Source organism: Rhipicephalus sanguineus, chromosome 3, assembly GCF_013339695.2.
Source record: "Rhipicephalus sanguineus isolate Rsan-2018 chromosome 3, BIME_Rsan_1.4, whole genome shotgun sequence".
Lineage (NCBI taxonomy): Eukaryota > Metazoa > Arthropoda > Arachnida > Ixodida > Ixodidae > Rhipicephalus > Rhipicephalus sanguineus.
The window spans coordinates 216,621,711-217,592,119 of record NC_051178.1 but is presented as its reverse complement, the minus strand read 5'-3'; the positions used below and the strand labels follow the sequence as shown (position 1 = coordinate 217,592,119).

Below are 970,409 nucleotides of genomic sequence, written 5' to 3'. Positions count from 1 at the left end.
TATATACAAGAACAACAGAAGACGGCTTTTAAGGGCTCGTGTTTCTTTGTTAGATACAATATTAATGAGAAAGACAGTAATGCCAAGGCAAGTGTAGGAGATGTTATTTGTAATAATTGGGATATAAATGTGAGGAAAGTGGACGAAAAAGATATATACCCCATAAAGTCGACGTGGGGATGACCGCCGCCTTAGCTCAGTGGTAGAGCATCGGACGCGTTATTCGAAGGTCGCAGGTTCGGTCCCTGCCGGCGGCAAGTTATCTTTTTGTCCACTTTACTTTCTTCACATTTATATCCCAATTACTAGAAATAACACCCCCTATACTTTGCTTGGCATTATTGTCCGTTTTTTCTCATTAATACAGTACATACAAGCAACAGTATTTATACATTAACTAAACAACTTTATGCATGCATACAATCATGTCAATAGTGGCCTTCGCAGTAACGTAGTTATGTGTCATTGAATGCAATTTTGTTAATGAGGTGACTCCACGCAAGGTCGAAAAAACGATGGCTGGTCAACCTCTTAAATTTATTTCAAAATTTTTTACCTTATTGCCTGATGAGTGGAAAGAAGAGATCCGCAATTTTTTTTAACTAAATATATGCATGTTTTTGCTTCTGCTCAGGTATTTTTAGTTCTGTGTTTTGTAGATGTTTTTTTTTTTTAAAAACCTCAATATTGTTCCAGGAAACGTTCCTTACTTTGAAGGTCTTTATCTCAAAGAAGCTTATAACTTTGTCCACTTATTCTCCTCCACCTTTCACAATTGCATAATTTTGTTGCACTTATGGTTCTGCAATGAAGCCCTCCCGCAAGGCTCAGCGCACCATGCAAGTCTCAAGATCCGACGCTTCCATGCTTAAGAGTCCCCGAAACAGTTTTTTTTTTTTTTTTTTGACATTTCGTTTTTTGCTAAGACCATTACTGGAACAAATAATTGGCACCATAATTCAGTCGAGACGCCCTTTATTAAGGGAGCTACGTATAATAAATAGCTTCCCTCCTCCTCCACTCCGCATTTCACCCTCAACTTTTCCTTCGAGCGCTCGGGGCCTTCAAGAGGCTCTGCGTCGTGCGAGAACGCTTGCGTGCCGTCGCGTCGTCTACTTCCGGTAAGTCGAAGCTAGCGCAGTAGCCACCGGTGGGTCAGGCGCAGGGCCGCTGGCTCGGCTGATCGTCCGTCTCCTGCGAGCGTTATTCCAGCAGCGTGTTTCTCTTTTTCTTTTCTTTTTTCACGGCAGTTCAGACAGTGTCTCATAATGGACCCCGGCCTCGAAGAGCGGTTGCGCCGAATGAGTCGAGAAATGGGTTTCGACGCATACAAGGACACGCCATTTCGCGATCCGGCGCTTCGTGCTGAGGGTGGCAGCAGTGATCCGCCACCACCAGTCTCGCCGGGGCGTATTATATCAACGTCGTCGCACACGAGTTGCACTATTGCGGGGTTTGATTTGAGCTCATTACATACGACACCGCACACTTGAACAGGGGACTTCCAGCTGGCCCGACGACGAAGACACTTGCGCAGAGCTTTGAAATGCATTGTTTTTAATTCACATGCAGCCTGTCATTTTTTAATCATTGCTGGAAATCGCAAAGCGGCGAGGGGCATTCTGTGTATACGTAATTATTGCGAAACTGGCCACATCGTTATAGTTCCACGAGATTACGTGGAAGTTTCTGAGTGCCCACGTGCGAACCATGCACTGTGCACACACAGCACACGATCTGGATCGATTGTGAACTTTCCACCGGGAAGGAACAAAGACTGCAGTGCGGCGTCGGCTTCGAGGGGATACTTCTTCAGACCGAGGCCGAATCGCTGCATAAACACGGAACTGAGTCTTCCGGCTTAAAGTGGCGACCGCAAACGCGTATATCGTGTCGTCGATCCGATACAGAGAGTCTGATGCGCTGCAGCAACTCGGCGCGCCTGCTGCCTTCCAAAGGCACACGGTGTCGTATTTTCACTTGTCGACAATCGCTGGACTTGCAGCCCACAACGCAGCAAGGGCGATTCATGTCAGACAAAAACCTCGCGATACACACTGGTCGCGCAGCTCACGTCAACATGGAGCGCGTGGTACTACATGCAGTCGACGTTCGCTGTGCGCCGGAAGTCCTCAAGTCTAGTTGTAAATTGCGATTGTGTTCGCTTTATTAGTGACTGGTTTTTAACCAAAGCAAATTATAAAGAGTTTCAAACATCACGAACAACATTTGTTCGCAGTTATGTCGAAAAAAGATGCCTGTGACGTGTACTGTGATCCAACGAGATCAGCCGCCTGCGTGACGTCGCGCTTCGAATACGACGCGCACTGGAAGTCGGCGGTTTGACAACGCGTTTGGTTGAACCGCTGTGATCGGTGGTGATTCGCAGCTTTAAAACCTTGTAATAAATTGCACAGTTAACGCAGAGAGCTTTAATCGGTCTGTAAATGGTCCTTGGGACTCGCTCTACCGGCCCAATGTGTTTGTACAAAATCGTCAAAACCGTTTCAGGGTCAGCACTTTGTGTCCGCAGAAAACCACAAGTGGGTATGCGCCACAAGAGGTGGGCAAGCCCCGCTCCCGACTACAGATGGTGCGAGCGTTAAACGAAGACTGCTCGGCGAAGTGGAGCAGCAGACGAAAGAAATTGGGGGACCCGTAAGCTTCGCCTTTAGGTGAACACGCAGGGTGTCTACCAACCGGGAATTCTCAGGGATTTTGGGTAGTCTGGAAATTCTCAGGGAAAACTCAGGGAAATTGTGCTCCCATCAGGGAAAATCCACAGTAGCTTTATTGAAAGGCAACGAGAGTCGCGGTAGCGCTGGCTCGATATTTTGTGAACGCATTTTTCAAATCAAACAGCCGCTGCAGCTGCGGGGAAGTGGAGAACCTCGATGCTGTCAACGCCTTCGGACCTTTGAGGTGGGAGAGAATCAGGCTAATGCGTGGCATGCGGGAACCATGAACCACGACACATCGTATCGCGCAATGTTGTCAGGGTGTTCTGTGACTACGCGGTGTAGTTCTGTATTTTTTCTCGCGCGCGCTGTGCGTTAGCGCCCGATATGGTGTTTTTGTTATCGCCGCGTGTCAAGTAACAAGCATGATTAGTTGTAGAAGCGGTAGCAGCAGATGTAACGAGCTTGAGTTATCTTGCAAGCGATCGCGATCGTTCAGGAAGCGGATGTCTTCGACAAGGCTGGTATCTGGCAAGCCATCGCGATCGGCGAGAAAAAAAGACTACGCTTGTTGGCTGTTATCGGAGAGCTCACTCGCTCTGATCCCGAGCTTCAAAGATGCTATTGAGGACTCCGTGAAGAATAGAATAAATTTCCAGGTGAGAGCCAGCGTAACTAACGGGCCCATTCACAGCAAGTGAAAGCTTTTTTCTTTCTTTTTTTTCCCGATGAGGGCACTGCTGAAACAAGTTTTAGGCAGTCGACCGATATTTTTGTGGGCTGCAGCTCGCAATTACCAGCCACACCACGTGCATGTTTGCTACAAAGCCGAATTACAAAAGTTTTCAGAGCCAAGGCATAGCAGCGACCGAAATTCGCGACACCAGCACGGGTCCCATTTGCTCGATTCGGCGCGCGATGTCGGAAAACAGTAACGTTTCCACCATAATCGGATGTGCCGTAATTCAGGCTGTTGCCGTGCTTTCATGCGATCTTAGCCCGCAGCTATATTGCTTTTTTTTGCGATAGCAATTATACAGACACTCCGTCGCGAATTTTTTGCCTTCGCCATGATCTTCCTTATCAAGTCCAAATCGCGATTACATCCCTGTGCGTCGTATGCTCCATGCGCAAGTGAAAGCGCGCGAGCGCTGCCGACAAACGGGGCTTAACGTTCGCGCGATGGGCACATACAGATAGGAGCCGGCGGATTGGGGAGGTGGGGGGGAGGGGGCTGCGTGAGTCCGACAGGAAGTGCGTACTTTGTACCAGCGGGCGTGGTCGCGTGCGCCGCGGTATCTTTAGTGGGGATCAGCAGACGGCACATACCTTTGTAGGTGTTGTGCTCTAATTGCAAAACTTCCGTTGAAGCCATAGCAGTGGCGGATCCAAAGGGTGTGGGGGCGTATCGGCGATACCCCCCCCCCCTTAAGCCAGTCCCCGCCCCCTCCCTTCAGTGCCTGTCGCCCACCTCCTTTGTCAGGCTGCCTGTTGAGTTTGCCCCCTTTTTCAGGTTGCTTCGCCTGCCACTGCCCGAAAGGGGTAAAGAGAATCTTGTCCCTGCTCTCTACCTCTCTCATCGCTCTAACTTTTCCTGCTTCCCTATGCACATTTACAACGAGGGCTCCTTAGGCACCGCCATAATTCCCTCCAGGCTGTTGTAAATATGCGTGACCCACCAAAATGCACTGCTGAGCGGGGGCTTCAGCCATTGTACCCCCCCCCCCCCTCCCTCCATTAGGTACCTGAATCCGCCCCTGAACCATAGATAGGGCACTTCTCTTAGTGCAGCGGCTGCGTTTCCTAAAGGAGCGAGCTCCTAGCCTATATTCATATAAAATTCCTCTTTGTTGCTATCGGATTTACTATTTTGCTCTCGCGGTGAAACTGTGACTCTCTTTTTCTAACGTGGGATGGTTTTCGATGTTTTGCGTTCGTGGAGAGCAAATGGTTCGACTGGGCAACATGGTAGCAAAGGCGTTGCATTGCTCTGGGCAACGCGCGAGGATTTAACAACCCGCAGCAGCAGAACAAGCGCAATTCCACAGAGCATTTAACCCGCATTTGTTTCGTTCTAACATGTGACACTCTGGCAAGGCATACTGTGATTGCTGCACCGCAGGCTCAACAAAATTGATTTTTTTTTCACGCAAAAAATAAAAAGAAACGTTTTTTCATGTAGCCATATTAGTCGAACATTCTTGTGGCATCTTCAGTTTAAGATTAATCCTTCAGTAACTATGCCTTGCATGAAAGGTCGAATTTCAGTTTAACGAAGTTTCGATATAACGAAGTGAGTCGCCGCTTTTACCAACTTCGCTATATTGAGGTTTAACTGTTCTATGTACTATTCAAATGGGATTAAGTCGTTTTTATTTTCTAACGTGCGTATTAGAGAGTGACATCACCGAGCGACATGGTCTCTACCCATCTTGACATAAAACAAAGTTCTGCTTCACTCGGGGAATTTTCGCAAAAACACTCAGGGAAAACCTGGAAAACTCAGGGAATTTAGAAAAGTCAACTCGGTAGACACCCTGACACGATATCCGCACACTCACGACATACCTGCAGTAAAGGTTTCCGCCCTCTTCAACAGCATGTGTCCAAAGTACGGGCGTCTATAGACAGGGCCCTGTGCCCTCTGTGTTCGTGCGCGTGAGTCCACTGCAGTCTGCGCATGCGTGTCCGGTGGCGTGAGGGAACGGCCACGCGCGTGACATGTTAACAGCGAAGCTGTTAGTCTATAATCATGCAAACGGCTGTCGTCCGTAGAAAACCTCGACGCGCCGTTGCCATAGCAACCGCCACAGCTGCGCACTACCTGGCCTCGCTACGGCTCTGCGTGACGTCACGCCAAGCTGCGCATGCGCTGAAGCCACGCCGGCGGAGGAGCCGTCGCGCTTGGCTACCGCGACAGCTAGGTTGACGTCACGCAGAGCCACGTAACAGCTGTGTAGAGACCGCGCCAAGTTTAAAATTGGTGTCACCTAGCAACCGTGTACGTCATAAAATACGCCAGAGTTACTGCGCATGTGCGTGTCTTCGGAATCGCTATAGGGAACCAGCGCTGGAGTTCACGTAAGGTCCCTCTATTTTTTAAAGGTATGTATGTATGCTATAGATTAAGCGTTAAGAGAGGTGTTTACGATGATCATAGTGCAGTGAAGAACTGTCTCTAGAACTGAACAAATAGCTTATGAAGGCTATACAAGTACATATATATTATTCAGAATGTATTTGGGGCATTCAACGTGTCAATCCAAACAAGCATTAAATGAAATTGTTTTGGGAACGATTTTTCAAAAATTACTGGGGATGTAAAGGCTTAAAGATATGTGAGCTCAAAGTAAGTAACATTAGTTCACTCACTGGATCCAGAACCTCAGGTACAACAATGCTATATATTATTTTCACTACCACTTGCCTAATAAAGTAGGCAAAATACAAGCGTCTTTGCAGTTACAGCAGACTTGTCATGCACAACTAAAAGAATGAAAATTGAGTGGCAAATTAAACGGACTAAGGTGAACCGTTACTGATTCACGAGTAGCTAGCTTCACACTCAGGCGCCTCGTGAAAGAGTATACTGTGCCAAGACGCTCTGTCGAACAGGGTGGGGACCCATGGTTTCAGGAGGAGTTGCGCGTGGTGTTCAGTGTCTCAGTGAATTGCATTCAGCAGTACGACGATACCGCCCGTATTTTCGTCGAGCCTTGCTTATTTCTTCTCTCTCTCCGTAGTCGTTATCTCGCCCATTCGAGCTCCTGCGTCCCGCGCCGGAGAAATCAGCGAAGCAGAAGACGCACCGTTCATGCCGAGCGTAAAAGCTGTGCTGTTAAATCACAGCATATCCACGGGGTGGATGATGATGAGTCGGGCGAAGCTCCGGAGGGAATCATCGGTAAACCGTGAAACTCTTCCGTGAAATTCGCCCAGTACATCGTATAAAGAGTGTGAAACACCGCGGTGAGGTTATTATCGAACCAAAGTCCATCACACACGTCGCAACTGTGGCCAAACGAATGAGCCAGAAATTCCCGCTCGAACCGCGCGTCGGCTCCTTGAATGTGAGACCGCTGGCGCCGCTTCCCGCGCACAAGCACCATCAAGGTCTGCCAGGCGCCGCGCTCGCTTCGCCGCCGCTTCTCGGGCTCGCACCGCGGGATCCTGGCGACGAGCACGAGCCGCCGCGGCCCTCCGCTTCGTCCATGCCCCACCAACGATCCGACACGTGCGGCGACGGCCCAGGAGACTGGTGGTGGTAGTGGTTTGAAGAGGAAAAGGCGCCTAATTTCTGCAGCCCGGTGGGAGTAAAGCCTTAGGCGCAGCGCCTCCAGGAGACTGAGCGAGGCACTCGTTCCCCGCAACCCAGGCACAGCCCGCGCAGCAACCGATCGGAGAGTAGCGTAAGAGTAGCGTAGGGCGAGTAGCGCGAGTAGCGTAGTGTGCCTAGGGTGCCTTGATGCCCGCGCGCTCCGCTGAGGGTGAGGACAGGCGCGTCGTCTGCTACGACGGCCGCCATTGCGAATCCCGCCGCAGCTCGGCAGCATGCGAAACGCGCTACACAAAGCGCTTGCGGTGCGCGGATACGTTCGGAAATAAGTGCACGCTAGTGAGCTTTCTCTTTTTCTTTTCTTTTTTGAAGCTTGGGGAGCTTTTATTGCTGTTGTTGCCTAAATGTTTATTAAGGAGGCATGTAATTCATGTAAGCTGACGGCATGTGCATTATGTTATGCGCTAGAGGTAGACGTACACTCTGTTATGTTGAAAACGAATCATCTTCCTTACGCCGGAAACGACAAAGTCTAAAGCCTTACTTAATTTTCTCGTAAGCTCTGCATTCCATATACACAAATAATCGTTTAAAGCATTTGTATACATGTCAGCACACAATTTAGTGTTGCGAAGCTACCTAAGCGCGATTAAGCTGCCTCATTTTGCTAATTTTAAGATTGCCATCTTTTGGGCTTGTTGGTATACTGAATTAGAAACCATCTTCAGCGCTAGCAGACAAGGACGAAGGAGAGACGACACCACAATGCGCTAACTTCAACACTTTTATTTCCAGGAAACAGCAATCTATTTATCCATACACAGTGCGCCACCTCATTCTACACTCTAGCCAACCAGGAAGGCCCTCTCCCTATCCAAAAGATCAATTGACGGTGCGCTCACACACGTGTCGCTATTGCGAGAGATAGCTTGGGCTTCAATAATCTCCCGCACGTCTTTATCTTTGTGCTTCGCCAGAACAGTGCATGAAGCATACAATGGTGCGCAACCGCACTCCAAACAATGCACAGACAAATGACCGTAATTATTCTTGTTAGTAACGTTTAACCTATGCTCGCGAAGTCGGTCGTTAAGGCATCTCCCCGTCTGACCTATGTACTTATTTCCACAGGTCAACGGGAGCTCGTATACTACCTCTTGTACACAGTCCACGAGGGGGTCGCGATGGTTTTTGAACAACCTACAGCGGGCTTACGATGCGGGTCTGTTAGTCGACATATCCTGCCCAGTTTTTCGGGCGCAGAAAACACTACTTTAATGTCCACACGATTAGCCATTTTCTTCAGGTTGTGCGCCGTTCTGTGCAGATAGGGCACTACTGCCACTCTGCTGTTACTCTTCGCCTGTGCGTCCGGGCGGTTAACGTCCAAGCGGCATCTCTTAAGAAGACTCTCGGCAACAGACACCTGCACCGACTCCGGAAAACCTGCTGCCGATAACCTCACCGACTGATTCATTAGACTCTCATGAATCTTATGGTGGCAGGACTTTTTCAGCGCATTTCCAAAACACAGATCACTCGAGGTCCGCTCACTCGAAGCTCGTTAAGAGGAGTATTGCTAATCTGTGTTTTGGAAATGCGCTGAAAAAGTCCTAAGTGTGCCTCGATGTGTGCGCCCCCCTTAGGGTGTTGCCATTCTTTGAAGGGGCTGATGCCGCCACGACGCCATTTTTTGCCCCGCGTCTCGTGCCTCTCAGCGCAGCTGCCGTAGAGGGGTGAGACGCCGGTAAGAAGCCGTGGGCTAAAATATGGCAGCCGCGCCGCAGTAGACGCCGCAGATGTCCTCACCCTGGACAAAACGCGCATCAAGGCACCCTCGAGTAGCGGCACTTCCACCGCCATCTAGTGGCGATTCACACAAGCGCACTATTGCACACACTTCTATTGGACCAAGGATGGATGGATGGATGCTATGAGCGTCCCCTTTGTAACGGGGCGGTGACATGTCTGCCACCAGGCTCGAAGAAAAAAAAAAAAAGCTTCCTTGTTTTATGTTGGCCTAATACCTTATTTACATTGATTAAATCTATGTTATTATACCAAAAAAAATATAAATTCACGGTCTATCTCTCTGCCTCTTAAGGCAGAATGACCCTATTTTTCCCCCCATTATTTATTTTTGTTCTTTATCTCTACTTTTCTGCCACCAATACTCTAACCGTCTCTTACTTATTTCTATCGCGGACGTGTTCAGCTTTCCATTGTTGTCCCTAAAACCCAAGGCTTCATGTAGACTCGTGCCCACACGTATACCTGGGTGAATATCTCCACATTCAATCAGTACATGTTCCATCGTTTCCTTAGTTTCCCCGCAGCATGTACATTGTTCTTCTTCGTTACTGAATCTCGCTTTATAACTACGCGTTCTAAGGCAGCCCGACCTTGCTTCAAACAGTAAAGCGCTTCCCCTTGAATTATCATAAAACCTTTCCCTCCTTATTTCGTTTTTTCCCTTTCGGTAGTTACTCAGAGCCGGCTTCTTTTCCATCGCTGCCATCCAATAAGTCCTCTCCGCCTCTCTGACCTTCCGCTTAATGCTACTTGTTGCCACATCGCCCGCACTGCTAGCCGTATATTTACTGGTGAGCCTCCTAGTTCTTTTTCTCCACTGCGTGTCAACGCTTTTTCTATACAAATACCTGAAAACCTTCTCTGCCCATCTACTCTTCTTCATTTTCCTCAGCCTCTCTTCGAATCTCATTTTGCTCTGAGCTTCCCTCACTTCAAAGCCTGTCCATCCCATATCACCCTTTACAGCCTCATTTGTCGTCTTCCCGTGAGCGCCCAACGCGAGGCGGCCCACCGTCCTTTGATTTACATCCATTCCTGATTGTACCTCTGACTTCATGCACACCACTGAGTTCCCAAATGTAAGCCCCGGGACCATCACACCCTTCCACAGCCCTCGAAGCACCTCGTACCTATTGTACCCCCATAAAGCTCTGTGCTTCATAATTGCAGCATTCCTCTTTCCCTTTGCTACCGATGCTTTCTCTTGTACCTCCATATATCTATCCCCCTCATTTACCCATACTCCGAGGTACTTGTACTCGCTTACCCTCGGTATTTTTTGGCCCTGTATAAAGACCGCATGGTCTTCGTGATCATTGAATACCATCAATCCACATTTTGTTGCACTAAATCCTAGTCCTAAAGCCTCACATTCCCTTCCGCATATATCTGCCAGTCGCTGTATATCATCTTGACTGTCCGCAAATAAGACAATATCATCAGCATAAAATAGACCTGGAAGCTTCTGCTCAACCATCGTGCCGACCTGTTTGTGTGACAAATTAAATCCAATGTTGCTACCTTCTAGCGCTTTTTCCATCCTCACCATGTACAGCATGAATAACAGCGGGGACAAAGGACGTCCCTGTCTCAGCCCCTTGCTGATTTCAACGCTGTCCTTGCTACTTATTCCTTCCCATTCTAAACAAACTGTATTTTCTCGGTATATTTCCCTCAAAAGCTGTATACAGTCGTCACCTATGCCCACTTCTTTCAGTATATCCCACAAAATTTCCTGATTAACGTTGTCATACGCCCCGGTAATATCTAGATAAGCTACGTATAAGGGCCTGTTTTCTATTTTCGATATTTCTATACACTGGGTAAGAACAAACAGATTATCGTCTAACCGCCTGTCGATTCGAAATCCATTCTGAAGTTCTCCCAAAATATCATTTTGTTCTACCCACGCTTCTATTTTTAATTTTACTGCCGGCACAGATTGTGTACAGCGCCATTTTACTGCCAACACAGATTGTGTACAGCGCCATCTAGAATATCATCAGTCAAATGCAGTTTGTATGTAGGGTGGATGGATGCTATGAGCGTCCCCTTTATAACGGGGCGGTGACATGTCTGCCACCGTGCTCGAAGAAAAAAGGAAAAAAAGCTTCCTTGTTTCATGCTGGCCTAATACCTTACCTACATTGATTAAATCTATGTTATTATACCAAAAAAAAAATATAAATTCACGGTCTATCTCTCTGCCTATTATGTAATCCGCAACTTTACGCGTCCATTTATCGAACGTCTAGCATCCAGTGCATTACTGTTGAAGAAGTGACCTTGTAGCATTTAGTATTACTGTATGGTCGCATATTTAGGGAGAAATACAGCTTTCAGCTAGAGGCCCCCGTCTTCTGCTGTGACAAGAAAGGACAGTCGCGAAATTTATGTTGTAATGTCTGATACACTAGATAGCGCTCACAGTTAAGGCTGTACGTATACGATTGAAAAGGTGCGAGTGGCGCCGCCTTAAGGCAACGATCGGATGAAACCTGCGGAGTATACTGGCGCAGCTGCTGTTTATTCTAGCCGGGAGGCAGAAACTCATGTCACTCCCGCAGTTGCCTGTACCGATGTTCTCTTTGAGGCCAGTATGTTTCTGTGTAATCTCTGCATGGGTGACCTCAAGGAAAAGATCGCGTCAGTCCGCAATTATGGTATTATGTAGGGCTTCCACAATATCTAACCGACACACCGAGAAAAGATGCCGTGCTTACGAGAGCAAGCGTCTTATTTAATTCCTCTTCCTCCTCGTCTCTCTTTTACCTTTCTCGGGATTTCCTCACCCTCCGCCACACTGCATGTTTCAGCTGCGACTTTCCAACCAATGTGGTCCCCTAACGCGCCTCCGGTTTCGATGAGCTCGAGTAGGCAGGCTTCGAGAAAATACGACCTGCTGCCGAATAGTCCAGGGATATGATGGCCACAGATGCTTGAATCCACGACATCAACCGACGACGACAGGCCCCTTGTGTCCAGTGTGCGAAAGTGGCAATTTTCGCACATTGGACACAAGATGGCCGTCGTCGACACTTGAAAAGTGGGAATTTTCTCTCGTCAGCGCGTCTGATAAAAAGATTTGGGTCCATATCAAACACGAACGATGGCTCTCAAACAAAGAGATGTAGGTTTTAAAGCATCCACAAAAAATGTCGATTAATCAATTAATTGATTAAAACATTCCGTTGAAAGCAATTAATCGATTAAATGCTAAATCGATTAACGATTAATCGATTAAAAATTTTAATCGACCATCCCTAACGCGGCAGTACGCGCTACCGAAACTACCACTGAGACGCGACCGCGTGAGCGAAGCAGGGCGCCGGGCGAAGTGCATTTCGGCGAAAACGGAACCTTTGAACCACGCGCGCCGTTCCCCATGGCAACGCCAAAGAGGTTCTTTTAGGGGCGAAGCTCCTTAGGGTGTGGGTCGTTCCCTCCTCTGTAGTAGTAGTAGTAGTAGTAGTAGTAGTAGTAGTAGTAGTAGTAGTAGTAGTAGTAGCAGTAGTATGTAGCCACCTCTAGTTTATGAATTGCTCAATAGATGACGCTGTGGGTATACTAGTTTATGAATATTACAAAGATGGCGCTGTGAGTTGTGTGGTGCTATATCACCCCGTAAAGGCGACTGCCGTAGCTTGGGCGCGGCCGCTGTGTTTGGAACGCACGTGCCTTGGCGTAAGCGGAGACGTTCGTCCAAGGTCAGGGATGCGCTGGCTGAAACCCGAGTTTAGCGCGGTGGCGCCGGCATCGCCGCCGCGAATTTAGGCCGGCGCATAGACACAGGAGTGACTCTCTTTTGGGGTGTGGCAGCGCGCGCGGATGGACGTCTCCTCGCGGTGGGTCCGGGGGGGGGGGGGGGGGGGGACGGTACCGCGGCTCGCTTCCCTCGGGCCCTCGTGGTGAGTCGTGCATCTGCGGCGCCGCATTTGTATTGTATTATGTTTTCTTATTGTATGTCTTATGTTGTCTTATGTTACATTGTATATCTTATATTGTCTTGAGTGTGTGATATGTTTTCCCAGTATTCATTGTTACGTGTTACTAATTCGGCCGGTGAGCTCGCTATATTATGTAAAGAAGTGTTTAATAAACTTCCGTGTTTGTTGCACGACCGCGTGAACTGTCTCCGTGTGTTGCGAGGGCGGCGGCGTTTATCGCTCAGACCCCACAGAGTATACGAGTAAAATTGCATATAACAACACTAGATGGCGGTATGGTTTTCTTGTAGTTGATGATGAAAGATGCGAGATGGCGCTGTCAGAAGCGCGTCGTGAACTCGTGAAGCTGCGCGGCGGCGCCGCCAAGATCCTGCCATACGAGAGCGGGAGGCCGAAGCGTGTCGTCTGGCTGCGCGACGACGCCGCCAAGATCCCAGCGTTCGAGAACGAGAGGCCCAAGCGGCACGGCAACGGCGCGAGGACCCTGCCGTACGAGAGCGCGAGGCCGAGGCGGCGCGAGAACGGCGGCAAGAGGAATATGTACACGCTTTATGTGCAGTAAACGCCGTGCATTGTTCGCGAAGCCGGAGCGCTTGCACGATCGCGTTCCGTTGGCTTTCGTTGGGCATGCTACCGCATAGTCTCCCGGATTACCCGGGAGACTCCCGGATTTCGAACGTTTCTCCCGGTTGTACGGGTCACAATCTCCCGGAAATCCAGTTTGCCCCGCGCGTCCAGTGCTTTTTCTGGCCACGTGAGCAAAGTTGTCTGGCCACGTAGTAGAAAGGATTCCTCTTCTTTTTTTTTTTTTAACGATGGTAGAAAGGTTCAACTCAGTTTCATTGCGCATGAAGTAGCTGTGCACTTTGCGCCGCAGTGCTGCCAAAGCAAACGTGGCGCTGCAGCCGCGTCTTGCCGGTGATGCGCTTCTCAGTTTGGCCCGAGGAATTCAATTTCTTGCGCTTCGGGAAGGCAAGTGGGGCCCGCAGAGCTTCAGCCTTGATACGCTTAACTGTTCGCTCGCTCACTCCGGTGAGCTCGGCGACAGTCCGGCGCACTGCATTTGAAGACTAGTCACGCTGACGGCGCCTGACTCCAGCGTAGACGTTGCAGATACTCGCTTGGTTTGTTTTGATAGCCACTTTCTGTCACATTTAGTGTACAGCTTCTTCGGAGAACGAGGCGGCGAGTTTGCGGCCGCACACGGTTCAATCGGCATCGCGGACGCCATGTTTACTGAGAGAGAGCAGGCGTGAGGAAAACGTGGTGCTGTTATCTCGCCTTCAAAACTTTGTGTCACTACTGCTTTAAGTGGAGAGCTCAGCACTTAAAAGGGTAGCCGTTACCGATGTCTGTCGAGATAGCGCGTTCGCCAGCGCTCGCGACCGTCCCCGTCTCAACGGCATCCCTTACGGTCCCAATTGCCCGACGAAATAACTGGTAAGCAAGCGACGACAGGCCTCGCACGCGGAGCGATGTTATCGCAAGTGCCCTTCGCACGACGGTGACGGCCGGGTCGTTTCATCTCTGCTTCGACCGCGTTCGTCCCTAGCGCTAGCGCGCTTTCACTCGCACGTGAAACAGACGATGCGTAAGCGATGTTATCGGTTTGGACTTTGTACAGATCAGCCGCGAGCACAAAATCCCGCTGACAATGTCCATATAATTGCTATCGCAGTACCCCCCCCCCCCCCCCCCCCGTTGAGTAGATCTCCCGGATTCCGTTTCTCCAAACTTGGCAGGTATGCTACCGACCTCGCGTCGTGGAACGCGAAGAGGAACGCTACGCGCGTCGTGTCTTCCCTTTAGCCTTGCCGTTAATTCTCACAGGGCGAGCGGGGAGCGTGGTCGCTCTTGGCGCGCTTTCTGTTTCGCTCGTTGTCGCGCTCGCTCTTGGCGCGCTTTCTCTTTCGCTCGGGAGCGGACACTTTCCCTGCATTTCACCGATCACAAAGCGGTGATAATGAAGAGACCACGTAAACCAACAATACAATAAAAGTTTGATGTTTATACACGGTGTTTCACACTCCTTATATTATGTACTGGGCGAATTTCACGGAAGAGTTTCACGGTTTACCGATGATTTCCTCCGGAGCTTAGCCCCACTCATCATAATTGACCCCGTGGATATGCTGTGATTTTTTTTCCCCATGAATCAAACAGAAACGAACCAACATCATTTTATTATGTCTCTTGATGCACGGAAGGTTGTTTTTTCATTGCTGCTAGTTTGATTACTAGTGAATAATTGTAGGCAGACTCTCATACGTTGTCGGGATCATTTTGAAAATGTGCCGCTCGTGGCGCTCATCGTGTGATACATTTAGCTTAATTTCTCGGTAAGTAGGGCACTGCTGTTGATAATATTGCCGTTTTAGACGTTGTCATACATTGAGCTTTCACTCTGACATAAATTCTTATTTGTCTTTAGTGTCCCTTTAAGGAGACTCCTTCCACTACATGGCATTTATGTAGTGTTTTTTTCCGAAGCAGCTGCAAGTAACATCGTGGCTTTGTGGATCTGCCTCAACGTTCAGCGCATAGACACAAATGACGCGCCATTCAATTTCGCTGGTCATGAAATCACAAATGACTATTCTGCCTGAGTCACAAGAAAAGTAGTTTTGCACGATCAACCCCGGAACCTTTTTAACAAAAAGTACACAACCAGCGGAAGCTCCCTTTGCGTGACTAACAACGGCATAATATTTCGACGTAAAACGCAGCATCATGCTCCGGGTCTCCTCCTCCCCTTCCACTTTTGTCTCCTGGACGGCTAACACGTCAATATCTTGGTCAATTAACAAGCGGTATACTTGAGCCTGCTTTTTCTTGGATGCTAAACCTCGAACATTTAAAGTAGCGAAGCTCAATGACACGTTGTCAGCCATCATTACAGACTAAATAAAAGGTGGCAGGCCCGGAGCATGGTGCTTACCGTGTACGTCTAGCACAGTGCTAGACGCCTCCGGAGCCATCCGGTGGTGCAGCGTCGTTTTCTTGCAGCTCCACTTGGTTTTCAGTCGTTCGGCCCGCAGGTAGACTGGGCCTGATCCTGAGGCCAGAGCGCCTTGCCTGTGTCGCCTTCGCTGGTGGTCCCTCTACCTTGCTGTCTGCTGTGCCCACTGACTTCTCCAACGGTCGCTTGACCGCCGAGCTAGTGTTAGACGCGCGTGTCATTCCCTGCCCTAGCGACTCGCGTCTTGCCACCGCTTTCGCTGTCATGTCGACTGGCTGGCTCTGGGAGTCTTCTTTGCGATGACTAAGCAACATCTACGTGCACCAAAACAGCTTGTTCTATTGGGTGATTTCAATTGTGTATTGAGCGCGAAGGATAGAATTAATAACCGCCCTGTTCGAGAGAGAAGCGTTGAAATACTCTATGAATTGCTGAATGAATCCAACTTAGATGACGTAGCTGAGTGCCTCGAAGCAGGACGTGAAGTTCGTTTTACGCATTTTCAGGGAACCGGTCATGCACGTCTCGATAGGATATACATGGCAGGGGAGACGATAGCTAAAAGCAATAGTTACGCAGTGGTACCTGTTTCTTTCTCGGATCATTGTCTTGTACAGTGTAACGTTGGACTGAAACAAAAGCACAGCAAATTTAATTGGGAATTATGGAAATTTAACGCTAAATTACTTAGTGATGACACTTTCAATAACTACGTCAGTGAGGGCATTAGGAATATCAAATTGATCAGTGGCTGTAATATTGGCGAGCAATGGGAACTGTTTAAGCAATACGTTAAAATGAAAGCCATTTCGAGATCTAGTGCTTTAAAACATGAAGAAAAATGAAAGAAAGTGAACTTAAAGCGACGCTTCAGAACTTGATAGCACTAGAAAGTAAAGAGCCCGGTGCATTTAAAGAAGATATACGAGCGATAAAACGGAAAATTGAGCTATTTGAACAGGAACGCTACAGAGGAGCCCTTCTTCGTGCAAGAGCAGAGGCGTGGGCGATGGGGGAGACACCCACAAAGCGCGCGCTTGGAATCGAGAAATCACATGCGCGTCGTAACCAGATAGAAGTAATAGAGGAAAATGACATCCAACTAAATACTAACAGTACTATTGCAGATGCATTCTTCCGGTACTACAAGGGTCTCTTTGCCGCTGCATTAGTTAACGTAGAAGAGTTCAAGAACACTTTCCTAAGTCGGATGCCGCAGTTATCTCATGAAACAAAGGAGGCCTTAGAGGCGCCTATAACAGTTTCCGAAATTGAAAAGGCAATAGACAATCTCGCTCCTGGAAAGTCACCTGGGCCAGATGGTCTTTAAAGCGTTCAAAACAGAACTGTCGTCAGTCTTACAAGCTGTCTTCAAGGAAGCTTATACAACCAAAGCTTTGCCTCCGTCATTCGCCGAGACGCACACTATCCTAATACCAAAGACCGACGAAAAAGCAAAATTAAAATTAGTTACTTCATATAGGCCCATTTCGCTAACCAACACTGACTATAAAATACTAATGAAAGTATTGGCAGGCAGATTACAGTCAGTCATTACAGAATTAGTTGGTGAGCACCAAACATGTGGCATCAAGGGGCGCTCAATATTAACGAACACACACACGATGCGCTGTGTCCTTGAGTGTTGTGATGCTTTTCGTTCTGTTGTTGCAATCCTCCAGCTTGATTTAGAGAAGGCTTTTGACTGTGTACCGCACGATGTGTTATTCGCCATACTCGAACATGTTAATGTTGGATCGGTGATTACCGAAGGAGTAGTCCTGGCGTATAAGAACTGTACTACGCGGTTAATTATTAACAAGATCCCGGGGTCTCCGATTAAGCTGGAACGTTCTGTACGCCAGGGCTGCCCAGCAAGCCCACTCTTGTTTGCACTGTACATTGAGAGCTTATGCTTGGCCATAATACATAACAAAGCCATTCGCGGTTTTAGACTGCTTGATACAGAAGTAAAAGTTTTGGCATATGCTGACGATGTAGCAGTGTGTTGTACTACCAGAGATAGTGTACAAGAGACAGTTGCCGTTGTTAAAAAGTTTGGAGAAATTACAGGAAGTCGGGTGAATTGGGGAAAGTGTCTCGGACTATGGCACGGAGAATGGTCATCAACCCCAGATATTTATGCTAACGTTCGGTGGTTTAGACATCCAGTAAAGTACCTAGGTGTGCCTTTCGAACACTACAAAGACACCAATGAATACTGGACTGAACAAATAAAACAAACGCGTGAAAGAACAGCGCAGTGGAACGGCACCTGTCTCTCAATGTTTGCTAGAGCCACTGTGTGCAACATATTTTTCATGAGCAAATTATGGTATGTGATGCAGGTGTTGTATTGTACACGAGTGAATGTGCAAAAGCTTCATAGGATATTCGCTGTGTTTGTATGGGGCTCCCCTTGGGAAAGATGTAGTAGGACGAATCTGTTCAGAAGAGTAAAAGAGGGTGGACTCAGCCTGTCGCATCTATTTGTGCGGCAACTTGTTAATCGCTTTATTTTCTTTCGAGATGTTCGAGACCCCTTCTTGAGAACAGTATGCCAGTTGCGCCTTTGTCGTGTGTTGCCTAACTTTGTTGTTAGCACCGCAAGCATGCCCGGAGTCACGCGAGGTTTCTTTAAGGAAGTTGTGGACAGTGTCCGCTTTTTGTCAGTTAGGTTTTCAAGTGAATACCTGTTTTCAGTCGGTCGAAAGAAACTGCATAAAGACATATGCGACATGATTTTACCGGTACCTATGTATAGGGTAATAAATAGTGGGGGCAAGGGTAACGATGTTCTCAAACGTGTTAAGAAAATGCAAATTCAGGCGAGCGCAAAAACCTTTTTCTTTAAGTTACATTCGGGCACCCTGCCGGTTCGGACCTTCTTAGAAGAGCGAGGTGTTTATATGCCGTGGGGTTCCGATTGTTTTATCTGCAGAAAGCCAGAAACAATAGATCATGTATTTTTGCATTGTTGGGAAGGGGTTTATTTCTGGGATGTTTTACAGAGAACGCTCAAAAAAGTACTTCCCTTGCATTCACTTGGAATAAGATTTTTACCAATAGAAAATGAGGATGGACTGCCTTTCGATCTAATAATGCTTCTTGGCCTCCATTGTCTATGGCGGGCTAGGATGGCCGGTTTCCACTGCGACCCTGACAGGAGACCTGCACGCGTGCTTTTTCGTGAAAGCATTTGTCAATATGTTGATGTACTCAAACAACAAGACTTTGTCCCTGACTGGCTTTCCAGGGTTGAGCCCCTGGCTTACCTAAAGGAATTTTAGGCATGTAACTAATCATAGGTGTGCACTGCTTTGACATTGCTTCAGCTGTGTCTATTGTTGTATTTTCTGCTGTTATTCCTTTGCCGTGTTATGAAACCGGTAATAAAGAAAAAAAAAACATCGTGGCTTTGTGGTAGGACACCTGCTTGCCACGCGAACGGCCCGGGTTCGATCCTCAATGGGACCGAAGATTTTATTCTTTTATTTTACTTGCTTCTTTCTCAATTTTTCGGTCACGGACGATTTTGTAGCTCACAACCAACGGTGCCGACACCGTGGCCCGACGCCGACACCAGAATTTCTGCGACACGAGCTCTCTAACGCTATCGCGTTAAAACTGACCGTCGGTGTCAGCAAGGGGTATTAGGTGACTGCAGATGCCGTCATCATATGACATAATCGCCTGGTCAAAGGTGGGCCGATCCATATAGGTAGTGCAACCCATAGGCGGAGAGAGAGAGAGAGAAAATACATTTATTTGGTCCGAAGGGAAGAGCGTGACATGTTTACACATCCAACTCATGGCTAGTACCATGTCGGGACGGGGAGGCCGAGCCTCTCCGCCCTCTCAGGGGCCTTCCGGACAGCCATGAGCTGGACGTCGTAGCTGGGGTCGTTAATAGCAGCGGTCCACCAGGCTTCTTGACTGTAGTCCTGCAACGTAGGGCATCGCCAGAGCATGTGTTTCAACGAGCTAACGTCACCGCAGTCTGGGCATGTTGAATCTATCTCCGCATGTATCCTACTCATGAAGCTCCTTGAAGGATACGAATCCGTTTGGAGCATTCTCAGTGTGACAGATTGTGCTCTACCGAGTTTGTGGTGAGGGGATGAAAACACCCGTCTAATCCCCCTGTAGTGCGAGGTAAGCTCGTGAAAGGTGACTAGTGGATCGCCGAACTCGAGCTGTTGCGAACCATTAAAGGGCCCCACATCGCCGCGGCATACGAATCCTCGCGCACGATTATGAGCGATCTCGTTGGGGTTCGGTTGGCCCGGTATTACGTCCGGACCCATGTGAGCCGGGAACCAGACAATGTGGTGAATTACGTCCTGCAAGGGCCTGCCGTTAAGGACCCTCGCGGCCTCTCTTGAGATTAGACCCGACTGAAAAGCCCTGACGGCAGCTCGTGAGTCAGTGTAAACGGTGGTGCGTTTCGGATCCAGTAGTGCCATAGCCACAGCTACTTGTTCAGCTACTTCTGCCATTGATGTGCGAAGTGAGGCTGACGAGAGAAGGTCTCCTTCGTGGTCGACTATAGCGACTGAAAATCTGCAAGCGTTATCGTGACGGGCTGCGTCTACGAAGGCTTCTGTACCTACTGGGTTCTTCAGGAGTGCTTTGGCCCTCGCAAGCCTTCGACCCTTATTGAATTGTGGATGGACGTTTCTTGGGAATGGGTCAACAATGAAGGATTCCCTGACTTGACTGTCTAGTTGAATAGCCTCGCCTTTGTTAATGCCGGGTTGCAGGCCTGCGGCAAGTAGCAGGTCCCTTCCTGTTTTAGTTCCAGATAATCTGATAATTTGGGCCATCCTTTGTGCTTCTGCTAGCTCCTCCATGGTATTATGGACCCCTAACTTCATAAGAACTTCCGTACTGGTTGTAATTGGTATACCGAGGACTTTCTTGATACTTTTGCGCATGAGTGTGTCTATCTTACTCTTTTCTGATTTTGTCCAATTAAGAGCCGATACTATGTAGTTGACGTGGCTCATAAGGAAGGCATGATGAACCCTAAGCAGCATGTCCTCCCCTATTCCACCTTTCCTACCGGAAACTCTGATGATTAGCCTAATGACGTTTTCCGTCTTAGTGGTTAGATGAGCTATGGCTCTGGCATTACATCCTTTTGCATCTGTCACGAGACCCAAGATCTTAATAGAATCAACTCGTGGGATGTCGTATCCGTCTTTGTTGTGGATAGTGATGGGTATTTGATTAAGGGGGGTTAAACCCCTAGCTCCCCGTCGTGCTTGTCTATACAGCAGGAGCTCTGATTTCTCCGGAGAGAGTGCAAGTCCTGTGTCAGCCAGGAAAGACTCAGTCGCATCCAGAGCTTCTTGGAGGGCTTGCTCCACAGTAGCCTCTGAACCCCCTGGACACCATATTGTTATATCGTCCGCGTATAATGCGTGGCCGATGTGGGGTACTGCTGCAAGCTTGCTCGATAGTTTGCTCATGGCGATGTTAAATAGAAGAGGGGAAATGACCGCCCCTTGTGGAGTACCTCTGCTCCCGAGCGCATATACTCCTGAAGTCAAATGCCTTATGGTCGCCGTTCTGCTTTCCAGGAAAGATTGTACAAAAGAAAAAAATCTGTTTCCCAAGTTCCAAGCAGATATTTCTTTAAGGATGCATTCATGCGTGATCTTATCGAAGGCTTTAGTTAAGTCTAGGGCGAGGATTCCCTTGACATCTTTGTTCTGTGAGTCAAAGATTTGCGTCTTGAGCAGCAGCATAACATCCTGGGTAGAAAGAGCCGGTCGGAAACCTACTATGTTGTATGGGAAGAGCCCCTTGCGCTCGATGTATCTAGATATTCTGTTATGTATTGCATGTTCCATAACTACCGATGCATGAGGTTAGGGATATGGGCCGGAGATTCTCGAGGCCGGGAGACCTGCCTGGTTTTGGTATTAGTAATACCGTGGCCATCTTCCATTCTGAGGGGACCAATCCGTTCTTCCAAACATTGTTAATCTCCTTAACCATGGTTTGAATGGCTTTATCATCCAGGTTCCTGAGGAGTCTGTTACTGACCCCATCAGGTCCTGGAGCAGACCTACTGTTCAGATTGTGAAGTACACACTAAACATTTTTACACCCTTAAGGGTGTAAATCGGTTTGTCGCCAGACGAACACCCTTAGGGTGTTATTGGCTACACCCTTCAATTAGGGTGTTAATTTAACACCCTAAAGAAAGGGTGTTCAGCAAAAATTTTATGGGATGTTAGGGTGTTAGCTTGCATTAACACCCTTTTGTAAGGGTGTTGGAAGGGTGTACACCATTCATTTCGCGTCATGTGTAATGGCCGAAACAGAAGCTTTAGGTGGTCACAAAGGGCGTCATGCATGTGTTCCTGCAGATGTCATTAATTCGGGGTGTACTACCGAATTTGCACAAACGCGTCTTCATATTGGTTTGGCAAAGGTCGTGTTCGCATAAGGAGGGCTTGGTTGGAAAGACACCCCGAATTAGTGAAATCTGCAGTGATCCATGCGTAAGCCTCGTGTGTTCATCTGAAGCTTCAAATTCGATCATCACCCACTTGTGCTGCATATTAAGGATCATGAAATGAAATCAGAAGTAGTGCACACATATAAACATGCATATACAACATCATGTACGAGCATATGTACAAAGCAATGCTTAATATGGCTTCCACATCCAGTCAAACTGGTCTGCAAAACAGAACACTTGATTTTCAAAAAAATCTTAAATATTTATTGTACGCTGTGATACAGAAAGATATGAAAAATTGGGAAAAACAGGCATGGGTAATGATCACACTTTTTTTTACGTACAACAAAATTTGCGTGTTATGTGCACTTTGACAACAAACATAAGCTGATCGAACCTGCCAGTGAGGGTGCCTGATACTTGAAAATGATTTGTTAAATTAAAATAATGAATTCCTTATTAAGATGTCCTGAATAGTAAAAAAATCTAAAACGTTCTTACTGCGCTCGAAAACTAACAACAGACCTTTGCATTATATCAACACTAAAAATATAATTCAAGCAAACAGATGCCGAAAATCGCCCGTTGTACTAAAAATTGCAAAACTGAAACGGACGCTTTCATACAGCAAGCCGTTTCATTGTCCTTAACAGAAAATGTTCATGTTTGACCTCGAGGTAGGGGAAATCCGCAAAACCATAAGTAGGTGCACTTGGAACCACTGGAACACCACTGTCTAGTTGATGCAACATATGGCACCTCTGAAATACCGCTGTCAGTTGATGAAGCACAAGGGATTGCAAGAATGTCACCCTGCATTGAAAAATAAAATGCATTGTGAGTGTGTACTGCATATGCACCTTGTACTACAGCGCAAACACAATCGTAAACACGTTCCCGCTATTTATTGTGTCCTTGTGTGTTCGAGCACTAATACAACGTGAATACACACCTACTTCCCCAGACCCTTTCGCTACAGTATATTGTTCATTAATGTCCTGTACACTGCAGAAAATTTAGTGCCAGTGTAATGGCATGCATAATTAGTTGCGCAGGGAACAAACGGCAAAGGGAACAAAGCTGATGCTATGGGCGCTACTGGTCTCCCTGTGCATTAAAAAAAGAAGGCGCACACAGTGGCGAACCTTTTCTACAGCTGCTTCTGTTTTACGGGCTGGAAAAAAATTGTTAATATATGGAGCACCTACTACCTCTGTGATCAACCTAGGCGAAATATTGTGCTGTAATAACTGTCATATACGCAACAAATGAAACCAACAGACAATAATAGGCTCTGTCTAACAAAGAAACTAGCCCTCGAACAACTACTTTCCTTTAATAACAATTATAGTTGTGTATTTGATCGGTAGTACATAGGTGTGTGCATGTATTCAGAATTTCGAATACAAATCGAGTATTTCGATAATATATAAATTATTAGCATATTGGGCTAAAAAACGTGAAATCACGCTTTTTGGAATATTCGGACAAATTCGAACAAATGAAGACTTGAGTGCTATGCATTCATGTCTTTCAAGTAAGATATCACTAACACGTAATCGTTCTAAGCCTGCTAAGGTTAAAACGGAATTGCGACGAATCGCCCCTGTCTTAGTGGCTGGCCATATGCCTACCGGTTGGCGCATGCCGCGATCACGATTTCTCGCGTAAAGATTAACCGCGTCCCTCAACTCGTGATATGGCCGACGCCACGCAAAAGGTCTTTCGTCCTTTGGGAAAGCGAAAGGCCTATCAATAAGTCTGACTTCAGCGCGAATGCATGCGGCAACGCCGTTACAGATAAACACCGGAAAGCACAAAAAACGCGGTTACGACCATCTATGAACTTGCCAGTACGGCACAGCCCTATAACCACAAAAAAGTGAAGCCATCGCCACAGCGCTGTTGTGTGCGTGCTGCGCGGCTTAAATAGGTGACGAGCCAAACGCGCCTGGCCGCCATTGGCTGCCACCTTCGTTCCTTGTGATGAAGCGCGAAGTGCGAGTCCGTCGCGGAAACTAATACCGCTAATACAGCTGGCCCTCGCAAGGCCTTTCGCTTTCCCAAAGGACGACAGACCTTTTACGTGGCGTCGGCCATATCACGACTTGAGGTACGCGGTTAATCTTTCCGCGACAAATCGTGATCGCGGCATGCGCCAACCGGTAGGCATATGGCCAGCCACTACGACAGGGGCGATTCGTCGCAATTCCGTTTTAACCTTAGCAGGCTTAGAACGATTACGTGTTAGTGATATCTTACTTAAACGCGGCACCTGCGCTCTGATAGGAGAGGAGTGGGTACGAAGAATATTCTACAACAGGGGGTCGGCAAACTGAAGCCCGCGGGGCAGTATTATGTGGCCCCCCACACAACGTCAGGACCTCTCCCCCCCCTCCTCTTTTCACTACCTATCTGAAGGCCGACATGGCAGTTCTGACCTCAAATGAGGTTAGACAAGAACAAAAATTGCTTGCGGTTGGCATTACAACGATTGTTTGTAAATTGCAGCCTTAGGAGATGCGTGCTAAACACAAACGTGATTTCTATTCCAGTTTTGCACGTCATTGTTCGTTCCACGAATTCGTTTGCTTTGACTGCAAACTGTCCATTACGCTGAGTCCATGGGCCGTCAAAATAAGTTGGGAGGATCAACCGGTTGTAAAACGTGAAACTGCACGTGTCAAAGATCATGATGTGTGTGTGTGTGGAGGGGGGGGGGGGAAGCGACACCTGAAACAGCACAATGCAGGGAAAACACGAACAAGCAGCGGCAGCGAGTGTTTCGTTTACTTAAGTTTTGTTCATATTTTTCTTGTTTCATGTGCTGCTTAACACGGGCGTTATGAGTCCCCAAGTAGCCCAACTGTCGACCCTGTTGCATTATATAACCTAGGTAGGTGTCCCGCCGCATTGTACGAGCTCAGGCAGACATTCACTTACATCCGAGTATTACACACGCGCTTTGAGGTATGGGCACCGTGCATACGTTAGGAGCCGCCACAGTCGCGCGCTGCCTCCAGCGCCAAAGCGGCCACGGCAGCAGATTTGGCGGGATGGGGAGGGGGGGGGGAGGCAGACGACACAGGCGGCGGCAAGCCACTGCGCCGTGTTTTGGTGCTTCGCTTTTCTCTTTCCCGTTTGCTTCCAAAAGACGTCAAATTGTTATGAGCTGTCAGAGAACGTAGCGTTAGCGCATGTGCTTCTTTTCGCCAGACCTCGTGTATCCTCAGGCGAACGCGGCAACATAAAATGCATTAACTGGGGGAAGACAACGGAGGTGACGAGCCCGCTGAGCGAAACTGCGCACGTGTAACGCGGGCCGGCTCACTCACTAGACAATCACAGCTTATCACCCTCGAGCTAACGCGGCAGCGAACTCAGCGGCAGCTTGAAACCGGCAATACCAGCAATTGCACTGTCACGGCCGCTGAATGAAAAAACAAAAAACGCTTTCCATCGAACGGCCATGGCACTGCATTCGCTGCGCCGACTTATTCAGTGCAGCCGAGTTCGTCGTCGCGGCTTGTGTTTTGCTGTCATGGCACTGCAAAGCGTGCCAATTATTATTACGTTTGGATTCAGAGAGCTACGTGATATAGATAGTTTCTTCCGATGACCTAACCTGAACAAGGGCAGGGAACTCCTCTAAGCGGGTCACGTTCACGGCGTCGTGGAAGAGGTGTTGCTCGGCAGATCAACAATCACGGGCAAATGCAACCCCAGAAAAAAAACCCATCTATTTACAAAACTCACTTTTGTCGTCGAACGAGTGCGATCCACCGTTCACGCCGATTCCGTTCATATTCTCTAAATGGAAACCGGTAAAAACGCGTGCCCAGAGAATTCCTGTAGGGGTTATTGCACCCAACAACGCAGCAATTATTCCTGGAGTTCGGCATTTCTACGAACAGCGGAACCGGCACAAAACGAACTGCCCGCGAAAATACCTCGCGCTGTCACAGCGGGAGCGTGGAGCGAGCAGGGGTGGAATCGCGGAGCGATGTTGTATGGTTGTATGCTATATTATTCTTATCGTCCACCACATGCGGCTGACTGATCGCGTTGATAACGCGGACGTACCGTCGCTCTGGTCACTAGCCAAGCGCGAGAAGCACGGAAAGTGTAGTCATCGTAAAAGGCATAGTTCCTCGACTTCACGAAGACCGAGAACAAGGCGCGGATTCGAAGCGTGGCGGGCGCGACAGCAAACAACGAAAGGACGAGAGTTCAGAACAACGGGTGCTGCGCCTGCGCGAAATTCGTCGCAGGCGGCAGCGGCCGCCAAGCTTCCCTGTTCCATTTAGCAGTGAACCGCTCCGTTCATACAATGACATCTCACACAAGACACAAACGCCTACCACAACAACATAATAGAGAAAACACGTACTCGCCTGGAACATTCGTGATGATAAGATCCCCTACCGCCAACAATGGCGTCACAATGGCACGGCTGAATCTCGACGTATCCATTTTCGAGAGCGTACAGCCACTTTCCCTGAGAAGACGCATGGCTAACGCACAACGTAGGGGCGACATCTTAGATCACACCACGCGCATATCAATCACAGCTGCACAACATATAAGTTACATCGCTGTACGCGAACAAAAACCAAACTATACCGCACGACGACGCACAACCACAGCCAAGCGAGAACGAAGCACAGCGCGGCCGGCGCGGCTTCCTCTGGCTACTCTGGCTTCCAGGCTAAGAGCACCCCACGTGATTCTACGCGCTATCACGTGACTGCCGACTGTTTTCATCGCCAGGAGCGCTAGGAGCAAATGAGGGAGCGCACAGCCTTGGCTTCCGAGATGGAAGGTGCGCCATCTCGGAGGCGATGGCATAGTTTGTAAGAATGGCAGACTGGGCGTGTTGGTTTAGCATATTTGAAGTGTAAGGTGCGGTAACGACGACGGACAGTACGCACACGCTTGTGACAGCGCTTGATGGGCATATAAACTGTGCTGTTTTCGAAGTAAACATTGTTGAAAGTGGCGCTCTGTGTGTGTACTTTACACTTCAAATACGATGTCATAGCTTGCGTAGTTCTCGCTCATCGTCTTTTCTCACCCTTGAGCAGTGGGATGGGAGTTGGCAGCAGTTGGCAGTGCGTGCGCCGTGCCGTGCATTGAGCCATCATTGGGTTTACAGCATATGACTTGCACTTATTGTCAAGCCGTAAGTTTTACGAGCATGCGCGGTCATGCATGCGCTGCGCTAAATCGGCGCAGCATGTGAGGCGACATGTATACATGCATGGAGTTCGTGGTGTCCTAGCACTCTCTCATGCAAAGGTGAGCGCAGGGAGGGGGGGGGGGGGGAGGGGCGCTTTCTCAAGTAATCTGTAAGGGGGCGTCAATTCTGCCCCATACATTAAGTCCGTCGAACCTCTCGCGTCATCTTTATTGCGCAGGGTTATGGCTGCGCATGCTCTTCGACAATAATGTCAACCGAGGACCTTCGATGGTGAATACGAAGCGCAATTTACCTCCTACCTTTACCCCCAGTGGCCGTCGGGAGAAGCACGCCATCGCTTCATTTTCATTTTTGCATCCATGGTTCATCCATGGTTGAGCTTGTTTTGTTCCTTTCGGACTCGACAAAGTGCAAGGGGGGGGGGGTTGCTGCAGTGAGACTTGCCCCTCCCCCCCTGATGGAGAAATCTGAGCACGCCTATGTTCTCATTTTCCTCGTTCGGTAGCGAGGTGCTAACATTATTGTTACTCATGTGTGTCCCCTTAAGGTGACATTGATTTCCTTCCGAGTCTTTGCTTACCTTTTTCAAGTGCTTCTGTGCGGAAATCATTAACGTGGAGAAATTGTGCGGCCAGTTTTTGGCATGGTATATGGAACCGATAATGATTTCCCTGCAGGTTTCCCTTGCATAGATGAGTGGTACGAATTCGGGTGTCGAAGTGTTAGCTTCCGTAATGTCTACATTAGCTGGCTAATTAGTACCACAAGGCAAGTGTCATTGTGTCCCATCTTGTTTAATGAACCTCAGTGAGGCCTCGGCTTACTCTAATATTTGTGGACGAAACGTTCATATCACAGATACATTTTCCACTGCTCGCGCGTAAACAAGTGGGTCGTGAAACTTTATGCATCAGTGTGTAATTATGCATATTTATGTATGTCAGAATTGCGTGCTCTATGTTGTATACATTCCACATGTACAATTGTATTATATTAGCCTATATCTTGGTCTCTTCAAAGTAATTCTTTTTTTGTCTGTCTTATTGGCTAAGTGAACAATTAAAAGTGTTCATACCGAAACTTGTAAAGTGTTCATGCCGGCGGGATGTTTTCTGTCCCACTTACAGCTTTATACCCAGAAAGGTTTTGTAATGATTTTAACTTTTGTTCTAAATTGCTTCTACATTTGTATATGTGCCCTCGTATAAATGTTCATGCGGTTGATATGTATAGTGGAAAATATGAAACGGTAGGGCACACCTCGAGCTAGTGCAAAAAAAAGTGTTTTCTGATTTTCTTGTACATTTTCTCGAGTCTTGTAGTATTTTGTGAAGCAACGATACTTCGTCATTTGTCTATGGTATGGTATGGTAAACTTTATTGAGGTACTGCAGGGCGTGTCTCAACACGCAGCGGGCCGCTCCCACGTAGGGACCGTATGTGAAAATAAAATATCACGAGAATTAACACTGTGCCAATGGCTCCACCATTTCCTTGTTTCCGTAATGTCACTGACATCGTAACCTTAAAAAAGGCAGTACAACAACAGACGCATTGCGCAATGCACGCGATTTTAATATGCATGCACGGATGCAGCTTACTGCTTCAGTGTGCACCCTTCACTTCTTCCATTAACACCCTTATGAAAGACATTAACACCCTTTTCCCGCGCACACCCTTCTCTTAGGGTGTATATAAAGAAAAAAGGGTGTTGTGCAATGGAAAAGAGGGTGTTAATGTCATTAACACCCTTTTTACACCCTTAAGGGTGTAAGAATGTTTAGTGTGTACCTCTCGAATTTCTGCCTCCGAGAAAGGGGCATCCAGTTCTGGGGCGGGTATGCCACCATAGCGGAGCGGGGAGCGGGAATTCGAATTTTGATCCAGCTGAAGATACTTATTGGCTAGGGTCTGGAGGAGGACTGATTCAGAAGTACCCTCTGCTTTGGCTTTGTTAATTAGGCGGTTGATCACAAGTCTTTGATTGCCCTTGTCTTGCCCGTCATCTAGTAAATGCCTAAGGAGTGTCCATTTACCTCCCCTACGCATCGTACCGTCGGCTGCCAGACATGCATCTCTCCATTGTTGTTTATTTAACTCATTACAATGTTCTTCAGTAAGTTTGTTGATTTCCGAAACTTTCTTCCTTAGCCTACGGTTTAACCTCTGCGCTTTCCACCTCTCAAGTAAAGAGCGTTTGGCCTCCAATAGGTGTGCAAGCCGGGCATCCATGCTAGGGACTTCTCGATCCGTTGTGATTATTTTAGTGGCTTTCTCGATATCCTTCCGGATCCGAACGAACAGGTCACTAAGACTGTCGCATACGGTTTCATCCTTACCTCTAATTTCTCTAAAGAGGTCCCAGTCTATAAAATTGTAATGTTTAGGAGGTGGACGCTGTATTTTTAGCGTGATTTCTATTATATAATGGTCACTTCCCAGGTTTTCTTGCAGATTAGACCACCTGGCTGATGCGTTTTTTGTAAAGCAGAGATCCGGCATAGTGTCCCTGGACACCGAGTTTCCCAGTCTAGTCGGGAAACGCGGGTCTGAGATAAGTGTCAGATCTAAATCTGAGCTTGCTGCAACCAGATTGTCTCCTTTCTTTGACCTAATCGTATATCCCCAGGCTGAGTGGGGTGCATTAAAATCACCGGCTACCACCCAGGGGTTAGCCCTAACCACGGATGAATTTTTATTCAGAATCACCCGGAGGTTGTGTTTTTCAGCTGAAGGGGGGCTGTACAAGTTTAGGACGAAGATATTTTGGCGAATTTTCCCATTGGGAATAATCTCCACCATTTGCGCTTCAAGGCCAGTCTTCCGTTCCGCCTCACAAATTTTAACTTCATGCTCCGTGAAGGAGGTGTCCTTTCTTATTAGGGTGGCTATGCCTCGGCCCTTATCTATTCTTTGACAAATTGATCGGTACCCTGGAAGGTGTATATGCTCACTGAGAGTTTCCTGAAAGAGCAGAATGTGCGGCCTAATCTCTTGTGCCTTGATCATCTGCAGCAGTGCAGCCTTACGTTTTGGGAAGCTTGCGCAGTTCCACTGCCAGATAATAATGTTACCAGTTTGACCCGCCATTTTGGAAACTACTGAGTTAGCATGGCCAGCGGCGAATCCGCGGGCTCGTTGCAATCTTCACTATCAGGCTCCTGCTGTATCTTTCTTCCCTTGATAGTTTTGCTCAAGTCTATTATTTTCATTTTAGATTCCAATATTCCTACTCTGCGTGTTAAGTGTGTGAGGTTTCCATCCATGTGCTCAATCGCGTTGGATTGTATGGCTAGTGCTTCCCTAATTTGGTTGAGAGTTTCATTAATCATGGCGAGTGATGTTTGCGGGTTGGAATCCGATTTTGAAGGCTGATTAGGAGGAATGTCCGACCTCGCAGTCTCCCTTTCTGAAGGCGCCGGTGGGGATACAGCCTTACGCTTATTTGGTCCACCCACTAGGACCGGAATGGGAGACTGAGCCACACGTGGTTCGCGCGAGTTACGGAAGCGCTCGAATTCCGACCTCAGCGCCTGTAAAGCCTCTTTAAGCTCTGCGTTTTCCTTTCTTAAGGCTAAAATTTCAGACTGCTCTTTTCCATACTCTGGCGAGTTACCCTGCGTTACCTGTGCACCACGTTGAGCACCCATCTTGGCTTTTTCCGCCCACGTTCTTGATTCATGAAACCGGACTGTGGAGTCCGAGCGCTCTCTTGGGCGAGAGCGTCTGGCATTGTCGTCGCACCCCCCGGAGCCGGACCGGGGTTTGTTACCTGGGCGTCCTCTGGACCGGGAATGGGAGCGGGAACAGGAACGGGAACGGGAGCGTTCCGTTGGCGTCCTTGATGTCGATCTGGTCCCGCGTTGGGAGGAGAAGGGTTTGTTCCCCTCCGGGCCTCCAGCTGCTTCGGAGTCGGTTGAGCCTTCTGCCAGTTGCGCTTGACGGGAACGCCTGCGCCGCCGGCGCCTTTGACGCACGATGAAGGGCACCTGGAACCTCTTCTTGCATTGGCGGTCCCCTGTTAGGTGTGGCCCTTCACAGATGGCGCACTTGGGGTCGCAGTGATGATCTTCAGGTGGCGTTAAGATACCGCAGCCTCGGCACCTTCTCTGATCTTCACCTTTCGGGCAAACTTCTGCCCTGTGGCCCAAATCTCCGCACGCGTAGCAGATGTCCACTTGTCTACGGTACAGAGAGCAGGGGTAGCGAACACCATCGCACAGTACATATTGCGGGACCTTTAGTCCGTCGAACAGCACAATCACTGTCGGTGTTTTCTTAATTCTCCGGACCCCTAAGGCTCCCGGGTTCCTTCTGTTGACAATCATATCTGTCAGTTCTGCTTCACTGATGTCCGGGTTGATGCCGCGGACAGGGGCGTAGCCAAGGGGGGGGGGTTGGGGGGGTTCAACCCCCCCCCCCCGAAATTTTTCAGTTTTGCTTGCGTATATAGGCACGCACACATACAAACGCACGCACGAACGTACATGAAGTATGGTTGAACCCCCCCCGAAAAAAATTTCTGGCTACGCCCCTGACCGCGGATCACCCCCTTGCAGGTGTCGTCAGACGCAGCCACATAAGCCGCTATCTCGGTGATGGCATTTCCCATACAAATCTGCTGAACCTTGGCGTAGGCCCGCGCATTATTTTCCAGCGGCGTGGCCACGATCAAGATGTTTTGGAAAGGATTTGCGCACAATGTATCTTCACAGGTTTGCTCTGTCGTCAAGGAAGCCGCCCTGGCGAGTGCTCGCTTGAAGGCGATGAGGTCCGCCTTCCTGACATCCAGTCCACCTCGTGGCCGGACGATGGTCTTGAAATGATCCCTGGGTAAATTAGGGATCCTAGAGGCTTTCACGACGCGTCTCATAACGCCTCGTGATGGGGCGGCAGTGCGGAGGCCACCATAGCCGTTTCCTTTCTCCGGCGCAGGGTCAGGAAGATTTGCCTTTTCGGATAGTTTTTTCTTCCTGCTCAAAACCTCTATCCAGCCTGAGCATTCCGCTTCTTCTGGATTGATATCCATGCCTTCTACCATCGAGACGCTGTAGTTGGTAGCCATCTTCAAGCTTCACGACGCGTAAGGCTAGGCCTGCCGCCCGCCTAGGCGCGCCAACGGGTTGGGTCGGCAATGAGACGCGGTAGACAAAGTCTCATAAAAGTTTAAAAAATCCAGCCACCGGGGAAAGCTTGCTATCCGTTTGTTCCTGGTAACAAACAGCGTCGCTTGGTGCACACAAAAAACAAGCTGAGGCAAAAAATCCGCTCGGAAAAGTTCCAAGAAGAGGGAGCCGATGTGGACGCACATCCGCACTAAGCGAGCGCCCTCCGCGTTCCTCGGGTCCAGAGAGAAACGGCTGTAATTAAAACGCGATACGTGGCGCGCGCTCTAGACGATGCCTGCGTTCAGCCATCCGACGTCTCTCCGATTTCGCACCGAGCGTAGGCCGAGCTGAACGAATGAAATACAAAGACCCATAGGCGGAGGGTTTTCATTTTGCCGGAGGGGGCGGGGGCCCGACTTGCTCTTCCACATTTCTCTCTCACTCTCCCTACACACACACACACACACACACACACATATATATATATAGAGAGAGAGAGAGAGTGAGAGAGAGAGAGAGTGAGAGAGGCGTCCAACTTCCAAACTAAAGAATTTAATGTAACTTCAGTCTATTAGGTGCCCACGATATCATAATGAAGATCTGTAAGTGGAAGACCCTAGGTTTATTTTTCAATTTACACAAAGACATCGATCCACCTCGTAACGCTTGGCTCGAAGCGAAAAAGGTCGCCTTCGTTGACTGCGTCGCGTAAAATCGATTCACGCAATGCGTGGGGTTAGGCTTTACTTCGTTAAAACATGCGCCACACAGGAGACAGTAGGCTAACGCTATCACGGGAAGCTTTAATTATATGCCAGTGAGTTCAATTCAAGATGGCCGAAAGTAATTCTGAGATGGTAGCAAATACCATTTGCTACCACTACGCCTTGTGCGAAGCTGCGGTTATGAATCTGGACGAGTAGTGGAGTTGCTCATTGGTGGCCGAACATTTAGTAAAACCCTTTACTGATAAATCAAAAGTGCGTACAATGGGAGGCCAAGATCTCCGCACGGGACCTAGACGACCAACGTGGACTCGTCGCCAGGGCCCGGGAGGCGATCGCGGCCAGAGGATTCCTGGACTACGGGACCCTCCCACCTAGAGTGACCCCAAGCTTAAGAGCTCGGGGACACTGTTTTGGCAAATTAAAAGTTTATTTCATCATCATCATCATCTTTTCTCGGCACTTTTATAAGCAGGCATGTCGAAGAGTACCAATATGTAGGCAACCAAGAAATTACCCGTTTTTTTTTTTTTTTATTGGCGAGTAAGCTTGTGCCAAAGCGTTCACTGACTGGCTGTGTCGTGATTGCTTTGTATTCTCAGTATCATTTTTGTGTTCTCAGAACCATTTACTACGGGGTTCAAGACAATTAGAGCGCAGATCTTAGGCGTCCGTTCCTGCGTTGAGCGTCATCGCCGTTGGCGTCGGCGGCGTAACCGATAGCGCGAACGACGACGAAAGAGAGCGAACGCGGAGTTTGTCGATATCACGGCATACTGGCCTCTAACCTTGCTTTCTTCCTCTGTCGCGCGCGCTGGCCCCTCCGTCGGAGCTCGTGCACATGCAGGGCTGACACGTGCACTGCGGCTGGCTTCGCTTGTCGTAACGAGGCTGTGGGCGTTTCACTTGTTTCGCGACAGCTGCAATGCACAGAGTATATAGTGTGCATAGCACTCGAGCGCTGGCAGTTTCAGTGGCAATATGTAACGAATGTTGTAACGAACTGCGGACAGTCAAAACTTCAAACAAATCTGGTGTTGCCCGAACACGAGGCTGCGCTCAGCGAATTAGGCAGTATCGTAATCGCCGGTGAATTTTAGATGCGAAGTATCTTAAGGTCGAGCTCAATCCGGCGGTGGTGGTGGTGTGCGGCGTGACCACCCTTACTGCGCATGCGCATACCCTCTCCACACACCTCCTCTCCACTTTCCCTCTCCCCTTCCCCTCTCCACTTTCCCTCTCCCCTCCCCCTTTCCACTCTTCCTCTGAAACGCGGGCTAGACATGCCGAAATTCTCTCCTGCGCAACGCCGCGATGAGCTCGAGCGCATGCGCGTCCCCTCCCCTTCTCTCTCTCCTCTCCTACGCTGCCCCCCTCTCGCCCGCCTGTCGACCGCGTTCCCCGCTCGCCCTGTGAGAATTAACGGCCAGGCTAGATGGAAGATACGACGCGCGTAGCGTCCCTCTTCGCGTTCCACGACGCGAGGTCGGTAGCATGCCCAACGAACGCCAACGGAACGCGATCGTGCAAGTGCTCCGGCTTCGCATCGCCTCATGGTCCCCTTTAGCGGGAGATGGTGTAATTTTTTTTTAATTTGTCGTAGGTTAAATCGTCGCTTCAGTTGTTCATTAGCACGACATATTCTGCACGTAAAAATCCGTTTGAGGGCCATTTTTCCACTCAGTGTTTGACTTGTCACTGGCCCATGTGCCGAATTTTAAATGGCTGAAATGAAAAAGAAGCGGGCATAAACAGCCTCCTGTGAAATAGCTGCCAGACAGGACGACCCGGGGACCTAAGCCAAGCTCTTAAAGAATACCCTGGGCCGGCGCCAGGGGGGGGCTCAGCCCCCCCATGAGGCAGTCCGGGGGGGGGGCAAGCCCCCCAGCCCCCCGTACTCTCCGCCTATGGTGCAACCTAAAGCCCCTTGAACTTGGGTAAGTACCGCCATTCATTGTACCCGCCGCCGCGCGTGCGTCCTCCTCTCTCCCTCCTCGCCCCTTTCGCGTCCCTTTCGCGTCTTGGAGACGCGTGGATCATGCGTTTTGCTAATATTTTTCTTTTTCGCTCGCGCCATTTTACGCCGGGGCTCCGCGTAGCGAACGTTGCACGCGCTTTGTTTTATGTGCTCTGTGTGGGCGCTATGCCGCGCTGTTGCGCCTATAACTGCAACAACGAGAGCGCAAACGGTTGTGCACGTTTTACGATTCCCCAAGGTCAGCATGGTGGCTTCCGCAAGAAGCAGTGGCTGCAAAACATCGGCCAAAGAAACTTCGTTCCGACAAAGAACAGCGTTCTTTGAGAGGTAGGGCGCCTGTCCTATTGCTCGTATCAAAGCATCGCCGAATGCTACATTGTAAATATCGTTCCGGCCTGCTCATCGACGTCTTTTTTTTTTCCTAGGCTATTTGCACGTTGCTTAAAAATGGGGTTGTCCTCAATATGCTGAATATTCAGCTGAGAGTCCATCACCTCGCACGTCGGCAACTCTTATTCAGTCTAAAGTGACAACTATAGGATCTGCTTTCCGCTGCGAACAATTACGCGCGATGATACAACTTCTCGATCACGCTTGTCGTGATTGTTAGATTCCGTTTATTGTGAATGTTTGGTGTAAAAAACAAACGAATGGACGAATAGAGATGACACTTACTGGCGCTGGTTCCCGAATTAGGGTATTTTTTTGGGGGGGGGGGGGGGGGAGGAGAATTCACACATAAAAATCGTGACACAAATGCGATCAGTCGCAAGAACAAAATAAACACACAAGCACAACACAGAAAAACACATAACATTCTGATAGCGAAAGTAAGCCGTGATCTAGCAGGCCGCGACCGAAATGGCTCGTCTTGGTCAAGCCTGCATTAACCTTTCTTCCGTTCACTAATGAAAAACTAGATTATCTCTTATACCGGTGTCACACGGGTAGTTTTGATCGCGATCAAAATCAGTCCGGATCGGATTTCTTTATCGCGATCAACAATCATCGCTGCTATTCGGTCCAAACTAATCCGGATCGAGTTTGGCGCAAACGTCAGTCAAATCGCAATGAGGGAGCCAGATATCGATAAACAGATCGCAATGATCTTGATCCCGATCGGGCCGGATCGCAATTATAAGTGACAGCGTAGCAACACCTGATCTGGAACGGCCCTGATCGCGATCAAAAGGGCCTCTGTGACACCGGTATTGCTTACGGCGTTGTCGTCTACATGACGACTCACTTTAGTAATCAGTTTTTTTTTCTTTGTGCTTTCCTATTTTCCTTGCTCAGATTTACATTTGTGACTCTACTAATATGCGTGCTTTCCCAAATAAACCTCAGGTACAATTCAGCGCTTATCCGTGTGGCCTCTACTCGCCCGTTCGTTTCTTTTTCCGCGCTGTAACATTCTTGCAGGATAAGTTGTCTGTTTTACTGAAAATTGGAACAGTAAAGGCGTTATTCTTCCAGCTTACTTTGATATGCACTTCGGCCACCAAAATGCAACGAATGCAGGCCCTGAAAGAATGAAATGAATGAAAGAATGAGTGAAAGATTGAAATGAAAGAATGCAGTCCCACGGTGTTGTAGGTGAGCAGCGCCAGCTAGCTAACAATACTTTTTCTTTTCAGTTCGTCAGTTTGCTTTTGAATTTCGATTCCACGCACGCATAACTGAGAGACGATTATAATCTGGTTTTCTCGCGGAGACGACGTACAGGGGGTGTTCTACTGATTGCGCTCGTTTGCTGTCGTTATCGGCTTCGAGGCAGAGGCCGAGAATTCTCGCTCTGATAGCAAATGCTTTAAAATCACCCTTCTGCGTTTTTTTTTTTTTTTTTGGAGAGTTTCTTTCTGTTCATGTAACACGAGCCAAAGTCATCGCATCGATGTGTTTTGACATTCGTACGGAATGTCTCCTCTCAACGGTAAACCGAGTGCTAGTTTCTTTGACACGAACGGCAAAATACTATTCTGAAAAATCTTTCTCCTGCGCTTCTGTTATTGCGGTAGATGAGTTGCTGTTGGCGCCGCTTGATCGTACTGACACTAAGAAAGCGTCTTGTTCAGTTTGGAGACCACCGCGTAAGTCTACTTTCACGTCAGATAACACATGGATGGACAAGGTATTATCCACGAAGTCATTTCAAGATGCGACGCTGTAAGTACCTGAGTTGCACATGCGCGCACAGGAAAGAGACAAATAATCCAGACACAGGCGTACATGACGCAAGCTAAACTATATCAGATGTAAATGTAAAGCATGTTATCATGTGGCAGAAAAAACGTCTGCATCATGGAACGCTGCATAAAGCTCCTTTTAAATTAGCATGCCCCATTTACACGGCTTTCGAAAGAAACTAATATTTTAATAAACGTTCATTTCAGTGTTCTCGATCATTTTATCACCATTCTTCAAAGTTTTCTACAGCACCGGGGCGCGAATGCGGCCCGACATCACGCGCCTCCATTGATTTCTACGGCGCGCCCGCGGGAGCACCGGCGAAAAATGGTGCCGTGAGCAGAGCGCGCCGGTGGCGGGCGAGGAGAATCGAGGAGGAAACGCGCGCGCGGAGGAGAGTGTCGCTACTTTCCTAGATCAAGGTGCTTTAGTTGAACCCTATGTGAGGCGCTTCAAAATGTCGGGGGTGAAGAGTGGCTGAGAACGCCAGGGTGATTGATGCATTGCGCTTTCGCCTTCAAGTGTTACGGGTTTTGTTTATACCTTGGTTGGGCGTGCGTGGCTGTGGCGAAGAAAGAGCAATTGAGGCCAATTGCGTGGCCAATAATCGCTCAAAAGTCGTCGAGCAACGTTTATTACTGTTATGGTCGCTGTTGGGTGCATGGAAAGCGCCGCCGACAGTCCGAGGAGCGCGCCTGGTGGGCGGCCGAGCGCAGCCGCTGCTTGAAGCGTTCCGGGATGAATTGATTCCTCAGCAGGGTGTAGATGACCCTGCGTACAGCGCCGCTCAAGCACCAGCAGTGCAGCCGAAGGGAGCCAGTAACACTCACAAGGAGGCGACGTCCTTGTGCAACGGTCCGCGCAGGGCGTCTGCCGAGAACTGGCACGCGAGCCGCTCGAGGCAGTGGTTGTCGGCGGCCAACATGCCGCTACACTGCAGGTATCCCGCCAGCACCTCGTCTTGCTGCTGCTCCTCCTGCGATATGTACAAAATAGAGTTGCGCGCCGTCATGCTGTCCGATCGCACGTTTTTTCCGATGAAGGTTGCGAGTAGGTCCCTCCTCCTCCTCCGTCCAAGCACCGTGCTCATTGCGGGCGCCAGCAGTGGCGCCATGCTCAGGGGCAGCGCTGTGCCGGCGATCAGCGGAAGCGCGGCCAGTGGCGCCAGCAGTGCCAGCAGACCCGTCAGATTGCCGCCCCGCCGTAGTAGCACCCTCTCGAGGCCTGCGAGCGTCACACAGAAAAAAGAGCATCACGAGGATTGCAGCGAAGGTCCGTGAACAGGAAAAGCGTTGCGTGAAAACCTTTAAATATAAGGGAGGCCCTGCTCACGGGAAAGGCAGGCGCTGCTATTGGTTCTTACCCCCAGGCGTGCCTAAGTGTGCAATTCCAAGTTTGCACGGGAATGAATGAAAAACTTTATTGGCTGAGCTTTGTGGCGCTTTCTCCGGAATCCATATGCGTCTCTCGCCGCCTGTAACAAGCCGCAGCTGGTCTTCCAGGGCGGGGCTAGACAGCGAGATCTCTCTCTGGTTGAAATTACATTCTCCTATTCTTGGCACACGGGGCATTCCTGCCCTCGGGGAATGTTTCTGCCTGTAAGTTGTCTGTTGCTCCTTCGTGAACTTTGGATGTGACTCGGGGAAGCATTCGTTGCGGTGAAACTCCACTAAGTCTTTGTATGTGACAAGTGGCTGGCTCTTTTCATTCGCGGCCCCACATTCCGCAAGTGTGGCCCGGTGTAACAGCGCTCGGGCCTGTTGGTGAGCAAACTCGTTGCCCTCTATTGCGGAGTGTTCCGGCACCCAGAATAAAGGGGCACTGACACAAAAATTTTGGACTCGCGTTTTTTTTTTTTTTTTTTTTTTTTTGCTGCAATGTGTTGCTGGGGGCCTGTTAGTCATGACACGGCACATCGTTTGCTGCAGCGCGCGACAGATAATTAATTACAGGCTCCTCATTACCGACCAGTGTGAGTTTCGGTTTCAAAAACGACGCGATAGTTGCACCCAGCAGCGCTCGATCACGTCAGCACACAGAACCGTGACGCACTTCCGCGCGGTTCGCGAGCAGCCGCCGAGAAGTAGGCTTACGGTAGGGTGGCTCCTACTAGAAGTGTGATCACCGCCAAGCGGCTGCAATGGGAGGTAGTGACGCCGCCTTGCGATGTTTCCACTAGGTGGCGCGCGCTGTCGTATACACGTCAGGCTCTCAGGCTGCGCACGTTGTTCAATGCTGGAACTCGCCGGTTAGACGTGATTCTTTTGCCTGTTTACGCTGTTCTTTCGTGCTACATTTGCTGGTCGGACAGCCTTGTCGTGTTTACGTTATGTCTTTTGCGGAGTGTGTGCCATGAGCAGACGTCAGAGCCACTGTTTTGTGCCCAGATGCTCAACTGGGTACAAAACGTGCAAGCAGAAGCTTTCATTGTTTGGAGTCCCGAAGACGACCATTTGTTCCAGCAGTGGCAGCGTAATATACCAAGAGCAGACGAGCCTTTGGAAAAGAATGCTGCCGTTCCAATCCCCAAGATCCAATCGAAAAGCTATTCGGGATGATTCGTCAGTTATCCGGGTGCAATGATCATCCCACATCGACCCAGTTCCTTACTGCCGTGAATTCCCTTAGCTTTTGCAATTTTGTAAAAGCACCAGACACGGGCAACTGTGCAGGTGACACACTTACGTCATTAGTTGGAACTGATGAAGTGGCCATCCATGTTGACAATTTACTGGACACTGGAAACCTGGACGAAGATTCAAGTGTACTACAGGCATCGGCTCTCCTTTCTGACCATGTGTATCCTGTGCAAGTCAGTGACGGAAGATTGGTGTACTATTTGGCCGGCTATGTGGCACGGAGGAAACTTATGGCAACGAAATACCAGGACTGTTTTGAGCAGGTGCTCAAATCCCTCGAGAACGCCGATAAGGATCTTGCGTCATTCACAGCATTCTGTGATGTTGGAGGGCTTTTGTACCTGTCACCTGAACTATTTTCATTTGTGGAGGCACTGGAGGACACATTCACATCGTGGTTCAGTTATAATAAGCTCTAAAGGGACCAGGGGCGTAGCCAGAAATCTTTTCGGGGCGGGGGGGTTCAACCATACTTTATGTATGTTCGTGCGTGCGTTTGTATGTGTGCGTGCCTATATACGCAAGCAAAACTGAAAAATTTCGGGGGGGGGGGGTTGAACCCCCCCCCCTTGGCTACGCCCCTGAAAGGGATTGAACTTCTTAACTCAATGCAGACCGTACCATCCGTATAGTGTGCGACGCACACAAGCAAGATCTGACGAGCAACATAATCAAGTTTTTTGTTCTCACACGGCTTCACTTCTTCACGAAATCTCTAAACAAACAGAGAAGTTCTGCAAGAGAAAGATCAAAGCACTTCAAGTTTCGAAGGGCGATGTTATGTGCATCACCCTGTAATGTGCTAGCTTTCTTCCCTACTTTGATTCCCCCAACTTTAAATAAAATGTGTAAGAAGACTAAAATGCTCTCCGATTTTCTGTGCAGTTGTTAATTGAAAAATATTTCCACTGTGAATACGCAAGAATACTTAAGTTCTTGAAAACTATCTTATGCAAAATGTTAGGTATACTGTAACATGACGAAAATTGATATCAATGTCATAGTAGCATTTTTTTTTCGTGCTTCTTGAGGTTGCTTATAACCTTGTGATATGGCAATCCCCCCAAAATGCTAATCAGTTACATTTCTCAGCATCAAGGAACGATCGCAAGCAGTGGCAAGCTTAGCTGGCCGCGATGTTTGCGAACGATGTAAAGCTTCACTTATGATACTGTGCGTACGGTCATACCATACGGTGATAATGTTTGATAATATCTGCCGCAAATTTCATTTCTTTATGAGGCACTTACGCCCTGCATTATAATAGAGACAGTAATAAAAATTTACGGCGCAAACAACACCATATGAGCCACAAATCAGCCTTGACATGGCAGCTTCGCTGCAGCGAGCCGAGCGAGCGACGTGTAAGCTACAACCAGCGCCACCTAGACAGCGCCGGTCGAGGCATCGGAGGAGAGCGTCAGCGCAGGCGGCGCGGTCTTCACACTTCCCTATTCTAGCCACTGTACTTACGGTCCCTGTAGGCTGCTGGAGCGAATGCGGCAAAAAACATGGCAGCTATGACGTCATCATAACTTGTTGCAGCGTGGTCACGTGAGGGGGGGTCGCCGAAGGGAGAGGGTCTTTGCAGTACGTTCCACATGGGTCTCCTTTGCGCATGCGTGTCCACGAATCCTTTTGTGTTCGACGGCTAGGTACCTGGGGACAGAATCTCTAGGGATTTTCGATTGTGGCGCCGGCACTTTAAAGGGCCATTTTCCTGTTGCTCAGTGAAGGCCCTCTGCGCCCTTCGGGCGCGGAAAACTATTCATGGCTTCGCCCTCGCTTCGCGAGTGCGGCCATTTCGCTAACGCTCAATGGCCGGTTGGCAGGGTCTCCGTCACGCGCTACTGGCCGCTGTCGCGGCCACGCGCTGTTTAGCCGGCAGCCCGTCCGTGCCAGCGTCCGTGGTGTGCCCGTGTCACTGGGGCGCACGTAACCCACGAGCCGCTTCGTGCTTCTCAGTCTGGTAACAGACTAATGCAACACCAAACAATACCCTGCCGGAAAAAAAAGAAAAAAAAGGAAAAAAAAGACACGCGCCAGCAGCGAGGTTCGAACCGACGTCCTCGCAGTTTCGAGCACGACACGTACGTTAACCGCTGCGCCACTAGGGCCGATCGGTTTGATAGGTTTAACGGGCTGCATTTGTATTGTCACGACTCGCGGTCATCGTCGTCGGTACAGAGACAAACCACGGTGCCAGAAAAATACTTCCTTACACCGTGAAATAAACGCTGGGACTCGTTCGAGCGCAGCAGATCCGTCAACACCAGCCGGCCAGAGAACACCCATGAGTCGGCGAAGCGGCGTTCCAAAGAGCTCCGCTACGAAGTGACGGCGCCACGATCGAAATCATGTGGAACGTACTGCAAAGAACCTCTCCCGTCGCCGAAGGCGAAGCGGTAACTCCAGGAGGGTGATCCTTGCTCTCATTGGCTAGTTCGATGCAGACGTCACCGCTCCGTATAACATCGCTTTCTGGGGAATCCTAGGGACGGTGCGGCGTCAACCACAAAGAGCTCGATTATTCCCTATGAGGCGATGCCAAGTTTTCCCAGTTTACAGTTCCTGCCGATCCCGCAACAAGTGAGCCTCGCGTTCCCGTCTCCCGAGTTAGCGGAGAGCGATCCTTTTCTCCTGTCGGACGCTCTCGATGGACGGCAGCGAAAGCGCCGGGGCGCGCGCCAGCACCTCCACGAGACTTGACAAGATCTGCACTTTCTGTGACAAGGCTTTTTCAAATGCGAGCAATTTAAAAAGGCACATAAAAAATGTCCATGGAAAAGAGGCCTTGGCAACAGCAAAAACAAAGGAGTAAACAACCGGAGTAAACAACCGGTTAAACTGTGTCGGGAGCAAGGCGTAACGTATGAAGTCCTTCAAAGTAAACTGGTCATGAAGCACTTGTTATGTCTGTGCATCATCAGATGCACAACCAGTAGCGCACCCAGGATTTCTGTCAGGGGGGGGGGGGGTCAAATTTTGACGAAAGTCATGTTTGCATATTTGGTGTGTATGTGGAGGGGGGGGGGGGGGACCTTGCGTAACATGCCGTTTCCTTGCTTCCGCTGGAAAAATCGTAGAGCAAATAAAATGCCAAGTAATAATAACAACATCAATGATGATGATAATTATTATTATTACTTCTTCGGCGTTTTCCAGAGACATCCTAACTGTTAACTTGCAAGAGCTTGACAGGGCCATGAATCCATTAAGCGAAGCAGTTCACGTAGAAAAAAAAAACGGCAAATTTATTAAACCAACGCATAACAGTTCCCAACAACCCTGTCTATCCCATAATTAGTTTTGCCGCTCCGTGCAGTGAGACGGGTGACGATATGCCGGCCGGTTGGCGGTCGCGCAATGCTGTTAAGAAAAACTCTGCAGGTCAGCATGTTCTAAATTATGAGAGCCGAACATCATATATTATGTTTCCTTTGAGCCTCGTGAAACTATATCTCAAAGTGAATTGTCAGCCTTAACTAGCTGCCTTTGTACGAAAGGCATAGTCTGAATAAATACACTGACCCCATGACAGCAGTTCATAAAGAGCTAATATAATATCAAGGGAATAAATCATTGCATAGAAACAATGTGACTGGGGTTAAAAAAGTAGAGAAATGACGCCACACAGATTCAGACACCGAGAAACTTTTTATTCGGGTCTACAAAAGGTCTGTAAATTTAATTCTTTCAAGGTCGTCTCGTATGTTTGAAGTGTGAAAGATTAACCTGACATCATGAAAAATACTTCAGAAATTCGCTCTCCTAGTCCCTTCTTGTTCCTAGCCTTGTCCCCCCTTTTTCTTTCATCATGGCTACTCCTTCTTCAACTATAGCTACTTTCAATTGTCGTGGGATTTCCCGAGCAGCTAAACAGGCTGAGGTTATTCACTTAGCTCGGTCTCGAAAAATAGACATCCTCGTTTTACAGGAAACATTCGTGTCTAGACTTGGTCAGATTTACAACTTTGACAGACAGTTTGGCACCAAATCCTACTGGAGTTATGGCGCGGCGCATTGTCGGGGGGTCGCCATCATTTTGATGCCACGATTCACCGGCTCTGTGCTGCGTCACGCCAGGGATTCGGAGGGCCGCGTTCTGTCAGTGGATCTTGACTCTGGTATTCGGATTGTGAACATTTATGCTCCCACTCGAGGGAAGGAACAAAAGGATTTCTTTCCCTCGTTAGATCCATATTTGGTTGGCCCTTCTCGAATTATTTTAGTCGGCGATTTTAACTGTAGCAAGAGGGTGCCTGCCCATAACATTCAGGCCCTTCACGAAAATCCCTACCAGAGGAAAGTGTCCGTTTTGTGGCAGTAGGGAGGACTTGGTTCACATCTTCTCTCAGTGTGCACTCCCAGCAGCCCTCCTTCAAAGGATAGCTAGCTTGTATGGCCACCCCGGAGTTCCATTCGAAACCGTTCGGTTTTTGCATCCCCTGCCTGCGCAGGCGGTTAACCAGTACGTTCTTCTTCTCGTCGAGTGCTCTTACCAAGTTTGGGTGGCACGGTGCGCTGCCGTTTTCGATGGGAGGCAGCCTAGTCTTCGTGAAGTACTTGCAAAAATGCGGAAGGAGATCTGGTTTGTTCTCCACCGGGAATGGCAGCGTTTGGGCGTTAAGAAGTTTCTCGAAACCTGGCACCGTCCAGCAGTCATCTTTAGTGAGTCAGGAGGGCAGATCACCATTAACTTTTAAAGATGGCTCTCTCTAAGGTACACCGATCTGGCCTAGCGTGCCAGTCACTTGTGTCTGCGGAACCAACAGCCCGAGCCGGTCTGGGTGCATGCGACTTCTGTTGCTACACCGCGGTGATGACGGTCGAGGTTTCCGCTGTTGCTTACCCGGGCTGAACCATATTGAGCGTTTTTGCCGGCGTTTCCTGGCGTTGCGTCCCTCGGCGTCGTCACATCAACGCCGTCAGAGAGGGCGGCAAACCATATGAAGAGCGTTAGCTCAGCGTCCCACAGTGTGACCAGAGGGAATGAACCTGACACCTCGTAAAGCAGTGTACAGTTTCCGTCAATGGACCAACGAGATATATTCCTGATTATAGCTTTTATGTCTCATTAGCAGTTCTGTGGTGCAGAAAACGAGTCACAGTGACACAACGCCACCGAAAAGTCTATTTTTTTTTTATTTGACTTGTAGCGCCAGCTATTGGCATTAAGAAGAAGCACAAACTTGTAATATACGGCCTCTGAGCTTGAAGCTGCCGTACATCTTTGAGGCCACGTATTCGGCCAATACACTCATTCCTGCTAAGCCTACCGATGAACTTGAGTATGGCTCTCGGAAAGAGTTCAAAGATATCACGAGCACTTTGCTGTCGAAGCTTCTAGGGAACAAGCTAAGTCAAATACAAGCATCAATTGAGAACTTAAGGGCCACACAGTGCACGGCGACGACTTATTAGATCCGAGGCGGGCGGCAACCATTTTGGCAGCATCGACGACGCCGTTACGTAGCGGAAATCGCTGCCAGCCGCACGCTGATTGGTCCTGCGTCCATCGAACTGCTTCCGGCGTCGACGCTGCCGCCCGTGATGTCTGGACCGTCCAGAGGTGGACGTTTCGGCCACCGTCACCGGTAGCGTCGACGTCGAGGGACGCCGGCGTACGAAACGCCGGGAAAACGCCGGCAAAAACGCTCTATATGGTTCGGCCTTAAGGTTGCCGCGCCAAACGGTAGCCCCTATGCGGTCGCAGTTCAGTGCGCGACGATTGGACTCGTCGAGCCGAACTGTGGCCCCCCCGTCCGGGTAGGCCCCCGCCGGCTTCCGGCCGTGCGGTATTTCTCGGGTACGTCTGTTTTGTGTGCGGCGACTGAAGTTGCAGCACCAAACTGTAGCCCCATGGCCGAGTCTCTCTGGCGTGGGGCCGTGAGACTGGCTACGTCTGTTTGGCGCTTCGCGCCGAGCGGTGGCCCCCTTGTCCGGGCAGGGACCGTCTTTCCGAAACAAATCTTCCCCTCCTCAACCCGGGGGGGAGGCGGTACCGGGATAGACGTACGGATGATGATGGGTTGATGAGTGTCGTAGAACTCTGGAACAAAGCGCCTCCGGGTGCCGCGTCTCCTCCCATCTGACAACGGTACCTGCTATACCTGCTATAAACGTTGTTAAGTTTTGGAAACGTTTTGCCTCCTTGATCAGCTCATAAGCGATAGTCCGATCTCCGGCATCATCGGCTCGCCAGCCTCCCGGCTTTTCATCGTCGCGAAAACCTACTTCGTAACAGTGAATAGATGGGGTATTTTTTTTTTTCTAAGGGGTGCATTTGCCCATGATCGTTGATCTGCCGAGCAACACCTCTTCCACGTCCGCCGCGGTGGTATAGCGGTTACGGTGCTCGGCTGCTGACCCGAAGGTCGCGGGTTCGATCCCGGCCGCGGCGGTCGCATTTCGATGGAGGCGAAATGGTAGAGGCCCGTGTACTTAGATTTAGGTGCACGTTGAAGAACACCAGATGGTCTAAATTTCCGGAGCCCTCCACTACGGCGTCTCTCATAATCATATCGTGGTTTTGGGACGTAAAACCCCAGATATTATTATTATTACACCTCTTCCACGACGCCGTGAACGTGCCCCGCTTCGAGGAGGTCCCTGCCCTTCTTCAGGTTAGCTCCTCGGAGGAAACTATATCACGTAGCTCTCTGAATCCCAACGTAATAATAATTGGCACGCTTTGCAGTGCCATGGCAGCAAAACACGAGCCACGACGACGAACTCGGCTGCACTACATGGTTAAGTCGGCGCAGTGAATGCAGCGCCATGGCCGTTCGATGGAAAGCCTTTTTTCATTCAGTGGCCGTGACAGTGCAATTGCTGGTATCGCCAGTTTCAAGCTGCCGCTGAGTTCGCTGCCGCGTTAGCCCGAGGGTGATAAGCTGTGATTGTTTAGTGAGCGATGCGGCCCGCGTTATACGTGCGCAGTTTCGCTCAACGGGCTCGTCACCTCCGTTGTCTTCCGCCAGCTCATGCATTTAATGTTGCCGCGTTCGCCTGAGGATACACGAGGTTTGGCGAAAAGAAGCACCCGCGCTAACGCTACGTTCTCGGACAGCTGCTAACAATTTGACGTCTTTTGGAAGCAAACGGGAAAGGAAACGCCTCAAGCGAAGCACCAAAGCACGGCGCAGTGGCTTGCCGCCGCCTGCGTTGTCTGCTCCCTTATCCCGCCAGATCTGCTGCCGTGGCCGCTTTGGCGCTGGAGGCAGCGCGCGACTGTGGCGGCTCCTAACGTATGCACGGTGCCCATACCTTCCATACAAACGCGGAGCTTCGCACATGCCAGTAGGTTGCCAGACCAGAGACGGCGCCGCCCGCTAGGCAATATGGAGGCGCCCACGAAAAAAAGGTCTGTAGACCTCGTGAGCTGGTATGGTGGCGCTACTGCTCTCGCCCTCTATCGGGCTAGCGGCGCACTGTTAGGATTGTCGCCTACGGGCCCGTCTGCATGTTTCAAGGCGGCGGCTACGGTTGCGGCGGCCGCTGTTCTCCAAGAACGTCCACCGTAGCGCTTTTTTTTCTGTCTGCGTGTGTAAATACGCTGTGCTAACTTATGTTTATTTATGTTTTTCTTCCTGTCTGAAAAACCTCTCAAACTACAGCCGTTTAAAGCTGTAGCTGGAAAACCAGCTTGCAGCGACTCTTGTTAACGTAAGCATTCAACAAAACTTCGTCCCCTTTTTGCCTCAAGCTATTCGAGAGAGACAGGCCCCCCTCAGTCCGTCTTTTTGCTGAAAACCGAACTGCGAGCCCTACCAACAAAAAAAAAAGAAAAGAAAAAGCCGACAAAACACAGCTGCTTGCGCCGGAAACAAGTTCTTTTCCGTCACTTGGTCACTACGCGGGGAACAGTAGATTACCGCCCCCCCCCCCACACACACACAAACACGCTCACAACGCACACGCACACAGACACAGGCGAGCGAGCGCACACAGTGAGACTGCAAGCGCCCATCAGTGCGTCGCTGGTTGTCGTCTGCTAGGAAAGCGCATCGCCAGCCAAGGCCGCCAGCCCGCGCGTGAACGTAAGGACAAGAAGCGACGATCGTGTGTTGTTCTGCGGTTTACGTAGGATTGAAATTGCAATAACGTGTGTTTCAAAAGGAGTTCTTGGTCGCTTGGTACGAAGTTGCACGCGAGTGGTCGGTGTGTGGTCTGAAAGAAGAATTGATGTGCGCGATGGAATCTTCCGACATTGGGAAATGCAGAGTGCAATCGAAAACCGTGGACTACGACGTACGAGTGGAGGTGAGCTTTTGATTTTTCAGTGCTCTACGTGTGCTGAGCCATACCGAACTGTTTTCGTTCCCAACGAAGAGGACGCGGCAAATTTGTGTCTGATTCCGCACCGGCTACCCCTGCTCGCCGCTCTGGCTGGCAAGAAATCACGCGTGAGAGCAGAAGACGCAGACAAGCACATTGCCCTTCTAGGTGGCCGTTGTCAGCCTGCTATCTTCCCAGTGTTGGCGGTAACGCGTTACAAGTAACGGCGTTACCGGTAACGCGTTACTTTTTTCGGTAACTTAGTAACGTACTCGTTACAATTTAGAAACTGTAACGGGTAACGTACTTACGTTAACATTTTTCGGTAACGTGTGGTGTCACGTTACTCGTTACTTTTTCATCCAAGAAAGCGCGGGCGGAATCGCTTTTCTTTTTTGTGGAAATTGTTGGGACCAATTTCTTAAGACGCGCCGACTCCTTGTGTAGAGGTTTTGGCCATCGCCACACAAAGCTTGATGAAAGCCGCATATTTCGCCATGAGAAACTGTACGGACATGCTTCTCGTGGAATGTAGCAGGTGGATTGCTGGCACCTGCGCCTTTTCGTGCCCAAATGACAGGCTGGCCGAAGAGAAAGCGCAGGGGCTGGTTTACTCCATACCACGTGCTGGTCGTGAAATTTTGTACGTGGGGGAAACAAAGAACTCCCCCGAAAGGCTGCGACAACATAAAAACGATGCCCGCAAGTTCGCGTGACAAAGGAGTACACTCGCTGAGCATAGCATGGTAAACGACCACCGCATCGAATTCGACAACTCCCACGTCGTCGACTTAAGCGGCTTTCTGTGGAAGTCTGGCCGATCCAGGCGACAGCCGGTAACGTCAACCGGTCTACAGGTGCGCTGCCGATCAAGAGTCTGCCTTATTGTGGAGAATTGGCGTGACCCCCGGCTGGAAGAAAACCCTGAAAAAGAGTGCGAGCGGGACGCGAAACGTAGAACTTTTTCTTGTAACGCAAAAAAATCTTTTTTACTCACTACCTTAATACCACTGTCACACGCGGTTAAGCTAACTACGGTTACGGCTAACCACGGTTACAGGTAGCTACACGGCAGACATTACCGCAGTTAGTGTATTAATCGTGGTTATTGCAAACGGGTGATTCTACGAGAGATCGACACGGATCCGAAAACAAACATTTTAAGTTTAATTGAGTATTTTATATTTTATGCATGTCCCATGCCAGTAGCCCGAAAAGGATCTTAATTTCCTTATTAACTGCATAATTTACGAGGGAAAAATGTCAAAGACATTCAATCTGGAGGGACCAATTTCATTACCTGTCGTTCTCGAAAGTTCACGACGTTGTAAACAGAAATATTATCGTTACAAAGAAGATATTTTGTGTATGAAATGTATGCGCAACAAAGAGTAAAGTAACATTGTTTGAAACTTGTAGAGCTAAGGAAACTGTTTTTGAAAAATGTCTAAATATGCGACGTTTTATAGTAGCTACAAAGTTGATAAGGCCTATCAACTTTGTTTTAAAAAATAAATTTTGCTTTTTCTAACTGCAACGAATTTTCTGGTTATTGAACTCCTGAGCGAGTGAGGCTGATCTTGAACACCCTCACATAAACGCTCGCAATTTTTGCGGTAAATATACAGGTTAAAGTGAACAAAAAATGTTTATGCACAGATATTTTTTTAAGTAACTAGCCCGTTTAAGCATTTCTTTATTACTACAAAATTCGCGCATTTATTTTGCTAGCAGAAGCACACCATCAGAATTATTGTAAATTTCTTGAGATTTCATTGATGCTTTCTTTGCGAATAGCGTTGACGATTGACTCTCATATTCTGTATACTGTCACATTGACAAAAACGGCTTCACCATGTGTCAGAGTCAGAAGCCATCACACGTAACTCTAAAGGCAACTTTAAGCCCATATACCATTGCTGAGGTCCGGTACATTTGTGCAAGTAATACTCATTAGATCAGAATTTTGGGTATATTCGTTGATTGGGTTAGAAGTTTTATGTGAAACAAATTTCAGATTTAAATTATTGCTATTGTGGGTTCGTGCAGCAAAGACACATCGATTACAATTTATGATTGCGGGGTAACGGCAGAGGTAACGTCCGTTACTTTTTTTCGTTAACGGTAACGGTAACGCGTTACATTTTTTTGTAGGTAACGTAGGGCGGTAACGCGTTCCTTTTTTATAGTGTAACGGGTAACGTATTTAGTTACTTTTTTTCAGTAACGCCTACAACACTGTATCTTCCTATTTCTTTGTGACCTTGTAAGCTTGTGTATACATTTAAAATAAATAACAAAAGGCAAAAAAAAACGCACGAGAGTGGGGACACTTATGGACGGAATTCGAGGCGTTGCTTACGCAGCCCCGCACAGCTGCGGTAAGAGTTGTCTTTCATTTTCGTCCGACTTCTGAAGTAACCCGCAGAATTTTGAAGCTAGTTGCTTCCGAACCGTGTTCCTACAGCTTTTGTGCCAGCCATGCACGCAGAAGTACGGAAAATTACCGGAGTTCTGCGACGTTTTTACGTCCTTTCGGCGAGGAGCCATGCGTTTCTACCGTGACTGCGGGCACGGGAGCAACAAACGACAATCCCAAGTTTTCCACCGCGGCCGTCCGGTGGCGCTGCCTGTTCGGTTCAAAGCTGCAGCGCACTAGGCCTATAGGGAACCCAAGCTCAAGTTTGCGGCGCGACGACAGCGCCGCGCTGGCCCCGCTGCGGCTCTGTCGGAAAGCTCTGGAGCTTATGCGCGGCCGACTCAGCCCCTTTCACGGTAGCGGTAGCGCACGTGCGCACGCGTTCTTCTGTCGGTGCGGGTAACGGGGGGGGGGGGGGGGGGGGGGCGTCAGCTCGGCACGTTGTACCGAGAGGCTTGCTGTGCGAAGCTGCGCATTTCCGCGATGGCAGAAGCGACCCCACGGAAGTGGATGTGAGGTCGGAAGTATTGCTGTGTCGTGGGCACGGTGTAAGAATGAGTTAGGTGCTGACACTCGTCGCTCCGCTTGAGGAGAGGGCGCGGGCAGATTGTGTTCGCCGATGACCTCGAGCCACGAGTACCTTTCGCGGCGCGCGTTGAGATGGCGCTACAGAATGGAGTCTCATCTAGGGTCTCAGGGGCTCGCGCGGCGCTCATTCTGAAATTCGCGCACAAAGAAAGATCTTCCTGAAAGCTTTGTGTGCATGGCATTCTGTGATTTATAAGCAGAAGGAGCTTGATGTGGGCGAGTTGGTGTAGCATATTGGAAAGTTTAACGCTGCGCGAAACAGACGAGGACTAGAAAGGAACACTTAAAACAGACAAGCGCGAACTGTTGCGCTTGTCTGTTTTAAGTGTTCCTTTCTAGTCCTCGTGTGTTTTTGCGCAGCAATAAATTTTCCAATATGTGATTTATAAACGCGTTGCACTGTGCCTGTGAGCCCTGTCAGTGCATTTGTTTTGCTGATTCGTGTATTGTGATTGAGTGCACGTATACCTCGACACTGTGTATGATGCCGAGTACCCTTTAGCGGCCTTGTCGCTGGCTACGCCTCGAAATGGGCAAAAAAATGTTTCGTCCCGAATTGCAAGTAGGGGTATAGGACTTGTACAGAACGTGTGTCGCCTTTCAGGGCTCTGAGTGAACCAGAGCGCTTAGATAAGTGGCGACGGGCGATTCCGACAGCAGAGTTTTGGAGCCTACTGACCTTGTGTGCGCGAAGCATTTCCCGGAAGAAGAGATCTCTGCAACATATCATGCAGAGTACAAGGGAAACGTCCCGTTCCATGCCCGAAAGAAACCTACGCTCTCTTCGGATGTTGTGCCTAGCATTTTCCACGGCTGCCCAAAACACCTGACCGTGCAGCAAAGAACCAGGAAACCTCCGCCAAAACGGCAGGCTCTACTGCCGACTTCTCGGAAGCAACATGGCCCGGCCGAAAGGTTCAACTGCTTCGGAAGCGCCTTACCCGACCGCTGAATGTACGCCAAATTTATTGCACGTAGAGACAGCGACTCCACGGCATGGCGATGTTGAATCAACGGGCACGCAACGCAAGAGACCGCGCTTCGACTTCTGCGGCGACGAGCCTCCTGCAAAAAACTGATAGTGCGAGTGGCATATGCGCTACCGACTCACGTCGTCATCAAGCCGGAAATTTCTTGTTTTAAATTCAGATGCCCCTTTCTGAGCTGCCTCATCTATCCCTATTAGGACTAAGAAACATGAAATGTTGTAGAATAATCAGTGAGCAGATAGTTTCGTGATACATTGGTTGAAACTTGCCTGACGAAGTTTTTTTTTTCGTTCAGTTTGCTAAGCAGCGCAATAGCGATATCCGCACACACACACACACACAAACACACACACAAACACATACACAAACACACACGTGCACGCACATCCCCTCACACACACGCATGCACACACACACAGACACACGCGCGCACGCACACAATGCACACACGCGCACGCACATGCCCCTACACGCGCGCGGGCACACACGCGCGCACACACACGAGCACGCACGCAATACATACACATGCACGCGCACGTACACAAATGCATACACACGCACGCACACAAATGCACACACACTCGCACACATACGCACGCACGCAAGAGCACACACACGCGCGCGCACACAAATGAATCACGCGCCCGCACATGTCCTTACACGCGCGCGCGCACACATGCACTCACACACGCGCAGGTACACATGCACTCACACACACACACACATACACACGCTCACACACACGCGCGCGCGCACATGCACGTGCACGTACACAAAATGCATACACACACACGCACACAAATGCACACAGACTCGCACACATACGCACGCACGCAAGTGCACACACACGCGCACGCACATGCCCTAACACACACACGCACGCAATGCACACGCGCGCACGCACATGCCCTGTGGGGTTGCACACGCAACCCATTGTCTTCAACGCGGCGGCACCTCGGCTTCGCGCTACGTTTGTACGCGCAGTGGCGAGGGGGGTTGCGTGGGAGAAGGCGCTGGCCGCTCCCGCATCCCTTCGCGCCCTGCTCCCTGGCCGAAGTCGAGATGCCCCGTTTTCCCTCCTTGCCCTTTTCTGGAGAGACTCCTCTCCAGACCCCAAGGAACGCGCACCGCTTTCTTGGGGACCGCCTCGTATTTCAACTCGAGCAGCGGTCACGACCACGGCTTGATCGAGTCGGGAGCCACACAGCCGCCATCACCCAGTCTTGGGCATTAACTAGTTACTAGTAACGCGTTACCGGTAACTAGTTACTTTTTTCAGTAACTTGTAACTGTAACTAGTTACTTTTAAGTTAGAGGAACTTGTAACTGTAACACTGTTACTTTTTTCGCAGTAACTGTAACGGAAAATACCGTTACAGTTACTTCTGTCTTTATGAAAAATTATCCAACAGCAACACTTTTTCGAACTTTCTTCTTTACCATATATCCTCTCCGCCCCTCAACTTTCCAGAATAGGGCTCCCCTCGCAGTTTAGGAGAGGAGGTGACTGAGCGTATTATCTTCTCTGCAGAAGACCGAGGTTGGAGGTCTGTCATTAACGCAACATGTAAATCAATCGTGGTTCAACTGAACAGCCTGCTATGTTCGCGTTCGTTTTTTTTTTCCAGCATATATATCCTTTTCGTCACTTGAGCATCTAGCTATGTTCTTGGTGTACAGGTGGAGGAGCATTAGGATGCCATGTTTATAGTCTCCCTCGTCTGAGGGAGACTACAAATCGTGTTTGACAGGTGGCTAGAAAACAGCAGAACGCGAAACGGCTAAGGGCAGAAATTCCGTGAACTAGCGAAGCGATATTTTAAAACTTCTTTGTAACTGGTTGTAAAATGTTTACTCCGACTTAATGCAACAATTATTAACAAAATGACAGACGTTTCACCCCCAATGCAGGTGGCATCCTAAAAAAAGAAAAAAAATGACCTCGAGTCACAGATATCCTTGTAAATGTCCAGTGGGGGGCCGCGGCTGTTTTTGCAAGCCGCGGCGAATGAACCACGATTACAGGAGTTGCTTTTCCCCCACCTTCGTTCACAAACCGGCGTCGTCGCATTGTTTAGGTCAAAGATATGACCTGTCATCCAGCAGTGCTCAACAAGCTCGGTCTTAGAACGCGTTGCATGGGTTGCTTTAGCGACATTCCGCTTGAGTTATTTAGGCCTCGTTGATCATTTCCTGCCCGTTTTGCCGATCCCCGCATCGCACTCTTAGATACCGCCATGATCATCCGCAGGTGTGCAGTCTTAGGAATTCGTGAACACACGTTGTCATGTTCCAAGGTATAATAACGGGACTTAAAAACGGTTTGTATGCCCAGCGGACCGGAAGCTCTCCGAACAGAATCTGACACACCTTAAACATATGGAGCAGACACAATGGACGTCGTAACCACTCGTGATGCACTCCCCGCTGCTCTTCGCATGCGCTTCTGGGTATAGTTAATAAACGTCTTAGGATATACTGCCGTCGTTCCAGTACATATACCACGTTTTCCACTTCAAGTAAGAGGCGTTCAAAGTGATTGCTGGTGTTGGGCTCCCTTTTATGTTTCCTTCGTCTAGGGTTTTACGACGTGCAACCCTTATTAAATAAATTCTATAATTTGATTTGTGATCTATTATTTTATACAGTAACGGAAAAGTAACGACGTTACTTTTGCACAGTAACTGTAACTGTAACAAGTTACTTTCGGAAACTCTGTAACTGTAACTCTAACAGAGTTACTTTTTTGGCTTAGGTAACTGTAACTGTAACACTGTTACTTTTTACTGGTAACGTGCCCATGACTGCCATCACCCCCTGCGCAACGGCTGGTCTATTGTGAGGTGACTTACTGCCTCAGGGCCGGATGCGAAGCCACGAGAGGTGAGTCGAGCCTTATCGCTCTAAATCTCGTGTGCTTCCCATTTTGTTGTTGTTTGCACGTCGTCGTGCGGAACTTCTCCGCCGCTTCGTTTTATCTGTATTTTTGTTGCGTTGGTGATGCTTTTGGCACAATAAACTGTGTCAGACAAAGAACTCGTCTCTTTTACCACTGGCCTGATACCCGCCGTGGTCGCAACTCAACGCGAACCGCGGGATAGGGGGTCACAGCTCTGACTGTTAGGGCTGCTGCGTAGCGCTAGTAGCGAGTAACTACACTCCTCTAGTGCGCGGTGTGATCCAAAGACGGGACAGTTTCGCACGCGCGGATCTGTTCGTTACAAAGTAAAGTAACCCCTATAGGCTTCCCAAGCAACGCTTAGCGGCGCTGCTGCTCTTGACAGGCAGCGCCATCTCTGGCAGAAAAAGAGAAACTGGGGTGTTAGCACACGGCCGGGCTAGACCGCACGCGCGCTCCTTAAGAGAGCGCGCGCGCGCGGTCTAGCCCGGCCGTGGTTAGCAGCGCGCGTTTTCCCTTCTCTCCATCGCGTTGCCGCTCGCTTTGCACGTGCAGAGCTCTCGCGGTGCACTTGCGCCGCCTCAAAATGTACCGCTTGCAGTGCGGCTTCAAATGGATTTTCAAGCTTGACTGGCACTTCCGAAAAGCGAACTTGATAAAATGAGAAAGGCTCGTCAATCACGTTAACGGTGAAGAGCAGACGATCGACAACAACGACGCCCAACTCAAAGCGAAATGCATTTCCCAAGTCGCGATTACACCGTGTAGGACGTATACCTAAGTCTCATTCTGTCATGTTAAAGATGAATAATGGTCCACATGCACTCCGAAATGAAGCCGTACACGCTATCGATGTTCTGCGGCGTGGACTACGAATCATATGATTGTTGTTTTGATATGGCATGCTTACAGTAGCAGCCGTGTACTTTCGTGAACAAACGTTTGCGGCGTGCGAAAAAAAGATTATACGGCCATGGCACTGCTTCCTGAGAAGGTTAGAGTCAAGTCCTCCGTGCCGCTGGAGAATCACCCGCCGATTAAGACGCGAGGCAGCTAGCTGAGCTTCAACCACTGTGAAGCAAGATGAACTGCTCGCCTCGTTTTTTCGGCTCTCGCGTCGTGCTTGCAGTCTCTTTTTATGATATCGACTTGACAGGCGTATAGAACCTGCTGCGCGAACGCGGCTAGAAAATCGCACAGTCAGACGGTGGTTACTTCAAGGTTGCAATTGCAAAGCATGTATTAAGTGCCAGTTATATTTAGTGGCTTAAATATATATCACCCTAATAAAGTGACAAAAACAAAGCAAACCTGCAGAACGATGTCAAAGCTGGCTGCAAATGCACAGACGTCCGTTCCGGCGTGATAAAGCAGCCTTCCCGACGCGTGAAATGCAGGCGCCGAACTTCTGACAATGTGCCGAGTTCAGCTGAATTCAACCAACCGCGCAATGCTAACGGTATAACGCGAATGTGAACGTTCAACAACGACGGGTAGGTCTCACGAACACGGGGAATCAAAACACAAAGTTGCTTCACTTACAACCGTAACTGGACTTTAACAATACGAGAAGACTAATCATTAATGTAGTCGCTGCGTGCATGCGGCGCGTTACTTACCGATTCAGGTAGTCGGAACGAACGAAAGCGATGAACTCAGACAGCCAAAATAGAAGGCGAGACAGCGCTGCCAGCTATCCACGCTTGCCGCCTTTATTTCTCGTACGACACGCCCGGGAACCGATACAGTTTAACACGTGAATCGCGTGCCTTGGTGTTGTCTGCACTGTTGTGGCTGGCCACTAAACCGCAATACTTCGGACCACGCTTGCGCTTCCGCGGGGTCGCTTCTGCCATCGCGGAAATGCGCAGCTTCGCACAGCAAGCCTCTCGGTTCAACGTACCTAGAGTTACTGTATATGCTACCTTTAGGTAGCAGAGTTGCGCCACTGTTTTCCGGACGCCGCTCGCTCTGCCTTCGACGATTCCAGCATGGATGGATGGATGCTATGAGCGTCCCCTTTAAAACGGGGCGGTGACATGTCTGCCACCAGGCTCGAAAAAAAAAAAAAAAGAAAAAAAAGAAAAAAAAAAGCTTCCTTGTTTCATGTTGGCCTAATACCTTATCTACATTGATTAAATCTATGTTATTATACCAAAAAATATAAATTCACGGTCCATCTCTCTGCCTCTTAAGGCAGAATGACCTTATTTTTCCGCCATTATTTATTTTTGTTCTTTATCTCTACTTTTCTGCCACCAATACTCTAACCGTCTCTTACTTATTTCTATCGCGGACGTGTTCAGCTTTCCATTGTTGTCCCTAAAACCCAAGGCTTCATGTAGACTCGTGCCCACACGTATACCTGGGTGAATATCGCCACATTCAATCAGTACATGTTCCATCGTTTCCTTAGTTCCCCCGCAGCATGTACATTGTTCTTCTTCGTTACTAAATCTCGCTTTATAACTACGCGTTCTAAGGCAGCCCGACCTTGCTTCAAACAGTAAAGCGCTTCCTATCGGCGAATAGCAACGCTATTCGCCGAGCGCCGTCACGTGGTCATAGGTGGCTCATTTGCGCTGCGGAGAAGCCAACACTGCCAACACTTCGCAGGCGACGCCGACGACTCCGTAGATTCCGGCGGCTCAACGGCGGTTGACATCGACGCTGTTGTTATTAGACAGTTATTAGTTTAGCGTTAGCGTGATAGCGGGGGTTAAGGGAATATCGTTACCGTGCCGCAAACGTTCGTTGTGGACAGCGTGTTTTAGTTTAACGGAATAGCGCTTACGTGCCCAAGCTGGGACGGTGGCGCCACCTAGAGGAGGGTGAATGCGTTAAAAAAAGTGAACAGAAAAGACTGAGAATCCTTGCATGTATACCCGCACGACGCAATACTACTACTTTTTTTGTGTATTTGCTTGCGTTCACTGTTTTAGAATGTGACGAGTGCAATAAAAGCCCCATGAAGATCTGTTTAAATCAACACTGTTACTCTGTCGCGCGAGCGCGGCTCCTACGCGGGTGGTGAGTGGCTTTCCCGCAAGACTTCGGAGCCCAAGATGGCGTACCTTGGCGCAACTCTGCTACCTAAAGGTAGCATATACAGTAACTCTAAACGTACCCAGCTGACGGCCCCCCAGTTACCCGCACCGAGAGAAGAACGCGTGCGCACGTGCGCTACCGCTACCGTGAAAGGGGCTGAGTCGGCCGCGCAGAAGGTTCAGAGCTTTCCGACAGAGCCGACAGAGCTGGCGCGGCGCTATCGTCGCGCCACAAACTTCTTGTGTTGTTCTTGGGGAAAGGAAAAGGGCGCTAATTTCTGTCTGCTTCTGCGACACGGCTAAGCGCCCTGTAGGGGTGGGGGTAAGGAGGGAATAAAAGAATAGTAGGAAAATAGAGAGAAAAGTGAGAGAGCCATCCATCCAACGAAGAGAAAAGAGGACAGGAAAGATGTGGAAACGGTCACGGGAGTTCAGGGACGGGTCCGCGAAACACAGCTAGAGGCTCGATGCACAACATCGGCGAAGCGGCAAGGGCCCCGACGATGAGCGGCGCACGGCATAGCGGGCGAGGAGTCCGTCACGGGGCACCGGTCAGCGAGAGGTACGAGGAGTAATCCAGGACATCGCGGTAGGCACGTCCGTCTTGCTTGAAATCCAGCGAGCGACCACAAACTTGAGCTTGGGTTCCCTATAGCCCTTACACACGCGCACGCACACATGCACTCTCACACACACGCAGGCACACATGCACGCGCACACATACACGAGCACGCACGCAATACACACACACGCACGCACATGCACGCGAACGTACACAAATGCATTCCTTCCTCCATGCCTTTGGGGGTGTCAGTAGCGCGAGGGTGTCGATCGCTCACGCAAACTTCAAAATTCATTTAAAATACCTTCCAAGCTATATATTCGCTGTTGATATTTTGCAGATGATATATGCATGTTCACGGGAATCGATCCCGTAGGCTATCTCGGCCGCGAAATTTTGTGTCGTACCCCTTTAATTCTATTGTTTCCCCTTTTGAGGGTTGCTTGTCCGCACCACCAGCTGAGACACTCATACCGACTGGAAGCTTCTGTACGCCTGTTGCGAGTTTGTGACTACTCTTGTCTTGCCAGGAATTCTTAGAGGCAGGGCGATTGCCAGCTCTTCGGCTTAGTCAATGTCACAAGTTTTCGCTGTCGCGCAAGTGAGCAGTTTATCTTTGGTCAGCCTTTTTTTTTTTTTCGTGCTTTGGAGGCGTCCGTGAAGGTTATCCACAGCAGCATATCCTGTTGTAGGCCTTTGCTCTGGCCTCCCGTCTGCCGTTATGTGCATGATTCATGTTTTGTCTTGATTGTTTCAAGCCAGTCGTCTGTCAGTGGTCCTCCGTGGAGGCACTCGTCGGAATAGCGTGCTTTGCGGATTGTCACGTCGACATGTTTCTTCTCGACTGCGTTCAGAAGGAGACACCGCCTGCACGAGGGCTCCTGTATTCCTCCACATTCTGAGCATGCGAATGGCACTGCGCCTGGGCTCATCGCTGGAGACGTGGGTTCACTCGGTTTGTGGTAGAAGAGCTTGGCCACGCCAGTCAGTTTCTGTGTCCCCCTTTTCACTGGACTTTTGTGCTCTCTTCTCTTGAGTCAGCGTTATTCTTTGACGACGAACCTGTTTCGGCTCGCACAGGAAGGACAGGGTGACAGCGCCGCGTACATCCCCGAAGCGCAGGCCGTATTTGCCCTTGCGTCGTGTCTCCCAAACGTTGGTGTCTCCCCTGTGGTCCAGTCATGGTGATAACGATGCGACGATCCTACCCTGTCCCGACGGATGCTCATCTTGCGATTGTTGCCTACGTGGTCGAGCAATGCACACCATTGCAAGCCAGCTTTACTTGCATGGTCATTGCCAACTCGGCGACATGTGCTATCCTAGGGAGCGTCCCACTTTGTAGGCTTCACCGGCCATCACCGCAGAAGACGCCGTAGTCATGATGATTGGACGGTGAAGCGGGTATGATGGAATTAAAACGAGGATTAACGTCGAAGGAACCGGTATGGTCGGATTAGGGCGGCATCGCGACCAGAGGCACGTGGCCAAGCTAGCTAACGATACTACATGGCGATGAGAGATATATATAGCGAAAAGTGGAGTAACGAACCTATAGCGTACCACGGAATACGGAATACTATTCCATTTGCTCCGCGTCGTCACACGGAGGGGGCCCTTACGTACTTCGATATGGCCAGTCGGGGAGGACCAACAGCACGCCCCCAAGTACCTTCGCAATGTTAAGCGCATTAAAATGGAAGTTTGGCATTTCTTCGATATCCCAAAGGAGTGGCGTTGTATTCCCCACTTGACCGATGGGAGTCAACTATAACTGTGCATTGAAAGTTTGTTCACTGCAGCACCCGATATAAATGCCCTGACAAAGCGTTGCCTCCGACGGCAGTCCACGCTGAACGATTTTTCATCGCACCAACCTTCGTCTGTCTTGTTTGGAACCAGATGGCTCCTTCGAGGGGCATTCCTCCGAAGTTTCATGGAAAGTACCAGTAGTGAACAAAAATATTTATACTGCACGAACGGTGGATTCGTAATATAAAAACGATGGCCGAACATACGCACCGGATAATCGAGGCTGCAGTCCTTCGGTTGCAGGGCAAACGAGCAGCGGCAGCAGCCCGAGCGCCGACCAGTTCGTGTGGCCGAGCATCTCTGAGCAGGTTGGCCTCCAGCGGGGACACATAAGCGTCACGGCCCGCCTGTCTTCCATTGTGGGTGACGGCCACTGGGTCACTACTGTCCGCCGGAACGAATTCCGTCCGGTCACGCTCTTACCAGAGCAGCTTTTGAATGAAGGCTGCGCATTTTGACGGTAAGAACTTACGAACACGTCACGAGCGCTGACTCTTCGTTTGCCACGATAAATACGTTCACGAAATATCAGCACGAAACATAAAAGGAGGCGCTATCCATGGAAAAACTAAGCCTTATGCTGATGGCCAACGATGTGAAGACGCAGCTCTTTGCTTGATAGTGCCAGCGATGCCACGCTCACAGATTTGTTCCCTCAATAGCAATGCTCACAGCCTCGATAATTTCCCTAACGTGCTTGTCTTGTGACGATTGGTAATTTCAGAACGTTTGAATTTGAATTTATTGACATTCACATAAAACAATTTACAAAATACATTATTGGAAGAAACGCATCTGAATCCCTAGCCTAAGGCTAGTTGGGATTCATTAAAAACTAACCATGAAGAAAGGCGTGTCTCTTATCAATAAAGAAGTGTACAAGCACAGATATTTATACTAACATTATAAGACTTGTAAAAGTAATTATAACATTATGCATCTACAGAGGTTAGCGACTGATCATACGTATGGGCAGAAGGAGAAGAAAAAGAACAGCAATATGTAAGGAAGCGTGTAAGATAGCGTATCGAACAGTAAAGCAATAAATGAACATACGAAAATAATTTACTAACATTATGACACTTTGAAAACTAATTACGACATATGTATCTGGAGAGCATAACAATAACACATAAGGACAAAAAGTAAAGAAAATGTATTGATATTCACACACACACACACACACACACACACACACACACAAAACACAAACACACACACACACACACATATATATATATATATATATATATATATATATATATATATATATATATATATATATATATATATATATATAATTGTAAGGGAGCGTATACATAAGTAATTGTAATAGCATGCAACATGATTATACATGGTAGTGAATTCAAAATGGCTGTTTCTAGCATTGCTACGTTGAGTGTCTATATGTTAGTTGAAAGTATTTTTTCAGTGCAAAAGAGAAATTCTTATTCTGTTTTAGTTCCTGTGGAAGCTTATTCCACACGGCGACTCCATTAGCTGTAAGTTTTCTATTACCGTATACGTTTTTTGTTTGCTGAGTGAGATAGTTTCCTTTTACTTTGTTGCGGCTTTCGTAACTAGAACATACAAAATGTGATGAGCAAACTGTATAGTTGGCGTTAATACTAGAATGGACCATAAGTGCCGTTTTATAATTAATTAGCGTGCTGAACGGCATGATATTTAGGCTTCGGAGAGTGGCAGCGTATGTGCCGTCTAGTCTGAATTGGTTATTAAGCGGATCGCTCTTTTATGAAGTTTTATTACTGGTTCTAGGTATGTGCGGTATGTGTGACCCCAGGTAACCACACAGTAGTTTAAGTGGCTATGAAATACGCTAAAGTAAATTATTCGTAATGTCGGTAAGTCAAATATCCCTCGGCATTTGTACAGAAGAAAACAAGCTTTGCTGAGTTTTTTTACAAACTGCGTCGATGTGAGGTTTCCATAGAATAACAGAGAGCTGAGCTAGTTGGTAAGTATTCATTCTAAAAACACAGGGCGTGCAAACACAAGAAAGAATTCAGGACACCAAAACGTCGACTAACAACTGAAGAAACGCACAACGGCGGAAAAGAAAGAAGGCACGAAAACTTATCTGCGCATGCCCATGCAACAGGCGAACATATTGTAACGCGGCGCTGGAAGAGTGCGAAAGAGAACGAAGAAGTAGAATGGGCGCGAGGGATTTGGTGATCGGCATCATCTGACCGTCCCTTGTCTTTTGCCTGCCGCTTCATTGAGCTCATTGTAAATAAACCCATATCATCCGTAACAATTTTGGTGGAGGTGCTGGGTAACCGACGCCCTGGACAACGCTGTCGCAGACGACCTTCGAAGAAGCCGACGCCTAGCCGGACTACCTCCGGAACACACAGACATGACCGACGCCCGCGAAGGCACGTCGGCCGGCAACGCCACCGAGCAAAGCAACCACCGACCAAGACAACCTAGCTACTGGGCACCTGAGCCACGCATATTCTCAGGTAGGACCGATGAAGACGTGGACGATTGGTTAAAGCACTACGAAAGAGTGAGCCGCTATCATGAGTGGAGTACGTCGGCGAAGCTCGTGAACGTGGCATTCTTTCTCGCCGGGACCGCCCTGCTTTGGTTCGAGAACCATGAGCACGTGCTGACCACTTGGCCGACCTTTGTTGAGGAACTGAAGGCCTGCTTTGGGGACACAAGTTCCAAGAAAAAGAAGGCTGAGCAGACACTCGCACGTAGAGCACAATTGCCCGGCGAAACGTGTACGACGTACATTGAGGAAGTACTGAAGCTTTGTGGCATTGTGAACACGAACATGTCCGACGAAGACAAGGTCGGACATCTGTTAAAGGGCATCGTTGAAGATGTTTATAGCTTTCTAATTACAAAGGAAAACCTAAACACACCTTCCGAGGTTAGGCAGCAATGTCGGGCATTCGAGGCGCTGAAGACCCGACGAATTTTGCCGAAGTTCGGGCGCTTGGACAACGTCCCTACGGTTGCAAGTATGGACGTCGCCGCCTGCGAAGACCTCCCTCTGCTCGTGCGTCGAGTAGTTCAAGAAGAGCTAGCACGGCTTCAGGGAGCAGATGCTGGCTATCAGTGCGCATTCGACGAGTTTCTCGAACCACCATCCTTCTGGAAGCGAGAGCGTCGCATCGAGTATCGACCACAATCTGAAGAGGCGCACTCCAGCACGAACTTCCGAACGCTCCCGACAAGTCACGGTCGCCGCCGGATGTCACCACCCCGTCGTGTTGCTGCAGAATATCCCCCGACACCACAACGTCATCCTGCAGACTACTACGAGACGTCACGACGTGCGCCTGCGGAGTACCACCCAACTCCGCGCACCTCTGCTACCACTAATTTGAACCGTGACGTGCCAATATGCTACACGTGCGGCCTCCGAGGGCATATCTCACGCTTCTGTCGCCGCCAGCCGCGAGCGCCACGTTTCTCGGCATACCCGGCTCGTGTACACTAAACCTCGACCTCTCTATCTATCATTAGCCCTCTACGACAGCAGTGGCCTAACAGATTGCGCGACGAGTCCCCAGCATCCGAGCGAAGCCTTACGCCGCCTTCGAGACGACCACGCCGTTCGCCGTCCCCGCGTCGTCGGTCGCCTTCTCCTCCCCAGCTGGGAAACTAGCTGGTGCGACCGATGGAGGTGCGGTCGCGGGACGCGGTCAGATTCGCCAATTCCTCCTTCTGCTGTGATGTTGAAGAACAAAGTGCGTGTGTGTATAGACGGTGTAAACACTATAGCTCTCGTCGATACTGGTGCGACTATTTCGGTTATGAGCCTTCATTTTAAAAATCACTTTTTAGGACATAAGGTTATGTTTGCGTGGGATCGCAATGAAGCCTTTCGTGGAGTTGGAGGATAAATGTTGCGCCCCGTTGGTGTTTGTTCGGCTTTAGTAACGATTGGAGGACAAAGCTTTAGAGCAGAATTCATTGTATTGGCGCAAGCAACTCATAGTGTTATCTTAGGGATAGACCTCCTGCGTGAATGCGGCGCTACGCTTGACTGTGGGACTGGGGAAATTATTCTCCAAAGCACGTTGCCAACTATGTACTTGACGATTTTCGAGCTCAACCAGCCGACGTTCTTTCGTTGTCTGAAGATGCGTTGATTCCTGGTTATTCAGCCATGTTTATTCCCGTGTGCTCTTCTCGTGTCCTGTTGGGATCCTGCAGCGGCCTAGTGGAACCAGACCATACCAACGCACTTAAGAAGAACGTGTTGGTCCCTCGGTCGTTTATTCAAGTCATCGACGGACGTGCTCTCTTGTGGACAGTCAACGCTTCTGCAGAGTCTGTCTGTCTGTCTGCCAGCCGGATTCAAATTGGGAACGTTTGAGGAGAAGTCCACAATTAACGACCGGACGGTTGAAGTGTCCCCAGACATCCGTCCACCATCTCCTGACTACTCAGCCGACTTGCGGCGCCAGTCTTTGATTTTGCTCAAAGCGATCATTGTTTTACGCTGCCAAAATCCCGTATGCACCACCGTATCAACACGGGAGATGCTATACCGATACGCCAGAAGCCTTACCGCGTATCCCCTTCAGAAAGGAAAGTGATCGCCGAACAGGTCAACGACATGCTGCAGAAGGGCGTTATTCAGGAGTCATGCAGCCCCTGGGCAGCTCCGGTTATACTCGTCAAAAAGAAAGACAACTTATGGAGATTTTGTGTCGACTACCGCCGCCTTAACGCCGTCACGAAGAAAGACGTGTATCCTTTACCACGCATCGACGATGCTGTTGATTGCCTTCACTCCGCCTCGTACTTTTCATCCGTCGACCTCAGGTCTGGCTACTGGCAGATACCAATGCATCCGTCTGACAGAGAAAAACTGCTTTCGTTACGCCCGACGGCTTATTTGAGTTTAACGTTATGCCGTTTGGCTTATGTAACGCTCCAGCAACCTTCGAGCGATTCATGGACTCCATCCTTCGCGGTCTCAAATGGGAGATTTGTATGTGTTATCTCGATGACGTCATTATTTTCGGCAGGACTTTCCACGAGCATAACCAGCGGCTCAGCGTTGTTCTCAATTGTATCAAACAAGCTGGTCTTGTTTTAAACTCCAAGAAGTGCCACTTCGGTGAGCGCCAAGCCGTTGTTCTTGGATATCTAGTCGACCAGGACGGCATACGACCAGATCCCAACAAGATCACTGCAGTCCGCAACTTCAAGCCACCAAAGACGGTGAAGGACCTTCGTAGCTTCCTGGGCCTTTGTTCTTATTTTCGCCGGTTTATTAAAAACTTCGCTCAGCTAGCTCATCCACTGACAGACTTGCTTCGAAAGGACACCCCCTACCGGTGGACCGCTGAGCATGAGGATGCTTTCGAACAGTTGAAGTTCTTGCTCACTTCTGGGCCCCTTTTGCATCATTTCGACCCAGAGGCACTCACAGAACTGCATACCGATGCAAGTGGCGTGGGCGTTGGTGCCGTCCTTGTCCAGTTTCATGACGGACGCCAACACGTCGTTGCGTATGCAAGTCGTGCTCTGACAAAGGCTGAAAGCAATTATACTGTAACAGAACTGGAATGCCTCGCAGTTGTTTTCGCCATACACAAGTTCAGACCTTATTTGTACGGCCGACATTTCAAGATCGTAACCGACCATCATTCCCTATGTTGGCTTGTTGGACTACGTGACCCAGCTGGCCGGTTGGCTCGTTGGTCCTTGCGGCTTCAGGAATATAACTTTTCTGTTGCCTACAAGACTGGGCGATGCCACGCTGACGCCGATTGCTTATCTCGTCTACCATCTCCAACTACAAGCACCGATGACGACGATTTCGACAATTACCTTGCGACGGTCTCCTTGGACTTTCCGAGTCTGGACATCTTCAGTCAGGAGCAGCTGCGCGACCCATCACTGAGACCAATTATTGATGCGACCAACAGATCTCGACACGCAACGCAATTCGTGATTCGTGACGGTGTTTTGTACCGCAAGAATTACTCAAGCAATGGTGCCCCACTGCTTCTCGTCGTCCCAGAACGCTTGCGCCTTGCGGTGTTCCGAGCAACGCACGACGATATTACGTCTGGGCACCTTGGATTTGCACGGACGCTTCATCGCATCCGACAGCGGTTCTACTGGCCTCGGCTGCGGAAGACGACGAAGCACTACGTCGCCAGTTGTGATGTATGCCAACGCCACAAGCAACCGACTGCTCTTCCTGCAGGTACACTGCAACAAGTTACGCCACCGACTTCGCCTTTCGAAAAAGTCGGCATAGATTAGCTCGGCCCTTTCCCCAAGTCTTCCACCGGACGCCGCTGGATTATCGTCTGCGTGGATTATCTAACACGTTACACCGAGACGATGGCACTTGCTTCAGCCACCTCATCAGATGTGTCCTGGTTCCTACTGCATTCGATTATCCTCCGTCACGGAGCTCCCCGTGTGGTAATAAGTGATCGTGGCCGGCAGTTCACCGCTGACGTTGTCGAAGAACTACTACGGCTCTGTGGGTGCCACTATCGGCATTCCACGCCTTACCACCCGCAAACCAACGGGCTGACTGAGCGCACCAATCGTACCATCATTAATATGCTTTCAATGTATGTCTCAGCGGACCATAAGAACTGGGATGCCGTACTACCTTTCATAACGTATGCCTTTAACACCGCCAAACACGAAGTAACAGGTTATACACCTTTCTTTCTGCTCTACGCTCGCCATCCTCAAAGTTTCCTCGACACCGTGCTTCCTTTCTCGTCTAACGAAAACGCAAGTGTCGCGCAGACCTTGTGTCGCGCTGAAGAAGCACGTCGACTGGCCCGGCTCAGAACTCTCTCGTCCCATTCCCGTGCTAAGGCCCGTTACGACGCAAGACATTTGCCAGTCACCTTTGAAACAGGTGATCTCGTGTGGCTGTGGACACCAGTAAGAAAGCAGGGACTTTGACAAAAGCTTCTTTGTAAGTACACCGGCCCATTCGTCGTCGTCAAAGGTTTGAGCGACGTCACCTACGTCATCGCAAAAGTGACAGCTGGCAACCGCCGTTCACGCAAGACGCAACTTGTGCATGTTGCACGACTGAAGCCCTGCACTCAGCGAGCCCTCTGACTTGCTCGGTGAGCTTCGTCTGGCCCCGAGGAAAATGTAACGCGGCGCTGGAAGAGCGCGAAAGAGAACGAAGAAGTAGGATGGGCGCGAGGGATTTGGTGATCGGCATCATCTGACCGTCCCTTGTCTTTTAGATGCGAAGTATCTTAAGGCCGAGCTCAATCCGGTGGTGGTGGTGTGCGGCGTGACCACCCTTACTGCGCATGCGCATACCCTCTCCACACACCTCCTCTCCACTCACCCTCTCCCATTCCACTCTCAACTTTCCCTCTCCACTTTCACTCTTTCCACTTTCCCTCTCCCCCTTTCCACTCTTCCTCTGAAACGCGGGCTAGACATGTCGAAATTCTCTCCTGCGCAACGCCGCGATGAGCTCGAGCGCATGTGCGTCCCCTCCCCTTCTCTCTCTCCTCTCCTACGCTGCCCCCCTCTCGCCCGCCTGTCGACCGCGTTCCCCGCTCGCCCTGTGAGAATTAACGGCCAGGCTAGATGAAAGATACGACGCGCGTAGCGTCCCTCTTCGCGTTCCACGACGCGAGGTCGGTAGCATGCCCAACGAACGCCAACGGAACGCGATCGTGCAAGTGCTCCGGCTTCGCGTCGCCTCATAGTCCCCTTTAGCGGGAGATGGTGTAATTTTTTTTGCCTGCCGCTTCATTGAGCTCATTGTAAATAAACCCATATCATCCGTAACAATATCAATCCGGCACGCGTGGGGGTCTACGTGGAAGATAACTGTTAAGGCATTTGATTTCATATTTGTGCAAGTTAATCGACGGTTGGCTCACGCATGCGCTACCTTCTCTGTGAGTGCACCCGCTTCAGCTCCGAAAGAACGGCCCTCTCAGCCGCATTAGGCCAGCTGGACAACCGCCCTCTCACGGAGAACAAAATCCTAGGGCCCTGGCCTACCCGGTCTTCAGCGCAAGCCGCTCTGAGGGCGTTGTTGAGGTTTCTCCACGCAACCGGACTCAACATCAAACTGTGACTGCTGGAAGAAAATGGTGCTGTGTAGTACTTGGACTGCGGTTATGACTTCGTTTTGTTTTGTTTCGTTTTGTTGTTGTTGTATTTTGTCGCGTGCTGTCGTCACAAACTCTTCTTCTCTTTCATTCTTTTACATCCCCTTACCCCTTCCCACGTGCAGGGTAGCAAACCGGAGACTGCTTCTGGTTAACCTCCCTGTCTTTCCTTTCTCCCTCTTCTCTCTCTCTCTCAATCATCAGGCGCGTTTCTTCATTTCTATGCCGGTACAACACTGCGCATTAATCGAATTTAGGCGTGCACTTACAATCTCGACAATATAAAGATAGATTAGAAGGTGAGCCTCCGGTGAGCGATCTCTTATGTTCCAATAATATCTGGTTAATGCAGCGGCCCGTCTGTCCTATACGTAGAAGCGGCCGCAGCTGAAATTGACCTTATACACCACACTTGTACGGGATCGAATCAGTGAATTTGTTGGTCTGTTTAACGAAACAAATATCGGTCCGCTTCTTGTCTTTTACTCGCTCATTCTTCCTCTGCACAGCGGCACAAATCTTACCTATATAGCTTATTGGCAGCCGTGAAAATAACATTAACGCCGTATCTACTTCCTACTTTCTTTAGCCTGTGAGATACGCATTGAATGTACGGTGTACCTACTCAACATGTTCAGCGCAAAAAAGAACACGAAAACACAAGGAAGGGCACGACACAAGCGACACGTTTGTGTCGTGTCGTATACCTACGACACGTTTCTTCCATATCGCTTTCTGCAACCATGCTCGGTCTTAACATGATGAACTTCTTTAAACGTTCAGCGACAGTGGCCACTGCATCACGAGGATACCCTACATCTAAAAGACACGTAACCTGTGCGTTAAAGCTATCACTCATTTTATGCTCACACGACTTTTCAGACCATTTTCGTATGCGTAATTCTCAGGTGCTAGTTCAATTCCTCTCAGAGGAGAACCACGGCTGTTGTAAAGCTTTTAGTATGGATATTGAAGGCCTTTATTACTCTTTGCCGCATGAGGACTTGTTAAAATGTGTTGATGAATGTATTAACGAACGAGGGCACGAGACGGCTTTCGCCGATAAATGTGGTGTTTCTTTCGGGGCTTTTCTAGAAATTTTGCCATGTATTTAAAGTCGGCGTAGGTAGGTTGGAAGGCGTTTATATGCAGAAATCAGGGATATGTATTGGTTCTAAGGTTGTTCCGGTTCTTAGTTATTTATAACTTAGCAAGATTGTCAAACTTTTGGAAGACGACTTAGGTAGTTCGGTTATTAATGTTTTTCGTTATGTGGACGATTACTTGATTTTTTGTAGTGGTGAGGACTTTGAAACTGTGGTAACCTCAGTGAGCGAAAAATTTGAATTAAATGGAGGAGGGCTGAGCTTTACTAAAGAGGTGCCTCAGAATAATGGAATACAATTTCTAGACATTTCCTTAACGTTTCAGAAGAACCGCGGGTGCTGGCACTATTCTCCTAGATCTTCGAAACCGCTGTTAAATTTCTCGTCGAAGCACTCGAAGGTTGTAAAAAAAACATGGCTGATCCCTCCGTCATAGGAATCGGTATAACACGAAAGTGAAACGTGTCTTCACAGAAGTAGTGCTAATTGTGTAGCGATATATGAAAGCTTGTACAATGTCTATTCGTGTTTGGCAGCTATAGCACCGTTTGACGTGGATGCACCCATGTTGACAGCATGTCTCTATCGCGACTACTAACGCCCATGATCATGATTAAACCGTCGTGGTAGCTGACGGTGTGAACATATATTTGGACACAGCGAATCGTGAATCCCGCCTAAGGATGATATCAGCAAGCTCATAATCAACACTGGTACCCGGTATGCACTTCTTCAAAGCGTCGTCAATTAAGGAGAGAAACGGCACGGTGTGCGCTTTCTAGTAATGGGTAGCCGACGCCTGTGCTCATGCATAGATAATACACACTGCGCTTCAGCAACACGGGAGGTAGAGGTTCGTAGCCTGAGCCGCAAACGCGTGCGTCCCGCTGGCCTCTGTCTCGCAAGCGCTGCTCTCGCTCCACCAAGGCACGACATTCGCCCGTCGAAATCACGTTCTGCAACGCATTTTGCAGCAGTTTTGTTAGTCGGTGCTCTCGCAATTGAAGCAGTCGGCGGCGGAGAAATCCCGTTGGTGCACGTGGAAGCTGCACCTGCACTACTCCGATGATCCGACGCATGCTAACACGAAGCCAAAGGCAAACAACGTAACTGCGTCAAGGGTGCCTCGGCGACGCCAGCGCGGCCAGTCCACCTCTCTGGTATCGAGACGCTTTAACCATGACCTCCGATATCGCGTGCAATCTCGGAGTAAGCGCGAGTAAGTGTCGATCGTGAAGCATTACTTCTTTTCACATCTCACAGACGGCGGCACCGCCCCGCTCCGCCCGCCGCGAAAGAGAATGTGTGAAAGATATAAGGCGCGTTCGCGCCGTGTCTAGTATTTCCCGAGTTAGCTTAGTCGCTAAGGCGTCGGGCGCTTGCCGTCGCGGCCGCAACGTCGTGGGTTCGATTCCCAGCGGGGTATCTTTTTCTTGGTTTTTTTCTTTCTCACCCGTTGGCGTCCATTTTATCAACGTCATATCCGTGACGGATGTACTTGGTGGACCCCGGCATAAAACACTTTCGTGTTAAAAACGGCATCGCTCTTGCCTTAAGTTAGCGCTCACCAAGTCGTGTGAGCGTAAAATGAGTGATAGCCTTAACGCACAGGTTACGCGTCTTTTAGATGTAGGGTATCCCCGTGATGCAGTGGCCACTGTCGCTGAACGTTTAAAGAAGTCCATCATGTTAAGTCCGAGCATGGTTGCAGAAAGCGATAGGAAGAAACGTGTCGCAGGTATACACCGTACCACGGCCGCTACATAAAAAAAAACAGCGGCCGTGACCGTACATTCATTGCGTATCTCACAGGCTAAAGAAAGTATACATACGGCGTTAATGTTGTTTTCACGGCTGCCGATAAGCTATATAGGTAAGATTTGTACCGCTGTGCAGAGGAAGAATGAGCGAATAAAACACAAGAAGCGGACCGATATTTGTTTCGTTAAACAGACCAACAAATTCACTGATTGCCGTACAAGTGTGGTGTATAAGGTCCCTTTCAGCTGCGGCCGCTTCTACGTAGGACAGACGGGCCGCTGCATTCCCCAGAGATTATTGGAACATAAGAGATCGCTAACCGGAGGCTCACCTTCTAATCTATCTTTACATTGTCGAGATTGTAAGTGCACGCCTAAATTCAATGAATGCGCAGTGTTGTACCGCATAGAAATGAGGAAACGCGCCTGATGATTGAAGCATGGCATATCGAGAATAGTGGCAGCGCATGCGTGAGCCAACCGTCGATTAACTTGCATAAAGATGAAATCAAATGCCTTAACAGTTATCTTCCACGTAGACCCCCACGCGTGCCGGATTGATAGGTTCGCCTGTTGCATGGGCATGCGCAGATAAGTTTTCGTGCCGCCTTTCTTTTCCGCCGTTGTGCGTCTCTTCAATTGTTAGTCGGTGTTTGTGGTGTCCTGACTTCTTGTGTCCGTGTTGGCACGCCCTGTCTTTTTAGAATGAGGTTTCCAGTTAAAATTTTCATCAAGGAGAACGCCTAGGTATTTTGTCGAGTGTACTCGTTCTGGCGCTGAATTGTTTAGTGTAAGTGTGCATGAGTGTCCATCGAGTGTTTTGCGCGGTGAAGTTGGTTTTCTGTGTATTTAAACTTAGTTTATTTGAAGAGAACTACTTATGTATATCGACAAGCTCTGAGTTCGCACACACAAAGGTATGGTCCAAGGAATCTTGAGCGCATATGATAGCTGCATCGTCAGCGTACATAAATGCTGAAAAGTTTTGTACCACGCAAGGTAGGTCGTCGATGTCCAAGGACTGAGCCTTGGGGTATTGTTGTTTCAAGAAACTCGGATTGGGTATCAGCTAGCTGCACTGTCTGTCTGCGATTTTCGTTCAAACGAGGGCTGGCTCGCGTGGGACGTGGCCCAGATGGAGGTCCGCATTGTCGACACATGTCCGCGCAATATACTCATGGTCACCAGGTACTCCCGTGAGCAAAAGTGACCACAGGAGCGCGTGCCGAAGTTGCGCTCTGCGCCATCTAGTGGCCAACCGTCTGCAGTCGAGAGCATATACAAATTTGTGAAAATGTGTACCTTTAGTAAACGTTATACCGTGCTTAGAGTGTAGGTCTGGCTGCGCAGTCGCCAGGAGCAATGCTCTCGAGAACAGACAGCTTGCCACTGGCGCAGAGCGCAACTTCGGCACGCGCTCCCGTGGTCCGTATGCTCACGGCAGCACATGACCCAAATTTCATCACAAGTGACAAATTGATCGATATCTTGCAATGTTTTCTTTCTTGCAGTGTGGCACTTTGGGCACTCAAGGCGGTGATTCGGACTAGTTGGTTTGGGTCACTTGTAATCATATTCGTAGCGCAAAAAGTCAGACGCAAACACTAGTAAGGAACACATACGCAGTTGATGTCTAGCGCCCGTCCTGTGTATGTGTTCCTTACTTGTGTCTGCGTTTGGCTTTTTTGCGCTACGAATATGATTACAAGCGACTCTGGGCACGTACTTGGTAATAAATTCTGAAGAGAAGCGCACGGAGACCAGCTTTTGGTTTTAGTTCTCTTGTTTCTTGGCCTGGGCACGGATATTTGTCTTTTGACACAGCGCCAAAAACTCTCGTTTCCCAAGTGCGAGGTGAGGGATTAGCAGCGATCGCACTCTTTCATATTGTCTTTCTGATCGCCGTTACTTTTTCAACCTCCGGAGCATGCCTTCAGCCACGAAAACCAGAAGCGAGCCCGGATACCCGGAATCTGACAGACTTGTTATTTGTGAAGCCGGGCATCCTTTTATCATGTGCTCGTATGAGCTTTTTAGCGCATTTAATAAAAGCTGTACGTACTTGATAATATTTCTCGAGTGCGCCGATACGGCCTGTAGTAGAGCTTTTTTTTTTCGAGGTTCATAATCCCAACAAGTTCAGCTAAAATGGAACTGTTATGAAACATTGCTCGAATATCTAGGAGCTCAAGTCCTTGTTAGAAAACTTATGTGTGAATTGTTTGACATCTTGACCGCACAAAAAAGACGAGGACAGAAGGAGGTACGACGACACGGGCGGTGAGCTTTCAACTCATTTATTCACTGAAAGACGTAGCAATATATAGCGACTTATGACATGCGCAGGAACAGCTACGTCCGCTCATCAGTCTAGCGGGGCAGCCACTTATCGAAGAAAGACATTTCTGATTGAAAGAGTTTGAAAGAATTGTGTCGCTGACACAATCATCACTTTTATTTCTAATAAAATAAGCTTCTAATAGCTCTCGAGCTGTTTGGTCTTGGCTTCTGCCCAGTATCTTTATCGCCTGAAACCGTGGTTCACACGCGCAGCCTTTACAGTGCGCAGGCAGGTGCGCCAAAACGTCTTTTTTCCCCGTCTGCCCTATGTAGGACTTGCCGCACGTCAGGAGGATTTCGTACACGACTCCTGTAGAGCACTTTGCGTACGGCTTTGCATGGTTTTCAGTGCTTTTCACCACAGCCGATTCTTCTTTTAGGTTCTCTGGAGGTACGGGGGCAGAGCCGCGCCAGCTTGAAAGGCGCCGAAAAAACAAGGGGGACACCATACCTGCCTGCTACCTTCCTTAGGTTGTGGCTGACCTTGTGTGTATAAGGCACCACTTCAGGTCTTACGGGAAAAGTGGCCGTCCTCGTCCTTGCCTCCCTCCTCGAACCTTTCACCTTCTGCAGGAGAGTTTCCACCACTGGCGTCACCATCGAGTCAGGGAACCCAGCCGTCTTGAGACGGGAAATCTGACTGTCAAATGCATCCTGCATTTTGTGAACGCACGACTTCCTGAGAGCCGACTCTAAACAGAGCATGGCAACTCTCCTCTTCACAATCTTTGACTGGGAAGAGTCATACGGGACCAAACCCTTCTGTGCCCGAGGAAAATACTGCCAGCAGGCATGACCTTTGGCAAAAGAAATACTTAAGTCCAAAAAACGCAGGGTATTCTCAAGTGGAAGCTCATGAGTAAAAGAGAGACATTTGCCAAGACGTTTAACCATCTCCAGAATGGCATCACAGGTGGTTAAATTTCTTTGCTCGTTAAAAACAATTGAAAATTCGTCCATATATCTAAAAACGTTTAGAATGTTTAAACACGCATTGCTTCTAAATGCTTCCTCAAGCGCCTTGTCAATGTAACCTAGAAATATATTACACAGTAGCGGCGCAATACACGGCCAGATGCAGATGCCACGCTTCTGCAAAAAAAAAAAAAAAAAAGCTGTTCTTCAAAGCTGATAAAAGTGCTATTAAGATAAGTCTCTAAGGGCGTTAAAAAATGCTCCACCGAGATACCAACTGCGTTCTGGAAAGGAATCGAGCCATTTTCGTCAACGCACATCCCAACCGCCCTAAAGAGGTCGCTATGTGGGATGGAATAAAAAACATGGTTGATCCCTCCGTCATAGGAATCGGGATAACACGAAAGTAAAGCGTGCCCTAACAGAAGTAACTGAATGTTTACTGTACATTGATATAAGAGAGTTGACACAATGCATATTGATGTCTGGCAGCTAATGGCACCGTTTAACTTGTATGCAGCCACTTTGATGATTGGTGGTACATCTCCATCCCGACGACTAACGTCCATGTTAAATGATTAAACAAATCCTTGTGGTAGCTGTAGTAGTCAGCGGTGAAAGCGTAATCAAAGAACAAGGTGTGATAGCCAGAAGAGCGTCGCATATTAGACGCAGAACTTGGTCGCCATCCCGCGACATGTTAAATTGTGATTGAACACCACGGCCGTACTAAAGGGAAATGCAAAGCGCATCGTGCCGCCCCGGTAGCCCTGGCCGCGACTTTTCTCTGGGCGAGCGCGTGAGCGGGAAACGCGCTGTTACAGCCAGGTGACGCAGGCGCGCGTCGCAGCGCTATTTTTGGTTTGCATTAGCGTGATGCTATCATTGGATGCTATGAGCCAGGCAAACACTTTTACCACGCTTGGGCCAATGTCGCCACCTCGCGGTGTGTTAAGGCATTGACAAAATTGAACGTTTATGAAAACGCGCCGAATGGGACGGATGTGTAACGCGTTGCAGGTGCTAATCTCGGAGGCCATAGTAATGACGAATTACTTTACTTACCGCTCCCAGAGGGCAACACCACCCCGCCGACCGGGAGAGTTGTAGATATAAAAGGTGCGTTTGTAAAGCCTCTTGAGTCTGTGACCGTGGCGCAGTGGATAGCGTGTCCGGCATCTGTTGTTGCGGATCGAGCGGTCGTGGGTTCCATGCCCGCTGTCGGAACCTTTTTTTCTTAGCCATCTGATCGTGTACCTTTTTTCGACGTCATTTCCGTGACGGAAAATACGTCATTGAAGTCTTGGTGGACCCCGGCATAAAACACTTTCGTGTTAAAAAGATCCTCTACATCTACAGAAAATGCTAGGCCTGGTTATTCCTAAAAAAGGCAACCACATCGTTCGAGCTTCTAGTCAAAAAGGGATCGGTAATAACAAGACTCTTCAAACTCTTAAGAATAAAGTGACTAACATGTAGCTGCCAGGTTCCACACGCGCTAACAATTGTTCTTCGTAAATTATGCTATTGAGCTCGTATTCCAGACTGCCGTATTAACCTGATCGGAACCATTTTGATGAGATTAGTAAGATTTTACCGCATTTTAATAACGAGCATTTTTGAAGGCAAGATTAAAATTGTACACGTTTAGTGGTTTGCATGAAATTACACACGGCATCGAAGACATCCCTATGGCAGTATCCCAACCGTGAGGCTCCGAAGCTTAGTACAATTTCTTCAGTTAAGTTTAAGCCTATTTTTAAAAGCGGAGTAATGAGCAGTCGTGATCTAATAAGTGAATATCTGTTCTATTGTCTGCCATTCGCCTTCCTCCTCCGTCCGTTAGCCCCGGTGTCATTCTTCGTCATCAAATCTTTACGGTGAGCTTAAAAAAAACGAATATATCTAACTCAAATGCCAAGGCGGTTCCATATTAGACAATCACAGCGAATAATGTGAGGTCTATGCGATATAACCGCCGCCGCCCTCGGAACACACGGAGACAGTTCACGCGGTCGGGCAACAAACGTGTAGGTTTATTAAAACACTTCTTTACATATATGGCGAGCTCGACGGCCGAATTAGTAAACACGTAACACGCTGAACTTATGCGCTGACAATGAATACTGGAAAACAACACGCACTCTCAAGACAGTATAGGACATACAGTACAATATAACAAAAGACATACAATAAGACATACAATAAGACAACATAATACAATACAAATGCGAAGGCGGCGCCGCAGATGCACGACTCACCACGAGGGTCCGAGGGCAGCGAGCCGCGGTACCGTCCCCGGACCCATCGCGAAGAGACGCCCATCCGCGCGCGCTGCCACCCCGAAAAGAGAGTCACTCCTGTTTCTATGCGCCGGCCTAAAATCGCGGCGGCGATGCCGGCGCCACCGCGCTAAACTCGGGTTACAGACAGCGCATCACTGACTTTGGACGAACGCCTCGGCTTACGCCAAGCACGTGCGTTCCAAACACAGCGGCCGCGCCCAAATTGCGGCAGTCGCCAATACAGGGGTGATCATAGCACCCCCACATCCCCCCAACCTTAAATCAAACACATATCCCGAAGAAAACTTAAAACAAACAGCTACACAAGCTCTACGAAAGAACAAGTGGCGTAAATGTTGCTACAGAATGTCTGTGCACCGCGACACAGCCGCTGGTCGACACCGCTGCACTGGCTTGACCTCAGTCCCGGAACCGCTAAGGCAACGTGGTCGTCGGCGCGAGAGAGCGTCGCTCGCCGACACGTCTTCTGGTTGCGGGCAGCACTCTAACGAGGGCGCCGATTTGGAGGCAGAGGTCACGGGCATGTCGGCCATCGGTGAAGACGATGTGCAGCAGACATCCAGCCGCAGGTTACACCTCCCACTGCGTACACTCTCGAAAGAATGGTGCAGTCCGGCTGGCAATGACATCGGCGGTGACTGAGACGACAAATGTAAGTGAACGGTTGCTTTTTTTATTTAGTTCAATCGTGCACGCAAGCTAAAATGAGGGAAGCAGAGTGCAACAACTCGACGCCACGATCCAACGGGTTGTGTCTCACGTGCAACAGGCAGCTACGCAGAGCCTTAGGCCTGACGACTCGCTCGACACCAACCGGCATCCAAAACAAGCACTCGCACAGGCGCAGAAGAGGCAGCCGCGAGGATACATCAGCTCTGTGAGGTGGCCCTAAGCGCTCGCTGCACACAGCAGCTTACCGAGCGATCGGCGCCCACCGTCCCGGACGGTGTCACGACGCCCCGGCGTCGAGCCGCAATACCAGCAGCAACGACACCCGTGGCCCCTGGCCACCCGGCTACACAAGCCGCGACTCCCAGAGTCAAAGAGACAGAAGAAAACTATTTACAGAAAAAACTCGGACCACCCACGAGGCTCCCGTACTCACTCGCTTCGGGCTTGCCTACAATCCACGTTCTCTATGCTTCGCTCTCCCAGGATGCGGACCATGTGACTCTCGTACCGACACTCAACGACCTTCTTAAAAATAAAAATGAACCGCCTGCGAACAGATAAAAACTTAGCGTGCCGACAAGTTCGAACACGCCACAGCAACCGATCTCATCGCTCTCGAAAAAGCACGCCGCCGACGCTAGCGATGAAAATCCCCCACTAGACTTACTCTAACCTGGGTCACAAATGTTGCCCCGAACCGCGAAAACCGTCGTCCGATGCCCCAAGAGCGCCACGTTGGGCAGCCAGTGTGGGGTCTGATCGATATAACCGCCGCCGAACACACGGACACAGTTCACGCGGTCGGGCAACAAAACATGGAGGTTTATTAAAACACTTCTTTACATATATGGCGAGCTCGACGGCCGAATTAGTAAACACGTAACACGTTGAACTTATGCGCTGACAACGAATACTGGAAAACAACACGCACTCTCAAGACAGTATAGGACATACAGTACAATATAACATAAGACATACAATAAGACAACATAATACAATACAAATGCGAAGGCGGCGCCGCAGATGCACGACTCACCACGAGGGTCCGAGGGCAGCGAGCCGCGGTACCGTCCCCGGACCCATCGCGAAGAGACGCCCATCCGCGCGCGCTGCCACCCCCAAAAGAGAGTCACTCCTGTTTCTATGCGCCGGCCTAAAATCGCGGCGGCGATGCCGGCGCCACCTGTCTAAACTCGGGTTACAGACAGCGCATCACTGACCTTCGACGAACGCCTCGGCTTACGCCAAGCACGTGCGTTCCAAACACAGCGGCCGCGCCCAAGTTGCGGCAGTCGCCAATACAGGGGTGATATAGCACCCCCACAATAAGTATACAGGGTGTTTCACGTAAGTAGAACCACATATTAAAAAAAACACAAGTGTCTAACCGTGGCTGAATGAAACAAACAACATTTAGTTTACGGTCATGTGGCGCTCGTTATGGTATTTATTTTATTGCGCTTAAGTGGTTAATTAACTAAGGTGAATTATGCAACATTTTTACTATTCACTTTAGAGCCAAGCCAGCTTCGTCGCATATTAGAATGCACTTAAAAGCGGCCGATATATACATACAGTACGCGGATGTCGTAGTCTTGCAGGCGAAGTGCCCAATGGGCGAGACGGCCTGAGGGATCTTTCAATGACGACAACCAGCACAGCGCATGATGGTCGGTGACGACATCAAATGGGCGACCATACAAATAAGGTCGGAACTTCGTAAGGGCCCAGATGATTGCCAGGCATTCTTTCTCCGTGACGGTGTAATTGGTCTCGGCTTCAGTAAGCGTGCGACTTGCATATGCCACGACATATTCCGGGAACCCAGGTTTGCGCTGTGCAAGAGCATCGCCGAGGCCAACACCTCTGGCGTCCGTGTGTATACCTCTCTAGGGGTCGTAGAGGCGTAGTATCGGAGGAGACGTCAGCAAACGACGGAGCTTTGCGAAAGCATCGTCGCACTCTGACTGCTCTGACGACCACGTATTGAGGGGCCCGTTGCTGCCAAGGAGCTTCGTCAGCGGCGATATGATAGTCGCGAAGTTTCGTATGAAGCGCCGAGGAGCATAGTCCTACGAAACTGCGCAGTTCTTTGACGGACGTAGGTTTGGGGTAGAGTTACTGTATATGCTACCTTTAGGTAGCAGAGTTGCGCATCTGTCTTCCAACGCCGCTAGCAACCATGCATTGCGGAGAAGCTGCCACTTGGGCCAATTTTTTTATTTCTCGACGCCGCCGCTGCAGCGAACTGAATTAACACTAGCCATCGACAGCCAATATTTATCGCCGGTCTTCGACACGCCAGACAGGTGAATCGGCGACACAGTAGGCATGTCGCTTACAAAAACGAAGTGCGACTTCACCGCATAGCTGTGGTTGCTAGCCGGACCTATGCGCTACTCTGCTACCTAAAGAGTCACTGTATATGCTACCTAAAGGTAGCATATACAGTGACTCTAGTCCGTCGTAAAGGGACTTTAGTCGCTTTAGTCCGTCGTCGCTCTCCGGCGTGACACTATGACGGCGCGAAAAGCAGCCAAGTTCCCCCTCCTGTCTATTCTTTCTTCGTGGTTCCGCCTCAAGGAGGCAAATGAACTTAATGTTTGCGTTTGCTGAGGATGTGGATGAGTTTTCATCTCTGGGTCAATTTGAGCTCTGGTGGACGAAGTGGGAGGAAACAGCACCAAGCCTACGCCCTAGCACCGGGCTTGATTCCCTTCTTCACTGCGACAGCACTTTTAAATGCGAAGCATTTCTTAGCGAACTTCTGCGACTTTGAGCGTATCTATCTATCTAGCCACCTACGACATTGTGCTCTCCTGGCCGTTTCGTTAATCGGATGTATTCGCAATGCCCATAGACTGTCGCGCCGCCAAGCGGAATTCAGGAGCGTCCTCTCGAGGAGGGTTATAGTAGACGACAAAATGGCAGCACTACGCAGTCGCTCCCTTGTTCAGCTGTGCTAGCCTCAGTGTTAACGCGTTGGCAAGAAAAGAACACTACGACTTTGCATGTTCCCTGCATCAGTGAACAAACCGGGCCCTCCGTGACACAGTAAATCTGATTCGTTCTTGCGAGACGCGAAGTTTTCGTGAAAATACGTGGCAACTCGCACTTCCAATGCTATAGCTCACAGCGTACACATACTATCAGCTTCGCGAGGCTTTCTGTAGCCACGTAGGTTAGTTAAATGTTATCGTCTGACATAATCAGTTGAAGCTCACCCTGTTTTACTTGCATATAGCATTGGTCAGTGTTTCTTGTAGTGCATGAATCCCATAACACTGCACACAGGAGGTCCCGGGCACGCGATGTGCTTTTGTATAACTGAGCGATCTCAAGCTGGCGATACCTCTATCCTTTGTCAGCAAAGCGCTGTTACGAATCGTGCGAGCGACGTTTCGATCATTCGAGAACGCGTCTGCTCGACGCCTTTCGTGGAGCGAACGCTTTCCACGCCGTCCTTCGCCAGTGTGTTGGTTTCATATTTCATAGCCAGCGCTGCGCCGCTTGTTTTTGTACGTTTGTTGGTAGGTGGCAGCACACTGCAAGCGATTTGCTTGTTGACCGGTCTGAGAGCAGAGTGTTCTTCGCGCCCAGACGCCTCTCTAATTGTAAACGTGGTGACGCGGAGTGGTCGAGGTCGTTCGGCGGAGGAAATTCTTCAGATTGCTTTCAGCAGTGATGTTGAAAGAAACCATCTTGAGGACTAGGATTTTTCACTGGACGTTGAAGACTGTGCAAGCACCGAGAGTGACAGCGACGAACGATCAGCTGCTAACTCACGAGGAGCGAGTTGCACTTCACGTCCCCTCGTGCGTTAATTTCTTTCACGCTCGTAAGTCACTTTGATTGTATTTAATGTATAATGTCCTAGAGCGAGATCAAAATAAAAGCATAGTTCCTCTTGTGCATTGCATGTATCAATTATTGTGGATATTATGGAGCGCCGCATGCCGCCAACACGCTCGAGCTCGACCAGCGAAGCGAAATGGTTATAACGATAGAACGTGCAGTCACGGCCGCAATGCACGCCTCTCGGCTAACTTCTTCGCCGTTGCGAAAGCATACGTGTGCATTCTTTTCGATATTCATGTTTCGATCGTGCTGATCGAACCTGCAACATGCGAGTGAAGTGAATTGCATGCACACGGCTAGAGTCTCAGCATGGCGGTGACACAAGCGCTACTGAATGGGACGTGAAATGCTTGTGTTCCGTTGAAGACGTAACTCCGCGTTCCCGACTGCGCAAGTAATGACGACGGCGTATGATGTTTGCAAACCATCGCCACGTTAAACGTGCGGTCCCGTGCAGCAGCGATGGCGCTACTCGCTGGCGGCCTACTACTGCGGCAAATCCGTCAGGCAGGCTCAGCACGTACTACCTCGGAGTGCCGTTCAGCTCATACGTCAGTTCTAGTTCATGCAGTTTTATGTAGCACGCACAGGATTTCGCAAAGCATCGTTATGCACGCCGCAGCAAATAATTAGGTGGCGAGTACTTAGCACTTTCCATGGTTTGGGAAAGCGTTTTAGTCTCATATCCATTTCAGCGCAGCTCATGACTTCATCCGGCGAAAGCAGCACGGGTCGTACGTCCGCACGTCCTATCTGTTCCTATGCTAACAAACGGGTTGACCATACTCCTGGCGCCATCTTGAAAAGCACGGCGCGCCACCTATAGTTCGTGGGCATTGCGAATACCAAAATTGGTGTGGCACAACATGACCTCATTGCGAACATAAATGTCAGGTCATAACATGAAAATCATGACATGCATGTCATGAACAGCAATGGACGCTGGGCGGTGCCGGTGCGGCTGATGACATTCGGCTACAAATGGACCACGGCGGCACATCTTCGACGGGGCATGGGACCGGCGACATGGCAGTGGCCCTTATCTCTCTCTTACTGCTTACGCAGGTTGGTTTTTCAAACCATATTTCTAGTTGGTGTCACTCTGCTGTGCCGGTTCCGCCCCACTGTTCTGTTTTTTCGCCTTTGAAGTGCTCACGTCGCGAGGTGTGCAGAGTGATTCGCAGACGGCAGTTCATGATGTTCCGTAGCGCTGCCTTTTATTTGTTAATTTTATTGCTGTGTGGGGGCGACGTTGAGCGAAACCCGGGGCCGTCACAGATGGAACGGCTCCTTGAAGGACAGGCTACGATTCTTTCTAAATTGTCGGCAATCGAGGATAACCAAAGACAGGCTAATACTGATATAGCTGAACTGAAAACACGCCTAACTTCGCTAGAAAAAAATGTTCCAAACATAGCGGAATTGCGACTAGCAATAGATAACATCAAGGACAAACAGAAAGAAGACCGAGATGCTATGTCCCTTGTTCTCGGGAAATTAGATGACTTTGAAAATCGGGAAAGGCGTGTGAATTTGGTCTTCTACGGATTAGAGGACTCAGCGGCAAGCGAGACTAGCGCTCAGGCTGAGGAAGTGATTCTTAATTTGTGCCGCACTCAACTTGAACTCACTTCCGTGAATATAGAGCGTGCCCATAGAATAGGGTCATATCATGCAAAAAAAAAAACACGGCCAGTAATCGTCAGATTTGCTTCTTTTAAGATGCGTCAGCAAGTGTTGACGAAAGCATATAAACTAAAAGGTACTGTGTACAGCATATCTAAGGATTTTTCACGTACAATCAGAGAAAAAAGAAAGAAGCTTTGGGCATTTGCAAAAGATAATAGAAAAGAGGGAGTGAAACCTGTCTTAAGATTTGATACTTTATACCTTGGTGATAAGCGATATCGAATCGAAAGTTCTACGGGTGACGTAATTCAAACGTGACCGTTGTCGAAATCAGTGGTGACGCATCAATTAAGATTACTGATCGTCAACTGTAGAAGCCTTAGAAATAAGGTTGATGACTTCCATTTGCTATTAAGTTCTGTTGAACCTGCAGTGGTGTTAGGCACTGAGTCTTGGCTCGATGCTACAGTGCACGATAGAGAGTTGTTTCCTATTGGTTATCACTGTTTTAGGCTGGACCGTGAATCTAGGGGAGGAGGCGTATTTCTTCTTGTAAGATCAGACTTACCTTGTGTCCAAGTTGATCCTGGTTTGGAATGTGAATCGGTATTTTGCAAGTTGCGTGCTGATAATGGGGAATGTTTTCTCATTGGATCTTTCTATCGACCACCTGGCGCCTCCTGTCAGCCGTTTACTCAAATGACTGCTTTTCTTGAGACTGTTAAAAGCGAACACATTATATTGGGAGGTGATTTCAACCTTCCCGGTATAAACTGGGGGTCGAGTAGTTTGCTGGCAGGCAGTCCAACAGGTGGTCTATACACAGCGTTTTTTGAGTTTATGCAAGAAAACAGCTTGCATCAGTTGGTAAGAGACCCCTCTCGTAATGACGACACTGGCAACGTTCTTGACTTGTTGTTATGTGATGCACCGGACATAATATCAAACATACGTTCTTTGCCTGGCATAAGCGATCATAACGTTATAGTTGCGGACGCTGCCTTTCGGAATGTAAAGGTAACGAAAAAGGCTCCTAGAACTCTGTATGCATATAACAGGGCCAACTATGCTGCACTAAATTTAGCACTTGAATCCTACTTTCCCACTTTTGACACATTGGCGGACGAATTAAACGCGGAGGAGTTGTGGGGTTACTTAAAAACAAACTTTTTGAACTGCGAGATCGATTTGTTCCCCTTTTAACACTCTCTTCCAAAAGTGCGAAAGATAAACCATGGTTTAACAGACAACTACGTTCGTTGTTGCGGAAAATCAGAAGAATCTATAGGCTCAGCAGAACTAAAAAATCGGGCAGTCACTGCATACAGCTAGTTGAGTTAAAACGTAGCTTTAGGGAGCTCGCCAAATCATCCAAGCGCACCTACTTCGCTAACTTGGTCCAGAAGTTGGTGAATGATCCTAAAGAATTTTGGAAATACGTTAAAAAAACGGTAAAAATGACACTTCCGTCCCACCCTTGCACTGGGCCGACAGGATTTTTAATGATGATCCAAGTAAGGTTGAAATTTTTGTTAATTATTTTTCTTCGGTATTCCAGTCTAATCTTACAAATACTAGTGGAGTTAGTGCTGTAAATTCTGTCCAGGTCGACGAAATGTGTCAGGTTGTATTTAGTGCGACGGGAGTCAAGAAACTATTGCAAGTCCTGAAACCCACAAAAGCGAGTGGTCCAGATGATATCCCCGCATCGCTTCTTATAAACTGCTCAGGTGTCTTATGTTCTTATTTAAGTCGTTTGTTTCAGATTTCTTTAAATGATAGCACTGTTCCTAATGAGTGGAAACTAGCGCGTGTGGTGCCAATTCATAAAAGTGGACAGAGGGGTAGAGTTGAGGATTATAGGCCAGTATCTCTAACTAGCATTGTGTGTAAAGTTATGGAACACGTGATTTATAGCAGCATCATGGCTCACCTTGTTAGCAATAACCTTCTTCATCCTAGTCAGCATGGGTTCCGGCAGGGCAGGGGCGTAGCCAGAAATTTTTTTCGGGGGGGGTTCAACCATACTTTATGTATGTTCGTGCGTGCGTTTGTATGTGTGCGTGTATATATACGCAAGCAAAACTGAAAAATTTCGGGGGGGGTTTGAACCCCCCAACCCCCCCCTTGGCTACGCCCCTGCGGCAGGGTTTTCCTTGTACGACACAACTGGTGGAATTCACTCATGAGCTTGCTTTAGCTGTCGACAAGAGCCAAATTGTTGACTGTATATTTCTGGATTTTAGAAAAGCCTTTGACGTTGTTACGCATAGTCTCCTGGTTGCTAAACTGCGACACTACAAGTTAGATACCAAGGTTATTGAGTGGATATCTGAGTATCTTCGATCAAGACAGATGTGTGTGGCTCTGAACGGTTGTTCCTCTAAATATGTTTCTGTAACCTCTGGTGTACCACAGGGGTCAGTTTTAGGACCCCTTTTGTTTTTGTTATTCATTAACGACATCACTTCGGGTATCACATCATCATTTAGAATGTTTGCAGACGATTGTGTGGTATATAGGGTCATCAGTAGCGATTCGGACAAACAAGCACTGCAAAACGATTTGAATTTGATTGCCACATGGTGTGAAAGATGGAAAATGTCATTGAATGTGAAAAAAAGTGTCCACGTCACCTTTTCTAGGAAGCCCTCACATTGCAGCAATCGCTACACAGTTAATAATGCCACTCTTCAAGAAGTCATGGAATATAAATATTTAGGTGTATTTTTCACTGCTGATCTGAGGTGGAACAGACACTGCACTCATGTCAGGAACAATGCTATAGGAGCACTGAACTTTCTGAAACGTAACTTCAGTTGCTTGCCACAGAAACTCAGAGAGCAGTTGTATTTTACACATGTCCGCAGTATACTCGACTATGCGTGCGTCTGCTGGGACCCCTATACAAAGGAACTCATTACTAAACTTGAAAAAGTGCAGAATAGAGCAGTCCGTTTTGTCATTGGCAATTATGAAAAAATGCTTAGTATGACGGAAAGCAAAAAAATATTGAATTGGCCTCTTCTGGAACATCGTCGTCGTAACTTCAGATTAAAATTTTTCCATACCATTCTAAAACAGGGATAAACAGGCAATTGTATTTTCAGCCACCCAGCTATGTTTCTCAACGAAGAGACCATCAGCTTAAGATACGTGAGATACCTTTTAAGGGTGACGCTTTTTGCTACTCTTTCTTTGTTCGTACGATACGAGACTGGAACACCCTGCCAACTGAAACTGTCTGTATTTATTCAAATGACGTTTTTTTCCATGCTTTATGAATGTATTGTTATGTGCTTATTTATATGTAATGTACCCTCCCTGCTGTAATGCCTCTTGGCGAAGCAGGTACTTAATAAATAAATAAATAAATTTACATTGTGCGGCCTTGGGGCTCTGGCGGCCGTTCCGTTAATTATATATATACCAAAATTGGTATGGCGTGACAAGAGTTCATGACGAACATAATGACAGGTCCTAACGTGCAAATCATGAGAGGCATGTCATGTGCAGCATGATTTACATGACATGGTCTCAGGGCGCTCGCGGCCGTTTAAATGAATGGATATATACGAAAACTGGTATGACGACACATGTCTGTATGACGAACATAACTGACACGTGATGACATGAAAATCATGACATGCATGTCATGTGCGACATGATTTACATGTCATGCTCATTGCGCACTCGCCGCCGTTTCGCTAGAATGATGTACACCAAAATTGGTATTGGATGATGTGGCTGTATCAATAACATGAATAACAGTTGGTAACATGAAAACCATGACGTGCATGTCATGTATGTCATGATTTACATGCCACGCTCATGATGCATTCGCGGCCGCTTCGCTAGCTTGATATACGCAAAAATTGGTATTGCGCGACGCGACTGTATGACGAACGTAAATGAGAGGTGGTAACATAAAAATCATGGCATTCATGACATGTCCGACATGATTTACATGCCATGCTCATGGCGCACTCGTGGCCGTTTCGCTTGCTTGATATACATCAAAATTGGTATTATGCGATGTGACTGTATGAAGAACATGAATAACAGTTGGTGACATGAAAACCATGACGTGCATGTCATGGATGTCATGATTTACATGCCACGCTCATGTTGCATTCGCGGCCGTTTCGCTAGATTGATGTACACGAAAATTGATATTGCGCGACGCGACTGTATGACGAACGTAAATGAGCGGTGTTAACATGAAAATCATGACATGCAAGTCATGTACGACATGATTGACATGTCACGCTCATGATGCATTCGCGGCCGTTTCGCTTGCTTGATATACACCAAAATTGGTATTGCGCGACGCGACTGTGTGACGAACATGAATAACAGGTGGTAACGTGAAAATCATGACATGCAAGTCATATACGACATGATTTACATGCCACGCTAATGGTGCACTCGCGGCCGTTTCGCTGGCTTGATATACACCGCAATTGTAATTGCGCGACGCGACTGCTTGACGAACATGAATAACAGGTGGGAATATGATAACCATGGCATGGATGTCATGTATGTCATGATTTACATGCCACGCTTATGGTGCATTCGCGGCCGTTTCGCTAGCTTGATATACACCAAAATTGGTATTTCGCGGCGCATGACGAAGGTAAATTAGAGGTGGTAACATGAAAATTATGGCATGCAAGTCATGTACGACATGATTTACATGCCACGCTCACGGTGCGCTCGCGGCCGTTTCGCACGCCTGATATACACCAAAATTGGTATTGCGCGACGTGACTGTATGACAAACATAAATGACAGGTGGTATCTTGAATATCATGATATGCATAACATTTACGGCATGATTTCATGCCACACTCATGTCCGATCGCGGCCATTTCGCTCTCTTGATGTACACCAAAATTGGTATTGCGCGATGTGACTGTATGCTGAACATAAGTGACAGGTGATAACATGAAAACCATGATATGCATGTCATTTATGGCATGATTTACATGACATTCTCATGGTGCACTCGCGGCCATTTCGCTCGTTTGATATACACCAAAATTGGTACTGCGCGATGTGACTGTATCACGAACATAAATGACAGGTCTTATAACATGCTAATCATGTTGTGCATGTCATTTACGGTATGATTTACATGACACTGTCATGGTGCACTTCCGGCCGTTTTGTTAACTGGATAAACACCATATTGGTATGGCATGACACGAGTGCGTGATGAACATAAATGACAGGTCAGGCATTGTATATACCAGAATATGCGTTTCGTTGACATGGTATATACCAGATTGTGTATGCATGCGTGCATGGCAAACGTGCGATATAGGGAACCCAAGCTCAAGTTTGCGGCGTGACGACAGCGCCGCGCCAGCCGCGTCGCGGCTCTGTCGGAAAGCTCTGGAGCTTGGCGTGCTTGGCGCGGCCGACTCAGCCCCTTTCACGGTAGCGGTAGCGCACGTGTGCACGCGTTCTTCTGTCGGTGCGGATAACTGGGGGGCCGTCAGCTCGGCACGTTGAACCTAAAGAAAGAACAGGGAAAAATCTAGGGACTTTAGTTGAACTGAGAGGCTTGCTGTGCGAAGCTGCGCATTTCCGCGATGGCAGAAGCGATCCCACGGAAGTGGACGCGAGGTCCAAGTATTGCTCCGTCGTGCGCTGCCACAACAGTGCAGGCACCAAGGCACGTGATTCATGTGTGAAACTGTATCAATTCCCGGGCGTGTCGCGCGTGAAATAAAGGCGGCAAGCGTGGATAGTTGACAGCGCTGTCCCGCCTTCTATTTTGGCTGTCTGAGTTCATCGCTTTCGTTCGTTTCGACTACCTGAATCGGTAAGTAACGCGGCGCATGCACGCAGCGACTACAGCAATGATTACTCGCTGTCTTCTCGCATTGTGAAAGTTCAGTTGCGTTTGTAGGTGAAACCACTTTGTGTTTTGATTCCCCGTGTTCGTGAGACCTACCCGTCGTTGTTGAACGTTCACACTCACATTATACCGTTAGCGTTCCGCGGTTGGTTGAATTCAACTGAACTCGGCACATTGTCAGAAGTTCGGCGCCTGCAATTCACGCGTAGAGAAGGCTGCTTTATCACGCCGGAACGGACGTCTGTGCATTTTCAGCAAGCTTTGACATCGTTCTGCAGCTTTGCTTTGTTTTTGTCACTTTATTAGGATGATATATATTTAAGCCGCTAAATATAACTGGCACTTAATACATGCTTTGCAATTGCAACCTTGAAGTAACCACCTTCTGACTTTGTGCGATTTTCTAGCCGCGTTCACGCAGCAGGTTCTATACGCCTGTCAAGTCGATATCATAAAAAGAGACTGCAAGCATGACGCGAGAGTCGAAAAGACGAGACGATCGAGCAGTTCATCTTGCTTCACAGTGGTTAAAGGCATAGGCGTGCGCAGGGGGGGGGGCAATGGGGGCGAGAAGGGGGGGCGCAAAGTCAGCCCTATACATTGTAGGGGGGGCGAGAAGAGGGGCGCAAAGGCAGCCGCATACATTGACATAATAGGGAGGGGGGCGCTGCGACGAACCTTCGCCCCCCCTGAAGGGGAACCCTGCGCACGCTTATGGTTAAAGGGGTACTGACACAAAATTTCGCGGCAAAGATAGCCTGCTGGATCGATTCCCGTGTACGTGCGTGTACCATCTGCAAAATATCGACAGCGAATAAAGCTTGGAAGGTATTTTATATGAGTTTTGAAGTTCGCGAACGCGATCCAGCATTATAGGCCGCACCTAGCGCGTTGACACCCTCGGAGGTGACCCGAGGTGACCCCCCTACTATGGTCCCTTGAATACTGGCTAGTCTACCGTCCGCATGGCGCACCGTATGGAGAGGGGTTGACGCTTTCTAAATGACTCCGCAGGGGGCGCTGCGCGCTTTCTGAATGTCACCCTCTGCTCTCGCCTGCTTGTTCGTTGTGTTGTGTCGCGGTGCTGTGGATCGTCCGTTGTGTTACTATGACCACAACTGCGACGGTGTGTTTGCTGGACTACGTGGACCTCACCTCATCAGTCTGCGGGAACGAATGACCATCCAACTGCAGCACAATTTTTAATGATTGTTCACCAGCATTTTATAACATTGCAAAACCACATAAATCAGGAAATTGTGCCCCAGAAGTTATCACTGCTCTGGCTTCTCTTCCTGAGGTACAAATGGAAAGCAAGATTGCTGTACTGGATAATTTGATTGATGGAGGAATGTTTGGTGGTGCTGAAAATGCACTGCAAGGTTACGCCTTGCGCAATATCAGTTGGTCGGACCACGCGTCTTCTGTGACGGCAAAAAGCCATGAAATGCTTATTTATGATGTGGCAGGATACACAGTAAGATCCCGAGGGATACTTCCTGTAATGAGTGTACATTGCTGCTCTCTGTGGAAAAGCGTGGTGCTGTGTATGATGCTTCTTAATCCACATCAAATTTCGACAATGGAGGTTTGATATACTCTTCGGGCCCTCTTAAGGATATTATAACCATCCTTGAGAACAGCTTAACGACATTTTTCAGCGTAAATAAGCTACACGAGCAAAGAAGATGACTCTTAAGGGCCCCTGTTTTTTGTTTGTGAAACACACTATTTAATGAGAACTAACAGACAATAATGCCAGGAGAAGCATACGGGATGTTATTTGTAGTAATTAGGATATAAATGTGAAGAAAGTAAAGTGGATGAAAAGATAACTTGCCGCCGGCAAGGACTTCACTATTTCACATTTATATCCTAATTACTACAGATAACATCCCGTTTCCCTGGCATTATTGCCTGTTAATTCTCATTAAATAGTGTGCTACACGAGCAAAGCATTCTGGACTTTGCCAATTTCATTACGTGGGTACAGCGGCCTGCACTAACATGCACTGAGCGTGCACAGCAAATTACTTGCCAAACATTCTTCTACGGCTGCGCTTTTTTGTGAAGGCCCATTAACAATGAGAGAACAGCAAAAAAAGAGCAGTGAAGCATTTGAAAATGAGAAGATGTACATAATTTTCCTACCTGTGCAATTTTTCATATTTATTTGCTTTCATAACCCAGGTGAAAATGTGTTACTGGGAATCCAACTGGTTTCGACTGGTGTTAACTGGGATCAAATGGTCCCAGTTGCGGGCCAGCTGGCCCCAGTTGGAAACCAACTGGTCCCAGTTGATTCCAGTTGCAACAGGTTCCAGTTAGCAGCTGGTCCCAGTTACAACTCAACTGGTTCCAGTTGATTCCAACTGCAACTGGTTCCAGTTAGCAGCTGGTCCCAGTTACAACTCAACTGGCCATCAACGGGAACCATGACCAGCTAACTGGAGGCAGCTAGTCCCAGTTGCAAACCATATCCAGTTATATTGGAAGCAAATGGTCCCAATTGTACGCTAACTCGAAGTGCGACCAGTTACTCTGGTTGTACGATTCTTCACAGTGAACGAAAAAAAAAATTGAACTCGAATGTATACGACGTAGCATTGCTGGACTTGAGCGAATGGGTTTTATCCAAGCGTTTTTTGTGTCATACTCACAGAAGGGTACCTGATCACTGGCCTAGTATTGTAAGGGGCCGTTATGAACACAGATGATAGGACGATGAGAGAATAAGAAAATAGCGTCTCATGGTTTGTGACTGAATTATCTCTTTTTTTTTTGTTTAGACGCCATCCTCCTCTTCGCGTTGTTTTAACCCCATTACAATAATATAAAGTCTTACCTGACCTGATATGTTTTTTTTTTAAATCGTGTGTAGCGAAGCTACACACGATTTAAATAAAGATGTTTTAAATAAAGATGTTTAAATAAAGATTTAAATAAAGAAATAAATATTTAAATAATGATGTTAAATAAAGATTTAAATAAAGATGTAAATAAAGATAAATAAAGAATTTAAATAAAGATGTTTATTGGCGGACACTCGGCGAAGATGAGCGACAGCGACAGTCAAGGCGGGGCCGACTCTGCGCGAGCTGCGCTCTGTCCGAAGAGGGCAACCCACTAGAAGGGGCCGGAGAGGACGACCCACTTCAGGGTTCCAATAAGCTTCGCTACACGTGTATTATCGTCGATTATTCCGTTGCGCGAATGCGCAACACAGTGCACTCAAACGTCGGCTTGTTTTAGCATCAGTACTGCTGTCCTGTTGTCAATCTTTTTACGTCCATCGCGGATACCCGCAGGCGAAGCGGGCCCGATTGACGTCGGGGTGTTAATATTGCCGTTGTCTCACTGCTCGATTGGCTTGTGTGCAGCACAGCGATTACTTCCGTTCGTACGACAAAGAAAAATCGAGCAGAGCCGAGAGCTACCACTTCCGAGACTGCCGCCGACATGCTGCTACCATGCTGTCAACACAAATGACACAAACGCACGCCACACTCTCTCTGCTCTCTTTGATTGTGTGATTAGAGGAAGAATAAGACGCCTAATTTCTGCAGCCCTATAGGGAGCACGGCGCAGCGTCTGACTGCTCTCTCCCCAACTACCTCGACAGCCGTCACATCAGTTTCGTATCTCATACACTCAAACAAATGAAGCAGTAAAGTAATGAAACATAAAGATTACACATAAAATAAACTGAAAAGAATTATTTCCTGCCAATTCCGCACTGTTTAATGGAAGAAAGAAGCTCGATAATAAAGGCAGAAAATTTAGAAACACAGCCATGCTAGTTTCGTACACCACATGTGTACGAGGGCTAGCTGCCGAGTGGTGGAAGTGGTCTGTGGTGGTGGTCCGAGGAAGCGGTGTTTAGTTGTGCTGTTTTTCAAAAGGAACGTGCAGTCATGGCGTGCGTAATTTAGATTTTGTCGATTTAGTGTTCGACAGTTTCATCTCTGGAAGTCTTTATGGGTGAACGCCGCACAAGTGTTTTTTCCTGTGACAACACATATGTGGATCCATTGTGTGCGGGATGCTGTGCAAGCCTGCGCCTTGTCGGCGATGCAGCCGTTTGAAGGTATAACTATATATCACTTATGCTTCGAGTGCTAGTTGTTCAATATCCTAGAGAATATCTAGATATGATGCAATGCAAAGTGTTTTGAGTGTTCAGACGATGGAACGCCGCATTGTAAACAACGTTCTTTCGGCACTGCTCTGTAATATGTTTGTTTAGGGGTTTGTGCGGACTGCTTGCTAATTTTCTGCCTTTTGTTTTGGAGCATCACAGAAAACGAGTGCCGTGCAATACTTGTATTTTGAACGGCATGCTAAATAACTATAAAGTATACTCGTGCAAATTTGTAGCTCCGTCCGCGACTTTTAAAGAAAGCGCAAAGGAGCCCGTGTTTTGCACTGCAAAGGGATATTCCCGAACCTGTTGCACCTGTAGGTACATACATTCGAGTGGAAACAAAGATGCTTTCGATCGCCTTACTGCCCGTAGTTATGTTTTTGCCGCTGAGGTAAGCGACTTAAATAAATCGGATTACATCCGGCATGATCTCTGGAATAGTGTTCGTAGTGTGAATTTTTAGAAGGCTGGTCTGCTGTGTATATTAAATTGATATGGCTATTCTGATACATGCATGTAACATATGTTACCTCTTATTTTGCAGCAACGCTCTCCCATTGGTCACGGGAACGCGAATCTCACGGAAAAAATTCAGGATTGCCGCCAAACACTAAAATATTTGAGTGCTGTGTAATGTTTGTAAAATAAACATTTGATGGAGTATCCAAGGTTGGTTTTTTTTATCTTGCACAGGAGCCCCAGGAATTAAATAGCCTCATCAGGTTTAATTTTTAATGGGGCCAGCTTCAGACAGTAGTTCCTAAAGGGACACCATTTGCAACGGGAAACTGGCTCTTATTAGATCTCAGTAAGAGCCACTGGCCCCCGCTGGGACCCACTGCCAACTGGTCCCAATTGCAACTGGAAATAACTGGGACCAGATCAAGTGGTTTATGGCAGGATTCCCAGTGGGGACCAGTTGTCAGTGGGTGCCAACTGGGACCAGGTCAAGTGGTTTATGGTCAAATTCCCAGTTGGGACCAGTTGCCAGTGGGTCCCAGTTGGGAATTCGGTCCCAGTGGGTCCCAACTGGGAATTTGACCATAAACCAGTTGAACTGGTCCCAGTTGGGGCCAGTCGTTTCCAGTTGCAATATTTTCACCTGGGAACCACTTTCGTTTCCCCGTTTTAGTTTTTTTTTATGTTCATGCCAATAAAATTTTTGAAAAAAAAAAGTAAACAGGTTCTTTCAATGTCAGTTGGTGCCGTGCCACCTGAGAAACAACCTACTCACAGTACTACCATGCATTCTTTTGATATATGTGCCTCGGCAAAGCAAGCCTTTGCGAACGAAAGCACGTGAGAACGTGTTAATCGATCCGGTTAGTATTTGCCATGGGCGCAATTACGCTGCAGCAAAAAATATTGTAAGAAATTGTCAAGCTGAACGTGCGCCCGCGCTTCGGCGACACGCAGCGGGTCGGCGGAGCGCCGCTCCCCAGCATGAGGACTGCTCGAAGCGCCACCACCCGCATCATTCGGTAAGCGTGCTCGCTCCCCTCGGCGGACGGCAGACTAGCCAATATTCTAGGGACCCTACCCCTACTTCCCCTGCGTAACCGTTGCAGCCGGTACAAGTTATAATGACGTCGTAGCCGCCATTTCTGTTTTGACACGCTTCCCGACGAATCGCTCCTCGCCAGCGGGTCAAACCTGAAGTGATTCGCCACGTCGAAAATTCCTTCGATCCTCGCTGCAAGAAAATCGTCGCCATCAGACGACGACGAGCCCGATGACGACAGACCACGCGGAAATGCGTCACTGTTCTGTGTGCTCACGTGACCTAGCGTTTCACTCGCTAGGTGATAGTTGCACCCGGCAGCTTGTCGTTTTTGGAGCTCTGTCAAACCGAAACTGAGGCTGTGTCGGTAATGAGGAGCTTGTAATTAATTATCTGTCGCGCGCTGCAGCAAACGATGTGCCGTGTTATGACTAACAGGCCCCCATCAACACATTGCAGCAAAAAAACGCGGGTCGAAAATTTTTGTGTCAGGGCTCCTTTAAAGCTCAGCTAGCTGCCTCGCGTCTTAATCGGCGCGCGTGATTCTCCAGCGGCACGGAGGACTTGACTCTAACCTTCTCAGGAAACAGTGCCATGGCCGTATAATTTGTTTTTCGCACGCCGCAAACGTTTGTTCACGATAGTACATGGCTGCTACTGTAAGCATGCCATATCAAAACAACACTCATATGATTTGTAGTCCACAACGCCGAGTATCGATAGCGTGTACGGCTTCATTTCGGAGTGCATGTGGACCATTATTCAATTATTCATATTTAACATGACAGAATGAGACTTACCTGGAGGTATAGTCCTACACGGTGTAATCGCGACTTGGGAAATGCATTTTGCTTTGAGTCGGGCGTCGTTGTCGTCGGTCGACTGCTCTTCACCGTTAAAGGGGCCCTGCAACACCTTTCTTAGTTATATTGGAATAGTCTCATTATTGACGTATGACTCTTCACGAGTCATATGCCGCAAAAATTTTTCGAATCCGTCAAGTCTAAGTGGTGTTAAAAAATTATAGAGATCACGTTCCGCAGCTTTCTCCCTCAACTCAACGCCGCGAGCGCGCGGAGAGCTAGGCAGCGAGTTGAGGGAGGGAGCGCAGACGAGCGAGGCTCCGCCCAAGAGCGCCGGCGGAAATTTTTTCTTCATTTTTTTCTCTCTGACGTCTGGGCGCAACCACGTGGTCTGTGCCGCCACTTCCGGTCGGCTTGCGTCGTTCTCGTCGAGCGGAGCCGTATCGCGCGTGCTTGAAAACTGCGCGTCAATGTTGGGTGTGCACCTCGAACGCCGTAGTGTTTTCATCGCTTTGCCAACCATGGAAGCAAACCTGCGCGCTCGTTTGGAATGAATGACAGCTGAGATCGGTTTCGGCCCATACTCCGATACACCGCCTCGTAAGACGGCACTGGCAGACGACCCCGAAGCGCCGCCATTACCGGACGCCAGCATTGTTATCGGAGACATGCTGCACGGCTGCCTCGGTCGGTCGTGAGAACGTGCCGACGATGCAGTTCCCAGCTGACGAGGCAACACTCGAACGGCTGCCACTCTCAACGGCAACCGGCGATGGTCAAAAGCACAGAAATATTCACGCATTAGCGCACTCAGGATTTCTCTCAGGGGGGGGGGGGGGGGGGGCAAGCACATTGCATAATATGACATTTCCTTGCTTCAGCTGGAGTAATGCGACAACAAATAAAATACCAAATAATAATAATAATAATAATAATAAAATAATAACATGAATTATGATGATGATTATTCAGCGTTTTACAGAAAGGTCTTGAAATAACTTGACAAGGCCAAAAAACCGTTCAGTGGAGCAGTGCACGTAGAAAATAAACTACAAATTGAACCGACATGTCGGCTGGCTGGCGGTCGCGCAATGATGTTAAAACTTTATTACTATGGTAGGTAGCGCATACAAACAGGACGCAAGAAAGGCACATGAAGACACCCAGCGCCGTGTGTGTGTTTTCGTGTGCGTTTCTTTTGTCCCGTGTATTTGCACTACCAGTGTAATAAGAAAATGCCATACGAACAAGCCCGCATGTATGGCAACTTTAACTCTTAAAAAACGCTGCAGCTGATAATTTCCTACGCTTCCTTGGAGTCTCGCCAAACAATAAATTTCAAAGCGCACAATAAATATTACTTATAAACTACATAGTATTGATTATAAATAGCATGTACAGTTCAATGCAGCACACGTACAGTACAATTCTCAGCTCACGGATAAACTGCATTAGAGCCGCACTTACTGACTTTCCAGCGTAGATTCCCAGGTCACTCCGGCGCACAGGGGCGTAGCCAGAAATTTTTTTCGAAGGGGGTTCAACCATACTTTATGTATGTTCGTGCGTGCGTTTGTATGTGTGCATGCCTATATACGCAAGCAAAATTGAAAAATTTCGGGGGGGGGGGGGGGGGGGGTTGAACCCCCCCCCCTTGGCTACGCCCCTGCCGGCGCATATAGGTTTGGCGGCTGAACCATCCTTAGTAAAAATTGACTGGTTAATGGACGCATGAGACGACGATATCTGCTGAGTTATCGGTTCCTCTATGGACGTAATCGGGCATTCCGGTGTTGTTGCTGCGTCGCTTGAATATGAACACGAAATCCTTTTTGGGTAGTAGGTGAGGATGTGTTCGACCATAGCCTCTTTCGACTGGCGCTTCGAGAGAGGGCTTCAGATTCACGCAGCAAACACAGCAACAAGTTCTAGCAAGCAAACTGAACGTGCACGCATGTGTGCACATCAAACTTTGTAGTTTCCGTCCGATGTACATGCAAAAAAGAAGTGGTAAAAAGAATGGGCGAGAGACGTTTACTGAGAAAAAGAAAAGGAAACGTGCCGCCCCAACAGACCTTCCGCACTTTCCCAAGGTTCTTTTTTTCTTAGCAGACGTCGTTAAAAACATTTACTTCTTCTGCCACGGCTTCTTGCTCCTCCCATCTTTGTGACGGCCAGACTCCGCATGGCATGCCACGGCCGGCGCGCGCCTCCAGACCGGCCGTGGGCATGCTTAGAGTCACTGTGTGCGTGCGATGCTGCGACAATGGCTGGCGACGCACACACTAGTTGCTCCAAGGCTTGCTCAGAAACAGCCTCCGTGGGTTCGCGGTCGCTTTGATGAACAAGCCGCTTGCGAGGTGGCCTTTCTTCTCGCCGCACTAACACGTCTCGTTCGTCCGCTGTCAACGAGGTTCAGAAAAAAAAATGCGCGACTACTCCGTTGCAGCCATTAAGCGACAGACGGTACCATTCACCAGCAGCCCCAAAGAAAATAGAAAACACGTGCGTCGAAGCTTGGCGGATGGATCAGATGCCGCCGACGCCTTCTTATCTTTAAAATTTGATTGAGCATTGTCCCGAAACCATACGGTTCCCTCTTCGGAGTTTGAGGAAGGGAAACACATGAATAGGGCTTCTTTTCTTGTTCGGCGGGTATGGAAGGGTGCTTCAGGCGGCGGCGGTGCTTGTCGGCAAAAGAATAGAGCAGTGCAAGGGCTTGACCGGAAGGCATGAGTTGAACAGTGGAGGGGGTGGGGAGCTTTTTAGACGGACGCGTCGAAGTGGGTACGCAGATGCCTCTCTCTCTCTTTTTTTCTTTCTTTTTTTGTGTGCTGTACACAAGGGGTAGGTTGCATTGAGCGCGGTTCACGTTGTTTGGGTCGTTAACATATGTCAGGATTCATTTCCGGTAGTTGGTTTCAACTGCGAAAACTGTTGTTTCAGGAAAATTGATTCGGCGGTCCGCGTCCTCGGAATCTTCGGCTGTGAGTTGCGATCTCTTGCAAAATTGGTTCCCGCCTTTCTTTAAGGTTCTCGGTTCAGCTGGTGTCTTGAATTTTCTCTTTCGGCGGCCGGTCATTGGGAGCGATGGTTTCGATCACTACTCGGATAGTAGAGACTGGTGCATTTCTGTGGTGGTGTTGATTGGAAAAGGGGGGGGGGGGTGTTGCTGGATTTATCAGCTTGCGTCGTGTTTTTGGAAGTGAACTGCTTTCTGAATAAATGACTTTCCGTAGCTGTTCTTGGTGAATTTCTTGAATATATCATCTGTTTTTCTTTTGTTTTTTCACGTTGTGCGCTGCAGTATGTTCCGGCTCTTCGTATTAATGTCTAAGACTAATATATTCCGCTTTTTGGGGGGGTCTGAAGAAAACCGAAGATATCGACTTGTGTAGGTGTTTTTGCAAAGTTTTATTTTCAGGCTACGGGAACATCCAAACACGGCCGAGAGTCTTATGTTTTAAGGGCGAATTGAATTCTCGTTCAATGAAATTTATATGAGAGAGAAAAATTATGACGTAGGATCTCTTGACGATCCAAAAACAGTCGTTTAGACGTATCTGAGAAATATTTTTGGTTGCGGCTGGAGTGAAATGAGAGCTCGTCCCTCGATGTGTTCCATTCTTATATTTGCCGTGGCATATGCTCTATTGTAGTAATCAAAGGGGCAAGAAAATAAAAAAGGGGCCAGACTGACAACCCGTGAAAGCATATTTTTTCTTGGAAAGCTGCGCCCCGCTACGGTGGTCTAGTGATAAGTTATGGCGCTCGACTGCTGACCCGAAGGTCGCGGGATCGAATCCCGGCCGCGGCAGCTGCATTTTCGATGGAGGCGAAAATATGATTGAGGCCCGTGTATTTAGATTTAGGTGCACGTTAAAGAACCCCAGGGGTTCAAAATTTCAGGAGCCCTTCACTACGGCGTCTCTCATAATCATATCGTGGTTTTGGGACGTTAAACCCCAGATATTATTATTGGAAAGCTGCTTCCCTGGAAATTTAGGAACGCAGAGCCATAGAGCACGCCATAGAGCACTCCTCAATTTAGGAGTAGATGAGTGATTACAACACATTTCTGGAGCCAGTCAGGAAAAGTCGACCTCAGGACACCTCTGGATATGAACCTTGGACTACCGGTGAGAAGGACAGCGGGGCAGTTACGGGGGGGGGGGGGGTTGGTTGGTCGGCCTCAGGGGGGGGTTACAACCCCCGAAACCCCCCCCCCCCGTCGGTGCGCCACTGTATTCACGTTTTCGGCACTGCGCATGGCGAAGAAAACGGAACCACGCAACTACGAGCAGACGAGCTGTCGGTGAGACCGGAAGTGCTAATATTAATGTTTGTTCGGTGTTTTTAACGCGATAACAGAATATAAACATACATATTATCTACTTATTGAACTCAAAATTAACAACGAAAGTAATAATGAGGGTGTTATCGTGATTATAACATCAGCCAATGGTGGAACTGCCGACAATCGCGTCATATTTTGCGGACTAATACACCATTTGTCGAGAGAAGAGGGAGCGATTTTCAGCTGACGTTGAGAATTTATTGTAAATTCCAGGCCGTGCGCATCGCTATAATATTTGGCTCGCGTGTTCTCGGGAGCCTCAACTACCGATCGGCAGCGCTTTTTGAGCATGCTCGAAAAGTGTTGCAGGGCCCCTTTAACGTGATTGACCAGCCTTTCTCCTTTTATCAAGTTCGCTTTTCGGAAGTGCTTGTCCAGCTGTGAGATCTTTTTGAAACCGCGCTGCAGGCGATACATTTTGAGGCGCCGCGAGAGCTCTGCACGTGCACAGAAGCGAGCGGCAACGCGGTGGAGAGAAGGGAAAACGCGCGCTGCTGACACCCCAGTTTCTATCTTTCTGCCAGAGATGGCGCTGCCTGTCAAGAGCAGCAGCGCCGCTTAGCGTTGCTTGGGAAGCCTATATGGTGAACTAGGTGCCATGGCATGAATGATTTCGTTTGGCTCAAAGACAAACAAGGCGGCGTATGCAGTTCTTTGCTGGCTGCTTCGCATTACATCGATTCCCACAGTGCGTGGGACCTGCCGAATTTTTAATCCTAGCATTCATAAGTTGCTGCAAATACTGGTAACACTCCCTCTAACCACCGCCACAGCAGAAAGGTCGTTCTCCAGTTTCAGGAGGCTAAAAATCTATCAGCGCTCTACATTGTCCGAAGAGCGCCTGGTCGGCCTAGCACTCCTCTACTCTCACAGCGATGTAAACATTAGCCACAGTGATGTTACCGATTGCTTCGCGAAGACTCCCCGTCGTTTGGGCTTTGTTCTTTAAGTTCTCATTGGAGATAGCACGCGTACTCTGCAAATACTTTAATAAAAAGAACTGTCAGACTTATTGCAATTTTTAAATGTAGAATCTTTGTGCTGATATATGTTGTGCTGACTGCTGGTTGTAAATCTTTGTGCTACCATCTTTTGTGAGCTATTTTAGATGATGTACTGTTATACAAGTGTCTGTTTATCAAATATTGTCATTACCTCTAAGGGCCCGCTCACGCTAGCGGCAAGCCCGCCGCAACGGCGCGGTGCCGCAGAACGTCCGCCGTCGCCGCACGCGCGAGAGCTGTCCTACTTGCACGGCAAGCTTCGCCGGCGAGCCTCCGAAAAACATGGCCGCACTGCTAAAAGCGGTTGTCGTCCGCCTCGAATCTATCAAGTGGCCACCGTGCGCTCTGTAGCGCGTAAGCTCCAAACTGATGCTTCCATTTGCTTTAGATTCATGTCCTTAAGCTTCGACAGCAAAGTATTCGTACCGATTCGGCCTCGTTTTGGAGAGCCGTACTCAAATAATCGTTGCTGTAGGCTTAGCGAGTCGAGATGGGCGCTTCCGAATGCTCGGAGGACATAGATTCCGCGTTTGTTAGTTGTTTCTAATCTTCCATAGCTGGCGTCACTTGACCGGACGCCTGCTTGGGGACACTTTATTTGGTTTTACGCGACGCTTTCTTTAATGCCGGGCAGATTAAAACGCTCTATTGACTGCTGAAAGCATGCCTGGCAACGACACGGACGACATACGCACTTCTAGCGTGAAAAGCGCAGAAAAAAAAAGCAAGCAGCTCGAAGCGTCCCGCGGCAGACGCAGACGACGCGGAAAGCCAAAAGCAGACGACGCGGTGCGCCGTAGTCATGGCAACCGCTCCTCCGTCGCCGATTGGCCACGTCGCTCTGCGGCAGACGGAGGACGGCGATAAAATGGGCCTCGGACCTATTCTGCGGACGGCAAAGAACGGCAGACGTGCGCGAACGAAATCGCTTGCGCACGGCAGGCTGAGAACGTCAAACGGCAAACGGCGAGCTGCCGTGCCGCTAGCGTGAGCGGGCCCTAAGAAAAACCATCGCATTTGCTAACGCAAGACCTTTCACTAACATCTTTTGCTATTAGTTTCTTCTACACATATTTTGTATTTTTTCGTCAGTAACATATATTCCAGATTATAGATTTTTCTCGAGTTTATGCTTTACTAGTTTGAATTGTCAAGTGTTATGTTGTTTTTTTCTCTCTCAGTTGTCTGTCTTAATGGACAGCTTTATTCCCAGTTTCTGTACGTGTATATCGCATCTTTTCGTGGCACATAACTATTTGTATTTCCGCTTTGTATATTGTATTGTATTTCCGCTTTCATTCATTTTCCCAAGCTTAATTTGTTATCATTACCGCCTCCCCTCACCAACTTGGCTGTAAAGCCCTTAAAAACGTTATGAATGCTTGAAATATGACTTTCCAGTTATTTTATGAGCATGGTCTTCTCCTTTACAACGTCTAGATTTAAATTCTGATTGCACTGCTTAACTGACATCTGATGTAAGGTGTGAGAAAAAAGAAAATGTTTCAGTTATTGTTTTAAAATATGCAGAAAATAACCGTGCTCTCAATCCCCCTCTCTTGCATAATTATGATGTTCGTGAGAGTGTTTTACATTGGCAGTCGCGCGAGATTATTGTTTGTATGATAGAATTGCTTGTACGCATCTTCCCTCGTATGCATTTTTAAAGGTGAAACCGGTGCTACGCATCAGGTACCTGCAGGTTCATGTTCACAGTGCCCAATAAGCCCAATTCATCTTACGTTCGATGCTCATGTACGGACCCACACAGGGCTTAAAGTCAGGGGGTGCCCGGGGGCGCCCGGCCCCCTCTCCATTTCTCAAGGAGGGGCCCGGCCCCCCCTCGGCAGTACGACGGTGGCACTGCGGCACCCATTTGTCAAGGGCTGGAGTGGAACTTTTTGGCAGTAGTGCTTTGTGCGAGGAAATTATACTGTGCAATTTTCCGAATAATGATTTAATCGCGAATGTTTGGTTCACGGGGTGTCAGAAAAACAGAAGAAAACAGGTATCGTCGTACTGCTGGATGCAATTCACTGAGACACTGAACAGCACAGGCAACGCATCCTGGAACCTGCCTCGCCCTCGATCGCCTGATGTTCCAGAACCCAATCCGGCTACCTCTTACAGAGAAATCACCGCTATGTACAAATCGAACAATCTCCGCTTCCCACCCCCCGCATCGGGCCTGCCCTATAAGGACGAGCGCTGGCTCCTCCGTCTCTACACCAGTACAGTATTGTGCCCGGCGATACTCAAACATTTCAATTCGGCATTCTCTGGGGAGTGCCCGCACTGTGACCATCCGTTCACGGATCCTTTCAACATGGTGTGGGCATGCCCGTCAAACCCAGTGGTCCCGCCACTTCCCTCCCCTTCCTCCCGTACTCGAGAGAGCTGGGAGGCTGCCCTGCTCGGTTGCTCGACCCTAGAGGACCAGCGTGCCCTAGTGACCCGAGCGCGTGCTGCAGCAGAAGCCACAGGGGTCCCGGACTAGAGTCTTCTCCTAGATTTTGTAAGGGGCCGGCCCTTAAAGCCGTCCCCAACCCTCTCCTGACAACCGAGTGAATAAAGTTTACCACCACCACCACGGGTCACCACCCTGCTCAGTGAACAGGCGGCGCCACGGAGCAGTACTACTAGCGCCAATATGTGGCGGGAGCTCGAAACGGCGGGTCTGCCACGGAGTGGCGCGGCGTTTTGAGGCGGCGTATTTGAATGCAGCTGCCTGCATAGTTTCGGATGCCGCGAAATGTCAAAAATAGTTCTTTGCGGCTTCAAACCTGTGCAGCGCTTGGAGGAGTACTTCCGTCGGTCTGTGCTACTCAAAGGCGAGAAGTTGTACGATGCCGGACACGTTTATGACGTGAAGGAGACGGACGGCGTTGTTGTAAGCGCGCGATGCCATTCTCAACAAGGGAAACAACTATACGTCGTCTCTTTGCGGGTTAGTACAGCACGCTTCCATTTCACTCCAAAAGCAAACATTTGCCGTTTCTTCGCGCCTTGGTGAAATGACTTCGCTTCCATTTGTTAGACAGCGCCGTTGCACAAGATGAGCGGTCGCAGCCGTTAAGGCGACTGCGCCGCGCCGGCGTCCTCGCGGGCTGGCAAAGGAATCAAGTAGGACGGTGTTCTGTGGTTCAAACGAAATCCCCCGAACTCGCCCAAAATCGCGCATTTATCACGCTGCATTCGAGCCCTAGCTTGCTGTTCGCTCAATGCAAAAAAAAAGTCATGCATGCGCGGCTGCTGGCAAATGACCCGCGGGTGCAAATTGCCGCGTATGAGTCGATCAGTACTGTACAGAAAGTACTTAAATCTCAGCGGCTGTGACGTTTAATACCCCGTGCTGCACTGTATGCCCTACGGGGTATTTTGCATGTCGTAAAAATGGATTAAGTCTTTGGTGCAAAATATATGGGCGGTCGCTCTGTATGCGTACTTGGGTAATTCGTCTGATTTCGCGATCAGCAGTGAAACTGTTTTGCGTTATTGTGATTACAGCTGCACGAGGCCGACCGCTATGTCCTCGAAGGCTCATGCGACTGCAGGTACGGCGCAGCTGGCAACTGCAAGCATTGCGCTGCCGTTGCCGTTTATATGAACAGAAAAGAGGAGGCGTCATGCACCTCCCAACCGCAGACGTGGAGAATGCCGTCAAAAAAGGCGCGTTCGAGTGACAGGGCACCCATTCACGAACTTTTCGGCGGTAAGTTGGCGCACGAGGAAAGTGCATATGGTTGCATGCAGACGACAGATGCTATCTGCGCGTTGCAGAAAAGTAATAGCGACATCAAGGCAAATTTCCCCGCGCACGCGTATGTGTATACATCTCCAGGCACGCTGCGAATGCAGTATTGCGTCTGAATAGCACTTATATCAGCTGATAACTTTTAGTAGCAACCAGGAATTTTTTTCGGCGTGGGGGTGTTCAACCATACTTTAGGTATGTTCGTGCGTGCGTTTGTATGTGTGTGTGTATGTATGTTCAATCTACACACGCGAAACTGAAAAATTTCGGGGGGGGGGGGTACTCTACCCCCTCCCCCCACCCCCTGGTTACGCCACTGTGGCCCACCAGTCAGTGCTTGTGCACCTTAATTTTCGAAAAAGACCGGGCTGGCAATTCGGCTGCTTGATCAGACGGTAATGCACGTGCGCGGGGCGCGCACGTTTAAGCAAGCGCGGTGAGCCACAAAACAAGCATGTGAACGCCTACCCTCCGAGGCGGCACGCCGGCGGGCACTGCTTCATTCAACTTGGCTCCCCACGGCCGGACTGAAGAAGCGCGAGGGCGTTCCTCGTCCGCGCGCCTGTCCTTTCTTATCTCGATAAACACCTCCCCCCCCCCCCCCCCCTCTCCCACTGCTGGCCGCACCTCAGACGCGGCCAACGGGTCGTTACTCCTTTTGAAATTAACCACATCCTCCTCTCCCACCTTGATTAAAAGTTCATTGAATTTTGCTTTGCTCTTAAGCCAATTTAGAGATCACTTTTTTTCAGCAACATGTCTTTTAGCACAGGTTCTTGATTTCGTTTTCAGAAAACACACACCCATATGTCACTGGCAGAGAGCCAGTGGTACATGAACCAGAATTCCTGCTTAAATACTTCCCGGACCTTCAATGTGCTGCAAACGCAATCTTGAAAAAAATTCATGAAGCTGGAAAAGATGCCTCCGCTGCGACACAGGATAACAATGCTGACATTGAAGACGACATTTCCACGCTTAAGAGCCTTTTAAGAGAACCACCACAGAGGCTTCACGCCTTAGCTGTTGTGCAGACGCAGCCGAGCTTGATAATGAGAAGAAAGTACGATGATCATCATCTCAGCCCTGAGGAATCCTTATACTACAATGAAAATGTTGTGTGTGCCGACACTTTTCGTCTGTGTGCATTGACGAAAGGTCAGTCAAGTAACTTAAGGTGAGTGCTATGAATCCAAAATAATTATTCATGGTTTAGCTGTTGGTACAACATGCACCTTTTCCTATTGTGCGAGTGTCAACAGGTGGCATCAGGAAAGGCGCTTCCGCATTAACTGCTCCACTGCACACACAATTCTCAGAAGTAGGAAGAGCCCCCAGGAATTGGTTCGCACTCTCCTCTATGGACCTAAATTTTTTTCGACAGCCATGGCACATGGTATGTGCTTATCACGTTACAATATTTTGTTTATAGATGCACAACAGCCTTTTTTTTTAGGTACAAAAATGGAACCAATAGCGAGGAAAGCGTTTGAAAACAAGCTCAGCACAAAAGTCTATGAGGTAATGATAATTTGAAAAACCACAGGCTGCTGTCACCTGTGCACATGGGCAATTCTTTTCATGTGAAGAAAATATGCTGCAAATCTTATGCTAAAAAAGAATGTTACATTTCAGGCAGGACTTCTGGTTCATCCTAGTCAGCCCTGGCTGTCAGGAAGTCCAGACGGTCTCTTCTCAACAGGTGAAGACACTTGTCTTCTTGAGATAAAGTGCCCTTATGCGAGGAGGGACGAAGAGATCATCAACCACCAAGAAGAAAAGTGTTTTGTGCCTTACCTGAAGTACATAAATGGAAGGCTTACCTTGTCAAAAACACACAGATACTACACACAGGTGCAGCTACTAATGTTCATATGTAATGTCCAAGAGTGTTTTTTTTTTGTGTACACACAGAAGCAGAACATCATTGTGTGCGTGCAGAGGGATGACGGCTTTCTCTCCGAGGCAGTTGGCGCCCTTGAAGATTTCTATTTTGCCTACTTACTGCCAGAATTGTCCAAATGGCAAGGACATTGACATTGCTTGTATGTATGAAAGTAGGGGTTGGTGCACCTTCCCATTTTCTTTGTGATATTTTTATAATGTGCCATCAGCTCTTGTTTCAAGAGGTTTAGTATGAACCATGCAGCATGTTGTGAGTCACGAAAGCTTACTGCGTGAACTCATTGTCGTTCCCAAAGTAGTTTGAGCAAGTACAGCATTTGATGCTTTAAAGTCTGCTTCTAGCGTTTTGATTGTGTACATATGCGCGGTGCCATTTTTCACCAGTCCTTGAGTTAAGATGATAGTCAATTGCAGTGTGTTTGCCACTGATGTAAACCCTATGGGAAGTGAGGGCTAGTCAAGCTTTTTTCCTTACGTTTTTATCCTTACTCCTTGCAAGGTTGTATGAATATGCTTCTTTCAGTAATAAAGAAAACAGTCAAGCAATAACAGCCTGAGAGAGAGTTGAGTCTAATTAATCACGATGATTGTCAGTGCACGAAGTGAACAAAGGATGGGAGAAGTACGACAAGCGACACATCTTTTTCACTCAGTGTTCTGGCCATTTCCATGCCTATCAGTCAACATAATTACTGTACGTTGCACCTTGTTTTCTTTTTGGCATCCTGCAAACTGAGCATAGTACTCAAAGGCATGCCACAAGTTGCTTGCTCCACGTGTCATGATCAGTTTCTTGAAAGGTATTTATTTGTGGCTATAAAACACTTCAAATCGTGACAGAACAATTTACACAGAATAACACAGAGATGCTCATTTACTTCAAAAACACTTCACGAGCGAATTTCATAATTGTAAGCACATCTAGACCAAACAGCAATACACTTCGTAGCAACAGGAAGAATGTTTCTCTCGAGCTTACTACCACTCACAGTTAAAAACTATATCTTAATCATAAACAAGCGTCAACGATGTGACTAACTCGTACAATAACTCCAACATCACTATAAAAAAAAACAAGAGGCAGAAAATAATTTCTCAACTTACACCATCTTCACAGCTTGATTTGTCCCTGGTTAAAAGATAATACTAGTACAAGAACTTGACCTACTATTCAAAAGGTTTTAATGAGGTTGCGCAGTGCACGCATCCATAACAGCTAAAGTGGGTAGTGCATCAAAGATAGAACATACTTTTGAAATGTGAAAAGGCAAACATTATTGTATTCTATAGCCTCCTTTTCTTGTCAAGGAAAGATTTTTAGCAGTACAGATATACGCAATACAGCCCCATGTCCATAGGCGGAGAGTACGGGGGGGCTGGGGGGCTTGGGCCCCCCCCCGGACTGCCTCATGGGGGGGCTAAGCCCCCCCTGGCGCCGGCCCAGGGTATTTTTTTAAGAGCTTGGCTTAGGTCCCCGGGTCGTCCTGTCTGGTAGCTATTTCATAGGAGGCCCTTTATGCCCACTTCTTTTTCATTTCAGCCATTTAAAGTTCGGCACATGGGCCAGTGACAAGTCAAACATTCAATGGAAAAAAATCACAGCATATCCACGTGGTGAATGATGATGACTGGGGCGAAGCGAACTCGCGCTGCAGCACGGCGATGGCATTGGCGCGAGCGTGGTCTTCTTGATGGAAGATATTGTGACTAGATTGTTTGAGAACCACAATCTGTTGCACACACCGCAACTATGGCCGAAACTGTTATCAAGGAAGTCCCGCTGGAAGCGCGCGTCGGCGCCTTCGGGCAGAGCCTGCGTGATGCGTTTTGCAGCCACTTGACGTGCTCGCACAGCCTCGGGCTCTGCCTGCCGGTACGCGCGCTTTCTCGCCGCTTCACGGTCCTTCACATTTTGAAGATCCGATTCGCGCCGCAGCCGTGCAGCTTCGGCCTCGCGGGCTCTAACGGCGGGGTCTTCGCGCCGCAGCCGTGCAGCTTGTCGAGCAGCTTCGGCCTCGCGGGCTCGAACGGCGGGGTCTTCGCGCCGCAGCCGTGCAGCTTGTCGAGCAGCTTCGGCCTCGCGGGCTCGAACGGCGGGGTCTTCTCGCCGCAGCCGTTCAGCTTGTCGAGCAGCTTCGGCTTCGCGGGCTCGAACGGCGGAATCTGCTTCGAGGCGTCGACGTGCAGCTTCGGCCTCGCGGGCTCTCACCTCAGGATTCTGTCTGCGAGCGCGCGCTGCCGCCGCCTTCCGTGCCCTCCGTTCCGCAGCCTTGTCTTCCATCTGGCGACTCCGAGCTAAAGAGAAAGCGTGCCAAGAGGGAGCCTCATGGCGCGCGTTACTTCTGAAATGTTGTCTACGGGTGTCGTTGAAAACACGAGACGTAGTAAAGAAGAAAGAACGCCACACAGGCGAACACGCAAAAAACGAGTCTCACTCGCCAACGTCGTCGTCTTCTTCTACTACATACCAGAACGCGCGCTTCTCACGAGCTAGAGGTGGCTACTACAACGCTACATACAAACGGAGGATGGACAGACCCATGGCATAAGGAGCTTCGTCCCTAAAATGCCCCTCAAACGGATTTTTACGTGCAGAATAGGTTCTGCTGATGAACAACTGAAGCGACGACTTAAGCTACTACAAATTAAAAAATTCACCGGCGATTACGATACTGCCTAATTCGCTGAGCGCAGCCTTGTGTTCGGGCAACGCCAGCGGTGTTTGAAGTTTTGACTATCCGCAGTTGTAGCAATGTAACATTCGTTACATATTGCCACAGAAACTGCCAGCGCTCGAGTGCTACGCAGTGCATCGCAGCTGTCGCGAACCAACTGAAACGCCCACAGCCCCGTTACGACAAGCGAAGCCAGCCGCAATGCACGTGCCAGCCCTGCATGCGCACAAGCTCCGACGGAGGGGCCAGCGCGCGCGACAGAGGTGGAAAGCGAGGTTAGAGGCCACTATCCCGTGATATCGCCAAACTCCGCGTTCGCTCTCTTTCGTCGTCGTTCGCGCTATCGGTTACGCCGCCGACGCCAACGGCGATGCCGCTCAACGCAAGAACGGACGCCTAAGAGCTGCGCTCTAATTGTCTTGAACCCCGTAGTGAATGGTTTTGAGAACGCAAAAATGATACTGAGAATACAAAGCAATCCCGACACAGTCAGTCAGGGAACGCTTTCGCACAAGCTTACTCGCCAATAACAAAAAAAAAAAACGGGTAATTTCTTGGTTGCCTACTTATTGGTAAGCTTCGACATGCCTGCTTATAAAAGTGCCGAGAAAAGATTGTACGCATTTTTGATTTATCAGTAAAGGGTTTTACTAAAAGTTCGGCCACCAATGAGCAACTCCAGATTCATAACCGCAGCTTCGCACAAGGTGGTAGCAAATGGTATTTACTACCATCTCAGAATTACTTTCGGCCATCTTGAATTGAACTCACTGGCATATAATTAAAGCTTCCCGTGATAGCATTAGCCTACTGTCTCCTGTGTGGCGCATGTTTTAACAAAGTAAAGTAACCCCACGCATTGCGTGAATCGATTTTACGCGACGCAGTCAACGAAGGCGACCTTTTTGCTTCGAGCCAAGAGTTACAAGGTGGATTGATGTCTATGTGTAAACTGAAAATTAAATCTGGGGTCTTCCACTTGCAGATCTTCATTGTGGTATTGCGGGCACCTAAGAGACTAAAGTTACATTAAATTCTTTAATTTGGAAGTTGGACTCCTCTATCTCTCTCTCTCTCTCTCTCTCTCTATATATATATATATATATATATATATATATAGAGAGAGAGAGAGAGAGAAATGTGGAAGAAGAGCAGTCGGGCCCCCGCCCCCTCCGGTAAAATGAAAACTCTCCGCCTATGCCCATGTCTGACAGTGAACAACAGAGCTGAGAGTTTATATTTAACACTTGAAATGAAGCTGACTGAAATACCCAAATTCGGCTGACTTAAGATTCTGCAGTCGTTGGCTCCTTTATTATTGGAGGCTGCATATTAGCCAGTACACAACACACATGGAAAACGTCGGACATGGCAGGAATCAATTCAATGGGCACACGTGTATTTAAAACATTGTACATCTTGATCCGCTGGATCATACGTTCCACATGAATTCGCACTCTTGCAATGTTATAAGTCTGCTGTACATCGGCCTCCGAGAACTGACCCTGGCCTCTGAGAAAAGGAGGCATAACAAGTACAGCCCCTGCCTTCCCGAGATCCGTGGTAATGCCAGGAAACCCCTTATCAGCCATGATCATGTCGCCTGGTTCTACTTCTTTGAGGAAGTCGGAATGCACTGTGATGAAAGCATCAGAACACCTTCCACCATATGCCTTAGAATGAAAACAGACAGCTCCATTGGGTGTGATTGCTACAAGAAACTTCAGCGTGTAGCCACCCTTGTAGTTTGAATAGAGTGCCCTCTGCTGTGCTACAGAAGCTGGCTGCTCTGTGGGAACCTCCGTGCAATCTATAATCATGGTGCAATTTGGGTAGTGTACTTTGAAGCAATTGGGCATTAGAGACCTGATGATGTGTCTGGGTGGAACGAATATCCATTTCTGAGTTGCGGCAGCCAATGTGCGAAGCACGCTATTAAAATGCCTTGCAGCAGTCATTCTGCTTACAGAAAACAAAATGGCAAGTGATGAGTACGTAATGCCCAACTTTAGCTTCATTAAAAAAAGCAGGAGTCTGTCATGCATGGAAACATCACATGAGCGGTCAGCAGCGACAGGCAGCAGCGCAAATAAAACTGCATACATTTCCAATGTGACACCACAGAGATCTCTCATGGCAGAAGAGCATGATTTTACGCTTTCATAGCCACTGAAACAAGAAGTTCTCTGGTTTGGCCCACTGTGGCGTGAAGTGGTTGAAGGGCTGCACTGAACTTCTGCATCACGAACAGTTCTGTGTGACACCTGTGTGCTTGTGTTATGCCCATCTAATGAGCACAAAAACAAAACCAAACCTCCACAGGTGTCATTATCATCAGTCTGGCAGGCCTGCATAAAAACAAGATAAAAGACTAATCAAGCAATGAGTGAAATTTATCCATGCAGTAGAAAATATAAATAGCAGGATTCTACAATGCATACAGGAAATCCCAAATTTCAACCCTCTTTCCCAATTATTTTCCTTGACCTAGTGACACAGTGAAAACATACTTACTGCAGTAGTAGCTTAATTACAATAAAAAGGTTGAAACACTGCTTATTGCATTTCGGCTATAAAGGTTTGAGCAAGTGATGACTGATTAAATGTGACAGAACAATATGCAGCCTCAAAATAAAGCCTGAAAATTGAGCTACTATTTGGGTAAGCATTGAATTTCAGAAAGTTGATCATCTTGCACTTTAAAAGTAGTAGTACTCCAAATACATGTTGATCACCAAAGTAATGGCGTTCCTGAATGTCCGTAGTCTCTTAGTGGAACCTTTTCCGCTGTGCATGAATCACAAGTTGCATGTGATATAAGATGCATTATTTTCACTGCCAGGTCATGCACCAAGTGCTTAATAGGAAAACTCATAGGAACAGGTGCAATTCCTTTTTCTTTCCCACCTGAAGCGTTAGCACCCTGCTCGTGCCTTGGTAACCAGCTCATGATGTGATGCGACTGCGATTCTTGGGGGTATTTATGGCAGATGCAGTGCTATGCCTTCAGCTGAAGAGCATCTACTCATTCTGTTATTCGCAGTGAAGCGAGATGGAACAGTGGTGCCCAAGCAGTCCAAGAAACACATCATTGTGCGATTCAAAAATAAATGTCAGGTTAATGTATTTGATAAATCTCATAGCCACTTTTTGCCTTGATGCAAAGATATAATCTACCATGGTACTGTGGCTGAAGTAATTTTTTGCTGAGCTTTTGTAATACGGGTATTTGTTGACTCCTTCATTAGTGAACATGCCAGAGGCAGTGCTGCTGCTACCACTGCACAAGAAAATCTCATTGGTGGGTAGAAAGATCTGCCTCATGTCACATACCCATTTCTGCATGCAATTCAAGGTGAAAACTTGGCTATCTGCCATGATCCATACATTTCAGCAACAATGAATGGTATGGTAATTCCAGCGTATGATACTGCTACAACCTTGCACACAATGAAGACTACTACCAAAATAAAAGAACAATGTTATGTTAGCTGCTGTTGTAATATATTTATTAACAAGTATATCGACTGAAATTAGCCCATAAAGTGCACAGCTGTCACTTTGTGTAAATACAAAAAGCAAATTCACAAGGCCCTACCTGGTCTGCAGTTCGTTCTTGTACCAATGCAGCGGCAGTGCAGAGAAGCTCCAAGCCATTTGCACAAGCACTGGAGGTAGCAGTGTCCTCACTGTCACCAAGATCTGCTTCAGTCGTGCTGAGGGAACTTGTGTGTTGAGGATTTGCCGGCCTTGCAGCAGATGCCCTTCTGTTCCATCTAAAAATAAATTACAGTAGCAGTAAAGCATATGATGTGCAATTTTACATGGCCTTTGTCAGGCCATCTCGTCTTGTATACCATGTACATCATTATAAGGGAAATTGCACACCAACACCCCTTGGTTAGAACTTACCGTTCATATCTTGACAGTGCTCTTTCTGCGTCCACAGGACGGGACTTGTATGCATCTGGAAAAATGGTAGGGTAGTAGCCTGGATGTGCAGCAATGTTGCTCTTTTCGCCGTTGACGAAGTGCTTTGAGCACACCCTTGCTGCATCACTTGGGATCCAAGCAGAGCCGTCACACTCACTGAAAACACGGTGTAAAGGTTACAACCCTTACAAAAATGGCTAGTAACATTGAGTACACCACCTAGTAACCATCTATTGACATTGGTGACCGTCTAGTAACATTTGCGATCTAGTAACATTTGTCAATAGACCGTCTAAAGACCTGCTTCTTACTTTTGTATAAAGACTATTTTATGTAGACCGTCTAAAGACCTCCTTCTTACTTTTGTATAAAGACTATTTTATGTAGACCGTCTGAAGGCCTGCTTCTTACTTTTGTATAAAGACTATTTTATGTAGACCGTCTAAAGACCTCATTCTTGCTTTTGTATAAAGACTATTTTATGTAGACCGTCTGAAGGCCTGCTTCTTACTTTTGTATAAAGACTATTTTATGTAGACCGTCTAAAGACCTCCTTCTTACTTTTGTATAAAGACGATTCTAAATACACCCCCTGGAGGCCTCATTTATAAGTACTATTTTAAATGTACCTTCAGAAGATGATTTAGCTTTAGCTAGGGATGCAAAGTCATCGAACATTAAACCTCTCCGCACTTTCCCATCCCCAAAACGCGTATGTCTTCACATATAATTGTGCACGTGCTGACGAGGACCTGCATGTACGCATGCAGCGGCTTTATATGAGAAAGGCTCCCGCAAAATTCGCTAATTAAAAAAAGTCGTTGAATGTTAGGCGGATTTTTAGTAAAAGATAGGTGTGCCTCAGTGGTATCTATAAGCCCACCGCAAATTCACACGTACGCCATGAATGTTTGTTGCTTAATTATACGGAAAAGAAGTGCCCATCTGAGCTACATTGGAGGTCAAAATGTGGTGCCTATATATACTCGGTGACCAAAGTTTGGTTGTGAAGAGCGGGTGGCGAGCGGTTGTCAGTGTGAGTATTGTATTACTTTGCGAATGTTGTGTGCATGTTTGTGTACATGTGATCGAGTTTGCGAGTTTCGATGCTAATTTAATTAAAGATTCTCTGGCGCATGGTGCGACAGCGAAAAGCTCCCCTATGGATGCATAGAAATACTCCCCTCAGTCCATCCAAAATCTCCGTCCTTAAAGGGGGTAATTTTTTTACTCACCTTGGACGGAGTATATAAAACCCCCATAGGGGCGTGCGCTAGAGGACGAGTTCATTTAATCCCATCTCGGCTTTTTTTTTTTTTTTTGCTCACAGTGATAGGGTGTCTGTTGAACATTGTTGATAGGGCGTTACTACGAGGTCACCAGACAACCTATGAACATGAGTCTGTTCAAAGTTGGTGGCCAATTGCAGCCAGAGCGTTGATTGATTGTTGGTACAGACGTCTAAAGACAGTCTGTAGACACTCTTTTGATTGTTGGTAGGTTCTAGTAACAATTGTCTTTAGACCGTCAACTTAATGTTACCAAATATTTTTGTAAGGGAAGGCATTAAGAAATAAGGTGCCACTGAGAACAACAAAAAAAGATGCAGCCGAAAAACATTGAAAATTTTTAACACTAAGCAAAACATAGCTTATTAAAGCAAAGAAAAGGGAAAGGGAGGGGGAGAGGCTAGTCAGTGCAAAATCGTGGTTGTATGCGCTTAGTTTTACACAGAGGGAAAGAGCAACAAGCTGATGGACAAAAAAAAAAAGAAGTACTTGCGTAGCTTTATTAACAGGGCATTTGTTAGAGCGTTTGCAAACATACAGGCATGCTTCAAAAACCATACCTATATTTTTTCCAAAACGCGGCTTCTTGTAATTATTACGGAGTGGTGAAATTCCAGGAATTTAACCGGCGAAACAGAAGCGCTGACGAGTGGAATTAGCAGACGACCAGAATGACGTCACTATTTGCTAGACGTACGCTATGCGTGCAATTATCGCAAGCGCAGCACGCACACCCACGAAGCAAAGTAGATACGCTAGCTCATTTTTCTCGTCTCTGGAGAGCATGGCAGTTGCGCTATCTTGGAATTTGGTTTTGCCGCCGCAACTGCTCAGATTTATTTAGTAAAAATTGCCAGCTTTCACTTTTAGGATATGTCAAAGTTGCAATGGTATTTTCGCAGGAAATGCTCCAATTATCCTATCTGACCCGACCGCCTGTCTCCACTCATTAATAATTTAATTTCATTGATTACTACCGTAATTGACGTCTCTAGTAATCCTAAGATGTCTGTCGGTACAGAAAAAGTAATTATAAAGGCAACAAGCAAATATCACATTTCTCTTATTTTTCACGATTTTCACACACTTCTTAAAACAGTTCGCACGCTCACGAGGACGCGCGTTCAATGCACGTGTGCGTCCAGTGCGCTTTTGTGTTCGATGATTAAAGGCAGTAGAGGTAGTCGAAGCACAGTTTGGTACTAATTACACAGATGCGACAGGTACTTACTTCACTCGCCGAACGGCAACAATCCATTTTCTCCGCCGTTCTTTCTCCCACGGCTGGCCGGGAAAACGGAACAATCGGATGCCAGGCTGTCCTTCACGGCTGTGGCAATCTTTGACGCAGCAGTAGCGGCGCTTGTTGGCTTTTGTCCCACTCGAGGTACCGGCGGTACCGGTGCCACCATCACTTGCCATGTGAGCACGGAATTGAGGCACTAACACGAGGCCGCAGGCACTGCTCTCGCTGAATGAAGCTAATTAAACCGCCGCCGCCGCCGTGCGCCACGCCGCTAAGGCCGACCCGCGGGTTTCACGAGGTGGCGACAGATGGCGCAAGCGCGTTCGCAAACTCCACTGAACGGAGCCTATTAGTATGAAGCTACCTGCTCGTGAATCAATAATTGTTCACCTTGATATGTTTAGTTTGCCACTCAACTTTCATTCTTTTAGTTGTGCATGACACGTCTGCAGTAACTGCAAAGATGCGTGTATTTTGCATACTTTAATAGGCAAGTGGTCATGAAAATAAAATGTAGCATTGTCGTGCCTGAGGTTCTGAATCCCGTGAGTCAAGTAATGTTACTTTGAGCTCACATATAATAATTTCATTTATTGCTTGATTGAATTGACACGTTGAATAAATGACAGAAATAGATTCGGAATAATATATGTATTTGTATAGCATTAATTAGCATTTGTTCAGTTCTAGAGACAGTTGGCTTCTCTGCATTGTGATCATCGCAAACACCTCTCTTAACGCTTAATCTATAGCATATATATATATATATATATATATATATATATATATATATATATATATATATATATATATATATATATATATATATATATATATATATTATAATAAAAACACTGGGCTGGGAGCGTCCGAGCAGGGCAGGCAGCGTTTCAGCAAGACCACAGGCTGGGCAGCTCCAGCTCGTGCCTCGAGCAGAGCTGGCGATGTGGCTGCAGCGCTGGGCATTCCTCTTCGCTACAATATACATATACAGTCAAATCTCGTTGATACGATTCTGCATAATACGTTTCTCAGCCTAATACGTTTTTATTTTTATTCCCGGCCGACATCCCTTGGAAATAATGCATTTGCATGCGTTTAATACGATCACATATTTGCCCAAAATTGGATAATACGACCGCGAAAGTAGATCTTGACCGATATGGCTAGAAATCCTGCGTTTATTCTTCAGTATGCCAGCTCACAACGTGTTCCCACAACCCACGACGTGCGCATCGGTTTTGCGGCGAAAAGATCGCTGCTGGGTAACCTTTTCTTCGATATATATATATATTGCCGCCTTATGAGGGCCCCCCATTCAATGAAGGGAGACTTTAAGCCCTGGACCCACAGAACAATTGCATGCACGAAATGTATATTTTATTTATTGCGTTTCAAATAAAAAGAACGAAACAAAATCTTTATTGCAGTCTGTCATTTTCTCGTTGGTAGCATACACCCTCATATTAAGGTACACGTTGTCATGAAGCAAGCAACTGCACTGAAATGTAGTCGCGTAACGTATTGCTTGAATAAGGTGTCTGTGCATGCATCATGTGCGCGGATTTGCACGATGCGGAATGGCAATTTTAGTTTAGTTTAACACTATTCGCCGGAAGCTATGTAACCATAATATTAGACGCCGAAACAGAGAACTGAAAAGTTCTTGAAAGCCACCTGGTAGGCGTATTGAACTTCAACCCCTCCCCCACCCTCCCCCGAAAAAAAATCCTGGCTACACGCCTGGCCTCACCATCACTAGTTCGTCTTGGGTGATCGGCAAATCAAGCAACCGTTGTTTTGCCCGTGTGGAGTCGGCGCAGCAGACTGACCCGTGTCCTTGGCATTCCAATATGCGTCATACATTGAAACAAAGGGTCATGCGGTACGCTATTTTAGGCCTTGGCGACGTCGCGCCTATCTCGATAGCCTGCGTGAGCACAAATATATTGTCCTCGAGGCGCCGTTTGCTGCGCGGAAACCATTTTGTAGCTTCGTCAGTTTGTCGATCGTGTTTTGCCCAGCCACTCATGCATCCATGTCTTCCTAGGTTTGTGCGAAAGTTCGGTCGTTCGGTATTGCACACTTGTTACTGTGAGTACTACACTACAGCTAAGTACTACAAACAACGCCACCTACACAATCCTGCGCTTTAGGTTGTGCCCAACAAGAACAAACCGAGAAACGGGCCCCACGAACCGTTTCCCTTCTTTCGTCCATGTTTACCGTGTATCTGCCCCAGTGGCGTAGCCGGGGGAGGGGGGGCACACCGGGCCCGTGCCCGTGCCCCCCCCCCCCCCCCCCACCTGAAATTTTTTTTCGCCATGGCATACACAGCAGACAATGACACTCGACCGCATCTGCCTGCCCTGCCCCCACTTCAGATCAAAAAGGTGCCCCCCCCCCCCAAAAAAAAAAAAGAATTTCTGGCTACGCACCTGACCTGCCCCAAATGTATTTTTATGGGGAATACGTTACGTGTTAGCCACGAAAATGGCGTGGAAATTTCCAAAGAATGCTTCGCATTAAAGGGCCGTTATCGATCGCAGCGAATAGAAACACTGACGACGTTCACATGAACATGCATTCGCTACGAATGCGCGCGATCCCGGCAACGGTCGCCATTGGCGATTACACCTTTAGTGCGAAAAGCCACTTCGAGAGGGAGTACTACTGAGGAGCAACACCACGTCAACGGGGCACGCCCCAGCTGAGACTGGTGGCGCGGCCTGGTGACTGTCCCTCGCAGTACACCGCGGGATCTGAGGGAAGAGTCACGTGAGAGGACTCCCGATGACGGTGATCGATCTCGGGTGGGGGAGCGCGGTCTCATGGTGGCGCACATCGTCGCACGGCCGCCGCAGCTCGCTTGAGCTCACGGCTGCTCCGAAGCGGCCGCCATTTTGATCGTCCGTCCCATGGCGGCGCGGCAGCGTGATGAGGAGCGCACCTAGGCGCCGGCCATGCAGCCACCCGTCGGCGAGTTGCTCCTCGTGCTGCTGCTCTGCCACGCGGCTCCCTCGCCGCTGCTCGCCGCCCGACGACACACCAGGGGTGAGCACATCGCTCATGGCACGATGGGCCTTAATTGTGAACCTCATTCGACGCTTTCATTTCCTGCAGAGGCAGATTCGGCCTTTGATGAGCTTCCAGACAACAGCCGGTTACTAGGTGAGCATTCACTTATGACCCCTGTTTGATCGCAGTATCTTTAACCCCGATATATCGCGGTATAATTCCTTTTGCGCAAAGTTATTCCGTTCAATTGTACAGCTTCATTTTAAGTTATTCTGCGAACATACCTTTTCTGTGCGAACAGAGAGTCTGCGAGATGCATTGTGCGCTTCACTTGCGCGGCATAGTTCTGTATTCCGAGCGCGAAAGTACTGGAGGCCGCCTCGTGAGCCGTTCTTGTAGATATGTACACACTGGAATAATCTCATTTTTCTTGTGTAACCACAACTGAGTATATGCAGACCAGAACAGCGACGTGCGCGCGGCCCGCCGTACTGGTTTCATCGTCGAGTGTGCACCTCGAGCGCACGCATGCGCTGAGAGCAGGCCACGCGCCTCTCTTTTATCTTCTTGCCTTTGTTCGCTCGGCGAAAATAAGTTGATAAGATTACAAAGCTATATATTTTTTGAGCAGCTGCAGAGTACTACAGCTGTATGAATGATAGCTAGCTAGGACGGAAAAGTCTCAGATCATTTCGACAATCCCCGTGGCGAGAGGAGAACTGCAATAGATGTAGTACATTAACAATCAAAGGGGCAAAAAAGAACCCATTTAACTGAAATGTAAAGCGCAGGTGCGGCGCCAGCAGAGGGCACGGGGGCCTCCTCCCTTTCGCCTACATGTATACTACATACATACATGCGTAGGGTGGTTAATTGGACCCCTCCCAAAAGAAAATCCTTACTATCACCTTGCTATCATGCGTGAGTGGTTAATGCTATTGACATTTGTGCCAGTGGTTGAAGGGTGCACGAAAAGGATGAATACAGAATGGCCTGTTACAAAATACAGCCATTGTGTGTTTTGCGTCCTGCTCAGGATTATTATTCTAAGCGCACTTTAGAAAACGGCAGTCTAGCTTGAGCAATGACATTGTTTTTTTTTTTCATATAGTACTTGTAAACATCCTTAGAAAAGCCCAGGAAAAAGTGCCTTTATAGTAACTTTATCAAAATAACTGATTTTGGGTGTTGTGAGATGAACCATACAGCTTCTTTTAAGTAGCATTAGTTCTCAAAATGTCATTGTTTAAAATGTTGCATTAGTTTAATCCCAGACAACGCAAAGGCATCCTAGGGACATCCAAATGACATCCCTTTTGGGAGTTCGGGACATCCAAAAGACGTCCCACACAAGGTGGAAAAACATCCCAAGTGATACAAAAAAAGACCTTTTTGGGATGTCCCAAAACTGCATGCGTGTGGGATGTTATTGGGACATGTGGCCACTTTTTACTGCAGGATTATTTCAAAAGGGTGGGACATCTGCTCCCATAACATGTTAACTTGCTTCATCGCGCTCGACCACCCCCTACCTGAGAGAGCCAGTTGCCTCTCCAGGAAAGCATATTCCTCGTCCAACCAACCCACTTTTTTTTCACATAGATAACTAGATAACTTAAAACCAAGTCATGTGTTCAGAAACCAAGCAACATGCATGGAACATCAAGTGACCAGCAAAAATGATTTATTGCCTCACTATTATATGGCACTATAATCATGCCGAGAAGGACAGAGAACTTGGTATTGATGAGCGTGTAGTCTAAGGTGCACACTTTCGAGTGGAGGGCCTTCCATGGCGTCCAGCAAAAGGGCTTGCAGAGGCAGCTGAGGACAACAAAAACAAAGCCTGCATGTATGTATACGCACTGCACACAACATGCATGAAAATGGTGAACAACAGGAACATAGCATGACTATATTGTCTTATGTCTCCTGAGACAGGGTTAAACCTCATTCCAGATGCACAAGTGCCTGCTTTTACTTATTGCTTTGTCAACACTAGAATCATGAGAACTCTGTATTTATGAGCATGACATCTGGGGTGCACGCTTTCAAACGCAGAGCATTCCAGCTGGCGTCCAACAGCAGGGCTCGCAGAGGCAGCTGAGAACAAAAACAAAGCCTTAATGTACATGTCCATACTGCACACACAAACGCACAAAGATGGTGCACAACGTGGATATAGCATGCCTATTTTGTCCTGTGTGTGTGTTAAGAGGTTAAAGGGACCGACAACCAACTTTTATGGTACCTATTTTCTTTAACGCGACAGAAAGCTTACCAGTCAGAGTGTATAATCAAGGAATGGTGATGTGGAAAATGCCGTGAAACATTTGTAATTCGAATTTTTCTATCTGCGACGGACATGAAGTCGTATACACACGTGACAAGACATGTTGCAAACAGTGAGCGTGACAGCGGTTCGTGTTCGAGCGCGGCGGTTTACTGCGTGTGTGTGTACTCGCGCGCATGCGCTGCGGCTCGACATGGTCCACTGGCTACCGCGAAGGCAGCGCCGTTACTTGTCACCATGCAACTCCTTTTACCTCATAAGCAGCACAGAATAGAGCGGGGATGGATAGTAATATATATACTAATATTTTTAGGACCAATAATGGCACACATGATGGTATCAGACTACGTGACTTTGTACAGCAAAGTGATCAACTCAGCAATCTAGCTTCAAGGCTCTTGCGATAGGTTGCGCAACATGCCTTTTTTTTTGTTACTTTTAAACACAATTTAGATATATAAATCCTACTCACAGCGCGAAAAGGATGCTGGAATATGTCAGTATATAGCACGGTCTTTTCATTTCTGACAGGATCTAATCACAAGTTCTGGCCAGTTGTCGGTCCCTTCTCCTTTAAGCCTGGTTCATACTGAAGTGCTTGTAAACAACAATGCACAATTTTACTTATTGCTTTACCAACGAAATTCATGCCACGAATGACAAAGGAATTGGTATTTACGAGCATGACGTCCAAGGTGCACGCGTTTAAACACAGAGCCTCCCAGCTGTTGTCCAGGAGCGGGGTTCGCAGAGGCAGCTGAGGAAAGCAAAAACAAATCCTTCATGTATATGCATATCCACTTCAAGCACAAATATGCATGAAAGTGGCACACAAAACAAACATAGCACAACTGTGTTGTTGCATGTCTGCTAGTTTAAGAGGAGTAAAACCTGCTTCATAATTACTTGCTCATAAGCAGAAATTTCTCCTTTTAGCTTACTCTAATTATGTCGGTTACGACTTTCGCATTTACAAGCATGAAGTCTAAGCTGCACGTTTTCCGTCTCGTAACCTGCATGCCTATGTCCAGGAAGCTGAGCACATTCTATGTCATTACCGGTAGGCAAAGGTGCAGACATTTGGGGTAAAGGTGCACACCAGGGGCACCACTACTAGAAGCAGCTGAAAAAAAAGAAAAATGTTCATGTAATATGTGTACACAGCTAGCACATGCAAAAAGAATATCATTGAGCAACAGTGCATATCACAAATGTGCTACATTTGTTTGGAAGTAAAACCTACTTGACAAACAGAGTGGACTAGCTGGTCATTTCGGTTGTGTGAAACTACTTGACTGCTGGTAAAGGATGAAAACAACATGCACTGAAAAAAGGCGGAGGTATCGGGAAGCCAGACAAGGTGCCAGTTGCTAATATGCACCAAGTGACTGAGCAACAGGTTCTGCTGCTTCATAGAGATGTAGCAGAAACACCAACATACACTTTTCAGTTTCTTGTTTCAGTAAGACAAAAATCATGATCATAATCACAAACGATACGGTATATACCAGCACAAAACTGGGCTGTGCCCTTTTCTTCTGATAACCGGCTAACTGATGGCCAGCAGCAGGACTCACACGTGCAACTGAATAAAAGAATAGCAAGAATATGCGCTGTTTTGAACATAAGTTCTGGCTTTTCTTACAAATGGTGTCATAATGAGAGCAAAAAATTTGGTACTGGGCATAAACTGAGGGCAAGCCAGTCTTGTGTGCAGCAATGCTTAATTCATGTCCACAGCCCACTACAAATGGTTAAACTTGACACATGCATTTGACCATTCCAATTTTTTTTACGTTTATGTCAGTTGCCGTGGAAAACATGTAAAACAAACCTTTGAAGTTTTTTTCTTTGTCGTCCAGGACTTCTGATCGTTCTCCACAGCACTACGCACGCACCGGCTTGCAGTTATTCGAGGCAGATCAGCCATGTGTTCCACGATCGCGGTGTCAATCTACACACGTGGCCGACAATAACAACATATCAGCATTGTGAGCTTAACAGTTTCTGCGGAAGATAAACCAAATCGCGTCACAAATAAAACTTACTCCCGCGTGCCATTCTTGCTGCGAGGGTCCAGTTCAGCGTACGCCAACCTGCACGCGGTGGGGAGCCAAAGAAGAAAGTGCTAAGAACGTGCTGATTGCAGTAATCCAGGCATGTCAAGTACTTACCGAAGAGGTGGAAAAACGTTGAAATCGGCAAGATCTTGCAACCAGGCAAACACCTACGGCATGCGCGCTTGTGATTTTTCGACGAAACGTCACGGATCAAACACCTAAAAACGAGGCCAACCCAAACACGCCGGGCGCCATGATGGCGATGGCAATGTCTGCGCAGTGCTCGCAGCAAATCGTCCACTATTTGAGCAGGTGTTGGCTCGCAGTAAGCGCAATTAAAGAACAACTGCGTATTAAACCTAAGAAAGAAAACAATAAAATAACAATATTTCATTCAATTCTTCTAAAGTTAATATGTCGGTGTTTTTATAAATACGACACCACCACACCACCGCTCGTGCGGTGCGGCCGCCGTTCTCTGATCTTTCACGAAAAGCACGGCGTGCGTGGCGCGAGTACGTGCGCCGTACCGCTGTACCGCCTTTACCAAGTGCAACACTTGCTCACGCAGACAGCAATCGATCCCTCGTCCTCATAACGGCGCGACATTTAGAAAGAAACAAAAAAAAAAAAACAAACGAACATGTGCATGTAGATATGCAATTGTGCACGCGCGCCAACCATGCTATCCGGCGGAGTTGCTGTTTCCGATTGTTTAGGATCGCCAATTTTCAACACGGTAGCTTATTTCACCGCTAACTTGAAGTCCCAATCAGATCCTACAAGGGATGTTTTAGGAATGATCCCTATGCACATGTCTAAAGGACATCCTAAAAACCACCTTGTGGGACGTTTGGACTTTTTTGGGAAGTCCCTGGGATGTAGTGTGTTGTCTGGGATGACTGGACATTTGGAAAATATTATGAGAGACGCATATTCTGCATGCACCAATCATGCGAGATTAAGCAAATTTTTGCTACTTGAACTGTTACAGGGTGCGCACAGGTCCTTGAAATCCTTGAAAACCCTTGAAATTGAAAATTTCGTTTTCAAGACCTTGAAAGTCCTGGAATTTCGTTCCGGTCCTTGAAAACTCTTGATAATTGGGGATTTTCTGAGGGTCGGATTGCACGACTTGCAATTCACGGCAGTTGAGCGTGGTGCCGGGCAAACTTCATTGCTTATCGCGTTCCGCGACACCGCGATTTAGAAGTCGAAGTCAGACACGGTCAAACCGCCTGTATATTGGCGAGATCGAGGCATGAGCGCACCCGCAGCGCCATTTTTTTTTATCTGGCTTGCTTTGGCTTCGGTTGGCCAGAAGCCATAAGCTGGTGGCCACAGCGAGGCAGGTTCTGATCCAGCTGATGGGGTTCTGCCAGCGCCCCAGTGACACGGGCACACCACGGACGCTGGCAAACTGAGGAGGGCGAAGCGGCTCGTGGGTTACGTGCGCCCCAATGACACGGGCACACCACGGACGCTGGCAAAATACTGAGAAGGGCGAAGCGTCTCGTGGGTTACGTGCGCCCCAGTGACACGGGCACACCACGGACTTCTGCGACACCAAACAGAACCCTGCCTTGCCATGTTTTCTTTTGGCTTCGATTTTAGTGGTATCCCTCAGCAACCCACTAAAAAAAAACAAACAAAAAAAAAACAGCACACTCTCACTAGCTTGAGCCACCTCAGCAGCATCTGTTGGCCACATTGTGCGCTTGCTCGTGCTCCGGTGGTGTTTTGTTTTGAACGTGTCGGTTGCGACGCGCGTTGAATTTCGCATGATCGTGCATGCAGGTGGCATAATTTGGAGTCATGCCTGGGAAATGTAACTTCCAGAGCGCTTGGCTCAGCAACCATGATTATACGCGTTGGATTGCGCCGGATACATCTGACCCCCACCGTGCAAAATGCACATTGTGCATGAAGACCTTCGACATCGCTTCTATAGGCGAATCTGCTCTCAAGAGCCACGCAAAAAGTACAAAGCACTGTGAAATCATGAAAATGGCAGCTGGAAACTCGATGCAGACCTACCTGACAGCAAGCACAAGTGAGCGGCCCACTAGGTCGGCTTCATCCCAAGCGACCGATCTAAGCAGCGCCTGCAAGTCGCACGAGGTGGTTACCGATGCGGAAATTCTGTGGACAATGAAAGTGATTACCTCCAACTACTCGTACAGATCGTCGGCACAAACCGGCGACTTGTTCAAGCGGATCTTTCCTGACAGCGAGGTGGTCAAATCATTTTCTTGCGGCGAGAAAAAATGCTCGAATGTTTCGTGCCATGAACTTAGGCCATTTTTCTTGGCGTGCTTGCAAGAAGAAGTACAGAAGTCCGAATATTACGTCGTGCTTTTTGACGAGTCAATGAACGACTTCCTGCAAGAAAATCAAATGGACGTGCATGTGCGGTATTGGGACTCCTCACGCACGGTGGTCACTAGGTACTACGCCTCCGCTTTCATGGGGCACTCCACGGAAGACGATATGCAGGAGGTACTTCTGAAGGCTTTGGAGCCTTTGCCACTTGGCAAGATTCTTCAGATCTCTATGGACGGGCCGAATGTGAACCTAAAGTTTTTCAGGAACATGCAAGCTCATTTTCAGGAAAACCATCAGGTCCAATGTGTCGACTTGGGGACGTGTGGCCTCCATACTGTCCATAATGCCTACAAAGCAGGCGTTGCAGCCTCTAAGTGGGGCATCGACATTCTGCTGTCAAGCATGAGTGCACTCTTCCATGACTCGCCTGCACGAAGGGACGATCTTTCAACCGTGACCAACCGGAACAAATTTCCTCTGCCGTTTGTGTCCCATCGATGGGTGGAAAACACAATTGTGATTGAGAGAGCTTTGCTTCTTTGGAATGATATGAAGAAATATGTGGAGTCCGCAAGAAGCAAGCAGGTGAGCTTAGCGAAGTGTGCATCCTTTGAAAATGTGAATAGCTTTTGTCGCGACTCCTTGACACTGGCAAAACTGAACTTCGCCCTCTGTGTTGCATTGATTATTCAGCCATTCTTGAAAGACTTTCAATCAGACAAACCTATCATCTTCTTTCTTGGGAGATACCTTGAAAGTGTTGTGCGGAAGCTCCTTTCAAAATTCATGAAAGCCTCAGTGTTGTCGTCATTGGGAGGAGTTAATGGTCTGCTGAGGGTGGAGGTTGATTCATATCACCTCCACCCTCACCATTAACCACGATATCACCATAAACCACGCTCCACTTGAAAAAGTGGATATTGGTCCCAAGTGTGAACAAGCACTGAAAGATTCAAAAGCTAGTGCAAAAGATGCATTTCAATTCAGAATGGAGTGCAAACAATTTTGGCAGCTGTGACCTAGAAAATACTGGAACGAAGTCTCCTGAAGTCATCTTTGGTTAGAAACCTGTCCTCTCTAGACCCATGGCTCATGTGCTCAAAGCTGGATCAGTGCCTGGTGGGCTTAAGGAAGGTGCTAGACACCTTGACCATGGCAGGAAGACTGAGCGACAGCCGGCGGGAATGTGTGCTTGCCGAGTACACCGAAATGCTGGAAGAGTTCAAGCATGAGCTTTGCCTCTTTGAGAGGAGCATCAGCAGGATGGATGAGTTCTTTCGCGAACTCTTGAGCTTCCATCCCTCCTACAAAGAGCTATGGAAAACAGTCAAGCTCCTTCTTGTTCTTAGCCATGGACAAGCAAGTGTTGAACGGGGGTTTAGTGTCAACCGCCAAATCACCGTAGAGAACTTGAAGGGCTTGTCGTATATTTCACAGCGTGTCATATCTGACTCAGTGGAGAGGGCAGGTGGCATTTTAAATGTCGCCATAACAAAAGATCTCAGGTTGACTGTGTCCGCAGCGAGGCAGCACTGTGGTGCACACTTAGAATCAGAAAAGAAAAAGGGCCAAGAAAATGCTGATCAAACAAAAAGACGCTTGATTATGGAGGAACTTGAATGTATGCAGCTGAAGAGGAAGAAACTGGAAGCAGTTGTTGCTGATTTGATAACCTCTGCTGATGGCTTTGCCGAAAAGGCAGAAGCGACCGGGGACATCAGACATGTAGGGAAATCCAACAGCCTGCAAAAGACTGCAAAAGTTAAGACCGATAAACTTGACGGCATTAAGACACAAATAGAAAAAAAACTGAAAGACCTGCCCTCAGCCTCAGAGCTTCTAATGTAGTGAAACTGCAATAAGTGAAGTGAGCATCCTTTGTGTTGTGCAATAAAAGTTACCGTTAACTACAATCGTGTACCTTAAATTTTTTAGAAGGTCCTTGAAAAGTCCTTTAATTTTTCTCTTGGAAACCTGTACGAACCCTGTTCAGAACATCATCTATGGATTTCCTCGTCACAAGATATTAATTGCACAACTGAGTGTATTGACATTGTATGTAATAATGTTTGAAGCAGACTTGTAACATGCATTATCATTGAGCCAGTCAAAGTAAATGCCTCTTGAGAACTGTCCTTGAAAGTACTTTTCATGCCTTGAGCACAAATGCTTTAGCCACAAACATACATTCTCGCAGTCTCTTGGAAAACAATGTATTCTATTGTTAAACTTGACTGGACTGTTGTGGAGCTTTGCAGAATTTCATCCAATATGCACTTGGAAATAAAGTGGGCAGATTGGCTTTCTTTCAACTTTTAAGAGCGCATAGCATGTGTTAATTTATTGCTTATATGGGAAATATGAGCAATAATATAAGCAGTAAACTAATGAAGGATCTGCTGTAGAATCAGTGTGTACTTTGTTTTTGAGTTTTATTATTCAACTAAATTACAATATTATGGCTGGGAAGTAGTATGACAGTATCACCTCTGCACGTGGATTACAAATGAGCTATAGTCCGCTGACAGGAAGCTTTCAAGAAATGTAGATTTGTGTCTATCTAGGCTCCATTGTGAAAGATTTGCTAATTTTTTATAGCAGTAACTAGTGCATAGAATTTCCTTTGTAAAAAATTTACAGTTGTCAATGTGTCTTTTCACTCAGTGGTGGACCGGCTGAAGCGGTACCCGGAGAACGAGCGACTTATTGCTAGCATTCCGAGCCGCATCTATGAGGTGATCTACCCAGTTCAGGTGCGCCACCACCAGAAGCTGGGCATTTCCACCAGAGACACCACAGCCAACAAGGCAAGCAAACGTTCATATACTATTCATCATCAAATGAATAAATGTAATGAGGGCTAAATGAAATCATGCCGAGCATTGCTCTTATTTATTACTATATAGTTTCATATATGGCAAGGCATGTCTACTTGAAGTTTATCATCTCGGACAGTGGTCGAGATCAGCTGGAAGGCCTTGCTTATTCATGCACACCTCTTTGCTGGATGTCATGAAATTGGGTGGCTGTTTCTGTTCTTCAAACGGCATGCTGGTTCTTTTTCTAACAGCTATGGAACGCACTTGGTAGTATGTTGCACTGCACAGCAGTTAGTTCTCACTATTATTGGTTTGCGTAAGACGACCATGTCGCTCTTAGTCTTGTTAAAGGAGCACTGACATCAAATTTACGCATGTCAAGATTTTTGCATCCGCGAGTAGTTATCTACCCCCTAGTAGCGATTCACGACCGAAAATGCAACTGAGGGACGAATAACTATCTGTTTTATTGATTTATATCACCGGTATCTAGCACGATTCAAAACGGCCGGCGAACCCGCCATTTCTTAGCGCTGGCGGCGCTCCCTCGCGGTCAATTCCAGACCGCGCCCAGTTTACCACTTGTCCACAGAAAGGAGTGACGTGAGGATCAGCTGCTCAGCTAACATTTTGTCTGCTAGGCGCACGCGTTAAGTCATGCCTTGTCACCAGCATCGCCGTCGTCGCCGTCAAAAGTGTCGACTAGTGTTGAAGACGGCATTCTGGAACTTAGAATCACCGCGATACGCGACGTCGCGAATCATTTTCGCTTCGACACTTTGCAAAACAGCGATTCAAAAATGGACGCTGTTCCAAGCAGCAACGAGGAGGTGCCCGGGGACGCACGCTTGGGCCATACTCGCTGGTGTGTCTCAATTAGATATATTAGAGAATTTTAGCGTGCACAACATTCCGGTATACGCAAAGGGGTCTATGGAATATCGGCATAGCGAATGCACACCAGCGGACAAATAGAATACGATAGGTTTATACAATAACAATTGTGCGCCGCCAGATGGCCCCACCTATCCAGCCTCTCACGGTTACGGTTGCAGTAACCCAGTATTACGCTAGCGCAAGGAAGTCCACGGACGAACTAACATTCACTAATAACGCTGCATACGTGTTACTTGTTAGCGATGATATTTATCTATAAGCTGCTCCACTTCGATAACTTGTGGTCGTGTTGGCGTGTACCGTACGTGTAAGGAAACGCCACGCACTTTCCGATTTTTCTGCGCCTCGACGAGCAGGTCTGTACTACGCAGCGGTTCCCCAACATGCTGGCACGTAGTCGCTCCGATTGATCACACTCACGCTGAGTATCACACGACAAATCAGTCGATACGACACGATGAATCGCAGGCACACATAGGGACAGCGAGGAGAGCCACTGGCTGGGAGTGAGAGCCGGTGAGAGCGTCGCTTGGCGTCGGCGGCAGTCGGTGGCACAATAAATACACTCAGATCGTCGACGTCATTGTTACTAGCGTATCGTCACTCAGGATGGTATGGTCGGAATGTATCACACTTGTTACGTAGCACTAGTGTCGATGTCGCAGCATGATCAATCTTCCGTTGAGCTTTCGTACGCTGCTTGCCCTCGAAATAAAATTACTTCCACGCGACGGATGCCATTCAAATTTGGCCAAGGAGACCTATGCATACCGAGCAATCGAATGAAGGGCATATCTCGACTTTGAAATTTGATGTCAGTGCTCCTTTAAGGCAACTACATCGACGGAGTCGAGTGAAATCTCTGCTGCATGAGCCACCCATATTTTTGTGATGCGCATCTTGCTGACTTTTCTCCGTGGCTTCTTTCAGAAGTCCTGGTTGACAGCGTTTGCCAAAGCAGTGTCATTTCTTGGCATGAATGTTCAATACAGTAGCAGTGGCATAGTTCAGTATGTTGAATGTGTGGCTGAGTGGGTTCCATATGTACGTGCTTTGCATGGAATTTTCAGTGGGACATTCAGTTACCCAGGTGTGGTTGTAATATTGGTAGTAGTATAACAGCCAGGAGAAGATGCACAACAGTTAGTTGGTTTATGAAGGAACACGATCTCAGCTTCTAAGCTGAGCCACAACAAATTAAAGGGACACTAAAGGCAGATATTAAGTCGACGTCGATTGTTGACATAACGGTCCAGAAACCTCTTAGTGCTACTTTTGTGCCAAGGAAGTGCTTATTTTGAAATAAAATCATGTTTTAGTGGTCCGCATCGCGTTAGCGCACTTCAAATCACCCGCCTGAAAAGCGGTCTTTCTCACGTCACTGTTGCCGTGCCCAACATTGCCCGCCTTTACTGCGCGACGGCATGCACTGGCGGCGTGCACCATTCGGGCATCCGGCAACATCACATGCATGCGGCATTTTGTCGAACTTTCTGTCAGAGCGACTTTCACGAGTGCGCAAAACACACGAGGCAGTACGCGATACCGAAACTACCACTAAGATGCGACCGCATGAGCGAAGCAGGGCGCCGGGCGAAGCGCAGTTTGGCGAAAACGGACGGAACCTTTGAACCACCCGCGCCGTGCCCCATGCCAACGCCAAAGAGGTTCTTTTTTCCATGAATCAAACAGAAACAAACAAGTAGCATTTTATTACGCCTCTTGATGCATGGAAGGTTCTTTTTTTATTGCAGCTAGTTCGATTACGAGTGATGAATTGTAGTCGGACTCTCTCACATCATCGGGATCATTTCCAAAATGTCCCGCTCGTGGCACTCATCGCGTGATACATATATCTTAATTTCTCGGTAAGTAAGGCACTGCTGTTGATAATACTGCCGTTTTAGACGTTGTCATACATTGAGCTTTCACTCTGACATAAATTGTTATTTGCCTTTAGTGTCCCTTTAAAATTTGCGATTGACACAACACAGTTGTGGTGTCAACTTTTACCTTCGCCATATTGCAGTTTATCTAAGTTAAAACTACATTTAACCAAGTGATGACCATGCATAAATTATTTCGTTAAATCGGAGAGTTGGTCAAATCAAGGAAGTGACTTTTCAGTCCTTCAGTATCTGAAATTGTAAAGTAGCGACACTGAAAAGCTACCACGGCATTGTTTTTGCCGCCAAACCACACCTGCGCATGCGAAAAACCCACAAGGGCAAGCTGGATGTAGAGCCTCCCACGTCCAGGCCGTGTAGATCTGGCAAGCGGATGTAGTTCTTGTGATCAGTGCTGTGTGTCACATGAACCTTGAAATAACAAAAGCAACCGCCACTGCCACCCCTGGTGTCATTTGGTAAGCAGGAGCGTTGCTGAGTCCAGAAGCACATGTTGTTGGGCTAGTCCGTTCATGTTCATTCGGAAGCCACGGTTGTGGCTATTTCGCGCAAAGAAACAACAAGGGAAGGGTTAAGGGGAGTGCAAGCTTTTGACTGTTTATTCCAAATTTACTGCAGGGCTATATATATGCAAAGGCATGCGTGGAAAGCAAGGCATACATCGAACAGGTAACGTTTTGTGCCATGCAATACATAGGTGTAGAGATGCGCAAAAGGGCAGGCTCACAGCGATCGGAAAACATCTTAATCACAACCTGCGATGCAAGAACGTGCTGTCTGCCTGCGAAAGGAACAATGAAGTGTCACTAATGCATAATAAACCTCGTGCTTTTATATGAAAAGCTTCCAACAGTTCTCGAGCAGTGGTGTTCCTGCTTCTCCCCAGAATCTGAATTTTATGCAGATACGGTTCACACTTGGGGGAATTGCAGTGGGCCGGCAAATGTGCCCCATCTTTACCTTTTAGTGACAGCTCGTGTTCCCACGCACGCTCATTCATGCACCTTCCCGTCTGGCCTACATAAGTCTTGCCGCAGGACAGCGGGAATTCGTAAACAACACCGGTGGCACATTTTGTGTATGAGGGACACCACTGCTCGAGAACTGTTGGAAGCTTTTCATATAAAAGCACAAGGTTTATTATGCATTAGTGACACTTCATTGTTCCTTTCGCAGGCAGACAGCACGTTCTTGCATCGCAGGTTGTGATTAAGATGTTATCCGATCGCTGTGAGCCTGCCCTTTTGCGCATGTCTATACCTATGTATTGCATTGCACAAAACGTTATCTGTTCGATGTATGCCTTGCTTTCCGCGCATGCCTTTGCATATATATATAGCACTGCAGTAAATTTGGAATAAACAGTCGAAAGTTTGCGCTCCTCTTAACCCTTCCCTTGTTGTTTCTTTGCGCGAAATAGCCACAACCGTGGCTTCCGAATGAATGTTGCTGAGTCCATTGTACCGTGCATGGGCTTGGCATGCAGCCCAGTCAAATTGAAGCTAGGGTCGTGACTACAGGGCGCCCAGGTGTTTTAACGTGATAGCATTAGGACAAACGCTCAAGGAAAAGCCTGTCTGTGCCAAAATTAGAAGGAAATAACAATTTTTTAAATCACTTAGTCCAGAAAAGATTGCATAAAATCAGAGTTGGTGGCCAAGTTAGTTTTTTAATTTGGGTCAGTGACAACATTGAACCCTATGGGTAGTGCCGGGGAATGGAGATTTCTTTTTTAGATTGGGAACTTCGTAAAGTCTGGTTTCGTTAGGAGTGAGTGCTTGGTGCATATTTAGTTCGTTCCACACGGTTCTAAAAAAGAAAAAAAAAGCATAATTTTTTGCGTATTATTGTGTTGTAAAAGCAGTGCGTAGTGCTTGTCTCGTCGTTAAACATGGCAGGTACTATAGTTGTGGTTGGCAGCAAGCTTGTTAGTCAGAATGGAATCTGTTGGGATTTTCCGCATAAGTGGCTTGATAACATTATAGGGAAAGGAAATTTCTTTTCAAGGGCTCGTTTTTCTTTGTTAGACACAATATTAATGAGAACTTATGGAACATTATAATATTTCATCAGTTGGGAGGGGATTTCGTATAACTGTAGATGGAGAATAGCCAGTTGTAACAAATGCATTTAGTTCTTGTCACCATGTCTGGGCGGTCGTGGTAGCAATGTACATTCTCAGGTGAGCTTACATTTAGAGGTGAGCCTTGAGATGCTCCTATTTCTGCATGTCAACTAACAGCTTTTCTTTTCCTTCTCCCAGACAAACAAGCATTTTCATCAAACATCATTGCTCATCAAGGCATTTCACTACAAATTTCGCTTGGAACTTGAGCTCAATGAGTAAGTACGGCCACACTTTTTTAAGCAGTTTTTTTTTACTATGACTTTGTTGTTGTTTAGTTTGACTAGGTATGTAGACCAACTGGGCACACAAATTCTCCTAAAGCATAGGACTCTTCTCTTAATATGCAGTTGTCTGCAACATGGAAGCTTCAAAGTGCTTTGAATTATACTCTGACGGTAAAGTTGCTGTTGACACTTAATTAGCACTCATCAGCTTTATGGTAGTGCAGTTCTTAAAAATCAGAATCAAATGAGGCGTAACCTTCATCAATGGACTCTTTGGAAGCACACACAGTCTTATGAGGGGTGCCTCTCTGGTTGTTCTGGTTATGCGCTACATTTAACATGGTTACATTGACGTTACGCAGTTGCTGCTTTGCTGATATCTTTGTTTTGGGTCGAACAATGCACTTGTATGCAAATCTGTTTCTTTTCACTTATCAAGTATGCATGATAACTTATAATGTATATAGATGTCACATGACTGTGACGGTGAAGAAGATGGTAGTCACTCAATTCTAGGCGAAACTTTAGTAAGCAAACTGGTGCCCAGGAAATGAAGTAGACTTGTTGTATAAGCCAGTCACACTCACACTACGACGATAGTGGTGAGCATGGCCGGCAGAGGCTTTTATACATGAGCGATAGAAAATTGCAGCATTATCGCTGGTGCTCATTTTAGCTCCAGAATAAACTCGACTGCTTATTTTTGGGCATGCAATCTTATCAGAACACTCTAAAGCTATTGCGAAATTTCCCAAACATCGCAATACGGCCTGCACCGAGTGGGGGTAACAGTTCTTAATGGGTGAAGCCCATTAAGAATCCACTGAGGGCTTTTGCTGTACATGTACGGCAGAAGCTTCCTGGTACCAAAGGGTTTTTGTTGTACATATACGGCATAGCGTTTATTTTTAAAACGCACGCCTTTTTCGATCAATTCTCTTGCTTGGCCTGTGCTGCCACACTTCGGGAATACGTGGAATTTATTTTATGCGTCGATGTCTCTTCCTTGTACTTTTTTTTTGCTTCCCAAAACGGTGCGCCGGCTATCGCCTGCCCATCCGAGCGCGTTCGCGGTACAACTGGTTTAAAGTGCGCACCTTTTTTGATCATTTCTCTTGCTTTGCATGTGCTGCCATGCTCCGGGAATACGTGGAATTTTTTTCATGTGCCGATGTCTCTCCGTTGTTGCTTTTTTTATGCTTCAAGAAACGGCGCGCCGGCTATCGCTTGTGCAACCGAACGCGCCCGTGCCGCGGTTGGTTTCAAACGCGCGTTTCCTTTGATCATTTCTCTTGCTTGGAATGTGCTGCCGCGCTTCGGGAATACGTGGAATTTTTTTAATGCGCCGATGTCTCTCAGTCTTTCTTTTTTTTTGCTTTCCAAAGCGGCGCAGCGGTTTTCAGTTGTGCATCAGAACGCACGCACGCGGTCCGGCTGGTTTCGGTTTCATCCTTCGGGTGGTTTTTGCTTCATGTGCCCGCAAAGGTGATGGCTGTTTGGTTTCTAATCTCTCAAAGGGTGACTGCTTTTTACTCTGTCGTTTATTGCTCCCTGGGGCGCGATTACACCTGTTTTTGTGAGGCGCTAAATTACACAAACGACGCCGTCGTGATTGCGTTTCCTGTTTTGGGTCTCGGAAAAAGTAACTACGTCTTGTTGGCAATAAGACGAAGGATTACTGTAGCTTTTTCATTCGTTTTGCTTTCCGGACGGGCGCACAACCATAGTTTTTTTTTCGTGCGCTCACTGACGCAGTTCGCTTACGCTATGGAAGCGCGCACTGGTCGCGCTGCTGCCGGTGAGTCGAGCAGCGATTCTTCCGATGCGGACTATTCCCCAAGTGCGGAATCAGAATCTGATTCATTGGATTTCAGTTTGTCAAGCGAGGATTTTCTGACGAGTTCAGACTCCGATGACGATCAAGGAGCGACATCTGAAAAGCGTGCACGGCGAGACAATGCGGACTACGAATAAACCATGTGTATGTAACAATAGAAATGATTTTTTTTGTCACTTTACGGTCACGAAAAAAAATTTTAGACAACTTTTTCTTAAATAGAATCGTTGGAAGAATTTATTTCAGCAATAAAAAAATTACACATTTTTGGACTGGATTTCGTGAAAAAATTCGACCCTCAATGGGTTAAGAAATGGGCATTCTTGGCAATGCCGCCCCTGTTAAGAAAGTATCGTTCTGATGCTGGAAACAGAACACGCAAGTAAAAATACATGCAAATGGAATTAACAAAGTGCTTGAAATAAAGTTACACAGTTTGTGAGTGTGCACAGCAAGGCATGAGGTGCACTATGTGGATGATTTCTGGTCGTGTGTGGTCATGATGCCATTGTTATCGGTGTATTGATGCCTAGGGAAACTATTTTGAAGAATTTAAATAATATCAACCGATCAGATCAATAAATTCTTTTACCAGACCAAGTCTCATTACTTTACGGACAGCAACAATACCTTGGTTTGGGCGAGTTGGTCCATCATTGGAGAAAACTTGAAAAGCGCAAACAACGAAGACGAAACACATACGACAGGACTGGTGCTTAACTTGCAACTGGCGTTTATTGGAAACAAACAACGTGATATACCCGTGCATCAAGCTCACGCATATGCGCGCATCATCCCACAAGAGGTAGCGTGGGTCTATCTTGAAACATGAAATTTGAAAACAAATCTATGGCGTATCAATGTACGTCGAGAGAAAAGCTACTTCATTTTCTTTTAACAGCAAAGATGGGCAGCTGACACACTTATCACCTGCTTTCTTTATCGGGTAAGCCTTGACGATTTCGCGTTCTGTTTTTGAACTACCTTTTTTTTGGAAAAGTGGTGCTGCGAAATAAAGGAGTACAAGCACATTGTTTGCAATGTTCTGCCAAGTGGCTACCGAATCCCTTTCTGACATCGTTATTGTGCTGTCTCGCCCTGTCATTGAAGCACTGACTAGTCTGTCCAATATAGACACGTTCACAGCTCAGAGGAATATGGTACAGTACGTTTGCAGTACACACAGTGTAGACGGTCCTATGATTGGTGTGACATTGCATGCATTTCTTGGTCCTTTGAAGGTTGCAGACAGCTGATAGTCTGCAAGGCACTGAAAAAACTAGATTGATATTATGTCGGTTAGCTATCTTCTTCAAGTTATGAGACACTTTGTGAAGGTATGGAATTGCATGCACCGGTATTTTGTCAAGATGTTTTGTTGCCCGTTCCTTTGGCTCTTTTGGTTTCTTGAGCAATGTCTCGCATACAGATGATACAACGTACACTGTGAAACCTGCCTTCCTTAATCTGTTAACTTGCTTGGACACGCTTGGCTCCATCTGTTGAACGCATGATTTGCGCAAAGCATTAGTAAGATAAGTAGAGGCTATGCCCCTTTTTATTAGCTTGGAGTGGGCACTGTCGAAGGGTAAAACACTTTTCTTTGACCTAGGGTTATAACTACAACAGGCATGACCAGATGATGAAAAAATAATCTGAAGGTCCAGAAACTGGATGGAATTTCCATTGGGCAATTCAAACGTGAACCTCAGCCCTTCAGAAAGGTTGGTGAACAATGGAGACATTTTGTTACCGCATCGTCAAGGCAAAGGCCAGGTGATCTTTTTAGGACTATTAAATAGTCATCGACATACCTAAATATACTGTAGCGAAGCCTTTGAGATGAGTAATGGGTTGCGCTCTCTATAGCCTTCTAGTGGGTCGTCCTCTTTGGCTCTTCCCACTCGCGCTTAGTGGTGTGCGCCGCCGCCGCCGCCTGTTTTTGGTCACGCCGCTCGCGCCGCTGCCGAAGTCGCAAGAGAGATCACGCCGCCGCCGCGCAATAATTGCGGCGTGCCGCCGTTAGTCTTTTCTGTTAATTCAAATGGGGAATCTGGAAATAAAATACAGGACTTCGCCGGAGGAGCTCTTCTCGATGTGTCCATGTAATGAAGAGTCACTTTCAGCGGCCGCTGAATAGCGGGAGCTCGGCGAGAAGTGCGCCTCCTGTTTCCGGTCCGGCAGCGCCATCATGACATCACAAAGCTTTCAAACACTCTCGACACAAATGATAGGGACGGAATGCGCTTCAATGCAACGAACGCAAGCCTCAGAGATCCGATTTTCGGTGCACATGTCTTTGATCGTGTTAGCCATCGATTTAGGTTTAATGCGGCCGCTCGTCTAACGCAGCTGTAAGGTCGGTAGGCATTCCTTGCATCGTTTTCAAACATCTGGGACACATTCATATGCAAATTCAGACTTGAAAAGTTCCTGTTTCTGTGCATTTCGTCCACTCTCTTCTTACGCTAGGAATGTGCTGGGGGGTTCGGTGCGGCGACGTTGTCAAGAGCGAGGTGACATCACGGCTTGCCGCTTTTTCGAATCACTGAATGCGCTCTGCCGAAACGGACTGTGGACATCTACTTTGGATGAACGCATCGAGAATAGCTCCCCAGAAGTTGTGGTATCTTTTTCTTCTCCAGAAATATCACGAGTATTGCCTGACCTTAACGCTGCCGCGTCCTCCAGGCGACGACCCAACTCACTGATTAGCCTATTCTTGGAGTCTTGGACCTAGTACACTGTGCATACATAAATAAAATAGGTAAGTAATATATATATCTCGGTGCGTTAGTACACATTTTCCTTTCATTCTTACTCGAGTAAATCGTTAAATAAATGCAGAAGAGAATGGCAAACTTAGTATATAGGTGAGCTAGTTGGTAGGCATTCATGTTAATAAGACATGACGTGGAAACGCGGACATAAGAAAATGTCGAGAGAGTGAACAGCTATCTCTTACGTAGACCACTACTCGCACTTGGTTGATAGGTATGGCCTCTTACGTGGGAATGCGAAGATAAATATTTGTGTCTACCTTCGATTCCGCTGCTATGTGATTTTTCAGTTGTTAGCGGCGTTTCTGGTGTCTTGACTACTTTCCTGTGTCCGTGTTTGTACGCCCTGTTTTTATAAAGACCCCTAACAGCCTCTGAAAATACAACGAAAAACAAAAACAACGAGCGTGTTATTCTCTCTTGGCGTTTCTTGTGTTTTGGTGCACTTCTACGGACAAACTACGGCAAGTTCTCAACCTTATTTACTAGCATAGCCATTTGGAATTCATTGCCTTTCGAATTGAAATCATCGCATAACATTCATATTTTCACCTCGCGCAGCAAGAAATATTTCGTTCAGGAATTAATCAACTCATCCGAATTGTGTAATTAACTGTTAATAGCTCTCAACATTTCTGTGCTATTTTACTACTTCAATTTGTCTTTGTATAACTGATAACACTGATAATGAAACGTGTTGCATTTGTCACGTAGAGTTGTTCATTAATATTGTTTTTTGTCTTTCCTGTTTCACCACTTGCTTTTGATTATTTTCATGTTATTTTTCAATAGTGAGTATTACCATTATGTTATGTATTGATCGTATTTTTATTGTTAATCAAGCTTATTCATTATTACTCACATGTCCGTATACTATTGCTGTATTTTTTTGTAATTACCCCCTCCATGTAGCCATAGGAGGTCCCCCTGTCAGTTTCTCTGAAACTTTGGGACCTCCTGCTGTAAAACGCTAACCATGTAACTCAACTGAACTATTTAATAAACTTGACTTGACTTGACTTCGTGATGCCAGAACAGTGATTCACGTGACGTCATCAGGGTCCGTACACGAGAAATAACAATTGTGAATTGTCTCCCATACTGTTTTGCTATGCAGCCGCCCACCCGCTCTTGCTTCTCTTGCACGACTATCGTGCGCGATGAACGGATTTCGCTCCATTTTGTGCGTTTGCGACCGCGCAAGCAGAGATAACACACTGTAGCCGGCAAGTGCGAAATCATGATAGGTTCAACACTTAGTGCTGACATTGTACGCGTGCTTTATGAATAAGTGGCGAGGAGATGTCCCCTGTAAGAAGGGTATTGAAGGCGAGAACGAAACCAATAGAAAAGGACCGGATTATATGATTCTTCCAACGGACGCACTCTTTAGAGCGGAGACGATGCAGCTTTCCAGGAAAAAAGGCGAGGCCGCTTCGTCGGTTTTTTGTATATTTTTTTATTGCGCTAGCAATTGTATGGGCACTCAGGACAGGTTTTCACCGTCGCCGTCATGTTCTGTATAATCTCTAAATTGATAACGTCGCTCCGCGCATTTTATGTTCTACCCGCTAGTAAAAGCTCGCGAGCGCTGGCAAGGAACATGGCTAAAGCAGAGATGAAACAAGCTGGCCGTCTCCGTCACACGGAATAACATCAACCCGCGTGCGAGGCCTGCCGTCGATTGCTCCTCAAGCAGAAGGAAACGCCCCGTCCGTCATTTGCTGGCCGAAGGAGTAGGAAGGGATGTCTGGGGAGAGGGACTGCGTAACTTGAGCAGCAACTGCGAACATTCACTATAAGGGCGCGGTCGAGAGTGCTGGCACGCGCGCTGTTTCGGCAGACATCCCCCAGCGAACGGCTCGCAAACCTTCTACGCGCTGTGAGCGCTGTGATCTCACTGCTTCGCGCTCGGACCGCTGATATGACAAACTGATCGAAAACCGCTTCTCTCCCGGGAGCGGCCCTATTGCCATACACCAGCGTTTTGTAGAGTTAAGAGGAACGACGACAAAGTGTGCCTCTTGCACAGCGCTTTGTTTACCGGGTGACAGTTTTTGGTGATTTTTCATGTTCCTCGCGTAGCCATCGGTATTTTATTTGGCTACACTGGAAGTAGACTGGCCTTCAGACCCCCCAGGCATGCCTCCGCCGTCGGCGGGCCCCTCGAGGAAACGGAACAGCGAACTCAGCGAATCCGACAGCGAGTCCACCGAACTGTATTCGGTGAGCAGTGACGATTCTGACGATGAATTCACCGCTGTTTACAGTCGTAAACCAAAACGAAGATCTATGGGTGGTTCACTAGCTTCAACCGCATCTACTGTGAAGCCGAAGGTGGCTTCAACGAACTACACCGTCTTATTTGTGCCTGTTACGCCATCGGACAATCTGAGACACCTGAATCGGCAGACCATCTCGAGGAAACTCGAGTCTCTGGCTCCAAACGAAATCAATGATGTTCGAGTCAACCTCCGCAAGAATGTCTTGGCCATCGACGTTATACTACTAACGGTTGACGTGTTTTTAATAGATATATTGCAAATCCACAGTGATCGAGCTTTTCAATTATATATAAATCAACTATATAAAACAATGAGAACAGCCGCCACGTCAGTTGGAAAAGTGGCAAAAATGATGTGTTCATGCCGCCGGAGTGAGACCGCCGCCTAAGGGCTATTCTATTCACACGAGGGAGAAATCCGCGGAGGACACGGGGGGATTGCGGATCATCACGTGACCGCGACGTTACGACCGCGACGCTACTCCGACAGACTGTCCGACTTCTCTGAAGCGGCAGCTACCACCACTGCCGCCACCACCACCGCCCACTGCATCACAATCGGAGAGCCGGAAAGACGCAGAGGCTTTAGAAAGCGGCGGCGGATGTCGCGTGGCCCTCACTGCCACCACTGCGCACTCCTAAAGAGCCGATGCAGAATGGCCCACAATGTACACCATCGTCCACAGATGATTGCCACGACAAAAACCTACAAGTCCTCGCTGTGGTAAGATCTCTCATGACCACGATGCGCACTCTCCTCAAGGGATTGACAACTCCGTCAGCTCAAAGTTCTGGATTCCTTGGAGCCAGTCCTCGCAAGCCTTTTTTAACGCATATACTTTTAGACAACCGCAGAGGAACCGATGTCAAATATTTCTCTGTTGTGACTGTCTCTGTGTGTGTGCGCGTATTACTTGACCTCTCTTTCCTCCTTGCTCTCTCTATCCTTTTTTTCTCCCCTTCCCCCTCCCCCCGTGTAGGGTAGCAAACCGGGTGCAACCTGGTTAACCTCCCTGCCTTTCCTTTGCTTTTATCTCTCTCTCTTTGTAGAGTTAAGTGAGATCGGAGCAAAAAGAGTTCGCTGCTAGCCCTCGTTCATGTAACATTACGGCGTGTACTTATTGCATTCACTGCTTCGCCCCCCCCCCCCCCGCGCGCCGCGCCGCCGCCGGTCCGATGAACCCCGCGCTGTTCACGTGCCGCCGCCGAAGGTGGAAACACCGGTGCGCCGCCGCCGGGGATTTTGGGTCCGGCGCACATGTCTACTCGCGTTCTGAGCCCGTGTTCTTCCTTGACTGTCGCCATTGAGCATCGTCGCCGACTGCCATCTAATAAACACCTCAACAAATTGGTGGAGAGTGCTGTGCTCCCATTCGATGCCCCGGAAATTAGATCTCGTACCCTACCAACTACTATGCCTCAAGACGCTGCTCAGCAAACGCCTCCTCCAACAACGACCTCCTGCGCCGTGTCCCCCGCATCTGCGACTCTCCTATCTTCACCGGCGCGGATGGGACCGACGTTGAGGACTGGCTTGCGATGTACAAGTGTGTGAGTGTACCCAATAAATGGGACGAGGCAGGCAAACTCAGCAACCTGGTTTTCTACCTCGCGGGTGCGGCGGGCCTGTGGTACAACAACCACGCTACCGATTTCCCCACGTGGTCTGCTTTCAAGACCGCCATCATCGACGTGTTTGGCTGCCCTGCCCTTCGTAAACTGCAAGCCGAACAACGTTTACGTGAACGAGCTCAGCAGACCGGTGAGTCTTTTACGAGCTACATAGAAGACGTCCTGGACTTGTACAAGAAAGCCGACGCAGCCATGCCAGAGTCTGACAAGATCCGCAACGTTATGAAAGGCATCGCCGACGATGCCTTCACTATGCTGCTCGCTAAGAACCCTCGTACTGTGGCCGAGGGGATCACGCTCTGCCAAAGCTACGAGGAGCTGCGCCGGCAGCAGTTCCTGACCCGTCGACCTGCATCACGCGACGCCGATCTCGCTGGCTTGTCGGCAATTTCGGATCAGTCCGCCTTGCTCGCCGAGATCAAGTCATTCGTGCGCGAGGAAATTGCCCGCCAGTTCTCCCTACTGGCCTTCCCTTACCCGCAGCATGTTGAACAGCCATCGACCACGCTGCTGCCTCCCTTACGCCACGCTATTCAGCAGGAAATCGCGGAGGTCATGCCGGAATACCACCAGCCCCCTCCAGCGCCTGCTCCGCTCATTTACGCGCAAGTTGTAGCCAGGTCACCCCCAGCGATCCCTCTGTCTGCCCCACTTACGCCGAAGCCGTCGCCAGACCTCAGGCCTTGGAAGCGAGTGTGCCAGCTGCATTTGCCGACATCATACCTAGGCCACCGATACAGCCCATCATGCAGTCGTATCAGCAGACGCCTCGTCCACCGCGTCCTGCGTCATGGATGGGACCTACCCCGGCGAACCGATGGCGCACTTCTGACAACCGCCTGATCTGCTTCGCGTGCGGTTGTGCCGCTCATGTTGCCCGCTATTGCAATCGCGTGCAGCCGCCTCGTGTCACCTCAACCATCACCAGCCAGTCAAGCCGCCCGTGTTACGATTCACCGTCGCCTATGTCACCGTTGTCTCGCCCAGCTCCATCTACACGCCGTTCGCCATCACCACGATGCCGATCACTGTCACCGATGCGGCCACGTCCGGTCCCACGTGGCCAGGAAAACTAGTCGTCACAGTCCACAAGGCAAGGGCTGCGACGCTATCGAACTGCGAAAGCCCTCAGCGAAGCCCATCGAATGTGTTAGACGTGTTTGGGGATGGTGTTCGCGCATCTGCCCTTATCGACACTGGAGCCGCCGTATCCGTTATTGACGCCAAACTTAGCCGATTACTGCGAAAAGTGACGACACCACTTCCCGGGTTCTCCCTCCGTACAGCCAGCGCCCAAAGTATTCACCCTACAGCGGTCTGCACAGCCCGCGTCATGATTAATGATGCTCTGTACGCCGTCGAATTGATAATAATTCCAGCATGCTCTCACGTCGTCATCCTAGGATGGGATTTTCTCTCCCACCATGACGCTGTGGTTCATTGCGCACCAGCCAGAATAGAGCTCTCACCATTCTCTGATCTGACGCCGGCTGACAGTCCATCGTCTGTGAGCAAGGTACTCGTCAAAGACAACACCAAAGTGCCCGCAAACTCGTCAACGGTGGTGTCCGTCTACTGCGCTAGTATCTCCGACACCGTTGCACTCCTCTCGCCATCTGACTGTGTTTGCACGAGGAAAGGCTTGCTGGTGCCTTTCGCGACCGTGCAAGTCTCTCAGGGCAGTGCGTCAATTTTTGTTATCAACCCATCTCCATACAGTGTTACGTTGGTGCAAGGAGAATGTCTCGGCAGCGTGGAACCCCTCGAAGACGCACAAGTTATGGACGAACCAGATGACACGCACTGCCCCAGTTCCAGTACGCTCAGTGCTGTTACCACGTCTGGTTCATCGCCCGATGACGTATTTGCTTCTTCCATTGCTGACAACCTTACACTGGTCCAGCGTTCCCAGCTTCTAGGCCTCTTGGAAGAATTTCGCGCTTCTTTCGATGTCACTCAAACTTCTCTCTCGGCCGCATGTCAGCCGTTACGCATCGCATCCACACTGGCGCCCAACCGCCACTGCGGCAACGTCCATATCGCGTATCTCCCACAGAACGCCGCGTAATCAACGAGCAAGTTGACGACATGCTTCGACGCAATGTTATTTGACCATCTAACAGCCCCTGGGCGTCTCCTGTCGTTCTTGTTGTGAAGAAGGACGGTTCTGTGCGGTTCTGTGTGGACTACCGACGACTCAACAAGATCACTCGTAAGGACGTGTATCCACTACCGCGAATAGACGACGCAATTGACAGCCTACAAGGAGCAGAATTCTTTTCATCCATCGATTTGCGATCAGGGTACTGGCAGGTACCTATGGCTGATGACGCTCGACCGAAGACCGCCTTTGTCACGCCCGACGGCTTGTACGAATTCAACGTCATGCCGTTTGGGCTGTGTAATGCGCCCGCCACCTTCGAGCGCGTGATGGATACTATTCTGCGCAACCTGAAATGGCACACGTGCTTGTGCTAGCTCGACGACGTCGTCGTTTTTGCTCCAGACTTCTCCACACATCTTCAACGCCTTCGGCATGTGTTGACGCGTTTGAGCAATGCTGGTCTGCAACTGAATCTAAAGAAGTGCCGATTTGCAGCACGGCAGCTGACAATACTCGGCTACGTCGTGTCCAAGGACGGAATTCTCCCCGATCCAGTCAAGCTTCGGGCCGTGACCGAGTTCCTAAAACCTACGTCCGTCAAAGACCTGCACAGTTTTGTAGGACTGTGTTCCTACTTTCGGCGCTTCATTCGAAACTTCGCGACTATCATATCGCCGCTGAGGAAGCTGCTTGGAAGTAACGGGCCCCTCCATTCGTGGTCGTCAGAGTGTGACGACGCTTTCGCAAAGCTCCGTCGTTTGTTGACGTCGCCTCCCATACTACGCCACTACGACCCTACGGCCCCTACAGAGGTACACACAGACGCCAGCGGTGTTGGCCTTGGCCACGGAGAAAGAAGTATTTGAGGAGGAGAATCTCTAGGCCGCAGCAGCGCGCGAGGGCTGCGTGATAGCGTCGCGGTGGAATGCGGCTTACGCCGAAGCACGACAGATGACGCTTTCGGCCTGTTGCCATCTTTTACATGCTCTTCTGTGGACGCGACGCATAAAAATCGTGATGGCGCCTCGTGCAATCTAAAATTTCTAAGATTTCTCTCTGTAACATCAATCGGTAGATATGACAGATATTTTAGCTGCAGTTCCTAATCGATACTGCCAGAATTATAGGCCGTACAGCGCTTGAAACGAACTGCTAGTAGTGGCCCCTGAGCAGACGACGTCTGCCGCCGCATGCACGCGCCCCTCGCTCCTCGCTCGCATGTAGTGCGCGCACATGTGTAGGTGGCCTTGGGAAGGAAAGTTCCCTCCGCGATTTGCTGTTTTTTTTTATCTTTAGCGCTCTCAGTGGCTTGCGCGCGCTGCGCCGGCTCCTCGATGTTTGCGCGCGCTTTTCACGCCACGACAAAGGAGAGTGCTTTGCAGATTTCGACCAGTGCTTCTTCAAGCTGGGGCGGAAATGTTTCGTGCCGAACTGCAGCAGTGGGTACGCGTCCTGGAAGGAGAAGGTAATTACCTTCAAAGTTCCTAGTGACCCAGTGAGGCTTGAAGCGCGGGCTCGCGCCATACCAAGAAAAGACCGACAACTGACGCCTCGTGACTATGTTTGTGAGAAGCACCTCTCGCACAGTGACATAGACGTGCGGCGCTATTATGGCGAGCTTGGTGCCGAAGTTCTCCCTGACAAACCGAAATGGCCAGTGTTGTTACGAGACGCCATGCCTTCAATCTTTCCGCGTTGTCCCAGCTACTTGTCTGCTGTTCTGAAAAAAAGACGTGAAATTTCTACTACCTGGGGTTTTGCAACGTGCACCTAAATGTAAGCACACGGGTCTAGCATTTCGCCTCCATCTAAATGCAGCCGCCGCAGCAACCTAAATCTGAATTGATGGCATATAGGGTAAGTCCCATCATTCGTTGAAATAAATTATACCTAACTCATTGAGTTCACGTTATAAAAAGTTATATATTTCGTGTTGCACAAAATATATCACGCTGGTAATTTTCCTGTATGTGACGCCATTTTCTCGTTAATTTACTGAAAAAACTTGGAGTGCAACTTGGAGTGCAAACTTGGAGTGCAAAAACTTGGAGAACGCAATAGCGTAATCGGGCTCCGTGCGCATCGCCTTCTCAATTGCTAGCCTCACCGACGCCGACACCGGTATTTCTGCGAAATGAGGTCTTTAACGCAGTCCCGTTATAATTTGGAGCCGGCGAGGACGCACAAAAGCACATCCATTCGGGCGTGAAGCGCGAACGGCGAATCGGCGACAAATGGCCTTGAACCGACGAGCTTCATCGGAGAGCTCGGTGAGAGGGACGCACGCATTTTTCCTTCTCCGCTAGCGGACTCTCACGACAGAGGGCACGTGAGCGCTGTGCCCGATGCCGTGACTTTATTAGGACGCCTGAGCAAGCGCAGTTTCGCCTCCTCAAGAATTCTTGCTCCGTGGCCTTGGCGCGGTTCTTGCGCAGTGCAAACCAGGGTTCCCTGAATATGTCGTGGCATATGCAAGTACATGCACAAAGTCTCGCACCGTCTCAAAAAGGCAGCACTGAAGTGTGGCGTTTCAGTAGTTTTTACTGCGCCTAAAAAACTCTCCAGGATGTGCCGCATCGTGAATGCTGCGGAGGGTGTTCGCGCCTGTGCAGAAAAGCATGCCATGCTGTTCGTAGAATGCTCTGTTGCAGTGGTTTACATGATTCCACTGTCATGCGGTAAGGTCTACATTGGTCAGACGGGTTGTTGCTTAAACGACCGTTTGAGGGAACACCGTGCAGCTGTCAGTGCAGTAGCTGCTGCCGGACATCTCGCGGACCATTGCCGAAGATGTATGTGCACAGCACAGTTTAACTGCACCCGTGTGCTCAGGCGGTTGAGAGGGCAAGCAGACAGAGAAATTTTCGAGGCCTTTTGCATAAGAAAAGCAGGTGATTGGTGTGTGAGTGCACTGTCGCTGGCTCTCAGCAATAAAGAATGAATATTCTTAGAAAGAAATCTGCGCATGGAACCGTTTGGCTAGGTGTGGAACGTGTGGGTTGTGTAGGCATGGGACGTGTTAAAATTAGTGACGTTTTTTTGGGGGCGTGCTTGAGTGATTTCTTGCGTGTTGCGCATGCTCCTGCGCAGCTTGTGGTTTCCTGTTTTTTCTGTCAATAAACGCTCAGTTGAAGTTTGCGCTCCGTCCTGTCTGTCGTCTCTACCTTGTCTGTGGTTTTTATTGCGCTATTCAGTCATGTCTGCAGTTAATATGCAAGTCGTATGCTTACGAAAGCCGAGACCAATTACACCGTCACCGAAAAGGAATGCCTGGCGATCATATGGGCCCTTACGAAGTGTCGACCCTATTTGTATGGTCGCCCATTTGATGTCATCACCGACCATCATGCACTATGCTGGTTGTCGTCATTGAAGGATCCCTCAGGCCACCTCGCCTGCTGGGCACTTCGCCTACAGGACTATGGTATCCGCGGGCTGTACCGCAACGGACGCCAGCATACTGACGCCGACGCCCTGTCGCGCTCCCCCTTGCCTGACGACAATGCCCCCTGCTTGTCACGTAACATTGTTGTTTCGTCCATCGACGTTCACACCATCACTACCGAACCGCGCAAGGATAAATGGATCGCCTCGCTGATAGACTTGCTCACTGATCCGTTGGCAACACCAACCACTCACGCGTTGCGTCGTCAATTCCACCATTTCGCCATTCGTGACGACCTACTGCACCGACGCAATTACAACGCCGATAGCCGCCAGTGGCTACTTGTGATACCCCGCAGTCTGCATTCTGAAATATGCGAGTCCTTCCACTCTGACCCGCAATGCGCGCACTCTGGGGTATCTAAAACTTACCACCGCATTCGACAACGGTACTTCTGGCGAGGGATGTACCGCTACGTGCAGAAGTTCGTTCGCTCCTGCCTCGATTGCCACCGCCGAAAACCTTCAACGCACGTGTCACCTGCCGGTCTACAACCATTACCTTGCCCTAACCGTCCGTTCGGGTGCATGGGCATCGACTTGTACGGACTACTTCCTCTGACATCGGCTGGTAACCACTAGGCCGTCGTCGCTGTTGACCATCTAACGCGATACGCCGAAACCGCCGCCCTCCCAGCGGCTACAGCACGCGATGTTGCCTCCTTCCTGCTACACCGATTCATGCTGCGTCACGGTCCACCCCAGGATCTTCTCAATGATCGAGGCCGTGTCTTGTTGGAAGTCGTCGAAGCCATTCTCAAAGAGTGCCATGCTGTTCACCGCAAAACTACTGCTTACCACCCGCAGACGAATGGCCTAACCGAACGCTTTAACCGCATGCTCAGCGACATGCTCTCAATGTACGTCGCTGCCAATCACACAAATTGGGATGCCATTCTGCCCTTCGTCACATACGCCTATAATACCGCCCCTCAAAGCACAACTGGTTTTTCACCCTTCTTCTTATTCTACGGAAGGCACCCGTCGCACGCCATCGATACGATGCTCCCATACAAGCCGGATTCAACTGAGTGTGCGCCGATTTCTGACACAGCCAGGCTTGCGGAAGAGTGTCGCGAGCTTGCCAAGACTTTTACAACGCAGGAACAAGAGCAGCAGAAGAGCATTCGCGGTGGCACCGCCACTTCTGAGTCCACGTTCCTCCCTGGAGCGCTCGTATGGCTCTCGGTCCCTACCATTGCAACTGGCCTCTCTTCAAAACTACTGCCGAAATACGAAGGCCCCTATCGGGTCGTCGAGCGCACATCCCCGGTCAACTACGTGATCGAACCCATCGAACCATCTTCGGACATGTGCCGTCGAGGGCGCAGCATAGTCAACGTAGAGCGCCTCCAGGCCTACTATGACCCACTCATAGTGACGAGCTGTTGAGTCGCCGGACGGCTCCCTTTTCGTACCCGGGGTAATTGTAGCGAAGCCTTTGAGATGAGTAATAGGTTGCGCTCTCTATTGCCTTCTAGTGGGTCGTCCTCTTTGGCTCTTCCCGCTCGCGCTCTGAGCCCGTGTTCTTCCTTGACTGTCGCCATTGTGCATCGTCGCCGACTGCCGTCTAATAAACACCTCAACAATACGAATGATTGGCATTCCGGTTAGTTTCGCATTTATACGTTTGTCAAGGGATGCCAAAAAAATGTCGCATAATATGGGGGCTATTGATCAGCCAATACAGATGCCTGGGCTTTGAATAAAGTAAGAGCCACTATGAATGATGGCTGTCGAATGTAGGTAGAATTCTAGCAAAGTTAAAAAATTGTCAGAGTGCATGCACACGGAATTCTGGAAGGCAAGTTCACCTATTTCATTGATTTTTTTCACGAACTGCACGCAAGATACCTTCTTGCGTCACATAATAGTACAAGTCCTCAATGTCTAGAGAGAAACCGATTGCAGCAGCTCCAAGCTCTACGACAATGTCATCTGAGCACCTCACAAAGAAGGGATCGTCGATTGGAAGCCGCTTTAAGTCTCCTTGCAGGAGCTTCCCCAGTTGGAGCTGCCATGAATTTTTTTCGGACACGATTATACGAAGGGGATAGTGAGGCTTGTGCGTCTTGCACGTGAAGAAGACTTCCAGGAAATCGTTTTCAGCAGATTTCACCCGTTTTCATGGAGAATCTAGTTGTAATTTTTCGTCTTTTTCCTCTGAGTTGTGGACGTGTCTATATTGGGGAGACTAGTCAGTGCTTCAATGACAGAGCGAGACAGAACAATAACGATGTCAGAAAGGGATTTGGTAGCCACTTGGCAGAACATTGCAAACAATGTGCTTGTACTCCTTTATTTCGCAACACCACTTTCCTAAAAAAAAGGCAGTTCAAAAACAGAACGCGAAATCGTCGAGGCTTACTTGATAAAGAAAGCAGGTGATAAGTGTGTCAGCTGCCCATCTTTGCTGTTAAAAGAAAATGAAGTAGCTTTGCTCTTGACGTACATTGATACGCCATAAATTTGTTTTCAAATTTCATGTTTCAAGATAGACCCACGCTATCTCTTGTGGGATGATGTGCGCATATGCGTGTGTTTGATGCACGGGCACATCACGTTGTTCGTTTACAATAAACGCCAGTTGCAAGTTAAGCGCCAGTCCTGTTGTATGTGTTTCGTCTTCGTCGTTTGCGCTTTTCAATTCTTCTCTAATTTACGGACAGACTTCGTAGAATTGCTTGAGAAAGTTCTGCTATAAACGCTGGCCCTCTGTTGGTCATGAGGACCTCTGGTGCACCATGTTGTAGCAGGATGCTCTCGATGAAGAACTTCGCCACTTTGACTGCACTGCCACGGGGTAGGTGACATACTGGGTGAGGCAGTCCATGGCTACGATGATCCATCTTTTGCCACATGTTAATAATAATAATATCTGGGGTTTTACATCCCAAAACCAAGATATGATTATGAGAGACGCCGTAGTGGAGGGCTCCGGAAATTTCGACCATCTGGTGTTCTTTAACGTGCACCTAAATCTAAGTACACGGGCCTCTACCATTTCGCCTCCATCGAAATGCGACCGCTGCGGCCGGGATCGAACCCGCGACCTTCGGGTCAGCAGCCGAGCACCGTAACCGCTATACCACCGCGGCGGACTTTTGCCACATGTTAATGTTGGGAGCAGCCCCAATAAATCCATCCTGATTTCCTATAATGGCTGGCACGGTGATTCCGCTGGCTGTAGCAATCCCGCTGGCCTTATTGGTGATGTCTTGTGTTGCTGGCAATCTCGGCATGTCTTGATGTACCTAATAAGTGACTTTGGTGGTCAGGCGTGGTCAGTAATACTTCTGTTACAAGCTGCCACTCTAGCGTTGCCAGCGCGAAGTCGGTGACGGGAATGACAGCAGATTAGGTCATTCCGTATGCAAGCAGACACAGCGAAGAGATCAGAGGTGTAGAAAACAAAGCAGCAGCTTTTATTCTAGTGGTATGGCAGCACAAGGAATCTAGTACAACACTTGAAACAAACAAACACATGTAAAATTGATCGAGCAACTAACATGGGAGAACTATACAAACTTAGCGCCGTGGTCCCGGACGTATGAAGCTTGACAAATTTTCTTGGCTGTGCATGCACCTGAAACTGGGTAAAAGCTGCTGCTACGGGCTCTTCTTTTACCTCTTCCATCGGGACAGGTTTTTCGGGATCATCAGGAGGTCTTGCACCATCGACATTGCCCAGAATTAGGTCATACAGTGGATCTTGCAGGCGTAGTGCTTTAAGGTGACCAGTAAAGTACGGGGTGTCAACCTCAATCCATGCTTCAGGCAGCATGCTCGCTGTTCCGTCGACTAAGTAGACGAGTTTGCTCTTACCCGTCAGCTTGTCTTCCTTCACCAACTTCCTCGGCACGATTACTGTGTTGCACCTTGCTCCCGCAAAATTGAGACATCTGTGCCTTGGAGGGTCCCTGTGACAACTGGTAGGTTCTCAGCCAGAGCTTTTGGCTGTACCACCTTTATGGCGTTGACAATGGGGACTTTCTCACCATTCCGAAGCTCGATATATCTGTCGCGTATGGAATCCTCATGGGCTTCCCTTAGGGTGTAGATGCAAGACACCTGGAGTGCGTTGTTAAATGCTGACTGGCGAGCATATGCCCTGTGTCGGCCACGAGCGCGGAGCTACCAAGCAGGCGCGCGCGCACCCGAGAAGCTCGTTGTAAGAGGCAGCGCAATGAGAGCTCGTTTTCGCGTCCTCAGACCGATTGCATTCGAAATAGCAACACCTCTCGGGTGACTTGAACGCACGTGCACTGGAGCTTCGCTATTCTGTCCGCTCTGTGTTCGCATCGCAGCTAGGCGCTGATAACACAACGGAGACGAAAGCAAGATGAAAACTATGAGGGAGCTATGAGCACTCGCTACACGCACGCTGCTGCCAGAGAAACTGCGCTGCGCCAGTTGCGATCAGTGGAAAGCATGAACGTAGCGCTCCAGTGGCAAAGCAAAATATGGACTGTCAAAGGAAAGAAAAGCAACACTATCGGTAACCGGATGCGCTTGCCTATCTTAGATGTCGGCAGCAGATGGCCTCAACTGGCCACGCGTTCGGTCCGCCGTTCACACTTCATTCAACGCCAATAGTGCTTGTGCTTTGCTCTTACTCTACTCCTCATGGCGAGAAAGTATAGCTCTGAATGAGTGTATTGTGGAGACTACCTTTCGAAGCACAAGAAGCTTAATTATTGCAAAAAAGCCAAAATTTCGCAGAGTTACCGACCTAAACATCAATGCTTTGAAGGAACGTTTAACACCCGAAAGATCAGTGACTGTCAGTGTGACGGACTAAGTGTGCTACACGTGCTTTTGCTACGACTGCAATGAAAGATCTTGACGGAACGCGCAGTTGAACGATGACATTCTTATGCCCCCTGAAAAAGAAATCGACGTCATTAACCAGATCACTGCGGCTACCGGCGTGTCCTCTTTGAAACCTCCTTGCACAGTTAGAAGTCGGTTCAGGCAAGCCTGCATCAAGAGAAAACAAACTGAGGTGCAGAAGGTGGCAGCCGAAAATGTTCGCTGCAAGATACGGCGGGCGTAAAGTTAAGGTGATGCATCGGAAAATTCAGCTGAAGGAAAGTGCTGGTTCTGAGCGCTTTGGACCGAGAGCTTTCGGCAAGTTCATGCAGCAGTGACGGGACCCCGGGAATGCTCTCAACTCCTCACTCTCTTGCCATCCACACTAGCGAAAAATAAGATTAAGAAGCTTATTTCTTAAGCATGGAAGCATCGGATCTTCAGACCTGCATGGTGCGCTGAGCCTTGCCTAAGGGTCTCATTGGAGGGGCCGTAACTATTAGTGCAACGAAGTTATGCAATATGTTTTCAATGATTGTGAAAGCTGATGTGGAAGAGGATAAATAGACATAGTTTAAGAAATATAAAATAAAAAATGGTTTCTTTTTTTAATTGTCGTCAGAAGTTTGCATTGTTCGATGTTTCCTTGAACTTAGCCCGATCGTATCTCCTTACTGAAAAGTTATATAAATATAAGATTCAGCAGTTTGGTAGATAAGTATGCGAAGAACGTAATGCGGAATTTTTGTCACTCTGCTACAACGATTTTTTGAGATAAAGACCTTCAAAGTAAAGAAAATCATATTTCCTGGGCCAATTTTGAAGTTTTTTATAAAAACACCTACACTACACATGAAAACTAAAAATACCGGAGCAGAAGCAAGAACATGCATATGTTTAGTTAAAGAAATTTGAGCTACCTAACTTTAATAGATTTTGTGCAATTCATAATGAAAGTTGGCCAAAACAGCAGAGCGGATGAGCGCCCCACTCCACCTCTTCGTCATTATTGATTTTCTGTGCTTCGAAAAAATTTTTGGCGGCAGAACAAATTGCGGATCTCTTCTTTCCACTCATAAAGCAATAATATATAAAATTTTGAAATAAATTTAAGAGGTCGACCAGCCATCGTTTGTTCGATCTTACATAGAATCACCCAGGCATATAAATGCATCTAAGTCGTCCCTTCCTTCATCATGGATGACGAGCAACCTACCTGTGTAGATTCTCAAACTCTGCTCCTCCCAGACATCGAGGTGCTCACTGCTAGATCGGCTCACACTGCTACTCTCATTGAGAGGAATCTTTAATTGCAGTAACTCCACTTCCCATTCTCCGGGTTCCCTTGCTGCTACCCTTCTTTCTCTTTTTCTTCCCGCTCTCTCTTCTTTTCTTCCTGGGCCAGTGCCCGCTCTTCTCCAACCTGTTCCTGCGGCTCTTTAACACATTCTCTCAGTTCGGTGTTCTCGAGGCCTTTTCAAAATTCATTCCCTCAGTACTGCAAACTGGCGCCTGGTTGAACTGTCATTCAACCAGGCGCCACAGCTTCGACTGCACTGATCTATCGCCACGCTGTCCGCACAGTTCTCATTCACCCTTCACTGTTTTACTTTTGTACAGAACGTCCTGTCACGGATACCAGTTTTGTTACAAGCTGTCACTCTAGCGTTGCCAGCGTGAAGTTGGCGATGGGAATGATAGCAGGTTAGGTCATTGTGTAAGCAAGCAGACATAGCGAAGAGATTAGAGAAATGTGTGGAAAAACAAGACAACAGCTTTTAATCTGGTGGTATGGCAGCACAAGGAATCTAGTACAACACTTAAAACAAACTAACAAACACATATAAAATCGATCGAGCAGCTAACAAGAGAGAAGTGTATAAACTTGACAAACAATAAAGGAACTTAACATAGGCAGTACATCTAGGTCAGTAGTTCTCCAATGGGGTTCCGCAGAAACCAAGGTAGTCCGTAGAGACCCCCCCAACCTTTCTGTCTCTCACTGCAAGGGGTCCCTCACCTACTCCAACCGTGCACAAGGGTCCCCGAAAATTGATGGCTGAGAAACACTGATCTAGGTTAACAGCGGATAATAGCTACAGATAGAAAGTTCGAAGGTATAAACAGATGAAGGCATACATGAGATGACCGGACGCGTTGAGTCCCTGACAATCGGATGTGAGAAGTCACAGAGTTTCGGCACGACTACTATGTTGGTGGAGTTGCAGTGCTGGTGTTTCTGGGAGGCTAGTGCTTGAAGGTGATCTCAGGCAGGTTGAGTGTCATGAGTAAGAGCCCTTCAGAAGAAGAAAAACGACGACAAAACTTTCGAAATGTTCGAAACGGCCAGAGCACGCGCACCATACCGTAAAGAAGCCAGAGGCAAGTGATTCCAGCCGTGATCAGGATGCAAGCAACGACGCACTGGCATTGTCTGCGTGGGCTGAGCAGGAGAAGGTTGTCTTGCCAGCAAGCGCACTGGCGACGGGAGCGGCAGGAGTTCGACTCAGCAGCCTGTGACGCGGGCGTCCCGAGAGGTGGCCGGAGACCTCGACCTGGTTCGAGTGAGGCTGCTCGGGATGCAGCAATCGCGCACAGCCATCACCGACGTTCCTGGTGCAAGCCGCCAAATACAGTCCCCAGCACGCGGATGTCGTAGTATTGCAGGCGAAGTGCCCAGAGGGCGAGACGGCTTCAATGATGACAGCAGTATAGTGCATGATGGTCGGTGATGACATCAAATGGGCGACCATACACTTTGTATTTCTTGAGTGCCGTGCGTGTATTGATAAACGTTCCGATGCCTACGTTGCAGACGTTAATTACACGTCTCAACTAGACGAACGGCTAAGTTTAGGTGGCCAGCCGATACAGAGCCACACTAAAATCTTCCAGAAGGGATACTTGTTGATCTGCTTCTACACCATGTTGGACAAGCAACTAGACTGCTTAGCAGGGTGATATCCTGCACTAGGCAGGCACCACTGTGGCACCCGCGTCCACTGCATTTCATTCTTCTTCCCTACCATCCACGCAACCGGGCGTCAAAAGACACACTTCTTGATAGCTGCCGGTGGCATGCATGAGATACTAAAGGGACGATCTAGCCAGCCGCTAAAGACCATGCGACGAGAAAAACACTCCCAGGAACTGGGCCGAAGCTTCGTAGTCGGTGAGCATGCGAACATAAAACCAATCAAATGTTGGAAGCGTACGCTGAACGCAGCAAGGCGCTAACTCCCAAGGCGTAGAACCAAAGTGTAACTTCGCAACCGTTACGTTGGTGCCCACGACCATTCATGCGCAGCAGGAGTCCACTGCGCGGGATTTCGGTGGTTCTTCACTTTATTTCTGCGGCCTCTAGCACTGTGACTGATTCCTCTGTCCCATACACGTCGAACACTAGGTTCACAACGATGATTCGTGCCGTTAGAAGACTCCGCGGAACCACGCCCAGGCGCTTCGACTACGGTAAGTCGGCTCCTCCACTTTTCCCTATGCCAACAAGTTCACAGCAACGCGTAGTAGAACCGCCTGAATACGCAGCCACACACGCATACAAAAAAAGCTACTTTCGAGTTGGCCAAACAAAAATGTCAACGAGGTGAAAAAATAGCATACCCTTTACTGGCAGCGGTCTTCAATAGGGTTCAGTGATCCCCGAATGTCAATTAAAAGTTATCCAAGGTGTGTACACTCCAGAATGGCCCTTGATTGCTATCAGACTGGCTCAGACAAAAAGAGAAATCTGCCGTTCTTTCCGGACGTGGTTGTTTTCGGCATCACGCGCTTCCCTGTGCCCCCGGTGGGCGCCTTAAAGTGAGAACCACGATGCAGTATAGTCAAGTGACAGGAGAGTATTAGATTCTTGCGTCTCGCGTGGTCACCAATGCGCCTGTTCTGCATGATGTGCTGCGTGTGTGCGCTTGTTCGATGCTGAGGAATGTTTACAGAAGGAATGCCGTTCCCTCTGCTGTTCTTATGTAAACGTAACGAGTTACTGTCAGTTCCACCAATCCTCAATGGAACACTGGCGTTCCAAATGCGTTCCAAAAAGGAACTAGTTCCTGGAACGTCATTCCTTGGAATGCCGTTCCATACAACACTGGCGTCCGTTAATCAGTGTGACACCGGGTTGCAAAAATGGCACTCCGTGACAACTTCTCTTCCATTCTTGCAAGTGTACGCAAAAGCCTGACGGGCCAGTAGTAGGATCGTCATGCAATGCTTACAGCACTTCTGGTCATAAAGATAAAGGCACAACTACTAGGTACTGGTGCAGAGTGGCGAGTTCTTTTTTACGAGGATACAGCCTTGCAAGGAATATGAAGAAAGTCCCCGATAAAATACCTTCGGAACAAAGTCAGTCTTGCCCTCCAGGTGTTCTGCAAGACTGCTCAGCTCAGGATCTGCTCGTTATGCGGTGAAGTCATCAGCCCTTATCATTCCCAAAGAAGTGTCATCGTTGAGGTCGTCATGCAGCGGTGGTTCCATGGGGGCATGGGACAAGCAGTCCGCATTGGATTGCTTTTGTCCGGACTTGTACACCATAGAGACGTCCAAGTCTTGAAGTCGGTGACTCCACCTTCAAGTTTCTAGCCAAAACAAGGTGCGGTCGCTCAGAACATTGAGAGGCCTGCCGTATAGGTAGGGGTAAAATTTTGACGTTATCCAAATATTTACAGGGCATTTTTTTTCCGGTAGGGAAATTTTCCGGCAGGGCATTTTTTTCCCGGTAGCTTTCCATAGCAACCGGCTAGCGTAAGCCACAATCCTTTCTTGTTTGTGTTCTCTTTACAAGCACAGCACCGAGACCTATGCTGCTTGCATCGATATGCATTTCCATGTTGATGTCTTCGTCTATGTGTGCAAGAATCGGCGGTGATTGCATGTGTCAGTTCAGTTCTTGAAAAGCTTCATGCTGCGGCGTTTCCCACTTCAAGTAGACGTCTGATTTAGGAAGATAGTTTTGAGACTCGGCGATGGGGGAAAAGTTCTTTACAAAGTGCTTGTAATAATATTGCATCCCTATTTGTGTCTAGCTCTGAGCTGGTGATGACAACAAAAAAGACTGATCCACTTGACAGGTGCAGCACGAAAACAGAGGTAGAAGACATTTTTGATGCCCTCGGTTTGAGTGCGACACATTGTATTTCTTCTTGCAATAAAGCTCCTGTTCTTCGTAAACCATCGCAGTATGCACACAAACAGAGAAATCTGCATACTGCCTTCTTGTTGGCAGGATGGGAGCCATCTTCTGTGGGTCAGGGTGAATTCCAGACCTGCTGATGACATGCCACAGGAACAGCAGCTCGCCGTAAACAAAACTTTTCTGGCTTCAGTGTAAGTCCACATGACATGATTGCTGGAAGTACAGTTCTAAGGCATATGAGGTGTCCCTCAGAGCTTGAGGTGAAGACGATGACTTCAGGCAAGTAAACAAGACAAGTTAGCCACTTCAAGCCAGCCAGCACAGTGTCCATCATGCATTGGAGCATCCCTAGTGCTGAGCAAAGACCAAATAACATGACCTTGAGCTCGAACAAACCGTCCGGTGCTATAGGCCTAGTGCGCTGCAGCTTTGAATCGAACAGGTAGCGCCACCAGACGCCCGCGGCGGAAAAGTTGGGATTGTCGTTTGTTGCTCCTGGGTGCGCAGTCACGGTAGAAACGCATGTCTCCTCGCCGATAGGACGGAAAGACGTCGCAGTAGTACGGTACTTTTTTGTACTTCTGCGTGCATGGCTGTCACAGCAGCTGTAGGAACACCATTCGGAAGCAACTAGCTTTAAAATTCTGCCAGTTACCACAGAAGTCGGACGAAAATGAAAGACAACTCTGGACCGCAGCTATGCAATGCGTAAGCAACACCTCGAATTCCACCCAAAAGTGTCCTCACTCTCTTGCGCTTTCTCTTATGCCTTTTGTTATTTATTTTAAATGTATACACAAACTTAAACGTCACAACAAAGTAGGAAGATAGCAGGCTGGCGATGGCCCCCTTCGGGCAATGTGCCTGCCTGCGTCTTCTCACATGCGATTTCTTGCCAGCCAGAACGGCGAGCAGGGGTAGCCGGTGCGGAATCAGACACGCATTTGCAGCATCCTCTTCGTTGGGAACGAAAAGAGTTCGATATGGCTCAGCAAATGTCGAGCATTTAAAAATCAAAAGCTCACCACCACTCGTACGTCGTAGTCCATGGTTTTCAAATGCACTGTGCATTTCCCAATAATTTCGGAAGATTCCATTGCACACACCAATTCTTCTTTCAGACCAAACACTGACCACTCGCATGCAACTTCGTTCCAAGCTACGAGCAACTCCTTTTGAGGCACATGTTACTGCAATTTCAGTCCCGCGGAAACCGCAGAACAACACACGATCTTCGCTTCTTGTCTTCACGTTCACACGCGGGCTGGCAGCCTTGGCCGGCAATGTGCTTTCCTAGCAGACGACAGCGAGTGACGAACTGATGGGCGCTTGCAGTCTGACTGTCTGGAAAGTGTGTGTGTGCGCGCCTGCGTGTGTTGTGAGTGTGTTTGTGTGTAGGAGGTGTGGGGGGGGGGGGGGGGGGGGGGGGAGTGCTACTGTTCCCCGCGTGGTGTCCAAGGGACGGAACGGAACTTGTTTTCGGCGCAAGCAGCTGTATTTTCTCTGCTTTTTTTTTTCTGTTTTCAGTGAAAAGGACTGAAGGGGTTCTGTCTTTCTAAATGGCTTGAGGCGAAAAGAGGACGAAGTTTTGTTGAATGCTTAGGTTACCAAGAGTCGCTGCATCCTGGTTTTTTGGCCACAGCTTTAAACAGCTGTTGTTTGAGAGCTTTTTCAGACAGGAAGAAAAACATAAATAAATATAAGTTAGCACAGCGTATTTATGCACGCAGACAAAAAAAACTACAGTTGCCGTTCTTGGAGAACTGCCGCCGCTGCCTTGAAACAAGCAGACGGGCCCATAGGCGACAATCCTAACAGTGCGCTGCTGGCCCGACAGAGGGGGAGAGCAGCAACGCCACCATACCAGCTCACGAGGTCTATAAAGGCCATTGTTCAGGGGACCAAATGACCACACGCTGTGGGGGTCTCGAAATGAGCCGCTCTCGGAATACACGGACACAGTCACGCCGTCGAGCAAATGAACACGTGGATGTTTATTAAGAACTTTTATTACGACAAGCTCGCCAGCTGCATCTAATAAAAATATTCAAGCAGCTCCGCTTCGTGGACACCAATGAAACAGCGAAGTTGGTGGCACTCCCTTCGTAATGCATTTCTACGTGTTGCAACTGCTCTTTCTATGTGTTATATCACTGCTCTTTATTAAACACTCTTTGTTAAGCCTTGATGTGGTAGTATAGTTTTATTGCATCTTGACCACACCACTCTTATACACAGGCTTACAAAGAAGCTTTTTGCTTAAGATGCTCTGATATGTTGTATTACTGCTCTTTATTAAAGGGACTGTCTACCCGTCCTTCATCGCTTTCCTGTTCTGTACCGCAATAGGAAGCCTACCGTTTGAAGTGTCTAACTTTGCAGCGGTTTCTCTGGAAAGTGAGTAGAAATTTTTAAAATAGAATTTTTCGATCTGCGTTCGGTCTTCTTCCATTGGCGTGAAACATGCCCACAACACTGGTTGGTGGACGCGATGATGATTGTAGTGCCGGTAAAAATTAAAACCAAAAGCACATGTGATTTCTGTAGGATTACTTTATTTTCGCTGAACACTATTGTAATGAATGTAACAGTCGTTTTCAGCGCACTAGAGGTTAAATAAGTTTTATTGTACGATTACAGAACACTTGTTTTGCTGTAATCGCAGTCTATGCGTTTATTTTAGCACTGCTGCCGCAATCCAAGCCAAGTCGATTCATCACAAAGAGACAATAAATGCGTGCCTTCACAGCGCAGCACATGTGAGACATCCTAATAACAATACAGTGGCACAGTACAACCAGCGCGGAGAGCCGCATGGCATAGCGCATGAGTTGAAGCAGACGAAATCGAAGATGACGCCGCAAGCAGCGCCACCGGGCGCCTTTTTGGATGCGTGAGAAAAAAAAAGCAAAAAATTACACTGACGCAATCGAAAGGTGCCTCAAGTGCGTAAAATACAATTTCAAGTTATACATGTTTGTTTTTAAGCAAAATGAGTCTACCTGCGAGGATTTCTTGTCCTACCAGTAGATTGAACCACATCGCCGTTGGGTGACACTAGCGGTCATTCTTTCACGATTTTCAACGTCAAATTAAAGATATAATTTCTTTTTTCTGGTGCAAAAGCATGCTCGTTGCCGCCGATGTGAAGAACAATCTTCTCATTTTCACCACAATCAGAAAAATTTTTCCGAGCGGTAGACAGTCCCTTTAAACACTTCTTGTTAAGCTTTGAGGTGGTAGTATAGCCACCATCCTTTATAACCACAAAGTATCTCGTGACTACGGTAACGCGCACGCCATTTGTTGGGCCCACTGATTCCTTTTCAGTGGAAGTTGTGTGTGGTGGGAATAACTCATTTCTGTGGCACATACCCGTTCGTTGGCCTAACTTCATTTTTAGTGGACCAGTGGTGGGATTGGCCCAATGTCTGTGGCGCATACTCGTTTATGATGGCCGCAAGCGTTACCACGGATCCCGGGCATGAAAGGCTCGAGCAAGAACAGCTTCGCTGTTAAAATAACTAGTTGTTAGACAGCTGAACCAGAATCACAGTATATATGTTACACCGTGACCAGAATCCTGAGGTTAAAATTACAGTGCAAACGCATAAGGCACCCACGAAGGAAAGAAACATACGCTAACAACTGCTTTATTCTTTTATACGCCAATGTATATATAAGCCCAAGGAAAACTTACCGCACATGCACACACAACAATAGCTCTAAACCAAAACGTGTAACAAGGATGATAGTGTATTAGATACGCAAAGACATGAAATCATATTCAGATGGGTGCAGGGACAAAGTAAAGAAGTAAGAAGGACAAAGAAGTGCATTTGCGCTGTAATTTTAGCCTCGGGAATATGTACCAACTAGAGCCAAATGAAGTTTTATCTTAGTGACCAGAATCGATGCCCGCAGGAAATGCGAGTCGTGGCTTCACGGGCCACTGCCAAGTGCCGTCTTTATTTTCTTCTCTTGAGGTCTCGCGCTCTGCGATTTTGTTTGCCTCCTTAAGGAAGGCGCTGCAGGATCTTAGGACAACGCGAGCGCAAGAGTCCGAGAGTGGCTTGCATTCTATGTATGCGTCCTTGCGGCTCGCAAGTTTCTTGAGTCCCCAGTTCTAAAACTTTCAGTGTTTCGCCCGAGTTGGGATGTGCGCCTTCGACTTGTACTTTGACATACAGGGCATGGTTGACCGTGTTCACGCGATTATCTCTTGACGGGGAGTTTTGCCCGTCTTGTGCTTTCACCGCAAGAAGTAGTAGAGGAGGAAAGGCAGGGAGGTTAACCAATTTAGAAAACCGGTTTGCTACCCTAGTTTGCGTTGAAGCTATAGACCACACGAAGGTCACTTTTCTTGCTGCAGCAGCTGCGTTTGCGAAAGGAGTGTTCTACTAGCTAGAAGAGCCAACGTAGGGGTTAGTTGAAGTAGCAACTGTGACAGTTTGCACTCGTCCTATGTATACCTGTGCGCTCTTTTCGTTTGTTCTTCTTTGTGTTTGAGCAGCGCACTGCAAGTGTCGAGCTGTGACAGTTGTTAGTTCGCACTCACCTTGTGTTTTCTCTTTTCCTGCGTCCTTTGTGCTTGAGCAGTGCACAGAAAGTTTCTAGCTGCTTGCCGTTTTTCCTGCGACATTCCAATTTCTTGCTATCACATTCATTGCTTTGTCCTTGAGGTGGAACTGTGACTTTTCTAATTATCAGCAACAACGAAAAATGCCCACAGAAATGAGACATTGGCACAGCGAAGGGTAACTTTTCTTGTTTTCATCATTGAATTACCCACATGCTACATTGATCACAGTATGAATGCGCTTCTGCTCAAAACTCCAGTGTTGCCAAAGCGACAATGTCACCAATCCACTATCTTCACCATGACATTCATGATGATGTTAGGTCAAGAAAATTGCTTAATATTTATTATATCAGTTTTAGCTATAAGCTGTTGACAAAGCATCACATTGAATACTGTAGCCACTGCCATATTTCAGCCTGTAGTTACACAAAACATTTGTAAGGCTGTAATTGCAGCTGTACAAGAGCTTGCCGCAGTTTTATCGTCGTGGTATTTTTTGTCGGTTAAAAGTAGTCCTCAGAGGCTCCGGAAGTCTTTCGCGGCAGGGGGGGCTCGAGCTAAGCCACGATTTCCGGCTGGTCCCAGGATAAAGTTTGGAACCGTATTTTGATGTGCACGCACACAAACAAGGGCACACGCGCACAAAGCACACACGTGCAAGCACGTTTCTGATTTGTTTATACTTGGCGTACGTGTGACTTTACAGAGAAGGTTTGTCAGCGTTAGGATGGGCATCTCAACAATGACAATTGTTATCCTTTTTACTCTGCTAACTTTTTCTATTAAATTGGGAGCAAATGTCTCGTAGTAATTTGCATTTTCTGAATAAGTAAAACATCCTTCTCTATAGGCATATCCATAGCGATAAAATAACTCAAAACAATCCTGTTGTTTGTGTATACGGTTTAGGTCACGATGTGAAAGGTAGCACGTACCCCCCGGTTGTCTCTATAATTTGACTAAGGCTGCCCATTCAAATATATGCATACTTGCAACTCAGCTGCTTTGAAATGGCTGTTTGCTGTTGCTTATGACTGATTTTTTAAATATTACCTTAATTGAGCAAAAGGCTTGTATTTCTAGTGTATATCTAGTGTCACATCAATGAAGACGTCATTTCCCGTCTTCAAACAAAATCACACATAAATTAGAACGATTTACACTAGCAATGTTTATTATATAAAGTGAGCCTTCGCAATTACAAACACCATCTATTTAATCAGGTGACGCACATTATGAACAACGGAAAGATGCACCTCATTAAAAAAAATCACAGCATATCCACGGGGTGAATGATGATTAGTGGGGCGAAGCTACGGAGGGAATCATCTGTAAACCGTGAAACTCTTCCGTGAAATGCGCCCAGTACATAATATAAAGAGTGTGAAACATCGTGTATATATTAAACATCAAACTTTTATTGTACTGTTGGTTTACGTGGTGCCTTGATTATCACTTGTGATCGGTGAAATGCAAGGAAGAAGTCCGCTCCCGAGCGAAAGAGCGCCAAGAGCGACCGCATTCCCCGCTCGCCCTGTGCGAATTAAAGGCAAGGCTAGAGGGAAGACAGGACGCGCGTTCCACGACGCGAGGTCGGTAGCATGCCCAACGAAAGCCAACGGAACGCGATCGTGCAAGTGCTCCGGCTTCGCATCGCCTCATGGTTCCATTTAGCGTCCCAAAACCAAACATATTGCTCAAGGTGTGCCTTGCGTTTTTCGTAGAAATAATTTCTTTATCATGTACATTAAGACGAAAAGTTGAAAGCTCACTAGAGTGTATCGCCCGCAAAGTATGTCTTTTAGTGTGATTTAACTCTCGTACGGCAGGGTCCTCGCGCCGTTGCCGGTCCACCTCGCCCGTTGACGATCGGGCGAGGTGGCTACATGCAACTACTACTACTACACTTTAAGAAAAACATCTGGCGTTCTTTCGTTCTGCTTTTACAAAACATCTGGCGTCTTTCGTTGGTTTATTTCATCAATCAACGGCGTTTTGAACAAAATTTTTATTGTGTAATCACGCACAGGAGAAATCTCACCAGGCACTACCTTGGAGGTAAACAATGGCTGCTAATGGCAATGAGAGACAGAAGAAGTCGGCTTTTAGCTAACACTTACACTTCTACTTCTACTAACGTTTCCTACTGGAACATGCCAATGGCTGCTAATGGGGAATGAGAGACAGAAGAATTCGGCTTTTAGTTAACGCGCACGCTGCGAATTTTTTATTGTTCAACAACGCACAGGAGAAATCTCCCACCGGCACCACCTTGGAGGTCAAAGCGTAAGACTTGTTACTCACTACTACGGCCACGACGACTACGAGGGACGAACGGGTGCCGCCTTAAGGAGCTTCGCCCCTAAAAATTTCACTAAGGCAAGCGTCCCCCTTCCACATACATAGACGCATGCATTTAGTCCACCACTTCCGCACGCAAGAAAAATTTAATTGCCGATATGTATGTCAACTGAAGTTATACAATGTAGACGAATGCAGATTTAATCATGCAGATAAGCACAAAGGGTATAAGTGCGAACAAAAAAGATAATGTATGATGGACTCACAAATAGGTGCTACACATTAGTAAAATTCTGTACGATCACAGAGTGCATTATGGAAAAAATGACAACAGCTAGAAATATGCGGAATAAGGAAGGAAACAAAAATGCGTCTATATTGCACTGATAATCAAATGCGCCGGCACGTCGATTACAAACATAGGACACTCAGTACTCGACCATAACTGGGTTGCCAAAAAAAATTAAGAAAACACAGCTAAAACACAACCAAACGTTGCTGAGCGTTCGGTCGTTTTCTTTATAAATTCGTTCATGACTTTATCCAGAGATAACTTTCCCGTTCTTTCCCGGTGGGTGTGCAGGAGGTGAAGATGAGTGAGATGGGTCTGCGTCATGTGACTCCGAAGATGTGTCTTCACTCGCCGGAGTGCACTAAAAGAGCGCTCTCCTGATGCCGCTGATGCCGGCACTGTCAACAAAAACTGCATAAGTTTGGCAACCTGGTCCAATAGATCCCGAACTGTTTGCACCTCGGTCTTCAGTTGTTCAGCCACATCTTGAACAGCGTTCACACCTGCCCTAGAAATAACTGCTGGAAGGAGTACAAGCTGTGCCACAAGCCTATCTAAATCAAAATCTGTGCTATGGACTCCAAGCGCTTCGTTCAGTTCCTCTTCATTTAATCGCTGTCCACGTGCACTGCTGACAATCGCACATTCAAGCTTTGCTAGACAGTCCATGCCAGATTGGTCGAACCGATTCTTTATTTCGGATGTCACGCACTCAACTGCCGCAAAGAACTATTTTGGGAGCTTTGTCTTTGCATCCAATGCCACTGGAGGAGCAGGCTTATTTGACTGCTCAAATCGCATGGGCGGTTTTACGCATCTGACGACCGTGGCTTCACTCTGATCAAGGCCCAACCTCATGGCGGCAATTTGTGTTTCTTCAAAAACTCGATCAAAGCTGTCCTCTGTTCTGAGGTTCGCCATGGTCTGTCACAGTGCTTTTTTAGCTCCTGTTTGGTTCCTTCTTTGTGTCCCGTCTGTTGCCCAGTTTGCTAGAAGATCAAACCTTACCAACTCGCCCAGCTTTGAACGCTTGCTAGACTTACAGATGGTGGCGCATGGTTTGAAGTCAGAAAAGACATTCTTCCCTCAGGTCAAATGTTTTCGCACGCCACAGTCGGAGAGACGAGGAGCTTTCAAATTCAGCGCTTTGGTTTTTTCCGTCTAGGTGGTGCTAGAGGAAGATTTTCATTGTAGTGATAGAAATAATGTAGATTGCTCAGTATTCCTGCAGTATTTGTGTGTGATTTGTGTGCATAATTATATCAGGAGACCACGACTGCTATATTTCAGGCTACGCATGCTCAAAATTCAGCGCTATTTGAAGATTACAGAGGTTTTGTTGACGTTTGCGGCATGATAAATTAAGACAAATAACGAGCTTCGTTTGGCATTTCTGCTTGCTCTATTGAAACACTCTACGTTGAATAAATATATAGTGGGCTCTAGTTTCTCTACATGCAAATTCAGCCACAGAACTTCAGTAGCTTTCCACAAAAATGGGCATGGTAGGCCCATGTATTTAAAATATCGCCCAGTTTAGATCAACATAATTAAAAAGAGAGCGCTCGTACGTTAATGAAATTGAGCATTCAGACGGAACATCTTGCATATACGAACCGAAAGTGAAATTCCTCTGGCGAATAATTACCGGAGAGTCTGTAGCGAATATGACTAAATCTGGCTGTTTTCAAAAGCTAAGCAGCAATAAAGTAGAAGTCCGACATTAATTTGCTACGTTGAAGAAATGGATAGATGGGCCTTGAAAGTGCTGTGCAAGAAATAGTGCTGTAACTGTAGCAGATTTTTCTAAAAATGGTCACTTCTGAGCCATAGTCAGCCCAAACCGTGTAACTAGCGCTTATTCTTGGCTATCTGGCTATCCATCCCCAAATACAGTCAACTGCCGATTTTTCGGACTTCCTAGGGACCGCGAAATCGGCCGAAAAATCGGGCAGTCCGAAAAAATAAATTCATGCTTTTTTATTCTGCTCAAGTGGTCAAATCGCCACAGCCACGTCCGAAATAGCTTTAATGCCTAGTACAATTATCAGGCATTTTGGTGCGCGTCCAGCTCGCAAATACATTCGGTACCTGCGCGGAATATATTGCGGCTATCTCGCATGAAGCGTTTGTAAACGATGACGCGGAACACAAAGACTGTGGCGGAAGAGCGGACGACTCGACCGGCTTTCCCTGATGCGTGTGCGCATACACATCGCCGAATCGCCGCCGATACGTAGCATTCACTGCCGTGTCAAGCTGATCGTTTCTAGTTGTGTGCAGCACATCGCCAACTAAGCTGACGCCGTCACTTTACTGTTGCTGTATCGTACGCACGCATTTATCATGAAAGGGTTCGTGATGCGCACTTAGTTCCTGACCGCACACGGGCGCGGCAATGGCGAGCTGGTTTCGTCCGCGAAGGTAACGCGTCTACGCGGCGCACTTAGCGGTCTCGCAGAAAGAGGCAGCAAGAATGGCGGCGCGGCGCATGCGGGTTCTCTCCTAATAAATGCGTGCAGTACGCATGCAACTGCGCTAGGCCACGTGCACTACCGAACTGTAGATGCTTATCGTAAGGGTTATCAGCGATGAAGCCGTACTGGCGCGTTTGCCAGCTGCTGCCATCACGCCTCCGTGCATTTCCGCTGCTTATTCGTAACATCGCCGCACGGCGCCGCGATAGCGGCCCCTTTGAATTTCTGGTCTGCTTCACCCCATAACGCGTCGGCATTGCGGCAAAGCTGACTTTCGGACTCTGCTACAGTCTCAAACAGATCGACTCGCGAAAGCGCTGGTTCGAACCTACGAGATGATAGACGCGGAAGAGGTGGGGGCTTCAAATAATGCCTTTCGGACCTGCAATTTGGGCAGAAAGTACGAAAAATCGGACGCGCAATAGCTTCAGCGTCCGAAATTTTGGACGTTCTAATACATTGAAGTCTATGGGGCTGGCGACGGTGCCGCGAGAGCGTCCGAATTTTCGAGCATGTCCAAAAAATCGGGCGTCCGAAAAATCGGCAGTTGACTGTACTAACGGTTGACGTGTTTTTAATAGATATATTGCAAATCCACAGTGATCGAGCTTTTCAATTATATATAAATCAACTATATAAAACAATGAGAACAGCCGCCGCGTCAGTTGGAAAAGTGGCAAAAATGATGTGTTCATGCCGCCGGAGTGAGACCGCCGCCTAAGGGCTCTTCTATTCACACGAGGGAGAAATCCGCGGAGGACACGGGGGGGATTGCGGATGATCATGTGACCGCGACGTTACGAATTAGTGAGTGGGCCCCACCTCCCCCTCCGCACGCCTCCTCGGAGGCTCGGAGGACACGCAGACCTTTGCCTCGACAGGACAAACGATCCCCTGGCGGTGGGAGATATAGCGGAATTTCGGGCTCTTGTTTGGCCACATTGTTGCACTTGCTCCTGCAGAAAGCGGCAGTGGGTGTCCAGTGTGCAGCTGGTCGTCTGCAGCTCGTCGTCAGCAACTGGTGAAACGGGCAGTACAAGTCACCAAAGTAGTCTGGTAACACTGGTCTCCCTCTTCGTTCGCTTCGTCCGTGTGATTGGGGGATATTTGTGCGGAATTGTCCTCGCGAGCTGACAACATCACTAGGCTCCGCCTTTATCCCCCGAGGATTACTCCCTCGTGGGAATACCGCACTTCCATTCCACTAACTCTGTAGCACTGGCGGCTAGGTGCATAATGAAGAGCACACCCGCACTTCAATAGTCAACGTTTGCTTGACGACGTAGGGCTTAGAGGTTGAAGATTGACACTTCAAATGACCCTTTTTGGGAAATTGACGGCTCGTTGACCCCACTTAGTCGCACCTGGGCGGGATAAGGCCAGACTGGTGAGGAGACTTGCATGGTGTCGTAGAGGAGATGGCGCAGGTGCACGGAGCGCTAAGGTAGCCCCATCCATTCCGGAATGTTCTCAGTCATTAAATACATTCCAAAATGCCGCGACAAAAAAAAAAAAACGTGCCGCTCAAGAACAAAAATAAAATTTGTGATAGGATTTCACTGGGGAAGGGGGGGGGGGTGAGCTCCTTGCTTCTGCTGACAGGGGAGGCTCTAGCCCCCCCCCCCCCCGCTTTCGGAACCCTTGGTAATCCTAATATTTCCTTGTTAAAGCTTGTGAATTTGTTTCAAATAAAATGAGGTAGAATTTCTAGGCTGTTTTGAAAATTGCTACCTTACCACTTTAGGGCTGCTTTGAAAATGGTTGCTTTATTATTTGAAAACTATTCAAACAGCATTCAATTTGTATTCGTATTCGATTCGGTGTTATCACTATTTGATTTATAAACAACCAAGAGACGCGTGATTTTTATGTCTACACACAGACACACACACACACACACATATGTCGACAGATAGTGAAGGGCCAATGGGCCAGTTCTGTTTTGCTGAGGAGTGATGGCACTGCGGAGGTGTTGTGTTAAAGGGACACTAAAGAGAAACAACGAATCGGTTCAGATCGATAAATTGTGCTGTGAGAGCTCTAATGTCGTTAATTTTGCCATCGTAGGTTTATTAGTAGAGGAGAAAATCAAGTTCAAAGTTTCATTTTTAAATTTCATGCCGAAATCTCCCCACGTGATGGCACGGATTTCAAGGTATATTTATCGCATTTTGGCACCATTGGCTCAACAAAATTTCTTCAAACTTGGTATGTTAACTCTGTGGCCCCCTCAGAGGACAGTGTACTTCATTTTTACTGTTTAGGAACTACGTAGGCCCTAGTGGGCACCGTCAAAATATGTGACATCATGGCGAATGGTGCGGAAACTTCAAGGTGGTGTCGCCATCCACATTTTCTTTTTGCGCGATTTCTCGCTTACCAAGCATCTTCTCGCAGCAAGCGTGGTGTTTTTGGTATTGGGAAAGAACAGTTTACTACAGTCGTACACGGATATATCGAACTTGAAGGGGATCGGAAATTAGTTTGATATATGAAAAATTCGATATAAAAAAATACAGGCCCCGAGACCTTACCAGTGGCGGACGATCGCATACAATCGGCGCATTCAAGAATGACAACTCATTCCGCACACACGATGCGACAGAATGTTTTAGTAAAGTAAAAATTTGGGCGAGTTGGTGTTGGTCCATGATAAACAGAGGGGCGTGATACTACGGCACACAAAGCGAAAGGACACGGGATGACGCACTACTAGCAACTGAACTATTTTTATTCAGGAAAGACATATTTATACCACCATGCAATCATATCAAACCCAACAGTCCCCACAAAACTAAAACCTTGCGCTCAGCATGCCTGCGTCAAGTGATGTTCTAGAAAGGCTATCTCCCCCTCTTGCAAACTGATAGAGGGGTGACTGATGCAATCCTGCAGAGGGAGATTGTAGAGGCCTTCGTTATCCAGAGGGAGGGGCAGGATTGCTGGCAAGTCATTAGGGTTTCTACGGCGTAATGCAAAATGTTTTAGTATGGCTACTAAAGAACTGCTTTTCAAGACGTTTGTCAGATCGATTTTAGAATATGCATGTGAGGTGTGGGACCCACCGATGGTAGGTGACAGGGAACGTATAGAAAAAGTGCAAAATTTAGCTGCAAGGTTTGTGACTGGAAATTATACATTTACCTTTAGCGCTACCCAAGCGAAGGTGGGTCTTAAATGGGAGTTGCTAGAAAATCGCAGAAAAAAACTTCGTCTAAAGCTTTTTCATAAGATTTTTCACTCAAAAATTGGCATTGAACAGCAACAATATATACTAGAACCTCATTATGTATCTACACGGAGCGATCATCCCCATAAAGTGCGTGAAATGTTTTGCCATACTGAATCCTTCAGAATGTCGTTTTTCCCAAAAACAATATGGGAGTGGAATAGATTACCTGCTGCTGTAGTTAATGAAATATCAAATGATACGTTTTGTTCCTTGTTGACTTTGTGTTTTTATTAGTTCCCATTTTGCCTTTCTCTACATACTAGCTGTGTATGTAATTTATTTATTATTGTGGCTAGTGTTTGTTTTCTAGTGTTTACATGTGATGTTGTATGAAACCGCTTATAATGTGTGCACCCCCTCACTGTAATGCCTCTGATGGCGCTGTGAGTATTGCGTAAATAAATAAATAAAAATCAAGAATGTTTTATTTGCCTGCTTCTTCGTCTTCCAAATGAAGTTGAAGATGCTGGCCTCGATCTTATCGAGGCTATCCAGGTGTGACAGCCCGGTTCCCTCCATGTCGCCGCAAAAACGGCGAATCAAGCCGAACGCTGCTGCCACTTCAGTGGCGGAGTACGTGCGTGTAGCCACCTCCTCGTCCGGGCGATCTTCGTCTCCACTTGAGCTGTCGGCCTGGGCATCCTGGGTCCCTGCGACCGCAGCTACAGTGTCCTCATCAGCAAGGCTCGCAACAGCCTGAACATTGCAGTCCGCTTCCACGAAATCGTCCGCAGACATTTCGGGTGGAACGGCAGCCGGGAAGAGGGACGACAGCTCGCGAAATGCGTCGCCGTTTTCACTGGTTTCCGCAAGTTCCACCATCACCGAGCCTGCCTTCCGGAAGCAGTTGGCCACTGTGTCCGTCTTCACATCTCGCCAGGTGCCCGTCACCATTTGAATGGCACCAAGCAGGTCAATCTTCAGCTCAGTGCCCATGCGGAGGTTGACCAGCAGCCTATCATGGAGTTGCCTCCTGTAGCCCACCTTGAAGGACTTGATGATGCCCTGGTCGAGCGGTTGCAGCTCCGCTGTCGTGTTGGCCAGCGGAAACTTCAGCTCGATGTTTTTGAGCTTGCAGGTGAGCATGCACGCAAAAGAGGAATGCGATGGTATGCGACAACTCACAGAAGTGAACTCGGCCAACAAAGCGCTCGCAATCAGTCGCGATGGCGGCGATGGCTGTCTGGGCTACCTGCGAGGGCAGCAGCGCTGTACGAAAGGCGTGAGCTGTGGTTGGCTGAGCAAATACAAAAGGTGCGGGCTGTGGTTGGCTGATCAAAACTCAGAAAACAGCAAAAAAAAAAAAGTCGAAAGGAGGAGGCTGCCGGTACCTTCGTTCCTGCTCTCCGAGCCGATGGTAACGCGGAGAAAGCATGAGAAAGAGAGTGATCGAGGAAGAAAAGGAAAAAAAGCCGTTCCGCAAGTTGGAGAATGCGCCCAATAGGAGTACAGTCCAAGCCCTCTCGCCCTCACGTTTTTTGAGTGTTTCGGATGTCGGCTGAGGCACGGTGCCACAAAGGTCGCGGTGTGTAGCGAGTGCCGAAGCACACCTTGCAGCTCGCGCAGCGTTCGACATATCCGATGGCGGGTAAAAATACCGTTCAATATAAACGTGTGAATTTCTATACTTTTACAAAGGATTTTCAAAGGGATAATTTACCAGTTTGATATAGCCGGAAATTCGATATGTGGGTTCGATATATCCCTGTTCGACTGTAATACGAGATAAATCGTTTTGCTCTTTTGTGTCCCTTTAAGGAGTAAAAGCTTATTTAATTACCAATAGTTTTGAGAGAAGGCCTCTGAAGGTTCAAAGGTCATCTCGCTGTTTCTTGGTCACTTGTAAGAACTGGCGGGTTGCATGCACATATGGGGAGCCTGAAGGGCCTAAGATGCACCTTCAATGTGCAGGATATGAATAACAGCTGTGAATAACTTTTGCAGCTACCTTCTTGCCCCCAAGATGCTCCAGAAGCACCTCCACATTGATGGCATCTGGCAGCTGTCAAGTCAGGTAAGGAATGCAAACCTCTATGCTACTTGATGAAAGTCACAGGCGTGCATTCTTTCAATATGCTAGCATCTCATGTTTGGATCTAAGCACCAGCTTGGGTATTTTGAGTGACGCTACGTGCATATTTCGTTCAAAGACTTTTGGACATCAATTAAACCTCATTTGGGCCTAGTTGGTACATAATACTGAGATTAAAGTTACAGTGCAAACACACAAGATGCTCCACATGGTAAACACACAGCGTTGTGTGTCGTGGCTGTGACATTAATCTCAGGCTTTTGGACAGCCCTGCTGCACATGGGCAAACTTTGCCTAATTTGTGTCAAGCATGTTGGTTTTTTTCTCTGACCGCTTATTTTATATTCGGTGAAATGAAAGATGGCATGCACTAGAAATTGGTCATTCAGTTGAAAGACCACAGTTACCATTTGAGGGATGCGGTGTGCCATGGTCATATTCCTAATTATCATCCATGTTACGATAATAGCTTGGCCATGAATTCTTCACGAACTGCATTCTGTAGTTCTTCATGATAAATCTCTCATCACACAGGGAGCATTCGTGATAGTAGTGTTGGTTGGGGTGTTGCTGGACAAGCGATTGTATTGTTTGCACCGTTGGTGAAGTGCTTGCTAAAGAGCCGTTCCAGCTTCCCTGATTACTTGCAGATAGCGGCTTTTTTTATGCCATGCGTGAGGTAACTCCGTTTGTTGGCAGGATTGAAAGTTGGGTGAGTTGGTTCGGATTCATTGCTTGAGAATGCACAGAAAGACAGACACAAGAGAAGCAGATGGTCCTGTGTTTATCGCCTTTCTCTTGTGTCCGTCTTACTGTGCATTTTCAAGCAGTGACTCCATTTGCCGGTTATCTTTGGTTCAACTGTGCGATTCAGATTGGCCGTGCCTTCCGGGACCATTGCAAGTTTTTCATTCGGTTTATGAAACCAAAACTTCACTGGCTGCTAGCCACACTGCCATCAATCAGTATGTTTGCCAAGGGGTCGATGAGCTGCTGGCAGAAGTCGCTTTGTGTGCCAGTGGACTAGCCATTGAGTTCTCATACCGCATGTAAGCCCTATAACCAAAAACAAAGTACTCATGGAAGAATATTCATTAAGCAGTTCGCTCATTCATCTTGATGATGCTGGTCAAGCCATTTTACAGCGAAAGCTGTTGTGAGATCACAACAAGGGCCGTTTTTGGTGCCGTAGTTGTCAGCCCCGCCGCTGCTGCCGTCGCCAGTGTCCGTAACCAATATTGCTCGAAAAAAAAACACGAAATAAGAAAGAATTTTTAGGATGGAACGAGGTTTCAACCTGGGCCCTCTGCGTGGGAGCTCAGTATTCTGCCTCAGAGCCATGGCAGTGCTTGAAACTGCTTTGCCCTGTACAGGCTTCATGTTGGGAAGGAACCACATTAACGTGTGTAATGTAGCGTGGTAGAAGAATAAAATAACAACCACGCCTCACATAACGTGAATTGTGTAACCAGGCGTCACACAATGCGAATTGCGCAACGAATGGGTTGTTGAATGCTTCCAACCCATTACAAAGGGCTCTGCCATAATTTTTCATCGTCATCAGCCACAGCATCAACAAAGTTCACATAATGCCTTACAGGTGTTTAGCGGGTACCATGGTTCTCTGCAGAATGACGAAAAATTGCATAGTGGCTGCTTCCCTACTTCACAAAAATTATGATGATTTATAGCGTAGTGGGTTCCTCGCAAGTGCACTTCCATTGGTTGCCAAGGGAGCCCATAAGGTTCCCATGATCCATTTCCTCAGGGTCTCAATAAAGTTAATTCCCTCTCTCTCTTTCTCACATTAACGTATGTTATAACGCATGGTGGGAGAGTTAAATAACGACTGGGCGTCACACAATGCGAATTATGTAACTAGTGGGTCGTTTAAAGCTTCCAACCCATTACAAAGGGCTCAGCCATAATTCTTCATGATCATCAGCTGGCGCATCAACAAAATGCGCATAATGCCTTACAGATGGCACCTCGCTTCTCCGCAGAATGATGAATAATGTCGTGGTGGGTGCTTCCCAACTTCACAAAAATTATGATTTGTGGCATAGTGGGTACGTTGCTAGTGTACTTGTATTAGTAGCCACAAGAGAGTTTATAACGGGCTCTAGAAAAGCCACTCTTCCAGCTGTTGCTGCTACTGTGCTACGCTTTCTGCACAGGCCTGGCGTTTTTTCAGTGTCTTCAAAGGCACCAGTTGATACTAGTATTACTAGAAACAATTCAGTTTTCCAGCTCTACATATTGGCCAGCACAAGCATGTGGCTCATGCGGTCGTTGCGAGTAGTAGTGGCATTGTGCTTGACTAGGGCTTCCGATTGGCCCCATTGGCTGCTGCTGTGGTGGTGCTATAGCAGCGTGGCAACTTGGTATTGCTTGCACATTTGCTCGTCTGCATCAATTTAGTGAAAAACTTACACTTCCTTTGCAATTAGAGTTCATGGTTTTCTCTGTAATTGATGGCTTCACAAGCACAGTAGGAATCGAGTGGAATACGATGGCGCAATTTAGACCCATTCACATTGCGTTCTTATTCGCTTCTCATGCCATGACCTTAACCGTGCCGCTAGAAAAGGAACGTCTGTGTTAGTGATGCAGAACTATTGATGGTACTACCGACACTATCGATAGCTGAGTCACTATAGAACTATCGATGGTAAAAAATGCTATCAATAGCGCTATCGATAGTAAAAAATTCGATGGTACTATTGATAGTATAAAATCAACAGCAACAAACTCATTGCAGAATAAGCTTGGTTTCCCGGCCCGCGTGGTGTGTAGTAGAGCCGGAGGAGCAGGCTGAAGGGCAAGAATGTTGACATTCTTGTGTTATTCACCTCAGTGCTTTGCTAGCACATGACCATAAAGTCAAACTGTACAGCTGTAGCAGAAAGGAAACATGTAGTGGAACTGTGCGGCTTCAAATTTATATTGCAATTTATGATTTCAAACTAAAAAAAAAAATATGAACTAAGCTTGTTAATTGGTTAATTGTCAGGTGTAACTGGTTGCTTTTGGATGTGAATTTATTGATGGACATATTCAACCATTTTCCCTGCGGAAATAATTTATTTCTTTTGCCAAGAATTGCTCATAAATTAAGCGAAGCTGATCGTAGGACATCTCAAGTATTTTGGCAATATGGGCGGCCAGCAATAGCATCATTATTCACACCACTATCGATAGTATTGTCACGTGGTCATGATGGTGAAGAACGCTGCAACAAGAGTGAGAAATACGGAGCTCTTTATTTGCGCGAACTTATGCCCAGAAAATCAATACTCAAAATACAAGTGATGCACGCTGCTCATTGATAGCGGCGACAACAGTTGTCGGTCGTCGGGTAATCTGATCATCGGTGGAACGCGTCATCTTTTATAGATCAGTCATCGAACCTTTCAGCGTTATCACTGGTGCTCGCGTAAGCTGTCGAATAAACTTGACTATTCGCGTCCGGCGCGTAATCTTAACAGAATGATCTGAAACAATCGTGAAGCTTCTTAAACACTACGGCGCGGTTTGCGTCAAACGTTGCGAACAGTCTTTGTGGGTAAAACCCGAATGCATCAAAACAAAGCAATAAACATGCGTGGCAGTAATATCGCTAGTAATATTAAGCATGGTACTACCAACTGCACTATCGATAGTTTGGCAATAGTAGTACTATCGATAGTTTAAAAAACTATCGATGCTATCGATAGTCAAATTACCGATAGTTGTGCATCGCTAGTCTGTGTGCGTAACATAGGCCCTTCTACACTCTTATAGAATGTCCGAGGCATTGCACACTTTGGTAATGAGGCGGTCCCACTCCGGTGGCGTATGCTCCGCATATTAGTCATCCTTTGCTGATGCGCTGGGCTTGCTATGGTCATTGAAGTATATTGCATTAGAAAGCTTATGTTCGGGACTTTCCAACGACACCTAGCAATATTGCCGAGCCTAAACAGTACCTGATGGCAATGAAAACAGTCTGAGCATTTTTGCTCTAATAGCCTCCATTGTATTTTTTTTCCGGCAAAACTGTTCAACATAACTATACATGATGTTTGCTGTGCCTCTGAATGAAATGCTATGTGATGAGATATTGTTTGTAAAGCGATTAGAAATTTGTATAGACTTCAATAAAAATGGGCAAAACGAAACTTTATCAGTGAATATCTTGTCTTCAATTCAATGCAGAACAATAATATTTTGTACATTTTTTGGCTACAGCGTACTTATTGTGTACGCAAAGTTGTTTTATGTTCTGATGAACAGGTCACGAGTTATGGTTACTTCAATTTGGCAAGTCATGGCTATACTTGGTCACACATTACCAACAAATGGACGAAACTGTTCAACCTGAAACTCTAAAATCTTCAATAATCAAGCAGTAAGCCCTTGTCTAGGATTCGATGAAGAGAAAATTGTCTTATGTTTATTAGGGAGCCTACGGTAGAGCTGTGCACTTAACCACATTTTTGGTTGGCCAGGTTCGTGGAAACTGGCATTCGTTTTCTTGTACACACTTATTCACAAATGAGTGTTGCACATTAGTATTCATTTATTTATTTTATTTATTTCTTTGCAAATACTGCTATCTTGATAGAACGAGACATAGCAGGAGTGGGTACATGAGTTAGTAAAACGAGACATAGCAGGAGTGGGTACATGAGTTAGTAAATCAAACTACAAGCATACAAAACACTGAATCATACAGAGCAGAAGAGGGGACATGAGTTACAATGCATGATACACGACATACAAGGCATGATAAAAGCATCACAAAATGTGGTTCGGCAATTCTTCCACAAACTGTTCATTTGGCCTTTCCCGCAAGGAGCCGTCTAAGCTGTTCCAAATTTCAACAACGCTTGGAAAAAAAGAGTACTTAAAGCAATTCACAAATGGCTGAAAAGGAATAATATTAAGTGGGTGGGATCGGCGCGTGGCACGCCTAGTGGAATGACTGAAAAATATCGGCACTTGGATGCGACTGTGGCCGTGTACAATCTGATGAAGTAGTGTGATACGCTCAAGTGTGCGTCGATGAGCCAAAGGTTCTAATGACAAAGCGCATATGTGAGCAAAAGGAGCAAAATCTGTGAAAAATGAACCGTATTACTACTGTCTTTTGTATGGCCTCCAGCTTATTTATGTCAACTGCAGTGTAGGGCAACCATACCACTGAGGCGTACTCTAGTAACGGCCTGACGAGGGATTTGTAAGCAGTTAATCTGCAGTCCCTGGTAGAGTGCTTGAGGGTTCGTTTCAGGTATCACAGTTTCCTAAGTGCCCTAGCACAAATGGTTTCAATGTGCAGGTGCCACTTTAGATTTTCGGTAAAGGTAATTCGAAGATATTTGAAGGTTTTCACAGTGTTAAGGTAGTGCCCATGGTAACTGTAGCGGAAAACTAGCGGCTGCTTTTTGTTAGTAAAAGTCATTTGTCAAGTCTTTTGGTAATTAATAGTCATTAGCCACGCGGTGCTCCATGCACAAAAAGATGAAAATACATTGTTGAGACCCTCTTGATCACGTATGTTAGTTACACAGGTATGAAGCACGCAGTCGTCAGCGTACAACCGCAGTCTCATCGGTGTGTCCCTAATGACTGGTGCCACATCATTATTGTAAATAATGAATAGCAGGGGCCCAAGAACCGAGCCCTGCAGTACACCGGAAGTAACCGTGGCCGACGGTGACTGTGCGTGATCGAAAGTGACAAATTATGTCCTTAAATGTAACCAATCAGCTATCCAACTTAGTATTTTCTCGTCACTAATAATTTTGCTGAGCCTAAAAACAAGTTTTCTGTGACACACCATATCGAATGCTTTTTTGTAATCTATAAATATGGCATCCGCTTGACCTCGATTATTCAGGGCTGAAGCGATGTCGTGGGTGAATTCAATGAGTTGTGGAAAGGTCAGGGCGCAGTAGAGTCATATAGTGGCGTGTACTCACTAATTTTACTAAGGGATGCTTTAAACAAAAGATGTCCAATAAGTGATAAATCCGACAGGTGTATTTTTGGTGGTGGCACTACCACCTACAGCATTGCTAGCAGTTTGTCATGGTCACTCTTCTTCGACCGAACCTTCAATGTTAAGTGCGAGCATGGTTGCAGGAGGCAATAGTAACAAGCGTGTCGTAGGCATGCCTTACATTCACTGCGTATCTACAGGTTAAATAAAGTGGGAAGTTCATCCGGTGTTAATGTTATTTTTAGGGCTGCGAATAAGCTAGGTAAGATACGCACCACTGTGCAGAGAAAGAGTGAGCGGGTAATAGACAAGAAGTGGGTTGACATTTGTTTCGTAAAACGTACCAGCAAAAAAATTACTGATTGCTGTGCGGTTGTGGTGCATAAGATTCCGTTTAGCTGCGGCCACTTCTACGTACGTAGGACAGGCGGGTCGCTACGTTAACCAAAGATCGCTAACCGGAGGCTCACCATCTGGTCTATCTTTACATTGTCGTGAGTGTTAGCACGTGCCAAAATTTGATTCCGTTTAGCTGCGGCCACTTCTACGTACGTAGGACAGGCGGGTCGCTACGTTAACCAAAGATCGCTAACCGGAGGCTCACCATCTGGTCTATCTTTACATTGTCGTGAGTGTTAGCACCACGACCTCCTCTATAAACTTCCGACCTGCTCATGCCGCCGCTCCCCGTGTCGCCAGTTTTTTTTAGTTCCCCAAACTGCCACCGCACGCCGCGGCGCCACAACTGACCCCCATCTATGCCCTATGGCATCGCCAGCTTGCGACTTTGCGGGCTTCGCTATCGGTTGCTGCCTCTGCAGGGTCTGCCTGTTCGGCGCGTATAGTAGGCGCTCGCCTTTGCGACATTCGGAAGTTATTGCATGACATCAGTGACGCGTGATAACCTCGCAGTGACTGCGCAATCAGAAGCAACGTTATAGGCAACGATAGCAGTACATTCCCCAAATGGTGCGCTGCTGCGTTTTCAAAGGTTTATGGGTTTTTTTTAACTCGTACCAGCTATGTACGCAGAGTTCCCGACGCATCATTAGGCGACATCCCGATTTTCCTATGTATACATTTGTACGAGTTACTACGAAAGCCGTCATTTCTGAAGAACGGGGTGTCGAGCGCTCTTTCAGCAATGATAACGACGAATTGCAAAAGAAATATATCGCAGACCTAAACTGAGAGCGCGTTAAAGTAGCGTCGAAGATGAATATGCAGAAGACAAAATAATATTCAGCGAAAGAGTGTTCGCGACAGACAACTCGATACGAGAATCTGTAGAAGAGCACTAGATATACCGGAGAGCATGTCTAGCAGATTTACCAAAGAATTAGAATGGGTGCATTCTTAACCCATGGCTGACAATACCACTGTCACAGAATGGGAAAGTGTACATTAACTATTCCAGTTTGCCAGTTCTAACATACAATGAAGAAACTTGGAGAGTGACAATGAAACTACAGAAGTTAAGAACCACGCATGCAATGGAAGGAAAAATGATAGGAGCAAAACCAAAGCTAGGCAGCAAGTGTATTTCAATAGTATTTTAGAGATACTTTTGAGTATCTGTATCTCTGTATCGAGATGGATTTGCAAAATGGTATTTGTATCTCAGTAGTGAAATATACTTGTACGATGTACGTATCGATCATATCGCGATACAGATAGTGCACGACACGGGTATCATACATCGTGACTTTTTTTTTTGTCGGAACTGAACTCAATGTGTTCAAAAGGGGAAAGGAAGACTTTTTTTGTCCTAATCCAAGCAAAGGCACGCCGGCAGTCTGTGACACTGTGCGGGCGGCGAAGGGATCCTCACGCGTGCAGAATGGCCCATCCCATAAAGTATATATTTTTCGTCTTTTTGCGAAAGCATTTCGGAAATATCCCGTTATGTCAAAAACACATATGTATCTCAGAACCTGTGCTTGAGGCTCCCAGCACATGTATTTTGATATCTGTATTTGGGAATACTTTTCTGTGTATCTCTGCCCAGCCCTGGGTAAAACTAAAATATAGGAAGACAGGAGAGTAGATAAAAAAATATGTGCAACTGATATACTAGTTGATATTCGGGTGACCGCTAGCGTCGAATAGTGTTTCGTAGTCCTGCAGAAACTCGGCTTTAGGATGAACCCACCATCAGCCCTTGGACGAATTATTTTTGCACATACAGCTATAAAGACCGATAAGGTAGGGCACCATTGCAAGAAATAACGCCAGGAATATAAGGACTGCATTCTGCAGGCCATTCTTTGTATATTATGTTTGATTTTTTTGTTGCCTATACGTTCCCGCTGCTCGCACGTAGACGGATACATAATGCAAAGGCCTTCGCGCGCTTAGATTTTGGGTCAGGTGGTCAACATTAGTAAGGAGCCCTCCACTTACGGTGCTTCGCATAGGCAGAGTGTTGCTTTCGGACGGTAAAAGTCTGTGAATCAGTCAGTCTAGACGCTAGAAACTCGAAAAAATGCGACAATTACGCGCTCACTAGTGCGCCAGGAACCCAAGACCAGCGTGCGCTCAATGTAAACGAAGCCGCCGCATCGTCTGCTATGGGGGTAAGTGCTGGCGGCACCTGACGGCACTTTCGGTCCCTATCCGCAACTTTTCAGGACCGCGCGCCGCCGTAGGGGGAGCGCCGATGAGCAGGTCGTAAGTTTATAGAGGAGGTCGTGGTTAGCACGTGCCAAAATTTGATTCCGTTTAGCTGCGGCCACTTCTACGTACGTAGGACAGGCGGGTCGCTACGTTAACCAAAGATCGCTAACCGGAGGCTCACCATCTGGTCTATCTTTACATTGTCGTGAGTGTTAGCACGTGCCAAAATTTGATTCCGTTTAGCTGCGGCCACTTCTACGTACGTAGGACAGGCGGGTCGCTACGTTAACCAAAGATCGCTAACTGGGTCTATCTTTACATTGTCGTGAGTGTTAGCACGTGCCAAAATTTGATTCCGTTTAGCTGCGGCCACTTCTACGTACGTAGGACAGGCGGGTCGCTACGTTAACCAAAGATCGCTAACCGGAGGCTCACTATCTGGTCTATCTTTACATTGTCGTGAGTGTTAGCACGTGCCAAAATTTGATTCCGTTTAGCTGCGGCCACTTCTACGTACGTAGGACAGGCGGGTCGCTACGTTAACCAAAGATCGCTAACCGGAGGCTCACCATCTGGTCTATCTTTACATTGTCGTGAGTGTTAGCACGTGCCAAAATTTGATTCCGTTTAGCTGCGGCCACTTCTACGTACGTAGGACAGGCGGGTCGCTACGTTAACCAAAGATCGCTAACCGGAGGCTCACCATCTGGTCTATCTTTACATTGTCGTGAGTGTTAGCACGTGCCAAAATTTGATTCCGTTTAGCTGCGGCCACTTCTACGTACGTAGGACAGGCGGGTCGCTACGTTAACCAAAGATCGCTAACCGGAGGCTCACCATCTGGTCTATCTTTACATTGTCGTGAGTGTTAGCACGTGCCAAAATTTGATTCCGTTTAGCTGCGGCCACTTCTACGTACGTAGGACAGGCGGGTCGCTACGTTAACCAAAGATCGCTAACTGGGTCTATCTTTACATTGTCGTGAGTGTTAGCACGTGCCAAAATTTGATTCCGTTTAGCTGCGGCCACTTCTACGTACGTAGGACAGGCGGGTCGCTACGTTAACCAAAGATCGCTAACCGGAGGCTCACTATCTGGTCTATCTTTACATTGTCGTGAGTGTTAGCACGTGCCAAAATTTGATTCCGTTTAGCTGCGGCCACTTCTACGTACGTAGGACAGGCGGGTCGCTACGTTAACCAAAGATCGCTAACTGGGTCTATCTTTACATTGTCGTGAGTGTTAGCACGTGCCAAAATTTGATTCCGTTTAGCTGCGGCCACTTCTACGTACGTAGGACAGGCGGGTCGCTACGTTAACCAAAGATCGCTAACCGGAGGCTCACCATCTGGTCTATCTTTACATTGTCGTGAGTGTTAGCACGTGCCAAAATTTGATTCCGTTTAGCTGCGGCCACTTCTACGTACGTAGGACAGGTGGGTCGCTACGTTAACCAAAGATCGCTAACCGGAGGCTCACCATCTGGTCTATCTTTACATTGTCATGAGTGTTAGCACGTGCCAAAATTTGATGAATGCACAGCTTTGTACAGGCACAGGAGTGAAGAAACGCGTCTGATTGTTGAGGCCTGGCATATTGACAATAGTGTGAGTGCATGTGGGAGCCAACTGTCGATTAAGCTGCAGAAAGAAGAAATTGAGTGCCTGAACAGTTAGTTATCTCTCATATAGACCACCATGCGTGCCAGATTGATAAGTATCGCCTCTTGCCTGGGCATGCACAGACAAGTTTTGTGTCTGCCTTCTTTTTCCACCGCTGTGCACCTTTTTCAGTTGTTAGTCGGCATTTGTAGTGTCTTCTCTCTTGTTTCCGTGTTTGCATGCCCTGTCTCTTTAACATGACTTGTTCTGTATTTCTATCAGAGAGAGGAGGCGCCTCTGAAGTCGCCACCTCGACTGTGCATTTCTTGGGGGATCACACATATTTATAACATCCCAAAGTGGAATATGGCGACACTCCTAAACCTTTTGTTGAAAGATGCTGCTACTACCCAGTTACCCAGAATAAATAGATATTTAATTACAAAGTAATTAGGAATGAGTACTATGACACACATAAATGAACGTATTACGGCATTATTTTTGTTGCAATATAATATCAAGCTCCTTAAAATAACATTGTATCGATATGACGCATTTACAGTTCTTCATAGGTGGTGTCGGAACGGGTTAACTCATGTACTTACGTTAAAATTCTTTCAGCATCACCTGCACATTTAATGCTGTATGACAGCTGCTTGTTTACTTTGTTGCAGCTATTCATTATGCAGCTGAAACCTTCCGTAACAACAACTGCCTTCAGTAAGAGCAAATAGCTTTCTGCGATGTGTGTCAAATACTGCCTGTATTTTTTTTTCCAGTCATCAAGAAATTCAGACTCACTGCTCCGCTGGCAACCTTGCAGTAGCTATGGTGAATGCTACATTGGCAACAGGACTGCGAGATGTGTTTTGCCATCCAACTTTGCTTGCTGCTTTGGAAGTTTTTTTTTTCTGGCGTGTTGGTATTGACATCAGGTGTTGCGCGTTTTCTTATTTCTCAGATAGAGCCTCTAGTTTGAAAACACTCACCGACAAATCTAGAGGCGGCCCTAATCCTTGACATAGGTGGTGGCACTCCTGTGCCAAAGTGGATCTCGGAGGCCATGTGCGTGGTTGACATCTGCTCCACCAGGCGCCACAACAATCCCAGCTGCTCACAATCTTTCAAGTTTCATTAATTATTCTGACAGTTTATTGGCACTTAAGTAAAGTTGGAAGAAACACAAGAGTGTCCCACAGTGCTTGTGCCACTCAGAAATGAGGTATGGCATGTTGTATCAGTGGCTCTTCACAGAGGACGATGTGACTTGGTTCTCATAGTGCATACTGCACACACTACTTTTCTCAGTCAGTCTTCTATCTTTTCTGGGACATGTTTGCACCTCTTGAACTCTGTCGGATTATTCAGCAGTGAAAAAAAAAAACAGGGATGACTTGTATAGCGGCGTTTGCAAATGGCAGAGAAGCATATCAGCACATTGCAAGCTCAACACAAGCCTGGCTTCATAGACTTCATAGACCGGTGGACCAGCTCGAGCTCCAATTATTCAAATCTGCGAACGAAATTCTTCACGATGCAACAAAAGCTGAGAAACAAAACAACCAGACAAGATGCAGCTGCAGTGAAAAAGGCACGCAACCAGAAGTGCCGCTCGACTCACATTTTAACAGCGAAGCTTTTCTAGCTCGGCTCAAAATGTGTGGTCGTGCCCGAAATCATGAATGGGTGTGTGCCACAGAATTTGGGCAAATCCCACTACTCACCGCTACAGTGGGGCCTGTAAGATGGGTGAGACAACCTGTACAGAGAGAGTGAGAGGAAGAAAGAAAGAGAAAAACTCTTCACAAGGTGGGATTTGAGCCCGCATACCCTTGATACGAAGACGAACGTCCTAACCACTCAGCTATCCAGGCATGCTAGCAGAGCATAGCAGAGCCTTGTACAATATAGTGTAGCAAGGGGGGGGGGGTAAGGGAAGTAAGCGTGAAGAGGAGAGATGTGAGGGTGGGGAGGAGGGAAAAGGGGGAGGGGAGAGAGTAAAGGTAGCACAGAAAGAATGAGAGAGAGAGAAATAGAGAGAAATGCAGAAAGAAAAAGAAAGCAAAAAGATCAACGAGCGCGAGAGATAGAAAGAAGGAGGAAGCAAGCATTGCGTTATCTAGTGACCAGATACCGCACCACCTGACCAAGCCGCGCATGTACAGTAGCTAAGCCCTGCCCACCGATCGAGACATCATGTGCAACGTCCACTCGCGAAATCGAGCAGAGTTGCCGTCAGGAGCACGTTCAGTGTACATCTACATGTATGGCGTGGACTACTTGTGATGGCTGTTCTATGAGCATGCATGGTGCACTCACAATCACTTGCCAGCCCGTTTTCAATCACGGAGTGCAGCGTCCGGGCTTTGGGCTCCGTGTATGCTTTGTAGCACATTTGTATACAACGTGCTGCACGTGTTCGGTTGCCAAGCCTACTCCTTCAGTTGAATTATGTTGTTTGAAGTTTTAAGGATATGACGTGCGATGTTATTCAAATAAATTAAGTGATTGTTACAGGTGCCAACCTTTCATTAGATCCAAGTTTTCAGCAGCTGCTTGGAAGCACGTCCTAAGTACCTAAAATTTGGACAGACAATGAGGTTGGGAGCATAAAGAAAAAGGGGATGCATGACAGTGATATGAAATACTGACAGGTTGTGTGGCGTTCTGTTATGCAATATATGTTAATCCCTACGTTAATAAATCGACGTGTTCCGACTCATTTATGGTCGTCTGAAGGTATGTTCAACAGAATTAGAGTAATCGTACTAACGTAGATAAATACAAAGCTTTCGCATAGCAAAGTCGTAATAAGATGTAGTTGCAACAAAATTATGTGAATCACTCTCAACGGTCGACTCCTGAGAAGGCGTGCTACGATCATTGTACTAAAAAGACTCACAGGGTCCCATATACATTTGCCTAAGATGACTCTAAGGTGAAAGGCATCTTCTTTTTTTTTCTTAGTCGATGTATTGTCCCTTCCTCACCCCCCTGCGAAAGCTGTCTGGACCTAACATGGTTTTGCACTGCCTCCAGGACTGAAGGCCTTTCAAGCTTTCTACACCTCGCCTTGTTTCGCACTGCCTCCGTGATCGGTGGGCCGGTCACGGACAGGGCAAAAGTGACGATGTCATGTGATGACGTCACAAGTTGTGGCGATCTTTTGTGAATAAGCATTAACTTTTGTGAATAAGCCGTAAAATTGATCGTACTTTGCTTCCAAAGCAGCATAGACTGTCATTAACTTGCTTGGCGAGATGTTCTTGCCTTCTCATATGATATTTCAACGCTACCCAGCCCAGCGAGTTACGCTACTAACTTGGGGGCATGATCCTGTCCACGATGGCTTTGGGTATATAGACATTTTCACAGACGGCTCCCTGGGTGCTGCCATAATCCTCTCTGGGCTGTGCTAAATAGGCGTGACCCCCCAAAAATGCACTGCCGAGGCTGTGACGTCAGCCTTTGTACACTCCTGCGCAGCCCAGCATGGCGGCATTTTTTCTTTCCTGTGAAGAGGTCTATAGAAGATACGTTAAATCTAAACATTTCTTAACTTCCTGTATCCCTCATTTGCGTCACCAGAGCGCCATTCGCAGTGCCGCCTTTGGTGGCGCACGAGGCAAATAGTGCATAGCCTGGCTGTGCCCGATCATGTCCAATAAATCATAGGGTGTCCTAAGAAAGTGCGTACTCCTGAGCAAGAAGCCACACATCTCAAAGCTACCGCAGAGCCGCGCCAGCCCTTGACGCATCTCAAAGCTAGACGTGTTGATAGATGGGGAGTACGAGCGGTGACGGGCCCGTGCTTCGTCATGCCAAGCTTTGCGCGACTTAGTGTGAACTGCCCACATTTTTTAGTGGAATTCAGCAGCGAAACTGAGCTGTTTCTATGCCTTGCGTCAACTTTCTGTGGCAGCGTAGCCAAGGCTATGGAACCGAAGCACACAGTTTTTTACTACGCTGCTGCATGCTGTCCGGGAACGCCAACTTTTGTAGACTAGCATACAAAAAAGCACAAAAAGAAAAGAAATGGGTATTATGTTCCAGACTTCTTGCATCGTAAGTTAGAAAGCTTATCCTGCAAAGGATGTTCGTTTTTTGCTGTTTCTAGTTTCCTGGCGTCGATTTCATGTTTTCCTGTGCCTGTAAACAGTCGCCTGCAAACAGACTACTTGGCGTAGTAACACATTTGCAGAAAGTTGTTGCAGCTAACCAGCATTCCATCTCGTGGAGATTCTCACCTGCAACCATACCACTATCTCCGGAGTGGTGCATGAAAAGGCCCACTGTGCACCTTGAAGTGCCGGGGGTATCAAAAAAGGCAAGCCTGTCATCTGCAGCCCTCAAACAGATCTCACTGGACCTTTTGCATTTGTCGTATGCTAACTGAATTCATGTTTACACGGACGGTTCGGTCTTGGGAAGTTCGACAGGTGCCTTTGTGATACCATCTCGATCAATCACTGTCAAGTTCAAGACATCACACGTCACGACATCTATGGGCTCCGAGCTCGCTGCTCTTCGAGCCGCTATGAAGTTTGTTATGCAAGAATCCCCTAGTAGATGGGCCATATTCTGCGACTCCAAGGCAGCCCTTCAATGCGTGCGAAGTCTACGACGTGGAAACTACCACCAGTTGGTGTCTGATATCAATGCAATTTGTCATCGCACCGCTGATCAAGGACACGACATTGTTTTACAATGGCTGCCGGGTCACTGTGGCATCAGTGGTAACAACCTCGCTGACGACGCTGCCCGATGTGCCCACGATGGAGCGCCCACACTGTTCATACCCTTGTCAAGAGTAGATGCATCTAGAGAACTTCGTCGCATCGCGCATAATGCCACGCTTGCGCACTGGAATTCTCCGCTTAACTCCAATCCTCGCCCTAAGAACCTTGAATCATTACTCCAGCTACAACTGCCATCCAAGATTTCTCGACGTGACGCTACAATGCTGTGCCAGTTGTGGATCGGTGTAGCATTTACTAACTCATTCAGCCATCGCATTGGCATGGCAGATTCATCCATGTGCGAAAGCTGCAATTGTACAGAGACTATTGAACATCTCTTGTGCCACTGTGCCCAATTTGATGAAGATCGCCGGACTCTCCAGTGTGCCTTGAATAGACTGGATGACCGGCCCTTTAATGAAGCAAAGATCTTAGGAGCCTGGTCGCGTAGCGTATCAGCCCAGAAAGCCACACGAGCCCTCCTGCGGTGCTTGAAAAGAACCTTATTGAGCGACCGCCTGTGAAACTCGGCACTGTGTGTGTGATGTGACATGTGTCTATCCTCCTCCTCCTCTCTCTCTCTCTTTTATTCCTCTTTTTCCCCTCCCAATGTGTAGGGTAGCAAACTGGACGCATAGTCTAGTTAACCTCCCTGCCTTTCCTACATTCCTTCTCTCTCTCTCTCCACCCACATTGCTTTGGCTGTGCTGCCACAGAAAGTAGTCGCCAGGTATAGCAACATTGGTCAACGCTGTGGTGACAGTGAGCGTCCTTGCGACGGCGAACACGATATACGTCGAGATCTCCATTCAGTTGTGGTTAGGTAGTCAGCGATGCCTCGTGGCCGCTGACCATCTCGAGGTGCTGGCAGTGGATGTAGGTGCAGCTGGCTTCTCTGCAGCAGTAGCATTCATTCATTCATTTCATTCATTCAGTTTATTTAGACAAAAGGAAAGTTTGCATAGCAGGTGGTGGTGAGGGGCATGCTACACGTCGGTCATCCTTGGGGTGTGGTGCTGGTTGAGAGGTGGGCAGAATGGCGTCTGGTGGTGACAGTGCTTGTTGACGGAATCGTAGCGCCGTGGGGCCCTGACGCAGGGTGGAGTAGCGAAACCGCAGCATGCGGACGTGGCGTAGCTAATTGCTTCTAGCTGAGGCTGCGGGCAGTTCAGGGATTCCCAGTGACTGCTGAATTTCCTCACAAACGATGTCCACGATCAAGGCCACCTGAAGCTGAGGTGACAGGAGCATTTGGCGCAGTTCTTCACGCAAAATGGCCCTTGTGGTCTTGCACAGGTTGTCAAAACAGAGTTCTTGAATTTCTGCATAGCCTGGTGTGGCGGCGATTGATTGTTGGGTGCTCATTTTCAGCATATTTTCAATTGCCATTGCCTCGCGAGAAATTTTTGGACGGTTTTGGGTGGTTTCCGCTCCAGTCAACGTGGGGAGCTCCTGCTTTTCTCTTGCACGAGAAAATGAATTTTCCTTACCTCAGGCACATCAGGGTTGGCATGTCGAAATATTTTGTCATCTCTTCTGCGAAGAGTGAATCTTTACAATAAAGCTGTTAGGTTTTTCGTTATGCCGTGCAGAGCTGACAGAACACTCGGCTGGTATGAGCCAGGGAAAGCGGGTATGTGCCAAGCAGCTCCTAGCATAGCATTGCCATGCATAACACAGTGTAGGAAGAGGGTGCAAAAGGGAAGTGATGGTGAGGAGGACTGATGTTAAAACCACGTAAAGCTGCTCACGTGACATGTTCCCTATAAAACCAAGTAAACATAGTCATCTGACATGTTCTCGCAGATCAAGTAAACCTAGTCACGTCACATGTTCCCACCAAAACTCTGGGTCTGCGCATTGCTGATCACGTGTACACTTCATGCCCTCTCCAGCCCAGCCAACTTCACTCAGTGCACGTGCGCTGGGCTTTGTGTGTAGGCCCTACACACATGGGCAACACGTGTGTAGTGTGGAGCTCGTGACGAATGTTCACCTTGACTCCTCTCCCCATGGCCTTGATAGAGCAGACGGAGCTTAGCCAATACTACTAACAGCTGCGAACAACACTGCACAAGCCTTAAGGGGCACGACCCAAAATTTCGTGGCCAGCCTGCGGGATCGATTCCCGTGAACATGCGAATATCATCTGCAAAATATCAACATTGTATATAGCTTGGAAGGTATTTTATATGAACTTCAGTGATTCCACTCCTGCGCCAATTGCGCCAAAGTGCGCCAAATGGCATTTACTGCACCATCCTGATAATATCGACGAAAATTGCGCCAAACTGCGCCAAAGTCTGGGGTTTGGGGGCGTCTATCACCGGCAATCGCACCGCCGGCGCGTCAGAACACGTGCAGCTTGATCTTGGGGCTGCAAAAGTCGCAACCATGGAACGAGAATTATTCTGCTGAATAAACAGCGCTCGCGCGTGCGTCCCGAGTAAGCCACGATGCCATGCATAGTGCCGACGCAGCTTCTGTTCTGCAAGTCGGCTCGACAGCAAAACGCGCTCTCCGCAGAGGCTCGTGACGTCTAGGCCTATCGGTATAGCGAGAAAGTGCGACGGTGATTCATCGGTGGACGTCGTCTGTTCAAGAAATGCTGCTGATAGCTCGTTTGAAGCGTCGCATGGCATGCAAGGAAAGCAATGTTCAGTAATACCTACATGCGTGCCGCTAAAATATCTGTCACTTCTGTTTCTGCACATCGCGGAATGAAATCTGGGATCGCTAGCAGTATATATATGGAACAATATCGAATTTTCCTTGCTTCGCGTTTATGGAAGAGCACGCGAACAGTGGGAACGTGTCGGCACTTTTCCTCAGATATACTTTATCCATGGATCTTCATCCAGAAGAGGTTTTTCGTAATTCCTTCCACCAGCACATCCGAGTTCGTAATCACTCTGCGGTAAATACCCCCTAAAAGGCCCTGCCCTTTCAAGCTCACGTGCTAGGGTTCGAATTCGAATTTTTGCTTGCTTTTTTAAAAATGTAATCTCATTATTAAAGCATATCTCCTGGTCGGAGCAGCCGCAAATGCGCAGCTGTCAATAGCGGGCCCGTCGCTGACGGCCCACAATGAAACGGCTGCGCCATGTTACACGTCCGCCCCTCGCTTTCGCGGGTCAATAGCTGACGGTTAAAAAAACTGTTTCGCTTAAGGCCGAAGCAATGAATGCGATACCAACAAATTGTATTGTTCAATGAAGTAAGGCTAGCAGCTAACTCTTTTGGATCCGATCTCGCGTAATTCAACAAAACACTGGTTTAAGGGAATATGGCCGCTCCAGGAACCGAAGCGTTTTCGTGCGCTGAGTTGTCTAAACGCGAAGTAAGCGTTGAGAGCACAGCAAGTTTACGAGCCGTCTCCTGATGCCTCGAGATAGCGCGCGCGCAAGCGACTGCGCCCTTCGAACTACGCGGTTTCCCCCGCTCCCCTGGCGCCCCTTCGTGCTCCTTTCGAAAGACGGGCGGGGCATTTCCTCTCTGTTTGATGAGCAATCGACGGCAGGCCCGCACGCGGGAAGATGTTATCTCATGCGCTTTCGGTGCGACGGAGACAAACGGCTGGCTAGTTTTACCCCTCCGCTTCAGCTGGATTCGTCGCCAGCGCTCGCGAGCTTTTACCCGCTGCTAGAATGCGCGTGGTGATGTTATTAATTTGGACTTTATGCGGAAAATTACGGCAACGGCGACGGCAAAATTCTGCCGAGAGTGTCCGTATAATTGCTATCACAAAAAACAATTAAAAAAAATTGAGCAATTTCACTCTGTGAAGTGGATGATAAGCGAAGCTGTTTCGCGCATGGCACAGATGTGACATGGTGGAGGACAGTTTGGTATGTAAGGCCAGGTTGTTAACGGCCAAGCTGTTAACGTTCAATACGCAATATGAATGCGAAAGCCTTAGATGCTTTATCAAACGCGAAAATTGACCGTCGGCGGCGTCAATCGATTGATTCCAAAAATAATTATGTGATGGCATTACCATCACATCATAGATCGTCAAAACTTGTGACGTCATCATGGTGTCATATGTCGTGATGACGTCGTCACAGGACATCGTCGCTTTACACTGCTTCCGTGATCGGTGCGTCGATCATGGAGCTAGAGCGAAACCAAGTGAGGTGCACAAAGCTTGCAGAGAGGGAGGAGGAGGATCTACCTGTCGATCGAGAAGAAAAAGAACCTGGCTTTCACCTTGGAGTTTTCTTAGGGGAATGCATTAGGGACAGTGTGGCTCTTTGGAATTGAGGCACTGCTGTACATCACGGCCTTTGTCTACCACGTCTGCTGATAGCCACATAGGTGTATTTAGAGTGTTATTTCATAAAATGGGTGTGTCCAGATAAGATCGAACACGAGGTCCCGGTGACCATTCCCGATTGTGATGAAATTTACTGTAGGTCTAGGCATTACACCCAGAACAATGGTTTCGCAGTTAGTTTTGCGAAAAAAAATTTTGTTCGCCTGAAAAAAAAAATATAAATTTTGGCCGCAGAAAACGGTTTTCCGCCAATTTCGCGATTTCTGAATTTTGAGTGCACCTAGGGAAAAAACGGTGCACTTCGTCACAATATTTATTCCCCTTAAAGAAGAAGTGAAATACAATCTTATGAGTCTATTATTTCCCTTGCTTGTCGAAGCACGTTTGAAGAAAAAAATCACAAACTTGGCAAATCGCACAAAATACCTCTGTTTCATGAATTTATTGCTGCAAGCAGGTTAAAATAACTTTGATACTTTCGCTCTCTATTAAAATAATTTGTGTGGTTTTATCGCGCTCCGTTTTACTCGATAATTGGGCTGAAACGTAAGTGATTTACGAAAAACGCCGAACTTTGAAAATGATTTTCTCAAAAAGGCCACTTTTAATTTTTTTTTAAAATCCCTCTGATTGTCATCTACCATTGTGCAGAAAAAAACGTTGCATTATTTTGGTTGCTAACGAGTTATAGTGCGTCAAATGTGACCATGCCAGCCTAGCGGCCGCGTCGTTCATTATGGGCTGAAACTCGGATAATAGTTGCTAAAAATACTTGTACATGACATAATCACAAATCAGCAGCTCCACACCAACAAATGCGCAGCCCGGTGTCATGGTTCAGCAAGCTTTGTCTTGGGATCAGCCGCTTGACAAACCCGCAGCAGCAGCTGCTCGATGCTGCGGGCGCTGACATTACATGAGTGCCGCTTCGACTGCGGATGAGCTCCGCTTGAGCGCCAAACTACGCTCAGAGGACAAACGAGAGAAGGAATGCATCACTGTGAAAGTTAAAGGCCGTTAAGTGCCAACAAATGTCATAGTATGCAACGAAAACTCTGCCGGCGATTTCCCAGTGAGCGCCTCCAGTAGTGCGCTCATGTGTTGCTTTCTCTCTTCGGATGGCCTAAATAAAATTAGGTTCATTTTATGAGCAACATATGGCACAAAAGAAAGCTATTGACATCTAAAGAAAGCTGTCATACGTGCTTCCGATGGTCGAGCAACTCAAACTGCGGTTGTTCATCTCGTGCCAGAACACTTGTGTCAGCCGGCTGTGAAAAGAAGTGTGTCCAAGTCCTTTACTTCATTAAAGAACCGCTTTTGCAATGCTGTATTATTGGGCGTCCGCAGATAGAATATTCAACGCAAGTCGAGCATTTATCACGATATTATGCGGCTTCGGGCATAACAGCAGGGAAAAAAAATGCATCCATGCTGTATTGAAGGCGCTCACTGGGAAATTGCCGGCAGAGTTTTCGTTGCATATTATGACATTTGTTGGCACTTAACGGCCTTTAACTTTCACAGTGATGCATTCCTTCTCTCGTTTGTCCTCTGAGCGTAGTTTGGCGCGCAAGCGGAGCTCATCCACAGTCGAAGCGGTACTCATGTAATGTGAGTGCCCGCAGCATCGAGCGGCCGCTGCTGCGGGTTTGTCAAGCGGCTGATCCCAAGACAAAGCTTGCTTAACCATGACACCGGGCTGCGCATTTGATGGTGTGGAGCTGCTGATTTGTTATTATGTCACGTACAAGTATTTTTAGCAACTTATATCCGAGTTTCAGCCCATAATGAACGACGCGGCCGTTCAGCTGGCATGGTCACATTTCACGCACTATAACTCGTTAGCAACCAGAATAATGCAAAGTTTTTTTCTGCACAATGGTAGATGACGTCCTTGACTTCAATCAGAGGGATTTAAAAAAAAATTAAAAATGGCCTTTTTGAGAAAATCATTTTCAAAGTTCGGCGTTTTTCGTAAATCACTTAAGTTTCAGCCCAATTATCGAGTAAAACGGAGCGCGATAAAACCACGCAAATTATTTTAAAAGAGAGCGAAGGTATCAAAGTTAATATGTACCGATTTTCATTACCCTCACTTCAACTTGCTTGCAGCAATAAATTCCTGAAATAGAGGTATTTTGTGCGATTTCCCAAGTTTGTGATTTTTTTGTTCAAAAGTGCTTCAAGAAGGAAGGAAAATAATAGGCTCATAAGATTGTATTTCACTTGGTCTTTAAGGGGAATAAATATTGTGACGAAGAAGTGCACCGTTTTTTCCCTAGGTGCGCTCAAAATTCCGAAATCGTGAAATTAGCGGAAAAGCGTTTTTTGCAGCCAAAAGTTGTATTTTTTTTTTTCAGGCGAACAAAATTTTTTTCCGCAAAACTAACTGCGAAACCATTGTTCTGGGTGTAATGCCTAGACCTACAGTAAATTTCATCACAATCGGGAATGGTGACCGGGACCTCGTGTTCGATCTTATCTGGACACACCCAAATCCAATTTTATTGATCCGGACTTCTGTTTGTTAGTGTCGAAAATAATAGCCGAAGTTGTTAATCCAGAACACTCAACTGCATGAGCTCTTATTTTTTCATTAGCGAGTGAAGTACGGAGTTCTCCTGAGATGATTTTTTCCATGAGATTTGCAATGAATCGAAATATTTCTAGCCTTGATAAGAGCCCCATAATAATATTCAGGGGCTTGAATGTTAATGCAATATGCTTCTGTAGTGCACTCCAGGATGTAAAATTTGCTGCTCCAGAGTGCTCCCAGATGCAAAATTATCTGCTCCAAAGTGCTCCAAAACGGAAATTTTGCTGCTCCAAAAATTGCTCCAAATCAGAAGTCCTCGGTAGCATCACTGGAATTTTGAAGTTCGCGTGCACAATCCAGCGCTATTCGCCTCGTGTGCCACCAATGGCAGCGCTGCGAACAGCGCTCTGGTGACGCAAAGATGGGGATTCGGCCTTTGTCATCTGCTAGGCTCTGGCTAAAACAGCAGCATTTTCGTTATAGTTCGCTGATGTCGCACGGCGTTCCTCGACTACTAGCTGTATTTTAGTCGGATGATAGTTCTTTAGATGCCTTCTAGCATTACAGAAGGTTAATAAACGTTAACATTTAACATATCTTCTACATAGTCACTGCCATCGCTGTCACGATCATGCCCCCGAGTTCGTAGCATTACTCACTGGGCTGAATGGCGTTAAAAAAGCTTACGTGAAAGTGCGAAGGTCTAGCCAAGCGAGTTAAAGAGTCTACGCTGCTTTCGAAGCGAAGCATGATAAATTGTATGGCTTATTCGCCAAAGTTAGCGTAGTGTAAACAGACATAAGTTGAACGAAAATTCACACTCCACTCCCAATTGTAGTCATGTGGACCTCTGTACACACAACGTTTGTCAACAAAATAAAATTGATAACTTCATCGACCAGCGGGTTATGAGGACAACTGGCGTAGATTGGGCGAGTTGGATACACATTAAAACTTATTACGTGTGCTATCAACTCCGAATGAAATGCCAGCAGTAGTGCGCATCGTACAGTTTGCACCCTTATGATTAGAGATAGCGGTTTGCCGCTCGTGAGCCTCATTCATGTTTTCAATCGTGCAGTGCTGCCTAATCAGGTGTGTGGGCCTGTCAATGGTGATGACAGGACGGCGCGCACTATACAGTTCCTAATGCTTGGGCAACGCGCTCCGCTGTTCGTGTTTCATTTGACACCGATAGTACATCTTGCTAAACAGTAGAAAAAATCAACGAATGTGTCTAGGAAGGGGAGAAAGAGAGCTCTTTCCCACCATTCTTTTGGCCTCTTTGGCTGGTTATTGCTATTGTAGAGAAGCCTTGGGACATGGTAATGGGTTACCCTCTCCAGCGCCTTCTAGTGGGTCGTCCTCTTTGGTTGCTTGAAAAAGAACGCCGCTCGCGCGCAGGGAGTTCGTGCCTTGCCGTGACTGTCGCCATTACTCATTGTCGTTGAGTGCTGTCTATTAAACACCTTAACAATTTGGTGGAGAGTGCTCTGCTCCCATTCAATGCCCCTGGAGCTCCGATCCCGTACCCTGCCATCTACCATGCCTCAAGACGCCGCCCAGCAAACACCTCCTCTCGCAACGAGCACATGTCCCGGTGTCCCCCGTATACGCGATCCACCTATCTTCACTGGCGCCGATAGCACCGACGTGGAGGACTGGCTCGCAATTTACGAGCGCGTCAGCATCCCCAACAAATGGGACGAAGAAGGCAAGTTAAGCAACTTGGTGTTCTACCTCGCGGGCGTAGCAAGCTTGTGGTACAACAACCACGCGTCCGATTTTGCGACTTGGTCCGATTTCAAGACCGCCGTCATCAGCGTTTTTGGCCGCCCAGCAGTTCGTAAGCTGCAAGCCGAACAGCGCTTACGTGAACGATCTCAGCAGGCCGGGGAATCTTTCACAAGTTATATCGAAGACGTCCTCGACTTGTGTAAGAAGGCCAACGGAACCATGTCTGAGTCTGACAAGATCCGGAACGTAATGAAAGGCATTGACGACGATGCCTTCACCATGCTCCTCGCCAAAAACCCTGGCACAGTGGCCGAGGTCATAACGCTGTGCCAGAGCTACGAGGAGCTCCGCCGGCAGCGTTCGATGGCCCGTCGCTCCCCATCACGCGACGCAGAGCTTGCTGGCTTGGCGGCAATATCTGACCAGGCCGCGTTGCTGGCAGAAGTCAAGTCATTCGTGCGCGAGGAAATTGCACACCAGGTCTCCCTCCTCGCCTTTGCCCACCCGCCGCACGTTCAACAGTCGTCGACCACCCTTCTTCCTCCTCTCCGCCGAGCGATTGAGCAGGAAATTGCGGAGGTCATGCCTGAGTACCACCCGCAACCTCCGGCTCCTGCGCCCCAGAGTTACCCTCCAGTTGTTGCCAGGACGCCTCAAGTAATTCCTGCGGCTGCCCCAATGAGTTACGCCGAAGCCACCGCTAGACCTCCGTTCTTTGAGGCGGGTGTGCCGGCTACATATGCTGCCGCCATCCCTCAGCCCCGACTGCAGCCCACCATGCAGTCATTTCAGCAGCCGACCCGTCAATCACGTACTGCGACATGGGCGGGACCTACCCCGGCGAACCGATGGCGCACCCCCGACAACCGGCCCATCTGCTTTGCTTGCGGTTACGCCGGTCACGTGGCACGTTATTGTCAACGCGTGCAGCCGCCTCGAGTCGCGTCACCTGTCACCAGCCAGTCAAGCCGTGCATTCTACGACCCACCTACACCTATGTCGCCGATGTCACGCCCACCTCCAGCTACTCGCCGCTCTCCGTCTCCACGACGTCGATCACTGTCACCCATGCGGCCACGTTCGGTCGCACGAGAGCAGGAAAACTAGTTGTCGCAGTCCAGGAGGCAAGGGCTGCGACGCTATCGAACTGTGAAAGCCCTCAGCGAAGTCCATCGAATGTAATCGACGTGCTTGTGGACGGTGTTCGCGCATCGGCCCTTATCGATACTGGAGCCGCTGTATCCGTTATGGACGTAAAACTTTGCCGCTTACTTCGAAAAGTGATGATGCCACTTTCTGGGATGTCGCTCCGTACCGCGAGCTCCCAGAGTATTCATCCCACAGCTGTATGCACTGCTCGCGTCGTCATTCAGGACGTTCTGTACGACGTTGAGTTCATCATAATTGCGGCATGCTCTCACGACGTCATCTTGGGATGGGATTTCCTCTCCCGCCACGACGCCGTAATTCGTTGCGCACCAGCCGAAATCGAACTCTCACCGTTCTCACATTTGACGCTGACAGACAGCCCATCGGCCGTGAGCAAGATCCTTGTCAAAGACGATACGAAAGTGCCTCCAAACTCGTCAACGGCTGTGTCGGTCTACTGCGCCGGTCTCTCCGACACCATTGCATTCCTTTCGCCATCTGCCCGCGTCTGCACTAGGAAAGGGTTGCTGGTACCTTTTGCGACCGTGCGAGTCACTCAGGGCAGCACCACTATTTTTGTTACCAACCCATCCCCGTGCATTGTTACGTTGGTTCGAGGGGAATGTCTCGGCAAAGTGGAACCCGTTGAAGACGCACAAGTTCTGGACGCACCCGATGACTCGCACTGTACCAGTTCCCGCACCATCAGTGCTGTTTCCACGTCTGATTCGTCACCTACTGATGTATTTGGTCCCTCCATTGCTGACAACCTTACGTCGGTCCAGCGTTTGCAGCTTCTGTGCTTGTTGGATGAATTTCGTCATTCTTTCGATGTCGGGCAAACATCCCTCGGCTGCACGTCCGCTGTTACGCATCGCATCGACACTGGCGCCCAACCACCACTGCGGCAACGTCCATATCGCGTGTCTCCCACAGAACGCCGGGTAATTAACGAGCAAGTGGACGATATGCTTCGACGCGATGTAATTCGGCCCTCAGACAGCCCATGGGCGTCTCCTGTTGTTCTCGTTGCGAAGAAGGACGGTTCTGTGCGGTTCTGCGTGGACTACCGACGGCTCAACAAGATCACCCGCAAGGATGTTTATCCACTGCCGCGAATCGACGACGCGATTGACAGCCTCCAAGGAGCAGAATTCTTTTCATCTCTCGATTTGCGCTCGGGGTACTGGCAAGTACCCATGGCTGATGACGCTCGACCAAAGACAGCCTTTGTCACGCCCGACGGCTTGTACGAGTTCAACGTCATGCCGTTCGGTCTGTGTAATGCGCCCGCGACCTTCGAGCGCATGATGGACACCGTTCTGCGTAACTTGAAATGGCACACGTGCCTGTGTTACCTGGACGACGTCGTCGTCTTCGCTCCGGACTTCTCCACGCATCTCCAACGTCTGCGGCATGTTTTGACACGTTTGAGCAACGCCGGCCTCCAACTGAATCTGAAGAAGTGCCGATTTGCGGCACGGCAGCTGACAATCCTCGGCTACGTCGTGTCCAAAGACGGAATCCTTCCCGATCCGGCCAAGCTTCGGGCCGTGGCCGAATTTCCCAAACCTACGTCCGTCAAAGAACTGCGCAGTTTCGTCGGACTGTGTTCATACTTTCGACGCTTCATCCGAAACTTTGCCACCATCATATCGCCGCTGACGAAGCTCCTTGGAAGTAACGGACCCCTAAATTCGTGGTCGTCCGAGTGTGACGACGCGTTCGCAAAGCTCCGTCGTTTGTTGACGTCTCCTCCTATACTACGCCACTACGACCCTACGGCCCCAACGGAGGTACACACGGACGCCAGCGGTGTAGGCCTCGGCGCCGTCCTTGCGCAACGCAAACCAGGGTTCCCCGAATATGTCGTGGCATACGCAAGCCGTACGCTTACCAGAGCCGAGACCAATTACTCAGTCACGGAAAAAGAGTGCCTGGCGATCTTATGGGCCCTTACAAAGTTTCGACCTTATTTGTATGGTCGCCCATTTGATGTCGTCACCGACCATCATGCACTATGCTGGCTGTCGTCATTGAAGGATCCCTCAGGCCGTCTCGCCCGCTGGGCACTTCGCCTGCAGGACTACGACATCCGTGTGCTGTACCGCAACGGACGCCAGCATGCTGATGCCGACGCCCTCTCGCGCTCTCCCTTGCCTGACGACAATGCCCCCTGCTCAGTATCTCACATAGCTGTTGCTTCAATCAGCGTTCACACCATCGCTACCGAACAGCGCAAGGATAAATGGATCGCCTCGCTGATCGACTTGCTCACTGATCCGACGGCAACACCATCCACTCGCGCGTTGCGTCGTCAAGCCCACCATTTCGCCGTTCGTGACAACCTCCTGCACCGACGCAATTACAACGCCGACGGCCGCCAGTGGCTACTAGTGATACCCCGCAGTCTGCGTTCTCATATATGCGAGGCCTTCCACTCTGACCCACAATGCGCGCACTCTGGGGTATCCAAAACTTACCACCGCATTCGACAACGATACTTCTGGCGTGGGATGTACCGCTACGTGCAGAAGTTCGTTCGCTCCTGCCTCGATTGCCAACGCCGAAAACCTGCAACGCACGTGTCGCCAGCAGGCCTACAACCATTACCTTGCCCTAACCGTCCGTTCGGGCGCGTGGGCATCGATTTGTATGGACCACTTCCTCTGACTTCGGCTGGTAACCGCTGGGCCATCGTCGCTGTTGACCACCTAACGCGATACGCCGAAACCGCCGCCCTCCCAGCGGCTACAGCGCGCGATGTTGCCTCCTTCCTACTACACCGATTCATACTGCGTCACGGTCCACCCCAAGAGCTTCTCAGCGATCGAGGCCGTGTCTTCTTATCGGAAGTCGTGGAAGCCATTCTGAAAGAGTGCCATGCTGTTCACCGCAAAACTACTGCTTACCACCCGCAGACGAATGGCCTAACCGAACGCTTTAACCGCACGCTCGGTGACATGCTGTCAGTGTACGTCGCCGCCGATCACACAAATTGGGATGCCATTCTGCCCTTCGTCACCTACGCCTATAACACCGCCCCTCAGAGCACTACTGGTTTTTCACCGTTCTTCTTACTGTACGGAAGGCACCCGTCGCACACCATCGACACGATACTTCCATACAAGCCGGATTCATCTGAGTGTGCGCCTATTTCTGACACAGCCAGGCTCGCTGAAGAGTGTCGCGAGCTTGCCAAGACATTTACGACGCAGGAACAAGAGCTGCAGAAAAGCATTCGCGATGGCACCACCACTTCTGAACCCACGTTCCTCCCTGGAGCGCTCGTATGGCTCTCGGTCCCTACCACTGTAAGTGGCCTTTCTTCAAAACTGCTGCCGAAATACGAAGGCCCATACCGGATCGTCGAGCGCACATCCCCGGTCAACTACTTGATCGAACCCACCGAACCAGCTTCGGATATGCGCCGTCGAGGGCGCGACATTGTCAACGTGGAGCGCCTCAAGGCCTACTATGACCCACTCATAGTGACGAGCTGTTAGGTCGCCGGACGGCTCCCTTTTCGTACCCGGGGTAATTGTAGAGAAGCCTTGGGACATGGTAATGGGTTACCCTCTCCAGCGCCTTCTAGTGGGTCGTCCTCTTTGGTTGCTTGAAAAAGAACGCCGCTCGCGCGCATGGAGTTCGTGCCTTGCCGTGACTGTCGCCATTACTCATTGTCGTTGAGTGCTCTCTATTAAACACCTTAACACTATCCTTTACCATGCTGTAACAAGATTGAATATTTTAAGGTGAAAGCGTTACATTCCTCATCAAATGCGAAAATTGACTGTCGGCGTCCCGCATCGGCAGCGTCAACACGAGTGATGCAAAAAGTCATCCCATGATGACGTCACCTTATGAAGTCATATGACATCACAGACCGCCAAAATTTGGGACATCATAACCATAGAGTTTCCTAAAATTAACTAGAGGGGACTGATGGGTAGTACATGGGAATGATGGGTAGTACACGGATTTGCCTAGTCTTCGTACTTGCGGGCTTCGAACGCACTTGTGGCTTTGTTTATTGCTGTGTTTTGGTTTTCTTTCAAATAAAAGAATGGATTGTTGTGAACTTCGTGACCAGATTTGAATTGGTGAGCCTAAAGAAGTTAATGTGGTGAAGTGGAACTTCCGACTCTTGCTGAACTTCATATTGCGATAAAGAAGATGCAGGCGACGCAGAGCCAAACGGAGCCGAAAGAACAAAGTTTAGACAAAACCGTGTACTACCCATCATTCGCATGCTGGCTGAAGTGCCATGCGTTGCAGCTCCCATAGACACTAGCGCCAGAGTTTCCTCTAGTAAGCATTGCAAGGAACTCTATGGTCATAATGTCATGTCACATGATGGCATCATCATGACATCGTCGCTTTGCATTGCCTCCGTGATCGGCCCACCGATTACGGAGGCAATGGAAAATCGGGTGCTCTGTAGAAAGCTTGCATTGCCTCTAGGATCGGAGGCATTGCAAAAGCACGTTACGTTCACAAAGCATTCGGAGGGGGGCAGAGAACAAACAGTACATCGAGTGAAGAAAAATAAGGTGGCTTTCGGCTTCGAGTCATCTTAAAGGGACACTAAAGAGAAACAATCTGAAACGAACACGCCGAGGGCGTGGCTGGGCCAAGACAAAACTTTATTGCGATAGCGCGGTTTAATGTAGCGTTGTGCGAGAGGGGTTAAGGGGAAGGGAAGGAGAAGAAGCAGTGGTGATAACAGCGGCTTCGGCTGTGCAGATGCGCAGATACATGCGCAGATGGCCGGGAGATAGCCGGAGACTAGATAGCAAAAATAAGACATAGCGCTACGAGAGCCCAAAACTAACTGCTCTTTATTTTCCCGCGTCCGGAACAGTTGATTCAAGGAGAGGAGGCTGTTCCCATTGTGGTATGGCCGCAGCACTAGCATGGTGAAGTGCACCCGTTTCAGATGTACCCGGTGGCCCTGTCTGGGCAAGACGCAAGTGGTCACCGTGTCGGTGCCATATAGACCTATCGTCGAGAATGACGCGGGCCGACGGCGGGGTGATGTCGACAACACTGGCCCGCACCCATGGTGCTCCCTGTCGAAAGTTTCGCGCATACACGCTGTCTCCTGGTTGCAATGACGGAGCTGGCCAGGATCCTCTGTCGGCATACAACTTCTGCTTAAGTTGCCTTACAAGTACCGATGTCTGCAGGCTTGGCCGCAAGACATCCAACGGTGTCTTGAAGGCTCTCCCTGTGAGGAGTTCGCACGGTGGCCGACCCGTTACTTCGTGAGGTGTAGTCCTGTAGTGGAATAAGAACCGGGACAGTTGTGTTTGGAAGTTGCCCGACCCAGATTTCTTGACTTTGTTTTTGACAGTCTGTACTGCTCGCTCTGCGGCACCGTTGGACGCAGGGTGATACGGCGGTACCAGCATGCGACGTATTCCATTTCGAGTCAAGAAGTCCAGGTACTGTGCACTGGTAAAAGCAGGACCATTGTCCGAAACTATGATGTCAGGGAGGCCGTGCTGGGCGAATGCCATTCTCAAGGCAGAAATGGTAGCGTCTGCTGATGTGGAAGACACAGGGAAGACTTCTATCCATTTCGAGAAGGCTTCCACTATAACCAAGAAGGTATGCCCTAGAAATGTTCCCCCGAAATCAATGTGAAGCCTAGACCAGGGTCGCTGTGGAAAAGGCCAGGGTGTCTGCTGCACTGGCTGGGCAGCTCTATGTTGAGCCTGGCACGTAGCGCAGCTCTTCACACTGTTTGCGATGTCATTGTCAATGCCTGGCCACCAGACATGGCTCCTGGCGATCATCTTGCTCTTCTCAATACCCGGGTGGCTGGCATGAAGCACACCAAGTACCTGGGCCAGCAATTTTTTCGGAATCACGACTCTTGATCCCCATAGTAGACAGCCTTCATGGAGACTGAGTTCCGCACTTCTGGCACTGAAGGGTTTCCACTCTGGTCCCGCTGGGAGGCTTTCTCCTTTCAACACAGATAGGACAACATGGCTCAATACCGGATCGTCTCTTGTGGCTCGCGCTACAACAGCTGGTGAGAGGAGTTGTGGATATGCCTCCTCCAGCATGAAGATCTCAGCAGGGCGAGGAAATGCAGTGCAATCGTTGGGCAGCGGCAGTCTACTAAGCGCATCGGCATGCCCGAGCTCTTTGCCAGGTTTGTAGACAAGTTTGTAATTGTACGCGGAGAGCTTCAAGGCCCATCTGACCACTCTTGGCGAAGCCTGCACAGGAACAGGCTTGTTGGCACCCAGAAGTCCAAGAAGTGGCTTGTGGTCAGTGTGTGCTTCAAACGGTATGCCCCACAAGTACTGGTGGAACCGATCCACGCCAAACACCAAGGCCAGTGCTTCCTTGTCAAGTTGACTATAGTTTTGCTCTGCTTTTGATAAACTTCTAGAAGCAAAAGCAATTGGACGTTCTCGGCCATCAGCATCTTTGTGCGCCAAAACTGCGCCTATACCGTAAGGTGATGCATCACAGCTGAGACATACAGGCCTGTCTGGGCGGAAATGTACAAGAACTGGAGCTGAAGTCACCAGATGCTTGCAGGCAGTGAAAGCATCTTGCTGGTCCTTTCCCCACTGCCACTTCTTTCCATCACCAAGAAGCAAGTGCAACGGAGGGAGAATATCAGAAAGGTTCGGCAAGAAACGCCGATAGAAGTTGACGAGTCCCAAGAAGCTTTGAAGTTCCTTCACATCTTGTGGCACAGGAGCGTGCAGAATGGCAGACACCTTGTCCATGTTCGGAGAGAGGCCTTCCTTACTGATAATGTGCCCGAGATACTCAACTTGGGGTATGAAGAAGCGGCACTTCTCGAGTTTCAACTTGAGGCCAGATTCTTGAAGTTTGCCTAGTACCGCACGGAGGTTGCGACAGTGCTCGGCATCATTTGCACCAGTTATGAGAATGTCGTCAAAATAGACCACTACATGTGGCAGACCCCTGAGCAAGTTCTCCATCTCGCGTTGAAAAATAGCTGGAGCAGATGAGACCCCAAAAGGTAAGCGGGTGTATTGAAACAACCCCATGTGCGTCGAAATCGTGACGTACTCTCTAGAGGCCTCATCCAGGACGACTTGCTGGTATGCGTCACGGAAGTCCAACTTTGTAAATTTCTCACCTCCGGCCAGCACAGTCCACAAGTCCTCAATTCTTGGAATAGGGTAGCGTTCCACCGTCGCGACTGGGTTAATGGTGACACCAAAGTCCCCACAGATTCTGATGCGCCCATCCCTTTTTGTCACGGGAACAATTGGGGCAGCCCACCTAGCTGTCTTCACTGGAACAATGATGGAATCTCTTATTAATCGCTGAATTTCTTGCGTGACTCCGTCTGTCAAAGCATACGGCAGTGGGCGTGGCTTGAAGAACCGTGGTGGAGCATCTGAAGGTACATGTAGTGAAGCTGTCGCACCCTTGAACGTACCCAAACCTTCTTCAAACACTTCAGTGTAATCTTGCACTACGTGTTTCACATCAGCAAGTGCATGAATGTTCACTTCAACGTCGGAGACGCCGATGCCCAATTCTTGCATCCAGTTGCGTCCGAGCAGAGTGGGTGATTCGTTTCCGGCCAGAAAAATCGGTAGGTGAGCCTCCTTGCCATGAAACTTTACATGGACATCAGCTTTGCCTTGTACCTTCTTTAAATCCCCGGAATAGCTTCGCAGAAATACTTGAGACGGCTGCACCGGAATTGAAGGTAGAAGCTGTAGCAAACGCGACTTGGCAATGACTGAGACGCTCGCCCCCGTGTCCACTTCCATGCGTAGCGGCTTGCCGCAAACTTCAACACTGACGGTAAAAGGTGGAGGCGCCTTGGTGTAGTCAACTAACCACATGTCGAAAACTTCGGCGGGCGAAGCTGTAGCGGAGGCTTCATCCTGGACAGTATTTACGCGATGACGGTTGCTCGCCGACAGTGAACTTCGACCCACGAACGAACGCGGCCTGGGAGACCCGTCACTCTGTGATTGCTCGTCTTTTCGTTTCGTATTGCAAACTTTCGCCAAGTGGCCGCGTTTGTGGCAGTAACTGCAGACGGTCTTCACATGCCGGCAAGCGGACGCCAGGTGTGCATCCCCGCAGCGATAACAGGACACGCCCACCGGCGCTGCCGAGACGCGGAGGGTGGAAAAGAAGGTGCTAGCGTGAGCTTGCGCTATCTCCCCTGCATCCTTCTTTGCTGCTTCCATTGCTGCTAGGGCGGTCTGCACTGCGTCTTCGAAAGTCAGGTCCGCTTTTTCCAGCAATCTTGTTTGGACGTCTGCGTTGTTGATGCCACACACGACGCGGTCGCGGAGCATGTTTTCAAGCTCTTTGCCGAAGTTGCAGTGCTCGGAAAGGCTCTTGAGCGCTGCAATGAAGTTGCTGACGGACTCTCCTTCAGCGCGAACGCGCGAGTTGAAACGGAACCGCTGCACAACAGCAGAAGGCTTCGGGCAGTAGTGGTTTCCTAGCACTAACAGAATCTCGTCCAACGTCTTGTCACTTGGCTGGTCAGGCTTGACCAAATTGCGAAGCAACGCATACGTTTTCTGCCCGCAGCAGCTGATGAAGACGGCTGTTCGCTTGTCTTCAGCGATGTCATTCGCCGTGAAGAATGCCTTCAGCCGGTCCACGTAGCAGGGCCAGTCATCGCCTCCTCCCTCGAAAGGCTCAAGATTGCCGAAATTTGGCATTTGGACGGATGGTGCAGCGGCAGGAACTCACGAGAACATTCTTTTTTATCTTCGTCGCCAGTTGATACATGCGCAGATGGCCGGGAGATAGCCGGAGACTAGATGGCAAAAATAAGAGCGCTACGAGAGCCCAAAACAAACTGCTCTTTATTTTCCCGCGTCCCCATCTTTCACCCTCAGGCGTGACGCCACAACACACAAAGCAACAGAGCCGCGCGAGGGCACTGCATGTTAGCCATTACATTGTGACAGGAGGCAATGCAAAATCGGGTGCTCTGTAGAAAGCTTGCATTGCCTCTAGGATCGGAGGCATTGCAAAAGCACGTTACGTCCACAAAGCATTCGGAGGGGGGCAGAGAACAAACAGTACATCGAGTGAAGAAAAATAAGGTGGCTTTCGGCTTCGAGTCATCTTAAAGGGACACTAAAGAGAAACAATCTGAAACGAACACGCCGGGGCCGTGGCTGGGCCAAGACAAAACTTTATTGCGATAGCGCGGTTTAATGTAGCGTTGTGCGAGAGGGGTTAAGGGGAAGGGAAGGAGAAGAAGCAGTGGTGATAACGGCGGCTTCGGCTGGCGTGACGTCACGGATACATCATTCCGCTTCCCCTACGGTGAGTAACGGTCTAGGGGTTTGCGTTGCCGGCCCGAGCGACGCAATACTGGAGTTGAGGGGTTCCCGGCGATCTCGCTCCTTGTTGGCGCTCGCCTCGGTGTTCCTCCTGCCAGGGCCCCGCCGGCAGTTTCGAGGCACCGAGAGTCACCGGCTTCTCCCTGGTCATGCTCCAACTCCCGTGGCTTCACCTGGTCGCTGTGGCGCCAAATGGTTTCCCCCTCCGGACCATCGGCATTCACCAGGCGGGCTCCGTCTGTCGATGTAATGCTGGCTGGAGTCCACGGCTCGCCTCGCCCAAAGTTCCTCACCCAGACTGGCTCCTCGGGCTGCCACCCATCGAGGGGGGGACGGTCAACTGGTGAGGGCGGAATGGACACTGCGTTGTCCAGCCTGGAGCGAAGATTGTAGCCCATTAGGAGTTGCGCTGGTGTCCGGCCCCCGGCCTGCGGCGTCCTGCGGTACCTGTGCATAATCCTAGCCAGGCGGGTTTTCAGTGACCCTTGTACATTCTTCTTCAATGAATACTTCACAGTCCGAACCGCCCGCTCCGCGAGCCCATTGGACTGGGGGTGATACGGTGCTGTTCGGAGGTGTACTATGTTATTCAGCTTCGTGAAGGTGTTAAATTCCCAACTCGTAAACTGTGGGCCATTATCAGATACCAGTGTCCGGGGCAACCCGAATGTACTGAACAAGGTGCGCAGAGCCTCTATGGTGGCGTGTGTGGTGGAACTCTTCATGGGTATCGCTTCTATCCACTTACTATGTGAATCCACCACAATCAGTAGCATGTGACCATCGATCGGCCCCGCAAAATCGATATGCAGCCTCGACCAATGCTCATCCGTTTCCGGCCACGCAACAGGGGGTTTCTTTGGGGGCATAGGGGCAGCTTGGATGCAACTGGTGCAGGACTTAACCATGTGCTCAATGTCATTATCGATCCGGGGGTACCACATCAAGGAGCGCCCTAGCCGCTTCATTGAGCAAATCCCTTGATGAGTATCATGCAGCAGACGTAACATTACTGCTCGGGCACTCTTAGGGACGATCACTCGATGGCCCCAGTAGAGAAGCCCATAACTCCCCGTTATCTCAGCTTTCCGGTTGAAGTATGGCATCAAGTGCTGGTCCTTAGGCCCCAAATTTCTTGGCCATCCCTCCTGCACCCATTTTTGCACCTTTGCTAAATCGTCATCAAGCTCCGTGAGAGTGCCCAGTTGCTTCGCAGACATGACACCATCATTGAGGGTCTCCATGAGCAGCACATACTCACCGTCCACAGTTTCTTCCTCGTCTCTGGCTGGGAAGTTGCTGACGTGGGGAGTCGGCTGAGGGCATCGGCTGGAATGTTGTTTTTCCCGGGCTGGTGTTTGATGACGTAATCGTATGCGCTCAGCAGCAGGGCCCATCGCTGGATTCACGCCGCGGCCATCACAGGCACTGGCCTGTCTGGGTGAAAAAGTCCAACAAGCGGCTTATGGTCCGTCATCAATGTGAAAGTATTGCCGAGCAAGTATTGTCGGAATTTCGACGCACCAAACACAAGTGCCAAGGCTTCACGCTCCAGCTGCGAGTAATTTTTCTCAGCTCCAGTCAATAATCGAGAGCGGAACCCTATGGGCCGAAGTACCCCGCCCCCGACATCGTGTGAAAGCACTGCGCCGATTCTGTCCGGGGAGGCATCGCATTCCAGGACTAGCGGCTTGTGTGGGTCAAAATGCGCCAGAAAGTCTGCGGATTTCAGAAGGTCTTTCACACTGCTGAATGACTGTTGTTGAGCGGTACCCCACTTCCACTTAGCTTCCTTCCGGGGTAGTTGATATAGGGGTGCCATGGCGGTCGATGCATTGGGAAGAAACTTGTGGTAGTACGTTACCATGCCGAGGTAGGACCTTAATTCTGCGGAATTCCGTGGTGCCTGAACCTTAAGGATGGCGTCTATGTTAGCGTCTTTGGTTGAAGACCTCGAGCGCTGATTCGATGCCCCAAAAAATCCACCTCTGGTTGGCGGAACTTGCACTTGTCTGCGTTCAGGCGCACGCCGTATTCCCGGAAACGCTTGAATACTTCGTGCAGGGTGGTGCAGTCATTGCGTTTCTCTGCCACGATGACGTCGTCTAGGTAGACCTGAACACCCGGAAGTCCCTGCAAAATGGTCTCCATACGCCGTTGGAACACGGCCGGCGCGGACGCCACTCCAAAAGGCAGGCGAGTAAAGCTGAACAGTCCCTTATGCGTGTTTATGGTCGTGAGTTTCATGGCTTCCTCATCCAACGGAAGCTGGTTGTATGCCTCCCGCAAGTCTATCGTGGTAAAAACTTCACCGCCATTTAATGTAGCCAGGATATCCTCCACCCGTGGCAACGGATATTGCTCAGTGCGACAGGCTTTGTTGACCGTTAGCTTAAAATCGCCGCAAAGGCGGATGTAGCCATTCCGTTTTACTACCGGTACCACTGGCGCCGCCCACTCCGCATGAGGCACCGGTACAATAATACCCGCGCCCGAAAGGCGGTCCAGTTCCACGTCCACCTTTGGCCGAAAAGCATACGGAACTTCGCGTGCTTTCCAAAATTTCGGCACCACGTTTTCTCGCGTCTCGAAGTGTACCGGTGGCCCTTTTATGAGCCCTAAACCTGGCGCGAACACATCAGCGAATTCTGCTAGCAACCGGTCCACGTTAACGTCGTCAGCACCGAGTAACGGCAGTTGCTCACCTGACGTGTTCACGTTCATGACCGGTGCCTTGAGCATGTGGAATGCTTGAATCAGGTCGCGTCCGCAGAGGTTTGGGCCAGAGCAACCAAGGACTTGCAAAGATCCAGCCGTCGACCTGTTTCCGCATGAAACCTTGAGCTGAAGTTGTCCCCGCACTGGAAGCCGTCCCAGGAAGCAGGTGAGTTTCAATGGCGAACCACGCAGCTTCGGCCACACTGTTTTGTTCCGCTCATATGTGGGCCACGTGATGACCGAAACCGGCGAGCCTGTGTCGACCTGCATGTTCACTGGAACCCCACCACAATCCAAGGTGCGCACGATGGGTTGCGTAATGCCGACGCGGCCGATGTGACTGTCCGCTGCCTCCATCGCGAACATGCCGTCCGTGCCAGTGTCTTCCTCCCGCGACAAGGCGTGTACTTGACGTTCTGGTGGTACCACCCCGAACCCACTCTCACGGCGGCAACAGGCTCGAGCGATATGACCTCGTTGTTTACACTTGAAGCATGACGCCGAGCGGAAGCGGCAATCCTCGGGTCCGTGCCCTTTTTCTCCGCAGCGGCAGCACGCAACAATCTGTGGCCGGCTTCGTGGGCGATAGGACTGGCCTCCCAGCGCATGCACACTTGCCTCAGCGGTGGGGCTTACTATCTCTTGCGCGTTGGCCTCGGCCATTTCGGTAGACATCGCAATTTCTTCCGCTTCGCTCCTCGTCAGCTGTGGTTTCGCGAGTAGCTGCCGACGCACTCCGACGTTGTGCAGACCACACACGATGCGATCTCTTAGTATTCTGTCCAACGAAGCACCAAAATTGCAGGTGTCCGCTATCTGACGAATCGCCACGATAAAATCCTTGACCGGTTCGCCGGGCAGCTGATTGCGGGTGAAGAACTTATAAGACTGTGCTATCTCGTTCGGTTGCGGCGAGAAGTGCTGCTTAAGCAAGGCTATCAGTTGTGGGTACGACAGTTCATTCACCTTATCCGGAGCACAACGTCCGCTCAGTACGTCGACGGTGTGGGTGGACAGTGCAGTCACCAGCAGGGCCCGCTTCTTGTTGTCTTCCGTGATGCCATTTCCCTCAAAGAAGGCTTCCAGCCGAACCTGGTACGCGGGCCACTTGTCGCTCGTCTCGTCGAACTGCGGCGGGCTGGCGTATCCTCCCGTGGGTACGGCGGCCATGACAGACGGAGTTGACGCCCCGCTTTCGCCCATCCTCGTCGCCATTAAAACGAACACGCCGGGGCCGTGGCTGGGCCAAGACAAAACTTTATTGCGATGGCGTGGTTTAATGTAGCGTTGTGCGAGAGGGGTTAAGGGGAAGGGAAGGAGAAGAAGCAGTGGTGATAACGGCGGCTTCGGCTGGCGTGACGTCACGGATACATCACAATCGTTTTAGATCGATAGATTGTGCTATGAGAATTGTAATGTCGTGAATTTCGCCATCATAGGTTTATCAGTAGAGGAGAAAATCAAGTTCAAAGTTTCATTTTTAAATTTCGCGCCGAAATCTCCCCGCGTGACGGCACGGATTTCAAGGTGTATTTATTGTATTTTGCCGCCATTGGCTCAACAAAATTACCCCAAACTTGGTATGTTAAGTCTGTGGCCCCTTCAGAGGGCAATGTACTTCATTTTTACCGATTAGGAACTACGTAGTCTCTAGTAGGCGCCGTCAAAACATGTGACATGACGGCGGATGGTGTGGAAACTTCAAGGTGGCGTCACCACCCACATTTTGTTTTTGTGCATTTTCTCGCTTACTAAGCGTCTTCTCGCAGCAATAGTGGTGTTTAGAGCACTGCGAGAGCTGCACACTATTGAATGAGCGACCAAACTTTTAAACGTGGCATGGCGCCGTAGTGATAAACTTACGCAAAAGAAAACACAAAACCAGGGAAAAGCCATATAAAGTATTCCTTGGTGCTCCTCAATTGCTAAATTCAAAGCACTGATTCATTCAAACTGACTGTTGGTTCGATAAATACGAGGCTACTTGAAGATATCTTCGTATACAAACACTAGGTGTATAGACTGAAAGATTTGATATGCGCTTGCAAGAGTTGCAGCCACTGTACTTCCGCGACGCATTAAGATCCGCCAGAGCTCTTGAAGAACTCTGGATCATCCGCAGATTTCCAATACATGCTTTAAGAAAACGGAAGAAACATGCTTTTATAGCGGTAGTATATCGCACAGCGGAGGCAGCATGGGTTTGTCGCCGACAAATTTCGTGCTGCAAGGCCTCATGCAACGCTAAATTGCAATGTATAAGAGCTTCCCCGAATGTACCTGAAGGTAATATTGCTCTGAAGATCTAATCAACGTTCACAGGTAGATTTAATCACGTTGTTCGGTTCCGATGCGTGCCGTAGAACTGCAGCGCCGGCTCCGCACCGATGCCCCCGCACGGGCGAGGGCGCTCCTAGCGGCTGCTCCTGTCCCTATATCAAACTTTCACGGAAGCTTCATGACCAGTGAAAGTATTGAAGGACTCTGGTAGTAGTGCCAAGCCTGAAGGAAGTGCGGTGCTGGGTGCCCTGCCTTGTTCCTCTCTTTTGTTCCATTTTTCTCTTTCTTTGTTTTTTCTGTCTCTTCTTTGTCTCTGTTCATTTCTATTTCTTTCTATCCTTTGTTTCTCTATTTCTCGCTTCCTCTTTCTTTCTATCTCCTTTTTGCGTCTGTTTCATTCTACATCTTTCTCTGTCTGCCTTCCCTTTCTTTTTATCTTTCTTTCTCTCTGTACTTGTTCTCTCGCCCATCAGAGTTTATTGCAACCCATGCTGGACAAATCAAAGAGGAAGCAAGATATAGAGGTTGAGAGAAAGAAAGGAGAAAGACAGAAAGAGAAATAAACACAAAAAAGGTGTCCAAAAAAACTGAGAGAAATTCGGCAGATCCCACGTACTGGGCAAATGGATGTTATGCGAATCACGCGGCAGGAAGGTGACTATGGCGCAATTTTTTGCATCGAGCAAAACCTTACAAAATGAGGCTAAAGATATGTGCAAATGGCATGCGCACACACATATCTTGAAGAGTCGCACATGCGTTATATACCCAGTTGTTTATACAGTTCCTTAATGATGCCAACAGCAACATGGGTATTAACAACACCAGACGCGGTAAGCGGATATGTAGTGCTTATACTTGTCCATTATGATGGAGAACACACGCACATTTCACAAACCCCTGTGCATGTGTGGAAGGGTTTCTTGAATGTTCTCAGGTAGATGGCGGCGAGCGGAATGTCTTTGTTATTGCAACTGATGTGCGCAATGTAGACCTCGTCCATTCCGCTGCTTGTCTGTGTGTGTTGTGTGTGGTGGCTGGCGAAGTGGGATGCGGCCTACGTTGAAGTTGCATATCGCCGTGCTCTTGTCTGTGCTAACGCCTCCACACCTGCAATGAAGCCGCTTGCTGTGAACGAAACAGTGGGCTCATTGCTCCAGGTTTCAGAAAGTGCTAACGCGCCAGTTTCTGTGAGCAGAGCGTCTTTTTCGAGGTCGTGCACGTGGGCGTGCAAAGACTACGTTGAGAGCGGCGAGCGTGTAGTGATTGTTGTGGTCGTGGCATCGAATGAAGGTGGTAGCCCGGTCCAAGACAAAGTGTAGCGGCCTGTTTGCTAGCCGGGTCATGTTGTTGACAGACTGTCTGTCGATAAAGCTGGTGACATGTTGGAACCTGAAGTCACCTTTTGCGTTGGTGAGGTATAGGCTGTCAAGGCTGGTAGCCCTGGAAAGTGCTATGTATAGACTAACTTCAGTGGTTGGCGCTTATCGTATCCGTAGACTACCTGGGCATATGTAGCCCTTTGTGACTTATACGTATATAGTTATGGCATTTGCTTGTGCAAGGGGAAACTGTGTCCTCTTACACGAGATATTTTTCTGGCATATATCGTGGTTGTGGTGGTTCACATTACCACGGGCACCTATTTCAATTCTTTTGAGGGGTGTGCAGTAGTGGTGTACTTCGTCCTGGTTGGGACGACGATGCCTACTGTGGGCGCTAAAAATTCAAGCCACAGTCGCACGAGGTTGCCGTGTTCCTCACGCTCGATGCACCACAAGGTGCCCGTGTTTGCATTAACGAGGCCGTTGCTTACGTCGATGTTGGCCTTGATCATGTACGGCTTACTGATGCTCAGGCAAATTGAGGCCAGCAGGCCACCCATGTTGCTTGCGTTCATCTTGGCCACTTTGGTCAGGGCATCTCGGTGTACCTGCTTGTTCTTATAGCCAGTTATGTTATGGCATGTGGGATGACATAACATGTCTGCAGCGTTGAGGCAACGTGCGTTATAGCGGTCGACGTCCGCATTGCTGTAGTAAGCCGCACGCTGTCAGGGAACTTAGTGGTGGCTTTGCGTGTCACAAAGTGGCTCTCAATCAATCTGACGTAATATTCGGTCAGCATGAGGCCATCGCCCAGCCTAGTAAGAAAACAAGAGAACACTGCTATTATTTCTTGTTATTCAGTCAATAATGTACCGTATAAACGCGTGTAAGGGCCGCACTTTTTTTTCAAGAAATGAGGGCCAATTTTCAGGGTGCGGCCCATACACGCGACATTTTTTTTTTTTTAAGTAAAAACGCACCAGTTAGCGAACGAAGAGCGTTTATTGCAGTATACGACATTTCTTGCGACATACGTGCTCAATCGTCGTCACTCGGCGAGTCCTCAGACTTGGAGTCCCACATGCAGTCATCTTCCGTGCCATCCAAGCTGTTAGATATCCCGGCGACTTTAAAACTTCGGGACACAATGTCCGTCGACACCGAGCTCCACGCAAATGGGATCCACCCAAGTACAGTCGCCAAGGCTAGTCCCTTCACACGCAGCATGTCCGTTGTGAGTGCAAGACCATCATTCCGCACTTCAGTCACATAGCGGAGCAAGTCTTCTTCCAAATCGGGAAACTTGCACTGCTCTCCTCGGAAAGCGCGCTTAGTGCTGTTGGTGTTTCGCAAGGCTTCTTTTTGAGCACACCAACGTCGAACACACTTCTCGTCAACGTCGAATTTTCTGCCGGCGGCACGTTTCCCATGCTCGAGAGCATACTCGATCACCTTCAACTTATAGCCAGCCGTGTAGCTATTCAGGTACTTGCCCATCTTGCCAAAACGTGAACGCCGAGTAGAAAACAAGCTAGCACGAAGGTCATCGAACAGTGCAGAAAACTACAGCAAACGGCTGGCTGAACTGCAAAAACCGAACAACGCGAACGCCATGCCAAAGTTGGTGATGCTAATGCCGATATGAATAGCGCCAATAGCGCGTTTGTATAGAGATGTGAGAAGCTAAAGATAAAATCCTGCTTTAACCTTTAGTTGGCGGGTCTATGAATACTAATAAAAAGTTAAAATTTTTAGCCCACTTCACGAACATCTTAACACGAATAAAATCCAAAAATATATATCTATATACTCTAGTGACGATGATGATGGTTGCGTTTCCTTGCGCCATCTATCGACTACGCCTAGAAGCTTACGCGCGCGCGCATTTTGAATACGTATTGGTTGAGGAAAGTGTGGGTGCGGCTCTTACGCGGATTTTTCTTTTTTAGAATATGCACTTCAAAAAAGCGGGGTGCGGCCCTTACACGGGTGCGGCCCTTACACGCGTTTATACGGTATTTGGATCGTGCGCACAAATAATCTCTGCCACTTGGAGTAATCAGCTTAGGGACCACAAGTATGTTGTCTGTCACAGGTGATTTTTTTAATGTTTGAAAACTCACACTGCAGGATTTGTTTCCTACAATGTATTTTATGCTGCCCTAAAATAAATACACGCTGTTCGAATCTTCTGTTGGCAACCAAGGCCGGCACGATGTGTTGCCGACTTGTCACCCTGACAAGCATTTGGCACACTCGATGTTCACTTGTCCACCGACAGTGGCCCCGAATCGAGCAGCCGACCTTTTTTGGATGCCTGGTGGCCAGTGAACTTGGCTGCCGGCTATTTCCCAGCGATCGGCCAATCATCTGCAGTCGGCCAGGATTGCTTGGGATACAAGTTGGGTGATTACGATTATACAGCTAAACCTGATATAACGAAATTGGTGAATTGCCGAAAAAATTTGTTAAAAACAGGTTTTCGATTGTGGGGTCTGAAGAGATAAAGCGCTGCTCTCGGAACACACGCGCACAGTTCACGCTGTCCGGGCAACCAACACGTGTTCATTTATTAAACACTTTTACATACGACGAGCTCGCCTGCCGCGTCTGATACACAACTATTAACACACTCAGTAACCTTATACAATGCCAATACAATGCACATGAAACAACACATACAATGCGTGCGAATGCGGAGTCGCCGACGTTCGACTCACCACGAGGGGCCCGCGGGAAACGAGCCACGGTATCGTCCCCCACGGACCCACCGCAGGAGACGTCCATCCACGCACGCTACCAAACAAGACCCCAAAGAGTCTTGCTGCTGTTTTCTGTACACTGGTCTATCCTCGCCGACAGGGCGGCGCCACCGTGCCACCTTACACCATGCGATCCCAGCGCCACTTCTCGTACGGCAGCGTTAAAGCTGACAGTGGCTGATCCGCAGAACGCGCGTGCGCCATGAGGCGCTAACAACTTTACAGGCGGTGATAGCACCCCCACACGATATTAGCCCCGAGAATGAACACTGGCGTCGCTGCAGTCGTGCCGATGAGACGTCACGGCGCAAGGACTCGCCTGCTCCACCTCTGTGGATCGCCGTTTTCTGCGTCCGCCGTCTACGCGCTCTTTTGCGATACAGTGGCGATTACTTCTCAGTTTTACGATGCACATCTCCAAAGGCAGAACGTGGAAGTTTTCTTTACTAGCGAGAGTGAACGAAATGATGAAGTTTGGATAATATAGCTTAGGATGGGCAAACTTCCCATTCGAACGGAAAAAAAAAAATGAAAAGGGTGATGCAGGATAGCAAGACGTTCGTTGTTTTCACCGCCTACACTCCAAGAAATCGGGGCTAAGAAAACATTTCTGCTGAATGATTCTAACTTCATTAGGACACGAATAGACTCCAATGTTAAAACTTGTGTCCCGAAGTATCACGAATGAAATTAGGGCATTTTCAATTGACTAAATACATTTTGGTTTGTCAGGCAAGTTATGTCTGCCTCTGTAAATAATCTAGATGATTTGACAGAATTTGCACTGCCGCACAAACAACGGTTTTGAGATGTTGGCATATTGGGTGATATGTACAGATTTTTTCTCAACAGTCGTCAGGGATTATGTAGTCGTATACCCTGAGTTGGGTGAACTGCAGATCCGGTCAACCGCCGCGTCACAAACTTTAATGTTAATTTCACGAGGGAGCGCTGCTGATAGCTATCGCTTGCCAAACAAACGCCAGAAATTCAAATCGGGCGTTCAGCAGTGTTTCAATGGCGCACTCGAAGATTGGACCCACGTAATAATTAAACGTCCTTCGCCTCAATGTATTAACGACTGGTCTCTCACGTCATGTCCACATACAGGTTTATGCTGCTCAGGGGTAATGAAATGCATGAAAACTTAATTTACGAGTTGGATATCTAAACTGCGTCATGCACGTGACTGCACCATTGCAACAATGCTGCATGAAGGCACAATCTGACAGCAATAAGAAGCTTCCGCAATTAACCTCAACATGTTTCTCTAGTGAAATGAAGCACCAAAATTATTGCAAGAAAAACGTGAAACTATACAGCGTGATGAGCGAGCAAGTACACAAGAAAAACTAAAACGACACTGCGGCTGTATTCTGGGGCGAGTGCTTTAGAGATTTTGCGAGACTTGATACTGCATGCATTTTTGTAAACGCGTGCGGGGGTTGGCAGACTGGCACAAATACTGCCCCCATAACGCGGATGCGTCCAACGCAAATAACACTTGCGGAGGCGAAACCATCACATGTCCTAGACGAATCTCCCGTGAACAACGCAACCTAATCATGTCAAAACCATGACATGATTGTGAGGCACGCTGCAAATTAATTTTCACCACCTCGAATTCTTGAACATGCTCCTGTATCTAAGCACAGGGATACCCTGTCTTTTCACCGTTGTCAGAATGTGGCTGCTGTGGTTGGGAATCAAACCCATCCTCGAGGTTAGCAGCGTGACACAACAACACAATCTGATCCCCCCTTTTGAAGTGTGCATGCACGATGGAGCGCGGGCACCATTGGTGATTGTACAGAAAAAAGATATAGCTTCTTGTGATTTAACTCGGAACATTATCGATACTGTTTTCGTCATTCGTCTCAAGCTTGAGACAAGCAAAAAGCAAACGCAAACAGTGGAACAGCAATAAGATGGAAAGGCGGGCTAGTTGATTTGGCTGCATTGTGGAAAATTTGCGCGCACCACACGAAGACACAACGAAAAAAGTTAACAAGGACTGTGCTGGTCCTTGTGAACTTTTTTTGTTGTGTCGTCGTGTGGTATGCGCAAATTTTTCACAAAGTGGAACAGTGCCAGGGGCATAGGCAGAAATTTGGGGGGGGGGGGGCGGCACCTCTTTGATCTGAAGTGGGCGACGGGCAGGCAGATGTGGTTGAGTGTCATTTGTTGTTCTGTATGCCATGGCAAAAAAAGAATTCGGGAAGGGAGGGGGGGCACGGGTGTGGTGTGGTACCCTTGGCTACACCACTGAACAGCGCATGAAGCGAGCGCACGTTATGTAGGCACGCAACTGCGGGCGCCGCAGAGTCCATGCTGCGACGTCATCCAGGCCTCCCGCCAGGCGGCGCCACCCCACCTTCTTGGGGACCATGAAAAGTAGGAAAAGAAACACACATATTATACAAAAGGGGAACTGAAGGCAGAGCTGACGCAAAGCATTTATTTAGCGGCAAAAAACTGCGTTATTTTGCTCTATTGCTTGTTCGTGAGGGATGGCAGTACTGAACGTTCGTAGGTCATCAAAACCACACTGCTCCTTCATTGTCTAGCCGTGGCCTCTGAGATTGGCTCCGGCAATGCGCCGTCGCGTTGCCGGAGCTAATCATGGAGACCACGGTCTAGTGAACCTGCGGCGTAGCGCAGGATGGCAAAGTGCATAACGAGTGGACGTCCGAAGATCCATCATTGTCATCACCATGGTCTCGGACAGTTTCCACCAGTGCCTAATCTGACATCTCCTTGGTAGTGACGACACAGTTTGCATTAAAAAAAATTCACAATGCTGTGCGTCATCAGGGGCTGCTCCATGCACACGCACTGAAGCCATGCACGTGTACACGTTGTCGAAAATGAAGAGCGGAGGACACAGATACCACGGAATATCCAAAAAAGCGCTCTCCATGTGCGGCGCGAACTCGAAGCTTGACTGCGTAACGACACGGACACCGTCAACACAGAGCAAGGATATTTTTTTATAGGGACGTGGACCTTCAGAGACTTCTGCAACAACCGAAGGGTGGCTAAATTGGTTGCTTGGGCGAGTTGGTACGACATATTGGAGGGAAACAGTGCGAAAGACGAAAGACCAGGCCGAGGAGGACACAAACAACAGTGCTGACTTACAACAGAAGTTTTATTCGTCAAATCACGCATTGTATACCTGCGCGGTTGAAAACGAAAAGAAGAAACAAAGCATGACAAGTCGAAGATAAAAGCTGAGAGAAACATGACCAAAAAGCAAGCTCATTGCGCGTGCAGTCATTCAGGTAGAAGAACGACCTCCTTTTCTGACTAGGCAACTGAAGGTCTGCTCAGGCATGCGTCACCCAGCCTAGCTATTTCCAAGGCCTCTAGTATTTCCTTTCGGTTAGCTTTGAAGGGAGGTTAGGTTTGAAGGGAGAAGGGCACTTAGGCTTTGCCTCTTGGGAGACAGAGTGCCTTCTTTGCTCCTTAGAATCACTAATATGCCCGCACGCACAAATGAACGCTCATCTCGCAGTCGCCGGGACTTCGAACATGCCATGCCACCACTTCACGCTCCGTCGTCGGTGGGGCAACTGCAGGAGATGCATGCTTCACTTCACTTTCTTTTCCTTAAAGGCCTCACATTGGAGGTGTTACATAAGGGGTGGGGTTTACAAAAAAAAACTTTATTTTTTTTTTTCAGGTTAGTGGCTACATACATTTATTGAAGGGTGTTACATTTTTAGTTTTTCTGTAAATGTTGATGAGCAGGTGATTTCGACAACGTGGCGGCGCAGGCCGTTCCAGTCAGCCGATGATGGTAAAAAACAGGTCACTGACCAATGTCAAAAAACAAAATGACGTTTCGGGGTCCGTGCGGATCCTTTGTTCACAAAACAAAATGACGTTTCGGGGTCCATACGGATCCCTCGTTCACAATCGTGTTCAAATTGTGAACAAGGGATCCGTACGGACCCCGAAACGTCATTTTGTTTTTTGACATTGGTCAGTGACCTGTTTTTTACCATGCCTTTACCTGACCAGACGATATTCCATCGAACTCTCGACTAAGTCAGCCGATGATCGACATAAAAAGGATGCAGAAAAGGTCATAGTGCGGCTGTGTGGATGAGTAACTTGCAAGTGGTGCCCTGTGCGAAGCGATGTATGTGCATGGTGGCGGGGCACCAAAATATATGGTGCATGATGAAGCATGCTGTAGAAGAACTTGTGAAAGAGGATTAGCGAATCAATGCGGCGCCGGGATGATAGCGGCTCCTGCTCCTGCCAAAATGACAATTCGGGGCAAAATCTCTAGGATGTTGGCGGCGAAAATTCGTTATATCAAGGGTGCCTCCCGCTGCCACTTTGCTACATAGAGGTCGGAAATACATGTGTTTCTCTCAGTGGCATAGCCAGGGGGTGAAACACATGGCCCTTGAACCCACCCCCCTTCCCGTAATTTTTATCTCCCATGGGATACAGAGCTGAAAATAACACTCAACTACACTTACCTGCCCGGACCCCACGTCAGAACAAGGACGTGCCCCCCTCCCCCAAAACAAATTTCTGCCTATGCCACTGCCTTTTATGGAGTAAAAGTGGGGCTAAAAGTGGGGAATAGAAAACTTAGTAATATTGAGGTTCGTTATAGGCAAAACTGTTCGTCAATCAGGCACTCGGAAAAATTGTGGCGCTGGTATTTTGGACTGTACAGAGTTCTACACCGCTTCGGTGAAGTCACCTATGAAGTGGTCTGAGCAAAAACCGCTCTTGTAGACCATGTTGTTCCTCTGACATTGTTCACATCATCAGTGTTAAGGCATACCTTTTGTGCTGACTGCAGTTCACAACCTTTGTGTTGTGGCAACTGTCCTCAGGCCTATTGCCTTTCGCGATTCTTTTATTTTCTCCCTGTGCTATTCCACCCATTTCTAATTTATGTGGCTTAACTTTGACGATCCTTTTGCGCTGCGGCATCGAGAGGGTGCTTCCTTTTTTTTTTTTTGTGGGGAGGGGATAATGCCATGCAGAGGCCGTTTATGGCCCTGCAGGGGCGTCTGCGCAAGCAGGCGTTTGATGTGTAGCGACACCACGGACCCGAGCTAACGGGGGGTTTTGACCCCCTCCCATGCCTAGCCGAGCATGGCTTTGCCGTTTCCGGGGAAAAGGGGATCCTGGGGGTTGAGCCGACGCCGGGTGATTGGACTTTTAAGGCCCCCCGGCAGAGGCAACACACCCCTTTTGTCCCGGCTTCACGTAGACGGCACCCTTGGGCTGACCCACCCAGGGAAAATCGGCAGTTGCCTTTTTCTGTCTCTCTCTCCTCTCAGCTTCGTCTTTCTCTCTCACTTTAAATCTTTCTTGTCTTCTCCTCTTTTCAATTCACTTCCGTTTTTTCTAGGCGGCAAGGTTTAAAGGTTTAATCTTGTGTACTATGCCCAGTCTTGGGCATATATATTAGGTTATAGCTGCAGTGTATAGCTGACGTCTGCAGGTCTTTGAAACCTGCAACATCCCCTTGTTGGGCTCGCTGGTGGGTGGCTAGCACCGTTGCCGAATAGGAAGAATATTTGATGGCAAACTCTTTTCCCTCTTTACATGATCGCACTAACAAAAGAGTGCGCACCGAAGTAACCTTGAAGCTCCCAGCTCAAATAAATGATGCCTTTCCCTGATTTCATGTCGCGCATAGTGAGCAGCCAGAAAAAACAGCCAGAAATCTCTCACCCTTTCTTGTGTCAGGAACCCTCACAGATAAGCTTGGACCTGGTTTCAAAGTAACAAAAATGGCAAGTGGAGACCTGCTTCTTGAAGTGTGTAGTAAAACCCGGCATGACAAACTGAATACCATTCAGACATTCGGTGACGTTCCTGTCACAATTACAAAGCACAAATCCATGAACACTGTCCGCGGCACAGTGTCCGACGATGACCCGATTGAACTCAGTGAAACTGAACTGCTCGAGGGCTGGAGTGAGCACAATGTAATCAATGTCCAAAGAATCAAAATCCGACGTGATGATAAAGAAATACCCACCAAGCACTTGATCCTGACATTTGGCAGCAGTACATTGCCAGAGCACATAGAAACAGGCTATATCCGAATGCATGTCAGACCTTACATACCCAATCCCCGACGCTGCTTTAAGTGCCAGAGGTATGGCCACGGATATCAAAGCTATGTGGGCAGCTCACGTGTGCTAAATGCGGCTCTCATGGTCACCCCGCAGATGAATGTAGCAACTCACCCCGCTGTATCAACTGTGATGGAGGGCACCCTTCCTACTCCTGGGCCTGCCCTGCATGGAAACGCGAGAAAGACATCATATCACTCAAAGTCAGAGGAAACATTTCTTTCAAGGAAGCACGGAGACATTTTTCAATCGTAAGTCACAGTACTTACGCTGACGCTGCACTCAAGGGGGCAGTGCGGCAGCAGCTTCTGGTGGCCGTCCGGACCCCAGACAGTGGGGCGACGATGAGGCCACCTGCCCCCACGGCAGGTGTGGCTAGCTCCACCCTGCCACCTAAGGACAGCAGGCCAGTGGCTCAGCGGTCCAAAAGGCCTCCCTTTCCGAGGAGAGGCCTAAACCTAATGCCCAGATGCGCAGCGCACGTTCATCCAGCGTCTCTGACGAGACAATGGATATAACACAAGGCCCTTCGGCACTGCCACCGAAAGGCCGCCAGAACTCTCTTGAGCGCTTGCGAGAGGCAAGTTGAAGAGGTGAGCGGAATACGGAAATGATGACTTGACTTTGGGTCGGGTCTACTGCGATGCAAAAGCATTATTCTATGATTGCATAATGGCAGTTCAGGTACTCCATTGGAATGCTTGCGGACTCTTACGTAACCTTGACATCAAGGAATTGCTGTCCGAATATAAACCCAAGGTCTTTTGCTTCCAGGAAACCCATTTAAAATCGACGAACAATAACTTTTTAAACCAATACGTTATGTACCGAAAGGATCGCGATATAGCGGTCTTTTCGTCGCCGGTGGAGTTGCTATATTAAAGGAAAGCTCGATAGCCAGCCAACATTTGGCGCCCAATACTCCTCTTGAGGCGGTAGCTAGTCGAGCGATACTTCTTAACTCCTTGATAACTGTATGTTCAATATACATCTCACCTGACTATAGACTCTCAAAAACAGAGCTCGAGGACCTACTAGACCAGCTGCCAGAACCTTTTATATTGGTTGGAGATCTAAATGGTCAGAATCAGCTTTGGGGCAATCCGCACTGTGATGCGAGGGGGTTCATAGTAGAACAGTACTTGCTATCGTCCCTTAACAAGGGACAACCTACATTTTATAGCGCGGCACATAAGACATACTCATCAATCGACCTCTCGATCTCCTCTCCTTCGCTCATGCCGTATCTGGAGTGGAAGGTGATCAACAACCCCTATAACAGTGATCACTTCCCAGCGGCCTTGCAAGCTACTGGTAACCAGGAGGGTCCTACATTTCCTAAACGATGGAAGCTGTCTAAAGCGAACTGGGAACTATTCTATGCGCTATCATCGCTACTATATAGCACTATAGAACACCTTGATGTTGAGGGTATGGCAGCGTTCATCACAAAATACATCATATCTGCCGCAAATGAATCAATTCCCAAAGGACCGGGCAGAAGGGCCAATGATATGCCATGGTGGAATGAGGAATGTGAAAAGGCGAAAAAGGATCAGAACAAAGCGTGGGGTATGCTGTCTCGCTATCCTACAGCTGAAAACCTAATAGAATTCAAGCGTTGTAAAGCAAATGGAAGGTGCATTCGACGTATAGCAAAGAGGGAGAGTTAGTTGAAATACCTCTCCTCAATTCCTACGCAGACACTAGAAAAGTCTATCACAGGGTTAGGATACTCAAGGCACAACCCGCTAGCCCTCTTCCATTAGTAAGCAGTCTTCGAACCCCACTTGAAAGCCAAGCTGACCGGCTAGGAGAGCACTTCCAGCACATATTGAGCTCGGAGCACTACTCAAGGGCATTTTTGAGCCATAAGACAACGGTGGAGTCTTGCCACTTCCGCCCACGGAAACCCACTGAGGGAGGGTACAACAGCCCCATCACTATGCACGAGCTTAATGTTGCACTTAAGAGCTCTGGAAACTCGGCACCGGGGCCGGTCAAATCACATACGAGATGATCAGGCGATTACCCAGAGAAACACTGGAATGCTTACTTGGCCTATATAACAAAATCTTGTCCACAGGACAGATGCCGTATTCGTGGAAGGAGGCCATAATAATCCCAATCCTGAAGCAAGGCAAGGATGCATCGGATGTAAGAAATTAGAGGCCTATTGCCCTAACTAGCTGTTTATGCAAGTTATTCGAAAATATCATAAATCGCCGTCTAATGTATTTTCTGGAACTTAATGAAATCCTAGATCCGCACCAAGCCGGCTTTCACGTAAGCAGGTGTACGACAGATAACTTAGTACTGCTAGAATCGTATATTAGGGAAGCATTTGTGCACAAGCAGTATTACCTCTCTGTTTTTTTTGACCTTGAAAAGGCATACAATACAGCCTGGCGCTATGGAATACTAAGGGACTTGGATCGCTACGGTATATGTGGCAACCTATACAACGTCATACACAGCTACCTGACTGACAGGAAATTTCGAATACGGGTCGGTACAGCCCTCTCCAAAACATACATACAAGAAAACGGAGTCCCGCAGGGCGGAGTTCTCAGCTGCACCCTTTTTATAGTAAAGATGAACTCTCTACGCACTGCTCTCCCACCCACAATATCCTACTCTGTTTACGTAGATGATATCCAAGTAAGCTTTCGGTCGTGTAACCTCTCCATTTGCGTTAAGAATATGTTATGTGTGTTAAGAATGAACATAAGTTTCTTGGGCTAATTTTTGATGTTCAAATGCCTTTCATTCCTCACATCAAGGCACTGAAGTTGAAATGCCTGAAAACGATGAACTTGTTCAAAACGCTGTCGCATCCATCATGGGGAACTGACACTAAATGTCTGTTATCGCTGTTTAACAGTCTTGTTAAAAGCCGGCTGAGCTATGGCTGCATAGTATACGACTCAGCCTCAAAAACGACACTTAAGGTGCTGGGTCCGGTGTACCAGTTAGGCATTCGTCTTGCTACTGATGCGTTCCGCACAAGTCCGGTCAGTAGTCTGTACGGTGAGGCAAACGAGTGGCCCATGCAACTCGAGCAGCATGAATACTGCAGCCTCATGTACACCCTTAAGCTATTTTCCATTCCGACACATCCCTGTGCAAAACTCGTGGCGGACACTTCTTCTCTAAGGTTTTTTGAAAAGCGACCGTCTCTTTCAAAGCTATTCAGTCTTACCTGTACCGCGACTGCTGCTCAAGCCGAAATACCGCTACAAGTCACTCAAGCACCTTCCATAGAGTGGCTCCCACCGTGGCAAAAAAACCACATAAAATGTGACATGTCTTTTTGCCACATAGATAAACAGCGCCATTCTCGTGCAGCTATACAACAGCATTTCCTATCACTCCAATACAAATATCGCTGCTGTCAGCAATTTTACACAGATGCTTCAAAGACTAGACAATCTGTATCTGCCGCTGCCATCGTCCCTGAATTCGCCTCTTCACAAAGACTCAACATGCACACTAGTATTTTTACCGCAGAAGCATATGCAATATTAACCGCCATAAAATACATCACTAATCGTAACATTAGGAAATCAGTCATACTATTTACTGATTCATTGAGCGTTGTTCGTGCATTGAACACTGGCAGACCAAACAAAAATCCAGTCCTCAGTGATTTAAAAAAGCAATTAATTACAGCATATTGGAGCACCTCAGAGATTACAGTATGTTGGGTACCAGGCCATGTCGGTATCGATGGAAACGAGAGAGCGGATGCCTGCACAGCTGTAGCCGCGCAAAAAAGCCATCTTGACATGTACACTGTGCCATACAAAGATCTCAAAGCGCTTGTCCACCGCAATCTATGGGAGAGCTGGCAGAAAGAATGGGACCTCGAAATAAACAACAAGCTCCATACAGTGCAACCTCGTATTAAAAACCTCATTTTCCCCTGTCGTGATAGATACAAAGAAGTTGTTCTATGCCGACTCCGTATAGGACACACCTATAGCGCTCATTCCCATCTCGTAAACGGCTCAAACGCACCAAAATGTGAGAGATGTGGAAAGAACCTGTCCGTTTTACACGTCCTTATCGAAAGTACTCAAATGGAGATGCAGCGGACACGCCACTTACCGGAGATTTTTAAAAGACCTATCCCGCTTCATCCATCACTGTTTTTATCAGACAGCCCCATGGTTCCCTTAACAAACTTCTACACTTTTTGAGCGACGTTCATTTTCTGCTACGTATATTCTGGCGACACAGGTAGCAGCCCAGCCTTCAACTCTGAGGGCAGGGCTAGCCTTTATTTTCGGTGATACTATCAGTGGCTTGTCAGACCCTACCACGGTAGGGCCACTTGGTATAAGCCGCCATATACATTTGTAGTCCCTCAGCTACTGTTGTGCTACATGCAACATTTTACCTATTAGTATGCACTGTATCATCACTGCTCTCGATACCAACCTACCATCATCTGACATTCATTGCACATATTCCATGTCATTGTCATAATTTTATTACGTATATATATTTTACGCATATTTAGTGTGCTGCATTTTAGGCCCTTTACAGCCACGTTACACTTAGCCACAGTCATTGATCACACCGATGCATTTACATGTTACATTGCCTTGGCACTCTATGGCCTTTCTAGCCTTTCCGCCATTAAACCCTAATAATAATAATAAGAGGCCGTTTATGGAGCATACACTGTATATGTCTTTATGCCTTGGTTTCAAGCATGTGTTCAACTTTTTTTTTTTTGGTAATAATGGTAACGAGAAGAATCAACATACTTTCATGATGCAAATAATAAGACTTGCTTGTCATACTGATGTCAAAAGTTTCTTCAAGTGAGTGTCTGCAGTGAGTTTCTTTTGAGCACTTCACATGTATCGCAGGGTGAAATACTGCTTACCAATATGCAGTTTACATTTCCTAAAACATTTAATTCAGTCTGCCAATTGTAGCTGCCGTATCTTCATGGCAGTATGTCACTGCCACTTCTACAGTGGCAGAAGTGGCAGAGTTTTCTGACACGAGTGTAATTAATGTCCCTTTGGGCCAAGCACTAGGTGCCTGTCCTCTTAATGTGAAAGAACTTGAGGAGCCGTACAGTTCAACTGATGGAAACTTACTGTTCCTGTCATTGCAGAAAGTAAGTAAGGGTGGCACGCTGGTGGCAGAGAAATTTAGATATTGCTTGTGAGAGCAAAAATTCACGACATGTTAGGGATGGGCGAATAGTGAATTTGAGGTTCGAAGCGAATCCGAAGCGAATAGTGATTTTGTCGAATAATTTCGGATCGAATAGTTCGAATAGTATTTACCGCATATTATTAAGAAAAGTGAGCATTTTTGTCATGACCCTTGCACAATATTTTTAAGGATTGGAACTAGGTATGAGAGAATGTCACTTTTTTGGTTTGAAATGAAGTGGAAGCAGCCTTGAATAGTATCAAGATTTGAATAGCAGTAGGGTGCAAGTTATAAGTGGTGCAATACGTTACAATTTAAAAATTACTATGCTTAGTGCATATAAGCCCGCATAACATGCTTTCAAACTTAAAAAAATATGTACATTTAACCTTGAAGTGTGGCTTCACGGCAGTGCAGATTTCCCCTGGATGAGTTGTTTCACGGCACAGCAACTAGACGCTCCAGTAAAAGCACCTTTGCAGAATGTTATGTGCGGTCAAATATATACATATATTCGTTCATTTTGAATACTTTGAAATTTTGAATAATCTAAATACGTATCGAAGCGAATTTAAATACTGTAATATTCGTTCGAATATTCAAAACGCCTGGATATTCGCCCATCCCTACATGTTATGAAAGTACTCAAGAAAGAGCCAGAACAGTTGCCAGATCATCCAGTTTTTCCTTGCCTTTCCCCTGCAAGTGCTCTTTTATTGTCTAGCACATACGGCTTGGTGGATGATGACAGCCTGTCATCTTTTGAATGTCCAGGAGGTGGAGCACTGTTACTACCATGGCACCATCAAGGACTACCCCGGTGCCGTGGCTGCTTTTCGTACCTGCAGTGGAATCAGGTATGCCAGTCTATTCAAAATCTGCTGAATAGTTGCTGAATAGTTGCACTCCAGGATGAGCAGAAAACGACAAAGAGAGAGAGAAAGCATGCGCGCGCGTGCAGCGAGACACAACGCACGCAGCCGCAGCGTAAACGAACCGGCAGCGGAGCGCCGTGCGCGACTGCATAACGAGATTTCTGAAAAAGGGGGCGCTTTTCAGAAAGGCACAGCAGCGCCCCCTGGGACAGGTTTTCTAGTCTGTGGACGCTCGCGAAGCTGAATGTAAACGGCAACGCCGGCAAGCACTGTAATCCTTCGCAACGGCGCTATCACGCTCGCGAAGCAGAACGTAAACTACAACGCCGGCAAGCGAATCTCGAGGCTGCGAAAGCGCGCGTTTGCTGTGCTTCCGTCATTCTCTCTCTGTGCAACAGTGTGCGAAACGCCATGAACAACATCAACATCGGCGCTAGTTGCAGCGGCAGCGCCACCGCCGCGATGCTGAGGAAGGCTCGGGAAGCCGAAGGTAAACGTCAGCGTCGGCAAGCGGTAATTCATACGCCTTGACAACCACCGTCTCATAAGTCACATAAGAGAAACGGAAACTCGATGCTTTCGCATCCCACCATGGTTGCCCGTAGGGGGAGATGATGTGTAATTTTATTCAGAGAGTGCGCGTAACAATGGTTACAGGAAATGTCCATCGTGCGGCGCTCTGTGGCACACCTTGAGAAACCGAAACTGTCGGGAGGCACAGAGACTCCAGGATTAGCAGCATAAATGCACGACATCACACCACACCTGCGACTGTTGCAAAACCCAGTTTGAAAACCCATGTCAGCAGCAGATCCAAGGGGTGGTAATATCACTAGTGGTGGTGGTGGTCTTCTGTAGAAGCTGCCACCCCCTTCCCCTCTTGAAAACTAGGAGGAAATGACGTTTTGACACCAGTCACTTGCAGAAACTGTATGTGCTATGCTCTCATTGTCACTAATACTTCAGCACAATGCACATCTTGTGTGTTGCGGTTAGCCTGCATATGACATGTTCTCATGTAAACAGCCTAATTAATGGAGGCTCTCTGACTGCTGGCCTTGTCTTGTTGTTTGCATTAGAGCAGCATTTTGTAGTTGCTCATTAATAAAAATATGCACTAGAAAGTTGCAGACTTACTGCTGTACTACTCCAAGTTATCCCAAACTCTATGTCTGCTCCAATTCTGCTCCGAAACACAATTTTTTCAGCTCCAAACCTGCTCCTAAACACAGTTCCTTCTGCTACAAATTTGCTCCAAAGTACCGTATTTACTCGAATCTAGGCCGGCCTCGATTCTAAGCCGACCCCTGAAATTCGCAAGGCCAGAAAAAAAAAACTTAATCATTGTACTCGAATCTAAGCCGACACCTTCCCCCCCCCCACCCACCTTCACACGTTTTTTCGAAAAAAAAAATCATTGGCTTAGATTCGAGTAAATATGGTAGCCTTTTTTTTTCTACACGTAAAATTGCTGAAAATAAAAAAATGGCTGGGTATTTTACTATTCACGTCTTGCATCGTCAGAGATGCCACGAGGCGCCATTCCAGGTCGACAGCTTTTCTCCCCACACGGCCATCAGCAGCTTGAAATTTCATTACTCAGTGTCCGTGCCAGTACATAGCAGTGACTGGTTCAGTGTTGAAAATGCATTGTGAGAAGCTGCTAACTGAAACAACAATTGATATATACTTCACCACGCACTTTCACTCTGTAATTTCAAAAACTTAATCTATGCACAAAGTTTTTAACAAATGGCATGCTTTGACAAGTGATAGACTTCTGGAATTACAGCATATTCTCAAAAAAAGAAGTCAGTTAGCGAAGTTTTCTAGTAGTTATTCAAACTTTAGCTGCTCTCAAACTAAACCTTGTAAATCATGTTACAAAGGAGTTTTACTTTACGCAGAGCTTATGAGCAGCCATAGGATGTACTGAGCAGTCTCCTAGCTGAAGCCTCTGCTACACACACGGTGCTGCTGGCTCTGTTTTGTTTATCTCCGTTAAAAAGCCCAATAAAGTGTTTTTCATTGTCACTTAAAGGACTAGGGGAAAGAGTGGTCTTTTGGGCAGACTGCGGTCATGACAAGGCCACCGAATGTGGACAATTTCATGGTTATTTATCATAATTATAAGCTTATTTTGTGTCCACTGCAGGGCCTCTTCAGTTTATGTGAAGCAGGTTCCAGCTTGAGGACTCCCTTGGTAACAATTGCGTGGCTCTAATTGACCACCAGTCTGATGCCTGCCCAGCTCCATTTCTTTAGCGTAATGGCAGCATGTGCTACCCCTGTTTGTTCTCTGACCCCTATTGCTGTCTTCGGATCTCTTAATGTTGTGCCTATCATCACGAGAACCACAAAATTCGTCTTGTTCTCCCTCATCTTAATAGTACTTTCTCAGTTCTCCCACATAACTAGAAGGAAAAGAAAATTTGCATCCTTTCTTCATACCTAAACAGCAAGGTTACACAAGCAACAGCCAAGGGGACATCCTTATTCAATTAAGTATGTGTTGGGAAGCATATTTTCAAAGAGAGGCGATGGGCAAGAGGGGCAGCACACAGCGAGCCTGGATGACTTGATTGCTTGTAACACTGCGCCTCAAGCCACCTAAGGTAATTGTCAAAATTTGTGGAAAAAACGAGGATGTCATCCAAGTGGACAAAGAAGGACTACCACTTCAGGCCTGCCAGCACTGTCCATCATGTGCTGTAATGTCATAGGTGCTGAGTAAAGCCCGAACGGCATGACCTTGAACTTGAACGGGCTGTCTGCCTGATAAAGGCAGTTTTCTCTCAATCTCTCTTGTCGGCATCAATTTTCCAGTAGAAAAATACTTTTCATTACAGAGCCAATCAATTGCGTCTTCTAAGTGTGGAAGCAGGGGTATGCCCTTCTTTGGGGCACTGTTCAAATGGCGGTAATAATTGGTGCAGACACGCAGGGATTCATCCTTGCTTTTACCCACGGAGGAAAAAACATTCAGGAGGTGCAACTCCGCTACTTGAGGCGACCAGATAACGTCAGATTGACGGAGAGCCACTTCATGCTGGCAGCGTCTAGCGGCACCCAAGGGCAATGCCGCCGTTTCGGTTTTCGAGGGAACCGGCCACGTGTGTTGCTTCCGCTCCGCTAGAGTGTAGTAGAAAAATTCTAGTACGCTCTAGCTTTGACACAGTCACGGAGCACGCACGCGGAGCGCGTTCGGCTACGTTCGTTTCTTGCTCAACTTTTTCCCTGCAAGGCTTAATTGTGCCTGCTTTTGCAGGTTTCAACAAATACCTGCGTCCCATCTTAGGCTCGCAAATGCCGAAGAAGAGCATAATGTGCACACCAGTTTTATTACAGCCACGGCCGCTACATGAAAAGAAAGGTTACTGAGAAGGTAATCCACAAAAAAAAAAAAAATTGCGTGCCTGCTGAAGCTAGCGCCGCTGTCTGCTCACAAACGCTGCTAGAGAAAACGCGTGCGCGTCGGCCGCGTAGCCAGTAGCATTTCTTTTTCTTTTTTTTGGCAGTTCCGGCTTCGCGCCGCAAGGCGCCGCCAATTGAAATGCCGCGGTCGGCGCATGTTATTTTTGTTTTATTGCGATAATAATTATATGGACAGTCTCGGCTGGTTTTTGCCGTCGCCGTCATGCACCGTATACGTATAAGTATGTATATCTATATATATATAAAAGTTCCAAAGAAAAATAATTCAAAAAAATTCTTCCGAAGCGTGGAATCGAACCAGCGACCTCTCCCTCTACAGTGCATGGCGCTAACCACTAGGCCAAAAAGCGCAGATCCTTCAGGACTCAGAGACGGCAGGCGCTAATCAGCGTTTCTTAATTACCAGCGAGATGGCGCAAGGAGCACAACGGGCGCATTTAAAGGTCGTCAGCCAGCTCGCTTGCTTCTTCTAATATTTGCGCAGGGAGAACCTTGCCCTTCCGCTGTCTGCTCGTGCGGTAGTTGCTGCCGGGGGGTAGATGGTTTTGCAGCGTAGCAGCGCGTTCATCACTGGCCGCTTTTCTTGCTATCGCATTCATTGCTTCACCCTTGCGGCGAAACTGTGACTTTTCTTTTTTTTTTGTGACGTTATCTAGACGCTCCCCCGACGCCTTTTCTAACGGAAGTTTCGCCTCCTAAATATTTCTTCCTCCGTTCTTTTACCTAACACCAGGGGAGATGTCCACGGACTCTTGGATGGCTGGATGATATTGTTGTATATAGCATGACTCATTGCTTTATGGCCTCGTGTCAAAACGTAGTACAAGCTCTGGCAGGGTGAATGGGTATAATCTTTGATTATAAATGTGTTGTGGCACCACCGAGTGTGCACCATGGAAAGAGGGCATGTAGCACTCACTGGAGGTGACACAGGACATCAAGCTAGGCTGAAAGCTGAGTGGGGACTGTTCAGAGGGAGTGAGTATAAGAAGGATATGAGAGAATGGCTGTTGGAGGCAGGGTTGCCACCTGTCCGGTTTTAGACTGGCCCGGCCGGTTTTTCAGATGGCAGGCCGGTTGCCGGTCCGCACCGGCCGCCATTGGCCGTTTTTTTTTTTTGTCAGTATCGCGATTATTTATTTTTTGGGCGTTTTATAAGCGTCAGTTCAGCAACTACGATGGTAAATATTTATCGTCAATTACCAAAACTCTTGTGCTATTAGTCGACCACTTTCTAGGATCCCTTAAGTCTCACGATCATTGGAACAGAGCATGTTGCGCGTGTATGGTACATGAATATCCCACATTTTTGTGGCATATGCACTCTATAGACCGTTGTATCGGGCGAGGAGGACTGGTCTCGCAACCGGTGCTTTCCTCCTTTCTGGCTCGTGCGCGACGGCGCGGAGTGTGCGGGCTGGTGCTTGGATGAGTGGCGTTGTCGAACAATTTTTGCGTGTTTTAGGCCGACCGGCGGATTTTGTTCTCTTTTATTGCGATGTCAGCCAGTGAAAGGTCAACGGGAATCCACTGTGCTGTTTTCGGTCGTTCTAACAACTTTAGAAAAAAGGAAACTGCTGTCTGAATAAGTGTGCGACGTGCATCACCAAACGCGGAGTGTGCGGTTGCAGACTCTTCAAGGTACATCGTTTGTGTTACGTTGCAGGTTCTAAATCGGCAAGTGCCGCAATATATCCGGAATTCCCAGTGTTCCACGCAGTCAAATGTCAATCGGATATGGCCAGATTTGCGAACAAACATAAGCGGTCAAATAGGGCCCTGTCCGGTAAAGTGCAAAACATCTAAGTAGCACTCGAACAGCCTGAGTTGTTATTGCTTCGTTTTATTATTATATTTTGATATGATGTGTTTGGTCTAACAGTTAGTTTCGTAGCTGGGCTCAACACATGTTGATCACTGCAGTTGATATATACGAGTATTAGCACGGACGAGAAATCCTTCACTTCGCAGCGGGGCAACCGGCATCATACATGTCATTTGTGCTCCATACCAGCCTTGTAAAACCCAAACATTCACTGAATACTACATGAAAAGGATGTGGGGAGATCTTTGTCGTGAGGTTACAACTTTCGTAAGACAGCTGGGTGTATCGTATACGATGAGCCATATGAAAATTAGTAAAAAAAAAAAAAAAGAGTTCAGTCACTTCGTGTATAGAACAACTACCTCAGGAAGACAAATTTTTACGTGGTCAAGAATTGTGTCCGACAAGTCGCGCAATGATATACAACATAGTTAATTCTCTTCTAAGCGTGATGCAAAAGCCACGTTGTTACGCTTGTCTAGTGTTTCTTGAACTGCCAATATCACTACTTAGCTTTGCAAACGACAGCAAGAATTTTGCAGAAACAGTACATCTGGTAGATGAAGTTAAAAAAAAAACGCGAATCACCTCCGATGCTGATCAAAGGCCCGACGCGCTTCGTGCCTCACCGGCAGAAGAAACTCTCCAACCATCTTCATCTTATCGCCGCCAAAATCTAATCAAATATCACCACTCTTCAAAGAAAGAAAAAGAAGCACGCCGACATGTCAACATCGGCATCATTTTTATATGCACCAGCACCTCCCTGTAAACAGCTCTAACTTTGTCCACACCGGTGGGCCATAAACGAGCGAGTAATAAGCGGTCACTTAAAAGTTCAGAAACAAGATAGGCAACTGTTTGCGAGCAAGAAACAGATGCCGTCCTCGCCACGAAATCGAGACTGCGTGCTCATGCACGACCGCATGTAATAACAGTAGTCGGTGCGACAGCATGAACACACCGTGAATTAGAAAAAAAAAAAAACTAAAAGATTACAGTTCAAGAAAAAAATTCATAGTATCCCCTCAGAGTGGCGGCACTTGCTTGCCCTGCTAGAACGAGTCGAAATAATTGTGCGGTTTTCCAACAGACAGTGCCGAAATACTATATGATTACGCTGAGTGACGCAGAATTTTCGTACCTTTGCAGCACCTGCAGAGTATGATACCTGCTTTTTTGCTTTTACTTGCCTGAGACTTGTTTGGGTCTTTTTCGCTTTTGGTGTTTTTAGTTGTTGTTTTGTTGTTGCACATCACCTATATATATGCGTGTCTTTCCTAATAAACTTTAGTTGCGAGTCAGCGCCTGTCCTGTGCCTTTTTTTACTTCGTCGTCGTCTCGTGAGCGCTGTTTCAACAAAGATATATGACATCGATCACCTGCGACGCATTCACGCTGCCGTATATTGACATCATTGACCCTGAACGGATCAAATCTTTTCAGGACGTCTCACAGATTCATTTCCTACGTAGACCGCATCACTTGATATGAAATTCAGCGCGTCAGAACAACAAAAACTGACTGCAACTGCAGCCGTGCGTGTGGCTTCCATTAACGTTTTTAGATTACTTTTTAAATAATCTAAATAATCATCAACGTTTTAGATTACTTTTTAAATAATCTAAAAATGTTGCCTTGCATACAAACGCGGAGTGTCGCACATGCCCAGTGGGTTGCCATAGCAGAGACGGCACCGCCCGCTAGGCAATATGGTGGCACCCACGAAAAAAATGTCTTATCGCACCGACGGAAGCGCCGTAGGCGGCAAACTCGGTCTTCACTCTCGGGAAAGTACAGTGAACTCCCGTTAAGACGAACTCGGTTAAGACGAATTCTCGCTTATACCGAACAACACTGGACCATTTGTTTGGTTTCCCATAGACTTGGGAACCATCGTTAAAGGCGCAATACCACACAACACAAGAGAAGACCAGACGAGCACAGGCGCAAACTAACAACTGATTTATTGAAGGTAGATCTCCAGGCATATATACCAACAGGCTGCGCAGGCGCAACGCCACAACAATCCTCGGAAAACATCAAAAATATCGCGAAAGAAAATCAAATTCAGCTTTGTAAAGCGCAATGGAAGTGTCGCTGACACACGCCTCACCTGCTTTCCTGATTAGAAACGCTTCTAACGTTTCACGAGCCGTTTTTTGTCTGCTTCTACCTACAATTTTTGCGCATCGGAAACGTGGTTCACAATTCGGGCATGTCATGCAATGGTCGACAAGATGGCTTCGCTCTTTGTTAATTAAATTTCTTGCGTGTTCCCTGAGCCGGTCATTGAGGCAGCGCCCCGTCTGGCCGATATATACTTTGCCGCAGGTCAGGGGAATCTCGTACACGACGTTGCTGGCACACTGAACGAAACGTCGTTCATGGTTCTTTTTGCAGCCTCCCTTTTCCTCCGCACAGGTGGTGCGACGGCTCAGCTGAGCGAGCTTCTGGGGGGCCGAGAAAGCCAACGGCACGTTGAACCGGCTAGCCACTTTTTTCAGGCTATGTGTGACCTTATGCATGTACGGCACCACTTCTGGCCTCTGGGCGCCCACCAGGGGCTTCGCGGCATCTGAGTAGCAACGGTGCTTCAACTTCTTAAGCAGCGTCTCAGCAACAGACAAGACGACCGACCCAGGGAAGCCGGCTGAAGAGAGCCTCCCCAATTGAAGGTTAAAACTATCCTGCACCTTGTGAATGCACGACTTCCGAAGTGCTGAATCTAAACAGAGAGTAGCGATGCCTCTCTTTACCGTTTTTGAGTGAGCTGAGTTGTACGGAAGGAGCTCTTTTTGTGCACGCGGAGAGTACGCCCAGCAAACATGACTTTCGTTGAACGTCAATTGCAAATCTAAAAACCGAAGCCTACTTTCTTCCGGACGTTCAAAAGTGAAGGTTAGCCCTTTCCCATGATGTTTAAAATCTTCTAGCACACACTTCTGCGCATGCTCATATGAGGATGAGCACTTGTTAAAAAGAACTAAGAAGTCGTCCACATAACGAAAAACTTTAAGGACCTTGTCATTGTAAGAAGAATTAAAACGATCGTGTAAAGAGCGATCGATGGATGATAAAAAGATATGACACAACACAGGCGCGATGCATGAACCAATACAGATGCCTTTCTTTTGAAGGTAAATCTGGTCGTCAAATTTGATAAAAGTGGTCTGGAGGTAAAATTCTAAAAGGGCTAAAAGGTTTCCTACTGACATGCCTGCGGCATTTTGGAAAGCAACCGCACCATTTTCATCAATGCAGTCTTTAACTGCGAGAAACAGTTCATCATGGGGCACCGCGTAAAAGAGCTCTTCCACGTCGACAGAAAACGCAAAACCAATGTCATTGTTGCCTTCAAGAAAGTTCACTACATCAACGGGACTTTTTGTGAGGAACGGATCAGTTATATCGAGGTAATTCAGGGTTTTAAGCAGATACTGACGCAATGCTGCCACGTGCCCCGTTCGTTCACAATGGTACGAAATGGGGCATCGGGTTTATGCGTCTTAACGCTAAAGAAAACGCTCAGCGCAGCACTATCACTGTTTGTGATATCTCGGGCGAGCTTAAGAAGATCTAAGCGCTCAGTTGTTAGTTGATCAAATCAGTTGTTAGTTTGCGCCTGTGCTCGTCTGGTCTTCTCTTGTGTTGTGTGGTATTGCGCCTTTAACGATGGTTCCCATGTCTGAACACCAACTAGCCCAACAGTCAACTCTCTTAAAGTAAATTCCCATAGACTCAATGCAAAAAAAAATTCGCTTAAGACGAGCCGCCCAACTGTACTCTTCTGTTAAGACGAACTTTAGCGGTGATCAACAACGCTAGCGATTCTGCGAAACGAACACTGCAGTCTTGGTGGGGCATTCAGGTGACCGAGAAAAAGCAAAAAAGATGAAGAAAAGCGCTTCCTGGAGCAAAGACGCGAAACAAATCGCGACGCGGAGGGCGCGAGATAAACGAAGAAGACCGGCCAGCGGATAAAGCCGGTATCCCCTCTCACCCCCAGCCTGTGGGTGGGGGAGGTGTGGGCTTTATCAGCAAAGAAAGCAACAAAAAGAGTGGGGGATTTACAACTTGGACCCCCAAGCCATTGCGTCCTTTGTATTCCCCCCCCCGTTCTTCGGTTTCCCAGCTGGAGTACAAAGGAGAACAGAAGAACACAAGAGAAGAACACAAGAAGAACACAAGAAGAACACAAGAAGAACACAAGAAGAACACCGTGGTCAGAGGGGCAAACGCAAGGGGAGTGGGAAAAAAGAAAGCGACAACGGGAACAAAAATGGTCTGTGCATTACAATCGAGTACGAAACCGAAACCACGATCGCCGCGGCGCACTCCCGTCAGAGGGGTCAAGTGCATTGTCATCGCCATCACACAATGGCGGCCGAGCACATGTATTTTGTTACGGTCCCTAGTAGGGTGGCTAGAAGGGGAGGTGTGATGACTGGGCGGCAAAAGTTGGCCGCCATTCGCGTGAATGCCGTGGGGCGGCGCTGTCGTCGGGGCACGGCATTCGGCTGTCGTCGTCAGCGAACGTGGCCGATCTCCGTTCTCGGCAGGGAGAACGCTTCAGTGGAAATTCGTTACCAAATTATATAAAACTTTACCTGAGTTCCTTAGTCAGCGCACAGCTTGTATTGCGCTGCTGGTATCATGCGGTTTTGAAATACGGGGTACAGAGCCGAGTTTTGTTCCGACGGAAAGCAAGCAGGCCTCTTGGAAAGCCATATTGAAGCATTACTACTGGGAGGGCGGGGCATAATTATGCTCCAATGCGCTCTGATCATTTTATTCGTGCGCCTCATTACGTGCGAAAGCAGATAACTTGATTTACGCCAACCAAATCAGGAATAAACCCTGGCATACATGGTAATACAAGGTTCGGTAGTCTTTTCAGGCTCAATTCAGAAACCAAATAAATAAATGCAACATGTTACTAGGTAAAGAAACTTTATTGTGTACAACAGAATGCACTTGATCGTTTCCGCGGCTTGTCCCACATCACGCAAGGCTTTATGAAATGCGAAGCATTTCTTAGCGAACCTTTGGCACTTTGAGCTTTTCTATCTATCTATCTATCCATCCATCCATCCATCCATCCATCCATCCATCCATCCATCCATCCATCCATCCATCCGTCCGTCCGTCCGCCCGCCCGGTATGTCTGGGTGCTCTCATGATCGCCTCATTAACTTGGTGTAGACCAAAATTGGCATGGGAGGGTAAGAGGATTTGACGAATATGACTATCGGGCCATGATATGAATAACGTGGACATCCCGTCGAGTGTGTCGTCAAACCCTTTCCTCCAGACACGTGTGGCACCATACCCGTTTACCACGGCCCGCGGTGTACGGGTATGCGCCACAGGTGATTGACAGTTTATATCTACCCAGCGGCGGCGAGAACAGACATTGGTAATTTAAATGCAATCGCGAGCGTTAAAGGGACCGACAACCAATCTTCATGGTACCTATTTTCTTCCGCACAACGGAAAGCTCACCGGTCAGAGTGTCTATTCAAGGTAACGTGGAAAACGCCGCGAAACATTTGCAATCGGAATTCGCCAGCGTTGACCCGACGAATGGAAAGAATCAAACCCAAGTATTTTGCGTGGCAATCAGGTATTCATCTGCAACAGCACCTACAGTGAATTCATAGTGTGCTCCACATGCAAGGACGCGTTAACATCGGGCAAGATGCCCGTGATGAACGGAACTTTAGGTCTACCATGCGCTCCTTCGCATCCCCACATATGGTTCCCTTCAGTGGGGGATGGTGATTTTTTTTTTCTTTTGACTTTTTTGTCATTCATTTCTTTGTTTGTCAGCCCTCGGAATGGTGCGTGCCAACTTCAAGAACTGTTCTTGGCAAGTCGGTGAACGGAAAAGGGACACTTTTTCCGAACAAAATCTGTAACCGGAATCGCACCCTGGCACGAAGCACCAACGCTGAATTTTTTTCTTTGAGGTAGACGGCATCTTTGAAATCGAGAATTGGACGAAATCTCGTCTGGTCGGGATGTAATGGCATTGTAGAAAGAAAAAAAACAGGACGCCGATCAAGAAGGTGTCAAAAATATAATAAAAGACGTTTCGGCTTTCACACAGGAACAAGGCTTCCGCGTGGAAGCCGAAACGTCTTTTATTATATTTTTAACACCTTCTTGGTCGGCGTCCTGTTTTTTTCTTTCTACAGAAGGCATCTCTGCCAGCACACAGCACTCATGAATCAACAGCACACGCCAACAGTTTGCAGCAAACTATACACAACTACAAACCACCGGCCAGGCACGCGGAAATGCTGACGGTGCCCCAGACGGTAGCGCTATGTTGTGCCCTAGCGGCGATCACGCGAAAGAGGACCATCCTCTCCTATGGCTGGCCGCCGCGCTCAGCACACTTCCCCTTCTAGCCACCCTAGTCCCTAGAATATACTGGCTAGTCTGCCGTCTCCGCTCTCCGCCGCGGCCTCTCGGGGATGCCTGCGGCGGTGGCGCTGCGCGCAATCGGAGTTCCTTGAGCAGACGCCCCGCCCGCGACTCTCGCTTACGGGTGGGCTGGCGGAGCCGTTTACAACCGCGCTCTCGCGTTTGCTTACCTTTTCACATCGAAGGCCTGCGGTGTTTTCTTTTATTACAGAACGTGACATTGAGTACAAATAAGTAAGGAATACCTTAGCGCTAGTTAATGTTGCAGAAGAGCACGAAGTCTGGCGTCACACAAGTTTCCCAGTGATGACCACTATCCCTTACATCCGTCGTGCTTATCACTTCACGAGACAGAATTAAAAGCATCAGAATTTTTAATCTTTATTGGTTCCTTGACATGGGTTTCGTCAGCGTCATTTAATTGCATCTTCTCAACTTTAGCTGCTTCATTCTTTGCCGCTTTACTTCTCTTTCGCTGTTCAGTGATTTCGTGAAGAAGCGGAATCTAAGTAAAATGTAGAACTTCATGAGGCTTTTTGTGATGAAATTTGAATGTTGTTCACAACCCAGATGAGGCAAATCTGTTTGTTTCAAGAAAGCTCTGAAATCCACAATGCTCTTTTCATGCAGCTTACATCACGCTGAAACAAGTGGTAGAACTATTTTCAAGTTTTGCAATAGCTGCTTTGAATAGTCCGGAGGGGTATATCAGGCCTCCGTTATCAAAGTGCGCTGTGAATAGGGAGGCCTGATCACTCCCCGTAGCTGTGTTTCTGTCTGATGTGAGACATGTTGCGCAAGTCTCGCACTGTGTCTTCTTTAGTCTTACGCGCCACATAACCAGCAATGTAGTTAGTCAGCATATCGTGGCTTTTTTTTTCCACGTATGCACTGTGGTCTGTGCCTGACGCTAGCGCAGTCTCCGCGCCACTGAAGTCTCCACCATCAATGAGGCTGTCAACGACGACAATTGTGGCAGGCGTGTGTGACTTTGTCATTCCCAGATAAAAGAGAGCTGATTACTTGCGGCAAACAGTTCCCCGACTTCGGTGGTCTTGCGAGGTTATAAAATGCAAGGGCATTTATAGTAATCAAAAACTGAGCAGCAGTGGGATGATCATTTGTGCCAGAAGACTGCCGAACAATTCCAAATATATTTTCCAGCTTGTCCTTAAATTTGAGGTCATCAAATATCTAAAACCAGCAGACCTAAGGACCTGAGCAGACCTGAGTGCAGCTGCTGTGCACAGTGCACAGCAGCTGCACTGTGCTCTGTGACATGGAGCCCTTCTGCTGTGCTCGATGAAAGGAAACTGCCAATTGTGTTATTGGCATGTGTCTCCCATTCTTTTAAATAACCCAGAAATTCTTTCAGAAATGCACAGTTAGGCGAATTTGGGTAGAGGGCTTTTTTTGGCGTTCGGGAGGTCATTATTCTAATTAACCTGTTCATATTTTTAATAAAGCTTTGAGTTGGCTCCACGGGGCCACAAGCTTTCTCGACCTTGTCGGAATACAAAAATAACCCCCTAATGACCCCCTAACAACCACCTAATGACATTGTACAGGGACGAATCCTCGTCGCTTGTTAGAGGGATACTTTAGGCTCTTTTTCGGTGGTCTAAAGCGTATGAAAAATAGTATTTCTCTTTTTATACTTTCATGAGGACGTACATGTGTGCTCGCTACCCGCTTGCGAAAGGGAGACCTATACCAAAGAACAACCTAAACGTGAATAGCCGAAAGGCGAAAAGCAGCGCGCCTCTGTCATGTGTGTTCTCTGTTTTGGAAATGTAACCGATTTTGAATGCCTTGTATTACAATGCAAGAGAACGGTCAGTTATCCGTATACCTAAAAAAAAAGCAAAAAGAAATAAGCAGTGCGAAACATGTGCGGTGGGCGAGCAGTCGACGAACTGGCATTGAACGACACATCTGGTTGAGTATTTCTTGTGCCGAGAATGTGTTATTCCGGCATGCAACAGTGTCATTAAAGAACGAAGCTATATATTTTCAGTGGAGGAGCCAAAAACCAAATACATCGCACATTATGAAAGCCAACACCTCTTTCATTTTATAATTTTGAACCTTGTGGCAAGATACTCGTGGAAAAGATCCCATATGTCTGTTCTTCGGCTGATACACATGGTTCTGATGTGCCAAGCTGCTGCTGTAAATGTTTCAGCCCGTTGGAGGCGCAATTTATTTGTGGCCGTCATAGCTATATAGTCTCCTGGCTGCCGCCAACCTGGACCGCAGCAAGGACAATAAAGTTTTGTCTCTCCCTCTCTCTCTCTCTCTCTCTCTCTATATATATATATATAATTCAAAAGAAAGTTCTGAAGGTCCGGTGCACATGTAGTTGAAGAAATGAAGGAGCACACTTACGAAAATTGCATATTTTTACTCATTTACGTTTCGGCCGTGGCACGGCCTTCGTCAGAATGCGACTATATATATATATATATATATATATATATATATATATATATATATATATATATATATATATATATATATATATATATATATATATATATTGTAGGACGGTAAAGATCTAATAATACTTTGAGCGAAATCGTATGAACCTTGCTTATCGTTGAAAAAAAATCTTCTCCAACATTACAATGTCTGTAATTAATATACTCACCCATTCTGAGAACTGCATTGCGTTTATTGTCTCCGTAACACATCCAGAACCAACCTTTATGATTACGAGACTTAGCACACTAAATATATCTGAAGTAACGTTTTTACTCTCAGAATTGTTTGCTTAATAAAAACTGATCTTAGAAATGTTTGGTACCTCCGTAAGGACAATTTAACAGCATATATATTATGATGGCAGTCTTGTGATAACAGTAACTCCTTAAGAAAAAAAATTAAGGTCAATTTTTCGCCCTTTGGTTTTGCTTCGAGTAACTGCGCGCTCCTAAATGAGTGTCTGGATCCACCACTGATCTTAGTGTGATCACGGCAGTGTCCAGACAAGAGACGACGTTGAATGCAATGTTTGGTCGGTTCAAGAGGTTCCAGTCTCTGCCCACACAAACAGAACGAAAACGTGGAGTTCATGCGGGAGCGCAAAATAAACGGCAAGGCGCGATAGTCCACCAATTCCTCCTGCGCGACATGCACCGTGCAGGCGCTCCGATGGATCGCAGCGCCCCCTACGCAAGCATCCGCGGCGCGGACGCGGCCTTGCATGGGGACGGCGCGGAGACGGCAGACTAGCCAGTATATTCTAGGGACCGTAATTTTGTGGTCAATAATTCGCATTGGTTCGCGTAGGACCTGTGCGCGTTGTATCTGTTCCCAGTGAAGTGCAAATTGTGATGAGCCATTTTTATTATGGAAGCGCATGACAAAGGAAGGCTATTTTCAACAGCGAATATATCTGCCTCGAGTCTTTTTCGTGGCGAGGCTTGTGACCGTGAGTAGCCCGATGGGATGTCTTCAGCTGCACGTCGATCAGGAAAAGTTACTGCGGGCCGAAAACGGGAAAATATCCGGAAATCGAAGAAAACCTTGCAGACTTTCTTAAGCAACTCAGCGTATAATGACTTTGTCAAGGCAACAGCACGCGACCGAGGCGTATCCAGAAGTGATCTTAGAGTCAGCAAAACAGGCTCACAGGAGAAAACGAACTGCCAGGACAATAAATTTTACATTCCTTGAAGGAAAATTGTGCTTGTCTCAATTTTTTTAATCGTCAACATAGGAGCGTGTTACAGTTTTATCATTAAAATGTGGTAGCAAATATCTTCATGATCATTTTTATTTTTGAACACGCGAAATCGGGTGCTCGTAAGATTCGTGTAAACACTCTGCTTGAAGGCATAGTTTTTATCTAGATGAGCTAAATAAATACTTTTTCTTGTCTTTTTGCCCCCATTGTGTGTCTACTCCATTCAGTGTTTTCAAGTAACATATTTGGATGCACTTGGCATGTTAGCATCTCTCTTTTTGGGGGCACTTGTGATAAGCCGAACTCCTGATAAGACGAACAGATGACCGCGGTCCCTTCGAGTTCGTCTTAACGGGAGTCTACTGTAATGGCACGTTCATAGAGTTTTTCACAATAATACCTAGAGGGAAATCTGGCGCCACCGTCTATGTGAATTTCTTAAGGGGCGCCGTTGCCACGATGGGAATGACGGTATATGTGTCTGTGAGGCTTGTGTTGGCTGGTGTTGATTGAGGCTTCAGCTGAAAAGCGGATGCGGCTGTGCAAATAAAGCCTCTCTAAAACAAAACGTTTATAAATGGATCTCATTCACATATTCTAGAATAAAAGTCTACCCACATGTACGGCATAGCCAAACAACGAAAGAAAGAAACAGACGACGGGCAGTCACAGACAGAATGCTGGCTTTGTCGTCTGCCTTCCATTTTAGCAGGTGTTCGTTACTTTTTATGCTTTGTAAAATTGTACATCAACGCATAAGTTTCCAAAGCTAAATAAAACTCGTTTCTGTGCAGTGATAAAAAAGAAGTAGCTTACGACGTGCTCCTTTAGTACGAAATCAACCATTTTGACGCAAGGAGCGCGTTGAAGCCAGATGCGTCTTCGAGGTGTCGGGGCTCTTCGTAAACGATACCAATCTGAGCTAAGTTCGAAGCTCACATATACCGTCATTCCCATGCATACAACAGCTCACTAGCACCAGATTTCCCTCTAGGTAATTGTGAGAAACTGTATGAGTACATTCGACTGGGCGCTGCCACGCTCTGACTCAGGTTGCAACGACACCTGGGAAGCTCAAGATTGGAAACGGAGAAAGCTTGTCCGAGCCGAACGTACAGCGTCTCGCTGGAGCAACCAGAAACCAAAAGCGGATGTACATTATTCGAGACGTAAAAGCAGGTCGCCCGTGGCAGTCGGTAATTCCTGCGAAACTAAAGTGGAAAGAAACATTACATTTTGTGGTATTTACTTCATTTCATGGCTTACCTCCTTCTCGGTATATGTCGGGACTGTGCTTCCAACATAATGACTTTATAGGTATCCTTTTCGGGGGGCCGAACAGTTTATCAAACTTGTCTTCGCAAACGCTACGGATGTCATCAGAGCTGCTGCTACTGCTACCGTCGTCGTCGCCTTCCATGACAGAAAGAAGCAACGATGGCATGGCTAAAGCCTTCGTGTACTATTTCTTCGGCATGCTTTGTGCATAGCATGCGTCCTTGAGGTTGTGAAGTAGCGTACTGCAGAACACGGACGGCGCTGGCACAGAGCTTCTGCTACAAACGTCACAGCGGATCACGCACTGACGGAAATTGTGATACTCACGTGACTGGAGTTGTGCCAGATCTCTGTCGCGCATATGGTCCTATCTACTCATCTTCAGCATTACTATCAACCTTATATTGGCTTACGTTTATACTAAAGTCTATTCACACATATCTCAGCACACTAACATTCATGCGCCACCTCAATATTTATTGATCAGAGGCGCCAGTTAGGGGAAGGGGTGGCATGACCTCCCCCCGCACATGACGGTAGCACAACGCGCATGGGGGAGGTGTTTTCATTCTGATTCACGATACTATATCTAGCTCCCTCGTTGATGTTGAAGCTGGCTCAACCGAAGTTGTTTGCTGCAAAGTACTCTTGAGCAACGGCTCGTCTGTGGCATTCGTTTCTTTCTACAGGCCTCCTGGCTCGAGAGCCCCTCAGCCCCTTTTCAATTTAAGCAATGTGCTCCTGTCACTACAGACTACATATATTGTTTTGGCAGGTGATTTTAATTTGCCAGACGTGATATGGCAGCAGCTTACACCAGTGTTAGTCAATTCATCCCTCCTGTACACGACCTTCCGCGAAATGATAAATGCCCATTCGTTACTACAGTTTGTACAAAAACCAATGCGAATTATGGCTAGTAGTGCAAATGTACTTGATTTATTTTTTTGCAATGTACCTGATCTCGTGTCTTCTGTTACCTTGATTCCTGGTACAGTAAAATCTCGTTAATTCGACCCCCGTTAATTCGGAATTTCGGTTAATTCGGACGCGGCGTCTGGTCCCGTCCAAAATGTGCATTGTTCTATGGCTGAGAACTCTCATTAATTCGGACCGATTCGACCGCGCTTCGGTTAATTCGAACTCCCGACCGAGGTCGGGTCGAGACGGGGAAGCAGCAGCGGATACCGCCACGGCCGCGGTTCGGATATAATTCGGATTCGCAGCCGAAATCGACGGCGCATCTGAACTTCGAGATCGGATCATGGCCTCCGAGATTTAAAACGAGGTAACGAGATCGGATTATGGCCTCCGAGATTTAAAGCGCGGTAACAAGATTGAATTATGGCCTCCGAGATTTAAAACGAGCTTTGAATCTCGGAGGCACATACACAATGAAAGGCAGTGCATCGCTACTGTCATCAGCAACAGGCAACATGGCGACGGTCCGTCCGCATTATCAACGCGATCCATAAACTCTATGACGCGATCAGCCAGCCACGAGTGGTGGATGATAAGAATAGCATAGAATATGGCATAAGGCATCATTCCGCGATAGCACCCCTGGTGTTCCGCAACGTGCGCGGTGAAGCGTTGTGCTGGCCTGGCGTTCCGGACTTTCCGCACGCCTTTCTACGTACGAGCCGTGAAACATTTTCAACACTGAGGAGACAGCGCTGTTCTTTAAGGCTCTGCCTGACAAGACGATCGTGTTTAAGGGGGACCCGTGCGTCGGCGGGAAACGGAGTAAAGAGACGGTTCTTCTGGCTACGAACATGACCGGCACAGAGTAGCTGCCGCTGCTGGTGATAGGAAAGGCTGTGAAGCCAAGATGTTTTAAGAACATTAAAGGCCAACTCCGGCGATTTTTTGGCCATGTCAAAGTAATGGTGCTTTTATGTTCCTGAGACGCTCCTGTTACGGGCCCGATAGCAGAAATACTCGGCAAATTGGAGAATAATTTTAAATAAGCAAAAAAGCGCAACACCGAAACTGAAACCCAACCGAGTGTACTGTCTACGTATGACGTAGACGTTGTTACGAACGAACCGGAAGTCGTGCAAGGCATGCCGGTCACGCCGGCGCGGAGTATGAAAACTGTGACAGCCGGGACGACCAGCGAAGCGCCGGCCAAACCAATGCTGTCTGTCGCCTTGTGCACAGCAGACGCTCGCTGTAGCGGCCTAAGCGCCGAGGTTAGCGGTGCCCTCGGCTGCGTCACTTCCGCCGCCTTGCCAACACTGACGTCACAGACGTAATGTTGCCGATAATTATGGGAAGCCAGGAGGGCGTTTGCAGACAATCTTTAAAATTCATTTGCAAACAATCTGCGCATGTCTCAAGCCTGTAATTTGGCATAAATGACGGAAACGTGCAAAGGAACGTACCCAGCGAATTTCACTGAGATCCATCGACCTCGAAAAATCGCCGGAGTTGGCCTTTAAGCAGCTTGTCGACTACCGCTTTAATAGAAAGGCTTGGATGACGGCCGAAATATTTCAAGCCTGGCTGCGTCAGCTAGACCGCCGCTTTGCGGCACAGTGTGCGCGGACAGCCACCTTCAGGAACTTAGCAAAATTGTGATTTCCTTGCACGTTGCCTCCGCGAAGCAAACCACGATCACCGACTTCTTTAAGAAATAAAAGTCTGGTGGTGGCGGAAACATTTTTCTAGTGTTTTGATCGTACTCGCGATAATTCGAACCCTCGGTTAATTCGGACATTCTCTCTGGTCCCGTGAAGTCCGAATTAACGGGGTTTTACTGTATTAGTGATCATGATGTTGTCGTCGCTAAGATGTCCTGTGCCACCAGGAATTGTCGTTCTGCGCAGCCTCGCAAGGTCTTTTTTTATGAACGAGGCGATTACGCAACCATATCATGTGAACTAGACAATTTTCTCCCAGAGTTTAGGGCTCAATGTTCGTGCCTAGACATAAATGCATTGTGGGATCTTTTTAAAACTAAAATATTGTCCTTGACACAAACCTTCATTCCCTCGTGTGTCATTACTTCCCAGCGCTGAAACGATAAACCATGGATTACTAAAGAGATTCGTACGTTGATAAACAGAAAAAATAGAGCCTTTCGTAAGCACTGCCACTCGCCGAATCCTACATTGTTCGCAAAGATGAAGGTATTGAGCAAAACAATAGCGAGATTGATGCGCAATGCTCATAAAAAGTTTCTTTGCACTCTAGGACACAAAGTGAGAACTAATCCAAAGGAAATGTGGAAATATGTCAAGAGCAAAAAGAACTCTGGTGACGCAATCCCTGACGTCATAGAAGAAAAAGCCTACGGCGCAGATATTTTTGCAAAAGCAGAGGCCTTCAATGCTTATTTTCACTCTGTGTTTTCATGCACAAAAGCCGCAGTTTCCAAATCATATGACGTCAGTGAGCTTGCTCAGATGAGGGAAATTGTGCTGTCTGAAAATGGTATCGCATTATTGCTACGGAAGATAAACATCCACTCGGCTACCGGTCCTGACTTTATTTCAAATTTCGTTCTAAAAAACTGTGCATTGTCTGTCGCCCCTTTCTTAACACTGTTATTTAAGATATCTCTTCAAGTTGGTGCTCTACCTTCAGACTGGAAAACTGCAAATGTTATTCCAATTCACAAAAGTGGTTCAAAAACGAGAACATGCAACTACAGGCCAATTTCACTCACAAGCGTTGCTTGCAAAACATTAGAACATCTTGTTTATACGAATTTAATGACACACCTTCAAGAAAATAGCTTCTTTATTCCAACGCAACATGGCTTCAGGGCTGGCTTTTCTTGTGACACTCAGCTGATAGAATTTTGCCATGACATTACAGCTTTTATTAACTCGGGTTTGCAAGTTGACTGCATCTTTTTAGACTTTCGGAAAGCTTTCGATACCGTATCTCATACCCTATTACTACTAAAGTTGTCCTACCTCAAATTGCCAAATACCCTCTGGAAGTGATTGGAAGCGTACCTGTTAGATAGAGATCAACGCGTGATACTTGGTGGTGTCCGCTCTTCTGATGTCTCTGTATTATCTGGAGTGCCACAGGGGTCCGTCTTAGGGCCCCTGCTTTTTCTAATTTTTGTCAATGACCTTACAGAACATTTGTCTTGCCGGGTGAGGTTGTACGCAGATGATTGCTGCATTTACTGTGAAATTTCAAGTGAATCAGATAGTGAACTGCTACAAAATGATCTGAACAAAATCATGTCTTGGTGTTCGACTTGGAACATGACACTCAACCTGTCCAAATGCAACCTTGTAAGATTCACAAACAAAAAACGCCCGCTGATGGCAAGCTATGTCATGAATACAACACAGCTGTCCCTTGTAACGGAATATAAGTACCTAGGAGTAATTTTTTCCAGCAATTTTACTTGGAATGCCCACATAGATTACATCGTAAAAAGGGCCAGCAACACACTAAACTTCTTGAGACGGAACTTTAAACAAGCACTGGCCAGCCTGAAAGAAACCCTGTATATGTCGAATGTACGCCCACTTTTGGAGTATGCGTGCAGCACTTGGGACCCTTTTACTAAGGTGAACATCGACGCTCTAGAACGCGTGCAGCTGAGAGCGGCCCGTTTCGTCGCGGGTGATTACGACTTTTCTAAGAGATCTTTCGAAATCAGGAATACTTTGCGATGGCCTCTTCTTGAAGACAGGCGCAAATTCTTACGTTTATCTCTGTTTCACAAAATATTCCATGGTTTAACGGGTATTCACAAAGAAAACTACATATCGGAGCCTACGTATACATCTGCTCATATTGATCACCCACTTGTGCGCGAGTTCGCTTCCAGAATTAACCTTTGTAAATATTCATTTTTCCCGCGATCAATTAGGCAATGGAACAAACTACCTCAAGAAATCGTAGCCGCGTCCAGGGAAACATTCGCCACTGCGCTTGAATATCATATTTTATCGTAGCCTGCGCACAATTTAAAGTTGCCTACACTTTCGTTTGATCTTTCTAGCGATCTAAGCTCGAGTTCTCTCTTTTTTTTTTCCCCCTCTCCGCCTGCATTTATCTGTCTGTGTGTATATATGTGTGTATATATGTATGTATATGTGTATATATATATATGGATATATGTATATATGTATGTGCGCGTATGTATTTATTATATATAATGTTTTCCTTGCTGCTGTATCTCCACACACGTTAGTGTTTATTTATTACGTGTCACCCTTGGATGCTTCATTATGTATCTGTATTTCTTTTATGTACACCTCAGTGTTAATGGATTGTCGCCCTTCTGCATTTCGAAATTGTTATCTCCCCCTACACTAATGCCCCACGCGGGCGCTGTAGGTACTGTAAATAAATAAATAAAATAAAGTAAATAAATGGCAGTGATTCCCGCGATGCATGGGATCTGCTGGATTTTTTTTATCTATGTCGGTGACACATGCCTTTGTTGACGTGTCTGTATTCATGGCTGAAATTTGTCAGCGTCACAGCAGGAGAATCACACATGGGAGACTAGTATGCTGTATGTGCTGCAAGGTGAAAAACCAATAATCCTGACTTCATTGCACACCAAAAAAACTCCCGCTTCCTGCTTGTCGTTCACTCAGCTCGACTAGTATTTCCTACAGCATACCCTGCACATATTTGCGCAATAATTATAAATTGATGCATAAAAGAGTATTAAAAAAATGTATTTGTTAAAATACAAGCATCTTTAATACTGCCCTGCCCTGACTGCTGCTTGCCAGAGTGAATGAAGTTTTGTCACACATCGCTGATTCAAGCGCAGTCAATTTCAGCTGTTTTCATGGACACTACAAGGGCAATATATCTATGTGTAATTTTTTAATCTAGTCTTGGTAAACGAAGCAAGTAACTGTGTGTGCAATCATCCAACGTTAATCATCTAATCTTGATTAATATTTTAGCGCGACTACGTGCAGGAACCATGAAAACATTTCTTCTTCTAAAGGGTTACACCTAGTTAAAAACTGATAACACACAGTGCGTGAATGTGCATGGTGACACAAAATTTTTTCTTGAAGCTTGTGATTACTTGTTTTTCTCTCATGCCCATGTCATTCTGATATATTTTCTGTTTGCTAATGAACCTGAAAAGTTGAATTAGACAAAGGCAATGTTTTAATTAAATGCTTATTCAATGTTTCAGTGGCATCATCCACATTCGGAATGAGACCTTTGTCATCCATCCATTCTATGGAGGAGATCTGTCGGTGAGAGAGGCACAGTCTCTTCTGTTGTATTCTATTACCAACTGTGACATTGCATTCCATGCAGCGGGTCCACCCCCATGTCATCTACAAGTACTTCAACGTCAACAAGAACCCCTACATCTGCGGTAAGCATGTTTGCTCAACAACCGAGCAACCCGATAGCAGCCTCATATTAAACTGACATGGATGCCAGGCATGCGTGTCGTGATACGTGCATACAGTGCATTTTTCAAGTTGTAAAATAGCTGCCTTTTGTAGTTCAGTGGAATGAGCCATGGAAGGACCTCATGTGCCTGATTGAGACACGTGCACTCCAGCAGCCTTGGAAGCATTCTGTAAGCCAGTTAATCAACGCTCAGCCGGTGGTATGCATAAAATAAATAGCAGGCTGCTTGGAACCCAACCAGAGCAGAATGATAAATGAAATGACCATTAATGGCGAAGCACCATCCTGAGCATCTTTATCAGAACAAATTATGCATCACGATCGGAACAGCACATCCCTTGCAGCACTTTGTCTTACGTTTATTTTAATAATTACATTGCAGACGGAGCGCTCCTCGAGCCAACGCTGATGTATGTTTATCTCTATGAAAAGGGCATGCCCATCCAATTCTCTTGCATTCACATTGAACAGCGCAAAAAACGAGACACAAAGAAGAGACTGCACAACACGAGCGCTGGCCGACAACTTAATGCTTTATTCGAGCACAAAGAAAAGAAAAACAAAGGAAAGAACAGGAATGCGCGCGCACCCTAAGCACATGACAAGAGAGTGCAGGCATCCAGCAAATTTAAGTATTGTCCAAGGAAGCCATCTCGCAATCGAGCAACACAATCGATGGAGTGCTGACACATGTGTCACCATTTTTGCTGATAGCAAAGGCTTCAGCTATCTCTCTGATTCGCGCCTCATTGTATCCAAAAACAGTGGTCGTGCGGCAGAACTCCGGTGAGCAGCCATTAGCGGCACAGTGGGCAGACAAATGCGAATACGGCGTACCCCTGAGCGAGCTATGATGCTCGCTCAAGGGTGCGCCGTATTCCCCCAGACATTTGCCCCAGCCAACACATTGGGCCAGCGAAGTGGCCATGGCCGTACCACACAAGCTGGTTGCAGCAGAGTGTAACAAGTCACAGGCTTGCACAACGAAACATAGTTCTACATGGAATCGCCTCAAAGTTAACAGTGTTGAGACATTTGCATTTGTTTGTTACATACTACTCCACAGTGATAAGTGATATGTTTTTTTTTGCATTTATGTCTTATGCCTTTAATTGTTGTATTAACTACTGCCAGTAGCTGGGGTTACAAGCCAACATGGCAGCACCAATGCAGACGCGAGCACCCGCTTCGATCCGAATTCACGCTTGCTACTCGCCCTTCATGCTTGTACGTAGTGCGCTGCCAGTGGACACGGACGAGAAAAAAGAAACGAGGAAAACACAGGGTGATGCGCAAACTCACAACTACTTTATTTCGATCATATGATCAGCCTTATGTACATACAAGAAAGAAGGAACACGAAATGATGGGGGGGGGGAAGGGTTCAGTGATAGGATGTAGAACACAAAAAATAAGAGAAATAAACATATCAGGGCTTCAAACAATGTCACCGAAAACGTGTCAAGAAATTACGTATGCGGTGATACGGTTTCGTTCAGAAATTTAAATTTCTTTTTGAGAAAGGGCGATCGAGGGTGTGCTAACGCACCCTTCGCTGATATGCGTGTAAAATGCTTCCGTATTTTCCCTCTCTGTCTGACCTAATGATAGTGTCAAAACTTTTATGTCGGGGAACATCGCCGTGCACTTACATTCTGCGCAGTGGGAAGCCAAATGACCAGGGTGTGTTAGCAGCGATGCAGCGTAATTATGCTCTTTTAGTCTCTCATTAGTGCACCTCCCCGTTTGGCCTATGTACTTCCTATTGCAGGAGAGGGGGACGCCGTAAACGACACCTTCTTAGCATTCCACAAATTTGTTTCTGTGCCTAACACTACAGCTAGTTTCCTTCCTCCCGCTTTCACCACTGTTGACCCTTTTGCAAAGCCCAAAGAGCAGTGGCTTTGTTTTGTGTGCAGCAAGCTATCAAGAAGTCATGCTTCCACACGGTACTAGCCAGCTTTGAAGCACAGACTTCCAGGTTAAAAAAGGCTTTGTACCCAGATAACGTTATCTGCTCGGTTGCTGAAAAGGCCCTTGCAATCCTCACTACTGGGAAGATAGAGCAACCCTCAAGGTCGAGTGGGAGCTTGGATAGACCGGCTGTCATTCCATACATCCATAATCTCTTCCATAAGATTAAGAAAGTCATGTCAAAGTTTGACGTACAAGTTGTTTTTTCAGCGCCAAACAAACTAAAAGGGCTTTGCAAAAGGGTCAACAGTGGCGAAACCGGGAGGAAGGAAACTAGCTGTAGTGTTAGGCACAGAAACTAATTTGTGGAATGCTCAGAAGGCGTCGTTTACAGCATCCCCCTCTCCTGCAATAGGAAGTACATAGGCCAAACGGGGAGGTGCATTAATGAGAGACTAAAAGAGCATAATTACGCTGCATCGCTGCTAACACACCCTGGTCATTTGGCTTCCCACTGCACAGAATGTAAGTGCACGGCAATGTTCCCCGACACAAAAGTTTTGGCACGATCCTTAGGTCAGACAGAGAAGGAAATTACCGAAGCATTTTACACGCATATCAGCGAAGGGTGCATCACCACACCCTCGATCGCCCTTTCTCAAAAAGAAATTTAACTTTTTGAAGGAAACCGTATCACCGCATACGTAATTTCTTGACACGTTTTCGGTGACATTGTTTGAAGCCCTGATATGTTTATTTCTGTTATTTTTTGTGTTCTACATCCTATCACTGAACCCCCCCCCCCTCAATCATTTCGTGTTCCTTCTTTCTTGTATGTACATAAGGCTGATCATATGATCGAAATAAAGTAGTTGTGAGTTTGCGCATCACCCTGTGTTGTTTTTCTCGTTTATTTTTTCTCATCCGTGTCTACTGGCAGCGCACTACAAGCATGAAGACGTCCCAACTAGCCCCTGTTGCCGCCTTATTAGCTACTCGCCCACTCTCCTCACAGCGATAAATAAATGGTGAAATCAACTATGGCTTTGTGTCAGCTCACGCTGGGGAAAGAACGGGAGGTATGCTTTGTCTTTATTATTGAAATCAGCTGTGTTTATTTAGCCATGCCTGCTAAGCCTTGTCTCCAAGAATATGAGTATGAATCTTGGAAACACTGCAAAATGCCGACGAATATATTGCTCTCGAAGCTTCAGGACGCAAATATAAAGCAAATAAGTGCATAGGTTTTGAACTTACGGGCCACACAACACAGGATGACGATGTGATAAATTCGAGGTGGAAGGAAACTACATCCACAGGTGCCGCGATGTTGGGTTTTCTGATGCTGCCGTCTGCTCTCTTTAACTCACGTGCCTGCAGACGCTATGGAGATGCAGAGCAGATGACACAATGCGGATGGAGACATATTGAGCAGCGCTGCCAAAGGCTACGGCAAGGGGATGGCTGCGGTGTGGTGGCGCCATCTAGTTTTGATTGACCAAACCAGCTGTGAAAAATCGTCTATACTGCACAGTGATGCACAACATAATACAAACAATGACAAAAGAAAAACATGTAGTTAAGATTGGCCAGTGGCTTCAGTATAATACGAGTAGAGAGAAATTAACAATGAATTCAGAAATTACATTCCAAAAACATAATCTTAACAGCGGCATAATCAAAAGCCTCCAACACAATCTGTTTGCGCCGGGGGCAGAGTGTCAGCACCTGAATCATTTTTCTTACACTGTGGCCCAGACATTGCAAGTGTTCAGAGAATGTTGACAAGGAAACAACAATACCGTCCAGATAGCACAAGCAAGTCTTCGACTTCAGGACGGTGTCAGTCATGTGCTCGAATGTTGCGGGAACATTGCATGGCATTACATCCAACTCGCATCTGGTATTGCAAATGCTGTTTTTCCTGTATCGTCCTCGTGTATAGGTTTGCTGGCCAGTAGCCCCAATGCAGATCGAGACTCGAGAAGCACCGTATTTTCCAGTGTATAAGACACACCGTTGTATAAGACGCACCCCCAAATTTTCGCAAGTTTCCGAGTAAAAATTATTATATAAGACGCACCTGCATTTACTCACTTCCCGCAAAGAAACTTCATTACGTACGGCCGAGCGAACATAGTGAAATTCCGTACTTACGCTTCTGGGCGCTAGTCTGTAAGAAAACTTATAAAGCACGAAATTTGCGAGCAAGAATATTGCACACCCACTGAAACATCCTGCATGAATGCAGGAAAGACATTTTATTCTTTGAAGCCGTGAAAGTCTTCGTCTTCGGAGGCACTTTGAAACTGTTCAGCGAGCTCTGGCGGCAGCGACGCTGGGGCTTCTTCGTCGGGAGTCGCTGCTGCTTTCGTCGTCGTGGTCAGGCGCTGCAGAAGCTAGCAGGCCTGCCTTTCGGAACCCCGCAGTCTCGGTGGCTTCCGACACCGCACGCCAGGCATCGCGCATCCACTTTGTAACTTCACTGAACGTAGCATGCCTCATGTGTCTGGTCGCAGTGTCGCTGTGGTTGCCTTCCGTCATCCACGACTCCCACGTGCGCCGCAGAATAGCTTTATAACTGCGGTTCACCGCGACGTCCAAGGGCTGAAGCATTTTGGTCATCCCAGTTTTTGCAGTTTTTGCCTTTGCGGTGCAGTTTTTGCCTTTGATGCGTTTCAGCGTCAGCCCGGTTATGTGCGCCCGCACGCTGTCCATAACCAGAAGGCCCTTCTTGGAATGAAAAAAACCATCTGGTTGCGTTGAGAAGCACTTCTCCAGCTACCTGCCGATCACGTCCATCCAGCCCTGGACATTTGTCTCCTTGGGCATCGTCTTTTTTTTTAAATATGATCATGGGCGGAAGCTTTTGCCCGTCAGCGCAGCATGCGAGCACAACAGTCAAGTGCTCCTTTTCGTGGCCGGTGGATTTAATGGTGGTGGTCTACTCACCTTTCGATGCCACACTCCTTTCCCTAGGAATGTCAAAAGTGAGTACCACCTCATCCACATTTATAATGTGGCTGTTGCAGACACTGTCATTTTCAATTGCTTTCTTGGTGAAAGCTTGAAATCTGTCCGGCTTCTCTTCGAAGAAGTCTGCTGGCAGATTCTGACACATACTTGTGCAGTCTGTCATCGCCAATGCTTTGATGGCCCACCAACAAAACCAACGGCGCCCCTTTATTTAGCCAGCGTCTGCACTTTGAGGTGCAGCTGGCACGCTGCTCCAATACCCATGTGTGCAGTCATCCTTGGAGGTCTCGCCATTGTGCTTTCTTGCCGCGGCCAGCTTTTTTTATCGCTTTTCATGGCCTGGAGCTTGCCTGCTGACTGCCGCCATGAGCGAATCTTCTTCTCGGTGACGTCGAAATGACGGCCTGTTACCCGGTTTCCATGCTTCTCCATATACTTCACAGCAGTGAGCTTAACCTTCGTTGTGTAGCTCTTCAGTTTAGGCAGCATACTGCAGGTGAACGCTGAACGACAAAGAAGCAGACGAGCCGAACGAACCAAGTTGCAAATGCGACACTGCCCGCTGGCCTAACTTGCTGAACGATTGGCTGAACCGCCAAACCGGCACTCGTGAAACTATCGCCATCTCACGCCATTTTCGCTAACCGAGTGTAGCCTCTGAAACTCGCACGGTCTCCGTGAGCTCAAAACTCATGTGGCGACGTATTTTTTTGTCTTTCCGTTTTATTTACTTTTGCTATGTAACTCTAGTTTCTGAATGTTGACTCTTCATTATTACATTTATTACGTATCATTCACATCCAGCTGCTCTAGTACGTATAAGACGCACCTCCGAAAATTTTGGATAAAGACGTGTCTCATACACTGGAAAATCCGGTACTCGGCACCTTGCACAGTACATATCCTTGTGTGTGATCTTGTTGAGTGCTTGGTAATCTATGCTAAACAGCACGGAGCCATTTTTTTTTTTTTAACTAGAACGGCGGGGGATGACCAAGGACTAAATGAAGGGGTGCATTATCTTCTATGTCAACATGTCGTCGACATTTTCTTCCGTGAGGCTAGAGATATGTGATGTGGTCGACAGCGAACGGTGGACTTGTCTCTATCCAACGCATGGTAACTGTCCCAACGAAGTGGAATGGGTGTCAAAGAAAGCTTTTTCAGCCAAGCCAGCGACGGCTGTGGCTATGAAGGGGCGGATGGCAGGGCAGAGGGGGCTTCAGAGAAAGCCACTTCAACAGAGAGAGGCAAGCCAACTTGGTGCCTTTGGAACCAGAATTGTTTCAGATGTCGGAATTCATAGCCATTTTCAATCCAGGTCAGCCCTGATGATGCAAAGGTGGGACAGTGTGCAGATGGTTGTACAAGCACGTCACCACGGTCAATGGCATCAGACGGGATTTTAACAATTCACTGATGGCAGCAAGCTAGCAAAGTGGTACATCATCTGCATGAAGCGAATAGGTAGTCTTGGTCATGTGGAGGACACATTGCCATCAGAAGATGGATAGGGACGTCATAGAAAGAAAACCCCACCTTAATATCAGCTGCTGGACACATGAACTTGCGTAGAAATGTGTGTGTGCATGCGGTATGAATTACTCTTCTAATAGAGCTTTTCTGGCTGTCACTGTCGCTGTCCTCCAAGGGACCATTCAACTTGATTAGAAACATTTGTGTGCTTTTGGTGCTTGGTAAAAGGCGTGCACTGTCTTATGGGTCAGTTTTGCTGATGGGAGCGCATTTCACATAGAGCGGCTTAGCTCAAGACCTGCTTAAGAGTTGGGCAATCCTGCATTCATAGTTAATCAACTATCTGCTGCTGACTTGCATGATGGTTTAGCAGTGAGCTTTTCTTCAAGTGAGCAGTGTACTTGTGCTACCTTGTAGTGTGTTAAATGTAGGGCAACCTTGCAAACTGTGCACGCAGGTAACTCGCGCATGCACGAGTGGGGCTTCAAGCACTTCCGCAAGACTCTCCCACCTCTGCCCAGATACAAGGCAAGTCACACCAGCGTGTATTTGTTACTTTTTCATTATGACACACCTTAAAGGACCCCTGACAGCCATTTTTTTTTACATTCATGTTTTAAAAGTCTGTGTCTGATAGTAATTGATTCGTAAATGATCTGACGTAACATATAATTAATGCTGTAATTAATGCTAGAAATTGGGGCACCGCATGTGGTAAAGAATGAAACATCGTGGGCACCGATTATCAGTCCAGGTTTGACACACCAGACGCATTCTCGTTGCTGAAATTTCTGTGTACCACAGAACACATACCATAAAACGACATGTGACAGAGCCCCCACATAAAAAAAATATTCTTCACTGGCCTAAAGAACCAACGAGAGAGCAGCCTGACAGCAAATCAAGGGAAAAGGGAGAGATGAAGGACCCCATTGGTGGTGGTGGGTGGTGGTGTGTGCACGTGCAAGCTTGTCTTTGATGTCTACAATACTTGAAGTATGGCCAAAACAGCCAGCCTGAGTCACAACTTATTGCATCATATTGATCATGATGTCATGAGATGCTGCCAACTCAGATGAGCACTCGTACGTACTTTAAAACCGTATTAAAATACCTGGGTCATTCCATGTCAAACATCCCAGACATTGTGCTTGGCCCTCTCAGATTCTGCCCTACAATCATTTTAGGGCACTATTTGCACCTTTCCCACTTTCCCACCTCGCTACCTTACGACTGTTGACAGCGAAGCTGTTTAGGCAAGCCGTAATTTGTGCGTGTGGCCCATACGAAAACTATCATCATCGTGAACGGATATGTGCTGTTGCCGAAAAAGAATTCTTGACGAGGCGGGATTCGAGCCCACGTACCCTGAATCCGAAGGCGAGCGTCTTCATCACTCTGCTATCCAGGCATGCTAGGAGAGCATAGCATAGCCTTGTGTAGTATAGTGTAGCAAGGGCAGTGATGCCAGTGCTGCTCCAATTGCTCCAAACTGTTCCAAAAGAGAAATGCTGCTCCATGCTGCTCCAAACTGTAATTTTCGTTAGTAATTGCTCCGGACCTGCTCCGAAATGGCGCTGGTAAACTGAAAACAATGAACTTTAAGCACATGATCAAAACAAAAACAAAACAAAAAACAAGCTGTCTACTATCATTATATACTCGCAGACAACCTTTTTTGGCAATAAAAAGAAGGCTGCAGAGCCAAACTACGCGTATGCTACCATTGAAGAATATAGTCCCACAATTGCGTCCGTGTTTTCTGCGTGAGGATTAAAAACAACAACACTATTCGATTTTCTATGGGACACTGTTTGAAAAGAGGCACAGCACGCACCAAGGAGATATAAAATTTATATTTGTTTTACTTTACGCAGTGTCATTTCATGTTTTTGTACGTGTGAAAACGTCGTACCTTTTATGTGCACCTCACAGTCAAAATAGTGTCTTCGTCTTCAGGTGAGCACTTGTCACACTCTAGCTTTTCCAATTACTCACCAAGGGAGCTTGTGACGAATTTCACTAACAAATGGCTGTCTAAGCAGACAAAGCAAATAGTATGCAATGTCATTATTCACCATGGCCGCTCGAATAATCGAACAGCCGTCACAGAAGATATGGAAGGTTCGCAAACTGAAACTAAATTCGAAACGCATGCCAAACCGGACTATTTCGCAGACCAGTACATGTGCAGTAGCTCTGCCCCCGTAGCCTTCATTGCCAAAAAAAGTTCGACTACAGTTGAACCCCTTTATAAGAGGCACGCATGGGGGAGGAATTCTTGCCTGTTATATGAGGTGTCTCTTATAAGCAGGGTACTAAGTTATGCATTTTCCTATCAACCCTTACTTTTATGTAGCACACTGGTGTCTCTTATACCCCACGTGTCTCTTATATCAGTGTCTCTTATAAAGGGGTTCAACTGTATAGCATACTAGTATGGAGTTTCTATACTAGCTCCATACTAGCACATCGACAATGCCACAAGTAGTGGCATTGTTGATATACCCATATTCGATTTAGCTGTATATTTTAACCTGACAGGCATACTATTTTGGTAAAATATGTATGAGATTAGTTCGATATCTTACTGATTACTAACTGCTGGTGGGACGACTGTGATGTGTGACTGATCACATTTATCACTTTGTCAGCTCCAGCCTCATTTTTGCTACAAAAAATGGCAAGGGTTTTTTTTAACCTATCCACTCTTAGTTTCTTTTTTTTTCTTCTTTTTTTTTCAATGCAGGCTATCCCGGTGAAATACGAAAATAACAGATTACTTTGCTCTATTACTGATTATAAACTGCTGTACGTGTGTCATGTATCTCGGGAGCGCTTGCAATGCAGAACGGAATTGGGAGAGAGAGAGAGTCGGGAGACCGTGGTGTCACAGCAAACCAAACTTTATCTCACACACCATGACAAACCAAAAAAATAAACACGCACTCAAAATTTACGACAAAAAGTAACAAGTGCAAACATGCTAAGTTAGTGCGCACTCGCTAACTAAAATACAAGGGATTCGAGCTATGTCTAACTCCTCTCAACTCGAAAGTCTGGCCACTATGGCCTCTCAGTCAGTCGCGATACTAATGGAACGTTCTTACGGATCGTGGTGTCCGATGGCTTGATCCAGTTCCAAAGTCGACGCGCTGTCCCGTCGTCGAAGCTCCTGTCGACGTCTCAGGGCCGTCGTCGGTGATCAGGTGCCTCGCTGATCATCTTCATTGCCGACGCCTCGTTCTCCGTCGAGAACACCGGTCCCTCCCAGCTAGGCCTAACTGTCGGCCTCTCCTCAGTACCACGGGGTCCAAACAGGGGAGTGAAACTTCCTATATCTTCCATGGAACGCGATATTCGCTCGCAGCGCCAGACGAACGCCTAGTGTTTGGGGGCGGTACTAAAACATATCGGCGCATTGCAGACACGCACTGGGGGACGCCATCTTGATGAGGACTAAGGATGCAAGTGGCGAGGGGCGGGGGGGGGGGGGGCGATTTAGCGCCAAATTGAGCGAGTGAAAGGTATTCAAATGGCGAGCGCGCGACCTTCTTCCTGTAGTGCAATTCGCCACATGATCAAAGCGGCAATCGTTGCGTTCTGATTGATGAAGGTTTGCCCATCCACCTATTTTTGCAGCACTTATTCTAAGTAAGACTTTGTTTTTGTTTATGTGTGCACATAAATTAAACAAGAATAAAGAGCAGAGTTTGAATGTTTTATTGCCTAAACATACCATTTATACAGTAAAAACACAACTTGAATATGCTACGTCTTTAGTCGCATCCCGATATGCCGTGCAAGCGCAGAAAAACAAAACCAGCAGCATGCAGATCGTACTTTTCATCCGTCGGGATCCGAAAGAATTTTATGCCGGGTGGCGTGAAAAATTTCGACACCACTCTGCACAGCACGATTTGTGATGACGGCGCGAATCCATTCATGCGTCTGTTTCGCTGAAGCTTGCAAGGGTTTCGCTGAAACGAACTTTACGGTGGTAAAAGCCGCCTTTGGGACACCGTAGGCCGTAGCATACATGGGCGCGCGACAAGAAACGCCCCCTTTTCGCCGTGAGAGATAGGACGGCGCAGTTCCCGCTTTCCACTCCGGGTGGCGCTCGCATTTTCGCAATCTCGAACTGCAAATTTTAGGTTTACTTGCGTATTAAAAACTCCGTAGTTAATAAGTAACCTGGTAATAAATATAAAATGGAACAACAACGTCCATTTACGCTCATAGGTAGTACAGCCCCTGAACATTAGGAACGCTGCGGTCACGGGACAGAAAAACCGCGAAGTTTCATCCCCCTGGTCCAACTACCGAAGTGGCTCCGTGATTGTCGGTGGGTTGCAGTCTCGTCGAGCTGGGGTAGTGCCGCAGGTGCCACGAGAACTGCGTGATGAGGCTGCCGCAAGCCCGGGAAGCCTCGCTCGGTAGACACCAAGGTCGACGGCCACCCTCCCGGGACATACACAACGCTGCCTCCAGAACTCGGCCCTGCTGTTCCCGTCGCGGACGCGATGCTGGCTGGCACCACCTTCCTCTTGGCCAACTCCACCGAACAGTGACTGCTTGTTCTTCCGGGGTCTCTCACCTCAGCTCGAGTCGCGTGGCACGCGCCTTTCTCCGACCAATGGCGTGCGTGGACGTGGCGGGGGTGCACACCATCGGGTACTTTTCCATTCCCCGCACACCATCGACGCATTCCGCTGTCCGGCACACGCCCCGTGCCCCCTTTACTCATGACAACGTGGTAGTGGTTTCTTTTGTGATTTGGGACTTGGCTTTATCGTTTTATATCATCTCTGCCACAAGTACCGAAAAATTTAAGTATATAGCTCATCTTACTTAGTATTCAGTGACCACCCATCTGCTTAATTATTTGTTTGTTGTAATTTGCAGTGATAATTGTATGTGCAATATGTTTAATAATAAGTATTAATACTTATGAGATGCCTAAATAGTGCTTTAAACTGCAGGAGTCGTTCGGAATATTTTGCCATCTGCTCCAAAAATGCCGATAGCTTCTCCAAACTAGTATTTTTATTGCGATAGAAATTATATGGACACTCTTGGTTGATTTTTGCTGTCGCCGTCATGTCCCGGATATGTATATGTATGTATATATATAAAAAAGGCACAAAGAAAAATAAAGGATAAGAAAAAATTATGAAGTACCTGACCCCGGATTTGAACCAGCAACCCCTCGCTCCTCAGCGCGCTGCGTTAGACAACTCAGCCACACGCCATGTATGCGCCGACGAAATAACGGCAAGCTATTTATATACACCATGTAGCCCTGGTGGTAAGCAAATCTCAGAGGAGCGTGAGCGTGTTTTCTGTCACGCAACGCTCCTAATTTTCTTTGAATTTGAAAACTGCCCTTGAGTCGCGCACAACAAAGTAGCCATTTTCTGTACCCACTCATGATGAGGAAAGAAAAAAAAGAAAGAACACCGGGGACACCTTGCATCAGACACCCCCGTGTGGCTGAAGATGCAGGGGGTAACTCCACGTGCCACAGTTTAAAAGAAATATCTAAGAGCGTCTGATTCTCCATTGTCGACACTTGCAGACGCAGCATTCGTAATGTTCTTTCATTTCAAATACTGCCCTTGAGACGCGCACGACAAAGTGGCCATTTTCTGTACCCACTCGGGATGTGGAAGGAAAAAAAAAAGACAAAGAACACCGGGCACACCTTGCATCAGACGCCCCCTGTGGTAGGAGACACAGAGGGTCACTCCACACGCCGCAGTTTAAAAGAAGGAATATCTAAGAGCGCCTAAATTCTAAATGTCCCCACTCATATAACCGCCGGTTTCATCGCCAATCCCCTGTAGCGGGTAAGAGCCAAGAATTAAGGGTCAAGCAAGGAAGCAAGCAAGCGTCTGATTCTCCATTGTCGACACTTGCAGCGTGCTGCTCAAGCACATAGGCGTAACAACTGTGACAGTTGTTAGTTCACGCTTGCCCTGTGCATGCCTGTGCGTTCATTTAGGGCGTCCTTCTTTGTGCTTCAGCGGCAAATATCGCTGCAAGTATCCAGCTGCTTCTGGTTCTTCATGTGACATTTCGATTTCTTGCTATCGCATACATTGCTTCGCCCTTGCGGCGAAACTGTGACTTTTTCTGCTCCAGAATGTGCTCCAAAAAGCAAAATGTCGCTTCCATCACTGCAAGGGGGTGGGAAAGGTAAGTGAACGTGAGGAGGAGAGATGTGGTGGTGAGGAGGAGGAAATCCCACTACTCACCACTGGTTCACTGAAAGAGAGATCGAAAGAAAGCTATAGAAAGAAAGCTATAGAAAGAGAGAGAAATAGAAATGATGGGAATAAAGACATAAAAAATGTTGCAGTGGCTTAGCTCGGCTATGCCAGGATAACGTAGCGTTAGCAAAGGTTCAGCTGATTGTTTTTAGCTTTCCTGATTGTCCAGGATTAGCTTGATTATCATGCTTACTGCTGCTCCAATGACACACACACGGTGTACGTATTTTGTGGCACATGTATATTTATTTTGCTAGGCAACTACTTCGGGATCCGATGAGTTACGCGTCTCCGCTCTTCTGCGCCGTTGAGCAGCATTCGCGCTCTCCTTCTCCATGGCTAAACCACACTGGCAAACTCCATTCAGAAGCGCTATCAAGCAGCTCCAGCGCAGTGTCAGACGGCGACTGCACAGCAAAGGCGAATAGGTGTGCGCGCGCTGGCGCCACTATGTCTGCCATGGCTACGACATCACTCCTCTGGGAAGCGCAGACCAGCGGCGGCGGAGTGCGCGGGAGGTGCCGGCTCCGGTGCGTCAGCTGTGTGAAATCTCTTATTTTTGCGCATGCGCAGCACGGCTCTTGAGGAGGCACATGAAACTGGCTCGGCTAGGCCATTGTAGCTAACGCTACAAAAGATAGAAAGATTTGGCACGACTAGTGCGAAGCTGCCGTACTAGGGAACGGGAAAGGCAATGGCGGCTGCGAGAGGAGCCGGAAGCGATGGAAGCCCTACGCCAACGGTGTCATGCTCACAGATCTATGAGAGGTGCGAACGCTCGGTTCTGGAGTTTGGACATCCTTGTCGTGACCACGGTGTAAGAAATACTTTAGGTGTTGACACTCCACGCACGACGCGTCCAGATTGTGTTCGGCGCTTTCGGTCCTTCTTTACCTGGTGACAGCTTTCTGTGATAGCACAGCCAAAGCTATGTGGGCGGAGCTTCTGCATGTGTTACTACGCCAAGTAGTCCGTTTGCAGGCGATTTTGGATTTGGTTTCGCAAGCGCATCCAACATGCGCGTTTTCATACAAATATTCATGGCTTATGATGTTATTTGGGAATTTATGCAGATAGTTTATACACAGACGTAATCGAAATTACAACAAGACTTGATATGCCTAGGGATGCAGCACAAATACCTGGAATCATTGCTGAGTTCTTCTGCAAATGAAATTATACAACGTTAATGTGCTAGCGGTTCAAGTCCGTGTGCAAAGCGAGCACCATTTAGTATTGTTTACATTTCTTTTTTTGGGAAAGCGATAGAATATTTTGTATTGCAAAGGAATGCAGGAATCGGCTTTATTGAAGCGGTTGGTTTTACTTTTCAAAAAAAAAAAAAGGGCATGGCCCAGCAATAATTGCACAATTGGAAATTTTACGCAAAGGTAACAAGCCATTTTCTGAATTTCAGTGCATACAGGGTCGACATCGTCGTTTTCCTACATTTGGAGATGCAATAACTTTCTGGGGGCACTCACATTAGTATTTTGTCAGGGGACGCGAAGGCATCGAAAGGCAGCAGATATCTCGGCCACGACCGGTCGGGAGCGGGCGTCTCATGTTTGCAATTACAATTGGGTGAAACGTGCTCCTTACTCATGTGGTCAAGAATGCTTTTTTTGCACATTGAAAATCACGCTGTCAATCTCCTAATAGACATGAACGCATCTGTTGCCGAGGCGAAGCTGTGCATGGGTGATTTTATCACAATAAATCACTCTCATTGCAAAGCGCCAAAACGCCTCCTGCCGTAGATGCCGACAGGCACGGTGTTACAGTACACAATCTACAGTGTTATTGTATCAGCAATAAGTGGAAACCGAAATACCGACCATGTATGCAACGCAATTTATGAAATAGGCCACTTATTTTACGTACCGTTTTCAATTGCAGTATTGCTTTCAAGCGGCTCTTCTTGCTGAAGACTTGCTGGTTGCCGTCGCTTATGCTGACTCACAAGCTTCGATGTGCACCTGTTGCAACCGAGCGACACCATCATTGTTTAGTGGAGTCAGAAAACGTGAAATGGACACCAGAAAACCTGAAAACTCGAAAGAGCAAAAATCGCGAATCCTTTACAAGATAATCATTCTTACTTTCAGTGCAAGCATTCTTGAACGTAATGTAGCTATTTCTTTTCTTTTTATGTTCTCTTTTATGCTACGTGCACAATCCCAGTGGGTATTGTATGGTATGATGCTGTCGAAACAACCAAAGCGACATTCGAATCGGCGAACACGGTGTGTAATCAGGCGTCGATATTATCCTAAATGAAACATGCATCTGCAAGAAACATGCATGATCGAAGTGGGCATGAAGTTTTTTTTTCTTTGCGTGTATCATTATGCTATCAAAGGAAGCTCTAAAAAAATCCAAGGTGACATTAAACTTGCGATTTGACATTCATTCGATTTGTATGATTCGATACAAACCTCGGCAAAAGGGAAACTCCCATGAAACTGAACACTGCGCATTGCAATGTGGCCAGGGACTCAACAGGGCAGATGTAAATTTATGCTCTTCACATTGAGCTCATAATCAATTTAAAGTCGCACGACAAACTTCATCCAAGCAATCGAAAGTTATCAATCGAAAACGCACGCGTAAGCGTGATGGATGTTTGCTGACAGCTCCGAGCAGACACGACCGCTGCAACGAAGGTGCATTTTACTGGTAACATAATTACACAACTCGCGCGTCACCTCCCTATTCATGTCATGGAAATGTGGCCGTTCACCATTGGCACGCACGTAGTGCTCGCACAAACAGCATCGCCCTTGATGACCTGCTTGGTCCCGCAAAGGTGGTCGATCAACCGCCCTCCTGTGGTGACGACATTCACACCGTGAAAATGCTTTTTCCATCTCTGCTATCTTTCTAAGCCTTCAGAGCAAGCGACACGTGAAGCTGCACGTGCACGGCGAGCAGACAACAGCGCGTGCAAGGTGTGTGAACTAGAGCACTGCACAGGCCGTGATTCTCGGCCCGGGCCCAGCCTTGGCCCGGAACTCATTCAAGTTTACCCGCCCAAACCCGGCCCGTTGACTCAAAGTGAGACCCGGGCCCGGCCCGAACCCGAGAAAAAGTTTCGCCTACCTGGCCCGGCCTGGCCCAACCGCAGATCGGGCCCGACAGGGGTCCGAGCCACTAATCTAGGTGGTATTGACCGAACGTGGAATCGACAACAAGGTTTTTTTAAGTGGTAATATCTACGCTTTGTTGGCGCATGTTTCGTCAACAATTATACTTTAACCTACGGTAATTTCTCGTAAAGAGGGGCTCACGGTGGAAACAGTTGAGTGGACATACTGGGTACAATGAATGTTTGTTCAGCAGTGGTATACTGAACCTATTTTTTCTGCAAGTACAATGGGGATCATCAAGGAAGTTTTGTAGCAGATAATATTGTAGCAAGGAAAGTGATTTGCAACATAAGTTCAGTTTTGATAGGGAGCGCAATAAAAACAGAGGAGACAGAACGCCCTCTTCACTTTGTTTTTATTACACTCTCTGTTGAAGTTTGAAGCATGTTCTAACGACAAAGCCGATCGTGCATTCTTCTGGATATGTAGCACCTCGCCACAGGAAGAGAAATAGAGGAAGAAACCAAATTTATTACGTTGTTGTAAATACACAAACCTATATATAAAAAGTATAATGAACAGCATGCACACCGTGTACTTTTAGAAATACGTATAAGCAGCCAAAAGGAAGAAAAAAAAAACAATTTGTCATAGCATTATTTTCATATATCACACCACTGCTGGTATATGCCGTCTATAAGATTTTTGTGGCATATTTTGTAGTTTATTTGTTCACATGTTATTGTGCAAAAAATTAAATTGTCAAGAGATTGCGGCTTTAAACACACCATACGCTATTGCATCAGATATCCTGCCGCGCTAAAGTTTCTTGCACTGCTTGCGCTAGCCGCAGGGGTGCAGATCTGCCTTGCAAATTGTGAAGGCGTTGGCAGTAATTGTTCTTAACTTTCACCACTCGAGCAAATTTAGAATATCTTTGTGGACCTCTGCAGAATGAACATAGCTGTCCAGCTCATCCCTTCACTTCTCTCATTCTCGAATGTCGTGCCACTTTCATCTACAAAACTCCTCTTTGAGCGCTTCGTCTTGCAGTCTTCAGCAGTGTATGTTATGCACGGTTTGCACTGTGCTCTTTTTTTACATACTATAATGGTTTATGCCTTCCTAATGATGTTGTATGTTGTACTGGTAGAAAGTGCTCATTGGATTATGCGGGCAAAACTGGCAGAAAGTAGACGAAGCGATTTCTACCTATTTTCGGGGTTTGTTCCAGTTTGGTATTAAAGGCGCGAATAAGCTTCTCGACTCTTACTCATTGGACGCATGTGGTTCGAAGTAAAGGGACATCAGCCGGCGCGGAATTCGTAATTGACTTTTTCAAGCCAGATATTTCGTCAAGCGAATATACCTTGCCCTATGGCTTGTTTAATGAACCTATGCTATTCCTGCGCATTCCAACAGTGTTGATACATGCGCAGATGGCCGGGAAATAGCCGGGGACTAGATAGCAAAAATAAGACATAACGCTATGAGAGCCCAAAACAAACTAACTCTTTATTTTCCGCGTCCCCATCTTTCAGTCCTCAGGCGTGACGCCACAACACACAAGGCAATAGAGCCGCGCGAGGGCACTGCATGTTAGCCATTACATTGTGACACTCCTCCCCTCTTAAGAAGAATAACTACGGGGAGTACCTACGCACTGGTTTCCTCGACCTGTTGCTGCGTCGCAACACTGGTGTGCAAGGCGCAGCCACGGAAGAGTCACTCCCCACATGAACACCACTGTTGCTTGCAGTAATGTCAGTGTTTATGGCACAGCCCCTCTCAGGCGAACTTGTAGACGGCTCGACAGCCTCTTGCTCCGGCATGTCCGGAACAGTTGATTCACGGAGAGGAGGCTGTTCCCATTGTGGTATGGCCGCAGCACTAGCATGGTGAAGCGCATCCGTTTCAGATGTACCCGGTGGCCCTGTCTGGGCAAGACGCAAGTGGTCACCGTGTCGGTGCCATATAAACCTATCGTCGAGAATGACGCGGGCCGACGGCGGGGTGACATCGACAACACTGGCCCGCACCCATGGTGCTCCCTGTCGAAAGTTTCGCGCATACACGCTGTCTCCTGGTTGCAATGACGGAGCTGGCCGGGATCCTCTGTCGGCATACAACTTCTGCTTAAGTTGCCTTACAAGTACCGACATCTGCAGGCTTGGTCGCAAGACATCCAACGTTGTCTTGAAGGCTCTCCCTGTGAGGAGTTCGCACGGTGGCCGAACCGTTACTTCGTGAGGTGTAGTCCTGTAGTGGAATAAGAACCGGGACAGTTGTGTTTGGAAGTTGCCCGACCCAGATTTCTTGAGTTTGTTTTTGACAGTCTGTACTGCTCGCTCTGCGGCATCGTTGGACGCAGGGTGATACGGCGGTACCAGCATGCGACGTATTCCATTTCGAGTCAAGAAGTCCAGGTACTGTGCACTGGTAAAAGCAGGACCATTGTCCGAAACTATGATGTCAGGGAGGCCGTGCTGGGCGAATGCCATTCTCAAGGCGGAAATGGTAGCGTCTGCTGATGTGGAAGACACAGGGAAGACTTCTATCCATTTCGAGAAGGTGTCCACTATAACCAAGAAGGTATGCCCTAGAAATGGTCCCCCGAAATCAATGTGAAGCCTAGACCAGGGTCGCTGTGGAAAAGGCCAGGGTGTCTGCTGCACTGGCTGGGCAGCTCTATGTTGAGCCTGGCATGTAGCGCAGCTCTTCACACTGTTTGCGATGTCATTGTCAATGCCTGGCCACCAGACATGGCTCCTGGCGATCATCTTGCTCTTCTCAATACCCGGGTGGCTGGCATGGAGCACACCAAGTACCTGGGCCAGCAATTTTTTCGGAATCACGACTCTTGATCCCCATAGTAGACAGCCTTCATGGAGACTGAGTTCTGCACTTCTGGCACTGAAGGGTTCCCACTCTGGTCCCGCTGGGAGGCTTTCTCCTTTCAACACAGATAGGACAACATGGCTCAATACCGGATTGTCCCTTGTGGCTCGTGCTACAACAGCTGGTGAGAGGAGTTGTGGATATGCCTCCTCCAGCATGAAGATCTCAGCAGGGCGAGGAAATGCAGTGCAATCGCTGGGCAGCGGCAGTCTACTAAGCGCATCGGCATGCCCGAGCTCTTTGCCAGGTTTGTAGACAAGTTTGTAATTGTACGCGGAGAGCTTCAGGGCCCATCTGACCACTCTTGGCGAAGCTTGCACAGGAACAGGCTTGTTGGCACCCAGAAGTCCAAGAAGTGGCTTGTGGTCAGTGTGTGCTTCAAACAGTATGCCCCTAAGTACTGGTGGAACCGATCCACGCCAAACACTAAGGCCAATGCTTCCTTGTCAAGTTGACTATAGTTTTGCTCTACTTTTGATAAACTTCTAGAAGCAAAAGCAATTGGACGTTCTCGGCCATCAGCATCTTTGTGCGCCAAAACTGCGCCTATACCATAAAGTGATGCATCACAGCTGAGACATACAGGTCTGTCTGGGTGGAAATGTACAAGAACTGGAGCAGAAGTCACCAGATGCTTGCAGGCAGTGAAAGCATCTTGCTGGTCCTTTCCCCACTGCCACTTCTTTCCATCACCAAGAAGCAAGTGCAACGGACGGAGAATTGCAGAAAGGTTGGGCAAGAAACGCCGATAGAAGTTGACGAGTCCCAAGAAGCTTTGAAGTTCCTTGACATCTTGTGGCACAGGAGTGTGCAGAATGACAGACACCTTGTCCATGTTCGGAGAGAGGCCTTCCTTACTGATAATGTGCCCGAGATACTCAACTTGGGGTATGAAGAAGTGGCACTTCTCGAGTTTCAACTTGAGGCCAGATTCTTGAAGTTTGCCTAGTACCGCACGGAGGTTGCGACAGTGCTCGGCATCATTTGCACCAGTTATGAGAATGTCGTCAAAATAGACCACTACATGTGGCAGACCCCTGAGCAAGTTCTCCATCTCGCGTTGAAAAATAGCTGGAGCAGATGAGACCCCAAAAGGTAAGCGGGTGTATTGAAACAACCCCATGTGCGTTGAAATCATGACGTACTCTCTAGAGGCCTCATCCAGGACGACTTGCTGGTATGCATCACGCAAGTCCAACTTTGTAAATTTCTCACCTCCAGCCAGCACAGTCCACAAGTCCTCAATCCTTGGAATAGGGTAGCGTTCCACCGTCGCGACTCCAAAGTCCCCACAGATTCTGATGCGCCCATCCCTTTTTGTCACGGGAACAATTGGGGCAGCCCACCTAGCTGTCTTCACCGGAACAATGATGGAATCTCTTATTAATCGCTGAATTTCTTGCGTGACTCCGTCTGTCAAAGCATACGGCAGTGGGCGTGGCTTGAAGAACCGTGGTGGAGCATCTGAAGGTACATGTAGTGAAGCTGTCGCACCCTTGAACGTACCCAAACCTTCTTCAAACACTTCAGTGTAATCTTGCACTACGTGTTTCACATCAGCAAGTGCATGAATGTTCACTTCAACGTCGGAGACGCCGATGCCCAATTCTTGCATCCAGTTGCGTCCGAGCAGAGTGGGTGATTCGTTTCCGGCCAGAAAAATCGGTAGGTGAGCCTCCTTGCCATGAAACTTTACATGGACATCAGCTTTGCCTTGTACCTTCTTTAAATCCCCGGAATAGCTTCGCAGAAATACTTGAGACGGCTGCACCGGAATTGAAGGTAGAAGCTGTAGCAAACGCGACTTGGCAATGACTGAGACGCTCGCCTCCGTGTCCACTTCCATGCGTAGCGGCTTGCCGCAAACTTCAACACTGACGGTAAAAGGTGGAGGCGCCTTGGTGTAGTCAACTAACCACATGTTGAAAACTTCGGCGGGCGAAGCTGTAGTGGAGGCTTCATCCTGGACAGTATTTACGCGATGACGGTTGCTCGCCGACAGTGAACTTCGACCCGCGAACGAACGCGGCCTGGGAGACCCGTCACTCTGTGATTGCTCGTCTTTTCGTTTCGTATTGCAAACTTTCGCCAAGTGGCCGCGTTTGTGGCAGTAACTGCAGACGGTCTTCACATGCCGGCAAGCGGACGCCAGGTGTGCATCCCCGCAGCGATAACAGGACACGCCCACCGGCGCTGCCGAGACGCGGAGGGTGGAAAAGAAGGTGCTAGCGTGAGCTTGCGCTATCTCCCCTGCATCCTTCTTTGCTGCTTCCATTGCTGCTAGGGCGGTCTGCACTGCGTCTTCGAAAGTCAGGTCCGCTTTTTCCAGCAATCTTGTTTGGACGTCTGCGTTGTTGATGCCACACACGACGCGGTCGCGGAGCATGTTTTCAAGCTCTTTGCCGAAGTTGCAGTGCTCGGAAAGGCTCTTGAGCGCTGCAATGAAGTTGCTGACGGACTCTCCTTCAGCGCGAACGCGCGAGTTGAAACGGAACCGCTGCACAACAGCAGAAGGCTTCGGGCAGTAGTGGTTTCCTAGCACCAACAGAATCTCGTCCAACGTCTTGTCACTTGGCTAGTCAGGCTTGACCAAATTGCGAAGCAACGCATACGTTTTCTGCCCGCAGCAGCTGATGAAGACGGCTGTTCGCTTGTCTTCAGCAATGTCATTCGCCGTGAAGAATGCCTTCAACCGGTCCACGTAGCAGGGCCAGTCATCGCCTCCTCCCTCGAAAGGCTCAAGATTGCCGAAATTTGGCATTTGGACGGATGGTGGAGCGACAGGAACTCACGAGAACATTCTTTTTTATCTTCGTCGCCAGTTGATACATGCGCAGATGGCCGGGAGATAGCCGGGGACTAGATAGCAAAAATAAGACATAGTGCTACGAGAGCCCAAAACAAACTACTAACTCTTTATTTTCCGCGTCCCCATCTTTCAGTCCTCAGGCGTGACGCCACAACACACAAGGCAATAGAGCCGCGCGAGGGCACTGCATGTTAGCCATTACATTGTGACAGGTGTTGCGGGAGTATCATGTAGCTCTCGTACTATATAGCACAGGGGTCTCAAACACGCGGCCCGCGGACCTCCTGCTACGGCCCATGGCCCGCACATGACTGTCTTCGTCCCATTTTGTTTCTTTATAAGTACGTTCTTAAGCTACACAGGCGTGAGTTAACTACTCAACTTCAGCATTAATACTATAGCTTATAATGGCTCACGTTGATACTCACTTCTGCTCACAGATACTTCAACGCACTATAGCATTCACACGCCAGCTCAATATTTAGTGATCAGAGGCGTGCCTTGACCCTCACCCCCACCCCGCAAAATTTTTCAAAGCAAGTTTTTATCTCGTGTGAGTCATATCTTTCAATAAAAATGTCCTTACTGTATTGCAATCACTGATAGCTCGTATGTGAAGGTAGATCAAAATGCGCATTGTACAGCACAGATTATGCGAGATATTGGCGTTTAAGTGCATTGACATCCTGATCGCAAAAGCTAATTATACGCTAACGGACTCATGAGTCAACTAATTCAGACTCAAATCGATCCGTGAGTCGGAGTCTGAGTGAGTCCGAGTGAGTAATATTTAGGTGAGTCTGAGCCCGAGTGAGTCCGGTTGAGAAAAAATTGAGTGAGTCTGAGTCCGAGTGAGTCCGGTTGAGGAAAGTTTTGGTGAGTCTAAGTACAAGTGAGCCCTAAGGACAAAATATATTCCATGAATGAGTCTGAGTGAGGTCCGCATTTCCTGCTGACCTATGTGCATGACTGGGCTAAATCATTTTTTTTTCGTGAGGCTACCCCTGATACATAACCGTGAAACAAAACTCTACATTTCAGAATCGGCGTCAGTCATTTTAGAGATAGGTATCCATATGTTGGATTTCTGCTGCCAAATACCCTTGAGAAATGACCCATATATGAGATATGGAAAAGTTATTCCAAGTGGCAGCGTTAGCTGAGAACCTGTTCCCTCCTCCCCCCTTCTGAGTAAATTTTAGGGAATGCGGCCCGTTAGCTGGGGTGAGCTTGAGACCCCTGATATAGCGGAACAAGACGAAAGCTCAGAAGTTAGCAATGTGGGCAGAAAAAGTAGGCTGTGCATGTCCATCTCGCGTCACACAAACACTGGAAGCCGTGACGGAACCATGGAAAGAGAAGGTGTCTTTATAGGAATTCTATGCAACCAGACTTCATTCGTGCACTCCTTTTGTTTAACTCCTTTTGCCTAAGGCTGAAACTTTCAACTACGTTTCCCTGCTTTGGAGCTCTGTGATCGCTCTTGCGATGACAAGTTAGAGGTATAAATTTATTATATTACATTTATTTCTGAAATTATAGAATAACATTTGGGATATAAAATTATAACGAATGCAAATAAAGCACAGAATAGCAATATGTTAACTATATAAGCGCCTGGTCTATTTACTATTAGCTCACCTGATTCAGATAAATCAAGTAGCCCCATATGCAAGAAGCAAAAAAAGTTCATTACTTGTCCCTCATAAAGCTTCCCCAAATCGATTGCCCCACATAAAGAAAAGCGTCTTTTTTAATAAAATATGAAATGTATATGTATGCACAACGTATGTGGAACTAACTTAAAATGGCACTGAAGAGAAAAACAATTTTTCTATCATCAGTAAATTACTCTTTTATAATTCCAAAATCACGACGCTCGCTGCGACAAGGCTATTGGCAAGTGATACAACGCACAAAAAGAAAATGCGGGTGGCGACGCCACCTTGAAATTTGCACAGCAGACACCGTGACGTCATAGATCCTGACAGTATCTACTAGGGCCTACGTCGTTCCTAATCAGTAAAAATGAAGTACACTGACCTGTGAGGGGGCCATGGACTTAACATACCAAGTTTGAGGAAATTTCGTTGAGCGAAAGTCCCCGAAATACGACAAATACGGTTTCAAATTCGTGACGTCACGCGCTGAGTTTTCAGGGCGAAACTTAAAAATTGAACTTTGGCCTTGATTTTCTCCTCAATTAATAAACTCATAATGGTAAGATGAATGACATTCGAGTTGTCAGAGTACACTTTATCAGTCTAAAGCAGTTCAGTGTTTCCCGAAAAGAATACCTATAAAGTCATTATGTTGGAAGCGCAGTCCCGACATATACCAAGAAGGAGGTAAGCAATGGAATGAAATAAATACCACAAAATGTAATGTTTCTTTCCACTTTAGTTCCACAGGAATTACCGACTGACACGGGAGACCTGCTTTTACGTCTCGAATTACGTACTTCCGCTTTCGGTTTCTGGTTGCTCCAGCGAGAGGCTGTACGTTCGGCTCAGACAAGTTTTCTCCGTTTCCGATCTTGAGCTTCCCAGGTGTCGTAGCAATATGAGTCAGAGCGTGGCAGCGCCCAGTCGAATGTACCATAAGAACGTTGCACTTTGGCTATGACCCGACTGCAAGGTGAAAGTGGCCAGACGGCATTTAGTGACTGTGGTTAGGCATAGCGAGAACTGATTATTCTATTGTTAGTTTACTTTTGGAGATTTGTTTTTAGTGTTTATAAGGTTTTCACTGTTAGTTGAGTGTTTGAGTGTTGAGTTTTCGTCTAGTTTTCCTGTGTGTAATTAAACTATGTTTGCTGTGCCTACCTGCGCCCTCACAATCTATCTTCAAAGCACACGCCCCCGAGATCGGTGACGTGCCAACTGCACCAAAGTGCGCAAATTTCATTTACTGCGTCATCTTGATAATATCGATGGATATTGCACCAAACTATGCCACGCTCTCTGTTTTAAAGGTGTCTATCACTGCAATTGCACTGCCAGCATGTCAAAACAGTGCAGCTTGATCTTGGGGATGTTTAATTCACAACCATGGACCAAGAATTATTCTGCTGAATAAACAGCGCTCACGCATGTGTCCTGAGTAAGCCACAATACCATGCACGGTGCCGATGCAGCTTCTGTTGTTGAAACTGGATCGACGGCATCTTGCAGAGGCTCGTGACGTCTAGGCCTATCGGTAAAGAGAAAGTGTGGTGGCGATCTTAGGCAAACCTCATCTGTTCAAGAAATGCTGCTAATAGCTCATTTCAAGTATCGCACGGCACGTAATTAAAGCAGTGTTCAGTAATAATTACATGCGTGCCGGCAAAATTTTTGTCACTTCTCTTTCTGGACATCACGGAATGAAATCGGAGAACGGTAGCAATAGATATACGTAACAGTAGTGGCTACACCATGTGGTGGCTATGCCAATAGATATGTGGTGGCTACGCCAATAGTGGCTACACCAGTAGATATATGGCACGAAGTGGCTACGCCATGTTACATGTCCGCCCCTCGCTTGCCAAGGTCACTAGCTGATGGTTAAAAAAAAAGGGTCACTGTTTTGCTTAAGGGCGACACTATGAATGCGATACCAGCAAATTGTATTGTTATACGAAGTAAGGCTAGCAGCTAACTCTTTTGGATTCGATCTCGCGTGACTCAACAACACGCTGATTTAAGGGAATATGGCCACTCCAAGGACTGAAGCGATTTTCGTGCTGTTAGTTTTCTAAACGCAAAGTAAGCATTGAGAGCACAGCAAGTTTAGAGCCATCTCCTAACGCCTCAAGATAGCATGTGCACCAGCGACTGCACCCTTCGAGCAGCGCATCTAAAAAATATTGAGAAGCCATTCCACTCTGTCAGGGGGACGATCGGCGAAGCTGTTTAGCACACGGGACAAAGGTGGCATGGTGGAGGCCAGTTTGGTATGTAAGGCCAGGTTGTTAACGCTCAACGTGCAATATTGATATGAAAGCCTTAGATGCATCGTCAAACACAAAAATTGACCATCGGCGTCAAGATGAGTGATGCAAAAAATCATCTCATGATAACGTCATACACCATGACGTCAAGATGATGTCACAAGTTGCACTGCCTCAGTGATCGGTGCGCCGATCACGGAGGCAGTGCAAAACCTGGTGAGGTGCAGAAAGGTTGCATCAATGCTTTTGATCGTGGTGGCAGTGCAAAACCACGTCAGGTGCAGAAAGCTTTTGGAGGAGGGTGGGGGAGGATCAGTACATTGAGTGAGAAGAGAACGAAAAAGAAGATGGCTTTCGCCTTCGGGCCGTCTTAGGCAAATGCATACGAGACTGGTCTGAGCAGCGAAACTTAATATGAGGGTCAAAAAGAAGACAGACAGCAACGTCCTTGTCTGTCTTCTTTTTGCCCCTCATTTTAAGTTCCACTGCTCAAACCAGGGTTAGCTGTGAACCAGCTAGTTCCAGCGAATACCGTATTGTCATAAAGGGCCCTGCGAGTTTTTTTCACTGCTCCCTAGAGGGTTTTCGGTAAACTTGTACATGTTACAGAAAATAAGTAACCAGTTGCAATTACTTGCTTTAAAATTTCATCAATTGCTGTGATGAATTACAGCACCAGAAGAGTAACTGAGCAATTACAGACATGTAGTCGATTGCTTTTACCTTACTTTCGTTCAAAATTGTATTGCCGTAACACAATAACACAAGTTTACTCAAACTGGAACGAACTGCCGAGGCTTGCATGGTAGAGTAAGGCTCGAGGAGGCTTGTGTGAAGGCTGAGAGGCTTACTGTGTCTTCTGTGATATATTGTTACGCGGTAACTTTCAACAGGAGTTGTTTTTCAAGGTTGTCGTTGCTGTTTCTTTCACATTTGCTCTCTAAGAGGTCAGCTGCTACACTGAGCACTCTCTCAGTGCATACACTGCAGGGAAGGGCGGTATTAGAACGTACGAACATTTTGCGCACCAGCTAGCAGTTGCACAGTCCTTCAGTGCTAGTGTCCATGTCCTCTGAAGTGCCGTGCTTCGCTCTCGCTGGCGCTAGGGTAAGGCGTCGCCAGTAAGGCCAAGGAAAAGGTGAAAAAATAGTCTCTGTAGGGACCGACAGGACAGACGCAGGAGGGGGAGGTTCCTACAGAGTGGTCACATATTTTTCGGGATGAGAACTGCCGTAAAGACTGGTTACAGCTTGATTTTGGAAAAAGAAAGTAATTGATTACCAATAATCAATTACAAGAAAATGTAATTGAATTACCCCTAACATTTCAGATTTGAAATGTAATCGCTTATATTACAAAATTACACTACAAGATAGAATTGATTTACAAGTAATATGCACGTCTCTGGTTTTCGGCATACAAATGGAACGTCCTAGCCATACACAGCTTTGCTGTAAAAGGACAACGAAGTTTGTTAAATGATGTAGTTCCCCGTTGAACGCACTTTCGGACACCCTCTCAGAAGCTCGACTTGAAGCAGATATCTATTGTTCAGGCAACCTGGCACATGTACAAACAAGAGCCTGGAAGCACTGTGGGCATGCTCTTGCTGCAGCACAGAGAGGCCTCAGAGAGAGGGAAGGGAGTGTCTGAGGCTAGCTGAGTGACGTCAAGTTGCATCCAGCAATAGAATCGATCGAGAGGAAAAAGTGCCTGGCCATTGCCTTGGAGTCGTCTTAGGAGAATGCATTAGGGACAGTGTGACTCTAGCATTGAGGCACTGTTGTACATCGAAGCGTTTGTCTACCACGTCTGCGGATAAATAGAGACCGGATTTTAGGCAAATGCCTATTTTGTTCCTTGCGCTCGTATCGCGCCATTTTGATATATGAGCATGAATTGGAGGTTAAGGAGGGCTGTTTAGTGTTTTTATAGTGCCTATAAATGCCTATTTTTGGCATTCGTACCTAAATGCGTACAAATGCTTATAAATGGCTATTTTCAAAATTGGCGCTTATAGGAACGCTATTTAGCCTCAAGGTTGGCTCCCACATGCTGTTTGAGACGGTTATTCGTGTTACCGCGTAACATCGACTGTTGGGAACTATGGGGTTCAAGCTAGTCTTCTAGTTCAACCAACTCCCAGAAACGACGACTAGCAGCAGGGAAGTGGGACACGCCACTGAGCATTCACCGCCGCACTGACATGGCGCGAGCGGTTGGCAAATGCGAAACCACGGAAAGGAGAGTGAAGAGCAGCAAAAAAAAAGAAAGAAAAATGTGATGTGCACGCAGCTTTTGTTTTGTTTGTAATTTACTTTTTAAAGTGTTCACTGCAGTGGCATAGCCAGGAAATTTTTTCAGGGGAGGGGGGGGTTCAGCCATACTTTATGTATGTATGTTTCTGCATGCATTTGTATGTGTGGGTGTGTAATAAACAAATGCAAAACTGAAAAGTTTTGGGGAGCGGGAGGGGTTGAACCCCTCTGCCTGGCTACGCCCATTGTTCACTGCCAGGGGAGAAATTGGTTCTACGCGATTCGACTTGGCCAATAGGAGGAATCCCGAATCCCTCCGGTCGTTTAGCAACCTGATTGTCTGCTCCTGCTCCGCCCTTCTCAGTCATGACGCGCAGAAGTGTGTTGATTCGACAGTGGACACTTGACTCACCCTGCAGAACACGGCCTCGGAACACACAGTCTGCAGAACACAAAGCACAATTTCACAGCTATGTTCAGCTGTTGGCGCCTTTGTGCCATCTTAAGCAATAACATTTTTGTTTTCCTGTCGTAGATGGAGGTCGCGTACATCTTCATTTGAAATTATTTGCATTTATGTGAAAGTTTATTGTGCCTATGTTTACGATGGTGGATGCATCAAGCGTTGTTTTGCCTACCTCATTTTGGCACCTAAAACGAGCTTTCTTAACGCCTAAAAATATGGCCTCTACTGATAACCATAAATATATTTAGAGTGTTATTTCATAAGTACAATTTTATTGATGCAGTATTCTGTTGGTTAGCTAGTGTCGAAAATAATCGCTGAAGAGGTTTATTCTGAACACTCAACTGCATGACGCCCTTATTTCTTAATTATCGAGTGAAATGTGTGGTGCTTCTGAGATGATTTTCTCTGTGGGATTTGCTACAAATCAAAATATTTCCATCTCTTCATAAGATTATTCAGGTGCTTGAATGTAAATGCAACTTGCTTCTCCAGTATACTGATGTGAAGTTAGCTGCTCCAGAGTGCTCCAGATGCAAAATTACCTGCTCCAAAGTGCTCCAAGATGGAAATTTTGCTGCTCCAAAAATTGCTCCAAATGAGAAGTCCTCATTAACACCATTGCATTAGCTTTTACCTGTGCAGGTAAGCATCAGTAATTTTAAACTGCTTTCATTTGTTCATGTACAAATTGACCAGAAAGTTATGTCTCGTGCCTTCTTTTTTGGGAGGTGCACTTGTTTTTGCATCAGAAACATAATCGAAAACAGCATTATTTTGCTTGACAGTTCGAAATAGTCATAAAAGGAACAAGTGCATCCCTTGAAAAAGGAGGCATGAGACTTTCCTATTAATTCGTAAACAAACAAATGAAAATTATTGATGCTTACCTTCGCAGGTGTATAAACACGGGCACACCCACTGGAACTTGTTCACGTTGGCCACCGTCAGATAAGCAATACTGTCATTGTCTTGCCTCCATTTCAAGCCTACCTAAAATGTACGCAGTCAAAGAGTTATCCCCACATGCTCTCTGTTGTCATCCACGTTGGATGCCATGCCTTCAGCGCCGTAAATTTAAGGCAATGCCGTTCAGTTTCTGTTGTACAGGCTCTTCATGTGAGGCATGACGAAGAAGCAGTGTAGCTTAGGTTACGCGCCTCCAAGGGATGTGGCCGACCCACGAATGCTGCATGCAATCCCCGGAACAAAGTTCACCTCTGCCGAAGAGTCAAGCATAAGATACAGGATTTCCTCTGACTACCCTTCCAAATTAGTGCAAGCATCTATTTTTCCTTGGTCCACATCACCCGTCTGCATGTGCGGGAACATGACACATTTTTCTACGTTTGCACCTACTCGGTCATCGAGCTCCAAACTTTCTTGACACGTTTACTGGCAACCATACAGCTGTGTGATGCAGTTATACTGTGCTTATAGGCTCCATAAAGTTTTGAAATAATTGCCAAAGTGTGTGCAGAATTGCCGTGTTGCTTTACTACAGAGCATTTTGCGAGTCGAGCTAACGGACGCTAATGGGTGCGAATAAAAAACCGCTGTTGCTTTTCTAGCAACCAGCAGAATTTGAGGCTTTATGTTTAGCAGTGTATTTTTAAGAAATCTTTCAGCAACCTGCGCTTCGCCCAGCTTGGCAATATTCAAATCGCCCATAAGGACAGAAAAAAAAGTTTCATCGCAAAAATACTGTTGGAGGTCAAGTAGTGCACTGAAATGGTTGCCCACAATTTTTTAGAACAGAATTTAAGAGGGTCGAGCACAATGTCCAGGATGTTTGGCATGTAATGCGCCACCTTTAATGCTATGTTTCCTTCTAAAACCTGTTCAAACGTGCCTATGTGAGCAGAACATCTCAAGCTTAAGTATTTTGGTGTCGGGAGTCCTTTAATGCTTGTTTGTATAAAATGTGTGCTTCGAGGCCTGTCTTCTGCACAGCTTGAAGCAGCGTCTTCTTATTTGCACTATGCACAGCATTGTCTTTTTACTGGTATGTACATCATTGTGGCATTTCAGTGCTTTCTCATATTTGGCCCATATTGGTTTAGGTGGACTTCTTTTCTGGCTTGCCTCCTGTCACATGTGGCCATTTTCTCTATTGCTATTGCAGCTTATCTTTCAGATTTGACAGCCCTTGAAAAGTTCTTGTGTCTTCAGGTAAAATACCACAGGCCCTGTTGTGAAGACATTTTTTAGAGCAGCTATTTGAACCTAAACTTATATATGACCAACACTTTTAGCATATGGAGCTTTGTGGAGAGCTATTACTACCAGTGCATGGCAATTCTCCACATTGGTCCAAAGGATTTAGTGGGCAATGCTGCATATATCCCCAAGTGTTCTGCCTTTGAGAGGTGTTCAGGGTCTGTTTATTTATGAAATACCGTAATGCTTGACTGCTTGCATTGCAGACTAGAATCCAGCCTCGGGCTGACAAGGTAAGTGTTCTTACAATATTTTAATGATATTGGTGCATGTTGAAAATGTGCTTAATAAACGTCTCAACTGCCATGGACAAAACATTTTTACCAGATAGCTTTTTATGGGACTAGCATGCATGCAGCTCATAAATTATGTATGAATGCATACATACAAACCACACATATGGATACTTATAATGTGAGATGTGCTCAATGTTTTTCAGTGTAGCCCAAGCAAAAAGAAGAAGAAAATGCAGGCACTTAAGCGTAGCATTCAAGAGTGGAACACAATAGCATTTCAGGCCCCGTTCGCATCACCTGCTCATTCATTCACTTGTCATGCTTCGCTTCTCGGTGGACACCTCAACCGTGCAGTGTCTGTGTACATAACATTGGTCGTTGTAAACACACCTACTGCAAGTTTCATGTTTCACACCTACTGCATGTTTCACACTGTTTCACACCTACATGTTTCACACCTACTGCAAGCATTGTGAGGCACCCACTATGCCATAATTTACCATTTTGCGTATGCTCACTACACACCTGTAAGGCAATAGTACCCGCATTTGCGTAGCTTCACGCTTTGTTGATGCTGTGGCTGTGGATGATGATGACGAATGAAGGCTGAATTCTTTCTAATGTTGTATATAGGCAGCTTTAAAGTCATTGCGCAATTGACAGAGTGTTCGTGTTAAACCTGCCCACTAGCTCAGCTTTCTGTTATTCACATGGTGTGATGCCTGGTGCGATTCTACGCTTCTGCCACGTCTGTTAATGTGATTCCTCACCCAACATGATGACCGCATACACTCATTTTTTGAAGCAGTTTCAAGCACTGGAGACACCGAGAGTGGCAAAGTGGGCGTGTAGTGGCAAAGTGGGCTTGTGGGCAAATCATCAGAAGCAAATGGTTGCAGTGCAAATTCGACACAAGGACAAGCAAAGGCACGAAGAAGACACACACACACGCAGCACTACTAGGAGCAACAATCTTTAGACCCGACCACCCTATATACACCACAAACGCAACAACAGTGAACACAGATTACGTGGTGGTAACAAGAGACATGCGCGAGGGAGTCACCTATAAAACAGCATCATAACACGCGATAGCCACGCATACGGAGGAAAACTCCATCTTTAGTTGACACTGATATGAATGGCTAGCTAACGCAGATATCACCAAGAGCATTGATAGGCTCAGCTTCTACAATGAGGAGGGTAATCTTGTCCTTATGACGACCCAGAATGATAATTCTGTTAAAGTTTGGCTGACGATCACACGACTGAGTGGGGAGGGCGACGAGACTGTCAGGTGGCAGCTCCTTAGTCTTGTTATCATGCTTACCTGCTCCGACTACCATTTATGGTGGTGTTATGCACTTCTTCCCTTTGTGAGATTGAGGCTTACCCATTGCCATTGCGCGGGTTTTCGCCTAGTTCTGCTGTCCACATGCCTGGTCACGACTCTCCCGTCTCCCACTGTCCCACGGTGCTTGGCGAGCAGGGGGGAAGCCTCCCTTGCCTGGCACTAGGGTTGCCACCTTTCCCTGAAAAAAAAAACCAACCCGTCAGCGGGGGGTCACGAAGTTGAGGTTGCATGGAAAACAAACAAACTCCATGTTAAATCTTAGACATGGGATGACATTTATTGTACCCACCTTCAACGTCAACATAATATGTCCACGTACATACAAACACAGCACTGAGCGAATCAATTAGTCTCTGGTGGCAAGCGCACAAATACCATGAGTCTTATAATGTTTGCACTCAAAGTCAAACGAGCGTTAAAGGGATTATGTATGCTGAACAAAATATTTGCCGCCGAGGTTTTCAGCCAAACTAAAAAATTGGGTGCTGAAATCCGTAGACATAACCTTCATTTCAGACAGAAACTTGCAGAAAATGATGAATTTAATGTGTTTTTCACAAACCGCCACGCCTTGAACTAGCGTGCCTTGAACTTCCTCGAACGGCCGTGCCTGGAACTGGCGTGCCAACAATGCCATTTTGTCGCCCGTGTCTCTCAACCCGCTCAGCCGCCACTACGGTTCCTAAAACCACTACGAGCGGCACCTGCAGCGAACAATGTTTCCAGGTGGGATAAAGCCCCTAAAGAAGGGGTAACATCTCAGCGTCTTTGTGGAAGAGGGAGAGTGGGATATAAAGGAGAGGTAGAGAAAGGGAGGTAACGGACACGAACACGTGCACCTTTCTTCATCTGCCGCGGTGACAAGTGACATCGTGGCTCGCGCTGGCATACAGCCACCGCACACAAACAAAAATACGGCCAACTGTTCAAAAATGTGCGTAATGAAGTCTGTTTATCGGAATAGCGGTGTCTTCCGAGTAGAATTTCGATGTTTTCGTCATCTTTTCTGAGCTGTTCAGTGCTCCTTTAAAAAGTATACAATGCATGTATACCTACACGCGCAATAATGTGCAGTACACTCACAACGCATAAAAACAAATCCTATGTGCTTGCCTTCTCCTATTCGCGGAACTCGAATATGTACTTAGAATTCGACTTAGCGGCTCGGATGAGCTTCTTGTTTTCTCTCGCCATCTTTATAAATTCTTCACAGCTGTACACCACATTATACCGCACACAAAGTTCCGCTTTAACCATTGGGATGCTTAGCTGGTTTTTTTCATCCGTCCACAAGTTTCCCATAACGCTGAAGACGCGTTCCACGAACGCATTGCTGCAGGGAATCGAGTAGACATGCTCCATTAGGTTCTGCAAGAGGGGGCACTTTACCTCTTTTAAGAACTTCAGCCACATCGAGCTTGATTTCTCGTCACATTTTAGAAGTCCAGGCAGAGCATCCTTCAAAAGACAAAGCTCTGAGTAGAGTTCGTCCCCTTCCTCTTGAGAGTCAATGCCAAAAAGGTTGCCCGCATTTATTACCACCAATATAGTGGTTGCACCTTTGCGCAAATCCAATTCGGCGAGCATCTTAAACAGGGAGTTCTCGAAGTCAAACCACTTTTTGAGGTACGCAAGGGCCCTGTCATAGACATTCACAAGGTCCAGCTTTGCAACTTCTCCACCAGGAAGGATTTCAAGTCCCAGATTAGCCTTGGCACCGAAGAACATATCATCCCTTCGATTAATCAGCTGTTTCCTGAGCTTAGTCATTACAGCGTAAAGTTCTGTCGGCTCAAGGTGACTCTTTTCGAGGGTGAGGATTGCTGAATGGAACATTGAGAGGAACGAGTGCATGGAGCACTCCGGACACTCTCTGAAAGTCCATCGGCTTGGTTGCCTATAAATCTCCAGATTATTTTTTCGTACTCCTCCTCTCCTTGACTCAGAATGTATGACCTGATGGGTGTCCAGTTCTTAATTAATCTGTCTAAGGCTGTAAACAAGCTTAACCAGCGGACCGAAATATGACACAATACTTTGCTATATTCCTGATCACAAAATTCAAAGAACGTTTTCAATTCCTCTACACATTTCAAGCTAGAAAAAATTTATTTGAATACCTTTAGTACAAGAGTTTCGACATCAAACTTTAAAGACTTGACTGCGTGCTTGACAGTGTTATGCACAACATGGCAATTGCAATTGGCCTTCAACAACGTCGGCTGATCTTTCTGCATCCTCTGGAAAACTGAGTTATGTTTCCCATAATTCACAGAAGCATTATCTGCGCTATACGCTACAGCTCGCTCCAAAGAAAGGCCTACCTTCTCCAAACTTGTTGCCAAAAGTTCGCAGATGCTGCCGGAAGTCTCGTCCGCCTGCTCACAAAAGTCGACGAGAGCATCAGTTATTCTGGCACCACTCACATCGTAGAAACGCACTGCAATGGGGAAAAGTTTTCTGTTTCCCTTGTTGGAAGCGTCAGTGGAGAGAGCGAACGGAAGGTTGCGGCCTGCTGGACGAAGTTTTTCGACTATGCACTCCACTGCGTAAGGCGCCAGTACATCTTTCACGCGGTGTTCCATCTTTGTTCTTCTGAGTCACATTCTGGAAGCAACGTCTGAATCTGAGAAGACTTTCGGTGCCAACTTGCTGCCGCAGTCCATTGACAGGTAACTGTAGTTGTGCGTGATTTCATGGAATATGGTGCCCAGTTCCGCAGCAGTCACGTGATCTTCTGCGCTAGAAATGGCTGGAACAAAGAACTTTTTGACTGTACCCGACTGTTTCAAGGCGAGGCTTTTCTGTTTATGTTTCTGCATTGATGAATGATGCTTCACAGCGCTGACGCCATCAAATTTAACCGTAAACGTGCTTGCACATATGGTGCACCTTGCGGCTGTGGCATCGTCGTCCACGGGCAGGAGCCAGCTCTCGTACTCGGGTTGAGATCTCCACTCTTTCCAGAACGTGCATTGACGTATTTTTCGCTTTTTCAAAGGCGGAGAATCTATGCTCATGATGCAAGTAAAGGAAGCACGTAACTACTGATACTGATTTTCGCTCTGTTCCAACGATCGGTGGGCTTGAAAGGTTCTTGATTCGAACTTTTATGGGTACATGATAGAAAGTGGTTGACCATGTTTTGCCAGAGGTCCTGCCCCTCATGCAACGCTCGTCCCACGTGAGGACCGGCCAGGTGCAGGTATTTCTACTTATTCCCGGTCTTCCCCACCATCACCATTTAGTCGGTGGAACAGGTCCACCTTCGACAAGTCGGCGCCGGCCTACAACGAACTGTGGAGAAATGAGGAAACTCCAGCCAAAAATTGATTTTAAGAAAAACCCGCGATGTTTCGAAGCCTGACCGGCTTCTTCGTCAAGGGTGAGAAGGCCCTAGATGTGCCGCATGTGCGGCGCTTAAATATAGTTGTTGTTGCTGTTTGTGGTTCTGTGGAGGAAAAGATGCTTATTTCTGCAGTCCTATCAGGAGCAAAGCGCAGAGTCTTGGGGAGGGGGAAGGAGGATTGATAGAGGATGCATGCATGGCTTGCCGTGACTCTTCACAAGCCCTGGCAGGAGAGGGAGGGCAATGTCCCCGTAGAGCGGTTGGTGTTTCCTGTTGTCTACTGAATGTGCCAGGATTCGAGGAGGAGCCGCCAGCGAGGGTTCCTTTCTTTTGCCAGAATCACCGCGTCAACTTTGAATCGCCACGATTCGCGATGTCGCGAATCATTTTTGCTTCGACGCTTTGCAAAACAGCGATTCAAAAATGGACGCCGTTCCAAGCAGCAATGAGGAGGTGCCTGGGGACGCATGCTTGGGCCATGCTCGCTGGTGTATCTCAATTAGCTATATTAGAGAATTCTAGCGTGCACGGCATTCCAGTATACGCAAAGGGGTCTATGGAATATCGGTATAGAGAATGCACACCAGCGGAAAAATAGAATACGTTAGGTTTCTACAATAAGAATTCTGTGCTTGCAAGGTTCTTCTTTGCACCGCCAGATGGCCCCACCTATCCGGCCTCTTACGGTGACAGCTGCAGTAACCCAGCATTACGCTAGTGCAACGAAGTCTACGGACGAACTAAAATTCACTATTAACTAGAGCTGTGCGAATAGCAAAATTTTGGGTGCGAAGTGAATTCGAATATTGAGGTGGGAGTGCGAATCGAATCGAATATTTTTCGAATATTTCTCGAATATTTCTAGAATATTTTTCGAATACTTCGAAGCGAAATTGCAGAAAAAAAAGTTGGAGAGGATTGCTAAGCATATTCTTATGAGATAGCAACACGAAAGTGTTTCTTTTCACTAGGTTGTTGAAGCACTGGCAGGGTGGTGTTTCATAGTTGTCTTATCAAGAATGAGACAATGTAGAGGTCGAATTCTATTTATGTACGTGATTTGGTGCGACCAAAGTGTTGCCGACAACACTTTACACGTGATAGGCGAAGATGCCATTTCCTCAGCCTCTCCTCCTCTTTCAACTTCTCTGGAAGCCTAACTGATGTGGCGGATAAGGGTATGCTCCCTTCAATTCCGGAATTCCAAATCTGCCTCGTAGACGTCGATATATAAGAACATCTGAAATTTTGGATGCTAAAAAGCTTCGGCTTCCGATTTTTCGGACTTCCTGCCCAAATTTCAGGTCCAAAACAGCCCCCACCTCTGCCACATCTTTCATCTCCATGTTGGAACCAGCGTTTCTTGAGTTAGTACATTTGCGACCGTAGCAGAGCGTGAAAGGCAGCTTTGCCGCAATACCGGGATGTGATGAGGTGAAGGATATCGAAAATCTAGGGACCACTTCCAATCGGACGTTGACTGTCTCTTGGCAAAGTTCGGCCGTAACGGAGCTTGAAAGGCAGCTTTGACGCAATACCGGGGTGTGATGAGGTGAAGCATAATGAAAATCTAGGGACCACTTCCATTCGGACGTTGATTGTCTCTTGACAAAGTTCGACCGTAATGGAGCTTAAAAGGCAGCTTTGCCGCAATACGAGAGTGTAATGAGGTGAAGCATATTAAAAATCTGAAGGGTTCACTTTTGATCGGACGTTGACTGTATTTGTTTTTGGGAAGTTCGAATAGTTCGAATAGTAAAACTTCAGTGCGAATCGAATCGAATAGCAAACACTATTCGAAAAATATTCGAAATTTCGAATATTCGCACACCCCTACTATTAACGCTACCTGCATGTTACTTGTTAGCGATGATATTTATCTATTACACTACTCCACTTTGATAGCTTGTCGTCGTGTCGGCGTGTACCTCACGTGTAATGACACGACACACTCATTCCGCATTTTCAGCGCTTTCAACAACACAATTCCCCGACATACTGACTGACGAACACACGTCGAATCATGCTATTTCCTTTTGCCTGTCTTTTCTTGGTGGTTTGCGTCTTGCAATTTCATGAAATCATTCAAAGCGGCCCGACGAAGATCAGGCATGAGTGAGAGCGTTTCCAGGCGTCGGCGCCACGATAAAAACACTCGAATTGTCGACATCATTGCTGCTAGTGCATCGTCACTCAGGATGGTATGCGCCACACCGAACACGTCACAGTAGTGTCGATGTCGCAGGATGATGAAAGCCCTTTGAGCTTTTGTACAATCTTTGCCCTCGAAATAGAATAACTTCCAGGTGACAGACGCCATTCAAACTTGGTCAAAAATACTTATGCATACCGAACAATCAAATGAAGGACACATCTCGAGCTTGAAATTTCATGTCAGTGCCCCTTTAAGGAAGGATGCAGGGCTAAAAACCCGATTTTCAAAAAAAAATATGCGTTTTTGAATTTGAGTTGTTTCGGATGGATGGTTCATTAAAGAACGTGCTCGCCATGTTTGGTTGTCATCCCTACAGCAGAAAAGTCAGTCAGTCAGTCAAGAACTTTTATTGAGCAGAAAAGAACTTAAAAAATTCTTCTTATGAGAGGGTCGCGCGAATATGCTGGGGAGATCATCTCTGAAACGCCCATTTCAAGACGCGGCTTCAAAGCAGGCAAGAAGCTGAACGTGAAGTGAATGCCCATGTTAGATTGTTTGTTTTTCACGCTTTTTTGTCACGGAAAAACTTCTTCCAAGAGTACATCAGAGGACAAACAAATAAATTAAAAAGGCAAATTTTGAGCCGCGCGCCGACAGCAGAGTTGCTGAAATTGGCGGAAAAGTATCACATGACCATCCGCCACTGATTTCATGCCAATTCTGAGTTACTGCTGCTGTGTTTGTGTGCCACTTGGCTTATATGTTTGTTTTCCTGGGAGTTCATTGTGATCAGCACGTGGTCCGTTTTGTAGCCAACACATGTTTGAGGAACATTCACAGCTCGAAAAATGTGAAAAATTGAAGACAATTGCATGAAATTCTCAAAGAACAGTGTCATATAGATGAGGAAGGGCCTTATTTATGCAGGAAGTCACTTTGATAAGTTTGTTTTCTTTTTTTGACCATCGAAATAAATAGCAGGTTGTGAAATATTTAAACTCATTTGTCTCAGTTTGCAATTTTTGGGGGAACGAGCCTCTTAGAATAACCATAATTTCTTAACTTCCTCGCCAAAAGCTGCTTACAAGGTTGTTTCTTGACTGAGACTTTGTCAGGAACAAGATAAGGTACTTTTCTAATGCCTAAGTAGTTTCTAGCACACAAAGAATTCACTAGTCTGATATGCAGTGACAAGAAAAAAACTAATTTTCGCTTAGAGCGATAGAATTTTTACAAAATTTCATAATAAATATGTGACTGGCCTTATCCTGCACTACAAACCTTCTAGAAGACTGAAAATTATGAATAACTTGCACATTTTTATTATTTTTGAAATGATATTTTCCTAAGTTAGCATACATGATTGATCGTTATGACAGCTATAGATCTTTTTGTATTCACACTAGGGTGCTGAACATTGAAATATGTCCTAACATTAAGAAGATGAGCAATCCCTGAAACTTTCATCAGAATTAGTGCAGCAGTTCAAAAGTTGCCATTTAGCCCCGCTTCCCTCCTTAAAGATCATATGGGAGATCCCTGCGGTGTTTTCTTGTTACCTAACGATGTTCGCCTAAGGTTCTCTAGTCCTTTCCACCAAGTTTGCTCTCTTCCACTCCCCCGGAATCTTCCCCCGCTCCCAGCACGGAGTGACAAATCCCTCCCATCTGTTCTAAGCTGTTGACCTCATCAGCCTATGAGCTTGTTTAAGGCAGCTTCCCGAATGGTTACCAGGCCGCCGCAGGAAGCTCCAGCCAACGTCAAAGGGGGAAGCAGAGGGGTCACCCACACTCTCTGAGGGCTGCAAATAAAGTGCTTTCTTTCCATCTCAAGAGAGAGCAGTACTGCGTACGTGCTGCGCTGCGCTCGGCGGATCTGACCCTCAAGACCACGCTACTTCAGATTAGAGAAACACAGCCGTAATCTCTCATATCCATAAACTGTCTCATAACATGTGTGACTGTGTGTTGTGCTTGTCTTTTCAGCCAGTATTGCGAAATGGCCGACTAAATGTGTTGTGGACGAGCACTTTTTAGTGTACGCTGTACTGTAGTGTGTAGCGAACGCTGCAGTTGCGGACACTTTACTAAAATATTTGAATGCGGACACGGTGCTGTCATGCGTTTCCTTGCCTCTTTTATCCTTACCCTCTCTCTCTTTCTGTATTACTAAGTGCCTGCTGGATGTTTGTTCTTGTCCTTCTACTTCCAAGTATGCATAACATACTAGGCCAACAACCAGCTCTACTTCGAATTCTTGCGCAAGGTTTGCACACAGAATGGCAGAGGGCCAGTAAACAAACCTGCGGTCCAAAATTTGTGAAGAAGATATAACTGGGCAGTTCTGCGATGTGAATATGCTGCTGCAAGATATTTGTGTATGAGTGCAATAATATGGAAGTTACAATTATTTTTGGCTGGTTTCGGTTTCTCGCTTGGCCTCACCACCCTTCGTCGCTCAGAGGAAGAGGTGTAGTGCATCGTGGTGAGTCAGCAGCGCAACTCGATGTCAGTGATTGCATCATAGACGCACAGCCAACGACCGAGCAAGGCTGCCTGCACGTGTTGACCGTGGCAGTTGCTCACAGGTGATGCGGTGAGGAAGTGCGGTGCGCGGCACTGACAATGTAACCAAACACGCAACAGATGCAATGACTGAAAGGGCCAAAGCACAGTTTTGTAGTGCAGTGGACCAATCGGCAAGGTCAGTGCTACGTAAAGTTTTCCCGTGGGCAAGATTAAATCACCTTGTGGGAAAGAGTCGGGCGCAGGATAGGGGCGCATGAATTGTTTTTCAAAATGGGATCGCCCGCGGCCTTCTCGGCGAATGAGCGAGCTTGTTTTGGAGGTGTAAAAAAAAAGGTTTGCGCCTGTTTACTGGCCCTCGAAGCATTGTCTGCAGGCATATGAAAAATGTGAAATTTGCTGCAACATGTTTCACACTGTTTTTCTCTAGCAATAATACATATTCACGGGCTTATCTGTTGGCGGCAGATGATGCATAGTAGGTATTTATGCTGGATGAAACACGATGCATCCATGGAACCTATGTGGTTCCAAGCGACATATTGTGTGGTTCATTGATGGCCCACTTTTCTTTCACCCTCGTTGCAGAGAGACGTACGAGAAGTGTACAAATTTATTGAGCTGGCCCTTGTACTTGACCAAGCTATGGTGAGTTCCTACCAGGGTTTTTCTTTTTTTGCTTATGTTCCTTTGACTGTACAGGATTGAGCAAGGCACTGAAGTAATCTATAACGAGATGGCTGACAACACATGCTTTTGCATCTGGAGGTAATATGTGCACCACTATTTCTCTTGATCTGTGTTGATAGGAGATCAGTGTTACATTCAGAGGCTAACAGATTGTAGTTAGCTGTCTGTATTGCAAAAATTTGTATTAAGCCAATCAGGCCAGGAATTGAGTTCGGGCAACGCAAGCCGGCTTTATTCAACAGAAATCACTTGTCAAGCTTTATTGAGAAAGGACCCGTAACATGTTCCCACTTCTGTAAAGGTTCGGAGGAAGCACTTGTGCATTGTATCTGAATATCTATTCAAAAGAGATTTAGAAATACCATAGTTTTTCTCCACAAAAAGACTACTTTTGCATTTAACTCATACAGTGAACTGTCGCACACATATTTCAAGGTGGCCTTATGGCTCTTTTGGATGTACATACTGGAGAGATGAGGAGTATTGGGCAATTTTTAGCAGATGCTGCTGCGACAAGATTTCATGTTTGTGAGGAAGGAAAGCTTTTTACAGCTTTGTGTTTACTGTTTTTTTTGCTTTCTCCATAAAAGATATTGATGTGACATTTTATTACATTACAATTTTGCAACTGTGAGCAATAGATTGGCAAACTATGCATCAAATCAATCACCTTTTCTTGAAGTTAAAGGCGCACTGACCCAAAAAATTTTGGCGTGGCTTTTTGTCTTGCAATGTGATGTTGGGGGCCTCTTAGTCATAACCTGGCACATCGCCTGCTGTAGTGCGCGACAGGTAATTAATTACAGTCTGTTTATTACTGACCAGTATCAGTTTTGCTTTGGGAGACCTCCAAGAATGACAAGCCGTCGGGTGCAGCTAACACCATCTAGCATGCGAAATGGCACACAGCTGCGACACTTCCACGCTGCCTGCCTGTCGTTCTTTCACCTGCCGCACGTGCTGCGCCAGCCTTATTGCTGTCGGCACTGACTTTCTTGAAGCTTCCACACATCGGGCACGGAATCCTGAGCTGCTGCCGTATGTTAGCCTGCGGGCACAAACGCGACGAAAGCACAATGGTGACTATGACATCATCATACTAGCTGCACCAGCTTGGAGCTTGGGCACAGTGGTGACGTCTCGGAAGTTGGGGATCGCTTTCAAGCCACTTTAGATGATGTCAATGTCCAGAGGTGCAGCGTATAGTGCTGGATCATGCACACGAACTTCAAAATTAATATAAATTATCTCCTGAGCTATTTTCGTTGTTGAGATTTGGTAGGTGATATATGCATGTTCACTGGAATCAGTCCCGCACTCTATCTCGGCCGTGAAACTTCATGTCAGTACCTCTCTAGGGAAACTAACTAAAGACCACCCTGCCCCCAATTACTGAACAGCATATAATTATTCCTTCGTAACTGAACACAGTATTCTTCTTTTAACGGCTCAATTTCAGTAAATTGGAATGGTATCAATATCCTGCAAATAAGTTTAAATTACTGTATATTGCCAATTATAAGTCGACCCCCCAACTTGCAACCCCTTCTAGGGGAAAAAAAAAAGTTGACTCCGAACTCAGCCTCATGCAGCGGCCATAGCTCACCAATAAGTTTTTCAGAAGAGGGAGTGATGCAAAGAAACATTTATTTGCCCGTGAAACATTGCTTACGACTCGTCATCGCTTGAGAGAAGGACGCAGTCACGGTCATTGCCATCGTGTGAGCCACTGCTGCTGCTCACCGTCGGAACGGGTGCCGGTGGTCGTGAACCCAATCTCGAACCGCCTCCTCAACGGCAGGGTATCGTCCAGACTTTGGCCCTGAAAGGAAGCGCGTGTAGCAGCGCACGCGAAGATCTTGGTCCTTTGTTTTCTCCATTCCCTCACACACTTTTCCGACACATCAAACTTGCGCCCTGCTTCAAGGTTGCTTTCCGACTCTGCGTAGAGGATCGCTTGCCTCTTGAAAGCAGCGCTATACTGTTGCCGGTGTAGCGGTGGCATCTTGGCGTCCCGTTTGGCAGCGTCACAAATCGCGCACACCACTGCTAGCAAGCGAAGCGAAATGCAGAAATGGCAAACAGGTGTGAGTGCAAAAAGACGTGAAGACGCCTTGTGGGCGCATGTGACTGGTCATGTGGTTTAGTTCCCCGCAAAGTGTTGCCAGCCCACACGGACGCCGATGGTTTGTCAACGAATAGTTTCTATCCTCTATATTCATAGAGCATCGTTCGCCCTCTATCAAAGGTTTGAAATGCTGCTTTCGAGACCATGTTTCCCAAGCAGTTCGCATTAATGCCGCGCGGCGGTGATTTTTAAACGTGCTCCGTAGTTTCGCCTCGCGTGGTTTTGCTATAGTTTCGCAATCGTTGTGGCAGATCGCAAAAAGGTCCGGCTCCGGAAGTGGCGCGCGCGCGCGTTGGGAGATAGCTGTTGCTGCGACTCCGCTGCCTCTGTGGCTGATGTTGTCGATGTGTCGAATAGCAGGAAATCCGAGGACGACGGCCTTTCGTCGGACCCCACAGATAAGTCCACTTTACGATTCCATGTATAGGTCGACCCCCGAACTTTGGAAGGTCATTTTACGAAAAAAACGTCGACTTATAATCGGCAATATACGGTAACTCATATAAGTGTCTTGGAGTTCACATAACGACTAATCTAAACTGGTCACAACATATTGAATACATTATTAACAACGCTAACTGCATGCTTGGCTATTTACGACGTAACTTTTTTAATGCTCCATCTGGCTTAAAACTTCAACTTTATAAGACACTAATACGTTCTTAACTAGAATATGCTACAGCCGTATGGGACCCCAGCTATGATAATCTAGTAATTTCCTTCCCTTGAACTTGTTCAGAGTAACTCCGTTCGTTTTATATTGTCTAATTATAACATAACCACAAGCATCTAAACCATGAAAACTTCCCTTGCACTCCCTCCTTTAACATGTCATAGAAAAGTTTTCCGTTTAACGCTATTTCACAAGATGTATCACCATTCCTTCCTGCATGACCAACTACTTCTTCGCCGACAGCACATATCCCACTGCATTGATGACTTTCACTAAGTAGGCATCCCTCCATGCAACACAAAAGCTTTCTTCAATTAATTTTTGCCTCGTACATCAAAGGAGTGGAACAGACTTCCCGGTGACATTGTTAGTACTAATAATAACCACTTGTTTCGTGATGCATTAGCTAACATTGTATAATTAGGTTTTGGGTGTGTCCATATAAGATCGAACACAAGGACTCGGTCACCATCCCGATTTCGATGAAATTTACTGTAGGCCTATGCATTAGACCCATAACAATGGTATCGAACTTAAAGGTAAGCATTCGGCAGAAGTCTGCCTGGTTGGGTAATAGAAAACGGGAGAAAAAGAGAAAACTCGAACCATAAACTTATTTTAAATACCCGACGTTTCGAAGCCTGACCGGTTTCTTCTTCAGGGGTGAGACGGCCCGAGACGCACGGCGCTTATATACGCCTTCTTGCCGACACTTGTCGCAAGCCTTGACAATAGAGGGAGGGCAATGTCTCCGTGGTGCGGTTGATGTTTCCCGCTGTATGTTGTATATGCCACGACTCAAGGAGGAGCCACCGGCACAAGCTGCTTTCTTGTTCCAGGATCACCGCATCGTCAGGACTAATGCAGTGGTCAAACTTCTCGCAGTGCTCCGCCACTGCTCTCCGTTCGCTGTTCAATTGACGGAGATCGTTCTTGTGCTGCCGCATTCTTTCTCGAAAGTTCTTTGTTTCCCCAACGTACGAGGCGGGGCAGTCGGAGCACGCGATCCTGTGCACGACGCCCTGCGCTTTTTCCGCAGGCGCGCTGTCTTTGAGTCGAGGGATGAAGCTGCCGATGGTGGTGGACGGCTTGTGGGCTACGTCGACCTCTGCCTTTCTGAGTATGCGCGCTATTGTTTCGCTGGCGCACGCTATGTAGGGAATCGACACGGGGCGTCGCTGCAGCGTCGCCACTGGTGTCCTGCTTCCCCAGTCTTTCTTCATGCACAGGGCCTTGCGGATAAACGCCTTTGTATAGCCGTTGGTGCCGAGGTCACGGATTTTCAAGAAATAGAGAAAAAGAGCGAACCTAGAGATAAAACGGTGCACTTATTGGTCACAATATTTATTCCTGTCAAAGAAGAATTGAGATAAAATCTTACGAGCCTGAAAGGTGGGAACTAAAAAAAACGAGAGATAAGAGAAAACGGGAAGGTGGTGTCATGGCCGCTGGATGCAACAACGTTTGCAACCAGCCACTGTTTGCAGCCAGCAGGGATGAGCCCTGAATTCATGATAAATAAAATAACTTCTCACATTATGTCCAGATTTTATGTTCACTGTTGAATTCGTTACACGATCATGAAAACGGCGTAACGGGAAGAGACAGAAATACTGAAAAGCGCAGGAATGCAAGCAGTTGTGTTCGTGTGTTTTTCAATCTTTTCATCACTCTTTCCGTCTCACCGTTTTCATATTAATTAATCCGTAACAGCTCGCCCAATTGTCAGTATTGAAGCTATAGTCACTGAAATTTCAAAATGGCTCGAATCTCCTCATATGGGATGGTCGCACACATGCTAAGCATTATTCCATGGCATTTGCATGCGATACCATATTGTATGTGTACTGTAAACATGTTTGGAGGAAGAAAAAGGTTTATCTTATTTTGTGTAAAATAAACAGTGGTGGCTTCAATTTTTGAGATCAGTTTTTCGAAATGAAATGACTAAATCTGAAGCAACGCACTCAGAGCCAAAATAAAGAATTTCGATGCATTAAGAAAAGTGCAGCGCCTCCAGGTTGGTTAGTTGTGGTCTTTAGGATACCAGAAAAATATGTCCATGATTACTTCTTCCGCAAAAAGCGATCGGTGCGCAAAGTTGCATCTTGGGCAAGGCCAATTCCCAAGAGCTGCAAGTATATGTACAAGAAAGGTCGGTAATTGACTTATATGTACATGCTAAATTGATTTTAAAGAAGATTTCGTGCGTCGTCACATGAAGACGCACGTGCTCAAGCATAACCTGCTGTAAGCGTGCTACGCATGTGATCCAGCGGGCGTGTGCAAAACTCGTTCCCCCCCCCCCCGTGGTGCCGTGGCGGTGGTCCGGGAAAGTAGCCCAGTCACGCCGGTTTCGGAGCACGCGGCAGGCCGTGCCCGTGCGCTTTTTCATCCAGCGGCCGTGGTACTGGTAAGATGCAGCTGTGACAGTAGACCATATTCACACAATCATTCAGGGGAAAGAGAAATGTGCGGAATATAACCAACCCCTATACGTATATAGCCTTCATAGATTGGTCGAGATATCAGCAGTCATGCCGGCACTGTGGAATCACAGTGTTGACAAACCATATGTAGAAACACTGGAAGAAATCTACAATGGCTCCACAGACACCGTAGTCCTATAGGTCAGCAAAAAAATTGGAGCTCAGTCAGACTCATTCAAGAAAGATATTTTGCTTTGAGTGCTCACTCGGACTCACACTCACCAAAAGTTTCCTCAACCGGACTCACTCGGACTCACACTCACTAAACTTTTTCTTAGCCGGCCTCACTCAAACTCACCAACATATTACTCAGCTGGACTCACGTAGACTCAGACTCGTGGCTTCACCTGAGTCTGAGTAAGCTTCAGTGAGTCGACACATGAGTGTTGGCATAAAAATAGCTTTTTTAATTATGGTGTCAATCCTCTTTAATGCCAATATCTCACACAATCGGTTCTCTACGATACGTCTTTGGATCTTGCATCTTCAGATATGAGTTATCGTCATGTATCATCATTATCATACATCAATCCAGTAAGTACAGCTTTATAAAATATGCGACTCACACGAGATATTTTTCCTAAGAGCTACCCATGAAAGAGTTTGGGGGGGGAGGTCATGGCACCCCTTCCCCTAACTCACGCCTCTGATCAATAAATATTGAGGCAACGCATGAATGCTAGTGTGCTGAGATATAAGTGAATAGACTTAAGTATAAACGTAAGCCGATATAAGGCTGACAGTAATGCTGAAAATGAGTATACAGGACCATACTTCGGCAACAAAAGGTAGAGCTCACTCGCACTCACTCAAGAAAAAAATTTGCGCTTAGAGCTCACTCGGACTCAGACTCGCCAAACTGGGCTCCCTAACTGGGCTCACTCTCAGACTCAATAAAATTTTCTTCCGCACTCACTCGGACTCAAATTCGCCAAAATATTACTCACCTGGACTCCAACTGGACTCACTCTCAGTCTCAATAAAATTTTCTTCAACCGCACTCACTCGGACTCAAACTCGCCAAAATATTACTCACCCAGACTCACTCAGACTCATGGCCCGGTCTGAGTGAGTCGACTCATGAGTGAGTTTGCCGACCTATGGTCCTCCATTAATAAAGTGACAAAATTCCAATAAAGAAAGGTGTAAGACAGGGAGACACAATCTCCCCAATGCTATTCACCACGTGCTAACAGAAGGTTTTCACGGATTGGGAAGAGTTAGGGATAAGAGTTAATGGAGAGTGCCTTGGTAGCCGGTGATTTTCTGATCACATTGTATTGGTGTGTAACTCGGGAGACGAATTGCAACTCATGTTTACTGAATTTAAGGAAAGCAGAGTGGTGGGTCTGAAAATTAATATGCAGAAAACTAAAGCAATGTGCTACAGTCTTGGAAGAGCACAGCACTTTGCGATAGGTAGTGAGGCACTGGAAGTGGTACAGGAATATGTCTACTTAGGACAGGTAGTGACCGCAGAGTCGAACCATGGGACTGAAGGAACCAGAAGAATAAGAGTGGGATGGAGCACATTTGGCAGGCATTCTCAAGTCATGAGTGGTAGTTTACCACTGTTGCTCAAAAGAAAGGTATATAACAACTGCACCTTACCGGTACTTGCCTATGAAGCAGGAACCTGGAGGCTTACAAAGAGGGCTTCACTTACATTGAGGATGGCACAGCAAGCAATGGAAAGGATAATGATCACCCACCAACTAGCCCAGATTCCGATGCTAACCTGAAGGGACAAAAGAGAGCAGAGTGGGTCAAGGATATCTTGGTCAAAATCAAGAAGAAATGGCCATGGGCAGGGCATGTAGCGCATAGGCAAGATGACCGCTGGTCATTCCAAGGGAAGGCAAACGTGCGAGAGAAAGTGAGGTGGGCAGATGAGATTAGGAAGTTTGTGGGTACACTGGGGTTGCAGCAAGCACAGAACCGGCTTGATTGGTGGAACATGGGACAGGCCCTGCAGTGGGCACAGTCAGGCTGATGATGATGATGATGGCAGAGTTGTGTTGATGTGGCGTCCCATTAGAAGTCCTGCTGGCCTGCCACTGCCAGTGTGCCATGCCATGTTTATGCTGTGAGATTTCTTCAGGAGCTGATGGGCTGTTTGCACTGTGCATTCGGCATGCTGTTACTTTGGGCATAAATCTGAGCCCCATGATTTCATCAGCGACCTGTACTCCCATGAGGCAAACTGTGGACCATTGTCCATGCAAAAATTTCTTGGCACTCCAAATCGTACTATGATTGGTTCCAGAACATTGATCACATGTTTAGGGGTTGTGCCACGTAGTTGTTCCAGCTCAAAGGATGTAGATGTGTAGTTGATGACCACGATGTATTCTTTCCCTTCCAATGAGAAAATATCAATGCCAGAGGTGTCTTGTGGATACCAGGATACTCAGGAAGTGGTGTCTGGAGAAGTGGTAGGCTTGCTGTGTTCTTGCATACCTACACTTATGCACGTAGTCTTTTACCTCCTTCCCATTGCCAGGCCACCAGACGGGTTGTCTTGCTCATGCATGACACCTTGTTGCACCTTTGTGAAGTCTTTCGAGCACTTCCAGCCTGAGACTGGGTGGAATAACGAGCCTGTTGCCCTTGAAGAGCAAGCCTTTGACTAGCAACAGTTCACCTGCTACTCGCGGTATGTCTCGGCTGTGTAGCGGTTGAGTTCCGGTACTAGACCGTGTACAAGTGGCCATGGCATAGGATCACCACTATACTTAGCACAGTGTCCTCCTGAATCCTGAGCCTTATTCTTCCTAGCATATGGCATGATGCTGGCAGTTGCTCTAGAGTTAGCACTTCAAAGTGCTAACTCTAGTGCTACAGTGCTTTTGAGGTCTCTGCTGGCATCTGTAGCAGGGCTCTGCTGTGGCTTTCTAGATAGCAGGTCAGCTGTGAACACTTTGTCTCCTGGCGTGTGAGAGATTGTACAATCATAAGGTGCTTAGGATGTGTTTCGATGTGAAACGGTGATCCCAGATGGTACTTGCAGTATTCTTCACATGTCCAACTGATGGCTAGGGCTTCCTTTCTCGATTTGTGCAAATCTCTGTCCTGTTTCCGACCGTGAATGTGATGCATATGCAGCAGCAGTGCTGGGCGGTATCTCAGATACTTGTATCTCAGATACTATCTTAGACACTCATTAAATATCTTGTATCTGCATCGCGGTACATCTCGCAAGGCGTGTATCAGTATCTGTATTCCCGGTACATTTAATAATGTATCGTGTACCTTGAGATACAAAATACTGCAATCGCAACAACACCAAGTGAAACAATAAATGTTGGCTGAACTTGGCTTCTCAAGTTTGATAATGCTGCCACTAAACCACCGGAATAAAGGTAAAGGCAGTGACATTCGTTTATCTTTTTGCCAGAGTACTCCAGCAAGGGCTAGTGATAAGGCTGAGAGCAAAGTCTCGTGGTGGCACTCGCGCCGTGTCGACAGAAACAAGCGCACGAACGTCTACGCCCAACCCAACTTTTGTTTTCTCCATTTTTTTTTCCTTTTTAGTTGTGGCAGTGCCATGACACTTGCCCTTAGCCACTGTCCTGTGCCGTGTACTCTGATGCATCCGCCGTCTATCGCAGAAATTTCGATACTACCATGGTGTCGTTATCGAAGTTTCTCTTGCCTGGCGCCTCGTTACGATGTCTGAATGATGCAAGAATGGGGTTGCTTTGCAGCTTGTGGCTCATGAGCGATTTCAAGGATCTCATGGATGAACATACAAATAAGACTCTTAACACCACCGGTACTGATGCTACATCTAATAGAACAGTCATTTACCTAACGGAAGATGTCTTTGCGTACTGTACCTTTTCCAAAGAGTTTTTCAAATCACAAGTTGAGCACAAGCACTTTCTTAGCTGTTCTTCTTTTGTATCCCACCCATCATCTATGTCTCTGTATTGTTTTTCTGGTCTTTTGTAACGTGCGGCCAAGATGCGCTGTCTGCTTTATTTTTACTTTTAATTGCCTGCGTCATTTGAACTACAGCTTACATATTTACATTCCTCTTGAGTTTACAGTTATGTCAAGGCAATGTTGAGGACAAATACATAATAATCTGTGCGTGCCTGGAGTATACAGTTACAAAACAATAAGCTTACTATGAGCAAAACAGCGAAATTGACTTTGCATGATAATAGCGGAAATTATTAGAAGTTATCTCAAAGATGTAAGAAACGTGATTCGAGAAACATTGTTATACCAAATGCTCCGTTTTTTTCATGAGCATCGCAACAAAATGTTCTAGGCTATTTTCCATAAACACTGAATTTTCTATTGTCTTAGCTTAACAGGTTAGTTGACGATACATCATGCTTAATTATCCTAACTATTAGGGGTGCCGCCTGTATCATGTTTCTGTACTTATTCACTGTGATTGTTCGATATCGAACCGTCTATATTACTTAGATATGTTTCTTTTCCTTTTTCAGGCCTCCCTAAATTTTTTGTTGTTAATAATCATTAGGTAATCGGAGCTATAACTTGCAATAAGTGTGAATAGCGGAGGTGTCCTGCGATGCTTTGTGGAACTATACAATACGTCTGTGACGTTTCTGGGGTGCGCATGTCCTCTCGTAGAATTGTTAAAAGGTAGCATGTTAGTGAGTACGTCCCTAACGAACTCTTTACGCCAGCAGATAAGTAGAATATGAAAAGTCATTGCACATTTATCTCATTTATGTATACATGATGTGTCAGAAGAAATAAAATGTCGCTACCGGCGTTGTTGCTGTTGTACACCAGTCCGATCATCCGGTATTGCGTAAACGGTAATACCTTTATGGACAAGTTAAAACTCCACACTGGTATTGTTTACTCAGTCTTTTGTGTGGTTTTCTTTCCACTTTGTCATACCAATACGCCCAAGCATTCACTTTAGCTTCTCATTGAAGTTCTTGTAATTAGATGGCAACCCGCTAGATGCAGAGCAGTGGCTCCCATCAACTACAACAGCGACAAGCAAAAACCATAGTGTATAAAGAGCTGTAATGTGAGCTAAAGCAACTGCAATAAGTTGTTTCGCGAAAAGAAACTAATATACTTTCAGGAAGAAGGAGGAAACTTTTGAGATGCTAACAGACATTTCATTCAAACTAAAATATTTGGTTGAAGCTAAGAAATTTATAAGCAAAAATTTTTGTGCATGGGCGTTGGCTTAATTTAGATCTATAATTTGCGAATGTATCGAAGTATCTTATGATACAATTGAAAAGTATCGTATCGTATACAATTATTGCGGTAGCATCTTGTATCTGTATCTCAAATACTTCTTGGTTGAGTATCTTGTATCGTATCGCGATACAATTCCAAAGTATCTTTGCCCAGCCCTGTGCGACAAGCAGCAGCTTTTCTCTGCGACTGCTGTTGGAGAACTGCTTCTAATCCGTAACACGATGCATCTACTGACAGCATGTGTGGCCTTCTTCTCTTGTAATGCATGAGAACTGGTGCTGTACTTAGCACCTGCTTCACGCTTTCAAAGCTTCGGTGTTGTGCTGGGCCACTCTGCATCTGCATGCATGAGGTCTCTCGGTGGCTTAGTCATGTCAGCAAGACATGGGAGGAACTTTGCTTGATGGTTTGCTGATCCAAGGAATGACCTGACTTCAGACGTGTCCTTTGGTGTGTCTGTCATTGTAGTGGCCTCCACTTTGTCTGAGTCTGCCTGGACACCTTATGCGGAAACTATATGCCCCAGGAACTTGACTACACTCTGTCGAAATGTGCATTTGTTGACGAAGAGTGTGATGCCTACCTTTGAAAGTCGGCTCAGCACTTTGTGTGCCGCAGAACCCTCCCATGTGCTTTTCCTTCTTATAATGGGCCTGACCAAACTATGCACGTGTTATTGATGGTTCGGCACTTCGTCCATACCCTGGAAACTAGTCACTCTTATTGGATAACTGTTCATAATATGTAGACAAGTGATTCTGTCTGTAGGGCTGATCACCCCTTTCCCCTCTCAAAAGCTAGAAGGGAATGATGTTTTGACAGCTGTCATGCACAGAAATCATGCTATGCTCGCCTTGTCACTAATGCTTCACCACAATGCGCATTCAAGTCTGCATGTGACATTATTTCATGCTAACAGCCTATTTAGTGGCTGCTGTCTGACTCTTGGTATTGTCTTCTTGTTTACGTTAGATCAGCATTTCGTGGTTGCTCAATATGCACATATGCACAAAAAGTTGCAGTCTTACTGCAGGACTACTTCAAGTAATCCTGAACTCCATTTTGTCTGCTACAAATCTGCTCCAAAACAGCATCTTTGCTGATAAAATTCCGGTGCCATAGAAATGCCAAAGGGAAGCATGAGGAACTGGAACTGCCTGAATGGTGTAATGAATGTTGTCAACTCATGTGACTTCAGAGAGAGGAACTTGCCAGTAGCCTGCACACACGTCTGAGCGGATGAAGACTTTTGCACGTAGCTAGTCTGGCAAGGCATTCATCGACTGTTGGCACCAGCATGTGTTAACAAATGATCTGTTGGTTCAGCTGGTCATAGTCTACACATATTCTCAGTTCATCATTCTGTTTGCTAGCCACCACCATCAGGAAGCACCACTCAGTTGCTTGTTCCACCTTTTGTATGACACCAAGGTCTTCCATCCTTTTGAGTTCCATCTTGACGAGAGGAAGAAGAGGAACAGGCATTCGCCTTTGGTACTTGACTGTGTAGGGTTTAGCATTTCTGATCACCTTGATGCAGTACGTGGTCTCCATCTGTCCAAGTCCTGACGTCAGCTTGGGGTACTGGGCTAGGATGTCAGAGATGTCACTCTCTTGTGTTTCTGCTAGCTCCAATGGCCTCTGAAAGATTCCCAATGACGCTATTGCGGGACGACTAAGAGGAGATTCTCTCAGCCTTTTGATCACGAAGAGCTTCTCTTAAACTTTTTTGCATTGCCATTCTATAGTGGCTGTGAAGTAGCCTGCTGTGGCTATTGGAACTTGAACTGGGCCAGTCAGTGCTTGCTTTCTTGTCTTCAAGCGTCCCATGATGTCCTTGCTGTAGTCTTTAAGTGAACTGCCGTGACGTCAGTGCCTCTGTCGACTTTGAAAATGAGAGCTGTGTGGTTCAGCTTTGCTTTCACTTTCCAAGGCTACTCAGTCATCGTGCTTTGAACATCACCGAGATGCACTTCCATACACTGCATTCGACCAGTCAAAGGGTTCGGCATGTCACCCAAGCCTGTGCTTGAGAGGCAGTCTACCACGTAGTGACCTTTCTTCACGCAGCTGTGGCATATCTTGCCCATGGCTGGGCACTGCGCTTTCGTGTGGTGGCGGTCTCGTCCACACCACTGGCAGTATCCTCGCCTTTCGTTGCGCTTTGAGTTGACTCCGAGGCGTTCGAGGAGACTTCTTTTTTCTTTATAGCTGCTCTTTCAGTTGTCTGACTTCCTGGCCTTGTCGATTGCAACTGCCGAGTGCTCCTTGCGACGAATCTCCATTTGCTGTTGCTTCACTACTTACGAGTTCCATGCCATTTTCGTGGCTGACTGCAGGGCCAGCTTAGGATTCAGCTGCATCTTTTCGTTGAGCCCGACATCCAACAGTCCTACCGCGAGACTTTTGCGGATGAGCTCATCCTTGATTTCGCCATGTTCACTGGTCTTGGCCAGTTTGTGCAAGTTTGTTATAAATGCTTCGATCAGCTCACTGGGTTGTTGAACATGACTGTTAAATCTTGCCCCCTCATAGATTACGTTCATGCACGGTATGAAATGCTCCACATTCTTGCATTTAACTGTAGCGTAGTCTGCCATTTCAGCACCTGTCAACTTCAGTGATGTAAAAATGTCTTCCGCCTCTTTCCCTATGGCATAGAGAAATGTGTTCAGTTGCATTGTTTCATCGCGTAGATGCAATGAAGACACAAATCAGTAACTTTCCCATCGAGCTCTCCAGTGTTTCCAATCTGTTGGGTCCCAGAAATCGAGCTTCTCGGGCAGCTCAACAGCGAAGGGATTGAAGAAGTTCTTGCCGTTTTGCTGGTGCACTGTGGTGGCCCTTTGTGTGGTGTCTCCTTCCCCTCCATCAGCCATGCTGAGAGTTGATAAATACATAGATTCTCTGTCACGTTATCTCGGGAGTGCTTGTGAGGGATGGAATTGAGAGAGAGACTGGAGTGTGAGGTGGCGCGGCAAACACTCAGTATCTTAAGCAACACGGTCAATCCTCACACAAAATTCATGCACTAAAAAATACATATAAATAAAGTTCATCCCAAGAATTCTTTAGCTAAGCACAATCCCTAGCTTCAAAAATAGTCTGGCCACACTGGCCTCTCGGTCGCGTCCATACAGAAGTGTGCTTACTTGTACGACGGTCGGCGCGGCTTCAAAGTCGATCGCTCGTCATCCATGTTGTGTCGCGCTCGCCGTCGATGCTTTCGATGAGGTCCCACGGTCGCCGTTGCTCCGCAGCAGTGCTGGGCAGTATCGAAGATACATGTATCTTCGATACTATTTTAGATACTTTTTGGGTATCTTGTATCTGTATCACGATACGTCTCGCAAAACAAGTATCTGTATCTGTATTTCCGATACATTGAAGAATGTATCGTGTATCTTAAGATACAAGATACTGCGATCGCACCGCCACCATGCGAAGCAATAAACGTTGGCTGAGCTCGAGCTTCTCAAGCTGATGCTGCTGCCACTAAGTCACCGGAATAAAACTAAAGGCAGTGACATTATTTTATCTTTCCGCAAGAGTTTTCCAGCGAGGATAGGCGATTAGCTCTGAGCGTCCCAATATATTGGTTGAGCAGAGTTACGAGGCGGCGCTCGCGTCGTCTCGACAGACAAGCGCGCGAACGTGTGTGCCTAGCCGAATTTTGGTTTAATCGATTTTTTTTTTAGTTTTGTCAGTGCCATGACACTTGGCACTTAGCCACTATCCTGTGCCGCGTACTACAATGTGTGCAGCGTCTTTCGCACACATGCTGATGCCGCTGTAAAGTCATTATCGAAGTTCCTCTTGTGTGGTGCTTCGTTACGAAGTCTGAAGAATGCAAGAATGGCGTGTTGCTTTGCCTCTCGTGGCTTTCACACTTCAGCCATTTGAAGGATCTCGTGAATGTAAGTTTGCATTACATGCAATGAGATTGACTTATATGCAAATAAGATTCTAGCAGCTGTAGCACCAACAGTACTGATGCTGGATTTAAAAGAACAGGCATTCACCTAACAGACGCTATCTTGGCGTACGTCTGTTTTTCTTTTATTCAAAGAGTTTTTAAAACCATAATTTGATTGTTAGCAGAAGTTATTTCTTAGCTGTCTTTCTTTTCCATCCCGTACATTACCTATGTCTCTAGATTGTTTTTTTTTTCTGCCGGCCTGCTTACTGCAATATGCCTTTAACGTGCAGCCAATGTAAGTTCTCTGCTGTATTCCTAGTTTTAACTGTCCGCGTCATTTCTGCTGCTTTTCTTCTTCAAGTGGAATATAAGTTTATATACTTACATTCCACTTGAATTTACTGTTATGTAAAGGTGATGTTGAGAACAAATATATAATAATTCGGGCGCGCCTGGAGTATACAGTAATGATAATTCTGCTCACTGCTAAGTAAATTAGCAAATTTGAGCTTGCATTATAATAACGTAAATTATTAGGCACCATCTTAAATACGTTGGCAAAGATATTCGAGAAACACTGTTATACCACATGCTCCGTTTTTCTCATCAGCGTCCCAAAGAGTCGTTTTACGCCATTGTCTATAGGCAGTGAATTTTATTGTCGTAGCTATTAGGGGTTACCCGCCGCGGTGGTCCAGTGCTTATGGCGCTTGACTGCTGGCCAGAAGGTCGCGGTAGCCGGATTTCGATGGAGGGAAAATAGTGGAGGCTCGTGTGCTTATATGCAGGTTTTAGAACCCCAGGTGGTCAAAATTTCCGGAGTCCTCCATATACCACCTTTCATAATCATATCGTGGTTTTTCGATGTAAAACGCAACAATTATTATTAGCTCTTACGGGTGCCTCCTATATCGTATTTCTATACTTATTCGCTGTGTTTGATACGGAACTGCTTTTCTATTTTACTTAGATATATTTGTTTTCGGTGTTTAGGCTTCCCTGAATCCTTTTACTGTTGCTAATCAGTGATCACCAGGTAATCGGATCTATAAATGTCAATAACGTGAACAGCGCTTTGCGCAACTGTACAATACGTCTGAAACGTTTCTGGGCTGCACATGTTCTTGGTGACGTACACCTGTCCGGTGATCCGTTATTGCGAAAACCGTAATATGTTTACCGGCAAGGTAGAACTCCACAGCGGTATTTGCACCATCGTGCGGAGGCTTCTTATTGAAGTTCATGTGGTTACTTGGCCACCCGCTTGCTGGTCAGCAAGCAGAGCAGCGACTAGCTCCCATCAGTTACAAAAGCTACAAGCAAGAACCGCTATCAGCGAAATATATAAAGAGCTGTCATGTTAAGCAGCTAAAACAGCGCCAATAAGTTGTTTTGGAATGAAACTGATATACCTTGAACAAGAAGTACAAAACATTTGAGAAACTAACAGAGTTTTCATTCAAATGGAACACAATTGGTCGCAGTTAATAAATTTTCAAGTGAACATTTATGTGCATAGGTGTTTAATGCTGCATTATATAGATATATATATATTAACAAATTTCAGAATGTATCGAAGTATCTTAAGATACAATTGGAATGTATCGTAACGGCTACAATCAGTGTTCCAGTATCTTGTATCTGTATCTCAAATACTTCCTGCCTGAGTATCTTGTATCGTATCGCGATACAATTTCAAAGTATCTTTGCCCAGCCCTGCTCCGCAGCAACTCGGTGAACCACTTGTTGCCGGTGTGCCGGTTGTCATCAGGGCCATCAGTGGAAGCAGACGGGTTAGGCCTAGCTGCCTCCTTGGTCCCTTGTTCCACGCGAGTCTGAGGCTTAAGTGATGACGTGGCACCCAGGGGACTGTCCTGTTCAGCCAACGTAGGTGGAGCATTGCAGGTGCTCCGGGATCTGCTGTGACGAGGATGCGGCAAGTTCACTTTCTCGGTCATTGCCGAGGTCAACACAGACTCGTGGGGCTGCACCCACGGACCCGGCACCTGCCACTCTCTTCACCCGTGAGGCTCTGGCTTCTTCGTGCTGCTTCAAATGGTGCCCCACAGACAGTGCCCATTCTTTCTTCCTGGGTTCTTCACCACGGCTCGGGTCGCGTGCCTTGAGCGTTCCTCCGACCAATCATGTGCGTGGTTGTGGCAGCGGTGCACGCCATCGAGGAATTTTTTGCTCCTCGCACACCATCGAAACATTCCATCATTGGGCGCATGTGTCGTGCCCCTTTACTCATGATATTCTCATCGCTTGGTCGCCTGTCCTGTGTGATTCGCTACATCGTTGACACTGCCACTGCTGCCATGTTTTAACCGAGCATTGTTACGTAACCAATGGTACTTGACTGAAGTCTTAGTAACAAACCATTTGTTTCGGCGTGGTCAGCCGGCTTGCTTCGGTGCCCCAGTCCAAGTGTGTCCTTCGACCTAACCACACGCACGAACCTTGGTGCCACGACTTCCTACATGGTGTCGTCATGATTGGTGGTCAATAGTCTATGACAGTTTCGTTCTCTCTCAAACACAGGACTCCGATTCAAAAGGCGCACTCTCAACGTCATCAAAACTTGGGTGCACATACTCTTATGCTGCTTCACCACGGTGGGGCTCTGGTTTCTTATGATTAATATCGAAGCACGTTTTGAAAGTCGCCAGTATTGGTCATAACATATGTTACTAGCATTAAACATATTATACGACAGAGCACTTACAATTCAAGTTCGAGATTATTTAGCTGCTAATTGAACCATAAAGGATTCAAACAAAAATTTTGCTCTCAGTGCTCCTTTAGGAAATCGGTTAGTGGCCGGGTGATGTCGTCTAAGTTGCGGACAAAGCGACGCAAGTACAAACATAATCCTACAAAACATTGGACATCCTTTGTTGAGTGTTGCACCGGAGATCCTTGCAATGCTCGCACTGTGTTGGGGTCCATTTTAACAAGTGCAGCACTACCAAGGGTGCCAAGTGAAGTGATTTGGTGCGGTCCAAAAAGACACTTTGTAGAATTCAGCTGGAGAACGGCTCTTTGAAAAACATCCAGAATGGCCAGCAGACATGTGAGATGGATGTCAAGCATATGTGAATAGACAGTGACATCATCTAAGTATCTTAAACAGAGGGAACACTTACATTCTTGGAGCAGGGAGTTCATCCTGCGTTCGAAAGTTGCCAGGGCATCGCAGAGTCTGAATGGCATGACCTTGAACTGGTAGAGACCATCGGTGTGGTGTCGCGCCGCGGTGGGCTGCTAGTCCGATGGCAACAAACTCAGGCATGTCATGAACACCACTGTGAGCTACCGACAACTGACTCTTTTTATTGCACAGTGCACTTATACTATACATGACATCACAGCTACAAATCACAGTGCCTTCTCTGATGGCGTCGCATAACCAATACCATTATACATCATATTCCCTCTATTTTTTTTATTTTCTTTCTTTTTGTGGTTTATAATGGTTAGCACAAGTTAGTGAAGAGTCATTTCATCCATTTCCAATATTTACACATCATTGTGTGCACTCTAAATATACATGTGAATGTTACAGTGCAACAGTTACGCATGACTCTCCTTAAAGGACCCCTGACACCAAAATTGAAACCTCGAGATGTTTGTGTTGTTTGACTTTCCTGTATACGGGGGCACATCTGACCGATTATTAGCGACGAACGTTGCCTTTAAGATATCTTAATTTGGTTTTAAAGTAAGCATGAGTGCTCACTTGAGTTGGCTGCACCTTGCGACATCCTGGTATGACGTAGATAGAGGCCCCGCGTGACGTTCCACGAGTAAAGCGAGTATTGTGGACGTCACAGAAGGTTTGCGGGGCGCACGTGCACAATACGACGACTGGCGAGGCCTATTGTTCCGCACCCCTCTCGCTCTGTTGTCGGGCTGCTCTGGAGGTAGTTTTCGTGAGGGGTCACGCGCTTAACAAGTTTAACCCATACCGAGGCACCCACATACTTTCAATCTCTACCGCACGCGGGGCCCCGATTTGAAAACCGCGCTTTCTACGTCGCCACAGCTTGAGTGCACGTGGTCTTTGACACTCCCCGCATGGGTCGCTAGTTTCTTGTGGTTTTTAGGCAGCCGTTTTGAAGTGACGCTAAAATGGTCACAATTAACTACGCTAGAATTAGTTATACGATATGCTAGAGCATTTACGAATTAACTTAGGGATTACCAGACCCAAAGCTACAAATTACAGTAAAAAAGACACCAACAAAAATTTTGCTGTCAGGGGTCCTTTAAGGTCCACTCTAAACATAATACAGATATCTTTGTGACGGTGTTCTTATCCTCGGTTGTAGTTCCCAACGAGGATAGAAAAGAGACAGCTCTTTGCTGTGGTGTCTCTTGCGATGCTGTACGAGGGCACTGCTCTGTGGGGAGTGGCACTGCCTTTTGCCCACTCTCACCATGCACCGATGATGGGCTGTGCTGGCTCAACCTTAACACCTGGCTCCACAGGCGTGCCTGCGTTTGAATGACTGCATGTGACTTGGTGGTTTGATTGACTGTGTGAGGAATGACTGGGTGAGCTCATGTTCGCGTCACTCCATAACAATATACTACTTCCATTCAGTACACCAGAATGAATTCTTTTTATGTCTAAAATCAAATTACCCAGGGATATTATCTGCTACACTGTCCACGATAGGCACTAAACTTGCGTTTTGAATGGTACGGTTTGTGTGTCTTTTTCATTTGCATCGGAAGTGTTGTAAGGTGTTCCTGAGAAGAAAAGTGATGCTAGGTTGATTGTTTGTGCTTTCAGTTTGATGCCCGTAACAGCACCCGTACGGAGGTGATGAGCGATGCCATACAAATAATCAACTGTGTAGACATGGTGAGTACTGTCATCATTCCACTTAGGCTTAGCAAAGCAATTTCACTGTACCCTTTTATTCTTTTATGTTCATTTCTAATGGCAACATTGAAGCAAGCTTTAAATGCAAAGCATTTCTTAGCGAACATTTGGCACTTTGAGCATTTCTATCTATCTATCTGTCTGTCTGTCTGTCCGTCCGTCCGTCCGTCCGGGCACCCACCTACATCTGGGTGCTCTCATGATCGCCTCCTTAACTTGGTGTTGTGGGGATCGAGAGCGTCCCCCTACCTGGCGCCTCGTTCCCCAGCTGCCGCGCGCGTGCCGGCCGCGTAGCCCGGGCGCACATAGGCACCGGCAATCGCCAAGATGGCAGCCAGGGCGCCTCTTTGGGCGAGCCAAGCATCGGCTCCGTCCCGCGCTGGCATGTCTGGGCACGCTACGCTGGCGCGCTGCGCGGGCCTACGTCACAACGCAGCGCCATTTCCCATTGGGCCGCTGGTGACATCCTCCTCTCCTACGAACTAAGATGCGCCCGACGATTCGCTCGTGGCGGGAGATGCTCTCAGGCCTTGACGAGAGGTTGACGCGCTGCTGAGCAGGCAGCTTCTCGTTCGTGCGTTCGACTTCGGCCCTCGTACGTGAGTCGTCGCGCCGTAGGCAAGCGTACTTGCTCGGTCTTGCGGAGTTCCCTATACGGCCTGCAAGCCCGTGAGTGTCGCACTGTGCTGCATCTTGGGTTAATAAACCCGTTGTTGTTGTTACCCTGCCTCGTGTGTGGTTTCTGCGCCGTGTCGGAGAAAACGACGAACCCGGCCGCAGCGTCGTCGCAGGCCGCGGCAGTGGAGAACGTCGCGTCCCTACACGGTCGCGCTCGTAGGTAAGCCTAGTGCAAACCTATCTCCACAGTGTAGACCAAAATTGGCATGGGAAGATCAGAGGATTTGATGAATATGACTGTCGGGTCATGGCACGAGTAACGTGAAAATACTGCCACGCCCACTTCTTGTTTTATTTTGATGTATTCGGGTTTGACCAGCAAGGACGGTTATCAACGCTCGACACTGTCCGCGAAGCAGTGTTCGAGAAGCTTCGCGATTGTAGTAGATCGTTTTGTTAAGATTGCACGCCGCACGCGAATGTTCCAGCTTTGTCGAGAAATAACGCCGCCACCAGCGATATCACTGGAAAGTTCGATAGCGCCTGTATAAAAGACGACGCACTTGACCGCTTGTGAGTTGTTCGACGGCTGACGCCCAGTTCGCTGCTATCAGTGTGCAGCGTGTATTGCTGTAGTCTGAGTTTTCATTTCCCGGGCACAAGTTCGGCCAAATAAAGAGTTTCATCTTGACTACGCCAACTGTTGTCTTCATCGACGTCACGACCGTCACGACCCCGTGACAATACTGTCACATACGTCATCAAACCCTTTCCTCCAGACACATGTGGCACATACCTGTTTACCACGGGCCGCAGTGTATGGGTATGCGCCACAGGTGATTGACAGTTTATATTTACTTAGGAACAGCGAGAACAGACATTGGAAATTTAAGTGCGAGAGCTTTAGGAAAAACCAACATCAGCAGCGTTGACCCGACGAATGGAAAGAATAAAAATTTGGCAGATCCCACGTACCGTGGGAATCAATGTTATGTGAAGCACGCGTGGGATGGTGACTGTGGCGTAATTTTTCACATTGAGCGAAACGTTATGGAATGACGCTAGAGAACTGTGGAAGTGGTACACGCACTCATATGTTGAAGAGTCACATATGTATGATGATGTAGTGTTGTTGTATTTTGTTATATTAAACCTAGGTGGCGTCACTTACCCTAACACACTAACAGACGGCGCCACTAAGGGGTTACAGGTGTATATATATAGTATCAATAAACATGGCCGGGCAGTTAGTCGCCGGCCCAGCCGAACGTCGCGTCGTCATATCGTTACTCTCGACATGGTGTCAGAAGTGGGGTCTGCATCATAGTAAAAATGCCTCTGGGCGAGAAGAACAAGGACAGCGAGCTACCTGCGGCGACCGGCGGGAAAGCCATGGTGGCCATGGTCGCTGGGCCCAACTTGCAACCGCCACCCCATTTCGACTTCGAGAACCCAGCGGCTTGGCAGAGGTGGCGTCAGCAGTTCGACGACTACAGTTTTGCAACGGGTCTTCATGCAGCGGACAATGAAGTTCGCGTCAGAACGCTGCTATACTGCATGGGCACCAGGTCACGGAACATTTTGTGTTCATTGCAAGTACGGGACGAAGACTATTCAAAGTACAGCGTCATCGTTGGTAAGCTGGACGGATACTTCTTACACCCCGCCAACGAACTGTACGAGAGCGCACGGTTCCACCGACGTGTTCAACAGGCAGGCGAGACAGCTGATGCGTTCTTCACGGCACTGGGAAATATGGTGAAACGATGCAATTACTCTGCACGGGACATAGAGGAGCGACTGGTCCGCGACCGTTTTGTCGTTGGCCTTCGTGACATCAAGTTATCAGATAAGCTCTGCCGCAATCCAAAGCTTACATTAGATGAAGCGCGCATTTGTGTCCATCAAGCAGAAGACGCAGAGAAGGAAAGGGCAAACTTTTCAGCATGTTCGCCAGCAGTGATAACGCATCACGAATCGATAAACGTGGATGCAGCGAAAGTCATGCAGAACCGCCCACAGCAGCGAGAGATGCGCAACGCAGCTGCCCCATGGATGCATGCTTCTTCACCTTGTGGATTTTGTGGCCGGTCCTTACATTTGCGCTCAGAATGTCCCGCACGCCGAGCAACCTGTAACAAATGTGTAAAGAAGGGCCATTTCGTAGTGGTTTGCCGGGCTAGCAAGCAACTTTCCGCTGTGGAATTGGGTGCTGTCGGTTCGAACAGCGAAGAGCGGGCCAAGTTCGTGAATGTAAAAGTGGACGGAATGCCTCTACGCTTCAGTGTTGACAGCGGCACCGAGGTCACAGTCTTCCCCAGTACATTTTCTGGAATTCTGTCATATCTTGAGCCGCCGGATGGGGAACTTTCAGGACCGGCGGGACAACCGCTGGACGTGCTGGGAACGTTTACCGCCACTCTGCAATGGAAGAACAAGTCGGCGACGCAACGACTTTACGTGCTTCGGTCACAGGTCATGCCACTTCTGGGATTTCCTGCTATCCAAGAGCTGGGTGTGGTCAAGTTCATGGATCCGGTGGTCGAGACGCAAGGCAACCAGGCGGCATCAGACAAGCTGTTCTGTGGTTTGGGCGAGCTGCAAGAAGCGTACACTATACGCCTAAAACCAGATGCTGTCCCCTATTCGCTGCTCGTACCAAGACGTGTGCCCATCCCTTTACACGGTGTCGTTAAGGTGGAGCTTGACAGGCTTGAAGCGGAGGGCGTGATCAGACGCGTGACAAAGCCTACTCCGTGGTGCGCCGGTATGGTCGTCATACCGAAGGCATCCGGTTCATGTCGCATTTGCGTCGACCTCACCAAGTTGAACCAGGTAGTGTTGCGTGAGCGCCATATCTTGCCCACCGTAGACCAAGTTTTGGGACTACTGGGTAATGCTCAGGTGTTCTCGAAGCTTGACGCTACGTCAAGTTTTCATCAAGTAAAACTGGCAGAAGAGTCTGAAGAATTAACAACATCCATAACGCTGTTCAGACGTTATTGCTACCGTCGACTGCCGTTCGGGATAACGTCCGCCCCCGAATACTTTCGGCGCCAAATGAGTTACATTCTTGAGGGTCAAGAAGGCGTCGTAAACATGATCGACGACATTTTGGTTTTTGGCCACGACCGTGCAGAACATGACAGCCGGCTCCAATCAGCGCTGGCTTGACTGAGAAACGCCGGGCTGACCCTGAACAAGTGGAAATGTCAATTCATCGTCACAAGCGCAAAGTTCCTCGGTGTAGTTATCTGCGGCAGCGGTATTTCGCAGGACCCAGACAAGCTTGCTGCTGTCAAGAGCATCTTGTTCTGCCGAACTCGCGCCTAATGTCATAAAAGTGTAAACTGATACGCATATGTTTCATCATGTGACCCTTCAATGTGTATATTTATATGTGTGTGGTGAATAAAAATTTCAGTTGATAGTCAGCGCTCGTGTCGTCGTTTCCTTATTCTTCTGTGTTCGTGTGTGTGCGCTGTGTTAAGATGAAGGTCAAGAGCATGGAACCTCCTGTCGACGTCGCAGACTATTGGGCATGGTAAACCACGTGGGACGGTTCTTACCCCATCTGTCAGAGGTGACGGCACCCATTCGAGGACTGCTCAACAAAAGAAGTGACTGGCCGTGGGGACTGGCCCAGCAGGTTGCCTTCCAAAAGTTGAAAGACATGATGTCGTCCAACATCTGCATGGCTAACTACCACCCACTGTACCCGACCATCGTATCCGCAGATTCCAGTTCGTTTGGCTTAGGTGCCGTTTTGCTACAAGACCAACCGAGCGGAGAGCGCAGAGCCGTGGCCTACGCATCACGCTCCCTCACACCAACAGAGCAAAGGTACAGCTAAATGGAAAAGGAGGGCTTGGCAGCTGCATGGGCTGTCAAGCGGTTTGACGAGTATGTCCGGGGCTTAAACTTCAGCATCGAGACCGATCACTCACCGCACACGTGCTTGCTTGGTTCCATGGATGTCGATGCTCTACCACCAAGGATCCAAAGGATTTGACTGAAACTCGTGAGGTACCTGTACACGGTATTGTACGTTCCAGGGAAGCTGCTGGCAACGGTTGATACCCTCTCAAGAGCCCCCGTCACATCAGCGTCTCCAGCAGAAGGAAACCAAGTGGAGTTGTACGTCAGTGAGGTCGTCGGCAACATCGCGGAAGGCGCACCAGTTAGCCTTAAAGCGGTTCGTCAGCACCAGTTGATGGATGGCGAGTGCGTTACCCTCGTGAAGTACTGCAGGCAAGGTTGGCCTCAGGAAAACAAAGTGCCATCAAACCTCTCAAAGTATTGGAGGTACCAAGGGGAGCTGACAGTGTGCAATGGACTGCTCCTTAAAGGAGGACGTCTGTTGATTCCGGAGGCTCTGCAGAAGGATGTCTTGGATTCACTTCACGAGGGTCATCAGGGTGTGAACCGATGCAAGGCACGTGCGCGTGATGCTGTTTGGTGGCCTCATATAGGCAAACATATCGTGTCTATGGTGGAATCATGTGAACGTTGTGCAACTACCAGGGTCCAGCGTGCCGAGCCTCTCCTGCCAACAGCTTCAATGGAGTACCCATGGCAACAAGTGGGTGCAGATTTGTTCCACTTGGAGGGACAAAATTTTCTGCTGCTCGTGAACTACTATTCACGCTATCCAGAGGTTATCACGCTACGCAACACTTCCAGCCAAGCGGTGATATCGGCTATCAAGAGTGTCATGGCTCGATTCGGCATACCGGAAGTGCTTTGAAGTGATAATGGCCCCCAGTTCTCGTCACACGAGTTCTCAAGTTTTGCCCAGAGCTATGGGTTTAGACACATCACTAGCAGTCCTGGTTATCCTCAATCGAATGGTGCGGTGGAACGGGCTGTTAAGACTGTGAAGGATCTTTTCCGCAAGAGCAATGACCGGTTCCTGGCACTGCTGGCGTATTGTGACACGCCAGGGGTCACGGGTACAGCCCCTCCCAACTTCTCATGGGGCGACGGTTACGGACACGCATTCCTAGGGACCCGGCCAAGCTGTCACTGGACCTACCTCGACCAGACGTCGTCTTCCAAAAGGGCGCTGCGGCTAAGGAAAGGCAAACTCGGGACTTAACCGTCGGCATGGGGCGTGAGAGCTCCGGGACCTCTCTTCAGGAGACGAAGTGTGGGTAACTGATGCGGAGTGCCGGGCCCAAGTTCTTAGCCAGGGCCAGCGTCCCCGATCCTACACTGTGGAAACTCCCAGCAGAGTTATACAACGAAACCGACAGCATCTCGTGCCTTATTCCCCAGATCTCATTGCGTCATCCCCAGTCTCCTTTCCGAGCTCGAGCCCAAACCAGGAGCTCAGACTCAGCGAGGAGGAACCATCACATGGCCAGTACGATACGAGTACTGGCGCAGACACTGACAGCATACCGCACAAGGTTACCAGATCCGGGAGGCGTGTGGCCCCACCCAAAAGACTGAATTTGTAGATCTTGGAAAGAGAGATGTAGTGTTGTTGTATTTTGTTATATTAATCCTAGGTGGCGTCACTTACCCTAACACACTAACAGACGGCGCCACTAAGGGGTATCAGTTGTATATATATAGTATCAATAAACATGGCCGGGCAGTTAGTCGCCGGCCCAGCCGAACATCGCGTCGTCATATCGTTACTCTCGACAGTTGTTTACAGTTGCATAACGATGCCAAGAGCAACATGGGCGTTACCGACACCAGACTGATATGTAGTGCTTATATTCTTCAATACTGGATAGCTCGAATCCGAACATGACAAAGAAGGAACACAGATGCACAGGACAGGCATTACTCACAACTAAGCTTCATTTAGGAAAGTTTCCCTAGATATATGGTACGCAGCCGAGTGGAACGCGCAGGCACACTGCACGTACGTTACAGTCAGAGTTGCAGTTGTTACAGTTGTGTTACAGTTGTTATGCTTATACTTGTCCATTATGACGGAGAACGCACGCACGTTTCACGAACCCATGTGTATGTGTAGGATGAGTTCTTGACAGTTCTTGATCAAGGTCATCATCACCCTAATCAGTGAGCACCAGCAGCTGGACCGGACTTATCGGATCCGTTCGTGATCGCGGCTACGAGGGGTCCAAGTGTAGTGAAGTGCGAGGTATAGCGCAGCTGGTAGAAATTCTGGATGCCTCATACGATAAAATGATCTATGATGCCTCCTGTCCTGGGCGTGGCTGCGAGGTCTTTTGATGCCCTGTGCACATCCAAGCCGTCTTCCACGCAGTTTAAGGATCAGGCGTTGTTGGGTCTTGATAAGTCAATGCTGAAGTCACTGGTAATGATGAGAGGCCTGGTTCTCTTGGCAGATTTACTGTAGTGAAGCATTCACCCCGTTTTTTTTTTTTGTGTGTGATCTATGTAGTCCACGTTGCGAACCACGTGGACGAGCGGATGGTAGTTCCAGAATGGGGCATAGCGCTAACACACACAGACGAGGAAGAGACAACAGGACAAGCGCTAACTTTCAACTGATTGTTTATTTTTGAAAGCAACAGTATAAATAGATCCGTACGCAAAAACACCACTCATCGCACATGAAAACCTGCAGCGTCAAGAAAGGCCAATTCATTAGCATTCAGCGCCACCGACTGGCAGCTGACGCAGCTATCACCGGTCGTTGCGATCATGGCGGCTTCCACAATCTCTCTGGTAGTCTTATCTGCATTCCTATATACCACTGTGCACTCTTTGAAGGGACACTAAAGAGAAACAATGAATTGGTTTAGATTGATAAAGTGTGCTCGGAGAGCTCTAGTGTAGTTTATTTCACCACCATAGGTTTATTATTACAGGAGAAAACCAAGTTCAAAGTTTCATTTTTAAATTTCGCGCCGAACTTTGTAATTCGTCACGTAAAAGGTTTCAAAGAGCATTTAACGTATTTTGGCGCCGCTGGCTCGACAAAATTTCCACAAACTCGCTATGTCGAGTCTCTGGCCCCTTCAGAGGACAATGTACTTCGATTTAACGGATTAGGAACTACGTAGGCCCAAGCAGGCGCCGTCAAAAATATGTGACGTCACGGCAAATGGTGCGGGAATTCCAAGATGGCGTCGCCACCTGTATTTTCTTTTTGCGCGTTTGCTCGCTTATTAAGCATCTTCTCGCAGCAAGCGTGGTGTTCTTGGTATAGTGGAAGACTACTTTACTAATGCGAGAAAAATCGTTGTGCTCTTTAGTGTCCCTTTAAACAACGCTTCACACCCACAATCATTACAATGCACAGACACGTGCCCATCACGATAACGGCCCAACTTCTGCTTATGTTCCCTTAGCCTATCATTCAGGCATCTCCCCGACTGCCCAACGTAGACCTTGCCGCAAGAAAACGGGAACCGATACACTACATTATTTACACATGGCACAAATGGATACTGATGTTTCTTCACACATTGTGCACGCCTCTTGGCTAATGGGTCCGTGTCCTCGTCTGTGTGTGTTAGCGCTATGCGCCATTCTGAAGTATATAACCAACGAGCCCAAAAATCCACGCGGATGGTAGTTGAGTGTCTTCCAGGGGTGTTCTGTAGCTCCCTCACTTTCCTTGAGTCAGGCGCGGTGGTGTAGCGGTTACAGTGCTCGGCTGCTGACCCGAAGGTCGCGGGTTCTATCCCGGCCGCGGCGGTCGCATTTCGATGGAGGCAAAATGCTAGATGCCCGTGTACTGTGCAATCTCGGCCAACAATAAATGGGTACTGACACAAAAATTTTGGCCTCGCGTTTTTTTGCTGCAATGTATTGCTGGGGGCCTGTTAGTCATAACATGGCACATCGTTTGCTGCAGTGCGCGACAGATAATTGATTACAGGCTCCTCATTACCGACCAGTGTCAGTTTCAGTTTCAAAAACGACAAGCCTCTGGGTGCAACTATCACCGCCTAGCGGGTGCAGTGCTTGATCACGTCAGCACACAGAACTGTGACGCACTTCCGCACGGTTCCCGAGCAGCCACTGAGAAGTAGGCTGCTGGAGAAAACGAGAAAACGCGGCAAAAAACATGGCGGCTATGACGTCATCATAACTTGTTGCAGCATGGTCACGTGATGGAAGCAACGGGTCCCCTATGAGAGTGCCGATAGAGCGAGGGTGTTGATCGCTCACGCAAACTTCAATATTCATTTAAAATACCTTCCAAGCTATATTCGCTGTTGATATTTTGCAGATGATATACGCATGTTCACGGGAATCGATCCTGCAGGCTATCTCGGCCGCGAAATTTTGTGTCAGTGCCCCTTTAAAGAATACCAGATGGTCAAAATTTTCAGAGCTCTTCGCTATGGCGTCTCTCATAATCATATCGTGGTTTTGGGACATAAAACCCCAACAATTATTATTATTATCACTTTCCTTGCGTGTCAATGTGTGTGTTCACCGTTACTGTGTTGGTTGAGACTCTGTATCACCTGTGGCACATACCCGCATAACATGAACTCTGATATGCGGGTATGTGCCACACGTGACTGAGAGAACGGGTTTCATGACGTACGCGACAGGTATTTTGCATTATTCATGCCATGACCAGTGAATCGTGTTCGTCATACACTGATCCCCTGCTATGCCAATTTTGGTATATTACAAGTTATGGAGACGACCAGGAAAGCACCCAGGTGTAGGCGGCTAGATAGATAGATAGATAGATAGATAGATAGATAGATAGACAGACAGACAGACAGACAGACAGACAGGCAGGCAGGCAGGCAGGCAGGCAGGCAGGCAGGCAGGCAGACAGACAGACAGACAGAAAGAAAGAAAGAAAGAAAGAAAGAAAGAAAGAAAGAAAGAAAGAAAGAAAAGGCCAATGTGCCTGAGGTTCGCTAAGAAATGCTTCGCATTTAGAAATTAGAATCCCAGCAGGAATCGAACCCAACCATTCTGCGTGGCAATCAGGTATTCTACCACAGAGCCACGTCAGGTCTATAAATTGGTTTGGAAAAACAGCCCATGCAGGTGTAATGTCGGTGCAGCGTCAATTGTGGTTGTCGTGCTGGCTAGCTAATTTTAAAGAAAGCAATAAACACTACATATCTACTCCTACAATACAGGCGTCATATCAGATTAACGTCTGTGGTTCCAGTGTTCGCTGCGCTTTTATAACAGTCTAATAAACATTACATTTGTATTCCTATGATTTAGCAAGCTATATTGTAGCATTGCTTAACAAAAGTTACGTATGATATTCACATGATTTCACCATAAAGTGCACTTAGTTTCGATAATACTAACGTATGTACTCTAACGTGATGCCTGATGTTACATTGCACCATAAGTTACCCCTTAAACGCCAATGTTGTCAACGTCCCTGATAAGCCCACGATGTACACACAGCTACTACACTTGCAAAAACATGTCGATCCACCTCGTAACGCTTGGCTCAAAGCTATAAAATACAGCATAGAAGTACTCGCTGACTGCTTCACATGAAACCGATTCCCACAACACGTGGGATCTGCCGAATTTTTCTACTCCTTTTATTGTTATGAGAAAGTCCAAGTTCATTCAAAGCAGCAGTCGCCTCATGGAGCAGGAAACACTACTCACTGAAAATCGACTGAGTGGGCCAGAAATCTGTGTGGTGTGTTTCCCTCAGCCAAGCTCTGGCACTGTGCTTGTGAGTTTTTGTGGTCATAGTGAAGGAGATGAACAACTCAGCATGTGTCATGAGTAAAGGGGCACGGGTCGCGTGCCGGACAGCGTAATGCGTCGATGTTGTGCGGGGAATGGAAAAGTACCCGATGGTGTGCACCCCCGCCACGTCGACGCAAGCCATTGGCCGGAGAAAGGCGCGTGCCACGCGACCCGAACTGAGGTGCGGAACCCCAGAGGAACAAGCAGTCATTGTTCGGTGGAGTCGGCGAAGAGAAAGGTGGTGCAAGCCAGCGTCGCGCCCACGACGGGGACAGCAGGGCTGAGTTCTGGAGGCAGCGTTGTGCATGCCCCGGGAGGGTGGCCGTCGACCTTGGTGTCGACCAAGCGAGGCGTCCCGGGCTTGCGGCAGCCTCATCACGCAGTTCTCATGGCACCTGCGGCACTACCCCAGCTCGACGAGACAGCAACCCACCGACAATCACCGGAGAGCCACGTCGACAGTTTGAGCCAGTGGCACTGAGGAGAGGCCGACAGTTAGGCCTAGCTGGGAGGGACCGGTGTTCTCGTCGGAGAACGAGGCGTCGGCGAGGAAGACGGTCAGTGAGGCGTCTGATCGACGGCGACGGCCCTGAGACGTCGACAGGAGCTGCGACGACGGGACTGGGCGTCGACTTTGGAACTGGATCGAGTCAACGGACTCCATGAACGGAGTAAGAAGCGCGACTGACTGAGAGGCCATAGTGGCCAGGCGCTCGAGTAGAGAGGAGCTAGACATAGCTCGAATGTTTTGCGATTGTCTGTTAGTGATTGCGCAATAGCGTCGCATTTCCTAATGGTACTTCTTGTCGTAAATGTTGAGTGCGTGTTAGTGTTTATTTTGGTTTGCCGTGGTGTGTGAGATAAAGTTTGATTTGCTGTGACACCATGGTCTCCCGACTCTCTCTCTCTCTCCCAACTCCATCACACATTGCAAGCGCTCCCGAGATACGTGACACAATAAGTGGCGAGCCTGTGCCAGGATTTTTCCAGCGTTGGGCCCAGTCAGGTATCGTCGGGGGTTGCAAGGATGGATTGGGGGAAGGTATCAAGAGTCATTCGGGAGAGAAAGCTCAATAAGGAGCAAGCTCTAAAGTTTATTGAGGACGAGAAGGAACGGGTTCGAAAAGAGTGGGAGAATAAGAGAGAGGAGCATGAAGCCGATCTCGAGGCAAGGCACGCCTCGCAAGATGCGCCGATCTCGAGGCAAAACATGCCGCAGTGTTAGAAGCTTATGCTCGAGAGAAGCAGGAACTCGAGCTTCAACTGCGATTGGCACAAGCCAAACAAGCCAAAGGGTGCATTGGGCCAGATGAGAGAAGGCCGATAGAGATTTCATTGGGAGAAGTCAATGCGCCTGATTTTCAGAGTTTTGTTTCCGATGAGCAAAAGGGCAGTGAGCACACTAGTTGTGCAAATGGGAACAGTTTGGTTAGGAATGATCAGAAGACAAAGGTCCGAGTTGTTGCATATAGGGAGAGTAAAAGGAGTAGTGAGCTGCATGCCAGTGTTGTTGAAGAGGGCACGGAGGTATAGAACTCGACGCCTCCAGACAGCAGGGAAGCAGAGTATAGCTCTTCGTTGATGAGCATGCACACACTCAAAGTAAAAGAGTGTCACAAGCACGAGAGAAAACAGCAGAGAGGACTGGGTTGAATGGAGCGTCTCATACGCAGGGTGGTAAGCGCGTAAAAGTGAAGGGGACACCGACAGCTTCAAGGGTAGTGAAAAGTGGTTTCAAGCATCAGGACGCAAGAAAAGATGCCCGAGCTGTGAACAATAGACGCGTAAGACGAAGGAGAAAGAACACTGCGAAAATGCGTCGAGTGGGTTGTAATTATTTGAATGCAGAGAGGGTCGTGCAAGAAACCAGTGTCGGGCATAAATGTAGGACGCAGCCTGGGAAAGTTAGTTCAAAGAGGCGTCCCGTGACGAGAAACAGAGGAAACAGCCATAGTGAGCACGCTAGGTGGGCAAATAAGAACAGTCCTTTTAAGAATGAGCTGAAGAAAAAGGACCCAAATGTTGCATATAGGGGGAGTAAATCAACGACTAGTGAGTCCTATGCCAGTGTTCCTGAAGGGGGCATAGAAGAAAAGAACGCGATGCATCCAGGCAACGTGGAGATAGGATATAGCTCGTCGCTGATGGGTATGCCCGGTGAAGGAAGAAGCGGTCAGCTTTCGCAAGATGTAATGCCAGCGGGCAGGCAGAGCATTGGAGTGCCTCAGATGCACGAGGGTAAAAGCGTGAAAGTAAAAGAAATGAGGACAGCTCCAAAACTGCTGAAAACTGGTAGCAATTATCAGGACGCAAGGAAAGCTCCCCAAGTTGTCAATGGCAGACGCGTAAAGCGAATGAAGAAGAATGTTGCGAAAATGCGTAAGGCAGGTTGGAATTGTTGGGATGCAGAGAGTGTGGTGCATGTAACCAGGGTCAGATATAGAGGGAGGACGAAGTCAGAGAAAGTTGGTTGGAAGAGGCGTCGGGTTAGAGTCATCAGCTGTAGTGAGCGGGCGAGACAATGGGCGGCGAACAGACGCCGGAAAAAACTGAAGAAGACACGAAATGTGAAAAAGCACAGGTTTAAGCATGGGAAAGTAAACTGGTGGCTGCTATGGTGTTAAGAAGGATTCTGTGAAATATAAATTCTGTGCAGTGAATAGGTTTTGAGAATATTATTGTACGGCTATTTTTGAGTAAAGCTTGGGAGTAATTGAACTTGTGTATTTTTTAGAAGGGTGAGTGTTGCGTATTGTGAGAAGTTATTTCGGCAGGTGTAGAGACTGTAGTCTAGAGTGTTACAAACGATGAACTTGTGGATAGCGTGAACAGTTGAGTGCAGTGTTTGGTGAGGTGTTCGCGGAAGTGCATGGTGATGAGCAGTGTACAGTGAAAGTAAGTGTGAACACAAGACAAGAGGGTGGAAGGCAGAAGTTACCAGATACCAAAAGAAGAGTAGAGGGCCGCAACCCTGAAGAGGAGGACCAAAGCAGTTTTTTAAGAAAAAACTCTTAAAAGGGGGCCCAGTGTCATGAGTAAAGGGGCATGGGGCGCGTGCTGGACAGCGCAATGCGTCGATGTTGTGTGGGGAATGGAAAAGTACCCGATGGTGTGCACCCCCGCCACGTCGACGCAAGCCATTGGCCGAAGAAAGGCGCGTGCCACGCGACCCGAACTGAGGTGCGGAACCCCAGAGGAACAAGCAGTCATTGTTCGGTGGAGTCGGCGAAGAGAAAGGTGGTGCAAGCCAGCATCGCGCCCGCGACGGGGACAGCAGGGCTGAGTTCTGGAGGCAGCGTTGTGCATGTCCCGGGAGGGTGGCCGTCGACCTTGGTGTCTACCGAGCGAGGTGTCCCGGGCTTGCGGCAGCCTCATCACGCAGTTCTCATGGCACCTGCGGCACTACCCCAGCTCGACGAGACGGCAACCCACCGACAATCACCGGAGAGCCACGTCGACAGTTTGAGCCAGTGGCACTGAGGAGAGGCCGACAGTTAGGCCTAGCTGGGAGGGACCGGTGTTCTCGACGGAGAACGAGGCGTCGGCGAGGAAGACGATCAGCGAGGTGTCTGATCGGCGGCGACGGCCCTGAGACGTCGACAGGAGCTGCGACGACGGCACTGGGCGTCGACTTTGGAACTGGATCGAGTCAACGGACTCCACGAACGGAGTAAGAAGCGCGACTGACTGAGAGGCCATAGTGGCCAGGCGCTCGAGTAGAGAGGAGCTAGACATAGCTCGAATGTTTTGCGATTGTCTGTTAGTGATTGCGCAATAGCGTCGCATTTCCTAATGGTACTTCTTGTCGTAAATATTGAGTGCGTGTTAGTGTTTATTTTGGTTTCCCGTGGTGTGTGAGATAAAGTTTGATTTGCTGTGACACCATGGTCTCCCGACTCTCTCTCTCTCTCTCCCAACTCCATCACACATTGCAAGCGCTCCCGAGATGCGTGACAGCATGTCACAGGGCATTGCTTCCGGTTCTAAATAGTCACAGCTTCAATACAACCAATAAATCATGTACAGACAGAAATGCTGAAGCTGCTGATTATAAGCGGAAATTTGACAGGATGTTAAGCCAGCGTCTCGTGGTTAGAATGTATGCTTTGCTTTGGCAGCAAGAGTTGTGTTACAACCGGGGATTAGGGGGCATTGCTCTAGAGGTGAGTGCTTGCTCGCCATTCGGCTGCTCTGAATCTGTCATTGGAATTCAACATTAAACAATTGGAACACTAGAGGTAAATAACAATATATGTTAGAGTGAAAGGTGAATGTTTTTAAATGCCTAAAATGTCAGTATTATCAACAGCAGTGCTCTACTAATCGGGAAATTAAGGTAAATGTAGGACACGACATGCACCACCAGTGGGGCATTTTGGAATGAGTCCGATGACGTCAAGCATAGAGTTTCTTACAATAATGCCTAGAGTGGAATCTGGCGCTAGTGTCTACGCCGGCTCCTTAAGCGGCGCTTCAACCACCATGGGAATGATGGGAAGTACAGGCTTCGGATTTGCTTTGGATGCATTAAGTACTTGAGATTCGCGACGCTTGTTTGCCGAGTCTAAAACAAAGCGATATGAAGTTATTCCCCATTAAAACTTGCTTCGTTCTTTTGTACGTAATACTTATCGCAAAAAGTTTCCGTGACCGTGAGTTGAAAGTGAAACCTGCACGAATTCAACCACCAGGGTATGCATTGCTCTGCAATTGTGTTCCAGATTTGACATCACAATATAATGAATTATTTTGTTTACAACACTTGAAACAAGCGCGCTTGCCTTCCCTCGAAAGTACGCATTATCTATTTACGGAAATAACAGTAGCATATTGAGTGAGAAACACTTAACGTACCATCTGCTGCAATGCCAGATGCGTCTGTCTAAGTTGCCTGCCCCCAACGCATCTCTCGTTTTGTTGTGAAGTCGAGTCATAGGAGCGCAACGGTGCATCTACTTAGCTTCGCCGTCATTTTGCAGTCGATTTGAAAGAGTTTTGACAAGTAATGCTTATCACAAAACGTGAACTCTATGCAAATACCTGCACTGGCATGGGACGCTACATCTGTGCGCAGCGGTGAGGGAACGACGCTTTACTAAAACTGCCATATACAACCTGTAAAGCTGCAACGAAACAGCACATCAAGACATATAGCGGTCTTCAGCCTCTTTGAACAACAAAGGCACTGCTTGAGTGCTTTGTAACGCACCACACTACCCAGGCATCGCGAAGAACGAAACTGAAACTGTAGAAAAAGATCCGTAGACAGTTCGCTAGTTAATGAAATCCATTCCGAAGCCTGTACTTCCCATCATTCCCATGGTGGTTGAACGATCGCAGTGCCAGTTTGCTCTCTAGGTTATTGTAAGAAACTCTATGACGTCAAGTGTCCAGAGTACAATTAATCACTAGCACTCAAGCTACCTATAATAAAAAAGTAACATTCTCTACATTAGATGACGTAATAAAATTCTGCTTGTGCGTTTCTGTTTCATTCATGGAGAAAAGCACGTGGTGTTACCAAGGAGAAGAGCATGGGCGGTTTAAATGTTTTGTTTTTGCCGGGCTGCTCTCCAGTCGCATCTCAGTGGTAGTTTTGTTATCACGTACTTTTGCATGTGTTTTGCGCGCTCATGAAAGTCGCTCTAGCGGGAAGTTCGACAAAATGCCGTGTCGTGGTATGTTGCCGGGTGCCTGAATGGTGTGCGCCGCTTGAACAGCTGCAGCTGCGGCAAAGAAACCGACGTGGCTTTCCAATGGGTGCCACAAATAAACCCCTACACCTAAGTGGCTGAGTGCCGTGCCTATGCGATAGTGTGCTAAACAACCAAGAAATCTGTGTGTGTGCTCGTTGTGCTTTCGTGCTGAGGATTACGAGATCAACCACAATTTGGGCAAGGTTTGTAATGTGCCCTTCAGAGCTGAAATCGCAGCGTCAGCTGCCGGGCAGTAAAGGCAGGCAATGTTGGCCAAGGCAAACTCTACGTCAGGAGGTCTTTTTAGGCGGGCGATTTGAAGTGTGCTAACGCTGTGCGGACCACTAAAACGTGATTTTCTTTCAAAACAAGCATTTCCTTGGCACAAAAAAAAGCACTATGAGGTTTCTGGAATGTTGTTTCAGCAATGGGAACATCGACTTAACCGCCATTAGTGTCCCTTTAAGGAGTTTATCAAGAAGGGCTGCAGTGGTGACACTTTTTTATTCTAGGGTGAGACGATACACAAATACACAAATCACCAAGTGCATAGATAAGTTTCGTTTCAACAATCAGATGTGTGATCTCTTTATATCGACCAACAATGACTGTGTTGTGAAACAAAGGTTGGTAACCGCATGCATGAACATGGAGTTGGAGAAACTGGCGCCTGAAGTGGTTTCTCGGGCAACACAGTCATTGGTCAATATAAAGAAGAGACCATCTGTCTGTATTAGGAAGCCATCGATAGCATTGTCACCTAAGCGGTTGGGTTTCTTGCGTGAGCGGTGATCTACGGTATTGTCCTTGTCGTTATTTCGCTTAGGTAGAGTGACTTTTTTCGTGCATGTCCCTTAGTGATCCCATGTGATCAACTGTCTACCTGGCGATTGTACTTTAAGGGGTATTCACACGAGGGAGAAGCGGGGATTACGGATCATGTGACAATGACATCACGAATTAGCGAGTGGGCACGACCCCCCTGTGCCTCCTCGGGAGGGACGAGGACCTTTTGACTGACAGGACAAGCTATCTCCGTGTGCTGGGGGAATTTTGGGCAGGTGTTTGGTGCAGTTGCTCCTATTGCAGCAACCATTTTGCAATCACTTCGTGGATGCGTTGGCAGCAGCCGTGGTGGCCGCGATGTACGAGGCCACTTTTTTTCTTTTTTTTTTTATTGTCTAAGAGCACGTGTGCTTGTGGGACACCACGTCCGAGACCTGCTGAACTTGAGTGCTGTGGGAAGTGATGTTCAAGCAGATGGCAGAGTGCTACCATCACTATAGCCCATACACACTGATAATAACTGTTTTTTTTAACCTGGTAATTTTGATGTGCATTGTGACGTTGCCCGTTTAACCCAATGTCGCCCGTTTTCCTGAAATAACAACTTAAAAAAAAGCATAACACACGTTTTTCATATATTAACCATGAAAAGCAGTAAACAGTGCGCTCGAACAAATGTTCTACATGTTTGGTGGAGCATCCATTGCCCTCGCCGACTACATGGTTCTCATACAGAAGGCTCCAGCTTAGTATGTTATCTCGGCGCTATGGCGAGGCTATGATGAGCAAAATTATCTGCATTGAACACAAACATCGTGCCTACCTGAGTGTCGACTTATGTAGGCTATAAGCATAGGTCGGCAAAAAATGTGGAGCTCACTCAGACGCACTCATGAAATAAATTTTGCCCTAAGAGCTCACTCGGACTCACACTCACGAAAATTTTGCTCAACCGGACTCACTAGGACTCAGACTCACCAAATTATTACTCACTCGGACTCACTCAGACTCACACTCACGGCTCTTTTTGAGTCTGAGTGAGTTGACTCACGAGTCTGTTAGCGTACAATTGGCTTTATTGACCATGATTTCAATGCTCTTTCACACAAATATCTCGCATAATTGGTGCTCTGCTTGGCGCCTTTTGACCTCGTACCTTCAAATATGAATTATCAGTGGTTGCAATCCAGTAAGGACACTTTTATTGAAAATGATGACTCACACGAGATATTTTTATCAAGAACTTCCTGTGAGAGAGATTTCGGGGGCAGGACATAGCAGCCTGTGACCCACGCCTCTGATCAATAAATACTGAGCTGGCGTATGAACTCTAGGGCTTTGAAGTATGTGTGAGTCGACGGGAGCATAAACACGAGCTGACATAAGGCGGATAGTAATGCTGAAGTGGTGTAGATAGAACGATAGGTCGGCATAAAGGTGTTGAGCTCACTCAGACTCACTCAAGAAATATATTTTGCGCTTACGGCTCACTCGGACTCAAACTCAGCAAAGATTTCCTCGACCGGACTCACTTGGACTCAGACTCACTAAAATTTTTCTCAACCGGACTCACTCGGACTCAAGCTCACCAAAATATTGCTCACCTGGACTCACTCAGACTCACGGCTCAATCTGAGTCTGAATGAGTCTGAGTCAGTCGACTCATGAGTGAGTTTGCCGACCTATGGCTATAAGAGGTTCCCACATTATGCATGTACTTTACTTTTAAAAACATTCTTTAACATGCCGCCGGAAGCTTGACTGAAGCCTAAATTTGTGCTATCGCTCGCAGAATGAGGATTTCATTTTTTCCACTGCATTGATAACTGATTCTGCCGGGTGGAGACAACAGCCATCTATACAGTTTCGTTGCACTCCAAGATTCTGATAAAACGCTCATACAGATCGCTCTCAAGCATCAAGAGGTGACATCTCTTCCAGTCTCGTTTATAAAATAAAAACTGATAACTGCACTTTTTCGTTAATGCAACGCCAACCAACATCGAAAGATACTTCATTTCAGTTCCTGTTGCCAAAGCTTCACTAATTAGAACCAACTTTGACTGATCCGAAAGGCTGTGCACAATTTCTTCAGCAGAGGGAGAAAAAAAAAACTGCCATCAACGACCTTGCGAAGAATGACACTTTTGTTCGGTCCAAATTTGCAACAACAAGGCAGTCATTTCCTCTGTATTGTGTGCATTTAATTTTGATAGTTCAAGTAAGCTTAAAGTAAGAATTTAGATTAGCTTGCCCCCAATGAGTACACCCATATGACATCTTCCTGCACAATAAATCAATGGCATCACATCGAATGTGTGACCCCACTCATAGGGACAATTGTCAACTTCTGCTTACAGCAAGCTAGTGCAGCAACTTAATTCTTTCAGATGCTTTGTACAGATCTTGCCAACACATGATGCCTATCAGTTTCGAAACTCGAGCCTTAAGACTTCAGGTTACTCGCAAACATCAATCATTTCGATTGCTGTGGTCATCATACCAAGTCTGGGTACAAGAAAGAGCCTCTTCAGGCTAGTACAAATCATGAACGCAAAAAATGGCCACCATTCCGTAGAAATGCAGGTTGCCAAACTAGGCACTTCTCTGGAGCAACAGTCGGTCATGTGCAGCACAGGAGGTTTGGGGAGCCTGCACAAAGAGTAATCTGAAGAATTCCTCTGTCATGTAGTACTATCTACGTGGGACAGTCTGGCAGAATTATCAATGACCGCCCTGTGAATAACATCTGCAATGGTAAAGGTGGAGTTCATGCACAGTGTTGCTGCTCATGCAAGTGCACACCTGTTTTTGATAAGCATAATGACAACTGCACCCAAATTATCATTGGAGCAGCTGAAATGGCGTGAACACTTTTTGACTGTTTGCAAACACTGAGTGCCTCATTTTCTGTATCTAACAAATGTGTTCTTACGCCACTTGTGCAATGATAAGCTTGTCTCTAACTGTGCAGTACTTTCGGACGGTGAATACACGGGTCTCGATTGTCTACCTGGAGACGTGGGCAACGGGGGACCAGGTGGAGCACACGACTGACATTCGCCAGGCCCTGCTCAACTTTGTCGACTACTCCGCCAAGAATCTGTACAAGCAGGCTGTTGATGCCACTCACTTGCTCACGTATGAGGCTTCTGTCATTTGGAAAGCTTCTTCAATATGGAACTGCTTTTCATAATTAGGTCTTTGTGCTGAGCTCAAGGACTTTTCCTGGAACATACTAAATCTGCAGATGCTGAAATTTGTTGCTGTTGTGTCGTCGGCCGGATACACGTCCGGTGTAGGCAGATAGCGCCGGAGCGTTAGCAGGCACATCTGACCACGGAGAGGAGGGGACTGTCGTTTGTTCAGAGAGTGGGCAGAACAATTGGTTACAGGTAATGATCGTTGTACGGTGCTCTGTGACCTACCACAAGTTATCGAAACTGGTCGGAAGTGAACAAGATTACTAACATCTCCCCCTAGAAAGGAAAGAAGATATAAACTCTTGTGGATCTGTATAGGATAACGCAATCAAATTATACAGAACTAACGCTACAGTAGGCAGTCGCAGTTGTACTGTGTATAAAACATTATACAATATCAAGGCACTCAAAACTTCGCATGCAGTAGAATGCTTTGGTGCACCTGAAAATTTGGCACACAACCACTGAAAATAACTAGTAGAAAAATTTTCAAAATAAAATTACAACATTATACAATAGTTATCACATGTAGGAATGTGTTTATTCTTTATAGGACGGTTTCATGTGGTTCAAGTAGTTTGACTAAAACATTTTCCATTGCATGTGCCCACGTACGAATAATTAGGAACTTAGTGTGAGTTCCTCGCACTTGGGATTATGCAGTAAAAGAAAGTATGCAAAAATATATTGTAAGTAGTATATATGAAAAATGAGAGTATTACAAGAATAACGTGTATACTTACGAAACATAATCCTTATGATGCGCCGGCTTTTTATGGCGTCGTTTGGGACAAGGGCTGCAGGAGGGTTGGATTCACCGACGGAGCCTTAACCAGCTCAGAAGAGCCTTGGGGCTCACCTACATGCTTACTGTCGGAGAGTTTCCATACATGACATATCTTTGATAGGATGTGCACTGGGGCTGGCACATCAGCCGACTGTTGTGAAGGTAGCTGGGAGGAATTATTCTGGTGCATGGATGATGCGTTAGGTGGAAGACATGAACTCTGCGGGCTGAGTTAATACCCTGTCACACGGCAAATCGTCATTCGTTTGCTGTCACACGGTGAAACTAATGCCATTCGATGAAAAGGACATTTCCTGTCGAATTGGTTCGCGAAACACATTTGCATTCGATTTCGGTCCGAATGCGTAATCTCGACGCCAGGGACTTTTTAGGGAGATGGCTGTTCAATTATGTACAAGTAACTTTTGTAAATTGTATATATCTTACACTTTACTAGATTAACTTATTGCTCATTTGATGACGTAGCAGCATGTGCAAAAGTTCCTAAAAGAAAGCTACTCTCAACTACAGTGGCTGGATGCCGGCCATGTTTCATTTGTGCTCTGTTTTCGTTGTTGCCTGTATCGCGGGTGTTGATTGTCCGATTGCACGTGTTTTGGTGATCGAGGTGGTGACTGCACAAATTAGCTTCCGCCGTCTCATTTCTGCAGCCGGAGTGTCAGTCGTGCTCGCATGCTTCGGTTTACTGTATTCATGCCCGGTCATATCGTCGGCTGTGTTCGGTTTCGATTGGTTCTTAGCTTGACTTCGTTTGTGTCGTGCAGCTGTGGCAAGTTGTGTAACACGGCTGTGTTTATATGCTGGGAGCAGCTTTTTAGTGTTAAAAATTGTTTTCGAGGATACTCGCATGTTACATGCAAGTTTTAATCGATTTTTATTTCTCCCGAAGTCACGGCTCAGGAGGGCTAACGTCATGGTCATCATTTTAAAATGATATTTGTTTTCGTCGTGTGGCACGAGCCAGGTAAAATGACATTAAGTTCACCTAATGTTGTAAATCACGTTAGCTTTGCCGTGTGACAGGGGTATAACAATTAGCTTTGATGCACTCCAGTCATTGCCATTGCTAAGGTGGAAGGAATTGAATCTCATTTGACTAAGGATTGTATAGGGACCCCTGTATTTATTCTGCTTCCCTGGCAGAAAGAACCCCGAGGCCCACTTGTAGCTTGGAAGAAAGTTTTGCTCCACGTTTAGAATCTGTGCGCTCCTTAGTTGGCAGCTGCCTATGGAACACTCGTGTTCTCGCAGGATCAAAATTGGAGAAGGAGCGAGAGACTTTGGGTGTAGCCCTGTAATGTCCATTCCAGAATGCAGTTGGCGATTATGCAGAAGTTGTACAGGCAACAAGCCTGTAGTAGCTTGAGGCATAAAGCAATATGTGCCGAAATACTCGGTTACAGCTTGTTTCAGTGGGCGGCATTCAAGTTGAGTGAACTGAATTTGCTTTTTCAAAACGCGGTTGAATCGTTCAACTTGACCGTTAGCTTGTGGATAGTAGTTCGAGGAGCAGGACTGTTGTCCGTGACAATTGCTTCTGGGAAGCCTTCCCTACTGAAAAGTGCTGACAGAAATGCAACTACTATTTCAGAAGTGGCTGCATGGTTAAAGCAAACCTCCGGCCACTTAGAGTGGTAGTCGAGTAATGTAATTGCAAATCTGCAGTCGAAAGGAGCACGTTCATGTGAACCGGCAATGTCCCAAGGTTCAGTTGGCCATGGAAGGGTGCAAAAACTGGTTTAGCAGATTTGTCTGCTCTTTGACATACAATGCAGTTGTGGACTGCACGTTGTTCAACTTGGTTATCTAAGCAAGGCCACTAGTATCCTTCTATAAGTCACTGCTTAGTCCTGACAATTCAAGGGTGACTTTCATCATGAGCCAGCTGTATGATTGTATCGCACAGTGAAGCAGGAATGCTGACTCTTTCTGCGCAAGAAGACTAAGTTGTCCGCACAGGACGGTTCACTTCTCACCGCGAAGTAGGGCAGTAGCATTGGGGGATGAGATTTTTCTGGCCAGCCATTAGCAATATATGGAAGCACTTGTTGCAAAGTAGTATCTTCAGCAGTTGCTGCTTGTAAGTCGGCCTTACTAATGCATGAAATGACAAGAGAGATTATCTCTTCCTCTAGTTCTGGAGAGATTGGAAGTTTCCAAGGCAATTGAGAAAGTGCATACGCTACAACATTATTTGAACCCCTGCAGTACTGTACAGGGAAGTTGTAGTACAAGAGTCTGGCGCACCAGCATGAAATGCGCAATGAATGTCTGCCCAGCAGAAATTAATGTACCGTATATTGCCGATTATTAGTCGACGTTTTTTTTTCATAAAATGACCTTCCAAAGTTTGGGGGTCGACCTATACATGGAATCGTAAAGTCGACTTATCTGTAGGGTCCGACGAAAGGTCGTCGTCCTCGGATTTCCTGCTATTCGACGCATCGATAACATCAGCCGCAGAGGCAGCGGAGTCGCGGCAACAGCTATCTCCCAAGGCGCGCGTGCTGCTTCCGGAGCCAGACATTTTTGCAATCTGCCACGACGATCGTGAAACTATAGCAAAACCACGCGAGGCGAAACTACGGAGCACATTTAAAAATCACCGCCGCGCGGCATTAATGCGAACTGCTTGGGAAACATGGTCTCGAAAGCAGCATTTCAAACCTTTGATAGAGGGCGAACGATGCTCTATGAATAAAGAGGATAGAAACTATTCGTTGACAAACCACCGGCGTCCGTGTGGGCTGGCAACACTTTGCGGGGAACTAAACCACATGACCAGTCACATGCGCCCACAAGCGTCTTCACGTCTTTTTGCACTCACACCTGTTTGCCATTTCTGCATTTCGCTTCGCTTGCTAGCAGTGGTGTGCACGATTTGCGACGCTGCCAAACGGGACGCCAAGATGCCACCGCTACACCGGCAACAGTATAGCGCTGCTTTCAAGAGGCAAGCGATCCTCTACGCAGAGTCGGAAAGCAACCTTGAAGCAGGGCGCAAGTTTGATGTGTCGGAAAAGTGTGTGAGGGAATGGAGAAAACAAAGGACCAAGATCTTCGCGTGCGCTGCTACACGCGCTTCCTTTCAGGGCCAAAGTCTGGACGATACCCTGCCGTTGAGGAGGCGGTTCGAGATTGGGTTCACGACCACCGGCACCCGTTCCGACGGTGAGCAGCAGCAGTGGCTCACACGATGGCAATGACCATGACTGCATCCTTCTCTCAAGCGATGACGAGTCGTAAGCAATGTTTCACGGGCAAATAAATGTTTCTTTGCATCACTCCCTCTTCTGAAAAACTTATTGGTGAGCTATGGCCGCTGCATGAGGCTGAGTTCGGAGTCAACTTTTTTTTTTCCCCTAGAAGGGGTTGCAAGTTGGGGGATCTACTTATAATTGGAGTCGCCTTATAATCGGCAATATAAGGTAGTAAGTGCTTGATTATCAATGTGTAATCTAAAATGTCTACCCCATAAGTATACATGCCATTTCTCGCGAGCAAGTGTGATAACCGGGTAGTCCTGGGCCATGCCAGTCACCGGACCGAATCACACACACGTACATTGGCGGGTTCCACACATGACTGTCTGGTCATGTGCGCCGTATTTATGTCATTGCAACATCGACACCCCCGGGCGCCGGAGCGGCAAACTAATCTTATCACATCCCTCCCCCCTTTATTAATGGATGCAAACAATTTGTTTAAGGTGAGTAGTGCGATACTGGTCGTCGAATTCTCGTACTTCGACGCAGGACAGGAGTACTGGGTGTTGTGACAGCAAGTTCCGTTTTCCTCGCCACGTCTTCTCTGGGATCTTGCCTAGACTCGGTGTCGTGCAGGCGATCCGGAGTTAGCTGCCTCTGACCCACGTCCAAGCTTGGAGCAAGACCTGTAGCTACTGGGCTGCCTGACTCTTGGTTGTCTGCACTTAGTTCCTCAGGGGGCTGGCGGATGTGATCCAGATGTCGAGTTAAACGCCGTCCGTCCTCCAGTAGAACATCCATGGACGAAGTGCGTTGTTCGGTGACGACTGCAGGGAGCCACGCAGAAGTTCGCGGACCTGGACGGAAGTTTTTTGTGAACACCTGGTCACCAGGGTGACCCAAAACCCTGGGTCTTGTTCCTTGGTCGCATCTGATTTTCTGCTTAGGTATCTTCTGTTGCACCTTAGTCCTGAGGTCTGGGTGTAGCAGGTCCAACGCAGTCCTCAGCTTCCGCCCCAGCAACAGCTCCGACGGACAGCAACCCATGACCTCGTGAGGCGTTGACCTGTAAGTCAGGAGCATGCGGGCAATTTGAGTGCGAATATCTCCAGGGCCAGCCTTCCGCAACTTGTTTTTGACAGTCTGCACTGCCCGCTCTGCAGCACCGTTTGACGCTGGATGATACGGCGCCACCAGCATTCGCCTCACCCCATTTTTCTTGAGGAATGTGGAGTAGAACTCACTGGTAAATGCTGGCCCATTATCCGACACGACCACATCTGGAAGGCCTTGGTTTGCAAACATAATTCTCATGCAGGAAATAGTTGCTTCAGCCGAGGGTGTGGAGAGCGGGAACACTTCAATCCACTTATCGCATCGACTGCGATAAAAAAATAGGTGTTCCTGTGTCATGAGTAAAGGGGCACCGGGCGCGTGCCGGACAGCGCAATGCGTCGATGGTGTGCGGGGAATGGAAAAGTACCCGATGGTGTGCACCCCCGCCACGTCGACGCAAGCCATTGGCCGGAGAAAGGCGCGTGCCACGCGACCCGAACTGAGGTGCGGAACCCCAGAGGAACAAGCAGGCATTGTTCGGTGGAGTCGTCGAGGAGCAAGGTGTTGCAAGCCAGCGTCGCACCCGCGACGAGAGCAGCAGGGCCCCGTTCTGGGGGCAGCGGCACGAGAGGCTCGGGAGGGTGGCCGTCGACCTTGGTGTCATCCAAGTGAGGCTCCCTGAGCTTGCATCAGCCCCATCACAGCAGTTCGCAGGGCACCTACGGCACTCCCACAGCTCGGCAAGACGACGGCGGCCCACTGACAATCACCAGAGAGCCACATCGGCAGTTCGACCCAGTGGCACCAAGGGGAGGCCAGGAGTTGGGCCTAACTGGACGAGACAGATGTTCTCGACAAAGGGCCGGAGGATCGGCGACGAGGACGACTAGCAAGGCGGCGGATCGACGATGACGACCCGAAGACGTCGACAGCAGCTGTGACGACGGGGCCGAACGTCGACTTTGGCACTGGATCGAGGCGACGAACACACACGAAGTAAGAACGTTCGATTTGCATGGCTACAGTGGCTAGAATACTAGAAGTGTCATCACCGTCAAGCGGCTGCAATGGGAGGTAGTGACGCCGCCTTGCGATGTTTCCGCTAGGTGGCGCGCGCTGTCGTATACACGTCAGGCTTTCAGGCTGCGCACGTTGTTCAACGCTGCAACTCGCCAGTTAGACGTGATTATTTTGCCTTTTACGCTGTTCTTTCGTGCTGCATTTGCTGGTCGGACAGCCTTGTCGTGTTTACGTTATGTCTTTTGCGGAGTGTGTGCCATGAGCAGACGTGAGAGCCACTGTTTTGTGCCCAGATGCTCAACTGGGTACAAATCGTGCAAGCAGAAGCTTTCATAGTTTGGAGTCCCGAACGACGACTATTTGTTCCAGCAGTGACAGCGTAATATCCAGCAGTGGCAGCGTAAAGAGCAGACAAGCCTTTGGAAAAGAATGCTGCCGTTCCAATCCCAGGGATCCAATCGAAAAGCTATTCGGGATAATTTGTCAGATATCCGGGTGCAATGATCATCCCACATCGACCAAGCTCCTTACTGCCGTGAATTCCCTTAGCTTTTACAATTTGGTAAAAGCACCAGACACGGGCAACTGTGCAGGTGACACACTTACGTCATTAGTTGGAACTGATGAAGTGGCCATCCATGTCGACGATTTACTGGACACTGGAAACCTGGACGATGCTTCAAGTGTACTACAGGCATCGACTCTCCTTTCCGACCATGCGTATCCTCTGCAAGTCAGTGACGGAAGACTGGTGTACTATTTGGCTGGCTATGAGGCATGGAGGAAAGTTATGGCAACGAAAAGCCGGGACTGTTTTGAGCAGGTGCTCAGATCCCTCGAGAATGCAGATAAGGATCTTGCGTCATTCACAGCATTCTGTGATGTTGGAGGGCTTTTGTACCTGTCACCTGAACTATTTTCATTTGTGGAGGAACTGGAGGACACATTCACATCGTGGTTCAGTTATAATAAGCTCCAAAGGGACACTATAGTTGAACAGTGCAGACCGTACCATCCGTATAGCGTGCGACTCACACAAGCAAGATCTGACGAGCAACATAATCAAGTTTTTTGTTCTCACACGGCTTCACTTCTTCACGAAATCTCTAAACAGAGAAGTTCTGCAAGAGAAAGATAAAAGCACCTCAAGTTTCGAAGAACGGTGTGATGTGCATCACCCTGTAGTGTGCTAGCTTTCTTCCCTACTTTGATGCCCCCAACTTCAAATAAAATGTGTAAGAAGAGTAAAATGCTCTCCGATTTTCTGTGCACTTGTTAAGTGAAAAATATTTCCACTGTGAATACGCAAGAATAATTAAGTTCTTGAAAACTACCTCATGCAAAATGTTAGGTATACTTTATAACAACATGAAGGAAATTGATATCAATGTCATAGTAGCATTTTTTTCGTGCTTCTTGAGGTTGCTTATAACCTTGTGAAATGACAATCCCCCCAAATTGTTAATTGGTTATATTTCTCGGCATCAAGGAACGATCACAAGCAGTCGCAAGCTTAGCTAGCCGCGATGTTTGCGAAAGATGTAAAGCTTCACTTATGATACTGTGCGTACGGTCATACCATACGGTGATAATGCTTGATAATATCTCCCGCAAATTTCATTTCTTTATGAGGCACTTACACCCTGCATTATAGTAGAGACACTAATAAAAATTTACTGCTCAAACAAAACCATATCCGCCACAAATCAGCCTTGACATGACAGCTTCGCTGCAGCGAGCCGAGCGAGAGACGTGTAAGCTACAACCAGCGCCACCTAGACAGCGCCGGTCGAGACATCGGTGGAGAGCGTCAGCGCAGGCGGCGCGGTCTTCACACTTCCCTATTCTAGCCACTGTAGCGTGGCGAGACTGGGACGCCATAGTGGCCAGACTTTCGGGCCAGTAGAGCCGAGCTTAGTTAGAAGTGTTTTTTGTATTCTTTTGTACCGCTTGGCGTTTTTGCACATGTTACTCCTGATTGTAAATTTTTAGTTTGTTAATTTTTTGGTTTACCGTGGTGTGGGATATAAAGTTTGTTTGCCGTGACGCCACGGTCTCCGGCCTCGCTCACTCTCCCAAATCCATCACATATTGCAAGCAATGCCGACGTGCTTGACCGCTTGTCAGTTGATCGACGGTCGATGCTCTGTACGCTGCTATCAGTGCATACAGTGTGTATCGCTGTAAGTTAACTTTCCGTTTCCCGGCCACAAGTTCGGCCAAATAAACAGTTTCATCTTGAAAACGCCGACTGCTGTCTTCGTCGACGTCACGACCATGTGACAATATAGCGATAACCATTCAAAGGTGCCGTATTTGCCAGGAGCATCAAAGAGTGTCACGACCAGTGCCTGTCATGCCCTGGCCGTTCCCGGAGATACCGTGGTCACGGCTGCATGTGGACTATGCCAGCACTTAAAGGATGTCATGTATCTCGGGGGGGGAGGTGATTCTTAAAAGGAAGAAGGAGCTTAAAAGGAAGAAGGATAGCCGGAGCTGATGAAACCCTGAACGGCAGCCTTGTGAATCGGTATAACCCCCTCGGAGTGTTAATGGTGACTAGCTCTTGGCACTCCTCATCGAGTGGGACTTGCTGGTAGGCGTCTTGCAAGTCAAGCTTTGTGAACTTTTGCCCCCTGTAAGCTGCGCAAAAAGTTCCTCAATCCTAGGAATAGGGTAGGACTCGACGACTGTCACCGGGTTTATGGTAGTCTTAAAATCGCCGCAGACCCGAACCCGGCCGTCGCGCGTCAATATAGGAACGATGGGCGCGGCCCACTGAGAAGTTTTCACCGGTTTGATAACGCCTTCCCGTTCCATCCTCTGTAGTTCTTCAAAAACCCGATCACGCAAAGCAAATGGTATCGGACGTGCCTTGACAAAACGTGGCTTCGCGCCCTTTTGTACGGATATAGAAGCTGCAACGCTGTGAAACGTGCCAAGCTGCTCCGAAAAAACTTCGGGGTATTGGCTTACCAGGTCTTCCGTAGACTTCACGATGTTGACTCCCTCCGTCTGAGTGATGCCTAGCTTGAAGGCCTTCATCCAGCTTCGTCCAAACAGCGTAGGACACGCCCCTTTCACGACAAATAGTGGTAGCTGGCGCTCCTTGTCGTCAAGTTTGACCATTGCTTCCAGCTTTCCCTGGACGCGTTTCATGTCGCCAAAAAAACTTCTCAGCTGCACACTCGATGGCTCCAACGGCACCGACAGAAAAAGCTCGGCAAACTTGCCATCATCAATGGTCGACATACTTGCGCCGGTGTCCATCTCCATATCGAGCGTTACGCCGTTAACTTCAACCGCTATGCGCATTGGCTCCGAACTAGCTGTGTGAAGCGTCCAGAAGTCGAAAACTTCAGGCTCTTCAGCAGAGACAGGCAGGTCGCCCAGGTTGTTCACGCGACTAGACCGGCTGCGACTAGACTGGCTCCGGTCAAAATTTCTACTTCCCGGCTGAACTCTGCAAACTCTTGCAAGGTGCCCTTTTTGATGGCAGTTGTGACAGATCGTGTTGCCGTGCCTACACCAACGCATAGCATGACCTCCCCCGCAGCGAAAGTAGCAGCTATCATTTTTCCCCGAGGCAACAACGTTCACTTGCTCCGGAGCTTCGTCAGATAGTAGCTGTGCTTGCTGACAGCTCAATGCGCGTGAATCTTTACGCGCAGCTTCCATAGCTACGACGGTGTCCTTTGCAGTTTCGAAGGTTAAACACGTCGTTTCCAGCAGCCGTGTTTGCATGGTTACGTCATTGATTCCGCTGACTATCTGGTCGCCCAACATGCACTCTCAAAATGTTGCGAAATTGCAGTCTTCGGCTAATTTCTTCAACGAGGCAATGTAGTCACTTACGGTCTCCCCCTCTTTTCGACGCCTCGAGAAAAACTTGGAACTTGCCACTACTTCTGATACGCGAGGGGCGTAGTGCTTGCCAAGTGTGGTAAAAATTTCGGTCAGTCCTGCTTGGGTGGGCCTACTTCATGCTAGGAGGCCTCGTAGCAGAGAATAAGTCTCTGGACTGCAGCATGTCAAAAATACAGCTGTCTGCTTGTCGCTCGGGATGCGGTTCGCGATGAAGTACAGCTCGGCCCGCTCACGTTATTCCGCCCACTCTGATGTACTCGGGTCGAACGAATCCAGCTTCCCAACGACAGGCATGACGACGTGTGATTGTGCTGTGCCGGTCTGGTTCGTCAGTCGACCTCGTCGCCACTTGTGACAACCGGGTAGTCCTGGGCCGTGCCGGTCACCAGACCGAATCACACACACGTACGTTGGCGGTTTCCGTACATGACTGTCTGGTCATGTGCACCGTTTTATTTCATTGCAACATCGACGCCCCCGGGCGCCGGAACGGCAAACTAATCTTATCACAGCAAGGAGGCATGCTAGGGCTTCACGCTCACCAGCAGAATATCTGCATTTAGCAGGAGACAAAGTTCTCAAAACAAAAGCAGTTGTAACTAACTGGTCATCTTTGCATTGTTGAAACATGGCACCCAATTCTATGTTGGAAGCATCAGTCGTTATGACTATTGGAAGCTTCTTGTCAAAGATTTGAATAGGTAGTACTTCTTTGATATTGTTGAATGCCAAATTGACTTCATGCGACCAATTAAATGTTTGGCCTTCATGCAACATGGAATGCAGTGATTGAACAATGTCCGCATAATGTGGAATGAAGTTCAAGTAATGGTCAGTGAGACCAAGAAACCAATGCAGTGCGCAGGCAGATTCTGCTCTTCAGTGATACAGTTGCGTTCACTAGGCTTGTGGGAATAGTAAATTCTAGCTTCGAAGCGAATTCGAAACAAATAGTGATTTGGTTGAACAATTTCAAATCGAATTCGAATAGTATACATACCTGCCAACTCTCCCGAATTGTCCGGGAGACTCCCGAATTTGGACCTAATCTCCCGATTGTATGAATGTCATCTCAAATCTCCCGAAAAGTGGCCACCACAGCAGAGGCGGGTTTTTTTTTTCACTCTTTTTTTAAAATCATGCACGTACGGCAGCCTTTCCTGCTGTGGCACTCGCCACCACACTTCTATTTCATTGCAACCATATCGTAGAGTACCGCTGAATACATTCTGGGCACTGCACATCTCGGCGAAGGCTGGCCGCGTGAAGTGCTCGCCACCGTACCGAAAGAAGGCGAGGTAAGAGGTACAGTCTCAACAGAAAAAGATTGCCAAAAGTGCACGGCGGCCGGAGCCGCGGCACTGCACGGGTGCTCCGATAACGAGACGGCGAGACTGTCGGACTATCGAGCACATTCCATTTTCCAAAGGAGGGGTGGCCGGCAGGCCGGCAGTAAGTAAGCAGCCCCCATTGTGCTTTGCACTCTCGATATCGGCGTGCTTGGGAGAAACAGAGCCGCGTGTTGCAACCTTGCCGCTCCGGTCACTGTTCAGTTCATTTGCGCCATTTGTTTCCATTGAGCCTAGCCAGAACTTTTGCGTCTCCATCTTGGCTCCCGCGTTTTGTACGCTACGCCATCTGCCGTGGGTATTCCGTGTTTCCAGAGTTCAGTTAGAAGGTCGATGACGGCGTCAAAATCAAAGTACTTGCAAGTGTTTCTGGACTCATACGCAGGTGGGTTTCCGTGCTTTGTGACTTCGCGAAAAGGTGACAAGTACGGATTCTGTACCACGTGCACCTGTGAACTGCCTTGGTGCCTTCACAAGTAAAGAAGTTTTGGTTCAAGCAGCTCAAAACAAACATCCTTACCCGTTTCTGATGTCAGTCTCTAGTCTCAGTAATTTCTGCTATGCAAAAAGAAAAAAAAAACCACTCCCCCCCCCGCCTGCCGCTGCGGTCTCCCGAATTTTCATGCTGTGAGGTTGGCAGGTATGAGTATATATAGCATATGCAAATGTCATGTGCAAATGTCATTCTTTTTAGTTCAAAGGAAGTGGAAGCAACTTTCAATAGCAGCAGGATTTCACTTTTGGTAGAATGCAAGTGATAATCTGTAAAATATGTTACGTCTTAAATTTACTACACTTAGAGCATATAAGCTGGTATAACAACCTTTTAAACTTAAAAATGATTTAAAGGTAAACATTCGGCAAAAGTCTGCCTGGTTGGGTAATAGAAAACGGGAGAAAAAGAGAAAACTCGAACCATAAACTTATTTTAAATACCCGACGTTTCGAAGCCTGACCGGCTTCTTCTTCAGGGGTGAGACGGCCCGAGACGCACGGCGCTTATATACGCCTTCTTGCCGACACTTGTCGCAAGCCTTGACAATAGAGGGAGGGCAATGTCTCCGTGGTGCGGTTGATGTTTCCCGCTGTATGTTGTATATGCCACGACTCAAGGAGGAGCCACCGGCACAAGCTGCTTTCTTGTTCCAGGATCACCGCATCGTCAGGACTAATGCAGTGGTCAAACTTCTCGCAGTGCTCCGCCACTGCTCTCCGTTCGCTGTTCAATTGACGGAGATCGTTCTTGTGCTGCCGCATTCTTTCTTGAAAGTTCTTTGTTTCCCCACTGTATGAAGCGGGGAAGTCGGAGCACGCGATCCTGTGCACGACGCCCTGCGCTTTTTCCGCAGGTGCGCGGTCTTTGGGTCGAGGGATGAAGCTGCCGATGGTGGTGGACAGCTTCTGGGCTACGTCGACCCCTGCCTACGTCGACCCGCTCCCCCCTACGGGCTCTGTCAGCCTATCTTCACAAGATAATCCTGCCTCTGACCGGGAAGACAGAAACCTACATCCGCCACTCGGGGCATTTCGTACAACTGGCATCCAACGTTAGGCTTGAGGAAACCGACCGTATGGTGTCTTTCGATGTGGTTTCCCTTTTCACCAACGTGCCCAAACCCCTCGCACTGGCTGTGACGCACGAGGCTCTCGAAGGCGACTTCACCCTGAACGACAGAACGCCACTTTCGGTAGACCAGATATGCCAGCTGTTGGAATTTTGCCTCTCAAGCACTTACTTCTCTTTCAGCAACGTGTTTTACAGACGGACCAGTGGGACAGCCACTGGGGGTCGCTATATCGGCAACAGTGGCAGCGCTCGTGATGGAGGATATCAAAAAGCGAGCGCTTGCCGCGTATGACCCCAAAACCAAGTATGACCCCAAAACCAAAACGCTATGTGGATGATTGCTTCTGTGTGGTAAAGTCCGGCAAGGTCAGCAGCCTGCTCGCCCGCTTGAATTTCATGGATCCCCACATACAATTCACAACGAAAATGGGGATTCATTCAACCCTCCCGTTCCTGGATTTGTTGGTGAGAAGGTAACGACAGAGCCTCTCCTTCTCCGTCTTCAGGAAACCAACACACATGGGGAGCTATCTCCACTTCATCTCGAACCAACCCGCCTGCCATAAGTCCTCCGTTGTGCAAAGCGTCGTCAACAGGGCCGAAAGAATCAGCTCGTCACCACGACGGCAGTAGGAAGAAAGAGCGAAAATAATCCGTGACCTCAGCACCAACAGCTATACAAAGGCGTTTATCCGCAAGGCCCTGTGCATGAAGAAAGACTGGGGAAGCAGGACACCAGTGGCGACGCTGCAGCGACGCCCCGTGTCGATTCCCTACATAGCGTGCGCCAGCGAAACAATAGCGCGCATACTCAGAAAGGCAGAGGTTGACGTAGCCCACAAGCCGTCCACCACCATCGGCAGCTTCATCCCTCGACTCAAAGACCGCACACCTGCGGAAAAAGCGCAGGGCGTCGTGCACAGGATCGCGTGCTCCGACTGCCCCGCCTCGTACGTTGGGGAAACAAAGAACTTTCGAGAAAGAATGCGGCAGCACAAGAACGATCTCCGTCAATTGAACAGCGAACGGAGAGCAGTGGCGGAGCACTGCGAGAAGTTTGACCACTGCATTAGTCCTGACGATGCGGTGATCCTGGAACAAGAAAGCAGCTTGTGCCGGTGGCTCCTCCTTGAGTCGTGGCATAAACAACATACAGCGGGAAACATCAACCGCACCACGGGGACATTGCCCTCCCCACGGCCGCTGGATAAAAAGCGCACGGGTGCGGCCTGCCGCGTGCTCCGAAACCGGCGTGACGGGCCTAGTTTCCCGGACCACCGCCGCGGCGCCACCGGGCGGGGACGGGTTTCGCGGACGCCCGGGGGATCACATGCGCGGCGCGCTTGCGGCAGTTATGCTTGAGCGCGTGCGTCTTCATGTGACTCCCGAAATCTTCTTCTAAAATTTATCTAGCGTGCACACATCAGTTAATTACCAATATTTCTTGTACATTCTTGCAGCGCTTGGGAATTTTCTTGCCTTGCCAAAGATGCAACTTCGCGCACCGATCGCTTTTTGCAGGAGTAATCGCGTGGACATATTTTTCTGGTATCCTAGAAGACCACAACTAACCAACCTGGAGGCGCTGCACCTTTCCTGATGCATCGAAATTCTTTATTTTGGCTCTGAGTATGTTGCTTCAGATTTAATTATTTCATTTCAAAAACGTGATCTCAGAAACTGCAGCGGCCACTGTTTATTTGACACAAAATAATATAAACTTCTTCCTTCCTCCAAACATGTTTATAGTACACATACGGTACGGTATCGCATGCAACTGCCATGAAATAATTCTTATCATATGTGCAACCATCTCATAGAAGGAGATTCGAGTCACTTTGAAATTTCAGTGACTACATCTTCAATACTGACAATTTTGCGAGCTGTTACGGATTAATTAATATGAAAACGGTCAGACAGGAAGAGTGATTAAAAGCCTGAAAAACACACGAACACAAATGCTTGCATTCCTGCGCTTTTCAGTATTTCTGTATCTTCCCGTTACGCCGTTTTCATGATCGTGCAACGAATTCAACGGTGAACATAAAATCTGGACAAAATGTGAGAAGTTATTTTATTTATTATGAATTCAGGGCTCATCCCTGCTAGCTGAAAACGGCGGCTTGTTGCAAACGTTGCTGAAATCCAGCAGCCGTTACACGTACCACCTGCCCGTTTTCTCTTATCTCTTGTTTTTTTTTAGTTCCCACCTTTCAGCCGGCGGCACCTTTGTCATCGGTTCCGGTTGTTTACGAACGCTGTCGCGTTGCGGGGGCGTGCGTTGCCCCGCAATGCCATGTGGTACTGATGTTGGTTGCCGTGAAAAGCACGTGTATCTTTTTTATTCAGACAGTTGGGTTGTCTGTGGTCATTAGCGGTACGGGGCACAGACTTAAACTTACCTCAGCAAAACATGCGATGACAAAAAAAGTGCAGAAAAGCGGCTGGTGGGCGACGACAAGACTTCATTTCAAACAAATATACGTGGCAGCCAACACACACATTGCGAGCGACTCACAGGGACCAAGTTAAGGTGGGTCGCTTTTGACAGCTATACGGTAAACAACAACAAAAAGAAGTGTGTGCAGGGGGGGGGGTGCGTTCCAGACCAAGACATAACTCAAGATACAAAACCACGATATGGTTTTGTATCTTGAGTTAAAGAAAACTTCAGTTGTAGCTTGATTCTTAGAGATATTAGCCACTCCAGTGATCGGCCTTATATATACATCAATTTGATGACATTGCCCTGCTAAGAACTGTCAAGAATATTTGCAAGCCACTTCTAATGAATTCCGCAGCCTTTTCAACAAAGTTACGACGAGTTCGTCACTATATTTGTAGAATCCGCTAGTATCAAGCATCCGAAGCTGAACTACTTTTCGGCACAATATCATGTATAAGACATCATGAAAAAGATTCAACGTATGTTTTTACATGCACTTCCTGTGTATAAAGAACGTGAACGTGTATTGTCAGATGTTTCAAATGAATACTTGTCAAGCATTTTCAGAAAGGTGCTGAAGAAATGTCACGGAAATCAATATGTTAAAATAACAAACGATGCATTCATTACACGCACATAAATATAACAACCACTTTTTCACACATTCAGCGCCATATAATGTTGCTACGCGCATTGCGGAATATTTTTTCAGACACAAAGCAAAAAGTTAGTCCTGGAAAAAAAATGCCAGGAGCTCGGCACGTACACGGAAACTTAAGTGGCTATTTAACCAGATTACGCGAACGGACTCAACTGAATGCATGATATGTCATGACTGCGATAGATCAGATAGAAAAAAAACGCTTAGAACAGCTGAGTGAGATCGCTGTTGTGACCACCACCAACTAATTTGCTGCGGCTGCTGCCCCAACGGAGCCGCTGGCACCCGTTTCCGCTTCCCCGCCCCGTCGCGCCGCAGCGGCCGCAACTGCAACTAGGGCCAACACGCGCTCTCCCATAGAAAACCGCCCGACGCGGCAGGCCGTACCGTGCGCTTTTTATCCAGAGGCCGTGGCCCTCCCTCTATTGTCAAGGCTTGCGACAAGTGTCGGCAAGAAGGCGTATATAAGCGCCGTGCGTCTCGGGCCGTCTCACACCTGAAGAAGAAACCGGTCAGCCTTCGAAACGTCGGGTATCTAAAATAAATTTATGGTTGGAGTTTTCTCTTTTTCTCCGGTTTTTAATAAATGGTGAATCGATGTGGGAGTAACATGTTCATTTAACCTTGAAGTGGGGCTTCGCAGCAGTGCGGATTTTCTCTTTAAAGGTGTGTGCACGGCATGGCACTCGTCCTGTGCAGTGAAGCCACCTTTACAGGAAGGGTACATGCAGGTTAATATACACCTGTTCGTTCATTTTGATTACTTCAAAATTTCCAATTATTTGAATTTGAGTCGAAGCGAATTCGAATACTGTAGTATTCATTCGATGTGCTCGAATATTCACACAAGCCTAGTGTTCACTATAAAATACGAGGAAGCCTTGTAGAAGCAGCCCTTATCAAAGACACACTGCCGAATAGCAATGTGACTGCACAGGAATTCAAACTGAGTGCATTTCATTTAAAAAATAATTTACAGTAAGCGGTCTGACATGGAGGCACAATCTCCTTGTTGTTATCCACTGCATGTTTAGAGGAGGTATTTTAACGACTGCATTGGGAAAAAAAAAAGGGGGAATGCAGATTAAAGGAGAAAGCAATTTATGGTTTGTTGACAACAACAACATCCGCTTCAGCAATGACAGTGACAAATTGCAAAATATGGTTCAAGACCTAATCCCAGAAAGCATCAGAGTAGGGTGAAAAATCAATATGCAAAAACAGAGATAATCCTGGGGAATAAAGCAAGAATTCAAAACAGACAACCAGACCCTAGAATCAGCCGAAGGGTATCTTGTATTTTGCCAATTCTATCAAGTGGGGTACAAGTCTGAAGAATAACAAAGAAACTTGAGAACAACCACACAGTGTGCGGTGGAACAAAAAATGACAGGCACAACTCTAATAGGAAGAGTGGATCACAGAACAAACAGTGGTAGCTGAAAATCCTGAAATTGTACTAGAATCTAGCTGAGCCAGATGGCAGCTGTGAGGCTACAGAAAGTGCATGGTGGGCCAGATGGAGCGGCTTGTCTGGTGTTGACTGATTTCTCGAGTCCCAAGTAATCGTCCAAGTAATCCCACATGCATTAAGTCATGCAGCCAGCCTTGGCATGTGAATATATTTTCTGCTTATTTTTCCTTGTTGTAGATGCCCAAATCATATTAGTAAAAAGTGTTTGTGATAGTTTTCAATAGACGTGGAAAGCTTTGCCCGTGAAGCAGCAGCTTTAAAAGATACCACACGCTCTGATGCGAAGATTGCGTGCTGGTATTTGTGCTTCAGTCATGCAGCACGGTACTCCGATGATTACTTCATGGTTATTGCGCTGGTATGAAGAGTTGGTAAGTGGTAGATGCCTTTGCATGCCAGGCATGCTGTTTTTGAATGTTACGTCCAGCCCAGCCCGCTGGAGACATTCTGGGTTTTAAGAATTTCTTTTATGTTGTAGGGTAGGCGTGTGCACAGTGTCCCACATGGACTACCCATTGGTTACTGCATTTGCACCATTATACAAACAGAAACTGCAGCTCAGTGCTTCACTAAGCTGATACACTATGCAGTTGTATACAGAAGAAAAATAACTTGACAAGAAGTGATCAGCATGCTGGGTTTCCTGCTTGCAGTACAATATGTGCATGCTATTTTTATCCTGTGTAATTTACTTAATAAAAACTTGGAGGACGCTTGAGCTTTGCCTTCAAGAGTAGAACGCAATAGCATAATCGGGCCCCGTGCGCATTGCCTTCTCAACTGCTAGCCTGGCTTCGGTTCTTGATGCACACCACAACCGTGCTGCAAGGAAACGTATGTCTGTGCGCGTAAGATTGGCCGCTTCAAACTATCCGAGAATGCCTACTGCAAGTACAGTTGTTGAGTGCCCACTATGCCATAATTCTTCCTTTTGCGAATCAGCAAAGGGCCCACTGCATGTCCGTAGGGCAACACGCAAACCTACCCAGCTGCTCACTTTGTTGATGCTTTCGCTGATGATGATGATTAAATACTCTGAGCGTTTTGTAATGATGGGCCTTTAAAACACCCACTCATTGTGCAATTCATGTGTTTTGATGCCTGGTACAATTCTACACTTCTGCCACACAATATTACATGTGTTAAGGGAACTCCTCCCACTACAAGACATTCATATAGTGTTTTTTTTTTTTCTCGAAGCTGTTTCAATCAATGTCGTGGCTCTGTAGTAGAACACCTGCTTGCCACGAAGAAGGCCTGGGTTTGATTCTCACTCGAACCAAAGGTTTTTATTATTTACTTTATTTGCATCTTTCTAGATTTTTTGGTTGCGTACAACGCTTATTTTTCGCTCACTACCAATGACGCCAACACCAGAATTTCTGCAGAACGAGCTCTTTAACACTATCGCGCTGAAACTAGTGCAAAATATATAACAGGTTTTGGCGATCAAATTCCTTTGGTGGATTGCTGCTTATCATGGTGCAGGTGAGGCAGGCGTCTGTGCCAAAAAAGTTCTAGTGAAGGGACCGTTTAAAGGGACACTAAAGGCAAATATTAAGTCGACGTTGATTGTTGAAATAGCGGTCCAGAAACCTCGTAGTGCTACTTTTGTGCCAAGGAAGTGCTTACTTTGAAGTAAAATCACGTTTTAATGGTCCGCATCGCGTTAGCGCACTTCAAATCGCCCGCCTGAAAGCTGTCTTTCTCACGTCACTGTTGCGGGTGCCCAACGTTGCCTGCCTTTACTGCGCGGCAGCGTGCACTGGCAGCGTGCACCATTCGGGCATCCGGCAACATCACGTGTATGCGGCATTTTGTCGAACTTTCTGTCAGAGCGACTTTCACGATCGCACAAAACACACGCGGCAGTACGCAATACCGAAACTATCACTGAGAGGCGACCGCGTGAGCGAAGCAGGGCGCCGAGCGAAGTGCAGTTCGGCAAAAATGGAACCTTTGAACCACGCGTGCCGTTCCCCATGGCAACACCAAAGAGGTTCTTTTTTCCATGAATCAAATGGAAACAAACAAACAGTATTTTATTACGTCTTTTGATGCACGGAAGGTTCTTTTTTTATTGCTGCTAGTTTGATTACGAGTGATTAATTGTATTCAGACTCTCCCACGTCATCGGGATCACTTCCAAAATGTTCCGCTCGTGGCGCTTATCGTGTGATACATTTAAGCTTAATTTCTCGGAAAGTAGGGCACTGCTGTTGATAATATTGCCATTTTAGACGTTTTTATACATTGAGCTTTCACTCTGACATAAATTGTTATTTGCCTTCAGTGTCCCTTTAAGGATGGTTTGTAACCTTATCAAGTGATGTATATAAGCTTCCGTGTGCTACTTGCAAAATAATAAAAATTTGAGTTCAAGTGTGAGCAGCCATGTGCATAGCAGTGAAGTTGTCAGTTGCAGCAACATCTGCAGCATCCGAGCAAATATTCTCACTCGCTAATTGTTTGGCCATTCAAGTTGCTTCGTTTGGTCTGTTGTTGTTTGGGCATCTCTTTGAACGGACCATACTGATCAAGTGGCAATGGGAACTGAAGGGGATGAAAGCATTGTTGTAAGACCTAGAGGTACAATCGCAGACCGTTTGTTCGGACTCGGCGGGAACTGCCGAGAAGTCTGAATAATCGGGAGTCCGAAAAAAAGGATTCACCAGAAAAAAGCACTTTTGTTGGCCCAGCAGCTGGAAAAAACTTGTCAGTGCGCGTCTGTACACATGTACGCTTACGCGCGACCAAGTCGGCCTGTATTTCAGCCAATGTTTGGCCACCCCTGTGGGTCGGCAATAGCACTGCAACGGCCTACGCTAAATCCGCATTTGATGGCTGTGGTGTGGGAGGCGCGTCATTTCGGCAGTCACCGTCCACATGTGCTGGTTCGAGTTATCGCTGCTTTTCTCACCAGTCGTCAGGGCCTGGTAGTGCGTTTCTTTAGTTCCGACGGCACACATGGAACAGGTGGCGTCGGAGCAACTTCAGCAGATCAGGCCTCGCACACCAAGCAACAAGCAAGGGAGTGAGACACAAAGCTCGGGATGCGGATCAGGCCTAGCCACAGAAACATCTGACAACGCAAACTCTCAAACGCCTAAAGGGAACGACGTTGGGCTAGTTGACTTTGCAGCGCTCGTGTTGTCATACTCTCTTTGTCCGAGTTAGGATCCGTGTCGTACTCGTACGCATTGTCATTCACCTCAAATGCCGCACCGAGCCGATTCCGATCTTTGCTTGGCTTGCAAAAAGCAAAATATCGTAAACATTGCTGGCAGCTTGTCATGGCGTTCAACGTCATACTGATCAGCCAGCCGGAGTACGAAAAATCGAATGGCACATGGTGGGGTGTCCGAATTTTCCGTCGTGAGTTTACATTTCTTCAATGGGACGAGTGGCAGTGCTGCGAACGTGTCCGAATAAATGAGCATGTCTGAATTTTCAGCGTCCGAATAAACGGTCAGCGACTGTAATTGGTTGTCACCCAAACAGCAATTCTAGCGTTCAAGCACGGTGGTGGTGTATCAAACATCTTAGCCATAGAGTTTCATGCTGTGTGGTCTCAACCAGTTGACATTTATTTGCTCTGTTAGAAATAGCATGGCGTTCGAAAACCCAAAACCTGTAACTTTTTTCTTCTAGTTTTACATATTGTAGTTCCTGGCATATTTTCACTAGAACTCATTTTTCACTAGTTTCGTTTTTTCTTATTTCTTGTTTAGTTCTGTGTTGTTTCACTCAACAAGTGCCACTAACAAGACTGGTGCTACTGCATATCTTGTGGTGTACCAAAAAGGAACGATGCAGGACTATGGAAGACACATGACAAAGTGCTCATGTTTTTTGTTATCCTGCATGGTTTCTTTACGATCAACCTCAACATATGCAACAAGTGCCATTTTATAGTGGCATTTCATGCTATGTTTCATAACGTGCCAGCTGCACTCCTTGTTCAACAGTCATCGCTTAAGGGAGTCGTAACACAAAAATCCAAACACAATTTGACTGTTGCATAGCACTCATGGCCACATAGTGGTGCCATCTGTACAATATCGGCTGCAAATACAGCCGAAACAGTATTTTAATTACGTTTTGAAGTTCGTGCTGAATCAGAAATTGAAGCAAGAAGTGATGAGTTGATCATGCGGGTACCCTTTGTAAATAACATAGTCATGAATTCTGGCTGGATTACCGGAGACATGTACAAGATGGACAATGCTGGTAGGGACACCTGATTATGCAGAACCTAACCAGAGACCCACAAACATAACATTGCAGTGGCTTACTTGCTTACTAACTCAGTGTAAAGCATTGGCAGTGAGATCATTATCGACTCACACTATTCTCATTATCTTTTTTTTTTTGACAAGAATAGGGATGCCACAGAGAAAACAAAACGAAATTCATATTGTAGCTGGACGAAACGCCACAATATGTCGCTACCGGCTCCACTGCTGCTGCTGCAGCCGTTTAGCTCTGGTAACCAGGTGTCCGCAAATGTTAGGAAGTCTACAGGCAGTCTAAAGCTCTCTACTGTCGGGATCGTACTGCGTAATGGACCGACAACTGCTTTGGCTCTCTGACGTACGTGCGTGGAGTTGGTATGCCTTTAGAATGCGCCATTGCCCGATCTAAGAAAAGCGTACATCACACCACTTACATGTTGCACATACACACTGTTGCATAGAACCAAAGTTGTGATTCGTCAATTCTCAACTTGCTACTTGACAAAGGATGAGAACGCAAATGTTTCAGCACGCCTAATACTGCGGCTGCTCCAAGGCTCACGGAAATCGTCACCTCAGATGGACGACGAAAACAATATTGCAGCCACTGGCAGGATTCGTGCAATGAATTGTGGTTTTCTAACTGATCTTTAGACTCCTCTTGGCTCCTTCATCAATTGCCGCACTAGATAAGCAGTGTAGTTAGATGATCGAGGAAACAAGCACTCACAGCACTCAACGCGGCATACAACACAGCAATGCTGACCACGTGGCAGATGATCTCCGCTGATAGAATTTGTTCACACATAGGCCGAGTACGTCACGGGGCTCTTGAGTGCTCTTTGAAATTGAGACAGCCTCCTGTCATAATGTATGAGCATATAACTAAACATTCGTCTCACGCTGGGACAAACGAGTTTCATTGCCACTATTAATGAGTCAGTTGTCACTGATTAAGAGCAAAAAACTCAAGTTTTTGCAAATTTTATGTCAGCACTCCTTTAAAGTGTCCATCAAGCTTCAGGGAGTGAATTATTAGCGACCTTTTTAACGCTCAGCAATAGCAAAGGTGCTTACGTGGGCAATATTAAAATGAAACTTGTTAAATATGTTATTGATATACTAGCACACTGCTTTACCTACATTTTTAACATATGTTTGTCCACAGAACTCTTAAATTGGAAATACGCAAATAGCAAAAGTGACAGTTATTTTTAAAAAGGGTGAACTACCATCCTATACTACCTGTGTTTCTACCTGTTTTTCAAAAGGTTTAGAGAAAATAATTTTGAAACGCCTGACCTCTTTTACTGACCAGTTCAACTTGATAATTTCAGCACAATATGGTTTCCGTAAAAATAAGTCTACAGAGCTCACGCTACTGGCACAAAAAGAATTCATTCTGGAAAATTTCGAATCCAGAAATAGGGTACTTGGTCTTTTTCTGGGCTTTCCAAAGGCCTTCGACCTCATTAACCATAAAAATCTCCTACACAAGCTGGTTGGTGTAAGAGGCACAAATTACTTCCCAATTCGTTGTAATTGAAGGAAAGCTTTACCAAATATTAAATCCATTAAAACAGGCAAGGAAGCTTCCTGGTACCGTTTTTGTTTATACTTTATATTAATGAAATAGTCTGTATTGAATCAGCCCATTATATAATATGCGCTGATAGGATTTTATTTTTTTCAAGCAAAGGTAGCAGCGATTTAGGTAGTCGAGCAAATAACGCACTGTCTGAAGTTATGCATGGGCTCATAATAAACAAATAAAACTGTCTTATTTCAACCCCACCGCACACACAAGTCCAGCTTCCCATCATTTCGTTGAATAACTCGGAAACTGAAGTTATAAAACGCCTTATTTCATTAGGCGTGTATTTTTTCATAAAACATGTCATGGGATGATCACATGAACCATATCAGTAAACTGTCTAAGACAATCGGCATTATGCACCACCATTGCTACTACTTTCCTACTTCTGTTGACGTGCTCATATATAACTCGTTGTTATCCTCTTCATTGTATTATGCCTTTCTTGTGCGGTCAACAACAACTGTAAACATTAGCAAACTTACCGTCTTGCAAAAGAAAGCTTTGCATCTAGCATGTAAAGTGCCATATCGCTGCCACACAGCAAAGCTACTTGAAAGCACCACATCATTCAGATTACATCAATACATGATTACAAACTATGTCGTCTGTATAGGCTCGGTTGCTAGGTTAGCAAGGTTGCAGAAAAGCTTTCCTGCTTATAATGTATGTCATCCTGAAGTGTGGTATATATCAAAATGCAGAACAAATTACGGATATAAAATTTTAAAATTTCAACTTCCTACACTTCTAAACCAGATGATAACGGAAAATAACATTAAAAGAACTACGATTAGTGTCTGTATAATGATGTGACGACTACCTCTTTTCTATGCCTTCATTGTAATCTCCTTTCTTTAGCCTCGTTCTGAGACTTGTATTTTTCTTGGTAGGTTGTACTTAGCCACACTCTTCTTTGCAATCCTGTGCACCAGGGGGTCAGGGCTCCTCAAGCTGTTCTAACAGCTTTCACCTGCCCTTCCCATAGCAGTACTGTTGTTGCAGAATAAAATTTAAATTTCAATGTGTCCCTGGATTTCTGTGTTGTTTGGTTTGGTACCATAGGTTGTTTAGTCTTGCACTAATCATTAGAACCAGTTACGTTCAGTATTCAACAAAACAGATACCATGATTTATCACAGTGTTATGCACTTGTGTTTTTTATCTTTGTTCCTACCATACAAATAAATGAACTTAAGTGAATGAACATGAACTATAAACAGCGTTTCACCATTTTTGAAAGTGTCTGCAAGAAAATGTTGATTAATCAATTAATTGACAAAAAAAAACTCCATCGATTAACGGCACACGCGTTAATTGATTAAAAATCGACCATCCCTAATAAACGGGGCAGCCCTTGCGTAGGGGCTGTGCCAGACTGTTCACTGGGGACGCAATGTGTGCAGTGGTCGCCACTTTCCGAGTCGAGAGGTGGGCATGGCCATACCCGACACCGTGTGCACAGCAAAGGCTGTGGGAATAAGCCAGGTGAGTAGTGTGCCGATGAAGCTCTGTGCACAAGTACTGACTGTTTGCACATGACATGACTGTCTCTGCTTGCATGTGCAGGATACAAACGTGTACGAGCCCCATCTAGTGGCCAGCACTGTGACTCACATGCTCGGCCACAATCTCGGAATGAGCCATGACGATAGTGGTCAGTGTCTTTTGCATTCACCCAAGTGTAAACTTGTAAGGTTTAATGCATGAGTATTACACATTCTTTTTCACAATTTAATTCCTGCTTGAAGTGTTAGGATTCTCGTGTGTAACTTATTGTATAAGATTTCCAACTCATGAGTGCTTGGTATCTGACTTGCACATGCAACCACATTTGGTGGAGCAGTGAATGGAATCACCTGCTTATCAATTTGCACCTGCAGTGAGTATTTTAATAAAGTGCAAGCTTGGGGTAGGACACACTTGATAATTAGAATGGATGGATGGAAGAACTTTATTGATTGTCCTGTAGATTAATGGGCTGGGCTCAGGTCTTCCATGTCGGGATGTCAAAGCCTTGCCTCTCCGCCTCTTCACGGGCCTGCTGGACTGCCCAGAGTTGGTCGGCGAGCTTGGAGCTGCGCAGAGCGGCTTCCCACCTCGCCGAGAGAGCATCGGGATTAATACGTTTGGCTTTAGCCTCGCATTCCCAGAGCATATATATGCTTAAGCGTAGCTGTGTCTGTCTGGCAGACCTTACAGATGCTGGTGTTATAGATCTCGGGGTATATTTGGTGATACAGCAGTGGATTAGGGCAAGTTTTAGTTGCAGCTGTCTCCAGGTAACTGCTTGAGCTCTGCATAGATTGCCACGAGGTGGAGGGTAGAATCGCCGGGCCAAGTAGAACGTCCTGGTCAGTTCGTTGTAATCCCCAGTGATGTGATAGCTGCGCCAATTGCGCCAAACTGCGCCAAGACGTGAAACCTACTACATCCTGCTACATCTCCGCTGTCCTGCGCCAAAACTGCGCCAAACTATAAGCACACAAGCGTAAAAACGTACGCAGCGCGCTGCCGGCGGCAAAACGCGACACTCCAAAGCTGCCGCGCGGCAAAATTTTCGTGCCGCGAGAGGAATGGGTTCTTGCATCATTTTTCGTGGCACGCGGCCTGGCGCTTTCTGGGGGACCTGACCGGACGCAGATTGATGGGAAGGCTCGTTAAGCGCTGGTTTGGCTTGCTCAGGCTTTTGGGGGCCGACATAACCCTCTCCAGGCTGCTGTAAATTGGTGTTACCCCCCAAAAATGCACCTTGGAAGGAGCGGCTCGCCGTGAGCTGGTGTGACCGCACCGCCGTAGAAAATTTCAGTTGTTAGTACAGCGACATCCATGCCTTATTTTTGCCCCCTTTTTTAAGTTCCGCTACTCGAACCAGTGTTATACCACTGTCAATGTAAACGTAACCGGCTGATATGAATTTGTGAAATTCCCCAGCCGAATTCTATTGTGTCGAATGGGCCGAAATTTGGATGTTCCGAACACTTTTCCGCGTCGCGGCGGGTTATACGAACTTTGATACCGAATTCGTCGAGCGACGGCCTAGAGCAGAATGTTGTTAGCTTTGGAAGTACGCGGCCAGCGCAGCACACTGTCAGAACTGTGATTATCGTTTGCCATGCACAACCGTTGTGGGCGAAACCACGGTCGCTCTTGACACTATCATGTAAGGCGACGACGAAACTCCGAAAGTGCACGCGCGTCCAACGTCCACCTAGTCCAAGCGACGCTGCCTCCCGCAAACGCCGCGGACAAAAGTGCATAGATAGCAACAAACGACGTAGATTTGAAGGCACGTGCGCGGCCAGCGCAGGCGGACTGAAAACGGAACTACCGTTTGCTGCAACCGCCGCGCACGAAACCACGGTCGCTATCAGCGCGATCATCGATAGCGACTACGAGCTCCGAAGGTACGCGGCTAACGCAGCGGTAGATTAAAGGCTATATAGTCGTAAAAAAAAAGGCACGAAGCAGTGTCGTAGCCAAGCAGGGGGGGGGGGGGAGGTGCCCCCCCCCCCAAAAAAAAGAAATTTTTTTTTTTCGCTACGGCATACAGAGCCCAAAATGACACTAGACCACTCTGCCTGCCCGGCCCCCACTTCAAATCAAGGAGGTGCCCCCCTCCCCGAAAGAAAAAATCACACCATCTCCCGTTAAAGGGGACCATGAGGCGATGCGAAGCAGTGTTTCAGCATGTAGAGCCCGCGTTTCAAAGGTGGAGTGGTGAGGGGGAAAGGGGAGAGGGGAAAGGGAACGGGGAGAGGTGATGTGGAGAGGGGAAGGGAAAGGGGAGAGGTGATGAGAGGGGAAAGGGGAGGGGAGGGAGAGGCGGAAATGGGAGGGAGGGGAGATGGGGAAAGGGGAGGGGAGAGGAGGAGTGGAGAGGGGTGGGAAAGGGACATGAGAGGGGGAAAGGGAAGGGTTGAAAGGGGAAAGGTGATGTGGAGAGGGAAGGGGAGAGAGGGAGTGGAGAGGGGAAGTGGAGAAGGTTTGCGCATGCGCAGTAAGGGTGGTCACGCCGCACACCACCACCGCCACCGGATTGAACTCCGCCATAAGATGCTTCACATCTAAAATTTCTGCCTATGCCCCTGGCACGAAGCCTTTCGGCGTTCGTGTCGATCTTCGGTTGTCACTATCGTGGAGCGGACTTCACTTAGTTTTCAGTTGGCCTCATGCGAAGCTTTGACGCGCGCTTTCGCGCCGTCCCTTGTTGGTCCGTTCACGTGCGTCCCAGAAAGGCGTACGCGAGTTCTTTTGACGGAAATAAATGTTTTGTGCGTATATCGTGGTTTGAAAACAGGTTTTGTTAGTTTTTTGATGATACGAGATTTTGGGCGATACGAATATTGTCGCTCCCCCTTCAGATTCGTATCACCAAGGTTGTAAGTACAATCTCGGTACAACAATACTGCAGTTGGGAAACCCTACCTGCGTTGTTTGTTTGGCCACCCTAAGCCATTATAAGACCGCAACGCCAATGTTTACTCTTACGGGTCTGTTAGTTGATACAATGGTGTTATGCAAACACCCGTTACTTTACAGAACTTTTTATTTCAAAAGAGTTCCTCCTTATTTAACTGTTTTGCCTCACACGATTCATTTTTCCACTTGGCAGTGAGCTTTTAGCTGCTCCAAAAGCTGTTTTTTCTGCTCCCAAACGCGTTTTTGGCTGCTCCAAAAGCCCTTTTACCTGCTCCAAAACGCACTTTTTGCTGCTCCAAAAACCTGCTCCAAAACAGCTTCAGTCAATCACATCACTGAATCCCGTAAGTTGATCCCGGTCCACGTACTCTTCAACAAGACCATCTCCTCCTGCACGGGTTGTTGCGTCGCGTGCGGTGGTGTGCACTGCCTCGTCAAGGGTGGGGAAGTGCGGGCAGACTTTGCCCGTATGGGCGGGGAATCGGATCAAGGTAGCCCGAGAAACCTGGCTGGCATTCACAAGTATACAAAGGGCTTCAATCGAAATCCTACCCTTAGCGAAATTCCATACAGCTGTGCGCGAGTCACTGAGTACAGTCTGAGTGTCAGCGTCAGTTATGGCCAGAGAAATGGCCATTTCTTCAGCTACCTCCGGGTGTCGGGTCTTGACACTATAGCTGCATGCGTGCGTTGTCGTTTTCTCCATGTTGATCACAACGATAGTAAAACGTCGTACGTCCTGGTAGCATGTGGGTCACTGAAACTGCATTCTTATCGGTGCAGTATGCTTTCAGTAGGAGTGTAGCTCTGGCTTTTCTGCGACCTGGGTTGTAAATCGGGTTCATGTTTCTTGGCACCGGGACGACGTGTATCTTCTCTCTTATCCCCTTAGGGATGTCTGCCTTGTCACCATGCTGTCGGTGATACGCGATGCCCAACTTTTGTAATACAGTAGACTCTCGTTAAACGGAACCTGAAGGGACCAAGAAAATGTGTTCCATTTAAGAGGAGTTCCGTTTACTGAGAGATGAACAGGAGTGCAGAATCCAAGTATGAAACCAATCGTATTAGAGGCAGTTGTTCCATTTAAGCAGCTGTTCCGTTTAACAGATTTCCGTTTACTGAGAGTCTACTGTATATGCCTTCCCATGCTGGTGATGGTGAGCATTTCGAGGTGTGATATTCTTCGTGCTTCCGCTATCTCATCCAAAGTGTTATGGATCCCCAGTTGGAGTAACCTCCCAGTGCTGGTGGATACCGGTAGGCTAAAGGCAACTTTGTATGCCCTGCGGATGATAGTGTCAATCTTATTCTTTTCGCCTTTATACCAATTGTGCATAGACGCTACATATGCAATGTGACAAATGACCAAGGAGTGGGATCAGCCTGATGAGGCTGTCCTCCTTCAGAATCAGTCCACCTCTTCTGTTTGTGATCCTTTTGAGAAGTCTGACGGCGTTGGTGATCTTTTGAGCGAGTCTGTTCATAGTTTCACCATTCATCCCGTTGGATTCGATAATCATTCCGATGACTCGGATGCGATTGACAATAGAGATGGTCTCTTTGGTGAATCTCTTCGCTTTCTCTTGTTTCAACGAAACTCTTGGGAGGCCTGCCCTGGAGGGTAGGCCAGTACAGCAAGAGTTCTGACTTTTTGGGAGCATATCGAAGACCGGTGTCTACCTCAATGGCATCCCGCAGGGTCGTCTCAATCTGTCCGTCGCTACCCCTAAAGTAGTGTAAAACATTTATTGACGATTACATCCAGGTAGTTGATATTTAAAATAGCACGAACTACAGCTCTGTGTCTTTCTTCCTCTGTTTTGATTCCCCGAGTGGGTACTATACGATTTCTCATGGAGGAGCACAAAATTTTTGCAGTTAAGCAGTGGTGGACATTAATATCGTATAAGTGCTGACACATTTCAACTGCAGAAAGTGTAATGAAGGTTGGCAATCTATATGGAGCTTGTTGTGTCGTGTGACCCCTGGAACCAATAATTCGCATGAGGGCATATGGATATAAAAAGATATATCGGAAAGAGAGTTGTGCATGACTATATTCAAAATGGGCATCAACAACACATCCTTCCTGAAGAGTAGTCACATATGCTATGTCCAATGCTCAATGTGTCAATCTTATTGCTACATTCTGTTGTACCACTGTTTAAAATAGCAGCTTTGTCAAGCTATAGCCCAAGCGACAAAACGTGCTCGGCAGAAGGTAGGCTGGTGTCCATGGCCGCTCAAAAATTAGTCAGCTTGAGGCCGGCAAGATAAGTTGGGCCAATGTCGTTTTTTGCAAATGGCCAGCCTGTTTGTTGACCATCAGCAACTGCTCTGTCAATGGCATTGGGCCGACGTCACGGCCAACTTCGGGCCACACGTAGCCCATGCTTGTGCCAACGATGGCAAAAGCATGGCCACCGCTATTTTGCCATTATTCACTACTAAATATTTTAAATTTAATTTATGCCATTATATATAAGTTCGAGTGCTGTGAAGGCCAGATTTTCGGAGATAAGTATTATTCAATTCACTTTGACCACCCATGTCGTCATCTTCGTCTTCTGTGTGCATCTTGTTAACGGCAAGTTTGCCTTGAATAATCCACTTCGACTTTTTCTTATTGCACAACGCTTGAAGCAAACGATAGGAATTAACATTTTCATTAGATAAGGCTCCAAGCTACAAGATGTAAAAGGTGACTGAAATATTTCTGGTGAAACATAACCTTATTTATACTGTCAAATGCAACTAACCCCAATTGCAGGGCTCTGCACACGTCACGCCCCTAAAATTAGTGAATGCTACTGCTGCCGATGCTCCAAGAAATATTGATGCCCACCCAGTCGATCAGGGGCCTCAACCAATACAAAATCAGGTGGATGCAAACATAGTTTTAAACATCATTTTAAACGGCACAATTTATTTTTGAGTGACATCAATCAGAATGAATGACCTTTCTATATTGAAGTGCCACACGTGGTCTCTTCAAGAGGACTCTTCATTGCTGTTACCTCTTATTGCGGCCATCATCCGTATTCGCTTGTGCCAGTGAGCCACCTTTTGATGACCTAGCCTACGGTAGCCAGTTATCCCTTCAGAAAGCTGCCACCAAACAGACACTGCAGCAACAATTCATGTGATGGAACTACCATATTTTTTGGATTATAAGCCGCACCTTTGTACAAGATGCACCCCTGTTAAAGCGCATATTGTGACAAAGAGATTCCTATACAAGTCGCACCTCTTTCTCGTGCACGATTAATCATGATTCGGCGTGCACACTTTACGATTCAATGTGCTGACCCATTACGAATAAATCAAATCCAGCCAATGCTTCAGTATAAGTGCTGCGGGTTGTGACATAAGCAGAAAAAAGTTTACTTATTCTTTCACAGTGCATTATTCAAGCTGATCCTTGTCCTCTGAACAGTGGCCACGTCGGTAGGCAGGGGCATCGTCGCCATCTTCTGAGTCGCTGCTATCATAATTGCTAACAGGCGCAGAAGCAACAAAGCCAACTGTTTGAAATCTGGCAATTCTGGCCCATGCTTCGTCGACCTACCTGGCCACCTCGCCAAACGTAGCATGTCTCGTGCGTTTGGTTGCCATAAAGCTACGGTTGCCGTCTGTCATCCAGCTACTGACAAATGTGACAGTACAGCTTGAAAGCTGCATTTGACAGAGATATCTAAAGGCTGTAAAATCTTCGTCCTACCATCCAGAATGACTACAGGCATGCAGTCGATAGCGCTTACTTTCTTCAATTGTGTCGGTAATATGCGCATGCATACTGTCCATGACAAGCAGACCTTTTTAGATGCGAAGTAATCCGCACGCGGCGTAGTCTGCAGTCACACTACGCATGCGCGACTCTCCTCCTTCCCTCTCTCCAATAGCTGCGCGTTACTCTCTCCACTTCTCTACCAGCACCTGCTTGCGCTTCTCCTGCGTTCTCGCTTCTGCTCTCACGGCGCATACGCTACTCTCCTCCTCTAGTCTCCTCTTCTTCATGTGGTAGAGTGCTGCGCGCGTTCAGTCCAGCGCTTGCCTTGATTGGCTCCTCTGAAATGCAGGCTCGATATGCCGAAATTCTCTCCTGCGCAGTGCCGCGATGAGGGCCAGCGCATGCGTGTCCCCTCCCCCTCTCTCTCCTCTCCTACGCTGCCTCTCTCTCACGCGCCTGTCGACGTTCCCCGCACGCCCTGCGAGAATTAACGTCCAGACTAGAGGAAAGATACAATGCGCGTAGTGTTCCTCTTCGCATTCCACGACGCAAGGTCAGTAGCATGCCCAGCGAACGCCAGCGAAACGCGATCGTGCAAGTGCTCCAGCTTCGCATGGCCTCATGGTCCCCTTTAGCGGGAGATGGTGTAATTTTTCGCTTGGAAGAAGCCATCCAGTTGTTTGGTAGTAGAGGTGTGCACCGCCGCCGCCGCCTGATTTTGGTCACGCCGCTCGCGCCACCGCCGAAGTCCCAAGAGGGATCACGCCGCCGCCGCGCAATAATTGCGGCGCGCCGCCGTTAGTCTTTTCTTTTAATTCGAATGGGGAATCTGGAAATAAAATACAGCACTTCGCCGGAGGAGCTCTCCTCGATGTGTCCATGTAATGAACTGTCCATTTCAGCGGCCGCTGAATAGCGGAAGCTCGGCGAGAAGTGCGCCCCCTGTTTCCGGCTCTTGTTCTGTAGCGCCATCATGACATCACGAAGCCTTTTGAACACTCTCGACACAAATGATAGGGACGAAATGCGCTTCAATGCAACAAACGCAGCCCTCAGAGATCCGATTTTCGGTGCACATGTCTTTTCATCATGTTAGCCATCGGTTTAGGTTTAATGCGGCCACTCGTCTAATGCAGCTGTAAGGTCGGTACGCATTCCCTGCATCATTCTCAAACATCTGGGACACATTCATATGCAAATTCAGACTTGAAAAGTTCCTGTTTCTGTGCATTTCGTCCACTCTTTTCTTACACTAGGAATGTGTTGGCGGGTTCGGTGTGGCGATGTGGTCAAGAGCGAGGTGACATCACGACTTACCGCTTTTTCGAATCACTGTGTAGCGCATCCCCTTACGTCGCGCCCCAAAGCCGGCGCCCGTGGCATCGGCAAAGAAAGAAAACAAAAACTCTCGTGCAATGCCGCCGCCGCCGGTCGGGCAGCGCGGGGAAGACAGGTGTCATGAGTAAAGGGGCACGGGGCGTGTGCCGGACAGCGCAAGGCGTCGATGGTGTGTGGGGAATGGAAAAGTACCCGATGGTGTGCACCCCCGCCACGTCGACGCAAGCCATTGGCCGGAGAAAGGCGCGTGCCACGCGACCCGAGCCGTCGAGAAAGACCACAGGAGAAGAGAAGTCATTGTTCGGTGGAGTTGTCGAGGAGCAAGGTGGTGCAGGCCAGCGTCGCACCCGCGACGAGAGCAGCAGGACTGAGTTCTGGAGGCAGCGTTGTGCATGCCCCGGGAGGGTGGCCGTCAACCTCGGGGTCTACCGAGCGAGGCGTCCCGAGCTTGCGGCAGCCTCATCACGCAGTTCTCGTGGCACCTGCGGCACTACCACACCTCGGCAAGACGGCGGCGACCCACCGACAATCACTGGAGAGCCACGTCGACAGTTCGAGCAAGTGGCACTGAGAGGCCGACAGTAGGCCTAACTGGGAAAGACCGGTGTTCTCGACAAAGGGCCGGAGGATCGGCGATGAGAACGACGAGCGAGGCGGCGGATCGACGACGACGACTCTGACGCGTCGACAGGAGCTGCGACGACAGGGCTGCACGTCGATCTTCGCACCGAATCGAGGCGACGGGCAACACGAACCGTAAGAACATTCGATTCGCGTAGCGAGACTGAGGCGCCATAGTGGCCAGACTTTGGAGTCCGGAGGAGTTAAGCATAGCTTGTAGGCTTTGCGCTTTGTGTTGTTAGTGATTGCGCGCTATAGCGTCACCTTTTCTAATGTTACCTTTTGATGTAAATTTTTTGGTGTGAGAATTTTGTTTGCCGTGCTGTGTGATAAAGATTTGTTTGCATGACGCCACGGTCTCCGGCCTCTCTCTCTCTCTCCCAAATCCATTCCGCTTTGCAAGCGCTCCCAAGATACGTGACAGCAGGGGACAAGTCGAACCGCGCTCCTTCTCTCCTATTCCTCCTCTTTCCCTTTTGCGTCGCCCCGCGAACCGCTCTCGTTTTTGGGAAACGAATAAACAGTTCCTAACCAGATGTTGTAGCTCTCGGTTCCTCCTGCACGCGCTCTACAATTTGGTGACCCTGTTGCATACACGCCCTTAATTCAGGTTAGAGTCATGTCCCTCGCAGAGCCGGATGCACAACTGACACTAGGAACCACCATGCCACAAGATCAGGCAGATCCCTCTAACATCGGCCGGAATTCACACACTGCAGATGCCCCCGGTGACGCAGTCTCTGCGGTATCCCTACGCCTGCCACAATACTGGGAGCGCAACCCAACCGTCTGGCTCCTGCAGGTGGAATCGCAGTTCCACATCAGCCGTATAACATCGCAGTTGCAAAAATTCCACCACGTCGTCAGTGCACTGCCGCCTGCTGCAGCAGAAGAGGTCTCCGACATACTGGTTTCCTTCAGGACGAACCTCCCGGCAGCTCCCTACGACGAACTCAAGGCAGCGCTGCTCGAACAGAACCGCTGCATCGGAACGGACACGAATTCAACAGTTGCTCTCAACTGCGGAGCTCGGCGACTGGAGGCCCATGCAGCTGCTTCGTCAGATGATGCAGCTCCTCGGTTCGCGCGCCCACGCAATGGACAATGCTGTGCTACGCAAGCTGTTCCTCCAACGCTTGCCGTCCAACGTGCAAATGGTGCTGGCCACTGCCGCTTCCACTATGGATTTACCGTCACTCACCGCACTCGCCGACAAAGTCATGGAAGTGGCGACGCAGTACTTGCAAGTCGCTGCCGTCAGCACTCCTTCTACACGACCCCCGTCGTCATGTGCTGCTTCTAATTTGACAACCGCTACCACCTCGCCTTCCCACATCGACCACCCCTGTGACAGGCTCGAAGAAATAATCGTGGCAGCCACGCGACAAGACTATGTTCGCGACAACGTGGCCGATCCTCAACCCCCCACCGTGCCAGGGAACGTGATCGGAGTGAGTCTACAGGCCCAAGCTCGTGCTACTGCCATCGCCGTTTTGGAGCCGAAGCCCGCCACTGCCTGTTGCCATGCGCTTGGACGGGAAACCCGCCGGCCGACCACTAGCGGCGACAAGCGGTCAGGGCCTCGAGGAATGTCGCCTCTTCCACGTCGCCGATCACACCACAGGACAAAAATTTCTCATCGACACCGGAGCTCAGGTCAGCGTCCTTCCTGCAGCAAGGTCAGAACGTACTTTGCCTGCCATTTTATACCTTCAAGCTGTAAATGGCACTCTCATTCCTGTGTACGCACAACGTTCCCTCACGCTGAACCTGGGGCTTCGCAGACTGTTCCGGTGGGTGTTTTTAGTCGCCGACGTCGGGTCCGCAATAATAGGGGCCGATTTTCTTGGACTCAGCCACGAGCCTGTCTGTCCAAGGCATCGCTGCGGGCGCAACTACTGATGTGGCACCTTCCTGCGCTGCAGTAGCCTCAGAACCGTTCGCCGCCTTGAAAAATGAATTCCCATCCCTGAGATCCCCACCAGATTGGACTCAACCTGTTGCTCACGGCATTCAGCACCATATAATAACATCCGGCCCACCTGTTTTCTGCCGTCCACGGCGCCTTGCCCCTGACAAGCTCAGAGTGGCCAGTGCTGAGTTCGAGCACATGTTGGAACTTGGCATAATTCGACCGTCATCCAGCAGTTGGGCATCCCCCCTCCACCTGGTCCCTAAAAAGTCAGGTGACTGGAGACCATGCGGAGACTACCGGCTCCTGAACACCAAGACCGTCCCTGACCGGTACCCACTGCCCAACATCCAAGATTTCACCTCTGCTCTGCACGGTGCCACCATATTTTCCAAAATCGATCTTGTTCGTGCATACCACCAAATCCCCGTGGCTGAAGAAGACATCCCCAAAACAGCCATAACGACACCATTCGGCCTTTTCGAATTTCTGCGTATGCCATTCGGACTCCGAAATGCTGCGCAAACTTCACAGCGCTTCATTGACACAGTGACATGCGGACTACCGTTCGTGTTTGCCTACGTCGACGATTTGCTTGTAGCAAGCTCGTCCTTCGAAGAGCATGTGCAACACCTCCGGCTTCTCTTTGACAGGCTGGCAGCCAACGGAATTGTCATCAACAGCGGGAAGAGTGAATTCGGAGTGCACGCTCTTGCATTCCTCGGCCATTATGTGGACACCAACGGCATCCGCCCACTTCCCGACAAAGTGAATGCAATTGTAGAGTTTCCCAAGCCGACATCGCTTACCAAGCTCCACCAGTTTCTTGGTCTGGTGAATTTTTACCGACGCTTCGTAAGAAACTGCGCCGCCCTACTGGAACCGCTCGATCGTTTGCTTTGCGGCAAACAGCAGCCTGCCACACCACTAGCATGGGACAGTGCCACGGAGGACGCCTTTCTTTCAATTAAGCGTGCCTTGGCCGAAGCCACCCTCCTCGTTCACCCAAATCCGGACTCTCCATTGACGCTCATGACCGACGCATCCAGCTCGGCGGTGGGAGCGGTTCTTCAACAAGAAGTTGATGGAGACTGGCAACCTCTTGCCTTCTTCTCTAGACGCAATGAACCCCGCCCAAACCCGCTACAGTGTGTTCGGCCGCGAACTCCTCGCCATGTACCTGTCCGTGCGCCATTTCCGCCACCTGCTCGAAGGCCGATCGTTCACCATCTACACCGATCACAAGCCCCTGACCTACTCCATCGGTCGTTCCGAGTCCATATACACTCCACGCGAGGTACGCCAGCTTTCCTTCATATCGGAGTTTACGACGGACATTCGACACATCAGCGGCTGTGATAACGCCCCGGCGGACGCACTTAGCCGCGTGGACGCCGTCACGCGCAGTCATTCGAACAGCTCGACAGCCTCGTTTCCGTTCAACCTCCGAGAGCTCGCAACAGCGCAAGAAAGCTGTCCGGATTTGACATATCTGCGCAACGCGACGACCTCTCTGCAACTGGAGCCAGTGACCTTTCAGAGTGTACCCATTGTTTGTGATACCTCTACCTCAGGAGGCACACCACGGCCATTTCTACCCGTCGCCTTTCGCAAGCAAGCCTTCAACTCATTGCACAATCTCGCCCACCCTGGAATTCGAGCAACGCAAAAGCTCATCGCGGCTCGATTCGTCTGGCCTCGCATGAACGCGGACGTTCGCGATTGGGTGCGCGCGTGTGCACCTTGCCAGCGTGCTAAAGTTCACCGCTACCCGGTACCGCCACCCCGCCGTTTTCTGCAACCTGATGAACGGTTCGCGGTGGTGCACGTTGACATTGTCGGGCCGCTTCCACCTTGTCAAGGCCACCGGTATTTGTTGACATGCGTTGACCGCTTCACCTGGTGGCCCGAGGCAACGCCACTTGCTGACATTACAGCAGCCACAGTCGCCGAAGCGTTCGTCTCCACTTGGGTCGCACTGGTTTGGCTGCCCGACAACAATACTCACTGACCGTGGCCGTCAGTTTGAGTCATCGCTCTTCGCAGAACTTCTAAAGCTCCTCGGAACAGGCCCGTTTGAGAACAGCTGCTTACCACCCCCAAACAAACGGCCTCGTCGAACGCTTTCATCGTCACCTCAAAGCGGCATTGACGGCGCACGGGTCCCGAAGCAAATGGGTCGAGACACTTCCCCTCACTCTTCTGGGCATCCGATCCGCATACAAAGAAGAGCTGTCGGGAGCCACAGCAGAGCTTGTTTATGGCACCACACTTCGCCTCCCCGGCGACTTCTTCGACGCCACAGCAACCCCAAGCGCTCCTACAGCCAGCGACTATGTGAGCCTGCTTCGCACAGCTTTCCGGAATCTTCGACCGCAGCCGACGCGTCCAAACTCAGCCCGGGCAGCTTACATCATGCCAGACTTGGAAAGAGCATCGCACGTGTTCGTGTGGTACGGGCCTGTGCGTGGTTCACTGCAGCCTCATTACCTCGGACCCTTCCCTGTGCTGGAGCGTCTCCCCTCGAACTTTGATGTGGACATGAATGGATCGCGTGAGACTATAGCACTCGAGCGGCTGAAGCCAGCGTACAGTGAAAACGCGCTCTCTTCTATTTCGGCATCTTGCCTCACTGTGCCCCTCTCCCCTCTGTCCCTTTGTCACTCATCCCCATCCCGTCCTGCGCTGAGGGTTCACTGGGGCCCACTTTGCCTGCAGCACTGACAATCGTTCGTCGCAGTGGTCGCCTCACTTGGGGGGGAGCTCTGTAGCGCATCCCCTTACGTCGCGCCCCAAAGCCGGCGCCCGCGGCATCGCAAAGAAAGAAAACAAAAACTCTCGTGCAATGCCGCCGCCGCCGGTCGGGCAGCGCGGGGAAGACAGGGGACAAGTCGAACCGCGCTCCTTCTCTCCTATTCCTCCTCTTTCCCTTTTGCGTCGCCCCGCGAGCCGCTCTCGTTTTTGGGAAACGAATAAACAGTTCCTAACCAGATGTTGTAGCTCTCGGTTCCTCCTGCGCGCGCTCTACAACTGAATGCGCTCTGCCGAAATGGACTGTGGGCATCTCCTTTGGATGAACGCATCTAGAATAGCTGCCCAGAAGTTGTAGTATCTTTTTCTTCTCCAGAAATATCACGAGTATTGCCTGACTTTAACATTGCTGCGTCCTCCAGCCTTAAAGGGCGACGACCCAACTCGCTGGATAGCATATTCCTGGAGTCTTGGACCTAGTACACTGTGCATAAATAAGTAAAATAGGTAAGTAATATATATATTTCGGTGCCTTAGTACACTTTTTCCTTTCATTCTTACTCGAGTAAATCGATAAATAAATACAGAAGTAAAAAGAATGGCAAACTTAGAATATTGCTGAGCTAGTTGGTAGGTATTCATGTGAAGAAGACATGACGTGGAAACACAGACATAAGAGAAAAGTCGAGAGAGTGAACAGCTATCTCTCACGTAGACCACTACTCGCACTTGATTGATAGGTGTGGCCTCTTACGTGGGAATGAGCATATAAATATTTGGGTCTACCTTCGGTTCCGCCACTGTGGGATCTTTCAGTTGTTAGCAGCGTTTCTGGTGTCTTGACTACTCTCCTGTGTGTATGTTTGCACGCCCTGTTTTTATAAAGGGCCCCTAACGGCCTCTGAAAATACAACAAAAAACAAAAACAACGAGCACGTTATTCTCTCTAGGCGTTTCTTGTCTTTTGGTGCACTTCGTGATGGCAGAACAGTGATTCACGTGAAATCATCACGGTACATACTCTCCAATAAAATTTGTTGCGGGGCTAGTTGGTGCATAGTTAAAGTATAAGACGGTGGCGCAAAAATGGACAAGGACGAAACAGGAAAAAGAGACGTATACAAGCGCACACTACCAACTGTGGTGCATGTGTGCCCCTGTTCTCATCCAGGAAAATCTTAAAGCGAAGTTGTGACGCAGTCGCAAGAGAACTGGCTGAGGCCTATTTCATTAAATTGTACGGGAGTGGGTGTGTCAGCGTTTCCTCTATCGTCCTGCACAGCAGTGAGTTTGTTTTTTTGCAAGATCGCTTTTGATTTCGGCCGTCTGCGCATGTGTGTAATGGCATATATATTGAGTGTCTTTTCCAGAATAAACCAGTTGGTAGTGTGCGCTTGTATACGTCTCTTCTTCCTGTTTCGTCCTTGTCCATTTTTGCGCCACCGTCTCATACTTTTACATACTCCCGACTGGTCCATATACGAGAAATAACTGTTGTGAATTGCCTCCCATACTGCTTTGCTATGCAGCCGCCCACCCGCTCTTGCTTCTCTCGCACGACTATCGTGCGCGATTAACTGATTTCGCTCCATTTCGTGTGTTTGCGACCGCGCATGCAGAGATAACAGACTGCAGCCGACAAGTGCGAAATCATGATAGGTTCAACACTTCGCTTAGTGGTGACATTTTACGCGTGCTTTATGAAGAAATAAGTGGCGAGGAGATGTCCCCTCTAAGAAATCTATTGAAGGCGAGAACGAAACTAATGGAAAAGGTGCCGGATTATATGATTCTTCCAACGGACGCACTCTTTACAGCGGAGACGATGCAGCTTTCCAGGAAAAAGGCGAGCCCGCTTCGACGGTTGTTCGTATATTTTTTATTGCGTTAGCAATTGTATGGACACTCAGGACAGGTTTTCACCGTCGCCGTCATGTTCCGTATAAACTCTGTAAATCGATAACATTGCTGCGCGCATTGTATGTTCTACCCGCGAGTAAAAGCTCGCGAGCGTTGTCAAGGAACATGGCTAAAGCAGAGATGAAACAAGCTGGCCATCTCTGTCACACGGAATAACATCAACCCGCGTGCGAGGCCTGCCGTGGATTGCTCCTCAAGCAGAAGGAAACGCCCCGCCCGTCATTTGCTGGGCGAAGGAGCAGGAAGGGATGTCTGGGGAGAGGGACTGCGTAACTCGAGCAGCAACTGTGAACTTTGACTATAAGGGTGCGGTCGAGAGCGCTGGGATGCGCGCTTTTTTGGCAGACATCCCCCAGCGAACGGCTCATGTACCTTCTACGTGCTATGAGCGCTGTGATCTCATTGCTTCGGGCTCAGACCACTGATACGACAAACTGACTGAAAACCGCTTCTCCCACGGGAGTGGCTCTACTGCCATACACCAGCGTTTTGTAGAGTTAAGTGAGATCGGAACAAAAAGAGTTAGCTGCTAGCCCTCGTTCATGTAACATTACGGCGTGCACTTATCGCATTCACTGCTTCGCCCCCCCCCCCCCCTCTCCCGGTGCTGCACCGCCGCCGGTGATTTTGGGTCCGGCGCACATGTCTATTTGGTAGAACATCAGTGAAGCCTAGTGATCATCATTTATCTATCTATGATCTATCTATCTATCTATCTATCTATCTATCTAGACAGACAGACAGAGACAGGCAGACAGACAGACAAGAGACCACTGTGTCATTAAATTAAGAGAACACAGTGTCATTCTGGCGGACCACGTGGATGAGTGGTGGTAGTGGAGCGTCTTCCAGGGGTGTTCTGTCTTCAGCTCCCTCACTTGCCTTGTGTTTCAATGTGTATGTTGCAGTTAATTTGTTGATTGCGACTGTGAATCACATGTGGCACGTAACCGCATAACAGGGAAAGAGTTTCATGATGTACATGACAGGCATTTTGTGTTATTCATGTCATAACCAGTGAATGGTGTTCGTCATACACTGATCCCCTGCTATGCCAATTTTGGTGTTTTGCAAGTTATGGAGATGACTACGAAAGCGCCCAGACTAGCTAGTCTGGGTGCTTTCAGTGTTTGTCAGCGCCGTCACACCAGTTCCGCCGAACACACCACCTCTGGAAGGTTATGGGGCGCCCTCTGTAGGATGTAGTACATAAAAGGTGTACTGACAGTAAACTGGGTCACTTCTGTTGGGGACTTGGAGTGTGCATGTTGATTCCGCAGCCCTCGGGCTTAGGCCTGCTTCCTCGGCTCGAACCTGCCCACCACACACGGTAGGCATTGTCGTCCCAGCCGGGACAAAGCACATCACTACCACACACCCCTAAATACAATTGGCATGGGTGCCCGTGGGACTGCGAACCACCACAACCACGATATACGCCAGACAAAACATCTTGCGCAAGAGGACACAGTTTCTTTTCGTGCAAGCAAACGCCATAACTGCTGTAAAATCCCGAGCAAAGTGTTGTGTACGCTCTGATGCAGAAGCAGTTGCACCTCACAAATCTGAAGCACCAGCAAAGGCCCACCAGCAATGCCAACTATTGCCATTTCTTGAACCCACGTGCACGCTTTCAGGCACAGCTGCACTGTAGACAACCTTTAGCACGTTCTGTATTTCCAATCAGCCAACGGACTATTCCTTCCGCCTCCTGGCAAAACTCTCAGTTGTCCCATAAGCTTGGCACAATGCATGGTTTGAAAAGAAAACAAAATAATTGTCTTGGGAAGCATGTGAAATTTTTTTAGCAGTAATGTTTCGAGTATTTCAGCTGGTTAGCATATTTAAGTCAATGTGCAGAAGTTGACTGTGCCGAGCTGGTTGTTGCAAAGAAATTCGCAAGATGTTATCAATTCTGATTTTTCTGAACTGAAAGTGAACTGCAGCAAAATGAAACATGTTGAACCTGAACCCGACATGAACTCATATTTATTGCCGCTCAACACCCTGGCACCGCAGCAGTATGCCGCCAGCGGCGTAAAAATGGACTTTTTGTGTTTTGTAAGTACAGAAAAAAAAAAAGAAGCCTGTACAAAAACTACAACACTTAATTTGGTTTTTCAGAATACTGAGCAAGCCATGTTTACCGTTTGTGCAATGTTTGAAATTTAGCGTGAATGAAAAAAAGTATGGGTACAGCTTTTGCTGCTTTGGAATTCGCTCCTAAGCTAGATCAATATAGAACGGTTACAGAGCCTTTAAATACAGAATATTGAACCAGAAGAAAAATTTGACCTTATTCAGCTGTATATTACTAAAAAGCCACAAAACAAGGCTGAAAAAAAGCAATAGCGCACACTCACTTGCCTGTAGCCGAGGTTTTAAGAGTAATTGTTAACCGTTTTTTTTGCCAATAATGTTTTTTGAGGGGTCTCTCTCATGCCAATGGAACAAACAGGTGCAATACACGCCCTAGTTCGACAAACACGTGAGCATTTATTATTGCAGTAGCAATTATATGGACAGTCTCGACTTTGCCGTCGCTGTCACCGTCATGTCCTTCCAGTATGAAGTCTAAATTGATAAGATCCCCCCACGCATTGTTGTTCTACCGCGGGTAAAAGCTCGCGAGCGGGGGGCGACGAAGCCGAAGCAGAGATCAAACAAGCTGGCCTGTTTCCGTCGCTCGTAGGGTGCATGCGATAACATCACCCTGCTCGGAAGGCCTGCCGTCGAAGCGGACAGGAAACGTACCGCCGCCATCATTAACGACCATGAAAAAAGACGCAAGGTGGGAAACGGGGGGTGGGGTGGGGGGGGGGTTTCGCGCGAGCAGCCGCTACCTTGAACTTTAGATCTAAGGTCGCGATCGCTCGCGCGTGCGCTCTCTCGAAAGCCATCACAGCGGGTGGCTCGTATACCCTTCTACATGCTGCTCTCTCAACATGAAGTGATTATGCAGAGAGCATCTCTCCCTGGAGCGGCCGTATTCTCTTACACCAGCGTTTTGTAGTTACGCGAGATCGGATACAAAACAGTTAGCTGCCAGCCTGACTTTGTGTAACACTACGATTTGTTGCTATCGCATTCATTGCTTTGCCCTTGCGGTGAAACTGTGACTTTTTTACACCTTTTACACAACCCGCCAGCCAAATATTATAAACAACTAAAGTAACACACCAAATAAAACAATAAAACACAAATGTAACACAGAATACAGCACGATGCATGCGTTGCTGAGGTTCGGCTCACCACAGGAAGGATTCACATAATGTGCCTTTTGACAATCATGCACTTGTTTCTTTCCTTTCCTGTGGTGTTGTCATGTAGTTGTGGCAGTGCAGAACCAAGCAGTTGAAGACTGTGCTACAGTGCAGTCCACTTATAATGATACCACATATAACGATATATCGGTTATAATGATGGGTCGAGTTATGTGTGGTCATTTTATGCATTAAGTCTATCAGGAAAAAAACCATATATACCGATATGTTATTGGCTGCATATCGGATATAACGATCAAAATTTGCCGTCTGGGCGGCATTTTCTGTGTATAATAATCGTTACAAGTTCCCCTGAAACGCGCGATGCCGAGACGGGGCGAAAAGCAAGTTGGCGCTCGGCCGCTCCGGCGTCCCAAAGAATTACGTCATGATTACGTCACCGACACCATCTTGAATAATTTGCTAGTTTAGCGGCCGCTTGAAAGGGGCGGTAACTGAAGGCGAAATTGGCGCTAGGGTCGATGGAGATTCAAAGTTAAAGCAGCCAATGGCAGTCTGCCGAGCCCGCCTCCGTGCCGACAAAGCTGTGCGCCCCGCGCCGGCCGCGCGCGCGCCGCGATGCTAGTTTTGAATTTTTCAAAAGTTCCGTTGTAGCACGAAGCAAGTGTTGAGCACAGGCACGCTATGCTTGGCGGACAGCTTCAAGTCTCCCGTTACGGTTGGCGGGTCATTGTTCGCTCTTGAGACTTATCGGAGTGGTCGTTATGTCAGCCATGCTCCGCCGCCGCCGTACAGGAGCCCGTCCTAGTCGCCGGCCTTGATATGAAGTTTCGTGATGTTCCGTTACATGAAGCGAGCTTTGGCCGGCGTGTGCAGTTTTTGTGGTGCTTGCGTGTTGTGCGCTCTTGCTGCCATGGTGGTTAACGGCACGCACCATTCGTACATCATGCAATGACGCACGGATACTTCAAGACTCTTTAGACCATGTTGAGACTATTTAGGTGCACCTAAAGCTTGACACTCTCGTTGGAGCTTCAAATAAAACTTTGTTTTTGACATCCTGCTTTCTAGAACATCTATTCTTTAGTGCAAGTGGTAAATTCGGGATCGGAGCTACAGAGGTACGTCCCGCGTTTTTTTTTTTTTTTTGACGGCAGTCCAGATATAGCGATCACCGGTTATAACGATCATATTTTTCGTTTTTCTCGATATCGTTATAAGTGGACTGCACGTATTTATTGGGTGATACACAATGATAGCAGCGAGCACAGTTGTTGGTAATCTGGTTGTCTGTGAACCCTTTTTACATGCATGGTCAAATATTCCAGCATTGCCACTGGTGCTTACGTTAGCTCCAGAATGAACCCTAGTCGTGCAGTCTTATCAGAACTTTCTGAGACAATTCTAAAGCTTCCCAAACAGAGTGGTGGTCACATGTGTAGCAGTTTTTGTGAGGGAAGCGTGGAAAGAAAGCGCATATGGCACTACAGCGGCGCACTTCCTTGCCTCCTTCTTTTCTCTTGCTGGCAGGCATGAGAGACAATGTCAATTGGTTAATTTCGCACTACAAAAAAAGGAAGCTGGCATTAAGACAGTTGTCTAATTTGCACCATTGCCTTGCCATATAAAAATTTGAGCCATCACTGTTAGTATTGATTTCAACCTCAGATGACCAGCCAAGTTCACCCACAACATTGCCGTCTTCATTGCACAAGGAGTTGTATGTCTCCTCGAGTCGGACAATTCATAGCTGAAATCAGTTTTTTTTTTTTTTTGCAAAGAAGCTGACGAATCACATGCTGTCGGCAGTGTCATTTTGAAATACCCAAGTTTCCAACGAGTATAAATTCAAAATATGCACATTCTTGTTTTTGCTGCCAAATGGAATGCATGCCACCACCTACTGTAAACGTTGCAAAACACCGACATACAGTAAAAGCTCGTTAATTCGGATTTCTAGGGACCGGAAAAAATGTCCGAATTAACCGAATGTCCGAATTATCGAATGGTCGAAATAAACACAATAAATGCACGAGTTTTTTCAACATACCTTTACTTAACAAAGTAATCGCGGATGCTTGTGTTTTCGAGCAGAAATTCGCGCGGACACAATTTTTCTGAGCCCTTCAAGGTGCTCAGCAGCTCGCATGATGTCTGCATACCGCAAAAGTTTCACCCGTCATCCACGCTTTTCGGTTGGCACGGTAATCCACGGGGAGATTGTTGTTCTTAAAGCAGCGTGGCTTTTGAACCTTTCCGATAACGAGAAGCGGCAAGCGCTCTGTTCCCGTCACGTTGGGGGATAAAAGTACGGTTACTCGTTCCTTGCTTCTTGCCGCCGATTGAAGGATCCCCTTTCATCACTCTTCATCACTTCTTGTCGGGAGAGCCCGTTATTCAGAGCACGCAAAATTTCTACTTTGGTGGTGAAGTCGTACTTGGGCCGCTTCGCCGGCGTTGCCATCGGCGGAGAGTGCGGTCGCACGAGAAGTCGGCACAAAAGCACCAGCAACGATCAAGCTAAAGGAGCCGTACTGAAACTTTCCTCGATAAATCGGCGATCAACGATGCAGCACACCAACGGCAACAAAGCAACAAAACCCACACGCAAAAAAAAGGCGTTCAACCAGTCTCAATCCAAGCCAAGTCGATAATTGATGTCCATGGCGATGCTGCGTTTGAGCTTCACTCCTGTTCCGAATTGTTCTTTTTTTCGTTTTCGAGCCTCGCCAGCGGCCCGAAAGTCGCCGAATTATCCGATTTGCGGTCAAATCTGTCCGAAATAACGAGCGCCCAGTCTCATAGAGTGATGCGTATATTTACAGGGACCAGATGACGTGTCCGAATTAACCGATTTTCCGAATTAACGAGAGTCGAATTAACGAGCTTTTACTGTAGCAGCGAGAGAAAAGGACGGTCCTTGAGCTGAACTCATTTATTGCTGTTTTTACAAAAAATATGTGGCACAAAAGAGATTAATTACATGCCCTGGCATAAACTTGGGACTGCACCCGTCATAACACAGGCCAAGCTATGGTTGTGCCATAACCAAGTTGAACTCCGTTCCATAATGTGGCCAGTGGTCAGCCAGAGCCCTCAGAGAGGATACGGAGGCAGCAACAAGAGAAACACCTTTACTGGCTGAACCAGGGCCCGACTGCCTGGCTGTCGAAAGGTAGCGTCCACTATTCACCTTGGTTCTGTTGCCAGCTTGGTGGCAACCAGCGCGCCCATGTCCACTGACATGCATCAAGAATTACTCCTCAAAGTCCAAGAGGACTGCTGGTGGGATGACCAGTTGGGCGGCAGGGGCAACCTCCATGGTCGGTGGGGCATGATTCCGAATTGTGGCAAGGAGAAGTCAACCTCGGTGCCGGGATTCCTTTCGATGGGTTTGCCAGGAAATTTCAGGAACTCCACAATGATGCCAGCCTCCTCGGAAGCGTAAACTGCTGCCAGCTCTGTGGTGGGTGACCTATGAGCGGTCGAGGCTTTCATGGGAGGCGGAATGTCCAAGCGCCTGGGATGTGGTGGCATCGAGAGCCATCAAGGCTGCTCGGTAGGGATGAAGACTGGTGGCACAGGGACGGCCCCAGGTAGACGGGAGTAAGCCAATGAAGACTTCATCCACGGTGCATCTGGATGGCATGCAGTTCATTGCTTGAAAGTGCTGGCATGCAATGCTATTAAAGAAACTGACATCTTTCAGTTTGAATGCCGAATATGCCACCAAAGAGGGTACTCAAGCGTTCTAGCTTCCAAGCTCGGAAACGTGCACTGATCCAACTACGTTACTGGTTGTGGTGTGTTTCAAGCGGTAAGATAAGTTGCCAAATTTATGTGAAACTAGATCCAAATCTTCCTTGAGCACAAGGATGACCTAGCTATAAACTTCAAGAAACAGCTGTTAAAGTGTAAGCTAGCTGTTAAGCTAATCTCAGCAAGAAAGCATTGCTTTCTTGCTGAGATTAGGGCTTTTTTTTTATGTACCTGTCACACATCTGGAACACATTTATCTTGATGGTGATGTAACGGCACAGTAAATTATTTGTTTACAAGTGCAAGGAAGTAAAAGGAAGGGACAAGTACAAGCTTGGCTGGTTACATGTGGCTCACATCCGTAGCTGCTGAAAAATCCACCCTACATGTGGCTCTTTGCTGAATCTCAGCTTAATGTCTCAACTGAAACAGGTGCTGCCAAGCTTGTGGAGCACAAGTGTGGGTGGACTGCTCGTTGTCAACCTAAAAAAAGAGAATAGAGAGAAGTAGGGGTGTGCGAATATTCGAAGTTTCGAATAATTCGACAGGACGAATATCTAAAACGCCACAAAGGCCAATGGTGCAACTTGGTTAGGGTGCGGTGGCTAAAACTAATGTCAACGTCGTTACAGCAGGCCTTTCGTTAAAGCTTTCACCGACACCCGGGTTCATAAGCGAGGGCATGCTGATCCTAAAGGAGATTATGTCATTTTCGCACGTAGAAAAACACATGAGAAAACTGTCAAGCCCTTCACAACTTGGTTCCCGAAACGAAGGCACGGACTACTTGCGTAGTTTGGTCGCGTATTTCGCAAGCGCCTAAAACGTCCTGACTTTGGCCTGCAAAACCCTCGTTCATTGGCTTTGCATGTAAAAATTTGTTCAATCTGGGCAGTCACCACTGCCGCACCGAATCACTGGTTCAGGAACTTCCATCGTTCCGGCACTCAGTTAAAACGCTGCTGTGAACGGGCGTCCGAAGATTTTTTGGCCCGGAGCACCCATTGCGATGAAGCACAACATTACTGTTGTCAGATGAGCCGTATTGCGTTAACATTGGGAAAAAAAACTGGCTACCGTACCCCCCTCTGGTAGTCGTTAGGTTAGGAGTGGCGCTGCTGACTGGAATGGCGCCTCTTCTATCAACATTCTTGCGTGCCCATAAAAACTGAAACAAAAGCCGCTCTCGAACAAGTGCGTAAAAAGACTGTCGGCACGCCGTAGCGTCTCTGATTTTTCCTTTGTCTTGCCGTAACTGGCGATGCACATTTCGTGTAAATATACTATTCGACATTCGATTCGATATTCGATACTTTTGACCACTATTCGGCACTATTCGATTCGAATTCGATTCGAGGTTAAATTTCACTATTCGCACACCCCTAGAGAGAAGGCATTGGCGAATAAGTGCCATGGGCTCACTTGACAGTCGCCGAACATTCATCACGGCAACTGAGAGGTGCTTAGCAGTCTGACCAGATTCACTGATGACATCCACCAGCAAACAGGCCATGTTACTTGAGGGCATTATGTTTTGTGTAGTGCTGCTTTGTTATATGCAGTTGTATATTTGAGCACCTGTGCATGCAACATTTGTCAGATAAATGGGCCTTCTGAAAACATTTGACAAATACAGTCGCACTCAATATGACTTGCAAAACAGGAGTGCATGGCCTCACGAGTTCAAAGACTGCACATGGCTTCCACTAGCGATTATTTTCATAGCTAAATGCTGTTCTCTCACTTCGGGATAATCCCAAATAAGGAAACATTATTTTGGGGGCAAATGAGAACAAGTTGAAGCCATGCGCAATCTCACGAGGCCACACGCTCCCTCGTTGCAAGTCACTTTGAGCACGACTGCACATATTTTTCCTTTATCCCCGTCTCTACCCATACATCGACAGCGAAATATTTTGCCATCATGTGCAGACCTCCAGCTAGAAGACATTTAAGAAGGGGAGGTTCAAAACAAGAAGAGACAAAGCTTTATTGCAGCCAATGTCCCTAAAACTTTCCTGTGAACTCGTGAGTGAGCTGTGCAAATGTTCTCTGCAGGAAGCTGCCAATGCCAGGACTCGTGGGGTTGCATAATGGCACCTGGCATTCTGTGAGTGAGCCTGTGCTGCGAGTGAGCCTGTGCTGCAGTGTGACACACTTGTTGCGCTCACTTTGCAGAGGAACCAACCACATCCAGCCGTACCACTTCTCATCATGCAGCCTGGAAGAGTACATAAACGCACTGCGCATCGGCCATGGCATCTGCCTTTTCAACAAGCCTGGCCAGGTAAGCAGTGGAGCAGGGTGGCAGTGGCTCCCTGACGCTGTGATGTCCACACGATGTGTTCCAGGTTCTTTTGGACTGCGGTGACCTTCAGGGACCTTCGTCAGTGCCCATTCACTGCACACCGCTGGCATCTCATGGAAGTACTGACGAAGGCGTGACAAAGGCACGCACTCCTAGATTTGTCAGCAGTCCAGAGGGCCTGGAAAAGATAGTGTAGTGCGCAGTACAGCAGTGTGTGTGCATGCGCTTGTAGCTTGGCTTCATTCAAACGCTTATGGTAAGGCTTTGCAGGCCGTGCTTATACCGTGTTCAGTGTTACAATATCGTGGAAAATTTGAGCTCCTTTGTTTGTGCTCATCATGTTGTATTGTGCAGGCTAACGACAACACAGGGTGCACAAAGCGCAAACACAGGTTTAATTTCCCAGCACACATTTTTATACACTCATGCAAAACCACAAAACATCTGCAGATAATTCCGTCCTTGAAAAAACTAATTTCTTATCGGAATGGTAGACATATCGGGTGGCATGCTTAGTGTACCTGATTTCAGTATATTTGCAGCCTCATTGAGAGTAATGGTTTGTATCCACTGGACGTGCAGAAGTCTCTTTAGTTAATACTTAGGAGCTCAGCTGAGTGAACGACATGGCCACGACCCACTGAGGCTCTCTGCATTTCACACAGTGTCACTCTGCGGTTGGCACACCTGTGACCAAGGGACGATGTCATCACTTCGTGACCTTTGGTGTCATTCGTGTTCATGATGACACTGGATTATCAGAATATGTTACCGGCTCATTGCACATGTAGCTGCTGCCTTGCACAAACTTTGCCAGAATGGTCTGGGAACATTCGAGATTATTTGAGGATCGTCTGTTAGGTACGGTGCCGACGCATCTTCTTTGTGCAAGTCGGCTTGACGGCAAGACGCGTTCTTTGCAGAGGCTCGTTACGTCTAGGCCGATCGGTAGCGAGCCAGTGTGGCGGTGATTCACTGGCGAGCTGTTGTGCTCCAGAAACACTGCTAATAGCTCGCCTCAAGCATCGCACAGCACAGTAATAACTACACGCATGCCACTGAAATGTCTTCATTCCGTTTCTGGACATCGCAGAATGAAATGTGGCAACGCTTGCAATATATATATAGAACAATATCGAATTTTCCTGGCTTCACGTCCATAGAAGAGCTTTTTCGTAATTCCTTTCAGCAGCACATACCCCCAAAAGGTTCTGCCCTTTCGAGCTCATGAGTACTATCGGCCTAATTTCAATTTTTTCCTTACTTTTTTTGTAATTGTCATCTCATTAATAAAAGCGTGCCTCCTAATTGGAGCAGCCACAATTCGGTTTTAATATGCGCAGCTGTTGGTCGCTGACGGCCCTGGCATCGAAAGGCCCACTGTGAAGGTCCCACTGTGTGGGTCCCCCCCCCCCCGTTGAACGCATTTTCGGACACATTCGCTGAAGTTCGACTTGAAACGGATATCATCTTCCAGGCACCCCGCTGCATGCACGAACGACAGTCTGAAAGCCCTTCGAGAATGCTCTTGCTACAGCTCAGAGAGGCCTCAGAAAGACGGAAGGCAGTGTCGGAGGAGGTTGGCTTTTTGAGGCTAGCTAATCCGGCGGTACAATCGATAGAGAAGAAAAAGAACCGGGCTTTTGCCTTGGTGTCGTTTTAGGGGAAGGTATTACGGTCAGTGTGGCACTGTTGTACGTCGCAGCGTTTGTCTACCAAGTCTGCTGATAACCACAGAGACATGTTTAGAGTGTGATTCATAAAGTACAATTTTATTGATCCAGTATTCTGTTTATTTGCCAGTGTCAAAAATAATCTCTCAAGAGGTTATTCCAGAACACTCAACTGCATGACACCCTTATTTTTGCAATATCAGTGAAATACGGAGTGCTCCTGAAATTTCTCCATGAGATTTGCAATGAATCGAAATAGTTCTAGCTCTTCATAATAGCCCCATAATAATTATTGGGGTGCTTGAATTTAAGTGCGACTTGCTTCTCCAGTGTATTCTAACATGTGAAGTTAGCTGTTCCAGAGTGCTCCCAGATGCAAAATCACCTGCTCCAAAGTGCTCCAAAACAAAAATTTAGCAGCTCCAAAAACTGCTCCAAATCAGAAGTCCTTGGTAGTATCACTGGGCACAGGTTCGCCCAAATAAAAAGTCTAGTCTTCAACAAGCTGACTGCTGCCTTCGTCCACGTCACGACCCCATGACAATATTCATTCAGAGGCTGGCTCTACTTTGCAAAAAATACACAGTCGCAGATGGGTACATGTGACAATCTAGAACTGTCTGACATCTACGAGGTAGTATGCTGCGACTTGTTTGGAGACCAGGTGGGGAAGCAGGCTAGGTGATGGTATTCCATATTTAACACTTTCGTGACCGCCCAAAAATCAGTTGTTTTTGGGCAGTCCAAGAAATGTATTTTTTTTTTTTTTGCTGCCACAGAAAATGATTGATGCTGAAGTGTAGGTTATCAAATGATAGAGGAAAAATTGGCCTTTCCAACAGTATTAACTTCAAACGAGATGTATTTTGAATATTATCAAAAGAGTTATCAAAACAAAAAAATGTAACAAAAATATTCATAAAAACATGAATGCTACTCAGCACAAGGTAAACATAAAAAGATATCGAAATATACACTTTGCATATAAGTCCCTTATAGAATAATACCGCAAATATAGCCTCTGTAAGTACAGAAGTTAATTTACATATATACAAAAATATAACCACTGGTGCCTATCGTGCCACCGCCTGAAGCAGTTTCTCGACGCATTGAAAGAAAGGCTGGCTGCACATGTTTCGCAGAAAACATTTGTTTTCTGCCCAACTTTCCTTTTTTCATAGCGTAGTGTGCAGTTGCGGTATTTTTCATTTGCTGGGGGGGAAGGGGGGGTTGGTGCTGGGGCAGTTTTAGGAGACACAACGGGAGGGAATGTGGAGCTACCCATAATTTTATCCCCATTTGAACGCTTTGTCCCTCAAGTACCGCTGAGTACCAGACCTGCCTTTAGACTTCACCATTCTCTCATCCATGAAAAGGTTCCAACGCGATAGAAAAAATAGCGTGGATGAATTGTTCATGTGTTGCAGTAGAGAAGACATGTGGTGAAGCTTCCCGTGAGATGCGACAATCGTCTTCTCCGGACCAGAGTTACTCAAGAAGGCAAGCAACGCCTTGAACCTTTTCCATGCCATCACTGACGACGAAAGAAGGTTTGGAAATATGTGTTGTCAACTGCAATAACAATGCAGTGATAAGATTCCCATGTACGCCAGAAGCCCGACAAACTCGCGCATATCCTCCTCAGTGACCTCCTTCCAGGACCAGTCCCTCTCACTGTACACTGGCTTTTCGAAAATATGCGCCCACTCATTTACAACTATTTGTATGGTTGCATATCTCTCTGATGACCTCAAGGGTGAAAAACAACATGAAGATATCGACGGCTTTGATGAACCACCGTGCGGCACTCCAGAGTGCTCGGCCGAGATCCACTCTGGGTTGGCTTCACAGAGGGCAGCCGGCGCCAAGTGGTCCCACTGAAACGAACTTGACACCCTGCAGATAAGAGCTGTGATCTTTAGAATACACCAGATATGTTTCCATCAATGCGCAGCAGCAATAAAACAGCCCGAGGAGAAAGTGAAACTTACTAGCGGATGCCTGCTGACGTTCCGAGGTGGTTTGATGCACTTTCGCCATCCCTACTGAAGTTTGACCAATCGAAGTCTGGGCTGCTACCATCACCCAGAGATTCCAGCTCAGGTTCATGGCTATCCATCGAAATTCGCCATTCCTGTGGAGCCATAATCGAGACCACAAGCACTCAGCTCCCCGACTGCGAAGGAGCGTTAAAAGTGCCCCCGCGGTGGAGATAAGAAACTCGTGAGTAAAACTGATAAAATACTTCTATTTTTACCCTTTGGATGGCACTATCTGTCCAGACGTGCTCGGAGAGCACCAAAATTTGAATTTTTATTTATCGATAACATACTGTCGATGGGAATAGGTGCGGTCACAAAAGTGTTAAAAGGCTCAGCAAAAAACATATACAGCAATGGCTGTACACGTTCCGCCCTGAACGTTTTAAATTGTTTGGAAAACTATGAATTGAGTTATGCCTGGATTGATAATTAAGGGAAATAAAAGACATCACACAACAATCTGTCAAGCTCAAATTATGAAGGTAGTGCCATCAGCACATAAAACGCACTGTGCATAATTGAACGAAAGAAGGGAAATTTTGAGGGCTAGACACAACATTAATGAGAACTAACAGACAAGAGAGCCAAGGAAAAGCTCTCTTGTCTGTTAGTTCTAATAAACAGTGCGTAATAGAGATGCATGGGCAATATACATGGAGAATAGGAAGGGTGTTGTGATACACTTTGATTATTCTCCTGAGAAAACTGTTCTATCAAGCAGGTAGAATCCCCAGGGAGATTGATAAATAGGACATTATGTTTAACCGTATCAGTTGTCCTTACCGTGTTGACGATTCAGTGGCATCACCGTTGAAGGTGTGAGATGTTGTGATTGCACAATCATTGGATTTCTTTGAGTCTCTAATCATGCATCCTTCAAATCAACAGAAGTTGTTGCGCGTGGTTTCGCAAGACAGTTTGTTCAGTAAAGAGCATGTCTAAACAGGGATGTTGAAAATAATCCATGAAAATACCTGATCGAGGTACCTAGCACACAGTTTGCAAAATTAATCGAAGGCCAGTCTATCAGGCCATGGCTGCACACTTGCTGGTGCACACTTGCTGGTGCACACTCTGAACTGTACAGTATATCTGTTGCCAGGGAAGCCCATTCTGCCACTTTATCTTTGATGCCTGTCAGACTCTTTTGGTTTAAACATCCACAGAAAGCTCTTGGCTGGAAGAGATGTGCTTTTGAAGCCACTGCATGTATCAGAGCTTGACCTGATATCATCCAAGTTTGCAGCATTGCGAGCAACACCACCATAATTGGAGAGGTTTCCCACAGTCTAGTGGAGCTTCAGCCAAATAAATATCACAATGCCTGTGTAGATTACGGGGCCAGTAAGCCTTTGCATTTCACTTGCATGTCTCGTTGGGGCGAATGTGGGCTGGTTTCCTCTGAATGATAGTTTAGGCATGTCTATTCGCAAACAGCTTCAAACACTTGAGTTAAGAAGAAGGCTAGAGCTGTGGTTTTTGTTCAGCTTCTGAGTGGGCTGCTGTAATGAGAACGTGTGGTTCTTAAAGGGACACTAAAGAGCAAAACTATTTTTCTCGCATAAGTAAAGTAGTCTTCCACGATACCAAAAACGCTACGCTTGCTGCGAGAAGACACTTAATAAGCAAGAAAACGCGCAAAAAGAAAATACAGGTGGCGACGCCACCTTGGAAATCCCGCACCATTTGCCGTGACGTCACATATTTTTGACAGCGCCTTCTTGGGCCTACGTAGTTCCTAATTGGTTAAATCGAAATACATTGTCATCTGAGGCGGCCAGAGACTTGACATAACGAGTTTGTGGAAATTTTGTCGAGCCAGTGGCGCCAAAATACGTTAAATGCTCTTTGAAATCTTTTACGTCACGAATTACAAAGTTCGGCGCGAAATTTAAAAATGAAACTTTGAACTTGGTTTTCTCCTCTAATAATAAACCTGTGGTGGTGAAATAAACTACACAAGAGTTCTCCGAGCACACTTTATCAATCTAAACCAATTCATTGTTTCTCTTTAGTGTCCCTTTAAGGTGTGGATGGTTGGGAGCGCGGGCGTTCCCACCAACCCGACGAGGCTGCTTGTAGGTTTGGAACAACACTTTATGCACACAAGAAACACACACACCAAAACAAACTATACAAACACAGAAGAAGCACGAGCTAGCCAATTGGCGTCCCTAATCTTAAACCAAAGTCATGCTCTCAAGGATGACACAGGCTCAACTCGATGGACTGTCAAGTGGGTGAGTGGGTCAAGTGTCACTTGACAGTCCATCGAGTTGAGCGAGCAGTAGTGCTGTGGCATGGTGGCGAGGTGAGGTACAGAGCAGTGAGAGGGGAGCTTCGGGGAGGTTGGCCCTGGCTCCTAAAGACTGTCGATGGAGCTTAACGCTTGCGCTTGCGAAGCGTTCGGAGACGGAGGAAGTTGGCAGCCACCTGAAGCCCGAAGCCTCAACTCGTGGACCGCGACGCTGTGGTACGACACCCGGGTCCGGCCACCCGACTGTATCGAACGGCTCACTCTGTCTGCCTCTTCCTTTTCTTCTCCTGCACGCGACTCTTCGTGTTTGTGCCCCTTTTGCGTGTGCCTCAGCATCCTCGTCGTCTTCTTCCACCGCCATTCTTCACGCGCAGAAACCACAACTCATTCGCGCGCACGTAACACAGGCCCTCATTTAAGTCTTTTGTTCATGAGGGAACCCGAACAAAAGGCAATACATGCGCGCACCCCTATAACACACAGCTCGTTCCAGGCTGTACAATCCTATTCAGAGTTTTAAGTATTATACAGTCAAACCCGTTTATAACGAATTCGAAAGTGTCGCGAAAAATGGTCGTTATATCAGTAGTTCGTTGTATATGGACTCGGCCGTAAAAACGTGCGCTTAGCGGCCAAGCCGTTTTTTTTTTTTCTTTGTGCACTTTTATTAAAGTGCTAACAACCCCTTCGGTGACAAGCTAAGCCTTTTCGCGTCGTGAAGCGACGCCCGCTGCGTGCTCACGAGTGAATTAACCGCCTTTTCAATGAGCTGACACTGTTTCACCGAAGCGTGGTACCACGACGTGGAGCCGATCATCCCTGGCTAGTTGCGTGCAGCGCGTCGCCTACTCGGGTCGCGGAGTCACTGCCGGGCCGCTTGCTGTATGCCGTATGCGCGCGTTTGTACGTTCTTCGTGCTTGCTTCACTCCGGACCGTGCATGGGTACGGCGACTGCAGCCTCTTCGTTCAACGCGGCGAAAACGCATTTTGCAAGCAACGCGCACTCTACGTCTCCACGATGTTCTCACGGCCCTGCGCGACGATGCGCGGCGCACTTCAGTTGTCACCTACTAGTCAAATACGCAGTATACGCTTGCTGTCAGTGCATTGACGTTTCTCGGTGCCCGCGCTGCTCAACAACAGCGAGCTACTTTCGTTTCTACAAAGTGACACGCACTTTAAAGCGGTCTCGCACGACGCGGTGCCGGCGAACTTGCGAACGGCAGCATGGCTAAGCATGGCGCGCTCGTACCGCTGTCAATCCTCAGTGTACGGCGTACGCCACGCGCGCAGCCGAGCAGATATATCTACAGATGACTGTGATAAGGTTGTCGGCTATAAGGCAGAATGACACGTTCATCGACGGCCGCCACCTCGCCTTCGCTCTTGTCTGATGCTTATCCGCGAAGGCATCGCCGCAATCGCGCGGAAGTCGTAATCACCGATCGACCGGTCTCTGCCGTAACCGAAAAGACGGACGACTTTTCGCGGCACATTGTGGCGTCGACGAGTTTAGGGACGCAGTGAACCTTTTTGCGATGGAAAGTTATCGCGGTTATGCCTTCTTGCGTTCCACGGCATTGTTTGGTTCATCGTAGGCGGGCGTAGCTGCAGAGAACGGCGTCAGGAAAGGTTACTGTGCGAAAGTTGACCGCAAGGCTTCATGCTGCCTACTATTTTTTTTCCTCACTGCCATTCTACCACTGAAGAAACGCCTGGAAAGTGAGCAACGTCGCTCGCAGCGTCCGAAATCTGCGTGCGGTGCTCGCCGATCTGGGTATCTCAGCCGCGAGTAAACTGGAGCGAAGCACGTGCGAGCGCGCGCCGCTGTCACGCTTTAGAAGGCATGTTTTAACTTTTTTTCGCTTTGTATGCACCGTATTTTTACCGCGACCGTGTCTGAAGTGTTCGTTGTAAAAGTAGGAGGCTTTGAAAAATGTTCGCTATATCTGGACGCTACTTCAATGGTTAGCATAGGAAAATCGTAAGTGCACCCAAATATGGTCATTATAACCGATAGATCGTTATAAGTGGGTTCGACTGTACGAATATAACGCTCAACACATCCCCTCATGCATATGCACATCCACAACTAAGACGAATATCGACACGGAAGGGAAAACAAAACAGCGTTCTGTTCCCGGCCAGAATACAAAGACTGCGGTCGTTAAGTTGAACGCGGCGCTTAAAGTTGTCGCGCTGTACGCGAAACGAAGGGCTTCTTTCGCTTGCTTTGATGCAAACCAGATCATGGACGCATGTTTATGCCTCTGCACGAACGTATTTGGGAGCGCAGTCCCTTCGAACACCTTGCATTTGCTGGAAGCAAATGCTTTTCACCTTTCCGTTATTCACTGGACACTAAGGCTTCCCAATCACTCGTGCGTTAACAGACTCCACACAAGAAAACATTTGCAGTGCTCGCACCAAAGCTAACCTTTCTCTCTACACTGTATGAAACTGTCCTGGTTACAGGAGAAGTAGCTTGCTGGGATATGCTGTGGAGTCCATAGGTAACGCGATTTTCTAGCGGGAATGCTGCGCCCTTGTTCATATCAGACCGCAGTACGAACGTCTAAGAATGTCTGGCGCGCTTAATACTGGCTTTGTAGGTGGAGAACTGCGGATCCCTTAAAAAACGAATTCTGTCTCGTGTGTCCATCTTGTCTTAGTTGTTTCTTTGTTGGTCAATGCTCGGACAGTCACCTTTGCTATGCCTACATACGTCAGAATACAGTTTCTGTCGGCGCCAGCCTGCCACGGAAACGGCCTGTCCTTCTTTTTCTCCGGGCGCTTGGACAAAAGCAGTCTGTTTGCTCCTGTCTTCATTTGTTAGAAGTGGCCCTCGCCGAAACGCTGGCAATAAAAGATCACACTGCGTAGATTGATGTTGCCTTTTGGGGTCCTTACATCAAGACCACAGAGAGTGACCACAAAAAGTGATGGTCTTTTACTTAGCTGGTGAACATTTTCTCTTTCTTCTCGGATTTTATGTGGCCTGGCTCTGAAGCTTGGAACTCCATGTTCGCAAGCTTCATCTGGGAGTGCCTAACTCATGCCGCTCTTCTTCTTTGAGGAGCTTCTGCATTTCTTACGCCGGTGCCTATTAGGGGAAACAAACTTCTTGTGCAAAGACCCAGACTTTTCGAGTTGGCCCTGTAGACCTTCTTTGATGGTAGTCAACTCCGTAGACGAAGCCACTGCACGGGAATTATGATTTCTGTTCATGTTGATGGCATAAACATCGTTGTCTTTTGATCCTCTCTCCGCTGAAGTTGCTGACTCTTCGGCCCCGTGCTGCCATTTTGGGTTCGGGTCAATGGCTTCTCGGGCTCCCACGATATTCCTGATAATTACTTGGCACATGGGTCGCTCCATACACCTCATTAGTAGTTTGCCTGTATAATACGGTGATGACAAATAGACTCATGCCTCTGGGAGATCGAGTGATGTCCTGTCCGCCAAGACAACAGTTCCGGTCTTTCCCGTTAGCAAGGTATCAGGTACTTGACTGTGTTCCTACCAGTGTCCCGCAGCACTGTCACCTTACGTCCGAAGACATAACCTTTCGTTGTCGGCATATAACTTTTCTGTGCGCCGTCTCGACGTTGAGGACTTTTGTCTTTTGCTAACACATCGAGAAGTAATGACTCGCCAGTGTTCCGAGACTCCTGTGTATGGGCTCGCTCATTGTCCCACGCATTCCCCTTGTGTTGACCCACCTCCTGGTTCGTCGGCCAACGCGCATGTCACGTTACTCACGGGCCTGCACCGTTTACAGTTAGCAGCAACATGTCCCGTCTTCTGACAAGCGTGGCGAAAAGGTGGTCCAACCTTCCAGTGACACGTGGAAGCGTCATGTCGTACCTAGTTGCAAAGGAAACATTTTGTTGGCAGTGCTTTTTGCAGAACCCTGCCCTATCTGCTTTCGTCGGCATTAATCGGGTCTCTGGGCGTCTCTCCAAATTGACCCAAATTGCATTGTCACTGACCTTCCATGAAATGGTTCCGACATCTCCGCTAAGGTTCTGCAGTTTCTCTCTCTTATGAACACCACCAGCCTGTCATCACAGTTCTTCAGGAACTGCTGTGCTACCAGAAGGTCTCGTATGCTTTCAAACGTCTTATCTATTTCTGACATTTCGATCCATCGATTAAAGTAGCCTTGAAGACGAACAGCGAACTGGCCGCCTGTGTCGAGGTCCTCAGGCTTACACGAACGAAACTTCTCGCGGTACCCATCGGCTGTAAACCGGAATCGTTGTAGTAAAGCTTTCTTGGCCTTCTCGTAGTCCATTGAGTCCGCGGGAGATAGTCGCCCGTACACTTTGAGTGTCTCGCCCACCAGAAGCATGCTCAATGCGGTTGCCCACTTATCTTTAGGCCAATCCTGCCCTGCTGCCACTTCCTGCCCTGCCACAATCCTGCCCTGCCACAATCCTGCCCTGCTTCCAATTTTCGCTGTGACTGTGCTTTCGTGTTGCCCGCAGGCCTGGCGATTTTTTCAGACTGTTTGGTGCTGGTTCTTTCTTCTAACTATCGCTTACACAGCAGCAGAATTCATGTGTCTTTCTGTTGTGCCCTGACATGAGTGCGTCAGCACGTTTCTAGACATTCACTACTGCCTCTGTAGACAATTCTCTCGTATATTGCCATCTGCTAGAAAGGAAACAAACAATGCTGACAGTCTTGTTTCATGGTGCTGAACATTCCAGTACATTTAAATTTCTTCTTCCAAAAGTATGCACGATATTGTCAGTCATATACGATGATTGTGTTTGGGCACCATCCAGGAAGACAAGTGTGTGTGTAGTGACAAGTTGGCACACGTGAGATGTGATGGTTTTTGAGAAAACCTGTTTGCGTTGTCTAATTAAATTATAGATGCAGCTGCACGTCTCATAGCAGCACACTTGCTTTATTTTTTGTCTGTTCTTTATGATAATATCAAAAATTAGTCATCGTTTGAGTGCTGTAAATGTCATATTATATCCCACAGTGCGTGACCCTCTTCTTTGAGAAACTTTTCAAACTACAATATCTCTGCTCGTGCACAGGATAGTATAGGCAATATTGCAGACTACATTGGCTGCAGTGCTGCATATCAGAGAAAAAAACTAGTCTAGTGTAAGTGGTCTACTGGTGATCAGCCTGATGCTTAGAGCTAGTTGGTTCATCACAAAAGAGAGCAAGCGCGAGCACAGCAGAACTGGGTCCATGATGGTCACATCAGGTTTGCAAAGACGTATTTCTGGTGTCATAATGAGACATATCCTCTGCTCATGTCATGGATGCACAATGTCATGCTTTTTATTGGCATTTCAAACATTTGTCAGTAAAGCCCAGAAATCTTGGAATGGCAGTAGGCATGTGTACAAAGCAAGTCTTGCAATCTCTACTGGTGTTATGTGATAAGATGTTTTGTCACTCGGACGTTGCTTGTACGTTGCTAAAAATATGAAATAGAAAATATATAAAAGCAACATTAAGCCAGTGTCTTGCTGCTGTGAAAGCCGCAGTTCATCATTATCATCGCTAAGCCTTTTAAGCAAGCTTAGTGACATTCCTTTTCTCTAGGCCTGTCCTTCTCCCCTGGCCACACACAACATTCCTTGCCACTTGTTCCTCAGTTTGCTTATTGGGATCGCAGGATCCACAATCACGAGCAACTGTCATAATACTGGCACAAACAAAACCAAAATTAAATGCCTTGTTTGGCTTCTTTCCACGGATATGGTGGATGCGCAACCACGTGACTCTGCTCTGCCAAGAGGGATACTCAGGTCGGGCGGTGAGGTAAAAAGACATCTTATTCAACTCACTGAGTGCTGATGTTTCATACTCTGCTCAAGGAGAGTCGCAGCAGCCAGCCAGATGATGAGACATGCTTTGTAGATGAGAGACCAGATGAGCAGCCGCACCTCCTGCCGTGCAAGGGTGCCTTGCCATCCTGTTCTCATTTGCAACAAAGTGACTCGCTCAAACTGAGAGCATTGCTGGCACTGGGCCACAAATGCTTTTGTCTGTCTACACTGACATGTCTGATGTAGAGGCATGTGAAATTGTTTTTGGATGCAGTTCCTGGACACAGGCAAAGAATAGCGATGTGGGCAAGTTCGAGATTTTTAAATCACAATGCACTGCAAAAACACCTTGGACCTTTCCTCCTTTTGCCCTTTGCAGCTTTTACCATCATGGGCAGATAGATTTGTGACCTTATATACTGCTCAACCTTTGGGAACTAACAGACAGCAATGCCAAGGAAAGTATAGGGGGTGTTATTTGTAGTAATTAGAATATAAATGTGAAGAAAGTAAAGTGGACGAAAAGATAACTTGCCGCCGGCAGGGACCGAACCTGCGACCTTCGAATAACTGCGTCCGATGCTCTACCACTGAGCTACGGCGGCGGTCATCTCCCCGTCCACTTTATGGGGTATATCTGTGAATTGAAACTTAGGAGTGTCAGTCAGCGCCAGTCGCAGCCATGGCGGCGAGCGTGGAACACTCTTTTTTCTGCCTTTTTTTTGGAGTAACGTAGCACGTGATCTATTTACGAGCAGGCAGCTGACCAATAATCCCTCGCATACTACCTGAAGGCATCATGTCTGCCAGAACGAGACCCTCGCTATGAAGGAAGGAAAGAAGATTACTTTTAAGGGCTCGTTAGACACAATATTAATGGCAACTAACAGACAGCAATGCCAAGGAAAGTATAGGGGGTGTTATTTGTAGTAATTAGAATATAAATGTGAAGAAAGTAAAGTGGACGAAAAGATAACTTGCCGCCGGCAGGGACCGAACCTGCGACCTTCGAATAACACGTCCGATGCTCTACCACTGAGCTCGGTCCCTGCCGGCGGCAAGTTATCTTTTCGTCCACTTTACTTTCTTCACATTTATATTCTAGTTACTACAAATAACACCCCCTATACTTTCCTTGGCATTGCTGTCTGTTAGTTGCCATTAATATTGTGTCTAACGAGCCCTTAAAAGTAATCTTCTTTCCTTCAACCTTTGGGAGTTTTTCAACGTTGTTTAGATTTGAAAATGAGTCAGCAATGCGTAAAATTCAATATTGCTGGCTCACTTACCGTATTTACTTGAATCTAGGCCGGCCTTGATTCCAAGCGGACTCCCGAAATTCGCAAGGCCAGAAAAAAAAAACTTAATCATTGTACTCCAATCTAAGCCGACCCCCCACCCCCCCCACTTTCACACGTCATTTTTTCGAAAAAGACACCGGCTTAGATTCGAGTAAATACAGTATTTCTTCCTGCAGGTGGAATGAAAAGTGAATGCAAAGCTTTAAGAATAAGTCTCGCATACTGTGCAACAGGTAGTGAACTCATCCACCCAATGCTACAGTAGCAGCATATTTTGGCTCCTAGGAGCCCACTCGGGTGACACTATAAGCCCAGTGAGATGACATCGGCCCATGTTCATCTCAAGAAATAGGTTTGAGCATGACTTGTGCAGCAGCCCCTAGAAAGTCTGGGCAGCACCCTTCTTTTTCCTTTCTGGTTTTCCTGGAACAAAAGCAGGTCTCACAGTTGCACTGATTTGTTTTAAGTTGATCGGCTGGGTTCCTTCTTGAGAGGGCCCCTTGCCAGACCACATAGCAAATTTTAGTTATGCACTGGAAGTTGTTACGTGTGCGATAGAGATTATTCTACTGCAAGAATATTTCAGATTCATTCATTATCAGATAAAAAATATTTTAAAGTGGCGTGCGACCGTGATGTCAGGAGGTGAGCTTCACATCTTTGCCACTTACCCCATCTAGCCAAACTCCTTCAATGTGTTCTTCCATACCGGAGCTGGAGGATCACGTGACGCACCTGTCTCTGGAGTTTATGCTGCGGCGGGCGTGAAGGACATCGAGACTCGTTGCTGCATGGCACAGCACCTTCATCTACGTAGATGCACTCAGTGTTGTACGTCTTTGCTTCATCGTGGAGGACAACGTTCACTCCAAGACTGCAGCTCTTTCGGTGGCACATAGCGCGACTGTTGTCAGAAGACAGTGTGCATTGCAAGCGTTGCACTTTCCAGCTCAAAATGGCCAGCCAGGCCTGGACAGGGAGGACACTAAAGTGAAACGGGAAACCAATTGAGACCGATAAGCTGCTCTTCTCTAACTCCGTCAGTTTATTAATAGAAAAGAAAATGAAAGCTTCCTTGTTATATTTTGCACTCAAATCTCTGCACACAAACGTCAGTGGGATGTCAGAGATTTCAGAGTGTTTTGTCATATTGTGGTCACACTGGCTCAACGAAATTTCCTCAGACTCGGTAGTACGTTAAGCCTCTGGCTCCCTCAGAGTACAATGTACTGCACTTTAACTGATTAAGATCAGTGTAGTCTCTCGTAGACACCGTCATGATATCAGACCAAGTTGTGACGATTTCAATATTGTCCTGAATAAACCAGTGAAGAAAGTTGGTGTGGGACCATCAAGGTGGCATAGCCACCTGCATTTCCTTTTTGCATGTTTTCTGGCTTACCAAGCGTCTTGCCACGACAAGGACTGTGCTTTTGGTATTGGGAAAGGGTAACTCACTGACACTTGAGAAATAATCTTGAGAAATCAATGCTTTGGTGGCTTTTGTAAGCCTTCATGTTTTCGCATGCAGTATGTCCCCTTCAGGTGCGAATGTCTGCAAATGCGACAAATTCACATAGCATAATTCTAAGGCACTCAATATTACATTCCTAGACAGAAAATGAAGGAATGTGTTGTTTTATGAGAGTTTCAGTAATTAATGTTAATTAGCATGCAATTAAATATCTACTTATCCTGAAATTAGTTAGCTTCAATTCTTCCATAAAAAGAAGCAAATATTAGGCCCAAAATGCGTGCCCAGTTTGTTTTTTGGTTGTATTTGTTTCGAGCAAAGAAAAATAATACTCTTGACATTGGTCCTGGAATGTGGTGGGTTGAACGATCGTCGCACATGGTAGTGTCTCCAGCAAAGTTATCCTCTGCAGCAGTAAGCAGCACAATTAATTAAATGACCGCTAATTGTCCACTCAGGAGGCCTGCACAAACACTGTGTTTCAAGCCATTTGAAGAAACATGCCTCCGAAGTTGATGTGCACAACTGCACACACCGCTGCTGAATGGGATATGCAGTTTTTAATGATTAGCATGTTTTCTACCGCAGTCCCCACTAAAAAGTTTCACCCGTGCAATTATGTTTCAAATTGGTATTTTGTTGGTATTGCACAGATGATGTAGCAAACCTTATTGTGCCGTACCGGGACTATGTCCATGGAATCGCTGTGATGAAGGAGCTTCCTTCAGCAATGTCCTCTTGCTCCTTGCACAGCTTGAAGACTTCCGCTCCTGTGGCAATGGCATCAAGGAACAGGACGAAGACTGCGACTGTGGCACTATGGAGGTACGCTCAGTCACACAGAAATTGGCCGCCTTTCTGGGCTGCATTTTCCTGATAACTTTTGGGCCCTGTCTTTTCTATGGAGAGGGGGGGGGGTTCGTCTTGTGTGTTTGCACTGCTACTTTTACCTCAGGAACTTTTTAAGCACCTCTGGGAATGCAGGTCACAACAGCTTCACAACACTTGTAGTGAAATAGGACTTTTCTCATGTAGATCTGAAGAAAGAACTTGATTTCCTTATCTGCAGTCTTTAATGTCTGTGCATTGTTCAAATAACCATCATGCTAGAAATCGGATATTGAGCCAAAATATGGCCATGCAGCCATTCAAATTTTCTGATGCCAAAACAGACAAAAGTAAGGCCGATTTTGCTATCAATAGCCAAATCTGGCAACCCTCTTTCTGACATGCAAGATAAACATAAATGTTGACTTTTACATTATGTATATGCCCAGTTTCACAGGTCCATTCAGAAATCCATTACTACACCACTGGTTTGGGTTCACAGAGCTAAGCTGTCAAGAAATGCAGTTTTGTTTAATTAGAACAAGTTCTTGAAAAGTAAGCCAGTCAACTGTACTCAAGTTTTCTTCTTTGATCAGGGATTCCACTCCTGCGCCAACTGCACCAAATTAGATTTACTGCACCATCCTGATAAAACTGATGTAAATTGAGCCAAACTGCACCAGAGTCTCTGGTTTGATATTGTCCATCACCGACAATCGCATGCCGGAGTGCCAAGACATGTGTGGCTTTATCTTGAGGCCACTGAACTCCACAGCCGTGGGCCCAGGATTATTCTGCAGACGAAAGGTCGCTTACGCACAACGTTTATCGGTCCTATGCTGCTTGGAACCTTACAACAGATGCAACACGTACAGATACTATAAACATTACTTGCGCGTGCATACCAATTTTAGCCATGACGCAGCCTCTCTTGTGCAGTACTTAATGTCAAAGGGGTCACGGGAGTTCTCAGGCCCCACCACCACTATTGACGAGGTATCTGAGACCCTCCTTGCTAGACGTCACATTATCTCAGGAGCGCTTGCGAGAGATGGAAATTGAGAGACAGACTGGAGTCGGAGGTGGCCCGGCAAACACACTTTATCCAACACGATCCGAAAAACAAACTAAACCACACTCAAAATTCGCACAATCAAAAATAATAATAATAATTTTATTTCTGCCTCAAGAAAATACATTGACGAGGGATCTGTAGAAAAAGCTGTAATAGACAGCTTGACCAAGCCACAGCCCTTAAGTACGAGGCAACAGCGAAGGCAGTTGAAAGCAAAAACCATCCCATACATAGAACTTCACATTACAAAAAAAAAAAACAAGAAAAGTGAACAAAAACACTGTATATCAAAGCAGACAAGAAATGAACAGACAGAGTGTTATGTAGACTTTCTACACACAGCATCAATTGTTTCCTCAAAATAATAACAATAATAACACATTCCGAAGACCATCATGCATCAAATAAGAGCACAAATAAAAATACAGATACAGAGGAAGGAGAGACATCCTATTTAAATTTTACGATACCTAAAACACATGTGGGGGTACATCCTTATACGTTTCGATAAAAATTCATTAAAAGAATTCTTAGACCTAAACTATGTCTCTGGCTATCCTAATAGTCCGGCCACACTGACCTCTCGGTCGCGTGTAAAATGAACCCTCCTTACTCGTACGACGGTCGGCGCGGCGTCAAAGTCGATCCCTCGTCATCCATGTTGCGTCGCGCTCGCCGTCAATGCTCTCGATTAGGTCCCCTGGTTGCCGTTGCTCCGCAGCAACTCGGCGAATCACTTTTTGCCAGTTTCCGGTCGTCGTCGTGGCCATCAGTGGAAGTGGACAGGTTAGGCCTAGCTGCCTCCTCGGTCCCTTGTTCCACGTGAGTCTGTGGCTTAAGGAATGACGTGGCACCCTGGGGACTGTCCTGTGGGTCCGAGCCGTTCGGCCAACGTAGGTGGAGCACTGCAGGCGCTCTGGGACCCACTGTGACGAGGATGCAGCAAGTCCGTGGTAGCTTTTCTCGGTCATCGCTGAGGTCGACATAGACTCGTGGGGCTGCACCTCCGGACCCGGCACCCACCGCTCTCTTCACCCGTGAGACGCTGGCTTCTTTGTGCTGCTTCAAACGGTGTCCCGCAGACAATGCCCGTTCTCTCTTCCTGGGTTCTTCACCACGGCTCGGGTCGCATGCTTCGAGCCCTCCTCCGACCAATCTCGTGCGTGGACGTGGCAGCGGTGCATACAATCGAGGAATTTTCCGCTCCTCGCACACCATCAAAACATTCCGTCATTGCGCGCATGCGTCGTGCCCCTTTACTCAGGACACTAGAATGTAGAGTTGTGTGTTTTCAAAACTTGCAGGCTGCCATGTGTGCCATGAACTGATGTTATAAGGTCTGTCCACGCAAAAAAGCGCCCACTGTTTTCTCGCCTTTACTCGTTGTGGATGGCTTTCTGCTCGATGTGGATTGCACTACTGAGATTGGTGCTGAGATTGCCTGCAAAGGCACCATTGGAAAACCTTCCGGGCCCCGCGCACGTGCGCCATCGCGCCTGAATCACCTTGCGCTAGTCTCCGTCACATATGACCATCGAGACTGTTCAGAAAAGCTACTTTTGTCCTTGATGTCATGATTTGTGTAAAAGAGAAGTTTCACGAATACAGTCAAACACGGATATATCAAACTCGAAGGGGATCACGAATTAGTTCGATATAAAAAAATACAGGCCCCCAGACCTTACCAGTGGTGGACGATCACCTACAATCGGCACATTTAAAAATGACAACTAATTCTGCACACACGATGCAACAGAATGTTTTATTTGCGAAAAAAAAAAATCGCTTATCTTCGCCTGCTTCTTCGTCTTCGAAATGAAGTTGAAGACGCTGGCCTCGATCTTATCGCGGCTTTCCAGGTGTGACAGCCCAGTTCCCTCCATGTCGCTGCAACAACGGCGAATCAAGCCGAACGCTGCCGCAACTTCAGCGGCGAAGTACGCGCATGTAGCCACCGCCTCGTCCAGACGATCTTCGTCGCCACTTGAGCTGTCGGCCTGGGCATCCTGGGTCCCTGCGCCCGCAGCTACCATGTTCTCGTCAGTGAGGCTCGCAACAGCTTGAACATTGCAGTCCGCTTCCACGAAATTGTCCGCAGGCACTTCGGGTGGTACGGCAGCCGGGAAGAGGGACGACAACTCGCGAAATGCGTCGTCTATGCGCTTGTCGTCACCGTCTTCACCAGTTTCCGCAAGTTCCGCCGTCACGAAGCCTGCCTTCAGGAAGCGGTTGGCCACTCTGTCCGTCTTCACGTCTCACCAGGCGCCCGTCATCATTTGAATGGCACCAAGCAGGTCAACCTTCAGCTCGGTGCCCATGCAGAGGTTGACCAGCAGCCTATCAAGGAGTTGCCTCCTGTAGCCCACGTTGAAGGACTTGATGATGCCCTGGTCGAGTGGTTGCAGCTTCGCTGTCGTATTGGCCAGCAGAAACTTCAGCTCGATGTTTTTGAGCTTGCAGGTGGTGTGGTGGGCCGAGCAGTTGTCCACAAGAAGGCAAGCGCAGCGCCCTGACTTGCCCAGCTTGACATCTCACGCTTGGAACCATTCTGTGAACAGCTGACGCGTCATCCACGGCTTCTTGTTCGAGGCGTAGCGAACGGGGAGCTGCTTAGAGTTCTTGAAACAGCGCAGTGCCCTTGCTTTCCCGATCGCAAAGGGCTGGAACTTCCGAGACCCATCCATGTTGGCTTCCAGCAGAACGCTCACGCGGACTTTACTCATTTTGCCGCCGCGACACGTGCTACCACAGACGTCGAGTCTTGCTCGGCAGCATTTGCCAAAATAGACCGATCTCGTCGGCGTTGAAGATTTCCATGGGTGAAAACCTTGCGGAGGTTTCCGGCCACTCCTTCGTCATCTACTGCTGGATGTCCTCTCTGCTTACTGCTTCGCTTTCGCCAGAAATGGTTTTGCCGACGATAATGTAACGTTGCTTAAATCGGTGAAGCCACCCGGTGTTGTCTGTGAAATTGTTTTCACCGAGTGCAGCGGCAAACCATTTGGTCTTAGCCATCAGCATTGGGCCATCCACAGGAATGTTCTTTGTGCGCACTTCTAAGAACCAGGCACGGAGTGCCTGTTCCACTTTCCCGTGGGCAGGAGCGTGCACACGACAGGCTTCCGACGTTAGCTGCTCTGCCGCCTTTGCCTTGATATATGCCTTGTTCTTCAACAAGATGCTCCGCATGCTCCGCAGCGTCCTGATGTCGTCCGCCACCATCGAATTTTTTTCGCCTGCCTCAACACGCTGTATGGCTTTCAACTTTGTCGCAAAGTAAAGGTTCTTGCGCTTCTTGACGCTGGCCATTGCTACACAAGAACTCGAAAATTCAAGCAGTCCGCAGCGCCTTTGCACAGCATGCACATAAAAGAGGAATGCGGTGGCATGCGACAACTCACAGAAGTGGACTCCGCCAACAAAGCACTCGCGATCAGTCGCGATGGTGGCGATGGCTACCCGTTCTACCTGCGAGCGCAGCTGCAATGTACGAAAGGCGCGAGCTGTGGTTGGCTGAGCAAAAGGAGGAAGCCGCCGGCTCCTTCATTCCTGCTCTGCGAGCCAACGGTAACGTGGAGAAAGCATGAGAAAGAGAGAGAGAGAGAAAAAAAAGTAACGAAAAAGCCATTCCACAAGTTGGAGAACGCACCCAACAGGAGTACAGTCTGAGCCCTCTCGCCCTCACGTTTTTCAAGCGTATCGGGTGTTGGCGGAGGCGCGGTGCCGCAAAGGTTGCGAGGCGCAGCGAGTACCGAAGCACACCTTCCAGCTCGCGCGGTGTTCGATATATCCGATGGCGGGTAAAAATACCATTCGATATAAACGTGCGAATTTCTATACTTTTACAGAGGACTTTCAAGGGGATAATTTACGAGTTCAATATAGCCGAAAATTTGATATATGTGGGTTCGATATATCCGTGTTCGACTGCACAACTACATACGTTACAAGCGCCAGCGCTCTGTTTCACTTTGAGTTCTTTTACATCGGATACTGCCGAGCACCATGGGAGAGCTTGGGGATTGCTTGTTTCACGTGTACAGCATAGAGCAAAAGAAAAAACATCTTTTAAAATTATTTCGCCCGTTTGTGTAAAACGATGGCTAAAACAATGTACTAGCTGTCCTTTTTTCTCTCTCTCTCTTTTTAGTTCCCCCTCTATCGTTGCTCGAACCTAGAATAACTAGATTCAGATGTTCGAACGTAAAATGCAACTTGCTTCTTCAATGTGCTCCAGATTGTGAAAATAGGCTCTTCGGGGTGCTCCCAGATGCAAAATTACCTGCTCCAAAGTGCTCCAGTATCAAAATTTTGGTGCTCCAGAGTAGTGCACCAAATTGATAATTTTGCTGGTTCAGAAATTGCTCCAAATCAAAAGTCCTTGGTGGCATCACTGTTTGATGGGCTGGCTTGGCCTCAAGATTTCTGCACATACCATTAGGAATTGCAATTGAAGTGAATGTAAAGATTACAGAGTTATAGTTTGCCTGAGAGCTGGTGTTCAGTTCAGTATGTATGTGTGATTAGACCAAGGAGGTTGAAAAAAAAACTTCTGGAGTGGAGGTCTCCTATACGCGCCCACGCGAGCAGGTGAAGCCTGGGAAACCGATTGGCAGCCATCTTGCTCCAGGCAAGAGGGAGCGCAGCTTGAGCGCGGGCAGCACAACTGTGAGCTTCCGTGGGGGCGTTTCAGCATGAGAACGGGACATTTAGTGTCACTTTATTGGCCCAATTTTTTTTTGTCCTTCAAGATTGAAGAAGGCAGTTTCTTACGCCATAATACATGGGCTGAAGCGTGTCTGATAATACGTAGAATTCGCTTGCAGCATTCCCGAAATGAAGCACATGGTAGAGCCAATAAGTGGTACATAAAGTTTTATTCAGCCCCGGCTTTCATACAACCTCAAAAGGAAAAAGAAGCATATACAATGTGGTTTATACGTGAATAGATAAGCAACCAATCCCACGAGAACTTCAAAATGCATCATAATGCAGACAGTCACGAAACTAACCGTATGAAACACGCACCCTTAAAAACTAAACAAAGCAATAGAAAAGACACAAAAGCAGACTAGTTGACCAGTTTGCTGCAGCTCTTGTTTACGCTCTTTTACAAAATTTTAAAAATAACAGTTCTTGTCAGCCGTGTTCTTACTCTGCTCCGGGAGTTTTAAATGTGAAGCATTTCTTAGCGAACCTTTGGCACATTGGGCGTTTCTGTCTACGTATCTATAGATCTATCTATCTAGCCGCCTACGTCTGGGTGCTCTTATGATAGCCTCCTTAACTTGGCGTAGACCAAAATCAGCATGGGAGGGTAAGGGGATTTGACGAATATGACTGTCAGGTCATGACCCGAGTAACGTGAAAATCCTGTCGTGTACGTCGACAAACCCTTTCCTTCAGACATGTGTGGCACATACCCGTTTACCACGGGCTGCGGTGTACGGGTATGCGCCACATGTGATGGACAGTTTATATCTGCCCAGGAACGTCGAGAACAGACATTGGTAATTTAAATGCGAGAGCTTTGAGAGCAACCGACATCGGCAGCGTTGACCCAATGAATTGAAAGAATGAATATTAGGATCACAGCAGGAATCGAAACCAAGCATTCTGCGTGGCAATCAGGTATTCTACCACAGAGCCGCGCCACGTCTATAGACTGGTTTGGAAAAACAGTCTATGTAGGCGTAATGTCAGTGCAATGTCAATTGTGGTTGTGGAGCTGGCTATCTAATTTTGCAAGATAGCAATACACACTACATATGTACTCTTACGATACAGGCGTCATATCAGATTAACGTCTGTGGTTCCAGTGTTGGCTCCGCTTTTTTAGCAGTGTAATAAACATTACATTTGTATTCTTATGATTCAGCAAGCTATATCGAAGCATTGCTCGACCCCAGAGGAATACATTAATGAAAATTACATATGATATTCACATGATTGCGCCATAAAGTGCACTTAGTTTCGATAATACTAACGTATGTACTCTAACGTGACAGCTGACGTTACATTGCACCATAAGTTACCCATTTAAACGCCAATGTTGTCGACGTCCCTGATAGGCCCGCGATGTGCACACAGCTACTATACTTACAAAAACACGTCGATCCACCTCATAACGCTTGGCTCAAAGCTATAAAATACAGCATAGAAGTACTCGCTGACTGCTTCACATGAAACCGATTCCCAGAACGCGTGGGATCTGCCAAATTTTTTCCGGTGGATTTCTTTTATTTTATTTATTTATTTACAAATACTGCCATCTTGCACAGCAAGATATTGCAGGAGTGAGTACAAACACAAGATAAAATACAACACATTAAGTCACACTAAATCACATTAAATACAACACAGATAAAGTATACACATTCAGTATACACACTCAAGTATACACATTGAATGGGCAGAACATCAGGAAAGTATACACAGCTGATCAGTGAAAAAAGTTTGACAATTGCTCAACGAATTCATCATTTGACAGCTCGCACAGGGAGCCCGGAAGACCATTCCAAGTATCAATAGTGTGAGGAAAAAAGGAAAAACTTGAAGCAATCAATGGATGACTTCAAAGGAGCTATGTTAAGGTGGTGACTTCTCCTTGTGATTCGAGAAGAAGGGTTAGTAAAGGCAATGGGTGCATCGATAAATGTTTCCCCATGAGCGATCTTATGCAACAGGACAAGACGGTCACAAGTGCGTCGGAGAGCCAAACTTTTTAGCTGTAATTCATTAGCATATAATGTAGGTGAAAAATGGCGATCATAGCGCTTACATATAAATCTTATGGCTTTTTTCTGAATAGAATCAAGCATAGTTATGTCACTGGCATGATGCGGTGCCCATACGACAGACGCATACTCTAGGAGAGGCCTTATCAGAGATCTGTATGCTACTAGTTTACATTCCCTAGTTGCATCTCGAAGGTTTCTCTTTAGGTAACCCAGCTTTCTTAACGCCTTATTTGATATATTCAGAATGTGAGCATGCCATTTCAAGTCAGGGGTGAAAGTAACACCGAGGTATTTGAAAGTGTCTACACTTTCGAGCTTGTGGTTACAACTAAAATATGAAAACTTTAACGGATGCTTTTTATTTGAGAAAGTCATTGAGACTGTTTTTTTGAAGTTCAGTGACATCTGCCATGTCTTACTCCACTCGCAAAAACGGTCGAAAACTTTATTTAACTGCAACTGATCTTGAGTGCCAGCCACATCAGAATATATGACACAGTCATCGGCATAAAGTCTCAATTTCACAGAAGTCCCAGCAGTTACTTTAACGACGTCGTTTATATAGATGATGAAGAGTAATGGACCCAGTACCGATCCTTGTGGTACACCGGATGTAACACTGACCTGAGATGAGTGAGCACGATTAAGTGCAACAAATTGTGTTCTTGAGCTCAGATAGTCCTGTATCCAGTCTGTAAGTTTAGTGTCATGAATTAGTTCCTTGATTTTAATGAGAAGCTTATTATGACATACTGTATCAAAGGCTTTCCTATAGTCAATGAAGATGGCATCAAGCTGTCCTCGGGCATTGAGTGTGGATGCAATATCGTGGGAGAATTCTAGTAATTGTGTCACCGTCGAAAGACCAGAACGAAAGCCATGTGAGAGAATATTCTGTTCAGACAAGTACTCGACGATATATTTATAGATGATGTGTTCCAGTAGGTTTACAGGACGTTGATATTAATGAAATTGGCCTATAGTTGCACACCACCTGTTTATTGCCATCCTTATGTATGGGAACGACCTTGGCGCACTTCCAGAGTAATGGGACAGTAGATGACTCAACAGACTTTGAAAAAATGACTGATAAATACCGAGAGGTCCATTCAGAATAACGTTTCAAAAACATATTAGGTATACCATCTGGCCCGGCGCTTTTCGTTGTATCAATTTTGAGTACAAGGTTACGAACGCCCGCAGTAGTAATTAGCATGCTTGGGAAAGGTGGTGGAGATGAGCTAGTAAAAAATGTGGGACTACGCCCATCATCACGTGTGAACACTGATTTAAAATAGTCATTAAATGCTTCAGAAATGCTGAGATTATCAGAGCATGGTTTATCGGAAATAATAAATGAGGAAGGACAGCTCTGACTTGGGGGATTGATGGCTTTCCAAAACTTTGACGGCCTGTCTTTCATGAACGACGACAAAGTATTATTAAAATAGAAGCTTTTCGCACTTGACATAGCAGATTTTAAACTACTTTTCAGTTTAGGTAACACAGAGGATTTTATTGGATTGCCAGGTTTGGAATGTTTGCGAAGACGCCTGATACGGCGAATCAGATGTATAATATCGCGAGTGTACCAAGGATGCTTGGGATTGCGTTTTATACACTTTGTTGGAATGTAATTAGCAATACAACTGGCCAACAATTTCATTAAAGCAGTTCACTAGTACATCGACATGGTAATGGACTGGCGCTGTTTAAAAACTCATCAAAAGAGGATGCAAGTATCTCGATTATGGAGTTATCATCAGCATGCTCGTAGTTCACAACAGTCTGGTGTAAAGGAAGGTTAGGTACAGTCGTTAAGTTAAAATCAACTACGACACCCTTGTGATCCGACAGGCCTTCGACAATCTCACAATGATAGCCATATTCTTTGATATGCTCATTAATGAAAACATGCGATATGAAAACATGTGATATGCTCATTAATGAAAACACGCATGAAATGTGGTGAAGCCTGATTTTACAGCGAAAGCTGTTAGCAGATCACAATGGCAGTGGGGTAGTTGTCCACCGCTGCCTGTGTCCATAACCACTATCGCATGAAACAAGAAAAAATGAAATAAATTAAAATGCTTGATTGGGATTTGAACCCGGGTCCTCTGCGTTGCAGCCGAGTATTCTACCACAGAGCCACGCTGGTGACTGGAACTCTTTTGCAAAAATATCCTATACAGGCATCATGTCGGGCAAGGAATCGCGTTAACATGTGTATATAGCATGTCAGAAGAGTAAAATAACAACCAAACGTCACAATCCTAATTGCACAACGAGTGACTGGGTCGTTAATTGCTTCAAACTCATTACAAAAGACTCAGCCATAATTCTTCATCGTCATCAGGCACATGTAGCATCAACAAAGTTCACATAATGCCTTACAGATGTGTACCGGTTACCTCGCTTATCAGCAGAAAGACGAATAATGGCATAGTGAATGCTTCCCTACTTCTCAAAGATTATGATTCGCGGCGTAGTTGGTACCTTGCAAGTGTACATGTATTAGTTTCCCCAAGAGAGTTTAGAACGGGCTCTAGAAAGGCCGCTCTTCCAGTTTTCGCTGTGACTTTCGCAGGCCCAGCATTTTTTATGTACAGCTTGGCAATCTTCGACAAATTGTAAAAGTGGTTATCGAGTGAATCGCAGTCCAACAAATGAGACACCCACAACACTCACTTGTCACCAAAGGAGTGGAGAAATTCACCAGCTTCCGCGTGGGCCCAAGCGACCACCCAATCGTTTTGGGCCTGGAGCAATATGGCGGTCATCGGCTTCAGTGGTGGCGCACCGCCTCCACAGACAGACAGACAATGAACTTTGATGTGGTCCTGAGGGGCGACTGGGAAAGCCCCCTTACGGGGGAGGAGCCGTCGCGGGCCCTCTGGACGGCCCGTAGCTGAACGGCGAGGTCGAGCTCTTGAGTGCCTTCTGCCCCTGTTCTTCCGTGGTGAGACGATCGTGCTGCTGTAACTCCACTCCAGAAGTTTTTTTTAACCTCCTTGGATACGATGGACGGAAAGTGAGATAGGGTCTCTATGGCACATTGCTGTGCTCGAGTGTTATTCAATGTTGGGTACAGTGTTAAACAAGGATTTAGAAACCTGCCATTTCTTCGTATTACTACTGTAGAGTCTTTTCCTCAAAATATCTTTTTGTGTCATCCAAGGAGTGTGCGAAGTCTGACCCCTGCTGTGACCCAATCACATGCAAACTGCGTGTTGAAGCAAACTGTTCTGCAGGGCCATGCTGTGAGAATTGCAAGGTAAGTGCTGCCACTAGTCCTGGGCAAATCATCTTATAGCATTCTGCAGGCCATTTTAATCTGTTACAATGCAAGATCTGCAAAGGGATCTACTAAGCATGTGCTTTCATCGACAATCAGAACGCAGTGTTTTTCATGTCAAATGCTGCAGTACAGTGCAGACAACTTATACATAACCGCTTTTAGCGCGGGACCGGTTATAATGTGGGTTTTTTTGACCACCGATATGGCGCCCATAGAACTCAATGTATAGGCCGACCGTTTAATGCGTGGGCGCGCGAAGGAGAATACTGGTTATAGCGCGGACTTTTTAGGCGCGCGACCATAAAATCGGTGAACGGAGCACGGTTTGCCGGCGGCGTTCCCGGCGCGCCGGCACGTTGGGAGGGGGAGCGGGAGCAGGCGGGAGCGCGCAGGTGCGCACGTGGAGACGGCCGCGAAAAGGCAAGCATTGCGGAGGAGAAGAGAGGGTACAGTAGTGAGGGAGACGGGGAGACCTTGGAAGGAGGGAGCATGTTTTCGTCACCGTGGCAGCGTCCAATCCGGGTGAGCGCTGCGCGGAGTGCGGGACAGAAGCGGTGGCGTACTTTTTTACTTTTTTTTCTTTGACCTCCTTCTTTTGCCTCTTTGCATTTGTTGTGTGTGCTTCGCCGTGTCGTAGTTGGCGTCTGAGAGCCCAGAGCACGTGTGTTGTCAAGCTCCTGTCGCCATGGCGTCGGCGGCGTCTTCAAGCGGCGTGAAAAAACGCCGTGCCTTATCGCTGGAGACTAAGGAATGCATTATTAGGGACATCGAGAGTGGGCTGAAGAAGGCGTCGGTGGCGGCGAAATACGGCATTTCCGACACGATCGTGTCGACCATCTACAAGAACAAGGACAAACTGCGGCAGCAACTGCAGCAAGATTCGTCTTCCCTGTCACGGAAGAGAATACGTACGTCGAAATATGAAGACGTGGACGCAGCGCTGTTCAGGTGGTTCCGCGAAGTTAGGGCTCAGAGCATCCCAGTAAGTGGCCCCATGCTCCAACAAAAGGCCAAGTCTCTTGGAGCTCTCTTCAGGGTGCGCACAAGTCCTTGAAACCCTTGAATACCCTTGAAAGTTGAAAGTCTGTTTTCAAGGCCCTTAAAAACCTTGAATTTCGGAGCAGTCCTTGAAAAACCTTGAATTTGTTGAATGCTAAACTTGAATTGGTATTTGTCATCATGAAAGCGGTTTTCATTGCTGAAATTTTGTCTTTTGTTTGAGTTCTGAAATTCAGCCAAGAAACCGTACCAATTTTTATACCTATTTAGCCAACTCTCGTTAAGGCAGCTGGCAAAATTGGACTTGGTGCGAGTCTCGGAGGCAACGTTCACTGTAGACGTCGTGTCAGTGACTTAAAACGTCACCACCGGCGCTAGCGGAAGTAGTATCGGCTGCGAGCGCAGTTGCCCCATCGCTATCGCATGTCCATTGTCTCTGTCCAACTAGTTCAACATGGCGTCCGCGTTTGTGCGCGGGCTTTAACGTTGTCGTGTCCATGTGCTACCAGCGCTTTTTGGAATGAGCGTGCCGTCTGCGTGTTAGTGCAAGGGGTGCAAGTGATGTGCGGATATGTGAAGCAATGCCTGGAAAAAGCAAATTCCAGACTACGTGGCTCCACCATGACGACTACAAACATGGACTGCACCTGACACGACTGGATTGCACCTGACCGCTGTTTCTGGCCCGGCTTGTCCACGTCGGTAGCCAAATACGTGGGCTCGTGCGCGTCATGTCAGCACCGTAAGCGGTCCACGTCCCCACCCGCCGGTTTCCTGCAGCCTCTTCCCTGTCCGACAACACCTTTTGAATTTGTCGGAATTGACTTGTATGGTCTCTTGCCGTTGACGTCTAACGGTCACCGTTGGATCGTCACTGCAGTCGATCATTTGACAAGATACGCCGAGACTGCGTCTCTTCGGTCCGGTACTGCTACAGAAGTCGCCGACTTTTTCTTGCAGTCCATCGTCTTGCACCATGGAGCTCCTCGCGTTCTTCTGAGTGACCGGGGCAAAGCCTTCATTTCGCACGTCATTGAGGAAGTCCTACGGGCCTGTAGAACGACGCATAAAACCACTTCTACGTACCACCCACAGACGAACGGTCTTACTGAGTGCTTTCACCGAACGCTCTCTGACATGATCTCCATGTACCTACGTCCGGATCACAAAAACTGGGACAATATTTTGCCATTTGTCACCTTCGCATATAATACCGCGACACAAAGATCTACCGGCTACAGCTCTTTCTTCCTTGTGTATGGACGATCTGCATCCCCAGTCTTCGACACGGCATTCTTCTTTGGTCCAGCTCCGTCCAGTACTTCTCTACCACAAGAGTTCGCAGCTCGAGTCGCGCAATGCCGTGAAATTGCTCGGCGCAACACGGAAGCCACTCAAGAAGAACGAAAACGTCGCTGCGATAGCAAAAGACGCGACGTGACATTTCATTCTGGAGATAAGGTTGGACCCCGACTCGAGCGTCAGGGCTCTGCGAGAAATTTCTTCACCGGTACGTTGGCCCATACACCGTTCTACGACGACCTTCCCCAGTGAACTATCTCGTCACCCCGCTTCAGTCCGTCACTGACCATCGTGGTCGCAGCACAGAAATTGTTCACGTGTCACGCATGAAGCCTTTCATTACTCGTTCAGCTGATCTTTGAGTTGCGGCCAGGCTGGCCGCTTCGCAGACGGGGAGAAATTAGTGTAAGCACATTTATCGTACTTCATCGTTCTCACCTGTACATAACCATCATCATCGCCATTGGGTTGGTTGGTTGCTGTTCTGAGCCGAGGCAGACATCGCGGAATAAACGCTGTTGCTGGCCCTGCCTGGTGAAGTCTTCCTGCGTCTTTCAATATCTATTTATTTTTTATTGCGTGCAATACAAGCAGATTTGTATTGTGACAGGTATTTTACTTTGTGCAATAAATGTCAGACCTTTTGAGAGCACTGTTTCAAGATCTTCGACATGGGGAAAAAATTACCTCTCGAAGAGGGCCTTGAAAATCCTCCTTTAGGGCCTTGAAAGTCCTTGAATATCCTTTAATTTTCTCCTTGTGGAACCTGTACGAACCCTGTCTCTTAGGCCACGACGACTTCAATCCACTTAACGGGTGGATCCAGCGTTTCAAAGATCGCCATGGCATCAGCTGCAAAGTGGTGTGAGGAAAAAGCGGCGATGTCGACGACGAGTCTATCGAAGTCTGGCTTCGCTTAAACTTGAAGAGTATGCTGTCCACCTATACTGACAGGGACATTTATAATGCCGATGAAGCTGGCTTATTTTATAACCTTTTGCTCAACCGCACGCTTGCGCTGAAAGGCGAGGCCTGCTCCAGCCGCAAGGTCTCAAAGGAGCGCATAACTGTATTGTTTTGCGCTAATTTGGACGGGAGCGACAAGCGCCGCCTCTTTGTCATAGGTAAATCGGCAAGGCCACGTTGCTTTAAAAAGCGAGAGTGCCTGCCAGTGACCTACAAAGCCAATAAAAATGCGTGGATGATGCAGGATTTGTTCACCAGCTGGCTTTGCAAGTTTGATGAGGATATGGTGGCAGAGAAGCGACGGGTCATACTTATCCGCGACAACTGCACTGTCCACAACGTCAAGCCGAAATTGACCGCCGTCAACCTAAAGTTTTTGCCTGCCAACACGACAGCAAAAAGTCAACCTCTCGACCAGGGTGTCATCGCAACCGTAAAGGCGCTGTACAAAAAGCGCATAGAGTTTGCGAGAGAGTTTTGCTGAGCATGCAGCAGCAGCAGCCTCTTAAAGTGAACTTAAGGGGCGCAATTGACATGGTGGTCGCTTCATGGTGGCAGGTAAAGGCCGATACCATAAGCAAGTGTTTCAAGAGGGCAGGCTTCGTGCGCAATGGCGCAATGCAGAGACTCTGGAAGATGATGAGCAGAGCGACACTTCGCTCGCCGATGAGACCCTCAACACTGACGACGTGTGGTCCGGCCTCGTTGACAGCAACTTTGTAACCGCCACCGACACTTTCCAAGAATTTGTCGATGCCGGGGAGTCTGAGCTTTCTGTCTCCGAGGAAGCGAGCACAGATGACGTGATTGTCGCAGCGGTGCGCGGTAGTGCGGAGGTTGCAACGGACGACGAGTCGGACGGCGAAGACGAGGTTGACCCGACGCCAAAACTAGATTTCTCGTGCAAAGACGCGTTGGAATACCGCGCAAAAGTGAAAACGTACTGCGCGAAGAACAGTTTGAGCAAGAAATCGCTTCAGTGCTTAAGCTTTGTGGAGGACGAAATTGTTCGTAGCGCTGTTCACAAGCATCGCCAGACGAAAATAACGGCGTTCTTCCGTTGATGCCGGACTTGAGAACTTCGTTTCCGTGCTGTGTTGTGATTATGTTGAATGTGTCTACGAGTGAAAAGTGTAGTAAAGTGCTTTTGAAAGGTGGGCTGCTCTTTTGGCATAGGCAAAGGCCGAAAAAAGCATGCTTTGGTTATAACGCAGTACCGCTTATAGCGTGGATTTTTACAACTCCCGTGACTTACGTTATAAGCGGTCTACACTGTATTACTGCTTTAGTTCTATCATTGTTATGTCTCATTTTTGTGGCCTGCGCTTAAAGATAAGCATGGCAAAATTTTCAGCAATTCCAATGGCATACTAAAAATGGCAGAAAACAATTCTGAACTGTGCAGTTCACAGATAAATTATCCTTCCTCTGGTGAAAAGCAATGTAGAACAAGACATTGAAGTTCCAAAGATGGAGGATATATATGGAAGAAATTTTCAGCACTCAATGGCCCAAAGCATCAAAGGTGCCACTGAGCTGGAAAAATGCCAACATTTCATTAGTACACAAAAAGGGAGATGTGAATAACTGTCAACCCATTACTAGCTTACTTTCAGCACTGCACAAAATATTTGCGAAGGGGATTTCGAATAGGACCAAGAGAGCAAGCCAGCTTCAGGAAGGGATACTCTAGAGCGGGTCACGGCCATGTGATTGACAATTCAACAAACCCCATTATATAGCTTCCATGGACTGTGAAGATGCATTTGACTGACTAGAGATATTAGCACTCCTGGGAGCATAGCATCACCATGGGAACAGATATAAATACTTTAGCCAGAATATACAAAGATTCCACAGCTACTTTGCTTCTGCTCAACAAAAGCAGTATAATTGCAATAGAGGAAGGGATTATACAAGGAGTCTCTTCAAGGCCGTTGACTGCAGGCTTATAATGCCAAGAAGAAGTGTTCAGATGACTAGGCTGGGAAGAATAAAGCTTAACGTAGGACGATTTACAGACCACATCAGCAGTGACGGTGACAAGTTACAGAAAAATGACCTCAGATGAAAAAGTAGGGCTAAATGTGAAAAACAAAGGTATGGATGAATAGTCCAGCAAAATAGAGAGAGTTCATGATTGGCAACCAACCTGAAACCCGCAGAAATACGGGAATCACTTTGATACAGTCAGAGCAAACTATTTCAGATTTGGATAATTCAAATTAATCCTTTACATTGAACTAACATGAGCCTTTGGGGGAGTTGGTAATTCATCGTCAATCTAAACATTAAAAGTGCGGTATCGACACCTGCCTCTCTTCGTCCATTTGTGATTTTTTTTTTTTGCACTGTTAAAATTTTTCTTTATATTGAACTGCTCTTGAACAAAAAGATGCTTTAATGTCAATGCATAAGAAAAATCAATGGCTATTTGAACTAAAGTAGGCGGAACACTATATATTGAACATCGGGCAGCATGCAATGCCCCAAAAAGTTGCCTTTTCCTCGCGGGAGGAGTCTTTTTTGCGTAGATTTAGGAGAGCCAGCGGTGGGATATAGGAGGGTGCCACGTGAAGCGAGTAGGAACTACCGCTTGCCATCACGTGCTTTCTCCCATGATCCCGGCGACCCTGCCACGTGCGATCACCAGGTCGGCGTTCGCATCTAGACGATTCTTTGCTCCCTTTGTTGACGCAATCGCTGCCATGAAATGGAAGAGCCCGCCATTCTGCACGAAGCTGGTGTTAATCAACAAAGCTAAAGGCAGAGAACAGTAGTCTGTTGTCACCGCTGTGTCCCGAGAAGCGCACTGAGTACTATATTGAAGAACAATGCCAACGTTAGGGCCCAAGCAAACTTGAGGCTTCCAATGGCACTGCTGCGTTGTACACAGCACATGTTCATGCGCTGTGTACATCGATACTGTATTTTCTGGCGTATAACTCGCCTCTGAATATAACCCTCACCCCTACCTACAAACTGCGGAGAAATGAAAACTAAAGAAAAGATATCCCCACATATTGCCGTGAAGCCGACTTCCTTGTATTATTGTGAAGCAATCCCATCAAGTCAACTTTCGCACCAAAGTTATAGTAATTCCTTTAAAAGTTTTGTATCAAATTTGGGATTTATCGAATTAATTCCCTTTTTTTTTCGAATTCCATTTATGCATGTTTTACTGTATACAGTAAACACTCGTTAACTCGAACTCGCATATCTCGAAATCTCGGTTGAGTCGAAACTTTTTTTCGCTGTGCATTAACCTCCCATAGGTGCTATGTATTTGCCCCCTCTTATCTCGAAACGTTTTCCGGAGAGAACAGCGGATATCTCGAAGTCTTGACCGGGAGGGCAGAAGGCAAAGTCTACTCCCAGCAGCAAACGAGGGCTCCGTGCGAACGCTTAGCTCTTACTATACGTGCCGAACGCGGTCGTGAAGGGCGAATTTGAAATTCGCACGGACGCAGCCGTTTCCTATCAGCCTTGTCAAGCAACTGTGGGGGTGATCACGTGTGCGCACCTGCGCGCGACTTATGCGCACTGGGCAGCGTGTGCAGCGTGCACGGGAGAGTATTTCCACAGTGCGTTGATGAAGTCACGAGGTACACGTTGCTGTGCAGCTGTGCTGCCCTCTGCCTGCACGCGCGGTGTTGGCGGGGTCTGGCCGTTGTCCAGGCGAGCGAGACCAGCGAGACACGTAGACGCGGTGGCTCTGGCCATCGTATCGATAGTATGCGCTCCCCTTCTGCTGTAGTGTTATGTCATTTCGGCAGAGTAAAAAGCTGGGCTTGGTGTTCCCTGACTACAAACACATACAGTGCGATGGAGTTAGGAGAGGCTAGGATAGACGCACATCTTCATGCTTGTTGTTGATATTCGACCGTCAGTTCATGTTGCATATTGTGCTTTAATTGTGGTGTCCTAATGCGGCCGAACTGCTCGCACTGAGCTTACAAGAGTGCCCCCTACCTCTAGGCCGCACACCTTGATTTAGCAGCCCTAACATTGCTTCATTTCGTTGTCGCTGCAAGAATAAATTCTGCGTGAACAAAGCAGTACAAAAGCATGCACTGTCGGCGCAGAGCATTACGACGTTCGGCGACGAGTATGGCGAGTACGAACAAGGTTCTGTCTTCGGGAGAAGAAGCGGCGCGGCGGAAAAGATGATGGGAATTTGCTAGAGCATGGGCCCAACGACGACAGGCCGACCTCGAGTTTCGAGGGAGTGAGGCGTGTCGCGGCAACAGTACGACAAAGCTCATTGGGAAAAGAGACGTTCGGCCACCCAGCAACAAAGGGAATCCGATCCTGGCTTGCAAGTGGCCAAAGCAGGAGCTCACGAACCGTTTAGCGGCGTCATATTATCATCGCTGTATCGACAGCTAAAATAGTACTTAGTAAAAAAGGCACCCCAAAGCCAAGGAAAAGGCACCAGCTCCGCAGCTTTATCAGTCTTCGCGACGCCAAGTCACTGAAGCTGTGCTAAATTTTACCCTTGAATGTTGCATTTGTGCGCTGTGACGTGCAGCTCATGCAGTCATGCAGCTCATGCAGTTACTGCGTCATCGCAATGCCCACTGAATACGTTGTAATAACAAAAGGAAACATGGCACTGCCGCAGAACCCAACGACGGTCGGAGTGCCACCGCGGCCGCGTTTTCGTCGCCTAGGCAACCGCGACCGCCGCGTGCGAAGCAGCTCTGTGTACCAAGTGACTTTTGCAACGCGCTGCCGAAATACTCTCCCAGCGTGCGCCCGTCAGTACGCAACCTAGCCCTTGCATGTACGAGCTGGTATTCTTTGTTTTCCTTACGATCTGCACATGACGCATCTTGAGTTCAGTTTTGCTGAGTAGTGAGTGGTCTGTGCAACGGACGCTTCCGAATATCGACCAAGATGTCCTGCCCAAAGCAGTGCAAATCTCTGACGTTGGAGCGAAAAGTCGCGCTAATCAAAGAAGTCGAAAAAGCAGGTCGAAGCAAGTCGTGCATCGCCAAAGACGTCACAATCCCTTTGTCAACCCTCTCGAGAGTGCTTAAGAACAAACAAAAGGTGTTGGAAGGCTTCGAGCAAGCGGAAGCGCATTCGAGCGTCCAAATTCCCGGACGTCGAAGCAGCACTTCTGTTGTGGCTCCAAAACGTTCGAGCAGCCAATCTTCCCGTGACAACCCAAATGATGATGGAAAAAGCAGACGCTTTGGCACTGCAGATGGGTCACGCGGACTTCAGCTTCAGCAATGGCTGGTTCAAGCGGTTTAAGAAGCGAAATAACGTGTCATCGAAGCCTATCCACGGCGAAGGCGGCATTGTCGACAAACAGGCTGCAAACACATGGCGCAACCTACGCCTCGCCGAGCTTCAAAAGGAGTACGCGGACAAGGACATTTTTAACCTCGACGAAGCCGCTCTCTTTTACAAGATGCTGCCTAACCACACATACACACCAAAAGGCGCAGCGTGCTCAGGCGTTAAGCAACGAAAAGACAGGATAACCATTCTTTTTGGTGCCAACGCTACTGGCAATGAAAAGCTGCCCCTCCCAGTGATTCCACTCCTGCGCCAAAGTCTCGGTTTTGGGGGCGTCTATCACCGGCAATCGCACCGCCGGCGCGTCAGAACATGTGCAGCTTGACATTGGGGCTGCCAAAGTCGCAACCATGGATCAAGAATTATTCCGCTGAAGAAACGGCACTCACGCATGCGTCCCGAGTAAGCCACGACCCCGTGCACGGTACCGACGCAGCTTCTGTTCTGCAAGTCGGCTCGACGGCAAAATGCGCTCTCCGCAGAGGCTCGTGCCGTCTAGGCCTATCGGTAGCGAGAAAGTGCGACGGCGATTCATTGGCGCATGTCGTCTGTTCCAGAAACGCTACTGATAGCTCGTTTCAAGCGTCGCACGGCACGCAAGGAAAGCAATAATCAGTAATAACTACATGCGTGCCGCTAAAATGTCTGTCACTTCTGTTTCTGGACATCGCGGAATGAAATCTGGCATCGCTAGCAACTAGTAGATATATGGAACAATATGGAATTTTCCTTGCTTCGCATTTATGGAAGAGCACGCAAACGGTGGGAACGCGTTGACACTTTTCCTTAGATATACTTTATCCATGGATCTTCATCCAGAAGAGCCTTTTCGTAATTCCATCCACCAGCACATCCTAGTTTGTAATCACTCTGCGGTAAATACCCCCTAAAAGGCCCTGCACTTTCGAGCTCACGTGCTAGGGTTCCAATTCGAATTTTTGCTTGCTTTTTTAAAAATGTAATCTCATTAATAAAAGCATATCTCCTGGTCGGAGCAGCCGCAAATGCGCAGCTGTCAGTAGCGGGCCCGTCGCTGACGGCCCACAGTGAAGCGGCTACGCCATGTTACACGCCCACCCCTCGCTTCCCAGGGTCAATAGCTGACCGTTAAAAAAACTCAGTTTCGCTTAAAGGGGTCATGAACCACTTTTCCAAGTAATGATCTAATAACCTCAGTATCGGAGTTTACTGCCTCCCAAATCGATTGCCGCAAAAATTTCTCGAATCCGTCAAGAATGAGCGGAGTTACGGGGGTTTGGCGCACGCTCTCAGCGCTTTCTCTCTTTTCTCATGCCGACGAGCGCACTTGAAGCTAGACAGGGAGGGATGGCACGGGGGAAAGAAGCTACGTCAGCGCACGTCATGAAACGCGATTGCTCTCCCGCTGTGATTCACGTACGCGCATGCGGCTACCGTGTAAATTTAGCAGACTGAGGAGTGCGGCGCGGGCAAGTGGCAGCACCCCGTGGCAAGAAGCTCATCTCATCCGGCTATCGGCCAATAAGCATACTATATCTCTTGCGACGTAAACTGGCAGATCCACGACGTCAACGTGCAGACGCCCCGCCCACCGACGAGAGTGAGAACCGGCCTCTGTTTGAAAAGAGGGTGCCTGAGGAAACGGCAACTTCGCGCTCCGCTTGTGGCCTTTACGCGGCGTGCACGACTGTAATATTTTGCAGAGCAGTTCATAGCCGTGTCAGTTTTCCGCAGGATGTGTTTTTTCAACAAGCCCAAGGGGTGCTTCATGACTCCTTTAAGGGCAAAGCAATTGTGATGAGTAAAGGAGGGGAACGAGGCGCGTGCCGAACGTGTAAGCGCGGCGACGGTGCGCGAGAAGCAAAGTCACCCTATGGCACGCGCACCAGCCACGTCGACGCAGAGGATTGGCCAGGTAGGGGCTCGTGGCATGCGACCCGAGCCGTGATGGTGAACGAAGTAGGATGATCGTGGGACTGTGCTGTGGAGCGCCGGACGGAGAAAATCAGGAAGGAGCAAGCGTCGCATCCGCGGCGAGAGCGGCTGGTACTCGGTTCTGGAGGTGGCGGAACGCAAGGCCCGGGGAGTGGCCGTCGACCTTGGAAGGCTCCAAGCGAGGCTGCCCGGACACCTCGCCACTCAATACAGCAGTTCCGGGATCGCCAGCAGCCCTTCTCTTCTCGGCAGGACGGCTGCAGACCACAGTGCAGTCAAGGAGATGCCCGTCACCTGTGGAGTCCTGAAGCAAGGGACCAAGGCCCAGTTAGGCCTAACCTCGACGGACCGAGGACGGAGAAGACTACTGGGGACACACGCGACGAGAGCAAGCGGTAGGCTCGACGAAGGCAACCGACGACAAACTCGGAGGCCTACTGAGGACGTCGGTGACGGTCCCGACGAGAGATTGACGCAACGGGAACATCGAGTCGTCGCGACGAGCTGTAAGAACGTTCTCTTACCGCAAGGCCCATAGTGGCCAGACTGAGTTTATGAGACTGGTCTCAGCCTAGCTAGAACGCATTGTTTAGCTAAGGGCAGTTCTAGATACGAACTGAGATTTTTGGAAAAATGTAAATAGGTTTTGGTTTGAATTATTCAGTGTTTTTAACGCTTTTTTATGTCATCTTTTTGCTCATTATAAACTTTGTTTTTGCCGTCCTACCACGGTCTCCTGTGCCCGTCTCACTCTCTCCCGATCCATTATTGCAAGCACCCCCGAGATAACACGTGACAGCAATGAATGCGATACGAACAAATTGTATTGTTAAACGAAGTAAGGCTAGCAGCTAACTCTCTTGGATTCGATCTCGCGTAACTCAACAAAACGCTTGTTGTGCCCTTTTTGCAATACGCGTTGCAAAAAGGACACGATTTCGATGGGTGAATGTTGTGCCTTGGTGGAGTGAGACAGAGGCCAGCGGGACGCACGCGTTTGCGGCTCAAGCGACGAACCTCTGCCTCCAGTGTTGCTGAAGCGCAGTGTGGTAGTGTATGCATGAACACAGGCGTCAGTAACCCATTACTAGTAAGCACACACTGCCGCTTCTCTCCTTAATTGACGACGTTTTGAAGAAGTGCATATCGGGTACCAGTGTTGATTATGAGCTTGTTGATGTCATCTTTACGCGCGATTCACGATTCCGTGATTCCAAATATATGTTCACAACTTCAGCTACCACAACAGTTTTATCATGATCATGGGCGTTAGTCGTCGCGATGGCGACATGCCACTAGGCGCCAACATGGGTGCATCGACATCAAACGGTGTTATAGCTGCCAAACACGAATAGACATTGTACAAGCTCTCATATGTCACTACACTATAAGCACAACTTCTGTGAAGACACGTTTCACTTTCGTGTTATACCGATTCCTATGACGGAGGGATCAGTCACGTTTTTTTCTATGAGATTTGCAATGAATCGAAATATTGCCAGCCTTCATAAGAGCCCCATAATAATATTGAGGTGCTTGAATGTTAATGCAATATGCTTCTGTAGTGCACTCCTGGATGTAAAATTTGCTGCTCCAGAGTGCTCCCAGATGCAAAATTATCTGCTCCAAAGTGCTCCAAGATGAAAATTTTTGCTGCTTCAAAGTGCTCCAAAACGGAAATTTTGCTGCTCCAAAAATTGCTCCAAATCAGAAGTCCTCGGTAGCGTAGCATCACTGCCCTCCTCATCATTGGCAAGTCGCTGAATCCCAGGTGTTTCCGAAATGCACGGCTCCCGTGGGATGTGACCTACCGCGCAAATAAAATGGCCTGGATGACGGCGGCGCTTTTCAAAGAGCATGTCCGTGCGCTTGACCGGAAGATGGCAAAAGACGGTCGGAAAGTGTTGTTTGTTGTGGATAACTGCCCCAGTCACAGAAAAATCGACAACTTGGCGGCTGTTACGCTGGAGTTCCCGCCGGTGAACTTGACGTCCGTTCTCCAGCCAATGGATCAGGGAGTCATTGAGATGGCCCGCAAGTATTATAGGAAAAGCCTGCTGCACCGAATTCTGCTGTCATACGACAATGGGGAAAAGTATGAAATCGATCTGCTGGGTGCAGTCAATCTGATGGCCGAAGCCTGGCGCCAACTACGCCCGCTGGCGATTGCTAACTACTTCGCACATGCAGGGTTTTCTCGCGTCCCGGAATCGATCGAAGAAGACATTGGCGCAGATTTCAGCAGCTGTGATGAGCTTTGCAATGAAGTGCGCAAGGCAACTGGCTGCGTGAGCGATACTGAAGATGGCGAGATCGCCTTTGAGGAGTATGCGCTCTACGAGGCGGACGTCCCCGCTACCGGAATGCTGTGAGACACCGATATCGTTGAGATGGCCGTGAACGATGCAGATGACCATGCAGACGAGGAAGAGCCTCAAGAAGTGCCTATGACGACAGAAACACGTAACATGCTGCGCTTGCTCCGCAACAAGGTCGAATGCAGCGGTGGCAACCAACGGCTCATGCGATGTGTTGAGCAACTGGAGAACGCCTTTCTCGGACTGAACGCGAACGCGAAACAGGCGAGCATCACGCAGTCTTTTGGTCCTTGGTAATAAATCTTTTTTCCCTCCGAATTCTTGTGCCTTTACTACAGTAGCTGTCTCGTGCAGTGGAGCTTTTCCTGCCCCCACTTGCTTTTCTTTTACAGTGACCTGGGCAAAGATTTTCAGCATTTTGCTTAACTCGAAATACCGCTTATCTCGAAATTTCCCCGGATTTGACGGCTTCGAGTTAACGAGGGATTACTGTATTGTAAAATTCAATATAATACTTTTAAGGAATTTATCGCATTTTTGGTGCGAATTTTGGTGCACAAGTTTGCTTCATGGCACTGATTCATAATACTGCAAGGAAGGTGGCTTGACTACAAAAGGTGGGTGTTTCTTTTAACTTTTTATTTTTCCACGGTTTGTAGTTGGTTGTGTGTGTTTTATACAGGGCAGGTTATACACGAGAAAATAGAGTATCTTTGTAAACAGCGTCTTCGAACGCAGCTATCGGTACTCGTAGGGCGTACTCGGTGCACTTCTTTGGATGTTTTGTGCAGTGGCAACATCGGACTTCTTTTCACCACGTTTCACTGCATTGACCATCACCAGCATTCCGGACGACAGCAGATTATTCCATTTCATGGCAGCTGTCATGTTAACAAAGGGAACGAAGAATGGCGGAGAAGTGAATGATGACAGGCACGACAACGAGGAATTATGGGAGAGAAGACATGGCGTCAAGCAGCAGTTTCTACTCGCTCTAATGACACCTGTAAAATAAATGGTGACGGCATACGATGAAACAAAACTGTATTTACATTATGTATTTACATTGACGAGTTCGAAGATAGTCCATGGCAGACGCATTCTCGTTTTCTGCTCTTTTGGTCAATGCTCATCCGTGCTGTCCAATGCTTGTTCTTTTGCTCCGTGAAAAGGAAATACTGATTATCATTACTTCCACCCACCAGAGAGGCGCGCACTTTGAGTCCATTACAGTGAAGAAAGTTCCATCTGGTGTAGAAGCTGGACAGGCTGGCAACCTATGAATCCTTTTACAGAAGCTTCTGGTATTTAGAAGCTTTACAGCAGCTTCTGGTATTTTTATCACGTCCACGATGCACTACTTGGATTTGTCCCATCTTCTAAAGCTGACACAGGGTGTTTTCTTCATAAAGAATCACTATCTTACCAGCTTTTAGATTGTTCAAAGCTTTTGCATAACGCACATTTGCATAGTGCACTGAGCACAGGCTAAGCACATACTCTGTCCTCAATAGGCGGAGAGTTTTCATTTTCCCAGAGGCGAGGGGGGGGGGGGGGGGCTCTCTCACTCTCCCCATGTGTGTGTGTGTATAATATATAATATATATATATATATATATCGGACCGGCGAGCCAACACGATGATGATGATTACGGTGATTTGTATGCACAAGTGAAGATGATGAACGACACAGTCAGCGCTCATACTAATTCCCCCCTTCACGAAAGCAGTCAGCAACACGTCCATTTAGTAAGGGTACGAATGCCGGATATAGGGCTTCAGGCGAGACACATGGGGGATCTCGGTACCGCGACGGCGGTGGTCCGAAGCCGAACTAACACAAGCGACGCGATAATTCACCGCAGAGGTTCGTTCAAGCACGGTGTAAGGGCCCAGGTATCAGTGAACGAACTTTTCACGGAGCCCCGGTGTGCAAACAGGTGTCCAGAGGAGCACTTCGTCGCCTGGGTGGAATGACACAACTCTGCGTGTCTCATCACAATGAACTTTCTTCTTGGCCTGAATGGTAGAGGTGTTGGCGCGGGCAATTTCACGGCAGCGGGCGACGCGGGCAGCGAATTCTTCTGGAAGGGACGCTGATGGAAGAGAGGGCGTGGACAAGAAGCTGGTGTCCAGAACAAAAGACGGTGCACGGCCATACACGAGGAAAAACGGGCTGTAGCTTGTAGTGCGTTGTATGGCAGTATTGTAGGCAGACGTGACGAAAGACAGTATTGTGTCCCAGTTCTTGTGATTGGGCTGAACATACATAGAGATCGTGTCTGACAAAGTTCGGTGAAAACGCTCAATGAGACCATTTGTCTGCGGGTGATGTGCGGAGGTGGTCTTATGGATGGCGTCAGAGGCCTGTAGTACTTCAGCGAGGACATGAGAAAGAAAGGTCTTGCCGCAGTCACTAAGGAGAACTCGAGGGGCACTGTGGCGCAAGATAATGGCACACAGGACAAGTCGGCGACTTCGGAGGCAGCACCAGAAGGAAGAGCTGCCGTTTCAGCATAGCGAGAGTTAAGTGGTCTACGGCAGTAACGATCCAGCGATGACCGGCGGGTGTAAGCGGAAGAGGTCCGTATAAGTCTATGCCTACGAACTCGAAGGGAGCGGACGGGCACGGTAGAGGTTGTAAAGGGCCAGCGGGAAGAAATGTCGAACGTTTTCGGTGCTGGCATGACGAACAGGACTCGACATACTTGAAAACACTAGTGGAAAGGGCAGGCCAGAAGCAGCGAGTCTTGATGCGATCGTAGGTTTTATGAAAACCTTAGTGGCCAGCCGTCGGGTCATCGTGAAAGGCTTCTAAAGCTTGTAGTCGAAGTGAGCGAGGGATGTCTGGGACCCATCGGTTACCGAGAGGATGGTAAATGTGCCAAAGGAGCGCTCCATTGTGAAGTTTGAATGAAACGCACGAGCTGTCGTTGTAAGCGACTTTTGGGAGCATGCGACGAGCCAGTGAGCCAATCAATGATTGTGCGGCAGTATGTATCTGCACGTTGGAGCGCAGCAAGGTCTGCGGACTGAAGCAAGTCATCCAGCGCAGTGGACTTGATCGGACTAAGGCTGGTCATCTGCGTGGTTGCTTCGATGAGAGCTGCCACACAGGAGGTAGGTGCGTCATGGTTATTTTGCGACAGCGGGCAACGCGACAAAGCGTCGGCATCTTAGTGTTTCCTACCCGACCTGTATGTGACAATGTAGTCATACTCCTGGAGTCGGAGCACCAACGGTCGAGGCGTGCTGACAAGTTCTTCAGAGAGGACAACCAACAGAGCGCATGATAGTCTGTCACGATTGTAAAACGGCGGCCATACAAATAAGGGCGAAACTATTGCACGGACCACACGATGGCCAGACATTCTTGTTCAGTGATGGTGTAATTCCATTCAACTGGAGAGAGAGTGCGACTCGCGTAAACCACTACTTGCTCTTGCGAAGTCTGGTCATGCGGCAGCAGGACAGCACCGATTCCATGCCCACTTGCGTCAGTGTGTAAGATAGTAGGTGCTGTGGGATCGAAATGGCGAAGAACTGGCCCGGACGTGCGGCATCACTTGAGGGTCTAGAAAGCAGCTTCACAGTCATCCGTCCAAACAAAGGATGCACTTGTGGTCAGAAGTTTGTGAAGAGGTGCTGTGATAGTGGTGAAATCACGGACAAACCGGCGGAAGTACGATGCTAAGCAAAGGAAGCTGCGAAGGTCCTTTAGCATAGTGGGTTTAGGAAAGTGCAAGACAGCGGCCACCTTGTCAGGATCAGGTTCAGTACCAAGCTTGCTGACGACGTGACCCAACACTTTGATGCTGCGGCTCGCAAAACCGACACTTCGTATTTAGCTAGAGAGACCGGCTTTGGCTAGGCACGTTAGTACCTCGTCTATACGTTATAGGTGTTGTGAGAAGCTAGATGAAAAGATGATGATGTCGTCCAGGTAACAAAGACAGGTCTTTCATTTTAAGTCCCACAGTACCCTATCGATCATTCACTCAAATGTGCTTGGGGCATTGCAGAGCCCAAACGGCATCACATTGAATTTGAAGAGGCCATCAGGTGTAGCAAATGCGGTCTTTTTTTATCAGACTCGTGCATCGGGATCTGCCAATAGACAGATCACAAGTCGAGGCTTGAAAAATAATCGGCACCCTGTAAAATGTCAAGGGCATCGTCAATCCGATGCATAGGATATACATCCTTCCGGGTAATTTTGTTTAAGTGCCCTGTAATCAACACGAAATCGTACTGACCCATCCTCTTTCTTAACTAGGACAACAGGAGAAGACCAAGGGCTTGCTGAAGGCCTGATAACGTTGCGTGCAAGCTTGTCATTGACTTGTTCCTCGATAACCCTGGGTTCTGAAGAAGACACACGGTAAGGGCGACGGCGAATGATACGAGACCCATCTGTGTCAATGCGATGAGAGGCCACCGTAGTTTGACCCAAGCCATCCGAACAAACGTCAAAACAAGCTTGGTGTTTCATTAAAATGGCCAGTAAGTCATGGGTTTGGGTTGGAGTCAGATCGGTACTCAAAGTGGCCTTGAGAGCATTAGATTAACCTCCCGCGGGCGTACACTTTGCGATTGACGAGGGAGGCGATACAGTAACGACACATACCGGTGCTGTGTCGATAAGCCTGGCAACAATGTACACCTCCGACAGGAGTTGCGTCTCTGATGTCGTGTTGTAGGCGGTGAGACTGGCATGACCACGTGAAAACCGCACTAGACAACAGGCGAAGGCGATTCCTCGAAAAATACACCGCTGATCAGGGATAACTACTGTGTCGTCGTCTATAGTATCTCTTGATTTAATTGTGAGAATACGTTGTTGGGCTGGAGGCAGTAAGAAATCCGCAGCTGCGACAAGGTGAGGCGACGAGAAATCGTAAGCACTAGAATGCTCAGTGTCCGTAATGCGAATAATGGGCGGACCACACGAAATGACAGCGGAAGCAGCTGACAGGAAGTCCCAGCCTAATATTGTCACGTGGTCGTGACGTCGACAAAGGCAGCAGTCAGCACGTCAGAGATGAAACTTTATTTGGCCGAACTTGTGGCCGGGAAACTGAATCTCAAACTACAGCTATACACTGATAGCGGCGAACAGAGCGTCGATTGTCGATCAACTGACAAGTGGTGAAGTGCGTCGGCATTTAAACATGTGCCGTCGAATATTCCAGCGTTATCGCTGGCTGTCATGCAAATTCTAGAATAAGCTCGAGTGTGCGCGTCTTGCGCGCAATCTTAACAAAACGATCTACAATGATCGCGAAGCTTCTCGAACAATGAGGCGCAATTCACGCTGGGCCTTGCTGACAGTCTTTGTGCCGAAAACCGAATACAGCAAAACTGATAAAGAAACGAAGTGCCAATGCCCCCCTCTGAAAAAGCATCGTCCCGATGCTTACAACAGAACACGGGGAAGGGGGGGGGTGGCCAATACATGCAACAATAAATAACAAGGATAAAGCAACAAAGTACAATAAATAAGCAAAAGCAAGAAAGTACAGTAATAAAGCAAAACGACAGTCCTCAGATTCGCTAACGCGCGTAATATGGTTTCAGGCGCATGACATGGACGACTTCAGGTCGTGCACGGCGCCGCTGAGAGTTCGTAATGCCGTCAGGGACAACCTCGTAGTCGAGTGCGCCGAGGCGTCGAAGTACCCTGTACGGTCCGAAGTATCGTCGAAGAAGCTTCTCACTAAGTCCCCGTCGGTGTATTGGCGTCCATACCCATACACGGTCACCGGGTTGGTATTCCATGTGGCGTCGTCGAAGGTTGTAGCGGCGGCTGTCAGTCGTCTGCTGGTTCTTGATCCGTAGTCGGGCAAGCTGTCGTGCTTCTTCGGTGCGCTGTTGGTCACGTCGATGTTTTACTCGTCGGTCACGTTTGGTAACATGGCATCGAGCGACGTTGCCGGGCTCCATCCGTAGACCAACTTGTATATCGTCATCTGTGTCGTTTCTTGTATGGCCGTGTTTTACGCGAAGGTCACGTACGGAAGGATGGCGTCCCAGGTCTTGTGTTCGACGTCGACGTACATGGCCAGCATGTTGGCGATGGTCTTATTTAGACGCTCGGTGAGGCCATTGGTCTGCGGGTGGTAGGCGGTGGTGCGACGGTGGCTCGTCTCGCTCTATTTGAAGATCGCCTGAGTTAGGTCCGCAGTAAAGGCGGTACCTCTGTCTGTGATCAGGACCTCTGGGGCGCCATGACGCAAGACGATGTGCTCCACGAAGAACTTGGCTACCTCGGCGGCACTGCCTTTGGGTAAGGCCTTTGTCTCGGCGTAGCGGGTGAGGTAGTCAGTTTCCACGACGATCCACTTGTTTCTGGTATTGGACGTCGGGAACAGCCCCAGTAAGTCCATCCCGATTTGCTGGAACGGCCGTCGAGGTGGCTCGATAGGCTGTAGAAGTCCGGCTGGCCTAGTGGGTGGTGTCTTGCGTCGCTGACAGTCCCGGCAGGTCTTTATGTAACGGGTGACGTCGGCGGAAAGGCGTGGCCAGTAGTACTTCTCCTGTATTCTTGCTAGCATGCGAGAAACACCCAGGTGTCCAGACGTCGGGTCGTCGTGGAGAGCCTGGAGGACCTCTGGCCGCAATGTCGAGGGTACCACGATAAGGCAATCGGCTCGAAGCGGTGAGAAGTTCTTCTTTAGGAGAACACCGTTGCACAAGAAAAACGTCAGTCCCCGCGTGAATACCTTCGGAACAACGGTGGTCCTGCCCTCGAGGTAATCCACGAGGCCCTTCAGTTCCGGGTCGGCTCGCTGTTGTTCGGCGAAGTCGTCGGCGCCTATGGCTCCCAAGAAGCTGTCATCATCCGGGTCATCGGGCGGTGCTGGGTCGACGGGGGCACGAGACAGGCAGTCGGCGTCGGAGTGTTTCCTTCCGGACTTGTACACGACGGTAATGTCAAACTCTTGAAGTCTTAGGCTCCACCGTGCGAGGCGACCTGAAGGGTCCTTCAAGTTAGCTAGCCAACACAAGGCGTGATGGTCGCTCACAACTTTGAAGCGCCTGCTGTAGAGGTAGGGGCGAAACTTTGACGTAGCCCAGATGATGGCGAGGCACTCCTTTTCTTTTGTGGAATAGTTGGCCTCTGCCTTAGACAGCGACCGGCTAGCATAACTGATAACCCTTTCTAGTCCACCCATCGGCTGCACAAGGATGGCGCCGAGTCCTACGCTGCTTGCATCGGTGTGAATCTCCGTATCGGCGTATTCGTCAAAATGCGCAAGTATCGGAGGTGTCTGCAGGCGTCGTTTGAGTTCATGAAATGCTTCGACTTGCGCTGTTTGCCACCTGAATTTGACGTCGGTCTTCGTGAGCTGTGTTAGTGGCTCGGCTATACGTGAAAAATCTTTGACAAAGCGTCTGTAATAGGCGCACAAGCCAAGAAATCTGCGCACGGCCTTCTTGTCGGTGGGTGGCGGGAAAGCGGTGATGGCAGCTGTCTTCTGCGGGTCTGGGAGCACTCCAGTCTTGCTGATCACGTGACCCAAAAACAAGAGCTTCTGGTACGCGAAGCGGCACTTTTCTGGCTTCAGGGTGAGCCCGGAGTTCTTGATTGCTTGAAGTATGGATTGAAGTCTCTGGAGGTGTTCGTCGAAGTTCGAGGAAAACACAACGACGTCGTCCAAGTAAACAAGGCAAGTCTGCCACTTCAAGCCAGCTAATACAGTATCCATGACTCGTTGGAAAGTCGCAGGTGCCGAGCAAAGACCAAAGGGCATGACCTTGAACTCGAACAGGCCGTCCAGTGTTATGAAGGCAGTCTTTTCTTGGTCTCTCTCGTCGACTTCGATTCGCCAGTAGCCGGTCTTGAGGTCCATCGAAGAAAAGTACTTTGCGTTGTGGAGTCGATCTAGGGCGTCGTCTATACGTGGGAGAGGGTACACGTTTTTTTTCGTGATTTTGTTCAGGCGACGATAATCGACGCAGAAACGTAGGGTCCCATCCTTCTTCTTCACTAACACCACCGGTGACGCCCATGGACTCTTTGAAGGCTGGATGATGTCGTCGCGTAGCATTTCATCGACTTCTTTCTTTATGGCCTAACGTTCTCGCGTCGAAACTCTGTACAGGCTCTGACGAAGTGGCCTGGTACTTTCTTCTGTTATGATGCGATGTCTTGCGATCGGTGTCTGCTGAAGTCTGGACGACGATGAAAAGCAGTCCTTGGATTGCAGGAGCAGGGCTTTGAGCTGATCTTGCTTGACCTTCGGAAGGCTCGGGTTGACGTCAAAATCTGGTTCAGGACCTCGACTCGCCGAAGCAGGTTCGGCAGCATCGAAGAGGGCGAAAGCATCGCTGGCGGCTACACATTCTTCGATGTAGGCGACCGTCGTACCAATGTTGAGGTGCCTATATTCGTGGCTGAAGTTTGTCAGCACTACCTTTGCTTTACCGTCACGCAGCTCGGCCATACCTCGTGCGACGCAAATTTGACGGTTCAGGAGTAGGTGCCGATCGCCCTCGATGACGCCTTCAAGATAAACAGGTTTTTCGGTGCCGTCGGAAATAATGACGCTGGAACGCGGCGGAATGGTCACCTGCTCTTCTATCACATTCAATGCATGGTTCCCTGGCGTCGCGCAGGGCGGGAGCGCTTTATCTGAGATTAGTGTTATCGATTCAGACCTCAGGTCGATGAAGGCATCGTGATCACTTAGGAGGTCCATTCCAAGTATTACATCCCTGGAGCAGTTTTGCAGGATTACAAAGCTCGCAGGATAAGTCCGGTTATTGATGGTGACTCTCGCCGTGCAGACACCAATCGCCATTATCAGGTGGCCTCCAGCTGTCCGGATTTCGGGTCCACTCCAAGTGGTCTTTACTTTCTTCAGCTTGGTGGCGAATGCCCCACTGACGACGGAATAGTCGGCCCCTGTGTCGACGAGAGCGGTGACGTTGTGGCTGTCGATGAGAACGTCGAGGTCGCTAGTTCGTCGTCTTGCGTTACGGTTGGGTCGCGGCGTCGGGTCACGGCTGCGTCAGTATGTTCCGCTGCTTTCATGTTGCGTCGTCGGGTCTTCTTCGGTCAGCGAGGTTTCGTCGGCAGGGCTTCGTCTGCTTCACGTCGTGTTCTGCAGGTCTCGTCGCGTTGTCGTTGGCGGCGGCCGCGGAGGATCTTCAGCATTTCGTCGTACGGCAACCGCGCCTCCATCGGTTGCTGCCCTTAGTTTCCCGGATACGGGCTAGGCGACCGGCCTCGAGTTGGGCCAGTGTACTGCCGGCGGTGCGGTGACATGTAGCGGCCGGGCGACGGCAAGCGGGAAGGTCGTCGTTCTTGCCACTGTGTTCCGGTGAGGTAGTCGTCGATGTCGCGAGGCCGTTCGCCTGGCTGCGGGCGCGGCGCGTTGACGGCGAATCCTCGAAGCCCCATCTGTCGGTACTGACAGTGGCGGTACGTGTGGCCGGCCTCCCTGCAGTGGTAACAGAGCGGGCGGTTGTCAGGGGCGCGCCAAACGTCGGTCTTCCTTGGCATGTATCGCGGGCCGGCTGGCGGGCGGTATGACATCGGTGCTGGCGGCGGTAATGCCTGGTGGCGGAACTGCTGTGGCGGTGCAGCGTCTTGATGTGGGCGAGGAGGGGGGGGGGCGTTGCGTCGGGCTGCAGCAGCATAGCTGACTGCTTGGAGCTGCGGCGCTGCCGGCTGAGGAACACCCAATGACTGTTGGATCTCCTCGCGTACAACGTCAGCAATTGATGTTGTTACGAAATGACTGGTTCCCCAGACGTGAAAGAGAGACGTCCGTTTAATGGCAATACTAAAGGCGAACTGCCGCACCGGCCACATGCACGCGCCCTTGATCCCCTTCGGTTTCCTCCTCTTCTATAGAGTCTGGCACGCTCCAAGTTGCTCCGTTCCGCACTATTTTGCAACATCCTCCCAGGGGGGCCAATAGGAATCGCACGCGTCCATGGTGCAGCTTGAACAGTGATAACGTGGCCGCAACATAAATAGGTAGGCTCGCTGGCGTCCTTTCCGCAGTTCAGTTGATAGGCGCTGGCGATGACGAGCCTTGCGTTGCAATGGAAGTGCATTCGCGAGCCCCGAGGCGGAAGCACGTTGTGACACCGAGATGTGTCGACTTCCCAGTACGAATTTGGACGCGATCAATTGCTGGAGCTCGTCGAGCTTGCTCGCTAGACGTATTCGTGGTCGAATGCTCTTCCAACTGAGCCAGCGGTAGGGGGACGATTTAAGCGGTTTGTCCATGATCATGAGGCCTGTGATCTTCAGGTCGTTGATTAAATGCGGCAGTCTGATGTATGAGGAATTCATGGCCTTCTCCGCAACCGCATTCTCCTTGTTCTCGTCAACGTTTACGACGTTCGTGTCCATGCCAATATCGAAGTTCACCTTGGGAAGCATTTGGCAGTTCCACGGTTCTGTCCCTTTGTGCAAGGTGGGGAACGGTTGGTTCACTGAGACGAACATTTCTTCCAGAGATTTCAGTTCCTCTAAGGGCATTCGCTTTCGTTGGCTAATACTTTCCAGCCACAAAAACCGCAGCAGGTCTCGGTCTTCAGGCCGAATAAAAAGCTGCAGTATGCCTTCTTTATGTCGGCGGCGAGAACTACAGAGTGGCAGCGAAAATTCTGTAGAAGCTGGATGACGTCAGAACCAAGTTTCACGCCTTTCGAGAGTACGTCGTTAGGCAAACATGACCGGCTTCGTGCGATGACGTATCAAATACGACACGAAGCTTCATGTAACAGCATCGAGACGAACCACGGCGTGATGGGGCATGTAGTAGACGTTGTCCTTGAGCAGCTGCTCGGCTTGTACTTTCTCCGCATGTCCATCGTTGAAATAAGCTGAAATTGCTTGGTCGTATTTTTCTAGCATTGACGACTGCTCTCGGAACCGGTTGATCTGCATTCGCAGTCGACGTTCGGCTAATCGGCGATTGTTGCTTCCGGATGGTAACCCTGGTGGTTGACCATCAGCGGCACTTCATGACGGCCATCTTGCTTCGAAATTCCTTGATTAAATGCAGACATGTGAGGGTCGCTCTCTAGAGTCCGTGAAGATGCTTGGTCGATCCCGATGGCATCCAAACGCCGCATTGACGACACGTCGATGTTCTCCGATTCAGACTTCTCAAGCGCGACAAATAATGCACTTGTTGGGGAACGAAAGTCGGACGTCATAGGGCCTTGCACCATCCACCCAAAGGTAGTTTCGATTGCTGTTATAGTCGCGCTGATGCGATCGATTTTCCCTGTGGTAACTTGCCAATAGGCGTCAGACCCGATGAGGACACTTATTTCTTCTGGTTGCCATGTGGTTGGTTGAAAGCTGTCGGCCACGTTGTACTCCCGTTCGCCGAGCAGGTGCGAAATGTTGGGGTTGAGCGGTGGGCTTGTTACAGAACAGATTTCAGGAATCGTTAAGGCTTCCAGAGTTACTGATGAGGCGCCGAACTGGCTGCGGAGTCGCACTTTGACACGCTCTGCAGAAATTCGTCTTCGTGACTTGGAGTCACCAAATGTGACGAGGGAGAGCTCTTCATTACCCACGACCGAGCACTTAAGTATTTTTGCCACGTCTGCACGAATGTATGTGCGCTGACTGCCGCTGTCCAGCAGTATCCGCACGAGTAGTCGTCGGTCTCCAGACTCTGCCCAAACTCGGCCTGTCTGCAACAATACAGGCGTAGATTCGACGTGACTACTCTGGGCGGTTGTGACGTTTCGCATTGGTTGGGGCGGTGGTTCATGAAATGCCGGGGATCTACCGCTTGATTGAAGGTCTTCGGCTGGCCTCGATAATTCACAGAGAATCGTCAGGTGGCGTCGCTGGCAGGTACCACACCTGAGGTTGATGGATTTTTTGCACAATCTGGCGATGTGATTGCGTGTCCCGCAGCGGAAGCAGCAATTAGCGTACTGCAGCCTTGCACGCTTCTCCTCAGCCGATAAGTTAGCGTTACAGAAAACGATCATATGATCCTTGCTTTGGCATAGCGGACACGCTGGTCTGACAGGCAAGGTGGGCCCGGTTAGAGCTGACGCTGACGGTATAGGTTCCGCGCCATAAATTTCTTCAGGCATGTGGGTCCTGGGTTCGTCTTGCAGTGCACGCCGCGACAGCTGCCGGCCTTCTTCCCGGATTTCCACTTGGATGCGGAGGAAGGTTAGCATCTCCTTGGCGAGCCTCGTTCTGTCTTCAGGAGTTTCGGCGATACTGGATGCGCAATTTGTTTCCTTGGTCTTCTGCCTGTATATTATGGCGAGATCCTCTGGCAGACATCGCATAAGGACACGGTTTAACACCACGGTGTACTGGTCTGGCGAAACTCCAAGCCCTTCTAAGGCGCTGACGTGAAATTGGACATTGTCGTGCAGCAGACGAAGCTTCTGGACCTCTGATGAGCATTTCACTGGGCTTAGCGTGAGAAGATGATCGATATGTTCGTTCACGAGCAGATCCCGGCGTCCGAAGCGGTCCGTGAGCGTCTTGATCGCAAGGTCATAGTTTTGTTCGGCTAAGCGGATGCCTTCGATAGCCCGCTTCGCGCTGCCGGTTAAGTAGGTGAGGAGGTACTTGAACTTTTCAATCCGCGGTAGCTCAGCGTTCGTGTGGATGGTGGCGTCGAAATGGTCCCAAAAAGACTGCCATCCACGCAGACTACCATCGAAAGTCGGTATCTGTAGCTTCGGTAGTTTAACAGAACGCTGACGGTGCTCTCTCACCTGGCCTGCTGCGTCGCCGGAGTTCGGATATCCGAGGTAGCTAGCCCCGGGTTCAGTTGCTCGAGCCTGCGTTCCGGCATTCCTCTCACGTTCTTGAAGCCAGAACTTGGCGCGTGATACTGCGTACAGAATCTTCTCGTTGTATTCCTGCGCCGTACCTACTTCCTGGTCGAGGTTCTCTTCGTCCGTGGTCGCAAGGATGACGTCGTCGAGCTGTGACAGTGCTGTCTCCTTGTCCTTGAGGTAATCCATGTGTCCGCTAATCTGAGAGGCGTCAGGATCCGGTTGCTGCAGCAGGTCCGTTAAAAGCGTGAGCGCTCTCGTGACGCCAGCCCTTATGGCACCGCGCTTCTTGCGCAGCCGGTCCGAGTTCGCCATGGCCGTGACGTGAAGGCGTCTCTCGAGGGGCAGTCCCGGGTTTCGCAGCACCAAATGATACGAAATGACTGGTTCCCCAGACGTGAAAGAGAGACGTCCGTTTAATGGCAATACTAAAGGCGAACTGCCGCACCGGCCACGTGCACGCGCCCTTGATCCCCTTCGGTTTCCTCCTCTTCTATAGAGTCTGGCACGCTCCAAGTTGCTCCGTTCCGCTCTATTTTGCAACAGATGTCACTTCGGGCGGTGCCAAAGGTGCGAGCTTTCGCAGCTCCTCTCGCACGATGGCTCGGATCGTTTCGCGCAAGTCGTCGGATCCGTGGGCATGAACAGCTGTGCTGTCTTGAAATGCGCGGCCATTGTACTGCCGGGTGCGCATCTCCAGCGTCTTCTTGATGGTCGTGGCTTCTGAGACGAATTCCTGGACGGTATTTGGTGGATTCCTCATAAGTCCAGCGAAGAGCTCTTCCTTTACTCCTCGCATGAGGAAACGAACCTTCTTCTCTTCGGGCATGTCAGGGTCAGCATGGCGGAACAGTCGGTTCATCTCTTCCGCGAAGATTGTCACCTTTTCATTCGGGAGCTGCACCCGAGTTTCCAGTAATGCGGTGGCCCGTTCCTTTCGCACGACGCTTGTGAATGTTTCCAGGAAAGCGCTGCGAAAGATGTCCCAGGTTCGAAGATTGGATCACCGATTCTCGAACCAAGTCCTTGCCGCGTCTTCCAGGTAAAAGTACACGTGGCGCAGCTTGTCCTCGGTGTTCCAGTTGTTGAATGCTGAGACCCTTTCGAACGTCTCCAGCCAGGTTTCGGGGTCATCGCTTGGCGATCCATGGAAGGTAGGCGGCTCTCTGGGCGGCTGCATCACGACAGCTGCAGGGGATACTGCGGCTGTCATCGTGCCTGTTGTCTTCGTCGCGGTGGTTCTTGGCTTGTTCGGTAGGAGTCCAAATTGAGGGGGTAGTCCTTTGAGTCTCCGGCTTGCTCGACTGTCCCTGACGATGTTGGTGTCCTCTTCATGAGCGGGGCTGGGTTCACGGCTTGACGTGGGCGTCCGGAACATGAACGTACCCAGCACCTCCACCAGATGTCACGTGGTCTTGACGTCGACGAAGGCAGCAGTCAGCACGTCAGAGATGAAACTCTTTATTTGGCCGAACTTGTGGCCGGGAAACTGAATCTCAAACTACAGCTATACACTGATAGCGGCGAACAGAGCGTCGACCGTCGATCAACTGACAAGCAGTGAAGCGTGTCGGCATTTAAACATGTGCCGTCGAATATTCCAGCCTTATCGCTGGCTGTCGTGCAAATTCTAGAATAAGCTCGAGTGTGCTCGTCTTGCGCGCAATCTTAACAAAACGATCTACAATCATCGCGAAGCTTCTCGAGTAATGAGGCGCGGTTCGCACTGGGCCTTGCTGACAGTCTTTGTGGCCGAAAACCGAATACAGCAAAAGTGATAAAGAAACGCACGTGGCAATATAATATGGTGAGCACACGAAGAAAGTACAGCAAGCTGAATATGATGGCGAATTTCGTCGATCAGAACACGAACAGTGCACTGTCCAATAGGGTTAATTGGATTGTCATTAGCGCTACAATATATATATGTACCGGCATTCGTTCACTGTACAGAGCTTCATGCTATTTCATGGATGCGCATCAAAACCTGTTGCTGACGTGCCCATCATCGAGCGTGAAGCCCTGTACAATGCAGTGATGAGCGAATGCAGCCGTGTATCAACTAAAGAACGCTTGGAAGCGCTGGAGTAGTGTCGCTCGAGTGTGCGTGTATTTCATATTTGGCGTGTTTCGCGCACTTTTGTTTCGTCTCGGAAAAATCAACCAGTCAGATTTCAGCAAAAAATGAATGCCTGATTCTGGGGTTATTTGAGGTGAGGCACAACGTAAAGTTAATATTTTGCCGAGTAAAAAAGTCGGCTAATTAACCCCCAATTAATTAATTAGTGCTTAGTCATAAAAAAACACAGGTTGTATGTACACATGACTACCGCTAATATACAACAGGTAGAACTTTCCTAGAGCACACTTTTTTTTTTTGTTTTTCTTTAATCTTGGTCAAAGCTAGCTGGGACAGCCGGTATATATAAAGATAGAGACTGACTTTCAAATTAAATAATTTAATATAACTAGTCGCTTAGGTGCCGACACTGAGATGTCCTTATGAAGACCTCTAGTGGAGACCTCAGATTTATTTTTCAATTTACACATAAAACATCGATCGACCTCATAACGCTTGACTCCTAGCGAAGAAGCCGCATAGGCTGCTACTCGCTGACTGCGTCGCATGAAATTGATTCCCACAATGCGTGGGATCTCACAAATTTTTTTATTGACATGCTATACTTTGTTAAAACATGCACCAAACAGGAGAGAGTAGGCTAATGCTGGCACAGGTAGCTTTAACTACGCCGTTGAATTCAATTTAAGACGACCAAAAATAATTCTCAGAAGGTAGCAAATACAATTCGCTACAACTACACCTAGTGCGAAGCTGAGGTTACGACTTCTTCCGCCAAAGGTTGTTTTCTGCACGAATATTTGAGCTGTTCTTTGGTCACCGATCTGGTAGTAAAACCCTCTGCTGATAAATAAAAAATGCGTACCGTCTTTTCTCGGCATTTTTATAGGTAGGCATGTCGAAAGGTACCCATTTGTAAGGACCGAGAAATTACTCTCTTTTTATTGGAGAGCAAGTGTCTCCGAAAGCATTAACTGGCTGACTGTGCCGGATTGCCTTGTATTCTTATTACCATTTTTGTGTTAGGAAAACCGGTCGCTACGTTGTTCAAGACTTTTTAACTTGTCATTGCTTAAATGATCGCTTCAGTTGTTCATCAGCACAACATAGTCTGCACATACAAATTCGTTTGAGGGGCATTTTGTAGTGAATGTTTGTCTTGTCAGTGGACTATGATCAGACTTTTAAAAGCCTGAAATGAAAAAAAAAAAGTGGGCAAAACAGCCCCCTGTGAATTAGCTGTCAGACAGGACAGCCAAAAGTCCCTTGTCAGTGGTTGGGGACCTAAGCCAAGCTCTTAAAAAAATATTCTGGGCCGGCGCCAGGGGGGGCTCTGCCCCCCACAAAGCAGCCCCCCCCCCCCACCCACCCCGTACTCTCTGCCTATGCTGTCCTCCATCTTCTCGGAAAATGCTCCAGTAACTGCTCACGATGAAGCCACTTCCCCCTGAACATGGATCTTTTCGTTCTGGTAGGGAAGGCTTGTGAATCGTTTACCATTCAAGAAATGCGCCAGTGTAACTACTATTTCCATTTCTTCAGGTGACAAGTACTAAGTGAGAGGCCGGCAGTTCACTACAGCACCTCTCACTCTGCCGAATGCGGGAGAGTCTGTGAGGAGAAGCCAAATTCATGAGGCGAAACGTTTTGCGTATCCCGACCTGCAACATATCAACCAGTCTGGCTATTCTGGTTCGATGTAGCCCTAGATTTTCCTATCCATTGTTGTGTTCGAAAATATTTCAATATAAAGGGTAATTAGATTTACCAATTTGGATATAGTTGGATTTGACTGTGTGTGTACCTGGGGCAATTTTGACAGGGAGCCTACTCATAAAAAGGAAATCTAGCGGAAGAATATCTATGGGCTGGAGAGCTTACTGGAGGCATTACCAAATCATGACAGGCTATGTGTCGCTCTCCTTAAAGTGAAAAGTGTGCCACTTGTAAGACAACATAGAAGCTGGAGAAAAAAGATCAGAACAACCGAGCGTGTAGCGGAATTAAAAATGATAGCTGTCACTCCAAGAGAGTGGACGACAGCAGCGTGGATTTGAGAACAAACGGGTGGCCGATATCCTGGATGATCTAAGCCAGCCTTGAGTCTAAGCCGACTTTCTAAAGATCGTTGCCAGAAAAAGATATAATAAGTTTCTTCGAATGTGGGTCAAGCAGAGCAAATAGAAAAGAATGGCTACACATGTTACCAGAGTGGACGACTCGTTCAGCTTTCCTTTGTGCATGTTTATGCATCTGTAATGCGATCGCTACTGAACACAAACTGACGCTGCTTCTCTGTAATTCGGGCCCGTTGTGCCAGAGGTTGCCAGCGATTAGTGTGCACCGTGCTGCCTACTCACCCCATAACTGCGCATGACTGCACTTGCATGCGCGCATTTACAGTGCGAGTGCCTGTGCAATCAAGTTTCCTTGTGTGCAACCCGCTTGCTTCTGAGAGTACACGGGTGGGCTGTGTATCATGTTGGGTCAACGGGACCCCGATGGCTCTGCTTGCTTTTGCGCTTTAGGTGTTCTGCTCGAGGCGAAAATGAACGGCAGTGCACCGCGTGTGTGTTGTCGCCTATTAAAAGCGTGCAGTAGGTTTACAACGTCTCTGTGCCCGACGCACTGCCAACAGGGTGTTGAAGATGGTAAGCACCATGAGATTGTTGCCATAAAGTCACACTGGCACATTCGTCGGTGGCTGCTCTCATCTTTCCAGCCATCGCCACGCTTGTGCTAAAGTCATAATCATTGGCCGGCCTATGTCTGCAACCAGAAATGTGAAATATATTTTGCGGTACAGCGCGGTGTCGGCCACACGTTGAGTTCTTGGGTACACATTGAACCAACAGACTAGCCACAGTGATGTGAGCGACTACATCTCTATGGTCACTAAGCTTGTGGTAACAATAACTGGCGGCGGTGCTCCCTTTGACTGCAGCCACTGTCTTTACTAAGCAGCGTAAGCAGTGCACCTGTGCAAGCGATGTCACGAGAAGGACAGATGGTCAGTTAGAGTGACGGAATGGATATTAAGAGATGGGCCAGATGGAGTGACAAAATTGACCACTGGAGATGCCTTGCACATTTTTCTGTCGTGCAGTTGCGTGCTGCTGGCCAGCTTTGTCGCATCCCCGAGTCTGAATGCGACATTCCCGAGTTCTGTGATGGCCATTCTGGGGAGGTGAGTCCGGTGAGGGCTGCGCAACATTGCTGACAATGAATGAGACACCTTGTGCTGCACAGTGTCCAGCCAACATCTACAAGAAGGCTGGCCAGGAATGCAAGAAAGGCAGTGGTTTCTGCTACCGGGGCAAGTGTCATACATCTGATGAACAGTGCGAGTTTATCTGGGGCTTTGGTAAGTTTAGGTTATTACTACTTTCTGTGCAGTTGCACATACCTTTATTTGTGCAAAATACAATGATAATTTACAGACCAGCTAAAGGTGGAATAGTGTCAGCGGGTCCAGCAGTCGTAACATACAATAAACTAACACCACTTTTTCTGAGCATGCCTGTTGAACATTCTCTGTTCGACGATCCCTCATCTCTTCAAGCGTCCATCTTCCCCTGAACTTTTGTTTTGTTTGGAGCACTTTTACGGAGCATACAAAGTGCTACATAGTTCCCCATGTCTCGAAAGAGCCGGGTTGTAATGCTGCAAGCACTGTTATGCAGGCTATGTCTTAGTGATACAGCTTCAGTGCTTTCAATTCTGTATTTGTTCTAAAAACACTTTCGGAAGAAGGTAAATTAGAAATTAAGTGTAAGCTTACAGATTAGCCTTGCACATTGTGTGATAAATTGGTCTGGCTTTTCAAAAGTGCACAGCTTGTTCTAGTTCCTCGCCTGATGGAACGGGTAAAGAAACAATACCTTATGTAATTGCGATATGGCCCCAAATCCTTACCAGGTTGCCATTCTGGATATTTTCTCGATCCGCCATATTGTCTGTAATGGTGTCATTCTGAACCAATCAGGAATCAGCCCTCTTGGCAAATTGGTGCTGACAGTACTGGGATTTCAACTACCGTATTTACTCGAATCTAGGCTGGCCCCGATTCTAAGCCGACCCCCGAAATTCGCAAGGCCAGAAAAAAAAGCTTAATCATTGTACTCGAATCTAAGCCGACCCCCCCACTTACGCACATCGTTCTTTTGGAAAAAACATGGGCTTAGATTTGAGTAAATACGGTATGTTCTCAATAGCAGCCCAGCAATAATTACATGATTTGCACACATCTTCTACTTGCTATGCTAGAAAAAAACTCGCTTCTGCTGTTAGTGCCAGCCCTCGGTTGTATCTACCGAAGATGCATCAATTAGCCCAGCTTGTCCATGATGCACAATCCACCTATACAGTGCGTTAAGCTTCAGTTGTTCTGTGACAGGGAGTAGTGGAACTTCTATAAGTCTATGAGTTTTTAAAATGCCCAGCTTCAAATCATCACACAAGTTCTTCTATTTCAGCCTACAGTAGAATATCGGTCATACGAACCTAGCTGATATTGCCACGCGCACTTCTTTTATTATTTTTATCTAACTCCATTGCACGCATAGCCGCTGCCTTGCGCAAGCTGCACCCTAATATCTGGGAACCTTCCAGATTATGTTAGCATCTTCTTATAGGCTAGACCGCGCAAACGCAAACAGTTCAGATCATTCTGGAACTAACATGGCCACCAGCGATAAGGCTCGAATGTCTGATGCCGCATCTATAAAATGCCGGCGTGCCTTGCCGTGGTTCAGTTTTGTTGACAGCTGACGTTCTGTTCGCCACTATCAATGTACAGCGTGTATTGCTGTAGTTTTCATTTCCCAGCCACAAGTTCGTCCAAATAAAAGGTTTCATCTGGAACGCACCGACTGCTGCCTTCATCACCGTCACGACTCCGTGAAAATATGAATTTTTAGTTTTGGCACACTCCTGTGTCCACGCATTCAGTCACCAAAGTGACTGAATGCGTGGACACAGGAGGGTGCTTGCATGCATGCACGACGTCGAAAACAAAGAGCAAGCAATTGAGTGGTGTCGTTACAGTTTATTTTAGTTCACTGTAGCGTCATGGCGAAAACAGACAGAGACATGAACAGTTTCAGCCTACGGCCAGCTACAGCGCTGCTACAGTTCCTTTTCTAATAGTGTCACTTGGTGTCGCTTTAACAAAGTCGAGTGCAGAGACTTCTGCAGCAACCAAACAGTGACGCAGCGGCACCTGCACGCGGAGGTTTGAAGGAAGCAGGAAGAAAGGGCGGCGGCAAGGTCGCTAGCTCGAGGTATGCAGGCCCAGCTCTCTTCGTGCGCAATATCCGTGCATGCCGTGCGTATGATGCCACTTTGTGCTCTGTCATCAGCAGGCAACTCCAGAAGACGCATGTGGCTGCTGCTCGTGCTGAAGTGGCAAAATTTGGGGCAAGATCAATAGGTGGGCGAAGGGGAAAATTCATTATATTAAGGGTGTCTGTCTCCTGTCACTTGGTCACATAAAGGGTCACAAATACATGTGCTTCTATGTAATAACCGTAGAGAACATAAAAGTTTCGTAATACCAAGGAATTTACTGTATGGGGGTTCGTTATAAGCAGGTTTAACTGTAGATGTCCAAACGTTCAGGGTAAGATGGAGGCTTGAAGTGAATCCAGGGATGTCACTGGACAAAAACCACAAAGACTTGATGAAGACAAGTCCGTTTGTCGAAATAGTGACTCTAGTGACATTCCCTGTTTGCTCATTACTCATCGCTGACATTAGGTGGACACAGGTGTCTATGTTGGGCCATTGGTGTCTTGCATTTCATTATATTGGCGCCTCTGAGAACCCATTGTATATCATGGCTGCCTCCTCACCAAAAGGTAATGAAAGTGCACGTAACTGAAATTTTGATGACCCTTCATGATGATGACAGCTCCGTGGAGCTCTGTATGAATGCGGAAGGTTAAGGCCCGTATTCTGAAATGCTCCTTACCTCAGTGAGGGGGCCTTAACTGCTTGAGGATGCCTTATCATGTATTCTGGAATGCTTCTTACTAAGGTTCCCTCACTGAGGCCCTCTTTGGTGCTCCCTCAAGTTAAGGTAGCGCTAGGGCTACCTTCAGGCCTCCTTACTTTGCTACTTGCACTGAAAGGACACTTCTCTGCAGTACTTTGTCAGCAACAGTGTGTATTTTCGATCGATGCCTTGCACTTCTGCACAAGCTCGCTCTGATTGTATCCTCGTCATTGTTGGAAAATTGCTTTCCAGGCATGTTTTTGAACATACAGCTGAACGGCTGTCAAAATTTTTCCTGTTAAGATTGCACAGCGCGAAGAGGACAAGGCATTTTACAGGAATGGAGAAAAAAGAATGGACTTGAAGAATGCGAAATGGTAGGCCCCCTCATTGCCCACCGTTCGTGCTGGCGTCTTCCAGGAATGACAGTTCTTGTTTGGCTTAGGCTAACGGTGGCTTCTTATACATGGGCATTCTTCACATGCCATGCGGGCTGCTTCCACAATGGGGCAGGTGTGGTCGTCCGGGTAAGAGAAAATCACATTGGTCTTAGCAAACACAGGGGTGCAGCCGCATGCGCTACAATGTATGCCCAGGAAACCCTCCTTTCCTTTTCTGCGGATTATCTCAGCCACTGAGATTAGTAATCCGTCGTGATACAGGCGAGTGATCTGTGCCTGAAAGCTCGCGCCTACTCTGTGGCAGCATAACCATTTTAATGCATTGGAGAAGCAAGCCCGATCAATAACCCTTTTGACAAGTTTACTTTGCGAAGGTGAGAACAGTAGGATTGCTTGTACGAGCCTGGCTCATATGTCCAGCAAACATTGTCACGGGTGAAATCGAGCTCAAGGTCAAGGAACCCGACGGAATCCTAGAAGGGATTATCACGTGAGTGTGGTGCGATCTTGTACGCATTCCACATAAGCACGGAGGCGTGGCATTACATCCAGCCGCACGCGATTGGTCAATGCAGGGCCGTGACGTCTGTGGCGGTTCACATTGGCCATTCGCGTGCGGCTGGATGTAACGCCACACCTCCGTGCTTATTTGGAATGCGCACAAGATCGCACCACACGTGTTATGACGAGGGGCGATATACATTCTTCAAATATTTCTACCATTTGTGACAACTCAGAATGCAATCCTGAGGCACCACATGTAAGACTACCAGGAAATCGTCCACATATATCTGAATACTTTCAGGACTTAAGTTCCTGGGAACCACTGCTGTAAGACATTCTCGTTTTGCAAAAAAACAGGTATATCCACAAAGGCGCGATGCACGAGATTGACGCACTCTTGTTTTGAATGTAAACATAATAATTTACATGGACATAAGTACATTCATGACAGATTTGCACCAAAGTGAGGAAGTTTCACAACCTTAACAGTGCTCGGTTATGAAAATCAATCTCACCCACATCTTCAATTCTTTAAACAATCTTTATTACTCGCTCCCACATAACAGGCCGTTGAAATGCATCAATGAACGCAATGAGCTCCAAGGTTGCTTGAGCATCCTGTTTTTGTCTGCTGCAACAGGCGAAAGTTAAGTAAACAAAAAAGGCTGTGAACCCATATCGCGAAAAAGCAGTGTACACGTTATTCATTGCTATGCACAAAAATATTCCTTATTCTTGCTTGAAAACGGACGTTTAGTCAGTATTTCACACATACTCTCGATCCCAGACTTGTGAAACACGTGCCTTACCATTCTGAGGTGGCCCTTAGGAAAGAAAGGTTGAAGGAAGTTCTTAGAACATGCTGGCTTCCTCAAGGAGCTCTAGGAGGCATGAAGGGCTCCTCACGTAAGGTAAAGAAATGGTCTGAGTTAAGGAGCGTTTCAGAATATGGGTCTAAATATCCTCACCTGAGGAGCCTGATGACATTTGGCTATGCAGTGAAGCCTTCCTTTTGTGCAATTTGGGAAATCAAGGAACCCTATTGAATTGAAATAATAGCGCCATTTTATTCTGAAAGGAAAAAAAAGCTGTACACACTGGGGGGGGGGGACTCACGTCATCAGGGGTAAGACAACTGTGCGCATTTTTGATATGATTCCGTTTTCCTGCACCAAGCTGCTCCAAGCAAGAATTTTGATGCCCATGTCAGCTTCAGTGGGGAAAAAAGCCATAGTTGACCACATGATTTTTCAAGCAGTGCCAGGAATGCCAGAAAAATAAGACGTTTGCAAAACACAGACTCGCCCGAGCGTGTTTCTTCTATGCATCTTTCTAATGAAGGCTCCCATGGTGCTGCCATAATCTCCTTTGGACTGTTGTAAATATGCGTGACCCTGCAAAAATTTGCTGCCACGCCTCGAGCGTGCTGCTTGTACATGCTAGGCTGTGTGTTCTGGCGCTACTGTCGCTTGGCAAAAACTACCGAGTGGCATGCTTAGCGGGGTTGACTCTCAGGTTCTTTGTTGTGCGTAGCATGTTCCTCCAGTCGCTGCGGTTTTCGTGTCAACGCTGCTGTGTGGTCACCTACGCGTGCATTTGCTGTGGGCGAGTACCTTGTTGCGTCAACGTGGCATCAACTGTCTTCCTGCATGCGACGGGTCTCTGCGCTGCTCTAGCGCGTGGGTTCTCAAACTGGGTTCCATGAAGGACATCTTTGGGTTCCGCGGGCGACCAGAACAAATGCAACCCACTCTCGTTTTACCCCAGTAAACAACCAATTTTTTTATTTAGACAAGCAAGTTTGCATTGCATTTTGCATTTAACGAAGCCATCGCACGCCGCATCCGCACATCGGTTGTCTGTGGGTAGCGAGAGACCCATGTAGTAGCAGCACTAAAGACTCGTCATCTAGTGTGCGCCATGAAACTTGCATGATTTGTGGACCTGTGGTGACAGAAATTCATCCTCGTGAGCGTTCAAACCAGTACAAGCAACCAGTGGCATAGCCAGGGGGCGGCACACCGAGCCCATGCACCCCCCAAATTTTATACAGAGCCCAAAATGACACTCGACCACATCTGCCTGCCCGGCCCCCCACTTCAGATCAAGGTCCTCCCCCCCTCCCCTCCTTCCGCCCGAAAAAATTTTCCACCTGCGCCCCTGCAAGCAACATTAACAGGCACCTCGGCGCTTTATTCATGGCTCATGGCGCGTCGGCGATCACATGGCACAGTTTTCATACACGGATATTTGCCACCGCTCGGTTTTGTAATCAAAATGCACAACAAACGCTTTGATACGCGTAAGAGGTGTCGTTTCGTGCTGGCTGTGGGCTACACGAGCATTCAGGCTTAGCTTTAAGACTGGTGTGTCGATCTATGGCCGTATCACCGTGCAACTGGCATGCCTCCTTTTTCTGTTTTGCAAAAAATAAAACCGGCCTCTGTACATCCGGCGCTTCATTTGCGTCAACACATTGCTTATGCTGCACGGTGCCTGAAGCATGCAGTGTATGGTCGGCGGGTGCTTTACGAGAGTTGCGGAATGGCGCGAAGGGGATCGCACTTCTATGTATTGTCGGGAGTTCTACATCAATGGTGGTTGCCTTCGATAGTAAAGGAAAGAGAACAGGCCAACACAGGCTGCGGTTGCACGCATCAAGAGGCATTACACCCCCCCCCCCCATCTCCTTCTTTTCGATGTTCTTCATGTTCAAGAAAAAGTTCTCAGTTCCATGGCGCTCTGGAAAAGTCGTTGGGATTCCCCAAAGCGAGAACGTTTTAGAACCCCTGTTCTAGTGGTTTTGCACGAGAAGACAGCAGCTAACTGATGCGAAGGGCACTTGTGTCGTCCCCCAATAAAAGCGTACTGTACGCTTACAACGGCACTACTTTTGCAGTACACCATACGCTCACATTTGACGAGATAGTCAGTGCGGCGAGGTTCCTTGGCACCCGAGCCGCACTCTTGAAGGTGGTCCCGCACAAGGTGGCAGTGAACGGCGGTGCAGTGCGCTTTTGTTGTCGTCTGTTAAAAGCGTGCAGTACACTTGACGCTATGCCAACCGCACAGCCAAGCAGGTAGCTGAAGGTGCTTATGGTGATGTTCTCCTGACAAAGATTAACATTGACCTACAGGAAGCTGTTTGGAAGCTTGAAAAGCTAAATAAGCAGGCGAAGCAGACGTACAAAAAGCCAAAGCAGTAATATGCTAAATCATATCACTGATCTTAAGCAAAGGCCTACTGCTATGTAACTACATTTCTTGCGGAATTTCAATTTAATTTTTTTAAGTGTGACGCTTTTCGGTTTTTTTGTTTTTTTTTTCAAATGTTTGAGGTGAACCTAGTTTCCAGAACATTTTTAAAATTATTTCATATGTTTGTTACTCGGGCTAGATAGGTCGCGTAGTATGTAAAATGGTAGTGTAGTTCATACCTGGCGATAATCTGTTCAAAAAACTTTCTCTGAAGGTTCTTTCAGTGTTATGTGTATTCTAAGCCAATTAAAATATGTACGTGTCCCCCAAGTGGCTAAAAATATTTTTTTTCAAGCCCCTAGGATGACATAATAAGTGCCGCTAGCTGCTCCAAATCAAGGTTCTTCTGCTCCATAATCGAAATTTTGCTGCTCCAAAACTGCTCCCAATCCACTTTCAGCCGTCTCACCCCTGCATCATGCATTCGCCCAAATTACTCAAAGGTGACCGCCATTTGGTGTTGCTATTTTGTCATCGTCATCATCATCATCGTCTTCTTCAGAGCTTGAGAGGTTGCATGAGTGACTGCATCCTTTGTTGATAACTGTGGCTGATGAATTATAGCTAAGCTCTTTCTAATGGATCGGCATCTTTCAACCACCCATTCGTTACACAGTTTAGACGGCATGATGCCTGGTTTGATTCTACACTTCTGCCAAGGTTAGATTTAAATTCTTCAGGTGAATCTACTTATTTATTTATTTATTTGTTTATTTATACATATACCTCACGGGTTCCAATACCTGGAACAGTGTGTGAGGGGGGGGTGTGGCAGTATTAAACAAGCACTAAGTAATGGTACAAGACATAGCAAATTTGGTATTACAATATAGAAAAATTGAATTGAAAATAATAATACATCAAAAGACATGGAAAGGTACACAGCAAAGCACACGAGGGTAATGGCAATATTGCCACGCCCACTTCTTGTATTCGGGTGTTGTGCCCGTGTCTCCAACAAGGAGGCAGCCCTCTCTTTTCGGACGACACTCGTGAACGTAGCCAAAAAATTGCCGCGAAAGAGCTCCCAGGTACGGAGTGCGGACTCCCGATTCTCGTACCAGGTCCTTGCTGCGTCTTTCAAGTAAAAGTACACGTGGCGCAGGTTGTCGTCAGAGGTCCAGTTGTTGAATGTCGAGACCCTTTCAAACGTCTCCAGCCAGGTCACGGGGTCTTCACATGGTGAACCATGGAATGTCGGCGGCTGCATCACTATCGCTGCAGGGGACACTGCGGCCGTCATTGTGCTTGTTGTCTTCATCGCCATGGCTCTAGGCTTGTCCGGTAGGGGTCCGTATTGGGGGGGTAGTCCTTTCAGTCTGCGGCTGGCTCGACTGTCGCTGGCGGTGTCTTCTTCGCGACGTGGGCTGGGTTCACGGCTTGACGGGGGCGTCCGGTACATGAACAAGCAGCACATCCACCAGATGTCACGTGGTCGTGACGTCGACGAAGGCAGCAGTCAGCACCTCGGAGATGAAACCCTTTATTTGGCCGAACTTGTGGCCGGGAAACTGAAGGTCAAGCTACAGCAATACACTGATAGCGGCGAGCAGAGCGTCGACCGTCGATCAACTGACAAGCGGTGAAGCGCGTCGGCTTTTATACAGGCGCTATCGAACTTTCCAGCGATATCGCTGCTTGTTGCGTATGTTCTAGAATAAGCTGGAGCGTTCGCGTCTTGCGCGCAATCTTAACAAAACGATCTACTACAATCTCGAAGCTTCTCGAACACTGCAGCGTGGACAGCGTCGAGCGTTGATAACCGTCCTTGCTGGTCAAACCCGAATACAAGAAGTGGGCGTGGCAATATGTGTGTGTGTGTTGTGTGCAAAATAAGCACACTGCAGAAATATATTTTATACAAGAATAAAATGTCGAAAGTATGATACCGTAAGAACTAGAAAAGAATTCAGAAAAGACTTGTAATTTTTTAGGGTGACCATAAAGTGACAAAAATATCGTTTGTGTTGTTACATACACATGGTTTATTCATGATTAACAGCAAGATAAAATCTAAAAAAAAGCTTATATAACTGTTCAAAAATTATCCGTTGCAATAAACGTCTGTGTAGTTCACAGGCGTACAAAAATAAGTACACGAGTGGCTTCAAGTGTAGACACGGAGGAAGAAAAGTCACCTTTTGATCAAGCCAGCATCGTCTCGCTTGCTGCGCATGCTTTTGAGATGTCGTTCACTCATCAACATTTGAGTGTCAACTCGTAAGTAACTCCTCGAGTGATGGGCTGACAGCCAATGATTCAGATTCTGATTTGAATCGTCGCTCAACTCACTTGCAGCAGAGAAACCGGCGTGCACTTCCATAGTGCAAGCGAACTGCACAGGTGAGCGAACTGAAGAAAACTTTTGGGTTGTGCGTGCGTCCAGAAAGCAAAAACAACTCCGAAACAGATACAGTCGAACCCGTTTATAACGAACTCGAAAGTGTCGCGAAAAGTGGTCGTTATATCAGTAGTTCGTTGTATATGGACTCGCCGTTAAAAACGTGCGCTTACCGGCCAAGCCGTTTTTTTTTCTTTGTGCGCTTTTATTAAAGTGCTAACAACCCCTTCGGTGACAAGCTAAGCCTTTTCGCATCGTGAAGCGACGCCCGCTGCGTGCTCACGAGTGAATTAACCGCCTTTGCAATGAGCTGACACCGTTTCACCGAAACGCGGTACAGCGACGTGGAGCCGATCATCCCTGGCTAGTTGCGTGCAGCGCGTCGCCTACTCGGGTCGCGGAGTCACTGCCGGGCCGCTTGCTGTATGCCGTATGCGCGCGTTTGTACGTTCTTCGTGCTTGCTTCACTCCGGACCGTGCACGGGTGTGGCGACTAGCCTCTTCGTTCAACGCGGCGAAAACAAGCATTTTCCAAGCAACGCGCACTCTACGTCTCCGCGATGCTCTCGCGGCCCTGCAGGACGATGCGCGGCGCACTTCAGTTGTCACCTAGTCAAACACGCTGTATACGCTCGCTGTCAGTGCATCGACGTTTCTCGTTGCCCGCGCCGCTCAACAACAGCGAGCTACATTCGTTTCTACAAAGCGACGCGCACTTAAAAAAAAAGCGGTCTCGCACGACGCGGCGGCGGCGAACTTGCAAACGGCAGCATGGCGCGCTCGTACCGCCGTCAAGCCACATGCAAAGCCGAGTATCTACAGATGACTGTGATAAGGTTGTCGGCTATAAGGCATAATTTCACGTTCACCGACGGCCGCCACCTCGCCTTCGTTCTTTTCTGATGCTTATCCCCGAAGGCATCGCCGCAACCGCGCGGAAGTCGTAATCACCGATCGACCGGTCTCTGCCGTTACCAAAAAGACGGACGACTTTTCGCGGCACATTGTGGCGTCGACGAGTTTAGGGACGCAGTGAACCTTTTTGCGATGGAAAGCTATCGCGGTTATCACTTCTTGCATTTATGCCTTCTTGCGTTCCAAGGCATTGTTTGGTTCATCGCAGGCGGTCGTAGCAGCAGAGAACGGCAGCAGGAAAGGTTACCGTGCGAAAGCTGACCGCAAGGCTTCATGCTGCCTACTATTTTTTTTTCCCTCACTGCCATTCTATCACTGAAGAAATGCCTGGAAAGTGAGCGACCTCGCTCGCAGCATCCGAAATCTGCGTGCGGTGCTCGCCGATCTGGGTATCTTAATCGCGAGTAAACTGGAGCGGGGCACGCGCGAGCGCGCGCCCCTGTCACGCTTTAGAAGGCATGTCTTAACTTTTTTTCGCTTCGTATGCGCCATGTTTTTACCGCGACCGTGTCCGAAGTGTTCGTTGTAAAAGTAGGAGGCCTTGAAAAATGTTCGCTATATCTGGACGCAGCTTCAATGGTTAGCATAGGAAAATCGTAAGTGCACCCAAATATGGTCGTTATAACCGATAGATCGTTATATGTGGGATCGTTATAAGTGGGTTCGACTGTAGTAATCCTTCGACTTTTCACCAACGAGACGGAAGCAGCTTTTGCGAGTCCCGTAAACAGGAAATGCAACCAAAGTGGCACCGTTCGTGTAGGTCAGTGCCTGCACGAAAACAGGTCAAATCGTGTCCTGGGGAGCAATAAATGAGAGAGTAACAAAATGGTCACCCTTTGAGAGATTCTAAAACCGGAAAGCCATCAGTTTTGCGGGCACGAGAAGCGGGAACGACCCGAAGGACGAAGCTGAAACTAGCCGGCGCCCCGTTGTACAGTAGACTCTCGTTAAACTGAACCTGAAGGGACCAAGGAAATATGTTCCCTTTAAGAGGAGTTCCATTTACTGAGAGATGAACAGGGTTGCATTGTTCAGGTACAAAACCAATCATAGTACGAGCAGTTGTTCCATTTAAGCAGCAATTCCGTTTAAGAGATTTCCATTTACTGACGGTCTACTGTAGTAAAGCATAAAAAAAAGAAGGGACATCGGCACAAGAAAGAATTCCATGTATCCCCGCCTGGTGGCAGCACATGCCAAGTAAGAGAAATGACAAAAAAAGGCATGCTTTTTAAACATACAAGCAATGACTTGCATGTACGTCAGTGACCATCTTAGAGGTGTTCGCATAGGACGTACATGCACGTCATTAACCCTGAAAGGTACGGTAAAAAGTTGGGCGAGTTGGTATTTGTTCATGATGACTGAGGGGCGCGAGAAAACGGCACACAACGAAAAGAAGTACACGGGATGACACGCTACTAGCAACTGAAATATTTTTATTCAGAAAAGACATATTTATACCGCAGTGGAATCAAATCTAACCCAACGAGTCGACCAAAAAGATATAAAACCATATGCCCGGCATACCTACGTGAAGTAACGTTGTAGATAGGCTATCTCCCCTTCCTGCAGACTGATAGAGGGATGACTGATGCAATCCCGCCCCTCCCTCTGGATAAAGAGGGCTTCTATAATCTCCATGTTTCCCACAAACATCGCAGAATTGCCTTGAAGCTGCGGCTGACAGAAATGTCCAGCAGCTGAAGCATCTTCGTCATGCCGCCGGGTATAATCACTGGCATACAGTTCTTTGAACTGATCTTTCTCTTGACAATGTCGGTGATATGCGCCCGCATACTGTCCATTGCCAGCATTCCTGGCTTCACGTGGAAGAATCCGTCTGGTCGACATGAAGAACAGCGGTCAAGCCACACACTCACCATTCCCTCCTCTATCCAACCCTCTGTGTTCGCCTGAATCACCACTGTAGGAGGGAAAATATCCTTCGGCAAGGGCTTTCGCTTAAAAATAAGCATGGGAGGCAGCTTTGTGCCATCCGCACAGCAGGCGAGCACAACGGTGAAATGGGATTTCTCGTGGCCTTTTGTCCTCACAGTGACAGTTTTCTGGCCTCTCTCGGCGACGCTTCTCCCAAGCGGAATGTCGAATGTCAGCGGCACTTCATCCATGTTGACGATGTGCCTCGCGCTGACATTCTTCTTCGCAACTTCCTCCCTCACGAATGAGCTGAAGTTGTCCAGTTGTGCCTGAAAGTCGTCGGGCAGCTTCTGGCACACTGTCGTCCGAGCTCTCATGACCAGCTGATTTCGTCGCATAAAGCGGAAACACCACGGCAGACCACCATTAAATCCCGTAGCATTGGTCTCCGCTGCCAGAGCCTTCGCCTGCGGGCGTAGCTGCACTGTTGACAGCCCTCTTTCTTCGGCTCGCTGTTCCAGCACCCACGTGTGCAGACTACGCTTGAGGTCTGGCCAGCGTGCCTTCTTGCCGCGGTTGGCTTTCTTTGTTGACTTCATCGTGCGGAGGACACTGCGGGCCTTGCGCCAGTCCCGGATTATTTTTTCACTGACGTCGAATTGCCTCCCTGCTGCTCGGTTTCCATGTTCCTCAGCAAATTCAACTGCGTGCAGTTTGAACTTGGCGCCATAGCTTCGCCGACTTTGCTTTCCATGTGGCGCCATGGTTAGCGAGGCTCTACCGGCTGTACACTACGACGCACAACACACGCAACGCGCGCAGCAGCAGCGACACAGCGAGTGCAGTGAAGGCATTATGGCGGACGGAAGTGACGGCAAAGGAAGCGGCTCTGAAATCCAAACTTGCTTTCCATTATTTATAATTTAAAAAATGCCTCCACGTTGAACCCCTCTTTGATTATTTTTTTTCCTGTGTAAGATTACATCAGCTGCATTATTTCTAGGGTGTTAACTTACCATTAATCTTATTTTCTTTTGAAATGTGGTTTCTGTGCATGGCAGCGTCATTTGATGCCCGCTCGACGCAAAAAAGCGTGGCCGCAGTACTCAAGCCACCCAAGCCGCGGCATCCAACGTGATTTTGACTGTATATAAGTCGCACCGTTGTATACGGCGCACTGGCGAAAAAATTTTTTTAAAAATGCAACTTATACACCAAAAAATATGGTAGACACCTTATTCTTTAGGTGCGGTGTGTGTGGTGTTTCTTAACTGATAAACAGGACTGAAAAATTTTGTCGCCTGTCTGCAAGAGAAAACGCCGCAGTGGCTGCCCCTGAGTCTTATGCTTCACAGAGAAATAAAAGGTTGATGTTGCGGTTTTCTTGCACACAGCTCAAAAGAAACAGATAAGCACCAAACACCACACGTAAAGATAAGGCAATTCGCTGGCACAAGTGAGATGACTTGCCGCTTTTCATGAAAGATACAGCCACGATCATTCGAGTTTCATCACTTCCTTGTCAATGGTAGTTCCAGCCTGACGATACAGAGTGGCTGCGCATCGTGCACACCGGGCACGATCAGTTTTAATATTGCCCTTAAAATTCACTGCTGAATATCTGGAATTGCAGGCAACTTTTGTGATTTATAAAAAATGGGTATGCCATAAATTCTCAAGCACTGCAACTTTCTAATATAAACTAACAACTGCCCTCAAGTCAGTAATTAAAAAGTTAATTGGTTTTGTTGATTAGTCTTGTCAATGTCATTTTAGTTGCGGCAAAGTGTTTCTGCCTCGACGTAAAGTTTGTGTGCAAAACCGACAGGAGTCCTAATGTCATAGGATCTTTGTAAAAAATCTGTGTTGTCTAAAAAAAAATAAGTGCCCTACGTACTATTCCTTAAGGGGTATGTACACTAGAGTGCAACCGTTTACCTAACATGTGGACACCAGAGTAGGATCTAAAATGCTCAAATAAAAATGTTTTGAAATAGCGTGGTTAATGAACAACAAACATTGCAAAATATTAAATTCATCAAGTTCATTGTTATATGTCATTATTTTTTATCTATGCTATGATAGTAAGAACTGCAAAAAACAGTGACCTTGAATTTTGCTAGCTTTAACTACGCAAAAGCTATCATGTTGCTGAAATCAAAGCCGTTTGTGTGACTCAGGATGGTGAGAAAAGTGTGGCACAGCAACACTCAAACGCCGAGAACAGTTTGCAAGCTGGAGTGACCGTGTTTGGTTCTATGCATCTTGGCCTCCAAATCACTGCTGTTCATAGATTTACCATGGCATGCAACTGTTGATCATGTCTTGAGTGCTGACTAATTGGTTTTTTACAAATTTCTTTGTACTATAGCTTTGATTGATACATTGCCTTCACAAATGTGTGAATAATGTCAGGGGAAGAGAGGAATTGCTGTTCTGCAGTCAGCAGAATCAAAGAGTCACTTGTTGGGTGAACCAGGTAAGCGTTGACACAGATGACTGTATTGAGCAGTGCAGTGAAATCATGATTTCTTGTTTCTGATTATGAAACGAGGCAGGCGGTGTCCTGTATTTTCTGTCTCGTCCTCGTTTCGTAATCAGAAGCACAACAAGAAGTCATGAACCACCACCCACTAGCCCACTTCATCGCTCTGCCAAGTGAAATCATGTTGCTAAATTTTTTAAGGTTACTGCATAGTCAGCACATGCGCTTACTGTTGCTTGTAGAACCGTCACATTGGAAACTCAGTTATATGCCCTCGGTCTTACGACAACCCACATTTTAGGACGATGTCACGAGTAAGGAGAGGGCGTATGGACGACGAAAGTAGGAGGAGAAGCACGCGGAACAGGCACGAGCGCGTGCATGGTAGCACACGGCTCGATGCGCGTGACACGAGCCATAAACAAAGGCAGCAGTTCGACGAGCTGCCATTGTTTGCGCGGCTACGGGAGAAGAAGGTCGCATTGGCAGCTACGTTCTGTCGACGGGAGGCAGCGGGTGTTCGTTTCCAGAGGCCGTGACGCTGGCGCTCCGTGGCACGGCCGTTGACCTCGACGACACTTGGGCGAGGCTCCTCAGAGGTGCTGTAGCACTTTGCAGCAGTTCTGGACGCACCCGTAGCAGTCCCCCTTCGAACTTCGGCCAGCAGCAATCCCCGGAATGCCACGTCAGCGACGGCTACCGGGAAAAGGTTTACGGCAGCGTGGCTGACCGTTACGTATCGGAGCGACGATTGAAGAGGATCGTCGGGCTACATCGACTGCGGACCCAATACAACGGAGGCTGGACTTACGGCGATTGACGGAACCAAGTAAGAATGTTCCATTCAGACTACGATTCGACTGCGAGGCCTAAGTGGCCAGACAGACTCTTGTTAAGGACGCTAGTCGGATGTTTGCAAGTATTGAGAATTGTGTTAGTTTATTGTCGTGTATTTCTTTAGTGTGTTTATAAGGTTTCCACTGTAATTTGTTTTTGAGTGTTGAGTTTTCTGTTAATTTTTCCTGTTTATAATTAAACCATGTTTGCTGTGCCTACCTGTGCCCTCACAATCTATCTCCAATGCACACGCCATCGAGATCTGTGACAAAACAATTGGTGAGCCTGCCAGGACCAGACGATTCCAGGGTCATTTCGTTTCCTGCCCAGACACGGATACTCGGAGAGTGTGGAGATGGATTGGGAGCGCTTGACGGCAGTGGCTAAAGATCTCGGAATGACCAAGGAGGAGACCTTGAAGTTTTTTTTAAATGCCCAAATAGAACAGGATAAGCAGATAGCACTGAAAGAGAGGGGACGTGGGTATGAACGACAGAAACAGGAGCGCGAATTTGAACGCGAAAAAGAGCTTCTCGAATTAATGTTGAGACTAGCGCAACTTAATGGTGTTCCGCAAGACGACCGGAGTGTGACATCAGCATCCTCTGGCTCGCAGTCACCCAAAGCTACCTGCATATGTCCGAGAAAGTTAATGGCTCCGTTCGATGAAAGACGTGATGACTTGGATGCCTATTTACATAGATTTGAAGGGATTGCCAGGGGTGAAGGTTGGGGCGGAAGGGAGTGGGCAACAGCACTCAGCCTTTGTCTGGTAGGAGAAGCCTTAAGTGTTTTTGGCCGAATGCCCACCGATGACTCCATGGATTATGATAAAGTCAAGAAAACACTGTTGCAAAGATTTAGGTTGATGGCGGAAGGCTTCCGGGAGCGATTTCGTGGGTGTAAGCCAGAGAATGCAGAGACAGCGAAGCAGTTTGTGTGCCGCTTGCCAAATTATATTGAAAGATGGAGGGAGATGGCGAATGTAGAAAAAAAACATATGAAGGCGTACGTGATTGCATGGTCATGGAGCAATTCTTGAATTGCCGCAGTAACAAGTTAAGTATTTTCCTCAAAGAACGAAAGGTAGCCTGACTTGAGGATGTAGCAGAGCATGCCAATCAGTATTTGGAGGCCCAGGGACTTAGAAACCTAGGGAAGGCAAGTGAGGGCGGTGACAAAGCAAAACCAGATGAGACAAAGGGTAGACCTCAGGGGGCACCGAACACGTCACAGCGACCACTCAGGTGTGTCCTGTGTAACCGCATTGGGCACCGAGCTATGAATTGTCGAGCTGAAGATGGTCGTTCACATCCACAAGTAGTAGTGTGTCAGTTGTGCAATGGAAGGGGACATCGGGCGAATGAGTGTAGGTCAGGGACTACAGACAAAGTAGCTTGTATAGTGGACTCGCAGTGGGATAGCGTGAAAGAAGGGCAACAGGTGCAGAAAGAAGAGTCAGGAAAGAACGAAATGAAGCTTTCCTCACAAGGAAATTGGTTACCGGTCGTAGACGGAGAGGTGCATGGACAAAGGGTGAAAGTTTTGAGAGATACACGCACAAATATTGTTTTGGTGAAAAGGAGCTTAGTAGACGAATCGAATCAAACAGGAGAGTACGCAACAGTCATTTTAGTGGATAGTTCGGTGAGAAGGCTTCCAAAAGCTCGGATAAAAGTTGCAAGTTCATATAACATAGATTGGGTGACAGAAAAGTGCTTGAAGAAGCCCATGTATGACCTGATATCAGGTAATGTGCCAGGAATGAGGAAAGTAGATGAGCCTGATATGAACTGGGAAAACAACAGGGACGTGCTAGGTGAACAGACGGCAACCATTTGTAGAGTAGCGGAACAAAAGGAGAGTAGTAAGAAGGAGTTTACGAGAAGTGCAGCCACCAATAGCAGCAATTGCGAGAGCGGTGGCAAAGAGAGAAGCAGAGGCCACAAACTTGAAGGTGGCGACCATGCAGATATAACCCCTGTGGAGTTCCGAGAAGAACAGAAAATGGATGAATCGTTGAAGGGTTGTTTTCAGAAGGTAGGGGAACCATTCAAGAAGCAGCAAAGCAGGAATGTATTTGGGTTCCAAAGACACGATGGACTATTGTATAGGAGACGCCAGTTTAGTTCAAGAAGGGAAAGAGAGAGAGCACGTGTTCGGAAAGAATTTCAAGGTACAGACGGATCATCAACCGTTAGAGTTCATAAACAAGGCAAAGTTGACAAATGGAAGAGCAATGCGATGGAATCTTGCACTGCAACAATACTCATTTAGTGTGGAATATGTTAAAGAGAGAGAAAATGTGGAGGCCGATTTTATCAGTAGAAGTTGTTGAGGGGCCAAAATAGAAGGTGTAGAGGGTAAAACAGGGAAAAGCAGAACTTCTAGAGCTAAGAGGATGAAATGTGAACAAGAGGTTATAGAACATGCACAGTGGTGTATTGATGTGTGTGGTGCGGTGGATAGAGCGATAGAGACGATTGAACTTATATAGCAGTGTTGGGAAGTGACCAGCGAACTGTGTGTGTGACAAGTATGTGGTGAAGTGTCAAGTGGAAAGGCCTGCGAGTTGACAAGAAGACATCGCAACTGTTCAAGATGCACAGGCATTAAGACGAAAGAAGAGTACTTTTTTAAAAAAAAACTCAAAAAAGGAGGCCTATGTCAAGAGTAAGGAGAGGGCGTATGGACGACGAAGTAGGAGGAGAAGCACGCGGAACAGGCACGAGCGCGTGCATGGTAGCACACGGCTCGATGCGCGTGACAAGCCGTAAACAAAGGCAGCAGTTCGATGAGCTGGCATTGTTTGCACGGCTACGGGAGAAGAAGGTCACATTGGCAGCTACGTTCTGTCGACGGGAGGCAGCGGGTGTTCGATTCCGGAGGCCTGTGACGCTGGCAGTCCGTGGCGTGGCCGTTGACCTCGACGACACTTGGGTGAGGCTGCTGCAGCACTTTGCGCCAGTTCTGGACGCACCCGTAGCAGTCCCCCTTCGAACTGCGGCCAGCAGCAATCCCCGGAATGCCATGTCAGCGACAGCTCCTGAGAAAAGGCTTACGTCAGCGACGGCTACCGGGAAAAAGTTTACGGCATCGTGGCTGACCGTTACGTATCGGAGCGACGATTGAAGAGGATGGTCGGGCTGCATCAACTGCGGACCCAATACAACGGAGGCTGGACTTGCGGCGATTAACGGAACCAAGTAAGAATGTTCCATTGAGATTACAATTTGACTGCGAGGCCTAAGTGGCCAGACAGACTCTAGTTAAGGACTCTAGTCGGATGTGTGCAAGTACTGAGAATTGTGTTAGTTTTTCTTTGAATATTTCTTTATTGTGTTTACAAGGTTTCCACTGTTATTTGTTTTTTGAGTGTTGAGTTTTCTGCTAGTTTTTCCTGTTTATAATTAAACTATGTTTGCTGTGCCTATCTGCGCCCTCGCAATCTTTCTCCAATGCACATGCCCCCGAGATCTGTGACAGACGAATTGGTTTGGTCCCGGCAAAATCTCCATAGAAATAACGTATTAAAAATATGATTATATGACAAATTTTTGGGAGCTGGGATTGCACAACGACTTTCCTATACTGTCTGAGAAAAAAAAGTCACCTTTTTTTTTCGAATCTAACGCTCACCAAATATTTGTGGGTGCAAAATAACCACCTATGAGGCCCTGGGTCATTGGTTAGGAAAAAAAAAAAAAAGAGTGGGACAGCTACAATATGCATTCTTAGAATGTAAAATTTATTCCCTGACAGTTCATTGTCTTTTGTGATCCAGTTTTCGTGGCATTAAGATCACTGCCTCGATCGCATGTGTATTGTAGGGCTGTTACCTAGACAAGATCTATCTACACGAAGTAGCTTCAGCTAGTCAGCAAGCACGTCTTTGAGATATTTTAACATTTTCGGCCCGTGGAAACTTTTCCTGGTCGACATACAGCTGAAGCCCTGTGCTTGCAGTACACAGGCCTGCCAAAGGGATGCATCTTCAGCATGCAAAATAATCTTCCCTTGAGTTGATAACAACAGCAGCAGGTCACCTGTTGCACTTCACAAGAGAATTAGTACCATGTGCACAGCTCAATTGGGCACCAAATCATCCCAAGCAAACTCAGCAAAATCATCTGTCGCCATTATGTCATGGCGTTGACACTGTATCCAACTTTTCTGAGGAGAGGCTGGTGCCAACGCAGTTTCGGTTTTGTTATTACACGCAGGCAATTCTTGGACTTATCGAAAAGAAAATGCGCATTGTATTCAATTTTTTTAAAGTTGAGAATAAATATTTGCTCACACCTCCTTCAAATTAGCTGCCATTTTCAAGAATCATTTAATCTACCTTCATTCAGGCGGTCTGCACCCATTTTTTGGGCAAGACTGAATGTCACCGCCTACATTCTTAGTTTTTCGATTAAACCACGGTTTTGCGTGGTCCCCTCAAGCTCGTATAAATGGGGCTCCACTGCAGCTGGATTGTTGGCAACCTGCAGGAAATGTCATACCTAAGCAAGCAGCTTGGTTCTGATGCCATGTCCTAATTTATTGATCTCACGATGGCAGCGTGTGTTGCAGTCACGTCATGCCACACCGAAGTGGATGCTTTTAAATTTGCAGGAGCACGACGCTCGGATGAGAAATGCTTTGGCGAGTTCAACGTGCAGGGCAGCATGAGTGGCAACTGCGGTCCCGACGGGCGGAACGGCTACATCAAGTGCAGCCGGGAGCACATGATGTGTGGCACACTGCAGTGCCAGCGAGGTGCTCGTGCCCCCATTGTCCTCGGCATGGAGAAGCTCTACACGCGCACCATCATCTCCATTGAGGGCTCCGAGTTTGAGTGCAAGTGCGTGCTGTCTCACTTGTCCTCACCTTGCTTGATTTATGTTGGCCAATAGCGTGCTATCCGACGTCAAACAGCAGGTGCCAGCAGCCCTGGAGAGAGCATTCACGGCACAGGCAACTGCGTGCTCCGCTTCTAAATGCTCCTTGACTGCAAGCTTCGGCTGAGCTATTCATATCACCAAACCCGAGGGGTGGTTCGCCACCTTTTTAAGAAACAACTTGCAGCAGTTGTCATTACGATTTATGGTTTTAGGCATAAAATGATCAAGCATTTCTTTCCTGTCGGACCTTGTTATATCTTTGTATTAAAAGAAACATCCTCTGATTATTTTCACATATGTGCTTGTTCATGCATATCTCGTGGCCACCCTTTACCGATGGTTTGGCAGTCAGTATTGAGGTTTTACTGTTAGAAACTATGCATTGACCTCTTTTTTTTTTATTTAAAGCACAAGCATTCCTTGGCTAGGTCTCCAGGGAAAGTTGTATGCACAAGTGTTGCAGCATGAAAACATAACAAAGAACAGTTTGCACAGAAAGAAAGCTGGTCAGGTATACGTGTATGTCTACTGCTTAGTGCTAAGCATGTGCTATCAGTTTGCACCGAGCGCATATTTCTCAAGTACTCGTTCAAAAATGCCAACCGAACCAAACGAGGTTGTCTGTGCATGTGGACTGCATTTTTGATGACAAACAGTTTTAATGCACAAGCATTCTTAGCTCTCCAGGGATCGGTTGTGTCACAGTGTGCAAGTGTTACCAAAGCTGTCTGCACAGAAAAAAAGCAGACCATTATAGTTGTTGCAACAAGGAACTATATCATACAGTTGGTGCCAAAAAAAAGATGGCCTGAGAAAGTAGCAGTGGCACACAGTCGCCACAAGTAACTGTAGTATGCAGCTGTGTTGTGCTGCCAAGCTTGAGGGCTATGGGGACAAAATGCAAACCATGTGTTTTGACTTGGGTGCGCATTGAAGAGCCCCAGGTGGTCAAAATTATTGCACAGTTTCTCTCTAGAGCATGCCTCATAATTGTATCGTGGTTTTGGACGTGGAACCTTGGAAATAATTAAGTAATATTGTAGTATGTAGTCGGTGCAACAAGTAGTAACCATGACAGCAAAGAAAGAATGCGCAGTTGCCACAGCAAGTAACCGTGACATGCAGGCTCGTGTTGGCTAAATGAAAGTTAGCTGTCCTGTACTTTCGGATGCGCTTGAAAAATGAGAACAGTGGGAAGGTAAAGCACGGGACGAGGAAGGGAGCTCGTCCCATGCCGCACTGTTCTTGTGCATCATGATTGACCAACTATTGAAAAACAAGGACACAAACGACATGTTGCATTGCTTTTGTGCATAACTGATTTGCTTGTGTTAACTATTGCTACACAGGCACATTGAATGTCTGTTTTGTGGTCTTGACAGGGTGTCCACAGGGTCCCTTTCTGGGGACATTCCAGACATCGGCATTGTTTGGGATGGAACAAAATGCGGACCCTCCAAGGTAATCAGCCTCTTCTTTGTAACGAGACGTGTAATCAGGGCTCGTAATGTTGTGGCTGTGGGGTGGTTGCCTTCATTTGTGGAGGATGTCTTGTGCGTGCCACATTACACTGTCTCCTCTGTGTGTGCAGATTTGTGTGAACAAGTCATGCCTTCCAGTTGAGCACTTCCGGGAGCTGGGAGTCTGCCCTAGCAACAACCTGGCACTCGCCTGCTCAGGCCATGGTGTAAGCACTTTTTGCCTGGTTTGTTTCTACCGAGAGTGATTTTGGGGAATGTGGCAATACTCACAGCGCCCAGAAGACAACAACAAAGTATGATACAACTTTTAAAAGTATACAAAGAAAAAATGTAAAAGGTCTGAATGCTGCAGATGAAACTTTGTTTTGCCTAGGAGTGCTATCAAAGTATTGGTGGTGGTCTTATAAGAGATTGTTCATGAGCTTCAACAGCAAGCCTGTATTGGAACTGAGGTTCTGTGAAAATATGTCTTGTCTGACAAAGTTCAAGGAATGGCAAATTATGAATGGACAGTGTAGCTGTAGAGGGCGTGCAGAAAATATTAAGTGACTAGTCGTGCCCTCATGATTATGTAAGGAGTGCTGGGAAATAAAGAGGGGCTTTTGGAGCGCGACTCTCGAGCGTCCCTTGCGAAGTGCTGCGCTAACGGCGCATTCTAGGGCATTGCCCTTACCAGCAGAGTGTGTGGACATGGTGCTAGATCCTGCCACTAAGGTGTCCGATCCTGAGACTTCAAATTCTGCTGCTCCCATTGGCGCCAGTTTTTCCCTTCGCTCTCCGCCGCCATTCAACTTCAACAACACAGGTCAGTGGCCGGCATGGATTCAACAGCTCGAAGACTTCGCATCGGGCCTAGTGTCTGGTACAGAAGAAAAGAAGGTCCGTACCTTGCTCTGCTCCATGGGTCCTCAAGCTCGTGTTATTTTGCACTCTCTCGTGATCATAGGTCGGCAAAAAAAATTGGAGCTCACTCAGACTCACTTAAGAAATATATTTTGTGCTTAGGGCTCACTCGGACTCTGACTCACAAATATTTTCCTCAGGCGGACTCACTCGGACTCACGGCCCGATTTCAGTCTGAGTGAGTCTGATTGAGTCGACTCACGAGTGAGTTCGCTGACCTATGCTCATGACTGACACGGAAGCTTACGCCTCATACGACGCAGTCAAGGAAATGTTCAACTGATATTTTGTTCACCCGTTCAATAAAGTCTACGAGTCCAGCCGGTTCCACAAACTGCAATCAGCTGCCCAGAGAGACTATAGACACATTCTATACCGTGCTCAAGAACATGGTGAAGAAGTGCAACTACCCTCTTATGGTAGAAGATCGTCTCATGCGCGACCGTTTTGTTGTTGGTCTACTAGATTCCAGCCTGTTCGACCAGCTCTGCCGCGTCTTGGAGCTCATTCTTCAAGATGCGCTGACTCAAGCTTGCCGGCACGAAGATGCTGAAAAGGAAAAACAAGCCCGGAGTTTTCAAGCAGATCCTCTCAACATAGACACTTGGAAAGAAGCAAGCCAGTGCCCACAGCTCAGACACGTCTCAACACTGCTCACGTCCAGAGGACAACCAGCATCGCATCTCATCGAACACTTCGTGCAACTACTGTGGTTACTCGGTGCACTCTCGTCAAGATTGCCCAGCAAAGAAGGCTACATGCAACTGATGCCACAAGAGAGGACACTTCGCTGCAGTTTGCCGTTCCAGGAAGAAGCGTCCCAGCCACATTTAGCTGCTCGCAGTAAATGCCTCCCGCGAACTCGGTCGGTTCGTCAACATTGAAGTCAATGGACGCACTCTTCGCTTCAAAGTGGACTCGGGTGCCGATGTGTCTGTAGTCGCTATAACGTGCCCAGCTTCACTTGACCCACCAAGAGGCGAGTGACTGCTTGAGCCGGGACACAACAGACTCAACCTCATCGGGACATGTTCCGTAACTTTGACTTGGCGTACTTGCTCAATACAACAGAAACTCTACGTGGTGCATGGTATCAACTCACCTCTACTTGGTTACGAGGCAATAGTGGGTCTCGGAGTCATCCACCATCGATGTCATCAATGTTGGTCTTGGCGCATTGCCCCAGGCATTTCCTGTTGTAGTCCAGCCGAGCTGCCGAAGACATGCTCCCTCCGGACACGAATCTCGGTTCCGAGAACAAAGCTCAGGCCGGACTGGCCGAGGACTAATGAATTCAAAAACAGGGACAGAAGACAACAACAAGCTCAAGCAAGAAATTTCAATGCACACCACGCTTCGAAGGACCTCCATGCCCTGAAAGAAGGGGAAGAAGTGTGGGTGCAAGACGCTAAAGTGTGGGCTGCAGTTCCAAGTCCTGCTCAAAGGCCACGTTCTTATGTGATCCAGACACCCAATGGCATTGGTGTCGGGAATCGTCGACATCTCGTCCCATGTGTCAATTCCATCTGAGACACCTTAGCCAATGCAACAGTCAACATACTGCACAAATGTTCTTGAACTAATAAGCGAACCTCCTGGCCTGGTGTCGGATACTCCAGTCTGTGGTGACCTCAGTCAAGATGCTTTCACGGACCACTCTGCGATGGACACTGAGCACAATGAAGCTGCGCAAGTTCCTGGGTTTCCTGGTGCTCGACGTTCACGTTTCAGAAAAGCGCATGAAAACACGCAGGCTTTCTTAATGAGATATGCATGTTAGTGCGCTGACTCTGTGGAGTGTTCTCAAACATAATATATTCATGCTTCGGAAGGGGGGATCTAGAGGGCGCGTAGAAAATAATAACCGACTACCCTCGTCGTTATGTAAGGAGTGGTCGTTAATAAAGTGGGGCTTTTGGAATGTGACTCTTGTGTGTACGGGTCTCTTGTGAAGTGCTGTGCTGACGGCCCATATTTTAGGGCATTGCCCTTACCAGCAGACGGTCTCGACAGTAGCTATTATCTTGAGCCTGAGTACTAATGCATGATTAGTTGGGAAACTAACAGTACAAGCGAGAGTGAATGAGGTGCTCTTCGATGCAAGTCAGAGCATAATTATGTCCATAATCCTTGTCACTGTCCAAGAACCTTTGCGAATATATACGGACCACACCATGACAGCAAAATTCTGAAGAGTTAATGGCCCTGTATTCTCTGGTTCTTAGATATTTACTGCTGGGTTCCAGGTATGTTTATTCTTCAGTTTCACTATGAGACATGTCGTTTTGTCAGTATTCAGTAGAACTTAGTACAGTAGATTCGATAATTCAAACTTGAGGGGACCTCAGGATTTTATTTGAATTATCAGAAGTTCTCATAAATATGGCTCAGGGCAACACACCAACTAACACTGCAATGTTTATTGTTTCTCAGTGCCGCAGCAACATCATAGACTGCTCTGCATGATTGCCAGTAAAATTTTTAGACATCAGCGATAATACTGGTACTTGTTATTATACAAGGCACGCACGGGTGTGTAATTAAGGGACAAAATGTGTTGCGTCCCATGACAGTTGCTAGCCCCTCCTAATTCTTAGAACGCTTTCTCGCATGGCATACCGCAGAAAAAATGACTCTAAGAAACGTTTGGCATGCGATAGATCAGGGCCAGACCGTACAGCTTTTTTTCCCTCGGTCAGCACAAGATTATTGGTGCGCGAGGTTCGGCTAGTTTGGCCGTTTTGTAGGCAGGCAGTCAGCTTTATTTGAGCCTGTTAGTAACAGAAAAACGTGAATGTTCAACTAGAAGCAACAAAGGCAGCAGATATTTCCAGACATGGACAAGCAAAAAGTTTGAATTAACCGAATTTGTGCAGTGAGGCAGTTTGAATTAAGCAGCTTTAAAATACATTGGAAACATAGTGGGCAAACCAAAAATTTAAGATTTGTTTGAATGAACCAAAAGTTTGAATTATTGAGAGTCTACTGTATTCTAGCTATTTGTTTGCACACAGGAAAACTTTCGAGATTATGGCTGCAGAAAAACATTGATATGTAACATCATTGTACATAATATAGTGAAAGGCATAGCAACTATGTCATTTATAAAGAGCTGAAATGAGAATGGGCCTCTCATCGATCCTTGAGGAATCGCATATAGCACGAGAGCTTCAGAAAATTAATTTGATTGTTGGAATGAGAGACGAGATGGCTTTCCACTAATATACTATGTGGTAATCCTCACATGCCGTACAAAGGTATTTTACTAAGCCATGTACTGTGATTAATAGAATCAAAGACCTTTCTGAAATCAACGAAAACAGTAGGCATGAAGATTTTTTTTTTTTTCAATACTTGAAAAATGATGATGAGCCCCACGTTTCTTCTTATATATATATATATATATATATATATATATATATATATATATATATATATACACGCACACACAAACACACACACCAGGTGTCCCAGCTATCTTTAGCCAAGGGTTAAAAAATACAATATTAGAGGCAGGCGAATGAAATCAGTTGCACATTTCTGACAGTCACCTTGCGCACTACAGACAGTTCTTTGTTTTGTAATTAATTAATTTTTAATTAGGATTTTTCAACTAAATTGCTAAACATTGACTTCAGGCAAGAAATGCGAATTGCAAAGTTCAAGAGTGTCTTCAGAAACCCCCACTGCATTATTTGTGATAAAGAAAGCCTCACGTATACCATTTTTTCCAAGCTGCAAGGAAAGCCCGCAAAATACAGAACAAAACACGTCACTAGCGCATTCACACGCCGCGAACGTGCTGCAGCCGCAACTCGCCTTCTCCTTTGCAGCCGTAGGCCGATAAGTTGGCGTGGGTTTCATATTTTAGCTGCGAAAGAGCACATGCACAGAGCAAAGAAACACACAACGACAGGACAGGCGCCTTAGTGGCTGTGGTTTCTTGGCCAGCGTCAGCCAGTTGGTGCGCGCGATGGTGCAAGTTGTAACGAGCGTAGGCCAAGAAACCGCCGTTGTTTCTCTTGTTTTTCTTGCCAGTGCCACTGTCCACCGATTCAGCTCGACGTCTTAGCTGATCTAGTTGCCGTCCTTCCACGGTGACCATCCTGGAACCTTGTTGGTCGTTCACTGCTCCTGGAATCCATCTTCGACTTCTTCCAAAAGTGCGCATCCACACCGAGTCACCTGCATTAAATTTTCTCGTAGCGGCTGCTGGTAAACCATCAGCATACTTTTCTTTCTGCTTAATGCTGTCTATCTTCGTCCTAATCTGGTAACCCTGCAAACATTCCGTCAGTGACTTGCCATCCTCTCCGGGTGTTCGGCGGTAGCTGCACAAAAATCGATCCAACCGTGTTATCAAGTCCTTGCCTGGATTTTAACTGCAAAGCTGTTTAGCAAATCGTTCTTTGTACGGTGAACCAAAAAAATTATCATCATCATAAATGGGTATGTGCCACAGAAGTTGGGTAAATCCCACTACTCTCACTGGTCCACTAAAAATGCGAGAAGGCTGCGAGAAGACCCTGAAGCGATGGAAGGCCTACGCCAACGACGTGCCCGTATATCTATGAGAGGTGCGAACGCCGAGTTTCAGTGCGAGGTTCTATCTCTGCAGTTTGGACATCTGTGTCATGTCTGTGACTTTGTGTGGTTTAACTCGAACCTCTCTGCGCTTAGAATCAACGTAGAAACAACATAGCATCACCTAGCAACGACCTAGAGGCAGCCTAGAAACAAGCAGATTAGTCTTCAGAATCGTCCACTTTTCCTGTTTCAAGCCTTGCACGGCTTAGTGCAAGTTTTGCCATTTTTTCTTCGTTAGTCCTTCCTTGAGCGTGTGCACTGCTTTCTCAGCTAACCAATTAGATTGGGGATGATAGGGCACTGTTGTTAGTTGCTGTACCTTGTTACGTACCAAGAACTTACGAAAAAACACGCTCACAAACAGTGGTCCATTGTCAGACATGAACGTTTTTGGAAGCCCAAACCATGAAAATATTGACCTCAACACCATTTCAGACTTGGGTTTTTTTTTCTTCGTTATATCCTGTTACACGAATGTTCTACAGTTTACGCAAATATGTATCAATAACTCTTGTGTACCTTTGCAATCTGTTTCATGTTATTATTTGTCCTGTTCACTGCCTGCTGCTGTCCTATCAAGGAGGGGCTGTCGCCTCATCGAGCTACTCACTGTAGTAGCTTTTTGTGACAGCTCCCATCTTTCCTTTCTTCGAAAGATGAATAAACTTGATTTGATTTGAAAGTTTGAATTACATGCAATGAGATTGACCTATATGGAAACAAGATTCGAACAGCTGTAGCACCACCGGTACCGATGCTGGATTTAACAAAACAAGCATTCACTTAACAGAAGCTATCTTGGCGTACGTCACTTTTTCTTTTATTCAATGAGTTTTCAAAATCATAATTGGATTGTTAGCCCAAAAGTTCTTTCTAAGCTATCCTTTTCTATCCCATACATTACTTATGTCTCTGTATTGCTTTTTTTCGGGTCTGCTTACGGCAATAGGTCTTTAACGTGCTGGCAAAGTAAGCTCTCCGCTTTATTCTCAGATTAGCTGTCTGCATCATTTCTGCTATTGTTTACAGACTTATATTCTACTTAAGTTTACTGTTATGTCAAGGCGACGTTCAGAACAAATATACAATAATCTGCGCATGCTTGCATTATATGCAGTAACAAAAATTCTGCTTACTGCTTAGTAAAATGGCAAAATTGAGCTTTCATGATAATAACGTAAATTATTATGAGCCATCTCAAAGGTGTTAGCAAAGGGATTCGAGAAACATTGTTATACAAAATGCTCCGTTTTTCTAATGAGCGTCTCACCAAGTCGGTTTACGCCATTTGACATAGGCACTGAATTTTCTGTGGTCTTACCTTAAATGCCTAATTTTCATAACTGCTAATTAGGGGTTACCGGCCGCGGTGGTCTCGTGGTTATGGTGCTTGACTGCAAACCCTTAGGTCGCGGCGGCCGCAATTCGATGCCCGTGAGCTTATATTTAAGTTTTATAAGACCACGTGGTCCAAATTTCTGGAGCCCTCCACTAGCATGTTTACGGCGTCTATCTAATATCGTGGTTCTGTGAGACGTTAATCGCCACAATTATTTACAGGCGGCTCTTGGGGTGCCGCCTGTGTCGTGTTCCTATACTTATTCACTGTGTTTGATACAGAACCGCTTTTTTTTTTTAATTTTACTTAGCTATATGTCTTTTTTAAATGCGAAGCATTTCTTAGCGAACCTAAAGTACTTTGAGCGTTTCTTTCTTTGTTTGTTTCTTTCTTTCTTTCCGTCCGTCCGTCCATCCATCCATCCATCGTGATCGCCTCCTTAACTTGGTGTGGACCAAAATTGGTATGAGAGGGTAAGAGGGTTTGACGAATATGATTGTCTAATCATGACATGAATAACGTGAAAATCCTGTCGCGTACGTCGTCAAACCCTTCCCTCAATACACATGTGGCACATACCCGTATACCACGGGCCGCGGTATGCGGGTATGTGCCACAGGTGATTGACACTTTATACCTTAATTTAAATTGAAGAGTGTTAAGAAAAACCGACACCGGCAGCGTTGACCCGACGAATGCACAGGATAAAATAAGGATCGCAGCAGGAATCGAACCAAACGTTCTGCGTGGCAGTCAGGTATTCTTCCACTGAGCCACGCCAGGTCTTGAAAGTACTTTGGAAAATGTAGGCGTAATGCTGGTGCAACGTCAGTTGTGGTGGCGGTGTCGGCTATCTAATTTTACAACAAAGCAATAAACATTACATATCTACTCTTCTGATACAGGCGTCATGCCGGGTTAACGTCAATTGTGGTTACGCTAATGGCTCCGCTTTTCTAGCAGTCTAATAAACATTACATTTGTATACCTATGATTCAGGAAGCTACATTTAAGCGTTGCTCGACGCCGCAGGAATACGCTAACGAAAGTTAGTATGATATTCATATCATCGCACCGTAAAGTGCACTTTGTTTCGATAATACTGACGTCTTTGCTCTGACGTAGGTGCTGACGTTACGTCAGACCATACGTTTTCCTTTAAATGCCAGTGTAGTCGACGTTCCTGGTAAGCCCACGATGTGCACACAACTACTACACTTACAAAAACACGTCGATCCACCTCGCAACGTTTTGCTGAAAGCCGGGAAATGCACCATAGAGAATTACTCGCCGAATGCTTTGCATGAAACCGATTCTCGCAATGCGTAAGATCTGCCGAATTTTATTTCTTAGTCTTCTCTAAATATATTTAACGTTACTAATCACCAGGTAATCGAAGCTTAAGTGGCATATAGTGTGAATAGCGGTGGTGTCATGAGGCACTTTGTGCAACTATAGAACACGCCTGACACGTTTTCTGGGCTGCAGATGTTCGCTCATAAAATAAACATTTTTAAAAGATCGCGCATTACTGAGTACATCGTTCACGGACCCTTTACGCCAGCAGATAAGTAGAATATAAAGGTAATTGCAGTTTTATGTCCTCTACGTAAACAAGATGCGTCGCAAAGAATGTCGCTACCAGCGTTCTCGCTGACGTACACCTGCCCGGTGATCGGGCATTGCGAAAACCGTGATACGTTTAAGGGCAAGGTAGAACTTAACAACGGTATTTGCACCCTCGTGCGGAGGCATCTTATTGAAGATGGCAGCTGGTCGGCAAGCAGAGCATCGACTCTACCCAATTAGAAAAGCCGCAAGCAAGAACCGTTATCAGCAAAGTGTATAAAGAGCTGTCATGATAAGCAGCTGAAGCAAGCCTAATAACTTGTCTTGGAACGAAAGTAATATACCTTGAGCAAGAAATACGAAACTTTTGAGATACTAATAGACATTTTCATTCAAATGAAGCAAAATTGGTCTCAGTTAATAAACTTTCAAGCGAACATTTTTGTGCATCGGCGTTTAGGGCTCCATTACCGTATATGAACATATATAATAACAAATTTCCGAATGTATCGAAGTATCTTAAGATACAATTGGAATGTATCGTATCGGATACAATCGGCGTCGCGGTATCTTGTATCTGTATCTCAAATACTTCTTGTCTGGGTATCTTGTATCGTATCGCGATACAATTTCAAAGTATCTTTGCCCAGCCCTGCCGTGTTTGCTAAAGACGTGATCCGTAAGCCTTCTTCCGCCGTGACATTCCACTCCGTAGCTGCCACATTCATTGCTTCACCCTTGCAGCGAGACTCTTTTGGTTAGAAAACAAACCTTGCAGGGAAGCCGATTTACAAATTTTTTTCTAATCATCTAGTTAGTTGTTATCCCGCAAAAGGCTGGTAGTAAATTTCACATTTATTGTCTTCTATGCCTGTTATAAAACTCAAGTTCGTTGTAACTGTGCTTGCAAAAGCAGTCTTCAGATATAATTTCAGCTTTTTGTCAGTGCTTAGCACCTTTAGTTGTGACTCACAAGCTTGCAGTTGACTGATTTTTACATTTTGGTCGAACTGCACGGTGGGACAGGACATGAAGAAAGAAGTAAAGATTTTTATGTTTTCTTAATTTAGGGCCGCATTTTTCATCTAAACACGTCTGCTGGGCATTCCGGTTTAGAGCTAAAAAGCCGGTTATAATGTTCAGTTTTTTGCATTCTAACCTCACAATTGCAGTATCGGTGTTCACCACATGAAATCATGTGTCCACAAGCTGTGAAGGGTTTTGACGACCAGGCTCATCGCCTGCCTGATGGCACCCACAAAAAATTCTGTCTATAACAGATATAAGATGCTCAAGCTGAAGAAGCCAGGCACCAAGCGTGTGGGAACAAACAAAAGATGAAGCAAAGGTGGTTTCTACCGCAAGTGAAGGGGATAAGAAAACGGTGCGACGGGTTTTTACAGTGCACTGAAAATGGGGTGTGCACAATTCCTTAGACTTGAGGTGCCTCATACATAGTCCAAAGAGCAAGACGCCTAAATGAAGGATTGAAACAACATAGGTACAGCACAACAAGAATAGTATCAGGGCATCTAGGTATTCACTGCATGGACTGGGGACTACCCTCTATTTGAAAACACTAGTATCATGTCCAAATCATCAGACATGGCTAACAAGGGAGGCTGTGGAAGCTTTAGAGATAAAAAAACGCCAGGCTTGTGCTGAAAGCGCAGCACAGTCACAGCGAAAGCTGGAAGAGCGGCGTTTCTAGAGCCCGTTGTAAACTCTCTTGGGGGCTACTAATACAAGTACACTAGCAAGGTACCCACTACGCCATAAATCACAATTTTTGTGAAGTTGGGAAGCACCTACTACGCTATTATTCGTCATTCTGCAGAGAAGCGAGGTGCCAGCTACACATCTGTAAGGCATTATGTGAACTTTGTTGACGCGACGACTGATGACGATGAAGAATTATGGCTCAGCCCTTTGTAATGGGTTGGAAGCTTTAAACAGCCTACTAGTTATGTAATTTGCATTGGGTGACGCCCGGTCGCTGTTTCCCTCTCCCGCCATGCTGTATAACATACGTTGACGTGAGAAAGAGAGAGAGGGGGGGGGGGGAAACTTTATTGAGACTTTGAGGAAATGGACCATGGGCTAATGGGCTTCCTTGGCAACCAATACAAGTGCACTTGCAAGGAACCCACTACGCTTTAAATCGTCGTAATTTTTGTGAAGAAGGAAAGTAGCTACTATGCCATTTTTCGTCATTCTACGGAGCGCCGTGGTACCTGATAAACGCCTGTAAGGCATTATGTGCACTTTGTTGATGCTGTGCCTGATGACGATGAAGAATTATGGCAGAGCCCTCTGTAATGGGTTCGAAGCATTCAACAACCCACTCGTTGCGCAATTCGCATTTTGTGACGCCTCGTTACCGAATTCATGTCGTGTGAAGCCTGCTTGTTATTTTACTCTTCTATCACGCTATGTTACATATAGTAATGTGGTTCCTTCCCGACATGAAGCCTGTATAGTGTCTTTTTGCAAAGCAGTTTGAAGCACCGGCATGGCTCTGAGGTAGAATACTGGGCTCCCACGCAGAGGGCCCAGGTTCGATTACCGTTCCATCCCGGAAATTTTAAATGCCAAGCATTTCTTTGCGAACTTCTGCGACTTTGAGCGTATCTATCTATCTATCTATCTATCTATCTATCTATCTATCTATCTATCTATCTATCTATCTATCTATCTATCTATCTATCTATCTATTTATCTATCTAGCCGCCTACGACTTTGTGCTCTCCTGGCCGTTTCGTTAATCGGATGTATGCCAAAATTCGTGTGTCATAACATGGCCTTATTACGAACATAAATAACAGGTCATATCATGAAAATCATGACACGCATGTCATGAACAGCATGATTTACATTCCACGACCTTAGGCTCTTGCGGCCGTTCCGTTAATTTCATATACACCAAAATTGGTACGGCGTGACAAGAATTCATGACGAACATAATGACTGGTCCTAACATGCAAATCATGATGCGCATGTCATGTGCAGCATGATTTACATGACATGGTCTCTGGGCGCTCGCGGCCGTTTAAATGAATTTTTGTTTATTTTGTTGTTGTTGTTTTTTTCTTATTTCGCACGATAGTGGTTACGGACACCGGCAGTGGCGGACAGCTACGGCGCCAAAAACGGCCACTGAAATGATCTCATAACAGCTTTCGCTGTAAAAACTGGGAGACTCCTGTGTCAGCGTGCTGTCTATTATTGTGTCAGAGAAAGATGACAGATTCCTTGCAGGAATTGTTTTGCATGTGCAGTGAGCTTGACCATGTGATACTCTTTCATATCTTATATTTTCCTCTCTTCTGTTTATTTATGTACAGCCAGCACTTATTCTGTGAATCCATTGAATGAACCTTCAGTTGTTTGTGCACCCTGTCTACGTGTTGTTCCTCTTCATCGGGTCACTTCTGTTCTGCCCAAAAATATGCCTCGATGTCGTGACATCTTATGTACAGGTGTGCTCCAATGTGAACACGTGCTACTGTGACGAGGGCTACCTGGGGCCTGACTGCAGCCAGCGGGCCAATGCCACTGAGGCCCCGCCCTCGCTGGTGCCCCCTCCTGCTACAGATGTCACGCCACCAACGCCTCCTACCTCCACAGATGCATCAAGCCGGTCCAACAAGAGCTCTAGGACAACATCTTACGGTGTGTGTCACCGACACTTGGTGCAGAACTGAGAATGAAAAATATTGTCAGCCATTCCACCCTGGGGAAGTGGATGACCGGGGATGCTGTCTTGCACATGACACAAAGGTGGCACAGAATTTCTAAGCATAGCCGATCGCACACCCCGCAAGTAAGTCTGATGTCTCTCCAGAAAGTCCCTTCTGAATTTATGAAATGCTCCTTCAAAATTTCCCATTCAAGCAGTATAGCACTTGCGTCTTCTTGCCACATTCGCCATTTTAACATGCGTTGTCTTGCCTGGCTTGCCGCATGCACTTGGCATTTCATGGACAATCTTAACTGGTGTGTTCTGCCCGCGTGTTCCCTTCTTCATTTTTAATGGACTGGTGGTGAGTGTTGAAATTTGCCCAATTTGTGTGGCACATACGTCTTTGTTGATGCACAGGAAAAATACACTGAACTCTAGCCATGTGCAACTTTGCTGGAACATGGAAATCTCAGTAAGTTCGTATATTAGGGCATAGAAAATAACTCTGTGCCTTTGCTTATTGTTCTTCATTGCTCTAGGCAGGCTGATAGCATAAGGAATCAATATTGGCCTAGCTTTACTCATTCAGATGTACTGAAAGTCAAGTGCAGACAGCAAATGGATTGTAGGTGCACTAACTGACACAAATTATTTGAATCTTGGCGAAAGTATAAAAATTAAAGCTTGATTAGAAAACATCAATATAAAAAAATTTCATGTGTAACTTAGCATTTCACTTTTTATAGCTTCATTTTCATAAAAAACCGTGCTTTTTTAAAGGGACACTACAATTTTCTGGCATTAGTAAATTACTTTTTCAGAATTCACACGAAGCAGCGCAATCAGACATGTACTGCGAGGAAGAAGACAAATACCTGGCCTTGTCACAACACCAACCTAAGCTAACAACCTAACCTAATTGCTAACCTTTTAACGGGAAAGCTGTTTAAGCTCAAACAGGAATTATCGTCATAAAGGGGCACGCGCTCTCTTCTGCTTCACTCCCAAAGCACATGTGCCGATTAGTTCAGCGTGAGATGCAATGACTCAGATGGGCGAGAGTTCAGAGAGGGAGAGATAGAAAGAAAGAAGAGGGGGCAATTTCTTGGCAAGGCAGCATTGGAACCTGCGTAGCCATGATTCAAAGGCAAGCATCTTAAGCACCCAGGCACGCTAGCAGAGCAGAGCACAGCAGCAAGGGGGTGGGAGAGGGAGCTGAGGAGGCACCCGTCTGTCTGGCTTGAGACGCAGTAGTCGAGCACAGCATAATAGCCACTATGTTAAAGGGTGGGAAAGAGAGGTGAGGGCACACCACCAGTGCGTAGCAGCTCCAATTTTTTTACCATAGCAAAAGCTGTGAGAAGGTGCCTGGCATGCTGGAAAGGCACAAAAAGAACGCCGGGGCCCTGCAACCCTTTTCCAAGTAATCATCGAATGACTTCGTTAAGGGAGATTATCGCTTCATGAATCGACTGCCGCAAAAATTTTTAGGATGCGTAGAGTACGAGCGGAGTTAACACTTTGAGACGCTACAATTGTGTACACCACTTGTTTTTGCTACTTGTATTTGCACTTGTATTTGTATCAACTAGAGGCTAAGAAAGAGCAAGATATATCGAGCTTTGGGTGAAATGAACCTCCTGCATAATAAATTTGTCTTTGGTTAACTTCATTTTGCAGTGTACTGTTGCATATGATCACTCTGCTGAAGGCAGAGTGATCATAGTTACTGAAGGAACGAGTCGTTCGATATGCTGCTTCCTGCGAGCCACGTGAAAAGTGATAATTTTCTTTGTTCAAAATGGACACAATCAAAAATGAATGTGCAATATATTTCTAGCCTGAGATTTCATTCTATTTATGCCAAAACAGGGCATGAATGACCTCAGGATAAATAGATATTTAATTACAACTTAATTAGGATTAGTTACTCTAACACACAGAAATGCACATATTATAATGACATTATTTTTTTGCAATATAATATTGAGTGCCTTGAAATAACGTTGTATCAATTTGATACATTTACAGGCAGTTCTTCATAGGTGGCGTCTGAAAGGGTTAAAGGGATTTGCCACACGCTTTAAGTGCTTCCTTAAAAGGCCAACTCCAATGATTTTTTGAGGTCCATGGATCTCAATAAAATTCACTGGGTACGTTCCTTTTCACGTTCCCGTTATTTATGCCAAATTACAAGCTGGAGACATACGCAGATTCATTGCAAATGAATTTTATTGATTGCCCCGACTCTCCCCGCCTCGCTTCCCAGAATTATTGGCAACATTGTGTGCGTGACGTCATTTTTGTTAAGCGGAAGTGACGGAATCGGGGGGCCCCTATAGCGTCTGCTATCCGCAAGGCAACAATCGCGTGTGTTTGGCGAGCACTTTGTTGGCTGGGCGTGTGAATTTCAGTTCCTTGCGGTAATGCGTGCGATGGATGGCAAGTGGTGTCGCGTTGTGGGCTGCACACGATTCCCCGTTGGCAGTCATGAAACACTCGCACCTAACGATTACCCTACGTCTCTATATTACAGTGTTTTAGCTAGCAATGCCGGTTTACCGCACAGAAAGTACGGTAATACCATGCCGGCTAAAGAATGCACATGTGTGAACACCACGGAAACACTTTCCGTACCATATACAGGGTGCACCGTGACCGGGCCTATCAGTATACGGGGAGCTGCGCATTGTGCGAAACAACGTAAGCTAATGGTGCGAAAGGTGGCTCATACTTGGCTTATATTAAATTCCTTCGGCCGTACCAACGCGATGTTGAACACCGCTATTGCCAAACTTATGCACTCTTCCCACAGCAATATTAGGAAGCTTTAGAATTAGTCGGCAAACTCCTCAGCGATAGCATTTTACCCGATCACGGCCCCACAAACTTGAGCTGCCTGGACAGGTGGTGCCATCTGGCGGTGGAATGCGCAACCAAGCAAGCAAAGAGCTAAACAGGTGTGTTCCACTTCATCGAAGAGGAATGGCCATTATAGTTGGCCTCCAAATGCGTCGGAATCGCACCTGTCATTTTCCGACAGCTCAGCTTGTGCACGTGACACGGTCAGTCACACACAAAATTTCCGACAGAGTCACCTTTCAACTGAGCGTCTGCTCTTCGCAGCTTTCATACTACGCGCTGGTGGGACCGGCATGCCTTGCATGATTTCCGGTTTTGTCCCCACTTATACGTCACGCGAAGACAGTATGCTCGGTTGGGTTTCAGTTTCGGTGTTGCGCTTTTTTGCTTATTTAAAATTATTCTCCAATTTGCCGAGTGTTTCTGCTATCGGGCCCGTGACAGGAGCGTCTCAGGAACATAAAAGCACCATTACTTTGACATGGCCACAAAATCGCCGGAGTTGGCCTTTAAGTGGCAGCCAGTGTGCTGAAAGCTGTGCAGGGGTGAGATGAAAAGGGGGCTCTGTCTGTTCATCAGCACGCGTCATAACCTTGAGCACTTTCTTTTCTTTCTTTTTATTGCGATAGCAATTATATGGACAGTCTCGGCTGGTGTATGCCGCCACCGTCATGCACCGTATATGTATAAGTATGTATATATATATAAAAGTCCCCAAAAAAATTATTCAGAAGAATGCTTCCGAAGCGCGGAATCGAACCAGCGACCTCTCTCTCCGCAGCGCGTGGCTCTAACCACTACGCCACAAAGCGCAGATCCTTCAGGTAGCTAACGGTGAGCGTTATATACACACCCTTTACTGCTGGCAGCACTCGGAGACGGCAGGCACTTATAAGCGTTTCTTCATTACCAGCGGGATGGCACGAGGAGCGCAACGGGTGCATTTAAAAGTCGTCGGCCAGCTCGCTCGCTTCTTCTAATATTTGCGCAGGGAGAACCTTGCCCTTCCGCTGTCTGCTCGCACGGTAGTTGCTGCCGGGCGGCAGATGTTTTTGCAGCGTAGCAGCGCATCCATCACGGGCCGCTTTTCTTGCTATCGCATTCATTGCTTCGCCTTTGTGGCGAAACTGTGACTTTTTTTCATTGAATGCGTGGCTTACTTTCATGTGATCACGAGTGCATGTGCGGGCATGTGGCGGCCACGGTGACTGTGCAGCTCATGATGCTCAAATCAGCCAATGGCCGTGGACTTTGGATTTATGCCATTTGGGTTTATCGCATCGTTTATTGAAAGAAGAGCGAGCGAATTTTAGCTGACTTTAAGAATTAATTGTAAATTCGAGGCCATGTGCTGTGCTATTGGCCACGAGATCGACCTATAGGTGGCAGCAGCGTCGCCGCGTTAGTGTGGAGAGGCGGTCGGAGGCACGTATACAAATGTGCACAGCGGCGCTTCGTTGTGAGCAGTTTGAGCCGATCGTCGGCGAATAAAATGCGTTGATTGCTGCTTACTGGTAATATATACACTCCTCATTGTTGAATTGATGCACAAAGATCATCCAACATTTCTATTACTAGTGAGAGAAGCACAATCTCCGGATGAAAGGGATGCCGGCCCTGGATGACGGTCTGCGCTTACGCACTATACAGTCGATCCCGGATATATCGACCTCGAAGGGGACCGCGAAATAGTTCGATATATCGATAATTCGAAATACGAAATATGCGTATGTAAGGCTTTAATTAAAGCACTGCAGGCCTCGACACAGTTTTCTGAAATCGTAAAAAGCGCAAACATGACGATTTGCTCACATATGCTAAAGAACAAGGCGAGAACTTCTTTTGCAAGTTAGCGCACTTTATTTCACATGAAAAAAGTTCGTCAACTTGTCTTGCTTCTTGCGCGCTGTGAATTCATCAAGTCATCATCAATATTATTGAAGCTTTCCAAATAAGTAAATTCAACACCTTCCGCCACAACAGCGGCGATCGACGCTGAACGCTGATGCGAGCTCTGTAGCGCGGTAAAGGGTTTAGCGGCGGCAACGGCAGCTGGCATCTTCAAACCGCACGGGTCCATTTCCGCAGCACCGGCAACGTCAGCTATGATCTCAGCATTGATGCAGTAAGAAACAGCTGCGTCGTTACCTGCACCGATGAAGTCACTCGCTGTGCTCCCGTCCGATACGGCGCCCGGAAACGCTAAGTCGCAAAATTCATTGACGCACCGTACGCCGTAGTTGGCGGTCATGACGCGCCCGAAGTCGTCACCTGGCACGAAGGCCCGTAAGGAATCAGTGCGCGACAGTGCTTTACTTGACGTCGTTCCAAGCACCGGTCATCATTTTTATCGCTACGAGCGGGAGAATGCTTAGTTCGACTCCTGAATGACGATTTATCAAGAACAAAGCGCGAAGTACACATTCTGCAAGAGACAACACTGCACGAAGAAACATTTCTCCACCGTCGACATGTTGGCGATACCGATGGCACTTGTGGCTTTGCAGACGGCAGCCGCTACTTTGGCGAGAAATGCGAAAAAAAGCATAGCCTTTGAGATCAGCATTTGAAAACCGAAAACACTAAAAATAGATCACGAGGTTGCGGATCTCAAAGGCCATGCTTTGCGGTCCCGCATGCCATCGTGCGCAAAGAGACAAGAGACAACAAGGCTGCCAAGTCACTTTGAATTCTCATTTTGGTGCCCTCGGCAATCAGCCTCTTTGAAAAACACTAGCCCATGCATTAAAACCTGCGGACCGCGCGTCAAATATACCGGTGAACTGACAAGCGCTACGCAATTTCATCACCTGCGCGCGACGAGGGATTGGAACTTACAAGAACGCGGCCGAAAAATGATCAATAGTTGTTAGGAAAAATGCACTTTCTGGGCTTTGGCGCGGGGCAGCGTTCGATATAGCGGATGTTTCGCTGTGCGGGAGTTCGATATACGTGCACACCAACCCCATACTTTTGCATGGGAAATTCAAGAAGATTTCTCAACTGTTAAATATAGCCAATAATTCGATATATCCGAGTTCAATATATCCGGGGTCGACTGTGTATATATATTGTTGTTTTCTCTGTACATCTTTAGCTTGCGTTCTGTGTACTACGCACTGCTGTAGCACGACTGAACCACTTAAGTGTTTACTTCTTGTTCATTTGTATACCAGCCCATATTCCTGTGCAATGAGTTAAATAGCACTGTTCATGCGAATACGCATACGCAGGTAAGAGTTTAGCACAGAGCTTTCATCGATTGATTACGTGCACAACAGTGATGCAACAAAGGTCCGGTTATTTTGTGGAATAAGTGTTTTTTTTTTTTTTCAGAATAATAATGTCCGTTGCCTTCCATCAATTTATAACAACTCCACACAAACGCTCAAGATAATGTGTAAAAAGAAGGATGAGGTTTTGCGTGAAATTATATGACATAAATGTAAGGCACACCGTCGGGCTAAAAACACGGGTGGTTCTGCATAAATTTCGCCGCAAGTTCAAATTGCGCGCGGCAACACCGTTTTATCGCTGCCGTGTCATTCCATTCTCTTTGTTTTTTTTAGGGACAGTTTGAGTACCGAAGTCTCAGACTTCACTCGATAGAAATATTTCACTGTAGCGGGACCACAACCGTAAAATAAAAGGACATCTTAAGTGCTCATGAACTACAGTGGCGCAGTTATACACCAACAACGCGAAAGTGCATGAGCCTCGTTTTTGTTTACCACGGTGTCGCTAAAACGCTGCATTCACACACAATTTAATGTTCCTCATGTTTGGGACTATGCCAAGCGCACTTTACGATATGCTTGAACCAGAAAGCGGCATCAGCACTGTAATGATTCTGGCAAACGAAGGGTACGACACCAATACACAGCCCTCTCGAAAGTCGCACTCACTGATCGTATTACAATGCGCATGCAGCCGAGCAAGCTCATTTGCTTCTGTACACAATCTTAGATTTACGTGCGAGCAGTTAAAATCGCACTCGCATAACAGAACAAACCTACCTTTGAGAATGTGCAGGACGTACGCGCACATGCAAACACGACGTGGCTAGCAGACGACGCAGGGAGCAATCCACACTAGACGCGCTTCAGCCAGTAGCCACCAGGCGGCGACTCCGCTCGATCTCACGGCCAATAATGTTTGGCTCGCGTGTTCTCAGGAGCCTGAACTACCGATCGGCAACGTTTTCGGACCATGCTCAAAAATTGTTGCAGGACCCCTTTAAGTTCCCACACCAACTTGCTGTGACATCGTGGATTTTGGTGATCTTTACTAAGGCCTACATAGTCTTTAATTTGTAAAAATGAAGTACATTGTCCTCTGAAGGGGGCAGAGACATAACATACCAAGCTTCAGGAAATTTTGTTGACACAGTGTGGCTAAAGTATGAAAAAGCACATTGAAATCTTTGATGTCACACTGACGTTCATGTGCAGATCTTGTGGCACAAAATTTAACAGTGAATGAGGCTAAGCTGCGCCAGTCACAATGCGTAGGTAGTAACCAGTAAACATTATCTACTTCGAAAGCTTATGTAAAATATCACTTTGCCTTAAAAAGCTGATCTCATAATTGCAGAATTAAAGGCAGCAAAGTGCTTAAAGAATAAGTTACCTGTCTTAAACGACTCAATTGTCTTCAGTGCCCATTTAACCTCAAGTGCAATTTTAATATAAAGAAGTTTCACTGCTGCCACAAAGGAAGACTGAGGCAACAAATTGAAATTTATGCCGGTGCCAGTGGTAAAATTTTCCAGTTGCACGCTGTTCCATTGAATCCATTTTTCAAATCTTGCACCTGAGAACAGTGGAGAGCATCTTTTCTGGCAGAAGCTCTAGCGCGGGCAAGGATGCACCGCCGGTTCTCCACCTCACCACCAGAATGTTGGATGAGAAGAGCATGGGACACTCTAGTTTGTGGTAGCCTCGATACTCACCGGAGTCGAGACCACCACAGGTTCAGGCTTAGCGAGCTACAGGGCCGCATTTGTGGCTTCAGGCGCACCTTATAGGGGTTCCTATTTGAAACATGAACACAGCAAGCCGCGTGTGTGAACCTGTCCCTCGTTTGGATCGCTCCGCGTGCTATCGGAGTGTCAGTCACTCTCGCTAGTACTGCGTAGCAGCTCTAAAGCCCTAACAGTCAGAGCTGCGAACCCCTATCCCGCGGTTTGCGTTGAGTCGTGACCACGGCGGGTTTCAGGCCAATGGGGACAGAGACAAGCCTTTCAACTGAAGGTGTTTATTCACCTCAGATACATATCTGCCAATTGCAACAAATACAATAGCACATCAAGTTAACAGAACACCTCACCGGCGGAGTGTTCCGCACTACTGGGGGAAACAACCGTTAACAAATAGCAAGCACATGTCGAGGGTATGATAACTGTTCATCTCACCTCGAGTGGCTTTTGCGCTCCAGTCCGCGGCGGTATTTCACACTCCATGGCCGGAGCACTGCAGAGGTTGATGGCAGCGGCGGTGCTCAGTCACACATCCCAAGAATGAAGACCCCAAGGCCCCGAGAAAGCTACGCGCGTTCCTCGGGTGGAAAGGAGGAATCTCCCCAAAAAAGGGGAAGGAGGGAACGGGGCGTCTCAGCTGCAGAATGAGGGCAGTGCACGAAGCACAGCGGGGGTGGCAAAATGCCCCCGTCCAACACAACCCCTCTCGCCGCTGCGCACGTAATGATATCATGAGCTGAGGTGCCACGTTGAAGACACTGGGTTGCGCATGCAACCCCTGGACCTCGAATCCCCACAAGTTAGATTGCACCCTAGGCCATCGCATCATGTATCGCTATGCAGCTGCATAGCTCTATATCCCCTGCACCAGTGCCACATTCAGTGTTTTTCTTCTCACCATGTGACAAGCATGAGTGGTAATATTAAACATAAAGGCCCCTCACTAACCCTGCAGCATTCTCATTCGTTCAGGAAACGGATGTCACCGACAAGGCTAGTATCTTTCTTGTCATCTCGATTGGCGAGGAAAAGAATGTGGCGCTTCCAAAGTCGAGCGAAGCTGATATAGACTCGCTGAAGTAAAGAATTCCTAGCAATAGCAGTCAACGCTACTTTTACTGCAGATAAATGCTTTTTCGGAAAGTGCACTGCTGCAGTTTGTTTTTAAGTAGCCAACCTACCTTTTTTTTCCTGCTGCTCGTAGTTCTCTGCCGCGCCTTTACCAACTCCATAATGTTATGTGGTGGTTCTGTAATAAAACTGACATACAAGACTTCTGCTGCATAAGGCGAAAAATCTCGTAACCTGGGTGTGCACCTCTCCACTCTCCCTTAAACAGCCTTGAGTTCTTAAAAATTGCACAGGCACTCCACGTGTTATCGCGGGTTTCATGCTGCACGCAGCGTTTCAAGAATATCAATGTGACTGAGGACTTTTTTGGTGGCTGCAATGTGGTGAAAGTGCAGCGTCTGATCATCCATGGAGCAGATGCGCAGCAGGTAATAACAGGCGACATCATCGTTGTCAGGGCGGAAGCGCATTTTGTAGTTTTTCATAAAATATGTCTAGTACAAATCCGTGTCACTTCTGTTGTCGATTGCACATTTCCATCAGCACTGTGCAAATATACAAAATGTATCACCACACAGCACAAATACAATATATTTGTACCTGCCTTTCGCTAGTAAGTCCCCTACAATATGGAATAGTGGGAGCATCGTAAATACAGGGTGGTGGGGAGTCAACTAACATTTTTCAGCTAGTCATATATTACATACAAAAGCAGAGGAAAGTAAGTTACTATCTATAAGTGGTCCCTGCCGGCGGCAAGTTATCTTTTCGTCCACTTTACTTTCTTCACATTTATATTCTAATTACTGCAAATAACACCCCTGTAGTGTTTGCGATGGAAAGGCACCAAGCACCTGTGGTGCTCCGAAAAGGAACGACACACACACAGTTCCACACCACGCCCAACTTACCCTCGGCTGTAGCGAGGGTGTTTATATATATCAAATGGTGGCGCCCCCTGACGCCATACAACAGAACAAAGCATATTACAATATACAACATTTCTCCTCCCCTTAACAAAAGAATTACGCTATGTAGTCTTCCAGGTACTGTGGACGCCGGCGCTCTCGCCGAGGCCGTGCCGATCGGTGTAGTGGTTGCTGTCGTCACCAGGTTGAAAGGAATTGTGGTAGGCAGGATGTCTGCGATTAGCATCCTCCTGCATTTTACGCTGATAGCATTCAACACGCTGACGCAGTTCCTGGTACTCGTTATATGGGTTCTCATGAAAACTGTGCGCGGAGAAGCCTACAATGTGCAAACGCGTTCGCGATTGGCGACCACGCAGCAAGTAAAACGGAGACAACTTAGTTGCAGTGTGCGGAATGGTTCGATATATTGTGACGTAGTCGAGAACAGACCTTTTTTGAGGCCTTCGTTCCTGAAGGGCACACTGAATGAATGACTTGAGAATGCGGTTAAACCGTAGATTGAGGGAAATAAAGTGAAGATCTGATGTGCTTGATTCCCTCGGTAGTGAGATAAGTTTCGAATTCCACAGAGGTGAACTGGGGGCCATTATCAGTGACGATTTCCTCGGGCAGTCCCTCTCTGGAAAAAACTGAGGTTAAAAAGCCTATTACAGATTGACTGGTTACACATGATGTGAACATCACCTCGGGCCACTTCGAGTAGTAGTCTACCATGACTATGGCGTACCGACAGTCTCGAGGGGCTGAATGAAATGGACCCATTATGTCTACAGCCACCTTCACCCAGGGTCGGGGAGGGTATTCGGTCGGCTCGGCTCTATGGGCCCCTGTTGACTTTTGGCCGACTCTGTCAGCACTGTTGCAAATTTGACAGTCGCTTACATACTGCTCGACATGTTTGCGAAAAGCTGGCCACCAGTATGTGCAGCGAATCAGGTCTTGCATTCTCACTATGCCGGGGTGTCCTGCATGCGCGAGTGCGAGCGCTTGTTTCTGTAGTTGGCTGGGAAGGACAACTTGGTCCCCTCTCAGTAGGATGCTATCTACCACCGAAAGTTCGCTTCTGACCTCATAGTATGGATGAAGTTCTTTAGGAAGTTGCTTCCTTGCGGGCCAGCTATTTGTCGTATATTCCATGACTTGTCTCAGTGCTGTGTTACAGGTCGTGGCCTGTTGTACTTCAAGCTTGGATATCATGGCCTCAACCTGGGCGACTACTTCCTCCTCAAAAGCAAAGGAGGGTTCAGAAGTGTCAAGGGGGTTGCGAGAGAGGGCATCTGCTACCTTATTCTGCTCGCCTTTGCGGTACTGGACGGTGAATGTGTAGTTGAGAAGACGAGCTGTCCACCTACCTATTCTCAGTGGTTTCCTCCCAGAGCCCTTTTCAGACAAAAGAGTAGCCAGTGCCTGGTGGTCCGTCAAAAGGTGTGAACTTTCTTCCCCAGAGGTAGACATGCCACTTTTCGCAAGCCCATAAACAAGCCAAAGCTTCCTTTTCGCCAGTGGAGTACCTGCGTTCAGCTGGAGAAAGAGAACGAGAAGCAAACTGAATAGTTCGAGTGTTTTCTCCATCGGTCTGTTGCAAAACAGCACCAAGCCCATAATCCGAGGCATCTGTGGACACCACAATAGGAAGAGTTGGGTCAAACAGTGATAAAATGGGCGCATCACGGAGGTACTTTTTTACCTGCTGAAAACTATTTTCAGTAGCCACATCCCAGTTGAATGGGACATCTTTACGCAGCAACTGACGAAGTGGCTCCACTACGTGGGCCATGTGTGGCACAAACTTGGAATAATATTCCGTCAACCCAAGAAAAGAGCGCAGTTGGGTCGGATTGGAAGGGCGGCTAAAGGTCTCAACCTGCTGAACGTTCTTCTCAAGGGGGGATATGCCCTGAGCGGAAATCTTGTGTCCGATGAATGACAGTTCTTGGACATCAAAGACGCACTTGTCATTTAGCTTTAACCCTGAGGAAGCAATCCGAGTGAGAACTTTTCCCAGATTGTCATCATGTTCCTTTTGCGTGCTACCGAAAACGATGATGTCGTCAATGTAAAATTTGACACCAGAACAGCCCGACAGAATTTGGTGCATGAGTTGTTGAAACGCAGAAGGAGCGGAAGCGAGCCCAAAACACACTCGCTTAAAACGGAAAAGGCCCTCATGCGTTACAAAGGTCGTCAAGTCGCGACTGTCTTCATGTAGTGTTACCTGGTGATAGGCCGAGGTGAGATCTAACTTTGAAAACCATTTAGCACCCTGAAGAGACTGCAGCAGGTCTTCTGCATGAGGCAATGGGAAGCTATCAACAATGATGGCCTGGTTAGGTGCGCGCAGATCCACACACATTCGAATGGCTCCGTTCTGTTTGCGAACAACAACAATGGGAGACACCCATTCTGACGCCGAGACGCGCTCTATGACGTCTTGTCGTAATAAGTTCTCTATTTCCTGTTTGACTGGTTCGCGCAATGTGAGAGGCAGCCGCCTGAGCTTTAAGCGTTGTGGTGAGACTTCAGGACGTATCCTGACCTGATGGGTGACACCATGTACGAGGCCAAGGCCGGTAGTAAACAAGTGTTCAAAATGATTGAATCTGTCTGGTAGGTGGCCCACCGTACCTGATGTGATGTTTTGCGATGTGTTAGATGGCACTCGTGGCAACTCACGGGGAGGCGAGGCCGGTGCGCCCGCAGAAAACTCGGGATTCACTGGAATTGGCTGTGTGCTGGTGCCGCAGCATTGAAGGCTGTCGCCTGCAAGAATCATTTTAAGTTTGTGGGTTGCATCAATACCAAGAAGGGATCGTCCATTGCTTACAACGTAGAACAGTATCTCAGTAGTGCGATTTCGGAACGTTACCAGAGCTTGAAAACACCCGAGAAGTGGAACGATAGTCCCTGAATAATCTTTCAGTTTTTTAGGTGGAGCTACCAGTCTGCAATCAGAACCTGACGGTTGGACAAAATAACGCGTAAACAATTCTTTAGACAGAATGGAAACTGACGAGCCAGTGTCTACAAATAAAGATAAAGGCTTTCCGTTCACCTCAACATCGGCGTAAAATCCCGGTGTGCGGAGGTCCGGTTGGGTGTCTGACAGGGCCATAGACTCGGCGTGATCCGAACGCCTAGGCCTGGAGGGACTGGAGGCTTGCTGATGCCATGCTGGTGGCGACCGCGCGAAGGGTCTGCTGCGACACACAGTGGCAAAATGTCCCCTCTTGGAACACTGGTAGCAAACCTTGCCGCGCGCGGGGCAGTTCTGAGTAGGAGCATGCTGATAGCCACAGTTGGGGCAGCCAGTTGCAGACTTGGGTGGCCGGTTGTAATGCTGACACGTCGACGAAGGTGCAGCGAGTTGCCAAGGGCGAGGCTCGGTAGAAGGTGTGACAACCCGCGGCAAAGGACGGCGCTGCGCCGAACTTTGATGTGGCGCTGTGTTTAGCTGTACAAGCACTTCAGGCTCATATTCTTTGAGGCGACGCTGGACGCGGTCGGCTTCGTTGATGATCTTCACGGCCTTCTCAAACGTAAGCGTGGCCTCCTCGACAAGCAACCGTTCCCGTAGTCGCGTAGAGGTCAATCCAATGAGTAATTGTTCGAGCAGCATCTGGTCCTTCAGTTCACCGAAGTCGCACTGGTTAGCTGTATCTTGCAATTCGAAGAGAAAATCCTGGGGTGGAGACTCGCCTTGCGTGAGGTTCCGAAACGAGAGTCTGGCTGTGGCTACTGCCTCTGGAGGGCTGAACTTGGCCGTTAGCGTTTGCACCAATGAGGAGTAGGCGTCTTTGGTTGATCCCGGCGTTTCCGATGCCGCGGCGAGTGCAACCCGTGCCTGCCTCTGACCTTCGGCTCCAAGCAGTGTTTTCAGCAGTGCGGCTTTGCGTTCCGCGGAAAAACTTTCGCCGCCAGCGGCAAGCAAATAAGTTTCAAAATCTTCAAGCCACCGCGTCCACGGTACTGTTGGTGTTCCCGGATGGTTCCAAAACCCGGGCGGCTTTCCTATCAAGTCGGCCATGTCGCAGCTGTGTGGCGTTACGTTATCACCTGGCGTTTCGCTGACCTTCCTGGGGGCGGTGGCTCGCTATCTGCGGCGCGATAAGCGGCAATGCGCTAAGAGCGAGGGCTGCCGAAGAGCGAGGGCGCGATGCAAGCGGACCGAAAGGGTATCGCCGCATCTGGTGTTGCCGATGATTTGCTTCATGGCTGCTGGTTGCCGTTGGCGAGCGGCGGAGGGTGGAAGGCTTTCAAAACGCATGTCGACTGCGCCATTGTAGTGTTTGCGATGGAAAGGCACCGAGCACCTGTGGTGCTCCGAAAAGGAACGCCACACACACAGTTCCACACCACGCCCAACTTACCCTAACCCTCGGCTGTAGCGAGGGTGTTTATATATATCAAATGGCGGCGCCCCCTGGCGCCATACAACAGAACAAAGCATATTACAATATACAACAACCCCCTATACTTTTCTTGGCATTGCTGTCTGTTAGTTCTCATTAATATTGTGTCTAACAATGAAAAAACGAGCCCTTAAAAGTAATCTTTCCTTTATCTATAAGTGGGTCATTCCATGCTAACTGTCCAGCTTTGGCACTCAACCACTGCATCTTGGTTCAAAAAAATTGAGAGCTGTCTGTCTAAAGCAAAAAGTCTTTCGGCAAAATACTTTTGCAAAAAACATTTTTCACTGCCGCAAACCGCATGTGAATTTTTTCGCAGAGCTCGAAAGTATGGCTCTTAAATACATTGTCTAAAAATTCGTTCTTTCTAAATTATGTCAGGACAAAATTTTCTCTACAGAACGATCGTAGGCTTTTCACTTAAAATAAGTTTTACGAACTTTAACACTTCCGTGATTTTTTTGTGCTACCTTAAATATGGACAATATAGCCCCGCATCCAGGATTTTTTCGTAAAAAGATAACATTTAGTGAAATGCAATATTTTGCATTAACTGATTCACAGGAAGTTTTAATGTAGCGAAAAAATAGTGTGAGACGCAGATAGCGTGAAACGGTGCGTACATGTGCTGACAAAGTTGCAAAAAAAGTTCATTTTTGCACATGTTTGGTCTTAAATTTAACATTGAGGTGGTCCTAGCCAAAATATGCTAAATAGCACAATTACTAGCAATAAGAATTTTCTACTGACTGAGGAAGTTTTATCAAATTATTTTTTTTTTGTTTTAAGTGAGAAAAATATTTTTGATGTTGTTTTCTGCCGGTCTCTGTGCTTGCACGTGTTTTGTCTTCACAGGAATGTGTCGTAGCGGTAGAACTAATCTTTGCCTTGACATACCACGACAGCGCACTTCATGAAATGGGGAGAGCTAATCTTTGCCTTGACATACCGCGACAGCGCACGTCATGAAATAGAGAACCCAAGCTCAAGTTTGCGGCGCGACGACAGCGCCGCGCTGCGGCTCTGTCGGATAGCTCTGAACCTTCTGCGCGGCCGAATGACTCAGCCCCTTTCACGGTAGCAGTAGCGCACGTGCGCACGCGTTCTTCTCTCGGTGCGGGTAACTGGGGGTCCGTCAGCTGGGTACGTTGAACCGAGAGGCTTGCTGTGCGAAGCTGCGCATTTCCGCTATGGCAGAAGCGACCCCGCGGAAGCGCAAGCGTGGTCCGAAGTATTGCGGTTTAGCGGCCAGCCACAACAGTGCAGACAACACCAAGGCAAGGCACACGATTCACGTGTTAAACTGTATCGTTTCCCGGGCGTGTCGTACGAGAAATACAGGCGGCAAGCGTGGATAGCTGACAACGCTGTCTCGCCTTCTATTTTGGCTGTCTGAGTTCATCGCTTTCGTTCGTTCCGACTACCTGAATCGGTAAGTAACGCGGCGCATGCACGCAGCAACTACATTAATGATTACTCGCTGTCTTCTCATATTGTTAAAGTCCAGTTACGGTTGTAGGTGAAGCAACTTTGTGTTTTGATTCCCCGTGTTCGTGAGACCTACCCGTCATTGTTGAACATTCACATTCGCGTTATACCGTTAGCATTGCGCGGTTGGTTGAATTCAACTGAACTCGGCACATTGTCAGAAGTTCGGCGCCTGCATTTCACGCGTCGGGAAGGCTGCTTTATCACGCCGGAATGGACGTCTGTGCATTTGCAGCAAGCTTTGACATCGTTCTGCAGGTTTGCTTTGTTTTTGTCACTTTATTAGGGTGATATATATTTAAGCCGCTAAATATAACTGGCACTTAATACATGCTTTGCAATTGCAACCTTGAAGTAACCACCTTCTGACTTTGTGCGATTTTCTAGCCGCGTTCACGCAGCAGGTTTTATTTGGAAAAAATAAAGAATTTGAATTTGAATACGCCTGTCAAGTCTATATCATAAAAAGAGACTGCAAGCACGACGCGAGAGCCGAAAAAACGAGGCGAGCAGTTCATCTTGCTTCACAGTGGTTAAAGCTCAGCTAGCTGCCTCGCGTCTTAATCGGTGGGTGATTCTCCAACGGCACGGAGGACTTGACTCTAACCTTCTCAGGAAGCAGTGCCATGGCTGTATAATCTTTTTTTCGCACGCCGCAAACGTTTGTTCACGAAAGTGCACGGCTGCTACTGTAAGCATGCCATATCAAAAAAACAATCATATTATTCGTAGTCCACGCCGCAGAACATCGATAGCGTGTACGGCTTCATTTCGTAGTGCATGTGGACCATTATTCATCTTTAACATGACAGAATGAGACTTACCTCGAGGTATACGTCCTACACGGTGTAATCGCGGCTTGGGAAATGCATTTCCCTTTGAGTCGGGCGTGGTTGTCGTCGATCGTCTGCTCTTCACCGTTAACGTGATTGACGAGCCTGTCTCATTTTATCAAGTTCGCTTTTCGGAAGTGCCAGTCAAGCTTGAAAATCCTTTTGAAGCCGCACTGCAAGCGGTACTTTGTGAGGCGGGGCAAGTGCACCGCGAGAGCTCTGCACGTGCAAAGCGAGCGGCAACGCGATGGAGAGAAGGGAAAACGCGCACTGCTAACACCCTAGTTTCTCTTTTGCTGCCAGAGATGGCGCTGCCTGTCAAGAGCAGCAGCGCCGCTAAGCGTTGCTTGGGAAGCCTATGGGGAGAGCTAATCTTTGCCTTGACATACTGCAACAGCGCACGTCATGAAATGGAGAGAGCTCATCTTTGCCTTGACATACCGCGACAGCGCATTTCATGAAATGGGGAGAGCTAATCTTTGCCTTGACATACCGCGACAGTGCACGTCATGAAAGGGGGAGAGCTAATCTTTGCCTTGACGTACCGCAACAGCGCACGTCATGAAATGGGGAGAGCTAATCTTTGCCTTGACGTACCGCAACAGCGCACGCCATGAAATGGGGAGAGCTAATCTTTGCCTTGACGTACCGCAACAGTGCACGTCATGAAATGGGGAGAGCTGGTCTTTGCCTTGACGTACCGCAACAGCGCACGTCATGAAATGGGGAGAGCTAATCTTTGCCTTGACATACCGCGACAGCACACTTCATGAAATGGGGAGAGCTAATCTTTGCCTTGACATACCGCGACAGCACACTTCATCGAATAGGGAGAGCTAATCTTTGCCTTGACATACCGCGACAGCACTCTTCATGGAATAGGGAGAGCTAATGTTTGCCTTGACATACCACGACAGCGCACGTCATGAAATGGGGAGAGCTAATCCTTGCCTTGACATACCGCGACAGCGCACGTCATGAAATGGGGAGAGCTAATCTTTGCCTTGACATACCGCAACAGCGCACGTCATGAAATGGGGGGAGCTAATCTTTGCCTTGACATACCGCGACAGCACACTTCATGGAATAGGGAGAGCTAATGTTGCCTTGACATACCGCGACAGCGCACGTCATGAAATGGGGAGAGCTAATCTTTGCCTTGACATACCGCGACAGCACACTTCATGGAATAGGGAGAGCTAATGTTTGCCTTGACATACCGCGACAGCGCACGTTATGAAATGGGGAGAGCTAATCCTTGCCTTGACATACCGCAACAGTGCACGTCATGAAATGGGGAGAGCTAGTCCTTGCCTTGACATACCGCAACAGCACACGTCATGAAATGGGGGGAGCTAATCTCTTGCCTTGACATACCGCGACAGCGCACGTCATGAAATTGGGAGAGCTAACCTTCTCCTTGACATACCGCGACAGCGCACACGTCATGGAATGGGGAGAGCTAATCTTTGCCTTGACATACCGCGACAGCGCACGTCATGAAATGAGGAGAACTCATCTTTGCCTTGACTTACCGCGACAGTGCACGTCATGAAATGGGGAGAGCTAATCTTTGCGTTGACATACCATGACAGTGCACGTCATGAAATGGGGAGAGCTAATCTTTGCCTTGACATACCGCGACAGTGCACGTCACGAAATGGGGAGAGCTAATATTTGCCTTGACATACCGCGACAGTGCACACGTCATGGAATGGGGAGAGCTAATCTTTGCCTGACATACCGCAACAGCGCACGTCATGAAATGGGGAGAGCTAATCTTTGCCTTGACATACCGCGACAGCGCACGTGTAAAATGGGGATAGCTAATCTTTGCCTTGACATACCATGACAGTGCACGTCATGAAATAGCGTCCTCCCCTCTACCATTTCCTCTTCGGCCAACCACTACAAGCTATTGTGGCAGCGCCACTATTTATGTTCGAAATGTGTAAGTTGGCTCCATGCCACACTCTTTATAGCTTTGTAATTTTTTAATACTGATCAAAAGACTGAAGTTGAAGGCATTATAGTAATTCTTGCTTCAATGCCTGCGTGACCAAAACACTGGTGTGTATTTCACAGTAACTCGATTAATCAGTGCAGTATAGTGAAGCATGATTGAACTCTGTTTATGCTCAGTGCTTTATGCAGGTACTCATTTTGTCTGCACTCGTGAACTCTGACCATGCACTGCTAGCGCATGCATCAAAAGTTGTTTACATTGTTCAGTGCACTTGTTTAATTCATGCCTGTCACTTGCTTTTTGGGTGCCATCTATTTGGGAATCAGTAGAATTTTGTGAGTGGGATCAACCCCTTCGTGTTTGCAGTGCTGTTATGGCAGTTAACAACACAACAGTAATTACCAGTCTTCCACAGACGCAGCATTATGAACGAAAGGTGTTTCACGTTCAGCATGAGCTTCACAAGCATGACCTCGAGGAGAGCTCACTTGAATACACACTCACAGTGCCACGTATCTCGGGAGCGCTTGCAACGCGGAATGGAGTTTGGAGAGAGAGAGGAGAGAGTCGGGAGAGACCGTGGTGGCACTGCAAACCAAACTTTATCTGACACACCACGGCAAACAAAACTCACACTCAAAATTTACAACAAAAAATCAACAAGTGTAAAAATCCTGAGTTAGTGCACACTCACTAACCTCACTAACTACCCTCACAAACATTGCAAAGCATTCGATCTACGCTTATCTCCTCACGACTCGAAAGGCTGGCCACTATGGCTTCTCACAGTCTCTATCCGAATCGAACGTTCTTACTTCTTGGTGTTCGCTGCTTCTATTCGTTGCCTAAGTCGACGCCCTGTCCCATCGTCGAATCTCCTGTCGACGCCTCAGAGTCGTCGTCGATGATCAGACGCCTCGCTGACCATCTTCCTCGCCGATGCCTCGTTCTCCGTCGAGAACACCGTCTATCCCAGTTAGGCCTAACTATTGGTCTCTCCTTGGTGCCACTGGGTCAAACTGCCGATGTGGCTCTCTGATGATTGTCGGTGGGTCGCCGTCGTCTTGTCGAGCTGAGGTAGTGACGTAGGTGCCTGCGAACTGCTGTGATGAGGCTGCCGCAAGCCCGGGGAGCCTCACTTGGATGACACCAAGGTCGACGGCCACCCTCCCGAGCCTCTTGTGCCGCCGCCTCCAGAACCGGGCCCTGCTGCTCTCGTCGCGGGTGCGCCGCTAGCTTGCACCACCTTGCTCCTCGACCAGTCCACCGAACAATGACTTTCTCTTCTCCTGTGGTCTTTCTCGACGGCTCGGGTCGCGTGGCACGCGCCTTTCCCCGGCCAATGGCGTGCGTGGACGTGGCGGGAGTGCACACCATCGGGTACTTTTCCATTCCCCGTACACCATCGACGCATTCCGCCGTCCGGCACGCGCCCCGTGCCCCTTTACTCATAACACACAGACATAAAAAAGGAGCCACTGCATGTAATTCGTGTGTGCTACAGCATTTCGGGAAGCGGAGTGGTTGGACCACTTAGATTAAGTTCACTTTCTCCGGTAGGGGAATGGCAAATGCTGGCATCGGTGGAAAAATTTGAGCCGTTGTGTCCTATTGAACCAATGCGCAGGAGCAACCAAACTTTGGAACACCACATCGGATTTTGACTGATTTTTTTTTACCACAATGGACGCACGATGTCTTCAGTTGGCAAATGCGGTCACTCTGAACAACGGAATATAGGTTTTCATACTTTTGAATACTTTTGAACTGAAGATATCTTGCTTTCGTGGCAGGCATGCAATGGGTTTCAACATTTCGTGCTCATCAGACTGTGTGAAGAGCAATGTCGTACCACAATACATAATGCTTTGGTGGCAGGCCGCTGCAGTGGAAACAGCTAACGGTAATCATTTATTTAAAGGCGCTTATTGAAATCTGGCTTCAGAGTTGACCGGCAGCTTGATCAGTGGCTCGATTCACGAACCAAGAGTAAGCAGCACCCACGAGCAATGCGCAGTAGAGACAGGCCCATTAGATGTCAGTGGAGAGGGTGACCCACTATAGTGTTCATTTCACAATTTGTGTGGCTTTGGGTTAATGTATTTACAGAATTGTTTGGGATTTTGTCGCAGCATGTTAGGAAATATCATTGAAAAAAAAATAAAAAAGAGTGTATGGCATTTCTGACTGCCGTAAAATGTCGAACAAGCGCCCCCCTCCCTTTTTTGGGAGATCTGATATAGGCGCCAGTGACCGAGCAAGTGCCCTCACCCCCCCCCCCCACTCATTCCCTGCTGCCACCTTTTTTTCAAGATGAGCATCGCTTGTGTAAAAAGAACCACAAGACTGAGTACACTGAATGCGTATCTAATGTTGTTTATGAAATTCCGTTGTCACGAGGCCGGTCGTGTATTGGTCAAGCCGGTCTCTGCTTCGGTGGTTTGAAAGTGACGAGGGGGAATAAAAACAGTAAGGTAAATAGAACACTTCATTAGAAACAGGGATGGGCATTTTTTTATTTTTAGCCGCTCTCCCGCCGCCATCTTGAATTTCGGTCCAGGACCGAGCAAGCGCCCCCCCTCGAAATCTGGTTGGATTATCCTTCACCGCAAGGAGTGCGCTTGCTCGGCATTTTACGGTAGTTCATAAAACTCTTTTTTCACTGATGTGTTCTTATTTTTTCAATCCTTCAATCCTTTTAGTGTGCTGTTGAGTCATGTAGATAAGGGTCATTCTGTTATATTGATAGTCTGGATGTAAGTTTCAGTGAGTTTGAGCATTTGTTAGTGTCCATTTTGTTTCTTAATCTCATCTACCCACCTAATTTTCTGTCTCCCCCTCACGCGTTTGCCATCTCTCGGAATCCAGTCAGTTACCCTTAATGACCACTCGTTATCCGTGGCAGCAGGTATAACGTGGCAGCAGAAAGCACAGGACCGGGTTGATTGGCGGAACATGGGAGAGGCCTTTGCCCTGCAGTGGGCGTAGACAGGCTGCTGCTGCTGATGATGATGATGATGATTTTGTTTCTACAGTCTGCTTTAGGAATGCTGTAAAAGCCTGTTTGCACAGCACCAGTGATATCATAATCGATTTTATAGCAAAGCATTATATTTTTTGGTGTCTTTGCTGTTAGGTAGCTGAAGATGAAAATCTGCGTACCTTACAGGATGATGATGATGACAAACTTTATTTATGTACAGGCAAAGCTCCTGTGGATTGCCCCGTAGGGGCCTTGCTGATGGTCGAGGCCCTTAGTCCAGGGCTCCGCTGGCTCTTGCCATCCGCTCTGCTCTCTGAACGAGCCTGATCTGGTCGTCGAGGGCCGGGCTGGACAGCAGTACCTCCCATTGCTCACATGAGGTGTTCATGTTGTGGTGTTCGAGGTCGTGTAGTGTGCACTCCCACGTAATGTGGTACAGGGTTGGTGTGGCCCCGCACCATGGGCATTCATCCCTGTAAGATGTGGGGTGCATGCGGTGTAGTGTGTGTAGTTTTTTGTAGGTTCCGGTTTGGAGTCTACGCCATGCAGTGGCCTCCTTCGTCGCAAGCTTTTGATGAGGTGGTGGATACTGTAGGCGTCGCCCTCTGTGGTAATTCAGTATTGTGGCATACTGGAGGTCAACTGGCTCCGGGTCCGCTGCAGTCGACGTAAGGAGTGCTCGGTTGTGTACGAAGCCTCGAGCTGCCCGGTCGGCGTGCAGGTTACCCGTGATGCCAGAGTGGCCTGGTATCCATATGATGGTCTGTATGTAGGAGTCGTCCTTGCCTTCCCTTGGTATTTGTGCAAGGATATGTGCCGCAGGCACGCCAGTTCTGCCCTGCAGGAAGTTCCTGCAGGCCTGCTGGGAGTCTGTGAGTATTGTCAGCGGCTTGTTTGCATGCAGGCCTTCGCGGATGGCAAGTGCGATGGCCAGCTCTTCGGCTTCTGTGATCTTGCAAGGGCGGACAGATGCTCCAGAGGTTATGTGGCCTCGGCAGTCACATACCACTGCCACTGCTCCTTTAGTCGTCGTCCCATACATGGCAGCGTCCGTAAAACGGGCTGTAGTTTGGAATCGATAGGTTTTCTGGAAGTATTGGGCCCTTGCTCTCCTTCTGCCGCTGTGTAGGTTGGGGTCCATGTTGCGTGGAATTGGGGCAACGTGATAGCCCTCCCGGACATGACGAGGTATCTCGCAGGTTTCCTGGGCTCTCGTTGTCGAGGCTTGAAATCCTAGGGTTTTTAGGACCTGTTGGCCCGTGCAAGTACGCTCAAGTCTCTGTTGTTGTGAGACGTGAAGGGCTTCAACAAGTTCGCTGAGGGTGTTATGAAGCCCCAGTGCCATCAATTTCTCAGTAGATGTACTCGTCGGCAGACGGAGAGCAGTCTTGAATGCCATTCTCAAGAGGGTGTCGGCCCGTCTGGTCTCAGATTGTGTGAGATTATAATAAGGTAGGCTATATGTTATGCGGCTTACCACCAGGCTTCGAACAAGTCGAAGGGTGTCTCCTTCCTTCATCCCTCTTTTCTTAGATGTCACCCGAGATATCATGCTTGATATAGCCTTGACGCTGGTTTGGAGGAGCATAAGTGTGTGGGTGGCTCGTTGGTTACTCTGCAGCCACATGCCCAGGATCCTTATCAATGGTTTCTCTGGTATGAGGTTTCCATTGAGGTATACCTCAAGTTTTTGTGATGGGTCTGTGGAGGCTGCGTGGTTACGTCTGCTTCGCCATACACGTAAGATTTCAGATTTCTCTGGGGAGCACTGTAGACCCCGCTGGCTGACATATTCTTAGATGATGTGAGCTGCAGTTTGCAGGCGCTCTTCCTTTTCAGCGAGTGATCCTTTTGTGGTCCAGAGTGTCATGTCATCTGCATAGAAGGCGTGTCGGAGCCCTTCTACCTCCTGCAGTTTTCTGGCAAGGCCGACCATGGCTACGTTGAAGAGCGTGGGTGATATTACTGCTCCTTGCGGCGTGCCCTTGTTGGGAGATTAGTATGCAGGAGTCTGGAGCTCTCCGATCTTCAACTCCGCTGTGCGTTGGCTTAAGAAGCTCTGAATGTACTTGTATGTTCTTTCACCACAGTTGGTGCTTGCGAGCCCCTCCAGTATTCCTTGGTGGCTGATGTTGTCGAAAGCCCCTTTAATGTCGATGGCTAAGAGGACGTGTTCACCGTTGCGGGGAACGTTGCTGAGAACCTCTTCCTTGAGTTGTAGTAGTATGTCCTGCGACGACAGGCCAGCACGGAAACCGAACATGGTGTCGGGCAGGTGCTTATTATCTTCCAAGTGCTTCTGCAGTCTTGTGTTTATGATTCTTTCGTACACCTTGCCGAGGCAGGATGTCAGCGAAATGAGTCTGAGGTTTTCGATTGCCAACTTCTTGCCTGGTTTGGGGATCATCATTATTCTTGCGTGTTTCCACATCGCTGGCACCGTGCCTTGTTCCCAGTGTTGGTTGATGAAGGCCGTGAGTGCAGAGATAGACTTGTCGCTGAGATTTCTTATCATGGCGTTTGTGATGCGGTCTGTGCCCGCCGCCGTGTTACGGGTAGTAGCTGCGATGGCCGCTCTCATTTCATTTTCAGTTATAGGTTCATCCATTGTTGGGTTCGGTTGTCCCACGTATGTTGTGCATGGCTCTGAGGGAGCAGGATCTCCATAGCATTTGGTCTTGATGGCGTCGACGAGGTCTTGTTGGCTGCCTGGGTAGGTGTGTAGTAAGCGCTCCAGGGCCTTGTGTCCCTCTCCTTTGGTCTTGGTGGGGTCGAGGATGGCTTTGAGGATGTGCCATGTCTTGGCTGTACCCAGGGTGCTGTCCAGGGAGTCACAGAATTTATACCAGTTCGCCGACGCGAGTGGCATGGCGTATTCTTCCGCTTCCGCTGTTATTTTCGCTATGCGTGTCCTCAGTTTCCTATTGTTCTTCTGCTTTTTCCAGCGGCAGGTAAGCCCTTGTCTGGCGTCCCACAGATGTAGTAAATGGGAATCCACCTCCGGGATTTCTGTTGTTCTGACTATTTCTTTTGTGTGGTGTTCTTTTTGTCGACAAAGTTTGTTGCACCAGTCTTCCAAGTTTGTGATTGTCTCTTCATCCTGTTCTTGGGCTTCCCTCATTTTTTGCCAGTCAGTTAATTTGGCTGTGCCAATATCCCTGCGTAGGCGTCCGGTCTGTAGTGTTATGTTCAGTATGTAGTGATCACTTCCCAAGTTTTCGAGTTTGTTGTGCCATTCGGCTCGTGTGGTTTGTGTGATGGAAGTGAGGTCGGGTGTTGTGTCACGTGTTACACTGTTTCCCTCCCTTGTCGGTGTGCTTGGGTCTGTGATGAGCATGAGTTGACACAATTCCATCGTTGTCTCTAGCTGGAGGCCTTTCCAGTCACGCCTCTGGTATCCCCATAGCATGTTCTGCGCGTTGAAGTCGCCCATAATGACTAGTGGGTTTTCTTTGGCGAGGCAAAGGGTGTCTCGGAAGAGTTTGGCAATGGTAGCCCGCCTTTGACGTGGGGGGCTATAGATGTTTAAAATGAAAGCACTTTGTTTCTGGTTGCCTTTGTAGACGAGTTCGAGGAGTACATGCAGTACGTCTATGTTGTCGTCCAGTTTATGTTGTATAGTCGTGATGTTTTTATCCACGAGCGTGGCTACCTTCCACTTGTCATCTTGACTCGAGTGATATGCTTCATATCCCTGAAGTGTTGGTCGGGTACCGATCTCTTGTAGGGCGATGACCCCTGGTGGCCTTGAAGATTGAGCGATCAGTTGTGTCAGCAGCCCTTTTTTCCTTCGGTACCAGCGGCAGTTCCATTGCCAGAGTTATCACATAATCCTGGCAGATATCTTAACGTGTTGTTGAGATGGCATGCTAAGAAAAGGTTGATTATGTTCAGTATGTGCTTATTTTTTTTCATGTTTGTTTCAATACAAGTTGTGTCAGTTGAAAAGGGAGGCATGTGTTAATGAAGTTAACTTCAGTATTATGCTTAGACAAAGTGAGGGCCAGTTCAGACCATGTGGGATCAAGAACATTAAGATCACCAAAAAGGAGCAATGACACATGACAGAATGACTTAACCGATTGCAGTGCCTCGTGGAAGTCCACAGACAAGGAAATGTCTGTGTAGGGGGCCGATAGCACACCCCGATAAAAGTTAAAGGGCTATTGCACAAAACAAACAAATAAAAAAAGAGAGAGGATGACGAAGTCTGGCGATCCCATGTCGCCAATTTCCCACAGGGTGGATGCCTTCCCGAGTGACTATGTACTCTGTTTTCCCGAGCACCAGGCCGGAAGCGGGCTTGTTCGTATCTTACCAGTAGGCACCAGGCGTCGGCAGTTCTCTGCCTGCCACGACAGTGACGGGTGCTCGACTGTTTCACCAAGGCTGTGGCGAGTTAAGGTGCCTTTGCAGAAACTTATGGGGCCACTTTTCGAGATGAGTACCCAAGAACAACCAAGCGCCAAGTCGGTGTACTCCTCTACCCCTTAGGAAGAACCAGTAGGTTTCCAGTTGGAATCGAACCCGGTGCCTACCGCATCGCAAGCAGACGCTCAAGCACCTCATGGTCAAGTGCCTCTTGGAAGTCCATAGACAAGAAAGTGTCTGCGTAGGGCGGCTGATAGCACATGCCGATTTGAGCTTAAGGGCTGTTGCACAAAACAAAATTTCAAGAGGCAAGTTAATGCTGACAGTGCAGCAGCACATGCAGTGATGGGAAGCTTTTGCCTTCATGAGTACATCAACTGAAATCAGGAAGGAAAGTATTTAGCTGTGTATTTCGGATGGTTGAATTCGGCTTTGTGTAGCACTGCACACAAGATTTGCACTTGTAATTTTGCAGTCGGTGCTAGAATAGTTGCACAAACACCCAAAAGCAGCAGCAGCATTACCATACAATGTTTGTCTTGCCACCTCGAGCTTCATCAAACTCTTTGGAGACCAGGACATGTGTGAGAGGTTTTAGGAGTTTTTAGTGACGATGTTCTCACAGGAAGATGAGAGGAAATGGGAGCACTGTAAAGCAATTCTTCATGTCGAGTGACTGCAGAGGATGCACAGCTGGGCTCGTTATGGGCAGCAGCAGTAAACATGTGTAGGATACATAATGGATTACTTTTTACCTATAGCTGATTAACGCTCACAGATTGGTAACTGTAAGCAAATACACCTTTAATAAAATTATGGGTTACTTTGTTCTATAACATATCAAAGTCTGCTGTGCTTCTGACATGCCTACAGGTTAGTGCCAAGTCTCTTCAACATGCATGTTGTTTTGCAGCTGCTGGGATGTAAAGCGTACAACATAAATATATGTTATGTGCGGTTATTATGTCCATTTCTCTGCCCCCTCCGAGCCTGCCTGTGTCAGACAGAAGAAATGCATTCCTGTTCCTTACATGCTTGGGATAAGCGAGACCTTGTTGCGCATACTGCGTAGCTGTAATGTGGAAGTTTGCTTTCGTGCCAGTGCGCAAATTAAGGCATGCACTTAGAAGTAGCATGGACAGGCTATCAAGTGAAGCCTTCTGTTGGTGCAGCGTACAAGAGTGCAAGAGTGTTTACATTCGGGAAAGCAGCAACTTTAGATCGCGTCTGCACCATAATGTAGAAAAGAGCAAAGTGGTATCAAATGCACTGGTGGAGCACATGGTTGTGACTAATCACGCCAAGGACTGGATGAATGCTAGTATAATCGGCAAGGAAAGAAACTGGAAATCACTCCTGTCAAGACATAATCTACATCATCATCATCAGCCTGTCTATGCCCACTGCAGGGCAAAGGCCTCTCCCATGTTCCGCCAATCAACCCGGTCCTGTGCTTTCTGCTGCCACGTTATACCTACAAACTTCTTAATCTCATCTACCCACCTAATTTTCTGTCTCCCCCTCACGCGTTTACCATCTCTTGGAATCCAGTCAGTTACCCTTAACGACCACCGGTTAGCCTGCCGACGTGCTACGTGCCCGGCCCATATCCATTTCTTCTTGATTTCAACTATGATATCCGTAACCCCTGTTTGTTCGCTCACCCACTCTGCTCTCTTCCTGTCTCTTAAGGTTACACCTATCATTTTCCTTTCCATCGCTCGCTGCGTCGTCCTCAATTTAAGTTGAACCCTCTTTGTAAGTCTCCAGGTTTCTGCTCCGTAGGTAAGTACCGGTAAGATGCAGCTGTTATATACCTTCCTCTTGAGGGATAGTGGTAGACTACCATTCATGATTTGATAATGCTTGCCGAATGAGCCCCATCCCATCCTTATTCTTCTAGTTATTTCACTCTCATGGTTCGGCTCCGCGGTTACTACCTGTCCTAAGTAGACGTACTCCTTTACAACTTCCACTGTCTCGCCCCCTATCGCAAAGCGCTGTTCTCTGCCAAGATTGTTCCACATTACTTTAGTTTTCTGCATATTAATTTTCAGACCTACTCTTCTACTTTCCGTATCCAGTTCAGTAATCATGTGCTGTAATTCGTCTCCCGCGTTACTCATCAATGCAATGTCATCAGCGAATCGCAGGTTACTGAGATACTCTCCATTAACTCCATAATCTATATGACACAGACTTGATCAAAATTATGAAAACCCACCCTCGTTCTTTGTGTGGTGCTTGCATCATGTGTCTATTTAAGAGACACCTCTAGTTGATTGGCCTCCTTGTGAAGAAGGCTTCTGTATGGAAGCCATCATTTCTTTAAACTTTAGTTAGTCGCTGTGCTTTTTTTGGTCATCCCAAGCAACTCTCAATTTCGTAAATGCTGTGCAGTGGGCAGGAAGGATGCACTGAGCACCCCTTCGCTGGTGATTGTCCTTGTGTCGGTGGTTGGTGGCGTCTTCATCTTCTTTGCCCTCCTGGCCACTTGCTACAGGTAAGTTCACTTTATGTTCAATGGAACTGCGTTCATTCCCTGGCATACTCGGCTCTTTCAGGGCTTTCCAACCCCCATGTGACGGCCAGTGTAGATTTCTACCCAGAAATGGCTTTGGCTAGTCACAGGTAATGAGTAGATAACTCTTGCAGAAGGGTGTTCTGAGGGGCCAGTTGGTAACTCCTATTGAATTTCAATATAATGAATGTAGAAAGCAATGAGTGCAGAAATAAATGTGCATAAAACTTAAAACTGTAGTTAATGTGCAGAGCTGCGTGGTACAGTTTAATAAAATGTGCAAGCTCATAAAGATAATGTACTAACTACATCACAGCATTGATGTGACTGTGTGCTGGCATCATCCACGTCCGTTATGCAGTGAGTACCTGCATCATTCATCATGCACGTGTTTGCCCAAGGCAAGAACAAGCAAGCACTGGACAGATCGCAACAACAAAACGTTACCACGAGTTAGATAAGCATTCAAGTCACCCAAAGCATCGTTAGGCAAGCATTGCAAACAGAGCAATCACTCAGCTGCAATTTTGTCTCTGTCCATGCAGATACATTATAATATGCGCTTCAAGTGATCAGAAAATCAGGAAAACAAGTTGCTTGGATTGAGACACTTACACAAGTTATCTCATTAGGGCTGGCTGAAAAATGATAAAGTTGTAACCTGGCATTGTGCTCAGTGCAGGTTCTGAACAAGTATTTTCTGTGTGCCCGCGCACCTATTCTCGAACAAAGCTGTTGCTCATTACATTTAATGACAAGCAAACACTAGGCTGCTGCATTTTTAGCTGGTAAGCTTGCATGAAAAAGTTACAGAGGCTCCTTGGTAGCACTAAATACAAAAGCAGTGCAGAGCACACAGACACCTGAAGGAGGTTGCACGTCCATGTCATTGTCACGTTACATCATCCCTTGGTCTTGGTGAGGGACTTTGAAACTCTTGGTGCTTACGTGGTCCCATGACTATTTCACATGACATGCTGACTAAGTCATGGGATCAAATTGGGCAAAGTAAATTTTGAAGATGGCCCAAGTTGATTTTTGAAGTGGGCCAGGTGGTTAGCTCAAGTCTCAAATTGTGAAAATTCAATTTTGGTGGTAGGCCATTAGAGCCAGGTCAGTTGAAATCTAGTCGACTGAATTTTCAAATGGTGCAAAGTAAGTTGTGGGGGTGGGCCGAGCCAATTTTGGTAGTGGGCCTGGAAACCTAGGTTGACATGTCGTTAATTGCTGAGTTTACATGCAAGGGTGATTCATGGTGCCTGAGAAAGGAAACCTGGAGATCAACACTGGTGGCAAACGCAGGCAGGCAACACTTGCTGTGCATCAAAATGTAGTAAATTACAATTGTGTATTCTTTTTATACCACTGTTTTCTTAAACACAATAAATGATAAAGTGTTCCAACTATTGCAAAGTTGGAAAAATTACCCGTGATGTCAGTGGGGCAGCCAAGCAGATTAATTGCCTGCATGACATGGCTCACCTATGAAACGTGCCATGGACAGGGACAGCTGATAACTTCATCATTGCCACGATGTGTAGTGATGCGCATGTTTAAGACCTTATAATAAGTTACACAGGAGTCTGCTAATGATCTGAAGGTCTACCTGTTCAGTGTACAAAGTCACCATAAATGTTTCAGGGCCCCATTCGAAAGACTTGCAGAAATTTTCTGCAAATGTCGCTTAAAAGTATTTGTAGCCGTCCCAAATACCTAGTGTTGGACATTTCTAAATGTGTGCAGCATGCTGCAACGTGCACTCACTCCCCACCTGGTGGGCCCTTCTGACGTGGTCATTTTATGGGATGGCGTTCAGGGAGCTGAGTGTTCCTCTAATACTCCATTAAATCTGCGCATTAACAAGCGTGAACACTTGTGGCTCTTTTAGAGAACGTCTTCAACAGTGGATTGTTGTTACAGAAGTCTTGCAAGAAAGGCAGCATGCTGTGGCTGTGGGAGCAGCAGTGACATTAACAGTCAAGGGCATAAGTCGAACCCGTTTATAACGAACTCGAAAGTGTCGCGAAAAGTGGTCGTTATATCAGTAGTTCGTTGTACATGGACTCGCCCTTAAAAACGTGCACTTAGCGGCCAAGCCGTTTTTTTTTTTCTTTGTGCACTTTTATTAAAGTGCTAACAACCCCTTGGGTGACAAGCTAAGCCTTTTCGCGTCATGAAGCGACTCCCGCTGCGTGCTCACGAGTGAATTAACCGCCTTTGCAATGAGCTGACACCGTTTCACCAAAGCACGGTACCGCGATGTGGAGCCGATCATCCCTGGCTAGTTGCGTGAAGCGCGTCGCCTACTCGGGTCACGGAGTCACTGCCGGGCCGCTTGTTGTATGCCGTATGCGCGCAGTGGCGTACCAACTCGTTTGCGAGTGGGGGGCTGGCGTCTCTCACTCTGTCCGCCGTGTGTGTGTGTGTGTGTGTATATATATATATATATATATATATATATATATATATATATATATATATATATATATATATATAATAAAGAGAGAGGGAACTATATTTTCGCTCAATTTGACTTGATTTTTTATATTCATAGGGTTGATTACATGATTTGCTTTTCAAAACTGTTTGTTTTCAATTAAGGAAGAATCTGCACAAACAGATTGTGCAGGTTGGGCCGTCCTATACTGCGAAACACAGCAGTGTTTAATAACATTTTGGAAATATTACCGTGAAGTTTAAGAAGTACAGCCACATTTACCCTGTACTTCATCTGAGCATTCCATCTGCAAACTTCACAGTCAGTTTGGCGTTCTAAATACAATGAGCATGAAGAATCTGCTATGACTGTAGTACCTTAAATTCTCACTTATTAAACAAAATATGTGGCTGACAAAGCAAGGTACTTCGCAGAACTCTTCAGGATAATCCAAGTGCCAATTTCTTTACTCTTAGAGCCCTCTAATATAATGTGTTTCTAAAGAAGAAGACCAAGTTCAGTCGATTAATATTTATGGAAACCACATTGAGCTGGTTGAGCATAGTTAAAAGATTATAAATGACTACAAATTTATATACTAGGTGTCATTCCTTGCCCTCCTACTTTTCCCAGCTTGTGTGGGAGGTGGACGGGAAAGCGGTGAAGTGGCCCCTTTACTCCTCCCCTCCGGCCCCTCCAAGTAGATAGCCTACGCAAACTGTGTAAGCTCAAATTTTCTTTGAAAATATGTGGGTGATTATAACATTAAAACCCCAGGTGGTCGAAATTTTCGGAGCCCTTCACTACGAGGTCTCTCATAATCATATCGCAGTTTTGGGACGTTGAACCCCAGATATAATTAGTATTATTAAAACGTTAAACCATCCCGCATTGTCTCCTTCCATTAAGGTCGTTAGCTTTTAAAGATTGGTCGAAAGTTTCTGAGTCACGCTCACAGCACCTGCTCGTAACACGACGCAAGAAATGACGCGCAAAAGATCCACTGCGTAATTATCGTTTACGCATGACTGTGTAAAGAAAAAAATAATAATAACCTATTTTCAATGCGGTGTATTATTGGTCATTGGTTCTTTGCTATTCGTCAAAAATTTTTGGTGTGCCATGAAATCGCCTCCTTCACAGGCGACGTCACGAGTATGCGAAAACTCGCGGCGTTAAAATGAAGTCTGCACAATAGGCAGCGCATTACTGTGCTGAACAATATTTTTTTTTTTCGGAATAGCCACATAGTGTCTCTTTCTGAACGTAATTCAAGAAGGCTGTCCGCCAATCACATCGGCAGCGGCTACTTATAGCAGCGGGCGAGATGGATTCATATGTGTATAATAGATACTTTCAGTAGTAGTATAACGATGTTGAGCGGCCCATGCGCGTATACAACTTTCTGGGAACTCATCGTTGCTGACAGAGAGGTAGAGAGAGAAATAAACATTATTAGGAACAGACACTATCCTTTGCAGGTAGCAGCCTTCTCAGTCCAGAAAACCGTGGACGCTGATCATCTAACTGGTGAGGTGGATCAAGTTACGGGGCAAACTTGAAAGCTGGGCTTCTCAATGTGCTCGACTCCACAGCCTTGTCAAAAGCCGCCGCCACCGCTGCAGGCTACCATGTGATAAGCACGCTGAAGCAGGTTAATCGGAGACTAAAGTGGGAATCTATTTTAGCTCTCCTGGCTCGGCACAACTAAAATACTCGACATTTCTGCACACTCGTAAACTCACAGCAGCTTGGATATGGAGCAGTGGCGATGCTAATCGTTTTCAAAGAAACTAAATTTCCCGAAAAAAAGAGAGTGTTTCATCGGGCTATAAAATGTTCACTGGTTCCCGCCCATGTTTGCGTCACGGATTACTGTAATTTCAGGCCAGGCCGAACAAACTAAAATCATGACAGATTGGTGTAATGTTATAGAGCCCCAGCTGAGCGATAGCCTCCTCTGCAATGCTCGAACGCAAGACGCGAAAGCGTGGAATAGGCAGCCCGCACCGCAGAGAGCCTATACAGTGCGTGGTCATGACACACGGAGGACAGTCGTCACAGCTGAATCGGCGGACAAATTTTATAACATGTTTACGTTATTGCTGCGTTAGTTCACCTGACTTGTTAGTTTCCCAGTCTGCAGCCCAGAATGACCACTGTCGAAAGTGGGGGGGCTCCGCCCCCCTAGCATTTCTCAGTGGGGGGGCTAGCGCCCCCCTTGCCCCCCCGGTTGGTACGCCTATGTATGCGCGCGTTTGTATGTTCTTCGTGCTTGCTTCACTCCGGACCGTGCACGGGTGCAGCGACTAGCCTCTTCGTTCAACGCGGCGAAAACAAGCATTTTCCAAGCAACGCGCACTCTACGTCTCCGCGATGCTCTCGCGGCCCTGCATGACGATGCGCGGCGCACTTCAGTTGTCACCTAGTCAAACACGCAGTATACGCTCGCTGTCAGTGCATCGACGTTTCTCGGTGCCCGCGCCGCTCAACAACAGCAAGCTATTTTCCTTTCTACAAAACGATGCGCACTTTAAAGCGGTCTCGCACCACGCGGCGGCGGCGAACTTGCGAACGGCAGCATGGCTAAGCATGGCGCGCTCATACCGCCGTCAATCCGCAGTGTACGGCGTACGCCACACACGCAGCCGATCAGGTATCTACAGATTACTGTGATAAGGTTGTCGGCTATAAGTCACAATGACACGTTCCTCGACGGCCGCCACCTCGCCTTCGCTCTTTTCTGATGCTTATCCGCGAAGGCATCGCCGCAATCGCGCGGAAGTCGTAATCACCGATCGACCGGTCTCTGCCGTTACCGAAAAGACGGACGGCTTTTCGCGGCACATTGTGGCGTCGACGAGTTTAGGGATGCAGTGAACCTTTTTGCGATAGAAAGTTATCGCGGTTATCACTTCTTGCATTTATGCCTTCTTGCGTTCCAAGGCATAAATGGTTCATCGCAGGCGGTCGTAGCTGCAGAGAACGGCGTCAGTAAGGGTTAGCTGACCACAAGGCTTCATGCTGCCTACTATTTTTTTTTCCGCACTGCCATTCTAGCACTGAAGAAACGCCTGGAAAGTGAGCGACGTCACTCGCAGCGTCCGAAATCTGCGTGCGGTGCGCTCCGATCACAGTTATCTTAGTCGCGAGTGAACCGGAGCGGGGCACGCGCGAGCGCGCGCCCCTGTCACGCTTTAGAAGGCATGTTTTAACTTTTTTTCGCTTCGTATGCGCCATATTTTTACCGCGACCGTGTCTGAAGGGTTCGTTGTAAAAGTAGGAGGCTTTGAAAAATGTTCGGTATATCTGGACGCAGCTTCAATGGTTAGCATAGGAAAATCGTAAGTGCACCCAAACATGGTCGTTATAACCGATAGATCGTTATATGTGGGATCGTTATAAGTGGGTTCGACTGTAGTAGTTGTTGTAAGGACTTGCTTTCTCTTGTTCGTCTTGGTCTGGCATCGAGATATCTAATCACTGGGAGAATGGGTGTTGCCACTGGACACTGCACAGGCGGAGTACCATGCCCAAGCTAGAGCAGGCCCCAGGGGCGCCCAAGAAAGGCTCAGCCCGACACAAGGCACCACTGACTGCAGCCAAGAAAGAGCATGAGGACGCTCCCGGACACCATGCCTCGACCACCCTGGACAGCCGCATCATCACCTTTGGGAGCATGCCTTCCTACAGGTACTGCTGCTACTCCTCCTCAAAGATTTCTTCTTTTTTCTGAGGAGTGCATTGTTTTTGCACTCTTGAAATCATCAAGGCTGCCTTCGTGGAACATTGTCCCAAAGCTGGTGCATCATTGAGTGCAGTTCTTGTTGTCATTCTAAAAAGACAGGGCGTGCAAACACGGACACAAGAAAGAAGTCAGGACACCACAAACGCCGACTAACAACTGAAGGGACGCACAACGGCTGAAAAGAAAGAAGGCACGAAAACTTATCTGCGCATGCCCATGCAACAGGCGAACCTATCAATCCAGCACGCGTGGCGGTCTACGTGGAAGATAACTGTTAAGGCATTTGATTTCATGTTTATGCAAGTTAATCGACGGTTGGCTCACGCATGCACTACCACTATTCTCGATATGCCAAGCTTCAATTATCAGGCGCGTTTCTTCATTTCTATGCCGGTACAATACTGCGCATTCATCAAATTTTGGCGTGCACTTACAATCTCGACAATGTAAAGATAGATTAGAAGGTGAGCCTCCTGTTAGCGATCTCTTATGTTCCAACAATCTCTGGTTGATGCATCTGCCCGTCTGTCCTACGTAGGGCAGATGCATCAACCAGAGATTGTTGGAACATGAGAGATCGCTAACAGGAGGCTCACCTTCTAATCTATCTTTACATTGTCGAGATTGTAAGTGCACGCCAAAATTTGATGAATGCGCAGTATTGTACCGGCATAGAAATGAAGAAACGCGCCTGATGATTGAAGCTTGGCATATCGAGAATAGTGGTAGTGCATGCGTGAGCCAACCGTCGATCAACTTGCATAAACATGAAATCAAATGCCTTAACAGTTATCTTCCACGTAGACCGCCACGCGTGCCGGATTGATAGGTTCGCCTGTTGCATGGGCATGCGCAGATAAGTTTTCGTGCCTTCTTTCTTTTCAGCCGTTGTGCGTCCCTTCAGTTGTTAGTCGGCGTTTGTGGTGTCCTGACTTCTTTCTTGTGTCCGTGTTTGCACGCCCTGTCTTTTTAGAATGAATACTTACCAACTAGCTCAGCTCTCTGTTATTCTAAGTTCTTGTTGATTGCTTTGCTAGCATGTAGTGTCCACCTGTAGCACAGTCAGCATCCCTTTCTTGGTTTCCCTGTTCACAGGAAAAAGTCAGCCTGCTGGTTCCCAGCATTCTTTTGCACACTTGCTGAAATGTCTCCTTCATTCAGACCTTGATGGTATATACGCTGCCATATGAATTCACTGTCTTTGCATGTGTAACACTTCTCCTTCCATTGTTGCTCAACCACTCAAAAGCAAAGCAGCTGCATTCGGTGCTGTCCTCAAGTGCATTTGGACTGCGTGTTACAGGATTGCTTTCTTGATGCAGAATGGCAAGTTGTGATGACAATAAGCTCGGCACACAGAAGACATATATACTAGAGCTGTGCGAATAGCAAAATTTTGGGTGCGAAGTGAATTCGAATAATGAAGATTGAGTGCGAATCGAATCGAATAATTTCGAATAATTTTCGAATATTTCTCAAACATTTTTCGAATAATTCGAAGTGAAATTACAGAAAACGTTGCAGAGAATCCCTAAGTATGTTCTTGTGAGATAGCAACCTGAAAGTGTTTCTTTTCGCTAGGTTGATGAAGCGCTGGTGGGGTCATATTTCATAGTTGTCTTTCTTATCAAGAATGAGACAATGTAGAGGCCGAATTGTATTTATGTACATGATTTGGTGCAACCAAAGTGTTGCCGACAACACTTTACACGTGATAGGCAGAGATGCCATTTCCTCAGCCTCTCCTCCTCTTTTAACTTCTGTGGAAGGTCAACTGATGTGGCGGACAAGGGTGTGCTCCCTTCAAGTCCGGTGTTCCAAATCTGCCTCGTAGACATCGATATATAAGAACATCTGAAATTTTGGATGCTAAAAAGCTTCGGCGTCTGATTTTTCGGACTTCCTGCCCAAATTTCAGGTCCAAAACAGCATTAATTGAGCCCCCAACTCTGCCACATCTTTCATCTCCATATTGGAACCAGCGTTTTCTTGAGTTAATACATTTGCGACCGTAGCGGAGCTTGAAAGGCAGCTTTGCCGCAATACGGGGTGTGATGAGGTGAAGCATATTGAAAATCTAGGGACCACTTCCAAACGGACGTTGACTGTCTCTTGGCTAAGTTCGACCGTAACGGACCTTGAAAGGCAGCTTTGCCGCGATACGGGGGTGTGAGGAGGTGAAGCATATTGAAAACCTAGGGACCACTTCCAATCAGGACATTGACTGTCTCTTGCCCAAGTTCGACCGTAACGGAGCTTGAAAGGCAGCTTTGCCGCAATACGGGGGTGTGATGAAGTGAAGCATATTGAAAATCTAGGGACCAGCTTTCAATCGGACGTTGACCGTCTCTTGCCTAAGTTCGACCGTAACGGAGCTTGAAAGGCAGCTTTGCCGCAATACGGGGGTGTGATGAGGTGAAGCATATTGAAAATCTAGGGACCACTTCCAATCGGACGTTGACTGTCTCTTGCCTAAGTTCGACCGTAACGGAGCTTGAAAGGCAGCTTTGCCGCAATACGGGGGTGTGATGAGGTGAAGCATATTGAAAACCTAGGGACCACTTCTAATCGGACATTGACCGTCTCTTGCCCAAGTTCGACCGTAACGGAGCTTGAAAGGCAGCTTTGCCGCAATACGGGGGTGTGATGAGGTGAAGCATATTGAAAATCTAGGGACCACTTCCAAACGGACGTTGACTGTCTCTTGGCTAAGTTCGACCGTAACGGACCTTGAAAGGCAGCTTTGCCGCGATACGGGGGTGTGAGGAGGTGAAGCATATTGAAAACCTAGGGACCACTTCCAATCAGACATTGACTGTCTCTTGCCCAAGTTCGACCGTAACGGAGCTTGAAAGGCAGCTTTGCCGCAATACGGGGGTGTGATGAGGTGAAGCATATTGAAAATCTAGGGACCACTTCCAATCGGACGTTGACTGTCTCTTGCCTAAGTTCGACGGTAACGGAGCTTGAAAGGCAGCTTTGCCGCAAGTACGAGAGTGTAATGAGGTGAAGCATATTGAAAACCTGAAGGGGTCACTTTCAATCGGACGTTGACTGCATTTGTTTTTGGGAAGTTCGAATAGTAAAATGTCAGTGCGAATCGAATCGAATAGCAAACACTATTCGAAAAATATTCGAAATTTCGAATATTCGCACACCCCTAATATATACTCTCTTGGTCACACCTCTGCAAAAAAGGTGGTTCCTGATCATTTTATTAAATTTCAATGATTACAGCAACCAATTACAGTCAAATCCTGTTAAAACAAACCTCAGATTAACAATTTTTTTCAAATTAACGAATATTTTTAAGATCCCCTTCTTCGAATGACCATTGGTTTATTGTAAAAATGTTTCATTACCAAGCATTTCAGAGCACCGAGTCTCTCAGAATAATATGTCAAATCTTATTGCCCTTGTGTTTTAACAACACTTCAAAATAATTAATGGCAGACATTAAAAAAATGCCAGGCCTGCGCGGAAAGCGCAGCACAGTCACAGCGAAAGCTGGAAGAGTGGCATTTCGAGAGCCCGTTGTAAACTCTCTTGGGGCTACTAATACAAGTACACTAGCAAGGTACCCACTACGCCATAAATCACAGTACTATTTGTGAAGTTTAGAAGCACCTACAACGCCATTATTCGTCATTCTGCGCAGAAGCGAGGTTCCAGCTACACATCTGTAAGGCATTATGTGCACTTTGTTTACGTGACGACTGTTGACGATGAAGAATTGTGGCTCAGCCCTTTGTAATGGGTTTGAAGCTTTAAACGACTCACCAGTTACGTAATTCGCATTGTGTGACGCCCGGTCGCTATTTCACTTTCCCACCATGCAATATAACATACATTGAAGTGAGAGACGGGGGGGGGGGGGGAGAACTTTATTGAGACCCCTGAGGAAATGGATCATGGGCTTATGGGCTTCCTTGGCAACCAATGCAAGTGCACTTGTGAGGAACCCACTATGCTATAAATCATCATAATTTTTGTGAAGTAGGGAAGCAACCACTATGCCATTTTTCGTCATTCAACGGAGAGCCGTGGTACCCGCTAAAAATATGTAAGGCATTATGTGCACTTTGTTGATGTTGTGGCTGATGACGGTGAAGAATTATTGCAGAGCCCTTTGTAATGGGTTGGAAGCATCCAACAGCCCGCTCGTTGCGCAATTCGCATTGTGTGACGCCTGGTTACAGAATTCGCGTTGTGTGATGCGTGGTTGTTATTTCACTCTTCTACCACACTAAATTACATATGTTAATGTGAAGGAAAGAAGATTACTTTTTAAGGACTCGTTTTTCTTTGTTAGACACAATATTAATGAGAACTAACAGACAGCAATGCCAAGGAAAGTATAGGGGGTGTTACTTGTAGTAATTAGAATATAAATGTGAAGAAAGTAAAGTGGACGAAACGATAACCTGCCGCCGGCAGGGACCGAACCTGCGACCTTCGAATAACGCGTCTGATGCTCTACCGCTGAGCTACGTTAATGTGGTTCCTTCCGGACATGAAGCCTGTATAGCGTCTTTTTGCAAGGCAGTTTCAAGCACCGGCATGGCTCAGAGGTAGAACACTGGGCTCCCACGCAGAGGGCCCAGGTTCGAACCGCGTTCCATCCTGGACATTTTTTCTTATTTCGTTTCTTTTCTTATTTCGAGCGATAGTGGGTACGGACACCGGCGGCGGCGGTGGCGGCGGACAACTACGGCGCCAAAAACTGCCGCTGAAATGATCTCATAACAGCTTTTGCTGTAAAATCGGGAGCCCTCGCCCTGCTTTTCTTTTTCTCCTCTCTCCCAATCCACGTGCTTAGCAAGGCAGCACTTCAATGGCTACGGGCAACGAAGACACTCATGCGTTCATGTTAGTGATGCAGAACTATCGGCAAATCGACTATTGATAGCATGGATAGTTTTGTTTGAACTATCGATAGTATTGCTGACAGTGCAATTGATAGTATTGCCGATAGTGCAATCGACAGTACATTCGGTAGTATTATTACCGACATTACTATTATTACTATACTGTGAATAGTTATGCAGTTGCTGGCCGGCGATATTGCCAAAAAGCATTTGCGATAGCCTACTATCAGCAATACTCAGTTTACCTAATTTACAAGCACTTTTTTCGTGAAATAGAAATTATTTGAACAGTGAAAATACAGGAGTGTATCCATCAATAAATCCATATTGAAATGTAAGCACTTACACCTTATAATTAACAAATCTATTTCTTGATATTTTACAGTGAAAGCAGTTATCAGATCACAACGGCAGCAGGGTAGTTGTCCACCGCCGCTGCCGCCGCCAGTGTCCGTATTCACTATCGCTCGATATAAGAAACAATGAAACAAATGAAAAAGGGCGGGACTTGAACTCGGGCCCTCTGCGTGGCAGTCGAGTATTCTACCACAGAGCCACGCTGGTACTCGGAACTGTTTTGCAAAAATACCCTATACAGGCGTCATGTCGGGCAGGGAATCGCGTTAACGTGTGTAAGATAGCGTGACAGAAGAGTAAAATGACAAGCAGATGTCACACAATGCTAATTGCACAACAAGCATGTGGTTTAAAGCTTCCCACCGACTATAAAGCACTCAACCATAATTCTTCGTCATCAGCCCGATGCAGCATCATCAAAGTGAGCCTTACAGATGCGTAACGGGTACCTCACTTAATCGTAGAAAGATGAATAATAGCATAGTGTGTGCTTCCCTACTTCACAAAAATGATTTGCGGCGTAGTGGATACCTTGCATGAGTACTTGTATTAGTTTCCCCAAGAGAGTTTGGAACAGACTCTAGAAAGGCCACTCTTCCAGCTTTTGCTGCAACTGTGCTGCGCGCTCCGCGCAGGCCTGGCGTTTTTTTATTTTGAAATCACAAGATGCAATATAAATATGAAGCCACACAGTATCGTCAAATGTAATGATCTCATTTCCTGTACACCTGAGCAATTCAGCTTAAAGGGGCCATGCAACACCTTTTCAGCGTGGTCAGAAAATTATGTTGATGGGTAGTTGAGGCTTCGGAGAGCACGCGGCCTTGAAGTTACGATTAATTCTTAAAGTCATCTAGAAATCATTCCCTCTTCTTTCAACAAATGATGCCGTAAACCCTAATGACTGCACCACGTACCCAAAATTACAGCTATCGGCTAATTTGAGCATCACGAGCTGCATAGTTACTGTGGTCACTATGGGATGCCGCCACATGCCCGTGCGCGCACTCGCAATCACACTGAAAGTAAGCCGCGCTTTCGAAGAAAAAAAAATGTGCTTAAGGGGAGATGCGGGTCGAAAAACACGAGTTTTCTAAAAAATTATCGATTTTTTGTTTTCGCCTGTTTTGTTAAGATTAGTACCTCTACTGTTCTGAGAAAAAAAATCAATGTCGAGACTCAACTGGAAATGCTTTAAAATTGCGTCTAAAGAGCACAAGGTGGCTGTCAAAAGGCCGAAAGTGTGTCATCTTCGAGCACCTTGCCGCTGATAATGCGCCGCCGCTCACCATTGTCGACCGCATGAGGCGAAGAGCCGAGCCTCACTCTTCAAATAACAACGGTTTCCCGCGCTGCTGCAGCGCAAGAAATAATAAAGAGAAGCACGCTTTTGCCGCCTTCTTCGAGCGCCGCGACTGGCTTTAAATCACGTGGTACGGATCGGGAGCCGCCATTGGCCGCTGCGCGCCTGTGTGTGCTGTGAAGCCTACTTGCAGGATCCGTGTCTCGTCGAGCAGCGCAGCTGAACAACGCTTTTCTCGAGTGCTTATCCGTTATTGATGAAGAAAGCCGTAGGAAGCGCGGTCACTGGCCTGTGAAGTTTCACGCGACGCACAAATTTCGAGGACGCCGGCGCAAATCAAAGCCGAACACTCAAACCACGAAAAGATCATCTGCTGCCGCAAGGCGTAGTGGCAGTGACGCCGATGCGTCCGACGAGTTTGCCGCGGCATTCGAATATGTGAGTGCCTCCCAGAAAAAGATCGGACTCTTCGAAGACGAAGAAAAATCGCAGGACGACGAGTCTTCGTTGATTGCTGATATGACAGCACTGAACATGTTGGTTTAATCGAGGGCACTCCAGTTTTGAACGTGTTCTGGAAGAGCTTGGCGTGCTCCCGTCTCATGATCTGGTTGCTCTTGGCACATCACGGGACAGCACACGCCAGGAAAAAATGTCTCAAAAACTAACAGGAGAAGCAAGGGCCCGTCGGCGTGCGCTGAAGAAAAAAATCTCTTGTCGAGGAGTCAGCTCGAAAGAGCCGTGAGGGCCAAACCTATGGTGCTGGCGCATTTTAATGGCAGTGGCCACTACAAGGAGGATTGTTCTTTCTTGTGTACAAATTTCATTGCATTCAATGACATCTTTGATAAATAAACATGCAATTTTGACTTTAAAACTCGTTTTTCTCAAAACACAAATTTTGCCATTTTTGTCAATGTGCCCCTCCTTTTTCGGGTACTTCTGGTGCTCAGATCTGCATGAAATTTTTCCCAAAGTTTTTCCAAAGTATGAGAAATGCAATTATCTTGTTTAAGTTTTGATATTCTTATTATAAAATAAAAAAGAGTTATGTAAACTTTTACTAGGGTAGGAGAAATATGAACTTCCAACGTTAAAATTTTTCACGTCTAGTACATATTTTGTATGGACTTCCTAATTAGTTATTTGCATTCCGCACTTTATTTGAAACATTATGAACTATCAATTGTAAAAAATTATTGAAGTTTAGGTCTGAAAAGAGGGGGGGCAAAATGCTTCAGTTTTTCACTTTGTCATGTTGCAGAACTAAAAGTATGCAACTTGCAAGAAAACTAATTATATATTTGAAATCAGCATAAAAAGTTCTATAAGCAGCTCAAGTTTCATTGCTCTAGGGTGAATATTAAAGAAAAAGTGTCTTCGAGTAGCATCTCCCCTTAAGATTGTGATGCACGCGTGACATTAACTTCTTTCCCCCGTGCCATCCCTCCCTGCTCAGCTTCCAGCGCACCTGTTGGCACGAGCAAACAGAGAAAGCAGTTGCAGTGTGCGACAAATCTTGGTACTTCGCTCGTACTTGATGGATTCTAAAAATTTTTGCGGTGGTCGATTTTTGAGGCAATAAACTCCTTTTATGAAGCCACTCGATGGCTACTTGGAAAAGTGTTGCAGGGCCCCTTTAATTGTCCTGTGTCAGCCAAGAATTCTGGTGAAGGAGCGCAAGCGTGTCAATATTCTTGCCATTGAGCCTGTTCCTCCTGCTACCACACTTGGGGGAACCGAGTTTATGCTGCATTGAGTTCGCACGGTTGATTTTATGCTATGGGTAGTACTGTCAAACTTATTATCGATAGCGCTATCAATAGTCTTTTTTTACCATCGATAGTTTGATAGTGACTGAACTATCGATAGTATCAATAGTACCATCAACAGTTCTGCATCACTAGTTCATATCCAGGCAACCAGGAAATGCGCCAACATAAAATGGCAAGTTAAGGATGGTCGAATAAAATTTCTTATTGATTAACCGTTACTCGTTCATCAATTTAGCCTTTGATCGATTAATTGCTTTTGATGTGATGTTTTAATCAATTAATCAACATTTTGGCTGGGTGCTTTAAAAAGGTCATCTCATTGTTTGAGAGGCATTGTTTGCGTTTGATCTTGACTTAAGTCTTTCTGTCAGGCATGCTAGAGATCACATGTGTGCATTTGCAACTGCGTAAAAATTCTCACCTTCGTCCACTGGACACGGGGGGCACGTCATCTGTGGCCATCGTCCATGGACAGTGTGGCAGCATTTCCTCGAAGCCTGCCTACTTGTGTGCCCTGAAATTGCAGGTGCTTTTGGCGACCACACTGGTCAAAAAGTTGCACCGGAAACATGCAGCGTGGCTGAGGGTGAAGAAATCCCGAGAAAGTTTAAAGAGAGACAAGGAGGAAGAGGGAGTAATTAAGACGCTCGCACTCGTAGGGACGGCATCTTCTCTTCGTCTGCCCGTTATATATTGTGAAAGCCCTCGATAATACTATAATTGCGGACTGATGTGATCTCTTCCTTGAGGTCACCCATGCGAGATTGCACAGCAACATACTGGCCTCAAACAGACCATCGGTACAGGCATCTGCAGGAAATAGAGTGACACGAGTTTTTGCCTCCCGGCTAGGATACATGGCAGCTGCGCCAGTGTACTCCACAGGTTTCATCTAGTCGTTGCCTTAACTCGACGCTGCGTGCGCCTCTTCAGTCGCGCATACAGCCGGAACTGTACAAATAACAATAATAATAATAAAAATTGTTGTGGTTTAGCGTCGGAAAACCCAGCACCTCCACCAGATATGTTACGGAAAAAGACACCAACTCAGAGGGATACGTATCCCTGTATTATTTTCACCTTAGGCGAGCAGCACAACCGACGCGAACAGCACGCGCCAGTCTGCCTGTTTCGTCCTTCTCCTCTTCTCCTTGGCCGCGATGCCGCTGGTACGTAGCAATATGATTATGAGGGATGCCATAGTAGAGGGCTCCGGAAATTTCGACCATCTGGGGTTCTTTAACGTGCACCTGAATCTAAGTACCTGGGCCTGATGCATTTTCGCATTCATTGAAAAAGCAGCGGCTGCCGGGATTCGGACCCACGACCTTTGGGTCGGCAGTCGAGCACCGTAACCACTAGCCCACCATGGAGCCCGAACTGAGCACTGTCTAATGTATCCTACATTAGAACATATAGTATTTTGCGACTGCCCTTCCTTCGCGTCACAGCAGAAGACGGGGTCCTCTAGGCTGGCTGTCATGGGAGTGCAAGCATTAGCTGGAAGCTGCATTTCCCCCGAAATATGCGACCATACAGTAATACCATATGCTACAAGGGCATTTTTTCAGTGTTAACGGACTGTATGCTAGACATTTGGTAAACCGATACGTAAACTTGCAGATTAGGAAAAGGGTCTGTTAGACCCTTTTCAGAATCCACGACTGTGCTTCTTTGCGTTGCATATTCACTCAACTAACGGCGGCACTTGTCGTACTTCAAGTGAAGAAGAGGGCCTAGTTGCACATGCTGGGGTTTGTCTATTATGCGCGTTTATGTTAAGAGAGCTGAGTCTACATTTTCCACGGCACAGCACAAGCAAACCGCACTTGAACACGCTCTTTGCAGAAGTGACTGACTGCCATTAATTGGGCTAACTGCATTGCAGGAATGTTAGCTTTACAATCACGAAAAGGGTATATATGCTGAAAGGCGGACAGTTGGGCTAGTTGGTATGTAGCATGATGAAAGATGATTATTAGCGTCCTTGTCCCCTTTATGCTAGTAATCATGTCTGCTTATATATATATATATATATATGTGTGTGTATGTATGTGTGTGTGTGTGTGTGTGTGTGTGTGTGTGTGTGTGTGTGTGTGTGTGTGTGTGTGTGTGTGTATGTGTGTGTGTTTTTCTCCTGTTGCGTTTTCCCTAGTGCAGAGTAGCAGGCCAGGGCGTACTAGCTCAGGCCACCCTCTCTGCCTTCTAATATATTTCCTCTCTGTCTTTTATTGGTAAACATTAATCTTTTATTTGCTAAGGAGTAAATTATAACGGCAATAGGAACTAGTCAAGAAATAAACAACGCATATTAGAATCTGGCACTTCTTGCACCACTGTATAGTGAAGTTACACACGCACACACAAAAAGTAAGAGCTGAGGGTTAAATAAAATACCAAAAAAGTTGCAATAGACTATGCAGGTGACGGAAACCACTGGTTTATCAAAGGCAATGAGAGCTGTGTTTGTGCAGCCACACGATGAAGCAGCGCCGCGCCAGAAATGAACATGAACAGAATAAGCAACAAGACAATGCGCTCGCATGTCTGAAATTTACAGAAAAGAACAAACTTTACTATTGTGTGTTGACACGCAGCCTTGCTGCTTTCATTCAATGAAGCCATAGCCCTGAAAACTCAGGGATGCAAAGTTCCCTCAGTTATGAACCAGTACCAAGTAGCTCAAACCGGGATTCTGCTAGGGACCAAGGACCCTGTGGAGAGAACCCAGCTTTTTGAACGAATATGAATTACCAACAATCCACCCTTTTGAAACATAAGAATGTCTGACATAATTGAAAAGCGACTTGACTTTCAAGATCAGTTACACGAAGATGGACGGCTGTTGGCTAACAGCGAGATAATGATAACTTACCTAAATAGGTGGATTCTCACTTTCAGCATTTTTGTCATGACCACCTTTCTTTGGAGGATGACACTTTGGCACGTTAATAAAGTGGGTGTGCAGCAGGTGATATCTTAAGAGTTTCCGTCGCTGGCTTCGAGTAGTGCTTACCACATTTATCACACTTCGCAGTCTTCGTTTTCGAATCTTCTGCGCTCCTCTTGCAATTGCTCACCATTATGACATGACAAAGGAAGCAGTATACACCCCAAAATGTAATAACGCAGTATGGCATGCAAGCCCTGCGTGTACTTTGCCGACGGTTAACCGGTGCACAATAGAAGAAGGGGGGGGGGGGCGAGAGGAGGTGAATGCAGAGGCAGTAGACTGTGACAGTGCCTCCTCTATGTTTAGATACCTGCTGTGTGAGCGCCGGCGCGCCCGCCAAACCCTCTCTTGTTTTCTCGTTTTCACGTGCTCGGTTCGTGCAAGGTAGCACAGCCTTCTGCCACTACCACCGGCGTTGGTACCTTGCTGCTCTCTCTGCGTGTCAGTCGGTTTCCAAGTGCTGGTGTGCTTCTTTGTGTTTTTACTGCACGCCGCGTGGTTACGGAACATGTGTTATTGCTGCGTGCCCTTTTGCACGTCGAGCCAACGTGTCGTTTCACGAGATCCCCCCGAAGACAACGCTGAGGGAACAATGGCTCAAAGTGATATCGAGGAAAACTGGCAGCCAAATTCAATGTCGGAACTATTCTGCTGTCTGCAGTCTCCACTTTCTCGAAAGCGACTTCCGAGGAGACACCAAGAGGCGCATGTAGAAGCAAGGTAGCGTGCCCAGCGTTTTTCCATCCTATCCGCCGTACCTCCGGCCAACGCCACCCAAGCCGCGGAGTGACACGAGCATCGCTAAACGCAAGCGCGAACTATCGCTGGTAAAGACACCTACGAGCGTCTACTCGCGCTTCTGATGTAAAAGAACCCCGTACAGAACCAAGTGCTCCGGACACTGCGACTGTTGATTGCTCGGGTGTATCTGTACCTAACAGAGCAGCAGCAGAGGCAGTGACTGTGCAATGCGGCATTTCCCGCGTCAGAAATGAGTTCTTGGAAGATCATCAACTGCCTGAAGCCAGCAATGTGCCACTTCTTGCGCATACAGTGCGCTATGAGGTCTACGGGTCAAACTCATCAGCTGCCTACTTGCAAAAAAAGAAGTGGTGTGAGAAAGAGAAAAGTTTGAAGGCACAAAAAAAATTCGGCAGATCCCGCGCACTGTGGGAATCGATGTAATGCGAAGCAGCCAGCAAAGAGCTGCATACATCACCTTGTTTGTCTTTGAGCCAAATGAAATCATTCATGCCATGACATCTAGTCCACCATATATCGCATGTTTGCCATGCACGCATGCATGCACAATCTAGTATACACCATGACAATGAAACGAATATTTTCGTATATACAATGCATGACCTGTCGTTTATGTTCATCACGCACTCGTGTCATGCCATGCCAATTTTGGTATATATCCAGTTAACAAAACGGCCGGAAGTGCACCATGACAGTGGCATGTAAATCATACCGTACATGACATGCATAACATGATTCGCATGTTAAGACCTCTCATTATGTTCGTCATACAGTCACATCGCGCAATACCAGTTTTGGTGTATATCAAGCTAGCGAAACGGCCGCGAATGCACCATGAGCGTGGCATGTAAATTATGACATACATGACATGCATGTCATGGTTTTCATGTTACCACCTGTTATTCATGCTCTTCATACAGTCACATCGCGCAATACCAATTTTGGTGCATATCAACCTAGCGAAACGGCCACAAGTGCGCCATGAGCATGGCATGTAAATCATGTCGTACATGTCATGATTTTCATGTTAACACCTTTCATTTACGTTCGTCATACAGTCGCTTCGAGTAATACCAATTTTGGTGTATATCAAGCTAGCGAAACGGCCGCGAATGCACCATGAGCGCGGCATGTAAAGCATGACATACATGACATCATGTCACGGTTTTCATGTTACCACCTGTTACTCATGTTCGTCATACGGTCGCGTTGCAAAATACCAATTTTGGTATATATCAAGCTAGCGAAACGGCCGCGAATGCACCATGAGCATGGCATGTAAATCATGTCGTACATGACCTGCATGTCATGATTGCCATGTTACCACCTCTCAATTACGTTCGTCATGCAGTCGCGTCGCGCAATACCAATTTTGGTGGATATCAAGAAAGCGAAACGGCCACGAGTGCGCCATGAGCATGGCATGTAAATCATTCTAAAAAGACAGGGCGTGCAAACAAGGACACAAGAAAGAAGTCAGGACACCACAAACGAAAACGATAGGAAGAAACGTGTCGTAGGTATACCGTACATTCATTCCATGTCTCACAGGCTAAAGAAAGTAGGAAGTAGATACGGCGTTAATGTTGTTTTCGCGGCTGCCAATAAGCTAGGTAAGATTTGTGCCGCTGTGCAGAGGAAGAATGAGCGAGTAAAAGACAAGAAGCGGACCGATATCTGTTTCGTAAAACACACCAACAAATTCACTGATTGCCGTACGAGTGTGGTGTATAAAGTCCCTTTCAGCTGCGGTCGCTTCTACGTAGGACAAACGGGCCGATGCATTAACCAGAGATTGTTGGAACATAAGAGATCGCTAACAGGAGGCTCACCTTCTAATCTATCTTTACATTGTCGAGATTGCAAGTGCACGCCAAAATTCGACGAATGCGCAGTGTTGTACCGTCATAGAAATGAAGAAACGCGCCTGATGATTGAAGCATGGCATATCGAGAATAGTGGTAGCGCATGCGTGAGCCAACCGTCAATTAACCTGCATAAAGATGAAATCAAATGCCTTAACAGTTATCTTCAACGTAGAGCGCCACGCGTGCCGGATTGATAGGTTCGCCTGTTGCATGGGCATGCGCAGATAAGTTTTCGTGCCTTCTTTCCTTTTCAGCCGTTGTGCGTCTCTTCAGTTGTTAGTACGGCGTTTGTGGTGTCCTGACTTCTTTCTTGTGTCCTTGTTTGCACGCCCTGTCTTTTTAGAATGAATACTTACCAACTAGCTCAGCTCTCTGTTATTCTAATGTAAATCATGTCATACATGACATGCATGTCATGATTTTCATGTTACCACGTGTCAGTTATGTTCGTCATACAGAAATGTCTCGTCATACCAGTTTTCGTATAAATCCCTTCATATAAACGGCCGCGAGCGCCCAGAGACCATGTCATGTAAATCATGCTGCACATGACATGCGCGTCATGATTTGCATGTTAGGACCTGTCATTATGTTCGTCATGAATTCTTGTCATGCCGTACCAATTTTGGTGTATATGAAATTAACGGAACGGCCGCAAGAGCCTAAGGCCGTGGAATGTAAATCATGCTGTTCATGACATGCGTGTCATGATTTTCATGATACAGTGAAATCTCGGTATAACGAACTTCAGGGGACCGCGGAAAAATGTTCGTTATTCTGAAAGGTCGTTATAGTGAAAGCCCAAAAATTTACCATAACAATAGAATTTCAGTAACGCAAACGTCCTACCTTTGCAACGGTACGTCCTTGAACTCGTTTCTCACAACAATGCACACGTGAACGTCAGACAAGGCACGTTTATTTGAAATAGTCCGTGATCGTTTTTTTGACGGGTACAGCACAAACTCTGCGTCACGAACGATTCTAGACTGTCCGCATTTCTATCCGCCGCTTCGGTCGCTGTTCCGCTTTTTTCTATGAATATGCGGAGTTTCCTCAAGTAGTCCAACGCATCTGTGGCCGACACGGACTCGTCGCGATCTTCGGGTGCTACCGTGACATCGTCGTCCATGTCATCGCTGCAATCCTTTAAGGCCCAACTGCATGCACGCGAGTTTTGAGCGACGGCCGACAGGATTTGCTGTCGCGGAGGGCCATCCATCGCCGTCGCTTGTCGCAGGGGTGCAATCGCGAAACGATGCTATTTCCGATTCCACACGGCTGGCTGATCGCGCTGATAACGCGGACGGACCGTCGTTCTGACCACTGGCCAAGCGCGAAAAGCACGAAAGGCATTGGAATCTGAAATAGAATCATTCCGCGATAGCATCCCAGGTTTCTGGAAAGCCAGAAAACATCGCTTGTCGCCCGGAAGTGAGCATGACGATATCCAACAACATGGCAGCATCTCTGACCCTTGCTTCGGTTGCAATTTGCTCGTGATGCTTCCAATCGGCGCGTACTTCAAGGAATGCAAGTTATAGACTACCTTATTTACAGCCCCATCTCATGCGGAGAGCGAGGCAGCGGCCGTATTTTGTCGTTATTTATGATCGACGGTTCGTTTTGATGTTTCGGTGGTAGCTTGCTGCAGTGGTGGTAGCTTGCTGCAATGTCAACATCGTCGTCGTGTGAGGTAGCCCTTCTCCCTGCGAAGCAACGACGTGAGGCGCTGCGGCTTTTCTTAAACGTTCTATGACAGCAAGAGGAAACGTTGTCGAAATGCGCCTCGTGGACTAACCCCTACATAACGCAGTTTGCAAAGTGCGACGTAGCGTAGGCAGCGTACGCTTCCGGGCGCCCCATGGGATCACAGCAGATACTATGCCGCGGTTAAACATAAGATTGCGAAAAAAGGAAGTCCCGAAACGCTTTTATGGCATCTTTATCTCAAACAAGACAATAATAAATTTGGCATGTTGTCATTCATCTACTCTGTAATTCTTTTTCGTAATTTGCCTGCGTGCGCGCAATAGCTTTCAATCGAGCAGCGCGACGGAGCCCGTTTGTCGCAGTCGCCTTCGCTCGAAAGTCGCGTGCTATGCATGCGGTTGGGCCTTTACAAAACCTGATGTGTTGTCGCCTCCGCAACGAAGGGGAAAAAAAAAAAAGTTCTCCGCCCGCGTCTTTCTCCTCCCGTGCCATCTCAGGTTTTAGCGGGAGGGCGTCCGCTCTTCGCGCTGCGTCGTCTGCTGCCTTACAGCTCCGACTGCCATGACCGATACACTGAAATCTAAGAATCCTCGCATTTCGGGATATAAGTTCGTAGTACTGAGGCGTTGTTAAGATTACACGGGAATTAAATAACGATCGTTATTCTGAAATGTTCGTTAATATGAAGTTCGTAGTAGTGAAATATTTTTACATTGAAACTATAAGCAGTCGGCACGGGATTTCTTAAAAGTTCGTTAATTTGAAATGTTCGTTAATGTGGTGTTCGTTGTAACGAGATTTGACTGTATGACCTGTCATTTATGTTCGTAATAAGGCCATGTTATAACACACCAATTTTGGTGTACATACGATTAACGAAACGGCCAGGAGAGCACAAAGTCGTAGGCGGCTAGATAGATAGATAGATAGATACGCTCAAAGTCGCAGAAGTTCGCTAAGAAATGCTTCGCATTTAAAATGAAATGTTGCGCCTTACTGTAGATAGCTATAAGAAAGAGCTTGATCGCCTAAAAGTGGAGTGCCATGTAAGCCGGTTCCTGCAAGTTGTTGAAGACTCGGAACTGCCAAGCACTAAAGCCAAGCTAATCTTAGATCAAGTGATAAACTACAAGGCAAAAAAGCCGACATGGTCTGAAGCAACAGTCAGACAGTGCACTATATTATGGCACCTATCAGCAAAAGCCTCTGTGCACATTGTGACAGAGAAGCTGCTTGCCCTTCCCTGTCGAGCCACCATGCAGAAATACTTGGGAAATTCAGTAGGCGAGTTCGGGTTCAGTGATTTGGTGAAGCTGAGCGCTGAGCTGGAGTGCCTCACATCTCCGCAGTTAAAGCGCTGCAGCCTCATCGTGGATGAAATGCGTATCCGACAAAAACTTCAATATAATAAGCAGGGGGATGCATTTCTTGGAGATGTTGACTTGGGTGCTGGCCTCAACCACCTTTTGCCTACGTCGGAAAAAAATCAGCTTGCCAACACCCTTTTATGTTTCCTGCTTTGTGGTCTGCATGGCAGGTTTAAAATTCCCGTAGGCTACTTCTTTACTAAAGGATGTTCGGGTGAGCTACTTGCTAAGGCAATGAAGCTCATCGTAAAGAAAACTGAGGAAGTGGGATACCGCATTCTGCGGTTTATCATAAGATAAACGTTGCAGCAATGGAGATGCTGTCACAAGGACAACTGCGAACCCAGATACCCCACCCAGCCTCAGGGCAACTGTTTCTGGCTTTTGATCAAAGCCATATAATCAAGAATGTCCGGTCGCAGTTCCTCTCAAAAGAAATAGGTGGGAATAAAGAAATCTCTTCTGTATATCTCAAGGACTGTGAGGATGGCGTGACACGTTCTGCGCACCAGTGATGCGCGTGGCCCACTCACGGGCTTTAAAAGCGGCAGCCATGGCGTGGCTCAAACAGTCGGTGACAGAACGCTGTGTGCGCGGGAGGGGTGTGCCCACGTTATGGTACCGTGTAGCTTTCGCATAGTTTTGTTATTAAACGTTTATTTTTGAGTTCAACCGGCCAGCATCACTTCCTTGGCAGCACGACGGCGCGAACCCTTCAGGACTTATGCAAGATGCAGCAAGGCTCCACAGTGAAGCCTGTTCGCTTTCTTACCAGGAAGCACATGTTTCCCCCAAACACAGAAAAAGTGGGAGTGAGGACAGCCGTCCAAGTGCTCTCGCCCCCTGTCACAGCCGCCTTGCACTACGTGAAGGATCAGGCAGGTCACACTTGTGATCAAAAGTTCGCAAATGTAGGTCCCACCGTGGAATTTATGTCGAATATGTGCCGGTGGTTTGTGCTGATGGATGTCAGCAATTGCCAACAGCACATTCACCAAAACAGTCCTGATGCAAAAGAATTTTCTGACCCCGAAGACTTAAGGCTGCACTGGCTTGAACTTATTTTTTTGGAGTATGTGGAAGACTTGAAGCAGGCCAGCTCACAGGAGAACTTTTAAGCAAGGAAACATACCATGCACTAGTGTTTACAACAGTCTCGAATGTGCAGTGCATAAGATTTCTTATGAACAAGTGCAACTATCAGTTTGTTCTCACAAGAAAGTTTTCTAGTGATCCAATAGAATCCTTTTTTGGACTTTTGAGACAAATGGCAGGCTGCAATGACATCATGGACGTGCGAAATGCCCTTTGTGGGGTTGAGAAGATGCTGAAGACCGGAATTGTTGCAGCATCACAGAAAAGCAACATGAGCAGTTCTGCATCATTCTGCTCTTCACGGGGCGTAACTGCTGCTCAAGTGGATGGCAGCACAGCCACTGTATCTATGAATGTCAAGATTGCTCAGCAAGCACTTCGAGAACTGTGAATGTCAACAAGCAGCTTCCTACCAGCTCAAGACATGGCTGCTATTGCACTTGTCGCCAGCTACATATCTCGTGTTGTGAGTGAAAAAACTCTGTGTGACAATTGCGTATCTCTTGTCCAAAATCCTAAAGGGAACGTTGGTATGGATGGGCTGATCGCACACCAAGACAGGGGTGGTCTATGTATTCTATTCAACAAAGCAGCTCATCAGAGCTTTGCATGCTCTTAAGTGGTACGTAGACATGCTGTCTGACTGCAAATCTTCGTGAAAGCCTCTTGAGGAGTGTATGAAGCACAGCGTCACTGTTGTGACAAATTTACCTGTCTTGCAATGCTATCAATGTGACGAAAGCCACAGCAGAAATTTTGTGGTATTGGTCTGCAAGAAATTCATGAAGCCATTGCTTTCCAACCATGCATTGGACATCACTGACTGAAATGCCGTGGCCAAATTCTACCAAAGAAAGCCACTGTCGCGCAAAGTGCTTAAACTTTGAATCATTTGTATGAAAGTGATGCGTCTTATTGCTCTCTGCTTTTTTTTATGAATGCATATGTGCTTAATCAACAGTGCCTTCCCCACAAGTCGATACGTCTCTTTTGTGTTCAGTGCTCACGTGTATGAAAGTGATGCTCCTGCTTTTTTGCTTCTTTTATGAATGGTGTTTAAGTTTCTTCCTTACAAGTCCACATGTTTGTTTGTTTTGGGTACAGTGCTCAGTTTTGATTTGTCTAGAATGTGCACAGTTTTGGATGGTAGCCTGCTCTTCATGATTCACTTGAATAAATTCATCATAGTGGTTTCTTACTGCCCTCATTTCAATGTTTTTGTTTACTGCATTCTTGGATCCTTCCGCTTTATGCATTTTTGAGCCAAAAATGTACTCGAGTTATGCAAGCGAGCTCGCAGATACAACAAAAAAAAAAGGAAAGCTGGCAAGTATGGGCTTTCTGTGCTGCCGCGAAAGTGCACCTTGGCTGAACAGATAGTGTCAGAACCTGGCGCCACCATGTGGTCGACCCGAGAAACGGTTGCGGCAAAGGAAGGACAATGGGGGAGCGGTCAACGCAGCAGGCATCTAAATATAGAGGAGGCGCTGGCTGTGAGCAGAGAGAAGCAAGCAAGTGCATTTCTGCCTCTTTGGGGTGGGGCCGCCTCCTCCTTGAAGCCTTGGGGAGGGCTTGGAGGTGGACGCCATAGGCGACGGAGATCACGGCAAGTTCATTTCTGTCTCTCTGGGGTAGGGCCGCCGCTGGCTCCAAGCTCGTTGTACAACTAGTGTACAAATATGCGCTGTAGTGAAAAGGAGGAGATACGCTCGAGTTCTGCATATCAGTATCGCTCACCTCACAATCATGCACTCTGGACAAGGGACGATGTTGGGGGTAGGGGTGGGGAGGCATTGGTGCCGTAATCGATTAATTTGATTAATTGAAAGGCGCACATCAATGACGATTAATTGTTTTGTGGAGTACTTTTAATTGATTTTGCCCTCCCTATGGCAAGTCATCTCAATAAAAGATCAGATTGCCTTATCAGTAGGGGTGTGCGAATATTCGAAAGTTCCGAATATTCGTCGAATATTACATTCGAATATTCGATAACTTCGAATATTCGAAAAATTTGAATATGCGATTCGATTATTGTGCATCAAATAACTCGTCTTCGACATTTCTGCTGCGTTCGTATAGCTAAAAACGTTGCCGACAGGAGCGATACACATCGTAAGTACACGGAGGCACGATATCTGCTTGCGACGAGTGCCCCAATACGTATGATTTATTGCTGGTGCATCTCCGACGTGCAGCGCTGTTGGCGGTCATGTAACCGTACATTTTCAATATTATGCGGCCGTAACGTGCCGCACTACCACTCGTTCACTATGCGGGACCACTTCTGAAGAAAGACAGTGACCCATGTGACTGGTGGCGGACTGTAGGCACCTTCAGATACCCCAGTCTGGCAAAGCTTTGCCCCATGTACCTCCCTATACCAGCCACTTCTGTTCCAAGCGAGCGTGCCTTTTCAGTGGCAGGGGGGGGGGGGGTGTCTCTGTTAGAAGGGAGCGCCTGCTGCCTGATCATGTGGAGCAACTCATATTTCTTCATGATAACATCTAGTCATTACTTTCATTGTGCCGTGATATTTGCTTGCGTTGTGATGTGCATTGTGCTAGCCTGGACATTGTGTTCTGGAGATAGCAGTGTATGTTTTGTTGCCAGTCAGGCTGTTAATGTTTTTTTTTTAAATAGCTACATGTTAAATAAAATATTGTTACTGTGGAGGCATTTTTCCTTTGATATTCGATATTCGATTCGATATTCGAAGGTGGATATTCGTATTCGATGCGTATTTGAAAAATTTGATATTCGCACACCCCTACTTATCAGAAGCGGAGCATCATTTATTGAAAAATGGTGCATACAAATGCGCATGTGCACCTTCGAGTGCTTCATTTCAGGATGCTTGCTGGCACCTGGTTTTTTCGCGTGTGTCGCTGCCACTGAAATACTCGCAGCAGTGTAAACAACGCAAGCTCTATATGTGCCACTGTCATCATCATCAGAACGGCCGCTTATTTCCTATATGCGCTTGCCCTATTCTAAATGCGCAACTGCCCTATCGCCATCGCCATTGCGTGTACTTGTTTTTCTCACCAACATGTTCACCTCGCTGGATTTGTTCTGTCCACGACCTACTGGAACTCCTGACCTGTACAGATGTCCCTACTCCAGCACACCCGTTCTAGTTCATTCCTTCTGCAGCACCTGTTCGCTGTTAGCTTCAGTGCTCATGAAGATGTTTCAGCCAGCACAGAGCACTCACCTTGTGTAATTAATATGCATAAGTACAAGTGAGTGAGTATGAACTTTATTGAGGTCCTGAAGAGAAAGAAAGCGGTGCCAAAGGCCCCGCCAATCAATCCGGCGGCTCCACCCAGATCGGGGCCAGTAGACAGAGTCCTTCGGCGACGGCCCGGGCCCCCTGGACAGCCTTGAGCTGAGCAATGAGCTCTGTGCTTCTAAGCGCCGAGTGTCATCAGGAAAAAAGTCTGTGCCCGCGTTGGCAGGGCACAGCCAGAGCATGTGTTTCGAACACGCCATTCATAATACAATTGCAGAGCACATTGAAGAAAACAGCCTCTTCTGCCACAATCTCATAGGCTTCCGAAAATCACTATCAACGCAAGACGCCATGCCCCTTACCAGGAGCGCCATCATAGACAATAAATCCAGGGACATAAAAGGCATCCTGGCGCTCGACCTAACCAAGGCCTTCAACACGGCCAGGCACGAACACATCCTCAATGAAATCTCCACTTTAGAACTCGGAGTAAATTTCCACAACTGTGTAAGATCGTTTTTGGCTGACCGAACGGCCACCATAAACATCGGACAAATCAAAAGCCGAAAGCACAAGCTAGGCAACATCGGCACCCTGCAAGGGTCAGCGCTTTCTGCTTTCGCTGCTTCTTTTCAACATCGCAATGCACGATCTGTCCAACCAACTCTTGAAAGTCCAGGGGACACACGATTTACACGGACGACATTACCATTTGGTCTGCAATCGGCCCACTAGGCACTCTGGAGCAAAACCTACAGCAAGTGCTGCACACCACAGAAGCTTTCCTTAAAAATACGGGACTGAAGCTGCCTTCCAGCAAATCAGAGCTCTTTCTGTGCAAACACAGCCCCAGGAAGGGACAGCCCCTTAGCTCCCTCCTCGTTCACCTACACACCAAGGACGGAGGCAGTGTCCTCAGGTGCAACACAATCAAGGTCCTAGGTATGGTCATTGGGGCTTACAGCGGTGACAGCGTGGAGGCACTCAGACGCATAGAAAAGAGTGTCCTATACCTCACCAGGGTCGTATCACGGGTCGTCAGCAGAAGGGATGGCCTGAAAGAGGACAACCTCATGAAAGCATTTCACACGTTTCGCATCAGCCACGTAGCATATGCCGCCCCTTTCCTCAACTGGAAGAAGACGTAGCTCAACGAAATCGATACAGTAATTAGTACAGGATTAAAAAGGGTCCTGAGCCTCCCTCGAAACACTAGTACAGAACGACTCCTCCAATTGGACCTGCACAATACAGCTACCGAACTGTTTGAGGCACAGCGGCATGCCCAATTAGTCGGCTCTCGCTCTCAAGGGCGGGCAATGAGATCTTGTTAGAAGCTGACATTCAGCCCCTCTTTATGCCACCAGAGAAGTCACAAATTTGCAAAAACGCCACGAAAGTGATAACAGTTGATCCAATTCCCAGAAACGTACACCCGACCCACAACGAAGGACGGAGAAAAGTGAGAGCCAAGGCCATACCCGCCAAGATAATGCGCAACGAAACACAAGTTCTCTTTGTTGACGCTGCAAGATATTGGAATCGAGGCGCCTATGCTGTCTCCGTGGTGGACGCCCATGGCTCGCTCGTCAGCGCAGCCACGGTAGTTACCAACTTCACCCATGAAGCAGAAGAAATGGCCATTGTGGTGGCCCTTCGAACCTGCATGGTAGCCTCTGTCATTTACTCGGACTCCAGAACAGCTATAAGAACTTTTTCGGCGGCCCTCGTCTCTTCGAAGGCAGCTACGGTTGTCAACAAGCTCTGCTACCAAGAAAGGGGAGAAGATAATTTCCCATCCTCCCACGTCACATGGTTCCCAGCTCACATGGGAAACATTTCTGGATCTCCTGACTGCAACTCAAACGAGCGGGCACACCAACTGGCGCAAGAACTCACTTTCCGCATCTGTGATTCACCCCCTTGCTTCAATGCAGCCTGCAGGAACCTCGACAACAATGACCCGCTCGTGTCATACCACGAACTCACCTCTCATCATAGGTTAGTACGTTGAATCCTCCTCCTCACACAAAGCTTAACAGAGCACAAGCAATCACTTACAGGCAGTTGCACACTCGAACATACATCACACCAACGACACTGAGCAGGATCAATTCTGACTTTCCTACTGTATGCCCACACTGTGGCCACGAATACAACAATTTCGAACACATGCATAAGTGCAAAATAACTCAAAAATAAAGATATGAGAAGTGATTTAGAAATTTTTTGCATTTGAATGGACGCCCAAGTACATTTATTTTATTATTTATTTATTGGATACTATGAGCCTAAACAGGCCCATACAGGAGTGAACAATGAATACATAGGTCAATTTCGCAACAGAATAACAAAAGAACAGTTATCACACTTCAGCACAGTGTTTTATGCGACAACGTCGTCTACATACAGTAAAACCTCGGTGATACGAATCTCGCGGGATCACCAAAAATATTCGTATCACCAGAAAGTATGAAAAATTAGTACGCGACAAAGGAAAGCTGGCGTACATTTTCATTTATTCTTTTTCAGAGCCGCAGCAATGTCACGAACAGCTCTGAATGATTGCCGGTGAAGTTTTTAGACGTCAGCAATCATACCGGCACTCATAAATATTCGGCCTGTGCGCGTGTGTGTAATTATCGAACCAGGTGTGTTGTGACCCGCAAAGGCTAGTAGCCTCTTCCAAATCTTAGTATGCTTTTCCGCATGACACAGGAATACTGCAGCGAATGTGGCTTAAAGAGCGCTTTGACGTGATAGATCGCCAGGAAATTTCACAACCGCTGGTCTTACGTTACTGTTTTCTTATCGCGGTGGTGTTGGGGATGATTTTCAAGAAATTTACGGCCGTGCCCGCACAAGTGCGTCCCCAACAGTCGCGCATGTTGAGAAGGTCCGCTCTATGCACGGCTGGTGCAGGAGCCTAGCTCCGGTCCCAGCCGCAAATAGTCGTACCGTGCACGAGTCAACGTCCCCTTCCCGTAGCGCGAGTCATCGCAGCTACGACGGGTTCGGGCGAATAAGGCAACAGGCTAGCACAACAAACAACACTTTATTGCTACGCTAGCAATAACGCGTAAATGTTGCGTAGAGGGATAGTCCGCTCTCGTAGAAAACAAAGGGTAACGCTTACACCTTCGGTCGATGATCGGCTCGCTGAAACTTGGGGCGGTGAGGTGTTACCTCGCAGGTCAGCAGGGCACGAGAGAGCGTCTGCCTGTCTGCCCGGTTGTTTTATTCACCTCCCGCGTCCCTCCCCACCGCGAGGGTTGTTTCCCTCGCAGGGTAAGTTCCCTTTCCCGCGAGCCGGGATGCGAGGATTGGCGCCAAGAGTGGCAGGAAAGAAGGGGTTGTCCGGAAAGGGTGACGGTGCTCCTCTCCTAGTGGTCCCTCGGCTCCCGCCGTCAGTTCGCGATCGCGCCAGCCTTAAGGAAAGGAAATGGGCGCGCGTGCTCTCGCACAATGTTGACGTTGTGAGGCCTAGCTCCTTCGCCAAGACTGTCGATCCTTGTCTTCTTTCGGTCCTCGTCCACCTTTCATAGGGTGTCTGATGCATGAGGACATCGCTTGCATGGAGGAAATGGCTTGTAATCTAAACGCAAAGGCACACGGAGGCGCATTAGGGCCTCCAAGATTCGCGCACACAATCTCGGAGGCTACGACGTGTCACTGGAGGTTTATACTAATCACTGTGCAAGAAAAGTATTTTTCTTACACCGTGATTCTGACGAATTGGCAGCGTGGTGCGCATGCCCACGCTTGCGTTTCTGCGCCTGCACGTGCTTGGCGCGTCTTCCGCGACAGCGCGGACAGCAGCTCTTCGTACCTGCGCGGTAGCGTACCTTCGTATCAAACGTCGTGGGGTGAAAATCTGTTCGAAACAACCGTACTCCATTACATTGCAGGCCAATGGGCCTTGGCCAGGACCAAAGAAAAATTTGTATCACCCCGAAATTCGTATAAACCGTGATCGTATCACCGAGGTTTCACTGTAGTTTGAAAAGAACAACAGAGATTCATTTTTACATAACTCAGTGTTATGCACACACTAATCTCACAGCGTAGGAGTGAATTTAGAAAGGTAGAAATTTAGCAATTTCAAGGGGTTACACAAAAAGAAATTGCTCAATTTTAGCAGTGAACGCCTCCAAAGATTCAACATTCATGCAAGCACGTGGCAGAGTGTTCTATTTTTTTATGGTAGACGGGAAGAAAGAACTCTTGTAAGTATCACAGCATGTTATATATGGCCTGATACATTTTGTATGATATAGTCTGGAAGAGTGCTGGTAGGGTTCTTTGAGGTAGTCGTTCTTATTACACTCAAACCCCGCTACAACGAAATTGACGGTATGCCCGAAAAAGTTCGTCATGGAATTACATTGCAGCAAAATTTCATGCATAGACCCAGGGGTGCAACAGCTGCGCCATTTGGATACAGTTCCTTATTTTTGTGCCAAGCTGCGCCAGAACCGTGAAATTTGTTGAAATTGCGCCACGCTGCGCCAAAATGCCCTACCAGCTTCAAAATTTTCTCAGTTGCACAAATTTTAGCAAGAAATAGAGGTCACCTTGGTCATCTGCAGTTTGGGCATCATCATCCAATACAGACACACAGACCCTAACCCCCCCCCGCGATAGAAAAGAAAAAAGTCATAGTTTCACCGCAAGGACGAAGCAATGAATGCGATAGCAACAAATTGTAATGTTATAGGAAGCAAGGCTGTCAGCAAACTCTTTGGTATCTGATCTCGCGTAACTCTACAAAACGTTGGTGTGAGAGAACACGGCCGCTCCAGGGAAAGATGCCCTTTCTGCACAATGTCTTCGCATCGAGAGCGCAGCGTGTAGAAGTGTATACGAGCCGCTCATTGATGGCTGCCGAGATAGCACGCGCACCAGAGATCGCAACCGCGCCCTTAGAATCAAAGTTCAAAGTTGCTGCTCGAGCGACACCTCCTCCCCCTCGCGTCTTTTCATGCTCGTTCAAGACGGGCGGTGCATTTCCTCTCTGCTTCAGTGGCAGGGCTCCCGAGCGGAGTGGTGTTATCGCATGTGTGCTCCGAGTGCCAGAGATGGGCCGGCTCGTTTGATCTCTGCTTCAGCCACGTTCGTTTGATCTCTGCTTCAGCCGCGTGGTGGATGACCGCCTGGGCTCATGCAGCCGATCCAAAGCCAAGCACCGTGGCAAATTGTGGCTTGTGACGTCATGGGACCTTACCCAAAAACACTGAGAGGAAACCAATTCCTTCTCGTCGTCACAGATCACTTCACTAAGTGGGTGGAACTGTTCCCCCTACGAAGGCTGACGGCACGCATTATCATGGAAAAGCTCATCAAAGTGTTCACGAGATTCGGCTATCCAAAGCAGTTAATTACGGACAATGCGTCCTATTTCACCGCCAGAATTTTTGTGGACTCGTGTGCAGCCCTGGGCATTAAGCACAAGAGAACAACCACGTATCATGCCCAGGCAAATCCAACCGAACATGTAAACCGCAACATCAAGCACATGCTTGTTGCTTTTGCGGGGATGCACAAGGATTGGGACAATTGTATCCCTGAAATCGGATTTGCTCTGAGGACGACCGTGAACCGCTCGACTGGCTTTACCCCCGCCACTCTCAATTTTGGGAGAGAGTTGCTGAATGCTGTAGAACATACTCTACAGGAACGCAGCACGGAACTGGCTGCTTCGTCAGCACGCACCGATTATGCAGCTGGGCTGCGCGCAAAGGTGACGGAGGCTTTGTGCAAAGCGTGATGGAACCTGAGCGCTGCTCTTGGAGAGCAGAAAGTGCAGTATGACCGCTCTCATCGGGACGTTCAGTACAAAGTGGGCGACCTGGTGTTGAAGCGCAATCATGTCCTAAGCGATGCCAGTAAGAAATTCTCAGCTTCTCTGGCACCGAAGTGGATAGGACCGTACCGGGTAGGAGAGACCATCTCTTCTCTCGTGTACAAGCTGATGGACTTGACGCTAAGACCGATTGGCGGACCGGTGCATGTCTGTGATCTCAAACCCTACTATGACAGAGGGAATGGGGGCCCGAGGGGAACGCTCCCCTGCGCCCGCAGGCAGTGGCATCCGAAGGCACGGCTCGACATCGTACAACTTGCGATCTTGGCAGAACTAACTCTGTCTGGTTCGTAGGGGCTTTATTGTGCATGGTATCGGACGGGAAGCTCCTCTGATATCTAGCATGCAGCCTTCGAGAGCGAGCACGCGCTTGCTCTTTCGGAGTGTAAGAGAGGGGCTAACTTTAGGGATGGGCGAATATTCGGACATTTCGAATATTCGAACGAATATTGAAGTATTCGAAATGAACGAATATATGTATGTTTGACTGCACATAACCCCCTGTAAAGGTGGTTTCACTGCAGCGCCGGGTTGCTGTACCGTGAAACCACCCTGCCAGGGGAAATCTGCACTGCCGCGAAAGCCACACTTCAAGGTTAAGTGTACATATTTTTTTAAAATTTAACAGCGTGTTATATGGGCTTATATGCGCTAAGTATAGTCATTTTTAACTTGTAACGTATTGTACCGCTTATAACTCGCACCCTGCTGCTATTCAAATTTTGATACCATTCAAGGTTTCTTCCACTTCATTTCAAACCAAAAAGTGACATTCACTCATACCTAGTTCCAATTCTTAAAAATATTGTGCAAGGGTCACGAAGGACATGCTCAATTTTTCTTAATAATATGTGGTGAGCACTATTCAAACTATTCGTTCGAAATTATTCGACCAAATCACTATTCGCTTCGGATTCGCTTCGAACCTCAAATTTACTATTCGCCCATCCCTAGCTAACTTATTGTTCGAGTCGCAGATCACCCATCGGCAGCATTTCAACAACAGCCAAGCCGAAACGACCGTTTTCGCCGGCAGTTGTCCCAAAGGCTGGTACTTCAAGCCGTCAATGCACGCATTCCACAGCAGAGAGCGGCGACACCAAAGCCTGCAGCGACACCCAAGGTCGAGGCGGAATGAAAAACAGCAAAACAGCATCCGTTCCAAATGGTCTCGGTAGAGAAGAATTCACGGAACCACCGCACCACCTGACGAAGAGCTGCAGACCCGGTGACTGAACTTCGGAGTGCACCCGCGGTACGAGCATTGTATCCCGCTGCTCAAATGGGGGTTGCAGCCGGCTAGCCGCAGGCGTCGGGGGGAATTTTGACTCCAAACGCCTTAGAAGAAGAAGAGAAAGAAAGAGAACACAGAGCAGGAGGAGCAGCAATGACTAGGAGAAACGAGAAAAGGAGGGGAACCATTCTACCCCACTAGAGGGCAACAACTGATGAACGCCCAAGCCAACTCTCCTGCGTCGACATGACGCTCTCCTGGCGATGCGACTAACGCAAATCAAGGTGGCCTGCAGTCTGGCGCTGAAATCCATCCAGCCAGGTGCCCCCTTTCAACACCATGGGCGGCAAAGTCCAAGCAAGTGAGCATCGCCAGAAGCAAGCCGAGCTGATTCCGACTGAGCTGCCTGGGTTCCTGACAACTGTTCCTGACGACTGTCCCAACAACCGTCCTGACGGCTGTCCTGACAACTGTCTTCAACTGTCAGGCTGCCCTGCATTATCACTCAACGACACCTTTTTCCAGCTCGCCAGGTGACTGCCCTTTCAGCGATAGCGGTGATCTGCGTCTCCATGCGGCTCCCTCGTCAACACGGACTTTGCCGTGTTCCTGGTGGAGCCGCTAGCCCCCTCTTAAGCCCAGGTGATGGTGGTCCTCTTTTTGGCTTAAGGGTTCAATTAAGGAGGGGGGATGTGGGGTTGCACACGCAACCCATTGTCTCCAACGCGGCGGCACCTCGGCTTCGCGCTACGTTTGTATGCGCAGTGGCGAGAGGGGTTGCGTGAGAGAGGGCACTGAGCCGCTCCCGCAGCCTCTCGCGCCCTGCTCCCTGGCCGAAGCCGAGATGCCCCGTTTCCCTCCTTGCCCTTTTCTGGGGAGACTCCTCTCCAGATCCCAGGAACGCGCGTCGCTTTCTTGGGGGCCTCTTGGTCTTTCGACTCGGGGAGCGGTGACGACCACAGCTCGATTGAGTCGGGAGCCACCCAGATGCCATCACCCCCTGCGCAATGCCCGGTCTATTGTGAGGTGACTTACTGCCTCAGGGCCGGACTGCGAAGCCACGAGAGGTGAGTACGAGTGTTATTGCTCTCAATCTCGTGTGCTTCCCATTTTGTTGTTGTTTGCACGTCGTCGTGCGGAACTTCTCCGCCGTTTCGTTCCCACCTTATATTTTGTTGCTTTGGTGGCGCTTTGGCACAATAAACTGTGTCAGGCAAAGAACTTGTCTCTGTTGCCACTGGCCTGAAACCTGCCGTGGTCGCGGCTAAACGCGAAGCACGGGTTAGAGGTCCAGCTCTGACTGTTAGGGCTGGGCTGCTGCGTAGCGCTAGTAGCGAGTAACTACACTCCTCTAGTGCACGGTGTGATCCAAAGACGGGACAGTTTCGCACGCGCGGAACAGTTTGTTGCAAAGTAACCCCTATACCGCAGAGCAACAACAAAATTCGGGCAGCATCGAGAACACAAGCCAAAAAGCACTGAGGACTTGGTAGCACCACTAAACAAGTACAGTCACTTGTAATGCATTTAATGAACAATCATTTCTTACTAACCTGTGCAACAAAGAAGTGGTTACTCATGACGCCTGCGATAGTGCCACCAAGTCCACTAAAGCGAGCTTCCAGTCACTGGGTCCTTTTATAGATTTCCTCTGATGTCACTGCCGTCGGTGGTCGACCGAATTGCGCATGCGCTTTGGCAGTCGCCGTCTTGCTTGATACTTTGTCTTCATCTGCATTGATTTTCGTGGTAGAAGTAAGTGATAACACGGGAATGTCTTGCCTGCTGGCCCATGGTACAACCGATGTCACCCAGGCATGTTGTTGATTAGGTTGATTAGTTGGTGACAGAGCAGAGCCGTCGGCTATTCCTCCCAGTCTCAGCAGGATCTGTACAACAAAGAAGTGGTTACTCATGACGCCCGCGATGGGGCCACCAAGTCCACTAAAGTGAGCTTCCGGTCACTGGGTCCTTTTATAGATTTCCACATGCCATTATATGCACCAACCTATACCACGTCCAATAAAATTTGTTGCGGGGCTAGTTGGTGCATAGTTAAAGTATAAGACGGTGGCGCAAAAAGGGACAAGGACGAAACAGGAAGAAGAGACGTATACAAGCGCACTTGTATACGTCTCTTCTTCCTGTTTCGTCCTTGTCCCTTTTTGCGCCACCGTCTTATACTTTAACTATACCACGTAAGTCTATGGCTATACACTTTAGTCAACCACTACACAATAAATACTTAAACGCACTAAATAGCTTACTTAACACTTTCGTAACTGTGCCTATTTTTATCGTTAGTATGCTAATGATGACTTCAGGCTCAAATTTTGACGCTCTCTGAGCACTTCTGGACAGCTAATGCCATCCAAAGGGTAAAAGAGCATGTTTTTTATTAGTTTCGCTAGTGAGATTCTTTTTTCCGCCATGGGGAGATTTTTAAAGCTCGTTCACAGTTTGGGAGGTTTGCGCTAACGGTTTCGGTTGTGGCGTCGAAGTCGCTCGTGGGTGCTCTACTAAAACGGTGAATTTCGACGCCTTCCGATGAATCTCTGGATGATAGTAGAAGCACAGGCATGGAAGATGACTTGGGTTCATTAGACTTCAGTACAGATGGCAATAGTGCATCAAACCGCCCCTTAGCATCAGCAGGTATCCATTGTTAAGTTTTTCTCTCTCTTCAAACCGTTTTACTGCTGCCGTGCATTGATGTAAACATATTCGGCGCATACTGAAGGTCCACAGCTGATACCTGCAAGGCATCAACTTCATTCGGACGGGAGCTCCACGAAGTCGGTGCCCAGTGGGCCTAGTGCTCCAGAGTGCTGCACGGCTTTTCACCGCAAAGTCATCAGAGAGATATGTAACCACACAAATAACTATGCGTGGACGCATATTTTCGAAAAGCCAATGCACAGTGAGCCAACCTTTGTTTCACTGCACATGATAGCCACTAGTGCTTATATAACCTTTGTAGTTACAGAGCTTATATTTGTACTATTACTCCATGAGGGCTTTGTATTTAAAACGTATATCTCGAACTTTTTTTTAATGTTTGCCTTGTGTAGAGTAGCATTGATGTTTTCATGAATTTTTTTCTTTTTGATGCATTTTCCTTAGATAACATTTTTGGTAATATTCGAAAAAAATCTGTTGTATGAAATTAATATTGTTAGAAAGACCAATTTTTCTTCTATCATTTGATACCCTACACTTGAGCATCAATCAAATACTGTGGCAGGAAAAAAAATTTCCTGGACTACCCAAAAACAACCAATTTTTCAGCAGTCACAAAGGTGTTAAGCCTCTGTCTAAGTTTGCAAAAACAGTCACTTTTAGTATGCTGGCAGTTTGTCCCAGAATGTGGGCATTTTCACTCCAATGCTGTCCCAACGGCTGCAGAGTAGCAGACTAGCAGGTTATAGAAGCACCACCAATGGCCAGTGATTGAACGAGAGATGGGAAACTTGCTTCCATAGAAGCCCGGCTATCTGTGCATTCAGGAGTTCCATATAGGGGTTCTTGTTGAAATTAACACACAGATTTGCGCGTGCAAACTGTCCCTCCACTGAATTGCTCTGCGCGATAGTGGAGTGGCAGGCACTGTCGCTAGAACTTGTGTAGCAGTCCTAATAGCCAGAGCTCTGACTCCCTATCCAGCAGTTCGCATGGAGTCACGACCACGGCGTGTTTCAGGCCAGTGGGGACAGAGACGAGTCTTTCAACTGAAGGTGTTTGTTCACATTAATTACACATCTGCCAATTTCAACAGATACAGTAGCACATTCAGTTAACACAAGACCTCCTCTGTGGTGGAGCCCTGCTGGGGGAAAACAGCAGTTAACAAATAGCAAGCACATGTCAAGGGAGTGCTCAGCTCACCTCGTGCGGCTTTTGCGCTTCAGTCAGAGGTGGTAGCTCCCACTCGATGGCCGGCACACTGCAGGGGTTGATGGCAGCGCTCAAAGCTTGGTTGAGATGTGTCCGGCCACACCTCCCAAGATGGAAGATCCAGAGGCCCCTAAGAAAGCAACGCACATTCTCGGGTTGAGAGAAGGACTGTTCTCACAAAGGAAGAAGGAGAGAACTGGGCGTCTCGGCTGCAGTATCGGTGCAGGGCGTGAAGGGCAGCGGGGGTGGCAAAATGCCCCCTCCAACGCAACCTCTCTCGCCGCTGTACCATAAACATACCATGAGCATTGTAGACACTGAGTTGCGCATGCAACGACACAAAATCTGCACGCTTGTCGCACGGCTGTTTTGCTCACCTTGGTGTTTGTACGTTCGCGATGAGCTGTGGAAGCAGCATGAAAGGTGTCATGGTCTCTCTAGATGGAAAAGCACAACACAGGAACATTGTGGAGCACGAAAAATTTTTATCACTGAAAAAACACATAAATATGAAAAATCCAGTATCAAAAAAGGCATGCAAAACAACTATAAAACTCCTTTAAGCAACCATGTACAAAAAACTAATAGTCATATTTACAGTTCGTCACAAGTGCGTTGCATTGACGTAGCTGCTGCTTCGGGGTCAAGTCGTACGGCTCGTCGCGTCAGCGATGTTCGCAGCGTCGCGGGTGTACGGCCATCAGCTGTACCACCGATGTAGCTCAGGAACGACGTCGAAGTCAGCTCTCCGCAGCGGCTGTACCGCTCGTCCACTCTGGTGCGTGGCCTACGGGGCGTAGCCGTAGGTAGTCTGGCGTGTCCTCACGGGGATGACGTCGTTGTGCCCGAGCTCTACTCCTGGCCGTGCTCCCGCAGCTCACAGGACGTTGCTGGGAAGGCTGGGGTACGTCTTTGCCAGGTGCACTGCTAGCCGTCTCGGGTCGCACGTCATGCCGCCGCTACTGCTCGCCCATGCCTCTTCTCGTCCCTAGCGTTCTCGTGCCTCTTCCTTGCTTCTTCTTCCTCAGGTTCTTTTCTTAATTCCGTCTTCAATATCTATTCTTCTTTTTCTTTCTTTCTCCTATATTTCTTCATTTGGAACACGTTCTTTTATGTTACTTCTTCCTCTTCTTCTCTTTGTTTTCTACCCATGTCAATATAATCATGACAAAAGGAAACTGGCAGCAATTGCCAGAGGTTCAGCAAGAATATGACGTGAGTGATCTATGGGATGAAGTCGCAGAAAGACTCACCGTGGACACTTGAGTAGCGTTTGAACAGCGCAGCGTCAGCTGAATTGGCAACCGATGAGATCAATGTATTGTTTCAGAATGGTGCGACAGAGAAAACGAAAAGGCTTTTGAACCACACGAACACAAGCGTGGTTAAAAAAATCAAGGCAGCTTCGCACTAGGGGTGCCAAGCCTGAAGGAAGTGCGGCCTTCTTTATTTCTCTTTACAGTGGAACTTCGATTATACGTCCCCCGGTCCTGCGACGACCCGCGTTTTACGACGAATTGGCTTGGTCCCGGCAAAACCCCCATAGAAATAATGTATTAAAAACCTCAATTGTACGATGCAATTTTACGCCGGCCCCGCCTCGTACGACGCTTCGCTAGACTGTCCGAGAAAAAAAAAGACCTACGATGACGCGGGCTGGCACGCAAACACACTGCGGCCGGGCGAAAAAAGTCGGGAAACCGAGGAACCGAGTTCGTATCCGCGCTCCCACCACAGGGCCTCTTCAATTTTTCGACACGCGGTTGGCCATAGCTAGCCAGAGCCAACGTTGGCCGGAGCCAGCCGGAGTGCATTCGTTTTGTCGCATTGCACTGCGCACTTCCGTTGTCACCCTTTTTTTTTTCTCTCTCTTCTTTTGGGTGGTTTTGTAGTGACCGTTGTGAGCAGATAACATGGCAGATAATTTCGAGCTCGCTTTCTAGTATGCGATAACTTTCACTAGATTTCGTGTCGTTATACCGGACATGTTGAACGGCGATTGTTGAGCCAACGTTTGCGACAGCCGCGGGAACTGGAACTCGCCGCTGTCTAGCTACCAGAGGGCTGGGGCGTTTTAGCCACTCGCGATTGGTCGAAGCTTGCAAATCGAATAGGCCTCCTGCCGTGCTGCCATTCAGCCATTCCTTCACGTGTTTGCCTCATTGGTTGGTTGTGCTGCGCCGCAGCTGCTGTGTCCACGTGCAAAATTTTCTGTGTTCGGACATTGGTGTGCGAGGAAGCTTTCGAATTCTTGGTTGCGAGTGCTGCGTCTCGCAATGTCGAGGAACCGAAAACCGCTGACGCTCGGAGAAAAGCTTCGCATAATCGAGGAGGCGGAGAAGCGGAACGGAGCAACAAAGGCCAGCATTGCCCGCGACCTGAACATTCCCGAGTCGTCGCTGAAAACGATCCTCGCGAAGAAGGGCAGCATCCTACTAAATGCGGCAAAGTTCGGCCTGAACAGGAAGGCCGCGAAAGATGGCAAATATGCTGCCATGGAGAAGGCCCTCGTTGAGTGGTTGCGTCAGGCCTGCAGTTCAGGAATTGCCGTGGATGGCGCAATTTTGAAGGAGAAGGCTGAGACAGTTGCATTGCGCTGCGGCATTGACGACTTTAAAGCCTCCAATGGCTGGTTGGATCGCTTTAAAAAACGCAGTGGAGTTGTGTACAGCCGCTGCTGTGGAGAGAGCGCGTCAGTCAGCTCCGACACTGTAGAAAAGTGGACTGCATTGCTGCCGGAATTGATATGGGAATACACGCCGTCCGACGTGTTCAACGCGGACGAAACTGGATTATTTTATAAAATGCAGCCAGAACAGACATTGCCATTCAAAGGAGAGAGCTGTCATGGGGGTAAGCGAAGCAAAGAGCGTCTTACCGTATTGCTTTGCGCTAATGAAGACGGCTCTGAAAAGCTTCCTGCCCTCGTGATCGGCAAGTTTGAGAAGCCGCGATGCTTCAGGAATTTGAAAAGGCTGCCGTGCCAGTACACGTTCAACCGGAAAGCCTGGATGACGGCTGCTATGTTTTCTACATATCTGCAGCAGCTGGACTCCAAAATGGGGGCTAAGAACAGAAAGATTCTTCTTCTGCTTGACAATGCGCCATGCCATCCATCAGATATGTCGCATTTGAGAAATGTGAAAGTTGTATTTCTGCCCCCCAATTGCACTAGCCAGCTGCAGCCACTTGACGCTGGCGTCATCAAGTGCATGAAACAGAAATATCGGAAGTTTCTGGTGCAGCGTCGGCTGGCGGGCATGGAATGCAAGCAGTTGGATAAGAAGCTTTCTGTGCTTGATGCAATGCACTACATTGCTAGTGCATGGGACGCAGTCATGCCAGAAACCATCGCCAACTCCTTCAGGCACTGCGGCTTTAATAGAAGTGGTGCGTGTTCTACCAGTGAAGCTGCAGTGCCTGTTGACGACGAACCAGAGTTCGGCAGCCTGGAGCTGCCTGGATCTTTCGCGGACTATGTTGGTGCCGACGACGACGTTGCAGTGTGCAGTAAAGTGTCGCTGGATGACATTATCGAAACTGTGCGTCCCGACACTGCGGGAACTTCCGACGAGGAAGAGATGGACGACGCTGCAGGGGCTAGCGCGTCCGTTTCGACTTACGCGGACGTGTTGTGCTACGTCGACCACATTCGGCGGTTTGCTTGCGCACGCGACGAGATCGGCGACTTGCTGCTAGATGTTGCAGCTATCGAAAGAAAGCTGATGCATCGTGGCTGGGCAAACTCTCAGAAGAAAATCACAGATTTTTTTAAAAGGTGAGAAATAAAGGTTCGTTCACACCTCCGATAAAATGCGCGGTTGTCATTTTTTCAATTAATTTAATCTACGTTCCTCGGAGCAGCGTAGGTTTGTGCCGCGGACTTTCTTAGGCATTATGTGCCCGCTGTTGTGGGGCAACAATGACCGTCACTGCCTATATTCTCGGTTTTTCGATTGTACGACGCCCGGATTATACGACGATTTTGCGCGGTCCCCTGAAAGTCGTATAATCGAAGTTCCACTGTATTCTTTTTCTCTCACCTCTCTATTTTTACTTTGTCTTTTTTGTCTCTATTTGTTGCTCTCTTTTCTTTCGTTCTTTTTTTTTCTCTTTCTTTCCTATCTTTGTCGGACTCTCTATTTCTTGCTTGCTTCCTCTTTCTTTCTATCTTTTTTCTATTTCTTTCTCATTCTTTATATGCTATGCTTTACTCTCTCTCCCTCCCTTCCCTTTTGCTATGGGGAACCAGCGCTGGAGTTTCCGCGGACAGGGTGCGCCGCCCTGCCGGGAACGGCTGGAAACACTCGGGCATACAAACAAATACGAGTGGCTGCTAACTTGAACCAAGCCGCCGTGCGCGATCATTAAACGAGGAAAAAGAAGCGTCGAGACCGGCGGTATTCACAAATGCCACAATCAAAAATGTCTTTAATAACTGAAAAAAAAAATAGTCCAGAGCATAGTTGACTCCCTTCGGCTTTGCTTTCCACCGATGCACATGGGTTGGCGCTCTGGAAAACATCACAAATCTTTTATTTGAAACTGGCCTTGAAAAAGTTAAAGAAAGCACATGACAGCTTAGTTTGCGTAAGCATCGCGCCGTACATTACACATACCGTATTTACTCGATTGTAACGTGACCACGATTGTAACGCCAGGGATGCCATTTCATTACGTCCAGGGAGAAAAAATAAAATTTCGGTGTTCAATTGTAACGCGAGGGTCGACTTTAGGTTGCAAAAATCTAGAAAAAAACTCGCGTTACATTCAAGTAAAACGTCAATGTCACGTGCACAGCTGTACACCGGTTACAAATCCATGACCGCTAGAAAAACCATGTTGTCTACGCATGTTCCATTGCTGATCACACACTGCATGTCAAACTCGGAACCACCACGAAGTCAATTAGCACTAGGTTCCTCAAAGGCATTTTTTTTTAAGTATCAGGCTTAGACGACGGCCGATCGCAAGTTTGCAAACGGTCTGCAGACGATGGCGAGTCGACGTCGTTAAAGCACGAGACCTGCGACATGTTTGTATTTCCACTAACACCACTGATCTCTACTTCACACCGGCCTTTTTACATTTATTTCACGCTTCACCTTCAACTTCAAAAACTTCTTTTTAAAGACTGCGATACGAACATTTAGTGGGCACATGACAGCCGTTAAAAATTTTTAACGGCTTGCATGTGCCCACTAATTGCTCGTATCGCAGTCTTTACACCGTAAAGCAAAGCGTGTAGCGAAACAGTTTCTGTAATATAGTACGAGAGCTGTAACTACAGATTACGTAAATGTGATATGCTCGCTCAAAACGGCTGTCACTCACTGAGCTGAATGTTTTCAATGATGCCTGAGGCACTAATTTTATTTCAAAGTGGGTGCAGAACGAGCACACTGCATACACCGTCAAGCTTGCTAGCGCTATTTGAACACACTTACCTGTAAGTTTACGTCGTGCGGTGCTTGACACTTCGCCGAAAGGTCACAAGCACTGTCTCTTCGAAAACCAGCTTCTTCCACGTCATAGACATACTTCGCATTGGACAGCTTCCATCCTTTCGACAGCACACTCTCGCGGAGGTACCCGTCCGCGCACATAAGCGAAGAATAATCGGTGGCATCGCTGCTCACCGGCTGCGCCACAGTGCAGCGATGTGTCCCGATCTTCGCTAGTCTTGCGCGTTCCAAAGTACCTACAAAACGACGCACATCGAGCAAAAGCCGCGGTAGTATCAAATGACGTTCAGCGTGCGTTTGAACGTGCCACGAAGTATGTGAGGGCACGTTGAAACGTGCCGTCGTACGCCTTGCGGCGGCTCTGTATTACTGGTTGTTTCTCAGCTAGGTCGCCAGGGCGGCGCAGCTTGTACATTTTAGGTGCGCCACCTGGACAGCGCTGGCTACCCATACAAGGCTACGCTATGCTCTGTCGGTGTGCCTGGATAGCCAAGTGGTTAAGACGCTTGCGTTCAGATCGTGGGTACGTGGGTTCAAATCCCGCCGCCTCACGAGGAATTTCGCCACGTTTTTCTGTTTCTTTCTTTCTTTCTCTCCTCTCGCCCATGAGGGTTATTACAGGCCAAGCCAGAGAAATCGGAACACGTGTTTTGGGAGCGAAGCATAAGATGAAGAAAGTGACTGAGAGCAAGAAGAGGACGAAGAGAGCGCGTACTGGTTCATGATGATGATAATTACTGTTCGCACTACTTGGCGCAACGAAAAGCTTAAAAGCTTCCCTCTTAAAAGTCTTCCCTGCCGCGCCATTGTTAAGCAATGCATTCGTACCAACTCGCCTGACTGTCAGTTCTAGTTAACGTGAGATCAGTCTAGTTTGTCGCGATGAAGGAAATGGTGATGAGAGAGATGACGATGCTGAAACAGCACGTGCGAACCAATGTGAGGAATCAGTATCTAATGCCAAAGTTTAGAAGTGCATAAGAAGATGGGCACTTTGAAGAGTTCGTCTTGCAGCAGTTGATCTGCAGCCACCAGGCAAAGATCCTGGTCTTCTTCAAATAAACATGCACTCATTCTGAAATACTCCGTGTTGTGGGTTGTTTTGTTTTTTTGCCCTAATGTGTTTGCGAATGTAAGGTAGGCGACTCCTTTTGTTTCAATTTACAATTTTTTAGCATGAATTTTCAATTTTTTTCACTACAATATTTTAAATTAACGGACAATTTTTAGTGGTCCCTTGAGATTCATTGTATTGAGATCTGACTGTACTGCCCTGTGATTGTAATTGGGCTTTCGGTAAAAAGTAATAAATCATTTTACATTACTTCCCTTCTTGCATTTATTACTGCTGCACAAATAAAGTAAAAAGCTTGCCTTCTGTGTACGCACTCATTGTTTGTCTTCACAAATAATCGCATTTCAAAATTCTCTCCCATTATTTTCTTGTGAGTGTATTACTTCCTCAATGTGCATGGTTGAGGGACAGCCAGGAAAGTCAATGTGGTGACGTACAAGCTGATAAACAAAATTCAACTGTCCACTCACAGTGGGAAAAGCCAAAGCGAAACTGTCATGGTAGCACTTGTTCTAGCTACAACCATCCCACGAGTCAACATACCGTGCTCACTGTGTTAGCATGCTATTGAAGGTGAAGAGATAGTAAATAATTAGTGCCAGGTTTGTTTTGCCCAAACTGTGATTGATCCCAAGTTGTTTAATGTGGTACATGCTTATAAGAATTTCTGATCTGTCAGCAAAGCTTTCAGCCAAGGTATTTACACGACACTTTGAAAAGAGATTTGTGTCATTGCAATGCAGGGAAGACAAGCTACAGGAGCTGAAGCGGAAGGAGCCAGATGAGGCGGACGAGACGTTCATGGAGCTTTCACCTAAGGACTTGGCCAAGGATGGCGGCTGGCCGCCACTGGCCTCTGCTGCAGGGGGTGACACGCTGAGTGAGGTTGAGCGCACGCTCAAGAGCCTCAATGGCTACCACGAGGAGATCCTGGAGGCGCTGCACTCAGCCTCGTCACATGCTAGCCCAGGACAGGATTCGCGGCGGGACCTGCCACGTCCCGAGCCTTGCATGGCCGATCCTGCCGAGCCCATCCGTATCCGTAACCTGGAAGATCTGCTGCGGCAGCTTGAGCCCGGTACTGTCACGACCAAACCTGCTTTGTAGAGCTGTGCGAATAGCAAAATTTTGAGTGCGGAGCGAATTCGAATAATAAAGATTGAATGTGAATCGAATAATTTTTTTAATATTTCTCGAATATTTTTTTAATACTTCGAAGCGAAATTACAGACAAAAAAATTGCAAGGGGTCTTTAAGCATATACTAAAAACATGGTTGATCCCTCCGTCATAGGAATCGGAATTAACACGAAAGTAAAGCGTGCCCTTACAGAAGTAACTAAACGTTTACTGTACATTGATATCAGAAAGCTTGCACAAGGTATGCTGATGTCTGGCAGCTGTAGCACCGTTTAACGTGGATGTACCCACCTTGAGATTAGTGGTACATCTCCATCCCGACGACTAACGTCCATGCTAAATGATTAAACAAACCCTTGTGGTAGCTGTAGTAGTTAGCGGTGAATGCGTATTCAGAGAACGAGGTGTGATAGCCAGAAGAGCGTCACATATTGGACGCAGAACTTGGTCGCCATCCGGCGGCATGTTAAAATGCGATTAAACACCACGGCCGGACTAGAGCGAAACGCAAAACGCGTCGTGCCGCCCCGGTAACCCGGCCGCGATTTTTCTCGGGGCGAGCGCGTGAGCGGAGAACGCAGTGTTACAGCCAGGTGAGGCAGGCGCGCGTCGCAGAGCCATTTTTGGTTTGGGTTAGCATGATGCTATCAGCGAGGCCGACGCATTAGAGAGCCTACATGACCGGCCGTTCATGTAGGCTCCCTACGACGTTTGGTCTAAGATCGCCACCTCGCGTTGTTTTAAGGCATTGACAAAATTGAACTTCTATTGAAAACGCGCCGAATGGGACGGGCGTGTAACGCGTTGCAGGTGCTGATCGCGGAGGCCACAGTAATGACGAATTACTTTACTTTCCCGCTCCGAGAGGGCAACACCACCCCGTCGACCGGGAGGATGGTAGATATAAAAGGCGCGTTTGTAAAGCCTTCAGAGTCTGTAACCGTGGCGCAGTGGGTAGCGTGCCCGGCATCTGTTGTTGTGGACCGAGCGGTCGTGGGTTCGATGCCCGTTGACGGAACTTTTTTCTTTGCCATCTGATCGTGTAAATTTTTGCCACGTCATTTCCGTGACGGAAATACGCCACTGAATTCTTGGTGGACCCCGGCATAAAACACTTTCATGTTAAAAAATTATAGCTCCGCAGTGGTGCAACCGGGCGCCGCCATTTTGGGCTCGTCGGAAAGAGCATTTCTCCGTCTTCAAATTTCCCGCTTCAGCTAGGTCTTCCATTCAGAAACGAGCGTACAAAAAGTAAATGTTTAAAGATCGTTTCGAGGTCTCCCATTGGCTGCGGCCACGATGTTGCTCCGGCACGCCTCGCGATTGGTCCGATGCTCGCTCTGGAAGAGCGTCATCTGCAGCTTGCGCTTCGCGAGGTCACGGTTGTTGACGATCGCGCTACTTAGTGATGTGTTCATTCTGTGTTCACAGGTCGACGATCACTTAGAATATAATTACGCTTTAGCTTAACAACTGCAAGCGGAACCTCAATCATCAGACTACGACAGTGCGCCGCTCGTCGCGAACATCTCAGACGCGCGTGTCGGACCAACTCGTGGAACCCGCCGTTACAGGTTCTACTTGTCAGCACTTCGGACCACGTGATGATCAAAGACCATCGCTGGACGACTTTTGTACTCGCGATTGAGCATGATGTACTTTGGAACATCGGGTACCACAGCAATGCACACTGCGACCGAGCTTACTGCTCAAAGTCAGGGCTAGGCCTAACTCACGCTAGTTGCGGCTTTTTTGTGGAAGCGAAGAAGCTGCAATGTGCTTCGTCGCAAGCAACGAATCGCATCGCCCGCTGGCTGCTCGGCATCGTGGATGGGATGAGCCGTGTTTGGGGAAAAGGGGATCCTGGGGGTTGAGCCGACGCCGGGTGATTGGACCTTTAAGGCCCCCCGGCAGAGGCAACACACCCCTTTGGCCCCAGCTTCACGTAGACGGCACCCCTGGGCTGACCCACCCAGGGGAAATCAGCAGTCGCCTTTTCCTGTCTCTCTTTCTTCTCAGCTTCATCTTTCCCTCTCACTTTTAATCTTTCCTGTCTTCTCCTCTCTTCAATTTACTTCCATTCTCTGGGCGGTGAGGGTTAACCCTGTGTGGTGCTCCAACCTTGGGTTACCATATTCGGTTATGGTAATAATGTACAGCTGGCAGGGCAGGGCATGATACACCACAGCCTCTGTCGTGTCCCCTTGTTGGGCTCGATGGCGGGTGGCTGGCATTGTTACCGAAGACACAACTTATTCATGGGCTCACCTAACCCTTTCTCAACAGATCGTCCCCACAAAAGGGGACGCAACGATGCAACCGTTGATTTCCTTTCGAAGAAAGAAGACTGTTTTCCAAAGTTCCATGTTATACACTATGAAAGCACAGAGAAGAAAGCGCGAAACATTTCACCGTTCTTGGTGTCGAAGTGCCTCACTGAGACCATCGGAAGTGGCTACAAGGCCACTAAGATGGCAAGTGGGGACCTTCTAGTCGAGGTGAAGGACAAGTCGCAATTCCAGAAACTGACAAAACCTTGTAGCGTTTGGGAACAAACCCATCACTGTCACTGCCCATCGAACCATGAGCACTGTGAAAGGTGTCGTCTCGGACGATGACTTAATGGACCTAACCGATAGCGACCTCTTGGCGGGCTGGAAAGACGAGAAAGTCATGCAAGTACAACGTATCAAAATGCGGAGAGACAACAAAGAAATCCCTACCAAGCACATAATACTCACCTTCAGTTCTTGCACACTACCAGAAGAAATAGTAACTGGCTATCTCAAACTCCCTGTCAGACCCTACATTCCAAATCCGCGGCGCTGCTTCAAGTGCCAACGATTTGGCCATGCTTCGCAGAGTTGCCGTGCAGCTTACCTGCGCACGGTGCGGTACCGCGAGACACTCCACAGACGATGACTGCAACGCCAAAGTCCACTGCGCGAACTGCGACCGGGACCACGCGGCGTATTCCAGATCCTGCACAGCGTGGAAAAAAGAAAAAGAAATTATCATGATGAAATTCAAGCACAACATCAGTTTCCGCGAAGCAAGGCAACGTGTTTCTCCATACTTTCCGAGAAAATCATTTACCGAAGTGGTGCAACAGGGGGCAGCACCACGACGGCATCAGGCGGCCGCCCAAACTACACACAGCGTGCTGGAGTGACCGTCACTTGCCCCCAGGGCGGGAGCAGCCAAGGCTGCCTTGCCCCCACCCAACACGGCCACACCGGAGGCCTCGACATGCACTGGCACGAGCCAGGGCAGGGGGCAGACGGTGGTGACCCCATCGACCTCGGGTACAGTTGTGTCGAAGGCTTCGTCCACTGAGACGAAGCCCAGAAGGCGCACAGATCGCTCGTTAGAGCGACTGTCCAACACTTTCCCAGAGGCTACGGACACTACCGCAAGCCAGTCGCTGCAGGCAGCGTCTAAGGAGCGGCGAGCCTCGCTCGACCGCTCCAGAAAAGACAAAACCCTAATTACAGGGCCTCAAAAAGGCCCTGTAAAATAAACAAGCTTGCATTTCCATAACCTCAAAGGTTATGGTTCCTTTTGTTGCAACCACAATATCTCTAGACATGTCACCTCAAGCTTTTGCATCCCTTATTCATTCCTAACTTCCTCTTTGTAAACTTTCATTTTCAAGATGGCTTTTATCCTCCATTGGAATTGTAGAGGACTCCTTCATAACATAGGTGATGTAAAAGATATGCTAAACAGCTTTTCTCCAATGGCCATGTGCTTGCAGGAGACCAATCTAGGAAAAAAAACACACAAACTTTCTTAAAAGTTTCAGTGTAGTGCGGCGCGACCGCGTTCGCGCTAGCCGGTTGTCTGGCGGTGTGGCTATCATCGTCAAAAGCGGCATCGCAGCAAGAGAGATTACGATCAACAGTCACATAGAGGCCGTGGCCACCACTATTTTAGCTCATAAAACTATCACCATATGTTCCGTTTATATTCCTCCGCATATGCATTTTATTGTTAAGGATTTAGAGCATATTGTTGACCAACTGCTTGAACCTTTTGTTATAGCAGGGGGTTTTAACGCGCACGGAACGCTCTGGAGAAGCACTACAACTGACATCAGAGGTCAAATCCTCGAAGATTTTATCCTCGGCAATGACGTATGTCTTTTAAATACTGGTAGCGTCACCTACTGCTCCCCAAGAACAGGAGCTACGAGTGTACTAGATCTAGCACTGTGCTCGCCATCGCTAATTTGTGATTTTAAATGGAGCGTAATAGATAATGTTTTCGGCAGTGACCACATGCCTGCTGTCATAAAACTCACACAAACCCTCCCTACTACTCCATCTAGACCACCTCGTTGGAAACTACATCTGGCAGACTGGGCGCTGTTCACAGAAAAAGCTGCCCTAGAAATAGAGGTGCTTCACGGGTTAAGCATTGATGAGATGAATGAGGCAGTCACTACATGCATACTCGCAGCAGCCGAACAATCTATCCCACAATCATCCGGCGTCTTAAATAACAAACTTGAACGCTGGTGGACAAGGGAGTGCACACAGGCTAAGAAAGTGCAAAACAAGGCCTGGGGCATTTTTCGTAGATACCCCACACAAGACAACCTCGTATCATTTAGAAAGGCAAGGGCAAAGGCAAGATTTATCTGCAGGCAGGCTGAAAAAGTGTCCTGGAAGAAATACGTCTCATCTGTAAACAGCTCCATCACATCTAAAGGAATGTGGGATCAGGTGCACAAGTTTACAGGCAACTACAGTTCGTATACCACCCCCATTCTCTCAACTCCTAGTATCCAGACAACCTTAGACGAACAGGCAGACTTACTAGCACTGCACTTTTGCACTATTTCGAGCTCATCCAACTATTCGACAGCCTTCCTAAAACATAAACAGTCAATGGAAAAACAAAAGCTTCCCACAACAGGTTTTAAGGACAAACCATACAATGCCCCCTTAATCCTTCAGGAAACGAACAGTGTACTTTTGCAAGGCAAGAAAACAGCACCCGGTCCAGACAGAATACATTACCAAATGCTCTCCCATCTGTCCCAGGAAGCGGTGAAGACATTGTTGCACTTCTTTAACGTTATCTGGGAGACTGGAAGAATGCCAAAAAATTGGAAGAAAGCTATCATCATTCCCTTTCTGAAAGCTGGAAAAGATCCTACATTACCAACCAGCTACAGGCCCATAGCACTCACAAGTTGCATAGCAAAATCCTACGAGAGCATCATTAACGTTAGGCTATCATACGTCCTCGAAACCGATAACTTATTAAATGTCCATCAGTGTGGCTATAAGAAAGGATGCTTGACTACCGACCACCTCGTTCGCCTTGAACACATAGTTCGAGAAGCCTTTTTGTACACTGCTTAGTAGCACTGCTTAGCAGTGTTTTTCGATCTTGAAAAGGCATATGACACAACTTGGAAATATGGTATCTTACGAGACCTGGCGGATCTAGGAATCCGCGGAAGGATGCTCAACTGCTTGTCCGACTTTCTATCAAATCGAACGTTTCAAGTTCGTTTAGGCTCAACGCTTTCACGTCCATTTACTCAGGAAAACGGTGTGCCTCAGGGCTGTGTCTTCAGCACAACCCTCTTTGTCATCAAAATGTAAACCAGGTCATACCATCCACTCTTATGCACTCACTTTTTGTTGATGATCTCCAGATAGCATGCCAGTCGGCTAACATGGCGACATTTGAACGGCAGACTCAAATCGCACTAAACAGGCTAATCCAATGGGCTAACAAAAACGGCTTCCGCTTTTCAGAGGAAAAGACTGTTGCCGTGGCATTCTCTCACAAACGAGGCTTGCAACCAGACCCCGTCCTTAAACTAAACGAAACATTATTGCCAGTAAAACAGGAACAAAGGTTTTTGGGTGTAGTATTTGATAAGAAGCTTAACTTTCTTTCACACATTAATCATCTGAAGGTCAAAGCCAATAAAACTCTTAATGTCCTCAAAGTCTTGTCCCGGAAGTGCTGGGGCTCCGACCGTAAATGCCTCCTACACATCTATCGTTCGTTGGTACGTACTAAACTAGACTATGGTAGCATTATCTATGTTCTGCAAGAGACTCGTACCTCAAGCGCCTAGACCCTGTCCATAACAAAGGGATACGCCTAGCAACAGGTGCCTACCGGACCTCGCCCATTCCTAGCTTGTACTCTGAAAGTAACGAACCATCCTTGAAGTACAGGAGAACGCAGCTGATGTGTACATATGTCCTCAGAGTTTGTTCTACACCAGACCATATATGCTAAAACATTATCACATGCTCTGACCAACGACTACACTACACGGATAAGCCAAACGCCATTAGACCATTAATACTGAGATTTGAGGAAAAATTTCACACCCTAAATGTCCCTAATGAAGCACTCTCCATCACCAGAAGACCAGCTAGATTGGCTCCCTGGAATGACTACTCCAAACACCTTGACTTTTCACTAACACATATAAAAAAACAATACACCCCACGTGAACATATACTGCAGGAATTCCGCGCGCTCCAAGAAATGTTATAGGAGGACTACACGAGCAAGTAGCCAGACTGCCGCAGTTTGCCTCTGTCTACACCGCTGAGTGCTATGCCTTGTTGATGGCAGTAAGAAATATTACTAGCTCAAAGTATAAAAAAGCAGTAATTTTTACAGACTCTTTAAGTGCTCTCAGAGCCCTAAATCCTCAATCTCAGTATGAGCCGTTTACAGGTGATATTCTAAATATCCTTTCTCACCTACCTGAAGACCACACCATACGCATCTGCTGGGTCCCGAGCCACGTTGGTATTCCAGGTAATGAAAGAGCGGACCAATTAGCTGCAATGGCAAAACACATGCATCACTCAAAGATCAACATACCTGTTAGGGATGGGATTCATGCAGTTCGCCGCGCCATCACCTCACATTGGCAGCATCAATGGAAATCACAACAAAACAACAAGCTCCATCTAATTAAACCTCTCCTTGGTGAATGGAAGACGTGTTTTCGCCAAGAACGTTTTATTGAAGTGGTCCTGTGCCGACTACGAATAGGCCATACACACGTCACACACAACTATTTGCTGAGAGATGAAGAACCACCAACATGCAGTAAATGTCACGAGGAACTAACAGTAATACACACTTTAAAAATTACCCCATCTCCCGCTAAAGGGGACCGTGAGGCGATGCGAAGCTGGAGCACTTGCACGATCGCGTTCCGTTGGCGTTCGTTGGGCATGCTACCGACCTCGCGTCGTGGAATGCGAAGAGGGACGCTACGCGCGTCGTATCTTCCATCTAGCCTGGCCGTTAATTCTCACAGGGCGAGCGGGGAATGCGGTCGACAGGCAGGCGAGAGGGGGGCAGCGTAGGAGAGGAGAGAGAAGGGGAGGGGACGCGCATGCGCTCGAGCTCATCGCGGCGTTGCGCAGGAGAGAATTTCGGCATGTCTAGCCCACGTTTCAGAGGAAGAGTGGAAAGGGGAGGGGAGAGGGTGAGGGAGAGGAGGTGTGTGGAGAGGGTATGCGCATGCACAGTAAGGGTGGTCACGCCGCACACCACCACCACCACCACCGAATTGAGCTCCGCCTTAAGATACTTCGCATCTAATAGCTTGCCCACAGCTGGAAACGCTCAGACAAAAACATTTTCATACGTTTTATAAGTTAAGCATTCCATTTCACCCGATGCTACTCCTAGATGATGAGCCTTTAATACCCTTGGCTAATGTGATCAGCTTCTTAGAGGAAGCAGAATTATTAAACAAACTGTAATTATGACAGACTGTGCTACCTTCACCATAATAGCAAAGTCTAACTAATGCCACCTGCAGCATGGCCTCGCCAGAGAGACCCTTGCTGCGGCAGGTATTTTTAAACGAGGCACTGGCCTCCCGGCCCTTGGATATAAGGACACGGGCAGAGCAGTAGTGCTACGTGAACGCCTTTACAGTTTTACCATGGTAACCTCGTGCACCATCCATATACATTGACCATCCCACGCATCGCGCCCATAATTTTAGAGTATATATATATTTTACGCGCTTCTGCAGCGAGTAATCTTAGGCCTCTCTACAGCCACGCTACACTATTCATCATATCCCATTTGTCATCTCCGAGCACATAGATCATAGTGTAGTTTCACTATAGCTTTTTTCCTTTCTGCGTTGTCTTTTATTAAAAACAAGGGTTCATTTGAAATGCTGTGCTAAAATGATGGTCACCTCTGACAAAGTGATGGGATAACAGAAACTTTTCAAATAGGCATATCGAGGAATATACCCGTCGTAACTGTATAGTTCCCTGGTTTCAGCCATAGCTTATTATCTGTGGGAGGTAAAGGTGTAACTACATTGCACATTAAAAAAAGATAAATTCGCGTTAACTTAATTGAAAATTTGTTACTACCTAGATGTACACGCGTAAATTTTGACAAACGCAAGTGGTGCTGTTTCGGACATGTGTCCCATTTTCTTGGTGGCAAAAGCACTTCTGGGCACTGACGGTGTGCCTGCAGATGTGCGGCTTCTTCGAAAGAGGGTGCAGCGCTGGCACGCAAAAATTTTCATGCTTCATGTTGTCTGTATACAGACGATGCTTCTTTTAAGTTATACAGAATGGTTTTTAATGGCTGTTTTAGTTCAGAAATGACATAAATGTGTTATGTGAGCTCGGTTTAATGCAAGTGGGTGACATTACTTGCATGAAAAAGCAAAATAAATAATCGCCTATCTAAATAAAGTTCATTTATGACCTTCAAATTACACTGCCTTACCTACTGCAACTGACTAACTGTAACCACTGAGTTTGCAATAATTGGAATGAAATCTTACGATTTAATATTTATGCCATCAAATTTGAGGTAGAAGTTCACTGTTGCTTCAGTCACGTTTATTTTTGTAAGAATCTGTTTTAAGCATCGAACAACGACAAAAGCCTAGTTTAACGCCCATGTATAAATACTGTCGCACACTTGGCGAATGATGGTCTCGAAAAAATCTCTTAAAGTAAATACGCACGCCTGGAGAAACCATGCACGAATGTAATGGCTCCCTATTATTTTTGTTATTTAGTCAATAATGTATTTGGATTGTTCGCACAAATAATCTCTACCACTTGGTGTAATCAGCTCAAGGACCACAAGTATGTTGCGTGTCACAGGTGATTTTTGTAATGTTTAAAAAATCACACTGTAGGAGTTGTTTACACTTCCTGCAGTGTATTTTATGCTGCCCTAAAATAATACACGCTGTTCGAATCCTCTGCCGGCAACCAAGGCCGGCACGACGTGTTGCCGACTTGTTGCCCCGACAAGCGTTTGGCACGCTCGGCGTTCACTTGGCCATCAACGGTGGTGCAAATCGTGCAGCCGATCTAGTGCGACGTAGCTGGCAGCGCACCTCCGGCCGACCCTTTTCAGATGCCTGGTGGCCAGTGAAGTCGGCTGCCGGCTATTTCCCAGTGATCAGCCAATCGTCGGCAGTCGGCCAGCGTTGCTTGGGTGAAGAAGCTGAAATATTATAAGCAACCAACTCGCGAAATAAGCAGGCAAAATGTTAGTTTTTCAAAAGCGTCTACGATTCCTTATGTTCACGGCCTGTCTCATAGGTTAAAAAAGGTGGCTAGTGGTGTTAAAGCAATAGTATTTTCGGTAAAAAACAAAAATTGGCAGTGTGTGCTCTAGAGTGAATCGAAAATATGACTGCGTAAAAATGATGAAGTGTGCGCCATAACGCTCAAGAATAAGTTTGTTGACTGCGCGAACAAGGTCGTATATAGATTACCTATGACGTGTGGGCATGTTTATGTGGGTCAAACTGGCAGATATGTGAACACAAGATTAAGGGAACACATGAATAGCCTAAAAGGACGTCCCCACACACACCTTGCATTGCATTGTAATAAATGTGTGTGCAACACCAGCAATGATAATACCGTCACTCTGTTTACTCATCGGAACCAGACATCTAGAAAAATTGCTGAAGCTTTTTTCATTTCCCAGCACAAGGATAATTGCATTAGTCATCCTTCCATAGCCCTATCAGACAAAGAGATACACCTGCTTTCTGCGTTTTTGTGAATGTCTTTTTTATGTTGTTTTAGCTATGTGCCCTAAGGCATAGCAGATGTGATTTGCACAGTTCCGTATGGATTAAAAGTCTGAGCTGTTTCGATAATACAATCAGTTGTTAGAAAGCGCTTGTCCTGTGCGTGTCCTTGCTTTGTCCCCATGTCTTTTCAGGCTTCTTAAAAAGATGAACCGTTTCACACTAGGCCAAATTGCTGAGTATCAAATCTACTTTGGCGATCGCTACCTCGACATGGGGGAAGCCAGAAACAAAACCAGAAGAGGTGGCACAGGATAGAATGGTTAAATACGCATTCATTCACTTTGCAGTGTCATTTTAGGTCCTAAAATGTGCTCGCAACTATCAGCACGGTTATCTCAGAATGGATCTTTTTTCAGGGGGTGGTGCTAAGGAAGACTATACCTTAAGAATTGCTTTTAAGACTTGTGCACCATTTTTTAAATTCTGTTCCTGAGGGATTTGCTAGAGTGCAACAATCTTTTTTCTTCTTTTCTTCTTTTTTCAAAAGGTTTTGATATTAATTTCCAATACACCCTAAATTTTATAATGGCTACAGTCTTTCCTAGCAGCATGAAGTTCAAAGTTATGTTAAAATTTTTTGAGGGAAAATTAGAAAAGGAAAAAGCTTCATAGCCCTCTAGCGCTAACAAAGAACGACCACAACAAATTTCAGCTTGCTACTACATCCTAGCATTTCTCCAAGCCTTTTCTAGGAACACATGTGAATGAACTCGTTAGACCCCCACAACTCGGGAACTAATGCACTCAGCTTGCAGTTCTTCCCACTTGCACTTCTCACTTTAGTCGTGTGAACATGCCCGAGAGTTTCCAAGTTTGCGCGGTGGGCTAGTTGATGACTGATAGCTCCAAAGGTATTGCACATCCAAGACAGAACAAAGTAAATGACACATATGAAACATTGCACTTCTTATTTTAGTGGCGTGAACATGCCCTGACAGTTTCCAAGTGTGCACGGTGGGCTTGTTGGTGATTGATAGCTCCAAAGGTATTGCGCATCCAAGACAGAACAAAGCAAATGACACATATGAAACATTGCACTTCTTCTTATTTTAGTGGTGTGAACATGCCCTGACAGTTTCCAAGTGTGCACGGTGGGCTTGTTGGTGATTGATAGCTCCAAAGGTATTGCGAATCCAAGACAGAACAAAGCAAATAACACATATGAAACATTGCACTTCTTCTTATTTTAGTGGCGTGAACATGCCCTGACAGTTTCCAAGTGTGCACAGTGGGCTTGTTGGTGATTGATAGCTCCAAAGGTATTGCGAATCCAAGACAGAACAAAGCAAATGACACATATGAAACATTGCACTTCTTCTTATTTTAGTGGCGTGAACATGCCCTGACAGTTTCCAAGTGTACACAGTGGGCTTGTTGGTGATTGATAGCTCCAAACGTATTACGCATCCAAGAGAGAACAAAGCAAATGACACATATGAAACATTGCACTTCTTATTTTAGTGGTGTGAACATGCCCTGACAGTTTCCAAGTGTGCACGGTGGGCTTGTTGGTGATTGATAGCTCCAAAGGTATTGCGAATCCAAGACAGAACAAAGCAAATGTCACATATGAAACATTGCACTTCTTCTTATTTTAGTGGCGTGAACATGCCCTGACAGTTTCCAAGTGTACACAGTGGGCTTGTTGGTGATTGATAGCTCCAAACATATTGCGCATCCAAGACAGAACAAAGCAAATGACACATATGAAACATTGCACTTCTTATTTTAGTAGTGTGAACATGCCCTGACAGTTTCCAAGTGTGCACGGTGGGCTTGTTGGTGATTGATAGCTCCAAAGGTATTGCGAATCCAAGACAGAACAAAGCAAATGACACATATGAAACATTGCACTTCTTCTTATTTTAGTGGCGTGAACATGCCCTGACAGTTTCCAAGTGTGCACAGTGGGCTTGTTGGTGATTGATAGCTCCAAACGTATTGCGCATCAAAGACAGAACAAAGCAAATGACACATATGAAACATTGCACTTCTTATTTTAGTGGCGTGAACATGCCCTGACAGTTTCCAAGTGTGCACAGTGGGCTTGTTGGTTTTTGATAGCTCCAAACGTATTGCGCATCCAAGACAGAACAAAGCAAATGACACATATGAAACATTGCACTTCTTATTTTAGTGGCGTGAACATGCCCTGACAGTTTCCAAGTGTGCACAGTGGGCTTGTTGGTGATTGATAGCTCCAAACGTATTGCGCATCCAAGACAGAACAAAGCAAATGACACATATGAAACATTGCACTTCTTATTTTAGTGGTGTGAACATGCCCTGACAGTTTCCAAGTGTGCACAGTGGGCTTGTTGGTGATTGATAGCTCCAAACGTATTGCGCATCCAAGACAGAACAAAGCAAATGACACATATGAAACATTGCACTTCTTATTTTAGTGGTGTGAACATGCCCTGACAGTTTCCAAGTGTGCACAGTGGGCTTGTTGGTGATTGATAGCTCTAAACGTATTGCGCATCCAAGACAGAACAAAGCAAATGACACATATGAAACATTGCACTTCTTATTTTAGTGGCGTGAACATGCCCTGACAGGTTCCAAGTGTGCACAGTGAGCTTGTTGGTGATTGATAGCTCCAAAGGTATTGCGCATCCAAGACAGAACAAAGCAAATGACACATATGAAACATTGCACTTCTTATTTTAGTGGCGTGAACATGCCCTGACAGTTTCCAAGTGTGCACAGTGGGCTTGTTGGTGATTGATAGCTCCAAACGTATTGCGCATCCAAGACAGAACAAAGCAAATGACACATATGAAACATTGCACTTCTTCTTATTTTAGTGGCGTGAACATGCCCTGACAGTTTCCAAGTGTACACAGTGGGCTTGTTGGTGATTGATAGCTCTAAACGTATTGCGCATCCAAGACAGAACAAAGCAAATGACACATATGAAACATTGCACTTCTTATTTTAGTGGCGTGAACATGCCCTGACAGGTTCCAAGTGTGCACAGTGAGCTTGTTGGTGATTGATAGCTCCAAAGGTATTGCGCATCCAAGACAGAACAAAGCAAATGACACATATGAAACATTGCACTTCTTATTTTAGTGGTGTGAACATGCCCTGACAGTTTCCAAGTGTGCACGGTGGGCTTGTTGGTGATTGATAGCTCCAAAGGTATTGCGAATCCAAGACAGAACAAAGCAAATGTCACATATGAAACATTGCACTTCTTCTATTTTAGTGGCGTGAACATGCCCTGACAGTTTCCAAGTGTACACAGTGGGCTTGTTGGTGATTGATAGCTCCAAACATATTGCGCATCCAAGACAGAACAAAGCAAATGACACATATGAAACATTGCACTTCTTATTTTAGTAGTGTGAACATGCCCTGACAGTTTCCAAGTGTGCACGGTGGGCTTGTTGGTGATTGATAGCTCCAAAGGTATTGCGAATCCAAGACAGAACAAAGCAAATGACACATATGAAACATTGCACTTCTTCTTATTTTAGTGGCGTGAACATGCCCTGACAGTTTCCAAGTGTGCACAGTGGGCTTGTTGGTGATTGATAGCTCCAAACGTATTGCGCATCAAAGACAGAACAAAGCAAATGACACATATGAAACATTGCACTTCTTATTTTAGTGGCGTGAACATGCCCTGACAGTTTCCAAGTGTGCACAGTGGGCTTGTTGGTTTTGATAGCTCCAAACGTATTGCGCATCCAAGACAGAACAAAGCAAATGACACATATGAAACATTGCACTTCTTATTTTAGTGGCGTGAACATGCCCTGACAGTTTCCAAGTGTGCACAGTGGGCTTGTTGGTGATTGATAGCTCCAAACGTATTGCGCATCCAAGACAGAACAAAGCAAATGACACATATGAAACATTGCACTTCTTATTTTAGTGGTGTGAACATGCCCTGACAGTTTCCAAGTGTGCACAGTGGGCTTGTTGGTTATTGATAGCTCCTAAACGTATTGCGCATCCAAGACAGAACAAAGCAAATGACACATATGAAACATTGCACTTCTTATTTTAGTGGCGTGAACATGCCCTGACAGTTTCCAAGTGTGCACAGTGGGCTTGTTGGTGATTGATAGCTCCAAACGTATTGCGCATCCAAGACAGAACAAAGCAAATGACACATATGAAACATTGCACTTCTTATTTTAGTGGTGTGAACATGCCCTGACAGTTTCCAAGTGTGCACAGTGGGCTTGTTGGTGATTGATAGCTCCAAACGTATTGCGCATCCAAGACAGAACAAAGCAAATGACACATATGAAACATTGCACTTCTTATTTTAGTGGCGTGAACATGCCCTGACAGTTTCCAAGTGTGCACAGTGGGCTTGTTGGTTTTTGATAGCTCCAAACGTATTGCGCATCCAAGACAGAACAAAGCAAATGACACATATGAAACATTGCACTTCTTATTTTAGTGGCGTGAACATGCCCTGACAGTTTCCAAGTGTGCACAGTGGGCTTGTTGGTGATTGATAGCTCCAAACGTATTGCGCATCCAAGACAGAACAAAGCAAATGACACATATGAAACATTGCACTTCTTATTTTAGTGGTGTGAACATGCCCTGACAGTTTCCAAGTGTGCACAGTGGGCTTGTTGGTGATTGATAGCTCCAAACGGTATTGCGCATCCAAGACAGAACAAAGCAAATGACACATATGAAACATTGCACTTCTTATTTTAGTGGTGTGAACATGCCCTGACAGTTTCCAAGTGTGCACAGTGGGCTTGTTGGTGATTGATAGCTCCAAACGTATTGCGCATCCAAGACAGAACAAAGCAAATGACACATATGAAACATTGCACTTCTTATTTTAGTGGCGTGAACATGCCCTGACAGTTTCCAAGTGTGCACAGTGAGGCTTGTTGGTGATTGATAGCTCCAAAGGTATTGCGCATCCAAGACAGAACAAAGCAAATGACACATATGAAACATTGCACTTCTTATTTTAGTGGCGTGAACATGCCCTGACAGTTTCCAAGTGTGCACAGTGGGCTTGTTGGTGATTGATAGCTCCAAACGTATTGCGCATCCAAGACAGAACAAAGCAAATGACACATATGAAACATTGCACTTCTTATTTTAGTGGCTGTGAACATGCCCTGACAGTTTCCGAGTGTGCACAGTGAGCTTGTTGGTGATTGATAGCTCCAAACGTATTGCGCATCCAAGACAGAACAAAGCAAATGACATATATGAAACATTGCACTTCTTATTTTAGTGGCATGAACATGCCCTGACAGTTTCCAAGTGTGCACAGTGGGCTTGTTGGTGATTGATAGCTCCAAACGTATTGCGCATCCAAGACAGAACAAAGCAAATGACACATATGAAACATTGCACTTCTTATTTTAGTGGTGTGAACATGCCCTGACAGTTTCCAAGTGTGCACAGTGGGCTTGTTGGTGATTGATAGCTCGAAACGTATTGTGCATCCAAGACAGAACAAAGCAAATGACACATATGAAACATTGCACTTCTTATTTTAGTGGTGTGAACATGCCCTGACAGTTTCCAAGTGTGCACAGTGGGCTTGTTGGTGATTGATAGCTCCAAACGTATTGCGCATCCAAGACAGAACTAAAGCAAATGACACTATATGAAACATTGCACTTCTTATTTTAGTGGTGTGAACATGCCCTGACAGTTTCCAAGTGTGCACAGTGGGCTTGTTGGTGATTGATAGCTCCAAACGTATTGCGCATCCAAGACAGAACAAAGCAAATGACACATATGAAACATTGCACTTCTTATTTTAGTGGCGTGAACATGCCCTGACAGTTTCCAAGTTTGCACAGTGGGCTTGTTGGTGATTGATAGCTCCAAACGTATTGCGCATCCAAGACAGAACAAAGCAAATGACACATATGAAACATTGCACTTCTTATTTTAGTGGTGTGAACATGCCCTGACAGTTTCTAAGTGTGCACGGTGGGCTTGTTGGTGATTGATAGCTCCAAACGTATTGCGCATCCAAGACAGAACAAAGCATATGACACATATGAAACATTGCACTTCTTCTTATTTTAGTGGTGTGAACATGCCCTGACAGTTTCCAAGTGTGCACAGTGGGCTTGTTGTTGATTGATAGCTCCAAACGTATTGCGCATCCAAGACAGAACAAAGCAAATGACACATATGAAACATTGCACTTCTTCTTATTTTAGTGGCGTGAACATGCCCTGACAGTTTCCAAGTTTGCACAGTGGGCTTGTTGGTGATTGATAGCTCCAAATGTATTGCCAATCCAAGACAGAACAAAGCAAATGACACATATGAAACATCGCACTTCTTCCTATTTTAGTGGCGTGAACATGCCCTGACAGTTTCCAAGTGTGCACGGTGAGCTTGTTGGTGATTGATAGCTCCAAAGGTATTGCGCATCCAAGACAGAACAAAGCAAATGACACATATGAAACATTGCACTCTTCTTATTTTAGTGGTGTGAACATGCCCTGACAGTTTCCAAGTGTGCACAGTGGGCTTGTTGGTGATTGATAGCTCCAAAGGTATTGCCAATGCAAGACAGAACAAAGCAAATGACACATATGAAACATTGCACTTCTTCTTATTTTAGTGGTGTGAACATGCCCTGACAGTTTCCAAGTGTGCACGGTGAGCTTGTTGGTGATTGATAGCTCCAAAGGTATTGCGCATCCAAGACAGAACAAAGCAAATGTCACATATGAAACATTGCACTTCTTCTTATTTTAGTAGCGTGAACATGCCCTGACAGTTTCCAAGTGTGCACGGTGGGCTTGTTGGTGATTGATAGCTCCAAAGGTATTGCCAATGCAAGACAGAACAAAGCAAATGACACATATGAAACATTGCACTTCTTCTTATTTTAGTGGTGTGAACATGCCCTGACAGTTTCCAAGTGTGCACAGTGGGCTTGTTGGTGATTGATAGCTCCAAACGTATTGCGCATCCAAGACAGAACAAAGCAACTGACACATATGAAACATTGCACTTCTTCTTATTTTAGTAGCGTGAACATGCCCTGACAGTTTCCAAGTGTGCACGGTGGGCTTGTTGGTGATTGATAGCTCCAAAGGTGTTGTGCAGTCCACGCCGAGTTTGTAATTTGCCTTTAGTGTCCCTTTAGAAGTAAGTAATTACACCTGACGTAGCCACAAAGAAACTGTTAAAAATGAACAAGTGTTCTCAGACTGTTCATAGAAGGACTTGTTCCTGGGCTAGTGGATGCTTGCTAATAGACAACTGTGGTTTGTGGTTCTGTGTGTCCATTTTGTCTTTTCGTGCTACATGATGTATATTAGCACTCAGACTGCAAGGTTCAGCAAGCTTTGTCATGCGATCAGCCACTTGGCAACCTTGAGCAGACAATCCATGGTGGCGGGTGTCCACGATAAAGGGCGCTCACATTACTCCAGTGCCGCTTCAACTGCAGATGAGCTCGGCTTGCACGAGAAAACTACACTGAGAGAGCAAATGAAAGAAGTAATTTTTCACTGTGGAAAGTAAAACGAAATGAGAAACAGCATGAAACACAGGATAGTGAAAGAGACGGAGCAGCGCTTGGTCCGTCTCTTTCACTGTCCTGTGTTTTGCGCTGTTTCTCGTTTCTTTGAACATGTACCAACCGACCCAAATAAGCACTCTAGAGAAAGTAAAAGCTTATGTTAAATGCCAGCAAGGTCCATATTGGTAATTTTGCAGTCCTTCAGTACAGCAGGCATGTATTTCCTCCTCTGCTGTTATGCCTGATGCCAGAAAATATCATTATAAACATTGGACTTGTTTTCAACATCAGGTCTGCAGACACACAAGCATATAAAATTGTTTCAGTGGTATTTTTCATATAGCGAAGGACAAGGACACACTTATGTTCACCCCTGCATAAAACCAGTGTTCCAGCACGTGAAGCAGAAGTGGAGTTTGAGTTTTTTGACCAGTGTGAGCATGTGTGAAGTGCTTTTTTTTAGTGTTATCGGCTTGTTTTCAGTGTTGTCTGCTGCTTATAGAGTGGACTTGATTATTTTTGCACCATCAGAAGAGAGGAAGCAGCACATGATGTGCACAGCACTGGAGGCGCTCACTGCAAACTACTGGCACGGTTCTCGTTGCACGATATGGACCTTGTTGATGATTAACAGCTTTCACTTTTCACAGTGCTACATTGCTTAGCTCATTCGCCCTCTGAAATATGTTTTCACGTGAAGCAGAATTTGCGCACAATTAAAGTGGCTCTGATGTAATGTGAGCACCTCACCACTGATCGTCTGCTCAAGTTTGCTAAGTGGCTAATTGCAAGACAAAGCTTTTGCCCTTTTACCAGCGGTGCTTTTTAAAGTCGACGTTGAACCATTCCGTTTGTACGCAAGAACTGGGCGCAGCTGAGTGAGGGCTAAGCAAACAGAGAAAGGAGGCATGCCATAGCATAGGGAGGGATTAGCTAGGAGAGCAAGGGGAGAGAGAAGGCATAGTGGAGAGGGAGTGAGATGGGGGCGGAGCCAAAAAGGAGTGCGCCAGGCTCAAGTGTTCAAAGAGCAGCAAGGATGAGAAAAGGAGAATGCACGACAGGTGGGCCGAGCCAAGGAGATCTGGGCAGAGCTAGCGGGGGGGAGTCTCCGATGCATTCCGGTGTTCGGTTGCGAGTATGGCGAGGCTGAAGAAGCGGTGCGGCTAGAGAAATGGCAGAAAGCTGCTCGAGCATGGGCCCAACAACGTGCCGATCCCAAGTTTCGAGCAGAGGAAGCCGAGGCTAAGCGACAGCGAAGAGTAGAAGACCCTGCGTCTCAATCTAGGGGTGCCAGGGAGGCGACGTCATGTCTACACTACGGCAAGGCATATTGGGAGGAAAATTGCTTGGCCACCGAGCACTGAAAAGAATCTGACCTTGGCTTGCGAGTCCTGGAAAACTTCCATCACCGAGAAAGAGTGGCTACAGCTGGAGCTGACACACGCTTTAGTGACATCACATCGTCATCACTATACCACAGCTAAAATAGTACTTAGTAAGAGACCTTAAAGCCAAGCAAGAGGTACCAGCTCCGCAATGTTAAGTCAGTGAAGCTGTGCTAAATATTTTTTTAGCAGCTTCTTTATCACTATGGCAAGTACAATTACAGTTAAAGCTCAGTGTAATGAAACCCAATTTACAAAGTTCCCGATCTATCAAAGAAGTTTCCATTTCCCAGCAGGTATCCACGGGGTTCAGTGTTGTCATCAACCCAAATTAATGAAGCTGACTTGACCCCAAACCTGATTTAGCCAAGTTTTTCCAGAAATAAATTATTAAAAGAGGCAGTGATTTTTTTTTTCTAAATTTGGACACAGCCATGGGGGTATTTCTTACTGCGTATGCTCGAATACTATCACGATGAGTTATAGGCACCGTAGTCACGACCGTAGCTTTATTTTGATGAAGCTGCATGCCACGCAAATGCATGAAACAATGGACTCAACAGTCTGTGGCACTCTTATGTACAAGATGGTGCTAGGGGAGGCAATGGTTTAGTGTCGCTGTAAGTGCTCCCGCAGGAACACTACGGTGGTTGCTTTCATTAGTTTCTTGCTCAGCCTTCTCACTGCATTCGTTCTCCCGCCTGTGCACGTCGGTAGCCTGTCATAGCTTCACGTGACCGTCTACCTAGCCTGCATTGCCAGAACAGGAGCAGCTCCATGTCTGGGTTAGTGGCAAATACAATGCCGGCATAACTTATAGGTTTTGAAAGACTGAAAAATCCCTTGCTCAATTTTTCGAGCTTCCCAATTTAATTAAATAATTGTAGTGTGGTTGTCACTTTGTTAAAGGGCCCCTCACCAGGCCACATAGCAAATTTTAGTTAGACGCTGGAAGTTGTGTGCCGAATGAAGAGCATTATGCCACAAGAATTTTTCAAATAGGTTCATTACGAGCTGAGAAAAACAATAATTTGTAGCGGCGCGAAACCATGATGTGAGGAGGCGAGCTTCAAACCCTTGCCACCCGCCCCGTATAGCCTTCACAAGCCAAATCCCTTCCCTGCCCTCTTCGGAGGCTGAGCCGGAGCATCACATGACGCATACACATGAACACGTCATGCGCATGCATGATCACGTGCACATGACGTGCCCAAGCCAGCCCGAGCATGCGAGCGGCATTGCACGACCGCTATCTTTTCTTTACGTAGCGGCTGTGGGCATTGTGTCGGTGTTCTCTGTTTCTGCGGGACTGGCATGAAAGTTGTGACATTCGTACGGGCACGAGACTAGCGGTATCAAGAGCCAGTGCCGCATGAACATTTAGGTAGATGCGGGAAAATAAATGTGCCTCATGAGTGCTCGAACACACCAGAACATTACTTTCGTTTCCAGGGCTGGCATCTGCTCGATGCACTAACTGCGGGCACACGTAGAAAACGTGGAAATTAAAGGTGTTCCTGTCATGGAAGGTGAAAATTGCCTGGCTGTAATACAAGCTATTGGTAAAAAAATTGGCTGTCCTGTTGTACCCTCTGATATTAACATCGCTCATCATGTTCCCACGAAAAAAGACAAGAACATCATCGCGTGCTTCTGCTCAAGATCGAAGCGAATGGAATTCATTAGTAAAGCTAGGAAAGCTAAGCTCACAACCTCGGCAATTGGTTTTTCGCGAAGCAGTGACTCACCTTTTTTTGTGAATGATCATCTCATGCCAGAGAACAAGTGTCTTTTCACACAAGCTCTCGAACTGAAGAAGACTAAAGGGTGGCGATTCCTCTGGACTGAAAATAGTTGTATTTATCGCATATCCAGCGCAAATGATCTGGCCATGCTTGCATAATCAGTGCGCCTGCACATCCTTTTCTTCGAGTTTCTGTCATGAACAGAAGCATGTTCTCGTGTGACAAAACGAAAGCATTGCTACATGATGAACCGCCTAAATTTTCATTCGTTCACTGCAATATTTGCAGTCTTCGTAAGCATCACAATGATCTGTTCAACTTTCTTTCTATACTTGACCATACGTTTTCTATAATCTGTCTGTCTGAAACGTGGCTGTGCAATATTTGCAATCTTCGCAAGCATCGCAATGATCTGTTCAACTTTCTTTCTATACTTGACCATACGTTTTCTATAATCTGTCTGTCTGAAACGTGGCTGTGCAATATTCACAATCTTCGTAAGCATCGCAATGATCCGTTCAACTTTCTTTCTATACTTGACCATACGTTTTCTATAATCTGTCTGTCTGAAACGTGGCTGTGCAATATTCACAATCATCGTAAGCATCGCAATGATCCGTTCAACTTTCTTTCTATACTTGACCATACCTTTTCTATCATCTGTCTGTCTGAAACGTGGCTGTGCAATATTCGCAATCTTCGTAAGCATCGCAATGATCCGTTCAACTTTCTTTCTATACTTGACCATACGTTTTCTATCATCTGTCTGTCTGAAACGTGGCTGTGCAATATTCGCAATCTTCGTAAGCATCGCAATGATCCGTTCAACTTTCTTTCTATACTTGACCATACGTTTTCTATAATCTGTCTGTCTGAAACGTGGCTGTGCAATATTCACAATCTTCGTAAGCATCGCAATGATCCGTTCAACTTTCTTTCTATACTTGACCATACCTTTTCTATCATCTGTCTGTCTGAAACGTGGCTGTGCAATATTCGCAATCTTCGTAAGCATCGCAATGATCCGTTCAACTTTCTTTCTATACTTGACCATACGTTTTCTATAATCTGTCTGTCTGAAACGTGGCTGTGCAATATTCACAATCCTCGTAAGCATCGCAATGATCCGTTCAACTTTCTTTCTATACTTGACCATACCTTTTCTATCATCTGTCTGTCTGAAACGTGGCTGTGCAATATTCGCAATCTTCGTAAGCATCGCAATGATCCGTTCAACTTTCTTTCTATACTTGACCATACGTTTTCTATAATCTGTCTGTCTGAAACGTGGCTGTGCAATATTCACAATCTTCGTAAGCATCGCAATGATCCGTTCAACTTTCTTTCTATACTTGACCATACGTTTTCTATACTCTGTCTCTCTGAAACGTGGTTGACACAAGTAGATGGCAATCTATTTTATCTACCAGGGTACATCAGTGAACATAGTTACCGTGGAATTCAGAGAAGTGGTGGATCTGCTATTTTTGTGAATTCGTCGATTCAATTCAATTCAATTCAGCTGTCAATCATCTCTGATTATATCAACTGCTTCTTTAGCTATGGTTTCTCTTCTTTAATTGATGTTCCAACAAAGTATGACACTGCCAGTTCTTGCTCGTTAATAGACCATATATTTTCATCCTCATTCTCTGATTACACCACCGGAGTGATAGATTATTCCATTACAGATCATTATCCCCTGTTCTTCACTCTTGGTACCAGAAAACGTGTGCAGCACCGTCAATATACGAATAGTTCCTTCACTGAAGCTTTATTTGCACGAAAAGTGCATGACACATGCTGAAATCACGTTTTTTGAGAAGATTGTCCTGAGAAGGCATATTCGATACACATTTCTATCAACGAATTACATTAATGACTGCACAACCCATGTATCCCGTAAGCACACATTCTCGTCTCCTAGGAATCCATGGATTGCAAATGTGCTCGATAATAAAGAAAAACAATCTTCACAAAAATTGCAGCCTTTGAACGCATCTTTGCGAGCTAAATTTAAAAATTATAGCATCATTCTTTCTGGCGCCCTAAACGTGCAAAACAGGAATATTATGAACGACGTATAATTGAAAACGGAACAAATACCAGGCGTAATTGGGAGCTAATTAAACAATTTCATAATGTTACAGAGTCCGATGCGGGTATTAAAAAAATAATTTACAAAGACAAGCAATACACTACCGAGGCTGATATCTCAAATGTTTTTAGTGATCATTTTGCCGCGTGCCAAAATATGCTCTCACCTAGTGTTCCAGCCCATCTTCCATGTAGCCCTCAGTCTTTCTTTCTTCGTCGAGTTTCTTCTTCAGAAGTTTTTAACGTAATTTCTTCCCTCAAAGTTCGGGGACCATGGCCTGGATTCTATCCTGCCTTCTAGAATAAAACTGGTTACTGTGGACATATCATTAGTTTTTGCAGGTATTGCTAACAAAATCTTCAGAACAGGCATATCTTCTGAGTTGTTGAAATGTGGTAAAATAATTCCTGTCTTCAAAAAAGGTTATCGTGATAACGTTAACTACCGCCCAACTTGCATTTTGCCATTTTTTGGCAAAGTCATTGAAAAGCTTCTCTACAGTCATCTAATGCACTATCTAAACAAATTTGATCTTCTCTCTCCACTCCACTTTGGCTTTAGGAATGGTTATTCAACGGAACAGGCATTACTTAACTTCACGGATAACATTAAACAATTTATTGACGAAGGGTTTGTTGTAGGAGCCATATTCATTGATCTAACAAAGGCATTTGACACACTAGAACATTCTATTCTTCTGGATAAGCTCGAGTCTTTTGGCCCAATTCTCAATCTTATTCGCAGTTACTTGTCTAACAGGCTGCAAGTAGTATATCTTAATGTTCAATTTTCATTGACTAACTGTGGTGCTCCCCAAGGTTCTATATTAGGTCCGTTTCTACTATTCATAAATGACTTACCCAGTAGGCTTACCTCTTCCAACTGTTTGCTGTACGCTGATGACACGACTATTTACTCACCACATAAATCACTCACCGCACTTCAGGACACACTTAATGCAGATCTTAACAACGTGTATTCATGGTCTACAAATAACAAACTTCAGATTAATCCTACTAAAACAATTTTTGTACTCTTTCGTAGCCCACGAACTGTGGTTTCTTCTTCTATAACTGTCTTGTTGGATAATTATGTTATACTGGCATCTGATAATGTTAAATTCCTTTGTGTTACTCTCGATAAAAATCTTAAATACAATAGTCACGCGTACTCACTAATAAAAAGGGTTTCATTTGGTATCCGCATTATCATTAAAACATGTGCATTTTTTCAACCTCATGTTCTCATCTCACTTTATCATGCTTATATTAATAGCCATTTATCATACTGCTTATCATCATGGGGTAACACATACGCCATTAATTTCAAACGCTTCAACGTCTTCAAAACCAGGCGATCAAATTAATGACTTTTAGCCCATTCCGTTGCCATTCTCTACCTGTCTATCAACATCTTCACGTCCTACCCATTCAACAATTGTTTTATCATAGATTGTCACTCATCACATACCGTCTCATTTATCGTGAAATATCATCAGATAGTATTCCCTTCCATATCCTCGTCAACAACAATAATACCAGGTTTTCAGAGCATAATAACATCCTTTTACCTAAAATCAGGTCAAAATGTGGCAGATTTACAGCACGCTTCTTTAGTGTTCATCTTTGCAATCATATCCCTCTTCATGTTAAGTCGTCTCGTTCATTGCAGTCTTTTAAACATAACATTAAAAACATACTGTTAAACGAGCCTTTTGTTCATTTGTAATAAATTTATTTTCACCGTCACTTCTTCGTTTTGCATTCCTACTTACCTATGTGTATTTTTTAGTTTTGTATATTGTTGTTCTGGTAAATTAACTTTTTCTATTTCACTATTCATTGTTCTTTATTGGATGCATTTTTTATTTTTGTTACACGCACTTTTAGCTTTTGCTGCAGCTACTTATCTTTTATGTACCATACTAATGATAGGAGGTTCCCCTGACAGTATCTCACTTTGGGACCTCCTGATGCTGTATGTATTATGTGAGCTCGTTTTTGTACTCAATAACAATGAATAAACTTGAACGAACGCATGTGAAACGAAGGCACACTAGGCCAGCATCTCGCTGCAATTCATGAAAAAGACGCACACGTTCCCTTTGTGTGTCTCATTATTTCTGTCAAGTTTTACTCATCTATTCAAGCAACAAATTACACAAACTATACAAGCCGTGTCAAATAATTATCGCAGTGGCATGTGCTACTGTTGGCTATGTCAGAGCACAGTCTACGTAAAGGGTCGACGTCACAGCACTACTGTCTACGTAGGACCATTCCATCGTGTGCATCATCCCCTCATTCTCTGGGCATGCGCTCGTGAGAAGAAGGGCAAGCAGCGTTCAGCTTGAAATTTGACCCATTTCCGCGGCGCATAGGGTTGCAAATCTTGGCAGACGTGATCATTAATGCCCAATGTATGCATTGCGCTCGTCAGCTCAAAATTCTGAAACCTACTGAGGGGCCCTTTAAATCCAGTTTCAACTGTACTTTTAAACAACTGGTATCTGATTTGCAGCACATAATTAATGGTGCAACCACTCGGCTGAGTTGGCCACATTTGATGCATTATAACTTGTTAGCAACCCAAATAATGCAATGTTTTTTTACGCAGCATGGTGGACTACGTAGTCGACTTCAATCCAACGGTCTTAAAAAAAATAAAAAACAGCCTTTTTGAGAAAGCTACTTTGAAACTTGAGCATTTTTGGTAATCCACTAATGTTTCAGCATAATTCTGAAGTGTAATGATGCACGTGAAAAAAATGAAACTTACCTCAAAAGAAAGAGCTACTATCAAAGGCAATATTTATTGAGCTTTATTATTCTCAGTTTAAGTTGTCTGTAGCAATAAATTCCTGAAATACAGGTATTTTGTGCCGTTTACCACTTTAGTGATTTTTTTCCTCGGAAGTCCTTCGACACCAAAGCGAAACAAAATACTCATAAGATTGCATTTCACTTGTTCTTTGATTGGAATAAATATTGTGACCAAGAAGTGCATCATTTTTTTTTACTAAGTGTGCTTCAAGTTGGGAAATTGCTAAATTAATGGAAAAGTGTATATTTTTATTAGGTGAACAAAGCCCTTTTTTTTTGCGGAACTGAGTTTAAGATTATTGTTCGGGGTCAAAAACCATCGCCTAGAGTAAATTTCATCAAAATGAAGACCTCGTGTTTGTTCTTATCTGGACGCATCCAGATACACCATCATCAGCAGCCTGAGGGCAACCCAGCCATGTAATCTGATCTGCCTCCTACTATCCAGCCTGTTACTCTTAATGACCCAGTGCTTCTCAGTGACTTCAGCTCAGACACCTGCCCTCTTGTTGTCCCTTAAGGTTACACCTGTCATTTTTCTTTCCATGGCTCGCTGCGTCGTCCTCAGTTTAAGTTGAACCTTTTTCGAAAGCTTCCTTGTTTCTGCCCTGTGCATCAATGAGTAAAACAGATGGCTTGCTGATGCAGCTGTGTCCTGCTTCCCTGGCAAAATAAGCTTTAACAATTTCACATTCTGTCTTGCCTTTTGAAAAACTGGGTGTTCTCAAATATGGGCACATACCTTCACTGTTTGCAATGTTCAGCCATGTATGGCCAAACATAGGGGGTTTGCCAAGCCAAATTAGGTGTTTGCCAAGTCAATGCTGATCCATCATAAAAAGCAGATAGTTTTGAAACCAGCTGTATGAAATTCAAGTGCTTTCACAGAGGTAATAAGAATTCCAGGACTTTCGGGGGCCTTGAAACACATACTTATCAATTTCAGTGATTTTCAAGCATAGTTCTTTAATCATACCAGTTGCAAAAGTCCATTCCAAGACCCAGACATGCCCATGACAAGATTGCGGAAGATAGCGAATTGACGCACCATCTGGGACAGGACATGTAATGCATTGCTGCAGTCTTTGTCACTGTCAAAGTTACCATGGTAAAAATTAGGCCAAGTACTTTCAAGAAGTTCTGTGGCTGTGATATCATCCGCATAAAGTAAACTGCAAAGTACTGCCCTCTTGTGCAGCACAGGCCACTGGCATGTCCAGTGGATACCAGGATTGAACAAGTGCATTCTGCTGTGCAGGTCCCTTGGAGCCGAGTGGGTCGGAACGGCTGAGTGAGCCTGAGGCAGACCGGCACTACCTGGATGGGGGCTCGCCTTACGGCCTGCGCTACCTGCTGGAAGATGCATACGCGCAGCCGGACGAGGAGGACGAAGACGACGAGGAGAGTGAGGACACTGGACGGGGCACAGAGCAGCGGCAGCAGACTGGCCCCACGCGGCGCCAGCGGTCGGCAAGTGAAGAGGCCCTGCCACTGGCATTTCCAGCCGGTGCACTGCCCAGCCCACCATCGGAGGAGTCCGGCTCCTTGGAGGAGAACTTTCGACCACCACCGATGCTGCTGCCCGGACCACCGCCACGCCGCACTCGGCCCAAGAAGAAGTTTCCCGAGTACAAGGTGTAGCACACTCCTCCCTTGACGGCACGACAGCATTTGGAGTGTGTTGGAGGGCAGACTTAAAACATAATGTTTTGCGAGGGCACAAGGTGAAAGATGCTGCACAGTATAAGGTACAAATATTAGTTGTCAAGTCCACCTTAATAGTTCTCTAAATATTTCTAGAATGTTTCTGCTTATGTCGTGGACACCTCCTTAGAACTTGACTTGATGCTGTTTTCAGATGCACAGCTAGCAAAAGTGCCAACTTAGCTGTAATATTGTAAGACTGGCCGTGCAGTTTCTGAAGCAGCATTCCAAGGCCACAGCTGCTTTCAGAGGGCCTTCTCTCAATGTTGGTTTGGTACACTCTCAGTTTAAGTGGCTGTGGTTGGTAACACAACTATGGGCTGAAGACACAGGCAGTTACTGATGATGTTGATGAGATACATTGTCTCGGTTGCTATTTAAGGGGTGGAGGTGCTCATAAGGAAGCACTTTATTCTAGCCAAGCTCAAGCTACGATGACACAGATCACAATACTCGCTGTAACGGAGTTTAGAAATCCTGTTTTATGCTGTTTGCACCACAAATTGAGTAAAGAAGGAACTTGCTGTGACCACCATCCACAAAGACTGGGTGCGTCAGGTAGGATAGATGGTCAGTGACTGAATGGATACCAAGGTATTGGAAACACAGCAGTGAGTAAGCTGGGTTGATGAAAGTGGCATGTTTGCAGGCATACAAGGGAATCATTTAAGACATTGGAGAACATAGGGAGAGGTCGGCATACAATAGGATGCTGCTGAAGAGGATGATGTACAGTGCTTCATTCTGAGCCAGCTTTATCTATAGTGTTGTACTGTACCTGCATATGCAGCAAAATGGAGTATCACTGTGACCATAGCTTTCCATATCATGAGGACCTGGTTTTATGCCTGTACTAATAGATCTCTGTGTGGGGGCACAGGGATCAGAGTGCAAAAATTGCTAAATATGATTTGAGGCAAAAACACCTATTTTTGGCATCTGCAATGCCTAATCTACATTGAATCAAAATGATTACGCTGAAAATGCACTTGAAGTGCCTGAAAAAAAGTTAGGGCAACTTCGCACAGTGGTGCCAAGCCTGAAAGAAGTGTACTGGAGCTGGGCTGGCTGCCTTGTTTCTCTTTCTTCTCCATCTTTTTTTGTATCTGTTTATTTCTCTCTTTTTTTCCTCTTTTGCATGTCTGTTTCTTTCTTCCCAATTCTTGCCCGCTATTTCTCTCTCCCTCTGTACTCTTTCTCTCGCCCATCAGAATTATTGCATCAAATGCCGGACAAATTGGCGTGCGTGTTCTGCGAGAAGAAGAGGATGAAGAGAGCGCGTGTTAGTTCATATGGTTTTCTGAATTCTCTGCACGGACTATAATGGTCTGTAGCTTAAACAGCTCAGCTGTTAAGAGTCACTTCGTAAGCCTGACAGTGAAAAAGAAGGTCCAGATTGCAACAAAAACAGCGCAATTCGCGAAGCCATATGTCACACTTTCAGCCATCGAGTGCTGCCATCTTGATGTTGTTCAAAAGCTCAAAGTCTTGCCTTCTCGTTCCTACCCTTGTTGGCCGAAGATGGCAAACATAAAAAATAATAGGGCAGTCCAATGAAATTTTCGATACACGTAACTCTCCCATTGGTGACATCCTATTGGCTGTTGCTATGACATCTTTTGCATTATCACTTCCAGCAAAGTTCTTGTCTGCTAGGCCTTTTTTTGAAAACTTGGTTGATCCACCATTCCCTCTGAAGAATAATCAGAATGTTGGGCTGTGATAACGAAGCAGTGAAAGAAACCGTATGCTCCAGTTGAGAGACGTTCTCTTGCACTGCTCTGCGAAGCTGACTGCAGAGGAGGACACTGTTTGGAAGCTACATGGCATCATTAGGGGAAACAGCATGTTTGTCGCTTTTAGAAAAGTGAACCACATGAAAAAGTGTTTCTCTGGCATAGTTCGTGTGAAGCCAACATCAGCCCCAGACTGCCAATTGAGGCATCTGTGTTGCAGCATTGGTGCGCCATTTTGATCACAAAAACAAATACTTTGATATCAGTGGTTGCCAGCGACGACTGCAAAACTTGTGGTAGCCTCTTTACTCACAGGAGTCGAAGACCCTCACGGTGTCAGGCTTAGCGAGCCACAGGGCTGCGTCCACCGTTGCCTGCTCATGTGTAGCGCACCGCTCCTCGTGCGCTCAGCTAGCAAAGGCATTGAGCGCCGCACGACAAAAACACACAGTGTTCAATATACCAACACACGCACACAAACACTTTATTTGCCTTTGGCAGCACTCCAACAAGCAGCACACGTCCGCTCCCGGGACACGGGGAAGCAAAGGGCTTCCCGCGCGGACGGTACACCAAAGGGGGAACCGAGAGCACGTCGCAGCTGGCAGTGGCGAGCTTTGACACGCCACTTGAGGAAAGGCCCCCCGTGGCTATGAAGGACATTCTCGCGATGACCACTGGGCCTGGTCGCGAGAGCTAGGGCAAATCTCTGTAGACGTGGGCCTCCGGCAAGTGCGGCTCGGCATAGTACAACCACGCGAGCACTAGGCACCACTCTTTGGCTGAACGTACGGAACAGGAGCTAACACTCAGGTAAACACGCTCATCGAGGATGCCGAGGCACCCAGGCAGGCTACAGTCCGACGGGGACGTCGGACCAGAAAGAAACACGTGCTTACCCAGCGCCGTCTAAGAAAGAGAGCGAGTTCGTCCCGACGCGCACGTGCGCCCGTCATGCCCAATCTTGCGGCTCCAAGACCGCACGCAGCGCCAGCATGAGAGCCGGCGCGTAGCGCCAGATGACGCCACTTGCCATCACGGGAGAATGGGAGAGGAAACGGATTATCAGAACAGCGAAATGCCCACGCAGATGCTCCTTGCATGCCTCGGAACCCCACGAACTCCACCAAAGCTATACCACACTACTCCTGGCGGCAGCAGTATGATATGGCCACAAAAAGGTTTAACATGTCCTGTACTGACATACAGGCTTTGCTCAAAAGCACCTGCAGTGAAGGCTGCCATGGCAAGGTAGAACAGGATGGGCATCCAGAACCTTAGTGGCCCGTTTTTTTCACAAGTGCTTTTTGTGCTTGCCACCTCGCTTGTGGAAAGCATCACACAAAAGCCGACCTTGTCTGTTACTGCTGTCATCCAGAGACATAAAGGCAGTTTTCGTTTAGGCGTAACCCATGAAACACAAAACCTCTATAAAACGTCTTTAAAACCACTATGAAATGTGTTATAGAGGTTTCGTGTTTTGTGGGTAAGTTACAGTGTGGTATTAGATTGTGAAATATGGTCACATGCAGAGAACAGTGATGACAAAATTATTTGGGCAGTTTTTAAAAAAGTGACTTGCACTGTCTTGATGTAAACATCACGTCTGGACAAATGTAACGAGTAATTTGAGCCATGCTTCATCACTGTGTCAGGCGTCCCATGAGTGGGGAACTATTAAAGGGACCGACAACTGCCCAGAAAATGAAATGAGTTGACTCCACTGATGTAAAGATTGTCCATCGCATTGACTCAAACCAGGCCTGTTTTTTTGTGAGAGATGTATTTGTATTTTTATTTCTTAATTGTAAGTCGCGAAAAATAACCTGTGGTGCCTCTGGCGGCAAAAACATGAATGATCCAATGAAGACGGCCACGTGACCGTTGATTGTGGTACGCGGTCGACGATTTTTTTGTTATTATTGAAATATTCTTCGTTTCTTTATATTAGAAGGTATTGCTCCATAATAATGTACATATAGGCCTGCGTTAGTAGTATGCATTAAAGTGGCGCTGCCTTCACGTGACGTAATGATCCCATGCTCGTCAGCGCGTCTTGAGCAACTTTTCAGCGTGCTCATGCAACCGTGCACGCAGTTTCCAGGTCGCTAAGATTTTGGAGTGACATAGTTTTGCTACCTACACCTCGTCTCAGAAATGACGCGCGCTGCTACTCGGCGCGGCCGTGCATATGCGTAGTGACGTTTTCGATGACTTGGCTTGGCTCGTGCATCAAGAGAGTAACGACGCCGGGATAAGCCACCCATGACATAGGCACAGGCAACCTTAGACGCATGCGCACACAACGCGGTACAAATACAGGGAAGTTGTATAATGCCACATCATCTCATTGTAACAGCTTGTTATTTTCAAAAATAGTTGAAAAGCTATAAATAAAGGTGGTTAAGCATAGTTGCAGAAACTCCTGCAAAAGCAAAACAACGATAGCTTTCACAAATCGTGAGAAGGGCTGGCGGCATCGCTATCAATTCTCAGCGTTGCTGGAGGAAAGATGCATCCTAGTTTAGAGCCTTTCAGATCGAAAAATACTGCTTGTAAAATAACTACGTGCTTTTGGGATTAACTACTGCAGCTACAAACACTGCGAAAGGTGAGCTTTCTGTCGCGTCGTAAAAAAATGGGTTGAGAAAAATCAGTTGTCGGTCCCTTTAACAGAAAAGCTAATGAAGGTAACTTCGCGACAATTCACAATTGTCTTTCTTATATATAGGTAATTAGCAGTTTTTGTGCCCAACATCAGCACTCTGTATCAGAAAAAAGATGTATCTCCATTGCCCTACCCCCTCCCCCCCGCCCCCTGGATCTCTTAACCTTTTGTATTATCATGACCTGATCATAGTTACCAACAAAACTCTATTGTCATGACCACAAGACTGCCCAGACCTACCCACGCAAGGGTCCCTGCTGGCATGGTGTCTACAGCACTGATAGTGATGCTGTCTTAGGTATGTACCCTCTTGTTCACAAGACAGCATGGTAGCCTCGATATTCACCGGAGTCAAAGACCCCCGTGGTGTCGGGCTTAGCGAGCCGCAGGGCCATGTCCACCGTCACCTGCTCACGTGTAGCACACCGCTCCGCGCACGCTCAGCTAGCAAAGGCGTTGAGCGCCACGTGGCAAAAACACAGAGTGTTCAATATAACAACGCACACACAAACACTTTATTTGCCTTTTGCGGCACCCCAACACACAGCACAATGTCCGGGCTTCCCGCGCGGACGGTACACCAAGGGGGGTAACCACGAGCACGTCGCATCTGGCAATGGCGAGCTTTGACAGGCCGCACGGAAAAAGGTCCCGCACGGCTATGCTGCGCACTCTCGTGATGACCACTGGGCTTGGTCGCGAGAGCTAGGGTAAATCTCTGTATGCGTGAGCCTTCGGCAAGTGAGGCTCAGCGTGGTTTGACCACGCACAAGCACTAGGCACCGCTCTTAGGCTTAACGTACGGAACCGGAGGTAACACAAAGATAAACACGCCCGCCCAGGATGCCGAGGCACCCAGGCAGGCTACTGTCCGGTGATTCCCAAAGGGGACGTCGGACCAGAAGGAAACACGTGCTTACCTAGCACCGTCCGAGGAGAGAGAGAGTTTCCCGGCGCGCACGTGTCTCTGTCACGCCGAATCTCACGGCTCCGAGACCACGCGCAGTGCGTAGCGCAAGATGGCGCCACTTGCCGTCGCGGCAGAACAGGAGAGGAAAGGGATTAGCAGAACAGCGAAATGCCCGTGCACAGACTTCGGGTGTGCCTCGGATCCCCACAACACCTTCCAAAATACTCGGCAGATCCCACGCGTTGTGGGAATCGGTTTCATGCGAAGCAGTCAGCGAGTGCTTCTATGTTGTATTTTATGGCTTTGAGCCAAGCGTTACGAGGTGGATCGATGTTTTTTTGTAAGTGTAGTAGCTGTGTGCACATCGTGCGCTTACCAGGGACGTCGACAACACGAGCGTTTAAAGGACTTATGGTGCGACATAACGTCGGCACTCACGTTAGAGTACATACGTCAGTATGATTGAAACTAAGTGCACTTTATGGTGCAATCATGTGAATATCATACGTAACTTTTGTTAAGCAATGCTTCAATATAGCTTGCTGAATCATAGGAATACAAATGTAATGTTTATTAGACTGCTATGAAAGCGAAGCCAATACTGGAACCACAGACGTTAATCTGATATGACACCTGTATCATAGGAGTACATATTGTGGGCATCTATTATGCACTTCTTCCTCATCTCTGCGTTATTGTAATCATCAGCACGCGTTTGTTTTTCATCATCATCGTCTTCAGGTGTGTGCTCTTCATCGTCGTGTTCATGGTGCTTGTTCGCTCCCGACGTCGCGACCAAATAAACATCGTTCCGACTGAGACGTCATACGTGGTAGAGGTGAATTTACGATCGTCAGTCCTCTCCTCGCCCCGTCTACTCGCTGGAGCTTCGTTCGGGCCGCCGTTTGCACCCACTGTCCCCCAGCATGGCGCAGAACCTGCCAGCCGATGCCCATGCCGCTCCCATCCCGGAGCCGCAAGCCTCACCTCTCTACGTCGGCAACCTCCAGCGTGACCCCCCGATTTTCACCGGTCTCCGCGGAGATGATGTGGAGGACTGGATCGACAATTATGAACGAGTAAGCTCTACAAATCTGTGGGACGATCCTCACAAGCTCCGTTACGTCTCCCTTTATCTCACGGGTGTTGCGAAGACATGGTTCTTCAACCATGAGATGGATTTCACCGACTGGCCTGGCTTCAAGCAGCAGCTTCACCAAGTTTTCAGCACACCTGCCGTTCGATCCGCTCTCGCGAAGAGGACCCTCGATGCTCGCACACAACATTCCGGTGAGTCATACACATCGTACGTTGAGGATGTTCTTGCGTTCTGCCGGCGTGTCAACTCATCAATGACGGAGTCAGACAGACTACGCCACATACTGAATGGTATAGGGCCTGTTGCCTTCAATGCCCTCGCTGTTCAGAATCCGTCTACTGTCGCTGACGTCACAACGTGTCAGCGCCTCGATGAACTTGACTCCGTCCGCCTACAACCGGGCACTGTCAAACACCGTCCTACAGCGGACCGTGACCTACGCGACGTGATCAGGGAGATCATACAGCGACGAACTGCGGTCAATGGGCTTCTCGCCACCTTCACAGTGCCCTACACAGCCTTCAGCAACGGCCTTGCGAGACATCATGAGGGAGGAACTAACATCCTTGACCTGTCCAGCGCACGTCCAGCCAGCCTGTAAGCGTAGCGCCACTTACACCTGTCTCTACCAACAAACCTCCAGCTTGTGAGCCTGCTTCTTCCTCTCCCTTTACTGAACTCCTCGGCAAGGACTTGTCCGCTACGCAGACGCAGCAGCTGCTTGCTTTGTTAACAAAACATGCCGATTCTTTTGACGCCTTCTCCTCGACGTTGGGCCAGACTACCGCTGCAGCGCATCGCATTCAGACAGAGGGAACATCTATTGTGCACCGCCGCCCATACCGCGTGTCTCTTGCTGGGCGCAAAATCATCGAAGAAAACGTCGCTAACATGATCCAACGAGAGGTAATCCGTCCATTAGCTAGCCCCTGGTCATTGCCTGTTGTTTTGGTCCAAAAAAAAGGATGGTTCCGTGCGTTTTTGCGTTGATTACAGGGCGCTTAACAAGATCACTCGCAAGGACGTGTACCCCATGCCACGCATTGATGACGCCCTTGATTCCCTACAAGGCGTGGAATATTTTTCAAGCCTTGATTGCGTTCAGGATATTGGCAAATTCCCATGCACGAAGACGACAAAGAAAAAACAGCATTTGCAACCATAGGTCGGCAAAAAATGTGGAGATCACTCAGACTCACTCATAAAATATGTTTTGCCCTTAGAGCTCACTCGGACTCAGACTCACGAAAATTTTCCTTAACCGGACTCACTCGGACTCAGACTCGCTGAAAGTTTTCTCAGCCGGACTCACTCGGACTCACAAAATTATTACTCAGTCGGACTCACTCAGACTCAGACTCACGGCTCTGTCCGAGTCAGAGTGAGTTGACTCATGAGTCTGTCAGCGTATAATTGGTTTTATCGACTATGGTATCAATGCTCTTTCACACCAATAACTCGCATAATTGGCGCTCTACTTGGCACCTTTTGATTTTGTACCTTCAAATATGAGTTATGAGTAGTTGAAATCCAGTAAGGACATTTTTATTGAAAGAGATGACTCAGACAAAATATTTTTAACAAGAACTTCCTGCGAAAGAGCTTCCGGGGGCAGTTCATGGCATCCCCCCCCCTCACCTCTGCAACTCACGCCTCTGACCAGCAAATATTGAGCTGGCGTATGAACTCTAGCGCTTTGAAGTATGTGTGAGTCAACGCAACTATAAACGTCAGCTGACATGAGGCTGATAGTGATGCTGAAGTGCTGTAGACAGATCAATAGGTCGGCAAAAAAGTGTGGAGCTCACTCAGACTCACTCAAGAAATATATTTTGTGCTTAGAGCACACTCGGACTCAGACTCACCAAAGTTTTCCTCAACCAGATTCACTCGAACTCAGACTCACTAAAAATTTTCTCAACCGGACTCACTCGGACTCAAGCTCACCAAAATATTACTCACCCGGACTCACTCAGACTCAGACTCACGGCTCGATCTGAGTCTGAGTGAGTCGACTCATGAGTGAGTTTGCCGACCTATGTTTGCAACTCCCGACGGACTCTACGAATTCAACGAGATGCCTTTTGGGCTCTGCAATGCACCCGCGACTTTTGAGTGCATGATCGACACCGTGCTGCGTGGCCTGAAATGGAAGACTTGCCTCTGCTACCTTGATAACATTGTCATCTTTTCATCAACATTTCCTCAGCACCTGCAACGCCTGGATGAAGTGCTAACATGCCTCGCCGGCACTGGTCTACAACTCAACACCAAGAAATGCCGTTTCACCAGCAAATCCATCAAGGTTCTCGGTCATGTCGTGAGCAAGGACAGAATTCACCCTGACCCTGACAAGATTGCTGCGGTCCTTCACTTCCCTCACCCCGAAAGGCCTAAGGATTTGTGAAGTTTTCTTGGTCTCGCATCCTATTTTCGTCGTTTTATACGAACTTCACTTCAATGGCTGTGCCACTGCACAAGCTACTTGCTTCCGATGTACCATTTGTCTGGTCCGAAGAATGTCGATCTGCGTTTGACCTGCTGAAGGGGGCCCTCACGTCAGACCCTGTACTCTGCCATTTTGATGAGACCGCACCGACTCTCCTGCACACAGACGCTAGCGGCCGCGGTATAGGTGCTGTTCTTCTCCAACGCGACAACTCTTCCCGAGAGAGAGTCGTTGCATACGCTAGTCGCGTCCTGACCCCTTCCGAGAAGAACTACACGATCACTGAGCAGGAGTGCCTGGCTGTGGTTTGGTCAGTACAGAAGTTTCATCCTTATCTGCACGGCCGTCATTTCACCATCGTTACGGACCACCACGGCTTATGCTGGCTTTCTACACTAAAGAACCTTCCAGACGCTTGGGTCAGTGGATCCTACGTCTCCAAGAGTATGACTTTGAGATCATTTACAAGTCTGGCAAAAAACATCAAGGCGCCGACACTCTTTCTCGTTGCCCACTACCTACTGCTCCGCTCGATGCTCCCGCAACCGTTTTCGACAACACCCGCTCGGACGTCACTTCTAGTTCAGTTACCTCACTCGCCTCGATAGACCAGCTACCAGCCAACGACGATCAACCACACAGCTCTCGCCAGCTGGCTGACCCGTACTGCCGGCGCATCATAGATCACCTCTCTGCAGCATCCCGTCCACCTAACGCGCGGCTTCGTCGTCAACTCTTGCAATTCAAGCTGGAGAATGGTGCCTGTACCATCACATTTACCACCCTGACGGTCAACTCTGGGTGCCCGTTTTGCCACGCTCTCTTCGGCATCATGTTCTTAAAGCCTTTCACAACAATTTGACAGCTGGCCATCTTGGCTTTCACAAAACCCACGACCGCATTCGAAGCCGTTTTTATTGGCCTGGCCCTTCAATTAGCGGAGCAAGGTACCTAGGTTCCTGCTCTTCTTGCCAGCGTCGCAAACTTCCGACATCTGCTCCTGCCGGCCAATTACAGCCAATTCCGTGCCCCACAACACCATTCGAGGTCGTAGGTGTCGACCTTTATGGGCCTGTTCCCGTCACTGGCGCTGGAAATCGATGGATAGTGACCACCGTGGACCACCTCATGCGCTACGCTGAGACAACTTCAGTGATTACTGGTTCAGCTTCGGAAGTTGCTGACTTCGTCCTTCACGCCATAATTTTGCATCATGGTGCTCCTCGAGTACTCCTGAGCGATCGTGGAAGGGCATTCTTATCACAACTGCTAAGTGAAGCTATACGCGCTTCTGGCACTACACACAAGACAGCGTCTAGCTACCATCCTCAAACCAACGGCCTGACCGAAAGATTTCATCGAACCCTTGCCGATATGATCGCCATCTACATTCAACCAGACCACAAAAACTGGGATAAACTTCTACCATTTCTCACTTTCGCCTACAACACGGCCGTTCAACGCACAACCGGCTACTCATCGTTTTATCTCGTTTACGGGCGTTCGCCTACATTTTTTCTCGACGTTTCTTTCTTCACCTGCAATGGCCATTCATCCCCGACTTCTTGCGAAGAATATATTTCGAGACTTGCGCAGTGTCGCCAGCGCGCTCGCATGAACACAGAAGCCACGCAACAAGCCAGGAAGATCGTTTATGACACATCTCATCGCGTTGTCTTCATCCGACCTGGTGACGAGGTGCTGCTTTTGACACCACTTCGCACACCTGGTCTGTGTGACAAGTTCCAGCCTCGGTTCATCGGCCCATACATAGTTTTGGAGCAGACTTCACCTGTTAACTATCGCGTGACACCGCTTGTCGTCCCTACTGACCGCCGTTATCGCAGTACCGAGATTGTTCATGTCTCTCGCATGAAGCACTTCACGCGACGTTCCTCGTCGCCTTGACTTGCAGCGGCCAGGCTGGCCACTTCCACGTATGGGGAATTAGTGTAGGCATCTATAATGCACTTTTTCCTCATCTCTGCGTTATTGTAATCATCATCACACGTTTGTCTTTCATCATCATCGTCTTCGGGTGTGTGCTCTTTATCATCATGTTCGTGCACTTGTTCGCTCCCGACGTCGCGACCAAATAAACGTCGTTCCAACTGAGACGTCATAATATGTAGTGTTTATTGCTTTCTTGTAAAATTAGATAGCCAGCACCACAACCACAATTGATGTTGCACCGATATTACACCTGCATAGGCTGTTTTTCCAAACCAGTTTATAGACCTGGCGTGGCTCTATGGTAGAATACCCGATTGCCACGCACTATGCTTGGGTTCGATTCCTGCTGGCATCCTAATTTTTATTCTTTCCATTCGTGGGGTCAATGCTGCTGATGCTGCTCTTGGAGGCTTTGGTTTGATATCACCAGTGTTGAAAGAAACTGTGGTTAACAGTGCCTGCTGCACGCAACTAGAGAGGCTAGAAGGGTTGGCTAGTGTTGTGAACGTGCCGGCAAAGATGGAATCATTTACTCTGACGCATGGCGCACTACATATGGCGCTCCAGCCTGCTGGTGAGATGGGCTACAGGGCCATCTTCATGTTAAGAAATGGTGGATTAATTTGTTTTGTTTTTCCCCCGCCCCCCGTTCTGATTACTCTGCTATGTAAAGCAATCTACTCTTTGAAAGGTATTCAGCACTAAAGAAGCTTAAACAGAAGCATACAGAAAAAGCAGGAGTACAACACCCATCCTGGCACGTCTTTCTGTCTGCTTAAACTTTAGCGCTGAATATCTTTCAAAAAGAAAAATATGCATCACCAACTAGCTTCAGGCTTAAAGAAAAAACAGAGTCATGTAAGTGGGAGACAGCATCGCTGAATATGAAAGATTCTGGCCTCTTCTTTCGGATGCATTGTTGTGCGCATTCGTTGTGGCTCGAAGACACAGCAATCAGGGGCGTAAATCCAGAAAAACCACAAAAGGAGCACAATGGTGGCCATTTTGTTTTTAATTATATAAAAATTAAAATTATGCTTTAAAGGGACCGACAACTACCCAGAACATGAAATGAGATGACTGCACTGATGAAAAGATTGTCCGTCGCATTGACTCAAACCAACCCTGTTTATCTCGTGAGAGGTGGATTTATATTTTTATTTCTTCATTGAAAGTATCGAAAAATGACCTTTGGCGCCTCTGGCGGCAAAATCATAAACGGTCCGATGAAGCCGGTCACGTGACCGTTGATTGGTGTACGTGTTCGATGACTTTTCTGTTAGTACTGAAATATTGTTGATTTCTTTATATTAAAAGATATTACTCTATAAAAATGTACATATAGGCCTGCGTTAGTTGTATGCAACAAAGTGGCGCTGCCTTCGCTTGGCATAGGCAGCCTTGACACAGGCGCAGGCAACCTTGGGCGCAGGCGCACACAACGCTGTACAAATACCGAGAAGGTGTATCAAGCCACATCATCTCATTGAACAGCTTGCTATTTTCAAAAATGGTTGAAAAGCTCAAAATAAAGGTGGTTAAGCATATATAGTTACAGTAACTCCTGCGAAAGCAGGACAACGACAGCTTTCACAAGGGCTAGCGGCATCGCTACCAATTCTCAGCGTTGCTGGAGCAAGCCTTCATGCGTGTTTGGAGCCTTTCAGATCGAAAAATACTGCTTATAAAATAACTACGTGCTTTTAGGATAAACCACTGCAGCTACAAACGATACGAAGGGTAAGCTTCCTGTCGCGCCGTAAAAAACTGGGTCGAGAAAAATCAGTTGTCGGTCCCTTTAACATAAAATAATAGTAATAAATGAGCATGAGAGTCGGCACCGAATCAGAGAAAATAGCAGAGCAGCCAATAGTATACAAGCGTATGGTGAGGTTAGTTTCTAATTGTAACTTGTAGGCATGCTTGTAGGCATTCAGATTAAAGCATGGAACAAAATTGTGGCACTTCTTAATGTCAGCTCCATTCCCCATCAAGCGTACCTGTTAGAGGTACTTTGGTCCTACTCATTGGAAGAGCTTCAGAGTTGGCTTTGCGGAGAGCGCATTGTCTTTTACTCTCCAGAAATTCAGATATGATGTTTGAAAGATAAATCTCAAGGGGAGACATTGCAAGGGGTGTCGTCTGAACACAAAGCGGCTCAGGACCCCCCGGCCCCCCCATGATTTACGCCACTGCCTGTAATGAAACTGCATAATTAAGAGAGCAGAACACAGAATGAAATGTTTATTCAGTTCAACATTTCACCACTGCAGTTCACTGGAACCGTCTCATCTTAAGTAACTTTTGCATCTCGTGTTGCGAGGACTTCTCTTTGTTAACTTAATCATGTTCCTTGTGAGTGCACAGCTGCGTACATTGCAGCCAACTTCTTGGAGTTCATGCCCCTGCAGAAAATCTAAAAATGACACCATGCTTTCAGCTTGTTTCTGTGCCGTAAATGCATTCTCCAGGCGAACTGTCTCATCACTTCTCATTTGTCTTGGCCTCTAGTGCCCTCACTTTTCAATGCAGCCGCCTCCAACATATGTTGGAGCACAGCCTCATCTGAAAGTTGGTCTTGCAGCGCCTTCCCAACATCAGACGGTTCCAGCTTACCACTGCTGCTGGCGAGTTGCCACTCCTTGGTCGTTTTGCCAAGTTGTAGAATGCAGTGATTCCACTCCTGCGCCAACTGCGCCAAAGTGCGCCAAATTGAATTTATTAGGGAGTTTTAGCTTGTAACGTATACTTCTTTATGTTACCGTGTTACCGGATACCGGATGGAATCCGCGCATGCGCGAACCTTTACGGAACGTAAAGGTTTACGGAACGTAAATTACTCGCCGGATAGGCTTTACGTTTACGGCCCTATCTCGCAAATCCACCTTCGTTCGTGGCTATTCGCGATATCCGCTTTGCGGAGACTCCAGCCGCTGAGCCGCCGAGTCAAAATAAGCCGAAGTGCGAGCGCCACTTACGATCCCCTTATTTCAGCCGGATTACCGAGGCTAGAGCGACGCAGAATACCGAATCCGTAAAACGTGAGAGGCCTAAAGATGCTGACCGGCTGGACAGGTGGCGCCATCTAACAGGGCCAAGGTGTACCAGGCGAGCACAAAATTGTTATTGCGGAAACATCGGGCATTCTACTCCCAATGTAAATGCCTTGCAGCGGCATTATTACGAATGAGTTGTCTTTCTAATCATTTTTTCCCCTCCAGAACACTAAGCGAAAACAAACGTGTGCATGATTGTGGTTGCGAGAAGCGTCACAAGCTGTCGACACCATCGCCCGGTAACCTTGTATTGCTACACCCCTTCGCTTATACCGGGATACTGCACACGCTAAAAACCTCTCTGATGATTTTGCTGCAGCGTAATTCAATATTATCTAAATTAAATGTAGTTTAAATGCTGTTATCATCACCATTTAGTGGTTTGCGCAAACGTAAAGGTTTACGTACGTACGTAAAGGTTTACGTTTGGGCGGCTAAAAAACTTTACTAAAACTCGAGTTCCGGTAAAACGGTAAACGTAATCCGGTAACGGTGATGTAAATAAGTATACGTTACAAGCTAAAACTCCCTATTGTGCCATCCTGATAAAATCGACGTAAACTGCGCCAGAGTCGAGGGTTTCGGTGTGTCTATCACTGACAAGCAATCGCACCACCGGCGCGTCAAAACATGTGCAGCTTGATCTTGGGGCCGCCAGAGTCACAATCGCGGACCAAGAGTTATTCCGCTGAATAAACAGCGCTCGCGCATGCGTCCCGATCAGTGACGTCATGATCGGTGCCGACGCAGCTTCCGTTTTGCAAGTCTGCTCGATGGCAAAGTGCATTTTCGCAGAGGCTCGTGATGCCTAGGCCATTCGGAAGCGAGAGTGCGTTTCGGCGATTTATTGGTGGACGTCGTCAGTTCTAGAAACGCTGCTGACAGCTCGTTTCAGGAGTCGCACGACACATAATTATAGCAGTGTTCAGTATTAACTACACGTGTGCAACTAGCAATAGATGTATGGAGCATTATCAAATTTTCCGTGCTTCACGTCCACGGTAGAGCACGTGAACAGTGGGAACGCGTCGACACTTTTCCTGAAGTATACTTTATCCATGCATCTTCATCCAAAAGAGCTTTTTCGTAATTTTCTTCCACCAGCACATCCAGGTTGGTGATCGCTCTTGCAGTAATACCCCGCTAAAAGGCCCTGCCCCTTAGAGCTCGTGAGCGTATCATTCTACGAAGTAAGGCTAGCAGCTAACTCCTTTGAATCCGATCTCGCGTTACTCAACAAAACGCTGATATAAAGTGGCCCTGCAACACTTTTCCAAGTAATCCTCGACTGGCTTCACTGAGAGAGCTTATTGCCTTATGAATCGACAACCGCAAAAATTTTTAAAATCCGTCAATACGATTGGAGTTAAGAGATTTGTCGCACACTGGAAGCTAAGCAGGGAGGGATGGCACGGGGGAAAGAAGCTACGCCACACGCACGTCATGACGTTGAGCACTTATTTTTTCTCCGAATGCACGGCTTACTTCCAGTGCCATCCTGGCTGCGTGCTGCGCTATAATGATTAGCTCGCGTATTCTCAGGAGCCTCGACCACGGATCGGCAGCGTTTAAGGGATTACGGCCGCTTCAGGGACAGAAGTGGTTTTTGTGCTTTCAGTTCTCTATACGTGAAGTAAGCGTTGCGAGCACAGAAAGTTTACGACCAGTCTCCTGATGCTTGTCGAGATAGTGCGAGCCAGTGACAGTGCCCTTCGAACGCAGCACCCCCCCCCCTCCCTCTCCCGTGCCTTCATGTTCCTTACAAAAGACGGGCGGGGCGTTTCCTATCTGCTTGATGAGCAATCGACGGCAGGCCTCGCGCGCAGGGCGATGTTATCGCATGCGCCCTCCGTGTGATGAAGACGGCCGGCTCGCTTCATCGCCGCTTCAGCCACATTCGTCACCAGCGCTCATGAGCCTTTACTCACAGGCAGAACATACGATGCGCGGGGAGATGTTATGAGTTTGGACTTTATACTGCAAATGACGCCAAAAAGCCGTCAAGAGTGTCCACATAAATTGTTACCACAATAAAAAAAAAAGAATTATGACAGCTTCGCACTAGTGTTACCAAATATGAAGGAAGAGCGGAGCTTTGTGAGCTTCCTTGTTTCACTTTATTTTTTCTTTCTTTCTTTCTCTCTCTTTCTTGTATCTCTTATTTGCATCGATTTAATTCTTTCTCTTTCACGCTCTGTCTCTCTCTATTTATTGCTTCCTCTATCCTTCTATCTCTTTCTGCTTCTTTGTCTCTATCTCTCTTTCTTTCAGCCTTGCTTTCTGTTTTTTTTTCTATGTATTTTTCGTGTCTTGTTTCTATCTGTCTGTCTCTATGCTGTTTATGTCCTTCTAACTTTGTATGTCTGTATTCCCTTTATTTCTCTCCATTTGTTCTTTCTCTCTATCGCTTTCTTTTTCTCTCTCTCTCGCGCACGTGTTTCACGTGCTCCACTTCGCCAAGCAGAGTTTTCGCTTAAAGGGGCCCTCTAACACTCTTCAACCCCCCACTTTTTACTCGTGGATTGCGTAGACTGAAGTACGGACGAACTAGTGCAGCAAGAACGGCAGCGATGGCGGCACGCAGTACGAAGTTATTCAATTTAGAAAATTCAAAATACAAGAAAAAAAATGCCTACCCTCAACTCGATTTTCGCGGGGTCACGTGACCACATTTCACTCTCTGCTGTGACGTCGGATGGCGCTCCAATGAAATGGGCTGAAAGCTCTTACGTAGGGGAAGCTCGCACACCATTGTTGCTTTTCCTTTCCAACGTATTGTTGACGTCGTTGCCATAGTAACAAATGTGGTTCCTGAAACCTGACTTGTCAGACCTTGAACGGGCGCTACTGCTTCGAAGCGAGACTGGCAAGGCTTTGTCTGCTGCTCCTTACAACGACATTCCATGTCATTCTCTCCTCTTATATTGAGAAGGGAATTTGTGGAGCGGCATGGGCAGTTAAACACGGTCGCCCCTACGCGGGTTGTTTGGTGAGCAGCCCGACGAATTACAAACAATCATGAGCCTACCACACATGCGGAAAGAGGCAGCTCGCAAATGTACAGACGTAAAAAGAAGGAAGAGGGACAAGCATTTCATATGGACATCCGACCGGCGCAGGCAAAAAAGAAAAAAAAAACCAGAGGCGAAATGGCAACCAGCGCCTCTGTCGTACTTTGTGGTTGCAGTGATACTTTTTGTTGCGACGGCGGCTATTTGGAGTTCATTTAAAAAGCACAGAAAAGAAAAACGAAACACAATAGTAATTTCAACTTTAATGCAACGCCGTTATTACTTCTAACGTTACATTTATCCAATCATAGGCCAGCACTCATCTTCGTCATTTCCGCCCGCAATAGTTCTGGCAAGCGCCACTACGCGCTGATGCGGTCAGCAGCGATGTAGCGACTTCAACGCGTGATTAAAATACTAAATAATTTGATGTCGGTGCTTAGACTTGTGCTAAAATTATCCCCAGCCATCAGTCTATGCAACCGGCAAGTAAAAAATGGGGGGTTGAATAGTGTTGGAGGGCCCCTTTAACGGTCGCACCTGCTGTACTCGCTTGTGGGACTTGCCCAGTTCCTGCGGCACATACCCGCCTGAGGAGTGTTGCACAATGGAGCACAACTGACCAATAGCTTATGGTGAATTCTAGACAGCTTCGCTGTTGAAAAGTGAAGAGCCATTCTAATCTATAAGCTGGACAAACAGCGAAGCTGTTTAGCACATTGCATAGATATGACATGGTGGAGGCCAGTTTGATATGTAAGGCCAGGTTTTTAACGGCCGGGCTGTTAACGTTCAATACGCATTTTTTGCACTGCTCTCTAGAGGGCACTAGGGTATGTCCTAGCCATATACAACTTCGCTGTGAAAGGAAAACCAAGTTTGTTATATCATGTAGTCCCCAGTTAATGCACACCCAGCATCTGAGTTTCCTCATCTTAATTATTCTTGGAAAACTCGATGGTGCTCCATTAGAAGGGCAGAAATATCAATTACGCGAATACGATGCCACACTGAACTTTTACCTGTACGGGTCTGGTCTTGTGCAGTCACCTTTATGCCTCCATTGCAATGAGAGTGAATCTCTGCGTCATTTCTTCTTAACATGCACATTGTTTACCGATCAAAGGAAAATAATTCTAGAATAACCTCCTCCGAAGGATGGGCTTGAATTTATCGCTTCCATTGGTTCTTCGGCGCTACTATACTGGGTTTTAGCCACAGGAACGTTTGCAATGCCGTATTTGATTTCCTATGTGAGACAAAGCGAATTGAATGTTCAGGTTATCTAAATTTAACTTTTTTTTTTCCTTAATTTTTCTTCTTTTCCTTTCCTTAATTAAGCTAATGAGCTATTTCAAAAGTTATGTATTTCTAAACAATTTTAGAATATAAACAATTTTATTTATATAACAAGGCACCGCCCGTTTCATGGCCAATCCCCCGCGGAGGGTCACTGCATACTTGCCAACTCTCCCGAATTGTCCGGGAGACTCCCGAATTTGGACCTAATCTCCCGATTGTACGAATGTCATCTCGAATCTCCCAAAAAATGGCCACCACAGCAGAGGCGGGTTTTTTCCTCTCTATTTTCAAAAATCACGCGCGTACGTCAGCCTTTCCTGCTGTGGCGGTGTTGCGGAAGAGCACTCGCCACCACACTTCTATTTCATTGTAACCATATTGCAAAGTACCACTGAGTACATTCTAGGCACTGCGCATCTGGGCGAAGGCTGGCCGCGAGAAGCGCTCGCCACCTTACCGAAATACCGAAAGAAGGCAGGGGAAAAGGTAGTCTCAACGGCGGTAAGTAAGCGGCCCCCATTGTGCTTTGCACTCTCGATATCGGCATGCTTGGGAGAAACAGCGCCGCGTGTCCCAATCTTGTCGCTCCGGCCACCGCTCAGTATATTCTAGGGACCGTAGTTAGTTCATTTGCGGCAATCGTTTCCATTGAGCCCCCGCATCTTGTACGCTACGCCTACACCGTCTGCCGTGGTTGGGGGGGTTGCGTGTTTCCAGAGTTCAGTTAGAAGGTCGATGGCGGCATCAAAGTCAAAGAAATACTTGCAAGTGTTTCTGTTTCTGGACTCATACACAGCTGAGTTTCCGTGCTTTGCGACTTCACGGAAAGGTGAGAAGTACGGATTCTGTACCACGTGCGCCTGTGAACTGCCAGGTGCCCTCACAAGTAATTGAAGTTTGATTCAAGCAGCTACAAACAAACATCCTTACCCCTTTCTGATGTCAGTCTCCAGTCTCAGTCATTTTCCGCTCTGCAAAAAGAACCCCCCCGCCGCGGTCTCCCGAATTTTTATGCTGTGAGGTTGGCAGGTATACACCAGTTTACAACCAACCACTTTCGGACACTTCCACAGATGCTGGACTTAAAGCAGATCTCCATCATCCACGCAAACCGGTGCATGCGCAAACGATAGTCTGGAAGCACTGCGAGAGTGCTCTTGCTACAGCACAGACAGGCCTCAGAGAGTGGGAAAGGAGTGTTGGAGGAGGTTGGCTTTCTGAGCCCAGCTAAGTGACGTCATGTTGCGCCCAGCAATACAATCGATAGAGGAAAAAAAAAAAAAAAAAACCTGGCTTTCGCCTTTGAGTCGTCTGAGGCCAATGTATTTGCGAAAGTACGAATATTTAGCATTGAAGCACTGTTGTATGCGGCAGTGTTTTCCTACCACTTCTGCTGATAACCACATAGATGTATTTAGACTGTTCTTTCATAAAGTGCAATTTTCAGTGTTCAGTATTTTGTTTATTTGCTAGTTTAAAACATCGCTGAATAGGTTGTTTGAGAACACTCAAGTGCATGACACCCTTATTTTTGCATTATTGAGTGAAATACGGAGTGCTCCTGACATGATTTTCTCCAAGAGATATGCAATGAATTCAAATATTTCTTTTCGGAACAGCGCAAAAGACGAATGACACAGAAGGAGACTTGACTACACGTGCGCTGGTTTACTAATCCGGCAGTTTTCATCGCTCATGTTAAGTTTTCTTCTGTGTCTTTTGTCTTTTGCGCTGTTCTGAAATGAACCCGGACCAACTAACCCAACTCTCCCTTTTGCCGAAATATTTCTAGCTCTTTCTTCATCAGAGCCCCATAATAATTATTCAGGTGCTTGAATGTAAATGCAACTTGATGCTCCAGTTTACTCCAGGATGTGAAATTAGCTGCTCCAGAGTGCTCCAAAATGCCAAATTAGCTGCTTCAAAGTGCTCCAAGATGGAACTTTTTGCTGATCCAAAGTGCTCCAAAACGAAAATTGTGCTGCTCCAAAAATTGCTCCAAATCAGAAGTCCTCAGTAGCAGGGGCGTAGCCAGAAATTTTTTTCCGGGGGCTTCAACCATACTTTATGTATGTTCGTGCGTGCATTTGTATGTGTGCGTGCATATATACATATGCAAAATTGAAAATTTTTGAGGGGGTCTGAATCCCCCCAACCCCCCCCCCCTTGGCTACGCCCCTGCTCAGTAGCATCACTGAGAATGCAGTATTTGACAAAAAACTGCTCTGGGGAGGGGCGCCCAAGTGATTGCTTCACAATTCCAAAAACATTCTCCAATTTGTGCTGTCAGCAGGTGTCTGTAGTTGAGCGATGATGTGTGTGCTCGTCACTCAAATTCCAAGAGCAGTTTCTGCACTGAGCGGCACATGGTTGTTCCCAGTCATCGGGTATCAATTCTTCTCAGAATGACAGCTGGCATATGTCATCACAACGGAGCTTGAATTGCTTTGCTGGCTAGGCTGGACGGTAAATATTTTGCAACTTGTAAAGAAAAAGCCCTTTCAAAACTTATTCGCTGAGTAGCTAGAAAGCTGAATAGACACACATTTTGTCAAAAGCATTTGGTTGCAAATGGGCTAATTTTAAGTGTGCCATGACTTTCAGTGGCAGTGTGTCCTTGTCCATTTTCCAGGTTTTTTTTGATAATGCCAATGTTTTGGAGTCCTTTAGAGATTTGATAATGTGAGGGAAATCCAAAATGAGGCGAAGCCCTGCCCACGAGATGTGGAACTTGATTTCCTGTGCTGGAAAAATAATGCAGCTTGAATACCCGAGGGAATGCGTGGCAATAATGCAGCCACATGTTAGCACCTTGTTAATAACTTGAGAACGATTGTGCCTACAAATGCTGTGAATCATGAGCTGCCTATCTTTGATGCCAAACAGCTCCAGTGGGAGCGATTCCATCAAGTGCTATCATTAGTCCAAAAGTTTACAAAGAGTCCAGCCTGTTCAGCTATTAGTGTGGCCTCCAACAAAATTTCAGACAGCACAGGTGCTTTGATATTTTAGCAGGCAGCGAATACACCAAGTGTTCATTTTCCTGGAAAGGCACAAAAAATAGTGAGTTGGGAGCAAGGCACTGCACATAATGAAAGCACTCATAGTACACATCACCCTTGCTGTAAAAGGAGTGGCAACTATAACAAGACACGTGAAAACTATACAACACCTGAGTGCTGCAGTGTTTGCGAATATGGATTACCCTCCTTGGAACATGATCACATGTCGTTGTCTTTGCACCATCGCTCTCCAGAAGGTTTCACGCTGATATTTTCATCGCATTAAGCCATGGCAACTAAACTTGTCCATGTCTTGTGTCTTCTCCTGCAGAGCTGAAAGAATGTTGGTGTTGAAGCTAAATGCACTTTTGAAATTCTGCTGCCTGACACACTCATAAAATTTCGCGCTTCGCATATGCATCAGTGTGTACATTCTAGTATCTCAGCTCGCACTGCATGCCAGTGCTTGACTTTCTGCAGCCAGCTTCAAAGCAAGTTGTCACAGCAAGGCGTTGGTTTGGTGGAAGCCCACTACGTGTCTTTCTCTCGAGCTTACAATGGAGTCATTGATCACCTAAAGTCTTGGAAGACTTTTATCAGCGTTTGCCAGTGTTCTTGTCCGCAGAAATCGAAGAGACTTCCTGATATTGCATTGCCTGTATGATATTACAGGCTTTTTTTTGAGCCAATACAACTTGCTTTGTGCCAGCTTCTTGGTGCACTTACACTGCAAACAGTTTGAGACCCCATACAGTTACTTGTGACGTTCCTGTTTCCGAAGTGAACTCACTTCTCTGCGCTAACTGGGTTGATTTCAATGCCCGAGCAAGGTGTCAGCTTTGTTAATGCCGCTACAGCTGTCTTGACACAAACTTCCTCAACCGTTATGCTGTGGCAGAACACTGAGCGACGGTATGTGTTGGTATCAGCATGCACCTCACCTGTTCCGCAAGGCTCCTTTCTTTGTCGAAATACTCGTGTAGTAGGGTGCATCGGCGAAGATTCTCGGGACGGCGTCCTCGTTGGCCGTCCATGGTCATTCTCCACAAGCTGTCCATTTATGATCTGTTTGAAAGATACAATGATCATCAAATTGACGGGAACACACAACATGTGTCATTTTAAGTTCCTTTGTTCTCGACAAAGAACGTAACACAGATGCTGCATTTCCTGCATGCCCGGTGAACTCAGTTTCGGTTTCACTTAGATCGGGGCCTTGAATTTCGATTATTATCATCTCTAATTACATGCATCATTTGCAATTTTTAAGAAATGGGCATGTTATAAATTGTCACATCTTACAACTGTTCCATTAAACAACGGCTTTTAAGTTAATCATTAAAAGTTAATTAATGAATTTTCATTAATTACTCATTTGCATGCAACTCTAGGCGCGGCAAAGTTTTTCCGCCTCGGCTTAGAGTTTGTTTGCCAAGACGATAAAGGCCCGACTGTCGTAGTATTTTTATTAAAAACTCTGTATTGCCTAAAAAAAGAAAACACCCTGGATAAAAAGTGACGCAGTTGTTTCATTTCTATCACCATCAAAAGTTTGTCAGGCCTGAAATTTGTGGAATTACCCAGGGCGTTTCGGGAAATGTATCCGAAAATTCTCAAAAGTAAATGAAGTGGAATATTTGCTTGCTGCCTTCATAATTACTTTTTCTGTAGAGGCAGACATGCTCAGATGGCTAGAGACATCAATTATGGCAGTAATTGAATTAATTCACTTTCTAATTAGTCGGGACAGGCATTCGGGTCCAATGGGAGAATTCGCCCTTTCCACGATACGCATGTGCACTCCCCTAGAGGAAATGTTGTAAAACATCTCCCCATCTCGGAGGCTTTACTTCTGGCATTACCGGTTCTCCCGGCCCCTACCAAAGCCCTACCAAAACGGCAAATGAAAGAGGCGGATTGAAGTCGTTCCTTCAAAGAGCCACCTTGAGATTTTGATAAAAGTGGCCTCTGGTAATTACTGCGGAGTAATTAACGTCGACAAATTCAATGGCAAAACCAAAGCACCACTAGAAGACGACCAGAATGACAACACTGTTCACGACAATGATTGCAGTTCTTCCACATTCGTAACCGCCATGTGAACTGTAATCCCAAGCACATCCCACATACACACAAAGCGAAGCCGATCGATAGTTGGTATCACGACACTCACTCATTCTGGGCGTCTCAGAAGAATAGGGCAATTGCACGCATCCACATTTCTGTTTCGCTGGCAAGATTGGTCAGACTTGATCACTCTGCTGAGATTACTTTATGGAATTCTCAAAGTAAAGTGCCAAAGGCCCTTTGCAGGAAGGGCTCCCACCTGACTCTACCGCCCGTCTCCACTAATAAAATTTTAACTAGCTAGTGCTGTAATTGATGTCTCTAGCCATCGTAAGAGGAAGAGTAATGAAGGCAGCCAGCAGATATTCCATTTTTCTTATCTTTGACGATTTTCGGACATGTCTCTTGAAACACCTTATATAATAAAAATGACTATGTGTATGTTCTTTTTCCTTCATTCAGGATAAAGATATTCCAAACTCATTTCGGTTGAACAAGATTTTTGAAGTTGCCATTGTTGTGAAGTCTCTGTTGTCCAAAGCAGCCAACATTCGATGCCCTGGTGACAGCCAGTCACTGCTGTCTATTGAAGCACACTGCCACTGGCTGTGCCTGTCAGATGTAGGGGCAGCACAGAAACCACAGTGCCAAACACATCCTCCGAATGTTGAGTCATCGAGCTTCCATTCTTCAGTGGTGAAAATGTGTGCCAAGCATTTGAAGGATTGTACAGTGAATGCCAAGCTCCTTTTAAGAAAAACTGTCCATATAGGCAACATATAAAAATCACATTGACTCAAGACAGCTGATACAAGGAGCATGCGTTGCATCATCCTCCCTTGCACGTAAAGCAGGTTGTAGAGACCGCCGCTGAATCAAACAAATCATGATGTAGTAGTACAGTAGACCGTCCATTAATTCTGCTGCACTTGATCGAATTTTTCTAGGCTTTTGCATCTTGCCAGTTTTTTAGGTTGAAGCAAGGTTGGTGAGAATATAGGTAGTGATGTTGAGTTCCATTTTATGCCTGCACATTTCTTCATTGAACCCTCTGCCATCCATTGGTTATTGGTCCTTTTCACCTGCACAGGTCGATACTATCCCTGTCGGATCCACTTCCTGTCTGTTTCTCCTATTCCTTCTGTTGCACTTTTTTTACTTCCTATGTGATCCTACAAGTTTCAGCCAACATATTAGTGCTGGCGAAATTCAATGATTGAACGCTTTTCTCTTTGGGACAGTGTTAAGTTGGGAGTGGCTGCCATTTGCGCCCATCCTTATTCTTGCGTAGACTTCATGAGTAAGCTCCCCCGTCTGTAATTGACCAAGATATGCACACTCTCATACAAGTGATCTCACCAGGCCCTTGTCTTCTACAAGCTACTTCTCAGTTCAGGTCTTCACGATCTTGAGGACAGCAGCGCAAAATTTTTAAAAATGTGGACAAACAAATGAAAATACACAGGTGCTAAACTGTTGTGTTGAACTTTGCGCTGCTGTTCTCAAGGTCGTGTACAACCAGATAGTCCACCAGTACCACCTAGGTAGGTTTTGCAGTTGTCGCCATCATTACTGAAGAGCATCTGTGTACCGCAAGTTGCCGAGATATTCTCCACCAATCTTCCCAGTGCAATCGTTGAAGCACTTTTAAGCATGGTATTACCTCCTTGCCCCACCCATTCCTCGTTTGCAATTATCTTTCTTTTCTTGTGGAGTCTTTGTACAAGTTGGCTTCAAGTACTCCTTGGCAACATAATGGTTCCAAGACAGCTACTATATCTACTGACTCTAATGGCTTTTATTACTCCTATGTGTTGTACTCAGCATATTTCTCACTTGATTGATGACATGGCTGTAATCAGTTTTAGAGCAGCCCTTTCTGAAGCCAGCTTGGGCTCATTGCTTGTAAAACATATTAAAATGGCAGTGCATCCACACACAGACAAAGAGAACCACAAAAACACAGCTCTGACTTGGTTTACATTTCTGAAAACTGTATCGAAATTTTGTCAGGATCCCTTGCTTAGTAAAAAGTTATAACAGCCTTTCATGAAGGGACCCGTAGATACCGGTTTGGAATTGAGCTAGCTGTTCATATTAATATTCTGCAACCATGTAGTTTGAGCCTCTAGACTGGCGTTCTCATTGAGGAATGACCTGGCTTGATCGAGCCTATAGAAGAAAAAAAGTCCCTGAAATGTGGCTGGAACTCATTCACAAAGCTCTTAGTTGCTACCAGAGTTCCACTTGCTACCAAGCTGTTCACCATAAGCACGATTTTTTCCCACTGAGTGTCCAGGCATACCTCCCAGAGTTTGGTGCTGCAGCTGAGTTGGTCTACTATACAAGGTATTTTTGTTTAGGATCAATTCATGACAGTTATCAATGGGGGATTTCATTTAGAGAAACAAGCAGCTAATTAAATTCACTTACTTGTGACCCAGTGCAGGGCTCTCCGTCTTGACTGCTCTCCATTGGGGGGTCCTCTCAATCCCCAGTGAGGCCAGAATCGATGATGGTGATGTAACGGAATAGTAATATTTTATTGTTAGTTTAGGCTGTATCCTTTCTATGGTATAAATGTTTACATATGAAAACAGTAGCCAAGTTTCATGGAGCAAGCTCCTTTTTATGCAAATTGCAGATCAGTTAATTATGCAGGGAGATACAGTACTGAATAATGAGTTACCATATCAAAGGACTGCGTTCATTAACTATACACCATGGTGAAGTCAAAAGTTGGACAGAAACCTGTGTGGTTAGGAACATACATGTCAGCAATTATAAATGGGCACGGACCAGAAAAGTTTATGAAATCCAAGACATTTGGACACCCACGAGAATGGTGCTGTGACGTAGGCAACGTGCATGACCATGTGGGAAGCTGCTATCATTGCGATTAAGTCTGGATTGTGAGGCTTGAATGATGGCAACTTCCCACACGTTCACGCACATTGCCTACATCACATCTTAAAGCAAACAAAACTGCACCATTTTCAGAGTCATTTTCATTGTGAACAAGGCTCCCAATGCGGGTGTCAAAACATGTTTGATTTTATAAACTTTTGTGGTCACTGGCCATTTTTAATTGTTGTTGGGCACCATGGTTTACTGAAGCTCACAAATGGTGATAGACGCGTTGAATGGGGCCCACATATGTTCTTGCTTTCTTCAGCTGTTGACATATTTTGCAACACACTCAGTAGCAGCACCTGTAGCTGCATGATTGGCTGCTGTGCCACATGGAACAGTGCAGCATAGGTGCAGCCATGCATTATAGCTGTCTGGCGGTTTACGACACAGCAAACCTAATGAGCAGGAATTGTCAAAGACAATTGGTGTGGCAGAGGAATGCAGAAGCCCAAGAAACCAAGTGCCCGAAGGTAGCAATAACCCTTGCCAGTGGTTGAGCACATCCACGGGGCATGCCATACTGCCTTCAAGGCTGTCAGTACACAGGCAGCACAAGCCCAGAGAAAAAAACAATCACGCTCCATCCAAGTGTGCTGAAGGAAACGACACTTACCTGTCAACAAATGTCAGTGCTTGTACACAAGGTGCTGCATTCATTCTCTTTATGGCAAAACTAGCTTCAATCATGGAGGGGAAATGATTTCACTTGTTGCACTGTGGATTGTTTGTCAGACAGACTGTATGCACGGTGCATGACCAGTGGGCTCTGGTAAACAGGTTTCCTTGCCCACTTGAGCTTTTATATCTGTGTGATGATGTGTTGCCATGCATTTAAGGTATGAGGCCATTTGAATGCTTTTGTATGGATTTTTCTTTTCGTGCATATAATATATGTTGATGCAGTGAAGTACTGCATTGCAATAACATTTTCACTTTCTTTTCTGTGCTTAGTCGCATTCTCTCTTGGCTTGGTTTTGATCTATTTCTTGTTGAGATCCACTGGAAATTGCCTGGTAACAGCATTTGGTATGTAAATTTACCATAGATTAAGTCATTCAATGAAAATATTTTGTCCCACAGCACTTGCTGTTGTAGGTAGCCATCAGCTCCACCATTGCACTACCAAGCCTGAATTTTTCTGGAGTGGTACAAATAAATAAAAACGTCCCAAAACACATAGTGTAGGTGGAAACATGACACAGGTGAAGATTCCAAACATCGTAACACTGCTTGTTGTGGATACAGTGAGCGTGTCACCTTTGCCTTATTTGCTTCTGAGCTAGGGATGGGAATTGAATGGAGCCAAGCTACGCTTAGGCCGGTACTGTGTAGGCTAACGCCCATGGGCAGTGGATGATAAGACTACCATAATGCATCACTGCAAAATACCAGCCTTGGTGCACTTTCTGGATGGGTCACAGGAGAAGGTGCATTAACGATTGTTTCATGCACTCTTTTGGAATTTCTTGGTATCAAGTAAACAGCGAAGCCAAACATTTTTGTCTTGGTACTCGTCTAAATAAGCTGCCTATTGCGTTAAGAAATGCGACCTCTGTTCCCTTGTCAAGCAGCTGCAACGTCCTTGGTTGGTGTCCCTTAATCATTACTTGGTGATAACATTCTATTTAGCACTCACAATACAGTATTCCCAGTGCTTCTCAGAGCTATTTCATTCCTAAGCTTCTCATACTCTCTATTATCATGGCAAAGCATTCGTCTTTTTAGGCTTAGTTATCTGCGAGGCGGTAAAAGGGAAGAGTGGCCTCACACCTTAAAGGATTGCGAGTTGGAACAGCAACACAGGTGACCTTGTGTGTGAAATCGCTTCTTCAGGCAAGCTCCTTTCTTTCCTTCTGAGACAGTACAAATGGCAGTGTGTGAGCAGCAGCAACCGCGCTGTGCCACATGTCCACAGACAGAGTCCTGTTTGAGCCTGCCTTACTTGGAGCCCCAGTCCAGCTGGTGGATTGGGGCTGCGTGCAACAAGTGTGCCCTCCCCACACCAGCTGCAGACCTCTCCTTGCATTCGAGTCAAACCTCACTGTACATCGAGGTTTGGTCCCGGGAGAGACGGGTGGCGTGTGCGGGGTACACTCGGCAAGCCTGCAGTTGAGCAGTCCTCTCTCGGGGGACTGCGCAACTGGAGAGAGAGGTGAGAGGCGGCGACCGCGTGACCCGGTGCGTGTGTCCACTTGCAGATGCCTCCCGGGGATGCTCACCGGAGGAACTACTACAAGTGAGGCCGCGGCCGGGACCGCGGGGCGCCGCCGCCGACCCTGACTGCACTGCCGCCCCCCTCCCCATCCTGCACTAGTCGTCGTCATCGTAGCACGCCGCTAGTCTCATTAATCACACGTCAGCAGTGTTGAGTCTGTAGGCATGCGATGCTCTCTCCTTTGTACTCATGGATGCATTAAAATGACAACCCTTTCACTCTGGTCTCTTTCTATCGTGTTGTCACGTGACGCACTATTCAAGCCACCATTGGGCAAACCTGTGCAGTCGTCGGCAAATGCATGCGTGATCATCACTGCTGCTCACATTTGGAGAGAACCCATCTCTGTGGCTCAAACCAAAACACAGGGCTGTACGGTAAGATCTCATTCATTCGGAAAATGGGGATGTGGATGGAGTCGCTGCTCTTATACAAAATAAATACAGCATTTACGTAATCACACATTGTCATAGACATTTGTTTATTGTTTTCTTGGTACTTTCGATAATTCAAAATTCGGTTACCTGGGGCAATTTTTCCAAATTGACTAGCTTTTACTGGACCTCAACTTTTCCTTTGTAATGTAAACATAGCACAAAGTACAAGGTTTCCTGGCAGAATCGGCATGTGGGTGATGTTGCCAGACCAGCCCTGGGGGAACATGAAATCAAGCACTGACAGACTGTGTTTCTTGCTCGTTGTGCTTTTGCCGCTCCCAGTTGCAGTGACAGGTTCCTTGTCCACCACACACAGACTCAACAGCAGCGAGGCATGCCAGTCTTATTTTTGAAAAAGAAAAAAAGAAGAAACGCCAGGCCTGCGCGGAAAGCGCAGCACAGTCACAGCGAAAGCTGGAAGAGTGGCATTTGGGACAAGTACACAAGCAACGTACCCTCTACGTCACAAATAATTTTTGTGAGTTTGGGAAGCACCCACCATGACATTATTTGTCCTTCTACGGAGAAGCAAGGTATCACCTAAGGCATTATGTGCACTTTGATGATGCGACGGCTGATGACGATGAATTATGGATGAGCCTTTTGTAATGGGTTGGAAGCATTAAATGACACACTAGTTACGCATTTCGTATTGTGCGACGCCCGGTTGTTATTTAACACTCCCACCACGCTTTGTAACATACGTTGACGTGAGAAAGAGAGGGAGGGAATTAAATTTTTGAGACTGAAGAAATAGATCATGGGAGCCTTATAGACCGGATGGATGGATGGATGCTATGAGCGTCCCCTTTATAACGGGGCGGTGACATGTCTGCCACCAGGCTCGAAGGCAAAAAAAAAAAGAGAAAGAAGAAAAAAAAGCTTCCTTGTTTCATGTTGTCCTAATGCCTTATCTACATTGATTAAATCTATGTTATTATACCAAAAAATATAAATTCACGGTTCATCTCTCTGCCTCTTAAGGCAGAATGACCTTATTTTCCCCCATTATTTATTTTAAATTTGTACTTTATCTCTACTTTTCTGCCACCAATACTCTAACCGTCTCTTACTTATTTCTATCGCGGACGTGTTCAGCTTTCCATTGTTGTCCCTCCCCGCAGGGGCGTCTGCACAAGCAGGCGTTTGGTGTGTAGCGACACCACGGACCCGAGCTAACGGGGGGGGGTTTCGACCCCCTCCCACGCCTAGCCGTGCGTGGCTTTGCCGTGTCCGGGGAAAAGGGGATCCTGGGGGTTGAGCCGACGCCGGGTGATTGGACCTTAAAGGCCCCCCGGCAGAGGCAACACACCTCTTTGGCCCCGGCTTCACGTAGACGGCACCCCTGGGCTGACCCACCCAGGGGAAACCGGCAGTCGCCTTTTCCTGTCTCTCTCTCGCCTCATCTTCGTCTTTCTCTCTCACTTTTAAACTTTCCTGTCTACTTCTCCCTTCTCGTTACTTCCGATTTTTCCTGGCGGCGAGGGTTAACCTTGTGTGTGTGCCCTCTCTTGGGCACATTATATTTGGTTATAGTGGCTATGTACAGCTGACGTTGGCATGCCTTATATATATATCTAAGTGCTGTCGCGTCCCCATGTAGGGCTCCATGGAGGGCGGCTGGCATGGCTGCCGAATTCATCCATAATCTATGGCCTCAACCGCCTTTTCCAGTCCCAACAATCGTCCTCTCACAAAGAGGGGACGCACCGAAGACACTGTGAACATCTTCATGAAACCTCAAGAAAATTTTTCCGCGATTTCATGTGATCCATTGCGAAACAGCTGACAAGAATGCCCGAACAATATCCCCCTTTGTTGTGTCAAAATGCCTCACTGAAACACTCGGCCGTGGTTATCAGGCATCGAGAATGGCTAGCGGAGATCTTCTCCTTGAAGTGCAAAACAAAGCACAGTATGAAAAACTGACCAAACTTGTCTCGTTCGGAAACACACCTGTCTCTGTCACACCACACCGTTCCCTCAACAGCTCGCGAGGTGTAGTATCAGACCAAGACCTGCTTGAATTGACAGAAAGTGATCTCCTCGAGGGCTGGAGTGAACAGCACGTGACAAAAGTACAGCGAATCAAAATTAGGCGAGATGACAAGGAAATCCTGACTAAACACCTAATCGTCACATTTGGTACAAGCACACTGCCAGAACATATAGAAACAGGCTATTTGAAATTGAAAGTTAGACCATACATCCCTAACCCACGCCGTTGCTTCAAGTGCCAGCGTTTCGGTCATGGCTCTCAGAGCTGCCGTGGCCGTCAAACCTGTGCAAAGTGCAGTTCGCATGAACACCCTGCAGACAACTGTGTTGAAACTTACCATTGTGCAAACTGCGAGGGTGGGCACCCAGCCTACTCTCGCAGTTGTCCCTCATGGAAAAAAGAAAAAGAAATCATAACACTCAAGGTAACTGAAAATATCTCATTTAAGGAGGCGCGCAGACGCCTCTCCTTTCCGCAGGGTCCTACTTTCGCGGATGTGGCACGTCAGGGAGCAGTGCCACAGAGGTTCGCGGCTGCCGCACGTACCACATACAGTGGACGGGCGGCAGCGCCATCCGCTCCCTCAGCGGAAGCAGCCCGGGCTGCCCCGCAACCAAAGGGCGTGCAGGCCCCCGGATCTGCAGGCCCAGGGCCTTCTGTGCCGTCAGAAGGCCCCAAAACTCTGACACCCGTGCGCGTAACCCGCGAGCGGGCATCCAGCGTCTCTGCCGAGGCGATGGACACAACGGCAAGCTTAACGGCGTCACAGGCGCCGAAGGAACGGCGCAGCTCGTTGGAGCGCGCCAGAAAAGAAAAAGCCCGCATCACGGGGCCTGGAAAGGGCTCTGTGACTTAAGGCTACAGCTCTCTCCGTACACACAGCACTAAGTTACACACAAAATGGATACACAAATTTTACAATGGAATGTCAGGCCTTCTCAGGAACCTCGACGATATCCAAGAACTCATACACGAACACTCGCCAAAAGTGCTGTGTGTACAGGAAACACACCTGAAACAAAACACACGAACTTCCTTAGACACCACGTCATCTTCCGTAAAGACCGAGATGAAGCTACCGCATCATCTGGTGGCGTTGCCATCATAATAGATAAGAGCGTAGCGTGTCAAGGTTTGCAGATACAACAGCCGCTCGAAGCAGTGGCGGTCCGAGCAGTTATTTTAAACAAACTTGTTACCATCTGCTCACTGTACATCCCCCCTCATCACCAGCTGCACAAACCTGAGTTTCAGTCCTTAATGGATCAATTACCTGAACCATATATCGTCCTTGGCGATTTTAATGCCCCAGCCCTTTGTGGGGCGACTCCACGGAGCGATGCGCGAGGGGCGTTTAATTGAGAATTTTATCTTTTCCACTGACGCATGCCTATTAAATGAGAAAGGAACCCACGTTTTCAGCCTGGCGAACAAAACATACTCGTGCATTGATCTTAGCATCGTTTCACCCACCCTTTTATCTGATTTTAAATGGGATGTTATTAAAAAACCCTTATGGGAGCGATCACTTTCCCATACTGCTGAGAACGCCAAAAGAAAACGAATTTTCACCCCAGGCTCCAACTTGGAAGGTAGACGGAGCTGATTGGGAGAAGTACCAGAGTCTCAGCAGTATCTCGTGGGCCGAGATTTCTTCCTTAGGAATTGATTCTGCTGCTAATTATTTACCGCTTTTATTGTTGACGCTGCTTCAAAATGTATTCCCCAAACAAGTCGTGGTGCCTGCAGACGTCGTGTCCCGTGGTGGAACGATGACTGCAGGAACGCTCGCAAAAAGCAGAACAAAGCGTGGGGTTTACTACGTGACTCCCCTACTGCAGAGAATCTGATCAATTTCAAGCAAGTAAAGTCCCAAGGAAGAAGAACGCGCCGACAGGCTAGAAGATATAGTTGGGTGAAGTTTTTATCCGACATCAATTCCTACACAGATGAAGGCAAGGTCTGGAACAGGGTAAATAGAATAAGAGGCCGACAGACACACTCACTCCCTTTAGTAGACACAGAGGGCAACAGCCTTGAAGACCAAGCAAACTTCCTGGGCGCTCCACTTTGAGCACGTATCCAGCTCATCGCACTATTCAGATACATTCAAACGGTATAAAGAGAGAATAGAAAGAGAAAAACTAGAAAGGAAATGTGCAAAACAAGAGCCATACAACGAACCATTCCACTTAGCTGAGCTGCAGGCAGCGCTAAACTGCTGCAGCAAATCTGCGCCAGGCTCTGACCGTGTATATATCAAATGCTGAAACACTTACCCCATGAAACACAAAAAACTCTCCTGTGCCTGTAAACCACTGTATGGTCTTCCGGCGAGATTCCCTCTGCGTGGAAAGAGGCCATAGTAATACCTATCCTGAAACAGGGCAAGGATCCATCCTGGTTTCAAGTTACAGGCCTATAGCCCTGACTAGCTGCCTCTGCAAACTATTTGAAAAGATGATAAACTGCCGACTACTACATTTCCTTGAATCAAACAAACTCCTCGACCCATACCAGTGCGGATTCCGAGAGGGTCGGTCCACCGCCGACCATCTCATTCGCATAGAGTCACAAATACGCGAGGCTTTTGTTCATAAGCAGTTTTTTTCTATCTCTCTTCCTTGACATGGAAAAGGCATACGATACCACGTGGCGGTTCGGAATATTGAGAGACCTCTCACACCTAGGTATACGTGGTAATATGCTAAATGTGATCGAGAGCTACCTGTCCAATCGCACATTCCGTGTTCGAGTGGGCAATGTATTGTCTCGACCATTTGTGCAAGAAACTGGAGTGCCACAGGGCGGTGTCCTCAGTTGCACACTGTTTATTATAAAAATGAATTCCCTGCGTTCGTACATCCCACGTAACATGTTTTATTCAACATACGTTGACGATTTACAAATAGGTTTTAAATCCTGTAATCTCTCATCATGCGAGCGACAGGTTCAGCTCTGTGTCAACAAGGTCTGCAAATGGGCAGACGAGAACGGTTTCCGTCTGAATCCACAAAAGAGCTCCTGCGTTCTGTTCTCCAGGAAGAGAGGCCTCCACCCCGATCCCCATATAGAGTTGCAGGGTGAGCTTGTAGCTGTTAAAAGAGAGCAGAAGTTTTTAGGCATAGTTCTAGACACGAAGCTCACGTTTGTACCACACATTAAGTACATTAAGGAGAAATGCATGAAGACAATGAACATCCTAAAGGTGCTGTCCCGCACAACTTGGGGCAGCGACAGAAAATGTCTCATGAGTCTCTATAAAAGCCTGATACGCACGCGTCTAGACTATGGGGCGATAGTATACCAGTCAGCGACACCAACAGTCTTGAAAATGCTGGACCCTGTCCACCATTTAGGCATTCGCCTTTCTACGGGTGCCTTTCGAACAAGCCCCGTGGAAAGCCTTTACGCGGAATCGGACGAATGGTCGCTACATATACAAAGATCGTACCTATCTTTTATGTATTTTTGAAGATTAATGCAAGCACGGACCATCCCACATACCCTGTCGTAAATGACATGTCCACCTGCCAGGTCTTTCAAAATCGACCCACTGTGAAAAAGCCCTTCTCGCTACGTGTGCGAGCACTAGCTGAGGAAACAGGCGTCCCATTGCTCGATCACCGCCTAATGGCTCCAACTTTACACGCCGCGCCATGGAAATGGCAGGTTATAGATTGTGACACATCTTTCGTAGATGTCACAAAGCATGCCCCACCTCTACACATCCAAATGTACTTTCGTGAACTGACACACAAATACGCTTGTCCCGAATTTTTCACTGACGCTTCCAAGTCTCACGCAGGTGTGTCCTACGCAGCGATCGGCCCATCTTTTTCAGATGCTGGTGTTCTTCACCCAAGCACGAGCATCTTCACAGCGGAGGCTTACGCAGTACTGGCGGCAGCAAAACACATTAAAGAATTAGGAATAAGTAATGCAGTCGTATATACTGATTCGTTAAGCGTCGTGAAAACTTTGAAAACTACCAGAAAGTACAAAAACCCAGTCATTGTCTCACTATACTCCCTCCTGTGTGACATTTACAGTTCCAGACAGCATGTAGTTGTATGCTGGGTGCCAGGGCACCGTGAAATCGAGGGAAACGAACAGGCAGATGCGCTTGCAACATCAGTCCATGCAAACGCTCCCCAATCATCTATAGCTGTTCCCGCAATCGACTTGAAACCTTTCCTGAGGAAAAAGCTGAGAGATTACTGGCAGCGTACATGGGACCGACAACTGCATAATAAATTACATGTCATCAAGCCCTACCTCGGTGACTGGCCATCCACATCAAGAACACGCCGCACAGATGTAACACTCTGTCGGCTACGTATCGGTCACACACATAGCACACACGCACACCTTTTGTCCGGTGGTGATCCGCCCAAGTGTGAGGGATGTGGAGAACCACTTACGGTGCTTCACGTCCTCATTCAGTGCAAAGAATTAGACGCTTTGAGAAAGAAGCACTTTCTAATACCCTACCGACAGCAATTTCCACTGCATCCTTCCATGTTCGTCGGTAGGGATCCGCTTTTTAAATATGATTCATTGCTCGCGTTTATCAACGACGTGCTTAGTTTTCATGTGATATACCGAGGAAATCCACAGCGCGACCTCTGAGTAGAGGTCGCTGCTGCGGTAGCTACACGCAAAAAGCACCTGCCTCGCGGCCCTTGGAATCAAGGGCGGTGACGAGGCACTCGTGCTTATGCCATATATCTACACCATAGCTCTATCACCACGAGCATTGCCATCCATTCCCGCTGCACACATTTCACGTCATCCCCATGATTTTAATCTTTATATGTTTTAACCGCCAAAGCGTGCGGAATTTTAGGCCCGTATACAGCCACGTAACACTATCATAGCTCACATCCTTTACATATCGTAAATCACGGGTCATTGCTACTTTTTCACCACTGTTCATGGCGCTCTTTGGCCAAGAATGGCCCTTGCGCCAATAAAACACACATATCAATCAATCAATCCATTGTTGTCCCTAAAACCCAAGGCTTCATGTAGACTCGTGCCCACACGTATACCTGGCCCTTTTCGAAAGAGGGCGCCCCTAGCGCCGCGCACGCAAACTACCGTCTGCCGCCATTGTGAGCGCACCGCAACAGACGACGCAGGCTTCGGCAACGTGCCAGCGCGTGACATTTCAGCACCGCCGAATCGTGAATTCTGTCATCAACGTTTTTCGTAGAGACGGCGTGCTACAATGGTGCAGACGTGCTGCGTTCCCATGTGCCACCATAGAGTATATCGCGACGAGAACAGCGATAAGGTACGCGATAAAACATGAACAACCAACGCACGTGCTCTCTCTCCGTACGTGATGTCAAACGGGCGTGCGGAAGGGCGCCGTTCGCGCTACAGAAACGGACGTGCTTATTTCACAGCGCCATGTGTAGCCTTGCTTGCCTGCATGCGGTGAATTGCGATAGATTGTTTGTGCAGAAATACTGCGAGGGTTCGTAAGGCCAGCCAGAAATATAAAAATGAAGTTGCGTACCGTTCATTTAGTAGCAGCAACAGTACTCGCATATCGTAAGCCACGTGTCAACATTTTTTTAGTACAGACAAACAAGGGCGTAGCCAGAAATTTTTTTCGGGGGGGGGGGGGACCACCTTGATCTGAAGTTGGGGCCGGACAGGCAGATGTGGTCGAGTGTCATTTTGTGCTCTGTGTGCCATGGCAGAAAAAATCCGGGGGGGGGGGGGGGGCACGGGCCCGGTGTGCCCCCCCGCTCCCCCTGGCTACGCCACTGCATACTAATATACCCAACGCGTGGCGTCCGGAAAATAGTTGCGTGGTGTGGCTTGCGGCAGACAGGATTTTCCACGGTTGCGTTCGCGTAGTTCCGCGACAGTGACGTCCTTCCTTTCCTTGGGTGAGAATTTTGTAGCTTTCGGTGAGATTTTTTTTTCCCAGTCCGGGCGCGCACGCGAGTTGGCTGTGGTCACGGTCCCGCAACCGCGGCAGTCGAGCCAAACTGCTCGTCCAACCCGTTGAAGGGTACAAAATGTTGCTCATTGTGCAGCGGAAGCACCTCAGAAAGACCAACGGAGAGTACTAAGAGCTCGTTCAAGCACGCAAACGGTGAGATTTCAGCGGATGACACGGAGAACTAGTCGCCAGGGGCGTAGCCAGAAATTTTTTTCGGGGGGGGGGGGGGGGGGTTCAACCATACTTTATGTATGTTCGTGCGTGCGTTTGTATGTGTGCGTGCCTATATACGCAAGCAAAATTGAAAAATTTCGGGAGGGGTTTGAACCCCCCCAACCACCCCCCCCCCCTTGGCTACGCCCCTGCTAGCCGCCAACACAAACATCACAGCACTCACGCATTTGACGGCTCGCTTTCTATGCCCTCAAGATGGCGCTGGCTATCCCACGCTCCTTTGCGAAGCTACAGTGTACTAGAATACTTTAGAATACAGTTCTTTTAGTTCACTGTAGCGAAGCGAAACTGACGAAAAGCCCACCGTCAGGTGGCGTATTGCTCTTGCGAGGAATAGGGTGCCTTGATGCCCGCGCGCTCCGCTGAGGGTGAGGACAGGCGCGTCGTCTGCTACGACGGCCGCCATTGCGAATCCCGCCGCAGCTCGGCAGCATGCGAAACGCGCCACACAAAGCGCTTGCGGTGCGCGGATACGTCCGGAAAAAAGTGCACGCTAGTGAGCTTTCTCTTTTTCTTTTCTTTTTTGTAGCCTGGGCAGCTTTTATTGCTGTTGTTGCCTAAATGTTTATTAAGGAAGCATGTGATTCATGTAAGCTGACGGCCTGTGCATTATGCGCTGAAGGTAGACGTACACTCTGTTATGTTGAAAACGAATCCTCTTCCTTACGCCAGAAAGAACAAAGTCTAAAGCCTTACCTAATTTTCTCGTAAGCTCTGCATTCCATATACACAAATAATCGTTTAAAGTATTCGTATACATGTCAGCAGCAGCAGTATATGTATCTGAACACACACAATTTAGTGTTGCGAAGCTACCTAAGCGCGATTAAGGTGGCTCATTTTGCTAAGTTTGCAAACAATTTACTCGCGTTTATTATAAACGACATCATGCATATTGTACACAGAATAAAGGGCCGAGGGGCAGTGCGGTGCGAATATCCTGCCAAAGTGAAACGAAAGCTTCTTTGTCATTATTATTGCTGACATTCCTTGCTCACAAACTGTAGCCGCTAGTGTCTCGGCACTCGAGTTGCACCTTGAGTCCTTATCAAAACGATGAATACGTTGTTGAGTAGTATGCCGTAAAACTTTGCATGCGCGCAGTATCAGTGCGTTTTTCTTTCTTTTGTATCTGCAGTTTCTTTTTCTATATCTGCAGCTTTTCTCACATGCCCAATTGCATGCACAATTTATTCAGTGTTTCCAATACTGTTTTACACTTCGTGCGGCAGGTGCAGGGCGTCGTTTATTTGTCTCTTTTATTAATAATAATATCTGGGGTGTTACTTGCCAGAACCATGATATGATTATGAGGCACGCCGTAGTGGAGGGCGCCATGAATTTTGACCATCTGGTGTTATTTAACCTGCACTGACATCGCACAGTACACGGGCCTCTAGCATTTCTCCACCACCTAAATGCGACCGCCGCGGCCGGGATCGAACCCGTGACTTTCGGGTCAGCAGCCGAGCTCCGTCACCAGTATACCACCGTGGCGGACGCATTTTTTAAGGCGAAAGCCTTATATGCCTCATCAAACGCGAAATTTCACCGTCCGCGTCCCGCGTCTACGGCGTCAGCGTACCACGACGTCGGGGACGAGGGATGCAAAAAGTCATCGTCACGTGATGACGTCACCATATCACGTCATCATGGCTTCACAAATTTTGGCGTGACGTCATATGATGCCGTTATCACATGACATCGTAGCTTGGTCAAAAGTGGGCAGATCACGGAGGCAGTGCAAAAACAGGTAAGGTGCCTCCGATCTTGGAGGCAATGCAAAACCGCGCTAGGTGCGCAAAAAACTAAGAAGATGGCTTTCGCTTTCGAGCCGTCTTAAGCGAACGCATAAAGACCCTGTGAGTTTTATTTCATTAACTGGTTTTTGTGACGTACTCATTGTACAACTCGACTTCGTTTCTTGTATTTTTTTACTGACATAGCGTGTTTACTGTACACAATGCTTCCCCGTCTTGTTGTTTTCATGCGTCTTTGTATAGACGCTTCGCGAGAACTGTTTGTATGCGCATTCCTGTATGAGCCGTCAGGGCTTACATTATTAATAAATAATTAAATTATGCTTGCTCAAAGAAATAAAATACTGAATGTGTGTGTGTGTGTGTGTGTGCGTGCGTGCGTGCGTGCGTGCGCGCGCGCGTTAATATCCAGTGTACAGGCCATTTATTTGTGCGCATTAATGCTGCGCTGACAGAAGCAATTACACAAATAAAACGCAAATTAAACAATAAAACACAACTGCCACTAGTCGATTCACAGTGATCGTATAAATGATTAAAAAAAGAGGAACTGCGTAATTATTTTGGAGAGGACGAACATGTAACCTTTAATCACAGACAGGGAAGGATAAAAAACATTTAACTGCACACATACAGACATGGGCATCAGACCAGCACAGAAGGCGTACTTGAAACACGGAAAGGAATATAAAAAACAAGAACCCGCCGCGGTTTTAGATATGGTGCTTGACTGGTGACCCGAAGGTTGCGGGATCGAATCCCGGCCGCAGCGGCCCCATTTCGATGGAGGTGAAATGAAAGAGGCCCGCGTACTTAGATTTAGGTGTACGTTAAAGAACAACAGATGGTCAAAATTTCGGGAGCCTTCCACTATAATTGTGCCTCTTATAATCATATCGAATTCTTGGACGTAAATTCTCACAAATAATTATTATTAGGAAAAAAGGATTGGTCTGCAGACAAACAAGCATAATATATTCCATGATACATTTCAAAATCACAAAAATAGCGAAAGCAAAAATCAAAGGCAGATACAGGACCAACCAAATGCAGTAAAGAATGTTTGCGAAGAAAAATGCAGGATTCATGCACACGTGAACCAAAGCATTTTAAGCGTGTAGCTGATCTCAGTGTGTCCATTTATTACGCAAGGTTAACACCGGCAGAAGTTATCCTTGCATGTGCATTCGAAATACCGGCCGGAAACTTAGGCTGCAAGGGCATAATGTGTTTTTCGGATGCCGCTTGTCACGTTTGATTTTTACTGTCCAAAGAAACCTCGTATCTTCTAAGACGATACAGCTCCCAGCGTTTCTGGAATGATTGGTGCACTGCGGCACGCAACACCCGGCCATGGTGACGGTAGCGAGCGCATAAAACTGGAGGGAAACGAGCGCCGACCTAAAAACAGCACGCGCGCCATGCACAACAGACCGGGCGGGGGATTCAAAATGGCGGCCACGCTGCCGCCAAGGCCGAGGAGGCGGCACCCGCCCTTTCAAAAGCTGACACCACTCTAAGCGGGGGCGCGCGCATCGAGGCACTCTAGCGAGGAACACACTACGCTATAAATCATAATTTTTGAAGTAGGGAAGCAACCACTATGCAATTTTTCGTCATTCTGCGGAGAACCGTGGTGCCCGTTAAACACCTGGAATGCATTATGTGCTCTTTGTTGAAGCTGTGGCTGATGACGATAAAGAATTATGGCAGAGCCTTTTGTAATGGGTTGGAAGCATTCAACAACCCACTCGTTTCGCAATTCGCATTGTGTGACGCCTGGTTACAGAATTCGCGTTGTGTGACGCTGGGTTGTTATTTTACTCTTCTACCATGCTACATTACATATGTTAATGTGGCTCCTTCCCGACATTAAGCCTGTATAGGGTCTTTTTGCAGAGCAGTTTCAAGCACCAGCATGGCTCTGAGGTAAAATACTGGGCTCCCACGCAGAGGGCCGAAGTTCGAACCTTGTTCCATCCTGGAAGTTTTTTCTTATTTCGTTTCTTTTTTTTTCTTATTTCGAGCGATAGTGGTTACGGACACCGGCGGCACGGAACTACGGCGCCAAAAACTGCCCTTGTGACCTCATAACAGCTTTTGCTGTAAAAGCCTGTGTGGTGTTCTTCACTGGGATTAGGAGCCGCAAAAGCACAACTAAGCAGTCTTTGAACAAGACTGCTTAGTTGAAGGAAAAAAATCCTTGCAGGAAGACCATCTTGCAGATTTTTGCAAACTGCTCATTAGCGTAACCCGGCCGGTTATCATGACCCTGAATTGTCTCAATGGACACCTTTCCCGGAAAACTTTAGGTGTTGGAATTCTGTCCATGCTGTGATTGAACTGATCTGGCATTGTGACGCTGGGATGTAAGAGCAAGTGCAGAAATTGGTTCATTCAGCGATGCTTGCACGAATTTAAATGTAAACCCCACTGAGCTGGCACCCATATGGTAGCAGGTGAAATCGGTCAATTCATCATGTTGAAACAATTTAAAGCAGCAACGGGCTCTTCACAGGATTGAAAGGCACCCATGGCCAGCTGTCTCAGTTCTGATTAAAAGATTAATAATTTAATTTCTAAAATTACTGCAGTGCTTGATGTCTAGTCATCTCAAGATCCGTGACACCACACAAAAAAGAGTATTCACCCGATTTTACGAACTTGCCAATTGAAGAAATTGCAGTTCCCCGGCAAGTACCCGTAAGGCTCAATGTAACTTTGCACCAAATAATTTAACAAAATGTGTTTGGAAATAAACGGGTTTAAAAAGCTATAATTCTTTTTCTTGAAATTTGACACAGATGGCTTTCACTCTAACACCATTGCATTAAAGCATCCAGCCATCCTAGTGGCAACCACATTTTAACGTAGTTGCTCGCCGCACTGAACAACGGACACGGCAGTCGGCAGTGCTCTTATGCACCAGATTGGAGTGGCGATGGTTTAGTGGACCCTATAAACACTACGGTGGTTGCTTTCATTATTTCAGGGTCTCCTCTCAGCTCAGCCTCTTCGCACAATTGCTGCATTCGTCCTCCCCATCCTCACACATCAACATTGGGTACGTGTGACCTAGCTAGTTGCACTGCCTCCCAGCTAGCTGCTAGTCGCCTCCCGCTTCCAGGCGACATGGGAGGCTCGCTATGCACGAGCTGCACTCACAGAGTTCTCACACGCACAGTGTGGGTTAGCAGCAAATACAATGCCGCAGCAGCTTTTGGGTGTCACTACATCACAATATTAGATTTCGAACAACTGGAAAATTCATTTCTCAGTTTTATGAACTGCCCTATTTAATGAAATAATTTAGAAGCGTGGTCATCACTTCGAGTCTCAACTGTAATTATGAACCCAGACAACACACTACATCCCAGGGACTTCCCAAAAAAGTCCAAACGTCCCACATCCCAACAAGGTGGTTTTTAGGATGTCCTTTAGACATGTGCATAGGGATCATTCCTAAAACATCCCTTGTAGGATCTGATTGGGACTTCAAGTTAGCGGTGAAATAAGCTACCGTATTGAAAATTGGCGATATCCTATAAACAATCGGAAACAGCAACTCCGCCGGAGTGCATGGTTGGCGCGCGGGCACAATAGCATATCTACATGCACATGAAAAGCAATTATCCGCATTTTTTGTGAAAGTGTTCGTTTCTGTTTTTTTTTTTCTAAATGTCGCGCCGTTATGAGGACGAGGGATCGATTGCTGACTGCGTGACCAAGTGTCGCACTTGGTAGAGGCGGTACGACGCACGTACTCGCGCCACTGGGCTCACGCACGCCGTGCTTTTCGTGAAAGAGCAGAGACCGACGGCCGCGCCGCACGAGCGTTGGTGTGGTCATGGTGGTGGGTAGAGTTACTGTATAGGCACCCGGCAATGCAGTTTCCGAGATACGATGGTAGCGCCAGAAAACACAGCCTAGCGAGTAGACGCAGCAAAATCGAGTGTCTATCCTCCGCATCCTCCATCTTCTGAAACGCTCCTTGACTTGAACGTGACTTGCCACGGCCTCAATGCAGTGCGTTTGAAACGCGTTTGTAGCGTTTGTGCTGCCTTGGCACAGCCTGAAAAGAGCGCGTTCTAAACGCGTTTGTGCTGCATTGAAGGCGGTGGCAACATCCCTGTTGCTGGGGTCCCCTGCTTGACGCCAGGTATGTCACATGTGTGGTGGCGCCACCAGCGACTTAAATGTAGGGCACTGCCTGACGGAGGCGTTTGTGCGCAACTGATGCCATGCTTTTTTGTGCGCTGTTATCATATGCACTGGACGGAAATGTACGCGAATTTCGGCAGTGTAAACGGTGATGCTGATGTTGCTGAGACAATAAAAAATAAAGAAAAAAACTAGCGCGAGCTAGGTGCGTTGGCCTACATGCGCGCGTAAGGCATGGTAACCATCTAGAACACTGTAGCATGGTGTATGCAGCTCTGCTGTTAGCTATAGTTATCTGATGTTAAATGAAGCACACGGAAGACCGTTAGTACTCGTGCGAGTAAAGCTGCAGAAAACATTCTTTTCTGAAACTCTGTCGCCGTAACTCGCGCGAACGCGCGATTAAACTGCATGAAAGGGATGCTGCGCAAATTTGAGATGCAATAAATTGCTCTTACGAGTGATAAGCAGCGATGGCGAACTTTTCAAAGCTTACGCGTTTTGCGGCTATCAATTGTAAACTGGATTCTTTGCATTTCTTGGGCACCACTTTCGTCACGCACGCCTTTTACGAGCGTGTGAAATTACTGCCGATGCTGACCGTGACACACACTCGGGAGTTTACCACGAGCTCTTAATGTTATACATTTCACAGCATTTAAAAACTTGGAGCTGCTCATTCTTTCTGCAGATCTCCAGTACCTTGGCTCTGTAATTTGGCCATTTCTGCACTGAATATTCCTATGCAAACACTGTAAAAATCCACAGATAAGAAAAGCAGGAAGCCACTCTCCTCAGGTACTGGGTACAAGTACATGAACATTTATTCATCATATATTGGGCACAGTTGCTTGCTTGAACAGTATCGCCAATGGCACGAGAACGTACCTTCTTCTCGCCTTGAATGCTTCCCGATTGCTTTCTCTTTCGGGTCGGTCTTTCTCGTGGTGTCTTCTTTGTCAAATACGACGCCAAGTTAGGCAGGATTGTAGGCACAGCGTCCTCTCGTAGGCAATGTTTTCCACGCGGTGTGCGTACTTCGTTCCCTTCAATTATATATGCACGTAGTACCGCGTAGCACATACTTCGGCGCAAAATGAAGTTGACACATGGCAGATGTGTCGTCCAGTGCTTTGTCCGCTCGATGCAAATTCCTTTCCCAGGGCTTCCTCAGGGCTGCATCCTTCGGAACGCCTAACAAAGACGGCTTCGTGCTGCCCTTAACGTGGACGTAACCTGTCCGACAGCCTGGCGCAAAACAGTGGTTTTGCCGCCGCGGAAGCATTTTAACCTCGTGAGACGGTCACTGCTTGTCAGGCCACATCGCTGTTCGCAGAAGGACCTAGCAGATTGAGGATGCAAAGCGCGAAGAGTTCTCAAAAAAACAAAACTCGCACACACCGACCGCCACTCCAAACAGCCAGCAACTGCCAACACCTCGCAACTGCCCCAGCGCCAACGATCTCTACATTTGGTGCGACGGTGGCGCCGCGCCGCGGAGGCGCGTCGAAGCACGTTTTTGTGACATTGGCGGCGTCACCGCAATGCATAGCGCCGGCCGGCGAGGGGAGAGTATTTCGGCCGCGCGTTAAAAAAGTCACGTGGTACACAGAGCTGCTCCGCGCGCGGCGGTCGCGGTTGCCTAGACGACGAAGACGCGGCCGCGGCGGCACTCCGACCGTCGTTGGGTTCTGCGGCAGTGCCATGTTTCCTTTGGTATTACAAAGTATTCAGTGGGCATTGCGATGAAGCAGTGACTGCATGAGCTGCACGTCACAGCGCACAAATGCAACATTCAAGGGTAAAATTTAGCACAGCTTCACTGACTTGGTGTCGCGAAGACTGATGAGACTGCGGAGCTGGTGCCTTTTCCTTGGCTTTGGGGTGCGTTTTTTACTAAGTACTATTTTAGCTGTCGATACAGTGATGATAATATGACGCCGCTAAACGGTCCGTGAGCTCCTGCTTTGGCCACTCGCAAGTCAGGATCGGATTCCCTTCGTTGCTGGGCGGCCGACGTCTCTCTTCCCGACGAGTTTTGTCGTGCAGTTGCGGCGACACGCTTCTCTCACTCGAAACTCGGGGTCGGCCCGTCATCGTTGGGCCCATATGCTCTAGCGAATTCCCATCATATTTCCCGCCGCGCCGCTTCTTCTCCCGAAGACAGAACCTTGTTCGTACTCGCCATACTCGTCGCCGAACGTCGTAATGCTCTGCGCCGACAGTGCACGCTTTTGTACTGCTTTGTTCACTCAGAATTTATACTTGCAGCAACAACGAAATGAAACAATGTTAGTGCTGTTAAATCAAGGTGTGCGGCCTAGAGGTAGGGGGCACTCTTGTAAGCTCAGTGCGAGCAGTCCGGCCGCATTAGAATTAACACCACAATTAAAGCACGATATGCAACACGTACGTACGAACTGACGGTCGGATGTCAACAAGCGTGCACGCTAGCAATAAACAAAGATAATGATGTGCGTCTATCCTGGCCTCTCCTAACTCCATCGCACAGTAGTCAGGGAACACCAAGCCCAGCTTTTTACTCTGCCGAAATAACATAACACTACCGCAGAAGGGGAGCGCATACTATCGATACGATGGCCGGAGCCACCGCGTCTCCGTGTCTCCGTCTCGCCGGTCTCGCTCGCCTGGCAACGGCCAGACGCCCGCCAGAGGGCCGCACCGGCCGCACTTTTTTAACGCGCGTCGAAATACTCTCCCGCCGGCGAGTGAGCCCACTACCCTATTCTAGCTCACTTTAATGCTGATGTCCATGACATCGATGCGAGAAAACTAAAAGGAGCCCGTTCCACCGGTGCCGGTACACTGTGCTTCATAACTGCCATAAAAATGAGCTTTGATTGGGGCCGGAAGGGTTACTAAAACGGAGCACAAAAAATAAAGCTCTGAAGGGCAGTATTTATCGCTTTCTGCGTGCGACTTCACTTCGGTATGTCAACAGAGAATTTATCCGAAAACTTGACTTTGATAATCTTCTTTCGATGGTTTGTTTAAGAGAAATTTGTCTGGATAGAATCGCATGACGGTCTAATCGAGGAAAACGACGACGGCAGGAAGCTCCGCGTGCCAACGTGCCTCGTTCCTGCGTAAGCACGCGCAAGTATTCCATCGCCAAGGGACACCGGTCGTGTGGCAGTGCCTGCTAATCGGGCAGCCGTCCGGGACCTCACTTTGGGTTCGTTTACTACGGTCTTTCGAATCTTTATCGTGGTGTTGGTGCAATGTATTCTGTTTCGCATTCTCTGCAGTTCCTCGACTCGCCGGTGGCGGTGCTTCGGAGCGGGCCTGCAACGCGTCGTGTGCTCGGAGAACCACCTGGACTTGAGGAGAACCGGAGCCTGCCGCAAACTTTAGAAGTATGGTAAGTCGGCGTGCTGTCACCGTCGTTGCAGAATTTCGCCAAAAAAGGAAGAGCGGCACTAGGATGCACGAGCTAGCGTTCCAGACTAGGCTTAAGCCGAGGCTCTCGCAAAACTCGAGGCCAGCTTTAGACAGACGTCACCAACTGCCACCGTTAAAGCGAGTTTTTTTTCCTTCCCTTTCAGGTGTCTTTACTGCAGACCATCGACACTGCCCACGAGGACATGATTGTAAGCTTTCACACGTCGTGTAGTGTGTGTGTTTGTTAGAGCGTATGTGTTTGTTGTGCACTGCAGCACGATGCCCAGATGGACTACTACGGCATCCGGCTGGCGACCTGTTCGTCGGACCGTTCCGTCAAGGTGTTCGACATCCGCAACGGGACGCAGAAGCTGGTCGCCGACCTGAAGGGCCACGAGGGTCCCGTGTGGCAGATCGCCTGGGCGCACCCTATGTTTGGAACTGTGCTCGCCTCCTGCTCGTACGACCGCAAGGTGATCCTGTGGAAGGAGACTGACGGCGCCTGGGCCAAGTTGGAGGAATTCAAGAACCACGACTCCTCGGTCAACTCCATCTGCTGGGCTCCCCACGAGTTCGGCTTGATGCTAGCGTGCGGCAGCTCGGACGGAGCCGTATCTATCGTCAGCACCTCGGGAGACGGCTCCTGGGGAAAGCCAGAAAATCAACAATGCCCACACGGTAAGTGTCTGTTTGCCCTCAACAACAGCACCAGGTTACGTGACCCGAGACGTATGACGTCATCGGTAGGACGGCACCTCGCTGTCGGTCCGGTCGTAGTTTCCTACAATATTTACTAGAGGCTCTCTGGTGCTAGTGTCTATGGGAGCTGCAACGCATGGCACTTCAGCCAGCATGGGAATGATGGGTAGTACACAGATTTGTCTAAGCTTCGTTCTTTCGGCTCTGTGTCCCTTGCAGCCACTTTGTCGCAAGACGAAGTTCAGCTAACGTTCAGCAATTCCACTTCACCACTTTAACCTTATAGGCTCACCAATTCAAATTGGGTCACGAAATTCACAACAATCCATTCTTTTATCTGAAACAAAACCAAAACGCAACAATAAACAAAGCCACAAGTGCGTTGGAAGCCCGAAGCACGAAGACTAGGCAAATCTATGTCCTACCCATAATTCCCATGGTGGCTGTACAATCAGTGTCAGAGTTCCCTCTAGTAAATAATGGGAAACTTTATGGGCCCGGTCCAGCAGCAGTAGGCATCTGCGCTGACGTCGCTGTAACCGTCATGTTTCAGTACTAACATAAGGCCAATGTTTGTGTTGTCAGGTTATCGTTAAATCACATGCAGCTTCTTTTATGATTCATGCACATAGGCCAAAAACATTCCTGCATGTCATTATTACATAGAAGCTGGTTAATGAACCCCTTTCCAAGCATCTAGTGCCATGCTTTCCCATGGTGGCAAAGTTTGGCGAGAGGCCGTGCCGGCCACCAACAATCGATGGGAATGTGAAGGCATCATGTTAAAGGGACACTACAGTGGAAAACAATTTTTCTCATTATAGTAAATTACTCTTTCACAATTCCATAATTGCACGTTGGACGAGTAGATTGAGTACACGGCAGCAACCAATGCTCGCCGTATTCATCCATGCCGCGTCGTCTGCTCGGCGTCCTCATAGCGTCTGCACTTACGTGTTGGACGAGTAGATTGAGTACACGGCAGCAACCAATGCTCGATGTATTCATCCACGCCGCGTCGTCTGCTCGGCGTCCGCATAGTCTGCACTTACGTGTTGGACGAGTAGATTGAGTACACGGCAGCAACCAATGCTCGACGTATTCATCCACGTCGCGTCGTCTGCTCGGTGTCCGCATAGCGTCTGCACTTACGTGTTGGACGATTGAGTACACGGCAGCAACCAATGCTCGACATATTCATCCACGCCGTGTCGTCTGCTCGGCGTCCTCATAGCGTCTCCACTTACGTGTTGGACGAGTAGATTGAGTACACGGCAGCAACCAATGCTCGACATATTCATCCGCACCGCGTCGTCTGCTCGGTGTCCTCATAGCGTCTGCACTTACGTGTTGGACGAGTAGATTGAGTACACGGCAGCAACCAATGCTCGACGTATTCATCCACGTCGCGTCGTCTGCTCGGTGTCCGCATAGCGTCTGCACTTACGTGTTGGACGATTGAGTACACGGCAGCAACCAATGCTCGACATATTCATCCGCACCGCGTCGTCTGCTCGGCGTCCTCATAGCGTCTCCACTTACGTGTTGGACGAGTAGATTGAGTACACGGCAGCAACCAATGCTCGACATATTCATCCGCACCGCGTCGTCTGCTCGGTGTCCTCATAGCGTCTGCACTTACGTGTTGGACGAGTAGATTGAGTACACGGCAGCAACCAATGCTCGACGTATTCATCCACGTCGCGTCGTCTGCTCGGTGTCCGCATAGCGTCTGCACTTACGTGTTGGACGATTGAGTACACGGCAGCAACCAATGCTCGACATATTCATCCACGCCGTGTCGTCTGCTCGGCGTCCTCATAGCGTCTCCACTTACGTGTTGGACGAGTAGATTGAGTACACGGCAGCAACCAATGCTCGACATATTCATCCGCACCGCGTCGTCTGCTCGGTGTCCTCATAGCGTCTGCACTTACGTGTTGGACGAGTAGATTGAGTACACGGCAGCAACCAATGCTCGACGTATTCATCCACGTCGCGTCGTCTGCTCGGTGCCCGCATAGCGTCTGCACTTGCGTGTTGGACGAGTAGATTGAGTACACGGCAGCAACCAATGCTCGACATATTCATCCGCACCGCGTCGTCTGCTCGGCGTCCTCATAGCGTCTGCACTTACGTGTTGGACGAGTACATTGAGTACACGGCAGCAACCAATGCTCATAGCGTCAGGGGGGGGACACAGTGGCATTTATCGAAGCTGGTTCCTTGTGCCTCGAAGTTACTAAGTCGCCGTGATTTGCTGTGTGGCCCATGTGTTCTAAACCAAACCGATGCTTGTGTTTGCATTATATTTGCATTCTGGCACTTCTACAGCAATGTATTCATGTCTATTTTGCGCTGTCTGCAAGATTCACTGTCGAATTCTTGGGTACAAGGCTTAGCACTCGTGGCTGAATAGTTCAACACATACCTGATACTTTGTAGGACAACACATACCTGATAGGACAACACATACCTGGTACTTTGTACGCAGCAGGAGATGACATAAAGTGATAACAAATTGCACCGTTTGTTTACTGCTGTCAGAAGAGTGGGCAGGTAGAAAGCAACAGTTCAGATCAAAGCGCGCGATTGCGTCCGCACGGGCACTGTCATGTGGGTTCACCATCACAATTATCGGCAGTTTGATACAATATTTAAATGCTTATGACGTACATGTGAATCATTATTAACGTATCATGTACTGCTGTGACTTAATGAAGGGTTTTTGAGGGTTCGTTTCTTTGTTTGACACAACCTCAATGAAAACCAGCAGATAATGAGGCCAAGGAAGGTACGGGGGACGTTAATTGTACTGTTTTAAGTACAGTGTAGTAATTGGCATATAGATGTGAAGAAAGTAAAGACGGAAAATTACACCATCTCCCGCTAAAGGGGACCATGAGGCGATGCGAAGTCGGAGCACTTGCACGATCGCGTTCCGTTGGCGTTCGTTTGGCATGCTACCGACCTTGGGCATGCTACCGACCGCGCATCGTGGAACGCGAAGAGAAACACTACTCGCATCGTGTCTTCACTCTAGCCTGGCCGGTAATTCTCACAGGGCGAGCGGGGAATGCGGTCTACAGGCGCGCGAGAGGGGAGCAGCGTAGGCGAGGAGAGAGGGGGGGAGGGGACGCGCATGCGCAGGGGCTCATCGCGGTGCTGCGCAGGAGAGAATTTCAGCATGTCGAGCCCGCATTTCAGAGGAGTCAACCGAAGCAAGCGCTGGACTGAACGCGCGCAGCGCTCTACCACTTGAAAGAGCAGAGACTAGAGGAAGAGAGTAGCGCATGCGCCGTGAGAGCAGAAGCGAGAACGCAGGGGAAGCGCAAGCAGGTGCTGGTAAAGAAGTGGAGAGAGTAATGAGCAGCTGTTGGAGAGAGGGAAGGAGGAGAGTTGCGCATGCGTAGTGAGTGCAGACTAGCACGCCGCGGGACATACTCCCGAGCAAGAGATGCCTTCGCATCTAAAAGACATTTTGCCGCCGGCAAGGACTGAACCTGCAACCTTCGGATTATGCACCCAATGCTCTTACCAATTGAGCTATGGTGGCGGTCGTTCCCTCGTCCACTTATCGGGTATTCATATGCATGCAAACCTGTTGCTAACACTCCCTTCATTCATTCGTGAAGAGGGTCTCGTTCCGGCCGATGCCTTCAGGTAGTATTCAAGGGCTTATTGGTCAGCTGTCTGCTCGTCAAAAGGTTCACGTGCTATGTGACGCAACTTGAAAGACAGTGTTCCACACTCACTGTCATGGCTAGGAGCGGCGCTGACTAACACTCCCAGGTTCGCATGCACATAAATACCCAATAGCTAGCTAGCTAGCTAGCTAGATACAAGGAATCAAGATACACTCAAATCCCATTATAACAAAGTAGCATCTGCCACGAAAACAAGTTTGTTATATCCGAAAATTCGTTATAAACGTTTATTTGTAACACTGTAGCTATGACAAGACTATTCTTCATTTACTTCGTTATAACCGATGATTCCTTATATCCGTGTTCGTTATAACGAGGTTTGAGTGTAGCTAGCTAGCTACCTGGATTCTTCTTATCTAGCTAGCTAGCGTTCCTCCTATCTAGCAGCCTCACTGAAACCATTGGCAGTGGCTACAAAGCCACCAAGATGGCCAATGGGTACTTACCAATTGAAGTGAAAGACAAGCCCCCAGTATGACGAATAACGGTGAACACCATGAAAAATGTTGTTTCAGACGACTTCGTGGATCTTGGCGACAACAAACTCTTGGATGGGTGGCAGGGCGTCATATACACACAATGCACAAGGAACATCCTACAAGACATATAATACTCACCTTTGGCTCATGTACACTCCCAGGAACAGTGAAACACACAGCGCGAAACGACGGGGACACAGAAAGGAAACACACACAGCGCTGACTTACAACCTGTGTTTCCTTTCTGTGTCCCCGTCGTTGTTTCGCTCTGTGTGTTTCACTATGCTACACCAACATGCCCAAATTCGCTCTATTGCATCCCAGGAACAGTTGCAACAGGCTATCTAAAGCTTTCTAAAGGTTGATTTCTAAAGGCTATCTAAAGGTTGATTGGCGGAACATGGGAGAGGCCTTTGCCCTGCAGTGGGCGTAGACAGGCTGATGATGATCTAAAGCTACACGTCACAGCACATATCCCAAACCCTATGCATCTCAAAAGCTGCTTACTTGTGCAAAGTGCGACACCAGAGGGACACTTTTGATGACCGCAATGCCTTGGCTGAGGCCCATTGCGCAAACTGATGGTGCCCAACCCACATATTCTGGATAGTGTGCAGCCTGGAAGAGAGAAAAAAAAAACCCGCAATCAATGTTGCACAGAACATGAGTTTCCAAGAAGCCTGACAGTGTCTCACAATCTAGTGCAACGGGGGGTAACACTACAATGGCACCAGGATGTTGTAGTCGCCCATGCCACACGCAGTGGGCTGAGGCCACAGTGGGTGCCGCCAGGGCATCCCAGAAGATGAGGTCTCGTCCACCTCTTGCCTTGTGAGGATGAAGACTTGTTCGTCGTGACGAAGCCTATACGGTGTACACACTGCCCTCTAGAGCAACTGTCTAGTGCCTCGCAAGAGGCAATGGACACTACATCTTGTCCACCAGCACAGATGGCACCTAAGGAGTGGCGATGATCACTTGACCGCTCCAAAAAGGACAGAGGCCCAATTTCAGGGCCTGAAAAAGGCTCTGTGAAAAAGTCAGTTTCCTCCTTTGAGACATGCAGCATTAACTAGCTTTTAACACTGACACAACGATTCAGTGGAACGTCAGGGGAGTTCTACAACCTAGATGATGTACAAGAACTTTTAGTAAGTTGTGTGCTGTGTGCAGGAAACACCTATATTCAACGCGCACCTATTTCCTTCATCAGTATGTTATTTTCCGCAAAAATCACCAAGATGCTGTATCATCTGGCAGTGAAGCCATCGTACTGGACAGAAATGTCGCTTCTCAGTACCTCTGACTCCAAACTGCACTAGAGGCCGTGGCCATGTGAGCTGTACTTGTAAACAAACGTACTACCATCTGTTCAATTTACATGCCCACAAATTATCAGCTAGACAAATATGAATTTTTATCTGTAATAGCTGAATTGCCATAATCTTACACTCGTCTTAGTTACTTTAACATGCACAGCGGCCTGTGGGGGGACTCGCGCAGTGATCTGCAAGACTGCTTAATTGAGCAATTTTAACACGATAGCGTTTAAAAGCTTGTTTTGCAGATGTCGACGTCAGTGTGATTGGTTGTGAGGGAAAAATCAGCTTTCTCCATGAGCGACCTCATCATGAATTTGAGACTATAGATGCTAATAATGAAAGAATAAGAAAATGTGTGGTTCGAGTGGGAACCTGCCAAAGAGCGACACCCGTGCTCGAAATATTAAACAATATTCATGAGTCAACCTCATCATAAATGTAATGATGAAATATAGTGTATTGATGACTGTCTGTTCGGCGACATTGGAGTTTTAAGCAAAAACACCTTCATCCTGTAATCTATATAGCATTGATGGTACCGTAAAGCCTTGGGCTGCATGCATCTTGGTAATTCACTGATTAAAACTAGAAACGTCGCCTCTCTCTGGTATTGCAAAACAGCTCTGTGGAGTTCCCCATTACCTTCTTGAACATTCAGCTCCTTTGAGGTTTTTCATCGGTGCTTTTTATTTGAAAAGCATTGTAACAATAGTCGGTATTTTTTATATGCACTATTCAATTTGAGTGCCAAATTGAACACTATTCAATTCAATATTCGAAATTTTAAAATAGTGGTACACCCCTAGTTTTCATAAAGGTGCCGACTCCTGGCAACGCTCCCACTCCTATTGCTCTGGCTCTCCTCTCCTCTGGCTCGATCCTTCAATGCGGCGATCCGGCACGAGTATAGTTTGATTACACACATATACATGGCGCAAGTAACGTGCAGTGCAACAAGCAGCAAGTAAAACTGCTAATTATACTGCACTAAAAACCAGCAAAAGCGTGGGAGTGTGGCACCATCCTGCCGTCACACGCATAAACGCACCTTGCTTTCGAAGTTGCCGCATTCTCTCTGGCAACACGCAATTGGTACATGCAACAAGAAACATGCAGATCGTATTAATGTAGCTAATTGTGGCACATCTTAACCAGCGAGCATGGCCCTAGCTTGCGCCTTCCAGCACCTCCTTGTCGAAGCGCGAACCGGTATGCATTTTATTTCTGAATTGCTGCTTTGCAGAGAGTCAAAGCATAAATGATCGGCGATGTTCCAAATTTCAGTTTAGTTTCTTCATCAGTGCGCCACTTCCTTCTGCGTCCACGTGATTGATTAGCTGGGGTGTGGTCGGGAGGCGATAGCGCTGCCAGGACTACATATTGGCAGGCTCGGCTCTCGATACTGGTGATATTAATGAATGTTAAGATATTCATTCGTTCCTCCATTCCATTTTGAGTCTCCACTTTTTACTAGGTCGATATCGTCAATGCAAGAAGATTGACATGCGCAAATTTGGTGTCACTGCTGTAACCACTTTTGACAACAGGCCACTTTCTAAGAACGATCTTATCGGACTACATTGCCTCATGCTGTAAAAATGTTTTGATTTCTTGCACTACAGGTAGAGTTGCATGGTGGTTATAACGTATTACAAGCACCTTTCTCCCTCCTTTTGTCTCCACGAGCACGCAGGAAGCTGCATAGGGAAAATAACCCTGCTCTTCAGGCGTTGCTTTTCCATGTGCCATAGCCACAGACACTTTCTCCGTTTTCTTTGAACAAGTTGATCTAGCTAGGATTTTATTTTAGGGCTGAGGGAGTCCGACTCCCCCCGTATGTGCGGGCATAGCTAGAAATCTGGGGGGCAAGGGTAAATGCGCCATACAAAATTGCACAACCAGGCCGTAGGGTGAGCTCTCTGACCAAGCTACTTTTTTTTATATACTGTGCCAACTTGACATAAAAGAGCTGGCAGGTATATATATATATCTGTGTGTGGTTTAGTGCATGATATGCGTGGAGTTTTGCTCAGGTGCGCAATGTGTGGAGGAGTGCACATGTAAGGGAAAACGAATACCTAAGTTGATTGCAACGAGGAGAGTGAAATGCCTTTGTGGTTTTTTATAACAATACTGAAACTATACAACCATTGCCCTGATACAGGCCAACTACTAAAGCAGGGATGCAACAGCTGCGCCAATTGCACCAATTTGATACAATTCCTTATTTTTGCGCCAAGCTGAGCCAAAACCGTGAAATTTGTTAAAATTGCGCCTCACTGCGCCAAAATGCCCGACCAGCTTGAGATTTTCTCAGTTGCGCAAATTTGAGCGAGAAATGGAGGATGGTCATCTGCAGTGTGGGCATCGTCGTCCAACACAGACGCGCAGACCCTAACTGTAACCCCCCAGAAACAAAAACAAAAAAAAAACAGAACAGAAAAAAAAGCCAGTTTCACCGGAAGGTCGGCGCAATGAATGCGATAGCAACAAATTGTAGTGCTATACGAAGTGAGGCTGGCAGCAAACTCTTTTGTATCCGATCTCGCGTAACTCTACAAAATGCTGGTTTAAGAGAATGTGGCGTTTCCAGGGAAAGATGCTCTTCCTGCACAGTGTCTTCGCATTGAGAGCGCAGCATGTAGCAAGATATACGAGCCGCCCGCTGATGGCTGCCGAGATAGCGCGCGCGCCAGCGACCGCGACCGCGCCCTTAGAATCAAAGTTCAAAAGTTGCTGCTCGAACGACAGCCCCTCCCCCCTCTCGCGTCTTTTCATGCACGTTCAAGATGGGCGGGGCGTTTCCTCTATGCTTCGATGGCAGGCTTCCCAAGCGGAGTGGTGTTATAGCATGTGCCCTCCGAGCGACGGAGATGGGCTGGCTTGTTTGATATCTACTTCAGCTGCGTTATTCGCACGTACTCGCACGCTTTTACCCACGGTAGAACATACTATGCACAGGGATATGTTATCAGTTTGGACTTCATACGGGAGATGACGGCAAAATCTCGTCTAGAGTGTCCATATAGTTGCTATCGCAATAGAAAAGGACAGTAGTTCTCAAACTTCCTGATCGCTTTTTAAGCCACTTTTGCCGCAGTACACTGGTGTCCTGCGGAAAAGCATACTATTAGTAGTAGCTGTCAGGGACACAGCACATTTTGTTCCTTAATTACTCATTCATGCACAGGCCATGTAATTACGAGTACTAGTATGATCGCTGACGTGTAAAAAATTATTGGCAATCATTTGGAGCTGCTGTGTATGGCGTTTCTGCGGCCTTGAGAAACAATAGACAAAAGCGTATGGCAGGTTTCTTTTTTGCTACCCCCACTTGCTCCTGCTTTACGAATCTCCCAAATTTCCAGGATGCCAGGTTCCCAGGTCCACATTACCATTTCCAGTGCCTGTCGAATTATTTGACAGGTCCTGCAAATGGTAGTGTGGACTTAGTCATTGTTCGCACTGTGGGGTGGCTCAACACACTGCTTTTATTGAAATAGCAGTGTTCACGTGCACCTTGCACGAATTAGCTGATGTTGAACGGTTTTTACGTATTTTTGTTTTCTTTTCTAAAAGTAAGCATTCTTTGTTATACTGCTCCAAATTTGGGATTTCGGGCTAAAAAATTCAGGCTTTTTTTTTTGCAACCTGCTCCAAATTTGGATTTTTGTGCTCCAAAAGCAACTCATTGCTGCTCCGAAAATTGCTCCAAATCCTATTTCGGCTGTTGCACCCCTGCTAAAGTCTTGCAGGAAAGACGATGGAACCTTACAATGGATAGAGAGAACAGGATTCAGGAAAGTGTGTGGTATGGGAGGCGCACATTTTTAAAAGATGAATTATAGCAAAGGTTGTGACTCCGTTGACAACTGCACGTTCTCGGATTATCTTAGGAAAATGGGTGTTGCGGAACACCTTGTAATTAGACTAAACAACCTGTAGACAGGACTAGGACTCAAAGACTAATGTTGGAAACGCAGATCGTTTCAAAAAGGAATCTGACAAGGTTGCATTGTTTCACCATACTTGCGTTCTTGTATGCAGAATATGTGCTCAGAAATCTTGCGATATGCATCATGTCGCTGTCTTAATACGGATCCATAAGGGCTTCTGGGCTTCTTCAGGATTGTAGTCATCCAGTTCTAAGCCCGATTGAACTTAGTGCCATTTATTTGAGCAGGTATGCACAGTGCTAAAAAAAGAAAAGCGCTCCTCTGTAGCAAGGTTGATTGTAGCGAGGCCTTTCTGCAGATTGGTTGCAATGCTGTCAGCTGGGCCCCAGCTAAAGTGTCGGCTGAAATTTCCCTGGACGACTCCAAAGCCCTCAAGCGCTTTGTGACTGGTGGCTGTGACAACCTGGTGAAAGTGTGGAAGTTCTCGTAAGTAATTTGCCTTTTGCATGTTTGGCATGTGCATGCACAATATTCTAGCGGTGAGTGCTGAAATGTTCTGTATGGCAAAGGACAGGCTGAAGAAAGCACGACCAAATGAAGCCTGGCATATTGATAATAGTGGCAGTGCATGCATGAGCCAGCCGTCGATCAACTTGCACAAAGAAAAGATTAATTGCCTGAGCAGTTCTCTTCCCTAGACCCCACACACATGCCGAGATTAGTGTCGCTTCTTGCCTGGACAAGCGCAGGTAATTATTTCTTTTCCTTTTCAGTCATTAGTCAGCATTTGTGTTTGCATTCTGTGGTAGCCTAGATACTCACCGGAGTTGAAGATCACCACGGGTTCAGGCTTAGCGAGCCACAGGGCTGCGTCCACTGTCGCCTGCTCATGTGTAGTACACCTCTCCGCACGCACTGAGCAAGCAGAGGCATTGAGCACCACGTGGCCAAAACGCAGCGTTCGATATAACAACACACACAAACACTTCATTTGCCTTTGGCGGCACCCCAACACACAGCACAACGTCCGCTCCCGGGACACGGGGAAGCAAAGGGCTTCCCGCACGGACGGTACAACAAGAGGGAACCGCGAGCACGTCACAGCTAGCAACGACGAGCTTTGACATGCCGCTCGGGAAAAGGTCCTTCGCGGCTATGCTGGGCACTCTTGCGATGAGCACTGAGCCTGGTCGCGAGGGCTAGGGCAAATCTCCGTACGCGTGGGCCTCCGGCAAGTGCGGCTCGGCATAGTACGACCACGCACGAGCACTAGGCACCGCTCTTTGGCTTCGTACGAAACCGGAGCTAACACTCGGGTAAACGCACCCGCCAAGGATGCCGAGGCACCCGGGCAGGCTACAGTCTGGCGATTCCCAAAGAGGATGTCGGACCAGAAGGAAACACGTGCTTACCCAGTGCCGTCCGAGGAGAGAGAGACTTCGTCCCAGCGTGCACGTGTCTCAGTCGTGCCGAATCTCGCGACTCCGAGACCGTGCACAGCCATGAGAAACGGCGCATGGCAAAAGTTGGCGCCACTTGCCATTGCGGGAGAACGGGAGAGGGAAGGGATTAGCAGAAAGGCGAAATGCCCGCGCAGAGGCTTTGGGCGCGCCTCGGATCCCCACATCTTTCTTTCCTTAATTTACCCTATACCGGTCTGCAAAGGTAGCCAGTCATAGCCCATGCATGCAAAGACGTCGTGGAATGAGCAACAGCTAACCTAATCCCGGCCCTGCTGCTAAAAAACCCCAAAATATGAGGAACTGAGAAAACTATAAAAGAAACGATACACTTGAAATACACTATACTATAAAAAATTACAGCATATCCACGGGTGAATGATGAAGAGCTTGGGCGAGGCTCCTGAAGCAATCATGGTCTCGGGATTCGCTTCTCGTTGAGCCTGTTTCGCAGCGGCGTGCTTGGAGCGCACCGTCACGGGAGCCGCCTGGCTGCCGCCGAGCGAGCGCCCGCCGCTGCGCATCGTCCATGCTCCGCCAACGATCCGACACGTACGGCGACGATCCAGGAGAATGAGAGAGGCGCCCGCTCCCCGCGCAGCCCGCGCAGCAGCCAATCGGAGAGCAGTGGCACTTCCAGCGCCATCTAGTGTCGATTCACACAAGCGCCATATTGCACACAATTCTATTGGACCAACGCCATCTAGGAAATGAGACGAGAAATGGTGATGACACAGATTGTGTACAGCGCCATCTAGAATATCGTCCCTGAACTGCAGTTTGTATGTACATCTATGAGACAGCGCCATCTATTGCACCATACGGGAGATCCGTTTATGCCGGACAACGGAGACGTGACAAGGTTAGACTTAAGAGAAGCTACGCCCCTAAAATGGTGCTACAGAAGGGGGTAAAAGAAATTAAGGTAAGTGTTCATGATGTTCACGCGGGAGAGCGTCCACGGATCGAGCTGAGGCGGCGCATAATACTGTTGGCCAGAGTGCGAGGCAAGAGGTCTGTTTGAGGTCCGCATGCCCGGAACGGACTCGCCTTCGGCTCGTTGCTGGGACAGCCAGTCCTTCTGCTATAATCCTGATGCCAAACCAAATTGGCTGCAAGGTGTCCTGGCGTCTGCAGAGAGCTGGGCACAGCTGCCATGTCAGCTAGCCTCGCGCAGCAGCCGTGAGGTAAATGGCAGCAAGGCTTCTCAGCGACAGCAGAAAGCAGGACACAGCCGGGCTGTTCATCTGACGTCAGCAGGTCCCTGAACACCTCCAGGGTCCACGGTAATAGGGTGAAGGTGGTTTCCTATGGTGTCGTCAACACACCGCACTCTTCCAGGGCACGCACAGATGCACCACGCACGTACACACACACACACACACACACACACACATACCTCCGAAGACTGGCCTCTCCCAATGCGTCACGCGATGGAAGGTGCGAAGCGTCCTTCGTACCTCTCCCCCCGCATAAGCACCAGTATTCAACCCCTTCCGCAGGCAAAAAAAAAGCGCGGCGAAAAAGTAAACAAAACAAAATGACCCTCAATATGCAGAAAAATACGAGAAAGAAACAATCAAGGTAAACATGACCACTTAAACAAAAATAGCAGCAAACTGGGCAGAGGCAGACTTCTCTGCGAGCACTGGCTGTAAAGAAGTTAGCCGACTGAGGCTAGACAGTAAAGTGAAAGCCTTCGGTTGCGGAAATAAATCCGCCGTCTGGCGCGAAATCACTAAGGTGACCGCTTCCTCAGGTTATACCGGTGCGTGGTCCGAATGCGGTCCGCCGTCCCGGGTGTGCCCCGTTGCTTGCGCGCAGTGCCACTGGGCGCTGGCGTGAGCTCGTCAGACCTCGATGCAAAGGCTTTCAGGTCTGCGATGTGGTCACGGCTGAGTTTTCCCGAAAGGAGATCTTTCAGCAAGTACGCTTGTGGAGTCCAAGCTTTCTCCACTCGGTACGGACCAAGCCACTTAGGAGCGAGCGAGGCTGAGAACCCCTTGCTCGCGTCACTAAGAGGTGGTTGCGCTTCAGGACAAGATCACCTACCTTTTAAATAAAAGATGGCGATGTTTCCGGTCATACTGGGCCTCCTGCGCAGCCATGGCCGATGCCAAACTCTGCTTTGCTCTACTGAGAGCTCGACAAGCCTGTCCTGAAGTGTCGACTCGTAAGCAGAACAGTGTGCCGGTGCTTCCTCGTCTCAGAGCTGGCATTGCATGACACTGGTCACCGGATTTGCCAGCTCCCTTCTGAAGTTCAGGAAAGCGGGAGAGAAACCAGTAGAGCCAATTCTCGGAGGTTCGGATTGCGAACAAGAGCTCACTCAAATGGTCTGCCCAGATCTTTTGACTTTTGGCAAAGGCCGCCAACATCGGTTTGAGCGTACGACTGGTTCGCTCCGTCAGATTGGACTGGGGATGGTAGGGTGAAGTAGTGCAGTGATCAATTCCTAGGGAACGGCACGTATCACCAAACACCCGAGCGGTGAAATACGATGCGTTGTCCGTAATCGGTCTTTCCAGAAAGCCAAGCCGACAAAACACTTCCTGCAGCCTCTGAAGCACCACTCGCGCTGTCATCTTCCGAAGCGGAAACAACTCCACCCACTTGGAAAAATGATCCATGACTACCATCAGATGTATAAACCCCTGCTTACTCCTGGCGAACGGCCCCATTAGATCACAGGTGGCTACTTGCCACGGACGCTCCCTGACAATCGGTTTCATCAGGCTGGGCGTCTTGCCACCCCTTGATTTCACCGCTTGACAGACATGGCAGGAACAGCAATAGTGGAAAGTGTCATGGCTTCATGCCAAGCCAGGTCACAGTCTTGCTCAGTTTTGCAAAAACTTTGGAGCCACTCAAGTGACCGGTCATGGGCTCGTTGTGAGAGAATTGCAACAGTGCACCTCTCAGACTTTTGGGCATGACCACCTTAAACAGGTCCAAGGACTCCTCTTCGGTGGCTATGTATTTTGGCAGGAGCCTGTCATGGTCCAGCAAGTATGTATCCGCGGGGGACCCAGCGACAGACACTGGTTCCCGTCCCCCTGCGCCTGCCGCACTACCAGCAGCGTCTCAGTGCTCAGTCTCCTTGATACCGTCGCTCAACCTCGACAAAACGGATCATCTTGCTGGGCCTTCAGTAGCTGCTGAAAGTGATTCCCCATTCTCCCAAAGGGGAGCCTGCTATCGTTCCCACTGAGGACTGCAGCCATCGCTGCTGCTTGCATCGGCATTATGGGTTCGCTTTCGTAATGCTCACCCTCTCGCCCACTACGCGGCGCGCTGCTTGCCATGCTCGCGGAAAGGGTTTGCTCGTCGGCACGCTCGCCCTTCTCTTCAGTCGGCGGCTCGGCCGCCGTTTCGCCCCCGACGCTTGCGCAAAGGCACTGTTAGCGGTTGTCGCACTGGGATCTAGGCTCCTGGTAGACACTGGGGCACGAGATAGTGCGTCAGCTACCACATTAGTGCTCCCCTTCCGATACTGCACTGGAAAGTCATAATTAAAGGCCGAATTTTTAGGCATTAAAGAAGCCCGTTTTAGGCTCCAAAAATAGGCAGGCAAAACCTTTTAGGCTTCCATAATCGTAAATATAGGCACAATAAATTTGTACATAAATGCAAATAATTTGGAAGGAAGACGTGTGCGACCTCTATCTATGACAGGAAAACAAAAATGTTATCGCTTAAGATGGCACAAAGGCGCCAACAGTTGAACATAGGCGTACAATTGTGCTTTGTCCCGCACGGTTCACAGAACACACTTTCCCGTGTTCTGCTTGGCGAGCCACTGTCGCATCAACACATTCCTAGGTGTCTTTTCGGCATGACTGGGGATGGCAGAGTAAGAGCAGATAGCCAGATAGCTAAAAGACCAAAAGGTAGGGATTCCTCCTATTGGCCGGGTTGAATCGTGTAGAGCCAATTTCTCCCCTGGCAGTGAACCACTGGCGTAGCCAGGGAGGGAAGGGGGCTTCGGGGGGTTCAACCCTCCTACCCCCCCCCCCCCCAGGAACATTTCAGTTTTGTATGTGTATACAGTCGATCCCGGATATATCAAACTCCGATATATCGAATTATTGGCTATATCGAACAATTGAGAAATCCCCTTAAATTTCCCATGCAAAATTATAGGGCTGGTGCACACGTATAGGCCTCCGAAGCTCGGCCAGGGAGTGCTGCGTCGCACGCGTTTCGCCGCCTTTCTCGCAAAAACTGGTCGCTCCTCTCCCCGCACCTGCCTTTTGACTGCGCTGTCTCAGCACGTTGACGCACCCTGCACGCACTGTTCTCTGCTCGCCGTGCACGTGCAGCTTCACGTGTCGCTTGCTCTGAAGGTTTAGAAAGATCGCAGAAATGGAAAAAACGTTTTCACGGTGGGAATCTCACCAGAGGAGGGTGCTTGATCGACCACCTTTGCGGGACCGAGCATGTCGTGGTATGGAGTAGTGGTGCCTCTTGAGGGCTGCATTCAGGTTGCGTGGATCCAGGCACACACGAAGAGCCCCATCTTTCTTCGTTATCTCCACAATCGAATGAATCCACTCGCCATGTTCAGTCAGTGGCGCAATCGCGCCATTCTCCTCCATTCATTTGGGCTCCATTTTCACCTTGTCCTCGAGCGTGCCTGGTATTCTGCGAGGAGCACAAAGTGTTGGCACGGCACCTTCACGTAGGTGAATGCTGTACAGTCCTGAAGCTGACCGATGCCTTCAAAGATGTCAGGAAATTCATCCAACACTTGTTGGTACTGCTCTTGGGGCTGTGTCTTAGCTAAGTTTGTTGCTGCATGAAAAATCTTCACACGGGAGAACAATCCCAAAGTTGTACATGCAGTGGCTCCCAGTGCTGGCTTTAGTGGCTCCTTCAACAGAAATCTGCTGGCACTCCCTGTTGTTTACTGCACAAGTGAGTTCACATTCACTGTCTATCGGAAGCTGTTGCCCACTGTAGGTAGTGACTTTTGCTGTTGTTGGCTTTGTTGCTGGCCTGCACGGCCACACATCTGTAAAAGAATTATGTTGACATCCGACCCGGTATCTAACTTGAATGTCACTTCATGCCCATTCACACTGACAGTCTCACTCCAGTCAGCTATGTTGACATTGCCACCGCACACAGTCAAACAGCCCAAGTACAATTCCTCCTGTGAGTGTTGCTGTGGATGCTCGTTTAGCAATCCGATTTGCGGTCTGTACGCTGCTGGCTGCCGACCTGGCTGTTTGCACAGATGTGTGAAAGGGCCAAGTTTTCCACAGTTGTAACAAGCCTTGCCATACGCTGGGCACTGTCGAGGGACATGCGAGGTTCCAGACGAGTGATGAGGCTGTTGAGGCCTGTTGGCACGTATCGGGCGGTCCGTTCGATTCATGGCTTTTTTCTGCTCATGAATGGCATTCACCTCCGGCTTTTGGTTTCTTAAGTAAAGTGCGTTGTGGGGCTAGTTGGTATGACATTAGAACGGTAAGGAACTGCGCGATTGACGGGACACAAGAACAAGTAGTACACAGGACAAGCGCAGACTAACAACTGAAATTTATTGAAGCATAAATCTTCCACTTCAGAAAACGTACATGCGCACAAGCTCTCTCGACAATACCACACACCATAGTAAAAGCCCTTTATCTACGCTAAAAATGCCAACTCTTTCTTATGCAGATAAATGGAGGGTTCACTCATGCATTTATCAGGACCTAGCCTCGAGATCACTGACGCTTCCAAAATTTCACGTGCTCTTTTTTCTCTGGCACGCCCGAGCACTTTCGTTTCTTCAAAAAGTGGGATGCAGTTAGCGCAGGATCTGCAATGAACCGCCAAATGTTGCCCACTGGCTGAAGCTACAGCATACGAATGCTCCGAAAGGCGTTTATTTAAACATCTTCCAGTTTGGCCGATATAGACCTTGCCGCAGCTTAACGGGACCTCATAGACAACTTCCGATCTGCATCCTACAAACTTGCGTTTGTGATTCGTGCCGCAGCTTCCACTCCTCTGCACACTCGTAAGGGCGCACACCCGTGACAATTTACATGGTGCTGAACAAAGAACATCTAAGCCAAATTTCCTGGCCACCTTCTTGATACCATGCGAAAGTTTATGGACATGCAAGTTTGCAGTTTTTAGATATGACTATTTTTCAGGGATGGTGGTCACATGTGCTGGGCTTACCAGCCACGCTCTAAGAAGCCCCTTTTACCATACGATACTTGCCATTCAAAGCTTGTTAAGAGGGGAATCGCGAAGTCATGTTTGAAGTCTTCTTTAAGTAAGTCATGCCACCACACGGTCCAGGATAGTTTCACCTCCCAAGTGGCCAGACTGCAAGAAGTGGGTTTTCCGGACGTTCTGCTAAAGGCCGTAGCAGAGAAACTGTTGGAAACCTTTGGTAGATGTACCGCGTCTCCACGGGCGGACACTACATTAGGAACAGAAAGGCGAGGTTTTTGTGGTTTTGCCTTATGTCCATAAACTTTCGCATGGTATCAAGAAGGTGGCCAGGAAATTTGGCGTAGATGTTCTTTGTTCAGCACCATGTAAATTGTCACGGGTGTGCGCCCTTACGAGTGTGCAGAGGAGTGGAAGCTGCGGCACGAATCACAAACGCAAGTTTGTAGGATGCAGATCGGAAGTTGTCTATGAGGTCCCGTTAAGCTGCGGCAAGGTCTATATCGGCCAAACTGGAAGATGTTTAAATAAACGCCTTTCGGAGCATTCGTATGCTGTAGCTTCAGCCAGTGGGCAACATTTGGCGGTTCATTGCAGATCCTGCGCTAACTGCATCCCACTTTTTGAAGAAACGAAAGTGCTCGGGCGTGCCAGAGAAACCAGAGCACGTGAAATTTTGGAAGCGTCAGTGATCTCGAGGCTAGGTCCTGATAAATGCATGAGTGAACCCTCCATTTATCTGCATAAGAAAGAGTTGGCATTTTTTAGCGTAGATAAAGGGCTTTTACTATGGTGTGTGGTATTGTCGAGAGAGCTTGTGCGCATGTACGTTTTCTGAAGTGGAAGATTTATGCTTCAATAAATTTCAGTTGTTAGTCTGCGCTTGTCCTGTGTACTACTTGTTCTTGTGTCCCGTCAATCGCGCAGTTCCTTACCGTTCTTTTGGTTTCTTGTTGCAATTTCCTGTACATGTCTCATTGAGATTTCAGCTGCCTTGCATGCAGACACTATTTTTTCAAGAGTAATGTCGCGCTCTTGTAAGAGGCGTTCACGGAGAGCTCCGTCACGAATGCCCACCATTATGCGGTCACCGATGAGTCTGTCGCACTTGTCGCCACAGTCGCATTTCTGCGCCTGTCGTCGAAGGCAAGTTACAAAATCGTCACTTGATTGACTTGGCTTTTGCACCATCGAGTTTAGCAGGGCCGCTGCCTGTGTGACGTTCTTGTACGGGCGTTACAACTCGTCAGACTTGTCAAGAATGTACTTCACTGGGTCTGCATTGTCGCTGTCAGTGGCAGGATCCGCAGGAGAAGTCTGAGCGATGCAATGAGCATGCGGTCCCATTACATGAAGCAACAATGCCTTCCGCGATGACTTAGGTTTAGTGTCATATTCACAAGCCAGTTCATATATCGTGTATGCTTCCCATGCGGTGGATGGATCGTAACCCAGTTCGAAGTGCAGTGGTGGCTGGATAAACGTGCTGGCCATGCTTACTGGTTGCAGGCGAAGAGTCATTGTTCTGACACCATGTTATGTTGTTTGGGCCTAATGAGAATTCAGAGCACTGCTTCGTGTTGGGGCAAGGCCAACTGTGTTTGAAGTTTTGGCTTTCCGAAAATAATCCTCTACGCCTTAAATCATAATTTTTGGGAAGTAGGACAACACCCACTACAGTGAAACATCGGTGATACGAATCTCACGGGACCACCAAAAATATTCGTATCATCCGAAATTCGTATCACCAGAAAGCATGGGAAATTAGCATGCAACAAAAGAAAGGTGGCGTACATTTTCATTTATTGTTTTTCAGGGCCGCAGCAACGTCAGAACCCTGAATGATTGTCAGTTAAGCATTTAGATGTCAGCAATCATACCAGCACTCGTAAATATATGACCCGTACGCGCGTATTTAATTAATGAACCAGGTGCGTTGTGACCCGCAACAGCAGTAGCCCCTTCCAAATTTTAGTATGATTTTTTTGCATGACACCGGAGTACTGCAGTGAAAGTAACAGAAATTCTTTGACGCGATGGATCAAGGCCACAAAGTTTCAGAACCACAGTCCTATGTTATGATTTTGTTATTGCGGAGGTGTTGGGGATGTTTTTTGGGAGATTTAGAGCCATTCCCGCACAAGTGCGACCTCAGCGGTCGCGCATGTTGACGTTGTGAGGCCTGACTCCTTCACCAACACCGTCCTCGCCTTCTTTCGGCCCTCGTCCGCCTTTCATAGGATGTCTGATGCACAAGGCAAGCACGTGTAAACACAGTACAACGACAGCAGCTCGCGTTGACGCGTTAAAAAAAAAGCATGGCGCTAATGTGCTCTGTAATATAAATGCGAAGGCACACAGAGGCACATAAGAGCCTCAAATATTCGCGCACACAGTGTCAGAGGCCGTGACGCGTCTCTGAAGGTTTTTTGGGACTGTAAGAAAAGTGCTTTTCTTCCACCGTGATTCTGACAATGTGGCGGTGCGGCGCGCATACCCACGCTTGCACGTGCTTGGCGCGTCCTCCGCAACAGCGCGGACAGCACCTCTTCATACCTGGGCGGTAGCGTACGTTCATATCAAACGTCGCTCGGTGAAAATCGGTTCAACAACCGTACTCCATTACATTGCAGGCCAATGGGCCTTGGTTGGGACCAACGAAATATTTGTATCACCCCAAAATTCGTATGAGCGTGATCATATCACCGAGGTTTCACTGTATGCCATTATTAGTCTTTCTGAGGATAAGCGAGGTACCCGCTACACATCTGTAAGGTATTATGTGCGCTTTGTTGATGCTGCATGTGGCTGATGACGATTAAGAATTATGGCTGAGCACTTTGCAGCGGGTGGGAAGCATTAAACCACATACTCGTTGCACAATTAAAATTGTGTGATGACTGGTTGTTATTTTACTCTTTTGCCATACTATATTACATAGGTTAACGAGATTCCTTGCTCGACATCACGCCTGTATAGGGTCTTTTTACAAATGAGTTTCAAACACCAGCATGGCTCTGTTATATTTTTTTTCTTTATTGCCTCGCACAAGGATTTTCACATACTTATTGTAAACCAGGGTACAGTGCAATGATACACCATCAGCTGTTAGCTGACTGCATGTTAAAACTTCGGCATGTTTAACGACGACTCCACTGTGGGAACCCACTCCAGTACATCCATCTGCACTTTCTGCATTTCGACAAAACGAGACTCAGGTTCTCAAAAGTAATCGCAAACAGGTCTTACTTCACATTGGCATCGGGAAGGGCCGTTCGGGTTTGCCGTATACTATGCAGGCCCTGGAACATAAGGTCGTAAGGTGCACCTTCATTTTCAACGGAGAGAAACCGGATTCCATGTAGATTTAACGCAAACTCCAGCAGTATTAAAACGTGTTCATTGGTCTCCGTGGTAGAATACTCGACTGCCACGCAGAGGGCCTGAGTTCAAATCCCATTCGACTTCTCAGTCCATCGGTTACTTTTTCATGTCTATCGGTTATGCCAACAACGGCGATGACGACGCCGCTCAACGCAGGAGTGGTCGCCTGAGAGCTGCGCTCTAAAAGGAAGTCGCACAGACTCAAACTGACAACGGATTTTATTGAAGGAACAAGCTGTGCAGGTGCACTGTTTCAATGAACACTGGAAATTAGCGAACAGGAAGTAACCAAATGCAAAAGAAATTTCATAACGGCATGTGTCGCTTACTCACCTCTGACCCGCTTTTCTGGTAAAAAATGTTTCACATTAGCATTTGTTGTCACTGCATGTGCATCATATGCAAACGTCTTAGGTACTACATATTTTTAATATTACCGTGACTCTGAAATTCTACCTATAGTATGGGAAAATTTTTGCTTGAATGGAAGCTGTTTTTTAGTGTGACTGGGGACACCATAAAATGTAAGTTGGCCTTGGGTTTGCATGAGGGCTAGACGCAACGTTCTCTGCAGCAGGGGTTCATTTACAAGTTATGATGCCAGAGTTATACTTATTGAAAGTCAGCCAAGGTAGGATGATCCTGGCGATTGCATCACATCTTTTTGCTACATTTTGATTCCCTGCTACTGATAAAAGCAGTATCTATCTCGGTATCTATCTGAACACAGCAATGATTCATGCAACTGAAATACTTTGTTAAGGAGGGACCATGCAATTATTTTTCATAGGACAATATGTAATTTTTAAGGTATTATAAAATATTTCGTGTGCCTTTTTGAAAGCAAGATATTTTCCAAACTGAGAAAGTTGCACTTATCTGGAATGAGAATTGTATGTTCTAAGCTCATTTAAACAAAAGTTGTTTAACATTCACGACTGAAATTGCAGCTTGATATCAACTCATTCGTAAATGTTCATAACACCGTAACTTTTGCTCAAGTGGGTTAGGACATAAATTGTGCAGCGTTCATCAGATTATTGCGATGTGCCAGTTTACTTTGTGACTCTCTGTTTAGGAAAAATGTTGCTCCCAAAAAGTCGCAAGAAATATCTGATGTTTTAAAAAGGACATGCTGTACTAAGAAAAAGATTGTATATTAAATCGACCAATTTCGTCGAGCATTAATATTTTTAAAAAGTAGGGTCTAGACGAAAGTGCCGCACGTGCAGGGAGGCCGAGTCCAAATGGGTGGAAGAGCACAAGCTGGAGGCCCACTCGGACTGGGTTCGCGACGTTGCTTGGGCGCCGTCACCTGGCCTGGAGGCCCAGAGCACGATTGCCTCTTGCTCCCAGGACCGACGCGTCATCCTTTGGACAAGCTCTGACCTGGCCACATGGAGCTTCCAGGTTTGCATCTTTTGTGTAGCTCATTTAACGTGATTTCCTCGCATCACAGATTTTGCCTTCACTGTCAACGTCTTCGTGAAGGTGCACTTGAGTCAACACCCCTTGCAATATTAATTTTTGGGTTGGACAGAGTTGGTCCTAAAGCCAGTTGACGACGAGTAGTTGCAGCGTTTTACCATGGTACATAACACAGTGAAAAATGTGTAAGGTCTGACCCGGTTTGTGTCGGGCGGTGGAAGCAGGCAGGCTAGTTCAACTTATTGAGTGGGTAGACGCAATGGTCGCCTTCTATCTTAACAGCTGGTACATACTTGCAATCTGCTTCTGACAGCACTGTCTGTGTAAGAACCACTCTCGATTGCGGCCCCACGCAGTAAAGCATGGACCTCGCAGATAACAGTGGTCTTCAAACAGTAGCAATAACTATTCGACGGGGACTAGTTGGTGTGGCACCGTTCTTTTGCTGCGCTATACTGAAACACAAGGACAAAATGAGAAGACTCTACGCATGTGCGTAAACTTGCATTTGTTTATTGCTAACAACACACATGAAAGGATGAGAGACGGATAAAAACAGATAAAAAGAAATGAAGGTGAACTGTGCAATTCTAGGATTCATGAAAACACGTGTGGGTTCATGTAATGGGCATCTAGGAAATCTGGCTTCCCAGCACCACGGAAAGAGAGTTTACGTGGTTTGAAGGATCATTGTTTAGCATGAAGTAAGCTTCGATGATTTCTCCTCCATTTTTTTACTTACAGCGATCCAAAACCTTGGTATCACTAAACATAGGTTTACACCCACATCGTGCACAGTGCGCCGCTAAATGCCCTGGAGACTGCAGCATTCCAGTCACGTATCTCTGTTCTCTTAATCTGATGTTTAAACTTCGTCCTGTCTGCCCTATATATAATTTTGCATGTGAAGGGAATTTTGTAAACCACGTTGACTACACAATCCAAATACCTGTTAGGATGGCTTATTCTAATTGCAACACTTTATCCTAATTACAACGAATAACATCCCCTATACTTTCTTTGGCATTATTGTCTGTTCTCATTAATATTGTGTCTAAGAAACGAGCCCTTAAAAGTAATCGTCTTTCCTGCACTCATAGCGAGGGTCTCGTTCTGGCAGACTTGATGCCTTCAGGTAGTATGCGAGGGACTATTGGTCAGCTGCCAGCTCGTAAAAAGATCATGTGCTACGTGACGCCAGCAGGCAGAAAAAGAGTGTTCCACACTCACCGCCATGGCTGCAACTGGCGCTGACTAACACTCCCAGGTTTAAATGCCCATATATACCCCATAAAGTGGACGGGAGGATGACCGCCGCCGTAGCTGAGTGGTAGAGCATCGGACGCATTATTCGAAGGTCGCAGGTTCGGTCCCTGCCAGCGGCAAGTTATCTTTTCGTCCACTTTACTTTCTTCACATTTTATCTTAATTACAACAAATGACATCCCCTTTACTTTCTTTGGCATTATTGTCTGTTAGTTCTCATTAATATTTTGTCTAACTAAGAAACGAGCCCTTAAAAGTAATCGTCTTTCCTTTATTCCGTAACTGTTGCTTGACAGTTTTTCTTTATCGGAATTAACTTTTTTGTCGACCCTTTCATTTTTAAAGGAGCTGAGAACACAACTTTAGTGCTACGCTTTTCAGCTATCTTTTTTAGGCCCTGCGAAATTTTATGTATGTAGGGTAACACAGTCACCCTCTTCTGATCTTCATCAGTGTTTTTGGCTGCCTTCTTCCTTTCACTCGGGCCTCTCAAGAATTTTTTCAGCAATAGACGCTGTCATAGAAGGGGGGTAACCACTATCTCTGAGCTTAGAAACTGGACACATCGTAGTGTGGTTGATACTATAGGGGCATGACTTCCTAATAGACTGGCTGACGTTTGAACTGCCTATGGCTCTCTTGACTACGTAAGGTAACAGACTTGTTTCACTTCTCATTTTGTACTCCCAACATGTGTGGCTAGCACTAAAAGTCGGCGAAATGTCCAAAAACTGTAGGCCTCCCTTGTCTGGCATTTCCATCATAAATTCTAATCCTTGGTGCGTGCGCTCTTGCAAACATCTCTACACATCCTGATCCGAAAATGGTGAAATGGAAAACATACTAGAAAGTCATCTACGTAGCGGAAACATTCTACAGGTCCAGTGCTATGTAGCTCATTGTGCAGTACTCTATTGCCCTTAGCAAGAATAGTGCTGGAGCTAAACAAGACCAGATGCATATTCCAGAGCTAGAGGTCGCAGGCTGATCAGCAGGGTAGCCGGAAAAGATGTGGGTCATTGCACAAAGGAGAGGTGCCATAGTAGTGGGACTGCAGCTGAGGGGTTGGAAGGGAGTGTCTCGAGGGGAGGAGGGTACAAATGTGGGACCTGTGTGAGCTGCTCCCTTGAGATTTCTGGGGCTTCCAGAGGCACCCACCAGAGCTCTACACTAGAGTATTTGGGGAGTATTTCTGCCACACAACAATAATCGTCATCTGGCTTGCTCGCGTTTCCTTTCTTGAAAACCCAGCTCTCGTCACTTTCCTATCAAGAATGCTATGTCGCGCTGATAACGCGCGTGCCGTTCGTGACCGGGAAGTCCCGGGACCACGGTGATAACGCAAGGAAAGTATGCGCGGTGGATGACGATTATTGTTGTGTGGCAGAAACACTCCCCAAGTACTCGATTTTTTCTTAGAGTGTACCCTGCGTGGTAAATCTTGAATGTAGGTGTGAAGCAGTGGCGTAGCCAGAAATTTTGTTCGGGGGGCGGAGGGGCTGACGTTGCAGCACGACCTCCTCCTTGAATTTTTCGAACGACTAAGTATATGAATAACATGTATTACCAGTGACAATTTGTATTAGATGCCGCAAATCACTTTTTGAATGCTGTGCACTGTCAAGAACGAGTAAGAAATGAGTTTTTTCATAAAATTATTATGTTGGCATGCCCGCAGAATCTTTCCAGAAATAATTGTCTTCAATTTTTTCAATTTTTTTTTTGTGTAAGAGGTACGGCAAATATCACGTAAACTTTGGAACTGCATCAGTTTCCAACCGAAGAAGCACCTGATAACAAAAAAAGTGAAGTCCATAAAATGGCCATGACGAGGTCAAATATTTTAATGCAGATTGTTTACACAAAATGTTCATCTTTTTGCACAAATGATGCGGCCAGGGAAAAACGACAATGGGAAAGTACACCTCGAATACGGGCAAAACATGTCACCGGAAACAGTGCGCAGTATGCTTACACAAAACATCACAAATGTACATTTAAATATGCAATCAATATACGGAACTAAACAATGATCAATATACATAATGCCCAAAATAAGGCAAAAGAACATGGTGCACGATCACAGAAACTGATGTGTCCTTGGGCCAAGCTGCTGTCTCGGACACGCAGAAATAACGGAAGAAACTATTCCAAAACTCTTTTAAAAGTGCGAACCACTATTGTGCACTCAATATAAAATGAGAGTTGTCACTTCTAGTTCAAAAAACAATGAAGAACAAAAACGACAAATGAAAGTAACAAACAATACCGATATTACGGCTTCCCAATAGCTGAATTTGTTTGGTAACACCGCGTATGCCGACCTCTCAGTGAACAAGGTGAAGCTGTCGATTGGCTGTTAATGTCCACCTGATGCCCGTATTCGTATGCTTATATTAGGTCACGGTGTTAACTGCTAAAAGGTACAAAATCCTCACTGCTTTAAAAGGTGGTGACATTGACCTGAACTCTGGAACAGCAGTGTCTTTTCCTTTCGTTTGTGCTGCTTTTTGTCCTGCTCGCTATCAAAGTACAAAATTGACCCGGCGAGGACGCTTAGCGAAGCGGTCAATGACTTCCGACATGCTATGTCGACGTTTCTGTGGGCATACAAAAGTGCCAGGCCAACCATGCGTTCCTCAGGCATCTCGGAGCGTAAGTAGTTCTTAAGTAACCTCATGCTTGAAAACGTTCTCTCTACGCTGGCAGTGGTCACTGGAAGGGTGACTAGAATCTGGAGTAGCTTGTACACATTCGGATAGGACCTGCTGTCGCAATGAGAGAGGGCATCGGTTCCTGTATTGGGGCGCTGGTTTGCTGCTTTGTCCGCCCACTTTGTCCACCATAGTCGCAGTTCTCCCAAAGCAGCCCTCGTTTCGACGTCATGCGCAAAAACGCTCAGGAGATTTTCTGCTCCTTTCTCCCTATCATCTTGCATTGGTGGTACTGCGGATGGTACAATTACTGAAAAGTCCTTTAGAAGGGCCCTGTGCTTCTCGAACAGTTGGTTTAACTGGGCTAGTACGTGGTCCATGAACGGAATGAACAGGGTTCTGCGAAAATATTCTTCCACGCTTTCGAATGCATTGTTCCCAAGGTTTTGCTTCCGGACACCGGCTCGACGGCTGGTGATCTCCACATTAAGTTTTTCTGCCAATACCTGCACTTGTGCAAATATTTTTGAAAAAGAAGCATTCGCGTTCTTGCGGTCACATTCAATTGTCTGCTGTACCGCTTCTATGTCATCAATGGCAGCGCCCATGTCGATACTCCTCATATGAAGCTTCTTGGACAGTGGCAAAGTAAGTGCTAACACGTGCTCCGCCACATGCAGGCTTACAAGGAACGCTGGTGACAAGAGTGCCAACATTTGACTGTTTGCCTGCACTGGACTTTCGCCATTTCCGTTAAACTTAATCTCCTCTAGTGCTTCGATCAACGGCTCAAAGATGCTCATAAATGAAAGCACTGCATCGTGCTTCTCGACCCAGCATGTTTCGCATAGTCCCAAAAGGCGCAGCCTTGTAGACTCAGGACAGCTCAAACTTATCATTTTTCGCAAAACGTGTGAGCGGCTAGAAGATTTAGGGAAAAAGACTGACGTCGCCTTTAGGGTCCCAAAACAGTTTCAGATGTCTGTGATGGAGCATGCCGCACACAGAACTAGATTAAGGGGGTGACTGGCGCAGTGAGTGTCGAGTGCGGCTGGATATTTCTCCCGAACAGCAGCTTGAACACCATTCGTTCTGCAGGCCATCGAGCTTGCACCATCGTAGCCTTGACCACGGAGATGCTGCATGTTAATTCTAATGTCTGTAAGGAACCTATGATGGTGTCGGTGAGGGCCTGCGGTCACTTTGGTCGTGAATTGGCACAAAGCCTAAGAACACTTCTTCGATTTCGTTCGCATCCTTATTAAGGTACCTTGCACAAACAGTTAGCTGCTCGATATCGGCAATATTCGTCGTTTCATCAGCAAGTACGGAGAAGCAGCCTGCAGCGTTCACTTTTGCGACTAGGCTTTCCTTCATGATTGCAGCAGAGATTTCTATAATCTGGTTTTTTACATCTGGGCTTAAATACGAGGCATTATTTGCGCAACTTTCCAAATGCTTTTTGTACATCTGTGTCGCCACAATCCGCTCGAATGCGAAGCAGCTCTCTGAAGTTGCCTGCATTTGTAGAGGAGGCTGTGCTTGAATCCATGGGACCACTGTCTCCATGGCCACGGAGAGCCAGATGTTGCCGCCCGCAAAAGAGAACTGTCTCAACAATAGGCTGTAATTTCCTTCGGTTCTCTCTTATTTGAATTTGCCTGCCATGTTCCATTTGATCAACATCTGAGACACACACACCTCCTGAGAAGGTTTGAAGAAAATCATCGGCTACCAGCTGAGTGTCAGTGTGATATTTAGTGGCTTCATGTGCACCGAAGACTTCAAGGGTGTGCTTCCACTTTTGAAATGGCTTGGATACGAGGGCCCCAGTGCGCGCATGTTGGCCCTTGCCAACCTCACTTCTGCTAAAAAGGACACACACTCGGCAAAACGCACACTCTTGAAGCGCTGAGTAGCTAAGCCGTCGGTACCTGTCCAGCCAAGCCACCTTAAACCTTCGTTTCTGCTTCAAATCGTTCATAAACATGTAGCCTGGCAGAGGAATTCAAGGAGAAGTTAGCAGTTGATGTTTTGTCTGATCATCCACTTTGGAGTCATCTGTGTAGAGCCCGATATCAAACTTGCTTTTGCTAACATTTTGAGGGTCTGAAAAAGAGAAATAATTAAATAAATAATAATAAGGCTGAAGCCTAATGAATCCCACCCCCCCGGGAGACGCCCCTGGTCGGTGGTGTATGAGAGCACGAAAAATTGGGGGGGGGGGGGGCTGAAGCCCCATAAGCCCCCCCCCCCCCCCCTCATGCCCCTGGTGTGAAGTACCAGGCAGGGGAGTGAATCCTGCCTCTGGTAAAGTTGGACACAGCCCTTTTATTGCGATAGCAATTGTATGGACACTCCGCGGGTTCCTCGGTGATACGAATCTCGCTGGGTTACCAAAAATATTCGTATCATCTGAATTTCGTATCACCAGAAAACATGGAAAATTAGTATGCAACAAAAGAAAGTTGGCATGCGTCTTGATTCAGTATTTCTCAGGGCTGCAGAGACGTCAACGATCATACTTGTACTCGTAAATATATGGTGCATGCGCATGTGTGTAATTAATGAACCAGATGTGTTGTGCCCCGTGACCACCAGTAGCCCCTTCCTAATCTTACTACGCTTTTCTGCATGACAGCAGAGTACTGCAGCGAAAGTGACTTAAGCGCTTTGCACACGATCGATAGAGGCCAAGCTCCTTCGCCCAGACCGTCTGCTTCGTCTCTTGGGGTCTTCGTCCACCTTTAATGGGATTTCATGACGGACCTGCAGCCCAAGTTTCAGTCTTGTTTCATAGAACGTCTGATTGCGGGGACATGGCGTGCATCGACACGGCAGGCACGTGCTAACACAGTACAAAGACGCTGCTGCCTCGAGCACAGGAGCACGCGTCAACGCGTCAGGAAAAAAAAAGTGCGACGCCAACGTCATCTGTAATCTAAACGCAAAGGCACCTAAAGGCCTCTAAGATTCGCGCGCACTATCTCGGAGGCAACAACGCACCATTGATGGTCGCGCATGCCCGCGCCAGCGCGTGACTGCCGCGTCTTCCACAACAGTGCAGGCAGCACCTGTTCGTACTTGTGCGCCAGCGTACGTTCGTATCAAACGTCGCGGGGTGCAAATCGGTTCGCAACAACCGTACTCCAATACGTTCAAGGCTAATGGGCCTTGACCGGGACCACAAAAAAATTCGTGTCACCCCGAAATTCGTACGAGCCATGATCGTATCACCGAGGTATGTATGTAGTGTATATAAATAAAAGCCACAAAGAAAAATAAATCGGAAGAAAAAAAATTCTGAAGCGCACCACCAGGATTCAAACCTGCGACCCCTAGAGTGCCTCGATGCGCGCGCCCCCGCTTAGAGTGGTGTCATCTTTTGAAAGGGCAGATGCCGCCTTCTCGGCCTTGGTGGCAGCGTTGCCGCCATTTTGAATCCCCCGCCCGGTAACTTGTGCGTTGCGCGCGTGCTGTTGTTAGGTCGGTGCTCGTTTCCCTCCTGTTTTATGCGATCGCTACCGTCACCATGGCCGGACGTTGCGTATACCGCAGTGCACCAATCATTCAGGAACGCAGCAAGCTATATCGTTTTCCAAGAGACCCGAAGAGAAGGTTTCTTTGGACAGTAAAAATCAGACGCGACAAGTGGCATTCAACGAACATAATCCACTTGCAGCGTAAGCTTCCAGCTAGTATTTCGAATTGTCACGCAAGCAAAACTTGTACCGGCGTCAACCTTGCGTAAGAAATGGGCACACTGATATCAATCAGCTGTACGCTTAAAAGATTTTGGTTCACGTGTGTATGAATCCTGCTATTTACTTCGTAAACATTCCTTACTGCACTTGGTTGATCCTGTATCTGCCTTTGATTTTTCCTTTCGCTATTTTTTGTGATGTGAAATTTATCATCAAATACATTATGTGTGTTTGTCTGCAGATGATATCCTTCTTTTTTTTTCTAATAATAATTATTTGTGCGATTTACGTCCCAGTACCACGATACGATTATGAGAGACGCCGTAGTGGAGGGCTCCGGAAATATAGACCATCTGTTCTTTAACGTGCATCTAAATCTAAGTATACGGGCCTCTGGCGTTTTGCCTCCATGGAAATAGGCCGCTGCGGCCGGGATTCGATCCTGTGACCTTCGGATCAACAATGGAGCACCATAACCACTAGAAAACCACGGCGGGTTCTTGTTTTCTATATTCCTTTCCGTGGTTTAAGTACGCCTTCTGTGCTGTCTGATGCCATGTATGTATGGGGGCAGTTAAATCTTTATTCTTCACTGTTTCTGCGTTTCCAGGTTATCTTTTTGTCCTGTCTTGAATCATTACACAGTTCTTGTTTTTTTAAGCATTCACAATCACTGTGAAGCGACTAGTGGCAGTCCTCGGCAAATTCCGCCATGGAGCACTTTATTTGTGTAATTGCTTCTGTCAGCACAGCATCAATACGCACAAATGACCTGTACACTGGATAATAATAGGGGGTTAATAACACGCACACACACAAACCCAGTATTAAAGTATTTGAGCAAGCATTATTTATTTATTTATTTATAATATATGCCGTGAAGGTTCATACAGAAGTGCGCATACAAACAGCACTCGCGAAGCGTCATTACAAAGAAGACGACGGGGCAGCATTGTGTACAGCAGACCCGCTGTGTCACTAAAAAAAATACAAGTAACAAAGTCCAGGTGTACAATGAGTACCTCATGGAAAACCAGTTGATACAATAAAAACTCAGAGGGTCATTTATGCATTAACCTAAGATGAGTCTAAGGCGAAAGCCATCTTCTTCTCAGTCGATGTATTAATCTTGTCCCGCCATCCACTGAAAGCTTTGCGCACCTAGCGTGGTTTTGCATTGCCTCCAGGATCGGAGGCACCTCACCTGGCTTTGCACTGCCTCTGTGATCTAGCCACTTTTGTTTGACCAAGCTATGTCATGAAACGACAGCATCATGTGACGTCCCGCCAAAATTTGTGACGTCATGATGGTGTCATATGGCGACGTCATCACGTGACTGATTTTTTGCATCACTTGTCCCCGACGCCGCGGAACGCCAACGCCGACGGTCAAATTTCGTGTTTTATGAGGCATTTAAGACTTTCGACTTAAAAAAAACGAAAAAACGTCCGCCTCGGTGGTATAGGGGTTACGGTAATCGGCTGCTGACCCGAAAATTGCGGGTTCGATCTCGACCGCGGCGGTCGCATTTCGGTGGAGGTGTAATGCTAGAGGCCCGTGTACTGTGCGATGGCAGTGCAGGTTAAAGAATACCAGATGGTCAAAATTCATGGAGCCCTCTACTACGGCGTGCCTCATAATCATATCGTGGTTTTGGCACGTAAAATTCCAGATATTATTATAAAAGAGACAAACAAAGAGATATTATCAAAGATATTATAAAAGAGACAAACAAAGGACGCAGTGGATCTGCCGCGCAGAATGCAAGACAGTATTGGAAACACTCAATAACATGTGCATGCAATTGGGCATGCAAAAACGAAAAGCTGCAGGTACAAAAAAAAGGGAGAACGCACACATACTGCGCTTATGCAAAGTATTATGGCATACTACACAACAACGTATTCATTGTTTTGATAAAAACTCCGATGCCGATACAAATGCGGCCACAGGTTGTGAGCAAGAAATGCCAGCTATAATAACGATAAATAAGCTTTCCTTTCATTATATCAGAATATTTGCACCACACTGCCTCTCGGCCCTTTATCCTGTGTACAATATGTATGCTGTCATTTATAATAAACGAGTAAATTGTTTGTAAACTCAGCAAAATAAGCCAACTTAATCGCGCTTAGGTAGCTTCGCAACACTAAAACGTGTGGGTTGAGATAAACGTACTGCTGTTGCTGCTGACATGAATATAAATACTTTAAACGATTATTTGTGTTTTTGGAATGCAGCGTTTACGAGAAAATTAAGTAAGGCATTAAACTTAACTGTGTTGTTTCCGGCGTAAGGAAGAGGATTCGTTTTCAACGTGTCTACGTCTACCTCTCGTGCATACCACATACACATGCCGTCAGTGTACATGAATTACATGCTCCCTTAATAAACATTTAGGCAACAACGGCACTAAAGGCTGTCCAAGCATCAAAAAAGAAAAGAAGAAGAAAAAACTCGCTAGCGTGCACTTATTTCCGGACGTATCCGCGTACCACAAGCGCGTTGTGTAGCGCGTTTCGCATGCTGCCGAGCTGCGGCGGGATTCGCAATGGCGGCCGCCGTAGCAGACGACGTGGCTGTCCTCACCCTCAGCGGAGCGCGCGGGCATCAAGGCACCCAGCGACCCCTTACTTGCAGCGCCCCCGTAGGGGCGTCTGCGCAAGCAGGCGTTTGTTGTGTAGCAACACAACGGACGGGGGTTTTGACCCCCCCCCCCCCCGCCCGCCTCGTTGTGCGTGGCTTTGCCATGTCCAAGGAATAGGGGATCCTGGGGGTTGAGCCGGCGCCAGGTGATTGGACCTTTAACACTTTCGTGACCGTGGAAAAATCGGTTGTTTTTGGGTAGTCCAGGAAATATTTTTTTCCTGCCACAGAAACTGATGGATGCTAATTTGTAGGGTATCAAATGATCGAGGAAGAATTCGTCTTTCCAACAGTATTAATTTTAGACAACAGATTTATTTACAATATTATAAAAAAATTACTGCAACAAGGAAAAATGTAACAAGAAAAAAAATCATAAAAACATCCATGCTACTCTGCACAGTTATGTAACAAGAAAAAAAATCATAAAAACATCCATGCTACTCTGCACAGGGTAAACATTTAAAAAAATCTAAATATACATATTGAACACAAAGCCCTTATAGTATAATGCTGCAAATATAGGCTATGTAAGTGCAAAAGTTACTTACATAAATACAAAAATGTAAGCACTAGTGCCTATCATGCCACCGCATGAAGCAGTTTCTCGACGCAGTGAAACAAAGCTTGGCTGCACATGTTCCACAGAAAACATTTTTTTTTTTGCTGCTCAACTTTCCTTTCTTTGTAGCATAGTTTTCAGTTCTGGTGTTTTTCCTTTTTTTTTGTGGTTGGTGCTGGGTACCCTGAAGTGCCTTCCTGTGTATACGTTTAACTGAACAGTGTACCCCATTTTCGAATCTGCCAAAACCCATAATTTCTATTCCCATTTGACCACTTTGTTCCTCATGTACTGCCGAATACCAGACTGACCTTTAAATTTCACCATTTGCTCACCCACGGAAAGGTTCCGAAGCATTGAAAAAATAGCGCGGATGAAGCGTTCATGTGTTGCAGTAGAGAAGACACGCAGCGAAACGTCCTGTGAGATGCGATCGTCGTCTTCTCCAGATCAGAGACAAGAATACAAGCAACGCCTTGAACCTTTTCTGTGGCATCACTGACGGCGGAAGAAGGCCTGGAAATGTGTGTCGTCGAAGCCAATTGCAATGCAGCCGTGGGACTTGGACGATTTCTGTGTACACCAGACGAACATGCGCATTTCCTCCTCAGTGACCTCTCTCCAGGATCCGTCCCTCTCACTGTGCTTTTCGAAAATATGCATCCACGCATACTTGCATATCTCTCTGACGACTTCTGCCGTGAAAAACAACTAGGAAGAAGCCACCGCGCGGCACTCCGGAGCGCTAGGTCAAGGTCCACTCTGTGTCGTTTTCGCGGAGAGGACTCCGCTCTTTCTGCAGCCAGCGCCAAATGCTCCCGCCCTAACCAAGTTGACACTTTGCAGGTAAGAGCTGTGACCTTTAGTACACACCGGTTACGTTTACATCAATGTGCAGCAGTTATAAGGTGGCCCGAGGAGAGAGCAAAACTTAACTGGCACATACCTACTTCTGTTCCGGGGCAGTTTGACGCATTATCGCCGTCCGTACTGAAGTCTGATGAATTGAAGTCGTCTGTGCTGCTATCATCATCCAGAGATTGTTGCTCAGATTCATCGGAATCCATTGAAATTCGCCGTTTTCATTGAGCACCCGCGAGCGACGTTGAAGCCATAAGCGAAACCATGAGCACTCGCCTCCCCGACTGCGAAAGAGCTTTAAAAATTCTCCCGCGGCAGGAAAAGGAAACTCAAAAGTGAAACTGATAAAATACTTCCTCTTGTACTCTTTAAATGGCGTTAGCTGTCCAGAACCGCTCAGAAAGTGCCAAAACTTGAACTTGAAGTCATCGATAACATACTATTGATGGGAATAGGTGCGGTCGCGAAAGTGTTAAGGCCCCCCGGCAGAAGCAACGCACCCCTTTGGCCCTGGCTTCACGTAGACGGCACCCCTGGGCTGGCCCACCCGGAGGAAATTGGCAGTCGCCTTTTCCTGTCTTCCAGTTTTCCTGGTGGCAAGGGCTCACCTTGTGTGGCTATCCTGCCTAGGGTAAACCATATTCGGTTATAGTGACGGCGCACTACTGGCGTTGCGCAAACTTGTTCACATGTTCTGCCACGTCCCCTTGTTGGGCTTCGTGGTGGGTGGTAGGTGCCGTTTTCGAACAAATCACTTTTTCATGGGAACCTTCAGCCCTTCTTCAACGATCGTGCCCCATAAAGGGTACGCACCGACGCAAACTCACTCTTCTGGCCTGAAAGCAAAGAAACTTTTCCGAAATTTCATGTGTTCACTGCAAGCAACCGTCAACAAAAGCTAGAGCTATTTCACCATTCCTAGTGGCCGAGTGCCTAAAAGACGATTGGAGCCGGTTATAAGGCCACAAAGATGGCAAGTGGGGGGATCTGCTGCTCGAACTAAGACAAAGAACAGTTCAACAAACTCGCACACCTAGTAGCTATTTGGTAACGTCCCTGTATCTAAGTCCACACCGAACCACGAACACAGTCAAAGGCATAGTATTGGACGAAGACTTGATGACATTGAACGAAGATGAACTCCTCGACGGATAGAGGGACCAAGGTGTAATCCTTGTGCAGCGAATCAAAATCAGACGGAACAACAAAGAAATCGCAACAAAGCATCTAATACTTACTTTCAGTCTCAACACGTTCAGCACAAAAAAGGAACACGAAAACACAAGGAAGTGCACGACACAAGCGCCGTCTAACAACTGAAAGTTTAATGGAAGAAACGTGTCATATATAAGCATAAAGAATTAAGAAGTTGAAATACCTCCAGCCACAAATTCTTGGAGGAAACCCGACGTTTCGAGACCAGCTTGGTCTCTTCTTCAGGGGTGACTGTGCTGGTCAGGGAGGCTTCGTCGCAGCCAAAAACAAGCTGCGACGAAGCCTCCCTGACCAGCACAGTCACCCCTGAAGAAGAGACCAAGCCGGTCTCGAAACGTCGGGTTTCCTCCAAGAATTTGTGGCTGGAGGTATTTCAACTTCTTAATTCTTCCACCCAGCCAGACAGACTTCTGTCGAAATGTTTACATTTAAGCATAAAGAAAAACAAAAATCTTATCCCCCACCAGGCATGTACTCACGTATGCTGTAGATATGTAATCTCAGCTTCTGTAAGAGCAATTGAAGGCTGGCTCACGCATCTGTCTCTTGCTTTTATAATTTCAAACGCGTGCGCTGGTCCCTGTGCCTCATCATCACCGCGGTTGTGTTTAGCTACTTTCAGTTCAACCACACTACCCCAAACTTCATGTCCGACCGTATATCTCTAACCTGAGGTGTTTCTTCAAGTGCCAGAGATTTGGTCATGGATCGCAGAGCTGCCGAGGGCAGCTTATTTGTGCTAAGTGTGGCACCACCGGCCACAGTGCTGACGACTGCGGGAATGATGAAATCCATTGTGCAAACTGCAGTGGCAGTCACCCCGCATACTCCATGCTTGCCCGGCCTGGAAGAAAGAAAAGGAAATAATCGCTGTAAAGTTAAAGAAAAACATAACATTCTGTGAAGCAAGACAACGGATTTCATCGACATTCCCACTGGAAACATCTTTCCCCGAAGTGGTGCAACGAGGGGCGGCACCACTAAGGCCCCTGGCAGTTGCCCGAACCACGCCTCGCGTGCCAAGGCTAACGCCACTCGCCCCTACGACGGGAGCAGCCAGTGCTGACCTGTCCACTGTCACTCAGCCCACATCAGTGGCCTCCACAAGCTCTGGCAGCAGCCTGGGCAATGAAGAGGCCAAGGGGGTCCCATCGACCTCCGGCTTGGTGGGGGGCGAAGACTTGGTCAACCGTGGCGAAGTCTGCACTACGCAAACACCGCTCGGTAGAGTGACTGTCTGTCGCCTCTCGAGAGGCGATGGACACTACTGGTCCACCGGCACAGGCTGCGCCGAAGGAATGGCGAGCATCCCTCGACCGCTCCAAAAAAGACAAAACTCTAATCACAGGGCCTGATAAAGGCTCTATAAAATAAATCACTTTCCTCCTTTGCGACACACAGTACACGCAGACTCTTAATATGGACACAATATTACAATGGAACGTTAGAGGACTTTTACACAATCTAGACGATATACAAGAACTCTACTATAAATTGTGTCCGTGTACAGGAGACACACTTCAAGCCCAAGCACACAAATTTCCTTTGTCAGTATGTTGTTTTTTGAAAAGGCCGCCAGGATGCTGTTGCGTCATCTGGCGGTGTAGCAATTATACTGGACAGAAATGTAGCAAGCCAGCACTTTCCACTCCAAACAGCACTGGAGGCAGTGGCCGTTTGAGCTATACTGTCAAACAAACTTATAACTATCTGTTTTGTATATATACCCCCACACTACCAGCTACACAAACATGAATTCTAATCATTTATAGACGAGTTGCTCGAGCCTTACCTCATTCTCGGCGATTTTAATGCTCACAGCAGCCTGTGGGACGACACTCGCACTGACGCTCGAGGCCGCCTCATTGAGAATTTCCTCTTTTCCACAGGCACATGTTTACTCAACGGGAAAGAACCCACGTTTTTTAGCCTCACGAACAAATCTTATTTAGCCATCAATCTTAGCATCATCTCTCCATCAATTTTACTTGATTTTAACTGGGAAGTGCTTAAAAACTCTTACGGGAGTGACCACTTCCCAATACTCCTCAAAACACAAAAACAATATGAATCTCCTCTCCAGGCTGCTCAGTGGAAGCTTGACAGAGCCAATTGGGAGGCGTTCTACAAGCTTACTAACACCTTGTGGGCGGACATTTCTTCTTTTAGTATTAACACTGCTGTTGAGTATTTTACTGCTTTTGTAATTAACGCTGCTTCTGAATGCATACCAGAAGTAAATAGGGGGACCGGCAAGCTCGGAGAAAACAATAGTGTGAGCTTCTGTGCGATTCCCCCACAGCAGAAAACCTTATTAATTTTAAACAGGTCAAATCGGAAGGCTGGCAGGCTAGAAGGGAAAGCTGGCAGAAGTTTATATCGGGCATAAATTCCTACAGGGATGAGGCTAAGGTCTGGAATGGTGTGAAAAAAGTAAATGGTCAATCAGCATATTCGCTGCCCTTAGTAGACACCCAGGCGCAAAGCCTGGAAAACCAAGCTGACTCTCTGGGAGCCCATTGCGAATTATTATCTAGTTCTACACATTATTCCGAAACCTTCCAAAGGTACAAAACAAGGTTGGAACGAGAGAGGTTGGAAAGGAAATCCTCTGTCAGTAGTTATAGACCCGTCGCGCTGACAAGTTGCTTATGTAAAGTCTTCGAAAAAATGATAAACTGCCGGTTAATGCATTTCCTCGAAACAAATTACTTGACCCGTACCAGTGCAGATTTCGAGAAGGTCGATCCACAACCGACCAGTTAATATGCATTGAGACTGAAATTTGCGAAGCCTTTGTTGATAGGCAGTTTTTTCTCTCGGTATTCCTTGACATGGAAAAAGCGTACGACACAACATGGCGGTTTGGAATACTGAGACACTTAGGTATACGGGGTACGATGTTAACAATAATTGAAAGTTACTTGTCTAATCAGACCTTTCGTGTTCGAGTGGGCAATGTTTTGTCCCGACGATTTGTTCAGGAAACTGGAGTGCCACAGGGTGGTGTGCTGAGTTGTACTCTTTTTATTGTAAAAATTCCTTGCACCTGTGCATCCCGCGAAACATGTTCTACTCTACGTATGGGGATGATGTGCAGATAGGTTTCAAGTCTTGCAATCTTGCAGTCTGTGAGCGGCAGGTCCAGCTCGGTCTGAACAAAGTGTCCAAATGGGCAGATGAGAACGGGTTCACACTAAATCTGCAAAAGAGCACATGTGTTCTCTTTTCTAGAAAAAGAGGCCTCCACCCAAGTCCCGAAATTCAACTGCAGGATGAGCGGTTGCCTGTAGGAACAGAGCATAAATTTCTAGGCCTGATTCTGGACTTGAAGCTCAACTTTTTTATCTCGCATCAAGTATATAAAAAACAAATGCATAAAAACAATGAATATTCTAAATGTGCTATCACGCACTTCGTGGGGGAGTGATAGAAAGTGCCTGATGAACCTGTATAAAAGCCTTATTCGCATGCGCCTAGACTACGGGGCCGTGGTTTATCAGTCTGCGACACCAAGCACCTTGAAGATGCTCTACCCTGTCCACTATTTAGGCATTCGTCTTTCTACGGGTGCTTTTCGCACCAGCCCCATAGAAAGCCTCTACGTTGAATCGAACGAGTGGTCACTCCACCTGCAAAGATCTTACGTGTCCTTTGTATATTTCCTCAAGGTGAATGCAGACAAGGAACACCCTTCCCACTCTACAATCAATGATTTGTCCACTGCTGCACTTTTTTATAACCGTTTTGCCGTGAGACAGCCTTACGCACTTCGCGCGAGGAGCCTAGCTGAGGAATTGGGTCTGTCACTCCGTGGACACTCTCTCATGGCTCCCGCTGCACATCTCCCGCCGTGGCAGTGGCAGCTCATAGAATGTGATGTATCCTTCGTGGAAGTTACCAAACATACTCCTATAGCACACATCCATACGTACTTCCTCGAACTGCAGCACAAATACTTTTCCTGAATTCTTCACAGACGCCTCAAAGACTCACACTTCTGCGTATTATGCAGTGGTTGGTCCATCCTTTTCAGATGCTGGCGTTCTGCACCCCAATACAAGCATCTTCACCGCGGAGGCATACGCAATATTGGCGGCCATCAAACATATCAAAGAATTAAAACTACAAAGTGCAGTGATATACACCGATTCCCTAAGCGTAGTAAAAGCTCTGAAAACTCCTCAAAGCACATGAACCCTGTCCTTGCCTCGGTCTACACATTTTTATGCACGGTCTAGACACTCAAACATGTTGTAGTGTGCTGGGTGCCAGGGCACCGTGAGATCCAAGGCAACGTGTTGGCAGACCAGCTAGCTGCATCTGTCCACGAAAACACTGCCAATACATCTATATATAGTTATCCCTGCACTAGACTTAAAACCTTTCCTTAAACAAAAACTCTGGGCTTATTGGCAGAGCACATGGGATAGGCAAACTCAAAATAAACCACATGTTATCATGCCGTACCTAGGTAATTGGCTGCCACTATCAGCTGCACAGAAGTAACACTTACAAGGCTAAGAACAGGACACACCTACAGCACACATACATACCTTCTGTCCAGTGGTGATCCATTCACATGCGAGAAATGTGGTCAACCACTTAGTCCTGCACATTATCATTCAATGCAGTTTGATCCTATTAGAGAAAAGCACTTCCCATCACCCTACCGAGAGCAAATACCACTTCATCCATCTATGTTCATCAGTAGGGATCCGCTTTTCAAACTTGATTCATTGTTCTCGTTTTTAAAAGATATGAATAGTTTTCATGTGATATACCCAGGTAATCCGCAGCACGACCTCTGAACAGTGGTCGCTCCTGCGGTAGCTACATTACCGAAAGCACCTGCCTCGTGGCCCTTGGACACAAGGGCGTTGACGAGGCATTCATGCTCGTACCATGTCTTCATCGTTTTATTATATCGACCGTTTGCCACTGATCCTCACTGCACAAATTTCATGTCATGCCCATGTTTTTAATACTTCTATGTTTTATCCGCCTGCGTGCGGAATTTTAAGGCCCTTATACAGCCACATACCACAATCATTGTTCACATTTCTTGTTCCATGACCTGGCGCTCTTTGGCCATCAATTGGCCCTTGCGCCATTAAACACCAGATATCATCATCATCACTTCGCAGCACGTCGCTTTATACAACACGGCCACGCGCTGCCGGTTGTTTAGAATATTAACGGCGAGCTATTTATATACACCATTTAACGCTGGCGGAACACAGAGCTCGGAGGTGCTTCAGTGTGTGCAGTATCACCCGTGAGATTGCCCGAAGGGCGCTCTTTAAAGCAACGCTGCTACATTTTGCTTCAGTTTAAAAACTGCCCTTGAGACGTGCACTAAAAAGTGGTCCATTTCTGTACCCGCTCGTGGTAACAAACGTCGGGTAAACAATGCGTCGAACGCCACCGCGTGGCAGAAGACCCGGGGGGGGGGGGGGTCACTCCACGCGCCGCAGTTTTCAAGAAAAAAAAAATCTAAGAGCGTTCGATTGTAGCGCGCTGCTCAAACACGAAGTAACAACTGTGACAGTTGTTAGTTCGCGATCGTCCTGTGTATACCTGTGTGTTCTTTTCGAGCGTTCTTCCTTGTGTTTGAGTAGCGCGCTGCAAGTGTAGAGCTGTGACCGTTGTTAGTTCACGGTCATCCTGTGTGTGTTCTTTTCGTGAGTCCTTTTCACTTAAGCAGCGCGCTGCAAGTATTAAGCTGCTTGCCGTTCGTGTGACATTCTAATTTGTTGCTATCGCATTCATTGGTTCGCCCTTGCGGTGAAACATTTTTGAATCGCTGAAGATGCATTCAGCATCTGAATGGGCTAGGGCAATGGCGGTTTCCTCTACCTCCTCAGGTATGGAACCAGAAGGAAGACGGTGAGTTAGGGGACTGCAGTTGTGGAAGTGCTGTGCCATTTGCACCATGCTGCGCCAATCCTCCTCTGCTGCACCATCCCGCTCCAAAATGCATTGTTGAGCCAAAACTGCTCCCACGAAGTCTTTGGTGCCTTGATGTGCCACTTTCATGCGCGACATCGCGCGCCTAAGTGAGCTCCTGTCATCATCACCTGGCGCGTTCTCCGTCACATTTGCGACGGTGCGAGAAAATGTTTTGCCGCAGGGCAAAGCAGTGAATGGGACAGCAAGAAAATGGAATGTTATACAAAGTAAGACTAGCAGCTAACTCTTTTGGATCCGATCTCACGTAACTCTACAAAATGGTGCTGCAAAAGAATACGGCAGCTCCAGAGAGCGGTGTGGTTTTCGTGGTGTCAGCCGTCTCAATGGCAAGTAAGCAGGTCATTTTCTGATGTCTGTTGAGATAGCACGTGCCAGCTATGGCCACCATGCACCAGTGCTAGGGGCTGCGCCCTTATTATCAAAGTTTGCAGTTGCTGCTAGAGAGATGCAGCCTCCCGCCCTCCCCCGGTTCCCTTCACGCTCCTTCGGCCAGGAGGGTTGCTGTGGCATTTCCTTGCTGCTTGAGGAGCAAAGAATGCAGGCCTCGCATGCGAGGTGATGTTATCGCATGCACCCTTCATGCGATGGAATGGCTGGCTTGCTTTATCTCTGCTTCAGCCACGTTTGTCTCCAGCACTTGCGTGCTTTTACTTGCATGTAGAACACACCGTAAAAACCGGAATATAAGTCAGACCGGAATGTAGGTTGAACCCCCCACTTCTAACTCCTGAAAATCGAAAAAAAAAATGTACATGGAATAGCCGAAGTATCAGAAGGCGCGCGCCTTTACTGCATAACAAATGCTATTTCAAATGGTGCACAGTGAAAATGCCATTAATATACACGTAAGTTCCACGTGGCAGAAAGCCAGATGATGAGCTCAAGCATTATCTTCGTAAAACGTCGCAACCGTCTTGACAGCATTAATTTGGATGCACTTTGAGGTCACCGGTAGCAATCACGACGCGAGCGCGGCTCCCGGATAAACTGTGCAGCCTTCGTTTCCACCTCTAGATACTCTGCTGTCTGGAACCGAAACAGTTTTCTTCTGATCCCTGCGAGTTGCCATGTGATCCTTCAGCGTCCACCAGTAGTGAATGCTTCTGTGGGGAGCTCGATCTGCCCGCTGATCATAGCCATACGTGCCACTGTAACCAGAGCTGCTGGCGTCGCAGGAAGCAACAAGAAACAGTATCCGGGGAGATTGGAAGAGCAAGAACACCCGTGCAAAGATGAGCTTTCAGTTATTGTTTGTGACTCACGGCTCCCGCTCGCGTTCACGTGCGCTAGCATCGCAACACACCTTTCACACACTTCAGACCAGATTTCTTCGTGCCTTCGCGAGCTCGATCACTGTTTTCCTTAACGCTACCGTGAACTGTTGTCAGCCACCGGTCAAGAACAAGAAAAAAAGCTCCTCGGAGGCCAAATAGATTCACAAGACAACAACAAAAGCGCAAAATGAGATCGCCCACGGCACAAGGCGGTAAACAAAGTGATGCCGATGATTGCGATGGCAATGGAGGCGGTTGACTTCATTTGCCCATAGTGACCAAACTTGCAAAGTTTTTCTGCCAATGACCGGTATATAAGACGGGAGTCGACTTTTTAGAACTGTTTTTTGAAAAAAAAAATTCGACCTATATTCCGGTTTTTATGGTACGATGCATGCATGGGGTGATGTTATCAAAATGGCAGCAATGGCAAAAACCCGCCAAGAGTGTCCATATAATTGCTTTCGCATTAAAAGTGAACATTTCCGTTCTCTCGTCTTCTCATTGGTACATGTCAGTAGTTTTGTCAATGTGAACATTTAAAAAAAAAGTTTTCTGAAGGTAGTCGGGTTTAGTTATGCAGTACATTGCTTATATCAATTTTCCTCTCTGTTCTCCATTCTTTGAAGGGATCTCCAGTCTTCAGTTGTTTATGTCAGCTGCGGTTTTATTAACGTTTTTTTTTTTTTTTCATTCATCTGAGGTCTAGTCAAGTGTAGCTATCCAAAGCATCGCTTATCTCTTGCTTTTTCTGAGTTACTGTTCTGTCAGCTGTGATGTTTTAATGAGAACACACACATTTGTGACAAGTCTGGTTGGTTTAGTGGAATTTGTTTTGTGTTCCAGAACAATGATGTTTTACTCTAGAAATTTGCTCCAAAACTAGCTTGCGTTGCTCCAAAACAGCATTATTCCTGCTCCCTGGGACTGAGTGTAGTTGACTTGTAACCAACCGCTACAGCCTCATGTGTTGGTGGATCTACCCAAATGGAATCTGGCGCTTGTCCGTAATGCCAGCTACACAATGAGAGATGTGATACTGAGAATGGACGTTTTGAAGGTGCGGTTTAACTACAAGTGCTACGAGGTAAGTTGAGGACTGCCTTAGTTACAAGGCAAATCATATCGTTCATGCGCTCAGTTTCCATGCAGTTAGCTTGAGATATGGGGTGGCGTACAAAATGCGGCTAAGCATGTACAACTTTCATGTTGTCCACTTTGTCTAAACGCTTGTGTAGAGAGGATATGCGGCATAGAAGTTGCAACACGGGTTGCATGGAGGCCTTGAGTGTTTTGAAAAAGGCCGACTCCGGTGATATTTAACATGAAAGTATTTGATGACAGAGTCCACCACTGATGTATTTCTGTCATGGATATGACGTTGGTAAAATGCACACTAATGGATGAGAAAGAAAAATAATAAAACTATAAGAAAAAGTTCCACTACCAGGAATCGCACCCGCCTCTCGGTCTCTACAGGCATGCACGAGGCTCGACAAACGTGCCTTATATTGCCACACATGCTTCTTTCTCTGTATTTATGGCACGTGTAGCTGCTGTCTTGTGCAAACTGCACCAGAATGTCTGAGAACATTAGAGATTATTTTATGATCATCTGTTATGCTTGAGCATGCAACCGCGAACAGATGAGTTCATTCTCGAACTAACGCAGCACTAGCAATAAGGCTCGAATGTTCGATGCCGCATGTATAAATGCCGACATGCCTTGCCGCAGTTGTTTTATCGACGGCCGACGCTCTGTTCGCCGCTATCACTGTACAGTGGGTATTGCTGTAGTTTGACTTTCAGTTTCCCGGCCACAAGTTCGGCCAAATAGTTTCATCTTGGACGTGCCGACTGCTGCCTTCGTCTACGTCACGACCCCGTGACTTCGAGCCAACTGCCTTCTCGTGGTGCCCTCGGCATTACGACCAGAAGTCCTTCAGGCCCTACACGACGATCCACTGGCTGGACACCTCGGTGTTTTCCACACGCTCGCAACAATACAGGAAAGGTACTACTGGCAGCGCCTTGCCGCCAACGTCGCTCGCTACGTAAGGACATGCCGAGACTGTCAGCGATGCAAGACACTGCCGACAAGACCAGCAGGCTTTCTTCAGCCGATCAAACCTCCTCGCCGACCATTCCAGCAAATCGGGATGGACCTACTGGGGCCGTTCCCAACGTCGACTTCCAGAAATAAATGGATCGTCGTAGCTACTGACCTCACGCACTACGCTGAAACAAGGGCTCGGCCCAAAGGCAGTGCCGCCGAGGTAGCCAAGTTCTTTGTTGAGAACATCGTTCTTTGTTGTGGTGCCCCAGAAGTAGCTATCACCGACAGAGGTACGGCCTCTACTGCTGACCTAACTCACGTGATCTTGGGATACAGCGAGGCAAGCCACCGCCGGACCACCGCCTACCACCCACAGACCAATGGGCTCACCGAGCGTCTAAATAAGGCCATTGCCGACATGGTCGCCATGTACGTCGACATCGTGCACGAGACGTGGGATTGCATCCTTCCGTATATGAGCTTCGCATACAACACGGCTGTAAAAGAAATGATGCAGATGACGCCTTACAAGTAGTCTATGGAAGTGCCCCAGCTACGACGCTTGACGCAGTGCTGCCAAATGTCAACGAAGAAGACAATATCGACGTCGCCACTTATTTGCAACGCGCTGAAGGAACCCGACAGCTCGCCTGCTTGCACATCAAGAACCATCAAGAACCAGCAATCTTTGACGACGCCACATGGAACACCAACCTGGTGACCGCGTGTGGGTCTAGACGGCGATATTAGACGGTTATAGTTTAGCGGGTTTAACGGAATAGCGGGCTTACCGGAATAGCGGGATCGAAGTGCGCATGCGCAGTACCGTAAACGACCCGTAGCGTTTACCGTACGCACGCTATTTTTCAGATTTAGCGTTAGCGTGTTTGCGTGGTTAACGTAGTGTATGTAAAACATGGCGGCGGTTTTCGACGCCCGCTTCGAACTGAATTTAGCGTTGATGTGGACGGATCCACTTCTTTCGTAGCAAACGACTGTGCTAAATGGCTTCGCTTGCCTTCAGGTAGCTTCGACGACACGATATTACGGATAACTTAGCGTAGTTTTTGAGATCGCTTCCCATTTCGAACGTCGCTAGGCCTATCTAGAAGATCGGTGTAAACAAGTCTGCAACATGAAATTTTTGCTTTTGGTGCTTAGTTCATATTTATTTACTTTTATTTTCACTAAAAAAAGGAGGAATATTGCTGCGTGCGGGGATACAGGCGAGCATTCTCGGTTTTGTTCTTTCCACTTTTTTTAACGCATTCACCCTTCGCTAGGTGGCGCCACCATCCCGGCTTGGGCACGTAAACGCTATCCCGCTAAACTAAAACACGCTTTCTGCAACCAACGTTTGCGGCACGGTAACGCTATTCCCTTAACCCCCGCTATCACGCTAACGCTAAACTATAACTGTCTACTTCTGATCACACAAGGTGCTTAGACGTCTCGGCACTCTAGACTGCGAGTTTATCCTGGACGACATTACGAACTCTCAACGGCGCCGTGCATGACCGGAAGTCGTCCATGTCGTGCGCCTTAAGCCATTTTATACGCGTTAGCAAACCTGAGGACTGTACATTTTGCTTTAATATTGTATTTTTTTGCTTGTGCTTATTGCTCATTGTACTTTCTTGCTTTATTGTACTTCCTTTGTTTATGCGCCTCTTTCCCCTTCTATGTTCTCTTACAAGCATCGGGATGATGCCTTTTCAGAGGGAGGGAATGCCACACACGCTCCTTTATGTTACCTGCCCATTGCACATGTAGCTGCTGTCTTGCGCAAACTGCGCCAGAATGTGCGAGAACATTCAAGATTATTTTAGGATAGTCTGTTACGCTTGAGCGCGCAACCGCAAACAGATGAGTTCATTCTCGAACTAATGTGGCACCAGCGATAAGGCTCGAATGTTCAATGCCACATGTATAAATGCCGACACGCCTTGCTGCAGTTCAGTTTTATCGACGGCTGACGCATTGTTCGCTGCTATCACTGTACAGAGTGTATTGCTGTAGTTTGACATTCCATTTCCCGGCCACAAGTTCGGCCAAATAGACCTTATGCAAAATCTGTTGCCATCTAGCGGTTGCCTTGCGCATTTCCGCCATGTTGAAGGCTAAGCGCGCTCCGGATGTGCACACGCAGAGTGTACGTGTCGACGTGTGGCAGCTGATAGGAACAGCAATGCCGAGATATTTTCATGTGCCGTGTTGCTCAGATTGAGTAAATTCGGATGCTGAAAAACGCTTTCCAGGAAACTAACTTCATGTTATTAGATTTCCTCTAGGCCGATGAGAAGCGGGAGGTCGTTCCCTTGCTCCGGCTACTCCTTACGACTAATGCCGTGTTTACGTTCGCTGTTCTTAACAATTGCGGTATGTGACAGCATCGGTACTCATCGGAGAACACTCTTTCGTGTCATGCCGGAACGAGACAGCCTTCACGCTTTGTGCTTGCAGGCACAGACAAACCGGCTTCATGTACGAGCTTCAAAGCTGCATCGCGGCTAAACTCGATCATGCCTGCGCTGGTGTTGACAATGTTACATTGTGATAGACAGGAAGCTCGTGCGCGTCATCAATTCTCAGTGAATGGACCGATAGCGCTGGAGTGTGTTGTTTGTAGTTTGTTTTTGATTGGTGGAGTTTAACAAGGTAGTGTCTGGTAGGATGCTTTGCACGCGTATTACTTCACTATGCATATTTTTCAAGCATTTCGTGTTCTATCACTGTCATATACAGAGGGGTGGCCCGAATGTCCTGACCGCTACCCCTTACCTTTTTTTAATTTATACCCTAAGAAAAGCACATATGAGAGTCTCCCAAAAGCTGACTCTTTCGGAAAAATCCTGTATTCACCCCTGTGTGCCATGAAATGTCAACAGATGCTTCAAGTGTGTGCATTTTTCGAATGAAAATGGAATAAAATGCTGTTCCGGCAAATGTGTTAAATCTGACTGGGAAGGAAGGAAAAACATTTATTAACAGAAGGGGGTTTGTGATGCTTGGTCCGTAAGTACCATCTAGCAGTGCTAGCTGCCCTCAGTCCAGGATACCACAGGCAGTTGCCGCCCTGCGTGCCCTGTCGATCAAACTGATCTTATCATCAAGGTTATCGCTGGCCAGCAACTCCTCCCACCGCTCCACACTCGCTTGGTCAATGTGGGGGCAAGCCGGGGATGGCCCGGCAAGTCCATGTAGTGTGTATTAATGTGGGTTTCTCAGAGCACCATGGGCAGCGTGCAGGGTATTCTGTTGGGTCCATTTCATTTAGAAAATGTAAGTTCGGATACGCTCCGGTCTGGATTAAGTGCCAGCTGGCAGCTTCCTCCTTTGTGAGCCTCTTATGGGGGAGGGAGTAGATACGTCTGAGTCCCTTGTAGTGATTTAGGATGGCCACACACACACGGGACTGGGATAGGCTCCTCGGAGGCAGAGTCATGGAGTGCTCGGTCTTGTGTACCCTCGAGCCACCCTGTCTGCCTCCTGGTTCCCCTCCAGCCCCATTTGACCAGGCGTCCATATTATCCTGTGCGGGATGATAGGGTTTTGATCTGGTGCACCACGGAGAATGCTAATCGCCGCTTGACCAACTCGTCCATTCAAGAAATTTCTACAGGCCGCTTGAGAGTCCATGAGGATATCTAGTGACCGTCTTTGGTGGCTGCCGGTGGCAATGGCCAAAGCGATGGCCGTTTCTTCAGCATCCGTAATGGAAGAGCAGCGGATTGACGCACTGGTGATTTCGCGAAGACGATGGTCAACCACCGTGGCTACAGCATTATTGCGATTACCAGTGTAGAGCGCTGCATCTACATATCTTGCGCTCGTCTTATTTGAGTGTTGTTTCCGTAGAGCCTCGACTTGGGCATCCCACCTACCATGATGGAGTTGAGGATCCATATTACGGGGTATGGGGGCAACCTTGTAGGTAGCTTAGAGGTTTGGTGGAACAGGTTGTTGTTTAGCGATATCTCGAAGGGGGCCCATATGCCCAAGGCACCGCAGTAAGTCCGTACCGGTGGAAGGGTCGCAAGTCGGGAGAGTTGGGTGGCCAGCTGCGTTTCCCATAACTCCTCAAATGTGTTGTGAACGCCAAGACTTAAAAGTTTGTTGTTAGACGTTCCTAGAGGGAGCTTAAAGGGGCACTGACACCAAAATTTTGCATCTTGTTTTTTCTGTTGCGATAAGTAGTTAACGACCCACTTATCACAGCTGGAAAGCTCGTTTGCTCGAGCGCGCAACCGTTAATTATTTGGAGACTGTTTTATAGCACCCAGTTGCAGTTTCGGTTTCAGAGAGCGCCGAGAGAGGCAGGACCCAGAGTGGTGGCTGTGTAAGCATAGCTGGCTACGTGAGCACACAAAACCGTGTGCACATGAGCACCGCGTCGACAACTCTTTTCAACGAAGGCTTCCTGGTGCTGCTACGATGCCCTCTGAGGTGTTGTAAATATGCGTGACCCCCCCCCCCCCCCCCCAAGATGCACTGCCGAGGCGAGGACATCAGCCTTTGAACTCCTGTGCAAGTCTCCCCTTCTTTCCGTTGAAAAGGTCTGCTAGGAGTCAGTGGTAGAGAGCGTCCACAACAATCGTGGCAGCCAACACAAACTCGTGACGCAGGTGGCTGTTCGTTGTTTACTAGGACACCGAAGGCGCGTTTCGCGTGGAGTGGGGCGACGTGCACTTTAAACATGATTTTAAATATGTTCTAGGCTATATTATCCGTTGATATTTCGTAGATGATGCGTGTGTGTCCACATAAATCCATCACACGGGTTATCTCGCCTTCGAAATTTTGTGTCAGTGCTCCTTTAAGGGCTGCCTTGTACTCCCATCGTAACATAGCGTGACAACGAGGCTGCGGACGAGTTCGTGTACCCTCCTCTCTCATACAGTGGCGACGAGTGATCGCTCGCGCTGTCATACGAGAGACCTGTAGAGTGGTGGTGCGAAGGGTGCTGAGTGTGGCTGCTCTGACGGTTCGACTGTATCCACATGCCCAGGATGTGTACAATAGTTTTTTCCGGTATTTCTTGCCTGGCCAGCATAATGCGTAGCCGATGGCTGGGATCTTGGGAGTTGGGTTTATTTTTGTAGCTTTAGCTCCACTGGCCTAGCCAAGTCAGTTTCGCGTGGCTCCTCAAGAGCCGTGCTGCGCATGCGCCAGGGTCAGTGATGTCACACAGCTGGCGCATCGGAGCCGGCACCTCCCGCGCACTTCGCCGCTGCCGCCGCTTTCCAGAGGAGTGATGTCGTAGCAGAGGTAGACGTACTGGCGCCGTCAGACACTGCGCTGGAGCCGCTTGATAGCGCCTCTGATTGGCGTTTGCCAGTGTGGTTTAGCCATGGAGAAGGAGATTCGCAAATGCTGTTTAGCGGCGCACAAGAGCGGAGAAGCTTAACTCATCAGATCCCGAAGTAGTTGCCCGGCAAAGTAAATATACATGTGCCACATATGTATACCATGTATGTCATTGGAGCAGCAGTAAGTATGATAATCAAGCTAATCTTAGACAATCAGGAAAGCTAAGAACAATCGGCTGGACCTTTGCTAACGCTACGTTATCCTGGCATGGCCGAGCTAAGCCACTGCAACATTTTTCTTCGAATGCCAGATGCGGAGAAGCTCCGACTTCTCTGTGGAGCAGGTGAGGCCACAATTAGGCACGTAATCCTCAACGCAGGTAGCTGCTTGTTGCAGATGGGTCTTTTTCTCCGAGGGAACCCTGTGTGGCCCATAGCGTAATATCATCCGCATAAAGCGCATGGTGGACTCCCTCAATTTTTGGAGTTTTTGCGCAAGGCCTATCATGACTACATTGAAAAGCAGCGGGGAAATTACAGACCTCTGCGGGTTCCCTTGTTAGGAACAGTCAGTGTGGCAGATCGAAGTGTGCCCAGCCCTATCATTGCAGTGCGATTTGTAAGGAAAGTCTTGACGTATTCATAAGTTCGGTGGCCGCAATTGAGGGCAGCGAGCGAGTCCAGTATAGCTCGATGACTGACATTGTCAAAAGCGCCTTTAATGTCCAGGGCCAGGAGGATGTGAGCTCCGTGCTGGGGTACCGTCTCGAGGACTTCCTCTTTAATTTGAAGGAGCAATCTTGAGTTGATAAGCGAGCCCGGAAGCCAAACATGGTATTAGGAAGGAGTGAGTGGTCTTCTAGGTAGTTCTGGAGACAGGTGGTAATCACTCTCTCATAAAGTTTGCCAAGGCAAGCGGTCAGAGAGATGGGTCGAAGGTTCGCGATCTGAAGCACCTTGCCTGGTTATGGAATCAAAATTATCTTGGCGTGTTTCCATTTGGGCGGGACTGTACCCTGCTCCCAGTGTGCGTTGAGGAAGGTCGTGAGATCATGCACAGCTGCATTGCTGAGATTCCATATGAGGCTATAGTGGACATCATCGGCACCGGAGGCTGTATTACGAGTGCTGCTGCGTATTGCGGCATAGACCTCGTCAAACGTTATTGGGCTGTCCAGGTTGTGGTTTGGCTCCCCCTGATACGTGCCCTCATAGGGAGGGGGATTAGTGGTGCCAAAGCACTTGCATCGGACCTGCTCCAAGAGTTGATCTTCAGTGCCTGGGTAGGTGTGGACTAGTCGCCTATATTGCTTTAGTTGTTTCATTTTTTGTTTTTGTGGGGTAAGATATTCCAATTGCAGGCCGCCCCCAGTGACTTTTGAAGGCTGTCGCTAAATTGAGCCCAATTAAGGCGGGTTAGTTGCATCGCATATAGTTCCGCCTGAGTTGTTAGGGCGGCAATTCTAAGCTTTAATTTGTGATTGTGCTTCTGGGTTTTCCACCTCTTGAGGCTGCGACGTGCTTCCCAGAGGTGGAGTAGATGGCCGTCAACTTCCGGGTTCTTTAATGTTCTGGCTATGTTCTTGGTGCAGTTTTCAAAAGTCGTAATTTTTTTCATGAGGTCAATTTTTAGTTTTTTGTTTTTTGTGCACGCCCAAACATTCAAAAATATGTTGCAACAAAAATTATCCTCCTATCGTCATTAGTTTGCAAGTTACAGCAAGTTTTCCATACCGCATGCTCGTATAGTGAAACCGAAACCCCATTGTTTTTTTTTTTTTTCGAATGTAATTTTTTCGTCCTTATTAAAGGGACTGTCTACCATCCTTCATTGCTTTACTGTTTTGTACCGCAATCTAAAGCATACAGTCTGAAGTTTCCCACCTTGCAGCGGCTTCTTTGGAAAGTGAGTAGAAATTTTTAAAACAGAATTTTTTTATCTGCATTCGGTCTTCTTACATTGACGTGAAACATGCCAACAACACTGGTTGGTGGATGCGATGACGAATGTAATGCCGGTAAAAATTAAAACCGAAAGCTCACGTGATTCCTGTAGTATTACTTAATTTCGCTGAACACTAATGAATGTAACAGCCATTTTCAGAGTGCTAGCGGTTAAATGAAGCCTTATTATACGATTACAGAACACTTGTTTTGCTGTAATCGCAGTCTCTGCGTTTATTTTAGCATTGCTGCCGCAATCCAAGCCAAGTTGATTATCAAAAAGAGACTGTAAATGCACGCCTTCACAGCGCAGCACATGTGGCACATCCTAACAGCGGCATACAGCGGCGCGGTACGACCAGCGCGGAGGGCTGCATGGCATAGCGCATGAGTTGAAACAGACGAAATCGAAGGCAAGCAGCGCCACCGGGTGCCTTTTTGGACGTGTGAGAAAATAAAACAAATTCTCTCTGATGCAACGGAAAGCTGCCTCAAGTGCTTAAAATACAATTTCAAGTTATACATGTTTGTTTTTCAGCAAAATGAGTCTACCTGCGGGGATTTCTTGTCCTACCAGTAGATTGAACCACATCGCCGCTGGGTGACGCTAGCAGTCATTCTTTCACGATTTGCAACATCAAATTAAAAATGTAATTCCTTTTTTATGGGACAAAAGCATGCTCATTGCCACCGATGTGACGAACGATCTTCTCATTTTCACCACAATCGGAAAAATTTTTCCGAGCGGTAGACAGTCCCTTTAATGATATTCAAAATACTTTATAAATTTTATTTTGACTGTTACATAAGAGGATGTCATTAAATATGATTTTGTGTTTCTAATTGTTTTTAACTCTCTAAAAACGGACACAAGGGGGACGCCCACATCTTGCAAGCTCTGAAATCTTTGTTTGCGTTTTTATCGAAATAAGAATTTGCTCCAAATCATGTGACGTAAACATTCATACTTTTTTCTCTGTGTACTTCGAACTGAAATTTTGTATAATAGTTTACAACATATGTGTCTGTGCAATGAACTAGAATAAAGAAACTGATGGAATATTTTTGAATTCGCAGCTGATTTTGCAAACAGGTTCAGTCTAAATTGGCTCTTTTTCCATGTCTTCTTGATTTTTTTAACATTACTTCCTTAATATTTACTGCATAATATTTATCGTAGTTCATTGCATAGCTCTAACCTTTAGTTACACAAATGCCAAAGCTTTACTGAATTAAGCCACCCATTAGTCACTTATCACAGCTGGCGTGACTACCACTTTTAATGCAATTTTTGACAAAGATCACCTCCCCAAAAATAAATAATTAATATTTTGCACTATAAATTGCTCCTAAAGAGTTTTATTTTTGAGTGGCCTATAAGGGCAGTTCAATCACCAAAATCCGAAAGATGGAGAGTCAATGTGCTTTCTTTACGGAAAGCATCCCTGTCAGTGATCTTTGCTTGCCCAATGGGGCGGCTTTTGGCACACTCCGTGAGTTGGGTTTGGACGATGCAATGGCCACTGGCCAAAGTCTCTTGCATGTTTTCACATGTGTACGTCGCGTTGCCCCGAACTAGGGTAAGGTAGGGACTGGTGTCTTGGCATACACTGTTGCCCAGTCGTGTGGGTGCAGCTGGATCGTTAAGCAAGACAAGTTGAAAGTCGTCTATATCTGCATCTAACTGCCTCCCCTTGGCATCCCTTTTGCGGTAGCCCCACTGATCGTGGTGTGTTAGTCACCTAGTATGACGATTCCTTTGCCTTGTGCGATACGGCATGCTCCACGAATGAGTTTCCGTAGATCCGAGTCCGATTGCCGAGGCGGGCTATAAACATTGAGCACGATTAAGCTGTTCTTGTTCATCTTCTGCTTTTTTTACTTGCAGGGTCAGCTCAATAATTACATGGTCAACATTAGTGTCAGGTATGGTGTCAAGGCCAATGACCGTTAGGGCCTTCTTGACTACGACGGCCACCTTCCCATCCTCCGGACCCACAAAGGCCTCGTATCCGGCTAGTGCGGGGAGTGTCCCTGTCTCCTGAAGTGCGATGATATCCGGCGGCACCAGTTGCTTCTGAATAAATTGTTGTAAAAGGCCCCGTTTACAACGGTAGCCGCGGCAGTTCCATTGCCAAATTTCTAAGGATTTTTGAAATGGAGAAGGTGCGCTGCCCATACTATTTCTGAGAGGTGGAATGAGTGATTTGGGAGCCAGCGTTAAGACACCAGGGTTTAAGAGTGGTTGTGTGGCCGCACGTGTGGTGCCAGTGGTGGCTCGCTTTTTTCCGCGCGATGCGGCTTTGTTCGCTGATTCGCGCATCAATTCGATTTTCAGTGGTGTCGAGACGAGCACTTAGTTGTGTGGTCTGGTGCAAGAGGGTTTGGTTAAGTTGGTGCGTAATCTGCTGTGTTAGATCACTCATCATGCTCTGAAGCATTGAAATGGTGACCGGAGGGTCGTTGGAGGATTGCGGTGCTATGGGGGCAGGGAGTTCGTGGAGCTTGGGGCAGGGTGTGAGGTGCGAATCCCCGTGATGAGGGCTCTTAACTCTGCCAGTTCCCTAGCATGTGCGGCTCTTGGGTTTGTAATTTGCATTTTAGTGCCTGATTTTCGCGAGCTAGGCTGTCAGACAAGTGCTGGTGGGGTTGGTTTAGCGAGTGCGGAGCCGCGGGAGCTGAACCTTCTGCCAGCCAGCTCACCTTAGTGCCATCCCCCGTGGGGCGTGCGTTAAGGATTCTTCATCTTGGTGCCTTTGGCGCTCTGTGGCTGCTGCTGCTGTTGCTCGGTGTCCTGGTGGTTCCGGGGGCTGCCCTGGGTTTGGTCGTGGTCTAAATTCGCCGGGGGAAGGGGCAGGAAGGATCTGGATCGAGACCCAGATCTGGACCCGCTGCGTGAAACGTCCCTCTCAGAGCTGAACCACCGAGGGCGGCGTTGTGGCTTACGATAGTGTTCGCTGTACGTTGCCGGGGCTTTGGTCTGGTGGGATGGTGGATGTTGGCAAATTGTCTTCAGCCGTTGTCGACACTCCTTAGTGCCTGTGAGGTGTCCCTCCCCACATATCTGGCACTGAGGGGCGCAGGGATGGTCCGTCGGTGGGTTGAGAAGACCGCAGTTGAGGCAGATAGGAGCTGTCGGGTTAGGGCACACGTATGATCTGTACCCCTGTTGCAGACAGACCTTGCAGACTTGTCGGGTAGCTTTGTAAGGATGGCATGCCACGTCACCCCCGTAGCAGAGCACATATCGGGGGATCATGCTGCCGTCGAAGGTGACGACTGCTGTGTTAGTGTCTCCTAGCATTCGGGCACTATGCACCTTGACGCCCTGCGTGCGTACCCGTAGGTTTGCTAAGAACTATTCTGGTGGTGTTCCTGGATCGATGCCGTGGATAACACCATGCAAGGTGCCTTCCGGGGCAGCCACATATGCGTTGAACTCGTAGTTTTTGCTACCAAGCACCTTGGCTTCGCCTTGACACCTTGACAGCACCTTGGCTTTGCCAAGGTGCTGTCAATGCCTGTTGCGTACACACACAACACAAAGGCGTGGATGACGGGGGAGATATTCCGGAAGTGGCTGACAGACTTTGATAAGGAAATGTCCGCGAAGAAGCGCAAAGTGCTGCTCTTGCTGGACAATTGCAGTGCACACCATGTTAACGCACATCTGAGCGCTGTCAAGGTACTTTTTCTGCCTCCGAACACAACCGCCAAGATTCAGCCGATGGACCAGGCAGTGATAGCAAACTTCAAAGTGCATTATCGCCACCGTGTCATCGAGCGTCTGCTCATTGACATCGTACAGCCGACAACGCTGCCGACCTGAAGGTGTTGCTTGTAAAGGCGGTATTTTTCGCAAGTGGAGCCTGGTGGGACATGAAGTCTGAGACCATTCTTCACTGCTTCGAGAAAGCAGGTTTTTTGCGGGGAAGCAGCGCTGCCGAAGGAATAACAGCAGAAGCAGATATCGATGCTGCTGGAGTGGATGGCGCTGCGGCAGTGACGAGCTTGGGGCAGCTGTGGGAAGCCACGGGCGATGCAAGCCTTGTCCCAAGCGGGTTGGATTATCTGGTAGAGTCCAGATATAGCAAAAAAGCGGTTATAATGAAGTAATTTCAGATTCCCGCCAATTTCGTTATAACCGAGCTACATGGGTGTCGGCAGGATTTTGCCTTGGGGGGTGCAAACCCATGTTGCATCGCGGCTTGAAGAGGGGGGGGGGGGGGGCAGAGAGCTGGCATAGCTTGGGTGGGCGGCAAGTGCCCCTTTTGCACCCCCCTGCCTACGCCCATGCCGGGCTACACTGTACTGCGTCATGACAACTAACTAGCGCCGATAGGGAGTGATTCGGCGACAACGCAGTTAAAGCGTCTCGATGTCAGCAAGGGTTGCTGGCCATGCTAGCATTGAAGAGTCCTAGATGCAGTTACGCCTTTCTCTTCGTGTTAGCGTGTGACAGCTCATTGTCCGAGTAGTGCAGCTTCCGCATGCGCCAACAGCGTTTCTTCGCCGCTTATTGCTTCGAGTGCAATAGCACCGACTAATAAAACTGCTGCAATAAGCGCCACAGAAAGGCAATGATGTCGACAGGGGACTGTCGTGCCTCGGTGGAGCTATACAGAGGCCAACGGGAAGGGGAACGTGCGTTCCCGGCTTAAGCTACGAACCTCTGCCTCCCGTATTGCTGAAGCGCAGTGTGGCAATGTATGCATAAGCACAGGCGTAGGTTACTGTATTACTCGGGAGTGCACACCGTGCCATTTCTCTCCGCAATCAACTACGCTTTGAAGAAGTGCATATCGAGTACCAGTGTTTATTATGTGCTTGTTGATGTCATCTTTGCGCGGGATTCATCATATGCCGTGCCATTGTGGTGCTGAAGTTGTGAACAACTTCAGCTACCACAACGGTTAAATCATGATGATGATGTGTTAGTCGTCGGTATGGAGATGTGCCTCTAGGCGTCAACTTAAAAGTGCATCCACGTCAAATGGTGCTACAGCTGCCATACACCAATAGACATTGTACCATCTCCCATATATCAATACGCAGTAAACAATCGGCTACTTCTGTCAGGACACGTTTCACATATACCGATTCCTATGATGGAAGAATCAGCCATGTTTTTATTGTGATAGCATTTATATGAACACACTCTTCGGGTTTTCGTCATCGCCGTCATGTTCCGGATATGTATATTTATGTATACCATATATAAATGAAACCCACACAAAAAACTAGCAGTTGTTCCGTGTACGAATACAATCGATGAGCGAAGCTCCTTAGAAATGGGATGCAAACGACTATGCGCCTGATCTTGCTGCTGGCTTTGTGGAGATAGGTTTGCGAGACGCTTACCCTACGAGGCGACCGGCAAGGGACGCGACGTTCTCCACTGCCGCAGCGAACAAAGACGCTACGGCCGGGTTCGTCGATTCTCCGGCACGGCGCAGAAAAGGCACTCGAGGCAGGAGGTCAACAAACAACACGGGTTTATTAACCCAAGATGCATCACAGTACGACAGTCACGGGCTTGCAGGCCGTAAGGGGAACTCCGCAAGACCGATCGAGTACGCTTGCCAGCGGCGCTAAGACTACCACACAAAGGGCAGCGGTTGAGCACACGAACGAGAAGCCGCCTCCTAGAGCAGCGCGTCAACCTCTCGTGCTAGCCTGAGAGCATCTGCCGCCACGAGCGAATCGTCGGGCGCATCTTAGCTCGTAGGAGAGGAGGATGTCACCAGCGGCCCAATGGGGAATGGCGCTGCGTTGTGACGTAGGCCCGCGCAGCTTCGCCAGCGTAGCGTGCCCGGACATGCCAGCGCGGGACGGAGCCGACGCTTGGCTCGCCCAGACAAGGAGGCGCCCTGGCCGCCATCTTGGCGATTTCCGGTGCCTAAGTGCGCCCGGGCTACGCGGCGGCACGCGCGCGGCAGCTGGGGAACGAGGCGCCAGGTAGGAGGACGCTCTCGATCCCCACAGCTTTCATGGAGGCAGTAGGGTGGGGAGAGCGTCCGCTGCGCTCAGTGTCAAGAACGACTGAGCAATTGAGTGCGGTGCGCACAGCGCAGGGAGAGAGAGACAGCTGGGAGACGGCGTTATTAGATGGCCTCCAGCAGTATGGATTTTGGGGCCTTCCCAAGCAGTCTTAACTTAACTTCGCGGGGAATGGCCCGTTGACGATGGAATAGTCGGCGCCAGTGTCAAGAGTGGGGCCGTGGGGCTCTTCGATTTTCCACTTCTGGCTACCCGCGGGCTGCCAGAGCCAGCCAGAGCGCGCTCGTTTTTCTCGGGTTGCTCCGACCCCCCCGCGGTGCACTTCCGGTTGGCGTTCGTTTTTCTCGGGTTGGACGGTTCTGGCGACCCGCGGGGAGCCCGAGGGTCGCCAGAACCTTCCAGGACAATTTAGTCGTGGAAGCTCTCTGGAAGGTTTCGGGCTAGCAGACGCCGAAAAGAGACGATACGCGCTCGCCGCCATCTTTGTGAAGACTCGACGGATTGCAATGCGGGCGCTTGCGGACTACACCTTTGCTTGTCCTTACGCTCGGGCCGCTCGGCGCCGTTCCGCCGTGCGAGATGGCGCGATTACGAGTGGCGGCGAGCATTTGGAGCTAATGTTTATTGCTTTTCTTACGTGTCCCGTGAAGTTTCCTTCTGTGAACAAGGCGGCGAACTGTGGCGTTCTAACCATTCTAACTGCGTCGTGCACATGTCCCAAAAGTTATGTACACATTCGTACGAACGCATGGAGACCCCTTTCGAGTTTATTTTTTCGTAGTAGTATTCGATTGTGGTGTCGTGTGTGCTTTATGTGCATTTAGCTGAGACGATTGTGATCGAACTACCTATTTCGCTCCGTCGTATGTTTGCGTGCGTGAACCCCGTCAGAACTTAACTATTTCAACTAGGTCTTCGATGTTGATAAAATGCACTGATCGAATAAAAGCGATCGCGACACTGTTTTTTGTGTGATCCTCGTTGGTCGCGAACGGCGTGCGAGCGTACTTCGATCTACGGGCCAGTACATGAGGTATGGTATTATGTTATGCTACGGACGCGTCGATGTGAAAAAACAAAGATGAATTCAGAAATGTATTCGCAATGCCCACGAACTATAGGTGGCGCGCCGTGCTTTTCAAGATGGCGCCAGGAGGAGGGTCAACCCGTTTGTTAGCATAGGAACAGATAGGACGTGCGGACGTACGGCCCGTGCCACTTTCACCGGATGAAGTCATGAGCCGCGCTGAATTGGATATGAGACTAAAATACTTTCCCAAACCATAGAAAATGCAAAGTACTCCCCCACCTAATTATTTGCTGTGGTGTGAAAGGTTATATTTCAGCTCCGTTACCGTGCATAACGATGCTTTGCGAAATCCTGTGCGTGCTACATAAAACTGCATGAAGTAAAATTGACGCATGAGCTGAACGGCACACCGATCGTAGCCCGTACCGAGCCTGCCTGACGGATTTGCCGCAGTAGTAGGCCGCCAGCGAGTACCGTCATCGCTGCAGCACGGGACCGCACGTTTAACGTGGTTATGGTTTGCAAACATAATACGCCGTCGTCATTACTTGTGCAGTCGGGAACGCGGTATTACGTCTTCAACGGAACACGAGCATTTAACATCCCATTCAGTAGCGCTTGTGTCACAGCCATGCTGAGACTCTAGCCGTGTGCAATTCACTTCACTCGCATGTTGCAGATTCGATCAGCCCGATCCAAACGTGAATATCGAAAAGAATGCACACGTATGCTTTTCGCAACGTCGAAGAAGTTAGCCGAGAGGCGTGGATATTGTGGCCGTGACTGCACGTTCCATCGCTAAACCATTTCGCTTCGCTGGTCGAGCTCGAGCGTGTGCCACAATAATATCCACAATAATTGTGATACATGCAATGCACAAGAGGAACTATGCTTTTATTCTGACCTCGCTCAAGGATATTATACGTTAAAGGGACACTAAAGAGAAACCGGAAGTTGAGCTTCGATGGTAGATTATCTTATTATGATTACAACGGTACCATTGTTACGGCGAGCAGAGCTTTTCGTAAGCGAGAAAATAGCGAAAAACCGAAGGACGGGTGCTGACGCCCCTGCGGCTTTCCCGCACTAGGCGCTCGTGACGTAGAAACCCGCGAATGCAGACGGGCTGCGATTGGTCGACAGTGATTTAATGCTGCTAATAGAAACGCCCGATGAAATTTCTCTTAAACGTCCGTAAACAGTACTTCGCCCCTATTTAAGCCGTGCCACTCAAGGAAGTACAAATTTAACGCAAAACAAAATAAAGAAAGAAGAAAAAAAACGGCATGGCGCTGCCGCGCTGCGTATGGCCGTGATGGTTTCAGTTTTGCTCCGCGCGTGAGCGTGCGTGCCTCGCGCTCCAGCTACTCTCCCGCATTGGTTTCGTTTAAAATCCCGAAATAACAGACGCCGGTGAGCGCTGACCTGTCGGCCGGAAACCTTTCCCACCGCAATGGAGGGAGGCATCGACCCCGGAATTTACCCGGAATGTGCTTGGTACACCTGGTCGAGTGCGGCCTGTCGTGGCGTTTCGCGGAAGCCTGACGGGGCAGTTGCGGACACCCCTTCTGCGCGGCGTCGTGAGCGTGTGACAGAGCCACTGGAAAGGTTCTCACCGCGCCAGGACCTGTCTTCACACGAACAAAACAAGCGTTTTCAGATGCTCGAGACAGTGGCCGTCATGGAAGATCTCCGAAGTGAACGACCCTCCGGACTTGACGCGTACCATGTCGCCGGGTGTCCTCGGAATCAATTCGTCAAGGTGTGGGACTTGTACGTCGTCATTGTGCGGTGCATTTGTGGAACCAATTGGGCACCCCGTCCGTGCTTCCCATCGGATACGTGTTATTCTCTCTGGAGATATCGACTTGAGCACAACCGTTGTGGACGACGGCGCGAGCCAGCTACCTGCTACGATACCCGCCGGACACCACACCTTACAGGCTCTGAGACCGGAGAACTTGCAGCAAACCGCAAAATGCGTAATGTGTGTAGTGTTGAGGGCTGTATTAACGGTCCACGGCGTCTGATCAAGGGCAGCGGCAGTGTCGACCCGTCTGTGTCTTTCCATGCGGTGCCACGCGATGAGCCCCGTCGTTCGCGATGGCTCAACGCTGTGCCCATGATTGGACGACAGAAGGAGCTAAAGAAACCGGTGGTGTGTTCACTGCACTTCTCGCCATCAGTTATGTTTACAATCCTGTGCTCGGGAAGGCTCTCGGCGTGCCCCAAAAGGGACTCCTCACGCGATCAGCTGTGCCGTCCCTATTGGCTCCTTCATTCCCGCCACAGGTGCCCTCGCAGGAGCAAACCAGCGTCTCGGTAAGTGTAGAATCCTAGTTATGATTGCTACCCTAAACGTCCTCGCTTGGCTGACTGGCCGCCTCGCCTTCCGTCGACAACGAGGCTTCGCTCTCCGACGGTGCGGCCAGCGGCCCGCTGTCGTACGCAGGAACGCCTGCCGCGCGAGCTCGAAGGAGCATATCGCGCTCCACTTGGCTTAGGTCGCTGAAATGTAAACCCGCTTCCCTTGCGAGGTCTTCATTGCAAGGTTCAGCGGGTTCAACGTCTGCGCCGACATCCATCGCAGCCATGATCACGGAAAACACGGAAGCGGTCATGAAGCAGCGGAAGCGGCCGCCTACGCATGCGGTGACGTTTCATGGCGCCCTCTGATTCGCTGAGAGCAATGCGGACAGTGACGACACAGCTCCAGCGCCAAATTTCGGGCGAGTGAAATTGAGGAAGAGATATTTGGTCTTTGATTACGAATTTCTCCACTAATAAGTCATCTTTTTGCACCGAACAAAAACCTACACGCATTCTCGAATGCCCATCTTTCGTCCCGTATCAACTTCGTGTTGCTCTTTAGTGTCCCTTTAAATACAATCAAAGTGACTTACGAGCGTGAAAGAACATTAACGCACGAGGGGACGTGAAGTGCAACTCGCTCCTCGGGAGTTCAGCTGATCGTTCACCGTCGCTGTCACAGCTGTCACTCTCGGTGCTTTCACAGTCTTCAATGTCCAGTGAAAAATCCTCGTCGTCAAGATGGTTTCTTTCAACATCACTGCTGAAAGCAATCCGAAGAAATTCCTCCGCCGAACGACTGCGACCACTCCGCGTCACCACGTTTACAATTAGAGAGACGTCTGGGCGCGAAGAACATTATGCTCTCGGATCGGTCAACGAGCAAATCGCTTGCAGTGTGCTGCCACCTATCAACAAACGTACAAAAACAAACGGCGCAGCGCTGGCTATGAAACCAACACCAACACACTGGCGAAGGACGGCGTGGAAAGCGTTCGCTCCACGAAAGGCGTGGAGCAGACGCGTCCTCCGATGATTCAAACGTCGCTCGCACGATTAGTAACAGCGCTTTGCTTGCAAAGGATAGAGGCCCTATTTTAATGTATCGACAACTTGAGATCGCTGAGTTTTACAAGAGCACATCGCGAGCCCGCGCGACCTCCCGCGTACAGTGTTATGGGATTCATGCTCTACAAGAAACAGTGGCCAATGCTATATGCAAGTAAAACAGGGTGAGATTCAACTGAATATGTCAGACGATAACATTTAACTAACCTACGTGGCTACAGAAAGCCTCGCGAAGCTGATAGTGTGCGTACGCTGTGGGCTAGCATTGAAAGCGCGAGTTGCCACGTATTTTCACGAAAACTTCGCGTCTCGCAAGGACGAATCGGATTTCTCATGTCACGGAGGGCCCGGTTTGTTCACTGATGCAGGGAACATGCAAAGCCGTAGTGTTCCTTCCTTGCCAATGCGTTAACACTGAGGTTAGCACAGCCGAACAAGGGAGTGACTGCGTAGTGCTGCCATTTTATCGTCTACTAACCCTCCTCGAGAGGACGCTCCTTAATTCCGCTTGGCGGCGCGACAGTCTATGGGCATTGCGAATACATCCTTCTGTTGCTTATTTCATCGTCGGCTCTGTCTTTTTCCACCTCTTAGTAATAATTCCATGCAGTATGTACGCGGTTATCACCTAGTAGCTCAAATAAAAGCTGAGCTACATGAGATTTTTGGAGTGCCACTTAGGACTGGAAAAGAGGCTCAGGCAACATCTGCCAAAACGAGTCGAAGACGCGTCACACATAAGTTTATTTTAGATATAACGCGCACTCGTGGTACCCATACCGCCGCATGTCTCAAGTTATGACAAAATGCAAGCTGGTCAACACGTGTGTGCGACGTAGTTAGTACGCGATAGATCCTCGAGCTCTTTTGGGGACACGATCACTTTCGCGAGATTTTCGCGTCGTGTTGTGCCGTGACTGTTACACGTACTAAGCAGACGTGAGCTGGTTAAGCCGTCAGCGGCGCGGTAGCTCACCTTGCATCGCTTTCGTGGCGCCGTGCGCCAGCTGGCTGTTTTGTTCGCGGACGGGGCGAGTTGCGCACGATTTTGCGAACGTACGTGATCGTTTCCAAATCCGTATGCTCGAGAATATCACTTCAGCTCTTCAGCAAACCTAGCTACATATTTTCAAGCGGGCAATGCAGAAAAACCAACGCGCACGCGGCGCAAAGTTTCGTTTGCTGCCACGGCGGTAGCGTTTGTTTACGTTTACGCTGGCTGTCCCAGCGTTCGATTTTGTAATCTTGGGGCAGCTTCGGGTTGTCTCGGGCTTCCCACACACGTGACCAAGACGCTGCTTCCTGTCCCGACCGGAACTTGCTGGCTGACCCTCTGGCTATCTCTGGCTGCCAGAGAACTGCCAGAAGTCCGAAAATCGAAGAGCCCCAGTGGTGACGTTATGGCCATCGATGAGAACTTTGAGGTCGCTAGTTCGTCACCTTGCATTGCGGTTAAGTCGCCCTGTTGAATCACGGTCACGTCAGCTTGTTCTGCTGCCTCTACGTTTCGTCGTGAGCTCTTTTTTCCAGGCGTGAAGCTTCGTCAGGGCTCCGTTTAGCCTGCGGCGTGTTGTTAAGATCGTGGCAGCGGAGGATCTTCAGTATTTCAGCGTACTGCAACTGGACCTCCATCAATTACTGCCCTTAGTTTTCTACATATGGGCTCGTGGAACGGCCCCGGGTAGGACCGCTTTACTGCGGCTGTAGCAGTGAGAGGGTCCTGTTGATGGCGAATGCGAAGGCCGTCGAAGTCTCCACTCAGGTGCGATGAGTTAGTCGGCAATGTCCCACGGTCATTCACCTCACTCTGGACGTGGCGCGTTGATGGAAAAGCCACACAGGCCCATTTTGTGGTAGCGGCAGCGGCAGCGGCAGTAGTTGTGGCCTGCTTCTCCACAGTGGTAGCAGAGCTGACTGTGGTTAGGGGCACGCCAAACGTGTCTTTCGAGGGGTGTAACATTGACCCACATGCGAGTTGGATGGTGTCAAAGGTGGTGGCGGTGTCTGTCAACGGAACTGCGACGGTGTGGGGCCTTGGTGATTGTGCGGAGTGGTGACAGCACGGCATGCAGCGGCAGCATAGCTCATGGAGTCCGGCTTGGGTTTCAAGAGTACAGCAGCTACTATCAAATGCTTAAGTTCCCCGCAAACGATGTCGGCTATGGAGTGTGCCTGGGGTTGCAATCCAGGAAACATCTTCCGCAGCTCTTCACGCGACTACCCTGATCGTCTCAAGCAGGTCGTCGGTGCCCAGCACATGTGCTTCCCCGTATTTCGTCATCAGCATGCGGCGGTTTTATTGCCTGGTACACATTTCTAGGGCCTTTTTGATCGTGGCCTCACAAATGAATTTCGTGACTGTCTTGGGCGGGTTGCGTACAATTCTGACAAAGAGCTCTTGCTTCACTCCCCCCACATCAGGAAACTAATCTTTTTTTCCTCGGACATAGCGTGGTCAGCGTGCCAGAACAGTCGGGTCATTACTTTGATGTACAACCCGATGCTTTCATTGGGCTGCTGTACATGGGTCTCCAACAGGGTTTCCCTTATGGACGACGTTCAGGAAGTTGTCCAGAAATGCGGCGCAAAAAAGGTCCCAGGTAGTCAGCATGGCCTCTCGGTTCTCGAACTATGTCGGAGCGGCATCTTCTAAGGTGAAATAAACGTGCTGTAGTTTGTCTTCAATGGTCCAATTGTTGAAATTGGACAACCTGGTCATACCCTTCAAGCCAGCTCTTTGGATCTTCTAGTGTGTGGGTTTGCACACGCAACCCATTGTCTTCAACGCAGTGGCACCTCGGCTTCGCGCCACGTTTGTATGCGCAGTGGCAAGGGGGTTGCGTGGGAGAGGGCACTGTGCTGCTCCCGCAGCCCTTCGCGCCCTGCTCCCTGGCCGAAGTCGAGATGCCTCGTTTTCCCTCCTTGCCCTTTTCTGGAGAGACTCCTCGCTAGACCCCAAGTAACGCACGCCGCTTTCTTGGGAAGCTCCTAGTCTTTCGACTCGGGGAGCGGTGACGACCACAGCTCGATCGAGTCTGGAGCCACCCAGCCGCCATCACCCCCTGCACAACGCCCGGCCTTTTGTGGGCGACTTACCGCCTCAGGGCCGAACTGCGAAGCCACGAGAGGTGAGTCGAGCCTTATCGCTGTCAATCTCGTGTGCTTCCCATTTCGTTGTTGCAGGGATGCAACAGCTGCGCCAATTGCGCCAATTTGATACAATTCGTTATTTTTGCGCCAAGCTGAGCCAAAACCGTGAAATTTGTTAAAATTGCGCCACGCTGCGCCAGAACAGTGCCCGACCAGCTTAAATTTTTGTCAGTTGCGCAAATTTGAGCGAGAAATGGAGGCCGCGTTGGTCATCTGCAGTGTGGGCATCGTCGTCCAATACAGACGCGAAGACCCTAACCCTACCCCCCCCCCCCCCCGCGCGAAAGAAAAGAAAAAGTCAGTTTCACCGCAAGGTCGAAGCAATGAATGCGATAGCAACAAATTGTAATGGTATATGAAGTGAGGGTGGCAGCAAACTCTTTTGTATCCGGTCTCGCGTAACTCTAGAAAACGGTGTAAGAGAATACGGCCGCTCCAGAGAAAGATGCTCTTTCTGCACAGTGTCTTCGCATTGAGAGCGCAGCACGTAGCAGGATATACGAGCCGCCCGCTGATGGCTGCCGAGATAGCGCGCGCGCCCTTAGAATCAAAGTTCAAAGAGCGACAGCCCCCCCGCCCCCCTCTCGTGTCTTTTCATGCTAGTTCAAGACGGGCGGGGCGTTTCCTCTATGCTTCGATGCCAGGCTTCCCGAGCGGAGTGGTGTTATCTCATGCGCCCTCCGAGCAACGGAGATGGGCTGGCTTGTTTGATACCTGCTTCAGCTGCGTTCGTCGCCCGCATTCGTGCGCTTTTACCCGCGGTAGAACATACTATGCGCAGGGATATGTTATTAATTTGGGCTTTATACGGGAGATGACGGCAAAAACTCGTCGAGAGTGTCCGTATAGTTGCTATCGCATTAGAAAAGGACAGTAGTTCTCAAATTTCCTGATGCTTGTTTTATTGTGTGCAGAACGCTTTTTAAGCCACTTCTGCCGCAGTACACTGGTATCCCGCGGAAAAGCATACTAAGATTTAGAAGGGGCTATTAGTACTAGCTGTCAGGGACACAGCACATCGTGTTCCTTAATTACTCATTCGTGCACGCGCCGTGCAATTACGAGTACTAGTATGATCGCTGACGTGTAAAAAATTATTGGCAATCATTTGGAGCTGCTGCGTATGGAGTTTCTGCGGCCTTGAGAAACAACAGACAAAGGTGTATGCCAGTTTTCTTTTTTCGTTACACCCACTTGCTCCTGCTTTACGAATCTACCAAATTTCCTGGCTGCCAGGTTCGCAGGTCCACATTAGCATTTCCAGTGCCTGACGAAATATTTGATAGGTCCTGCAAATGCTAATGTGGACTTAGTCATTGTTACCACTGACTTGGTCATTGTTGGCACTGTGAGGTGACTCACACACTGCTTTTATTGAAATAGCAGTGTTCACGTGCACTGTGCACGAATTAGCTGATGTTGAATGGTTTTAACATATTTTTTTCTTTTCTAAAAGTAAGCCTTCTTTGTTATACTGCTCCAAATTTGGGATTTCGGGCTAAAAAATTCAGGTTTTTTTTCGTAACCTGCTCCGAATTTGGATTTTTGTGCTCCAAAAGCAACATTTTGCTGCTCCAAAAATTGCTCCAAATCCTGTTTTGTCTGTTGCATCCCTGTTGTTGTTTTTCACGTTGTCGTGCAGAACTTCTCCGCTGCTTCGTTGTTATCTGTATTTTTGTTGCATTGGTGGCGCTTTTGGCACAATAAACTGTGTCAGGCAAAGAACTCGTCTCTGTTACCACTGGCCTGAAACCCGCCGTGGTCGCGACTCAACGCGAACCACGTGTTAGGGATCCAGCTCTGACTGTTAGGGCTGCTGCGTAGCGCTAGTAGCGAGTAACTACACTCCTCTAGTGCGCTGTGTGATCCAAAGACGGGACAGTTTCGCACGCGCAGATCTGTTTGTTACAAAGTAACCCCTACAAGTGATGACCTGCAGAAGTTTGTTGGCTCCCTGGGTTGATGTAGGAGCCACTGGGGCAGTCATCGTTGCTGTCGAGGTCATAGCGTTCTGTTGCCCGGCTGTCGGAAAAGAGCCCATACTCTGGCTTTAGTCCTAGTTGCTGGCGGCTAGTTCGGTGATCTGGATGTCTTTAATGTCTTCTTCTCGACTACTTGACTTGGATCCTGACTTCATGTGTGTGTCTGGAGCATGGACGAACCAGCACCTCCAGCTCGTGGTCGTTACAGTGAAGAAGGCTCCAGCAGAACTCGGAAATACGTAACTCTTTATTTGCGCCCCGGAAAACGAAAGGCGAAAGTATGAGCAATCAAGCTGCACACTGACAGCGGCGAGAACAGCGTTGGCCGTTCAGTAATCTGATCTGTGGTAAGGTGCATCGGCATTTTACATGCGGCATCGAACATTCGAGTCTTATCACTGGGGCTCGCGTAAGCTCTCGAATAAACTTAACTATTCGCGTCCTTCGCGTAATGATCTTAAACAATCGCATAGCTTCTTAAACGGGTCGTGACAAGAAAATGAAGCTGCCCGGTTGTAATTTTTCCTGCTTCAACAAGGATTAGACATGCCGATTCTGAAATATTTCAGTGCTATATTCAGTCTATAATTAATGATGCCCGTTCGAAATCTGTTTTCTTGGGCTCCTAAATGACTATGCGGCACTACCGGCCGCCATAGGCACTAACATGTGACGTCATGCTCAGGGACGTTCTAAACACAGCATTAGCTTCTTTTTTTGCTCTAAAATTATAGGAACCTAGAAAAGAAAATAACACAGCAACTTTCGCGCTCCGAGGTGTATACTGTGCAAGTACAGCACTTGATCTGCTTGCTTCCGCTTTCAAGTACATCCGGGCTCTGTCATGTGGGTATTCTTGCCTTCGCTCGCACGGTGCAGTGTCCCAGTTTTTTCTTTCTGGTTGCGTTAGGTTGTGTTTTAAGGCGCATTTTGGGTGGCTTAGTCCTCGCTATGCCAACCATGTGCATCGTCAGACAGTGCCATACAACTAAAGTGGAAACAATGTTCGCTTTCACAAGCTGCCGGTGTCAATCGAGACGGTATGATGCTACAAATCTCATCCAACTATGGTTCAGCAAACATCGCTGCGTCGCCATGTTGTGTCGACAACAGACTTTTCATTGGCTGACTTAAAGCGACGTCAGTTGTACAGTTAAGGGGAATGTGAACTGGGACATCGTTATTGTGATTTTATAGTTATGTCGAGGTATAGTATTGAATGGATGGCCAGGATTCCGAATACACACGTAGTTAAAAATTTTCGGAAAACATTTCACGACCCCTTTAAACATTGCGGTGCAGTCTGCGCCGAGCGTTGCTAACAGTCTTTATGGGTGAGCTCGAACACTTCAAAATGAAGCAATAAACGTACATGGCAATGTGTGTGCCTTTTTTTGTCCGTGTTTTTCATGCGTTTTTATCTCTTTTCAGTACAAATTACCAACATACCCAAACTGCTACATTGAAGAAATTGTAATAATAATAATAATAATAATAATAATAATAATAATAATAATAATAATAATAATAATAATAATAATGTCAGAATAGTGTAATAATGAAATAGTTATAAACGTACACATTGAAATATGTTTTGTGTGTTTAGTAAAATATGCACAGTGGACTACTGTCAACAAAAGTACCAATACGGGCTTGTTGGTTCATCGTAAACAGGCTTGTAGCATAGCACGGAAACAAACGAGGACAAGGACGAAGTAGTACAGGACGAACACAAGCACTAACTTTCAACAGCTGTTGAAAACAACTGTTGTTGGTTAGCAATTGTGTTCATCCTGTACTACTTCGTCCTTGTCCTTGTTTGTTTCCGCGCTATGCTGCAAGCAGTGATGCAACAGCTGTGCCAATTTTGCCAATTTGATACAATTCCGTATTTTTGCGCCAAGCTGTGCCAAAGCCATAAAATTTGTTGAAATTGTGCCACGCTGCACCAAAATGCCCGACCAGCTTCAAAATTTTCTCAGTTGCGCAAATTTTAGCGAGAAATGGAGGCCGCGTTGGTCATCTGCAGTGTGGGCATCATCATCGTCCAATACAGATGCGCAGACCCTAGCCCTAAACCCCCAGCGAAAGAAAAGGAAAAAGTCAGTTTCACCGCAAGGACGAAGCAATATATGCGATACCAACAAATTGTAATATTACGTTATACGAAGTGAGGCTGCCAGCAAACTCTTTTGTATTCGATCTCGCGTAACTCTACAAAACGTTGGTGTAAGAGAATACGGCCGCTCCAGGGAAAGATGCTCTTTGTGCACAGGGTCTTCGCATTGAGAGTGCAGCACATAGCAGGATATGCAAGCCCCCCGCTGATTGGCTGCCGAGATGCGATCGCGACCGAGCCCATAGAATCAAAATTCAAAGTTGCTGCTCGAGCGACAGCCCCCTCCCCCTCACGTCTTTTCATGCTCGTTCAAGACGGGTGGAGCATTTCCTCTCTGCTTCAATGGCAGGCCTCCAGAGCGGAGTGGTGTTATCGCATGCGCCGTCCGAGCGAGGGAGATGGGCTGGCTCGTTTGATCTCTGCTTCAGCCGCGTTTGTCACCGGCACACGCGCGCTTTTACCCGCGGTAGAACATGCTATGAGCGGGGCGATGTTATCAATTTTTTACTTTATACGGGACATGATGGCAAAAACCCATCGAGAGTGTCCATATAATTGCTATTGCAATAAAAAAGGACAGTGGCTCTCAAATTTCCTGATCCTCGTTTTATTGTGTGCGGAATGCTTTTTAAGCCACTTTTGCCGCAGTACACTGGTGTCCTACGGAAAAGCGTATTGAGATTTAGAAGGGGCTATTAGTACTAGCTGTCAGAGACACAGCACCTTTTGTTCCTTATTTACTCATTCGTGCATGCGCTGTGTAATTACGAGTCCTAGTATGATCGCTAATGTCTAAAAAATTATTGGCAATCATTTGGAGCTGCTGCGTATGGCGTTTCTGCGGCCTTCAGAAACGGACAAAAACGTACACCAGTTTTATTTTTTTGCCACCCCCACTTGCTCCTGCTTTACGAAACTCCCGAATTTCGAGGTTGCCATGTTCGCAGGTCCACATTGGCATCTGCAGTGCCTCTCGAATTATTTGACAGGCCCTGCAAATGCTAATGTGGACTTGGTCATTGTTCGCTCTGTGGGGTGGCTCAACACACTGCTTTTATTGAAATAGCAGTGTTCACGTGCACTGTGCACGAGTTAGCTGATGTTGAATGGTTTGTACTTATTTTTGTTTTCTTTTCTAAAAGTAAGCCTTCTTTGTTATACTGCTCCAAATTTGGGATTTCGGGCTAAAAAATTCAGGTTTTTTTTGTAACCTGCTCCAAATTTGGATTTTTGTGCTCCAAAAGCAACATTTTGCTGCTCCAAAAATTGCTCCAACTCCTATTTCGGCTGTTGTACCCCTGTGCAAGCCACTGTATTACTGTCACCTTTGTACCAGTCAATCAATATGACGTGCTTTTTAGAAATTGTTACATGGTCGGATTCGAAGTATGAACTCGTCATCATCTCAACAGCTGACAATCAATGAATCATTTATGTCTGAATCGAAGGAATTACTGCTTGACTCGCTCGCAGGAGAAACCAACGAGCACGCCCATAGCGCAATCGCTGTGGGTGCACACTATGGTTGTCTGTCCATCATATAAACCAAATGAGTGAGGAACTTTTAGTAACCCTTTGCCTTATCACCACTGATAGCCCCTGATTACCACCCAGCGACAGTCGATAATTATTATCAAAAAAGTAATCGTGTAAGCACATTATCTACGTTGGCACAGTGCCGTAATTTGTATATGTTGGTGTCTGCAGCTGAAATCACACTCCCTGTGTACAATAAATGAGCGAGCATGAAGCCACTGCATGCAGAGAAATTAGAAGCCAGATAGACATCAGTTTTTGCATGTGCAGTAAACTAAAACCACTCGTGAGATAAAAACTTACCACCATGGCTGTGCAGATGTGCAAAAATCAACAGTGCAAGAAAAAAGATTCTTTGCATCCCCACCGGGTTACAACACTTGCTGTACAAGAGTTGAAAAATTTGTGTTGAATGTAGTATGGCTTTGACCATTTCGGACTTGTTCGTGGCACCGTGTATTTAGATCAGTGATGCTCATAGGGTTAATAATATAGTAATGAAAGCTGGTAAGGAGCCGTGTTACACAAAATTCGAGTAGGCTGCATTGAGGAAGCGGTGCTCATGAAAAATACTGTGTTAATAATTAAGCAAATTAGTGTGTTCAGGCTATCAGCAAGCTATTGCAGTGTTGTTAACTGTAGGCTGCCAACATCATCTGCCTCTTCTCAGGGGAGAAGCAGTAGCATACTAGGCTGGGTTATGCGAAAATATTGACAGGGACTGCCTTTTTCAGATTCTTGCTACCTTTGATGATGTCATCTGGCACGTGTCCTGGTCTGTCACTGGCAACATCCTGGCCGTCTCTGGAGGGGACAACAAGGTTAGTTCTGTGCAGAGCTTGCAAGGATTGCATCAAGTGGGTCTGCTCAATGACAGTGTAGCACAGTGGCATGGAATTACTCTGTATGAAGAAAAAGAAAAATGACAACCACCCATTTGTAATCCATACGGATTGTGGCTTCATGCTACGAATGGGTGGTTGTCAACTTTCTCTTTCTTAACCCTTCTGCCCCCTTGCGGGACTGATTCGCAATTACTCGGTGTGCTTGCATTCCTGGCCCACACAGTGATGATGTCACTGTTGCAGGTAAATCCAAGGTGCATCAGGAGAGTGGGCATGCAAGCACAGCAGGAGGTAGACACAAAACTTATCTGCGCATGCTCGGGAAAGGAGCACCACCCATCAATCGGGCACACGTGTAGTATTGTGCAACTGCTTAGATACATTTCTTCTCAATGCTAGTCAATACAGACACAGGAATGAATATGAAGCTTTGCATATCAATAGACCAATCTCACCAGACAATCTGCGCATGTGCGAGTTTCCGACAGGGGCACTGCCGCCATCTTAGTTAAAGTACTCTTGAGCATCTCTGGTGCGGCTGCTTGCTGCGTGCTGCAGGTATATTGCCGTTTGGCATGAATCCTCAGCACAGAAGTCAATTGAACGCTGTGTTAAACTGTGTCCGGACCTCTGATGTTATTTTACTTCAGGTTACACTGCATATCCTAGCGTTAAGAACGAAAAAAAACACCAGACAATGCTTACATGTGGCCAGGTCGTCTCGTCGTGTTGATGCGCTCGCGTCGCTTGATGTAGACGCACCCATGTTGACGCCTAGTGGCACATCTCTGTACCGAGGCCTAACGCCCATGATCATGATTTAACCCTTGCGGTAGGTGACATCTCAAGATATACCTGGACACCGCATATGGCGAATCCCGCGCAAAGATGGCATCAACAAGCACATTAATAAACACTGATACTCGATATGCACTCCTTCAAAGTGGCGTGAAACGCTAAGAGAAACGTCATGAGCGTAGCGTCTTCCCTCTAGCCTGGCCTGTTTCTCACAAGGCCAGCGGGGAACGCGGTGCAACAGCCAGGCGAGCGTCGGAGAGCTATTTTTTTATATAGATTGATGCTATGAGCGAGGCTTGGGCTAAAGCCGCCACCTTACCGTGTGTTAAAGCTTACAAAATTACACTTCTCCTATTGGAAATGTGCCGAATGGGGGGGTCGTAGCAACAGCGCGTTGCAGGGACTAATTGCGGCGGCAACGAAGTTTGTTTTTTGTTTTGTTTTTTTTTTTTAGCCTGGTGGGACATGTCACCGCCCCATTATAAATGCGACGCTCACAGCATCCATCCATCTATCGAAGAGCACTGTGAGAGCAAAGTGTTAAAGAGAAAAGGCGCGTTCATGTAGCCTCTGTTATGTGTTTGTCGGTAGCTCGGTGGGCTAAACGCCCGCCAACCATCAGTCGCAGACCAAGAGGTTAGGACTCCTGTCAACGGAACTTTTTCTTCGTTTTTTTTTCTTTGCCCTCTGATGGCATTGGAAATACGTCATAAAAGTGTTAGTGGACCCCGGCATAAAACACTTTCGTGTTTAAAAAAAAAACGAGAAATCACGTTCCTGTCGTCATGAGAGCAAAAATCTTCTTGAGTGAGCGTCAGCATGTGAGCGACACAAGTTAGTGTACGGAAAATAACTTGCCCAAATTGCATAGAGCTCTCCGCAACTATGAAGACAGGTAAAAAACAAACCGATTGGATGAAAAAAAAAGGGAAGCATTTTGCGCTTTTTTGTTCAAGCAGTACTTTCAATGGTTGTCAATGCAGGACTTCGATCAGTGATGCGTTAACTTGAATGAATATGAGACAGTCGCCGTGAAGCAGGTTAGAAGCGTGTCCGTGGTGCGACGACTCACTGCATGCCGTTTGCAAAAGTTTAAAGTCACGGAAATCTTGTGAACTGCAAAATATTTTCTGCTGCACAAGGGATGGAGGAGTCAGTAAAAGCTTTGGGTGACCCACACAATGTGGTGGATAAGCAGTAGCCCGCTCAGGCCGGCGGCGGCAGCCTCAGCCGATGGTTCGGCACCGATATCGTTGCTAGGCCTGTACCGCTTCAAAGCCGCAGTGTACGGTACATTAATAAGAGCCACCTACACTCATATAAGAAGCTAAGCTTTGCGACTGCGGTTGCTGCTTTACATTGGCGTTCTCGATAATATCACATTTTGAAAGGAATAGGGAAATCTCGGCAGTGAAGTTGGCTGCGATTCCGGCACTGTCGATTTTCGCTGTGCACTGAATGGCGCGAACTGTACACAGCATGCAGTTATAAATTTGGCTTGTATCACAAGTCTCGTGCATGCTAGACACTTGACAGTCGTCGTCGCTTTTGATGAGAGGTCGGTTTAGGTGTCGCTAATATTTAAGCGATCTCTGTTTTGTTCAGAAAACACGTTGCACCCAATCTGTTGCCGCTGGCGGTGAGGGTATCGAGCACATGTTGTATGAAGTTTTGTTGTTGCTGATCGGCCCATCAGTCACGCAGAAATCTTGTTGTGACGCAATAGAGTGCTGCTAAATTGCCATGCATAATACACACGGAATTCACAAACACGTTGAACAATACAGTGAAAGTGCGCAGTAATTGCAGCTCCGTCCGACTTCGTTGACTGTAGCACACATTCCTGTCGGAGCTTGGCATCCTTTGAAAACACGTAAAATCCTAGTCCTTCTGCTTCATTCAGGTTGCTGTTGTAGCATCCCAGCACGCAGCACATGAACCCAACCATCGCAATTCATCCAAATACAGCCGCTAAAGCTCATTAATGCAGCTTGCCGATACACCAGCTATATGCAGCTGAACGTACCGAGTACTCTAAGTACTGGCATGCACTGTGGCAGCGGTGGCGTAGTGCAACTCGTGGTGAGATCGGTCTATTGGTAGTAGAAGCAGATGCATGAGCCAGCCATCGATAAAGAAATTAAAGCAGTTATCCCTCACTGCATGTGTGCCAAATTGCTAGATGGTGCTCACATTTGAGCATGTCCAGATAAGATTTATTTATTTATAAATACTACTGTCTTGATTTCGAGACATAGCAGGAGTGGGTACATATTTTAGTACAAACAACAAAAGAGAGAAATGCTAAAATTATACAAACAGTTGAAGATATGATATGCTTGCATAGCTGTACAACAAAATCTTTCATCTGGTGCGAGTACAGATGTTCATGGGAGTACAGAAAAAGACAACCGCTAAGACAATGCAAACAGATTAAAACTAGATAGGTATTCGTAGTTTCTCAACGAACTCATCATGAGTTAATGCGTGAAGCAAACCATCCAAGTTGTCCAGGTTTCAACAGTGAATGGAAAAACGAAAATTTAAAACAGTCAATATGTGTCCTAAAGGGAATAATGTTTAGTCTGTGGGTTTGCCTAGTGACACATGTATTAGCGGGTACAAAAGAGAAGGGTGCGTGAATACCAAATGGTGTGTAGATGATCTTGTGCAGCAAAACTACGCATTCGCGTTTGCGTCTGTGCTCCAAAGAAGCTGCGATCATAACGACCGAAGATGAATGTGATACCTTCTTTCTGGATTAATTCTAGCTGCATTGTCACACGTGAGGTGAGGAGACCATACAGTCGAAGCGTAATCTAGTATCAGACGAACTAGTGATTTGTAGGCAGTCGGCTTACATTCCAACGTTGCATTTTTTTAAAGTTCGCCTTATGTAACCAAGTTTTCGAAGTGCTCTTGCAGAGATATGGTTGATATGGGCATGCCATTTTAGGTTATGTGAAAAAATGACACCAAGATATTTGAAGTCACTGACTTCGGACAAGTAACTACCATTGGCATTGTAAGAGTCATTCAGCGGCTTCTTTTTGTTACCGAAAGTCAGGGCGACTGTTTGGTAAAATTTATTTTCATTTGCCACATATCGCTCCATTCGCAGGACGTTGAAAATACCTTGTTTAATTCTTGTTGATCACTAGCATCAGTAACAGTGCGGTAGAGGACACAGTCATCTGCATATATGCGCAGCTTAACGTTGGTGTTACACTTACTACATCATTAATGAAAATCACAAATAACAGAGGTCCGAGCACTGAACCCCGAGGCGATCCAGATGGGACTGTTACCGATGAAGAATGCGTGCCATTAAAAGTAACGAACTGAGATTTTAATTGTAAATAGTCACTGATCCAGTCTATTAATTTAGACCCTTTTAATATTGCTCACAGTTTACATAGAAGCTTTTCTTGGCAGACTATGTCAAAAGATTTCGAATAATCAATGAAAATGGCGTCTAGTTCGTGACTATTGAATGCAGAAGCTATGTCGTGTGTAAACTCAATGAGTTGCGTGACGGTGGAGAAACCAGAGCGAAAGCCATGCTGGCTTTGTGAGAGAAGATTGTGGAAAGTACTGTACAGTATGCTTGTGAATGTGTTCAAGAAGCTTACAGCAAGTCGAAATAAGAGATATTGGTCTATAATTTACTACAAGCTGCTTATCACCAGATTTAAATACTGGAACGACGTTGGCAATTTTCCAAGCTTTGGGATTAGTTGAAGTGTCCAGAGACTTATTGAAGATCACTGTAAGATAATGGGCATTCCATTCTGAGTATCTCTTCAAAAACATGTTGGTTATGGCATCGGGTCCCGCGCTTTTAGTCGTGTCAATTTTTAGCAACAGGTTATGAACCCCAGCGTGAATTACCTCGAGACCCGGCAACACGTGTTCCGAGCTGTGTATAAAAGGACGAGAACCATCATCTTGGCTGAAGACAGAGTGAAAGTATCTTTTGAAGCCTTCAGAAATGGCGACAGGATCAGTGCAAGCTTGATCGTTGATAATGAATGCTGTGGAGTCACGAGAAGAGGGAAGTATTGATTTCCAAAATTTTGATGAGTTATCCTTCATGAACATTGTTAATGTCGTGTTGTAATAAGTTTTTCGCTTCTGTCATTTTTGTCCTTAGCTCAGACTTCAGCGAAAAAAGGAGCGGATCGAGGCGGTTTCACTTGCGTATGTGCTTAATGCGCCGTATGAGATGGATTGTCACGTGTGTACCAAGGATGCTTCGGGTTATGTTTTACACATTTTTGGGGGACGAACTGTGTCACACAGGTGCGCACCAAATTATAAAACTGCTCTAACAATGCATCAACACTGCATGATTCACTGCTTTCCACGAAACTACCGAAAGAGGATTCTAACAATTCTACAATCGCACGATCGTTAGCATGCGTGAAATCGGTAACGGTACTGAATCTCGGGTTACAAGGTTCATGAGTCACGTTCAGCTGCAGCAACACACCCTTGCGATCAGATAAACCATCTATTATGTCACACTCAAAGCCATGTTAATGAACACAAGGTCCAGAACAGAGTTATCTCTGGTTGGACGTTCAGCCACTTGCGTTAAGTCAAAAGAAACGGCCATGTTAATCAGGGAGTCGCATAGTGCCTTTTCACGATCCCTGTTGAAGTTAGCAAGTCCCAATCAATATTCGCCTGTGATCATTTTATAACGATTAATTCGGTTACGGGCTATATATTCTGTAATATGGAAAAATACATCTTCAGAACTGGGTGGACGATAAACAGCACCAATTACCGTTGCAAAACCAGAGAGTTTTATACGGCACCAAACAGACTCGGTATTCGAAAGTTCAAGTAGCACTGAAAATTCGATGCCTTTCCCAATGAAGACAGCAACACCACCGCCTTTGCTAAATTGTCTGTCATTTCTTATACCGAATTAGCTGGCGGCAAAAATTCGGAATCGATATTGCGTTGTTAGCCATGTTTCCGTAACACAGATAACCGAGGGCTGGTGACACTCTACTGGCCAGTTGAAATCCTGAACCTTGTTAAGCAGACTGCCAGCATGTATGTTCAAAAGGGTTAGTTTCCGTTCACTACTGAGTCACTCTGTGTCCCTAGAAACGGTGGCACAAGGAGCCTGAACACGTGTTTTGCGAACACTGTCCCACGTGTAGCGAACGCTGTCTACTATCAAGGAATCGTATTGTAATCTGTATTTAGATGCCTGTTTACGGATATCAACCGAATGATCCCTCAAGTTTTTGCAGATTTGCCGTACTTGTGCAGAAAAATCTTCGTTAATGTATATGTTGGTTCCTTGCAGCTTTCTGGCATTCTTAAGAATTTCAAGCTTGGTTCTGAAGTCCAGCAACTTAAAGATTACAGGACGCTTCATTTCACTTCCTCGCGTGCAGAGTCCGTAGCAACGTTCAATGCCATCGTATTGAACTCCAATCTTGCAAGACAGCAATTTCGTCACAGAAACCAGCAATATTTCGGAAGTTTCATCCGTTGGTTCAATCAGGCTATAAATATTCAAGTTATTCCTGCGGGATTGTTTTGTCAAGTTTGTTGATTGTATCTTTGAGGTTTACAACTGTTACATCTAGTTCGTGAATACGTTGAAGAGCATCATTTACAGTCGAAGACATCGTTTCATTGTTTTCTAGACGCTGTTCAAAGGAAGTCATTCTTGAACTGAGCGTAGAAAGCTCTTTACCAATTCGCTTCTGTCCGGCTATCAGTTCTCTGTGCATATCTTCCACCTTTCTATATGGGCCGCGGTTTAACTCACATCGCCAGAGAGTTGCAACAAGATTCTCAGGGAATGCAGGACACATGAAAAAACACACACAATGTGCTGAGGGTCTGGCATCAGCAACAAGAAACGATCATCGCTCCGATAGCATTTAGGATATATCGGGCCTACCTGCAATAATAATAAATTAATTACCATTATAGAGGGAGTGCAAAGAAAAGCGATAAGATTCATATTCAATAAATATCAACTCACAGACTCTCCAAGTGCTTTAATCAAATCGGCTGGATTACTCACAATTGAAAACCGCGCTGCGCTCGCCCGATTGAAACTGCTTCATCAATTAATTCATAACAAGTTAAATGTTAATAGTTCTAAGTACATCTCTATTTCAGACACAAGAATAACTCGACTAAAGCACTCATACACCCTAAATGAATATCGCTTTCGTACAAATTGTTTTAAATACTCTTTCTTCCCGCTAGCCATAAGACAGTGGAACGGCTTACCTTCCGCTATTACCAATACCTCCTCCCTAACTACCTTTCTATCACTACTTGAAAATTACTTACGTGATGCACAAACATAAAACTACAAATATTTCGCACCTTTCCTTAGTGATGTATATTACTATTAGTATTTATCCCGATAACCACATTCCACTTACTAACATTAGAATGTTTTTGTTTTGTAAAGCTTCCGTAATTATGAGTGACTATGATTGTATAATCGCAATTATATTGATATGATATGATGTGTCAGCATTATACAGTTAGATTTCACAGTTGTGTATAGATGTTTCGCATATGTGAATTTTCGTATTGATCTTTACATTACCATTCCCGCACAAAAAAAAAAACCTGAAAAAACAGTTATGTTACATTGCATGATTTTTTCCTTTGTCTTTTCCTTTATATATTTATAGTTTGTGTCCTTCCTGCAATAATCCCTGAAGGGATTGGCAGTATGTGCTAAATAAATAAATAAATAAATAAATAAGAAGCACACGTGTTTGCAAGAACCGTCTGCCATGCCGCTGCCAGACCCACTGGAGAGGATTGACCGTAGCGTCGGCTTTACGAATCCGCTTATAACGAACTCGAAAGTGTCGCGAAAAGTGGTCGCTATATCAGTAGTTCGTTGTATATGGACTCGCCTGTAAAAACGCGCGCTTAGCGGCCAAGCCGTTTCCTTTTTTTTTCTTCTGTGCACTTTTATTAACGTGCACCAAACCCCTCCGGTGACAAGCTATAAGCCTTTTCGCGTCCTGCGACGCCCGCTACGTGCTCACAAGTGAATTACCCGCCTTTGCAATGAACTGACACCGTTTCACCGAAGCACGGTACTGCCACGTGGAGCCGATCATCCCTGGCTAGTTGCGTGCAGTGCGTCGCCTACTCGGCTCGCGGAGTCACTGCCGGGCCGCTTGCTGTATGCCGTATGCGCGCGTTTGTACGTTCTTCGTGCCTGCTTCACTCCGGACCGTGCACGGGTGCGGCCCTGCACGACGATGCGCGGCGCACTTGAGTTGTCACCTAGTCAGACACGCAGTATACGCTCGCTGTTAGTGCATCGACGTTTCTCGGTACCCGCGCCGCTCAACAACAGTGAGCAACTTTCGTTTCTACAAAGCGATGCGCACTTTAAAGCGGTCTCGCACGACGCGGCGGCGGCGAACTTGCGAACGGCAGCATGGCGCGCTCGTACCGCCGTCAATCCGCACAGTGTATGGCGCATACGCCACACGCGCAGCCGAGCAGATATCTACAGATGACTGTGATATAAGGTTGTCGGCTATAACTCATAACTGCACGTTCATCGACGGCTGCCACCTCGCCTTCACTCCTTTCTGATGCTTATCCGCGAAGGCGTCGCCGCAATCGCGTGGAAATCGTTATCACCGATCCACCAGTCTCTGCCGTTACCGAAAAGACGGATGACCTTTTGCGGCACATTGTGGGTCGACGAGTTTAGGGACGCAGTGAACCTTTATGCGATGGAAAGTTATCGCGGTTACCACTTTTTGCATTTATGCCTTCTTGCGTTCCGAGGCATTGTGGTTCATCGCAGGCGGTCGTAGCTGCAGAGAACGGCGTCAGGACTTTTACCGTGTGAAAGCTGATCGCAAGGCTTCATGCTGCCTACTATTTTCTTTTTTTTTTTTTCATCACTGCCATTCTGCCACTGAAGAAACGCCAGGAAAGTGAGCGACCTCGCTCGCAGCGTCCGAAATCTGCGTGCGGTGCTCGCCGATCTGGGATATCTTAGTCGCGAGTAAACTGGAGCGGGGCACGCGCGAGCGCGCACCCCTCTCACGCTTTAGAAGGCCTGTTTTAACTTCTTTTTCGCTTCGTATGCGCCATATTTTTACCGCGACCGTGTCTGAAGTGTTCGTTGTAAAAGTAGGAGGCTTTGAAAAATGTTCGCTATATGTGGATGCAGCTTCAATGGTTAGCATTGGAAAATCGTAAGTGCACCCAAATATGGTCGTTATAACCGATAGATCGTTATACGTGGGACCGTTATAAGTGGGTTCGACTATATCATTTCGTGTCCACGTCTGTGACGTTCCAGTGCTGTGCCATGCGCAGTCCGGTGAAGCAAAACCAGGGTCAATCAAAAGAGCGGTCGCATTGCCACCTGCCGGATCGCAAGCTTTACTGAAGGGAGGGCCATCAAAAGCAGAGCGGTTGAGAAACTTGAAGGTGAAACGTAGCTCAGAAAGTGCGGGCCTAGCGATGCTTGCGGCAATCTTCAATAAGAAGCACACGTGTTTGCAATGCCAGACCTGCTCAGTCTTTTTGTCACTGCGTGCCCTTTCAGTTGAGGTTTGACGTTTTTGTTGTCTCTCATTCTCTTCTCCTGGGTTTGTTATGCATAGCTCAATTCTGTCATTCCAAGCTGCTCTATCTGATGTCAGGGAAGTGCCTGTAGCAACTGAAGACATAACTGGGTGTGGTGGCTGAGCTGCCCATGGTCATAGTGTGCACCAGGACATGTGTGGACCCCACACGCTGACGTGGTCGTGGAAACTCGTATTTACTGCCCACCAGAATAGACATGTAGCAATAGAAGCTTTAGTCTTGTTTTGCTGAAATGTACGGTGCCATGTCCTGGCATTGGCACTGCATTTCGAGGGTGTTTAAATACAGTGTTGTCTACAAAACGTGCATGTCACAGGGGCATCTTCAATGTGTATACATGTATATTAGTCTACTCGTTTGATATTTTTACGTAAAATGACACGAGGCGTGACTATTTACAAGTGTATTTACACTGATGTGCACAGCATCGATCAAGATGGAGGACAGCACCCACAGCAGACAGACAGGCCAGTCCTCTTTGTCATCTTCTGTACGCAGAATGTCTGGCTCTTCATGGATTAGCTACGTAGCATTACCCCCGGCGGTAAAAGCGCCGTCTCGGTGCACTTTAAACATGTTCTTCAGAAGTTCTTCAGAAGGAGGATGGTGTGGTTTTAGCCGACTGACGTGCACTACGTCACTGGGCGTGTTTGCAGGCGGGTTAGTCTCGGAGACGGGAACGATCTCGTAGATGACGTCCGTTACCTGGTGGACGATACGGTATGGACCTATGTAGCGGGGTAACAACTTCTCGGACAGGCCAACACGACGAACTGGGCACCACAGGAGAACTAGGGAAGCAGGCGAGAAACGAACGTCGGCATGCCTGCTGTCGTAGAGGGTCTTCCGGGTTGCTTGTGAAGCCGACAGCCTAGAGCGGGCGATCTGACGCGCGTGGTCGGCACGAGCGATAGCATCCCGTGCGTATTCGCTCGGCGGAGATGTAGTAGGAAGTGGCCAATTTGTGCTGCGTTGAGGAAGAGCGTAAAAGATCGTCAATGACTCGTGACAAAAATGCGCGGCCACGATCGGTGAGCAGTTGACGAGGAGCGCCATGGTGTAGAATGACGTCGTGGAGCAGAAAGTCGGCAACGTCAGTAGCAGTGCTGGTGGGGAGCGCTCGAGTGATGGCGTACCTGGTCGCATGGTCTATAGCAACGGCAACCCACTTGTTTCCAGAGTTGGACTCAGGAAAAGGGCCGAGAAGGTCTACACCAACACGGAAGAAAGGTTCGGTAGGGATGGAGATCGGGTGAAGGAGTCCAGCAGGGGGTGCGGCAGGTCGCTTCCGACGTTGGCATTTATCGCAGGAGGCCACGTAACGTCGAACGGACCGGGCGAGGCCGCGTCAAAAGTAGCGGCGCCGGACACGGTCGTACGTGCGAGATATGCCCAGGTGGCCGGCAATGGGCTCGTCGTGAAGCTCATGCAGGACCGTTGACCGCAAATGTTTAGGCACGACGAGAAGTAACTCAGGGCCATCGGGCAGAACGCTACGACGGTACAGCGTGCCATTCACGAGGACGAACATGTGGAGTGACGCGTCGTTAGGGGCAGATTCGAGACGGCCAATGAGTGATCGCAAGGAAGCATCGCGACGTTGTTCGTCACCAATCTGAAGAAACTGAGACATGGACATGACGCTGGGGCTCGGCTGGATGACCGATCCGTCTGGCTTTTCAACAGGGTAACGAGACAAGCAATCGGCGTCCAGATGGAGGCGTCCAGACTTGTAGGCAACTGAGTAGGAGTACTCCTGAAGACGCAGCGCCCACCGGCCAAGTCGTCCAGTAGGGTCCTTCAGTGAAGAAAGCCAACAGAGCGCGTGATGATCTGTTACGACACGGAATGAACGGCCATACAAGTAAGGGCGGCATTTTGAAACCGCCCAGACAAGGGCGAGGCATTCCCGTTCTGTTATACACCAGAGCACGCCTGTCTCGCACCCAGGCTGCTGGCGAGCCGAGCGGATACTCTCGCACCCAGACGCCGGGCTGACCGGGCTGCCAAGGCGCGCGCGGGCTGCACCAAGTAAGCAGGGCAAGCTGCAGTTCTGAGACTTTAAAGTCCAAAAAGTACCCGTTCACGCCGCTTCAGCGCATAAGAGCTCGTCTGGGCACTACTTCGTCGTCTTTGGATGCCAAAACAAGCAGCGCAACAAGAGGATAATAGTGTTGTGCGACGATTACGACGCGCCACGGAAATAGTGCCGGTGCGGTGTTTTCAGTTTCGCCGCGAGTGGATAACTGTGATTCAAGCAAAACACTAGGAGTCGAGTGAAAATGCGCGAGTAAGTACACTAACTGCGTGTATTCTGCAGTGTGATGCCCACCTCTCTCATTTTGCGAACGTAATTTGCGTGACACGCACCTGGGTTGAAGGCAGGCGCGAGCTTTGTGTGGGGGTGCACTTCATACCTTTGGGCGTTTCCTTTGACGAAAATCTAGTGCAAGGTAGTGCTTTCAAGCACAAGCAATCAGCATGCTTTGCCACTTTCAACGTAGTATTAAGCTTTAGTGCTTTTGATGGCATCCACGCCTTCGAGATTTCGTCTTCAAAAGGTAATAAATGGCACGGCGCTCCTCAACGGCTGGCCAGAATTTCGTGCTTTCATTTCAGTGTTTGATGTCCCCAAGTTTATTTGGACACGAAGCATCCAGCTGCACATAATACATATATTGTTACGTAAGTAAACAGTACTCGCGCCAGTGTCCTTTACGTCGCAGGCGTAACTAACCGGCTTACGCCTGCGACGTAAGCCGGTTAGTTACGGCCACGGTGTAAGAATAAGTTAGGTGATGACTCTGCCGCCGGCGCCGCGACCAGATTGTGTTCGCCGCCTTGGCTGTTTCCTTTTGGCTGCGACAGGTGGCGCTAACAGACGGGGGCTCAGTGCGGGCGATGTGGCAACAAGGAGCATTAAGCGGGAGGTCAGAGAGGCGGAGAGGACTTACTGGATGGCAGCGATGGAAAAGAAGCCGGCTCTGAGTAACTACCGAAAGGGAAAAAACGAAATAAGGAGGGAAAGGTTTTATGATAATTCAAGGGGAAGCGCTTTGCTGTTTGAAGCAAGGTCGGGCTGCCTTAGAACGCGTAGTTATAAAACGAGATTCAGTAACGAAGACGAACAATGTACATGCTGCGGAGGAACTAAGGAAACGATGGAACATGTACTGTTTGAATGTGGCGATATTCACCCAGGTATACGTGTGGGCACGAGTCTACATGAAGCCTTGGGTTTTAGGGACAACAATGGAAAGCTGAACACGTCCGCGATAGAAATAAGTAAGAGACGGTTAGAGTATTGGTGGCAGAAGAGTAAAGTACAAAAATAAATAATGGGGAAAAATAAGGTCATTCTGCCTTAAGAGGCAGAGAGATGGACCGTGAATTTATATTTTTTTGGTATAATAACATAGATTTAATCAGTGTAGATAAGGTAATAAGCCAACTTAAAACTAGGAAGTTTTTTTTTTCTTTCTTTCTTCGAGCCTGGTGGCAGACATGTCACTGCCCCGTTATAAAGGGGACGCTCATGGCTTCCATCCATCCATCCATCATCGGGGAAAGGCGCCGACCGCGCGTGGTAGGTTATTGCTGCGGAGCCTGGCTTGTTTATTACGCTCGATATACTTATGTACATAGATGTGAATAAATTAGTACACTGGGATTCTGCAGTAACGAAATTGATTTTCTAATAGTGTATGAAGATTATTTCCCAACAGCGTTTTTGTCATAAATGTTCCGACAGCAGCAAACGTTGGTCTGGAGAGCGGTCGCATTTTGACGCGACCGCGTTAAAGAGCTCGTTTCGCTGAAATTCCGGTGTCGGCGGCGTCGGCGTCTTTGGTTCTGAGCAGTAAAGCAGCGTTGGGCGTGAGTGAAAATTCGAGGTAGTTGCAGTAAGGATAGCAGCTCGAGGGCGTTTGCGGTTTGGCCTACCTTGCGGCAGTCTCCACTGAAGAGCGAAGGCACGCTAGCGATAAGGAAGGCGATAGTGTGCGTGCGTGCTCGTGTGTGTGCGCGCGTGTCTGTATTGCGATAAAGACCCTCTATCTTTCAAAAGTAGCGAAAGGTCTTGATCCAGCCGCCGCGTCCTGCGATAGGCCGGTTGGAGGCACGTGACCTTTTCGCCTACGCGCCCCGCCCAAAGGGTCCAGCGGCGGCAGCGCTGTGCCGGCGATAGGTATGGATCACTGCAGTGTTTTCAAGCGTGTAGTTGGGCGATTTTAGCAAGTAGAGAGTACTTCGCGCGCCTCTGTCGCATTGTTGTTGCAAACTAGAACCGTTTAGGTACCTGAAGTTGAGTGGACGCAGGAATTCTGCGTTTGAATTTAATGTTTGGAGCGTGATGTGCTAGTATGTCGGGTCTCTGTGCCTTCGGTTGCCTCACCGCGCGGAGGACGAAAAAAAAAAAGCTTTTTTTTTTTGTTCCTCGCGGTGACAAAGATATATGCTGATGGAAGGTATGGCTCAACAAAATCAGTCACAAGAAATTTGTGCCCACAGAAAACACCCGGCTATACGAAGTAAGTGATTTTGTAATTGTTATATTTTCAAGCAAAAAGCACGCCGGGCCAACTTGCTTTCGTTCGTGCATATACATGAACACCATCTCAGCAACGCTATTATTGTTTCGGCGTTCTTTATGCCGTAGATTTGTGCGTAGTAGTCAGTGCAGAGTCACACCCCGTATCTCTAACATTAAATAGCTCGGAACCCAATACAGCTTCATTTATTTTTCTCAGCTTCAACACTACAAGCTCACAGAGAAATGACCGTTTGGGATTAGTTTTTTGTCACACCTTGCCGTGTTTCGCCGCACTGCCGTGTGCAAGATCGATTAAGGCTTCTTCGTTGAAGCATTCCGCGTGATGCTTTCCCTAGATGACCACAATGCATTTGACAAGTTAGAATAAATAATACTGCAAGACACTGGGAGGAAACAGAAACCATATATGCCGCACCGACACTAGTGGGCATGATATATTTCGTATATCTGGAAAGGTAGTCAAGTCGCTGATATTCCTCAAATGCAGTGCAACTGGATTTGTGGAATATGCCCCCTTCTCTTAAGTAAACATCTTAGAGTACAAACAAAATAAGCTTAGTTAAAAGTGCCGTTTAACGTTGGGAAGACTTCCGAACGCTGATAAACATAGTCAAACCAATAATAGCGCGTATTTTGCTCTACGCACTACAAGTGCGCTAGGTGCCCGATGAAGTTCCTGAGAGTAGCAGTACGCTCACCACCTGCCTATATTATTCGAACTAGAAAACAAGCACTTTTGGCTCACCCAAATACCGCCTGTACTTCAAGTTACGCTGAATGTCAAAATATGCAAAGAAAAAAAAAAACATAAATGCCCTGCACGACAGCTGCTGTGGGGAACCCGCTCGGAACCTGCTTCGGAAAGGCACGCGTTTTATTTCAACGTTTAACTTGCTCCGTGCTCGTTGAAGTTATTGTCCCTGTAGTTTGATAATTGATGAACATCTTCGGCCACAAATGTTAATAATTTAACGGTTCAAGCGAGCACCGAGTTCGGTTTCAGGCGCCCGCAATATGCACGGGAGCGAGCGGCGCGTCGTCTGCTATCGCTGCTCCTTGGACCCCTCGAGAGGGCGCGCGTGTAGTTGTCGCTGCCATTATAAATACAGGGACCTTTTATTGCGAGTGTGTGCTCGCGCGCGTGTGTGCGTGCGCGGGTGTTCGTTTGTGTGCTGCGCGCGTGTGTGTGAATTTGCGTGCGTGCGTATGTGTGCGCGTCTGTGTGCATGCGTGTGTATGCATTTGTGTGCGTGCGCGCATGTGTGTATTGCGTGTGTGCGTGCGCTCGCGTGTGTATGAGTGCGTGCGTGTGTGAGTGCATGTGCGTGCGTGTGTGGTGCGTATGTGTGTGTATTTGTGTGCGTGCGCGCGTCTGCGTGTATGTGTATTTGTGAACGTGCGTGTTTGCGTGTTTGTGCATCTGTGTGCGTGCGCACGCACGTGTGTGTGTTGTGTTTGTGTGTGTGTGTGAGTGTCTGCGTGCGGATATCGCTGTTGCGCTCTATTTGCTTAGCAAACTGAACGAAAAAAAAACTTCGTCACACAAATTTCAACCAATGTATCACGAAACTTACAGGCGTTCTATTAAGAACTTCAATCGACACGCGACCCCTGCCAGTTTTTCGATTTCGGCATTTGGCAATGTCGGCTGCATGATATGATGTGAAGAACGCCGCATACGCTGCACGCCTATTAAGGCTTTCGCCTTAATAGGCGTGCCGCGTTAATAAACGGCGTTGTGTCGGAAGCACCGTGGTCGGAAGAGTGGCTAGTGCGAAGTGTCTCCGGACGGTGACGATGAAACGCAAGAGGCAACGAAGGACGAGAGATTCTTGCCTGACGACATCAAGTCTGGCAAACTAATTATAATCACGTGAATACCGTGAAGGTAAAAAAACGTGACTGCATCACAGATGTAATATGTACAGTGATTTCTGTGCACTGATTATTCTACAACATTTAATGTTTCTTGGTCCTAATAGACATAGATGAGGCGGCTCAAAAAGTGACATCTGAATTTAAAACAAGAAATTTCCGGCTTGATGACGACGTGAGTCGGTAGCGCAAAGGCCACTCACACTACCAGTGTTGTGTTCAGAAGCCTCTAGTTCTTCACGTGGAGGAGGCTCGTCGCTGCAGAAGTCGAAGCGCGGCCTCTTGCGTTGCGTGCCCGTTGATTGAGCATCGCCATGCCGTGGAGTCGCTGTCTCTACGTGCAATAAATTTGGCGGACATTCAGCGGTCGGGTAAGGCACTTCCGAAGCAGTTGAACCTTTTGGCTGGGCGCTGTCGCTTCCGAGAAGTCGGCAGTAGAGCCTGCCGTTTTCGCGGAGGTGTCCTGGTTCTTTGCTGCACGGTCAGGTATTATGGGCAGCCGTGGAATATGTTAGGCACAGCATCCGAAGAGAGCGTAGGTTTCTTTCGGGCGTGCAACACGACGTCTCCCTTGTACTCTGCATGATATGTTGCAGAGATCGCTTATTCCGGGGAAATGCTTCGCGCACACATGGTCAGTATGCTCCGAAACTCTGTCTGCTCTGGGAATCGCCCGTCGCCACTTATCTAAGCGCTCTGGTTCACGCGGAACCTTGAAAAGCGAAAGACGCTCCGTACAAGTCCTATACCCCGACTTGCAATTCGGGACAAAACATCGTTTGCCCATTTTGAAGCGCAGCCAGCGACAAGACCGCTAAAGAGTACTCGGTATCATACACAGCGTCGAGGTATACGTGTACTCAATTACAATAGACGAATCAAATTGCACTGACAGGGCTCACAGGCACAGGGCAACGCGTTTATAAATCACAGAATGCCATGTACACAAAGCTTTCAGGAAGATCTTTCTTTGCGCGCGAATCTCAGAATGAGCGCCGCGCGAGCCCCTGAGACCCTACTGAGACCCCATTCTGTAGCGCCATCTCAACGCTCGCCGCGAAAACTACTCGTGGCTCAAGGTCATCAGCGAACACAATCTGCCCGCGCCCTCCCCTAGAGCAATGCACGGGCTCGGGCGTACCCGAAAACCCGGGCCCGGCCCGGCCCACGGGCCGGGCCGGGCCGGGTAAAGTAGTTTTCACGGCGGGCCCGGGCTGGGCTCGGGTATGAAGCTCCGGGCTTAGGGCCGGGCCCGGGTTTGAGGTGGCGGGCTCGGGTCGGGCCGGGCTTGGACTCTGCTCAGTTCATAAAGGGACACTAAAGTGATACTACGAATCAGTTAAGACTGATAAAGTGTACACTGAGAACTCGAACGTAATTAGTTTCAAAAGGAGAAAATCAAGGGCAAAGTTCCATTTTTAAATCTCGCGCCGCAATCTCCGCGCGTGACGTCACGGATTTCAAACTGTATTTGTAGTATTTTTGGGTCATTGGTTCAACGAAACTTCTTGAAACTTGGCATGGCCCTCTCAGAAGTAAATGTACTTCATTTTTACCGATAGACCTTTTTCAAGCACACGAGCGCCACCAACGGGCGCGCAAGCGCTCATGGGAAATGTGTGTACGCCGCAGCTAGCCGCTGCGACGAGCGCGCGGGCCTCGCGCTGTAGCTTTCCGCTTGCGCCGTGCCAGGACTTCTTAGACACAGTGAAATTGGCAAGGTGCAGCATGTTACTGCGCAATTCAATCACGAACTTCCGTGTTTAGCTGCGACGGCCTCTCGACGATTTCCATCTGTCCCACTGCTGGACCAGTTGAGCGGCTCAGAAGCGTCACTTTTCATTTTTTTTTTTTTGGCGCCAGTGCGCCTTACGGCATAAATGAAAAAAAAAAAAAACTCGGTTGCCTATGAAGTGCAGGAGCGGTCTATGATTCGCCGATGCTTTTGGAATCAACGTCCATCGACACTGTCGAAGAGTACAGCGTAAGGTTCTGATATTTAAAAAGTACACTAGAAAGTGTAGTCGGCATTTGGGGGAATGGGATACATACATTGCGTCGCTCGCACCATATATGTAACGAACGATAAGTGCCTACTAACCTTCGTTGGTGCTATAACTACAGGTTGGAATAATACATAGGCGAAAAAAGAAAGGAGCAGTACAAAGAAGGAAATGCACAAACCAGCGCTCATACACAACTGAAAGTTTATTGCACGCGTGAAAAATAGCATATATACAAAAATGAGGGTGCGTCGCGCGTGTCATAAAGAGGCACAAAAAGTCAAACAACCAAGGCGCGTGCTTACAGTCGATTAATATAGTTGAATTCCTTGTCTTGTAACGACTAAGAAGGTTGACTGACACAAAGTGTGGCGTTATTTGTGACATGATAGGCCTCCTAAATTTCTCGCGTTGTCTGATTAGGTTGATGGTAAAAAATTACTGTGCTTTCGACGATGGTATTACATTTTCATGACTAACATAGCGATGCGAGGTGAGACGGCTCCATTCAATGAATTTCGATGCTCGCTGAGGCGCGTATTAATACATCGACCAGTATGGCCGATGTACATGTGGACACAAGAAAGAGAAATTTGCGTTTAACTCCTACGCAATTTGCAAAACAATCGGCATGCCTCTGACCACATTTTTCTTTGTCCACCGCAGACCCCTGCCATCTTAATGCGACTAAGCTTATTTGGGGCGGCAAACACAACCTTCACCCCCACATCGCTTCGCTACGTTCTTCAGGCCATGCGACTTCTTATACATATGTGGAATAACTGCAATATTTCTATAGTTTCTTCATTATTGACGGATGGAGGACGTCCGTGTTAATCTTTCTTTGCCATGGGAACAGATTTTCGCAAACCGATACAACGATACGCAGGATATCCCGTCTCTTTGATCACTTTGCAGCTGGAAACCACTGCTCATCTTATGTGCGCAAGTTTTTTTCCAATGCCGTGCAAAATCATGACATCACAATTCCTCGTTTAACAATATTCGAATGCGCCGACGCGAAATTAAACCCCGATTTCGCTGAACGCGGGCTATACTGCCCGCAAACGCGCTCCGCAGTGAAACTTAAAAGCATGTATCAAGAAAGTGCAAATTATCAGAGCAAGGCATCTCGCAAGTGAATCATAGTCCCATCCCTTTTTCCTTAAACACGTTTAGAATGTGCTCACTTCTTTGTACAGCGCGTGACTTGTCAATTAAAATCAAATAATCATCTGTATACCTGAACACTGTAACACCTCTCTACAGTTTGGTTAAACCCGATCACGAGCCGCTATAGCATTAAATGCCATAGCGGCTTGTGAACAAGGAATCATTGAATAAATACGAATTCGGTCTTCCAGGTCACATTTCCCACGATAGCACGTTTTGACTGCATGTATCGGCACATGATAACTCGCATGCCGCTTAACTGCTACATCCGGTATACATACGCTCGGTAATGCCTACACTGACTGCATCATTCCTTTCGCATTTTATGCGTAGAGATACATGCAGGTGCGTTCAGACATGTGTAGTAGTTAGGATTTAATAATAGTCAACCAGCGGCGACGCGTTTTTTTTCGTTTGGTGCTCCCACGGTGCCAACGAGCAGCGAGCGACGGAACAACCGGCTGGCTCACCGTACACACTTTTCCCATAGTGCTTCGCGCGCCCGCGGGGGGTTCTGGGATTGCTTGAAAAAGGTCTATTAGGAACTGTACGTAGATCCCAGTAGACGCCGTCAGAAGCTATGACGTCACGGTGTTTGTTGCACGATTTTCAAGGTGGCGTCGGCACCCGAATTTTCTTACCTTGAAGTGTCTGTGCCTTCAGGTGTGTTCCTCATACGTTGCGCGTACATAATACGTTTCACGTTTTATCTCGATGAAACGATTCTTTTTTTTTATGTGTGTCAAGCTATTTGGCGAAGTTTTATGAGCGACAAGTAGTGATCTTCTTTCGCTTCTTGCGTACGGAGCTACTTGATTTATCTAAAACGAGCGAACTGAAAGTAAATAGACCAGGCGCTTACATAGCTAACATCTCGCTATTCCGTGCTTTATTTGCATTCGTTGTTATTTTATATCCCAAATATTATTCTGTAATCGCAGTGGTAAATGTAATATAATTATTTTATAGCTATAACTTATCGCAAGTGCGATCGCGGAGCCCCAAGACGGGCAAACGTTCTTGCAAGTTCCAGCCCTCCACTAAAACGTGCACTTGCTGAAAGCCTTGACTATTTGAGAAAAACGCCTGTTTTCATTATTTATTTTCTATAAAACACTATGTGTCATCAAAACTTCGGGGGGGGGGGGGGGGGGGCTGGGCACTCCCCCTGGCTACGGGCCTGCCCTGCACTATATAGTGCGAGAGCTACATGACACTGCCACAACAGCGTTGGAATATGCAGGAATAGCATAATTCCACTAAACATGCGTATTCATCTTTAAAGGCAAAGTATATTACCTTGACGAAATATCTGGCTTGAAATAAGGAAAGAAGTGTTAACTTTAAGGGCTCGTTTTCTTTGTTATACACAATATTAATGAGCACTAACAGACAATAATACCAATGAAAGTATAGGGGATGTTTTTTGTAGTAAATGTAAGGTAAATGTGAAAAAAGAAAAGTGGACGAAAAGATATCCTGCCGCGGGCAGGGACCGAACCTGCGACCTTCCAATAACGCGCCCGATGCTCTACCAATTGAGCTACCGCGGCGGCCATCCCTCCGTCCACTTTATAGGGTACATATGTACATTTAAACGTGGGAGCGTCAGTCAGCGCCGCCAGTAGCCATGACGGCTACTTTTTTTTTCCTTTTTTCGGTCAGTCAGCGCCGTCATGGCTACTGGCGGCGCTGACTGACGCTCCCACGTACCAGAACACAGCGAATTCCATGTGCATCGCCATATTTGCATCGCGCGTCGCGCCATCTATCGCACACGCGAGGAAACAACGTGCGCGGGCTGCCACGCTAGCAGACGCTGCACAGAGCAAACGTGAAACTTCCGAAACTCAACACGTCGGAGAGCGTGTTTAGCGTCTTTTCTGGCCTGGACATTTTCGCTGATTTTATTGGAACATCAAGAACATCTTGCTCATGCAAGTCCACAATGTGTACAGTACGTGCTGAGTGGGCTGCGGAAGCAACCTCGTCAGATGTGTACGCTGTTACATTTGTAAAAAAATCACAGCATATCCACGGAGTGAATGATGATGAGTGGGCGAAGCTGCGGAGGTTCATCGGTAAACCGTGAATCTTCCGTGAATTCTGCCCAACCGACGTGAGATCGGGCGCGTTTATACTAAAGGTTCGATGAGTTATGACGACTTGCAGCTCACTTTAATTTTACATGTACGCTGTGAATTTTCATTGTTTAGAAAACCATTGCTTTAGAAAAATCTGGCGTCTTTCGTTAAGCAGCTGGCGTATTTTCGTTTTGCTTTAGAAACATCTGGCGTTCTTTCGTTTTGCTTTTAGAAAACATCTGGCGTCTTTCGTTGGTTTATTTCATCAATCAACGGCGTTTTGAACAAAATTTTTATTGTTCAACAACGCACAGGAAAGATCTCTCACTGGCACTACCTTCGAGGTCAAAGCGTAAGACTTGTTACGGACTACGACTACTACTACTGCTACTACTACGACGACGACGACTACGAGGGACGAACGGGTGCCGCCTTAAAGGCCAACTCCGGCGATTTTTTGGCCATGTCAAAGTAATGGTGCTTTTATGTTCCTGAGACGCTCCTGTTACGGGCCCGATAGCAGAAATACTCGGCAAATTGGAGAATAATTTTAAATAAGCAAAAAAGCGCAACACCGAAACCGAAACCCAACCGAGTGTACTGTCTACGTATGACGTAGACGTTGTTACGAACGAACCGGAAGTCGTGCAAGGCATGCCGGTCACGCCGGCGCGGAGTATGAAAACTGCGACAGCCGGGACGACCAGCGAAGCGCCGGCCAAACCAACGCTGTCTGTCGCCTTGTGCACAGCAGACGCTCGCTGTAGCGGCCTAAGCGCCGAAGTTAGCGGTGCCCTCGGCTGCGTCACTTCCGCCGCCTTGCCAATAATGACGTCACAGACGCAATGTTGCCAATAATTGTGGGAAGCCAGGAGGGCGTTTGTAGACAATCTTTAAGATTCGTTTGCAAACAATCTGCGCATGTCTCAAGCCTGTAATTTGGCATAAATGACGGAAACGTGCAAAGGAACGTACCCAGCGAATTTCACTGAGATCCATCGACCTCGAAAAATCGCCGGAGTTGGCCTTTAAGGAGCTTCGCCCCTAAAAACGTTCTCGCTGTAGTACGCGTGAATCGTAATTGCAGCGGTGCAGCTCGCGAAAGAGTGAAACGATGTTTTGTTGCCCCATATTACAAGTTGTGCACAAGGTTTTGTGAAAGCTCATCATTTCAGCATGCATCGCGTAATAATTAGAGTACGCTTTACGGGAAGTTTCGCGGAACGTAATTTTTGTTTCACGAGCGCTCTTACAATAATGCGTCTTGCTCACAAAAGCGTGCTATCAGAGAGTATCACCTGCAGTGACGTTCATCGATCCCTTTTGGAAGCTATCTGCGCGATTTTATTCTTGTAACTATGGTGCTTTACAAGCGAAACTGTGCTACTCTTAGTTAAGCCGGTTAGCTACGTCTGCGACGTAAAGGACACTGGCGCGAGTACTCTTTACTTACGTGCCAATATATGTATTATGTGCAGCTGGATGCGTCGTGTCCAAATAAATTTGGGGACATCGAACACTGCAATGAAAGCACGAAATTCTGGCCAGCTGTTGAGGAGCACCGTGCCATTTATTACCTTTTGAAGACGAAATCTCGAAGGCGTGGATGCCGTCAAAAGCACTAACGCTTAATACTACGTTCAAAGTGGCAAAGCATGCTGATTTCTTGTGCTTGAAAGCACTACCTTGCACTCAGGCCCGTAGCCAGGAGGGGGGGGGGTGAGGGGCAGGGGGCCCGGCCCCCCACCCCGAAATTTTGATGACACATGGTGTTTTATCGAAAATAAATCATGAGAATAGGCGTTTTTCTCAAATAGTCAAGGTTTTCAGCAAGTGCCCCCCCCCCCCCCCCCCCGAAAAAAAAAAATCCTGGCTACGGGCCTGCGTGCACTACATTTTCGTCAACGGAAACGCTCAAAGGTATGAAGTGCACCCCCACACAAAGCTCGCGCCTGCCTTCAACCCAGCTGCGTGTCACGCAAATTAGGTTCGCAAAATGAAATAGGTGGGCATCACACTGCAGAATACACGCATTTAGTGTACTTACTCGAGCATTTTCACTCGGCTCCTAGTTTTTTTTTTTTTTTGCTTGAAACACAGTTATCCACTCGCGGCGAAGCTGAAAACACCGCACCGGCACTGTTTCCGTGGCGCGTCGTAATCGTCGCAGACAACGCTATTATCCTCTTGTTGCGCTGCTTGTTTTGGCATCCAAAGACGACGCAGTAGTGCCCACACGGCGTGAACGGGTACTTTTTCGCACTTTAAAGCCTCAGAACTGCAGCTTGCCCTGTTTGCTTGGTGCAGCCCGCGCGCGCCTTGGCAGCCCGGTCAGCCCGGCGTCTGGGTGCGAGAGTATCCGCTCGGCTCGCCAGCAGCCTGGGTGCGAGACAGGCGTGCTCTGGTGTATAAAGTGGGCGGAGGGATGGCCGCCGCGGTAGCTCAGTTGGTAGAGCATCGGACGCGTTTTTCGAAGGTCGCAGGTTCGGTCCCTGCCTGCGGCAAGTTATCTTTTCGTTCACTTTTCTTTCTTCACATTTACCTTACATTTACTACTAAAAACATCTCCTATACTTTCCTTTGCATTATTGTCTGTTAGTGCTCATTATTATTGGCTTGAAATAAGAATCACGAATTCCATGCCGGGGGATGTCCCCTTATCTCGAATCATATGCATCCAATGAGTAAACGACAAGAAGCGTATTCACATCTTTATTACCAAACCGGAATGAACTCCGAAAATAGATCGCGATCAATTCGTCCACCTATTGCCAGTCCTACCAGTGTAGTCTTACCAACGTAGGCCTCCTTCTACCGGTACAACATCGTTAGGAAGGCATACGCCATTATAATATGAAAAAAAAAGAGCCCTGTGCAAGCCATGCATGACAAACACTGCTAAAAAGTGCAAGGAGAATCCCTCAGAGACATTTATAGATTATATTGAAGAGTGACACAACGTTCGGGAAGAGAAATGAAGGGATCAGCTGGACAGCTATTTTCATTCTGCAGAGGTGCAAAAAGACATCCTAAATTTGCTACAGTGGTGGAATTGAAGAACTACGACTGCCGACGCCTTCACATTGCTCAAGGCAGATGTGCGCCCCTACAGCTAGCGCAAGCAGTGCAAGAAACTTCAGCGCGGTAGGACATGTGGTGCCACGGCGCATGGTGTGCTTAAGTGGAACCTCTTTATAATTTGATTTTTGTACAATAACATGCGAACAAATAAACTATAAACTTTGTCACAAAAATTTATAGACTGTATATAATAGCAGTGGTGTGGTACATGAAAAAGATGCTATGACAAATAGTTGCTTTTTTCCATTCGGCTTCTTATACGTACAGCAGTGATTCCACTCCTGCGCCAACTGCGCCAAAGTGCGCCAAATTATATTTACTGCGCCATCCTGATAATATCGACGAAAATTGCGCCAAACTGCGCCAAAGTCTCGGGTTTGGGGGCGTCTATCACCGGCAGTCGCACCGCCGGCGCTTCAGAACATATGCAGCTTGATTTTGGGGCTGCCAAAGTCGCAACCATGGACCAAGAATTATTCCGCTGAATAAATAGCGCTCGTGCGTGCGTCCCGAGTAAGCCACAATGCCATGCACGGTGCCGACGCAGCTTCTGTTCTGCAAGTCGGTTCTACAGCAAAATGCGCTCTCCGCAGAGGCTCGTGACGTCTAGGCCTATCGGTAGCGAGAAAGTTGCGACGGCGATTCATCGGCGGGCGTCGTCTGTTCCCGAAACGCTGCTGATAGCTCGTTTCAAGCGTCGCACGGCACGTAAGGAAAGCAATGTTCAGTAATAACTGCATGCGTGCCGCTAAAATTTCTGTCACTTCTGCTTCTGGACATCGCGGAATGAAATTTGGGATCGCTAGCAGTAGATATGGAACAATATCGGATTTTCCTTGCTTCGCGTTTATGGAAGAGCACGCGAACGGTGGGAACGCGTTGACACTTTTCCTCAGATATACTTTATCCATGGATCTTCATCCAGAAGAGCTTTTTCATAATTCCTTCCACCAGCACATCCGAGTTTGTAATCACTCTGCGGTAAATACCCCCTAAAAGGCCCTGCCCTTTCGAGCTCACGAGCGAGAGTTCCAATTAGAATATTTTGCTTGCTTTTTTAAAAATGTCATCTGATTAATAAAAGCATATCTCCTGGTCGGAACAGCCGCAAATGCGCAGCTGTAGCGGGCCCGTCGCTGACGGCCCACAGTGAAGCGGCTGCGCCATGTTACACGTCCGCCCCTCGCGTTCGAGGGTCAATAGCTGACGGTTAAAAAAACTCAGTTTCGCTTAAGGGCTAAGCAATGAATGCGATATCAACAAATTGTATTGTTAAACGAAGTAAGGCTAGCAGCTAACTCTTTTGGATCCGATCTCGCGTAACTCAACAAAACGCTGGTTTAAGGGGATATGGCCGCTCCAGAAACCGAAGCGTTTTCGTGCTCTGATTTCTCTAAACGCGAAGTAAGCGTTGAGAGCACAGCAAGTTTACGAGCCGTCTCCTGATGCCTCGAGATAGCGCGCGCGCGCGCAAGCGACAGTGCCTTTCGAACGATGCGGTTGCTCCCCCCCCCCCCCTCTGCCCCCCTGGCGTCCCTTCATGCTCCTTACGAAAGACGGGCGGGGCGTTTCCTCTATGTTTGATGAGCAATCGACGGCAGGCCCGCTCCGTGCGACGGAGACAGACGGCCGGCTAGTTTAATCTGCGCTTCAGCCACGTTCGTCACCAGCGCTCGCGAGCTTTTACCCGCAGCTAGAATGCGCGTGGTGATGTTATTAATCTGGACTTTATACGGAAAATTACGGCAACAGCGACCGTAAAAATACGCCTAGAGTGTCCATATAATTGCTATCACAATAAAAATTTAAAAAAAAATCAAGGAGCTGTGAAGTGGATGATAAGCGAAGCCGTTTCGCGCATGGCTCAAAGGTGACATGGTGGCAGGACAGTTTGGTATGTAAGGCCAGGTTGTTAACGGCCAGGCTGTTAACTTTCAATACGCAATAATAATGCGAAAGCCTTAGATGCTTTCTCAAACACGAAAATTGACCGTCGGCGGCGTTCGATTGATGTAAAAAATAATCATGTGATGTCGTCATCATCACGTCATACATCGTCAAAACTTGTGACGCCAACATGGCGTCATATATCGTGATGTCACGTGATGGTGTAATCACATGACATCGTCGCTTTACACTGCTTCCGTGATCGGTGCACCGATCAAGGAGGTAGTGCAAAACCATGTGAGGTGCAGAAAGCTTGCAGAGAGGGAGGGGGAGAATCAACCCGTCGATCGAGAAGAAAAAGAACCTGGCTTTCGCCTTGGAGTTTTCTTAGGGGAATGCATTAGGGACAGTGTGGCTCTGGCATTGAGGCACTGCTGTACATCACGGAGTTTGTCTACCACGTCTGCTGATAACCACATAGATGTATTTAGAGTTTTATTTCATAAATTGCAATTTTATTGATCCGGTATTCTGTTTATTTGCTAGTGTCGAAAATAATCGCCGAAGAGGTTAATCCAGAACACCCAATTGCATGAGTCCTTATTTTTTGCAGGTTATGGTTGTGTTTCGCGTTTACCTACGCGTACGCGTTCCGCATAGGAATGGCCGACACCGCAGCTTGTGACCACTGCGGAAGTGATGAAACGATTGAGCATATTCTGTGCGACTGTCCACAGTACTGTTCGCAAAGACAGTCGCTTTGCAACGCGCTTGATAAACTGGACGACTGACTCTTTCGGAAGAAAGAATCCTGCGCCACCGACATGACTTAACGTCACAGAAGAAGGCTGTGCAGGCGCTAATGCGCTTTCTGCGTTCAACCGGTCTATCGCAACGGCTCTGATAGGACGTCCTGCATGTGTGTGCATGTGTGCATTTTTTGCTTTGTTTTTATTTTATCTCCCTCTCTCTCTGTCCTCTCTCCGACCCCTATATCCCCACCCCTGTGCAGGGTAGCAAACCGGTCACTCGCACCAGGTTAACCTCCCTGCCTCTTCCTTTTAATCTATTTCTCTCTATTTTTTCATTAGCGAGTGAAGTATGGAGTTCTCCTGAGATGATTTTTTTCGTGAGAATTGCAATGATTCCAAATATTTCTAGCCTTCATAAGAGCCCCATAATAATTTTCAGGTGCTTGAATGTTAATGCAATATGCTTCTGTAGTGCACTCCAGGATGGAAAATTTGCTGCTCCAGAGTGCTCCCAGATGCAAAATTATCTGCTCCAGAGTGCTCCAAGATGAAAATTTTTCCTGCTCCAAAGTGCTCCAAAACGGAAATTTGCTGCTCCAAAAATTGCTCCAAATCGGAAGTCCTCGGTAGCATCACTGGTACAGTGAAACCCTCGGTGATACGATCACAGCTCATACGAATTTCGGGGTGATACGAATTTTTCGTTGGTCCCGGCCAAGGCCCATTGGCCTGCAATGTAGTGGAGTACGGTTTGTTGCGAACCGATTTTCCCCCAGCGACGTTTGATACGAACTTACGCTACCGCCCAGTACGAAGAGGTGCTGTGCGCGCTATCGCGGAAGACGCGCCAAGCACGTGCGAGTGCGGGAACACAAGCGTGGGCATGCGCGCCGCACCGCCAATCGTCAGAATCACGGTGTAAGAAAAACACTTTTCTTACGGTCAGAATAAACCTTCAGAGACGCGTCAGGGCCTCCGAGATTGTGTGTGCGAACCTTTGAGGTTCTTATGTGCCTCCGTGTGCCTTCGCGTTTAGATTACAGAGGACATTAGCGCCATGCTTTTTAGATGCGAAGTATCTCTTGCTCGGGGGTATGTCACGCGGCGTTGTAGTCCGCACTCACACTATGCATGCGCAACTCTCCTCCTTCCCTCTCTCCAACAGCTGCGGGTTACTCTCTCCACTTCTCTACCAGCACATGCACTTCTCCTGCGTTCTCGCTTCTGCTCTCACGGCGCATACGCTACTCTCTTCCTCTAGTCTCCTCTCCTTCAAGTGGTAGAGCGCTGCGCGCGTTCAGTCCAGCGCTTGCCTCGGTTGGGTCCTCTGAAATGCGTGCTCGACATGCCGAAGTTCTCCCCTGCGCAGCGCCGCGATGAGGGCCAGCGCATGCGCGTCCCCTCCCCTTCTCTCTTCTCTCCTACGCTGCCTCTCTCTCTGCGCGCCTGTCGACCGCGTTCTCCGCACGCCCTGTGAGAATTAACGGCCAGGCTAGAGGGAAGACACGACGCGCGTAGTGTTTCCTCTTCGCGTTCCACGACGCGAAGTCGGTAGCATGTCCAGCGAACGCTAAGGGAACGCGATCGTGCAAGTGCTCCGGCTTCGCATCGCCTCATGGTCCCCTTTAACGGGAGATGGCGTACTTATTTTTAAAGCGTCGACGCGGGCTGCTGTCGTTTTACTGTGTTTACACATGCCTGCCTCGTGCATCAGACATGAAAGTCAACATGAATGTCAACATGCGCGACCGTTGAGGTCGCACTTGTGCGGGCACGGCCGTAAACCTCCCCAAAACATTCCCAACACCTCCGCGATAACAAAATCATAACACAGGACCGTGGTTCTGTAATTTTGTGGCTTTGACGCGACGGGTCAAAGCCACAAAATTACAGAACTGCGCGCAGCACGTGGACTGTCGAAATACAGTGAAACCTCGGTGATGCAAATCTGACAGGACCACCAAAATCTTCGTATCATCCGAAATTCGTATCACCAGGAAGTATGGAAAATTATTATGCGACAAAAGAAAGCTGGCGTACATTTTCTTTTATTGCTTTTCAGCGCCGCAGCAACGTCAGGAAGAACCCGAAATGATTGTCAGTTAAGTTTTTAGATGTTGGCAATCATACCAGCACTCGTAAATATACGGCCCGTACGCGCGTATTTTTAATTAATGAATGCAGGTGCGTTGCGACCCAGCCCCCTCCATATTTAGTATGCTTTTTTTGCATGACACTGTAGTACTGCAGCGAAAGTAACAAAAGAAGCGCTTTGACGCGACGGGTCAAAGCCACAAAATTAGTTACTTTCGCTGCAGTACTACAGTGTCATGCAAAAAAAGCATACTAAAATATGGAGGGGGCTGGGTCGCAACGCACCTGCTTCATTAATTAAAAATACGCGCGTACGGGCCGTATATTTACGAGTGCTGGTATGATTGCCAACATCTAAAAACTTAACTGACAATCATTTCGGGTTCTTCCTGACGTTGCTGCGGCGCTGAAAAGCAATAAAAGAAAATGTACGCCAGCTTTCTTTTGTCGCATAATAATTTTCCATACTTCCTGGTGATACGAATTTCGGATGATACGAAGATTTTTGGTGGTCCTGTCAGATTTGCATCACCGAGGTTTCACTGTATTTCGACAGTCCACGTGCTGCGCGCAGTTCGTTATAATCTGGGTTAGTGTATTTACAACAAATCTAATAAGTTTGAATGTTTTCCTGTACTTCTCTTCATTGGCAAGGTGCTACCATAAAAGTATTGAGGGACTATGGTGCTGCCATTGAGGGACTATGGTGCTACTATGATGAAGATATATGCTACACATCCTGAAGGGTGCACTTTGTCGTTACAGCATGATTTAAAGGGACATTAAAAGGAGGAAACGATTGTTGGTGTACTAGCAAATTACTCTTTCACAACACCACGCCTGCCGCGAGAAGACGCAAGGGAAGCGCGAAAACGCGCAAAAAATCACAGCATATCCACGGAGTGAATGATGATGAGTGGGCGAAGCTGGCGGAGGTTCGTCGGTAAACCGTGAATCTTCCGTGAATTCTGCCCAGTACATCATCACCGACGTGAGATCGGGCGCGTTTATACTAAAGGTTCGATGAGTAATGACGACTTGCAGCTCACTTTAATTTTACATGTACGCTGTGAATTTTCATTGTTTAGAAAACCATTGCGTTAGAAAACATCTGGCGTCTTTCGTTAAGCAGCTGGCGTCTAATTTCGTTTTCTTGCTTTTACAAAACATCTGGCGGCCTTTCGTTGGTTTTATTTCATCAATCAACGGCGTTTTGAACAAAATTTTATTGTTTAATCACGCACAGGAGAAATCTCACCAGGCACTACCTTGGAGGTAAACAATGGCTGCTAATGGGAATGAGAGACAGAAGTAGTCGGCTTTTAGCTAACACTTCACTCACTTACACTTCTACTAACGTTTCCTACTGGAACACGCCAATGGCTTCTAATGGGGAATGAGAGACAGAAGAATTCGGCTTTTAGTTAACGCGCACGCTGCGAATTTTTTATTGTTCAACAACGCACAGGAAAAATCTCCCACCGGCACCACCTTGGAGGTCAAGATCTGGTACTAGCGTTACGACTGGTTACGCACTACTACGACTACGAGGGACGAACGGGTGCCGCCTTAAGGAGCTTCGCCCCTAAAAGAAATTACGGCTGGTAATGCCACCGTGAAATTCCCGCATCAAACGCGTCATAGATTGTGACGGCGTCTGCTAGATCGTACGCAGTTTCTAATCGGTAAAAATGAATGTGCATTGTCTTCCGAGGGGGGGGGGGGGGCATAGACTTAACATACGAAGCTTCAGGAAATTTCGACTAGCCAGTCACCAAAATACGAAAAATACGCTTTGAAATCCCTGTTGTCACGTGTGAGATTTTGTCGCAAAATTTAAAAATGAAATATTGATCTTGATTGTCTCCTTTAATAATGAATCTCTGTTGGTGAAACTAACGACATTAGATTTCTCAGAGTACAATTTATCAATCTAAGCCGATTCATTGTTTCACTTTCGTGCCCATTTAAATTTCAATAGAGAGCGCATAAAACAAAGTGAAGAGAGCGTTCTGTTCTCTGTCCCCTCTGTTTTTATTGCGCTCCTTATCAAAACCGGACGCATACTGGAAATCACTTTTCTTCCTATAATATCTGCTACAAAACGCTCTTGATGATCCCTATTGTAGTCCTAGAAAACTAGGTACAGTATACCACAGCCGAACAAACGTTCATCGTACCCAGTATGTCCTCTCAACTGTTTCCACGGTGAGCCAGCCCTTTTTTACAAGAAAGTACCGTAGGTTAAAGTATACTTGCTAGTGAAGCATGCTCCAAGCATGCGTAGATAATTGCCGCCTAAAACGCCCTTGCGGTCGATTGTATCTTCAGGCAACGCCACCTAGATTATTGGCTCGGGCCTCTGTCGGGCCCGATCTGGGGTCGGGCCGGACCGGGTAGGCGAAATTTTTTCTCGGGTTCGGGCCGGGTCTCGCTTTGAGTCACCGGGCCGGGCCGGGCAGGTAAAGTTGAACGAGTCCCGGGCCGAGAATCACGGCCCGTGCAGTGCTCTGCCCTCCCCTCAAGCGGAGCGGTGAGTGACATCACCTAACTTATTCTTACACCGTGGTTACGGCTTACGTCGCAGTAGCACAGGTTCGCTTGTAAAGCACCATCGCTAGAAGAATAAAATCGCGCAGGTAGCTTCCAAAAGGGATCGCTGAATGATACTGCAGGTTATACTCTCTGATAGCACGCTTTTGTGAGCAAGACGCATTATTGTAAGAGCGCTCGTGAAACAAAAATTACGTTCCGCGAAACTACCCGTAAGGCGTACTTGTAATATGGGGCAACAAAACATCGTTTCACTCTTTCGCGAGCTGCACTGCAATTACGATTCACGCGTACTACAGCGAGAACGTTTTTTTACAAATGTAACAGCGTACGTATCTGACGAGGTTGCTTCCGCAGCCCACTCAGCACGTACTGTATACATTGTGGACTTGCATGAGCAAGATGTTCTTGATGTTCCAATAAAGTCAGCGAAAATGTCCAGGCTAGAAAAGACGCGAAACACGCTCTCCGACGGGCTGAGTTTCGGGAGTTTCACGTTTGCTCTGTGTATCGTCTGCTGGCGTGTGCGATAGATGGCGCGACGCGATGCAAATATGGCGATGCGCATGGAATTCGCTGTGTTCTGGTTTGTAGAGTAGTTGCGTTCAGACTTCGAGAGGAGCCGACTTGCGTACGGAATAACACGATCAGTAGCCCCGCTGAGTTTGGGCCAATATTGCACCGATGCCGTGACCACTAGCGTCTGTACGCTCTTCTGTAGGAGCATCTGGGTCAAAATGTGCAAGAATAGGTGGTGTCGTTAGAGCGGTGATTCGATGAGAAAAGGCGTCAGCTTGGAGAGGATCCCCAACAAAACGGGACGTCTTGTTTGAGAAGGTCAGTGAGTGGGCGTGCGAGTGCCGCAAAGTTTTTCACGAAACGGCGAAAGTACGAGCACAGACCCACGAAACTGCGAACATCATGGACAGAGCGAGGAACGGGGAAGTTCGTTACAGCGCGGGCCGGATCTGGTCGTACACCGGAAGCGTCAACGAGGTGGCCCAGCACAGTAATTTGACGAAGACCGAAGTGGCACTTCGAGGAATTAAGCTGGAGGCCAGCTTGTCGGAATATTGATAGAATGGTCGAAAGGCGTTCGAGGTGTGTTGCGAAGGTGGGTGAGATGACCACGTCGTCCAAGTAACACAAGCACGTCGACTATTTAAATCCTTGAAGCAGCGTGTCCATCATTCTCTCGAAGGTTGCTGGAGCGTTGCAAAGACCGAAGGGCATGGCCTTGAATTGGTAAAGGCCGTCAGGGGTAACGAAGGCGGTCTTCTCACGATCCATGTCGTCTACAGCAATTTGCCAGTAGCCAGATCGGAGGTCGAGAGATGAAAAGAAGGTGGCGCCATGGAGACAGTCGAGTGCATCGTCAATACGTGGAAGAGGATACACGTCTTTCTTGGTAATTTTATTGAGGTGCCGATAATCAATGCAGAAACGCCAGGAGCCGTCTTTCTTCTTTACTAATACCACGGGGGAGGCCCAAGGGCTAGACGATGGTTCGATTATGTCTTTCGCTAGCATTTTGGCCACTTCTTTTTGAATCACTGCTCGCTCTGATGCAGACACGCGGTAAGGTCGACGGTGGATGATCGCAGAGTCGCCTGTGTTAATTCAGTGAGTGACAATCTTAGTCTGGCCCAAGGGACGATCATGGATATCGAAAATGTCACTATAGGAGGCCAAAACCTGGGAGAGAGCGTCGGCCTGATCAGGCGAAAGGTCTGATCCAATCATTTTTCGAAAAATGGCGTCGTCAGAACCGGGTGACCGTGAGACTTCAGCTTGGTCCGGAGCAGTTACGGCGACAACGTTGATGTCATCGTCGTCGGTTATAGCAGTGAGTTGGGCAAGCGACATCTGGTAGGGCAACACTTGGGGGATGAGGCCAAAATTGAGGAGCGGAAGGAAGACGGAGTTATCCACTATGGTGGAAATGTTATGCGTCACAGTAATATTGCGCGTCAGTCGTGCGTCACTTATAGGTGTAACGATGTAGTCACCGTCGGGAACTGGAGGGGTCGATGACAAACAGACGTACGTCACTGCTCGAGGTGGCAGGCGAACAAAAGTAGTTGGGCTGAAGCGGCTGACGGGCTTTTCAGTTATCGGCGAGAAGAGGAAGATCGAGGCTGAGTGTACCAGAAGAACATTCAATTAAGGCCGAGTGTACTGAAAGGAAATCAAGGCCAAGTATGAGGTCATGAGGGCAACGAGCTAGAACGGCGAAAAGGACGTCGGTGTGACGACCGGTAATGCTGACACGAGCAGTTCACATTCCGATGACTTCCACAGTACCGCCATCGGCAACACGTATTAGCTTCTGCAAACGGCGGCGTAGAGGAGCGCTCATAATAGACAGGTGCGCGCCTGTGTCAACGAGGGCGGTCACAGGAACATTGTCGACTTTTACTTCAAGCAGGCTGTGGTGTGGGGAGCGTCAGTAGAGGATTTGCAGGCGTCGATGGTATTGCAGCTATATTTAGCCCCATATAGCTGAGCTGGGCATAATAAGCCATAGAGAGATTTGCAATTGCTAATCAGCACAGTTTTCTATTGACAGCCTTACAAACATTGTAGTATTGTGAGGAATCGAACCAACGCATCGATGTTACAACATTGAACAATGCTCCACACTTGCTGGGTCGAACTGATAAAATAGGCTAAATTATAGCAGTGATGTTATTACATCACAGTAAAAAATGCTGAAAATTACAGTAGCGTGAGAAGAAACAAGCACAGAAAGCGTTGTAACTTCCAACAACTTTTATTCGAGAAAAAATTGGCCGCGTATCTGCGTGCTCCGCTGCAAATGCCGTGTAAAGACGATAGAGGAGGCGCTGCGTCTACGCTGCGTGAGGTATGGACGCCATCTGGCAATACGTCGGGAGACATGAGCTTGTGCAGAGGGTTTCCTTCCTCCCTGGCAGAGGACGTTCTTCGGCGCGCATAGCATGGCATTTTCAGCGCAGCCGCAGCCGCAGCTTAAGAAACTAGGGTCTTTAGAATTGATACCTATGTATTTTCTATTAAAGGAACACACTACCTAATACTTACCTAGTGATGTTGCGCCTCAGATATGCGTAATACTTACTTTTTGATCGACAACGTTCACAAGTATGAACAGCCGTATCAGTTCAAGATGGGTGGGCGGTAAGCAAGTGGTTCAACTTTGGCCGGGTGGCTGAATCGGGTGACAGACAAACAGAAAGACAGACAGGCCAAAATTTCTGCGTATAAGTTCCCCAAGAAAGACTATCGTCTTTAAAAGGCTGGCATATGTTCAAGTGACATCATGTTACAGCACCAATTGGCTTTTTAGGGCGTCAATCTCCTTATCGGTGAACAAGAGTGCTTCCACATTCTTGGCCAGATTGGCTTTCATATTTAATTACCATGTCAGCCCAATTCAAAATCTGAACACTCGCTAGGAATGTACCTAGTGGTACATTCAGTATAAAATACTGGGAAAGCAATTTGCACTAAAGTTATGTAGATAATTGGGTGTGCACACTTAACAGAATTCTGGCTGTGCCGGCGGCAAATCATGTGACGCAAGACATTCGCGGAAACGAGATTGCCCGCAGGTCACATGATCTCGCTCTGACCAATCATGTGTAAGCGCCCTAGACCACACGATCGCGTACACTCGTGTACTTACAGCTTTGTTGTCCGACAGTTTTCACGGCGTGGAACTGGTTGAATTTTTTTATTGAAAGGTTCTCTGAAGGTCGAAGCTAACTGTGGTATTTCGTTTGTGTTTGTGCAATGGCTTCTTCCCAGGTGACGCTGTGGAAGGAGACTGTGGACAGCAAGTGGGTCTGCATCAGTGATGATGCCAAGAGCCAAAACGCCCCTGCGGCTGCTGTAGGAAGTGCTGAAAGGAACCTCTAGGCTTGGAAAACTTGGGATTATATTGGAATCGTCAGTGGAGCAAAATTTTGTTTATAATAAATTCCCGGACTTCATTTCTGTACATCCATCTGTATCACATCTGTATGTCCCATCGTTTCGGCGAGCTTACCTGGCCACATTTCTGGGGGCATTGATCATTGTAGCTTTTTCCTTCAGTCATTCTAAAGCTTGACACAGCATAATGGCCGTCTCGGCGTATGTATATTCGCCTTTATACACACTGCCGTTCATCTATACTGTATCAAAGCGATTTAGCGGAAGACACATTTGTGCCCAGAAAATTTAGTCACACACGATTAGAAAGGAGCTCAAGATCACTCGCGAGCCGGCACAGGCGGCCGACGCGTGAACTTACGGCGCTGCTGTTCCATTTTGCTTCACTTGACGTGGCCCCCGGGATCGGATACGGCAACGCACCGTTGCTCTCAATGGCGCGTTGGCGAAGCTGATCGCGGAGGCGACGCAGATCCCGCAGCGATCTCAGACGCGCGAGTAGCCGCCGCTTGCGACGCGTTGCGCGTTTCTCTGTGCTCGCTTTCTCCGTGCTCCGTGCGTGATTGTTTGCGAACGGTGATCGCTTGCGAAGCAGTTCTTTCGATTTAGAACGTGTGAAAGGGACAAAGCTGAAGAATGTCATCTTGATTCGCGTGCTGCACGAGTGGCACGGAAACGAACACTGGTCATCAGTTCTCCGAATCAGAGCAGGGACTTGCAAGAAATATCGTCTGAACGCCAATCCCACCAGAATGGTGAAGATTAACTTCGCTACAAGTCGCCTAACCGAGCTCAGGGAATAAAATCAGGTACCTTGATCAACCATAGTTCGCTTTGTACGCTTTTCTCAAGAAATCGGAATTAATTAGCCCGAAAATTAACAACGGTCCTCTGGTTTACGACTTGCTTAATATGACAAATCTAAGTACATGAGCCAGTGTCATTTTCACCTCCACAGAATGCGAGCGCCGTAGTCGTGATCGATCCCGCAACCTTCGGGTCAGCAGCCGAGCACCATAACCACTGTTCCACCGTGGCGTGGCGGCTAAACACAGGTTGACGGCAATGGAATATTCGTGTTAGAGGACAGCTAGACGTGTGAGATGGTACCATTATTATAGGTCACGTTTGATTATCTTTTCACGTTCCTGGAGCTTAGCTTGTTAAATAATCGCTTTTTAAAACAGTCGAGGTATTGAAAAAGTTTAAATCTCGGAATCTCGGCTGTCACGTTTGCCGAAAGCTGCAGTGACGATAGGTCACATGGGTGTTGTAGCGGACGACGCGTGAGACATGATGCAAGATGGAACTGCAGCGCCGCTAGTTCTTGCGTCGAAACTGACCTGGTTCTAGAAACGTCGGTCGAGGCCACGTGCTGTTTAGCCCGCGAGCCTGCCCCTTCCGGGCAGGCGCCCGTCCGTGCCAGCGTCCGTGGTGTGCCCGTATCACTGGGGCGCATGTAACCCACGAGCCGCTTCGCGCTTCTCAGTCAACAGACTAATGCAATAAATGCGAAGCATTTCTTAGCGAACTTCTGCGACTTTGAGCGTATCTATCTAATCTATCTATCTATCTATCTATCTATCTATCTATCTATCTATCTATCTATCTATCTATCTATCTATCTATCTATCTATCTATCTATCTATCTACCTATCTATCTATCTATCTATCTATCTATCTATCTATCTATCTATCTATCTATCTATCTATCTATCTATCTATCTATCTACCTATCTACCTATCTATCTATCTATCTATCTATCTATCTAGCCGCCTACGACTTCGTGCTCTCCTGGCCGTTTCGTTAATCGGATGTATACCAAAATTCTGTCGAAATGTTTACATTTAAATACCAAAATTGGTGTGTCATCACATGGCCTTATTACGAACATAAATGACAGGTCATATCATGAAAATCATGACACGCATGTCATGAACAGCATGATTTACATTCCACGGCCTTTGGGCTCCCTGGCCGTTCCGTTAATCGGATATATACCAAAATTGGTGTGTCATAACATGGCCTTATTACGAACATAAATGACAGGTCATATGAAAATCATGACACGCATGTCATGAACAGCACGATTTACATTCCACGGCCTTTGGGCTCCCTGGCCGTTCCGTTAATCGGATGTATACCAAAATTGGTGTGTCATAACATGGCCTTATCACGAACATAAATGACAGGTCATATCATGAAAATCGTGACACGCATGTCATGAACAGCATGATTTACATTCCACGGCCTTTGGGCTCTTGCGGCCGTTCCGTTAATTTCATATATACCAAAATTGGTACGGCGTGACAAGAGTTCATGACGAACATGACAGGACCTAACATGCAAATCATGACGCGCATGTCATGTGCAGCATGATTTACATGACATGGTCTCGGGGCGCTCGCGGCCGTTTAAATGAAGGGATACATACGAAAACTGGTATGACGAGACATTTCTGTTTGACAAACATAACTGACACGTGGTAACATGAAAATAATGATATGCATGTCATGTATGACATGATTTACATGCCACGGTCATGGCGCACTCGCGGCCGTTTCGCTAGATATACACCAAAATTGGTATTGTGCGATGTGACTTTATGAAGAACATGAATAACAGGTGGTAGCACGAAAACCATGACATCCATGACATGTATGTCATGATTTACATGCCACGCTCATGGTGCATTCGCGTCCGTTTCTCTTGCGTGATATACACCAAAATTGGTGTTACGCGACACGACTGTATGACGAACGTAAGTGAGACGTGGTAACATGAAAATCATGACATGCAAGTCATGTACGGCCTGATTTACATGCCACGCTCATGATGCGCTAGCGGCAGTTTCAGTAGATTGATATACACAAAAATTGGTATTGCGCGATGTGACTGTATGAAGAACATGAATGACAGTTGGTAAGATGAAAACCATGACATGCATGTCATGTGTGTCATGATTTATTTGCCACGCTCATGATGCATTCGCGGCCGCTTCGCTAGCTCGATGTACACCAAAATTGCTATTGCGCGAAGCGACTGTACGACGACGGTAAATGAGACGTGGTCCCCGCCACGGTGGTCTAGTGGTCATGGCGCTCGACTGCTGACCCGAAGGTCGCGGGATCGAATCCCGGCCGCGGCGGCTGCATTTTCGATGGAGGCGAAAATGTTTGAGGCCCGCGTACTTAGATTTAGGTGCACGTTAAAGAACCCCAGGTAGTCGAAATTTCCGGAGCCCTCCACTACGGCGTCTCTCATAATCATATCGTGGTTTTGGGACGTTAAACCCCCGATATTATTAAATGAGACGTGGTAACATGAAAATCATGCCATGCATGACATGCCCGACATGATTTACATGTCATGCTCATGACGCACTCGTGCCGTTTCGCTTGCTTGACACACCAAAATTGGTATTGCGCGACGCGACTGCACGACGAACGTAAATGAGAGGTGGTAACATGGAAATCATGACATGCAGGTTATGTATGTCATGATTTACATGCCGCGCTCATTGTGCATTCCCGGCCGTTTCGCTAGCTTGGTACACACCAAAATTGGTATTGCGCAACGCCACTGGATGACGAACGTAAATGAAAGGTGGTAACATGATAATCATGTCGTACATTTCATGCCATGCTCATGGCGCACTCGTGGACGTTTCGCTAGATTGATATGCACCAAAATTGGTATTGCGCGATGTGACTGTATGAAGAACATGAATAACAGGTGGTAACATGAAAGCTATGACATGCAGGCAATGTATGTCATGACTTGCATGCCACGCTGATGGTGCATTCGCGGCCGTTTCGATAGCTTGATATACACCAAAACTGGTATTGCGCGATGTGACTGTATGATGAACATTAGCGACAGGTGGTAACATGAAAAACCATAATATTCATGTCATGTATGGCATGATTTACATGCTCTACTCATGGTGCACTCGCGGCCATTTCGCTCCTTTGATATACACCAAAATTGGTATTGCGCTATGTCTGTATGACGAACATAAATGAGAGGTCTTAACATGCGAATCATGTTATGCATGTCATGTACGGTATGATTTACATGCCACTGTCGTGGTGCGCTTCCGGCCGTTTTGCTAAAGTGACATACCAAAATTGGTATGGCATGACACGAGTGCGTGATGAACATAAACGACAGGTCATGCATACCAGAATATGCGTTTCATTGGCATGGTGTACACTAAGTGCATGCATGCGTGCATGGCAAACATGCTATATATGGTGGACTAGATGCCATGGCATGAATGATTTCATTTGGCTCAAAGACAAACAAGGCGATGTATGCAGCTCTTTGCTGGCTGCTTCGCATTACATCGATTCCCACAGTGCGTGGGATCTGCCGAATTTTTTAGTTTAGCGCGCGCAACGGCCTTGCGGCACGCAACGGGTGAGAGAGAGCAAGACTGCGCATGCGCTGAACCTAAGAGAGATGCGTGCGTTTGCACGCGCAACAGATGCGCACGCTAGATCTCTGCGCTTACGTTGCGTCCGCTACGGCCGTTGCGTACCTTACGGGCGCTTCTCTCGCTTCTCTACGTGCGCGCCTAGCAGACGAAATGTTAGCTGAGCAGCTGATCCTCACGTCACTCCTTTCTGTGGACAAGTGGTAAACTGGTGCGCGGTCTGGAGTTGACCGCGAGGGAGCACTGCCAGCGCTGAAAAATGGCGGGTTTGCAGGCCGTTTTGAATCGTGCTAGATACCGGTGATATAAATCAATAAAACAGATAGCTATTCGTCCCTCAGTTGCATTTTCGGTCGCGAATCGCTACTACGTGGTAGATAACTACTCGTGGATGCAAAAATCTTGACATGCGTAAATTTGATGTCAGTGCTCCTTTAAGAGGCAGAGAGATGGACCGTGAATTTATATTTTTTTTGGTATAATAACATAGATTTAATCAGTGTAGATAAGGTATTAAGCCAACTTGAAACAAGGAAGCTTTTTTTTTCCCCTTCGAGCCTGGTGGCAGACATGTCACCGCCCCGTTATAAAGGGGACACTCATAGCATCCATCCATCCATCCTCGACCGGTCGGGACAAGAAAAACGGCTGCGTCCGACAGCAGCACAAGCGCTACGGCGGTCATGGCAGCGAATAAATCCCGCGTCCATTTCGGAATTGCCCTCGATTTGGAGCTCCTTGCCTACGTGAGTAGCTTGAATCCGTTCGCGGACCCAGTGCAGTGGACAGTGATCGCTGCAAAGATGCAGGAGATATTCGATGTCGTCGAGACTGCAGTTGCCCTTCAAAAGCCACCACTCTCGGTTTGTGAGCATGATACGGTCTATCTCTTCCCATGAAAGAGGGGCCAAAAGGCGCCGATTCGAAAGGATGCTGGAAGGCATTTTTCCTCCCTCGCTGCTGCTCGCCTCGTAGGAGTCGTACCAACCGTCACCGTTCACCACAGACCACCTCAACAAAATTTGCGCCATCGTAAGATCTTGCCTTGTCTCGTGCCTTGACTTGTGTCAACTGTGATCGGCTATTGTAGTTTATTTCTTAGCCACAAGATGGCGCAGAAAAACACGCTGAGAAGAAGGTACTGACGCCTAGACGCAGTCTACGTTTCGGTTGTTGCGTACGGTAAACTAAAAATGTAGGAGACAGCCTCAACTCTAACGTACGCAGCGCGCAGGCCGTTGCGTACGTACAGGCTTGCGCGCGCTAAACTAACGCTAGACAATACCTTGACAGTAAAGGCTGGGGACAAGGCCAAGGAATCGTCGTATCGTTCCCTAAAAGTACCTACAAAATACTAGGCACTCTATGATACTAGGGATTTTCCCAGAATTCCTACGTAAAAAACTCCAACTGCCGCACTTGTCTTGCTCAACAAGCTATGAGCGGCTACGAGCGCTTTTCATTGGCCAAATTCGAAAAACGTTGCGGCTTCCGGCGTGGGCGGTGCCTCAAGCGTAAGTACATTATACGGCCGCAGTGATTTGTTTCAGTTTTCTCGAGAGAAACTTACGCCACCCAGCAGCCTGACCCAGTGGCAGTGTTGGCAGTGTCATCGCTAGCACCGCGTGCATGGCGAGTACCGCAAGTGATTTTTTACATTTATCGAAAAATTCTTGCGGCTGCGTGTTTATGGGATGCTCGTGCACAACTGCAACACCGCAACTAATTTCGATATTTTGGCTGTCCCGTAGAAATCCTGTTCGGACATCCACAACACAGCCACACTGGACATGGACCTTCCTAGTACGTCCCGTCTCTGGATATCCGAATTTCTCTACATACGGATTTATAGCGGACAGCCGACGGATATCCGTGGTTACTTGGGTTTGCATAAGAAGTTGTGCTTATAACGCATGGCACCGCCCCGAGTTCTTTAGGTGGTTCGTGTCCTCCGCAATTAGCTGTGGTAGCCCAGATGGAAGTGTCTAGCGTTACGTCTAGACGTAACGGTAGGAGCCGTTGCAGTTACGTCTGGACGTAAGAATAACGAGTCTTAAAAGTTACGCCCAGCGTGACAATACAAATACAGCCCGTTAGACCTACCGAACCGTTGGGCCCTAGTGGCGCAGCGGCTAACGTGTCGTGCTCGGAACTGCGAGGACGTTGGTTCGAATAGAACCTCGCTGCTATTGGTGTTTTTTTGTTTGTTTTTTTTTTTTGTCGCACAAGGTGTTGCAGAAGCCTGTTGCCAGAGAAGCGCGACGCGGCTCGTGGGTTACGTGCGCCCCCGCCTGCCCCAAAGGGGCAGGCGCCCGGGCTAAACAGCGCGTGGCCGCGACAGCGGCCAGTAGCGCGTGACGGAGACCCTGCCGACCGGCCATTTCGCTAACGCTCAATGGCCGCACTCGCGAAGCGAGGGTAAAGCCACGATTAGTTTTCCGCGCCCGAAGGGCGCAGAGGGCCTTCTCTGAGCAACAGGAAAAATCTAGGGACTTTAATCTGGACGTAACGATAGCGGTGACTACAGTTACGTCTGGACGTAACCCTAGCCACAGCCTTCTCAGATAAGTGCCACACAAAAAAGAGGGAGAGTGAAAAAAAAAGAAGCGCTGCTCGTTCAATCAGCACGAGAGAGAAATCATTTTTAAAAACCACGCTGTTATAGTTAAGGCTGTTTACAAAGCAAATGACACTGCCGGAATTAACATGGCGGCGCTAGCAACTTGACGAGGGTGGCTATGGGGAGGTGCACCCCTGCTGTCGAAACGAAGTGAATGATGTTAGAGGAGCTTGCTCGGAGATGATCGGGTAACCCGCGAATGCTCCGTGCACATTCCTCTACCATCATATATAGGCGTGACAACGTTGTTATACATACATTACATCCACAATGTTTTTTTTTTTTTTAATTTACGGTTGGATGCACTATATACATTTTGATGAAGTATATATACATTTGGATGAACTATAAACATTACATATACACAAGAGATGTTCTTTTACAAAGTACAAGAAGGGCGTCCCTCGATGAGCTTGGGGACTCGTTTCCCTTTAAAGATGATTGCTTTATGATCAGTAAAGTATGTTGCCAAGGGGTCATCGATGATGGGACGCAATGGAAAGTTCGAGAAGGCAACATCGATACAAGTGCCCCTGATGGTGGTGGGACGTTTGCAGTCGTACGATACGCATCGGAGAGCGTAACGTGACATCATGTGTTGGCTGGTTCGAGATCTTCCCGAGCTGCTGCTGCGTTGCGAGCCCGTCGCGCTGCTGCCGTTCATGCTGCGGAGCGGCAACGAAGAAAGAGAAAGGAAGCCAGCGAAACGAGCGGTGCGGCCAGCGAGCAGTCGCGCTTGCGCCGAGCGTGGTGTGTGCCGCCTTGAGCGGCGGCGCCATCTAGTGAGCATTCTTGAAATCACCGGAGAGAGAGCAGCTGCGCCGAGCGTGGTGTGCGCCGCCGCGCCGACGGTCACAGAGGTGAGGACAAGGCGCGAGCATAAGCTTGGCGAGCAAGCTCCTAAAAAATTTCTGCCTATGCCCTTAGCAATGCTGTAGAAAAAGACGCCGAAAAGTGTCCTTGTCCGGCAATGGACCAGTGGCTCACTGTACTATTCCGTGGATATGAGAAACGGTATTTTTCCAAGCATGCAGAAAGCAGGTGAGAAGACACTTAACCCCTGAACCACGTATCCACGTTAATGTATAAAGCTCCACGTACCAAACGCACCTTCCTAGCACAATTGGCCTTTTCTTCTTGCAGGTATACCTGCAAGAAGAAAAGGCCAATTGTGCTAGGAAGGTGCGTTTGGTACGTGGAGTGAAAAAAAAATGTAATCTGGATCAGCACAAAAAAACAGCGTTGCATCAAGCCAACGCTCTGCGCAACCAGCCGTCAACGTCGAGCCAGTCGTTCTTGTCCGAAACTTTTGCTCAATCGAAGAGAAGTGAATTCAGTGCAGACTTATATGCAAAGCATTAGTCGCTGCTGACATCCCTTGAGCAAAGATCGAAAACAAGGCATTCAAGAATTTTTTGGAGAACTATTGCAAACATTAGGGGTGTGCGAATAATGAACTTGGGAACCGAATCGAACACCAATGACACCGAATTGAATACAATTCGAATAGCTTTCAAATAGTAAGGCAACCATTTAAAAGCAGCCCTAGAACGGTGACGTAACCATTTCAGAAACAGCCCAAAAATTCCACATTATATTTGAAACAAATATTGACAAGCTTCAACAAACACTACGGTCACTTTTAACCGACAAAAAAAACCACAATTATGTAAACCTGAGGCAAGCTCATATACAGCAGGTTTCTATTTTGTAACTGCAGGTTGACATGCAGCAGTGACAACAGTATTCAAGGTGGCACTCTGTCAACAGCTTTTAAATAAATGTGATAGTATATAAATATTGAACAATACTCAGGAGTCAACATCATCATGATTCCGTCACTGGAGTTTTTAAGGAAAAAAAATTCGGCAGATCCCACGCACTGTGGGAATCGATGTAATGCGAAGCAGCCAGCAAAGAGCTGCATACATCGCCTTGTTTGTCTTTGAGCCAAATGAAATCATTCATGCCATGGCATCTAGTCCACCATATATTGCATGTTTGCCATGCACGCATGCATGCACACTCTAGTGTACACCATGCCAATGAAACGCATATTCTGGTATATAAATGCATGACCTGTCGTTTATGTTCATCACGCACTCGTGTCATGCCCATACCAATTTTGGTATATATCACTTTAGCAAAACGGCCGGAAGCGCACCACGACAGTGGCATGTAAATCATACCGTACATGACATGCATAACATGATTCGCATGTTAAGACCTCTCATTTATGTTCGTCATACAGACATAGCGCAATACCAATTTTGGTGTATATCAAAGGAGCGAAATGGCCGCGAGTGCACCATGAGTAGAGCATGTAAATCATGCCATGCATGACATGAATATTATGGTTTTTCATGTTACCACCTGTCACTAATGTTCATCATACAGTCACATCGCGCAATACAGTTTGGTGTATATCAAGCTATCGAAACGGCCGCGACATGCACCATCAGCGTGGCATGTAAGTCATGACATACACTTGCCTGCATGTCCTAGCTTTCATGTTACCACCTGTTATTCATGTTCTTCATACAGTCACATCGCGCAATACCAATTTTGGTGCATATCAATCTAGCGAAACGGCCACAAGTGCGCCATGAGCATGGCATGTTAATCATGTCGTACATTTCATGCATGTCATGATATCATGTTACCCACCTTTCATTTACGTTCGTCATACAGTGGCGTTGCGCAATACCAATTTTGGTGTGTACCAAGCTAGCGAAACGGCCGGGAATGCACAATGAGCGCGGCATGTAAATCATGACATACATAACCTGCATGTCATGATTTCCATGTTACCACCTCTCATTTACGTTCGTCGTGCAGTCGCGTCGCGCAATACCAATTTTGGTGTGTCAAGCAAGCGAAACGGCACGAGTGCGTCATGAGCATGACATGTAAATCATGTCGTGCATGTCATGCATGGCATGATTTTCATTGTTACCACGTCTCATTTACCGTCGTCGTACAGTCGCTTCGCGCAATAGCAATTTTTGGTGTACATCGAGCTAGCGAAGCGGCCGCGAATGCATCATGAGCGTGGCAAATAAATCATGACACACATGACATGCATGTCATGGTTTTCATCTTTACCAACTGTCATTCATGTTCTTTCATACAGTCACATCACGCAATACCAATTTTTGTGTATATCAATCTAGCGAAACGGCACGAGTGCGCCATGGAGCATGGCATGTAAATCATGCCGTACATGACATGCATGTCATGATTTTCATGTTACCATGTGTCAGTTGTGTTTGTCAAACAGAAATGTCTCGTCATACCAGTTTTCGTATGTATCCCTTCATTTAAACGGCCGCGAGCGCGCCGAGACCATGTCATGTAAACCATGCTGCACATGACATGCGCGTCATGATTTGCATATTAGGACCTGTCATTATGTTCGTCATGAACTCTTGTCACGCCGTACCAATTTTGGTATATATGAAATTAACGGAACGGCCGCAAGAGCCCAAGGCCGTGGAATGTAAATCATGCTGTTCATGACATGCGTGTCATGATTTTCATGATATGACCTGTCATTTATGTTCGTGATAAGGCCATGTTATGACACACCAATTTTGGTATACATCCGATTAACGGAACGGCCAGGGAGCCCAAAGGCCGTGGAATGTAAATCGTGCTGTTCATGACATGCGTGTCATGATTTTCATGATATGACCTGTCATTTATGTTCGTAATAAGGCCATGTTATGACACACCAATTTGGTATATATCCGATTAACAGAACGGCCAGGGAGCCCAAAGGCCGTGGAATGTAAATCATGCTGTTCATGACATGCGTGTCATGATTTTCATGATATGACCTGTCATTTATGTTCGTAATAAGGCCATGTTATGACACACCAATTTGGTATACATCCGATTAACGAAACGGCCAGGAGAGCACAAAGTCGTAGGCGGCTAGATAGATAGATAGATAGATAGATAGATAGATAGATAGATAGATAGATAGATAGATAGATAGATAGATAGATAGATAGATAGATAGATAGATAGATAGATAGATAGATAGATAGATACGCTCAAAGTCGCAGAAGTTCGCTAAGAAATGCTTCGCATTTAAAACCTGCATCCTGTGACCCATGTAACACAAAACCTCTAAAAGACGTCTCGAAACGGCTACGGGCGGCTGTAGACGTCTTGGTTTACGAGAAGATCAAGAATAGACATTTTTGCAAAATAAAGCACTTGACTCCCAAATATGCCTGCGTACTGTTTATTACCGTTTTCAACAGCTACGACATAGCCCAGTGTGTATTCTGCCAAAGAAGCCCACAACGTCTACTTTGAGACATTTTTAGACATTCTGGGGGAAAATGCGCGCGCAACGACTATCTAAATAGGCAGTTTTAGAATAGCGTACACTAAGTTGGCGTTAGCGTTTGCGGCCGGCTATTTCCGTCACTTAACGGGAGCCCGCAAGCGGTTAGCGTACGATGCATGCGCAGTTGCGTGAAAAGCCAACGCAAAGCTTTGCGTACGCTATTCTAAAAATGCCTAATGATGCATCAAATGTTTTGTCCACGAGCGCAAAGACGCCAAAACGGCATGTCTAAAGAGCGGTGACTGTCGCTTTAGTGAAAGAAAAGACGCAGAAAACAAAGCCCTCAAAATAATCAGTTTCGCTCCGCAACGCGGGTTTCTATCAGCAGTTTGGTAAGTATATTCTTTTCAAGCCAAGGCGGCTAAGGCCGCGCAACGCTCGCGCAACAGCGAACGACAACAGAAGCAAATGCAGGCAAGCCAGGCAAGCATGCTACCACTGATGCTACTGATGCTACGCAGTCGGAGGCTCGAAGCGGGTGTTGTCGAAGCGCGCATGTTTACCCCTGCATTCAAGAACATCTTTTCACTCGGCGCTCCACCTTGACTCAATGTCGATGGCAGATACACCTATTGGCAGGAATGTTCACTAAATATTGAGCAATAGGTGGGATTATTTTGTGAGAACCGTTGTGTCTTTTCTGTTGAATGGTGACGCTGTGCTCAGCTCGGTCAAGTGAAGGGTGAGGCTTGTTTCAGAATACTTGTTCCTTCCTCCCCCTTTCCCCTCTTCCTCCACTAGTTCGCGCCAGCCGTCAGTTCGCGGCGGCTCGATCGGCAGCAGAGCTAGGCGACGGCCGGCGGTCATTTGCGTTTTGTGTAGCGTTGTCAGCTTTTGTTTGTGAACGGATGAACGGATTACGGGCTGTTTGGCATCAAGTAACGGCGATCATACTGTCTGTCGCATATTTTCCATCAGTATTTGGTGAAACAAGCTTTACTGTGCTTTTTGCGACGGTACGTTCGTCGGTACGTTCGTTTCAAGAAGCGATTGTTCTGCTCACCACCTTCGTTGCAGCCAGACAAAGAGCTAAGAACGTGTGCACGTTCGGATAGAGTGCTTTTTTTTTCGGTAAGTGCACCTGACCTTTCGTCGTTTTTACTGAAAGGTTTTAGCATTGTGATTAAACTGTGAACAGTTCTTTGCTAAGTTGAACCGCGTGGTCGAACGCGGAACTATAGTATACGCGCCGGTGCGAATCGTAAGCCAGACTGACTCGCCCTATTTTGAGTAATTATGTTTTGCGCGTTACAGCTCGTGGCTCCACGCACGCACGCTAGTGACAGGCCGACATAGTTTAGGCAAGCATGCTTACAACTACGCCGGCCTGTCGCTGACAAAGTGTCAAAGCTTCTACCGTAGGCGCCTCGCCTGTAGGTGCGGTTATGATTGATTGTCGTTTCTTAATACATGACAGCATTTTATCATATCTGTAATTGAAAATGTTTCTTTAGAGTGACTTGATGATCTGTTATTTGTTGTAAATCCTGCGTAGCCTACTTGATTTCTCTGTATGCAGCTTTTCTTCACTGCTGTTTGTGCAAGATATTGGGCCTGAGACCACGCCAGCTAATGCGGAAGCCAGTGCAGTTTCTTTGACGAGACTTGGAGTACATTCATGCAGAATTTTATTTACGTTGCTGCCGTGCCACTCAGCTTCACCTTGTGCGGTCATTTTCCGACGTGTTTTGTGCCACATTTGGTTGTGCATTATTCATTAATAAAGCCGATTTGACAACATCACGGGATAATTTATTGTTGCTGAGAAGCGCGATTATTTATTTGCGCGCCATCCGCTAAACGTCATTTATGTAGTACAGTATACGTGTTGATCCCCTGCGTACGTGTTCAAATTTATTATAAACCGATGTCTTTTATATTAAAATTGGATATGTATGGTGTGCTGAAGTAGCCAATAATTCACGCGGCATATATGAGTGACCGCAACAACTTGATTCGGTCCGCAATAAACGCGAGTGTGATGATGTGGATTGTGTGGCCCGTGACGGGGCGAAGAGGGAACGACAGTTCTGCTCTGCGGTACGCCTTGGAGGGGAAGACGACGAAAAGGAAGCGCGGGAGCGGGGCGTGCGGCTCGAGGAGTTGGAGCGCGACACGGTTGGAACGGCAGCCGCTGGTCGGCGGTTCGGGTCGCGACATCGCTTAACCAGGCGTCCGGCAGCCTTGCGGACCTGGTGAGCCTGGCTTCCTGCTTCGGGCTGCGTCACTCAACCAGGCGTCCGGCAACCATGTGGACCTGGCGAGCCTGTTTCCCGCTCTGTGCCCGGTGCTGACACGGAGACCGGCAGCCTAGTCTGTTCCTGGCCTGAGGTCCTGGGGCCCGAGTGGTGTCACGAGGTGGCCGCGGCTCATGTTGGCGACGGGCAGCTAACCTGCGCTGCAGTGGCCTGGTGATCTACCGGCCTGCAGTGCCATCATCACCACCACTATCACCTCGCCACGGTCAAGGCAGCGTGACTGTTGACTGCCCAAAGAGTACCGGTGACGACCGATCTCGCCGCAGCGGCAACAGTTCATAACGGCGAGTAGGACAGTTTGTGCGCGAGGCACAGACGTTTAGGATGTAAATAAGGAATGCTGTAGTGTGTTGTGTGTGAATCGTCGGAGTTATCGGTTGTGTTAAAGTCTGTGTTGTGTGTACAGAATCACCTGACTGCCGGTTGAATTATTTCGGATCCTGGGCCCACATTACACCATCACAAACTTGGCGAGCCTGCCAGGATCCGCCAGTAACATCTCGAACGCGGAAATCGCCAGTCAGATGTGTGCACGCAGCACAAGACGAGACATGGATCTCGATAAGTTAGCGGCTGTAGCAGCTCAGTTAGGCTTGTCTGGCGCGGAACTTCGCGAATGGATTGAGCGAGAGCAAGTTAGGCAGAGAGATGAGCGCGCAGCTGAGAGAGAAGAGGCCAAAGAAGCAGGAGAGAGGCAACGGTTAGCGGACGAGAGACAACGGTTAGCGGACGAGAGGCAGCTGCAAATCTTCCAACTTAAGTTCAAGCTTCAGGAAAGTGCTCAAAGTCATCCATCTGTGGAGGCAGCACTCGCCCCGTCGGCAAACCCGTCATGCCTGAATCCGCAGAAGTTGCTACCGCTATTTGACGAGCGACGCGATGACCTGCATGCGTATTTGCAGAGGTTTGAACGCGTGGCTATGGGGCAAGATTGGCCAAGAGATAAATGGGGAGTAGCCGTAAGCATGTGCTTAACGGGGGGAGGCACTCACTGTCATTGGCCGAATGACTGCTGACGAGGCCCTCGACTACGATAAAGTGAAAAAAAGCTCTACTTCAGCGCTTCAGATTCACGGCACAAGGATATAAGGACAAATTTCGGAAAGCCAGGCCTGAAGATGGCGAAACAGGGAAACAGCTAGCAGCAAGGATCTCGAGCTATTTTGATAACTCGATTGAGATGGCTGATGTGCCCAAAACATTTGAGGGTCTTCGTGACCATGTTATAGCCGAGCAATTCTTGCGTTGCTGTAATCCGAAGCTGGCCATCTTACTGAAAGAGAGAGAATGCAAAACCCTTGCATCCCAGAGTGCACCGACCGCTTTCTCGAAGCCCAGAGCGTTAATAACATTGGTAGAGTTGCCGACGATGCAAAGGATGCAAATAACCCCGGTGCTGTGTTACAGAGCAAGCACCAATCGATTTGCTTCATTTGCAACCGCAAAGGACACAAGGCATCTGAGTGTCGAGAAACATTCACAAATTCCGAGAAATGCAAGTCATGCGGGTGCCTTGGACACAGAACGTCTGATTGCAAGAACCAGGCTGCACAACAGGTGTCCTGCGTCATAGTAGAGAGTGAGGGAACGCGAGATTCCAGATCTCTCGCTGAGCGCACGAGGAAGACTTGCGCTGCAATTGAATGCCGCAGGAGGGAAAAGAAGCCGCCAAGGTCAGCAGCTGACTGCATGCCAGTTGTCCAAGGACGAGTACTGGGACAGGTAGCACACGTCCTGAGAGACATGGGCAGCAACACCACGATTGTACGGTGTGATTTGGTTCCCAGTCGATGCCTAACTGGAAACACATATGGTGCTGCTGGGTGGCAGTTGCTAGAAACTGGCCGACGCGCATCTGGATTCATACGCCGTACTTCATAGGAGAAGTAACTGCACTATGCATGAGCAACCCAGTATACGACCTCGTGCTAGGCAACATCCCAGGAGCCAGGGAGCCGCACGAGCTAGATCTTGACTGGGAATATCCGGACTGGTCAACCAAAGCCAATGCCGCAAGCCAGGCGCCCTCATCTGGAAAAAGGTCTTCAAGAGTTTCAGCTGTTACGCGAACGAACAGAGACCTAAGCTCTCCAAGCAACTTTAGCAAGTGCTCTAAGCAACGTGGGGCCAAAGAAGACATCGTGGAGAAGGGTGCTGGTGGCCTCGCGAACAAGAACGATGATGGTGAGAGCAAGTCGTCGACGCGCAGCACAACGGCTGCTAGGCAGTACTGCGAGAGTGACGACGACGGCGACATCCAGCAAGACCACAAACAATTCAGCAACGGTAGGAGGAGGACAGAGGCGGCAGCCAGAAAATCGACAGAAATGCAAGTATGGCGGGAAGCGTTTCAGGAGAGACGCACAGCACCTGAAACAGTTTTGTCGCCCCAAACAACAAACAAACGACTCTCCGGCGCTTCCGCGAGCAAAGCGTACCAAGCCTTTGGAAGACGAGAGCGACAATGAAGACAACGGGAAGCTGGACTGGGATGACGAGCAAATGTGCCGATATGGAAAAGCATGTTTCAATAGGAATGCCCAGCACTTGAGGAGCTTCAAGCACCCACCCGCAACCAGTAAGAAGAAAAGGCTCAGACAGTGTAGGAGCGAACTACATAAGTCGCATCTGAATTGCTCTAATTTTTCTCCAGTTGTGTATTTTTCATGTGTGTGTTTTTTTTTCATTACGTGCTGTGTGGAACACGAACATTCGGACTCGTGTGAACTTGTTCCCACTTTACAAACGCGCCTGCACTTTTGCCTACTCACCGCCTGACGTGGAGTGGAATAGTTGCTCGCAACTATCTTAAGTGGGGGGTGGTGTGATGATGTGGATTGTGTGGCCCGTGACGGGGGCGAAGAGGGAACGACAGTTCTGCTCTGCGGTACGGCCTTGGAGGGGAAGACGACGAAAAGGAAGCGCGAGCGGGTCGTGCGGCTCGAGGAGTTGGAGCGCGACACGGTTGGAACGGCAGCCGCTGGTCGGCGGTTCGGGTCGCGACATCGCTTAACCAGACGTCTGGCAGCCATGTGGACCTGGTGAGCCTGATTCCCGCTGTGCCCGGTGCTGACACGGAGACCGGCAGCCTAGTCTGTTCCTGGCCTGAGGTCCTGGGGCCCGAGTGGTGTCACGAGGTGGCCGCGGCTCATGTTGGCGACGGGCAGTTAACCTGCACTGCAGTGGCCCAGTTCTGTTCAACTGGTCATGTTTCCCGTTGGTGGCCAGTTGAGCTGCAACTGGGACCAGCTGCTAACTGGAACCAGTTGCAAGTGGAATCAACTGGAACCAGCTGAGTTGTAACTGGGACCAGCTGCTAACTGGAACCAGTTGCAACTGGAATCAACTGGGACCAGTTGGCCTGCAACTGGGACCATTTGATCCCAGTTAATACCAGTTGAAACCAGTTGGATTCCCAGTTACGCATTTTCACCTGGGCTGGTGATCTACCGGCCTGCAGTGCCACCATCACCACCACCACCACCTCGCCACGGTCAAGGCAGCGTGACTATTGACTGCGCTAGGAACACCGGTGACGACCGACATCGCCGCAGCGGCAACAGGCATAACGGCGCGAGTAGGACAGTTTGTGTGCCGAGGCGCGTAGGACGTTTAGAATGTAAATACGGGATGCTATAGTGTGTTGTGTGTGTTGTGTGTACAGAATCACCTGACTGCCGGTTGAATTATTTCGGATCCTGGGCCCACATTACACCATCACAGCGAGTAAACTCAGCGTCGAAAATTTATATATGCAGCAGTGAGGACATGCGTGGGTGAACAGTGTGGGGATCCGAGGCGCGCCCGAAGCCACTGCGCGGGCATTTCGCCGTTCCGCGATTCCTTTCCCTCTCCCGTTCTCCCGCGACGGCAAGTGGCGCCATCTTGCGCTACGCGCCGGCTCTCGTGGCGGCACTGCACGCGGTCTCGGAGCCGCGAGATTCGGCGTGACTGACGCACGTGCACGCCGGGAGGAACTCTCTCTCCCCGGACGCCGCTGGGTAAGCACGCGTTTCCTTCTGGCCCGACGTCCCCTTTGGGAATCGCCGGTCTGTAGCCTGCAAGGAGGTTTAAAAAAACTCCTTGGTAGCCTGCCTGGGTGCCTCGGCACCCTTCCAGGCGTGTTTACCTAATTAGCTCCGGTTCGTACGTGAAGCCAAAGAGCGGTGCCTAGTGCTCGTGCGCGGTCGTACCACGCCGAGCCGCACTTGCCGGGAGAGTATTTCCGCAGCGCGTTAAAAAAAGTGCGGCCGGTGCGGCCCTCTGGCGGGGGTCTGGCCGTTGCCAGGCGAGCGAGACCGGCGAGACGCGTAGACGCGGTGGCTCCGGCCATCGTATCGATAGTATGCGCTCCCCTTCTGCGGTAGTGTTATATATATATATTATTTCGGCAGAGTAAAAAGCTGGGCTTGGTGTTCCCTGACTACTAATACATACAGTGCGATGGAGTTAGGAGAGGCTAGGATAGACGCACATCTTCATTATCATTGTTTATTGCTAGCGTGCATGCTTGTTGTTGACATTCGACCGTCAGTTCGTGTTGCATATCGTGCTTTAATTGTGGTGTTAATTCTGATGCGGCCGGACTGCTCGCACTGAGCTTACAAGAGTGTCCCCTACCTCTAGGCCGCACACCTTGATTTAACAGCACTAACATTGCTTCATTTCGTTGTTGCTGCAAGAATAAATTCTGCGTGAACAAAGCAGTACAAAAGCGTGTACTGTCAGCGCAGAGCATTACGACGTTCGGCGACGAGTATGGCGAGTACGAACAAGGTTCTGTCTTCGGGAGAAGAAGCGGTGCGGCGGGAAATATGATGTGAATTTGCTAGAGCATGGGCCCAACGATGACGGGCCGACCCCGAGTTTCGAGTGAGGGGTGCGTGTCGCGGCAACTGCACGACAAAACTCATCGGGAAGAGAGACGTCGGCCGCCCAGCATCGAAGGGAAGCCGACCCAGGCTTGCGAGTGGCCAAAGCAGGAGCTCACGGACCGTTTAGCGGCGTCATATTATCATCGCTGTATCGACAGCTAAAATACTTAGTACTTAGTAAAAAAGGCACCCCAAAGCCAAGGAGAAGGCACCAGCTCCGCAGTTTCATCAGTCTTCGCGACGCCAAGTCAGTGAAGCTGCTGTGCTAAATTTTACCCATGAATGTTGCATTTGTGCACTGTGACGTGCAGCTGATGCAGTCCTGCAGCTCGTGCAGTTACTGCGTCATCGCAATGCCCACTGAATACATTGTAATAACCAAAGGAAACATGGCACTGCCGCAGAACCCAACGACGGTCGGAGTGCCGCCGCGGCCGCGTCTTCGTCACCTATAGGCAACCGCGACCGCCGCGCGCGGAGCATCTCTGTGTACCACGTGACTTTTTTAACGCGCGGCCGAAATACTCTCCCGCACTTGCCGGAGGCCCACGCGTACGGAGATTGCCCTAACTCTCGCGACCAGGCCCAGTGGTCATCGCGAGAGTGCGCAGCATAGCCGCGAGGGACCTTTTTCCCGAGCGGCGTGTCAAAGCTCGCCATTGCCAGCTGCGACGTGCTGGCGGTCCCCCTTGGTGTATCGTCCGCGTCGGGAAGCCCTTTTGCTTCCCCGTGCCCCGGGAGCGGACGTGTACTGTGTGTGTTGGGGTGCCGCAGAAGGCAAATAAAGTGTTTGTGTGTGTATGTTATCTCGAACACTGTGTTCATGCCGCTCGGCGCTCAAGCCTTTGCTAGCTGAGCGCGTGCGGAGCGGTGCGCTAACGTAAGCAGGCGACGGTAGACGCGGCCCTGTGGCTCGCTAAGCCTGAACCCGCGGTAGTCTTCGGCTCCGGTGAGCATCGAGGCTACCACAACAGGTATGTACGTATGTTAGTGATCTTGCTTGAGTGTTTGGTCACTTGCTCGACGACTGACATAGGAAGTGGGAGATCTCCAACAGGAAAGTGCTCTCGCGGGAGCTCTTTCGGTCCCTTCAATCTCTATCTTCCTATGGTAGCCGTCAGGCTGCCGACCAAACATGCTGCAAAGACAGTTATATTAGTTTATTTTATATTTCGAAAGTCCAAAATTTCGAAAACGGCGAAAAAACAAGAACGTCTATAAAACGTCTTATCTTGGTCTTTTTTTACGCAGTTATCGGAAGGGGAGCACTAACGTGGTAGCTGACGCGCTATCTCGTGCCCCAGTGTCCACCGGGAGCCTGGATTCTGGTGCGACAACCGCTAGCGGTGCCTTTGCGCAAGCAAGCGTCGGGGGCGAAACGGCGGCCGAGCCGCCGAGCGGAGAGAAGGGTGAGTGCGCCGACGAGCGAACCCTTTCCGCGAGCCAGGCCAGCGGCCAGGCAAGCAGCGCGCCGCAAAGCGGGCGAGAGGGTGAGCAACACGAAAGCGAACCCATGACGCCGACGCAAGCGGCAGCGATGGCTGCAGTCCTGAGAAGGAACGATGCCAGGCTCCCCTTTGGGAGAATGGGAATCGCTTTCAGCAGGCAAGAGCTACTGAAGGCCCAGCAAGATGATCCGTCTTGTCGCGAGTTGAGCGACGGTCTCAGGGAGACGGAGCGCCGTGACGCTGCTGGTAGTGCGGCGGGCGCAGGGGGACGGGAACCGGCGTGTGTCGCTGGGTCCCCCGCGGATACATACTTGCTGGACCATGACGGGCTCCTGCTGAAATACATAGCCACCGATGAGGAGTCCGTGGACCCGTTTAAGGTGGTTATGCCCAAAAGTTTGAGAGCCGCACTGTTGCGATCCTCTCACGACGAACCCATGGCCGGTCACCTGAGTGGCTCCAAAGTTTTTGCAAAACTGAGCAAGATTGTGACCTGGCTTGGCATGAAGCGTGACATTTTCCGCTATTGCCGTTCCTGCCATGTCTGTCAAGCGGTGAAATCAAGGGGTGGCAAGCCGCCCGGCCTGATGAAACCGATTGTCAGTGAGCGTCCGTGGCGAGTAGCCACCTGCGACCTAATGGGGCCGTTCCTAGAAGCAAGCAGGGGTTCATACATCTGATGGTAGTCGTGGATCATTTTTCGAAGTGGGTGGAGTTGTTCCCTCTTCGGAAGGTGACAGCGCGAGCGGTGCTCGAGAAGCTACAGGAAGTGTTTTGCCGGTTCGGCTTTCCGGAAAGGCTCATCACTGACAAACGCGTCGTATTTCACCGCTCGGGTGTTTGGTGATACGTGCCGTTCCCTAGGAATTAATCACTGTACCACTTCGCCCTACCATCCCCAGTCCAATTTGACGGAGCGAACCAATCGTACGCTCAAACCGATGTTGGCGGCCTTTGCCGAAAGTCAAAAGGACTGGGCAGACCATTTGAGTGAGCTCGCGTTCGAGAATCGCTCTACTGGGTTCTCTCCTGCTTGCCTCAACTTCGGAAGGGAGTTGGCAAATCCGGTGACCAGTGTCATGCAATGCCAGCTTGGAGACGAGGAAGCACCAGCAGACTGTTCTGCTTATGCGTCAACACTCGGGACAGGCTTTGTCGAACTCTCAGTAGAGCAAGGCAGAGTTTGACATCGGCCAGGGCGGAGCAGAAGGCCCAGTATGACCGGAAACATCGCCATCTTTCATTTAAGGTAGGTGATCTTGTCCTGAAGCGCAACCACGCTCTTAGCGACGCGAGCAAGGGGTTCTCAGCCTCGCTCGCTCCTAAGTGGCTTGGTCCGTACCGAGTGGAGAAAGCTAGGACTCCGCTCGCGTACTTGCTGAAAGATCCCCTTTCGGGAAAACTCGGCCGTGCCACATCGCAGACCTGAAAGCCTTTGCGTCGAGGTCTGACGAGCTCCCGCCAGCGCCCAGTGGCACTGCGCGCAAGCAACGGTGCACACCCGGGACGGCGGACCGCATTCGGACCACGCACCGGTATAACCTGAGGAAGCGGTCACCTTAGTGATTTCGCGCCGGACGGCGGACTTATTTCCGCAACCGAAGGCCCTCACCTTACTGTCTAACCTCAGTAGGCTAGCTTCTTTACAGCCAGTGCTCGCAAAGAAGTCGGCCCCGCCCAGTTTGCTGCTATTTTTGTTTGTTTGAGTGTTCATGTTTACTTGATGTGTTTTTTTTTTTCGTATTTTTTTCGCATATTGAGTGTCATTTTGTTTTGTTTACTTTTTTCGCCGTCTTTTTCTTTTGCCTGCGGAAGGGGTCGTGAATACTGGTGCTTATGCGGGGGGAGAGATACGAAGGACGCTACGCGCCCTCCATCGCGTGGCGCGTTGGGAGAAGCCCGTCTTCGGAGCTGTGTGTGCGTGTGTGTGTGTGTGTACGTGCGTGGTGGATCTGTGCGTGCCCTGGAAGTGTGCGGCGTGGTGACAACACCATAGGAAACCACCTTCACCCTATCGCCGTGGACCCTGGAGGTGTTCGGGAACTTGCTGACGTCAGGCGTACCGGCCGGCTGTGTCCTCGTCTCGGCCATCGCCGAGAAGCCTTGCTGCCGTTTACCTCACGGCTGCGGCGCGAGGCTAGCTGACATGGCAGCTGCGCCCGGCTCTCTGCCGACGCCGGGACGCCTTGCAACCAATTTGGTTTGGCGTCAGGATTACAGCAGAAGGACCCGCAGCAAAAGGGCGCTGGGACCGGCTGTCCCAGCGAGGTCTTTGGTCATCCAGCCTGGAATTCGGGACCTCCGAATTACCACCGAAGCGGCCTTCGTCGGACTCGCGGGTCTGTCGTCGACTAGATCGACGAGCCGAAGGTGAGCCCGTTCCGGGCATGCGGACATCAAACAGGCCTGTTGCCTCGCACTCTGGCCAACAAGATTACGCGCCGCCTCCCCTCCGCGCCGTGGACGCTCTCCCGTGTGAGCATCACGAACACTCGCCTTAATTTCTTTTACCCCCTTCCGTAGCACCATATTGTATAGTATAGCGTATTTCAAGTGTATTGTGTTATTATTTTTTCCTTTTTATTTGTAGAGTAATTAGCAGCAGTTGTGCACCTGGGCTGAGGTTAGCTGTTGCTCATTGCATAAACGCCTTTGCATGCATGGGCGACGACCGGCTGCCTTTGCAGACCGGTATAGGGTAATTTAAGGAGAGGAGGATGTGGGGATCCGAGGCGCGCCCGAAGCCACTGCGCGGGCATTTCGCCGTTCCGCGATTCCTTTCCCTCTCCCGTTCTCCCGCGACGGCAAGTGGCGCCATCTTGCGCTACGCGCCGGCTCTCGTGGCGGCGCTGCACGCGGTCTCGGAGCCGCGAGATTCGGCGTGACTGACGCACGTGCACGCCGGGAGGAGCTCTCTCTCTCCCCGGACGCCGCTGGGTAAGCACGCGTTTCCTTCTGGCCCGACGTCCCCTTTGGGAATCGCCGGTCTGTAGTCTGCCTGGGTGCCTCGGCACCCTTCCAGGCGTGTTTACCTCAGTGTTAGCTCCGGTTCGTACGTGAAGCCAAAGAGCGGTGCCTAGTGCTCGTGCGCGGTCGTACCACGCCGAGCCGCACTTGCCGGAGGCCCACGCGTACGGAGATTGCCCTAACTCTCGCGACCAGGCCCAGTGGTCATCGCGAGAGTGCGCAGCATAGCCGCGAGGGACCTTTTTCCCGAGCGGCGTGTGTCAAAGCTCGCCATTGCCAGCTGCGACGTGCTGGCGGTCCCTCTTGGTGTATTGTCCGCGTCGGGAAGCCCTTTTGCTTCCCCGTGCCCCGGGAGCGGACGTGTACTGTGTGTGTTGGGGTGCCGCAGAAGGCAAATAAAGTGTTTGTGTGTGTATGTTATCTCGAACACTGTGTTCATGCCGCGCGGCGCTCAAGCCTTTGCTAGCTGAGCGCGTGCGGAGCGGTGCGCTAAACGTAAGCAGGCGACGGTAGACGCGGCCCTGTGGCTCGCTAAGCCTGAACCCGCGGTAGTCTTCGGCTCCGGTGAGCATCGAGGCTACCACAACAGGTATGTACGTATGTTAGTGATCTTGCTTGAGTGTTTGGTCACTTGCTCGACGACTGACATAGGAAGTGGGAGATCTCCAAACAGGAAAGTGCTCTCGCGGGAGCTCTTTCGGTCCCTTCAATCTCTATCTTCCTATGGTAGCCGTCAGGCTGCCGACCAAACATGCTGCAAAGACAGTTATATTAGTTTATTTTATATTTCGAAAGTCCAAAATTTCGAAAACGGCGAAAAAACAAGAACGTCTATAAAACGTCTTATCTTGGTCTTTTCAAAACGTCTTCTAAAGACGTCAACTAGCGGGACATTAGCACAGATATTAGACGTCGGATAGACGTCTACGGGAATGTCTTGACCAAGACGTTTATTAGCCCTTTTTGATAGCCGTTCAAGACGTCTTTTAGACGTCAAATAGCTTTTGTGTTACGTGGGGATCAATATAGTCCCGTAAAACCTTGGGCTGCATGCATCTTGGTAATTTGATGATTAAAACAAAAAACGTTACCCCTCTCCGTTCCGATGAGGTTTCTTCATCGGTGCTTATTTAAAAAAATATTGGAAAAATATTCGGTATTTTTCATATGTACTATTCGATTCGAGTACCGAATCGAACAGAACGCTATTCGATTAGTTATTTCAAATTTTCAAATATTCGCACACCCCTAGCAAGCATAAAGTACCATCACAGTCTACTCTTTGCAAGCGGTACCTGCGACCAATGCGCGAGGAGACGTTGCAAAAAATCGGAAGAGAACTGGGTGAATCATTACATATGCATTTTAATGGACGAGACAACAGATGCTACCGGACGACTACTTGGGCATTTTGTAATTGGAAAGCCGGATGGACAACAGAAAACAACACATTTCTTGGTATGCTCGAAACACCTAGAAAAAATGAGCGGTGATATCATGGCCTACTTTGTGAATTCATCCTTGAGGGTACTCTGGAGCCCACGACGACCACGTTCTGCTGCTCTACACAGATGCAGCCGCTTATATGCACAAGGCTATCTGCACTTTTGAAGATGTTTTATCCATAATTATTGCACATCACTTGTCTTGCCAATGGGATTCATTGGGTTTGTGAAGAGCTGAGAAAGTCTTAACGAGCTAATAGCTGCAGGCAAGGCAGTACTCCTTAAAGGGACACTAAAGAGAAACAATGAATCAGTTTAGATTGATAATTTGTGATCGGAGAACTCTTGTGTAGTTTATTTCACCACCATAGGTTTATTATTAGAGGAGAAAACCAAGCTGAAAGTTTTATTTTTAAATTTCGCGGCGAACTTTGTAATTCGTGACGTAAAAGCTTTCAAAGAGCATTTAACGTATTTTGGCGCCACTGGCTCGACGAAATTTCCACAAACTCGTTATGTCAAGTCTGGGCCCCTCAGAGGACAGTGTACTTCGATTTAACCGATTAGGAACTACGTATGCCCTAGGAGGCGCCGTCAAAAATATGTGACGTCACGGCAAATGGTGCGGGAATTCTAAGGTGGCGTCGCCACCTTAATTTCTTTTTGCGTGTTTTCTCGCTTATTAAGCGTCTTCTCGCAGCAAGCGTGGTGTTTTTGGTATCGTGGAAGACTACTTTACTAATGCGAGAAAAATCATTTTGCTCTTTAGTGTCCCTTTAAGGCGCATTGATGCTTTTAAAGAGCAGATGTGACTTTTCTACCAGAGCCCATTATTATGGCTGATCTTAACAACTTTGCAGCACACGAGAGCGTCACCGTGAGAAGAGCCGAGACTGTTTGACACACTTGAATATGACTTGGAATATTTGTGTGCTCATTTTACTTTCCTAGCAGAAAGCATACAGAAACTTCAGATGCCACTCTGACTCTGAATGTAGAGCCAATTTTGGATGTCCAGGAAAGGTTCGGACGCCACCATGCCCATTGAACCTGTTGCTGACAGGGTTATCTCGAAGCAGATATGTCTTGGACAGAAATCCTGGATTTTCTGTGCTAAAAGAAGCATCCAAGGTTCTCAGCGGTGAACATTTTCAAAATTCCAAATGCATTTGGAGCTTCGGACGTTTCGCAAGACATGTACGCCCCGCAGTAGATGTTCAGTGTTCTTTTCCGCATACAAACAAATACGGACTGAAAGAAGGCACAACTTCCAAGCCTGGAAACCTTGAAATGGTGCTGGCTTGTCATTGTTTTCATAGCCTTTTTCACAGGCTCGAATTTATTCATGTAGTGATTCTTGTCCAACTTTTCGTGAAGAAAATAAAATTGACTTTTCCCAAAGCACAGAATTTTTGTTGTGTTCATTAGAAGTCGAAAATCTGTCCCGAAATACGCTGCTGAGGTAATTATGAATTGAGCCTATATATGCCTAAATGACAATTGTCAGTGCTTATTATGGGCGCCTAAAACCTTGCTCTTTCGTGCCTGAAGTTCCGATCTATAGTCATCAATGTACAGGGCTCCTGCCAAAAATATATAGTCTTGATGTTGTAGTGAGGAAGAGAAAGAAGAGTCGGCGTCTGTTGTTGCTGTGCGCGCGATCTACTTCCGTGTTCTACTGGTGCTACCTCGACTGTTTAAGACGTCGCTGTCTGACAACAAATCGTCGGACGACATCTGGTGGAGTACAGTGTTCTAGAAGTTTGTAGTGCGCTCACTGAGCGGCGGAGCGTGACGCACTTCATGTCGCCGCCGACAGGCGGCGCGGCTCGCAGCGTCACCTGAAACTTTCCGGCGGATTGCTGGGCGCGGCTAGCGCGCGTTGCTGTTTTGCGCGCAAGAAAAGTTAAAGTTACGGTGCGCAACACACGGAGCTTCTTTTGATGCAAGTTTTCTGTGAGTTGTGAAATAAATTACTGTCGTTGTGACTGATTTACGAAGGGCGGGCGATGTTTTAAGCGGCTATTGCAGAGATGAATGCGCCTCCACGTAGCCGCTGCAGTAACAGATAGGGCGTGTAGTTGGGGGGTTGAAGTTTTTTTTTTTTTGTCCTGCTGATCGATACGATTTTCAATGCCCTTTAGCCACTGCAACGATCATAGCGACTTCACTCTCGCCTTTCGAGCCCCACAACAACGCCTCACTTTTTTTTTCTTTTTTTTTATTCGCATATATGAGCTGGTCTGCGTAATAGGAGAATCTGTTGCTGGGCCTGTTGGTATACATACTTGAAGAAACGAAAAAACCAGCTTACGGACGCTTACACAAGAAGAGAAGACACTCGCTGGAACTATAGCAACAGGTTTAATGAAACCACATAACGTTCCCTGAAAAGCCAAGCGCGCATGCGTCGTACATAAAACACGTGTGATTCACAATAAGAGAGAATGACATCAGTAACCACATTTTTTTAAATAAGCAATCTCTTTCTTTTATAGTGACAGATACACTAATGCATTTGTTCGAACCATATGTTTCCAGATTTGCGCTTCAATCAGTTCACGTTCGTATTAATTGCATGGTTCCCTTACCAATAATTTGCGTGTCTTTCAGATCAGGAGAACAGCCGCACACCCGGCACTGAATGAGCAGGCAGATTGGCTCCTCCTCCTGACCTGATAGACGTCTGATCTGATTTTATTTACACAAACCCCTGCCTATGTATGCGCAAATGCTTGCCATATGATTAACAATGCAGAAATGGTCACGACCAATAAACAGCCGATGACGACGTTGATCTAACAGGCGCTGGGGCGTCCCAAAAGGAGCCCAATCCCTACGGTCTCCCGCTTCCTAATTACAGCTACTTCAGTCTTCCCTCTACATCTCCTTTTTCTGTACACGAGTATGGTTTTGCTGTAACCACCCTCCTGTTTTTTTTTGTTTTTTTTTTTCTTTTATTGTTACCGCACTTGACTACGCGGTCACTCCTAGCTTCGTTGGGTCCAGCTGTTTTTGTTGTCAAACGCTGCCCCAGCAATTTCAGCGCGTCCCTCCCGTCCAGATGCCGCGGCGGACCGTCTTTGAGACAGTTGCAGTTTGCGGACAGACACAAATGCCGATCCTTCAGAAAAACAAGCAGCAAGCAGCAGAAAAAAGCACGCAGTGGTGCCGATCGACAAAGGTCTTTCAAACGAATGAATGGCGTGAACATGCGCTGCAGGGAAATCAGCTTAAAAGAAGAATAAAATGCTCGACCCCCTCCTCCCTCCATTTTTTTTTTGTGGTCTCTTTTAAGTGTCATTGTGGTGGCCCTCTTACCGCCTTCAACTCCGCGTTTGTTGATCCCCCTGGAACTACATCGTAACCAGCGTAACCCCGACCAGGGGACGCGCTTCGCACCCCGCGAGAGAATTTTTCAGGAGATACTGGCGGCAGCGCCCCTGGCGGGCGCCCAGGCTGTCGACGCGGAGAGGGCCATGGCGGCGCGGCGCAGGGATACGGCAGTGAGCCCACTGCCCCATTCTAGTACACTGTAGGTGGAGGTTGCTGGAATCCCTGGTCTCAACGTGGAACTAGCCACCATAGTGGAACTTCGCAACCGAACGTTGCCAACTGTTTCAAACACTATGACCGACGCTGTCGACAATAAGCCTGAAGCCGCCGCCCCTTCCACCAGCTGCGGCGCCGTCCAGCGGCAACGCGACTCTCCAGTCTTTCGCGCAGCAGGTGATACTGACGCAGAAGACTGGCTGTCTATCTATGAGCGCGTCAGCGAGTACAACAAATGGGATGACCTGGCCAAACTATGTGCCGTCATCTATCTCGCTGACGTTGCGAACCTCTGGTTCCACAATCATGAGCGTCAACTACAGACCTGGTCCGCTTTCAAGGCGGCATTCACGGAAGTCTTCGGCCGCCCCACCTTGAGAAAGATCCACGCTGAGCAACGTCTACGACAGCGCGCTCAGCTAGCTGCCTGGTGAGACGTACACCAGCTACATAGAGGATGTCGCGGACCTTTGTGCCCGCGTCGATTCCTCCATGAGCGAAGAGGCCCAAGCATGTCCTCAAAGGCATCGAGGACGACACAGATGCTTCTTGCGCGAAACCCTCCTTCTGTCGCGGCCATCGTCACACACTGTCAGAGCCATGTCAGAGCTTCGATGAGTTGTGTCGACAAATGGTCTTTGCGCGCAGCGAGCGCTATTGCACCTGCCAACTCGCTCTCGGGTCTCACGCTTGCCGCCAACCCGGCCAGATTAAGGACTTCATTCGTGAAGAGGTGGCACACCAACTGTCCATGCTTCCGCTAGGCGATCGCCCTGTACAGCCGGCCACACCTCTGGCTGATCCCATCAGAGGGCCATCCACGAGGAGCTTGCCGAGTCGTATACCTTTAGCTCAACCATTCGCCTGCACCTCTGACTTATGCTGCAGTCGCAGCACAACCTGCGCATCAAGCCGTCGCATTTCCTGCCACAATGCGACCACGAACATCTTCATCTCCCTTTCGCCCCAAGTTCCACCTCGAAGCCATTTTCAGAACCCCTCGCGCACACGTGACAACCGTCCCATATGCTTTGCTTGCTGTTTCGCCGCGGCCACGTCGCACGCTTCTGCAGTCGTCGCATGCCTTCTGCTAATCCAACTGTTGCAGTACCTGGATACGGCTATTCGCATGATGATACCGGTAATGCCATGCGTTCCAACCAGAGTGGCCATTGACGGCGTTGTATAAGTTGTCGAACTTTCATGCTCTCTTCATGCTCCCATGAAATCATCCTCGGTTGGGACTTCTTGTCAGAACATCGTACCATCATATAGACTATGCCCGAGCCGACGTGGTGCTTTTCCCGTTCTCTGGATCCTTGCCCGACCCTTCTGCAACTAAAGCCGCAAAGCTCACTGTTGTATCCAACACGGAAGTACCGCCCGAAATGTCTGTCCTTGTGCCAGTATCTTACTCCGCTGCGACAGATGCCACCGTACTTTTTACGCCGTCGGCTATTTTAGGGGCGAAGCTCCTTATGCCGTGGGTCTGTCCAGCGCCCTCTAGAATATTTTCAGGCCTGCTCACTACTCCGGGCATGGACTCTGACGTCAGTCATTTTTTACCCTCGTCTACTGCCGAGTAGACGTGTGCATGCATGCTCACGCCGTTCGAGAGAGCAGGATTGCTAAGCCTGACGAAGCCTGCCGTCGTATACTGGTGTTTCTTTTGGCGTCTGCTTGAAGACCGTGGTGTGCGTTTGTGAAGTGCTGCGTGGTGATGTGATGTGCTTCGTTCACGGAGTGTTGTACACCTGCAAGCTCTCCCAATGGAGCAGTGCTGTGGGCCCAAGTGTCGCCGATATTGGCGATGGACCGAAGGTTCCAGTGGTTTCATTCTACCAAGGCGATTAAAAAGAGAAATGAGAGCGTGCCGTTCATCGGGATGACATCGATATGCATTCTCTCCGTGATTCAAAGGTATGTGTAGTCTATGCTACTTGCTTTTCAGATGTTTTAAAGGCACCACCTCTAACACGTTCAGTTATTTCGATAAAATAATGTCGTGTGCACTTCTGCCTTGTTATCGTAAGCCTTGACATAAGGCACATTTAGCTGAGCATGGCAGACGCTCACCCCCGCGATGATGTAGCGTCTCTAGAGAGTGCATAGATTTCCAGTTTTTGACGTGCGCGTCTTGCCGAGACGCGGTGAGCTTGTCTGCAAAACGACGGCGAAACGAATTAGACGCACCTTCATGCTCCAATCAAGCGGCTTCACAAGCGGTGTGAGAGATGCGTTTTGCGTTCCGCTGCTCGCGCCCCGAACTCATAAAAACGGAGCAATAAACGCGCGTGGCAGTATATTCTCAGAACAGGCGTTTTCTTCCTTCAGGGTCGGTAAACATTTCGCTATTTGCGCGTAGCACCGCGGGCTTCTTTTGACTGAGAAAAGCTAAGGAGTGTCGGTGCGTGGCGTGGTGCATCTGTTTTGTACATAGTATTTCTTACCGGTGCTCCGACCACTTTTTGCGGTATTATAAGTATGCGCCAGTCACGCCAACACCTTCGCCTAATTTGTTTCCTTGAAATGTGTACTGCTGCAAGTCAGCCGAATTGGGATGCCTGTAGACACCTCATAGATTTTGTTGTTTTGTAACTGAGCAAATAAGGAGCACAGTGGAGCGGAAAGCCTGTGATAAAGCACTTTCTTAAATGGTTTTCAGGTGTGTGAGCTCGATTTCAAGCCACAACATTTAAGGACGACTACCAAGTACACCGATCCAAGAACCGGCAGGACAGAAGTAGCTCCCATGGGGCTGCTCGGCTGACTCTGGACCTCTGGACGCAGTGCCGGCAATTTTTCTCAGCCCAATGGGCAACCAATAACTTTGGGACGTCTATCGGACCACTTTACTGGACATTACGTACATCCGGCGGATGCGCGACAAATACCGTGGGACGTTCAAGGGACGTCCGCAGGACTATATGGCGCAAAGGAATTGAACATCCCGAGTTAATCCCACCGGGCGTCAAAACCGGATATTCGGACGTGCTTGGACGTATGCAAATTCAGTAAAAAACTTACCCGACGTCCAGAAAACGTCCGTGGAATGACCCATATGCTGGACACAGTGAGGCTTTTGGTCATTATCACGTGCAGAGCTGGACTTTGTGTATTTTTGGCACCTTCAGGATATCATATCCTGAAGGTGCCCAAAAATCCACAGAAAGTACAGCTCTGGACGTGATAATGACCAAAAGCCTCACTATATCCAGCGAGGCACCAATGGGCTCATTGTAAATACAGCTCAAAAATCGAGACGCAGACAATAAATGTAAGGACACAAACAAGCGCTTCTTTGTGTCCTTACTTTTCTTCTACACACCATTTATATCCAATTTCCATGTAGAATTAACATCGGTTTACTACTGAACAAATAATAAATCTGAACATGCAGAGGATGAACACGCGTACTTCATAAATGACGTTTAGTGTATAGCGCATAAATAATCATGCTTATCAGAAACAATAAATTATCCAATGATCTTGTAAAAGCGGCTTTATTAATGAATAAAGCGCACCGAATGTGGCACAAAATACGACAGAAGGTGACCGCACAAGGTGAAGCTGATTGACGCAGCAGCAACATAAATTCAAGTTCTGCATGAATGCACTCCAGGTCCCGTCAAAGAAACTGCGCTGGCTTTCACACAAGCTGGCGTGGTCTCGGGCCTCATGTCTTGTACAAACAGCGGTGAAGAAAAGCTGCATACAAGAAGAAGCAAGTAAGCTAGGTATAATTTACAACAAATAATTGAGCATCAAGTCATTCTAATGACAGATTTCCAATTACAGATGTGCACAAATGCTGTCATGTATTTATTAACGACAATCATAACTACTCACAAAGCGAGGCACCTGTTGTAGAATCGTTGCACTATTTGTCAGCGACAGGCCGGCATGGTTGTAAGCAAGCAAGCAAGCAAGCAGGCAAGCAAACACTCGCTCGCACGCATACACCCACCCACACACGAGCTGTAACCCTGTAACCCGCAGAAGAACAAGATAACCGACCCGGAATAGGGCGAGTAAGTCTGGCTTACGATTCGCAACGGCGCGTCCTCCGTATATAGTTTCGCGTTCGACCAAGATTCAACCACCAGCAAAGAACTGTCAAAAGTTCTAGCAGTAATGACGAAAAGTCAGGCACACTTAATTTCACTTACCGAAAGAAGTAGGTTATCCGAATAGCTGCTTGCTAGCTGCAACGAAGGTGGTGAGCAGATCAGGCCATTGTTGTAAAGGACCGTCGGCGAAAACACACAGTAGAGCTTGTTTCACGAATCACTGATGGAAAATATGCGGCAAATGGCATGAGCACAGTTACTTCATGCCAGATAACAGCCAGTGAATCGTACAGAAAAGCTGGCACGCTACACAAAATGCGAAACGATGACAGCCGAGCTGCTGCCAACGCAAAACGACGCGACGACGCCAACGGCGTCTCCGCAGTCGCCGGTGCACAGCACGATCGTGATGGACACGTTCCAACATGAGTGCCGCCGAAGCTGATTGCACGGTGCGCCGGGTGCGCTGCGTGCGTGCCTGCGTTTTGCCGGTTTTACTACTGTTGTCAGTCGCTGCTGTGCGAGCGTGCTGTTAGAGGCATCGTTGTGAAACAAATTATTTTGGGGGTATGGTTGTCTGCGTCATTTGTTTGAGTAAAACCGACGGTAACCGCTCTTTTGACATGCCGTTGTTGTATATTGGCCCTTCTCGAGAAAACATTCGAAGAATCATTGAGATAGTCGTTGTGCACTCGTACTTTCAGACAAAATGTCTGAAAAATGTCTCGAACTAGGCGTTATGAACTTCTTTGGCAAAATAGACTCTGGGTATGCCGTAGCTGTTGAAAATGCTAATAAAGAGTATGCAAGCACATTTGAGGGGCGAATTAATGCTATATTTAAAAAATGCATATATTTTTGGTCTTCTCGTAAACTAAGACGTTTTTTAGAGGTTTTGTGTTTCGTGGGAAGAAACTGCAGTCACGTTTACGTATGTGCGTCACCCATTCACCTTTCTCCTAAGCACGTAAATAATCGCGAGAAATGCCGCGAATGCAATGCATACATGCTCGCACAATTATCCATGAATTATGTCCTCAATCACATATATTTTCCGAAAGATAAAAATTAGCGGCGGTTTCCATATGTTGCAAAATCAGTTTCACGCATTGTCAGATGAACTAGCGTGTAGCGGTTTGCATCCAAACAGCTTTGAAATGTCCGCACGGCCATCTCCTGTCGACGTCCTCTTGATATCCATGCCTGGATTATTGAAAACGTCCACGTGCTATATATTCTTGGACGTCTGTCGGAAGACCTTTTTTGGACATCCAAAACGCGACGTCCGCTGCACGCCCCGTGAACCGCCGTTCTGGGACGCGGACGTTAGGCTCTTCTTCGGACGTCGTCAGGATATTCGTTGTCCATTGGGAGTTTACCAAGTGAATAGGAACAGTTTCTGCGCATCTTATGGACAGTGTGACGTGTGTGCCTGTGTGTGTGTGTAAATAAAGAATGAAGTATGAATCAAAGTTACCTTATTTATTTGGCACTTTTCGGGGCCATCAACCTTCGCATTTATAAATCGGTCACATTTTCGATAGCGCACAATCTTTTCTTATTTTTAAGTGGAATAATAACCCTAGCAAAAATGCCAATAGGATTTCCTATTGGTCCAATAGGAAATCACTATTGGTTTTATAGGACATCTATTGGAGCTGTATTGGTTGTATAAGACTTCTATGGGTACCAATAGACACCAACAGCCACCACCTATTGGTGTCTTATTAGACCAATAGAAGTTGTATTGGTCAAATAGGGGCTGCCTTTTGGTGTCTTATCGGACCAATAGGAGTTGTATTGGTCAAATCGGTGCTGCCTATCGGTGACTTATTGGGCCAATAGGAGTTGTATTGGTCAAATAAGTACTCCTATTGGTTTCTTAATGTACTAACAGAAGATGTATAAGGCCAACAGGAGTTTTATTGTTCAAACAGCTACCGCCTATTGGTAGCTGTTTATAACATCTTATGACTGATTGAGCGCGTCGGACCCGATCCCGATCAAATTTCTTGATCATGATTGGCTATATCATACGCAAGCTGCAGACGGGATCAATTCACTTTTGATAAGTCTGATCCCGATTGAGCTAACTGCACACCGTGAGACACCGTGTGCAGTTAGCAACTCACGCGACTAAAAGAGTTATATAAAAAGGCTGCGTGTCGACCACGGCGGTACGGTGTCTCCGTACATGCCGTGCGGTAAACGGGCACTATAGTAAAACACGCTAAAGAAGAACTTGCGAAGGAATCGACAACACAGACACCACAGAATAATAATAAAGAAACCGCCGTGAGATCACAACCGGCATAGAACCAGCCAGGTGACGAACAAAAAAAAAATGAACAAAAAAAAAAAAGTGAGACGGTGAGCGGCGTGGTGACGCTGCATGTGTGAACATTTTTTTTTACACGTTCCTTGGTTAAGCAGGCTAAGCCATGTGCTAAGCTTTAAGATAAGCTTTGGATAATTTGTAAAGTTTATAACTATTTATGCTAAGCAATATAAGTAGTGCTGTAAAGATACAGGAGAAAGAATTGTGGATCTGCAAACGCGACCGACCGTGCGTTTGGCGCGCCATCCGCGCTCGGCCGATACGAAGACAAGCCCAGCCTGCGGCCAAGCTAAGCCAAAACGTTGTGTCTGTCGCCATAGCGCGCGCTTTGTGTGATCTCGATGCTTCACGTAAGCCTGCTTACACGATGTTTGCTTTAGTGTGCTTCCGCGACGATAACGTGAAGACTGTGTTCAGCGTGCACCAGATGGAGACGTTCTGAGCCATAAATGTCTTGGATTTCGACCGATTTCGACCGATTTGGACTCTACAAAGCGGCACCAAGAATAATGGCAAGACGAGCAACAAGGCTCATGTGCTCCGATTGTTTGGTGAGTTGAGTGGGCATGGTAGTTACTCCTATTTAGTATTTATTTGATATCACCTTTTTTTTGTATTCAAACTTGGGACGAAGCTGAAAGGTCGGGAAAACAAGTCCCTCGTCCTTTGTCTCCGGTATTTGATGACAGCGAGACCAGCAACGCCTCGATTGCAAGTCCACACGCTCTCAGAAGTTGAATGATTGAGCGCATATATTATTGCAGTTTGTTTTTGTGTTTGTCAGTATGCACAAAAAAACGTAGCGTAGATTAGAGGTAAAGGACAGGCGCCCTGCTCGTGAGTGTAGTTGGAGTCTCGCAAGCCCTTTGTAAGTATTTACAACGTGCGTGTTAAGCCGAAAACGCGTTTATCGCCTCATAGTAAAACGCTCTAGTCGATGCTGTTTGTGTGTTGTAGTGCGCGCCAATCGGCTTATCATACTTGTTCGACATAATGTCACAAGAACCACAGAAGGCCACATGATAATTCATTATACAAAATGTGCATAGCATATGTACTGCACTGGTGCGATTTTTTATTTCATATTTTTTTATTTTACATACTGCAGCCCAATTAGGGCTATCGCAGGAGTGGGTTTATTAATGTTGTTGGCTTAATTGCATAAGCACGTAACATGCAGCACGTGTGTTATATCCAACTCATTGCAGCCTGACTGCTGTGTTGGGCTTGCAACGATATGGAATCTAGGCTGCCTTTACTACTGTCTTACATATTACCGTTGCCTCATCGTGAATCTACCCTAGCTTAATTTATTTCATGCCATCTTTAAGTTGAGATTTAGTGGCATGCTCTAGTATGATAGTCGCACCACCACCGTGAAAAAGAGCACGTCACAGATAGTAAGTGATTATTGAGTTTGCTAATGAGAACTAACAGACAGATTATTGTGTCTAACAAAGAAAAACGAGCCCTTAAAAGTAATCTTTCCTTCATTGAGTTTGCTGTAATTTAAGGACGAGTTTGCAGTTCATTCTTGGGTACAGCTCAAAAAACACAGGACGCAAGCGTGTAAACGGGATAAGGTGCTGCTTAATTTTTAAAAAAAATTTGCCCCTTTCTTTTCCTTCCTTTTTTGCCGCAAAATTTTGCCGATATACTGTTTTCTTCCACGCAATGAGCCACAGTTGGGTGTGTAATATTTCACTCAGTTTTTTGCTATAGTTCAGCTCCTGCAACATTGTGAACATGTGCAGTGAATTAAGGTCTAGATAATTTCTCACTGTGCCGTCTACTTTCTATACATTGCTTTGAAGGTAAACTTTAATTAAACATGTGTTACTGTTTTCTGATTTCATGGCTCTGTTTATTTACAGAATTTTTCAGGCACTTCCTCGAGTGCGGATGAGGCCCGCAAGATCGCCAACATCATCAAGGGCCAGAAGAAGCACTTGTAGTTTTGACTATGAGAATATATTTGAACATATGTCTCATTCATCCACTGTGATTATCATTGCAGGGGCGCTGCCACAGTGTGGGCCTTCTGCATGACGACAAGACACCCATAAAACACTTGCGCAAGACTAATTCTAATGGGGCTGAGAAGTGGGCAAATACAAAACTAATACAATGCCAGCAGGCAAATACAGAACCAATAGGCCAATATAATTCCAATTGGCTAATAGAGAACCAATACACCAATATAGGTCCAGTAGGCTGATATAGAACCAATAGACCAATAGCCAAATACAGTTCCAATAGACCTATAGAACCAATAGACCAATAGGTGTCAATAACCCAATAGGCTATTGGTTTTTTATTGGGAATTTTTGCTAGGGAAGTCGCTTACAGACCAATCACCAAAGACTCTAAAGCGTAACACATTCCTTAAGCCAGCGCCAATCCCGACGCAAAAGGCAAAATAAAGCTGTTACGCACGTAAAACTAGCCGCGAACGCTTTATCATTTCATAGGAGACGATAGTGGCAACGGCTTCACTGTCTCCCGCGCGTTCGCTCGCTCGGTCAAGACGCGTGACGTCACGGCGGCAGTGAGCAGTAGAGCTGTGCACGGGCCGTATTTCCGAGCCCGAGCCCGGCCCGGGCCCGCTGACTTTGTCGAAGGCCCGCCCGAGCCCGACGGCAAAGGGCTGCGAGCCCGCCCGGCCCGGCCCGACGTACGAAAACACAATCCCGGGCCCGGCCCGGCCCGGCCCGGCTTTTTGAAGGTTCGCTGCGAAAACAATCAGCGACGTCCTAAGCACATCAGCTGAACACCAACAAATAACGTAATAATTATGCACGTGCATATAAAAAATACAGCGAGACAACGGTAAACGTTTTACGTACCAACATGCAACAAATATTTTATTTGCATTGGATACCTGCGGCCTCATGCCAGCAACAATGAAGTTCGCTCGAAAGCCGTCACGTGTATGGGGTATGTCCATGCAAGCGTCAGCTTGCACGAAGGCGATCTACGTCGGGTCGCTCTTCGCTGTCGCGTGCATTTTCAGTCATATTGGATTTGGCCTTAAATCTACCGCGAACAGTCGCGTGGCGCCGTCACTCTCAGGTGGTGTTCCTTCTCTGTTTGTCGGAGTGCAACAGAGGCATTGCTTTACCTGCTCCCCTTTTGCCTAAAGTAGCGAATGGAAAAGAAAAGCGGCAAAGGGCGGCCGCGGAAAAGGCGCTGTATGCGTGCTGGAAAACAATTCCCGCTTATTCTCTGTATTTCGGGCTTGAGTCGGGCTTTGCGCCGGGCCCGAGCCCGGCCCGATAAAACTCCAAGTCGCCCGGCCCGGGCCCGAAGTGAAAATACGTCGGCCCGCCCGAGCCCGGCCCGTGGGCCGGGTCGGGCTCGGGCTTTCGGGCTACCCGGAGCCCGTGCACACCTCTAGTGAGCAGGCCTGAATTTTTTTTCTAGGTGGCATTGGTCTGTCCATCCTCCGTTTGTCTGTAGCGTTGTAGTAGCCACCTCTAGCTCGTGAGAAGCGCGCGTTCTGTTATGCAGTAGAAGAAGACGACGTTGACGAGTGAGACTCTCGTGCGTGTTCGCCTGTGTGGCATTCTTTCTTCTTACTGCGCGTGTTCTGGTATGCAGTAGAAGAAGACGACGACGTTGACGAGTGACACTCTCGTGCGTGTTCGCCTGTGTGGCGTTCTTTCCTCTTTACTACGTCTCGTGTTTCAACGACACCCGAAGACAACATTTCAGATGTAACGCGCCATGAGGCTCCCTCTTGGCACGCTTTCTCTTTAGCTCGGAGTCGCCAGATGGAAGACAAGGCTGCGGAACGGAGGGCACGGAAGGCGGCGGCAGCGCGCGGTCGCAGACAGAATCCTGAGGTGAGAGCCCGTGAGGCCGAAGCTGCGACGTCGACGCCGCGAAGCAGATTCCGCCGTTCGAGCCCGCAAAGCCGAAGCTGCTCGACAAGCTGCACGGCTGCGGCGAGAAGACCCCGCCGTTCGAGCCCGCGAGGTCGAAGCTGCTCGACAAGCTGCACGGCTGCCGGCGCGAAGACCCCGCCGTTCGAGCCCGCGAGGCCGAAGCTGCACGGCTGCGGCGCGAATCGGATCTTCAAAATGTGAAGGACCGTGAAGCGGCGAGAAAGCGCGCGTACCGGCAGGCAGAGGCCGAGGTTGTGCATGCACGCGAAGTGGCTGCAAAACGCATCAGGCGGGCTCTGCCCGAAGGCGCGGACGCGCGCTTCCAGCGGGACTTCCTTGATAACAGTTTCGGCCATAGTTGCGGTGTGTGCAACAGATTGTGGTTCTCAAACAATATAGTCACAATATCTTCCATCAAGAAGGACCACGCTCGCGCCAATGCCATCGCCGTGCTGCAGCGCGAGTTCACTTCGCCCCACTCATCATCATTCACCACGGGGATATGCAGTGATTTTTTCTGCGTCGGAAGGCTCTACCTCTCCCGTTTGCCGTTCTCGCCACTGCATCCGGATTATCATCTATGCTTGTCTGCAATCCGTTTAAGCACCCCGTAACCTTCCTGCGCGGAGAATCACTAGGTCGTGTTCAGCCCATTGACCCAATTCACATTCTTGAGACTTCCGACGACACGCCTGTTATCAGCTCGACGCCCTTACTTCCTCCTAGCTTTACACCTCACCATCACTGTCTTCGCCGTCGTCAGACGTTCTTGAAGCCGCCTTGGACGCCGATCTGCCGAATCCATACTGCCACCAAGTCCTCGCCCTCCTTCAGAATTTTTGGTCATCGTTTGATTGCAACCAACCATCCTTGGGACGTACGGCGAGCATCACTCACAGCATCCACACTGGTTCCCAGCCTCCATTACGCCAGCGCCCATACCGCGTGTCAGCTGCCGAACGACGGGTAATTAGCGAGCGTGGCGTCATTTGCCCCTCCCACAGTCCTTGGGCGTCTCCTGTGGCGCTAGTACGCAAGACGGGTCAATCAGCTGCCTCGGATAGGCGATGCCCTCGACTGCTCACAAGACGTGGAAGCTCTTCTGCTCACAAGACGTGGAAGACGTGGAAGCTCTTCTTTCTCTTCTTCACTATGTTAATAAAATTTCAGTAATGCAAGACACTGAAGCAAGGTCTGGGTACGGGCTAGTTGGTATTCCATTTTTTTAAATTGTGATCACAGCGCAAAGTAAGACACGAGACAGAGAGCAACGAAGACTTCGTTGCTCTCTGTCTCGTGTCTTACTTTGCGCTGTGATCACAATTTAAAAAAATGCAAGACACATCGAGCAGGTAGCCCTCCACACCGAGCAAGGGTGCAGCCAAAAATTTTCTTCAGGAGGGGGTTCAGCCATACTTTACGTATGTTTTTGCATGGATTTGTATGTGTGCACGTTTATACACATGCAAAATTGAAAAATTTAGGGGCGGGGGGTTTGGGTGTTTGAACCCCCCCCCATGGCTACGTGACACTGAGTAAAGGTGAGCAAACAGTGCGCACTTTTTTGCGTGGACAGACCCTATAACATTGATCCATGGCACACATGGCATCCTGTATAGTTTGCCAACACGCAACTCTACATTCTAGCAAAAGTGGTTTAGACCCCTCATCAATATTGGTGGGGTGACTGAGAACCCCCTGACTTTAGCGCTGTGCCGTTTATAGTAGCTCTAAATGCTACGTGCGAGCACGGTTTCGTCTGCAGGAAGGAGGAATCAACTTTATTTGCTGAGATGGCGCGGTGGCTCCCTGGCAGCAATAGCTGTTTATCCGAAATGGGATTAATGAGCTCCTCCCACACTGACCGTGAGCGAGCTGGCGTCTGCAGAATAATCCTTGGTCCGTGGCTGTGACATTGGTGGCCTCAAGATCAAGCTGCACATGTTTTGATGCACCGGCGGTGCAACTGCAGTGAGAGACACAGATAATCTGGAGCAGTATGGCGCAAAATCCGTGGATTTTATCAGGATGCTGCAGTAAATAAAATTTGGTGCACTATATGGCACAGTTGTCCGCAGGAGCAGGATCAATGTAAAAATGACACTTTGTCCTCGATTTTCTCCTCTCTTAAAAGCCTACGATGGTGAAATTAACGACTGTGGAGCTTTAAGATAATTTATCAGTCTAAACTGATTCATTGTTTTGCTTTAGTGCCCCTTTAAACTCCACCCAAGTTTGATTACTGGCACAAGCAGAATTTTCAATTTACAGCCGTGGTCCTCCTTTGTGGCAACATGAAACTGTTTTTTAAATGCGAAGCATTTCTTAGCGAACCTCAGGCACTTTGGCCGTTTCCCATCCGTCCGTCTGTCCGTCCGTCCGTCCATCATCCGTCCATCCATCCATCCATCCATCCATCATCATCATCATCCATCCATCCATCCATCACATCCATCCATCTAGCCGCCTACGTCCGGGCGCTCTCCCGGTCGTCTCCATAACTTGTAATGGACCAAAATTGGCATAGCAGGGGATCAGTGCATGACGAACACGATTCACTTGTCATGGCATGAATAACGCAAAATACCTGTCGCGTAAGTCATAAACCCTTTCTCTCAGTCACGTGTGGCACATACCCGCATTCAGAGTTTGTTATGCGGGTATGTGCCACAGGTGATACGAAGTCTCAACCAACACAGTAAACTCGAACATACACATTGACAAGCAAGGAAAGTGATAATAATAAGAATTGTCGGGGCTTTAATTCTGACCATCTGGTATTCTTTAGCATGCAGCGAGAATCGCACAGTACACGGGCATCTAGCCTTTTGCATCCATCGAAATGCGACTGCCGCGGCCGGGATCGAACCCGCGACCTTCGGGTCAGCAGCCGAGCACCGTAACCGCTACACCACCGTGGCGGACACAAGGAAAGTGCGGAAGCTGAAGACAGAACACCCCTGGAAGACGCTCAAGTACCATGCACTCGTTCATGTGGTCCGCAACGTGGACCACGTCGATTACGCATAAACCGGGGTCAATGCTTCCTACAGTAAATCTGCCGAGAGAACCAGGCCTCTCATCATTACCGGCGACTTCAACGTTGATTTATCAAGACCCAACAACGCCTGGTTCTTATACTGCGTGAAAGACGGCTTGGCTGTGGAGAGGACATCAAAATACATCGCTGCCACGTCCAGGACAGGCGGCATCATAGATCATTTAATCGTAAGAGGCATCCAGGATTTCCACCAGCTGTGCTATACCTCGCACTTCACTACACTTAGACCCCTCGTAGCCGCGATCACGAACGGACCCGATTAACAAGTCCAGTCCAGCTGCTGGTGCTCACTGATCACGGTGATAATGACCTTGTTCAAGAACTGTCAAGAACCCCTTCTACACATACACACGGGTTCGTAAAACGTGCGTGCGTTCCCGTCATAACAGATAAGTATACGCATAACAACTATAACGCAACTGTAACAACTGCAACTGTGACTGTAACGTACGTGCAGTGCGCCACTGGGCTGTGTGTATATCCAGGGGAACTTTTCTGAATGAAGCTTAGTTGCGAGTAACGCCTGTCCTGTGGATTTGTGTTTCTCCTTTGTGCTGTTCGGATTCGCGCTATCCAATATAAAAGAATATAAGCACTACATATCAGCGCACCGCGTCTGGTGTTGTTAACACCTATGGTGTTGTTGGCATCGTTACAGAACTGTAAACAGCTGGTTATATAATACATATGCGACTCTTCAGCATATGAGCGGGCTTATACCACTTCCACATTTCTCTAGCATCATTCCGTAACGTTTCGCTCAACATGAAAAATTATGCCACAGTTACCATCCCGCGCATGCTTCGCATAACATCGATTCCCACGGTACATGGGATCTGCCGAATTTTTTTTTTTTTTTGAAATCACAGATAAACAAACTTCATTTCGAGGAAAGAAATGAATGGCGCCCTAAAAACATGAAGTTAAATACTTTGTTATATCGATAATATTGAGGTTTAACTATACATAAAATAGTGCCCTCTTGCTAAAGAAAATTTGCATATGTGATTTGCAATCAATGCCAACGAAGCACATTGTACAGGGGGAGCCAAAAGTTTGCAGGCCACTATCCCATGTAATCCTATGGCAGCGCAGCCTGCGACACCCCTTCACATCATTATTTTACACACACACACACACGCACACACACACACAATACTGGAGGCCCAAAAAAAGGGGGCTCAAGCAGGAGGGGCAAAAATTACATAGACATGCATCAAAGCAACGCGCACAAACATTACTGTGTGTCAAGATCACATACTTAGCAAAAAATAACACTAATAAATGTGAGAACGGTGACATGAAAAGAAGGCACAAACCGTATAATTATTTATAAATAGCAATTTGAAGTGTAAGCAACAAACGTAGCAACACAGTCATATGTGAAGTTTTTACACAATTTGTCAAGAGCACATCATACAAATATACACACATACATGCACAAAAAAGAGAAAGCAATTTTAAGAAGTCGTTACATTAGTTGATTAGAGTATGGATAAGAGAAAACCAATAAGTAAAGGTATAAATATTAATATCAATGTCAGTAAGGTCAAATACTTACATGTTCTAAAAACTGACGTTAGATAAATGTGAAAAAGGTAGGTTGTTCCAATCTGTTATGGTGCGTGGAAAGAAGAAATATTTGAAAAGATTAGCTTGTGTCTGGTAAAGTGTTAAAGAGTCAGCATGAAAATGGCATGTTCTACGTGCTGCAAGTGGTTCTAAATAAGGACTTGGGCTTATAGCCAAAAGATCATTTTTGAGCTCTGTGTTTTTCTGTGTAACTGAAGTGTCGGAATGTTATGCTCTGTCATTTGACTAGAGAGTCATTGACAGCAGAGCTGTACAGGACAGTCACTCCTCTTTGCTATAACTGACAGCAATTCCTTGTCCCTGGTGGCTGTTTGTAGTGATGATCCATTACTGACAACAGTGCCTGGCTGTGCATTCTTATCGGTAGTCCAGCATTTCAGGGATCCGGCACAGGTTGGTCTGCTGGATTTCTTTTGACTGACATGGTTTTTGGAAGAACAACCTATGGATGCTTTTCAATACCCCATTGTAATGAAATACGCTTCACTAACAAAGGGTAGCTTACCACGGAGGAAAATGCTGTTTTACATTATTACGAGCCTATGTGAGATCAACACAGAAGCTCGGATATTATTACATTGCTCACACAGTTCAAGCAACAGGCCAGAATGCTGATAAGGCCAATCTACATGGTGTTGATGGGCCATGCACGAGCTATTTTCAGTGTCTGGTGCCCTAAATATTTATTGGCAATAGTGGACATGGTGATGACTACAGCTTTGATAGCAGAGAAGCCCAACACAAGAGACACTGTGATACAACACTAACCAACCTAATTGACTGCAACGTGCACATTCATTGTCTGCATTCAAAGTGAAAACACGTGATCCCAGCTGAGATGCAGGAGCAGCGAAGCAGTGCAAGATTCCAATATTTATATGCTCAGTGGGACATATGGCATAGCCATTATTTCGTAGCAACGTCCTAGACTTTGATGGCATCTAGGTACTAAGCCTACGTAGTTCCTAATCTGTACAATTGAAGTACATTGTCCTTATAGGGAGCTAGAAAACTTAACAAGTTTCAGAAAATTTTGTTCGACCAATGTCGCCAAAATATTAAAAAAATGCTTTGGAGTCCATGAGGTCATGTGCAGAGAATTCCACATGAAAATTAAAATGAAACATTGACCTTGATTTTTTCTTATATTATTGGACTCATGATGGTGAAATTAACGATCTTGAAGGTTTAACTTACCAGTCTACATTGATTCACTGTTTCAGTTTAGTGTCATTTAAAGGAAACCACTTTTCAAAATAATCATCAATTGACCCCAGTACTGGATTACAATGCTTCACGAACTGATCACCACAAAAGTTTTTCGAATCAATGCACATCTTCATAATTCCACGAGGCTTTCAGCACATTACTGTGGAAAATTCCGATGATATTGATGCTTTCAATACAGAGGGGCATTCACATTGTCTTGTAAGGTATTAGATGCTGACGTGCTGTACTGACAGAACTGTTACGTTCCTTGTTCATGAGCAGACAGGTTTTCATAACTGCCCTTTTCTGTGGGGAAGCTAGTCTGTGGTCTATGATATTTTCAGTAATAGAAGACTTCCTTAAGCTGTTGTCTCGAGCATGACACAGCTAAATTTACAGTGTCTGTATCATACGGTTTTGTTTGACCCTTGTACACACTAACTTTTCAATAAGAGCGTGTAAGCTCATTGAATTTTTTCAACTCTTTCGGGACCGCCCCATTGGAGCACCAATCATATATGATCGATGGCTTTCCGCGCGCTGCCAAGGTGATAGTTTCACGCATTTTTACATGTATTGCTATCTAGCGTGTAGTTTTATCACTAGACTTTCGGTTTCGGCATAGTTTGCCATTTTCCCGGAAAGCGGCAACACAGGAGAGAGAGATTTGAGGGTGGCAACGAATGTCATGGCGTCGGGCTCTCGTCAGGGTGCACAAGAAACCGGCATGAATCGCGTGATTCCGCTGCTTTGATGGCAGAATTGTTTCAGGTGTCCGAAGATGACTGACAGCTCGGATTTCATTTTGGAGAGCGATTCGGGCGAGGATAGACCTGGGACTTGAGCCAGTACTCGTAGGTGGGCGTAGACTCACATCTGCTTCTCTCCCAGGTAGCAGAAGAGGCTTTCCGTTTGTTCACATTGATTTATTTGTTTGGTAGTGTCCCAACAAGCTTTAGAGAAGAGCTCAGCTTCTCAATCTTGACGACACCAGGCCAGCTCCACCACTCCCATCCGCGAGTCATGTGCTCCACAAGCCAGAAAATGTAGGCAGGCGCAAGAATTGCAAGCTCTGCTATAAGCAGAAGGAAACCGAGTTGAAAACAGATGTTTTTTCAGTAACTGTCAAGTACATCTTTCACTACTGCGCGGAACTACTTGTTGAGTGGCGCAAGCCCCACTGGGCATGAGTACTGCACTAGTTTAGAAGCACACCAAAAAATGTGCTGTGTGTACCAAACTTTTCAAAGTAACAAAAGGGGCAATGAGGCATGTCTTGCATATCTTTGATTTTTTTTACTGTACTATTTTCGCTCAAGTATGTATGTTTATTCCAACTTTTTTATGTTGTCCTTGCAGCAAGTGTTCAATAGGACATTTTTTATTATTACCACGTATAATCATTATGGGTGATATTTCAATCTGTATGAAAGACCATTTCATTAGCCTCATTTTGATGTATGTAACAGAAATATAGCGCCATGACTTGATTTAATAAAAAAAAACTTCTGACACCCTTCCCGATTGCCTCTTTTTTTACGCGGTCCCGAAAGAGTTAAACGACGTGTACAGTGTGTCAAGTAAACAGAATGACTATAATTATGTTCCTCATTGTCCACTTTCATTGCCTGTAATGATACGTTTATTTTGGTACATTATTTTTATACTTGTCAGTATCCGATTCTTTAAATATATTGTCAAATATTGCATTTGTTCCTTCTCACCCCCACCCGTCATGTAATGTCTTGTAAAAGGCCCATAAGGGTACCATACATGATATGATTTAATCTTCACAAGCTTTTTAAAGGGACACTAAAGTGAAACAATGAATCGGTTTAGATTGATAAACTGTACCTTAAAACTCCAATGGCATTAATTTCATCATCACCGCTTTATTATTAAAAGTGAAAATAAAGGTCACAGTTTCATTTTAAAATTATTTTTGCGACATTGGCTCAATGAAATTTCCCAAAACTTGGTATGTTAGATCTCCAGCCTCCTCACAGGTCAATGTACTTCATTTTTACTGCCGATTAAGAAGTGTGTAGGACATAGTGGACGCCTTCAAAATCTAAGACGTCATTCAGGTGCTGTCACCATCCGCATTTTCTCCTTGCGTATTTCTTTTGCTTACTTGCTTACCAAACATCTTCTTGCACCAAGCGTGGTGATTTTGGAATTGTGAAATAATAATTTACTAATACGAGAAAGATCTTTTTTCTCTTTAGTGTCCCTTTAAATGAACTTTTGCAGCAGTCAAAAAGCAGAACCGAGATATCAGAATATGACAGTGTGCTTTTTCAGGGAAATGTTCCACGAGCGCTCTGCAATATAATCGGCACTGCAGTCTACAGCAGGGTGATAACTTTGATGCTGAATTTACCTTTAATGAAGGCACTGTAGCTGGGCAAAGTGGTCACAATGGCCCATGTTGTAACACCACTGGTAGACAAGCATGGTTTGCCGAATCCATCAAGACGCAACAAGTGTGATTTACTTGCTCATCACCATTAGTGTAATCCCATGATATTCACTGTTGAACACGAAGTTATGGGCCTTTCTCAAGTTCCACTTGCCTCTCTCTTCCCATGACCACACAAAATTACAGTGGTAACTTAAATATGAATTTTGAGCACCTGCTGTCTTGCAGAAACACAGTAGAATGTAGCACGTTTCACTTTTTGGCGCGACTGAAACTGAGCATATGTTGTGTTATACCAAAGAAGAGTTCAATTTGCATAACATCTTTATTGACTAGAAAAATTATGATACTAAAACACGCATCGTGCAGTATTCTAACCATAAAAAATTTTCACTTTCCATAACATCGCTACGATATCACGATAACGCTTAGCTACCTGCAGCCACACCGAGAAATATTATCTTCCAACAATGTAAATGTACAAGGGAATGGCACATGCAACTTGGGTTCATGCTACCCATCACAATCACCTTCACTGCTTACCAAAAACATGTGGATGGAGAATATCCACAGCAGCAGCTCAGACTACACTGGTCCCAGTAGCACCATTGGAATCGCTCTAGCTTTTCGTGCTTTCAAATAAACGTCACTACATGTTCTAGATAAAAGCACTGTGGCGCAGCCTGTTGAGCAATGCAGCTGCTACATTTGCACAATGCCGCAGGGTCAAGAGATGAGACAGTTCCTAGTCCGCCTGTGTTTGCACTACCGTTATGTGGCCAGCTTCTAGGCCAGGCTCTCTTCTCCCACGGTGCTCAGCAACTGAGCACTGCTGCTGCACCTTGGGGCAGCCACCGCAGCAGGCCTGGGAAGCCCACACCTGCAATGTACATCAGATCCACAGAGCAAGTGTATTTGTGCACACAACAACGGGGGGCGCCATTGGACACTCTAACTAGTAGTGCAGCAGCGAAACATTCAGTTGCCGTCACGTGATCCAAGCAGAAATGTCACCTAGGATGTCATACTACTGAAAACTGGGAAGGAAAGTATTTTTTTATTTTTATTTATTATTTATTTATTTTATTGGTACTGCAATCCCCTGGAGGGATTTTAGCAGGTGGGTACAAAAGACGTAAATATCGGCATATAACACCAGGCAAACAGATGGAACAGCTTATCATATTTCACATAGTAGGCAGCCATATAACACAAAGGAAACAAATAACTATCACTTGCATTTTACAACGTAAACAAACGTAACAAAATATTACCGATGGCACATCACTCTCATTGAAGAAAAGAAAAAAACAAAGCTATCACAGAAAGTAAAATTTTTTTCTCTGTTTTCCAGACTAGCGGCAAAGGATGTGAAAGATTGTGTTGTGACTTGAAGATTATTTAAACTACTTCCAATCCTGCACAGTTCTGGGGAAGAAAGAATATTTAAAGCAGTTATTGCGGGTACGGAAGGGAGTTATTGTACGATCATGGCGTTGTCTAGTGGCGTAACCTGAAGAAAATGAAATAATTTTTCCAATATCTATCTTGTAATGCCCATTAATTATTTGATATAAATATTTTAATCGAGATATGCGGTTTCTTTCTGAAAGTGGAGGTAAGTTAGCTCTGACTAACAGTTCATTTACCGAGGTTCGTCCGTAACTGTTATATATGAAGCGAAACGGCTCTTCTTTGTATTTTTTCGACTTTATGAATTTAATTTGAGTAAATGGATCCCAGATCATCGCAGCATAATCAAGTATGGGGAGGACTATCTATTTGTAAGCAAGAACCCGGACAGATGGAGGGGAGAGTTTCAAAGCCCTTCTTAAAAAGAACAGTTTCTGATTAGCCTTGGAAGTTACTTTGTCAATGTGTTTTGTCCAGTTAAGATCGTTTGTTATCCATAGCCCTAGATACTTGTAGGATTGAACCTCTGAAAGAATGGCATTGTTTGCAAAGTATTGAAAATTTAATTTGTTTTTCTTATGAGAAATGGTCATGTACAGTGTTTTTTTCAAAATTGATTGACATTTGCCAAGCCTCGCACCAGGAAACAACCCTGTTAAACGACTCGTTTAACAAAACTTGGTCCTTTGAGGATTCTATTTCAGAGTAAATAACGCAATCGTCCGCGTAGAGCCTAATATTTACAGGGATACCATTTACTATGTCGTTAATATATAAAATAAATAGAAGGGGACCTAAAACTGACCCTTGGGGGACGCCAGAGTCAACGGAAACCCTGTGAGAGGAATGATTGTTAAAACTACAAATTGTTCTCTGTTTTTAAGTAGGCCAATATCCATTTAATAAGTTGATCATTCCCGAGAATTTTTCTAATTTGTATACTAATTTATTGTGCGAAACCTTGTCAAAAGCTTTGGCAAAATCCATAAAAATTGCATCTGTTTGTTTTCCAGTATTAATTGAAGTAGCGAAGTCGTGTATTGTTGATACCCATTGTGTCGTTGTTGAAAATCCCTTCCTGAATCCATGCCGATGTTGGTTTAAGATATTATGTTTGTCCAGAAATATGAAATACTATTGTGGATAATGTGTTCCAGAAGCTTACAAACGGTTGAAGTTAACGATACGATAAGTTAACCAATAATAAAGTATTATTATTGTTTTTGCCATTCAGTGGTTGGCCAGTGTCACTGGGGGCCACGCCACTTCTCACTGTTTTGCCACAGTCAACAGCGACGAGCCATGCTATACTAACGATGTCATATGTGAAGTTCTGTTGCTTGCACTCTTTAGGAAACATGACGTCAGGAGGCAGCCCTAAAATTTTAACCTGGGGCAGGAGAAAAGACACCTCCAAAGCCAACTATGCAGTTCACAGCAGTCAAGGGTCATTGCTGTCTTCGTGGTGGACTTACTACATAATGTGGTAATCAAGCAGTGTGGTACGTGTATGCCAATGAGGTAAGCTTTGTTTCCAGTAGTGTTCCCCCATAGGTAACGACTAAAGCGCGCATTCTGTTTATACTTCTATGGCAGCTATCTTGAAAAAAGTTCAAACACCAGGCACTTCCACTGATTCGTAATTTGAAAATGTTGCAGTGTCTTTTTTTGTCTCCAACCACAGTACAATACCTAGAACAAAAGTACTGTCAGGAATCAATATACCCAAGTAAAAAATATGACCAAATATTTGGGCAATCCAAAAGGCCGATTACAGCTTAAAATATTTTGAAACCTGTGGGGATCGCTCCCTTTGCTCCTTGCCCGTGCAAGCCAAGCTTGTCCCTCCCCGGTATCGAGACGCCCCTCTCCACCTGAGCTCGCTTCTGCCTCCTAAGAGAGATGCTACGAGAGGCACTGCCTGTGGTAGCCAATGGCACTGCAGGCAAGCATGCTTCATTGGTCTTGCAGAGTTACCCTGTTTGACCCGTAATCCTGCGACTGTCGCACCGTGCTGCATCTTGGGTTAACCCTTTATGAGTTCATATATATTTTTCACATAACAGAAAATATGCCTGCAGAATATGTAAATAATGTGCTGAGAAACGGTATGAAGCAATTTTCAACAAAATACGACCATTAGTTTCCGAGAAAAAAGTCGGACAACACCTCACCCATTGTCTCGTGAGTGCACCAAGCTGTAATCCTTTCGCCAAATTTCTTGCACGAAAACGCTCTAAGTAAGTGGTTCAGAGGAGCACTTCAGAAACTGTACAAAAAAATATATTCTGGCGCAACTAATTTCCAGCTGTCGTACACAATGTGCGCCTGTTGTGCTCTGCCAGCGGCTCTGTCTGACGTCAGTCAATCAATCAATCAAGATTTATTTTCAGCTTCAAAAAAAAAAAAAAGAGGGTGACCTTATTTTTAGGTCTGGCGGTCCCATGCCGCCAATTTCCCACAGGGTGGGTGCCCTCCCAAGCGACTTTGAACTTCGTTCTGCCGAGCACCAAGCCGGAAGTGCGCTTGTACCTACCTGCTTCTCACCCGAGAGGTGTTGCTGTTTCGAATTCAATCGGTCTGAGGACGCGAGAACGAGCTCTCACTGCGCCGTCTCTTACAACGAGCATCTCGGGTGCGCACGCGCCTACTCGGTAGCTCCGCGCTCGTGGCCGCTGCAGTGACCAAATAATTTCAAAATTAACGTCTTCAGTGCCGGCGACACCTTTTTAGGTACCTACTGACCTTTTAATAAAAAGAAATTCAATCCTGCCTGCATTTTATACACTTGCTGGGCAAGAAGTCGGAATTGCCCATCCTTGCCTAAGGGTCTCATTGGAGGGGCCGTAACTATTAGTGCAACGATATTATGCAACATGTTTTTAATGATTGTGAAAGCTGATGTGGGGGAGGATAAGTGGACAAAGTTTAAGAAATTTAAAAAATGGGTTTTTTTTTTAATTGTCGTCAAAAGTTTTCATTGTTCGGTGTTTTCTTGAACTTAGCCCGATCATATCTCTTTACTGAAAAGTTATATAAATACAAGATTTGGCAGTTTGGTAGATACGCATGCGAAGAACGTAATGCAGAATTTTTGTACCTCTGCTACAAGGTTTTTTGAGATAAAGACCTTCAAAGTAAAGAAAATTTTGCCGATTGGGCCATTTCTGAGGTTTTTTATAAAAACATCTACACTACACATAAAAACTAAAAATAGCTGAGCAGAAGCAAAAAATTCGGCAGATCCCACGTACCTTTGGGAATCGATGTTATGCGAAGCATGCACGGGGTGATGACTGTGGCGTAATTTTTCACATTGAGCAAAACGTTACGGAATGACGCTATAGAGAAATGTGGAAGTGGTATACGCACACTCACAAGTTGAAGAGTTGCATATGTATTATATAACAAGTTGTTTACAGTTGCGTAACGATGCGAACAGAAACATGGGTGTTACCAACACCACACGCGGTAAGCTGATATGTAGTGCTTATATTATTCAATACTGGATAGCGCGAATCCGAACAAGACAAAGAAGGAACACCAATACGCAGGACAGGCGTTGCTCGCAACTAAGCTTCGTTCAGGAAAGTTTCCCTAGATATGTACATTGCCGAGCGGCAGGCGCAGGCGCACTGCACATACGTACGTTACAGTCACAGTGCAGTTGTTACGGTTATGCTTATACTTGTCCGTTATGACGGAGAACGCACGCACGCACAAACCCGTGTGCATGTGTGGAAGGGGTTCATGACAGCTCTTGAACAAGGTCATTATCACCGTGATTAGTGAGCCCCAGCAGCTGGACCGAATTTGTTATTAGGATCCGTTCATGATCGCGGCTACGAGGGGTCTGAGTGCAGTGAAGTGCGAGGTATAGTACAGCTGGTGGAAATCCTTGATGCCTCTTACGATGAAATGATCTATGATGCCTCCTGTCCTGGACGTGGCAGCGAGGTCTTTTGATTCCCTGTCCACATCCAAGCCGTCTTTGACGCAGTGTAAGGAGCAGGCGTTGTTGGGTCTTGATAAATCAATGTTGAAGTCACAGGTAATGATGAGAGGCCTGGTACTCTCGGCAGATTTAATTTAGGAAGTTTTTGATCCCGGTTTTTGCGTAATCCGCGTGGTCAACGATTCGGACCACGTGGACGAGTGGATGGTAGTTGAGCGTCTTCCAGGGCTGTTCTGTCTTCAGCTTCCTCCCTTTCCTTGCGTTCGCCGCGGTGGTGTAGCGGTTACGGCGCTCGGTTGCTGACCCGAAGGTCGCGGGTTCAATCCCGGCCGCGGTGGTCGAATTTCGATGGAGGCAAAATGCTAGATGCCCGTGTACTGTGTGATCTCGGTACACGTTAAGAATACCTGAAGGTCAAAATTTCCGGAGCCCTTCTCTACGGCGTGTCTCGTAATGATATCGTGGTTTTGGGACATAAGACCCCAACAATTATTATTATGATCATTTTCCTTGCGTGTCAGTGTGTGTGTTTTCGCGGTTACGGTGTTGGTTGAGAGTCTGTATCGCCTGTGGCACATACCCACAAAACATGAACTCTGGTATGCGGGTATGTGCCACACGTGACTGAGAGAAAGGGTTTCATGACGTACGAGGCAGGTATTTTGCGTTATTCATTTCATGACCAATGGATCGTGTTCGTCATATACTGATCCCCTGCTATGGCAATTTTGGTATATTGCAAGTTATGGAGACGACCTGGAGAGCGCCCGGACGTAGGCGGCTAGATAGATAGATAGATGGATGGATGGATGGATGGATGGATGGATCGATGGATCGATGGATAGATAGATAGATAGATAGATAGATAGATAGATAGATAGATAGATAGATAGATAGATAGATAGATAGATAGATAGATAGATAGATAGATATAGATATAGATAGATAGATAGATAGATAGATAGATAGATAGATAGATAGATAGATAGATAGATAGATACGTAGATAGAAACGGCCAAAGTGCCCGAGGTTCGCTAAGAAATGCTTCGCATTTAAAACATGCATATATTTAGGTAAATAAATTTCAGCTACTTAACTTTAATATATTTTGTGCAATTCATAACGAAAGTTGGCCAAAACAGCAGAGCGGATGAGCGCTCCACTCCACCTCTTCATCATTATTGATTTCCTGTGGTTCGAAAAAATTTTTGGCGGCAAAACAAATTGCGGATCTCTTCTTTCCACTCATCTGGCAATAATATATAAAATTTTGAAATAAATTTGAGAGGTCGACCAGCCATCGTTTGTTCGATCTTACGTGGAATCACCCTCCTTTCTTTCGGGCCTCCATTTCAGGAACAACATCCAAGCCACAGCCCCCTCTGGTGCCGCAGCGGTAAAAAAGGAATTTCAGGGCCTTCTTCACCAAGAAGCATTGTTTTTTTGATGTAATAATGCCCACTGAACTAGAAAAAATATTTATGCGTGCCTGTTATGTAGTTGGGCTCAGCAAGGAACTGCTTCATTTTTCGTTCAAGTACGCTTCGACACGATTATTGGCCGACATCCGACTGAGATTTTGACACAGTATCTAGAGTTTTATGCTAGAACTACTTCTTCTCTCGAAATTCAGGAGAGGAGAAACATACCATACATCTAGAACTTTAGCTACCTTGCACGCAATAAAACAGCCGTTTAGAAAATTTTCTACAGAACAAACCAAATTTAAACTCACCGATACCACATATCATAAATGTATGAAATATTTTTTCTTGGGTTCCTAAATCTTTCGAGCAGAAAATCATAGCGCTGATGGTGACGCGCAGTGGCAGAGGAAGCTTTTACTGAAGAAGAAAAGGTGGTACAGATTTGTCCCATTATCACTCATTTCTTGACATCCTGCCTAGAGTGCTGTCGGAAAGTCGACGGACCCGGCCTTAGCGCCCCTGAGGTGGAGGATTGTCACGTCCCTCATGCAAACCCATCTCCTCAAACTTGAGAGCCAGGGACCCAAGGTGTGGCACAGTCATGGATTGTGGGCCAAAGGGAGGCTCGCCGCAACAATGATCGAGTACAGGGTTGCCAGGTAGCCAAAAAATAGCCAAGAAATCGGAAACGTTGCCAACTTGAGCCAAGGGCAGTAAAATGAGGCAACGGTAGCCACGCATGTGTGAAAAACAGCTGCGACGTTTTCACTTAGATGACTAAATACAGCAGCATTTTGGTGGGAATGTAAATAAGTACAACAAAACTCCTTCAAAATCACAATTCCCAAGATTCAAGCATAAATGATTGACTTTAGCAATCATTTCATGCACGATGACAAAGTTTCTTGAGCTGTTGCTTCAATGAAACTCTTCACACGTACTGCGTGACTTTTCCTAAAAGGACTAGAAGCACCATCTTTACATTGGATATACGATTTCCAATGTCGAATGCAGAGCTTCCTGATTGTGCAGTGCTTTCAGTTGTCTTTTTCACTTCCAATTGCAGTTTAAAGTTGCGTTTGGCAATAGGTGGTCTGCAAGATGAGGCCCCTGGAACAGCCCTCCTCCCCTCCGAGTTTATGGATTGTATATGAAAAGTTGTTTTTTTCAGTGTGTGTAATGCAAATGCCGAATTCAATTGCCGAGGCTGAAAACACGCCTTGATTGCCATGTTTTCACGCTGCATACTCGAAAGCCACGAGATATTGAAAATTTGGCTCAACTAAAGGGAACAAGAAATTAACCAAAAGATAGCCCAGTATCCAAACGCTTTTCCTGCCGCCAATTGCCAAAAAAGGTAGCCAAAGCTGGCAACCCTGCAGGTAAGCGCGCCTGTGGCGCTATTGGCTACCAAAGAAAAGGTCCACCAAGTGTGCAAACGAGAAGTGCCGCGCAAAGGCACCATGTAGCCAGCTCAATGCAGGCCTGTCAGCATCTGTCTATGATAAATTGGACGCCAGCCAGAAGAGAGTCCGAGGGGAGAGGGGGCCTGAAACGGGTGGCCAATAAGGTAGGGTGCAAAAGGGAGGCACCCTCAATTCCCCAAGTTTCACTCACACGAAGGACGTGGCATCTCATCTGTTTCGTCCAAGCTGATCAGCCTGTGGCTAGTGGGCAGCAGTTGATAGTTACTGCTAAAGCTGTGAGATGTCATGGCAGCGCGAGGTACACTGCAGAAATTTTGGGCAACCAGGCCACCCAAACGCCAACTACTGCCTCACCACATTGAAAATTCACCTGCTTTTCGTGACTCGGTTAGCGTCTCACTACTGCTCCCCATTGCTCATTTTCTCGTTCATGTACAATATCGGTTTGGGCTAGTTGGTGACGGTGATCCGTGATGTCGTTTCTGCACCCAATCAAAATGGACACAGAAAGATGGGCTTGTGCACGTTTCATCTTTCTGTACCCACTTTGATTTGGTGGAAAGGTGCCATTATGGATCACAATCTAGAAGCAAAAAGAAAAAGAAATGTGACATAAAATCACACTATGGAAATGTGGTGGACACAGGTGTAAAAATGTAGGGCTTTCAAAGAACACTTGAGCAAGTACAAAAGACTCATAACTGCACTGGGCCATGAATGTTAGTGCCAGAAATTAGTGCGAAATTGGAGCATATCAACAAAGCTTTATTGCACTGGCTGCAAATGAAGTTCAACATGCGGGTATGAGATGACGCTACAAATGTTTGATGGATATCCTCCCCCGTTATAAACAACGGTGCCTACCTGCACATTGCTCATCAAAAGGGCACTTCGAAGAGGAGTGCTTGTGGGTCGGGGCTGCAGCAGATTCGCAGCCTGTGACGCGCAGCAATCCAGGCAGCCACAGCTGTGTACAGCTTGCCTGCCACCAGAACCAGCAAGAACTGGTGTGGCCAGTGCCCAGAGCCGATAATGAGGGCCAGAGAAGGGATCTGACACAGCAGGGCACAGCATGCTGTTCAGGTTTACTTCAGGTCACCTGCAAACATTTCACACACAACAACAATATTAAGCATGAAATGATTTTAGCTCAAGTTGTCAGCAGCCTTCAAGGGACCTTGAGCCATACGACCACTCAAACGAGATCATCTGGGCATCGCTGTGAGACCGAAATCAGCTAAGTTAAATAGAGCAGACTCTCAGTAAACCAAAATCTCTTAAATGGAATACTGCTTCTGATATGATTGGTTTCATACATGTATTCTGCACCCCTGTTCGTCTCTCGATCAACGGAACTCCTGTTGTTTTCTGGTCTCGTATAATGAGATTCTAGTGTAAGTGTGGTCTTTGGCAGTCAACCGTACAGGACTGCATTGCATATTCAAGTTATGGCCCAAACAAATTACAAAAAATATTGCTTCACAGTTCCTCTTATTGTTTGTTCACACTACCACTGAACTTCTATGTCCGTTTCAAAGGTAGATAGGGCACCGCGCACTGGCTTTTTCGAACGTCAATGGGCACGGCAATACTTGCCACCTCCTTCATGTAGTACCTTCGGAGCTACATAGTCGAGGGCGACCGTGGTTTCGTCTGCAGTGGATGCGTTCCATTTTCAACCCATGTGCGCTGGTTTGGAAAATCTGAATTTCGGCCCATTGGACAGAATGGAATTTTGCCGTGTAATTTCATGCATTTGTATCAGGTCGAAATTCATATCAGCCAGTTTTATACTATGCTCAATTGCTGTGCATTTGGGTAAAGTGACATGCTATCCTTTGATAGATTTTCTACTGCATACTTAGTCGTAGATTGTTTATATGGGGAGTGCCTCAGCATGCACGTCTTCTTTTTCTTTGACCAGTGTAATAGCCCAAATGACATGAATGAAACGAAACTGAAGCCAGCATCTCAGGAAGAAACAGTACAGAGCTCAATCACCAGTGCGAGCGCTTGCAGGATGAGGAAGTGGTAGAGTACTGCAGTGCCAAGCTGAGCAACACCCAGCTGAGGTCGGCCAGGGGCTCTGTGCTGAATACACCACCCAGCCGCATCAGGTAGCAGGGCAACAGCGAGCATCAGAGTGTGCTGCACCCAGTACACCTCTTGCTCCAGTGGCAGCAGCCGTGTGTTCAGCACCGGAAACAGCAGGGCCAACAGGGACCGTTCAGCGCAATGGACGTGCACTCGAAACAGCCCAACCGTCAGCAGGCGAGACGTGGGAGGGTGCGCCAGCATTACTATCTGAAACGTTGTACGTCTGGCATACATTTTGGCCATCTGCAGCAGCAGTTGATTGTTCATAAAGTACTCGGTACCGCTTAGTTAGAACAGGACGGGTCCAATGATCCTCCACTGTGTTACAGGGTCAGATGTACCTCTGCAGCTGCACGTTGAACTGTAAGTGTGGCGTGGGACCAGGGGGTGAGTTCCTGCTCTGATGAGGCAGCGAGTCGTGCTATACAGGAAGGCTTCAGCTGCATGGCATGTCCACACCCTCCCGGAAAAGGTAACAACAAAATATTCTCTGTGTGTGGCTAGAAAAAAATTTGTATCAATAATATTTTCTAGGGGCAAAACTGTGATATTGTAGGTCTGGCACGTAAAACCCACAAAATATTGTTGACTCCTCTCGAAGACTTATCAAAAATGGCCGAAATGGCTGGATGACAATGCCTCATGGACTGCTTTGATGACCTCCGGCCTCGGGTACCCTCCCAGGGTCATCACCACTCTTGTCCGGCACTATGAAGAACTATGGTAGCGTTGCCCTTCATGTGGTCGATGTGCCACCATTTGTCAAATGACTCCTCAACTCTGAATGTCCTGTACTGAACTGTCTCCCTGACCTGTATGGCCAATTTATGAGAGACATTTTACATGCATCTTGAATATTATAGTACATGTACGTATTTTATTGATTTTATTATAAAAATGAATCATTCCACAGAAGAATATTCCGGGGGTTTTTTTTGCCCCTTTTTATGCTAGTTCTTCAGCTTGCGTACCAGTACCAGAATTAAACCTGAATACTATGATTGCCAACAGTTGTTACAGTATCCATGGGGACTCAATCTAAATGATTCTGGTGGAGCAACACACAAAAGAGGTCATTTATGCAAAATGTAGTGAGACTTTCTTGAGTAAGAACATCTTGCCCTCATGCACCCTATCATTTAAGGCAATCCGGTATGACACCAACTCAACATGTTTGTATTCTTCCAAGTGATCCACAATGAGCATTGTGCTTCCACTAGATGCATCCATGACTCACTGCTCTTACTTTCATGCGACTGTGCACCAGCTATAATCCTGCTGTGTATGCAAACAATTTTCTGTTGCCAAACAGACTTTTTTGTGTAATTTCAGTCCATATTCAATGGTCTAAAATTCAAACCCATGTCAAGCAGGCAAGCTGATGCATTTATGGGGAGTGCACTTCGAGACTTAGAGTGACACTTCAGCCTACGCGGTGCTAAATAGAAAAACAGAGCGCACTGGCTGGGAAAAAGGCAACAGACTAAGACTGCGTTTTTTTTTAAGATTTATAGGTTAAACAGCAGTATTCTTCTAAAAAAGCTATTTTTCAATGTTGTATTAAAAATAAAAACAACAATCTAGCATAACCCTTTATCTAATGATGAAACATAAAAACTTAATCTAAAAAAATACTATAAACATGAAATTAATGAAAATGGAAACTGCACCATTAGTTGCGCACACGATAAACTCGTTTTTTATTGTGCTGTCTTGCTTCTTGTTAAACACCAATTATTTGTTAGAAGCTGCTCAACTAAAACAAATTTCTGTGTCCTTTTTTACGCATTATATTTTTGTGCAATTGAAACCAGATTTGGCCACATTAGATTTGGCAAAGTGTGCCATGTGACCATAGCTCGGCATACTCACTCATGAGTACACTCACACTCATTTGAACGCTGTGAGTGTGAGTATGAGTGATAAGGGGCGTGAGTAGAGATGAGTATGAACGTGAATGAGTACTCATGAGTGGTGAGTAGAAGTGAGTATGAATGTGAATGAGTACTCATGAGTGTGAGTTAGTGGTGCAGAACTATTGGTAAATTGACTATCGATAGCATCGATAGTTTTTTTTTAACTATCGATAGTGTAAACAAACTATCGATAGTACTACTACCGACAAACTATCGATAGTCCAATCGGTAATACCATCGGTAATATTACTAGCAATATTACTGCCATGCGTGTTTTAGATGCGAAGTATCTTATAGCGGAGTTCAATCCGGTGGTGGTGGTGGTGGTGGTGGTGGTGTGCGGCGTGACCGCCCTTACTGCGCATGCGCATCCCCTCTCCCCTCCCCCCTCTCCACTTTCTCTCTGCCATCCCCCTCTCCCCTTTCCCCTCTCCCTCTCCACTTCCCCTCTCCCCTCTCCCTTCCCCCTCTCCACTTCCCTCTCCCCTCCCCCTTTCCACTGTTCCCCTGAAACGCGCGGGCTAGACATGCCGAAATTCTCTCCTGCGCAACGCCGCGATGAGCACCAGCGCGTGCGCGTCCCCTCCCTCTCTCTCCTCTCCTACGCATGGCCCCCCTCTCGCACGCCTGCCGACTGCGCTAAGGGAAGACAAGACCACCTAGCGTTCCTCTTCGCGTTCCACGACGCGAGGTCGGTAGCATGCCCAAAGAACGCCAACGGAACGCGATCGTGCAAGTGCTCCGGCTTCGCATCGCCTCATGGTCCCCTTTAGCGGGAAATGGTGTATTTATTGCTTTGTTTTGATGTATTCGGGGTTTCCACACAAGACTATTCGCAGCGTTTGATGCAGACAGCACCGCAATGTTTTGAGAAGCATCGCGATTGTTTAAGATCATTTTCTTAAGATTACGCGCGTGGACGCTAATAGTCACATTATTCGAGAGCTTACGCAAGGACGAGCGATAATGCTGGAAGGACTGATGTCTGATGTATAAAAGGCGAAGCGTTCCACCGATTATCAGATTACTCTACGGCCGGCGACTGTTCTAACCCATATCAGTGCGCATCAGGTATCGCTTGTATTTCGATTTTTGATTTTCTGGGCACAAGTTTCGCCCAAATAAAGAGCTCCGTATTTCCCAGGCTTGCTGCAGCATTCTTCACCCTCACAAACCACGTGACAGTACTATAGATAGTGGTGCGAATAATGATGCTGTTGCTGCTGGCCATACTGCCAAAATATTTGCGATTGCCTACTATCAGTTTCACCTTAATTTATGACCAATTTTCGGCGAGAGAAATAAATTATATCGGCAGTGAAAATCGCAAAATATCTCCATGAGTAAATTCATATTCAAAAGCACGCGTTACACCTTACAATTACCAACTTAGTTCTTGGTAATTTCTTTTTATTTCGAAAGCATAAATTGCAATATAAAACCACCTGTAACGGCTTCCTTTCCGCTACAGCTGAACAGCTTGACTTTATGATCATGTGTCAGCGAAGCACTCAGGTGAAGAACACAAGCCCATCAACTTTCTCGCCCTTCAGCCGGCTCCTCCGGCTGCACTATGTACCACGAGTGCGAAGAACGAATCTGCTGCAATGAGTTCGCGCTGTTGATTTTATACTATCGATAGTACTTACTATCGATAGCTCTATCGATAGATCTTTTACCATCGTAGTTCGATAGTCACTCCGCTGTCGATAGTATCGATAGTACTATCGATAGTTCTGCATCACTAGTGTGAGTAGAAGTGAGGTATGAACGTGAGCGAGAACTCATGAGTGTGAGTAGAAGGAGTATGAACGTGAGTGAGTACTCATGAGTGTGGGTAGCCATGGAGGTGAACGTGAGTGCTCACGAGTGTGAGGGACTGAGTGTGAACGTGAGTGAGTGCTCATGAGTGTGAGTAGACGTGAGTATGAACGTGAGTGAGTACTCATGAGAGTGAGTAGATGTGAGTATGAATGTGAGTATTGACGGGTGTGAGTGGACGTGAGTATGAGCGTGAGTAGACTTGAGTTGAATGTGAGAATGAAGTGAGTGAGTGCTCATGAGTGTGAGTAGGCGTGAGTATGAACGTGAGCACTCATGAGTGTGAGTAGATATGAGTATGAATGTGAGTGAGTACTCATGAGTCGTTAGCGCATAATTGTTTTTTTTTAACATGGTGTGAATGCTCTTTAACACCAATACTCGCAGATTTTGGTGCTCTACTTGGTGCCTTTGATCTCGAAACCTCATATGAGTTATCAGTGGTCGCAATTCAGTAAGGATATTTTTAATGAAAGTGGTGACAGTGGTGACTCACACGAGATGTTTTATCAAGAACTTCCCGTGAAATAGTTTGCAGGGGGGGGGGTCAACCTGCCCCCGCCACTCTCTACGTAACTCACACCTCTGATTAATAATATTGAGCTGGCATATGAACGCTAGTGCTTTGAAGTATGTGTGCGTCGGCATGAGCATAAATGTGAGCCGACATACGGCTGATAATAAATGCTGAGTTGTGTAGATAGAACCATAGGCTGACAAAGAAGTGTGAGCTCACTCAGACTCACTCAAGAGCTTATTTGCGCTTAGGGCTCACTTGGACTCAGACTAACCAAAAGTTCCTCTACCAAACTCACTCGGACTCAGACTCACTAAAATATTCTGATCGGATCACTCGGACTCAAGCCGAAATATTACTCACCCGGACTCAAGACTCAAGCTTGATCTGAGTCTGAGTGAGTCGACTCATGAGTGAGTTTGCCGACCTATGGTGGTGAGTAGACGTGAGTATGAATGTATCGAAGAATGTAAGTGGAAATGAGAATAAACATGAGTGAGTACCTATGCGTGAGTTTGAAGTGAGTATGAAAGTGTGTATCAATGAGGGTGAGTGGAGTGAGTGAGATCGAATCGATGAGTGTGAGTAGAGTGGGTATGAACGTGAGCGAGCGCCGACGAATGTGAGTAGAGGAGTAGAATTTCAGTGAGCCCGATGAGTGTAAATATAAAAGTGAGTGATTTGGATTTAAAACCGCTCTTTATGCAACGCACCGTAGCTATATCACCTATGGCATGAGTGTTTTGCTTTTACAATTTCTCAACGAAAACAAATTTTAACAAAAAAGAAGGCGGGAACCTCGTTTGTAATAGTCGCACGCTATGCGCGAATGAAAGCACTCCTGAAAATCACAAATTGCTCCCGGAGTAAGCCGGCTTTGCGCGGCATATCCGGCGCCTAAGCGCACCCATCGGCAGTCATGGGCACACCGTGAGGGGTTATTTACCGCGTCTTTTATAAACGTAATCTGTCTCTAAAGACTCAGATAAACACATGCGAGTGCGAGCGCCCGAACGACACCGAACGCGCGCGGACACCATCTGCCTTGAGATCAGACATATCAAATGATATAGAATCACCGTACATAGCACCCACAGAGGCACGTACGCTCATTCTGTTCTGTTGTAACGCATAACTTCACCGCAGATGCAGGCAAACCCTGAAAACAGCAGCCAGAAATGAGTGTAAAAGCGTGCACGGCGGTGGCCCCGGCAACGCGTGCCATCGGTATTGGCCACGAGATCGAGGAAAGTCGGCACCTAGCAGCGAACGACGAAGCGTGGATGCGGGTGGCCCGCCACCGCTCCAGCAGCAGTGTGTGTTTTTGCTGGAGAATTCGATGGAAGTTGCAACGGGGATTTGCTCGACATTCAGTAAATGCACTCTTTCTTTTTTGCAATTGAAGGTCGCAGAGCCAATCGCTTTTATTTTTAGGGGCGAAGCTCCTAAAGCCGTGGGTCTGTCCTTCCTCTGTGACCGGTTTGTAACCACCTAGTTGGGGCCACCTCTAGCTCGTGAGAAGCGCGCGTTCTGGTATGCAGTAAAGAAGACGACGACGTTGACGAGTGAAACTCTCGTGCGTGTTCGCCTGTATGGCCTTCTTTCTTCTTTACTGCGCGCGTTCTGGTATGCAGTAGAAGAAGAAGACGACGTTTCAGAAGTAACGTGCCATGAGGCTCCCTCTTGGCATGCTTTCTCTTTAGCTCGGAGTCGCCAGATGGAAGACAAGGCTGCGGAATGGAGGGCACGGAAGGCGGCGGCAGCGCGCGCTCGCAGACAGAATCCTGAGGTGACAGCCCGCGAGGCCGAAGCTGCACGTCGACGCCGCGAAGCAGATTCCGCCGTTCGAGCCCGCGAAGCCGAAGCTGCTCAACAAGCTGCACGGCTGCGGCGAGAAGACCCCGCCGTTCGAGCCCGCGAGGCCGAAGCTGCTCGACAAGCTGCACGAGACTTAGCAAAGAAGAAAGAACGCCACCCAGGTGAACACGCATGAGAGTGTCACTCGTCAACATCATCTTCTTCTTCTACTGCATACCAGAACGCGTGCAGTAAAGAAGAAAGAATGCCACAGGCGAACACGCACGAGAGTCTCACTCGTCAACGTCGTCTTCTCTTCTACTGCATACCAGAACGCGCGCTACAATATCTTCCACGAAGGACCACACTCGCCAATGCATTGCCGTGCTGCAACGCGAGTTCGCTTCGCCCACTCATCATCGTTCACCACGTGGATATGCTGTGATTTTTTTTTTTCTAAATAGATGCGAAAAGAATTCGTTTAATGCGAGCGCACCACATACGCTTGTCTTCTAGCTTTCCGGCTTAGCAAAGACAAAAAAAAAAAAAAAGTTCCGTCACGTTGACTAACGAGAAAACAATGTTCTGGCATGGTTGGTCGCGGTGCCTACTGCAGTTTGTTGAATCGCCCCTTGCGAGGCAGCTTATCCTAATCAAATACGCGCTATGGTAACTTCAACTTTGGTACTATATCAGGCCTCAATCATTACTGGAAGATCCGTTTAAAATTAAAGAAACAAATATATCAGCATGAGCTGTGGTTCATTCTAAAAGACAGGGCGTGCAAACAAGGACACAAGAAAGAAGTCAGGGCACCACAAGCACGCCCTGTCTTTTTAGAATGAATACTTACCAACTAGCTCAGCTCTCTGTTATTCTGAGCTGTGGTTATCACCTCGCTTTCGGATACTCGTTCATCGCTTATATGGTCCGTCCGTTTCTGGCTCGCGAAACGGTATTTTTTACTCTGCACGAGTTCGTGCACAAACTGGACGACTTTCGGCGCTTATATATTTCTACCTCGAAACACTGAGAACGCTTCTTGTAGTTGGGTAAGCGCGACGGAAAACGCGCAAGCAACAGTAGGTAAGGCTAGGTGACTCTCGCTTATAGGACTCGCAGCTAGCGTGAACAAACCTTGCATTCACGGCGAAGGTGGCGCACGGAGGATGTAGGCCGCATTGCATACTTGGAGAGTCAGTTCATTTACTTCTTCGGGATACAGGAACCCAAGCTCAAGTTTGGGGCGCGACGACAGTGCCGCGCTGCAGCTCTGGAGAGAAGCTCTGGCGCAACCGGGTGCAGGCGCCGACTCAACCTGTTTGTAGGCAGCGGGAACATGCGCGCGCGCGCGCTGCACAGTCGGTGCGGGGCACTGGGGCACTGTGCCGACAGCTTGGCACGCTGAACCGAGAGGCTTGCTGTGCGAAGCTGCATTTCCACGTTGGCAGAAGCGACCCCGCGGAAGCGCAAGCGAGGTCAGAAGTATTGCGGTGTCGTGGCACGCGATTCACGTCCCGGTCGTGTCACACGAGAAATAAAGGCGGCAAGCGTGGATAGCTGACAGCGCTGTCTCGCCTTCTATTTTGGCCGTCTGAGTTCATCGCTTTCGTTCGTTTCGACTACCTGAATCGGTACGTAACGCGGCGCATGCACGCAGCGACTACAGTAATGATTACTCGCTGTCTTCTCGCATTGTGAAAGTCCATGCAGTTACGGCTGTAGGTGAAGCAACCTTGTGTTTTGATTCCCCGTGTTCGTGAGACCTACCCGTCGTTGTTGAACGTTCACACTCGAGCGTTGCGCGGTTGGTTGAATTCAACTGAACTCGGCACATTGCCAGAAGTTCGGCGCCTGCAATTCACGCGTTGGGAAGGCTACTTTATCATGCTGGAATGGACGTCTGTGCATTTTCAGCAAGCTTTGACATCGTTCTCCAGGTTTGCTTTGTTTTTGTCACTTTATTAGAGTGGTATCCACTTAATACATGCTTTGCAATTGCAACCTTGAAGTAACCACCTTCTGACTGTGCGATTTTCTAGCCGCGTTCGCGCAGCAGGTTTTATATGCCTGTCAAGTCGACATCCTCATAAAGAGAGTGCAAGCATGACGCGAGAGCCGAAAAAAGAGGCGAGCAGTTCATCTTGCTTCACAGTGGGTATTAAGCTCAGCTAGCTGCCTCGCGTCTTAATCGGCAGGTGATTCTCCAGCGGCACGGAGGACTTGACTCTAACCTTCTCAGGAAACAGTGCCATGGCCGTGTAATTTCTTTTTTTCGCACGCCGAAAATGTTTGTTCACGAAAGTACACGGCTGCTACTGTAAGCATGTCATATCAAAAGACAATCATATGATTCGTAGTCCACACCGCCGAACATCGATAGCGTGTACAGCTTCATTTCGGAGTGCATGTGGACCATTATTCCTCTTTAACATGACAGAATGAGACTTACCTCGGCCGCGAGATCGAGCGGAGTCGCCGCCTGGCGGCTACTGGCTGAAGCGTGCCTAGTGTGGATTGCTCCCTGCGTCGTCTGCTAGCCACGTCGTGTTTGCACGTGCGCGTAGCGTACGCCATGCACGTCCTCAAAGGGTGGTTTGTTCCGTTACGTTAGCGCAAGTTTAACTGCTTGTACGCGTGTTTAACACGATGTACAGAAACATTTGACCTTGTTTGGCTGCATATGAATTGTAATAAGATCAGTAAGTGCACTTGTCGAGAGTGCTGTGTATTGTAGTCGTACCCACCGCTCGCCAGAATGATTTCAGATTGACTGCAGCTTTGGTTCAAGCACATCGTAAAGTGCACTTGGCATCGTCACAAACATGAGGAGTATTAAACAATGCGTGAATGTAGCGCTTTAGCGACTCAGTGTTAAAAAAAGAACGAGGTCCAATAGTCCATGCAGGCATGCACTTTCCCGTTGTTGTTAGGTGTATAACTGCGGCACTGTAGTTTATCGGTTGTGCTTAAGATGTCCTTTTATTGTACGGTCGTCGTCCCCTAATGATATTTCTATTAAGTAAAGTCTGACACTTTGGTGCTTAAGCTGTCCCCTGAAGAAACAGAAAATGGAATAACACGGAAGTGATAAAACCGAGTTGCCGTGCGCAATTTTAACTTGGGGCGAACTTTATGCGAAACACCAATGTCCTTAGATTTAGGTACGCTTTAAAGAACCCAGATGTTCAAAATTGTGGGTATTGCCCTTCGCTCTGGATAAGGAAGACGCTACGTAGCTCGGGCTCACGCGCTCACGGCGGAACGGCGGCCGGCAGTCGAGACCGGGACTCCCCCAGTAAAGGTGTTTTTCCTTGCTCTGCCTCAGTGTACTTTCTGAGGGCTTCAGCCGACCCTTGGCCCTGAGCCTACATTTGGCACCCGTAACGTGGGGCCGGCTGGTAGTTCTCGGAGAGGGACGCGGAGGTCCTCATGTGGCAGGCTTAGTTTTTTTTCGCGAGTCTTTTTCCTTTTCTCGTTAGCGGTTGTGGTGTGTTTCAAGATCTTGTTTGCAGCCTCGTCTTGCGTGAGTACGTTTGTTTTCCATGGACACCCGCTCGACTCGCCGAGCAGCCTCGAGGACCGATGCGGACGGGCCTGGAGTCGGGAATGAGGCGGGGGCTGATGGCGCGGCAGAAACCGGTGGTCAGCAGCCATCACCTGGCGGGACTGCTTCATCTCGGGATCCCCCCGTGCCTCTTCTCGAGACCGCCCGGGCTTGGCTCCAGGACTTTTTTGCCTTTGTTGCTCCCTGCGCGACGCTCTCGCACGCACGCCGCCCATGGCGGCCCTGCCCAAGTTGGATGTTCCAACGTTTACCGGGCACGCCGCCGGGGCTTCGATCACTGATTTTCTCGACGACCTCTCCGTTTACAGGTCCGTTCACGGCATCTCGGAGCTCCAGTTGCTCCAGCAGGTTCTGCCCGTTGCCTTGACAGGTGCCGCGAAACGATGGCGACGTCTCCAGCCCCCGTTCCAATCCTGGGATCAGTTTGTCGCGGCCTTCCGAGCAGAGTTCCTGCGGTCGACTACGACTACCGTATGCGGCGTGAGCTGGATGCCCGCACGCAACATCCAGACGAGGGTCTGCGAGAATATGTTTGGGCAATGCAGGAGCTGTTCCGTCGGGCTGATCCCACCGCTCCCGAGACCGTCAAGGTTTCACACGTTCTGCGGCGCTGCCATCCCCGCTTTAGGCCATACCTTTTTGGCTATTCATTTCTCTCCCTAGACGAACTTGCAGGCTTCGCTCGACAGATTGCGGAGACGCTCTCTTGGGAGCAGCACTATACGCCCCCACCACCCGCCGACATTGTTCTCGAGCCAGCCTGCGCCTGGAGGGAGACAAACACTGAGACAGTGCCGTCGCACTGTCCCCAGCCACGAACTTTCGTGGCGGGCCCGGACGGAGAGCTCAGCTCTCTTGGCCCTACTGGCGGAAACTCTCCGCGGTGGCAGGGTCCTGGACTTCCAGAGCGTCCCCGACCGATGATCCCCTGCCACCAAACCGGTCCGCTCCCTCAGACCGGCAACGAAATCCTCTGAACGCCGGAGGTCCCTCTCGTGCCGCTTATCGGCCGCAGGCACCGAGAGGTTATCGGGAAGACATGAACCAGGCTGGCTCATGCTACAGCTGTGGTCAGCGTGATTACGATAAGTTATGTCAGACTGCCACATGGCCATCCATGCGGAAGGACATCATCCGTTACGCGCGAAGCTGCCCCGTCTGCCAACGGTGAAACCACGTGGCGGACTCCCACCTGGCTTGATGCAGCCAGCACTTAGCCAAAGTCCCTGGCAAATCGTCGCGTGTGACGTAATGGGTCCTTTTCCCCATACACCTAGGGGCAACCGTTACCTCTTAGTGGTTACCGACCACTTTACAAAATGAGTCGATTTATACCCCTTGCCCGTACTAACTTCGCGCAGGATTTGGCATTGTCTTCTCGATGTGTTTTCCAGGTTCGGTTTTCCACCACAGTTGATAACGGACAACGCCACGTACTTCACTAGTCGTACATTTGTCAAGGCATGTTCAGCGTTGGGCATCAAACTCAAAAAGACATCGCCATATCACCCACAAGCTAATATCACCGCACGCGTTAATCGAAACTTGAAGGCGATGCTCAGGGCGAACACCACGGAACATACGCAATGGGATGTTAACCTCTCAGAAATGGCGTTTTCTACGCGTACCACGGTCAATAGGTCCATGGTTATACACCCGCATTTCTTAACTTCGGGAGGGAGCTTTCATTTCCATTAAGCCACACCCTGGTACCATCGCATCCGTCTTACCCTGACACCCGTACTTTTACAGAAGCTCGGCGAAAGCGTCTTTCCAATGCCGTCGTTGCTGCTCGCGAGCAATTGGATATGCAAGACTCGAGCAAGCACGTCAATACACCCCACCGTCGTCACATTCAGTATGAGCCCGGCGATTTAGTTTTGCGCCGTGCACACTATTTGAGCAACGCATCTAAAGGTTTCTCGGCATCCTTAGCACCTAAGTGGGAAGGTCCATTTAGCGTTTCACAAAAGCTTGGTAACTTATCCTACCGTTTGAAACACACCACAACCGGAAAACTCATAGGACCAATACATGTCTCCGAGCTTAAACCTTATATCGCCTAACTCCCCACTTGCTGGCACATTCAACATTGGAAGCTGCAAGATAGCAAGTTCACGTTATCCTCGTAGCATTGCACGCCAGCTCTTTCAGGCAACCCTTACAAAAGTGTGTTTAGACAGTCTATAGACTGTCTAAACCCATTTTTAGACAGTCTATAGTCTGTATAAATATATTTTTGTAAGGAAATGCTCCGCGATCTCCAGATGCATTGTACCCGGCGCCGGTGGCCTTCACCGATGTCCTCCGGAAGTCCCGTTCACGTTCAGCCCCCTGGGACAGGTCTCCCGCTGTTCGTGGGCCTCGTTACCCGCCATCGAGAGGCGTGTCCGCACGGTCGCAACATGGACCGTCCTCGACTCTACCGACCGTCCCGTGGCCTGGACGTCGCGTCTCCCTTGGGAGATCCAGCCCCGCCCTTACTTGGCGACCCACCGCTCGATGCTCCAGCCGTTCCGTGGACTCCTTCTCTCAGATCGGCACCCGATCGAGCCATCGCAGCCCTACACGGCCAAGGAGACCAGGATCCTTTGCCGGGTCTCAGAAATTTCCCGCCGCGCCCACAGGACGGCTCCCTCCACCGCCGCCCCGCCTCCTTGCGGCAACAATCCGGGACACCATCCTTCGACCACCGCAACCACCGCCAGCTCCAACAACCGTCGAGGCCGCCGTCGCTCTCCTTCGCTCGGCCCCCGGACCTCCTGGCGCAGGGTGTCCTTCCAGCCCCCACCTCGGTGCCACCCCCTACCCTGCCACCACAGCCACCGTCGATGACCTGCTCGATTTCGACGAATGAGCCCCTGCTCATCGAGGGGGAGGGGGTAGTGTGGGTATCGCCCTTCGCTCTGGATAAGGAAGACGCTATGTAGCTCGGGCTCACGGTGTAACGGCGGCCGGCAGTCGAGCCCGGGACTCCGCCCAGTAAAGGTGTATTTCCTCGCTCTGCCTCGGTGTACTTTCTGAGGGCTTCAGCCGACCCTTGGCCCTGAGCCTACAAAATTAATCCAGACGGAGTGCCTTACATTTATGTCGTATAATTGCACGCAAAACCTTATCTTTTTGTACATTATCTAGAGTGTTTGTGTGGCGTTGTTATCGATTGACGGAAGGCAGCGGACATTATTTGTTTGAAAAAAACATACTTGTCCCACAAAATAGCCGGATCTTTATTGCACCCCTGTAATATACGTAATCAATCGATGAAAGCTCTGTGCTGAACTGTTACCTTTTTACTGCTACTGGAGCAAGAACAAGTATGTAGATGATAAACGTCTCCGTAGCGCCAAAGCGCTGTCAGCCTCGTAGCTTACCTGACTAAACTTATCAATTATCCTACATTTCATGGCGAATTGAATAAGAAAACAAAATGCGTATGCGCATTCGTCCGAACAGTGGTATTGAACACATCGCACAGGAATACGGGCTTTCTTTCTTTCTTCTTTTTTTGTATCCTGATGAGCAGGAAGTGAACACTAAAGTACTTCAGTCGCGCTACAGCAGTGCGCAGTAGGCGGAACACACGCTGAACATGTACAAATAAAACAACAAAAAACGTCATATAATGCGAAAACACAGACTGTCACCCCAGGCGAGGATCCCTTTGGCAAATTGCGCCTTTCACTTGTTATAGTGTATGGGCTTCGTGCATCGATTCGACACTGAAGAGCTTAGATATATTACCAGTAAGCTGAAGCCAACGCCTTTTATTCGCCGACAATCAGCTCAAACCGCTCACAACGAAGCGCCGCGGTGCATTTGTATACGCGCCGCCGACCGCCTATCCACACTACCGCAGCGACGGTGCTGCCACCTATAGCCCGACCTCGTGGCGATGGTGACGAGATTTAGCCACAGTGCGCATGCTGGTATAAAATTCGGTTGCGACATTACGATGAACGAACGATCATTTGTTGATCATTTTTTCGGCGCAAAAGTTATCTTTGCGCGCGCGTGGTGGTGGTGGCAGTACGTAATAAGAGAGGGGGGCAGATCATGTTTAGTGTTAAGAGACGGCTGTCTTTATGCCTGATATGTACCATGAATTCAAGTGGTCATCAATAAAATCCGAATGCACTGATGACCACTTGTTTATTGTTTCCTTGGTAATTTTGATAATTTGGCATTCTGTTAATTCGACATTTCCCTTGAACCAGTGTTAACATCCGCGGTTTGTCCCTAAGACTATCCATTACAAACTTACAAATTTGCACGTTCGGATGTAACGAGAATATATGAGAGATCATCTTAGATGCGAATGCATACAAAACGTCCAGTGTGACAGACAGATGTGAATGAGACCCGGCGAGGTTGAGTAGGTGTGAGTGGTAATGATCGAAGATGGGAGCTATTAGACCTTGTAGTGTGCACGTATCTCACAGGAGTACGGCCACTGGCGTGGGTTCGGACTTAGCGAGCCACCGGGCCCGTCTGCCGTCGCCTCGCGTAAACTAGCGCGCCGCTGCACACGCATGTTCGAGCGCAAAGCGCCGAGCGCAGTGCGGCAAGTACACAGTACTGCTCTTTATTGCCTGCGGCAACACCACAAAACGCAGTAACGCCCGCTCCCAAAGGCGGGGAGAAGCAAAACAGGCTTAACCACGCCACGGGCGAAAGTACAACACAAAGGGTTCCTCTAGCACGTCTCCGCGGGCAAAAGGTTCACGGCAACACGCTGCAGAGGGAAACGGTCCCTCGGACTATGCTGCGTACTCTTACCATCTCCGACCACAGGGCCCAATCGCTCGAGCAAGGGCAAACTCCGCTCGCGTTGGCTTCGATAGGTACGGTTTCGGCGTAGTATGACCACGCGCGAACACACCGCACCGCTCTTCAGCCTAGCGTTCAGAAAAGGTAACGTAAGGTAAGCGCTCGCCGCTGGTGCAAGACACCGTAGCGAACTCCGTCCGAGCGAGCCCAAAACAAAGGAGCCGACGGACGGGAAAGAAACACGTGCTTACCCTACGAGGTCCAGAGAGTCTGACCCTCGCGCCGCGCAAAACGTCTCGCGAGACGCGAGCACGTGAGACTCGAACGTGGCGCCACCGTCGAGATCCGGCGCCGGGGTGAAGGGGGTTAACGACACCCCCTCGCCCAGCTCGTAGGACGGCGGAGGAGGGGAGCGGCATGATCGGACATGAGGATGGCTGAATAGGCGAAAAACCCGTGCAGTGGCGACGGGCAAGCCTCAATCCCCACAACCTGTAAACGCGAGTATCTGTGAACGGGAGTGTACTTCAATATGGACATCAGGGGCCGCATGTGAGTGTGAGTAGAGCGGAAAGCTTGGCATGTTCATTCATGAGTACTCATTTCAAAGGCATGAGTGTGAGTATGAGTGAGTGACGAGGGATGCGAGCAGCATGAGTATGAAGGCAACATACGAGTGTAGTAGGTGTGAGTATGTATGTGAGTGAGTACCCATGGGAGTGAGTAGACATGAGTGAACGTGAGTACAAATGGCTGTGTGTAGGTGTGAGTATGAACGTGAGCACCGGTGTGAGTAGGCGTTAGTCGGTACTTACTAGTATGAATGGGTGCAAGTATGAACTGAAGGCGGAGTGAGTACCGGTGGGTATGAGCAGGTATGAGTATGAACGTGAGAGAGTGCCCACAAGTGTGAGTACCCTTGAGTGTGAACGTGAGTACTTATGAGATAGTGGGCGTGAGTATGAACGTGAGTGCCTATGAGTGTGAGATGGCGTGAGTGTAACGTGAGTGAGTACGAGCAGATGTGAGTAAGAGCGGAGTAAATGCTATGAGTGTATGTAGGGGTGAGTGTGAACATGAGTGAGTAGGTATGGAGTCAGTGCACGTGAGTGAGTACCAATTAGTGTGAGAGGTGTTACTGAATGCGAGTGAACCTTATGAGCGTGAGGGGCGTGAGTATGAACACGAGTGAGTACCAATGGTCGTGATGTTGAACATGAACGTGAGTGAATGCCTATGTGTGAGGAGGTGTGAGTATGAACTTGAGTGGGTGTGAGTGGGCGTGAGTATGAATGCGAGTGAGTGCCTATGAGTATGAGTAGGTGTGAGTATGACATGAGTGACTACTAATTGCTTTAACTTGGCGTGAGTATGAACGTGAGTGAGTACGTATGATTGTGAGTATGACGTCAGTGAGTGCCTATGAGTGTCAGTAGGCGTGAGTATGAATGTGAGTGAATGCCTGTAAGTGTGAGTATGAAGTGATTGTGCCTATTGTGAGTAGGCGTGAGTATGAACGTGAGTGAGTGCCTATGAGTGTGAGTAGGCGTGAGTATGAACGTGAATGAGTGTCTATGAGTGTGAGTAGGCGTGAGTATGAACGTGAGTGAGTGTCTATGAGTGTGAGTAGGCGTGAGTATGAACGTGAATGAATGCCTATGAGTGTGAGTATGAACGTGAGTGAATGCCTATGAGTGTGAGTAGGTGTGAGTATGAACGTGAGTGAGTGCCTATGAGTGTGAGTAGGCGTGAGTATGAACGTGAGTGAGTGCCTATGAGTGTGAGTAGGCGTGAGTATGAACGTGAGTGAGTGCCTATAGTGTGAGTAGGCGTATGAATGTGAGTGAGTGCCTATGAGTGTGAGTAGGCGTGAGTATGAACGTGAGTGAGTACCTATGAGTGTGAGTATGAACGTGAGTGAGTGCCTATGAGTGTGAGTAGGCGTGAGTATGAGCGTGAGTGAGTGCGGAGGCGGAAAAAATTGGTGAGTATTGAGTATTCTCTTACAGTGCCGACCTATGCATGTGACACTCTGTGCAGATACAGCTCTACTTCTACTGTTACATGTGTTCTATAGAAAGAAATACAAAAAAATGAATTCAGCGAAATTTAACTAAACTCATCAACATTTGCATCAATATATTCATAGCTGTTTCCTGTCTGGCAACAGGCCAATTTCTCCAGAGCACATTTGTGGATGTACCATGGCCCAGCAGGCACGATTTTCAACCAAGTGGAAAATTACAAAAAAAAGTCCTGGTTAAGTGTAGTAGCAGTAATGCCTCGAGCTTTAGCTTTAGATTAAGTCAAAGCAATGTGCATTGAGTAGAATGGCAAACTAGTTTATGAACCATTATACATCTTTACTTCATCAAACTAGACATTTGCATTTCTTTCGGCTGGAAAATAGCAAAGGATCGAAATAACAAATGCTTGATCCCATAGAGGCTCCAATGAAGACCTTCATGCCAGAGAATATAATTAGCCAGAGCCCACTTGGTTTGCCTTCTTTTACTGGAACAGCTTCATCTATGAAGTGTGCTACAGTAAAAGCTCGTTAATTCAGAAAATTCAGACGCATTCTCTGGTTATGGGAAGCATACGTATTGTTTAATGGCATCAAACTCTCATTAATTCGGTCATATTTGGACACAAGCCATTTTATTTGGACGACCCTCGAAGCGCGCAAAGCACGACGCGGCACAAAGGAGCGGAAACGGCTGTGGGCCTTTAGAAAGGCATGGTCGTCATTCACAATCTTACCACAATGACTTTATTGGATTTCAGAAGCTGTGGCAAATGTGTTTCGATATGACTCGATGCACAGAAACTGTGTGGGCAGCTCTATCAGTAATCGCGGTGACTGGAACAAAGCTGCGACAACCAGTAATTTCGTTTTCGCCACATGCCTTCAAAACTGCTTAGTTGCCATCCATGACTGGCATTAGTGAGCCAGATTTATACAATAGTAGCAGATGCGCCACTCGGCAGTTTCAACTAATAGGTAGGCTACACGCATGCCTTCAGAACTGCACGGACAGAATGTGCCTTTAGCGACTACGGTTTCGTCCACAGCGGATGTGGCACTCAGCAGCTTCGTTTTGACTTCAAGCAATGCGTGCTCAATGTGACAAAACTCAAACATGGTGGAAGCTGTTGAACATTAAGAGCTTCAGCCGCAGTCTGCACGCTGGCATAAAACTCATTTGCTACTTTGTGATGAATGCACAATCAGATGCCAGCCATTTTTCCGGAGAAAAGTACCGTCATGTGCGCATGGTGGTGTTGGCGGTGGCAGTGCATAATAAGGGACGGGGGTCTTGAGCCGCGTTCACATTGTGAATGAAGTTTGGAGTGACGAAAATTGTGGCTTTTACACTGCTCTTATGCAACAGTACTGGACTTGCGTATTCACCTAGGAAATGAAATACATTGATGCATTAGACACTTGTTCATTGCGTTCACGATACTTTCAATAATTCGACATTCGTTTAATTCGGACATTTTTTGCAGTCCGTGAAATTTGAATCACAAGCTTTACTGTACCTTCTCACTTCCAAGCCCGACAAAATAGATTTAAACAACGTTGCTATGCAGCGTCCACACCTGTAGCATCGTGATGATGTGGCAGGGGTTGAGGATGTAGATGACGGTGCGTGAAGCAAACTTGAAACCAAGCTCCATGCCAAACACCAAACATAGCAGCACCAGTAGGCAGCGCTTGCCCCCGCCTTCACGCACAACCTTTGGCGCTGGAGGCACCTGCATCCCGAAAATGATTAAACTCGCTCTATTTTGACACAGTTATGTATACATCACATGTGCACACTTACGCATACTGTGACAGAGATTCACTCAATACTGTCTTGAAAATTCACTTTTAAAACATTTCTTGCATGTTCACTAACATTAAAATGCAATGATCAACTTGAGCTGCGGAGATGTTTGTGTTATCCAGTTGGTTTCTATAGACAGTCATCTCTGACTGACTTGAAACTTGCGAAGAAAAAATCCAAGCGTAAAGATATCTTCATAACTCACAGCCAATTGCTTTATGTCCACTGAGGCCCCTCCCAACCATCTCCTTATTCCGTGAGCAGATTCCATTTTGTCCCTACAACTTAATTTAATCGCTGCCACCCTCACGCCCTTGGCATCCACTGGTTGTCCTATGCATTACGCAGCCAGCCCAGGTCCACTTATTTTAGCATCAGCTACCACTGTTTCGTCTGGCCCCTACCTCTTTGTGCTACTCCGGTCATTTTTTGCATTCCAGGGCATGGTCTTTAATTTCTTTCAAGTTTCTTTGTTAGCCTCCAAGTTTCAGCCCCATTTGTTAGAACTGGAAGTATGCAATGACTACATACTTTTCGTTCTAGGGATAGCAGCAGTTTGCCTGTCATGATTTGGTAATGCCTGCCATATGCACTCCCATCCCATCCTTATTATTGGTGAATCTCAATTTCACCACTAGGCTCCTTTGCCAGTGGTTGACCTAGGTATACATGCGCTAGTGGAAAGACTCTTAAGGATTGGTTATATAAAAAAATTATTTTCCTTTTGCCAAGCTATTAATCATTACCTTTGTCTTCAATATACTCATTTTAAACCCTATTTTAAAGGGCCAGTGAACAACCCCGTGTCCAAAATGGGTGATGAAGCGATAACTGCTGTTGGGACTCGGGACTGGCGGGTCTCGACTTTGGTAGCTGGCCCCGTCCACGGACCTATCGTCCAACATAGCAGAGAGGAGGGCGCACGTACGTGAAGACAGGTTTATTTACATAGATGCATGATGAGATATCAGAGAGAGAACTTTTATAAAAGGTCTTCGGCTTATAAAGCCCTGAGCCTGCCAACACTGAGGGCCTCGAGACCGTGTCCGCAGCTCCCGCCAATTCTGTGACTTGCCGTCCCAGCGTCCAGCCTCTGGAAAGGAGGCAATGAGTCATACAATCCACTCGTAGGTCGAGAAGTCCAATTGGTGAACACCAGTACAACACACACTTCACGTGCCACGCCCCGACGACTTCAATCCTGAATGTCAGCGTGGAGGAAGTCTGAAAGGGGAAGGGAGGTGTCGTTGACCTCATGGAAGATGGAGACAGCTACAGCGGCACTGTCCCACGCTGACAAACACTGCACAACAAAAGGGTGTTCCTGAAACCTCCGTCAGGTTTCTCGCAACCGGGCTCTCCAGGAAAATCGCGGGCCCTCTGCCTCTGTCCAAGCATGAATGCAAGGGAGACAGCATTCCGACAGACAGGTGCCTGTACAATGACGTCTGTCACGAAGAATTCCAAGGCCGGACGTAGCCATGGCAGCATTCCTGGCTTGCTCGACCAAAAGCCACCTCCAAGACAATTTGGCGCGTCATGCCTCCGTCCGAACGCCAACCCATGGGGACTCCTGCAGGCCGACAAGTTTTCTCACAATGGCGCCTGCCATGGTAAATTCCAGAGCCGGTCGTAACACTACGCACTTGTATGATGTGAACATGCTGCCACAAGGATTTTGCGAATAACTGCTGTAATAAGGAAGTTACAGGGTATAGAACAACTCGCTTCAGGTGGTTTCAGTTCCTCGGTTGGCCTTCCCACCCTTCTCGGAGGTCAAGAGGGGTTGGTGTAGCCCGCTGTCGTGACTACACCCACTTCGGCAACCTAACACGTCATCGGCATGCAGCCAATGACCGAGGTAGGCTTGCTCCTTGACTTGCTCGTGTCAGAGCAGCCCGGTGAAGAACTGAAGTATTTGCGCCACCAAAACCGCATCAACGTAGGGCCAAGGCGCCGTTTCGTAGTGCAGAGGATCAATCGAAAAAGTCGGTGCAACGTAATGTTGCCCATGGGTAAGATTACGTCACTTCGCGTACGAGGAGGATTGGACAAAAGCTAAAGGGATGCGGGAAGTGCTTTTCAAAGTGGAGCGTCTGCGTGGCGCTGTGATATTAATAAATAAGATCACCGCAGCTGTCTGCACGAATTGGCAAGCTTGTTTGGTAGATGTAAAAAAATACAGACAGAGCCTGTTCACTAGCCCTTTAAAGGGACACTAAAGGCAAATAACAATTTATGTCAGCGTGAAAGCTCAATGTATGACGTCTAAAACGGCAATATTATCAACAGCAGTGCCCTACTTACCGAGAAATTAAGCTAAATGTATCACACGGTGAGCGCCACGAGTGGCACATTTTGGAAATGATCCCAGTGACGTGAGAGAGTTCGACTACAATCAATCGCTCGTAATCAAACTAGCTGCAATAAAAAAGAACCTTCTGAGCATAAAGAGACGTAAAAAATGCTTCTTGTTCGTTTCTGTTGGATTCATGGAAAAAAGAACCTCTTTGGCGTTGCCATGGGGAACGGCGCACGTGGTTCAAGGTTCCGTTTTTCCCCGAACTGCGCTTCGCCCGACACCCTGCTTCGCTCATGCGGTCGCGTCTCAGTGGTAGTTTCGGTATCGCGAACTGCCGCGTGTATTTGTGCGCTTGTGAAAGTCGCTCTGACAAAAAGTTCGACAAAATGCCGCATGCATGTGAATGTAATATCTGGGGTTTAACGTCCCAAAACCACCATATGATTATGAGAGACGCCGTAGTGGAGGACTCCGGAAATTTCGACCACCTGGGGTTCTTTAACGTGCACCTAAATCTAATACACGGGCCTCAAACATTTTCGCCTCCATCGAAATGCAGCCGCCGCGGCCGGGATTCGATCCCACGACCTGCATGTGAATGTGATGTTGCCGGATGCCCGAATGGTGCACGCCGCCAGTGCACATCGCCCCACAGTAAAGGCGGGCAACGTTGGGCATGGCAGCAGTGACGTGAGAACACAGGCGGCTGATTTGAAGTGCGCTAACGCAATGCAGACCACTAAACCGTGATTTATTTCAATATAAGCACTTCTTGGCACAAAAGTAGCACTACAAGGTTTCTGGACCGTTATTTCAACAATCAACGTTGACTTAATATTTGCCTTTAGTGTCCCTTTAATACTTTCTCGGTATAATTCCTCAATTATTTTTTGAAATTCATCGCCATAATTGCTGGTGAAGGTAGAAAACCGGAGGCACTGCTATGATTGCTGAACAGCACTATGTCATTCCTGACTTTTTTTTTTTCTTTGGGGAATTACTGGCAATTCCTATTAAGTTGCTGCAAAAGGTGGCTCCCCATAAATAACCTTCTTTCCACATGTGAAGTCAGTTCGGTTTTTATGGCGCAAAAGCAGCTAAGGCTATGCTGCGCTAGTCCCAAAGTGTTGAGTAATGAACAGTGAAATGATGCAGTTTTAAAGCTTATTTAAAAAGCCACATTCTTTCAAGGAGTTTAGCACGCCATGCAAGAGCATAAGGGGATCATCTCCAAGAAGCAGCCTAGGGTAGATAGGCGTGTGATGTTTGTATAGCTGGCCGAAATGTTTTCGTCTCTGCATAGCAGTACGGACATGCGGTTAGGATGTGTATAACTATTAACAGTTCTTAACATCTTTCACATTTGGCCGTTCTTCATTTGTCAGTGGAAAGTTGTGTGTGAGGTGTGTGCCCACTACGGAGTTGGCATAACATGACTTCAATAAACTGGTCTTGGTGACAGCAGGTCTTCCATTTGCCAAGTATGGCCTTTATTAGATGGAGCTTATTGTTTGTACACGAGTCCCATCACTGCTGTCAACAGGCTAAACTAATTGGCTTTACTAATCATCCGCTGGCTGTCTTTAAGGGAAATTTTCATCTTGTAAGTGTTTCGTCAGATGCTAAAGAGCACATTTATCGGCTTTTTCATGGCCGGGCATGGCTGGGACCTAGCAGAAACGGCCTCGCTTATTCAGACGATCATATTTAAATTATCACCAACCAAGGACTCACACTCAAATGTAGAGCTTTCAACGCATTTAAGAAGTCAGTGTGATATTATTGCTTTCCTGTGTTCACCACAGATGATATTGCAGACCGCTCATACAAGGCATAGACTTCAGCTGGATATGCAGTGAGGCAATCTAAAGACTGACAGCAGATTCCCTTGTCCCAATACCAATACACACGATTTTTCGTTTTTGAGCAGTCTGGTAATATTCGACGCAATCTCTTATATTTGTGCTGAAGTGCACGCAATTCCCAATTGTGGTGTTTGGTAGGTGTCTTTTTTAGGGAGGTTAGGGAAAAGTCGCAAAGTAGTGTAAGGTCAAACCATGGGGGCAGCCTCGGTGGTTTGTTTGTTATATTGAGGGCCTCTTCAGATATCACATACGTGTTGCAGTATTCTTCGAACCGTAAATCAGTGGCTTGATTAAATGTGGCTTGTTTAAGTAGTATAAGCGTGAGTCGCATTTCGTGACAATGTCGTGCTTTATGTGTTCAGGTGTGACTTGATTCTTAAAACACCAGGACAGGGTTAGTATATTCTTCACTGACCTAGAGGAGGTTTGTTGCAATCTACATATAAACTCCACAGAGGCGATGTTCTATAGGCACCACTGGACAGACGTAGGCCGAGATTGTGTACAGGGTCAAGGCGTTGAATGTACGACTCCAGTTCCGAGCCGTAGACAACACAACCATAATCTAAAATACTGCAGACTACCATAACGGTAGATATGTAGCTGGCACAGTCGGTCAGAACCCCCATGTTTGGGGATGACACTTTTAAAAGGTTGAGTGCTCTGTTTGCCTTTATTTTTAGTGTGTTTATGGGGGCTAGGAAGTTGAGTTTTTGGTCGAATGTAACTTCTAGGAATTTGTGTTCTGTTTTACTGTTATCACGACACTGTTTAATAGCAGAACTGGGGCCCAGGCATGATCCTCTTTTTGCTTAAAAGAACAGCAGTAGTTTTTTGGTTGGAAAAGCGAAAACCAGTCTTGTCAGCCCATTTTGTCAGTTTACTTATAGTGATTTGGAGTTGTCATTCACAGGTTGACAGGTTTGAGGCACAACAAGCAATTCAGAGATAGATCATCAACATAGACAGAGTGCATGACTGTGAGGGGGATAACCTTATAATGTTCATTGTGACTATGAAAGGGTAGTTCTGAGAATGCGACCTTGTGGTACGCCATCTTCTTGGACAAATATTCGTGACAGTGTTGTGTCGAGAAGTACTTGAAATGGTCGATTAGAGAGGAAAATCACCTAGGCACTTTAGCATTTTTCCACGGATCCCTAAGTCTACAAGGTCTCTTAGCATCCCATATCTCCACGTCATGCCGTATGCTTTCTCTAAGTCGAAGAAAACCGCAAGACAGCGCTACTTGCGTAGAAACGTTTCTCATATTTTGTGTTCTAGTCTGACGAGATGGTCAGTGGTGGAGCAGCTCTTTTTGTATCCACACTGGCGCAAGTCTATTAGGTGTCTTGATTCAAGAATAAAAGTGAGTCTGATGTTTATAATGCTCTCGTGTGTTTTTGCCAGACAACTTGTTAATGCAATGGGCCTGTAGCTACTAGGTGATGTTGGGGGTTTACCAGGCTTTAGAACAGGTATGACTGCATTTTTCCAATCTTCAGGCATTACGCCAGATTCCCACATTTTGTTGAAGAATTGGAGAAGTGCTACCGGCCGATGCTTGGGATCGGTGCGCCAGCATTGTGTAGTGTACCCGGTCAGGCCCTGTTGCTGTTTTTTTACTGGCAGAAAGTACCCTGTTTAATTCAGTGCCACCGCAGGTGCTTGGGATAGGTGCACCAGCATTGTGTTGTGCACCCGGTCAGGCCCTGTTGCCATTTTTTTTTTGGCAGAAAGTACCCTGTTTAATTTAGTGCCACCGCAGATGCTTGGGATAGGTGCACCAGCATTGTGTAGTGTACCCGGTCAGGTCCTGTACCTGTTTTTTTATCGGCAGAAAGTACCCTGTTTAATTCATGTAGTGTGAGAGGATAGTTGTAGCATTCATTTAAGGCACTTGTAGTAGGCAGTGTGTTTTTTGGCAGAATGGTACTTTAGGAATGCATTTGTGTAATTCGCTGAACTGGAGACATTGTAAAGGTGTTCGCCTAGTAGGCTGGCCTGGTCATCTAGTGTTGTGTGTGCGCTCGGGCTTGTAAGCATTGGTATTGTGTATGACGAGTAATCTCCTCTTAACTTTCTCACTTGATCCCAGATATCAGGGGCTTTACCATACTTTATGAATATTCGTGCATGTGTTTGTATGTGTGCGTGCATATATACGCAAGCAAAATTGAAAATTTTCGGGGGGGGGGGGGGGGGGGGTGTTTGAACCTCCACAACCCCCACCTTGGCTATGCCCCTGCCAGATATGTTTAGATGTGACCGAACTATTTATGGATGGCATGTATTTCTGCCATGGACATTTTTCTGCCTGCCTTCAAATATATCGGGCTTTGGCTTTTGCCTGTTTGAAGGTTATGAGGCTGCTATGGGGAGCCAGCGCTGCCCAGGTGGCGCGCCTGAAATTTACATGATGCGCCACCCTGGCAAGCTAGCTGAGAAACATTTAGTGATACAGAGCCGCCGCGATGCGTATGACGGCACAATTCAACGGGCCCTCACACACCTCGCGGCACGTTCAAACGCATGCTGAACGTCATTCGACACTACCACGGCTTTTTCTCAATGTGCGTCGTAGGTACTTCGGAACGTGCAAGACTAGTGAAGATCGGGACACTTAGCTGCACTGTGGCGCAGCAGGCGAGCAGCGATGCCACCGATTATTCCCCACTGCGGTTTCGGCGATGTGATGTGTGCGGACGGCTACCTTCGCGAGAGTGTGCTGTTGAAAAGACGGAAACTGTTTTTTCGCAGAGACAGCGATTGTGACCTTTCGGCGAAATGTCAAGCACTGTACGGCGTAAACTTACAGGTATGTGTGTTCAAATAGCGCTAGCGAATTGCAGTAAAACAGCGCATTGCAGTGCAGCGCTAGCGAAGCTCGACGCTGTATGCAGTGTGCTCGTTGTGTGCCCACTTTGAAATAAAATTAGTGCCTCAGGCAGCACTGAGAACATTTGGCCCAGTGAGCGGCAGCTGTTTTGAGCGAGCATATCACATTTACGTAATCGGTAGTTACATCTCTTGCACTATATTACAGAAGCTGTTTCGCTACACGCTTTCCTTTATGGTGTTTTCAACGGCTTGCATGTGCCCACTAAATGCTCGTATCGCAGTCTTTAAAAAAACGTTTTTTAAGCTGACAGTGAAGCGTGAAATAAATGTAAAAAGTGTTGTGTAGGGCAGGAGGCCGGTGTAAAGTAGAGATCAGTGGTGTTATCGGAAATACAAACATGTTGCAGGGGTCGTGCTTTAATGACGTCGACTCGCCATTGTTTGCAGACCATTTGCGAACTTGTGATCGGCCATCGTCTAAGCCTGATACTTAAAAAAAAAAAAAAAGAAATGCCTTTGAGGAACCTAGTGGTAATTGACTTCGTGGTGGTTCCGCGTTTGACATGCAGTGTGTGATCAGTAATGGAAGATGTGTAGACCACACGGTTTTTCTAGCGGTCATGGTTTTGTAACCGGTCTAGAGCTGTGCACGTGACAGTGACGTATAATACCGTTTTACTCTAATGTAGCGCTGATAGTATGCGTTTAATAGTTTAGGTACGGTAAGCGTCTTAGAGGCGAGACAGCGACGGGACAGCAGTCAGTTCCCCGAAACGGAGCCAGCACGAGCACCAACCACAACAACCGTCTTCTTCATCGTTCTCTACGGTAACCGTATTTGTCACTACAATCACTTCTCGGCAGAAAAGGAGCCATCCTGGCGACCTATGGCACAGGTAATACTGGTGGGTCGTAGTGAGGTTTTCAAATCGATCGACATGAACAGTCCTCGCGCCCGCGGCGGCGTTGATCCGTAGGTGGCTGAAGAGGCTCAATAACGTAGTTGACCGGTGAAGTCTGGCGTAGGACCCGGTAGGACCGTCATACTTAGGGTACGAGCTTTGCGGAAAGGCCGGGGCAGATGAGGGCACGCGAAGCCACACGATGTTCCAGGTGAATATGACGAAGCAGATAAGTTCGGTCATGAGAGTGTTTCTGGCGGGCCTGGTCGTGCGGTGGTAAGCGAGCGTGCGAGCTGCCGACATTTCTTCGGCATAAGTGGCGGCTTCGGCTAGAGTCGTAGTTTCTGAGGGGTCCGGGTCCGGTACAGAGGAATAGTATCCAAGAACGAGGAAGGTTCCCGACCATAAAGCAGGAAGAACGGAGAAAACCCCGTAGTAGACTGAATGGCGCTGTTGTAAGCATACGTGACAAACGGCAGTATGCGGTCCCAATCCGTGTGGTCATCGGAAACATACATGGAGAGCATGTCGTCGAGTGTGTGATTGAAGCGCTCGGTCCTCCCGTTGGTTTGCGGGTGATATGCGGTAGTAGTTCGATGGACAACGTTGCATTCGCGGAGGAGGGCTTCTACGGCTTCGGATAAGAAGGAACGTCCGCGGTCACTGAGTAGCTCGCGAGGTGCACCATGCCAAAGAACGAGCTTTCGAAGGATGAACAAGCCGACCTCACGCGCTGTGGCCTCTGGAAGCGTGGAAGTTTCAGCGTAGCGCGTGAGGTGGTCCACAGCGACGATCACCCAGCGGTTGCCATCTGGTGTGTACGGTAGGGGACCGTACAAATCGATCCCGATGCGGTCGAACGGCCGGGAGGGACAGGGCAGTGGCTGGAGTGGACCTGTGGTCGTGTGCACAGAGCTCTTCCGGCGTTGGCACTTGGAGCATGAACGGACGTACTGTCGAACAAAGCGGTACATTCCGCGCCAGTAGTATCGAATCCGGAGGCGTGCATATGTCTTCACCACACCAGCATGGGCGCATTGCGGATCCGCGTGAAAGGAGGCACAGACGTCGGAACGTAGATGGCGAGGAATTACCAGCAACCATTTGCGGCCATCAGACAGGTAGTTTCGGCGGTACAGGAGGCCATCACGGATTTTAAAGTGGCGAGCAGTGCGTTGAAGCGAGCGGTTGGTTGTATGTGGAGACGCCTGAGACAGATACTCTAGGAGAGAGGCTATCCATGGATCCTGGCGTTGCTCAGATGACATGTCGGCATGTTCAAGAGATGAACAATCGCAGCTCGAAATAGACGCAACACCATACTCATGGGGAAGTGGCGAACGAGAAAGAGTGTCGGCATCCGAATGCTTACGGACTGTCTACCGTCCTTCATCGCTTTTCTGTTTTGTACCGCGATAGAAAGCGTACCGTCTGAAGTGTTCAACCTTGCAGCGGTTTCTCTGGAAAGTGAGTAGAAAATTTTAAAACAGAATTTTTCGATCTGCGTTCGGTCTTCTTCCATTGGTGTGAATACGCCCCACAACACTTGGTTGGTGGACACGACGACGATTGTAGTGCCGGTAAAACTTAAAACCGAAAGCACATGTCATTTCTGTAGGATTTCTTTATTTTCGCTGAACACTAATGCAATGAATGTAACAGTCGTTTTAAGCGCGCGATCGGTTAAATGAAGCCTTATTATACGATTACAGAACACTCGTTTTGCTATGATTGCAGTCTATGCGTTTATTTTAGCACTGCTGCCGCAATCCAAGCCAAGTCGACCCGTAAAAAACAAAACAGCGCTTTTGGCGCTGTAGCAGACCGTATCAAGAGACGAGACATGCCGTTGGGAAACCTAAGCGAATTAGAAAAGATAATTTTGGAACGCATGAGGGAACAAAACTTAGACCTCTACGTCGACGCACCGGACCGCGATGATTCTTCGAGTAGCGCCAGCACAAGCGATGACCCAGACTTTGACAGGCCTCCGTCACCGCAAGCTGGGCGCCTTGGAAATGTCGACTGGTAAGTAGGCACTGAACGACTGGGTTCTAATTCATGCAAACCTGTCACGCAGGTGTCGTTGCAAACGCTGCACTGCAATGCCCACAGCAATATAGTGCGTATGCTGTTGCAGGCAAACGATGTAATGAAACTCCTGTACTGATGTAGCGATGATAAATGCATGCCTTCACAGCGCAGCACGCGTGAGACATCCTAACGACAGTGCAGCGTAACGGTACAAGCAGCACAGGGTGTTGAAGCAGACAAACTCGATAGCGGCGGCGTTGGCAGCGCCGCCAGGCGTCTTTTTGGACATGTGAGATAAATAAACAGCAAAAATTACTTTTTTGATGCAATTGAAAGCTGTTTCAAGAGCGGAAAATACACTCTCAAGTTCTACATGTTTGTTTTTAAGCAAAATAAGTCCACCTGCGTGGATAGTCTGTCACACCTATAGATTGCGGGAATTGCGACCACTTTGCTGTTGGGTGACGCTAGCGGTCATTCTTTCACGGTTTTCAACATCAGATTAAAATTATAATTCTTTTTTTTATGGGACGAAAGCGCGCTCGTTGCCGCCGATGTGACGAACGATCTTCTCATTTTTACCACAATCAAAAAAAATTTTCCAAGCGGTAGACAGTCCCTTTACGGCCTGACCGATAGATGACACGGATGTCATAATCTTGAAGACGGAGCGCCCAACGATCTAGGCGACCAGATGGGTCTTTTAATGACGATAACCAGCACAAAGCGTGGTGATCAGTCACGACGTCGAATGGGCGGCCATATACGTAAGGTCGAAATTTCGTGATTGCCCAAACGACGGCAAGGCATTCTTTTTCCGTGACTGAGTAGTTCTTTTCTGCTTTAGTGAGAGTGCGACTGGCGTAGGAAACGACATACTCGTCGAAGCCAGATTTACGCTGGGCAAGAACAGCGCCGAGGCCTACTCCACTAGCGTCCGTGTGGATTTCGGTTGGAGCATCCGGGTCAAAGTGGCGTAGGATAGGTGGGGATGTCAGAAGATGGCGTAAAGAGGCGAATGCTTTGTCGGAAGCGGAAGACCACGTCGAAATGTCTTGGTTGTCGGCAAGTAGCTGTGTGAGTGGGGCGATTATCGTCGCGAAATCACGCACAAATCTGCGAGAGTACGAACAAAGGCCTATGAAGCTACGGAGTTCTTTTAGTGTAGACGGCCTGGGAAAGTCGGCGACAGCGCGGAGCTTGGCAGGATCGGGACGGACACCATCCTTGCTGACAACGTGCCCTAAGATGATAAGCTGGCGTGCGGCGAAATTGCACTTCTTCAAGTTCAGCTGCAGTCCCGCGTCCGCAAGGCAAGTGAGGACGCTTGCGAGGCGAGTGAGGTGGGAGTCGAAGTCCTTCGAGAAAACGACGATGTCATCTAGATAGCACAGGCACGTGTTCCATTTTAGGCCTCTTAGGATGTTGTCCATCAGACGTTCGAAGGTGGCAGGCCCATTACAGAGGCCAAACGGCATCACGTTGAACTCGTACAATCCGTCAGTAGTTACAAACGCAGTCTTGGGGCGGTCGGCTTCATTCATAGGAACCTGCCAGTAGCCCGATCGAAGGCCTAAAGAAGAAAAGAACTCTGCTCCTTGCAGGCAATCGAGAGCGTCGTCAATTCTGGGCAGCGGGTAAACATCTTTTCGCGTGATCTTATTAAGACGCCTATAATCAACGCAGAATCTGATGCTGCCATCCTTTTTTTTCACCAGCACAACCGGGGAGGCCCAAGGGCTGTGTGAAGGTTGGATTACGCCACGTTGAAGCATGTCGCTCACCTGCTCGTCGATGACGCGGCGTTCAGCGTGAGAGACTCGATACGGATGCTGGCGCAAAGGTGCGTGGGTGCCGGTGTCAATGCGGTGAACGATGGCAGACGTGCGGCCCAAAGAACGTTGGTTATGGTCGAATGACGTCTTGAAGCGATCAAGTAGCGCCAAGAGTTGCGTACGCTGAGCAGGGGGGAGTTCAGAAGCAATCGATGGAAGGAATGCCTCGAGAGATGAAATGGTAGTGGTATCAGAGGTAATGCTGTTGACGTGAGGAGTTGTCGAGCCATCAAGCAGGTGACTGGAGTAAACAGAGACTATTTCCTCAAGGTGACCTATTAGTTCGCCGTGGAACAAGGTGGCTGGGGAAGAAAACGGGTTCGTGATATAGATGGCGCCGCAAGAGTTTTCTATAGTGACAACTGCGAATGGGAGAAGGAAGCTCTTGCGAGAGCCAAATGCTTCGGAGGGTGTAAACAGGGCAGTGACAGAGGACGCGCCGTCGCAAGAGAGTGGCACAAGAACAGAGGACAGAGGAGGAATGTGAGTGTCCGCAGCGACGACGACTCGAGAAGATAATGCCTGGTCAGAGGGCCCGTCATACATCGGCGTTTGACACAGCGGCAGTTCACACATCGTTGACAACTCTAGTTCGGCACGCGCACATTCAACGACGGCATGATGAGCGGAAAGGAAGTCCCAGCCCAAGAGGTTGTCATGCAAACATGGTGAAAATACGACAAATTCAACTGCATACAAAACGTTCTGTATGACTAGCCGAGCTGTGCACGCCATAGAAGGCTGGATGTGGTGCGAAGTTGCCGTACGGAGAGAGACGTCGGAAAGTGGAATCGTAATCTTCTTTAACTTGCGGCACAGTTCACCACTCAGCACAGACACAGCAGCACCAGTATCAACGAGCGCTTGCACAGCTACACCATCAATATACACAGTTATTTCGTTGGCGGGTAGAAATCGAGGCCTTGAAATTTTCGATATGAGCGCAGCTCTTGCCTCGGGAACTGCGACAGTTAGTTTTCCGCTGGGACGGGTGGCGGGCGACGAACCATAGGCGAAATGGAACGGCGCCGTGGTGAGGGTGACCGATGCCTGTCGAAGCCGCGACGACTTGACGATGACGTGTCCGACGTGGGGTGGAAGGAACTCGACTGAGGTGGCTCTGTACGATAATAGCCGTACCCTTCTTCGCCAGCACCTTGGCGGAAATCACGACGACGACAGAAATGGGCGACATGGCCAGGGAGACGGCAGGAGTAGCAGATCGGCCTGTTGTCGGGTGTGCACCAAGGATTGGAGGACGGTGGTGCGGGACGGTGAAAAGGGGGCGGGTCCGGGCATACAGGCGGACTTGCTGCGTAGAAGGCATTAGCCTGTCGAGCAGGGTCCGTGACGAGTGGTAGCTACAGCGATGGTCGTCTGGCGACCTCAGCATAAGTCAGAGGTGCGGAGGTAGGCGAATGATGGTAGGTGGAAGGGAGAGCGTCAGAGACTTGCTCCTCTATCGCTTGTCTGAGCGTTGGGGTCAGCGTATGCGCACTGGCCGGAACGTAAGGCACAAGAGACAGTTGTCGCGCCACTTCTTCGCGGACGAACTGCTGTATCTGTTGCATTAACGTGGTCTGGTCGGTAGAAACAGCGCCAACGGTTAATGCAGACGTTGCGGCCGTGTCGAAGCTCGGCTGTCGCGTAGAAATGCGCTGTCTCCGCAGTTCGTCGTAGCTCTGACAGTACCGAGTTACCTCTGCGACAGTTTGGGGGTTTTTGGCAACGAGCATGTGGAAGGCGTCGTCTTCAATACCTTTCATAATGTGCCGGATTTTGTCAGTATCAGACATGTCTGGATTGACACGACGGCAGAGGTCCACAACATCCTCGATATAAGACGTGAAGGTCTCACCAGACCGCTGTGCGCGGCCGCGCAAGCACTGTTCGGCGCGGAGCTTGCGAACAGCGGGTCGGCCGAATACTTCCGCGAAGCGTGTCTTAAAGGACGACCAGTTAGGAATGTCAGCTTGGTGATTGTTAAACCACAGCTGTGCCACTTTGCACATTTCTCTAGCGCATTCCGTAACGTCTCGCTCAATGTGAAAAATTTCGACACAGCCACCTTCGTGCCCATGCTTCGCATAACATCGATTCCTACGGTAGGTGGGATCTGCCGAATTTTTTCGTATGAAGATAGCCAGTCTTCGGCGTCTTGCTCGTCGGAGGCATTGAAAATCACCGGATCCCGCTGTCTTGGCATGCCGGAACAGGTAAGAGATGGGGTTGGGGTAGCAGCTTGCTGGGCCATGTCTTCAGGAATCGACGAGGCGGGGGGTAGAGTCCGAGAACGAAGTTCCAGGGTCAAGAACCCAGCACGCTCCACCAATTGATAGTATGTGTTTAATAGTTTAGGTACGGTGAGCGTCTTAGAGGCGAGACAGCGACGGGACAGCGGTCAGTTCCCCGAAACGGAGCCAGCACGAGCACCAACCACAACAACCGTCTTCTTCATCGTTCTCTACGGTAACCGTATTTATCACTACAGTGCATTTTTTTTTGCAACCTAAAGTCGACCCTCGCAGAATATTCTAATGCGGAAATTCCATTTTTTCTTCCTGGACGTAATGAAAAGTCACCCCTGGCGTTACAATTGTGGTCATGCTACAATTGAGTAAATACGGTATGTGTAATGTATGGCACAATGACCTAAGCTGTCATGTGCTTTCTTTAACTGTTGCAAGGCCAGTTTCAAATAAAAGATTTGTGATGTTTTCCAGAGCGCCAACCCATGTGCCTCGGTGGAAAGCGAGGCTGAAGGGAGTCAACTATGCTGTGGACAATTTTTTTTTCAGTTATTAGACATTTTTGATTGTGGCATTTGTGAATACAATAATACCGCCGGTCTCGACTCTTCTTTTTCCTCGTTTGATGATCGCGCACGGCGGCATGGTTGACGTTAGTAGCCACTTGTATTTGTTTGTATGCCCAAGTGTTTCCGGCCATGCCCGACAGGGCAGCGCACCCTGTCGGCGGAAACTCCAGCACTGGTTCCCCATATGTCGGGTACCTTTGTAACATTCCCCAGGCCTTGTTGCACTGTTTTTTTGCTTCGGTGCATTCGTTGGTCCACCAAGAATTAAATTTTTTGCACACAATACCGGACTGCGGTATCACCTGTTTTCCGCCGCTAGAATTATAACTTCAATAACTTTTTGTTAAGTTCCTGTACGGAAAGTTCTGGTGAAAAAACATCGAGCTTTGCATTCTCTGTAACAGCCGGCCAGTCAGCGAGCTGCAATTTCCAGTGACTTGGCTTGGTAGCTAAAGTTTGATGGGCTGTTACGACTTTGATGATGGCTGGTTGGTGATCACTACCATATGACTTGTCAAGGACTTCCCATTTAAAATTGGTGAAAACACATGGTGAGCAGAGAGCCAGATCTAAACAACTAAAAGTGCGTGATGTTGGTGAAAAGTAAGTGAATGCACCTGAGTTTTCACCCCTAAACTGCTTATGATGAGCTGTGCTCGTCATGGCTCTTCAGCAATGTTTCAAGAGGCTTTTGAAGAGCCCAGCTCGTCAAATGGTGTTTTCCTATTTAAAATAGATGGCAGCATGTGTTCTGTGATTGATGCTTTTATTGAATGAGTCTGCAGCCTCATCTAGTTTGTATGAACTATCGAGGGATAGTACATTTTGTCCAGGGGAAGTCAAATGGAACACTTACTTTCTGGAGTTCCAGTAATTTCTTTCAGAAAGGCATTAAATGCCCCAGGTATGGGGTATTACCACACCTGTAGCCACGGAGGGAGGGAGGGGGGGAGGGCGATAGTGCTGTACAATAGAACGGTGATGGCTACGGCCTCGAAAGATGTATTCAGTTGGATATCTCGGGTAGAAGTGCTGCCCTGGAAAAACGATAGCTACTCCTCCCGAAAGACTGCGACAGCAATCGCGGTCCTTTCGGGCAACTGTGTAGCCCTTATGGAATTGAATAGGTTTTGCACTGAGGTTTGTATCTTGGAGGCAGAAGGCCACTGGTGAGAGCTTATTGATGATGTCCTTCATGTCACCTAAATTATGCATTAATCCTCTACATTTCCAGTGAATCATAAAAGCCACGATGGAATAAAAGTAAGCAAATATACCTGTGGGGATTGTTCGATTAATTTAAAAGATGATAGGTGACATTATATGAAGAACTAAAACTACAGACAAATGTGATAATCATTATGATTATTGCTTGCTTTGCATGGTTATTGGGACCTTGTCCAGCTTGGTGCATTCCAGGGGGCGCTTGTCCTTCGGTGTCGACGGCACCGAGGTTTTCTGGTCAATCTCCATTACCCTGTCAGAGGCACTGGAAGGTCGAGAGTTGGGCGCTGAGACACGGATATCAGGCCTTCGATTGATTCTAGGGCCCAGGGATTCTGCGGGCCCTTGTACGTGGAGGGAGCAGCAGAAGCTGCTTCAATCAAGGGGGCGGAAGAAGTCGCAACCGGACCACTCTGTGTGGACCCGGCGGACGTCTGAGGCCTCTGTGCTCCCGACTGCATCACATCGGTGTAACTTCTACGGAAAAGGTACGACAACAGTTTCTGTGCTTCATAAAACGAGATCTTTTGACAGTGACAGCAATTACTTCTTTTTTCCAGAATGGGCATGAGCGGAAGTATGCTGGGTGATCCCTCTTACAGTTCACACAAAGTGACGACGATGTGCAGTTTTTGGCTGTGTGGTCGTTTTCGCTGCATTTTGCGTACGTTTCTTTTCCCCTGCATGAGTGGGATGCATGACCGAATCTTTGACATTTAAAACACCAACTAGGATTAAGAATGTAGGGTCTGATAATAATTTTGTCAGACCCTACAAGGAAGACGAAGATGTGGGTAGAGAGAGACAGGAAACGGCGACTGCCGATTTCCCCTGGGTGGGTCAGCCCAGGGGTGCTGTCTATGTGAAGCCAAAGGGGTGCGCTGCCTCTGCCTTAAAGGTCCAAACACCCGGTGTCAGCTCAAGCCACAGGATACCCGGGCCCGGACATGTCTAAGCCATGCAGGGCGAGGCGTGGGAGGGGTTATTGTCACGAGAGACCTAAAAATTTCCTGCAAACCAGATTCTTGCACTTTCATTAATTTTTTTACATTCTTTATTCAAAGATGGACCCGCATTGACCTTGGGCATTACAGCAGGGAGTGGGGGGGTTACAACATAGATACAAACATTTTTTTCATTTTGACAACACACTTGCTCTTCAGACAGCTTGTTCTAGTCCGCTTTGGAAAAAAGGAATTGGCAAACATGCACTGCCCAGGCCAGTATTATTGCATTTTGAGTTTATGATTGTTATGTTTGGACATGCATCATTTTATTGTAGTGCAAAGTTTCTGCGCTGCAAACAGCAGCTAAGTTGTCAAGAAAACAAGCCAGTCACACTCCGACCGCCACGTTGTGCTTATTTTCTTTCCGTGGTATTAATCTGGCTGGTATTGGAAAGGCCCCCTCAGCTGCTGTTAAATCCCATTTTGGTAACCCCAAGACAAAATACAGCTTCACTGGATTTGCCTCTGCTGTTGCTTGTTGCTTGAATTTGAGCCGTTTTCACACAAGGTGACCAAGCGAGATGCCATGTTCAGTGTTTTTTTTTTCTTGCATGCACAGGCTAGACAGCAGCAGTTTGTAGACATCCATTGCGCATCATGATGATATTGCAGAAAAGCTACCAGCCAACCCTGTGACCTTCATAGTTGGCAGCTTTCTGAGTGTTGCTGCAGCATGTAACAGGCAAAGCATAGCGCATATTCCGTACACAGCACCTTAAAGGGTCCATCTAAGACTTTTGAAGCACCTATTTTTTATTTATGGTTTGCGTAGACTGATGGCTGAGAATAATTTCAGCACAGGTCTAAACACCGACATAACATGATTTAGTATTTTAATCAAGCAATAATGTCACTACATCGCTACTAACCGCATCAGCGTATAGTGGCGCTCACCAGAACTATTGCAGGCAGAAATGACAGAGAAGAACGCAAGCCTATGATAGGACAAATGTAACATCAGAGGTGATATTGGTGTGCCATCAAAAATGAGATTGCTAATGTGCTTCGTTTCTTTTTTCTTCTGTGCTTTTTCATTAAACCCCAAATAGATGCCGTAGCAACAAAAAAAGATCACTGCAACTACAAAGCATGACAGAGGCTGCCATTTCGCCTCTGGATTTCTTGCTTGCACAGGTTGGGTGTCCATACCAAACGCTTCTCTCTCTCCTCTTGCCTCAGTACGTTTGCGAGCTGCCTCTTTCCGAACGAGCGGTATGCTTTTGATTGTTGTTGAAGCTGTGCAAGTAATCCCCTTCGTTGAACCGATGTCACTGCACCTCTGTAGTTCTTCAGGTCGCTTCCAAACACTTGACGCAGTCCTGCGATGCTGGGGCAACCATGCTTCACCGCCCCTGTGGCTCTACAAATTCCCTTCGCAGAATGAGAGGAGGGAGCAACATGGATTGTCATTGTCAAGAATGGTGGACAAAGCCTCACTTTAAAGCAGGACAAATCAGGCATCAGGTACCATGTTGTTGAAGCCGTTGTTATCAATGTTTCTAGAACCAGCTCAGTTTCGCAGCTCCCCATAGACACTTGCTCTCCGAAGTGGACGCGACGGCCGACGCAAGAACTAGCGGCGCTGCAGTTCCATCTTGCATCATGCCTCGTGCGTCGTCTGCTACAACACCCATGTGACCTATCGTTGCTGCAGCTTTCGGTGGCTGTGACAGCCGAGATTTAAACTTTTCCAATAACCTCGACTGTTTTAAAAAGCAATTATTTCACAAGCTAAGCTCCAAGAACATCAAAAGATAATCGAACGTGACCTATAATAATGGTACAATCTCACCACGTCTAGCTATCCTCTCGCACAAATATTCCATTGCCGTCAACCTGTGTTTAGCCACCATGATGGAACAGTGGTTACGGTGCTCGGCTCTGACCCTGAGGTTGCGGGATCGATCACGACTACGGTGGTTGCATTTTTTCTGTGGAGGTGAAAATGACACTGGCTCATGTACTTAGATTTGTCATACTAAGCAAGTCGTAAAACAGAGGGCCGGTGGTAATTTTCGGGCGAATTAATTCTGATTTCTTGAGAAAGGCGTACAATGCCAACTATGGTTGATCAAGGTACCTCGTTTTATTCCCTGAGCTCGGTTAGGCGACTTGTAGTGAAGTTAGTCTTCACGATTCTGGTGGGATTGGCGTTCAGAAGATATTTCTTACAAGTCCCTGCCCTGATTCGGAGAAGTGATGACCAGTGTTCATTTCTGAGCCGTTTCCGATTGCCTGTTAGTGCTCATTAATATTGTGTATAACAAAGAAAACGAGCCCTTAAAATTAACACTTCTTTCATTCGCGCAGAGATGACATTCTTCAGCTTTGTCCCTTTCACACATGTTAAATCAAAATAACTGCTTCCCAAGCGATCACCGTTCGCAAACAATCATGCACGGAGCACGGAGAAGGCGAGCATAGAGAAACGCGCAACGCGCCGCAAGCGGCTACCCCTTGCGCATCTGAGATCGCTGTGGCAGGTACATCGCCTCCGCTATCAGCTTTGCCAACGCGCCAATGAGAGCAATGGTGTGTTGCCGTATCCGATCCTGGGGGGCCACGGCAAGTGAAGCAAAATGGAGCAGCAGCGCCATAAGTTCACGTGTTGGCCGCCTGTGCCGGTTTGCGAGCGGAGCTGCGAAACTGTACTGGTTCTAAAAACGTTGGTTGTTATGGCAGTGGTGTTGACAATACGGTGGACAGGACAAGCAACAATGCTGTTCTAGCTTCCGCTATGCAGGAGCTTTCAGCTCATTCCATTGGCAATGCTTTGCACCATCACTGGCGAGTGGAACGAGGACATGGGACCCCGCGAAAATAGAGTTCAGGGCAGGCATTTCTTCTATTTCGAATTTCTAGACTGCACCTTATTTCTTTAAATACCCCTTGATAGGGGTATTACATAAGGGGTGGGAATACATTAGCACATAATTTGCATAATACGTAACTGAAAATGAAAAATAGACGAGCTAAAGTACATAACTTGCAATGACCGAATATACATAATTTACATTGACCATAATTGACCAAATAGCTTCGGACTGCGTGCCCCCATCAATGCCGTTCTTACTGCACTAATCTATCCATACTTCAGTCTACACAACCCGTGAGTAACAAATGGGGGGGTTGAATAGTGTTGGAGGGTCCCTTTAAAAGGCTCATGTCAGTGTCACAAAGTGCTGCACTTGAAGGCACATGGTGGTGTCCAGCACCCAGGATTGAAGTTGTATGCACTGGAAACGTGTATCAACAGTAATGGCAACTCGTGCTTGAAGGGTCGGCGGGTAGCTTTTCTGCGATATCATTGTGTCTACAAACTGCTGCTGTCTGGCCTGCAAGGATAAACACACGCTGAGGCTGACATCTCAAATGGTCTCCTCGTGTGAAAACTAAGCAACAGCAGAGGCAAATCCAGCGAAGCTGTACTTTATTTTGGGGTCACGAGAATGTGATTTAACAGCAGCTGAGGGAGCCTTTCCAATATCAGACCGATTAATACCAAAAGAAAATTAGTACAGTGTGGCGGTGCGAGTGCAATCAACTTGTTTCCTTGAGCTGCTGTTTGCGGCGCAGCAACTTTGCACTGCAATAAAACGATGCATAAAGGAATTGCAGGAAATCCTTGTTCTTTACGTGACAACGACAACCAAAAAGGTTTTTTCAACTAAGGTTATTTATGGGGAACCAACTTTAACAGCGACTTAACAGAAATCACCAATTATTCCCCGAAGAAAGAAAAAGAATTGGAATTTGCAGGATAAGAACCAGCGCCCAGAGAGGAAGGCGGAGCTTGCCGGTACATCGATCGCCACGATTTCACCTTGAAACAAACGGCCGGCAGAATGGGTCTTGCGGCTTTACCACGTACGAAAGAGAGGAATCCCATTTCAAATTTGACGACAGAGATGAGTGCCCACCTGCAGCTGCGACCAACTGCACAGCGCGAGCGCCGAAGCCCCGAGCACAGCCAGCAGAGTCTCCCAGAGACGCCTTCGAGCGGATATGAAGTGGGCGCACTCGGGTCCGCCGTTGCCTGCCAAGCTGTGGTTGACGCCCGCGTATGCCCACTCGGAAACGGCCAACAGTCCACTGTAACTGCTTGCGCTGCACGGCCCCATCGTCGCTCACCACTTTGAGTGAAATGGAGGAAGCGAACTCATCCGTCGCGCAACTCAAGTGTGGCCACACTTGCTCAACGTCCATCTCGGAGGCTACTCACCACAATGGATGGACGTGCGCCACGGGCGCCACGGTACCACCAGGCTCGACAAAAAGAAACACTCTCTTTTTGTTTTTTAATTTGGTCTAATGCCTTGTCTACTTCGAGTAATTCGATGTTACCACAGAAAAAAAAAACCACTCACAGCCTAGCATTCTGCCCCTTACGTTAGAATACAGTGTAGTTAGAATGACATTATCGTGGCTCCATATCGTGGCTTGAATGGTTGCTGCGCTGCCATCTTGCCATAGGCAGAAAGCTCGCCTTCCGCAACGCGTGCTGCAGCGGCCGCATGGAGACAGATTGCGAGCTGTCAGCATGTATTCCGGCATATATAGAAGTTTTCATCGAGCTCGAAATGTTCTGCTTGCAAGTGAAACTTCTTCCCAGGGTACCTTTTCGCTCGATTTATAAAGCCGTACGCAGCGCACAATGTACCCAACGATATCCGGACGCCACCACGCCAGAGAACACGGTCATTCTTTTCTAACCGGTTTCGTAAGGACTAAAATGTTCGAAGCACGTCGGGGCAGGCTGTTTGACGGGAAGTCTGGAAGCCAAAAGACGGCGATCACATACGTTAGAGGACTTCTCGCCAAATTGTTTCGACCGGACTAGGCTGCGATCTGGGAGTTGTCCGACTAGCTGTGCTTGACGCATTTGTAGAACACTTGCAAAACCCAGTGATACACATTCTTGTGCTTGTTGATACCAGAGCCGTATATTCCAAAGGGAATATACGGCTCTGGTTGATACGTACCGCTGGTGCGGAGCGCGAATAGGAAAATAACGCACCGTTTGCTATTCGTTGAAATTATATAAATAAGCGAGACCTCGTTATCGGTTGCCCTGTTCGTGTTATGAAAGGGTAGTTCGCAACTACGAGGTTAAGTAACGTCATTAAGGACCTGTTTTTTTCTTACATTCGTGCTTTTTTGTTATATTTGTATTTGCTTTATGCAGTGCAGCGAGTAAAACCAGCAGGTCTGAACCGTGCAATGCTCTTTCCAGCTGCAAATAGCGACCTAACCGAGGCCCGGGGGTACTCCGGCCGTTATATGTGTTCAAATTGAAAAAAGTTGTTGAAGATGTGACAGTTGCATCACCTGCAGCATTACGATAAAATGCTTCATGTTTCCCAAGGGAAGACCACCCATGTAACACAAAACCTCTAAAAGACGTCTCGAAACGGCTACGGACGGCTATAAACGTCTTGGTTTACGAGAAGATCAAGAATAGACATTTTCGCAAAATAAAGCACTTGCCTCTCAAATATGCCTGCGTACTGTTTGTTACCGTTTTCAACAGCTACGACATAGCCAGAGTGTATTCTACCAAAGAAGTCCACAACGTCTACTTTGAGACATTTTTAGACATCCTGCCCATGAAACACAAAACCTCTATAAAACATCTTTAAAACATTAAAAACCTCTATAAACCTCTATAAAACCTTTTATAGAGGTTTCGTGTTTCGTGGGTGGGGGAAGTGCGCGCGCAACGACTATGTAAATGATTCTTCAAACGTTTTGTCCACGAGCGCAAAGACGCCAAAACGGCAGCGGTGGCTGTCGCTTTAGTGAAAGAAGAGACGCAGAAAACAAAGCCCTCAAAATAATTGGTTTCGCTCCGCAACGCGGGTTTCTATCACCAGTTTTATATTCTTTTCAAGCCAAGGCGGCTAAGGCCGCCGCGCAACAGCGAACGACAACAGAAACAAACGCAGGCAAGCCAGGCAAGCATGCTACTGATGCGGTGGTGGTAGTGGTTTGAAGAGGAAAAGGCGCCTAATTTCTGCAGCCCGGTCGGGAGCACGGCGCAGCGCCTGTACTACTGATGCTATTAACAACGGTTCTCACAAAATGATCCCGCCTATTGCTCAATATTTAGTGAACATTCTTGCCAATAGGTGTGTCTGCTATCGACATTGAGTCAAGGTGGAGCGCCGAGTGAAAAGATTTTCTTGAATGCAGGGGTAAACATGCGCGCTTCGACAACACCCGCTTCGAGCCTCCGACTGCGTAGCATCAGTAGCATCAGTGGTAGCATGCTTGCCTGGCTTGCCTGCATTTGCTTCTGTTGTCGTTCGCTGTTGCGCGAGCGTTGCGCGGCCTTAGCCGCCTTGGTTGAAAAGAATATACTTACCAAACTGCTGATAGAAACCCGCGTTGCGGAGCGAAACTAATTATTTTGAGGGCTGAACGGATGAACGGATTACGGACTGTTTGGCATCAAGTAACGGTGATCATACTGTCTGTCGCATATTTTTCATCAGTTTGGTGAAACAAGCTTTACTGTGCTTTTTGCGACGATACGTTCGTCGGTACGTTCGTTTCAAGAAGCGATTGTTCTGCTCACCACCTTCGTTGCAGCCAGACAAACAGCTAAGAACGTGTGCACGTTCGGATAGAGTGCTTTTTTCGGTAAGTGCACCTGGCCTTCGTCGTTTTTACTGAAAGGTTTTAGAATTGTGATTAAAATGTGAACAGTTCTTTGCTAGGTTGAACTGCATGGTCGAACGCGAAGCTATAGTATACGCGCCGGTGCGAATCGTAAGCCAGACTGCCTCGCCCTATTTTGAGTAATTATGTTTTGCGCGTTACAGCTCGTGGCTCCACGCACGCACGCTAGTGACAGGCCGACATAGTTTATGCAAGCATGCTTACAACTATGCCGGCCTGTCGCTGACAAAGTGCAAAGCTTCTACCGTAGGCGCCTCGCCTGTAGGTGCAGTTATTATTGATTGTCGTTTCTTGATACATGACAGCATTTTATCATATCTGTAATTGGAAATGTTTCTTTAGAATGACTTGATCTCCCCTGCGTACGTGTTCAAATTTATTATAAACCGATGTCTTTTATATGAAAGTTGGATATGTATGGTGTGCTGAAGTAGCCAATAATTCACGTGGCATATATGAGCGACCGCAACAACTTGATTCGGTCCGCAATAAACGCGAGTAAACTCAGCGTCGAAAATTTATATATTGCCGCGAGTCTTATATTTCATGAGTGTAAGCTTCACCCACAAAGACTGTGGGCAACGCGCTGCGAAGGCCTCGCCGTGATGTGTAGGAAGCTTCGCGATTGTTTTGGAACAATCTGTTAAGATTGCGCGCCGCACGAGAATGTTCCAGCTTTGTCGAGAGATAACGCCGCCACCAGCGATATCGCTGGAAAGTTCGATAGCGCCTGTATAAAAGCCGACGCGCTTGACTGCTTGTCAGTTGATCGACGGACGACGCCCTGTTCGCCGCTATCATCGTACAGCGTGTATTGCTGTAGTTCTAGTTCTCATTTTCCCGGCCACAAGTTCGGCCAAATAAACAGTTTCATTCTGCAAACGCCGACTGCTGTCTTCGTCGACGTCACGACCACGTGACAATATGCAACAGTGAGGACATGCGTGGGTGAACAGGTATGTACGTATGTTAGTGATCTTGCTTGATTGTTTGGTCACTTAATATTGCTCGACGACTGACATAGGAAGTGGGAGAAAAACAGGAAAGTGCTCTCGCGGGAGCTCTTTCGATCCCTTCAATCTCTATCTTCCTATGGTAGCCGTCAGGCTGCCGACCAAACATGCTGCAGAGACAGTTATATTAGTTTATTTTATATTTCGAAAGTCCAAAATTTCGAAAACGGCGAAAAAACAAGAACGTCTATAAAACGTCTTAACTTGGTCTTGTCAAAACGTCTTTTAAAGACGTCAACTAGCGGGACATTAGCACAGCTATCAGACGTCGAAAAGACGTCTACGGCTACGGGAATGTCTTGACCAAGACTTCTATTAGCCCTTTTTGGTAGCCGTTCAAGACGTCTTTTAGACGGCAAATAGCTTCTTTTGTGTTACGTGGGCACTAGCTCAAGATGAAAATTCTGCAACAGGAAAATTGCAGACTAACCAAAAAGAGCGAGGCTCGATCCTCAAGCGATAATAAAGGAGATCAAGGATCAAAAGCTCATGTCTGGGTAGGGCATATGTTCACTGCAGCCTCCCCCCCCCCCCCCCCCCGTAAGAAAAACCCGTGTGCAGCTGCCCAATGAAAATATTGCCATCTACACGGAAGAGATGAATCGCCTGTTTCGACACGCCGACCCAAGTATGCCCGAAGAGAAGAAAGTGAGGTTCCTCATGCGGGGTGTCAAACAGGAACTCTTCGCTGGATTGATAAGGAACCCGCCGAAGACGGTCGCTGAATTTGCATCGGAGGCTTCCACGATCGAGAAAACGCTTGAGATGCGAACGCGGCAATACAACCGCTTCTCGGCTACAAGCTACGCCGACGTTCAAGCCCTAGGACCCGCCGACCTGCGTGAGACGATTTGAGCAATCGTGCAAGAGGAGTTGCGAAAAATTCTACCTCCGTCGCAACCTCAAGTAGAGTCCATCGCCGACGTCGTGCGCCAGGAGATCCAGCATTCACTCGGCGCGCCTCAGCTAGCAGAGCCGCAGCCGCAAGCTATTAGCTATGCTGCTGCAGCCCGCCCATGCTCCTCCTCCACGCCCCCGCCAAGACGCCACACCGCCGCAGTACCGTCGCCAGACGCCGCCGCCGCCACCGACGCCCTACCGACCACCTGCCGGCCAGCGCAACACCCCGAGGAAGACCGATGTCTGGCGTGCCCCCGACAACCGCCCGCTCTGCTACCACTGCGGAGAGGCCGACCACACGTACCGCCGCTGCCAGTACCGACAGATGGGACTACGCGGATTCGCTATCAACGCGCCGCGCCCGCAGCCAGGCGAACGGCCACGCGACATCAACGACTACCTCACCGGAACACAGTGGCAAGAACGACGACCTTCCCGCTCGCCGTCGCCCGGCCGCTACATGTCACCGCACCGCCGGCCGTACACTGGCCCAAACCGGGGCCGGTCGCCTAGCCCGTATCCGGAAAACTAAGGGCAGCAACCGATGGAGGTGCGGTTGCTGAACGACGAAATGCTGAAGATCCTCCGCCGTCGACGACGACGCCGCGACGAAGTTCCGAGCCCCCGCCGAACGACGTCCTGAAGACGAAACTTTGCGACCGCAAGCAGACCTGACGACGCAACGCGGAAGCAGCGGTGCAAACCGACGCAGCCGTGACCCGACGCCGCGACGTAACCGCAACGCAAGACGGCGGACTAGCGACCTCGACGTTCTGCCTCGACGGCCACAACATCACCGCTCTCGTCGATACTGGAGCCGACTATTCCGTCATCAGTGGGCCGTTCGCAGCACAGTTGAAGAAAGTTAGGACTGCTTGGGAAGGCCCCGAGATCCGGACCGCTGGAGGCCATCTGATAACGCCGATTGGTGTCTGCACGGCACGAGTCACCATCAATAACCGGACTTATCCTGCGAGCTTTGTAATTCTACAAAACTGCTCCAGGGATGTGATACTGGGAATGGACTTCCTAAGTGACCACGGCGCCGTCATCGACCTGAGGTCTGAGTCGATCACACTGAACTCAGACAAAGCGCTCCCGCCCCACGCGATGCCAGGCAATCATGCATTGAATGTGATAGAAGAGCAGGTGACCATTCCGCCGCGCTCCAGCGTCATTATTTCTGTCGGCACCGAAAAACCTGCGAACCTTGAAGGCGTCATCGAGGGCGATCAGCACCTACTCCTGAACCGTCAAATTTGCGTCGCACGAGGTATAGCCGAGCTGCGTGACGGTAAAGCAAAAGTAGTGCTGACAAACTTCAGCCACGAATATAGGCACCTCAACTTCGGTACGACGGTTGCCTATCGACGAATGCGTAGCCGCCAGCGATGCTTTGGCCATCTTCGATGCTGCCGAACCTGCTTCGACGAATAGAGGTCCCGAACCGGATTTTGACGTCAACCCAAGCCTTCCGAAGGCCAAACAAGACCAGCTGAAAACCACTGTTTTTCGTCGTCATCGCGGGTCCGACAAACGCCCCTTGCGAAGCAGCGCATTATAACAGAAGAAAATTCTCGACCACTCCGTCAGAGCCCATACAGAGTTTCTACTCGAGAGCGCGACGCGATAAAGAAACAAGTCGACGAGATGCTATGCGACAACATCATCCAGCCGTCCAAGAGTCCGTGGGCGTCACCCGTGGCGTTAGTGAAGAAGAAGGACGGGACACTGCGCTTCTGCGTTGATTACCGGCGCCTGAACAAAATCACGAAGAAGGACGTGTACCCCCTCCCACGAATAGACGACACCCTGGATCGACTTCACAACGCGACGCACTTTTCGTCGATGGACCTGAAGACCGGCTACTGGCAAATCGAAGTCGACGAGAGAGACCGAGAAAAGACTACCTTTATAACACCCGACGGCCTCTTTGAGTTCAAGGTCATGCATTTCGGTCTTTGCTCGGCACCTGCGACGTTCCAGCGTGTCATGGACACCGTACTGGCCGGATTGAAGTGGCAGACGTGCCTTGTGTATTTGGACGACGTCGTCGTGTTTTCCTCGACCTTCGACGAGCATCTCCGGCGGCTTGAGACAGTACTTCAAGCAATCAAGGCCTCTGGACTGACCCTGCAGCCAGAAAAGTGCAGATTCGCGTATGACGAGCTCTTGTTTCTGGGTCATGTGATCAGCAAGTCTGGAGTGCGCCCAGACCCGCGGAAAACAGCTGCCATCGCCGACTTTGCGCCACCCACCGACAAGAAGGCCGTGCGCCGATTTCTCGGCTTATGTGCCTATTACCGACGCTTCGTCAAAAACTTTTCACGGATTGCCGAACCACTGACGCTTCTCACGAAGAATAACGTGGAATTCAGGTGGGAAGCGGCGCAAGTGCAAGCCTTTCAAGAACTTAAACGACGCCTGCAGACGCCACCCATACTTGCGCATTTCGACGATTGCGCCGATACGGAAATACACACCGACGCAAGCAGCGTAGGACTCGGTGCCGTCCTTGTGCAAAAGACTGACGGGCTTGAAAGGGTTATCAGTTATGCTAGCCGGTCACTATCCAAGGCAGATGCAAACTATTCCACAACAGAAAAGGAATGCCTTGCCATTCTCTGGGCTACGTCAAAGTTTCTCCCCTACCTCTATGGCAGGCCCTTCAAAGTTGTCAGTGACCATCACGCCTTATGTTGGCTAGCTAACTTGAAGGATCCTTCAGGTCGTCTCGCACGATGGAGTCTGAGGCTTCAAGAATTCGACATTACCGTCGTGTACAAGTCTGGACGAAAACACTCTGACGCCGACTGCCTGTCTCGTGCCCCCGTCGACGCGCCGCCGCAAGACGACGACGATGACTGCTTCCTCGGAACTATAAGTGCCGACGACTTCGCCGAAAGGCAACGGGCCGACGCGGAACTGGGGGGCCTTATTGAGTACCTCGAGTGCAAGACCGCCGTGGTTCCGAAGGTATTCAAGCGAGGACTGCCGTCGTTTTTCTTACGGAACGGCGTTCTCCTGAAGAAGAACTTCTCGCCACTTCGAACCGACTACCTTCTCGTCATGCCCTCATCATTGCGACCAGAAGTCCTCCAGGCCCTACACGACGACCCGACGGCTGGACACCTCGGTGTTTCCCGAACGCTCGCCAGAGTACAGGAAAAATACTACTGGCCACGCCTTGCTGCCGACGTCGCCCACTACGTTAAGACTTGCCGAGATTGCCAGCGACGGAAGACACCGCCGACTAGGCCAGCGGGACTTCTGCAGCCAATCGATCCACCTCACCGGCCGTTCCAGCAAATCGGGATGGACCTACTGGGGCCGTTCCCGACGTCGACTTCCGGCAACAAGTGGATCGTCGTAGCGACTGACTACCTCACCCGCTACGCCGAGACAAAGGCCTTGCCCAAAGGGAGTGCCGCCGAGGTAGCCAAGTTCTTCGTGGAGAACATCGTCTTGCGTCATGGCGCCCCAGAGGTCCTCATCACAGACAGAGGTACCGCCTTTACTGCGGACCTAACTCAGGCGATCTTGAAGTACAGCGAGACGAGCCACCGCCGCACCACCGCCTACCACCCGCAGACCAATGGCCTCACCGAGCGTCTAAATAAGACCATCGCCGACATGCTCGCCATGTACGTCGACGTTGAGCACAAGACGTGGGACGCCGTCCTTCCGTATGTGACCTTCGCTTACAACACGGCCGTCCAAGAAACGACGCAGATGACGCCGTACAAGTTGGTCTACGGAAGGAGCCCAGCGACGACGCTCGACGCCATGTTACCCAACGTCACCGACGAAGAAAATGTCGACGCCGCCGCTTACTTACAACGTGCCGAAGAAGCTCGACAGCTGGCCCGCCTGCGCATCAAGACCCAGCAGCACACCGACAGCCGTCGCTACAATCTTCGACGACGCTTCGTCGAGTACCAGCCCGGCGACCGTGTCTGGGTCTGGACGCCAATACGACGACGCGGACTGAGCGAGAAGCTCCTTCGACGATACTTCGGACCGTACAGGGTACTTCGACGTCTCGGCGTTCTCGACTACGAGGTTGTCCCCGACGGCATCACGAACTCCGAGAGGCGCCGAGCTCGACCCGAGGTCGTGCATGTGGTGCGCCTTAAACCGTACCATGCTCGTTAGCGCACCTGAGGACTCTAATGTTTGCTTTCTTTATTAGTTTTCTTTACTATTGCATGTATTCATGTTCTGTTTTTAAGCATCGGGACGATGCTTTTTTTTCAGAGGGGGGCATTGCCGCGAGTCTTATATTTCATGAGTGTAAGCTTCACCCACAAAGACTGTGGGCAACGCGCTGCGCAGGCCTCGCCGTGATGTGTAGGAAGCTTCGCGATTGTTTTGGAACAATCTGTTAAGATTGCGCGCCGCACGAGAATGTTCCAGCTTTGTCGAGAGATAACGCCGCCACCAGCGATATCGCTGGAAAGTTCGATAGCGCCTGTATAAAAGCCGACGCGCTTGACTGCTTGTCAGTTGATCGACGGACGACGCCCTGTTCGCCGCTATCATCGTACAGCGTGTATTGCTGTAGTTCTAGTTCTCATTTTCCCGGCCATAAGTTCGGCCAAATAAACAGTTTCATTCTGCAAACGCCGACTGCTGTCTTCGTCGACGTCACGACCACGTGACAATATGCAACAGTGAGGACATGCGTGGGTGAACAGGTATGTACGTATGTTAGTGATCTTGCTTGATTGTTTGGTCACTTGCTCGACGACTGACATAGGAAGTGGGAGAAAAACAGGAAAGTGCTCTCGCGGGAGCTCTTTCGATCCCTTCAATCTCTATCTTCCTATGGTAGCCGTCAGGCTGCCGACCAAACATGCTGCAGAGACAGTTATATTAGTTTATTTTATATTTCGAAAGTCCAAAATTTCGAAAACGGCGAAAAAACAAGAACGTCTATAAAACGTCTTAACTTGGTCTTGTCAAAACGTCTTTTAAAGACGTCAACTAGCGGGACATTAGCACAGCTATCAGACGTCGAAAAGACGTCTACGGCTACGGGAATGTCTTGACCAAGACGTCTATTAGCCCTTTTTGGTAGCCGTTCAAGACGTCTTTTAGACGGCAAATAGCTTCTTTTGTGTTACGTGGGCACTAGCTCAAGATGAAAATTCTGCAGCAGGAAAATTGCAGACTAACCAAAAAGAGCGAGGCTCGATCCTCAAGCGATAATAAAGGAGATCAAGGATCAAAAGCTCATGTCTGGGTAGGGCATATGTTCACTGCAGCCTCCCCCCCCCCCCCCCAGTAAGAAAAATGTTCCTCAAACCAATTGGAAATTTCCAATTGGATCAATTGTGTTTTGGGACACCCATTGGAAAAATCCAATGGGTCTAATTGGTTGCCCCCATTGTTCCGAATGGGCCTGACCAACCTAACCAATTGGTAACAGTTAAAATACAAATGGTTTAACCAATTAGACCAGACCAGGGCACGAAAAGACCAGGAAGGCACGTATTCCATCCGAGCTGCGGGCGTTTGCGTTAACGCTGCACTTCTATTCTCCATGAGCTTACGAGTATGTACGCACGAAGTTTCATCGAGCACTGTCAGCAGAGCGCACTATACGAGAACGGTATACAGAATTTCATCAAAGGAAATGCTGGCTTCACAGATGAGTCACTGTCTCGAAAAAGCTAGCCCAGTGCCGCACAAAAACTCTACTGTACTTTGACTGCTGATGACCAGTGAGAAAACATACGTATTGAGATTGTGGGCGACTAAAGTGGTTAGATGTGTGGACTTTGGGACTGGAATACATGGTGACAGACTGCATGTGCATATGCTTGTTGGCTTAAACTTATGACTTAGGATGCCACTTGGGCGTTTTTAATTGATTCATTGACAGGGTAAGAGAGATCCGAGCCTACAAAAGAGTACCGAAAAAGCTGTATCTATTGAAATAGTGTCGACTGCAAGCTGAATGCCCATATTTGAAGCACGTCCATGCAAAGCCAAAGCTATTCGTTTTGGAGATTTTGAGCTTGTCTTGAGAAAAGAGATGGCTTTCAAGCCTTGACGAACATATATCCTTCTCAATGAGCATATCGAGTGTGGTGCTTTTGACCCACATTTATATTCCGTTCAATGAAAGTGGCCGAACTCCATATATATATATATATATGCATAAGACTCCGTCACATGACGAACGAAATAAACAGTAAAATGAGTGCCGAGAAGTGAGGTCTGCTCTTACGAGGATAATTATTAAAAAAAAAACAGTGATACCGGCCCTTCTTCGGTGCGCATGCTTGCAAGGAAAACGCCAAAAGAAACAGAATAAAACTGACCGCTTTCTTATCTGCCATTTTGCTTTTTACAGCGAAAGCTGTTATGAGATCATTTCACCGGCCGTTTTTGGCGCCGTAGTTGTCCGCCGCCGCCGCCGGTGTCCGTAACCAGTATCGCTCGAAATAAGAAAAAAATTCCAGAATGGAACGAGGTTCGAACCTGGGCCCTCTGCGTGGGAGCCCAGTATTCAACCTCTGAGCCATGCCGGTGCTTGAAACTGCTTTGCAAAAAGGTCCTATACGGGCTTCATGTCGGGAAGGAACCACATTAGCATATGCAATATAGCGTGGTAGAAGAGTAAAATAAGCACCAAGCGTCGCACAAGCGAATTCTGTAACCAGGCGTCACACAATGCGAATTGCGCAACGAGTACGTTGTTGAATGCTCCCAACCCATTACAAAGGACTCTGCCATAATTCTTCATCGTCATCATGCACAGCATCAACAAAGTGCGCATAATGCCTTACATGGGTTTAGCAGGTACCAAAGCTCTCCGTAGAATGACGAAAAATGGCACAGTGCCTGCTGCCCTACTTCTAAAAAATTACAATGATTTATAGCGTAGTGGGTTCCTCGCAAGTGCACTTGTATTGGTTGTCAAGGAAGCCCATAAGCGCATGATCCATTTCATCGGGGTCTCAGTAAAGTTCTTACCCCCCCCCCCCCCACCCGTCTCTCTCCCACGTCAACGTATGTTATACAGCATGACGGGAGAGGGAAATAGGCTTCCCAAGCAACGCTTAGCGGCGCTGCTGCTCTTGACAGGCAGCGCCATCTCTGGCAGAAAAAGAGAAACTGGGGCGTGATCAGCGAGCGTTTTCCCTTCTCTCCACCGCGTTGCCGCTCGCTTCCGTGCACGTGCAGAGCTCTCGCGGTGCACTTGCGGCGTCTCACAATGTACCGCGTGCAGTGCGGCTTCAAAAGGATCTTCAAGCTTGACTGGCGCTTCCGAAAACCGAACTTGATAAAATGAGAAAGGCTATCACGTTAACGGTGAAGAGCAGACGATCGACGACAACCACGCCCGACTCAAAGCGAAATGCATTTCCCAAGTCGCGATTACAACGTGTAGGACGTATATCTCGAGGTAAGTCTCATTCTGTCATGTTAAAGATGAATAATGGCCCACATGCACTCCTAAATGAAGCCGTACACGCTATCGATGTTCTGCGGCGTGGACTACGAATCATATGATTGTTGTTTTCATATGGCATGCTTACAGTAGCAGCCGTGTACTTTCGTGAACAAACGTTTGCGGCGTGCGAAAAAAAGATTATACGGCCATGGCACTGCTTCCTGAGAAGGTTTGAGTCAAGTCCTCCGTGCCGCTGGAGAATCACCCGCCGATTAAGACGCGAGGCAGCTAGCTGAGCTTCAACCACTGTGAAGCAAGATGAACTGCTCGCCTCGTTTTTTCGGCTCTCGCGTCATGCTTGCAGTTTCTTTTTATGATATCGACTTGACAGGTGTATAAAACCTGTTGCGTGAACGCGGCTAGAAAATCGCACAAAGTCAGAAGGTGATTACTTCAAGGTTGCAATTGCAAAGCATGTATTAAGTGCCAGTTATATTTAGCGGTTTAAATATATATCACCCCAATAAAGTGACAAAAACAAAGCAAACCTGCAGAACGATGTCAAAGCTTGCTGAAAATGCACAGACGTCCGTTCCGGCGTGATAAAGCAGCCTTCCCGACGCGTGAAATGCAGGCGCCGAACGAACTTCTGACAATGTGCGGAGTTCAGTTGAATTCAACCAACCGCGCAACGCTAACGGTATAACGCGAATGTGAACGTTCAACAACGACGGGTAGGTCTCACGAGCACGGGGAATCAAAACACAAAGTTGCTTCACCTACAACCGTAACTGGACTTTAACAATGCGAGAAAACAGCGAGTAATCATTACTGTAGTCGCTGCGTGCATGCGCCCCGTTACTTACCGATTCAGGTAGTCGGAACGAACGAAAGCGATGAACTCAGACAGCCAAAAGTGCCCGTGGTGTAGTGGCTATCACATCTGCTGTTGTGCTGTTCATGATAGCAAAATAGAAGGCGAGACAGCGCTGTCAGCTATCCACGCTTGCCGCCTTTATTTCTCGTGCGACACGCCCGGGAGCCGATACAGTTTAACACGTGAATCGTGTGCCTTGTCTGCACTGTTGTGGCTGGCCACTAAACCGCAATACTTCGGACCACGCTTGCGCTTCCACGGGGTCGCTTCTGCCATCGTGGAAGTGCGCAGCTTCGCACAGCAAGCCTCTTCCCATGTAACACAAAAGAAGCTATTTCCCGTCTAAAAGACGTCTTGAACGGCTATCAAAAATGGCTAATAGACGTCTTGGTCAAGACATTCCCGTAGCCGTAGACGTCTATCCGACGTCTGATAGCTGTGCTAATGTCCCGCTAGTTGACGTCTTTAGAAGAAGTTTTGAAAAGACCAAGATAAGACGTTTTATAGACGTTCTTTTTTCGCCGTTTTCGAAATTTTGGACTTTCGAAATATAAAATAAACTAATATAACTGTCTTTGCAGATGTTTGGTCGGCAGCCTGACGGCTACCATAGGAAGATAGAGATTGAAGGGACCGAAAGAGCTCCCGCGAGAGCACTTTCCTGTTTTTCTCACACTTCCTATGTCAGTCGTCGAGCAAGTGACCAAACAATCAAGCAAGATCACTAACATACGTACATACCTGTTCACCCACGCATGTCCCCACTGTTGCATATATAAGTTTTCGACGCTGAGTTTACTCGCGTTTATTGCGGACCGAATCAAGTTGTTGCGGTCGCTCATATATGCCGCGTGAATTATTGGCTACTTCAGCACACCATACATATCCAATTTTTATGTAAAAGACATCGGTTTATAATAAATTTGAACACGTACGCAGGGGATCAACATGTATACTGTACTACATAAATGACGTTTAGCGGATGACGCGCAAATAAATAATCGCGCTTCTCAGCAACAATAAATTATCCCATGATGTTGTCAAATCGGCTTTATTAATGAATAAAGCACAACCAAATGTGGCATAAAACACGTCGGAAGGTGACCGCACAAGGTGAAGCTGAGTGGCACGGCAGCGACGTAAATAAAATTCTGCATGAATGCACTCCAAGTCTCGTCAAAGAAACTGCACTGGCTTTCGCATTAGCTGGCGTGGTCTCAGGCCCAATATCTTGCACAAACAGCAGTGAAGAAAAGCTGCATACAGAGAAAGCAAGTAAGCTACGCAGGATTTACAACAAATAACAGATCATCAAGTCACTCTAAAGAAACATTTTCAATTACAGATAAGATAAAATGCTGTCATGTATTAAGAAACGACAATCAATCATAACCGCACCTACAGGCGAGGCGCCTACGGTAGAAGCTTTGCACTTTGTCAGCGACAGGCCGGCGTAGTTGTAAGCATGCTTGCCTAAACTATGTCGGCCTGTCACTAGCGTGCGTGCGTGGAGCCACGAGCTGTAACGCGCAAAACATAATTACTCAAAATAGGGCGAGTCAGTCTGACTTACGATTCGCACCGGCGCGTATACTATAGTTTCGCGTTCGACCACGCGGTTCAACTTAGCAAAGAACTGTTCACAGTTTAATCACAATGCTAAAACCTTTCAGTAAAAACGACGAAAGGTCAGGTGCACTTACCGAAAAAAGCACTCTATCCGAACGTGCACACGTTCTTAGCTGTTTGTCTGGCTGCAACGAAGGTGGTGAGCAGAACAATCGCTTCTTGAAACGAACGTACCGACGAACGTACCGTCGCAAAAAGCACAGTAAAGCTTTATTCACCAAACACTGATGGAAAATATGCGACAGACAGTATGATCACCGTTACTTGATGCCAAACAGCCCGTAATCCGTTCATCCGTTCACAAACAAAAGCTGACAACGCTACACAAAACGCAAATCACCGCCGGCCGTCGCCTAGCTCTGCTGCCGATCGAGCCGCCGCTGCCGCCGCGAACTGGCGGCTGGCGCGAACTAGTGGAGGAAGAGGGGAAAGGGGGAGGAAGGAACAAGTATTCTGAAACAAGCCTCACCCTTCACTTGACCGAGCTGAGCACAGCGTCACCCCATTCAACAGAAAAGACACAACGGTTCTCGCAAAATAATCCCGCCTATTGCTCAATATTTAGTGAACATTCCTGCCAATATGTGTATCTGCCATCGACATTGAGTCAAGGTGGAGCGCCGAAAGATGTTCTTGAATGCAGGGGTAAACATGCGCGCTTCGACAACACCCGCTTCGAGCCTCCGACTGCGTAGTGTGCGTAGCATCAGTAGCATGCTTGCCTGGCTTGCCTGCGTTTGCTTCTGTTGTCGTTCGCTGTTGCGCGAGCGTTGCGCTTCCTTAGCTGCCTTGGCTTGAGGAGAATATACTTACCAAACTACTGATAGAAACGCGCCTTGCGGAGCGAAACCAATTATTTTGAGGGCTTTGTTTTCTGCGTCTCTTCTTTCACTAAAGCGACAGTCACCGCTCTTTAGACATGCCGTTTTGGCGTCTTGGCCCTCGTGGACAAAACATTTGAAGAATCATTTATATAGTCGTTGCGCGCGCACTTTCCCCCAGAATGTCTAAAAATGTCTCGAAGTAGACGTTGTGCACTTCTTTGGCAGAATACGCTCTGGCTATGTCGTAGCTGTTGAAAACGGTAATAAACAGTACGCAGGCATATTTGAGAGGCAAGTGCTTTATTTTGCAAAAATGTCTATTCTTGATCTTCTCGTAAACCAAGACGTACCTATAGCCGTCCGTAGCCGTTTCGAGACGTCTTTTAGAGGTTTTGTGTTACATGGGTTGGTTCAACGTACCCAGCTGACGGCCTCCCAGTTACCCGCACCGAGAGAAGAACGCGTGCGCACGTGCGCTACCGCTACCGTGAAAGGGGCTGAGTCGGCCGCGCCACGTTCCAGAGCTTTCCGACAGAGCCGCGGCGCGGCTGGCGCGGCGCTGTCGTCGCGCCGCAAACTTGAGCTTGGGTTCCCTATAGCGACCGGGCGTCACCCAATGCAAATTACATATCTGGTGGGCCGTTTAAAGATTCTAACCAATTACAAAGGGCTGAGCCATAATTCTTCATTGTCATCAGTCGTTGCGTCAACAAAGTGCACATAATGCCTTACAGACGTGTAGCTGGTGCCTCGCTTCTCCACAGAATGACGAATAATGGCTTACTAGGTGCTTCCCAAGTTCACAAAAATTGTGATTTATGACGTAGTGGGTACCTTTCTAGTGTACTTGTATTGTAGCCCCAAGAGAGCTTAACGGGCTCTAGAAACGCCGCTCTTCCAGCTTTCGCTGTGACTGTGGTTTCAGCGCAGGCCTGGCCTTTTTTTATTGAAATAGAAAATAAATGAAGGAGTTGTTGTCACCATTGTTTGGTGACGGCTACCCCTTTCCACATAGTTGTTAGGATAACAATATATATGTATATATATATATATATATATATATATATATATATATATATATATATATATATATACTGAGTTCTTGAACTTGTAGGACTATATATATATATATATATATATATATATATATATATATATATATATATATATATATATATATATATATATATATATATATACAGTCCTACAAGTTCAAGAACTCAGTAGCCATCGCAAATATTAGTGTCTTCAAAAAAACGCTGTAGCACTTTCATTGCTTGCGGTTATTAGGCTTCTTATTCTTGACAACTTCTCCCTTAAAGGAGTACTGACATGAATTTTAAAATTTTTTGTGTTGTTGCTCTAAATGAAAGCACGGGTGTCGAGAACCCTAAAGAGAGTGTCGTGGTGCCTGGGGATGCATTGCATATATTTTTAATACCGCTTCTTTCAACCAGCAGTTTCGGTTTCGGTTTCGAGGGGGCTGCTTCATAGTGACGTGTCAAGTCTGTCCGTGACGTCACGGGCAGACTGCAACCCACGAAATATGCACCTGCTGTCCTTTGCTGTCAGTCGAACGTGGTTCATGATGAGTGAACTGTCGTCCAGTGCCTCCGACAGCGATTTATGTGATTTAGGCTGCATGCAGAACCCAGACTTCGCAAACCAAGTGAGCCGACTTGAAACGTCATAGGGCTCTGCATGCGGTGAAGCTGCCTTGCAGATGCTCGGAGATGAAAACTTTAAAATCAAACTTAAATATTTATACGTGTTTCCCGGATGCGGTGTGGGGAGAGCGTTAACACTACATGCCAAGGAAACCAAAAACGTCCGTTTTGCTGCACTTCAAAATCGTGTCAGTACTCCTTTAAAGGCCAACTCCGGCGATTTTTCGAGGTCAATGGATCTCAGTGAAATTCGGTGGGTACGTTCCTTTGCACGTTTCCGTCATTTATGCCAAATTACAGGCTTGAGACATGCGCAGATTGTTTGCAAATGAATTTTAAAGATTGTCTGCAAACGCCCTCCTGGCTTCCCACAATTATTGGCAACATTGCGTCTGTGACGTCAGTGTTGGCAAGGCGGCGGAAGTGACGCAGCCGAGGGCACCGGCGCTTAGGCCGCTACAGCGAGCGTCTGCTGTGCACAAGGCGACAGACAGCGTTGGTTTGGCCGGCGCTTCGCTGGTCGTCCCGGCTGTCACAGTTTTCATACTCCGCGCCGGCGTGACCGGCACGCCTTGCACGACTTCCGGTTCGTTCGTAACAACGTCTACGTCATACGTAGACAGTACACTCGGTTGGGTTTCGGTTTCGGTGTTGCGCTTTTTTGCTTATTTAAAATTATTCTCCAATTTGCCGAGTATTTCTGCTATCGGGCCCGTAACAGGAGCGTCTCAGGAACATAAAAGCACCATTACTTTGACATGGCAAAAAAATCGCCGGAGTTGGCCTTTAATGCTCGCCATAACCGTTAAAAACCACGGCGGAAAGACGCGGTCAGCGCGGCGGGCGCGCTTTGGCTCCCGTTCCTTGCCTATTGCAAGATGGCCGCCGCGCTCGCGGCGCGGCTTCACTGCGGCCCATTGGTAAGTAATAGGCGGCTTCCAATCCAGCAAGTTTTATTTAAACCTCCTTGGTGCTACCAGTGCTACACTGTAGTATGGTGGCTGGAGGGGGAAGTGTGACGGGCGAGAGCGGAGGGCTGTACCACGGCCGCTTCATGGAACGCACGCACCAGGGGCGTAGCCAAGGGGGGGGGGGGGGGTTGGGGGGGTTCAACCCCCCCCCCGAAATTTTTCAATTTTGCTTGCGTATATAGGCACGCACACATACAAACGCACGCACGAACATACATAAAGTATGGTTGAACCCCCCCCGAAAAAAATTTCTGGCTACGCCCCTGGCACGCACGGAGTGCGGCCTGTCACGTCGCGGGGATTTGTACGGGCGCAGCTGTGAAAAAAATTTGCAGTGGCTTAGCTCGGCTATGCCAGGATATACGTAGCGTTAGCAAAGGTTCAGCTGATTATTCTGAGCTTTCCAGATTTCCGCAGCACGTTTAGCTTTCCGCAGCACGTTTAGCGTTCCTCTGTTCATTCTTCTTACGCTGAAGCGCTAATTGCCAGGCGACTACTTCGGGATCCGATGACATAAGCTTCTCGGCTCTTCTGCGTCGTTGAGCAGCATTTGCGCTCTCCTTCTCCATGGCGTTACCCACCCGCAAACGCCAGTCAGAGGCGCTATCAAGCGGCACCAGCGCACTGTCAGACGGCGACTGCACAGCGAAGGCGAATACACCATCTCCCGCTAAAGGGGACCATGAGTAGATGCGAAGCCGGAGCACTTGCACGATCGCGTTCCGTTGGCGTTCGTTGGGCATGCTACCGAGCTCGCGTCGTGGAACGCGAAGAGCGACGCTACGCGCGTCGTATCGTCCATCTAGCCTGGCCGTTAATTCTCACAGGGCGAGGCAGAGGACTATGTGGGTAGTAGGGGACTCCGATGCTCCCCGCAAAAGTCACAACTCTTGATTTACCGCCCAAGTAGAAGTGGCTGTAAAACCGACAACGGTACGCCAAAAATACGACTGACCGCGGGGGGCCAACAAATACCGGCAGTTGAGAGTATTCGGGTGTTAGGCATGCAGATACAAGCAAACAGGCGAAATAATGAAACGATAAAGGCATTAGAAAGAGGGACGCAACAAACAATGCGTCTGATCGCTAGAATCTCAAACCGACACAGCGGCATGAAGGAGTCCAACCTAATTAGGTTAGTGCAAGCTTTCGCCATAAGTCGAATAGTATACGTGGCTCCTTATCTGAACCTCCTTATGGCAGAAAAAGCAAGAATTGAAGCATTGATAAGGAAAGTTTATAAACAAGCACTTGGTATACCAGTCAGTACACCGACGGACAGACTACTTGCATTAGGCGTACACAACACCCTAGATGAATTAATAGAAGCTTACAAAACGGCCCAATATGAGAGACTAGCTCAGACGCCTACGGGCAGGAGGATACTTGACTGCCTCTACATAGGCTATGCAACGCAGCAGGGAATCAAGGCCGACATACCGCGAGAAATACGCGAAAGGATAAACGTTCTACCGATCCCCAGAAACATGCACCCGGAGCATGACGCAGAAAGGCGTGCGGAGAGGGTGAAGACCCTCAGGACTAGATACGCAAACATCAAGGACGTGGTCTACGTTGACGCCGCGACATATCCACATGAACGAAGAATGGCTGTAGCTGTCGTAAATGGAGGGGGTAAGATAGAAGCCAGCGGCTCACTCCGAACGCATAGCGCAGAAACTGCAGAGTAATCAGCGATCGCATTGGCAATAGCTTCAACGTCGGCCAGACACATAATCAGTGACTCAAAGACAGCGGTGCGAAATTTTCTAAGAGGGCGAATCTCGTCGGAGGCGTTTAGAATTTTAACCACTCACAAAATAAATAGGCACATAGAAATAGTATGGACACCAGCGCATGCTTCTCTCCCTGGAAACGAGGCGGCTCACACAGTGGCTCGAGAACTCACACACCGAGCCAGTGAGCAGCCCCAGCCAGAGATGAGAGAGGAGCGCATGGTCAGTTACAATGAAATCACTAAGTATTATAGATTGGCCAGGGCTCGGTATCCCCCTGCCCACCCGAGACTCAATAAGACACAGACGGTGGTCTGGCGCCTTCTCCAAACCAACACTTACCCGAATACGGTGGCCTACATCCGTTATTACCCCGACCAATACGATGGCAAATGCCAGCTATGCAGGGAACGGGCGAATCTGCGACACATTCTGTGGGCTTGCCCTCAGGCGTCCTTACAGGGTCGCAATATAAATAATGATGAGCAGTGGGAGGCCTTACTGCTAAGCTCGGATCCGGAAGAGCAACTCTGGGCCGTCCAGCTGGCCGAAAACGCCGCCAGGACCCAAGGGCTCCGCCGTTTAGGCGGGGACCTGTTCCTCAAACCGCTGGACCCAATAAAGTTATTTCTCTCTCTCACAGGACGAGCGGGGAACGCGGTCGACAGGCGGGCGAGAGGGGGCAGCGTAGGAGAGGAGAGAGAAGCGGAGGGGACGCGCATGCGCTCGAGCTCATCGCGGCGTTGCGCAGGAGAGTATTTCGGCATGTCTAGCCCGCGTTTCAGAGGAAGAGTGGAAAGGGGGAGGGGAGAGGGGAAGTGGAGAGGGTAATGGGAGAGGGGAGTGGAGAGGGGAAATGGGAGAGGGTAGATGACAGGGGGAATGGTGGGGGGAGTGGAGAGGGTATGCGCATGCGCAGTAAGGATGGTCACGCCGCACACCACCACCGGATTGAGCTCCGCCTTAAGATACTTCGCATAATAGCTGCGCGCGCCATGGCTACGACGTCACCCCTCTCGAATGCGCAGAGCAGCAGCGACGAGTCGCGCGCGCATGCGCAGCACGGCTCATGATGACTCCCGCGAAACCTGCTCTGGCTAGGCAAGTGTAGCAAACGCTACAAAAAAGTTGACAGTTGCTGCCGCTTTTTTTGGTGGGGTCGCTAATAGTACGGGATCGCAGAGATGACAGGGATTCGCGAAAAGAAGAAGGCCTAGGATATTTTGGAGCCACCTAAAAGCGCTAGGTAGGAAGTCTGTCACAATGCAACAACGTTTGGTAGATGAAGGAGGAAATCAATTGGAAGGGCATGAAGCGCTAGGTTACATCCGAAAGATAACAGCCGATTCGTTTAAAAAGGTCACCCAGGGGATTCCCCCGGTGAGTAAATGTACGCAAAGGAGTGCAACTGACGAAGATGTAGTACTAGAGAATTTCAATTGGAAGAAGGCCGAAGGAAAAATTCCTAAGCGCACTACTCCGGGCTTAGATGGGGTTCCCGTCAGCCTCATTAACGAACTCGGACATAACACTAAAGAAGCACTGCTGAAAGCCGTAGAAAAGTGCTTACAGGAGAGGGAAATACCAGACAGTTGGCGAAAAAGTAGAATGAACTTAATCTATAAAGGCAGGGGAGAAAAGGATAACATTCGCTCGTATAGACCGCTAACCATTACATCGGTGCTATACAGGTTGTCGATGCAGGCAGTAAAATTAAAAATAGAAGCGTGGGTAGAACAAAATGATATTTTGGGAGAACTTCAGAATGGATTTCGAATCGACAGGCGGTTAGACGATAATCTGTTTGTTCTTACCCAGTGTATAGAAATATCGAAAATAGAAAACAGGCCCTTATACGTAGCTTATCTAGATATCACCGGGGCGTATGACAACGTTAATCAGGAAATTTTGTGGGTTATATTGAAAGAAGTGGGCATAGAGGACGATTGTATACAGCTTTTGAGGGAAATATACCGAGAAAATACAGTTTGTATAGAATGGGAAGGAATAAGTAGCAAGGACAGCGTTGAAATTTGCAAGGGGCTGAGACAGGGATGTCCTTTGTCCCCGCTGTTATTCATGCTGTACATGGTGAGGATGGAAAAAGCGCTAGAAGGTAGCAACATTGGATTTAATTTGTCACACAAACAGGTCGGCACGATGGTTGAGCAGAAGCTTCCAGGTCTATTTTATGCTGATGATATTGTCTTATTTGCGGACAGTCAAGATGATATACAGCGACTGGCAGATATATGCGGAAGGGAATGTGAGGCTCTAGGACTAGGATTTAGTGCAACAAAATGTGGATTGATGGTATTCAGTGATCACGAAGACCATGCGGTCTTCATACAGGGCCAAAAAATACCGAGGGTAAGCGAGTACAAGTACCTCGGAGTATGGGTAAATGAGGGGGATAGATATATGGAGGTACAAGAGAAAGCATCGGTAGCAAAGGGAAAGAGGAATGCTGCAATTATGAAGCACAGAGCTTTATGGGGATACAATAGGTACGAGGTGGTTCGAGGGCTGTGGAAGGGTGTGATGGTCCCGGGCCTTACATTTGGGAACTCAGTGGTTTGCATGAAGTCAGAGGTACAATCAGGAATGGATGTAAATCAAAGGACGGTGGGCCGCCTCGCGTTGGGCGCTCACGGGAAGACGACAAATGAGGCTGTAAAGGGTGATATGGGATGGACAGGCTTTGAAGTGAGGGAAGCTCAGAGCAAAATGAGATTCGAAGAGAGGCTGAGGAAAATGAAGAAGAGTAGATGGGCAGAGAAGGTTTTCAGGTATTTGTATAGAAAAAGCGTTGACACGCAGTGGAGAAAAAGAACTAGGAGGCTCACCAGTAAATATACGGCTAGCAGTGCGGGCGATATGGCAACAAGAAGCATTAAGCGGAAGGTCAGAGAGGCGGAGAGGACTTATTGGATGGCAGCGACGGAAAAGAAGCCGGCTCTGAGTAACTACCGAAAGGGAAAAAACGAAATAAGGAGGGAAAGGTTTTATGATAATTCAAGGGGAAGCGCTTTACTGTTTGAAGCAAGGTCGGGCTGCCTTAGAACGCGAAGTTATAAAGCGAGATTCAGTAACGAAGACGAACAATGTACATGCTGCGGGGGAACTAAGGAAACGATGGAACATGTACTCTTGAATGTGGCGATATTCACCCATGTATACTTGTGGGCACGAGTCTACAGGAAGCCTTGGGTTTTAGGGACAACAATGGAAAGCTGAACACGTCCGCGATAGAAATAAGAGATGGTTAGAGTATTGGTGGCAGAAGAGTAAAGTACAAAAATAAATAATGGGGAAAAAAATAAGGTTATTCTGCCTTAAGAGGCAGAGAGATAGACCGTGAATTCATATTTTTTTTGGTATAATAAGATAGATTTAATCAATGTAGGTAAGGTATTAGGCCAGCATGAAACAAGGAAGTTTTTTCTTTTTTCTTCGAGCATGGTGGCAGACATGTCACCGCCCCGTTATGCTCATAGCCAGTGTTGGCGGTAACGCGTTACTTTTTTTCAGTAACTTAGTAACGTACTCGTTACTATTTCGGAACTGTAACGGGTAACGTACTTACGTTACCATTTTTCGGTAACGCGAGGTGTCACGTTACGCAGTGACTATTCTGTGGTCCGGACCACAGAATAGAGTGCAGCTTTATTCTGTGGACCACTCAATAAACTTGCGTGCTGTGGGCTGTGCAGAAATGTTCTGTAGCCCAAGCAGCCCACCTCTCTTGACGACGGTTTTCTGTCACAAATTGCGAGGGTTCATTCTGTGGTCTGGTCCACAGAACAGGCACTGTTAATGCCCTCAGAAGGAACTGAACCCACCCCATGGAGACTTCGATTTGCCAACGCTCGAGTTCCCTTGACGACAGCTTCTCTCGCGAATCTCAATATGTGCTCGCCGTTTTGTGAATCGCTATTGAAGACGCGTATGCGTGAAAGATTCCAATGTTTTGACATATGCCAGTATTGATATCAGCCGCATATAACTTGTTATTGTGAACGGAAGCAGCAAAACGAAGGCGTATAATGATAACAATAACAGCGTTCTAAAAATTTCGTAAACCTGATCTATCGCGTGCGGACCACTAAAGTCTGTTTGTTTGTTTGTTTGCCCTAAGGAGAGTGGCTCATACCCACGAGGGGGATTGGCCACACTGACAATTATATATGAAACTTCAAAAAAGAAAAAAAAATAAGCACGAAACGTGATGTAAATAAAAAAAAGAAGAGTTAAGAAGGTTAACAAAGCCATAGGATACGATTAAATATATATATTATATTATATATATATATATATATATATATTATATATATATATATCTATATATATATATATATATATATATATAATCAATCATCAATCATTATTTAACGTGCCCAGGAACAACGTAAGGTCTTTGTGCAGGCGCACGCAAAAAAAAAAACAATAAAAATAAACTATACAATACGACAGTCTTCAGAGATAAAAAGAGCAAATACACGCAGACAAAGAGAAATGAACACAAAGGGGAGGAGTAAAATAAGACAACACGAGAAATATTGAAGGGGAATGAAAATTAGATTGCATATATACAACTAGGCGGAAAGGACGGAGAAGGGAAGACTTTGTACATTGTGCCATACTATGTCAAAACAGTACAAAGCTCGGATAAAAACAATGATTGTGGACTATGAAAAATGTCAAGATCAAGAAATTAACATTATAGAGACTTTGTATTCTGTGAACGGTAGAGTGTTGGAAGAAGCAGGCGGGTACATGAAACGGTCTGTTCTCTCTGGTTAACTTACGCGGAATTCGAAAATTAACACAATTGAGAAGTACAGGGCAGGATATGATACCGTGGACTAGCTTGTAAAGAAACAAGAGATCAGAACGATTTCGTCGGCAGTGAAGTGATGGCAATGATAATAATTCAGCAGTATTTGAACGAGATTTTTAGCAAAGCGATGGTTATATATGCTAAGGAATTTTTTCTGGACCCGTTCAATGGTGTTACCGCTGGATTGAGCAATGCCATTCCATATCACGGACGCATACTCCAGTTGAGGAAGACATAGCGCGGTGTACAATTTTCGGAAGGGCATAGGAGAACGGAATTCTCTAGACAATCTGCAAACACAGCCTAGGGTGCGAAGACCCGCAAAGCAACACGCTTAGCGTGAGCAGAAAAGTTTAACGTGCTATCAACAACAACACCAAGATCACTGATCTCATAAACCTTGCATAAGGACACAGAATTGACAGAGTATTGAAATGACACGCTAGATGTTTTGCGAGTGATAGACATGAATTTTGTCTTCGAGGCATTCAGAGAAAGGTTATTAGCGTTGCACCATTCGGAAAAAGAGCGCAAATCTGACTGCAGCAAGCGACAGTCGTTAACTGAATGAATTTCCTTAAAAATCTTGATGTCATCGGCATACAAGAGGAAAGAGAATTACGAATGGCAAAAGAAACATCATTAACGTAAATTAAAAATAGAGTGGGCCTAATACTGACCCTTGAGGGACCCCACTAGTCACTTTATACAAAGAAGATGATTGGCCATTTACCGCTACATAACAATATCTATTGAGCAGATAGCTCTGCAGGAGCTTCACAACCGACAAGTCAACATCAAATTGCGCAAGTTAACCATAATCAGTGTGTGGCTGACTACGTCAAAAGCCTTGCTCAGGTCACAGTAGAGTACGTCAACCTGTCCTCTCTGAGAAATAGGTGTGGAGATCTGCGTCATGAAACTAGCAAGATTTGTGGTAGTTGAGCGGCCAGCGAGGAAAACCATGTGATTAGGAATCAGTGAGCTTTTAACACTAAAAGGACAATATTTGTGAAGAGCCAGCTCGAAGATCTTTGATGTGGCACATAGTAGAGAAATCGGGCGATAATTAGAAACATCTGTTTTAGAGCCCGACTATATATATATAATATATATATATATATATATATATATATATATACTATATATATATATAATATATATATATATATATATATATATATATATATAATATATAATAAAAAAGGAAAAAAAAGTTGGTTTCCGAGGTCGGTATCACTAGCAGCGTACTCTGCCTGTTGCTTCAAGGAACTTGTGTAGCGCAGTTATAATTGCACTGCGGCTTGCCCCAAACTGATTCGCTCCAAATGACAACAGGCTAGAAGTAGTAAATTGTAAGCCCTGCCTACCAGTCGTCATTTCCAGAAACATTCTACGGAGCGAGGCGAAACGGCGGCATGATAGAAAAAGTGATCTATTGTTTCTGGTTCATTGCAAACTGCACATAGATTTGTTAAAGAAAAGCCAGATTATGCAGGTAAAGTCACTTTCACCACAGTACGTTTGTGTCATGTGAAAAAGTGCACTAACATTTGCACGGGAGACTCGAATTCTGAGCAATCCTTCTGAATGGGCGCGGCCATAAATCACCCGTAAAAGAACGCTAACGCCACCGCGAAAAGAAAACAATAATGACAAATGACAGCGTGTATAAAATTTTCTGGCCTTGATCCATCGAGTACGCAACGCTTAAGCCACTTTCTCCGCAGTACACCTGTGTCAAGGAAAAAAAAAAGCGCAATAAGATTGGCGAGAACCTACTAGTTGTCACTGGACACAGCACACTTTGTCACTTAATTAGATACACTTGCACGCGCCGTATATTTACGGGTACTTGTATGATCATCAACGTCTGAAAACTTTACAGAAACAGCTAAAGTAGCCCCTTGCCAATCTCAGTGCACTTTTTTTGCACGACATTAATGCACTGCGGTGAAAGTGACTGAAGTGTGTCCTGACCACGTCCTGACGCGAGAGATCAGGGCCAGAGTATTTTAGTAGTGTAACCCTTTGTCGTTATGATTCTCTTCTCGCGGAGGCGTTGACGCTGTTCTTAAGGAGATCTGTGGATGTGTTCGCACAATCGGGAGGATCGCTCAAAATTTGAGTCTCCCGTGCAGATCATAGTGCACATTTTCTTTTTGCATGACACAAATGTACTTTGGTGAAAGTGACTTAAGTATTCCGCACTCGATAGACCAGGTCCACAAATTTTTAGAACCGCTGTCATTTGTTATTATACGCCTTCTTTTTGCTGCTTCAATTCACGACAAGTTTACCTGCTTTGGCGTGTCAGACCAGCAAGCATGCCAAAGGTGGGCTTCGCGTTCGTATTTCGAACCTTTCACGCATAAGCGTCTTCCATCTCGCGTACTATGCCCGGAAATGGCCTCCTTGGTCCGGACTTATTCACAAAGCTGCGAGCGAATATTGCGATTCGCGAGATAAGCTGTCGTCAATAGAGGAGGGCGCAGTACTTATTCCTGTGAATTAGACCATTTTGTGAGAGAAGCCCGTCGTCAAGAGAGGTGGGCTGTTTGGGCTACAGCGATGTCTGGTGCGCATCGGTCCACCAGGGGCGTAGCTAGAAATTTTTTTCGGGGGGGGGGGGGGGGGGGGGGGGTTCAACCATACTTTATGTATGTTCGTGCGTGCGTTTGTATGTGTGCGTGTATATATACGCAAGCAAACTGAAAAATTTCGGGGGAGGGGGGTTCGAACCCCCCCAACCCCCCCTTGGCTACGCCCTGCGGTCCACAGCACGTCTCTTTGGTGATGGTCCACAAAATAAAGCTGCTGCTGCACTTTATTTTGTGGCCTAGTTCACAGAACAAAGCTGCAGTTACCCTGTGGTCTGGTCCACAGAATAGATTGGGGCTCTATTCTGTGGTCTGGTGCGCAGAAACCGTCGTCAAGAGAGGTGGCTGCTGGGCTACAGAACATTTCTGCACAGCCCACAGCGCGCAACAGGGCGTAGCCAGAAATTTTTTCGGGGGGGGGGGTGGGGGGGGGTTCAACCATACTTTATGTATGTTCGTGCGTGCGTTTGTATGTGCGCGTGTATATTACGCAGCAAAACTGAAAAAATTTCGGGGGGGGTTTTGAACCCCCCCAACCCCCCCCCCCCCCCCCCCTGGCTACCGCCCCTGGCCGGCGCAAAGGTTGTATTGTGTGGTCCACAGAATAAAGCTGCACTCTATTCTGTGGTCTGGACCACAGAATAGTCACTGCGGTCACGTTACTCGTTACTTTTTATTTCAATTATCTCAGGAACATTACACAAAATTTTTCGTCTCGTAGGAGCTACTTTCCCAGAGCTCTCCCCGAAAAAGCGATCGCGCGCGGGGTTCTGTGTTGCGCAGGGAAGATTGCATTTTGGAGCAAATTTTCGAAATTCCTTAAATGGATCTGTTAGTTTCGGCTACCATGCTATTGAGGTTCAAGTTGTCGTTGATCGTCGATGAATAGAAGCGAAATGCGGTCCTCGTAACCGTCAAAAGCGAGCTGTCTAGATTTTCTGTCTTGCGGAGATCAAGACTGGGGGTATAGCGGCCTGCCTTAGCTCAACGATAACTTCTTCGGAAAAGCATTCTCAACAACATCTCCAACTACAGATGAACGGCTGTCTTGGTACCCTTGGTGTATCATTAAATCGCGCTGAGTGGGTTCAAGGAAAACCCGCAGCGTTCACCAGCTTTTTCTGAAAGTCAATACAGGAGTACCGCTAAGCGTGTCCGTCGAGCGCCTATTTAGCGTAGGTGCGGACGTATTCACCAAGAAACGAGACAAACTGTCCGATGACAGCTTTGAAATACAACTGCATCTTTCATTCAGAAAGTTGCAGTTACATTAGGAAGTTGTTCGTGCAATACTTTGACACTGCTTATAAACGTCGTTACCAAAGTAGTTTTGCGTCTTGCTATCTGCAGCTGCGATGAGCTTTCTGGCTATTGAACTCCTGAGGAAGCGAGGCTCACCCTGAATAGCTTCACATACACAGTCGCAATCTTTTGCGCTAATTATGCAGGTTAAATTTAAAAAAAAAAATTGCGCGCGAATACTTTCTGCCGGATTTATGCCATTTAAGCACTTTTTGTTGTTACAAATTTGCGCATTAATTTTGTTAGTAGAAGCACGCCGTTATAATTACTGCAAGTTTGTTCAGTGATGTTTTCTTTGCGGAGAGCGTTGATGCTGACATCGATCGTCTTATATTAATGCCACATTGAGAAAAATTGCCTTACCATGTGCCACAGAGTTAGAAGCCATCAAATATAACTGTACAGGCTACTTCAGGCCGCTATATACAATATTGCCAAGGAACAGCAAATTTGTGCAAAGTATTCTGGTTAAATCAATACTTATTAAGTTTTATAAAATTCTTATTGTGGGTTCCTGAAGCGAAGATGCAATGATTAAAGTTTCTGATTATGGAGTAACGGCAGAAGTAACGTCCGTTACTTTTTTTCGGTAACGGTAACGGTAACGCGTTAACTTTTTTTATGGGTAACGCAGGGCGGTAACGCGTTCCTTTTTTGTTAGCGTAACGAGTAACGTATTTAGTTACTTTTTTTTGGTAACGCATACAACACTGCTCATAGCATCCATCCATCCATCCATCCATCCATCCATCCATCCATCCATCCATCCATCCATCCATCCATCCATCCATCCATCCATCCATCCGCTCTCCCCCGGGAAGCCGGCGCTAATCAGTGGCGGACGACATTCTCTGTACGGGTTGGAGAGACCTCGCTTCTCGCAGTTCTGCTCCAATCAATAACCCCAGCACTAAAGTTATATGTTTGATGTGCCTCAGTTTTCCCGAATCCAGCCGAATATTTCTGATGTGCACATTAAGTATGTGAATAAGAAAAGGTACGATTGCGGAGTTGGTTAGGATGCGGAATTTAAATGTCGAAATTTTTCACCTGTTTCGCAAGAAACTTCAGAACCTTTAGCGATCGGCCGCCGAGAATCCGCCGCATTGTCATGAGCACCTTTCAAGCCTTATGATGACCTGTTATGATGAAGCACTTATACAGGCACGTAGGCAAGGGGGGGGGGGGCGGCCCCCCCCCCCCCCGAAATTCGTCCAGCCTTTTATGTTCCCGGGCAATTTTTTTCTTTTTGCCATGAAAAGACTTTCTTTCGAATAATTAGGCCTTGCCCCCCCCCCCCCCCCCCCCCGAAAACAAAATCCTGGCTACGTGCCTGCACTTATATGCTCAATGTACAGTGATACATGAGTGCTTTTCAAGTGTAACGAGCGTTTACGGTTTCTGCTCAAAACTCAAGAAAATGTCCGCCTTTGCATGCATTAGACGCAAGGCATTTGGTTGAACAACATCAATAAATGGGAATAAATGCGAGTACCGAGCAGAAATTTAATTTTGATCCTGATGCTATAGCGCGCTAGGCTCTATTAAAATATCGATGATTTTGAACTGTCCACCGAACTGTCCACCGCTTTAGCACGGTCGTGAATATAAATACATGATTGATCTGATCGAGCCGCATGACAGAGGGAGGACATCAGGTATAATGGAAACATTTGGAATATATAATCGAATATCGTCATACTTGATTCGGTCTTCGGGAATAGCCCATATGCGTTAATACGAATATTTCAAAATATCATCTATGTCCAAATAAACACAAAATTAGCGTAAAGTCGCTTGCAGAGCCAGAATTCGATAGTCCGCACACTCTGAAGAGTTTTAATATTTGTACTTGATGCTCAGTTTATGGTTTTCATGTTAATTTGTTTTAATGTTGAGTGCCAACGATATTTTGTGTTAACAACGAAATCGGTTCAATTCAAATTCGATTCGCTTCTTGGACGCATTTCGCGCGCCTTTTTTTCCTCACCAGACACACGTGCGTTCCCCCGAAAAAAAAAAAAAGTGGTAAGATGAGGTCTTGCGGTCTTGCTTTGGAGAGAGAGCACACGCAACATGCATCACATCCCTCTCCCAGAAAGAATGACAAGTCCTGAAAGGAGGAACGGAATAATGTGCCGAGGGCGGCGGGGCGTGCAAGCGGAGCGCCGGACCTCGGACCTCTCGCGGTTTTTTTTTTTTTTCTTTGTCACCACGCTGGGGAGGGAAGCAAGCTCGGTGGCGTTGCCGCGTGAATTCCCTTCCCGCGAAATCGTAGCTCTTTCGAGCGAGGACGTGCTGAAACACTACGCAGAGGCGGGCATTGGGCAAGCACTCAGAAGCATTTCGTTTGCCTTGATCCTGGAGGCGCGCGGCCGTCTCCCGCTGCCGAGGACTTGACGCGAACTCGTAAGTGACATTCTATTTCCTCGGTGTATCGTATGGTGACTTTTGTCTAGCGACAAAATCAAATTTTATTTGCGCAATTGATGCGTCAATCTGGTCGTCTCTTCTAGCGGGCAGATCAGAAATGTTCAGGCGAACGGTGGTTATATTTGTCCGTGGACCCAAGACATCGTTGACGGGCAAATATGTAAGATTTTCTTGTTTTTTATTTGTGGCATCTTATTGTAAGACCGTAACCTATTTTGCCGTTTTCTCTAAGGAACACTGCAACAAGGACTGGTGTGGATAGCGTGCTGCGCTGGTCTCGCCAACTGAAAAGAATTCTGGTAAGACGCATGCTTGGTTACAAAAGTTTCACGCAATCGCTTTTCACGTTGAATTTGGTCGCAAGTGTGCTGTAAATGGAGACTGCACAATATGTGACTGGCCCGCGGCCGCTTTGAAGGTAAGATTGTGTTCTCATTAATCTATTTATTGTACCACTTGTTTTGCAGTGACATTACGAGCCAACAATGAAAACCTCAATCCATCCTGTCTCCACATATTATCTAGTTTGTGCGCTGTGGAGCTTGAAGCACTTCTCAGAATTTCAGCACACTCGCATTTATTTTAAGTGCAGTGTTTTTCTTATTCGTGCAGTGACAAAATAATTTTGTTTAGTTGTGTGAATAGAGTTTCTAGACGCGACATGACTGTGCAACTGGTCAAGTAAATAGTCTACCAGGGGCGTAGCCAGAAATTTTTTTCGGGGGGGGTTCAACCATACTTCATGTACGTTCGTGCGTGCGTTTGTATGTGTGCGTGCCTATATACGCAAGCAAAACTGAAAAATTTCGGGGGGGGGTTTGAACCCCCCAACCCCCCCCCCTTGGCTACGCCCCTGTTAAGTCTACCTTTCTCAGAGTATTATTCATTGTTCTTTCTTTCAGTCTTTCCCGACAGAAGAACAATGCAAGTCTCACATCTTGATGAGTGTGGCGATTTACCCTCTCACATCTCGACGGTAAAACGTCGCATCTGCGTACGTGTTCAGGGCCAAGAGCACGAGAACTGGCCGAAAGAAGGGAGCCGATCCAACAAGAATCCCGTCCGTTTTATATGTCAGCGCTATCATGCAGCGATCACATGGACTGTACGGTTGCGTTGCACAAGGGCTGATGCCATGCAAACGCTCCGTGCGAACAATGTTGCATGTAAATTAGTGCATCTATACAATTGCAAAATAAACATATAAAGAGAGAAAACTGATATTCACGCCTTTCTGTTATTGTGTGTTACGTATTAACACGTTAGTGCAGACCGTTAGAGGCGTTTAATTCCGTCTTACATGTGCACTCTGCCCGTAATTAATTCAGATAGAGTTAAACGCCTCTATAAACTGCCCATTCACATTAAATACGACACGCATCAACACACCGGAAAAACAATTGATACGTTTTGTTAGAACACGCACAAAAAAAAGAGAAAAAAAAGCAGAGCAATACTAGCGAGAAACGTCCGCAACCGACCCACGGCCGTCGGTAAATCGACGCTTATGTGATGTCGGGCCTTGGTCAACCCGCGAGCGGCATGTACTCGGCATCGTCGGCCACGGTGGACGGGCCTACATCGGGTGCCGACGCAGGCCCACATGAGGCCAATGTCAATCCCCAAGACCGGGCCTACATTGGTTGCCAAGGTTGGGCCAACGACATCAGGCCGACATTTTGCCAAGGATAAAATGTTGCTTGGGTTAGGACTGGAAAGAGGCTCAGGCATGCAGCATCTGCCAAAACGAGTCGAAGACGCGTCCCACAGAAGTTTATTTTAGATAGAATAACGCGCTCGTTGCTTTTGTTTTTTTGTTGTATTTGCAGAGGCTGTTAGGGGCACTTTATAAAAGCAGGGCGTGCAAACACGGACACAGGAGAGTAGTCAAGACACCAGGAAACTGAAAAATCACACAGTGGCGGAACCGAAGGTAGACACAAATATTTATCTGCGCATTCCCACGTAAGAGGGCATACCTATCAATCAAGTGGGAGTAGTGGTCTACGTGAGAGATAGCTGTTCACTCTATCGACTTTTCTCTTATGTCCGTGTTTCCACGTCATGTCTTCTTAACATGAATACCTACCAACTAGCTCAGCTATATTCTAAGTTTGCCATTCTCTTTACTTCTGTATTTATTTGTCGATTTACTCGAGTACAAGAATGAAAGAAAAAAATGTACTAACGCACCGAGATATATACATTACTTATCTATTTTATTTATTTATGCACAGTGTACTAGGTCCAAGACTCCAAGAATATGCTATCCAGCGAGAACGTTAAGGTCAGGTATTACTCGTGATATTTCTGGAGAAGAAAAAGATACAACTTCTGGGGAGCTATTCTCGATGCGTTCATCCAAAGGGGATGTCCACAGTCCATTTCGGCAGAGCGCAATCAGTGATTCGAAAAAGCGGTGAGCCGGGATGTCATCTCGCTCCTGACCCGTCGCCGCACCGAACCCGCCAGCGCATTCCTAACGTAAGAAGCGAGTGGACGAAATGCACAGAAACAGGAACTTTTCAAATCTGAATTTGTCTATGAATGTGTCCCAGATGTTTGAGAACGATGCAGGGAATGCGTACCGACCTTACAGCTGCGTTAGACGAGCGGTCGCATTAAACCTAAATCAATGGCTAACACATGTGCACCGAAAATCGGATGGCTGCGTTCGTTGCATTGAAACGCATTCTGTCCCCATCATTTGTGTCGAGAGTGTTTGAAAGCTTCGTGGTGTCATGATGGCGCTGTAGAACAAGAAACCGGAAACAGGGGGCGCGCTTCTCGCCGAGCTTCCACCTGCTTCCACTATTCAGCGGCCACTGAAATGGACATGGACACATCGAGAAGAGCTCCTCCGGCGAAGTGCTGTATCTTACTTCCAGATTCCCCATTCGAATTAAAGGAAAAGACTAGCGGCGGCGCGCCGCAATTATTGCGCGGCGGCGGCGGCGTGATCTTTCTTGGGACTTCGGCGGCGACGCGAGCGGCGTGACCAAAAACAGGCGGCGGCGGCGCGGCGCCCACATAGTGAACTAGAATATACTCTAGCAGCGCCTCCTTTATAAAGGAGGCACTGACTCTAGTGGCACGACCAGCCGGGCTCCCGCGTCCTCTTTTTACACGGACGCCGCGAGATGGCGCCACTGCTACATCTCCTAGCAGCTTTGGCTGCGTTGTCGGGCCGTCGCGAGCCCCTTCAGAGTTGCAGCTGCGGTTAATTCTAAAGCGTGTGTTTGCTTTCTGGTTCTTGCAAACATCAAACAGCCAGGTTGCTCACTGCATGACTCAGTGGCTTTATTTTGGCCAAGTACACATATTTTTTCATATTTACCGCACGCGCTCAGGACATTCACTACACAGTGATCGCTCATTATGTGCATACGGCCCTATTTCATTCTAGTTGTGGTGCAGGCTTATTATATTGGAGTTCATGGTTGGGGATACAGTGCTCAGATCGAAAATAAAAACGGACACCTCTTTATTAATTGTGATGATTAAAAGATGACTAAAAGATTACAGCTAGGACATATGCAGAAGGAGGTCCCGAAGTCAAAGACTGGAATGGGACATTATTTTCAAAGTATACACAAAAACTATGCTACAGCAGTTTATATACGCCGAGTACAAAGAACAATAGCTGGTTTTTAGCATGAATAATATAATTAAGGAATATAAAATGTACGTAAAACGTGTGTAAAATAAAGATACAGAAAGCGTTGCGCGATAGTGAAGATTTATAAACCTTGCAAATGACATGAAGTACAAAGGATAACTTGGAGATGCATATGCATGATGCATAAGATAACAGTACAAATTATGTGGCACACGACTGGAAAGGACATTTCCATGACAACGATTGTAAACAACAATATAAAGTGTTACAAAACAAACAGGCTAAATCGGACCAGAATAAATTTTAGGACACTGAAAGTATAGTGATGAATACATGGGCTACACATTAGTATTGGACAAGACATTATTTTAGCCAATGGCGTCGGCAATGGGGTTCAAAAGAAGCACTTGAACCTCCCCCCCACCCCCCTGCAAGCCACACCAGCGCTTCCCTCCCCCACCCCCGACGTGAGATGGACAACAAAAGATTAAACAATGCATGATCAATTACAGTGCTGGAGCCGCCAAGAACTGAGCAAGCAGGGGTATTAATAATACATTCGTAATTAAAACCATGAAAACGAGATGAATAACACAGTTCAGGGATGAGTCAATTAATTTGTGTATATAACACATGCTTATCGTATTTTTTCTTGTTATCTGAAGATAACCTTGCCGTTATTTATTCGCGAGAAACAAAAAAAAAAAGTCTGAACCTGAGGAAGAAAGTGATCGGTAAAGGCAACCAAACATGAAATTTCTGTTATCGATGTTGAGAAAGTTAGGTTATATAAAATTCCAACCAAACTGGATCGCAGTTTTGAATACTTAACGTGAGGTCGTGTCTATGTTTCAGCAGGATATCTGACAAGATACAGACAGCTGTTCCACCATGGTCCGTGCGTGAAAATGCAGCAGAACAATCCGCTACTTGTAAAGTGACACGTGCCACGCGGCCGCTCCGCCGCGCCTGGGAAAAGGCGCAGTCGCGCCACGAGAAGTCCTAGCGGCCGTCCGTGGCATTTCGGACCGCCGAGAGAGGTGGCGCGGCCTGCCGGACGTGCCACTAGAGCAGGGGCGTAGCCAGAAATTTTTTTCGGGGGGGGGGGGGGGGGGTTCAACCATACTTTATGTATGTTCGTGCGTGCGTTTGTATGTGTGCGTGCCTATATACGCAAGCAAAACTGAAAAATTTCGGGGGGGGGGGGGTTTGAACCCCCCCAACCCCCCCCTTGGCTACGCCCCTGCACTAGAGTATATTCTAGTTCACTGCATGTGTTCCAATACTCACCGTAGACGGCTAAATAGACAGCTAAGTGGACAGCGGCCATCTTAAGTCCCATTCCAATTCTCACGTAGCCGGCAAAATAGACAGCTTCGAGAAAGACAAAAACGATGCAGGCTACTTTGCTGTCCAAACAAGATGGCGACTCAGCGCAATGTTCGCGTAGCTCGGATCTCGTCTGTACACCAGTAGGCGCTTTTCCAGGCGCTCAATGTAAGCTACGTTAATTTTTTCATAGGTTTGAACACCAAAGAGGCTAAAGAAAGAACATATACGTTTGTTTTTTTTAGCTTTCTCTTCTCGACGCTAGGTGGGATCACGTCGCGTGGACGTCTTCTAGACGCGTTCCGTTTGTCGGACAACATGACCTCGATGCTGTCTTCTAAGCTGTCAGCGTAGACTGTCTACGATGCTGTCCAGAATTGGAACACAGCCACTACCTCTAATTACGTAGCACTAGTGTCGATGTCGCAGCGTGATCAATCTTCTGTTGAGCTTTCGTACGCTGTTTGCCCTCGAAATAAAATTACTTCCACGCGACGGACGCCATTCAAATTTGGCCAAGGAGACCTATGCATACCGAGCAATCGAATGAAGGGCACACCTCGACTTTGAAATTTGATGTCACTGCTCCTAGAACACTGCAGTTAAACACTGGTTAAAGTTGGCTATCACTTTCTTCGCGTGTCAATCTGTATGTTCGCGGTTACTGTGTTGATTGAGACTTATCACCTGTGGTAGGGTGGCTAGAATGTGGAGGTGTGAAAAGCGGCCGCGAAAACCGGTCCTCAAATCGCGCCGATGCCGCAAGGGGCGCTGTACGCAGGGGCGCGGGGAGTCGAGCAGACGACGTGCCGCGTAGCGCTACTCATGTCCGGCAAACCTCTCTCGCGCTATTAGCTTGCAACAGTTTGCTGCGTTAATCGTCTTTTTCCTTTCAGCGGGTGCAGTAAAAAAGGGCACACTGTAACATATTCCTCTCCTACTAAAAAACAGCGCGAAAACTACAAAGACGAGACAGATGAAACAGGACTAGCGATGTCTCGTCCTTGTCGTTTTCGCGCTATTTTTTACTATAAATGTGTACCAACAAGCTCAACTTCGTACGCTTCTCATCTTCCTCTCCTTCTTTACTGATTTTCGAGAAGGAATGCACGCGAGAAAGAATATATCGTAGTGAGATGCGGTGCGCACCAACCAGCAAATGTCGATTGGTGTTACTTCATTGAAAGAAAAAAATTCGTTACACACAATATGGATAATTTAAGAAAACACAGATGAAGCCAAGGGTAACTAGAAAGCTAGAATAAAAAGTAAACATCGAGTAAATGGAAATGATAAATCAGCAAGCGGTCATACTGTCAGATGGAATTTATGAAAGAGATTACTACGCGGAGAAAGAATATATCGTAGTGAGATGCGGTGCGCACCAACCAGCAAATGTCGATTGGTGTTACTTCATTGAAAGAAAAAAATTCGTTACACACAATATGGATAATTTAAGAAAACACAGATGAAGCCAAGGGTAACTAGAAAGCTAGAATAAAAAGTAAACATCGAGTAAATGGAAATGATAAATCAGCAAGCGGTCATACTGTCAGATGGAATTTATGAAAGAGATTACTACGCGGAGAAAGAATATATCGTAGTGAGATGCGGTGCGCACCAACCAGCAAATGTCGATTGGTGTTACTTCATTGAAAGAAAAAAATTCGTTACACACAATATGGATAATTTAAGAAAACACAGATGAAGCCAAGGGTAACTAGAAAGCTAGAATAAAAAGTAAACATCGAGTAAATGGAAATGATAAATCAGCAAGCGGTCATACTGTCAGATGGAATTTATGAAAGAGATAACCCTCGCGGTAGTAAATATCTAGATGTGATGTAATGCAAAGGATATCGATCTAGACAAAATGGATTTGGAATAAAGAAAAGGGAAAGAAAAAGTAAACCATCGCGGTAATCTTTTCGTCATATTTATATAACCGAATACAGCATAACAGATCCCTCTGAATATAAAAACATTAACTTATTGTTAATCATATCTTCTGAAGTGGAGCTACGAGGTACCTTTTTTTTAAATTGTAGTATCGGCGACAGAATAAAAGGAAATGGTCTGTTGTTTCAATTGATTGCAAAATTTGCACAACGGCCGGGGACGTCATGAGACCAGCATTATATAAATAAAAGTTCACTCGTGGAATTCGACAGCGTAATCTGGCGTAAGAAACTTCTAATTGTCAAGATGCACACCGCTGTTTATTCCAGCAATACCTTACATGTACGAAATTTTTAAATTTATCCCGCGATAATTTGCCAGTGTCGCTTTGCAAACAAGCATTTCTATACCTTAAAGCTGTCGCATAAGCCGTATCTGGTAAATTAGGAATCAGAGGTCCACACAGAGATACTGAGGCTCATGAATCCAGCATTTCATTCAGATACAATCCGCGGTGGCCCGGTACCCTCAGCAACCAAATTTTTTGTAAGTTTGCAGGTATTAGATAACGAAACATGCTCAGGAGTGTTGAATTCGTTGCCGTATATAGGAAGTGCTGAACATACCGAAAGATAATCTGTAACTATAACTGCTGTTGATTCATTTGACGGGAGCTTGTTAAAACAACAGCCAATATTTCTGGAATTAATATAGGTGTATATATGCGATGATAAGAGGGACACAGAAAAAAAGCGCTAATTTCTGCAACCCAATAGGGAGCACGGCTAAGCGCCCTAGGTGTATGATTGGGAAGTCGAAATGAAAAAGACCACTGAAAAGAGTGAGAGAAGATGCCTAACCCAACGTTACTAGACGGTTAGTGACCTAGTATAGTGACGTTGGCCTAACCTTACCCTCTACCCAGGGGCGTAGCCAGAAATGTTTTTCGATGGAGGTTCAACCATACTTTATGTATGTTCGTTGCGTGTGTTTGTATGTGTGCGTGTATATATACGCAAGCTACTCCCCTGCCTCTACCGATGCATAAGTTGCGTTTTTTTTATTGACATAATGAGTTGTATTGCTAATTGTCATGTGAGCAAGGTAATCGCAAGCTAGCCACCTTACCTGTGGCACATACCCGCATAACATGAACTGGTGGTAGTGGTTTGAAGAGGAAAAGGCGCCTAATTTCTGCAGCCCGGTCGGAAGCACGGCGCAGCGCCTCATAACATGAACTCTGGTATTCGGGTATGTGCCACACGTGACTGAGAGAAAGGGTTTCATGACGTACGTGACAGGTATTTTGTGTTATTCATGTCATAACCAGTGAATCGTGTTGTTCATACATTGATCCACTGCTATGCCAATTTTTTTGGTATATTACAACCTATGAAGACGACCGGGAGAGCGCACAGACGTAGGTAGCTAGATAGGTAGATAGATACGTAGATAGAAACGGTCAAAGTGCCTGAGGTTCGCTAAGAAATGCTTCGCATTTAAAACTGTTCACGCAGAAAGCAGCCTTCACGGATACTGATGCGCCGCAACGCCGGCTGAAGAAAGTGGAGTGAGTGAATCCTGTTGCGACAGCAGCGTCACATCTGTCGCTGATGGCGGCGGCGCCGCGCAACCGCGCAACATCGCTCAGTTTTGCAACTAGCACGTTCCAAAGTTCAAACTGCGCGGGCCTGTAACCAAAACCGAAAGTGGCTAGCAGCCGCTTGGTGCACTGATCAGTGGTTTGGTGTGCTCAGCATTTGTTCGGTAAAGCAGACTCTCGATTCCCTTTTCTACGCAGTAACTACAAGGTAACTATTTTGCAAACTATGGCGGAGACTGCTGTTTACGTTTTTTTCCCTTTCTCTACTACCGGCGCATTAAAAATAGGGCACACGTACTCCGGCTCCGGCTTTCATTCTAGGCCACTGTATTCCGGCCAGCACCAACGCTGCACTGGCTGCACCGGATGCCAGGAGAGGTCACTCTAGCCAGCAGCATATGTGCCTTTTGTGGAGCAACAGGTGGCAGCGACGGCAGCGACTGTGCTCCAACATTCCGAGGTCGCCTCGCCCGGTTAGTGGACACATTTGACGCATCGCCACACCCTTTTTGTGCGGCAGCCTGGTAGCGCGGCGCTTGACAGCTGTACGCAATCAGGTAGGCGTGCATGACCGTGAATTTGCTTCGCCATCCGTCGTGAATGCTCAACGTGTCGTTCGGTGACACGCTACGTGCGTCAACGGCCGAAAACAGAGATAGTTTGAAGCTGATTTACCTTGCCATCTTGCATAGCAAGATATATTGCAGTTACAGTGCTCGGCGACTGAAACGCAACACTCGAAGCAGTGACGGTGGGAGCGTTCATGACGGCGACTGCACCCGGTAGACGACCATTCAGTCTGTGGTTTTTGGTGGCGCTGCTTGCCATGACTTCTGATGTGCCAGCGGTCCGGCGGATGCTGAACATCGGATTAGGGTAAACCGGCCGATCTGAGTTGAGGCGCTGCCAGCTTTCTCCGTGGCAATGCACCCGCGTGGGTCGTTTCTAGTTTTTCGCCAGTGCAAGAGCTTTATCAAAGTAAACATTAAAGGGGCACTAAAGAGAAACAGTGAATCTGTTTAGACCGATAAATTGTGCTCTGAGAACTCTAATGTAGTTAATTTCGCCATCACAGGTTTATTAATAGAAGAGAAAATGAAGTTCATGGTTTCATTTTTAAATTTCGCGCCGAAATCTCTCCGCGTGACGTCACAGATTTCAAAGTTTATTTGTCGTATTTTGGCGCCATTGGCTCAAATTACCCCAAACTCGGTATGTTAAGTCTATGGCCTCCTCAGAGGTCAATGTACTTCATTTTTACCGATTAGGAACTACGTAGTCCTTAGTAGGCGCCGTCAAAACATGTGACATCACGGCGAATAGTGCAGAAACTTCAAGGTGGCGTCGCCACCCACATTTTGTTTTTGCGTGTTTTCTCGCTTACTAAGCGTCTTCTCGCAGCAAGCGTGTTGTTTTTGCTATCGTGAAAGAGTACTTTACTAATATGAGAAAAATCGTTTTGCTCTTTAGTGTCCTTTTCACAACAATTTTCCCAATTATGAATATACGCATCTTTCTCTGAACGACCATTGCATTCGCGGGAAGTTTTCAAGGAAGCGTCATTTCAACAGGACGACTGTTTACTTGCTTGGTGAAAGCAAAATGGTTTTAATTCCCGTAATGTTGAAATACGTATTAACGAAGTCACACACACACACACACACACACACACAAAAAACTTGCTCCAGCAGAAGCATGGTATCATTGGCCATGTTAGTTTGCTAACATTATCATGTGCTAACGTGTGATACATTGAGACTACTTTTACTGCTAAATCTACATTGATGGTGTGAATTGCTGAGTGCAGTTGTGCGTTGCCATTTCCTCAAAGCTGTATTTGCATTACATTAGAGATAGTGCCATCACGGAGTCAGTATTCTGAAAGTTGCGTAGAAATTGAGACGGCACTTAGTTTCATGGCTCAAACAAGTTTATTACCACAAAAGAATCTGACGACTGATTTCGTCAACTGTTTACAATGTTCAGCGCAGCCAATATCTGGCACTTCGCTGCTTACACATCGTGCAGCAGGCTCGCTACTACCTTCGAATTCAGGTGCACTGTGCTAAACATATGTGTCAGCTTGCTTTCTATTAACTGTACCAGGTTGTACAGAGGCCCTGATGCGTACAGTAGTCCTCCTAGATCCCATGGAAAAGGGATACCTTTTCCGCGCAGGATCTGTATCCTGCGTTGCACCCTGGCACAAAAGTCCGCAGCGTTTTTTCTTCTTTATGGATGCCATTCAATCCACTAAGGGCACACACAGATAATTCACCGAACCATGTGGAACTTTGGCGATGCTGTCAAGCTCTTGCCGCAAGTGATCAGCAGCCTACACCGGCGTACACTGCTGCTGCTGCCGTCTCCGCCACGCTAGCAGACAGCGCCTGCGATCATCACGCCATATCTCAACCTAGAGGATAGATCGCACACTGCGGCACCTCTGGGCAAGGGAAACGCGGCTCGCTTTTCGTACCTCCCCATTCTAGCCACCCTAACCGGATGCAGTCACGAACCCTCGTCGTCAGCTGCCACGCGGTCCGAGTATCACGTTTCAGTCGCCGATTACAAGTAGTCAATAAGTTGAATAGATGCATACAAAGAAAGCAAACCACATAAGAGCACCATCATGGGGAGATAGTTCATTACTGAATGTACACTCGAGTGCCGACCGTACGCAGTATGAGTGCCTTACGATGGCGATAATCTGCGAGACTGGCAGTAGTATATGGTTGTATAGGTGTTCTGTGGTAGTGTACGCAGCCACACAAAACAGCGCTAGGACTCCTTTGCGCGCCTGGACGTACTGCTGCCATCTCCCAGATTATCGCCGCTTTAAGGCGTTCAGTGGACGCTCGAGTGATATTCGCAATGCCCTCGAACTATAGGCGGCGCGCTGTGCGATTCAAGATGGTGCCCGGAAGTGGGCCAAGGGTCAACCCGTTCGTTGGCATAGGAACAGATAGGTCGTGAGGACGTACGGCCTGTGCCACTTGCACCAGATGTAGTCATGAGTTGCACTTAAATGGATATGGGACAAAAACACTTTCCAAAACCATTGAAAGTGCTAGGTGCTCAACACCCAATTAATTGCTGCAGTGTGAAAGGTTTAATTTCAGCTCCGTTACCGTGCATCAACGATGCTTTGTGAAATCCTGTGCGTGCTTCAGAAAACTGCATGAACCAGAATTGACGTGTGAACTGAACGGCACTCTGAGGTAGTACGTACCAAGCCTGCCTAACAGATTTGCCGCAGTAGTAGGTCGCTAGCGAGTAGCGCCATTACTGCTGCATGGGACTGCATGTTTAACGTGGCAATAGTTTGCAAACATATTACGCTATCGTCATTACTTGCGCAGTCAGTAACCCAGAGTTACTTCAACGGAACACAAGCATTCAACATCCCATTCAGTAGCGCTTGTGCCATAGCCATGCTCAGACTCTAGCCATGCGCAATTCACTGCACTCAGATGTTGCAGGTTCGATCAGCACGATCGAAACATGAATATCGAAAAGAATACACATGTATGATTTTGGCAACGTCGAATTCTTTGACGTTGCGAAAATACGTCGAACAACAATGCCGTTCAGAAGACATCGGTGAAGTACAGAGAAGTTAGCCGAGAGGCGTGGATTGTGGCTGTGACTGCACGTTTCATTGCTCTAACCATTTCGCTTTGCTGCTTAAGCTCGAGCATGTTGGCGGCATGCAGCACTCCATAATGTCCACAATAATTGTGCTACATGCAATGCACAAGAAAAACTATGCCTTTATTTTGATCTCGCCATGGTCCTTCAATACTTTTTACTGGTCATGAAACTCCCGCGAAAGTTTCATATAGGGACAAAAGTGACGACCAGAGGCGCCACCGTAAGCAGAAGGGCATTGATCTGCCGCGCTTGGTAGGCCAATTGCGCGTTCGCAGGAAGCTTTTGCCGTCAAATACACGCTTCTTCAGAAATTTCCTTCTGCGTGTTCTTGCCAACAAGTCATAGCAGTGATTAGTATTGTCAATATGGTGCATGATGCACTTTGTAATATTGCCCAACTCATTGACTGTTGGCAATGTTCCTACATTTCTCTATTCCTGCATAGTCGCTTTCGGGCTTAAACCGAACACTGTGACGGGTTCTAGATGACTGACAGATTAACATATTTTGCGCTAGAGGTTGCGGAGTAGCCGTGCTCTGGCTGCACGTATGCCAGATGTAAGCATGTATATCAGGCTAACTTGGCATTAATAGCTTTGAAGTAACTCTTGAGGGGTATCGTTAGTGAAACATAGCTTTAAAAATCAAAAGTGCAGATTGAGATACTACAAAACGGAGAGGGATGCTCATGTTATTTTCCTTTCTTTTTCTTTGGTGTCATAATTCGCGCTTTTGATTTTGAAGATTAAAAAAAAATAATGAGGTGAAACTACTGTGAGCTGCTTTTCCTAGATATAGGCACTATGCGCGATTTTCAAGCGAAAGGTTTTGATTTTACGCATGCAGATTGGATAACACTGCCGAGTTCTAATATACACGGCTCTATTTTTTTTTTATCCATTCCCATATACTGTTGCAATGACCACGAGTTCTAAGTTGGTGTTCCAGTTAGCCACCCTGTTCCTTCTATGTAAACACCAGCGCAAATCTAAATCAACCCAGTGCTTCCATCAACCCAGTTATTCAGCTTAAACTGATCAATTATACATAAAACTGCATTACTCTTTTTGAACCTTTCTAGAAATTTTCTCGATTGAGCGACAGCAGCAGCAAACAGCACTATCAAAGTAAAACAAAATATTGTATTTTCGCCCACGGCATCACTTTCTAGTTTCTATCGTTATCCAGAAAGCAAACGCACACACTCCGAACACCGCACTTCACATAAAACTCCAAACACACTCACACACACTACACACACAATTCTAGGGACGGCGTCTTCCACCAGTCGTGGTCGATCTCGAGGCAGCGAAACAATGTTTCCATTCAATGTGCACACGTCCGCACGTACAATGTCACTTGCATCGAAATGTTTTTCGCACACGCGAACATACTTGTATATGAAGCTCTCCCATTCAGTTACGTGGGAGTTTCATGACCAGTAAAAGTATTGAGGGACTATGATCTCGTTCAAGGATATTATACATTAAATACAGTCAAAGTTACTTACGAGCCTGAAAAAACATTAACGCACTAGGGGACGTGAAGTGCAACTCGCTTCTCGTGAGTTAGCAGCTGATCGTTCATCGTCACTGTCACTCTCGGTGCCTTCACAGCCTTCTACGTCCAGTGAAATGTCCTCATTGTTAAGATGGTTCCTTTCAACATCACTGCTGAAAGCGATCTGAAGGATTTCCTCCGTCCAATGACTTCGACCACTCCGTGTCACCATGTTTACAATGAGAGAGACGTCTAGGTGTGGAGAACATTTTGCTCTCAAACCCGTCAACAAGCAAATCGCTTGCAGCGTGCTGCCACCTATCAACAAACTTACAAAAACAAGCGGCGCAGCCACAGCACTGGCTACGAAACCAACACACAGGTGAAGGATGGCGGTGAGAGCGTTCGCTCCACGGTAGGCGTGGAACGAACACGCCCTCGAATGACTGAAACGTCACTCCTCGCACGATTCATAATAACGCTTTCCTGACAAAGGATAGAGGCCCTATTTTAATGTATTGCCAATTTGAGATTGCTCAGTTATAGAAGAGCGCATCGTGAGCACGCATGACTTCCCGCGTAAATTGTTATGGGATTCATGCTCTACAAAAACACTGATGAATGCTATATGCTAGTAAAACAGGGCGAGTTTCAACTGAAAAGGTCAGACGACAACATTTAGCTAACCTATGTGGCTACAGAAAACCTCGCGAAGCCAATATGTGTACGCGGTGGGCTATAACTGAAAGCGCGAATTGCCACATATTTTCACGGAAACTTCGCGTCTCGCAAGAGCGAATCAGATTTATCGTGTCACGGAGGGCCCGGTTTGTTCACTGATGCACAAAACATGCAAAGTCGAGTGTTCATTTCTTGCTAATGCGTTAACACTGTGGCTAGCACAGCCGAACAAGGGAGCGACCGCATAGTGCTGCCATTTTGTCGTCTACTGACCCTCCTCGAGAGGATGCTCCTGAATTCCGCTTGGTGGCGCGACAATCTATGGGCATTGCGAATAGTGAAAAATGCTTGAGGCTGTACATGTTTAGATACACCTCTTATTTCCATGAGTTTACAGCAGTTTCATTCTGACAACCGTGCGTGTGCGCATGGATCAGCTTTTAACTGCAAAATGGGCCTGCTCATATCTGGTGTGCATGCTTGTCACAGACCATAAATCCAAGACATTTCTGGTTTACGTTATCACATTGCTAATTACATCAGGACGCAAGTTTTTTAGTGTGTTACCTTCAGGAGTGTCTGGGTATTTACTTTCATGAGCCTTTCTTGTTTCTCTCTTTCCAGTCTCTGGCAAAGTTTCTTGCTGCCGAGTTAATGTGTGAATGGCACAGGCTTTGTGTCCTTTTTTCCGCATCAAAAAAGTGGAAGGCGGGCGCATTCCCCCCAAGTCTTGCATGTCATAAGTGAGCAGCAGCTAAAAATGATAACGATCGAACGGTTAGAAATTCTTTTCAATGTGTACCTTTCATATCGGATTGACTGAAGTATGTAAAGACTTTGAGCTCGTCAAAGTTGTGACGTGCCACAGTAAAATGTCGTGCCGCTGCTTTCGGTGATTTCTTTGCCGTGTCTGCAGAATGCCCATTTAATATATTAACAGGCTGTCCTGTTTGTCAGTGAACATTCAGGCATGTTGACAACGTTTTGATTATAGTGCAGGTAAAACTAGATTTTATATGATGGATGTAATCACGTCCAGTGATTTTAACTATGTCATTTTGAAGGTGTTTGCAAGTCTTGCATGTGGGACGGGAACAAGCAGTTATGTGGGCTGCAGGTGCCAGCCATGCGCTGCTGCTACCGTAGAGTTTCATACGTACTATAATGAGGGCTTAATTTTGCATAACATGTCTTAAAACCTCTGGTACTTCGTAAAACGCCTTTCTATTGCTTGCTGATATGGGATAATACTTATGGAGCATATTACGTTGTGAAGCGCATTTGAGTATTTTGTTATTAATGGTAACGGCTGTTGGGCTGTGCACTAGGGTCTCTTCTAGCTAGTGCTGATTCCTTATCTAATTTACACGCTTCATTGTAGGCCTTTTTTAACACATAGTGTGGGTAATTTCTTTCTGTACATTGTTGCCTTGAGATTGCTTTAGACAGTGCAAGCATGGAGCAGCGACGACGGTGACTACGTTGACCACTTGAGCAATGCATGACTAGATAGGCGTGAATCAGTGGGATGTGTGCCCCTCCATTCACCCTCTTGACATGGAGAAACCGACACTAAGCATGTCCCCCTCTCCCCCTCCGTTTTCTTTCTTTTATTGATGTGTTTTTGCTTTACTTGCACGATTCGGCACTCCAGCTCACCTTAATAACCCAGTTTTCTCACTTGCCCTCTCCTAGCTCCTCCACCTTTGTGGTTGGGGGCGAGTGTATGGAGCATACACATACATGCACTAAGGTATGCGTAGTTGCTGCCTCGAGAAACACACGAGCACTTGTCGAAAGGTTGGCTCCAGCGACACTGTTCAAGAATATTCATCTCTCTTGGGTATAATGTATGGGGTAGCAGTAGCCACAGTTTCATACTATATAACCTAGAAGGGAATCTGGCGCTGCGATTGTTCAATCACCCTGGGAATGATGGGAAGTATAGGCTTCAGATCAGATTGCGTTAGCTAGCACAATATTTGCAAGTCTTCTTCTACAGTTTCAGTTTCATTCTTCATGCAGCATGGCTAGAGCAGTGTAAAGCGCTCAAGCCATAGGCGGAGAGTACGGGGGGGCTGGAGGGCTCGGGCCCCCAACGAACGGCTTCATGGGGGGGGCAAAGCCCCTTTGGGCCGGCCGCCCGCGGTATTTTTTAAGAGCTTGGCTTAGGTTCCCGTCCACTGATAACAGAATATTTGGCCATCCTGTCTGGCAGCCATCTCACAGAGGGGCGCAACTGTTTATGCCGGCTTCTTCTCCATTTCAGGCTTTTAAAATTCGGATCATGGACCAGTGTAAGTCAAACATTCAGTTGGAAATTTCCCTCAAATGGGTTTGTATGTGCAGAATATGTTGTGTTGATAAACAACTAAAGCGACCGCTTAAGCTATGACAAGTTAAAAGAAGTCATGAACCACGTGCGACTGGTTTTCAGAACACAAGAATGCTACTGACAATACAAAGCAATCCCTACACCAGGGTCGTACCCAGGAATCTTGAACGGCCACCTTTGGCAACTTGTGGTCGCTGTGAAGGCGTGTAAATATTTTAGCATCACCCCCGAAAAGTTAAAGCATCAAAAATTTTGGGGGGGAGGGGGGAAGGGGGCCCAGCCCCCTCACACCCCCCCCCCCTTGTTACGGCCCTGCCCGACACAATCAGTTAGAGAATTCTTACGCGCAGACTTAGTTGTCTACAAAGAGGTACCCTTCGATATGCCTGCCTATAAAATTGCCGAGAAAAAATGACACACATTTTTTTATTTATCGGCAAAGGGTTTTACTTGGGCAAAGGGTCATTCCCAGGACGTGGGGACAGTTGTATGTGGGGCCATCTCTCGGCGGCAGCAACAGCGTCCTGCGATAACTGAAAGGGAAATAGGCGAAAAAAATCATATCTCTTGAAAGAAGCTAGTTATCAAAAACGACTCCCGGTTCTGTATAGCAGAGACCTACTGGATCATTTTGGAAATTTGCAGTATCGCACTGTAAAGCGTGTGGCTTCCCAGGACAATTGAACACCACCTATTAGAAACACATGGGGCCCCATTGTAAAATATTAAACACTCTGGGAAGCCAGGCGGTTTGTAGTGCAACACTGTAATTTTAACAGAATGTTCAAACAAGTCTCTGTTGTAAAGAACTGGGAGTCGTTTTTGATAACTAACTTTTTTCGTCAGATATGATTTTTTTCGCCTATTTCCCATTCAGTTATGGCAGGCCACCGCTGTCACCGACGAGAGTTGGCGCTACGTGCACATGTCCCCAAATCCTGGCCATGTCGGCGACCGAAAAGCAACTGAAATACTCGTCCAGAAAACAACCTTCAGCGGAAAAATTCGTAACTCCAGCTTCACACAAGGTCTATAGTGGTAGCAAATTGTATTTGCTACTGTCTGAGAATTATTTTTGGCCATCCTAAATTGAATCCTCTGGCATAATTAAAGCTTCCTGCGCCAGCATTAGCCAACTCTCTCCTGTCTGGCGCATGATTTAACGAAGTAAAGCATGCGAATAAAAAAAATTCGGCAGATCACACGCATTGTGGGAATCGATTTTATACGATGCAGTCAGTGAGTAGCAGCTTATGCAGCATTTTTCGTTTTGAGCCAAGCGTTGCGAGGCGGATCGATGTCTGTGTAAATTTAAAAATAAATCTGGAGTCCCCATGAGAGATCTGCATAATGATATCGCGGTGTCGGCACGACTAAAGTTGGTAAGTCGGACTCTCTCTCTCTCTACACGCACACACACACACACACACACACACACACACACACACACACACACACACACACACACACACACACACACACACACGCATGCGCACACACGCACGCACGCACACACACACACACACACACACACAGTGAGTGAAGCAGACAAGCAGAATCGCGTACGAAGCGATTTATTTTGACGTTTCAGCCCCGGGTCCGGCCTTTATCAGCTGATGAAGGCCGGACCCGCGGCCGAAACGTCAAAATAAATCGCTTCGTACGCGAGTCTGTTTCACTGCCTATATTTATCCGGACCCAGAATCACGTTTTCTCGATATATATAGTCAGGCCCCCCGCCCCCTCCGGGAAAATGACAGCCCTCCGCCTATGGCTCAAGTTGTGTTTTTGTTGTGGGAAGAGGCTGAAGACCACTAGGTCTCTTGGTTTGCTGCGACGTTGCTGCTTTGCAAGATTGTACTTGACAGTTTTAGCAAAGCGTCGTACACACACCTCTCCACATAGATGTAGCGTCCCCTTGCCAGTGCAGGAAATTGCATAGAGTTCACGTCTTTTTGATAAGCTCTTCTTGCCAAAACTTGTTCATATTAGGTGCAAAATGACGGCAAAGTGAAGTAGACGCACCATCACGCTTCTCTGACTCGACCTTACAATGGAACAAGAGATGCATTGGGTGCAGACCACTGGGACAGACACACCTGGCATTGCAGCACATGATACCTTAAGTGTTTCTCACTCAATACAGTATTTTTATTTCCCTAAATAGATTACTCATACTTTCAAGGGAAAAACAAGCGTATTTGTTTTCAAGTGTTGTAAAAAAATAATTCATTATTTGGTGATGCCAAATCTGGACCACAATTGCGGAGCAATGCATACCCTGGTGGCCAGGCTTCACTTCAATCACACGGTCACGTGAACTTTCTGCTATAAGTTTTACATGAAGTAAATTTTAATTGAAAATAACTTCATATCTTTTTGTTTAAAGCTCGGTAAACAAGCGTCTCAAATCTCAAGAACGAAATCCATCCGAAGCAAATCCAATGCCTGTATTTCCCATCATTCCCATGGTGGTTGAAACACCGCTTATGGAGCCTCGTATATTGAATTGAATTGTGTTTATTCACAACAAGGTTGCGAGGATGACCAGGCAAAAAAGCTGCATTGAGCAGCTTGAGGGGAACCTGGCCACCTCATACACTGGGCAGCTTCACAGTGGTCAAACAAACACACGCTATACATAATGAATGAGCTAACTATAACAGAAAAACAGTAAACATCCACGGTCGGAATAAATAGACAAGGTTATTGTGGAAACATTTGAAAAAAAAGGGGAAGAAAATAGGCGAAGTGCTAAAGACAGAGAAAAAGACAAACAAATGGACCCATGGCAGCACAAGCAATCACATAAGTACATCGCGTAGCCTTTTTAGCGACAGAGTTGATACACTGAGACCATTTTCTTTGTATAATTGATTTAGCACAGTAGGTAAACGAAACTGTAGCATTTGGTCACCGTATTTAGTTCTGTTTTTGATAACGATCCAAGGTTATGAATGACGAAATTTATATAAAGAATTATGTTGCTGTAAGGATGCCAATTTTTTTAAAGCATTATCATTCTTAATTTTTTCCATTCTATACACGCGACAAAGCCTATATGTGTACAAAGATTCAATTCTTATAGTTCTAAGCTTTGTAAATAAAGGAGCAGTGTGCCAAAGATGTGGCGCCCTGGAGACAAGGCATATTGCTCTTTTTTGTAATACCATCAGCTCGTGAATGTTTTCAGCTGAAGTCGTCCCTCAGACTAGAATTCCGTATTGAACTAGGGAAAGAAACATTGAATTATATAACATCATATTAATGGATGTAGGAAGATAGTTACAATGGCGACGCATAGTACCTATTGCTCTAGATAATTGCTAACTAAGTGATTCACTTGGCAATCCCACGACATAGTTTCAGAGAAATATACGCCAAGCGATTTGAAAGACGATAGTATTTCTATTTCAGTATTTAATTTAATAGGGGTTAGTTGAAATTGTTTGTTATGTGGATGAAACATCACTGCCTTTGTTTTTTCTACATTAATCTTAAGATAATTACTTGTCGCCCACTTTTGTATACTTGCAAGCATCTTATTGGCTCGATTTGACATTTCAGAACCTAAGTCACCATCAAAAAACAGACTTGTATCGTCTGCGTAAATTAAGCACTTAGCAGATGGATCAGCATTGACTATGTCATTGATGTAAAATATGAAGAGATGCGGACCCAATATGCTCCCCTGTGGGACTCCTCTTCTTACAGATTTCAACTCCGATTGGTCCCCGGCTATAGTTGGGTGTGTCCAGATAAGATCGAACACGAGGTCCCGGTCACCATTCCCGATTGTGATGAAATTTACTGTAGGCCTAGGCATTACACCCAGAACAATGGTTTCGCAGTTAGTTTCGCGAAAAAAAATTTTGTTCGCCTGAAAAAAAATATACAAATTTTGGCCGCAAAAACGCTTTTCCGCCAATTTCGCGATTTCTGAATTTTGAGTGCACCTAGGGAAAAAATGGTGCACTCCTTCGTCACAATATTTATTCCCCTTAAAGGGACACTAAAGGCAAATATTAAGTCGACGTTGATTGTTGAAATAGCGGTCCAGAAACCTCGTAGTGCTGCTTTTGTGCCAAGGAAGTGCTTATTTTGAAATAAAATCACGTTTTTAGTGGTCCGCATCGCGTTAGCGCGCTTCAAATCTCCCGCCTGAAAATACGACTTTCATACGTCACTGCTGCCATGCCCAACGTTGCCCGCTTTTACTGCGCGGCCGCCGACACTAGTAGCAGCCGAGCGGAAGTAGCGGGACCCACAGTAGCAACAACGGCGCTGCGGCAAAGACTTGCTCGGATGGGCACATTCAAAGCCTTCACCAAGTTGCGGTTGGTCTCGTAATCCTCAGTACGAAACTGCAGCGAGCACACTGGCGCAATGGCATGACACTAAGCCACTTCGAGCGTAAGGGTTCATTCCGCGGCACCCAGTGAAAAGAGACACCGGCTTCCTTGCTGCAGCACTGGCGTTGTGCACCATTCGGGCATCCGGCAATATCACACGCATGCGGCATTTTGTCGAACTTTCTGTCAGAGCGACTTTCACGAGTGCGCAAAACACGCACGGCAGTACGCGATCCCGAAGCTACCACTGAGACGGGCGAGGCGCAGTTCGGCGAAAACGGAACCTTTGAACCACGCGCGCCGTTCCCCATGGCAACGCCACGGAGGTTTTGTTTTCCATGAATCAAGCAGAAACGAACAAACAGCATTTTATTACGTTTTTGATGCTCGGAATGTTCTTTTTTTACTGCTGCTAGTTTGATTACTAGTAATTTATTGTAGGCCGACTTCCATACGTCATCGGGATCACTTCGAAAATGTCCCACTCGTGGCGCTCATCATGTGATACATTTAGCTTAATTTCTCGGTAAGTAGGGCACTGCTGTTGATAATATTGCCGTTTTAGAAGTTGTCATACATTGGGCTTTCACTCTGACATAAATTGTTATTTGCCTTTAGTGTCCCTTTAAAGAACAAGTGAAGTACAATCTTATTAGTCTATTATTTCCCTTGCTTGTCGAAGCACTTTCGAAGAAAAAAAATCACAAACTTGGCAAATCGCACAAAATACCTGTATTTCAGGCATTTATTGCTGCAAGCAAGTTAAAGTGAGGATAATAAAAATCGCTCCATATGAACTTTGATACATTCGCTCTCTTTTAAAATAATTTTTATGGTTTTATCTCGCTCCGTTTTACTCCATAATTGGGCTGAAACGTAAGTAATTTACTAAAAACGCCGAATTTTGAAAATGTTTTTCTCAAAAAGGCCATTTTTAATTTTTTTTAAAATCCCTCTGATTGAAGTCAAGGATGTCATCTACCAAAGTGCAGAAAAAAACGTTGCCTTATTTTGGTTGGTAACAAGTTATAGTGCGTCAAATGGGACCATGCCAGCCTAGCGGCCGCGTCGTTCGTTGTGAGCTGAAACTCGGATATAAGTTGCTAAAAATACTTGTACGTGTCATAATCACAAATCAGCAGCTCCACACCAACAAATGCGTAGCCTGGTGTCATGGTTCAGCAAGCTTTGTCTTGGGATCAGCCGCTTGACAAACCCGCAGCAGCGGCCGCTCGATGCTGCGGGCACTCACATTACATGAGGGCCGCTTCGACTGCGGATGAGCTCCGCTTGAGCGCCAAACTACGCTCAGAGGACAAACGAGAGAATAAATGCATCACCGTGAAAGTTAAAGGCCGTTAAGTGCCAACAAATGTCATAGTATGCAACAAAAGCTCTGCCGGCAATTTCCCAGTGAGCGCCTCCAGTAGTGCGCTCATGTGTTGCTTTCTCTCTTCTGATGGCCTAAAGATAATTAGGTTCATTCTATGAGCAACATATGACACAAAAGAAAGCCACTGACATCTAAAGAAAGCTGTCATACGTGCTTCCGATGGTTGAGCAACTCGAACTGCAGTTGTTCATCTCGTGCCAGAACACTTGTGTCAGCCGGCTGTGAAAAGAAGTGTGTCCAAGACCTTTACTTCATTAAAGAACCGCTTTTAAAATACTGTGTTGTTGTGCCTCTGCAGATAGAATATTCAACGCAAGTCGAGCGTTTATCACGATGTTATGCGGCTTCGGGCATAACAGCAGGGGAAAAAAATACATCCGTTCTGTATTGAAGGCGCTCACTGGGAAATTGACGGCAGAGTTTTCGTTGCATATTATGTCATTTGTTGGCACTTAACGGCCTTTAACTTTCACAGTGATGCATTTATTCTCTCGTTTGTCCTCTGAGCGTAGTTTGGCGCTCAAGCGGAGCTCATCCGCAGTCGAAGCGGCCCTCATGTAATGTGAGTGCCCGCAGCATCGAGCGGCCGCTGCTGCGGGTTTGTCAAGCGGCTGATCCCAAGACAAAGCTTGCTGAACCATGACACCGGGCTACGTATTTGTTGGTGTGGAGCTGCTGATTTGTGATTATGACATGTACAAGTATTTTTAGCAACTTATATCCGAGTTTCAGCCCACAACGAACGACGCGGCCGCTAGGCTGGCATGGTCCCATTTGACGCACTATAACTTGTTACCAACCAAAATAATGCAACGTTTTTTTCTGCACTTTGGTAGATGACATCCTTGACTTCAATCAGAGGGATTTTTAAAAAAATTAAAAATGGCCTTTTTGAGAAAAACATTTTCAAAATTCGGCGTTTTTGGTAAATTACTTACGTTTCAGCCCAATTATGGAGTAAAACGGAGCGAGATAAAACCATAAAAATTAATTTAAAAGAGAGCGAATGTATCAAAATTCATATGGAGCGATTTTTATTATCCTACTTTAACTTGCTTGCCGCAATAAATGCCTGAAATACAGGTATTTTGTGCGATTTGCCAAGTTTCTGATTTTTTTCTTCAAAAGTGCTTCGACAAGCAAGGGAAATAATAGACTAATAAGATTGTACTTCACTTGTTCTTTAAGGGGAATAAATATTGTGATGAAGGAGTGCACCGTTTTTTCCCTAGGTGCGCTCAAAATTCAGAAATCGCAAAATTGGCAGAAAAGCGTTCTTGCAGCCAAAATTTGTATATTTTTTTTCAGGCGAACAAAATTTTTTTTCGCGAAACTAACTGCGGAACCATTGTTCTGGGTGTAATGCCTAGGCTTACAGTAAATTTCATCACAATCGGGAATGGTGACCGGGACCTTGTGTTCGATCTTATCTGGACACACCCAGTTACGAACTGGGATCTGTGCTGAAGGTAGGACGTAATAAGAGAATGAGCTATGCCGCGAATACAGCAGCAATCAAGTTTTTTAAGCAAAACATCATGACTGGTAAGGTCAAAGGCTTTGGAAAAATCGAGAAAAATTCCAAGCACCATTTTCACTTCCTCAAATTTTTGCAATATAAACTCCTTTTGGGTCATTAGGGCTAACTCAGTTGACCTGTTTTTACGAAAACCGAACTGTGCAGGACTTATGATACCAAAGTATTCAGTAAACGAACGAAACCGCGCTAAAATCACTTTCTCTAAACCTTTCGAAAAAACAGGCAACACTGGTACAGGGCGGTAATTTGAAAGATCATTCTTGTCGCCTTTTTTTTAATATTACTGTCACCTTTGCCGTCTGCATGCTACGAGGGAAAACGCCTGTTGACAAACACAGATTAAAAATGTACTCTAGGCAAGATGCAGTTGTGTCTATGATGAATTTTACCGGCGCTGTTTGAATACTAAATGCATCAGTGGCTCTGCTGTTACTTAATGACAAGAATGAAGAAATAACTTCTTGCGTTGTAACACCCCTTAGGAATAAAGGCGAGTTCATGTACAAAAGGTTGATACCATCATATGCCTGACCAAGGGACAAAAAAAATCGTTAGAAGCATAAGCAAGATCAACCCCTTTTAGTTCATTGCCGTCTTTTAGCACTGTGGTAGTTCTTTCAAGCGCAGTCCCAGTTATTGAAGCAAGTGTCCTCCAAATTTTATCAGGGCGTCCTGCAGATGAGTTGAAGAGATTAAAGTAATAGTGCTTCTTAGCAGTCCTTAATTGTTTTGTGACACAGTTCCTGTATTCTTTAAATGCTTTTAATGCTTCCGGTGATTTAGTTTCCATTAATGGAGCCGTACAACCAGTCTCTCATATTTATAAGCTTAAGCAGATGCTTATCTATCCACGGTTTGTGACATTTCTTTGTCTGCTTTACACCGGGAAACATGCGTAGTATATTTCCATAAATAATTGCATAAACTTGTCATAAGCCGCATCTGCATTTTTTTCTCTATACACATCATCCCATGTGGTACTGGCAAGACGCTCTCGGAATGCAGACAAGGTGTTAGTATTTACGAGTCGATAAGAGAACGCTTAATGTACTTGTTTTTGTTTTTCAACTGCGGTAGCAATGAATATAAACACAGGTAAGTGGTCACTAATTGTGTATACTAAAACACCAGGTTTTACAGAAGACACATCAAAGTTAGTTAAGAACAAGTCTAATGCAGTTTCACATGTTGCCGTAACTCGCGTAGGCGATGTTATAACATTTTGACAGATATGAATATGTAGGAGAGATTCTAACTCTAATTTCATTTTATTCTGGATAATCATATTTATGTTTAGGTCACCTCCAAGAACAATTTGGTAATTGTTATTGTTAACAAATTCTAACAGAGAATCTAAATACGATAAAACCAGCACATAATTTCCCGATGGAGGCCAGTAGCAAACACAAAAATTTATATTGCTACATTTAACTACGACAGCGTCATAGCGCTGATTAGTACAACAGAATTCAGCAGAAAGAAGCTCAGAGGTAAATGAATTTGAAACCAGCATTGAAACACCTCCCCCACGTCTCTCATGGCGGTTCATGTAAAAGGATTTGTAACCGGGAAAACTATACACATCATCCTCTGAAGCAAACCATGTTTCCGAAAACATCACAACACCAAATTGACATTCTATTCCGCCAAAAAAGCAGTCAAGTTCCTCTCTCTTGTTTCTACCAGATCTAAGGTTAAAGTGTATGCAACTGTAGCAATTCGAACCGTGGCTTCGCATGATAGTATCTAAGTCGGAGAAATTTACTCGGTCCATGAAAAACAACCCAGGTTAGAAGATAAATTTGCTATCACAATTCAAGTGCTGGAGAGTTTATCAAGGTCAGTCGTGCAGCGGATGACAACCGCAGATTTGTTCTCTTGCTTTCGAAAAAGAGCTTTCCCGTTCGCATGCTACACGAAGCGATAATCATTTGCATTTGCCCATTCTCTAACGTCACGCAGCAGTTTCCGGTTCTGTATGGTCATGTTTTCACAGATTGAAATGTCAGAGTGCATGTTTCGTAAAACTTTGTGTTTTTCGATCCATTCGCAGAGAGAGCTGTGAAAATAGGACGATAATTCCAGGTACTTTGCCTTGTCGCGAAGGCAACCTATGTACCGCCTCGACATCAGTGGCGGTCAGCTCTGACAAGCTCACCGATTTTGCTACTGTGATGAGATTTTCGTTATCAGTTACTGGTATTCCATGCACTTCAACGTTAAGCTTCCTGCTGCACCATTCAAGATCATTTACAGATGCCTTGAGTTGCTGAATATTGCTTGGGTTTGCATTTTCTTCGAGCTTAGAGACTTTTTTTCTTCAAGCTGGTTAATTCTTTTTCCTGGGCAACTTGACAACTCAGTATGTAATCGTATTTTTGAGACATTAGCTGGATTGAAGCCTTCACTTCAACCTGCTGTGGCAAGTTGGTAAGCATGTCTAATTTGCGAGTTATCTCTGCCAAGACGACCGAAAGGTCGGTATCCATTGCCGGTTTAGCTTTTGGCGCTCTGCACACCGCACATCGCCATGCCGTACACCCGCTCTCGCCTTTACTTTTATATATTGCTTCACTGCAGCCAGAACAATCGCCAAGATAGTAGCCGTACTCGCATTCGGAGCATTTCATGAAGCGTCCATCTGCGGGAAGGGAGTTGCTGCAGGAGCGGCATTGCATCTTCACTGGCCCACCAAGTGCACACACAGTGCAAAGAGTTACCAAAACGCCAAAGCACTTGACACCAAAACAAGTATCAACACGACAGTAACGGGGGTGGCGGTGGCAAAAGATATAGGGCAAGTCTTTAGTCAGGGATGAACCTGAGTTTGCCAACCTGCAAAGGGTAGAATATAGATGTAAGGGGGGCGTCCTTCCACCACCGCCGTCACCGCCCGTGTGAGCTGGGTAAGCTTGACCGTCACGAGCGCAGCCAACACAGCCAAGATGAAGAAATGTTCGTGACGTCACTGCGGGCAAGAATCCTTGAAGACGGTGCAGCACTTTGTGTGGAGTCCAGCTGCAAAGGGTGGAATATAGATGTAAGAGGGACGTCCATCCACCACCGCCGTCACCACCCGTGTCGGCGGTGGTGGAAGGACGCTAGTGTATAGACACTAGTGCCAGATTTCCCCTCTAGGTTTTATAGTATGAAACTGTATAGTAGTTGCAGTGCATGGCTGGCACTGCTGCCTTGCACGTTAAAGGGGCTGTGCAACACTTTTTCAAGTAATCATTGAATGAGTTCACCATCGGAGTTTATTGCCTCAAGAATCGCTTGCCAGAAAAATTTTCCTAATTCGTCAAGTACGAACGTGGTTATAAGGATGTGGCGCGCTCCAAGTAAGTATACTGGAACGTACATGGGGGCTGCTGACAAACAAGCAGGAAGCCACATCAGCTCACGTCATGACCTTGAGCACCTCCTCTTTTAAGACGAAAGCATTAAAGGAACGTTAAAGGCACGTAATAATTCTATGTGAATTGTTAAAATAGTGTTCCAAAAACATCGTAGTGCTTGTTTTGTACCAAGGAAATGCTTAGTTTGAATGAAAATCGCGTTTTAATGGTCCACATATTCTTCGCATAATTCAAAACGCCCCCCTCCTAGAATGGCCTAGTGATGTAGCATTCGCCATGCCCACCCTTCACTGCCCGACAGCGCAGCACAGCATGGCAAAAACATAACGTGCATCGTTCACGATGGTAACATCAAATTCTCTTTTGCATGAATCGGACTCAATAGCACAAAGTGCATTTTGTTTCATCTTGTAATTAGGGCTCCGTGTTTTCGGGGTTTATTTTTCTTGAAAATCGGCGGGTGTTTATTGGAGTTTATATTTTTGGCGGAAATTTGGCATTTATCGGAGTTTGTTTCTTGTAAATCCCCAATTCTCCGAAATTCGGAGTTTTCATTATTCTCAAAACAGCAAAATCTTAGATCAATTCATACCTGAATACTAAGACATCAAAACACACGAAACACATTTTTTTTAGAAGGTTTGAATGCACAAAAACATATACACACAAGCGAAATACTTGAACACAAAACACCTGTATTTGTGCAGTATAACAACCTTATGCTTAAAGCTTATTGTAAAACATGCAAGCATACTTTGCGAGGTTGCTGTCAGTGATCGAAGCGTGCTCCTTTTGATTAACGACTCTCAGCTTTGAAAATGCCCTTTCAAAGTTAGCGCTAGAGACAGGAAGCGCCACAAGACAGCGTGCAGCGAGAAAGCACTGGCCACTGGACATTGTGAACAGGGGCGTAGCCAGAAATTTTTTTTTGGGGGGGGGGGCTTCAATCATACTTTATGTATGTTCGTGCGTGCATTTGTAGGTGTGCGTGTATATATACGCAGGCAAAATTGAAAAATTTCGGGGAGGGGGGGTTGAACCCCCCTTGGCTACGCCCCTGATTGTGAAGTCTCCAAAACGACAGGGGTTCAACAATGTTACATATTTCATAGCACTGATAGTTTGCAATGTCACTCAGGAGCTGGCTGATGTCGTCAGTTTCAAGACTCACTAATTGAAAAATAGGCGCAATGGTTTTGAACACGCAGGGCAGCTCATGCTTCACGTTTTGTATTCACAATTTGAACACAGTACCAAAACAGTTTTTTGGTGTACTGAAGACTGGAGTTGATCGCGCAGGTTCCCCTCAGATGTCTGGCTCCACTTTTCGACGACAGCAGCGTAGTATCCGTGAAAGTCTGCGACAGTTGTTAAGCGGTCAGTCTCGTCAAGGAGGTCCAACAGACTTGTGACATCTGATGCGAAGACCTCAGTTGAATCATGCCAGTGACTGATGAGTGCATGCAAACGAACCCCCAGTGTGGGATAAACTTGGTGTACCAGGGTACTCTCTGCCTCAAGTTCCTTAATAATTGAGAGCATGCCACACGAATTGGTCTTCAGAAACCTCATCTTAACGAGCACGTCGTGCACGCCTTCAGGCGATGAAATAAGACTCTTGAGCTTCTCACACTTCATTCCCTTGGCTTCGTCGCTTCTCAAGAAAGACAAAATGGCGTGCCAGTAGTCCAAAATATCTAGAGCTTCATTAAAAGAGAACCACCTCAACAGACATACAGTTTTCAGCGACTTGATGGACGTGCCCATGGCCAAGCACACAAGACCAAACTTACGACGCAGCTCCCGCGACTACTTTAACAGGGCAGGTAAAGAACGGAACCAGGTCATATTGGCCCTTGAAATCTGAGTTTATCGGATAAATCCGAATTGTCAAAAATTTTACCGGAAAATGTTTATTGGATTTTTTTGGATAAAACCGAAAACACTGAGCCATACTTGTAATGCACTTAAATGTTCTTTTTTGTCATAGTTTGAGTACTTGTGATTATCGTACTAAGGACATTCTACATCATCAGGCTCGTGCTTCAGAATGTTTCACTGGTGGCTCAAGTCGTGTCCCTTGTTTACCTTAATTTCTTTATTATTAAAGCACTGCCATATATATTATTGTTTTAGATGTTCTCAGATATTAACCTTTCACTCTGACATAGAGTGTCGCTTGTCTTTAGTGTCCCTTTAAGTGCCTCATCAGATGCTGGCCTTGAAAAGCGCGGCCTGCGGTACAGAAGCTCACGGCGCCTGTCAACTGTGACCTTTAAAAATGGAGTTCAATTCTGGCTCGAGCCCTGTTCTTTAAGGTCACACCACACCAGTGCTTGAATGTGCTTTGGATAATTGATAAATTATCAATGCTAAGTATCAGGCAACTGTGCTGAGGGAATTATGTTTGAAATCTGTAGTTTGAAAGCAACGTTTGTCATTGAGTATTTTCTTCCTAGTAAAGCCTTCACCTGGAATCTCCTAGGCTTGGGCTGTTTGAAGTGCTTGTGAATAAAGTCAATATTTGCTGGCCTAATTTGTTGCCTAGCTGGTGACTCTCCTTTTAGCTACAGGAGGTCATTTACCCTACCAGTATTGCTGTGTAATCTTCATTCATGCCAACTTGGTCACTGAACTTCAATGACAGAAAGATCCTTTAAAATTTATCCATTGTTTTGTGTAATGAAACCCATGTCATACATGGTCACTCACTTCTCAATATGTATTCAGACATGCATCATGCATGATATTTGCCACTGTGTTTCTGTAGATTGTGCACCATGTCTAAAGGGCTGCACAAAGGAGAACCCTGACTGAATATATACCTCATACACGATAAAGTTTGACAGTGGCAATATTGTGTATCACCAAATTGCTTCATTGTTAAACTCTCATCACGAAGTGGGTTCTGCTGGTATTTATTGCCCATTCCGTTCAATTACACTTCGATACATCTCAGACAAAACATGGACAAATACAAAACACACGACTAAAAGTGTTTCAGTTTATGTTGGGTACAGTTAGTGACACAGCACATTGTGCAAGACAATTGGAACTTCAGTTTAGGAAGCTACGTATTGTACATTAGTGGCTGGTCTTCTAACTACTGTTTCACACATGCAAACCTCTATGAAGTGTCAAATTTCTACAGTGAAACAGTGCAAAATTTTAGTCAAAGCAGCATTACCACAGTAATAATCACATACAGGTGACATTGCAGGTGACAGTGGCACTATGGATGGCAAAGGGGCCAGCGGGTGAGTACAGCTTTTATTGGACGTTGGTGATACTATGAACATTCGGTTCTCTAAAATATACTAGGAACTAAAAGCTGATAGCAATTGTAAACATTTACAGGTTTTTGTGAATATGCAAACCAAAATTTACTCTCTTTAAAGCTTAGTATGAAACTTGTTTTCAGTGAAAAATCAGCATTTACTGTGACTAAAATTTCTAGATGCAAATAAATAAATAGTAAGAAAATTGGGGGACCCTTGAGCTTCGCGTTTAAGAGGTGAACGAGATAGCAATATCTGCACACACGCACGCACACACACACGACATGTAATGGTAAAGGTAAAGGTTTCCGCCCTCTTCAATAGCACTTTTATGACAACAGTGTTTGGTCGGTCCAAAGTTGGGACAAACTGCAAACAGTGCCCTGCGCCTCTATTCTCTCTGCGTTTGTACGCGTTGAGTTCACTCACTGCACACACACTGCACTGACACTTTCAGTCACTGCAGTCAGCCACTGCGAATGCACGGAATCCATCAAAAGCCTGTCAACAGCCTGGTGGCGTGAGGAAATGTCTATGCGAGTGACATTTTTTTCGAAGTATCGATGAACCGTCTATGTGTGTAAGAGAATGCGAGCACAAATGTGTGTGCTCTTTGTTATGGGCAACTAGCGATGCATCCACTAGTGTTTTTAAGGGAAGGGAGAGAATAAAACGTTTATTTGATGTTCTTGAGAAGATCGGTGAGTGGATCCTTAGTCCGGGATCCCATTGGTGCGGGCCGCTGTCCTCGCACATTTAACGGGGGCCTTTTCCCATGAAACACAAGAAAAAGCTAGAAAACTTCTACTAAACATCTAGAAAGGAAACTCCAAAAGTATATTAGAAGTTTAGTTGAGATGTTATTTAGACGTAAGCAGCTTGAAAACTTCCTGTAGCTGTGCTAACGCCACGTTATTAGAAGTCTAGAAAACTGCTTGCAAGAATTCTAAAAAACTTCTTGCTAGATCTTTTTAAGAGCTTTTTTAGACATTTATTTTTCATGCAAACCAGCTTGTTGAGGAGCTTGCCCTAGTCAATTCGTTGCATCATGCAGCCTTTTGCAATCACGTTTTAGCTGTTCACTGTCAAGCGTAATAGGTAAAGTGATGCCTGCATAATATGGCGTCACATTAATTTCTGGAGCTACTCTAGCGAGCAGGATTGATAATTCAAAAAAAGCAGATGTTCAGGGGAGATGGAAGCTTGATGAGATGACAATTCTTCGACACAGGGTGTCGCTGGAGCGATTTCGACAAGCGGACTTGTCAATTCACAGCTTTGAAGAAGACAAGTTTGCTTGTCGAAGCGCTGACTCCAGCGACACCCCGTGTCCAAGAATATGTCATCTCTTCAAGCTTCCATCTTCCCCTGAACTTCTGCCTTTTTTGACTTATCAATTTTCCTCGCTAGAGTAGCTCGAGAAATTAATGTGACACCATATTACGCAGGCATCCCTTTACCTATTACGCTTGGCAGTGAACAGCTAAAACGTGATTGCAAAACACTGGCATGATACAACGAATTGACTAGCGTGTTGCTGGAGCCAACATTTTGACAAACTAACTTGTCTTCAAGTTCCAGCCTTGAAGAAAAGTCCGCTTGTCGAAACGGCTCCGGCGACACCCTGTGTTCAAGAATTTTTCATCTCAGCAAAATTGGTGTTCTTCTGGCCAAAGAATTAGTTAGCCCTATTTACTCAGACATGACATTGCCTTAATTCATTGTTCTCAACACATCTAAGCATTTTGATGTCGGGCCATTTACATTACTCGTGTTTTATGAAATGTGTTATACCACGCTTCCAAAAGTAAATGCGAAATTCCAACAGGTGTTGTTATCATGCATAACCTTTATTGTAGCAATTCCAAACAATATGTTGGCCACTTGACATAGGCTGGAGCAATGGAATTGATGACTTTGTTCAAGAACCTGCACGCAAAAGGCACAGTAAAGTACAACGTGTCTCAATCAATCAGACATGTATCAGCACAACAAAAATCGGAAGGCTGTCTTGGCAAACACACGAGCACAGCAGCAATACTTTGCTAAATCATCGAACATTTGTAAACACCAATAGGAGCAGTTCAATGGCTTATTTTGTCTCGAAGTAAATTTAGATATGTTAAAGAATCTTGGGTAGGCCAAATTTAGAGTTCCTCTACAATGGTGTGTGTCAATAATATCGTGGTTTTGGGAATAGCTGGAATTCGAATTTCAGCCTGCACACAAAAGGCACGATGAGCCAAGAAAATGTTTCAGTCAAGCATGCACCTACACCAGCATAACAAAGAAACAAATAAAACGAAACAAGAGGCTAGTTTGGTTAAACGACAACAAACACCGTAGCACAGGGCGACACAGGTTTAGGGAAAAGTTCGTCCTAGTTGGTAGCACATGCAAAGAATTTTTTCGCATAACCAACACAAGAACAAAAATGGAGACACAACATGTGCACTAACTTTCAGTAGAATGGTTTATTGCACACGAGGCAAACAGTTGCACAATGCCGGTGCACTCACACTGCACCAAGAAGCAATGCACCGAGATTTGTCTTTTTCCATTTCATTTTTAGATATACATAACACTCATAAACTCACAGACTACTGCACATTCCAGAAAGTCTATTCTTTATCTGACAAGGACAGGGACAGAGTACTAACACAAGTGGTACGGATATTTGCGATTTTGGCAGCTTATAGTATTGTCAATCTCGTTAGTTAAGCTCTGTTGGTTGATAAAACCTTTGTGTTCTGCTAGAAAGGTTCACACCCACACGCTCTACAGGACAATGCAAGCCTTCCATCATTGGCTTTATTTACAAGATTACAATGCTCTCTTAACCTATCATTCATGTAGCTGCTTGTTTACACGACATACTGCTTACTGCAGGAAAGAGGTATCTGATAAGCGACAGTTTCTCCACATTCCACAAACCGCATTCTATGTCGTTTCTGGCAAACAGTTGTCTTCTTCGATGCTTGGCTGCTAATTCTGCAAATCGATTTCAGCTTTCATGGAGCGGAAAAACTATTTGTACATTAGCAAGTGATATCAACCTTATTATGTAGTGCAAAATTTCATGCAAGTGTGGCACAACAGCTATTCCTTTTTGAGCAACATCACTGTTGGAATGGCAGACTAGAGCAATGGAGCGGTACTTCCTAATCGGGACCTCTGCGACTAACACCTTTGTTTAAGTGACGTGTTGTGCGTGAATCTTTCCAATGTGCTATGTGTTCCATTGAGTTGTTGCGCTATTCAAGTACAGAATAAAAAGGTTGGCATCACGTGCTAATGTGCAAGTAGTTTTTTTCAGCTCGATGCAAGCTGAAATCGATTTGCAGAATCAGCACTCAAGCACCAAAGACGACTGCCTCCAAGAAACAACATAGGACACAGTTTCTGGAATGCAGAGAAGCTGTCATTTATCAGATACCTCTTTCATGCGGTAAGCAGTATGCCGGGAAATGGGCCACTGCAGGAATGATAGGTCAAGAGAGCATTTTTAAAAGAGGCGAGCGAATGTTGGGTGAGTTAGTGTCTCGACATAGTAAATACCATCGTAAGTAGCGTAACTAGACAGGACAACAGTGTTCGTCTGTTCCTTTCTGTTGTCCTGCCTAGTTGCGGTACATACAATGGCATTTATAAGACAGCATTGTAACCTCGTAAACACGATGGATGTCTGGCGTTACAGTGTAGAGCATGTGAGTGGGAACCTTTCTTTTAGAACACAAATGTTTTATCAGCTAATAGAGTTGAACTAACGAAGTTGATAATAGAAGCTGCAAAAATTGCAATAGGGGGTATCAATTTTGTTAGCACTCCTCGACTGTCCTTCTCGAATGAAGCACTGACTTTCTTGAACATGGAGTAGTTCGCGAGGTGATCAGTATGCCGTATATTTTGCTAAAATAAAGCGGAAGAAGACACATCTCTCTGCATGGCATTTTGGTTAAGCTTGAGGGCACCACCCCATTGTCTACAAGTGCCTCGTGTGCAATAAACCATTTTTTTTAAGTTAGTGCACAGATTGTCCCTCTTTTTTCGGCTTTGTGTTGCTTATGTGCTAAAAATTTTTACCAAGTGTGTTGAGGTCACTTATGAGTACAGAAAACAAGATACTTTAGAAATTTCAACCACAAATACATGCAAGCACAACAGCAAAACCTAGTTAACAGTAGAAAACTTGTAACAGCCAAAGGAAAGTGCAGCTGAACAGTTGATATTGCCCACACAATGCGCTTAAATTTAGGTATGTTTCAGAATCCCGGGTAAGCAAAATCAACGAGTTCCTCCACAACGGTAGCCATGACAATCGTGTCGTGGTTTCGGCAATACTAGAACTTTATTTTCATCCTGCGCGCAAATGGCACAATGAAGTCAGCCAAGCATGTGCGTGCAACAGCTTACCCTATGTCTTTCAAAAATTATGACAAATCGGAACATTTTCGAAGCATATGTTTTGACGCCTTCTGCACAACCTTCTACAGACCTCACAGCAAAGTTACTTGAACACGGGCATGAGCTGGCGCTCTCATGTATAATTCGTTCAGGTGACCTGTCGGCGGGTTCAGGTGACGCACTTTCACATTCATCACCCTCAACACAGATTGTAGCCAGGCAGGCATTATCTACGCTTTCAGTAGTTGAGTTTTGTGCTGAAAGGTTACTTTCATTATTTTGCATCGAGGCGGTCTGGCGAAAAAGCGGCTCAACTGCAGCATGAAGTCTGCGATGTTTTTGCTGACGCGATAGGGAGCCGATAGCTTTCTTTTTTCTTTCCATGGCAGACCCTTTCGCACGGAAAGCTAAAAATGACACCTACGTCTGTTGGGTTGTATGGATGGCTCTCTCACTTTTCTCTCTAATTTCCTACTATTCTTTTATTCCCTCCTTACCCCCACCCCTACAGGGCGCTTAGCCGTGTCAGTTTTGACACGAAAAAATAGCAGGACGAACAAGAAGCACATTCCGAAAAGACGGAGAAAGGATATTCAACTTGAAACGCTTGAAACTATACTGCGCAGTTATCGTCGGCGGCTTCGGTGGAGAGGGAGCGAGAGCGCCAGAGCGGCGTCACGGGCGGCCAATGAGAGGGCACGACACGATGACGTAGAATGACGAAGTGTGTGGCGACCAATGGCGACCATGGGTGGCGACATGTCTCGACCATGGCCTCCGAAATGGCGGACGCGCCCGCCATCTCGGAGGCCATGTCTTGCCTCTCGACGGCGGGAGGATGAGGCGAGGTTGTGGAGAGGAAATGACGCTTTTCTTCCGCCCTCGCTAGGAGCGCGCCTCAGCAAGCATGGTCTGCGCGCGAACGAACTAGCTGGAGATGACGCTCGAAGGGTCCGGGGGCACTCTCGGTCCCCATACTGCCCATACATTGTATCACATTTTATTTCATCAATTAAGCGATCGTGATCGATGTTCGGCGAATGATTTTGTATCATTCACGTGCATGGTGGGCTAAAAGATTGGAAAATTTGGTTTACCGATCTTCACATGTTAAAATGGGGAGAAATATAAACGCGCTACCCTTTCTTTTTATTGCGCATGCATTTCAGGCGACCAATATTTGCGATTATGAATGTATACGAGCGACCGAAGTTCATATGTGCGCATTTTAATGGCAAAAGCTCTAGAAAAAAAGGTTCACTAAATGTTTTAAAGAGACTTCTTGTAAAAAACGTTCTTTCAACTTCTTCTAAAAAACTTCTTGTAAAAAACGTTTATTCAACGTTGCATAATATACCTAGATGTCTGCATACCTTTTTAGTCGTTTCAAGAAGTTTTTTTAGAGGTTTTGTGTTTCGTGGGTTGGGTCTTTGGAACGAGCTGGACAGAGGTGCCTCCCACCCGTTTATGTTTAGTTTTGCCCTGGGTTGCTGTCACGGATACGTGTTGTCCCGGGCAATAGACTCAGTCAAGACTCGGGGCATAGCACAGCAAACAGTTATCAAACAAAAAACAATTGTTTTTTTGTTTCATAAATGCCAAGTTTTCCTTAAAGGGGTGGTGCCACCAAATTTGTGGCTTGCGCGTTCTTTGCTGTAAGCGTTTCCTATAGCTCCAGGAAGCATGATGCACGCACCAAGGTTCATGTATTCTCGCTAAATAATTTGATATCGCCTTTTGATGTGGACATCTTTCGGTTTCGGTTTCTGGGCGCCGAGGTTGGGCAGTGACGTAGAAGTGTAGGAGGCGTGGTCACGTGACCACACAAGGCTGTGACGCACTTAGCCAGGAAGTTATCGAAACTCTGCGAGTGATGTAGCAACCGATGCTTTGCCGGTACTGTAGTGAACTAAAATATATTCTAGTTCACTACAGCCGGTACGTGCGTTGCGGAAGTGGCGGAGGTCCGGAGGACACTCACGTTAATACAGCAGATTTGGTGTGACGTCCCTACAACTTTCGTTGCCCATCCTACAGATCTACGTCAGTCATGGGAACCATCGTTAAGGCGCAACACCACACAACACAAGAGAAGACCAGACGAGCACAGACGCAAACGTCTGTTGTGTGGTGTTGCGCCTTAACGATGGTTCCCATGTCTGAACACCAACTAGCCCAACAGTCAAGTCTCTTAATCTACGTCAGTGTTGGCGCGCTAGCGATGAGTTTCGATCGGGAGAATGGGCATTTACGTACACTTTCGAAGTGAATTAAAATATATTCTAAACGTTTGCTGTGCCCGACCCTTCGTGTGGAATGTCCTTGCATACAGAGGAAACCCACAACAGGCTTGTTACAGCCTCGAAATTTGATGGCACCACCCCTTTAAAGGAGCACTGACCCAAAATTTCGATGGAGAGATAATGAGTGAAATAGATGTATGTGGAGCCGTACACAACGTCTACAAAATATCCAGGGCCAATATAGCCTAGAACATATTTAAAATCAATTTTAAAGTGCATGCCGCGCGACTGAGCGAGATGCGAACGCTTCGCGACGCCGACATCAACGCGGCGGATGTGTAAACAAACCTACGTCACGAGTTTGTGTTGGCTGGTGGCTGGTTGTGCCCTTGCGCTTTTGCCGTGCTACCTGCCATTTCTTCCTCCGTGCCTGCGGCTTTGCGTGTGCTAGTTGTGTTCTCTTCCGCTGTTCGCTCGTCGTGCCCGTTGGCAGATGTTATGGCCCGCTCACGCTAGCGGCAAGCCTGCCGCAACGGCGCGGTGCCGCAGAACGTCGGCCGTCGCCGCACGCGCGAGAGCTCTTGCACGGCAAGCTTCGCCGGCGAAGCATTCGCGCCTCCGAAAAACATGGCAGCACTGCCAAAAGCGGTTGTCGTCCACTTCGAATCTATCAAGTGGCCGCCGTGCGTTCTGTAACGTGTAAGTTCCGAACTGATGCTTCCATTTGCTTTAGATTCATGTCCTTAAGCTTCGACAGCAATGTATTCGTCCCGATTCGGCGCCGTTTTTGAGAGCCATAGTCAAATAATCGATGCTGTAAGCTTAGCGAGTCGAGATGGGCGCTTCCGAATGCTCGAAGGACATAGATTACGCGTTTGTTGTTTCTAATCCTCCATAGCTGGGTCACAATTTTGCGTGTTCACGTGGCCAGCTGTGTTTTCCCGGCCACCGGAGGATGCTGCCTAGCTCGGTGCTCTTTGAAACCGAAACTGCGACTGGGCGCTCTAAAAACGTCTCTAAATAAATAATCGTCGCGCACTCGCGCAAACGAGGTTTGCAGCCGTGATAAGTGGATCATAAGCCATGTATTGCAACAACAAAAAAAAAAACAAGGTGCAAAATTTTTGTGTCAGTGCTCCTAAAGGCCAACTCCGGCGATTTTTTGGCCATGTCAAAGTAATGGTGCTGTTATGTTCTTGAGACACTCCTGTTACGGGCCCGATAGCAGAAATACTCGGCAAATTGGAGAATAATTTTAAATAAGCAAAAAAGCGCAACACCGAAACCGAAACCCAACCGAGTGTACTGTCTACGTATGACGTAGACGTTGTTACGACCGAACCGGAAGTCGGGCAAGGCATGCCGGTCACGCCGGCGCGGAGTATGAAAACTGTGACAGCCGGGACGACCAGCGAAACGCCGGCCAAACCAACGCTGTCTGTCGCCTTGTGCACAGCAGACGCTCGCTGTATCGGCCTAAGCGTGAAGTTAGCGGTGCCCTCGGCTGCGTCACTTCCGCCGCCTTGCCAATACTGACGTCACAGACGCAATGTTGCCAATAATTGTGGGAAGCCAGGCTAAAAGATGTCACTAAGCCAGGAGGGCGTTTGCAGACAATCTTTAAAATTCATTTGCAAACAATCTGCGCATGTCTCGAGCCTGTAATTTGGCATAAATGATGGAAACGTGCAAAGGAACGTACCCAGCGAATTTCACTGAAATCCATCGACCTCGAAAAATCGCCGGAGTTGGCCTTTTAAGGAAAACTTGGCACTCTGAAATACACAAATGTACAAAATACAGTCACTACAAACAAACTTAAACCTCTCCACTCAGTACATTACTAAATCGTCCTGTCCCTAGCCTGCTCCAGTCTTATATCAACTAATACGTCGGACCGGCCTTACTGGGCATTTCTGATGACTTGGTGCATAGCCAAAGTCCTGTCTGGTGTATATGCCGTCCGGTCATTTAACTTGGCATGGTCCGCTCCGTAGTACGATGCGCCAGCCGTCGTTGCCTGTTCACAAGCAGGCACTCCGCACTCCTGACGGCTAGGCCCGTTAGGCCTAACGTCGTCGTCGGCCCGATCACCCGGCGTGGCTTTCCACCGATGACGCGGCACTCCGGGGATTGTCTCCGGCGGCTTGCTTGAAAAGGGGGCTCTCGACAGGGACGCTCGTACTTGCGGGGCGCGGCCACTGCATCGCCGAGGTGCCCTGCTCAAACGTCGTCGATCTCGCCGGCCTCACCTCGGGACGCCCGCGTCACCGGCCGCAGACCCGAACGCCCGTCGCTCCCGTCGCCAATGCGTCTGCTGGCGATGCGACCTTCCATTGGCGAGCCCACACAGACAATGCCAGCTCATTCCTCTTCGTCCTCCTTCATGGCTCGGTTCGCGTGCCTCGCGCTCTGTGGAATATTCCGAGCACGCGCTCGTACCGCTTCGAATGTCTTGAGGACTTCGTCGTCATCGTTTTCCCGCCGCCTGGCTCTCACTCGTGACATACGCCACCATTTCGAAGAGTCTTTTCCCCAAAAAAACTGCTTTTCTATGTCCTGCACTTGGGGTGTAACTTATAAATTGCGTCTTCTTGCTTTGAACTACACTGAGCACACACTGTTCACTGATGACTGCCACCACTCACGAAACTCTGACCACTACACATTTTCGGAAACGCTACGCAAGACGCTACAAGTAGTCACAGTTCACATTGTTCCAAATAAGCTTGTATAAAACACACTTGCGTATAAGTCGACACCAAACTATAACTTTCCTTTATGCGTAACATCTCTTACTTAAAGGAGTACTGACATGAATTTTAAAATTTTTTGGGTTGTTGCTCTAAATGAAAGCACGGGTGTCGAGAACCGTAAAAAGAGTGTCGTGGTGCCTGGGGATGCATTGCATATATTTTTAATACCGCTTCTTTCAACCAGCAGTTTCGGTTTCGGTTTCGAGAGGGCGGCTTCATAGTGACGTGTCAAGTATGCCCGTGACGTCACGGGCAGACTGCAACCCACGAAATATGCACCTGCTGTCCTTTGCTGCCAGTTGAACGTGGTTCATGATGAGTGAACTGTCGTCCAGTGCCTCCAACAGCGATTTCTGTGATTTAGGCTGCATGCAGAACCCAGACTTCGCAAACCAAGTGAGCTGACTTGAAACGTCATAGGGCTCTCCATGCGGTGAAGCTGCCTTGCTGATGCTGGGAGATGAAAACTTTAAACTCAAACTTAAATATTTATACGTGTTTCCCGGATGCGGTGTAGGGAGAGCGTTAACACTACATGCCAAGGAAACCAAAACGTCCGTTTTTCTGCACTTCTTTTCCAGTGCATGTCCACGACTGAAACATTTCACACTTCTTCTAAATCTTCTTCTAACATTGCGCGTCTTTCGCAACCTTATTTTGGTTTTCGCACTGCGCGCCTTCGGGAACGCCCACTGCGAACGCTGCCGTTATTTCTGCTCTTAACAATCATCAAACGCCTCATCCATACTACTCTTCTGGGGTGCGTCCTAACTACACGTTTTCGGCTGAGCAGTGACACAGCTCTTTTAGCACCTGTGTATCTGTAACTAATTTTTGGGGCGGTTTCCTTTCGACTTTGCTTTACCTGAGCGACACCGAGAGTGTCAGCGAAGCCAATGAACGTCACACTCTCCGGTATAAACCTCTCTGGTGCATGCCCCGTGATTTTTCCTTCAAGATAAGTAACTGAGTGGTGGGGTACTGTCCAGTTCTGCCCGTTCTGCAAAGACTGGCTCAAGCACGATCGTTTCTTCCGGTCCCTGATTCCCACTAGTATTGACGTGCCATGCACTAACAATTTCAATATTGCCACTACGTGCCGTATCCGAGATCTCTTTTTCCTCGTTAATTACTAGCCCGCTTTCCTTTACACAGCTCCCACGGTCGCTAGTAATCTGTCCAACATGATCGCAGCTGTGACCATCAGGTTCTCCAAATTCCAGCAGTAAATCCCCCCTTGTCATTCCTAGGTCTGGTCTACCGCTTGTGGCTTTTGTAGCGTTAGCTACACTTGCCTAGCCGGAGCCGATTTCGCGTGGAGCGTCATGAGCCGTGCTGCGCATGCGCGAGGATCAGTGATGTCTCGCAGCTGGGTCACTGGAGCTGGCATCTCACGCGCTTTCCGACACCGCCGCGCGCGGCTCGAGCGCGCGCGCCGCTGTTCGCCTTCGCCGTGCAGTCGCCGTCTGACACTGCGCTGGGGCCGCTTGATAGCGCCTCTGACTGGCGTTTGCAGGTGGGTAACGCCATGGAGAAGGAGAGCGCAAATGCTGCTCGACGGCGCAGAAGAGCCGAGAAGCTTATCTCATCGGATCCCGAAGTAGTTACCTGGCAATTAGCGGTTACTGTGTTGAGGCCATAGAGACGACAGCGTGTTACTTCACTGACAGTGTGCTACTTCACTGTCTTTGTGGCACTAGAGAAGCAACCTGACGCTGAGCAAATATAAATATGCATGTGCTACATAATACGTTGTGGGGATGCTATATCGTCCCTGTAAAGGCGCCTGCCGTAACTTGGGCGCGGCCGCTGTGTTCGGAACGCACGTGCTTGGCGAAAGCCGAGGCGTTCGTCCAAGGTCAGTGATGCCCTGTCTGTAATCCGAGTTTAGCGCGGTGGCGCCGGCATCGCCGCCGCGAATTTAGGCCGGCGCATAGAAACAGCAGTGAATCTCTCTTTGGGGTGTGGCAGCGCGCGCGGATGGGCGTCTCGTCGCGGTGGGTCCGGGGGACGGTACCGCGGCTCGCTGCCCTCGGGCCCTCGTGGTGAGTCGTGCATCTGCGGTGCCGCCACCGCATTTGTATTGTATTATGTTGTCTTATTTTGTCTTATTATGTCTTATGTTATATTGTATTGCATGTCTTTTATTTGTCTTAAGTGTGTGATATATGTATCCCAGTATCCATTGTTTTAGTGTGTTACTTGTTTACTAATTCGGCCGGCGAGCTCGCTATATATGTAAAGAACTGTTTAATAAACCTCCGTTGTTTTGTTGCACGACCGCGTGAACTGTGTCCGTGTGTTCCGAGGGCAGCGGCGGTTATATCGCAACAGACCCCACACTGGCTGCCCAACGTGGCGCTCTTGGAGCATCGGACGACAGTTTTCGCGGTTCGAGTAAGCCTAAGGGGGGGATTTTCATCGCTAGCGTCGGCGGCGTGCTTTTTGGAGAGGGCGATGAGATCGGTTGCTAAGGCGTGTTCGAACTTGTCGGCACGCTAAGTTTTTATCTGTTCGCAAGTGATTCATTTTTATTTTAAGAAGGTCGTTGAGTGTCGGTACGAGAGTCACATGGTCCGCATCCTCGAAGAGCGAAGCATAGAGAACGTGGATGGCAGGCAAGCCCGAAGCGAGTGAGTACAGAAGCCTCGTAGGTGGTCCGACTTTTCTGTAAATAGTTTCTTCTCTCTCTTTGACTCTGGGAGTCGCGGCTTGTGTAGCCGGGTGGCCAGGGGCCACGGGTGTCGTTGCTGCTTGCATTGCGGCTCGACGCCGGGGCGTCGTGACATCGTCCGGGACGGTGGACGCCGATCGCTCGGTAAGCTGCTGTGTGCAGCGAGCGCTTAGGGCCACCTCAGAGAGCTGATGTCTCCTCGCGGCTGCCTCCTCTGCGCCTGTGCGAATGCTTGTTTTGGATGCCGGTTGTGTCGAGCGAGTCGTTAAGCCTAAGGCTCTGCTTAGCTGCCTGTTGCACGTGAGACACAAACCGCTGGATCGTGGCGTCGAGTTGTTGCACTCAGCTTCCCTCATTTTTAGCTTGCGCACACGATTAAACTAAGAAAAGCAACCGTTCATTGCATTTGTCATCTCAGTCATTCGCCGATGTCATTGCTAGCCGGACTGCACCGTTCTTTCGAGAGTGTACACAGTGGAAGTTGTAACCCGCGGATGGCTGTGTGCTGCACAGCCGACATGCCCGTGACCTGCGTAGCTGCCTCCAAATCGGCGCCCTCGTTGAGTGCTGCCCGCAACCAGAAGACGTGTCTGCGCGAGCGACGTTCTCTCGCGCCGACGGCCACGTTGCCTTTGCGGTTGCGGGACGGAGGTCAAGCCAGTGCAGCGGTGTCGACCAGCGGCTGTGTCGCAGTGCACGGACATTCTGTAGGGACATTTACGCCACTTGTTCTTTCGTAGAGCTTGTGTAGCTGTTTTGGTTTTAAGTTTTTTCCGGGATATGTGTTTGATTTAAGGTTGGGGGGATGTGGGGATGCTATATCGTCCCTGTAAAGGCGCCTGCCGTAACTTTAAAACAATGGATACTGGGATACATATATCACACACTTAAGACAAATAAAAGACATGCAATACAATATAACATAAGACATAATAAGACAAAATAAGACAACATAATACAATACAAATGCGGTGGCGGCACCGCAGATGCACGACTCACCACGAGGGCCCGAGGGCAGCGAGCCGCGGTACCGTCCCCCGGACCCACCGCGACGAGACGCCCATCCGCGCGCGCTGCCACACCCCAAAAGAGAGATTCACTGCTGTTTCTATGCGCCGGCCTAAATTCGCGGCGGCGATGCCGGCGCCACCGCGCTAAACTCGGATTACAGACAGGGCATCACTGACCTTGGATCGCTGCCCTCGGGCCCTCGTGGTGAGTCGTGCATCTGCGGTGCCGCCACCGCATTTGTATTGTATTATGTTGTCTTATTTTGTCTTATTATGTCTTATGTTATATTGTATTGCATGTCTTTTATTTGTCTTAAGTGTGTGATATATGTATCCCAGTATCCATTGTTTTAGTGTGTTACTTGTTTACTAATTCGGCCGGCGAGCTCGCTATATATGTAAAGAACTGTTTAATAAACCTCCGTTGTTTTGTTGCACGACCGCGTGAACTGTGTCCGTGTGTTCCGAGGGCGGCGGCGTATATCGCTCAGACCCCACAACGTATACCGTGTGTGTGTCATTGGAGCAGCAGTAAGCATGACAATCAAGCTAATCCTAGACAATCTGGAAAGCCAAGAATAATCAGCTGAACCTTTGCTAACGCTACGTATATCTTGGCATAGCCGAGCTAAGCCACTGCAATTTTTTCCCACTTCGGTTTGCGTTCGAGCTGTTCCTTCGCTTTAGCATGTGCTTCACGTGCTTCAGCGCGTTTTACCCCAAGCCCAGCTTCGAGCTCTTTTCGCGCAAGCACCCTCTCTTTTCTAACACGCTCTTGCTCTTTTCCAAGAAACTCCAACGCCTCTTCTTTTGAATAACCTCGGTCTCTCGCTAAGCTCAGACGAAGTCCATCGCCAGACCTCCGAAATCCGTAACGAGCAGGAAGTTGAATCCTGGCAGGCTCGCCAATTGTCACGGATTCGTGTTGTCCCGGGCGATAGACTCAGTCAAGCCTCGGGGCATAGCACAGCAAACAGGGCGCGGCCACTGCATCGCCGAGGTGCCCTGCTCGAACGTCGTCGATCTATAGCCTCACCTCGGGACGCCCGCGTCACCGGCCGCAGACCCGAACGCCCGTCGTTCCCGTCGCCAAGGCGTCTGCTGGCGATGCGACCTTCCTCTGGCGAGCCCACGCAGACAGTGATGATGATGATGATGTGCCTCTACACATATGGCTCATACCCACACTGGGGGATTTGCCAAGAATTGTTCGAGGAAAACACAACGACGTCGTCCAAGTAAACAAGGCATGTCTGCCACTTCAAGCCAGCTAATACAGTATCCGTGACTCGTTGGAAAGTCGCAGGTGCCGAGCAAAGACCGAAGGGCATGACCTTGAACTCGAACAGGCCGTCCGGTGTTATGAGGGCAGTCTTTTCTCGGTCTCTCTCGTCGACTTCGATTTGCCAGTAGCTGGTCTTGAGGTCCATTGAAGATAAGTACTTCGCGTTGTGGAGTCGATCTAGGGCGTCGTCTATACGTGGGAGAGGGTGCACGTCCTTTTTCGTGATTTTGTTCAGGCGACGATAATCGACGCAGAAACGTAGGGTCCCATCCTTCTTCTTCACTAACACCACGGGTGACGCCCACGGACTCTTTGAAGGCTGGATGATGTCGTCGCGTAGCATTTCGTCGACTTGTTTCTTTATGGCCTCACGTTCTCGCGTCGAAATTCTGTACGGGCTCTGACGAAGTGGCCTGGTACTTTCTTCTGTTATGATGCGATGTCTTGCTACCGGTGTCTGCCGAAGTCTGGACGACGATGAAAAGCAGTCCTTATATTGCAGGAGCAGGGTTTTGAGCTGGTCTTGCTTGACCTTCGGAAGGCTCGGGTTGACGTCGAAAAGTGGTTCGGGACCTCGATTCGTCGAAGCAGGTTCGGCAGCATCGAAGAGGGCGAAAGCATTGCTGGCGGCCACACATTCCTCGATGTAGGCGACCGTCGTACCAATGTTAAGGTGCCTATATTCGTGGCTGAAGTTTGTCAGCACTACCTTTGCTTTACCGTCACGCAGCTCGGCTATACCTCTTCAATTGCGACACAAATTTGACGGTTCAGGAGTAGGTACTGATCGCCCTCGATGACACCTTCAAGGTTCGCAGGTTTTTGGGTGCCGACTGAAATAATGACGCTGGAGCGCGGCGGAACGGTCACCTGTTCTTCTATCAGATTCAATACATGGTTCCCTGGCGACGCGTGGGGCGGGAGCGCTTTGTCTGAGTTCAGTGTGATCGACTCAGACCTCAGGTCGATGACGGCGCCGTGGTCACTTAGGAAGTCCATTCCAAGTATCACATCCCTGGAGCAGTTTTGTAGGATTACAAAGCTCGCAGGATAAGTCCGGTTATTGATGGTGACTCTCGCCGTGCAGACACCAATCGGCGTTATCAGGTGGCTTCCAGCTGTCCAGATTTCGGGTCCACTCCAAGCGGTCTTTACTTTCTTCAGCTTGGTGGCGAATAGCCCACTGACGACGGAATAGTCGGCCTCAGTGTCGACGAGAGCAGTGACGTTGTGGCCGTCGATGAGTACGTCGAGGTCGCTAGTTCGTCGTCTTGCGTTGCGGTTGGGTCGCGGCGTCGGGTCACGGCTGCGTCGGTATGTTCCACTGCTTCCATGTTGCGTCGTCGGTTCTTCGGTCCGCGAGGTTTCGTCTGCAGGGCTTCGTCTACTTCGCGTCGCGTTCTGCAGGTCTCGTCGCGTTGTCGTCGGCGGCGGCCGCGGAGGATCTTGGGCATTTCGTCGTACAGGAACCGCACCTCCATCGGTTGCTGCCCTTAGTTTCCCGGATACGGGCTAGGCGACCATCCCCGGTTTGGGCCAGTGTACTGCCGGCGGTGCGGTGACATGTAGCGGCCCGTCGACGGCGAGCGGGAAGGTCGTCGTTCTTGCCACTGTGTTCCGGTGAGGTAGTCGTCGATGTCGCGAGGCCGTTCGCCTGGCTGCGGGCGCGGCGCATTGACGGCGATAGAGTTAACTGTAGCATATTGAGTAGCTCTAGACGGCGAATCCTCGTAGCCCTATCTATCGGTACTGACAGCGGCGGTACGTGTGGCCGGCCTCCCCGCAGTGGTAGCAGAGCGGGCGGTTGTCAGGGCCAAACGTCGGTCTTCCTCGGCGCGTATCGCTGACCGGCTGGCGGGCGGTATGACGTCGGTGCTGCACTGCTGTGGTGGTATAGTGTTCTAGTGGTGGTGCGGCGTCTTGACGTGGGCGAGGAGGGGGGCGTGGCGTCGGGCTGCAGCAGCATAGCTCATTGGTTGGAGCTGCGGCGGTGCCGACTGAGGAACAGCCAGTGACTGTTGGATCTCGTCGCGTACAACGTCAGCAATCGACGTCAATTCGGGCGTTGCCAAAGGTGCGAGCTTTCGCAGCTCCTCTCGCACGATGGCTCGGATCGTTTCGCGCAGGTCGTCAGAGCAGAGTGGTTGAACGTCTGCGTACGCTGGCGTCGAGCGGCGATTGAATTGTCGTGTGCGCATCTCCAGCGTATTTTCAATCGTCGTCGCTTCGGAGATGAATTCCTGGACAGTACTCGGTGGGTTCCGCATCAGACCCGCGAACAGCTCCTGCTTTTCTCCTCGCATGAGGAAGCGAACTGTCTTGTCTTCCGGCATTTCGGTGTCGGCGTGGCGGAAGAGTCTGGTCATTTCTTCTGTGAAGAGCACCACGTTTTCGTTTGGGAGCTGGACACGGGTTTCCAGTAGAGCTTTAGCCCTCTCCTTGCGGACGACGCTTGTGAATGTGGCGAGGAACCTGGTGCGAAAAATGTCCCACGTTGTCAGGGTTCGCTCTTGGTTCTCGAACCATGTCCGAGCGGCGTCTTCCAAGGCGAAGTATACGTGCCGTAGCTTGTCCTCATTAGTCCAATTAGTGAAGACGGCGACGCGATCGTACGCTTCTAGCCAGCTTTCCGGGTCCTGACATGACGATCCGCGGAACGTTGGCGGCTCCCTGCGTTGTTGTAGTACGACTGCCGCGGGCGATGGCACAGGGGCTGTCATCGTTGCCGCCGTCGTGGTCATGGCCTGTGTCTTCCGGGTCTTATCAGGTAGAAGCCCGTACTCTGGTGCTAGACCTCGTTGTCTGCGGCTGGCTCGCTGGTCGGGGTTGGCGTCGACGTCTTCTTTGTGACTTGGACTGGGTTCACGGCTTGACGGGGGCGTCCGGAACATGAAGGAAAAGCACCTCCACCAGATGTCACGGGGTCGTGACGTCGACGAAGACCGCAGGCGACGTGTCCAAGATGAAACTCTTTATTTGGCCGAACTTGTGGCCGAGGAACGGAAAGTTAATTTACAGCAATACACACTCTATGCACTGATAGCGGCGAACAGAGCGTCGACCGTCGATCAACTGACAAGCGGTGAAGCGCGTCGGCATTTATACACGTGCCGTCGAATATTCCAGCATTATCGCTGGTTGTCGCGCAAACTCTGGAATAAGCTCGAGTGTTCGCGTCTTGCGCGAAATCTTAACAAAACGATCTACAATAATCGCGAAGCTTCTCGAACAATAAGGCGCGGTTTGCGCTGAGCGTTGCTGACAGTCTTTGTGGGCGAAAACCGAATACAGCAAGAGTGATAATAAGAAAGGCACGTGGCAATAGTGATTAATTGTAGTCGGACGCTCTCACGTCATCGGGATCATTTCCAAAATGTCCCACTCGTGGCGCACGTCGTGTGATACATTTAGCTTAATTTCTCGGTAAGTAGGGCACTGCTGTTGATAATATTGCCGTTTTAGACGTCATATATTGAGCTTTCACTGTGACATAAATTGTTATTTGCCTTTAGTGTCCCTTTAACTTAAGCATTCAACAAAACTTCGTCCCCATTTTGCCTCAAGGCATTTGAGAAAGACCCCCCCTCAGAAAGACTCCCCATATTTTCGGTGAAAACCGCATTGCGAGCCCTACTAAAAAAAAAAAAGGAAAGCAGAGAAAAAATTTACAGCTGCTTGCGCAGGAAATAAGTTCCGTTCCCTCCCTTGGACACTACGCGGAAAACAGTAGCCCCCCCCCCTCCCACACACACACACGCAAACACACTCAACACCACAAGCACACACACAGGCACGCGCGCACACACACTTTACAGACAGTGAGGCTACAAGCGCCCATTATTTCGTCACTGGTTGTCGTCTGCTAGGAAAGCGCATCGCCAGCCCGCGCGAACATGAGGACAAGAAGCGTCGAATGTGTATGTTCTGCGGTTTCCGTAGGACTGAAATTGCAATAACATGTGCCTCAAAAGGAGTTGCTCGTAGCTTCGCACGAAGTTGCACGCGAGTGGTCAGTTTGTGGTCTGAAAGAAGAATTGATGTGCACGATGGAACCTTCCGACATTATTGGGGAATGCATAGTGCAATTGAAAACAGTGGACTATGACGTACGAGTGGAGGTGAGCTTCTGATTTTTCAATGCTTTACGTGTACTAAGCCATATCGAACTCGTTTCGTTCCCATCGAAAAGGACGCTGCAAATGCGTGTCTGATTCCGCACCGGCTATCACTGCTCGCCGTTCTGGCTGGCAAGAATCACGCGTGAGAGCAGAAAACGCAAACAGGCACATTGCCCCTCCAGGTGGCCATTGTCAGCCTGCTATCTCCCTATTTCTTTGTGACCTTGTAAATTTTTGTATACATTTAAAATGAATAAAAAAAGGAAAAAAGAACGCGAGAGTAAGGACACTTAAGGCGCGTTTACACTAGAGCGACACGACACCGATTTCGGTCTGCCGACTGTCGCCGGGAGTGTCTTTTGTCGTGTCGTCGTCCTATTTACACTGCAACGACGCCAACAGTCGGCCGATCGTCTGCGAAAGACGCCGTCCGCGTCTTCTCGTGCTCCCAGCCTTTCGTCGGCCGATTCTCTTGTCACACAGAAGGCGCTCAAAGGTAGCGCAAACTCCTCCTCTCAGCGCCGTTTCCTCCTCGCCCGGCCGCCATTATTTCTCGCCAAGGCGCGCCCGGCCCGCATGCGGCGCGTCGAAGCGCTTGCTTGCACTTGCTTAGAAACGCGACATTTCTGGGCGCAGATTCACACAGCTGTTCGTACGTAAGATGTGTAGTAAAAATAGTTTGTGGTTGGTAGGTACATTAGCTATCATTTCGCGTTTTATAAGCACCAAATCGCACACTGGTGCCGGCATATATAAGAAATCTTGTTGCGGCACCTTACGCGCGAACAGCTTTCTGGACCTGGGACCTCTTTTGACAACTTGAAAACCTAGCATTTGTGCATTGTATTTGAGTTCATAAGTATAGGATGCGTCGCTCGCACCAGGCGAACAAGAGGCAGAACATATTAAACGCAATCCAAAAAGTATTTGCAGCTGCCGTTTTTCTTTTCGGATACCGTGGTGTTTGTTCACAAGACGCATTTCGGAAAATCAGACGCTACATCAAATTATGAACACACAACACGGCGGAGGCACCTATTTGCTAAATGCCCTCAGCGCGCATTCTTTTAAATTTCGAACTGGGTTGACGCGCTTCTGTTGCCCCCTCAGGTAAATATCTTTTTGGTTCCATCGTGTGCTGCTCGTGCTCATTAATTGGAGACTCTTCCAGACTGGCCGCTGCAGAAATATGGAAGGAACCGCATTAGGCCTTAGCTTCTCGCAGCCATTTGTCGCAAGGATGACTGGCTCGAACTGATCGTCCGCGAAGTGTTTCTGAAATATACAGACATCCTCCAATGTGCCCTCTGTAATTTGCCTAACGAAATACAACCGAAGTGCTCAAAACTACAACAAATGATAAAGCGCATCAAAGAGAAACATGCAGCAACTGTCTTATAATAATTATTATTATTGAAGACAGAGTATCAGTAACACTGAATTAGAAGCACTGAGAAATGCGGATAACTATTAAAAAAATATAAAAACCGACAACACAAAGAATAAAAACTTACACCTGCTTCAAATAAACATATAGTTCAGGGGAAAAAGTTAGTGTTGGAGAACAAACATGCGTTTAAAATTATAGTTTGCATATACGGGCAGCTTTGCAGCATATTGCTCAGTAAATTTTTTTTTACGTTCAGCAAATTACGCTGATCGATCGATGCTACTTATTTGCCATGTCTCTTTCTTTATCGTATACACATCTCATCACCACCCTCTATTTATGAGCGCTAAAGGAACAGCTCCGACTTTGTCAGAGTAAGCTTTTTAACGAGTTTTGGCAAATGAATTTTGTAAAATCTACGGCTCGCGCCAGGGTTGAGCGAGAAAACAGAGATCTTGCAAAGATATTTTTCTCAAACGTTGCAGCAAACTTTTGCAGAACAATTATTTTCCCTGTAAATGTAGTGTGCGAGAAAGCGTTGCCGATAATGTCACGCCGCTTTTTTTTTTTTTTTTTCGTCTTAGGCATCAGTATCGAGTCTTAGCTCCATCTAAAAGAGTTCGAATGGCAAATATACGCGAAAGGGTTTAATAGTGGTCGATTTACCTCACAAAGCCTCTCGTCGTGGCAATCGAAATTCTTTCTCCCGATAAAATGGAACCATATCGCTCGCCGCTTGAGGTTTTCCTTTCCACGAGGCACAAAAAAAAAAAAAAAAAGCTTGACACCCTTGACAATGCTGTTCGAGCAGCCAGCAGCGCAACAAGTTGGCATCTTGCTGCAGCCGACGACATCTTGCAAACTGAGCCCGCGCTCACGCACAGCGTGCACGTGCGGCGGTGTTTCTACGCCCGCTAATGGCGTCGTTTTCCGGCGCCAGGCAAGAGGCGGAGGGGTCATCGGGGATAACTGGTCACGTGTCGAGCCTGGTCCAATAGGGGAGCACAAAAGGGCGAAGAAGAGAGGAGAGACGCAGAGGGCGGGGAGTAAATTCTCCCTTTCCTTTTCGGACAATGGTTTGCGCTACCTTTGAAAAATACAGGGACCTTACGCCGACTAAACTTGCGCGCAAAAGTTGGAAACGGGGGACCACCTGCTGCTCATAGGCCTCCAACGCTCAATAGAGTGCCTAAATGTCCTCCTCGCCCGCCCCTGGGCGAGGAGGACATCGAGGCACTCTAACGCTCAATAGAGTTACTGTATATGCTACCTTTAGGTAGTAGAGTTGCGCATGCTGTCCTCTCGGCCCAGCGGTTCCGTGTACTTTCTCGTTCGATCATAACGCGTCGCTGGCGCAGTGACTTTCGATTCGAAGAAAAAAAAATGGAAAGCTCGGAGAAACAATAATTTGAGCATTAGCAGCATTTCTTGCAACAAATTTAAATATACGCTTGATAGTTAACATTGCCCTATACCAAGTTTATAGTTCCACGCTTCTGTTTTGTGCAATAGGCAAATGATCGCGCCACAATTGCCTTCAAGGTATACGAGTAAACAGTTATTATTTTAATATATCTTCGATTTCGCTCTCGTGCGTGACACGCTTATAACTCGGATAGCATGCGTAATCTGTTCAACAGATCGAGATATAAACAGCCGAGCAAATAGAAAGGTATGTAGTTTTCAATATCGCTGACCATAGCGAACCGAAAAGGTGAAGTATCCTGTCGCATAAGATGTTTTCCAGCAAAGTTAGTGCAGTTCACTGCAGGAAGGAGTGTTATTCGAGGGGGGCGAATTCATTCTGGCCAACTGTGCAGCCACGTAGAACGGCGCTCTTTGACATTAATTTTTCCCACACGGCATGCAAAAATAAAGGAGATTCCCAGAGTATATAGCTCACCAGTAACGTTCGATTGCTGGTGAGCTACTCTCTTCTGGCATCTGCATGCCGTGGCGTAGCCAGGGGGTGCCCCCGAAATTTTTTTCCCGTGGCATACATAGCACGAAATGACACTCGACCACATCTGCCTGCCAGGCCCCCACTTCAGATAAAGGAGGTGCCCCCCCCCTCCCCGAAAAAAAAAATCTGCTTACGCTCCTGTCTGCATGCGTGTAAAAAAAAAGCAACGAAGTACTTCTGGGGGCCGTGGTACTGCTAAATGTCCGGCCACGCTCTGCATTGAACGCGCCTGCACCCAAAGCGCCTGGAAGGGATATGGCGGCGAGAGGTCACGTGATGCGAGTAAGCCAATCCGAACCATATAGAGCGTTTTTGCCGGCGTTTTTCCGGCGTTTCGTACGCCGGCGTCCCTCGACGTCGACGCTACCGGTGACGGTGGCCGAAACGTCCACCTCTGGAAGGTCCACCTCTGTAACGGGGCGGTGACATGTCTGCCACCAGGCTCGGAGAAAAAAAAAAGAAAAAAAAGAAAAAACCTTCCTTGTTTTATGTTGGCCTAATACCTTATTTACATTGATTAAATCTATGTTATTATACCAAAAAATATAAATTCGCGGTCTATCTCTCTGCCTCTTAAGGCAGAATGACCTTATTTTTCCCCCCATTATTTATTTTTGTTCTTTATCTCTACTTTTCTGCCACCAATACTCTAACCGTCTCTTACTTATTTCTATCGCGGACGTGTTCGGCTTTCCATTGTTGTCCCTAAAACCCAAGGCTTCATGTAGACTCGTGCCCACACGTATACCTGGGTGAATATCGCCACATTCAATCAGTACATGTTCCATCGTTTCCTTAGTTCCCCCGCAGCATGTACATTGTTCTTCTTCGTTACTGAATCTCGCTTTATAACTACGCGTTCTAAGGCAGCCCGACCTTGCTTCAAACAGTAAAGCGCTTCCCCTTGAATTATCATAAAACCTTTCCCTCCTTATTTCGTTTTTTCCCTTTCGGTAGTTACTCAGAGCCGGCTTCTTTTCCATCGCTGCCATCCAATAAGTCCTCTCCGCCTCTCTGACCTTCCGCTTAATGCTCCTTGTTGCCATATCGCCCGCACTGCTAGCCGTATATTTACTGGTGAGCCTCCTAGTTCTTTTTCTCCACTGCGTGTCAACGCTTTTTCTATACAAATACCTGAAAACCTTCTCTGCCCATCTACTCTTCTTCATTTTCCTCAGCCTCTCTTCGAATCTCATTTTGCTCTGAGCTTCCCGCACTTCAAAGCCTGTCCATCCCATATCACCCTTTATAGCCTCATTTGTCGTCTTCCCGTGAGCGCCCAACGCGAGGCGGCCCACCGTCCTTTGATTTACATCCATTCCTGATTGTACCTCTGACTTCATGCACACCACTGAGTTCCCAAATGTAAGCCCCGGGACCATCACACCCTTCCACAGCCCTCGAAGCACCTCGTACCTATTGTACCCCCATAAAGCTCTGTGCTTCATAATTGCAGCATTCCTCTTTCCCTTTGCTACCGATGCTTTCTCTTGTACCTCCATATATCTATCCCCCTCATTTACCCATACTCCGAGGTACTTGTACTCGCTTACCCTCGGTATTTTTTGGCCCTGTATAAAGACCGCATGGTCTTCGTGATCATTGAATACCATCAATCCACATTTTGTTGCACTAAATCCTAGTCCTAGAGCCTCACATTCCCTTCCGCATATATCTGCCAGTCGCTGTATATCATCTTGACTGTCCGCTCAAGACTGACGCTCAAGTTTGCGCAGCGCCGTCCACCGCCCCAGCGTAGAGTTACTGTATATGCTACCTTTAGTTACTGTATATGCTACCTAAAGGTAGCATATACAGTAACTCTACCCCAGCGGAGAGAGGGGAAAGCTCCGGTAGCTCGGACGGGTCGCTCTTGCTTGGTTTTCCCATTGCGCGCGCGGAGAACGTGCTCCCCGGGGCTTTTTTCTCGCATTTTTCACGCTATGGGTGCCGTTCCTTCGTCGTACTCGAAAGCAGGCACGCAGTCCTGCTGCATTGTGAACTGTCACAAAAGTTTAAAAATGACGAAGAGCCGAAAACTTCCCGTCATGTTCTACCGTTTCCAAAGCAAGCAGTGCGAGGCGCAGATGCGTCAAGAGTGGATTATGGCCGTTCGCCGCGATGCTTTCGCGGTCTTGTCACCTTGAAGCAGTTTTTGTCGTACACAGTATTACGAACTATTAACGGGGAGAAACGCGATGATCGTGCTCATTTGAAAGGGAAGTGCGTTTGTGAACCGAAGTTACAACAAATAGATAGCCGCTGTACGTTTCGAGATTGCGCGCTGGCTTTCCGAGTCAACCATTTGTAATGTTACAGCAGCGGAGCATTTGGGCTTATTACACCACAGTTTAAATAACGTACCGTGAGTACTAAGTGTTTAATTCAGCTGATTGCGGTACATTTCCCGTCGCGGCTCCCTGTAAACAGAATTAAGCTGCATGTTTGCACTGAGCGTTTATATTGGCCTTGCATACGACACGCCGTGATTGCTCAGCAGGCTGAAGTTTTGCGCTGCTAATATCGTGGTCATGGGTTCGATTCACGCATACGGCAGCTGCATTTCTATGGGAGCGAAATGCAGTAACAACGGCGTACTTAGATTTACGTACACGTTAAATAACCCCAGGTGGCCGAAATTAATCCGAAGTCCCCCACCAAGGCGGCAATTAAATTTTCGGTGGCTTCGCGAATTCAGATGCGCTTATCATTGGGCACAAATCTCGGCATAATCATAAACATGCGTAAACCCAGTGGGTATTGTATAGTATCAGGGGCGTAGCGAGAAATTTTTTTCGGGGCGGGGGGGGGGGGGGGGTCGAACCATACTTCATGTTCGTGCGTGCGTTTGTATGTGTGCGTGTACATATACGCAAGCAAAATTGAAAACTTTCGGGGAGGGTTTGAACCCCCCAACCCCCCCCCCCCCCTCCCCTGGCTACGCCCCTGTATAGTATGATGCTGACCAAGCGAGCTGTCGAAACAAGCAAAGCGACGTTAGAATAAGCGAACACGGTGCGTGATCAGGCGTCGATATTATTCGAAATGAAACGCCTCTGCAAGAAACATGTATGGTCGAAGTGGGCATGAATTTTTCTTTTGCGCGTATCATTATGCTGTCAAAGGGAGCTCTAAAAAAATCCAAGGTGACATTAAACTTGCGATCCGACGTTGTTATCATTCGATGCAAACCTCGGTAAAAGTGAAACTCCCACGAAACTGAACACTGCGCATTGCGATGCAGCCAGTGAATCAACAGGACAGATGTAAATTTATGCTCTTCACACTGAGCTCATAATAAATTTAAAGCCGCACGACAAACTTGGCATCCATGCAATCGAAAAGTTGTCAATAGAAAACGCACGCGAAAGCGTGCTGGATGTTTGCTGACAGCTCCGAGTAGACACGACTGCCGCAACGAATGTGCGTTTTACCGGTAACATAATTACAGAACTCGCGCAGTCACCTCCCTATTCATGTCAAAGAAATGTGCCCGTTCAGCATCGGCACGCACGTAGCGCTCGCACAAACAGCATCGCCCTTGACGACCTGCTCGGTCCCGAAAAGGTGGTCGATCAACCGTCCTGCTCTGGTGAGATTCCCACCGTGAAAACGTTTTTTCCATCTCTGGGATCTTTCTAAGCCTTCAGAGGAAGCGACACGTGAAGCTGCACGTGCGCGGCGAGCAGAGAACAGCGCGTGCAGGGTGCGGGAACGTGCTGAGACAGCGCAGTCAGAAGGCAGGTGCGGGGAGAGGCGACCGGTTTTTGCAAGAAAGGCGGCGAAACGCGTGCGACGCAGCGCCCCCTGGCCGAGCTTGGGAGGCCTAAAGAAAGGTGCGGGGAGAGGAGCGACCGGTTTTTGCAAGAAAGGCGGCGAAACGCGTGCGACGCAGCGCCCCCTGGCCGAGCTTGGGAGGCCTAATATACCTAAAGGAAGGTGCGGGGAGAGAAGCGACCGGTTTTTGCAAGAAAGGCGGCGAAACGCGTGCGACGCAACGCCCCCTGGCCGAGCTTGGGAGGCCTAAAGGAAGGTGCGGGGAGAGAAGCGACCGGTTTTTGCAAGAAAGGCGGCGAAACGTGTGCGACGCAGCGCCCCCTGGCCGAGCTTGGGAGGCCTATTTAGGCCGTCCTCGCTCCTCTACCATTGTCCCTCTCGGTGTAGCGGCGCGGCCCCCACCACCCCTTCCGGCGTCGGGGAACGGTGGTGCGTACAGACAAAGGGAAGCAAAGAAAAGACGTCGGAGGGGTGCGTGAGATGCCCATTGTCAAATGCCCGAGGATGTCGAGGGGGATCTCCCCCTTCGACGTTCGAAGAAACATGGGCAAATTTTCGCTCGACCACAGATCTCCCGACGACCTGCCCACGACCAGTCTCCCGATGCATTTTGCTGGTGTTTTTGGTCTGCCATCATGTTACACTACTACGACATGCTGTCTTTGGAGGCGTCGGGGTTGTCGTCGGCCGACCGTCTGCGTCTGCCTCGTGTCTGCGTCGGTGTCGTGTCGCTCTAGTGTAAACGCGCCTTAATGGATGGAATTCGGAGCGTTACTTACGCGCCGCACAGCTGCGGTAGATAGTTGTCTTTCATTTTCGTCCGACTTCTGTGGTAACCTGGCAGAATTTTAAAGCTAGTTGCTTCTGAACGGTGTTCCTACAGCTCTTGTGCCAGCCATGCACGCGGATGTACAAAAAAGTGCCGTACTTCTGCGACGTCTTTACATCCTTTCGGCCGAGGAGCCATGCGTTTCTACCTTGACTGCGCGCCTGGGAGTGACAAGCAACAGTACCATCTTTTCCGCCGCGGGCGTGTAGTGGCGCTGCCTGTTCGGTTCAAATAGTTACTGTGTAAGGTAGCATATACAGTAACTCTAGCTTCAAAGCTGCAGTGCACTAGGCCTATAAGAATGTCATGCAGTGGGAGGAGTCTCCTTAACGTATTTAATATTGCGCGACAGAGCTGTAGAATCACACCAGGCGTCAAAACACGTGAACTGTGCCACGAGTGGGTGGTTGAAAGCTGCGCACCGATTACAAAGTGTGTAGCTGCGCAGGTGCGTATTGCACTTTGCAGACGCATAGTGGACACTTCGCTAATTTGCAAAAGGAAGAATTATGGGGTAGTGGCACTTCGCGAATGTACTTGCAGTAGGCATTCTAGGATATAGTTTGAAACAGCCAATTTACATGCGCACAGGCATTCATTTCCTTGCAGCACGGGTTCGATTACGATATATCGTGTTCTACTCTTGAAGGCGAAGCTCAAGCGTCCTCCAAGTTTTTTTTTTGTTTTTTTTTGTAAATGGGATTGTGAGGAATGGGCTCTCGCTGGTGATAACATTCGGGACCACTGCCTTAGTTGGTTTCTTTGTTGCCATATTAGTGCTATTCATAGGAGGCATTACCTTGCACTGGACCCTGCAGTGGGCCACATTTTCAGAGTCAAGGTGCATCTCGCTTTGTGTAGCTTGCACTATAGCATTTGGAATCCTTAGGCTGGGAGGTTATTACTGCAGTAGTAAGATACACTCACGGAGCAGAGCTTACTCCCTGGAAGATACAGTTTTTGGATGTGCATGTACATAAGAAAGCAAGAGGCATAGGAAGAGCTTTAGTGTCACTCGTGTGTAAATGCTTTTTCTGGCTCCTATGAAAGGGACGTTGTCAGCAAAGGACATTGCAACAAGCCTTCTTTGAACGAGCAGCTCGTCCTATTAGAGGATGTGAAGGCTCTTCAGACCCTATTAAAGGGTGTCAAGAGCCAAAAGTTACTGAAACCACAAAAATTGTGGTGCTGTGTTGAACGCATCATACTCTTCTTGGCCCCTGTCTGTGTTCCCAGGTAGCCCTGCGTCACTTTGCGCTTGCATTGTCAAGTGTTTTTGAGGTTGCATGTTATGGACTGAGAATGGATCCATCTTACATTGCGTGATGGTGGGAATTACATAAAAAGATTACCCCAGTTCAACCTAGTGTGAAATCTGCAAAAACAGCAGAGCTTCAGTTCTCCTGTGTTTCTCTTGGGATTTTCTGTCATGTTTTGCGATTTTGTGCGAGACTGGGTGCCCGCCACCACCAGCCCCATCCCATCACTACCCTTATGGCACAGTCACCACCACACGCACCACACGTTTCGGCTTGCTCGAGCTGCGCTTTCAGTGTGCGGCTACCGCTTCGTCCGCGACCAAGGCAGTTCTTTGGGTGCATCTCGTAACCGGAGCGTGGCCACCCTCGGCACTCACCTGTTGTCGCCCTAGAACAGCTCCGCTGTTGAAACGGTGCTTGAAATCACTGCTAAATGTACATGCAGCTTGAGTTCTAAACTAGATCTCTTGCATTAAAGTGTATGTGTGCAGGACAGACGATGACAGTTGGAGTTGGGATACAGACTTCGAAGATGACTCTGGATATGAGGTGCCACTGCAGGCTGGAGACTATGAGCCCGTTGGCTGGCCTCCCCAACACAGTGCGAAGCCTGAGAGGCCTGGTGAGTGGCCGTGAACTTTCCTACAGGGTTCAGGCAAGACTGGAAAAATCGTAGGGCTCTCCGGATTTTTTGTCTCCTGTACAGACAGAAACCCATTTAAAAATGACATTGTTGTCACACCCATAGATGTGCACACAGCTTTGAATGATTTAAGCAGGGCGCCAAGTCTGCCGTGTACTTTTACGCAGTCAGGTGTGTCCTGCTGTTTAATGTGCAGGCTCTTGACGATATTAACATCTCTTAATATAGAAAGTAGCGACACTCTGCTCCACTACCGGGCTTTCCTCCTCTATATCCTCTGCCGGCCGGCTTTACACTCTGCGCACGGCACGCAGACTAGGCTGCGGTTCGGGCGCCGGCCCTATGTATTGGCTGGCGCCCGCGAGCGTGCCTATGTTAAAGTTTTTTTCGATTCTACTATAAAACAAAAACGTGAGAAATTGGTGGGATATGCTTGACCCTACCATGAGTCCCCTTAAAGGAGTGGTGACAGAAAATTTGTGAACCTCTGTGTTTTGCTCTTAATGAATGGCCTGACTCGTTAAAGGGACCCTGAAACGGGTTTTTGAAGTTTTGACAGGGTTTAGGCAGGAGCATCCCCAAATCATTCGCACCAGAAATTAAGCGACGCACTGTGTACCAAGGCCGCTACGGAATTTATATCTATACCCTCCTCCTCACCACTGCCTTGCACCCTCAACTCACAGACACCCTGACATCGCCGGCGATCGCAGCGCTCTCATGAGCGCACTCGACGGTGAGCTTCGCTAAAGTCTAGAACACTATAGCTTCGCCCAGCCATGTGCGCCGACGGGTTGCGCGCAATCTCGGAGGCCCAACAAAGACGAAGCTCGCGGAGTGGTTGGTATCTGCTCCGACAGGCGCCGCCACACTACCAGCAGATCTTATTTTATTCTCCTGTACGGCGACAATCTGCAAAAGCATGCGGACAAACAAACATAATTCGAGAACGATCACCGATACGCGTAAACTCGGGCAATGTTGTTGTGTCTTCAGGGGTACAGTTACAGCCACAAAAACATGGATCGTGGCGTTGAACGGATAGCGAGAGCGCGATGCTCATTGCAGCGACGAGCTGAAGGGATTCCGCTCGCCAGATGCCTCACGAACATTGCACGATGTCGCAGCTTTACAATGTGGTACACAACACAGCTAGGGCAATTAATTATGTCCAAGAAAAGAAACCTCGAGATAAACACTGTCGCTCAGCTCACGTCAACACGGAGTACGTTGTAACACAGGCAGACGACGCTCGCTGCCCACAGGAGGTTCAGTGACGTGTACTGGACATATCCAATCAGATCAGCCGCCTGCGTGACGTCGCGCTTCCAATACGACGCGCACTGGAAGTGGGCGGTTTGAAAACGCGTTTGGCTGAGCCGCTGTGATTGGTGGCGATTCGCATCTTTAAAGCCTTGTAATAAATTACACAGTTTACGCACAGAGCTTAAATCGGTCTGTAAATGATCCTTAGGACTTGCTCTACCGGCTCAATGTGTTCGTATAAAATCGTCAAAACCGTTTCAGGGTCCCTTTAATAGCGGCAACGAAACTCATTTGCCCCAGCGCGAGACGAATGTTTAGTTATATGCTCGCATGTTACGACCGGAGGCAGTTTCGATTTCGAAGAGCACTCGGTGGCCCCGTGTTGGTCTGCTCGTTAACAAATACTATCGGGTGACTGCGAGAGCCAGTGATGTCACTGGCTAGCTTTTGCCATGTTGTCAGCGCTGCTGTTTAGTCTGCTGTGTTCAGCGTTGTACGTGCGTGTTTCCTCGATCGTCAAACTACGTTGCTTATCTAGTGTGGCGATGGACGAAAGAGCTGGGAGGAGTGTAAAAAAGAAAAGCTCGATTCACTTTGCTAGTCTCGCTGGTAGCTGCGATTTTATTCTTGTCGTCATCGTCCAACTAAGGCGACGTTTTCCGTGAGGCTTGGAGTAGCCACAGCATTAGACGTGCTATTTGTAAAGTAGCAAGTTCTGTGAAATCACAACATTGGCACTCTGTAACAGTGTTTATGCGTAACATGCAAGTGACATGATGTATGCTTTATTGACTCGTATTTATATCGGGCAACAACGTGTTCTCAAGGCATACCAATCCCGCTTACGCCCGCCGGAGGGCAGTTATCTGTCCACTACGCAATATGGCATGCTGTTAAACTGGAAACCATTTGAAAGGTGCGCATACATGTAATACATGCGTGCAGTTGTAGCGACGAAAATTTTACGCTTTAAAGGTTCGCTGACACGACGTTGTACGTGATTTTTAAGCGTATGCACGAAGTACCAAATAATGGGATGCAGTCTAGCTGGACGTACCGAGCATTATTGGTACTAGTAGGAAGTCTGAACGCCCTTAGAATTCCGAGCTTTCTGGTGTTTTTCTTGCAAGTCAAGATTGGCGGCGTGCATGCATATTTATCCGGTGCATGGATATCGAATTTGATGCATGTTTATCGAGGAATTGGCGAACGCAACATTCCATGACGTGATTATCCATGTTACATGTTTCCAAAAGACTGCGCGCAGCGTTCTACATGGGAACGTGCCGGTCGAAGAAGTAGTTAGAGAGCTAAGGACGGTGACCAGCTCGACCAGCTCTGCTCCATGTAAAACAATTTTATCTCTAAAATAAGGTGCCGCCCGTTTCATGGCCGATATCCCCCGCTACCCCCGCGGAGGGTTGCGCCAGGTTGCCAAGGAACAACCAACCAACCAACCACCTCTGCTCTATTCACTTCGCAGAATGCTGCTTCGACAGAACGGGGCAGACGGCCTGGCAGTGTATCTACAATTTTTCCTGCTTTCCCAGCGCATCTACAAAAGCCTGTTAGTTTCTACCTCCTTGACGTAGCTTCAACACAAATAGTTACGAAAAAAAGAAATTGCGGCAAAAGCAAGATGTAACTCTTTTGAAATCCTACCAAAGCGGAACCGAAACACCGAAGGACGCGGCTGCTTTATTTTTTCATGCGTCTAGTCTGATAGGGCGAGAGCTACCTCGTTTCGAGGCTGTGCGCACTGCGCTTGCCGTGATGACACACGTCGCCTACGTAGGTTAATGCTTGCGAATGCTCCTTCTGGCCAAATGTTCGCGTGATGGATATGTGTGCTTATGTAAAGAGAATAAGTGCGTTCCGCGTTAGCTTGTGGTTACTCCTTGAACACTGACGCCGTTACATCACAAAAACCCAGTTCCTAGTAACACATATGTAATTATAGTGCGCCAGCGCGCTCGATATACGAAGCACCCCTTCGACAACAGATTATTCTGAAAGTCTCCAGCTGACAATGGGTGTATGACATTATTTGTTTCATAAACGAGAAGAGGCAACTGTTCGTGGGTGTAACTTCAAAGCAGTTTCCATCTCATTTTTTGATTGTGGGGCTGCAAACCAACGCGCGCGCCGCGCGTATTCCATTGCCGTCTATGGCGGTCGCGCCCTGTTTTTCCTCTAGCTACATGGCTGCCGGCGGCTTCACTTGCTCCCGTTGGCGGCGGCCGGGACTGCCACTCCAGAGGTTCTATAGAACCTCCTTGGTCCCGGCAGCAGAGAGCTTTAGTTCGTCTGTAGACTTCCTAACGTTTGCAGATACCTGGTTACCTGGTGCTGTTGACGGCTGCAGCAGTAGCAGTAGCCGCGCCGCGTAGAGTCACTGGAAAAATTTCAGAGTATCGCATCTGTTTCCCGCGCGCCGCCGCGATTGGCTTACCCGCATCACGTGACCTCTCGCCGTCATATCCCTTCCAAGCGCTTTGGGTGCAGACGCGTTCAATGCAGACCATGGTCCCCAGAGGTACTTCGTCGCTCTTTTAAACGCGTCACGCAAACAGGGGCGTAAGCAGACATTTTTTCTGGGGGGGGGGGGGGGGGGGGGGGGACCTTCTTGATCTGAAGTGGGGGCCTGGCAGGCAGATGCGGTCGAGTGTTATTTCGTGCTATGAATGCCACGGGAAAAAAATTCAAGGGGGGGGAGGGCACGGGCCCGGTGTGCCACCCCCTGGCTACGCCACTGCATGCAGATGCCAGAAGAGAGTAGCTCACCAGCAAACGAACGTTACTGGTGAGCTACTCTGGGAATCTCGTTTATTTTTGCAAGCCGTGTGGGAAAAATGAATGTCAAAGAGCGCCGTTCTACGTGGCTGCATAGTTGGCCGGAATGAATTCGCCCCCCTCGAATAACACTCCTTCCTGCAGTGAACTGCACTAACTTTGCTAGAAAAGATCTTATGCGACAGGATACTTCACCTTTTCGGTTCGCTATGGTCAGCGATATTGAAAACTACATACCTTTCTATTTGCTCGGCTGTTTATATCTCGATCTGTTGAACAGATTACGCATGCTATCCGAGTTATAAGCGTGTCACGCACGAGAGCGAAATCGAAGATATATTAAAATAATAACTGTTTACTCGTATACCTTGAAGGCAATTGTGGCGCGATTATTTGCCTATTGCACAAAACAGAAGCGTGGAACTATAAACTTGGTATAGGGCAATGTTAACTATCAAGCGTATATTTAAATTTGTTGCAAGAAATGCTGCTAATGCTGCATTGCGCCGTGCGCACCCTTAAAGTACTGTATAGTGGGTGAGAAATGGTCACAGCAAAAAAAAAAAAAAAAAGGCAGATCCCACGCATTGAGGGAGTCGATTTTATGCGAGCCCTAGGTCTATATACATACTGTGTTGCAGTAGCATGTGCTTTAAAAATTCCGGGATGTGCGATTTCCGATCAAAAGAACATAAACCACCGTGCCGAGGTAGTTTTAATAAGAGTGAATTATGAAAAAAAAATGCAGCAGTGTAGAAACCGAACCCCAGCTGTTTACGCAATGGCAACGCCAAAAAAATCTGTTTGTCGGAACACAGCAAAATATTTGCAAATTCATTGTAACGTTGGGAATATTAAGGAGACATGAAATAGGAAATGAAACAATTAAGTAGTGATGTCAATCATTTTTGATGACCTATTTTCTACTTATCGCAAGATAAGATGCACCTTAAGGGGTATTCAGACGGGGGAGGAATGCTCGGGGGAGGCGGGGGGATTGCGTATCCCGTGACCGCGACGTCACGGATTAGCGAGTGGGCGTGACCCCCCCGCGCCTCCTCGGAGGAGACGGGGACGTTTTCCCCGAAAGGACAAACGATCCCCCTGCGGTGGGGGATGTGGCGGAATTTCGGGCTCTTGTTTGGCCACATTGTTGCACTTGCTCCTGCAGAGAGCGGCAGTGGGTGTCCAGTCTGCAGCTGGATGGTCGTCTGCAGCTCGTCGTCAGCAGCTCGTCAAACGGGTGGTGCAAGCCACCAGAGTAGTCTAGTAACACTGGTCTCCCCCTCCGTTTGCCTCGTCCGTGTGAGTGGGGGGCATTTGTGGAGACTTCTCCTCGCGAGCTGACGTCACTAGGCTCCGCCTTTACCCCCCGAGCATTTCTCCCCCGTCTGAATACCCCTTTACCTACCGCACGCCGATTCGCCCGTGCGTTCGGCTGCTGGCGTTCCGAATCAAGACGTCGCGCACAACTTCCAATTACCGTACACACACAACTTCTATTACACATATCAACAAACTGAACAGCAAGCATGGTGCGCAAGCAAGCTATGCGTCAGCAATCAGTCGAAGGACGCAATGTTGAATGTTCTCGATGTTGTTCGATAACGTTCTCGAGTGCAGTGAACCTGAACACCGACTGCAAAGCTAGCGCAAACAGTCAAGATTCACCAAATGTCGAGGCAAATGGCATCTCGCACGATGTCGCTGCGCTAATGCAACTATGTTTACAGCTCCGGACCTAGCGGACACACACGGGCGTGACACGAAAAGAGACCGATGAAGCCATGAAGAGAGTTCGCGAGCACATGGCAACATTCGCCGTACGTTTCATTAGTTACACCGCTAACCGCGCAGTCAGTCTATACCTGTCGATGACTCGAAGTCACTTCTAATATCCTCTTGAAGAAACACACACACATAATGCCGTTCCGCCGAGCGTAACACGGCACCGAGGCTAAAAGATCGGTCACTTCTCAACACACGCTAGCAACGCGCCGGACGGTCTGGAAGGGAAATGGCCGCCGCCGCTCAATGTTGCCCGCGTGCAGCCTACCTTTGCGGTACTCTGATTTTCCAGTGACTCTAGCGCCGCGGAGCCTATAGCGACATCTTGTGGCGTTTTGTCCAACTACAGTATTTTTTCTGTTTTTTCCGTCGCATTGCTGTTCTTGTCAAGAAAAAAAGCAATGACTGTGAGTTGCTAATTATCTCACTGCTAATGCTTTACACAGAGTCATAAGCGGGTAAGTCACTGCAATGTTATTTTGTAGGTCTCTGGTTAGGCTATGCATCATCAGGTGTCGCTACCAGCGTTGTCAGTCTCGTACCAACGGTAAGCTGGGCAGAGATTGTTGCTCCCACCCAAGCTAGAAATGATGACGCACAAACAGTCACACAGCTCCAAAAGATGGTAGCCACGCAACAACAGGTACTCGCGAAACAACAACGCAAGCTAGAGCAGTTAGAACGAGTACTGAAGTCATGGACAACAAGTCAACCGCCACCCAGCACAACCCAGCTTCAACCCGCAACGGGAACCATGGAAACAGACACTCAGGCTCCCCCGCTTGACCCAGGCGGAACACCTCACCAAGACCTGATTGAACAAATTGTTAATACAGTTGTCAAGATGCTCACACCACTCATAAAACAACAGATTAGCGAGGGGCTACAACAAATACGGGGCCAATATTCGTCATCAATACAAGAAATCCAGGAACAAAGCTTGACCTCAATCAAGGAAGCTGTGCAACCCAAGCTACTCGAATTAGATGCCCTCACTTGCAAATACAAACGCAGCGCCTCGCAGCTGGAACAGGGGCGCGGAAGAACACCCATTAAGCTACTCACGGGGCGCCGCGATATCTCCACGACAGCATATTGGCCTCGAGGCCCACCACTGGAGACGCCGGCGCCACCGTCGGCGTGACATGCTTGGCAGGATCACGTGGTCTCAGCGGCCGCGTCGGCTGCTTGTGGAGCGCTGCCGCGTGCTTTGAAAACGAGTTTCAAGTACCACATGCGCTGCCGTTTGTTCAAATACGGAAGTTTTCTCGCATTTTCTGCTCAATTGAAACCATTGTAATAGAGTGGTTGCCTTCGAAGGCGACGAACATGGGGCTCTACCGCTCGGTGCCGCAGTGCCGGGCTTATGCAACGGAGCCCAGTACGTGTCAGCCTGCACCGGTAACCGCGGGAGAAGAAACTGCGTGAAGCATAGGTTGTAAAGCTAAGAACCAGCAAGAATATATATATAGCCATCGGCTACGAGTCTTGTGTCCAACAAGCACTTGCGCGATGAAGACTTTCGTTACTGCGTCGGGCCTGCGATGTTCGGTGAGTAGCAGATAGCGCGCACTTGGACGATGGCTCACGCGCGCTTCCCGCCGGCAAATGATGCTTATATGCCACAGGATGGAAAAGGCGCTACCTTTTACCACGTGCGCTACCATTTCAGAATCCTCTCGTGCGACCTCTTCCCAGTAAACCATGAATGTCCATTAGATATCCATAGAATGCTAGTCTCGGGATATTCAGTACATCTTCTGGATATCTACATTTCTCCACATGACATTTCACGGATGTACTATAGATCATCTAAAATGCACCCAGATCACGCTCTCAGTACGTTGTATGGATATTAAGGCTGGATGTTCTGTACATTTAAAAGATGTTTTCCGAATAGGCAGCACACAAAAGGGCAACAAATACGCACACATAAAAGACGCAAACACAAGCGCTGACAGCGCTTGTGTTTGAGTCTTATGTGTGCGTATTTGTTGCCCTTTTATGCGCTGCCTATTCGAAAATCATGGCTCACCAACTAGCCCATCAGTACATATTAAAAGATGTTCATTCCTTAAACTCGCATCCACATGACGTAGCTGCTTGTGAGGTGCACTAATTATGGCTCTCAAAAACGAACGCTCGACAGACTGTAGGCCACAATACTTTTCGCTCACTTGAGTGCTCGCTATATGTACTGTTGTAACCTGAAAGTAACTGTTGCGAATCACTATTTTGTAAATTTTAGTATTTATGATTTTGGAAGTAGGTGTAGGTGTCTCGGCATAAAAGAGCAGTTGTATTGTACTGCCTTCTATGGAGAGCACGCTGCATACCTCACATTGTTCCTTTTAGGTATACAGCACATAACACATCTGATAACACATCAAATGTGCAATACTCTTCTCAGACTATTGCAATGTTTTGTTACACACAATGAGTACAATGCATTGCCCTGAAAGATTACTGCACATACAATCATAAGAGTGTTTCAATACTGGCGAAATGACAAGAGAATGAAGTGAGTCGAAAGCAACAAGGCAGTATCACAAAAGTTTATATGAGCAAAGCAATGCTGTAAACCATAAGAGTACTCTCAACGTGTAAGAACACAGGCTAAATGTCTAGAGAACGCAGATACACTCAAAAGAAATGAGGCGGTGTGATAAAAGTGAACTGTGCACCAGCTGAAGACTAAAACCGAAACTGTCCACCAGGAGTCCCAACATAAGTCCAGAAAAAACAAACTGTCTGCCAGGACTCTCAACGTAAGTCCAGACAGGCTCCTCGGCCGAATGAGTGTGGTCTTGTGGGTCACAGGAGGGGCTACTTGATATGCTCAGTCCGATCGCTGTGTGCCTGGATTCAAGTAGAAAGGAAGGTAAAAAAAAAATAAAGCCGGTACAGTAAAGGAATCGAGAGTTCATGAAACTGCTTGAACCAGAGAAACTTGTCGCATTGCTCTTTCTATTTTATGCCTTAAAATGGCTATCTTGCAAAACACATCAATGGAGCCCCAATTCTATGACTTTGAGAGGGCACCCAAAACTATCGTAAATTGAAAAAGTATTAAGATACGCAGAGACTGTCGGTCTTTCCCCCAAAAAATGTGACATGAAGGCGCACTGCTTCAAGAAAAGTAGATTAAATTCTTTAGAAAAACATGACACCTAAGTAATTAACTGGAGGAGGTGAAAGTTAATTATTATCCAATGTAATATGTCTTTTCTCCAGGATAAAATGAGTCAGGGCATTAACTGCAGTGAAGAGTCAAGTACAAAGCTGAAACCTGCTACAAACGGCCTTCCATCAAGGGTGTCAAGTATGGTGTCATCATCATTAAATGGTGACGGAGAACATTTCTTGAAAGCTTGAGAACATTCATACTGGACACGACTAAGCATTGTGTGTGATGCATTAGTTCCCAATCAGGTGCAAACAATGAAGCGCTGCTTTTATTAAAACTGCTAACATGAAAGGAAAGGTGTGTTATGCACTAAATACGGCTACAAACGCTGTATTATATATATATATATAGGACAGACGATTACTTTTAGGGCTCGTTTTCTCTGCGAGACTATATATATATATATATATATATATATATATATATATATATATTTCCAAATACTAGCTTTCACACAACCTCGATGAGGTCCGTGTAGATTGTTTAGGTAACAGCCTTTGAATAAGCATGCGATCAAGCAGTATTCAGGAGCGAATTAAGGAACTGGATCACTGACTGCAATGAACTGCAAGAGAATTTCCCCATTCTATGAAGGCAAACTGTACTTTTCCCATTTTCTAATTTTCAATATAGGAGCTAATCAGTTCACCTAGCCGGTATCGCTACCTTACAGGGGACCCGCAACACTTTTTGAGCACGGTCAGAAAGCGCTGCCAATAGGTAGTCGAGGCTCCCGAGAACACACAAGCCAAATATTATATCGCAGCACGAGCCCTGGATTGTACAATAAATTCTCAGTCACCTAAACATTGCTCCCTCTTCTCTCGACAAATGATGTGTTAGTCCACAAATCATAGCGTGTATGTGCACAGTTCCGCCATTGGCTGATTTGAGCATGGCGCTTATTCCAACTAAGCTTTGGCATGCTAGGGAAAGAGAGAACAAGCAAGCGCACACAGCTAAACAAATAAAAACAGAACTACAGCTGCGGCATACAACGAAAAACAACGCTAACAAATGCACAGTACTACAAAAGGACAGGCTAAACTAAGCTTATCATGGCTACTCTGGCAGCTACAAACCATTACATCAAGGAAACGAAGCAGAAGTAATGATGTCGATATCACCGAGGCATGCACGGCGATACAGAACTGTGCGTTTGGGAAAACGCGACTGCGAAAATAAACAAAAACCTTTATTCACGCATTACACAACGGCCTTATTCACTAAAGGAAACCATAAGAGAACGTACCTTTGCTGGCCAATGGCCCACTGCCGGGGCGGACAGGGTTCTTGCTGTACGCGACACAGTACCCAACAGTGGTCTACGTCCATGCCAGACGACACGGTATGAACTATGGGTTTAGGAACACGCAACTGCGAAAAGAAACAAAAACCTCCATTCACGCATTACACAACGGCCTTATTCACTAAAGGAAAGCATAAGAGAGCGTAAGTAGTACGTACCTTTGCTGGCCAATGGCCCACTGCCGAGGCGACCGGAGTTCAGAAACTCTTCTACTGTTCTTGTTGCACTGGACACAGCCAGAGAACATCCACCACACAACACCCAACAGCGGTCAACGTAAGTGCACATACGTCAGATAAAAAGCGGCGGACAAACGTCGCTGCTGGCAGCGTTGGCCCTGGCAGGACCAAACCTCAAGACCCAACCACGACTGGTCCAAACAAACATGTACGCAATGTGCGTACATGTGCGAAAGGAAACGTGATGGCGATGGCGGTGATGGGGACGACGTCGACGCGTGTCACAACCATGGTCACAACTTAGGGAAAGATTATGTACAAATTCATGCTTTATATTGCCGCTCATTGTAATTTAGAAGTAACTGTACTAAGTTTTTACAAACGTAATGATTTTTTTGTACAAATCATGGCGGCCATGACGTATTTTGCGTTGCAAACGGAAGTAAGCATAGCCTTTGAGACTTAAAATGTAGGCTTCAAGATGTGGGCCGGGATCAACAAATATCACTCTCCCGTTAGAACGGGCGTCCGTGGATGGCCAGATAACATCACAAAAATAACACAAATAAAATGCACCGATGGTACAGTGTGCACAACTCATACCGTACCGACAGACACGGCGCCTTGCGGCGCAGAGCCGCAACCACGGTGCAGGGAGCATGGCCTCCGAGATTGGCAGGCGCGTGCACCGCCGGTTAATGTCGGAGGCCACGCAGAAAGGAAAACCAAAAAGGGACGGGAAAAAAAAAACCGCGAGCCGCTTAGAGGTGGGGGAACACGCAGCGCGCGCCTTTGGCAGCGTTGAGGAGCAGACGACAGCGGTGTTTTCATCAGGCAAACGCCCAATTTATTCCGTTCTTTTTCTTTCTCTTTTGTTGCATCCGTTTCTGCGAGCTAACGCGAGGAATCAATGCCAGACTTCAGTGGATGCGCCGATTTAGTGTCGTTGAAACATTCGTTGATTATTTCTAATCCCTTGAAGGTCGGTGTTTTGTGAAAAATAAGCACAAATGTGCACCGTCTGTCACTTACGTCCAAAATGCGTCCATCGTTCACACAGCGTACATGTGCATTGTACGTCCGTTACAATAAGCCTTTGTATATCTTTTAGACGTCCACATTGCGCAAAGCGAAAATTGGACATCTTTCAGACGCAAATAAGACATCTTCTTTCGTCCTAGATGTTTGGATTATACCGCTACGTACCATGGACATTCGTGGTTTACTGGGTTGGTCGTCGGCCCCGTGCTCAGCGTCCACAACATCGGCTACAGATGCGCAAGTCATTGTTTAAATACGTTGAATTAAACAACTCACAGGGTCCCTTATGCATTCGCCAAAGATGACTAGAAGGCGAAAGCCATCTCCTTGTCAATCTATGTATTGATCCTCCCGCGCACCCCTCCAAAAGCGTTATGCACCTAACGACGTTTTGCACGGCCTCCGTGACCGATCACGGAGGCAATGCAAAGCGACCATGACGTGTGAATACGTCATTATGTGACGTCACGTTATGTGACGTCATAATGACTACATGTTTTGGTGACATGTGACTTCATTATGACGTCATATGGTCACGCCATCACGTGACGATTATTTTTTGCATCACTCGTGTTGACGCCGCCGACGCGGGACGCCGACGGGCAATCTCCCCGATTGATGAGGCATCTAGAGCTTTCACCTTCATAAGCTACACGACGTTTTGCATTGCCTCCGTGATCGGCCCACCGATCACGGAGGCAATGCAAAGGGCCATGTGTGAATACGTCATCATGTGACATCACGTTATGTCACATCATGGTGATGTCATAATGAAGTTGCAAGTTTAGGATATCTGTGACGTCATATGGTGACGTCATCACGTGACGATTATTTTTTGCATCACACGTCTTGACGCCGCCGACGGTCAATCTTCCCGTTTGAAGAGGCATCTAAGGCTTTCGCCTTCATAAGCTACGCGACGTTTGCTGGTGGACGTACATAACGAGTCAATTAAATGCTGCGGCTGTGTGCTGCGTTTATGTTGGCAATAACATTTTTTTAAGTCCAGCTTGCGTTCCCCTGACGCAAACACTGTGCTTTTTTAAGAAGCCCAAATTTATTTGTGCCACTCTCAAACCCACGTTGGGCCTCTCCAACCCCCTGTATTTTCTTGGACCCTCATTTATTTTCGTGGGAAAGATATTCCACTCTGTTGGCGTTAGACACGACAGTGCTGCCAAAATTGCTGGGGTACTCGCCAAATAATTACTATCCTGTTTGGCGGCTGCTGGTTGCTGCAATAACTTCTATTTTATTCACCGCTATTTCAAGCTCATGTGGGTCCTAGTTCACAGCCGACGTTTGCAAAACAAGTCCGGCGAACGTTACTGTATTTTCTTTCTTTTCCTTGGCGTTGCATGCCACTTTAAAGGGGCCCTGCACCGTCAATTACGCACGTTGTTTTTATCGGCCGTTTGCTTTCTATGGGTCTTGATGACTGCTGTAGCACCAATGAAAGCGGCGAGAACGAAGCGTTTGATATTTTAATTTGCTTCCGAAATGGGTTTCCGCGCCGATTGCAGCGTCGTACAACGACAATTTCTGTTACAGGAAGTGGGGTAGCGTGCGTGACTTATGTTGTTCGTTTTGATTGGTGGGAAATAAATAATATATAGAACACGCTTGCGACACACTCAGTATGTGGAATTTACTCATTTTAATGTGTTTAATGCTCGTTACAGCTGCGAAAAGGACACCAATGTGTGCATCGATTTTAACTTATCAGAAACTGCGACACAGATGGCGCTGCTGAACGGCCTACTCAAGGCGCAGCCTTCATCAATACACTGTGCTTTGCATTTCTGCCTTACACAGATTTTCCATGTGCTCGAGGTGTCTAGGTGTGTTTGCGTACCTACCATCAACTGCTGGTGTCGTCTTTGGTATTTGTCACCTGCCAGCATTGTGTTGAGTAAACTTGATTGTGTGCACGTTCCTCATGGTTCGATATAAGTGCGCGGTAGGAGTTCACGTTCAAGGTCCGTCCAGTCGGAGGAGCTCATCGTTTCTGAAACGTTCGAACGTCCTACCGGCCTACCGTTCTTCCCTCTCATGTCAGCATACATTGATACAGTCACCTGCTAACTTGTGCGGCACAGAAGCCGTCAAAAGGAGCGGCGCCCGGTTGCGACTAGAAGGCCACCATGTACTGCGGGGTTCCGGTATAGCAAAATGTAAGTCGCGTTTTGATTGGAAGCAGACAAAACTCCAATGACACGTCACTGGGCGAGTGAAATACGAAAGGGTACGCCAATTTCTGTCGTCTGCTTTTATTTTGAATTTGTAAGTTCAATAACTTCCGTTTCCGTGCGTCTATCTCCAAAATTCTTTTTGCATTCATCTCAGGACGATATAAGGAACGCGTTCCGATGTAAAAATTGGAGGGTAAAATATGGGTGCAGGGTCCCTTTAAGGGGTATTCAGACGGGTGAGAAATGCTCGGGGGATAAAGGCGGAGCCTAGTGACGTCAGCTCGCGAGGAGAAGTCTCCATAAATGCCCCCCACTCACACGGACGAGGCGAACGGAGGGGGAGACCAGTGTTACTAGACTACTCTGGTGCCTTGCAACACCCGTTTGACGAGCTGCTGACGACGAGCTGCAGACGACCATGCAGCTTCAGACTGTACACCCGCTGCCGCTCTCTGCAGGAGCAAGTGCAACAATGTGGCCAAACAAGAGCCCGAAATTTCACTATATCCCCCACCGCCGGGGGATTGTTTGTCCTTTCGGGGAAAAGGTCCCCGTCTCCCCCGAGGAGGCGCGGGGGGGTCACGCCCACTCGCTAATCCGTGACGTCGCGGTCACGTGATCCGCAATCCCCCCGTCTCCCCCGAGCATTTCTCCCTCGTCTGAATACCCCTTTACATGCTCGGTCTCGTAGACTGCTTCTCCTTCCACCAGCAGTCTCAAAGTGGCGAAGCTTTGGTCTATGAATATGTTGATGACAGAGAGCAAGTTCACTGGAATGCAAAGGGAACGATAATTAAGGAGCATTCAGGGGTGAGACAGCTGCGCATATTGCGAATTTTTGATACGATTCCGTTTTCCTGCGCCGAGCCGCTCTAAAAGCATAAAACTTGCAAAAATTGCGCCGTACTGCGCCGAAACGGCCTCACAAGCAAGAATTTTCAAGCCCGTGTCAGTTTCAGCGTGGGAAAACGTACACACTAAACAAAAATAACCAGAAACGGGAGTAAACTGCTTGTCCTCTAGCGCACAACCTTTTCTGGTTTTTTTTTTTACACGTACCAGTCGCGGTAAAAATTTACTCTCACGATAACCGAGTTTTTGAACGTAGCAACGGTAGTAATTTTTTACCCCCGCTGAGGTTTTCAGCGAGTATAGTAAGAGTAATTTTTTACTGCCTTTACAATGTTTTCCCGGTGATTTCTGAGAGTTATTTCTCGGTCGACAGTTTCTTGTGGCTGATGTAGTATAGTATTTATTTACTCCCCTAACTCAGTTTTCGTGGCTATTTCTGATGGTTAAAAAAAAAAAAAGAGCGCGATTGCACGATGATCCATCGAAATTCGAATTTAATCAACGTAGAAAACACAGTATCCATGACATATATAGAGATAAACACATACACAAACACATATACATACACACACACACACAACCAATGCAGAATAAAACACCACTTTAACCGACTGCTCCGCTGTATACAACCGTACGCCGGCCACCCGGTATATATATGCACCGCATCTTGACCCGCCATGTAGTGCAGGTAGGAGACTTATGTTTTGCTTGCTTGAACAATAAAGATTCACAGCGCACGCGTAAACTTTTAAGTTTGGCGGCAAGTCGACATGAGACACACCGACCTTTTTAGTATAAACCCGCCTTATCTCACCTTTTTGATTATCCAATTATTCGCTGGCACTCCGTGTTGGCCGCACTCCCGTTAGCAGTGCTGATGCACAAACCCGCAAAATATACCTAAGCACACACAAACCACGGCCACTCGACAATTTTTTCATTGCGCAGCGCTACACAAACACAGTAGCAGCACATATCCAGGAACGCCGGCGAAGTAGAGCGGCGCCGTGCCTGTACCAGGTTCTAACGACGGCCTCGCTGGGCCTTTTCGAGGAGCACGGCTATGCGATAAACGACAGCTGGCGATCTCCTCTGCAATTTTCGTCGTCGTTATTTTAGAGACAAATTAAAAATAGGCGTCCGCTATTCGAGGAGTCTTACGGAGCGATGCACTTACAACGAACGAGACCGCTCGCAGGCCCGGTTTTCACCGTGCTTGTACTCGCAGTGCACCGTCGGCCGCACGTTGGTTCCGTCTGCCTCGATCGGGGCTCGCCTTCGCGCTAGATGTTTCACAGCGGCGGCCGCATGGAGTGAAATACACAGTTTGGACTATACACAGTTGTACACAGGACTGTACACAATCTATGCGACGCTTGTTTCACCTGCTCCGGCGAGGCACTCACACCGGCCGCTGGCCGGCTCGGTGCCGACGACGTAGTGAAGCCTTTTTCTTATAGTTGTAGCCGGTCACTCTCCAGGAAGCAACCACGGACGATCACACCAGCCTGATTTTGTTTGCGCTGGGAGTGTTCTTCGTACCTCTTCGCGATTCGGCACGGAAGCGAGGTATCCACGGCGTCCAGGCTCGGAGCCTTGCGCTCGTAAGCGCACGGCCGCTCGATGATAGAAGAAGCACCTCAGATCAGCCCGCTTTGCGCAGCCGCTTGCCATCACCGCCACCAGACATATACAGCGCAAGCTTCTTAAGGCCGAACCATATAGAGCGTTTTTGCCGGCGTTTTCCCGGCGTTTCGTACGCCGGCGTCCTTCGACGTCGACGCTACCGGTGACGGTGGCCGAAACGTCCACCTCTGGACGGTCCAGACATCACGGGCGGCAGCGTCGACGCCGGAAGCAGTTCGATGGACGCAGGACCAATCAGCGTGCGGCTGGCAGCGACTTCCGCTACGTAACGGCGTCGTCGATGCTGCCAAAATGGCTGCCGCCTGCCTCGGATCTAATAAGTCGTCGCCGTGCACTGTGTGGCCCTTAAGTTCTCAACTGATTCTTGTATTTGACTTAGCTTGTTCCCTAGAAGCTTCGACAGCAAAGTGCTCGTGATATCTTTGAACTCTTTCCGAGAGCCGTACTCAAGTTCATCGGTAGGCTTAGCAGGAATGAGTGTATTGGCCGAATACGTGGCCTCAAAGATGTACGGCAGCTTCAAGCTCAGAGGCCATATATTACAAGTTCGTGGTTCTTCTTAATGCCAATAGCTGGCGCTACAAGTCAAATAAAAAAAAAAAAAGACTTTTCGGTGGCACTGTGACTCGTTTTTCTTTTTTTTTGCACCACAGAACTGCAAATGAGACATAAAAGCTATAATCAGGAGTATATCTTGTTGGTCCATTGACAGAAACTGTACACTGCTTTACGAAGTGTCAGGTTCATTCCCTCTGGTCACCCTGTGCGACGCTGAGTTAACGCTCTTCATATGGTTTGCCGCCCTCTCTGACGGCGTTGACGCGACGACGCCGAGGGACGCAACGTCAGAAAACGCTGGCAAAAACGCTGTATATGGTTCGGCCTTTACACTCGTCCCACAGGCGCTGAGCCGTGCCCCCATCTGGGAGGCAGAAAGCGTCTTTTCCGAAGAACCACTCAACAACAACAACTCGCCTGTCTCCAGGGCCGATATCTGCAGTACGGCTTTCCAGCAGGCTTTTTTCTTCGAGCAAGTCCTTTCGTTCACAGGCTGCTTTTCTCGCTCGTTGTGCTTCTGCAGCTGAAGTGCCTGAGGCGCGACAATGCGCAGCTTTGAAAAAAAAAAAAAAACTCGAAGGGGCACTCATCGTCGGACAAAAGCCGCCGAAGCGGGGCGAGCGGGAGGACCTTGAGGTCACATGGTAATAAACTCTCAAACGGGGGGTTAAAAATCACGTGACAGAATACTCCCCAAGTAGTAAAATTGGATTATGACATCCTTTTACTACGTTCCTCAGAGGTGGTGGTAAAACTATGTCATGTGCCACTTTTACTCCAACGTGAGGTAGTAATTTTAGAAGCGAGGGAGTTTTCAGAGGTAATGAGCCGCAAAAACCCCAATCTCGGCTAACTTTTGCTTACAGTGTAACTTTAGAAGCAGCGCCAGGGATACGTTCGCAGAACACGTTAACGCGTGTCCTTCTACGCGCCTTTGTAATGGAGGCTTCCATAGTGCTGGGATAATCGCCTCTGAACGGTTGTAAATATGTGTGACCCCCCCCCCCCCCCCAAAATGCGCTGCTGCTCCTCTAGCTTGCTGCTTCTCGGTAGGCCGAGTGTTCTGGCGCTACTGTCAACTGTCGCGTAACGAAAACTATCGAGTGGCATACGTAGTGCGAAGCGGGGTTGTTCACTCTGTCTCTTTATTGTGCATAGCTTGTTCCTCTGCTAGCTACGGTTTCGATGTCGACGCTGCTGCGTGTGTTCTCCCGCAATGAGCAAAGGTGAGTATTTTTCGGGTGGATAGAGCGAATATTTCCGGCTTCATGCGTTAATCTCGTTAAAACATACCTGCCGTGAACGCGGCATAACTACGCATTAAACGATAGTATATAGGCACTAACCACCAAGTTCAAATTTGCATCTCCTGGCTTGCGCCGACGCCGCCAAGGAGGAAATAAATGCAGTGCCGCTGTAAATAGTGCCTCAAGTGCGCACTACAAAGCCTTTTTTTTTTGTTCGTTAGCCGCAGCGCTGATTCGGGCTCTTTCGTACGACCGTCCTATAGCACATGGTGGCGACATCAAGGAGCGTTTCGAAACTATTACGCTCATAGGCGTGCGCAGGGTTTCCCTTCGGGGGGGGGGGGGGGGGGGGGGGGGGTTCGTCGCAGCGCCCCCAATCCCGATTAAGTCAAAGTATGGGCGGTATGCGGCAGACTTTGCGCTCCTCCCCCTCCCCCCCCCCCCTCCACGAAGGGGAACACTGACCTACAGGAAGCTCTGGAAAAGCTTGAAAAGCTAAATAAGCAGACCAACAAAAAGTGAAAGCAGTAATCTGCTAAATGGTATTGCTTATCGAAAGCAAAGACCTACTGCTGTGTGACTACAATTCTTGTGCAATCAGTTTTTTTTATTATTTGAGAAGTGTGATGTTTTTTTTTCTTTTCTTATTTTCAAATGTAAGGTGAACCTAGTTGGAAAAACTTTATTTCATATGTTGTTACCCGGGTTATATAAATTGCGTGGTTTGTAAGGTAGTGTAGTTCATACCTGGCGATAACCCGTTAAAAAAAGCTTTCTCCAAAGGCTGTTTGAATGTTATGTGTATTCTAAGCCGTTTAAAATATGTGCTTGTTCCTCCAAGTTGCTACAAATTTGTTTTTTCAGGCACCAAAAATGACATAATAAATGCCGCTAAACTGCTCCCAAACAAGGTTCTCCTGCTCCTAAATTGAAATTTTGCTGCTCCCAAAATTGCCCCCAAATCGATTTCAGCCGTCTCACCCCTGAGCATTCAAAAAGGCGTCGCATTTGCTCACGTTTTACGTGAGCACGAAACGAAACGAATGCACTGAATAAAGAAACAGAAGCAGCGGCATTTGCCCGCTGAGAAGACCGATCAATACGCAGTGCGAGACAACTTGACAAATGACATTGAAACGCACACGAATTTAGACTGAAAAAAAAAACAAAAAACAGTGAAGCGTGGGGACGGCACATCACAAAGTTGCGATGCGCACCGAAGCCGTAGTTGTAACGAAATTGTTTTTGAACTGCCCTGATAGCGTCCGCGCAACAGTAGTTGTTTGTGTACTCACAAATTCTCATATTTTGCTGCCTAAAGTTCACAGCGTTGTGCCAAAACGTGCTCGTAGCAAAAGCGAAACCATCAGTACGAACGTACAGGTGCGATCAAAAGTGTGCAGACCACGGGATCGCGTGGCAGAATGCATTGACGCGCCAGCTAGCGACGAGACACGACGAGACACCTGCTGCAAGGGCGCATGCGCGTCCCGTCTTATCACTTGTCTTCTCATGTCGCTCTGTTGGACGCGGTTACGGCGCTCGTACCCAAAACGACAACTGGGTGTCGCTTTCTTTGCTCCATCGAATCTGTGTCATTCTTTTACGTAGCGGCTGCGACGGGGCCGGTTCAACACCGGCTCGCGTTGTTATTGACACCGGTTGATGAGGATACGTAAGCATAGCGAGCATCGCACAACCTGACGAAGCCAAACGCACAAAATTAAATTTTCTCAGGCCAGCTTGCCTTTGTCGGGCTGATCCAAGTTGCACCTAAATGAGCTTAGTTAAGTCAAAGTTAATGTAGCCGAAATTAATCAAATGTAGTCGAGCACTTTATGACCTAAAAAGTGAGGTGTAAGTAGGTTTAGTTAAGCCCAGTCCAGCTTGGTGTTTTCATGTTAAGCGAAGTTAAGCTTAGATGAGACCAGATGAGTCGAAATAAGTATAGCCAAATCTAATTAGGCAAAGTTGATCATGCTCATCCTTAACCTAGCCGTGCAAAATTAGCCTATACAAGGCAAACCTTATCGTGGCCAATTAATCTAGGTCGACTTCCCCATGAGCCCACAGAAGTCAAGGCCAGGAAGATACTAATTACTCTTTACCGACTCCATACTAATTAGGATAATTTACGTCTAATTAGTGCTAATTATTGTGAACACTAATTATGACTAAATATTAGTCTGAAATGCAGCTAGAGTATCCTCTATACTGGAATTTCACGTGGCATAATTAAGCTAAATATGCATAACTAATCTAATTAGGCAAACACCAAGGTAATTACTGAATATTACTGAATAATGTGCGTGACATCAAAGCCCACCCGAAGTACTCGAGTTTGATGTCGCAGAACTATGCAAATCACGGCTCGATCCGCCTAATATAGACATCTGTTGCTGCATAGGACGCTTTTGAGAGTAAAGGTGTTTATCAATTAGGCGTAACTAGGCGTAATTTGCATAATTCTGCGACATCAAACTCGAGTACTTCGGGTGGGCTTTGATGTCACACACATCATTCAGTAATATTTATAAATAATGTTAAGGCTAATTAAATTTATATTTAGGTAAATGAGACTCGACTCGGTCAGGAGTAATCAGCATCTTGCTGAGCTTGGATTCTCTGAGCTCATCAGAATTCGATTTCAATTACGTTAATTATTTGTGTTTTAATAAGATGTTGCCTAATTAAAGCTAATCATAATCCAATTGGTTTGATCATGCTATGACCAACCAAGCTTAATCAGAGTTTTTATAATTACCTTGGTGTTTGCCTAATTAGATTAGTTATGCATATTTAGCTTAATTATGCCACGTGAAATTCCAGTATAGAGGATACTCTAGCTGCATTTCAGACTAATATTTAGTCATAATTAGTGTTCACAATAATTAGCACTAATTAGACGTAAATTATCCTAATTAGTATGGAGTCGGTAAAGATTAATTAGTATCTTCCTGGCCTTGACTTCTGTGGGCTCATGGGGAAGTCGACCTAGATTAATTGGCCACGATAAGGTTTGCCTTGTATAGGCTAATTTTGCACGGCTAGGTTAAGGATGAGCATGATCAACTTTGCCTAATTAGATTTGGCTATACTTATTTCGACTCATCTGGTCTCATCTAAGCTTAACTTCGCTTAACATGAAAACACCAAGCTGGACTGGGCTTAACTAAACCTATTTACACCTCACTTTTTAGGTCATAAAGTGCTCGACTACATTTGATTAATTTCGGCTACATTAACTTTGACTTAACTAAGCTCATTTAGGTGCAACTTGGATCAGCCCGACAAAGGCAAGCTGGCCTGAGAAAATTTAATTTTGTGCGTTTGGCTTCGTCAGGTTGTGCGATGCTCGCTATGCTTACGTATCCTCATCAACCGGTGTCAATAACAACGCGAGCCGGTGTTGAACCGGCCCCGTCGCAGCCGCTACGTAAAAGAATGACACAGATTCGATGGAGCAAAGAAAGCGACACCCAGTTGTCGTTTTGGGTACGAGCGCCGTAACCGCGTCCAACAGAGCGACATGAGAAGACAAGTGATAAGACGGGACGCGCATGCGCCCTTGCAGCAGGTGTCTCGTCGTGTCTCGTCGCTAGCTGGCGCGTCAATGCATTCTGCCACGCGATCCCGTGGTCTGCACACTTTTGATCGCACCTGTACATGCAGACGCTCATACATGCAGAGGCACAGTCAGTCGTCGTGAACCCGTGTGATCGCTGGCTTAGGCTTCTTTCTGTTCTGCTCCGTTTGGTTATACAGGCAGTCTACTCTAACGAGATATTTCACATAGTTTGCACTCAGCGAGTGACTCTTTCACGCAAGAAGCCAGTTCAGGGGTCTCCAACGCGGTGACCGCGTGAAGCGGGTGCTCGGTTTTCTGCGAAGAGACAGCGACTGTAGACTATCTTGTGCTTTCAGTTTCTCGAAAATGATTATTTTGACAGTACAGAATACAGTTCCTTTCAAAAGTACTTATAGAAATGCCCTGGAGGGCTTGCGCGAGGTGTTTTTGTTGAGCGCCGACAACAAAACCTATGGGGAGCGCGCCGGCGGTATCCTACCTAGCATGCAACCGAGGCGCGTCCGATAGAGGGCGACTCCGTAACTCCTCGCCGCCAATAAAACCGGGGACTTGGAAGAGACATCCTCTTCGAACCTATGATGGCGCAACTCCCTCAAAGCCTAAACATAATACAGTGGAACTGCAGAAGCTTTCGCCGTAAGGCGGCATCGCTATAACAATACATAGGTACGCTCGATCACAAACCCTGCATCACAGTACTGCAGGATACCATAGTCCCTGATATCAGATTTTAATCGTACACAACACATGCCAACAAACACAACACATTGGTCTGCACTTTAGTACACAACACCTGCACTGCGGTCACGGTAGATCTCGACCCCCGCAATGAAAAGCTTGAATACGTCTTCATACGACTTCTGCCTATCAAGCGCTCCCAGCCGCCCGTATGCGTGCTCAACATATACAGTCGACCCAAGTCGCATAAGCAAACCTTCATCGAAGTCTTCCGCAAAGCCAGGAAATAAGCTCTAAATGCACTCCTGCTTATAGTAGGGGACTTTAACGCCCGACACCCCTCCTGGGGTGATCCGCAGGAAGACATCAAAGGGAGAAAATCAGGGGCGTAGCCAAGGAGGGGGGTTGGGAGGTTCACCCCCCCCCCCCGAAAATTTTCAGTTTTGCTTGCGTATATATACACGCACACATACAAACGCACGCACGAACATACACAAAGTATGGATACCCACCCCCCCCCCCCCCCCCCGAAAAAAATTTCTGGCTACGCCCCTGGAGAAAATTGTATGATCTCATGGCTCTTAAGGGTATCACTCTCCTCACCAAACCAGCCTACCCCAGTCGCACGGGTAACAGTGTTATCCACACTCACAGCGGCAAGAGAGTGCTAGCAACTCTCTTTGCGAGAGTAAACGCTTGTCCCATATTTCACTCCCTTTTCAGGAGTGCTGGGAACTCTCTGCTGCACAGAGTAGGCATGCTCTCTCGACAGAGTTCTGGTACTCTGGCTGAACCAGAGTGAACAAGCTCCCTCGCCAGAGTAAAGTCACGCTTTTGAAATGGAGTACATAGACTCTCGGCTGGAATTGCGCTACTCCCTCGCAGAGTTTTACAATGCTGGTTGGGCTAGAGTGCATGAACTCCCTCCAAGAGTAGAATCACTCTTGCTGCTAGGACTAACGTTTAAAAAAAAGGAAAAAAAAGAAATCCTTCGTACGTTTTCTACAATGTAACAGTGAACCTGGCTGAAATGCCTCAAGCTTACCTCACACATACACAGAACTCACATCCGCACACTCATTCATACACAACACAGCAACACTGAACATATGCACTACTGGCGCTGCACACAACCATACACCCGGTAACCGGTATATATATCCATGTTGTCTGGCCCCCTTCCAGTGCCAGTGGCAACAGCTCTGCTGTGCGTATTTACACAGCAAATATGCATGGAACACGTGTAAATATCTAATGATCTATTGTGATACTGTTGGCACATCGATCTTTTACTATAAAACAGCATATATTCAACACTGTTTTCATTCGTAAATTCCAAATATCAGCTGGGACTCTATGATATCGGCTCAATGCCGTACAGCCGCTCATGCCCAAATCTGAGAGTTGTAGTCACGCGCTTACAAATACACTTGCGGCGATCTTTTACCAGGGCTGGCTGATGAATACTTTACGACGTTACGATCTGGCGTCCGCTCGGACATGCGGTGCCGCGGCAGGCGCGGCACGTACGCCAGAAAATCAACGACGGTCAACATCACCACAATGCAAGCGCATCTCTGGCGATTCTCGCACTTTCGCTCAACCTCGGTTGCATTTTAATGCATTCAAAGCTTTCGACGATAAAATGCGCATTCTTCAACCTTCGTCAGCCACTTGCGCCGAGATCGGTCGCACTCAATATGACCCGTACGACTCCCAGCGAAGGTAGTCCTAGCGCACCTGCCGAGTCCGTGTGTACATGCTGTCGGCGCTTCTGGGTTTAAGGATACGCAATTCAGACGTGTAAAAATGAGTGTACAGTAGAGCTTTAGTATCGGTTAACCTGAATGAACCATTTTTTCTTGCGTACGGTGCTCGTACAAGAAGCGATGGGCATCGTTACGACGCCGCTTTCAGCAAACGCACCCCGGCAGCCACCGAAAGCCGCCGGGCGCACTCGCCGGCACTTCGCAGACACAGACTTGTCAATTAGTACGCCTTGTTGAACTAATATGATGGCATACTTTCTTGCACGTTCAATTCGGTGTTTGGCGATCAGTTATGTATGTAGTTGCACCTATCGATTCAGATGCAAATCAGTACATTGACACGGGCGCTGTGCGGGTGTATCGTCGATAGCGCGAGAAAATACAGGTTATTGAATGTCATTCGTGGTCGTCAGCTGTTTTGTGTGTTATGAAGACGCCAATTTTATTTGAAAAGGAAGATCGCGTCTATCTTCAGTATGCGACCCGTAAAGATGAAGTCGAGCGGTGAACTCTGTCTTGACTAGTCTTTTTACAGCAAGAGTGCTGCGATGGGGCGTGGCGTAGTGGTAGAGACCTCGGCTTGAGAATCTTATGGTGGCAGTTTCGATTCCTCCTGCCGGACGTTTTTTTTTTTTTTTTCTCACGACTCTTCTTTTATTGCAATAATGCTTTAGTGTCTACCTTATTCCAGTGGCAATTAGTTTTTGTCGTAAACTAAGTTGGCGATGCGTTAGAATTTGCCGATGTTCGAGGCTTCGAAGCATGCCTCTGTTGGCGTTTCAGAAACCAAAGGTTTCCGATCACAAACACTTTCTTTTGTTATTACTGAACGCTATCCTATTAACTTGCACAATAAAGTGACATCTGTGGCGTCTACGCTCGGAGGATTATGGTTAAGAGACAGTTATATATCGCTGTGCGGCGTCGGCCAGAAGCTAGCGCTAGTTTGTACTCCGTCTGCTTAGGAGGGAGTTCCCGACCCTGTTCACGCTACGTCGGGGAGGGAGTTCCGTGGATTGGGAACTCTATCTGAGTAGCAGAGAGTTCGCGGTCTCTTTTACTCTGCCTTCAAGGAAAGAGCAAGTTCCGCGGCTAACTCTCCACTACTCCCCCACGGCGTTAAAGAACTCTGGCGAGAGTAACACAGTCGCTCTACCCTCGCAGTACTCCCTCTACATCTGTGAGTGCAGACCTAACGATGGGTATGAACCTTCCTCAGCCACGCTGGTGGAACTCGCAGGAGAACCTCGGGAGTGACCATTTTATCACTCACACGTCCTTACCGTATGGCAGACACAAGAAACATCAAAAGACAGTCAAGCTAATAGATTGGGCTGCTTTCCGCAAGAAAGACAGCTTTCCCTTTCATCAAACTCCCGCATCATACTCTGAATGGGCCGGCACCTCAGCAACTCAAGAACGATGTTACCAAAATAATCGCAACTACACCCGAAGCACCAGCAATCGATACCCATCTCTTGTATATTTATGGGATGCCAGGCGCCAACTCACAAGACGCTGGAAACGTCAAAGACTCAATCGCCAACTCAGGACGCGTATTGCCGCCCTCACCGCTAAGGCAGAGAAATACGCAATCGCACTCACTAAAGAAAAGTGGTTCCCGAAATGCGACTCCCTTACGGGATCTCTTCACACCAAATCTGCCTGGCACCTCCTGCACCGCCTCATTGACCCAGATTCTACCAGAGGCACGACCAGAAGAAGCCTTCAGAGGGTTATACACGGCTTCTCTGGCGACAATGTGAACTTACTTCGTGCCCTACAGTCGAAGTACGTCAACACCGCGCGGGATCACACACACCTATACCCCTGTATGACGGTCCTGATAATCCGGAACTTTCAAAAGCGTTTACGGTCGTCGAAGTTAAAGCGGCGATACAAAGCATGAGGAAAGGCACAGCCCCGGGATCCGACCAGGTATTGATAGGGCTCCTCTCTAACCTAAGTGATGACATAACACAATTGCTAGTAGATAAAATGAACCAGTACTGGGACGCTGGAACGCTTCCTATAGAGTGGAAATTGGCCGAGCTCACTTTCATTCCGAAAGCCGGCAAAGCGCTCAATATTGATAACCTCCGTCCCATATCCCTCACATCATGCGCTGGTAAGGTGATGGAGAAGGCAATACAAATCAGGCTAAGCGAATATCTAGAACAACAGAACCTCCTGCCTGACTCCATGTACGGCTTTCGTCCCTATCTGTCAGCGCAGGACATCCTTCCACAACTGAAGCATGAGATTGTCAACCGACCCAGCGGAACCACTCAAGCGGTAAGGGCTATTCTTGCAACTGATTTCAAGGGTGCCTTTGACAATGTTCGGCACTTCACCATCTTGGAAAACTTACGTGAACTCAAGTGCGGTCCAAAATTAGGTGCATATATGCGGGACTTTCTTACAGACAGACAGGTCACTATCCGCACAGGGGACCTTAAATCGCAAACCATCACCATGGGTGATTTCGGTACGCCCCAAAGGGCTGTCCTTTCCCCGCTCCTCTTCAATATCGCCCTCATGCGCCTCCCGGAGGCCCTAAATCAAATTTTGGAAGTACGCCACGCCATCTATGCTGATGACGTCACGATCTGGAGCCGCTCTGGCAACCTAAGCCAGATAGAAGAAGCCTTCCAACAGGCCGCCTCCGTCGTAGAACAGATAGGGCGCAAATGTGGTCTGGAGGGCTCCCCCACCAAATACGAAATCCTCGTATACAGAAATAAGGCATCCGACAATACACCCCTCAATGTACAACTCAATGGAACCGCAATTCAAGAGGTTGAAACCATTCAAATTCTCGGGGCCCACTTCAATAATCGGGGCAACAACTCATTTGCTATACAGAAACTAAAAACATCCTGTCTTCTAATTTCTTGCATGATCAGTCGGGTGGCTAACCGACGATGAGGGATGAAAGAACACGACATAATGCGACTTATTCAGGCATTTCTCATCAGTCGCATAACCTATAGCTCGTCAGTCGCATAACCTAAAGCAGACGAGCATAAAATAGACAGTCATACGTGTAATACTGTGATGATGTGGATTGTGTGGCCCGTGACGGGGCGAAGAGGGAACAACAGTTCTGCTCTGCGTTACGCCTTGGAAGAGACGACGAGGAAAAGGAAGCGCGAGCGGGGCGTGCGGATCGAGCAGTTGGAGCGCGACACGGTTGGAACGGCAGCCGCTGGTCGGCGGTTCGGGTCGCGACATCGCGCAACCAGGCGTCCGGCAGCCTTGCGGACCTGGTGAGCCTGGCTTCCTGCTTCGGGCTGCGTCACTCAACCAGGCGTCCGGCAGCCATGTGGACCTGGTGAGCCTGATTCCCGCTCTGTGCCCGGTGCTGACACGGAGGCCGGCAGCCTAGCCTGTTCCTGGCCTGAGGTCTTGGGGCCCGAGTGGTGTCACGAGGTGGCCGCGGCTCATGTTGGCGACGGGCAGTTAACCTGCACTGCAGTGGCCTGGTGATCTACCGGCCTGCAGTGCCACCATCACCACCACCACCACCTCGCCACGGTCAAGGCAGCGTACCGGTGACGACCGACCTCGCCGCAGCGGCAACAGGCATAACGGCGAGTAGGACAGTTTGTGTGCCGAGGCGCGTAGGACGTTTAGAATGTACATAAGGAATGATGTAGTGTGTTGTGTGTAAATCGTCAGTTATCGGTTGTGTTAAAGTCTGTGTTGTGTGTACAAAATCACCTGACTGCCGGTGGAATTATTTCGGATCCTGGGCCCACATTACACCATCACAAACTTGGCGAGCCTGCCAGGATCCGCCAGTAACATCTCGAACGCGGAAATCGCCAGTCAGGTGTGTGCACGCAGCACAAGACGAGAGACATGGATCTTGATAAGTTAGCGGCTGTAGCAGCTCAGTTAGGCTTGTCTGGGCGGAACTTCGCGAATGGATTGAGCGAGAGCAAGTTAGGCAGAGAGATGAGCGCGCAGCTGAGAGAGAAGAGGCCAAAGAAGCAGCAGAGAGGCAACGGTTAGCGGACGAGAGGCAACGGCTAGCGGACGAGAGGCAGCTGCAAATCCTCCAACTTAAGCTCAGGCTTCAGGTAGGTGCGCAGAGTGAGCCATCTGCGGCGACAGCACTCGCACCGTCGGCAAACCCATCATGCCTGAATTCGCAGAAGTTGCTACCGCTATTTGACGAGGGTCGCGATGACCTGCATGCGTATTTGCAGAGGTTTGAACGCGTGGCTATGGGGCAAGATTGGCCAAGAGATAAATGGGGTATGGCCGTAAGCATGTGCTTAACTGGCGAGGCACTCACTGTCATTGGTCGTATGACTGCTGAGGAGGCACTCGACTACGACAAAGTCAAAAAAGCTCTTCTTCAGCGCTTCAGATTCACGGCACAGGGATATAAAGACAAATTTCGGAAAGCCCGGCCGGAAGATGGTGAAACAGGGAAACAGCTAGCAGCAAGGATCGCAAGCTACTTTGACAACTGGATTGAGATGGCTGACGTGCCGAAGACATTTGAGGGTCTTCGTGATCATGTCATAGCTGAGCAATTCTTATGTTGCTGTAATCCAAAGCTGGCCATCTTCCTGAAAGAGAGAGAATGCAAAACCCTTGCATCCCTTTCAGAGTGCACCGACCGCTTTCTCGAAGCCCAGGGCGTTACTAACATTGGTAGAGTTGCAGACGATGCAAAGGATGCAAATAAACCCGGTGCCGTGTCACAGAACAAGCATCAATCTGTTTGCTTCATTTGCAACCGCAAAGGGCACAAGGCATCTGAGTGTCGAGAAACATTAGCAGATTCCGAGAAATGCAAGTCATGCGGGCGCCTCGGACACAGAACGTCTGATTGCAAGAACCATGCTGCACAGCAGGTGTCCTGCGTCATAGTAGAGAGTGAGGGAACGCGATATTCCAGATCTCTCGCTGAGCCCACGAGGAAGACTTGCGCTGCAATTGAATGCCGCAGGACGGAAAAGCCGCCAAGGTCAGCAGTTGACTGCATGCCAGTTGTCCAAGGACGAGTACTGGGACAGGTAGCACACGTCCTGAGAGACACGGGCAGCAACACCACGATCGTACGGTGTGATTTGGTACCCAGGCGATGTCTAACTGGAAATACCAGGAAAATGGTGCTGTTGGACGGCAGCTGCAAGAAACTGGCCGAAGCGCGCATCTGGATTCATACGCCGTACTTCATAGGAGAAGTAACTGCACTATGCATGGGCAACCCAATATACGACCTCGTGCTAGGCAACATCCCAGGAGCCAGGGAGCCGCACGAGCCAGATCCTGACTGGGAATATCCGGACTGGTCAACCAAAGCCAATGCCGCAAGCCATGCGCCCTCACCTGGAAAAAGGTCTTCAATAGTTTCAGCTGTTACGCGAACGAACAGAGACCTAAGCTCTCCAAGCAACTTTAGCAAGTGCTCTAAGCAGCGTGGGGCCAAAGAAGACATCGTGGAGAAGGGTGCTGGTGGACTCGCGAACAAGAACGATGATGGCGAGAGCAAGTCGTCGACGCGCAGCACAACGACACAACGGCTGCTATGCAGTGCTACGAGATTGACGACGACGGCGACATGCAGCAAGACCACAAACAATTCAGCAACGGTAGGAGGACAGAGGTGGCAGCCAGAAAAGCGACAGGAATGCAAGTATGGAGTGAAGTGTTTCAGAAGAAACGCAAAGCATCTGAATCAGTTTAGTCGCCCCAAGGTCACATTCTACGAACGTTCCTTAGGAGATGATGAGGCCAGAGACGAGAAAGAACCCAAAGACCGCGCCGATGGCAGAAACATCGCAAGCAGTAGCCATCATGGAAAACAACGAGCAAACGACTCTCCGGCGCTTCCGCGAGCAAAGCGTACCAAGCCTTTGGAAGACGAGAGCGACAATGAAGACAACGGGAAGCTGGATTGGGATGACGAGCAAGTGTGCCGATATGGAAAAGCATGTTTCAATAGGAATGCCCAGCACTTGAGGAACTTCAAGCACCCACCCGCAACCAGTAAGAAGAAAAAAAGCTCAGACAATGTAGGAGCAGACTACTTAAGTCGCAATTGAATTGCTCGAATATTTCTCCAGTTGTGTATTTGTCATGTGTGTTTTTTTTCATTACGTGCTGTGTGGAACACGAACATTCGGACTTGTGTGAACTTGTTCCCACTTTACAAACGCGCCTGCACTTTTGCCTACTCACCGCCTGACGTGGAGTGGAATAGTTGCTCGCAACTATCTTAAGTGGGGGGTGGTGTGATGATGTGGATTGTGTGGCCCGTGACGGGGCGAAGAGGGAACAACAGTTCTGCTCTGCGTTACGCCTTGGAAGAGACGACGAGGAAAAGGAAGCGCGAGCGGGGCGTGCGGATCGAGCAGTTGGAGCGCGACACGGTTGGAACGGCAGCCGCTGGTCGGCGGTTCGGGTCGCGACATCGCGCAACCAGGCGTCCGGCAGCCTTGCGGACCTGGTGAGCCTGGCTTCCTGCTTCGGGCTGCGTCACTCAACCAGGCGTCCGGCAGCCATGTGGACCTGGTGAGCCTGATTCCCGCTCTGTGCCCGGTGCTGACACGGAGGCCGGCAGCCTAGCCTGTTCCTGGCCTGAGGTCTTGGGGCCCGAGTGGTGTCACGAGGTGGCCGCGGCTCATGTTGGCGACGGGCAGTTAACCTGCACTGCAGTGGCCTGGTGATCTACCGGCCTGCAGTGCCACCATCACCACCACCACCACCTCGCCACGGTCAAGGCAGCGTACCGGTGACGACCGACCTCGCCGCAGCGGCAACAGGCATAACGGCGAGTAGGACAGTTTGTGTGCCGAGGCGCGTAGGACGTTTAGAATGTACATAAGGAATGATGTAGTGTGTTGTGTGTAAATCGTCAGTTATCGGTTGTGTTAAAGTCTGTGTTGTGTGTACAAAATCACCTGACTGCCGGTGGAATTATTTCGGATCCTGGGCCCACATTACACCATCACAAATACCCTTGTCACACGGGCAGTCTAACCGCAGTTAAGTACGACGGCCGTTACGTCTAACGGCTGTTGTACCTTGTCACACGACAACCCTAACCGCAGTTAATCCGCTAACGACCGTTTTCGTAAACGGAGGTAGGCAACCCCTGTTAGCGCCGTAAACTGACAACATGGCGGCCCCCATGTCGGACGCGAGCGGCTCGGCTCCCAGCGAAATACCGAGCCAAAAGCGTGTCAACTGGACCGTTGCGACGACAGAGGCGTTGAAACGCATTTGGGAAGATAAACTACCGTCTTTGAGGTGGAAGTTTGTCCGTGCTGCAAAAATCTCGTGTGCATTTCACGAGATTCATACACGGCTGCGTTCGTTCATTAAACAGTGCTTCACACTATTTGATAGACGCGCATCAAAACACGCTGCCGAAGCGTCGATAATCGAGCGTGAAGCCCTATACAAGGCGGTGTTATAGCGGTGTTGCACGAACGCAGCCATGTATCAACTAAAGAACGCTTGGAAGCGCTGAAAACGTGTGACAGCGCCTCTGTCTGGTTTACGGTAACTGTGGTTAAATCCGCTAACTGCAGTTGGGTATAACAGCGGTTAAGCTTACCCGTGTGACAAGGGTATTACTCTCAAGAAGGCTCTGAACCTTCCCCCGTAGACACTCACGGAACGTCTGCTTCAAATGGGGCTTTACAATACCGCATCCGAACTATTCCAAGCACACCACACAAACCAAGTCGTGTGCCTGGCCGTATCTAAAACGGGACGGAAAACACTATCAGAACTTAGCATCGAAGCCCCCATTCAGAGCTCCCACATGAATGGAGGCAGTACTTTATCATTAAACGACTACCACGCAACATGCATCCACAGTTTCATGAACATCGACGTCGGGCACGGGCCAAGGCTCACGACAAATACTCAGACACTGAGATTGCCTTCTTTGTCGATGCAGCTGGACCAGTGAACAGCAAATACACGGCAAGCGTCATTCATCAAGGAAAACAGATCGAGTGTATATCAGCCCAGGACACAGACACAACTCGCATGGAAGAAGCAGGAATTGCCCTCGCCCTACGAAACCCCGGGTCGCGTGTTTGACAACCGTATGCTACAGAACGCAGGAGAGAGAGGGGAGATCGAGGGAGACGCCCATGTCGTCTGCTCTGGCGTTTATTGGCTGCCGGTACCGCGAACGCCATTTCCGCTTTGCCAGCAGCCGAGGCGGCGGGCAGGCGGCGGGCATGCCGACGTTGGTGGTTGACGCGCAACTGAGAACCGCTGTTGTGTGGTGTTTTGTGAATACGCCGGTGATCAGATTGCGTTTGGGTTGTTTCCAAACTACTGAAGCCGTAAGTAAACAGTGTCGGGCTGACTGCGTAGATAGACGGCAGCTGCGCACGCATCGCGTAACGACGAGTAGTAGACGTCCAAGACTTGCGCGTTGGAGCGAGACGTACGCCGAGGCCGCACGTTTGTTTGCCTCTATGTATATGCCGCATAGGGTTACACAGCTTCGCTAATATCAAAGCTCGCTTTTTCCCGTAACCTCCGCAGCATGTACGTCATGCGTGTTTAAAGCATTTCAAGTTTTAGCCCGTTCGGCTTATTTACCTGTTGCAGGTACGGCCCTACGTTGCCGTTCATGTTTTGAGCAGTTTCGAGGCTAGCGACGGCTGCGCGTTCGATGCATAACGATTGCACCTGATATTTTTAACGATTAAGTGCTCATTGGAGCACCAAATCAGCTTTTTACCTGCAGCGAGACGGGTCCAAAAATGTGCAATGTTGTTCAATCACTGTGTATTTCATGTTTTAAAATAAACTGCCTTGCAACTTGGCATTGCTGTGACCGTTCGTGACATCTCCCGTAGTTTTGCTAACTTTGTGAAGCGATCATTCTACGTAATACTGCGATTGTATAACTTGCAGGTGACCGTGGTAACATAAGCAAAATCAGAGAGAAATGAGGTAGTTGTTATCTGAGCCAGGGAAAAAAAAGCTAATTTTGACAACATACGAGACACAGAGGATAACATGTGGGTGGCTCTTTTCACACAGCTACACCACTGGAGTGATGGTACTCAGCTGTGAACACAGTCTAAACACGGTGTGACGATACAGCATCAGATACGAAATTATGTCGAACATAAAGTGAGAGCTCACTGATGGACCATGATTAAGACTATATGACAGCTGAAGAGTGCATGAAAAGCAGTCTTTCGTGATGCTAAAGCTTTATATACTGAGGCAAGAGCAGAGATTATCAGCCACCAACCTAACGGCTGACAATGTTTAACAAAAAGTTTTCGCTTCGCCTTGTGTTCTACGTCGTCCGTAGGTTCGTTGTTAAGTCCTCGTCGCCATGTCAGGGGTTGAGGCGCATGATGACACGACTGACTGAATGGAAAACAACAGGTTTAATAAGGATTCAAACAGATTACATGACTGATTCTTCGTGAGCGCGGCTTCCCGCTTCGAACTCTCGACGGTTCTCTCTTGTCGCCTCCTTGCGGCCGCTGTGACAAGCCGCTACTAGTTCCACAACATCGCGATAGGTGGCGCTAGCTGTCCGTAGTGGATGTAATTGCCTAACAGTGCGCAGCTGCCGTCTAACTACGCACTGTTTACTTACGGCTTCAGTAGTTTGGAAACAACTCGAACCGCAATCCTGATCACCGGCGTATTCACAAAACACCACACAGAGCTGTAGCGTGGCTACTACAGAACACTGTGGCTGCCCTAACAGCGGCTCTCAGTTGCTCCTCACCCGCCATAAACTGCGAGGCGTCAGCCGCTGCTGTAGCAACCGTGCGGAAAATTTCAACCAAAGCGGAAATGGCGTTCGCGCCACCGCTAGCCAATGAACGCCAGAGCAGACGACATGGGCGTCTCCCCATGGTCTCCCCTCTCTCTCCTGCGTTCTGTAGCATACGCTTGTCAAACACGCCCCCGGGTCCACCTTCGTTCTGACAGACTCACAAGCAGCCTACCGAAATTTCTGCGAAGGCCACATTGGCCCCATTGCACACCGAATCCAACACAGCTGTCGTCCCCACGCTCAGAGGGAGGATGGAAACAGCTGATATGGATCCCCGGTCACTGCGGAGTTAGAGGAAATGAGCTCGCCCACGCCTCGGCCCGAGAATTACTCTTCCGGACCTTTGACCCCGGCATATCGCACCCACCCTCGGCTATGCGTATGGACCCGCTTCTCACATATACAAAAATTCTACAATTCGAAAGACGGAAACTACCGGCCTCGGGGCCAAACTTCAGTAAGGAATCGCAGGTAGCGTGGCGTCGCCTGCAGACACTGTCCTACCCTAACCCATACATATTATCTAAGATAGATCCCGACACACACGCACCACAGTGCAGGTGTTGAGACAATAAAACAGCCACCCTGTACCACATGGTATGGGAATGTCCACACAACCCACCCATGCTAGAGTGTACTAGAATAGAAAAAGTACACTCTACCCATGCAACCCAGTACACAACTAAACATAAAAGGGTGGGAGGCAGCTCTGTCCAGCTCGGATCCGAAGACCCAAAAGGCCCTCGTGAAACGTGCGAGGACAGCGGCCCGCGCCTATGGGATCCCGGAGTAGGATCCCACTCACTGATCTTCTCAAGAACATCAAATAAACGTTTTATTCTCTCTTTCTCGTGCACGTCTCCGGTAACCCGGCCAGAACTCGTGACGTACATTGTTTACAAAAAGGCCCCGCTCGATGACATCATCACTTTCAGATGCGAAGTATCTCTTGCTTGGAAGTATGTAACGCGGCGTGGTCATCCGCACGCAGCGTTGTAGTCCCCACTCACACTACGCATGCGCCACTCTCCTCCTTCCCTCTCTCCAACAGCTGCGCGTTACTCTCTCCACTTGTCTACCAGCACCTGCTTGCGCTTCTCCTGCGTTCTCGCTTCTGCTCTCACGGCGCATACTCTACTCTCCTCCTCTAGTCTCCTCTCCTTCAAATGGTAGAGCGCTGCGCGCGTTCAGTCCAGCGCCTGCCTCGGTTGGCTCCTCTGAAATGCGGGCTCGACATGCCGAAATTCTCTCCTGCGCAGCGCCGCGATGAGGTCCAGCGCATGCGCGTCCCCTCCCCCTCTCTCTCCTCTCCTACGCTGCCTCTCTCGTGCGCCTGTCGACGTTCCCCGCACGCCCTGTGAGAATTAACAGCCAGGCTAGAGGGAAGACACGACGCGCGTAGTGTTCCTCTTCGCGTTCCACGACGCGAGGTCGGTAGCATGCCCAGCGAACGCCAACGGAACGCGATCGTACAAGTGCTCCGGCTTCACATCGCCTCATGGTCCCCTTTAGCGGGAGATGGTGTAATTTTTTTTTGCTTCTATATCCGATTCGGCACTTCCAGGAACTTCAAGACTCAATTCAGTAGTCAAATTGTGTCCGAATTTTTGTGTCACCACTCCTTCAATCATGTTCTCGTTTGCGCAATAAAAGCGTTTAGTGTAAACACTTGCAGCAAGAACAGAAACTGCATACTATTACAGCCTGCATAGGCATTGTCGTTTTAATACCGGTTGATTAATGGTGCACAGCCTTAATGGTAGAATACTTGCGCTGTGTATTTGTACATTGCTCGTTATTCTTCAGCCCACTGACGTTATGCTAAATGCAGATTTTACCTAGTGCAGGATTTTCGCATAAATGCTGTTTATGAAGGTGCTCTCGAGTAGTTATAGAGGCAGCATAGTTTCTTGGTGCCTCCGCGGAGTGGTTTCCATGCAACTGCTTTATTACTTGATGAATAAAGAAATCGCAGCTGCTTGAAAACCAGTAACTTTTTTCATAATCTCAAAGGAGAAACAATTTTACTGGCCATTTGGAGATGTGTCAATACGAGTTTATAAGAGAACATCGGTCTTCATTGAAGGCTACAGGGCGTTTGCACTTGCCATTGCACTGGAGAGATTGTGGACGTGAACTGATAGGAGGGAAACTGATAGTATGTTCTGGCATAAACGTGAAAAGATAAGGGAGGTAATGGAAGCTATGTAAATTAACAGCGAAGGGGAGAGGTGCACAAGCCATCCGTCTGTTGCCTTTAGCGAAAAGGAAGTGCGTTTTCTAAATTTGAGCTTGTCATCTTGATTAACGCAGGGAAGGTTTCTTTGGACCACTATGTTTGTTTGTTTCTGGACGCATGTGCCTACTTCACATGTTCCAGCATGTTTACATCACTTGGATGACTCTGCTGCGCACGTGTGGAGGCTTTGTTGTGGCATGGTTGGTCTTTTTATATATTCGTGTTGTTTCTTCTAATAAACTGTAGTTGTGAGTCAGCATTTGTGTCGTTACCTTCCTTTTCTTCGTCCTTGTCTGTTTAGCGCTCTAAGCTGTTCAATAATGAATTATCACCGACTAGCCTAGGTTTTCCTTCTCATGAAAAAAGTATCTTTACGGAGGCTTCACAATCAGGCCAAAACATGTTCGCAATCTAGTTAATTAGGATCCATGATATATAATGTGTAAGTGCGTCTGAATGAAGACACAGACACAGCGCTACTTTCAGCTATAGATTTTATTTTCGCTCAGTCTTCTAATATATGCCGAAGAAGTGGAAACAGAAGCTAAAATGAATGTTCAGGGGCGCATATCGATTAATAGCAGATGTATCTGAGGGCGTGACCAAAACAAACACTGCAATAGTAACAGCGATAAAGTGAGGAATTGTATAGCAACACTGAAGGCTTGCTTATTGTCTAATTTTCCAGTTTCATAGGCCTCCGCGATTTCTCATATCATCCTACTGTGGACCTTGTGATTGTCTATGCCACTATGATTTTATGCCAAACGACGTACAGCTGAGTACTGATAAGAACGAACAGGTCGTCCTGGTCCCCTTTCTCAATTTTTATGAAATTTACATTAGGCATAGGCTGTGGACCCTAAACAGTGACCGCAAAGTTAGTTTGATAAAAAAAAAGTGATGCCGAAGCCATAGTGGCTCAGGCTTCCATGTTAGTGTGCTAGAACTGTACTGCACTCTGTGTTCTCACTGTCCTTGCCATCTTTCACCCAACCATGTAGGAAATGCACGCAGATGAAGACGCAGACGTAGGTGAAGACACAGACAGGGCCTTGATCATTTCGTCCCGTCTTAAGCGCTGTTTTATTCTTCATCTATTATGCACCAACCAGGCCAATCAAGCACACTGCTGAAATGCACTTGTTTGAACCACTGGTGCTAAGACAGCAGAGATAATGCTTCCATGTCATGTCGTATCTCTTGTGTTGCACCTGCACTAGAATTTCCCATCGTCTATTTTAGTAAATCAGTTCGTAGTTGGCACTTTGTGTGTGCATTTTAAGCGCCCTGTTTCCTGTCTCATGCTGACCGCTGTGTTGCTGACCACAGGGATGCTAGCAACAGTGCACTATTGTTTTGAGTACACTTTACTTATCCGCACACTGATTGAGTGAAGAGAGGTGCACTGAAAGTGTTCATTCATTGCTTTGAAATTGTGCTGTCACCTCGGCTATGTTGCCCATTCAGTATTGGATGAGATAAGTGCCATGTTCATTAATACTTTTTGGGCGAGTTGGTTCATCGTAGATCAAGGGAGTAACAGCAGGAACACACACCCACAAGAGAGACAACACACAAGTGCTGTGTGTCCGTGTCGTCTCTCTTGTGGGTGTGTGCTCGTGCTGTTACTTCCTTGATATGCCATGTTCAGTACTTGTGACCCTTGCTGTGGAGACGAATGAAGAGCACTAGAGTAAGAATGGAGTGAGATGCAGAGACATAAGTGTAGCAATGTGAACAGAGATACTTGTACAAAATGGCTGCCTGATGGCTGTTTGCAAGGCATGGTCAGGGATGCAACGGCTGCGCCAATTTGATACAATTCCATATTTTTGCGCCAAGCTGATCCAAAACCGTGAAATTTGTTGAAATTGCGCCACGCTGCATCAAAATGCCCGACCAGCTTCAAAACTTTCTCAGTTGCACAAATTTCAGCGAGAAATGGAGGCCGCGTTGGTGTGGGCATCGTCATCCAATACAGACGCGCAGACCCTAAGCCCCCAACGAAACAAAAGAAAAAAGTCACAGTTTCAGCGCAAGGACGAAGCATTGAATGCGATAGCAACAAATTGTAATGTTATACGAAGTGAGGCTGGCAGCAAACTCTTTTGTATCCGATCTCGCGTAACTCTACAAAACGTTGGTGTAAGAAAATATGGTCGCTCCAGGTAAAGATGCTCTTTCTGCACCGTGTCTTCGCATCGAGAGCGCAGCACGTAGAAGGATATACGAGCCGCCCGCTGATGGCAGCCGAGATAGCGCGCGCGCCATCGATCGCGACCGCGCCCTTAGAATCAAAGTTCAATGTTGCTGCCTCGAGTTGCTGCTTGGTCCTGCGGGCTTGACGGTCTGGATTTCGCCTGGCATTTGGCGAAGGTGGTTCACTGCTGCCAGGTGATGGTGAGGATCTAGGGGGCCTGCTGGGCTGCGTGCTGTGACCTTCTGATGAGTTTGTAAGGATGATGCAGTCATCTTAATCCTCAGTGATTGGGCTGTGTTGCTGACCTCGCTCGACGCATTTGAAGAACGATGCATTCCTCAGAATCCGTCTGCCGTCTCGCTCTGCTGTTATTGCTTTTTTGACATGCGCAATTTGTGTGTAAATGTGTCCTTCCGATGTGGAAAATAAATCAGTTGTTAGTGAGCGCTCGTCTTATGTGGTTCCTCGCTTCGTCCTTTGTGTTTTTTTCTGCGCTCCCAGTTCGCTGAACGAAGAAAAAGTTATTGCTGTTCCCTGTACTCTGGTCACTGTCTAGGGGACTGTCTCGTAGGCTGACTCATGAGAAAGGGGCGAGCGTCGCTTTAGAAGTACTGTGTCTCCCTTTTGGAATGTGTGTGGTGCAGCATTTCTTCTATAATCAGCGTATGCCTTCATTTGCTGTTTTTTCTTTAGGTCCGTTTCTGCCAGCTTGGCATGCGTGCACTTTTCTGGAACTTCAGGAAGTTTTGTTTTGATTTTTCGTCCAAATAGCAGTTCAGCTGGTGTGAGACCTATGCAGTGATTCCACTCCTGCGCCAACTGTGCCAAAGTGCGCCAAATTGTACTTACATGCGTCATCCTGATAATATCGACGAAAATTGCGCCAAACTGCGCCAAAGTCTCGGGTTTTGGGGCGTCTATCACCGGCAATCGCACGGCCGGCGCGTCAGAACATGTGCAGCTTGATCTTGGGGCTGCCAAAGTCGCAACCATGGACCAAGAATTATTCCGCTGAATAAATAGCGCTCGCGCGTGCGTCCCGAATAAGCCACGATGCCATGCACGGTGCCGACGCAGCTTCTGTTCTGCAAGTCGGCTCGACAGCAAAACGCGCTCTCCGCAGAGGCTCGTGACGTCTAGGCCTCTCGGTAGCGAGAAAGTGCGACGGCGATTCATCGGCGGACGTCGTGTGTTCTAGAAACGCTGCTGATAGCTCGTTTCAAGCGTCGCACGGCACGTAAGGAAAGCAATGTTCAGTAATAACTACATGTGTGCTGCTAAAATGTCTGTCACTTCTGTTTCCGGACATCGCGGAATGAAATCTGGGATCGCTAGCAGTATATATGTGGAACAATATCGAATTTTCCGTGCTTCGCGTTTATGGAAGAGCACGCGAACGGTGGAAACGCGTTCACACTTTTCCTCAGATATACATTATCCATGGATCTTCATTCGGAAGAGCTTTTTCGTAATTGCTTATACCAGCACGTCCGAGTTTGTAATCACTCTGCGGTAAATACCCCCTAAAAGGCCCTGCCCTTTCGAGCTCACGAGCGAGAGTTCCAATTAGAATATTTTGCTTGCTTTTTTAAAAATGTCATCTGATTAATAAAAGCATATCTCCTGGTCGGAGCAGCCGCAAATACGCAGCTGTCAGTAGCGGGCCCGTCGCTGACGGCCCACAGTGAAGCGGCTACGCATATGTTACACGTCCGCCCTTCGCTTTCGGTGGTCAATAGCTGACGGGTAAAAAAACTGTTTCGCTTAAGGGCGAAGCAATGAATGCGATACCTACAAATTGTATTGTTAAACGAAGTAAGGCTAGTAGCTAACTCTTTTGGATTCGATCTCGCGTAACTCAACAAAACACTGGTTTAAGGGAATATGGCCGCTCCAGGAACCGAAGCGTTTTCTTGCTCTGAGTTCTCTAAACACGAAGTAAGCGTTGAGAGCACAGCAAGTTTACGAGCCGTCTCCTGATGCCTCGAGATGGCGCGCGCGCAAGCGACTGCGCCCTTCGAACGATGCGGTCCCCTCGCCCCCCGCTTTCCTGGCGTCCTTTCATGCTCCTTACGAAAGACGGGCGGGGCGTTTCCTCTCTGTTTGATGAGCAATCGACGGCAGGCCAGCACGCGGGAAGATGGTATCTCATGCGCTGTCCGTGCGACGGAGACAGACGGCCGGCTAGCTAGCTTAATCTCCGCTTCAGCCGCGTTCGTCGCCAGCGCTCGCGAGCTTTTACCCGCGGCTAGAATGCGCGTGGTGATGTTATTAACTTGGTCTTTATGGCGGCGGCAAAAATCCGCGGAGAGCGTCCATATAATTGTTATCACAATAAACATTTAAAAAAAGTTGAGGAGCCATTTCACTCTGTGAAGTGGATGATAAGCGAAGCTGTTTCGCGCATGGCAAGGAGGTGACATGGTGGAGGACAGTTTGGTATGTAAGGCCAGGTTGTTAACGTTCAATACGCAATATTAATGCGAAAGCATCAGATGCTTTATCAAACACGAAAATTGACCGTCGGCGGCGTCAATCGATTGATGCAAAAATAATCATGTGATGGCGTCATCATCACGTCGTAGATCGTCAAAACTTGTGACGTCATCATGGCACGTGATGACGCCATCACGACATCGTCGCTTTACACTGCTTCCGTAATCGGTGCGCCGATCATGGAGCTAGCGCAAAACCAGGTGAGGTGCAGATAGCTTGTAGAGAAGGAGGGGGAGGATCAAGCCGTCGATCGAGAAGAAAAAGAACCTGGCTTTCGCCTTGGAGTTTTCTTAGGGGTATGCATTAGGGACAGTGTGGCTTTTGCCATTGAGGCACTGCTGTACATCACGGCGTTTGTCTACAATGTCTGCTGATAACCACATAGATGTATTTAGAGTGTTATTTCATAAAGTGCAATTTTATTGATCTGGTATTCTGTTTATTTGCTAGTGTCGAAAATAATCGCCGAAGAGGTTAATTCAGAACACTCAACTGCATGAGCCCTTATTTTTTCATTAGCGAGTGAAGTATGGAGTTCTCCTGAGATGATTTTTTCCATGAGATTTGCAATGAATCGAAATATTTCTAGCCTTCATAAGAGCCCCATAGTAATATTCCGGTGCTTGAATGTTATTGCAATATGCTTCTGTAGTGCACTCCAGGATGTAAAATTCGCTCCCAGATGCAAAATTATCTGCTCCAAAGTGCTCCAAGATGAAAATTTTGCTGCTCCAAAGTGCTCCAGAACTGAAATTTTGCTGCTCCAAAAATTGCTCCAAATCAAGTCCTCGGTAGCATCACTGCCTATGGTTGAATGGGGCGTTGCTCTGTAATTCAGAAGGAATTCGTTTAGCTCTGCTTGCCAGTCTCTCTGCTCAACGCCAGCACTCTTCACAAGCTTTTTGATATTTCTCATGAACCTTTCGACCTCTCCATTTGCCTGAGGCCACAGGGGAGTGACGCGGTGATGACGAGTTCCACATGAATTCATGAACTGGGCGAAGTCCTTCTTAAAGAACGGAGGACCATTGTCAGTCTTGTCTCTGGCATTCTGTGCACTGTGAATATGTCGCTTAGTCTCTCCGTCACTGCCTTCGAACTTAGCGAGGAAAGCGTCGCTGTCACAGGAAAGCGCGAATACTCGTCAACGACCACTAGGGCGTGCTTGTTGCCGGGTAGGGGACCAGCAAAGTCCGCTGCCACAGACTGCCACGGTCCACTTGGCAGTGGTGTCATAACTAGAGGTGATATCTTGTTCTCAGTCACAGTTCTCTGGCATGCTTCGTAGTCTTTTTTGCCTCTTCTACTTTCTTGTCAATCCCTGGAAACCACACTTTCTCCCTGAATAGTTGTTTGGTCTTCACGATGCCTTGATGGCCTCTGTGCGCGAGGGAGACGATTTGGGATTGTGCTCTTTCAGGGATTACTAGTCTCGTTCCTCTAAGCACAATGTCATTTTCGGAGACTGTGAGCTCGTCCTTGATTTGCGCAAATGGTTTCAGCTTGTGGCTCTTCCACATGTCTTCACAGGTCTTTGGGTCAGTTGTCCGCAAAGTCTTAATCAAAAGCTGCATCTGAGGATCTGCAGTGTACATTTTCTCGACTTCTTGCGTGGTCAGTGCCATTGGGATGGTGGATTCCACGACGAAGGTGATGTACTCTTCTGTTGCACACGTTTCTTGACAGGTGACGACACTGTTGGTGGTTGGTGTGTGTCTTGAAAGGTAGTCTGCAGGGTTGTCCTTCCCAGCAATGTGTTCAATGTTGAAGTTGTAATGCTGTAGCCTTAGGCTTAGGGGGGGACGTTCAAGCCTTGCTGAGAGCTTAGTGCTTGGCTTTCGTATGATAGACACCAGGGGCAGGTGGTCTGTCTTCACCGTGAAATTGCCTCCGGCAAGGTATATCCGAAAGTGCTCAATAGTTGCCACTATGGCCAACATTTCACGGTCGATGTGGGGGTTAGAGCTCTGCTGAAGTAGGCCAGAATGCTGCGGCTTTTGTCTCTTGGGTCTTCTTGCGCTAGCACTCCCGCTATCCCTTCTGGTCCAGCATAACTGTTACGATGTGGGTCTCTTGTGTGATCAAAATATGCCAGAGTGCGCGTTTGCGATATTTCTTTCTTTACGTTGTCCAGGGCGTCTTGGTGCTCTTTATTCCAGCAAAATTCTGCACCGGCATGTGTGAGCTTTCTCAGTGGCTCTACCATCAGGGCTAGGCGAGGAATGAATCGGCTGCTGTAGTTTATCATGCCGAGGAGACTTCTCACCTCAGTTGGGTTTTTCGGTGGTGTCATTGCGGCTACTGTTTCGACCTTTTCTGGGCCTACACTGACTCCTGCAGAAGAAAACACGTGCCCGAAGAACTTCAGCTTGTTAGTGCCCAGGACGCACTTGTTTTCATTCAGAGTGAGCCCAGCTTCTTCCAGGTGCTTTAGTACCAGACGAAGTCTTCGGTCGTGTTCTGTTACGGTGCGTCCAGAGATGAGGGTGTCATCGCTGACGTTGATAATACCATCCTCATCCGGAAGTAATTGTCTTATGGCATCTTGAAATATTTCTGCGGCAGCATTGACACCGAACAACAGCCTCTTGTATCTCCTTAAGCCACAGTGGGTGGAGAACGTGGTTATTACCCTGGAATCCTCGGCCAGCTCGAGCTGATGGTAGCCCTCTTTGAGGTCCAGCTTTGAAAAGGAGGCAGCACCATTTAGAATGCTGATGACATCTTCTACAGTGGGCATGATGTGTCGTTCTGTAGCAATGGCAGTGTTGGCTTCTCGCATGTCGACGCACATTCTCACTGCATTAGGATAATGACGTTTGGGAACAATGACTATCGATGACACCCAGGGTGTTGGTCCGGTGACTTTCTCAATAATGTCAAGCTGCTCCAGGCGTGTGAGTTCGTTCTACAGTGCTTTCCTCAATTGGAAAGGGATGCGACGGTGTTGTCGGGCTACTGGTTTGACATCTTTTGAGATGTTAAGCTTGACTTGGAAGTTCTTGAGCTTGCTAATCTTGCCAAACAGCTTTGGGAACTGTTCCTTCGCATCAACACTGCTGTGTTCAGCGACCAGCTGAAGTATCGTGATGAGCTGTCGTCTGATGAAGTGTCGTGATGAAGTATCGTCTGATGCTGTCTTGTAGCTCAGGAGTGATCGGTGTGCTCCTCTGACGACGTATATACTGCAGCTTCGACGACCTCGCCTTGGGCACGAAACGTTGCTAAGAACTTTCCCATGACTGGGATTCCTTGAGTGACTCCATATGGTACCAGTTTTGTGGTTGTGGGTTCTAGCTGCGACATAAGTAGGCGCTTTTGCCAAGTCGTCTCATCTATGACGTTTACTCCAGCTCCAGAGTCTACACAAAACTCGAGTGATGTGCCATTGATAGACACTGTTACCACTGGTAGTTCTTGGCTGTGGCTTTGCACGTAAAAAACAGTCTTCCATGCTTGTGCTTTGCTCTGTGCTTGCAGAGGTGCACACGACGTCAACAAACTGTACGTTTGGTCTTTGTCTGCAGAATTTGGCAAAGTGATTTTTTTTCTGACAGTTGTGGCATATGGCTCCTTAAGCTGGACAGCTCAATTTACCTCCTTTGTGAGGCCACGCTGCTCCACAGCAGGTGCAGCATTTCTGGGACTGCTTGCTCTCTGCTCGGTCGCTTGACGGTTTGTGCTTTGTCTGGTTGCTCGGAGGCGGGCCGCGCCGCCACTGCTTCTTCTTTGAAACTGCCTGCACCGGTTCGAGGCGCTCACGGCTTTCCATGCTGGCTGCTTGAAGTTCTGCTGTCTCGAGGCTGCGGCCAATTTCCATGAGTTTCTCCAGTGTAACATCACGCTCTCGTAGTGCACTTCGGCGCAGCTTAGCTGAGTTCGTGCCTTCTATCAGTTGCGAGAGGATCTCTTGTTCTTCGTTCGCGAACTCGCACGTCGCGGCCAACTTTCGCAGTCTAACTTGAAACTTGTCGACAGTTTCTTCGGTGCTTTGCTTTGCTTGACGAAAGGCGTGTCCCTCGTACACCGCGTTCTTTTTTGGCGCGAAATGTGCGTTGAGCTTGGCAACCGCCGTGGCGTAGTCCGTGCCTCGATCCGGAAGCGTCAGAAAAAAAAATTGGGGAACGCTTAAGCTTCGCCTTTAAGAGTTGAACGCGATAGCAATATCCTGGCCCTAGTGCGCACTTCCAACACTACGAGTGTTTAACAGAATGCGCGCAATAAGGTGTGTGCCTTATGTAATAGGTAGCATGCTTTAAACCAGGAGCAATTATGCGCGACATGATGCGCGAGAACCTTTTTCGAAGCTGCGATGCACCCACTACGTGGTCTTAAGGGAATACGCTCAATAATGTGTGTGCCTTTTGTGATGCGTGGCTGTCTTTAAACCACCAAGTCGTTATGATATTGACATGGTGTGACGCCCGATGACAATGTACGCTTGAACCACGCAATACTACTGCGATATTACATCTCGTACTGTGACACCTGATGCGTATTTTTGTGAAGCATGAAAGTTACTTTCAGTGCAGCTCCAAGTAGAGGCGTGGCTGTGTGATAGAACACCTGCTTGACACGCAGGCGGCCTGGGTTCGATTCTCACTCGGACCCAACATTTTTATTATCGTGCACTGCATCTCCGGCGTAGTGCAACAGCATCGCGCGTTTGCGAGCTTCATTCTGTGTTTTGCTGCTAGCAGAAAGTTTTCAAAACGTGCTTGCCATTTAGTCCACCGCTGAGCGAGCGACGTTGGATCGGAGTACGGGCCGAATGGCGGGAAGGCGGGCAGAATGGCTTCTATGTTGCACGGCTTTGTGCTCTATCTTCGTCCGTTAGCTGCAGCGTCAGTTCCCTGACATATCTTCTAGTTCTCTCCAGCACGGGTGATACTCGTCGCCAGTTTGTGGTGTCTCTATTCCCGGTCCGGGAGTGACGTCTGTTTAGGAGCTCGGTTGTAAAAGACACTGAACGGGCTCTTTATTCGTAGCTGCCGGACGCCATGCCCCCCGCGGTCCCTCCCTCTAACCTTTGTCGTCCCGGGTTTCTTCCCTGATGCGTAGGGGGCGCCACTTGTTGGCTAGCTATGCTCCACACTGTGCACGAGTTAGCTGATGTTGAATCGTTTGTACGTATTTTTGCTTTCGTGTCTAGAAGTAAGCCTTCTTTGTTATACTGCTCCAAATTTGGGATTTCGTGCTAAAAATCTCAAATTTTTTTTTCGCGACCTGCTCCAAATTTGGGTTTTTGTGCTCCAAAAGCAACATTTTGCTGCTCCAAAAATTGCTCCAAATCCTATTTCAGCTGATGCACCCCTGTATGGTGCAAAAAATAGGTGCGCTCAACAGCACATGTGTTTAAAAATGGATTATGCAGCAAAACAGCTTTCAATGTTGCTAAAATTCTCCGTTGTGTTTACTGGGGCAATTTTGTGTCCTCAGTCTTTTTCACAAGTACAGCTGCAGGGGACGAGAGTATCTCCTACATCGTCAAAGGAGATCACCAAACCCGTTCATTCAAAAGTTCCATTCAACTTCCTCAGTGTAAGGATGACCGTGTGACACTTGGTGAATCTCCTTTGGCATAAAGACGAAGCAGTTCATGAGTGCTTAGTGAAACCAACGGACGATGAAGCCAAGAAAGGTAAAAGGGACATTTTCTGTAGTCTTTAACTGTAATCTTTAAGTAATTATGACAAATGGAAAGTAATTAAAGTGGATAAAGAACAACTTCGTCGCCTGTAGGGACAGAACCTCTTCAACCTTCGGATAAAGCGTCCGATGCACTGCCAATTGAGCTACAGGGGCAGTAATTTTCCCGTCCACTTTCTTGGGTATATCTGTGCATGTAATCCTAGAGTGTTGGTCAGCGCCCCTTGTAGGCATGATGGCAAGTATGGAACACCTTTTTTTGACAGCTGGCGTTATGCAGCACGGGATCTATGTAGCACGAGGTGGCAGCTAGCCAATAAACTCTCGCCCACAACCTAAGGAATCAAGTCTGCCGGAACGAGACCCTTGCTATGAATGGACGAATCAAGGGTTAGACACAACCCAACGAAGCCAACGCGTTATTCCAAGGTTTGGTCCCGACCGGTGGCAAAGTAATTTTCTCACCTACTTTTCTTCCTCTCCATCATTGTAAGAATGACTGCATTACATTGAAAGACTATAAGTAACATTCTTCATACCTTTCCTGGCTTCATTAGGTTGTCTAACAAAAAAAGCAAGCCCTTGATCCATCTCACTTCTTTCGTTCATGCATGTGTGACATGGGTATTAAGCTGTCCACTAAAATCTTTTTAACGGGCCCTGCAACACTTTTCTGATTAATCCTAGAAAAACCTAGCTGTTCATTTCCCCACGAATCGGACCGCAAAAAATTTGTAAATTCCATTAGAGGAATTGTCACGAGAATCCAAGCACATTTTTTTCTTCTTTCGTCCTCATGAGCGCTCTGGAAGTTAAACGGGGATGATACACGGGAAAAAGCTACGTTAGCACATGTCATGGCCTTCGTAATTTTTTCTTTCTCTGAATGTGTTTGCGAGCACAAAGAGTCACTACGAGGTGCCGCCCTGTGCCAGCACCAGTGTTGTGCAAAAAATCTTGCTGACGTGTCTGTAAGTACTCTCGTAGTGGGTTCAACACGAGACAAGTGACACTCTGACATGAAGTGTTTGAAATATGCTGCATGCCAACTCACATGAATGTAGGAGAAAACGAAACTGTAAGCAGAGGACCGTTGATAAAGACTGTAAATTCTGAGTTCATTTCTCGGGGTTTTGAAAAGAGACACTTGTATTTTTTTAATTTATTCAACGCAAAACAAACAATATAAATTTGCCGAGGATGTTATTGGGGTGATGACACCAGCAAATGACTGTGGCCTTCCCTTTGTCTATGTAATCGGTCTTGTTGGCAGCATAGTTTGCCAGGAGGAGAGCGGGCAATTTTTAGCTGTCTTTGAAATTAAATCCTGAATTTTCTGCGGCATGCAGTTTTATAATATTTGGTGCATGTTTACAGATGCCTTGACAACTTATTGGCAGCATTTTCAGACTACGTTCAAAAAGGGGTGTCGAACATCTTTAAGAGTGTTCAAGAAGAAATGGATTAACCAAACTGGAAATTCGGCGAGATGGTGCATATCTGATGAGAAATTTTGTGCCCCAAAAAAAAAGACAATTCACCAGAATGACAGAGAAAGGATGTGTGCTACCGTTGTTTGTGCTTTAGTTGTAGCACCCGTCCCGTCTCTCTCATTCTGGTAATTACCTTGTTTTTGCGCACAAAATTTTCCCATCAAGAAGGAATAGGAGAGCAGTTGAATCATAATGGGTTGAAAAGATAAACTAAACATTATTGAAAAACTATGCCACTGCCTTATCTTCCTCCAGCTGCCGCCCTAAGCCGTCCACTGCCTCCAGTGCCACGTGTACAGGTGAGCCTTCTAATAAACCAGTCTCTTCAAAAAGTGGAACGTTGACAAGAGTATCAGACTGTTTGCAGAACTCGACATTAAAAATTATTTGGTAGATTTTTTTTTTGTGCTTTAGTTGTACATTTTATTTCTTTATACTATATTGTTGCAACACGTAAAGAACAGGACTCAGGATTACGGCGCGACCGACGGGCAAACATTATATTTTCTGAATAGCAGATGTGCCAACCTCATCTTCCTCAGAGGTGGTGGTCGGTGCTCAAGTCCCCCGGGGCTACATTGTTTTCTAAGCTCTGCCAGTTTTTATATGAGCCTCCTTTCCAAGAGTCATACGGTCCCTGATGCATTTGAAGCCTTTCTTTCTTCTTGGTCAATTGATACCTATCGCGGTCTAGCACTGCCCACGGGATTTGAACCATTGCAAGCTTTCTGCATGTACCATGGTTTTGCAGTGCCTCCGGGATCGGCCCACATTTAACCAACCAATGATGTCATGTGATGATGCCATGATGATGTCGTGGCGATGTCATATATGATGTTGATTTTTTTGCATCCCTCATGTTGACACTGACGGTCACTTTTTTGCATCTGATGAGGCTTCTAAGGCTTTTGCTTGAAAAAAAAAACAACAACAACAAAGAAGAGCGCTGCTGTGTGTGTGTGTTTGTTTTCCTGAAAATCTGTGAAAGGCAGGAATGGAAGCACACGGCCACTGCATCTTGCTAAATCGAATGCCCCATTCTAAAATGTGCGATGTTCACGCATACTTTTTTCATTTTATAAGTATGTTGGAAGTAGGTAAACCATCACAGCCTCACATCTTGGGGTGGTTTCAAATTCTGGCCAGCGTCGCTCTCTATTCTTGTGGCTATGCTAGACTTGGAGTAAGACTCAAGATTGCTGCAGTCCGCTTAGCTTTTATTCTGCTATCTACGGCGAGTATTGCAACTGACCCTCCGTTTAAAGCTCTTTTGGTAATTGGATAAATCAGGCAGAGCTGCTGGTGGCTTCCTTGAAGAACAAAAGGTCCATGGGCAACGTTTCGAGAGAATACTAAGGTGGCATTCTGGGCATGTTGGTAGTCCATTTTTAAGAACGGTAAAAGTTCCTTAGAAACAGACTCAAAGAAGAAACACACGTGGCGCTATGTGTGTGCACGCGTGTTCCTTCTTTGTCTCGTTGTCTCTAGTGCGCTTTTACGTTCTTAAAAATTTCGAGTGAAGGAAGGGGTGCATTCCTTCAAAGCTATCAGCTCGGACCAACCTGGCAGGCTGCGAGCTTGGTGCAGCAAAGAACGACTTTTTTTTTCGTTAATTAAATGTTGCCATCTACTTTTCATGAGGTGAATGAGCTGTACATGCTTTTGTGGACAAAACAGCCCATTTCTGCTTGAGTGCAGAGTTCTAAATAGACAGAAGTTGACAGTTGTGCTAACCATTGCGCGCATTCTTCGTGGCTTATGACACAGGTGCACATTAGCAGGCAAGTTACCAGTGTGTGCTGCTCTTGAGAAGCAGTTGCCCCTTCTGCAGCTTCATGGGCTGAGCCATGATTTGTTTTGGAAGCTTCGCACCTCCATGCATTGTGTGTACCTGTATGTGTAACATATATACGTATAATAGGTGAATGGGACATTTCCCTCCAATGTGCAGCCACTGTCCTAATTTGCAAGCCCACTTCTTTTTTCGCACTCGGGGATCAAGGGACACAGTACAGCGTAGTACAACGCAACAAAGGGACATTTATTTGCACATAGTCAGCTCTCTAGCTGAATTACACATAGCATGACAGTGCAATACAACTCACACACCGTGCAACACAGCGCTGAATCGATGACTCGACACACCAGGATAGCAAGCAAGTAAAGTTCACCTCTGCCCAAGGCTATGTCGTCCGCAGGGTCGGATCTCACAAATGCATTCAGAAGAATGGGAAAGGATCTGTGCTGTAGCATCACCCATTGGTCCTTGATGTGCAGCCACACTCTGCGGAGTCTGGCCATGCTGAGCTGTGTTCAGTGGCGTACCAACTCGTTCGCGAGTGGGGGGGCTAGCGTCGCTCACTCTGTCCGCCGTGTATATATATATATATATATATATATATATATATATATATATATATATATATACACACACTTGATTTAAAGCGATTTTTTATATTCATAGAGCTAATCAGATGACTTGCTTTTTAAAGCTGTCTGCTTTAAATCAAAGAACAATCTGCACAAACAGATTGTTCACGCAGCAGCGTTTAAGAAAATTTTGGAAATATTACCGTGAAGTTTAAGAACTGCAGCCACATTTAACCTGTTCTTCATCTGAGCATTACATCTGCAAACTTCACAGTCTCAGTTTCGCGTTGTGAATACGATGAGTATAAAGAACTTGCATGACTCTAGTACCTTAAATTCTCACTTATTAAACAAAACATGTGGCTGACAAAGCGAGGTACTTCAGAAGTCTTCAGGATAAGCCGAGTGCCAATTTCTTTACTGTTAGAGCCCTCTAATATAATGTAAAGGAGAAGCTCAAGTTCAGTCGATCAATACTTAAGGATATCACATTGAGCTGGTTGTGTACAGTTATAAGATTGTGACTACGAATTTATACACTACATGTCGTTCCTTGTCCTCCTACTTTTCCCAGCTTGGATGGGGGGGCGGGGGGGGGGGGAGGACGGAAAAGCGGTGAAGTGGCCCTTCACTCCTCCCCTCCGGTTCCTCCAAGTAAACAGCCTACGCAAACTGTGTAAGCCGAAATTTCTCTTGAAAAAAAATGTGGGCGACTGTAATGTTAAACAACCCCGCATTGTTTCCTTCCGTATAGGTCGTTAGCTGCTAATGATTGGTCGAAATTTTCGGGGTCATGCTCACAGCACCTGCTCGTAAAACGACGCAACAACATGACGCGTAAGTGATCCACCGCGTAATTACCACTTACGCATGACTGCATAACAAAAATAAATAAATGAACTATTTTCAATACGGCGTATTCTTTGTCATTGGTTCTTCGCTATTCGTCAAAAATTTTCAATGTGCCGTAAAATCGCCTCCTTGTTACGCGACGTCACCAGTCTGCGAAAACTCACAGCATTAAAATCAAGTGTGCACAATAAGCAGCACATCACTGTGCTGAACAATAACTCATTTTTTGGAATAGCCAAACAGTGTCCCTTTCTTAACGTAATTTAAGAAGGCTGCCCGCCAATCACATTGGCAGCGGCTGCTTATAGCAGTGGCGAGATGGATTCATACGTGTATAATAGATACTTTCAGATGTAGTATAACGATGTTGAGCTGTTTTTGCGCGTGTACAAATCTCTTGTGAACTCATCGTTGCTGACAAAGAGATAGATGGAGAAATAAACATTAGGAACAGACACAATCCCTTGCAGGTGGGCAGCCTAGTCCAGAAAACCGTGGACGCTGATAATCTCCCTGGTGAGGTCGATCAAGTAACGGGGCAAACTTGAAAGCTGGGCTTCTCAATGTGTTTGAGTCCGCTGCCTTGTTACAAGTCGCCACGATCGCTGCAGGCTACCATATGATAAACCAAGTGAAGCAGGCGAATCGGAGACTAAAGTGGGAATCTATTTTAGCTGTCCTGGATAGGCACAACTAAAATACTGGACACTTCTGCGCACTCAACTCGCAGCAGCTTGGATATGGAGCAGTGGCGATGCTATTTGTTTTCAAAGAAAGGAACTGAATTTCCTGAACGAGGAAAGCATTTGATCGGACTAACGTTTACTGGTTACCGCCTATATTTGCGTCGCCGATTACTTAAATTTCAGGCCAGGCAGAACAAAACAAAATCATGACAGATTGATGTGATGTTGCTGCTGAGCGACAGCCTCCTCTGCATTGCTGGAGCGCAAGGCGCGCAAGTGTGGAATAGGCAGCCCGCACCGCAGGTAGCCTACAGTGCCTGGTCATGACACACGGAGGACAGTCGTCGCAGCAGAATCGTCGGACAAATTTTATTACATAATTACGCTATTGCTGCGTTCAAGTAAAACTTCGCCTGACTTGTTAGTTTCCCAGTCTGCAGCCGACCATAACCACTGCCGAAAGTCGGGGGCTCCACCCCCCAACAGTGCTCAGTGGGGGGGGGGGGGGGGGCTAGACCTCCCCTTGCCCCCCCGGTAGATACGCCTTTGGCTGTGTTCACCTTAGAGTGGGCATGAAAGATGTTGCTTTCATTCACAGCAGCAGGAGGATCCTGGTGAGGACCCCCCGTGGCTGGTGCGCGTGGAGCGTGCCGAGGCCGAGCGCCTCCTGTCGGGTGCCCGTGACGGCAGCTTTGTGGTGCGACCGAGTCGCGGTGAGGCCCCGTTTGCTCTCAGCCTGCGCTTTGGTGGCCGGCCCTTTCATTTGCGTGTGCGGCGGCGCACCGATGGACGTCTGGCACTAGGCAGTGAGAAGCCGTGCGAGCGCAGCTTTGACTCACTGGGGCAGCTGGTGGAGCACCACTGCCGCGAGCCTATCCTGCTGACATCGCGGGGCTGCCCTGCAGGCCGCACAACACTTGCCCTTCCTCCGCTCACCTGAGTGTGTCACAAGTATCATAATGGCCGACACCCATATCACTGCGTCTCAGGTTCCCTACCTTCGCAAGACATCCTGTGACCCTTCAGCCTTTCCCAGCCAGCATGGCTGTCTTGTGCCAAGATTTGCTGCCCACACTTGCAGCCACTTCATTTGTCTCTTGTCTAGCTGTGCCATGCTTGTTCGTCTTTCTTTACTGATATTTTCACTATTTCAGTGCTGATACTTCACAAACCGTTTGTTTGAATTGGTGATCATGTAGCATAACAAAAATCTACCTTCATGGCACTGTTTGTTTTTCAGTCCACATGTACATTACATACATATTGAAAGGCAACATTGTTTTGTCTTATTATAACGACTGTTATAAGCAATTGCTCTACGCCGATCTGACACGAACTGTAGATGCTGGAAATGAACTTACTATGTGCATTACTTGGTTGTAAACTTTTGCTTTTCAATCCACGACTCTTGTACATTAAGAGACACTAAGACATTGTGTGTGCTTCACAAAGTCACGAGGTGGTCCAACTGAATGTGCCTTACGTACGATGTCCACATGTGAATAAAAGTGCATTGCCCTTCATTTCTCCCTTGTAGATACTGTACTTATGCTGCATAGTGTGATGGTTGTAGCTCTGTTTACTTTGTGGAGGAATTTTAGAGGTTGCAATGACTCTTCCATTACAAGATAACTGAGGCACTGTAAGGGCAACGACTCCACGACTTCTGAGCAAAGGAGCCAGACACGCTGGCCACTACACTACAAACGTACACAGATTCTTCTTGGATGCGAACGTGTTAAGTATGCCTTCCACTTTGACAGTGATGGCGCCGCCATGTAAGGAGCAGCGAAGCAAATTACAGCGCTGAAGCGCTGTGGGAGCGTCTTGGTGCAGCATGGCAGTCACGAATGCATCGGGCCAGCAATTGGCACACGCCAGCGGGAAGCACAACACTTCTGCATGCTCAAGGCAGTGGCGTACAAAGTGCACCCCTCGCACTCGTGAATCTGAGTGCAACACAACTTACCAGGTTGCCAAACACACTACAGCCTGCACAGGCTCTGTCTCACGCTCAAGGAACAATGGCCACAGTACGCACCGCAGAGCAGTGAATGCATATGAGTGTTTATTTGCACTTTTTACTATTGGGTGCGAACTTTTTAACCTCCTTGGGTGCGAGGCCCACCACTGGAAAAGCTGGCGCCAACGTCGACGTGACGTTCTTGGCAGGATGAGCGGCAGAGTCGGTGTTCTGTGTGGGATCGTCTCGTGCGTCGCGCGGTGCACGAGACGCTGCCTTTTAGAGGCGCTGCTACTCTTGACAGGCAGCGCCATCTCTGGCAGAAAAATAGAAACTGGGGGCAGACAGCGCCCGTTTTCCCTTCTCTCCGACGCGCTGCCTCTCGCTTCTGTGCACGTGCGGAGCTCTCGCGGTGCACTTGCGGGCCTCACAATGTACCGCCTGCAGTTGCGGCTTCAAAATATCTTCAAGCTGGACAGGCACTTCCGAAAAGCGAACCTGATAAAAGGAGAAAGGCTGATCGTCAATCACATTTACGGTGAAGAGCAGACGATCGACGAAAACGACGCCCGACTCAAAGCGAAATGCATTTCCCAAGTCGCGATTACACCGTGTAGGACGTATACTTTGAGGTAAGTCTCATTCAGTCATGTTAAAGGTACGTAATGGTCCATATGCACTCAGAAATGAAGCCGTGCACGCTATCGATGTTGTGCATTAATTGTGGACTTTGAATCATATTGCCACACACGCTTCCTTTCTGTTTTCTGTTACCGTGCGCGTGTAGCTGCTGCCTTGCGCAAAGCGCGCCAGAATGAAGATTCCAAATTGTAGTAGATCATTTTGTTAAAGGGACTGTCTACCGTCCTTCATCGCTTTTCTGTTTTGTACCGCAATCGAAAGCATACAGCCTGAAGTGTCCAATCCTGCAGCGGTATTCTCTGGAAAGTGAGTAGAAATTTTAAAACAGAATTTTTCGATCTGCGTTCGGTCTTCTTCCATTGGCTTGAAACATGCCCGCAACACTGGTTGGTGGGCGCCATGACGATTGTTGTGCCGGTAAAAATTAAAACCGAAAGCACGTGTGATTTCTGTAGGATTACATTATTTTCGCTGAAAACTAATGTAATGAATGTAACAGTCGTTTTCAGCGCGCTAGCGCTTAAATGAAGCCTTATTAAACAATTACAGAACACTTCTTTTGTTGTTCTCGCAGTCTATGCGTTTATTTTAGCACTGCTGCTGTAATCCAAGCCAAACTGATTCATAAAATGTAGAATATATAAATGCACGCCTTCACAGCGCAGCACATGTGAGACATCCAAACAACAATACAGCGGCGCAGTACGACCAGCCGTAGGGCCGCATGGCATAGCGCATGAGTTGGAAGTAGACGAAATCTAAGGCGGATCCGCAAGCAGCGCCACCGGGCGCTTTTTAGACGCGTGAGGAAAAAAAGGCCAAAAATTACTCTCTGACGCAACCGAAAGCTGCCTCAAGTGCGTAAAATAGAATTTTAAGTTATACATGTTTGTTTTCAAGCAAAATGGGTCTACCTGCAAGGATTTCGTGTCCTACCAGTAGATTGAACCACATCGCCGTTGGGTGACGCTAGCGGTCATTCACGATTTTCAACATCAAAATAATAATATAATTCCTTTTTTATGGGACAAAAGTATGCTCGTTGCCGCCGATGTGACGAACGATCTTCCCATTTTCACCACAATCAGAAAATTTTTTCCGAGCGGTAGACAGTCCCTTTAAGATTGCGCACATAACGCGAAAAGTCAAGATTATTCCAGAGCTTGCGCGACCACCAGTGATAAGGCTGGAAAGTTCGATGCGTGATGTATAAAATACTGCGCATTCCAGTGATGTTGTTTTTCGACGGCCGACGCTATCTGTTCGCCGCTATCTGTTCGCCGCTATCAGTGTACAGTGTGTATTGCTGTAGTTTGACTTTCCTTTTCCCGGCCACAAGTTCGGCCAAATAAAAGAGTTTCATCTTCGACACGCCGGCTGCTTCCTTCGTCGACGTCACGACCCCGCGACATCTGGTGGAGGTGCTGCTTCGTCCATGTTCCGGACGCCCCCGCAAGACCGTGATCCAAGTCCACGTCGTCAACAAGAAGAACCGAAAGACATCCCGGATCTTCGAGCTAGCCGCAGGCAGCTAGGACTACAACCGGAGTTCAGATCCCTACCTGACATTACAAGAGCCAAGACGACAAAGCAAGCGGCCACGATGACAGCCACTGTGCCGCCTGCACTGATCCTTTTCCGGTAGCCCAAGGAGCCGCCAACCTGCCGCGGATCGTCATTCGAAGACCCGGAACGCTGGCTCGAAGCCTACGACCGAGTCGCCGTTTTCGATGCCTGGACCAGCAAAGACAAGCTACGGCATGTCTATTTTGCTTTGGAAGACGCCACTCGGACCTGGTTCGGGAACCAAGAGCGAAGCCTGACGACGTGGGACATTTTTCACGCCAGGTTCCTCGGCACGTTCACGAGCGTCGTCCGCAAAGAGAGGGCTGAGGCTCTGCTCGAGACCCGCGTGCAGATGCCGAACGAAAACGTGGCGCTCTTCGCGGAAGAAATGACCCGGCTGTTCCGCCACGCTGACCTCAATATGCCTGAAGAGAAGAAGGTTCGTTTCCTCATGCGAGGAGTAAAGGAACAGCTCTTCGCTGGACTAGGAATCCATCGAATACCGTGCAGGAATTTCTCTCGGAGGCAACAATAGAGAAGACACTGGAAATGCGAACCCGCCAGTACAACCGCCGCTTGATCCAAGACAACGCAGTGGTTCAAGCCGTCGGCTCCGACGATCTGCGCGAGACCATAAGGGCCGTAGTGCGCGAAGAACTTTGTCGAATGTTCCCGTCGTGCCAGCCTCAAGTTGCCTCGATCGCGGACATCGTCCGAGAGGAAATCCAGCAGTCGCTGGGCACCCCCGAGTCAGCGCCGCCGCAGCTGCAAGCAATGAGCTATGCTGCTGCAACCTGACGCAACCCCCCCCCCCCTCCTCGCCCACATCAAGACGCCGCGCCGCCCGAGCAGTTCCGCCGCCACCACCGACGTCATACCGCCCGCCAGCCGTCCAGCGATACACGCCGTGGAAGACCGACGTTTGGCGCGCCCCCGACCACCGCCCACTCTGCTACCATTGCGGAGAAGCTGGCCATACCTACCGCCGCTGCCAGTACCGACAGATGGCGACTGCATGGGTTCGCCATTGGCGCGCCGCGTCCACTACCTCGCAGGAGCGCAGTGGACACCCCGAGGCCCGAGGATCTTCCCGATCGCCGTCGCTAGGCCGCCACTTCTCTCCCCAACGCCGACCATACACTGGCCCAAGCCGGGGCCGGTCACCTAGCCCGTATCCGGAAAACTAAGGGCAGCAACCGATGGAGGTGCGGTTGCTGTACGACGAACTACCGAAGATCCTCCGCCGACGACGACGACGCCACGACGAAACCTTAAGAACACGGCGCAAACTGGACGGAGCGCTGACTACCAAACCGCGCTGCCAGAAGAAGACCTGACGACGCAACGGGGAAACAGTGGAACAAACCGACGTAGCCGTGACCCGACGCCACGACCTAACTGCAATGCAAGACGACGAACTAGCGACCTCGACGTTCTTACGGCCACAGCGTCACAGCTCTTGTCGACACCGGAGCCGACTATTCTGTCATCAGTGGACCGTTAGCCACGAAGTTGAAGAAAGTCAAGATTGTCTGGGAAGGCCCCGAAATTCGGGCTGCTGGAGGACATCTAGTGACGCCGGTGGGAATCTGCACAGCGAGAGTAACAACCGGATTTATCCCGCCAGCTTCGTTGTGCTACAGCTTTGCTCGAGAGACGTCATCCTTGGTATGGACTTCTTAAGCTTACATGGTGCAGTCATCCACCTGAGATCCGAATCGATAACACTATCCACAGAAAAAGCATTACCACCGCACACGCCTCCAGGAAAGCACGCCTTGAATGTACTGGAATACCATTGGAATACCATGTCACCCTCCCCCCCTCACACCAGCGTCATCATTGCCGTCGGCACTCAAAAACCAGCAAACCTGGAAGGCGTCGTTGAAGGAGACCAGCATTTGTTGATCAACCGCGAGATTTGCCTCGCAA

The 970,409-nt window shown here is 47.6% G+C and overlaps 6 protein-coding genes, 5 long non-coding RNA genes, 1 other non-coding gene and 1 pseudogene across 28 annotated transcripts; 3 read left to right on the top strand and 10 right to left on the bottom strand.

Moving 5' to 3' along the window:
• Positions 1-37,976: 37,976 nt before the first annotated feature.
• LOC119388299 (uncharacterized) lies at positions 37,977-60,999 on the bottom strand. The gene is made up of 4 exons (XM_037655995.2): positions 60,791-60,999; positions 38,373-38,569; positions 38,176-38,321; positions 37,977-38,116 (listed from the first exon to the last, which is right to left on the bottom strand). Exons 1-4 carry the CDS (start codon positions 60,936-60,938, stop codon positions 37,987-37,989), a joined length of 621 nt encoding a protein of 206 aa, XP_037511923.1. The 5' UTR covers positions 60,939-60,999; the 3' UTR covers positions 37,977-37,986.
• A 49,533-nt stretch (positions 61,000-110,532) lies between these two features.
• On the bottom strand, positions 110,533-115,992 carry LOC119388294 (uncharacterized). Its single transcript, XM_037655994.2, has 4 exons — positions 115,749-115,992; positions 113,208-113,384; positions 112,894-113,071; positions 110,533-111,643 (listed from the first exon to the last, which is right to left on the bottom strand). Exons 1-4 carry the CDS (start codon positions 115,937-115,939, stop codon positions 110,582-110,584), a joined length of 1,608 nt encoding a protein of 535 aa, XP_037511922.2. The 5' UTR covers positions 115,940-115,992; the 3' UTR covers positions 110,533-110,581.
• A 2,481-nt stretch (positions 115,993-118,473) lies between these two features.
• LOC119388291 (disintegrin and metalloproteinase domain-containing protein 11) lies at positions 118,474-601,561 on the top strand. The gene is made up of 30 exons (XM_049413903.1): positions 118,474-118,817; positions 118,887-118,934; positions 128,124-128,266; positions 133,346-133,425; positions 172,308-172,377; positions 227,524-227,606; positions 250,428-250,491; positions 250,556-250,616; positions 257,481-257,551; positions 281,173-281,199; positions 291,174-291,233; positions 310,488-310,559; positions 330,303-330,469; positions 355,221-355,302; positions 355,384-355,471; positions 379,553-379,604; positions 379,673-379,781; positions 395,108-395,179; positions 406,179-406,274; positions 437,083-437,163; positions 437,226-437,340; positions 457,217-457,445; positions 458,868-458,946; positions 459,077-459,172; positions 470,844-471,036; positions 499,340-499,442; positions 505,417-505,590; positions 545,216-545,550; positions 572,517-572,893; positions 601,327-601,561. The coding sequence occupies exons 1-30, from the start codon at positions 118,727-118,729 to the stop codon at positions 601,366-601,368; spliced, it is 3,360 nt and encodes a 1,119-aa protein (XP_049269860.1). The 5' UTR covers positions 118,474-118,726; the 3' UTR covers positions 601,369-601,561.
• LOC119388295 (uncharacterized) lies at positions 120,494-122,956 on the bottom strand. The gene is made up of 3 exons (XR_005182673.2): positions 122,909-122,956; positions 121,754-121,831; positions 120,494-120,605 (listed from the first exon to the last, which is right to left on the bottom strand). It is a non-coding gene; the product is annotated as an uncharacterized LOC119388295 (long non-coding RNA).
• Positions 234,769-726,801, top strand: LOC119388290 (protein SEC13 homolog). The gene is given in 8 exon segments (XM_049413908.1): positions 234,769-234,782; positions 619,463-619,507; positions 619,574-619,945; positions 619,947-619,976; positions 629,760-629,887; positions 641,652-641,829; positions 691,242-691,328; positions 726,619-726,801. Coding segments are annotated over 7 exon segments (912 nt in total). The 5' UTR covers positions 234,769-234,782; positions 619,463-619,501; the 3' UTR covers positions 726,730-726,801.
• Positions 392,112-392,184, bottom strand: Trnal-cag (transfer RNA leucine (anticodon CAG)). The gene has a single exon. It is a non-coding gene; the product is annotated as a tRNA-Leu (tRNA).
• Positions 441,205-460,774, bottom strand: LOC125757765 (uncharacterized). Of its 2 annotated transcripts, none has more exons than XR_007415533.1 (3): positions 460,277-460,774; positions 441,993-442,086; positions 441,205-441,915 (listed from the first exon to the last, which is right to left on the bottom strand). It is a non-coding gene; the product is annotated as an uncharacterized LOC125757765 (long non-coding RNA). The 2 variants fall into 2 exon arrangements; XR_007415534.1 differs by lacking the exon at positions 460,277-460,774 and having other exon boundaries at positions 441,205-441,504; positions 441,686-441,915; positions 441,993-442,910.
• Positions 463,970-514,401, bottom strand: LOC119388298 (uncharacterized). Its single transcript, XR_005182677.1, has 2 exons — positions 514,370-514,401; positions 463,970-464,200 (listed from the first exon to the last, which is right to left on the bottom strand). It is a non-coding gene; the product is annotated as an uncharacterized LOC119388298 (long non-coding RNA).
• On the bottom strand, positions 483,537-485,234 carry LOC119388293 (uncharacterized). The gene is made up of 2 exons (XM_049413905.1): positions 483,942-485,234; positions 483,537-483,649 (listed from the first exon to the last, which is right to left on the bottom strand). Exons 1-2 carry the CDS (start codon positions 484,911-484,913, stop codon positions 483,602-483,604), a joined length of 1,020 nt encoding a protein of 339 aa, XP_049269862.1. The 5' UTR covers positions 484,914-485,234; the 3' UTR covers positions 483,537-483,601.
• Positions 548,501-566,491, bottom strand: LOC119388296 (uncharacterized). The gene is made up of 3 exons (XR_005182675.2): positions 566,342-566,491; positions 552,362-552,439; positions 548,501-548,593 (listed from the first exon to the last, which is right to left on the bottom strand). It is a non-coding gene; the product is annotated as an uncharacterized LOC119388296 (long non-coding RNA).
• Positions 726,802-774,032: 47,231 nt separating the features above from the next.
• LOC119386303 (transmembrane protein 164-like) lies at positions 774,033-822,887 on the bottom strand (annotated as a pseudogene).
• A 39,219-nt stretch (positions 822,888-862,106) lies between these two features.
• On the top strand, positions 862,107-965,857 carry LOC119388286 (SH2 domain-containing adapter protein D). Of its 16 annotated transcripts, none has more exons than XM_049413900.1 (7): positions 862,107-862,192; positions 862,306-862,457; positions 870,089-870,116; positions 884,019-884,055; positions 912,276-912,406; positions 960,654-960,697; positions 964,908-965,857. In XM_049413900.1, exons 2-7 carry the CDS (start codon positions 862,383-862,385, stop codon positions 965,244-965,246), a joined length of 654 nt encoding a protein of 217 aa, XP_049269857.1. In that variant the 5' UTR covers positions 862,107-862,192; positions 862,306-862,382; the 3' UTR covers positions 965,247-965,857. The 16 variants fall into 16 exon arrangements, with proteins under 16 accessions (XP_049269857.1, XP_049269856.1, XP_037511902.1 ...); XM_049413899.1 differs by having other exon boundaries at positions 912,263-912,406; XM_037655974.2 differs by having other exon boundaries at positions 964,905-965,856.
• LOC119388288 (uncharacterized) lies at positions 921,010-922,994 on the bottom strand. Its single transcript, XR_005182668.2, has 3 exons — positions 922,929-922,994; positions 922,714-922,838; positions 921,010-921,133 (listed from the first exon to the last, which is right to left on the bottom strand). It is a non-coding gene; the product is annotated as an uncharacterized LOC119388288 (long non-coding RNA).
• Positions 965,858-970,409: the final 4,552 nt, after the last annotated feature.

What these genes read in the sequence shown, in the direction of transcription:
- LOC119388294 (XM_037655994.2), bottom strand. Translation starts at nt 115,939, where the DNA reads ATGGCAAGTGATGGTGGCACCGGTACCGCCGGTACCTCGAGTGGGACA. An exon ending in GTTGCCGTTCGGCGAGTGAA is followed by an intron (nt 113,385 to 115,748) that starts GTAAGTACCTGT and finishes CCGTGTTTTCAG; the next exon opens with TGAGTGTGACGGCTCTGCTT. An exon ending in GCACTGTCAAGATATGAACG is followed by an intron (nt 113,072 to 113,207) that starts GTAAGTTCTAAC and finishes ATTTATTTTTAG; the next exon opens with ATGGAACAGAAGGGCATCTG.
- LOC119388293 (XM_049413905.1), bottom strand. Translation starts at nt 484,913, where the DNA reads ATGGCCGACTTGATAGGAAAGCCGCCCGGGTTTTGGAACCATCCGGGA. An exon ending in GATTTTACGCCGATGTTGAG is followed by an intron (nt 483,650 to 483,941) that starts GTGAACGGAAAG and finishes TGATTCTTGCAG; the next exon opens with GCGACAGCCTTCAATGCTGC.
- LOC119388299 (XM_037655995.2), bottom strand. Translation starts at nt 60,938, where the DNA reads ATGGAAGACAGGCGGGCCGTGACGCTTATGTGTCCCCGCTGGAGGCCA. An exon ending in ACTGCAGCCTCGATTATCCG is followed by an intron (nt 38,570 to 60,790) that starts GTGCGTATGTTC and finishes TGACGCTCGCAG; the next exon opens with GCCTCGAGAGGGTGCTACTA. An exon ending in CAACCTTCATCGGAAAAAAC is followed by an intron (nt 38,322 to 38,372) that starts GTGCGATCGGAC and finishes TACATATCGCAG; the next exon opens with GAGGAGCAGCAGCAAGACGA.
- LOC119388286 (XM_037655973.2), top strand. Translation starts at nt 862,351, where the DNA reads ATGCCAGGAGAGGTCACTCTAGCCAGCAGCATATGTGCCTTTTGTGGA. An exon ending in TTCCGAGGTCGCCTCGCCCG is followed by an intron (nt 862,458 to 870,088) that starts GTTAGTGGACAC and finishes TCTCCATTTCAG; the next exon opens with GCTTTTAAAATTCGGATCAT. An exon ending in TGCGAAGCCTGAGAGGCCTG is followed by an intron (nt 912,407 to 960,653) that starts GTGAGTGGCCGT and finishes ATCTTCCTCCAG; the next exon opens with CTGCCGCCCTAAGCCGTCCA.
- LOC119388291 (XM_049413903.1), top strand. Translation starts at nt 118,727, where the DNA reads ATGCAGCCACCCGTCGGCGAGTTGCTCCTCGTGCTGCTGCTCTGCCAC. An exon ending in TTGTACTTGACCAAGCTATG is followed by an intron (nt 291,234 to 310,487) that starts GTGAGTTCCTAC and finishes TTGTGCTTTCAG; the next exon opens with TTTGATGCCCGTAACAGCAC. An exon ending in GATGCCACTCACTTGCTCAC is followed by an intron (nt 330,470 to 355,220) that starts GTATGAGGCTTC and finishes CAATGTGTGCAG; the next exon opens with TGGTCGCCACTTTCCGAGTC.